The sequence below is a fragment of the Macaca nemestrina genome, chromosome 4 (assembly GCF_043159975.1).
Source record: "Macaca nemestrina isolate mMacNem1 chromosome 4, mMacNem.hap1, whole genome shotgun sequence".
Lineage (NCBI taxonomy): Eukaryota > Metazoa > Chordata > Mammalia > Primates > Cercopithecidae > Macaca > Macaca nemestrina.
Genome location: NC_092128.1, coordinates 83,679,833 through 84,833,265, shown reverse-complemented (window position 1 = coordinate 84,833,265; position 1,153,433 = coordinate 83,679,833). Strand labels below are relative to the sequence as shown.

At 35.6% G+C, this 1,153,433-nt stretch overlaps 2 protein-coding genes, 1 long non-coding RNA gene and 2 pseudogenes across 6 annotated transcripts; 2 read left to right on the top strand and 3 right to left on the bottom strand.

The window, feature by feature from the left end:
- The first annotated feature begins 14,381 nt into the window (after positions 1-14,381).
- On the top strand, positions 14,382-15,235 carry LOC105475611 (large ribosomal subunit protein eL6 pseudogene; annotated as a pseudogene).
- An 82,619-nt stretch (positions 15,236-97,854) lies between these two features.
- On the top strand, positions 97,855-195,591 carry LOC105475610 (ETS variant transcription factor 1). The gene is given in 16 exon segments (XM_071094897.1): positions 97,855-98,189; positions 98,288-98,484; positions 98,616-98,747; positions 99,603-99,690; positions 101,086-101,133; positions 110,293-110,346; positions 123,307-123,345; positions 123,348-123,407; positions 148,829-148,958; positions 152,185-152,373; positions 156,421-156,668; positions 176,244-176,312; positions 177,845-177,913; positions 180,971-181,140; positions 186,729-186,830; positions 192,749-195,591. Coding segments are annotated over 14 exon segments (1,533 nt in total). The 5' UTR covers positions 97,855-98,189; positions 98,288-98,484; positions 98,616-98,702; the 3' UTR covers positions 192,971-195,591.
- Positions 195,592-216,960: 21,369 nt separating this feature from the next.
- LOC139362534 (large ribosomal subunit protein uL24-like) lies at positions 216,961-217,692 on the bottom strand (annotated as a pseudogene).
- A 17,894-nt stretch (positions 217,693-235,586) lies between these two features.
- On the bottom strand, positions 235,587-1,001,241 carry LOC105475609 (uncharacterized). 4 transcript variants are annotated; one of them, XR_011622191.1, is made up of 7 exons: positions 1,001,044-1,001,241; positions 933,804-933,868; positions 882,388-882,511; positions 790,451-790,567; positions 304,607-304,714; positions 250,699-250,871; positions 235,587-239,691 (listed from the first exon to the last, which is right to left on the bottom strand). It is a non-coding gene; the product is annotated as an uncharacterized lncRNA (long non-coding RNA). The 4 variants fall into 4 exon arrangements; XR_011622190.1 differs by lacking the exons at positions 235,587-239,691; positions 250,699-250,871; positions 304,607-304,714 and adding exons at positions 370,373-371,728; positions 373,539-373,611; positions 446,327-446,413; XR_011622192.1 differs by lacking the exons at positions 235,587-239,691; positions 250,699-250,871; positions 304,607-304,714 and adding exons at positions 370,373-371,728; positions 373,539-373,611.
- Positions 800,383-800,971, bottom strand: LOC139362810 (large ribosomal subunit protein eL24-like). Its single transcript, XM_071094895.1, has one exon. The coding sequence runs from the start codon at positions 800,898-800,900 to the stop codon at positions 800,427-800,429; it is 474 nt and encodes a 157-aa protein (XP_070950996.1). The 5' UTR covers positions 800,901-800,971; the 3' UTR covers positions 800,383-800,426.
- Positions 1,001,242-1,153,433: the final 152,192 nt, after the last annotated feature.

The window sequence follows — 1,153,433 nt, the reverse complement described above, 5'->3', positions numbered from 1 at the left end:
CTGAAGTCCCAAATGATTCTCCTGGTAAAGAACAGAGAAAAGATTCTCTGTGCTTCTGGAAGGGAGAAGGAAAAGTAACCACTTTGGAAAACACACAAGGAAAAAGTAAACACTTTGAAATATGCCTGGAATATTCAATTCTCCATATCAAAGGCCTACCCTGAAGGCAAACTGTTTTACCAGAGCCTTATCTGACCTAGAAGGGCAATGAAACAACTCCAGCCCATGCTATTCTTCCTGTTTCAAATAAAGAGAGGAAAAAACAAAGACTAAGAAACTCTTCTGAAAGACACAGCCCAGGGATTCAGGCCTACTAAAAAAAAAATGTGAGATTTAAATAAAACATGCACTGTAGAAAAGCTTCACCTCCCCTATGCCTACTACCACATCAACAGAGCCCAGTGTAATAGTGAATTATAAGTGAGAGAAGTAAAAGGTATACTTTCTATGGAAATCCAGTAATTTTAAATTTATAACAGAGAGAGGTCAAAAATATAGTTTCTATGTAAACTCAAACACAACAAGGAAGGCAAAGGAATTAAGTCTAGAAGAAACTTCTTTTTTTTTTTTTTTTTTTTTTTTTTTTGAGACGGAGTCTAGCTCTGTCGCCCAGACTGGAGTGCAGTGGCGCGATCTCGGCTCACTGCAAGCTCCGCCTCCCGGGTTCACGCCATTCTTCTGCCTCAGCCTCCGGAGTAGCTGGGACTACAGGCGCCCGCCACCACGCCCGGCTAATTTCTTTTTGTATTTTTAGTAGAGACGGGGTTTCACCGTGTTAGCCAGGATGGTCTCGATCTCCTGACCTCGTGATCCGCCCGCCTCGGCCTCCCAAAGTGCTGGGATTACAGGCTTGAGCCACCGCACCCGGCCAGAAGAAACTTCTGATAACTACATCAAATGTTAAGCACAGCCTAACTCCTAGCAAGATAAACATAAACTTCACACCAAAGTCCTATTTAGTGTGGACTTAGTTCTTATTACCTGATACATTATGTATGGCTTTCAAGAAAAAAAATGCAAGGCATGCTAAAATATAGTCTGGAGAGGCAAAGCAAGTTTCAGAACCAGACATAGGTATGGATGGCAGAGATTTTGGAATTCTCAGGCTTGGAATCAAAAATAACTATTACTAATATACTAAAAGCCCTAATGAAAAAACATACACAATAAGCAAGAACAGATTGGTAACATAAGCAGAGCGATAGAAACACTAAGGGAGAATTAAAATAAAATGCTAAAAATAAACACTGTGAACAGAAATGAAGAATGCTTTTGATGCCCTGATCAGAAGACTGAACAAAGCCAACCAAAAACAAAAAGGAACAATAGCAGCAAAATAGTAATAGAAGATCCCAAAACTTTGGGGGTGATTACAAAAGATGTAACCTTCACATACCAGAAGGAAAACCAGAAAGAGACATGAGAAAGAGGAACATAAAAATGTGAAGTAACAATGGCTCAAAATTTTCCAAACTTAATCACACACCAAACCACAGATTCGCATAGTTCAGAGAACACTAAACAAGATAAACCACTAAAAAGTCTACATCTAGGCATATCATATTCAAGTTTCAAAAGTCCAATGACAAACAGAAAATATTGAAAGAAGCCAGAAGGGAAAATAATTGCTTACCTATCTAGGCACAGAATAAAAATTACATCAGATTTCTCTTCAGAAACCACCAGCAAGAAGAGAGTGGAATCAATTATTTAAAGTGATGAAAAAAAAAGAAATGGTAGTCTAGGTGACTTTGGGTTTTAATTAGGTCTTCATCGAAGTTTTGATTGAGTGCCTAGCTAATCTCTGCTTCCTTGGCTGTGAAACATTGTAGGAGACTCATTTCCACCATTAACAGGCTTTGAGTTTAGCTTTTTAGTCTCTCAGGCCAAAGAGGATCAAACATGTATCCTGAGGCAGAGATAAGCAAGCAATTCCTTAAGGAGGATGTTTCAAAATACAGAATATTTCACTCTCTTTTAAAGATGCCTCTAACTCAGCCTCCAGTCTCCCATACCACCCCATGAGCGTTCAAATATGTCAAGGTGAATGCCGGTCATATATTTGGGATTCCTCAAGTGTCAGTCTAAATTTAAAACTATGCAACTGTTAAAAGCTCTGCTGACTTCTCTTCCCCACAGCAGAGTTCCCCTATCTAAACCAAACTATTCTCACCTCATACCAGTATTTTCTAAATGCCACCAGGAAAGAAAACAACTGGAGGTCTAGAGATTGTAGCTCTCCTAGGAATGTCTCTTTCATTTCTGGGATTTTATTTCACCTAGTCTTCACCCACATAGAGTACTCTGATATTCTCAAAATTCTGATTTTAGAAGTTGTCTATGATTTTCATCTGTTGTGGCAGATTCATTGGCCTATCACAATGTATTACATCTGACCCAGAAGCCACCTTTTTCATTTTAAGTGACATTTTAAAATATATTTTACAATGTAGCTCGAACACTAGAGTAGAAGTACAAGTTTATTCTTTATTGCCCAAATTAATTCATGTATACTGGGGGAACATACTTTAAAAATTGTTTTACGGATATGGGTATATTATAACAGTGTTTGGTCATCACAATTCATGAAAATTATACTCTTACACTTCTCCAAAGACCACCCATACTTGATTTCTTAGCATGTTCACAAATCGGCTTCAGATGAATTCAAGCCCTTCAATGGTACTTGCTGAGAAATATTTATACATATGAAGAAACTGATTTTTATAGAAAATATATGCACACAGATATTTGCAACTGTCCTTAAAGATAAAGCAATATTCCTCATTGGTGGAATTCCTTGGAAGAATGATGAACTATAGGAACATTTTTAAATAAATTTCAACTTTTATTTTAGATACAGGGGGTACATGTGTAAGTTTGTTACATGGGGATATTGCTTGATGTGGAGGTTTGGGGTATGAATCCCATCACCCAGGTAGTGAGCATAATACTGAATAGGTAGATTTTCCACCCCCACACACACATCTCTACCTCCTCACTGTATGAGTCCACAGTGTCTATTGTTCCCATGTTTATGTCCATGTGGTTAGGAACATTTTTTTTAAACAGATAAGAACCATATACTTTTTGCAGAGAATCATTTTACTTATTTAAACATGTACCTATATGTTAAATTCGTTTTCTTCTTGAATTCTTGACATTCATATTAAAGGCCTAATAAAAGAAAGATATTGTATATTTTACTACACAAAGTAAACCAATTATGGTGAGTTTTATCTTCCATACATGAACCTAAACTACTAGTGGTTCTATTTCCTACTGCATCTTCTTCTACATATCTTCCAGATGTTCCCATCAGTAAGATTTTTTTGGATATTCAGTCCTTTATGGTAGTTTTATGTTTCTCAAACTTCAGTAATTTTTTGATCTCTTGTCTTATTTTACTTTCTTGGAACTATTCTGCAAAGCTTTCTGTACTGTCTGAAAAGCATTCAGCTATCTGAACATCTGGAAATAAAACCTTGCAATTAACAGTCACATTTTCATCACTGGAAGTCTGTTACTTTGTGAACATCTTGCTCTTGCTTTTCTACTAGGTATGTTGAGAAACTGCACCATCTGGATCTAATGAAACAAAAATTAAACTGAGCATCAGAATACTCATGACATGGTTGCCCAAAGCATCTCTGTACCTTATTTCATCTAGGCATTTGTTTTACCTTTTCTGGGCTGAGTGCTTTTTTACTCCATGGTGCTGAATTGCCTTTGACACAAAATGAGAGTGTACCAATGTCCTCTCAACAATGATTTAAAATTTAAATGTTCTGATGGAGCCAGAGTTCTTAAGACAAGTTCTGAATTTTAACAACACAACACATTTATTTTGTGCATCTAGTCTTGTTTTGACTTGAATTAAATAAAATAACTTAGGAATCTTATACTTTCTCTTGGCTGTCACACACAGGAAATAATCTACTTTAATTTATGAAGCTATAAGCTACTGTATCTCAAATTCTGGCTCCCTTAGAACAGAAATATAAAACTACATAGTGTTGTATTGTTATGTTACTTTGTCCTGAAGCCTTTCAGGAACAAAATATAAATAACATTTTATTTAATTCTTGTAAATTATTAATTAGAAATGTGCTAAAATATTGATTTTCAGGCGAATCATTAAAATGGAAACTAAGTTTTGTACTTAGAACTTTAGGTCAATAAATGAAGCTGGAAATAGTTAAATCCACAGGTTTTCTAATTCAACTAAGTGGATTTCTGATAATTTTGAAGAATCCTTTTGGGTGGGGATTTGATGGAAACAAGGGCATGAGAAATATGGGTAATGTAAATAAGTAGGGTTCTTAGACGCCTCCACATCCGCATGAAAGAAGTTTGATTTTCATCTGGTTTACATGTTAAGATTCTTGGTACACTTCAATGAACTTTTCCATGACTTAAAAAAGAAAGAAAAAAAATCTAATTGATGCTATCAGTGCTTTACTCTAGATTTTTTTTTTTTTTAACAAAAGGAGGTCTAGAGGTCTTTTTCAGAAGCTAGTTCATGAGAGAATTAGGATGCTTCTCCCACCTTTAAGTTTTACAGTCTTCAAAATGGACCAATTAGTGAAATGAAAAAAATACACACAAAAAATTAAGAAATTCAAGAAAGCACCAAATTTATAACATAATTCAAATTAATAAAAACTTTGTAGAGGCTTTTGTTAATGTATCATTTTTGAAGAAAAGATTGGTTGATGACTATTGATAATTGTAGCTTCAGTCTTTACACAGACACATACACATAAGGGATCTTCCCAAAAGCTCATAAACAATGCATATTATGAAAAAACCAAGCATGAATTTCTGGTTTTCGCATTTAAAAAATGGTACTAACTTGTTATAACATGTCTGAACAGGATCCGAGTTTGGGTCACTGAAAAGGATAAGATACCAGTTTGAAAAGAGTTCAGAGCAACTTGAATTCTGCTAAAATTAAAGCAAGAACAAATATCAAATTTATGGTGAAGCTTAGGTGGAAGAATGGTAAAATTGTTGGCGCTTTATAAAAAGTTTTTTGAGACAATGCCCCAAAGAAAGCAGCAGTTTACACACTGATAACTCATTTTAGGAAGGGACAAGAGGATCCGGAGGATGAAGCCTGCAGCGGCGGGTCATCCACATCAGTTTGTGAGGAAAAAATTAATCTTGTTCTTGACTTAACTTGAGAGGACCAATGATTAACAGCACAGATAAAAACCAGCACCATACTCATCTCTATTAGTTCAACTTCACAATTCTGACTGAAGAATTAAAGTTGAGCAAATCTTCCGCTGAATGCATGCCATAATCATTGTGCTCAGATCAGCTGCAGACAAGAGCAGAGCTTTCAATGGAAATTTTAAACATGTAGAATCGGCCAGGCGCAGTGGCTTACGCCTGTAATCCCAGCACTTTGAGAGGCCGAGGCAAAAAGATTGCCTAAGCTCAGGAGTTCGCGACCAGCCCGGGCAACACAGTTAAACCCTACTAAAATAGAAAAAATTATGTGGGCGTAGCCGCATGCACCTGTAGTCCCAGCTACTCAGCAGGCGGAGGCAGGAGAACCCCAGGAGCCGGGTGTTGCAGTGAGCCAAGATCGCACCACTGCACTCCAGCCTGGGCAACACAGCGAGACTCCGTGTTAAAAAAAAAAAAAAAAAAAAAAAGTGAAATCATGATTCTGAAGCATTTCTCTGAAGAATTGTAATAGGAAATGAAACATGACCTTTCCAGTACAATCCTGAAGACAAAGCACAATCAATGACTAGCAAGGGCAAGAGGTAGAAGTGGTCCAGTCAACGCAAAAGCAGACCAACCAAGAGCAACAATCACCGCAACAGTTGTTTGGGATGCTGAAGGCGTTTTGCTTGTTGACTTTCTAGAGGGCCAAAGAACAATAACATCTGCCTATCATGAGAAAGTTTTGAGAAAATTAGCCAAAGCTTTAGCAGAAAACACCTGGGGAAGCTTCACCAGAGAGTCCTTCTCCACCACGACGACGCTCCTGCTCATTCCCCGCATATCAAACATTAATAATTTTGCAAAAGTTTTGATGGGAAATCATCAGGCATTCAACTCACAGTCCTGATTTGGTTTCTTCTGACTTCCTTTTGTTTCCCAATCATAAAACATTTTAAAAGGCATCCATTTTTTTTTCAATTAATAATGTAAAAAAGGCTGCATTGACGTGGTTAAATTTCCAGGACCCTCAGTTTTTTAGGAATGGACTAAATGGCTGGTATCATTACTTACAAAAGCGTCTTGACCTTGATGGAGTTTATGTTGAGAAATAAGGTTTATAATTTTTATTTTTATCTTAATTCCACTTTCTTTTTGTTTGTTTGTTTGTTTGTTTGTTTGTTTGACACGGAGTCCTGCTTGTTGCCCAGGCTGGAGTGCAGTGGCACGATCTTGGCTCACTGTCACCTCTGCTTCCCGGGTTCAAGCGACCTACCTCAGCCTCCTGAGTAGCTGGGACAACAGGCGCGTGCCACCACGCCTGGCTGATTTTTTTTGTATTTTTAGTAGATACAGGGTTTCACCATGTTCGCCAGGATGGTCTCCATCTCCTGACCTCAGGTGATCTGCCTGCCTCGGCCTCCCAAAGTGCTGGGATTATAGGCATGAGCCACCGTGCCCAGCCCAATTACATTTTTCTGCAAAATTTTTGAAGTCCCCTCGTATTTGTGTATATACATATGTGTATTGTGTGTGTGTATATATTTATATACAAATGAGGCATTATATTTATATATATCTATATATATTCATAGATTATATAGCTTTAGGGAGGCATATTAGGAAATGTATATGTAATATACATTAGGAAAGATATATATATGAATATATTTAGCTAATGTATATTGTGTATATAGTTAATGCATACATATAGAGAGATGGCTGAATAATTAAATATGCATTAGGAAAGCTGGTAGAAATATTTACAGCACTTTTTACTTGACATTTCTTTTTCACTCAAAACTATTCTGAAAATTCTATCCCCAATCTGTTCAATAAGAATCTCACCAAAAAAAATTTCAAATACACGTTATAGTCAATATTAATAATCCAACATGCTATTAACTGTTCTAAACAGGGATAAAAGTCTCAAAACTATGAAGGCAGCTGAACAGTCAAGTTCTTTAGTGGAACTATGCAAAAGGCAATAATAATTACTGTAATTGTACCATTGATTTAAAAAAAAAAGTATAAGTGGGAAAAAGTCTCAGATTTTTTAATAATTATCACAGCAGTTTTTGTCATTTAAAGAAATGGACTTTTCACCTGTATTTCTTGAAATCTAACCAATTTTTGATAAATCTATTAGCGTTCACTGTCTCAAAGGAAACAATAGAGCTCTAAAGTGAAATCTTTCTTGTATAGGAAGATGGGCTAGTAAACGACATTTACTCCTGATTATTTGTCATTTCAAAAAACTTACTAGCTGAAATGACAGAGTGCTCATGTTCCCCCAAAATTCATAAGTTGAAATCCTACTCTTAATGTGATGGCATTTGGAGGTGGGGCCTTTGAGAGCTCATTAAGTCATGAAAGTAGAGTCCTTATGAATGGAATTAGTGCCCTAATTCCAGAGAGCCTGCCATTTGAGCTGTAATGAGTAGTTGGCAGTCTTCAAGTGGAGGAGGGCTCTCTTCAGAACCCAATCATGCTGGTGCCCTGATCCTCGAATTCCTGTCTTCAACACTATGAGACATTTTTGCTGTTTAAGTCTGGTGGCTTAATTCATTACAGTCGCCCAAACTGATTAGTACATTATTACTGGAAACAAAGAATGTAATTTGGGCTCGAATGTGCATTTATTATGGTGAAATAGTAGATTCGGGGATGATAGCGATACTATTAGTTATTAACCACTCACTAGTCTGATAGCATTGCATAATCAATAGATAGTAGGTTGGGCATGATTGACTCACGCCTGTAATCCCAGCACTTTGGGAAGCCAAGGTGGATGGATCACCTGAGGTCGGGAGATCAAAACCAGCCTAGCCAACATGGTGAAACCCCGTCCCTACTAAAAATACAAAAATTAGCCAGGTATGGTGGTGCGTGCTTGCAATCCCAACTACTCTGGAAGCTGAGGCATGAGAATCATTTGAACCCGGGAGGCAGAGGATGCAGTGAGCAGAGAGTGCAGCACTTCACTCCAGCCTGGGCAACAGAGTGAGACTCTAGCTCAAAAACAGGAAAAAAAAGATAGCAAAAATCCACCTGCAGATTAAATTTGTACTTTTGCAATAACCTGCTAAATGTTGGTATGTGTTGAAATAGATAGCTGGACCAGTCATCAATATCAGCACAAACTTTCTTGTTATTTTTATACAAACTTTGCAAGTCCTTTGCTTCTCTAATTTTCAGCTATCTGTATTTTATAGTATACATCTGCTAAAGCAAGTCTGAATCCTCTTCAGGTCAATTCTCCTCTATAGGCATAATTATCTGAGGAGTTTTTTATTACTCTGCCAAAGTATTTGACATCACATCAATATTAGGCTATTTTTTAAATTTTTTAACTGTGATGAAAAACATGTACTAGAGTAAAAACAAAGTAAACAATTATTTGTATATAAGACACTGTAACAGATGGGACATACAGCAGGAAATCTATGATCATAGGCCAGCTCATTTCTTTTTTAATCTTCATCATCACAATTAATGGCCACACAATGTTCATTCAGATTACTATGAATCTGTGTTCTTCAGATTTCATTTGATAAATATTCTCAGTAAGTTGTTTCCTTTCATGGGTCTTTGTTAATAGACATATCTTGAGAAACAAGAATCAAAATACATGGCCATATTAATATTGTTTCATGTAGTCATGGTCAGAGCTTTTATCAGTTTATCCATTTTGAGGACATAGACCACTTCCACATGTGTGTTTGTTAGTATGCCTGTTAGCCAACTCAGTTTAGTCCTTCTCTTCCTTTGGAAGAGAAAGGGATTCCAGCAGAGTGCTTGCCCCAGAGCATCTGAGTCAAAGCTAAATAAGCTAGTATTCTTTTGCTCCAAGCCTCTCACAAGGAGAGACAAAATTATATTAGCATTTTCTTTTTTTTTTTTAACAGCCATTAATTGACTCTCTTTCCCTCATTTAGAATCTCACTTTTCTTCCTTCTATCATTAATTTTTATCTAAAGCTTTTCCACTGAGATGGGTCTCTCTGGTCCAGCCAATGGTCTAGTCCACATTGCTGGTAACAAGATGACACATGCTAAGGCTTCCTCTTTTATTCTATTCCCAGTCATAGTGAATTAGATGGGAAAAATTCAAAGAAATAGAACCATTACGCAAAATATTTGTCACAAGTTGTTAGGCCAAACTTGGCAAAGTCTGGAGAAGAAATAATTTATCCCATCAATCTCTTTGGGATTCTTTCAGTTATATTCAGATTAATAGACATAATTTCTTTTTGGGGATATTACCAGCCTCTGGGACAGTAACTCTAACCTAGGAATAATTGGGTATAACACTGAAAAGAAATTGTTTACATACAAGGGAAGATTTGAATGTAAGCTCCTGCATCATCTCTTCTTCCTTCTTTTCCAATTTTACTTCAAATGCACAATAATTTATCTCAAAGAGAACCATAATAATCCTCTTGGTAAAATAAAATTAATAAAGACAAAGCTGGAAGTCGTAGGGCAGCCCTTCAATCCTTTGTTACCTGCATCTGTTTAAATAGGTGTTTCAATTGCACATGTCAGTTTTTATTAACCCACTACTTTGGGAATATATTTTAAAAGTCTATTAAGTGTGATGTTTCTGTTTCTTTACCCATCATTTCTCTAGAAGTTAATAACTTAATCTGATGAAATGTATTTTCTTAAGAGGAACAAAATGATACTGTTTTGTTTGTTTGTTTGTTTGTTTTTTGGTTTTGGTCATGGTTCTTTGCTAACATAAACAGCTTTGGCTTCAGTTAGTGAGTATGGGAATCCAAACCCAGAATGTGTATCAAGTTCTGTCAATATCCATTTAAGTACCCTCCCCTGGAGCAATAGGTTAAAAGCCAATGTAATCTACTTGCCAACTATATGCTGGCAAGGGTGAACTGCAGATTTTGCCTTTTCCATTAGCATACACAAAAAATTATATTGGTAGGGGCCACCAGAGTGTGCTGTAATTTGACACATCATTGCCTGGTTTGAATTTGTCTGTGTTCACCCATGTCATGGACCTAGGTTGTCACTTCAAGAAATCCAAGTAGGACGTGAACTTCTTGAGTTCAGTCATCTCAGACCCTGACACAGGGTTGCTGTGTTGAGCATCAGTGTGCCTTTGATTTTTTTCTCAGAATTTCCATAGAGATTTACAAAGAGCAGCACACCATGTGGAGGCCCCTCTGTGGTCCATTTGATCCATTTTCCAGAACAAATTGAAAGCCTAAAAGTCAATATAGTCATTATAAAAAGTCAAACAGTAGAGCCTTTTTTTTGTTAAGTTCTTCTGTCATTGCAAAGAACACAGCCTGTAATACAGGCTCTGTACTTTTCCATGAGTATTTTACTGTTTGCTGAATGCAGAACAGCTGATTTATTTTGCTGTAGAGACAGGGTCTTGCTATGTTGACAAGGCTGGTATCAAACTCAAACTCCTGGTCTCAAGCAATCCTCTCACCTCAGCCTACCAAAGTGCTGGGATTACAGGTGTGAGCAATTGCACCCAGCCCTGATTTTTATGGTAAGTCTTGGCATTAGCTTCTGGAACTGTCCTTTGTGAACCAGGGCAATTGCCTTACATTGTAAGACAATTGCTCAGAAATGTGCCCATTCAACAATAGTAGCAAGCAAGTCCTTAAGCAACTTTATAGTAGGTCATAGGAAGAAAAAGTCTACTTGCTTACTAATGTAAGGAGTCTTTCCTGTAAATTATCTGGTATGATGCTCTTACATATGACCTTTTTACTCTGTCTTATGTGGAAACTTCTTTTGGCAGCTTCCTCTTTTTTTGCAATGTTTTACTGGGGCTTTATTATGGCCTTAAACCATTTACTTATTTGGACTGTCTGTGCAGGTGCCCAATAATAAGCCAATAACTATCTTTTAAAAGGAGTATACCAGAGAGGAGCATCTGGTCATTTTATAATTCAAAAGACAAGAGATAACTGTTGAGAAGAAGCGGTTATGGGGCTTTATGAAAGACTCCAGTTGGCAAAATATGAGTGGCCAACACTTCTAGTATCATTTCAACATCAGGACCATGTTATCCAAAAGAATAACTAGCATTACAGCCCTCAATTAAATATGGCCTTATTTAAATGATTTTAAGGATCAGATCCAACAGTATTCCAAAGTGAGGGATGTGATTTCTCTAAAAGTCAAGAAAGGCCAATAGACATTGTTCAGGTCAAGAAACAGGCAGTAAAAATAATTCATTTTTAGTGGTCTTCAATAAGTCATAGGTTGCTCAAGTCCATGCAATGCTCAAAAGAATCACTGCTTATGTGGGTCTCTGAATTTTTGTGAAGTTAGTCAATGATTCCTGATTATCATGCAATTTATGCCTGAAGTAAATTTGATTTTGGCTTGATACTTAGGTTCTAAAATAATTATAATATCATCAATAGAAAACTGCTAGCTGTACTAGATCTACAACCCATGTTATCATATCACAACATTATATGAGAGAATTCAAGGGTTTTTAATCATACATTACAATTGTTATCCAGACGTTAAATTTTTACCCTACTACAATAGCATCCCCACATCCCTGTAAATTGATTTTGCTAGCCCTAAAAGAATCATGAGCAGGACTAGGCAGCACCATACACTGTGCTTCTTTATCTAATAGAACTAAAATAGTTTCCATTCCACCTCCAGGCCATTTCAACCACACAATGTATTACTGGAGATTGGATCTAAAGACACTGACCTTCATGTCAATTTTATTCTTATATTACAAAATAAATGTTAAAAGAGAGCATTTTGGCATCTAATACTGGAAGCTCATTAGAACTTTTCTTTGCTTGTATTTTATCTAGGTGCAAATAAGCTGAGCATATCTTTCTTGATATTTTTAACATCAGGGGGTATTTGAGGAGAGATGGTTATGAGTCCACAATTTCCTATGAAATTCCACCAAGCTTCAGGTGATCACACTATCAATTTCCTCCTTTTGCATACCAATTTTAATCAGCCATCCCAGGACTTCCCTTTGATGTAATTAGACTCTGAATAGTTGCCTCTTTTATTATCTTGAAGTTTCATATGAGGAAGTGGAAGGAAAAAAGAGTTATTGCCTGCCTCCCATGAGGGAGCTTGTTTCCATGGAGGTGAAGGGTTACAATCAGGGAGTATCCCACTACATCAAATGCCAGGAAAAGAAGGCCTCTTTGTCCCTCTGGACCTGAGACTTTCTTCTCGCCTTGAGCAACACCAGGCAGCCCAGCCTGGCTAAATCCCTCTCACTTCCATCCCTTCAAACAGTATGAACAGGGAGCAGTGGGAGCCTCAGTAGTCGCAGATAAACCAATCAGGCCAAAATAAAAACCATAAAGACCCAAAAAAAGTATAAAATTAAACTGTTATTAGAACAGCAACCCACAAAAGTAGGCTAAGATATGCATGCTAAAGCTTAACAGCGTGACTGACTGCTAAAATAAAAGATTTAAATAGGAGGCAGAATCTCCTAACACAATAGATAACAGTTCCAGAATACAATAAAAAAAAATCACCCATCATTCTAAGAATTAGGAAAATAAAAATTTGAATGAAAAAAGACTATCAACTAATGCCAACACTGAGATAAAGCAGCTGTTGGAATTATCTGACATAAAACTTTAACACAGTCATCAAAAAACATTTCAACATCAATTATAGATTTTCTTGAAATAAATAAAAACAGAAAACTCAGAAAAGAAATAGAATTTATAAAAAGAACCAGTGGAAACAAATGGAAAATATAGAACTGCTGGCTTGGTTCAATGTAAGACTGGAGATGAAAGAGGATAACATCAGTGAACTTGAGGACAATCAATAGAATTTATCAAATCTGAATAAAAGGCAGAAAAATAGACAAAATATATGTGAACAGAGCCTCAGGAGCCTGTGGGTTAAAAACAAATATACAGCAGTCCTATCATTAGAGTCCCATAAAGAGAGAGAAAAAAGAATGGGACTGAAAGAGTATTTAAAGAAATCATTACTGAAAACTCTCCAAACTTGACAAAAGACACAAACCTTCAATCTAAGGAGTCATGTGAACCCCAAACAGAATAAACGCAAGCAAATCTACACTAAAGCACAGAATCATTAACTTCTGAAAATAGCCAGAGAGACAGCACATGATCTACAGGGGAATACCAATTCAGATGATTTCTTATCTGTAAACATGAAGGCCAGAGCATGCGGCACAATATTTTTCAAGGGCTGAAAGAAAAAAACTGTTAACTTTCTTCTCCAAGAATTAAGGAGTAATTTTCCAGGAACCTCAAATCTCTCCTTTTGGCAACTAATGGTACAACTAGACAGAAAATAAGCAAGGCTACAGATGAATTGAACAAAAAAATTAAGATGAAAAACTTACATAGAACATTCGACCCAACAACAGCATAATGTACATTTTTTTAATTACCCATGGAAAATTTACCAAGATAAGTCATACCCTGACCAGAAAACAAACCTTAAGAAAAATTAAAGAATCAAAATCATAGAGTGTGCTCTCTGACTATAATGAGTCTAGTTAGAAGTCAATAACGGAAATACCACAGGAAAATGTCTCAATACATGGAAAGCAAACAACTAACCACCAAAAAATCCATAAAAAAGGTAGAAGGAAGAAAATCATAAAGGACAGAAGTCAATAAAATTTAAAAATAGAACAATAGGGACAATCAATGAAACAAAAGCTGTTTCTTCCAAAAAAATTAATAAAATTGACAAACCTCTGCAAGACTGACAAGAATAAAATAAACACAAATCATCAATATCAGGAATTAAACAGGGCATATCATCAAAGATTTTATTGCCATTAAAAGAATAATGAGAAAGTATAACAGATAATTTTACATACATTAATTTGACAACTTAAATGTAAGAAATTCCTCAAAAGTTGCAAACTACCGAAACTGACCCAAGATGAAATAAATGTTCTAAATATTCCTATAGCTGTTAAAGAAATTAGATTCATATTTTAAAAGGACACTAAAAGCAAATCATTAGCTCCAGCTGGTTTCACTGGTGAATTCAACCAAACATTTAAAGAAGAATTAACACCACTTTTGCAAATTTTATACTACTTATTTCAGACTTAGAAGAAGGGACACTTTCTAATTTATTTTACCAAAGCCAAAGACGGTACCAAAAAAAAATTACAGGCCAATATCTCTCAAGAATTTACATGACTCTTTCTCATCTTGCAAGATGGCAGATGAAAAGGCTGATAAGCCAGATACTAAAAAGAAGCAACTCAAAGCCAAGAAGGCTGATGGTGACAGAGTGAAAAAGGGTGACCTCAAAGCTAAAAAGCCCAAGAAAGGGAAGCCTCATTGCAGCTGAAATCCTGTCCTTGTCTGAGGAAGTGGCAGATATTCCCAATCTACTATGTATTGCAGAAGGGCCAGGTACAAGAGGAAGTACTTAACCACTAAATCCAAAGTTGAAAAAAAAAAAAAAAATGAAGGAGAACGTGTGGGGTGACAAGTAGAGTGGTACTCGGGTAGTTAAACTTCACAAAATCCCTAGATATTATTCTACTGAAGATGTGCCTCGAAAGCTGTTGAGCCACAGCCAAAAACCCTTCAGTCAGCACTTGAGAAAACTGCAAGCCAGAGTCACCCCCAGGACCATTCTCATCATTCTTACTGAGTGCCACAGAGGCAAGAGGGTGGTCTCCCTGAAGCAGGTGGCTAGTGGCTTGTTATTTGTGACTGGACCTCTGGTCTTCAATTGAATTCCTCTACAAAGAACACACCAGAAATTTGTCATTGCCATCTCAACCAAAATTAATATCAGTAACGTAAAAATCCCAAAACATCTTACTGACACTTACTTCAAGAAGAAGCGGCTGTGGAAGCCCAGACACCCAGACACCAGGAAGGCGAGATCTTCAACACAGAAAAAGACAAATACGAGACTACAGAGCAGCACAAGATTGATCAGAAAACTGTGGACTCGCAAATTTTCCCCAAAATCAAAGCTATTCCTCAGCTCCAGGACCACCTGCATCTGTGTTTGCACTGACAAAGGGAATTTATCCTCACAAATTGGTGTTCTAAATTTCTTAATAATCCAATTACATAATTGATAACAAAAAAGAATTTACATGAAATACCATCAACAAAAATATTAGTAAACCCAATCTAACAATATGCATAAAAAGAACTTTCCTGCATTACCAAATGACATTAATTCCAAGTATGTAAGACTGATTAAACACTTGAATATCATTCAGTGTAATCCATTGAATGAAGAAATGCCTGAGACTGGGTAATTTATAAATGAAAAAGGTTTAATTGACTCACAGTTCTGCAAGGTTGAGGAGGCCTCAGGAAACTTACAATCATAGCAGAAGGGGAAGCAAACACATCCTTCTTCTTCACATGGCAGCAGGAGAGAAAGGAATGCCTCTTATAAAACCGTCATATCTCATGAGAACTCACTCACTATCACAAGAACAGCATGGCGGTAACTGTCCCCATGATTCAGTTACCTCCCACTGGTTCCCTCCCACGACACGTGGGGATTATGGGAACTACAATTTAAGATAATATTTGGGTGGGGACACAGTCAAACCATATCACAATCATATCAATAGACTAGAAAAAATCATGTGACCATTTTAAGTGGCCCACAAAAATAACAAAATCCAACATTGATTCATGATTTATAAATAAAGGGACTTTCAGCAAATGAGGGATAGAGAAGAAGTACCACAGTTTGCTGAAGAGCAACTGTAAAAAACCTACAGTCAACATTTTACTTAATGGTTGAAGACTATACACTTTCTCTTTAAGATCAGGAAGAAGACAAGAATATCCACTCTCATTACTCTTATTGAACATATTACTGGAAGCTTTAATTACTGTGATATTACAAGATAAATAAATAAAAGGGATACAGCTTATAAAATAAGAAACTGCTCTTAAAGTTCAACAATGTTGTACAATAAAAGATCAAGTCACAAAAATGAATCATGTACATTATACACTAATAATGAACATTCTGAAACAGAAATTAAAAACACAGTATCATTTATATCACTCCAAAGAAAATGAAATACTTAGGTCTATACTTAACCAAATATATACAGAATTCACATTCTATAATTTTTTTTTTTTTTTTTTTTTAGAGGGAGTCTTGCTCTGTTGCCAGGCTGGAGTGCAGTGGTGTGATCTCGGCTCACTGCAAACTTCGACTCCCTGGTTCAAGGATTTTCCTGCCTCAGCCTTCCGAGTAACTGGGACTACAGGCATGCACCACCACGCCCAGCTAATTTTTGTATTTAGGGTAGAGCAGGGTTTCACTGTGCTGGCCAGGATGGTCTTGATCTCCTGACCTCATGATCTGCCTACCCCTAAAGTGCTGGGATTACAGGCGTGAGTCACCACTTCCGGCCTACATACTATAAATTTGAAGATATTGACAAAAGAAATGAATGAATATCTAAGTAAATGGAGAAGCATATGTTGCATGAATTGGATTGGAATTTTCTTCAAATTGGTTTATAGACGTAATGTAATTCCACAAGACCTACAATAGCTTACGCAATTTTGACAAAGACGGAAAGAAATAAAAACAGAAGAAAAGAGAATAATGTAAGAGGAGTCAGTCTACTCAACATTAAGGCTTACTCTATAACCATAATTATAATTATACACACACATATAAAGATTTTTACAGTCCAGGAGTAGGCAATGAATTATTATTAGACTTGACACCAAAAGACCAATCCATAAAGAAAAAAATGTGTAAATTCAACCTCATTAAAATTAAAAACTTTTGCTCTGCAAAATACTATTAAGAGGGTGAAAAAATAAACCAAAGCCTGAAAGAAAGTATTTTCAAAACACGTATCTGTCAAAAAACTAGTATCTAGACTAGATAAATTACTCCCAAAACGTAACAGTTAAAGAAACAAATAATCCAATTAGAAAATGGGCAAAATACAAAGAGATACATCACGCATGAAGACAGAAAAATTCTTCAGTAATAAGCATACGAAAACAAGTTCAATATCATTAGTCATTAGGAAAATATAAACTCAAGCCACAATGTCATGTCACTAATCTTTTTCTATTTTTAAAATTTGTCATCTTAAAAGGTTATATAGGCCGGGCGCAGTGGGTCACACCTGTAATCCCAGCACTTTGGGAGGCAGAGGCGGGAGGATCACGAGGTCAGGAAATCAAGACCATCCTGGCTAACACGGTGAAAACCCATCTCTACTAAAAACACAAAAAATTAGCTGGGCGAGGTGGCGGGCACCTGTAGTCCCAGCTACTCGGGAGGCTGAGGCGGAAGAATGGCCTGAACCCGGGAGGCAGAGCTTGCAGTGAGCCGAGATCGCGGCCACTGCACTCCAGACCGGGCAATAGAGCGAGACTCCGTCTCAAAAAAAAAAAAAAAAAAAAAAAAAAGTTACGTAAATGGTACAAAGTAAAAATTATAAAAATAAATAAATAAAATGTTATATAAATGTTTTAAATTCAGTAATTCCCTGGAGATGTATCCATAGTATGGATGTGCCATAGTTTGTTAAACATGGAAGAGGGATTAGAGGTCAGCAAGCAATAGAGATGGAAAAGTTTTGTGGGGAGGGAGGTGGATGTGATCATAAAAGAGCAATAGAAGGGATCCTAGTGGTGATGGAAGTGTTCTTTCTCTTGGCTGTGGTGGATACATAAAATCACTATGTGATAAAATCGTACAGACTGAATACACACACATACACCTACCAATGAGTATAAGCAAAAACAGGTAAATCTGTGTGAGACAGGTAGATTATATCAGTTCCAGTATCTTGAATTTGATATTGTAATAGTGGCTTTGTAAATGTTATCATCTCTCTTATAAACACATATGAATCCATAATAGTCTTAATAAAATTTTTCATTGAACAATGGATTAAAAATCAAGGAGTTTATTGTCTCTTATGACAGAACTTCCATAGGAATGTGGGCTTCAAAATAGGCTTGACCAAAGTTGGGATTCTGTTTTCTGGGAGTCTCCTGGCTCTATCTTCTTAGCATTTCAGCTTCTACCGCAAGCTAATTGCCCTTGGAGCAGCAAAATGGCTGTAGCAATTCCAGATTTCATAAGCATATACCATACTCTCCAGAGCGACTCTGATTTATACAACTGTGGTTAAGGGCGTCTCTTGCATGGAAGCCCTAGGTTACTGCCTTTTACTGAACCATTTAATTTGCAAGGGTGGAGAAATTAGTCTGATGAGTTTGTGCCAATCAGGTCCCAGCACGTATCTGGGAATGTATCAGTGCCAAGTAACCACATCACTATTGTCAAAGGATGTTGCAGGGGGAGGACAATGCAACTATCCACTTCACTAGTAAATCCATCTCTGGAAAGATACTTTCAGATAATAGTAAAATGCTATAAAGACTAATCAACAGGTATTATGATAAATACTGACTGTGGGTAGCTTTTAGAGAGGATGGCCAAAAAAAGCATCTTGTAGAAGGTGATGTTGGAGCTGAGATCCAAACGATGAGAAGGAACTGGCCTTGTGAGGAGTTTGGGGAAGAACAATCTAGGCCGATCGATTATGGCCCAGTTGCTTATTTCATTGTTCACCTCAAAGTCTGTAATCCCAACAAAGTCAGGGGCCATGCCCACTGACTCTCTGCTATACCTACCTGAGTCTTGCAATGATTTGGTACTTAATAAATATTTCTGATTAAAAATTGAAGAGGGGCTGGGTGCGGTGGCTCACGCCTGTAATCCCAACACTTTGGGAGGCTGAGGCGAGTAGATCACGAGGTCAGGAGTTCAAGACCATCCTGGCCAACATGGTGAAACTCCGTGTCTACTAAAAATACAAAAATTAGCCTGGTGTGCTGGTGCATGCCTGTAATCCCAGCTACTCAGGAGGCTGAAGCAGGAGAATTTCTTGAACCCGGAGGTGGAGGTTGCAGTGAGCGGAGATCACACCATGGCACTCCAGTCTGGGGGATAGAGAAAGAGACTCTATCTCAAACAAAAAAAGAAAAAGAAAAAGAAAAAAAAAAACAGAATGAAGAGGATGGCAACTCCAGCACAAAAATAGCTTGATGAAATATTTTAGAATTGTCTCTGAAAGACTGGAAAGGAGAAACACTGTTTTAGTCCAGCAGGATAGATGAACAAAGGCATGGCACGTTAGGAAAGAGTGGGAAATCTAAAGTGAAACAAATGGGCTGTCACGCTGGATAAACAGGAAAGGAACTTAAATAAGTAAAGTTGGTTTCAATTATAGAGAGTTTTAAAATCCAGATGTAACTTACCTCTGATGGCTTAGGCACTGGGGAATCATTATAAGTTCTTGAGCAATGAAGTAGAATTTAAAAAAAAAAAAAAAAGAATTTAAACGAGACTATTCTGGAAGAATCAAGTAGGCTCATATATAAAATTAACAATTACATTCTTCAATGATAATTGACATATATATATATAAACAAATCCTGTTGAAAAGACACTAAATAACCAGATTATGTTATAATATTATTGAGTGGTTATTATGGGTTCAATATTATTCTAAATACTTTACATGTACTTATGTAATCCTCATGCAACTCTATGAGGTTAAGTATTTTTTTCTATTACAGATGGAAACTGAGGCACAGAGAGCTAAGAAAATTGTCCAATTTCACCTCAGGTAATAAGATATGGAGCTGAGTGCACTGTATTCTTAATCAATACTTGATCTTATCATTCCATAAGCCTACAGAGATAACAGGATTTTAAAGCTTTTAAAAAAGAGTAGGAATAGACAACATGTGGACTCACCTATAAAATACTTCAAATTTTGGCTCAGCATTTCTAAGGAAGAGATGAAATCTTTTTATCAAATGTCACCTATCAGCTCTTGAACTATGTTTACCAGACATTCAATTATCTTTTTAAAAAGGCATGAGAACTTTACTTTTCTGTATATATTTTCATTGTGTTCTTTTCATGAATTCCTTTTATGTAGGCCAGAGTTAGTTATTAAATAATTAAATATTTTCTCCTGGAATCTTTCCTTTTTCACATTTAAAAATATTTTCACTAATAATCTATAATACTTAATTTTGAGGTGTTTTCTTATAATCTTTTTATTTCAATTGTATTAAACTCTTTTAAAATATCTGAACACTTCTGACTTATACTCTAAGTAGATAATTCTACCTGTAAATAAAATGTTTAAGTTAGGGAGAATACCCACAAAATATTACATAAAAGCATGTTCTTTATAATACAGATACTTGCTTTAGAAATTCATTACAAGGAAATTCATTACTCTATACAATTCATTACTCTATACAAGAAAGCATTCCTGTGGTATCGAAATTGGTTGTTCACTTCTCCTCACCAAAAACACTCATGCCTTTATTATTTTCTTTTTCTTTTTCTTTTTTATTTTTTTGAGACGGAGTTTCACTCTTGTTGCCCAGACTGGAGTGCAATGGTGCGATCTCGGCTCACTGCAACCTCCGCCTCCCAGGTTCAAGCGATTTTCAAGTGATTTTCCTGCTTCAGCCTCCCGAGTAGCTAGGATTACAGGCACCCGCCACCACGCCCAGCTAGTTTTTGTATGTTTAGTAGAGATGGAGTTTTACCATATTGGCCAGGCTGGTCTTGAACTCCTGACTTCAGATGATCCGCCCACCTTGGCCTCCCAAAGTGCTGGGATTACAGGCATGAGCCACTGCAGCTGGCAGCCTTTATTATTTTCAACTCCAGGTAGTAGAAACATAGATTTCAGTTGAGTGCTATTTCAAAAATGTATTTTAAAGCATTTTAAAAGCTTTTCCCAAACATTTGATTTGCTATTTTAATCTAATTTTATACTTTACAACTATAAAAAAGTAAATTATTCAGACAGACATTTTTTAATGTCTCCTTTCAATGTCACTTTCTAATATGGCATCATCTAGCCATAATATTCTTTGAGGAAGTTAATATTTAGGTACTAATTTTTGATGTTCTGCAAATATCATATTGATTACACACTATAATGTTTAATCAGCTTTTCTAAGCAGAGATGCTCTTCAGTTTTTCAAATTCTATATGATCTTTTAGCTGTAATTAAAGAGTCAGCTATACTGGAAGCCATTGTACTTTCCTTTTTCCAGTATTATCGCATAATTATTGATTGCCAGACTACTATTAATTCTCTCTTGTTGGTATATACTATATCACTTAAAAATACTTATTGTATTAAAAAATCCCATGAATTACCATGTTGTATCCTTTAAATCTTTTTCCTAATTCTGTTCTATACTTTTGTATCAATGTTTACCAAAAACAATTGTACAGCAAATTTTTAGCCTATTAACTATGTAATTAATGATTAAGCACATTCACATGGAGAAAAGCTTCACTTCTACTCTCTATTTTGTAAAGTTTTCCATGCCACATGGACTAATATCTACAAATCTAATTCTGCAGAAATTTTTTGGGCACTCATCCTAGAGAAACCAATCATTGAATAACCAGTGAAGGTATTTTGGGATTTTTTTCTTTTTTTTTTTTTAAATGAAAGAAATTATATATATAGGCTGGGAAGGCCTCAGGAAACTTACAATCATGGCAGAAGGAGAAGCAAACACGTCTTTCTTCACATGGAGGCAGGAAGAAGTGCCAAGCAAAAGGGGGTAAAGCCCCTTGCAAAACCATCAGATCCTTGAGATAGTTTGCTCAGAATGATGGTTTCCAGCTTCAGCCTATCGTTGGGTGGGGGGATGGGGGAGGGATAGCACTAGGAGATATACCTAATGTAAATGATGAGTTAATGGGTGCAGCACACCAGCATGGCACATGTATACATATGTAACAAACCTGCACGCTGCGCATATGTACCCTAGAACTTAAAGTATATATTAAAAAAAAAGCATCAGATCTTGTGAGAGCTCACTCACTATCACTAGAACAGCATGAAGGTAAACACCCCCATAATCCAATTACCTCCCACTGGGTGTCTCTCACAACATGTGGGGATTGTGGAAACTACAATTCAAGATGAGATTTGGGTGGGGACACAGCCAAACCATATCAGTCCTATTGTACTCCTTTCTGCCCTTAGGTGGAGTACAAGTTGTCATTTTTTTATTATTATTATACTTTAAGTTCTAGGATACATGTGCAGAATGTGCAGTTTTGTTACTTAGGTATATATGTGCCATGATGGTTTGCTGCACCCATCAACCCGTCATCTATATTACATATTTCTCTGAGTGCTATCCCTCCCCTGGCCCCTCACCCCCCAACAGGCTCTAGTGTGTCCTGTGTTGACTTACAGCCCCAGAGCATATGGGTATATCAGCAAAATTACATGCTTTCTCAAAGAATAAATTAACCTGCATAGCTAACAATTCATTTAAGGAAACTCAAGAAAATCCTGTTTAGATATTTACTCTTTTTACATATCTTTGCTTTAGCTCATTGATTCATGAGACTGAACAAATTAAAATAGAAATAGGGACACATTAAGCCTCTCTTATTCAATTACTCCACATATCTTTAACCTTAATTATATTGGTTTGCCCTTCTCTTGTGACTGTTAAATATTATAGTATGCAAAACTATTCCTGGTACTATTGACAAATATGTCAAGCCTTGTGTTCATCAAATCTAAGTGTTCTGCATTTTGTCATGTGCAGTCAGTTGTAGGCACTGAGGTCAGTTTCATAAAATTCTGTGAGAGTCAAAGGACAAGAGCAAGAATCTCAAACAGAGGAAACTCAGTTGTTGTGTCCTGCCTATTTGTAGCCAGCTCTTGTGATCACAAGAAACAGACATTCATTCAAATTAGTCCAAGAGAAATGGAATTTATTATAAAGAGGATATATCCATCTAAATTCAATCAGGAAAAAGAAATCACAGTAATTTGAACAGGAACTTTTTAATGTAAAGAATTATTAAATATGGCAGGGAAGTAACTAAGGATGTAAAGAGAACTCTGCTGGTTAGCCTAGGACTCAGGGAAAGGATGTAATGAAGGACAAGGTTGAAGTGGGGATTCCAAGGTGGGGTTCAGGCCTCGTTGGAGAAGGTATAGTTGCAACCTCCACAGAAGTTTCCTAGGACGCTTGGATCAGAGCTGGTCCACAGTCTCTGGGGAAGCAGGAAATGAGGTGGCAGAGACCCACAGTTCATAAGTGAATGTATACAGAGGGAGTGAAGATAGGGCTTTGCATAAGAATTGGAACATGTGGTCTTCAGGTAGAGGGTCGTGGGAAGAGGGTCTTAGAAAGGTCATACTTTTCTAGGCAGGCAGATGAGGTGAGACTTTGGCAGGTGTACAGAATTAGAAGAATCCTTCATCCTCTCTCAATATCTCTCCTGCGTCCTCTACTGACAGTACTTAACATGTGTTCACCATAACAGAGAAATGCTTGGAGATCAATCCATTATTGCAGTGCAGGTACAACAGGGTGAATTTAAAGCTGAGAGACAATAAAATGACAATTATTGCACAGATCAGAATGGAATAACTGACACTAAAAAATCATAAGGTATGAAGTCTGTACTTAGAAACCAGAAACCAGTTTTTTTGTTTGTTTCTCTCTCTCTCGACTGAAAATTTTTTCTCAATGTAATTCTCAGTCTACTCTTCTGGCTCCATTGTTGGCTTCCTTCCATATTATTTTATTTTATTTTTTGAGATGGAGCTTCACTCTTGTCGCCCAGGCTGGAGTGAAGTGGCGCTATCTTGGCTTACTGCAATCTTCACCTCCCGGGTTCAAGTGATTCCTCTGCTTCAGCCTCCCAAGTAGCTGGGATGACAGGCATGTGCCACCACGCCCTGCTAATTTCGTATTTTTAGTAGAGACAGTTTCTCCATGTTGGTCAGACTGGTCTCGAACTCCCAAACTCAGGTAATCCACCCGCCTCAGCCTCCCCAAGTGCTGGGATTACAGACATGAGGCACCGCACCTAGGCTCTATATAATTTTACCTTGTACATGACCATCATGAGCTCTCTAACTGTTCTCTATATGAGACATTTCAGTTCAACTTCCATTTCTAAATGATGCTTTCTATCAGTAGTTAATATCCTAAGTTCCTGAAAGTCTATTTAACAAACTTTATTATTTTTGTGCCAGACTCATTAAGCATACAGATGAACTGTCCTGGGGCCCATTCCTAGTCTAATTGGTTCTGTACCTGGAGCTGAGTCACGTGGTAAAAAACATGCTCCTAGGAAACCCTCTACAGGAGTCATAGATGGATAGTTCCTTATTGCAAGGGGCCATGGCCTGAGAGAGTGATTGGAGTATATATAAATTTAATATATGTTAAATACATATTATATTATATTATATTATATTATATTATATTATATTATATTTGGTTGCCCATTCCAAAAATCCTGAGACAGGTTCTGAACAACCAGACTTAAGTCCAAGGCCCACCTTTGGATTGAGAAACTATAAGAACAGGCACAGAGAGATGCTCTGCCAAACTTCTCCTGCCCCCCCTCTAACCATATGCATGAGAGTAGAAGGTAATTTTCAAAAGAAGAAATCACAGGTCACCAATTTCTTAGGTGCTCTGCATAATCACACGTAGGGAAATCAAATGTCTAGAAAAATTACACATATGCTTGCCATTCTCATATGTTATAACTTGATTAAAAAAAAATTGGTTGCCTTAGGTAAAAATGCTTCCCGAAAACCTCTAGTAATCACCCTTCTCAGTGTATCACTTCTTTTCTGCCATCTCCTCCTACCCACAAAAGAATTAAGTGTCCAAAAAAATCCTATGAATTGAAATTAATTGAAGAAAGCCTACTCAAACTACTATACAACCTGAATATTTGACTATTTTTAATTTTTTTTTTTTTTTTTTTTTTTACATTCAACAAGCAGAACCAAAAAACTTAGATATTTTACCTTACTGGGTAGAAAATAACTTAAAATTAATTTTTTCAAAATACCAATATGAGCTGAACAGTACCTGTCAAAGACTAAAATTATGTGGTTTATAGTGAAGATATAATTTATACTCATGGAAAATTCATCAAAAGTTGAAAGCATCTGCTTTTCTTAAGAGAATTTTTTCCTCTGTAACATAATGCATAATGTTCACTTGTTCGGCAAGTCCTTTTGTTTACCTTAGAGAATAAGGAGAAAATTCTATCCAACCGTACTTGTCCAACATATCACAAATTCTGAAACAGAACTTCATTAGCAACTGTAGAACAACCTTAACCGTGACTTCTCCATATAGACTGTATGGTGATATAAGCTTGGGTGCCACATGAAAAAATGATAAACAACATGGCAAAAACTATCCCAGCTATGTCGATTTCACATATGAAGAAGAAGAAATGTCTCAGACAAGTATTGTGTTCTATATACATTAATTGACATAGCCATCTATTAAGTAAAATAACAATCATGGCCTGATAGAATTACTAAAGATGAAATATTTCAAGATTTATAATTAACTTGATTTTTAATTAACAAAGCATTCTGTTCAACCAGTTACCTTAATGATAATTTTTAATCATTATCACATCATTTCATTAAAAAGAAAAAGTCCTCCAACCTAAATCTCGTGACTGTTGAATCTAATGATAAAGTTAAGGTCAAGTCAGTTGAGTTCACAAGGTGCAATGCAGACTGAATGAGTGAATAAGTTGGGCAGGGAGAAGAGGTAATCAACTAGAAAAGCTACTGATAATTTCTCAAATATTGACTTAGAAAGTAGAAATAGGATACTTATTGCCTAAAGAATCCTTACTCTGAAGGCTCAAAACCTTCCAAATTGATAAAACTTTGAACATCTGAATTTCTTGATATGACAGTGCTGCCAGGGAAAGTCTTCATTTGTATTTGAAGGTGTGTTTATTATACTTAATTTTAAGTATGTGCAAATAAATAGTTACTGAGTCTTAATTTAAAGTAGTTTAAACTAGAAAATAAATGATACATTTTATAACTTTATATATAACTGGTATATTATTATTTTGGAGCAAATATAATTTTTTAAACTAAGGAGCTTAATTTGAAAAGGATATTACAATTAGTATATTATTTTGAATGGGTCTAACAATTTTTAAATTCTGCAGGAGCATAATATCATTTCTTTTCCTTTTGCAAGAAAGATTTATTTTGCAAGAAAGATTTGTTTCCTATATTATATGTTTTATTTTTATTTAAAAATAAAATTTTTAAAACTGAATAAATACAGGTACATAAATATTTATACATATCTTTCTACCACCAGTTTAAGAAATCATCCTACCCTCATAAGATTCCTGTTCTGTCCATATGGTTGGAGTGAGGTGGACACAAAAGTATTCAGTCTTTGTGGCTGGGGTGAAGTGGACACCATGGAATTTAGTTCATAGGGTCATGATTTGGTGGAAGCAGTGCCATTCAGGCTATGCAGTTGCAGGGAAGTGGATACCTGCTCTCTGTGCTTTGTGGGGAGATTCGTGAGTCAGGCCTAGTCAGAGTATTCTGTTCAGCCAGTTACAGCAAATGACTGAAGGCTGCATACGGGACACAGCCAAGTCTCTTCAAGTCTTACTTAGACCTTCTTAAAGGTGATTAGGAGCAAAACTCAATCTTTATGCCATTGCCATCATAGTAGGATCTGAGTTTGAGCAGCTGATTGCCATGTTTTTTTTTTTTTTTTTTTTTTTGCTGTGTAGGGAGGGCCTGAATAAGAAAGAAGCCAATGTAAAGAAAGAACTAATAAGTAAAGAGAGTCATTTTGAACTCATTTCAGCCCATAGAACCAACCATATCTGAAATGTCTGTTAGACTTTTATTTTATTATAAATGGAAATAAATTACGCTCTGTTTCTTAAGCTATTTCAATTTGAACTTCCATCATATGCAACCACAGTGCTATCAAGTTCAACAACAATTACCAAAAAAGGTGGTCAAAACTTAGACCTCCCTAAAGCCCATTCAGTGTGACATATTGAATTATTTAATGCATGGCTAAAAACAACTGAGGGGGAATGGAAATATTTTTCCACTGTGTGAACTTCATGATACATTCACTCTCACAACAAATATTTATTGGATGCCTACTATGTAGCTGACTTTATGTTGTTACTGGAGACACAACAATGAGCATATTTTTCTAATCTTACTTTGCAAAATCATCATAGCGAACTTTGTGTGATACCAGATGCTCTTCAGGAAGACTATTCCTCAACCGCCAAAAGTTTTAGTCACTGAAGGCCCAGACCTCAGTCCCTTGCCAGGAACTGCTTTGGTCTAAGGAGGTTGCCTGTTTAAAATTACAGCCCATATAATTTTACAAGAAAATATAGGCTGGGCTCGGTGGCTCACGCCTGTAATCCCAACACTTTGGGAGGCCACGGTGGGCAGATCACGAGGTCAGGAGATGGAGACCATACTGGCTAACACAGTGAAACCCCGTCTCTACTAAAAATACAAAAACTTAGCCAGGCGTGGTGGTGGGTGCCTGTAGTCCCAGCTACTCGGGAGGCTGAGGCAGGAGAATGGCGTGAACCTGGGAGGCGGAGCTTGCAGTGAGCAGAGATCGCACCACTGCACTTCAGCCTGGGGGACAGAGCGAGACTCCGGCTCAAAAAAAGAAAAAGAAAATATAATTTTCACAAGACCCCAAAATCACGAACACTAAAGTAATTTATTCTTTTGATTACATTAAAATTAAGAATTCCTCTTTATCAAGTAAGATCATAAAAGAAAAACAGGAGCTACAAGTCACATGAAAATATTTCAAATTATGTAAATAATAAATGACTATTATTGACAACATTAACACCTCCATATTAAGACTTTTTAAAAATCAAATAAGCCATTAAAAAAAAGTCAAAGGTAGAACATCTTCATTTTACAGAAGTGAGAGACTTAAATGACAATCATACGAAAAAGTGTTCAACCTCACTAGTGCTCAGAAAAAATACATTTTAAAACCAAGATTTGCTATTGTTTTACTAACTACATGGGTAACATTTAATACGTCTGAAAATTCTTAATTTGGTAACGATGTGCTGCAATTAGAATTCTAATGAACTGCTAGTAAAAATGTTAATTGCTATAACTACTTTGGTAAACAATTTGGCGTTATGTTGCAAAGTTGAACATGGCAGTAATCTGTGACCTAGCGATTCCAATCCTTGGTTCACCCTTCAGAAACTTTTGTACAAGTTATGGGAGCCATATTGTTCATAAAAATTTTTCATAGTGGAAAAAGCTAGAAACAAACAAAATATCCTGTTTACAAACAGAACAGATAAGTAAACAATGATAGTCACTCTTTGAAAGATCATACAGCCATAGAAATTAATTAACTATAGCTACGCAAAACAATTTAGATGAACTTTAGAAGCATTCTGTTGAATAAAAGAAAAATCAACACAGTATATGATATTTTTCTAAAGCTTAAAAACAAGGAAAACTAAACAGCATATTGTTTAAGAACACATACATTTGTGGTAAAACTTTTTTAAAACAGAAGAAAAGAGATCAAGGGAATAATAAATACACAAGTCAGGACAGAGCTGTGAAAAAGAAAAATCTTAGACAAAATAAATTGAACAGACTTTAATTGAGCAATGAACAATTTGTGAATGGGGCAGCCCCTCAACCAGAATAGGTTCAGAGGGACTCCCATGTAGCCATGTTATGGACAGAAAAAGGAAAGTGACATACAAAAAGCAGAAGTGAGGTACAGAAGGAGTCAGATTGGTTACAGCTCTGCATTTGCCTTATCTGAACCCAGTTTGAACAGTTGGCTGTCTTTGATAGGTCAAAACTTGGTGATTGGCGTAAGAATGGGCAACAGTCTCTTTACTCATCCAGTTAGGTTAGGTTACTACATTCAGAGAAACATTTTTGCGATACTTAAAATATGTGAGGCGGCTTTAGATGAAATTTACATTAACAGTGCTAGTTAATGTTTGATTCAGTGGTACAATGTTTGGATAGTGGAGGGAAAAACAGGCAGATTTATCAGCATTGATAAATTCTAGTGTTTGAGTTGGGATTTGGGATTCACAGTATTTGTTTTATTATTATACTTCATATCTTACATATGTTATATGTATACTATTTTGTGAGTGTTAAAATTACATATTTTTAAAAAGAGAATTGTCCACATAACTGGAATACCAATTCAAATTAACTAACTAACAAAAAAATTATGAAAATATCAGGGGAATTTGAAGTCTGGCCAAACATTAAATGACATTAAGGAATAATGTCAGTTTTTAAGATGTGTATGATATTATGTTTTTTTTTTTTTTTAGAGTTCTCTTTTAGAGACACATATAAAACATTTACAGATTAAATGATATAACGACTGGAATTCACGGTAATATGGAGATTGACATGAAGTAGGTGGGGCAACGGTGAAACAAGACTCGGCATGTGTTGATCATTGTTGAAGTGGATATTAGAAACAGAAAGACTTATGTATTGTTCTCTCTACTTTGGTATTTGTTTGAAATGTTCTTAATGATGAGAGCAACAAGGAAAACCAAATTCTTTCCAAATAAAATTTTTATTAAATGACTCTTAACTTTTGACCATTATACTATATTTAGAAATGTCACAGAGCACAGTGGCTTGCACCTGTAGTTCAAGCTACTCAGTTGTCTGAGGGACGATTGTGTGAGGTCAGGAGTTCAAGACCAGGCTGTGCTAGACAGCCAAACCCCGTCTCTAAAAAATAATTTAAAAAAAAATTTAGCTTGAACCCAAGAGTTTGGGGCTATAGTGAATTATGACAAAGCCACTGTATGCCAGCCTCGGTGACACAGTGAGACCCCATCTCTTTAAAAAAATAAAATCACCTTTACAAAAAAAGGCAGTATCAGTTTCCTCTTCTGGCTTCCCTTTTTATCAATAATATTATCCTATTCTTAATCAGTTCAACTTAAAACTGTTAAAATCATCTATTTCATGTCCATACTTAAGGTCATCAAAGCCTACTACATGTCTTCCATCAAAATGCCTTTTGCTTATCTCACCTTATTTTCTCAATGGCCTGGCCCACTCATAACCAACACAGTAACTTCTAGTGACTCTCTTTGCTTACTTAAAAAGTCCAAACTTCCTTGGCTGCCTCTCACGGCCACCTGCAACTGATCATCTTTGCCTTGTTGTTTCTTTTACACTCTCTTTTTCGCACTATTCCATCCACAAGGTTCCCACATGCATTAGCCCTTCTACTTTTATGTTCACACTCATCTGGCTACCTTCAATAAGCAGCTAAACAATTGGTCCTTTCTTATCCAACGTATATTCACCTCATACATTCACCTTTCAAGGCCCCTTTTCTTTCTTTCTTTCTTTCTTTTTTTTTTGGTGGAGGGAAATTTATTATTTTTATTTCTCTCTTCCCACAACTAGTTAAAAAAAAAAAAAGAAAGAAAGAAAGAAAGAAATTACAATCAATGCAAGTACAAAGATCCAATTTTTAAAAATCATTGGCGTACAAAGACGGCCACAGCTCCTCTCCTGGTTTAACCCACATATTTAAAGAGTGTGTGGGGGCAGGCATGGCCGCAGAGATAGTACTACAAAATACACAAAATGTTTTTTTCCCTCACATTTCATAGAATCCTGCCTCAGTTCCAAATGAGAACACTAGAAGCACAAATCACTTAGACCATTTACTATATAACTTATGAAAAATGCTGTACAGGAGTGTGACTACAAATATAGAGTAAAAATGGCTCTGTTTGGGAATTGGTATCTATAAGGGGGAAGGTCATGGGAGGGCTGTCTGATATTTTGACTTGCTGGGATGATGGGGAAGCTGGGATAAGGGAAGACCTGCTCTTGCAGCATGGCTGCACCCCACTCTCCCTTTCCTAGATAAGGCTGAAGCTCACTGGCCAGGGAGAACTGGGGTGGCTGAGCATGGGGTGGCAGTAGTGTAATAAGACAGGGGGCTATAAACGGCATGGAGAAGGCATCTAGGATGCGAAAGAGCACACCCCTTTGATCCATGAACACATGTGACTTGATGGTACTCAATGATCCCAGTTCACTGGGCAGTCCAGTCAGGTCCAGGTTTCTTCTTCCTGAGAAAAGTTTGGATGTTTACAGGCATGGAGAGGGGGCAGAAAATCAAAGCCCATCTGTGAGAAAATGGAAAAGTTCTTGGAAAAAGATTCCAGTGGGTAGGGGGATGGGAAGAAGGAAGTTAACCCAGGAAATCATCTTGCACAGAAAGTGAGGAGGAAGCAGAGAGGTGGAGAACTATTCCATGCACAGGTGCTCTCTGGGATTCAAGGTGACAGCATGCAGGCTACTGAGCCTAGAGAACTTGCATGTTTTATTTCAAAAGATCCAACAGGGAGGGTTTTCTATGTGACCAAGAGAGTAGCAGTAGACTTTAGCCATAATCCTCTTTAATTTAGTTTCTAAATTAGCTAAATTAAGAGCCTGGGGCCTTTTGGCAGATAAACCATCTCCCCTGAATACTGTGCTACCCATGCCTTACACTCCTTCTCCATCTGCAAAGTCCCTTCCTTCAGCGAAACCTTCCCTAACCCATCTAGCCTTCAATGACCTCCCTTTGAAACAGCCAGGTATGAAGAGGTCCCTGGAGAGTCTCCTGACTGGCCTGCACAGTGGGAGGAGTGGACACTGGGGTGGAGCCTCGGGAAGTCCGTGTGTTTGCAGGGATGAGGAGCGGGTCCCTTATCTTCCTGGTTCTAACCTGGGATTCAATCTGCCAGGCGAGAAGCCTATACTAGGAGGACTCTCACTCTGCTGAGTCCCTGTTTCCCGTTTTTTCCTTTTCACTCGGTAAGTTTTATTTTTCTCACCCTTCAAAGTGTCTGCAAGCCTAATATTTCATGGCTGTGTGACAAGGACCCATCTCTTAGCTGAACTAAGGAGAAAAGCCTATAACACCTTCTTGCTGAAATACTTTCTTCTTTTGGTATTTATAATACCATATCCACCTGAATTTCCTTCTGATTCACTCACTTCTCCTATTTGGTATTCTTTTCTGACTTGTCTTTTAGTTGGCTTCAAAAGGTTTATATTCCCTGGATTCCCTCCTGCCCCATTTCTCTTTCTCATTTGTTTTTGTTGTTGTTGTTGTTGTTGTTGTGGTGGTGGTGGTTTTTTTTTGGGGGGGTGGTTTTTTGAGATAGAGTCTCACTCTGTCACCCAGGCTGGAGTGTAGTGGCACAATCTCAGGTCACTACAGCCTCTACCTCCTGGTTTCCAGCTATTCTCCTGCCTAAGCCTCCTGGGTAGCTGGGATTACAGGCATGTGTCACCATGCCCAGCTAAATTTTTTTTGTATTTTAGTAGAGACAGGTTTCACCATGTTGGCCAGGCTAGTTTCGAACTCCTGACCTCAGGTGATCCACCCTCCCGGTCTCGGCCTCCCAAGGTGCTGGGATTACAGGAGTGAGCCATCACGCCCGGCACCCATTTCCATTTCTCTTATCTGTAAAGAAACCTCAATTAGTCCCATGTGTGTTACATAAACACTAGTGACTCCAAAATCCTTATCTCCAGCTCACATCTCTGCCTCTAGAAGTCCAGAAAGCAGAACTATTGACTATTCTCTCTATGTCAGTCAGAGCTTGTTGAGGAAAATATTAACCATGCTAAGCATTTTATACAGGAAATAACTCAGAGAACTAGGGGATTATTCCGTATTCATGGTTTCACATGCCTTAGTTCAGTTACCTGATATTAACCACAGTCCAAAGATATTACATGCAGTAAGATATTTTGAGATAGACCACATTTACATAATTTTATTACAGTATATTGTTATCATTGTTCTATTTTATCATTTGTTACAGCTGTTAGTCTCTTATTGTGCCTAATTTATAAATCAAAATTTATCTTAGGTATGTATGTATAGAAAAAAAAACATAGTACATACAGGATTTGGTACTACCCACAGTTTCAGGCATCCACTGGAAGCTGTGGAGCATATCACCTGTGGATAAGGAGGGTACTGTTGTACAACCATTGGCAAGACTGGGGAAGCCACAGCAAGGGACAGGAAATCGGGATACACAGAAAACACAGAAACTACTGTTCATAGTCTCAGCTACTTGCAGCACTCAAGGAGGTGATTATCAGGAGGACACCTTAAAGCCACTGGGGAAAATTCCATACTTGCCATCTCCAATGCCCATATTGCTGCCTGCAGCTCCCGCTGAAGAACAATGGCTGCTGCTTCTTGTTCGCCTTCCAAGTCTCACACACCAATTTCTCATTGGCAAAACCTAAACCAGTAACTGCTGGCAAGTGAATCTAAGAAAGTTAGATTTCAGGTTTTCTGTCACTGCAATACAGAGGACAATTTAAGAGTAAAGTTTCTGAGAATCGACAAGCAATATCTAGATACAACCAAACTTCGTACTTTTCAGTCTTTCTAACTCGGTAAGTAATATTACAATACATTCAGTTCTTCAAACCAATTATTTTGAGTTCAGGGGCACATGTGGAAGATGTGCCAGTTTGTTACTTAGGTAAACATATGCCTGGGTGGTTTGCTGCACAGATCATCCCATCATCCAGGTATTCAGCCCAGCATCCACTAACTGTTCTTCCTGATCCTCTCTCTCTTCCCACGCCCCATCCTCAAACAAGCCCCAGTGTGTGTTGTTCCCTACTATGTGTCCATGTCCTGGTTTTTTTTTTTTTTTTTTTTAATACATATAATTCACATACAGCACATCAGGCAAGTCCTATCAACTCAACCTCTAAAACAATCCTAGGTCCCTTCCTTTTGCTATCTCCACTAATACCTCCTAGTCTAGGCCACTCTCATTTCTCACTTGGATGGTTACAACTTGAAGATTCTCACATCAGAGTGTCTCTTTGGTCTCATGGCATATTACTCACCACCTCAACCAGTACGCCCCAGCCACAATTTTGTCAATTATCTTTGAACTTGCCAAATGTATTCCACTGGTCTGCAATGTTATCCCTTCAATATTCACATGGCTGATAACATTTTATCATGCATATTTCAGCTTCATACTCATCTCAGAGGGATGTTCTTTCCTACTCTAAAATAGTACCTGATACCTTAATTTTCTACATAACATTTATTGCTTTCAGAATTTCTTTAATTACTTGTTTATTGTCCATCTTGTCCTTCAGCCTTAAGTGTCACAAACAAGGAACTTGTTTGTTTGCCACCATGGTATAGTGCCTAGAACAGTATATGGAGATTAAATATGCTTGCTTAATGTGCTCAACGACTGACCAATCCAGCATGTGTTGTTGTAAGTGTGACATTTCTAGAATACTTGCGATTTTTTTTATATCTTTAGATCTTACTGAACGCAACAGCTTTGATGCCATAATTTTCCCATGACTGTTTCTAAGTACCATGCCTTGTTTATAGCCTCTACTAAACAAGTAGTCCTTAGGAAACCGTTCTGTACTGTAAGACAGTACTGCCATTGTCGCGGATGGTGTCCTGGGAGTTTGTCTGAAGACAGTCAGTTCTTAGTCTGGTCAATTACCTAAATTGTAAAAATATTTGCTAAGGAAGATACTGTCTCTTATAATCTTCATATAGGAGACAGAGAAAAGCAAACAGTAGTGGAAACTGAAGCCAAAAGTTTATGATGACCAGAGACAGCAGTGTGGTTGTGTGGGGTGCAGGGCAGACAAGAGCTACATTTAAGCCGAAAGTGTATGCAAATAGAAACTAGGCAAAACAGAAAGTATGTTCTGTCTATATTATATAACTGGATGAGAGAAAGAAGAACAAGACCTTGCTGGAGTTGCTAAATCGAGGTCATGGTTCAGCATGAGAGTAAGGATCCACAAAGGCTTACACTCGACTGCCTTGAATTGACTTGGAACTATCACAGAGTAAACCTCAAAATTCCTGGCTTCCTGGGCATATGTACTCACAGTCACTTCCTCATAGTGTGGAGAAGCTTGGCTGAGTTTCCCTTTTCATACTAAAATAGACCTAACTAGATAGTTCACTGCTCTAATTTTTAGATTTGTGTCTTAATCTTTTATTCAATAAATATTTATTTAGCATCTGCTATGCATTAGGCACTGTTCTGGGTTTTAGGGTAAGATGTTGAATGAAAAAAGAACAAAAAATCCCTAGTCTGCTGAAAATTACATCATAGAAAAAGAGATAAACAATAAAGAAAATAAATAAGTTAAATATAGTTCATAGGATAGTGATAATGCTAAGAAAAAGAAAATAAGACAAAGAAAGGGGGTATAGCATACTAAAATAAAAAAGGAGGGATGACTTTTAGGTAAAGTGGCCACGGAAGGACTCGGCAAGAAGGTTACTTTTGAGTAAAAGTTTGAGGAAAATAAGAGCACTACTATGAGCACACTTGAAAACGATTCTAGGCAGAGGGAGGAACAAAGAGGACTTGTGTTGGCAAACTGCCAAGTGTGTTCAAGGAACAGTAGAATAACCACAGGTAAGAATGATGTTTGGCATTCTCTTCTGAGACTTTCTCCTTTCATTGTGGAATGTAAAGTGAAGTCATCATCTGAGAGTGAGGATGGGGAAGGAGGTATTAGGTTGTTCTGTAAATTCCCAGTTATGATGTCTTTCACTTAGTAGGTATGACACTTAATATTTGTTGACTATGTAACTGACCAAAAAAAAAAAAAAGGCAGTAGCTATGCAGTAGAGGCCCAACACTAGTCACAACTGTGTTGAGTAGGTTGATTACTTACAGTATTTAAGATACAGTTTTGGGGCTGGGTGCGGTGTCTCATGCCTATAATCCCAGCAATCCCAGCACTTTGGGAGGCCGAGGTGGGTGGATCACCTGAGGTCAGGAGTTTGAAACTAGCCTGGCCAACATGGCAAAACCCCGTTTCTACTAAAAAATACAAAAATTAGCTGGGTGTGGTGGCATGCACCTGTAGTCCCAGTTGCTTGGGAGGCTAAGGCAGGAGAATCACTTGGACCCGGGAGGCAAAGGTTGCAGTGAGCCAAGATCGTGCCACTGCACTCCAGCCTGGGTGACAGAGTGTGACTCCATCTCAAAAAAACAAACAAACAAACAAACAAACAAAAAAAAAAACTCAGTTTTTCTCATTAGTAAAGTTTGGCTGATAATAGCTACTTTATATCAGTATTGCGAATATAAAGGTAATTGTTATAAAGAACTACCTAAGACTGGGTAATTTAGGAAGAAATGAGGTTTAGTTGACTCACAGTTCCACTTGGCTAGGAGGTCACAGGAAACTTAAAACAATGGCAGAAGGCAAAGGAGAAGCAAGGCATGTCTTACATGGTGGCAAGAAAGAGAAAGAGAGAGCAAAATGGGAAGTCCCACATCCTTTAAAACAACCATATTTTGTGAGAACTCACAATCACAAAAATAGCAAAGGGGAAGTTTATCCCCATGATCCAATCACCTCCACCAGATCCCTCCTCTGACACGTGGGTATTACAGTTCTAGATTTGGGTGAGGACACAGAGTCAAATCATGTCATACTTAGAATAGGGGAAAAAGTACTATTGACAGCATTTGTGACAAAGTAGTTAGAAAATGATGACTCCTGAGTGCTTAGTTCCTTTGTTTTAAATATAATTGATGTAATTAGAAGTTTATATAATTTAATTTTTAATATTATTAAAATTGTTAATGTTAATACATTTTATTAAAATTATTGTTACTTTTAATAAAATTTAACAATCAGCTTTCAGGAAAGATAAATTGACTCCAAGACATCACTATACCTACTCTTGACCTCTAGTAAGAGTTGGATAAAATAATAAGGGAGAGCTTAGGGTGGGCGCAGTGACTCATGCCTGTAGTCCCAGCACTTTGGGAGGCTGAGGCAGGCAGACCACGAGGTCAGGAGTTGGAGACTAGCCTGACCAATATGGTGAAACCTCGTCTCTACTAAAAATACAAAAATTAGCTGGGCATGGTGGTGTGCGCCTGTAATCCCAGCTACTCAGGAGATTGAGGCAGGAGAATCACTTGGACCTGGGAGGCGGAGGTTGCAGTTAGCCAAGATCACACCACTGCACTCCAACCTGGGTGACAGAGCAAGACTCCATCTCAATAATAATAATAATAATAATAAGGGAGAGCTTAAATTTGTTCAAAAGCTATATCAATATAAAGTGTTATTTTGAGATGTTATAGAGGAAACAAGAAAAGCAAAAGATATGGTCCCGCCTTATTTTTGTTTGAATTTGTCATGTATCCTCAAACAGAATAATTAAAAATTAATGAACAAGTTAAATTTCTCACTTACGTGAGATAGAAAAAAAGCTTTCTTACCATAAATATGGAAGAAGATTTTAATCTTTTCTTACTCAATGTCTAAAGAGTTGATCAATTTACTGTTTTCTGTTTCATTATTTTACTGTTTAGAGATGCATCTCTCTATACATAGAAGGGCCAGCTATACAACTTCTAAGAGATTCCTTTAAGTTATAAGCTAGTTATCTTTGGAATTTTGAGTACCATTTGATATTAAGAATCCTTTCCATCTGGTAATAAGAGACACAAATGGTGAAGAAGCTTAAGTAACACCTTTTTCACAGTGCATAGACAGTGAGCTATGTGTTAATTTTGGTGAACTCTCTGCATATTTTATTGTAAGCTTGTGGATTGCATGTTGTTTATCAAAATGCAGAAATAAATATAAAATAGACAGTTATTAATAATACGTGTGGCTTTAGTTTCATAATATCTAAATATATTTACCTTTTTTGAAAGGCATATTTATTTTTAGTTTAACCTCTCATAAAATGCACCTTCAAAAAATCTCTAAGTAGAGATTAAAGGGTACCATAATATCTACCTTAGTATATATATTGTGGTTAGAGAGAAATGGTATCTACCACACTGTATCCTTTTCAGGCAAAATTAAAGGGAACTTTTAAAATATTTCATTATCCCTCTTCTCTTCCTCATTCCTTCACCCCACCCCATAAGTTTAAGAAAGAGAAATACAGAGGAAAAAAACTTGGAAGACCTTAAGACACATTCATGTATAAATCATAACTAATATGCAAATGATGTAATTGAAACAGAGTATGCTTTTCTAAAGTAAATAATATGTATTTACTCTATTTTTAAGCCGACTAGTTTTTAAAAATAGTTAGTAATTCCTCGACCTATCAGTCTCCTTTGTTATTGATGTTGGGGCTTATTTTGTTTTGTCAACACGTTTCCCTCACATCTTCAGAACCAATCTGGTGATTTTTCACTGTCCTATACACATTTATTTAATATAATGGTTAACATACAACTCATTCACCTCTACTTAAAAAAAGAAAAAAACAGAACTCAAAGTAAGAAACAATACCTCAATAATTCTTCAGAAATCAAAATAAAAAGAATTCAGTTATATCTTTCTAGAAATAGAGATGGATGTCCTCAAAGTACAGACTGATATACATCGTATTTGCATTGTCTCAAATCCAATGTTACATTTCAAAATTTCTTTTTTTAGATTTCTAAAAAAACAAAATTTTTTTTTATTATGTTTTCATAAGAAAACAATATTGTCTAGGAAATTTCTTAACAAAAATGTGCAAATAATAGAAGAGTTAATGTTAAATATATCAAGAAATCTAATCATCCTTGAGTGACTTATACATGTGTAACTTTAAAGGTAGTGTAAAGACAATGGAAAGTCTTGCTGTCTGTTCTCTGGAAGGCCATATGCATGCTATCGACATGCTCTGACCGGTCATAAAGCTTTCCTTTTTGCCACAGGATTATTTGGATACTCCTTATTGGAAGATAGTTACCTTCCCATTTATTTTATAATATGTAAATTTATAAGTTTAATCTATATGCTTTTTGATAATGCTTTCTTATATTGAACTCATTACAATATCAGTTTCATAATTTTTAAGAAATCCTTTTTCCCCAATTCTTAGTATTATCTTGCCCTTTAAATTTGTTTAAGACCGGGTGTAGTGGCTCAGCCTGTAACCTCAGCACTTTGGGAGGTCAAGGCAAGTGGATTGCTTGAGTCCAAGAGTTCGAGGCCAGACTGGGCAATAAAACCCAACTCTACAAAAAATATAAAAATTGAACTTGTGGCAAAAGCCTGTAGTCCCAGCTGCTTGGGAGGCTGAGATGGGAAAATCACTTGAGCCTGGAAGGCTGAGGCTGCAGTGAGCCAAGATCACACCACTGCAGTCCAACCTGGGCTACAGAGCAAGACCCTATCTCAAAAAAAAAAAAAAAAAAAATTAAAAAACATATCTTAGCTGAATATATAATTCAATACAAAATACCAAACTATCAGAGATTCTTAACCTTTTTTTGTACCATGGACCTTTTTGGTAGTCTGTTGAAGCCTAAGTTACCAGAAAAACATTTTGGAATGCATAAACCAAATATGTAGAATTATAAAGGCAACCTGTATATTGAAATACTGATATTCAAATATTTTTTCAATTACGTAATTCTGTTAACACATTAAATAACAAGACCTAGCAATATGCAAAAAACTCCCAAAGCAGTGATGATCATAAACAATAATTTGTGATACCACCAAGAACTGTAATGTGACTTAAAAATATCTCTAATGTCTATTCATGATAAAATTGTAAGTACTGCTATTGCCATTGCTGCCTACATTCATAATTGAAGGAAATGCTAAATTTCTTTTGGGAGCTAACGAGAATAAAGATGTAATTTCTCCCCCTCCAACTTCGCACAGCCCTTGAAATCAATTTATGGACCATGGGGTTGGTGGCCCTGATGTTATGAACCTGTGACATAAAATTTTAAATTTGACAAAAGTGCTTTCCTTATAATACCTTCAATTTAGAATGTCTTCCACTAAGTTGTTTAGGTTTTTTTATTCCTTTCATAGTGAACACAGATTTAATTCCTTCTTTATCTTTTTCCTCATCCATCTAGCTGGTAATGTGTTTGACTCAAATGGAAAATTTTCTCAATACTTGTTATTTGGGTGAATCTAAAGGCAAAAATATCTCATTTTTTTGTTTTAGTGTGCGTGGTATGATCAAAATGTAAAGTTTAAGTGAGAAAACCATAGCCTGGATTCCCTACTGTGTGCTAGTTATATGTCTACTTAACTTTTCATTTTAGGAAGTGCTACAACTTCCTGGGACTGTCTGTGCCATGTATTTTTGCTTTTAAAGAAAGGGCTGAACTCTCACATACAAGTATGAATAAGACTTTGTTCAAAGAAGAGATGAATAAGGCTCTCCTTTTCATTTATCTTGATGAGATGCTTTGAAGATAATACTTAAGAAAGTGGAGATGCCAAGAGTTTAAGTCATTTGGTTCTAAATCACAATTATTATGCAGTTAAACCTCAATCTGATTTTCTGAAATTTAGTTCAGGGTCTCCTATTGCTCAGCCCTATTAGGTAAAAAATTTTCCAGAATATTTCCCAAAACTATAACCATTTTAGTGAAGTTATGCATTTTCTTTCTTCTCTGGTAAGTGATCACTTTGTCATCTATATGGTACCAAAACCTATTTTGTTATGTTTTTCATTTGTCCATAAAGAACAAAGTTATGATTTATGAAAATTATTCAGTAAAAGGTTATTCCATTTCTTAATTATTTATAATGTATCTAGTATAACTGTTTCTGAAACATGTATGAAAGTGTTTGTAATTCTTGTCAGTATGAGAGGTGTCCCAGCTAGAAGGCCCTGCTCCATTACAAATGTGCTCATTCATTTAGATATCTTATACATTAATATTATAGCATGTTGAAAACTGAATACACAATAAGAAAAATAAGATATAAGAGTGAAATAAAATAATTTGATAGCAGAAAAAGTAAGAAGTAAATTCAAAATCAGCAATTCAAGGGCAAGACCCTTTTCTGATATCTAACAGAATAGTGATCTAAAGTTTCAAACAGAGCCTATTTTGGAGCTCCTCCCCATCATGAAATGGGAACCTCATAGGAATGTAGCTTCAACAAATAGTTTTTGAAAACCTGCTGTATTGAGGACAGGGTGCCAGGTGATAGGTAATGTAAAAATGGAACATGAAATGATGCCTGTCATTGAAAAGCTTAAGAATATTGATTGACTCGTTCACTCAGCATACCTACTATGCGGCTCTTCCCATGCTGAGAATACAGCAATAAGTATAATAGACAATGACCCTTCTGTCTCAGAGCCTATATTCTAGTAGCAAAGGCCTATATTCCCTATAAATAGGCAATAAACCTGTAATCTTAGATATCGTTAAGTGCTACGAAGAGCAACGTAAGTAGAGCAAAATACAGGACGGAAAGTAAAGTATGTTGCTATTTTAGATGATGTTGTCAGTAAAGGCCTCCTCCAGGAGGATGGCACTTGAATGAAGGCTTTAAGAAGAACAAGCCATAGGAATATATGGGGGAAACAGTTTCACAGATGTCCTAAAATCTATTCATTAATAGATTCAAGGCTTATGGCACAGCAGATCAAAAATCCTGAAATGAGAAGGTATGTATAGTATGTCAAAAAACAGCAAAAAGACCATTTTAACTTGAGCTGAGAGAGCAAATGATGGTAATTGAGGTCAAGACTTGATGACTCTGCCAAGGACTTTGGGTGTTATTCTGAGTGTGACAAACACAATTGGAGGCTTTTGAGCAGACAGTTGATTCAATATTTCTTTCATACATATATGTATAAGGCACCATGCTAGATAAAACAAGTAAGACATAAATCTTTCTCATCACTTAGGGAAACAGGAGAGTGTAGACGGACACATTAAGCAAGGCAATGCTATGAAATCTGATGCTTTTGTACCACAATGAAAACATCTGACTGCACCAGATACAGGCTGCAATCCTGGCACTTGAGAAACTGCTGAGTGAAGAGGGAGACAGGATGACAACTGACACTGATTGTCCAATAAAAAATGTCAGAAGGAAAAAAAAATAGACTGTGAAAATGTCCACGTAAAGAGGAAGATGACACAAATCCAGAAAAGAGATCAAGAGTGTGAACAGAGATGGAAGAGCTCAGGGTACCATGTCACAGAAACCATGTGAAAGACAGTTTGAGGTAGGAGGATTGTTCAACCACTCAAGTCATATAAGCCTAGAATAAAGACTGGGAAGAACCAAAGGGGCATTACACTTAGGGCCTTGTATTCATTCATCTATTTGGTCAATTTTTTGATTACTGTTTCCATACCAGGCACTGAATTAGTTTCTTACCAGGGACAATGTTGAGTAAAAAGAAGCTGTCATGTCTTCATGACATTTACAGAAAAGTGGATCATGTCAATGGTAAAAATGAAAAAATAATCACACAAATATAGTTTTAAAATCTAATAGTAATAACTGCTATAAAAGGATAGTGTATGGTAATATTAAAATATATAATGTGGAACTTGATCTAGAATGGGAAGCCGAGAAGAGTTTTCTGAGAAAACAATGAAAGATCTGAGGTCCTGGGTAACCCAACAGGGCAGCTTTAGTTCAGAGTTGGGAATGGAGGGAGTCAGGGTCGTCCCAGTGGTTTTTAAGAGAGTCTTATTTTGTTCTGGAAATTAGAGAAATAGTTAATGTCTATATCATTTATTTTCTGAAAATCTGTTTATGAAATTTTAAATCTATATAGTATTGAAAAAGTAATAATTTCATTTCACCCAATCTAAACTACAATAACGGCCAGAAGATTAAGTAAAGTGAAAGAAGGAGAGAGAGAGAGAGAGAGAGAGAGAGAGAGAGAGAGAGAGAGAGAGAGAGAGAGAGAGAGATGAAGATAGAAGTATCACTAATATAATTATTATAATATCTTAGAATAACAAAGATAGAAACTTTGAGTTGCAGCCCCTAAAAAAGTATAAGAGCATCATTTTGGGTGACTCAGAGCATGAGTGGGATTCTAGAATGCTTAAGAGTTGCCAAATTAGAGAAGATTTACAAAATAACAATCACATTGTCTTTAAGACTTTTACTTTGGAGATACTTAAAATTATGTTGAATCCTCCTCTCCCATCAACTGTGGGAACTTTGGGAATGTACTTCCCAAACTTCTCTTTCAGCAACAGTTTCATCTTCTTTAAATAGGTTAATAGCTATTTAACACAGGTCTTGTGTAGATTATGTGGTATAATATATGAACGGTGCCTTGTTGGCTGGGCACGGTGGCTCACTCCTGAAATCCCAGCATTTTGGGAGGCCGAGGTGGGCGGATCACAAGATCAGGAGATCAAGACCATCCCGGCTAACATGGTGAAACCCCATCTCTACTAAAAATACAAAAACATAGCTGGGCGTGGGGGTGGGCACCTGTAGTCCTAGCTACTCGGGAGGCCAAGGCAGGAGAATGGCATGAACCCAGGAAGCAGAGCTTGCAGTGAGCCGAGATCGTGCCACTGCACTTCAGCCTGGGGGACAGAGCGAGACTCCATCTCAAAAAAAAAAAAAAAAAAGGCACCTTGTTTATCCCTATAATAATAAATAAACAGTAGCTGTATTAATGGTGTATTAATGGTAATGACGGTGATGATTATGATAGTGATGATGTTTATGCTGTTGATGATGACAGTGACAACATGATGTACATGAATTTATTCACTGTGTTGGGCAGTGGAGAGCTAAAAGACATAGGTCCTGACCTCAAAAGTCTTACCATCTAGTTGTCGACACAGGAAATATGTTAAAACACATACAAATTGCATTGTGCTTTTAAAAACTGAAAAGAGTAAATAAAGACTAGAGGAGATCAGAAGAGGGTCTTCTTACACAAAATGTGGGATCTCAATGAAAAACTAAGACTGCTATGAACCTTAACCCCTTTCTTAGTGCTGTACTAGGTTATTAGAACTTCTGCAACAAGTTACAGTTACCACAAACTGGAAAGCTTAATACAAAGTGAATTTATTGTCTTGCAGTTCTGGAAGCTACCAATTTGAAATCCACATGCTGGCATGTCCATGATTCCTCTGAAATCTGTAGGGGGATCCTTTCTTGCCTTTTCCTAGCTTCTGGTAGTCTGCCAACTATCACTGGCATTATCTGGCTTGTAGATACATCACTCCAGTCTTTGCCTCCATTGTTAGGTAGCATTCTGCCTGTGTATCTCTGCATCTTCACATGGCTGTCTTATTATAACGACACCAGTCATACTTGATTAGAGGCTCACCAGACTCCAGTGTGAGCTCATCTTAACTAAATATAACTGCAAAAACCCTATTTCCAAATAAGGTCACATTCTAAGGAACTGGGGGGTTAGGACTTCAACATATCTTTTTGGACGGGGAGAAGAACATACAACAACCTGTAATGTGTCAACTCTGTTGATGCAAGGATTCTTTTTTCTCATGGAATTGTATGTTCAGTTTTATAACAGAAATGAAAAGAGTAGTAGGGATTTCTTTGAGCTAAAAATGACAATAAGTCAACTTCAAAAGAAAACTTTTTGGAGAGAAGTTCACAAAATTAAAGACAGTTGTTGAAACTAAGGGTAGCTCTGGGACTCTCCCTCTTTGTCTTTCACCTTTTCTTCTATTTGAGTACCATTTCCTCTCAAGCTTGTCTTTGTATCACTGGGTATATGTTCTAGGGCCACAATTTTAAGCAAAGAATTAGAGAATAAACCCATGTCCTTTAACAGAAAAAGCCTGACTAACTCTGACTCTGACTAACATTGTTTTGGGCTTGGGCAAATGACTGTGGTTGCTATAGCTACTATGATCATGGCCTAGCATAGTCGTAGGCCCAACACTTTTGCCCAGTGCAATAAGTCTGTTCCAAACACTGGAGAAGAAAGTTGGCCTGGGTAGGCATATTTGTTTGCTGGCAATTCCGTAACAAAATGCAATCATCCCTTGGTATCCATGAATGATTTGTTCCAGGACACCCCCGCAGATATCAACATCTACAGATGCTCAAGTCCCTTATATAAAATGGAATAGCATTTGCATATAACCTACACACATCCTACCCTATTACTTAAATTATCTCTAGATTACTTAGATTTACTCATAATACCTAATACAATGTAATTACTCTGTAAATAGTTGTTAGATGTTCATTTCTTAATTTTATTATTTTTTATTGTTATTGTTATTTTTATTGACTATTTTCCCCCAAATATTTTTGGTCCATGGTAGGTTGAATTCATAGATGGGGAACCCAGGGATACGGAGGACGGACTGTACCATAGACTAACTGGCTTAAACAATAGAAATGGATTTTTCACAATTCTGAAGGCCAGAAGTCCAACAACAAGTTGTTGGTGGGGTTGACTTCTCCTGAGGCCCCTCTCCTTGACCTACAGATGGCTGTCTTCTCACTGTCTTCTCACAAGGACTTCCCTCTGTGCATGCTCATGTCTGTGTCTTTATTATCTCTTCTTATACAGACACCCATTGTATTGAATTAGGGCCCACCCACACAACTTCATTTTACCTTAATTGCTTCTTTAAAGGCTCTATCTCCAAATACAGCTACAATCTGAGGTACTGGGGGTTAGGGCATCCACCTATGAATCTTGCAAGAACACAATTCAACCGATAACGATACACAAAGGTAAGAGCCATAAAGCATTTTTCTCATTAATCACTATCTCCTGATTGTGCCAGGTGCTCTGCTAGGCAGAGTATATCACACAATCTTTATAAGAATCTTCTAAGGCTAACTCAATCATTGCCTGGAATGTTACATATGAAGTTGAAGCTGAGAAAAGTTCATATTTTGTCCAAAGCAATACGGGAAAGCTGAAATTCAATCCCAGGTTGTTTACCTGATTCCAAATTCTCCATGCTCAACAACCACATTGTACTTACAGAATTTTTTGCAGCTGGGGATTGGTTCATTTTTTGTTTTGTTTTAGATGTGTTATTTTTTTCTCTAAAGACGAAGAATGATGCTAAAACAAAGAACAAGTTTAAATCATATAGTCTTTTGTATTCTAGACTTTGGGCAGCCTTAGAGAAAATGTGGAGGGTTTCCATATGTCTCTTAGCAATTTCTGTTCACAGGCAAGAAGAAGACAGATCATTCTGGGGGAAAATTGATAAATTTTTTAAAGAAAACATCAAAAATTTAAAGAACAGATATACTTCACCCTGTGGAGAAAATTTATTTTAAAAAGAAGCTTGTGTTATTCTGTATGTTATTACTTGGAGCTGCATTAATTAGCAAAATATAAGTCTTATCTTTTGATCAGTGAATAACTGAAGACCAGCTCAGGTCACTGGCAGCTATACAATTGCCTTGTACCCCAAAGACCAAAAATTCAGCACAATTTATTTTAGTTGAAGCATCTCTTAATGTTTATGCTTGTATTTTCTAAACACAGAACTACAGCTAACCTTTAAAAAATAGTAATTTTAGAATCTTATCACAAACGTAAACTACACATTCATAATATACAATAATAAAAAACACATTAATCATTGCTTTTTGAAGCATATGTGCACTAATCGTTTTAGGGGCAGAGTAAAGTTTGTGGTTGGCTATAATATCAGGCTAATTCTTTGTAGAAAATAAAGGGGGGAAAGAGGGCCACATTCACTTATTTGCTTGTTGATGATATGCTCAAGATCAATAACTGAAACCTCACATAACGCAAGAATACTAAGCAATATTATTTCATAATAGGCTGTGGAAAGTGACCACACTTTGCATTTCCTGACTTTGTGGTAGTTTCGGGCTTTCAGTGGCTCCATCAACATAAAGAAAATGAGAGTCTAGTGATCTTCACCTTCATAGTACTGCAAAAATACATGAAAAAACTAACAATCAGGAGGAAGCAGACAGATCTATACAGCAGTTCAAATTTCAGCCCAAACTCCATCTCCACATACTTTCACATTATTTCAAAGTGCTTAAAACTTCTAAATGTGATGCAGGCCAAACTATTAGCACTTGGAACCTATTAGGTCTCTATAGGATGTTGCATTGCCTTTGAGCAGAGATAATATTCTTTTGAATTCAGTTTGTTAAACTGACTTCAGTAGAGCTCATTATTTAATTGATGGCTATTATTTAATATTATTAAACTAGCTTTACTTACTGAGAAAAATTAAGTTCAGAATTAAGAATTTTATCATGGTCTCAGTTAACCTTTTGAAAGAATGAAATTGAGACAGTCAAAATATGTCTGATCATTCTTTATATACAAGTTATCTAAGACTGAATAAATTTAAAAAGCTGTCAGGATGGCATTATAGAATATGTATTTAATAATTAGCATTTGAAGTTGGAAAATTAATAAGACATTAATAAAAGAGCAAAACACATGATGTTTAACATTAAGAATGTTGTGTTAATGTTCATTAAAACGTAATGTAAGGTAACTAGTTTTTGATTTCTGTTTGACTGATATAATGGCTAAGACAGAAGAAGAAATTCTAAGATACCTCTGGCTGTACAGAAATTAAAGAAGGGAATGAAATGCAGCACACTGTATAGAAATGCACAAAGCATAACCATTTCAAGGCCCTTGAGATGATTATGTTTGATAATGCTTATGTCTGAATGCTCACCAGAGATGTAGACTTCTAAGCACACAAAAGAAAGTAAAACTCTCCTCTTGGCCTCTTTTTATTTGGTCTCTGGCTAAATAAGAAAATGTCTATCTCCAGTTGTCAAAGCATTCTGGCTACATTGTTATCCCAACTCAAAAGCAACATATTGGCACTGCCACTAATGAGAAAAATGGGAGAGACTTGGGTCATCATTGATCTAACTTGACTAGTGGCAAAAACTTCAAGGCCTACTTAACCAAGGTGATACCTAGTTCTTATACCTCCTAGTGCCACATGTTAGTACAGTGACAAAATATTTAGACATGTATTACTCCAAGTAAACTTTAGACTCTATTAAAATTTAATATGGTCTTTGCTGAACTTTATATATGACCTTTAGTCTAAATAGAAAATAGGCAATAAAAGACCTCATTTCAATCTGTTTTATTTCATGATTCCATCTCAGAAAGGTTTAAAACATATTTAAATGCTTTATGTACAAAATCCTACATTATTTTGATTAAAATGTTGGCAATTTTACAAAATGTTAGTTTTTAATTACCAAAAGGAACCAATCCATATTAAAAATTAAATGGTTGCATTTTTTTTTTAATCTCTGGCTGCTAATAAGCTTGAGTTAGCCATAAAAACATTTTTGGCTCCCCTACAACAAAAGAAAGATTTATCTAAGCTACACTATTAAAAAAAAAATCCATTTAGGCTGTCAACAAGTATGTCAAATATCAACCCAATATGATTTAAAGTTTCAAAGCGATAAAAGAGAAATATTCCTTGGACTCTTACAGAATCTGCATGGTTTCATGGAATCAGAGGAGACTGAAAGTCTGGCACAAATACAAGAGGAAGATTGACAGTTGCCTGGGGTAGCAGAGTTTAAGAGACGATCAAGTTCTCCTGTGTATGCCTGTGTTCTGGGCCAGCCTAGGTATGACCTCTGCTTTTCCAATTCTCCCCCTTCTGTGTGCACATTCCTGTTCAGTCTCTATGCCAGTTCACTTTTACAATTGCAGTTTTATTAGTCTCATTTTAAGTATATTTTGTACTGTAATTCCATTTGTCTTTTTCCCACATGACCACTTTCCTTCTATCATATGCACAGTCATTGAATATTCGCCACAATTTTTAGGAATAATAAGTGACAAGAACTTGATTGTTGTCCTTAGGGAATCCACAAGCTAACAATTATCTGGTAAAGCTATTCAGGAAAAAGTACACCATGAATAAACTTTACAATGTCATCTTTTCAACTTTTATTTTATCCCTAAAGACCTCTAAGTATACTACTTAATTATTACAATCTCTCCTTTCATAGGTCAAAATTATTAGTCTGTATTCATAGCTAAGTAAAGTAACATTCCCTGATTTTCAATCACTATTCTACTCATTAAATGAACAGCAATGTAATAACAAGCATAAATTCAATATCTTAGAAATTATATTTTTACCTCCTAGTGAAATTAATATTGCTTACTTCTTTTACTGTTAGATTCCAATATCTATTTAAAGAACTGCACTTACATTTTGTTGACCTGACAAGCACAGGCAACAAAAGTAAAAATAGACAAATGGATTTCACAAAACTAAAAAGCAAAGGAAACAATTAACTGGGTGAAAAGGCAACCCATGGATTAGGAGAAAATACTTGCATATCATGAATCTGATAGTGTTAATATCCAAAATGTATAAGAAACTAAAACATCTCAACAAAAAAAGAAACTAATAACTCAATTTTTAAAAACAGGCAAAGAACCTGCCTAGGTATGTCTCAAAAAAGAACATACAAATAAACAACAGGTATATAAAAATGCTAAATATCACTAATCGTCAGGGAAATGCAAAGTTAAAGTATGAGCTGTTATTTCATGGCTGTTAAAAGGACTCTCAAAAAAAAAGTGTGGCAAACATGTGGAGAAAAAGGCACTCTTGTACACTGTTGGTGGAAATTTAAATTAATATAGCCATTATGAAAACTAGTATGAAGGTTCCTCAAAAAATTAAAAATTGAACTACTGTATGATCTATCAATCCTACTACTGGATATATAGCCATAGGAAACTTTATATATAAAATCCGTATGTAGAAGAGATATCTGAACTCCCATGTTCATTGCAGAATTATTCACAATGGCCAAAATAAGCAATCAACTTAAGTGTCCCTCAAGACACTTGGGGACAAATACAAATGGATAAAGAAAATGTGTATATACATAATGGAATGTTAGTCAACCTTTAAAAATAAGAAAATCCTCTTATTTGTGAAAACATAGATGAACCTGGAGGACATAAGTGAAATAAGTAAGGCACAGAAAGACAAGTACTCATGATAATCACTCGTGAAATCTAAACAAGTTGAACTCATAGAAGCAGAGAGTAAAATGGTGATTACCAGGAGCTTGGGTGGTAGTGAAGAATATTGAGGAGATATTGGTCAAAGAGTACAAGGTTTCAGTTAGACAGAAGGAATGGGGTTTTGAAACCCATGGCACAGCACGGTGACTATAGTTAATGATAATGTAACATATATTTCAAAATTGTGAAGAAAGCAGATTTTAATTATTTGCACTATTAAAAAATGTATGTGAAGTGAGGGCTATATTAATTAACTTGATTTAATCATTCTATAATTTTTGCATATCTCAAAACCTCAATATATGCAATTAATATAATAAATATATACCATTATTATTTGTCAATTGAAAATTACATTAAATTAACTTTTTAAATTCACATTTTGGTAGTAATGTCATCCAAAACATTAAAGTGGTAAACTCGAAAGTCAAGAATTTTGTGTATGTAAAAATGAAACATTGCATATGTAATGTTTATCATTGAGTTGTCTTTATCAAGTTGATGTATTTACTTCATGATGATCAATACATTCTCCCCTAAAGTACTCCAAAAAGTAGAATATGCCTAGTATACATTATATTCAGAGTACCCTTCATATTGGATAAATGAACATCTCTTAGTATAACTTCCAATGTCATAACAATGGTGTTTCCTTTTCAGAAAATTTTAATTCAACACAAAGTGCTCCAGCAAGGAGAGCTATTCTACGTATGTTGTCACCTTTGACCTTGGATGATTGCTCCAGAAATGACTGGGAACCAAAGTAGAACCAAACTCATACTTCATCCTAATAATATATTGTTTAGAATCCAGAGACATGAGAAGGGGACCTGTAGACAGTTGAGTCATACTTACTGACTCTAGCATTATGTAAAGAAGATAATAGATAATTACCAAGTGAGGCTACCCCAGGAGTTAAAGATTAACGGCACAGGACAATTTAGAAACTGCATTTATATACTAACAGTTTAAAGGTGGAAGTAGAAAAAAAAAAAAAAAGACAAGGTTATCTTATACTGGTGCAGAAAAACTGCTAGAACATTCAGAAACCATGATGAAAACTAGTAGCAAACTCGAAATGGAAGAGAACTCTCTCACCTTTCAAGGGTATCTACTTAAAAAACAAAACTTACAGCAAACGTCTAATTCAATAATAAAAGGTTGGAAACTATTAAATAGACTAGCGTGCCTACAATCTAGCAGCCTGATGGACCCTTGATCATACAGAATCAAGTTGGTAGCATCTTGGCTATGGGAAAAACAGTACCATATATTGGATGCTGATTCAGAGCATATGCAGCCTTCTGGAGAATTTTGCCCCCACCCTGCAAAGTATTGTTTCCTACCTGACAATATAACTGTGATTTTAAAAGGCCATTTCACCATTCTATCAAGCCAGCTGCTTCAAGTTAATGTGGAAGATGGTAGGACCAGTGACTTCCCCAAGAACAAGACTATTGTAGCATATCTTTGACCATGGTAGAAGTGTTTGCATTATGGAAATTGGCAATACTACAAATTAGGGATTGGGAGAGTAAGGAGGTGAGTAGAAGGGCATTGGTTTGTCAACATACCATTGAGTAAGGGCCAAGTTAGAACAATTAGATAAGAAAAATAACTGGAATATTAGTTGGGATGGAAGAAATAAAAGTGATTACTTGTTAAAGTTATGACTGTCCACCACATAGAAAATACATGAACAATTTATTATAATTAATGATAGCGTTCAGCAAGTTTTTTGAACATGACTAGTGAAAAGAAATGAACTACAGCTACAAATATCAACATGAATTATATTTCAGAAATATACTATTGAGTGAAAAAAGCAAAGTACACAAGAATAAAAACAGTAGAAATTCATTTTTGTAGAGTTCAAAAACAAGCAAAATTTAGCACCATATTGCTTCTAAATGTGTACATAATTTAGAGATATAAATATATATTTTATATAAAGAGAATGTATATATACATATATAAAAATATATATGGTAAAATTATGTGTGTGTGTGTGTGTGTGTGTGTGTGTGTGTATATATATATATATTTTTTTTTTTTAAGATGGGGTTTGGCTCTGTCACCCAGGCTGGAGTGCAGTGGTGCTATCTCTCCTCACTGCAACCTCCTCCTCTTAGGCTTAGGCGCTTCTCCCACCTCAGTCTCCCAAGTAGCTAGGACGAGAGGTACGCACCATTATGTTCTGCTAGATTTTTGTATTTTTGGTAGAGTTTCACCATGTTGCCTAGACTGATCTCAAACTCCTAGGTTCAAATGATCCACGCACCTTGGCCTCCTAAAGTGCTGGGATTACAAGTGTGAACCACTGTGCCTGGCCAACTCAAGCCTTAAAGTCATCACTGCTGAGTGTTTAATGTTTACAGCATTTCCAACTCCCTCCACCTTGTTCTTTTGTTCTCCTCATTTCCTGGCATTATGCCACATACTTTGATTTCTGATAACTTCGTATCATTGACGTTGTTCTGGATCAACACAAATGGTCCTATCCCATTATTTTTAATAACTGAAGAATATTCCTGTAGTTTATTTAATGATTTCTTTATTAATAATAATGTAAGATGCATTTCTGGTTTTCTCTGTTTCAATATTGCAGTGAAAATTCATGTATATACAAACAGAGGGACAAAGAGACTATTTTTTACTATGAAGCATAATTCTGGAAGTGGAATTGCTGAGTAATTTTTAAAAAATTACCTGCCAATAAAAAGTTGTATCAATTTGTACTCTCACAAACAGTTCTTGAGAATATCTTTTCTCCAATAAGCCATGTCAAAGTATTTTTAAAGTTTAGAGCTTTAATAGGCAAAAAAAACTTCAGTTGGTAATTATTGAATGTTTAGTGGAAGTAATCATTGTCACATATTTACTTGTCATTTGCTAGTTTTGTAATTTGACTATTTATATTCTCTGCCCACTTTTGTATTGGGTTGTTTGTATTTTTTGCACTGATCATGTCACTGTACTCCAGCCTGGGTGACAGAGTGAAACTCTGTCTCAAAAAAAAAAGAAAAGAGAAAAGAAGAAAAGGGCTTGAGTTTAGTGAAATAGTAGAGAATTATTCTCACTTCTTACTTGATATATTTTCCTCAAGTTTGTTGTAAATATGGGTTGCTGTTTACCAGTAATAACACATAAAACATGGACCAGCAAAAATAGTAACTACTGACATCTCAGGTAAGTGAGGGATGTTCTTGCTGAATCTGAGGAATGTGCAATAAGTATTTGAAGCATGGATTGCTTAAGTGTTAGAAGAAGATACACAAATTAGGTGCTGGAGTTATTGAAATGTGATCATTTTACTTTAAATTGTTTTCTATTTTGTGAGTATAAATAAAGTGCTGGGTATTCTGACTGTTGGAAAGTGAGGACAAAAACCAAGGCTCACAGGAATCAGGAAGGAAGTGCTGCGTAAAGGATCCTGAAAGACCTGTTTTGATTATTCACATCTTCATAAGATATAGGGAAAACACTGGAATAATTATATATATACGTATATGTATACTGTGTGTGTGTATATATATAACTATATATAATTACATTATATATTACATTATATTATATATAATACATATTACATATTTATACGTGTGTATATATGTATATAATATATGTATTATATGTAATACGTATAGGAGATATATATATATCAAAATCAGAAGTTAGAAGTTTGTTTAGAAAGTTGAGGGAACAAGGACACTACATGGGTTACCTTGCTGCAAAACATTGCCGTCACTAGTGTCTAGAACTTCGAAGGGAGAATTCCTTAGACAGCGTAATTATAGAACATAGGGAAATATTAGTAATGGATGTATTCGAAGAGACATCTGCATTAACAGAAATTCCTCAAGGAAATAAATGTCAATTATGCCAGCCAGAGCATTTCCAGATAGGAAAATAGGTAGGCAGGCATACCTGTGCATTGTTAGGTCACAGTCGAGCAAAGCCTGAGGAATACATGAGACCAAGTCACGCCATCTTCCCAAGCACCAGAAATGCCCTCCTCCTCACTTAACCTGCTTCAACAAAATGACACACCCACACTGAAAATCTATGCAATTCTTAATTTGATTGTGGAGGAAACCTCACTCAGAGCCTTGCTTGCTCGTAGTTTGTCCTGCTTATACTACAAATATCTCTTTTAGATTGACCTGATTTACCTGCAGGGTGCGTTTTCCATTTGAAATTTTAAAAATAATCTTTTATGGACAGCTTTGTTTTTATTCTTTCTGTGGTCTTCCATCTGCTGAATTTACAATACAAAAGTCTTGTTACTATATGAGTAGGGAGGGATTCATAAAAGTGTGGATGTCTCTTTATCAATAACTTTCACCATTATCATACTGGAATCAGTCCCAGGTAAAAGCTAAATCAAGAAGTAGCAGATACAGGAGACTGCAGGAAATTGTCTACCTTGCTTATTGGACCTAGAGTTTGTCTTTATCCTGCCACTAATGTACAATTGGATTAGGTAATGCAACATTCTTCTGGTTGTTCAGTCATATTTCTCTCTGAAGAGCCTGAATATAAACTCAGTTAAAAATGCAAGAGGTTGGGAGGTAACCATAGATTTTAAACCCACAGCTGTAGTAATTTATCCTCCTAGGAAAGATATACTAGTTAGGATGCTATAATAAATGGAAAGCTGTGAGGGGAGGGAGCCATTTGAGCCTGAATAACTCTGAAACCAAGTAATAACTTCACAAATAGGAATTTCAGATGAAAAAGATTTATGTATCAGAGAGGAATAAGATGAAATGGATATTCTGAATGCAGTACAAAATTTTACATGAGGAGATAAATGCTGAGGTGACATACTATGTTAAATCAGTTGTACTGATTTGTTTTTTCTTTCTTGTGCTATGGCTACTTCTTTGTCATTGCTTCTTCTTCCTCCCTGGAGTCTCAGTATCTCCCAAGGTTCCGTTCCTCTTCTCTTTTGTTCTTCTCCCTGTTCATAAACTCACAACTGAGGTGAGTCATTTAGTCACAGATCATTCCCAAACGTAATATCTAGTCTGGACCACCAACTTATGCTCCCTACAAATTGTAAAGACTCATAGGGATCCAGCCCTGGAAGAGACATTAAAAGTCATCTAGCCTAGTGTCCTTCTAAAGCAAATCTCTTTGCCATATTCTAAACCAGGGCCGTCCAATCTTTTGGCTTCCCCGTGCCACATTGGAAGAAGAATGGTCTTGAGCAACACATAAAATACACTAACTACAGCTGATGAACTAAAAAAAATTACTAAAAATCTTACGTTTTAAGAAAGTTTATGACTTGTGCTGAGCCACATTCAAAGCCGTCGTAGGCCTCACGCAACCGCGGTCTGTGGGTTGGACCAACGTATACCTAAAGTCTTCTTGTGATATAACATTTCACGTATGTAGTCTTCTTGTGATATAACATTTCACGTATGTTTATTGCGGCACTATTGACAATAGCAAAGACTTGGAATCAACCCAAATGTCCATCAGTGACAGACTGGATTAAGAAAATGTGGCACATATACACCATGGAATACTATGCAGCCATAAAAAAGGATGAGTTTGTGTCCTTTGTAGGGACATGGATGCAGCTGGAAACCATCATTCTTAGCAAACTATCACAAGAACAGAAAACCAAACACCGCATGTTCTCACTCATAGGTGGGAACTGAACAATGAGATCACTTGGACTCGGGAAGGGGAACATCACACACTGGGGCCTATCATGGGGAGGGGGGAGGGGGGAGGGGGGAGGGATTGCATTGGGAGTTATACCTGATGTAAATGATGAGTTGATGGGTGCTGACGAGTTGATGGGTGCAGCACAGCAACATGGCACAAGTATACATATGTAACAAACCTGCACGTTATGCACATGTACCCTAGAACTTAAAGTATAATAATAAAAAAAAAAAGAAAAGAAAATGTAGACAAAAATAGTATAAAATGCAAACCAAACTACAATGAGATATCACTTTCATCCAGTCTGAATGGCTAAAATCAAAAAAATTAAAAGATAACAAATGCTGGTGGGAATGTGGAGACAACTCAGTCCTTATATATGCTGGTGGGAATGTAAATTAGTACAGCCATTATGGAAAACTGTGGAAGTTCTTCAAAACAATTCATATGATCCAGCAATCCTACTACCGAGTATATATCCAAAGGAAATAAAATCAGTATGTTGAAGAGAAAAAAAAAAAAAATTTCACAATTTTTAAAGAGCTGTTGTTTGCATTGGGCATAAATCGGCTTTATCAAACTTTCATCCACATCTTTGATCTGACCTTCAGGGTTTGTGAAACAAAGAATATCCCTTTAACATTACAACACTTCGGCCGGGTGCGGTGGCTCAAGCCTGTAATCCCAGCACTTTGGGAGGCTGAGACGGGCAGATCAAGAGGTCAGGAGATCGAGACCATCATGGCTAACACAGTGAAACCCCGTCTCTACTAAAAAATACAAAAAAATAGCAGGGCGAGGTGGCGGGCACCTGTAGTCCCAGCTACTCCGGAGGCTGAGGCAGGAGAATGGCGCAAACCCGGGAGGCGGAGCTTGCAGTGAGCTGAGATCCGGCGGCCACTGCACTCCAGCCTGGGCAACAGCGCGAGACTCCCTCTCAAAAAAAAAAAAAAAAAAAAAAACCAACAACATTACAACACTTCAAATGTCCAAAATAGTAACCATAGCTCCTATACTATACTGTAGGCTAATCAGGCCTAAATTTTGTTTGTTTGTTTTTTTAAGACGGAGTTTTGTTTTTTTAAGACCATTTTCCTGTCTCAGCCTCCCAAGTAGCTGGCACTACAGGTGCCTGCCACCACGCCCAGCTAATTTTTTGTATTTTTAGTAGAGACGGGGTTCACCATGTTAGCCAGGATGGTCTCAATCTTCTGACCTAGTGATTTGCCCACCTTGGCCTCCCACAGTGCTGAGATTACAGGCATGAGGTACCGCACCCAGCTGGCCTGATTTTTTTTAACTATTTTTCATGCAATGTGGTTTGGATTAAATACAGTCGATTGCAAAATAATAGTCACAAATTCTTTCCATCCCTGAATGCACATGCATCTTGTCCCAAGAAGTGGGGGATACATGTGCTCTAGAACTTTGAATCTGGGTTGGTCTTGTGGCCTGCTTTGAGTGTCACAGCAGAAATAATGTTAGAGGAATTTCAACCAGAAATCCTGAGAAGACTTACACTTCCACTCTCGCTTTCTTGGAACCTGAGACATCTTGTGAAGAAGCCTGAACTAGCCTCCTTGTGGAGAGATCAGTTCTGCTGTCAGCCATCAGCAACCTTCAGCCACTTATAGGAGCCATTCAGCCCCAGTATAACAACCAGATGCTACAGTTGCATGAATGACCCCAGATGAGACTAGCAGAAGAGCCACTCAGCTGAGCCAAGCTCAAATTGCTGACCACCAGAAACATGAACAGATAAAATGATTGTTGTTCGAAGCCAGAGTTTTGGTGTGCTTTGTTACCCACCAATAAATAACAAATACAATGAACTGCCCTTTCCCCTTACCCAATCCCTTAGAGTTTCTTTCCCTATGAAATTATGGAATCTAACACAGAATACAATACTCTCATTTGAGGTCTGACTAAAACAAAATAGATGAAAATTCGTCTTTTTTACATAATTTATTTCCATTGTAAAAGTTTTAAACTTGCTCTAAATTTCAGGTATCACACTCTTAGATATATAATACAACTCCTCTTTCTATATAAAAAGAGCATAGGCTGGTTGCGGTGACTCACACCTGTAATCCCAGCACTTTGGGAGGCCAAGGAAGGTGGACTACCTGAGGTCAGGAGTTCAAGACCAGCCTGGCCAACATGGAGAAATCCTCTCTCTACTAAAAATACAAAAATCAGCTGGGTGAGGTGGTGAGCACCTGTAATTCCAGCTACTTGGCACCTGTAATCCCGGCTACTCAGGAGGCTGAGGCAGGAGAATCACTTGAACCCAAGAGGCAGAGGCTGCAGTGGGCCAAGATAATGCCATTGTACTCCAGCCTGGGTGACAAGAGAGAAACTCTGTCTCAAAAAAAAAAAAAAAAAAGCATAGATTAGAAAATATTCAAATAGTCTTGACACTTTATACGTTTCTTTAAAACAGGCATAATTTCTCAAAAATGTTCCCCTTATTGCTTTTTTTAATAATTTACTCCTTCTCTTGTCTCTTCCTGGAAACTATTTGTTGGATGTTGGCCTTTTAGGATCAATCTTGTACGTTTTTTTTTTTCCCCCTTTATTTTTCACTTATTTGTCTCTGTTACAATTTATGAGATTTTCTCTTTTTTGGTTTCCTACCCATGATTTATATTGTCATGTTTTTAATTTTAAGAGATTTATCTTAATTCTATTACTGTTTCTTTATAATAGTTTTCTGTTTCCATTTCAGGGATTCAATAAGTATTTTCTTCTCTCTGATAACATTAAATGTAAATTTCCTTCCATTTCTGTGTTGGGTCTGTTTCCTCCAGGTTTCTGTTTTGGGAGTTTGTTTACTGTTTTTAACTTTTTATTTGGTGTCTTTTTTCTTCATATTGGAGACTTTCTAACATTAATTGGTAATCCTTAGCTGATAAATCACATCTAATAATAAGAAGATAAAAAGCTGATAGAAACTGTGGGCAGGGGATAGGGGAGAGGAAGAGATTGAAGGAGGAGAAAGAAGTTTGGGAACTTAAAGTTGGATAATTGGGACCCTCATATGTCAATATATAGTGATTGTTCTCTATTCGATATTTTTTTCTGCAGGACCATGCATTGTCCAAGAGGAGACTCCTCTGGCTTTATGGGTGATGTTCTAGAAACAAGATAGAAAAAGAATGCCAGAGGATTTCATATTCACTGTGCTGATTGTGACTTGACTCTTTGCTTCTGTTCCATTCGTCTCTGCAGTTCCCCATTGGGCTGGCTGTCCCTGGGCCCTAAGCTTCTGTGGCTCAGTTTCTTCAGAGTAAGTTTCCAGTCTATTTACAGAGGTGTCAATGAGATTCGGGGGAATGCAAAAGAGTTTGGGATCTGGGTGGGCTAAGGATACAAGTACACATTTTACATGCAAACTTCAACCTGATTTTCCTACTTTTTTCCCCCATGCTTCATATCTTAACTTCCTTGTTAATTGGTACTTCGAGTTCTGAATCTCCCTGAAATTTTGCACTTCGAAGTTTGAATTGGCCCACTTCTCATTCATGCCCTCCTCTGCAGTACTTGATGCTAGCCTCCTCCACTAATCTGAGTCACCATCACTCCTCCTTTTCACCTTCCAAACTGTGCTGAGAATTCTGCTCCATTGATTTCTCTCCTGTTCTCTACAACTTAGTGGGCTTATACCTTTTAAAATTATTTTATTGACATTTCATAGGGTTTCTCAAGAGGCAGAGGTGAGAGATGAGACAAATCAGGATGAAGATAAAAGGTTTTAGAATATTTTTGTTTAAATTAAGAAATCATACAATGTGCTATTTAAACCCTATGTATTGCCAAATTCTTGGGTTTTCTCGCCTACAAAAAAATTATGCCAATGATAATACTAAAGATAACTTTACCAAAAAAAAAAAAAAAAAGAATCTCAGAGAGGATAAAGATAAGTTTTATTTTTAAAAGGTATGCCAATTCAGCAAGTCGATATACATAACTTAGAAAAATTTGAGCTCCAGACTTTGATGGTGATTTTATTTCAGGACTAAAATACTCTTGAGCTGAAATACCACAAGTTGTCATCATCTTGGTTCTTCATTCTGCAATCATCAGGCTTTAGATTAGGGTTGACAAATCATAACCCCTAGGCCAATCACGTATTTTCGTAAAGGAAGTTACATTGGAACACAGCCACTTCCATGTATTCACACACTGTCTATCGCTGCCTTGGTGTTACAAACAACAGTAATTACACCAGAATTGAGTAGTTACAAAAACATTTACTATCTGGCACTTTACAAATAAATTTTGTTGACCCCTGTTTTTGATGATTAAGCTGCAGGAATACAAGATTAGTGATGTTGTTTGGTAAATGAAATAAATAAATAAGTAAAGTGGAGTATAAGAACTGAAGAGTAGTGAATATTTTATCTTTCTGGATTATGCAAAAATAATTTTTAAAATTGTGTCTTACATGTAAAAGGTGAGTGCAAATGATGCCTCAAGTGCATATTATATTTGAAACATATTAAAGTCAGACTCAACTATAACAAAACTCTTTATATCAACATAAAGGATCAAGGCATCTGGTAGCCTGATTCAATTTTTCACTTTAATCATGATAGACATGGCACTGTACAAGGAATGGAGGACACCTGGGTTTCAGTGTAGCCTGTGCTGTTAACGTACTGCATGGCCTCGGGCAAGTCACTATCTTTATAGATTTAAGGTTTCTTGTCCATAAGGTCAGGCAATTAAATTGCATGATCTTGCATTAACTGTGATTCCATAATGTCTTTTTTTTTTTTTTTTTTTTTTTTTTTTTTTTTTTTTTTGAGACGGAGTCTTGCTCTGTCGCCCAGGCTGGAGTGCAGTGGCCGGATCTCAGCTCACTGCAAGCTCCGCCTCCCGGGTTCACGCCATTCTCCTGCCTCAGCCTCCCGAGTAGCTGGGACTACAGGCGCCCGCCACCTCACCCGGCTAGTTTTTTTTGTATTTTTTAGTAGAGACGGGGTTTCACCGTGTTAGCCAGGATGGTCTTGATCTCCTGACCTTGTGATCCGCCCGTCTCGGCCTCCCAAAGTGCTGGGATTACAGGCTTGAGCCACCGCGCCCGGCCTCCATAATGTCTTAAAAACAGTGCAGTTAACAGCTTCGTCCCCTGCACATGATGTTATTAGGCTGTTTTACTGGTTTTGATATTTTAAAGAAAAGTATCAAACACTAAAATGAGGAATAGTGAAGCTGTGGCTGTATTGATTCCTATGCTCCTATACTTTATTTGGATTGCCTTAGAAAAATCATTTATGCAATTCCATGCTCCAGTTTTCTTTTTACTAAAACAGCAATAACAGTGTTTGTATCTTTAGTGTATCAAGATATACTATTCTTTTTGGCAAAGCTATTTGAAAAAACTTGGAAGAAAAGGGGTACATAAATATTAAATTCTTGTTTTTAAATTAATTTTAGGTTATGATAATATTTCAAAAAATACTTAACCTTGCCCTTTAAAATATTGCACATAGAATGCAAATTAAATGCTAAATTTTACATAGTCCTTACTCATGTGTGAAAAAATTAGATATTCTGCATCGTAGACAACTCTTCTGAAATAATGTCACCATGTAATATCACTGTTAGCTTTCCCAGCTGAGAAATGCTGTTTTCATGAATAGTGATAAGAAAGGAATTTGAATGGAATTTTACATTCTCATGCCTTGTTACATAAAATTGTCACCCAGGACTATAAATTTTATCCCTTTTACACTGAATATAAACTATCAATTTCCAATGTATAGCATAGATTTTGATGCATTTCTTTCTATTTAATTTTCAAATGTTAAGTAAACAATGTTGGGTAAAGAGGACTCAGAATATGATTAGCAAGTAGTAGATACATTTAATCAAAACTATGGCCCCTTCCTGTTAATATATAATATTTAAAACCTTCCTCTTTGTGCACTATATAGAAATTGGGAAGTTTGCTTTACTAATCTAACTTACTGTAAAATTTTTCCAGAACAAAAATTTTTTAAGTTCTAGGCTTTTAAAAAACATACTGAAATTATTTTTTTAAAATATTCTTTCTTAGCATTTGATACTTTCACTAGCAATTATAATATTCAAAGGTTATGTTGATATTTAAGTAGAAAACATGATTTCATAATAAATGAGCTATGACTGTTTTATAGGAGATAGCAAATTAATGAAGAAGAAATATTTTAAATAAATGCCCTATTCAATCTTTGTAAAAACTCAATTTATTTGTATATAACATAATGAACAGGAAAATGTAGTGCTGCTGTTGAAGTTCTTGTCATTGCTTGCTGAATTGAAATTGATTATTTAATATTTATGAAGCCTCTATAAAATTCAATGGAAACCTACAAAGCCTGATCCTTCTCTGAGGGTGTGTAGTAACATAACCAACCTTTGTAAGGAGGTACTAATGAAAGATCTAGTAGAACAAAGACAAACATTTAACCAAAATGACATTCTAATAATATTTTTACTTTTTAGACTTGCTTACTTCCTATCACTGTTGTATCAAAACAGATTATTAATGTACATTGTTTTTATAGTTACAATTCAGGGCCATATCTCTGGTTTTGTTTCCATAATAATGGCTTATTTTACCCATATCTTTTCAGACTAAGTTTTGCACTTCATTTATGAGGACTTTTTGGGTTGTCTGTAGACTCTGTTTCAAGTTCTTGTGAAGCTCAATCTGTTTAACTTGTATAGTGGTTGTTTTGTTTTCCTCTTCTTTTTTGATGAATAGCTATATAGTATGTTGTTTCTTTGCTTTCCATCTGATTTTTGTACTTTGATGTTTTACACAGCATTTCTCCTCTGATCATTCTGGGCATTGCAGACATCAGGGAATTCTTGTCTTAACGAATAAACAAGCTCTGGGATAATAGAAATTCACTTCCTCCTTGTTAATAGAATTGTAACTGGTCAAGAGAATCCTGTAATTGACAAATCCAGCTCCGTATGACTCCTGAGATAATTTTCATCATGCATGATGCTATAAATTCATGGTAATATGATACAGAGCCCACTCTCAGCAACAAGACTCTAAACATGCTACTGACTTCAAGACAACAATGGAATCCTATGATGTTGATATGAGATCACCACCATCCTCATTGCGTCAGATAACTTCTTAGAACTTCGATGTAACTTTTAAAAATCAAACATCTCTTTACATGTCTAGCCCAAATGGCATGAAAGGGTATGACTCACACATGGAATAACAAAGGAGGCAGTGTAATTGAAGCAGAGTGATCAAGCAGAAAGTCGGAAGACATAAAGTCAGATATATAATGGGAGGGGTGCAGTTTATTTCTGGTAGGCAGCTTTTAAGTTGACTCTAATGTATCCCACCACCTGGTATTCATGTTTTTGTTTAACATTCACACTTTGAGTGTGGGCTGCACCTAGTGACTTGCTTCTAGTGAAGAAAGTACAGCAAAAATCATGAGATATCCCTTCCATGATTAGGTTACAAAAGGCCTCTAGTTTTGCTCATGTTCTCTTACTTCCTTGCTCACCCTCTGATGGAAGCCAGCTGCCGTGTTGTGGGCTGACCCAAGGATGAAGAGAGGCCCCCATCCAACAGAAATGAAACCTGCCAACATCCTCATCAGCAATACTGGAAAAGGATCTTCCACAAGTGGATTCTTCACAGGACACAACAGCCTCAACGGACACCTTGTGAGAGACCCTGAGTCAGAAAAACCAGCTAAGTTGCACCCAAGTTCTTGACCCACAGAAACTGTGATATATAAATGTTTGTTGTCTTAAGCTGTGACATTTTTAGGCAAGTTGTTAATGCAGTCATAGACGACTAATATATGCTACTGAAGATCTTATAGGTCATTTTGATAACTTTTCATCTCTCTGAATGCGACGGAAAACCACTGGAAGATTTTGGGAAGAGGAGTGATGACTTAGGTTTTAAAAGGATGACTGTTGCTGTTGCATCAAGGATGATTTTTGGGGAATAAAGGCAGAAGCATGAAGAAGAGTTTAGAGGTTGTTTTCCTAGTTCAAGTGAGTAATCATGAAGACCTGAACTCCAGTGGAAGCAGGGGAAGTGATGAGAAGTAGTCAGAGTCTGACACATTTGTAGAAAGAGCCAAAAGGGTTTGTTGATGGGATAGAGGTAAGCTGTAAGAAAGAAGGGAAAAGTCAAGAAGGTCTCCAAAGTATCTGACAAGGTTAATATTCTATATACAGAGATGGGGAAAGTTATAAGAGAAGTACATTTAAAGATGAAGGATATGAGAGCTCAGTTTGAGGTCTGCCCCATTAAAAAAAAACCTGTTAGACATGCAAATGAAGCTCCAAGTGATCAACTAGATGCGTGAATCAAATGATCAGGGGAGAGGTCCAAATTGCAAATATAAACTTAGGAATATGCAAAATACAGGTGTCATTTAAAGCTTTGAATCTGGATAAGACCTTCTAGAGCTACACATCAATAGAAAGGGAAGTAATTTAAGTGCCAAACTGAAAATCATCTCAAAATTTAGAGGTCAGGGAGCTGCAGAAAATTGATAACTACGATTCTGAGAGAGAGCAGATTATCAGGAAATAAGACCAGGGAAGTGCAGTGTCCCTAGAAGTCAAGATAAAAAACTGCTTAGGTAAGTTGTGTTTAAACACATCTGTTTTGTCAAATGCTGCTGACAGGTCCTGTACAATAAACACTGAGAATGGACCATAGGTTTTAGCAACGTGGAAGTCATTGGTGGCCTTGATAGCAGAATTCTGGTGGAGACATGAGGAGAACTGAAAAAAGCATAGGTAAAGTAGGTAACGGGAATTTTTTTTTTTTTTTTTTTTTTTTTTTTTTTTTTTTTTTTTTTTTTTTTTAGATGGAGTCTCACTATCTCCCAGGCAGAAATGCAGTGGCACAATCTCGGCTCACTGCAAGCTCCGCCTCCCGGGTTCACGCCATTCTCCTGCCTCAGCCGCCACAGTAGCTGGGACTACAGGCGCCCGCCACCACGCCTGGCTAATTTTTTGTATTTTTAGTAGAGACGGGGTTTCACCGTGTTAGCCAGGATGGTTTCCATCTCGTGACCTCGTGATCCACCCGCCTCAGCCTCCCAAAGTGTTGGGATTACAGGCGTGAGCCTCCACGCCCGGCAGGTAAAGGGAAATTTTTAAATGTAAGTACAGACAAATCTTTGATGGAGTATTGCTGTAAAGAGAGGAGAAGAAACAAGTGGTAGTTTGAGGAGTTAGTGAGGTCGAGAGAGACTTTTTTAAACTAGGAAAAATAACAGGAGGTTTGCATGCTGATAATTCATTTAAAGAATATAAATAGTTGCCAGAAGATGAAGTAAAAGTTGGAAGTAGGAAGTCATTTCATGAAAAAAAAAAAAAAGCACTAATTTCAAGGAAGAAACTAGTCTGTCATAATTATTTTTTAAGCTAAAAGAACAGATTTTTTGAATTCTACCCTAAGTGTTGAGTGGGAAAAAATGCAAACGGGAGCACAATCTGATGAGAAAGCAATAAATATCTTTATTACAAGGGGTTTTTTTCCCCTCTCTGTGTGTGTGTATGTGTGTGTGTGCACATATGTATGTGTATATATATGTACTTGTATTCTAATATGTTAATAAAATATTTGTGCTTTTTATTGTTGACAAACAAGTAAAATTATGATTCATGATTCAGGGTTTGTGTAACTGATATTATTTTTCATTTTGTATAATTCTTCCACAATTATGCAGCACCACATAGCATTTTTTCCCCATCTGTAGCAGTGGTTCTCAGATTGTAGTGTGAGTAATCACCACCTGGAGAACTGGTGAAAAAGTGAAGATTTTCTGCTGATAATATTCAGAAAATGATTTAGTAGGTTTGGAATAGTGCCAAGGAATTTGCATTTTTAATAAACATGTCCAGATGATTCTGATGATATAGTCCTGAATGAATGTGATGAGAAACTCGAATAGAGTTAGACCTACATAGGTCTTCGAGATTTTGATGAGCTGTTGGGCAGGCTTGCTATAATACTGGGGACTAGACAGGGAAGTGGACTATATGAAATTGAAGAAGTCTCCCAGGTTCTACGGGTTCAGGTTTAATCTTTCTGGATTAAAATATAGGCATATTTTATGTTTTAGTTATTTGTCCCTTTGATTTATTTTCTGTCTCCTATGAATACCAAGAAAAGGAATAATAGTTTAATCCTAACTGAGATTACAGAATTGTTTATTAGTCTTCATTTTGGAGTTTATACCTAAATGGGTAATGTCTTTACTAGTAGGAGTTTAAAGCAGTTTATTACACTCTAGCTATTTGCTCTTAAGAAGAGGAGTTGTGGTAGTGTTAAGCCATCAATTCTCAACTATTCAAACCAACTTTTATCCAATTTATAAATTGCTCATATTCTTTATAAGTGGTTTTTCTTCTATCCTTTTCACTTTAGATTCTCTCCATTTTAACAGTCACCTACCAGATAGCAAACGGAGGAAGAAGGCAAAATGAAAACAGAATACCCATGATTAAACATTCAGAATCCTTCATGTTTTATGTGTCTTCTGCACAGCATCATAAGTACAGCAGCAAATAGTAGGCCTTGAAGAAATAAAGTAATAAAGTGGTAAGTGTTTGGTCATTAGTGTTATTATATTAGGGGGACCTACAATTACTATAAAGATCAGAAAATGAGCCATACTCAAGGATTGTGAGAAATAAACAAGTGTGAATTTGTTCATCTTTGCCAGGTGCAAAGGGACAGAAACACAAGGAATTTGTTAACATCTATTTGGGGCAAGGAACTGCGCAAGAATCTTAGAATAATAGATGCAGTGCTTGTCTTCAAAGAATTTGTAGTTTAGTCTAGAGAAGTGTATATGTATATATATAATTTAGTATAGAGAGGTATATACATCTGTATGTAGATAGCTATAATTTAGTGTAGAGAGTTTGCAGTTTAGAGAGTTTGTAGTTTAGTATAGAGATTTTGTAGTTTAGTGTAGAGAGGTAAATATATAATTTGCTCCATGCAAATACATATGCGAGTCTGTGAAAATCTAAGAAAGGAATACAGCTTAAACTAAAGGTGAAAGTTAGAAATGCTTCCTGGGGAACGTGGTGCCTGAGTTCTACATGAGAAGAGCTTTTCAGAAAATAAACATGTCGGAATAGAATTCAGACAGAAAGATATGACATGTAAAAGCATTGAGTTGAGTGCTGTGCATAAAGGATTGAAAGCAGCCTAGAAAGTTTGAAGAAATAACGGCCGGGCGCGGTGGCTCAAGCCTGTAATCCCAGCACTTTGGGAGGCCGAGACGGGCGGATCACGAGGTCAGGAGATCGAGAGACCATCCCGGCTAACACGGTGAAACCCCGTCTCTACTAAAAAATACAAAAAAACTAGCCGGGCGAGGTGGCCGGCGCCTGTAGTCCCAGCTACTCGGGAGGCTGAGGCAGGAGAATGGCGTGAACCCGGGAGGCGGAGCTTGCAGTGAGCTGAGATCCGGCCACTGCACTCCAGCCTGGGTGACAGAGCAAGACTCCGTCTCAAAAAAATAAAAAAGAAAGTTTGAAGAAATAGATGAGGAAAGACAGGAACAGATCAAAGATGGGTCTTTCATGCCAACCCATGTAGTTTAACGTTTATCCTGAAAGCCTCAAAAGGTCAATCAAGTTGATAACTTTAGACCAGACTTAGTTGCCTGTGTATGTACTTGGTTAAAACAGTGTAGTGTTTACAGAGGAAACTTCAGTTGACATTTAAAAATCAGAAAAATTCATACAAAATCCAATTCTCCAGACTGAAAGTGAGAAAACTGATGTACAAAGTACTCAGAATTTCACAACTGGCTGAGAGGCAAAGTTAGAATTTCAATCCAGACATACTGGCTGTGGGGTTCTTGTACATGATCATCACCTCATGATCAAGATAATCTAAGATTTAAAATGCCTGGCATAGAATGTCCAAGTGACTGCCCATGCCATATCAAAGAGAAGTTAATGCCTGTGACGTGACAAACAGCAGAAACATTTCTACTTACCCTTTTGTTCTGTGGTCTATGACTAAAGAAAGTTACATTTGGAAGAGACTGGAGAGGATATGGTATACTGAAGTTTTTCAAAACATTCCCTCTCTTCTCCCTGTACAAAGGTGTTGCCTAACTTTCATGGCAAAATAGATGTTATATAGTTAGTTGAATCTCCTAAGATCCTCCAAGCCAAATGACCCCACTTGTTCTGTGTTCTCCTGAGATACAAAATGGTCTTTATAACTCAGTGAATGAGTCCTGGTACCAATAACTTGGGAATTTACTCTCACAAGACTGTTGTGGGTAGAAAACTCATCAGAATGGCATTGTAAATTTATATTGCATTGAAAGATATTTATTTTCCTAATTTTTCATCTGTTCCATTTTACAGGTGGAGGAAAAAATGAATATTTTTGTTCCCTTTTAATATTAAAAGCAGAGCATATTTACATTCGAAAATAAGAACATTCATATACAAGCAGAATGAAAAAAAGGAAAGTGTTCTCAAAAACAAGTGCTCACACAATCAAGAGATAACTAGTATTAAAATTTCTATGTATTTCCTTCAAGGTGTGTGTCTTTGTAAACATTTTAAAATTATATTACACGCACAAGAAAATTTTGGTACATTAAATAAACAGGATTGAATAAACATTCCAGTCCTCATACTAAATGGTTACGTAATGTTTCATTGCATAATATTTACCATAATTTATCAAAAAAATTCTCATCTATTAGCCATTTAGTCAGTTCTAATTTTCCCTATTAAAAATATGCTAAATTTTTATACATGAATATTTTCACATTTGTTCAATGTTTTTCTTACTATAGATGCTTAGGAATTAAATTATTAGTTTCTCATGTGTGTTTTAAAATTTTTATTACACTTTGCCAAATTCTTGTTCAAATTTTTCAACCAACAATATTAGCTATTTAATCCTTTTCAAATCTTTAATCTTTAATCCTTTTCAAATCGAATGGCAATAAAGTAGCATGAGATTAGGAACTCTTAATACATGGTTCCTAAATGATTTGCCAATTATCCCAATACCAAATATTTAATTATATTATCTATTAGTCAAGAGCTACCTTATTATATTTTGAGTTATTACATATGTTAGATTTCATTTCTAGATTTTCTCTTTCGTGCCAATTATCTGCTTGTTAAAACTTGTGCCTATACCACATTGCATTCACTAATAATGATAAAAAGTACCCTTTAAATTGTACCTCAAATACTCATCTTAAGACAAAATTTGAGGACTCTTTAGAATTTGTTCATTTTTATAAGAAAAATCTAATTGGGATATTGAGTGAAATTATACTAAATTTTTAGTACACTTTGAAAAAATCAACATATTTGCAATTGAGTATTTTCATGTTGCGTCTCATTTATGCAATAAAAAAGATACTAATAGTCTGTTGTTTTTCCATATAAGTTCTGTCCATTTTTATACTGGATATGTTGTTATTAAGAATAGAATCTTTTTATTTTCTAGCTATTTTTGGCTATTTGTAAGGATGTTATTGACATAAATATATTCATTTTTATTCACTTTTTATATTTATACATTAATTTTATGCTGTTTCAGTTGGTTTTCTTTGGTTTCCCAACAAATAATTTTATTTTAAGTATATAATAACATTGCAATTCTGTTCTCAGTCTTCCATGTCTATAAAAAGCTGCCAGGCTCTCTCCACATTATCAGGCAATCAAAAAGTATGTTTCCAAGTGTAAATCAGAGGACGTATGTGGAATGGGACTTGAAGGGTTATCCAGCACACCTTCTGTCCAGCACCTGTGATGCATGATTCATTAAAAGCAATTTTTAAAAATCTGCAACTTCTGCATATGGTATTTTTTTCAATTTAATTTAATTTAATTCTTAAATTAAATTGTTTTTTAATCTAGTTTTTTATATTTTTTATAATATACTAAACTTTCTGTCTCTGGTATCGAGTAGGCTTTTTATTTTCCTGTCGTTTTGGGGTGGTTAATAAGTTCCTTAAAGACATAAGAAGATACCCAGCAACTGGATACAAATGGAAAGTAAAGCAGAGAAATCAGTGTCCACTGGTGTCCTGCACATAGTTTAGCACAGTGTCTGGTAAACAGCTGATTCTGAATAAATTTTCAACAAAAGTGATTTCCAAAAGGTCTAGACAAATAATAAAATCTTGATACATTGACTTTTATTACTAAGTTTGAAATTAAAAGGAGATTATTTCTAACACTATCATCTTCACTTCTGGGGACGAAGGCAAAATATCACCACATGATAAAACACCACGGATAAAAAAGCACATTTAAACGCTGTATCAATTCAAATGGACACATACTACCACCACCACCTTTTCCTCAGTCACTATCTTCAAGAGCAAATAAAATCAAAATGAAGAGCTGTTGGGTTTTAAACTGGAAAATTACAGCTGATGACAAATATTAATTGCTACCCCAACTCATGGAAAATTTTCTTGTATTTTTTTCTTCTTAAGTTTTAGGAGGAAAATTTATATTAATGATTTCTTTTTTAAGCCTGTTTCTCAAAGTGGAGAGAATTAACATCTGTGGTGGGTTGATTGGACTTTGAATATGACTCATAACATATTTTACCTCATTTTTTTCTCTTGAAGAAACATAAGCTACTATGTTTCCATTACCGTAGGAAATGTAGATAAATGAGTGGCCTTTCAGTCTAAAAAGACACAGTAGTTTGGGCCAAGAGATAGTTAAGAAGAATAAAATTAAATCTGACTTTTATCGTGTTTTATTGTGGGCCATTCCTTTAGACAATTAATTCTTAGGCTTCAAGACCATGAATTTATTTTGAGATGTCAGTTTTAAGACAGGGAGGAAAAAAAATGTTCAAGGCAATGATAATGTCCCACTTTAAAGTTCTTGTGTTTTTGCTTAAATGGTTATAATAACACATGCTGTAGAAATTTTCTATATTTATTTTGGAATTACTGCTATGTGCATATGTATTATTCTTGGTAGGATGGGCATCTTCATATCTAGGGCATCCCACTATGATGACTGATTATGTTCCAGCTGGTCTTTCTCTACTTAGGAATGAAATTTTTTACTGGAGTAAATTTAATCAGGCAATCTTGTTAAATGTGGCACTGGTCCCAATCAGTTGAAACTTTTGGAAAAAAAAGAATGTACAAGAGAAAAGACAAAAGCTGCACTCTTTAATATCATGAACTTCTCCATTGTGCGTTCTGAGGCTGGACAGTCTTTTGTTCATATCCTGAATTCATCACTTAATAGCTCTGTGACTTGCAAAGTGCTGTTGAACCCCTCCTAGTTTTGATTTTCAGTAAGTTGGAAAATAATATTAATAGTCACTTCTTAGGCTTACTATGGAGGATGAAATGTGGTAATGTATATATGCACTTAGCCAAGTGTTGGGTACACAGGAAGTGGGTGATAAACATTTCCTTTTATTATTAATATTATGTTCTCCAACCAGCATCAAAGAGTGATTTGCAGACCACCTGCTTCCTTATAACTTGAGGTACTTATTAAAATACAGATTCATGGGTCTGTCACAACACCTACTATTTCAAGAATTCTAGAGTTGAAGTCCAGAAATCTGCATTTTTCATAAGAACCCGGGTAATTCTTATGCATATTAAAATTTCAAGATAATTACCAAAATAATTTCATTTTTAAATACTGTTTTCTTATAATCTAGCAGCACTATAAAGCCTCTTTTAATAACTGTATCATGTTATCTTATCAGCAGGCTTTCTTCTTCCTGGAAGAAAATAAATGCACATTGCTGGGTTTTCTGTTTGAAATGCCCAACCCCACTGCCATCTGAGCTCAGGCCCATGTAAAACTGCTTCCATTCTGAGGCCATCTTCTCTGGAGTCTTACTCATCTCTTTTTTCCCTGCACATTACGAGTTGGATTTTTCTAAAGCACTCATTAGACACTTTTAGTAATCATTCTCTACATGATAAATTCTGAGCTCCTGAACATAGAAATCAAAATCCTCAAAGCATAGAGCCCTGGCCTCTCTGTTCAGCCATATTTCCATCCTGTCCATGACATAGTATACTCCACTGAAACAAACAAAAAAATTATCATTTTAAATAACGTCTTCTGTCCTGCTTGCAAGCCTTTCCTTCTATCAGCAAATGACATTAAATGTCTTCCTGTTGAAATCATATACACCAAGATCCAGCTCAAATACCATCTCCTCCCAAGAGCTTTTTCTAATCTCTCCAGATGGAGAGTACCCTCTTAAAACCCTTAGTTTGGAGCGCTTTTACAACCCTAAGATTTTTCTTTGTATTACTATACCCCCATTCGGTTTTTAATTTCATACAGGTGAAGAAGACATTGCCTCTTCATCCTATGATCGCTCATAGTGCTTGACATAATTCTGAACTCGATAGTTGTTCTAAAGTAACCACTGAATGAATAAATGATAGTAACATGTAACTTGCAATAATGATTCTCTAGAGATACTCGACTTATGAAATATTTATCTTTGGGTACTTTTAATTATTTTTGGAATGAAAAGACATTCTTACTTTATTGAAAGTGTATGGACCTTAGAATTCACCCCATCTAAACATTCTCACTATAGTTAATAAATCTGAGAACCACAATGTCTTGCTTAAATCATACTGGTAAGAATGACACTGGGACCGGAAGTACTTTGAACTAATGATTTATATATTTATATTACCCAAATTATTTATATATTTATTTCATCATGAATTGGCATTTTTTTTTATTTTTGTAGAAGCTTATTCTATTGCTACAACAACACTGTATAATTAACAATCACAAAGATCCAGTAGCAAATAGAAGCATGTATCCTCATACTTAGGAGACTGTGGTTGATTGTGGTTCAGCTGAACTACACTGTATTCTGCTTCAGGTTGCAGTTCAGTGGGCTTAGCTACAGACGGATAATGGGCTTAATGTTTTATTCCTGTGTGTGCTTTCTAAGGGGCCAAGTTAAAGAGGCAGCAACTACCTGGGGGGTTTACCTTTTTTCTTGGCATGTCACTAGACACCATCATTTATGCCCACGTTCCATTGGCCAAAAGAAGTATTTGGTCAAGCCCAACACCACCACTTCTAGTGGAGAAAACTCCAAAGCCACATAGCAAAGTGCATGGAGGCATGTGAAAGATGTGATGAGCACAGTGACCAACCTACCACCTGTCTCTATAATTACTTTATATTATGCATACGTTTATATTTAATATCTAAAAAATGGATTGCATGTATTTCTAAAGATAAAATTTCTAAAGATAAAATTGTAAAGATTTCTAAAGATAAAATTGTAGTTACTCTTCGTAACATTTTGCAACTTGTAGGAAATTAAGTGAAAATTAGCCATATAGAAATATATTTTCTATGTAACCATTATGAAACTGAAAAATATATAGTTCATTTTGACTTTGATCTTGACAAAATGTTCATATGTATGGCTATACTATTTATTATTCATAATTCTGTTACTGTGAAAGATTACAGTGACTCTATTCAGGCTAGCAATTTAAATGAGTAAAACTCTAAAAATATTGAGAGGCCGAGGTGGGCGGTTCACGAGGGCAGGAGATCGAGATCATCCTGGCTAACACAGTGAAAGCCTGTCTCAACTAAAAATACAAAAAATTAGCCAGGTGTGGTGGCACATGCCTGTAGTCCCAGCTACTCAGGAGGCTGAGGCAGGAGAATTGCTTGAACCAGGGAGGTAGAGGCTGGAGTGAGCCAAGATCATGCCACTGCATTTCAGCCTGGCGACAGAGCAAAACTCCGTCTCAAAACAAAACAAAAACAAACAAAAAAAGAAACAAAAAACATATATATGTGTATATATATGTTTATGGGCATTTATATATATATATACACACATATATATAATATATATGGATTTGGTTTCTAATTCCTGTTTGCCCAAACAGAAGAATGAAAAGATATAATTTTTAGTCTCCATTGATAAAATTTGTGAGAAAATTCCTTAAGATCTGAATTTTTAGCAATTACCTTGGTTGACTCTGACACATGTTGCTCAAGATCAGATTCAGTAAACCGTTCTTTAAAGAAAACTTCATGGATAATGCACATAAATAAATACACTGCAGAATATTTTACACGTGTATATTGACTTTCTGGTTGGTCTGATGATTATGGATTATCAGAACTTATTAACATTAGTGTCACTAAAGTTGGTATACAACCCCCACAGCTAGATTTTACCGACTTAAAAATAAAATAAAATAAAAATTATTTGACTTTCCATGTGAAAATGACACCACTTTACAAACTAAACAACATTTAATAATTTTACCAAATCTTTGACTCCCTGCATAATTGCCTACAATCTAAGCAACATGTTATATATAAATACTTTGCTAGGCCATCTTATTTATATATAATTTTATTTCATAAAGTTTACTACTTTGCCATGAAACTTAATAAAATCCATAACTGCATATTTGGCTATATTTTTGTTAATAATGCGATGATGGTCAAACCCTGAATTTCCTCTCAAGCCTCTTTTATATAAGATAGGACAGTATTAGAAAGTGCTAAGTGATTTGAGAATTTAGAGCTTAATAACTATTTTTTTTTAATTAACATGCAACTAGTAACTGCTGTATAATGGTCATACTTAAAACCTAGAAGCTGAAAATGAAAGTAAAATAACAGTTTAAAGTAAGTCAGGCATTGCGACTCAGCCTATAATCCTAGCACTTTAGGAGGCTAAGGTGGGTAGATCACTTAAGGTCAGGAGTTTAAGAACAGCCTGACCAACATGGTGAAACCCCGTCTCTACTGAAAAAAACAAAAATTAGCTGGACCTTGTGGTGCACACCTGTAATCCCAGCTACTTAGGAGGCTAAGGCATGAGAATCACTTGAAACCAGGAGGCAGAGGTTGCACTAAGCTGAGATCACACCACTACACTCCAGCCTGGGCGAGAGAGTGAGACTCTGTCTAAAATAAATAAATAAATAAATAAATAAATAAATAAATAATTTTTTGCCATATTATTATGGCAAAATTTAAAAATTAAATACTGAATCCTCTGTGTTATTTTAAATCCCTTGAGATTGACTATCAAAAATCCTTAGCTGACTTTCATAATAAATGCTATAGTTTGGATATGGTTGGTTTGTCCTCATCAAATCTCATGTTGAAATTTGATTCCCAAAGTTGGAGATGGGGCCTAATGGGAGGTGTTTAGGCCACGAGGGTGGATCCCTAATGAATAAGTTAATATCCTGAGGGGCTGGAGGGAGAAGTGAATGAGTTCTCACTGTTCTAGGTTGTTAACAAAAAAAGCCTAGCATCTTCCTCTCCTTTCCCTTGCTTTCTCTCTCCCCATGTACTCTCTGCACACAGCTCCCTTTTGCTTTCCATTGTGAATGAAAGCAGCTGAGGCCCTCTCCAGATGCAGGCATCCAATCTTGAATTTTCTGACCCTCAGAACTGTGAGTCAAATAAACCTTTTTTCTTTATAAGTTATTCAGCCTCAGGATTCTTTTAGAGCAACACAAGATGCCTACAACAATAAATTTCATGTCCAAGTGAACAATTCTGACTTTGTTTTTCTTTAGCCACATACATTTTGATAACAGCAGGTTCTCTCTCTTTCCAAGAATTCTGAAGAAGGTGACACATTGAGTGTGTTATTCATCCCAAGTCACCATAGGTAAGAATGGGTAAAGGGAGTCCCATAGGAAAATGGACCCCCATTCTCAAACTTTCATCATCAAAGAAAATATACCTAAAATTATTTATTATTGTCTGAACATTTCAATTATTTTGCAGTGTCTATAAGGTGGGGTGGAGAGGCAAGAGGAGAATTCCAATTTGAAACAATTTGTGATGAAAATAAGTTGTTTATTTTTATATGATTACCCAATGTTTTATTAATTGATTTAACTAGGGTTCAGGTCAAGGCAAGAGCTATGTGCAAATTACTCTGAAACTATTGCTAACTTTGGCAGAGTTGGTGCTTTAAAAATTATTCAGCTTTCATTAGGATCATTTATTCCTATTCACAAGAAAAAGCCTTTGAATTTTTCTAATACAAAAAATGCTGTGCTGGTAATTAATACTAACTTCACCAGGCGACAAAGTATTTAATGGTAAGAGGTCCCACTCTGGTCCTTAATTTTATTTCCTGTAAAATAAAGAATTAGTGCAACATCATCTCTAGTGCTTCCTCTAATCTTAAGATATTGCAGTAATAGAGACTTCTGTTTAGTTATTTTTTAATATAAATCCATAATTCTAGGCTGTCCCAGGTGTCAAGCATGTGACAGGATAGTTTGTTGAGATACTATTTTGTGTTTTGTTTTCACTGTTACATGAGGATTAGAAAAAATCAGATCTATTTGTATTTTTATATCGTATTCACCTCCTTCCTCATTACAAAAAGTAGGCAGAATTTGTGTTCCTTTTGTTACCCGAAGGTAAACTCTTTTTCCAGCTTTTGTTTTCAAAAGGCTTAGCTTATTGAGGGGTGATGCTGGAGGTTGGAGAGGGAAGCAAAGAATTGGGGGAAGGTGCAGGGTACCACAAACATAAAAGAAGAGAAAGAACGTTGTCTTGACTAGGAAAGGGATGGAGACCTGCTGGGCCCATGATTAACAGGGATCCATGCCCCGGTGCCTGCTGAAGCCCCTCGGGTATGGAAGAATTGGGGAAGGTTGGCTGAGGCATGAGATGTCCAGGGACGTTCCTGAAGGACTTAGCAAAGTTCTCTATGGCTGTCATTATCTACCTTCAAGAAGTGGGTTTGGCATAAAGTAAAATGAAATCATGTCCTTTGCAGCAACATGGATGCATCTGGAGGCCATTATCCTAAGTGAACTAACTCAAAAGCAGAAAATGAAATATTTCATATTCTCACTTGTAAACAGGAGTTAAACAATGGATATGTATATGGGCATAAAGAAGAAGATAATAGACCCTGGGGATTCCAAAAGGTGAGAGGATGGGAGGAGGGTGAAGGTTGAAACATAACCTATTGGGTACAATGTTCAATACTTGGGTGACAGGTATACTAGAATCCCAACCCCCACCATTATGCAATACACCTGTGTAACAAACAAATACATGTCCTTCCTGAATCAAAACTAATTTTTTTTAAAAAAAGAAGTGGGTTTGGATAATGAGCATGTCATCATAGTCATGCTTGACTGAGCCACTGAGATCTTCCCTCATTTTTCAGTCATCCAGCAAAATCCTAAATTCCCCAGTGGCTCTAGAGAGGTGGATGGATGTTGCTAGAATAACTAAGGTTGGCTCCCTTAACAGCAAAAAAAGATAAGCTTTGGAATTAGATTCGATTTGATTTAATGACATAAAGATAATATGACATTTCTTGCTTGTGAGTTTAGGAACTAAAAATTATAATGACTGTAAGTATTGAGCAATAAAAATGTCCTTAGCAAATGAATTATAAACATAAGTCTGAATAATGAGATTAAAATTATTTTCCTCTGCTGTACACATCAAAAAGCAAAGTTCAAACCATATATATTGAATAAACATATATGTTACAATATAATGAAAATACTGTTACAGTTTGTTAGGATAGATTATTGTAGGTAAAGATCCTCTAGGATTTTTCAGTGCATAGAAAAATTTAAAGCTCTTGAATTTATTTTTATAAACCCAAGTGATGAAACCTAAAATTAAAAAAATGCAGCATTCTTTAGCACTTATCTGTATATATCACCAAACATTTAGGAGGTTTGACTCTGTAAAGCTTAGTTATTTTAAAAGAGAACCCAGTGAACTTGTCACCGTTCACGTACTGTCAAGTATACTGACTCTCGTCCCAATTCTGATCTTAACACGGTGGATTTGGTTAAATCAGTTAACTCTTCTGATTCTCAGTGGTATCATCTGTAAATTAAAAAGATTGTAATAGGCGATTCTACAGCTTCAACCAAATTCAAATTTATTTTATAATCGTAATTCTTCCAAACATTTTATTTTCCTGATCTTTTTTTTTTTTTTTTTTTTTTGAGACGGAGTCTCGCTCTGTCGCCCAGGCTGGAGTGCAGTGGCGCGATCTTGGCTCACTGCAAGCTCCGCCTCCCGGCTTCACGCCATTCTCCTGCCTCAGCCTCTCGAGTAGCTGGGACTACAGGTGCCCGCCACCACGCCTGGCTAGTTTTTTGTATTTTTTAATAAAGAAGGGGTTTCACCGTGTTAGCCAGGATGATCTCGATCTCCTGACCTCGTGATCCGCCCGTCTCGGCCTCCCAAAGTGCTGGGATTACAGGCTTGAGCCGCCGCGCCCAGCCTATTTTCCTGATCTTTAGTCAAATATTCCAAACCTTGCCATCTTCACTATCATTTATCTAAAAGAAATACTGCCAGTTAAAGTAGTCACTAACATGATTCTGTCATCAACTATCATTTTCAGAATTCCCTTTTCTTATCGTCTTAAGAGTCCATTTGAGTAACACATCAAAGTCTCAATGCTACTAGTTAAACTCACATCACTGTTGAATGAAGGCAGCATTACCCACCTTGTTTTGTTCACAAGAAGCCCTCCAAATAGTTTAAGTTGTTTCAGTGAAAACCCACCCTCAAAGACTCTCTTATATTAAAATCATTTACCAAGAGTATGTTGCCAGACTTGACACCAGCTACAAAGGATGAGATCTGAAAATGTTTTAGGCAATAGCAGCATCTTCGAAATCAGCATCATCCTTTAGTGTATATATTGTATTCAATTCACTAAAAACAAGGAATGTGCATTAGTCTCATTTATGATTTTCTTTAAAAAATGCCTTTTTCTAGACACATCTATTAGGCAAGTGCCAACTGCGGAGCAAAGATCCAGAATCTCAGAGAACCAGCATTCTTTTAAATCTAAAGTTGTTAAATATTTGCTGGAAATCGGTCTAATCGCTGTAAAAATCACAATTTGTATACATATTTTTGAACGTTAGCTCTTATCAATGAGAATTATTTGTAATACTTTATTGAGACTAAAATGAAGGCATTCATTTGAACTCCAAATATTTGGATTTGCCCACATGCTTTTAGGACTGGAAAGCAGAAAAAAGTAGTAATTCCGTTTTATAGTTCAGAAAACTACAGCATGGACATCACTGATTTCTGAAAAATTATGGAGTAGGCACTATCAAGTCTAGAATACAAATAATCTTATGCTATTTGTCTTTCATTTTGATAATAATAGATATTACGATTAACGTCAGATAGATTCATTCTCTCGGTAAACCTTTCTGGTTATACTTTGTACTTACTGAAGTGCAAGAATATTTAGTCAATAAAGTAAGTTTTCTCACATTCTCTAAAGAAACTATAACAGAAACAACTAATACAAAATAGAGAATACTGTAGGGACAGAAAAGTGTAATACTTCTCCTCACCCATCGTAAGTGTCAATGGCCAACAGTCCAATAACAAAAGACAGGTTAACAAGAGAAAAACATAATAAATGTGTTTAAATTACATGGGAAACCTCAGAAATGAAGACCCGAAGATTGGGGAAAACTGTCTTTCGATGCTTAGATTTGATGAAGAATGGACAGTCAGGTAGAAATGTGATTGGACAAAACAGTATGCTCTTATGATAACAGACTGAGGGAGAAACCCAACAAAGCCTGTCTGTTCATATTCTTCTTGGTGCTTCAGTGTAGCATTTCTCCTTCCCAGATATGGGGCAGGACCCCTCTGGAGTAGAGATCATCAGGGAGAAGGGAGAGGGAAGAGAATGACCTTTCCAGGTTTTATGGCTTACTTTGGGGAAGAAGGGTTCTAGTTCTTTGACCTGCCTTGGGGAAGTTGATCTGCTTTCAATAACTTGCTTCAGTAGAGAAAGTGGGGTGGGAGACAGGAGGATTGGAGAAGGTCAGACAGATCTTGCTTCTGAGGCTTTTTCAATGTCCTTCAGTTCAAAGTACTTATCACCCCAAGCCACCACACTTTGGGGTATTGTGTTCTGAACCCCAATAATACCATGGGTGATGCAGCCTGTCTTATTGAAGTGTCTGTGAAAGTTTTTTTTGTTTTTGTTTTTGTTAGTTTGTTTCTTTGTTTTTGAGACAGAGTCTCACTCTGTCGCCAGGCTGCAGTCCAGTGGCATGACCTCAGGTCACTGAAACTTCCGCCTCCCTGGTTCAAATGACTGCAGCCTCTGCCTCCCAGGTTCAAGCGATCCTCCTGCCTCAGCCTCCCGAGTAGCTGGGACTACAGGAGTGCACCAGCATGCCCAGCTAATTTTTTTGTATTTTTAGTAGAGATGGGGTTTCACCATGTTGGCCAGGATGGTCTCGATCTCTTGACCTCATGATCTGCCTGTCTCAGCCTCCCAAGGTACTGGGATTACAGGTGTGAGCCACTGTGTCCAGCCAGTTTTACATCTAAACAACAAAGAAATCATATAGTTGCTTTCCTTGACCTACAGAAAATAAGCTAAGCAGTCAAACTGCAGAAAGTTTTTATAAATAGACAAATATGTAAAAATATGTTTATTCTCCCCTCCCCGTGTTATTTTTGAAACATGTATTTACCTTTATAGGTTTATATATATATATATACACAAAGATTTACCCTAAAGTACCTATGTTTTTAATTCTTGGTTTAAAATTCTCAACTCTTTCCTTTATAGACACAAAAATTAAGCCTATATATATGACTTCAATCAGGAAGTAAATCTTTTGGAATAATATATAAACCTCCTCCTGACAATATTAGCAGCCACTTCTTAAATTCTATGTATTGTATTGATTTTACTAAACAGAAAATACAAATTTCCCTTCTTTGTAATTCTTCCATCAAAGATATACCACTTCATTGATTAGAGACTTTTGTTGAACACAAACCAGCCATTAGGATGAGATAATGAGTACCAAATATATGTATATATCCCACTCTTTTTTATTCTTAAAAGTGTGAGAGAAGAGACTGGGAGCGACTGATGCCTCTAAGCAGTTTTGTCTTTAGATTCAGCCAAGAAAAATTCATTGCTTTATAAAAACAAAAACTGTGTGTGTGTGTGTGTGTGTGTGTGTGTGTGTTTTCTGTCACATAAAAAAGTTTTCTTGAGAGTTTGGTACCCTGTTAAGTAAGTGGGAATTACAAAAAACAGAAATGTAGAAGAGGATGTCCTCAGGCCAGAAGACCAGGGTAGAGAGCCCAGGAGTCCATGTTGGAGAGGACACCATTGAAATCACAGGTGGAGTGGGGAGTTTGCTTAAACTGGCAACACCCAATCACCCCAGGAGAGGTATCTTTACAGACTTGGTTGCTCAGATAACCATTTCCTTCTCTCTTCTTGGTTGGTCTAGTTTTGATAGATGCTTAGAACTGCCCAAAACTCTTGAGAGGCAGAAGTAAGATACAGGAGATGAAAACCTGCCTGCCTGGCTCCTTGAAGTGCTGGAATGGGACAATCCCCATCCTAGGCTGAGGCAGATTCAATCCCCACCTGGAACCAACTTCCATCCTGCTCTGCCCAGCCATAGCACAGACTCACAGACAACAGTGCTCAGGTCCTCTGGCCTCTAGCAAATGGTTTGTCTTGGGATGAAGGCTGTTGCTGGGATGTGAGCTTAGTTTAATTCATACTTTTTAATGAAATATGATCTGTGGCCTTTGACTTGTACTTTTGTCCCAGGTCCCAAAAATATTTAGGATTGGCCTGCATTAAATGTTATCACAATCATTCTTGGTTATAGTTATTTATCTAAGATTCTTCTTTAGAACCAATGATATATGGTCAATGTAATTGGAAGCAGTGCAGGCATGAGCCACCGTGCCCAGCCTTTTTCTTTCTTCTTCTTCTTGAACACTAATTGGATCTAGGGAAAAAACAGGAGAACACTGCAGCCTCCTCAATTATGGAAAAAAATACCCAGGGCCCATGAAAACCAATATGCAGCCATTTTCTTAATCTTTGTGCCATGTGCCTCTCATCAATAAATAATGTTCACAGTCAAACATTCTTAAATGTAGCTGTGAAAATAATTTTTCCCAATAAGTTACCTATTATTTACGATCCTCCTTTTCTTGCAAATATCATTCATTATTGCTAAATCTCATACTCAGAATCATAAGGGAAAGTGCTTGTAGACTCAATAACACATAGGTGAGGTGAATTTCACAAATTCTGAGACTGAAATTTTTTTTTTTACTAGGCCAGATTAATGGAAAGCCAGATGTATTGGGGTGCAGGGAGTAGTTGGGGACAGGGTAGAGAGCATAGGTCCAAAAATGTTCTGAAAACCAAAAGGTAGTTTTTTTGGGTTTTGTTTTTTGTTTTGAGACAGAGTCTCACTTTGTTGCCAGGCTGGATGTGGTGGTGCTCTCTGGGCTCACTGCAACCTCCGGCTCCCAGGTTCAAGTGATTCTCCTGCCTCAGCCTCCCAAGTAGCTGGGATTATAGGTGCACAACACCACGCCCAGCTAATTTTTGTATTTTTAGTAGAGACAGGATTTCACCATGTTGGCCAGGCTGGTCTTGAACTCTTGACCTCAGGTGATCCTCCTGCCTCGGCCTCCCAAAGTGCTGGGATTACAGGAATGAGCCATTGCACCCAGCCACCAAAAGGTAGTTTTGATCCTGCATCTTTATGTAAACTGACATTAGGCCTTCTTATAGTCTATATTTATTCAATTTTTAATATATATACATATATTTTCCTACAGAAGTATTACTGTATTATATTCCAGAGAGTTTTCCCATACTCTAAGAATTACACAATGTATAGTATATTGAGATATAGATTTCCTTTCCATATGTGAAAAATAACAAAAGTTTCAAATAAGAGATTGTGGGTTGGTACTTTGGTTTAGAGATTCAAGTTAGAAACGTAGTTTTCCAGTTGTGGTCCACAGTCAAGTGCTTTTACAGAAAAAAGTGTTTTCACAAGTATGAGGCAAAGTGAAATACATACATACATACACACAACACACATGCAGGTTTTAGGAGGTTATACAATTTAACATATAGAACTTATTCTAAGTGCATGTTCTTTGTACCGTTTTATTTTTTGTTAAAATGCATCAAAGGACAAAATTTAAACAAATTTAGTATAAAGATCATAATTGGCTTTTATTTACTGTTCTAGAATCCTGCAACACCTCATTCCATAAAATAGAGTGTGAGTTCTGATAAGCCCAGCAGAGAAACTTGGTTTTATTCATGCAGACAGAAAAGAGCTGAGGAAAACAGAATCAAAAAACAAAAGCAGACTGGTATTTTCTAAGGATGTTTTTGTTTGTTTGTTTGTTTGTTTGTAAAGGTCTAAGCAGAGGGGACTTCCTTATCATACCGGCTAAAACTAGCTTGTGGAGAATTGGCTATTATCTCTCTTTCATGATTTCACCGAGTATCAGATAAATGCTTAACTTCTACTTGGTGGTTTGAAATGTCAGTGTGAATAACTCCATTTTGTTTTGGTCTGTTGAGTGTAGTACAGGAGTTCATTCCAAACCACTGGCTTCCTAGAAACTTAATTGAACAAATGTATTCTTTTCGTAAAATAATTTGATAGTCAAAAGTAGGTTATTCCATGGCCGGGCGCGGTGGCTCAAGCCTGTAATCCCAGCACTTTGGGAGGCCGAGGCAGGTGGATCACGAGGTCAGGAGATCGAGACTATCCTGGCTAACATGGTGAAACCCCGTCTCTACTAAAAATACAAAAAACTAGCCGGGCGTGGTGGTGGGCGCCTGTAGTCTCAGCTACTTGGGAGGCTGAGGCGGGAGAATGGCGTGAACCCGGGAGGCGGAGCTTGCAGTGAGCCGAGATCACGCCACTGCACTCCAGCCTGGGAGACACAGCGAGACTCCGTCTCAAAAAAAAAAAGTAGGTTATTCCCCGCCCCCCGCCTTTTTTGTTGTTGTTGCTTTTAATTGACAAATAAAATTGTATATATTTACTATATACAACATGATGTTTGAAATATATATACATTGTGGCATGGCTAAATGGAGTTAATTAACATATTCGCTACCTCACATAGTTATCATTTTTGTCGTGAGAATACTTAAAATCTACTCTCAGCATTTTTCAGTTTTTCAATATAATACATTCTTGAAAAATGTAAGAGTATGATAAATCTGTATTCACTGTGTTTACAATAGTTGTGTTCTTATCTGACAAAATAAAATATTGTTAGCTTAATGTTGACCTTTCAATACCTTTTTAAAAAATTTTATCAACCTAAAATTTGAGCAAACTGATGAACTATTCAGAAACCATCAAGTCTCTACAAAAAACTGTTCCTGGTATTCTAAATGTGAAACAATTGCTCCATTTTCCTAGGTGACTAAGCAGTACTTGATGAACTGACAGACTTAGGGCACCATAGAAAAAAAAGAAAAATAGAGATGGGAAAAAATGCAAAGAAAAAGAAATGTGCCTCGAACAATCATTTCAGATAATATTAATTGACACCAACTTACACTATTCTTCTTATAACCTTTTCTTAGAAAACAGCATCTTCATGTCTACATGGTCATATGGAATCAATGTATTTAGCAGTCCTCGTGGTAAATTCCCTGAACATTATTTGATTGTTTTTACTCTCACAATTTAGACACATATTTCACAAACTGTAATCCATAGAGCATCAGTCTTAGAAGATGTTTTGCCAAGGGAATAAAATAATCAAACATATTAGGAAAGTTTAGCATAGTCTGTCTTTACCTCATCCTGGCTCCCCATCCCCATCTCTTGGAGGCACCCTCCCCACCAAAACACTAACCCTGAGATTTATTCACAGGAAACATTTGCTTGTTAAAGGTTTTGAAAAGGCCGGGCGCGGTGGCTCACGCCTGTAATCCTAGCACTTTGGTAGGCTGAGGCGGGTGGATCATGAGGTCAGGAGATGGAGACCATCCTGGCTAACGCGGTGAAACCCCGTCTGCACTAAAAATACAAAACATTAGCCGGGCGTCATGGCTGGCGCCTGTGGTCCCAGCTACTCGGGAGGCTGAGGCAGGAGAATGGCGGGAACCCGCGAGGCGGAGCTTGCAGTGAGCGGAGATCCCGCCGCTGCACTCCAGCCTGGGTGACAGAGCGAAATTCTGTCCCAGAAAAAAGGAAAAAAAAAGGCTTTGAAAAGTGCCAGAGGGTTTTTGTTTCATGTTTTTAAAATCAATTTCATTGTGTCCAACCCAACATTTCTCAAACTTTTAAACTTACCCTGGCAACTTTTTGTTTTTCATTTGCAGAAAACTTCCATTATCATTCCAACATAATGTTCTTTCCTCAGGATATACTTTGGGAAACTGTGTCCTGTTTATTGTGTAACCACAGGTGTTTAAACTGCACATTAGAAAGGGCTTGCAATGAAACCCGAACAATTAACCAGCAACCAGTTATTCATAGTCTGAGGGGCTCTGTTCGTTCATTTGCTGGCTCTATGACTTTGGGTGAATCCTTTCACTTTCTTGAGCATCTGGTTCCTTCGCTGTAAAATGACACACTAGTCTGCCGAAGCAGGGTTGTTCTAAACATCCAATGAAATAATTCATGCAGTAAATGAAGTGTCCAGTTCATAGCCTAGCACCAAGCAGAACTGCATTAAATGTCTGTTCTCAGCCCTCCACCACCCAACATTTAAAAAATGAACAGGTAAAAATTAAATAATAAAAAAAAATGCTTAGCATAGTCAAATTTTATAAATTCCAAGGAAATGGTCTACTCTACTAGTCTTGGGTTAGTGGGCTACCTGTTATTTCCATGACTACTGAAAAATAATTTTACATATGGATAATTGCAAAGCAGATCAATTTTCAGAACAAATGTCCTTGAAAATGTCTCTTTAATTTCCATTTAATTTGAAGAGATTCGTTTGCAGCCCTTATTCATGCAAAACTCCCATTGACATCACTTAGTTCTTAACTAAATTAGGTAATGTAAATTATAAAAGCAAAATCATTGAATAGACACAAGAATCTCGTGCTTATGTTGTGGCTCCACAACTTAAATTTAAAAACTAGGGAGTATGAGGACTCAGAGTAAAAACGAAACAGTGATTAAAATGTTGAGAAGTAAGACTTTAAGTGAAAGCATAAATGAAACAAAGCAGAATTTTCCACCTCGTCACGGAAAATCTGAAACAGGATTTATAGGAAAGAGTAATAGATTCCATCTTGCCTCAAACAGGCCAAATCCTATGATGAAAATAAAACAGATTAATATGTTACGGACGGAGTTAAAGGTGTCAAAGATCAAAGTTTCAACAAATTGAGTTTCAGAGACATAATTAGCTTTTTATTAGTGATTCATGAATCAGACAGCTTTCAATCTGTAAATTAGAAGGGAGCTCTGATGAACTAAATTGAGTGAGTGAGTTTAACAGGCAGAAAAAAGGGAAAGAAAGCAGCAAAAAGGGACAAATAGTGGATTGGCCATTTTAAGGTTACTTTCCTGGTAGGGACGTAAACAAAAACATGTTGGTTTAATGAGATTTGGCTATTATTCCTCTTGATGTCTTGGAAGATCAGATCTTACAAGTAATCAACTTAGGTTTCAGTTTGGTGGTGTGGAGCCTTAGCATGAGTAACTCCATTTTAAACTTGCTATCTTTTCTGTAACAGAGGAAACATGAGGGAGATTACAGAAGACCCCCTGAAGAGGTGTTTCGTGGTTATTATGTCTCTACTTTTAGTTTACGCTCTTGATTTGGTGGGGGGATGCTACATTATCTGTGCGTTCCTAATATAATACAGTGTTTGCACACTGTAGATGATGAATGTGAATAGAGATTTTAATATGAAGAAATAAGTTTAAACTTCAGTAAAACAGATTTCGTTTAGGCATAATTAACATAACCTAACCCCAATATGTTAATTCCCTAAATAAAATTCTTACTTGAAGCTATGGATTTGCTTTGTTTTAGCTGTTTTAAAAATAGTGTGTATATTTATTAATTCCGTCAACAAATAGTCATTGAATATCTACAATGTGGCAAACATTCTGCTAGATGATGAAAATAGAATCATGAATAAGATAAAATGCCTGTCCTCCTGGAAGTCATAAGTCTAACTGTGGAAGCAATATTGCATAGACAAGGACAGCAAATAAATTTATTCAATCTGTGATAGGTTGAACATCCTAAAAAGAAAAAAGATCTTTAGCCAGCTTCTAAGATGACCATTAATGATCCCAGCATCCTGGTATTCACAACCTTATGAATTCATACCCCACCTTACATTGTAAGAAGATTGACCTGTGTGATCAATAACATATGGTAGAAGTGATGGTTAAGTCACTTCCAAGATAAGATTGCAAAAGACCATGGACTCCATCTTGGGCTCTCTCGGCTTATTCACACAAGGAAAGTCATGTTGTCAGCAGCCTTATGAAGAAACTCACAGGGTAAAAAGTGAAAGTATATGGCCAAAAGTCAACAAGGAACTAAGACCTGCCAACTGCCATTAGTGAGCTTAGAAGCAGATTTCCTAGCCACAGATGGCTGTGCCCTACTCAACAGCTTGACTACTACCTCAAGAGAAACTGTGAGGCGGAATCTACCAGCTATTTGCCCCTAGATTCTTGAGTCATAGAAACTGTAAGATTATAAATGTGTAATAACTTAAGCTCCTAAATTTTGGGATAGTTTGTAACTCAGTGATTGATAACTAATACAGATCCTTCACTGCAGATAGTTTGGGAAGCAATAATTTAGAGTGTTCTTGGCCAATAAAAAGATTTTCAGGGCTTAAATATGAATTGACAAATTCCTATTAAGCATGGCTCTGTGTTGGAAAATAAGAAGAGTAGTTATACCATTGATAACAAAATAGATGATCTACTGATGCCTCTTCCTGTTCTAAGATTGAAGTATCCAGAATCCAAGCACTGATATCCCCCATTACGTCAGAAATGAGTCAAGTAGCAAGAGCTATTTATAATAAATGTCATGGCCTTTTCCTGTATTTTAACTGATAACACATTATTTTAAGAATTCTCCGTAGATTTTAGTAGGAGTGGGTGTGACAATGTGCATATGTATAGAAAAGAATATTTTTGTTTTAACTCTAAATGCAAAGATTATTTTTAGGTCCCATCCATACACGCACCTGAAGTAATGGTATTCTGCTTCCTGAATGCCTTTCTGAAAATGCTGCCTGCCTTTATTGACTCAAATGTTGTCAAGTGTGTTACACACAAATTTTTCCTAACCAAGGTAAGACTCTTGTTCCTAAATAACTTATTTTTTGGGTGGATCACTTGCTTCCAAATATATTTGATAAACCAGTGAGCATTGATGGGATATGACACAATAGAAATGAGTAATTTTAACTTACAGTGTAAAAGTGAATCAAGAACAAAAATCCGAGTTTTATTTAGAGTGTGTCATAAGATACAAAGAAGATTTGTAGCTTTCTTTGATGTGCTCACATGAAATGCCTGTAGTCAAACGGCTATTTTTAAACTTGAGAAGAAATTCAGGACAAAAGGAACATTTTAAATATAAAAGGGAATTCAGGGAGATCACAAAGAAGTGAAATCACTATTACAAAAGTTCAAAGACACATTGTTCTTCAAATATCAAGAAGCTGACTTAAATACCAATTCTGACCCTTCTTCAGGGGATACTTTCTAAGGTTTAAGGAAGTGACAGACATGAGGCCATTCTTTTGCCCCCTTTTCAGAAACTCTTGGTTTTGGATCACTATTATGTTTAGCTTCCTTAAGACTAATTCTCCTGTTGTGCTAGACATTTTGAACTCAGCGAGATCTCAACTGCAATGTAATTGGTATGCTGTGTCAGGCATCAGGTCAGCTGACCACCAGAGACCAGGAAGAGGACTCCGATGTGGCAATCTCCTGTCTGGGCAAAGTGAGTATTGCATATCAGGAATTTGCTCCCACATGGATGGGAAGCTAGAAAATTTTTTTAAACATAGGCAGGATGTCAGGCTATTGCCAGATGTAAAGGACAGTTCTAAAAGCCATCCAGAAGGTCTTATGGATAGATCTCAACGGGAACAGGCCATGGAGGCTGAACTAGAGAGGAGAAGTCTATTGTCAAATGTTAGAGAAAAAGCTCTAACAAGCAAGAATGGCAACTTTTACAGAGTACCAGCTCTGCAAGGCGGTTTCAATATGTTAGCATATTTCCTTCTCACGGCAATTTTGGAATATGGGTTTTATATCCATTATCCACATGTGGAAACAGACTCAGAGAGATGAAGTAGTTAGACCTGTGATGGAGTCAGCATTCAAATCCATGACTGTCTCATGCCAAATCTTCTTTCCACTACATTGTTTTTTTTGTTTTTGTTTTTGTTTTTTTCCTTAGTGAGCTCAACATAACCAATGATTAAAAATAAAAAAAAAAATCAGGAATTTATTTTATAATGTATCTTAAGGGAACCCAGTACAAATCCCTTATTTAATAAGTTAAAAAAAGAGAAAGAGAAAGAAAGTTCACATTAGTACAAGCTATGATTCTGAATTATAAACTTCAGATACTCTGTGTTGGTCACATAAATATCACATCTTCAGAAATCACAAAGAATCTGTTTCTGTGCCAAAGGAAAAAAAAAAAAAAAGGAAAGAAACCTGCGCATTAGAGAAATGTATTTATTTCAGTACAGCTTTTAATTTTCTTTTGATAATGATTTTAAGAAAAAACTTATTTCTTTTTATTTTTCAGTTTTATTGAGGTATAATTGACAAATAAAAATTGTATATATTTAAGGTATCTAACGTGATGTTTTAATATACATTTATGCACTGCAGAACAATCTTTTAGTCAACAACAGACTGCATATTCAATGGTGGGCTCATAAGATTACAATAGAGCTGAAAATTTCCTATTGTCTAGTGGGCATGGCATCATAGTGCAATGTGATACTCACCTGTTTGTGTTGATGTTGATATAAACAAACTTGAGGCATTGCCAGTCATGTAAAAGTATATCACACACAATAACATACAGTATATTATAATAATAAATGAGTATTATTGGTTTATGTATTTGCTGCAGGGGCGGGGTCCTCAGGGAGAACCCCTGCTAGGGCAATGCAGAAGGGAAATGTGGGGTCAGAGCCCCCACACAAAGTTCCTACTAGGCCACTGCCTAGTGGAGCCATGAGGAAAGGACCACAGTCCTCCAGACCTCAAAATGTTAGATCCACCGCCAGCTTGGATTGTGTGCCTGGAAAAGCTGCAGACACTCAATGCCAGCCCATGAAAGCAGCTGAAATGGGCGCTGTACCCTGCAAAACCACAGGGATGGAGCTGTCCAATGCCGTGGAAACCCACCTCTTGCATCAGCGTGACCTGGATGTGACACATGGAGTCAAAGGAGATCACTTTAGAACTTTAAAGTTTAATGACTGGTCTATTGGATTTTGGAATTGTGTGGGGCCTGTAACCCCTTTGTTTTGGCCAATTTCTCCCATTTGGAAATGGTGTATTTACTCAATGCTTGTACCCCCATTGTATCTAGGAAGTAACTAAATTGCTTTTGCTTTTACGGGCTCATAGGCAAAAGGGACTTGCCTTGTCTCAGATGAGACTTGGGACTTGGACTTGAGTTAAAGCTAAAATGAGTTAAGACTTTAGGGGACTGTTGGGAGGGAAGGCATGATTGGTTTTGAAACATGAGGACATGAGATTTGGGAAGGCCAGGGACAGAATGATATGTTTTGGCTGTATCTCTACCCAAATCTCATCTTGAACTGTAGTTCCCATAATCCCCATGTGTCATGGGAGGGGACCTTCTGAGAAGTAATTGAATCATGAGGGGCGGGCTTCTCCTGTACTGTTCTCATGATAGTGAATCAGTCTCACGAGATCTGATGGTTTTATAAAGGGAAGTTCCCCTGCACACGCTGTGTTTTCTGCCACCATGTAAGACGTGTCTTTACTCCTCCTTCACCTTCTGCCATGATTGTGAGGCCTCCCCAGCTATGGGGACCTGTGGGTCCATTAAACCTCTTTTTCCTTATAAATTACCCAGTCTCAGGCACTTCTCCATAGCAGTGTGAAAATGGACTAATACTCTAACCAAACTTTTTTTTCAGAACATATCCCCATCATTAAGCTATTTATGATTGTATATAAGTTGTGAAGTGATTCGTACAATCAAGTTAATTAGCATATTCATCACCGCACATAGTTACTTTTTTGGGAGGAGAGTATGGTAAGAGATCTACCTTCAAAAATAAGAAAAATCTGTTAACTAAAACTTATTTGTACTCACATATTCAGGCTGTTTTAATTATCCAATAATTTTGTTTGTTTTCAGAAAAGTCATTTCCCAAAACATTGCTTAGGTTAATATTGAAAATTAGTTTAAATTTGTAGCCGGGCGTGGTGGCTCAAGCCTGTAATCCCAGCACTTTGGGAGGCCGAGACGGGCGGATCACGAGGTCAGGAGATCGAGACCATCCTGGCTAACACAGTGAAACCCCGTCTCTACTAAAAATACAAAAACTTAGCCAGGCGAGGTGGCAGGCGCCTGTAGTCCCAGCTACTCGGTAGGCTGAGGCAGGAGAATGGCGTGAACCCGGGAGGCAGAGCTTGCAGTGAGCTGAGATCCGGCCACTGCACTCCAGCCTGGGTGACAGAGCGAGACTCCGTCTCAAAAAAAAAAAAAAAAAAAATTTGTAGAGAAAGGCAGTTCAAAAGTATGCTATCCTTCCATTAATTCATTCATCCAAAAACATGCATTAAATACATTCTATGTGCCAGTGAATAGGAGCTCAAGGTCCTAAAAAGTTTATCAAATGAAAAAACAGTAACAAATATTTATACAGAATATAATGCTATAGAGAAATGCCAGCTTTGAAAGTTCACAAGATGAGGTTCCCTAAGACTAATTTGAGGTTCAGAACTGGGGAAAACCAACTTATTCTGGAAAGATCTTACAGAGGAGGTACTTTAGGCAACCAGGCTGGAAATATTATTCCTCCTAATGGCTAATACATATAAAACACTAACTTTACTGTTGTGCTTTAAATCATTCCAAATCAAGTTGTAACTCAGGAGAATAAAATTATCTTTCAAAACAAACTTTTGTGATGCTTTTTTGTCTTTGTTACTACTCTGTCTTTTACATTTAAAGAAACCATAGCAACCACACCTGCATCTCTCACTGTTGTCCATGAAGTGGAGATTAGTGAAGTCTGGTGATGTTTTACTGTTTACTTTAAAGTCACCAACATAATCATACTTTTCATTCTAAAAGAAATGCAAATGATTTTTTTTTTTTTTTCCTCTCACCAGGCTGGAGTGCAGTGGCACGATCTTGGCTCACTGCAACCTCTCCGCCTTCCGGGTTCAAGCGATTCTCCTGCCTCAGCCTCCCAAGTAGCTGGGACTACAGGTGCACACCACCATGCTCAGCTAATTTTGCATTTTTAATAGAGACGGGGTTTCACCATGTTGGCCAGGGTGGTCTTGATCTCTTGACCTTGTGATCCATCCACCTCAACTTCCCAAAGTGCTGGAATTACAGATGTGAGCCACCATGCCTGACCAAACGATCATATTTTTAAAGGCAGGTAGAGATTCGTGTTTTGTTTTTTGCTTATCAGTTACCAAACTTTATGTATCATTCAAAAATTAAGATCTATAACCACCTAGATATATTGCTGTTCTATAAATAAAAATTTCTGTTGTCCTTGCAAACTTTAATTTGAACTCTAATAATTTATCTCAAATTAGTTAACTCTAATAAACTACTAATTTCTTCCTTCATATAGTGGATTAAGAAAAAATAAGTCTATGAAACATGCATGTTGTAACAAACCATTTCAAGTATTAGAAAAAATATTATCTTTTGATTCCCACTTGCAATCCAACCTATTAGAAAAATGTAACAGTGTAAAAGATAAGTGTGCATCCTTCCCTGCCATTCATTTGATTATAAAAATTTTAGTATTTATAGGTAATATAGTATCTTAAAAAATAAGATACTATAGATATATACCATACATTCTTAGTGGGGGTGATATTGCCCCCAAGTGTTGAAAACTGGTTCTTGGAGGGATGTATCTTAGGTATTATAATGGTTTGTGACACTCTAAAGGACTATAGGACACAAACAGACACACAGTAAAACTGTGGTATTAAAATATAATGAGAAGGAGGTGATAAGGAATAAAAATGTCTAAAAAAGCTCCTTGGGGGCAATAACAACAAAAAAAAGATTGTGAATACACATATATGTGTAAGTGTATATACACATACCTTTATGTACACTATTTTTTCTTTTTAACAAAAACAGAATATATGATACAGTATATTCTGTCTCTTCCTTTTATTATTATTCAACGTGCTATGTCACATGTAAATCATAGTTGCATGCAAATCATTTCAGAGGTAAGGTAGGTAACATCAACAAGACAAACAGCGTTTGGGGAATAGTGTGGACCGTGGCAAAAATGTGAGCCCATGCTTCTTTATAAGGAACATCAACTCCTCTACATCAGCTCCAGCTGACGGTTGCTATGTGGGAATTTAGGCCCACTGTTACCTTAGTCTCTAATTTTTCAAGCAATGGAAGTCTAAATTTTTATGTATAATCTGAATTTTGAATGTTGACAATAATTTTCCCATGAGGGTCAACATTATGTGGGTGAAGCAAAACAGGTCTGGACTAGCACACAATGCTGGCTTCCCTTTGGACTTGTTAGGTAGAAGTTCAACTCAGGGTTTTTCAATGAAATGTTGACAGACTAACTGCAACACAACTTATGTGATTTGCTCAAGCCTACGGAATCAGAAACTCTGTGAATCTCACCCAGGGATGTCACTTTGTAACAAGGAGTGTCTTACATAATCTCAAATTTGAGAACCAACTATATAGCATACTTTTCAACAGGTATATAACAATAATTGAATTCCGAAGTATGGGAGTATCATACTTTGTCAAATCAATTTCCTTGTAAGTGGATATTGAAGTTGCTGCCAGATTTTTTCCTTGGTACCTAATATTGCAATAAATGTCTTTATGCACCATTGTTTTTATTTTTGTAGGATAAATTTCCCAAACGAGGATTATTGCATATAATGTTAGGGTCTAATAGATGTTCATTTTAGAGTGTAGTAGATATTGTAAACTTACTTTAAAAAGGTTTCAAAAAGTCACATTCCAATCAGCAATATACATGAGTGCCCTTATCCTAGGTTCCTACTCTAAGTATAATAGAAACTTCCTTCCAACTTGATGAGTTAAAAACATTCTTTAAGTCCAGGCATGGTGGCTCACGCCTGTAATCCCAGCGCTTTGGGAGGCTGAGGTGGGTGGATCACAAGGTCGGTATTTCAAGACCAGCCTGGCCAATATGGTGAAACTCCATCTCTAGTAAAAATACAAAAATTAGCTGGGCATGGTGCCAGGCACCTGTAGTCCCAGCTACTAGGGAGGCTGAGGCAGGAGAATCGCTTGAACCCGGGAGGTAGAGGTTCCAGTGAGCTGAGACTGTGCCACTGCACTTCAGCCTGGGCGACAGAGCGAGACTCTGTCTCTAAATAAATAAATAAATAAATAATAAAAATAAAAACATTTTTTAAGTGTACAGTATAATGTACTGATTTGGGGGGCAGTTAAAAGTTTTTTTTTTTTTTTTTTCACATTTATAAGTTGTTTGCAATTCCTCTTCTTGAGGGAGTTTACAGACACTCACCAGCTGAAAATGGCAGTTTTGAAGTATTGAGAGTGAGAGAGGGTACATCTACATAGTATCAGTTTCCTTGATACCCTTACCTTCTTCCCAGGCTCCACCCTCCTCCCAAATTTCTGTTACTCCTCCCATACAGTGTTCATAAAGCCACTGATTATCTTTCACCCTCCTGTGAGGACTCCATGTTTTCCTTTGGAATTATTTTCACTTGCTCATTTTCTTGGCCAATTTTGCTGTTTAATTTTATATCTTTTTCTTATCTATTTTATGGAACTCTGTGCAAACTAGATCTCTAACAATTTGCCTTACATACTGTTTTAATAAACAAATTTTAAAAGTTACCGTTTTACTTAATACTCTACTCAATTTTGAGCAAACTTCATTTGATTTTAATCATAGCAACCATTTAAAAAAAGCTGCGCCATTTTAGCTTGTTTCCTTTCTGTAACTGCTTTTAGAAATTCACTTTCTTTAATAACATGCATTTTCAGCATAATGCCATAGTAAGTTAACTGTAGAGAAGTCACTAATGAATATTATTTTACTTTATTAAATAACAGCAAGGGAACTATAAACATGTAAATCATTTTACATGCAACCTAAAAACTTTCCAAACTCAAAAATGGACTTTTTTTGGAGGGAGGTAGCTTTCTCTCAAGAACTCTTATTTCAAAATCCAAATGGGATTTCAAAATACAAGTAAATAAATGTCAAAGCCTCTTGGCCTCTGCTCTGCCATTCTATGCCTGAAATCCTGCCAAAATGAAATTTTCCATTCAAAAGGACTGGCATTTACTAAACTGATTTTTTAAAGACATTCTCAAAAAGTAGTGGAAACTTTGTCCAGCTTTTTATGTTCCTGTCTTGTAGACGGAACAGCTGCCTCTGCAGATATTTTCCAAGATCTTACATTTTCTGAAAAACATATTCTCAGCGCTTCCACTGTCTTCAGCAACTGGGTCTATTGGTTTTTCCCAGTGCCAAGCATAGAAGATAAACAACTGCCAAACTAGAAGCTAGTGTCTCACTGAGTATCAAGGCACAGAAAGGACAGAAGAGATAGTGTTTCATTAAGTATCAATGCAGAGAAAGGACAGAAGAGAAAGTGGGAGAAAGAAAAGAGCGTGGTTCAATCGTTCACAGGCAAGAGGGACACATTTATCTCAAAATTTTAGGCTGTTTCAACAAAACCGAGCTGTAGTGAGACTAGCTGCTTATTCACATGAGAACATCATTTTTAGTTACTATGAAGATCAGAGTTAAAAGATATGAGTTCGTTTAAAGAACTCAAAAGGGAAAATATGAAGCCACCGCAATAGTAAAATCTGAGGCTTACAGTGCAGCGCCTGAGAGTGCCAGTCCACTAAAGGGAGGGAGAAGGGGCACAGAGTTTATGGGGGCCTGGGAAGGAGTGAGAAGACTTTGGAAATGGAAACTAAAACTATCAGCCAGCGAAAATCATCAATATTCCTAAAAATATATAGTAATAATAATAATAAAGCTTTAAAAAACTAACAAGACACTGTGGGATAAAAAAAAAGGTAGAAATGAAAATTACAGAATGTTAAGTGAAAAAACTGAAATCCATCTACAGTCAACAGTTTGCACTTTTAAAAGCAAGGACTTGAAGCAGCAAGCAAAAGTTCCCAGTCCTTAAGACTTTCTCCCCACTCTCAATTCTTTCTTTCCTCTAGTGCAAAAGCTGCCTTAAGCAGTGCACGCCGGAATGATCCCCACGTGAGCCTTCCTTTAATTTCGGTCTTAATTTTTTTCTCTCTTGTTATTACTCCCAGACCCCAACCTCCTTTTCCTCATCTAGTATCTGTTTCGGGGACGGGACAAAGAGAAGTCAGCGAGCTGAAAAAAGTTTCGTGGTTTGGGCGACTTGGGCCTTTGTTGTGTCATTTCCCCCTACCCCTCCACGCCCCCAACCACGTGACCAAGAAGGGCCGGAATTTTGTGAATGGAGACGAAAGGTGGCTGTTGGGGCGGGCGGGACTCCGCCCCCTTCCCTAAAGCGGCCAATCTCCTAGCGGAGCGCTGAGGGGTCAGCAATAAACAACAATGGGCTGGGGATTTACGGCTCGTTATTGGCTGCAGGAAGAACCTCGCAGGGACCTAACCCGAAGCTCCGCCCCCTCGCGGTTACCCTGGATACCCGTCAGGCTCCGGCTGCAGAGAAGGTCTTTGGAAACTGTTGCTCAGATTACAGGCGCTGGGTTATTCCTGGAGTGAAGGGTGGTGGAGCACCCTTGTTATTGACCTCCTGCTTGGTTGCACCCTCAGATAATACCCATGAGCTTCACTGTTCCAGCCTCCCGGCCCAGGCTCTTCCTGGAATCTCTCCTTGGCCGGGGTTAAAATGCAGTTCCCGCTCAAAATGCTTATAGGTGCGCGCGTTGTGAACTCTGATTTAGTAGTTTCAGGGAATGCGCGGTGTCTGTCTTTGCTGCCCATAGTTATTGGTTGTTTTCCCAGTAACAAGTGTTGATTTTGTTTGTTTGTTTGCTTGTTTTTTAAATAGATATTTCTCCTGCATAGGTCCGAGGTTGAGTGCTGTGCACTCTTACACTCCATTTTAATGTGTCTCCATAACGTTCCATTTAAGGAAGGAAACTTTCAAATAGAAATTGAGAACTGCAGCACGTTTCCTAATGGGCGGAACAGCTGCCGGAAACGTCTTCTGGTCACTAGTTCTGGTCACAAATCAATTTCAACAGCATTGAGTCCCTGGTCCTATCCCCGCGGCCTCCCGTCCCCTGTTGGGCACTGGCTCCTTAAAGTGACGCTTTACTGTTCTGAGTCCCATACGAGGGACAGGGCAAGTGGCTTCAGAGATGCAGCCCTCAATTCTTAACGTCCTAGTTATTGTCCTTGAAACCCGAGTCGTCTCACCGCTCGCCCCCAACCCTGGGCTCTGGCTGTTTAAGAGCTGTAGAGGAAGTGAAAGCGTCAAGTACAATAAGTGACACCCTCCGCCTCCGTGTATACATAACAAAAGCTCAGGAAACGTGCGGGTTCTAGGATAAACGAGCCACCCCAAGCCCTCCCTCCTACTCCCCACAGCCACAGTGGACTGGAAGTACCTTTTCCCGGTGCACACGTAGGGACAATTTTGACTTACACTTTTTCACCTAGCTTGCTCTGTTGTCCTCCCATCACAACCTCTGTTAATCAGCAGTTCTGCATCTCCTAGGTGCCTTCCTTATAGATTCTTTAGTTTCTGTCCCACGAACGATAGGATCTAATTTTAGTTGAGGATGAGTGTTAAAAAAAAATGTTTTGATAAATCATAATGGTGATGGTGGGTTTTGAAAAACAGGAAAATAAATTGGTCCAAAAGCTTAGTGAGAATGAGGATCTAAAGAGCGAGGTGGGCTCCTAGTCCGGACAAGAGTAGAGGGGTTGGAGATCCTGTGGGCAGGGCGGCTGAATAAGGAGGTACGGGCTTTGTGGATCGCGCCTCTAAGTGTATACCAGAACCGCACAACAGTGCTTTAAGGGAACCAGCCCAATAGTGGACCTAACACCCCAATAATGGGAACTGGCGACTCGAAACACATGGTTTCAGTATCCCCAGGCGCTTTAACAATAAGCAGCGGGTTACAGAGGAAGTCGAGTCTCTCCGTGGTGCTTCCAGGCTGAGGACTCAGCGCCTACCGGCCGAGCACCCCCTAGGGCAGAGGGGCGAGGGAGACCCGCGGGAAGGGGCAGCAAGCCGCCTGATTGACAGCCCGAAATCTGATCTTGTGAAAGAGACGCGGAGCCAATGGGAGGCAGCGATCCATCAGTTTGGATTGGAGGCCCCTGGAGGAGAAGTAGAGGAAAAACCACCGAATTGAGCTCTGTCAGAGGCGCTTTCGGCTTCCAAGGGGGAAGTGCTGGGCAATAATTAATGTTTTTATTAAATTTGGAGGGAAGTTTTTGCAGCCTTTCGCCTAGCGTGGCCTTCAGGTGGGTCTTTCCAACAACTTTTTATGTCTCTCCAGATAATTGCATGGTTGTGGGTCGCAAAAACTATCCTGATGAAAGAGGTGTCTCCGTCTCTTTAGTCCCGTTAGGTGCAAAGCAAGTCTCGTTGATCGCCATTGCTAGTTTTGCACACGTTTGCGAATCAGAGCTGCCCGGGGTACACCGACCGCGCAGGGAAACATCGAGAGTGTAAATAAATACATCGCCTCTTGTTCGGATTTTTGCTACTACCGAAAATATGTAAATTGTGAACTCTCTTGGCTCTTTTTGGATCCAGGTGAAGGAGGCGGTGTAGGGAGGGTTATTTTTGTGAATGGGACTGTCTGAGGGTAATTAGCTATGCAAATTCAAGAGCTTCATTCATGATTTTTTTTTTTAAAGCCTAAAAGCCATCTTGTTCCCCTCTAGGTTGATAGAAGTCCAGATCCTGAGGAAATCTCCAGCTAAATGCTCAAAATATAAAATACTGAGCTGAGATTTGCGAAGAGCAGCAGCATGGATGGATTTTATGACCAGCAAGTGCCTTACATGGTCACCAATGTGAGTGATCAGTTTGAAAGTTGCTGTTTATAAACTTGACTCCGACGGGGGTGGGGAGAGGGAGAAAATGAGAAGGGAGGGGGCACGGGGTTGGGATTGCAGATACTTATCTGCTTTGTTGCCACTGTAGGGCGACTCTGCTTCTAGAAGCCCAGTCTTCAAAATGAGCTTACCTTTCAGTGATTTGGATAAGGCATAGTTTTGTTTTTAAGACCCCTTTTTCTGATTAAAGCTCCCAAGATGAGTGGAAGAGGAGATGGAGGGCAGCAGCAGCTGCTGCACTCAAAGTTTTTGGCTGGGTTTGTCTGCCACATTGAAAAGAATGAAGTTGAGACAAATGCTGACACTTTTTGTTTATATGGGGTGTTTTTCTTTCTTTCTCTTTTTTTTTTTTTCTCATTTTCTCTCTCACTTTTTTTTTTTTTTCATTTCTCTACCCTTTTTGCTTTTTTTGTTGGGGGGGGGGGGTTGGGAGAAGGGGCTGTCCAAAAGAGAATAAAATCCACTGTTTTAATCTAGCATTGAACCAGCCTAAAAACAACTTTAAGTGTAAATGCTTAAGGTTGTTTTGATGCTGAGATACCATGAATATACGACTGATAAATAGTAATGTGCTAGGATCGGCACTGGGAAGCAACTCTCCCTGACTGCTTAACATAAGCTTTCACTGTCAAATAAGTGAGAAAATGAATATTAGAATTGATACTATGGACTTTTATTTTTCTATTCAGAGAGAAGATCCATTAGACTTATGTATGCATGTCTCTCTGTGTGTGTGTGTGTGTGTGTGTGTGTGCGTGTGTGTATGATTTGAGGTTTACATTCTTTTAAAGGATTTTATCTTTCCCTTTGTAGAGTCAGCGTGGGAGAAATTGTAACGAGAAACCAACAAATGTCAGGAAAAGAAAATTCATTAACAGAGATCTGGCTCATGATTCAGAAGGTGAGGTTTGATTTTGGGCTGAATCCCCATTTTTTTACCTACAATCTCCACCCTGCTAAAAGAAAAGGAGCACTTCAGTCTTATCTTAAAAATAATAAACTTTGAAATTACTGAATTTAACTGAGACTTCAACTTGGAACAATTTATATAATGTGGCAGTTTGCATGGGAGACTATTTTATGGTCCTATCACAAACTAATGAAAGAAGGAAATAAAATCTTAACATTGACAACCTTCTTTTAATCATTGTTTTGTGTTTAAATACTTTTGTCCAAATGGCATATAACTCACCCCATTCACTAAGATAACAGTTTAAAAATATCCAATACAGTGGGACAAATTCAGCAGCTATGTACACTGCTTACTTTTTTCTTTCTCCTTTATTACAAGTTAAACAATATTAGTGATTGTTTGGTTTCCCACCCCCTTTACACTAAAACCATCTACTGTTAACAGAATTTTCAAGGGTGATTTTGATGACTAAATTGTGAGGTCATAATACCTTGTTTATTGACCATAAAGTGTTCACTGAATCATACTTAAGGCCTACTTAATAATTATAATACTATTTGGGAAATTAGTTTGCAGATTCTTTTGATGAACTGCTGGTAGGAAGTCAATATATTACAAATTATTTTAGCTATATGAGGACATTCATAATAAACTTAATATACTTAGATTTAATTATTGAAGTTTAGTTGGCAATTTTAATTAGATATACTAGATTCTGAAACTTCCTCAAATCTTCATACTATTTCAATACCTCCCTCATTCCCTAACATGACCATATAGTTTTGAACTTGATGATAACGTGGTGCCAAAGAATTGTCTTTCTGACTTTTACAAACCTATTAATGTAGACATTTTCCTCCAAAAACTTGTATTTGAAGTGGTTTCTTTTAGTTTTGAGGTATTAAAGTTGAAAACATAGTACTTTGACAGTTGTACCATGTGCCGTTATATTTTTTATGTAAGATTTAGAAGATATGAATAAAATGCTTTTCATTCTTTCTAATCTTCCCCCTACTACTATTTTAACAAGAGTTAAATATATTTAAGAAATATTTCAGTGAATAGACACACATTCACCTCAGTCTTTTCATGAATTCTGGTATCCCTGAGCTTATTAAGCTGTTTGTTAAAAAGGAAAAAGAAAAGATGATTGACTTTATTCTTTAGATGACTAAAATAATTTCTTAAAGAGTTGCTTAATAGGCATGAAAAGTAGGCAGTATTATTGAGATATTTAAGTTATGCCTCCTTTTTTATTTTTATGTTGACTGCATCTCTTGAAATTAAATTTTTATTTAATACCAATTTCATGAAAAACATTTCCATTTAATGAAGACTAAAGATTTGCAAATCTTATGTTTATGTCTTTGACTTGTTTTTTAGAACTCTTTCAAGATCTAAGTCAATTACAGGAAACATGGCTTGCAGAAGGTAAGGCAAAAATTGCTTTAAAAGGGGGGAAAAGCAACTCTAGAAGAAGAAAAAAAAGAAGTCCTGAACTTGCTGTCTTAATATTCAGCCCAATTAATTGAGCTCTAAAAGAGCCACCTCATGTGTCATGCATACATTAGAGCCTCTGATGAGTTTGTCTTTGGGGACTCTGGGGCTGTACTACCCAGTGTCATCACAAATTACCAGGAGAAATTGCTTCCAGCTCACAATCACATCTGCTTTTGGCAAGAACTAATGCACCAAGACTTCAAGTTCTAAGCCTCTGTTCAGATTTTAATTGCAATTGATCAGGTTTATATTATTGTACCTCCAGAGACCTCCTAGAGCCAGAACCCGGCTGGCTTGCTGTTTCCTTTAGAGCAGCGCATATCATTATTTGGTGTTCTAGTGGAGGACTTTTCTGATGGCAGAAATTAGTTTCTCTGGGTTCATCAGGACGGGATGCTTCAAGATTTAAGTGCAAGTGTCTTCTTTCCACCTTGTTCACAACACAGAACGTTAGGTGTGTATCTAATACTTAGGAAATCTATGGGTTTAAAATAAATGGGAGATATGAGGATTTTTAAAATGTTTTCCATGTGTTACTATTCATGTGATGTTTGTTAAAATTGACCTTTGCTATTTTGTCAGTTTTATTAGGATTTATTTAATAGAGCAAGGGTACATTTAAAGGCATTACTTTTATTTTGGATTATTTTATGATAAAATTTTGTGGTTCTATCTGTTATATATTTTATTGTATGCAACTTTATAGGAAAATGAGATGTTGCTTCATAAAGCTTTATACAACTTCAAAAATGCCTAATATTGAGGGACTTTTGTTGGCATTCATAATTTGAAATTTTTCTTTTGGATTTGGCATAAAAATGTGAAATGTTAATTTTATGATGTGTTTTGTGGGAAATACAAAGAGAAAAATTATAGATATGTAAGCATTGAGTATATAGCAGTGTTTTTTGTGTGTTCACATTATATGGGAAACATGCAAGTTTTAGAACAGATTTTAAGATGGTTAAAAAGGAGAGAGTGGGTCTCTTTAAATGGAACCCAGGTGTTGCTGTAGCTACTTTGAGGCAGACTGATGTGTTTTATCGGTGGTCTTGAATGCAGTTGATCAAGTTGCTGTTAGCATGTAAAATAAGTTTCTTTGTTTTGCTGATAGTCTAGTTCTCCAAAGAGCTTTTTCAATCTTTATCAGTCTTTAAAGTTAAATAGCTTTCCTAATAGTCCTTTGAAAGGATGATTGTATTTACATGTTAATGAAGGTAAGACTTACTGAAAGTTTTGGCTATATTTAAGGATCATTTTGCTAGTTTCTGTAAATGAAACTTACTGCAATAGATTACTTTTTATTGCAACATAAGTCATATTCAGATATAACTTTTTCATGGAAAATCTGCATGGAGATTCTTGTATTAACTTATGCCTATTAGTTTTGCAAAGTCAAAGGTTGTGAGAACATTACCTTTATGAGAGAATTTATTTGCTTCTCCAGAATAACTTAAAATATCTATTTTAATTGTTCTGGAAGGTTTGTTGGTTCTTAGATGTTTAAATCTCATTGATTCCAAGTCAGTGCACTAGCTGGCAGATTTTGAATGTGCATAGCAACTCTGTTCCCGGAATTTTAAAATGTGGAATCTGTGACAGACTCTTACCATTTTATAATCAGTTTCCGTACGTTTCTTTTTTTTAACTTTTGACTTGTTTTGTGTCTTGTAGCTCAGATAAGTGATTTGAATAATTTATCCAAATTTATCTTTTAAAACTCTGCAGGGAATAGTCTTTCTCCGGGATTATTAACATACCTGTAAATCAAACCTGAAGACTTAGCATTACAAAAAATAAACCTAGAAAATGATCAATGTATTTGGAAGAACATGGACCTTTACTTAGAAAAGAATTGTTATTTCAATTAAGTTCAGGAATTAATCATGAGTGTTTATATGAATTCCCAGGAGGACTACTATTTACAAACTATGGATAAGATTTCATTTTAGAATAATTTAAACATTTTCAAAATAGTTTACATTAATTTATCTAATCATGATGTAAGCAAAAAGTTGTTAATGTGGTGTTTAAAATCTAATAGTGAGAAAAGAGATCTTTTTAACTTGTTTCTAGACTCCACTTTTTTTTTGTTTTGAGAAATTAAATATATTATTTTACGCTGATATTTTAACTTGACTTATCCCACGTCTTGAACAGTATTTAGCTAAGAAGAGATCCTCAAATTACCCTAGTTATTTGTAGTGAGATGTGCCCATTTATGTCTTTCTGGACATCTAGAAATTAAAACATTGCCAAATTGGCAGACTATGAATCGTTTACATATTTCTTTTCATAATGTTCCATAGCCAAGAAAGTGACCATGGAATTTTAAGACATCTTGACCCCTTTAAAAAAGATCATTGGCAATTTACCATGTTTCTCCCATGAGTTAGAATTCCACTGGGAAGTTAAACAGGTCTAAAAACCTTATTAGACATGAGAGTCAAGTTAGTTGTCATATGTCATATGATAATTGTGTTTTTGAAAAATTATAAAAGTCCTCAAATATTTGTTAAATGATATCTTAGCATGTTTAGTTTGTTTTTTCTGTAAGACTGTTCATAAATTTTACCCCAAATGCAAAATATGGATTAGTCATGGGTAAATTATTATGGATTATAATTTTTTTTTTTTATTTCTAAGGGGAAATTGGAATAGATAAGGCAGGACTGTTTAAGGGTGGGGATGGAACCAGTATTTTCAATTCAGTAAAGTCCTCTGTAAAAATATACTTGCATTCTACTAAGAAAGTTAATTCCCATACAGAGATTTAAATATGTTGGTGGAGAATGCAACTTTACATTAATATCATTTCCCAAGAACTAACACTGCAATTTAGAGATTTTTTAACATGTAAACACAGTTTAAAATAATTATCTTATTCTGAAGAAAATTGAAAAGTTAATATTTTCAGTGACCACAGTAGTTAAAAAAAAAAAAAAAAAAAAGTCAGGGACTATGCCAATTTTAAAATGTTGCCATAGTCATTTTATGTTATAATTTCACTATGTGCAATTCTTTATTGATTCTTTGTCTTCTGAATTAGGCTGCTACTGACAGAAAGGCAGTTGCAATTATTTGATCCCATGAAATAATGAGTTTAAATATCAATCCTATCAACATCATGGTGATGTCTTATTCATAACAGCCTGAAAGTCATAGTTAAAATGGAATCTCTTGTGTATCCAGAACAAAAATAGAAAGATGTAAAAAATTAAGAAAGGATTGCATTCTTACAAACTTGCTTCTTAAAGCTCACCTACTAACACAACTTAAAGGGAAAAAATAATTTTCAGTATATATCTGATGTAAATGTATAGCTGCTCTCTTGACTGTTATTTTGTTTCCAGTCTAGATGTTCTTTCACGTTCACGTTCATCAACAGTATTCTCTGTCTTCAGGGTAAAATGTTTTTCAGTGGTTTTGTATTGAGTCAAGTTTAGTGCTGCCGCCAACTCTGAGTAGGAGTTTTATCTCCAAGAACAACCTTTCTACAGCAAAGGTTATTACATCATACAAAGAAGGGTTTTTTTCTTTTGGTTTTATTTGACCTTCAAACAACAGTCATGTTGACTTAAAAGCAGAGATGTCATTACTCTCCCCTCAATTCGCTTTAATGGCTGATGCTAAATTTATATTCAAAATCATTATGTGATGTTTCTTAAGTAATATGTGCTATTGTTACTCACTATGTGTAATGTCATCCACAATATACAGCAGTCATAATACACTCATTTTTATTTTTCAAAAATCCTACTTTTAATGGAACATAAAATTGGTCATGTTCTCATGAATTATTTTGCCCCACTTGGTGCAATAAGGATTAAAGGCTTTAAAAACTACATTATTTCATGTGGTTTACATAAAACATGACTTTAGAATTAAGCATTGAATTAGAGAAGTCCATATAGTTTCTTATAATTGAACAACAATCATTTCATGTGTGTGTGGGCAGGGAGAGGATGGACTATCACCCTTCTCTTTGTTATACCAGAAAATAATCTAAAATATGAGAGAAAAACTTCTCATTTGAGTTTGACTTAGATAGCAAATAGAGTAAGTATATTTTATTTCTAAACATTCATTGGAATTGCATAAATGTTTTTTCATACATGTTTTATTTACAAAATAGAAATTTTTTTTTAATAGAAAAATAGGGTTTGGTATAGTATAGTGTAGTTTTTCCAGAGGATCCTAATAAATAAAATATGACTAAGCTTTTCTATTTCAGTTATAGAAAATCTGCAGTTTGTTACATTTTGTAGTATAACTTTATTCGCTTTGACTTGTGTATAATGTTATAATAAAAAAAATAATAATAGAGTCAGACCTCTGTAGCATTAGAGAAAATATTTGGCTAGAAACAACAGCTAGTTGGCTCTGAGCTTCCCTTAAGTTTTCATGTTACTACAGGTCAGGTTTAGTTAGGAATTTAAGCTGATTTGACACTCACCACAACTAAAACTTTACTGTTACAGTAAGAATATAGAAATATGAAAATAATGCCTTAATCAAGTAGTAAAGGTGTTTTTGTCATTGGAAAGTTGCCTCCTTTTTTTGTATGTTTAAATATGTTTATATTTCTGCATAATTAATGTTTTTACATTTGTACAATCATTTTATTGTTAAAAGTGGATGTGGTATAAAACCAAACTTAGTGGACTCATGATTATTTTGTTCCATGGCCTGTAGCTTCACTTTAGGATTAAACAGAATACCACTGTAGGAAGGTGGATTTTTCTTGTTTTACTTCTGATTTGAAATAAATTTTAAATTTATCATAAGAAATTTGTTTCTAACTCTTTAATTCAAAGAGAAACACTACAAAGTTCAGCAAACCATCTACAGTATTCTTATGATAAAAATACTTGGATAATAGGCAAGAAAAATAAGGCATTTCTGTAATGGTTCTTCTTTTCCCTTTCTTGAAACCTTCTTTGCATTTCCGTCTTTTCCTTTTTTCTTCCTTAGTTTTATACATGCAAGTTTCTGTAACAAGTTACTCTGTAAAGCAGGATGGGACATGTGTATGTATGTATTTGTGTGTATATATATGTATGTATGTATGTAACTTTGTAAACTTGTCATTTATTTAAATGTGTTCCTTTAATAGATCTGTGCTCTGAGACAGAGCAATAAAATTGGTGTGTTTATATTGCAAGTCCAAGTTTACTTGCTTTAGCTCCCTGGATGGGTGTGACATGAAAAGATTGTGGTTGGACCACATGGCTCATATGCTGGACTGTGTTTTTGTGAATGGAGGCAGAACTCCAGTTCTGCCTGCTTGTCTTGAGGAATTGCTGAGGAGATCAGCTGTCTCATTCACGGGCAGAAAGAATGACTCATACATCTTCCGCCTTGTTTGGCTCCAGGTCATTGTTACAGTGGATAGAACTGGTTTTAATTAAATATTAACCCCTTTTATACTTGATGTTTGTTTTATTTATAATTCTTCCACTTTTTCCTTAGCTCTAAAAGAAAACCCAACAGGCACATAGTTTGTAAGAATAGGAGGGTTTTCGCTTTCCTGCAGCCAACCTTGGAAAATTTTTCATTGCTTACTTTTTCTTAAGTAATGCATATTATTTCATTTGAAAGTTAAAAAGAAGTATAACATAAAGGCAAGCTATATTTAAAATTACCCATCCCCAAGGCAATATTAGTTAAGAAAGGATATTAAAATTAAAAAGGAGAATTGGTGAGTTTGTGACATATAGGTCATGATTAATATTTTGATGAGTTTCTTTCTGATAATATGTATTGATATGTAGCAAAAACAGAGAAAACAGTAAAACAACTTTGGATAATAATCTAGGTGAAGCAAATAGCTGAGAGTGCAGATACTACCCTTTTAAAGCCGAGATCCTGAGACTTGATGGCAACTTGTCTATTAATGTGCAATGAACTGATAGAGCCGCTCCAGCTATTACCAATAAAATCCACATGCTTAATCTCCTTGAAAGCATTTTATTGGTCTTTTGGTATATACTTTCTCCCCTTCTCCTTTCCTCCTCTTCCCCTTCGTCTTTAATTACATAGTGTGGGGAAACATTTCCATTCCCCAAAGGTGATTATATCAAGCACAGTTTATAATAGATAGTAGTGGAAAAAACATTGCTTTTTTAGGTTGACCCCTATTGTTAATTTTCAACTTTGGCGTTGGTATGGCTTGCTGCAAATTTTCAGGCAGCTGTAGTTTGCTCCTTCACAGTATTCCCCTGAATTGAAGAAAAAAGGAAATGTATGATACAAGTGTGGCAATACTTTGTCATATTTTCCTTGCCTAGATCCAACTTGTGTTTTTAGTTAACTGCTTTCCGTTTACTCTAACTTGAAATTAGAGGTATACTTAAGCCTTTGTCTATTTAAGTAGCATGCTGCTTCATTTGGTCTATTCAGTTTCTTAAGATTAGCTTCTGTGAAAATGTGAGTCATATGTTTTTTGTTAAAATTCTGTAATATGTTCAGGAATAAGTGTGAAGTATTTATTCAGTATGTTAAGGAGTTAGAACAGAAATAGGAATTCTTATTCTTACTCTTTATAGATTGTTGGTGTGCAGCTATTTTCTGTATATTTGCGAGGTATAACTTCTAGATTATTCTACTCCTAAAATTTGGCCCTTTTTTCCTCACACATATTCCAGCACACATCACACTCCCATCAATGACTCTGTGCTACTCTTGCAGTGACATATATTACGAAGTTGCAAATTTGCTTACCATACTAGAAAAAAACAAACAAAAGACCTTTAGGGCATTCATATCATTATATTCAGTTACAAATATACTTTTGTTACTCACCAGCTATTTTTAACTTTTCCTGTAAAGGGATATTATATTTTTATCAGATTCTTGTAAATGTTGGCTTTTTAAAAGCCCAGTAATTGTTGTGGTTGATAAATTTGCATCTCAATAGTTATATCTGTTTAGCTGTTAATTCTGATTGAGAACCAAAACAAGGATATAATGGGAAAAATGTGCAGGATTTGATTCTGTGTACTTGCTGTTATTTATTAAATATATATTTAAAACGCTTGTAATTTTTTTGGTATGAAGACTTACTTGAAAGCGCACCCTTCGACTTGTAATTTATGAATCTTTTAGAACATTTTTTTCTGCAATGTCAAAAAAAATATGTTGTGTTAATAGCGGAGAGAATGCTAATGTACAGATTTTAGCTGTTTCTTTGCCTCTCCAGTAGACTTCGTTACAAGTAAAGATATTAAACCGAGCAATCTAATGACAAGTACTTTTTTGTGGATGACTTGAAAGACAAGGGTAGGTGGGTAGAGGACTGGAAAGAAGAAAATAAGGAACATTTCTTGAGTAGCTGGCATTGTGTTTAGACTGTTTCATTTAATCCTTGCCAAAAAACCTGTATTTGGTCACTATTAAACTGATGAGTAAAATTCAGTTTGACGAGGTTCAGTAACTTAACCAAAGTTGCACAGCTAGCATGTCATAGAATTAAGATTTGCAGTTCACTCACTTTAAAGTTGTTACCCACATTATCAGATATTAGAGCAATATGAAGAGAAAAACATTCTCCTTGCAATATAGGCTGATCAAATAGGCATCAGTTAAAACTTGAAAAAGTTCTTAATTTGTTTGATTTTGTTTGGTAGTGGGGATAGAGTGCATTTGTAATAAAGTTAATTATTGGTATAGAGAAGAGAGTTGTTAGAAAACAGCTGAATGTCAAACTGCATACATTTTTATAATAGGCACAATTACCAGATTGTTATGCTCTTCATAATAGAACATAAATTTTATTCAGCCAAATGTCTGTTTTTAAAGAATAATATTAAACTAATAAAAAGAACTTTAATTCTGTATACTGTATTCTTTTTTATATAAAATTTTTTAAAAATATAGAATTCCTTTTTATGTAGATTTTTTTCTTAAGCCATTCAATTATCAACCTAAAGCATTTTCAAAAGAGACTGTTTATTTTAATAAGCATTCCTCATACAGAATAGGCTCATTTTGAAAAGTTAATTAACATCTATTTAAATATGACTTGGCTGGATAAAAAGTTTCAGTATTACGTAACACTAATAAAGTAATACTAGCTAATCAAATCGCAGCTAAAGTTAATTAGGATGATAATTCATTATATTTTTATCAAATTAAAAGTAACCTAACTTCTATTTTTTGGGGGTGTGTGTGTATTTATGTGTGTTTGTGAAAGCTTATTATTAATATTCAGTTTGGAATAGGTTACTTCGATGTCTAAATTAACTGTGATGAAAACGTTTTTGAAGTGAAAAATGCACTTGTGTTTTGATTGCTGCCAAATGTATGAAGTCCTTGCTCTTCAGTATTTTTCCTTTACTAAAAATAGGAAAGTCTTTTGACATTAGGACTGACGAAATAGTGATATTCTTTTTGTTAATGCCTAGTAGTTGCCAGGAAAATATTTTGAATGAAAAGATGACATTTGTGTTATTGTTTATTATTTTATTAATATGAATATAATCTTTGAAATATAATACTTTATTATATATGAGCCAAATCAAGGACTATTCTTCCCTTTAAAAATCTTTGTAGCATACTCTGGCAAAATTCAGGGCAAGCGTTTTAAAATATGGTGTATTTTGCAGGACAGAGAACATACCAGCAGACGTTTCTAAAAAAGCGGAGGGATGTGTGTGATAACTGCACATCACTTAAAATAATTGTGTGGTTAATTTAAATGGGCTGCTTACACACTGGCAGTGTGAAATAGCTTTTGCTCCATTCTTGGAAAAAAAAAAAAAAACTGTAGGAAATGGAAATTCCGTAGCTTTCTTTATTTTGCATCTCTTTTATTTCCATCTGGCAGGTGAAATTCAGAGGGAATACACCTGCTATAGTCCTATTTCTGACATATATATGGTTCCTAGTTGACATCAATGATCCCCTTCCATTTCCCCTCCTAAGTAGTGTTGTCAATACCATTTTAAATAGGAGCTCATTGGCAAATAATCATAGGTTTGATCTCAGCCTAAGAAGATCTTACTTGACAGATTTTACTTGACATTCCTTATGCTTTTGGCAGTTTTTCTCTTAATTTTTTTTTTTTTTAATTTTCTTTTTCTTCTTCAGCTCAGGTACCTGACAATGATGAGCAGTTTGTACCAGACTATCAGGCTGAAAGTTGTAAGTATAGTATGACTCATCTCTTGTATTTTTCTGTCTTTCTGGTTTCCTTCTTTCCTTCTTTCTCTTTGGTTGGTTTTCACGTCCAGTGTCTTGTCTTACATTGTACAAGCGCCTTTTTAACTTACAGCCATAAGATGATTTGATTTGTCAGGTTGTGACATCAGCAGAAACTCTATTTTGAGCAGAATCCCTGAATTCTGTATATTGGAAGAGAACTCCAAATAGTAGGCAAGGAAAACTGAGTTGATTGAAAGATGGTCTTGTTCTTCGTATCGGTAAATATCTTTGGGAGGAAATAGGGTGTGATCCATGAACATGCACATGTTTACTTCCAGTTTGCCAATATGCTTATAGAGAAATGCCTGGATGTTGATGGGAGATAGAGTTAAAAACTACTTGAGATTAGTTATTGTATAATTTATAAAAGATTCTGGAGCAAACATTCATTGGCTTATTGTAGTATTTTAAATTCATGAATTGTCATCTGCTTTTATTTAATTTTTAACCTGAAATTTTCTGCTTCCTGGTTGCAGTAGCACAAATGGAACAGCCATTGGCTTCTCTCAGGGTTCCTCCTTCCACGCTCCTTTCCCTGAGCCTTGCTCCCAGGTCTGTCAGAGAATGCATGAGGAGTTATTCATGGAATACTCACTGTCCCTTAATTGCAGAGTGAGCATTTTGCCTGTACAAACATGGTTGCCTCGGGGTTTACTGCTGATGTTTATAATTTGCCATTCTACCAGCTAACTGCTGCTACTGACCAAAGGAGCAAATAGTAAGGAAAAGGGTATAAATGCCATCTTATTTATGAAACTGGCCTAATGCATTTTTATTCTGTTGGTGACATCTAAATTTGTTTTATTTTTTCAGATCATTGATAGTATGAGAGGAGGCAATATCGGTAGTAACAAGAGATGCTTGATGTCTTACAGCTTATGAAACCCATATGTTCACACCTTTATATCATAAATCTAATACAAATACCTGCATTACTTCAAGTAACAGATGTTTGTGGGCAATATTTTCAGCATTTATGTTTGATATATTAAATTTCTCAGGCGTAGAGGGTTGTGCAAGGTTTTGTCCAGATTCTTTAACATGTTACATGTTTTAGCTCAGCTTGGTTATAAAGAAATCACTGTGGTAAAATATACGTACAATAAAATTTACCATTTTAACTATTTTTAAGTTTGTAGTTCAGTGGCATTAAGTACATTCACATTGTTGTACAACCTTCACCACTATTCAACTTCAGAACTTTTTTATATCCCAAGCTGAAGTTCCGTACCTGTAAAACAATAACTCCCATTTCTCTGCCCTCAGTCCCTGATAACCGCTGTTCTATTAGCTTTATTTTTGATCCAAGAAGAAGACTGTATAATGCTATTTGATGTCTAAATGCAGGTATTTGACATAGGCTTTCAAGAAACTTACTCAGCAAATATATAGAACTTAATTAGACACCCTTAGAAACACTCCCAGCAGAGGATGGCTCACACAAGTCCTCCCCTTCTTGATTAAAGTCTGGGAAGAGAATGGTCATATTCCAACATTTCCCTGCCTGTGAGCAGTTGAATTCTTCTTTCTAAAAGCTAACCACGTTGTCTGAGTAAAAGAATTAAACTTGTTGATATTTTACATCTAAAGTAATTGGTAACAATTCCATTACTATAGCAATTGTCACGGTAAAATGAACCACCTAGAGGTAATTTTTTACTACTTTTCTTATTTGACCTCTTTTCAGCTTTTCTTATTGTTGAATATTTAATCTCTTTGAACTCTTCTTAAGGTCACACGGGCATGATTTTCTTCCTTTTTTTTTTTTTTTTTTTTAACTCCCTTGACCACTCCTTCTCTCTCAACTCGTTTTCCTTCCCTTCTCTTTGTGGACCTCTTCTTTCCCTAAGGTTCTGTCCCCAAACCTTTCCTTTTTTTTTTCCTTTCTTTTCTTTTCTTTTTTTTTTTTTTTTTTGAGACAGAGTCTCGCTTCACTGCCCAGGCTGGAGTGCAGTGGTGCGATCTCGGCTCGCTGCAAGCTCCACCTCCCAGGTTCACGCCATTTTCCTGCCTCAGCCTCCGGAGTAGCTGGGACTACAGGTACCCACCACTACGCCCAGCTAATTTTTTGTATTTTTAGTAGAGACGGGCTTTCACTGTGTTGGCCAGGATGGTCTGAATCTCCTGACCTCGTGATCCACCTGCCTTGGCCTCCCAAAGTTTTGGTATCTCAGGCGTGAGCCCCTTTCCTCTTATTTTACATGCACCATGCCATCACTGTCCCATAGAACTTTCTGTGATGGACATGACTACACCTGTGCCACCTGATACAGTGTCCACTAACCACATTGGCCGTTGAGCACACAAAATGTGGTTAGTGGGACTGAGGAAATGAATTTTTAACTTTATTTAATTTTGATTATTTTAAATTTAGACGTGTCTGGCTACTGGCTACTATATTGGGCTGCACAACTTTGAACAACAATGTCTTCCACATTGTTGTCTCCAGCCTGGCTCTTCCCTCTGAAGCTGTCTATTGGACATCCTCACCTGATCCCCCGCTAGTGTCCCTGTGCAGATGAGAAAAAGGCAACACCTCTGGACTCACTCCCTCAGCCCTCGGCTGTGCATTGCACAAAACACCATTTACACGCCAACTCCAATCTTTAACGCAATGCTCCACAGGCAGTTTACACTCGGCAAGTCCAACAGTGAAGTCACGATTTTTCCTGACCAACGTTGCTCTGTTACTTCTGTTGCCTTTCTAAGTTAGTGGCATCACCATCCAAACTGAAATCCTGATATTTATCCTCAGAGAACTCGGTTCTTTACCATAAACCTCAAATTGCTAACCAAGTTGTTGATCCTAGCTTTCAAAAATATCTTACTTTCATGGCCTCTCCTTCATCCCTATTTCATTGCTTTAGTTCGCACACCTACATTCTGCCTTCACTGAACTTCTGAGTCAGCCTTTTGGTAGGTTTTCTTGCCTTTTGATTTTCCCTCTTTGCAAGCCGCCCTTTGCAGTAGCATTAACACATAGCTATTTGGCCTTGTTAGTTTTCTTCTTAAACTGTCTGCAGGACAAAGTCCTATTTCTTTAGCTGTACAGAAAATTGTTCTATAACCCAGGCCTTGACTATCCTTTTGGTTTAAACTCTTGCTACTCCAGTACCGTGTCTTTTCCTTTCCTCTGTACTTTAGCGCTTCTAATTTTTCAGTTCTCTGGGCAGATTGAGCTGTTTTAAGTCTCTTTGCCCTTGCATATGTTCATTTTGCTTTAAAAGTTTTCATTTTTGCTTGGCAATCTGGTGAACCTCCCATTTCAGACTCTGCTTAGATTTCACCTCATTGAAGTCTTTCTCAGCCTTTTCTTGCCGCCCTAGCCCCACAGAGTTAGCTGGACTCCACCGCATCTTGTATGTTGTTTTTATTATATTATAGTATTTTAGATACATTTGTGTCTTTGATGAGATTGTGAACTTCTTGAGGGTACACGAAGCATGTCACGTTCAGCATGACTTGCATGTTACAGAAGAATAATAAGTAAAATTATTATTGTGTTCTTGATCACCTTCTTAGTGCTTATTTCCTCCTAAGCATCTTAAGAGTCTTAATTCCTTTCTTAAGGTAGAAACATATGATATGCCTTAAAACTGCACATATAGTCTCATTCTAGGAAAACTTGCCGAAACCAGGAAAGTTTAACCAAAGGTGTTCAGAATCGTGAAGGTTTATTTTACTTCAATTAGAGAATATTTACAGTTTAACCAATATGGCTTTGGGACATGTAAATAAGACACATAATAACTAAAAAATACCTATAAACAGAGGCAAAAATAAGTCTGAAATAGCCTAATTTTAAAAAAAAGTGGAGGTATACGTTATTTCAAGTTTTCACAGACACGAAGGACTGTTGTTCAGATCACAGTGACCAACTAATTTTAGTCTTCACTGAAGAAAGGACGAGAGGGAAATGATTTAAAAAGAAGAATAAGGCATTTGTATTAGATACTAAAGAGGATTTCTGGATGCAGAGGTTTATCAAATATTGGAATTGAGAGGTTAGATGGTCTCCAAAATGCCTTTAAACAGATGCTTGATTCTCGTCCGTCTGGGTATGCTTAGTGGGGGCAGAGGGATCCTATCTCTAGAAAGAGAAAGAAACTCCATCCCCTCTGTGTGGCCTGTCTGTAAATTCTATGCGGATAGTTTTGAAAATGTGAATAATCAGATTTCCTTGCATACCTCAATGAAATAAGATGCTTCTGCCTTAGCTTTTACCGCTTTAGTCCTTTGGTGAATGAAGGTTAAGAGAATGAAGAACAAAATTTTGCTCAATACTGGATTATAGAACATGCATTTGACTGTAACATGTTTAAATGCATGTAGAATAATAAGGATCAGAGCATCCAAAAATTGTGAAAATGAGATTAAACCATAACATTTGAGAACTTTCTAAAAATTTCCCTGAGCATTATTTATTGCTGTTCACAAAATATTTTCATTGGAAATGTGGAATCCGGTGATGGTGTACTATAAATTACTAACCTTTGAAGGATGCTAACTTTGAAGCAAGTATAGGCATTAAAAATAAGTGAAAACAGAGCCTGGGCATGGTGGCTCGTGCCTATAATCCCAGCACTTTGGAAGGCTGAAGTGGAGAATTGCTTGAGCTCGGGAGTTGGAGACCAGCCTGGGCAACATAGTGAGACCCTATATCTATCAGAAAATAAAAATAAAAACCAAGTGAAAACAACTTCCTACAAGTGCATGCAGGAAATCGATGAAGGCTAAGAGAAACAATAACATGCTTTTAACAAATTGTTTATTCCTTAGCAATAAATCTTTTCATAACTCAGAACTCTGTTGGAAAAAATAGAATTACGTTAGGATGTGCTTTAGTCCAGAAGAAATAGAAGTGTGTCTTCTCAAAAAGGACAAATTAAGGAGTATTTCAAACACAGGTGAAACTTATGTTTCTGAAGTGGATATACATTTGTATTTAAACAGAATTTTCCTAAATTGTATACTTGAAGTTTAATTACATCAGTGTTTTCAATCTTATTTTATTCTGAGACAGGGTCTCGCTTGGTTGCCCTGGCTAGAGTGCAGTGCCATGATTTTGGCTCACTGAAAACTCTGTCTCCTTAGTTCAAGCATTCTACCCTACTTCATCCCCCCGCCAAGTAGCTGGGACTACAGGCACGCACCACCATGCCTGGCCAATTTTTGTATTTTATGTAGAGATGTGGTTTTGCCCTGTTGCCCAGGCTGGTCTTGAACTCCTGGGTTAAGTGATCTGCCCACGTTGGCCTCCTGAAGTGCTAGGATTGCAGGCACGAGCCATCGTGCCCAGCCTTAAATCATATAAAATCATATATTTTAAATTTAGCTATATCTTTTTTTTTTTCCTTTTTGAGACAGAGTCTCATTGTATCACTCAGGCTGGAGTGCAGTGGCACGATCTCGGCTTACTGCAACCCCAGCCTCCCGGGTTTAAGTGTCCCCTGCCTTAGCCTCCCAGGTAGCTGGGATTACAGGCATGCGCTACCATGCCTGGCTAATTTTTGTATTTTTAGTAGAGACGGAGTTTCACTATGTTGTCCAGGCTGGTCTCAAACTCCTAACCTCAAGTGATCCGCCCGCTTTAGCCTCCCAAAGTGTTGGGATTACAGGCGTGAGCCACCACGCCCGGCAGTTATATCATTAATCTTTAAAAATCTACCACCTTTCATTTTGTTCTTCTCAACAAAATTATGTGTTATTTTTATAGCTAGTTTGTTTCCATTTGGTTACATTAGTTCATTTCAGTCTTTTCTCTATAGCGATTCACATGATAATGATATTCACATTTACATTTTATCTTCTTCCAGAGCATTTCCAGGAGTATGCATAACTCCTAGGGTTATGCAAAATTCCTAACAGGATAGATCCTTGTAACTCTACTGTTTTGTCTTACACTCAATAAAACACACTGGAAGGCAAGTCAATTGGAAAAAATGTTATTACAGAAATAATAATAACCCTGACTCTTCACTATTTACAAAAGTAAATCTTTTGCAAACTTCTATACTTTATCAGATGTCTGTAATACAATACTAGTGGGCCACACAAAAATCATGCTGACAAACCCGTGTGTGGGGACTCAGCTGTTTAAAACCACTATTATTATTACATGGGTGACACTTTTTTTTGTTTGTTTGTTTGAGACGGAGTCTCTCTCTGTCTCCCAGGCTGGAGTTCAGTGGCCGGATCTCAGCTCACTGCAAGCTCCGCCTCCGGGGTTTATGCCATTCTCCTGCCTCAGCCTCCGGAGTAGCTGGGACTACAGGCGCCCGCCACCACGCCCGGCTAGTTTTTTGTATTTTTTAGTAGAGACGGATTTCACCATGTTAGCCAGGATGGTCTCAATCTCCTGACCTCGTGATCCGCCCGTCTCGGCCTCCCAAAGTGCTGGGATTACAGGCTTGAGCCACCGCACCCGGTTGACACTTTCTTTAAGTAAATGAAAATCAAAACTACACTTTGTTTCTTTAGGAATTTCTGGTTTTAAGAATAGCATTGGGTTGGACACAGTGGCTCCTGCCTGTAGTCCCAGCACTTTGGGAGGCCGAGGAGGGCGGATCACCTGATGTTAGCAGTTTGAGACCAGCCTGGCTAACATAGCGAAACCCCGTCTCTACTAAAACTGCATAATTAGCTGGGCGTGGTGTTGCATGCCTGTAATCCCAGCTACTCAGGGAGGCTGAGGCAAGAGAATTGCTTTAACCTGGGAGGTAGAGGTGGCAGTGAGCCGAGATCATGCTATTGCACTCCAGTCTGGGTGACAGAGTAAGATTCTGTCTCAATAAATAAATAAATAAATAAATAAAATAATAGCATTTGACTTTTTTTTTTCTTTTTTTGCAATGAAATAGAAAAAAAGAAATACTTAGATTACTGTTACAAATCTGCTTCTTAGAAAACTGAAGTCAGTCAGGTCTATGTAGACCCTGACTGAATAATTTATGTTAACATGTACTTGTCCAGGATCAGAAAAATTACATTTATGGTTTGTTTCCATAATTTCCTGGCTTTTTACTAAGCTACCTTCCTACATCTTGTTTCTTTCAACACATACAGTGAGTACTTTATACATTTGATTTTTTTTTTTTTTTTTTTTTTTTTACTAATTTTGAAAACTTTCTTGCCCGATTAAGTTTTTTTGATATGATTGGTCAGGAAAACTTTGTCTTCTTTCGTCTTTCTGACTGCTTTTACCAAAATGAGAGCACACACTGAAAGGGAAATGGCAGTTTTTGGATTTAAGAACATGAGTTTTTTGGTTTTCAGTTTCAAAAAAATTTAAAACTTTTTTTGAGGCATGTTATTTAAACATGTTACCAAGTAAACTCAAACTATCCATTTCAAGGATGACTAGTTGCATACCTTCCCACCCAAGTTAGTATTCCTGAGAGCTATACGATAGCTACCTCTTGATGGTTCTGAGTTTCTTTGGGGTATGCTTTTTGTAGTTGCTGCTTTGTGGGTTTTTTTTTGTTTGTTTGTTTGTTTGTTTTTTGAGACAGAATCCCGCTCTGTCGCCCAGGCTGGAGTGCAGTGGCTACGATCTCTGCTCACTGCAAGCTCCGCCTCCCGGGTTCACGCCATTCTCCTGCCTCAGCCTCCCGACTAGCTGAGACTACGGGCGCCCACCACCACGCCCGGCTAATTTTATGTATTTTTAGTAGAGATGGGGTTTTACCGTGTTGGCCTGGATGGTCTCAATCTCCTGACCTCGTGATCCACCTGCCTTGGCCTCCCAAAGTGCTGGGATTACAGGCGTGAGCCACCGCACCCGGCCCAGTTTAAATATTTTGTCAAAGCAGTATATTTATAGAGTAGGAAAAAGTGCAAATAAAATTATTCCCCATTCCTGCAACTCCACAACTCACAGTCCTCTCTAGAAGCAACTGCCTTTTAGTTGTTCTACATACTAAATAGCTTGCACTGCAACTTCTTGTTTTATCAGTTTTAGATTTTACCTGTTGTTCTATGGAGATAGAAAAACATTTTGGATAGGTTTTAATTACTTTAATGCTAGTAATTGGCTGTTTTATTCTACTTCAGTTTGGTAATCTTATTCAGACCTGGGTGTGAATAAAAATCATTTGGGAAGCTAGTGCAAATGCAGCTTCATGTTTCCTGTCCTGTGAGAGCTTGACATTAGAGGCCTAGAACTAGGTTTCCGAATCTCTAAGGAGCTGTTAGGTGATTCTGATGCAAGCTATTCATGAAGTGCAAGGTTAGATATTTTGTTATGTACTTAATTGTAAAATAAAGACAGCAGTATCACTGTTTTGCAATTAAATTGTAAGCTGGATCTTGCCATTCATACCCATATACAATTTGTTATGTAATAGAGGCAATCAGTTTCTGGAAAATATTATTTAAGTAACATATTGTCATCTTATTTTTTAAATATACTAGGGAATCAAAAAATGAAGGCTATATAAAAATGTTTTTAATATATTCTTATTTTTTGTTATCTTTGCTAGAATTATATATATTTTCCACTTCCAAAGATTATTCTCTACTTTTACTGTGAGACAGTCATTGCTGATTGTAGATTTCTGTTATACTGGAATCAATTCTAGTTTAGAAGGAACTTCCCAATGCTGATTAGAGAGAACCAAGGCATAGATGACCCACCCTGTTCTAGGTGTGTCTGGTAGGAATTCTTGTCTTTAGATGTTCTACTCTTCCATTGGTGCAGATGCGTTCTATGTCTGTCACAATTAAAAGTCCAGCAGCCCCCTTTCCAGTAAAGCGAAAATTTTAGTTTGGTGCTTGATTGGTTTGCAAGGAATACATTTTTTAAATCAAAATGAAAATCCAATGAAAAGTACTCTCCATCTTGCAAGTAGGCTCTTTTGCAAGAATTTTTGTTTTAGATACCCTCCCAGGAATCCATCAAGTCCAACAAAAGAAATAAAATCTAAATCATATACCTCGGGTATGTCTCTTAACCTTTATTTACTTATCTATAAGTTGACAGGGAAACAAATCTTTCAGGCCCAGAGCCACATTATGATTTTGTGCCAGAAGGAAAAGAGAAAGGATACTATTTAAATATGGTGCATGCATGCTTAAATTGAAAAGAGGGTTTTAGAAAAAAACATAATTCATGGGGGAATAATGTATGTAGAATTTACTATGAAGGACCACTTTCCTTTATGGGAAGTAGATGTACTTTCCTTTATTAGTATACTTACAGTTTTCTCACTGTAAGTATACGGAATGTAAGTATTGGACAGGTGCAGCCAATACTTATATTCTGTATGCTTACAGTGAGAAAATTACATTAGTCTTGATTTTAATAAAGTATGTTCTAGTAGATACTTTTCACTATTTTTGGTTTACTCTTGTTAAGGTAGATAGGGCAGACTTCTGCCCAGACGAAAACCAAAAAATAAAATTCAAAACCCTACAAAACTGGTGCTTGCTCTTCCAAAGCTGAAAGCTAAAAATATATATATTAACCCAAGTCTTCAGCTTTTTCTTTCCTATTTTCCTTCTTTAATTTTGTCCTTAATATAACAAGATATTATAGAAATTGACTTTTGAAATGTGCTCAAAGGAAGTATGTCAGCAAATATTTTTAACTTACCCTCCCTGTAATTAGTCACAAGTTATTTTGAAGAAAATGATCTATACCTTCTTTGGTTGAACTTGACCTCATATTAAATAATTATTTTGATATACAATGAATGGACTTGATAGAAATATAAGTCAAACAATATTTATTCAAAAAATCTAGGTAAAGGATGTCAGTGGAAAATTATTTGCAGAATCAAATATTGTACTTTTTGTCCCCATATTTTTAATAAATATGCATACATCTGTATATTCTGATATGTAAAAAAGTAAACCCAACAATTATTAGTATTTGGAACTAAAATAAAAGCAGTCATGAAAATAAATATATTTGGGGGCTACCACCTCATAGAACTAAACTTATTTCATGAAATAAGATACAAAAAAGAAGTAACCTGAGCTAAACTACTACATGTGGACCTTCACATTGTAATTGTATGTTTAGTGTTTGTTATGGGTTTTTATTGGTATCATTTTTCCACTTTTTCTTTTTATCATAATAAACATCTATTTAAGATGCACAGTGCATATTTGCTTCTGTCTGTCATTGAATTTTTTCCTAATGAGAGTTGGTGCCGTGTCTTACTAGGTAAAAGTTTTGGTTAGATGTTATTGTTTTTTAAAATCTAAAGCACTGTTTGCATTTGATAGTAGCTAAGGGTAGTGTTAACTCAAGAACTTCATTATTGGCAATATATCAGGAAAGGCTAGATTAAAAATACTGTTTATATAATGTCTGATTAAGCTTTCAGATCAGAAAAGTACCTCTGTGCAATGGTTTTCTACATAATCTTTTGAATCTTTTGTAAATCTAAAGTTTAGCAAAGAAAGTTTTTTTGGTTTGTTTTGCTGTAGGTGTGACATTATTAAACTACTCAGAGATTTGTTTCATAGTTACTCCTAGTTATTGTGTATACAATCCTGTTTTGACTAGTTTTTAGGTCCTGTTGAAGAGGTTTGAATTGTGATGGACCCTTTAATGATCTCTTATTGTAGCAGAATCTTGTATTCACATTTCTATTTTCAAAATTGGAATGATTATATTCTTGCAAATGAGATCCATATCCATTACCGTTATTTTTATGATTTTAAATATGAATAATAAATCTTAACAGTTTAACAATTCTTATTTTACCTATGAGATTTTAGTTTAATTAATTTATTTATTGGGTACATATGCTCCACAGTTGTAGTCTATACAGGTGTTAAGTAGGTTTATAAGACTCTTGATGTTTATTCATTCAACAAATGTGTTTTGAGTCCCTATTTATGCCAGGTTTTGTACTAGTCACTGGTGATACAGTAGTGAAAAAAGTCAGAAAAATATCTGCTATCATTTAGCTTATGTTCTTACTGCATATAATTGATAAATGAAGTTGTATTTATTGCATATTGAATGATGTGAAATTATATGAGTGATGTGAAATCTATGCATAATCACTGCGTATTTAGACTGATCTATTACATATTGAAGAAAATGTGCTTAGGTTTCATGTAATTTTAGTGGGTTTTTTCTTTTTTTTTTTTTGGTTTTTGGTTTTGTTTTTGAGACAGAGTCTCACTTTGTCGCCCAGTCTGGAGTGCAGTGGCATGATCTCGGCTCACAGCAACCTCAATCTCCTGGGCTCAAGTGACCCTCCCACCTCAGCCTGAGACCATAGGTGTGCACCGCCCTCCCTAGATAATTTTTGTATTTTTTTGTAGAGATGGGGTTTTGCCATGTTGCCCATGCTCGTCTCGACTCCTGAGACCAAGCAGTCCTCCCGCCTCGGCCTCCTACTGTGCTGGGATTATAGGTGTGAGCCACCACACCCGGACTTAATTTTATATTATTATTATTATTTTTTTTTTGGCGGGGGGGGGGGACGGAGTCTCGTTCTGTCGCCCAGGCTGGAGTGCAGTGGCGAGATCTCGGCTCACTGCAAGCTCCGCCTGCCGAGTTTACGCCATTCTTCTGCTTCAGCCTCCCGAGTAGCTGGGATTACAGGCGCCCGCCACCACGCCCGGCTAATTTTTTTTTTGTTGTTTTTTTAGTAGAGACGGGGTTTCACTGTGGTCTCGATCTCCTGACCTTGTGATCCGCCCGCCTCTGCCTCCCAAAGTGCTGGGATTACAGGCGTGAGCCACCGCGTCCGGCCAATTTTATGATTATTTTAACAAAATGTACTGTGTCCAAAGGTGAGGCCACTGGATTTCCCAGTGGATGATGGCTATCAGAGTCTGTGTTAATACCTTTTGACCTATGCTAAAATTCATGTTATAGGGGACTAAGAAGAATATATTTGGACTTTTTAAAAATGATGTACTCTAATGTTAATTATTACTATATGCAGAGTATTGTCCTATTCATTGAGATCATATTTGTTCTTTAAGATTCAGATCAGATGTTATTTTTCCCTTAATTATCTTAGAATTAACAACTTCTGTGTGCCAATACATATTAATTTTAATCCATACATCCTAATTTTAATCCTATTTTCATTGGCTTATAGAGGACGGTTCATGCCCTATTTGTGTGTGTTATTCACATTGAATACTGAATTGAATGAGTAGTTTCTTGGGTATTTAGAATCTTATTTTTTAAAAAACATATTCATGCATAGGTGGTTTGAATTGTTTGAAAACGAATGCCAATAGCTGCTTTTACTTCCCTCTGTTTTATATTTCTTTGAGGGCTAATGGAAAGCTGTTTGCATTTATGTAACATTAGAGCTAAATCTCAGTTATCAGATTAGGGCACTGTAATAAATATTATTAGATACTCCTATCTCACCACACATTTCTCAATTAGGACAAATACTCTGAAATAACTTGTTATTGTTCCTATTTTACATGAAGAGAAACCCAGGGCATAAAATAACCAAATAACTAAGGCATGCGATGACTGAAATTACACAGCTGAGAATCCCAGCTCATGGTTGCTTAGTGTGTGCAGATCTTCCCTCCCTGATAGCCAGTACTCAGACTACATGTACAAGCTTCAAAACTGTTTCTATTCTGGAAAAAAAAAATCTGCATGGCTAACAAAGAATGTGTTTTGCTAATAGTTTTTGAAAATTATTCTCATCAACATATGATAGAGGAAGAGAGACCAAGAGGACCTTCCAATAGAGGTTCATCTCAAGAAAGATGTTCTGTGAATTCATCTGAGCGAATAGCTGTGAGAAAAATAGATGGGAGGACGTGGTGTTTAGGAACTATTCCAGTCCTTGTCTAGGCTGCAGTGTGTGCGCTTCTCTGCCTCAAAGATTTTCTCTTATTTATCAGAATTCGAGAGATGTTTTTGATAACACTGTATATTTGTGTGTTGTTTATGCACAGGTTTTGGCCCCAGAATGTTTCAGACATGTCGTACTTTTCTCATGGAGAAGAACAGCCATTTGGGAACGGAGGCAGTAGTAGTAGTAGCAGCAGCAGCAGAGGTATTAGTAGTAGGAGGAGGAGTATTACTAGTGATCATGGAATTCCCATTATAGTAGTAAATATTCATAGAAGTTTCAAAACTGCAGCTTGAGATGATAAAGATTAATGATATCAACACCTTTCACTTAAAGATGAGAAACTGAAATCCAAAAAGGTTAGCAGGCTCTTTATGATTTTAAAAGAAAGATTGTACGCCCTTAGCTGTGTGTTGGGAAAATAGTAAATAAGGAAAAATATGAACCTGGATACTTTCACTAATTAGTGATTTTCTTTTCTTTATCAGATTCACTATTTGTGACACTGGAATAAGAAATACTTTTCTCACCCATTTTGTTATTCAAAAGGGTATTTTTAAATTCTGCTACATCACTAGCACAAATGTATATTTGTTGGATGTAAGAATAAATTCAATTCAGTATCTTTATGCCAGGTTTTGTCTCCTTTATCAATGTTAATGTATCTATGCATAATTCTTCGCTTAGTATTATATAGATTTTTCACATTAAGTATGATCATGATCTATAAACCAATACAAAATTCTGGATAAATTTTGATTAGAAATATATGCACCCCTTTCTCCATTTATCCCCCAGAACTTTTCAACACTGACATTTAGTCCTAAACCATAAGATGCTTTTCTTAGAATTATTTCCAGCTACAGAGTTACCAGCAAAAGTTCTGCCAAATACTATCAAGGCCACCCAACATGGTTAAAAATGGCTCATCCTTATCAAGATGTATGGGTAGTGTTGAAGCAAACCTCTCAGTAGTGTCAGCTTTTCCTTTGAAATGGTGGTCATGCTGTGAAGTGAACTTCTACTGCTGTTTGCGGTTGTTTTTCTCCATCCTTATGAACACAACAGTCTTATTATGTTGATTTGATTTGATTCTGTAGTCCTTGGCACTGGGGCCAGAATGTCAGGTGATGTAGTTGTCTCAACTCACGGGTCTGCAGGGGAAGCCAAATAGCTGGATGTCACTGCTGTGTTTCTCTGGATATTTTTGCCATCTGAAATCTCCATGTTCTTGTATTCTTTTGGGAAAATCATCCCTGTTTTCCTTTGTGAAAGCTCTATTTTCATTCACAGTTTTATTGCAGATTAAAGGCTGATGCATTAGAAAGTTATCAGCTAATCAATAAACATCAGTTATCCCATTTTGTGATAAAGCTGTCCCATTGATCAAAGTGGAAATTTAGGCTTTTGGCTTTTACACAGCAATTTCTGAAAGTTCGGGTAATGTGCTTATGGAATATATAGACCTGTCCTCTTAAGTATTGGTCTTATGTAGAAATGGACATACGAATTTATGTGTGTGTGATGTACATATATGCAGGCTAATATATACAAACATCTGAATTTTATGTAAACTATAACATTCTTTTCTTAGAAGTTTTGTTAAATTCTAAGAAAATGAGAAGTCATTAGTAAACTTCTCTCTCTATATATATATGTATAGGTGTGTGCGTGCATTACATTTTTTTTTTTGCCAAGATTGGTATTAAAATACTTTCAAAAACCTTAATGTAAAATTTCAATAGTTGTGAATATAGTAAAACACACATGAATTTTGTAATTACAAAATTGGAAAAATATGCTCTTATTTTCATATTATTTATAATAATTAAGGGAATAGCAGTTTTAGACTTTTTAGATTTGGCATCTTTATTTTGGTAACATGCAGCTTGTCCTGTTGGTTACATTCCTACCATAGCTTTTTTTCATAATGAAAAATAAGTTGTGTTCATAAATATTCATAATGCCAGGCATTGTGCTAGGTGCTGTGAACTGAAAGATGAATACAATACTAGCAATAATACTAATCATTTATATTTGTTTAGCATTTTAGATTTCATAGGCCATTTTCACATCCTACATCTCATTTGATTCTCACAATGACCTTGGGATGTAGACAGAGTAGACAAAGCTCATACGGGTTTAGTGTGGTTCCTATATAAGGAACTACATTCATAGGTGTTGAATGGCAGAACCAAAACTCACCTTGTAACATTTTCCCTTGTATGCATTCCAGTAAAATGTACAAAGTTGTTATTCATTGATTTGCCATGACTATACAAGTGAATTAAAGACATAAAATAAGTGTTTTTGCCACATCCATATATACATACATGGATAAATTTGTATGCTTGTGTAATACATACATACATAAATTTGTATGCTTGTGTAATACAATAAAAGAAAAATAGAAAATTTATCAAAAATGATTTTTATTCTTCATGGAATTATTCTAATTTATAACATAATGCACAAACTAATACATATATGGAAAGCAAGGGTGGAGTAGACAATTCCTGAAGTTCCCTATTTCTCTATGAAAATCTTTATCCTTGTGCTTTGGATTGCAGGAATGTAGTCAAGGTCTATGTATACATAGGTCTTCAGCTTCAGGAATCCTGAATGTTTGCTTAACAAAATAATGATGTTCTCAAAAGAGAATTTTTAAATTTTGGTTTGGACTCTGTTTGGCAACACATAATTAGACCAGGAACATTTGCTAATGTGCCGAAATTAATTGAATATCACATTTTGCATTTTGTCTGATACGTCTTTTTTATATTATTTCATGCTACTGATAGTGTTGATGTTGAAGACACTAAAGCCGTATGATATAAACATAATGAGATTTATTTATGGGACTGAGTACAATGTACTGTATAAGAGTAGGACATTGGACCTAGGCCTCTTGAGTTCACATCTCTACTATTTACTATGTGTGTGACCTTGTACAAGCAATTTAAGATCATTGTACCTCAGTTTCCTCTTGCGTAAAAATGGGATAAATATTATCTTCCCTAGGGTGACTAAATCAGTACTAAATGAGAATATATGTATATATATATAAATATATATGTGTATATGTATATATGTGTGTGTGTGTGTAACATTGTATATGTTTATGTGAAATATCTAAGTAATATATTTGGCACATAGAACATAATATATAAGCTTTTATTCTGTATATACAAAAATATATAGATATATGAAATACACAGAACATACCATTCATAATATATCACAAGTGCATTAATTTCTGATCAACTTACCTTTTTGTGTTTTTCTTCATACTCATAAATAATGTCTACACCTACCAACATGTGGGCTTTATCTACTATATCCACACATACTGTAAATAGTTGTAACAACTTGACCTTTTGCTGTTGATCACACTAAGTAGTTCAGTGCATATCTGTAATGATACTGTCAGAAGAAACTCAGAATTGTTGTTTGTTCAAATCTACTTTGACCGTAGGAATTCATAAACAAAAAGTGTTGTGCTGGAAACATTCTGATACTTGTAATACAGACCCTGTTATAGGATCAGTTAGCATCTTATGTGTAAGATTATGGGTTATGAATTCTGGTCAGTCAAGGACACCCTAATTTGTGGGTCTAGCAAAATTGCTTCTATCCTCAATATTTTGTTGATTTCAAAGTTGATGTATTCATTGAAAGGGAAAAAAAAGTGTTGATTTTTCAATTAAGATGCAACCTTTACAATGCAAAGCAATAATAATTATAGTGTTCACTCAGCCTGAAGAAAAAATTTCACTAGTTAAATAGCAATAATCAAGATGAGAACTACATTAGAAGGGTGCTAATTTTATGATCATTGCTATTTAAATAATAAAGATGAATCCACAGGACCTTTGCTGTAACACTATTTGCAATGAAGTGGTATTCAGCTTTAAAATGGTCCTCTTGAAGCCCATTTAAAATTAATGGGCTGCTTAAATTGTGAGTGACCAAAGATCACCTTATAAAATAGCTGCTTTTCCAATGAATCAATTATAAGGCTATGGCTGGGCTTCTATAGGACAAGATTTGTTTGACCCAAAGTATTTCAGAAATATTAGTGCAATCATTCTTATATAATAACAGATTTTTTTTTTTTTTTTTTTTTTTTTTGAGATGAGGTCTTGCTCTGTTTTCCAGACTGGAGTGCAGTGGGGCAATCATGGCTCACTGCAGCCTCAACCACCCGCACTCAAACGATCCTCCCAACTCAGCCTCTTGAGTAGCTGGGACTCCCGGTGTGCCCTACCATGCCCAGCTATTTTTAAACTATTATTATTGTTTGTAGATAGGAGGTATTGCTGTGTTGCCCAGCAGTCTTGAACTTGTGGACCCAACTGATCCTTCCTCACAAAGTGTTGGGATTGTAGGCATGAGCCACCACTTCTGGCATATGATAACAGATTATTATATTTTCAGCTCCCAAGGAAAATCAATAACAACAAAAAAACAAATTAGAATTTGATTTTCATCAATCGGATTCTGCATGCTAAGTATAAGAAAAATAGATTCTAGTTTTTCTCTCTCCAAAAAGAATTACTGGCCTCAGAGAATTTGGCACTGAGGTAAAATCTTGAAGTAGTTATAAGCTCACACGGCAACATGTGAGCTTTGGAGTACAGCATGTCTAGGTTTAAATATTAGTTTTATAACTTGCCATTTTTGTGATTTTGAACTAATTAATTAACTTCTTTAAGCTGTGTAAGTTAAAGGGGAAAACAAATGGGTGAATGTAATGATTAAATGAGGAGTATGTATGAAGAATTTGGCACATAGATGAGTATTGAATAACTCAGTAGCTCTGTAGAATTCAGGCAGTATCAATATCTACTTAATTTATGTACTGTTTTGAGGGCAGATAACAGTAATGAAGATTCAGAATAGTGATGTTGATAATATAGTTAAAAGAATGTAAGATTATTGCATTTGATTAATTTAGCCATGAAAGAGTTGGTTTGTGATGTCATTATTGCTGCCACATACTGGTAGCATATCTTCCCTAGTTAGATGTAATTATTCATTATAGATTGTTCTCTAAGAGGTGAACACCATCTTCCTTTCCATTGTCCTCCACTAACAACTCAAAAAGAAGAAGTACTGTAGATGTAGCAGCAAATACATTACAGATCTGTGGAAGACTCGGATCTTTATTTTATGTGTCAGGTTGTCTATGCACAGTACTCTAAGTATTTAACTTAAGAAAGATAAATAATCTATGTATGGGTCCCAATTAAAAAAAAAAAAAAAAGGTTCCAGGGAATAAATTTTTTTTTTTTTCTTTTTTTTGAGATGGAGTCTCACTCTGTTGCCCAGGCTGGAGGTCAGTGGTATTATCTTGGCTCACTGCAACCTCTGCCTCCCAGATTCCAGTCATTCTCCTGCCTCAGCCTCCTGAGTAGCTGGGACTACAGGCATGTGCCACCACTCTGGCTACTTTTCGTATTTTTAGTAGAGACGAGGTTTCACCATGTTGGCCAGGCTGGTCTCAAACTCCTGACCTCAAATGATCCACCTACCTCGGCTTTGCAAAGTGCTGGGATTACAGTTGTGAGCCACTGTGCCTAGCCAGAACAAACCATTTTTAAGCAATCGTTTTGAGACTCATTCCATTTTAGACATTGTGTGAATTACTTGCATAGTTATCATGCCAGGATAAAGATAGATAGGTACTTAAGTATCTATTTATATGGGATACAATTCTTATGCATAAAAATATTTAAAAAAACATGATTCCTGCCTTGTAAAAGCATACTGCGAAGTATGGAAGAAGGGGAAGCATATGCTGGGACTACTTAAGGTACAGTGAGTGGGAAGTTAAAATAGCACCTAAGAGTGCAGCCTTTGGAGTCCTACTAGTTAGGCTCAATGCTCCATCTACTACTTCCTATTGATAGCCGGGTAACCTTGGTATGTCAATTAATCTCTTAGTACTTCCTCATCTTTCAAAGGGACTTTGAAGAGTGAGGATACTACAGATGTATAAGGAGGATAAAATAGATCACTCATAGTTATTAATATTAATACTATTATTATATTAACAATTTAAAAAATACTACCTGACTACAAATTAAATGAACGGTCCTTACGGACACTAAATTCTATAGATATTTTTTTAAGTAAGATCAACACAGATTGGAGTACTTGAGAAAGACCTCATGAAGAAATTGAAGAAAATGAAGAAAATGAAGCCTGACCTACAATAGAACGAGAAATATTAGAAATGACAGGAACCTAGAGATTATTCACCCAGTGTCTCTGTATTTGTTGGATAATAGCTAATACTTGTGTAATGCTCACTATGTGCTAATTCCTCTTCTAAACACTTTATAAATATCTTAATTCAGCCAGTCTTCATAGCATCCTTATTTAGTAGAAACTATTATCTCCTTCTTTTGGTGAGAAAATCAAGGCACAGAGTAGTTAGGTGGATTGTCCCGTGTCACACAGCAACCAAGTTGTAGATTTGGCTCCAGAGTTTATACTGTTAACCATGATGCTACACTGTCTCCTAGATAGAGCTGTGTGCCAAAACTAAGATTGTCGGGAGCAAAACAATTTGCTCAAAGTAACAAACAGTACCCAAGTAGTGACGGAACTGGAACGATCTTCCTTGGCACCTGATTTTTAATATATCTGTGCTTACCACACATCAACTGGGCTTCTCAAGATTTGTATGATTTACCCAGTGATGAGGGGAGGGCCTATTAAGTCGGGAGAAGACCAGGTATTAATTGTTCTGAAGTAAGAATGAGCATTTTCTGTCCATCAGAGAGAATGGTAGCAGTGTTTGAATACAGACATACACACTGGATAGCAATGGGAATGAAGTTTGATAGGTCATTTTGTGGGTTAGCAAAAGTCAGATGTATTCAGGTTTTATCTGAACAACAACAAATGGGCCAACCTGGACATTTCTGAGGATGAAAATGTCATGTTATTGGGGAGGAAAAGTGGAAAGAAAAAAGCAAAGGAGTATAATGTATTTTTGTAAATGGATTTTAGCATATAGGCACACTTCTACTTAACCATATTTAAAACAAATACATGCTAAATAATGCATATATACCAGATATTTTATGTCAGTGGAATCTAATGTAGTAATTCAAAGAAATAGTCACTGGCTAAGAATTTATGCATGCCCTGTATGGGAAGAGGAGAATCAGGCTTTATCTGAATTAACTTTTATCCCTATGCACACCCTCAATTTACAAAGCTTCTATTTACTTCAAAGGCGTGAGGAAGAGAATGCAAACCAGGCCTATCATGGTTGTGATCATAGGATTGTTTTGCAGGTGGTATCCATGTGTTTCTCCAAAGCTCATCTTTTCTCTTTGCACACTTGGAAGGAGAGCAGAGCGCGCTTTCATCTTCATACTTTTCTAGTTTCTTGGAACTATCAATTACAAAGGAGTGCTGTATAAATCTTCTTTGTGTGTTTAAGTGCTAATATAAGCTGCTGAATATATCAGCTGGCTACAGTATTTGATGCACCTTCCACCTGGAGTTACAGCAGACGCTTTGGCAGAGCTCAGTATTTTAAAGAATTAGATTATAATGCAGAAAATAAAATAAGACAGAAATACTAAAAAATTCATTCCATGTGCAAGTTTCCACCATTGTATTGTGTTGGTAGACAACCAATGCTGTTTGCTGCCATTGTTTACCGTCCTCTTTGATCACCAAGTTATAGAAAACTGATTATCCCTATAATTGATCTGTGATCTAGAGCAAACATTGTAATACCTGTCCATTCAAAAGGGCTTGGTGCCACCATCTAAGCATCTCAAAAGGTTACATTTAAATAGGTGCCTTAGGTTTACGTAGCAGTAAATATAGTTTGATGTTTTAAAAACAGGCAGTTAAACATTAGAACACTTGAGTATTTGGATATACCTCCTCATTTAATAATAGAGATCCACCTTAATAATCACATCTTAATTTTTTTGACATTTTGCTATTTTCCTTGGAGTCTTTTAAAAATTTTATTGATCCACAGAAATTAGTAACTGGTATTTACTTAAATGAAGTGACAATTTATGTGTTACTTATGTGACAATAAAATCAAATGCAGTTTATTTCCTATGTAGTGCCTCTGTATACTGTATATTATGTATAACATAAAGACTTGCGTTGTGCAAGGATTAGTATGATTTGATATGTATTTTGATGTTACTACAAAATGCTCTGCCCAAGATAGAAGTAAAAAGATTTGTAATGTTGAAGTATTATTCCTTCCATGCTGAGATTTTCTATTTCCAATAACACCTGTACACCACTGCTACCTAGTTATGCTCTACACTTTATGCTTAATGTGGTAATCTAATTTCCCCTTATTTGCAGTTAGCAAGTCAAAGTAAAAAATATACATTGGAATGTTGCCATGACACTATTGCTATGGAGGCAAATTTAGTAACAGGTGAACTATCTTGGTTCCCATCAGACAAGGCTTGGTTCCTGAAGGATGGCAATGATCTTATTATACGGAGTTCTCTCCTATAATATAGCCTTAAGGGTACACTCCTGGAATAGTGTAATAGGGAGACTCTAGAGCCAATAAAAAAGAAACAAAAATCCTTTGAACTAGCAGCTGGGAGGTTATATCAACAACTCTATAAAGTGTAACAAGAATTTAAGGAACATTTAAGAAGCCCTTGTGGATTATTATAAATAGGGTGAAAATTAAAAACATTTCTTAGGTTACAAGTGTATGTAATTAAAGAATAGTTGTATAATACTTGATTTTATATTTTCAGCTATTGTAATATTTCTTTATCACTAGATCATATCAACTAAGTCAAATGTAATTGTAACTTTGTCTAAATATGTCTTAGTATAAACTGCATGCAGGGTATTGGTATTGAAATCAGATTTAACAAGCTGCGTGTCTATGATTACAGCACTTCTCAGTAACTGTTCATTTTAAAGACTGTGCAGGTGGACAAGAGTAATCTCTTAAACTCCTTATGAAATACTGTAATTTGGCTTGGTTCATGTGTGATTCAGAACTCCTAAATGGATCCCGATGAGAAATTAGAGATATGTTCTTGTAGAAAAAAATGAGTGTGTTAAGAAATCACAAAAATTACTCATGATATGCTAATATAATTCAAAAATTCTTCATTCCAATAATAATTTTCTTGGGATTATATCCTTTAGGTATGGAAATGTGATCTGTGCATTCACTGATCCAATACATTTAGTTCCTACAATACTTGCAAAGTATTTAAAGAGGTATTCAAATTAATTTCTTACATAGGTATCTTACACAGTGTCTCCTCACTGTGTTTTTCATGGCCATGGTTAAGTCTATCCAAGGCTTTCTTGCTTGGCTTTCCTTGTCAGCATTTGGCTTGTTTGCTTCTTGTTTTATTGGCAATGGCTCGGTTTGCGTCAGCAGAGACTCTTATAGTTCATTATTCTGATGTAGCTCTTGGGCTGTAAATGTTTTTAAGTTAATATTTATTTTATTGTTAAGAAATTAAAAAAGGACTTGACTGCTTAAAAAAAAAAAAGTGGCCCTGCCCAATCACAGCCTTTACTTTTGTATGTCATATAGCAGCTCCCTTTTTTTTTTTTGAGGGGGGGGATTCTTAATCTTACAGAATTCAATGAAAATTTTCAAGTTGGGTGAAATACTTTGGGTAGAAGCTTTTCTGTAAGAGTGACGGTTCCTCATGGAAACTCCTTTAATATACATTGAATTAAATATTAGAAGGGATTTTTAAAGAACATTTTCCAAATTTATTTTGGGATAAAAATTATAAAAATGTTGTGCCAAATTAGTAGTTGGTTCAAATGAAATGTTTTTGCAAGATTTACCCCAGTCAGTATTAACAGCTGTAACAATTGAGGCCAGGTGACAGAAAAATTTGTTTTAAGAAGGTGTTTATTGTCAGGAAAATTGTGAAGTTTCCTTTGTAATTACTCTATCTTTGTTATTTTGGCAGCTTGTAAAGTTTTATTGGCATTTACTGAAAGGTACTTTTTTTGGCCCTAGCCAGCTGGCTTTCTTTTTTTGGGCAAACTTTCCTAGCTCTGGTATTCAGAACATATTTTCAGCTTTGATTGTCTACCAATGGGGTTGTTTTGAACAAGGAGCCAAGTGACTAGTGATGTCTGAATTGATCTCAATCTTGTCTTCAGTAGGGTGACATAAGAATGCTGCAGGTGTACTTCAACCATTGAGGGTTGTTTCCCACTTATCCAGCATGCCACTTTGGTGCTAAAATAGTCAGTTTACGACCATTCGAACTACAGACTCTTTTTACGTACAGACTGGAAGAAAAATAAGTGAAATGATGTATCAAAAGTGAGGATTCAATAACTCAAAAGACAATAAATTTTTTTTAAGCAATATAGGATCACCAAACTGAAATTGAAAGATCCTTTCCAGGAGCTAAATATTAAAACAGGTACTGCACAAACATTTGAAGAATGGAACAATAATAGCGTTTCCCTAGATTCATGAGTGTGGTGTATAGATGTGGAGTTTTAGTTGTCTTGGTGGTGGTTTTCTCCACTTTGTAAGCCATGTACCATTGCTCTTACCTCTGGGCTTATTTGAAGAATTGTTTAGATCATGCTAATCCATGTGAGATGAATTCTAAATTTAGAATTATACTGCTCTGGTTCTGAAGACCACAGTAATAAATTCATTTAAGCAAGTATTTGCATCACTAATTACTTATTTTATTGCCTTTAAAATACTGCTGGAGAAAATGATTTTATTTTATTTCATGTTAACATACTTATTTGACTACTTGTTCTTAGTGTATAAAATTTACAAACCTTAGAAATGCCTTTTTAGTAATTATCATTTCAAAGTGATGACAGGCATATTAGTATTTTGTAGTCTTCTATGGCAATGCAATATTATCTTAATTTTGTTTCGTATGTTACTATGGTGCATAGATACAATAACTAATATAAAATCTTAAGGTGAGCTCCTGTGTTTGTGATTTAATAAAAAAGGAAAATTAAAGATCACATTTATCATTTATTTCTGAATAAGTTATCTTTAGATGCTACATCTTCATCGACTATTGTCTGTTATGATCTGCTTTCTTTTTTGTAACACTGGATTTCAAGGAATATATTTACCACTTTGTTCTAAACTATTTGTTAGAGATCTACACAGATAGCCTACAGAGGATAGCACTATGGAATCTGTTCTGGCATCCTGGTGGAGGTGTGGGGGATGCAGGGTAGAAGGAAGCCCACCTTTTTTTTCTTTTCTTTTCTTTTCTTTTTTTTCGTGTTCTTATGGTAAGAACCTGTCTTCATAGTCACTCAGTAGCCAGGACAAAGCACCTTTGGTGTCTGCACATTCTGCAGGCCCATCTGCCGTAGCATTCCTCAGTACTTCATCCTGGCCTGAGAAACACCAGGAAGTGTTGGGATCTTTCAGCCCCTACTCAGCTATGAATAATAACAAATACTTCCCAGTCTCTTCTAAATACATATTGTCCATTCTTTGAAAACAATTACGGAATTGCTAGGCAGAGAAGAGATTTTTATTTTTGGAGATGTGCAGGGCTTAAAGAGTGTCCCTATTGCAGCAAAGTGGGACAATTTCTGTAGAAGAGGTGTTTTCAATATTCATAAAGGTCATAATTAGGTAATTTATTAAGTATACCAAATTTTGAGAGGTGTGGATTTGGATGGGTATCTTGATTCAGGCATTTCATTTCAATTTATTAGATCAGTTTCTCAAATAGCTGCAGCTTGTTCAGGTTTTATTCCTGCCAGTTGGATATGAAGTACTGTATGTTTGGGCTCCCTGTACAGAATTTGTTTCCAAAAAAATAGTGTCGTGCTGCTTTCCATCTACTGGACCAGTAGGGGTAGGAAGATCTGATTTGAAGCCAGTGCAAAATGCAAAACTGATTAGATTTGGATTGTTCATACATTAGGCCTTCCTTTCCCTGTTCTTATCCTTTTTCCAGATGGAAGAACCAGTTTCCTCCCAGGGCACTTTCTCCTGGCAATTAGACTGTGAAGACGAGAATCATTTAGTACCGCTACTGCTGAAGTACCATTATATTAAGTTTAGGCTTTAAAATTTAGAGGAATGAATCAACATATTCTGCATTTGGTCTCTTTATTTTTCAATTAATGATGCTTGTGATGCTTTTAAAATTAGGAATCTAACTTTGTCTTTCTATTCTGCCTTTTTAAAATTAATATAATAACATCTTACTTTCCCACATTTCCTACTAAAACGTGGGGGGGGCGGGTGTCCCTGTAGTCAAATTTTAAAGCATCAAGTGTTTTAAAATGTTAACCATATTGCATGTACCTCTTTCTAATGTGCATTATGTACCCTCCTTCCCTTCTTAAATATAGTACTTATACCCAATGTTGCTTTTTCATGATGGTTAAGGGTTGTCATTATGAATGTTGGTTGCCACCCTTTGCTAAAATGCAGCAAATGCCCTCAGTTATTATTGTGGCTTGTAGAGCTCTGTGCCCTTATTAGTAAATGACTTTAGAATGTTATGCCCTTGGAATTCTTGTATCAGACCTTTGCCATTTTCCTTTTCTCTCTTACATCAGTAAGTAAGCAAGCACTTACACACAGGCACTACATTTTAGAACGATAAAAAAGATGATTTGGCCTAATGGCTTTAGTTTGCAGATTAGGAATAGAAGCCCAGGGAGGTTGCACAGTTATTCCATGATTATGCAGCTAGCTGGGCTAGGAGCCGGGTAGAGATGACTCGACTCCTAATCCAGTGTTCTTTCTACCAGGCCACACCTTTTGCTTTTCCTTCTGTCAGGATACCTTGTCCAAATTGACTTTTTCCATGTTTATTTATTTATTTTTGCTCTTAGTGTGTAGTTAACTGATAGAGAAATTGGAAACAAGATTAAATAGAAAAAGCAGTGAAGTAACATCTGATGGCTTGAAGCTCTGTTTCTACAAGTCAGTGTACATCCTTGACTCTGTTTGTCTTTTGTATAAGGAAGTAGTTGGACTAATACTAGTAGTAACAAACATTTACTGAGTACTTGCCACATGTCAGGTACTATTAAGTTCTCATATGTGTACCTCATTAAATTCTTACACAGATCCCATGAGGAAGTTCTGTGGGATTTGTGACATTATAATATTTGATATTATAATTAATAATTTTTATATTACAATATTTGATATTACAAAAGGGGAAACTCAGTGACACAAAGGTTACCTAGCTCACCAGAGGTCCTTCGTTTAGTAAGTGGCAAAGCCAAGATTTAGTCTCCATGTTCGTAACCAGTCAGCTTTTATGTGACTGGATCATCTACATTTTCTCCTTTGGCTGTAACACTTGATGATTCTGGGTTTGAATAATAACACCAACAACTAACGTCACTAAGGACTCCAATATACACTTTTTATATAGTGGCTCCCTTAGTCCTACCAGCAACTCTATGAGGCAGGTGCTGTTATTATCCCATTTTATAGATGAGAAAATCGAAGTACAGAGAAGTTAAGTGGATTGCCCAGTCTTGTAGTTAATAAGTGGCAGTGGCAAGATTTAGAACTAGGCAGATATAAGTGCCTGCTAGCTTTGCCACTATGTCTTATTGCCTGAGAGTAGGTCTTGAGTATTTAATCCATGGGTGTAACATGAGTTTTATAATATTTATTTTTGCTAATTAGAGATGATGTTTTGTGTGTGTGTGTGAGAGACAGCGAGAGAAAGAGAACATGCACATGCACATTTACTTGTAAACATGATGATTTCTTATATGTGTGTTAAATAGGGGGTAAACAGGCAGATAAGTGAGTGAAGTGAACTTAGCATAAGTGGTGTAGGGAATGGGGTGGTGGGGACTGTGGCATATAGGAAAGCACAGGTCCTGGCCAAAGGGGCAGCTGACAGTGGCTCAGCCAACTCCTGACCTGTTTTTCAAGCAGAAAAGTGGACCCAGTTTTGCTGGATTGTGTGTGTGTGTGTGTGTGTGTGTGTGTGTGTATGTGTGTTCCTAGAGAGGCCAGCAGTTTGGATTTTTAAACCAGAAGAAGATTTTGAAGCTGATTTTTAAATAATCACAGTTAATTGAAGTTATTTGCAACCACTCTGAAAGAAAGAAATATTGGCAACCTCTGATTTAGATCATCAGGGCTGGGGGAAAGTGACCTTCTGGAAGTGAGACTTGGCCACATCTTGGTATCCCCACTACTTTTGGAAAAGATGAAAGATGGACCCCAATCCAGAATACTTATCCATTCTCTTCTATTAAGTTGTTATGGTATTGTGCAATGTAGAGACAGTTGAATTTTTAAGTCTGCTTTTGAGAAACAGCTGCCTTGTGAGGTTGCAGCATTCATCCAAAGTCCCCCAATCTGTAGAGTGAGGAATCCTGGCATCCGATTTCAGCTCTGTCCTCAGCACTAGTTTCCAAGTCTGTAGACACCTGATCCCTTCCAGGACTTTTTCAAACTGTATCTCCTTCATTTAGGTACACCCTGGAAAGACTACTCAGGGATCCCTGCAAGACAGTGTGAAGTTACTGTTACTGATAGGAGTTTGGGATCTCTCTCTCTCACACACACACACTCACAAAAGTTTGATGCTTCCTTCTGTGAAATGAGTTCTGAGACTCAGCACTGGTTTTTGAACTGCCCAGGAAGATCCTTGCACGTGCTAAGGATCTACTTTCTACTTCAGGAAGCAAGGTGGGGGCATATTGATGACTGCTTCCTTTCCCCCGTAAAGGTCGCTCCACTCTTACCTGTTTTACACATTGGGCTTCCACTTATGATTCCCTTAGTACAAAGGTCTCCGAAGCTAAAACAAACATTGACTCAATCCTGAAAACTTAATCATATCTAATGTCTGCTTCAATTTAAAAACCCTGATGTTACTAAAAAGGGAGGAGAGTTCACATTACTTTTCCCCTGTGTTGCCAAAGTAACTTCTAGGAGCAAACTGGGTATCTGATCTCTGCAGACTGACGGTACTCCTTTAAAACTTGGTGGCATTGTTTTTTTAATGGTTGCTCTCCTTAAAGAATATTATTTAAGAAAAAAACTCATATCAACTTGCTGTGCTATGGTCTAAATTCCTGTCTCGGAAATATTATAGGTGAATGTATTTCCAGATGCTGCAAATAATGGAAAATCATGAAAACTCGAATCAGGGTCCCTGTCCTTAAATGTGTTTCAGTTTGCATTTTGATAGCAGTTTAGAAATGTTATCGCTTGTTTTGTCACAGACATAATTCACATCTTTCTTCAGGCACTGTAAACAAGAGAAATGGTTTAATGGCCCCATAAAGGCACTCTGCTGATGGCTGAGATTAGGCCCTTTAGTAATGGATATTGGTGTGTGTCTGTGTGAGTGGTATATGTACACGGTGGGGGTGGGGAGGACTTGGAAGAGGTAAATGTACTAGAAAGAATCTTTGAGAGCCTCAGATGCAGCTGAAAGTGCCTTCTGCTTCTGTGTGTCTTGGAAGATGGATTCACAAAGCATGTGACACCATTGTCTTTATTTATACTCAAGCCTTCCCCTTTGCTTCTGGAATTTAACTGAGCACTAATTGAGGTCATTGCGATCCATTTATTACCTGAAATTGAAGTCATATTAACTTAAAGTGAATGCTTTTCATCTACTGAGTGTATTCCTAACTACATATATTTGTATAAAAGGCTGTGTGCATTTTTCATGGCATGCTTGTATCTGGTCTTAAATAATCTAATTTATATATACCATTTACTTCCCCCCTCCCTTTTACAGAGATTTTTTTTTTTTTTTTAATCACTGCTATAGCCAAGTGAAAATTTTTTTTACAAGCACTTTAGTATCCACACTATGATTTGTTTTGACTTTTTCAGTTACATTTTTTAGACAGGTGCAAAAAATTCTCCATGTTATACATCATCACCCTGATCTAAGTAAATGCCTTGAAATTTCTCAAAGCACATAAATTTGTAGATTTTTAGTCTCAATTTTGTGTCATTTTTTAAATCAGCTATTTGTGTATATTGCTGTAAAATTGGCTACACAAGGCTCCACATTTTTGGTTTTGAGAGTCAGAGTAAACCAAGAGTTAAGAGATTAAAATTAAGTGTCCTTTGTTGACTAGTTGAGCTGTCTCTGTCACTAGCAGGTGTCACTTTCCATCCAGCCACTTTAGTGTTTTCCTTCTCCTTTTTCATTGTAGACTATATTCTGGAACAGGAATCAGCAAACTTTTCTCTGTAAAGAGTCAGATGGTAAATATTTCGGGCTTTGTGGGTCATATGGTTTCTGTTACAACTACTCCATTTGGCCATTGTAGCTCAAAGTAGCCCTAGACTAGACCGAAATGAATGGGTGGCAGAGTGTTCTACTAACGCTTCATTTACAAAAACAGGTGGAAGGCCGGATTTGGCCCATGGGCTGTAATTTGCCAACCTCTGTTCTAGAACAGCATACAGAAGACTATTCTAAAACATAATTTTTGAACAGACCAGAAATCGCAACCTCAAAATAAAGAGACTGTCTTCAAGGCTCTTCCTCCAAAACTATAGATTTTATTTCTGTTTAGAGAAGAATTAAAAATGTGATGTGTTTTTCTTCCCAGGGTAATTGTTTGCTACTCACAGAAACTGCTACCCTATTTCACTCTTATGACAAGAGTTGGGAGGAAAGCAGAGTGAAAGGTCAGAGCCAAGACAACTTATCACTGTATTTACTTTCGCTGTCCACATATAGAAGGAGACCTTTCCATCATTGTGACATTTTGGCTATCAGAGTATAGGGGAAGCTTCAAATGTTGAATAGCAACATTCTTCCTTCGGTGGAATACGAGTGGTGTGAATTTTTAAATGCCTTTGGTCACAGTAATAAATTGAAAGAAGGCAGATTGCCTGAAAGCAAACATGAATACTCTGAGAAGCGTTTTTATTTGGATACAAATGCCAAGAATATAGTACTAAGGTCATACATACAGATACATGTATCAGACACACATGAATTAGTCATACTTAAAGAATACTGCCTAATATTTTTATTAGGGAATATTTAAAACACCAAATAAAGCTCTAATTGGACTTCTATGAGCTCTTGATAATAAGGACTATGTCTCACTATTTATCTTCATTCCATAGCTCCGCATTCCTTCACCCTCTCAGGACCTGCCATAGTGTCTGGGGCATGGTAGATGAATTAACGAATGAATTAATGAATTAGTTGCTGAAGAAATGAATGAATAAAAATCTCGCATAATGTGACAGTAGTGCTCATGCATGAAGGAAATAATGAGTGTGTGTGTATAAATAAATTTGAATTATATACTCAAGAGTTCAACAGTTACAATCTTAAGATTGAGCCCAGGACTCTAATTTATTTATTTATTTACTTATTTTGAGTCGGAGTCTCCTCTGTCACTCAGCCTGGAGTGCAGTGGCACAGCTCACTGCAAGCTCCGCCTCCTGGGTTCATGCCATTCTCCTGCCTCAGCCTCCCGAGTAGCTGGGACTACAGGTGCCCGCCATCGCACCCAGCTAATTTTTTGTGTCTTTAGTAGAGATGGGGTTTCACTGTGTTAGCCAGGATGGTCTCGATTTCCTGACCTCGTGATCTGTCCTTCTCGCCTTCCCAAAGTGCTGGGATTACAGGTGTGAGCCACCGTGCCCAACCAGGGCTCTAATTCTTAATGTGCTATGATTTAGTGTTAGATCTTTAGTCAGACATGGTCTTAGCTTCTTTGTGCCTTTTAAAAAGATCTGTTAAATGGGAATGATTATATATGTTCTTGTCTTAAATGATGAGAATCAAATAGAGTATGGGACAATTCTTTGAAAGTGGTTAAATGTTATGTGTGTTTGAGTGGGTTTTTTTTTTTTTTTTTTTTTTTGTATAGTTAATGTTTTCTATTAGGATTACAATTAGTGTTTTCTATTAGGATTCCAAACTCAATCAGAGTTTGTTAACACTTAAGTTAAATATATTATCTTTGTTAAATTTACAAGACATAGTCTTCACTGTAAAAATATAAACAAAAACATACATGAATCATAGATTTCATTGTTCATTCTCTGGATTTACATTAACCAGTCAGTTGTAACAAACATTATCTGTTTTCAATGTAAGGATACAAATAATGCCCCAATCTTATGATTGTTTGGGAAATTATTCTCCTATGAGCAAATTTTAAATTCATATTCTCAGCCAGGTGTAGTGGCTCATGCCTATAATCCCAGCACTTTGGGAGGCTGAAGTGGTCAGGAGTTTGAGACCAGCCTGGCCAACATGGTGAAACCCCGTCTCTATTAAAAATGCAAAAAAATTAGCTGAGCATGGTGACACACACCTGTAATCCCAGCTACTTGGGAGGCTGAGGCAGGAGAATCACTTGAACCCTCGAGTCGGAGGTTGCAGTGAGCTGAGATCGTGCCACTGCACTCCAGCCTGGGAGACAGAGCGAGACTCCATCTCAAAATAAATAAATGAATGAATAAATGAATAAAATAAGTAAATAAATACATATTCTCCACTTATATTTCAAGTGTTCAAATGTGATTTTACATTATGTATCTACCCTCAGCCAAAGATGTAGTTGTATACCAGCATTGTTGCTCTTAGAAAGCTAAGGGCATTTCTATGCTCTGGTAAAATAATAATGACAAGATTGTGCCCTCTTTCTAAAATATAGGTAGAAAAAATTGAAAGCAATGATGTGTCATAGTTCATAGTTCTAAATGAAAACAGTTACTAATTAAGCAAAAACTTCATGAGGAATCCCATAACCCCAAGTAAACTTCCGAATTAAGAAGTGGTTAAGTTTATTTTGGAAGTGCATTTTTTAAAGTCTTGGTATTTTGGAGCTCTTAAATTTAACCATTAGAAGAACTCAAGTGATCATTAGTCAGCCTTAAGATGTGGTTTTAAAGGTCAAGCTTCCATCAAAGAAAAAATGCAAGACACATCTCTTGAGCGTTCTTTCTGCCTTTCCTCCCAAAAATTTGATTGTCCGGAGGAGTTGTGGATCATAAAAGTTTCCATGGAAAATGTGTTTGAAGAATGCCAGAGGAAGACTGCAGATTTTCTAGATAAATTATCTGACCTGTCTGAAGTCAGGGATAAAAAATATAATATCATTTTGAACCACCACTTTGCAAATGAAATGAAGGAGTTAACTCACTTGATTTGGTGCACTTGAAGAAGGAAAGATTCACTTTAATTAAAACTACAAACAATGCAGATGCCTGTAACTCTGTTCCAGACCCAGCAAGGATGGTACTGCAAGAGAAATGAAAAGTACCTAGCAGCCTCAGCAGCAGGCTGGAGCCGTGTTCAACGAAAGTAATTTAATTAGTGTTGATCATGACTCCAGATGATGGTGATTTGATAAGGAATAATTTAGTACTTAACAGCCTTTTACATGCACCAACTCCATGTGGGAAGGTAAAGCAAATTGCACAAAATGAATGTGCTGCTTTTGCTTGTGCCTGTGCCAATGAACTGGAAAACCGCCTGTTAGCAGACTCAGATTCTCAGCCCTGTGATGAAATACCCAACACGTTTTCAACTCAGCCCTCTCTGATGGGAGTCTCTAAACTACTCTTATTTAAGAATAAATAAGAGAAGTCATTTTTGTGACACAGAATATCCAGGAAGCAGGAAAGTTAAAATGAGGAAAATAATGTAGCCTACGGCTTTTGTGCTGTAAGTTGAAGATTTTTAGGTTGGCTTTCTCTTTTTTCCTCACATGCAGCAATTCAAAAAAAAAAAAAATTCTTGCCAACTCAGATTCATTGGATTACTTATTTGGCTTATGATTAGAAAAAAAAAAAAAAATCAGTTTCAAGGGCCCATAGTGACTGAGGCCCACATAGGTTGAACCTGTTATGGAGAGAGCTGGGTATCCCAAAACTGCTGGAGTGAGAGAACTTGTAAGAATCCTTGAGTGTTGGCATCTAAGGAAAAGGAAGATGTTACCGGATTAAAAAAAAAAAAAAAACTCTTTTCAACTACTGGACCTATTTGAATGCAGCATACATCAGAACACAGTGGATTCAAATTTGCCCAATTATGAGCAATCACCTAGAAAGTTTTATAAGATTCAGAATCCTGATACAACCCAGTTCTAATGAATGGAATTTCTGGGAGTGGTGTATTAGTTTTCCCGGGCTGCTGTAACAAAGTATCACAAACTGGGTTGCTTTGTGAAATTTGTTGTTTCAAAGTTCTGGAGGCTGGGAATCCAAGATGAAGGCTGTCAGCAGGACTTGGAGGGCTGTGAGAGAGAATCTATTCCCTGCCTCTTCCTAGCTTCTGGTAGTTTCCTGGGAACCTCTGGCATTCCTTGGCTTGTAGAGGCCTCACTCTTACCTGTGCCCTCGTTTTCATGTAGCAGTCTCCCTGTGTGCATGTCTCTTTAACCAGATTCTCCCTTTTATAAAGATACTAGTCACATTGGATTAGTGCTCACCTTAATGACCTTATGTTAATTTAATCTTCCAAATAAGAGATTCTGGTGTTGAAATTTCAACATGTAAATTCTGAGGAGACACAATCCAACCAATAACCAATGGAGTTTGAGAATCTGTGTTTCTCCAGCAGCTCCCTAGATAATTTGATGATGTGCCAGATTTGGGGATCCTGTGTTCAGGGAGCAGCTCACCTCTGATAACCCTTTGAGAATCCTTACGCCCTGCAGTAGTAGACTGAATGTTTGTGTCCCTCTCTCACTGCCCCCGCCCCAGCAAATTCAGATATTGAAACTGACTCCCCAGTGTGATGGTATTTGGAGGTGAGGACTTCAGGAAGTGATTAGGTCATGAAGATGGAGCCAATGGGATTAGTGCCCCTATTCCCTTACTAAAGAGATGCCAGGGAGCTCACTTGTGATTTCTGCTATGTGAAGTTGCAACGAGAAGATGACTATCTGTGAACCAGGAAGTGAGCTTTCACCAAACGCTGAATCTGCTGGTGACTTGATGCTGGATTTCCCAGCTTCCAGAGCTGGCAGCAATAAATACCTGTTGTTTATAAATCATACAGTCTATGGTATTTTTGTTACAGCAGCCTAAACAGATTAAGACACGCCCCTTCTTCTGAGGTCACTTCAGGAAACTCACTGGGCCAATCTGAAAGTAGTAGAGCACCAAATAGCATTTCCACTAGCATGGATCATGCCTTTTGCTTCTAGGTCCGTACTAAGGGATATTTTGATAGAAGGCTGTTGTCATGCTAGCAGCCATTCATGATGGTGCCGAAAACATGCCATTCCTCCCCACCCTCCATTCCCTACCCATCTGGAATAATCTCTCCTGTGAAGTTGAAGCGCATTTTCAGATGTCTCAGCTGCGTCAAAAAGTCAGACATGTTCAAATAACTTAATTAGTGTAGCTTTGATTAATGTCCCTCAGAGTTTTTTAAACTTTATATGGATATACATTCATTATAATGCAAAAATCTGAAGTGTATATTTTGATGAATTTTACATGTGTATATATCCACCTAACCACCACCCAGAGCAAGATATAAAATGTTTCTAGCAAGATGTATTTCCATAACTTCGTACCTGTGAGATCATCTGTGTTTTTGCATGTAATTTGTCCCTTTTTATTCCTGTATAGTATTCATTCCACTGTATGCTTATGCCATGATTTATTTATCCATTTGCCCATTGGTGAATATTTGAGTTTTTCCAGTTTTTGCTGTCATGATTAAAGCTTCTTTGAACATTCTCAAACATGTCTTTTGGTGAACATATGCACTCCTTTTTCTTGGATATATACCTAAGGGTGTATTATTGGATCATAGAGTAGATTTCTGTTGACCTAGTAGATATTTCCAGAAAGTTTTCCAAAGTGCTTGTTATACTAATCCATACTCTCAGCAGCTTGTGTAAAAGTTCCCATTGCTTCTTGTCTTCACCAAAACTTCGTAATGTCTATCTTTTGCAGGTTAGTCATTCTGGTGATATCTATATCTATCTGATACAATTATATAGTGATAATCTCATGTGAATTATTTTGCAGTTTTCTGAAGAATAGAGATTTTAAATACCTTTGCATATATTTTATTGTTATTCCCATTTGTTTTGCTGTCTGGATATCCTCTTTTGTGAACTGCCTGCCTGTTTCAAGACTTTCTGCCAATTTTTTAAATGGGGAATTTGTCTTATCTTACTGATATGTTGCAATTCTTATTTTCTTAAATATGAGTTCTTTGTCAGATCTTTCTACTTAAAACATCTTATAGCTTGTGACTTACTTTTTTTTTTAATAGTGTCTTTTGAAAAAGTGTTTTTGATTTCAATGAAGCCTAATTTGCTGATATTTTTTCTTTTATGGTTAGTGCTTTTTGTGTCCTGTTTATAAATATTTTCCTACTTGATGGTACTCAAGACTTAAAATATAGTAATATTAAACATTATAGTCTCCAATATGGCTGACATTTTGATAAATATGATAAACTTTACATCATACTGCATGCATATTTATTAGCTATAGAGGTCATCAATTTTTAGTCATATAAATTTGATCTAATCTCTCAGGTACAATATGATTTGTTACTTGAATTCCTTGTATGTTGCTACTGCTTTTTCTTATGAAAATGTAAAACCCAATACTTAATCTGAAGTGCTAAAACTTGGATGTATGCGTGTTCTCACTTATAAGTAGGAGCTGGATGATGAGAACACATGGACACAAAGGGGAAGAACAGACGCTGGGGGCTACTTGAGGATGGAGGGTGGGAAGACGAAGAGGATCAGAAAAAAATAACTACTGGGTCCTAGGCTTAGTATCTGGGTGATAAAATAATCTGTACAACAAACTCCCATGACACGAGCTTACCTATATAATAAACCTGCACATGTATCCCTGAACCTAAAATTAAAGTTAAAAAGCAAAACAAAACTTGGGAATACACGTTTTGCTAAATATGTTCAAAGATGTAATAAATAATAGAAAACCATTTGTTTAAAAAAAAAAAGAAATGCATGGTTAATGTATTACAAAGGTGTGTCATTTAGTATTTGTTATTCTAAGATGTCATGTACACACACACAACATGCAGATATACACTGGGAGACAATTTTCTTATAGAGTACTACTTTATTTGTTTGTTTGCTTATTTATTTATTTGCGACAGAGTCTCACTCTGTCACCTAGGCTGGAGTACAGTGGCACGATCTTGGCAACCTCTGCCTCACGGGTTCAAGTGATTCTCGTGCCCCAGCCTCCTGAGTAGCTGTAATTATAGGTGTACACCACCATGCCTGGCTAATTTTTGTATTTTTAGTGGAGATGGAGTTTCACCATGTTGACAAGGCTGGTCTCAAACTCTTGGACTCAAGAGTACTTTAAATTCTTCGTGGGTTTTCTTTTCACATTTAAAAAATGTTTACCCAGGAAATTGAGGACACATAGACAAATGTGAAGAGAATAATGTTAATTCCCTCCTGCCCTTCAATTGGCTTTTACCATTTATCAACATTTTTCTAATCTTATTCATCACTTTCCTCATAAATAATTATTTTTTCTAGAGTATTTTAAAGAAAATTCTGGATATTTTATCTGTAAATATTTTATGAACCTCTAAAATTAAAACTTTTAAAATATAGCTACTGTGCCATTATCACATCCAACAAAATTAACAATGATTTATTAAATTCTCTAATAACTAGTCTATACTAAAATGTCTTATTTATTGTAGAGTTGTCTTTTTATAGTTGGCTTGTTCAAATCAGAATTCGAACAAGTCCTCATAATTGATTCTTGAAGTCCTTAAGCCTCTTCTGTCAGAAGAATTAGAGCTTTCTGACTTGGTAAAGTTAATGCACATGAGTATTCTTGACATATGGAGATATACAAAATTTCTCTTTTGTTTTTCTTTTTACTTTGAATAGGCGTACTAAACATGTATGCACACACACACACACACAACATTAAAAAATGCTTTGAAATTGTATACCTAGGGTAATTATTTTATTATTATGTGTTAAGTTTCTCTTAGATCACTTAAGTAAAGTTTACCAATTTGGCAAATTTATTTTCTAGAATATTTCAGATGACTCTTAATTGCCATTGAACACTTGTATCAAAATTATATGCATATAAAACAAATAGTATTGTTTTCCTGAAGCTTGGTAGTTTGTGATATCAAATTTTTATATTAAAAATTATATATACCATTCAAGCTAATGCAAGTTTATAATTCTGTAATGGTATAATTAGATTGAATGACAAATGACATCATAAACCACAAAATTCCTCTTGTCATATCTTTCTTTTTGGAATGCGGACTTAACATACGGTGTTTTAATTTCAGTTTGTATAAGAGTTAGAATAAATCTCCACAGCATGTGTCTCTGTTATATTTATCCCTTGACTATTCATACCTGTGGATATTATACGTAAATTACAAAATCTATTCTTATGACTATTTTTTCCTTTTTTAAACCAATTTCCCATTTATACCAAAAATTTAATTACTCTGATAAGATTTCTAATAGGCATTTCTTCAGTTTCATATTGAAGAATAAAAAAATATAGCTTTTTTTTTTTTTTTTTTGAGATGGAGTCTCACTCTGTTGCCCAGGCTGGAATGCAATGGTATGACCTCGGCTCACTGCAACCTCCCCTTCTGGGTTCAAGCAATTCTCCTGTCTCAGCCTCCCAAGTAGCTGGGATTACAAGCACCTGCCATCATACCCGGCTAATTTTTGTATTTTTGTACAGACAGGGTTTCACCATGTTGCTCAGGTTGGTCTTGAACTCCTGACCTCAGGTGATCCACTTGCCTTAGCCTCCCAAAGTGTTGGGATTACCGATGTGAGCCACAGCGCCCAGCCTATAGCATGTTTTTTAATTATTGGATTTAAAACTGTGATTCTCTCCCCATATACATATTTTTTAAGTTTTCATATTTTGTGATGTAGCTTTGTATGTTATTAAACATAAATGCATATAAGCATTTATATGCTTTAAGTCACAGTAAAAAGGGGAAAACATCATTTCATATAGAATAATTGTTTCATGGTAGATTACATGTGACAAACAACATTTACATATTTCTCAGATTTCATCTTCACAGTTCTGTTAATTAGATAGGCAGATACTTAATCTCTATTTTATAGATGAGAACTGGCCTCAAAGATGTTGACTTTTTGCCCAAAGTAATATCAGTCACTTCTGGACCTGCGCCTGGATTTTCTTTGTCCTAGTCTAGTTGTCATTTCATTAAACTATTATTATTGATGCAGTTGATATATTTTACTTTCAATAATGCTTAAAATTGTATTTTGGTCTTTAGTTGATTCTTGGCTAATCAGTTGTAATTTTTCTGCTTTAGTCATTGTAAACCTTTCTGATATGTTTTCAAAATGTACTTTCTTGAAACTGAGCTTCTAGCATTGTTAATATCAGTTAAGCAAACTACAAGTGACTCAAGTAATGAGAGAAAATTCAAGCATGCATTTTGTTACACAATAAAGGCAGAAAAGGAGTATACGAAGATTTTCTGAAATCTTCTGCTACTGAAATTCATCAAATGTGATTTTTCTTACATATATAATATGAGATGTGAGTGATTTTCAACAAGAGAAGTAGAACACATTAATCTCCATAATTCCTAACAGCATTTAATTTTTGTGGGTATTTTGTTCTTTTTTTCTAGTGGCTTTTCATGGCCTACCCCTGAAAATCAAGAAAGAACCCCACAGTCCGTGTTCAGAAATCGGCTCTGCCTGCAGTCAAGAACAGCCCTTTAAATTCAGCTATGGAGAAAAGTGCCTGTACAATGTCAGGTAAAGCCACCAGGTGTTTGTATATAAGATAGTGGTTCTTATTGAATCAAAAAGTCCAGAATAATATGAAATCTCAAGTCATATTTTATGAGTTACATCTTTAATATATAACAAGCTAATTAGGTAATGCATTTAGCAGAATTCTAAAGAACCATTTACCATCCAAACACACACTTTGGATTCATTTTAAAGCAATAATTTTTATCCAGATCATTAGTTGCTTTTCTACTGTAGGGATGCATCTTGGGTTTGAAAAAGGAGTTTTACTTGGCACAAGCAGCTTTTGAAAGTTCCCATTAGAATGAATGCATTATACACTTTAGATAGAGTTTGTAGAAAAAAAAAAAAAAGATGAAACATTTGGCAGGTCTAAGGAGTACATTAGTTATCTGTCAGGTTTTGCAGATGATCTATAAGATGAGTTCATGGACAATTTGCAATAAAACTGGAATTTCATAAGACTTAGCAGAGGCTATTATCTATTCAAAAGCTGGTTGTTCTGATGATGATAATAAAGGGTGGTGCAGTAAAAGTACATTGTTCATTTGTTAGAAAATTTTATCACATATATGTTCATTAAAAACCCTTCAAAGTAAATTGCATGATGCTACTTTTCATATTGGCCTGTAATTGTATAAAGAAAAAGTTGGCTGTCTCTACTGAGTATTATCACTCTCAATTACAGTAGAAACTTAGTTCTTACAAGGAGTTTGGAAACTTACACAAATGATTCCAGATATTCGTACTGTTTTGTAAGTTATGTCAATTCAGATTCATCATACATTATGACCCAAAGGAGTCTTCTATTAAATATTTCCTCAGATATTTATTGCATACACTGTTTATGTCCAAGATATGTAAGAGTCTAGAAACATAGGCCATATGTGGTGGCTCATGCCTGTAATCTCAGCACTTTGGGAGGCAGAGCTGGGCAGATGACCTGAGGTCGGGAGTTCGAGACCAGCCTGACCAACCTGGAAAAGCCCCGTCTCTACTAAAAATACAAAATTAGCCGGGCATGGTGGCGCATGCTGTAATCTCAGCTACTCCAGAGGCTGAGGCAGGAGAATCGCTTGAACCCGGGAGGTGGAGGTTGTGGTGAGCAAAGATCGTGCCATTGCACTCTAGCCTGGGCAACAAGAGAGATAATCCATCTCAAAAATAAAAAAGAAACATAGACTTGTGCCATTATGGCAGCTGACCAATGCTCAGATATTTTATTACCATTTGTTCTTGCAAACTTGTCTTTTATGTTTGCTTTTCTAAGAGGTTCACCAGAGCCCGAAATGATGAGCAGGCTCAATTGAAACTGCAAAGTTTAATAAAAAAGGTCTCTTGTAGAAGCTAACTATTAAAGCATACTGAGTTCAGATAAGACAGTATTGATCGATCTGAGTTTTATTTTATAGTTCAGTTTTGTTTTTGCATTTTCTTCTTACAAGTACTGTGTATCCACAACGTAATTATTTAACATATTGAGGAATTTCTAGTCAATGCCAGTTAGATATAGAATTGTCATTGCCTTTCAGCATTAATCAGAATTGTGATTGTGAAATCATCACTGTTTTATATGCCATATCTGACATCCATAAATCAATAATAAAGGAATTGCCTGAATATTTTGAGTTTCTTTTGGGGGATGAATAATCTCCACAGTGATATATGGTATATGCAATAAATTCTGGTACTTCCATCTCTATACAGAAAATATTATTGAGTACAGCATTTCATGGGGGAATAGTTTCTTTTTTTTCTTCATTCATGAGAATGAGTTAGGTTAACCATTTCACAAAAGAAGTGGGTTTTCTTCAGAAATACTGGTAAAGAACATACGTGTAACCAAACATGCACTTCATTATATGAACATTGTTGACTTTGCTTTAAAGCAAGAGCGGGCTTGTGCAACATGTATTCTTTTACTCCTTGTAAAAGATTTTTGCAGATGGATATAATTCCGTTGCATTGATGGAGCAATAGAATAAATTATTACATAATTTAATTCAAAAAGAAATATTTCTTTCTAAAGGAAAAAAAGTGTACTGATGATTGCTTTTTATTTTATTTTACTTATTTTTTTTTTGAGACAGGGTCTCACGTGGTCAGCCAGGCTGGAGTGCAGTGGTGCGACCTGGGCTCACTGCAACCTCTGCCTCCCGGGTTCAAGTGATCCTCTCACCTCAGTCTTGTGAATATCTGAGCCTACAGCCATGTGTCACCACGCCCAGCTAATTTTTTGTATTTTTAGTAGAGACGGGGTTTCACCAAGTTGCTCAGGCTGGTCTTAAACTCCTGTGCTTAAGCGATCCTCCCACCTCAGCCTCCCAAAGTGCTGGGATCACGGGCATGAGCCACTGTGCCCAGCAAAATGAAATACATCATTCTAACTTAGAAATGTCCTGTTTTAAAAAAAATTTAAGGAAATTTAGTTTTAGTAAAATATTTTATAGATGACATTAGTTAAATCACATTCCTGAAATTTACGCATAGGAAAGCAGTTTAAAATCGTAATATAAAATCAAGCTTACTCATTTTATTATTTTGTAATTGTGAGTGTTTAGGAGTTAGACTGTAATAGGATTTTATTCCTAATAACATTATTTTGTACTTATTCTCCAAGAAAGTTTAAATATATCAGACATTTTAATTTACCTCATTAATCTTCATTATTCCATATGAGGAAGTTAAGGCCAAGCATCATTTATTTAATATAATAAAATGAAAATAAAGTAAAAGCATTGCCTTCTTAAAATCCCACCACAAATAAAAGCAAGCCAGGTATAGTCTCTACCTTATTAAGCTGATGTTAGTTATTGTTTTAAAATCTTATATAATATAAAAGAAAAATATAGTCTTAGAACTATTTAATGATTCAGGAAAGATCTATCAAACTTTCTTAAATAGGTATATCAAGAGTAAATGGAAAAAATACCACTACTTTTCTGGACAGTAATTTTCCTTATACTAAGTTGTTTGTATATGCATTAAAAATACACATTTAATATTTGTGCTGTTACAAGGTTTTGCATTAATTATCCTATTTTCTGTTTAAGGGTGTTGTGATTTTTGAAGTGTATCTGTTCTGGATTTAAAAAACAACAGCAACAACAAAGTTTTCATTTCCATTTGACTTAAGTCTAAAATATCTTTTCTTCCTTTGGATTAGAAACTTTTTTAAAAAATAGCTCCAAAGAAAGAAATGTTCTCTTTTCTTTTGTCCCCTGGGTAGTGCCTATGATCAGAAGCCACAAGTGGGAATGAGGCCCTCCAATCCCCCCACACCATCCAGCACGCCAGTGTCCCCACTGCATCATGCATCTCCAAACTCAACTCATACACCGAAACCTGACCGGGCCTTCCCAGCTCACCTCCCTCCATCGCAGTCCATACCAGATAGCAGCTACCCCATGGACCACAGGTAACCTGCAGATACCACTTTTCTAGAAACTGTTTTTTGCATTCTTGGAAAAAATTTCTATTAACAGTTCTGAAGACCTAGAGTAGATTTAAGGTGAGCCTATTAATTTTGCACATCTGTGCAAAATATTTTTAGAAAGAGCTCACTCTATCTATACTTATAATTTGTGGAGAAAGTCATTTATAAACATTCCTTTTATAAACATTTAAATTGGTTGCTAAAATGGAAAATTAATCTATCTACTGACATTTGAGCATTTCCCTTTCGCTTTGCTTGAATTAAATTGCTTCACTTAAACTTTAAATCAGATCATCCCACTTTTATGAGCATATGTGTGTACTTCTTCTGTAAAGTTAGGAGACTAATTTTAGTAGGTAGCTTATGGAATTAGGTTTTTTACCTTATATTGAATGGTTCAGCTGTACATAGTTTTGCAGAATAGAACTTATTTGATTAAAACTGTTTACCATCCTTTCCAAGTGATGAATATTTAATATCAGTAGACACATGACTCTGGACACTGAGAATATACAATTAAAGAGATAGAGACTCAATTAGTATTACTTAGAAAGGAGCAAGACAGGAAACATAGCATAGATCTAAGGAGAATACTGTGTTAGGTAATTCGTGACTCCTTGAGATTAAGAAATTCATATTTAAATAAAATATGAAATAAAACCTGTAGAGGTTCTGAGATGTACTACCTTAATATACAGCTTAAAATCCAGGTTGCTCATATACAGCAGCTCTCCTTCTTTATCACTTCTGCCTTGTGCTGCTGTATGCAGTGGTGTGCTGGTAAATGTTTAGCAATATTTACCATTTACTGGTAAATGTTTAGCCTGCATGGGAGAAAAACAAAAAGGCCTCATCAGTAGCTCTTGCTGGGTCTGTGATGTACATATTGCTTTCATGGCCCACGATGAGCCATCACTGTGACAACCCTGAATGCCGACTTGCAAAGATGCAATAGCACAGCATAATGTAGTATTTCTAGCATACGGATACGGGAGACATCAGTAACCTCAGGTGTATAACTGGTAATGAAATGTAGTAAAATAATTAGAAAGTGATGAGTATTGCATTTTTATCTTTTGTTTTTAACATTTTTTTGACTGTGAAGTTGTATAATTTAACTCCTAATAGTGGCTGTGTTTAAGAACTGGCTCAAAAAATGCCTGCAAATTTAACAATAAGTCAGTGCAAACTGGCTCTGAGACACCATTGTAAAAATAACTCAGCCAAAGGAATCTTCTAGATCAGCAGAGGAAAGCAGAAGATATGCCACTGGCAACTTTCTGAAAATAAGGGAGCACTCAAGTCTGCTTTTTATAGGTTTTTTTCATGGGACTCAATCTCAAATTCAGAAACTCATTTTGCTATAAAGGGCATAAGATGAAAGCATTCTTTACAATGTGATACAAAGCCTTATCTTTTCCACTCTTGTATCCATCACTAGGTCCTCTTGTGGGGTAGTTATTAAATGCTTCCTATTATCTTTTTCTTCTCACCCCGTAGCCTTGAGACTTTGTCAGAGTGCAATGGTATGTCCATCTGTGTAAACAGTTTTGTAAATACAGATGAAAGAATTCTTATTGCAGGGTGGGCCATTAAACAGATGCACATTGTGCACAGCTAAAAGGGAACAAAAGTATGAACAAACAAAGTTTTATTTCCTCCACTACTGGTGACTTCTCGGAGTTCTCGATAACTGAATCTCACTCTTCTGATCAGTGCCAGAATTATAGATTGTATAATTCACTTTTTGTGCAAACTGGTTATTTCTTAGGGAAGGTGACTGCTGAATAAGCAGTGTGCCTGGTTTTAGGTGACCTAACTTGAAATGCTTTAGCCAAATCCATTTTAGTTTCTCTACTTGAAGTCAAATATTTGAGACTGAGAACAGCCGGCCCGGAACTCCAAGAGGGAAGCTCGGGGTCTTTTCCCACTGACCCCTGACTGAGTTTTGAGGACAGTACCAGCTGGCCAGTCCCGGGAAAATCTCTAAAGCCGTATGTTTCTGAGGAGGATTTCTTAGAGGGCTCTGGCCAACAAATGACAGTCCCTCAGTTATAAATGGCAAATTTGCTCTGGGAACAGATCCTTTCCCCAGAACACCCCCTCCAGCCAGGCACCCCACTTCACTCTGGGAACGCTTTACGGCCAACTGGCCTGCACCCTGCTTCCTTTCCTCAGCCTCACTCTGCTCCTCGGGCCAGCCCTTTGGCACTTTTTCCTGAACCCACTGTGCAGGAGCCCTGTCTCTCTTTCTCAGTGTTTCCACCACTTACACCCTGTTTTTCTTTATCCGGGAGTTCATCAGCATGTTCTCTGTATCTGTTAACTCCTTTCCAGAAGCTTCTTGAATCACTTTCTCTTTACCATTGGTCAGCGGCTCTTAAGAATTACACCGAAACCTTGCAACTTCTGGGAAGCATGCGAGTTTGATATATACATGTTCCCCAGCAACTTCCAACTGGAATCAGGTCGACTCGTAAAAACAAATGGCTTGATTCCTTACAAAGCTTTCAGTTACAAGTATTATTAACTTCCTTTTAAGGCTTCACAAGTAAGCCAGTTTCTTATTTTAACTTCAAGTTACAATTTTCTGATTCACTCCTTGACAGTTCTTAATGATAATTTCTGTTTCTTTTTTTGGCTAATGAAATAAGCAAGAGAAGGGAAATGAATGCAGTGCCAGTCAGCCTAACTGCTCTGCAATATCCGAGTTTCTAAGTTTATTTTCTGCAGGTGTAGGTGGAATTTCAGTGCTTTCCATGACCGCCAGTGAGCCTAGAGTTAAATCACAGGATGGAGTGTTCTTAGAAATGCTAAAGCAATTGCTTTGCCATTCTTTAGCTTTTACCTTATTTTCATTTAACATTACCGAAATTAAATGCTAACTTTCCAAATTAAAGTCTCAGGAATGCTTTTAGTAGGGGGGTTAATAGGCTTATATTTGCTCATAGAAATGTTTTATAGGTTATTTTTAAGCACTCCTGGGGCATTTTTAGAGCACTTTTAAATCTTTAATTAATCCACATCTTTGTGGTGGGTCAATGATATTATGGATGAGAAACACAGAACAGTACGATTATGTGATTAGCCAATCGTTATAAAGTATAACCAAGAACAAAGAGGCATAGGACTCATTTCTAGCCTTCTGCCGAGGTCTCAGAACTTCCTCATATCCTAACAGTGGGACTTGCCCCAAATCTATACAACACTATATGTTATTTTCACCTTTGGAGATCAGCTGTGTATTTACGCTTATTTTTATCACCCTGATAATGTATTTGAATCTATTGGAAGCCAATATGGTCTGCATTGCTGTTTGACAGTAAAGAGGTAGTCTTTTTAAAACCAGCTTGGGTTTGAGTCCTTATAATAAACAGTTTTGTTTATTGCTAAAAGACAATGTTAACTAGGACATTGTTGAGGAATTGAAACTCCTGCTGATTTAAGAAGAGTCATTCCTCTCTTGCTTCCTCAGCAATGGATAGTAATGGAAGGAAAACCAATAGGTAGATTTTTGTTTGTTTGGTTTTTTGTTTCTTGATCAGTTTGGTAATAGAATTAAAAGACAGAGGATGTAGTTTGGATCAGACCCTATTCCTCCCTCCCCTTTTTTTTCTTGTATATAATCATTTCAGACCCCTTTGTTTAGAAATTATCAGTGATCCAATTGATTTAGAACTGGTCGTTTTAGCCATTAATGGATGTATGTGTGTGTGTGTGTGTGTGTGTGTGTGTGTGTGTAAAATCCTCAAAGTTGTTCATTGCTCTCCAATCTTTACTCAAAGTACATCTTTAATTCATATACTGCAACAGTGCTGCAAGAGACTGATTAGAAGGGGAATATAAGTCATATGATTAAAAAACATAGAGCTACTAATCCAGGAAAGAAAAATGTAATGCTTGTTAAAGATTTACACTTCAGGTCAGCTGGTATCATGTTCATTCACTAAGAAATGAAAAACTGTATCAGTATTTTAAAGAATATTCCATGTTACCATTTCATCTGAAACACACTCTCTTATTCCCTAGATTTCGCCGCCAGCTTTCTGAACCCTGTAACTCCTTTCCTCCTTTGCCGACAATGCCAAGGGAAGGACGTCCTATGTACCAACGCCAGATGTCTGAGCCAAACATCCCCTTCCCACCACAAGGCTTTAAGCAGGAGTACCACGACCCAGTGTATGAACACAACACCATGGTTGGCAGTGCGGCCAGCCAAAGCTTTCCCCCTCCTCTGATGATTAAACAGGAACCCAGAGATTTTGCATATGACTCAGGTAGGCCCCTGCTCTACTCAAATTACATTCAAGGCACCTTTTCACCTCCCCTGGCACATTGGTTAGTGTTGGTATCAGACTGGGTAGCTCCAGACCATTTTTTAATGAGATCTTTCAGATATTGTCCCTTCATTGAAACTTCATCTACATGTAAAGATTTAGACTATCAAGTCATTTTGACATGAGGTGATGTTGAAATGTCTGGAAACAAAACCAGTTCAAAGAAAAATACACTTTACAGAATCATGCACAGTCACAGCTTGAGAGGGACATTGCAATGTTTTTTCTTAATTCTGCACTTTTTTTCTTCTTATTTTGCTACTACAGTGCTACTTAATAACATTGTTTACAGAAAGTAATATTCTTCTGAACTAGGTCACATATTGCTTATAACACTTTTTAAAAAATAACTGAGGTCCTGGTGTGGCATGTCACGCCTGTAATCCTAGCACTTTGGGAGGCTGAGACCGGCAGATCATGAGGTCAGGAGATCGAGATCATCCTGGCTAACACAGTGAAACGCTGTCTCTACTAAAAATACAAAAAAATAGCCAGGCGTGGTGGCAGGTGCCTGTAGTCCCAGCTACTCTGGAGGCTGAGGCAGGAGAATCGCTTGAACCCGGGAGATGGAGGTGGCAGGGAGCCAAGGTTGCACCACTGCACTCCAAACTGGGTGACATACTGAGACTCTATCTCAAAAAAAAAAAAAAAAAAAAAAAAATTATTGGTGGCAAAGATTCTAAGTGTTCTTAAGTAAGAATTCTCACATATTAAGAGGGGAATAACACAGATTATTCGTAGAGCTTAGCTTTGTCTCTGTGAGCTAGAAAGTAGTACAAAGCTGCACGTCAAGTAGGGGAGAGGGGTTTCCTGAAAGGAGGGAGGGTTTAAAATCTTTTCCAAGCCGTACACAGTGGCTTATGCCTATAATTCCAGCACTTTGGGAGGCCGAGGTGGGCGGATCACAAGGTCAGGAGATTGAGACCTTCCTTGCTAACATGGTGAAGCCCCGGCTCTACTAAAAATACAAAAAAATTAGCCGGGCGAGGTGGCCGGCGCCTGTAGTCCCACCTACTCAGGAAGCTGAGGCAGGAGAATTGCTTGAACCCGGGATGCGGAGCTTGCAGTGAGCTGAGATCGCACCACTGCACTCCAGCCTGGGCGACAGAGCGAGACTCCGTCTCAAAAAAAAAAAAAAAAAAATAGTACCACCAACTTTACCAATATTTGAACCTTGAGACTTTAGAAGAATTACTTAACTCTGCTGAGTTTTTCCTTCTATAATCTGCCAAATCAGGACATCTGTTTTTAACACATCTCAGGTATTTTGAAAAATAATCTATGAAATACAAGCTAATGTTTATAAGGTTACCATGTACCTGTAAAATATTGTTAACATTATTGTATCTGTGGTCAATAGATGGTTGTGGATGTGGACATATCATTTCCTTTTGTCTGGATATAAAGTTTGGGCATTCTTTAGGAAGCGACTGTTGCTTCCTCTGCTGAGTTTTTCTTTTTCTTTTTCTTTCTTTTTTTTTTTTTTTTGAGATGGAGTCTCGCTCTGTTGTCCAGGCTGGAGTGCAGTGGTGCTATCTCGGCTCACTGCCAGCTCCTCCTGCTGGGTTCACGCCATTCTCCTTCCTCAGCCTCCCGAATAGCTGGGACTACAGGCACGTGCCAAGGCGCCCGGCTAATTTTTTGTATTTTTAGTAGAGACGGGGTTTCACCGCGTTAGCCAAGATAGTCTCCATCTCCTAACCTCGTGATCCACCCACTTCGGCCTCCCAAAGTGCTGGGATTACAAGTGTGAGCCACTGCACCCGGCCCCCTCTGCTCAATTTTTGTATCATTAGTCTACCTGAGTAAAGAAAACTATCTCCAGGGTTACCAGTTTGCATATAAGATTACCTACTTGATAATGAACTGTCCTTAAGGCTCTTCAACAGAGAACCCTGTGACTTAGAAGTCTGCTTCTAGTCATCCTTCTACACTGGCCAATAAGTTCAAAGGACGAGGGGAACTGGCCCTCTTGAGGCATGCCTCAACTTCTAGAAAGCATGCGGGCTCCCCAAGACCTATGAATTCTCTGCCCAAGTGGCCTTAAGTCTACTTCCAGGGCCTGAGTAAGTTCATCCCAGGCCCTGTTTTCTGAAAAGCAGAACACATTGCTCCTATATATAGCCCTAGATTCAAGGGTGAAGGGCAGCTGTTTGTGAGGGCATGAGGATGAATCTTGATATGTGAGACTCTTACAGTGTGGCCCAATATTGAGCTCAAGGACAGGAAGAGACACAAAATTTAGGGTGTGCCAGGATCTGAAGACTGGGTACTGGCTCTCTTCATACCATACTCTTCCTGGATCATTTTAGAGATTTCCTCAACTACTAAATTTGACATAGCTGCGAGGTTGTTATGGTATATAGTTGCAAAGATGAGGAGACATCTTATTTATCACTTTGCTTGACTGATTTATAATTTAAGAAATTTTAGCAGATTATATAAGGGTCTTCATTTGAATTTTTGCCCCAGGGTCTGTAATTTGGGGAGTATCTTGAAATTCCCCTTGTGGTTTCAGTTTAGAATCTTTTGTATCTGTCCATTGGTGTCTATAATGAAGAACCCCGCAATACAGTGGGCTTTATTGTAAATAGTATACATTTCTCTCTGTAAATTTCAAATACTGTTAATTAATATTATCCTTATTCCCCAAACCACATTTTAATTTGTTGTAGTTTTTAAAATTAATCATGATTTCAAGAAACTTTACGTGGAAATCATATAAATTATCTCAAATAATCATTCCAAAGAACATGTATAGCATAGCACTTAAAATGTTTCTTTTTGTGCTCTAGAAATTTTTTTTTTTTTTGAGGTGGAGTCTCGCTCTGTCACCCAGACTGGAGTGCAGAGAGGTTCATTCTCAGCTCACTGCAACCTCTGTCTCCCGGATCCAAGAGATTCTCCTGCCTCAGCCTTCCAAGTAACTGGGATTACAGGCACCCACCACCACGCCCCTCTGATTTTTGTATTTTTAGTAGAGATGGGATTTCACCATGTTGGCCGAGCTGGTCTCGAACTCCTGACCTCAGGTGATCCGGCCACCTTGGCCTCACAAAGTGCTGGGGTTACTGGTGTGAGCCACCATGCCCTGCCTAGAAATGTTTTTATATGTATGATACCAAAAAGAGCAACATTGAAACTCTTCTCTTTTTTTTTTTTTTTTTTTTTTTTTTGAGACAGAGTCTCGCTCTATTGCCAGGCTGGAGTGCAGTGGCGCGATCTTGGCTCACCACAACCTCAGCCTCCTGGTTCAAGTGATTCTCCTGCCTCAGCCTCTGAAGTAGCTGGGATTACAGGCATGCTCCACCATGCCCAGCTAATTTTGTATTTTCAGTAGAGACGGGGTTTCTGCAGGTTGGTCAGGCTGGTCTCAAACTCTTGACTTCGTGATCCACCCGCCTTGGCCTCCCAAAGTGCTGGGATTACAGGTGTGAGCCACCTCACCTGGCCTGAAACTCTTTTCTTAATTCTGTTGCTCCATGTATATCTTCTCCTCATATTTATATTGTATATACAGTTATATGTAGTGTGGTATTGAGAATGTATAACTTTTCTTAAGATGTGAACCTAATGGAAAAGAGATTTTACGATTCTAATAAGGGCGAAATATAGAATCTTGTGCTGTAAGAATTACATTCGTACATAATACGGACTTCAGAGCCAGTCACTCTTTGACCCTCAAAAGCACAGACTGAGTCATACATAATCTTCAAAACATAGTCCAGCATCGGTTTTTGAAGGTATGTATGGCATCTCTTTTGTAAGTATGCCATGTCTTGGAGATTACTTATAAAATACTTACCTAAAAAGCTGTTAATTTTATATTGTATTCTCCCCTTTAAACTATATTTAAAATTACCAAAGTTGTATACCACCTTTGAGTTCTAATTTCAATATTGCCAGTAGGATACAGTTGTGTTTTGCTTGAATAGGTAAATGGTAAAATTATATCCTTCTGATAGGGTTTAAAATAAATATAGTAACCCCATAACCAGGGCTTATGAAAACTTAATCTGTGGGTATCAAAATGTATTTTGCTGGCCATGAAATTGCTGCAGTTAAGTTGACACATCTGTATATGTCATGCATTGCAATCAAGAAGTATGATCTGTAGATATTTTGTTTGCTTGTTGTTAGTTTTTTCATCCCTGCTGAAAGTACACTTAATAACCTTTGAGGAAATCTAATGTATTTATCACTGAATCACTGATTTCTTTTTTCACTTATTGGTGTTGAGCAAATAGCACATTAGGAAGCACATAGATTTATATGTGGTTTAAAAACAATGTAGAAAGCATTTTCTTTTGTATTTGTATTTGTATTTGTATTTTGAGACAGAGTTTCATTCTGTCACCCAGGCTGAAGTGCAGTGGTGTGACTTCGGCTCACTGCAACCTCTGCCTGCCAGGTTCAAGCAGTTCCCCTGCCTCAGCCTCCCAAGTAGCTGGGACTACAGGCATGTGTCACCATGCGTAGCTGATTTTTCTATGTTTTTAATTAGAGACGGGGGTTCACCATGTTGGCTAGGCTGGTCTCAAACGCCTGACCTCAAGTGATCTGCCAGCCTAAGCCTCCCAAAGTGCAGGGATTACAGGCATGAGCCACTGCGTAAAAAGCATTTTCTAAGTCAATTACGATCTCAGCATCTACAATCCAAAGGCTATTCTTATGGAAGGCCTTTAGAACTCTTTATTGCTTAATTCTATACACCATAAATGTTGTGAAAATAAAAGAAGCCTCGTAAGGGAAAAGGTAGCATGATTGTGCTCTAATAAAGCCTGACATTAATTATGACATGGGAAATGGAAGGTCTATTAATTATAATTATAATTACAGGAATGCAATTTCAACTGCCTAATATTTAAGATAAAAAATGCAAAATACTATGTTAGTAGAGTAGGAATTTTTATTCAGGAGAAAAGGAAAAAACTTTGATCAGAAGACAGTGAGGAAACAAGAAATAGATATTTAGGGCCAATTTGATGAACCAGTACAGTATGATCATGATTGTACCATACTAGGTTCTAAAAGATCCAATCCAGTCCATCTATTATTGTCCCTTTCCTTCTCTTCTCCAGCCTATTGTGCTGCATAAAGCAGTACACATTTTTTGTTGTTGTTGTTGGTTGGTTGTTTTTTTCTAAATCCAACATTTTTTTTTCCATGCCTTTATGGCCAAATGCCCACATAAGAAGTATTAAATACACATTGAGTGCTTCATCTGGAGTGCCTCATGGAGATTCCCGTACAAAGTATCCTATTTTCTTAGAGTCAAGACTGTTTTCTCATTTTCATGACCACATATGAGGTTTTGCAAATTCATAATGTCCAGTGAGTCAAATATTTTAGATGTTTATAGCAATATATTTTATTAGAACTGAATGTGTTGGTTGGTTGATATTTTGCTTTTTTTGTTTCATTTTATTTTACTTGTTGATATCTTACAGTAGATTGTTTGTAGAGGGGTAGTGGGCACATGAAACTAAACTTTGACTTTAGAAAATATCAGCACACAATGTTCACATGTTTTGATGGGGCTAATTTCACTCTCAGGAATTTTTTTTTTTTTTTTTGAGACGGAGTCTCGCTCTGTCACCCAGGCTGGAGTGCAGTGGCCGGATCTCAGCTCACTGCAAGCTCTGCCTCCCGGGTTCACGCCATTCTCCTGCCTCAGCCTCCCGAGTAGCTGGGACTACAGGCGCCTGCCACCTCGCCCGGCTAAGTTTTTGTATTTTTAGTAGAGACGGGGTTTCACTGTGTTACCCAGGATGGTCTCGATTTCCTGACCTCGTGATCCGCCCGTCTCGGCCTCCCAAAGTGCTGGGATTACAGGCTTGAGCCACCGCGCCCGGCCTACTCTCAGGAATTTATTCTAAGAAATAGTGAAAGATGCATAGTGAATGTTTGAGAGAGACAGAGAGAAAGCGAAATATTAAAAATATATACTAGGTGAATGGTAAAGTAAGTTATGGGTACCTGTAAAAGAAATATTATGCAGCCATTAGAAGTGAGATTTTTGAAAAATATTTAATGAAATGAGACTGCTGAGTTTTTAAAAGTATATAAAGCATAACATAAAGCATAACTCATGCAAATTAAGAGCCAGTGCAGAAACACCGTGGCTGTATATAGGTGGTGATATTATAGGTGATATTTTTTATCTGTGAAGTATTAACATTTTATATTTTAACAATGCTTATGTTCTGCTTTCCTAATCAACCAGAATAAGTATTTTTTTCAAAAAAATCAATCCATTTATAGTTGAAGAAGACAAGTGTCCAAACTCATCATGTCAGTCCTATAAGTGAAAACAAGTAAAGGATGTTATAGTCTCGTGTGTTGTAAGCATAAATGACTTTCTATTGGTTTGAGTCTTGGACTGCCTTAGAGGAGGGAGGGAAAATAATGCCCTACTTAGTGGGATTCATGTTCCCCTTGCACAGTGCTTGCAATCCTACCATTAGGATTTTATTCCTTTGCACATTGTAGTATTTTAAAAATCTTAACCCAGGAGTTGGTTGGAGGAATAATATACATTAATAAGGTGTTTTTAGCCCTTAAGACCTATTCTGTTATCCTAATTAGTTTAAACAATGCTTCTCGGCCTTGTGGTGGAGCAACTTAATCATGGTAGGGAATGAAGAGAGGAAAAGAAGAACTTTCAAAGGCAAGAGGAAGATAGCTAAAATAAGAAAATGAAGGACAATGCTGCGAACTTTGAGCTTAGAGAGAATATAAAATAAAAGCAGAGGGTAGGGGTGAGAACTCAACATCATATGTTTGCCAAAGAAAACGTTTTTGCATTTTTAAATTGTATTTCTTAAGGCCACTCCTGCCCCTAATGATGAGGCCTTTTTTCAATTTGGAGGCACGTAACTCTTTGGCGGCAAATGTTGTTCGCCCTATTTTAAATTGGGAAGTTGATACAAATAAATGTTTCATAGAATTCTAAATCCTTTTATCATGAAAGCTCTTGAAGTTCACCTACTTCAAACTTCTTCTCCACACCCAAATTTTACAGATAAATATCCGAGGTTCATCCAACTAAAGTAACTTACCGTCAGTTACACAGATATATTATGAAGCAGCCAAAACTAAAATTAGGATTTTCTAATAGTTAGTTTAGTACAGAGTTCATGATTTGTCTTTCTACATACTTGTTCAGATTAAAGGGAAATACTGAGTGTTTTTGTATGGTTTTCGAAGGCTCTTCATGATCCAGGGCAGTAAGAGCATCTGCTTGAAGATGTGAGATGTGCTTTCACTAATTTGGGAGGAGCACATTTCACATTAAATAGTGCTCGCATTTTACTCTAAATGTTAGGTGTTCACTGCAGTGAGGTAGAAAAATATAGCAATTCAATGATATAAATGAGGAAGATGCATTCTGCTTTCTTTTAAAAAATATACCACAAGCATTCTAAAGAACAGAGATTATCAAAGAAGTGATCTTTTGTGATCTTTTGAGATTATCAAAGAGGAGGTGCTCCTTCGAAAAAGGCTGAAAAATAATGAGAAGAAAAAGTGGCTAATTAACGACTCTTCCAAGCTCTAAGTCCTTGATTGCATGAACTTAGAGCTTGAGTCTTCTCATTGGACCTCACTCTTTCTTTCTTAATGCCCTTGATGGCTCAGTGGCTTACACTTCACCTTGAGCTGTGCTTTTCAGACCATAGTCAGCTGAATCCATTTTTCACGAGTAAGCTTATGAGGGACTACTGGATCTCAAACAGATGTAAAGAAAGCTGGTTTTGAGGAATAGGGTGCTTTTTCTATTCTTTGTTTTATTTTATTTTGTTTTATTTTATTTACGTTTTTTGAGGCGGAATTTCGCTCTTGTCACCCAGGCTGGAGAGCAATGGCGCGATCTCAGCTCACTGCAACCTCCGCCTCCCGGATTCAAACGGTTCTCCTGCCTCAGCCTCCCGAGTAGCTGGGATCACAGGGGTGCACCACCACGATGCCCGGCTAATTTTGTATTTTTAGGAGAGACGGGGTTTCTACATATTGGTCATGCTGGTCGCAAACTTCCAACTTTAGGTGATCCGCTCGCCTCAGCCTCCCAAAATGCTGGGATAACAGGCGTGAGCAATCGCGCCCGGCCCATTCTTCATTTAAAATCCATCCATTATTCACCCCAACAGCCCCTCCCAAGCTCCTCATATACTTCTTTATTACCCTATTAGGGCTTTGACAAAAGCCAGCAGAAAAGCCTGTAAATTTAGAGAACGGTTATCTGTCCTTAGCACATCGAAAAATTATGTGTAGGCAGAAAAATGATGAAATAAATACTGAAAAAATATTTACCTCATGTTAAATATGTTCAAACTGGAATATGTTTAACATTCATCTGTCAGAGCTGACAAATCTATCTGCTATTCACATAGGCCCAAGCTGGCACTTTAATCAAGAAATTTAAATACTCTTGGGTTTCTGAAATGGCAAGAGAGGAATGTTTTTATATTGTAAATGTTATTCTATGTTTTGCTGTGTTGGTGGATACTCATCCTAATCAAATAGTAGGAAAAGTAGTGAAGTAATTCCTAATGCTGCCTGTAGTAGTAAGCATTGCTTGGACTTCCCCTTGCAGAGTTTATAATATGGTTTGAAAGTGAAAGTTGTAGGATTAAATCATTGGGTAATGCAGCAAGAACAACACGGTTATTTTCTGCATCTATATAAATAAATGAGTAGTGTTTTATAGGTTTGGAGATGAGGTGTCAGAGCCTCAATCAACTGACTAAACTTGCACAAAACCTAAGAAAAAAATAACAAAATTCAGAGGGCTAAAATATCCCAGTTATTTATTTCTAAATGATTACTATTGCATTTATTACTACTACTCGTCTAGCAATATCTCAGAAATTGTGTCATCAGGATATTTTACCTTAAAAAACAATTTATTACTGTTTACTTATAAGAGGAGATATGTATTCTAGGGAAACTAACCTCATATTTTCCAATACATTTTTCTTTCATCCTTTCTGAACAATTGGAGCACACATAAACAACCAAAAATATTATCCAGGAAACAGAAAGCATACAGTGATTACAAAAAGGAAAGCTGTTGAAAGATACTAATTAAAGTCAGATGGAACACAGGGAGTAGAAATAAAGGTAACTGATATTTAGTTTGAATATCCAAGGTTTGCCATAAACTAGCAGGCTTCATTATTTCCAAAATGAAAAACCCATGATCAATAATTTATCCCTCTTGAACATTCTATGTGTGTGTGTCTTGTTTTGTTTTGGCTGATGTTTTTTAAAGAGGTGGGGTCTCGCTGTCTTACCCAGGTAAGTTGCTAACTCTTGGCCTCAAGCAATTCTCCCTCCTTAGCCTCACCGTGGTTGGGATTACAGGCACATACCACCACTGTTTGAACATTCCAGTGTCACTTACTATTCAGTGTTTTCACATTGAAGAAATTATTTTATCTTAGTTATTTTTTTAAAATTGTATTATTGCTGGGATTCTAATTAGGCAGCTAAGGAGGAAAGGAAGTAGGATACTATTTTTCCATTCATATTCCCTTTGAAAGTATGGAAGAGTCACCAAGTTATTATGAATGTGTGCCTTCTTCTCTTCTCAGCAACCACCTAACAGTCTCAAGGCCCGCCTCCCTCTTACATAGTTATAGGAGAAGGCCTAGAATTATAAAAACCACAATATCTAGAATTCTGAACACCTAAACAAATTAGTTTAATATAGATAATGCATATACTTCTCAAATCAATCTATTACGAGTTTTATATCCTAATAATTATAAAATTGTAATTCATGTATTACATTGATCAGACTTTAAATACATTGAATAATATAAGTTAGGCAACATATTACAATTATTTTAAATATGAAATATTACATTTGAAAATATTCATCTTGTTTGTCATTTTTATTTACATATTTTTGAACCACCTTAAGGAGTAATTCCTTAGAAAATATTGAATATTTTTAAAGCCCTGGAAAAAAAGTTAACAAAATATTAATAATTCGGTATACATTCATTCTTTAGTGGTTTTCCTCTGTCCCATATTTTTTCTGAATGGTGGGTTCATCTCCCACCTGCCTATGTTAAGTATTTTAGTTTTAAGCTCTAACATATGGCCATAAATTTATTTATTCTGTATGACTTTATTTATCAGATATTAGAAATATTTGTCATAATGCCATAATAAATAATCCTTCCCAGGTTTAAAACCAAAGACTGGGCAATTTTTATGTTTATCCTCTTCCTTTTCTGTAGGCATGGTAAGGATCTGTTGATCAGTGGTTTAGAGATATACACGGGGACTGTTTACTGCAACTTTTTTCTCACATGGCTTCAGGTCACTGAAAGAAAAAAGTGATTTTTTTCCCCTTTGGAGTCAAGGACCAAATTACAAATGACTGATAAAACCCATTCCATATTTAACACTATTCAGGATAGGACTGACTCTTCATAAAGTATTTCCATTTCCATAATTACTCATATATTGCTTCCTCCCACTAAAAACTCTGGATATTTTTAAATATTGCCATCTTCAGTAATTTCCAGTGCAGCAATGATTATGATTCCATGAACTTTGGCCTTTTGTACTTGATATGTAACACTTCCAAAGGCCAAACCGTGGCCTTATTCCATTACAAAACATCATTTGCTTATGGCTACATTTTCTCCTGAAACATGACCACTCAGTTTTTCCCTCCTAACTCTGAAACTATTGCTTAAAGAAATGCAAGTGTAGGATCACTTGGGAACTTTAAAGAATGAGCTATTGAACTTTCAGAAAATGTTAACATCCTAGCTCTTTCTCAATATCCAAAGATAATTTTCTTTTACTCAGCCAGTGATTTGTGGACTAGTAGATCACTTAATCTCTGATTTTTAGGTGCTTTAATTGTGAAAAGTGACAGTGATGTCTTCCTAATTGATTTTGTTATTATAATAGAGGTCATAGATTGGCCTCACAATTTGACTTTGCCTTTTATTGCTTAGCATGTCTCATATAAGTTTTCCTCATTCCTTTTGGAGTTAAAATAGCAAATCTCCCAAACCAGTACTCTGGCCCACTATATCAGTTTTTATAAGAAATCCTTAAATATGCTCTAAATCTACAGTTACAGTAAGTGGCATTGGCTCTAGTGATTTGATTTGAGAATTGAGAGTACAGTCTGGATTTACTCTTTATGCATTAACACAGGCCAAATGGACAGGGACTGCATTTTAAGTCAGTAATGGAAGGCTGAAGGCTGTCTTAAACCAATCATACCAGTTTTACCCATGACTGATTGATCCCTAGGGGCAGAGCCCTGTAAGCATTTCTCTTACATGAATGGACGCTATAGAGCCTGGAGTTTCATTCATAAAATGGAGACTGAAAGGACACACACACACACACACACATCCACACTCACCCTCTCTTTCTCTCTCTCTCTCTCTGGAATGTCCATTTATACAGAGCTGAAGGGTGTAGTGTTCCATCAGCTGCTGCTTTTGCCAGTTGACTGGAAGTAATGATTAATGCTCATTGGTCCTGCTTGCAAGTAACCTGACACTATTTATGGCCTTGCAGTGTTCCTAATGTATAGTGAATGAGAAGACAACATTCTCAAATCAGAAACATAAACAGGAACTGGTGGGTCTGAATTCCATTCAAATATGTCATTTCAGCCTCACAGTGTTTGTCTAACTTGGATTTTACAGGCAGGAAAGGGGGAAGGGATGGATAATCTGCTTGTGAGTTGTACTAGCTTGGAAAAAGGCAATTAGAAGGGGGTGGAGTGTGCTTTTATAGTGTGGGACTTTTCGTTTCTTTTTTAATAAAACAACCAGGATATTTAGGCCCAGAACTGCTTATTTCAAGTGGGTAAAGTGAATATACAACTGTTTTTCTAAGTGGAACTGAGATTTGAAATTAAATGAGTTTAAAGATACATGTTTGGATGTCTCTCTCTCTCTGTGTGTGTGTGTGTGTGTGTTTTTTTTGTGTGAGTGTGTCTTTGTGTGTTTTTGTCTGTTTCATGAATGTGGACAAAAGAAGAACATATAACATTTTTTAAAGTGTTTACATAACTAAGTGTATGATTTTAGCTTTCGAATATAGTTGTAGAATTTTTACACTTAGGTGATTTCTATATTTAAGTGAGTTAACTAATAGCTTTGAGGAACAGAGACATGTTATTTCATAAAACATTTTCAACTAGGATATGAACAACTTGAAAAAATTTTCAAGGAGTTTTTATCAGATTAAATAGATAGTTATTCTTGTGTGTGATAGTTATTCTTGTGTGTGTGTGTGTGTGTGTGTGTGTGGTTTCTATTTAGTTGTTTCTAACAGTCTGGAAAATTTTACAGGAGAGTAATTCAAAGATAAATATGAAAAGTATCAAAAACACAAAACCAAAAGAACAACAAGCATGTGTTATTGTGATTCATTTAACTATTCTCTTTAAAAGTGTTTTTGAACTCTCCATTCTGGTAATTTTTTTTTTTTTTTTTTTTTAGTGTGTGGGTCTGTACAGTTCACTGCTTCATCTGTTTTTCTTAGTATTAAAAACTAAAACCACTCACGTAGTATGACACTGGAAATATTAAACTAAACCCTGGGCCTGACATCCATTTACGATTTGTGTCATATTGAGCATGTTTTGTAACCCCTTATGCCTCCAGTTTCCTCATTTATAGAAGGGCAAATAACTCTCATCTCTCAGTATTTTTGTAAGGGTTGAATATGGTTATGTTCATAAAGTTACTGATACAGTTTCTAGCATGTAATGGGGTGCAGGCAATAATAAAGGATTTCCGTTGACGTGATTTTATTTTGACTGGATACTTCTTCAAAGACTGCTAGTCCTTTATTAAGATGCCATTATTATTTCTAACAATTAAAAGTACAATATTTGGGGCTAGAGGATAAGATAAAATAAGAGAGACGATACTCTTAAAGCAATCATATTGTGCTAGTCCAGCAAGATACTGTAGTGTTACACTGCTTCTGACATAGGGAAACAGTCTTGCTGAACTTCTTACTAGTATTATTCATATTCAAAGCAAATAGAAAACGTTTTCTGAATATTTTGGTGATCCAAGGAGAGATGAAAACAAGAGGACAAAGCCGTTCGTGGTATGTTTTTTTTCAAATCATGTAGATTCCAGCAAGAGAGAAATTTGGCATTGAAATTCCACATTAAAACCACTATCTCTTCAGAATTTTGTGTGGCCCATTTTGGCAGCTAATGGCATACTGTATCATATTTTCTTTTAAACCTCTGTTAATTGTCAGTGTTTGGTAGTATGAAATAAATACTCTAAGTGGGTCAGGCGCGGTGGCTCACGCCTGTAATCCCAGCATTTTGGGAGGCCGAGGCGGGTGGATCACTTGAGGTCAGGAGTTCAAAACCAGCCCGACTAAGATAGTGAAACCCTGTCTCTACTAAAAATACAAAATTAGCCGGGCATGGTGGTGCATGCCTGTAATCCCAGCCACTAGGGAGGCTGAGGCAGGAGAATCACTTGAACCTGGGAGGCAGAGGTTGTAGTGAGCTGAGATCGCACCATTACACTCCAGCCTGGGCAACGAGAGTGAAACTCTGTCTCAAAATAAAAAAAAAAATAAATACTCAAAGTTACAATTGTGCCTATGTTTTCTATCACTTCAACTTTATTTTAAAATTTCAGCTTAATAAGACTATCACAGGCTTGTAAAACTTGTAATAGTGTAAGCCTAGTAGATCATAAAATCTAATGTTGTTTGGATCTGGTCATTATTTGTGTGGGGTACTGTCCAAAAGAAAACCCTAGGTGCTTACAAGAGAAGATTTTAATTGTGTAGATAAAATTCTATACTGTTATTTTTTGCCATGTAGCCTTAAATTTTCAAAAGCACTTAAATTCAGATAACTGCGATAATTGCATTATTTACTTATTTTACTTTTACTTTTTCTTTATTTATTTATTTTTTTTTTTGACAAGGTCTGGCTCTGTTGCCTAGGTTGGAGTGCAGTAGTATGATCTGGGCTCACTGCAACCTCTGCCTCCTGTGCTCAAACCATCCTCCCATCTTAGCCTCCTGAGTAGCTGGGACTACAGGTGCGTGCCACCACACGCAGCTAACTTTTTAAATATTTTTGGTAGAGATAGGGTTTCACCATATTGCCCAGGCTGGTCTTGAACTCCTGGGCTCAATCAGTGCTCCCACCTTGGCCTCCTAAAGTGCCAGGATTACAGGTGTGAGCTACTGTGCCCAGCCGACTCTTTTTTTGAGATGGAGTCTCACTCTGTCACCCAGGCTAGAGTGCAGTGGTGCGATCTTGGCTCACTGAAACCTCCACCTCCTGGGTTCAAGTGATTCTCCTGCCTCAGCCTCCCAAATAGCTGGGATTACTGGCACGTGCCACCATGCCCGGCTAAATTTTGTATTTTTAGTAGAGACGGGGTTTCGCCATGTTGCCCATGCTGGTCTCCAACCCCTGGCCTCAGGCGATCTGCCCACCTCGGCCTTCCAAAGTGCTAGGAATACAGACCTGAGCCACTGTGTCTGGCCCCTACTTTTCTCTCTTTTTTTAAGATTTTGCAAATGCTATTACAAGCGTATTAAAACCATAACATAGTTCTCCCCCTATACTCAGTCAATCAATAGTAGATTCAGTACATCTGATCTATGGTGAAGTAAATATCTCTGCAGATTTTACATTATTTATATTCACAGTTTACTTAAAACCCTAAAGAGAAAGATCCCATCTAAGTGTGAGTGAGGTAATACTAAATTCATCACTCTCTTGTCAGGATTTCTCCGGCTTTGCTGCCTTCTTCACATGAGGTTCAGTAACTAAGATGTTACATTCATGTGAAGTTCAGTAACTAAGATGTTATATTCACATCCAGTTCAGTAACTCAGATGTTGCATTCACATCAGGTTTAGTAACTAAGATGTTATGTTCACATTGAACTTCCCAATAAACAGCAACTAGGTCTCATAAAACGACTTTTTTGCTCTAATTCCCACATGAATGCAGATATATATGTCCTTATTTTGGGAGATAATTACTTTTAGACTTGTTCTATAATATAGTGGTTATATGGTAAAAGTGGTATAAAAATGTATTTCCATTATCATTCATTCTAGGAAACTTTATGAAATAAGTTTTCTCAATTGACTACACTCAATTTGAGATGTGACAATTGGAAAAACAGGCTAAAAGTATGGCATATATGTGATGCCTTTGCATTTAAACACATCTGCATAAAACTCAGGTTATTTATGCACTCTTGAAAACTTTTGGATTTTAAACATAAACTGTGAGCTTACCAGGAAATGAGAAGAAGTAAGCAAACAAAAGATCTAGTAAAGTACTAAGTTTAAAAGAGAGAAAATATTGGCAAGATCTGTCACTATGCTCATCTTTCTTGAATGAGATTGGTGACATTAATTATTAATACAACTCAGTATTTTTTAGATAATAGACAAACATTTTTGAAAAACTCGTTGAAACTGCTAGGTAAGCATTGATACACACATTTTTTACTGAGTATGTAATTTCAGATATGTGTTTACATACACATTTTGGCTCTGGATATTTAATGTGCCAAGTTTTAGAAATCATCAATATACAATAGACAAGTTTATATGGACTTGATTTTGTCGTATCACTTCCACAAGGAGTTAGTCAAGTGTATAATCAATCCAACTTTGCACTATTTACTTGTAGGAAAGCAAAACCACATTAAAATACAACATCAAACCTATTTATATTTTACTGAGATTTCTCATTTACTCTAAGAGATTTGGATGCTTAATTAAGTTATACACCCCTTATTGCTGGAGGAATTTAACCAAAAGCATCAAATGAAAGAGACTTGTTTTTCTCCCTTACTTAGAGGTTATAATATGTTATAATTCCAGATTTACACACTATTTGATAACAGAGCAATTTCAGCCACTTCTGTACAGATATCTCAGACAATTGGGGCAAATCGTTTCTCTTTGCCCTGGCCTGATGTAGCTCCTTGAAATTTTAAGCAAACTCTGCCCTAAAGGAGAACCTCCATTCTGCCCTAGAGGCAGTAAATATGCAAATCAGAGAGTGCCTAGCAATTTTAAATGTGCAAATTCAAAACTGCGCTTTGTGGTCAAACCTTTGGTAAAGCTTCCCAAATCAATATTGTGTTTCCCAACATAGCCTGAAAATGCAAATCAAGAGACAGAGAAGAAGGTAACTATTTTTTTTTTTTTTTAGTTTCTTGTCTGAGCATTTTAATTTGAAGAGAACTTTACTAGTGTTGCTAAACGTGAAGACTAATCAAATTAGATAGTTTTGGGTGTTAGTTTATTATTCTTCTTAACTTCCGCTACATTGATTAGTGCTTTAAAATGACAACAGCGCTTTGTTGCTTTGAATTTTTGCAGCATATTAGATCAGCTTTCATCACCATGAACTCATCTGTAACAAATTATAGGCAGTTTAATTTCTGTAAGCTGATTTGGCCAGTACTAATATGTCATAGAGCTCTTTGATCCACAAGTTTTGAAACAAATAAAATTCTTTGTCCTAAATTAAATTTACATAATTTAATTTTTAGATTTAATTTAAAACTTTTAAAGCCAGAGTGCTTTAGGAACTAACATGAGGGGGTAATACTGTAAAAAAGAAGCTCAAAAGAGGTACCCCTGGCCGGGTTCAGTGGCTCACGCCTGTAATCCCAGCACTTTGGGAGGCCAAGGCAGGTGGATCACCTGAGGTCAGGAGTTCGAGACCAGTCTGGTCAACATGGTGAAACACCGTCTGTACTAAAAATACAAAAATTAGCCGGGTATGGTGGCGGACGCCTGTAGTCCCAGCTACTCGGGAGGCTGAGGCAGGAGAATGACGTGAGCCAGGAGACAGAGCTTGCAGTGAGCCGAGATTGCACCACTGTACTCTAGCCTGGGCGACAGAGCGAGACTCCGTCTCAAAAAACAAAAAAAAAGAGGTACCCCAAATAGTTAAAGCATCTACTGGAGAGTCTGGCTTAAACCTTGTAAGTTTATAATGAATGTTATTGTATTTTAAATATCATAGATTAATAGATTTGTGAAAAATATCCAGAATAAGTACACTAATAATCGACAAAACACTCATCTCATATAATTTAAGAACAATAAAGTAAGATAACAAATGTAACTTATTTAGATATATAATTATTTCTAGTTTTAAGTACTGTGGTTAAAGTACTAAGTTTAAATACTTGTGAGGATCACTTAAAAATAGAGTCTGTTATTAATAATAAGTCCCTTATGGTGAATTCTTACAGTGTGCAGATACTGTACAAAATGTTGCACATAACTTACTCCATATGGTCCTCCCAACAACCCTTTTAAGGATGTCATTATTATTATTATTCCCATTTTACAGATGAGGAAGTTGGAAGTTAGAGATGTTAACAACAAAATGTCATACTCCCGTGCAATATCACAACTGAGATTCAAAATCAGTTCTATCAGATGACAAGGTGCATGTTTATAACCATTGTGCTGTACGTGTACTAATGATCCTTAAACTATAATCTGTGGATGCATAATAGGAGAGTGTGAATATGCAGTCATCTTAATATTTTTGCATGGGTTAAACTGCAGCTTGTTATGGTTGTTGACCTTTGTACATTTTATTCGTGAAGAAACAGAAGTGAATGCATATGAAATGCCTCCTTTCTCTGCCACAAAACATTTGCCTTTGAAGTCGCCGCTTAGTTAGTTTGGATCATAGTCAAGCATTTAACAAAAGTTAAAATGTAATGCCAAACTTCATTGGTTGGATTTTTTATTAGATAAGGTAGAAATGAAAGCAGCAGGCAATTTAATTAGCAGTAATTTTTCAGGGCGAGTCATTACTTTGATGAACTTCAGAGCAATGTTTATGGCTCCTAATTAACCATGTTAGTCATTTGATTGAATAATCACTTTGGAAATGTTTCTACAATTTGATTAGAGTCTGACCCACTCTGATAGTCATAAATTAACTGATATCACTTAAGGATAACATGACTTTACTTACTTTATGGGGATAATCTCTTCTTAGCCATATTTTTTCAGGCTTCTCTGGACTGTATAAAGGACACCAATTTTAAGTATAGACCAGATTTAAACAATGCTAGCCAAGCCTGTCCATTTTAAGAGGTAGATGTTAACTTTATTTACACTAGAGTATAAATAGTCATAGGAATTGGCAAAAACACAATCATATTCCATATATTTCCAATTTGCCATCCATTGCTTTTTTTGAGAATTTAGTTCACAAGTTGGGCCTTTGGAAGTGTAATGGAGATTCCGGCATTAGCCTTATCACATAAGTTATTAATTTATTATGAATTATAAGTCAGTATATCTTAAATATCATCAATTTGAATTTATTGAGAATATTATGAAGTAAATATAGCAACAAACAAATCAGCCATTTGAATAAGGAAGGTATGAGTGAAATTATCCATCAGATCTCAAGCTTGATGTCAAATATCTAGTTTTCCAGGATTATGCTAATTTTGTAATATGTTAAAACACCTTTATAAGGTGTTCTTTGACATTAAATAGTGAATTTCTCAGAAATGTTTGCATTTCCTTTCTCCTTTTCTCCCACTCTGGGAAGGAAAGACTGCATTTAGTCACACTTATATGTAATAGAGTTTAGCCTATCTGTTTTCCTCTAGCTGCCTCCAGAGTCAGCCAGCTGTTTTTATAGCCGCAATCCAGGTGTGCAGCAGTCAATAAAAGTATTTTGTGGCAGGGTGTCAACATTAGTTCAACAAAATGCTTGCCTCAAAGCAGCTGCTGAGCTGATGGCAGAGTTATTAACACTGTCCCTTCCAGCCCCAGCTGCTTTAAGGGACCTTATGTCTGGGAATAAATCAAAATAGCATTAAAAATTAATTTGAAGTACCATTGGTTAAGAAGCTGGGCTAAAATGGATTGCTAACTATTTGGTAACCTGAAAGATTAACTATACTGCAACCCTATTATAAATGCAGATATCAGGAAACAGTGTTAACTCTGTTTTTTATATGGTCAAAATTATATGCATCGTAATACTTCATATAAAGAAGGCATAGTATAATAGCATAATAAAACTTTTGATAATACATTTTACAGTATTTTCAACTTGCAAGCTTCTAAATATTTCAAATGTTGCTATATTCATAGAATGCTATGGGATTATGCAAATTTATTTGCTAAATGTCCTGGGGCATATTTAAAACTTGTGACCCTGTTTCAAGGACACCATCACATTCATGTGGGTTGCTGTTTGAGCTGGTCTTTAGCAAGGTTTATTTGGGTAAAACTTTGAATTCACCTTCCTGTTCAAGAGAATCAGCATTCACCAAGATATATACTCTTCATTCTTTCATGTGTGGGCCCTGCGTGAAATGTTGATTATATGTTGACATGTTCGCCACATGGGAACCTGTGTCCGTTTCTGTAACTTTTCTGTCTGCACCCTGTCCATTGATAACCGCAGCGTTTCAGCTCCAGACTCTTTTTGACCAATGTTGTTTCCTCTTTCAGAAGTGCCTAGCTGCCACTCCATTTATATGAGGCAAGAAGGCTTCCTGGCTCATCCCAGCAGAACAGAAGTTAAGTTATCCACCATTGAAATTCCGTGTAAATACCATTCAGAATAATCAGACATCCCAAATATGACGTCATTTAATTAATCATTATATTATTTGGGAAAAATCATTTACGTTCCCTAAGCAATTGTTTTAAGACTATTTCCAAAGTAAAAAGAAGATGTTTCAAGTAGTGCTATCTTGTATTGGGTTGTTAACATGAGTCATATGCATAGAAACAACTGAAAAGTGGATTTCTGTGTTCTTTTTTGCCAACAATCACATCCTTTTAAAATAGAACATATGCTTTATAGATTAGCCCCCTTTACTACTACTGAAATGTATCTTAGAGGAATATTTGGTTTTGCTTTTACAGACCTAGTCATAGTTTTGGAGTAAAATACCACTGATTTAAAGATTTTCACCTTTAAATGTTCTGGATTTTATATTTTTGGACAAATAATTTATATGAATGAGATTTCAGATAGGAGGCCTAGGGAAGGAGTTTTCTCATAGACAGGCTTGTGATAACCGTGGTAGGAAAGCTTTGCCTCTAAAGGACTTTGATACTTAAAAAGTAATGGTAAAAATGATTTCGTCTGGATATAATCCTCACTAAAGGATTTCTGAAATATGTGCATGGTTCCTAACCTAGACACTCTACGTCTCTTTAGTAGGATTGACTTGGATGCATCCTTTTAGGCTAGGTCTAATATTGGTTATTTGTATAAATGATATTAGTAGAATTTTAAAGGGTAGTATGAGATGGTAAATGTAAAATATCTGAAATTAAAAGTTTTGCACAAATGCAATGTAATTATCGTTGCTTCTGTTTGTTAGTATTATATACCCACCATAAAGACCAATAAATTTGAGAAATAAAAGTAAACTCTATGAAATTTATTCCTGGTAATTACAGATAGCAACAACGAAAGTTCACAGTGAAGGATATTTGAGAGAGGAAATTATTATGAAAAGCTGTTTATTTATTTTGCATTTTTTTCTGTGGACTTATGTTACAGAAAAAAAAAAAAGGAAACTTTTCTTTCCTCTTATCTTGCTAATTGAGTACAGGAAGGTTAACCCACCTAAATATTTTACAAGAGAGTAAGGGGATAAAATAAATCTGTCTCAGAGCATCAGACTAATAATATAATGTGAATACCAGTAATTCACCTTGCTTTTCACTTTTTCATTGAACAATAAAATTTAGATGAATCTGAAAAAGGAGACAATGCATGATAAATCCTTGCCAATGTTTAGGTGAGCTCTGCCTTGAGTTAGCAATATAAATAACTAACTTTTATATTTCACTGTGTACTAGGCATCACTCTAAACTACAGCAGCCCTATAACATGGTAGGCGGTGTTACTGTCATCCCATTTAGTAGAAGACAAAACTGAGGCACAGAGGTTAAAATGTGTGTCCAGAGTCAAGGAATTGAAAGGTGGTGGCAGAGTCATTTTCTATCACAATTTTTATTTTAAATGGTTGTATTTTAAGTGTTTGTGGGCTTCATTTCTGTCATGAATAAATGTATCCCTTTTTCATCCACAGGCTGTATGTTCGAAAAGGGTCCCAGGCAGTTTTATGATGACACCTGCGTTGTCCCAGAAAAATTCGATGGTAGGTTTTACACTTTGCTTCAAGTTTTGATTTTTTTAAAGATGGAGTGATTACCTTCACTTCTTCTGAAAACAGTGGACATCCCTACTTAAAGATTTCTATGCACATAATTCATCATGCACTTAATTTTAGCTAAAGTTGACCTATTACAATTTATCTCTTTCCTTGCCCCAGTAAGAAGCCGTTTCTTTTGTATTACGGGAGAGTTTCCTTTTGGAGAAATAACCAAAGAGCATCATTCTTGCTGAGCTTTGTGTAGAGTAAGAGGGGGCTTTCCATTGCCCTGCTGAGCACATGCAGCTTGTTATTCGAGATTTATTGAAAGCTGATCCTGTAATTAGCAAAGCAGAGCAGAAAACGTGCTACTGTGGATGTACTGATGACTAATGCAACCTCTCTTCTTTTATTGTTCATGAAAAGATGCATTATGGAACACAGGAACAACATAACTGCCCATTTAGTTAGTGATTGTTAGTCCCTCTTTTTTTTTTTTTTTTTTTTTTCCCGGGGAAGATGTATGTTACTAATGTAGCATGACTTTGTAATTGCTTAAAAGGGAGTTAGGAAAGCATTACCTTTTTAATATCACTTGCTATTGCGATGCAAAGGTCTCAGATGTTAGAAAAGGGTGTCAAACGAAATTGATTTTTTTTTTTGACAAAGGTGACAAAAGTTGGCATCTTGAGGAAGCTTGGGTTAAAAGTAAGCAGTTAATTGGTTTAGTGGATCTTCAGAGTGGTCTTCATATTTCCTGCTTTGATTGTTTGACAGGAAATAAGCAGGGGCCTTCTGATTAGCTGATTGCACAAACTTTGGGGATCTTGGCTATAACGACTTGGGCGCTCTCTGAAGTTTTAAACTGTCATTATTTAAACAGCAAAGTACATGGTCAGATTGCTTTTCAATTTCTAATTAGTTGCTGGAAGACTACCCTATGTTCCCAAGCTTTCTGCTGCCCTTACCCTTCTCAGAAGGGCTGGTAAGTCTAGGGAAGATCTGCTTCTTTATCCACGCTTTAAGTTTCTAAATGCATTCAAGGAAAAAAAAAAAAAAAACCTATAGGCATCACATTTTTGGTTTTATTCCACAATAGATGTTAGTTTTTAAGCTTTGTGTTTCAGAGGGGTGAACTGTACTATTCAGCAACATTAGCAGACCATCAGAATTCTTAAAATACAGCTTTTTCTCTTGAGACAAAGTATAAAGCCTCTTATTCTTGGAATGACCTTCGTTAGTTTCTTCCGTGTTTGGTGAGCTTCATGTTTTCAGAGATCTTGAAAATTAGTAAGGGCATATAAGGAAGAAAAATATCTCAAAATTATGGATAGAATTACAATATAATCTGACAGGCCAAAGTCACACTAATATTTAGGGAACTAGCTGCCTTGATTTTTTATTCCCTTCGACTTTTAAATACTCTTAAATTTTATACTAATAAAACATTTTTTGGAAGATAGTATTTGTCTTGTATTTTATAAGTGATGTAGAACAAGAAGAAAGAAAAATGAGGGGGTTATTTTTTCACTGTGCATGGTCAGTGTGATCAGTCACATTTATAGGCAGAAGCAATATAGAGACTATAAAATTTAACAGTGTTTCACTCTATCTGCATAATTGCTTAGTTACTCCCCCATAAAACAAAAATTGTAAATCTCAGAAGGAAAAACTGAGATAAATAAAACTGTCATTGAAATCAATGTGAAGATACACTTCTATATTATCATGTTAAGAACAAAACAACATAATGATTTTAGCAGCTATTGACTCACACATTTTATATTTTGGTTTAGGTTTTTCAAATGTTGCCCTTTCTATAATTATTTTAAGAGGTATATGTCTCTCTATTGACCATAGGTAAGTTTTAGAAAGTGTGCTATTTGGTGTATTTTATAATTCACACTTAGTATGACTACATAGGCTTAGATATATTTTGTCTGAATTGTTTCTTAGTGGAGAAGAGTAATTTATGCATTAACAGTGATACACTTGCAGGGCCCTAGACACTCAATCCTCAATGTGAGCAGTTCCACATATTTTTGAGACATGTGGCTGCAGATAGAAGTAAATAATCAGAAATCATAAAACTTTGTATTTTTTTTTGTAAAATTAATGTAACTGACCAGATTTATACCAGAAGCATTGCAACACGAACACCTTTATTGCTGTGCTCTATTTAACAGATTTTTACACTAGATATGAATATCAAATAAATGTAACACAAACTTTTTGTGCTTAAAAATACATACTTACAGAAATCTCTCATGCATGCATTTTTAAATTGGACTTTTAGAAAAAAAAATAGCAAGTTAAATTCAAGTGAGTGAAGAACAAACAAGAGATAAAGAAAAATGAGAGAGAATTTCTGTTACCAGTTGAAAAAGTAGTAGCTTTAATAGGAAGGTATATGATGCGGTGAAGGAAGGGTAGTAATAGTAATATGATAATGCAGTATGCCCTGAATTACCCATAAGATTTTCCTTATTTGTGTAAAGTGAAGATTACTTAACTCAGTTTAGGATACTATTAAATTTGCTTTGAAATATTTGCATTAAAATTTTCAATAGTTTGTCATGAGCCGGTCAATAAGTTATTTATAAATTATAGTTTGCAGAATTTAATTTGTATGAATAAAATGTCCAGAGCTTAAGATTGATTATTCCCTTTCCCTCTTCAGTGTTGCTTAGAGCAGTGGATAATAGCATTAACAATAAAAGCAAAGAAGTCTGATTAGATACGATGGTTTTTAAAGAGATCAATTTTAAAAAAAGATAGTTCCACAATATGTTTGTAAGTAAATGATGTGTGTCATTCATATTGACACAGGATTTATTCTGCACCTGTGTTATGTATAGTTATCTGTAAGTTTGTACAGCTTGCTCGTTTATATTCAACCATTTAACCATTTTAAATTCCTTTTCAATGGTAACAATATATTTCATGAAAACCTATAAAGTGGTTGATTGTGGTTTAACCATATTAGTGATTGATTTAAGGTGAATTTTATGTAAAATAGCATAATATTGCTAATAACAGAAACTTAAAAATGTTTTAATTCAGGAGACATCAAACAAGAGCCAGGAATGTATCGGGAAGGACCCACATACCAACGGCGAGGATCACTTCAGCTCTGGCAGTTTTTGGTAGCTCTTCTGGATGACCCTTCAAATTCTCATTTTATTGCCTGGACTGGTCGAGGCATGGAATTTAAACTGATTGAGCCTGAAGAGGTTAGTTTAATAGATTTTAATTAGGGCACTAAGGCATGTTATAACGTAAAGAAACTGACATATTTGATTAATATACCAAAAATGTATTCTTAATCATTTTAAGACTTTAGGGAAACTTTCTGAATTAAAAAGCATGCAAAGATAAAACATGTCTACTTTTAAAATCACCAATATATTGCATGTTCCTTCCAGTTGAATACAATCCTACAAAATTGATGTTGGAGAAAATTAACCAGAGCATCCTTTGCACCTTTATTTAAGAATGTCTGGCTTCAGGGTTTCTCAAAGAGCATCTGAATTAGAGAAAAGAGGCAGGAGGTTTTATGGTCCTTAGGGGAGAGAAACGATGTCTGCAAAAGTCAGCTGGTTGGGGGATGGGCAAATGATTCTTTCAAATTAGCAATCATTATTTGGACAACCTGGATTTTGTCATGAGGGTTGAAGAGGAGCATTTAGAGGCCAAAGTTATGTTCAAAAGAAAATGGAGGAAAAACAGCTGTGACGGATAAAGGGATGTAAGGGCAACAGTGGAAAATTCTCAGCCCTTAAGTGTCTCTTACAAGACACAGGCTTGGTAGAAACATTTTCCTTTGTTAGTGACACTTGTTCCAGGTCAGCTGGACTGGCATACTCCTTTGGAAGGGTGTAATGAAGTTTAAAATGTTGCCATAGCACATAGGAAATTACTAAAATAAGAAGAGCCTGGACAGAGATAATACTGTACGGACAAATGGAAGACACCTTCAACTAACTTCAATTGTCCCCTCCTTCCCACTCCACATGTACAAATGTAGTATTTCCATGAAGAATTTCTCAGTTCAGTTTTTACTCTTCCTAGAACTAGCTTTAGGCTTAAGGCTGTTATTGTTCCTGTAGCATAATTCATCAATAGCATTTTGGACTTCTGATGGAAAGGTAAAGTTAATATCAAGTTGTTGTGTCTTCATTACTAAAGATACTTTCTCTGCTACTATTATAATTAACTTTAGTTTATATCAGCCAAAAAAGCAATGGAAAATTTTAGCTAGCATACCCCTGACTGATTATATTAGGTATTGAATCTAAACACCTCAGTAATATTGAAAAATTCAGTTAGTTTAAAAAAATGTTTGAACCCAAAGTGATTTTCATATACAGTGAACATCCACACCCTTGACTACTGGGTCCATCCATCTTGAATTTTCTGCCTTTATTAAACCATGTATTCAGTTATAATCAGATAATATGCCCTAATTTGATGTCCAGAAGATAAAGTTACATAACGTATTAAAATTTAAGAGATTATCTGACTCAAGAATGTACTGAAAGTATGAAATAAAAGGCACTGGTTAGAACAGTTAAGTCTCCTTCAGTTAAATCTCCTAGCAATACTTTAGTAACACTTGAGGGTTAGTTTTGCGGTATCTCCCTTGCCCCACATCTAGCACGCACACACAGAAGACTCAATGTCAGTATTTCAAAATTCTCATTATCTAGGATGATGTTTGGGTGTTTGAATGCTGTAGTGTGTTTAAAATTAACTTAACTGTCAAAGAAGATTAGTTTTTCATAGATATACTTAAATGATGTAAGTGAAAGAACCACAAAAATGTTAAGCACTAACAAATTGAGACTAGAAGCATTTAACAAAGTAATTTGAAAGCCCTTGCTCATGATGGGAGTGTGTGCTCTTCACCTCATGGAAGATGTTAATAATCACTGCAAGAGTTGGTTCATGCTGGAACTGAGCACATTCAACAGGGATTTGTATCAGTTAAACAGTTATTTCCCTCCACCTGTGATTAAAATAAACTGAGCAGAGGTTTTTATTGTTGTTGTTGTTCTTGCCATATATTTGTAAAGATAGGGAACATTACTGAATTATGCCAGTATTTCTTGATCCACTCAGAAGAAGAAAAATTCTTTTGCAAATGATTAAGCTTTTTATGTAGCAACTGTTGACTTTTATGATGTTCAGATTTGAATAAGTAGGAGATTTGACCAGATGACCATTAAGTTTCATCAAATTCTGAGTTATTATGATTTTTAAATGGAGGGAAGAAGTAGAATTACATCTGTTCCATACAACAGACTGACATTTAGACAACTTTTCTGTAGCAGCCTCACAAAGTTAAAACGAGGCTGGATAATTCAGCGTCAGTAGAGCATTTCCAAATAATAACTAACTCAATGGGAATTGTGCAATAAGCACTGAATGTCTCCTAAGGCTTTTGTTCAAAATGAAACATCCCGTATCTGATTGCTGCATTGCTGACTGTTGCTATTACTTCCATCAGGCAATGACTGTAGGGTCTTGTTTAAATTTCTTCTTTGGAAAGGGTTTGTGAAATTTCTTGTCTGTGTGACCTGTGGTCACCCTGTTCCCTCTACTGCCTAGCAGCTCATTGAGTGCCTGTGTCAGCACAATCCGTGAAAGGTGTCTCTGAAGCCATCTTATTGGAATTACTGATGGGTTCCATTTCTTTATATTTCAACTTGCAGTTTAAAATGATATTGAGTGAGACTCCAGACCTGCACAGATTATCTGCTCAATGTGTTTAGGGTAACTTTAGAAAACACATGATCTTTAAAGTCTCTTTTTCTGAGATATTTGAGATAATGAAATGTTATTTTTGGATGAGTCATGACTCTTAGGGAATTGTTCCAGGAAACAATTTTTTTTTTGAGATGGAATCTCACTCTGTCACCCAGGTTGGAGTGCAGTGTTGCGATCTTGGCTCACTGCAAACTCTGCCTCCTGGGTTCAAGTGATTCTCCTGCATCAGCCTCCCCAGTAGCTGGGACTTCAGGTGCGCACCACCACACCCAGCTAATTTTTGTAGTTTTAGTAGGGACAGGGTTTCACTATGTTGGCCAGGGTGGTCTTGAACTCTTGACCTCAGGTGATCTGCCCACCTCAACCTCCCAGAGTGCTAGGATTACAGGTGTGAGCCACACTGCCTGGCCAGGAAACAATTATTAACATAGTAAGTCATCTATAAGACTCAGTATAAAAGTCTTTTGATGAAATTGAAGCTTGTTGAGCTGGAAGAGTTACCAGGAAGTCTGATAGCCAGGCCCTGATTGTTGTTTTCAGGTTCAATGTTACATATTCGACCATGATATTTTAAAATAAGTTGAATAATGCTTGAACTACTACATTGTCTCATGAAATTTATTTGACAATAAGAGTGAATGCCATTAGTGCTATCATCTTTTTACTCTCTTCGCTAACAACTTGAGTTTTCATTTGAAGGTGTATTATAAGGAAGTCACTGGAAGTTTTCCCACCATTTTTCCCACTCCATGTTGGAAATTATGCCTTGACTTTGAGTGGTGTTGGATATGGTGGCGATTGGTGGGTCATATGTGAAGGCTGAATGAACTTTCTCAGTTGGTGGTTGGTCTACCTGGTCTGGAATTCTTTATGCTGTTAATTTAAAACTTTTGTCTGCATCTCTTAAGCATATTGCTCTCTCCCATTTACCTCGACTTTACTAGGAATATCACATGAAAACAACTCTAAGAATACATTTTATTGTTTTTAAATGTCCATTAATACCCATGATGCTGAGAGTGAACCGGCACGATAAGCATCAAACTCTGTGGTATTTTTGAAAATCATATTTCTCTCCCTAGAGACCTCCACAACATTGTCTTAAAGTTGTGGCGAGTATTTTATTTTCTAGGTGCATCCTGGTGAGTTTCTAGAAAATAATCATTTATGAATGAATAAAGATTCAGAAATTATTGTTTAAGGAGATACTAATACTTTATTTTCACATCCCCTCCAGGTTTGCATGTTGTTCGGCTGCTATGCCTATTAAAAGTTCACTGATGTCCATAGTTAGGTTTTTGAATGAAATATTCTTTAGAAAATGCTTTCATTTCTTATTGCCTTCCCCTCCAAGACCCCCAACCCCTTTTCAATTCACTACTGCTCAGAAGATTTACATTAAAATGAAGTTTATCTTTGGAAAATTAAGATGTACCTGCCACTGTGATTATCTGCTGGGATATATGATGTTGTCCCTGTTACATCACATCTCTCTACTCTTAAAAAAACATACTGATGCATGTCATCAAAGTATTTTATGTCTTCACTCAGAGAATAAAAATTACTGAGAGAGAAGATAGCTAGGATCGGTATTTTTAAAACAAAACAAAAAAAACAGCCCTGGAGAAAGGTTATTACTAATAAAGCGAAGAGAGACAGAATGATCTCTTTGAAAAGCATTCTATTTTAGTATATGTGACATAGCAACAACTTGGAATTTTATGGAAATGAAGGCACTCCCTAGCCCTATTAGATAATGTCCTCTTGCGGTTGCCTAGGTTTGCATGGCAGCTGCAGTTTCTGCTCAGACTAATAAAAAGTGGAAATTAATGAGAGAGTGACTTTAGCTGGGGTAGCAAAAGCAAGCTACACTATTCTGTATACTGCTTTGGCTAGCCTGGGGTGGTGATGAGGTAGGGATATACATACATTGAGGAGAGAGGATTTTTTTAAAACTCTATTGAAGAACTCTTAGATACATTGCTCCTCCAAAGCCACATAATAAAACACTCTGAGATTTTTTACTAAACAACAGAGTAGACATTCTGCTTTAGAGATTTTTGCTTGCAGACTCATATACATGGTGACCTTTTCCACTTCCTTCTTATTTTTAGCATCCAGTTACTGTTCTCTAAATGAATGCTTAATTCATCAGTTTACTATTGCCCACAGTTTTATTCTGCTGCTGCTTTAGGCAATAAAAAGTATTTGTAGTCGGTTTATTAATTTGTATACTGTTTCCTCTGCTACACACATTGTCACTTGTTCACTCTTTCACATAGTATTGAGCAGGGTATCTTTTTTCCTTTGGCTTATCATAACCTCAGTAAAACACCTTTACAAGGAGATCACTAAGCTGCTCTTTATCCATAGTTTTTGTCTGAAAAATCAAGAAGAATAAAACAGACAGTATATCTCAGAATGAAAAACATGCCTTATTTTGGTGAACTGTAACTTGTTCATTCCTGTTGTGAAAACATTTCCTTATTTCCATTTAATTTTGTATCCAAAACAATAGTGACAAATAATTCCATTGTGGTGCTTCAGTAGGATCACTGCACGCCTGGTTTAAAATGCAAACCAGGCCAGGCGCAGTGGCTCACGCCTGTATTGGGAGCCAAGGTGGGTGGATCACCTGAGGTCAGGAGTTCGAGACCAGCCTGGCCAACATGGTGAAACCCCATCTCTACTAAAATTATAAAAATTAGCCGGGCGTGGTGGGGCCCACCTGTAATCTTAGCTGCTCAGAAGGCTGAGGTAGGAGAATTGCTTGAACCCAGGAGGCGGAGGTTGCAGTAAGCCAAGATTTCACCACTGCACTCCCAGTCTGGGTGACAGAGCAAGACTCCATCTCAAAAAAAAAACAAAAAACAAAAAAAACAAAAGCAAACCAGGACACGGGAAATCCAGATTACGATAGCTTTTTCTACTTTGCTTATATCCTTGACTTGGACATTTTTGTGGGTTTGGAAGTAATTAGTTAATTAATTTTTATGAAATATGCTGATAAGTTAATACTTAACACTACAATGTAATTCTGTTTTGGCTGCAGGTGGCCCGACGTTGGGGCATTCAGAAAAACAGGCCAGCTATGAACTATGATAAACTTAGCCGTTCACTCCGCTATTACTATGAGAAAGGAATTATGCAAAAGGTGAGCAGCTAATACAGCATTAAAATTCATTGAAATGTTGCACATTAATCTGCACGTCATACTTTAAACGCCACATATCATTGCATTGCTGAAGCAAGGTTTTCACTCATTTTAACAAATGCTTAGCTCTTGGTTTTGATATTACAAGCCTTTCTATGTATAAATGCATAGACATTGTAGACAAATGTGTAGCAATGTTATATACAAAATAATAGGCTTTCTGGAAGGTCCTACTTTGCTGCACATGGTTAAAAAAGGTTGTTTTAGTGTTAATATCACATCTATCTTCAGAAGTTTTTATTGTGCGTTGTCCACAATTATATAATTTTGAAATGCTTTTGTTTGTAGCAATAAAGAGTCTTAGAATAAATTTGTACTTTTTTCCTGTTTTGATTCTTAAAACAGACATTTCTTTTTCTCATTTGTAAAAACATTTTTTTTTCCTTGCCTCAAATCTTGCTTAGTTTTATCATCTGATAGTTTGACATCCTAAACCATTCATTAAAAAGTGAATATTTGATCTTATTTGGTTGGTGGAAGTTCAATATATTTTATTTCAAATGAGCTTCCCACAATATTTGGAAGTAGTTTTTTGTTTGTTTGTTTGTTTGTTTTGAGACAGATTCTAGCTCTGTTGTCTATGTTGGAGTGCAGTGGCGTAATCTTGGTTCACTGCAACCTCTGTCTCCCACGTTCAAGCAATTCTCCTGCCTCAGCCTCCTGAGTTGCTAGGACTACAGACGCGCACCACCACGCCCAGCTCATTTTTTTTCTTTTTAGTAGAGATGGCGTTTCGCCATATTGGCCAGGCTGGGCTTGAACTCCTGACCTCAGGTGATCTGCCTGCCTTGGCCTCCAAGGGGCTAGGATTACAAGCATGAGCCAATGCACGCGGCCAAAAGTAACTTTTTAAAAAAGAGTAGAGATAAAACAAGTGAATTACATTCAAAGTATAAAATTTTTGAAGAAAGGAATAAATAAATGAATGAAGATAAAACATGGATATTTGTTTTTATTACACCCTTTCGCTTTGCATGTGTACAGAAATCTAATTGCTTTGACTATGAACCAAGTTTATGATTTACCTATTGTGAATGTTATAGTTTTATTTTGTATTGTTTGTTTATTTTAGGGTTTGTAAACATAGTTACATGTTATAGATTGTGGCATTTTTTTTTTTTTTTTTTTTTGAGACGGAGTCTCACGCTGTTGCCCAGGCTGGAGTGCAGTGGCGCGATCTCGGCTCACTGCAAGCTCCGCCTCCCGGGTTCCCGCCATTCTCCTGCCTCAGCCTCCTGAGTAGCTGGGACTACAGGCGCCCGCCACCGCGCCCGGCTAATTTTTTGTATTTTTAGTAGAGACAGGGTTTCACTGTGGTCTCGATCTCCTGACCTTGTGATCCGCCCGCCTCGGCCTCCCAAAGTGCTGGGATTACAGGCTTGAGCCACCGCGCCCGGCCGATTGTGGCATATTTTTATGTCACCATAGTTATACCGAGAAAAACTAGACCAGTTGCTACATGAAGCTTATTAGAGCAGCGAAAAATAGCACTGTTGACTTTCCTCGAACATTGTCTATTAACAAGAGGCTTATTACCTTAATGCTGTAGAATTTGCTGGCTCAGATGTTAGAACTTCCATGATCCTTAAAAGAAAAGGCTGACTTCCAGTTTTAGTTGCTTCCTGTTTTCTGAATCATGCCTTCAAAATGTGTAACTGTTCACTACCTGCTCCTCCTGTCTTTCTCATCTCAACCTTGGGGTCATTTCTAATTCCTCCCTTTCTCTCAACTACTTTTTTGTAGTCAGATCCTTCAAATACGTTCCATTCCTTTTTTTTCACCACCATCCTCCTAATGCAGGGGCACATCACCTGGGCTGTCACAGATGGTGCTCAGCAGTGTCCCTGGGCAGTACTGCACAATAGTAACAGATAAGGCCGTCAGGAATTAGGTTTGAATGCTAGCCTCTCACCAGATTACATTCTTGAACAGATTATTTTCCTAGTAAATGGTGATATTCTTACCTCATTAAAGTTGCTGTGATTACTAAATGAAATAATGTACTTGAGATACTTTACATTGTAACTGGCACAGTAAGAGTCTCCAATAAAGGGGAGCTTCAGTGCATCTCATCTCCTGAAGTCAGTGTAAACCAAGGCATATTTGGTGTATCTCTCTTGACCATCAAGTCTCTTATTAAAGGGAGCATTTGCAGAGAACTAAAAATTATTATGAGACCCCTAATTACACCTCAGCTTTTACATACAGTGGTAGACAGGGTATGTCTATGCTGTCATGCCTGGTCTTAAATATTCTCAAATGTGTTCAGACGTGTTACTAGTATCACCACTTCCACATTCCTCTTTATTCATCCTTGTACCCCATATCACATTTATGTGTGTTTTCTTTTAATAATAAAGCAAAATGCTATCAAATAATGGTGGCATAGATACTGAATGATGGATTAAAGTGTTGTTGCTCCTCACGTTTTTCCCCATTAGGCTGTAACTGTCAGAGGAAACTATTTACAACTCATTAATCAGCAAATATAGTAAAGTGCAATGTGATAGACCTTTTGGGGTGTCACTGTATAATGTAAGAAAGGGCAAGCTGTTGGCCGGGCGTGGTGGCTCACGCCTGTAATCCCAGCACTTTGAGAGGCTGAGGTAGGCAGATCACAAGGTCAGGAGATCGAGAGCATCCTGGCTAACACGGTGAAACCCCGTCTCTACCAAAAAATACAAAAAATTAGCCGGGCGTGGTGGCGGGTGCCTGTAGTCCCATACTTGGGAGGCTGAGGCAGGAGAATGGCATGAATCCGGGAGGCGGAGCTTGCAGTGAGCCAAGATCATGCCAGTGCACTCCAGCCTGGACAACAGAATGAAGACTTTGTTTCAAAAAAAAGAAAAAGAAAGAAAGACAGAAAGAAAGAAAGGGCAAGCTGTTTAATGGACATGCAATAGTTCAAGTCTACAGAACTTGTAACTAGCATAACAATCAAGGCCCCTTACAATTTTTATGACTATATTTACCCTTCTCATTCACATTCTTCTTACTGTTTCTTGCCACACACCGACTCCCCCAATGCATTACTCACATTCTTTATTTTTAAAATTATATTTATTTACTTATTTAGAGAAGGAATCTCGCTATGTTGCCCAGGCTGACTCTGAACTCCTGGGCTCCAGCAATCCTCTTGCGTCAGCCTCCTAAGTAGCTGGAATTACAGGTTTTCTTCACTGCACCCAGCTAATCACATTCTCACATGTGTACCATTCTGATGTTCAAGTAAATTCTAGTAGAGTCATTCAGAGGAAAACTATGCTGTTCTTTTTTAAATAGCAAAAACTATGATGTTGAATTATGTATTTTAACAAGTAGGAGAAAATATTTATATGACCATATTTGTTCATTAACGTAAAACTTTGTGGGCATATGTGGTGTATGTGACATAAAAAATTAGAAGATTCGAGAAAAAAAGAACTTACATCTAAACATGTTTAAAAAATTGACAACTGGTAATTAATTTTAGTAATTATGGAAGAAGTAAGAAACAATGGAATAGTGTATATTTACCTTATAGACAATGCCTATGTGTACTTCTATTTCAAAATTTGGAAATGCCTAGAACAATATATACCAATATGTTAATGGTGATTATATTCTGGATGATATAATTATAGACCCTTTGTTTTAACTTAATTGTTAATTTCTAATTTATCCTTCAGTATCCGCATGTTACTTCTGAAATTTTATGAGATAAAACATAATTTAAATATCCAGCCATTGAAAGCACAGCTCTAAAGCTATCTCCTTGTTTACTTTTGATTTATCTCCCTGGAAAAATTTCCGTTTTTTCTGTCTGTCTCAGTGTTGCAGTTTGGCTATACTTAATGTACAGCATTTTCCATGTTAGTATAGTATTACTAATAATGGAAGACATCATTTCCCTTGGTTGGTTATCATCCCTTGTTCCAGACTCAGTAGCATTTAATATAGTCCAGCAAATGAAGTAGTAGCCCTAAAAATGTTTATTCAAAAGGAATACAGAAGGAAGCAGTGAGGAAAGGCAGAGTCTTTAAGAGATTGTATAAGCTTGATTGCATGTTACACATTTTAATTCATTTATTACATAATTTCTAAGTATAGCCAATAGCAACCCATCAAAGGAAGTCCAGTACTTAAAGCAAATGTCTCTTCCTCCACAACCCCAAACAAAACAAAGCATGTTATAAAACACTCAGAGGTATGCAGGCCATTTATTTTATTTTATTTTTTCTCCATATACTTTGAACAAATAAAAAATAAAGGAAAACTAGGATTTATTATCTCAGCTTTGTTCCTGATAGTGCCTATTTTTATGTTTATGGTCATTTCATCACTTCACCTTTAAGATCTTAATTTTCTTTGTATGAAGGACTAAAGTAAATAAATGTATGCCAGACTCCTCTGTTTATGCCACAGTGCTCTGTGCTGCAGACTTCCATCCCAACCTCGCAACGGGCTTTCTAAGGCGCCATTCCTGTCTCCATTTCACGGAAAAAGCCCCTGAGAGGTAGTCTAAGAAACAGGTCCAAATTCATAAAAACTACTAACTGTTCTTTCTTTCAAACCTAGGAACATTCAGATTGTTTGAATTCTCTAAAGTGATTCCTCTTACTTAAATTTAGGGCAAAAGAAAAAAAAAAGTTCTACATTTGAATTCAGAGCAGCAGTGTTCGTTGGCAACTGTTCCTTTTCCCCCAAAGATACAGCGATACTTTATAACCCAGGAACACACTGTTGCCCCACATCAAAAATCAACTAGCAAATGCCTTTGTTGATGTACAGGGACATGGAGGTATCGTGTCACCTTCAGCTTTCTAAAATGTCATACTTCTACACACCCATACAAAGTGACTATCAAAGTTAATACAAAGAACTGTATTCATCCACCCACCCGCCCTGGGTTTTGAGAGCATCTCAGCATTGTCTATTAACAAGAGGCGTATTCATCTCACTCAGTTGTTTATAATTTTCTAGGAAAGCATTACTCTTCAGAATTTAAGTTTGGGGTATGTCATACCCTATAAATTATGCTACTACTTTATTCCAGGCAGTTGTCACATTTCTTTTTCTCATTTCCTCCCTAGGCATTGTGTATTTTAAATTCCTTTCACTTTTTTACACCTCTTACTTCAATTTGACACTTTACACACATCCTTAACTCTGTCTAATGCATCTTGCCTTCATTTTTAAAAGTGATGTACCCAGGATACTGTCCTTTTGATCCATCTTTCATTTAAATGAGGCTATGTATCCTTCCTTCCTTTTCTTTCTTTCTTTTTCTTTTCTTTTTTTTTTCCTTTGTGAAAACACATAGTGCCCAAAAAAGAAAAAAAGAAAAGAATCAGTTTACTCTGTGAATCAGTGAATTACTACTCTAGTCTTACTGGGAATAAAGCACATTTTTCTTTTAAATTTTGAATCTAGTTTCTATACCATTTCAGATATGTAATATTAAAAGGGAGATTATACCTTAAAAGTACAGATTTGTAGATACTCCCTTTCAAAATGCAGAAAAAAACTTTCAATATGAAATGCCTGCATAAAATAATGACTTTTTTCAAAACAACAATGTAAGTTTACCTCTATATTAAAACAAGCAAATTCCTGTGCTTTCTAGCTTTATCTGGAATTAACTATTATGATTCAAGGTCAACATTTTGCATTTCCCTTGACTGAACTGTAGTTTATTCCACAAAGTAGAGACTTTTTTTTTTTTTGGATGTGTATTTGCTATTAGTTGTTTGCTTTTTGGGGGCCAGAGTTACCCATCCTTTCTGGTATATTAAACCACGTTTTTGCTTTTTACCTTCCCTGTCCTTCCCCATCTGGCGATGGTGAGGATGGGTTTTTCTCTTCCATGTTATCATCAGGTGGCTGGAGAGAGATATGTCTACAAATTTGTGTGTGACCCAGAAGCCCTTTTCTCCATGGCCTTTCCAGATAACCAGCGCCCACTGCTGAAGACAGACATGGAACGTCACATCAACGAGGAGGACACAGTGCCTCTCTCTCACTTTGATGAGAGCATGGCCTACATGCCGGAAGGGGGCTGCTGCAACCCCCATCCCTACAACGAAGGCTACGTGTATTAACACAAGTGACAGTCAAGCAGGGCGTTTTTGCGCTTTTCCTTTTTTCTGCAAGATACAGAGAATCGCGGAATCTTTGTTTTATTTCTGTTGTTTGTATTTTATTTTTTAATAATAATACACAAAAAGGGGCTTTTCCTGTTGCATTATTCTATGGTCTGCCATGGACTGTGCACTTTATTTGAGGGTGGGTGGGAGTAATCTAAACATTTATTCTGTGTAACAGGAAGCTAATGGGTGAATGGGCAGAGGGATTTGGGGATTACTTTTTACTTAGGCTTGGGATGGGGTCCTACAAGTTTTGAGTATGATGAAACTATATCATGTCTATTTGATTTCATAACAACATAAGATAATGTTTATTTTCTCTGGGTGTCTATGATACAGTTAATTTCACGTTGTGTAAATATCCACTTGGAGACTATTTGCCTTGGGCATTTTCCCCTATCATTTATGAGTCTCTGCAGGTGTACAAAAAAAACCCAATCTACTGTAAATGGCAGTTTAATTGTTAGAAATGACTGTTTTTTGCACCTCTTGTAAAAAGGTATTTAGCGATCGCATTTGCTGTTTGTTGTTTTGTTTTGCTTTATATATGACTTGCAGAGGATAACCATAAAATGGGTAATTCTCTCTGAAGTTGAATAATCACCATGACTGTAAATGAGGGGCACAATTTTGGACTCTGGCTCCAAACTGAGTCATAGGCCAGTAGCATTATGTGTATCTGGTGCCACCTTGCTGTTTAGATACAAATCATACTGTCTTTTAAATATTTTGAAGCCCATTTCAGTTAAATAATGACATGTCATGGTCCTTTGGAACCTTCATTTAAATGTTAAATCTGGAATCAAAATGAAGCAAAAAATATCTGTCTCCTTTTCACTTTTTTCAGTACATAAATACATTATTTAATCGATAAGAATTAACTGTACTAAATCACATATTATGCTGTTCTAGTTACAGCAAGCACTCTTTAAGAAAAATATCCAATACACTAAATAGGTACTATAGTAATTTTTAGACATGGTACCCATTGATATGCATTTAAACCTTTTACTGCTGTGTTATGTTGATAACATATATAAATATTAGATAATGCTAATGCTTCTGCTGCTGTCTTTTCTGTAGTATTCTCTTTCATGCTGAATTTACTATGACCATTTATAAGCAGTGCAGTTAACTACAGATAGCATTTCAGGACAAAATAGATGACTCAAACCATTTATTGCTTAAAAAATAGCTTACGCCATGCTATGCTATAAGCAGCTTTTATGCACATTGACAAATGAAGAGTAAGCTTCAGCTTGCTAAGGGAAACTGTGGAACCTTTTGTAACTTTTGGTGATATGGAAAATTATTTACAAACTGTCAAAGAATATGAGGAAGTTGCTGTATGACATAGTGCTGGCACTGATAGTATCCATCATCTCTTTTTGGACACTTCTGTGAATGTGATTGGATTGTTTGAAAGAAGATTTAAAGATTTAAAGTTTCAAAGTTTTTTGTTTTGTTTTTGTTTTGCATTTGGAGAAAATATTGAAAGCAGGGTATGTTGTTTCATTCACCTTGAAAGAAACATGAGTCAATGGGGGTATAGGATCTCTGAAGAGCTTTCTAAAATATTCAAGCAAGGGACATGAATTTTGTTCCGTCTATCAATAATATCCCAGAAGAACAACCTTTTTAACGAGTCTATAGCAAAATGCAAAAAAAAAAAAAAAAAAAAAAAAAAAAGTTATAAACACAAAGTCAAAATAAACCTATTATAAAAGCATTTCATGATAAGCATGGAAAAGATTGTTTAAAGATGATCCCCCCAGCTCTCCATTTTCCAAAACTACACAGATCACAGCTCATTTCTCTAAATGGAGCAGTTATCGAGAAACCCAAACACCAAAATTGCTACTCTTCACATTTAATCCTACAAAAAAATACTCCAATTTCAAAATACGTATGTAACCTGAGATTTCAGTGATTGTTGTTCATATACATCATGTATTATTTTGGCCCATTATGGGCCTAAAAAAGAAAACTATGCCTTAAAAATCAGAACCTTTTCCCCCCACTATGCTTATGTGGCCATCTACAGCACTTAGAATAAAAACAGATGTTAAAATATTCAGTGAAAGTTTTATTGGAAAGAGAATTGAGATATATAATTGAGATTTGGTGAAATTGAAGGAGAAAATGTAAGTGAGTCTTTAAAATATATTCTGAATGAAAACTGTATTGAGGATTCATTTTTGTTCTTTTGTTTTTTTTCCTTTTCCCTTTTCTCCTTTTTCTTCTTTTTAATAGTCTAGTTTTAGTCAGTCAGTGAGGAAGAATTGGGCCATGCGTTATCACAAGAGATCAATGGCAGAAATGGTATTAATTATATAATATTTAAGGACAAACTGTATGTTTTGCTATTTAAGGTTGTGACTCACTGAACTAAATACATAATTGACCAACATTAAGTGTATTTCCAATACAGAAGGGTTGAAAATATTACATTATAAACTCTTTTGGAAAATGTATCTAAAATTTTTTAAGTTCTGTTTTTATTCCACTTTTTGGTTGTGTTTTTATGTTTTTATTTTCAGGTAGATTAATAAATCTGGCAGCTGATTTCTGCAAGATTCTTGTGTTTTGAATTTCTCTTTGAATTGGCTACTCAAACATAGAAATCATTCATTAATGATGTAATGTCTTCTCTCAGCTTTTATCTTCACTGCTGTTTGCTGTCTCTTGATGATGACCTGCTAATACCCAATAGATTAATTGCAACGAACACTTTTATATATCAAATAACTAAGGAAAAATAATTTTTCTTAAGTCCATGAAAAGTGTTTCAAAATAAAAATCCACAAGGCTGACAGTGCAGAACATTTTTCTCAAATCACAGAAGGATCTTGGAGGTTTAGTTTCCTGTAGATGCTGTAACCAATCACCAAAACTTCAGTAATTTACACAAATTTATCTTATAGTTCTGGAGGCAGAAGTTCAAAAGAAGCCTTAAGAGACTAAAACCAAGATGTCCTTGGGTCTGGTTCCTTCCGGAGGCTCCAGGGGAGATTCTTCCAGCTTTCACTTCTAAAGTCTGCTGGCATTCCTTGGCTCCTGGCTACATCACTTCAATCTCTGCTTCCATGGTCACATACTCTTCTGCTACACTCAAATTTCCTTCCTGCCTCTTATAAGGACGCTTGTGATTACATTTAGGGGATGCTCAGATAACCCAGGGCAATCTCCCCATCTCAAGATCCTTAACTTAATGATGTGTGCCAAGTCTCTTTGGCTAGATAATTATTCACAGGTCCCAGGGATTAGGACACGGATATAAGGGGTGGGGGCAGGGCTGTTATTCAGAACACCACATGGAGGAAGACTGTGTAGCAAAGATTCTAACTGATTTACTCAGGAACAATAGAGTTCTGCTGAGGCAGCTAGGATTTGAAAGTACTACAGTTCGTTTTTATTTACTACTGGGATATTTTCCCCTTATTCTGCATAAATAATTTTGAAAGTTTGCTATATTAAAGTTCATCTATTCCACTAAAATGTCTGGTAATCACATCAAGCCTTTAGATTATTCAAATCCTTCCCCAGCCCCCGGGAAAATACTATGTCATGAGAGAGAAAAACAGAAGGTATGATAATAACAGTAATAACAGTTTTTATTTTTCTAATCCAGATTTTATTTTTTAATACATTTCTTTTGGTGGTGTTAATATGAGTTACTATGTGATCTTATTATTTGCTAGTTGATTATTACTTATTAGGTAAGAACAATGTGTAAAATATGTCCATTACTCAAAAGAACAATTGTAAAAATGAGTCAACTTGTCTTTATATAACCAGGAAAGAAATATATTGCCAGAAGTTACAGAATTTTGCCAGATCATAGGGATTTCTAAAATGAGCCACTTTGTCTATCATGCAACCTTTTCAGAGCTTATAATGAGAAAACATTACAGAGGAGAAGGTCATTTGGATGTTTATTACTTGGAATCTTAGAAAACAAAAATTAAAATTTAAAAATAAGAAGTGAGTAAGCTGTTTTCCAGTTGCTTTTTGGTATGGAGAAGAGAGGAAATAGAGTTACAAAAAAAATACAAATTGGGTAAAAGTGATGGTGGAAAAAATATAAAGAAGGCAAATGTACGTATTAAGCAATTCTACTAAGAATTGCAAAAACCAACTTTCAAAAAGATGGTAATATTTGGACATGATAGTAGAAAATTTAACTCAGTTGATTCAGAGCTCAACTAGTACTTTTAGGACTTCTTTTTTTAATACATGAGACTCACTTTGACATACTTAAAAAAAATAAGCAGTTTGTGGAAAGTATAGTTTAAGATGAGAATTTGATTAGACTAGTGGATATCTTTACAGAAATATTAATGATTTTAGAATTTTCAATTAAAAGTGTATATACCGTAGCTATTGTTTATGGATTCATATGTAAGGTAGGGCCTTTTTTGCATATAGACTCCAATATTCTTATTTACTTTCATTCTAAAATTATATTTATGCTTCTATGGGGACAAACATTTTTAATTCATTTGGTTGTATTAAAATTATACTTATGGTTTGAGAAAACATGCTATGAAAATCGTGATTATAGCAAATTAAATATGCTCAAAATTTAAATCTAAAATAAAAGCCCAGAAACTGAAAATATTGGACTGTCGTGATCACTCTGAAAGGTAGCACATCTAAAACTGATAAATGTCATCTAAATTTTTGACTGCCTCCTAATCATCTTGTCATTTTTAATAGTTTATGACCACGGCACTCAAGTAATGTCTTTGTACTACTTTTCCATATATTATTCTCTTTTTAGATAATTTAGGTACCAGGACACCTGATAAATCCTTTTTCAGTTCTATGTTCTAATATCTTTAAATACCTTGTTTCACATAAATCCTTCAATAAATATATCATGGAGAAATTTGGGGAAGGGAACTAACTAAAGTTTTTCAGTGACTCCCACATGCCAGGCAGCACAGATAAGTGACTTATGTTACTGCCTCCAAATTGCTTGGTTTTGTCTGATAAGAAACTGAAGCCAATGGCAAAACCAGATTGTCTTTGTGTCAAGATGTCGTGGTCACAGGCAAATCATGAACTCTACCTTTTTTGTGGAACTTGGACCTAGCTGCTTTTCTGATTTAATTTCTAATGACAAAAATATCTATAATAATAACACATTCTGCTGAAACATGGTGTTAATTTTTTTTAATCATTTTTGAATAGTCCTTGTAGAAAAATCTAAAAAGAAATCAAGCACTATGTAAATAACAACAACAATAAACTGAGTTTTTTTTAAGTGTCTTTAAGCATTTAGAAACCAAACTGATTGAAGTACCTCTTTGTTTCTTTCTATTGGAGATTGGTACAGCTTAATGAAGAAATAGAAATACTAATCAAACTCTTCAGAAAGTTATATACACTATCCCCATGATTTACATAATTAGACAGGACTTCCGAAAGTAATAGAATTTTCAGAAAACTTTTAAAGCATGGAAGATTCAAGTCAAATGATTCAGAAAAAGCCAAAAAATGGTTTTTAAAATAGAAAGTAAGACTAGAGGCAGGGCACGGTGGCTCACTCCTGTAATCCCAGCACTTTGGGAGGCCGAGGCAGGCAGATCACGAGGTCAGGAGATCGAGACCTTCTTGGCTAACACGCTGAAATCCCATCTCTACTAAAAATACAAAAAATTAGCCGGGCGTGGTGATGGGCACCTGTAGTCCCAGCTACTCAGGAGGCTGAGGCAGGAGAATGGTGTGAACCTGGGAGGAGGAGCTTGCAGTGAGCTGAGATGGTGCCACTGCACTCCAGCCTGGGCGACAGGGTGAGACTCTGTCTCAAGAAAAAAAAAAAAAAAAAAAAAAGAAAGAAAGACTAGAAACATAAATTATTGTATGAAAGAATATTAATTGTTTTAAATGATATATTTCTGCAAAGGGGACTATGGCATTCTTGTACACATTTAGGTAACATTAAAATTATTTGTCTTATAGAAAGTTTAATGTGGGAATTTAATTGGCAAGGTTGGTGGGAAGAAAAAAATTAAGATTACACACGTGACATTACTTTTTTTATTTTTATTTTTCTGTGAGACAGGATCTCGCTCCATCACCCAGGCTGGAGTTTCATGCGAACACGGCTCACTGCAGCCTTGACCTCCTCCCAGGCTCAAGTGATCCTCCCACCCCAGCCTCCCATGTAGCTGGGACCACAGGTGTGCACCACTATTCCCAGCTAATGTCTGTATTTGTTACAGAGGTGAGGTCTCACAATTTTTTTTGGTCATTTTTTGTTTTAGTTTTTGTTTTTTTGTAAAGATGGGGTCTCCCCATGTTCTTATGTTGCCCAGGCTGGTCTTGAACTCCTGGACTCAAGTAATCCTCCTGACTTGGCCTCCCAAAGTGCTGGGATTACAGGTGTGAGCCACCATGCCTGGTCATTACTTTTTAAACTGCAAAATACTACTCTACTTTCAATGACCCCAGAAATATTTTTCTTTATTCTTAAAAATGTTTGCAAACATTACATTCTTTAAACAAATATTTTTATACTTTTAAAAAAATGTGGTAAAATGTATATGAAATACTAATCATTTTAACCGTATTTTAGTATACAATTCAGTGGCATTAATTACATTCACACCGTTGTGTAATCATCACCATTATCTATTTCTAAAGTGCTTAGATTTTTTTATTCATAAAGTATTATTAAAAATGGTCAAGGAGACCAGATACAGTGGCTCACGCTTGTAATCCCAGCAATTTGGGAGGCCAAGGCAGATGAATCACCTGATTTCAGGAATTAGAGACCACGTTGCCCAAAATGGCAAAACCCTGTCTCTACTAAAAATACAAAAATTAGCCTGGTGTGGTGGTATGCTTGTACTCTCAGCTACTCGGGAGGCTGAGGTAGGAGAATAGCATGAACCTGGGAGGTGGAGTTGCAGTGAGCTGAGATTGCACCACTGTACTCCAGCCTGGGTGACAGTAAGACTCCGTCTTAAAAAAAATTTTTTTAGGGCCGAGCACAGTGGCTCATGCCTGTAATCTCAGCACTTTGGAAAGCTGGGGCAGGTGGATTGCCTGAGGTCATGAGTTCGAGACCAGCCTGGCCAACATAGTGAAACCCCATGTCTACTAAAAATACAAAAAATTAGCTGGGCATGGTGGCGGGCACCTGTAATCTCAGCTACTCGGGAGGCTCAGGCAGGAGTACCACTTGAACCTGAGAGATGGAGGTTGCTGAGAGCCAAGATCACACCATTGTGATCAGCTGAGAGCCAAGATCGCACCAGCCTGAGCAACAAGAGTAAAACTCCATCTCAAAAAAAAAGGAAAAAAAAATTAACTAAAAATAAATAAAAATAAAAATGGTCAAAGAACTACTTTTTTGTATATTACAATTAGTAATTTAAATATGCAAATTTATGCTTTCTAATAATTTTAATTAATTGTAATTTATTTACTAATAGGTTGGTCTTGATTTTATACTGTAGTTTAATAGCTTTATTTATTTATTTATTTATTTATTTATTTATTTATTTTTGAGACAGAGTCTTGCTGTGTCACCCAGGCTGGAGTGCAGTGGTGAGATCTCGGCTCACTGCAACCTCCGCCTCCTGGACTCAAGCAATTCTCTGCCTCAGCCTCCCAAGTAGCTGGGATTACAGGCGCCCCCACACCATGCCCGGCTAATTTTTTAGAAGAGACAGGGTTTCACTATCTTGGCCAGGCTGCTCTTGAACTCCTGACCTCGTGATCCACCCACCTTGGCCTCCCAAAGTGCTGGGATTACAGGTGTCAGCCACCATGCCTGGCCTGATAGCTTTATTAAGGAAAAAATGAACATTGTGTATAAATAGTGTTGTGTAAAACACTATTTTACATAGTTCCAATAGCCATTGCAAGAAAAAAAGTTTAAGTAAGTAGCATGTTGAATATTTTGAAATCACTCAGTATTTTATATTTATATTTACAAGCAGCCCCTTAAAACAAACCACATCAAACAACAAACTGATATTTTGAATTCATATTTCTTTAGTTTGAATTAATAGATTCGATTAACGTATCATAAAGACACAAACATATTGCAACTACAGATTATTATTAAACTCTTTAGGACTATAATAATTTCAGATAACTTTGTTTAGGAAAAAAAATTCCGAAACAGAAACATGCTAGATCTAATAACAGTATTTAACTAAAGTAAAATTAGGCTAATGAGATAAATTGGCCCTCTCTACACTATCCTCTCACCATATTATTGGTTTAAACATTAAGAACTTGCTAAATTAAAACAGAAACTGAATATTTTTCTGACTTTTCAGACTCGAATGCCCAGATCTGAGTACATGTGGAGGTCCTGGAACCAATCTCTAGCATATACCAAGGGACACCTGTGATACCAACCCCTAATGAGATGCATTCCAAGTGTGTTCATTGTTTCTGACTTGGCTTTATGAAGAGCCCGTTTTTCAGATATAAATAGTAAATATTACAAATGTAACTCATAAAATTGCCATTCAAATTATTTCACATGCTTACCTCTGAAATGCAGTATCAAGAAAATTATGAAATAGAATCAAGTGAAAAAAGACTTCTTCCCCTGTGTTTACTGTTCACTTATTTTCACAAGAATTTATGATTCTGTAGAAAGACTGAGGCAGTGTTTCTAAAACCAAAACAAGGAGAAATGTGAAAATAAATATTTGGATAATTTAGATCCTAAAGGAGAAAAGCTGTACACTGATTCATTCACTGAATGAGTATTAATTCACTCATATTAGAACATACTCTGGATTATTCATTTCACTTTGTTCTATGTTAGGAAATCCATTTACTCAATCCTTCAGAATCTCCAAATAGGAATATCTTCCTAATCAGTTTTAAACAACACCATAGCATCAGCGGACTATATATTTTCTGGATCCAAATTCATAGGTAGATTCTACGGAAGATATAATAGAGTTATAAAAAAGTGATCCCTGTCCTCAAACTGAGACTAACCCACGTAGATCTAATACACACTTGGATGATATATAATGTCATATCTCATTTAGTGCTCAACAATGTGGTTTAAACCCTATATAAAAGGAGTACAGTAAATAACTAGCTTTAAGATTGCTGATGGCAGTGAAAAGCCTGGATACTTTTACTCAAATTTATGAGAGTTTAAGTTCAATCATACCAGTTACTATCAAATAAAGTAATTAATCACTAAGGTAGGTCTATATGGCATAAAATGCAGTAGGATGTTGAAAATTTAAGTTAAAATCAAGGCAGGGCAGATCACTGACTCATTAACTTGTGAACTGCCTTGATCATGAGCGTCTTGATTAAAAGCATTTATCAACTGCCCACTTGCTGTGCACACGTACATACTAGGAGTCCTTACTGTTTTCTAAAGAGGTCATTGTATTACTGAGTGTTTGCTGGTTCCAAGCAACAATTAGCAACTGGTTAGGAGGTTTTCGAAGCCAAGAGGCCCCATTTGGTGGATGCTGTGGACCACACCTAACAACTGGTCCCCTGGCCCAACCCCACCACCATCGATGCTCAGGAAGGGCACCAGAAGTGAGTCACAGGATCTTTCCGACAGTGAGGGATTCCAATCCTTGATCTACTTGTCCACTGCAGTGAGTATTTTGTAAAAGGAAGCTCCTAACTTGGTACTGCCTATGTACAACAGTTTGTCTCAGGACAGTTCCTGTTTACATCTGTTTTTTCAGCATATTGCTAACAGTGCCCACTCTTACTCTTAAAGTTTAGAAAATAAATGGACTCTTTACCTGCACCCTAGATCAGATAACCTGATGAGTTGCCTTGCAGGAGAAATTTTATGATTAAATTATCACAACATCCTTCCAGAACAAATATCGCAAACAGGAAAACTTTTCTATATCTGGTAAAATTAACCTTTTTTCCCCTTATATATCTGTGGTGACCCATAATAGCTTTCATCTTCTATTTTATCAGTCAACCAATTGTGGAAATTTATAGGAATTAAGAACATGTGCATCTGAGTTTGAGTGAGGCTGAACTGGGTAGATTTTAAGGTTTATAAATTTTAGATATATCTTCATGAAAATGAATGTAGCATGGCCATGCCTGCTTTAAGTAGAAAAGGAGCATAGCGGAAGGATGCGAATAGATGGCAAAACTGATGGAATAATAGAGAACTTTGCTTTAAAAACTCTTTTTTATTGATTATTACTATTGATTCTTTCAGCAGGAGAAAAATCATAGGTCTATTTAAGTTACCGTTGCTGAAATCAGTGATCACCAACTATCTTTCCATTCTTGCATTACTTCTCACAAGATTCAGAACCCAAAAGAGAGAAGCCAAAAATTTTCTCTTGATTTGTGTCCCCACCCCATACCTATAAAAAGATGTGGGATCTTATCTTACCGTTTCATTAAGCCCTTGCCCAATGGATGACAGGTATTTCCCCCCAAGTAATTGACAACTTAAAAAGAAATAGAATTAACTCCTGGGTGTCAAGTCTTTCTCAAAGTCACTAAAAATAATATCATCCAAATTTAGAAGTGGAAAACTGCTGGATATATAATATCCTTTTTTTCTTCCATTTTTTTCAAGAATATTTTGATTCCTAAAGTATCTTAAAGCTTGCTGTAGTGGTACATGTGCATAAAAGCAGTGATTAGTAAGAACCAGAAATATTTATCACATTGTAGAAGAGTGTAATCTAAGCAGAATAATGATGATAACAAAATAATGTACATGTAAGACAGGTACTACAGGCTGGGCGCGGTGGCTCAAGCCTGTAATCCCAGCACTTTGGGAGGCCAAGACAGGCGGATCACGAGGTCAGGAGATCGAAACTATCCTGGCTAACACGGTGAAACCCCGTCTCTACTAAAAAAATACAAAAAAACTAGCCAGGCGAGGTGGCCGGCGCCTGTAGTCCCAGCTACTCGGGAGGCTGAGGCAGGAGAAAGGCATGAACCCGGGAGGCGGAGTTTGCAGTGAGCTGAGATCCGGCCACTGCACTACAGCCTGAGGGACAGAGCAAGACTTTGTCTCAACAACAACAACAACAACAACAACAAAAAAGATAGGTACTACACTGGATGGCCAGAGCTGCTGTAGCAAAGTAGCACAGATGGTGGTTTAAACAACAGATAATTATTACCTTGTAATTCTAGAGGCTAGAATTCCAAAATCAAGGTGTGAGCAGGGATGGTACCTTCTGAGGGCTGGATCTGTTTCAGGCCTCTTTACTTGACTTGTAGATGACATCCTCTCTCTGTCTCATATTCCCGGTACGCATTTCTGTTTCTGACTGAATTTCCCTCTTTTTGAAGGACACCAATTCAGACCTACCCAAATGATCTCATTTCAACTTACCCCTATAAAGACCCTATCTCTAAATAAGGTCACATTCTGAGGTACTGGGGTTAGGACTCCAACGTGTCTTCTTTGAGAGACACAATACAAGCAGTGATAAGTTCTTAAATTATAGCCAAATGAAAATGATGCATAAAAATCAAGTGACTACCACCAGTACATTTGAGTTTAAGAGATGAATTGCAAATCTATCTTTCTTATATTACATGACTAATATGGAGAAAGAAACTCTATAAATATAACAATCTCAATGGAGATTCTTGAAATAAATTGTATTCTCATAGTTTTCTTGCACCTTCACTAACACTTTTCTTAAATAGATGTTGTATGAAAATAATAATAAAGAAATTACTCACATAGTAAATTTAATGAAAATCCAATAAGAAAATGTAGGAATAATAAATTGGGAAAGGAATAATATAAAAGCAAAAAAATATATACTCTAATAAAGCTAGTGTAGTCTTTCTGTTCTCTGGTTTTTAGGACCTAGAAACTAGCTATGTGCCAGAAAGAAATCTATGAACAAAAACATTATAGACTTTTCTGAGCTAAAACGAGAAGTTAGATGAGGAAATTTGCGTTGAGCACTACTTATCATTTAAGCACCATTGAGCAATAAGCAGCAAGGGTTTACACAGAACAAATCATGCCAAACAAATCTGATTGCTTTTTTTTTTATTGAATTACAAGATTAGTGGATGAATGCAATGTGAGAGATGTAATACATTTGGATTTCAGCAAAAACATTTGATATAGCATCTCATGCACTCTAAAATGAATTCAAATAGTCAGGAATATTAACAGCAAGGTAAGGAATTGAAATTAAATGAAGGATTGCAAAGAAAAAGAACCATGATATGGCAACTTGGGAACACATCATTATAAGGTACTACAGTGATCACAGGGTTTATTCAGTACCTATTAACATTCACACTGCTTTCTTGGGCTTGATAAAAAGAAATGGAATAAAAGACTTAGAATGCACTCCATGACTGCAGACAATATACACAATAAATCCAGATTTAGAGAAAGAAGAAAATAGATTTTGCCTCAAAGACTTTTGCTGTTTTTGAAAGTTACTTATATTACTCACTTATTTATTCACTTCATGCTCTAAAATTTGGCCATGGATACCTTTATTCGTCTTTTCTTGTGTCTTAGGACAAGCCAATTTTTTCAGTCATCCAATCTTCCTGGTCTAATACTAAGGATCCATGGAAAAGATGACAGGCACTCTTGGTTTCTTGACATTTTAGTGATCAGTATACTTGGATTCCACCAGAGTCTGTGGATACTTTATGTAAAATACTGCCCTCGAGGTGAAAGTTAAATATGGTACTTAATTAAATAAAGAGAAGGGAGTAGAAGTATTCCAACCAAATTCACAGTTGATACAAGGTGCTGCTAGAAGCAGTGAGGCCAGTAAAATTACACTAATGTCCCAGCAAAAGTAAGAAATACGTATATTAAATGCAATGCACAAGAGTAACTTGGAAGGGAGAGAAACACGCAGTAGCAATGCTAAGGATGCAATGAGCTGACAGGAAACAGCAACTTGCATATAAGTTTACAGTGTCAGGTATCACCCAAGAGATATAACACAATGTTTGATCTATTAGAAGACGAAAAAGATTCATCAGTTTCTGAGTATAATATTAAATTTTCTTCTGGAAGGCAGAATTTATTCTCTTTGGAATCCTTTCTTCCTAGAATAACAAAAAGGTACAGAGGAAAATCAGAGCATAGCAACAGGAATGATGATGAAGTGGCAGGATCAGCTTATGATGAAAAATCAAAATATGTATGGTATTGTTAAACAAAGGGGAAAGGAGCTATAAGGTCAGTCTGCAGATATATAACATCTGTTAAGGATAGCAGCAAAAGATAATATTTTCTAAAGGGCAGGAAAACGTAAAACTAGTAAAACTGGGAATAAATAAATGTATACCTACATTAGTAACAATTAAAAATCTTGGTGGGAGGGAGAACAGTATATGTCAGGAAAAACGTCTTCATACATGACCCTTTGATTAAAAAATTGCCTCAAGAATTTACCATAAAATTAGAAATGCAAAGACTTTCTGAACAAGGGTTTGGAAAAATACATGAGAGTATTCTTGACAAACTAGTAGATTCAATAATCTGCTTAAATGAAGGTTAAATTCTAGTGCACATTTTTGATAAACCCACTATGAAAGTAACTAACGAATCTGCACATTTGTTACTGGTTTGCGTGGTCTAGTGTCTCTCCACCAAAGCAATGGGTATTTGGGCTTGACAATTCTTAAGCAGGGCTCTCTTGCATTGCAGGATGTATAGCATCTGTAGCCCCTAGGTACCACATGACAGTACTTCCCCCATAACTATAACAGCCAAGCCCCTACACACACACACACACATACACACACACAGAATTCTAAATGTCCCCGTGTTCACTCCCTCCCCACAAAAAAGCTCAAAATATTGTTGAATACACCATAGCAAACCCAGTAGCTGAGGTTTCCATGTTCAGGTTAATTGTCATATCTGCTTGGGAAACTCTAAGATGCTTATGATTAGTCAAGAGTTCAATGTCACAAGAGCATTTCCTCAGGCAGGATATACCAAACTGTGCTAAGTGGTTTGCAAAAGCATAGTGTATTTTGTTCTTTCTTTACATATCCACATGACTCAACTGCAGTCCTGTTTTAGTTTTCCTTTTGATGGTACAGTATCAACCCAGAACACTGATGATATTTGCAGCATGGAAAAAATAAGCAACTTGGTAATCATCTGCTGGCTGTTAGAGCTTCTGCTCTGAAGTTAATGCTCAGCACTTTCATTCATAGTGATTGGTCATAGAATGTCACATGACTATGTTTGAGTTGAAGTGAGTGGGGATATGCAATCTTTTTGCAGGAATGGACATTAATATGTGAAAAAAATCTGCCGTTAGCCTTTAATAACTCTCTTTGAGTTTAAAAGAAAATAATATTGGAATTCATCATAAAGTTTCCCATAGTGGAGATGACACCTTTAAAGGAGATGATGATGACTACACCAATATTCATAGTTAGAAATTTAGGAACGCATGGATAGAACTGCTTTGCATCTAGCCACACAGAGTTTGGTGAAGACAAGGGTGTCAACATTGCAAAACTGAAACTTGTCTTACTTATTACTTTTACTGAGAGAATTGTTTTATTGTGTTGATAAAACATGCAATTCTTAATTACTTTAATATAATTTACTGAGCATGCTCTGGACATAACAAAGGTAAAGAAGACAGCACCTTCTCTTGAAGAATTCATGGTTAAGTAGACAAGAAAGACACAGAGGCCATCAACTATAATTCAATGTGGGAAATTTTGTATTATAAATATCTAATAAGTATTTGAGTACAGTTATGAGAGCAGTTAATCTTGCTCGAATGTGAATATGTAGACATCTTTATAGATGAGTTGATATATGACCTGAAGATATAAATTTGATGGACAATTTCAGGTGGATAATGGGGTCGGGCAGGCAGAAAGAAGAAAGAGAGAGAAAAACGGAGAAAATCTGGGATTTTCAGATTCTTCTGGAAAACTTTCTTAAACTATGTATCCCAATCCCCAACTTCAAAGACAACAGAAATCTGGAGGTACACTCGTTCTGATCAAACTTACAAGATGATTCTAATTCATCTTTAACCTGTATGAATGCCACCACCACTGCGTATTTTGAACTGGAGTTCTGGGCTGGGCTCTTTTTTTTTTTTTTTTTTTTGAGACAGAATCTTGCTTTGTCCCCCAGACTGGAATGCAGTGGGGCAATCTCGGCTTACTGCAAACTCCACCTCCTGGGTTAACGCCATTCTTCTGCCTCAGCCTCCCGAGTAGCTGGGACTACAGGCGCCCGCCACCATGCCCGGCTAATTTCTTTTTGCATTTTTAGTAGAGACGGGGTTTCACTATGTTAGCCAGGATGGTCTCGATCTCCTGACCTCATGATCCACCCGCCTCAGCCTCCCAAAGTGCTGGGATTACAGGCTTGAGCCACTGCGCCTGGCCGGCTGGGCTCTTTAACATTCAAATTACTTAGGGTTTTATTTTAAAATAGAGATTCTTGAGTTTCAGATTTATCCCTAGGTTGAAGTTCAGGAAACTATCTCACATAATTCTACTATAGGTGATTCATTGACCTCGCTGATTGTGAGTGGGTCATTAAGGGAAATGTGTCATGGGAGGAGACTAGTGAAAGCTGAGACTAAAGTTTAAAAGTCTTTTAATGGCAAGGTAAAGAGCAGGGATTATAGTCTATTTCTCAAGGACTATGTGCTTAATTAGACTCTTTTGAGTTGGGATACATGAATAATAGCCCTCAGATAGTTTTTAAGAACAACATAGTTTAAGAATCACTTATTTGGGCCAATATTTCCCAAAACTGCTTGATCAAAAAATCACTTGTGGCAACTGTGAAAATTGAAATTCAGGAGAGAATAAGTAATCTGGCACCTAAAAAGTGAACCACAGAAGCAATTCAATAGAAATATGTAAGTGATAGACTCACGTCTCTTGGCATTCCAGAATAAACAGGAGTGAATAGGGGCTGGACAAAGTGTGGAACAGTCAAAGCAAAAGTGTAGCTGGCCAAGGTTCATCAGTGGGTGAATAGAAACCAGTGGAACAGGAAGGTTCACAACAGGGCCCAAAGACTGACTATAGCCAGTGTCAACACAGGCAGGCAGGTTACACCAAGGAAAAATGGAAGGAACCTTCTTGCCATGTACCAGATACTTCAGAACATAAGAGGCAGTTTCTCCTCTGCATGGATAAGGCATGCTATGACAAAAATGCGTCTAGCACTTAACAGAAATTTCAATTCTAGGATGACTTGTTTGGGATATAGGGACAAAGCCTTTTTGTAACACTTGGCTCCTTTCTCCACTTTTAGGAGGTGTCCAGGTTTTGCTTTTTCCTGCCTTTTGAGTCACTGCCTTCAGGTCCCTGTGTGAGTCATTTTTTCTCTGGTACCCATCCTTGGCTTTCTCCTAGTTTCACTTCATGCATTCCACCACTTATTCTGACATGTTGTAAAAACCTAAATCCTATCCTCTACCTCCAAATTCTAATTCAAACTTCTAGTAAGTTTGAAATCTCAAACTAGATATTCCACAATACCCACAAGTCTCTCATATTTAGTGTATTCAAAACAGAATTCAACAATCATCTTTGAACACACTCTTTGTTCTACTGTGTTGGTCCCTTATCTCACCCTATGTTTACTCCTCTTCCCATAGGCAACCTGCCCTTCTCAGATACAGAAATCTAAGGAGCATTTTAGAGCATCCCTTGTCATATTATCTTGTTGGTTTCTCTGATATCTTCCCAACTATTCTCCTTGCCTGAAGTTTTGTCTTCTCTCATCTGTTCTTCAGAAATTTATTCAGAGACTTTTTCTAAAATCAGCATATAATCCTGTAGCTCCACTGTTTTAACCTTTCAATGGCTATAATTCTCAAAAGCTAAATCAAATTCCTTAGGATATTATTTGAAGGCCTTTATTATCGGACCTATACTATCTTTCTAGAGGCATCCACTTTATTTTACACACACACACACACACACACACACACACACACACACACACACTCTCCTTCACTCCAGTCTTACAGAACAAGTCGTGGCTTCCTGAATACATCCTAGTTTCCCTAATGTTTCATGCTTTCGTTCATGCTCTTCCTTCTGTCTGCAATTCTTCATACTTTATCCTCTAAATCCTACTCATATTTTAAGACATTTTCACTACATCTGAGATTTCCTCTCAGACCTTATCTCCAGGATGGATCAACTAATCTTTAGAAACTATGCGTTAGCTAGTTTTGTCAAAGTCTAAACACATTATTATAATAAATGAAGCTAAGTATTGTATCAATCATATACTCTAGCACTCTCAATGCACAGAAAAAATATTCTTGAATTAACAAATGAAAGATTGAGTGAACTAAGGAATAGATTATTGATGGAACGTCACAGCCAATGGACTTGGCTTGGAAACACTCTGTAGTCTGTACATCCGTCTGTTTTCACACTGTTGATAAAGACATACCCGAGACTGGGAAGAAAAAGAGGTTTAATGGACTTATACTTCCACATGGCTAGGGAGGCCTCACAATCATGGCAGAAGGCAAGAAGGAGCAAGTCACCTCTTACATGGATGGCAGCAGGCAAAGAGAGAGCTTGTGCAGGGCAACTCCCATTTTTAAAACCATCAGATCTCATGAGAGTCATTCATTATCACAAGAACAGCACAGGAAAGACCTGCCCCCATAGTTCAGTCATCCTCACTGGGCCCATCCCATAACCCTTGAGAATTATGGGAGCTGTTAGATGAGATTTGGGTGGGGACACAGAGCCAAACCTTATCGGTCTGACAAATGACATCCAGGATGATCCCATGCATACCCATATGTTGGACTAGCACAATATATGAGACCCATGTTGTAAACTCTAAATTATTTGCTACAGCAAACCCAAATTGAAGGGAGAGAGCACACTAGATTCAGGGAAGATGGCTTATGAGTTAATATGCCATCAGGGACTAACCTATAAGGGTTACTCAGTCATCTGAATCTCATTGTGTCTGCTTATGGGATTTTGGAATCTCTAAGTTCAATTCTTCATATATTTGGTCCAATCTCCAAAGGAAATAATCACAAATCAATTTTTGTGGAAAGATTTTTAATTCATAGCTTAGTGTGCCCTACACTCCTTAGGACAGGATAACTGCCAGGTTGCTGAGGGCAGAGTGAGTCACTCATTCAGATGACAAAGATTTATTCACATGTCAGGTATATTCTAGTATTTGGGATACATCAGTTAAGACAAGAGACAAAAATGCATGCTCATGAGTCTTACATTCTAATGATAAGACATGGAAAATATGCAATGAAATGAATAGATTAATTAAACAGTATATTAGAAAGTGTTGGGTCACATGAGAAAAGACAGAACAGAGAAGGGTGTGTGTGTGAGAGGCAGATACAATTTTAATTAGCGTAGACAGAGTAAGTCTCATGGAGAAGGTGACATCTCAGAAAATATTTGAAGCAAGAAAATGACTTAATCAGGTAAATATCAGGAAAAGAAAGCAACCAGTTGAAAGAGGCTAAGACAGTGAATATCTGCCCTATAATAAGAACAAGGAGGCCTGTATGTATGCCTGAAGTAGAATGGGGGTTGGGGAAAGTAGCAGAAAGTGAGCAACTGGAAAGATGTAATTGCCAACAATTGAAATGTTGAGTAGGGATCAGGCACTCAGTTTCAGACATGTAAAGTTTGAGATATCTACCAGACATCCACTGGAGGTAAAATTCATTCTTGGCTAGAATATTCGATATTTATAGGTAGATACAACCACCATTTTGTGTGGTGGGAAGTGTTTGATTATTATTTCCTAAGAAACAGTTAAAGTGGGAATATCAACACTAAGGAAGAGGAGTTAGCATCATGGAATATGAACTTGAGTTCTTAACATGTAGAATGGTAATAAGCTTGATTTCTTAACACTTTATATTGTTACATCGGACTGGATTAACCAAAACAATACAAGATTTTAACTTGTATTAAACAAATACAAATTTAACTTGTATTAAATTTAACTTGTATTAAACAGATTTTAACCTGTATTTAACTTGTAGTTTAAACAAAGGCAGTGTGTTGGTATAGAGAATTAAAAGAGTTAATAGGAAATGCATGATTCAGGCATGATTTGATCAAGATGACTAGTTCTGCAGTTCTTCCAGTACTGTCCTACTTTTTGTGTCAGCTTCGTCCTTGGGTTGTGTATTAGTCAGGTTCTCTAGAGGGACAGGACTAACAGGATAGATGTTATATGAAAGGGAGTTTATTAAGGAATATTGAATCCCACAGTTACAAGGTGAAGTCCCACAATAGGCCGTCTGCAAGCTAAGGAGCAAGGAAGCCAGTCCGAGTCCCAAAACCCTCAAAAGTAGGAAAGTCAACAGTGCAGCCTTCAGTCTGTGGCTGAAGGTCCCACATCCCCTTGCAAACCACTGGTGTAAGTCCAAGAGTCCAAAAGCGGAGCAACTTGGAATCCTATGTTTGAGTGCAGGAAGCATCCAGCATAGGAAATAGAGGAAGACCAGAAGACTCAGCAAGTCTGCGTCTTCTAACTTCTCCTGCCTGTTTTATTCTAGCCATGTTGGCAGCTTATAAGATGGTGCCCACCCAAATTGAGGGTGGCTCTGTGTTTCCAAGTCCACTGACTCAAATGTTGGTCTCCTTTGGCAACACCCTCACAGACACACCCAGGGACAATACTTTGCATCCTTCAATCCAACCAAGTTGACACTCAATATTAACCATCACAGGTTGGCATCCCTTATGGTAGCAAAATGTCTGTTAGTGTTCAAGATTTCACTGTCCTTCACTGGACTGTCCAAATGAAAGAACTCTTCTCTCCCTTCAAATCTCCAGACACAAATCCTTGGCTTTACCTTGTGATATAGTTTGAATTTGTCTCCCCACCCAAAGCTCATGTGGAATTGTAATCCTCAGTGTTGGAGAAGGGTCCTGGTGAGAGATGACTGGGTCATGAGGGCAGATTTCCCCTTTGCTGTTCTCATGACCGTGAGTGAATTCTCACTAGATCTGGTTGTTTAAAAATGTGTAACACCTCCCTCTTCTCTCTTTTCCTCCTGCTCCTGAAACATAAGACATGCCTGCTTCCCCTTCACCTTCCACCATGATTGGAAGTTTCCTGAGGCCCCCACAGACATGCTACCTGTACAGCCTGCAAAACTGTGAAACTGTGAGCTAGTTAAACCTCTTTTCTTTACAAATTACCCCGTCTCAGGTATTTCTTTATAGTAGCGTGAGAACAGACTAGTACATCTTGATTGCACCCACTTGGGTCACATGCTCTGCCATAGGTGAATCACTGAGGCAATGATAATGGAATTTATCTGATTAATTTATTCCAGTTACAGCCAATTTTTGGAACTGGGGATGGTTAATTCTAACCAAATTGATTGTCAATAAAGCCTTGGGGAAAAATGGGGTAAGATGCATGCTGTGTAGGTACCCACAATATATATCTACTATGTTATATGAAATTTGAAATTGTGGATACATAACTGTTTACTTGAGATGGGCTTGTGCTGTTAGAACCTATGTTTATTTCTACTGTAGACAGTGCATTGTACCTTTAAGTTAGGACATCAATATAGGATAATACCAGTTTTAAGTTAAAACCATGATTATTAGGTGGTTTTGCCTGTCTTCATCCAGCTACCTCTTCCAAAGAAGAGCAAATTTGCTTTTCTTTGTTATCGATGATATGGTTTGGCTGTGTACACACCCAAATCTTATCTTGAACTCCCACATGTTGTGGATGGGAGCTGGTAGGAGATAATTAAATCATTGGAGTAGGCTTTTCCTGTGCTGTTCTCATGACAGTGAATAAGTCTCATGAGATCTGATGGTTTTTTAAGGGAGAGTTTCCCTGCACAAGCTCTCTCTCTTTGCCTGCTGCCATCCATGTAGGACGTGACTTGATCCTCCTTGCCTTCTGCCGTGATTGTGAGGCCTCTCCAGCCACATTGAACTGTAAGTCAATTAAACCTCTCTCTCTTTTGTAAATTGCCCAGTTTCAGGTATGTCTTTACTTGGCAATGTCAAAACAGACTAATACAGTAGGGCATACTCATAATTGTGTTCCTTGGCCAGAAGAAATTCTAGAATAGTATTGCCACTTTCTTTCAAATGTTTCTTCTGATTTTACATCATTAAGCACTTTGTCACCCTGTGCAGTACAGCAAAATGGTAAAGAGCACAAACTTGATATCAGGCAGACCTGGGATCAGAGCCTGGTTCTAACACTCTGTGTAAATTTACCTAAATTGCTCAATTTTTTTGAGGCTTGATTTCTCCATCTGTAAAATATATTTAACAGTGCCTGATGTGTAGAGGAATTTGAGGATTAATAAGAAAATACACATAAAGGGATTGGCATAGCACCTTCCAGGTAGCAAGAAGTGAACACATGATAGCTGCTGATGTTATTACTACTGTTTTAATCAAATTTAGAGAGTTGTTATTTTGTTGCTCTCTCTATCTACTGGAGACATGCTTTTCTCAGAATAAAAAAAAAAAGACAGTTTTATGTACTGTGAGTTTAGCAGATGTGTTCATAGCTGTTGATTTAGTTGTGCAAATTACTGAAGTTTTCCCAGCACTGCTATATCTTGCTCCTTTGCCAAGACTGTGGTTTGTATTATGAAAGACTGAACCATATCATTTTTTTTTCTTTTTGGAGAGTCTGTGGTATATAGTAGCAGTGACAGCAGCAAATCTGTTTCACATTTTGTCCTCACTCAATGCTTTGCTTGGTTTAGTTAACCTCTTTCTTCTTAACTCTTCTTAAGAAAATTCCTCATATTTCTTTTTAATTTTGCTTTCTATATATCTTGACACTCATTATCAAGTGTAGAAAACTAAGTATTGTTCCTTGAGGAAACTTTTTCACATTTACCTTTTCATTGCTCCATATTCTCTTTTTTTCTGTTCTATCCATGACGCAAAGGAATAGCAAGACCTTCACTCGTGTGCCGAGACATGTAGTTTCCCACTCAGTACTTTAGTTGTAGTAGAAAGCTATTTCTGGCATCTCTAATTGAATTCTGAGCTCCCTCTTGAAGCAGTAGAAGTGTCTCACCATCATTGGCTTGCTGAGTTCATGTCATGTCTTCTTTACTCAGTCTGGGGGGACTACACACCTCCTGGTTAGCTTGTCAAGTTCCTTCCACGTTCTGCACTGAGGACACACAAAGAAATCTGTGAATGAAATCTCTACTGGCTCATGTCAGTGAAGTCTGTAAAATTTAAGGAGAACAAAATAAAGAGGAATACAAATTTTAAGTGAATGTTAAAATGAGGTCAACTGCTGAACTCAGAGAGCTACTTATTGGACCTGGTAAAGAAAGATGTTTCGTTGCTTCAGGGGAAGGATTAGTAAAAGTCACATATAATAAGTTTACTAAAAACAAGCTCATTCATTAGTAGGTTGATACAATAATAGATCAACTCCAGATACCAACTTCATGTTTCTATCTTTTCTCCCATTAAAAGTTTTTTTCTTTGCACCTAGAACCAAAACTACCATTTGACCCAGCAATCTCATTACTGGGTATATACCCAAAGGAATATAAATCATTCTACTATAAAGACACATGCACGTATGTTCATTCTGGCAATATTCACAATAGCAAAGACATGGAATCAACCCAAATGCCCATCAATGATAGACTGGACAAAGAAAATGTGGTACATGTAAGTCATGGAATACTGTGCAGTCATGAAAAGGAATGAGATCATATCCTGTGCAAGGACATGGATGGAGCTAGAAGCCATTATACTATTAATGCAGGAACAGAAAATCAAATACTGCATGCTCTCACTTCTAAGTGGGAGCCAAACGATGAGAACACATGGACACAGAAAGATGAACAGCACACACTTGGGCATGCTGTGGGTTGCAGGCGGGGGCAGAGAGAGCATCAGGATAAATAGCTAATGCATGCAAGACTTAATACCTAGGTGATGGGTTGTTAGATGCAACAAACCACCATGGCACATGTTTACCTATGTAACAAACCTGAATGTCCTGAACATATGTCCTGGAACTTAAAATAAAATTTAAACGAAAGCAACATTTCAAAAGAAAACAAAATGACAATGGAACAGTTTTGTTCTTCACAATGTCTCTTCACAATGTCTCTCTTCTTCTCCTCATCTTTGTTTTTCCATAAATGTGCTTCAAAATGTCTTCTGTGTCAGGTGACTGGTGCACTGGACACATGTATTGGTTTTGAACTACAACACTTTTAGGATAAATGGTTGTGATTTTTAAATTCCAAATGGAATTCAGACTCTATTGGCCACTAGTAAAACACGAGTAGAAGGTAATCAACTAATTGTTTAGCTTTAACTTGGTTTACAAGTTTAGCCAATGAGTTTATTACCTACAAGGAGTGTTTTACTAGTGGTCAATAGAATCTGAGCTCAGTTTAGAACTGAAAAATCACAAATGCTATTTATATTATTGATTCACAGGAGAAAGGTATTTTCTTGCTCTTCTTTTATAAAACTGGTATTTTAAAAATTGATTATTTAGTAGCAGTTTGGAAGAAAGTATGGCTCAGATAGCATTCAAATGTCTCTCTGTGTTATTTTGCTCTTCTGTTTGTCATATATCAAGGACTATTAGACAGCTTGACAACCCTATGGGAATATAATTAAACTGTCAAATATTTATTCAGAATACACTTTGTGTCAGATGCTGGCCAGAATTTACAGTCTTTGTATTTGATTGGTACATTCTCTTCCACAACTCTATATCCTTGATTCCCATGGGGAAAAGGAAACACTGCAATGTCAGACTAGGACAGGAGTCTAACAGAGACTCCTAGATCAGCATAAGCTGAAATGCATATGCATCAAGTTCAGAATAAATCCTGGGAAACAATCCTGATCTTTCACACTACCTCTCAATAAGGTGGTAACATTAAGAAGTCTCCAAACCACGTGTTCTTCCAGATCAGACCTGGTTCTTAACTGGCTTCAGGGTAGAGCATCTATTCATTTCTTTCTTTTTTTTTTTTATTTCAAGTTTTAATCAAAGCTTGTATATAAGATTACTTTGTTCCTGCATCTTTTTAATTGTTTCTGGCTTGTATTTGCCCTTCTCCTTTCCTACTTGGTGAGATTTGGCTTTCTGTTCAAGAATCTTTTTGTGGGACACAGGGAGGGGAACATCACACACTGGGGCGTGTCAGGGGGGTGGTGGTTAGGGGAGGGATAGCATTAGGAGAAACACCTAATGTAGATGATGGGTTGATGGGTACAGCAAACCACCATGGCACATGTATACCTATGTAATAAACCTGCACGTTCTGCACATGTATCCCAGAACTTAAAGTATAATAATTTTTTTTAAAAAAGAATCTTTTTGCAGTCTTTGTCCAGTTTTAGTTTAGTGATAACCACCTTGCTGGGGTGAATGCCTACATGGACAGCTGAGCCATTAGCCTTTTCCCGCTGCACCCATTCAATGTAGATGACATATTTCTTCCTGTAAACCTGGACTGCTTTGCCAATTTTCTGACCTTTATAGTGTCCTCATACAACCCGAACTTCATCATTCTTTCGGATGGCATGGATCGCACGTTATACCTTTGTCTCAGCTCTTTGGAAAGTGTGGAAGACATAATCTTCTTGTGAATGTAGGAAGGTACTTTGAAATGACTTTTGCGGTTCTTGCTTTGGTCGGAAGTCACAAAGGGATTGAACTTCATTTTGGCTGCTCCTGCTTTGGTGATGGCCGCAAAAGGTGCATCTATTCATTTCTAACAAACACTTGTGTATCTTCACCTCTGTGTCATGCAGTGTAATAGATGCTCAAAATACAGAGCTGAATAAGATGAGGTCCTTGCTCTCAGAGTTTATAATGCAACAGGGGAAGCACTGCATCCAACTTATCATATAAAAAAACTGTACAAGACTATAAATGGAGTGAATAATTCTTCTTTGACAGTTAGTGAGGAAGATAATACATGAGCTAATCACTGAGTTATGAATAGAAACTCACTGGTAGTTAAACAGAGCATGATCAAAAACATGGACATGTGAAGCAAATGAAAATGAACTCATTTGCTAAGTTCTAGAATTCAGGAAAGTAAATGAGGTTGGCTAGGCAAAGTTGGTTCACTTAGATGTAAAATATTAAAAGGAGCAAAATATGACCAATACATTCTAAGGAATATAATGAAAATTCAGGTATTGGTGGTGTCTATAGGAATAGTGTCAGGAAAGTCCACAATTTTAATGACTAATAGAATTTGCCAAACGGGCTACTAATATTAATGTTATTCAAAATCATGGGAGTCTGTAATAAGATTTACAAATACCATCAGGAGTAAAATTAACAAGACGAAAAAAGTGGATCTACTTTTACAAAGAAGTAAATTAAATCAACTTCAGTTGTAAGTGGTGATTGCAAGATAGTTTTCTAAGTGATCTTGGACTGATCCAGCTCTCCCCACTTTCTTGCTTATGGTTCTCAAAATTAGTCATAGTATGTGCTGGGAATGCAACATCTTGAGGTAACAAGGGACTGGCTGGAACAGCCTGGGCTCTGTTTCAGTCCGCTAGGAGAACAGGATGTCTTCAACACTTCAGCCCAGCACATCCCATCATCCTGAGGTATAAAACCCAACGTGGGCTGCTTTCTGGGGTTCCTCAGCTGCAGTTCAGGTAGTGAATGGGCAGATGACACTCCATCCATTTTGGACAGTTTTTCTGAGCATTGGGGGACTGAAATATGAGGAATTCTAGGTTTCTGTTGTTTTTTGTTGCTTATCTGTAAGAAACTCTCTTCATATAATTTGTTGTGTGTGTTGGGGGGGTATTCACTGGACTCAGAGAAGCTGGTAACCAGAGAGCAGCAAACCTACTTTACCCCCAAGACCATAGATCTTAAAACTGATCTGTCCAGGTGGAGAAAATCATAGATGCCTGTGTTAGTTAGTTGTATAAAGCTTCATGGGAGTCCCAATCGTAGGATATGAAAAGATGGACAATATAAGTTGAATTTCTTAATAATCTTTATAATGACCAGATGCAAAGAAGTGGAGATAAAAGGTGAATTTGTTGATTGTAGTTTGTCAGTTACCATTTTGTGTTCAGCCACTAAAAACCTCTTGCTAGAGAATAAATTAAAACTTTAATTGCACAGAATTATATAAAACATGTGCTCCAGGAGTGTTTTTCAACCAGGAATTTGAATTGAGAATGAAAGTAAAGAGACTTACAGAAATGAGTTAGCTCCTTTGAAAACACAACTAAAGAATATGAGTAGAATGAACGTAAGAGTTAATACAGGTAAACGTACAGTAACTTTTTTCTTGAACTTGTTTGTGACCTTCACCTTGAGCAGGTCAGCATGAGTACACAGTGTCTTATGATAGGGATCCTTCAGATATTCAGAAGTATCTCCAGTGGCAGAAATGAACATGTAACACAGTTCTGGAAAGTCTTCTAAAATTCATGCTCAACTGTATCTCCCTTTTTAATCTATATCCTGCATTTGTGTCTTATAACTGATTGAAATAATAAGTTGTTTAAATGTGACCAGTTACAAGATACACTTTAATAAAATAAATATATAATTCCTGAAATCCCAGCACTTTGGGAGGCCGAGATGGGCGAATCACGAGGTCAGGAGATTGAGACCATCCTGGCTAACATGGTGAAACCCCATCTCTATTAAAAATACAAAAAAACTAGCCGGGCGTGGTGGCGGATGCCTGTGGTACCAGCTACTCGGGAGGCTGAGGCCGGAGAATGGTGTGAACCCGGGAGGCGGAGCTTGCAGTGAGCCGAGATCACGCCACTGCACTCCAGCCTGGGTGACAGAGCAAGAGTCCATTTCAAAAATAAATAAATAAAAATAGTAATAAAATAAAATAAAAATAACTAAGTATATATCAAGCAAATTGAAGAACTGTGTTCCAGTAAGAGTTTGATAAACACACAAGAGGACAGTGGAACAATGGAATTCTAAATTTCCTGTGTGTATAGATGTGAAGAGGAGAAGGTATAAATCAATTGGCAGTTTAGAGTAAATCTTTTTGTTTGCATATGGCCCAGGAAAGGTACTACGGGTCTGTGATGGCTAATAATGAGTGTTGGGTGGGAGTGGTGGCTCCCACCTGTAATCCCAGCACCTTGAGACGCCGAGGCAGGCAGATCACAATGTCAGGAGTTCAAGACCAGTCTGCCCAACGTGGTGAAAACCCATCTCTATTAAAAATACAAAAATTAGCTAGCCATGGTGGCATGCGCCTGTAGTCTCAGCTATTCAGGAGGCTGAGGCAGGAGAATCACTTGAACTCAGGAGGTGGAGTTTGCAGTGAGCCGAGATTGCACCACTGCACTCCAGCCTGGACGAAAGAGCGAGACTCCATTCAAAAAAAAAATGAGTGTCAACTTGATTGGATCGAAGGATGCAAAATATTCTACCTGGGTGTGTCTGGGAGGGTGTTGCCAAAGGAGATTAACATTTGAGTCAGTGGACGGGAAGAGGCAGACCCACCCTCAATCTGAGTGGGCACCACCTAATCCACTGCCAGTGCAGCTAGGATAAAAGCAGACAGAAGAACATGGAAAGACTTGACTTGCTGAGTCTTCTGGCTTTCACCTTTCTCCCATGCTGGATGCTTCCTGCCCTCGAACACCGGACTCCGAGTTCTTTAGCTTTTAGACTTTGAACTTACACCAGTGGTTTTCCAGGGAGTCTCTGGCCTTCTGCCACAGACTGAGGGCTGCACTGTCGGCTTCCTTACTTCTGAGGTTTTGGGACTTGGACTGACTTCCCTCCTCCTCAGCTCGTGGACTATGTCTATTGTAGGATTTCACCTTGAGATTGTGTGAGTGAACTCCCTTTATATACATCTAATCTATTAGTTCTGTCCCTTTAGAGAACACTGACTAATACAGGGTCTGTTACTGTCCCCTATCTTTGTCATCTGGATGCAGAAGATAAAAGCCATGAAAACCAATTGCAAAATTATCCTGGGCTGTGTTGACTGGGTGTTTCAGATCTAACTTGCATTTCTTTACCTTTCACAGGTATATTAAGGCTCTTATGCATAGGCTGTAATATAGCCTCTTCATGCAGCTTCGGGAGAACTCAATCATTTTGTCTCTGGCATAAGATATAGCCCAACTTTGTCCATGGGCTGGAGGAAGTAAAAGGAAGATTGTGTGAGGTTCATCACTTTGCTTGGAATGGACAGCTAGATGACTTAAGAAAGTTGGCCCACAGTGATAGGTTACAGAATAGGAATATAAACTGTATACACTGCTGAAAGAGTCTGATGCTCCTCCCTGAGCTTGGTAAGGTCCTGGCTCGAATCCTTAGTATGACAAGCAGGGAGGCTGAATATGATGAAGCTCTGAATCTGGGAAGTGGCCATGGGGAGGCTCTTCTTATAAAGGTATGTTATGTAAAGTTATTAATATGCAAGGCACTGTGTCAAATTGGTTTTGGCCCTGAAAAGGTAAAAAACAGAAAAGTATTTTCAAATCCATGTACGTTGTCTGCAGTTTCCCTCAAGAATATTTCTAGTTTTTGCTTTTGTCTCTGCTTTCATTTTGCCTTTGGAGGAAGAAATTCTATCTAGTCCCAACTTTTGCTATCTAACCTAGGAGTAATTCTGGAATAACCAACTGACAACCTGATTGATTGACCTGAACAATTTTCTATGTTCTTAAATGTACAGTTTAAATTTTATTTATTTATTTACTTATTTATTTTTTAGATGAGGGTCTCACTCTGTCACCCAGGCTGGCATGAAGTGGCACAATCATGGCTCACTGCAGCCTCCACCTTCAGGCTCAAGTGATACTCCCACCTCAGCCTCCCAAGTAGCTGGGACTACAGGTTTGCACCACCATGACCAGCTAATTTGCTATTTTTCTGTAGAGATGGAGTCTGGCTATGTTGCCTAGGCTGGTATTGAACACCTGGGCCAGAGCAATCCTCCTGCCTTAGACTCCCAAAGTATTGAGATTACAGACATGAACCATTATGCCTGGCTGGTATAATTTTTAAAGATTATATAAAAGTTAATTGCATAGATTTCCTACAATTTTTTTTTTTTTTTTTTTTTTTGAGATGGAGTTTCACTCTGTTGCCAGACTGGAGTACAGTGGTGCGATCTTGGCTCACTGCAACCTCCATCTCCTGGGTTCAAGCAATTCCCCTGCCTCAGCCTCCCAAGTATCTGGGACTAGAGGTGCGCTCCACCATGCCCGGGTAGTTTTTTTTTTTTTTTTTTTTTGTATTTTAGTAGAGATGGGGTTTCACCACATTGGCTAAGATGGTCTCAATCTCCTGAACTCATGATCCACCCACCTCGGCCTCCCAAAGTGCTGGGATTACAGGCGTGAGACACCGCACCCAGCCAATGTCCTGCAATTTATTTAACCAGTTTTCTAATGTTTGGTATTTAGTTTTTTCTGGGTTGTTTTTATTTATTTTGCACCATTATAAAATATATATTTGTTTGTATTTTTATCTTACAGTTTTTTGGTTAAAATTTTAGGAGGGAATATTCTGGGTCACAGAATAAGCTGCTGTACCATTATTTAACTTTTGCTGAAGTTCAATCAACCAGGAGGCAAATCATGTCAAGGTCATTTTAGAGAAAAATAACAAAGCCGTATCTCTGAATAAAAGGTAACCATGCAAAAACAAATCAATGGAATCTTTTTTTTTTTTACCATCAAGCATGAAACGTTTTATTTTTGAAATAAGTAAAAATTTGTTTCAAAAGAATAGAGAAATATAATGATGCTTAAAGCTTTTATATTTGATCAAATTTAATTTGCTGTTGATTCTGTGTTTCACTATTGATTTATATACCTCAAAGTAAGACAAAACATTGCCAATAACCACCACACACCATAGATTGAAAGAATCATCTTAATTTCAAGTTATTAAAATGTCAAAAAGAGCCATTGTAAAATTGATTAAATAGAGTATTTTTGTGTAATTTTCTAATCTATCCATTGAGATTTGTTCCATTAAATGTTTTAACTTTTTGATTAAGGCTTAACAGTAGTGAATAAATGTGAAATAAAAAAATATGTTTAATTTTTTTAAACCTAAATTTTGATTTGCCTGATTTTTTTGTGTGTTTATGTATTTTTTTTAAATTTATTTATTATATTATACCTTAAGTTGTAGAGTACATGTGCATAACGTGCAGGTTTGTTACATATGTATACTTGTGCCATGTTGCTGTGCTGCACCCATCAACTCGTCATTTACATCAGGTATAACTCCCAATGCCATCCCTCCCCCCTCCCCCCTCCCCATGATAGGCCCCGGTGTGTGATGTTCCCCTTCCTGAGTCCAAGTGATCTCATTGTTCAGTTCCCACCTATGAGTGAGAACATGCGGTGTTTGGTTTTCTGTTCTTGTGATAGTTTGCTAAGAATGATGGTTTCCAGCTGCATCCATGTCCCTACAAAGGACACAAACTCATCCTTTTTTATGGCTGCATAGTATTCCATGGTGTATATGTGCCACATTTTCTTAATCCAGTCTGTCGCTGATGGACATTTGGGTTGATTCCAAGTCTTTGCTATTGTGAATAGTGCTGCAATAAACATACGTGTGCATGTGTCTTCATATAATGGAATCTTTTTAGTTAAAGTAAGTGACTATGGAAGTTCAGCGTGGTTTATTGAATATTAGAGTCATTGACTTATTTCTAGCTACAGGGAGATGTAAATATACTCTGGGCTTAGGGGAAACACTGGAAAAGGCCTGGGAACATTGTCTTCTTTCTACTCCTGGAGGAAACATAATTTTTCTTAGAGTGAATATAATATCTCATATCCAGACAGTCATAGAATCCCAATGTACATGCAGACCTAGGCATAACTATGGGCATGAGAAGGGGATAAACATAGTGGTGTAGCTATAGCAGGAGAAAGTGGAAACAGCAGTTACATGTTTAGATTTGATGGCAGCAACACAGAGAAAGAATGAGAGAAGGAAATAGCAGAAGGCAACAAGAACAATAGTCTAGTAAGGTATACAGAGAGACACAGAAGGTATAGGATCAAAATGAATATAAAAAGAAAAGAGTGACCTAAATGTCCAGCATTGTTAAACTGTTAGAACTAATACAAATTCAGTAAAGCTGCAGGCTCCAGAATCAACATACAAAAATGAGGAGCAACTTACAATTGCTTGACACCATACTCTCAGGTCTTAAAAAGACAGCTTGTTTGTATAGGAGATAATGAGATTCAATATCCAAATTAAGGATAAATGAGACAGAACAAAATTTTAAATTTCATATTATATTTTTAAACCCCTGGGTCCAAGGATATATGAAACCTGAAGATGTAAGTCCAGACTTCCTTGTTATACTAAGCCAAATCAACTCCCTTCACTTCGAGCCTGTGTTCTGCAACTGTTGGGTTGGGTACACTGTATTTGTCAATTATGTCAAGTTAGTTAATCATATTGTTCAACTCTTCTATAACCTTACTGATGTATCTGCTTGTCCTATCAGTTGCTGAGAGGGGTATCTTAAAATCTCTCAACGTATTTGTGAAACCGACTATGTCTTCTTGAAGGTCTGTAAAATTCTGCATTACATCTTTTGAGGCTATGTTATTAGGTGTATACACATTTAGAATCATATTTTCCTTGTGCCTTAAAGTATCTCTTCGATCTTTAATAATGTGCCTTGGCTTAGAGTCTACAGTGTCTGATATTAGTGTAGTTTCAAGCTTCTTTTAGTGTTGCTCAGTAATTTTTGTCATCTTTTTTTAAATGTTTTTGAATATTAAAATTGAAAACATCTCTTAAAGGCAGCATTAAAAAAGATTAAAATAATCTTCATTTTTAAATTATAATTTTAGTTTATTTATATTGAAAGTGTTTATATGGTCTGTGCTTAAATCTAGCATCTTCCAATTTGCTTTCTATTTCTGTCATCTGTTCTATGCATTTTTAAATTAATTATTAAATTCTATACTCATTTGCTTATTAGTGACACATTCTTTTATTATTTTTACTATTATAACATTCCTTAACAAATTAATATCCATCTAGAGATTATGATACTCTCTAATGAAAACCTAATGTAAATTAAGACTTTTACTATTTTCAGACAAAGCAATGACTTCCAAACTGCACACATGCATGTGCGTGTGTGCACACAAAGACACACACACACACACACACACACACACACACACACACACAAACCTAAACATTGGGTTACTTTCATTTAGGTTTCCCTACAGCTTTATCCTTACTGCTGCTCTTCTACATACTCTTTCCTCATTTCTATGCTTCCCTCTTTCATCAGTTTCATCTGCCTAAGAACTTTCTGTAATATTTCACTGGGAAAATGTATGGACTCTGAGAGTGTCGGGTCAGAAGTGAATACAGCCCTCTTCTGGAGATGCAGATGAGGGATCATTGATACCTATGTCTAAGCTGTTCCAGTTGAAGAGTGGGCAACAGCACACAGCCAAACCCTCTTTTGAATCTCTTCTGGCTCTTGACTTTCTACTACACTGCTATCTTTAAATGTTGGCCTTAGTCCCTAATACTCCCTGTCAGACTCCCAGATCTTTGTTTTAGATGCCTGGATTGAAAATTGCATGGCTTTATGTCTGGCAATTTACTTGACTTATCTATGGCTGAAACAAACTCACAGGGACAAGATTAATCTGGTTAAACTCAAAAGATTGGAAGTTTTAGTGAATGATACTTGTGAGATGATTTATATTGAACAAAAATTACCTTCTAAATAATATAAATTCTCCAACACCCTGCAAATTATCCATTAGTACATATAATTAATTTTCTGTGAAAATACTGAATTATGTTGCTGATTTTATAAAATCTAGATCATTTAACATTTTTAAAGATTGAATTTCAAATATGTTCAATGTATACACATTCTAAGTACAAAAAGTTACTGACAATTGTTCAATGGGTTTTGTCTACACTATTCAGTTATAACATTCCTTTGAGTGAAAAAGCACTTCATGTTCTCAGCATAAAGTTCTTTATTACTGAGAGTGTGCTTTTCCCCTGTCTGAATAGCCTGAATTGAGTTTTATTTTGAGTTTTGTATCTGCTTCAAATATTGTTGGCACACAGGCAAAGCTTTATGAAAATACAGAGGTTGTAAATGCCATTTTTCTATTCTTGAAACATGTCTGTAAATGACAGATGATTATTGATTTGTTGGTACAAAAATGCACAAAAAGTTCCAAGACCTGACTGCCACATAAACTGATATATTTCTTATATGTAGCAGAAAAATAACAGACATTATATACTTTTCAACTTGTAACAATGGAACTGATAGCATTCTTGTTCCCATCTGTCCTTCCATTTCGATTCTTGGACTAGTCTCATAAGTATGCCCCTTTCCAGCTCCAGCTCTCTACCACATACCTTGACCTGAAAACAGGTAAGATGATACTTTACAAAGCCTTATACTAAAAGAAAACCCAGTTGTGCTTTTAACAAGTTGATCTACTGAAGAAAAACCAAATGCAACTTATACCAAAATATATCTTTATCTTTCTGAGTCCATCAGAGATGAAAAACAGCTCCCCTCTCCACCTTTTACCTAATCAAAAGCTTAAATCTGTTCACAGGCTTTACAGCCCAGCATTGTACTATTGTATATTGATTGCGCCAGAGGGCACCTCCTTGTGGAGAACAATTGATTTTTCTTTGTTAGCAAGTGATTTTAATAGTCTTTCTACAGCCTGTCATGTTTCAAGGCCCCAGAAGCAAGATGCACCGGTTACTAGAACTTAGTGATCAATCGTTCAATCCACAGAAAATGTGCCTCTCTGCTGTGTGAAAACCCCTCCACAATAATTATTCAGAAGGTGACTTTAACTTGTTTTGATAAATATGCCGCTTGGGAGTCTCAGGTGGGTTGCTTAAGCATTTTTACCTCTGAGCCTGAAATTAGGTGTTTTGTTAAATTGCCATTAAGATAGCATAGTCACAAGAACAGATTTTTGCCGTTTAATGTTACTTTAGCAGCTTCATGCCAAACTTCCTTGCCAAAGAAACTAGCCCAAAGTAAAGGTCATTGCTTTGAAGAATGAATAATGATAATAACTCTATTTGTATTGCCCTTGATATTTGAAAATGGCTCTTCTGGCTAATTGTGAGGTGTGACTAAATAGTCAAAGGTAGGATCTGTAGTTTAATTCTGCACAATTGCTATCTGTTCTCCTTGACCAGTAGTGACCACTGTTTCCTTAAGGTTATATAAAGTGTCTCTTATTGTTTTTTTCCTCTTCATGAATCAAGCTCAAATAGTTTCTCTGTGTGTAGGGAGACTTCTCTGTGATCTATAAGCATATGAAAGTCTTTAAAAACTTCTTGAAAACCTTTAAAAAGCTTGTCAGCACTATAAATAACAATAGGTTATCTAGCTGTCCTAGACAACAATATTAGTAGCTATCACTGGTTAGGACATTGCATATATTATCTTAATCAACTTTCAGTCAAATACTTTAGGGTAGGGATTACATGTCATGCTTTATAAATGAGAAAATTTGAGGGAAATTTGTGAAAGGTTAATTTTGTCATGTTATATAAATATGGACGTATGTGACAAAATCAGAATTTGGACTCAAGTCCATTCTCTTAATCAATACTGTACTATTTCTCATCACTATGGTGAAAATAGGACCTAGAAGTGTAGACGCCTTGCTTGGATCTTAACCTGCATTAAAATCCCTGTCACCTCTAGAATATAGAACTAGAGTATAGAAGACAAAACCTTCTCTTCAACCCAGTTGACTTTTTTTTTTTTTTTTTTTTTTTTTTTTTGGTGAGACAGAGTCTCACTCTGTTGCCCAGGCTGGAGTGCAGTGGTGCTATCTCAGCTTGTTGCAGCCTCGGCCTCCCGGGCTCAGATCATCCTGTCACCTCAGCCTCCCAAGTAGCTGAGACTACAGGCTTGCGCTGCTAAGCCCGGATAACTTTTTGTATTTTTTTTTTTTTTAATTGTAGAGACAGGATTTTGCCATGTTGGCCAGGCTGGTTTCAAACTCCTGAGCCCAGTGATCCGCCCTTCTTGGCTTCCCAAAAGGCTGGGATTACAGGAGGCATGAGCCACGGTGCCCATCTTACAGCAAACATTTTTTGATGTTTGTTGAATACCAGGCAACTTGATAGACTCTGGGGTAAAGCAACAAATTGAGAAATATACAATCCCTGATTTCAAGAAACTAGTCAGGAAGTGGAAAGAAGGAATGGTTACTAAGAGGCTCAGCAGGGGAAAACATCTCATCCTAGAGGTAGGAAATGTTTCGTGGAAGATATTGCTTCTGTATAAAGCCTAGAAATACAAAGAGGGCTGTTATGGGCTGAATTGTGTCTGTCTACAAATTCATGGTGAAGTCACATGTGTGTCATATGTTGAAAGGATAACTCCTCTTGCTTCAGAAAGTGATTGTATTTGGAGAAAAGGCCTTTGCAGATGTAGTCAAATTAAGATGAAGTCATTAAGGTGGGCTCTAACCTAATCGGACTAGTGTCCTCATAAGAAGGGAAAATTTGGACAGAGACACAGGGAGAAGACCATGTGAAGCTTAGATATATGTTGCCATAAGTCAGTGAATGCCAAACGTCACCAGCAAATCACCAGGAACTGAGGCAAAGGTATGAACAGATTCTCCTTCACAACCCTCAGAAGGAACCAACTCTTTCAAATAGACTTCTGGAAATTTGCTAACCTTGGTTTCAGACTTCTGATCTCTAGAACTGTGAAGCAATAAATTTCTGGTTTTGAAGTCACCTAGTTTGTGGGTCCTCTCTTACCGCAGCTCTAGCAAACCAATGAAAGGGTTTTGATAAGAATAATGGTAGAGAGAGAGAGATGCAGAGCTTTGTTTTGGTTTGCTTTTATGTGAAAGAAAGAACAAGGAAAACTTGAAGACAAGGAAATGTTTGTAGTCTGAGGAGGCAGTAAGGAGCCTCTGAATGTCTATGAGTAAGCAGCAGAGTGGCATTTTCAGAACTGTGTTTTAGAGAAGTTTCTCTCACATCACAAGTAGGAAGACCAGCAAAGCTCACCTTGAGACTGTTTTGTAGCTGCAAGTTAGTGAAAACGAAGGGAAGGATGCTTGATGTGAGGAAATTATTTTTAAAACTGAACTTTCTTTAAAAAACTAATCAACTCTGACCTTTATGTTTGTAAACTACTGGAGGGGGGTGGGAAAATAGATGAGAAAACAGGTTCCAGTCATTTTACCTGAGGGATCAGAACCAAGACTAATGATGCAATATGTTAGATCAACAGAAGAAGAAATGCTTTGAAAATTCTCCTGTCTTGTTCCACATGTTTAGGTCTCATGAAGTTAGAAAGATCCTTAAGATGGTGAATCAGCAGATCTGGATTTTAGAATCAGCTCGCCAAAGAACTGTATAACCAGTTAAATAAATGACTGAATTTCCTGATTTCAGTTTTCCTTTTTCTTTTTAAGCTTTTAAGTTCAGGAATACATGTGCAGGTTGTTGCATAGGTAAACTTCTGTCATGGGGATTCGTTGTACAGATTATTTCATCACCCAGGTATTATTAAGCCTTCTACCCATTAGTTCTTTTTCCTGATGCTCTCCCTCCTCCCACTCTTCGCCTTCCAATAGACCTCAGTGTGTGTTCTTTTTTAAAAAAAATAAAAGAAAATGGTGGATGTATTCGTAGTTACATTCCTTCCAGTTCTAATAAACAGTCTTAAGGAATGTGGTAAGCTTACTTCCGCTTTAGATGTGTGCTGTTTCATCTTGTCTCTCTCTCTCAGTGTTTCTATTCTGTATTAGTGCAACCAAACTTTTGAATAAAATTGAACTCATAATTTTCTCACTAAATCTGAATGTCCTAACCATTTGAAGTGAATTTATGTGTGGCCATAGTCACAGATGCTATAAGCATACATAAATGTGTTAAAATTAGAGCAGAAGAAGGGAAAGACAACAAATGAAGTACATGTCACAGAATTTTTTTTAAAGTAAAAAGTTCAGAAACCAAGTAACCTTTCAGAAAAAAATAGATAGAGGATAACTAAGAAGAAAAAGGTACAGGTGTGGGAAACGATGAAGGTCAGTGTCAGCAAGTGGCACGCAGGCGATGAACAGGTGCAGCAAGAGGTGCAAAAATGAATGATCTATTATGGAAAAGTCACATCAAGGGTCTGTTGTTGTCTCCGTTACCCGAGGCGACTAGATGCACTAAGTGAAATACATCAGTGCAGATTACTAACACCTTACCAATTTAAGAGAGGTTAACAGCAATAGAAGAGAAAATGGTGATGCAGCCTTAAATGCTATTTTCATAAGTGATGCTTTAATAAGACTGAACAAATCATTTGCCATAGCAGTTAAAAGGAGTCAAGGATTACAGACTAGGGCCTGTGGGCCAAATCTGACTGACTTCTGGTTTTGGAAATAAACTTTCACTGGAACACAGCCGTGCCCATTTGTGTACATATGTCTATGGCTGCTTTTGTGTTACGATGGCAAAAAATGGTTTAAGTAGTTGCAAAAGAAGGCATACAGCTCCAAAAGCTGAAAATATTTACTATTTGGCCTTTTACAGGAAAGACTTCTGACCACTGCTCTAGAGGGTTTCTAACAAACCTTTTAGAAAATTCTCAACGCCTAGAATTTAACTGCTTGGGTTAAAAATACTTTTTTCTTCTGCCTACTCACTCTGTGGTCTTGGACTTGGTATTTACCACTCTTCAACTTTTAGTTTTCCTCATGTATAAAACAGATACAATAAACGTTTTTCACGAATAGAGTTCTTGCTAGGACCAATTAAAGAATCTAAGCAATCTAAGCACCACTGTGCTCACGTCCACATCTATCTAGGCTACTGATTTCTTTCCATGTTTTTTTCTCCCAGGGACTGCTGCAGTTTCCATCAACCAAGCAGACACTTCAGAGATACTTTTGTGACCACCAGGCATTACAAGGATCCTCAAAGTTCCAAAATTCCCCAGATATTTGTACTAGTTTAGGACAGAATGCCTCACACCATCATCTTGTTTTAGAATTTGTTAGATGCGTACCAAAACACTACAAGTTGTGCTCCAAATTTTTATTTCTATTTATTTATTTTTAATTTGCATAAATTTAGAGGATACAAGTGTAATTTTGTTACATGTATAAGTTGCATAGTGGTGAAGTCAGGGCTTTTGTGGTACTCATCACCCAAAGAATGTATATTGTACCCCTTTCCAGTGACATTGCTCTGTGGGTATTAACTCAGGGTCATATATAGCCATTAAGACCTAGGTAGAAATTAATGGTGTGGGGCCAGAGACAGTCTGACAGGAGGCTAGCCTAAGAATCACTCTTCCCTTCTGAAAATAAAATATAGTATGGAATCAAGCTGGTCATTGATAGCTCCCTTTTCTTCGGAATGAGTTTTCACGTGGCACATTCTCAGTTCTCCATGCAGAGTGTTCCTAGTTGCTCTTTATCGTTTTGGCAGACAGTACCAAAAATACCAGAATTTCAAAAGATGACACAGCATAGGCTAAAAGTGGTGACACTTTTGCTGCTTCCTACTGTTTTTGATCTTATACTACTCAAAATAGGGATTCCTGAATATATTTAGAAATAGTCCCCTATGTCCTTAAGATAATGTCAATTGCTAATATTCACTGGACATTTGCTATATGCCAGGTACTGTGCTAATCACACTGATGTATTATCTTATTTAATTCTCTAAAAATTCTGAGGTATTGTCATTATTTCTACTTTATAATAGGAAAATTACAGAAATGGCCTGAGGTCACAGTTCGTGATGGAACAAGGCCTTGAACCAGGGCTTTTTCATTCCAAAGCCCTTGCCTTTGAGCACATCCTGTACTGTTTCTCAATATCAGTAATTATTGAATTGTGTCTCACAGAAAATGACATGTTGAAGTCCTAATCCCCAGCATCTCAGAATGTGACCTTACTTGGAAATAGGTTCTTTGCAGATGTAATTAGTTAAGATGAGGTAATAGTGGAGTAGGGTAGATCTTTAATCCAATATGACTAGTGTCCTTATAAGAAGACAGCCATGTGAAGACAGAGAGGCACAAATGGAGAATGCCATTTGACAAACGAGGCAGAGATTGGATTTATATAGCTATAGGTCAAGGGTTACCAAAGATTGCTAGCAAACCACCAGAAGGTAAAAAGAGGCAAGGAAGGACTTCCCTTCAGAAGGATCATGGTCCTGCCAACACCTTGATTTTGGACTTCTAGTCTCCAGAATTGTGCGAAAATAAATTTTTGTTGTTTTAATCCACCTAATTTCTGGCATTTTTCTGCATCAGCTCTAGAAAAACAGTACAGCCATATAAATAGAGAAACTCTAAGGAAAAAGACTATGTGCTATAAACGGAGAATCTAAAATGTAACATAGCCTAAGAGGAATGAGAGACTCCAAACATAAAACAACTTTCTGAGTGTGATGGTTAATACTGAGTGTCAATTTGATTGGATTGAAGGATACAAAGTATTGATCCTGAGTGTGTCTCTGTGGGTGTTGCCAAAGCAGATTAACATTTGAGTCAATGGGCTGGGCATGGCCAAAGGAGATTAACATTTGAGTCAGTGGGCTGGGGAAGGCAGACCCACCCTTAATCTGATTGGGCACCATCTAATCAGCTGCCAGCAAGTCTAGAATATAAGCAGGCAAAAAAATTTGAAAGAGACTGGCCTAGCCTCCCAGCCTACATCTTTCCTCAGTGCTGGATGTTTCCTGCCCTCAAACATCGGATTCCAATTTCTTCAGTTTTGGAACTCAGACTGGCTCTCCTTGCTCCTCAGCCTGCAGATGGCCTGTTGTGGGACCTTGTGATCACATGAGTTAATATTTAATAAACTCTCCTTTATATATCTATATATATTTCATTTGTTCTGTCTCTCTAGAGAACCCTAATACACTAAGGAAAAGAGGAAGAGGACCACAAAAACAAAGAAAAGAAAGAAAAAAGTAAACAAACAAAGTAATCTGGTTGTAAAATGAGTTCGCTAATTTTCTGGTGACATCTGATTTTAATGGGATATTCATAAAAAAATGAAAGCAGGGATGTAAAACTAAAGTAAATAAATACCTATAACTCATTATGAACAAGGTTAATATTTAGGGGTTTGGTGGTGGTGACTGGGGAGAAGGAATTACAGACAATTAAAGACCAAAACAAAATAAGTAAAGGTTGGATTTAATGTAAACCTCAAATTTAAAATAATATTCCTATGTGACATCATAGAAATGGCACCCAAAAGAATAAAAATAATACTACAGCAATAATTTAGATCTATAACTATAAATTATCTGATGGAAAAATAGCTAAAACCGTTCTCTATTGAAATAGTCTATGATTATTACCTATTTCATCTCAGCTGGTCTCCCTATTTCCAAGTACTGGAATAGAGCATTAGGGTGTCCCAATTCCGCAGTGGGCTCAAACCAATTACTATTGGTTTTCATATGGTTCTGAATAATAGACACTTCTAATATGCAGATACTTTCAAAGATTCATACAAACGTTAATGTATTTTTAAAAACTTTTTTTTTTTAGACCCTAGTTAATCTGAAAATGGACTATCTAGCAATGGAAATTGGAGTTATTTATGCAAGAAGTGTGTGAATTATCAGGTGTGCAAATGCCCTGCATCTAAATCCATATTCTTTTATTTCTTCTTGCCTTTGTGGCTGCTTGGCTTTCTTTTGTTCAGACCTTATCTATTTGACAAATCCTATTCTTCCTTTGAGGTACAGCTTAAGAATCACTTCCTCTGTCGAACCTTCCCAAATTACTATCTCATAGCCCTCATTGATAATTTTCGTCTTTGTGCTAAAAGTACACTTCTTTTATATTATTTACAATATTATGTGATATATTTTTGTGCTTGGCTGTAGAATGTGGGCCCCCTCAAAGCCAGGGCCAGGCCTCTTATGTGTTTTCATACCTAACACCTAGCACAGTGTCTGGCTAAGTGGCTACAGTAACCACTTACTGATTAATGAGTTCCATGGACACCTACAGCCCAGACAACCAAAACAAAAATAAACGGGTGGGACTACATGAAACTAAAAGGCTTCTGCATAGCAAAGGGAACAGTTAACAGTGTGAAAACGTAACCTATACAATGAGACAATTTTTTTGCAAACTACATATTTGATAAAAGGCTAATTTCTAAAATATATAAGAAACTTCTACAACTTCATAGAAAAAAAAACCCTGTAAACTGATTTAAAAATGAGCTAAAGACTTGAATAGACATTTTTTTTTTTAATGACATAAAAAATGACCATACAGGTACATGAAAAGATGCTCAATGTCAATTAATCATTAAGGAAATGCAAATAAAAACTACAAGATATCACCTCAGACCTGTTAGTATGGCTACTATCCCAAAGTCAAAAGTTAACAAGTGTTGGCAAGGATATGAAGAAACTAGTGCCCTTGGACATTGTTAATGGGAATGCAAAATGGTGGAGCTGCTATGGAAAATAGCATGGAGGTTCCTCAAAAAATTAAAAATTGAGCTACCAAAAGATTCAGCAATCTCACTTCTAACTATGTATCCAAAAGAAACGAAATCAGGATCTCAAAGAGATATGAGCACTCTTATTGTGTTCATTACAGCACTACTCACAATAGCCAAGATGTGGAAACAACCAAAATGTACACTGACAGATGAATGAGTAGAAACAAACGATGCTATATACATACAAGAGAATATTAACTTTTCCTTCAAAAAGAAGGAAATTTGCTATATGCAACAACATGAATGAACCTTAAGAACACTGTGTTAAGTGAAATAAGTCAGTCACAAAAGGACAAAAACGACATGATTCCGCTTGTATTAAGTTATATAAAACAGTCAAACCCACAGAATCAAAGAGTGGAACAGTGGTTGCAAATGACTGGGTAAAAGAGAAAATGAGGAGTTGTTAATACATAGGTGTAAAATTGTGTTATTCAAGATGAATAAGTGCTAGAGATCTGCTGTACGATATTGTTCCTATAGGCAACAAAACTATTTTGTACACTTAAACATCTGTTAAGAGAGTAGAATTAATGCTGTGTTCTTACTACCATACATTTAAAAAAGAAATTTAAAAAATTTCTTTATGGGGCACAGTGGTTCATGCCTATAATCCCGGCACTTTGAGAGGCCAAGGCGAGTGGATTGCCTGCGGTCAGGAGTTGGACAGCAGGCTGACCAACAAGGTGAAACCCCGTCTCTACTAAAAATTCAAAAATTAGCCAGGTGTGGGGGCATGTGCCTGCAGTCCCAGCTACTCGGGAGGCTAAGACAGGAGAATTGCTTGAACCAGGGAGGTGGGGGTTGCAGTGATCAGAGATGGCACCACTGCACTCCAGCCTGGGTGATGGAGGGAGACTTCATCTCAAAAACAAAACAAACAAAAAACCCCAAAAAACCAAGAACATATGTAATTACAGAAAAATATTAGGGAAATTGCAAAATAATTTATTAGCCTTATTCAGATCTAGAGTTGATCAAGTATAAGCTCAGCCTACTCAAGCAGAGATAACATCTGTGTGGAAACGCTAAATGCTTAGTCTGCTTCTATCTTGTGTTTGAAGGAGAATCCTGTTAAAAATGAAGCCACTATCGTGGTTAACAGGATTTGAAATCTAAGATCAGGAGTGACTGCTTTCCATGAATACAAGTTTCTAAGACTAGAAGATGGACATTCTAAAGTTCAGAAAAAGTCATTTTTCAAATCACTAAGTTATGTTGATTCTTCTGTCACAATGTTGACCAAGAATCCCTTCAGCCCTTTTCTTGTTATCATTGCAGTCAAACATTGATTATCATGCACTTTAATAAAATAATAGCCAAATTGTTATTTCATTTCTCTGCCTCAAATCTGTTCTTTTCTCAGTTCACATTGCATACTGCTTGGCTTGGGCCATTCCTTGGTTCAGAAATCTTAAATTGTTCCCCATTTTCCTACAGATTAAAGATTATTTTCCTTAACCTAGCCCTTCATTGCTCCTCCAAATTTACTCATCTCACAAACCATCTTTCTAGCATCATTTCCCATCATTTCCAATAAAGTTGTTATTTTATTTCATTTTTTTTTTGAGTAGAGTAATTCGTTAAATGGATCACTAAATCTAACTGGATTATTTTGACTTTTGAATGAATGTTTCGACAGTGCTTGCCATTACCTGCCGGTGAAGGACCCAAGTTTCCTGAAAACTTTCCTTCCCTTCTGTCCCCTTGATATTTCTGAGAGTGACTTGGAAGATTCTCCCATCTTTGTGGTTCCACCAAAGTCTTCAGCTTTATCAAAGGAGCTATCCTCCTTGTGCAAAGGGCCTAGAGAGTGGTATCAGTCACAGTTTGAACTATGTTCTCTGCTCTACGATGTCACAGCTTATCCCAAATCGTGGGCGAATCAGAAGAACATTTATCTCATTATCAATCTCATATCACTTAGTTTGTAATACTCGTGTGGCACTTATTATTATCTGTTTGCTAGTTTAATCATCTGGCTTGGCTGGATTATCTGCTATTAGCACAGCATCATAATTGCTTTCTTTATCACAGAAATAAGATTGGAACTATATTTTTCAAAATTGCCTTTTCTGTAAGGCACCAGGTTAGAGTTTATCAACATGAAACACTTGACTGAAATTTAGAATGTGAAGAGCAGTGGCTGTTATTCTTCTCAGGAAGAAGCAGCCAGACACATGGACAGATGTTACTCGCCCTGCAACTTGGCTGATTGTCTTAGTTTGCTCCGACTGTCAGAACAAAATGTCATAGACTGGGTGGCTTAAACAACAGCCATTTATTTCACATAATTCTGGAAGCTAGGATGTCCAAGATCAAGCTACCTTCATGATCAAGCTCTGGAGAGGGCCCTCTTCCTGGCTTACAGATGGCTGCCTTCTTACTGTGTCCTCACTTGAAGGAGAGGCAGAAAGCTGTGTTGTCTTAGAAGGACACTAATCCCATCATGTGGGCCACACTCTCATATCTCATTTAAACCTAATTATCTCCCAAAGGCCCCACATTAAAAACCATCACATTGCGGGGTTAAGGCTTCAACATGTGAATTTTGAGGGCACACCCCGAATCCACAGCAGCTGAAATGAGTGAGAACATTCCAGAGAGTCTTGAGAATTACACCACCCTTTGGAAGAGTTTTTGAGAACCACACCTTTGGTGCTTTAGTTTGAGATTGAATGTACCAATTTTCCTGACCTTAGCTCCCCACCCTTCCCAACGATTGTTTAAATCTTTAGTTTCCTTTACTGTAATCCTTCGAACTTAGAATGCAAGGGGTAACTTCTGTTTTTATTAACTGAACTCTGATGGCTACACGAATCTTTCGTAATTTAGAACTAGGATGTCCTATTGAAGTAACTAGTTCTGTTGAATTTACAGCTTGTTCTTTCCCAGCCGCTAGCCAACCCACAACTTCTCGTTGTACCTCCTCTCTCTAAGCAGATTGTTACCACATTTGCTGCTGGGTAAGGCAATCAAAGTCAATTTAACCTTGAGAACATCTGACACTTTGGCTGGAATCTCTCAACAGTGGTTAAACATGTGTTGGCCTTCAATGTACAGAAGAGACTCCACTACTGTGATTTGTACTATAGATAACATTTGTGTCCGGAATTGGTGGATTCTTGGTCTCACTGACTTAAAGAATGAAACTGCAGACCCTCGCGGTGAGTGTCACAGTTCTTAAAGATGGTGTGTCCGGAGTCTGTTCCTTCAGATGTGTCCACAGTTTCTTTCTTCTGGTGAGTTCGTTGTCTCACTGACTTCAGGAGTGAAGCGGTACCCCTTCATGGTGTTACAGCTCTCAGCTCTTAAAGGCAGCACGTCTGGAGTTGCTAGTTCTTCCTGGTGGGTTCATGGTCTCACTGGCTTCAGGAGTGAAGCTGCAGACCTTCGCAGTGAGTGTTACAGCTCGTAAAGGAGGTGTGGACCCAAAGAGTGAGCAGCAGCAATATTCATCATAAAGAGAGAAAGAACAAAGCTTCCACAGTATGCTGGAAGCTTGGGCAGCCTGCCTCTATTCCCTTATCTGACCCCACCCACATCCTGCTGATTGGTCCATTTTGCAGAGAGCGAATTGGTCCATTTTACAGAGAGCTGATTGGTCCATTTTCACAGAGTGCTGATTGGTGTGTTTACAATATCTGAGCTAGACAAAGAGCGCTGATTGGTGCCTTTACAATCCTTTAGCTAGACACAGAGTGTTCCACAGAAAAGTTCTCCAAGTCCCCACTAGATTAGCTAGATACAAAGTACTGATTGGTGTATTTACAAACCCTAAGCTAGACACAGGGTGCTGATTGGTGTGTTTACAAACCTTGAGCTAGACACAGAGTGCTGATTGGTGTATTTACAATCCCTTAGCTAGACACAAAGATTCAAGCCCCCACTAGCCTCAGGAGCACAGCTGGCTTCACCTGCTGGATCTGGCACTGGCAGCAGGCGGAGTTGCCCACCAGTCCAGCACCATTTGCCTGCACTCCTCAGCCCTTGGGCAGTGGATGGGACCAGGTGCTGTGGGGCAGGAGATGGTGCTCCTTGGGGAGGCTCTGCTGAGCAGGAGCCCACAGCATGGGGGAGGCTTGGGCGTGGCAGGGTGCAGATCCCGAGCCCTGCCCCATGGGGAGGCAGCTGAGGTCCGCGAGAATTCTAGCACTGCAGGTGGTGGGCCCTCACTGCTGGGGGACCTAGCACAACCTCCACAGCTGCTGGCCCCCATGCTAAGCCCCTCACTGCCCGGGGCCAGGGGTGCTGGGCCTCCACTCTGAGTGCGGCCCACCGAGCCCATGCACACCGGGAACTCGCGCTGTCCCACAAGCACGGTGCGCAGCCCTGGTTCCCGCCCGTGCCTCTCCCTTCACACCTCCCTGCAAGCAGAGGCAGCCGGCTCCGGCCTCGGCCAGCCCAGAGAGGGGCTCCCTCAGTGCAGTGGTGGGCTGAAGGGCTCTGCAAGCACGGCCAGAGTGGACGCCAAGACCAAGGAGGCCCGGAGAGCAAGGGCTGCTAGCATGTTGTCACCTCTCACACTGTGTCTTCTGTATTTTCTACTCAGCAATCAGCACCCCATTTCACAGCTAGCACCCTGAAATATGTCCATTGCAAAATGGATTTTTCCCTTGCCCGAGAAGGGAATCTCCGTATAAGAACCTGAAGATACCTGGATGGATTGAAAGCAGATGGAAAAAATATTGAAAGGAGAAATACTGGACGTCTTGCTTCAGTCAAAACATATTTCTAGCATCGCACTCTGGATCCTGACTGATGTTGTGGGAATGTCCTTCATAGACCTCTTGGACTCCTCCTGCACGTCTTGCCAGTATGCCATGAATGGAAGGCACTGACTGCTCTTTAAGGGAACCATTTCCCAAGGCTGTGTTTACAGACAGCATCTTCAGGGGATTAGGTAATGTCTTCATGACAAGCAGCAGGCTTGCTTACTGCTTACTATGAAAATTGTAGATCTCCTAGGCGCAGTATTCCTCCCCTGTAACAAAATCCACTGTGCATCTATCCGGGCATTCTGCACCACCCCCATGGACTTGGGAGGGGGCAGCAAGAGAAATCGACTCAAACATGTTGATGCTCATGCTGCTTGCTGTGCCATGCATGATTAATGAAGTTCTTTGTCTCGAAACCAGGAGTCTCCTGTCTCCTGCCAGTATCTATGAAGCAGAAACAGGCAAACTTATTAGTTTTAAGCAGGATAAAATCAAATTCCAGACCTGATAACTGGGGCACACAATTTGCATCTCACATACTAAAAAGGGGCTCCCAGTTCCATGCTTTCTTTTTCTGTTAAGTGATGAGCTTCAAGAAGATAGAAACTTCGATTTTATTTTATTCAATTTTGTAGCCCAATAGCCTTATATATTTTGCAACTGTATCAGCACTCATTAAATATTTACTGAATAAGTTAATGAAAGGTATGAATACATCTTGCTTTCAACACCTCAAAACATTCATTAGAATACCACAAAATCTCTGTGGAAATATAGATTAACATCCTTTATCTTTGAAATTCTGATTTAGTAATTTTGACTTTTTTAAATGTGAGAATTAAAGTTACTTTGTGAAGTAACTTGTAAGTTACAGGTTCTCAATATTAATCACCTACTTCTCCATCCCATATTTCCAAATAATTCATTTTTTAAAACAGACTATAAGCAATCTCTGCTGTCTGGATTTTTTTTTTCATGTTAATAATTTCAACTTAATAATGCTCACAAATAACTGCAGTTTCCTTAAAAGATTCTGACTGTCCTGGTAAAATCTCTGTGGAATAAAATCAGGCGTTTATGAATTCAAGGAACTGTTACTTCTCTTGCTTTCTTAAAGTAAAAGCATCATTGCTGTCAACTACTATTGGCTGAGAACTTTATATCTTGAATGGCATAGATGCTACCTCTTCTTTACCACTTCTGCATTATCATGCCTGTTGGAATACAACTATCTCTAACTTTGTAAGTAATGATTCTTACAGTAACCATGTACGTTGTGAGTTTTCAGACTTATTTTTTTTCCCCCAGACAGCCCAAGGACCCCCTGTAATTATCCCCAGAAATTCAGCAATTACGTATCACTGGAAGCTCCTGGTGCCCTCTGAAGCCTAATTAACACCCAGTCTCTGATTCCACAGCTGAGAGACATGGTTTCGTGGTTCTGCCTTGGAGAGGCTGGCAGTAAGCCAGTAAAAGTAAACCAGTAGGTAGGTAAGAGTCAAGTGAAATGCGCCAACATGGTGGAGTTTGCCAGCCTCTGAAGTAAGAGCTTAGCTCTTTGGTTTTGGAATGGCAGAATACATTTTGGTTTTAATTTGCTAATTTGTGGTTCAAAATGCCTCAAGATTTAGTCAAGGATTAATCCTGTGGTTTAACTTCCTTTTTCCTGGGGGTATGAAATGTTTGAGTCAAGCCACCAACCCATATCCCAGCAAATGAAACCTATTTGCATTTCTCATGTGTGTAAGCCTAGTAAATGTTGATTGCTTCCAGCTCACTGACACAGCAGCAGTGTGCTTTCCATTTTGTTACCAAATAATAAAACCTCAAACAGAGGCACTGTCTCTGGGCTTGACAGGAAGCATGACTCACACCTCCAACCATGAGAAGGGGAAATAGCAGTGATGCACTTAACTTGTTTAAAATGCTTGTTAGCATCAACTTTGTAACATACGTTAGAAACGGTGGTCTTCCCAGCACAGTCTCTCCTGCTGAGCGTGGTTAGGGGCTGGGGTAATTTTACTTCAATAAGAGAGTGTGTGAAATAACATACTGTGTTCTAATGGGCCCAGCAGAAGAACCCCACCATAAGGATTTTATAATTATAGATTTATTTTTCTGCATCTCTGCTTATGTATCAGGATTTGTTTCTAGTCGAAATGCAAGAAAATCCCACAACCAAACAAAAACCACCACCACAACCACCACAAAAACATATCTCACGTCAGCTTAAACAATAAAGCTAATATTTGGTTAGTGGACTTTAGGCAGTATTTGAAGATCAGGCTTGTGCTCTGTATTCTCTAATTTTTTCAGGCATTTCTCCCTCCCTTCCTTCCTTCCCTCTCTTCTTTTCTTTTCTTTTCTTTTGCTGTTGTAGTTTGCTTGTTTTGTCATAGTAAGAAAATGGCTGCAGTGGTGTCAGGGTGCCTATCTCTAACCACAAGATCTGGAATAATAGAGCTTTTTATCTTTATTCAACTGCTGAATAAAAGTATTAGGCTTTACTGATTAGACAAAATTAGGTCATTCATATCCCTGCCTCTGAACCAACTACTAATCACTGTGGACAATGTAGGGTTTAGGCCTGTATCCCTGACCATCCTGAACCTGTGAAAGCAAAAGCAGTTTACTGGATGAGGCCGCTTAGCCCTTTCCCATCATCCCCCAGAGATAAGAGAGGGCGTGTCCTGCCAAAGTCAGCTAAATCCAGGACACAACAGCATGGCAGTTACATGGTGCTTCCAGGGAGGAAATTCACAATGTCACTATAGTGTGCAACCCAGTATTGGCCTAAATTGTGGAACTTTATGTTGCTGACCTCAGTGTTAGCAAAATTATCTTTGTGATTTTGCCAAATCTCCTAATCCGATCCCTCAGTTGTACATCCATTTTCCTTTTACAGTGGATGTTTCCTACAGAACTACTCCTGGGCTTTAGCTGTGTGCGTGTGTGTGTGTGTCTGTTTTAAATTTGAATCTAGTTTATGCAACCTCATTCCAACACTAAAAATAATTCAGTCACTTAAGTGCCATATGGAATAAATAAATGTTTCAAAACAAATCAAACTTAATTCCCTGTAAAAATCCTCAGCATTGGTTACTCTGATTAAATATGTAAGGCCAGCAAAGGCCCAGGCTATTGGCAGGCATGTAAAGGAGAAATGAAAGGAATTAGAAAGCAAGAGACTAAAGTCACTTTATGAATTGATGAAGTGATGGCAGGATTGTTATTTTTATAATTTCTGAGAATAAAAAAAAATATGGGTTTGCTGCTGAAAATTGGCTGATGATCAGAGCCTGCCGAGTCACGCCAGGGCACATGCACTGTGTATATGAGGGAGTAGATCATCCAGACTCTCACATTAGAAAATAACCAAAATTGGAGGGAAATCTTACCACTCAGTTCTATTGAATTCAAGAAACAAATATTGATTAAGCACTCTGGGAAAAGGGAGAGATTGAGTCTGTCATCAAGGAGCTTACTATGTTTTAAAGAAATGATATAATTATCTAACAGTTAAAAAAATTTAAAAACACAAGTCACAAGTCTCATTTTAGAAGGAGGGGTTGATAGAGGTTGTCAGTAGTGATATCTACCCTGTATAAGAAAATTAATCAAATAAGATGTCTGTGATTTTATGTTCTTAAAAGAAATAAAAGTGCAAGCTGTGAGTTAAACTTTATAGTTTTAAGTTTACTGATAAAGTCAAAGAAGAAGAGAAAGAATTATTTATATTTCTCAAAATCTCTGTTCCTAAGTGCACAGCTGACATAAAAAGTGGAGTTTTATATGAAACTAAAATATGTCACTTTTTCCTACATCATGTGGCTTCCTTAGGTATCTTCTCTGGGTTAAGAGTTTGAACATCTTGGTCAAACATTAAAGTCAGATACAAGTGAAGGAAAACTAAAGTTGTCGCCTCCTGGGAGATGCCATTATGGAATCAATCTCTGGCCAGATTTTAATAACTCAAGAAAAAGAAATCCATGTTTATAAATCGTATACATACAATTTTGTTTTTGCTGTACCATCCTACAGGGAAAGAAATTAATCAATTTCTATGTCAAGATAGAAAGGGAGATCATTCAATATTTCTCCTGTAAACAATTGTTAGCTTTGTGTTAGTCACCAGAGAAATGAAGTTCACTAAGACACAGTTTCTATCCTCAGGTATTTTATAATCAAATACTGTAAACAAATTTATAATCAATTAAAAGACAATGGGGAAAGTACTATAAAACAAATATTTATAATTCCTGTGAGAACAGGGAAGAAATGGAAGAGACGGAGATTGCCGGATCACGGAGATCCACAGATGGTTATATTGAGGATTGAAGGAAGTACTCAGCTGAAAAGAGAAGGTAGAAGAGAATTCAGGCTGGAAACACTCCACAAAGATATAGAAAGAGCATGTCACCTTGGCTAAATTTAAGCACACAGTGGGTTGAGGTAAGATTTAATTTGGCTATTTTTTTTCTGCATGTCAATTATGAAACGCATCTAAACATTTTTGAATGTGCATACCCAAGATATGTGTATTTCTGTAGTTATCACTGCTGTTACAGTTGTAAATACAGGCAAAACTCAACCTGTGTCTAATTAAAAAGTGAACAACAGCAATAACAATAGTAATAACAATAATTGCTACCATTTATTGATCAAGGAACTTTCTTCCAAACTATTTTAAATGTTTTTGTGAAGTAACTTAAATACCCTTTGAAACAACCATATGGAACAGATACTACTATTAATCCTTTTTTATTAATGAGAAAAATACAGGTGTAAATACACATATTAAATTTTTCTACCCACACTCCATAGATCATCTTGCATACAAGAACTCTCTGCAGTAGATGTTATAGAGATCAGGTGCAATTATTATAGAGACAAGGTATGGTAGTGAAACTCAGGGCCCTGGTTGAGTATCTTGATGAATATTAGAGGTGTGTGAAAGTGCATGTGTTTGTGTGTGTATACATGTGTATTTTAGCGTGGCAAGAGTCAATATTAAATGTCAATGAACATTCTTTCCTGCCTTTGGTTTTTCATAAAATGGTTTTTATTTTCAGTCCTATAATTAAACAGGTAACCTCTCTGGATCTCTGTTATCTCTTTACTAACTTTCACCTTTATCTACTGCAGAATAAGGATGGTATTAAGGAGAAGACATTTACTGGGTGCCAGAAACTGCAAGGGATAAAAAAGTAATTTGTTTTTCACCCATTGCTAGGTTCATGTGAAAAAAGCATGTGAATTTATTTAACCTAAGTTTTACATGGCATGGGAGCCTTTGTAAATGAAGACCCAAGGAAACAGGGAAACCTATATATTTTTATGCGAGGTTTGATGAAGCGTGAATAGTTGCTTAGAAGTATAAATGAACAAAGTATGATCTAATGGTAATAAAGTAGGGGAACTTCGCAAGATCTTTTGCTTCAGATTCTTCTTCATGTCTCTGTGTCCTCAGAGATAAAGATACTACTTTTCTCTGGGAATAAAGAGGGCATCTCTGGAATGAGGATCTTATGATCCACTCAGAGGAAGGTTAGATAATAATAATTACTTTTTTGAGATGAAGTTTCACTCTTTTTGCCCAGGCTGGAGTGCAATGGCATGATCTTGGCTCATTGCAACCTCCGCCTCTCGGGTTCAAATGATTCTCCTGCCTCAGCCTCCTGAGTAGCTGGGATTACAGGTGTGCACCACCACACCAGACTAATTTTGTATTTTTAGTAGAGATGGTTTTTCACCATGTTGGCCAGGCTGGTCTTGAATCCTGACCTCAGGCGATCAGCCCACCTCGGCCTCCCAAAGTGCTGGGATTACAGGCCACCGCATTCAGCCAGATAATTCTTTCATGGCTTGCATCAGGGGACAAGTGTGGGAGAAGGTGAGAGTGGCCTTTCTGCTTCTGCTGTTTTCTCAAATGCTGAGGTATCATGTTTGGGGTATCGTGTCTGGAACCCCATCAATAATAACACAGTTTCCTCATTATCTAAAACCAATGTTCTGTTCTGGTGCTTAAGATAATTTATATGGTATTTCTTAAAACCAATGACTTCAAAAAGCTTATAAAGTTGCAATTAACTGGGCAACTGTGTTGTTTTTCTTATCTTTCAAATCAAATATTTGTGACATTTTCAATGTAGAAAATTTGAGGAAAAAGAAAAATGTGATGAGAAGATCATGACTGTACATTCCCTCATCCAAAGCAAATATTTTTGACATGACGTACTTCCGTTATTAGTCATAGTATTGTTATCATTTCTAGACAGGTTTAGTCATTCAATTAAGACCTCCTTCTATCTCCTTATCCCTTCTATAGCTGCACACATTTTCTTTATATATGGCAATTTGGTTTAATCTTTGCCAGCTTTAAATACATTAATGTAGCCAGATTTCACTTAAGACTACTTATTGATATCTAAATAAGTGAAAATTTCCAGCCCTTTGTAAGAAAATTTCTCATAATTTCCTTTGAAAGTCAACATATTTATGGGAGCACTTTACTATAAATCTCCTTCTTTAATATCTTTTAAATTAAACCTACACTGTGTGTTGAAATCTTTGAAAGTTATAAAAATTATTATTATCTCACTCATTCCACTGTAAAACATGACTGCACCTGAGAAAGAGAAACCAGTTATACAGACATTTAAGTGGAATAAAATGCACTAATGCTCTCACAAAAATAAGAAGGGCTCTAGTACTGAGATTAGTATTGGAGACAGAGAGACCACCAAAAGGGTATGCATAGGTCAAGCAGATGTAAAATGCATTGTCTGATAAGTTTGTAAATGTCAACACTACACGCAATTTACTACTGGTGCTTCTAGGGAGTGGCCATGTGGGAGTAGAGTTAGATCAGAGGAAGGCAGAGAGCAAAAGTAGAGACAAGTAACTTAGGGTGGGGGAAGTGTATGTTCTCAATGTCGCATAAAGAACTTAAGATTTTAAATATAGGCATCAGCAGACAAACTTGGATTTCAAGTTAATTAACTTACCTGTAATTTCTTTATCTGGAATAATAAATACTGTTAAGATTTATTGCCTAGAGTTGCATAGCCAACAGGTAGCTCAGTCATATTCAAACCTCGGCGTTTTAACATCAGAGACCATGAACCTGAAAATAACTGTATTATCGGGTTACCATGATAATAACTTTCCAAATAGTGGTAGAATAATATAGTGTAAATTATAAAGTTAGGAGCATAAGTTCTGGAGGGAAAGTGTTATTTAAAAAGCATGGAATAGCTTTAAGAATGGAGTCCTGGCCGGGCACGGTGGCTCACGCCTGTAATCCCAGCACTTTGGGAGGCCGAGGCGGGCGGATCACGAGGTCAGGAGATGGAGAACATCCGGGCTGACACGGTGAAACCCCGTCTCTACTAAAAATACAAAAAATTACCCGGGCGTGGTGGCGGCATCTGTAGTCCCAGCTACTGGGGAGGCTGAGGCAGGAGAATGACGTAAACCCGGGAGGCGGAGCTTGCAGCGAGCCGAGATCGCGCCACTGCACTCCAGCCTGGGCGGCAGAGCGAGACTCCACCTCAAAAAAAAAAAAAAAAAAGGAGTCCTGACCTGGCGCGGTGCCTCATGCGTGTAATCCCAGACACTTGGGAGGCTGAGGCAGGAGAATTGCTTGAACTTGGGAGGCAGAGGTTGCAGTGAGCCAAGTTCGTGCCTCTGCACTCCAACCTGGGTGACAGAGAGAGACTCCGTCTACCAAAAAAAAAAAAAAAAAAAAAAAAAAGAGAGAGAGAGAGAGACAGAGAGATAATGGAGTCCTTAAGGTGACCAAGTGGTCCTGAAGATCCTTCTAGGAAGTTTGCAAAGTTGAAAATGTTTGATTAATACTACCAGAAAGTTACCTGTTTCAGTACTAGAAAGGTATCTGCTTATTTCCTCTGTGTTAAAATTTGCATTCATGTTGCAAAAGCAATAGTGGATAACTTTCCTGGTGCCTTAACACAAATAAAGGCAATAGCACCAAACTTACTGGCAGCCATTGTGTTTTACCACCATTCATTCACAGAGAGGGGGAAAAGACATACAAATTTTTTATGAAATCTCAATCTTTGAGTTCATGCCTATTTAATAGTGTTTGTGAAGAAACAAGAAGTACTCATAAAGAACATCTACTAAATATCAAGATAGGATAGTTATTCCAAGTAAATGCACTAGTACGATTGTTTCAGTTGCATTATTATTATGCACATTATTATTATTATTTTAGGAAACTGGTTTTACTTAAAAGAATAGCTAACAGACAAAAATTATGACTATTTACACTTGGGTAGTAGACAGATTTTCTTGAAAATTGAGGAAGTGAGTTTGTAACTTCAGGGAAAATAATTGGCAGGTATTTGTCAATAATAAAATATAAATGTTCAAGAGATAATAATATTTTGTAATACTTGTATCCACCACTTTTTGGTACTTAAAGTCTTTTCTGATAAGATTGGAAGTGATATTGGTAAATGTGATTTCTAAAATGTATACTGAACTGTGTCAGTATTTGAAAGATCTGTTTAATTCAACAAATTAGTATGATCCAACTGGTCAATAAATGATGTTACAAAGGCTTGAGTGGATAATAAATATATTTATAAAGCATGATAAACAAATAAATGTTAGTGTAACACATTCCCAAAAGTTCGATATGATTTCTGATGCAGCATTGTAACAAATTTTTAAGAAGCTACTGCATGTTGAGTTTTGCTCTGCTATCAGAGAATATTGACAATCATCTGAAAAGGTTATTAAGATACTCTTCCATTTGTAATTATATAACAGTATGAGGCTAGGTTTTCTTTATTCATTTCAACCAGTACAACATATTATATCAGATTAAATGCAGAAGCAGATATGAGAATATGATTGTATTAAGCCAAACATTAAAGAGAATCACAAACATTTAAAACAATAGCACTGTACTCATTAAATATTTCTGTTTTAGAAAATTTAGTTATATTTCATTAAAAATCTTATTAGCAAAATATGGGGCTACTGTTTTGTTTAATGATAAAATTTAAGTCAACACATGTAATTTTAGAATTTCCAGGTATTCTCAAGTATGACCCAAATAAGCCAAAGCATGTATAGGTCCTTAATGACTTTTAAGAGTATAAAAGTGTCCTAAAGCAATATAGTAAAGAACCATTTAGTTAGATTTAGAGCTTCGCTGAGATGCTTAGTTGCTGTGTATATTTTGGGGAAGTTGCTGGACCCCATTTAGTCTCAGTTTCCTACTCTAAAGATGACCATAAGATTAATAACTACTTTTAAGGATAAAATGAGAAAAACTATCATTCCAGAAATAACAATAAAGTAGGAGACAAAATCTGGAGCAATTCCTGATTGATTATATGAAGATACGGGAAGAGCGTAGACTGTGATGTGAATGGCAGTTTTCTGAATGTGATGACTTTAAAAATGACCTTCCATTTTATCATGGTAAGAAATAGGAGGAATATATTTGGGCGCTGTTGTGGGGAGTATGATTTCTGGTTTGGACATGTTGATTTTGTACTTACAGAAGATACCCATTTGGTGATCTTGATTTGGATGTTGAAAATATGATTACCCAGAGAAGTGGACTGGGCAGGGGATATGAATTTGGTGGGCATTAGTAGCTTCAGATATAAATTAATGGAACAGGTAAAATTCCCAGGATAAACATATATAGAGATAAAAGAAGAAAATGGAGAATGGGTCTATCATTCTCAGAACAGGTAGGACAAGAAAAGTTTGAAAAGAATACTAAGAATGAATTATCAGAGAGGTGGAAATAAAAGAGGATGTTTGGGAGACTATGTGAGGAAATTTTCAAGGAATCAGTTTTAAACGCTGCACAAAGTTAAATAAAGACCGGAGGTGTTTCATTAGTTTAGGACAGTAGTTCTTTTATGGTAGTTGAAGACAATAGTTCTCCAATTTTAGCCGGCATCAGAATGAGCTAACAGGGCTAGTTAAAACAGATGATTGAGCCTCAGTCCTAGATTTTCAGTAGGCCTATGATAGGGACCCAGAATGTGCATTTCTAACAAATTCCCAGGTGGTTCTGATGCTGCAAGGACCACATTTGGAGAACCATTGGTTTAGTCAGAAGATCCCTGCCAATATTTACAGAGAAGCACAGTAGGGATGTGGAACTAGAGTTCAGGGAGGTTATTGAGAAGTGAGAAAGTGAACCTGGCAGTTTATTATTTAAGAAATTCATGTATTAATATAGGACCATAGTTGCAAAAGATGAAGAATATGAGAAGAAATATTTGAAACTAAAGTGAATAAATGGATAAATTAAATGGTTGAGACTTAAAATTATCTGTAACTGACGTTGAAGTAGACAGGAAAGTGTTTAATGATGCAAGAACTTGTGGAAACAGGTTTCAGAGTTCAGGTATGGGGATTAACACTGAACAACAGATAATGTTGGTACAGTGAGGGCTACAACACATTACAGGTTTTCTAGCAAATGTTAAATACTCACTTGTACAGTTAATATTTCAATAACCTTATAAGGTAGATGGTAGGGAGAAGAAGAGACATTTCTGTAAGATTCATGGGAAGGAGGAAAGAACGGATTATTTATAGGTAGGTTAATTGATTTCAGGTTTAAACTGAAAAATTGTTAAAATTCAGAGAAGAGGGACGCCTTGGAATGAATTAATGGAGAAAAGTTTGACTATGGTTTAAGGAGCTAGGGTAAGCAGCCTTTAGGATGGTCCTCAGTGATCTTCATCTCATGATATTTATTGCCTTGTTTAGTTCCCTTCCTTTGAGTGCAGGAAGAACCTAATGACTTCTTTCTATTGAACATCACAGACATGCTGGGGTGCTACTTCTAGGGTTAGATTATAAAAGACAGTCATTTCCATCTTGGGCTCTCTCTCTTGCTGTTTTTCAGATTGCTTGCCCAACTAGAGGAAGATGTCAGGCATTTACTACCAGCCTGTGCTGTGGCCAGCTCTTGGCCTCACTGACTTAAACTTCTACACGTATGTAATGCTGTTTTTCTCCATAACGTAAAAAACAAACAAACAAAAACAAAAACAGAAAGAAAGAAAGAAAGAAACCCAGTTATTAGATTGTGAGATTTCTTTTTGAATACACAAATGTAAGTTTTTAAGAACAAATTCTTTTATATACACTGTCTTAAGGGAGTATATTTGCTGTTTTGCTATTTATATTTAAGATTATGATAAATTTTATGAAATGTACCTGCTTATCTCTTTTTGGATACAATTGATACATACAATTCTGTATGCAGTTATGGTGAAGATATTCTTAGCATGTTTTTCATCCCATAGATTCAGAGGTTTGAGTCAACTAATCTGATGGATTATAACTATGTATTTGTCTCCTTCTTTCTGCACAGCCAGATAAGAAGATACTTATGATTTGAAGAGGACTGCTTTTTACCACATAATGAGATTTTTCCTGTACCTTTTAATTAAGGTTTAGACAGAATAAAGTTTAATGTATCTTCTATCCAGTCATCCATCCATCCATCTATCTGTTTGCTCAACATTTATGTAGTTATTGGATGTCAACTGAATCCAAGTGCAAATGTAAATGGACAGGTCCTCCTTTGCAGTCATCTCTCTAACAGCACCATCCTAAAAGATAGAAGAAAAAATAGATTTTTAACAAAGGGTAAATCATAGATCTTAACATTATGAATTCAATAGTATTTAAACTCCATGGTTATTGGCAAATTTCCATAGAAAATAAACATCAGTGAGCTCTCTCTATTTTCTTCCCTTGTCCCTTCCTCCTTTCTTTTCTCCTCTTTCCTTTCTTTTGAAAAATGTATGCATCCTTGAGAAATAGACATGCAATAATGGGTTTACACTGGATGTGTAGGGGTGTGTGTGTATTTGTATACACTTGCTTTTTTAAGACCTGCCCAATGCAAGGAGTTACTAATCATCACATTACAAACATGTTCCTGAATCAAATATTCATAAGAAAATAAAGATAGATACTTTTCTAGCAAATGAAAAAGGGTGCTATTCAGATGTTGGTAGCACTAAAAATAACACACATCTAAATTATTTGAATAAGGAAATAAACAAAAGTTCATTCTCACTCCACTGACTCTTTCAAAACAATGAAATTTGTTAACTGAATTTTTATTTCTTTCATCAGTTCTTAAAGGATTAAAATATTGGAAAATCAAGTATTTTGGTAACTAATGAGTAATTTGGATGTAGGAAAAAAACACTTTCCATGTTCAATATCACTAAAAAACTGAACAGAGGGCTACGCGTGAAAAGCAGTTTCTCAGTAAACAGATTTGCAAGGAGCCTCAACAACAATCAACAATACTGTTAAGTTTTTAGATAGCATGTCAGATTTAGGGTAAATGATGCTAAAAATATGTTAAAATAGTCCCTAGTCTCTGCTCTTATAAAAAAATGATCATAGCAGTTCTTTCTTACCATCAAAGCAGATGGCTCTAATGATTTTTCAAGCCATAGTTAATTCATTTGCAAACAACAGAGATCGGTTGGCAAATGTGTACTAAGAGTGAGACATTACTGTTCATAAATGCTCCTAAAGTTTGTTTTGTCCTATCATTACTGGAAAATGGTGTTTACCTAAGTTAAATTATTTGTGTGAACCATTCCTGAGACAGTGCTGCAGTTTAATAAATTACCTGTAAAGTAAGTGAACATCACTTGGTTAATGTGGTTGTGGTAGTACAATTGACCTCATGGAGTGAGTGAGTGCATCTGTGTTCTTTAAATTAAAATTTTATAAAAGAAACATTATGTCTTTTTCTATTTTGGAAATACATTTACTTGGATATGTTTAATGTCTCCTCCAAGACATAGGAAGTAGTATATGTATTATCAATAAATTTTGAATTAGAAATGTTATCATGTAATTAATAAAAGTTGTTTAATAGTATAAATATCAAATAAGAAATTATTGAAAACTTCTATCACATGTTATTCAGGATAAAGCCAAGTAAGCTAATTCATTAAGACTTTTGAAATATACTAAAACATATTACAGAAATTTATTGGGCATTTTATTTCAAGTTGTTCATAAGCTGTAATTTTAACCAGATAATAAACTATAAATAGAATACGTATGTTTACGTTTTTGGTAATACAAGCAATCGTTTGAACCTGAAATTGAGTTTTTTTTTGACAACTTTTATTTTCACAAAAGCCTTCAGTTGCTTTTATCAATATCTTTATGGCCTTAAGTTAGAAGGTGATTGGAGATTTTAATCTTGTCCATGTTATACATTACAGACAGATCTGGGGGATAAATATTCTTTCCCAGAACAAGCATTTATCACTTATTGATGTGAGTAATGTTTCCAATTAGGCCACACAAGCCTTGTTTTTCTTTCTTAACTGATCTTACTTGAGCTAAAATATGTTTCATGATTTGTGATTGATGGTTTGCCAGATAAACCATTTAAAAGGTAGCAAAGATAGACAAAGGTGTTGGGATGCCTCTGACTATAATAAATAACATGAGATACGTGTTAAGAAAACTGTGAAATTAGATATTGAAGAGCATTGATGCTTGGGGTAGTAGATGCCTTGATTCAAACTTGAATTATAAGTAAAAGAAAGTTGCATTCTAAATTGCTTAAATCAAAGAAAGTTACAGGTGGTATTGGTGATGGCCTGCCATCTGTTTTCCATGTTGCAATAGTATAACAAGTATTCAACTAAGTTTCTCCACCCCAGAAGATTTACTACACTTGCACTTTAATAAACACTTTGAATTGAAATGTCTGTAGTCCAGACTCCTAAAGAATCTGATATGTAACAGCAAAAATAGTATTCTTAATTTTCTTTGTGTATTAAAAACATATTTGTACTATATAAAATAAAATGTACTATCCTAGCATGTGTACCATGATTAAATAAATTAAAAGTCTTTTACTGAACAAATAATCCTGTGATACTTGAGCATCCATATCTACTTTTGGAAATATGTTTTATTTTTATCCCTAATCCTCTTTTCTAAAAGAGAGTATATTTTCTCATTAGTTAAGTTCACAAATTTTTTTTTGTAATATTTTAGATTCTTTAACCAAACATTTGTGACATTGTTTTCAGAGAAATCATAGAAAACAAGTGCTCTACCTGTGAATTTTGAAGAGTATTATTGGTTATTAAATAGTAATTTGGAAGTATGGTTGTTTGAATAAAGAAATCAGTTTTTTTTTATTGTTTTGTTGGTATCTATATTTTCATCTTGAATATGACTCTCTGGGAAAAAATCTCCTTGTATTTTAAGTATCTTAGCAAGAGAATGTGTTTGTTCTGAGCTTTTTTCCAACTTTTATCATTAATTAACTTATTTTAAAATATTTACCAAACCTCCCATGTGAGCCAGGCATTGTGTTAGGTTCTGAGAATAAAATGCTGAACAAGAAAAGGTCCTGAAGAAATGTAGCTCAAACTCCTTTGGACTACAAATCTTTTACACTACCACTTAACTTGCAAAGGTGTATGAGGTTTTGAAAGTTATCAAATCCCTTTACTTAGCATAGCAAGTGAGGCATGACCTGCCATGCCCAATTACTGCATGTGACCAAAAGTGATTGTTTTAATGTCAAGACTACCAGAGAAAATATGACGTATGAAAATTCCATTCTTTAAAAACGTGTTATCATACCTTATGTAAAGAAAAGACATAACCCTACAGAGAGAGCAAACTCTCTCTGTAGGGAAATGTTTAAAAGAGTGAGAGGAACTCAATATCAATTTAATATCATGTTGTGATACTGAACCAATATTTTTAAATCTTGACTTTAACACCCACAGTGAAAATTGTAGTTAGTACCTAGGTGGTAACAGCTAGGAATCCTTGGCTCTTGGAATTAAGGTTTCCCTCTGAGAATGAAATTAGAACAATTGTCATGAAACCACTGAGATCAGCCATCTATAGAAATAACTGAACTAAAGTAATAATCCATGGCTGAAGAGTCTAGAAACATCTAATAATACATTTCCATGACTAGGGTGTTGGGTGGTTACCATAGCATGGCTAAGGCTATCATATACTCAATTTTGTTTGACCCTTTCTATAAAAAAAGTATGTTATTAGAAGAGAACCTAGAAAAACCAAGAGTGACAGGAAAATCTCTGGTTGTGAAGCAAGGCTAGTTTTGAATGTCCTCATTTTGGCCTGAAGAGTCCATCCTGTTTATTTTTTCTTGCTTACCAAGGAGTTGCCTGACTATTTGCTTACCTTTGTATCCTGGTTAAGACAGGCTATGACCATGACTAGACTGCATCTCTAATAAGTGTTCTCTAATATTTTTAAAGGTTGGATTAAGAGTAAATTTTGGATGAGGAAGGGGATTTGTGGCTTTTGGTCAAACTGGAGAGAGGAAGCTCTGCCTAGATAGGCATCAAACGGGACATATCTGTGGGCCAAACTCAGTGTATAATCTCTGATGGATACTTTTAAACTGAAACAAGAATTTGTTGAGAATAACATTAGTTAAAGAAGACTTTAGGATTTCCCTCCTGCTTCTGTATAAAGGGAGAAAAAAGTTATGTGATGATTAAAGTGTGTGTGTGTGTGTGTGTGTATATATATGTATGCATATATATATATGTAGATGTGAATATGTGTGTGTGTGTGTGTTCCTATTTATATGTTCCCTGGGTAACAACTTTTTTAAAAAAACAGGAATATAGTTTATTCTCTTATTCTAAAGATGATACTAATTTTTATTTTATATCTGGATTTTTATCAAATCAGTTCCTCAAGATAGTTTCTTCAACAGGGAATTTTTGAGCTTGTAAACTTTTCAGGAGATTTTGTACTTTGAAGGTAATAAAATATTATAGGTTAATTTGTGATTCTATTTCAAGTGTTCTCTGAACACTGAACAGAAGCTTTTCGGTTCCTCAGTTCTGAGAGAGCTCATTGATAAAGGTGAGGTTTGCATAATCTTAAAGCCAGGCGACTTCACCAAAGGCAAGCCTTGGACAGACCCTCTAAGGAGTAAAATATGCTTTAGTAGTTGTTGAGAGTATAGATCCTGGGATTTTTCTTACATTTCCTTCCCATCAATCCCCCTTGCAAAGTAAGAACGAAGTGGGGGTAGGAAAGAGGAGACCGTGAGCCCATGCCACCTACAATTGTATCCTGAGTGACCTCATCAGGATAATTTCCTTCTTCCTACCGCAATGATTGTTTCACAGAATTTACCTCTGAGGCTTGCTTCCCAGGATGTTCTTCTACCAATGGAATTGACTTAGGAATCGGCATTCTTGGACAAAGAAACTTAGCTGGATGTCGCTGAGTGAATGGAGAGAGTTCTCCACTCCTCTAAGACAGCTGGCTACAACCAGCTATTTCTATCTTTCTGAAAGAGATGGTATGTGGGTATGGATTTTGAAACTATGGGGTCATTTAGGCAGTCTTAGAATGAAGGTGATGCTATGCAAATCAATGTACTAAGGGGAAAATAAGTATCTTAAATGACACCCTTGAGCTGTTGAGTCAACCCAATATCTAAGGCCCGATCTACCTCTGCATCATCCACATATATAAGCCCATCTCTTTTTGCTTAAGCCAGTTTGATTTTCATTCTCTGTTTCTTAAAGGAAAAAAAACAGTAAAATGTAAACTAGTCTCCAGATATTAATGTGGTCTTTTTCTACCATTTTATATTCGGATGAGTGTAGACTGCTTTGCATACATTGAACCTGTGCCCAAATGCCCTTTCCTGTTGTTTAACTTTGGTGAAGAATAGTAATACTTGCTCTCTGTCTTTGTCTTAACGTTATAAGACAATGAAGGTGATTAGGTGTTTAAAGTTAAAAAAGTAAACATCATGAAATCCTTCCATTTGTGACAAAAGGGTTATAAAATATGTTCAAAAGAATACAAGTAACTTCAGCATACCAATAATTGACACTGAAGACTGGTTGAAAATCATTCATAGAGATAGATATTTGTAAGCGGATTGCCTACAACACAGCGACTTTTGTCTCACCTTGAGTATAAACTATTAATTCCTATTTCTTTGTGATTCTTTGAACTATATCATTCTCATTATGGGAAATGTCATGGAAAAAAAAAAAAAGGCAGCAAGCCTCTGCATGAAGAACTGTGAAATCCATTCGTGAGTAACAGCAATCAACTCGTTCATCTAACACAGTGCCCACAAGAATGATGCAAAAGTACAAAATGCAGGGAAAACAAGAAAATCTAAAACAGGCCTGGAGGGGATATGCCTTCTAACTTAGAGGTCAGAGTGGTGCGTCTGGCACTATGACACCAGCAATGGTTTTAGTGGGGATAATTTAGTCTGAGTCTTCATGTCTGGTGCCAGAAAAGCAGCTGGCATCATGAAGGAAATCTATTCTAATGAAGTAGGATAGGAGATATGGTGCCATTTAGCACAGAAAGGTATTGGTTTGCAGTTTCACTATGGAATGAATGCTATGTGGCACCAGCATGCTGTCTGGCACCCAAATGTTGGCTTCTGATTTAAAACAGCTCTTTGTGTCCCTGTCAACAGGGAATTTCAGCGAGAAAAGCCAGAACAACTACGGTGAAATAAAAGCTTAGGAGAGGCAATCAGTTCATACAACTGACATTTCATTGACTAAGGTATGAAAATTCTTATATAAGAGGAGCAGAACATGCAAACATTTGACAAGTTACATTCTACTGTTGGGAAAACCTTAGTAGCGTCTCCTATCTGACTATATAGTCAGGCAGGGCTCCTTGGGAACCATAGTCTCTGGCCAACTTATAGGTGATTGTTCTATTTTTTCCCATGTTCCCTTCTCCTTCATACCACTATCTCAAGGCAATGGTTTCGTGTATAAAAGAAAACTCTGAAATATTTCACACATTGTATTTACATGCCAAAAAATGGAGTTTTAACAGCTTATTGTAGAATGTTTACAAGTCCAGGATATACACTGAAACAATGAGGAAAAACAAAAGCCAGGGAAAGAAATAATAAGGTTTAGAATTATAAGCTAACCAATTCACAAATATAGCCTATCTTTAAACAGAAAAGAAGTGTAAATTATCCTTCCAAGGATTCAATTTTATTTGCATATTACACTTTGATTTCTGTTCATTCATTCTCATTTTAACTAATCTCCTCTCTCTGGATGAATTATTGTTCTTAGCTGTTTTACCTACTTTTCTCTCTGTTGTTTTCAATAGGCTTGTATTTAGATGTTGATTTCAGGCTGGACACAGTGGCTCAGGCCTGTAATCCCGGCTGGGAGGCCGAGGAGGGTGGATCACGAGGTCAGGAGTTTGAGATCAGCCTGGCCAACATAGTGAAACCCCATCTGTACTGAAAATACAAAAAATTTGCCAGGCGTGGTGACAGGCGCCTATAATCCCAGCTACTTGGGAGGCTGAGGCAGGAGAATTGCTTAAACCCGGAAGGCGGAGGTTGCAGTGAGCCGAGATCATGCCACTGTACTCCAGCCTGGATGACAGTGTGAGACTCCATCTCAAAAGATCAAAAAAAAAAAAAAAAAAAGTTGATTTCAATAATGAAAAGGTACCGTAAGGTAGCTCCAAGTCCCTGGAAGTTGCTGAGAAGATATCAGTTTAAGTTTAGTAATTTATTTCTTTAAAAGTAATAAGTAATTTCTGGCCGGGTGCGGTGGCTCACTCCTGTAATCCCAGCACTTTGGGAGGCCAAGGCTGGCAGATCACAAGGTCAGGAGATCGAGACCATCCTGGCTAACACAGTGAAACCCCATCTCTACTAAAAATACAAAAAAAAAAACTTAGCCGGGCATGGTGGCACACACCTGTAGTCCCAACTAGTCTGTAGGCTGAGGCAGGAGAATCGTTTCAACCCAGGAGCCGGAGGTCGCAGTGAGTCGAGATCGCACCACTGCACTCCAGCCTGGGAGACAGAGTGAGACTTCATCTCAAAAAAATAAAAAGTAATAAGTAATTTCTAATAACTAAAAAGGACGTGACGAAAGAAAATATTCTTGTTTCTAAAACACGCTGAAAAAAATAATTTATCAGTGATACTGTCTGGCCTTGAAAGATCTAGACTGGAGAAGAAAAAATATAGAAATTAAGACAATTGAATTTATGGAAATAATCAACTGCTAATACACAGTGGGGTTCAGAAAAAGTAATATTTTTCATTTTATAATTCATATAAATATATTATTTAGACCTTTAATAGAATGTCACAGTACACCTTTAAATTAGGTTATATGGTTATTATTATCTCAATGTTACTGATGGGAAAACTATTTGAACAAGCCTAAATAGTTCTGTCTAGAATAAAGTCGACATATTTATGTGCTTCTGTTAATGTGTCATGAATTATGTCACCTTTATGTTATCTGATTTGATACTTATAAAAACAACCTCTGAAACCCAGTGGCTTAATCCAATAGAAGATATTTCTTATTTGCATTACATACCCAAAATGGGGTAGTGGGGAAGACTCTGCACATATTCAGAGACCTAGACTGATGGAGGTCCTCATCTTCACATGAGCTGCAACAATCACAACAGAGACAGAGAACAGAGAATTGTCCACTGCCCCTCAGTTGTCCATCCAGTATTGACACATGTCATTGCCCAAACCACATGGCCACACGTAACTTTAAAGGAGGCAGGGAATTACAATCTTACTGTGTGTTAAGAGGAAAAAAAGCGATAATGTATTTGGAAAAGTCCTAATGATCACCACAATCCACCACAATCTTTATTATCCTCAGATTACTGATAAAGAGGTTAGGTAACTCAGCAAAGACTATTTACACCTTCCCTGATTTTTCTCTGTGATTCTTATCCCTACAGGTCTCTTATGTCTTATTGATAGATGAGAAACATAACTTGATGCAGGTAGGGTTTGAAAACTCTACAACTAATTGCCACATAGGGTTTGTTTGCTTGTTTAAGTGACTTATAATTAAAGACTTAAAATAAATAATAACAACAGCACATAGGCACTTTTATTATATTATCTCTTTCAACCTTTATTCTGTAATTACTTTTTACATGCTGGGATTTGAGACTTGGTGATTTTAACTCATAATTTTTATATCCCTGTTACCCTTAGTTGCAAAGAATAATATAAGCGAATGAAAAACTGTCATCAATAAGCTTAAATATGTAACACACATAAGGAATTTGGAAACAAGCAGTTAAAGAGTTAAAAAGTTAAAGGAATTACAGTTTTCCCTCGCTCTCTGTGGGCAGTTGATTACAGGCATTCCAGCAGATACCAAAATCTTTGGATTTTTAATTCCTTTATAGAAAATGTAGTATTTACATATAACCTATGCACATCTTCTTGTATACTTTAAGTCATTTCTAGATTAATTGTAATACCTAATACTATGGAAACAATTGTTAAATGTATTATTTAGAGAATAATGTCAAAGAAAAAATGTGTATACATGGAAACATTCACTTTTTTTGAACATTTTTGATCTGGGGTTGATTGAATGCAAAGATGCATTCAATGAATGAAAGGCAGGGCCAACTGTATATTGCTAGAGAAATCCCAAGGCTGACAATCAAAGTATGTTGTTATTCTGCATTTGAAGCAAAATTCATGACTTATCCCAACAGAATCTGGTCTGCTGAAGGACTCAAACCCTCAGAAAGAAAATCTTTCTCCAATGCACAACTCATATTTGGTCAAGAAGAATAAAGGTCAAGGAAGATTTACTAGATAACAGAATTTTGAGAAACTCAGTTAATTGACTGAGCAACTTTTTCATTGTCAGTTCAGAGAGTCAATGCTCTTCTCAGCCCTGGATACTGCTGTGCTTTGAGCCTTGCTATAGTCTGAATGTTTGTGCCAATGTGATAGTATTGCAAGGCAGGAATTTTGAGAGGTGATTAGGTCATGAGAGTAGAGCTCTCATACATAGGATTAGTGTCCTTACAAAAGAGGACCCTCGCCCCTTCCACCATGTGAAAACACCACAAAAACATACTATTTATCAGAAAATGGGCCCTCACCAGACACCATATCTTCTGGCACCATGATCTTCGACTCAGGACTGTGAGAAATAACTTTCTCAGTTTCTTTTGTTTATAAGCCACCCCGTTCAGGAGATTTTAGTATAGCCACCCAAGCAGATTAAGATAGATTCATAATTATTGTTGCCCTTTGTCCCCTTTTTCAGATGGGTGTTTCCAAACTTATCCTGTTTACCCTCTCCCATGGTATATTGATTGTGTTGAGGTAGTTTCATTATTTTTCATGGTTTATTGGATACTAGGATGTAGCAACTGAACAAAATTTTGAATTATTTCTTGATGGGATGGAGACTTTTTTGGTTGTATATGGGATTGTGGCATCATGTAAGGCCAGGCGGTTTTGCATGTTTATTTCGGGAGACTAGTGTGAGTGGATGTTAGCAACCAAGGAGCAGAACATAATACAAACATATTTTTATTCTGGGCTGCTGCCCAGAATCTCTGTGGGGAAAACCCCTTCCCTATTCTTAGTGCATGTGATTTTGATAGACTGGCAAACCCCCCTATCCTCCAGTTTGAAACATGGGCAAAAGACCTAGGCTTGGCCAGGGAAAGTGTGCCATCCTCCTGACATAGTACTTGGTTCAAGGATGGATGTCAACACCTAAAGAGCGTGACTACAGTTATCTCTGGGTAATTGGAGGCAACTCTTGGAAAAACATGCTCATTTCTATGAAATTGTCACCAATAAGGACAATGTAAGGCTTGAACTGTTGGTGGCTTTTTCTATTTTTATTCTAAAGGTTAAGATTTTTGACTTTGTAATAGTCCACGTAAAATATCATTTCTATTCTATAAGATTGTTATGAAGATTAAATGAAATGCTGTTTATGTAAACATCAATCCATGGCATTGTCTAGCTTAAAATACGTAAACATAAATGTTCGGTAAAGCTATAATATAAAAAAATAGAAAGAAGGTAAAGATTTGAAGTATACAATGGATTATATCTCTATAAAATAGTGCCTATATTGTAATATTCACTGCTTTGTTATTTTCAATTATGGCTATGTTTTGATGACTCAGTATTGAACTAATCACTACAAAAATATTCTTTTCATGACATATAAAACGCATGACAAATACAATACATTTTGTACATCAGTAGAGATGCATTGTACATGATCATGATGACTCTAGGGCTTGCAAGTTATAAAAGTTATTCAACATAACTTTAGTGTTGAGTGTGTTTTATTCCATCCAGATGCTTTGAAATCACTTCACCATCAGCAGAATACATGTCATTGTAAAATTGGTATTGTATAACAAGAACACTCTATCCCCTTGTATAGTGTTGGTATCTTTATGCATTTCAAAATTTCACCAGTGAGATTCATTAGGAAGTGTTAACATACTCTGTGCAGAGGCCCGTTTTAGAAGAATAATTCATCTCTGTGCAGCTTTAACTTTATTCTCAGCAGTCTCTTGAAACACCACTGCCCCAATTTCCAGTCACTAAAAAAGACAGGTAGCAGATTAGGTAGTGCTGGTAATAATTATCAAACGCCAAGACACCTGCTGTTAAACTCAAACTACAGTCTCAGCTACCTGGGCAACATTTCTGATACAAAGCTGCTTTCTTCATTATTCTCCAAGAAGGAGACAGAGTAAGTCTCCACTCAGTCCAGGAGTGACAATTTTACGTTGAGAATAGTAATTTAAACTGTGATCCGAAGCTACTGGGACTTTCAGGATAGAAATACAGAATTAGATATTTTCATTGAAAAAAATTTCAGGAACTGGTGATTGGTATTGCAAACTAGAAAATTCATTAAGTAGACATTCACTAGAATTCTTCTTTCTGTAATTTACACACAATGACTGGACTCTGAAAAGTGAACATGCTGCTTTTGAGAGTCTTTTTTTTTTTTTTTTTTTTTTTTTCCTATGCAACCTATGAATTCCATGTAAACATTCAGATCAAGAACTTTTCGCATCTATAGATAGACCATCCTAAAATTCGGTCCCATTATGATTAAGGACTCAGGCTTTTTGTTTTGTAAAGTTAGAAATAAAAGGGAAGGCCGGGTGCGGTGGCTCACGCTTGTAATCCCAGCGCTTTTGGAGGCCGAGTGGGGTGGATCACCTGAGATCAGGAGCTTGAGACCAACCTGACCAACATGATGAAACCTTGTCTCTACTAAAAATACAAAAATTAGCTGGGCGTGGAGATGTGTGCCTGTAATCTCAGCTACTCGGGAGGCTGAGGCAGAAGAATCCCTTGAACCTGGGAGGTGGAGGTTGCAGTGAGCAGAGATTACGCCATTGCACTCCAGCCTGGGCAACAAGAGCAAAACTTCATCTCAAAAATAAATAAATAAATAGAAATAAAGGGGGAAAAGAGTAAATAGATATCCTAAATACTAAAACCCAGACTTTCAAATGCCACAAACAGAAACCTTCTTTTCTCCCAATGTGAAACAAATAAGTTTCTGTAAAAACATTTTTAGATGACATGCATGTTTTCATAAGGGCTGATTTTGTTTCTGACTGTACAAAACTGCATCATACACCCACAAAGAGGGCATGATGAGAGAAGAGAGGGAGGGGAAAGTAGAAAACAGAGATAAGATTTTTAATGGATGGTTCTTTTGCAGACAATTTTTTTTCTGTTTTCTCTTTGAGTTAGTCATTTAAGGATCCAAATAATGACATTAGAATTCCCTTCAGAATAGTCTAATTTGGATCATCAAAGCCACTGGACTCATGAAGTCTTGGAGATTAGCTAAGAGAAGCATTCCCCAAACACCTTTGACTTGAAAAACTTTTTGGTCCAATATACAGCTCCACACAGTCTGTAGAATTTTAATTTTTAAAATAATTTTTGGGTGACAGGTCATAAATATATTTTAAGTAAGTAAATATATAGATACAGTTTTGGGTAAATGAATTATTTAAAAATATAAAATACTTAAGTGCAACCTTAAGAACAAATAATACATAAAAATATAAATTTCCACCTTTTCCATTAAAAATCAGTTTCTAAAAAAATTTTATTTTATTTTATTTTAAAGGGCAAAATCTGTTGAAAAAGAAACAATAGTGTGGCATATTTGGTTTTGTGAATAAATAGCAATTGAAATATACATTTTAAAAATGCATGTCATAATATGAAAAAAAAAGCTGCTAAATTATGACCAGATGTGTAGAATTCTTGCTCCATACTTAAAAAAAAAATGGACTGTTTTACTTTCATGATTATCATGTTTTGTTTCTGACTGCGTAGATAAGAAGATATTCAAATTGTTATTTGAAATGTCTGCAAATAACACATTGTATGCTGGTTAACTTTTTTATTTCTCATTATTCAAAGCCGTGTTTAATAATCATTACATTAGTTTATGCTTTTCAAATGGATTTTTGAAGTACTAAATACACACAAGAATTTTGATCTGATGAAGAGAAAATGAACAAAATTTGCAGAATTATATTATTATGTCCCTAGTTTCCTTATTGCATTTCAACATCAGTGTTCCCTGTGCTTCCTGTCTTTAACAAATGGTCAATTATGGATATAAATTAAACAACATTTGACCGAGAATTTAAAAAAGCAATGTGCTGTTTAAAACTAATGTACTAGCTAGGAGTTATCAACTGAGTCAGAAACGGTAACTGAGTCATGAGCCAGCTCATCTAACTTCTCAGAGGACCATAAACTAGACTGCTCTAAAGCAAACATCTCCTACATAATTTTTTGCTTTTTAATTTAAGTAATGGACGTTGCAATAGGTAAATTAATATTATCTTTAGTTATACAAACTGCTAGACCTGAGGATCAATGGTTGGGAAAAACTATTGTAATCTAAGCTCTTCAGTTTCCCCACAAGGAACTTGAGGCCCAGAGAGTTGATGACTTCACTAAGTGTTTAGGGGTAGTGTGATGTTTAGCACAGAATAGCAATTTATCAATATTTGTTTGATGTTGTTATTATTGGTATTTATGTTTTTAAAATCATTATTTATTTTTATTCATTTTGGTATTACATTTTTGTTTCATAGTATACCTTTTATTGTTGTTACATTGGAATAAAAAATAAAATTCGGTTTCTCTTCTTAGAATAATTATGCCGTTATCACAGATATCAAAGGTCAAGCAAAGTGGGATTACTGGCATTTTCTGTTTATAAAGATTTGATAGTGTTTATTTTCTTCTTTGGTATTGTGCTAGTTGTTGTGTATAGCCTTTACATCCTAATTATTTGACTGTTGTGTAACAGCCTATATTTTTTTAAAAATCTCGGAATTTCTGACACTGATGTTTCAAAAAATACATTAATAATTTGGACTCAAAAGCTGATCTTAAAGTATGAAACAAATGTGAAAGAAGAAATGAGATAATTATTAGTAATTTCTAACTACTCAATTATTTGCACAAAGAAGATCCCAGATTTAGACAAGGTTTACATTTTCCATTCTTAATTTTATTTGTCTGATATACGTAGTGTATCAAAGTCAAATAGGAAAGTAGAAATCACAAATTATTTTAAACAGAGGGAATTAAATGCCTAGAATGGGTTGTGCATTTGATGAAAGATCTGAGGAACCAACCAGAGGTTGTTTAGATAACCCAGAGATTCGTATCAGCAGGAAGCTGCTGCCATTCTGTAGTATGGAGGATCTCTTGGTATGGAGGTGACGTGGAATCTAGAAACCTGCCAGGAGGCTTGGCCTGTGCCAGAGTTAAGGAGGAGACTTAGCCACTGCTGAAGACGCTATCCAAGGAAATGAGAGAAGGACAGAGACACTTTGGCTTCTATCTTCCTCTCTCCTCCAATTTTCCACTAGTGCCCAACTTGACCCACGCTCAAACAGAAGCACCATTGATTTCTTCTCCCTGTTTCTCCTCTTCTGCATTGGGAAGTATTCTTGTGATACAATGCAGACATGAGGAAGGTTCATAAAACACCCTGATTTATTTATTTATTTTATTAATGGACTATGGAGACAATGTTAGCTCCTTCTTGTTCTGCCATCACAACATATTTACATAAAATATTTTCACACATTTCATGTGACATACGTTACTCACTTGAAGATGTACCTTCCTCAATAAGTTTTGATCTTCCTCATTAAAGAAGCCACCCTTTCATTTTCAATGCCTGGGAAATCATCTTGTGTATATCATGCACCATGTATGAACAGAGCTGTGGAACGTTAGCCCACCAACTCCTATAATTAAATGATGCCCAAATGACAAAAGCTAGAAATAGATGAGTAGATGTCCATGGTAATAACACATATGCCTCATAGCTACATACCTTCAGATTCTGCTTCCCCTCAGAGCATTTTTGCTAATGTCACTACTGCCCTCACTATCAAGAAGTCTACTGTATTCCTTAATAAACTCAACCTCAACACCCAAACATTGACCCTAAAGGTAAAAATCTCTATATGGGCCATGATCAGGTTATAAAGGATGGCTGCTACTTCACATACACACATACAAATAAAAACGTCTTCGTCATTGCTAAATTTAGTATATTTGATTTGATTTGATTATCTGAGCCAAGAGTTAGTTAACTGCCTGCTAAATTAACGTGGCTTAACAAAGGACAAATATTATCTCACACCTGCCTTATGTTTGTTAGAGTCATGGCCTTTACTAGGCATCAGTAGATTATAAACCAAAGTATATTGAGTTTTCCTCTCTCCCTCAGTCTCAGAAAATATTTGTAAAGCATTAGAAACAAAGGGGGTTCGAAGGCGTACCTTGGTGTACCCTTTCCTCACTGGTGTGCCTGGCTTTGACAGGTATATAGAAGGCTGACATTGAGGCCATTATTGAAGTATCTGTTCTGTTGACTCTGGCTACGGATTTAGAGGAAGAGCTATAATCACTTTAAATCACATTTCCAACAAATGTGTCCTAAGTAATCTCTGTAAATGAACATTGGGGCACATAGTTTTTCTTCCACGCATTTGTTTATTCTGCAAATGTTTATTCGGTGCCTGCCCTTGCCTTATATAATACGCTGAGAATACAAAGATGAAAAAAACGCTTGTGTTTGGTCCTCAAGAAGCACAGGTTGTTCAGTCTCACTGAAACTAAGACACAAAAACATTCATTTAAGTAGACAATATACAGACTATTCTGCTATAGGTATACATAAAATGCACAGTGAAAGGGTTGATGAAGAACTCAAACAGAAGGTTGTCTTTGGGCTAATGGGGTGAGAAACATATTCTAGGCAAAGAGAAGATTTGCAAAGGCATGCAAGCACAGGAGAGCATGAGGTTGTCAAGGAGCTAAAATTACTGCTTTTATGGGATCGGGTTGGGAGGAAGTAATGGAGATGAGACTGAATGGGTAAACTGAGGCCGAGACAAAGTTCTTTGTGTGCCAGCCTAAGGTGTTTGAATTTTTGTCTTGTAAGTCATGAAAAGCCATTGAACATTTTTGAGTATGGTAAAAATATTTCAAAGATCTGCCTGTTAACAGTGGGGGAAAATGGACTGACGTGAAGAATAAGTTTAATACCTGGAAATCTAGTTAGAAATATATTTTACTAACCAATGAGGAGTCTTTTACTTAAAATTCACTAAATAGATATTACATTAAGAGATAGCCAGGGCCAGGTGCCGTGTCTCACGTCTGTAATCTCAGCACTTTGGGAGGTTGAGGAGGGTGGATCACTAGATCAGGAGTTCAAGACCAGCGCGGCCAAGATGGTGAAACCCCATTTCTGCTAAAAAAATAAAAAAATTAGCTGGGCATGGTGGCACGTGCTTGTAATCCGAGCTACTTGGGAGGCTGAGGCAGAGAATTGCTTGAACCCGGGAGGTGGAGGTTGCAGTGAGCTGAGATCGTGCCACTGCACTCCAGCCTGGGTGACAGAGAGAGACTCGGTCTCAAAATTAATAACAATAATAATAATAAAGACAGCCAGTATGAGGTCGGTCAGTGGGCCTATGTAGAGGAAAGAAAATGGTCATAGGCCCTACCCTTGTGGAATCACGGTTCGGTGATGAAGTAAGATTCTGCAAAGGCAGTTGCAGTGGAGCTGGAGAGAAAGAGTTGAACATTAGAGAAGTGTGAAGGTGGATGAAACCGAACTTTAAGACAATAGTACATGGAAAGATGGATACATCTAAGATGTTTTATGGGTTGAGTTGTGTTCCCCATAAAAAAAAATTAATAAATTGAAGTCCTAACTCCTACTATTTCAGAATGTGTTTCTATTTAGAAAAGGGTAGTTGTAGATGCAATTAAGATAAAGCCATACTGGAGTAGGGTGGGTCTCTATTCCGATACGACTGGTGTTCTTATTAAAAAAACAAAAAAGAAAGACAATTGGTGTATTAGTCAGTGTTCTCCAGAGGGACAGGACTAAGAGGATAGATCTATACGTAAAGGGGAGTTTATTAGGAGACATGACTCACACAATCACAAGGTGAAGTCCCACAATAGGCCGTCTGTAAGCTAAGAAACCAGGAAGCCAGCCCGAGTCCCAAAACCTCAAAAGTAGCGAAGCTGACAGTGCAACCTTCAGTCTGTGGCCAAAAGCCTTCAAGCCCCTGTCACACCACCGGTATAGGTCCAAGAGTCCAAAAGCTGAAGAATTTGGAGTTCGAGGGCAGTAAGCATCCAGCACAGGGGAAAGATGGAGGCCAAAAGACTTAGCCAGTCTAGTCTTTCCACGTTCTTCTGCCTGCTTTTATCCTAGCTACCCGGGCAGATGATTAGATGGTGCCCACCCGGATTGAGGGTGGATCTGCCTCTCCCAGTCCACTTACTCGAGTGTTACTCTCCTTTGGCAACACCTTCCCAGAGACACCCAAGAGCAATACTTTGCTTGCTTCAATCTAGTCAAGTTGACATGTAATATTAACCATCACAATTGGATACATGCATGCAGGGAGTATGGAATGTGAATATGAAGACAGAGATTGGGGTGACATGTCCACAAATCAAGGAATGCCAAAGATTGGCAGTAAATCACCAGAAGCCAGGGGAGAGACATGGAACAGATTCTACTTCTCAACTCTCAGCAGGAACCAACCCTGCCAACACTTCGATAGTGAACTTCTAACATCTAGAACCATTTGACAAATTTCTGGGTGGCTTAAAAAATCCAGTTGGCGATTTGTTATGGCACCCATAGAGAAATGACACACATGATCTTCAGGTTCCCAGCTTGGGCAATTTTATTTCAGAGTGAGAAACATAATAGGACCTTGATTTCTTCCCTTTATGTGTCATTAAAAAGGGAGATCCTTTTTTTTTTTCTTGCTTTCCTCATAAGTCCTGAGATTTTTGCTTTCATTAGTGAATTTTTGCAATTCTTATTAATTGTATTTGAACTTGAAAAAGGACGGACTTATGATTTCTGATGCCAACACTGATTCTTGTTTCAAACATTACTGGTTTACTGCAGTCAAACAATGAATCACTTGCAGAATTTTGGTAAAAAATCAGACAAAAATTAAGAAAAGCTCTTCTGATTGTTCAGATTGTTCAGTCTGTTCTGATTGAACTGACTGTGGGCCACACAGTTCTGGAACTAATAAAAATAAAGTATATTCCTTGCTCATATAGTTATATGAACAACCTACCTGTATAAACTGTCAAGCAATTTGATGGTTTATTTCTTTATAATACTTTAAACTCCACCTTTATAAAAACCATAGCCTGTTAGCACTTTCTCTTGATCTTTGCAGAATACTATGAAAATAATAATAAACCTCTTGGTGGAATAAACAATCTGCCTGTGACAATTGCCCAAGTGCCTTCTGGCAAGTCTAGTCCTTTCTGCTCTCTTTAAAGTTTTAAAGTGCAAATTGCTTTGCAGCAGCAATATATTCTGGTCAAAGTGAGGGAAAAGTATGAGTCTCACTTAAAACTTGAGGTCGATGATTGAATCTTCTGAACTTCATCAGTGGTTTTGTGAAATTGTTTCTTTTCTAGGGAAGCCGTTTTTGCCTATGAATCAGATTTTAAGCTACTATTGTCTTCTACTACTCTTCAATAAAAAACGGAAATAGGTAGAAAATATGGTGACTCACAATTTATGGTCATGTTTTAGAGAACACATTTGCTCAGCATATAATGTGGCTTGATAATGTTACATGACCCCAAAGCAAGCCATGTGCTGTCCTTCATCTAGTATATAAACATGAGACATTTTCTACTAACGTGAGGATGGATAGAAATCGGCCCTTTGTGAGAATGTCCTCATGGAGAATTGTTTTCAAAGGACTTAAAAATTGTAGTGTGCCATTAACTACTTTTCACATCCTAAATCTACCTTGTTTATTTTTCCTTTCTACTCCTATTATTCTTAGGTACTGTTTCTATCATGCAGCAATATTGTCTGCCTTTTAATGTTGGTATTACTCCATCTTTTAAAATTTGTTCTATTGGTTGGGCACAGTGGCTCACACCTGTAATCCCAGCACTTTGGGAGGCCAAGACGGGTGGATCACAAAGTCAGGAGATCAAGACCCCCCTGACCAACTTAGTGAAATCCCGTCTCTACTAAAAATACAAAAAGTAGACGGGCATGGTGACGTGCGCCTGTAATCCCAGCTACTCTGGAGGCTGAGGCAGGAAAATCGCTTGAACCCAGGAGGCGGAGGTTGCAGTGAGCTGAGATCACGCCACTGCACTCCAACCAGGGCAACAGCGAGACTCTGTCTCAAAGAAAAAAAAAAATTGGTCTATTACAATCTAATGCACATTAAGTATAGAGTCAGAGATTTAGAAAAATTGTCATATAGTACTAGGTCCCTGATGAAATAACAAAAATTAGTATTGGGTTTTATTTTCTTATTATTGATATTTGAGAACGTGCCCCATTATTTTGCCTGACCATAGTAACACATTCACCTTTTATTTATTTATTTTTCCACTATAATATGGCTTCTAATTGTTTCTAATAGCTAACTGAGGCCTTTCCTAGTCTTTTTTTTTCCTAGTCTTCTCTGCTGTATTTGCCATGTGGGTTAATCCTTCACTTGGCTTTTGTGATACGGCATTTTCCTGGGTCTTACATTTTCTTACTGTTTTTTCTTTGTCTCTATCTTCTTTTCATCCACCCCAGTTTCTCATGCTCACTGGGTTATCTAATCTACTCACATAGTTGCATCTTCTAAGCTTAAATGCATGGTCCAAACCCCTCCCCAGATATATATCCTACAGTCTACTGGACATCAACCAATGATTGTCCCATAGAAAATTTACAAGCAATATGTTGAAAAGCAAAATTATCTTTCCCTACCAAATTTCTTTCCTCATCCTATATTTTCTATCTCAGTTGATAGAATCATGGCCAGGAACTGTGGAAAGAAATTTGTAATAAAGTTACCCCTCCCTTGTATATACCAACCATATATAATTAATCACAGAATATAGATAATTTTAAAATCCTAATCCATCCTTTCTAATCCATCCCTAAAGTCATCAGCCTAGTTTACATTCTCATTATCCCTTATCCATCTGCTGCTTTTCATTAGTTTATTAATCGGTCTTATTTTCCCTTTCTTGTCCCAGTCAAATCCATCTTCAACCCAGCTGCTGGAATGATTCTTCAGAAATGCAGATTTAAACACATGGAACCCTGTGCTTAAAGTCTTTGAATGTCTTCTTGTAATTTAGGAGATATATCCCAAACTGCTTAACTCAGAGCAAAAGCTCTCTTCTCTGATCCTTGCCTGTATCTTCAGCGGCACCTCCAGCTAGCTGCTCCCTTACATTTTATGCCTTAGTAATGCCAAACTGCTTGCATTTTTGTTAGACACCATTAGCTCTTCTGCACTGCGTCTTTGCTTCTGCTATTTTGAAGACTTTCCTTTCCCCCCACTGACCTAGCTAACGTTTAAGAACTCACTCAGGTGTCACTTTTTTCCAGAGACACCTTTCATTGCAAACCATCTTCTGTTCTCCACAGGGTATAGCAAGTATTCAGTAAATATTTGTTGAAGGAATGACTCCACTTCGTTTTGTTGATCTAAGTGGTGAACAATCTAAAAACATATCAACATAACATTAGAACTACTAATACTAATTTTCAGGTCAATGTAAAATGTGTATCCCCTGCATTGACTTATTCCATGTGGAACTATGAAAGTGCAACTGAGCTCTTCTCTACTTTTGGAAAAATTGTTCTCTTAACCTTTGTATAATTATTTTCTCTTTATAACATCATAGTTTCTCTTTATGGCATTATGTGCTATTATTTGAGTAAGCAGAAAATATTTGTAAAAAATTTCTATAAAATATACAAATTATATGTATTTGTTTAGAATTGGGGAATCAAATATTCAACTCTGTCTAGAAGCTATAATCTAAATGTTTATTCCTCATTTTTGACAGGCACGTTAATAGCATTTCCAGCAGGCTCAGTGTTAAGACAAAATTATAATGTGTCATGGAGGTAGTGATAGAGATACTAATAGCTCTTTCCACTAACTCCTAATTATATTGATAACAGTATATTTTCTTACCATGGAAGACAATACCGGTGGGACATTTGAATTATAATTAACCCTATTTAGTTTACGTATTGGATTGTATCACTGAAGTTCTTAGATCTAAGAAGACCTACCTGAAAGGTTCAGAGATTGAGATTCTCCTAAGAACAAAAGCAAAGACTATGGCCACTTTAGCGAGGATAGTGATGCTGAAGTAATTCCCTGAGATTTCTTCCTGCCATTTCAATTAGATCAATAAGTTAACAGAGTCAGGGGTAGGTCTTTCCCATCATGTCATGATTTGAGAATCATCACTTCTCAAAGGATTTTTAAAAACAATTATGTCTTTTCACTATTTTTAATGGAATGGAATATTAGATACACAAAGGAATACATGCAATATATACATGTAAGTCGTGGAGCATATTACTAAAGTGATAATCACTGACAGAGTGATTCTCATTGGTAAGAAAATCCTCTTAATGGAAACTAAACGTTGGGTACTCATGAACATAAAGATGGCCTCTTAGTCTGTTTTCTTGCTGCTGCTGAAGACATACCTAAGACTGGGCAATTTACAAAAGAAGGAGTTTTAGTAGACTTACAGTTCCACATTGCTGGGGAAACCTCACAATCGTGGCAGAAGGCAAGGAGGAGCAAAGAGAAAAATCTTACATGGATGGCAGAAGGCAAAGAGACAGCTTGTGCAGGAAAACTCTGCCTTATAAAGCCATCAGATATCATGAGACATGTTCACTACCACGAGAACAGCACAGGAAAGACCTGTCCCCATGATTAAATTACCTCCCGCCAGGTCCCTCCCACAACATGTGGGAATTCAAAGTGAAATTTGGGTGGGGACAGAGCCAAAACATATAATTCCACTTCTGGCCCCACCCAAATCTCATGTCCTCACATTTCAAAACCAATCATGCCTTCCTAACAGTCCCACAAAGACTTAACTCATTTCACCATTAACTCAAAGTCCACAATCCAAAGTCTCATCTGAGACAAGGTAAGTCTTAGTCTTTAAAGTCAAAAGCAAGTTAGTTACCTCCTAGATACAATGGGAGTATAGGCATTGGGTAAATACAGCCATTCCAAATGGAAGAGATTAGCTGAAACAAAGGGGCTACAGGCTCCATGCAAGTCCAAAATCCAACAAGGTAGTCAAATCTTAAAGCTCCAAAATAATCTCCTTCGACTTCATGTCTCACATCCAGGTCACACTGATGCAAGAGGTGGGTTCCCATGGCCTTGGGCAGCTCTGCCCCTGTGGCTTTGCAGGCTATAGCATCCCTCCTGGCTGCTTTCATGGGCTGGCATTGTCTGCTTTCACATCTGTAGCTTTTCCAGGGGCACAGTGCAAGCTGTCAGTGAATCTGCCATTCTGGAATCTGGAGGATGGTGGTCCTCTTCTCACAGTTCCAATAGGTGGTGCTCCAGTAAGGTCTCTGTGTGGGGGCTCTCACCCCACATTTCTCTTCTGCACTGCCCTAGCAGAGGTTCTACATGAAAGCCCCACACCTGCAGCAAACTTCTGCCTGGTAATCCAGGCATTTCCACACATCCTCTGAAATCTAAGTGGAGGTTCCCAAACCCCAATTCTTGACTTCTGTGCACTGGCAGGCTCAACACCATATGGAACCTGCCAAGGCTTGTGGCTTGCACCCTCTGAAGCCATGGCCAGAACTCTACGTTGGCGTCTTTCAGCCACAGCTGAAGCAGCTGGGATGTAAGGCACCAAGTCCTTTGGCTGCATACAGCATGAGGAACCTGGGCCGAGCCGACGAAACCACTTTTTCCTCCTAGGCCTCCGGGCCTGTGATAAGAGGGGCTGCCATGAAGACCTCTGACATGCCTTTGGGACATTTTCCCCATTTTCTTGGGATTAACATTGGGCTCCTCATTACTTATGTAAATTTCTGCAGCTGGCTTGAATTTCTCCTCAGAAAATGGGATTTTCTTTTTTACCCCATTGTCTGGTTGCAAACTTTCCAAACTTTTGTGTTCAGCTTTCCTTATAAAACTGAATGCCTTTAACATCACCCAAGTAACCTCTTGAATGCTTTGCTGCTTAGAAATTTCTTCCATCAGATACCCTAAATCATCTCTCTCAAGTTCAAAGTTCCACATATCTCTAGGGCAGGGGCAAAATGCCACCAGTCTCTCTGCTAAAACATAACAACAATCACCTTTGCTCCAGTTCCTAACAAGTTTCTCATCTCCATCTGAGACCACCTCAGCCTGGATTTAATTGTGCATATCATTATCAGCAGTTTGGTCAAAGCCATTTAACAAGTCTAGGGAGTTCCAAACTTTCCCATATTTTCCTATCTTCTTCTGAGCCCTCCAAACTGTTCCAACCCCTGCCTGTTACCCAGTTCCAAAGTCATTTCCACATTTTCAGGTATCTGTGCAGCAGCGCCCCACTCTACTGGTACCAATTTACTGTATTAGTCCATTTTCATGCTGCTGATAAAGACATACCCAAGACTGGGCAATTTACAAAAGAAATAAGCTTAATGGACTTACAGTTTCACATGGCTGGGGAAGCATCACAATCATTGTCACGGGTAAGGAGGAGCAAGTCATGTCTTACATGGATGGCAGCAGGCAAAGAGAGGGAGAGAGCTTCTGCAGGGAAACTCTGCCTTATAAAGCCATTAGATCTCATGAGACTTATTCACTATCACAAGAACAGTATGGGAAAGACCTGCCCCCATGATTCAATTACCTCCCACCAGGTGCCTTCCACAACTTTTGGGAATTCAAGATGAGATTTGGGTGGGGACACAGCCAAACCATATCAGATAGCCACCATAGAGACTGGGGACCACTATCAGGGGAAGGAGAGAAAGGAGCAGTGGTTGAAAAACTAGCTCTTGGGTACTATGTTCAGGACTTGGGTGACAGGATCATTCATACCCCAAACTTCAGCAACAAACAATATACCCAGGTAGCAGACCTGCACATCTACCCCTGGAATCTAAAATAAAAGTTGAAAATAATAATAATAAATTAAAATAATAATAATCAAAATAACAACAACAACATAAAAATCCCCAAAGGGTACTTGGGACGGCTGGCTTTATGCATCAAGTTGCCCAAGCTATGGTACCTGGTTATCCAATCAAACACTTATTTAGGGGTTGCCATTACGGCATTTGATAGATGTGATTAACATCTATAATCGGTCCACTTTAAATTAAGAAGATTGCACATGATGATGTGGGTGGGCCTCATCCAATTAGTTGAAGGACATAAGAGCAGAACTGAAGTTTCCAGGAGAGGAAATTCTGACTCAAGACTGCAGCATCAACACCTGCCTGAGATTTCAGCCTCCTGGTCTGTCCTACAGATTTCAGACCCGCAGTCCCAACAATCATGGGACCCAGTTCCTTAAAAAAAATCTCAATGTCTCTCTCTAAAAAATAAACATAAAGGCAAAATAACAATAAAAGCTCATAAAAAAGAAAACCCTCTTAGTACCAATCCTAATTCCACAGAAGCAGTACAGTGAGCCACTTCAATTAATATTGAAACTGTAAAAGAGTCTCAGTGGGAGAAAGTCGGAGAGTAGACATTTTTTTCACTGACATTTGTCTTCTTTTTATCTTGTATGAGTAACACTAAACTGGCAGAGAGAAATATGTGTGCAAATCATTTAATTAATTTCTTACTTTTTCTTTGTCCTGCTGAATAAAGGTTTTTAAAAATTATTATACTTTAAGTGCCATGGTGGTTTGCTGCACCCATCAACCCGTCACCTACAATAGGTATTTCTCCTAATGCCATCCCTCCCTTTGCCCTCCATTCCCTGACAGGCCCTGATGTGTGATGTTCCCCTGTCTGTGTCCATGTGTTCTCATTGTTCAACTCCCAATTATGAGTGAGAACAAGCAGTGTTTGGTGTTCTGTTCCTGTGTTAGTTTACTGAGAATGGTTTCTAGCTTCATCCATGTCCCTGCAAAGGACATGAACTCATCCTTTTTTAAGGCTGCATATTATTTCATGGTGTTTATGTGCCACATTTTCTTTATCCAGTCTATCATTGATGCACATTTCGGTTGGTTCCAACTCTTTGCTATTGTGAACAGTGCTGCAATAAACATACATGTGCATGTGTCTTTAGAGGAGAATGGTTTATAATCCTTTGGGTATATACCCAGTAATGGGATTGATGGGTCAAATGATATTTCCGTTTCTAGATCCTTGAGGAATTGCCACACTGTCTTCCATAATGGTTGAACTAATTTACACTCCCACCAACAGGGTAAAAGTGTTCCTATTTCTATACATCCTCTCCAGCATCTGTTGTTTCCTGACTTTTTAATGATTGCCATTCCAACTGACGTGAGATGGTATCTCATTGTGATTTTGAGCTTTTCTTCATATGTTTGTTGGCCACATAAATGTCTTCTTTTGAGAAGTGTCTAATCATATCCTTCAGCCACTTTCTGATGGGGTTGTTTTTTTCATGTAATTTTGTTTAAGTTCCCTGTAGATTCTGGATATTATCTTTTTGTCAGATGGATAGATTGCAAAAATGTTCTCCCATTCTATAGGTTGCCTGTTCACTCTGCTGATAGTTTCTTTTGCTGTGCCAAAGTTCTTTAGTTTAGTTAGATCCCATTTGTCAATGTTTGCTTTTGTTGCCATTGCTTGTGGGGTTTTAGTCATGAAGTCTTTGCCCATGACTATGTCCTGAATGGTATTGCCTAGGTTTTCTTCTAGGGTTTTTATGGTTTTAGGTCTTACATTTATGTCTTTAATCCATCCTGAGTTAATTTTTGTATAAGGTGTAAGGAAGGGGTCCAGTTTCAGTTTTCTGCATATGGCTAGCCAGTTTTCCCAACACCATTTATTAAATAGGGAGTCCTTTCCCCATTGTTTGTTTTTGTAAGGTTTGTCAAAGATCAGATGGTTGTAGATGTGTGGTGTTATTTCTGAGGCCTCTGTTCTGTTCTATTGGTCTATATGTCTATTTTGGTACCCATACCATGCTGTTTTGGTTACTGTAGCCTTGTAGGATAGTTTGAAGTCAGGTAGTGTGATGCCTCCAGTTTTGTTCTTTTGGCTTAGGATTGTCTTGGCTATATGGACTCTTTTTTTGGTTCCATATGAAATTTAAAGTAGTTTTTTCTAATTCTGTAAAGAAAGTCAATGGTAGTTTGATGGGCATAGACTTGAATCTTCAAATTACTTTGGACAGAATAGTCATTTTTACAATATTGATTATTCCTATCCATGAGCATGGAATGTTTTTCCATTTGTTTGTGTTTTCTCTTATTTCCTTGAGCAGTGGTTGGTAGTTCTCCTTGAAGAGGTCCTTCACATCCCTTGTAAGTTGTATTCCTAGGTATTTTATTCTCTTTGTAGCAATTGTGAGTGGGAGTTCACTTATGGTTTGTCTATTATTGGTGTATAGAAATGGTTATGATTTTTGCATACTGGTTTTGTATTCTGAGACTTTGCCAAAGTGGCTTTTCAACTTAAGGAGATTTTGGGCTGAGACAATAGGGTTTTCTAAATATACAATCATGTCATCTGCAAACGGAGACAATTTGACTTCCTCTCTTCCTATTTGAATACCATTTATTTCTTTCTCTTGCCTGATTGCCCTGGCCAGAACTTCCAATACTACGCTGAATAGGAGTGGTGAGAGAGGGCATCCTTGTCCTGTGCTGGTTTTCAAAGAGAATGCTTCCAACTTTTGCCCATTCAGTATGATATTGGCTGTGGGTTTGTCATAAACAGCTCTTATTATTTTGAGGTACGTTCCATCAATACCTAGTTTATTGAGAGTTTTTAGCATGAAGCGGTGTTGAATTTTATCAAAGACCTTTTCTGCATCTATGGAGACAATCATGTGGTTTTTGTCATTGGTTCTGTTTATGTGACCGATTACATTTTTTGATTTGCATATGTTGAACCGGCCTTGCATCCCAAGGAGGAAGCTGACTTGACCGTGGTGGATAAGCATTTTAATGTGCTGCTAGATTCAGTTTGCCAGTATTATACTGAAGATTTTTTCACTGATGTTCAGGGATATTGACCTGAAATTGTGTGTGTGTTTTTTTTTTTTTTTTTTTTTTTTTTTTGCTGTGTCTCTGCCAGGTTTTGGTATTAGGATGATGCTGGCCTCATAAAATAAGTTGGGGGGATTCCCTTTTTTTCTATTGTTGGAATCATTTCAGAAAGAATGGTACCAGCTCGTCTTTGTACCTCTGAGAGAATTCAGCTGTGAATCCATGTGGTCCTAAGCTTTTTTGTTTGGTAGGTTATTAATTACTGCCTCAATTTCAGAACTTGCTATTTATCTATTCATGGATTTGATTTCTTCCTGGTTTAGTCTTGGGAGGGTGTATGTGTCCAGGAATTTATCCATTTCTTCTAGATTTTCTAGTTTATTTGTGTAGAGGTGTTTATAGTATTGTCTGATGGTAATTTGTATTTCTGTGGGATCAGTGGTGATATCCCCTTTATCATTCTTTATTCTGTCTATTTGATTCTTCTCTCTTTTCTTCTTTATTTGTCTGGCCAGTGGTTTATCTATTTTGTTAATTTTTTCAAAAAGTCAGCTCCTGGATTCATTGATTTTTTGAGGGGTTTTTCATGTCTCTATCTCCTTCAGTTCTGCTCCCATCTTAGTTATTTCTTGTATTCTGCTAGCTTTTGAATATGCTTGCTCCTGCTTCTCTAGTTCTTTTAATTGTGATGTTAAGGTGTCGATTTTAGATCTTTCCCACTTTCTCATGTGTAGCAATTCCTCAAGAATCTAGCCTTTGAATTTGTTTGCTCTTGCTTCTCTAGATCTTTCCTGCTTTCTCCTGTGGGAATTTAGTGCTATAAATTTCCCTCTAACCACTGCTTTAGTTGTGTCCCAGAGATTCTAGTATGTTGTATCTTTGTTCTCATTTGTTTCAAAGAACTTATTTATTTCTACCTTAATTCTGTTATTTACCCAGTAGTCATTCAGGAGCAGGATGTTCAGTTTCCATGTAGTCGTGTGTTTCTTAATCCTGAGTTCTAATTTGATTGCACTGTGGCCTGAGAGACTGTTTGTTATGAGTTCTGTTATTTTGCATTTGCTGAGGAGTGTTGTACTTCCAATTATGTGGTCAATTTTAGAATAAGTATGATGTGGTGGTGAGAAGAATGTATATTCTGTTGCTTTGGGGTAGAGAGTTCTGTAGATGTCTATTAGGTCTGCTTGGTGTAGAGTTGAGGTCAAGTCCTGAATATCCTTGTTAATTTTTTGTCTCGTTGATCTGTCTAATATTGTCAGTGGGGTGTTAAAGTCTCCCACGATCATTGTGTGGGAGTCTCGGTCTCTTTGTAGGTCTCTAAGAACTTGCTTTATGAATTTAAGTGCTCCTGTATTGGGTGCATCTATATTTAGGATAGTTAGCTTTTCTTGTTGCATTGATTCCTTTACCATTATGTAATGCCCTTTTTTGTCCTTTTTGATCTTTGTTGGTTTAAAGTCTGTTTATAGAGACTAGGGTTGCAAATACTGCTTTTTTTTTTTTTTTTTTTTTTTTGCTTTCCATTTTCTTGGAAAATATTCCTTCATCCCTTTATTTTGAGCCTATGTGTGTCTTTGCATGTGAAATGGGTGTCTTCAATACAGCACAACTATGAGTCTTTATGCAGTTTGCAATTTTATGCAATATGACTCTTTATGCAATTTGCCAGTCTGTGTCTTTTAACAGGGGCATTGAGCCCATTTACATTTAAAGTTAATATTTCTATGTGTGAATTTGATCCTGCCATTATCACGCTAGCCGGTTATATTGCCTGTTAGTTGTTGTTGTGGCAGGCTCCACCCAGCTCGAGCTTCCAGGAGGCTTTTTTTTTTTTTTTTTACACTGTGAGGAGAAAACGACCTACTCGAGTCTCAGTAATGGCAGATGCCCCTCCCCTCACCAGTCTCGAGCATCCTAGGTTGACTTCAGATTGCTGAGTTGGCATGAGAATTTCAAGCCAGAGGATCTTAGCTTGCTGGGCTCTGTGGGGGTAGGATTCACCGAGCTAGACCACTTGGCTCTTGGCCTCAGCCCCCTTTCCAGGGGAGTGAACGGTTATGTCTCGTTGGCATTCCAGGTGCCACTGGGGTATGAAAAAAAAAAAAAAAAAAAAAAACTCCTGCAGCTAGGTCTGTGTCTGCCCAAATAGCCGCCCAGTTTTGTTCTTGAAACCCAGGGCCCTGGTGGTGTAGGCACCTGTGGGAATCTCCGGTCTGTGGGTTGCAAAGACCATGGGAAAAGTGTAGTATCTGGCCTGGAATGCCCCGTTCCTCACGACGCAGTGTCTCAGGGCTTTCCTTGGTCAGGGGAGGGAGTTCCCCAACCCCTTGTGCTTCCTGGGTGAGGCAACGCCCCACACTGCTTTGGCTCACCCTCCATGGACTGCATCCACTGCCTAACCAGTCCCAATGAGATGAGACAGGGATCTCAGTTGGAAATGCAGAAACTACCTGCCTTCTGCGTTGATCTCTCTGGGAGCTGCAGACCAGAGCTCTTTCTATTCACTCATCTTGCCAGCCACACCTGTATAAAGGGTTTAATGTAGACTGAAGGTGTCCTCAATGTTTCCAACAAGTCATCCATTTGTCTACTGTGATCGTGTTCTTTTGGGAGTAAAGTGTCTTTTAGGTTGGGGCAAAATTAGTTTTTGGCAAGGAAGGTGGTGTTTTTATTGTCAATGCAATAATGGAAAAAGGACAGTTAGAAAAGTTATCCCTCTGTCTTGTGGCTGTCACTGTAGCTGATACTGATTTAAAACCTAAAATAGGTGCAGCACTGACCTGCTTCAGAATGATGCCTGAAGTGGCAGATGGTGGGATTCAGTTTAAACCAGATTGTTCATGCCCAATCTCATGCCCTTGTGCATTTCAGCTGCTATTTTTCATTTGTTATAAAAATGCCATTATCTTGACCAGTAATGCAGTTTCTCAGATAGTTTGAAATCCTTAAATCCTTATTTTGTAGAGAGTCTGTGCTGGAACACCACCGACTGTGCCTCGTGTGCATCATATTAGGCTAATGTAGGGTGGAAATAGCAAATGGACTTTGATAACGGATTTTCAAGTGTGCTCTTTGTGGATGAAATGCTGTTTCACTTGTTATGATTTTTTCAGGCAGTAATTTATTTGTAAATGTCTTGACTGTACTTTAATGCCACTCTGTCTCTGGGGGTGAGTCTCTGTTACAACCAGTTATAGAGATAACAAGATTAGGAATATGTCCTCACGTGGTATTTGTCTAGGGCCTGAAACTTTTTTTGTTGTGACAGTCTGACAGGAACAAACGATACGAAAAGATTTAGCAGCAGAAGGGTAGGGGGGCTACAAATTAGCATATAGTTGCCCACAGTCGTTATATATGTAGGGTTTTATTTTTTTAATAAGAAAGTCAGAAGCTGGCATCTGAACATTAAGAAACCATTTAAATATCTTTTCTGCTAACACTGCTGTGAACTTGGTGATGCTGGCTGATGCTGGGTGGGGAAGCCAGAAACTGTTTTCTTTCCAAAAGGTGAAGAATGTGAGTCAAGTATGTTAGATACTGTTATTATAGGAGTTCTCACTGACTTCTCAGATTGAGTGAAAGTTCATGTTCATATGTGAATTGTAAGAGGGCGATATGTTCTAGCCCAGGGTTCAGTATGCTTTTTCTGTTCAAGATCATAAATATTTCAATGTCCTTGGCCATATGATCTCTTATAATGACTCATCTCTGCTAATGCAGTGCAAAATCAGCCATATACAATGCACAAGTTGAAGAACATGACTGTATTCCAATAAAACTTTATTTATAAAAACAGGCTGTTAGCCACATTTGGTCCATAGGTAGGCCATAGGTTGCCAACTCTTGTTCTAGGTTAAGTGAAGAATGGTGTTTGAAATGCTTACACAATGCACTTGCCACTCTTTTAAAAATAGCTGTGAAGATAACTTACCCCATATAATCTAAGTTATTTTGTCCTAGGCCCCTTCTCCACAGCTTTGTTAAAATTAGAAATTTCATACATTTATCACTATCAACCTCTACTTGTGTGCATTACAAGTGATTTGAATTTAAAACATTTCTTGAAGGACATCAGAAAAATCTTTTAGTGCTGACAAATTCAAGTAAAGTCCTTTGGAGAGAAAGTTAGTTATTACTGTCTTAGACAAAGGTTTGCGATGGAAGTTGATTGTATATTCAGGTAATAACCTTAAGGGTTAAAAGTTTTGTTTTCCAAGCAGGTGGACTTATTTTGCTCTTTCTTTGCTTTTTTCTTTTTTTTAAAAAAAATTTATGTCTCCTCTCCTCTCTCCCTTTGCCACTTGACTGTATCATACTGTGCTACTGGTTGAGAAGGTGCTGCGTCACCTTCTGTATTGTTGCTTGATCTTTGATTTCCTGTGAAGCACAATGAATCTTACATTAGACTCTTCTGAGTCAGGTGGTGCACCATCTGTTCCCAGGCCTGGAAAACATGAGTAACAGAGAGCAACAGAAAGCAACAGCTACCCCAGATTTAGCAGAATATTCATATTTACATAGCAAGAGAGAGGCAGACAATTCTGATTTCAGGCAGGGCAGAAGTTTATTTTCCTCACACTCATTGAATACATTTAACATAAAACCTTTCTAAAAAATTATTTTACACATTAGTATACTCATAGGCTAGGACAGGTGTGAACCTACTTGCCTTTGTTGTTCTGGGGTGATGTTAGTTTTCAGTGGTTGGGAATGGTTGCATAATTGTACATAAGAGCTGCATTGCATGAGGCTACCCAGAATACACGAGAGCAGCTGGCAAACCTAGGTATTGAAGCTGATAGCAGGTAGCCTATAACAAATCGAAAGAATGAAGGCCAACCAGCGTCTGGCTGCCAACCTGTGATAGCATTTAGAAGGTTGAACTAACCGTCTGTTAAGAACATGAGAAGCCCATTACCACACAGCTTTAAATCCCCGATCTAAATAATTAACTATAGATAAAACTCTTTTAACTATACATTGCCCTGGTAGTACTTTATTCCAATTAAAAGCAAATCACTTTCATAATACACTCATCAGTTTAAAGGCATGGTACATACTAACATTATTAAAACATATGTCTGTCATGAATTAAAGCATTAAAGGCCCACCTCATTAGGGTCACACAGGTCCTCAATATGCCATAATGACTTCCCTAAATACATTATGTTGATTATAGAAAAAAATAGGATACTTTTAGAAACTATTTAAAATAATTCATTGATCATCCTGCACTGCTTTAGTTCTTACCAGCTATTTTTAAGAACTGGCATTCAACAGGAATCTAAAACACTGCCAAGAAATTGTAAAAAACTGAGGAACCTATAAAAATAAATGACACAGAAAGCTACTTAGGTTAACTCTATAAACTGCTGGTTGCCCCTTCCGAAGTCTGTGGAATCACTAGGGAATGGAAAGTTCTCTTTTATTCAATTGCTGAAGGCGCCTCCTTTCGGTATTGTCCCTGGCACATCTGGTATCATTCTTGATGACAAAACTTAACAATTTCAGTTCATATTTGAAAGAGTATCAAGCAATGGTGGTTTATTCAACTGCAGGAGATTATGAGAGTGTAGACACTGTTGAGGACACAGATGAATAGGTGTCTAGTCATCAGAGACGGTTTTATAGATTTTCTTGGCTTCAGGAAGAGATATTTTGAGGCAAAAATTGGACTATTCGGGGCAGCGAGAGGTAGAGAAAATGTGATGTCATGTTAGGGAAAAAGGAGATGGAATGAGTTAATGGAGCACTGCCACTTTTAAAAAATATTATTTTAGTATGATTGATCATAGCCTTATCATATTTTTCTACTTTGCCTGTTCATAACTGGAATTAATGCAGATGCAGTTCAAACTCAGCAAAAAACATTTCTGATAACAGGAACAGCTCTACTTCTGGAACCCCAAATGTAATCTTGACACGTTTATAATCACCTTTAAGAACTACAGAACAACAACCTAGTGTTGCTATAAACAGCATGCTATTTATTTTCAGAACTGAAAGTTTAGTGTGGAGCATGTTAAAATCCATTCTGCCTGTGTCGAAGGTATTTTTAGACTTCCAAAATTCATGTTGAAATTTTGTGTGATTAAAAAAATATCTAAACACTTTCATTTCCATCTTTGCCCTAATATGTGGTCCTTTTGAGGGACTTCTGAACTGAAGGCCTTTGACTGCTCTCTATGCAGTCTTTATGTCAAAAATATATGTGGTTCTTGGACCAGGGGGTTTTTCACAACATTAAAATAAAAATAGGTTTTCCAAACTTTGATCTACTCCCTGGTCTACACAGCTGTGTTTTTCATGGATCCAAGATCCACATTGCCAATTGGAGCAGCTTGTAAGGCACTTCCAACCAATTCCAGGAGAACACATTGCAGATTTTGCTTCCTGATTCCGCTCATGTTTCCATTTGCTTGACATTAGTGGAATTCAAGGACTCCAAAATGTACACAACACTCACGAATGTTGTGCATAAAGATTCAAAAATGAAGAACTGAAGCAATTTTCAAGCAAGTCAAACAGCAAAACAACTGTGACCTCAGGATTCATGCCTCAGTACATCCTAAGATGATTTTTGACTTCTTGTGGGTCTCTACCGGTTTTTTGAATTTCTTTGCATCTGTTTTAGTGTTGAGATGAAGAATTCACCATCCAGACCTAGTAAGTACCACGATGCGTGTATTTGCCTAACTGGTACCTGACAAGTACATACTGCTTCCTAGTCTATCTTCTTGGAGATGGATTTGCTTTGGGTATAATTGCATTTCATTGTTGAATCATGCTAGATTTAGTAGTGTATAGCCAGAATTTTTTATCCTTTGTAAAAATCATCTGTAATTCCTTTATGCATACTTCCCCAAACTTATTACAGATAAATTTAATTTGGACAATTTCACAGTTGGAATGATTGGACTAGCTCTACAGAGCAGTTAGAGCAAATCTCTGTGCCCCTTAGTCAGTAGCTCCAGCCTGCCTGTTGGTGCCTCTATCTCTTCTTACCAGGAACCTCATCTTTTCTTCATTTCTTTTTGGTCCAGTTTGAATTCTATGGTCCACACTCTGAGTAACTCTTCTCCAGAGACATAAACTCTCTTGCCTTTTCATTATATTCAGGCAAATAATCAACTGACCTTTTTATCTGTGCCAGTTTCTGGGTAGCACAGCATAGCTAAAGAAAATAATGCAAGATAATAGACTGATATGGTATGGTTATACCTCCTTATACCTTCCACGATTTCCATCCACTACCATATTCCGTCAGTTTAACATGGTAATTATCTCTTGCATCCATTTATATTCATATGTGCAATCACTATTCTAGTTAAAACCACCATTTCTTTTTCTATTCCTACAATTGTCAGCAGATGATATTCCAAGATCTACTCTTAACCCACTCTGATTCTTTTTCTCTAATACTCTTTTAAAATTCATGTATGTTTAAGTCCCTCCTCTACTGTTAACCCTTGAAAGCTGCCCAATCCTCTTAGGATTAAAACCAAAATTTTTGACCTGACCTCTATGATTTTGCACAATCTACCACTTCTCGGACTCTCTGTACTGCACGGACTGGCATCATCTTCTCATGATCTTTGGTGACCAGAGACCTCTTTGCTACCTTGAATGTTCTTGCTCCTTTTCTTTTCCAAGGTAAATGCTATAAAACCTTCAGATTTTAACTTGGATAGCATTAAAAAAAACTTGCTTCCTCCTGTCACCCCCACTCTATCTGGTGGCCTCACCCAATGACTAAATGATCAGGATTACAAAAAGGACATGTCCTGGTCTCAATGTGGCATAATTCAGTGATATAATTCATGTTCTCCAGAGCTCCCCATGGGGTCAAGTTCAAGTCAGTTTCCAGTTGAGACCACCTTCTTGCTTAGCTTTCTTCATTGCTTATCCTGATTTCCTAAGAACACTTCCTCAATTACTTACTCACAGAAGAATCCTGATTTCAGCCTGTTTCTAGAGACCCCGACGTAAGGCAGCACTCTACATTTTTCCTTATTATACTATTCAGGCCTTTATATGTATATTTGTGTCTTTGATTATTATGTTTGCCTGTAGATTATAAGCTCATAAGGGAAGGAATTATGTGTGTTTTGCCCTCTTTATATATACAGTACCTCACAGAGTGCCATGCACATGGTGTTCAATATATAATTTTCAATGAATCTAAGTATCATTATCCTGCCTTAGTGAGGGACAGGGTTGAACTATATGTTTCTGACCAATTTCTGGCCATGATGAGTACTTGTAGGCACAGGGATGCTCACTTTAGGAAGAAAGTAAAATTAAAGGTCATGTTTTTATTCTTTGGTCTTTTTGACCTCTGAATCCTGTCTACCATGAGTTTAACATGGACACACCGAATCATGATTTTACCTTATTTTGGCTAATTCTTGCCTAGCTATATCAATATATATGTCCAATCCCTCGATCTTAGCTAAACTCAAGACCTTTTCCCATTCTTATTGTCAATCCATCATCCAAACCAGTTCATTGATCAAACTGTGACATATTCTTCATGTCTGGAAGTATATGGAAATATTTATAGTTCCACAATTTAGAAAATAGAGATAATAGGTCAACAGAAATATGTTTATTTCTACAGAAAATTTAGCTTACCTAGATCATTTCTGTAATTTTTTAATCCTAAATTTTCCATTTTTGTTAGTGCTACTCTTTCAAATTAAAAAATGTACCTATGAGCATATCTTTTATTAACTATTTTATTAAAACACTAAATAATTTCGATCCATGGTTATTCTCTCTGTATTTCTGATTATAGTATTTTCTCAGATTTTATATTTAGCATTAAAAAATTGGGGTTCTACTTAAATTACATTCCTCAAATATAATTATATTTAATTTTTTATGTGTTTCTCTGTATATAAAGGGGAGAACACTAAAGTTAGACCTTAGTTAATATGAGCAAATTCCTTTCAGTAAAGACGTTTTCTGAAGGAATAAAGAACTGCTAGAGTTCCTGTGCCACCATCTATAGTTTCCCTAGTAAAGTTCCTTTTAACAGTGCAATTGCTCACTAGAGTGAATTATTGGGCATTGATTGAGAGAATAGTTATCAGAAGTCACAATCTGGCATGTGGTGAGAAAAATTTTTATGAGAAAATGTTTGTAAAAATTATACGAGAAATACCTTCTCTTAAGTATGTCTCCAAGGTTGGTTAGGAGTTTCATTATGCCATTGAAAAGAGAACCAAAGTTTCCATAGAACCATAGAATTCAGCAATCAAATGAAACAAGTTTTAGACTGTGAAGCACGTGCATTAAACTCAGTCAATGCTTCATCTCACTGAAGTCACTTTTAGAAGCAATTGTTGTATGGTTTTTGGAAGGAAAATTTCATAGTTGGTCATTGAAAAGAGAAGAGAACAAACTCTGACTGATCTGTTTTTCAGAGGTTCCTCGTTGCAGTAATCCTTATGTTATGAATACTCCTGCATGGTAATTCATCTTTACTTCTGCTCTTGTTCACATTGTAATCAATTAGCAGGCAATAGTAGAGCTGCCGATTAATTTCAGAAAAAAAGGTTTTAATAATTCTTGGATTCTAATTATTAAAAGGTAGTTAGGACTGGCATCAATTTCCACCTCCCTGGCATCGTTTAGAAATACTTTTGCAAAATTAAATATATATCATTAGAAAGAAAAAGTAGAATAGAAGTCTTAAAGAAAAATAATAATATTTTTATAAAGTACTTTACATTTAAAATATAATTTTCAATAATTTAAATATATTAAAAATTTACATTTTAAAATATATTTAAAATATAATTTTAAATAATCTTTATAATTTTATAAGTATATTTATACTTACAATTTAATAAGTACCAACATAAAACTCTACTTATTTCAGCTTCAACTTTAAACAATTCTTACCTAAAATGTGATGGAGTGCTCATTAAGTTAACTAAAATCATAAAAGTATCCTCAGTAATTGGTCGACAACTTTATCAAGTATTTGTCTCATACAAAATCAGAAATAAGACAACTAATTTCAATTTTGGTAGGAAAATATAGTAAATATTTAATTCTAAAATTTACATCTAAAAACGACCTACAGAAAGTTTCAAACAAGTTTTCATTAACAGATAATGGGGAAGGAAATGGGAGTTCTATTGTGGAAAAGGAACAAAACATGTTTAATACAGATCTTGTTGCTTGCATTTTTACACCGTGGACTTTAGCAAGGCCTTTTCTTTCTTTTTTCTTTTTCTTTTTTTTGACGGAGTTTTGCTCTTGTTGTCCAATGGCACAATCTCTGCTCACTGCAACTTCCACCTCCTGGGTTCAAGTGATTCTCTTGCCTCAGTCTCCCAAGTAGCTGGAATTACAGGTGCCCGCCACCATGCCCAGCTAATTTTTGTATTTTCTTTTTTTTTTTTTTTTCTAAGTAGAGACGAGGTTTCACCATGTTAGCCAGGCTGGTCTTGAACTCCTGACCTCAGGTGATTCGTCTGCCTTGGCCTCCCAAAGTGTTGGAGCGAATAAAACTATGGACCTGTCTTAACTATGTTTTGTAATTTGTTGTGGAGTTTTTTCCACTTTGGTAAAATTTCATTTGTATTACTTTTAGTGTCTGTTATAAAATATTTAGATTTCATTATTTTATTTCTAAACAATTTCATGTTACATTTAAAACGATTGAACCATTAAACCTGAAGTTTCAAGTCACACCCCTGAGATATGATTATAAAAATAATTCAAGCATAGTAAAATTAGAAAAGTTTAGGAAATTGATGGAAAAGATTGAAAATAGTTTTTGAATAAGAGGTAGAATTAGTTTTCGATTAACATTGTTTTCACAAATAATATTTATTAATTAACTCTCCTCTTTTTCCTTTAAGCATTCAAAGCACAACAGATTGTCTCCAAACATATTACTTAACAATCTTCCTTACCATGCCTAATCGCCAATTCTATATTCCCAAAACAAGTCTTCCAATATCCTGAAACACACAGATTATTTTTACTTCAACTAGACTGTGATAGAAAGTGAGTTAACATTGCGGGCAATCTATAAGTTGATCCTAAATTTCAAAGTCATCTTTAAGGGCTAAAAGAACAGGAAATCATGGAGAAGAAATACGTGCTCTCAAATACGTGAATACATCTGGAAGGATTTTTAGAACTGTTACCTGACATGCACGTCTATGTGCTATGATATGAATTCCCCAAGCTACGATGTTCATAAAACATCACTGATAGCTAATTCCTCTCTTCTAGCACCTCTAGCAGTATTGAAAATATAAAGCCCATCATAATCTTGAAAGACACATCTCGAACACCATAATCCAGAATACTGAAATTCCAAAAGATCAAAATCCCAAGAAGACTGTTTGTTCTTGGAAAAAATAATGTTAAAAAAAATTTAAAGAATATTTATTTATGTTTTTACAAGGAGATTTATTAGAGAAACATAAAAAAAATGACAGAACACTTCATAAGCCACTTTATGCAATAAAATAGGCAACAATAACATATGTACTTTTATGCATAGGCACTCAGGTATACTAACAGCAGTCACATGGGCATAACAGTTATGAGCTCTTTATTCATAAAGAAATAGATCAAAAAGGGAAATGTATAAATGAATATTACTATGGTTGATAATTGTGCACAACCCAGCTTAAAACTGTGGTCATCTGAAATACCATAACTAACAACCTAAGCCTTTTGAGATTGATCAGAAATGGCAATCAGCCAGCACTGCATATGGAGTCACCTAATGAGCCTCTTGATCTTGATATAGTTTATCTTTCATAAATGCATATGTACAAAAGGGCATTCTTCATTGATTAAGGACATTTTAATGTACATATACAATGATTACAAACAAAGTCAATGTTGTAGTAATGCATTTTTATGGAGTCAGATTTGCAAAAGATGCATAAACTCAGAACTCTTTAAAAGTTTCTGTACAATTTATACCTCCAGTTTTGAAAATGATTCAAATATAAAATTCATAGCATAGTGAATGGTAAAAAAAATAATGCTGACAATTTAAGCGAGTGGGAAAAAAAACTTAAAAAAGAAAACAAAACAAAAACAAAAATCTAAAAAAATTCTACCTATGAAAATGTGAATTACAGGGATAGATTATGGGCAATTGCACAGAGTTAGTCCATAAGAGCTGGCTGCTTTTACAGCCATGAACTACATATTGAATTCTTGCATCACAATGAAGAGCTGCTTTTTTGCTTTTAGGACACTACTCTACTTGGAGGATGCATTCACATTCTTTTTTTTTTTTTTTTTTTTTTTTTTTTTGACGAAGTCTTGCTATGTCGCAAGGCTGGAGTACAGTGGCACAATCTCGGCTCACTGTAACCTCCACCTCCAGGGTTCATGAGATTTTCCTGCCTCAGTCTCCCAAGTAGCTGGGACTACAGGTGTGTGCCACCGCGCCCAGGTAATTTTTGTATTTTTAGTAGAGACAGGGTTTCACTATGTTGGCCAGGATGGTGTCAGTCTCTTTACCTTGTGATCCGCCCACATCGGCCTCCCAAAGTGTTGGGATACAGGCCTGAGCCACTGTGCCCAGCCCACGTTCATTTTCTATGTGGCACTGTTCTTTTTGAAATTCTTCTATGATTCTATATGCACTGACATAGCATTCTCTATTAAATTTTCCCACCTCCTGTGCCTGTGCTATGCTGTTTCAGGTATATGGAAGACAATTTCAAACACACTAGTATACTGACCACAAAATTGGTAGAAACGATACTAGTGATCAAACAGCAACACTGCTGTGTGACTTCTGATGCTACCATGAACATAATTTTCAAACCAGTCAGTAACTTCACTGGTTTCTTCAGGCAAATGAAGCTTTAATTCATTAAAAGCTACCAGAATGTCGGCCAGGTGCAGTGGCTCACGCCTGTAATCCCAGCACTTTGGGAGGCTGAGGCAGGCAGATCACAAGGTCAGGAAATCGAGACCATCCTGGCTAACATGGTGAAACCCCGTCTCTACTAAAAATACAAAAAAAAAAAAAAAAAAAAAAAAAAAAAAGCTACCAGAACGTCATCCGTCATCAACTGGAAGGAACACTAATTGAGGCAAATGATGTATTTTAAAACTAAAGTTTTTATTGTTGCTGTATTACATGGCCAATCTACTCATCTAAATTTTTCACCAAATGGATTGCGTTGAGAGGAAAACAGACAAACTTTACTGGTAATACTTTGAAATTCATTTTTAAAAGCCTTGATTGCACTTAATTCCAAATCTGTCATTATGGTTTGGGGATTCAGTTGAAATCCATTTTCTTCTGTAAAGTCCACCAAATCTTCAAATAAGTGTTTATAGAGTGCTTCACTTTTTTCAGTCATTAATACGTAGAGGAGATAAGTTCTAGAATTTTTGAAACCAACAGGGGTATGAATTGTATATAGTTGGTGAAAACAGTAGGGACAATTTTGAAAGTGTCATCCATTAGCCAAAGTGAAACATTTGCTAGTTTTTCCATGTTAGACTTAGTGGTAAATTTAAGAAGGATATTTTCTTTGACAGTCAAATCTCCAATCAAGAATACTTCACTATTTAATGTGTTTTATAACAATGGAGAAAGTTCAATATCAGCAAGTGTCTTTGGTTCAGAAAATTACTGAGTTTGTCCTACTGTTTTTCTTCTCCAAAGAAGGGCATTTTTGAGGGCAAGCATGACACTATGCGTGAAGGGGCAGAAGTTGAATACGATTGAATAATTTGTCAGGGGAAGATTTCTTGTATATTTCTCCTGACTTTTCACTTCTGTGATCTTCAAAACACTAGCTGCACTTGTATTTGGAGGGTGATTCTGGCTTACCAATTTTTTAAGTATATGCTGTCTCTGTGTGATGGTTAATACCGAATGTCAACTTGATTGGATTGAAGGATACAAAGTACTGATCCTGGGTGTGTCTGTGAGGGCGTTGCCAAAAGAGATTAATATTTGAGTCAGTGGGCTGGGGAAGGCAGATCCACCCTCAATCTGGTGGGCACAATCTAATCAGCTGCCAGAGAATATAAAGCAGGTAGAGAAACATGAAAAGGAGAGACTGGCCTAGACGTGAAAAGGAGAGACTGGCCTAGACTCCCAGCCTACATCATTCTCCTGTGCTGGATGCTTCCTGCCCTCAAACACTGGCTCCAGGTTCTTCAGTTTTGGGAGTCAGACTGGCTCTCCTTGCTCCTCAGCCTGCGGACAGCCTATTGTGGCACACCTTGTGATCGTGTAAGTTAATATTTAATAAACTCCCCTTTATCTGTATAGTTTTGTCCCTCTAGAGAACACTAGTATACCCTATGAAAGTCTGGTTATTGCTTGGCTGATGCAATTAAGCAATTTTCTGCCTTCCCAGCACCAATAATTATCTTTTAAACTTTTGTATTTCACTGTTAAGTAGCCTTGTACCCTTATCATAGCCTTTTTGCAAGGGAATGATTTCATAAATCTCTCCATTGTGTTGTAAGAAATACAATCAAGAGTGATATTCAGCTTCCCCAACACCAAATCTGTATTAGATAGGGTTCCCCAGAGAGACAGAACCAATAGGACATATACACATAAATACATGGGATAAGACTTATTAGGGGAATTGGTTCACACAATTACGGTAGCGACAATATATTAAGCCCATGACAAGTCATCTTCAAGCTGGAGACTCTGGGGATGCCAGGAGGGTGGCTCAGGTCTAAAGTCTTGGAATCTGGGCAGCTACTGGTGTAGCTGTTTTGGAGTCTGAAGCCTCATGAACTTGCAGTTCTGATGTCCAAGGCAGCAGGAAAAAAGTCTGTCCTGGCTCTCAGAGAGGATCAAATTCATCTTCTGTGTTTGTTCTTTCTAGGACCTGGTGGACTGAATGATACCGTCCCTCCAACATTGAGGACAGATCTTCCTCACACATTCCACTCAGACTCACACGCTAATCTCTGGAAACACTCTCACAGACACACCCAAAATAATGCTTTATCAGATTTGGAGGTATCCTTCAACCCAGTCCAATTGACACCTAAAATTAAGTCCACAAAGCCACCCCTTTTCAATTTAGCACCCATACGCATCTCCTCAAACCACACTTAACTTCCAAATACAGACTATCACAAGGCAATAGTTCCACCTAATACGATGCTACTATAATGTGATTATGATTTTCAGGATTTTAGACTTTAGAAATTTTACACTTTAGGGATTTTGATTTTTTAGAATTTCAAGACTCAGGATTATGGCATTCAGGATTGTGTCTTTTGTGATTACGATTCACACTGGAAAACGTAGAAAACACTTGTCAGAGAGCATCTTAACAGAAATAATAACCTACAGATCACATTTGGCAGGTTTCCAAATTAACCACATGGCGATGGTCTTGTGATTAATAGCTGACATCCTTTCCTGAGTAAAAAATCTTATTGTGAGTCCCTCAAATGGTTATAATACTGATGAATACGTAACCTATTGACATAGAATATGACACTGGTTTTTTTCTGAATCATGAAGTTTTGCTGATTATCTTGCACGTGCAATATTTTAGCCTGTATGTTGTCATCTGTAGCCAATGACTGTCACCTCTGTATTGTGCCTTCCAATAAAAAAGGACAACTTTGGTATGAGGAGTCCCCCTTCCTTCTCCTAAACTTTCTTATAAAAACATAACAACTTGCAACAGACTTTGGAATACGCCTGACTTTGTTGGTGTGTCTTCCTGGTTTGATCTTCACATTTGGCTAAGCTTTTATCAAATTTTTTCGGCCTCAACAGCCTTAATTTTGGTCCACAGAAACTTTCTCTTGTTTCTCTTCTGTCTTAGTGTTTCTGTGACTCCCGCATTTCCCCATGGTGTATCATTTTATTGTAATTGAAACACAGTGATTGGTTTTTGGTGTTTGCAGGTACAATCTTTGGGGCAGAAAATTCCAACAAATAAAATTCCAAAACCCTGTGATACTGTCAAATATATTGGGTAAATGGTGAACAGTTTATTCTTGATTTATACACTCTTTGGTGAGGACTTTTTGTGATATTGCAAGAGATGATTGAAAATAGCAAAAAATAATCAGTTAGCAATTCAACTTACTCTTGGTTATAAGTATGTTTTTACATTGATCTGTTAAATCAATTGCTAGGGATTTCAGTATTCAACTGATAAACATATACATACTGGTCACTGTGTATGTGCTATGTGATTAGAGAGATACAAAAGAAATAAAGAAAACATAGGGTGCCTGATCACTGGTAACTTGAAATTCCTGCCAGAAGACAAAACTAGCATAGATAAGACAATAACAGAACAATAATTTGCCAAAGGGAAAATATATATTCTGATTTAGTTAGAAAAGGCTTTAATTATTTCTGTAGGCAGACAGGAAAGAGGAAAACCCTCTATGTTTGGGAGAGCAGAAGTATGTAGTGGTGAAGAACTGTAAAGACAGTTTAAGCAGTAGGACAAACAGGCAGTCACCCTGGGGACCTTTGCATAAGTGGAGCTGAAACAACACTCAGGAGGAAAAACACCATTGAAATACAAAAAGATGGAGAAAACTGTTTTTTCTAGACTTTCTTTTGGAGAGAACAAACACTCCATGTTCCTGGAAGAGTACTTTAATAAGAACTGGAGTTGCTATGAATGATCCTTAAACTTAGTTCTTCAAAGGATAGATTTAGTAGGTGTCAGGGCTTGTTTGTAGGAGGGGGATTGTAAGTTTGAGACAGAGCTAAGTTGCTTGGGACAATAGAAAAGAGTGTTTTTCCACCCTTCTCTGAAAGTGCACCTGGTTTCTGCTCTGGATAAAAGTCACAATCTACTATTTTATGAGGTTATTAAATTTCTAGCATGATTGGGGCAACCACAGTTTGTCATTGTGCATGCTTTGGTCTTGATGCTATTCTGGATGAATGTGGCAGGCCACTATTGTAAAGACCAAGACTATTAAGGGAGAAGGAATGTATGACACAGAACTTAAAAGCCGGGCAAAATGAGTTGTTGGTATTTGTCATATTAAGAATGATGATAGGCACTTGGAAGGAGAGTAGAGTAGTAGTTTTAAAAAGAACATGGGCAGAGGGAATGCCAAGACAGAGAATAGCTATAAAGAGATTGGTTTTAAATTATATCATTTATTTAGATGTCAGATGATAAAAAATTTGACAAAAATAATGACTATTAGAATGAAATGGGAGAGATAAACACAAAACATTGTTCAACTGATAAGTAGTAGGGCCCAGAAACAGTGCATACAAATAGAGCGAGGAATTGAAGATAATTTTTTTTTCAAGTTTGGTTAAGAAGATTCACAGAAATATTTGGAAAAAGAGAAAATTTGGTGAGAAATTAATGCTACACTTTGAATATATGCAATTTTAGGTTGAAAAGGGAATATTTATGCTGTTTTTTCTAATGTCTACTAATTTGTTATAATACTTACATAATTTGGCAATTGTACAATTTAAGAAAAGAATGATACCTCACAAGTGAAAAGTAGTTGTAGGTAAATTCTAGGATAAATTGAACATGAAGTAGTAGTGTTGTATAACTGTTTTTAAATTCAACTTAGTATAATTGTTTTAAATTTCTATCTTGAAAAATGATAAACTTTAAATGATTATAGAAAGAGTTAAAATCATGATAGCTATTCACCATTTGATGACTGTTCTGTTTATGTCCCTAGTTTTTAAACTGGTAAGGAAACCACAGTAAATAAAAATAAGATGTAAATAAAGATGATTAAATTATATCTAATTTATTTTATATAAATATATTATGCTTAATTATTACTATAAATACAGCTACAAATTACTTGTAAACTGGTACATTTATATCTGTGTGATGAATCCTCAAAAGAAGATTTGCTGGCTCAAAATGTGTGTCTTTTTAATTTTAGAAGACTACATAATCTTACCCACAGAATGTGAGTACTTATTTCCATATGTAGCCTATTAAAGCGTTTTCTTTCTGCCTATGCAAATTTGATGTGTGCAAAATGACACATCACTGCATTTCTTTGACAACTAGCTATGATAAGCATTCTTTTATGTTTATTGTCTATTTGCCATTTCTGTTTTTCAAAAGACCTGCTTATATTCTGTGTTTTTTTTTTTTTTTTTTTTGGAGGTTTGTCTTGTCCTCATCTTATCATGAATATTAATATTTTTATTTTCATACTGTTAAAACAATTTTCTTTTAGTCTATTTCTTGTCTTTGACTTTGATACTTGTGTTTTTTACTTGATTTTTTTAAAAGAGTCAAATTTATAATTTTCATGTCTTTCAGTTTTTGTTTTTCTGTCTGGCAAAAGTTTATGTTCAACTTAATGTTAAGCAAATATTTTCCTATTTTTTTTTTAATTTTACAATTAACTTTTTTCATCATTTAGAACTTTATTTCATTTAGAATTTATGTTTGTTTATATTGTGAAGAAGTGACCCATATATTTTATTTTGGGGTGGATGGCAATTACATAAAACTATTCAAAAAATTAAAGATCTTCTTAGTACTCATTAAAATGCCAAATATATAATATATTAACTTCTCAGATAAGTCTATTTCTCTAAAATCTGTTTCTAGAATTTCTAGTATGTTCACTAATTTAGCTATTTATTCTTGGATTAATTCCATATAGTTTTGAATAAAGATTTATAATACATGCTACCATATTGTAGAGTTAATTATACCTCATTTTTTCCAAAACTTTAAAGCAATTTTTCAAATATACTTGCTTATAACAAATGTAGAATCAATTTTTGAAACTCCTTTCCCTGGAATTTCTCTAAGGATTTTGATGAAAATTGCATGAAATTTATGTAATAGTTAGAAAAGAACATATTTTTCAGTTATTCTAAGTTTCCCATTCAAATCCATTTTATATTATATTTTTATGAGTTTTTATATGTATTATATCTATCTTCTTACATTTACACTTATGAATTTTATAATTTTGGTCATGAGATACAGAACAACAGATTTTGCATCAGACACAGGACCACCTACTAACAGCCATAGATTAATAGGATTAAAACTAAGACTGTCTATCAAGGTGACTTTACTATTTGATCATCTGCACTAACAGAACACTATTATTCCAGGAAATTTTTGCTCAAGATAATAACATTGAGAATAATTATGTTATTTGTTTCAGAGATTTCCAGAAATTTCATTTGTTCAAATTCTATGCAACTTGGTCTCATTAGGATAAACAGCCTCCTTTTCAGAAACATTAGTTGTTTACTTAGTTGAGTTTTACTGTTTACGATTTGCTTCAAAACTGTTATTTTGCTTTTTCCATCAATTCTAAACTATTATATGATGAGTCTACTAAGAGTCTATGGAGGTTGTGGTCTCCCTTAATGCAGTAAACAATTAACTTGGCTTTACTTGATGAAAATTATTTTAACAGACTCGTTGGCCAGTTGACAGTCAACAGTTATCGTGGTTTTCTTTCCTATTTCCATTTTTAACTGCCTAATAAGAATATTTTAAAAAGTTATTGGGTTATTCACCTACAGTGCTAATCTCTTCTATTAAGTCTAAAATTTTCGGAAGAATCTGTTGGATTTTTTTTCCAAAGCTAATCATATAATTGAGAAATAAAAATACTGTTTTTTTCCTCAATTTCATATGTTTATGCTTATTCAAAAAGAAATCCTGCCCTTATTTTATTACAAGCAAGGTGAATGAATACAGTGGTAGTAATCATCTTCATATTATTTCTGATTTTCTTTGGATTGTCTTTATCGTTTCATAGTGTAAAAAATATTTAATATTAATTTTTATAGTTTTTGCATCTTAGTTTTTTTCTTAGTCTTATTTTTCTTAGAGGTTTTGCTAGAAATGGTAAATAAATTTTAGCAAATGTATTTTGGCATCTATTAATATAATCTTATGGTTTTTAAAAATCTTTTCTTTTTCAAATAATGTTAAACCTTTCCCAATGTTGAATAATGCTTGCTTTACTAGAATTATAATTCAGTGATGTGTTTGATTTAATTTTTGAAGATTTTAATAACTTTATTTTGACATTCTTGAAGTTGCCAATATTTGACTACTTTTGACCTAAACATGACGATTTTATATGGTTCAACCTAAATAGTAAGTATGAAATAACCATTAGATATGATGAGTCTCTTTTCCTGTATTTGACCTTGAATTGCTCTCTACCTGATGTTAATATTGTACTCCATTTTCCTTTTGTTTGTACTTGTATGATTTGTTCATTTTCTTGTTTTCAATCGGTCTTTGATACATTATTTTACATGTGAGACTTCTAAATGAATGCTGCTTGAGTTCCTTACTTTATTCAATCTTACAGTATTTGCCATTGCCTAAATAAATTCAACTCTTTATATTCACTGTGATAAATAATACTTAAAATATTTTTATTATATTTTAAGCTGATTATTGAGTGAATTTTGTTTTATTCCCTTCACTTCCAACTTGTTTTTCCTATGCTGACTTAAGTTTCTTTCTGTTCCTCCTTTTCTCCCTGTTTTAACTTAGAAATACTATTGTATTGCACATTCTATTACCAGTTACATTCCCATTGTAACCACATATGTAAATATATATCCACCATCTGAGCAGCATTCAATAATTACTAGCCTGCACAAGACATTTCACATAACCAAAATCTCTACTGAGGAAGATGTTTGGGATGCATTTATTTAATACTACCACGATTCCTAGGTTTAAGGAATTTTTATTTTTGAACTATGAAAAGTCTTTATTTTGAGAATCGTTATTTAATACTTTTGTTATAATTCTCAGTCACACAGGTTTATATATATATACACACACTCAAATTTAAATATATATAGTATATATACACATATGTGTGTGTATACGTGTGTGTATACACATATACACATTACACATTGCTATATACACATATAAATATATACACATTGCTCTCCACTCTTTCATTTAATTTTTTTTCTTTCTTTTTTTTTTTTTTTTTTTTTGAGACGGAGCCTCGCTCTGCCGCCCAGGCTGGAGTGCAGTGGCCGGATCTCAGCTCACTGCAAGCTCCGCCTCCCGGGTTCACGCCATTCTCCTGCCTCAGCCTCCCGAGCAGCTGGGACTACAGGCGCCCGCCACCACGCCCGGCTAGTTTTTTGTATTTTTAAAGTAGAGACGGGGTTTCACCGTGTCAGCCAGGATGGTCTCAATCTCCTGACCTCGTGATCCGCCCGTCTCGGCCTCCCAAAGTGCTGGGATTACAGGCTTGAGCCACCGCGCCCGGCCAATTTTTTTTCTTTTACTCTGAAACTTTGTTCTTACTAATTTGTCATTTGGTAGGAGCATGTCTAGTATTTTCCTCAAGAGTTATGAATAATTACAGAAAGTATGCACTTTATTTCCTGCATGACAGAATGTTTTTTTTTTCTTTTTTGACCTAAAAAACAGCTTTATTCGACTTTTTGTTTTGTTTCGTTTTTGTTCGAGACGGAATCTCGCTCTGTCGCCCAGGCTGGAGAGCAGCGGCGCGATTTCGCTCACTGCAAGCTCCGCCTCCCGGGTTCACGCCACTCTCCTGCCTGAACCTCCCGAGTGGCTGGGACTGCAGGCGGCCGCCACCACGCCCGGCTAATTTTTTGTATTTTCAGTAGAGACGGGGTTTCACCATATTAGCCAGGATAGTCTCCATCTCCTGACCTCATGATCCGCCCACCTCAGCCTCCCAAAGTGCTGGGATTACTGGCATGAGTCACTGTGCCCGGCCCTTTGACTTTTTATAAAAAATACAGTGATTATTGAGAAAATAAAACACAACCTTTTCCTCCTTTGTCTTTAGATTTTATAGCATATTAAAAAAATATGAACAGAAGTATAAATCTTAGGGTGAATAGGTAAAAGTTGTACTACTGATAAAAATGAGATCTGGGAAGCAAGGATGGGAACTGAGCTGAGGTTTTAAAAAAATTCTGAAACTTTAGAAATAGTTATCCTTATGATAATAAGAATTGTAAAGCCTCTATCTTTATAGTAATAAGAAAAATAAAAGAATAACATCTCTGTTTGGAGATGAAGGGATAAAGTTAAACACAGCAGAAAAGGCAGACCCATTTGATTTTTTTTTTTTTTCCTATCATCTTTTCCTTCATGGAAAACAGTCTTCAAATGATATAATTTGCCAGGCGCGGTGGCTCACACCTGTAATTCCAGCACTTTTGAGAGGCCGAAGTGGGCGGATCACTTGAGGTCAGGAGTTTGAGACCAGCCTGGCCAACATGGTGAAACCCCATCTATACTGCAAATACAAAAATTAGCCGGCCGCGGTGGCAGGCACCTGTAATCCCAGCTACTGGAGAGGCTGAGGCAGGAGACTCACTTGAACGTGGGAGGTGGGGAGGTGGAGGTTGCAGTGAGCAGATATTGCATCACTGCACTCCAACCTGGGAAACAAAGCGAGACTCTGTCTCAAAAAAAAAAAAAAAAAAAAAAAAAAGATATGAAGATATAATTTGATATTTACTTGCTTAAAGTTAAATTGAGACTCAAGTTCGCCAAGGAGTAATTATGAAGTCATTTAGCAGCTCTCACTGCTTTCTTGTTTCAGGCCTAGACACTGTTTAACTTTGTGTACTGGTATAACTACATGTGATAACAGAATCACTTCAATAATTACCATCTTAATGTGAAGTCTTGGAGACATGCCAAAGCACATACGTCTATAATAAAGAAACTATAGACAAATACATCTGAAATTTCTTGTAAACAAAAACTTCTAAAGCGGATTGCTAGAATATAGTTTTTTAATATTTAGAAAAAGAAATTGATCATGACTAGGGAGCAGGAAAGACTTATGAAACATTATAATAATCAACCTCATTTAAAAATTTTAATTGTATTATCAGGTGTCTGTAGGGAGAATGCTTTTTGTATGAATATTGTATATACATAATAATGTATGCTAATTTGTAGTTTTAACATATCTCTGTATTTTGCTTTTATGTAAGAGTTATATCTTTGCTAAGAGTAGGATTTGAAATTAAGTTTTTTCCTCGCAATAGAATATAAATGTAAATATTTTGCTACTTAGAGTTGAAGATAAGATGAGAAATCGGCTTCTAGTCTAACTCCCCTGTCTTTGTTTTTAGTTCTTTGTGTCTGAAAGCCTGTAAAATCAGCTTTATCTTTAGAGTTCAGTTATTTTATAAGTTGTGTCTAGATGTATTTTTTTATTTATTATAATTTGGATTCGGTAATTTTTTTCCAAATTGAAAACTCGACTTGATACTCAGCTATGCTGAGGTCTTACTGTAGTCTTCTTACAACAAATAAAATATTTAAAGCATATAGAAATATAGAAAAAATTAGTAAAATTTTGAATATATAATTTTGCTTTATTTTCTTCCTCCTGTTTTGGCTTGTTTAGAAGTAAAACATTAGAGACTCAGTAGCAACACTAAGTTATTTTCTTCCCCTTTTGAGAGAAGAAATTGTTATCCTCAATTTGTTTGTTATTCCTATGTGGGATTAATCTGTCTGTATATTATGTATGTTATGTATACACAATAAAAATATAATATTTTATGGTTAAAAAATTTGTGTGCGTAGTATGATCATATATTTATAATCCATATACTTGCTTTTTTCATATAATATTAGGTTTTTGAGATTTATCCATGTTGATTCATGTGTCAGTATTTCATTCATTTTAATTCAGTATTGAGCTACATGAATAAATAGCAATTTAAAAATAGGCTGTTCAAATTTTTTCTGCAATTCTGAAATACATATTCCTGAACATGTCTCTTTATAGATATGTGCATGGATTTTTCTTACGTGAGTGTTTCTGTATTGCTTTTCTGTAATCTTTGCCCACATTTTGTATTAACTTTTTCTTTGGGTTTAACTTTTTCTTCTTGTTTTGTAAATGTTCTTTATATTTTTAGGTACTAGTCCTTCATTATTTAATGGAATATTTTTTCTTCTAGTTAATGTGTTTATGGTGTTTACATCAATGATTCGTGATTTTTCTTTGCCTGCCCGTAGGTATAATTAATCTCAGCATAGCACAGATAGGTTTTGGAAACTTTCAGGCTGTGAGAGCTTTCTGGAGAGCTTTCTGTAGGTTGGTCAGGTAGGAAAAACAGAATATTCTACTGGGCAATAGTGAAAAACTCCTCTTGGTTTAGTCATCTTCAGTACTAAGCAGAAGAGATATGACTCTTCTTGACCAATGGGTCACAAATAAGTCAGTTTATGAGTACACCTTCTTCAAGATTTTGCTTATTAGCTAAATAGGCTCCTCCCAGAGAAAAGCAAAGTGCAAAAACCATTTTCCCCCTCCACAACAGATTCCATCAGTGTCTGCCACCAAAGCTCTCAGCGGCCTTAACCCAAAGTCCGTTGGTCTATTGATTGCCTCCCAGGCATTACCAAAATGAAATACCTAACTGTGCTTTTCTCTGGAGTATTTATCAGCAAGATTAATTTATTTGTTAAACCTCTTTAACAAGGAGCTGAGGAGGATGGGGCTGCGGATGTGAGCTCAGGTGGCCATTTTCCCAGAACCCTCTACTCCATATCCTGATTTCAACTTTTTAAGAAATAAATATGTATTAAAGGTGCCTAGAAATATTTTATCTCATTATCTTCAGGCTCATTATCTGCTTTCCTCTGACTTCTGAGCTTTCCCAATTTGCAGTAATGAGATAGAAATTAATCCCAAACTAGCCATCTTTGTTTTTTCTTATGATTGTACCCCATTAAAAGGTTTGAATTTTAATGAGGTTGCCATTTTTGACACAATAGTGTTCTGATTCACCTGTGGGTTCCTGTTACCTATAGTGACACTCTATGCGATTACCCTGGAGACTTGAAGTGATGAGCTATAGGAGGATGTTTCTTAAAATAAGAGAAAAAGAGTAGAAGAGATTGGATTCTAATTCCATGCTTCCCCAGTTCTATTGTGCATATGAATCACTAAAACCATCCTTTTTAAAAAATGCATATTTTGGGATACCGTTTTTGTAGGGTTAAGAAATTCACAATTTTTAATGAGCATCCAAAGAGTTTTGATATAGATGATTTGTAGATTAAAGTTTGAGAATCACTGCTTTGAGGAATGGCATTGAGCTTTGTTTGAAGGGTTCAAAATTTTATAAAAGAAAAAGAGATCTGAGCAATGGAAACATTAGGTCATACAGATGCAAAATTTCTCCATCCAATTTGTATACAGGCACTCCTGAGTCTGAGAATCACTGTACATATGTATAGGGTACATTCTAAACTACTCATATAAGTATAAAAAACATATTCCTATTTCTTCTATAAGATGTTTATGTACATATTTCTACGTCTTCTATAAGATCTTTATGTAAAGTTGGTTTCTTCTTGCATATGGTCTATATTGTTCACTCATTCACTTATTCATTATTTACCTTGGAATTACCTTTGAGCGCCTCTGCGATGATGACAGAATAAGAGATAGCGCAGTGCTAAACACACATTTCTCCTTATTCCCATCGTTTCCCAGCCAATTCTTTCTGCAAAATCCTACTCTTTTAATAGGTCTCAAGGAGGAAAGGGGGATTTTAAGGCCGTGTAAATTTGGCAAGCATTATATATTCTCTTCTGCTCTGACATATTCACAATGCATATCAGCATGTTAAAAGGCTCTGAGAAACACTGTTGTAGAATATCTGATCCTTTGTCACCATACTTTCATTCTGATTAATTTAACTTAAAAATACACTTTTAGGAAACATTTGTGTTTAATGGGTGTTATGGTCTCAATGTGTCCCCCTAAATTCGTATGTTGAAAACGTAATCTTCAATGCAACAGTGTTGGCAGGTGGGGCCTTTCGGGAGGTGTTTAAGTCACAAGGGTCTTCCCTCATGATGGAGTAATGCCATTATAAAAGGGCTTTTTGCCCCTCCACGTACTGCTATGGGAGAACACAATGCCCCTCCAGAGAATGTAGCATTCAAAGGCCATCATGGAAGCAGAGAGCAGCCCTCACCAGACACTGAACTGCTGGTATCTTGATCTTGAACTGCCCAGCCTCTAGAGCTGTGAGAACTAAATTTCTGTCCTTTACAAATTACCCAGTTTCAGGTATTCACTTACAGCAACATACAATGCACTAGGACAACGGGTCTTTTACTTAATTCAAATGAGTTTGGTGATGGTAAGAAGAGTGCCAGCTCTACAGGCTCAGATTTTGTTTTATTTTTGTCTTCTCAGTGTTCAGTTCAGCATTTAGCTCATAGTAATCAAACAAAAAATTTCCTTAACAACCATTTGTTGAATAAATGAATATATCACATTTGTGTGGGGGATGTACACTACCTTGAAAAGAATGTAAAATCCGTAAGTGGCAAAAGGGAAGAAAGTGGCAGTACTTAACTCCATCACATGGAATCAGCTAGTGTTTGCTTGAACAATTCTGTGGATGGGAGTTCTGCTATTGGCTAATGTCATTTTCGTTAAAGAGAATAATCTTCATATTACAGTACAGTGAAAAACTTATATAAAAATAGCTTTTATGATTGTTTACCACTGGGAATTATCTTTTGGAAACCATTAGTAACCTGGTGTCAAAGTTGAAATCTTGCAAATATCAAAGAGCAGAAAAACTCCAAGTCATAGAATTGACGTGTGAGCATGACAAACTCTGGTCAAGTTCTTAAATGGATTAATAAACAGACACTTTATGAATCTAAGAAAAGAATGCAGTGATTATAGTATAAATTTACTAGAAACTAATGCCAGATCAGACTCAGTTCCTTTTTAGGCAGTGTTTATTTGACTAGAAAATCTGGGGAATGCTCTACTCTAGATATATTATAGCTTGATTTTAGAAAAGGATTATTTACTATTCTTATCGTTAAACCTTAAACAAGCTCCTCCATCTCTCCCACTTCCTTCTGGCCCTTCTTCATCTCCCCCTTCATTACCTCATTTTGCTCCTTTTAATTCTTCTTGTCACATTTCCATGTGGAATGGAAATCCTGTTTGGAATTACTTCCCTTTAGATCTTCCCAGGTAACTCAGATTTGTGAAATCTAAAATGGAAAGAGTAAACTTCACTCTTTGATACATTGGAAATTAGAGGCTTTCAAATACATTATAAGACAAGTTCTGTAATTTTGAAAAAGAGTTTAACAGTTCACTTAATTGCTGTTAAATTAGCCAACAAAGTGAAACATTTTTTGGAGTGTTATTCACAACAGTTAAATTAACCGTTCAATTATTTGAGCTAGAGTAAACACATAAAAATATATCAGCATATCAATTTTCATAAATATGTTTGCACATAGAATTATATTTCCTTGCCCTCTATGAGCAGAGTTAATTACACATATGTGAGTTCTAGTTGAAGAAAGCCCAATGCACCAGAACGTCAGAGATTGCTGATTTGGGATTTCTATTCTTACACTACTAATGCATCTGAATATCCCTTTTTAATCATTCATAGTTTTTGCATATAAAATTTTTAGAAGTAATTTAATACCTTATTCACTTAATAAAGATATTTTGTATTATCATTTTAAATAGGTAGTTAAGAGTCACTATAACTATATCAAAATATGATTCAACTTATAATTGCCTTATCATGTCACCTCTCAGGGAGGATTTGACTTCCTGGAGTGAACTAGGAAGCTGCCCTTGCAATCGTATCAGTTTATTTGCTCCCATCACACTCCCTAAACTCTCCTTTGGTTCCAAGTAGCTCCTGCATATTTTAAGATAGCATAGAACACTAGTTAAGATTCACAGTGGACTCCAACAGATTTGAAGTCATACTTTATGTATGTCACTTACTGTAATAGTGGATTTTATGCGTTAACCTCACAGGACCACGGGCACCCAGACATTTGGTTGAACTTTATTCTTAGTATGTCTTTGAGGATGTTTCTGTATGAGAATAACACCTGAATCTATAGACTGAGTAAAACAGATTATCCTCCTCCGTGTAGGTGTGCCTCATTTAATCTGTTGAAGGCCTGAATAGAACAAGACAGGCTAAGAAAGAATTCTGTCTGCCTCTATGGGAGCTGGGATATCTCTCTTCACATGCCTTCAGACTAGGACTCTGACCAGAACTTACGCCACTGGCTCTGTTGCATTTTAGACCTTCACACTCATATTGGAATTATATTGGCTCTCCTAAGACTAAAATTCTTAGCTTCCATAATTGCATAAGCCAATTCCTTATAATAAATCAATACTCTATCTAGCTACCTATCAATCAATCATTTACTCATTCATCCACACATCCTAATGGCTTTGTTTCTCTGGAGAACATTGACTAATACAATGACTATTTATTTTATTTGTGGCATGTGGCATTTTCTTTAGTCTTCAGTTTTTTGAATCATAAATATGGGGTATACCACTCAAAATCTGCCTAGCACTCTGCCCACACTCCAGAACTGAAGTTCTTATCCCGAAATTGCCTGGCAGGGTGGCTGCTGCTGACTCACAGCTGAGTCCCCTTCTGGAGACTGCCTCTGACCTCGCCCAAGGCCTCAACCCTTCTCTGGTGCCACCCACATCCACTACCTACCAATGAGGGTGTATATGTCCTCAGCCACTTTGCCACAATTTGCACAACTCTGCAGGGTTCTCCCAGCTCCAGTGCTCCATTCAACTAGAAAGAGCTGAGACTTGTGATCATACCACAGTACAACTCTTTCTTATCTTGCTAACCCCCTTCCATTACAGATGTTAATCTGGAGTGCTCTTCCCAATAAACTTCCTGCATTCTAATATCTGTCTCGAACTTTACTTCCCAGGGAACCTGATCTGTCGCAGTACTTCTCTCACAGGGATAGCTGTGAGGTTTAAATAAGGGAAAATCTTAATAAATGTTACCTGCTAATATCAGCATTATTAATAAGGATGTATTGAGCTGTACTTTCAGCCCAAATACTTTTATAGTTACAGTCAGATGCTCAATCTTAGTATCAGATTGGTGAGGTTTGAAATCTGATTCTATCACTTATTGGCCATGTCAAAACTTGCTTTACTTTCCTGTGTCTCCGTTTCTTCATTTGGAAATGAATAAAGGTAATTCCACATTACGAAGTTATTTTGTGGGTTCAATGAGACAACTACATGTAAAGGGCTTAGAACAGTGCCTGGATCACAGGAAATTCAATAAATGCTAACTGTTATTATAACTCCTATAATCATTATTCTCTACTTAGCCCCAATGATGTAACAAGATGTCTCTGCCAGAGAAGTCACTTCAGGACACCTAGAGTTTGAGACATCAACTCCAGAAACTACCCTAGATTATTTCTTTCTTTTTTTTTTTTTTTGAGACAGAGTCTTGCTCTGTCACCCAGGCTGGAGTGCAGTGGTGCGATCTAGGCTTATTGCAAGCTCCGCCTCGCAGGTTCATGCTATTCTCTTGCCTCAGCCTCCTGAGTAGCTAGGACTACAGGCGTCTGCCACCACGCCCAGTTTTTTTGTATTTTTAGTAGAGACAGGGTTTCACCAAGTTAGTCAGGATGGTCGCGATCTCCTGACCTCGTGATCTGCCCACCTCGGCCTCCCAAAGTGCTGGGATTACAGGTGTGAGCCACCATGCCTGGCAGATAGGTTATTTCTGATTCAAAATGAAACGCCACAAAGGCAGAACTAATTAAGCAAGAAAAAAAAAAGTGAGAATTTGAGGGGAAAAAGGTAGTTATAAAGACCATCCTTATTCCACAAACTTTTATGTTTCTTGGTTTTTGTTGATTTTTGTAATATTACCTGCTAATTTTAAGCAGGTAATTTAATCTTGTTCTTTTTTCCAGATAATTTTGACTTCAATAAAATTAATGGTATGGTGGCTCAGGAAAGGTCAGTTTGAGTATTTTTCTTTTTCGTTTTTTTTTTTGAGACGGAGTCTCGCTCTGTCACCCAGGCTGGAGTGCAGTAGTGCGATCTCAGCTCTCTGTAACCTCCACCTCTCTGGTTCAAGTAATTCCCCTCCCTCAGCCTCCCAAGTAGCTGGAATTACAGATGCACACCATCACACCTGGCGAGTTTTTTTTTTTTGTATTTTTAGTAGAGACAGGGTTTCACCATGTTGGTCAGACTGGTCTCGAACTCCTGACCTCAGGTAATCCGCCCACCTCGGCCTCCCAAAGTGATGAGATTACAGGCGTGAGCTACCACGCCCTGCCAGTTTGAATAGATTCTAAGTCCTGGGACAGAATAGTATGCTTGGAGGAAATAGGGGAAGAGAACTCAGGACCGCAAAACTTGCATCTAAAGTTGACTCTCTCAGGCATGTGTCTTTCATTAAAAACTTTGGTTTAGAAAATTTGTTTTACTTATTTTTAAATAAACTTTTTATTTTGGAATAATTTTTGGTTTACAGAAAAGTCACAAGTACAGAGTGCCCAAGTTCCCTTCACTCTGTTTTATTCTAGTGTTCATAACCACAGTACATTTGTCAAAAGTAAAAAATTAAGTTTTCCACAATACTAGAGACATTATTCATATTTCACCAGTTATTCCACTCTTGTCCTTTTTAGTTCCAAGATCCAATTAAGAATACAATATTGCACTTAGTCAATTGTCTTGTCTTCTTACTCTTTAGATTTGTATTAGCTTCTCAGTCTCTACTGGTTTTTCATGAGCTTTAAAGTTTTGAAGAATACTTTTTAGTTATTTTCTAGAATGTCCCTCCATTGGGGTTGAAACGATGGGTTTTTGGGAAGAAAATCAGAGAGAAGAGATGTCCCCCTCATTGCATCATATCAGGTGGCACATGACATCAATATGACATCCTGGTGATGTGAAATTTGTCACTTGATAAAGGTGATGTAGTTGTTCCCTATTTCTGCTGTAACAAATTACCACAAGTTGAATGGTTTAAAATGACACACATTTGTTATCTGATAGTTCTATAGGTTAGAAGTACAACATGGGTATCACATGGCTAAAATCAAGGTGTCAGCACAGCTGTGTTCCCTTTTGTGGGCTCTGTTTCTTTGCCTTTCCTAGTTTCTAGAGGTTGCCTGCATTTCATTAGCTCATTTACCTCCATCTTCAAAGCCAGATTCAAAACTTCTTCAAATGTATCCCTGATTGATCTCTTCATCCACCTCCCTCTTCCTCTTTAAGAACCTTTGTGATTCTATTGGGCCCACCTGGCTAATCCAAGATAATCTCCCTATTTTAAGGTTATCTGATTAGCAACCTTAATTCTTCTTTGCCAAGTAACATAATATAATCACAGGTCTAGGGATTAGGACGTGAGCATCTTAGGGGAGAATTAGTCTGCCAACCACAGGTAGTGTCTGAAAGGTTTTTCTACAGTAAAGTAACTATTTTTCTCACACGTATTTTTGATTCTCAGTTTCCTTATCTGTGGAAAAGAGGTGATAATCATGTTTGCCTCATCCAGACTGCTTGGAGGTTTAAATGACTGTAGTGAAAGTATCTGGCATGGGGTCTCCCAAATGGCAGCTGAAGCTGAATCTAATGGCTATCACTCTCTTTCTATACCTTCTTCCTCCAAGGCAGGAATATGATTATTCTCAACTGCGAAATAAGTGTTCTTAATTTTGTATCACTTTTATTTGGGTACAAAATGTGTGATATCCTCATTGGAACCAGGGAGGAGAGCACATTTTTCAAACTGTATCTAAAATATAGTAAGCTCTTTACTAACAATTCTGATGTAATCAAGGGGCTATTTACTCGTTTGTAAATAATTTTTATTTATATGAATATTCATTTATCCTGCATAGGGAAATGGACAAGGTAATATTAAATAAAGACTACTTATTAATGATGCACTTTGGGTAAAAACAAATATAGAATTCACCATGAAACAGGAATGTCCTTATCTAATAATGAAATGCTTTCATTTTTATCTACGATTTTACAATGTACAAGTTATTTCCCTGAAAATATTCTAAGATTTCAATATTTGCTAGAGTGGAAGACAGAAAAATACAGTGCACTCATTAGTGCTGCACTTAGAAGCAAAAACTGTTCACTTGTTCTTGGTTGGCAAAACTAATGGAGCTCCTTTACAATACTCAAACTGGACTTTAGTTTGTGGGCAGTGCAATACAATGATGAGTTGGTATTGGGGCTCAAGTGCCTATTCTTTCTATTCAATAACATAAAGATAAACACTAAGTATTAAAAATAAACTTGAAAATTTTAAATATTAAAACACTAACTATGTATGTAAACTATTAGACTTAAAGAAAGGACTGAATTTTATTTTCAGATAAAGGAGGTGGGAAAGGAAAATGGATTTTTATTTGTCTTAATAAACACTCAGTGGCAAATGAGGTTTAGAACTTTGTAAAAAGGCTACATCTGTCCTGCTATGTATCTTTGTAACTTTAGGAGTCCTGCTCCTTCAGGGAGGAACATGCCTAGGTAGGACCTACTTGATGGTGACAGTTGTTTAATAAATACTTGTTGATGAACTGAATAAGTACAGGTGCTAAGGCATTTTTTGATTTACGGGGTGCTGTCCAGCCATTTGTGGTTGCAGACACCACCCTTACCCTCCCTATTGAAAGTCTCAGGATGTTGTAGGAGGCAAAAGCCCAAGTTAGTGGATAGAGAAGGGAGTTACATTTCTGCTTTGTCACTTTCAGTTACATGAACTTGAACAAACCACCTTACTTCTCTGGGTCTGTTTTAATAATTCTTAATACAGCTGGACAAGATTAGTGATGTTCAAACCTTTATAACAATGTTTTTTCAGGCTGACCCTTTTTAGAAAATGGATTTTTTTTTCCTGAAAAGCCCTGTATTGAACACATGTGGTCCAGTAGAAGTAGAGCAGAATGCTGGCCTTTCTTTTCAGACAGACTTTGGATTTCTTCCTGAAAACCAGGGCATCCACAAAACAGTTTTAACACCACTGAAATGAAAAGCTTCTAACAGTACTTTCATCTCTAGAGTTGATCATCAGTCACCCAGGCCAGCAATTCTTACACATGGAATTGTGACTCTTTGCTGAATCAGTTGTATTACTAGTTGTGTTTATTGGCAAAAGAAAATCCAGTTGCTGAATCAACTTAATAATCTCAGTGGATTAATGCAATGGATCAGTTCTCTATTGCTGATTATTCAGCCACTCCAAGTTCAGTGACTTACCAGAGAAATTTGTTATTTTTCACGATTCAGCGGTCTGCTGGGCAGTTAATCTGGTCTGCAGTGGCATGGCTGATTTCTTTTCTTTCTTTCTTTCTTTTTTTTTTGAGACCGAGTCTTGCTCTGTTGCCCAGGCTGGAGTGCAGTGGCGCGATCTCGGCTCACTGCAACCTCCGCCTCTCGGGTTCACACCATTCTCCTGCCTCAGCCTCCCAAGTAGCTGGAACTACAGGCGCTCCCTACCAAGCCCGGCTAATTTTTTGTATTTTTTTTTTAAGTAGAAACGGGGTTTCACCGTGTTAGCCAGGATTGTCTCCATCTCCTGACCTCGTGATCCACCTGCCTCGGACTCCCAAAGTGCTAGGAATACAGGCGTGATCCACCGCGCCTGGCTGGCATGGCTGATTTCTGCAGCAAGCTGCGTGTCAAGGTCAAAATTAGAGTCACGCAGAAGAAGGACAAGTCCAGAGTTACCATTAAGAGCAGCATGGCTTCCGACTGGTAATCAATACTTTGCTGTAATGTAAGTATTACACCTAAAGGTTACTTCATACTTAATGAACTGTAACCTAACTTGTTGTGTAAAGTAGTAGACTATAACCCTCTCTTGTAATGAGTAGTCGAGTCTCAGCCAATCACAACAGCCAAACTTCAGTCAACCACTCCCAAGAAGCCAGCTATTCAAAGCAAGATCAAATAAGACAAATGCCCAGCTGTAACTAATAGAGCTGTTTCTGTACCATACTTCCGTTTTCTACACAACACTTTCCTTTCCCATCCGTAAATATTATCCAACCATGTGGCAGCCTTGGAGTTGCTCTGAACCTATTCTGGTTCTGAGGTCTGCCCCATTCTGGAATTGGTTTTTGATCAAGTCAAAGTTAATTTGTCTAGAGTTTTTCATTTAACAGATGGCATCAGAAGTGGGATGCAAAGTAGAGCTTCGGGGGACCTCAGGAGCACTGACTGACCAAGCGAGACACCTTCCAGGGTCATCGTGTCCATTGGTCACTTGCAGCGACTGGGGATCATGGGTAACTTATTTCTCCGATTCTGAAGTTTCATGGACCTGTGTTTTGAGCTGAGTTTGTTTAGGCAAATTTTTGATCTAAATTGAGTTCAGAAGTTGGCGTAAAAACTGGAATGGGTCCAGGATTGGATCAGATACAATAACTTACTAGATTGGATCCCGTTAGAGGCCTCAAATGTCTGACCAGACCAGGCAGAAACAGGCAGTAAACGGCAATCACTGCAGAGGGTACGAACTCTGCTTTTGCAAATTTGCGGGAATTTTGTGTTCGATTCTCTTTGTTTTTTTTTCACTTGCAAGTCTAGCTAGAGAAAAATCACTGACAATGTTGATCAAGGGGATCTCAGAACCAGTGCCAAGGTTCAGCATAAAAATGGGATCCAGAATTTCTGAAGAACTGAGTGCTCCACCTTCCAGCTAAGCCTACCTTTAGGTGTACAGTTATTAGGCCTCAAAAGCAGAGAATACTTACAAAAATGGCATAATCTTACTAAAGAAAATAATTTAAAATTACAGTGGAACATTCAGAATGAACAGCACTGTACTTTAACAAGTGCATTTAAAAATGAGGGCTCCCAAATTAGGCTCACCAAGGGACTGCTACTGACGTGCAGAAACTTCTACAAAAATTTCAGTATTTTTATTGCCTCCTTTAAAAATTGCTTCAAAAGAAAAATAAAAAGCTTAAATGACTACTTGTTAAAAAAATAAACTCTGCTAACATTTGGCTTAGCTACTATCCCATCCCAAAGGTGAAAAGAAAACTGCATACAGTATTTATAAAAGGTGGCTCTCAGGTAAAGTAGGCTTTCTTCTTTTTCAGAGGTGTCCATGCTGAGTCCAGGCACAGAAGACACTTTTTGGTCCTATTTGTTAATGGCCTCCACCCTGAACTATGTAATTTTAGTTAAGAAATAAAAGCTAAGTCAAAAAGCTCTCCTACTGAACTAAATCAGTCATCAAAATACAGTCATGCGCTGCTTAACAATAGGGATACATTTTGAGAAATGTGTCATAGACAATTCTGTCCTTGGGTGAACATCATAGAATGTGCTTACACAAACCTGGATGGTATAGCTTACTACACACCTACGCTGTATAGTGTAGCCTATTGCTCCTTGGCTACAAACCTGTATAGCATGCTATTGTTCTGATGCAATACAATGCTGAGTATTTGTGTATCTACGTATAGAAAAGGTACAGTTAAAATATGGTATTATAATATTATGGAACCACCATCATACATGCAATCCATCATTGACCAAAATATCCTTATATGGCATTGTACATTGTCCTTACATACACTGTCCTTCTGTAGAATTGTACAACTTTCTGGCATTTAGCTGGCTATTTTGAAACCCTTTTGTAAAAAAAAAATACATCTATAAAGAAAATATCTATTTGTAAGAGTTTATATCTCTGTGCATTAGGAAGAGAGGAATGATTGAGTAACTAGAAACTCTTACAGTGGAAAAGGCATTGGTTTAAATTTACATAACAAGCCTTATCCTTGTTTAAGTTGCTTTTCGTGGCATCTTATTTTAACTAGGTCTTTTCCTATGCCCTCCTTCCTTGGCTTTGGCAAATGATGGTATTTAGGCTTTAGGTAGAAAGTGGTGTTTGGAAAAGATGAATGGGCCCTTAGAAAAATGGGTGATGGTTTGTGACAATATCTGTCTGGTTATGACAAAGTCTCCTTTCCAGCGATAAAAGTTAATCTTCCTTCATTGCTGGATCTCCCTGGAAAGAGAATTAATGACAATTGAGTTTCTTGGGAAAATCTGACAGGTGCAGGGAATGTAAAAAGCCTTGCTTTGCTTACCTGTATTCATAGCAATAGCATGATAAAATGACATTATTTTAGGGTGGTATTTCCAGAACTTTTTCAATGACTAGCTTAGCTTAATGAGCAATCCTCGCATAATTCTTAAGAATGAGTAAATTATCCGAATGTAAATGGCATAAAAGTTTATAAATGAACATGTCATAGTTTCAAAAATATTTTTTCAGCAACGTAAAATCTTCAAGTCATGTTAAATTAACTCATTAAATATCTGAGTCATATCTAAGTCTAAGTTAAAATATTGAAACATTAATTATTAAGAACAATTTTAAGTTTATATATTTTAACATGTTTTTATATGGTATAGAGAAGCTAAATATATTTGGGTTTATTAATCAACATAAAACACTGATTAAACATATATTTCTCAAAATTATATAATGGCTTTGATCTACAAATACTGTTACAAAACAGTTCAAAATTGCTTATATTCTAGGTTCTTCACTGGAAATTAAAGTTACTAAGAGTTAAAATTTTAATTAATGTATATAATTAAAACTGCTAAAAATAAGGGTAACAATTCTGTATGCAAAATATATAATAAAAAAACGAAAAATATGTTTTTGGTGAGACAGGTTATAAAGGAAATATAAAAGTGTATTTTCTTTTAAAGTAATTTTATCTCACTTAGACATTATTTAAACATTGCTTCAAAATAAACAAATAAAAAAGTGATATAGATAAAATTGAATGGACATAGAAAGTTTGAGAAAGAAAAAAATAGTTAAAATCTTGTGTGGTTAAACTAAGAATAAATAAATTTGTTATAAGAGTTTTAAAAATTGAGTCTTAAAAGAAGACTAATATGAAAATAAAATTTAGCTTTCTGTTTTAAGCAAGATTTTTGTGTTGTATTAATAAGAGATAATAAAAGATTTTTATTCACCTTTTGAGTAAACTGCAAAAACAGAGAGAAAGAGAGAATGAAAGAGAAAGAGAAACAAATATTCTGTGCTTTATTCTGACTTTATTAGGTCTTTTGATTATTTGGAAAACCGAGTCTCCTCTTTATCAAAGAGTAAAAGTTTTTATTTTTCAAGATGTTTTAATTATCATTTTGGTTAAATGACTATTATTTTACAGCAACATGTGATCCTATTTTGGTTAGGTATTTTAAACCCTTAATATATTTGGTAGACTTCCAAAAATCAAATTTTAAAATCAAAATTAAGTCTTTTTGATCTCAAATTAACTTTGAGATGTTCCAGAGGGCCCCTGAAACATCCAAAAGAGATATATGAAAACCACTTATATGCTATGTTAACTTATATGGAAAGTATTATTAAATAAGAAATCATACTTAACCTTTTTAGCTTGAGTTATAGTTGTATAGATATGTTATTAATACATGTTCCAAAATTGTATAAGCTTGGGATATGTTATCAGTCATTATAGTTATTACATTAAATTACTGTGGGCCATAGAAATAACCAAATTTCCTTGCCAATTGCCTCTTTAACCATAACCATTTCAAGTCTTACTGTCTATAGTTAATTGTTAATTCTGATTTTTTTTCAGAAAGCTCTTTATAAGCAGTTATAGTCTTAAAGTTTTATGTCTTCAAGGAGGTTCATGGAAAGACTGGAAATGACTCTGACAAGCACAGGTTGCTGATAACCTTAAGATCATACCATTGGACTCAGTAAGAATTCCCAGAACTCTAATGAAGAGACTGACTGGCTCATAAAACTGCTAACTCAAGCAGTACAAGAACTAATTAAATACCAAGGAAATACTTTGGCAGATTTTCATGCTAAGTCAGCCAGTACTAAAATTGCTAAGACATGCAATTTGAATGAACTCCATGATCACGTCAAATTACCTGTGTTAACCCATTTAATAAACAGTGCTATGAACCTGAATTACAGAAACAATGTTGATATTTTAGAGAATATAAATCCAGTGTTAAGCATGGATTCATGGAGAGCCTGGACAGCCACCTGGTCCCTTCTGAGTACTTAAAACTTCCATTATTAAAAACTATGTACTTCATGATTCATCATAAAGAGACAAAATGATCAAAATTATATTAAAAAATATGGTGTGGTGACTGTTCTAAAATTGGCAAAATTACTTATGACTAATATTTGTTTAGTCAAACCCTTAATTTTGTGAAGACATTCACAAGTTCAGGTACATTTCTGCTGCCTAATGGTCTATTTGAACATTTATAGAAGAATTTTTTTCAATTGTGATTTTCAATCCATGTTTTCTGGTTGGATAGAAGCTTTTCCATGAAAGAAGGCTAATGGTATAACAACAGGTAAAATGGTTATTAGAAAATGTGTTTCCCTCATGGGACATTCTTGGAGAAATTTCCAGTAATAGAGGTACTTATTTTACTGGACAAGTTGGAAAACAATTAAATAAGGTATTACAGATACAATAGCATTAGGTAATGCTAACTGAATCAACAAGATTGTCTAGGTCAAAGGCACTTCCGATTGATGACAATAAGATGCACTTTCAGTAGAACATATAAGTTGACCCCTGATGACATAGTCATTGAAAGGCCCATGCTTCTAATAATAGAACCTAATGTATTTCCTGATTTCCTAAACTCTAAAATCATGAAATGCTACAAGACTTTAATACATTATTCTAATGTGTGCTTTCACAAGGTAACGTACCCTTTTCCTGATCCAACAACTGAGGAAAATCAAACCCTTCATGATCTAGAACCCAGAGATTGGGTCATCTAAAAACATATTCAGAGAAAGACTGCTCTTGCCACCCACACTGCAGCAAAATGTCAGGGCCTCAAACCTTCAGTGCACATCTCACAAGCCAAAAGGCCCTCTCTAGACTGTAGGAACTGTACACTCACTGAAGACCTTAAGATAAAGCTAGTCAGGGAAGTTTCCAGAAGCAGAGGCAGCTTAGGCATGAGGAGCTGTCCCAAGATCATGGATCAAGACTTCTCTGCTATCATGAAACTCTTACTTCTCTTAATTTTTAATTTTTTCCTTATGCCTACCTCTTGTGCTTGGCAGGTATCTTAGTCCATTTAGTGTTGCTATGGAGACATACCTGGTACTTGGTAATTTGTAAAGAAAGAAGATTTATTTGGCTCATGGCTCTATAGGCCGTACAGGAAGCATGGCACCAGCATCTGCTCCTGTTGAGGGCCTCAGGCTGCTTCCACTCATGGCAGAAGGTGAAGGGGAATCATCATGAGCAGAGATTGCATGGTGAGAGAGTAAGCAAAAGAGGAAGAGGGTAGGTGCCAGGCTCTTTCTAACAACCAACTCTCACAGGAACTAACAGAGTGAGAACTTACTCATCCCCTCCCCTCCAAAGAGAACCTTAATCTATTCATGAGTGATCCACTCCCAAGACCATCTCCAACACTGAGGATCAAATTTTGACATGAGATTTGAAGGGGACAAACATCTAAACTGTAGCATTTTGCTCCTTGGCCCCTAAATCTCATGCCTTTCTCACATTGCAAAATGCAATCAGCCTTTCCCAATAGTCCCCCAAAGTCTTAACTTGTTCCATAATCAACTCTAAGTCCAGAGTCTTATCTGAGACTCGATGCAAGTTTCTTCCTGCTATGAGCCAGGAAAATAAAAAACAAGCTATTTACTACTAAGATATAATGGTTGCACAGGCACTGAATAAACATTTCTATCTTGAAACAGAGAGATCAGTGAAAAGAAAGGTATAACAAGCCCCACACAAGTCCAAAAATTAGCAGAGCAGACATTAAACTGTAAAGCTCCAAAATAGTCTTCACTGACTTCATATCCTGCATCTTGGGCACACTGGGGTGTGAGGGGTAGGTTTTTAAGGCTTCTGGAAGCCCTGCCCATACCTTTGCTGGGCATAGTCTATGTGGCTGTTCTAATGGTTTGGAGCCTGATGTCTACAGCTTTCCTAGGCTAGGATTTTATGCTGTCAGTGGTTCTATAATTCTGGGATCTGAAGGGTGACAGTACTGCTCTCATTACCCTACTAGGCACTGCCCTAGTAGGGACTCTCTTTGGTTGCTCTGACGTGGTACCAGGCTTCTTCTAGTGTTTCCAGGCCTTTCAATATATCCCTTAAGCTACCAAGCCAATGCAAGAATGGCTCTTGTATTATGGGCACCTGAAGACTTTGCAACACATGGTTGCTGCCAAGGCTACTGCTTGCATTCTCCAGAATGTCAACCAGAGCAGAAGCTGGGGCTGTCCAAGTTGTGGCTGGAGCCAGAGTTGTTGGGATGCAGGAGCAGCATCTGAGGTGACACAGGGCAGTAGTGTCCCAGGCCTGTCCCAGGCATATCTTCTGTACTCCTAGGCCTTTGGGCCTGTGATGGAAGGGGTGGCCTTCATAATTCAGAAGATTTGTGAAATGTCTTTGGGGCCTTTTCCCCCCGTCTTGATTATTAGCACCTGGCTCCCTTTTATCCACAGTAAGCTCTCCAGAAAGTGGTTGCTCTACAGCACCCTTGGGTTCTTCCCTTGAAGATGCCCCTTTCTTCTTTACCACATGGCTAGGTTGCAAATTTTCCAAATTTTTTTTTTCTCTGCTTTGCTTTTAATTGTAAATTTCACCTTTAACACATTTCTTTCCTACCATATCTAATTGGAAGCTCTTAAAAGCAGCCACACCACTTCTTGAACACTTTGCTGCTTAGAAATGTCATCCACCAGACATCCTCGGTCATCACTCTTAAGTTCCAGCCTTCCACAAAGGTCTACAGCATGGACACAATGCAGTCAGGTTCTTTGCGATGGCATAAGAAGGGTGACTTTTGCTCCAGTTCCCATTTTCTCATTTCTGTCTGAGATCTTCTCAGCATTCTCTTTCCCATCTATATTTCTATCAGCCCTTTGATCACAATCAGTTACCCAATCTCTAAGAAGTGCCAAACTTTTTCTTTTCTTCTGAGCCCTCCGAGCTCTTCCAACCTCTGCCCATTACCCAGTTCTAAAGCTGCTTCCACATTTTCAGGTATCTTTATTTAAATACCCCACTACAGGTATCAATTTTCTGTCTTAGTCCATTTTGTGTTGCTATAAAAAATACCCAAGACTGAGTAATTTATAACTAAAAATTGTTTATTTGACTTACAGTTCTGTAGGCTGGAGAGAAAGCATGACACCAGCATCTGTTCCTGGTGAAGGCCTCGAGCTGCTTCCATTCATGGCAGAAAGTGAAGTAGAGCATGTGCAGGGGTCACATGGCAAGACAGGATGCTGGACAGAGTAGAGGGGAGGTGCCAGGCTTTTTTTTTCTTTAGTTTTAGTTTTTGTTTTTAACAATCAGAACTCATGAGAACAAATAGAACAATAACTCAGTCACACTTCTCCCTCCCATACCCTCTGAGAGGACATTAATCTATTCATGAGGGATCCACTCCTATGACCCAAAAACCTCCCATTAGGTGCACATCCAACGTTGGAGATTAAATTTCAATATGAGATTTGAAGGGGACAATCATCCAAATCAAAGCAGCAGAAGAATGCTGTAATTAAAATTTCACCATTAGTAATATCTGTGAGTAACTTGACAGAGTGTTGAATCTGTCATATCAAACCCAGGTCTTCATGACTTAAGGGATCCTGTAATTTACTTTGTGGGTTACTTTAGTAACATCCTTAATGTAACTGTTGTCCGAATTGTAGCAGTGGTAAGATTTCTCAACCAACTTGTTGGTATTCTCTGTTTTAATGGTATGCAGAGCCAGACCAATGAGTATATTACAAAACAGACTTACTCAAATGGAGTTTTTTGCAAATTAACTATATGCCTCGGTACCACAATGTTATTTTAACCTGTAGTAATTCTGTCTCAGACTCTTGGCCAGAAACTGTTATAATGTATATGTGAGCAATAGGTCTTTGTGTTCACCCAAGGGTTATAGTTTTATTTATAGAGGATTTCACAGCCCATCTAATCCATGGCAACATTATGTCTTGTTGGATTGGAGATGAAGGGCCAATGTGGGCTTCAAATTCTTCGCTGCTGCTCCAAATCAGTAGAAACAGAGCACGGGTCCACTCCTCTTACCTTACATCATACATTAAAGAGAAAATTGTCAGGAGCTCTTCACCCTTCTAGATGTGCATCATTTGTTAGGCCCCCTTTTCCAGAGCTTGGAGTAAATATATAATAAAAGAGGCAATAATTAGAGATGTATCCTTCATAATAGGCTCTATAGTAGATTCTATTGCAAAGGCTGTAATTGCAGAGCAGATTTCTTTACATTCTCTTGTTAAAGTTGTACTAAATAATAGAACTGCTCTAAATTACCTGTTAGCTGAACAGGAAAGAATCTGCAATTGCTCACACTTCTTGTTACACATGGAGGAATACGTCAGGTATTAGAGACTTGGTTGCAAGGGATTAACAAACAGGCTGCTTGGTTAAAATAGGTACACTTTTCATCTGGCACATTCTTTCATCTATTTAATTTTAGTTGTTTTGGTTTATGGGGACCCTGGCTAAGCAGCATATTTAGTATTGTCCTTTTGATAGTCATAATAATAGTCTTTCTGGTGAACTGTATTCTCTCAAAAGTTTTAAATGTTTGCATGCAGACATCTGTAGAATGTTAAATAGACTTTCTTTGATTGGAAGACAAAATGTTAAAGAAATTTGCATTCATGAGGACACCATAACCTATGAATGATATAGTGAGACTGGCAAGCTAAAATGATGGTAACTGAGAATAGTGCTAATGCCCTAAGTTTTGGTCACATGCACACCTAGATGAGATCCTGATCGAAAGGGAGAAATTTCTAAACAAAATTATTGGAGGTCACTGTTTTGGACTGAGCTCCGGCACTAGGTCCCAACAGACTAGACCAAATAAAAATGAAGTCACTCATGTTAAATGCCACATAATAAAACTAAAACTTTAAGGAAATAAATCTCAAAACAGGCCCATTTTTGTTTTCCTCTCTCAAACAGGAGATTTTAGGATAATAGGGAAGCCTCCTCTGCTCTCTTACAAAAAAGAAATCTGAAGAGACCTGATGCTCCCCAGCATTTTTTCCTGCTGTTCGGTTTCCTTGTTCCCACCTACAAAACCCACTGTTCTGCCATTCTCCAAAGGGATTTGAGACCAAATAAGTCCATTTACCATGGTGACAGAGTGACCTCAATGCCTAAGATTTTCTTTAATCGTTTTCAATTAAGAAGTTGACAAAAGGAGAAATGGTTAAATTACACTTGGCCAAAAGGTTTTTCCATACACAATAAACTGTAACCCAACTTGATGTGTAAACAGATTGCAACCTACTCTTGTCACAAGTAGCTGAGCCTCAGCCAATCACTGCAGCTGAACTTGAGTCAACTACAGGCAGCCAACTATACAAACCAGGCTCAACTAAAGCAAACACCCACATGTAGCCAATCCAGATGTTTCTGTACATTGCTCCCACTTTGTGTATGTTACTTTCCTTTTTCCGTCTGTAAATGTCATTCAATCATGTGGCGACCCCGGAGTCACTTTGAGCCTATTCTGGTTCCGTGGGCTGCCCCATTTTCAAATTGTTCTTTGCTCAGTGAATCTCTGTTAAATTTAATTTGTCTAAAGTTTTTTTTTTTTTTTTTAACCAAAGATAATATTCAACAAATTTGTAGGTCTCTTTGGTGAAAAGATTACATGCACACACACACAAATATACACATATACACACAATAAATAATATGTATATCTAAATATATGTACTCCAGTAAATGTATATGATGCTGTATATGTGTCTTTGTGTGTGTGTGTGTGTGTGTGTGTGTATATATATATATATACACATTTCTAAAATTTTCATCCAAATGATTAAGATATTCACTGAATATTATCTTGTGGAATAAAAGTTGACTCTACTTTGCATATGGAAAAACTTAAACCATTATGTTCATCTTGTTTCTGAACAAAGTAGATATAAAGCTATACTTTTAACCAGCTATTTTTTTCCAATAAAGAAGATAATAAAGAGTATATTGGTAAGGCTCTTTCCTCCTACTATGTCCTTGCATTCCTCATGAAATCAGGAGATTTCATGAGGAATGCAAGGAAATTTAGAGATTTCACTTTCTTTGCTTCAGTCTTAAAAGAAGAAACATGTATCTGACTTTCTTAGCTCTTTTTGAGTTCTGAAACATGAAAAATAAAATCAAAGCATATTGTCACTATGTCGTTACATGTTAGAATTGGACATAGCAAAATTACAATATTTTCTGACTCATCAAATGATAAATCCTAGTTTCAGAATGTTGGGAAAAACTAGTTAGAAAAGGATTTTTTTCCTAATTGTTGAAGGAAAATTCAGAAGCTAAAGTTGAAAATCCTAGTGATGGGCAAAAATTACACAGGCTTGATTTGATAGCTTTAATTAGTGATCTTGTAATTGGGTATTATGTCAGTTGTCATGTAGCTGGCAGCATTCACTGAGAACACATCTAAATCCCTATTCTTCCACTCCCTCTCAAACATTGTCATTCATTTGGGTGACAATTCACGCATAATATAATAGCCCTGGGGTACAATTAATTTTAGCAGTTGCACAACTTAGTAAGGAAAAAAAAGCATCACTGGTATTATGTGTGCCTTGAAGGTCAGATGATGCCACAATTTGCACCTTTGTTGTGAGACATGAAAATTAGCAATTAGCATAAATATATTGATTAACATATGGGTAGTTTAGCCTGATATAATAATAAAGCTAATCATATTTTACCAGCTATAAGCATCCTTTGCACTCTCTATAATGCAACATATGATAATTCTCTAAAACGTGTGAACTGAGATAAATTTTGGACTAATAACGATTATTGTATGAAGTATGCACTAGAACAAATAAGATGAGTTCCTGCTCTGGAAAGCTTTAAAAATAACAATATAATTGAATTTATTTGGTACCACCCATGTTATATTAGCAATATGCTTGTGTAGTCTGTCCCTTTTGTTCTTCTCATATTTCTCCCATTCTTTCCATAATTAAGGCCGCTGCCTGCATTTAGATCCTCATCATCTTTCTTTTTGATTGTTGCCATAATTTTATATTTTTTATGAGATTTATTTTGTGTTGTTGTTCAAATGCCACCAGAGAAATGTTTCTGAGTTATTCATTTGACTCCTGCCACTCTGTTACAACTTTAGAATACAGAACTAAATTGAACGTTTGGTTAAGATAGTACCACGAATTAGGTTGTTGACATTTATTGGTGGTTTAATTTACTCTTTTCTTACTCTTGCAAGGTAGGCAAGTTTTCGTGTTGAATAGACAGCACACATTTTTTTAAAATAAGTATTATTTAAGGTGTTAATAACTAACATCTATTGAGAACTTATGGTATCTCAATTATTGTTTAAAAACTTTTCATGTATTGTCTCATTTAATCCTCTACATAGTTTTCTCAGAAAGTTACTGTAATTGCTATTTCCATTTTATAGATAAGGAATCTGAGGCACAGACAGGTTATTCAGCCAACGGCCACAAAATTATTCAGCAACGGAGCTGGGATTTGTACTTACACAAGCTGAATTAAAGCTTACACTTTTTCCAGTAAGTATGAAGAAAGAAAGAGAGCAAGTAATGGAAAAACCCAGCAGTCCCCTTTTGGCATTTTGTTCTCTGTAAATGTTTGTTGTACTAGAAGTTGTAGGCTAACTCTTGCTTTGGTATTTAGCTAATAGAGACTTTCTTTGTTTTACTGCAATGTCTTTATTTTTTGATGTTAGTTAAAAACTGAAGGGCATTATCTGCTGTAAACCAACATACATAAGTATAGGTCACTTTGCAGTCAAAGCAAATGACAAATGTAATTTAAGGGTTAAAGTCAGTCATTGTTGTATACTGTAACAGAGATGTTACATGCACCATCTAACTTCTCTTAAGTAAATAGATACTATGGCTCATCTTTTCTTTTTCAAAGTTATGTGTAAGAATATTGTGCTTTGAAAAATAAAAGCTGAAGCTGAAGTGGACAGATTTGGAAAGATTTGTTGTAAAGAATGCATTGTCAAGTAGTATTCAGTAGTTATGCATTTCTTTACAAGTTGGCATCAGTTTTCCAATTGTTAAACTCTCTAATTGTAAGTCATGTGATGTTTGTTCCCTAGGCCATCAGCCTGGATTGTAAGTATTGTTTTTACTTGATCTGTCCAGTGGTGACACCAAATAAAACATCTGGCTAGAAGAGAACGAATTACAAGAGATTACAATTGCACAACTTTTGTTGATGAGGCACAACTGCCATGGTTGTACTGTTTTGGGGGGAATAGGGCAATTTTCTATGTTTTACTTTGTATCTTTTTGTTGCTGCTCTGGAAAGGGAGAAGAAGAAAAAACAAGGGAGAGGATAGGGAGAAGGACAGGAAATGTTGGGATGGATTTGTTGGTAATGAGTAAAATGCGGAGAAGTAGTGATATTGTTGAGTGTTGATCTTATTGAACACTCTTCTGAGGGCTATAAAATCCTCAGGTCACACAGCTAAGAAAGAACGGAGCAATAATTTAAGCTCAAGCAATAGCAGCTAATATTGTGATCTTTATTTTAATACCCCAACTCCTAATCTGCAGGATATTGAACATTTGGGAATTTCCAGGATGTGAAGTATTTCCTAATTTCCAGGAAATAACATTTGGCTAGGCATTTCACATGTATGATTTCATTACATCTTTACACCTGCCTTTCAGTTTTATTACCATTATATAAATAAGAAACCTAAGATTTAAAAGAATCATGAAGACTTTAAAACACTTAATGATTTGCCCAATATTTCACAACTGTTTATTATCAAAGCCAAAAAATCTGATTTCAAGGGCTTATTAAAGCATCTCCTTGTACCATCACTAGCAAGAATACTCTAAAGACTTTTATTGTAGATCACCTATTCTGTGGAAGTCCTGCCTCCAGAGAGCTGCGATGAAAGTCAACCCAAATACAGTGTTCTAGTTAGTTCAACTCTGAAAACTATCTTTTACTATTAATTTTTGTTACAGTTGCCTATTGCCTGTATCTAGATTACCACGAAATTTAGAAGCAAAATAATACCCCACAAGCAAACACTTTTTGTTATTTTTGACTGATTACATTAAGAGAAAATACAACAGAATAATATAGTCATTCATTGAACCATGTTCTAAATAGTAAACAGATTTTATTTTATTGTAACCTCAGAATCTATCAATAAAAATAGGTAGGATGGCATATAGGATGGCAGTTACCTGAAATAAATAAGCTATCAATAAATCCCAGATGTGTTTCACATACACACAAGCAGCATTTGATGTCTTTGAAGCAATATGCACACTGGAAGACACTTTAACTTACATGCAATATATTTTTTTCAAACTAGCTTCACAAATACTCAAGCAATAAATGTGCCCCTATGAAGAACACTAAAAGTGAAATATTAACAGATGAGATCATAATTATGGAATGAAATTTGTTTATCATTTTTAAGTAAACACTGAGAGCATTATAAACCCATTGATATGTTTGAATAACACCTTTCACAGTGGTTCCTATGATAGTGGCTTTACAGGGATGCTAGGTTAGACAAACTACTGGGCAACTGAAAAAATATAACGGCTATGAATCAAGTCGAGCTTCAACATCTGCGAGTTTTGGAAAAGTTTGAACTCTCCCACTCTCTCTCTAAATGTGTGCATAATGTTTACTGTTTGTATACTTTTGTAAATTATTTCAATAATCAATATATTAGTCAAGGAACTTCCTTCTATTACACATTGAGTAAAATGATTATGATATAGTTAACTATTGGGCTGTAGAATCAAAATGTCTGCATTGAAGTCTGGCTCTATAAGGTGGCAATTTACTTTACCTCAGTACCTCAGTTTATAGCTTAATCTGAAAAATGGGATGAAGATAGTAGTTACCTGAAAGGGTTGTTGTGAGGATTAAATTAGTATCTGTAAAACATATTTTACCTGCTCAGTAAATGTGAGCTTCAGTGATATTGATGATGATTATATTGCATGGATAATGATGTGTTCTGCTTTTCTGAACATTGCAGAGACAAGAAAATAAAATTTGGGCTATTTAAACATTAGATATTATTTAAAAATCCCTTCTCAGCTTCTTAATAAAAATAACAGGAAAAACATTGAACACAACTAAAAATTATTTGAAATTAGCATAATACTAAGAAAGACTTTGACAAATACCTGATTACTATTGCAAACCTAAACAGCCAGATCAGAAAATCGAAATTTAAATTAAAAACAAAAAGTAAATAGACTGCCTTGATCGTGGAACCTGGTGCTCTAAAGCTTCCTTTGTTTTTTATATCATGAGAATTGTCAAGTGGCAAACTGCTGTGGGTAAACCTGGGCAAGTGATAGGATCAAACTTTTAACTCCTTGCCTTGTGGATCCACAGAAATGGCCAGCACTGCATAGGCACTAAAAGATTAAATGGTGAAGAATGTTCCAAGGCGAAGGGGGCTCCAAAAACGACCATTTAGACTCTGACCAAATGGACAGAATTTAAAACATAGATACAGTGAGTGTTTTCAAAATGGCCTGGAAAACACATTAAAAACAAAAGGAAAGATGTTATGAACATTTGAAACTAGATCTAAGGTTAGTTAAATTAATGTCTGTAATTGCTGTTACATGATATGGCTACCAGTGAAAATGGTACAGTGTATATCTTTTGTTTATTAATATTATAAAAATGGCCAAGCCAGGTGCAGTGGTGCATTCCTATAGTCCCACCTATTCTGGAGGCTGAGGTGGAAGGATCTCTTTGGGCCAGAAGTTCAAGGCCAGTCTGCACAACATAGCAGTTCCCCCATCTGTTTAAGAGAAACAAAACACAGGCTAAATCAAGAGGGGACATATGAAACAGAAGGAGAATCCATGTAATTTTAAACCCAGGGCTTTATGTGATCAAAGTAGCATTCTAATTTTCTATTGACTATATTATTGTGAAAATTAGATATAATTTGGCATACATTTATCTCAAGTCTAATCATTTTTACCTAGTTTTCAAAGCTTACTACCAAGGCATCTACTTCATTTCAGCCAATTAATTTCTTACGTTGTTTTATTAACTGTAGTCACCATGTATAATAGATCTCTTGAACTTAGCCAATTAATTTCATTTCCCCTTTTGTCTGATGGCTTCTTCCCTCTGTTCCCCACCTCCCAGCTTCTCCTCTCCAGCATGAGGGATAGTCATGGACCCATCTCTAGAATCAGACAGCCTTGGTTTGAATTCTGACTTCTCTACTTACTACTCTAGCATCCTTGGACAATTACGTAACTTTCTGTAGTTCAGTTTCTTCTACTTTAAATGAAGCTAATAGGAGATCTTGCATCATAGGATTGTCAAGAGGATTATATTAGTAAATACATGTGAAGTACATAAACGCATGCCTGGGATAGAATAAGTGCTCAATAAATAATAGTCATTATTATTTTTCTGTCAGACGCATCTTCCTGGGGCCCACCAGTTTTCATTCTGATCCAGAAATTTGCACCAAGACCTGCAATTCATTGAACTGGGGGGACTAAATTAGCTGTTTTTGTAGAGCTATATGTTGTCAGTTGTTTGGAGAGTAAATAAGTTGCCCAGCAGTTCATGTCACAGAGTAAGCATTCGATGACTTGGCAATTACTAGAAATTGTTAACATAACTCCAAAGAAAGTTCAGAAATTCTGGTAAAAATTTTCCTTTTTCTGTAAGATACTTTGTCTACATCATTTTAGTATATATTATATCTTTGAGCACAGTATTGTTTGATGGCTTTCAGATTTTTAAGCTTCTGAGAGAAGAGTCAAGTATGTTAGATATATTTTATTTTCCTTTTGCAGTGCCTGGAAGAAGGTTGAACAAGTAATTGGGGTTTAATAAAGATTGCCCATCTGCACAAACATACACCAAAATGCATTCACACATCGCTGAATAGTTTTCCTAGATATTTTAGCAATTTGAATTTGAATAGGAACATATCTGTTTGTACTTTTACAGTTTATTTATTATTACCTATTTCTTTTTGCTAATTATTAGATTTTTAGAATAAAAATACCTGGCTTTAAAAAGTAATGGTGATTATTGATCTTTGGATAAGCAACATAAAAACTGATAAAAATAACCTGAAAGGCCTTTTTTGTCTTCTGGTAGCTTTATATAGACATGATTTCGTTACTTTTCTTCCTTATCAATGTACAGCACCATTAAAAATAAATTATTTGGAGAAACTGGTGAAATTCTAATAATGTCTGGAGTTTAATGTTAATATTGCTGTCCCAATGTTGTTTTTTCTTTTCAGCTTTGACAAAAGAACCCTGAAAATGTAATATGATAATATTAGGAGTAACTGAAGTTCAGGTGAGGAGTGGATAGGGAGGTCTTTCTACTATCTTTGCCATTTTTCTATAAATTCAAAATCATTCCCAAACAAAAATTTTATTTTTAAAACACGAGAAAGGAAATTCAATTATTGACAAGTCTGTTATTTATAAAAGCTAAATGATAAACAATATGAAAAAGCTATCATTTAATTTCTAGTGGCATATTCACTTAATAGAATATAATACAGTCATTAAAAAGCATCATTGTGAAAAATGAGCAAAATGTAAAACGCTTTTGATAGTAAGTAGAAAAAAGATTCAGACAGCAACATAATATGATTACAACCATATAAAATATGAGAATGAAAGCAAGTATATCAAAGTAGTTGTGCTGGGGCAGTGGGATTCTAACTCACATTTTCTTTTTGTCACAATTTTCTAAATTTCTATAGCTTTTACTCTGAATAATCCTCAAAGGTGAAATAGAAGCTCCAAATGACTAATTATACTACTAAGGATATGAATTATGCCATATTAAAGAAAAAACGATATCTTACCATGACTTCCCAAATTTTAATGAAAAAGTTTTTAATCACCGATTTTAGCAGGTATCTTAAGGATAACCTTATTCAGCCAATATCTTAGTCTTTTGTCTTGGATACTATATTTGCTTCGTTCTTGCCAATCATGAATACTTTCATCTTCCAAATGTCACCTCATGCAAAATTGATTAATTTTACCTGTGCTCAGCTGGATGCTCTAAAAACTCTGTCAAAACTTGTTACCTGGACACTCTTACATAGGAGCAGAAAAGCAACTTATGCAAATTCAAAGTACCACCGTGGTTTAAGATTCCAAAGAGCAAATTGCTACCAAAAAACAAAGGCAACTGAATGGGAGGCACACTGTGGTTCTGGAAGTGACTTTGAGACAATACTGATGGCTTTACTCTTTCCTCGAGCATATGTATTCTGACATTATTGACATTAGCACTTTTGGGTCTATCCAGAGTCTAAGTTCTCTCACTATGATCTTAGGACACTTGCAAACCCTCCTTTGTGTCCAGCGACTCTATCTCAAGTTCAATTTTTAACATATGGTGTATAATTTCATAATTTTCCTTTCCTATTCCATTTTTTAGTATTTGACTAATTTCATTTAGAAAAGTAAGGAATAAGTAGAAACTACTTATAGAAATATAAGTAGAAAATTATATAAAATATAAACATTATAATGGATAGTTCATAATATTCTGCTCTATGTGGATAAATACTATATTATTTATCTGGTATTTAAAATGCATTAGAGTACTTGAAACATAAATGCAACTTTAAAATAAAAGCAATAAGATTGGGAGTTATGTCTTGTTGGCAAAATTTTTTCATATCCTTAAGGCTCCTATTTGGAAATATATTTGTAGTAAAAACAGGGACATGTCTATGATATCTGTGTAAGTGTGAAGGGATGCTTGACAGAAAGAGATCTCGGAATATTCCCATTCCTCAAGGCTGAAGGAAAATATATAAATATATATACATGCGTATATATGTGTGTATACACACACACACACACACACACCCAAAGACAGAATTCAACATCAAATAATAGGCAAGATGTGCCCTTGAAAATCACGACAATAAGTTGCTTCTTCCTTGGAGGTGTTCTTCCATCCTTAAAAAGTGAAAACAATATTATATTGGATCTTTTGTCATTGCTTGGATAGAACTTGGGCAAGGTTTAGAAAATGGGCCTAATTTCAGAAACCCCTCTCTCCATGTTCAATGGAGAAAACATTTGATCAGAACTCACCACTTAAAAAGGGTGTGTGTGAAGGGATCCTTGGAAGATTTTCAACATTTGATGACATAGCTCCTTGGATGATTTTCAAGACCTGGAGGGGTCCATAATGAAGAATCATGCTGCTTCCATTAGTGTATTTTTCCTCTACATGTTTGCAGACAAAGCTGAGAATCTGTCCAATTTCTTGTTTGGCTAAGGTAGTCTTTATTTTAATAGAAAGGCTAGTCGACTTGGCACATTTGCAAATGACAAGAGCAAATGAAAGCTAGTAACATTTAGATAATTCTCATAGCCAATGGGAGATAACTTTGTGTATGTGACAGCTGTCCTTTTTTCCCACAGTAGTTTACCAAAAGGAGTAATATATCCCGAAAACGATGAAAAAGTTTTGTCTCGTTTTACAGTTGTTAATCACCATAAGATTTTATAGCCACATTGTGAAAGAAATTTAGTTGGGATATGTGCATTTAAAAGGAGAATTGTACCTTTATATAGTTCATGCATCTTAACTAATATGCTACTTTTCTTTTCAATGCTTTTGATATATTTAATTACTAATTAGGTTGATGGGTGAAGTATTAGTTTTGGAAATTCCACCAGCAATAATTGATTTATTCTTAATTTAAAAACTGGAGAGTCTTGATATATCTTAATAACCAGATTTCATTTTCTCTTGAGACAATAAATATAGTATTACAACCTGTACCAAATGTATTTAGGTATAACTGTTTTGAGAGTTAGAATGCTATCATTTACTAAAATCTGATGAATTTGTTTAAACTTTGTTGCTATAATTATGAAAAGAGATATTATTCCTTATTAACAACAATAAGAACAAAAAAAGTCCTGCAGAACTAAAAGAAAAAAAATCACAAATTTAAAAAGTCACCTTTAAGGCTATATGATTTGTGAGGATTGATATAAAACTATAATGCTTCTTGATATTATTCTGTGACTCAGAATGTATCTAAAGGTCTTAGTTTGCATTAAAATACATGCTTAAAAAAGTGTTTATTATATTAATAATTATTAGGAAATGTATATTAATTGATGATCTCTTAAAGTATTTTAATGAAAATATTTATCATTCATACCCAGTGAAATGTAATGTACTAGTATTGATTTGTAAGAGAAACAAGTATAGGAGTGCAAATTTTAAGCTGATAATATTCAGGCCAAACATTTAAAAACTGTCTTTGTAGTTGATATTAACTTTAAGCCTCTATTATCACCCAAGACCAAAACATTTAGCTTCAGCATCATGATCAGAATAAAACCAATTACACATGAAAGATTTATCATAAAAATGAAAGATTGCTTTGGTAGTTGTTATGAATTCATATATTCAAGGCAGACAAGAAACCAACAATATAAAGTCTCAAAATTTCTATTATTTCAGGAAATGTTTCTGTTGTACTCCGGTTAAAGCCAGAACCTCTGCAGATAGCTTACTTAAGACTACAACTGGTGAACATCCTTGAACCAATGGATGGGTTCTGTGCAATCAATGAAGTTATGGCTGTCAGTATAACTCTGTTATGAAAGCTAGTAACATTTAGATAATTCTCATAGCCAATGGGAAATAACTTTGTGTATGTTCAGTAGGGCAGTTCTAGTGAAACTATTCTCAATTTAAAATAGATTTCTACAGATTCCAAAAAGTGGAAAAATTACTTCTAAATAATTGTTAAGTCAGAAAGGACCTCCCAGGTTCTATTTAACAGAAATTATATGCCTGCTTCCACAGAATGGATTTTCTATTTAGGTAAGTCATTCAGCTGAAAAATGGAATGGGCCATAATAGCATTTTTACTGCTTAAAATTTCATTTCAATGGCTCCCATTCTACTTTTCCCAGCGGAATGTGAATCCTTATACTCAAAAGCCAAAACAGTGTGGGGGAGGGGAATCTGTTTTATGGCTTTAGAAGTTATCATTTTAAGTGCTGGCTCTAAGGTAGAGTTACAGTGGAATATTCCTTTAGCCAGTGGCACAGACGGGTATTTCTGGATGAGATTCTGCCCCCTTGTTGTGGAACGTGATGTACATTTTGATTCCCTGGCATGCCTACACTAACACCCATCTGTTATGATGGCATTGTTCCTAAAAAAAAGGTGGTTTGCCAGGTTCCAGAAGTCCTAGGTGTCTGGCATATGTATACATTTCTAAAGGTATTTTCCAGAACTAACAACAACAACAACAACAACAACAACAACAACAACACAAACTAAAAACAAACCATGAGAGCTTAGTTAGGGTGCTTTCTTTTAGAGTATAATTTCATTGGTGGGCTATTACAAGCAATTATGTCACTAATGCATACATTTAGGAATAAGTACCCTTTCTTGTGTTTAACATTGGAAAATCTCCATGTGGAAAGAAATTCACTGGGACTTTGAATAATAACTCATCTTACATATAAACAATCCTCATTCATTGTAGCTGCTCTTATTCGTGAATACTTATATTGTTTCATTCATGTTATTTTGATCAGTTCTACTAAGTATTCCATAAGATGGTTTGTTAGAGACTAGAACCTCCAGAAGGACTGCTGTGACCAATTTTGAGATGGAAATTCATACCCCATAAACTTGACAAGATAGGGTTGATTGCCGAGGTTAAAAAGCCCAGAAATGGCTTAAGTTAAAGTCAAACGATGGAAATCCTATAGAGCTCTGGGGCCCACAGGGGGTGATTGGATAATTTGGTTACCGAAGAGAAGACATCCCGTTGCTTAGCTACAGGATTCTGGGTGGCAGCTCTTTTCCCTCTCACATTTCCTGGCGTTTTGTTTTTGTAAATGTAGTTTCTTGCAAATGAGAGTGTCTGCATGCAGATGTCCACATTGCAATTGTTTTGATTTGTAAAATGAAACAGTATTAGAGGAAGAAAAATACTTGGAGAGGTAAAATTTGGAAAGGAACTTCCCCCATGTGCTTCACTGTTTAATAGATTAAATCAAGTAATATAAAACATTGTAGAAACTTAAAATTGTGATATGCACTTTGCAAGATGCAGTATTTTGACTGCAGCACTGAAATCAGAGTTTCATTAATCTCTAAAAGAATAATAGCACAAACACTTGTTGCATACATGTGATTAAAAACCTCTAATATTCAATCTACTTATGGAAAGGAAGATTTTTTCAAAAAAATCAATGCTAAAGATTTTATAGACATACTTATGTATGTTATTTATTTATTTCATCTTTGGGTACATTTAAGTTAAATTATCACATTTTACTTTGTATGCTGGTTTCTGTTTTAAATTTCTTAGCACTAAAGTGTGAGGTATAAACTGTAATAATTTCTATAATTATTATGCCACAACCTATAAAAGTCATCATCATCTTATTAAAATAAGTTATCTGTTTATTTTGTGGTATTAAAAGGTTATTGAATTATTTAGATTAAAATAGCAAGGGGTTTTTAATACAGTTCCATGGAAAACATACATGGCTATATTTAGAAAATCATTGATGAGTTGTGAAGCCAATTCAAAAGTGTATAAAGCTTGTATTCTTATAAGGTTAGTGAGGCAATTCAAAAGAGTCATTATGCTCTTCTTTCAGATTGTCCTTATTTGGGGCAGACTAAATACATAACGTCTTTGAATTTGTTTTTCTACTGTTTATTATGTATAGCACTGGATAAAGAGCACTAAAACAATGGTGATAGAAACCTGTTAGGCTAAGAAAGCCAATAAAGTTTTTCATGATAGATTTACACTATATGTTACCACATAACTTAAACTTTGTAATTGATTTGGTTGGAAAAAAGAGATTTTTAAAAAAATTTTTGAAAATAAAAAAAACCTACAAGTAGAAATTAGTCATTCTATGGGCAAATAAACCTAAGAATGTGAAGCTGAGAAAGGATACAATAAATTGAGAGCCTAGAAGAAAACTCTGAAATTGTCATCGTGGCATTAATAGTGATGTTGTCAGGGTCCTTACCACATGCAACATGCTAGGAAGCCAAAAGACAAAACAAAACGACAACAAAAATACACACACACACACGCACACACAACACACACACACACAAATCAAGATGTCACAGGAAACTAGGACAATGCTTAAAGAAAGATTTTATGGAGGATATGTGACTTAAATTGAGTTTTGACAGAATGTTATGATTTTTGAGTAGAGAAATGAAGACAGATATTCCAATAAGAAAAATAAGAAAACTTCAGTTAGAAAATAATGATAAAGAACTATTGAATCAATACTCTACTATTAACATTTTCTTGTGAATCACTGAAATATGCATCAATTTCATTAAAGGATAAAGCTGTTGAACATGGTAAAGATAAGTTGCACATCCAGAGACAAAGTTAACAGAGTTCTTTGGACACATTGGATCAAGCAGATATATACAGACAGATACATATACTTGTGATTTATGTTCCATTAAGATCATATATCTTTTTTCAGAAAATTTACAGAAAAGAAAACACTAGAAGAATATTCACTAACACCTATATTTTGTATTTTATGGAGCCTTTTTCTGTTATCCTTTTGGTCATCTATTCTTTTTAAATCCCCAGCAATAAACATGTATATATTGTACAACAGTGTGCCTTTTTTACTTTTTACTTTTAATGCTGTTACATTTATCTAGGTTCCTGGAAAGCAGTGAAACCAGCATTTGTATTTTGCTATAAAGTACTTACTTTTCTACTTAACTTGCTACCTGTGATTAAGAAGTCTAAGTATAGACGTCCAGAAGGCTACTGTACTATATTAAAGTTGGGTCATATTTTCAAATGTGATAAACATTCTTAATGCACTCTCTTTTTTTAATTTAACTTGCCTGGGTAAATTTGCATAACTAATGAAGGTTATACAGCCCACAACACAGCTCCCTATACCCTAGGTATTTCTACAAATACCTTTAAAGCTGTTTATGTTGAATAATATTTATGAATAATGAATGCTTTTTCTCTCTTCCTTGTTTTCTCTAGCCCACTCTTATACTGCAAGGCACTGTTGAAATAGCCTGCATACTCAATAAATGGATTCTGTACAACAGCTTAGTAGAAGAAAAAACAAATAAACAAAAACCCGGTGAAGAGATGACAGATGTTTTTCCTAGTTTCTTTCTCCAAACAAGAATATTAGGTACAGGGCTTTTTCCAGGAGATCTCTGTGGAAAACCAATTATTGTATTTTATCTTGTGAACATACCATTGAAAAATGTTATAGAAGCAAAAATTGACAGTAATTACTGTGGTATAAAGTTTAAAATCATTTTCATCAATAGGCTAAAAAATTCATTCTGCTTTTTATGTTTTAAAAAAATTTTAAACAAGTAAATTAAAGTCATATGCTCTATGAGTGCTAATTCTGTAAGAATTTAGTATAAAGAAAGGTTATTGCTTTCAGTTTCTACTCACAAAAACTTTATTTAAATATCATCCATTATGTGTTATTGTTAAAAAGAATGCTAGAAAGGTCAAGTTTATGATATTAGATATATAAATGAGAATCTCTTAAGATACTTCTTATAATAAATGCTTAGGGACTAATATTTAATACATCTATTTAAATACATTTTATAAGCTAGAATTATTAAAAGCCTAAACACAATCAATGTATGTAGAAAGAAGCATTAAGATTTAAAGGGTGAGGATATAAAGGAAGATAATGGGAAACTATTAGCAGTCATTTTTTATTTATTTCCTCATGATATTATTTATTTATTTATTTAGTTTTTTGTTTAGCTTCATTTCATTTCTTTCTTTTTAACAGTAGGATATGCATGTTGTAATATCTGGAAATGTTTTCATTGTTTAAAAATGTCAAATATATTTTTCATTAACACTTTGAATGTTTTTAAAGTAAAAATGTATATCATTATTAAAACCTACTTTCCTACATTCTTCTAAAGATTAAGACATTCTGAGTTGGCTGTATGTATTTGGGCTAGACCAAGTAGTTTTTGCAGAGAAGGGCATTCCGGTCCCAACTTATTTACACCCTGCTCTTTCACAGCAGCACAAGACAAATTAAGAGGTTTTAATCAACACAGAAAAGTTCTTTCCAAATCCAAACAGCTGGTCTGAATAATTTATTCACTTTTTATTTAAACAACCTGCTCTCATTTTTTTCTCATGTGTTATTTCTATTCTAAAAACTACAATGCCCCATCTCCAGGTTGAGAAACATGAGCCTGAATTCTCTAGCAGAGGGAAATGTGACATGAAATGAATGTGTTTGCATGTAACAAATGAGAAGCAATTCAATGTTATTAAACTAATGGGTAAAATCAAATGTCTATGGAGAGTCCCAGTACAATTCAAGACACACACACAGTAAAAGGACTAGCTGCAGGTTTTGCTAATGTTTCGGCTCAAGGGTGTATATTTTCATGTTTCTTTTTTCAGTAGGTTAGGTGACAATCAGAAAGTAGAAGACTCCATGATATGGAGATATACCCTTTATTCTGAATTAATTTGGGAGAAAAAAATGACAGCTATTTCCATTACAACGTTCTTAGCAACAACCTTGGATAACATGTTGAATACAGCTCCCCAAGCATCTGTTGGTTTTAAGGATCATGGTGCGTTGAGTGGAATAAAAGTCTAGTATTATGATAGACTATCTACTCGAGTGAATCACTTTGCCTCCCTCACTATTATTTCAAGTGGATAATTCATTTTTCACTGTCCATCTGAAAACATAGTGGTGTAGAGTGCACAGGCAAAGAAGAGCAATGAAGCTGCTTTTCAGTTAAGATGGGGCTTGTTCTATATATCCAATGTGGGGCAAAATGCAATGTGATATTTTCTTTTAAAGCTGATAAAATGGCTTAGAGTCAATTGCCCTTCCAAAACATCAGGAAAACTGGAAAAGTAAGTGCTTAGACTTTCATGATGATGATTTGGTAGGCTGTCACTCATGTGGATGAAGATATTCTGATGTCCACTTTCCCCCTTGTCCCTAGTGTGCCACATTTTATAATCTCATAGCTAGAGACTGTATCAGGGTACACAGTCTAAGCAAGAGGTACTGTACAGTGGTGGTGGGAGAGAGCACAGGCACTGAATCACACCATTTGGATTTGAATCCAGGATCTGTCACTTACTAGCTGTGGGATCTTCAGCAAGTTAAGTTACTATCTATAAGCCTCAATTACCTCTTCAAAACAGTGGGACAGTAACAGCGCCCAACAAATAGTTTCAAATGAAATGACAATTATGAAGTGCTTGACCATGTACCTGGCATAGCATAAGCACATAATAAATCTTATTTTACCAAGCTATTTTTCTGGAGAAATGCAACTTCAACTCTCATAAAGACTTTGTTACAGAACTTTATAAATATCTTTCCCCCAGTTTAAGATTTAAACTTAAAGCTGATCTAAACATACACACACAGATACACAGACACACACGTCGTTTCTCTGTGTCTGCCTCTGTAGTGCTCTCTTTCTCCTTCCTGTATACGTACATGCACATATACACACATACACATATATAAGTGAATATAGTGTGTATTCTACATACATAGATACATTTTTGACTCTCAGATAAATGTCTATGACTTCACAAAATTTGGATTTATGAGATTGTTAAAAGGAACCACAGGACAACATTGAAGTAAGGAGAGAAAAGAAAGACATTAGTGTGAAATCAGTGTCACAAATCAAAACATTGGAGTGCAGTCAAGAAAGTTGCGTATGAAACTTGTTATTCTGTCTTCTCCCTGGAAAGCTTTACTTTTTCTGAGAGAACTTAATATCACCTAGGAATTATTATATTTTTCCACAGTCTCCCCTGTTAACTAATTCCCTTGTTGCACACATAGAGGTACAACAGTTTAATAAAACAAAGACTGACTTGACATTGCCAGCACGAGGTTGTTTGTATTCACCTGTGACATTTACAAGTGAAGACATACAGAACCTTCTTTTGTTTCCTGGATAATCGTTCAGGTGTTAAAGAAGAAGTTGATTCAGTTTTAAATGGCATGATTTTCTCAAGCCTTGGGAAAATAATTGATGGATTTTCTTCTTCTTTTTTCATAGTTCAAGTATACTAACTGCAAAGTTGTGTCTAACTGTTTAATTTTACAAGACTGAAAATATTGAATTTAAAGCTTACGCTTTAGTTTAGGTTTATTCCTGGTGTTCAACATTGTCTAAACTTTCACAGGCAAATCGGAAATGAAACACAATTGAAAGTAAACCATGCTTTTTCTGCCTGAAAGGGGCCTTAATATTTCATTTTATGTTTTCAAATGGAATCTAATGAGAACGTGATTTTATACAGATACCTTGTGTCAATTATTCCCTGTATTCCTTCTAAAGCGATCTGTGCATTCATCTTGAAGCTTCATTAAGGATCAAGCCAAGTAGTCTTTAAAAAGTTCAGGGTTTTGGTGATAGACAGATGGTGGCTTTCATGATGTCAGGAAGTGTCAGATATTATCGTTGGCTGCGGGATGGTGGCTACTATCCAAACAGATTGGGAAACAGACAGAAAGAGCAAGAACACCATTTGTTTTATTTAGATACATTGTGAACAGAAGGAAGCAAGACACAGCATACTTTTACACATCTTTTTTCCACTCCTTGTGAAAACAGTTTAGGATTTGTTATGTTATATTAGCCCTTTCATTATGCAAAATCATGTGAAAGCCAGAGACACTGGTAAAAGAATTTGTCTCATTGTGATTTTCTATGAAGTTTGTTTATTTTTATTCTTACAGAACATGATTTTTTTTTAAAATTTCCTTTCCTTGGCAATGTTGAGTGCTAGAAACAGAAAGAGCTGAGATGATGCCCTTTAGAAGTGCTATACTGTTAAGAGAGTATGAAGTGGGTATTGACTTCATGATCCAGAATGAGGGCTTCTCTGAGAACCTTATCAAAGATTCAGTTCCAAAACTGAGCTTGCTTGTTTGTGATGAAGCTTAGCTACTTCTGTAATGATTTAATTCACATTGGCAGCCAGAGGGCAGTCTCAGCTCCAGACAAACATACTGGTCCAGTTACACCAGCAAAGCTGAGTATTTACTCGGCAGTAGACCTAGGCATCAGGGCACTGTCCTAATCTTCATTTAAATGAAAGGGAAAATTTGCTAGAATATTCAGTAGATAAAATATCTTCAAACTTTGCTTTCTGAGAGTTACTTGTATTTCCCTCTTACCATAATCTTCTACTTCATCCCATAAGAGGTAAGCACATTTTTGACATTTTGATGGATCTAAGATCTGGTGCCACAATCTGCTGTACAGTTGTGTTCCCAAACCAGAGTGAATATATTGGAAATTTGGTTCCTAATGCAGCTCCCATATATTTGAATGTGAGGGGCCATACTAAATAAGGAAGGTTATGTTGCTCCCAAAAAAAAAAAAAAAAACAAAAAAACAGTAGTATGGTGTTATATAGAATCCAAATATTTAGGACCAGGAAGGACTTATTTTAGATTAGTGGTTTTCACGCAGTGCTTCAGAAAGTTCCAAAGTTTCATGCAGTCCCTTTATAGGCTATGCTAGAGGGTGAGTAAAAGGTCAAGACTCCACTCCAGTAACTCCGCTTCATCTCAACAGCTGTGTCAGTGATGTGACTTTCTAGCCTAGGGACAAACAAGGATTGGAATCTTGGCTTAAGAGATGAGCATTCCTGTAGTAGAAAAGTGTAAAGCATTTGGCTGGGGCTGAGTTGGCATGACTGTATTTTAATTGCTCCCTAAGTTCAAACAGGAGTCAAATTCCAGAAGGAGGTTTGGGATAACTATGTTATAAGGTAGAATAACCTCTCTCTCACCTCCTTCCACATCCCACTGATATTTGAGGCCTGAACATGATCAATATACCCAGAGGTTTTAAACAGAAAGGAGAGCCTGAAAAACAGTAATCTTAGCCACCTTCCTAGGATCCCCTAAAATTGCACAAGGCTGTACTTCAGTTAATACTATCTAAAGCACTACAGACACCTCTTTTGTGAATGAGCTACTCCACAGCAGCATAAGAAATGTTGTGAATTATTTATTGGGGGAGTCTTGAAATCACAATATACATACTGAATGATAACTAATAGTTTAATCATGTGTTCATTATAAGGCAAAACAAAACTCTCAAATACTTTCCTTTGGTTCTTGAGACAAGCCCATGTATAAAGGGGAGTGCATCCTGAGACACCTGGTGGAAAGCTGGTCTCTGGATTGTGGGAGGGACTGAAGTAGATTGAAAAGAAGGGTAGCATAGACCCTTCATGCTAAGGACATCTCTGATTCAAGAGTCAGTCAGTGAATCTCATAGAATTTCTACAAAGTTTTGGTTTATGCAGTAAATTTTATTGCCTTAAATGAAATTAATCCTTGTTCTATGTTGCAAAGAATCTGAAGCATTTGACAGGTTAAAATTATGCTTCTCCAGAGCATGAATGTAATATCAGCCCTGGTTAGAAGTCATCAACTGTTGCAAGAACTCTTGTAAAGAGAAATGTAATGTTAGAAAATATGCTGTAACCATTAATTTATATCATGGAATGAAAATATCTGGGAGTCACCTTAAATCTCACGTGGACTTTCAGACATAGTACACATTGAATCTACATTTTGGTGGGCTATCAGAAGAGAAAACATTTGATATATAATGTATTGCTCAAATGTTATGTTATTACTAGGTTTCAAACAGCTAAATGGAGAATTATGTGTAAATTAAGATGTCATTGCATTAACAGTTCCACTTCTTATTTAAAAACAATGTTGGGGCTTTGTTTCAGTGTACTTTTCTATGAAGTTTATTTTTATTTTTACAGAATGTAATTTATTTAAAAATTTCCTCTCACTGAAAAATATTGAAAGCTTCGAACAGAGAACTAATTTTAAGCTCTGCAAAATATTATTTCCTTCTAATTTTAGGAACAGGAAAAATAAAAACCTCCTTACTTTACATAAGTGGACAAAAATTACTTGCCTAAGCTGCTTGGTGTTAATCTCACAGTTTCTAGAGCTGCAACCTCTGACTGAGTATTCATTTTTCAAAATCACATAGATAATTCTGTATGTCACCATCCAACCCTCAATAAATTTATACACACTCACTAGTTTAAAACAACATTTTCAAACGTGTGGTCTGTTGTCACAACCCACCTCTACATATATGTACATATATATGTGTATATATATGTAAATATATATCTATATACTTATTTTATTTTTGTAACACCAACTTCGTCTTGAAGTACTTATAACTTCAACCATAAAATTTATGCCTTTTTAGAAACAGAGGGAGAATTATAGATGCTGACACTCATTTTTGGATCTCCCCAGTTTCTGAGAGAAAGAGTTAAACTGAACCACAGCATATTGAGAAGGAAGAAAATCCTGAAATTCATTCTTAATGTAATATGCAAAGAAGACATATTAACTCTTATAGCAAAAAGAAAATTCATGTACATTCTTATCATTCAAAACAGCCTAAATTGACATTTTAACACATTTCCTTATGGTCTATTTCTGGTTTTGGCAGAAGCGTGTGTCTGTTTTTTTAAAAAAATAGTTATATCATACTCTTATATACAATTTAAAATACTATTTTCACATTGGACTTTTAACTGTATTCTTGAGTAATGGAGTTTGTACTAATTTTTATGCTTTTCATTGTTATTTCTTCAATATTCAATTTCCCCCTAATTTTATATTTATCTTATAGTCAGAAGAAATGTTTAAAAATAATGAAAATAAGAAAGTCAATATGGCTGCAGTTTTCTAGGTAGATTTGTTAGAAAAGTAAGGAAACATAAAGCTATTTGGGATAGTGACTCTTGGTAGGAACTTGGGGAGAATGAACATCTTCAAATTGTAATCTCCCGCTGATAAAGGGTTCAAGTGATGTCAGTAGGATCTAGCCCCCTTGGTTACATTTTGTCTTGACTTTCTTCTCAGACTTGATGGAGGAAAGTTACATGCTTCAGGCTCACAGAACTGCAACACCAGTTCAGAACAATCTATTTCTCCAGTAACTCAGAATTCTGTAATTGAATTATGCTGACACCGATGGACTTGACTTGAGTCCTGTGCCCACTCTTAAGCCAGGAGGGAATGAGCTTGTAGACATGTCTTGTAGACAGGAGAGAATGAGCTGACTGGTTTTGCCTATTTCACATATTCAAATCCAATAGGTTTTCATGTATTCAACTTCATGTTTCATGTATTCAACTTCAATAGGTTTTGCCTATTTCATGTATTCAACTCCTAGACCCTAGGGGTGAAGTTTGAAAAGCATAATTGAGAATGGAATGAAGAGTTTACTCATATCAAAGTTCATCCAGTAACACCATAAGAAGAAGAAATGAATTCTGGGAATAAAAACCAACAAATTCCACTAGAACTCTTATGACAACACACTCTCCTTAATGTCTTCCTATCTCATCTACATACCCTCATGTACTTCTTATCTCTTCCTATGACTTCAGTGGTTTTAAATACATGGCTATGTTTTCAGTGCACTCCCTCTCTTTTTGTCTCTGTTTATCTGACTATATCCCTTAGGCAGCTTGATCCACTTTGAATGCCTCAATCATAATATATATGTATCAAATATTTATTTCTATCCCAGCGTTCTCTCCTCAGGAGGAGCCCTGTCTACGTATCTAACAGACATCTCTATTTGGATGTCCTGCCCTAAAACTTCACAAGTTCCATAGTGAAAATCTTATCTACCTTTATGAATCTGTGTTTTTCCTGTTCACCTTCTCTTAGGGAGTGGCACCTTCTTCCCCATTCTTCCAAGACCATTACATTTTAAGTCCTACTGCCTTGTTATCCTTTGATATTGTCAATGTCTCTCCATCTCCCTTGCCACTATTCTATTTTGCCCATGTTGCAGTACTGGTTTTCCAGCAGACTTAGCTGAGGCTGGTCCATCTTTCCCTTCTGCCAAAATTAACTTACTAAAATCTGATCAGGTCAGTTCCTTTTGAAACCCACAAATGATTTTCCATTGCTCTCGGAGGAAGACCTATTCATATTGTTTACAAGAGACTCTAGTCTCTCCTTATGTCTCTAGCCTCATCTCTCTTCATACAGGCCCTGAATTAATGGGCCACATAGGACAACTTGCAGTGGCTTGAGTGTGTTGCTTTTTTCTTTAATTGCCTCCAAGCATTTGCATGTATTATCACTTCTGCCTGGCAGACCAGCATATTAGCCTGATATATTTTCTGTTCTGAGGTCATTTCCTATGGATAAGCTTTTCCAGTCACCTTTCACACCTATTCTAAATGCAAGGTTATATGCTCCCTGTCACCTACCCTGCCCCATTGTGGGAGAGTTTTTTTTTTTTTTTTTTTTTTTTTTTTGAGACGGAGTCTCGCTCTGTCGCCCAGGCTGGAGTGCAGTGGCGCAATCTCAGCTCACTGCAAGCTCCACCTCCCAGGTTGATGCCTTTCTCCTGCCTCAGTCTCCTGAGTAGCTGGGACTACAGGCATCCTCCACCATGCCCGGCTAATTGTGTGTGTGTGTGTGTGTGTGTGTTTAGTGGAGACGGGGTTTCACCTTGTTAGCCAGGATGGTCTCGATCTCCTTACCTTGTGATTCATCCACGTCGATCTCCCAAAGTGCTGGGATTACAGGCATGAGCCACCGCACCCGGCCTGTGGAAGAGTTTTGAAACCTTTTTGTAATTTCTTCCTTACTCGGCTATTTTCTCCAGTGGATTAAAATTCCCTGAAGATAGTGACTGTGCCTTAGTTAAAGTTATATTTTCAGCATTTAGATGGTGCCTTGTGCTTAATTGTCTCCCAAAATAATGTTTATTGAGTGGATAAGGCAGTTGTTACCCCATGTTACAAACAACAACCTTAGTCACAGAGAAGTTGTGGCTTTTAAAATTCAGACAATCAGTGGTTTAATGTGAATGTGGCTACAGACAAGTATTTTAGCTTTATAGTCAGCCTGTTAAATTTCTCTCTGCAAATTTTTGGGGCAAAGTCAATCAGAGTGGTCCTGCCGAAGAGGATTGTATTCTTTATCTTCAGGAGTTTATTGGCATCAAAATGATGTAGTTTTTTTTTTATTTTTTAAAGTATGTATGTAACATCAGTCCAATAATGACAGATTGATTAGGTTTCATCCCTGAAGGGAGTTGATAGACTAACATGAGGGCAGGAATCATTACCTTTAGCTTGTCATTAATCCTTATGAAATATCTTTTCCTATAGTAGTAATTGCTCTTATAAATTGAAAGTGGAAATATATTTATGCAAGGCTGAAGATTTCTGTTTTCTGCTATTTCAGGTATATGTGCAAGGTATTTCTAGAGACTTAATGTTCTGTACTTAGGCTTATCAGATTGCTTAATACAGGTTTCCACACTCAGTCTGTGTAGTGGATAAGATTTCCTCCTTCATCACTTCTAACCCCGTGATCAAAGCAACAATCAAAACCCACTTTGTGTAAATGTTTTTCTGAAGAACATTTGTACATTTTGCAACAGCCATTCTGCCTCATTGCAACATAACTTGGTTGAAATTTCTGGTTATCTGTGTATATATTGTGAAGTTTTCTTATAAGAGGATTTTTATTCTTATGGACGCAAAGACATGTAATGAGAGGAAAAAATATATTCTAAATTAAGCATTTACTTAATAGTTTGAGGGGTATTTCATTTACTGATTTTAACACCATCATTTTTATTTGATATAAAGGTGAGTGGTGATTAATTTTTATGAGCAAATGTAATGAAATTAACAGATATATGTTTAAGAGACTATCCATAATTGCTAGCTTAAATGATTAGGGTTTCTACAGATGTGTTATTAGAATTTCTTTCATGTGTAATGGCAAATAACTGAAGGCTACATATTTTAAATATTATTTGTGACCAACTAGACTCTCCTATCTAACCCTACTTGTGGTCAAGTGTGACTTGTGTCACACTTGACACAGCTGGTGACACAGCTGGTCACCTAATAAGCTGTGCAAGAGAAAACTTGATGGGTGGATGAATGATTAGATACTTAATTTGGTCACATTTGCAATAAGTTCTAAGCAATTGAACAAATATTCTTAGATTATAGAACTTGAGTTATGTGAATTTCTGTGGACAGGGACAACACTTTCTTTGGAAATCTTTCTTTGTGAGTGGCCTCCATGTTACAGAAAGCACATTCCCTATAGGTGCCTTTCTTTTCCTTTATACTCAAGTAGAAGAGGGAATAGAGTTGATGGGCCTGTCACAAAGACTAATATTAATGCCACATAGGATAGGAAAATAAACCAACTTACTCCATCTCTGTCTCACATTTGGTATACTACTATACTTGAAAGAAATATAGAGGTTTCTAGATGTCCCACTTTGAGAACTATTAACATAAGTTTGAATTTCAATTATACAGGTATGCTATTCCCCACAGTCATTAAGCCAACTCACTTGACTTATGAGTAAGTTAAACTATTGCTCCTTTCCACCAAGCCAGCCATGCTAACATGTGACTCAGTCAGCCATTATTAATTTTTACCAAAAAATTACCTATGTACAAATCATTTTCTTTTATGTTTTGTTTTCAATTAATTTCCAATTGGTTTACTGAATGTGTTGAGTGATTTTTAGATTATAATGTAGGGGTGATTACTTTGCATTCTTATAATCTCAAAAGAACTTCTGAAAGTCATATGCATTTTTAGAAAATATCAGTGATGATGATAAGAAGAACACTTGAAACAGTACTAGGTATGAAGTCAGACAACTTGGGTTTGAATCGTGACTCTCCCAGAGTTTAGCTACTTGTTTTCATACAAATTACTTAATCATTCTAGGATTTAGTTCTCAGAAATAATAGAAACCGCTTTAGAGGAGAACCATGAGTATGAAGTTTATGTGAAAATCCTTATTAAAATGTCTTGCTCCTGGTAGATGGGCAACAAAAACATATTTTTGAGTTAATTATTAAATTAATAACTAAATTAAAGAAAATAGGCATTATTTTAAAAGACTAATGTAAAAAGAAAACCATGCACTGAGGATTAAACTGCAGTTGAAGTTAGTGTAAATAAACCTGAAATAGTGGAGTTACACAGAGTTCAATTTTAAATTAAGATCAAACTACTCTGAATTCCAGAGGTTTTATTAAACCTTTCCACTGATGTTAGCCTTAATAAGTAGATTTTTGTACCATATTGAGGAACAGAATTTAAATTTTCAACACACTTAATAAGTTGGAAAAATAAAATGTCAGAAATTACAAACTGAATTTTTTAATAATAAACTTATTTGTACAGCAGGTACTATAGAGAGAAAACCTAAGTATTAATAATGATAAGACAAAATAAGACCTCTTGGTTATGGTATTCTTTCTGTAAGTTACTGATATTATTATAATGGCTTTTTATGTGGGGTATTGCAGAGGGATATGAAGCAACAAAAGCACTTATGAGAATCTGTCATTATAAATTACCAGTTCACACATTTTTTATACAGTTTTTGCTTTTCTAAATACTGAGAACCCACTATGTGTCACACACTGTTCTCAGTTCTGGAAATATGAAAGCAAAGGCAAAAACTATTTGTTGACCTACCAAAACTATAATCCAGGGAAAATGAGAGCTATTAAAAATATTTTACAAATACAGTAAGTTTTATGAAAAGAAAACAGTACCAACAGTACAAGTAAGAGACCAAAGACTTGGGATAAAGTTCCCTGTAGCCTGACACCTAAAGACCTCAAGAGAGAGTAGGTATCAGTAAGTGTGAATCATGTGTGTACATATATATATGCACGTGTGTGTGTGTGTATGTGTGTGTTAGAGAGAGACAGACGAGGGTTCCATGAGAAAGTAAAGTATATTTTCAGAGGCATGGAGATGAGAGCATATGTCTGTGGTCTGGAGTGGAGAGCTGGAGATCAGGTTAAAAAGTAATCAGAAACAGACCGGGCACAGTGGATCATGCCTATAATCCCAGCAATTTGGGAGGCCAAGGTGAGCGGATCACCTGAGGTCGGGAGTCAAGACCAGCCTGACCAACATGGAGAACCCCACCTCTACCAAAAATACGAAAAACTAGCCAGGTGTGGTGGTGCATCCCTGCAATCCCAGCTACTCAGGAGGCTGAGGTAGGAGAATCGCTTGAACCGAGGGAGCAGAGGTTGTGGTGAGCCGAGATCGCGCCATTGCATTCCAGCCTGGGTGACAGAGCGGGACTCCATTTCAAGAAAAAAAAGAAAAGAAAAGAAAAGAAAAAAGGAAATCAGAAGCAGATATTGGTGGGAACTTTAAGCCTTCAAAAGCATTAAACATATGTGTAAGGAGATGCTACTCATGCATTTTAAGGACATAATATTGTCATTTTTTGTTGTTGTTGTTATTGCTGTTAAATTCAGTCTTGATCCTTCACGGTTTGTTAAAGAAACATCTGTAAAGACCACACAAATAACAAACGGAAAGCAGCACATAGAGAAGGTAAAAAAAGAGCATTGCATATCATTTAATAAGTTAAAAATATTTTTAAAGAAAATATATAATGTGGGAAAGAGGCCACCATGCTCTAAGATGGTGGTTCTCAAACTATCTGAGGTGGAGGACTAGTTTTCTTTTTCTTCTGTCTGTTGCTTCCAGTCTCTCACAGACTGACACTTTTATGAAATACAAGGAAGATGAATTACTAAAAAATAAACTTTAAAAGAACAGATATACAAAATACGAACCTCATTTTTTTATAATTAGATTCAACAAACACAAAATTGCATTTTCATAAATGCAATCAGAAAAAAAAAAAACAACAGAGGAAAAGAGACAAGAGTCTCAAAACCTGTACATGTTTCTCATTGAAGGTATGTGTGGAGGTGATTAAAATTGCTGTGCTTACCTCATTGCAGACCAATAAAAAATGAGACAAGGATCACACTTTTAGAGATTTTTGCTTTAGGAATTACTTTACATAGCACTAATGATATTAACTTTGTCTCCAAATTTGTTAAGAGTAAGAAAGCAAGAAAATTAGTATTAACAACTCGGATTTGGATACTATGTAGAAAGATGTGAAACTAAGAAGAAAAAACGGAAAAGAAAATTCTAAGATTTTTGCCTATATGGCTCCTTTATTATCAAGGGATATTAAACTTATTTTTAAAATAAAAATGGCTTTGATGCCATTTTTCCTGTCATACAACCCTCCCAGGCTAAGGGGCATTAATTACATTGACAAATTTGTATTGGCAGCAAAAAACCAATGGGTTTGACTTTTATCATTTTCTAGAAAATTACATTATAGTAACCATTTTGTATAGTCTAATATTTCTCAGTTTACAGCAACATTCTGCATCCTGAGAAACTTCACTTGGAAAAAGAGTGATTTAAATATTTAAATAATATTTGCTTTTAATATTTTGAATAATAGGAAGCAGGAAAGAGATTTTCAAATGAGCAGATAAATAGATATATGAATGGCAAATAAAGTTAGAAATTAATTAAATTTATATATAAATAGTAATTGAAATGAAAACATTAAATTCATAGTATCAGTAAAATGCATTAATTCAAAACTATTCTATTTTTCCTTATTCATTACTTTATCTGTTAATTCAGCTCATCTTTATCGAGAATCTAATATAAGCCTACAATTGTGTTGGGAGCTGTGATTATTAAAGATATGAACCCCTACGTGAAAAGTGCTCATAATATAAGGAAGAGTGGAAAAAAACATATAAGTGATTGCAATCTAATGGAATAACCATGAAGAAGCAGTATCTGTAGTAGAAGTTTAGTTTCAGGAAAGGTTCTTGAACACTTCCATATGCTCTTCTAAAGACTAGGCAGATGTTATCATGGAAGTCTGAGTCTCTGCAATATAAAATGATCAACATATGTATTTTAGGGCTCTCACACAATTTCCCAAGTTCATATCATTTTCGCCAGCCAGCATTCTTAGACTGGGCCCATACAAATTTTCACTTTACTTTTTTTCCTACTGGGACATTAGAATTCAGTAATAACCAACTAGTTATAATAAACTAGTAATAAATATAATGATAATGTTCATAAAAATAACTGTGATTTATTGATTGTCTATTTTGGACCAATCACTTGACAATTTTTATTTAATCCATTCAAAACAGAGATATTATATCCATTTTAGAGATGAGGAAAGTAAGGTAATCGGCCTAAGATTATACAGCAGTTCTGTGGCAAGGTGAGAAGTCAAACCTAGACAAATTTGCTGCAGCATTCTCCAGTGTAAATCCCTCACTGAATTTTCTATAGAATTCCTCCTCCCTGAGGCCCAAATCCTTTGTATTGGTGACTAAGTACATTCCAATCCTTTGCCACAATAGAACAATATACATTTATGACTCTTCCTTTTTGCTTAGTGTTGTCTGGTTTCTCCACAAAGACTCAGTCTACTACATTATGTTGTAGAACAGATGAGCTAGGTCTGAGAGATTATTTCTGAAAATTGTAATTCATTCAAACCTATTTTTGAAAGAAGGTAAAACCTGAACCTTGAATATACCCATTTTACTTATTTTTGTAATCATTAAGAGAACATAACAAATAAAACTCATGTTTTCTCATTGTTCTTCCACAAAACATTGAAGAAAAATGCTTAAAAAACATTAGTTAATCCCTAGTTTGCCTAATATATTTGTATGAACACTTGTATTTTCAATGTTATGTTTGGCAAGCATTGGACATTTTAAATTAATGAATTTCCCAACCACTTAGGGAGAAGATTTAAAACAAAGTTTACTCTCAAGATGTAACTTGAGACTGAGTTATACCACTGTTTTATTATTCCTAATGGCACTGAGTCAATCCACAGATATTTCATCCTGCAATTTTCTACTGTTATGAAAATGCATAATATTAATCATTGTAATACTTTACAAACTGACCATAAACCAATGTTTATAGTCAGTTAATCATTGTATTACTTTGCTTTAGGTAATTTAGTACATTACCATAATGTAGCAATCTACTTAATACAAATTTTAGAGTGAACACAATAAAGTTGTATAGCATTAATATATTATGCATTCTAACCTGAAATTTTGAAATACAACCGAAGTTTGGATAGAGTTCAGATGTTCTACGACTTTGGTTTCCTCTAGCTTTGCTGAGAAAACAGTAAAGACTTAATGAAGGTCATCAGTAAACTATTATTCTACTTCTAACTATGCATCCTTTCTCAACCTGCTTTAGGCCACAATTTAAGAATCTACAACTACTTATTTTTAAAATACGAATAACTCCAGTTAAGGGAAGCCTACTCAAAGTTTTAAAAAATCAGTAAGTCTGGGAGTAGGTGACAATAATGTCAATAAAGTGAGATAGTGCTTCTCTTTTAAATGACTTCATGGAATTTTTTATAAGCACTGTTAAAATTAACATAGTCATTTCAAGAGAGTGAAATTGGACATCATCTTTGTTTTGAGAACTAACATTTACTGAGTGGCTACTATGTCTCAGTAACAGTGCTAAGAACTCTTTTTTTCATTATTACCTTTAATCCTCATTATAGGCCTGAGATAAAGATTGCATTTTTGGGACATAAAACTTGGAAATCTTTTATTAATGCCAAGCTGTGGTATTAGTTGGGATTTTTAGAAGTGAGTAAAGAAATCTGTATAAATGTAGATCTTTCCTCCACTGTTCATATGATATAAAGAATATGAATCTTATGGACATATTAATGCCTCTGAACTGTGAAAGTCTCAGCATAGGTATTGCATGGTGTTCACACAGATGGGAGTAGATGGTAGATTCAAGGAATAGACAAAGTATTCATATGAATCAGAGAGAGAATGGCTGCATCTATGAAGCTGTCTGACACCTCCAATGTTGATGAAAATCAGACAAGGAGTTTCTAGACATCAAATGAAGAAATAGACTCACTTCAATGACATTTGCAAAAGAAATTGTTGGTGTGTATAAGAAAAAGTATGAAGGGATTCTTCTCTGGTCACTGCAGTTACTGTGGTTCACTTGCATTTAAAAAATATTTTCACTGTTTTCAAGTGATTAAGTTCTCTCAAGATCATTATTGCTGAAGAGAGACACTTAGAATTTTAATCATTGTTCTATCAGGTGAACAATCTTTTAACTTTTTTTTTTTTAGAGACAGAGTCTCACTCTATCACCCAGGCTGGAGTGCAGTGGTGCAATCTCGGTTCACTGCAACCTCTGCATCCCGGGTTCAAGCAATTCTCATGCCTCAGCCTCCCGAGTAGCTGGGACTACAGGCACGTGCCATCATGGCAGCTACTTTTTTTTTTTTTTTTTTTTTTTTTTTTTTTTTTTGAGATGGAGTCTTGCTCTGTCATCCAGGCTGAAATGCAGTGGCACAATCTTGGCTTACTGCAACGTCTGCTCCTGGGTTCAAGAAATTCTCCTGCCTCAGCCTCCTGAGTAGCTGGGATTACAGGTGTGTGCCACCACACCGAGCACATTTTTGAATTTTTAGTAAAGACAGGGTTTCACCATATTGTAGGCTGGTCAGGAGACCTTGTGATCCACCTGCCTCGGCCTCCCAAAGTATTGGGATTACAGGTGTCAGCCACCATGCCCGGCCTACTTTTTGTATTTTTAGTAGAGCCTGGTTTTCACCATGGTGGCCAAGCTGGCCTCAAACTCCTGACCTCAAGTAATCCACAGGCCTCGACCTCCCAAAGTGCTGGGATTACAGGCATGAGGAGCCACCATGCCTGGCCTCTTTTAACATTTTTTAAAGCAGAATCTGTGCTCTGTATCTTTCTAAAAAATTTTCTTCATCAGTCCCTATCAGAATGTGTTGAACACTGGAGAAGTGGAACACATTAATTTAATTAATTGATTGAAAAAAGGTGTTTTCTTTGGTGTGTTTTCATTTTCTGTTATAAAATAAAAGTTTCTGTAATGAATGTACTTGTTCTTAGAGAAAATTAACGGAACAGGTAGAAATTGCTTGAGCACTAAGAAAAGAAACATAGTGAGGAAGCTCATCCAGTGCTTCCGAAACTTGCTGCACACTAGAATCACCAGGAAGTCTTTAGGAAAGGTCAAAGCCAAGACCATAATGCAGACACTGGAACGATAATCTAGCCGGTGGGCGGGTAGTGAGTCAAAGGTGTCAGTATTTGTTGAAGTTCCCCCATGATTGCAACAAGCAGGCAAGTTAGGAACCCACTGAACTATTTTATCCTATGTAATGGGCATCACTTTCAAACTTGGCTTTACTCTGTTTGAAATAAATCCTTCTTAGATTAAATATTTTTATGTAATAGTCTTGTCCAAATATATACATAACAGTGACTGAGTAGAGATTATATAATACTGTGTATCTTATGAATGAATGTTATAGGTCTAGGTTCTGAGACTTAAATTTCTCTCACTATACATTAGGGAAAAGAAGACAAAAATAGAGAATTTGCAGAAACATATCTTATTTCAAATGATAAGATTTATCATAAAAAATACTGAGTTCAAAATAGAATATTTAATGTGTTTTCAATAATGGCAATACTCTGTTAGACTTCAGCACTAATGTTTTCCAACTGTTAGTTTTGATTGTATTTTCAAAAGAAGCTGATTGAGAATACCCAGAAAAAGCAAAATTGGTAAACACGGAATCAAACTATTTTTTCTCTTTGTTATATATTTCATTCCAGTGTTTTGGTTAACAAAAGTATATACTGAGTTAATAAAATAATACAAATATTAATAATATAATAATACAAAAAATAATAGTGATAATCACCAATACACTGGCCATTTATTGAACATCTATTTTAGGTTCTTTTTATAGATTATTGCCAATCTTGAAATTGACTGTATCAGTCCATTTTCATGCTACTGATAAAGGCATACCAGAGACCGGGAAGAAAAATGGACTCCACAGTTCCATGTGACTGGGGAGGCCTCACAATCATAGCAGAAGACAAAGAGGAACAAGTCACATCTTAAATGGATGGCAGCAGGCAAAAAAAGGGCTTGTGCAGGGAAACTACCCCTTATAAAACCATCAGATCTCATGGGACTTATTCACTATCATGAGAACAGCATGGGAAAGACCTGCCCCCATTACTTAATTACCTCCCACCTGGTTCCTCCCACAAAACGTGAAAATTCAAGATGAGATTTGGGTGCGGACAGTCAAGTCATATCATTGACCTTGATATTCACCCCTTATATTGAAAAGAAAATGGACATCCAGAGCCACTGACTTACACAGCATGTAAGTGGCAAAGCTGGGACACCAACCTAGAGGGCTTCACCTCAAAAGCATATGATTTTTGGCTTAATGAATCTTGTGTCTCTAGTCACAATAGCTAAATTTGTTCTGATTTCATCCACATTTACACTTTCCTTATACTATGTGTGCCACTTTATTTTCTCAGTAGACTAGGAAGGTGGAGTTCTAGGAGGCATTACTTCTGGCCCAAATGAGATCATATCAAAATCAAGAAAATCAGGAAGAGGGGTGTGTGTGTGTATGTGTGTGTGTGTGTGTGTGAGAAAGAGAGAGAGAGAGAGAAAGATTCGTTAAGTGTGCAAATTTTGAGTCCAGTTTTACACATAGAAGGGTGAGATACAAACAAACATTGCATGCCAGTGGGGATTAAAACTGTAGAGCTTTTGGAAATTGGCTCATCCCTGTGTTTGCCAAAACCAGTCTGGTGCTTTGTGTCACACTTCCCTGTCATATGCAGGCACGCTGGCTCTTTTCCTAGGGAAACTGTTTATTTTAAAACCCACCCGAAAGACACTATTGAGTAACAGTGGTTATCTCTGTTTTCTGCCATACAAGAACCTAATATTTTGTAATTGTACAGTCTAATGGCTTCCTGTGTTCAAGTGACAAAAATCCAACTCAAACTAGCTCAAAGTAAAACAACCACAGCAAAAACAAAACCCAACAAACAACAAGTTCACTGGAAGAATTCCTGGGTAGCTGAGACACTGAAGGAAGTTCTGAAGAAATAACACTGCTTTAGAGCTCTTAGCTAGATCAAGTGAAAGTCTCAAGGCTTTTTATTTTCTGTTAGTTCTCATTTCTTGTAGCCATGTGCATTCATCTCTTTCCCTTCTGTTCCTCAGGTACTGAGGAGTGCATATGGAGGGAGGGTTCTGGCAACAGGCCCAGGGGTTGAGTGAAGCTTCATGCCTATATCATTTCAACTTGGAGATCTGAAGGACTGAGCTCTCACCACCCTTCTTCCGAGAAGGGTAAAGAATACCAGGGAATGCCTTTGCTTGTTCTGGCTTAGGTCCCCTGCTGTCTCCTGGACATGTCACGGTGGCCAGGCCTGCACTACATGCCCAATCCCCAGAGTTCGGGATTGGCATTCCCTCCAGAGTTGAAGCAGAAGAAAGCCAACCCCGAGTGGAAGGGAAAGAGTTTGCTCCAGAAGAGAAGGAAGAAAGAGGGCCTAATGAACTAAACAATCAGTGACAATTACATTGATGTTTGATTTCTCCTTAGTACTTTGCCTCTCATGGAACCTGATAGATAAGTAACAGATCTGGCTTATAAGGCTGGTGCTTTCCCTTCCAATTCAAAGCTGATTGAGGATGTAATTATGTTGTTGAACAGAAAAACTACAAGTGATTAGAGTGTCTAGCAGCCATTTTAGTTTTGAATGATAGATAAAAGTATAAAAATTGGAGTTAAAATTGGGGTCAAGCCAAGGCCACTCACTTGTATTGATGTGTCACAACTTCTCTGAACTGCATATGCTTCAGAAAATAAATGGGAGAATAATGGTACCCATTAGGTAGTACTTTACATAGACTCAACAAAATCATTTTATTTTGTTACAGAAGGGGTTTCATGATGTTGCACAGGTTGACCTCAAACTCCTGGACTCAAGTGTTCCACCCACTTTAGCCTCTGGATTTGCTGGGACTACAGGTGCTTACCACAATCCCCAGCCTAAAGAGATTATTTATAAGAGCTTTTAATCAAAAACCTGCCATACAGTATATATTCAATATGTGTTAAATAACAATAAAAACAGTTAACAGAACCAAATAACAACAAAAAGAATTCTACAGTTTAATCAAGAGGTAGAGATTAGAATGAAATGGTCAGTTTTAATATACTCACAACAGACCACATTTTATATGTGTGTATTGTAGATACAGATATATACACACATTCAATATACTAGTTTAGAAGGTGAGAAGCTTATTTTAAGTCATGTGAACAAGGTATGTAGAACTTCAACAATTGCTATTAATGTCAGTTCTGTTTTGATGTTTCACATATCACTGGCCAGAACTTGAACTTTTGTAGTTAAGGCTTTGCATTTAAGTCTTTCCTTTTAAAATTATCTTCCATATCCGTGTATATTTATGGAATCCTGGACCTTGTTCCCAAAGCTTCCCCTTTATGAAGAATATTCTATAAAAATCACTTGCTTTATTTTAAAAAGCATAAAACTCACATATTATAAAATTTTCAAGGATATATTTGTATTTTTCTCAACTCCTTGAATGATTTAAATTACTTCTTGGTAAATTCATGAACAATATGAAAAGAAGAATCCATTTTATATTTGTAAAAAATGAGTGGAATGTACAGTGAAAACAATATATTTTAAAAGTTTCATGCCCAGAATTTATTTGACTAAGCCTATGAGAGTACAGAATTAGTGCCTTTGTAAAAAATAATTCTACTGGGTTGGGGGGGCGGGGGGAAGACCTTACCAAATTTTAAAATAATACAGTACTTTATTTTATAATAAAAAAATATTTTATTTTTAAGAAAAATTATAATTGTTCACCACCAGATGGCTCCCATATTTTTAAAAATTCAGCAGAAAGACTCGAAACTGTTCAAAATAAACAAAGATTTCAAAGAAACAAAGGTAAAGAAAATGATACAACCTGTGAAAGTTTTAACTACATATAAAAATAATTTAAGTAACATAATTTTTAGAATTATCTTTCTCTTAAAAAGACATATGAATTACTTACGAACAGCACGGCACAATATACCCTTCAGGTTTTTATGCCAATCTTTGAAAATACTATTTTTCTGTGTAAACTACTACCCCATAGGTGCTATTATTCCCCCCCATTTGTCCGCCTCCTCTTTTTATATAAGTATCATTCCACCAGACACGTAACAATAACGTCACATTACAAATCAAAGTTCTCCATAAAAGCAAAGTAATTTTGACCTGTGTCAACAATGGAGCCAATTCATGATGTGGGATGCATTATGCATCACAGCTCAACTACGATGTTGCTGGTGTCATGGACAAAGTTCTAAAGGATGTGTTTTACTCATCTTAATATGTAAGCTATTAAGATAATAGACCCTGCACTTGTCACTCTGACAGCTTTTTTAAAGGCTAAGCTGCCCAATTTGTCTTTCATTAAAAGCTCTAGCGCCGTTTTGTGATATGCAGTCGCTGAGCCATTGAGCTTTCAGAGTGTACAATTCTATTTTGAGAAAAAATTTTGTCAATAAAAAAGGCATATGTTTCAATGAGTCATCTTAACAGAGCAAACTCATAAGAAGTGGTTGACCTGCACTTCCACCCGTTACTGAGTTTTCCCTACCTTTTCTTGTTAGCACAAAGCTTGCCCCGGTGCCTCGTGCCACAGGGAAACCAGAAATGTAGAGACAAGGTCTCCTTAGCCCATATGGTTTTATTTGCGTTCTGCTGGCACAGTTATAGTCATACAGTAACCAACATAAATTTTTAGTTTTATTATCACCTCTAAAAAGAGACAGAAATGTGAAAATTGAAGCCAGAAGGTTTGTATCACAGGATTAATTAGGCAGGGCCAAGTGGAGTCTCACTCCTCCTGGCAGCGAGCGCCTCAAGAAGGTGCCTGCCTTCAATTATGGAGCACACAAAGCAATTAAAAACCCTGTTTCTTTTTCCTGAGGTGTTACTTGTTACTTGATAAATCTCTTTTTTAAAATTCTCTAGGGATCTGAATTGGCTAGAGGTGCAATCTACCGGGGTAGATATTCATGAAAAATTGATTTAGCTCTAGTCTAAGTGCAATAGGTTTAAAATAAACCTGAAAGGAATGAACAGTGTGTTTCTTGGCTGACATTTTATTGGCCATTTTTTTAATGCACAAAAGACTAGATAATTAAGAATTGAGACATTATGGATCTCCACTAGGAGATACGAATCGAATTGGTCAGCCATCCCAGGCATTTTATCCTAAGTCACAGTGCACATTTGATTAACCTTTCTTACAGGGTTATTTGTACATTCTGTGGACAACACTGTGGTGTGTGTATAAGTCAGATTAAGTGCAAACCTCCCAGAACCCACATTCCCTTTCTAATAGAGAATTGGCTTGGTATGAAATTATATCTTTTTACCTGATTTATGGCCTAGCCCAGTGGGATTTGAAACTTGGATCTATTGTTTTATTTCTCCAAAAGGAACTTTTCTTGCTTTTCACTGTTATTTTTGAGAATTACATTATTATCCTAACTCTGGAATGATTTATAAATATTCAGGAGTAAGCTTCAATTGTCTTCTGTACAGCTAGTTTTGTGGACTGGGATTTTACCAGTAGTACGTAAATCACCTAGCTAACTCTTTCCTCTGAAATATAAATAATTTAAAATATGCAATGTGTACAGTGTATAACTGGTACAAAGACTAGTGCTCTATCAAGACATATGAGCTTAAGCTTTATCTGTGATCTCATGCTTCCTGTTGAAAAGAGAAGCAAAATTATTTTTTTTAATCGATAGACAAAAAACCATCATTGTAAATACAGGGATGAGACTCTACTTTCACTTAAAAAGTATATTAGGTACAATTTAATACAACAATAAAGACAGCAAAAGATTTTAGTGTATGTTATTTTCTATGATGTGTATTTCTAAATTAAAAATGTTAATTTATTTCAGAAAATTAATTATGATAAAAATAATATTTTATCCTCTCCTTACTTTCTTTTTTCATTGTATTCTTTCTTTTTCTTAAGTTTAAACATAATGTAAAGGTTAAACAAATTGTTTTAAAAGGAAAATTTAATAAATGCCAAATAGGAAAAAAATTTAAATGGTGATTATATTTAGATTATAATTAGAAAAATTTTGCAATGTTTTAGTGAAGACAATTTTGATAAAATATAACCTTGGAAATCTAGATTCTAGTTATTATAAGTTTAATTTTATTGAACTTTTTACTTATGGATGATTATTTATCCATCTTTTTCCATTTCTTAAGAAAAGCATGTTATTTTTTCAGGCTAGTGACAATGTATTTTTACTCTGTTGTGCTGTGACAATGGGATGTCTACTGGAAGAGAATGCTAGAATGGCATTATGTTAAGAAAGTGGAACAGGTGCCAGAAAATAATGCTTATGTTTTTGTATGTTTACTTTAAACCTGGATTAAAAGTTTCAGCAATAGGTACCTAAATGAAACTATGATACATTTTACCATCGGTCTTAGTAAAATTGATTAATTTGTCTTTTAGTTAAAATAGTGTGAAGAATTCAGTCAGTGACATTTTTGTTGAGATAGTGGTCTTGGGTTGGCCTTTGGGAGCTAGGATAATTGTGGGTTTAAAGTTCTTTCATTATATTAATATTTTCTCCTCTCCTTTCAGCTCTCTACTATGTATATCCCTTTCTTTAAAGTTCCCCAGTATGGTTTCTTGAGTCCCCAGATGTCCTTGTGATTCCCTTCCCCTGGTATCGAAGCCTTTGTGTAATCCCATGCCCTTGGGTGGAGGTGGGATTTGTGACCATAACAAGTGTTACTCCAGTGCTTAGATTATAAGACAAAGGTGATGGGATTTTGCAGATGCAATTAAGTTTCCTAATCAGTTAACTTGAGTTAATTAAAATAAAGATTATTCTAGATAGGTCTATTCTAATCAGGAGAGCCCTTTAAAAGGGGATCTACAGGTCAGAAACTTAAAGTCACAGAGATTCTCTCTCTGGGCTTGAAGAAGCAAGCCCTGAGAGTCCTACAGCAACAAGGAAATGAATTGTGCCAACAACCAGTTGAGCTTGGAAGACAGTCTTCCAAGCTGCAGTCCTCACTGATTTCATGATTTCAGCCTTTTACCATGAGCAGTAAACCCAGATAAGCTAAGCCATGCCTGGACTCCTGACCCTGGAAAACTCTGATATAATAAAATTTACTGCATGGCAACAGATAACTAATATACTCAATGATACTATTCATGCCCTACACATCTAGTTCCCAAGTTTTACTCAGGGTATTAATATCACAGTATGTCAATTAATGTTACAGATCACACTGGGCAAATGAGCAAATTTGTGACTTTCTATAACTAGTTAAATCAGTTTCTCAAAGACTTTTCTAATATGCATGGTGAACCTCAAAGAAGGATCAATATAGGCAGTATGTCCTGCACTTCTTAAAAGTTTGAACCATTTTTTCTCCCATGTGGCTACTTCAGAAAATAGTATTCCATAGAATCTACTTTAGGAAAGAAAATTTTGTGTCAATTCATCATACTAGTTTAAAAATCATTACCCTGTCTCTCTAAATGAGAAATCTGATACTAGAGCTGATTAAATAAATTAATTCAAGTTAAGATTTTAATAGCTGTTGGTAGAACAGTGTGCTAAACATTTTGGAATATTTTTACTTTAACATTGAAGCAACAGGGCCTTGACTAGAAGAAATTAATCTCCAATAATGGAGATTTTAATAAATTTCAAAAAAATTATTTTATTGTAAAAGTGTTACAATTCAAAAATATAACTTGAATTAAAGTGCTGTACTCTGATTTCTTCCATGCTAAAGTCCCGTGTGCATTAACGTTTGGATTCCTAAAGTAGGTGTCTGCCAATGAGAAAACACATAGGTCATCCATGTTGTTCCCAAGATTCTAGGTGTGGTGTTTTCTCTTAATGAAAAGGATGGAAAATGGAAGATGTTGCCAGGGAAGATTTTCCTTCTCTTCAGCAGCAGGGCTATTCTTTAAACCTGGCTGCCTCTTACCTGATGAAGTTTCCAGTGAGTCCATTTGCTTCCCTTACCTCTTAAATTTGCTGGTTCCCACTGAGCCATTTGAGATCATTGCCCTGAAATCAATGTGAAGAATTTCAACAACCTTTTCTACCTTTTTTCTGCCTGGAAACTAAGTCTGAATGGTTGCAAAAACAGAATTAATGGAAACGAGTATCAATAACATTTAACTAAATTAATTTAAATATACATCTTTTACTTTAATCTCTATTATTAATGTCTTTTAGCCTAATATCTAAACTATCAGTGTAATATTATTAGGCTCATTGATAGAAATCTAGAGTCAGTTTGTTGACAAGTACCTCTATGTCTTACTTGGTATTTATATAAGAAAATTAATTACTTAAAACACTTGGAAATTTTTTTGTAAACTCAGAATCTTGGAGAGTTTATCCCTATTTTAAAGCATTTAAAAATTTCAAATTTATCTAAAAGATTAAGTTGTACAAAGATTCCAGTGCCTTAGACACTTCCGTTTCACTTACATTCTTAATGGTGTGGTATTATTTTCAGTTATACAATAGTAATTCTCTTCATCCCTGAAAACCATAATGGATTAGAAAATACATTTCTTCCTACATAGTGATGCTATGATTTTAACATTATAAACCAGAGGGTGCTGCCTAAATAAAGGAAAAGAAATTGGACTTTATGATAACTCCAACTCAGGATTTCTAAAATCTGGCAGCATTGACATTTTGTGCCAATAATTCTTTGTTGTAGGGGGCTGGCCTAGGTATAAAAGGATGTTTAGCAGCATCCCTGATCTCTACCCACTAGACACCAGTAGCACCCCCTCCTTCATTTGTGACAAACAAAATGTCTTTAGATATTAACAAATGTGCCTTGGAAAACAAAATCTCTCCCAGTTGAGTTTAACTGATTTAATTTTACAATCTTTACAATTTGTGGATTGATTGGCTTTCTTTTAATTTGGGGAAATTTTGATTAACATTTTGAAAAATTTTATTGTTATTAGTGATTTGGTGCTAAGTTGGCCAGATAGCACAACTAGTATTCCAATTGTGTTTTTATTTGTTGGTTTTAATCCATGTTAACAATTAGTGTACAAAACTAAAATCTTTTAGCACTTGGTGAAAAGTGTTCAAATATTGCTATCTGGCAGATTTTTTTTGATGCATCTATTTTAACTTTGAAAGTGTTTACAATTATTGTAAAAGTATTGAGGATGATTAGGGAGTTTGGTAATTGGTAGGAGTTGAGCCAACACAGACATTCTGTATTTTGGAAACTCATTTAACTTGCAGAAACTTCCTGATTTGCTCTGGTTTGGCTAGCAATAAATGAATGGACATTTGATAACTAGAAATAATTACTTTGTCAGTGTTCCCTTTTGCTTACTTTAACTGCAGCAGTTGGAATTGAGTAAGTGTTGCTTATGCATTTTGAAAAAAAAAATCTGCTCTGGCTTGTGCTTTAGCCTTCTAAGATTATTTTAGAAACAAATTATTTTACATGTTCTTGTTAACTGGTCCTAGAATCTTACTTATTTCATCCTTCATGGTTTCCTGAAAATTCAAAGTTCAAAGTTCTGAAAGTAGGGAAAGACTAGGATGAAAATTCTCAGCTTTGCTAATTTTTGAAAGGAATAAGTTCAATAATGGAGACAATGGGTTACCAAAAAAATTCAGAACAAGGGGAAATTAGGAACTTATAGTAGAGGAGGGATATAGGAAAAAAAAATTGGCCAGTGGCCTGACTCACCCAAGTTGGAACATAATGATTTCCTCAAATACAAGATTGCCAGGAACAAGGAAGGATGCATCTCCTTTTTTGAAGCTTTCTGTAGGAAAACTGCCTTCACTCTGAAGAATGACTTACTAGTTTTGGTGTAACATATCTGTCACTTCACACCCTCTGGGTCATTTTTCCAAGGTCCCTCCCCACAGTACCAGGGCACCTGGATCAGGATGGCTTCTTGCATCAAACCACACAGTGTGCACAGGAAGGTATTCTCTCGAATCATCCTATCCTGTGTTGATCCCAAATCACTAGTCTAGAATCTTTCCCTGTCTTGTTTGCCTTTTTGGTGCTATTTTTCTTTGCTATTCCCTGATCTTTCATCAAACATGCTTCCATATCTTTGAAACACTCAGAGACAGAGTCAGGTACAAGCCATTCTGCTCCCAGCAAGCTATTATGCTTCCAGGAGCAGATAGAAATTCACTCTTAGGCAGACGCATTTGGGAAGGGCATTATCTGATATTGCCCACAATCTTACAGAGCCCTCAGAAGCTTGTCAAGCAAACATTTTTGTATACTCTCATATCAGCAAGTAGAAATTTCCTAATTCTTAATATTACTCAAGCAACACTTCCAAAAATAAGTCATGTTCTACCCAAAAGGTAAATACTATTGTTCACCTTAGAAGAAATAAACTGCCTAAAAATGTAAAATACAGATTTTTTTTGAGCTATAAAACCTTAAGATTAAATTTTTATTATAGACTCGATTACATGCATTTAAACCAGGCCATTTTGATATGTCAAGAAATAAATTCCTTTGAATCCATGATTATTCAGTTCACTTATTACAAAGTCTGCTTGAGAGCAAGTGTTATTTTGAGGTTACTATATGTTTGAACAACAGCCATAGTGCCTAAATGGATGTTCTTTGGTTTGAGGATCCTTTCTGGAAAGAGGTAAATATTACTCATAGTTTTCTCTTACCTTAACTTTTATATTTCTTTCCTTCTCACTGTCATTTAATGATAATTTTAATGTTTCAAGATTTCTGTCTCTTATTACTTCTCCCCAACACACACACACACACACACACACACACACACACACACACACACACAGTGAGAATGAGAACCAGAGAGAAAGAGATATTGAGCTTCATGCCAACTTTCCTGGCTCTTCAAAAAAACCTATACTCTCTGTTCCTTTCTACTCATTGCCTGTCATTCTTCAGCTACCTCTCTAATTCCAGTCTGGCTTCCTCTCTAACAGTTTGAAATTCTATTTTTGCTAAGGCCACCTTTATCTTCTATGTCATTTAATAGAACAAGTAACCATCACCTATATCTCATTTGATCTCTCATTGGCACTCACCTCTGTGGTTTCTCTCTTCCACTGGCTCACAGGTCACTGACTGTCTGGATTTCTTTTTACTTTGATGAACATATTTTACAGATTCTGTAGCTGTCTTCTTTTTCTCTGTCTGGCAATTTTGGAATTCCTAGGATTCTATTCTAATCTTCTGCTATGGTTTGAATGTTTGTCTCCACTGGAACTCATGTTGAGATTTAATTGCCATTGTAAAAGTATTAAGATGTGGGGTCTTTAATAGGTTATCAAATCATAAGCACCACCCTTATGAATGAATTAAGGTCCTATCATCAGAGTTGCTAGTTATCTCAAGAGAAAGTTGTAATAAAGCCAGCTCAGCACCTGATACATTCCCTTTTGCATGTGCTCACTTGTCCCTCCACTCTTCTGCCATGAGATTACACAGCAAGAAGACCTCACCAGAGGCTGGCACCATACGCTTGGACTTATCAGCCTCTAGAACTGTAAGAAATAAATACAATTATTTTCTTTATAAATTACTCAGCCTATGGAATTCAGGTAACAGAAAACAGACTAAGATAGCCTTTTTTCTTTCATGTCACGTATTTATTGTCTTAACCATCTCATGGCTTCATTAACCTCTATACACAGATGACTCCTATTTTAATTATCTATTATTTTCTATAACAAACCACTCCAAAATTTGCTGGCTTAACTATGTTATTATTTCTCACTATTCTTAGTGTTGACTTTACTAAACGAGGTTGCTTTTTTCATATAAAATTGGATTTGGCTGCATCATCTATAGACTCAATTGTGCTGGGACAGTCAAGATTTCTCATTCACCTGGCAGCATTTGATGCTGGTTATTGGCAAAGGGTTCACTTGAGACTGTCAATTGGATAATCAACATGTGTCCTATACATGTGGCTTGGGTTTCTCACAGTATGATGGCTGAGTTCCAAGAATTGTTCCAAGAGTGAGAAACACTAGAGGGGGACATGGATGCTTCAATCCTCTTAAAAAGTGTGTCTGTAACTGGTATATCATCACTTCCACCATGTTCTATATGTTAAGCTATCACAGGGCCAACCCAGATTCAAGGAGGAATGAAAATAAATGCCACATGTTGATGGAAAGAGTAATAAAACGTGTTTGGTCATTTTTAGCCCACAACAGTGAGCCCTCAGTCATAAACTATTTAAATTCATTCTACATGCAAAATACCCTGACCATTCCCTATGACCCTCAAATTCTCAGTTTGTGAGGGAATTAGGTTCAATGTCCATCATTCCATTATCTAAACCAGGTCCAGGTGTGAATAAGGCACCTCAGGCTCCTCTTGAGATGAAGAGCTATGAACTTGAAAACAAGTTATCTGGCCCCCTCAAACTCAATATGTAATAGTGAGACAAGGACAGTAGAATATGATAGACACACACATTCCGAAAGTACAGTAGCAAATAGCAGTCACTGGTTCATGAACATCCTGAAATTTAGGTGAGCAGATGTGAGTTCCTTGGTTAGGGTTTCTTCCAGCTTTCCTGGGTTGATTCTGCCTCTTCGCTTTTTCCTCTGGGCTCCTGACTCTTCCATATGGGTCTCCCTTTTCCCTAAGAAACAGCCCACATGTGTAGCTGAGTGACTTTCTCAGGCTGTGTTCTTTTTGTTGAAAATTGAGTATCTCAAAGATCTCTTAATTTTGAACTGTCACTGTTTTTGTTTTTTTGCTTAGTACAAATTGGTATACTTCCTATAGATTCTTTGTGGTTTTCCTGAGTATAAAAATATAAGCCATTTTCCTAGACAAAAGTGACACCAAAATTTCTTTGTAAAAGGCCTTTTCCTACTTTGAACAGAGAGTTTTAGAAGCCTCATTGTCTAGAAGAAAGTTTCAAAGAGGCACACCTGAGTTTTTAACAAATGTCAAATCCTTCTGAGTTTTTAACAAAAAGTTCTTATAGCCACATATCTGAGATCTTGACTTTGAAACTGCACTTTTACTGACAGTGCCTTGGATTTGATCTTTGTCCTAAAGTAATTTCTTACTTTGAGAGACTTTTGTTGAAAGAGACAGGGAATAAGAACAATTCCCAACAAGACTTGCTTAAGAAATACTCCCTCTAGATCCTGTTTGAAAACTAATTTTTTTTTTAATTTCCTCTCTCTATGTATACCTTATTTTATTCAGGAAAAACAGTTGGCACTTTCAGTATTCTGCTGCTAAGCTATTCAATAAAATATAAAAATTTTCATTTGCTTTATTTTCTATTTTTTGTGTTTCCACAAAAAACATAAGCCCTCTTCCTCCTTTCCAGCATCAAATAACATTTTTCTCCATATTGTTCCATTTTTTCACTAGCAGTCTGCTTTACACTACCTTCTACCTGCTTTCTAGGTCCAAAGCCAATGACAAACATTTTAGCTTTTTGTTGTTTCAGCACCTCACTAATTTATGTTTTGGTTATTATTGCTGTGTATTACTGCAAAATTCATGGCCTAAAACAACAACTATTTCATTATCTCTCATGGTTCTGTGGATATACTAGGTTCAGCTGGGTGGTTCTTCTGCTCAATTGCACTCGAACATCTAAATGGCTCCCTCATATGGCTGATACTTGATGCTGCCTATTTGCTGGGACAGCTGGGGCTGTCATCTAAAAGTGAACATCGATTTAGCCTCTGGGTTCTGGAGGAAAGTGTCCCAAGTGTAAGCATTTCAAGAGAGAAGAAGCAGTGCTTTTAAAGGCTGGGCCTAGAACTACCACAACATCACTTTCACATCATTGTATTGATTAAACCATCATAGGGCCAGCTCACATTCAAAGAGGAAGATAAATAAACCCCATTTCTTGATTTTTTTAGAGTGACAATTTATGGCCATCTTTAATCTGTCACAACTTGCAAATGTCTGTAACAAGATATTTCTCTTGAGCTACAGACTTGTATACTCTGCTACCCACTTGACATATATACCTGGATGCTTCATAGGCACGAGGACTGACTTCATGGCATGTGACATGTGCAGTCACACAGGACCTCAGATTTTGGGTATCACACACTTAGTTTAATGATCTGCTATTGCAGTCTTAAATTTCATAATAATTGTTGAATAAGGACCTCTGATTTTTATTTTGCACTAGGTAGCCAATCCTGACTGCTATCTTAAAGGCAGCCTCTACCTTCTTCACTGTTCCTTATCTAATTAAATAGGAATAAATCTCCTTAATATAAAATTCAAGACCAAATTTGACTTCTTAACTTTTGCTTGCAAAGCACTTAGAGCACTCTTTGTTATTGCATTTATCACACATAGAATTACTTGTTCAAAATTTTCCTTCATTTCTAGAGTATAGATTTATCATCTCATGAGGCAAAGGACCTCTTTATTCATGTCATATTTCCAGCATTTATAAAGAACCTGGCAATATAAAAATCTTAGTATGTATTGAATGAATGTAGAAACAAATGAATTAAAAATGTATCAGGTTTTAAGTAAGGGGAGATTACCCTTGGGATAAAAACACAAGTCATATAGATTGTATAATTTAAGTAAGTTTGTGTTTTTTTTCAGAAATAATAACAGCAGTATCTATCAGATTTTATGACACAGAAGCACTGGTGGCTCTTCCTTCCCTTCCCCCTTCCCTCCCTCCCTCTGTCTTCACCTTCTTTCTGTCTCTCTCTATTTCTATCTCGCTTTCTCTCTGTTTTACTTTCTTTCTTTCTTCCTTTGGATACATGCTTCCTTTGGATATCATGATAAACAAAATATTTTTATCTACTATTTGATCAAAATTCAATGTGCAAAATGTTAACAAAATAACCTTTAGAAATATGACATTCCTAATCACATTCCATAGCACTGAGATTCCAAGTGATTTTAATCAACTAAGCAATATCAAAGTGAAAGTAACAGATTAAATGGAAATTAGAATGCTTTAATGTAAAGAACTTTTGAAGTTACAAATAAATAGACCTATGAGAAAGGAAAAGAGGCAAAGAGGGAAAATAAACAGCTGCCATACCTAATTTTAGGGAATAAAAAATTACCTACTAGAGTAACCTCAAATATTTTAATTTATGGTAAGACTTGAACTATATGAAAAGTAGCATATAATTTACCTGATCTCTAATATTCTTTCTATATGTAACAGTTAATTTTAGACTTTTCTTTAAAAACTCTAAACACCTCCAGCTGGTTTTGTAACTGGTCAGTAATTTGGCTAGCAACAGTGATAGGCTGGCTGAAGCTGTCTCCTGTTGGATCTAATCATGAACATCTCTCCCCCACGTTGTATACAGTATAACGGTCGTCATGGGAATATTTACACCATGGATATAAGCAAAACCTATAAATAAGGCTTCTCTGCAACTCCAGAGAGACAAGTATAATACATTTACCATCATTAGAATTGACTAGCGGGTACAATAGATGCATACTCTATCAATAAAAGTAAAATATAGTATCTTTGTTATGCTTAGAATCTTTCAAAGTACATTCAAATGAAATTTATAGCAAGATATTGGTAGAACCTTCTCACTCAATGATGGCTGGAGAAAACCAAACAAAACAAGGCCAGTACTCAAGCAATGGAGAGAACAATTCTCTAGATTTTAAAAATATTTTATCAAAAATTGTCTTAGGCACCTCTACATTTCTTTCCTTGTGCACACAAACAATGCCACGTTTTAAAGTTTCTAAAGAGAAATAAGTTTGTTAACTGTTTCATATTGCAGAATTAAGATTTAAGGCTTACTGATAACCTTAAATTCAGTAGCAATAGGGATGTCATTTCCAACAACTTTGGCTATATAATAGAAATAAAGGTCTAACATAGGTGATCTATGAAAACTATATAGTTCTGAAGCTATATATGCTTTGTTCAGGAAAAAAAGCTTTGAAATTTTCTTAAGTGTAGTAAGTTTTGTATATTGATAGCAGTATTCATTTAGTTCTATGACTATGTGGATCCTTTGAGCTACGTGCAGTGTGTTTGGATGCTTTTTGGCATTCACTTCCTCATGTGTGGTATGTGTTGTGTTTGTGTTTGTATTTGTGTGTATGGTTTGGTTAAAAGTTTTTCCTGTGGGAGTAGCCTTCTATAATTCATTAATTATAATGTTAAAATTTCTATATTCATGCATAATTGAAGAATGTGTTAATGCATCCATGCCAAATAGCCAGAATTAAATTGTCCATAGAAAACGGCATACTCCTCTGTGGTAGTTAAATCTTTCCTTTTGATTTATGAGTATAAACCTATGACTTTGACACTATAATATTTCAAAGTTGCTTGTTGTATAGTTTTGTCTAATTTTAAAAACTATTGACCTATATAGTCACAAGTTTTCAGGTAATGGGAAAGCATCATTCAGAATTCTGAAACATAAAATCATTTGTGGAAGTGCAAATTGGTAGACAATTACATATGAGTAACTGCAAATGTATGCCTGCCATAGAAATGCATTCTTAGAAAATATCAGTGATTGACATAATAATTTATGCATAAAATGTTTTTAAAAGCATTGTGAGGCAAGTAAAAGAAATAAGGAGATAAGCTAAATATCCAAAAGTGGAAATTAGTTAGATTTTAAAATTTATATGGTAGAAAACTGTGGAGTCATGTTTTAAAAATGGAGGTAATGTAAAGATGGCTTTAGAATGTTGACTCTGAAGATAAACATAGGTTTGAACTCAAACTTCATCATCTTATGACTTTGACCTTCAGCAAGTCAATTCAAAGCTTTAGATCCCTGAAGTATAAAACAGATTGTTTAGATGAGTAAGAAAAAAATATGTGTGTGTGTGTGTATATATATATATAAAGACATATAAAAATATGTCTTTAACATGATTCACTAAATGCATATCATAAACATTTAATGAACAAGAGGTGTTATATAGCTTATTTTTAATATTTAATATATAATTAAAGGCTATCAAATATTATGAAAAATGCTATAAATATAAACACAAGCTATAAAATGATAAGCACGGTATGATGCAAATGTTTTCATTTAATAATGTGTACATATGCTTTATTTCAGAAGGCATACTATTCAAATATGTTTCTAAAGGATGGGAAAATATTTACAAAAATGGTAGTAGAAAAATTAATTGAATTTTTTCTTCTTAAACACTTCTTTACTTTCTATGCTTGACAATGAACAGTACTATATAATGAAAAAGTACAAATCTTCAAGAAAAAGATAGTTTTCTGATGTATGTATTCCAACTTTCTTTGGTAGATTTTTTAGAGGAGGACTTGATTTGAATACATAAGCAAAAATTCTAGTAATTAGTAACAGCTTGAAAATAAACAAAACATTTGTTGTCAAATTCTTAAGATGTGATTTTTAAAATCCTCCAAATCGTAGAAACTTTATGACAAAAGCTGCTTGATATTTTATACTTATACAGGTTTGGCCTTAGCTAAAGTTATAAATATTGTTTGTCACATACTTAACACAAACTTTTTCTTGTTATAAAGATTTATTATTTTATTTTACACGTTCTTGTTAAATTCACCCTTTCTAATCCAGTCTGAAGTGTTGGAGAAAGCAATGGCATAAGATGAATGAGAAACCGTAATCACGTGTTCACCAATGACTCACGAGCCTGGGCAGATGACTTACTATAGTTGGATTTGCCTTTATCAAGAATGAAAATAGGACGTTTGATAAAATAATTGCATACATCTTCAAGGATATTTTTCTTCTCATTCAAGTTAACATGTCATCTGAAAATGACCATCTAGAGTGTGCATCCTAATTTCCAAAAAGTAGAAACAGGTTTCTGAGGCAAGGTTTTCAGAGTAACTTCAATGTTTTTATGTTACTGGTAGAGGAACATTTTTCAGTGACAAACTGTTATAATTTATCAAATTATTGAATTTTCTAATGAAACAATTTTAGTATGAAATCCAAATGTCTCACTTTACAGATGAGGAAATGGAGACCCAGGGTGATAAAATGGCCTACCCAAGGATGTACAGCTAATCTTGCAAGGGCCTGGGGCTACCCAGAAGCTAAGGCCTGTTTTTTTGTTGTTGTTGTTGTTGTTAGTTTGTTTTTTCATTTTCTGTCCCAAGTACATCACACATTTTTCTAATTAAATCTTTATTTTTAAAGTCCAGGTGTCATCTAACATAAGGTATAGCTAACAAAGACATTTAAACTGTTTACTTAAGAGTTTTTGCAAATGCAAACTTAAAACAAATAGCAATGCAACAACTTGGAAATGAGTTTATCCTTTAACTTAAACATTCAGCTGCACAGCTGAACTCTGAACATCTATAAGTGGATTTTGCACATGTAGGTCCTAGGTTCAAATCCAACCAGCTTACTCTTCAAGTATCACCCAGTTGAGCTTTTTAGTAAAGATCTTTTTAAAAACTTTATTAGTATTCACCACCTGCCTAGTAATACTTTTGGATTCTGGTTGCCTGTTATTTAACTTAGATAAGCTGATTTTTTAAGGAAAATTGTATGTCAGTAATTATATAATATTTAGATGTTTAATTCTAATAAGCATACATTTTAGATTTGAGGATATTTTAAAGTGTTACTGACAAAAATGAATATATAAATGTTATTACTAATACTTCAGTCATGTATTTAGTAACTGTAATATAAAAACATAACTAGATATAGTTAATAATGTTTAAAAAACAAGGTTTTTAAAAAGTTGCCAGTGAAACTTCTTTATATTGTGTGTATTTAAATATAAATAATTTTCTTATATAGTAATGGATTTTCTGTGCAGCATACTTAGAAAAGATCGATAAACAAAAACGAAGAAAATTCCCTGTAATTGCACTGCCCAGTGAATTAATAGGAATATATAGCTTACTTAAAACAGATACTTCTGCTCAAAAGTCTTGAAATAATTATAGTGATTATGTATATGCATATACTTATAATTTATCTCCCATATATGTTTTCATAATGGTAGATAAATTAGAACTATTTCACTAATAAGAATAGTGATATATTTCCTCATTAGAATATTTTTAAATTATTGCTATTGCTATTTTAAATCTTAGACACAATATTTTGTGATTTAATGTGTATAAGTTTTTGGCATTTCTGTATTTTCTAGATAATGAAGATGATTACTATTTCTGATGCTCTATTTTCTAGCCACTTAGTCCAAGTGATATTTTGTAACTTTGAGCTAAATGAGAGTCAACTCTTTAAACATCAAATATGATATTAAACTGTAGAAGGCAATCTGTTCTAATGTCTTTGTCAATATATTATCTATCTTATTTTTAGTGTAAGCTTTTTTCCTCAGATAAAACCACCCCACACAAATATATATCCTTTAATGGAAGTATCTGTCAGATGCATTAGAGCCAGTCTTGTAAATATTTATCAAAGCTACTTTTAAAGTATGGTACTTTTTTAAACCACTACTCATAACCATTTGAAACTGATATGGTATATTGAGTAAATAGAGAGTTCAATCTATTTTAAATGGTATGTTAGTTGCCTAACAAACTGTAAAAGCAGTTTTAGAGTAGTAAGAACCTTGAGTGAATTGTGAAAAATGACATAAAATCTTCAACAGTCTTTTTTTTTTTTTTTTTTTGACATGGAGTCTTGCTCTGTCTCCCAGGCTGAAGTGCAGTGGCGTGATCTCAGCTCACTACAACCTCCGTCTCCCGGGTTCAAGCCATTCTCCTGCCTCAGCCTCCTGAATATCTGGGATTACAGGCACCCACCAATATGCCCGGCCAACTTGTGTATCTTTGTAGAGACGAGGTTTCACTATGTTGGCCAGGGTGGTCTTGAACTCCTGACCTCAAGTGATCCACCCGCCTCGGCCTCCCAAAGTGCTGGGATTACAGGCGTGAGCCACCACACCCGGCCCAACAGTCTTTTTTCTGAACTTGAAATATTTTACTTATAACTTAGATGGTTTATCAATGATAATATTAAAAATCATTCAAAACTATAAAAGTAATTTGAAATAATCTCCCAGAGTGACATTTTAATGTTGGTTGGATAAATACTGTGCTTCTTCAAATGGTCTTTCAAATTTAATTCTTGCTACAGAGAAAAGAATAAGATATTAGTTAATTTAATAACATTACATGCCATGTTAAAAAAATGAATTAAAAGAACAGTAAAGCTTCAACATTCTTCATTTTTCAAACATTCTTATTCTATTGAAAATTAAAGTTTGTTCAAATTGCATCAAATTATTTATAAGAAGTCTCCTGTTAGATGTTACTTATTTTTATAAGAATGCATATTATCTACTATGTATATTTTGCTATCTAATTCAACAATCTATTGCCTTTTATGTACTTACAGTCCATCTGTAATGCCATAGCTGATTTTTATATCTTAACAAGAAATACTACTTCTGCAAATAAATTAACATGCTATTTACTTAACTATTTCTTTTCCTCTAATTTTGTACTTGCTCTATTTTCTTATTTCTTAATTATTCATCTATCACTCTTCATTTAATAAATAATTATTAGCATATTATTGTATGCAGAAAAGCATGGTAAACAAGAATAAATATTCAAGGTCCTCTCCCTTAATGAACTTACATTTTAATAATAAAGATATGATATGTAGTTGACATACACATTTTATTACTGAAGTAATAAATGTGAGTGTATTATAAAAATTTTTGTACTTTAAGATTTTTAAGCCTGCTAACTCATATCACTTTTTTTCAACCTGCCACCAAGAACACTTGGAAGACTTAAAATGCTAATCAGCAAAGTGTGTGTTATTCTTTTCTAAGCGGGAATACCAGCATAGGTTTGTATCTTTGCAGAGACAGGGTTTCACTCTGTTGGCCAGGGTGGTCTTGAACTCCTGACCTCAGGTGATCCACTGGCCTAGGCCTCCCAAAGTGCTGGGATTACAGGTGTGACCCACCACATCCAGCCCAACAGTTTTTTTTCTAAACTTGAAATATTTTACTTATAACTTAGATGGTTTATCAATGATAATAATAAAAATCATTGTTGTGCAGATCTTGACAGAAACCCACCATACTTTTGGGGTCAGGAATACTATCTAAGAAGTACAAAAGGGCTGGATATACATTAGCATCATAACTCACAAAATTATATTAAAGCATTATTTCACAAAGAATGATATGTCTATCATTGGTGATGTGGGATATATCTAGATCATGGATCTAAAATATATAGCCCATGGGCCACATCTAGCCTGTTTTTATAAATAAAGTTTTATTGGAACACAACCATGCCCATCCATTTATTTGTCTGTGGCTGTTGTACTAGAACAGCAGAGTTGAGTAGCTGTGACATAAACTACTCTGGGTCTTAAAAAACCCTAAATCATTTATTGCCAGGCTCTTTACAGAAAAAGTTTGTTGATCCCTGACTCAAGTAACACATATTTATGACTATATATTAATTTTATTGTTTAATGGAATCTCTCTGTGTGTGTATCTCACACATACATACGTAATACCAAACTGTGACTTCAATTTATTATTGTTTGGGATAAGGCTAAATATATTTAAGAATAAATGTGAGTTGAAAACATACATAATAATACATTTGATACATAGATATAACAACTATGAAATAAGATTAGATGGAGACACATGTCTTAGGAATAAACTTTCTGTAGCATAAAATCGCTTGATTTTACATTAGTTAAAAACTTGTCAGCAGACAACAGGAAAACCACAGAATTATAATTTGAAGACCAAAATTTCCTCTTGAGGGGAAATCTGGAATTTAAACTATCCACACCAGATACACCTCTCCTCCTTTTTCCCTCCTTCCTCCTCCATTCCCACACAAGTGACTAGACACAAGAATACACATGCAGATGGTTTCTGACTTGTGATAGTATGACTTACAATATTTTGACTTTATGGTAAGTTTGGATGTGACCCATCATGGAGCATCTGTATATAAAAACTGAAGAATACACTAGATATAGAAAAAAAGAAGAAAAGAAGGAAGGCGGGAAAGTGGGAAGGAGGGAAAGTGGGAAACGAGGAAGGGAGGGAGGAAGGAAAAACAAAACAAATTTGTCAGTAATATATAAGTATTATTTTGTGTAAGAAAATGTTTTTTTTTCTGAACACACATAGTTTCAGCATTATACATTTTTATAAATATCCTATGCTATACTCTCAACCCTATTCTGTGGGCAATATAACATTTTAAAGGTATTGCCTGATCTGCTTAGAATTTCTAAGCTAAGATATATTTACATCAATAAAGAACAGAAAGTAAAATATATGCAACTTTTTATTAAAATCTATGTCTATATTAAGCAATATAAGACTGAGTTAAGCTTAAACCTCAATTTTATCATTCATAAACACTCATAATCCCCATCTCGGGTCCAGTTAACTTGACCTTTGATCACCATCTATGGTAGGAGTCACTGTTCTTTAGTATAACCAGAAGTGAGGAAAAGGACTTTGTCTTCCTACTTCAGTATTCCTAGCACCTAACACAAAGTTGGCACATGGTGGCACTCGGAACATTTGCTAAGTGGGTGCATCAGGATGCTTCCATTTTTCTTGTCTTCTTTTTCTTTTCAACAGATTATTTAACTAGAAAGAAAACCAGTTTCTTCTAGATCTCAAAGTTTATTATGAGCAAATTAGTTAATGGCTTTTCAAAGATACTTTAGAAATATAGGGCGATATTTCATCAAATGTAAATACTTAAGCTTTTTGAAAATAAGAATTATAGACATGGATGCAAAAAAGGAAAAGTCAAAAATGTTTGACCTGCAAAACTATATAATTTGAGGTTTGGCTGATACAGTAACATTATTCTATTTCTTCCCAACTGATTCGGCCCTCTCTGCTCTTCCAGGTTGCTGGAGTAAATGCATCCTTGACCCAAAATGAAATGTTTCATCTACTTATTTAAAGGCTTTTTAAAAAATGTCTTTGCTTTTAGCAGTCAGTGTTCCCCTCTGAAATACTCTGCTGATTCACAAAGCTGTCTGAGAAATTCATGATGTCGCTGCAATATCAGCCTGAATGAGGATAAAGTATCCATTTGGAGATCAGAAAATTTACTTTATTGGCTAAAGGGGTACTCCCCTTTGGTATAAAGAAAGGCATTAGAAAATCTATTAAGGCTGAGTTATGTTCTGCAGTCACCGTCGTTTCTTGTTACAATTAGTATTTCATTTTAATTGTGCTGCTATATAATTTCTAATGAAAAGATACTCAGTGTGAACTCTGAACAAGACTTTTTTTTACTACAAGAGACCATTTTTCCATGGACACTTTTCTGCTCTTCCTTAGGTTATGAAGTGAGGTACAGGGATTTTTTTCTTTTTACTTTATATGTTATAAAGGGCATATTTTAATTGTTTCTGCTCATATCCACCTCTTTGGTAGTTTTTCTTGTTGTTACACCAGGAAAATGACATATGCATCCTTTCCAGTCAAACTGTATTTTGTAATGCCTAGTAAATTAGATTTGCATTGTCTGCCATTTATGTGGCCATTTCATCTAGGTGGTCAGAGGAAGCATATTCTTAGCTTCTTTTTATAAAATGAAGATAGTTTCTCCTTTTTGAGAAAAATAATTGCTTTTGTACTTGTTTAGGACATACTCTATTTTTCACCTTTCTTTGCCTAACACACATTTTTAAGAACCCTTCTACATAACCTCTCTCATTTTCTCACAGTATGTTCATTTATTGATAGAGAGATTACTGAGCACTTACTATATGAAAGGGCTTCACCTTTGTTGTTTTGGCTATGTTAGGTAAAATATGAACAAACATTCTTTGCCTTAACAAGCTCAGAATATTTGATAAAGACAGACAAGTCAGCAACTAACTTAAGGAATTTTGGGAATGATTTCTTCCCCCTGTCACAGAAACCCTGGAAATTAGAAGTGAGCCTTGAGAGACAAGACATTGCAGCTGAAGAAACAGTATTAACAGAAGCATCATGTCATAAAAATAAAAGCATGGAAAATTAAGCCCTAACCCTCAATGTGACTATATTTGAAGATGCTTTAGGGAAGAAATTAAGGCAAAGTGAGGTAATAAAAGGAGACCCCAATCTAATAGGACCACTGTCCTTATAAGAAGAGGAAGAGACAGCACAGATGCTTTTATTATGTATGGTCAAAGGAAAGACTACGTGAGGATACAGCAAGAAGGTGGTCATCTATAAGCCAAGAAGAGAGGCATCTTCAGAAACCAAACCTGATGGCACCTTGATCTTGGATTTCTAGCCTCCAGAAGAGTGAGAAAATTAATTTCTGCTGTTTAAGCCACCCAACCTGTGGTATCTCATTATGACAGTCAGAGCAAACTAATAGGCCTGGAGTAAAATCCTCTCGTCATCGAGTTCCATATGCCCTCTTTATTCTCTCTTAGGGATTTGGCTCTCCAAGTTTGTGGTCTGAGAAATTAGGAAGGTTCTATTAGAATATCATTCCCTCAACTTCTCATAGTAGTGGTGATGAAAGTGAGGAGGAATTTAAAGAGATATTTGTGCAGACAGAAATAATTGGATTTGGCGTGTGATTGGCTTTAGAGATAAAGGAGTGAGACTTGGTAAAGACAACACCTCTTATTTCATCTGTACTGCTTAATCTTCATGATTATTTGCTGAAAACATCCTCTTGAATATAACGAAGCACCTGTGTATTGGTCAATGAGGTGTGTGGTTTTTCTATCATGGACCTAGCATCTATTAGGCTTGGTGTCTCTGGCTTCTGTGATTGCACTGTCCTATTTCTCTTTCAAATCTTGGGCATTGCCTTCCCCCACCACCACCTTTTTTTTTTTTTTTTTTTTTTTTTTTTTTCATCTGACTCCTTTTATTTTAGCTTAAATATTTTTATTACCTTACTAATACTTCATATTGGTTTCATTTCAATGGATGATAGCTAACTGTGTAAACAAAGTAGAATTGGTCATTAACAGAGAAAATAGATACAAATCTTATAAATTTTTGTTTAATAAAAGACATCTGTAATATCCTGTGATTGTGTATGACGTCCCCTGGAGTATACTGGTCTTTTATCTTTGCTCCCTAGTCAAATGATTAAGCTTTATTGACTCACTACTCTGTGTTAGTTGTTCTGTGTATTTTGTTTATTTTATTTTATTTTTTAAATTTTAGATGCCGAGGGTATGTGTCATTTTTTGTTACATGGGTATTACATGAGAAGTCGTGGGGGATGGACTTCTGGTCTACCCATCACCTGAATATTGAATATTGTGCCCCGTAGGTAATTTTTCAACCATCACACCCCTCCCTCCCTCCCTGATTTGGAGTCCCCAGATTCTGTTTTCCCCAAGTTTATGTCCATATGTACCCTTTGTTTAGCTTCCACTTGTAAACGAGAACATGGAATATTTGATTTTCTGTGTCTGTGTTAGTTCACTTAGGACAATGACCTCCAGCTCCATTTATGTTGCTGCAAAAGACATAATTTCAGCCTTTTTATGGCTGTATACTATTCCATAAAGTATATATACCAAACTTTCCTTATCCAATCAGCTATTGGTGGACACTTAGGTTGGGTCCATTACTTTGCAATTGTAAATAGTACCACACTAAGCATACAAATTCTGGTGTCTTCTGATATAATGATTTATTTTCCTCTGGGTAGATACCCAGTATGGGGATTATTGGGTCAAACGGTAGTTCTCTTTTTAGTTCTTTGAGATATCGCCATACTTTATCTCATAGAGGTTGAGCTAATTTACATTCCTACCAACAGCATATGAGCATTCACTTTCTTTGCATTCATGCCAAGATCTGTTGTTTTTTGACTTTTTAGTAAAAGCCATCCTGAATGTTGTAAGATGGTATCTCATTGTGGTTTTAATTTGCATTTCTCTGATAATTAGTGATGTTCAGAATTTTTTTCATGTGTTTTTTGGCAGCTTGTATTTCTTCTTTATAGAAACACTTGTTCATGTGCTTTGCCCAGGTTTTAATGGGGTTGTTTGCTTTTCTTGTTGAGTTGTTTCAGTTCCTTATAGATTGTCAGAATTAATCCTTTGTCAGAGGCATAATTTGTAAATCTTTACTCCCATTTTGCCTTGTTCCTGTTCTTAGAGGAAATGCTTTCAATTTTTCCCCATTCAGTGTGATGTTGGCTGTGGGTTTGTCAGAGATGACTCTCATTATTCTGAGGTATGTTCTCTCTATGCCTAGCCTGTTGAGGGTTTTATCATGAAGCAATGTTGGATTTTATCAAATATTTTCTCTGCATCTATTGAGATGATAATATGGTTTTTGTTCTTAGTTCTGTTTATGCAGTGGATTACATTTATTGATTTGCATATGTCAAACCATCCTTGCATCCCTGGAATAAAGACCACTTGATCACGGCAAATTGTCTTTTTGATGCGCTAGGAAAGGTCATTTGCTTCTAAGATTTTTATTAAAATTCTTTTTTTTTTTAAACTGCAATGTATAAATCTACAGTCCTATACACTCAAGTTACACTTACACAAATGCCCTCTGGATTTTTTTAGTTAAATGTCTTTGCAGCAATGTAATTCATTGTGTAACTTTCTATAGTTGACAAAGTATCTTCATATATACACTATACAGTTTTTCCACCCAATACTATAAGGTTGGTGGTATTATTTCCATTTCACGTGTAGGATGCTGATCCTCAAAGAGGTTAATTTTTCAAGCCATGAAATTAGGTATGGAAGCAAGAAATATTCAGATATCAACCACAGAGCTATTTAAACTTGTTCAGAACTTTTCCAAGCAAGTCCAAAACCGGTCAAGACACTTTTCAAATGGAATTTGGGGTGTTATCAATGTTACCTGCCAATGGTCTCCTTTTCTCAAATTTCTCAATTAACAGGGCTATTATTTTCCTAGTCAGCCTTTCATCAAGTCCAATATCTGGAAATTAATCAGTAGTTGCTGAGAGTGTGGTGAAGTGAATAAATAAATGGTTTTCTTAAAGTTGATTCTCTCATTTAATGCCTATATAAAATCACATACAAAGTCATTAATCAATATGATTCTTCATTCCCACTGCAGCCACCCAAGATACTAGAAAGAACAAACAAGGGAATTGGCATAAAGAAAGATGGATTTTTGTATCCCTGTTCAGTAAGGAATATCCTATATATTTTTAAATCCAGTGGCAAATTGTTTCAAGTACTTAAATTTAGTTCTTAGGTAATGTAATAAAAATAAAATCTTAATTTTTGATCCTATGCTGTTTTCTATTTACAAGTCTGTTAATTATCACACAAAGAGCAATATTTGTAATGTGGTCTCTCATATTTGTATTGGTCTTTCTACCAATTAAACTTAAGTTTTAAAAAAGACACAATAATAATTTAAATTAATATATTTATGTTTTCTTAAAGATTTAGAAAGTAATACTGGTGACTAGTGACAATGATATAAGGAAGACTAAACATTTCTTAATCACAATAAATGTTTACTCTGGTCTGGAGACCATTTCTTATTTGATCATCCTCGGAAAATATAAAATGTCAGGGCCATTATTTTTTATTAACTGGATCTGGCATGGACATAAATAGTAAATTGAACTATCTTTTTTGTGGTGGGAATTGAGAGAAACTTAGGTTGAAAAAATATTCAGACATATATTTATATTACATACAGGTACTCATAGATGGGTGAAATTGATTTTAATATATTTTTATTTTATAAATGAAAATCTCAGGTAATTTTGGTAAAACACAAATAACCTGTCTTGTCACAAAAGGAATAGTTTGTATGTCTGGCTCATCACAATTTTAATTGTAAATCTCAGGAAATGCAGAATATGACAATTAAGTTAGGAAGTGCTCAATGGATTGCAGAGTAGTAAATTTTATTAAATTTCTTCATAAAATAACATTGACAAATAATCTAATACAGAACTGTTTGTGCATTGCTGGGTATTGCTGAAGGAAAAAATAGGCAGTTCCAAATTCACTCAGAAGATGAGTTCTACTAGTTCATTCTCAGTCATTTACATGCTATTCTGTGACATAATTTTTAAAATTGTTTGGTTCTTTCTACAAAAAAAGCAGATCTTTATAAGAAGCAACATATTTAACAGAAGAAAGTTAGTATTTCAGTACATTGTAGGACATCAAATATAAATCCATTTATAGAAAACATTAGCTTAATATTTTAATATACATTATAAAATGTATTTTAATGGAAGATACTCATAGAATATAGGAATAATTTGATGTAAAATGTAAACTAGAAGATTTTGAAAAAATAAAGTGAAGACTTTTGGGATTTATTTCCTTTTTCTTTAGCTGGCCTGATTTTTGGTGGTGTTAAAAGTTTCAAACAATGTCTTCTTTGTATGATGCGCTGAAAGAGCATTATCTATGGCATGTGTACATGTCTTTTAACATGTCAACAGTGTCCCCAGGAAAGCAACATCCAACCTCAGCTCCACTAAAAACCAGAGTCATATTGTACTATATATTAGATTTAATAATTCAGGCTCAATAATATAGTGTCTTATGCCAAATATTATCCACTAATATCCAAAAAGTAACCTAAACCACAAACCAGTCTGAGCTCTCGCTCTTCACATTACTTCCTATCACTATCATTAGATATCCACAACATAGGAAAAATCACTTTGACGTAGTTACTCTAATACTAAGACAGCCATAATGCACTGGTTTTACACAAGACTCACCCAAGTTGTACTATGGAGTAGCTATCACAGGTTTTAGAATACTGTGGTGCCTACTTGCTGCACAAGCCTAGGAGCTGGAGAGAGTAAATGTGAATCCCAAAGTTGCATATCTTCCATTCCTATCAGACCTGCGACTTTCCTTATCATTTAAATGGACATGGATATGATAATATGTTTATATTTGCTCCCAGAAAGTATATAAACTGTGATTCTAAAAGTTGGATGTCTACCCCAATGGCACCAAACTAAAAACACATTTAAGTTATGAATTTTTCATAAATTCAACTTAAAGTATAAATGTATGTGTGTCATGACTGTTGAAAGTAATGTTGCCTCTTCAGGATTTCTGCAGCAGTCCCTGATTATAATATTTATTCATTTGGGACACTTATTTACCAAAATTATTCTTTACAGTTTTATGTTTTCATGTGTCACTCTTGATTAGATAATAAGCATGAAGCTGGCTAACAAGCTTAACCATAGCCTTACTTGATTGATATCCTTCTTTGAGTTTGTCACACAGGTTAGGCACATTGTAGGTCTCAATAAGACGTTAATTTCTCCAATTTTTTTTAGAATAAAAAAGTTGAAAATGTCTCATCAGCTTTCCCTTCTTTCTTGCTAAAAAAAATCACAAAAATAAATGTGCAAACAGTATTCCACAGGTGAAAAAAATTTGAGTATAGTAGGAGTAAGACAAACAGAATTGCATTATCAGAAAAGAACAGAGAAGACTGAAAAAGTACAATTTAATGCATATAAGTAAAATATATGTTTAAAAACATTTGTATTATTGGTTACATTTTTTACCTCTTACTTTTTATTTTTGACCTTTCATAGATGTAGTCAAAATGAACTTTGATGAATAGGAAAAAAAATCAGAACAAGAATTTTATTTATTTTTGTAGTCTTTATAGAAGATTTTAATCATATCTTACAATGCACAGCATTTCATATAGATACTCTAACTTACATTTTTGTTCTTTGCAATTCTTCCTTGGTTAATAGCCCTAAGGATCATTTATGTACTTATGTAGTGTTTTTACTGTTTCTATATACTACCCAACCTTGCTGGTTTCCCCCTATCCCTTTAGATTTTCCCCTATCCATTTGGATTTTTCCCATTACCTCAAAATTTTCAACACTTTATCTTGCAGAATCATTTGGTTTTGTCATAATTTCTAAATAACTGAATCCAGGTGGAATAGAGTTCTTGAGGTAACAGAAATCATCCTCTGTAGAAGCAGTTTCTATTGATTTATTAGTTTTTCTTTGCTATCTCCCTTTTGCTTGGGTTAAATATGTATCTTGTAAACATATTTATTGTTAGCACAGTGGTTTCCCATGACAAACCCCATACTATCAATACATTCCTTTCCATGTCCACCGCACATAACTTAGCATTTCCAAAATGGATATAAAATGAAATCATTTTAGAATACACTTCAGTCACCCAGACAAAATTGATTTAGACTAGTATCTCTGACTATATAAAATACATTTATTATTATTCCAACATTCATTAAAAGCTTAGAACTATGTGATAAGGAAGATGAAGAGAAAGAGAATGAGGAACAGGATTGGGGCATGGGGAGAAGGAGAGTAAGAAGAAAAAGAAGTTGAAAGAAAAAGACAGTTATATGTGTGTGTCTTCAGTTCATAACAAGGTTAGTTTCAAAATGGTATTTAAATCCATTGTTTAAAATGTGGACACCTTTCTCCATAAAAGTAAAAGTATGGGCAGAAGGTATCACACTTATTCATATTAGGGTAAGGCTTCGTTTGACAGGAAAGAATCAGACTTGTAGGATCAGGGGCTGTGGCATGAGTTCTTTCATGACTCTTGAGGAGCGGGAGGGATGCAGGGAGGTAGAAGGTAGAAGTTTTGGTTGGGTTGGGGGCACAAACTCCCACAGGGGTGGGAGTGGTGAATGAAAGACAGCATATTTGGGGCATGCAGAGTAGTCTTTAGTAATGAGTCTAATATGACAATGGATTAGAAAAAAACAGATCATTGTTGTGTCAAGTATGGGATTTGTAAATTGGAGATTAATTTCTGTACACTACCAGGGAAGTGGTATTTTTGTAACCTAAAAACTGAGGACTTCTGATTCAGATAGACTTGGGTTTTAGTTTAAGCATTGATTTTTTTGTTCAATATGTATTCGTAAGTAAGTCAAACTCTCCAAGCTTCAGTTGCCTGATCAGCAAATTAAATATCAAATTTACCAGTTTATTGTTATAGCTTAGTCATGTTCTTACCATCCCTGATATCTGTCTAATATTTATTAGGTATTCTTTCTATTATTATATCTCTAAAACATATCATTTTTGAAAAATTTGTATATACTTTATGTACTTTGAATAAAATTTAGTTCACTAGTTCCTCTAAATAGGTAACAGTTTTAACATGAAAAAAAAGTCACTAAACTTCTTTCTATTCTCTGTATTTATTTGTGATTAATTTTTAAAGTCTTTTTTGCCTAGAGAATAGATTCTATTAAAAATAATTCCATTTACCTCTCTTAGGGGGTAAGAGGCCATTTATACTTCAGGGTATGATCTTTCAAGACAAAGGTTCATTAATTTTAGTTGCAAGGGGAGAGAAAAAAGGCCCAAACCTAGTCCGTGGAACCCAACAGATCATTTTCTTGATGGCCAATTCTTAACCACTCTCAACCCAGTTTCCCTGACTCTAAAAGGGTATTTACCATCCTTTTAGGCAGGATATAAAGATTAATTAGTTAAGATTGCAAAGTGCTTTAAGCATGAAATGTTGTATGAGATAATAGGATAAATATTAATAATATCCTGCTAGAAGTACAGAGACAGCCATAGTTAGGTAACTAAGAAAAATAAATTGCAATGCTTGGTATGAAATTGAAAATCACTAATGGAATGAAAGTTTGTTCATACTGGGAGCAGTGTTGCATCATGTATAATGTAATACCAGGTCATTTTCAATTGTTTTAATTGCCATGAGCAACTGATCTTTAGAGCTGTTCCTGACAAGCTTTAGCACGGCCCTAATGATCGTAAAACAGTGCCAAAGACCAGCATTATCCCCTATCGAACATTAAATGGTATCGACCCTCTTCTCTGGGTCCATCACTCAACAGACTCCTTAAAGTAATTCACGACACAATTAACATTAATTAACTTTACGAAAACCCCTCAAACTCTCCGCCGTTTTAAGACTTCAGACATTGGAGAAAGTAAAGAGCAACTAACAAAAAAGTTATGAATCCTCTTGTGAGAGCCATCAATTAGGGTAAGTAAAAGATTCCTAAATTTTTATAACCCTCATTTATCACTTGCCACTCCTGATGAGTTTATCCTGTGCAAAGATATCTTTAAAGCCATTCAGTTCAAAAAGAACCATTCATCTCTGTACTTCACATCCACTTTAAAACGGAGAGTGCAGGCTTCCAGATTCATGTCAGAGTAAACCAAGCATCACAAGTGATTACCGGGCTCTACAGAAATGCTACCCAAGTATCTCTCATGTATGCAAGGAAAGAATTTAGCCTTGATCTTCTCATCTCCATTTCTAGAGAACTCTCCTACGGGGATTGTGTATTAGTTAGGGTTCTCTAGAGAAACAGAACTAATAGGATAGATGTATACATGAAAGGGAGTTTATTAAGGACAATTGACTCACATGATCATAAGGGGAAGTCCCACAATAGACCCTCTGCAAGCTGAGGAGCAACGAAGCCAGTTTGATTCCCAAAACCTCAAAAGTAGTGAAACTGATAGTAGAGCCTTCAGACTGTGGCCGAAGGCCTAAGAGCCCCTGGCAAACCACTGGTGTAGTCCAAGAGTCCAAAAGCTGAAGTACTTGGAGTCCAATGTTCGATGGCAGGAAGAGTCCAACATGGGAGAAAGATGGAGGCTGGTAGACTCAGCGAGTCTAGTCCTTCCATGTTTGCCTGCTTTATTCTAGCCACACTGGCAGCTGATTAGAGGGTGCCCATCAACATTGAGGGTGGGTCTGCCTCTTCTAGTCCACTGACTGAAATGTTAATCTCCTTTGGCAGCATCCTCACAGACACACCCAGGAACAATACTGTGCATCCTTCAATCCAATCAAGTTGACACTCAATATTAACCATCACAGATTGTATTCCTGCTCTATGTTCAAAGTGATGAACAAAAACCTTCTCTAGAATATCAACAAAAACAAGAATCTACCATTCCTTAGGTGTGTGACTCTTTATATGCATTCTCCATTTAGTCTATACAAACCTATAAAATAGACATTCCCATAATTTTAGTTAAACTTGATAACATTATAATAAAATTTGCTTTTATTCCAACCATCTAAACACAATTGTTCATTGATGATAGAGCCAGGGCTTAAATCCAGGTCCTTTTAAACCTGAATCTATACCCTTTTTGTTTTAAAGATACCAAAGATAAGCATTCACTGTATTCAAAGCATGGGAGTAACTGCATCTGGAGCAAGATCTGAAATACATCACACAACACTAACCTTCAAAGAGAAAATAAGCTGGTTTTCTTTGCTAGGTAAGAGCCTAAGAGGTAAAAGGGTCAGCGAAAGCTGAAATATCTATTTAGAAAATGTAAATTCACTGCCAGATCCACTAGCTAGCTCAAAACTATCCTGGAAGAGATCTTATTCCTCTTAGTTGGAAAGAAAGCAGCTCCTTATTTTGTATACCCCATTCATACGCCACCAAGAACTTTAGAACAGTGGGATCTTGTATTCATGCACTCATAGTATTCCTGTGGTGCTTCACACATGTCTTTCAATTCTAGGTCATTACTTTTTTGGAATCTTCCAAGAGGATTATACAAGCACAAACTCCCTGCATTATTCTGTTGGCTCTATAGCCCCAAAGGTATCAAGTCCATGTCATTTTCATTTCTCAAGAATATTCAGTATTAAAATATATATATACTTCTAGCTGCACTTGTAGAAACTATTTATCTGTCGTAAGACTCTTGTTCTCCAAAAGTAAGTTAGCCTTTCTGTTACAGCCAAATTTCTCTGTAAAGCATATAAACAGCTCCAAAAGGTTATTCTAGATGTTAGAGAACCCCAGTTTTTTTTAAAACTTAGAAATAAAAATAGAAACTAAACTGTGCACCCAGTCCAAAATAATAATGTAGCAAACTGTAAAAGTATTTCTGGGTCTGTGACTTTGTTTCAGATTTTAAAAAAGGAGTATGGCTTACACATTGTGAGTTTTTCCCTATTATACATTTTCTTCATATGTTATTATTTTTAATATTTCTGTTCCTAATGACAGAGTGTCTTAACCCTGCTCAAGCACTCTAGTCAATACCTGAGAATATAACTAACATGCTTGTGCAGATCTTGATGATAAAAATTTTATCTCTTACGTTTAGGAATTCTAATTTTCTAAATGTTTTTAAAATCCTAGATATTGGCAAAGGGTATAGAAAACTTCTTATGAAAATTTAGCTAGGTAGATTTTATAATCCCTGGTCCATAAGCTTAAATTTTATAATACTGATTGATTGATTCTTTCATCCAACACATATTGATGAATGCTGATAATTTTTCTGGAGCTCTGTTAGGAAGTCACCATAAATGAGGACCAAGATCCAGCCTCTTTTGAGAAACTCACAACCTATAAACAACAATTAGAATACAAAGTAATAAGTATAGTGATAGCAGTGTGAATGAATATCGTGATGGCAGAGCGACACAAAGAGATTACTTTTCTTGAGAGCCCAGGGTGGTCAAGGAAAGCTTTCTACTGGAGTTGTGCCTCAATTTCAAAGGCAAATGGAAAGGCATAGGGACTTTTACAGTTTCCTGCTCCAAGAATAAGGGGATTATCAGCATACTTGAAGATTTATATTCTTTTGAGTAATTTATTATTCAAATAGAATTGGTAACCATGACCATATCCAATAATTTACTAGGAATTTCTACTTCTTAGGAATATTTACTTCCCTTCAAACCAAACGATGTCTGGATGTTTAGGGGGTCATGGTCTGATGCCGGTCATTATCCTTTCTTCTATCACTACTTTCCAAGTCAGCAAAATGCCAGTCATCAGTGTTACATAAAGCTTCTTCTAGGCAGAGGATGGGCACACACTCAGGGACTCTGTTTTTTTCACTTCATGGTGTTAAAATGCAATGAGAAACCAAGTCACACTTCCCTCCCACGTTTCAAAGTCCAAATCATAAGAGTAAGCATTATCCACCCTTTTGTGTTTGAACGGTGATACAAAAGATATAAAAAGATAGTGACTTACCTTAGGAAAATCATAGCCCAATGGAACAGATAGACACACACAGAGATAATAATGCATTGCAAATCATCTCTTGGTGTAGACATTTACAAAAGGCTACGTTCACATACTTTTCTAGGTATTAGAGAGGGCTACTTTGAGGAGATAACAGCCTGCTTGGGTCTCTAAAAATGGGCCATAAGTTTTTGATGAGGGATGGGAAGAGAATTTTAGGCATACAGATCAGTCAAATTAAAAAGCCTGAGGTGTTAAAATGTACAGTTCCTTCAGAAAACTTGGAATATAATGTATACAGAAGGGAAGTTTATAGTGGGAAATGAAGCTGTAAATATCATTTGGGACTAAGTTTCGAAGGCTCTTTTATGCCATCATAAAAAGATTACATTTTATCTTGAGGGCAATGAAGAATGAATAAGTTTTAAAATAGAAAGTGAAAATGTTAGATTCGCCTTTTAAAAAATCTCCTGGGAAGAGGATGGAGGTGGGATGGAGAGCAATGTGAAGCCGATTGCACTAGAGCTTTGCAAATTGTAAAATTCTAAACAAGCATTAGGGGCTGCCCAACACTGACATTGTCAACTCTGTACCGAGGGTAGAGTATCAAGGAGGACCCCAAAATCATGCTTAAATCGATGAGAAAATTGTTCAGTCATGTATTCAATTCAACAGTATTTCATTGGATCAACTACACACAGATAACTTCTCAAAATTAGTAAGTATTGTTAATATTTATAAAAGATATTCTATTTCCTCCCTCCTCTGAACACTGACACCAAGCAGATATGTAAACATATACATATTTGCAGTGGTAACATTGAAATTTTTTCTTATCACTGTTTTCCTTCTAAGTATTTTACTCACCCATTACTTAGTGGTATCTCATTTGAACAGCTTTTCTATTCTTTATGTATCCTAGGCAGTCCAACTCTGTCTAGCCCTCTGTTCATTTTCCCAAAGGTTTACAGTAAATGATGAACTTATTAATTTGAATTTTTTTGAAGAATACAATTTGTTGTACATGTTACCATATGACCTAGAACTAAAAAATGTCAATGGTAAAATTATTCCATTTCTTACGAGATTTCAGAAAGTGCTGGAGAAAGTATATGTACAAGTGTCAGAATAGCCATCATCTGACAATAACAAATTAAAAATATAGAGGGGCAAAATGTTGCATATGAGATAGTATTGAGGACTAGAAAATCAATGGAAATTGAAACAACCATATAAAAACAAATAAAGCAACAATAAAACACCACAACGCAAAGTCACAAAATAGAATATATTTTTGGGAAGGATTACTAAGTGTTGTAAGAATGTTACTTTTGCACAGATTAATTTACTAAATAGAATATATTTTTGGGTAGGGTTACTAAGTGTTTTAAGAATGTTCCTTTTGCACATATTAATTTATAAATTCAATACAACATATATGGGTTTTTTGGGTATAACTTGACAGTTTGAGTTTAAAGTTCATATAAGTTAAAATGCATAATAGCCAATATTTTGTTAAAAAGATAGATTACTGTATAATTTCTCACTAGATAAGAAAAACTTACTTTAAAGACACAGCAATTAAGGCAATACGTTTTTGGCAAAAGAAGGCAAAGAGGATCTATTAATAACCAAAAATAGCCCAGAAACAGCCCCTTGTAAGTGAAATTTAGTGTATACTAATGGTGGCTTTTCAAGTCATGGTGCATAGAAAGGGCTATTCAATTACTTCATTGAGGGCATCTAGCAATATTGTTAGACAAGATAGGATAGTTCAGGATACACTGTGGTAGAAAATTATCCCTAATATCTTAGGTACTCTAATCAACTCTGTTGGGGCCCAGCTTAGGTATTCTTTCCAATAATGTGCTCTTCCCCTGATGCTGTGAATGTTGGCTGCTTAACGGCTCTCAACTGCACCTTCTCAGCAGATAGGAGGCACCTTGGATGTTTCCATTCACCATATCAAGCTGAGGGTATATGTAAATTAACTGCATCTTTCCTCAGGTGACTTCTCTATGCTATCCTTCCTTCCCTCTCTTAGAGTTTTCACTCCAAGGCACTCACTCAGTAATCTCTTCTACAAGCATCCTCACTAAAGGCTCTGATTCTCAAGAACCTGACCTAAAATGGCCTAATCTAGTGAGAGGTTATTTCTCACTTATAAAATGCCAAATGTGATTTGACAGAGGCTCATTTCTATTTAGTGCCTCCGGAATTCAGGTTTCCACCAATCTGTGACAACACTATCTTAACTGACTAACATTAAGTCATAACATGACTTATAAGTCCCTGTATTGGAGAGAAAAAAACAAACAGGAGTGCATAGAGGACCTCCACTTACTAGCTCTAAGTAACAGGACTAAATAACATGACATTTTTTCTCATTGTCTATTGACCAAACCTGAATGCATAGAGACTGGAAAGTACAGCACAGGACAGAAAATATTTAAGCCCCACTGTCTCTGCCATAGCAGTCCTTTTTAAAAAGTAAGTTAAAGCTTTGTGTGTGTGTGCACATGTGCATGCATACATGCATGTGTGTTCTAAAATCCTGGTGAACTAAAAGCTTATCAATTATTAAAGTAATTACAGTCAGATGTCACTTAACAATGGGGATACAATCTGAGAAATGTGTCATTAGGCAATTCCATCATTGTGCGAACACTGTAGAGTGTACTTACAGAAACGAACACACACCCAGTCTACATGGTAGGGCCAATTGCTTCTTGGCTACAAACCTAGACAGCATGTTACTATACTGTATAATATATTGTAGGTAACTGTAACACTACAGTAAGCATTTGTATATCTAAACATGGGAAAGATAAAGTTAAAATAAGATAAAAAATGGTATACCTGTATAGGGCACTTACGATTAATAGCGCTTGCAGGATTGTAAGTTGCTCTGGGTGAGTCAGTGAGTGAGTGGTGAGTGAATGTGCAGGCCTAGGACATTACTGCACACTACTGCAGACTTTATAAACACTGTACACTTAGGCTAAGCTAAATTTATCCAACTTATTTTCTTTCCTCAAAGAAATATCCTAATGCTTGTGTGTGCATGCATACATGCATGTGTGTGGGTTCTAAAATCCTGGTGAACTACAAATGATCAATTAATAAAGTGACTACAGTCAGGTGTCACTTAATAATGGGGATACAATCTGAGAAATGTGTCACTAGGCAATTACATCATTCTGTGAACATTGTAGAGTGTACTTATGGACTTACCTGAGGCTGTTTTATAGTTAAAACATTTTTTAAAAGTAAGTAGATGCTACATACTCTAAAATAGTGATTAAAGTTATAGTATACTAAATATTGGGTGATAGGAATTTTTCAGCTGCGTCTAAATCTTAGGGAACCACTATCTGGTGTGCAGTCCCTCATTGACCAGAACCATCATTATGTGGCACATGACTATATATGTAAACAAAGGAAAATGTTTTCAGAATTTTGATGTCAGGACAACATTCTTAAGTAAAGTATGAACTCTGAAGACTTTCAGGTAAAAAAAATTTGGATTTCATGAAAACATTTATGAAAAGACAGACATGAACATCTGAATTTTATAACATACAATTCGTGGAGCATGTAAATATTTTATGCAAAATATTAGAGCAAAAAGGCTAATGATTCCATATAAAAATAGGCAAAGGGTCTGGCTATTTCTTGTTTGTGCCAGATTCATTCCTTGTCTTTCTGCTGCAAACTATGCTTCCCATGCTCCCTTATATCAGGATAATATATAGGTACGTTGACTAATCCAGAGCACTGGTAGAAGATTGATGATGAGAAGAGATGAAGGCTTCAGATATTCCTCCTTCTTTAGTGTTTTCCATTAAAAGGTGCATCTCCACTTCTCCTGAGAGGTAGCTTACATCCTGATTGAAGCTGCTGATAGATAGCCCTGGCTTCTGTATATAGTAGTCTCCCATAATGCATTGGGGATGCATTCTAAGACCCCTGGAGGATGCCTGAAACCATGGGTAGTACTGAACCCTATAAACACCATGTTTTTTGTGATCTGTTAAGCTTCCCAGCTACTAAGTGACTAACGGGCAGGGAGCCTCTACAGTAGATACACTGGACAAGAGGAGTATTCAGGATTTGGGTGGTGTGAGATACCCTCATGCTACTCAGAACAGTGAACAATTTGAAACTTACCAATTGTTTATTTCTGGAGTTTTCCACTTAATATTTTTGGACCATGGTTGACTACAGGTAACTGAAACCACAGAAAGGGAAACAGCAGGAAATGGGGGACTACTGTACTGCTACCAGATACATTGATGGGCCATCAACATAGGGAAATAAACTCAACCTCAGTAACAGGCAGGAAACCTCAAATAAAATATTTCAAATCCAGTTCAGTTGTCCCACATCCATATTATTAATACACGTGTTAAAATGCACACTTAAATATGCTTTGCTTCATTTTCTGTATAGTGTACAGTGTTAGTCTCGGATCTCTGAGAAGCAGAGGTCATAATAAGATTAAACACATAAAGGTTATATTAGGGAAAATACTTGTGTGTGGAAAAAATGGGCAGTCTCTGAGTAAGGTTGCGAGTGTTGTCAAACCACTATACATGTCTGACTCTGAATCACATGGGGAAGAAAGCAAGGTTAGGTGCTATACTAGTTTCCTACGACTGTCATGACAAATTATCACAAACTGAGTGTCTTAAAACAGCAAAAATATATTCTCTTCCAGTTATGGGGGCTTGAAGTCCAGAACAAAGGTATCAGCAGGGCCATGCTCTCTCTGAAGGCTGTAGGTACAGCTCTTCCTAGCTTTGGGTGGTTGTTGGCAATCTTTGACAGTCCTTGGTTTGTAGCTGCAGCACTCTAATTTCTGTCTCCATCATCACGTGATTGTCTTTCCCTTGTGTGTGTCAGTGTGTCCAAAAATCTGTCTCTCTTTATAAGGACACCACTAATTGCAGTTATGGTACACTGTAATGAGCATTACCTCATCTTAACTTGATGCATCAGCATAAAATCTATTTCCAAATAAGGTCACATTAACAGGTATCCAGGGATAGAAACTCAACATATCTTTTGGGGGGATGCAATCCAAACAAAGAGAAGTGGCAAGGTAGTCACTGAGTAATTCTTGAGCCGAATCCAGCAGCTGAGATCCTGGTTCTTCCAAGCACAGATGTCCGTGAGAGTCCCTACTGCATTCAATCTCTGGCCAGTGAGCAGCCTGTGGGAAGTCTGGCCTCTGCGCTAACCTGGTGATGAATTTCAGAGCATGGCAGCTGGACCCTTGGTAAATTATGTTCTCTGTAATTGGCTATCTGCTGCATACATTCTCATGGCCACCATATGTACCTTTCTGCAGAACTGTGTATTTTTAAACATCTACAACAGATTATTGTCAAATAATATCAGAAACTTTATTTTCAAGAAGTTTCTTTTAAGGTATCTGCAAAGTTAATTGGTACATCAATTGGCAGGTGCGAGTTAATTTTATGGGTACTTAATTACTAATTTCCTATGCAAATCAATATTTGAACTTTTAATTCTCAATTGAGCATGCATCAAAAGGGTATTTTAACTGCTCAAAGTAACTGCAAAATTTCTAAGTGTATTTTCATGCCTCTGTATAAGCTCCCTCGGGTCCTGTAACTGTGGTCTTTGGCTTAGAAGCCTCACGTTGGTAACACCGTTTGATAGGTAAATATGTTAAAATCAGAGGTTCTTTTTTTTTCTGAAAATATGATCTTCTTGACAGGCTCCAAAATATGTTTATTTCTTTAAAAATTATAAAAACATACATTGGGCTGGGCACGGTGGCTCACACCTGTAATCCCAGCACTTTGGGAGGCCAAGGTAGGCGGATCACGAGCTCAGGAGTTCGAGACCAGCCTGGCCAACATAGCGAAACCTCATCTCTAATAAAAATACAAAAATTAGCCGAGTGTGGTGGCACACGACTGTAGTCCCAGCTACTCGGGAGGCTAAGGCAGGAGAATTGCTTGAACCCAGGGGACAGAGGTTGCAGTGAGCCAAAACTGTGCCATTGCACCCCAGCCTGGATAACAGACTCCGTCTCAAAAACAAAACAAAACAAAACAAAACCAAACATACATTGTCTAAAAATTCCAAAGCTGATAAATAGAAGGTGAACATTAAAATCACATATGAAATTACTCCCCACCCACATACATACACATATGTATACATAATATATATGATATATAACTATCTCTACCTATCATCTGTATACTGTTATGTTGTATCTGTCTTTACAGAAACATGCATATATGTGTAAATTTATATGTATTCCTTCATCTCTGTATAATTGGAGGCCATAATACATTCTGTTTTGGCTCTGTGGTAGTTACAATTCTAGGATAACCCTCAAGATTTTTGCCACTGGTACATATGCCTTTCAGATATTCAGTAAAATACTCATTTAGCTACTGCTGTGAAGGGGTTTTGTAGATGTAAGTAAGGTCCCAAATCAGTTGATCTTAAGGTAGGGAATTTATCCTAATCATATCCCTTTAAATCTGAATCCAGAAGTCAGAGATGGGAGAAGTCAGAGATTCAAAACATTGCTGCAAGATTGAAGGGCTCCTTCCAGGAGCTGAGAGTGTCCCCAGCAAAACAGAGGACTCAGTGCTTCAGTCACAAAAAACTGAATTCTGCTACTAACAAAAATGAGTTTGGAAATATAGTAAGTAGTTCCTTAGAGCCTCCAGCCAACACTCTGATATCAGGCTAATCCAGTGACACTCTGCCAGATTTCTGACCTACAAAATCCTGAGCCAATAAATGGACACTGTTTTAAGTTGCTAAATTTGTGATATTTGTCACATAGTTATAGAAAACTAATACAGTATATTGTTTTTAATGCAATAATTTCTAGTTTTCTACTTTATACCTCTGCTACATTATTGTTAAAAGTTTCATATCATCCTTTGTAAGTCTCAATGAAATTTCTTTTAATGAACAATTTCTATAAATGAAATTACTTGAGTAGAAATGTATCCATAAAAATTTTAAGGTTTTCTATTCAAATTGCCACAATTGCTTAAAAAATGTACTTACATTAATATCTATATCAGAATAATTTAAACATGCTCATTTTTCTTTTCTATTTGTCAACTGCACAAATTACAATTTTTTTTGCTCAGCTGAAAAATGATATTTCATTTTCTTGGCTTATATTTGTTTGATGACTAAAAGTATATTACACACATCTATTAATTATTGGTATTTCTTATTTTGTGTCTTACTGATTCATTTTACTTTTTTATTCATACGATTAATTTTAAAAACTATTTAGAAGTAATATTTACTTTTTCACTGTAACATATGTTGACAATATTTTCTGTCAGTGTGTCATTTGCCTTTGACATTTATTCTTTTTTAAAAAAATTTAATTATAAGAACATTTTAAACAACTCATAGTGAAAAAATGTTTATCAGTCTTTCCTATACAATTTTTGCTTTTGGAGCTCTTTTAATTCCTAATTATTAAACAAAAATTCATACTGAATTTATAACAAAATACTTAACAAAAATTGTACTTACATTGTGCTTACATTTTTTACATGTTAAAAATTTCTTGATACAAGAATGTTTCCATAATACATTTTTAAAAATTAAGGATAACTTTTTAGAGCAGTTTCTGGTCCACAGTATAATTGAAAGGAAGGTACAAAGATTTTTCATATACCTCCTGCCCCCACAGATGCATAGCCTCCCCCATTATCAACATCCCCCATCAGAGTGGCACATTTGTTTCAACTGATGAACTTCCATTGAGACTTCATTATCACCCAGTCCATAGTTTACATTAAGATTCATCCTTGGTGCTGAACATTCTATGGGTTTGGACAAACATGTAATGACATGCATCTACCATTCTGGTATCTTACAGAGTAGTTTCACTTTTCTAAAAATCCTCTGTGCTCTACCTATTTAAAAACTTCTCCTTAAGTCTTGAAATCATTGTTATTTTTATTCTCTTTGAAATTTTGCCTTTTCCAGAATGTCAAATAGTAGAAATCATCCAGTAGGTAGCCTTTTCTGATTGGTTTCTGTATTAGTCCATTCCTACGCTGCTATAATGAACTGCCCAAGACTGGGTGATTTATAGAGGAAAGAGGTTTAATTGATCCATTAAAGTCCTTTTCCACATGGCTGGGGAGGCCTCAGGAAACTTAGAATCATGGCATAAGGGGAAAGAAACCTGCCCTTCTTCACAGGATGGCAGGAAGGGGAAGTGCTGAGCAAAGAGGGAAATACCCCTTGTAAAATCAACAGATCTCGTGAGAACTCATTCACTTTCACAAGAACAGCAGCATGGGGGTAACCGCACCTCCCACCAGGTCCCTCCCATGACAAGTGGTAATTATGGGAACTACAATTCAAGATGAGGTTTGGATGGGGACAGAGCCAAACCATATCAGGTTCTTTGACTTAATGATATGCATTAAAGGTTCCTCCATGTCTTTTTATATAATGACTTGATAGCTAATTGTTTTTAGTGCTGAATATTATTTCATTGTCTGGATATACTACTGTTTATTTATCTCTTCATGTACTGAAAAACATCTTGGTAATTATGAATAAAGCTGCAATAAATATCCATTTATAGGTTTTTGTGTGAATATAAATATTCAACCATTTGGGTTTCTACCAAAGGGCATGATTGCTGCATTGTATAGTAAGAGTATGTTAATTTTATTAGAAACTGCCAAAGTATTTTCCTAAGTGACTATCACATTTTTGTATTCCCATTAGCTTTATATTTAAAGTTGGTTTCTTCTAGAAAATATGTTGCAGAGTCTTGTTTTTTGATGAACTCTATTAATCTCTGCTTTTTAGTTGGTGTTTTTAGACTATCAATGTTCAAAGTGCATATTGATGTAGTTGGATTAATATTTGTTGCTGTGTTCTATTTGATGCCCTTGTTTTTACCTATTTTTGTTTTTCAATCCTTTTTTTCCTTTGTGGTTTCAACTGATCATTTTATATTGTTCTGTTTTCTCTCTTTTCTTAGCATATCAGTTATATATATATATATATTTCTTGATTTAGTGGTTGCCCTAGAGTTTGCAATATACATTTACAACTAATTCAAATCTACTTTCAGGTAACACTAAATTGCTTCACACGTAGTGTGAGGTTCTTGTGATAATAAAACAATCCTAATTCCTCCCTCTGGCTCTTTGTATTATTGCTGTCATTCATTTCATAAGCGTACATAAGGATACTATATACATATAATATATACTTAAGCATACACAATCAAATACATTGTGCCTATGATTTTGAACAAACTGTTATCTGTTACATCAATTAAGAGTAAGAAAAATATTTTTTTTTACCTTCACTTATTTTTTCTTTAATGCTCTCTATTTTTTTTATATATATATATCCAAGTTCTTTACCTATAGTATTTTTCTCTTCTCTAAACTACTTTTAACATTTTTCGCCAGGTGGGTCTACTGGCAAAAATTTTCCTCTATTTTTGTTTGTTTGAGGAAGTCTTTATTTTCCCTTTACTTCTGGAAGATAATTTCATAGGGTATAGAATTCCAGTCACTTTTTATCTCTCTGAACACTAAATATTTTACTCCACTCTCTCTTGGCTACCATGGTTTCTGAAAAAAAAGTTGTACATAATTCTTATCTTTGCTCCTCTGTAAATAAGTTTCTCCACCCATCCCACCCTCCAGGCTGTTTCAGGATTTTTTCTTTATTTTTAATTTTCTGTAGCTGGAATATGATATTCCTAGGTGTAACATTTCTGGGTTTCGGTCATTTATTCTGTTTGGTATTCTCTGTGCTTCCTAGATCTGTGGTTTGGTGTCTGACATTGATTTGGGAAAATTCTCATTGATGATTGTTTCAAATTATTTATTCTGTGTCTTCCTCTCTTCTTCTTTATTCATCCCCATTATGCATATGTTACACCTTTTGCAGTTGTTCCAGGCAATTTTTTTTTTTTCAGTCTTTGTTTTCTTTGTTTTCCAGTTTGGGAGATCTCTATTGATATATCCTCAAGCTCAGAGATCCTCAGCCATGTTCAGTCTACTGATAAGCATTCTTCATTTTTGTTACAGTGATTTTTATTTCTAGCAACTTTTTTTTTGTTTTGTTTTGTTTTGTTTTTTTCTTCAGAGGGGAGTTCTTTCTTAGGATTATCCTCTTTCTGCTTGCATTACCCAACTGTTATTTGCATGCTATCTGCTTTATCATTTAGATCCTTTGGCATAGTTGTTTTAAACTCCTAGTCTGATAATTTCAGCATCTCTGCCATGTCTGGTTTTGCTCCTTATTCTGCCTCTTCATACTGTAGGTTTTGTTTTTGTTTTTGCCATTTAATGTGCCTTGTAATTTTTTTTTTTTTTTTTTTTTTTGGTAGCAAGACATAATGTTAATGGACTTTAGTAATGTGATAGTAGATTGTAGCCTGAGGTGAAGCATTCTGTAGACCTATGATTAGGTCTCAGTCTTTAGTGAGTCTATGCCTCTGGACTGTGAACTTCACAAGTGCTTCTCACCACTTCCCTCCACCCTGAGGTGGGACAGGATGGCTAGATTGGACTGAAGTGAGTATTTTCCTTCCCTCTTGTGTGCCATGCTCTGATAAAACCCAAGGAGGTTAGGCTCTGGTAAAATAGGTTCTTCTGGGGGCAGGCATTATTAAGAAGAATAGAATTCCTCAATATTTTAATGTTCTGTAATACAGATGAAAGTAGATGTTTGTCCAAGAATTAAAATAACTATTATGGTGCTTGGAGGAAGAGTTAATTTTTTTAAGAAGCTGATGAGAATTTCCATTTTTATAATTCTGTTTTGCTTGCAGAATAAGATTGGGGTTGCTAAAAGTCTTTTGTATTTTTTTTATTTTTTTTTTTTTTGAGACGGAGTCTCGCTCTGTCGCCCAGGCTGGAGTGCAGTGGCCGGATCTCAGCTCACTGCAAACTCTGCCTCCCGGGTTTAAGCCATTCTCCTGCCTCAGCCTCCTGAGTAGCTGGGACTACAGGCACCCACCACCTCGCCCGGCTAGTTTTTTTTTTTTTTGTATTTTTAGTAGAGACGGGGTTTCACTGTGTTAGCCAGGATGGTCTCGATCTCCTGACCTCGTGATCCACCCGTCTCGGCCTCCCAAAGTGCTGGGATTACAGGCTTGAGCCACCGCGCCCGGCCAGTATTTTTTGTTTTTTAAGATGGCATTCTTATCAGAGAATGAACCCAGGTGACTGATAGGGCTTCTTACAGAATCAAGGAAAGTTTTATTTTTATTTTTTAAATGCAGCTACTGTTTGGTTAGCTGGTTATAAAAACTGCAGGCCAATTTCTCTCATGATTCCCTCCACTCAATCCAAAATAACTAGGTGGATCCAGTAACACATGGAAAGGGAAATAGCAACACATCACCAGTTCGGTCTTTCCCAGAAATGTAAAGTTTGTTTTACATTTGAAAATAAATCAATGTAATTCACTCTACTTACAGAATAAAGGAGAAAAATCATATGGTAAATGTAAATGTAAAGCTCAACTTTCATCAGATAAAAATTCTAGGGAAAGAGGGGAACATCTTTAATCTGAAAAAGTATCTACAAAAGTACCACAGAAAACACCCTACTTAAGTAATGAAAATTTGAAAAATTTCCCTTGGACTAGGAACAATACAAGGATGACCTCTCTTGTCACTTATATTCAACATTGTAGTGGTGCTTGTAGCTGGTACTAGGCAAGAAAGTAAATAAAAAGTATAAATGTAGGAAGGAAGGAATATAACTATCATTATTCAGATGAATGTGATTGTGTAAGTGGAAAGTCCAGAAAAACCTATATATACATATATATATCTATATATGTTTTTTATATATATCTATATATGTTTTTTATATATATTCACTCGAAGCAAATTTATCAGGTTAACATACAAAAACCACTTTTATATTTACATTTCTTGCTATAAATAGGTTGAAAATAATATTTTTAAATGACAGCATTTTTAATAATGTTAAAAATATTATTTTGAATAAAATTTAGAAGACTCACAAGATTTCTATAAAACATATTGAGAAAAATTGATGATTATGCAAATAAATGGAGGAATATACCATTATCACAGATTTAAACTCAGTTTTGAAAAGATGTCAGTACTGTTTAAATTGGTTCTTAGGTTCAGCAAAATCCCAATAAAAATATTAGAAAGCTTTCTTTTTGAAGTTAACAAGTTGATTCTAAAATGTATATGGAAATGAAAAGCACAAGTGAAATCATCAAGAAGATAAAGAAACGGGGAGGACACGCATGGCCATTTATTAAACTTGTAAAACTACAATGACGAAGAAAGTGTGACACAGCACTGACTATACTAATAAACCAATGAAAGAGAAGTAGATCTGTATTTACACTCTCTCTTATTTAGAATAAAGCTGGCACCGTAATGCAGTGAGGGTACAGATGGTCTGTTTAATAAATGGTGCAATGTCAACTGGATACACATATGACAAAAATAAAATCTTGATTTTTCTCTCATCCCATAAACTAAATCAGTTTTAGATGGATTACAGTCTAAAGCTGAAAGGTAAAACAATAGAGATTTTAGAATTAAAAAAAAAAAGATAACTGACCTTTGAATATGGAAAGATGTTTTAGAATCAGAAACAAATAGCATTAATCGTAAAGAAAAAATGGACAAATTGGACTGTATTAAGATATAAACTTTTGTTATCAAGATACTTTTAAAGAGTGAAACAACACACCACATTGTGGAAAAAAATATGGTAAATACATATAGTTGATAACTCTTAAAAATATGAAGAATTCCTGTAAATAAATAACAACAAGTTTTAAAAAATTCTATTCAGTTGTCTGTTTAATCTGATGATTTCTTCTTTTTAGTTTAATTAGGTTCTGTTTGTTTATTTTTGCTTTTGTTGCATTTGCTTTGCAGTCTTAGTCATGAAATCTTTGCTTATGCAAATATTGAGAAGAATGTCAAAGGTTATCTTCTCGAATTTTTGTGGTTTCAGGTATTAAGATTTCAGTCTTTGATCCATCTTCAGTTGATTTTCGTATAAGGTGAGATATAGGGATTCAGTTTCATTCTTCTACATGTGGCTTGCTGGTTTTCCCAGCATCATTTATTAAATAGAGTGTCCTTTCCCCAGTTTATGTTTTTGTATGCTTTGTCAAAGATCAGTTGGCTGTATTTGGCTTTATTTCTGAGTTCTCTATTCTCTTCTGTTGGTCTATGTGCCTACTTTTATACCAGTACCATGCTGTTTTGGCAACTATAGCCTTGTACTATAATTTGAATTCTGGTAATGTGATGCCACCATATTTGTTCTTTGTGCTTGGGATTGGTTTGGCTATTTGGGCTCTTTTCTGGTTCTATATGAATTTTAAAATTGTTTTTTCTAATTCTGTAAAAAATGATGTTTGTATTTTGATTGGAATTTTTTTGAATCTGTACATTGGTTTTGGGATATTTCCTTTTTCATGTGTTCCTGGATGTATGCTCATTTTCACAATATTGATTCTTCTAATCCACGAGCGTGGGATGTATTTCCATTTGTTTGTGTCATCTGTAATATCTTTTAGTAGCATTTTGTAGTTACCCTAGTAGAGATCTTTTACCTCCTTAGTTAAATATATTTGCAAACTATGCATTCAACAAAGGACTAGTATCCAGAATCTACAAGGAACTCAATAAACTCAGCCAGAAAAAAACAAACAACTTCTTCAAAAAATGGGCAAAGGACATGAATAGACATTTCACAAAAGAAGATATACAAATGGCCAAGAGACATTTAAAAATCATCAAAACATCACTAATCATCAGGGAAATGCAAATTAAAACCACAATAAGACACCATCATCTTATTACGACAAGAATGACCATTATTAAAAAGTCAAAAAATAATAGATGTTGGCATGGATGTAGTGAAAAAGAAATACCTATACACTGCTAGTTGGAATGTAAATTAGTGCCACCTGTGTGGGAAACAGTATGGAGATTTTTTTAGGAACTAAAAGGAGACCTACAATTCAATCCAGTAATCTCATTACTAGATATCTACCCAAAGGAAAAGAAGGTGTTATATGAAAAAAGATACATGGACATGTATGTTTAGAGCAGCATGATTCATGATTGCAAAGATATGGAACCAACCTAATTGCCCATTGACCCACGAATGGATAAAGAAAATATGGCATATATGCACCATGGAATATTACTCAGCCATAAAAAGAAACAAAATTATATTCTTTTGCAGCAATTTTGATAGCTGGAGACCATTATTCTAATTGAAGTAACTCAGGAATGGAAAACCAAAAACTGTACATTCGCCCTTATAAGTGGGATGATTGAATAGAAACAGCTCTGGTCTGCAACTCCCAGTGAGATCAACACACAAGGTAGGTGATTTCTGTATTTCCAACTGAGGTACCTGGCTCATCTCATTGGGACTGGTTAGACAGTGGGTGCAGCCCACAGAGGGCAAGCCGAAGCAGGTGGGGTGTTGCATCACTGGGAAGTGCAAGGGGTCAGGCAACTCCCTCCCCAGTCAAAGGAAGCTGTGAGGGACTGTGCTATGAGGGATGGTGCATTCTAGCCCAGATACTAAGAATTTCCCATGGTCTTTGCAACCCACAGACCATGAGATTCCCGTAGGTGTATACACCACCAGGGCTCTGGGTTTCAAGCGAAAAACTGGGCAGACATTTGGACAGACACCAAGCTAGCTACAGGAGTTTTTTTTTTCATACCCCAGTGGCACCTGGAATGCCAGTGAGACAAAACTGTTCGCTCCTGTGGAAAGGGGACTGAAGCCAGGGAGTCAAGTGGTCTAGCTCAGTGGATCCCACCCCCATGGAGTCCAGCAAGCTAAGATCCACTGACTTGAAATTCTTGCTGCCAGCACAGCAGTGTGAAGCCCACCTGGGATGCTCGAGCTTGGTGGGGGGAGAAGCATCCACCATTACTGAGGCTTGAGTAGGTGGTATTCCCCTCACAGTGTAAACAAAGCTGCCAGGAAGTTTGAACTGGGCGGGGCCCACCACAGCTCAGCAAAGCTGCTGTAGCCAGACTGCCTCTCTAGATTCCTCATGTCTGGGCAAGGCATCTCTGAAAGAAAGGCAGCAGCCCCAGTCAGGGGCTTACAGATAAAACTCCTATCTCCCTGGGATAGAGCACCTGGGGGAAGGGGTGGCTGTGGGCACAGCTTCAGCAGACTTAAATGTTCCTGCCTGCCAGCTCTGAAGAGAGCAGTGGATCTCACATCACAGCACTTGAGCTCTGCTAAGGGACAGACTTCCTCCTCAAGTGGCTCCCTGACCACTGTACTTCCTGATTGGGAGACACCTCCTGGCAGGGGTCGACAGACACCTCATACAGGAGAGCTCTGGCTGGCATCTGGTGAGTGTCCCTCTGGGAAGAAGCTTCCAGAGGAATGAGCAGGCAGCAATCTTTGCTGTTCTGCAGCCTCTGCTGGTGATACCCAGGCAAACGAGGTCTGGAGTGGACCTCCAGCAAACTCCAACAGACCTGCAGCAGAGGGGCCTGACTGTTAGAAGGAAAACTAACAAATGGAAAGGAATAACATCAACATAAACAAAAAGGACATCCACACAAAAACCCCATCCAAAGGTCACCAACATCAAATACCAAAGGTAGATAAATCTATAAAGATGAGGAAAAACCAGCACAAAAAGGCTGAAAATTCCAAAAACCAGAACACCTCTTCTCCTCCAAAGGATCACAACTCCTCTCCAGCAAGGGAACAAAACTGGATGGAGAATGAGTTTGACGAATTGACAGAAGGGCTTCAGAAGGTGGGTAATAACAAACTCCTCCAAGCTAAAGGAGCGTGTTCTAACCAAATACAAGGAAGCTAAGAACCTTGAAAAAAGGTTAGAGGAATTGCTAACTAGAATAACCAGTGTAGAGAAGAACATAAATGACCTGATGGAGCTGAAAAACACAGCACGAGAACTTCGTGATGAATACACAAGAATCAATAGCCAAATTGATAAAGTGAAAGAAAGGATATCAGAGATTGAAGATCAATTTAATGAAATAGAGTGTGAAGACAAGATTAGAGAAAAAAGAATGAAAAGGAACGATCAAAGCCTCCAAGAAATACGGAACTAGGTGAAAAGACCAAACCTATGTTTGATTGTTGTACCTGAAAGTGACGGGGAGAATAGAACCAATTGGAAAACACTCTTCAGGATATTATCAAGGAGAACTTCCCCAACCTAGCAAGACAGGCCAACATTCAAATTCAGAAAATACAGAGACCACCACAAAGATACTCCTTGAGAAGAGCAACCCCAAGACACATAATCACCAGATTCACCAAGGTTGAAATGAAGGAAAAAAATGTTAAGTGCAGCCAGAGAGAAAGGTCAGGTTACCCACAAAGGGAAGCCCATCAGACTAATAGCAGATCTGTCTGCAGAAACCCTACAAGCCAGAAGAAAGTGGGGGCTAATATTCAACATTCTTAAATAAAAGAATTTTCAAGCTTGATAAATGAAGGAGAAATAAAATCATTTACAAACGAGCAAATGCTGAGAGATTTTTGTCACCACCAGGCCTGCCTTACAAGAGCTCCTGAAGGAAACACTAAATATGGAAAGGAAAAACCAGTATCAGATACTGTACAAACATACCAAATTCTAATGACCATCAATGCTATGAAGGAACTGCATCAACTAATGGGCAAAATAACCAGCTAGCATCAAAATGACAGGATCAAATTCACACATAATAAAATTAACCTTAAATGTAAATGGGCTAAATGCCCCAGTTAAAAGACACAGACTGGCAAATTGGATAAAGAGTCAAGACCCATCAGTTTGCTGTATTCAGGAGACCCATCTCACTTGCAAAGACACACATAGGCTAAGGAATATTTTCCAAGAAAATGGAAAGCAGAAAAAAAAAGCAGGGGTTGCAATCATAGTCTCTGATAAAACAGACTTTAAACAAACAAAGATCAAAAAAGACAAAAAGGGCATTACATAAAGGCAAAGTGATCAATACAACAAGAAGAGCTAACTCTCCTAAATATATATGCAACCAATACAGGAGCACTCAGATTCATAAAGCAAGTTCTTAGAGACCTACAAAGAGATTTAGACTCCCACACAGTAATAATGGGAGACTTTAACACCACACTGTCAACATTAGACAGATCAATGAGACAGAAAAATTAACAAGGATATTCAGGACTTGAACTCAGCTCTGGACCAAGTGGACCTACTAGACATCTACAGAACTCGCCATCCCAAATCAACAGAATATACATTCTTCTCAGCACTACATCACACCTAATCTAAAATTGACCACATAATTGGAGTAAAGCACTCTTCAACAAATGCAAAAGAATGAAAATCATAACAGTCTCTCAGACCACAGTGCAATCAAATTAGAACTCACGATTATGAAACTCACTCAAAACCGCACAACTACATGGAAACTGAAAAATCTGCTCCTAAATGACTACTGAGTTAATAATGAAATTAAGGAAGAAATAAATAAGTTATCTGAAACCAGTGAGAACAAAGACACAATGTACAAGAATCTCTGGGACACAGCTGAAGTAGTGTTTACAGGGAAATTTATAGCATTAAATACCCAGAGGAGAAAGGGGGAAAGATGTAAAACTGACACCCTAACATCACAACTAAAAGAATTAGAGAAGCAACAGCAAACAAATTCAACAGCTAGCAGAAGACAAGAAATAACTAAGATCAGAGCAGAACTGAAGACATGAAAAACCCTTCAAAAAATTAATGAATCCAGGAGCTGTTTTTTTTAAAGATAAACAAAATAGGCCAGGCGCGGTGGCTCAAGCCTGTAATCCCAGCACTTTGGGAGGCCGAGACGGGCAGATCACGAGGTCAGGAGATCGAGACCATCCTGGCTGACACGGTGAAACCCTGTCTCTACTTTAAAAAATACAAAAAACTAGCCGGGCGAGGTGGCGGCGCCTGTAGTCCCAGCTACTCGGGAGGCTGAGGCAGGAGAATGGCGGGAACCCGGGAGGCGGAGCTTGCAGTGAGCTGAGATCCGGCCACTGCACTCCAGCCTGGGCGGCAGAGCGAGACTCCATCTCAAAAAAAAAAAAAAAAAAAAAAAAAAAAACAAAATAGACCACTATCCATACTAATAAAGAAGAAAAGAGAGAAGAATCAAATAGAAACAATAAAAAAATGATAAAGGGGATATCACCCCTGATCCTAAAGAAATACATACTACCATCAGAAAATACTATAAACACCTCTACACAAGTAAAATGGAAAATATAAAAGAAATTGATAAATTCCTGGACAAATAAACCTTCTCAAGACTAAACCAGGAAGAATTTGAATCCATGAATAGACCAATAACAAGTTCTGAAATTGAGGCAGTAATTAATAGCCTACCAGCCATCAAAAGTCCAAGACAAGACAGATTCACAGCCGAATTCTACCAGAGGTACAAAGGGGAGCTGGTATCATTCCTTCTGAAACTATTCCAAACAATAGAAAAAGAGGGAATCCTCCCTAACTCATTTTATGAAGTTAGCATCAAGCTGATATCAAAACCTGACAGAGACACAACAAATAGAGACAATTTCAGGCCAATATCATGATGAACATCGATGTGAAAATCCTCAATAAAATACTGGCAAACTGAATCCAGCAGCATAGCAAAAAGCTTATCCACCACAATCAAGTTGGCTTCATCTCTGTGAGGCAAGGCTGGTTCAATATACACAAATCAATAACCACAATCCATCACATAAACAGAACCAATGACAAGAATCACATGATTATCTCAATAGATGCAGAGAAGGCCTTTGAGAAAATTCAACACCCCTTCATGTTAAAAACTCTGAATAAACTAGGTATTGATGGAATGTATCTCAAGAAGAGCTATTTATGACAAACCCACAGTCAATATCATACTGAATGGGTAAAAGCTGGAAGCATTCCCTTTGAAAACCAGCACAAGATAAGGATGCCCTCTCTCACCACTCTTATTCAACATAATATTGTAAGTTTGGCCAGGGCAATCAGGTGAGAGAAAAGAATAAAGGGCATTCAAATAGGAAGAGAGGAAGCCAAATTGTCTCTGTTTGCAGATGATATGATTGTACATTTAGAACACCCCATCATCTCTGCCCCAAATCTCCTTAAGCTGATAAGCAACTTCAGCAAAGTCTCATAATACAAAATCAGTGTGCAAAAATCACAAGGATTCCTATGCACCAATAATAGACAGAGAGCCAAATCATGAGTGAACTCCCATTCAGAATTGCTACAAGGAGAATAAAATACCTAGGAATATAACTTACAAGGGATGTGAAGGCCCTCTTCAAGGAGAACTACAAACCACTGCTCAAGGAAATAAGAGAGGACACAAACAAATGGAAAAACACTCCACGCTCTTGGATAGGAAAAATCAATATCGTGAAAATGGCCATACTGCCCAAAGTAATTTATAGATTCAATGCTATTCCCATCAAGCTACCACTGACCTTCATCACATAATAAGAAAAAACTACTTTAAATTTCATATGGAACCAAAAAAGGGCCTGTATAGCCAAAACAATCCTCAGCAAAAGGAACAAATCTTGAAGTATCACATCACCTGACTTCAAACTATGCTACAAGGCTACAGTAACCAAAACAGCATGATGCTAGTACCAGAACAGATATATAGAGCAATGGAACAGAACAGAGGTCTCAGAAATAATGCCACACTTTTACAACCATCTGATCTTTGACAAACCTGACACAAACAAGCAAAGGGGAAAGGATTCCCTATTTAATAAATGGTGTTGGGAAAACTGGCTAGTCATATGCAGAAAACTGAAACTGGACCCCTTCCTTACACCTTATACAAAAATTAACTCAAGACGGATTAAAGACATAAACATAAGACCTAAAACAATAAAAACCCTAGAAGAAAACCTAAGCAATACCATTCAGGACATAGGCATGAGCAAAGTCTTCATGACTAAAACACCAAAAGCACTGGCAACAGAAGCCAAAATTGACAAATTGGATCTAATTAAACCAAAGAGCTTCTGCCCAGCAAAATAGACTATCATCAGAGTGAACAGGCAACCTACAGAATGGGAGAAAATTTTTGCAATCTATCTGACAAAAGGGCTAATATCCAGAATCTACAAGCAAAATTACAAGAAAAAAAGCAAACAACTCCGTCAAAAAGTGGGCTAAGGATATGAACAGACACTTCTCAATAGAAGATATTTATGCAGCCAGCAAACATGAGAAAAAGCTCATAATCACTGGTCATTAGAGAAATGAAATTAAAACCACAATGAGATACCATCTCGCAACAGTTAGAATGGTGATCATTAAAAAGTCAGGAAACAACAGATGCTGGAGAGGATTTGGAGAAATAGGAACTCCTTTACACTGTTGGTGGGCGTGTAAATTAGTTCAACCATTGTGGAAGACAGTGTGGTGATTCCTCAAGGATCTATAACCTGAAATACCATTTAACCCAGGAATCTCATTACTGCGTATTTACACAAAGGATTATAAATCTTTCTATTGTAAAGACACATGCACACGTATGTTTATTACAGCACTGTTCACGATAGCCAAGACTTGGAAGCAACCCAAATATCCATCAATGATAGACTGGATAAAGAAAATGTAGCACATATACACCATGGAATACTATGCAGCCAGAATAAAGGATGCTCTCATGTCCTTTTCAGGGACGTAGATGAAGCTGGAAACCATCATTCTCAGCAAACTAACACAGTAATAGAAAATCAAACACCACCTGTTCTCACTCATAAGTGGGAGTTGAACAATGAGAACACTTGGACACAGGGAGGGCAACATCACACACCATACTGCCCAAAGTAATTTATAGATTCAATGCTATCCCCACCAAGCTAACACTACCTTGTTGGGGGCTGGGGGGCTAGAGAAGGGATAGGATTAGGAGAAATACCTAATGTAGATGATGGGTTGATGGGTGCAGCAAACCATCATGGCATGTGTATAGCTATACAACAAACCTGCACGTTCTGTACATGTATCCCAGAACTTAAACTATAATTTAAAAATATACATATTGGGCATAATGTACACTACCAGGTGATGAGTTCACTAAAATATCAGAATTCACCACTACATAATTCATCCATGTAATAAAAAAACTCTTGTACCCAAAAGCTATTAAAATTAAAAAGAAAGAGAAGTGTTTGTTACGATCAGCCGTTAAAAAAAAGAGATATAAAAAATGCACTCAATTTTGGATTTTGCTTGTTCAAATCCAAAACACTAGAGTTGGCATTCCATAAAAGAGGTTTTCTAAATAACCAATAAACAAGAAAATATGCTCAAAATAATTTGTCATCAGAGAAATGTACATTAAAGCCACAAGTACAGTACATTTATCTGAAAAACTAATACAAGTATTTTTTATAAATTCTCTATTTCTATTGATCCAATACTCAGAACTGTGACTTCTAGAATTAACTGCAATGCATTCTAAGGAAATTTTATAAAACTTCAGTGTTGGTTTACATATTATATTTTTCCAGATTCAAAGCACTACATTGTGAGGTGTTGTAAGAAAAGATCTAATTAGGAGTTGTGGGTGATAAATGTCTGGGTTAATTGCAGCTTACTGCCTATGGTCTACTTTTGAATGACAAGTTATATAGTTGCAGTAGTTGTAACATTTCTTTCCAGTTTTAATTTGTAATTTAAATTCTTAATTTTGTGGGGCATGCAAGTGTTAGCTTTGATTTACTGTATTCTATTGTTTTGAATGAATCAAACATAGTACTCCATAAAACAAAACAGAACACCACCAACACCACAATTAGATACAACTATAAATGTACCAGAATGAATAAAATTAAAAACACGGAAAATACCAGTAATTGTTGGTCAGCGTATGGAGAAAATTAAAACTATCATATGTTGCTAAATGAAATCTACATTGCTGCAGCCAAGATATGGAAACAACACAAGTGCCCATGAATGGATGAATGGATAAAGAAAATGTGGCACATATACACAATGGAATACTACTCAGCATTTAAAAGGAAGAAAATTTTGTCATTTAAAACATGTATGAATCTCGAGAACATTATGCTAAGTGAAATAAGTCAGGCCCAGAAAGACACAATTACTGCATGATTTCACTTATATGTGGAATCAAAAAGATTGGAACTTTTAGAAGTAGACAGTAGAATGTTGGTGCCCAGGGACTAGAGTATGGGTTGTGCGGGAAGAAAACTGTGGGGAGAAGGACAGGAAGGGGGAGATATTAGTCAAAGTGTAGGAAGTTTCAGTTGGATGGAGGGAATAAGTTCCAGTGATTTATTTGCACAACATGATGACTATAGTTAATAATAATGTAGTACATATTTCCAAATTGCTAAAAGAGTTGATTTAAAATGTTCTCACTAGAAAGTATAAGTAGGTGAGGTGATGGATATGCTAATTATCTTGATTTAATCTTCTGCAATGTATACGTGCATCATAACATCACATTTTATCGCATAAAATATTTGCAATTATTATTTATTAATTAAAGTAAATAAATAGATAAATAGATAAACTGTTGCAGCCATTTGGAAATCTATTTGATAATGTTTATAAAACCAAGCATACAACGAACTCTGTTTCTCCAGCAACTTTCATCCTGGGTGCGTAACCAAGGAGCATTATTTGCTTATAGCCAAAAGCTGAAAACGATTCACACATTCATCAACAATGGAGTGAATAAATTGTAGTATATGCATATGATGAAATGCTATACAGCATATGAATTTCACACAGCTAATGTTGAGTGAAAAAAGCCAGAGACAAAATAATACTTATATAAATCTATTTTTTTTTTTTTTTTTTTGAGACGGAGTCTTGCTGTGTCTCCCAGGCTGGAGTGCAGTGGCGTGATCTCGGCTCACTGCAAGCTCCGCCTCCCGGGTTCACGCCATTCTCCCACCTCAGCCTCCCAAGTAGCTGGGACTACAGGCGCCCGCCACCACGCCCGGCTAGTTTTTTGTATTTTTAGTAGAGACGGGGTTTCACCATGTTAGCCAGGATAGTCTCGATCTCCTGACCTCGTGATCCACCCGCCTCGGCCTCCCAAAGTGCTGGGATTACAGGCTTGAGCCACCGCGCCCGGCCAAATCTATTTGTGTAAAGTTAAAAAAATGGCAAATTCATTAATGGTGTTAGAAATCAGGATGATAATTACCACTTCCAAGGTAGTAATGACTGGGAGCAAGCCTGAGGTGTTTTCTTGCATACTAGTAATATTATAATTCTTGACTTAAATTCTGTGTTTTCAAGTGCATTCACCTAGTAAAAAAAATTACTGAGATAAATGCAATTTGTATTTCTTTCTGTAAGTCTATTATTCTTCAATTAAAAAGCAGTTTTTAAAAATCATGTCTCAAGTAAATTAGTACCAAAAAGAAAGTATCATCACAATATGCTACTTGCCTTGGGTGTGTAATGTTTACACAGGCATAACAAAAAGAATTTTCAATATTTAACCAAAATTTTTAAATTTCCTGATAGTATGGCAAAGTGGGGAAGTATAGTGTGTGTGTGTGTGTGTGTGTTTGTGTGTGTGTGTGTGTTTGGGGGTAATTTAGCACAGTGGTCTTCACATTGGCATATTCACATCTTGTTGTATACAAACTTTTAACAACCTTTGTGTGACACCCTAGGGACTCCCAGTAATAACTGGGTGAGATTTTAAGGCAAGTGGATGTCCAGCGTTATGTACCTGGAAGAATGTCCCATTAAAACATTTGATTTAGGCTGAGAAAAACCCTCAGTTGTATTAAATTATATATCAATCAAGTAGAAACTTTTGTTTTTACATTACTAACCAAATTTAACAGGGAACTTCAGTATACTGTACAGATATTACACTTATTTATAAAGTGATAGAGCATAAGAATAGAAGAAAATATGGGCAATTGGAAAACAGCATTGGTTTACGAGCATTCATTTCTAGTGGTAGTTCTGTCAGAGGTGAGTATACCTTATCTGTCAAATGAATAATTTCTAATTAAATGATCTGTGGGTCCCTTCCAAGGCTAATGTGCTATGATTGATATACACAGAACTTTGACTGTGTGTCCCTTCCAAGGCTAATATGCTATGACTGATATATACAGAGAACTTTGACAAGAGCAGTAAGTTTTAACAGAGGCTTCTATTTAAGTGTTCACTCTGTGGGAGATAATGCCAAAATAATTAATACTCATTTAACTGATTATAATGTGATAATTATATAGGAAAAAACTCTTTAGCTGACATATGATAGTACTTTAAGATAAATAAATTGATCTATAGGACTAATTTGATTGATAGTTTTAAAGATAAACTAAAGAAAATAGAACTGTTCTATATATTTAGATGCAATCTGTTTTGGATTACATAAACTTAAAATAGAATACCATTAGGTGAAATTCCAACTGTGCATGCACACTTACTTGTAAACATTCAGAAGGGACAAAAGGAATGGGGAATCATACAGGAAATTTAGTATTGTCCATGCTATTTGTTTAATCTTGCTTTATTTCAAAAATGGTTTGAGGTCTTTATTAGGAAAGATGAACATAGTAAATGAACTAAATGTGAATTGGGGAAAGTTTAACATGTTTTATTCATACATACATATTTTTACCAAGTATTTAGGGTATATTTAAATGATTAAATTAAGAATTATTTTAATAAACACTAGATTGACAATTATAAGAAGGTCTTAGTGCTTGATGGAAATAAATATAAGCCAGTATATTTGAGAACATATATTTATACTTTGGAATGCAAACAATAGTCTATTAAAATTCTCATTTATATACTCAAGCAGGTTTCTGAGCTGGATAGATTTTTTTTTTTATTTGTTTCACAATGGTTAATTTTATGTTCTACAATTTCCTTTGCATTTTGATAATGTATGTATAATGCTTTGAAATCACATGTACATGATGACGTTATGGATCAAAAGTGAGACCACCAGGTATGGTAGATTGTGGCTGGCTGAGGACACCCTGTTTACATACCCTTCTCCAAAGTGATTTCTGCTCAATCTCTGAAATAACCTGCTTTGTTTTAACTAAGAAGGGGATTTTTTATATCATATGTTCTTAACTATGACTTTATTTAAAACACTTGAAATGTACAAGACTCTAAAGCACCACTCTTAACTTCTACATTTTCGATGCTGCTGACCTGTCATGCAGGGTGTGTGGCCAAGGCCTCTGTCCTTCAACATATTCTACCATCCAGGCCCCAAGGGAGTGGAGTAAACCCAAATCACAGCTGATCCTGGGACTTCTGAGCATCTGGAAAGAAGCATTTTTTCTTTCACAATGGATCGATCTGGAAAGTGGTGAGGTGTTATTGCAGCCATCTTATGACTATGAGAAATGAAGGAAAGAGGGGATGAAGACATTGATGGAAGAAACAGAGCCTGGTATCAGCTTTTAAAGTTCTCCTTAATCTGTACATGGAGCAGAGCCTATTGTGGATTTTTTTGTTGTATGAACAAATGATTCTCCATTTTTAAAAATCGTCTAGATAAGATTTTTTTTTTTTTACTTTCAGCTGAAAATAAGTCTGATTTTATCCAACGTAATTTTCTTCTGCACATTAATTTATTAATGAATGTTTATTGGAATATTTACTATGCTAAAGGCACCATTATGGTTTCTTGGATTAGTCAGTCAACAAAAATAGACAAAATTTTATTCCCTTGTGGATTTTTAGTACATGGGGCAAGGTAGGCAATAAACAGTAAAAATGATACATAAAGAAATAATTTAATGAAATGGAGAATAATACCTGTCATGGTAAAACAAGAAGCTGAGGAAGGTAGATTGAGAATGCTGTATGACAGTGGAGGCAGCAAGTTATCAGGTTGTAATTTTATAGAGTGGTCAAAGTAATTATTTTTCTTCAGTTGAAGGTTTTTCTGAAAAAAAATCTAAAGTCAGAGTTATTGATACATGATTTAAAGATTGTATTGCTATCTATCTTATTCCTTACATCTAGTAGAAATTGTTTTATAAATTTGAGAGCTCCAGTATTAAGTGCATATATGTTTAGGATTGTGTTATTTCCCTGTTGGACTTGGACTAATCCTTTTATCATTTTATAATGTCCCACTTTGTCTTTTTAAACTGTTGTTGCTTTAAAGTCTTTTTTGTCTGATATAAGAATAGCTATTCCTGCTTGCTTTTGGTTTCCATTTGCATGGAATATCTTTTTCTACCTCTTTACCTTACGTTTACGTGAGTCCTTATGTTTTAGGTAAGTCTCCGAAAGACAGCAGATACTTGGCTGGTGGATTTTTATTCATTCTGCTATACTCTATCTTTTAAGTGAAGCATTTAGGCCATTTACATTCAACAGTAATATTGAGATGTGAGGTACCATTGCATTCATCATGTTAGTAGTTGCCTGAATACCTTGTTTTTTAAAAATTGTATTATTGTTTTATAGGCCCTGTGAGATTTATGCATTCAGGAGATTCTATTGTAGCATGTTTTGAGGTTTCATTTTAATATTTAGAACTCCCTTTAGCACTTCTTGTAGTGCTGGCTTGGTAGTGGCAAATTCTCAGCGTTTGTCTGAAAAAGACTTTATCTCTCCTTCATTTATGAAGCTTAGTCTCACTGGATAAAAAAATTCTTGACTGGCAATTATTTTGTTTGAAAAGGTTAAATATAGGACCCCAATCCCTCTGGCTTGTAGGGTTTCTGCCCTGAAATCTGCTGTTAATCTGATAGATTTTCCTTTGTATGTTGCCTGATGCTTTTGTCTTACAGGTCTTAAGTTTTTTGCTTTTGTCTTCATTTTAAATAACCTGATGACTATGTGCCTTGGTGATGATCTTTTGCGGTGGATTTCTCAGACAAAAAAGTGTAAATTCACTCTTTTTAATGCACAATTTGGCAAACACACATAGTTTTGTAAGTGCCATCAAATTAAAGATCTAGAACACATCGATCATTGTGCCTTTTTGTAGTCCACTTCTGCTCCAGTCTCTGCCCTGAGAACCTCTAACTTATGTTGTTTTAAAGTTTTTATTGTAGTAAAACACACGTAACATAAAATTTAACATCTTAACTATTGTTAAATGTATAGTTCGGTGGTATTAAATACATTCATAATGTTGTGCAATCAGCACCACCATTCATCTCCATAACCCTTTTCATCTGGTAAAACTGAAACTCTACGCCTATAATAACTCATTTTCCTCTCCTCTCAGCCCCTCGCAATCATCATTCTACTTTCTGTCTTTATAATTTTAATGACTGTATGTACATCATGTAAATAAAATCACACAGTATGTGTCTTTTTCTAAGCTTATTTCACTTAGCACAATGTCCTCAAGTTTTATCCATGTAATAGCATATCAAAATGTTCTTCCTTTTTTAAATTTTAGAATTATATTTCATTATATAATGTATATGCCACATTTTGTACACTCTTCCTTTTTTTTTTTTTTTTTTTTTGAGACAGAGTCTCGCTCTGTTGCCCAGGCCAAAGTGCAGTCGCGTGATCTCGGTTCACTGCAAGCTCCACCTCCTGGGTTCTTGCCATTCTCCTACCTTAGCCTCCTAAGTAGCTGGGACTACAGGCGCCCACCACAACACCTGGCTAATTTTTTGTATTTTTAGCAGAGACAGGGTTTCACCATGTTAGCCAGGATGGTCTCAATCTCCTGACTCTATGATCCACCGGCCTCAGCCTCCCAAAGTGCTGGTATTACAGGTATGAGCCACCACGCCCAGCCCACTCATTTTTTAATAAATACCTGGGGGCGACTTTCACATTTTAGCTACTGTAATATATGGGTCTACATATATCTCTTCAAGTCCCTGCTTTCAATTATTTTGGGTAGTACTTAGAAGTGGAATTACTGGATCATATAGTAATTTTATTTTTAATATTTTGAGAAATGACCCTATTGTTTTCTACAGTGACTTTACATTCCCACTAACAGTTCTCAAGGGTTCCAGTTTCTCCACATTTTGGTAACTCTTGTTATTTTCTGTTTTTGTTTGTTTGTTTGTTTTGATGGTAGTCATCGAGAATGTGAGGTGAGATCTCTTTGAAGCTTTGATATGCATATTTAGTGATGTTGAGCAACTTTTCATGTGCTTATTTGTTATTTGCATATCTTTTTTGGAGAAAGGTCTATTCAAGCTTTTTGTCCATTTTTGAATCAGGTTGTTCTTTTTTTGTTGAGTTTTAGGTGTTCTCTATATATTCTGGATATTAATCCCTTATTAGATATATCATTTTCAAATATTTCCTCTTATTCCATGGGTTGCTTTTTTTTTTTTTTTTAACTCGGTTGACATTATCTTTTACTGTACAAATTTTTAAAGTTTTTATGGAGTTCATGTTGTCTATTTCGTGTTTAATTGCCTGTGATTTTGGTGTCACTTCTAATAAATCATTGCAAAATCCAATGTTCTAAAGTTTTTGTCCTATGTCTTCTTCTAAGAGTTGCATAGTTTGAGGCCTTAAAGGTAGATCTTTGATTCAGTTTGAGTTATTTTTTGTATATGATGTTAGGTAAGAGTCTAACTTATTTTACATGTGGCAGTCCAGTTTTCTAACCACCACATGTTGAAATGTCTCTCCTTTCTCCATTGAATGATCTTGTCACTCTTGTCAAAAATCATTTGACCATATATGTAAGCATTTATTTGTATGCTTTCTATTCTATTTCATTGGTGTATATTTCTGTGTTTATGCTTGTATCAGTTTTGTTCTGTTTCACTGGTATGTATGTTTGTGTTTATGCCAGTACCACAGTTTGGCTAACTTTGCAGTTAAATTTTAAAATCAGGAAATATGAGCCCTCCAGTCTTGTTCTTTTTAAAGAATGTTTCAGCTATTTGGAGTCCCTTGGGATTCCATGTGAATTTTAGGATAGATTTTTCTATTTCAACAAACAAAAGTCATTGGGATTTTGATAGGGATTACATTATTTTGTAGATTACTTTAGATAATATGGATATCTTAATAATACTAAGTCTTCCAATCCTTGAACATGAGAAATGTTGTCCTGAATTTATGTATTTAATTTCTTTCTGCAATGTTTTGTAGTTTTCATTGTAAAATATTTCACTTCTTGGTTAAGTTATTTCCTAGGTATTTTTTTTTTTGATGCTATGGTAAATTGAATTGTTTTTATATTTGCTTTTTCAGATTGTTTAATGTTAGTGTATAGAAATGCAACTTATTTTATGAGTTCATTTGATGTCCTGCCACTTTGCTGAATTCACTTATTAGTTCTAACAGTTTTTATTGTGGAATCTTAAGGGTTTTCAACATATGGGATTATGTCATCTGCGAACAGAGATACTTTCACTACTGTCTTTTAAATTTGGGATAGTTTTATTTCTTTTTCTTACCTAACTGCTTTGACTAGAATTTCCAATACTATGTTGAATAGGAGTGGTGAAAGTGGGCATTCTTGCTTTTTTTTTCTTTGAGGAAAAGCTTACAGTCTTTCACCGTTATGTTATTCACTGTGTATTTTTCATACATGCCTTTTATTCTCATAGTTTATAAACTATGAGATAGTTTTCTTCTATTCCTAGTTTGCTGAGTGTTTTTTATCATGGAAGATAGTTGAATTTTTCAAATCCTTCTTTTACCACAATTAATATACTCATGACTTTTTTCTTCCTTTTGTAAACATTATGTATTATATTGATCAATATCTATATATTGAACCATCCTGTCTCTCTCTCTCCATATATATATATATAACATATATATATATATATGTTAATATTTCCTCTGCATTTCTGCATTCCATAGAACCTATCAAGAGAGGCACCCTGGCACCCCCTTGTGAGCATGGAATTGAACATGATTTCTAAAATCTACCATGACTTTCCCATGTTAATATCAATATCTCAAGGCTTAACTTAATTCCAATAGCTACCACCAACATTTACTTCCAGAATATTTAAGTAAATGTCTAAAGTATGGGGAAAATACTAATGCTTTTTGTATTCGTCCATTTTCATGCTGCTGATAACGCCTTAACCAAGACTGGATAATTTACAAAAGAGAGAGGTTTAATAGAGAACTCACAGTTCCATGTGGCTGGGGAAGCCTCACAATATGGTGGAAGGCAAGGAGCAACAAGTCACATCTTATGTAGATAGTGGCAGGCAAAGAGAGCGAGCTTGTGCAGAGAAACTCTTGTTTTTAAAACCATCAGATCTTGTGAAACTTATTCACTATTACAAGAACAGCACAGGAAAGGCCTGCCTGCCTCATGATTCAATTAGATCTCACCAGGTTTCTCCCATAACCTGTAGAAACTGTGGAAAGTACAATTCAAGATGAGATTTGGGTGGAGACACAGCCAAGTCATATCACTATTAAAATTATGTTTAAGTTTTCTTAAGTTTCAGCACATATATATATATATATATATATATATATATATATATATATGCTGAATTTATATATATATATATGCTGAATTTGGTTTGCTAGTATTTTAATGAGGATTTTTTTTTGCATCAGTGTGCTTAATAGTTACTGGTCTGTAGTTTCCTTTGCTTATAGTATCTTTTTCTGGCTTTGGTATCTGGGTAGTGCTAGCCTCATAGAATTACTTAACAAGTATTTCTTTCTCTTAATTTTTTTTGGAAAAGTTTGAGAAGAATTTGTGTTAGTTTTTAAAATAGTTGCTATAATTTGCTTGTGAAGCTGTTACATCAAGACTTTTCTTTTTTTTTTTTTTTTTTTTGAGACGGAGTCTCGCTCTGTCACCCAGGCTGGAGTGCAGTGGCCGGATCTCAGCTCACTGCAAGCTCCGCCTCCCGGGTTCACGCCATTCTCCTGCCTCAGCCTCCCGAGTAGCTGGGACTACAGGCGCCTGCCACCTCGCCCGGCTAAGTTTTTTTTGCATTTTTAGTAGAGACGGGGTTTCACTGTGTTAGCCAGGATGGTCTCGATCTCCTGACCTTGTGATCCGCCCGTCTCGGCCTCCCAAAGTGCTGGGATTACAGGCTTGAGCCACCGCGCCCAGCCAAGACTTTTCTTTGTTGAGAGATTTTTGATTACTGACTTAATCTCTTTGCTAGTCATAATTCTAAACAGATTTTCTATTACTTCATAATTTAATATTCACAGGTTTGTTTTCCTAGAAATTTATTTCATTCAAGTTATCCAATTTGGATATAATTTGTACTATACAAATTGTACAATTTTTCATAGTGCTCTGTAGAGTCAATAGCAATGCTCCACCCACACACAGTTTAATTTCTTATTTTACCAGTTTGTATCTCTGTCTTTTTTTGCGGTTCATCTAGTTAAAGGTTCATCAGTTTCGTTAATCATTTTAAAGAACCAACTTTTGGGTTCATTGATTTTTCTCTATTGTTTTTCTACTCTCTATTTTTAAGAATCTCTGCTCTATTCTTTATTTTTTTTATTTTTTACTCTTTATTTTTTCTATTCTTTATTTTTTTCTTTCTTCTGCTAGCTTTAGGTTTAGTTTTTTCTTCTTTTTCTACTTTCTTACATTCTAAACATGAGTTGATGATTTGAGCTTTTTCTTGTTTTTATTTAAAGAATATAATTTATGTAAATATTTTTATTCCTTATATTTTGTTTCTAATATTTTTCCTAAAAGATCTCTATGAATCTCATATTTTTTGCAATGTTTTTCTGCATAGTTCTACTGATGGCTTTCTAGGAAGTTTACTTGGGATAAACCACTTTCTTGTAGTACATACAGAAGAGGTATTGGTATTTGTTGATCTTTGTTAGAGAAGCTCATTGAAAAACATGATTATCTTCATTGAGGAGACCATATCTCACCTGCTCAGTGTATTGGGCATGCTTCAGCAGCTGCTGTAGGTCTCTCAAATCATGACCTCATACTGTCTTGCCTTTAGCCACAATACTTTACTATTCCTTCAAAATTTCGATCAGTTAGGCTAGTAGGGTTTCTGGCTCATGGCCACTTGCTGGGACTTCTTGCAGAAGTAAGACTCACATCAAAGAAAATGGTACTGTGGTTCTCAGTGGATGTTGCCTCCACAGCTCAAAGAAGCCAGGTAACATAATGGAGGAGTGTGGTGAGTTAACACCCAGTGATAACTTTCATCAGTGAAAGATCAGCAATAGAAGGGTGAGTTAAATACATGCTCCCTCTTTCTTGCCTAACAGACAATTATGAGAATCAGCAGCTTTTCCATACCACCTTACTGTAGACATCAGCGTAATGGAGCAGCCAACTGTGCTTTCTGTGGAAGCTGTGGTCAGCTTCTTGATGTTTCATTTTGTATTTGTTTTTCTTCATTTCCCTTTTCTTCCATCTTTGTTTCTCTGAGGTTACAAATTCCCCATAAAAGTATTTGATTTTTGCCTCAGGATTTGGGGGAACTGGGCTAAGATACAATTACTGTATATAACGTGGAGAAAAAAAAATTATATCCAAAAAATGTATATCTTAAATTTTCATGATTCATATTTTGCCATTTCTACATTTTCACATCTCTAAACAGTAACTCTGGAAGATGCAGTTTTCCTAAATACAAACTAATTTTGTGAAGTGTCACTCTTCAAAAACATGCAAGAAAACTTAAATATAATTTTAATAGTGATATGACTTGGCTGTGTCCCCACCCAAATCTCATCTTGAATTGTACTTTCCACAGTTTCCACAGGTTATGGGAGAAACCTGGTGAGATGTAATTGAATCATGAGGCAGGCCTTTCCTGTGCTGTTCTTGTGATAGTGAATAAGTTTCACAAGATCTGATGGTTTTAAAAACAAGAGTTTCTCAGCACAAGCTCTCTCTCTTTGCCTGCCACTATCCACATAAGATGTGACTTGCTGCTCCTTGCCTTCCACCATATTGTGAGGCTTCCCCAGCCACATGGAACTGCGAGTTCTCCATTAAACCTCTCTCTTTTGTAAATTATCCAGTCTTGGTTAAGGCGTTATCAGCAGCATGAAAATGGACGAATACAAAAAGCATTAGTATTTTCCCCATACTTTAGACATTTACTTAAATATTCTGGAAGTAAATGTTGGTGGTAGCTATTGGAATTAAGTTAAGCCTTGAGATATTGATATTAACATGGGAAAGTCATGGTAGATTTTAGAAATCATGTTCAATTCCATGCTCACAAGGGGGTGCCGGGTGCCTCTCTCGGAAGGTTCTACGGAATGCAGAAATGCAGAGTAAATATCTGCTACTGGAACTAAGGAATATTTAGAGATGAGAGTTCCAGGTAGCTAAAGTTAGTAGATGGTAGAAGATATAAAACATCTAGGTCCCAAAAGAAAGAACCAACCAACCAACCAAAAAAAACCAAAAAAAGACAAAAAGAAAAGAAAACCCTACTTTAAGGTCATGAGATTTAAGACTCTTAAGATGTATGGGGATAATGATTTGAGCAAGAAAGTAGAATGTGGTATGAGGAAATATAGGAAACTGGATTTGCTGCTTTTATGTGTAAGATTAGATTCGATCCTTCAGAGATGAATTATATCCATAATCAAGAAACATTCTTCTTTACTTTTTATGGGTAAGCTATTAATTCTCAGATATTCACCAGTGGGTAATATATCTATAACTTTGTGATTCTAGATTATTTCTATGCCTACAGTTGAGTTTAATTGAAATCACAAACTTGCTTTCAACACTACCCTATCTCTCCCTTAATTCTCCCCTGTCTCCATGCCTTCAATTCCTACATTTTAATTATTGTCATTCTTTTGTTATTTTGCTTCACAAGGTTTAGAAGTGTGCTGGTATAGAGCTTCAAACAGCATACAATTCACCATAGGATTCAATCTAATGTTATAAATTTATTACTGACAAAGCCGATCCGGCAAAATAAGGTATTTACTTTTCCATGACATGAAGCCAAAATGCAAAACCAAAAATGAGCATCAAGTAGTACAGGCTTTATGTGATGGCCATGGAACTGAGAAGCAGTAACATGGCTGGCAAACCAAGGGGGAGGAGTTTAAAATATAGGGTTTCTCTAATGAAGGGGATGGACCTTAGAAGTGAGGGGAGGAATATTTATGTGTTTCCTGGGACAGGCAGTGAACTTTCCAAAGCCAGTAGTGCCACCTTTCTTTTTGTTCTTTTATGACTTCTTTCAGTCATTATCATAGTGATTGTCAACGCAGCACTGGCAAGCGTGTCATTTAGCATGGAAAAGAGATTGTAATGAAGTCCGAAGTCTTTTTGCAGTCCTTTGGTTGGGTATCTTCGTTCTAACCAATCTCAGCTGGTCAGATTTTACAAAGGAAACATTTTATAGGAAGCATCCTGTTTTTACAGATAAGCAGAGTTAGGGTGGGCTAGAAATTCAGCCATGGTACATAGACAATACACCAGGTAACAAATGAATAATGGTGTCACTTAAGAATTAATTTCTGGATGTATTACTTCGGTTAATTTTGCTGATGAGTTATTGGGGTCTACAAAAATCTCCCAACATTTTTGGCCTATGTATCCGCCATAATCAAGCTGATACAAAGAGTGGGTTATTTTCTTGGAATTAGAAGTCAGCCTTTTGTCACCGCGGAACTCTTCTTGTCATACGAAAGTTGACAGCTACCATAGCCACATGTGCTTAGATCTGTACCATATACAGGCAGACTTAGAATGAGATGCTCAAATTTGTTTTATTAGATGTAGGAATTACTGAGCATTTGGGGCTTAATATTTAAAGCATAACTTGAGTCTTCTGGGTCTTTTGTTACTCTTGGCTTAGAATAATGACTTCCTCTTTTTCAAAAACAATATTTTAATAGCTAATTGAAAAACAATTTACAAAGTCTATTTCAAAAGATATTTGAATTATAAACTCATGACTCTTTCAAATATAGTTTGATGAATGAAATACAATTGACAATTAGTCACATATGGAAGACATTTTCCTCAGAATACATAAAAGATCAACATTTCAGAGTAAATAAAAAGTAAAGCAAACTATGTCAACTCCATTGTTTTTAGAATTCATGTCAAGATTCAGACTGTACCCACAATATTTTTATTTCTCTCTTTAAAACATACACAGTGGAGAAATTACTTCATATTATGGGTCATTGAAATGAGAACTTTGCAAGCATTTGAGACTTGGTTAGTGAGTTTTTTACAAAGTACTCCACAAAGTTCAATGCCTTTCTTTTCATCTATCAGTCATTCAGCTGAGCTTAATGTTATATGGAAAATTTTTCTGGGCTTGAAAAAAAAATATCCTGAGACCCAAAGGAGACTTTCATATTTGGAAAATATGCAGATAAGTGAGAAAGCATGATGATATGGAAGCAGTAATGACTACAAAATAAAGAAAAATAAAATTAAATCACAGTTCTCTCTTTACATTTCCTTTTTCTGTATTCTTTATACCACATTGCTATTTTGGGTGACATTAGAATCAAGGATGCAATATTTATAGAAGGATGTTACTCTAGTGATAACATATTACAAAAAACTTTGGCAACAATCTGAGACACAGCAGGGGAGCTGCAAGAGAACTATTTTTGTGATGTTTAAAATTATACTAAATTTAAAAAAATTGTGCTTCAAGCTTTAAATAGCACAGTGTAGTCTAACTGATCAGAGCATCAGATTCTGATAATTTATTACATGGAATGCAGAACATGTTGACAAATAATATTTATAGATAAAAAGCAATTTTAGGCCATTTTAATGTAATTCAACATCAAAGTCATTTTTCAATGGATTGTAGTCTAAAAATAAAGGGCTATAAAATGAAACTCTATATTAATAACAGCAAATCAAAGTATTGGACTTCTGGAAAACAACAGCTAAATTAAACACGTGTGTGTGTGCACGCACACACATGCACACACACAGTCACACACACACATACAATCTCTGATGCAACATTCATTCAATCCTCTGAGACATTCCTATAAATCAGACTTGGATTATACTGCTGTTATGTAACTTTCTTTTTTCTTATTTTTTAAAACATTTTTAACAGCTCTATTGAGATATTATTCATATAACATGCAATTCATCTGTTTAAAGTTAATTTAATGGTTTTTAGTATATTCACAGATATGTGTGATCATCACCACAGTCAAATTCATTTTTGTTACCTGAAAAAGAAACCCCATCCCCTATTGCCCATCCTCATCCACCAACCCTAAACATCAACTAGGCTGCTTTGTACTTTCTGCCTCTATAGATTCTCTATTCTTAACATTCATATTAATGCAATCCTATATGTGGTCTTTTGAAAGAGGTCTTTTACTTAATGTTTTCAAGACAGCATGCATTAGTACTTCATTCCTTTCCATGGCCAAATAATATTCCATTCTACGGATAAGCCACATTTGTTCATTCATTCATCGGTTGGTAAACATTTGGGTTGTTTCCACATTTTGGCTATTGTGATTAACGCTGCTATCAACATTACTATACATGTTTTTGTGTATGCTTATGTTTTTACTTCTCTTGAAACTCATTCTCTTTTCAAACTAAATTTTGTGGGAAAAAGAAAGAATCTTGCATTCTATGTGAAACTTTTGTATACATGAATGACAAAAACCAAAAACCTGTTTTCTTACATAAATTTATTTCCAGGAGACTACCATCAACAGGCAGTTACTTAAACTTTATTTGCTAGAATTGCAAGATACTTGTTGTTACATCTCCCCCAAAATATAGTTGGCTAAAATTTCCAATGAAGAGACCAATTTCCCTTGGTAAAATCTTTCTACCCTTTCTCTTCGTGGGATTCATCTCTTACTCAAGGAATTCTGAAGGAATCCCAAGACAGTAAAAAAAAAAAAAAAAAAAAAAAGGAAAATATTTCCAAAACAAAAAATGTTGATATTTATGATATTTTGACCTCTATAATAAATTCCATTTGCCTTTGAGAGCTCAGTGTAAAATAGAAAGATGGTCATGGAATAGTTTTTGGTGACATCTATTGCTTAGTTCAAATTGTACTTAGCTAAATGTTTTATTTCCCTAGACAATTATATCATTTTGTGTGTGTATGGTCCTCTACATTAAAATTTTTTGGTAATAAATCTGTTAGATGTTCAGATTTAATTAAAGTAACTGTAAATTCTTTGTTTAAATTCAAGGGCAGAACTTGGCCCTTAGCATGTAATTAGTATTTACTTTACATATTGGAAGTTATAATTAGAATCTTTGCTAGAGCAAGATGATCTGACTCTGACCATAGCACCAGAGGAGATTTAAAATGAAGTGAAAGAAAACTCAAAGAAAACTTTAAATAGAAAGCAAACTTTTATTCTAATGTTGTCTGGTGGAAAAAATAGTGATGTGTGTTAAATGTCCACTTGTTTTACTATTATATTTAATATTTTTCAGAACTTAATGTTGTATTATTTACTGGAAACAAGACACTTAATATATTTTTTTCAATGTTTTTGTGCCAATAATAATGATATCAAAGATCACTCATGTCTTATAAAATAGTAAGAATTATTAACCTTGAAAAACAGAGTAAACAGCTGTACTTTAAAGAGGATTTTGTAAATTTGGGGTCCTGAATGAATTCTTTTCCAGTTTTTTTCTTAATTTTCTAAATAATGGTTATATATAAATATATACACACATATAATATATACATATAATACTGCATATATTAATATGATCATAATAATATATAATGAATAATGTATGTGTGTATTTAACTTAAGATGTAAATTTCTTCTCTATTTCTATTCCTACTTCTCAGAATTCTTTATGTTTTTGACTGTCAATAGATAAGGACATACAGGTGAGCAAGGGAAAATAATAATTTTGAGGCTTGTCTGCCATGAAAAGAGTCAAACCTGGCATCCTCTATGTGAAATATATTAATTCACTTTGAAAAGAAAGGTTGGTTACTGTTGCTGCAAATACATACAAATGCACACACACTCACACACAATTTTCAATATATGTGTGAAAATTACATTTATAATGTTATGAAATAAAGAAGTATTAATTCCTAAATTATTGAAGAAATTAGTGATTGTTCCACAAATTCAATTTAAATATAACAGAGTAAGACTAAACTTTATCTAATTATTTCTATGTACTGGGTAATATTTATGTATTTTCTATCTATTGATTTAATTATATATGAACATACATACCCATTAAATTTTATTTAATATTGGCAATCATTTTTATTTTATAGATTTTTTAAGTGAATAAAAACTTGCAGATAAAAATGTTAAAACTGAATAAATTATGATGATCGTTGCACTCACTCGTTGTTATTAAAATCATGGACTCATTAGAGATGGGTAAATTTTGTGTGTATAAAATATACAGCAACAAAGTTGTTTTTAGAAACTGAATTGGTAATCATTATGACAATAATTCTCATCTATTTTTTGTAGATAATTTCCCAGAAACTGTGATAAATACCCTTTATGAATCATCTTATAAATTACTCATAATAATCTCTAAGGTAGGCGATATGGTTTGGCTGTGTCCCCACCCAAATCTCATCTTGAATTGTAGTTCCTGTAATACCCATGTGTTGTGGGAGGGACCCGGTGAAAAGTAAATGAATCATGGGGGCAGTTACTTCCATGCTATACTCATGATAAAGAGTGAGTCTCGGGGGGCGGAGCAAGATGGCCGAATAGGAGCAGCTCCAGTCTCCAACTCCCAGCGCGAGCGACACAGAAGACCGGTGATTTCTGCATTTTCAACTGAGGTACTGGGTTCATCTCACTGGGGAGTGCTGGACGATCGGTGCTGGTCAGCTGCTGCAGCCCGACCAGCGAGAGCTGAAGCAGGGCGAGGCATTGCCTCACCTGGGAAGCGCAAGGGGGAAGGGAGTCCCTTTTCCTAGCCAGGGGAACTGAGACACACAACACCTGGAAAATCGGGTAACTCCCACCCCAATACTGCGCTTTAAGCAAACAGGCACACCAGGAGATCATATCCCACACCTGGCCGGGAGGGTCCCACACCCACGGAGCCTCCCTCATTGCTAGCGCAGCAGTCTGTGATCTACCGGCAAGGCAGCAGTGAGGCTGGGGGAGGGGCGCCCGCCATTGCTGAGGCTTAAGTAGGTAAACAAAGCTGCTGGGAAGCTCCAACTGGGTGGAGCTCACAGCAGCTCAAGGAAACCTGCCTGTCTCTGTAGACTCCACCTCTGGGGACAGGGCACAGTAAACTAAACAAACGCAGCAGACACCTCTGCAGACGCAAACGACTCTGTCTGACAGCTTTGAAGAGAGCAGTGGATCTCCCAACACGGAGGTTGAGATCTGAGAAGGGACAGACTCCCTGCTCAAGTGGGTCCCTGACCCCTGAGTAGCCTAACTGGGAGACATCCCCCACTAGGGGCAGTCTGACACCCCACACCTCACAGGGAGGAGTACACCCCTGAGAGGAAGCTTCCAAAGCAAGAATCACACAGGTACACTCGCTGTTCAGAAATATTCTATCTTCTGCAGCCTCTGCTGCTGATACCCAGGCAAACAGGGTCTGGAGTGGACCTCAAGCAATCTCCAACAGACCTACAGCTGAGGGTCCTGACTGTTAGAAGGAAAACTATCAAACAGGAAGGACACCTACACCAAAACCCCATCAGTACATCACCATCATCAAAGACCAGAGGCAGATAAAACCACAAAGATGGGGAAAAAGCAGGGCAGAAAAGCTGGAAATTCAAAAAATAAGAGCGCATCTCCCCTGGCAAAGGAGCGCAGCTCATCGCCAGCAACGGATCAAAGCTGGACAGAGAATGACTTTGACGAGATGAGAGAAGAAGGCTTCAGTCCATCAAATTTCTCAGAGCTAAAGGAGGAATTACGTACCCAGCGCAAAGAAACTAAAAATCTTAAAAAAAAAGTGGAAGAATTGATGGCTAGAGTAATTAATGCAGAGAAGGTCCTAAACGAAATGAAAGAGATGAAAACCATGACACGAGAAATACGTGACAAATGCACAAGCTTCAGTAACCGACTCGATCAACTGGAAGAAAGAGTATCAGCGATTGAGGATCAAATGAATGAAATGAAGCGAGAAGAGAAACCAAAAGAAAAAAGAAGAAAAAGAAATGAACAAAGCCTGCAAGAAGTATGGGATTATGTAAAAAGACCAAATCTACGTCTGATTGGGGTGCCTGAAAGTGAGGGGGAAAATGGAACCAAGTTGGAAAACACTCTTCAGGATATCATCCAGGAGAACTTCCCCAACCTAGTAGGGCAGGCCAACATTCAAATCCAGGAAATACAGAGAACGCCACAAAGATACTCCTCGAGAAGAGCAACTCCAAGACACATAATTGCCAGATTCACCAAAGTTGAAATGAAGGAAAAAATCTTAAGGGCAGCCAGAGAGAAAGGTCGGGTTACCCACAAAGGGAAGCCCATCAGACTAACAGCAGATCTCTCAGCAGAAACTCTCCAAGCCAGAAGAGAGTGGGGGCCAATATTCAACATTCTTAAAGAAAAGAATTTTAAACTCAGAATTTCATATCCAGCCAAACTAAGTTTCATAAGTGAAGGAGAAATAAAATCCTTTACAGATAAGCAATTGTTTAGAGATTTTGTCACCACTAGGCCTGCCTTACAAGAGACCCTGAAGGAAGCACTCAACATGGAAAGGAACAACCGGTACCAGCCATTGCAAAAACATGCCAAAATGTAAAGACCATCGAGGCTAGGAAGAAACTGCATCAACTAACGAGCAAAATAACCAGTTAATATCATAATGGCAGGATCAAGTTCACACATAACAATCTTAACCTTAAATGTAAATGGACTAAATGCTCCAATTAAAAGACACAGACTGGCAAACTGCATAAAGAGTCAAGACCCATCAGTCTGCTGTATTCAGGAGACCCATCTCACACGCAGAGACATACATAGGCTCAAAATAAAGGGATGGAGGAAGATTTACCAAGCAAATGGAGAACAAAAAAAAGCAGGGGTTGCAATACTAGTCTCTGATAAAACAGACTTTAAACCATCAAAGATCAAAAGAGACAAAGAAGGCCATTACATAATGGTAAAGGGATCAATTCAACAGGAAGAGCTAACTATCCTAAATATATATGCACCCAATACAGGAGCACCCAGATTCATAAAGCAAGTCCTTAGAGACTTACAAAGAGACTTAGACACCCATACAATAATAATGGGAGACTTCAACACTCCACTGTCAACATTAGACAGATCAACGAGACAGAAAGTTAACAAGGATATCCAGGAATTGAACTCATCTCTGCAGCAAGCAGACCTAATAGACATCTATAGAACTCTCCACCCCAAATCAACAGAATATACATTCTTCTCAGCACCACATCATACTTACTCCAAAATTGACCACGTAATTGGAAGTAAAGCACTCCTCAGCAAATGTACAAGAACAGAAATTATAACAAACTGTCTCTCAGACCACAGTGCAATCAAACTAGAACTCAGGACTAAGAAACTCAATCAAAACCGCTCAACTACATGGAAACTGAACAACCTGCTCCTGAATGACTACTGGGTACATAACGAAATGAGGGCAGAAATAAAGATGTTCTTTGAAACCAATGAGAACAAAGATACAACATACCAGAATCTCTGGGACACATTTAAAGCAGTGAGTAGAGGGAAATTTATAGCACTAAATGCCCACAAGAGAAAGCAGGAAAGATCTAAAATTGACACTCTAACATCGCAATTAAAAGAACTAGAGAAGCAAGAGCAAACACATTCGAAAGCTAGCAGAAGGCAAGAAATAACTAAGATCAGAGCAGAATTGAAGGAGATAGAGACACAAAAAACCCTCCAAAAAATCAATGAATCCAGGAGTTGGTTTTTTGAAAAGATCAACAAAATTGACAGACCACTAGCCAGACTAATAAAGAAGAAAAGAGAGAAGAATCAAATCGACGCAATTAAAAATGATAAAGGGGATATCACCACCGACCCCACAGAAATACAAACTACCATCAGAGAATACTATAAACACCTCTACGCAAATAAACTGGAAAATCTAGAAGAAATGGATAATTTCCTGGACACTTACACTCTTCCAAGACTAAACCAGGAAGAAGTTGAATCCCTGAATAGACCAATAGCAGGCTCTGAAATTGAGGCAACAATTAATAGCCTACCAACCAAAAAAAGTCCAGGACCAGATGGATTCACAGCTGAATTCTACCAGAGGTACAAGGAGGAGTTGGTACCATTCCTTCTGAAACTCTTCCAATCAATAGAAAAAGAGGGAATCCTCCCTAACTTATTTTATGAGGCCAACATCATCCTGATACCAAAGCCTGGCAGAGACACAACAAAAAAAGAGAATTTTAGACCAATATCCCTGATGAACATCGATGCAAAAATCCTCAATAAAATACTGGCAAACCGGATTCAGCAACACATCAAAAAGCTTATCCACCATGATCAAGTGGGCTTCATCCCTGGGATGCAAGGCTGGTTCAACATTCGCAAATCAATAAACATAATCCAGCATATAAACAGAACCAAAGACAAGAACCACATGATTATCTCAATAGATGCAGAAAAGGCTTTTGACAAAATTCAACAGCCCTTCATGCTAAAAACGCTCAATAAATTCGGTATTGATGGAACGTACCTCAAAATAATAAGAGCTATTTATGACAAACCCACAGCCAATATCATACTGAATGGGCAAAAACTGGAAAAATTCCCTTTGAAAACTGGCACAAGACAGGGATGCCCTCTCTCACCACTCCTATTCAACATAGTGTTGGAAGTTCTGGCTAGGGCAATCAGGCAAGAGAAAGAAATCAAGGGTATTCAGTTAGGAAAAGAAGAAGTCAAATTGTCCCTGTTTGCAGATGACATGATTGTATATTTAGAAAACCCCATTGTCTCAGCCCAAAATCTCCTTAAGCTGATAAGCAACTTCAGCAAAGTCTCAGGATACAAAATTAATGTGCAAAAATCACAAGCATTCTTATACACCAGTAACAGACAAACAGAGAGCCAAATCAGGTATGAACTTCCATTCACAATTGCTTCAAAGAGAATCAAATACCTAGGAATCCAACTTACAAGGGATGTAAAGGACCTCTTCAAGGAGAACTACAAACCACTGCTCAGTGAAATAAAAGAGGACACAAACAAATGGAAGAACATACCATGCTCATGGATAGGAAGAATCAATATCGTGAAAATGGCCATACTGCCCAAGGTTATTTATAGATTCAATGCCATCCCCATCAAGCTACCAATGAGTTTCTTCACAGAATTGGAAAAAACTGCTTTAAAGTTCATATGGAACCAAAAAAGCCCGCATCTCCAAGACAATCCTAAGTCAAAAGAACAAAGCTGGAGGCATCACGCTACCTGACTTCAAACTATACTACAAGGCTACAGTAACCAAAACAGCATGGTACTGGTACCAAAACAGAGATATAGACCAATGGAACAGAACAGAGTCCTCAGAAATAATACCACACATCTACAGCCATCTGATCTTTGACAAACCTGAGAGAAACAAGAAATGGGGAAAGGATTCCCTATTCAATAAACGGTGCTGGGAAAATTGGCTAGCCATAAGTAGAAAGCTGAAACTGGATCCTTTCCTTACTCCTTATACGAAAATTAATTCAAGATGGATTAGAGACTTAAATGTTAGACCTAATACCATAAAAATCCTAGCGGAAAACCTAGGTAGTACCATTCAGGACATAGGCATGGGCAAAGACTTCATGTCTAAAACACCAAAAGCAACGGCAGCAAAAGCCAAAATTGACAAATGGGATCTCATTAAACTAAAGAGCTTCTGCACAGCAAAAGAAACTACCATCAGAGTGAACAGGCAACCTACAGAATGGGAGAAAATTTTTGCAATCTACTCATCTGACAAAGGGCTAATATCCAGAACCTACAAAGAACTCAAACAAATTTACAAGAAAAAAACAAACAACCCCATCAAAAAGTGGGCAAAGGATATGAACAGACATTTCTCAAAAGAAGACATTCATCCAGCCAACAGACACATGAAAAAATGCTCATCATCACTAGCCATCAGAGAAATGCAAATCAAAACCACAATGAGATACCATCTCACACCAGTTAGAATGGCAATCATTAAAAAGTCAGGAAACAACAGGTGCTGGAGAGGATGTGGAGAAATAGGAACACTTTTACACTGTTGGTGGGATTGTAAACTAGTTCAACCATTATGGAAAACAGTATGGCGATTCCTCAAGGATCTAGAACCAGATGTACCATATTACCCAGCCATCCCATTACTGGGTATATACCCAAAGGATTATAAATTATGCTGCTATAAAGACACATGCACACATCTGTTTATTGCAGCACTATTCACAATAGCAAAGACTTAGAATCAACCCAAATGTCCATCAGTGACAGATTGGATTAAGAAAATGTGGCACATATACACCATGGAATACTATGCAGCCATAAAAAAGGATGAGTTTGAGTCCTTTGTAGGGACTTGGATGCAGCTGGAATCCATCATTCTTAGCAAACTATCACAAGAACAGAAAACCAAACACCACATGTTCTCACTCATAGGTGGGAACTGAACAATGAGATCACTTGGACTCAGGAAGGGGAACATCACACACCGGGGTCTATCATGGGGAGGGGGGAGGGGGAAGGGATTGCATTGGGAGTTATACCTGATGTAAATGATGAGTTGATGGGTGCAGCACAGCAACATGGCACAAGTATACATATGTAACAAACCTGCACGTTATGCACATGTACCCTACAACTTAAAGTATAATAATAATAAATTAATTAAAAAAAAAAAAAAAAAGAGTGAGTCTCACAGGTCTGATGGTATTATAAGGATCTGCCATTTCCCCTGCTGGCACTCATCTCTCTCCTGCCGCCATGTGAAGAAGGATGTGTTTGCTTCCCCTTCCACCATGACTGAAAGTTTCCTGAGGCCTCCCCAGCCTTGTGGAACTGTGAGTCAATGAAACCTCTTTTCTTTATAAATTACCCAGCCTCAGATATTTCTTCATAGCAGTGTGAGAATGGACTAATATAATAGGTACTGTTAGTTTTTAGAGATGAAGAAAGTAATAGATAGAAAGTTTATGCAAATTTCCCAATGTCATACAAATACTCAGTGATATAGCTAAGAATGTATATCCTTCCTAAATGTGTGGTCCCTTATACCACATAGAAATTACTCAAACTAAATTATAACATTCAATTAAAGTCAAAGTAAAATAATTTTCCAATGTTTCTTAGTAACACCTTTGAGCAGCTGATTGTATAATACCTGTAGCTCCATTAAAAACCATCATCTGGACATTCTGGTATGTAATAGGATATTTCCTTTCATTTAAAAAAAGCAATTTAAGTTGGTGATTCTGTGAATTTCTGCTAAAACCATCCTATCTGGTACTATGCACTTTTTATCAATGGTGAAAATTCTTCCAGTATTTAGATTAAATAGAACAATAAGATCTGTTATTTCTGTTAAATTATATGTTTGGTGTTTCAGTGATCTAATGGAAGTTTAGCTATCGATAGTTCCAGTAAGCATTCGTGAAATGACTTTGTTCCATAATTAATAATTACCTTTAGGGTAACCATGTTTAGCATGGTTTAAGGAGAGTGGACTTTCTCACTACTTTCTTCAGGGAGACAAAAAAAAAAAAACAAAAAAAATGAAGTGAATAATAAGAAGGAAGAGGGGGAGGACAATGAAGAGGAAGGAAGGAGGAGGAGGAGAAAAAAACAAACACATTGCAAAGAACAAAGGTTTAATCTCCTATACTGGAGCTGGTATACGTATACAACAGAAAAATACAAAACTGGGTTGGAATAGCTACTATTTATCAGCCCTTAAGACACAGAGTCGTCATTTGTGAAACAGGACTGCAAATATCTATCTGGGTGATTTGTTTCAAGGTTAAGTAAACAATAAGAATCATCAAGATTAGTGCTGGTATAATAGTAGGTACTCATTCATACTTATTAATTATTAGAATATATTTGAATATATTTGGATTCTCCTATGCATCTATAGGAGTGTGTGCATGCCTCTGTGTGTGTGTGTGTGTGTATGTGTGTGTGTGTGTAAGTAAGGTTATTTGCCTCACATGAACAGATAATCCTGGAAAGACAGAATTTTAATTTTTAAACTATTTTTTGGCCAGGTGAGGTGGGTCATGCCTGCAATCCCAGCACTTTGGGAGGCTGAGGTGGGTGGATCACAAAGTCAGGAGTTCAAGACTAGCCTGGCCAACATAGTGAAACCCTGTCTCTACTAAAAATACAAGAAAAATTAGCTGGACCTGGTGGCAGGTGCCTGTAGTCCAAGATACTTGGGAGGCTGAGGCAGGAGAACCACTTGATCCTGGGAGGCAGAGGTTGCTGTGAGCCGAGATAGTGCCACTGCACTCCAGCCTGGGTGACACAGCAAGACTCTGTCTCAAAAAAAAAAAAAAAAAAAAAAAATCTTGAATTGTACTAATAAATAAAATTTCAGTATTGAGTTTTTAAACAGTAATGCCCCTGTAAGGAGAAACTAATATAAAATTTTGTTTTTACATTTAAAATTGTTCTTATTCTTTATACACTGTGGCCACATATGCTGGGAAATCAAAATAGAGATGTCACATAAATGAATAAACATTCTCTAAGGATAAACAGAAATAATAAAGATACTCTTTCCAAGAGGGCAACATGAACTGACTCTTATCCATTGGAAGGTAGGCAGAGAACATGTGTTCACTCCTTTTCCTCATCATGGGGTGGGTTCATCTGCCAGTTTTCATTTGCTTACTTATTAAAGAATACACAGTGTCTGCAAAAGTTTTAAACAGAAAGGAAGACAAGGTGAAAGTCACTGGCATTCTTCTTGAGTTGTCTGATATAATATGACCTGAAGTTACATAAAATGGTGAAGTGATGCAAGAAGAAAAGATGTCAACCTTCCGAAGGACATGTGCTTTTTTTCTATTTATAAAAAAAGGGAAATTGTGAGAGTAACATGATTGCTGGGATGAATCTGTTTTCTGCTCTTGACAAGATATGTGTGACCTTTGGCAAATTACTTACCTGTTTGGGCTTCATTCCATTTCTTCACATTTAAAACGGAAGCATCTGTTTTACAGGGTGGCTATAAGAGCTCATTCATTCATTTATTTAGCAGATATTTATTGATCATCTGTCAAGTGCTAGGCTTTGTGTTAAGCCTGGGGAAGAATACATGAATAAAAAAGAAACAAAGTCTATGCCCTTGTGTGTCTGTACTATATTGGAAAGAAGCATTCATATACAAGTGAATAAATCAACATAGAAGATAGCTATTATAGAATGTGGTAAGTTCCATGAAGGAAATACGAGAAGGGGAGATCAATTCTAGTTAGGGTTCAGCGTCAACCTCTAAGCAAAGGTAACATTTGACCTAAGACTAGAATGATAACGGCCATTCACATGAAGCCCTTCAGGAGGAATTCTTTAGGCAGAGGGATCTGCAAGTGTAGGGCCCTGGTGGCTGAGAAAGCCTTCCTAGATTGGAGGAAGTAAACTGTTGCTTTTGGAATAAAGAAACCTGAAAACATATGCCTGTCTGGAGGTGAGAATTGCTACGAACTAGTGGTTACTCGATGCTTTTTATTACATCTTCTTTAGAATTCAGTGTTACTGAGCTTACATTCTTTTTGTTTCTCGTTGTATGTTTGGTGCGTGAGAGGCAGATAACTTGCCTTTTAAATTCACAAGTCTCTTGATCAAGAGGAGCCACAGGGAGGAATGGTACCTGAGGATGTTCATCCTCATTCAGACCTGATTCAGAACACAAGAGTCTAACCATGGAGGTTAATGCCATAATCGGATAAAAAGTGACCGGAGACTGTATACTAAAGGAAAAGAGTGTATTTTGCGAATGGATTGGACGCAAATTGCTTTGCACAACAGGCAGACTGTGACAGATTGTTTTGAAAATGGCAGTAACAACCATCCCATGCTCCTTTCTAATCGGACTTTACCATTGTTATTCAGAGGTAGGGCCTATTTCCCCTTCTCTTGAATTTGGGTTGGCCTTGTGACTTGTTTTAATGAATAAATGTGCAGAAGTGACTGAAACTGCCTTGCGAAGATGAGAGGCCACATAGAAAAAAGAACCTGGATGATAAAAGAAAAAAAGAGAGAGAGCAGGGAAAGAGAAAACCCGTTAGTCTCGAGCAACTTCAAAAATTACACCTGCAGCACTAGACATGTGAGTGAGGCCATCTGGGATCCTCCCACCACAGCTGAGCTGTCAGATGACTGCAGCTTCATAAAGGTTCAAGAAAAGACTAGCAGGAGAGATTGCCAACCCAAATGAAAACATAAGAAATAATAAATTGTTGTTTTGAGCCATCAGGTTTTGAGGTTTATAACTTGGCAATGAATAAATGAAATAATAAGTAAAGAATCACCCCCCAAAATTGTAAGGAATACTGATATTCAAATGTAAGTGACAACTGGATTTACATAAAAGTTCAAGAAATTACACTTCTGTAGGGGTGAGTCAGAGTCATTATTATAATTTCATTTTGTTAAAATTCAAAAATGTGTAAAAATACAGATAAAATACTGGCTATGTAAATTCCAAATTAAAATACTTACTACTGATTATTCATGGTCATATGAGCCAATAATTTTACAACTATTTTATAGAAATTAAAGTAGAACAAATATGAACAATTTAGAGGAAAATAACTTATTATTTTATTGAATATTTCATTACTTAGCACCTATCATATGGCTGGCACTGTTCTAAGTGCCTTCCATGGATTAACTTATTTAATCTAATAAAGTTATATTAAGTGTATAATATAACTCCAATTAAGAAACTGAGTAACTGAGACAGTAACTGATTCCCCAAGTTTACCAGTTAATATGTGAAGGTGCCATAATTTTAACCCAGGAAGCCTAATGTCAGAGTCTGGCTCTCACCCTCTGTGCTATGCTAAGGGTATTGAATTTTATCACCAGTATTACCAGTGACAGTAAATGCTTAAGATAGAAATGGGGTCTGCTGGTATCACTACTCTCACTAAATTCCATGAATCTGAACTTTGGCTTGCCATAGTGTCTAATGTGACATATACTCTTATCATATATTATTTGAGGTTTTTCTACAATAACACTGAAAATTGCTTTGACGGGTTGACCACAAAGGTTCACTTTACTGATAGGCTACTTAATATTTAAACTAAAAGATTATCATGGCCTAGATTACAATATGAACAAAAATATTGAGGAAGGGATTTTTTGGCTTTTCCAAAAGTGAAACAAAGAAGATTTAGCAACAGATGCAGTTACTAGAGAGGATTGTTTCCTTTGCTCTTTTTACGTTGCCAGCTTGGAATTGCACCTGTAAAGTCCCCCAATAACTTCAACATATTTCATCACTAGAACTTCATTAAATTATCACTGGCTTATTACTAGAATATCAGGCTCTGAAAAATGGATTTGCCTACTTTTTCAACTTTATTAATTGTAAATGATTGTTATGTCTTTGGGAAACAGAAAGGTTTGATTTAATAAAATGATTAATTTCTTGATACTTCAGTAAAGTTACAACATAGTGTTCTTTAAGTAGGGTTAGGTTATGTCTTCTGCTATGCTTCACAGAATACTGGTTTATAACAATTAAGATCATAATCACATTTTTATATTTAATGGGCATAAGTAATCAAGCCATTGGTTAATTCTGTATTAGTTCACTGATAGTGGAAAACTGAATATAAATCAATTTGAAATTGAACAATTCAGTGTTGGCAAGCTGGAGATTGGTTTATGGTTCCTATTTACTATAACTGGGAAATTCTGATTCTTAAAAATAAGGTTTCAACATTTATGGAAGAAAATTTTAGAAAATACAAAGTATTGTTACCATAGGTGACTGATGAAACAGCCATTAATTCTAAAGTACCTCACCAAATTTCAGTGTAACAACAAAAAAAAATCTAGTTCATTTATTTGCTAGATAAATATACTAAAACTTTTTCTGGAGATTTTTAATAAAGTATACACAAATCACAGTTTAAGTGTTACTTTACCATCCAATTTGCCAGCCATGTAAACCTACTAGTATTTCCCTGCTTCTAAACATTTTTGACTATCCATAATCAATGCTTTTAAAGTGTCTTTATAATGTGTCCTTTCCCTAGCATAAATTTCTGATTTGCAGGGCTATGCATTTACTCAGAAAATCTAAGAAATCTAAGTTAATCTTTGTCTTTTTGCCTCATACCTGATAACACCTTCTTGATACTTTTACACTAAAAAAGAAGAAAAGCAAATATGGAACCAATTGGTAACAAAGGTGATATTTCACACAATCATCAATACAGGTTATTGATGTTCGTTGAGTGTACGCTTGCCAATTTTTTAGAAATTCAGAAATCATTTATGGAACAAATAATGAGCAACACTTATGCCAGACACTGAGGTTAACAGAAGAAAAAGATACAACTGTCATGCTATTTCCAGTGTACTATGATAAAACTAGCTTTCTTTGTATGTTTACATCTCATTGTGTTGAGACCAGTTCTGTATATGGAGAATATATATGAGTTTACTCCAGACTACTTCAGACACTTCCATTCTATAAGATGATAGTCCAGTTTCAGGACAGAAATTTTATAATTTATTTTCAGCTGCCTTTCTTTTTTTCTCAGGATAGTTACCATGCTCTGGATTGGAGTCGAGGTTAAATACAAAGTAAGATTGTAGAAGAGTTACTCAAAACCAAAGAAAATATTAAAGGTTGTATAATGTTAAATTTTTATGTCATTGGCTAAGAAATTGATTAATAAGTGGTCATACTACTTCAGTCTTTAGTACATTTAATATGAGGGCCATCAAAGAAATATCTTTTCACATATCTACAACTTAATAGCTACAAATATCAGAACCGTTTAATTTTATTAGACAGCTAATTTCTTCTTTATGCAGTTTCCATTAAAATTAGAAAGTTATGGTTAGAAAATCTGTACATATTTCCTTGAATACTATTGATAAAGGAAATTGTAAGATCTTCCATTTCAATATTCTAATGAGGTTGTTACATATTATAAAATACCAGGTAATTATTGCATAAAAGTTTATTTTTAAAGCCCTTTATAAAAATCTAATTGTTTAGATGTGGATTCTGATCATACTAAACAAATGTTATTCTTTCCCCATCAGATTACAAGCTTCATTAAAAAGAATGTATGCTACTCTTTTTTTTGAGACAGAGTCACGCTCTGTCACCAGGCTGGAGTGCAGTGGCCTGATCTCGGCTTACGGCAATCTCCGCCTCCCGGGTTCAAGAGATTCTCCTGCCTCAGCCTCCCGAGTAGCTGGGATTACAGGCGTGCCCCATCACACCCAGCTAATTTTTGTGTTTTTAGTACAGACGGAGTTTCACCATGTTGGCCAGGATGGTCTCGATCTCCTGACCTTGTGATTCCCCTGCCTTGGCCTCCCAAAGTTACAGGCGTGAGCCACCGCGCCCGGCCGCTACTCTTTATTTCCTCCTGTAACACGTTTAAGGCCAAGAATAGAGTAGATAACTGTCCTGGACAGTAATCTAATTGCTTATCACTTTTTCTCTAAAAACAACCTGTCTTTTTCAAAGTGGTCAATTCTTGGCTTCTTTTTTCTTCCTTGGCACAATTTCCCCTGGCTACAATGGATGAGTCGGTCTCAGGGAGAGGGAGGACATGTAACCCAGACTGGACTAATCAGCAATTCTCTTTAAGACGATGGCTGAGACAGATAAAAGATGAAATTCTCTTCAGAGAGAACAAATGGTCGCAAGTGAATCCAGGCACTCATGGTAGTCACGTTTTCTCACCGTGTGGTGGATAGTAGAGGAAACTCACCTGCAGAGAATTAAAGGACATGCACAGATGAGCAGGGCTGGGAGATCAAGCGTCCTGGCGTTCCTGAGTTTTTGGTTCCAAACATGTCTTGAGGATAAACTGCATTCCTGAACTTGAGTTCCGGGAGATATTATGTTACTCAATTAATAAATTCCCTCTTCAGCTCCTCAACTGGGATTTTTATATCATCAAAACAATTATTCCTATACACCATTTCATAAATATTTACGAGCGACGATTTTTTTGTTTTCACTTTTCCTGATAATACAGATGTTTATGACTAGTTAACCAAGATATGGCAATGTTTTAGTAATTTTAATATTATAGAAAACTGTGAGGATTTATTGTAAAAAATGAATGCAAAAAATGAGACGACTTTTTTAAATAAATAAAATAAATCTGCGATTTAATTATTAGAATAGATATGCTTAATGTAGGAAGTCTCGCTAGGAGGCAAGATATTTATTCTGATGGTATAGTAATTGCTCCAAACATTTATGAAAATACCTTTCTGACTATTTTTTTCTTAAAATTAAGTTTACTTCAGAAGAAAAGCAATGTACTTTTTCTCTAGCCTATTTTTAAAACTTTAAATTTTTTTTTTTTTAATTTTAGAGGTGGAGCCTCACTCTGTCACCCAGGCTGGAGTGCAGTGACACGATCTCAGCTCAATGCAACCTCCGCCTCCAGGGTTCAATCAATTCTCCTGCCTCAGCCTCCCAAGTAGCTGGGACTACAGGCGCACGCTGCCACGCCCAGCTTATAGCAGAGACAGGGGGTTCACTGTGTTGGTTAGGCTGGTCTTAAACTCCTAAGCTCAGGGAATTCATTCGCCTTGGCCTCTCAAAGTGCTAAGATTACAGGCATGAGCCACTGCACTCGGCCTTTTCTGACCTAATTTTTAACACCAAACAATGTTGTTTGCTTCTTTGTCTAATTTACTCACAAGAATTTATACTCATATTTGTCTCTTGGGTTGGGTAAATGGAGTCATCACTCTGAAACTATTTTTTTTTTTGGAGGAATGAAGACTTTAGCTTTCTTTTTTTGAACATATCATTAACATTAATTTTGAAATTTCCATCTTTAAAATTATCTCAAGAAGCATATGAAATATTCCACAAAAGTGATCTCTTTTACATAAGATTTTGTTGGGCAAACTACGCATTACCCCACTCCACTCCCCATTAGCTGAGTTGCACTAAACCTCTATACTCTGTCTAGATATAGCTTAATCTGGTTTCACATTATAATACAGTTTGAAGAAATGTAGATATGCCCCATTGATTAATTTCCAATGTGCTACCATTTTTAGAGAAAAGGTTGGAAATGGAATTTTAAAAAATGCATTTACATAACAGAATCATATTATTGTCAATAATTTGGGCAAAAATAACTTCTTTATTCATCTCTCAAAGTGATAATCAATCAATGGTTTACTTGTTTAAAACCAGAAACTTTGGTAAATCTAAATGATAGTATAGGATAATATAAATTAAATCATTTTTATCATCGTCCTTTTATCAAGAATAATTTATTTTAAGAAGTACTTACTATATAAGGATCCATAAGCTGCAGATAGTTACATTAGCCATTCAAATTATTTTAAGCTAGTGATCACATTGTTTTTAATTATGTCAAAAGAGTGATGTTTATTAAAACTGTTCAAAACAGAAGTAAATAATAAGAAGCAACTTGTTTTTCTGGATATATTAAAAATAATGCATAAAGCTAAAGTAAATAAAACAGTAGGAAAACAGAAATTGAATAAATAGACCAATTAAACTAAAGTAGAATGGAAATTGATTCTATATCATAGAAAAATGTCCAGGGTAAGTTACTGCTGAGTGCAAAAAGTTATAGAATATTAGATATTCTATAATACCTGTAGAAATATATATGGAACCCTTTGTGTACATATAGTAAGTGTTCTAGATGTTTGACCACTCACGTATTATGTTAATAAACTCTGGGGAGTGGGATTCCAAGTTGGTGGAATTTCAAGTGTTTACTTTTATCATTTCCTTGTGTATTGGTTAGTTATTATTATTGTTATTATTAGAGATGTAGTCTTAAACTCTTAGACTCAAATGATCCTCCTACTTCAGCATTGGTTAGTTGGTTTTTATCTTGAGAGTCAGAGGGAAACAACTGAGAATTTGTAAAAAGAAAGAAAAGAAGAAAGAGAGAAAAAAGAAAGAAAGAAGGAAAGAAAGAGAAAGAAAGAAGAAACAGAGAGAGACAGGAGGGCTGGAACAACAATTCAGAAGAAATTTTGGCCCTCTAGCATTTCTGTTCTTTGTCAGAGTCAAAGTGAGGATATAGAAGATGTTCTCAATTTTGCCATGTGTGTGTTTAATTTTATAAAACTTAATTTGCCACAGTAAATTACTTTAAGGATTTGAACCTATTGATCTTCAAGTTACTTTAAATTCCATTTTCCTCTTTTGCACTTTGTTTCTAAACATCTGTATCATATATCTCTTTGAACTCTCACAGTAAATTCTAAATTTGAAAATTGATTTCCATTTAATTTATTGAAAGACTAGATAAAAATGAGAGAGGGATTGTTATAACCTTTTGACTTTCAATGGTTGTAACCTGTCAAGCATTGTTTTTATTTACTAAACTTCACTAGGCATTTTAGGAACCGAATGCTCTGATATGTGTCTGGAGTGATTTCCTGTTTACTCTGGCACAGCGATATCTGAGCAATTCAGACTTCAGTGGGGAAACATCGCAGGCTGTGTGATCTAACAGCTTCTTCCCTGTTCTCATACTCTTGCCAACAGTGAAGCTGATGCCATGTTTACTGCTCAGCATTTGAGCTGTGACACAGTGTACAAACTGTGGCATCACATTGGCCATCTGAGTTTTCTCTTGCGAATTGCAATAATCTTTTTATGGCTATTTAATCATATTGAGTATATTAAAAAATCTGTTCTTTGTCCACCTGAGTGAGTTGCACCCAGCACTTGTCATTGTCATTAATATTTTTTAAATGATATTATGGTGCATGGTTTGGGCATGTGCCACAAAGCAACTCACTTTACCTAATAGAAATTACAACCACTCAGAACAAAATTTTCCACATTAGCTGTGAAACTATGGTACTAGAACCTTAAGAAAAAAATGTAGTTTATAAAATTTTGAGTTTCTGAATTTTTTGAGTGCTCAAAATAATAGTATATGTATATGTGTGTTGATGAAAGCTGTTTGGATATAAATTAATATTTTCTATTACCTCATAAATTTTTTAAGAAGGCACACTAGATGACCATTTGCTAGCCAAGATTTTTGACAAGCTCCTAGTTTCATTACCAGAATTTAGGCGCTTCTATCTCCAGTATTAAAAATAACTAAAATTTTATGATGGAAGTTTTATGACATTGTGTACAGACTAGGCCCTGTGCTAAAGTGCAAATATCCCAGAAAAGCACAAAATCCAAATTGTTATTAGTAATTTACTCTCTAGAGTGAATCACATCATTCTGTCCTTTATGAGTGAAGGTTCTGACAGAAACGGAAGGTAGAGAGACTATGAGAACCCAGAGTGTCTATTAAGAAGTGAAAGGATGTCAAGAAAAATAGGAGTGGGATAAGTGGGCCAGGAAGATTGGAGGAGGAGGAAAGAAATGGAAGAAAGGGCGTTTCTTTCTTTAAAAAAAAAAAAAAAAAATAAGTATTTTATTTATGGTTTCCCCAGAAAGAGACTCTGAGGTAAAAATTGACGTGCAAGTAGTTGATTTGATAGGCAATAATTTGGGAGGCACTGGAAGGAAAGTGGGGTGGGAGAAAGGGGAGAAGAGGCATTTAAGACAGCAAAGTGAGAAACTAAGACATGCTTGCAGGTTTTTTATTGGAGAAGTGATCATAGGTAACAGGAGTGAAGGACATTGGGTGTGAAAGAGGAAGGTGGAAAAAACCAATACAACCATTGATTAAGGTGGCCATGGTTATGAATGGCTAGGACTCAATACCTCAGGACCTTCTGAGGACCCTTCCGAAACACATCTCAGAACTGTCCATTTATCTTTCTAGGAAAACAAATAGATAAACATCGATTCATTAACCTAGCACACAACACAGTGTATGGGGAAAGTATATCTCAGTTTTGGAATCAAATGCACCTGCTTTTGTATCTTGGTACTGCCTACTCACTAGCTACATGGGATCATTGTAAAACCTCCCTGAAAATTTTATCTTATATCTGTAAATTAGGGAGTAATATTGCCTATTTTCTGGTAAAAACCCTGATAAATTACCTCAGAATTTTTCAGTAATTCTTCCAAACTTTTATCTCAAATTATTTTTGTCTAAAAACAGCAAAGAGAAAAATCTTTTGAGACTCAAACCTCTCTCTTGTGAGATAAAACTGAAATTCAATTGTTGAACACAGCTACTAACTGTTTTACTAGTTTATCTTATATATCTTTAATAGAAGCAGGAATGCAAAGGAAAGCATTGAAATATGGCATTAAATAATTATATTTAACCGCAATGGTATAAGCTGGATTTATTTTCAACATGTACATGGATTCGTAAATATAAACATAGATAGTATTTTATTACTTCTTTAAATATATTTGAATTACTCTGTGAATGAGTTTGTGAAATCTTTTTTCTCATTTGCCACTTCTGAGATGATAGAATGGAATTATGGCCCGAAGTATCATGTATGTACAGCCTTGAAAGATACTGAGGTGGTCAGAAATCAACACTGATCTTTAAGTAACATGTAAATGAAATCACTAAATCATAATGAAAAAAATTTTTGATAAATAAAGTGTTTTACATTTATTATATTGGTCTCTCTGTTTTTAATATGAAGGATTTCAATTATGTGTAAATAGATGCTCACCCATTTTATCGGAACTTAGTGGCAAAGGTGAGAGTTAAAAGTTTTTCATGGTAATTACTCCTTTTTTCGCATCTCACAGTAGGGAGGAAAAGTCCACTCCCAAAGGGCACAACACCTTCCCTCCACTGTCTCACTCACTGGGGAGAGTTTGTGGGATCACAAAGACCTTTGCTCCAGGGTGAAGCAGCTGTTCTGGGTGCTTGCCAACTGAAGTGATGGTCTAGCAAAAATCTGTCAACAAGGAAAACATGCCACATCCTCATACTCATGTGGCTGCCTTCTCTTTTCCTATTTGGCATATCCCTTGGGACACTGCCTTATACAAAAGGCCAAGACAGGTGACATACGTGTGAACATATGGCACTACCCTCCTGGGGTAATATACACGAAAACATATGGTGCTGCTCTCCTACTCGTCAGCAAACACAGGAAGGTCTTTGTCATAGTTACATTGTTTATTTTCCATAAGGTTCTGAATTGTCCCTGGAAGGGGATAATGTGCGTTCTTTCTAGATATAAGGAAATATCCCAACTATATTAAAGAGTAGATGGTTGTCTGATCCTTGAGAAATACATATGTATATAATATTTTCTATCTATATTTTATAAATATTTTTCTGTATATTTAGAACTATATGTTCTAAATGTATTTTTAAAGAAGTAAATGACTATAATCATATATGCATATATATACATATATGTCATATAAATAAAATAACACATATATGTTCTTAGTAAAAAGATTATCTTTTTTCTCTTATAAGTGCTTCATTTTTAAGTGTTTCATTCTGATATATATTATAAAAGAATTTTCATTTCGTTGGTCTTTTTTATGTTTTTACATCCAAGTATTTTCATTCTCTCTGGCTAACTCATTCCTAGTCTGTTGATTTTAGTTTAAAACTCTTCTTTCAGGAAGTCCAGTATCCTAAGTTAAGAGTAAATTTCTCTTTTGGGGCCTTCTAAAACCTGGCTCTTCCTTGCCATTGTACTCACCATTGCTTAAACACTTGACATTATTACCCACAACACATAAACGTGGGGAAGAGATGCTCTCCCTTTTTTACCAGGATGTTTCTCCCATGATGAGAATGGGTTCTAGAAAGAGGTAGGTGGTTAATAAGTATTGAATGAATAAATTTAAAAATGCATCCATATAGTTAGGAAATTATAAAGACAGGAAAAGGCAAGAGTTGTAGGGAGAAGAAATTTAGCAGTAGAAAAGTCAGTATCTACTAAGTGACTGGATGTGGCAATTAAAGAACAAAGCAGAATCAGGAAGGAATCTGAGATATTCTTGGTAAGGGTGGAGAAAGGAGAGAGGTTAACAGTTTCCTTGGCCTGCTGTTTTCAATGACCCAATCTGATTACCTCCTTTGTTCCCAATATTTGGGATGAATTAGATCATGTTATTATAAGAAAAACATGTTTTGTTACCACCCCATTTTTCCCCACCTATCTGATGATCTGTGGTCCCTTGATGACCTGCTCCAATGCCAATTCATTATCTGCTGTTGACAAACCAAATGTAACATTAGCACCCTGAAGACCACACAGTTGAGACTCTCCACTGAGGCATAAAGATTTTTCTATCTCTGGAAGATAGTGTTCTTTCAACTTCATGGAGCTGCCCTAGAAAGTTACTCAGAATAACATCATTCTTGTCGCCAAAGCCTCCTCTTTCTTTGCCCTTGCTTAGACTCTGCCTCTGGCAAACTATTCATTATTTGTTGAAGGAAGTTATTTCAAATCCCAACATAAGTATTTCCTAGAAATACACACTCTGTACCACTTTAATTATGTCCAATGGTATTTAAAATACTTCATTTAAATGTTACGATTTTGTGAAAATGCCAGACGCAATTCCTAGCACATAACTGGCACTTTATACACATTAGTGTCCTGCCTACATTGTTTGAGAATTATTATCCATGTACCCTAATAATGCCTTCAAGTTCTTTATAGAATAGAGGTGGACAAGCTCTTTTTGTTAATTTCCAAATAGAAAATATTTTCGGCTTTGAGGACCTTGCAGTCTCTTTCATTGCAAAAATAAAGATGGATAATATGTAAAGAAATGAATGTAGTTGTGCTCCAATAAAACTTTATCTACAAAAACAGTCAATAGTCTGTATTGGCCCATGGACTATAATTTGTTGATCACTGTTATAAATGCTTTGATATCCCAGGTAAAAGCATGTAACATTTGATACATTGTTAGGCCCCTAAGAGACTTTAACTAGACAGCTAAGCAGTTATTTGTTTGTGTGTGGGACTGGATGAGGAGTGTGAAATAGGATTGATGAGTGTATTTTCTCATGTTTTCCAGGCAGTATTACAATTCATTGATAGGTTTTTCTTTTTGTTTTTATTTGTTTCTTATGGATAGCTGAGCTGTATTATACAGTTTAATAGCAGTAGTTGATGGGGTGTGAGCTGTCAATTATATTTAAAAAACCCACAACATTGTCATCAAGGAATAAGTGCCTTATTGAAAGCTTGCTATCCTTGACTTCTTTAAATCAATTTTATTAAAGATGAGTGGCATTTTATATTTACATACAGTAAAATGAACCCATTTTAATTGCACTGTTTGATAAGTTTTGACATATTTACACAAGTGATCATTGCCAAATCACAATACATACCATATTTCCATTACTCCAAAATGTTCCCTTTATGCTCCTTCCAAACCCTGGTTTAAAACATGCATGGATCTGCTTTCTGGTACTGTAGATTAGACTTGGCTTTTCTATAACTTCATAAGAATGAGATCATATAGTATTAATTGTTTCATGTCTTGTTTCTTTTACCTGGTATAGTATTTTTGACAAGAATACATGTATGTATATATCATTTCTTCCCTTTTAATACTTAGCAGTATCCAAATGTATTAATGTTATCAGAATTTACTTAGGCACTATATTAGTCAGTTCTGCATTGATATAAAGAACTATCTAAGACTAGATAATTTGTAAAGAAAAGGGGTTTAATTGACTCACAGTTCTGCAGGCTATACAGGAGGCATGACATAGGAGGCCTCAGGAAACTTACAATCATGGCAGAAGACAAACGGGAAGCAAGCACATCTTCACATGGCAGCAGGAAACAGAGAGAGTGAAGGGAGAACACACTTTCAAACAACCAGATCTTGTGAGAACTCACTCACTATCATGAGAACAGCAAGAAGAAAATCTAATCACCTCCCACCACATCCCTCCCCCAACACTGGGGATTACAATTCAAAATGAGATTTGGATGGGGACACAGAGCCAAATCATATCAGGCATTCAGCTACTGATAAACATGTGGATTGTCTCCAGTTTGAGGTTATTATGAATAAATCTATAAACATTCATGTACAAACCTAGAAGTGGAATTATTTGGTTATATGGTAAGTTATGTTAAACTTTTAAAGAAATTTCCAAACTGCTTTCCACAGTAGTTTTATCATTACATTACCATCAGCAGTGTATGACAATTTCAATTGGTCCAGTCTCACCAAAGCTTGATTATCAACCTTTTTACTTTTAGTCATTTCTAATCATTGTGTAGTGTTAACTTATTGTGATTTTAATTTACATTTCCCTGATGATAAAAAATAGTGAACCATCTCATGTGGTTATTTGCCATTGATATGTTTCTTTTTGTGACATCTCTGTATTTTTTGTTCAATTTTTGATTGAGTAGTTTGCCTTTTTATTATTGAGCTGTAAGAATGTTTGAAGTATTCTAAACTCAAGTCCTTTCTCAGGTTTATACATTTCAAATATTTTCCCTCAGTGTGTGTCTTGCTTTTTCAATCACTTAATGTATTCTCTAAAAAAGGCAGTTTTTAATTTTTATGGAGTCTAATTTATAAAAATATTTTTATCTTTAAAAGTTTTTGAATCTTTTTAATAAATCTTTGCCTATACCAACATTGCAAGATTTACTCCCAATTTTTTTACAAGTTTTATAGTTTTAGCTTTCAAGGTTAAATTTATGGCCTATCTCAAGTTAACTTATGTGCAGGTTGTGGTATCATTTCACAACTCATTTTCAAGTAGATATTCACTTGTTCCAGCACCATTTCTAGAAAACAATATTATTCCCCTATTTAGTTGTCATGGCACCTCTGTTAAACATGAATTGATGATGTATGTGTGGGTCTTTATGTGATCATTTTGTTGCACTAATCTATATATCTATATGTAAACAGCACATTGTATTGATTGCTATAGCTTTAAAGTTATGGTATAAGGTAGTGTTTTTCAACTTTATTGTTTAAAAATGTCTTTTGACTATTATAGATCAATTTCCTCTCAAATAAGTTGCAGAAATAGTTTGTCAGTTTCCACAAAATTGCCTTCAAAGATTTCAACTGAGAGAAGATTGAATATGTAGAGTAACTTGGGAAAATTAACATATTATAAAAGATGAGTGTTCCGTCAATGAACATAATGCGTTTCCATTAATTTAGACTTCACTTTTGACCAGTAATGATTTGTAGGTTCTTTGCAGATATTGTACCAATGTTCCTAATTGTATTCCTAAATATTTCATGCTTTTGCTTCTTTTTGTGAATTACATAATTATTGTAAATTAAGTTCAATTTTCAATAATTAATTGCTATTATATAGGAATATAATTTATTTTTACATATTGCCTTTTTATACTTCAGTCTGCTTAACTCATTTACTAATTCTAGTGTTGTTATTGTAGATTCCCTACCATTTTTAATGTATGGTCTCATTGTAGAAAAAAGACAGTTTCAGTTTTTAAATTTTTTTTCTTCTAGAAGTTTTATGGTTCAGCATGTACATTTATGTCTATGACCCATTTAAATGTAATTAATATGTATGCTGTTGAGCACCATTGAAGTTACTTTCTTCCCTTTTATTTATTTTTATTTTTTGCCTTATTGCAATGATAAGGATCTTCAATGTGATGATGAATAGAAGTGGCAAGAATGGGCATCCTTGTCTTATTTTCAATCTTAGGACTTTTACCATTAAGCATAATGTGATATGTAGGTAATTTATAGATGTCCACAATCAGGTTGAATATGTTCTTTTATTCCCATATTGCTGAAAATTATTTTCATGAATTGATAATGAATTTAGTCACATATGGTAATCATATGGTTTTCCTTTTATTCTCTTAATATCATGAATTATATTGATTGGTCTGAAGATATTCCACATATCATGCTTTTGCTGATTTCTGCTTATTTTGTTGATAAATCATTCATTAGTCCTGTGTTGACAACTGATAGCTCTTTCAGTTGACTCCTGTATCCCTTTGACATATCCCCTGGTTTTTGTTGTTATTCTTTATCCATTTGTGGCACTTTCTGTGTATGTGTGCCCTTTCTGGCACTCCAGGCTCATCTAGTATAATTTTGTGCTCTGGCTCTACCATCAGCTATTTCTCCAATGCATCCTGGTTTCTTTTGTCGGATAAGAGTAATAGAAAGCAAGATCTGAACACTAGGTATGCTTATTGCTACTGGGTATCATTGCTTCTAGGTCCTTTCAGCTGACATTTCAGATGTCTGTATTAAATATATGTATATATGCTAACCCACAGATATGCACATATCAATAAATATTTCTAGATGTAACCATCTATCTTTGTGTCTATATTGAACTACCCAAGTCCATATTTATGTCTCCAACTCTAATCCATTACCACATGGTTCTTCCTGGTCTCCTCTTGTTGCTTATCTATAAATTCCCACTCCAGCAGTGAGAAACCTGACTCATGCCCGCTGACAACCATTTACTCTTTGCTTAATTCTGATATACATGCATAGTGTTTCTACAATTATTAAACCTTGTCTGAAAGGGAAACAATGTTATCAATTAAAGTACAGTGTTTACGTAAAAATGCTTTTGTCTACAGTGTTGCAAGCTATACTTATTTCCAAGGTAACTGAAATCTGTACCCTAATACCCTAATCTTTTTTTGAGCATGTTTCATACAGTTGTAATATATTTAGATTATTTTGTCAAATTCTGCATTCTGTCTGGGATTTCTGGACCTCTTTAACAATTCTCAGGAAAAAATTGCATTCATTAAGATTTAATCTTTGTTCTGTGATGCTCTATGGATTTTGAAAAATGGGTGGTTATCAGGTATATACTATTACACTATCATACAGAAAAATTTCATTGTCCTAAAATAATCCTCTATGTTTCGCCTACTAAAACCTCCTTTCCTTCCCTTGAGCTCTAGCAACCACTGATGTTTTACATCTCTGTAGACTTTCCATTTACAGAAGGTTATTAATTAGAATTATATATAGCCTTATGTCTTTTCATGGCTTGATTTTTTTTTCTTCCTTTCTTTTTTTAAATTCCTTTGTTTCCTATTGTACTGGCTAGAACTTTTAGTACAATGTTGAATAGGAGTGGTGAGAGGGGACATCTTTGCCTTATTCTGATTTTAAAAATCATCCAGTTTTTCACAATTAGCTGTAAGTTTTTGTTGTTATTCTTTATCCATTTGAAAATGTTTCCTCTCTGTTCCTTGAGATTAAGAGTTATCTTAAATGAGTGTTAAACTTTATCAAATGCTTTTTCTGCATCAAAAGACATGATCGTATGATGTTTCTTTTGTTTGGTATTGATGTGGTGAGTGCATTGATCTATTTTCAAATATTGAACAAGCCCCGAAGACATGGAATAAATTCTACTTGGTTATGTGTATATGTATGTTTTTATACAATGTTGGAATCAATTTGCTAAAATTTGTTAAGAATTTTTACATCTATTTTCAAAAGAGAGAATGGTCTACACAGTTTTTCTTTATGTAATGTTTTTATTTGGTTTGGATATTAGGGTATTGCTGGCTTCATAGAATGAGATAGGAAGGGTTATCTTTGCTTCTATTTTCTGAAAGAGATTGTGGAGAACTGATATCATTTCTCTCTTAAATGTTTTGGTAACATTTGCTTGTGAAACCATCAAGGGCTGATCCCTCACCACCCACTTTTTAGTAGCAAATAATAAGTGGGAGGAGAATGTATAATCTTATGATAAAATCTCAATCTTTTAATGGATTTGTATTTCTGGCTTGTGACCTGTACTAGTATTTCTTCTTACACAGCTTTCTCCACTCTTTAGGTGAAACAAGAAGGGTAGAGGTGGCTGGAGTCAGAAAATAAAATTCCCTCATGGCTTTGGGACAAGGCTCTGGTGTGGCCTTTCCTACTGAAGAGTAGGCATTTTCTGATGGAGAAGTCTCTGTGCATATTTCACAATGATTACCTTTCCTCTCTTCCTGCTAGAGTCATGAAGGGATCTTTCTTGGCTCTTCAATATGAGAATCTGATGATGAAGTTACTGTATACAAATTCTTCTGAGAACTTCAGCCCCCAGGAGTTTCTCATACTCTCTCTAGTGCACTCTTACTTTCCAGCAATTCATCAACATCTCTATTTAATTATTTGTATTAGTCAGGGTTTTCCAGAGAAAGAGAAATGAAAGGAGATGTAGATATACAATCGGCCCTTGAACAACAAAAGTTTGAACTGCATGGGTCCACTTATACATGGATTTGTTTGAATAAATACATTGTAATAGTTTTGGAGATTTGTAACAATTTGAAAAAATTTGTAGATAAACCATATAGCCTAGAAATATCAATAAAATTAAGAAAAAGGTAGGTATGAAAAACATACGTCGTGAATGAATAAACTATATGTGGGTGGTAGTTTTTTGTCATTTACTATTATAAAATGTATATAAATTTATTATAAAAAGTTAAAATGTATCAAAACTTACACACATACAATTACAGATCAAATATGGCATCATTTGTAGTATAAGCAAATGTAAAGGTGTAATATTAAATAATAACTGCATTAACAGTAGTACATACTGTACTACTGTTATAACTTGGTTGCCGCCTCCTATTGCTACTGTAGTGAGCTTAAGTGTTGTAAGTATCTGCTAAAACCATATGTTGCTAATTATCTCCACTTGAGCAATTCATGTCTGTAGTAAATGAAATATGGCAGTAAAAAGTAATCTCTCATGGTTCTCATATATTTTTATCATATTTAGTGCAAGATCATAAACTTTGAATAACACCAAGAGATACATACTAAATGCCAGTAGTGATTCTGAAAGTACTTCCAAGAAGCAGATGAAAGTTGAAATACAATAAAAAAAAATGAATTTATTGATATGTACTCTAGATCGAGTTCTACAGCTGTGGTTGCCTGCTATTTCAAGACAACAGTTGTTAATAAAAGGACTATTGTAAAAAAAATAAAAGAAAGAAAGAAAAGAAAATTAATGCAGCTACACCAGCAGGCATGAGAAGCTTGCACTTTTTGATAAACACTTTTTAATCATATTGAAAATGCAGCTTTTATATGAGTGCAGGATTGATGTAAGAAAGGCATACTTGTAGACTCAAAGGTGATTCCAGAAACAACAAAGTCATTACATGACAAAACAAAAGGAAGGTAAGGATCTAAAGCTGAAAAATGTAACACCAGCAAAGGATGGTTTGATGATTTTAGAAAAAAGTTTGGTTTAAAAAATATCAAGATAACAGGAGAGGCAGCTTCTACCAACCAAGAGGCAACAGACAAGTTCCCAGATGCCATTAAGAAAACCATTGAGGAGAAAGAGTATCTGCCTGAACAGGTTTTTAATGTAGACAAAAGTGCCCTAAAAATTACAGCCAATTTATCCTGTCCAAACTGTAGCATATGTCTCCTGAAATACAAAAAGTTCTATGTTCTGTTTGGACTCTAGTTTCTATGAAAGAGTTCAGAAATTGTCTCCAGGCAGAAAGCCAGGATGAAAAATTTTCTAGTTTCTATATGTTTATTTAGGAAAATTGATGTTGGAACTTAAACTCCAATGTATAGTATTAAGAGGTGGGACCTTTAGCACATGTTAAATAGTAAGGATAGAGCCCTCATTAAGGGGATTAGCGACCTTATAAAAGGGCTCGAGGGAACTAGCTAGGCCTTTTCTGCCCTTTCCTTCCTCCACATGAGGACAAAGCAAGAATCCTCTCGTCAGGCACTAAGCCTGCTAAGATATCTCAATCTTGCACCTAGCCTCTAGAACTGAGAGAAATAATTTTGTATTATTTATTAATTACTCAATCTGTGGCTCTTAAATAGCAACGCACCTCATCTTTGACTTTAATGCAATGGTGTACAGTGACAAGTGTCACCCACATTATGTCTACTAAACACTAATACTGTGAGGGGTCCCATTATATAGATAATGTTGCTTTGCTAAATAGGTGTGAATATAATGCACTCTGTAACTTCACTTTGGGGTGTCATTGATTATTAAAGAGACTTTTAAATCTGGTTTAACCCAGAGGTTCCCAAATTTACTCGGTCAAAGTCCCCATTGTGAAACTTCCACTCAGATAAGAATAATTACAATGTTTAAATAACGATAAGTAGGAAAGTAGACGAAAGACAGTCTAATTGATCTATTCCTTTGAGGAAGTAATTTTTTAAAAGTCAAAATAGGACTTCACTTCTAGGCCATGAATTTCAGAGGGGACACAAACATTGAAACCATAGAATGCACACCCTGACCCCCTAAAATTTATATCCTTTTCACATGCAAAATACATGTATTTCATCTTAATAGCCTGAACAGTCTTAGCTCATTCCAGCATCAACTCATATTGGAAACGATTTAGAAAAAAGTTTCATTTAAAAAATGATTTTAGAAAAAAGTTTGGTTTAAAAAATATCAAGATAACAGAAGAGGCAGCTTCTGCCAACCAAGAGGCAACAGACAAGTTCTCAGATGCCATTAAGAAAACCATTGAGGAGAATGAGTATCTGCCTGAACAGGTTTTTAATGCAGATAAAAGTGCCCTAAAAATTATAGCCAATTTATCCTGTCCAAACTGTAGTATATGTCTCCTGAAATACATAAAAGTGCTATGTTCTGTTTGGACTCTAGTTTCTATGAAGAGTTCAGAAATTGTCTCCATGCAGAAAAGTCTAAAAAGCTCAATATGTCATTTAAATATCACCTAAATCAGATATAAGTGAGACTCAAAGTTGTGGCATCCTGAGACCAATTCCCTCCAGCTGTGAGGCTATGAAATCAAACAACTTATGTGCTTCCAAAATAAAATGCTATAATAGGCACAAGATAGACATTCCTATTCTGAAAGAGCAACAGGAAAGAAGAAAGTGGCTAACAGGTCCCAAGTAATTCCAAAACCCAAGAAAGCAAACTTTAAATCTTGGGACTTGAGAACAATCTTTGACTCTATGCCCTGCTTTCCAAGACCTCAGGTGGCTCCACTCCAATGGGTTTGCTGGACACAGCCCACACAGCAACACTTCCTGATGGGAGTTTTATGCTTGGGGCTCTCTCAGCCTGATGTTGCATGCTGGTGGCTCTGTGATCTCAGGGGAAGAATGCTGAGTAATGCAGGAACTTCCTGGGGCAGGTAGATTACATTGGACCACTTTCATCCTGGAAGGAGTCACATTTTATTCTTATGGGAATAGACACTTTATCTGGATATGGATTTCCCTTCTCTGCATTCAATGCTTCTGTCTACACCACCATCTGTGAAGTTACAGATGATTTATCCACCATCATGGTATTCCACATAGCGTTGCTTTTGATTAAGAAACTCACTTCACAGTCAAAGAAGTAAAACAAAGAATCATGCTCTTAAAATTTACCAATATTTCCATGTTTCCTCACTATTCTGAAGTAGTGGGCTCCCTAGAATGGTAAAATGGCTTTTTGAAGGTGCAAATACCATACCAGGTAGGTGACAATACCATGCAGGGCTGGGACAGTGTTCTCCAGAAGGCTGTATATGCTGTGAATCATCATCCAATAGATGGTACTATTTCTCCTATTGCCAGGATTCACAAGTCCAGAAATGAAGAGTGGTATCACTCACCCTTACCCATAGTAACCCTCTAGCAAATATTTTGTTTCTTGTTTTGTGACTTTATGCTCTTCTAGCCTAGATATCTTAGTCCCAGAGGGAAGAATGATTTACCAGGAAACACAACAATGATCCCATTAAATGGAATTTGAGACTTCCACCTGGCAACTTTGGCCTCCATGCGTCTGAGTCAAAAGGCCAGGAAAGGAGTTACCATGTTGGCTGGGATGATCTGGGCTACCAAGGGGAAACGGAATTACTACCTCATAACATAAGCAAGAAAAAAGTATGTCTGGAATACAGGTGATCCCTTAGGCCATCTGTTAGCATTACCCTGCTCTGTGATTAAGGTCAGTGGGAAACTACAACTCAATCCAGAAAGGACTGTTAATAGTCCAGAGTTTTCCAGGAATGAAGGTTTGGGTCACTTTTCCAGGTGAAGAATCATGACCAGCTGAGGTGCTTTCTGAAGGCAAAGGGAATATAGAATGGAGAGAGGAAGGTAAACTCTAGCTAAGAACATGTAACCGGTTACAGAAATAAAGACTGTTCTTGTCATTAGCATTTTCTCCTTATTTTGTTAAGAATATGTTTCAGTGTGTATATACATGTATTAAGCATACATCTTTGTTTCCTTTCTTCTCCTTTTTTAAATCAGGTAACATAAGATGTATTGAGTTTATATCACTATTTAATTGCTGTTGATTTTATGTCTTCATATTTGTTACAGGATACTAGGTTAAGAGTAAACATGACCCATGGACTTCATGTACTCTTCTGGGGAAGAGATTTAAAGTATTTGGGGTTGTATGCAGAATAGTGGTGGTATGCTAGGCAGGACTACGACCTTGTTATTGTCTTTATTTGGTGATTGTGTATGATTTAAGGAGATGCATATGGGAGCCAAGTTGACAAGGAGAAGACTTGTGATAGTTAATTATTGGTGTCAACTTGCCTGGCTGAAGGGATACACAGATAGCTGGGTATGTCTGTGAGGGTGTATGCAGAAGAGACTGGGGTTTGAATCAGTGGACTGAATAAGGAAGCTCTATCTTCATCTGATGTGGAAGGGAGGGCCTGGATAGAATGAAAAGGCAAAGAAATGACCAATCTCTCTCTCTGTCTCTCTCTCCCCGCCCCCCCACCCCGCCCCTTCTGTCCTCTAGCTGGGACATCCTTCTTCATTTGCCCTTGGACATCAGAATCCAGATTCTTTGGCCTTTGGACTCTGGGTTTACTGGTGGTCCCCTAGTTTCTCAAACCTTCAGTCTCAGACTGAAGGATAAATCATCAGTTTCCCTTGTTCTGAGGCTTTTAGACTTGGACTGAGCCATGCTAACACCTTTCCTGGTTCTCCAGCTTGAAGATAGCCTGTCATGGGACTTCTTAGCCTCCATATATCATTTGAGCCAACTTCCTTAATACAGGTCTGTCTGTCTATGTATGTATGTATGTATGTATGTATGTATCTATCTATCTATCTATCTATCTATCTATCTATCTATCTATCTATCATCTATCATCTATCTGTCTGTCTGTTTGTATGTGTATCTATTCATTTATCTATTATCTGCTACTAGTTGTTTCTCTCTGGAGAAGCCTTACTAATGCAGGAAGATTCCTTAAACTTTAAACATATGATTTCAAGAATTGGAAATTAAGTTTAGAGTATGTTTAGTAAAATATCCTTAAAATTTTATTGCTCTTTTTGTAAAGAAAATTTGGGGAATCAAATCTGCCTTTATTTCCTTCTGTTTTTTTCATCGTACATGCTATTTTTCATGTACAAAAGTTATAGACATCTGTATTCGTTTTTCCTCTTTCACTCTTTCTGCCTCTCTACATTTTTTTAACTTGCATGGGTAAGCCAATTCATATTTCTAAACTCTCTTTCTTTATCTCTACAAGGTCAAAAACTCTATTTTGATAAAGCTTACCCCTTTGACTGTTTTTCTTTCTCTATCCATTCTCCTTTGTGTTGAACTATTACAGTACATATGCTTTTGTTTAATTGACCCTAAAATGCTATCTTTCCCTTGATGTATTCAAGTATCAGGCAACTTAAATGTTACTTAGATATATATTTATGACAGATGTTTGATAGCTCACTGTCTCCTCATTGGCCTTTCCATACTCTCAGACACAAAACTCTGTGAAAGTACTGTATCTACCAGAATATTGTCTCACATTTGTATTCATTTATTCTTGACCCTAGAGCTAAGTTAGTTGACTCGTAATGGTTTGGTATCTCTTTAACATACAACTATATCCTTTTTAGTAGTGATTTCATTTCTAAATAATACTTAAGTGGTATTTATTCTTGGCCTGCTGACTGGTATAACTGCAAAGCCAGAGAATATCACAATATTCTCCAGCAAGCTTTTTTAAAATAAATCAGAAGTGGCTGCAAAGCTAAAGCACACATAATGTTCTTTTGTTGCTTATATCTGAATAACCATCCAACACATCAATTCCCAACCTCTTTTAAATCATAGTTCCAAAAACACACAGGCAGTTTTTACTGAATTTGCCTTCGTATTTGATTCTCATAATGGATTGGTTCCTTACTGGACTGGCCCTGAGCTCAATTGCAATGCACATTTAGTTTATCTTGGGTACACCTGCCTTCCCCTTTTCTTTTCTTTTTCTTTTTTTTTTAATTACACTTTAAGTTCTAGGGTACATGTGCACAACGTGCAGGTTTGTTACATATGTATATATGGGCCATGTTGGTGTGCTGAACCCATTAACTCATCATTTAAATTAGGTATTTCTCCTAAGGCTATCCCTTTCCCTTCCCCCATCCCATGACAGGCCCCAGTGTGATATACCATCTCACACCAGTTAGAATGGTGATCATTAAAAAGTCAGGAAACAACAGGTGCTGGAGAGGATGTGGAGAAATATGAACACTTTTACACTGTTGGTGGGACTGTAAACTAGTTCAACCATTCTGGAAAACAGTGTGGCGATTCCTCAAGGATCTAGAACTAGAAATACCATTTGACCCAGTGATCCCATTACTGGGTATATACCCAAAGGATTATAAATCATGCTACTATAAAGCACATGCACACCCATATGTTTATTGTGGCACTATTCACAATAGCAAAGACTTGGAACCAACCCAAATGTCCATCAATGACAGACTGAATTAAGAAAATGTGGCATAGCGGAGCAAGATGGCCGAATAGGAACAGCTCCAGTCTCCAACTGCCAGCGCGAGCGACACAGAAGACCGGTGATTTCTGCATTTTCAACTGAGGTACTGGGTTCATCTCACTAGGGAGTGCCGGACAATCAGTGCTGGTCAGCTGCTGCAGCCTGACCAGCGAGAGCTGAAGCAGGGCGCAAGGGGAAGGGAAGCGCAAGGGGGAAGGGAATCCCTTTTCCTAGCCAGGGGAACTGAGACACACAACACCTGGAAAATCGGGTAACTCCCACCCCAATACTGCGCTTTAAGCAAACGGGCACACCTGGAGATTATATCCCACACCTGGCTGGGAGGGTCCCACGCCCACGGAGCCTCCCTCATTGCTAGCACAGCAGTCTGCAATCTAACCGCAAGGCAGCAGCGAGGCTGGGGGAGGGGAGCCCGCCATTGCTGAGGCTTAAGTAGGTAAACAAAGCCGCTGGGAAGCTCGAACTGGGTGGAGCTCACAGCAGCTCAAGGAAACCTGCCTGTCTCTGTAGACTCCACCTCTGGGGACAGGGCACAGTAAACAACAAAAAAAGCAGCAGAAACCTCTGGAGATGCAAACGACTCTGTCTGACAGCTTTGAAGAGAGCAGTGGATCTCCCAACACGGAGGTTGAGATCTGAGAAGGGACAGACTCCCTGCTCAAGTGGGTCCCTGACCCCTGAGTAGCCTAACTGGGAGACATCCCCCACTAGGGGCAGTCTGACACCCCACACCTCACAGGGTGGAGTACACCCCTGAGAGGAAGCTTCCAAAGCAAGAATCAGACAGGTACACTCGCTGTTCAGAAATATTCTATCTTCTGCAGCCTCTGCTGCTGATACCCAGGCAAACAGGGTCTGGAGTGGACCTCAAGCAATCTCCAACAGACCCACAGCTGAGGGTCCTGACTGTTAGAAGGAAAACTATCAAACAGGAAGGACACCTAAACCAAAACCCCATCAGTACGTCACCATCATCAAAGACCAGAGGCAGATAAAACCACAAAGATGGGGAAAAAGCAGGGCAGAAAAGCTGGAAATTCAAAAAATAAGAGCGCATCTCCCCTGGCAAAGGAGCGCAGCTCATCGCCAGCAACGGATCAAAGCTGGACGGAGAATGACTTTGACGAGATGAGACAAGAAGGCTTCAGTCCATCAAACTTCTCAGAGCTAAAGGAGGAATTACGTACCCAGCGCAAAGAAACTAAAAATCTTGAAAAAAAAGTGGAAGAATTGATGGCTAGAGTAATTAATGCAGAGAAGGTCATAAACGAAATGAAAGAGATGAAAACCATGACACGAGAAATACGTGACAAATGCACAAGCTTCAGTAACCGACTCGATCAACTGGAAGAAAGAGTATCAGCGATTGAGGATCAAATGAATGAAATGAAGCGAGAAGAGAAACCAAAAGAAAAAAGAAGAAAAAGAAATGAACAAAGCCTGCAAGAAGTATGGGATTATGTAAAAAGACCAAATCTACGTCTGATTGGGGTGCCTGAAAGTGAGGGGGAAAATGGAACCAAGTTGGAAAACACTCTTCAGGATATCATCCAGGAGAACTTCCCCAACCTAGTAGGGCAGGCCAACATTCAAATCCAGGAAATACAGAGAACGCCACAAAGATACTCCTCGAGAAGAGCAACTCCAAGACACATAATTGCCAGATTCACCAAAGTTGAAATGAAGGAAAAAATCTTAAGGGCAGCCAGAGAGAAAGGTCGGGTTACCCACAAAGGGAAGCCCATCAGACTAACAGCAGATCTCTCGGCAGAAACTCTCCAAGCCAGAAGAGAGTGGGGGCCAATATTCAACATTCTTAAAGAAAAGAATTTTCAACCCAGAATTTCATATCCAGCCAAACTAAGTTTCATAAGTGAAGGAGAAATAAAATCCTTTACAGATAAGCAAATGCTTAGAGATTTTGTCACCACTAGGCCTGCCTTACAAGAGACCCTGAAGGAAGCACTAAACATGGAAAGGAACAACCAGCACCAGCCATTGCAAAAACATGCCAAAATGTAAAGACCATCGAGGCTAGGAAGAAACTGTATCAACAAATGAGCAAAATAACCAGTTAATATCATAATGGCAGGATCAAGTTCACACATAACAATCTTAACCTTAAATGAAAATGGACTAAATGCTCCAATAAAAGACACTGACTGGCAAACTGGATAAAGAGTCAAGACCCATCAGTCTGCTGTATTCAGGAGACCCATCTCACACGCAGAAACATACATAGGCTCAAAATAAAGGGATGGAGAAAGATTTACCAAGCACATGGAGAACAAAAAAAAAGCAGGGGTTGCAATACTAGTCTCTGATAAAACAGACTTTAAACCATCAAAGATCAAAAGAGACAAAGAAGGCCATTACATAATGGTAAAGGGATCAATTCAACAGGAAGAGCTAACTATCCTAAATATATATGCACCCAATACAGGAGCACCCAGATTCATCAAGCAAGTCCTTAGAGACTTACAAAGAGACTTAGATTCCCATACAATAATAATGGGAGACTTCAACACTCCACTGTCAACATTAGACAGATCAACGAGACAGAAAGTTAACAAGGATATCCAGGAATTGAACTCATCTCTGCAGCAAGCAGACCTAATAGACATCTATAGAACTCTCTACCTCATATCAACAGAATATACATTGTTCTCAGCACCACATCACACTTACTCCAAAATTGACCACATAATTGGAAGTAAAGCACTCCTCAGCAAATGTACAAGAACAGAAATTATAACAAACTGTCTCTCAGACCACAGTGCAATCAAACTAGAACTCAGGACTAAGAAACTCAATCAAAACCGCTCAACTACATGGAAACTGAACAACCTGCTCCTGAATGACTACTGGGTACATAACAAAATGAAGGCAGAAATAAAGATGTTCTTTGAAACCAATGAGAACAAAGATACAACATACCAGAATCTCTGGGACACATTTAAAGCAGTGTGTAGAGGGAAATTTATAGCACTAAATGCCCACAAGAGAAAGCAGGAAAGATCTAAAATTGATACTCTAACATCACAATTAAAAGAACTAAAGAAGCAAGAGCAAACACATTCGAAAGCTAGCAGAAGGCTAGAAATAACTAAGATCAGAGCAGAACTGAAGGAGATAGAGACACAAAAAACCCTCCAAAAAATCAATGAATCCAGGAGTTGGTTTTTTGAAAGGATCAACAAAATTGACGACCGCTAGCAGGACTAATAAAGAAGAAAAAAGAGAAGAATCAAATCGACGCAATAAAAAATGATAAAGGGGATATCACCACCGACCCCACAGAAATACAAACTACCATCAGAGAATACTATAAACACCTCTACGCAAATAAACTGGAAAATCTAGAAGAAATGGATAATTTCCTGGACACTTACACTCTTCCAAGACTAAACCAGGAAGAAGTTGAATCCCTGAATAGACCAATAGCAGCCTCTGAAATTGAGGCAATAATTAATAGCCTACCAACCAAAAAAAGTCCAGGACCAGATGGAGTCACAGCTGAATTCTACCAGAGGAACAAGGAGGAGCTGGTACCATTCCTTCTGAAACTATTCCAACCAATAGAAAAAGAGGGAATCCTCCCTAACTCATTTTATGAGGCCAACATCATCCTGATACCAAAGCCTGGCAGAGACACAACAAAAAAAGAGAATTTTAGACCAATATCCCTGATGAACATCGATGCAAAAATCCTCAATAAAATACTGGCAAACCGGATTCAGCAACACATCAAAAAGCTTATCCACCATGATCAAGTGGGCTTCATCCCTGGGATGCAAGGCTGGTTCAACATTCGCAAATCAATAAACATAATCCAGCATATAAACAGAACCAAAGACAAGAACCACATGATTATCTCAATAGATGCAGAAAAGGCTTTTGACAAAATTCAACAGCCCTTCATGCTAAAAATGCTCAATAAATTCGGTATTGATGGAACGTACCTCAAAATAATAAGAGCTATTTATTACAAATCCACAGCCAATATCATACTGAATGGGCAAAAACTGGAAAAATTCCCTTTGAAAACTGGCACAAGACAGGGATGCCCTCTCTCACCACTCTTATTCAACATAGTGTTGGAAGTTCTGGCTAGGGCAATCAGGCAAGAGAAAGAAATCAAGGGTATTCAGTTAGGAAAAGAAGAAGTCAAATTGTCCCTGTTTGCAGATGACATGATTGTATATTTAGAAAACCCCATTGTCTCAGCCCAAAATCTCCTTAAGCTGATAAGCAACTTCAGCAAAGTCTCAGGATACAAAATTAATGTGCAAAAATCACAAGCATTTTATACACCAGTAACAGACAAACAGAGAGCCAAATCAGGAATGAACTTCCATTCACAATTGCTTCAAAGAGAATCAAATACCTAGGAATCCAACTTACAAGGGATGTAAAGGACCTCTTCAAGGAGAACTACAAACCACTGCTCAGTGAAATAAAAGAGCACACAAACAAATGGAAGAACATACCATGCTCATGGATAGGAAGAATCAATATCGTGAAAATGGCCATACTGCCCAAGGTTATTTATAGATTCAATGCCATACCCATCAAGCTACCAATGAGTTTCTTCACAGAATTGGAAAAAACTGCTTTAAAGTTCGTATGGAACCAAAAAGAGCCTGCATTGCCAAGACAATCCTAAGTCAAAAGAACAAAGCTGGAGGCATCACACTACCTGACTTCAAACTATACCACAAGGCTACAGTAACCAAAACAGCATGGTACTGGTACCAAAACAGAGATCTAGACCAATGGAACAGAACAGAGTCCTCAGAAATAATACCACACATCTACAGCCATCTGATCTTTGACAAACCTGAGAAAAACAAGAAATGGGGAAAGGATTCCCTATTTAATAAATGGTGCTGGGAAAATTGGCTAGCCATAAATAGAAAGCTGAAACTGTATCCTTTCCTTACTCCTTATACAAAAATTAATTCAAGATGGATTAGAGACTTAAATGTTAGACCCAAAACCATAAAAACCCTAGAGGAAAACCTAGGTAGTACCATTCAGGACATAGGCATGGGCAAAGACTTCATGTCTAAAACACCAAAAGCAACGGCAGCAAAAGCCAAAATTCACAAATGGGATCTAATTAAACTAAAGAGCTTCTGCACAGCAAAAGAAACTACCATCAGAGTGAACAGGCAACCTACAGAATGGGAGAAAATTTTTGCAATCTACTCATCTGACAAAGGGCTAATATCCAGAACCTACAAAGAACTCAAACAAATTTACAAGAAAAAAACAAACAACCCCATCAAAAAGTGGGCAAAGGATATGAACAGACATTTCTCAAAAGAAGACATTCATCCAGCCAACAGACACATGAAAAAATGCTCATCATCACTGGCCATCAGAGAAATGCAAATCGAAACCACAATGAGATACCATCTCACACCAGTTAGAATGGCAATCATTCAAAAGTCAGGAAACAACAGGTGCTGGAGAGGATGTGGAGAAATAGGAACACTTTTACACTGTTGGTGGGATTGTAAACTAGTTCAACCATTATGGAAAACAGTATGGCGATTCCTCAAGTATCTAGAACCAGATGTACCATATGACCCAGCCATCCCATTACTGGGTATATACCCAAAGGATTATAAATTATGCTGCTATAAAGACACATGCACACGTATGTTTATTGCAGCACTATTCACAATAGCAAAGACTTGGAATCAACCCAAATGTCCATCAGTGACAGATTGGATTAAGAAAATGTGGCACATATACACCATGGAATACTATGCAGCCATCAAAAAGGATGAGTTTGTGTCCTTTGTAGGGACATGGATGCAGCTGGAAACCATCATTCTTAGCAAACTATCACAAGAACAGAAAACCAAACACCACATGTTCTCACTCATAGGTGGGAACTGAACAATGAGATCACTTGGACTCAGGAAGGGGAACATCACACACAGGGGCCTATCATGGGGAGGGGGGAGGGGGGAGGGATTGCATTGGGAGTTATACCTGATGTAAATGACGAGTTGATGGGTGCTGACGAGTTGATGGGTGCAGCACAGCAACATGGCACAAGTATACATATGTAACAAACCTGCACGTTATGCACATGTACCCTAGAACTTAAAGTATAATAATAATAATAATAATAATAATAATAAAGAAATTGTGGCACATTTACACCATGGAATACTATGCAGACATAAAAAAGGATGAGTTCATGTCCTCTGTAGGAACATGGATTAAGCTGGAAACCATCATTCTGAGCAAACTATCACAAGGACAGAAAACCAAACACCACATGTTCTCACTCATAGGTGGGAATTGAACAATGAGAACACTGCCTTCCCCTTTTCTTATTCTACTTCCCCAGCTATGGGTGTAGCCCTCTCTCTGTGTTTACTCCTTGCTCCTCATTGTTCATCATAATCCACTTTCTGGAAAAGAGTTCTTCTATTTATTTTTTAAAGTATATTTAGTTCGATGCATTATATATAATGGGGGCTCTTGCATTGAAAACAATGATTGCCTTTAGTGGTACTATGAGTAGCTTTGTTCCAGGCCATAGTAGTTGTGGTAAAAGTGGAATCAGTGTTTGAAAAGGTGAACCAAATGTGAGGCTTCTGAATACCCTAATACATCATTTCTGCAGCAGTGTTTGGCTTGATTCCAAGTAATTCAGTAACGTATTTGCCTAAAAAACCTGAGATGATATCTTCCTTTTGTTCCACAGTACCTTTTCTATTCAAAGTGACAATACCAAAATTCTAGTGAGAATACTTTCTTAGGAAGGACATATGCTATTGTTAAGATCATAGATTCTAAATTCAGTTGACTTAAATTTCTGCTATGGCTCTGCTCTTTTCCAGATGCACATTTTTTCGTATGCTATTTAACTTTCATAACCTGCACTTTCCTCACCCAAAAATGGGACAAATTATTGGAGATGTCCCATAGAGTTATTTGAGAATTAAATAATTCATGTGAAACAGTTAGCAAAACATTTCATAATAAATGCTTGACAGATGATAGCTATTGTTATTTGAATTCACATATTAATAACTTTTTTCATTGAAAAATGAATTCCAAGTGTTCAACTAACACTGAGTCGGCTTTGATTAACCCCCATCACTGTGAGTAATTGGAGATAAATTTTTGCCCTTTGTATTTTTTTCTTCATATCATGATGCTGATGGTTCCATATTTATTGACAACACCTAAATTTATGCTCAGCCTTTTTTGGAAAATGGGCTAGTCATGATAATGGTGTAATTTCAACTGAACCAGTAACTCTCATACAGAATTATCATTGGAAATCTCATACAAAATTATTGTTATCTTCCAATAATAAAATTGATTTCTGAAAGATCACAATAGATACATAGATTTGTCAACATTTCTATTTATAAGAAACTTCTAAATCCCAGTTGAGGGATGTCAACCCTACAAGAAAAAGGTACTTGGTTAAATGGCATAATTAGTTAGTGCCTGATGTTTTATGACTAGGAAACAGATGTCATAAATCCAGGTCAGTATTATACGTGGCCTAATATTCTTTTGATTAAGTTTCTAAATTTATGTTACTTGGGTCTTGAGAAAGATAACATGTTTATTGTTATTAATTATTTCCCTGTTGTGGGGACACTAGAAACCAATTAGGAATACAAAGAGCTACAACTAATACATCTTAGAATAATAACAGCAAGGAGGGTCAGTTTCACGCTTTGCTTAAGTCCTCTCCTATTTATGGTCTTCTTTTTCTTTACCTCCCTTTTTACTTCTTAACACTCTTTGTTCCCTTTACAATGCTTTCTTTCTTCTCCAAACACATATCCATGCCATGACATAATTGTTCTTGTTTTTTAAATTTTTTAATTGACAAATAATAATTGCATATATTTATGGAGTGGAATGTGATGTTTCCATGTATGCATGCAGTGTGAAATGATCAAATCAGGCTAATTAGCACATCTATCACCTCAAATACCAATCATTTCTTTGTGATGAGAATATTTAAAATCAACTTATTTAGCTATTTTGAGATATACATTATTATTATTAACAATGGTAACCATGCTGTGCAATAGATCACCTAGACTTTCATTCCTCTCATCTAAGTGAAACTTTGTACTCTTTGACCAATATTTCCGCTTTCCCTGCCAACTCTCTCCCCCAGCCCCTGGTAACCACCATTCTACTCTCTACTTCTGTGAGTTTGACTTTTTTAGATTCCACATATAAGCAAGATCATGCAGCATTTGTCTCTTTGTGCCTGGCTTATTTCATTAGGTTGCCCTCTAGGTTAACCTATGTTGTTGCGACTGACAGAATATCCTGCATTTTAAAAGCTGAATAATATTATATTGTGTATATATTCCACATTTTTACAAATCTATTCATCCATTCATGGGCACTTTGGTAATTTTAATATCTTGGCTATTGTGAATAGTGCTGCAATGAACAAAGAAGTGCAGATATCTTTTTGGCATATTGATTTCAATTTCTTTGGATATATAGCCAGAAGTGAAATTGCTGGTTCATACAGTTGTTCTATTTTTAGATCTTCAAGGAAATTTTATACTGTTTTCCCAAATAGATATACTAATTTACAATACCACCAAAAGTGTGCAAGGGTTCCCTTTCCTCCACATGTTTAGGTCTGAGTATTATTTTCTCTTAATCAGCTCCCGAGTTCGAGCTCCTTTTATGAAAGTATCAATACCTTCTGTTTCTTTGAGGTTGTTATGGTGGGATGGGGCTGGGTGTGTGTATATGTTTGTTCGTGTGTGTATATGTAAGTAGATATATGTGGACTGGAGGAGACTGTTTTTCCAGCAATCTAAAAACAAATTGCTTTCAGGGAACTACTCTTCATATTTATTTTCAAAACTAAGTTTGATGAAGAACTATTTGAGAAAGTAGAGAGAAGTGAGCGATACTCCACTGTATTTTATCTTTATTGTTTAGGTTGAGTAACTTCTATTGTTGTCTCTTCAAATTCACCAAGTCTTTCTTTTGTTCTCTTCATTCTGCTATTTAGCTTTTCCTTTGAGTTTTTAATTTTGGTTATTGTGTTTTTGAATTCTAAAAGTTCTAGTTGGTTCTTCTGTATATCTCACATTTTTTTTTCTGAGACTTCTTATTCATTTAATTGTTTTAATAATATTTGATTGATTATTGAAGACTTTTTATGATGCCTGCTCTAAAATCTTTGTCAGATAATTCCAAAATCTAGCCATGTTACTGGTGCTGTATTTTATTGTTGTTTCTTACAGAAGTTGTGATTTTTCTAATTTTCGGTGTAATGAATGATTTTTTATTGTATCTTGGGGATATTGGGAGAATTTTGTTATGGGATTCTGGATCCTCTGTTTAAACAGGATGATTCTGTCATCACCCCGGTTAAAAAAAGATGCCATTGCCTCATTAATGCTCAATGGGAGTAAAAATCCGGTTTCCCCAGTTAGTCTCCATTGATACTCTATAGAGGAGTGTGTAACTCATCACTAGTTTTTATACGGCCTCCACTACTAAGGAGGCCTCATTACTTTCAGGAAGGGACAGAAGACCCATCTCTCCACCAGCCTTCTCTGACACCTCTTTTGCAAACAGAAAGTGTGTCTCATTACAACTGGGGGAGGTTGGAAGACTAGGTTCTCCATTTGTCTTTTGCTAGCAGAGATGAGTTTGAGGGCTGCAGTATTGTCCACGGTGTTGCTGAGAGTACAGAATTTATTATGTATTGCTAGACTGCCTCTTTCCTTGTGCATTGACTCAAAAGACCAGGATTTCTTGGGACTTATTTGTTTTTCTCTTATTCCTGGTTTTTTTTTTTTTTTTTTTTTTTTTAGATGGTCTTGCTCTGTTGCTCAAGCTGGAGTGCAATGGTGCAATCTCAGCCCACTGAAACCTCTGCCTCCTAGGTTAAAGCTATTCTCCTGCCTCAGCTTCCTGAGTAGCTGGGATTACAGGTGCCTGCCACCATGCCCAGCTAGTTTTTGTATTTTTAGTAGAGACGGGGTTTCACCATGCTGGCCAGGCTGGTATCAAACTCCCAACCTCAGGTGATCTGCCCACCTTGGCCTCCCACAGTGCTGGGATTACAGTCATGAGCCACTGTACCTAGCCCTTACTGGTGTTTTTGACTTGCTAGTCTTTTGAATACCCAGTTCAGGGTATATATGGTCAACAAACAAACAAACAAACCAAAAACCAAAAAAACCCTGTGAAACCACCATGCCATTTCTTGCGTTTGTGTTATTTAGCTAGTATTATGCCTTCTGTCTAATTTTCAGAGTCTTCTTATACTTGTTTTATGTATAATGTCCAGGATTTTTAGCTTTTCTTAGCTAAAGGAGAAACAGGGAAGAATGTGTTAAACATATTTTGCCTAGAACTGGGAGTCCCCAGTGTCTACTTTTGTATATCCCCTAAGTTAAGAATAGTTTTTACATTTTAAAATACTAGTAAAAATGGAAATAAGAATAGCATTTTATGATATAAAAATTATATAAAATTCAAATTTCAGTACTCATAATTGAATGTGTATTAGAAGCTGACAATCAAAAAGAAAATTTTGGGAATGTTGAATGCAGTACTCAGAAATGTCTTATCTGAAGAGTAGGGAAAAAACAAACTTAAACCAAAAGCCCTTCTGGTTCTTCCTTTAAAAAGAAAAGATTGGGAAAGAACAAAATATTTCTGAGTAACAACCCCATTGCCTCAAAAAATTCAAGTATATTTAAAGAAATACGAAATTAGCAAGTGTCCCACAGGATAAAATTCAACATGACATAAATGAGTGACAGATATAAAAAATATATAGGTGACAGATATAAAAAAGTTTTAAAAATATTATAAAGATGAAACAACAACAATATCTCTGATTATATATACACTGGATAGAATTAAAGGCAGATTAGACTTTGCAGAAGAAAAAAATATGATCTGGAAAATATAGCAATAGAAATAATCCAGAATAAAGCATAAAAAAGAATTAAAAATGCAAAACATTTAAACCATTATGTTAATGGGAATAAATAATACCAAATATATAAAACATTTTTCCAGAAAATTTAGGAAGAGATTAGTTTATACTTACTATATAAGTCTGACCATATTCTGATACCAAGATTAAAGATGTGGACAGAAAACTTCAGACCATTGTGTATCTAAAACAGTGATACAAAATTTCCTAAAAATATTTTAGCAAATTAAATTCACACACACACACACACACACACACACACACACACACACACACACACACACAAACACACACACAGAGAGAGAGAGAGAGATTAATACACCATGGGGTTTAATATAAAAATACAATACTGGATCAACATTCAAAAATGTATGGAACATTTTTTTAACATTCAAAAATGTTAATATGGAAGCTTCCATATTAACAGAATAAATTTTTAATCCAACATTAATTCCAAGAAAAACTCTCAGCAAACTAAGAATACGGGACGCTTCCCCAACGTGATAAGGTACATGAACAAAAGTCCTACAGGTATCATCATATTTAATGACAAAAGACACATTGCTTTCCCCGTAACATGAGGACTAAGATAAGATTATCTGTTCTCCCCACTCTGTTCAATATTTCACTGAAGTTTCTAGGCTGTGTCATGGGCAAGTAAAAAAAAAGTATCTGAATTGGATAGGAAAAGTAAAACTGTCTTATTTTTAGAGCAATATGATCATTTCTGTAAAAAATCTGCTTGAATCTATTAAAAAAACAACTTAAACATATACATTTCAACTTTCAGCAAAGTTGAAGGATATAAGATTAATGTATAAAAAATTAATTGCATTTTTACATACTAGCAATAGGAATTGGAAATTAAAATTGGGAAACAGTACCATGAAAACCTAAAATACCTCAGGAAAATACGAGTGAAGGTGCAAGCTGTACATTGAAACCAAAAATATTGATGGGAATATAAAGAAAAATAAATGAAGAGATATACTGTGTTTGTATGTAGAAAGACAAAATATTGTTTATGTCATTTCTCCCCAAATTGATACATGAATTCAGCTGATTTTTATTCAAGTCTCAGGAGGGTTTTTTGTAGATATTGATGAACTCATAGTAAAAATCAATAGGAAAATAAAATGGACCTAAAATAGCAAAAAACAATCTTGAAAAACAAAGTAGGTTTGGAAAACTTGAAATATTTAATTTGAAGACATTTCAAAGTTACAATATTCAAAACATTGTAGTGTCAGCATGGAGATAGATAAGTTGGTCAATAGCTCAGAATACAGTGTTGAGAAATAAACACACACATATATAGTCTATTGATTTTCATCAAATATTCAAAGCTAATTTGATGAAAAAAAGAAGTATTTTTTCTCAGTAAAATTTATTATGAAATAGTTGTATTTTTGTAAGTCTAAAAATAAGGTTTGCTTCATACCTTACAGAATGTACAAAAATTCATTAAATTACTCATTGATCTAAGTGTAAAATCTAAAGCCAAAATATATATATATATATATATATATATAGAAGCAAACAGAAAATCTATTTGATTATCAGCCAATCCCAAAACCACAATCTATAAAACAAAATGTAATGAATCGGGCTACAACAAAATTTAAAAATTTTTCTTTTCATTAGTGTATTTGTTCATTTTCATGCTGCTGATACAGACATAACCAAGACTGGGCAATTTACAAAAGAAAGAGTTTTAACAGTTCCATTTGGCTGGGGAGGCCTCACAATCATGGTGGAAGGCAAGGAGGAGCAAGTCATGTCTTACATGGATGGCAGCAGGCAAAGAGAGAGAGTTTGTGTACAAGAACTCTTCTTTATAAAAACACTAGGTCTCATGAGACTTATTCACCGTCATGAGAATGACATGGGAAAGACTTGCCCCCATGACTCAATTACCTCCCACTGGGTCCCTCCCACAACACGTGGAAATTCAAGATAAGATTTGAGTGGGGACACAGCCAAACAATATCAGTTACAAGCAGCTAATAGAATGAAAGGACAAGTGAGACTAGGAGAAGATAGTTGCAAATCACATACTTGATAAAGACTTTATTCAGAATACATAACAGGTGATCAAAACTTCATAATAAGAAAACAAACACTGCATAATAAAATGAACAAAAGATTTGAACATATTGTTCACCAGGGAAGATACAAAGATATCACATAAGCTCAAGAAAGGATGTTCAACCTCACTAGTCATTAGGAAAACACAAAGTAAAACCACCTTGGACACTTCTTCATATCTATTAGCATGTCTAAAATAAAAACAGTGATGAAACCAAGTGTTGGTGAGAATGCTGAGCAATTCAGCCCTTGAAAATTGCTGATAGGAATGCAAAGTAGTACATCGACATGGGAAAACAGACATTGTTCAGTCGTGTTTTAGAGTGAAACATAAATCTACCATATGACCCAGGTATTTTACTCCTACATGTTTACCGAGATAAATGAAAGCATGCATCCATAGGTACAAGCGTCCAATCAACCTAAGTGTCCGTCCAGATGAATGATTAAAGAAAACGATGTAATATATATGTATATAACACACACACACACACAAAGAAATGTTATACGGTCTTAAGGAAATACTGTCAGTTGTAACAACATGGATGGAATTGAAAAGCCTTGTTCTAAAAGAAAACCAGCCATGGAAAGACAAATATTCCTATTTCCATGTAGAATCTAAAACAACCTCATAAAAGAGAGAGTAGAATGGTAGTTGCAGAAGTTAAGGGTTGGGGAAAATTGGGACATGATGGTCAAAGGTAACAAAATCTCAGTTATAGGAAGAAGGGTTTTCTTTTTTTCTTTCTTTCTTTCTTTCTTTTTTTTTTTTTTAGTTCTATTGCACAGAGTGGTGAATACAGTTAATAATATTGTATTAAAAATTTCCAAATTGCTGAGACAGCAAATTTCAAGTATTTTCACCACACAAAAAATAAGCATTTGAGGTGATGAATATATTGACTGGTTTCATTTGTTTATTACACATCACGTTCATAAATATAATATCACTTTGTACCCCATAGATATATACAATATTAATTTACTATAAGATAAAATTTAAAAAGGAAACAGTATGGAATGAGGTCAGGTTGCAGTTTCCTAATGTCCTGAAAACTTGTTTCATAGAACTTGATTTTCTTGAAGCTTAATGACACAAAATGCCATAGCTTTTTAAATATCTCTTCAACAAAATTAGTTTAAAATCTATTGGTAAATATTGAGTAGAGGGATTGCTGGATCAGATGATAACTCTATTTTTCAGTTTTTTGAGAAACTTGCATACTGTGTATAAGGGTTTCTTTTTCTCTGCATTCAGCCCCAATGTTTCCTCTTTTGATAATAACCATTCTGAGAGGTGAGAGATATATCCTATCGAGATTTAAATTTGCATTTTCCTAATAAGTAGTGACATTTTTCATCTCTCTTTTGGCCATTTGTATGTCTTCTTTTGAGAAATATCTATTTAAACCCCTTCATTTTTCAATCGGGTTATGTGTTTTCTTGCTGTTGTTTGAGTTCCTTATACACTTTGGTTATTACCCCCTTATCATATGTATGGCTTGCAAATATTTTCTCCCAATCTATAGGTTGTTTCTTTACACTGCTGTTTCCTTTGCTGTGTAGATTTTTTGTTTGATCATTTCATCCTTTTAGAATCTCCTTTCTACAGGGTAGTGGTTAAGGGCATTTGCTTGGAATGAGAACATGCTCAAATACTAGCTGTGTGATGTGGAGGAAAGTTGTTTCACCTCTGTTTTTCAATTCCTCCATATGTATTCTGGGTGTCATATGTCATGTTAAATGCTTTTGTTAATACTGATAATATAGAAGTGTTTATTCAGTATCTGACTTATACTGAACACAGTGTGTGACAGTTATTCTATTATTACTCCAACAGAAATAATATGCCACAGTAATATTTCCAGTGCTTCAGTAATACACACATAACACAGTCTTTGACAGGCATTGTTCTCATTCATTATTTTCTTACTCTTTAACTTTCACTGCAAATTAGAAAATTATTTCTTATATAGAAATATAGACATATAAGTTGTCTTGAACACTAGAGCACAAAAAAGGATTATTCACTACAAAGAAATTGAAATTAGCTTCAAATAATGACAGATAATTATGTCATTTTTTGCTAATTAGTTTGCCTTTTTTTACTTTAATAAAGCTTTTCTACATAACCTACTTTCAATATTATGAGAAAAAAACACATACAGGTATAGGTACTTGGTATTAGTTTTTCTCTCTGTAGCCTATTAAATCTTTTATTTTTTTTGTAGAGATTTTTTGTTATTACAGTGGTTACCTGAGTAGAATCTGAAAAATTAAATAATTCCTAAATTATGCTTTTTATACCTGTGGTTCACTTCCTGCTCTCTAGTCTGTTTAAAACAACAAGCATAAAAACTTCCCATTGAGGTGAACTAAGTTTATAAATGTTAAGTTTGAAGATTCATCTTTTTTATGATTCAAATATTTTGAAATTTCAGTAGTCTCTAAGTTTCCACCATGATGTAATGAAGGTCATGTCATAATTTCCACAGCTATAGTAACAGTCTTAGAAATTAGTTTGGATATATAAAAGTAAGCAAAAATAGAATAGGCTCAAATTTCATGATGGACTAATCAAGCTTACCTCCTTGTGGACTTGTCAGGTTTTTATTTTTATTTTCTGTAATGGCAATGTCAAGTATGCATAGAGCTATTTGTAATTTGAAAAGACATAGTCACCATGAATTTGTTTAAATTTTTTTTTTTATTTGTATAAATTTATGATGGGGGCCGGGCACGGTGGCTCACGCCTGTAATTCCAGCACTTTGGGAGGCCAGGCGGGCGGATCACAATGTCAAGAGATCGAGACCATCCTGGCTAACATGGTGAAACCCCATCTCTACTAAAAATACAAAAAATTAGCCGGGCGTAGTGGCGGGCACCTGTAGTCCCAGCTACTGGGGAGGCTGAGACAGGAGAATGGCGTGAACCCGGGAGGCAGAGCTTGCAGTGAGCTGAGATCAGCCATTGCACTCCAGCCTGGGTGACAGAGCAAGACTCTATCTCAAAAATAAAATAAATAAATAAATAAAAATTATGATGGTACCATGGAATTTTGTTATAGGCATAGGTTGCATAGTGGTCAAGTCAGAATTCTTAGGGTATCTACCACCTGAATAATACCTATTAAGTAATTTCTCATCATCACTTCCCTCACGTCTTCACCCTTCTAAATCTCCATTTTCTATCATTCCAATCTGTATCTCCATGCGTAAACATTTTTTTTAGCACCCACTTATGAGTCAGAACATGTGATATGTGATTTTCTGGGTCTGACTTGTTTTACTTAAGATAATGATATCCAGTTTCATCCATGTTGCTGGAAAAGACATAATAGTTTCTCTCTCTTTCTTTCTTGCTTGCTTGCTTGGTTGCTTTCCAAAGTCTTGGTCCATCACCTAGGCTGGAGTGCAGTGTTTCTCACTGCAGCCTCAACCTCCTGGGCTCCAGCAATCCTCCCACCTCAGCCTCTTGAGTAGCTGGGACTACATGTGCATACCACCACACCCAGTTCATTTTGTTTGTTTTTTGTAGAGATGAGGTCTCACTATGTTGCCCAGGCTGGTCTTGAACTCCTGGGTTCAAGCAATCCTCCTACCTCAGCTTCCCATAGTGCTGGGACTACAGTGTGAACCACCATGCCTGGTCAATTTCAGTCTTTTGAGTGCTGGTATCACAGCTTGAGCCACCATGCCTGGTCAATTTTGATATTTTTTATGGCTGAACGGTATATCACTGTGTATATATACCACATTTTCTTTATATAATCAACCATTGATAGACAATTAGGTCAGACACCTGAATTTTTTTTTTGAAGGTCATTACTTTTAATTTTTAAATTTCTTTTTTTTTTTTTTGCAGAACGTGCAGGTTTGTTACATAGGTATATGGGTGCTGTGGTGGTTTGCTGCAGCTTTTGACCCATCCTCTAAGTTCCCTCCCCTCACCCTCCACTCCTAACAGACTGTTGTGTGTGTTGTTCCCCTCTCTGTGTCCATGTGTTCTCAATATCACCATGAATTTGATGGCCTTTAGTTGTTATTAGGAATTTGACATATGCTCTAATCACATTAGCTATAATAATGATCACTAAACTCAAATATTATTGGATTGCAATAATGAATTTTCTTATATAATACTCAAATATTATATAAATCTGAGTGGATGTCATTCAATCCAAAACATGAAACTCAATAACACCACATTAGATAAGAAACAACCTCACTAAAGCTGTGATGTCATAGATTATAGAACATCTTTACATACAACACATTATTTATTCCTTTGGCTTAAAAAAGGGGATGATACAGATTTTTTCCAAATTCAAGAAATGTGAAAACTTAATACCTTAATGTCTGGTTATGGATAAATATGTCAACATTAAGGAGATGATTTTTTGAGATCTAATTACAGCTTTTATAATTCTGTAGTTTTTAAGATTACAGTTTCTAAAATGCGTTTTTCAAATGTATAGCATAATTACAAGTAGGAATAAGAAAGCTAACCTTAATCTACCTAAATCTTCTCTATTTAATGACTTATGTAAATGTTTCTAATTATAGTGAAATACAGTGTATCATTTCATAACTTTGCACAAATATATTTTATATATGTATCTTTCAGAACTGAATTTTATTATTTAATAACTAAGGAATAGATTGTTTTTAGCTGAAATGTATCTCAGCTTAAGAGGTTGTGTTTTCAATTACCCTAAATAAGTGTTTTAATATATGTATATACACATATATAAAACATGTAGTATATAATGATGTAACACATAAATAATGCTATATGGTCGGGCGCGGTGGCTCACACCTGTAATCCCAGCACTTTGGGAAGCCGAGGTGGGCAGATCACAAGGTCAGAAGAACGAGATCATCCTGGCTAACACGGTGAAACCCCGTCTCTACTAAAAATACAAAGAATTAGCCGGGCATGGTGGTGGGCGCCTGTAGTCCCAGCTACTCGGGAGGCTGAGGCAGGAGAATGGCGTGAACCAGGGAGGCGAAGCTTGCAGTGAGCCTGAGATCATGCCACTGCACTCCAGGCTGGGTGACAGAGCAAGACTCTGTCTCAAAAAAAATAAAAAATAAAAAATAATGTTATATTCATATAATGTTACATTACCATATTAGTTGTATAATGTATTAATTTATAATATATATTTAAAGGGTATTTAATATGTATATACAGTATGATCAAATAAAAGTACAATTTAGGCCAGACATGGTGGCTCACACCTGTAATCTCAGCACTTTGGGAGGCTGAGGCAGGAGAATTACCTGAGGTCGGGAGTTGGAGACCAGCCTGACCAACATGGAGAAACCCCATCTCTACCAAAAGTACAAAATTAGCCGGGCATGGTGGCACATGCCTGTAATCCCAGCTACTCGGGAGGCTGATGCAGGAGAATCGCTTGAACCCGGAAAGCGGAGGTTGCGGTGAGCCGAGATGGCGCCATTGCACTCCAGCCTGGGCAACAAGAGCAAAACTCCATCTCAAAAAAAAAAAAAAAAAAAAAAAAATATATATATATATATATATATATATATATAGTGCAATTTAATGCTGCTTCAGTGTCAATAAATTAATTTTGACATGGCAACATATTTAACTGAAGAGATCAGTGAAAGGGAATAATTAATGAGACCAATACTATCAATAATAATATCATCAACTAAATTTTGATTGAATAAATCTTCTGAAATTTAAACGAACTTAGTAATATATCATAAATATATGTGTTTCAGTAGTCTTGACAATAACAAAGGTAAATTACCTACTGGTAACCTTTAAGAGACGACGCAGACTGAATTAATAACGGATTATATATATTTAAAAATGTAGACTTGGCCGGGCGCAGTGGCTCATGCCTGTAATCCCAGCACTTTGGGAGGCCAAGGCGGGCAGATCACAAGGTCAGCAGTTTGAGACCAGCCTGGCCAACATGGTGAAACCCTGTCTCTACTAAAAATATAAAAATTAACCGGGTGTGGTGGTGGGTGCCTGTAATCCCAGCTACTCAGGAGGCTGAGGCAGGAGAATTGCTTGAACCCGGGAGGCAGAGGCTGCAGTGAGCTGAGATCATGCCACTGCACCCCAGCCTGAGTGACAGAGCAAGACTCTTATCTCAGAAAAAAAAAAATGTAGACTTCTACTGAATAGAAATCAACATATAAGTTGAATAAGAATCTACATTTATAATAAAATCTTTCTAGGTAAATCATGTGATTACCATGTTTTATTAAATGAGGAAAAGTGGAAATGAGATAAATAAATACATGTAAAATGCAGATGACTGGTAGTCCAGTAAGAGAGCACTTCCTAATTCACAGTGAGTACAAATGGACAAGGTTTCAGTGTCATTGTCACATGCAATATCAGATACTGTATTACCTGAATAATATAATGTCTTACCTAGGAACATCATGATGCAGTAATAATATTTTATGCTTAGTTAACATTATAGTCTAATTATACTTTTAACAGTAGGAGATTTTAAGCGTAAAAATCAGTAAGAATATAGGAAGCAAACATATTTTTTTTTTCAGGTAGTTAGCATTTTATGACAGGAAACAATGATAGCATATTGTAAACATCTTTTGCCTACCTTTGTATTTTAATAGTTCAATATAACCACATTTCTCCAAAGGCTCATTCTATTATTGAAAGGTAATGGTGGGAACCAACTTAAGAACATGTAAAATGCAAGATTTTTTAATCAATGAGAAGCTATTAATTTAACCAACCCTTCCTGTAATAATATTGAGACAGACTGTCTGCCTGTTTTTACATTACAGCTAGCTTTGCAATCTGTGTAGAATTTAATGAGGTGTGTAATTTTTGTGAACTTATTGATTCTGAGAGATTCAAAAATTTTAATGCTACTGAACTTTGGTATTTTCACCTTTCATTTATCTTAGATAAAGAGAATTATATTTTAGTGCCAGCTGTTGATCCCTTTGTACTGCTCTTATTATACATGAAGTACTTTTCTCTAATGTACATGGAAAATATCTTTGGAAGATTATACAATGGAGTTTGCTCCTCTCCCTGTTAAAACTCTTCCCCATACTTCTATCTTCAGATATTTCATAGTTCCAATTACTTTTTTGTTTTGAGTTACATCATTGAGTACTCCTAGATTTGCGTTTAGATCATTATGTCTTATTTTTGCTGTGCAAGAACCACATATCTTGCCTCTTGACAGTATTTTTGTGTTCTGGAACGTTAAGAGAGTTTCTGAGCCATTTAAGATGCACCCAACTAAACAGAACAAACCATTATACTCTATTAGTTTTGGTAATCTAAGAGGTCTGATATAGTGGAATATGTCAATAAATTATATTAAAAATAAATATCTCATGTAATCTCAAAACAGTTATAGAGCACTGCATATTGTAAATTGTAATAAGCAACAGCACAGTATTTAATGGTAATTTATCCAATGCAAACTATATTATTTTGGTAGCATTGGCTTTGTTTTATAACAGATATTTGAATGTAGGAAGATAATATCTATGATATTTTCATATCTATAACACCCATGAATATATATATACTTAAATTATTTGAGGAAAGGCTACACAAATTCTTATTCACAGGCTATCCAAAATTAAACTTAGTGGCTGCATAGCACCCACTTATTTTGAAAGGTTTGAAAACCTTTGGATTTGCAAATATTGATACCTATTTTTATTCCTTGGGGATCCATAAATTAAAGCCAGAGTAAGAAGTCCAGAATGCATACTTAGATACAGATGGCCAGCAAACTGAAAACCCCACATGTGCTTAATGGAGAGTTGATGGTTTTTATGTTTGTTTCCTACTTATAACCAAACATTGCCCTCTATTTCATATTGACTCAGTATGATCAATAACCGTTAGTCTAGGATCTCATCTAAGGTATTTTGAAAGTCAGAGAAAATTGCAGCTACTTTTCATCCTTCATGTGTCCAACTACAATTTTTCAATATTCTTTAAGTATATTTTTTTCTTAAAGGAATTAGATTATATATTTTCTTAAAAAGAATTACGTACTCTTACTCATCATTGTTTAATGAACTCATAGTTCCACATGGCTGAGGAGGCCTCACAATCATGGCAGAAAATAAAGGACCAAAAGCACATCTTACAACGCGGCAGGCAAGAGAGCATGTGCAGGGAAACGGCCCTTTATAAAACCATCAGATCTCATGAGATTTATTCACTAATTCCCAAGAACAGCACAGGAAAAACCCACCCCTATGATTCAATTGGTTACCATCAGATTCCTCCCACAGCACGTGGGGGTTATGGGAGCTACAATTTAAGATGAGAGTTGGGTGAGGACACAGGTAAATCATATTGTTTCACCTCTGGCCCCTATCAAATCTCATGTCCTCACATCTCAAAACCAATCATGCCTTCCCAACATTCCCCAAAAATCTTAACTCATTTCAGAATTAACTCAAAAGTCCATAGTCCAAAGTCTCATTTGTAACAAGGCAAGTTCCTTCCACCTATGAGCCTATAAAATTAAAAGCAAATTTGTTACTTTCTAGATACAAAGGGGGTACAGGTATTGGTACATACAGCCATTCTCAATGGGAGAAATTGGCCAAAACAAAGGAGCTATAGGCGCTATGCAAGTCCAAACTCTGGCAGGGCAGTCAAATATTAAAGCTCCAAACTAATCTCCTTTGATTACATGTCTCAAATCTAAGTCATGCTAATGCAAGAGTTGGGCTCCCAAAGCCTTGGAAATCTCCACCCCTGTGGCTGTGCAGGGTACAGCCCCCTCCCAGCTTCCTTTGCAGGCTGGCATTGAGTGTCTGAGGCTTTTCCAGGTGCACTGTGCAAGCTGTTGGTGGATCTACCATTTAGGGTCTGGAGGACAGTGGCACTCTTCTCACAGCTTCACTAGGCAGTGCCCCAGTGAGGACTCTGTGTGGGGGTTCACACCCCACATTTTCCTTCAGCACTACCCAAGCAAAGGTTCTTCATGAGGGCTTCACCCCTGCAGTGAACTTCTGCTTGGACATCCAGGTGTTTCCATACATCATCTGAAAGCTAGGCAGAGGATGCCAAACCAAAATTCCTGACTTCTCTGCACCTGCATGCTCAACACCACGTGGAAGCTGCCAAGACTTTGGGCTTGCACCCTCAGAAGCCAAGGCCCAAGCTATACCTTGGCCCCTTTTAGCCACAGCTGGGATGCAGAGCACCAAATCCTAAGACTGCACAAAATATCAAGACCATGGGCCTGGCCAACGAAACTATTTTTTCCTCCTAGGCCTCTGAACATTCATGGCTGCCATGAAGACCTCTGATTTGCTCTGAGACATTTTCCTCATTGTCTTGGCGATTAACGTTTGGCTTGAAACTTATGCAAATTTCTACAGCTGGCTTTAATTTCTTCTCAGGAAATGGGTTTTTCTTTTCTATCACATTGTCAGGCTCCAAATTTTCCTGACTTTTATGCTCTGCTTGCTTTTTAAACTTAAGTTTCAATTCCAAACCATATATTTGTGAATGAATAAAACTGAATGTTTTTAAGAGAACCCAAGTCATGCTTTGTTGGTTAGAAATTTCTTCTGCCAGATACCATAAACTACCTCTCTCAAGTTCAAAGTTCCACAGATTCCTAGTGCAGGGGCAAAATACTGCCAGTCTCTTCGCTAAACATAGCAAGAATCACCTTTTCTCCAGTTCTCAATAAGCTCCTCATCTCCATCTGAGACCACTTCAGCCTGGACTTTATTGTCCATATCACTATCAGCATTTTGGTCAAAGCCATTCAATAAGTCTCTAGGAAGTTCCAAACTGTCCCACATTTTCCTGTATTATTCTGAGCCCTCCAACCTGTTCCATCCTCTTCCTGTTACCCAGTTCCAAAGTTGCTTCCACATTTTCAGGTATCTTTACAGGAGCACCCCAATCTACTAGCACCAATTTTCCGTATTCATTTGTTCTCACACTGCTAGTAAAGATATACCTGAGAGTGGGTCATTTATAAGGAAAAAGAAGTTTAATGTACTCACAGTTGCACATGGCTGAGAAGGCCTTACAATCATGGCACAAGGCAAAGGAGGAGGAAAGGCATGTCTTACATGGTGGCAGATAAGAGAGCATGTACAGGGGAACTGTCCTTTATAAAACCATCAGCTCTCGTGAGACTTTCTATCATGAGAACAGCACAGGAAAAACCTGCACCCCATGATTCAATTACCTCTGACTGGGTCCCTTCCACAACACATGGAGATTATGGGAGATACAATCCAAGATGAGATTTGGGTAGAGACACAGTCACACCACATCAGATGTCTTTAGTCACCTAGATTCTTCTGGGAAACTGATAGGTTAGAATTCACCATGACTACTCATATGTATCATGTATAGTGTATCATATTGTTCCAAAATTTGTTTTATTTTAATGATGTAAAAAAAGATGAATACACAAGAGCTCTGAATTGGTTATTTTGATTTTGGGAAACCAGAGAATGCTTCATGGAGGGGGTAGCCCATTAATGTTTAATTTAGTTTATCTTACCCTAAATGAAACCGATCATGATATGAAAAGCAGTAGTTCTAATCTTTATGCATCGGAATTCCCTAGAGGGCTTTTGAGAACAAAGATTACTGGGCTATACTCCTAGAATTTGTTATTCAGCAGGTTTGGAGTAGAAATCTAATACTTTACTTTTTTATCAGTTTTCCAAATGATGCTCATACTGAACATCTCGCTGCCACACTTTGAGGACCATTAGCATAAAGATAGACAATGAAGTCTATCTTTTATATATTTTAGACTATATTATCCAATTTTAATTCCTAGGAAAATTTAGGCTTAATATTCTCAAATGGTCTCCTAATTCATTTGTATTTTTCTCCCCTGTCATATCCAGAAAACCAAGTCTTTACTTGAATTCTGTTGAATTGTGACATTAGTCATTAGACATCTCTTGAATCTTTTGGTTTTGTTTTCCAGTTTACTCAAATATTTTTGTTATTTTTTTCTAATGACAGTTTGTATTACTTGTATCATGTCATAATATTTTCTTAACTATAGGTTCCTAGATGCTAAGCTAAGAAGAAAAAATTGTTATTTTTTTGGTATCAAATCAAAGGAAAGACCTACACTTTTTCATTACAACTGTAATATATACTTGTCTTGGCCTGGTTTGCTAAGAAAGCAGAGCCTGAAGCAAGAGAAAGTGTTACTCCTTCATTACGGAACACCAGAATGCTGCCCCAGGAGCAGAAAAGGCGGAAAAAGTAAATGTGGCCCATAATGGGGAGAGCAAGTTAAGAGAATATGTTTTCATCCTGACCACCACGTGGGTATCAAGCACAAATTCTCAGTCTCCTGGCACCATCTTCTGAGAGGTATCATACATGACTAATTTTCAGAGAAGTCAAGAAAAAAGCAGAGGAAGGAAAAATAATATAATCATCAGCTCCTTTCTGCCACTGGTCGAAATGAGCCCACAGGGAATTAAGTTCCTCTGCACTCCCTAATTGTGCACATGGGAGCACCAAAGGTTTCAGTGATCGTGTGCTATTGTCAGTAAGGAAACCCCAGGCCCCAGGACTGTTCTTTGTGCCACAGAAAGCTCGTGGAGAAATAGATTATTCCTAATGGCTGATAAGAATACAAATGGCCAAATGCCCAATAGACGGTTTAGGCCAAAAGAATCTGAAGTGGTTAATAACAGGGGTTATAATACTGTTCACTGTAGAATATTCATGTAGTCGGGATGATAATTTTTTAAAATTTCTAGAATCTGTTTAGTTCCTTCCACCCTCATTACCACAGCCTATGTGAGTCACCATCATGTTCAAATGGGATTACTGCCAGAGACTTCTAATTGAATGACTTTCTTTTAGAGTCCTTCTTTCTTTTCCATTTTTGAGGGGACTCGCTCTCTTGCCCAGGCTGGAATGCAGAATGCAGTGACATAATCATAGCTCATTACAATATTGAATTGCTGGGTTCAAGCAATCCTCTTACCTCAGACTCCTGAGTAGCTGGGACTATAGGTGGGGGCTACCATGCCCAGCTAATTATTTCGTGTGTGTGTGTGTGTGTGTGTGTGTGTGTATTAATTTATTTTTTAGAGATGGGGTCATGGTATGTTGCCCAGGATTGTCTGGAACTCATGGCCTCAACCTATCCCCCTCCCTTGGCCTCCCAAAGTGCTGGGATTATGGGTATGAGCCACTTCACCTGGCCTAGGATCCCTTCTTACTCTAATTCTAAACATTCTTCAATTGTTCCCCGTGGCCTTAAGGAAGAAGAGCAAACCTGCAAACCTTTCGACCTGTGTTTACATTTGTTTTTCGCTTAATTATTTATCTCATTCATCCACCATTCCCAGAGAGTTGTTCTGAGCTGCAATCAAATTAAATGATATTCAATTCCCTGAATCTACCACACTCTGACTCACCTTCAGGTCTTTGTGATTCCTTTTGCATGAACCAACATGAACTTCACTCTTTACCACACTCGTGGTTATTGATTCTTTAAGATCCATTTTAGTTTTTAAACAGGTCCCACCTTAACTGTCCCATGTCCAGCTCAGATTTGTTATTCATTCTTCTTGCATTTTTCTGTTGTTTTAATTTGTTTGCCTACATTGCACTGTGCCTACAATAATCAAAGAAGACAGCTAGGTAGTCTGTATTCTAATCTGCTATTTATTATGCATAATTCTCATTTAAACTATGAATTCCTCGATGACTGGAGCAGCCTTGTATGTATATTCAGGTTCATAAGTGGCCAATATGTATCTGAATAAGCTAATAACTTAATAGTCACATTCACTGACCAAGTAATTTGCTACATATATTGGATGAGTTATTGCATATTATTTCCTTTTTTGGCTGAAGAAACTGAGGCTCAGAGAGTATAAATAATTTGTCCAAAGCCAAACAGCTAGTAGGTGACACAGCCAGATTCAGCATCAGGCATAGCTACTTCCAGAATATTTGTCTTTACTATAGAGCTATATTAAAAGTGTAAGAATTCAAATTCCAACTCTGTCTCTTGCCAAAATAAGGCTTTATTTGACTCCTCTTAAAAGCTGTGTCTCAATCTGCTGAAATGGATGGCAATACAGTGCATGTGATGTGATTTTTTTTTAAGATAAAATGCGCAAACGTATCCTTCCAGCTTGTAGTTTTTAAAAAAACATTTGTCATTATTCTTATTATTTTACTTATTTACTTAAACATCAGAAAGAAAACATGAGAAGCATAAAATGTAGACCACCTGGGATATCATGAATAGACATAAAAATTAATATTTCATCAGGATTTAACAGAACAATAATCCTCTACTTTCCTAACAATGTGGTAAGTGAATACAATTGTATCATGAAATACTATATGCATTAGAGATATTTTATTTGAAATTTATAGGAAATTACTGTGGAAAAATAATACTAAAGTGGAGAATCTTCAAAGACAGTGGATCTTTTTCTTGTAACTCAACACTTACAGATGAACTGACAAAAACAAAATTGTGTTACATTTACCTGGGTTGAACACCAAGGGGGGGCAGTAAAATAACATTTAACATGGAAAGCCTGAGGAAAACCACCTAAGGCTGCCTTGCACTTTTTGGCATGCATGTTAGTCTTTATTCTTGATATGTTTTTCTTAGGAGGGCGAAGAGTAATACATTGTACTGTTAGTGATTTTCAACAATAGTCTTCTCTTGAAGGATTAAGTATACATATATATGAACCATCCAACAACATATGATAAGTTAAACATATTTAACAAGCCTAATTTTCTTTCTGATTTAATAAGACACAATAAATGGAAACTGTGCAGTCAGAATAATGAAAAGAGGACATAATTTATCTCATTCTGTTGGTGTCCTTTCTATGTTCTTTTGTCCTTTGATTGCACTGGTGGATAATATTATTTTGTTCCCAAGGAAATATGTCCCTTTGATTAGGTTGTAGATATTCTCTCATTTGTCACTGTTCTATCAAGCTATGCCATGTAACAGCAGGAACTCTTGATTATTTAATTGCTTGTAAGAACTCATTAAATCTGACTATCAATCATGGGACATATGGTAAACATCACCCAATAGCGTGAGAGGTTGTAGCAATGATCTGTCACTAGGGCAAACCTTTTTTACAGCAATGCAGACTTTGGTTTAGTTGTCTGATGGTGATTATTTTTAATTGATATTGATTTACAAGGGAGGGTTCATCTATAGTAGTCTTAATCCACACTTTCAAGTTAATAATATAAGCATTTATAATTTTATTAGAAACATACTCAAATGAATCTTTTCTGCTTTGTACCTGATTTTCTTCTGTAATAATTGAATTTATTCTTTTATAAACAGTGCATAACAAATTTTGAAATCTATATTTTCTCTTGATAGAATTCAAATAGTACTCCTTAATAAATAGAATTTACAAAGTTAATATCAATACCTGGATATCATCAGTTGTGGGGAAACAATATCTATACAAATTATTTCTGAAATGGTCCTTTTCAAATTAGAGAAAATCAAAACAGCTATGTTGCTAGGAACAAAGTTGTGTGGTTTAAACTATTCTATCTTCTATTAAATGAAAATAATTTTTAATAATGTGGATTTACAGTGAATCATCTAGCAATCCATTGTATTGTCTTCAGAAACTAGGTATAAAGCTAAATTTAAAATTACATTCTGTATCATTAGTCTGTTTCTTAGAAACTCATGCATCTGATGGTTATCTAAATCAGCTGCATGTAGGGGTGAGAAAAAATAAAGCTTCAATCTTCCTGTTTAGATGAATTAATACACTTTGAAGCCATCAGAAATTATAACTCTAGCAGCCTTCAGAATTACCTCCCAAAAAGAGAGACATGTAGGACCCAGTTTGGATTCAGTTTTGAACGTCCTCAAGACCTCCTTCAGCAAATCTCTCTGATTGCTACTTAAATTGCAGGAACAGTTCAGTGTGGTTTATCAGACCCTTCTAGGGAATTAAAAAGCTTAGAAGACCTTATAATTCTTTGTCCAGGCATTCTGGCATAGAACTGATTACCGTGGAGGTGAATTTGGTGCAACGGTATTGATAGGCCCATAATATCAGAATAATATATACAACAGCTACTTATGTTTTTTCCACACTGGAAATGATTATACGTAAATTGGTTAAAATTGTGGGACTAAGGTTCTATGAGCATAGAAGCACCACAAGGGCAAAAATTTGGCCAAAATTTCACCCACAGTATTTAGAAAGATAATATAGTAAGTATTTAATAAATATTTATAGCATAAATGGATAAATGAGTGAATTATTCTCATAGCACTACGCCTATACCTAAAAGTTTTTCCTTGGGAGAAGAAGGATGTTTGTTTTTTAATTTCTGTACAAAATACTAATCGACTATTAATCATTTTTCTTTATAGTAGGCCAACACTTTAGGAACCATATCTCATTTAATCTAGTCAATATTGATAGAGTGATTACATGTGCCAGGTACTGTTGTAAATACTTTCTCTGTGTTATCTCATTTAATTATTACTATAAGCATATGTGGAGTATGTACAATGATTTTTTTCTGTTTTACAGGAAAGGAAACAGTGGTTTTGTGAGATCAAGCAATTTATTTAAAGAAGCACAACTAACAAGTGACAGAGTCCAGGCTGGAATCCGAGTCTGCCCGACTCTGAAATCTTCACTCACAGTTTCTTTTCTAGAGAAAGTAAATGTGGGGCCCTTGCACTGCTACTCTCCTCTTTCACTCATTGCAGATTGGTTATGCCACATGTCCGCAGAGTCCTTTTCAACACAGGGCTCCAGGTAGGCAATAACCTTTGTATTGTGAGTAAAACCATTTTGCCATCTGTATGTTATTCTCCATCACTCTTAACCTCTAACAATACAGGCACAGCTGCATTTATCAATAAGACCTGCATAGAAAAAACACAATTATAAAGTAAACGTGATAAACAAAGATAGTTAATCAAAGTAATGTGTGCAAAAACATGAGTGGCTGGACTTCGTCCACTTTCTTTGTAACATTGGGATCCCTGAATATACAGGACACGTAATAACCATTTCTCAGTTCACATCAGTTAAGGGCTGAGCCTACAGAAGAATTCTCAACCGTGAAGGACATTTTGTCTTAACCAATTTTTGTTAGTGAGTTGTGACTAAACACATCCCCGTGTCTGAAAGAGCTTATTTTATTCCCTTTCTCTGATTGCTGGGAAAAGCATTAAGCTTTTCCTTTGAGGAGAATAATACTTATGTTCTATTTTTTGTTTTTCCCTTTACATTGATCCATGTGTCACCTTATCAGTTATACTAGAAAATTTACTGTTATTTATCTATAAAGTTAGTTCCAGCGTTAATAAGAGTTTCTCATTTTGTGTCCTTACAAAATGAGACTTCTTTTCTTGTCACAATGATATTATTTAATCTTCTATTATAATTTATACCTTTGTATGTCTGTTGCCCCTAGTAGCCACTGAACTTCCTGAGGATAAAAAAACAAAAATCAAAAAACATGTCTTGCCCATATTTGTACAAGTTGAAAAATCTAAATTTCATTTTGTAAATTCTAATATTCTTTGATTAAATGAATCAATTAGTGGCACAACCTGGTGTATGCCTATATTCTATGACAGTCCATTTTCCACTTGTCCATTTTCCACTTTTTATTTCAGTTCTCTAAATAACGGTTTACATGTCACCATCCTATCTTTAGATTTTACATCACATATACACATATATATAAATAAAACAACAAGCAAATGTTCTTTAAATTAAATGAAAACTATTTTTTGATCATTGATCCAAATATTGAATCTGTCAAACTTCTGGATGAGTTATTTAAGTCAAATATGCAAGTCCCCCACAATTCCCAGATACCTTTTTGTTGACTGCACAGAACTATTCTGTAGTTATAACTAAGAGCATTTGAATTGCTTGGGGTAACTGGTATTCTTACTAGAACTAAGTAGTACAGTCTAATAAATCTATATAAATTCTCTGTCTGAAACAAACTTACATTTTACAGTATCAAGAAACAAATGCTGCCATATGGAACAAGTGAAAATGACAGAAAGAATACAAGGAGGTCCTGTATTCATAGCACAGTTACTCTGTGATGTACTTGTCTTTTTATGATTAATTTAGGCATTTTCACTAATAGATTCAAAGATAATTGCCAGATAAACAGCTGTGCTATCCCTGTAACAGGAGAGGAAATGAGTAAGGGATATTAAATAAGGAAAAATGTTTCTCAGGTGCATTAATCTGGAAAATGGAGCTCATTGTAAGATGTTCTGTCTTCCTTGGTATTTGGATTTGAAAATTGGAGTATTAAGGTTTAAGGACATGATAGGGCACCATAAGAAGGAATAATCTCCTTATGAAACCAAGTGATTATAATAATATGATTATTTATGAATAAAATATTTTTGCCTTTTAATTATTCAGTCGTTTACTAAAACCCATGTTATACGTAAGAGGAAAAGTTTAAAATAATTTTTCTGGAAGTGTATAAATCCTGAATCAAAACATGTTTTAGAAAATATTAGGAATACAGAACAATAAAAATAGAACACTCATAGTGTCCTCATGCATTTTAACTCACTGTTTTCATTAATCTTAATTCTTTTTAAAATTTGAGGTAGAAATATTTTTGGTTGACTAAGTATAAAGTGCTGAAACCATCAATAACTTCAAAATAGTTTATTTTATAATCTTTAATTTTTTTCAATCAAACTCCCATAAAATACATCCTGTTTGTAAATCTGGAAGAAGCAGTCTGTACCATCAAATTTTTAAAAGTTGATTTGATGCCAAATGCAACTAGACAATTAAATTCAGTAGTTGCCTTAATAGATTCAGTAAGAACTTAGATGCTTTGTTAACATCTATACATAACTGTTTTCCAGTTGTAGCTGTTTGCTTCACTTTTCACGAGTGTAGTGAATCACTGTACTTTTAACAATCTTTGTTCATGTAAACTACTAACTCAGGTCCTTAAAGACTTAGTGTATTGATGGGAACTGCATTATACTAATTTTATGGCTTTCAGATAGGCTAGTGCCAGGGAGGTCAGCTCAAGAGTAATGAATGCCATTTTAAAATACCAAGAAGCATGATTATTTTCACACTGATACTGCCGTGGAAAAATACTAAAGAGGCTGTGAGATTATGCCACAAAGTACAGAAACTATTCCAGGAAGTAAGTGCATAAACTCGGCTGTGCAAGTGTACAGAAAAACCCATTAAAACCCATTAAAAGGACCCAAACTGTAGACAGAAGATAAAAAAGGATTGATCAGTTGCATACATGAAGGCAATAGATTGTCCATTTATTAATTAAAAGTACATTTTATATATTGTGATGTGATAAATAGTTTGACTGTATAGGTTAATTCCCTCAGATCTGTGCCGAGGGCTATTAGCATTGATAAATTATGCACTATGACATTTAACATTTCTGATAGATGGTCTTAAGGAGTGCTCTACCTGCAGATCTGCATCTGGTATTTACACAGCAATTTAGTCCAGCTATAGCTATCTGTGAAGCATTTTGAATACAAGTGGGACTATACCTTAAATAAGCGTGTGCTCTTGTGGTTGGGTGATTATAATTCTAGAACCAAAATTAAGTCTCTTGAACCATAACTGTCTTGATCACCACAAAACACAGAGTACTTCTACCTTACATAAACATTATTGAGTCTCATTGGAATAATGAATTTAAATATCCCAACATATCTTGAATCCATATGCATAATATAGAAACCTATTTTGTATTTTTATAGTAATAGGGTGACAATATCAATTTATTTTTATAAATTACCATAAGGGCATTATTTTAAAAGTTTTTCTGCATTTTTGTACTGTCTAGATTATTTTTTAATATATGCTTCTTTATTAATTTTAGAAAGATGCTTGGAAAATTTTCTGTTAAGTAAAGTTTTAAAAATCTGTCAAAAGATTTATCTCTAAGGGACTTTCTTCAAAGGCTTTCTATGTACAAATGGCCCATTTGGGAAAAATGGAACACATAGTGAAGTGTAACTTAAAACAGAACCAAATAAAACATCACCAGGCAAAATTTGAGCGTTAATATCACATATATGTAATGCTTTCCAATTTACAAAAGAACTTTCACCTTTGATATCTTAATCTTGCCAACAATTCCATAAGATATAAAGGAAAAATGTTTCTGCCATCATTGAGTGGATTAGAAGAACAAGACTTCAGTAGTTTCAATGGCTCACCAGTACTGATAGGTTGGAAACCAATAACCAGAATTCAGGTTATTCAAGTCCTGTTTGTGCCTGTTTCCATTACAAAACAATGTCTTTTTTAATTCAAGGATACATTGAAGAAGATGAAAGGTTAATACTAGCTATTGAGTTTTAAATGTACATCAGGAACTTTATATAGCCTCTTTTATTTAATCTCATAAAGGCCAGATTCATTTAATTAACTATATAAATTATCCCAGTCCATTAAAACTCACTGTTGGACATCTGAAAGAGTGGTTCAACCCTGGCTACTCAATAAGACACTTATGGAAAATATAAAGTGTAAACATGTGGCGATATACACTTATGGTAAAGATAGAATAACAGGGCCTGGATTACTCCTCCTGTCTGTAACATCTGTAATATAGGACAAAATATATTTTAAAGATAGTTTTCAAGGAATTGGACATCAGACGATTAAGAAAAATGATCCCTGAAATAAAGGACACAAATGGGGATGTTCCAGCTTAATACCCTCAGAGGTTTCCTGACAAAGAGGGGGATCCAGGCAGAGTCTGGTGGACTCTCTGAGTTGAACTGATGATGCTAAAAGTTCAGCAAAGATAGCTAATGTTCACAGGACAGAGTACCAGACAGGAGAGAAATGCATATAGAAAGAATTCCAGGGATTTGGAAAAGGCCCCTTGATCAGGGCATATATGTATGAAAGGCTGGGTAAAGAATCACTCAAAGGATTAGACAGAACAACACTAGGAGTTTCTACAGGGCTGAAAACAACAGCTTTTCTTATTAGCCACACTAAAAAGCATAATTCATGAAGCACTGGATAAGGAGCCAAAAGGGTCCCTCAGTAGTAGCCATGGATTAATGCTCTGATTCTATCATTAAAAAAATCTTAAAAACAAGGCACTAAAGAATCGAATTATTTCCAAGTAACTTAACTATGTCTTACAAAATGGATCAATGATTTTTTTTAGAAGTTCAAAACTATTCAGCAGCTATTAATAACAAGGTAAAATTTGCCATGGCTGTTATAATAAAAAATCAAGGGTCATGCAAAGAAGTAAGAAAATATGACCCACAATGAAAAGATATTATGATAGGAACGATCCAAAATGAAACACATTACGAGAGCATCAGTAAGCAGTAGGAAAGTTTTATGTGGCCTGATATGGTATTTGGAGTCCTTGGAAGACAGAAGATCAAAAGGCAACAGAAAAGTATTTGAAGTGGTAATTGCTGAAAATTTTCCAATTTTGGTAAAACCTACAAACACACAGATTGAAAAGCTCAATGAACCTCAATCACAAGAAACATGAAAAGTACAGGAAAAGAAGTCATTATCAAATTGTATAAAACAAGCATTAAAGAGAGAAATCATAAAAGCAGCCAGAGTGATGTGTGTAATAAGATGCATTATATAGAGAGGAACAAATTTCTCATCAAAGCAATGCAAGTGAGAAGACAGTGGAGCAACATTTTTAAAGTACTAAAAAAAAACGGGGGGTTGTGAACCTACAATTTGTTATCCAGCAATAATATCTTTAAAAATAAAGATAAAGTATTTATCAGACACACAAAAACTGAAAGAATTCATAAACAGCAGAAATGTATTATATAAAATATAAATGGAAGCCCTTCAAGCAGGAAGAAAATTGATACATAGATCGAGAAAAGGAATGATGAACATAAAAATGGTAATCACATGGGGAAAATTATGATACTTAAAATATATATAAATTTTTTAGTAGATAATTGGCTACTTTTAAAAAAAAGACAATGTGGCATGGGGTTTATAACATGTAGAAGTAAAATGTATGACAATGCAAAAACTAGGAGAGGAAAACAAAGAATGTAATTTTAAGGGGCTTATGTCAGACATAATATAATATTGCTTGAAAGTAGACTGTAATAAGGTAAAGATGTGTGCTACAAATTCTAAAATAATTGCTAAGATAACCAAGTAAGAAGCTTTAGCTAACAAGCAAACATAGGGAGAAAACTAACAATAAATAAACTCAATAAATTCTAACTGAGCAGAAAGAGAGGAAAAAAGGAAGAACAGGCCAAAAAATTTAAAAAAACAAAAACAAATAGCAAGTTGACAGATTTAACCCTAATCATATCAGTAATCACATTAAATGTAAATGCTCTAAATTCTCAAAATTAAAATATAGAGATTGTCAGATAGAATAAAGAAGCAACACCCAATAATAGGATGCTTAAAAAGAAAAAAAAATGAAATGCAAAGACACAAAGAGGTTAAAAGTAAAAGGAAGGAAAAAGAAATACTGAGCTAACACTAACAGAAGAAAAATAGAAAAATTCTAACATCACACAAAGTAAACTTTAGAGCAAAGATTATCACTAGGAACAAAAGGGTCATTTTATGATGATAAAGGGATCAATTAATCAAAGGAATATACAAATTTTAAGCATTTATGTATGTATCAAACAAAAATCTTCAAGATACAGAAAGCAAACACTGACAGAACTGCAAGAAGAATAGACAAAATCACAATTATAGCTGATTAATTAATAGCTCCCTCTCATAAATGATAAAAATAGACAAAAAATCAGTAAGGATATGAAGAAACTGAACATCACTGTCAATCAATTTGACCTAATGGACATTTTTAGAAGAGTTTACTCAACAACCGCAGAACACTCATTTTTGGAAAGAGAACATGGACAATTTACTAAGATAAGCTGTACTGTAAGACGTAAAACTAGTCTCATATTTCAGAACAATCAAGTTATATAAAGAATGCTCTGTAGTTATAATGAAATTAAACTAGAAATTAAAAATAGAATGATATCTAAAAAGTTCCAAATACTGGAAACTAAATACACATAAATCTGTAAGTTAAAGAGGAAAATTAAAAAGGTTTTTGTAAGTAAATGAAAATGAAATTATAATACATAAAAATTTGTGGAATGCAACAAAAGTGAGGAAAAGAGGCCAGGTGTGGTGGCTCAAGCCTGTAATCCCAGCACTTTGGGAGGCCGAGGCAGGTGGATCACAAGGTCAGGAGATGGAGACCATCTTGGCTAACATGGTGAAACCCCGTCTCTACTAAAAATACAAAAAAAATTAGCCAGTCGCGGTGGCCGGTGCCTGTAGTCCCAGCTACTCGGGAGGCTGAGGCAGGAGAATGGCATGAACCCAGGAGGCGGATCTTGCAGAGAGCTGAGAATGTGCCACTGCACTCCAGCCTGGGTGACAGAGCGAGATTCCATCTAAAAAAAAAAAAAGAAAAAAGAAAAAAAAAAGAAGAAGAAGAAGAAAAGAAAGAAGATTCAAATAAACACAATCAGAAAAGATAAGGGGGATACCATCACTGACCCAATAGAAATACAAACAACCATCAGAGAATACTATAAAACCTCTATGCAAATAAACTAGAAAATATGGAAGAGATTGGTAAGTTCCTGGACACATACACCTTCCCAAGACTGAACCAGGAAAAAGTTGAATCCCTGAATAGACCAATAACCACTTCTGAAATGGAGGCAGTATTAAATAGCCTACTAATTAGGCAAGAAAAAGAAATAAAGGTTATTCAAATGGGAAAAGAGAAAGTCAAATTGTCTTTGTTTTTAGATGACATAATCCTATATCTAGAAAACACCATCAGTCTCAGCCCAAAAGCTTCTTAAGCTGATAAGCAACTTTAGCAAAGTCTCGGGATGCAAATTCAGTGTGCAGGAATCACAAGCATTTCTATACACCAACAGAGAAGCAGAGAGCCAAATCATGAATGAACGTTCATTCACAATTGCTACAAAGAGAATAAAATACCTAGGAATACAGCTAACAAGGGAAGTGAAGGACCTCTTCAAGCAGAAATACAAACCAGTGCTCAAGGAAATCAGAGGGGACACAAACAGATGGAAAAACATTCCATGCTCATGGATAGGAGGAATAAATATCATGAAAATTGCCATACTGCCCAAAGAAATTTATAGATTCAATGCTATACCCATAAAACTACCATCGACATTCTTCACAGAATTAGAAAAAAACTATTTTAAAATTCATATGGAACAACAACAACAACAACAACAACAAACAGCTTGTATAGCCAGGATAATCCTGAGCAAAAGGAACAAAGCGAGAGGCATCACGCTACCCAACTTCAAATTATACTACAAGTCTACAATAACCAAAACAGCATGGTACTGGTACAAAAACAGGCACATAGAACAATGGAACAGAATAGAGACCTCAGAAGTAAAACCACACATCTACATTCATCTGATCTTTGACAAACCTGACAAAAACAAGCAATTGGGATAGGATTCTCTATTCAGTAAATGGTGCTGGGAGAACTGGCTAGCCATGTGCAGAAATTGAAAGTGGACCTTTTCTTTACACCTTATACAAAAATTGACTCAAGATGGATTAAAGACTTAAATGTAAAACCCCAAACTATAAAAAACCTAGAAGAAAATCTAGGCAATACCATTCTGGACATAGGCATGGGAAAAGATTTTGTGATGAAATCACCAAAAGCAATTTGCAGCAAAAGTAAAAATTGACAAATGGGATCTAATCAAACTAAAGAATTTCTGCACAGCAAAAGAAACTATCATCAGAGCAAACAGACAACCTACAGAATGGGAGAAAATTTTTACAATCTATCCATCTGACATAGGTCTATTATCTAGAATCTACAAGGAACTTAAACACATTTACAAGAAAGAAACCAAACAATCCCATTAAAAAGTGGACAAAGGACACGAACAGACATTTCTCAAAGAAGATATACATGTGGCCAAAAAACATATGAAAAAAGCTCAATATCATTGATTATTAGAGAAATGCAAATCAAAACCACAATGAGATACCATCTCATGCCAGTCAGAACAGCAATTATTAAAAAGTCACGAATGAACTCCCACTCACAATTGCTACAAAGAAAATAAAATACCTACGAGTACAGCTAACAAAGGAAGTGAAAGACTTCTTCAAGGATAACTACAAAGCACTGCCTAATGAATTCAGAGAGGACACAAACAAATGGAAAAACATTCCATGCTCATGGATAGGAAGAATCAATATTGTGAAGATGGTCATACTGCCCAATTTATAGATTCAATGCTATTCCCGTTAAACTACCATTGACATTCTTCACAGAATTATTGCTCTCCACCTGGGAATAACTTCTCTGACTTACAAGCCAAGCATCTTGTTGTAAACTGAAAATCTGTCATAGAGTAAAGATTATGGGCGTTGGTTTTTCATGATCACTACAATGTCTAAATAACAGTTTTATCATTGGCATTCATTATTTGTATATAAACAACTACATAACACCTTTTTTTGCCTTCTCCTGTCATTTTTTCCCATTCTACTAACCTCTAGAAAGTTTAAAAGATAAAAAAAGATCTGTTTTTTAAAAACTGACACATTTTTCAGTAAGTATAACTTAATATTTTGAAAAACACATGCTCAAGGTTACATGAAGTTTTTGTAACCTTCATGAATCAAACTGACTGACTTATGTACACTTTTTTGATGTAACATTGAGTTTGTGAAAAAGATTAATGTGGAATAATGTTCAGTAAACTATTTTAAATAATCAGCTTGTTTTTTAATAAAGCAGTGTCTTGAAGCAAAATTCCAATAACTACATAAATAATATATACAGTGAAACTATCATGATAATGCTCTCTTCTGAGGGATATGGTCTGGATCATCACTGGTCAACTCATACAGTTGAATATCTCATGCACTCCTCTGAGAATTTAGATGTTATTCTGAAGTATTATTTATCATCAGTTAGCTAACTTTTTCACTGTTAGCAATGAATCATGTTAAAGTTTCATTAGATCCTGGTTGGTTAGATTCCAAGGTTCAGACTCAATTTAGCTATTTTTAGAAAAATAACTTTTTTTTTTATTTTAAGACAAAAATTACTGACTTTGACCCTATTTTTTCATTGAGCTACAGTTCAGAAAACAATTCTAGATTTTAAAAACTTACTTTCTTGTCATTGGAAATGTCTGAGCATATTGGGTTTCCTATACTGCTTTAATCTATTCTTTACATTTTAGTGCCTTGAAGAGTGGGTCACACTTCAAGGGTGGCCTTGAAGGTAGTGGTAACGATGGGTTAAAATGTCCAGAGTACTACATTAGGAATCAGTCTCAACACTGTTACTTATACAACAGGCAGCTCATTTCATTCATATAACCTTCAGTTTTCTTACCCATGAAAGTAGAAATAAAATGAGACAAAAGTAAGCTCCTTTCTAGCTGAAAAGTATGAAGTGTTATCTGATTGATATTGTTCCACTGCTCTGAGATTCCTTTGGTGATGAATTTATTGCTGTGCTAATTAAGTAATGGATGTTGATCCTAAGGCTATGGAGAAATGCTTTTTGTCTTTATCCCTGTTCATTTTATTGCATTTATTGGGTTTCAAATAGCTCTCTGGGATGTCAAGACAATAAACTGAGCACCTTTCCCTACATGTCTCAGGGCTCAACCATGCGCATATTCAACACTAAAATATGCTACATTAGTGCTAAGCACAAAAGAAATCTGGTTGTCCTTATTTTTAAGTCTATGAAAGCCTTTGATGCTGACAATAACATTTTGACAGTTTTACCTCCTTTGCCTATCTCCATTTTATCTGTTCTTTATTTGGTACATTCTAGCTCCATTTCTTAGTGACTCAACTTCTTATAGCTTTATATGACTCCACTTTAAAATGAGGATTACAACATCATTTTCAGAGGATTATTGCATGGACTATATATAGTCACATATAAATTATCCTGTAAAATAACTGGCAAATAATAGTCACTTAGGCCGGGCGCAGTTGCTCATGCCTGTAATTCCAGCACTTTGGGAGGCCAAGGCTGGTGGATCACTGAAGTCAGGAGTTTGAGACCAGCCTGGCCAACATGGTTAATCCCCATCTCCACTAAAAATACAAAAACTAACCTGGCGTGGTGGCGCATCCCTATAATCCCAGCTACTTGGCAAGCTGAGGTAAGAGAATCCGTTGAACCTAAGAGGTGGAGGTTGCCGTGAGCCAACATAGTGCCTGTGCACTCCAGCCTAGGTGACAGAGCGAGATCCCATCTCAAATAATAATAATAGTAATAGTCACTTAGTAAATGCTTAGAACTTCTGAAGATTGAAGGAGGCATAGGAGAGAGAAGGAAAGAGAAGAAGGGGATGTGGGAATAGTAACAAAACGGATTATTATTCTAGGATCACAACAGTTTGTCTTTTTAACTAAGTTGATTTTGAAGGGAAAATTCTTTGTGCAAAAATTCTTTGTGCTAACACCATGTTAAAATATCCAGAATGTAATATTTAAAATACATGCACAAATGCTCCTTCTCACATGTCACAAAATTCATTTTTAAGTTGATTTTAAAATGTATCTCAAAATACATTTAGGATTTTAGTCTATCTTTTAACCTATCTAATAGGAAAATGATATGAAATTGTTACATTGGTAGGGGCAATGTAGGTAAGTGATGAGTAGAACTTAACAAAATAGTACTTTATATAAAGCTAACTTTTTTGGCAAAAAGCTATAGGCATTAAAAAGGGTGAAATAAGAAGAAAAGGGAGTAGGAGAAGGAAGAGAAGTAACAATGAAAGGCAGCAACGTTCAAGAGAGCATCCCAGCTTCTATAACAGAAAGAAGTTCTGAAAATCTTGATTTTTGCTCACTCTCCTTTTCACAAGCTCTTCCTTTTTTGTTGATAAGCCAAGTGCATTAACTCCATTTGATTTTTATACGAAACTTGATGAAAAAGTGTTTCATTGATAAGCCAGGAAGATATAGCTAAATATACGCTGGTTCTCTTAAGAGTCTACACCTGAGTTATTATGTGATATGTCTTGATGTCCATGAAGTGTGTCCTGCTTTGGTTTTATCATAAAGTTCCCATGAAAACTCATCACATCTGTTGCTATTCCTCCAGTTTTAGTATTTATTGTAAAAGTGAAAAATCCACTGAGCTATATGGATTCTATTTTAATTTTAGATAAAAAGTTTTGTTGGAGAATATGAACTTCACAAACCTATATACAGTAGGTAGATGCAACTCTTCAGTTTTGTAATATTTGATAAAATTGATATTAAAGCATGTAGTCTCAAATAGAGTTCCCTTAAGAATCTGTTTGCTGAAACTAGATGTTGTAAGTCTTTCTACTTTTGAAACTGAGAGGATGTATTAAAAATAAAGAACAAAAAAAGAGAACATAAGTTTTTAGCAGCTAAAATGAGCTTGGATTTACATGTTTCATATCTTCTTCCAGAAAAGCAACACAAAGCTACGTATACAGATTCCATCTTTAAATAGTGGAATATTAATGAAACACAGGACTTATTACATTCAAAAATATACATGAAATAAAAACATATATTAGAATTTTAACTAAGAATACATGGATAAAATCACAACTAGGTGAAATAAAAATAGATAAATGTTATTATCCAGAAAATTTAAAAAGTAAGTAACAAATGTAACATACAGATGTTCTTGCTTAATGGTACATTTCTCTTAGTTTGTACCTTACTTTAAATGTTGTTCTCCTATGTAGTATGATTCACCATTTCTTTTTTTTTTTTTTTTTTTGAGACGGAGTCTCACGCTGTTGCCCAGGCTGGAGTGCAGTGGCGCGATCTTGGCTCACTGCAAGCTCCGCCTCCTGGGTTCACGCCATTCTCCTGCCTCAGCCTCCTGAGTAGCTAGGACTACAGGCGCCCGCCACCGCGCCTGGCTAATTTTTTGTATTTTTAGTAGAGACGGGGTTTCACTGTGGTCTCGATCTCCTGACCTTGTGATCCGCCCGCCTCGGCCTCCCAAAGTGCTGGGATTACAGGCTTGAGCCACCGCGCCCGGCCATGATTCACCATTTCTATGCAGTATTTCAAAAATTGACCAGTTTAAAGTATGGTACTGGTATACTAGAAACTTTTATATACAATGTTTTTATTCTATATTTCTAAATTATAATGAGTTTTGGACAGTAAGGTGTGATATCATTCAACATTGTGCTATTCTACCAAATATTTATGTGCAGTATCCAATATGTGGTTTTGTTAAAATTAAGTGTGAATCTCCTGTAGTGGTTACTTATCTGTTTCTAAAAAGAAACAAGCACAATTAGGAAACTTAATAACCCCCCTTTTTAACCTTGTTAAATTATAATGAAATATATACATATAGAAAAAGCCTATAGTATTTGTAAATTCTTAGTTTATGACTTTTAACTGTGTGAACTTGATCCCAGAGTCTTTCATTTCTAAAATGAGGTTAACAGTATCAAACTTGCAGGTTTTTCTACAGGGTAAAAGAGGCATCATGACAATGCCTAAGAATGAAAATGGTCGAATGATGAAAAGTCTTAGATTTCTAAATTACATTACTTTTTGAGTATTTCCTCAAAATTGGCTTCTGGCATATCCTTACTATAGCTTATTCCTAAAGTCTTGCTACAAAAACTCCTTCCATGGGAGATCCCAGGCTGCGTGTGGATTATGACAGCATTTGATAACCATCAGGCTAACTGCTATTAAAATATGTGGGAGTGTGAGTCTAATAGAGCTGGAAAGAGTAAAAGAGAGTGAATCAGCCTTAGAGTGAGTATTAGGACAAAGACCCTGATAAAGAGGACACTAAAAGCTAGCATTTTTCATATGCAGTGTAAGTAACTGAAATAAATATTAGAGTTTTATTTGGCACATTTTTGGCACTATTTCTCCATTCTCTATCCCTAATGGGTACAGAGCATGGCCCTATTAGAATACCATAAGATGTTTTCATAGCACCGGGATGGAGCTCAAGTAGGATTTGAGTGTGAGTGAGGAGTGTTGTCAGTCAAAAAACAAAATGAAGAATTTATTTTCTGTGCATTCATCAAGGAGTTAAAAATAGATCAACATTTACCTTTAAAATTCTTAGTTAATTTTTGGGGGTTCCTTTCATATTCCTTGTTTGGGATAATGTCATTTAAAATGACATCACTACTTTTGATCAATATAATACATGATATTAAGAAAACTAGATAAAATTCTAATATGTTACAGCTAATAAGTTTTAAATTGTATTATTTTAATATAATTAGTTATATTTACTTCTGGTAATGTGAGATAAATGAAGAGTTTTCACAGTCATCAACTAACATTACAATATTAACAATAATTTTTGTTAGTCTTAATCGAGTAGCATTTAGAATTTAATATGTGCAAAATTTTATTGCATATTAAATGTCTGCTTGGAACTGTTTTTTCAAGATCTTGATGTTTAAAACTGTATAAAAATATAACCTAGTATTGCACACTACATTATATTAATGTCTTTAGAGACATCTTCAGAATTTTATATTGATTGAAAACTTAACAAATATTTATTCATTCGCTCTAGAGTATGATGTGATAAACAATGATAATCAAACCTCAAACCTTAAATCTGTTACATAATAATTTCATTTTAATTTTTGAACCTTTGTAGTTTTATTTCTTTATTTTAGTTGATAAATTAAAATTGCATATACTCATGGTATACAACATACATATGTTACATAATTTGTTGAGAAAGGAAATCTGCAAAAAGAGAAGTGGAGGAAAAGGAAAGAGGGAGAAATAGTATTTTGGGGTTTTTTTTTTTTTTTTTTTTTTTTGGTGGTCCCTAGGAGTCTGCATTCAGATGAATCCTAGGAGTATAGTAGAAGCAAGTTTACATTATTGATACTGATTTTAATTTAATCTTCCTTTTTGTTCTATTGCATTTAAGTGTACATTCAAATCAAGAAAATCCAGAAATTATTTCATAACTAGGAAATATCTATAATAACTGATTATCAGTATTGCAAATACGACTCTGGAAATTACATATAGGAACACAAAACTTGGTAGAAATACGTCCGCATATATTAACAGCGTGAGTACTTCAAACTTTGTTAAAACTTTTCATTTTGACTTAAGATCGTGACATAAAATTGAATATTCTAATATTCTCTGTATCAGTATTGGCAGATGTTACATTTTATAAAACAAAATCATGACAATGCAAAACAGCAAGTAGTAAAAAATCCAGTGGAATAATTTGATATATAAATAGTCAATGAATGCTTCATAGTGAAAAATTCACTGTATAATTTTAGAAGTTGAAATTTCTTAACAATGATTTTTTAATCTAAATTATTTCATGCTATTCCAATATTTCTGATCAATGAAAATAAGTTCCTATATATTACCAACATATAAAGACTACTTTTGCATATATGTGAACATATGTGTTTCTATCAGTTTCAATACAGGATATTTGTTGGGTATGAAATTTGATTTTATCTTACTTATAGACTAGTAAGTTAGCCTGTAACTATTTCATGTATGCTGATAGAGACACAAAACTTCAGGCTAAGAAACAAATATTTTATTATTCATGGCACTGAAGTCAGCATGATCATCGACATATTTGCATTGGTTCTTCTTGTCTCAAGTTCCACATGGGTAACATGATATGGCCCAGATGAATACTATACGCACAGTGGATTTCTGTTATAACTCACGGAACACTAAGCTTGGGACATCTATCCCTTCAATTATGAAATAGAAAAGCCTGATCTTTGTTGGTGGGGAGGGATTGTGGAAGGAGATGTTCATATATTTTTTAAGGTTACCAGCTACATGGACCTCTTCAGAAGAGGCCTGGGTTAAAAAGTAGTCATTCTACTTCTACCAGTTCACAAGAGCCAAATGTGCAAATTTGTACCAAATCCACATTCAGTGAGATTATCTCAGTGGCTTGAGATGAGCCATGGTGAGAGTATTTACACCAGGGAAACCATTAACATTAAATATCAGAGTGTTCTTATTATTCCCAGAGAACTGGTTGTTAAACATTTACCAGCATACCACTATACTACTATACGTGTTATTGTTTTTTTAAGACAGTAGTTTAGGGAAGGATGTATTTAATAATAGGTACCAATTCTAACCGATTTTTAAAGACTCTCTGTGAGTGTGTGTGTGTGTGTGTGAGAGAAAGAGCCAGAGAAAGAATAAAGGAAGGGAAGTTCCAGTCAAACAACTTAACAACTAACACAAAACTGCATCTCAGAGGGTCTCAAGGAATATTCTGTAGGCTGAACCAAAAGAACAAAGACTTTGAATGGAATAGTTTCTTAGAAAGCAACGAACTGCTTTGGAAGCTGAGAAAAACAAAAATGTTATTTTCAGAATATATACATATATATATTATAGAACTAAAATTTAGATATATATTATACATATATAGATATATTATACATCTATATTTAGATGTATATATATATTATACATATATATATACGTTATAGAACTAAAATTTAGAAAGACCAAATTGAAAAGAAAGCAATGAAGAAAACTGGCAACTCTGTAGGTCATATGGTTTAATGCTGTCACTAACACTCACAGGTAGATAGATCCTCAGGCTCCATTAACTCTTGAAGACATTTTTGGAAGAGTCCCTAATAGTAGAAACTGAATTTTAACAAATCACATTATTCTTTTGCTAAAAGATGTGGTTTCAATACCCATGTTAAGCAAAAAGTCAGCATTATCCTCTAAATTACGTTAAGAAGAGGCATTCATCAACAAACTATTCTGAAGAGCTAAAGAGATTATTTAAATTTTTTCTTTTCACTACTCTCAACCATCTATCTATCTGTCTATTCCTTGTGTAACCCTATTTCAACTCCTTACCAAAACCTTTAGGATCTCTGTTTTACTAACTACACCCCATTTAACTATTTACATTACTTCAATGAATTCTGGATTCTCCTAAGAAAACCATTCCGCTTTCTTCAGACCATGTATCAGAATGCACCAAATCAAAGTGAGTTTTATTTTGTGTCTTGGCTGACCACATTGCTAGCAGTTTGCAACTCAAGAAAGAAAGAAATTTTATTTAAAAACTTTCACTTTTTAAAGAAAAAGATAGTTTAGAGGTGCGTGGTATTAAGTAACATAATTGTAGTAGAAACTTGACTTTCTTAACACAAAAGCTAGCGCCTCTTTGCTTTCAATACAATTCTTTGAAGGCCAGCTTGAACTTCTGAGATTGTGGGGCTGTGAGTATGTGGACAGCAGCTTGCTGGGTTTTATTTTTAAAATCAATATTATCTCAAATTATGAAGGGTTCAAGAAAATAAATTTCCAAGTGTGACCTGTTTCACTCTCTGGAAACAGTTTGAATTTTCATAAATTCTACAATGAGTCACTAAGCGTAAACAATCCCTGACATCTATTGGTCATAGTTTTGGAAAAAGGGGGATCCCCTAAGCAAATCCCCATTCTTTAGAATGCATTAATAAATGTAAACAGGATGTTTCAGCACAGAAAGCATAAAATTGCCTGATATATGCAAGGCATATCTTTAATGATGTTTAAAAAGGAGCTAAACATCTCCCTGGGAATTCTGAAAACATTTATCTTTTAAGCAGTTATTTAGCTTCACAAGTCTTTGTTGTTTAACAAGCTGGAGAAAATAGGTCAGCTAATGTTATATTAATCAGTAAATTAATATTTTAATTTGACTTCTTTCTAGTTAAAATGCTTGCAGCTTTTCCCTTTTGTTTTTCCTACTTCAGCACTGATGTTAAGTGATATCATTATCATATTGTACCTTGGGGTTGTGAGATAACAGGGTCCAGCAATAGCTTTATTCTTAGAAGAGTGAGAGTTTTATCATATCACTTCCATATTTAAAATGACACTCCATGGCTTTTGTGCAACAAAGTGTCTTAGAGCTGAGTCATAGAATTCTCCAAATTATGCTTTTGAATTCACATTCTAAAATCATACCTTTCAAATCTGTGTAGATAATATGTTTTTATTAGTAAAAATCCTGTCTTTATCGTAGGAAAAAGAAGTCTTATTGAAATTACTTGAACAATGTAAATGTAAATTTCAGTTTCTATTTTCTTGTATCAACCAATAATTCAACCGTAAGTTAGATTCAAAGGGCTTGATGGCCTATTATCTGTACATTAACAAAGATCCACTAAAGTTTTACAGTAGATATTTAATGTAGACTAGGTATTATTCTATTATATTTCTCAAAAACAAAACACAGAAAACTCTATTCATGTTTTTGTTTACTTACTGTACTTCTTGAAGAATTAAAACATACTAGCAGTTGCATAATTTTGTATGATATTATTTCTGTGGTGAATTTAATTTTCCTTTTATAGCTGTTGCTGTGAAATTTTGAATCCAGATCTGGCATGATTAATGGAGAGACTGGCCATGCTGCCTCAAGACAGATTAGTTGCAGTCAGTGATGGAGGATGTGGCTGAGGTATATACTGTAGTATACTCTAGCATTCTTCTTAAAGAAAGATACAATACTCAATTATCCTGTGCTTTGCTGTAATTCAGCTGGAGTTTATTTAAAAAACAGAATGTTAAGTAATTATATGGTGCTGAAAATACATATGTATTAAAATATATGTAAGAGCAGTGAAATAAAATGTAAACATATAGCTAGGAGGTATAGTAAAACATATCAACAGGAAAATCATCTAGGATTGATGTTTCCATCTTAGCCTTTATTTTCATGGACGTATAAAATTGTGAATCCTAGATATGGAGATCTACAAAGTTGTTAATATGAGCTTTAGCATAACCTAATTGCAGAAAATTGTACCCCAGTTAGAAAAAATATGCTTAATTGGTTTAAATTACTACTAAATACATTATTTCCACTTTGTCCATATTTGCTCCGTGGTTCTCTGGTGTATACTAAGAAGAAAAGTTCCAATCACTTTGCCAATGTGAAAAAAGTCACATAAAATTCTCAAAGAAATATTCAAGCTTATAATCTAAGAGGAAGTATAGTCATTTAACCCACATAAACCTGTTATATTGAGTTATAATATTTTAAACATTATTATTATTGTTTACATCATTAATGTAGACAAATGTTAGAAATTACATGAACAGAATGTTGAATATGTAGAATCTATATGAAATTCATATGGTCAGATGTTCTCTTTAGTCTGGTTCATCTGCTACATCTGGTTTTCATAGGAAAGTTTTAAATAAAAACAGTAAGTTAATGGAGATATAGGAAATCAAAGATCGATATTTAAAAAGCATATATGTATAGATTCATAAACATTTACCAACAATGGTAATTAGCTCTGAGAGGGGAAGAGAAATTTACTTAATTATGGACCACGTCTTCTGCTAGACACTTGATACGTATAACCATAATCATAACAAAATACCTAATATTTATTGAATGCTTACTATGTGTTGGTTCCTGTTTCAAGCATTTCATGTTTTAAGCAAGTAGTTCTCACAATTCAGTGGTTAGAATGTTATTTATTATCCCTTTATGCCTATGAAGAAACCAAAGGAAAGGGGTTAAATTACTTGTCTAAAATTCAGTGTATGGTGTAGCTGGGATTAGATGCAAGTTCTTGCTGTGATCTACATGATGTTAAATCGAGTTTAGTCTAAAGTTAACTCCTTATATATTTTAAGTTTCTCTGAAAATAGTGAACTATAACCTAAATGGAAGTGTAAACAGACTGTAACTTACCTTTGTGCCAATCACTGAGTTTTGGCCAATCAAAGGGGGCCAACTGCTCAAACTATGTTCAAATAAGGCAAACGCTGAGCTGTAACCCATCCGGCTGTTTCTGTACCTCACTTCTGTTTTCTGTACGTTGCTTTCCTTTTTCTGTCTATAAATCTTTTTCAACTATATGGCTGTGGTGGAGTCTCTCTGAGCCTACTCTGGCTGGGGAGGCTGTTCAATTTGTGACTCATTCTTTGCTCAATTAAACTATGTTAAATTTAATTTCACTGAGGATTTTATTTTAATAATGATTAATCAGTAGACTTTCACTTAATCTTTTTTTCTTTTTTTGAAAATGATGATGAATAAATAGAATAGATGTTAATTTTAAAATGTGACAGTTTATTCCTGAATAATTACAATTCCCTTTGCACTTTTCAGAATTTCTCTGCATCCAAATTTCTGTTTTATCAGAAATAGAATGTGATTCCTAGGCTCACGCTATGTGTCCATAATTGAGTGAGCCACTCAAATGTGATGAAGGGATAGATTACATGATCTCATGGACTATCTCTCTGGGGGCTCTGCTAAGGCAGGATTACTAAGAACTGGGTCCAGGTGGAGAAAATTATTAAAATTTCTTATACCGAGGGTTTAAAGGAGTTTGGAGAGTTTCAGAAAAGAATTCATGGAAATAACATGTGAAATGAATGTTAGAGAATAAATATCATTTTATAATTCACATATTCACATAAGTAAAACTACACAGAAAGACAGAGTTCCTAAACTTATATTGGCTAATAATCTATATGTGAAAGTAATTTAAACTGTGCCACATACAACTAAGTAAATTGCAGAATAATAAAAAGTCTTGCCTAATCTTGGTCTTAGGGAAGCCTTCCCTAAAGAAGTTGCAGAAAAAAATCTTATTTATGGCAAATGAAAACCAGGGATATGACACTAAGGAAAAGTATTTTAAAACATATGTTTGACATGGTAAGGAAGCTAAGTTTATTAGTCCATTCTCACGTTGCTATAAAAAAAAATTCCTGAGACTGGGTAATTTATAAAGATAAGAGGCCGAATTGGCTCACAGTTCTGCAGGCTGCACAGAAGCATGGTGGCATCAGCTTCTGCGGAGCCCTCAGGAAACTCACAATCATGGAGGAAGACAAAGAGGAAGCAGTCCTGTCTTACATGGCAGGAGCAGGAGGAAGAGAGGGAGGGGAGGTGCCACACACTTTTAAACAACCAGATCTCTAGAGAATGCCCTATTCGGTAACAAGGGAGGAGGGTGCTAAACCATTTATAAGAACTCCACCCCCATAATCCATTCACATTCCACCAGGCCCCACCTCCAACACTGGGGATTACAATTTGGCAAAGCATAAGGCCCCAAGCCACATAAGTGAGAGTTAGCAACCTTCTTCAAGCTGTACATCCAAACATACGAATCATGTGGACAGTTTGAATTATCGAATACAGAAAATAGCATAAATATATTTTTAGTTATAAGTAAAGAAATAAAAGGAGGCATTGGTAGTGTTATGAAAGGCAAGTGATTATCAAAAATATACCAGATTTAAAAGATCCATTTATAAAACCCCAAATGAAAAAAAATATAATCATTGAAATCCAAAAGATGAGTTAAACCACAGATAAGACACTACTGAAAAAAAGATTTGGTGGACTTTGAATAAATTATCTGAATAGGACCTTAAACAAAAATTATAGTAGCTTTGATTAAAACACACACACACACATTTAAGGAATTTCTGGGCTTGAAATAAGTAAGAAAATCTCCCAAACTATCTCAACTATACAAAATCCTGAGCTGACACTAGAATATAGATGTAGAGCTGTGAGTAGATGTGAAAGGCAAGGCTGCTGGAGAGAAGAGCCCATGCAAGCATTGCAACATGGAGAGTCCACCTTGATTCAGCTGTAAAAAATAAGATACATCCTTTTCCAGATAAACAAATGCTGAGAGAATTTGCCACTACCAAGCCAGCACTACAAGAACGGCTAAAATGACTCTAAATCTTGAAACAAATCCTTGAAATACACCAAAATAGAAACTCCTTATAGGATAAATGTCACAGGACCTATATAACAATAACACAATTAAAAAAACAAAACAAAACAAAACAAAAAAACCCACAAGGTATTCAGGCAAGAAATAGCATGATGAATAGAATAGTACCTAACATCACAATACTAACATTGAATGTCAATGGCCTAAATGCTATACTTAAAAGATATAGAATGGCAGAATGGATAAGAATTAACCCACTAACTTTCTGCAGTATTAAGGAGACTTGCCTAGTACATAAAAAAATCACATAAACTTAAGGTAAAGGAGTGGAAAAAGATATTCCATGTGAATGCACACTAAAAGCGAGCAGGAGTAGCTATTATTTTATCAGATAAAACAAACTTTAAAACAACACCGGTTAAAAAAGACAAAGAGGGACATCATATAATGATAGAAGGACTAGTCCAACAGGAAAATATCACAATTCTAAATATATACACACCTAACACTGGAGCTCCAAATTTATAAAACAATTACACTATAACTAAGAAATGAGACAGATAGCAACAGAATAATAGTGGGGGACTTCAATATGCCACTGACAGCACTAGACAGGTCATCAAGACAGAAAGTCAACAAAGAAACAGTGGACTTAAACTATACCCACAAGTGGACTTAACAGATATTTACAGAACATTTTACCCAACTGCAGAACATGCATTCTTTTCATCAGCATATGGAACATTCTCCAAGATAGACCATATGATAGACCACAAAACAAATATCAGTAAATTTAAGAAAACTGAAATTATATAAAGTACTCCCTGAGCCCACAGTGGAATTAAATTGGAAATCAACTCTAAAAGGAACCCTAAAAACCATGCAAATGCATGGAAATTAAATAACTTGCTCCTGAATGATTATTGGGTCAATAATGAAATCAAGATGGAAATTAAAAAATTATTTGAATTGAACAATAATAGTGACACAACCTATCAAAAGCACTGGGATACAGCAAAAGTGGTGCTAAAAGGAAAGTTTATAGCATTAAATTCCTACATCAGAAAACTGGAAAAACACAAATAGACAATCTAAGATCACACCTCACAGAACTGGAAAAACAAGAACAATCCAAACCCAAATGCAGTGGGAGTAAAGAAATAATGAAGATCAGAGCAGAACTAAATGAAATAGAAACAAACAAACCAACAAACAAAAAATGAAACAAAAGATAAATGAAACAAAAAGATGATTTTTCTTTGATAAAATAAATAAAATTGATAGACCACTAATGAGATTAACCAAGAAGAGAGAAGATTCAAATAAGCTCAATTACAAACGGAATAGTAGATACTACTGTTGATACCACAGAAATACAAAAGATGATTCAAGGCTACTATAAACACCTTTATGCACATAAACTAGAAAACCTAGAGGAGATGGATAAATTTCTGGAAATATATAACCATCTTAGATTAAACCAGGAAGATACAGAATCTCTGAACAGACCAATAACAGGCAGTGAGATTGAAATGGCAGGAACACAATTGTCAACAAAAAAGGTCAAGGACCAGACGGATTCACAGTTGAATTCTATCGGTCCTTCAAAGAAGAATTGAACCAATTCTATTGACACTATTCCAAAAGATAAAGAGGGAATCCTCCCTAAATCATTCTATGAAGCCAGTATCACCCTAATACCAAAACCAGGGCAGGACATAACAAAAAAAAGAAAACTACAGACCAATATTCCTGATGAACATAGATGCAAAAATCCTCAACAAAATACTAGTGAACCAAATCCAACAGCATATCAAAAAGATAATCCACCATGATCAACTGGGTTTCATACCAGGGAGGGATGTTTTAATATACACAAGTCAATAAATGTGGTACACCACACAAATAAAATTAAAAACAAAAATCAAGTGGTCATCTCAATAGATGCAGAAATAGCATTTGACAAAAGCCAGCATCCATTTATGTTAAAACCCTCAGCAAAACCGGTATAAAAGGGACATACCTTAAATTTATAAACTCCATCTACAACACACCTAGAGCCAACATCATACTAAATGGGGAAAAGTGGAAAGCATTTCCCCTGAGAACTAGAGAAGGACAAAGATGACCACTTTTATCACTTCTATTCAGCGTGATACTGGAGATCCTAATCAGATCAATCAGAAAAGAGAAAGAAATAAAAGGCATCCAAATTAGTAAAGAGGAGGTCAAACAGTTGCATTTGCCGATGATACAATCATATACCTAGAAAACCCTAAAGAATCCTCCAATAAGCTGCTAGAACTAGTAAATAAATTCAGCAAAGTTTCAGGATACAAATATGATGTACACAAATCAGTAGCTCTGCTACACAACACAGTGACCAAGCTGAGAATCAAATTAAAACTTAACCCCTTTCACAATAGCTGCAAAAAATAAAATACTTAGGAGTATACCAGATGTGAAAGACCTCTACAAAGAAAACTACAAAACACTGCTGAAGGAAGTCATAGATAACACAAACAAATGGAAACAGAGTTCATGACCACGGAAGGGTAGAATCAATATTGTGAAAATTACCATGCTGCCAAAAGCAATCTACAAATTATAATGCAATTCCCATCAAAATAACACCATCATTCTTCACAGAACTATTTTAAAAATCCTAAAATTTATATGGAACCATAAAAGAGCCCAGATAGCCAAAGCAGGACTAAGCAAAAAGAACAAATCTGGAGACATCACATTACTCCACATCAAACTATAAGGCCATAGTCACCAAAACAGCTTGATATTGGTATAAAAATACACACATAGACCAATGGAACAGAATAGAGAACCCAGAAATAAAGCCAAATACTTACAGCCAACTGATCTTCCACAAAGCAAACAAAACATAAAGTGGGAAAAAGACACCCTATTCAGCAAATGGTACTGGGATAATTGGCAAGCCACATATAGAAGAATGAAACTGGATCATCATCTCTCACCTTATATAAAAATCAACTCAAGATGAATCAAATACTTACATCTCATACCTGAAACCATGAAGATTCTAGAAGATAACACCAGAAAAACCATTCCAAGACATTGGCTTAGGCAAAGATTTCATTACTACAAATCCAAAAGCAAACACAACACAAAGATAAATAGATGGGACTTAATTAAGCTAAAAAGCTTCTGCACAGCAAAAGAAATAATCAGCAGAGTTAACAGAAAACCCACAGAGTCGGAAAAAATCTTCACTCACTATCTATCTATCTATCTATCTATCTATCTATCTATCTATCTATCTATCTAAACTAATATCCAGAGTCTACAAATAAACAAATCAGCAAGAAACAAACAGTCCCCTGAAAACATGGGCCAAGGACATTAATAGACAATTTTCAAAAGAAGATATACAAATGGCCAAAAAGCATATAGAAAAATGCTCAACATCACTAATTATTAGAGAAATAAAAATCAAAACCACGGTGTGATACCACGTCATTCCTACAAGTATGACTATAATAAAAAAAAATGTAAAAAAATAGATGTTAATGTAGATGTGATGATAGAGGAATACTTTTACATTGTTAGTGGGAATGTAAACTAGTACAGCCACTGTGGAAAACAGTGTGGAGAGTCCTTAAAGTACTAAAAGTAGATCTACCATGTGATCCAGCTATCCCACTACTAGTTACTACCCACAGAAAAGAAGTCAAAGTCACTGTATGAAAAAGATACTTGCACATGCACATTTATAGCAGCACAATTTGCAATTGCAAAATATGGAACCAGCCCAAATGCCCATCAAACTGTGGTATATAAAGAAACTGTGGTATATATGTAAGACGGAATACTACTCAGCCATAAAAAGGAATGAAGTAACATCATTTACAGCAACTTGGATGAAATTGGAGACTATTATTCTAAGTGAAGTAACTCAGGACTGGAAAACCAAACACTGCATATTCTCATTCATATGAGAGCTAAGCTGTGAGGATGAAAAGGCGTAAGAATGATATATTGGACTTTAGGAACTTGGGGGAAAGGGTGCAGGGTGGCAAGGGATAAAAGACTACACGCTGGGTACAGTGTACACTGCTTGGGTGATGGGTACACCAAAATCTCAGAAATCACCACTAAAGAACTTATTCATGTAACAAAACACCACCAGTTCTCCAAAAACCTATTGAAATAAAAATAAAAGAGAATTTTTTTTTTTAAATTTTATTTTAAAGAAGAGCTAAAGTGAGATACCTACAGCAAGCCATTTCCCTGGAAGAGAGCCAGAATGTTCCCAAATCGGCAATATCCTTTTGGTTCCTGACAGAGGAAATGCAAGTCCTTTCTTCAAGAAAGGCATTCCTAATTTGCCTTTAGAATTTCTGAGGGTTTAAACAAACATACAAACATACATAAATAATTAAAAGCTCATATTAAAACATCAGAAAACACACAAAAAGGTCAGTAGCTGCAAGAGATTAGCAAGGAGAGAGGATTAAATAGCCAAAACAGAGGATTTGGGGGCAGTCAAAATACTCTGTATGATGCTATTTATAACATGTAATTAAACATTTGTCTAAACCTATAGAATTTACAATGCTGATGAGCTTGAATCCTAATGTAAACTATGAACTTTCGATGATAATCGTGTGTCAAAGTAGGTTCATCAGTTGTAACAAAGGTACCACTCTGGTAGGGGATGTTGATAATAAGGGAGGCTATGCATTTGTACGGGGCAGAGGGAGGATGGGAATTCTCTGTACTTCTGCTCAATTTTGCTGTGAACCTAAAACTGCTCTAAAAAAATAAAATTTATTTAAAAAATTAGCAAACACACAGTAAAGATATAGTAGTTATACCCTTAAAGGTTTCATATGCTGAAATGAACACATAATAGAAAACATAATGTCTAAGTAGAAGTTGAACTTAGTGGTGCGTGCCTGAAGTCCCAGCTGCTCAGGAGGCTGAGGCAGGAGGATTCCTTGAGCCCAGTATTTTGAGAACAACCTGGGCAACAAAGCAAGACTCCATCTCTAAAATAAATAAATAAATAAATAAATAAATAAATAAATAAATAAATATTTTAAAATATAAGATAGAGTCACAAAAATGAACAACAAAAAATGGTGATATATAAAATGACCAGGCAGATTTGAAGTGGAATGATTTCAAACTTTTAGAATAGAAAATGCAATTTTTATAGCAGTTATTTAACAATTGAAAAAAAGTCTTAAAATAAGATCAGCTGCAGATCAGACAGCTGAAAAGAAAATCAAATCAAGAGTTACAATGTGTTGGCACATAACCAAAGGGAAATCAAGAATGAGAAGGACTAACATATTCATCGTCATCATTCTGAAGGAGATAGTAGAGTCAGTGGAGGAGGAAGGACAGTAGACTATTTGAAGAAATAACCATTAACACTTTTCCAGATGTTAACAAAATATGTCACAGACATAGTATGCAAAATATTCAAGATGATTAATAAAAGGAATTCATTCATGGATACCTTGTAGTAAAACTACAGAAATCTTTAAGATAAAAAAAGAGAAAAATATTAGAAGTGTCAAGAAAGAATAAAGAGATAACTAGAAAGGAGTTACAAGCAAATTTACAGAATACTTCTCAGTAGCAGCAATGGAAACCATTTGGCAATGGAAAAATCTCTCCACAGACCTTAGAGAAAAGTATCAATATAAAATTATATATAAAGTAAAATCATGTTTAAGTAAAATTAAAAAACGCAAATATAAACTAAATAATTATGAACTTATAGAAATTTCTCAATGATGTATTTCAACAAAAAATGAGTGCAGGAAAGTATCAGATGGAAGAGGGAATACTAAGCAAATAAATGTTAAGCTGTGAAATTTAACTATTGGTTGTAACATAATAACTACATGTTTATCTTGTTCAGTTAAAACTGAGATCTAAAAATCTTGAAATAGTACAATCTGAAGCAGAAAATTCCATTAGATTACACTAAAGTCCTTAGAGGAGGGTAAAGGTTTATTTGATTAAAATGACCACCTTATAATTTCTAGGGAAATTAGTAAGAACATAGAAATAGATTGCCGAACTTCGTACCTAATACAGAGGGGAAAATCTAGTAAGGAAAAGAAACGTGAATGAGTAAAACCAAAATTTAAGTGGGGAAAATATAGAAAGTAATGACAATCATTTTTTTAAAAATAAAATATTGACTTTAAAGATTGTCAGTTTGCTTTCAAATATTTGATTATATTTTGTTTATAATACATAAATTTACAAAATAGGCAGGCTGAAAGAAGTGTGTGAAAAATAAAGGCCAGGCTAATTAATACAATTACTGGTGTAGCAATTAGACAAAAAGATTTTACAGCTAAAACAGCATGACAAAAGGGTATTAATATATATTAATGGAAGCTCAAATTCATTGAGAAGATATAACAATTCTAAACTGGTATGTGCCTAATAACATAGGTTCAAATCATATAAAAAAGTGACAAATAATCAAAAGAAGAAAGATTTCAATATTGGAAATATTAATCTTAATCCAAAAGTCCCATATAGACCCTGCACTCAACAAATGGAGAATATATTTCTTTTTCTTTTTTTTTTTTTTTTTTTGAGACGGAGTCTCGCTCTGTCGCCCAAGCTGGAGTGCAGTGGCCGGATCTCAGCTCACTGCAAGCTCCGCCTCCCAGGTTTATGCCATTCTTCTGCCTCAGCCTCCCGAGTAGCTGGGACTACAGGCGCCTGCCACCTCGCCCGGCTAGTTTTTTGTATTTTTTAGTAGAGACGGGGTTTCACCGTGTTAGCCAGGATGGTCTTGATCTCCTGACCTCGTGATCCGGCCGTCTCGGCCTCCCAAAGTGCTGGGATTACAGGCTTGAGCCACCGCGCCCGGCCGAATATATTTCTTAAAACACAGAGTACTTTAGCAACATTGACTGCAGAATAGTCCATAGAGCAAGTCTCGGCAAATTTCAAAGCTGACATTCCTATATTATAGCAAAATTTAATTATAAATCAATAAAATAAAATACTCTAAACATTTGGAAATTTAAACATACAATTCTCAATAAGTCAATAACAAAGAAGAAATTACAGTGGAAATTATTCACAATTATTTAGACCATCAAAATAACGAGACACTACAAATGACCCTCAACCTTGCCCTCTCTCTATATATATATGTCTATATATATACACACACATATATACATACTCTGTGTCTGTCTCTGTGTGTGTGTGTGTGTGTATATATACACACACACACAAACACACATTCACATGCATGCATACATATATAAAACTGACATTTCAGATCATAGGTGAAAAGATGATAATTGTATTAAATAAGAATTAAGGAAAAGGAGCTTCGATGCTTGTTATTTTTTGTTTTTATTTATTCATTTATTTATTTATTTTGAGACAGAGTCTCCCTCTGTTGCCCAGGCTGGAGTGCAGGGGCACTCTCAGCTCACTGCAACCTCTGCCTCCTGAGCTCAGGCAGTCCTCCCTCCTCAGCCTCCCAAGTAGCTGGGACCACAGGCACACACCACCACTCTCAGCTAATGTTTTGTACGTTTGGTAGAGACAGGGTTTCCCCATGTTGCCCAGGTTGATCTCGAACTCATGAACTCAGGCAATCTGCTTGCCTCAGCCTCCCAAAGTGTTGGGTTTACAGGCATGAACCACCATGCCTGGCAGGCACTTGTTACTGTTGTTTATCCTTCTTGAAAGAATAAACCAATAAAAAGGAAACTGGATCCTTGTATCGTACCATAGAAAAATCTTCAAAATATTAAGCACATCTATGTGGAAATTAGTACAAGAGAATATATGAGAGGATCTTTATGACATTAAGATAGGAAGTATGTTTTTAAAAAGATACAAAAAATCCCAATCCATAAAGCAAAAGGTTGGTGCTGTATATTGACTAAATAAAATCTGTACATATTAGTTAAGCTTATAACTAATTGAAAGGTACGATGAAGAGAATAAAAGAGAAGCCACCACTTAGAAGATATTCTTTATAGTAATCAACAAAAGATTAGTATCTAGAACATGTAAAGATTTCCCAACAACCAATAGGAAAATAAATTTTTTTAAAAACCTAAAAGTATATTGGTCAAAAGACACAAATAGGAAACTTGAAGAAATATGAATGATAAATAATTTTAGGAATGCCATTCAAATCTAATTTTTAGAAATCAGAGAAATGCAAATAAAAACTGCAATATATTAGCATTACATACCCACCTGTTTTGAAAACCTTAATTTGGACACTATAAACTGTTGACAAGGACATGAATAAATAAGGATTCTGATACATTGCTAGTGGGGATATAAATTTGTACAACCACTTTGTCAAGTATATATTCAATGTTATCTACATTGGTGTTTGTATTATTGTTAAATTATTTATTACATAAGTGTGTATTATTCACTCTTTTTTCTATGGTATATTTTACAATGTGAGCTAAGATATTGAAGGATAAGCAGGAGTTAGCTAAATGAAAGTTGGAGCCACACTTGTAAACAAATATTTGCAATAAACAAACCCAATGATTGAAATATATTATAAACTTTTTAATAATATATGAGCTATATAAAAATATAATATAATATTTTTTATACAGCTCATATATTACATCACTTAATCTTTTCAGCAGCCCAAAGAGGCAGGTAATAGTTTACTTACATTCCCAGATGAGGTAACAGAAGCAAAGAAAGATCAAGTAACTTGCCTAGGAATATACCACATTTAGGTAGTAAAACAAGAATGAGAACTCAGGTGGTCTGATTCCAGAGTCTAATCTGTTCACCTCCTCTTTTTGCCTCTCAAAGGAGTGCTCAGTCCCTATGCTACCAAAGTTTTCAATAGCTACACTAGAGAATGTAGAGTGAGTGTGAGCCATAGTGCATGCTTGGACAGTTCTTCTGACTCTCTACCTGGAATATTTCTCTGCATCACAGGTTTATGGTTCTTTTCCAACTAATGTCACAAAAATCTCTCCGTGTAAGACAACACTGACTATATAAATATATAATTTCAGTGTCTAGGATTTTTTTGTGGCTAAAGTGTCTGCTTTCCAGTTTTATGATACCTTGGAAGATAATTAGTAATTACGTGGCCGTTTGGTGATCATGAAATCAGAGTGAATGTAGATAGATATTATTGAGGGACACTCCATCCATGCCATCAATGAGTAGGTGAAAGATCTACTGATAGAGAACATCACTCTATTCACTGCAGTGCTTTTCAAAGTATCTGTGTATTGACAGAATTTTAGCTTCAAGGTCAAGTACTGAAAGAAACATTTGCTTATACTCAAGGTTACATTTTCTGACTGTTCATTCTCTGTCTCTAGGACACAACATAGAGCCTAGCATATGGTAGGTACTCCATAAATATGAACAAACACCCATGCTCTTCCTCTTTTGTCATTCTATGGAGTTTTGGATTTAATGGAGACTTGTCTCTCCATCTCTTCATCTATTGTTCTTTCTTTCAATAACACATTTTTTTTTTTTCCTAGTGGGAACCAAATCTTGATGATCAGCTTTAATCTTTTTTTATAACAATCAAAATCCTGTTTTGCTTCCAGGTGCTCTGCCACTATTACCTTGCATAGTCGTACATGTAGCTGTCCTCCAAGCTTCCCAAGAACACACTAATGAATTTTCTTTTAAGATTTGGTTATTATCATTCACCAAGTGGCCATTTTTTTCAAAGCTGTGCCTTAAAAATCATCCTATCCCTTTGGCAGCCAGAGTCATAGTGCTCCTTAGAGAACTGAAGAGGAAATGGAAAGGACATTCATGGGCCAAGAAAAAAGTTTGACAGAATGGCCATGGGTAGTTGAGAACACAGGGGACGAGATCAATGTGAGGTCTGGCTGGAAGCAGTAGAGCAGAGCTATGCACTCCGAAGAGAAATGGTGTTGAACCAGACAAACAGACATTTCCGGAAGCTTGGGGGCCCGGTTCTAGATCAGAGAGACTTTAGAAGCATTGTTAATACAATGCTTACTTCCTAATTGACCTTCACAAATATTTGTCTCAAAAATTCATGTTTTGATATGAATTGGAAAGTTAGACATGAAAGAAAGTGCATCACAATCAGGCAGAAACAGTTAGAGGCATGGGGAAGCAGAGGAAAATGACACAGCATTTGACTCAGAGAATGCCCAAAATACCAAGAGTTGAAAAGTATGTTGTACATTATATAGAATGAAATATAGTTCACTGGTACTTGTGGTTGGTAATGTGTGGTTACTTGACATCACAGGCAACCTGACCGACGCATAATGGGAACTAACTTCACAAGATCAACCACAGGTCAACAGTGTAGTTTCATCTTCTAGGTTCCCAAACTTGTTCTTAGACAAAAGGGACACTTGTGTCTAAATTCTACATTGACTCTTTGATCTGAATCAGGCTATTCTCAGCAGGTCCTTGCACCCCTACTATGAGAAAATGTATCCTTTACTGTGTTTGAATTCAAAGCAAAGTGAAATTTGAGTGATAAAAAATAAAAAGACCCTTCCAGTCCCACAGTGATTTGAGATTCCTACTTTTCAGGCTACTGCATGCCATAACTAAGTCAATATGTGATAAAACACATGGGCAAAATTCTTAAAAATATCTATTGTGCAAAGATGTTAACAAGAAAGATAAATGATCTACTTAAGACAACTGTGGCTAATCTATTAATAAAAATAAAGTTGGAAATTATTTTGATATAATTTTTGTTCTTAAACAAGAGATGTACCGTTGTGTTTGCCATTTAAAAAAACATTTATTAAAGTTGATACTAAAATCCCCTATTTCCTGGCTTCTGCATCTCTCTTAAACAATATAAAAAATAATATCCTTGTACTTTAATTTGTGGTTGAAAAAACTGTTTGACTCACTAAGGTTGAATGTCAGGCAATTTCATTTAATGTTCACTTTTAAAAGAGGAAAGGTGGAGAAAGATTTAGATGAAAAGTAGAGTGTGTGACCTTAGAAATGTATTTATAAGGTCTGACTGCAGCAGCCAAAAATAATAACCATTGAACTTAGTGAATAATTTAAGGCGAATGAGCTAACAGTGATCTTTGCAATGGGATATTAATACGTAAATATTTTAGTCAGCTTTTTCACACCCAGCATAAAAATGCCTTGTATTTTATCTACAATCTCATTCTAAGTGAAATTTCTGGGAGACTTTGTGTTCTCACTGAAGCCTTTATATACACATTCACACATTATAATTAAATGATTTTACTACGCAAATACATTCAAGAAAAAAGATTATATTTTCTAAAATATGCAGTGATGATACCTAAGGCCATGTTTCATTTCACACATTGGGACACTGTGATGACTAAATTTAGTTCCTTTATCTGGGTCTATTTGCTGTGACAGTGTAATTTGTCGAACATTAGAACCATTTGCTTTTTAACCAACACCTAGCCTTAAAGAAATATTTCTAAAGTTGATCAACAGGTATAAATATTTCTGAACCTGCAAAACCTATTTGCTACTCACACATCCATAGTATACAGATAAATATTATGTAATTATATCCACATATAAATTAATATGGGTTGTTAATTCCTTTGTGTTTATTTGATATTAATAAACAAAACAATAACTCCAGTTTTCAGGCAAATGATTTATTTTTATCAATGTGTTTACTTGATAGTTACTTTAAGGTAGGAATATTTGATAGAAACTTAAGATGGGTCTCTACTACTGTACATGGGAGAGTGGAAAAACAAACCTAGAAAAAGCATTACTAGGGGAAAGTCTAGAGGTTTAAATTGTGGCCCTGCTCAGTCACAAATGGAGCAAGTTACTTATCTGTCTCAAATCATTTTTATCACCTTAGATGCAAAGATATCTCTGGATAATTCATAAGGCCCTTCAAATTGCAATCATGAATGAATAAACTGTGATGACAAGCAAGTTCCCCCGAAAACTGTAAATGAATGGAACTTTGAAAATGCAATCATACTTTAATGGCTATTTAAACATAATGCGATGTAGACTATGAATTTTCATAGGCCATAAACATGGCCATATAGAAAATGCAACTGTCTTTATTTAAATCCATGACCAAATTAAGATCATAGAAGCCCAAGTAGAGGAAATGTTTTTATCAATGTAGTTTCTTCCATCAAACAGATTTGTCTATGTCCATCCACATTTTTCTTGCCTAAAAGAGAGCCCAGGTACTAGTTCAGAGAAGCACCTGCTGAGTTACCTTAGCTAGAATTGCTCGAGCTATTTACATCAGTTTCCTGGGATCCAGTTATTAGGTCCTTGTAGGTTACTACCTTTTCCTTAGTCTACCCAACCTCTTCATGTCACCAGATCTCTTTGTTCTCTTTTGATTTCTTTCTCAGAGCCACAAATATATACATATATATAATATATATAAATATAAAAAAATATATATATATATGTATATATTTTCATAGTCTGCAGAGCTGTTTGGAGCTACAGGAAAGCAGCATGTTCTATTTCAATCCACCTCTGATTAGTTACACTATCTCCATGTCAAGTCTATAGCTGTTGTACTCCATTTGAGTCCTGGGAACTCTGTAAGGCTTGCCATGAACCCTAGACTTGTTCTGGAAGTCAAAAAACAAGTTTCATTCCTTTCAGGATCCCAAATATTTGAGGATTCCATTTTCTATCCTCTCTGAAAACTTGAGCCTGGAGGGAAGAGAAAATTAGAGGTCTCTTATCAAGGCCCTGCCATTGTCTAAGTTTTATTCTTCCCTTCAAATAGTCCTTTCTCTCCCAAGATGAGAAAATTTATTCTTTTCTGGTTAAGTGCAGCTTTCCATCTACTGTTTTCCATCTCTTTTTATATCTTTCAGGTCTTAGCCTTTTGAAACTCAAAAGAACTAGGTTCTTGTAAATCAAAGTGTTTCCTCTCAAAGGTATAGTATCTTTCTTGACTTTCAAAGATTGTTTTTGAATCCAAAATCAAATAATTTGACTTCTTACTTCTCTCTGGATTTCTGTGTGCCTTCCTTCTTTTCCTTTGTCTATGCACAATGCTGAATCACTGGAGGAGTCTGTGATAACCATGATCTGTACTTCACACTTGTGTGACTCAGAAAAAGACATTAACTCTGGGTGGATGCAATAGAAACCACACATCATCTGGGTAGACTGGCCTTCTATGTACAATGATTGGCAAGGGGACACTACCTTTTTTTTTTTAATTATTATAAAAGAGTGAAGGATTTAATTTTTAATAGTTTTAGTTACATATGTCAGGAAATGGAAGGCCACTATTATATTTATTTCATTTTTTAAACATCATAGTATCTATCATTTAGATGAATAAATACATTACCAAAAATGAAAACTTCTATTACTCTGAGAAAATAAGATCTGTGCATTTGCTGCTTAATTTTTAGTAGTCAATTGTTACTTAGAATTAATTTAAAAGTTCATGTAGTCATATATATGAACAAATATTAGTGGTATTCCTTAGCTTTTAGCAAGGAAAAATTCTCTTCCTCTCAGTCATTGTGGCCACAGGAGAGGATTGGTGAGTGACTTGGTGAGTAGGGTAGGGACCAGATTCTAGTCCACTCAGATTCTTCAGTTCCTTTGTACAGGGCCCTATAACACAGACATAAACTGCACTTTCAGAGATAAATATAATGCAAGAGGAAAAGCATTTCTAGTAATATTTTAGAAATTTTATATTTGGTGAAAGTAAGGTAAGTTTGTTGTTATTAGAGCCCAGGTAGTAATATACAATTGTGATTTAGAACATGTTGTAAGAAAAGTAAACTATGTCCCACTGAGAAATGAAGCCATAATTTATTTTAATGAATGCTCCCAGAAATAGGAAAATTTATACAAATCTTAAATTGTCAATTATTCAAATACATTAAACAAATGCAGTCAAATTTTTAAGTGGTAGAAATAATATAATTTTCCTATCCTCTCTCATCATCTTCAATTGTTTAAATATTATTCTGGTTTAATTTGGTCGCATTTGCAAAAACACATCTGCCAACACTTACTAGATAAGGAAAACATTTTTGATATCTTTTAGTGTTTGTGGCATTAGTAACTGGGATAGATACATCATTAAGAAGGTATCTAATATAATTAAGTAAGGAATTCTGAAGCCAGATGGAAGCAATATTTACAACTCAGTATGAAGTTATACACCACATAAATGTATCACAGTCTCCTTTACTTTCATAATGTACAGTTTTGAAAAATGACACATGGGCTTTAGAATATGCTCCTTGAGTGTGTGCCATTAGGAAAAATACTTAAACCAATGTATATAGATCAAAACAATTTGTATAGAATTTTACTTCATTGATTATCAATCTACTTTATTTGAACAGTACTGACTAAGATCAAAATCATTTTGCAAAAATGACTGTAAACCTGATAAAGTAGTAGCACTAGAGCACTGTGTTACATTGAAAGTATATTTAAAAAGTGAAAGTAAATCAATAATAATTATACCTCCCCAAATAAATTATCTATTCTTAATACTGTGATTGTAAAAAATGTAGTATAGATGGATTTTTTAAAGAACACAATAATCCATTAATTAAATTTGTCAGAAGTATGTTATTCCACTAATTTTCAGAAATCAACTTCAATTTTTAATAAGTGAGAGGAGGGCTGTAGATATAAAGCAGAAGACAACAATTAAATAAAAATGAGGGGTTTAAAAAATTATTTTGCTAGTGTTCTTTTTTCACAATTAGTGAATGAATAAAATATGTTAAGCAAGGCATTAATTATAGGATATAAAGATACATCAGCATGTGATTCTATTGAAGACATATTAAATAACTCAAGAAGTGGATTAGTATCTGTAAACTTCTTGAAAATTTCTAAACCATCTATTTCTGCATCCTTACTAGCATTGATCGCAATCAGTTGAATCAGTAGTTTATGTTCATTTCCTTTCATTTGCTATTATTTTACACAGGGGAATATTTGCATTTGCATTGTATTCCTGACATAAGTAAAACCCATTTCAAAATTCATACCTGCTTTAATAGACTAGTATATTTGTATGCAATTACGTCCTCTAATAAGTCGTCATTGTATAGGAATGTTGACTCTAAGAATCTTATTTTAACAATCCAACAATAGTTATTTTAAAAGAGTAACAGATAAATAAAACAACTAAAAGTGAAACCTGGTAGTTAAAAAGAACTGTATTACTTTTTACCTAAATATTAATCTCTTAGGGAGAAAAAGAAAAATGGAGAAACTATAGATTAAGAAGTGCATTAAGGGATTCATTACAAAGGCATTTAGTGAAATAACCAGAATCTCAAACACAAAACCACTCAATAATTCTAGTCTTGCTGCCTGGTCTAATGTAATGCTGTAGATGAGACTGAGGTGATGGGGAGGAAGTGTCTACACCACATGTTGAGCAAAATGAAAGGACCTAAGCTTCCCTGGCTTTCATTTAGTAACTTCCTGAGCAGAATAGATATTTGTTATTCGAATCAACTGTTTTATTAAAATGATTTTCTTCATAGTTTTTGTTTTTATATCTGATGCAAGTATCATTTTTTGTACATGAAATATAAAGGAGTTAAATGCTTTGTGGCTAATTAAAGTAGATTTGTTGTTTTAGGTTCCTGGAGATAGATTTTTTTTTTTCTTTTTAGTGTCAAAGTGCTATCATAAAGCTATGTTAAAGTTACTCTGTTTTGATGGAAAGTTATTATTTTTAAAGTGCATATATACTGCTAGTGAAAATAAATACATCCTTATTATCCAGTCTAATTTACAACATTGCAATGCTCAGTTCATGTTTTGGAGTTGAACCGGTTCATATACAGAAATTTACTCATCTTTTTTTCAATCCCTGTTTTGTATAGAATTAACAAACATAACAACATTCACACTAGGAGTCTTAAGATTTACAATTGAATATTTTGCATTGCTCATTTTGAACATGTTTGTCTATTCTATCAGATTGAAGAGTAACTTGTGAGATAAACGGGCAAGCCTAGATAATCTTGAAATCCATTTAAGTCATCAAACTACTTCTCAAACTCTTGTGGGACACCAAGTCCCTACTTTGAACATCCCTAATTATAAGTAAATGTATTTTCTTATGCTGCAAAATAATCTGAAATTTCATGCAATGAATCTTGTTCTTTCACTTGGAGTCAAAAAATAAATTTAATCCCCTTTTCAAACAGCATACTTTTAGGAGTTTAAAAACAACTTTTGCATCCCCTATAAATGTTTTCTTGATCAGGCTAAATATTCCCCGTTTTTTCAAACTTTCCTGATACAGAATTATTTTTTTTAAATTTTCTTCATTATCCACTATACCTGTCACCATCATTGTTCACTACACTTGCTCCACTTTGTTATATTAGTTTCTAAATGTGTTATCAGAAATATATACATGGGATATTTTAAATGTGCATTATGATATCAAGTATAATATCAGCTTCATTTTCTAGCTACCTCATTATAATTCAGAGCATTGTTGCACTATAATGTGATTTTCTGTGGTGCTATCATTCAGATGGGTTACTATGAACTTTCTAAAACCTCTCTTTTTTATAAATTATAACTAAACCATTTATCTTTTTTTTTTTTTTTTTTTTTTTTTGAGACAGAATCTGGTTCTGTCACCCATACTGGAGTGCAGTGACATGATCTTGGCTCACTGCAACCTCCACCTCCCGGGTTCAAACAATTCTGTCTCAGCCTCCTGATTAGCTGGGACTACAGGTGCATGCCACCATGCCTGGCTAATTTTTGTATTTCTTTTTTCTTCTTCTCTTTTTTTCTTTTTATTTTAGTAGAGATGGGGTTTTACCATGTTGGTCAGGCTGGTCTTGAACTCCTGACCTCAGGTGATCCGCCCACCTTGGCCTCCCAAAGTGTTGGGACTATAGGCGTGAGCCACTGCACCTGGCCCATTTATCTCATATCTGATTTAATGTGGCCTGTACTTAGGAAGCATTAATAAGGTATTTCTGGGGCATTTATTGCTCATCAAAAGTGAGTTTGTACATTACTTTTTTATTCCTAGTAAATGTGGTCCTGATAGGCTCAGGACCTTGATCGAAAATTAAATCTTTCAGTTAGAGCTAATGACTTAAAGAAGGGCTAAACAGGTAAGGAGGCATTTGTGAACTTTTATTCCTGAAATCTTGCCAGTTCTGTTTGAGGAAGACCACAAATTAGGGTAGTACTCTTGGAACACAAAACTAGACAGTTTGCTATTCTTTTTGGTTAGAGGTAAGATAATTATTATTCAGTTTCTTCATACAATTATAGTTTGCTATGCAAGCCAACATGAATATCAATCAACTTACATTCATTAGGAAAATAAGAAACAATACGTTGTGACCAGTAAAAACGGGCCCAGAGCAAAGATAAATGCCCTCCTGTTCCCTACTCCCTCTGCCTTAGACAAAAACAAAATTACCATCCTTCTTCAGTGAGTAAGGGTCGTGTGTTTGGCTAAGGACATAGGAAACTGGGATGAAGGCATTGAGGAAAAGAGGGTGAGCAAGCTTTTTCCTTAGTAGTGGAAGGAAACTTACTAAATGTGGCTCAGGGATGTAGGTACAAACATTTTTATAGCTTCAGTGTTTTCCTAGAAGTTCAAAGTGGCTGCTAGATTGAAGAGACTCTGAGCATTGCCTGGGGACACTGACTGTGAGGACCATGGGGGTCCAGTGGCAACACATCAGCTGAATTAGCTTCATTTTCCCCCAAGTAATGAGATCTGGGTTCTAGGCAGAATTAAAAGTATGGTTGTATGTTCTTTTGTTTTTAAACAGGCCAAATTGAGTTATCTTTTCTGGTACTTCACTAACCTATTTTTTTTTTTTTTTTTTTTTCACTAACTCTCTAAACTCACCACTTTTGGGGAAAAAATTACCCTTTTTTCCCCCTTTCTCATAAAGATTAAGATCCTTAATGTAATAGTTTCCCAGAGGCCTTGTTGTTCTCATTTCAAATAATATCTGAAGTCACTAGTAGCTTCGCTCTAAAAAATTTTCCAGATAATTAATGCTCATAGGCCTGAAGTTATATTTTGTGCTTTATATGTCTTTAGTAAAAAGCAAGCTATGTACATTTTTCTTTAAAGACTTAGGCAGGGGGAATTTCTTTATGTCTATTTTGGATCACAGAGAGACATAGAAGCTTATTATTTCAGTTTGTTTTCTTCTAGGCACTGTCCTTATCCAAATATTTACCTCACCATCCAAAGCATTCACACTTCAAAAATGTTTAACTTAATTGTGTACAAATTTGTTTAAAACCCAGGATTCTTGAAGAGTAAATACCAATGAAAATAATAAAATACATATATACATATCTGGTATAGAATAACTAGAAGGAAACTAGACAATATTTCAAATATTTCCAAACTTATATTCCATTATTATCTTTAGTACAGGAGGGTACTAGGAAGTTTTCTCATAAAATAAGAATCATAGTAGACAAAGGCTTCCCATTTTTAACTTTTCTTGTAACAAAATTTTCCAACTTGTCTTAGATGGTATGAATGAATTAGCTATTCACATGTGTGCCTACAAAAGTAGACAAAACTTTCATGTTTGTAACCATAGTCCTTTAAGTATTAGGTCTAATTAACTTTAAAATGTTATAATAGTTGTAAAACAAGGCAATTAGGCAATTGAAGATATATTTCAGGTCAGCAAACTTTTTCTGTAAAGAGCCAGATAGTAAATATTTTCCACTCTGTGGGCTATATGGTTTCTGTTGCAACGACTTAACTTTTGTTTGTAGCAAGAAAACAGCCATATATAATACATAATGGAATGGATTGGCTGTTTCCCAATAAAGCTTTATTTAAACAAGCAGACAGGGGCTGGAGGTGGTAGGAGGGCCATAGTACATTGATATGGGCCTCAATGCAGCTGATATTGTCATCAGAAAAACGTTTCAACATTTTCAGTATAGCTTCATAGGTATTCTGTTGTACCTGAATACAGTTTAGATTCCATAAGGGGAAATAAAAAATTCATTTTCAGTTCATTATTATGCATTTTGATGTGAATAACCACTTGTCTTAAATGTGAATTGAAATGTGACAACCACACTTTTGTATTTTTAAAATTAAATGAAGTCTATGATGAATGATCTTTTGAAACACAGAGATCAAATTTTGCCTTATCCTTTCTTTAAAACAAATTATTTTTGCTTCATATTTATTCCATTTCCTCTTTTCTGTTCCCAGTAGACTTACTCATTTTCTTATGCATAATAGGGCCAGATAAATAATCATCCTAAAATTATTCATAAACAGATTTTTAAACATTATAATTGATTAAAATGTTTTATTCTGGGGTAGGCAAAATGGTAGCAGATTGGAGTACTTTGATATTCATAGGAACAGTAGTCTTAAGTTTCAATCCCATATTTAATTCTGGAGAACATATATCATTTTATAAGAAATATACTGATGAATTTGATTTTCCTTTCCCACACATAGGTATCGTATTCTTTGAAAAATTAATAAGTATCTATAGCACTCTGCTGTAAATCCTGAGAAAACGGAACATGATTCAGGCAGTTAAAATGCATTAAATATTTAGAAATGTGATTTTAGAGACAAAACAAAATCAAACTATAAAACAGAAATGCCTGAAAACAAATGTCTAAAGGATATTATTTGTGATGGGGTTATATTTAATGTGGAGATTTTTATCCTGCAAAAGAGTACTGGAAGCCATTTTCTTGTTGAATTATACTCAAGGAAATAAGTTTTCTGCTTTTTGAGTATCACATCTTTTAAAAAGTTATTTACCCATCTTTTGTATTTATTTTTATCTTTCAGGCCAATAAAATTACCATAATTTTTGAATTTCTTTTAGAATATAAAATGCAGTCATAATTCTCTCTAAAGTTTTATGAAAGAGCCATATATTTTTGTGAGTGAACTAATAAATAAAATTTAGTTAGCTTGAATTTTTAAAAGTTTAAAAATTTTGAAAGATTAAAATTTTTTTTTTTTCTTTTGGGAGAATGTTCTTTTAAAGTAACCCATACAGGTTCATGAAAATACTGAAGGCTGCTTAAAATCAACTGAATATGGGAGTTCTCTAAAAAATTGAAAAGTAGAACTACCATATGATCTAGCAATCCTACTACTGGATATATACCTGAAGGAAATGAATTAAATATTTTTCAAAGCTATCTGTACTCTTATGTTAATTATAGCATTATTAACAATAGCTAAGACATGGAATCAACCTAAGTGTCCATTGATGGATGAATGAGTAAAGAAAAGGTGGTATGTATACACAATACAATGTTATTCAGGCTAAAACAAAAGGCAGTCTTATCATTGGCCTCAACATGGATGAACCTGGCAGATACTGCTAAGTGAAATAGGCCAGGAATAACAAGACAAATACCGCACCATCTTACTTATACATGGAATCTAAAAAAATTGAATTCATAGATGTAGAGAGTAGAATGGTGGTTATCAGGGGCTCAGGGGCAAGGGTTGCAGAGTTGGGCTTGGGAAAATGCTGGTCAAAAGATACAAAACTTCAGTCAGATAGGAGGAATAAGTTCAAGAGATCTATTGTACAACTATGGTGACTATAGTTAATAACAATATACTGCATTCTTTAAAAATGCCAAGAGAGTAGATTTGAAGTGTTCTCCTGACAAAAATGCTAACTAATATGGTAATGCATATATTAATCAGCTTGATTTAGCCATTTCTTAATGGCTAAATAATATTTCAAAACATCGTGTTGCATGTGATAAATAAATGCAGTTTTATTTGTCAATTTAAGTAGAATTAAGTTTAAAAAATTAACTGAAATCATCAAAATATTTCAAAATAAACCTAAAAATAACATAAATATGAAGTTCCTGACATGAATGAGAAAAACACAGTAAATAGCAAACTTGTTAAAAATATTCTATAAAATATGTTATAAGAACTTGGCTTTGATGAACTAAAATAGAGGAAGAAAATGATGTTGACTTGTTTTGCCATTTATATTTGAATTACTTAGAAAATTGTTATTTTAATAGTAACAAATCATAACATAATAACAGTAGTTTCTTTTTATTTTATGTATTAACTGTCAGGCACTCTACTAAATGCTTTACAAAATTATCTCTGATACTGAGTGAAGTTTAATTTTCCAACTATAATATCATAGTCAAAAGTCCCTATTATTAAAAGACTCCATTTTAATTTTCTAATTATACTTGTCATTTAAGATAAAATAAATACATTTTAATAGCCCAGTAACAAATAGAGCAACATCCAATTTCTTGAGAGATGATATCCAAACTTCTGCAGATAATCTAGAATGTCCTATTGTTTAGAAAACTTCCATCTAAGGATTCTCTTTATTTTTAAATGTACATAATCCAAGTTTCTCTAAGATACTAATATACATTCTTGAATATCAAATATTGTTGAATGGAGGCCATTACCTCAGTGACTCACTCAAAAGAGAATCCCTATAAATCAGTGCAGTGGATTGGCTTGGAGAAAGACTGTTGATTTTAAAATCCTTTCTTCTTTTTATGCAAATGAGATGTTATGTGTTGACTTTGAATACAAAGGTGGTGGAAGGCCGAAGTTGAATTAGGTGTTATTTTAGGGTAATATCAGGGTCTGTAGTCCTTTTTATTATGCTGGCAAATACATGTTTTATACCAAGTGCTAATCCTCATGAATGGGGTTGTTCTTAAACATTTTTTTGTATTATACTATCTGGAAATAACCTCATTTTTAAAAAAAGACTAATGACTCAATCAAAAGTTACAGCTGATCCCTCCTGAAATTTCTTAAGTTCTATCACTGTAACAGGACCATTTTTAAACTGGACTCAGACTCAGATGACATATGATCACTGCCAGCTGCATCAAGTAGCAAAGTCTGGGTAAAAATAAGTTATTTGACCAGAACAGCCGAACAAAGCTGAAAATCGTCTGACACCTGATCCCTTCAGCAGCTGTGGAAATCTATTGAAAGGGCTCTCTTTCTAATGCATTTGTCAGAATGCTAATTGGAAAAATGACTTCATGTTATGAGTCATACAGTCACCTCTATGGACCTCATTAGACTTAAATGAGCACACTCAAGTCCAGCACAATCATTCAGTTCAGCCATATGTTGGTAAAGAAGATCTCTCAGTAGTTGGGCTCCTGGCCAACTGTGAATGTTGTCAAGTGAAGAAATGAGGGGAAAATTGAATGGAGATGTTTATGGCAGATATAGATATAAGGCATTATACTTCCCTGAGTAATCCAAAATATGTGTCCGGAACTATAAGAAGTTCAAACAAGCTAAGCCAAAGAAATTAGACCAAATTTTGTGGCACCTAAAACATGCTCTGATGCAGAGGGAAATACAAAATTAACTAAGACAAGGACTTAGGCTCTCACAATTTAGAAGGGCAGATAACCACAAACATAGGTAAATGATAGGAAAGTATGAAAAATGTTTAACAATAATGTGCCACTTAAGTTCCTAGAGGAAAGTCTGGAAGTAAGGGATCAATTATGATTGTGTTAGGTGGGGAGCAGTAGAGGCTGGAGGAATGAGGAAACTTATTAGAGCAGGTAAAATGTGACCTAGGACTGCAAGAATGGAGACAAATTCTGGAAGCACATGTGGGCATTGGTAGATAAGAAGGAAGCAAATGGGAAGGCCTTTGCAGTAGCAGATACTGCCAGGGAAATGACAGCATTGACAGGGAACAGACGATAGACAATTGTGACTGTTATACAAAGTATAGGTTCAAAGCAGCTTTGTTGTTGATAGGACAATAATGGCAGAAAAGTTTTTAAATGTCAGCCTAAGAAACCTCTAGAATAAAGCTACCTCATTGCAAAAGGTTTAACCAATGGTTTTAAATGAAAACCAATTGTCTCTAAATGTATAGAGAATAACATTGTTAGTTTCTCTACAGGTAAAAGAATGCTTACAGTCTCTTCATAGGTATGTATATATGCAATGCAAAATGTACCACATCAACAAATCAATTAAACACTTTGTTATACTCTTTGCTACCAAGAAGGATAACTGTTTATCTAAACTTTTTTTAATTTTTAATTTTTGTGGGTACATAGTAGGTGTATATATTTATGGTTTACATGAGACATTTTGATACAGGCATGTTTAATAATCACATTAGGATAAATGGGGATATTCATCACCTCAAACATTTATCCTTTGTGTTACCAACAATCCAGTTATACTCTTTTAGTTATTTTTAAATGTACAATTAAATTATTTTTGACTATAGTCACACTGTTGTGCTGGCAAATACTAGGTCATATTCATTCTTCCTATTTTTTTTTTTTTTTTTTTCACTCATTAACGGTTCCCACCTTCTTCCTTACCCACCTCACAGCCTCTGGCAAACAGCCTTCTACTCTCTGTCTCCATGAGTTTATTTTAATGTTTAGCTCCCACAAATAAGCAAGAACATGCAAACTTTGTCTTTCTGTGCCTGAATTAACATAATGACCTCCAGTTCCATCCATGTTGTTGCAAATGACATGTCTTATTCTTTCTATGGCTGAGTAGTACTCCATTGTGTATAAGTGCCACATTTTCTTTATCCATTCTTCTGTTGACAAACACGCAGGCTGACATCAAATCTCAGCTATTTTGAATAGTGATGCAATATATATGAAAGTGCATATACCTCTTTAATATACTGATTTCCTTTCTTTTGGGTATATATTCAGCAATGGGATTGCTGGATCATATGGTAGATCTATTCTTAGTATTTTGAGGAACCTCTGAATTGCTCTCCATAGTTATACTAACTTACATTCCCACCAACAGTGTACAAGGGTTCTCTATATCCTTGCTAACATTTGTTACTGCCTGTCTTTTGGATAAAACACATTTAAAATGGGATGATATAATTCACTGTAGTTGCCATTTGCATCTCTCTAATGATCAATGATGTTGAATACCTTGTCATATACTTGTTTGCTGATTTTATGTCTTCTTTTGAGAAATGTCTATTCAGATCTTTTACCCATTAATTAATTAGAATTGGATTAGTATATTTTTTTCCTATACAGTTGTTTAAACTCCTTATATATTCTGACTATTAATTCTTTGTTACATAGGTAGTTTGCAAATATTTCCTCCCATTCTGTGGGTTGTCTCTTCACTTTGTTGATTTTTTCCTTTGCCATACGGAAGTTTTTTTAACTTCATGTGATCCCATTTTTGCATTTTGGTTTTGGTTGCCCGTGCTTGTAGAGTATTACTCAAGAATACTCTACAAGGCCAGTCCAATGTCCTGGAGAGTTTCCCCAATTTTTTTTTTTAGTAGTTTCATAGTTTTCAGCCTTAGATTTAAGTCTGTAATCCATTATAATTTGATTTTTACATATGGTGAGAGATAAGGGTCTAGTTTCATTCTTTGACATATGAATATCCAGTTTTCCCAGCACCATTTGTTGAAGAAACTGTCCTTTCGCCAATGTACGTTCTTGGCACTTTTGTCAAAAATGAGTTCACCTTAGACGTATAAATTTATTTCTGGGTTCTCTATTCTTTTCCCCTCATCTATGTGTCTATTTTTATGGCATTACCAGGCCTTTTTTTATATTGTTGCTCTGCAGAATAATTTGAAGTCATGTATGTGATTCCTCCAGTTTTATTCTTTTTGCTTAGGATAGTCTTGGCTATTCTGGGTCTCCATATACATTTTTGAATTTTTTTATTTCTGTGAAGAATGTAATTAGTTTTTTGTAGGAATTGCATTGAATCTGTAGATTGCTTTGGGTAGTATGGACATTTAAATATTAATTGTTACAATTCATGAACATGGAATATCTTTCCTTTTTTGTGCCATCTTCAATTTTTGGCATCAATGTTTCATAGTTTTTATTGTGGAGATCTTTCATGTCTTTGGTTCAGTTCATTCCTAGGTATTTTATTTTATTCACAGCTATTGTAAATGGGATTATTTTATTGATTTCTTTGTCAGATCGTTTGCTATTGGAATTTAGAAATGCTACTGATTTATGTTGATTTTATATCCTGCAATTTTACTGAGTTTGTTTATCAGTTTCAACCATTGCTAGGTGGAGTCATAGGATTTTTCCAAATACAAGATCATATCATCTGTAAACAAGGATAATTTGATTTTGTCCTTTCCAGTTCGAATGTCCCTTATTTCTTTCTCACGTCTGATTGGTCTAGCTAAAATTTCCACTACTATGTTGAATAACAGTGATAAAAGTGGGCATCCTTGTTATGTTCCAGATCTTAGAGGACAGGCTTCAGATTTTTCTCATTCAGTATGATACTAGCTATGGGTCTGTTGTATGTGGGTTTTATTACATTGAAATATGTTCTTTCTATATTATGGTTTTTTAGGGTTTTTCTTTATTATTATTATTATTTTGTCATGAAGGAATACTGAATTTTCTGCATCAGTTGAAAACATCATATGGATTTTGTTCTTCATTCTGCTGATATGCTCTATCACACTGATTTATGTATGTTGAACTATTCTTGCATGTCTGGGATAAATCCCACTTGTTCATGATGAAGGATTTTTTTAATGTGTTGCTGATTTTGGTTTGCAAGTATTTTGTTGAGGATTTTGCATCAATATTCAACAGTGATATTTATTGGCCTGTAGTTTTCTTTTTGCGATGTATCTTTGTCTGGATTTGGTTTCAGGATAACACTGGCCTCATAGAATAAGGTTGGAACTATTCCCTCCTCTATTTTTCAGAATAGTTTGAGTACGATTGGTATTAGTTCTTTAAATGTTTGGTAGAATTTAGCAGTGAAGCCATTGAGGCCCAGGCTTTTCTTTGCTGGGAGACTTTTTATTATGCCTTCAATCTTGTTCCTTGTTACTTGTTGTTCAGGTTTTGGATTTCTTCATGGTTCAATCTTGGTAGGTCACATGTGTCTAGGAATTTATCCACTTCTTCTAGGTTTTCCAATTTATTGGTATTTAGTTGCTCATAGTAGCCACTAATAATCCTTTGAATTTCTGTAATATTAGTTGTAATGTCTTCTTTTTCATCTCTGATTTTATTTATTTGGATCTTCACTCTTAGTAAGCCTGACTAAAATTTTAATTTTGTTTATAATTTCAAAGAAACAACCTTTTCCTTTTATTTCGTTAATCTTTTGTTTTGTTTTCTTCATTTCAATTTTACTTGTTTCTGTTCTAATCTTTATTATTTCTTTTCTTCTACTATCTTTGGATTTGGTTTGCTCTTGTTTTTCTAGTTCTTTACAATGCACTGTTTATTTGAAGTTTTTTTCTTTTTTGATGTAGGTGCTTATAACTGCAAACTTTCCTCTTAGTACTGCTTTTGCTGTATCCCATAGGTTTTGGTATGTTGTGTTTCCATTTATCATTTGTTTCAAGAAAATTTTCAATTTCCTTCTTAATTTCTTCATTGACTGGACAGTCAGGAGCATATTGTTTAATTTCCATGTATGTGTATGGTTTCCAAAATTATTCTTGTTATTGACTTTTAGTTTTATTCCATTGTTGTCAGAGAAGATGCTTGATATTATTTCAATTTTATTGAATATGATAAGATTTGTTTTGTGACCTAACATATGATCTGTTATTGGGAATAATCCATGTGATGAGGAAAAGAATGTATTCTGCAGTCATTGGATAAAATGTTCTGTAAATATTAGGTCCATTTTGTCTATAGTGCAGATTAAGACTGATGTTTCTTTTTTGATATTCTGTCTGGAAGACCTTTCCAATTCTGAAAGTGGTGTGTTGAAGTCTCCAGCTATTACTGTATAGGGATCTATCTCTATCTTTAACTCCAGTAATATTTGCTTCATATATTTGGTGCTCCAGTGTTGGGCACATATATATTTACAATTGTTATATCTTCTTGCTAAATTGACCCCTTTGTCATTATATAATGACCTTTTTTGTCTCCTCTTATGGTTTTTATCTTCAAATTTATGTTTTCTGATATAAGTACAGCTACTTCTGCTTTGTCTTGGTTTCCTTTGGCATGTAATATCTTTCTTCATCTCTGTATTTTCAGTCTACATGTGTCTTTATAAGTGAAGTGTTTTTCTTGTTGGAAACAGATCATTAGGTCTTATTTTTTGGAATTATTCAACTACTATATGTCATTTGATTGGAGAGTTTATTTCATTTACATTCAGTGTTATTATTGCCATTTTGTTATTTGTTTCCTGGTTGTTTTGAGGTGTTCTCTTTCTTCTTTCCTTTTTTCTTGTCTTTCTTTTTATTGAAGGTGATTTTCTCTGGTGGTATGATTTAATTTCTTGTTTTTTGTTCTTTGTATATTTGTCGTATAATTTTTGATTTGAAGTTATAATGAGGCTTTCACATACAATGTTTTAACTCGTTATTTCAGCTGATAACAGCTTAACACTGTTTGGATAAGTGAACAAGCAAATAGAAAGCTAATAGAAACTTTACAACTGAACTTCTTCCTCCTGCTTTTTAACTTTTTATAGTTTCTATTTATATCTCATTTTACTCTCCATGTCTTGAAAAGCTGTGGTTATTATTCTGTATTGGTTCATCTTTTAGTCTTTCTAAGATAAGAGTAGTTTACTCACCACAGTTATAGTGTTATAATATTCTGTGTTTTTCTGTGTACTTACTATTACCAGGGAGTTTTGAACCTACAGATTATTTCTTATTGCTCATTAACCTTTTTATTTTTTTCTTTCTGATTGAAGTATTCCCTTTAGCATTTCTTGTAGGACAGGTCTGGTGTTTATGAAATCCCTCAGCTCTTGTTTGTCTGTGAAAGTCTTTATTTCTCCTTCATGTTTGAAGGATTATTTTCATCAGATATGCTCTTCATTGGTAAAAGGATTTTTTCCTTTAGCACAATAAATATGTTATGCCACTCTCTCCTGACTTATAAAGTTTCCACTGAAAAGTCTGTTGCCAGACGTATTAGATAGGTCTGGACTAAATGCTCCCTCTGTGGGTAGGCATTAGCGGAATTCAGCCTGGTTTTGCTTGTGATAGGACAGCACTGAGTTCAGTGCAGAATCTCACAATTATTACACTCTCCCTCTCTTAAGCACAGAGATTCTCTGTCAGCACCATGTGGCCATTGCCTGTGGATGGGAGAAGGGTACTGTAGGCAATTCAGGACTATCTTTCCTATCCTCTTCAGTGCCTTTTTTAGTGATATAAAGTTAAAACCAAGTAGTGTGAGTGCTCACCTGATTTTTGGTTTTTATGAAGGTGCTTTTGTTTTGTGTAGATTGTTGTTAAATTCAGTGATCCTCCAAGGGAGGGGGGTTGTCAATCAGTGGAGTCTTTTGTTTGGACATCTTGATTTTCCTCTTCTAAGATAGAATACATCAACTACCAAGGGCCCCCAAATTCTAGTAAGAACTGTTATTTCTGTTAATTATAAACAACTCAAATGAGCAAACATTTGTTGAAAGATTATTTTTGTCAAAATTTTGTGTTAGGGACATAATGATGACATAAGAAAGAATACAAACACATAAGGTAACAACTGCTGCCTTGTGTGTTTGTTTTTTGGTCTTTATTGTCCTAAACTATGGTCTAAGTCCAACCTATTAATAAGTCCCAATAAGGTGTCAATTTGGAGAACAATGCTACCATCTCTTTCTGATATCCATGGCTGTCACCATTAGTCACAAAGTCATTATGTCCCAGACTATGCCACTTCTTTATCCTGATCCCCTGGCTTTCTGGATATACTGGTCATTTCAGTACTTTTGAGTATGACAATGTTGTTCAGCTACTTTTAGATGGCCTACGTATTACAAGTAAAGGGCTGGCTGGAGGGCAGAGAACTTTACTGCATGTTTAATTTAATTTTTTGGCAGGGTGTGTATATCCACTGTTGTTCTCATGTTCCACTATTTTCTCCTCAACTTGACATTTTTAGAAAAGAAAACTGTTTAAATTAGGTATAACATAAGTAAACATAGGTACATAAAGACTGTCACATAGATGAAGTTTCATACGGTGAACAAGACCATGTAACAATCACTCAAATCAGAAAATAGAACATATCTAGTACGCAGAAGTCCCTCTCCATACTGTCTCCCATCCCTATATTCCACCTTAATTCCTCCACTTTGCTCACAATGTAATTCCAATCCTGACTTCTACAACTATATTCAAGTTTTCACTTTGTTTGAACTTTCTATTAATATAAATGAGATCCAATATTGTATACTCTGTTGTGTCTGGAATATCTTGCTCAAGTTTATGTTTGTAAGATTCATCCACATTTTGTGTATAGCTATCATTTGTTCAGTCTCCTTTCTATATGTACACTATGTAGTCATACGAATATATTATAATTTTGTGTTTTAAATTTTTTTGCTATTATGAACAATGCTATAGTGTACATTCTTGTCTATCATTTTTGATGAACTTATGCAGTCTTCTATATTCACAATTAGAATTATTGAGTGACAAGCCTATGTATTTTGAGCTTTAGTGCTCACTGCAAAACAGAGGACCATCATTACACTCATTTACACTCCCAACAGTATGTTTGAGAATTCCAATTACTGCAAGTCCCCTTCAAATTAAATATTGTCAATCTTTAACTTCAGCAATTCTGATGGGGTGTGGTGATATCTCATTGCAAATATAATGTGCATTTTTCCAATTATTAATAATACTGGACATATTTTTTAGATTTAGATTACTTGGAAGTATGTTGCTTAATTTTTAATTTCTAGTTCTCTTTTTGTTACTGATTTCTAACTTAATTCCTCTGACGTCAAAGAACACAATTTAAATCATATAAAATCTGTTGAGATTTTCTTTATGGCCCAGCATATGGTAAATGCTCCATGTCCATTAGGAAGTATGTGTTTTCTCTAGATGTTAGCTGAGTATTCTATACAGCTTTATGGTCCACGTATTCAATGATGTTCAAATTTTTTACAGCCTTTCTGACTGTTTCCTGTGTCAGTCAGTTATACTTTCAGTTAATGAGAGAAATGTGGGAAAAATCTTCTGGTATAATTATACTTTATCTATTTGATAGATATTTTTTCTCTCTTAAAGATTTTCAAGAATACATTGTTACTTATTACAGTAAACATGTTGCACAGTACATCTCTTGAACTTATTCCTTCTATCAAATTGAAATTTTCTAGCCTCCAACCAATAAGCATGTATCTTTTTACTTGTTTTATATATTTTAAGAGTAATTTAATATCCTGAATTAATTGATGTTTGTGATTGTAAAATACTAATCTTCATCTTCAGAAATCTTTTTAGCTTAAAGTTCACTTTGTTGAATATTAGTGTAGCTACAAGCCCTATGTTGTTTAATTTTTTACATGGTGTATTTTTTCCAGTTTCTCACTTTTATGTGTATGAATATTTTTTTTAAATTAATTTATTATTATTATACTTTAAGTTGTAGGGTACATGTGCATAACGTGCAGGTTTGTTACATATGTATACTTGTGCCATGTTGCTGTGCGGCACCCATCAACTCGTCATGTACATCAGGTATAACTCCCAATGCAATCCCTCCCCCCTCCCACCTCCCCATGATAGGCCCCTGTGTGTGATGTTCCCCTTCCTGAGTCCAAGTGATCTCATTGTTCAGTTCCCACCTATGAGTGAGAACATGTGGTGTTTGGTTTTCTGTTCTTGTGATAGTTTGCTAAGAATGATGGTTTCCAGCTGCATCCATGTCCCTACAAAGGACACAAACTCATCCTTTTTGATGGCTGCATAGTATTCCATGGTGTATATGTGCCACATTTTCTTAATCCAATCTGTCACTGATGGACATTTGGGTTGATTCCAAGTCTTTGCTATTGTGAATAGTGCTGCAATAAACATACGTGTGCATGTGTCTTTATAGCAGCATAATTTATAATCCTTTGGGTATATACCCAGTAATGGGATGGCTGGGTCATATGGTACATCTAGTTCTAGATCCTTGAGGAATCGCCATACTGTTTTCCATAATGGTTGAACTAGTTTACAATCCCACCAACAGTGTAAAAGTGTTCCTATTTCTCCACATCCTCTCCAGCACCTGTTGTTTCCTGACTTTTTAATGATCGCCATTCTAACTGGGGTGAGATGGTATCTCATTGTGGTTTTGATTTGCATTTCTCTGATGGCCAGTGATGATGAGCATTTTTTCATGTGTCTGTTGGCTGTATGAATGTCTTCTTTTGAGAAATGTCTGTTCATATCCTTTGCCCACTTTTTGATGGCGTTGTTTGTTTTCTTCTTGTAAATTTGTTTGAGTTCTTTGTAGGTTCTGGATATTAGCCCTTTGTCAGATGAGTAGATTGCAAAAATGTTCTCCCATTCTGTAGGTTGCCTGTTCACTCTGATGTTAGTTTCTTTTGCTGTGCAGAAGCTCTTTAGTTTAATGAGATCCCATTTGTCAATTTTGGCTTTTGCTGCCGTTGCTTTTGGTGTTTTAGACATGAAGTCTTTGCCCATGCCTATGTCCTGAATGGTACTACCTAGGTTTTCCTCTAGGATTTTTATGGTATTAGGTCTAACATTTAAGTCTCTAATCCATCTTGAATTAATTTTCATATAAGGAGTAAGGAAAGGATCCAGTTTCAGCTTTCTACTTATGGCTAGCCAATTTTCCCAGCACCATTTATTAAATAGGGAATCCTTTCCCCATTTCTTGTTTCTCTCAGGTTTGTCAAAGATCAAATGGCTGTAGATGTGTGGTATTATTTCTGAGGACTCTGTTCTGTTCCATTGGTCTATATCTCTGTTTTGGTACCAGTACCATGCTGTTTTGGTTACTGTAGCCTTGTAGTATAGTTTGAAGTCAGGTAGCGTGATGCCTCCAGCTTTGTTCTTTTGACTTAGGATTGTCTTGGAGATGCGGGCTCTTTTTTGGTTCCATATGAACTTTAAAGCCGTTTTTTCCAATTCTGTGAAGAAACTCATTGGTAGCTTGATGGGGATGGCATTCAATCTATAAATTACCTTGGGAAGTATGGCCATTTTCACGATATTGATTCTTCCTATCCATGAGCATGGTATGTTCTTCCATTTGTTTGTGTCCTCTTTGATTTCACTGAGCAGTGGTTTGTAGTTCTCCTTGAAGAGGTCCTTTACATCCCTTGTAAGTTGGATTCCTAGGTATTTTATTCTCTTTGAAGCAATTGTGAATGGAAGTTCATTCATGATTTGGCTCTCTGTTTGTCTGTTACTGGTGTATAAGAATGCTTGTGATTTTTGCACATTAATTTTGTATCCTGAGACTTTGCTGAAGTTGCTTATCAGCTTAAGGAGATTTTGGGCTGAGACAATGGGGTTTTCTAAATATACAATCATGTCATCTGCAAACAGGGACAATTTGACTTCTTCTTTTCCTAACTGAATACCCTTGATTTCTTTCTCTTGCCTGATTGCCCTAGCCAGAACTTCCAACACTATGTTGAATAGGAGTGGTGAGAGAGGGCATCCCTGTCTTGTGCCAGTTTTCAAAGGGAATTTTTCCCGTTTTTGCCCATTCAGTATGATATTGGCTGTGGGTTTGTCATAAATAGCTCTTATTATTTTGAGGTACGTTCCATCAATACCGAATTTATTGAGCGTTTTTAGCATGAAGGGCTGTTGAATTTTGTCAAAAGCCTTTTCTGCATCTATTGAGATAATCATGTGGTTCTTGTCTTTGGTTCTGTTTATATGCTGGATTATGTTTATTGATTTGCGAATGTTGAACCAGCCTTGCATCCCAGGGATGAAGCCCACTTGATCATGGTGGATAAGCCTTTTGATGTGTTGCTGAATCCGGTTTGCCAGTATTTTATTGAGGAGTTTTGCATCGATGTTCATCAGGGATATTGGTCTAAAATTCTCTTTTTTTGTTGTGTCTGCCAGGCTTTGGTATCAGGATGATGGTGGCCTCATAAAATGAGTTAGGGAGGATTCCCTCTTTTTCTATTGATTGGAATAGTTTCAGAAGGAATGGTACCAACTCCTCCTTGTACCTCTGGTTGAATTCAGCTGTGAATCCATCTGGTCCTGGACTTTTTTTGGTTGGTAGGCTATTAATTATTGCCTCAATTTCAGAGGCTGCTATTGGTCTATTCAGGGATACAACTTCTTCCTGGTTTAGTCTTGGAAGAGTGTAAGTGGCCAGGAAATTATCCATTTCTTCTAGATTTTCCAGTTTATTTGCGTAGAGGTGTTTATAGTATTCTCTGATGGTAGTTTGTATTTCTGTGGGGTCGGTGGTGATATCCCCTTTATCATTTTTAATTGCGTCGATTTGATTCTTCTCTCTTTTCTTCTTTATTAGTCCTGCTAGCGGTCCGTCAATTTTGTTGATCCTTTCAAAAAACCAACTCCTGGATTCATTGATTTTTTGGAGGGTTTTTTGTGTCTCTATCTCCTTCAGTTCTGCTCTGATCTTAGTTATTTCTTGCCTTCTGCTAGCTTTCGAATGTGTTTGCTCTTGCTTCTTTAGTTTTTTAATTGTGATGTTAGAGTGTCAATTTTAGATCTTTCCTGCTTTCTCTTGTGGGCATTTAGTGCTATAAATTTCCCTCTACACACTGCTTTAAATGTGTCCCAGAGATTCTGGTATGTTGTATCTTTGTTCTCATTGGTTTCAAAGAACATCTTTATTTCTGCCTTCATTTCGTTATGTACCCAGTAGTCATTCAGGAGCAGGTTGTTCAGTTTCCATGTAGTTGAGCGGTTTTGATTGAGTTTCTTAGTCCTGAGTTCTAGTTTGATTGCACTGTGGTCTGAGAGACAGTTTGTTATAATTTCTGTTCTTGTACATTTGCTGAGGAGTGATTTACTTCCAATTACGTGGTCAATTTTGGAGTAAGTACGATGTGGTGCTGAGAAGAATGTATATTCTGTTGACTTGGGGTGGAGAGTTCTATAGATGTCTATTAGGTCTGCTTGCTGCAGAGATGAGTTCAATTCCTGGATATCCTTGTTAACTTTCTGTCTCGTTGATCTGTCTAATGTTGACAGTGGAGTGTTGAAGTCTCCCATTATTATTGTATGGGAGTCTAAGTCTCTTTGTAAGTCTCTAAGGACTTGCTTTATGAATCTGGGTGCTCCTGTATTGGGTGCATATATATTTAGGATACTTAGCTCTTCCTGTTGAATTGATCCCTTTACCATTATGTAATGGCCTTCTTTGTCTCTTTTGATCTTTGATGGTTTAAAGTCTGTTTTATCAGAGACTAGTATTGCAACCCCCGCTTTTTTTTGTTCTCCATTTGCTTGGTAAATCTTCTTCCATCCCTTTATTTTGAGCCTATGTATGTCTCTGCGTGTGAGATGGGTCTCCTGAATACAGCAGACTGATGGGTCTTGACTCTTTATGCAGTTTGCCAGTCTGTGTCTTTTAATTGGAGCATTTAGTCCATTTACATTTAAGGTTAAGATTGTTATGTGTGAACTTGATCCTGCCATTATGATATTAACTGGTTATTTTTCTCATTAGTTGATGCAGTTTCTTCCTAGCCTCCATGGTCTTTACATTTTGGCATGTTTTTGCAATGGCTGGTACCGGTTGTTCCTTTCCATGTTTAGTGCTTCCTTCAGGGTCTCTTGTAAGGCAGGCCTAGTGGTGACAAAATCTCTAAGCATTTGCTTATCTGTAAAGGATTTTATTTCTCCTTCACTTATGAAACTTAGTTTGGCTGGATATGAAATTCTGGGTTGAAAATTCTTTTCTTTAAGAATGTTGAATATTGGCCCCCACTCTCTTCTGGCTTGGAGAGTTTCTGCCGAGAGATCTGCTGTTAGTCTGATGGGCTTCCCTTTGTGGGTAACCTGACCTTTCTCTCTGGCTGCCCTTAAGACTTTTTCCTTCATTTCAACTTTGGTGAATCTGGCAATTATGTGTCTTGGAGTTGCTCTTCTCGAGGAGTATCTTTGTGGCGTTCTCTGTATTTCCTGGATTTGAATGTTGGCCTGCCCTACTAGGTTGGGGAAGTTCTCCTGGATGATATCCTGAAGAGTGTTTTCCAACTTGGTTCCATTTTCCCCCTCACTTTCAGGCACCCCAATCAGACGTAGATTTGGTCTTTTTACATAATCCCATACTTCTTGCAGGCTTTGTTCATTTCTTTTTCTTCTTTTTTCTTTTGGTTTCTCTTCTCACTTCATTTCATTCATTTGATCCTCAATCGCTGATACTCTTTCTTCCAGTTGATCGAGTCGGTTACTGAAACTTGTGGATTTGTCACGTATTTCTCGTGTCATGGTTTTCATCTCTTTCATTTCGTTTATGACCTTCTCTGCATTAATTACTCTAGCCATCAATTCTTCCACTTTTTTTAAAGATTTTTAGTTTCTTTACGCTGGGTACGTAATTCCTCCTTTAGCTCTGAGAAATTTGATGGACTGAAGCCTTCTTCTCTCATCTCATCAAAGTCATTCTCCGTCCAGCTTTGATCCATTGCTGGCAATGAGCTGCACTCCTTTGCCGGGGGAGATGCACTCTTATTTTTTGAATTTCCAGCTTTTCTGCCCTGCCTTTTCCCCATCTTTGTGGTTTTATCTGCCTCTGGTCTTTGATGATGGTGATGTACTGATGGGGTTTTGGTGTAGGTGTCCTTCCTGTTTGATAGTTTTCCTTCTAACAGTCAGGACCCTCAGCTGTAGGTCTGTTGGAGATTACTTGAGGTCCACCCCAGACCCTGTTTGCCTGGGTATCAGCAGCAGAGGCTGCAGAAGATAGAATATTTCTGAACAGCTTTGGAAGCTTCTTGCTTTGGAAGCTTCCTCTCAGGGGTGTACTCCTCCCTGTGAGGTGTGGGGTGTCAGACTGCCCCTAGTGGGGGATGTCTCCCAGTTAGGCTACTCAGGGATCAGGGACCCACTTCAGCAGGGAGTCTGTCCCTTCTCAGATCTCAACCTCCGTGTTGGGAGATCCACTGCTCTCTTCAAAGCTGTCAGACAGAGTCGTTTGCGTCTGCAGAGGCTTCTGCTGTGTTTGTTATTGTTTACTGTGCCCTGTCCCCAGAGGTGGAGTCTACAGAGACAGGCAGGTTTCCTTGAGCTGCTGTGAGCTCCACCCAGTTCGAGCTTCCCAGCAGCTTTGTTTACCTACTTAAGCCTCAGCAATGGCGGGCGCCCCTCCCCCAGCCTCGCTGCTGCCTTGCCGGTAGATCACAGACTGCTGTGCTAGCAATGAGGGAGGCTCCGTGGGCGTGGGACCCTCCTGGCCAGGTGTGGGATATGATCTCCTGGTGTGCCTGTTTGCTTAAAGCACAGTATTGGGGTGGGAGTTACCCGATTTTCCAGGTGTTGTGTGTCTGAGTTCCCCTGGCTAGGAAAAGGGATTCCCTTCCCCCTTGCGCTTCCCAGGTGAGGGATGCCTCGCCCTGCTTCAGCTCTTGCTGGTCGGGCTGCAGCAGCTGACCAGCACCGATCGTCCGGCACTCCCCAGTGAGATGAACCCAGTACCTCAGTTGAAAATGCAGAAATCACCGGTCTTCTGTGTAGCTCGCGCTGGGAGTTGGAGACTGGAGCTGTTCCTATTCGGCCATCTTGCTCCGCCCAACCCTGTATGAATATTTTTGTCTATTTCCTTTCTAAACAAGGTATACACTTTTTCAGTGTGATAATGCTTTATTTTAATTGGATATTTTAAGTCATTCATGTAATGCAAATACTGATAAACTTGTTTTAAATATGTATCTTAGTACACTATTTCTGGAGTTTCTGCTTTGTTTTTATTTCTTTTCCATTCTTTCTAGCCTCATTTTATTTGATGATTTTATTATTCTCAATATTCTCTGTTTGCCACTTATGAACTTTTGATGTTTTTTGTGTGTTTACCCTGGAATTACAATATGTGTCACTGACATATAAATATTTCTTGTTAATTTTCTTAATTGGTACATTTGCCTCTTTTCTGACAATAAGAGATCTTGGAACATTATAATCCATTTATTTCCTTTAACTTATTACTTATGTTGGGCTTACTTATTTTGATTATATTACAATTATTGCTTGATAAAGCCAATATTTATTCATATTTATGATTACAATTAACATTCTCATTATACCACATTCCTTTCTCAAAGAATATTCAAAATATAACATTTAGTTATATTTTGGGGGTAATTTTTTCTGCTTTTAGAAATAACTCTGGATATCTATTTTCTATTGGCTTTTTAAAACTTAATTAAGGATAATTTTCAGGTTATATTGTTAAGAAGTCAAATCTTTTATGAAAGCAATTTTCCTTTCACTACTTTTTCCATGTCCTTTGTCAATGTATTTTCAGTAGTTCTGGTAAGATGTGCTTAAGTGTGGTTTTCTTTGCATTTACTCTGCTTGGGGCTTGAAGGTTTCCTTGCCAGTGTGGTTTGATGTCTTTCATCAATTTTGGAAATTTTCCAGCCATGTATTTTTTTAATAATTGTTTTTTGCTCAGATGTCTCCTCTTAGTTTGAGACACCAATCATACACACATGAGATCTTACTTTTTTCTCTGATTGTTTTCTGTTTTTCCTATTCGTTTTATTGCTATGCTAAATTCAGAGTTTTCTTTGATATATTTTGCAGTACATCAACTTTCCCTTCAGCTAATTTAAAACTGTCCTTGAATCCATCTTCTGAGTTCTTATTTCAATTTTATTTCTTGAATGTATGTTTGGTTTCCTTTCAAATATGCTAAGGTCTTCTCAAAAAATAATCTCCAGTTCTCTAATACAATTATCAGTCTTGCTTATTTCTTTAAATATTTTAAGAATACATTTTCCAGTTTTTGACTGACTCCAATCTTAAAATCTTGTTGGCCTGTGTTTATTATTTGTTTGTTTTTCTAGTTAGTGTTCATGGTGACTGGTCTCCTACTGTGCATAGTATTCTTTTTTTCTACAGTTTTTGTAATGTGAAGTTTTCAAGGCTTGGTGTGGTGGCTCATGCCTGTAATGCCAGCACTTTAGGAGGCTGAGGTGGACAGATTACTTGAGGTCAGGTGTTGGAGACCAGCTTGACCAAAATGGTGAAACCCTGTCTCTATCAAAAAAAAATAATAAAAATTAGCTGGTCGTTGTGGTGAATGCCTATAGTACCAGCTACTTGGGAGGCTGAGGTGGGAGAATTGCTTGAATCTGGGAGGTGGAGGTTGCAGTGAGCCAAGATTGCGACACCGCACTCCAGCCTGGGCAACAGAGTGAGACCCTGTCTCAAAAAGTAAATAAATAAAAAAATAAAAATAAATAAAGTTTTCAGCACAGGGCATGTTAAAAGTTTGTTACAGTAAATATGCATATACACACTACCTATATTTCACTATTAACATTTTAATATGCTTACTTGATTACTATCACATATCTACCATTTCATACATTCCTCTTATGTCCGTAGCTTATTTACTATCAATTATAAAGTTGAAAATATCAACATTCTACTCCATTATATTTTTGATAAACATAAAGTTAACTATAGTTTGATATTTATTTATAGATTTTATATTCTTTTTGATAAGACTCTAACATAATAAAATAGATTTGAGTTTTTTTTTTAAAGTGTCCCACATAACTCAAGCCCATATCAGGATATGTAACACTATCATCTCCCCAAAGAATGCCTTCATGACCCTTCCAAATCAATTTCTGACCCCATTTTAAAGCTAAAATCATATTTTGTTTTTATTAATAATACATTTGTTATAGTTTTTTGGAACTATGTAAAAATAGAGCCATATCATAAGTGTATTTTGTGTTAGAAGGCTTGTATCACTCAGTTTAACGTTTTTGAGTTTCATCCATGTTTTTACATGTATCCGTAGTGTATTCCTTTTTATTACTGAGTAGTATTCCATTGCATAGGTGTATATTAGTTAATCTGCTCTCCTATTGACAGATACCTTTATATAATTAAGGTTTTGGAAATTATGAAAAAAATTGCTGTGAACATTTGTCTCAAGTTTTGCTGTGGACATGTTTTCATTTTTCTTGGGTAAATTCCTAGACTTGGAATCATGTGCTTTGGTTTATAAGAAATTACCAAGCCTTTTTCAGAAGAGTTTATACCATTTTGCATTCCCAAAAATGTTATATGAAAATCCTAGTTGCTTCATATCATCACCAACAGTTGGTGTCTACAATCTTTATTTTTATTCATTCCTGTGGATATACTGTGGTATTCAACTGCAGTTTTAATTTGCATTTGCTTGATAACTAACGATGTTAATCACTCTTTCATGTTTTTATTTACAGTATATATGCCATTTTAAAAAATTGTGTGGGTTGTCTTTATTGAGTCATATATTTTATATTCTTCTTGCCAGTCCTCAGTCATACCCTAATATTTATGTTTTGAAAAGTATTTTCTTCAAAAATTGTTGTAGAAATAATTTAATGCCAATGATGATATTACCTTATTACAGACACAATTTCTATTTGTTCTCTATTAATACTTCGGGCTGTTACAATCTGAAAACAATTTAATGTCATTCTATAGAACAAGATGATTCTAAACTGGGCTGCAGTGCCTGCTAGAAATGATCTTTTGTCATTGATGTTGCAGTAGAGGGTTTCAACCTAAACCGAAAGGGTTGCACCACTAAACCCTCTCTAATATTGGACTTCAGCTCTCAGATTTGTGTTACCTACCCTAATCTCTTTCTTTCTTATTCTCCGGGTTATACTCAGCTTATTAAGGTATTGTCTTCATCTCTATACTCCCTCTTCTAGACTCTGTTTTGTGATATTGAAATTAGAAATCTGCAAAACACATCTCTGCTCTGCTTCCTGGCTCAATAATTGGCTCTTCCCAAAAGATGCTCCAAAGAAAGACTACAAGCCTGGATGAAGAAGAGGGACTTGCTTGTTGCTGTTTTTGTGGCATCCTGTGAGCTCTTTATCTGCTTGTAGCTTTGAGTCACTACAGCAATGTTTCTTCACCCAAGCAGGAAAAATTTCTTCTTACACCAGCAGTTACATCTGGTTTGCCATTTCTCCAACCCTTGCATAATCATTTTCATTTTGTCTCACTCCTAGAGAGACCAACACTAAATAACTTGGTGCCCTATTTTTAGAAGTCAGGATTCCAGGCTTATAAGATTCCAAGATTGGAGACACCAACATTAGCTGTGCAGGACCTCCTTATCAAAGGTTTTCGTCTTGGCTTCTTAGGGTCCTTTCCTATAAACTTTAATAACTTAAATATAATTTCTCTATCCTTTCAACTCCATGGGTGTTAACTATTCTTTGTAATTGCTGTAATTATGATACTTTAGAGATCTCATTTTAGGTTTTCAGAAACCAGTTAACGATTATTTACATTAAGTTTTCTCTTTTCAAATAACTGGTATGGCTTCTGTTTGCTGAATGGACCTAATACAGAAATTGGTATCAGGAGTTGCCCCAACAAAGAGACTCCAATATGAAGTTGCAGGATGTGGTTGTTCATGTGATTGGGCTTGAAAGTGGGTTGAGCTCCTTTCCAAGGGGAAATTGGCTGTTATTTATTCATGGTAGTATTAAACAAACCGCTTCTTGTAGTGGATTGTGCTGAAGTGCCAACTGATGCAGGAGTTTCCGGGAAGTGAGTGGCTCCTATCCCTGAATGTGTTATTCTGTACTGATGAATGTGAAGATTGTTGTGTGTAATGAGTTCTCTGAGTTCTCTAGAATATTTACAAATATAAAATAAAAAGCTTCGGCGTTTAATCTGTGTATTTGTATTGTATATATTAACTATATTCTTTTCCTTCTTCCCTTTTTTATTTAATTCAAGTTAAATTGAAAGCATTGCAATTTGTTCTTTATGTGATAGGATATTTAGATGGGGTCAGGACTGAATTGGGGCAGTAATTAACACAGCTCATTATAATTTATTTTTCTAGCTCGTATACTCTAATGTCCCTGTATCAATTGTTTATTGCTACATGACAAAGATGTAATAGCTTCAAATAACAATTTATTAGCTCATGAACTTGCGTTTTGGCAATTTCTGGTGGTTAATGCTAGGTGTCAGTTAGCTCTCTCTCTCTCTCTCTCTCTCTCTCTCTCTCTCTCTCTTTCTCGCTCTCTCTCTCAATATACATGATCTCTCATGCCCTGGTTTTCTACATGGTGGTAGCAGCATTTCAAGAAGGTAAATGAAGAAGCTGTGAGATATCTTGACGCCTAGGTTCAGAAGTTACACAGTATCACTTCCTCTACATTCAGTTGGCCAAGGCTAGTCACAAGGATAATCCAGATTCAAGAGGTGAAATAGATTCTGCTTTTCATGGGTATGGTAAAAACTCATATTGAAAATGAGTGTGCATACATAGCTGAAAATAATTTATATGGCCATATTTGCAAATAAACTACCACAGTCTCATTCTAAGAAATGATTAACATCAGATTACTCATTTTTTTCACTATTTATTATTTCTCCATCTCCTCACTTCCTTTCTTGTACTTAGATTATAGATTTGTTACTAAAAGCATGCACTTTGATCCATGTTCAAATGCTTTGTGAATCTCTCCCTCAGGCATACATTCCTAGGAAATCCAAACCCACATTTAACAAGCTCTTTACCTATAGTATGCCTGTATCCAGGAATATTAGTAAAAATATTTCACTACTATTTAATATGATATGACTATTTAGAAAGGATTCCCCTCTATAGAGTTTAAATATTATCCTTGACTTCATTTGAGTAAAGTTGCAAAACACACACATACACGCGCGCACACACACACACACACACACACACCCCTATGCTTTCTCATCTCATTTTCATTCATGACAGCAAATCCCATGCTGTCTATAAGTGTACTTAGTAATTCTACCATCATTTATTCTTAAACGCTTGAGTTGACTGTTTTGTAGTTGTTTCTTTAACCTTCTGCATCAACCCTTTCAATTTTCCCATTGTCAGCTGATAACTTCACTTTTTTTTTTATTTCAATGATAAAATAGCAGTAATCAGAAGAGACATATCTTATCTCTTCCAACTCCAGTTAAACTTTCCATTCCTCTTGTTATAATGAATAAATTATTTCTGCTTCTATCTCTAGCCACTCTTGTACTAGATTAAATTTCTTCTTGTCTCATCAAAGATTTTCCTTATCATTTTTTCACCTCTTCCTGTGCTACTAAATTATTTCATCAAAACACAAACATGCTTCAATATATCTTATTACTAAAAAAAAAAAAAAAAAAAACCCACAACACTTTCCTGAACCCATTTGTCTAAATTCTCTCCAGCTCTTGCCCATTTATCTAATCCTCTTTTTAGCAAAACTCCTTAAGAGAATTTTATACACTTCCTATTTACTTATTTTCCATCACTTTCTCCTAAGTTCAGTGAAGTGGATTTTCTTCTCCACTACTGTAATAAAATTCCTCCAATATAATTGCAAATTCAACCTGTGTTTCTTCTTACATGACTTAACAGAGGCAGTTCAATTCACTACTTCTTGAAACATGTTTTTGTTGTTATTTTGTTGTCATGTTATATCATACTCTGGTTTTCTTCTGGCTGCAACTTCTTATCTTTTGCTAGACCTTCTTACTAGTTTGGTCACTAAAGGTTGGAGTGCTCCTGTGCTCAGTTCTTGGGTTTTTTTCTCTTCTCTAACTGTATATACTTACTAGTGATCTCATCTGACTTTGAGGCTATAAATACCATCGAATGTCATCATCATTGACTCCAAAGAACACACCTTTAGCTCCAATTTTCCACCCTTAGCTGCAGACTCATACAGCAAATACCTAGTAGGCATAATTTACTCTAGCACCAGTCTTCCTAATCTGGTAAACAGCACTATTCTTCTAGCAGCTCAGGTCAAATTTAGAAGTGATTCTTAATCGCCCTTTCCTTCATCACCCATATATATTACCAAGTCCTGGCAACTACTTTCAAATGATTTCTGACATGTCCATCATCCTTCATCTGTAAGAACTTCCAGGTTCTACATGTATCCCTAGAACTTACTCTTCATATCTCCATATAGTAGCCAGACAAATATCCAAAAATTCTACTTCAGATCTCATCACTCCTCGCTTTATAAGTCTCCAGTATTTCTCCATTACATTTACAAAAAAATCCAAGCTCCTTAACAAGAGCCACAGGAGCCAAAATGAAATCACCCAGCCTACTCTTTGGACCAACTCCCATCAGTCTTTTCTATTCTCATAGTTCTTGAGGTACCGTGGAATTCATATTGTTCCCTAAAAAATCCAAACTAATTCCAACCAAAGGTGCTCATACCTGCGGTTCCACCTGCCTTTCTACTTCTTTATATTTTTCATGTCTCTTCTAAAATATCACTCTACAAAGAAAACTTCCCTGAACGGCCAATATAAATCATATAGAATTGTTCCTACCTTCCATATATTTTCCACAGGGTCCATATTATTGTTATTTAGCTGTTCATTTTCTTGTTTATATTCCATATCTTTCTTAAAATATTTTTCCTCTAAGATTAGTATTCTGTATTTTTTGCTGTGGTACATATACATTAAATGCTAGCACACAGTAAATGCTAAATTAATATTTTAAATGAATGAAATAAATAAATATCACAGCTTGGAATTACAATTGAAATGTTAAGGAATTTTTAAATAAGCCCCAGTTAACTTTAAGTTAGAGTCACAATATAAACTATTTTCAATTCTCTTTCCCCCTTCTATTTCTGTGTCGTAAAGCTACATGGTCCAGCTTATTTTCCGCAGTACTTTACTGTCAAAACATTATTATTTAGATAGGCATCAGAGTATGCTTACAAATTGACATTTGTAGCATATAAAAGGAGTTTTAAAAATTCAATATAAAGCTAATTTTTTTACAAAAGAGATACTTGCATAAAAAGTGGGAGTAAAGATTAACAATATCCACCCAAATCCATATTACCACAATTTTTAAATAAAATTATTAATTACTTAAAAAATGAAACATTAATTTAACTTGGAACCAAATGTATAACACTTTAACTTAAAGGTTGACTTATTTATTTAACATATTAACGTAGGGTCCATTACATGCTATATATATTTGTTGTTACTAGACGAACACTCTACAAAACATATTTAATCCCAATTTTATGGAGTTCCACAGTTAGTTATGAGGAGGCAGACAAACATCAATAAAAATTGATAATTTCAGACATTAAAAAGTGCTATGAAAATAAAAGGGCATCATGTATTAAGATTTTAATTGAGAACATTGGGAAACCTTTAACTTATATTACTGAAAGTCCTTAGTCCTAAGTTCAACTTTTTTGCATTGACATTTTCATATTTTTTTACACATTATGGGAGATTCAAGAACAATCACTTAGATCTGTGATGTGCTGGCTGTAGCTAGTACTACCTCCTAAGACCCAGGTATACGTATCTCCTTCCAATTATAAGGATTTGGTAACTTGAAATTACCTATGGTACAAGTATGTACACCATAGAAACTGGAAAATGACATAAATAATATAAGTCATTAGCCTAAGTAGATGTGGGCACATTGTCAATTATTTTTGCAGAGAGATAGATATCTAATTGTTTTGCTTCTTATTCAGTTTATAGATATTTTCAAGGAAGTTTAATGATTGAGAAGCTGGATTATAATTATTTCACAAAAACCCTGTTCTACTATCCATAGAATAAGAATGCTATTTCATTGACCTGTCATTTCTAACTTTTTGAAGAAACTATAATTATTGCTAAATTAGTGGTAGCTTTTTCTTAAGTACATTTGACTGTGGTTATTTTGCAGGTAGGGTTGTCTTTATTGATTTGTCTAGGTTCAACCTGTACAAACTTTTTTGAAAAAAATGGAACTATCAAAACTTCTGTTCAGAGAGTATACCCTGAAAACAAATCTTCAGGCCTCAAAGAAAAATAATATAAAGAATAAGTAGCCTGTGAATCACACAGGAATTTTTTTTTTTTTTTTGAGACAGGGTCTTGCTCTGTTGCCCAGACTGGAGTGTAGTGGTGTGACTTTGGCTCACTGCAGCCTCTGCCTCCCAGGCTCAAGCAATTCTCCTGCCTCAGCCTCCTGAATAGCTGGGATTACAGGTGTACCCCACTATGCCTAGCTAATTTTTGTATTTTTAGTAGAGATGGGGTCTCACTGTGCTGGCCAGGCTGGTCTCAAACTCCTGACCTCAAGTGATCTGCCTGCTTCGGTCTCCCAAAGTACTTGAAATTTTTTGAATTGATTAATCACAAAAGATATGATAACATCCATGGCAAGCAAGAAAACTACTTCTGGATGGAAAGAACATCTTGCTAGAACTGTTAGCTTCACTTATCTGAGAATATTACTTTGACTTTTATGGAGCCATTCAACAACAGGCTTGCTGATTTTGAATAGTTCCTTCCAATAACATCAGGCAAATGCTTCAGGCATCAGAAACAGAGTTAAGACATGTTAAGACTACACATTTCTGGAAAAGAGAAAAAAAGTAGCTAGGCCAGGGGAGACATTAATAGCTGCAGAACAAACTTGAACATCAAAGCACATCAAATAAAAAGACAAGAACTCTATTGAGTTCGTGCAGAAGCCGACAGTCTTCTATGAGTTGTGGGAACCTTCATAGAAGGCCACACTGATATAGAAAAAAGCTGCCAATTAGGGTGGAATATTTTCACTTTTCCCTTTACTTTAAATATATTATTTTTCTTTCAATTTAAACATGCATAAGTCATGTTAACCATAGTGTTAATTACAGTGTTTCTTTGAAATAGCAAATGTGCGGAACAGTTCTATGCAGATATCGTTGCCTTTGTATTTTACATCTGAAAGTGCAAAAACTACACCTGGAGAACTCTCATACTAAGCTATTTTTCTCCTCCTTCTTCATTATGCCAAGAATCCATAACATGCAAAGGATTATTTGAAATAATTCTATCTGTATGTATGTGTGTATGCTTGCACATGTGTATTTATATATACATATGTGAATATAATGTATACATGTCTATATTTTAATAGTTATGAAATTCTAATATACCAATAAGTTATAAATTCATTTACTGTAATTTCTTCTATAAACAGCTGTTACTAAATTGTCGCATCTATAATAAATGATATTTTAAAAACAAAGAAAATGTATTATTCCTCTTTCTTTAATGTGTCTTAACCATTCAACTCTTATTTTAGTGACACAGCAATGCAATTATAATTTTATTCTTTGTATTTAAATTTCAAGCATACTAAGGTCATTATTATTATTATTATAGTATCATGTGGTATTTAGGAATATTTTTAAAATGGCTGTTTATTTTGGTTGGCTAGCATATCTGGAGAAATATTTTGATTTTATAAATTTAGAAAGTGCGCATGTTGTAGTAAGTAGGGTTAAACTTTAAAGATATCGTGTAAAATAAGAAACACTTATTGAGAGAATTATTTTTGTTTGTGATAAAGGATTTGACAAGAAATATCTTCTCACCCATTACAAATTTCATGGCTGAGATGCCTATAACGAAAGACGTATTAACAAGAGAAAAGCATATGAATTTATTTAGCATAAGTTTTATATAACACGGGAGGCTTTAAAAATGAAAACACCAAAGAAACAGGGAAACCTGTATTTTTATAGATATTTGTGCAACATGATTGGAGGACAATGGTGTGATATAATGGTAATAAATTGCAGGGGCACTTAGGAAGTCTTGTTTGTTGAGATTGTCTTCTCTGTGTCCCAGTGTCTTCAGAGATAAGAGGATTCTTTTCCTCTGAGTATAGAGAGGGCCCCTCTGGGATGAACTATTTCAGAAAAAGGTCAGTCAGTTGTTATTGCCTGCTTCAGGAAAGAAAAGTGGTTGATTGAGAGTGGTGGCTCATGCCTATAATCCCAGCACTTTGGGAGACTGAGGAGGGAGGATCGCTTGAGGTCAGGAGTTGAGACTAGCCTGAGCAATGTAGCAAGAACCCAGCTCAACACAAAAAACTAGGTGAGTGTGATGGTATGTGTCTATACCTCAGCTACTTCGGAGGCTGAGGCGGGAGGATTGCTTGAGCCCAGTGAAGCATGATTGTGCTATGACACTACAGCCTGGGTGACAGAGCCTTGTATCTAAGAAAAAAAATAAAAAGGATAAAAAGGAGAAAAGGATGGAAAAAATGTCAGGAAGACTATCCAGCTTCTGCAGTTTTCTGGACTTCCTTTGGCTTAAAATAGTGTGCTAAGGTATCATATTGTGGGGTAGCATGTCCTAAACCCCATCAGTGGACATTCCTTTTTGAGAAATGATTTCTATAACTATTCAAAAAGCTAACTAGTTTGATCTTCAACAACTACATGTAAAATATTATGAATAAAGCTTCAAAGCTATGTTTTCTCATCTTTATCTATTAGGTCACCCAAGGCACATATTTCCTCCTGTAACTCTGATGTTTATAATGAAGACAGCAGTTTCATAACCAACAAATACTAAAACAGAATCAGGAGAGTAAAATAATAAATGTCTCTATTTTTACTTTGCTTTTCTGAGCCAGTAAGAGAAGTCTTCATACTATAATATGGTTTCCCCTAAAGTCTATTTAGATTATGTTGCCAAACATATAGCACAGAAAACTGTTACTACCAAGTTTATAACTACTTTTAAAATAATTGATCAAGTTAGAATGTCTTTTATGGATTACTACATTTAACATACGACCTAAATAGTGGTTCTATCAAACTAGGACATACTTTTCCTGACTCCTCATAAATGGCAAAATATATTAAACTTTTGAAAATAAGCTTTTCGCATGTTTCATAATAGCAAATCCCAGCCCATATATATAAAAAAAAGAACGGAGAGAGAGAAGAAAAAGAAAACAATTCCACAAAATTCACAAAACAGTTTGTCTTAAATACTTACTATATTGAAAGAATTGTATTTGCCTAGTATTATGGCTATCTGCAATTCAAGGAATAGAGAGATGAAAGAAATTATCTATTTTCTTAAATACTTACAGAAGAATATTGTACTTTGTCTACTCCACCCCCAAATGCGTGTTGACTCTTCACAGCATTTTTTTGACACTTGATCTTCCTCACAAAGGAACTGTTTTGGCCTAAGGCCAAAAAATGTCTTCACTGCCTTCAGTACTAGGTAGTTTCTCTTTTGTTTCATTTCTGCTTTTATTTCATTTGTATACATTTACAAAGTATAATAAAGCTAACGCCATATATTAACCTTCATTAACATATTTCCATCAGAAAACTCATACCATGTAATGACAACATTGTATTCTGTCAATTTTAAAAGTTCAGAACTGTAAGAAATTGCCATAGCCCTGCATTAATGTGGGAAATCCTCTTGAGTGCACTTAGCTATTAAACCAAAATTTCAGCTCTATGCATTGAATTAAATGATAAGAGTGATAAATCAATTACCACAGAAGAGCTTTTAGTAGATCACATGACTATGCCGTTTTGAATGAGAAGAAAAATCACTGACTTTATAAAGCACTGATCAAACCTGAGATACTTGCAGGGTGAAAAAATGAGAAAGCAAATGTAGGTAGAAATGGGTGGTACATGTAATCCCCTGTCAGATGAAGACCCAAAGTGGAAGATACAGCAGGTTGGTATTAAATGCAATTTTACATGCTAAGGTTTAAATATGATTATTATGTGAAACACACAGTGCAGTGCTTGAACACAGTAGGTACAACAGCCCCAGTGAATGTGAATAGATGTGATTAGAGAGGAGATCGCATAAAAATCTGATAGAAAGCAAGAGAAGGCCGGGCGCGGTGGCTCAAGCCTGTAATCCCAGCACTTTGGGAGGCCGAGGCGGGCGGATCACAAGGTCAGGAGATCGAGACCACAGTGAAACCCCGTCTCTACTAAAAATACAAAAAAAATTAGCCGGGCGCGGTGGCGGGCGCCTGTAGTCCCAGCTACTCAGGAGGCTGAGGCAGGAGAATGGCGGGAACCCGGGAGGCAGAGCTTGCAGTGAGCCGAGATCGCGCCACTGCACTCCAGCCTGGGCAACAGCGTGAGACTCCGTCTCAAAAAAAAAAAAAAAAAAAAAGAAAGCAAGAGAAAAGTCCAATTTGCCCCACTAGGCCTACTTCAGTGACTTAAATACCAACCATCAGATTAATTCATTGTTTTCAGGGGAACAAAGGTCAGAATTCAAATGTGCTACCTGGGCTTCAGAACTCTAAGAAATTGCCATAGCCCTATATTAATGCAAACGTTACGTTACCAAGATGACAGGCTTCACCAATGAAGATATCTGCAGAGTTAAAGATGGAGGAACCAATAGAGAAAGGTGCTTGTAAAGGAAACTTCAATAAGAAAAAGCATTCTGTGCATAAAGGCATTCTGTAAACCCATTGCCTTTATAAAGCCCAATGGCCCTTTGTGCTCTGACATGCTGCATCTTCCCATTTGCACATTTTGCTTTCCCTTAAGCTACACTTTCTTATTCCTCCACAAAAGTTATTCTCAAACAGCAATGGAACCTTAGTTTACATGCGAATTGTATGAAATACAAGTAGGAGAAAAGAAAGTATAAGAGGGGAAATATTAGTAGAGAAAAGAAGGAAGGAGAGGTGGTAGAGGCTGGAGGACAGGCTGACAACTGAACAAGTCAGAAAATGTGTTTGTAGAGCCTAACTCAGCAAAACTTTCTAAAACAATGATTTCCCCCTGTTTTCCTAAAGTCCTACACTGTGTGGCATGCAGCTAAGCACACGCTACTTAACCATCAAAATCCTTTAATAATCTCTCCTTCCCCAGACTTGTTTTTCCCTCATCCTTATTTCTCCTGTCATTTTCTGGAAAATTCTTCTTATAATCCAGTACCCTTAGTGTTACTCATGCCACCCTATATGGCGTTAGTCAATGTAAGAAATCAAACTAACAAAAATTCTCCTTAAAAATAAGAGGAGGAGGCAAGGGAAGGAAGAAGAAAAGAAGCACAAAGAACTATATTAATTTTCATCTTTGTTCTATATTCCCATACCCAACATGATTACCTTCAAATTAATAATAATAATAATAACCACAGTGAAGAGAGTTTTCTAGCTTTTAGTGTGTTTGCATTATTCATTTGGTTGAGGTTCCTAAATTTCTTATTTAGTATGAAAATAGTTTAATGTTTTTGAAGGTGTGATTGTTCGATGGTGAGAAAGAAAATTTGTTATGATTCTATATTTAATTGAAATTATAGTAATCTGTAACAACACAAGAGTTTGGATTAAACAAAAATAATCTGGTTATGACTCATATTTTCCCATCAAAAACTAGTATTATAATTTAGTGCTACTATTAATTTTTAGAAACACAAAGGAGAACAATTAGCAACATTTTTAGTGTTTATTTACATGTATGTGTTTATGTATAATGTGTATGTATATATGTATATGTACATGTACATATATATACTTTTTAAAACTTCTCTTTCTTGTCTAAATTCTCAAATAATTCAGTCTTCTATACACAGAAGGAACTCAAATGTTGGTCTACATAGCATTAGCAAATTTTACTTTCAATAGTCTACATCAAAAGGAACTTTTTATCTAAAAATTAAATCAATTTTTAGGAATGCAAGTTCTGCTTTTAATGTTAAATCCACCGTGTAATAAGTTCAGAAACTATTTAAAGTCATCTGTTTCAAAATTTAACTATCAGTCAAAACTTGTTTTGAACATCAACATTATTTTTAATATATTGCTAACACTACTTAGAATGCTTTGTACAGCACATTATGGATGTATCTCTCATAGTGCATCATCTACCGCACAAAATTGATCGATGAAAGTGGTCTCACTGCTTTAAATATCAATAAAAGTTGACTTTGGTTTAGACATTGTAGAACTGTGAACTTTGATGCAATTTTATTTTTTTAGTTCAATTAAACCATTTGCCTATATTCCCTCATGTGGTATTAACCACTGCTGCACATCATTCCAAGTGCATTTTCATATAGCTATTATTCTAGTTAATTTATCTTGTCTTCTAGACAAGAATTAAATATTTATCCACTTGATATTTCAGTTAACTTGCATTCTCAGAAAGGATATGTAAGGTTATAGCAATGCCTACCTGTTTCTCAGAAATCTCTCATAAACTCTTTCCAGTATTATGCAACAAGTCATAATATATAACCATGTTCTTTTGCCTATGTAATGTTGATAAAGTCTTGACAACTGAATACTTCTTCACAATAATTTTTTGATAATTTTATAACTTTGTAGTTTAATAATGTTGTTTATGTTTTATATAATTTATTATAGTCATGTTTGAATGTATTCTCATTCTTTGTTAGTCAAATTACTCAAATATTAACAGATTTCATGTAATTAAATGTACATTTACCCTTTAAGATGGAATTAATCATGCATGCATTGAAAAGACAGTTCTGCAGATATAAATAGTAATTATTATGTTTTATTAAAAATTTAAGATAAAACTAACAAGATTGTTGTGATATTTATTGTCTCATGATTAGACAACAGAGTTAAATTCAACAAGTATAATGACTATTCAAATTCATGGAGTATTACACTCATAGCCAAAGTCTAGATGCTTTTTGGTTGGAAAATTGCAGCTTCAATATGTGTTCTTGGTATTTGATGAATCCTTGTTTAAGGATCTAAGCCAAATTTACTTTGAAATTCAAAAAATATGAATATATATTGAGAATTGGCAGCATAGATATTCCGAAAGTTTCTCACAATAAGCTTCTTAATTAATGGTAAATTGCTATTTCCAAGGATAAAGATTCAGAATTGGTGGGAGTGGGGAACAATATTCAATACGGCAAGATGTTTACTATTCAGATTGTCCCACACTTAAGCTTCCATTGATAGTTGACTTCTAATGTAGAAATCTCCAATAAACCTTGATAAAAAAAAATTAATGAACTCTTTGACTAAAATTTAAGCAAGGTAAGCTCCTGAAATTGGGCATGAGTACTCACAACAGTATGCTAGTGTGTGTCTCCTAGTTATTAAAATCGTACAGGAAACATGTAGCATACCTTTTTGGAGGAAACAATTGCCACTTGACACAAAGCAATTTAAAACATTATTTTAATATGAAAGCATTACTCTTTTATGGAACAGAATAAACTTTGCATAGATTTTAAGATAAAGCAAAGCCCACAGAAATCATAGTTGTTACTTGCCTCTGGTTGCAAGAATGTGTCAGTAGAAAAGTTTGAGGAGCAGTGGTCAAGATTAAGAATATCAAACAGCCAACAATGCTGCCCATAGAAAACAAAAGGTATATTGCTGAATAAGGTTTGATGCAAATTCATTAAGACAATGAACAGATTGAGAAGAAGCTGCTTTCAGCTGAATCTGTAGGGAAAGTAGGCAGTATTCTTTTGTGATTTTAGTGATCTAATGCATGACTTTTGCAGCCATATTATGAACATACAAGATCTTGTATACTGGAAGTCAGACAAAAGAGAAGAAAAATTTATGTCATATGCTATGCTAAGGAAATAGTTCAAACATACAAAAAACAACTAGCAGTCAGCGGCTAACAATTGAGGGACTGAAATTTAGGAGCTAAACAACACGAACTATTAATTTTATGATGGCCCTTCATTTCCTTTAAAGCTTATGTGGTCCACAGCAACACAGGTTTCACTCATAATAGCAAATAAACATTTAGCACTGTGGATGCAGTCACAAGCATTGAGATAATTTTGTTATAAATAAATTCGAATATGCATAGATATATCTCTCTTTTATCATATTATCACAAAGCATGTGTACATTTTATGTGAAAATCATCTTTTCATTAGAGAGTTAATTCTGCAAAACTGAATATCTTTCTTTTCTCATTCAATTATTTTATTTATTTGACACTAATGTTAGGCACCTATCATGTGCCAGGCTCTGAGGACAAAAATAAATAAGTAAATAAAAAATAAACAGAAAAGACTAATCCTTGAATTCAACAACTTTATAGTAGGGATACAGTTAATTAGGCAGAGGGAAATCATACAATTATAATTGTCTTAAAAGGATATGCCAGTAACTGAGAAAAGTTAACAAGTGGTCTTAAATTTCTCATTCTCCTGGCTAGCAGCTGAGGACAGCAACACCTCTTGGCGAACAACAATAGCTCTTAGAAGAAATAAGCAAGCAGACAGCAAGAAAGAAGATCTACACTTGATAATTAAGCATCCTTTGCTCCCTAGTGTTGGAAAATATGTATGAGGTTGTACCTCCGCTACAGCTATTTGGTATCTCAAATGTGAAAAAAAGACATCTTTTTGACTTTGGGAGAAACTATTCTTACATGCAGACAATGACAGGGAAACATGGAAGTACTTAGTCTGAAAAATGTATTCTGTGAAATACTCAGCAAGTTTGAAAATGTGTGTAGTATAAAAATGTCTATTATGAGTTATTTGACAGCTATCTTAACACTGATACAGAAAATTAGTTAAAATCCATAGCTTCCAATCTACTACAATTAAAATTCCCAACAGAAGTTAGAAGATTTGGATTTTAAACCCAAGTTTATTATCAAACTCCCTTCTAATATTTGGTAATTTTTTTAACCTTTTTGGTCTCAAGTCTTCTAATTTTCTGAATTCTAGATTATTATTAAGAAATAATGAGGCCTAGATTCCATAGCTAATATAAGAATGTTTCTGTAAAGATTTGATTACAAAGCCAGTTTTGGAAAGATTTGGTCAATAGTAATAAAGAACCAATGTATCTGATAAAAACATTTTAACTATACCCAAATTCAGAACTTGCCCAAAAACAAGCCTGGAGCCAGGATGAAATCAGGAATTGATACTGTCCAAATTATAATACTTATGAAAATAACTTATCTTTACTAAAATAAGTGGTTGTTAGACTTTAACGTGCATCAGAATCACATAGAGGCTGGTTTAAACACAGATTGCTGGAGACCGTTGTCAGAAATTTTGATTCAGGCCGGTAGGGATGGAGACAGACTGGGAACTAACAAGTTCCCAGGGGTAATGATGTTAATGGTCCAGGATCCACACTTGAGAACCACTGAGTATTATTGGTAGATTCTCAACTTACTTTGTGCAATTAGAAACAAACAAACAAAAAAACTTAGAATACAATTATTATTTGATTTTCTCTATATATATCTATTTGAATACAGGTACATGCCATATATACATATAGATATACTATATATGTAAGTATACATATTTGTGTTTATAATTTTATATATTGTACTTATTTGTTTCAATTTTAACCACTCAGGGACCAATTCCTCTGAGGTTAAAAAATACACCTTCAGTTAATGTTTGTTGTTAATTAAAATAATTCATGAATGTAAGGGTCATAAGAGATACTTGCTTTCAATGACATGGAACTGCCATGAGATGCCATTCAGTGAGTCAAGAAAACACCAATTCTTATTTCTCATACCGAGAGTTTAAATATAACTTGACTACCTGAAAATATCAATCAGATGGAAGATGAGAAAATTTAAATGCTAGTATTTATGTTTCTGACCTTGGGAATTTCATTTTTTCATAAATCCAATCACCTCTATGCCGATCTAAAAGGCGTGACTTTTAAAGTAACATTGAAATAAACCATTTGTCAAAATGGATCATCTATTAATGATCATTCTGTTAATGACGTTAGAACCTTCAAAGTTTTGTGCATAGAGTTTTTATAGAATGAGACACTCATGTATTGGCTTATTGACATAACAAAATGTTTAATATAATTACAAATTTAGAGTAAGTGCCCAAATTTAGTCATTTTTAAAATTTTTCCTGAGCACTGGCTTAAAAAATCTTATGCTTTAAATTTGTTTGCATGTTTGTGCATGTATTTCATATATGAAGTATATATCCATGCATTTACATAATTATACAAACAAATGAAAACAAAAAATAAAAAACATATTTGAAAATCTAAGAAGTCCATTTAGATTGTAATATAAAACAATGTGTCAGAAGTATCTCCTACCTTTCTAATTTTCTTATGTTTGTACCTTGTCTTATTTTTCATATCAGTAGCTGTGATTTATCCATTTAACATTTTTATGATATTTCTTTTTTTGTCATTTATTATATCAGCATATATTGGGGGAATATTTTCTTTGGTCTTTTTTTTTTAATTGACTAGATTTCATCTCTGTTTGTTAAAGAGAACCAGCTGTTTTCTTGAAAGATAATTTTCTGAAGCTGTTGTGTGCCATAATTACACTGCAATTACACAGCAATATTCATAAAAGCAGATGAGGATTCTATGTGTCCTTTTACCTCATTAGAAGTTGCAAAAATGATAGATGCAGCCATCCTAGTTTGACTATTGCCCTCTATTGGCAAAATCAATTTTTGGCATAATCCAAAAGATAGCAGCAATAAAAACAGATATAGACTTTGCTTGTGTGCTTTTGCTTTGTTTCATTTTCAAACAACAGTAGTATATTGGGTCACAAGTTAACATCATCAAATATTTCAAAAACTTTTTTTTTTTTTTTACAATTACAATTTAAAACCTAGCTACTTAAAATTACTTAAACTAGTGTTGTGTGAATTGGGGCTTTTTTCCAGCACCAAACTGCATAGCGCTAATATTTTTTTTTTTTTTTTTTTTTTTTTTGAGAGGGAGTCTTGTGCTGTCGCCCGGGCTGGAGTGCAGTGGCTGGATCTCAGCTCACTGCAAGCTCCGCCTCCCGGGTTTACGCCATTCTCCTGCCTCAGCCTCCCGAGTAGCTGGGACTACAGGCGCCCGCCACCTCGCCCGGCTATTTTTTGTATTTTTTAGTAGAGACGGGGTTTCACTGCGTTAGCCAGGATGGTCTCCATCTCCTGACCTCGTGATCCGCCCGTCTCGGCCTCCCAAAGTGCTGGGATTACAGGCTTGAGCCACCGCGCCCGGCCAATATTTTCTTCCTCACTGGAAATCTACTTGATCATATCCATCTTTTCAGTAGAGAATCAGTTGGATCTTTTCCTTGTTCCCAGCATGAATCCTCCTCTTTGAAGCAATACTCTCCAAGAAAATTGAGATTTTTTTTTTTTTTTTTTTTTTTTTTTCCTGAGACAGAGTCTAACTCTGTCACCCAAGCTGGAGTGCAGTGGCATGATCTCAGCTCACTGCAACCTCTGCCTCCCAGGTTCAAGCAATTCTCCTACCTCAACCTCCTGAATAGCTGGGACTACAGGTACCCGCCACTACGCCCGGATAATTTTTGTATTTTTAGTAGAGATAGGGTTTTGCCATATTGACCAGGCTGGTCTCGAGCTCCTGACCTTGTGATCCCCCCACCTTAGCCTTCCAAAGTGCTGGGGTTACAGTGGTGAGCCACTGTGCCCTGCTGAAAATTGACATTTTTAAGTCTCTCACTATTTCCAAAATCAGCAATTAATCATACCTTTATTATCACTGTGACAAATAAATATTTGGTCATCTGAGGAAGAAAAATTCAGTTCAAATAAACTGCTGAGAGAAAGAATTTTTATTTTAGGACGGGCAATAATATTTTCCATATTATGATTGAGAAAGAAGATGTGAGAAAACCAGCTTCACAAAGCAGCTGAAACTATCTTGAGTGTTGCATTTAATGTGAGTTCTATGGTGGGAAAGGTGCACATGTACAAATAAACATCATCTTTCATGGATCTTTGATTCTGACTGGCAGATGGGGAATATAGTATTTTAATAACTTTTATTTTGGCAGAAGTAGAAGGAAGTAATCTAGTTTTGTAACCAGTTGGGCAACCAGAAAAAACAAATCTTCTGTGAGTCCTTTTATGACCTTCTAGGAATGAGAACTTTTGAAAGACTTGAACATTTTTAAAAGTAAAAATAAGTTTTTTTTCTAAATTTCACTTTTCACACTTATACCAGGTAGACTGCTGTCTTCCCATGTGACATTCTTAACATAATTATCGGCTGTGCAGCAAACTTAGATAAGTTTAGTTGCAAAGTTTCTGGATTGATGTCAAATTTAGGAGTTGAGAGAATTAAAATTAGTTCATTTCTTTGCCAACACTAACATAAATCTTGGAGCACACTTCCTCAGATGCACTAAAATGGTGACAGCTTAGTTAACCACTGGGGAAGTTTTCTGTATGAGAGCTCATATTCATTTAACAACCTCAGCTTAGCATGATCCCACCTCAGTTGCCCCTTCCTTTGGGTAATTAATAACATCATTGGCTTTTTTGAGAAGAGGATTTATCTCACAAAACAAACAAATTTCAGGCAGAACCTATCATGCTACAGAAAAGAAAAAGAAAAATTGTATGCCTAGAATGTCATGTCTTGTTTTTTGTTCAACTCTTTTGCCAAATGTCTGTTTGCAACTACACAGTATTTTTGAAGTGGAACATAACTGCATAATTGACAGGCTTTTTTTTTTCCTAGCAATTTCAGTCACTGACTGCAAACCGCTGTTGATTAGTCTTTAACAGTTGACAAAACTATGTGCACATTCAGAAAATAACCTGACAAGTACCTCGTAATATATAGAATTGGACTCTTTATTATTTAACCTGTTAGTAGAGAGAAAAAAAATCCCTTTCCTCTCGCTTTCAACTACTTCACTGGCTTATTTTCTTAATGCTAATATTTCTAATCCACATTTCAAGGATTTTTATTTATTCCTGATCACTGTTTCTCTTTATATATTGATATTATGATTAACCAAAAATGTCTCTTGAAAAATATATAATTATTCATTCATAAATAAATATGTATTGAGTACTTACTGTGAGTCAGGCACCATTATACACGCTGTGGATATACCCCTGCACAAAACAGAAAAGACTTCCTGTCCACAGAGAACTTACTTTCTACTGGAGGTGGTCAGAAAATAAATACTTAAGCATTAAATCCTTACCATGTCAAGTGGTTCTAGCTCTTATAAGGAAAAATTAAAGCAGAGGATATCTGTTAGGACTCAAGCAAGAAAGCAGAACCACTATGAATGATATAGAATCCAGGAGCTTATAATAGGAACTTAACACAATAATTGACCTCATGGAATTGCAGAAGCTGATAAAGAATCTGTTCAAGCCTGCTGCCTTTGCATCTGGTGGTGGGCCTGAAGTTTCTGTTGGTCTTCAGTGCTAGCAGTTGAAGAAAATGTGGATTTGAAGCAGGAGGGAGCAAGGACACACTGGAACTCAAAAGAACATACCAGAATTAGAGTTTGTCTCTCAGTGCCTTCAGCCCTGATCACCAGCAGGAGATCACCAGCTGGAGAAGGTCACACTCTTCTCCATGGAACTGTACTCCTGTCTGGCCCAGGACACAAGGAAAATCTAAAAGTCATAGTGACAGGGTAGAAGTCGGGGAGCTAGCTTCAGTGGCCCTGTTTTCTTCTGCAGACAAACAAGATGAGGCAGGGCTATATGAAAAAGGGGTGACAGCCTTTATACTTATAAGGACTGTGTTGCACCACACACAGACCTCACAAATCTCACAAAAATTTCTCTGAGTCCAACCCAAACTCAAAATCATACAGGTAAGGGAATTCTGGGAGGTGTAGCCCTAGTTTAGCTGAATTGATATAGTATAATCCAAAATCACATGTAGGCAGTGATGTCAAGTAGGCAGGTGAGTTTATGAATGTGAACTGTAGCAAAATTGTCTACCTGAACATATAAATGTAGCAGTCTTTAGCATAGAGATAATCTTCTAAGCTATAAGACTGGTTGAGATCATCTATAGTGAGTTGACAATGACAAAAATAATAGAGTCCTTTGTGATATTTCAATGTTTGGCAGTCAGGGAGCTATGAAGGAATTGGTAAAGAGACTCAGAATGGTAACTGAATGGATAAGTGGAAAAATCTGAGAGTAGCTTCAGAAAATAAGAGAAAAAATATGTTTCAAAAAGGAAGGAGAAAGAGAACTTCTTCCAACTGTTGATGATGGGCTGAGTAAAATGAGGGCTGGGCTGGACATCATGATCGGGCAATGTGAAGTTCATTGGTGGTTTCATAAATGCTCCTTCTGCATATGCTAAAACTGGTTAGGTTGGGTTCAAGAGAGAATGGAAGAAAAGGTAAGTCAAACAGAATTCATAGTCAAGTATTTTGAGGACTTGCTTTTGGTAAAACAAAAGAGAGAAATGAAATAGCAGAGAGAGAAATGGGACCAAAGATTTTGTCTGTATGTCTGTTTTGAGATTGGATAGTTGCATTAAATTGCAATGTTTGCATATTAATGAGGATTTACCAGTAAAGAGAAAAAACATTGATGACATGCAAGAGATGAAGACAATTTTAATGGTAGGATTATTTATTCTAAAAGAATTTTTATGTCAAATGTATAATATTGAGGAAAACAGCATGCATGTTTTAAAAAAAGTAAATTTAGTTTATGTCAGTATTATTTCCAATCCTGGGGGAAACCAGAGAGATATTAAGAGACAGAGACAGAGGGGGAGAGAGACAAAGAGAGAGAGAGAGAGGGAGAGAAGGAGAGAGAGCGAAAAAGACACATGGGGGTGAAGGAGAAGGAGGGGGAAAAAGAGAGACAGCATTTAAATGGTGACAATGATGAAGTGCTGAGAAATTCTGTCATGAAAGAGATATTTGGGGGAAGAAGGGTGTCTTATCGAAGAAAAACCAACTGGAGAAAAGGAAGCCTAATAGACAACTTCAATATATGAGGACTGGTACATGGGAAGGAGTACGTGATATGGATACACAGAGAATGAAGCAACCAAAAGTAGGAATCTGAAGAGTGGTGGTAAAAGAAATACCTAGTGATGAGTTAGAGCTCTCTTTTTAGAGCTCTACTATATACTATATACTATATACTATATACTATATACTATATACTATATACTATATTGCAGCCCTGTACTTCTATCATAATTTGTTTTCTTTTTATTTTTTTTTTACACAAAGTTCAGGCTTTATTTTTTTACCTTTCCTCAGATAACTATCATGCTAGTACTCTAAGTTGTTTTTCCCTGTCTCCTTCCACATCTCACATGACTGTCGAAGTTTGTTTTTGGAAGCGCTGCTCTTATTTTACCATCATTCTGCTACATACTTTTCAGAAAATTTTCTTCCTTTACACCAGAGTCAACAAACTTCTTCTTAAAGGGCTAGATTGTAAAGGTTTTAGGCTGGTGGGCCATATGTCACTGTGACTACTACTAACCTTTAATGCTAGAACCCAACAGCAGCTTAGACAATAGATAAATGAATGGGGTGTCTGTGTTCCAATAAAAATTTAATTAAAAACTGGAGACAATCCACTGGCCATGATTAAACCCTAATTTAATCAATAAAAATTCAAATGACATAGATTCTTATTAAGGCATCGTCATCGGCCAATTTATCTTTTCAACATTACCATTTTACTGCAATATGAAACAATACACAATCACTGATATGAACACCATTTCAAAGACCTGCTGAAATCTATCTCAAATGCAGGATTAGAAATTCTTTACTATTACATAGAATTGACGGGTATCTATTTTTTTTTCAAAATTGTACAGACATACCATAATAGAAGGATAGTAACAGTCAACATAAAAATCTCCTGTCATTCACATATTGTAGTGCTATTAATATCACCAAAGAAAGACATTTCATATGTAAACACGATATTCCTGGTGTGAAATATATTTGTCCTTGATACGTTGAATTCACAATAAAGAAAAAATAATTAGCAGAGCATGGTGGCTCATGCTTGTAATCTTAGCATTTTGGGAGGCCAAAGCTGGAGAATCACTTGAACTCAGGAGTTTGAGACCAGCCTGGGCAATGTGGCATGATCTCATGTCTACAAAAAAAAATTAACAATAAAAAATAAACTAGCTGGGCATGGTGGCATGTGCCTGTAGTCTCAGCTACTCAGGAGGCTGAGATGGGAGGAATGCTTGAATCAGGAGTCTGAGGCTGCAGTAAGCTATAATTGTGCCACTGTACTCCAGCCTGGGCAACAGACCAAAATTCTGACTCAAATTAAAAAAAAAAGAAAGAAGAAGGAGAAGGAGAAGGAGAAGAAAGAAGAAGAAGAAGAAGAAGAAGAAGAAGAAGAAGAAGAAGAAGAAGAAGAAGAAGAAGAAGAAGAAGAAGAAGAAGAAGAAGAAGAAGAAGAAGAAGGAAGAAGAAGAAGAAGAAGAAGAAGAAGAGGAGGAAGAAATGTCCCCTCTAGGAGTGTGTGCATGTTTGTATATGTGTGTGTGTAAGCATATTTGTGGTTGGGAAATATTATGGCTCATTAGAGACAATGAGGATTTTTGTAATTGTAGAGACCAAAGCTAGAATCATAATTCTATTACTCTAATTATTTGTGATCTTGGCCAAGTTATTAATCATCATTTAACTTTAGTTTTCTCTCTATGAAATAATATTGTTTTAAAGATTACCTGAAGGAATGAATGAATTTATTTTATATGTATTTTGTTAGTTGCATAGTGCATATTATATAATAGATAAATAAATGATATTAATTATATATAGTCAAATGATAAGCATGAACCTTAAAAACGCTGACTTTTATAAAACTTTTATTCAGTGTTTTGATACCATGATTATGTGTAGTATGACTAATCATGTTGAAATCTTTCAAAAATCTTTTCTCAATATGTAATACACTTATCATTAAATATTCTCTTTGGATATTTAGTGACAAATTTATTCTCTGTCTGAAACCTGTACATCAGCTGTTCCTTTGCTATTATTTCCTCTGTTAATCAGGGTAATTAATACAAGCTGCCGAAACATGCAAATGTCATAATGCCAGTGACTTTAAACAGCCAATAGGATTCTTCTTGCACAGCTTTCCTCCAATCAGCAACCAGGAACCCTGGGTGACCCCATCTTGCAATCCTGCCATCTCAGAATGCTTCATTTTCAGTCAAATGGACAGGAAAAAGCACACGGTAAAACCACACTGCTGTTGATTGTTTTAGATTTGATATGATGTATCATTTCCCCTCATCTTCTTGAAACTCAGTTACACAATACCAAAGTGTCTACTAGGAAAGCAAAGAAATGTAGTCTTATTGTGTGTCCAGTAAAAGAGAGTTAAGAACACTTAGAATTTGTTATAAAAATGATACATATGTTGAAAATAAAATGTACAAAAGTAAGGAAAACTCATTATAACATAATAGTTGGAAACTTTGTCAAATAAATATGTGAAATTCAGACAGCTGTGTAATCTTGAAGTCTTAAATTTTATAGACAAAAGATTTACAAAATTATTCACACCGAAAAAAAAATGGACTAAAGTAAAAAGCATTTCATTAAAAACCTTACAACATAGAACTAACGTAAATATACTTAGAAATCATTCTGTATTAGATTAATTGGGATAGATTCCTAAAAGGCCCAATGGGTCACTTATAGGTCTTTCTGCATACACTTTCATTAAAATATTCTTTAATATTAGTTCTTGATCTCAATATTCTTGATACATTTCTGCTAATTATAAACTACCAATGCCCCAATACAAAAGAGTTTGAGATTATTAGCTTCTTAGTCGTTGAACATGTTTGAAGCTAGCTCTGTGGTCTTTCCTTTAGCCTCAGAATATGACCTTTTAGTCTAATGTCCCTTGCAACAGTAACTGATGGAATTTTTAGAAGTGTACAGGATCTAACTTAAATTCTATGTACCAACACCAAATTTGTAACTTAATGCACATATTGGGTTCATTTAATAATCTAATTGACAGATGTATGTTCTCTAGAGAGTAGAAATTAATCATGTACCCCTATGGGACTGTGATAAGCAAGGTATAAAATCTGAAAAGGGCTCTGAACCATGGCTTTCCTGAACTGAGTTGGTCCACATCATTCGGTATCATCTCTCATGACCTTTCACATTTCATGTGAAATGACAAGTTATTTGGAAACTGAGCCTGAGTGACAAGAGACCGTTTCTATCTTATTATTGTACATGACAATTTACCCATCCTCTATTTTTTCCAGAATCTAAGTGAGCATGGTGTTGGGTAAAGCCTGCTGTCTCTTGTGATTTTGAATGCAATATTATTCCTCCTGGTTGAACAGAGTGCTTAGTGAACAGGTCAGTAGGCACAAAAAACAACAAGCAAGATAAAAAAAAAGTAGCATATAGTATCAAGGGCTAAAGAGAACAAACACAGCAGGGAAAGGGAATATGGGAAGTCACAGTGGGGCATTAAACTTTTAGAAGGTAAACAGCAAAAGCCACACTAACAAGAAAGACCTAAAAACAATGAGAGAACAAGCCATGTAAATTGCTGAGAAATTTTTCTGGACAAACACAACACAAAGTACAAAGGCCCTAAGGTGGGACCTTGTCTCCTGCTTTTTTGCTTTTGCCTTTTGCCCCTGCTGCTGTTCTTTACTGTCCCAATGCAGTCAGTAGATAATTCTTTAAACGACTGAGAGCAGAGGATTTTTTTTTTTTTTTTAAGTTTAGGAAACTTCAGTGGAGTTCAGGGAAGAGCCATGACTTTAACTCTTGGTAGGTTTTTAACTTGACACAAAACACAAGGCCCTTAGATATTCAGTTCTAAAGACATGAGATTTATGTTACATCTAAACGTTGAAAAAATTCACATTAATTTTACAACAGTCATATGAATAATGTTCATAAACCATTCATCTATAAAACAGTGATTTTCTCTTCAATAGTAGCATCATACTCATCCGTAGTAGCAAGTAGTTGTTTGAACTTCTCTTAGCCCACGTATTAATTACCAAGCAATGATATTAAAAATGTGATGGTATATATGAAAGCATTGACTCTAGAGACTTTTTATCCAGGAGCGAAAGCAAAATTAAGTTAACTTCTTAGTCATTTGCATGATGTAGATTTTTAGATCATGTAGGCAAGTCTTTAGGCACCAACAAATGAAATAAAGAAAAAATGGATTCACTGAATAATAGTACATTTCATTTAGAATAATTGAATTTCATTTATACTTGACTGATTTTTTAGGTTTGTTCTGACCTCATTTTTGCCCTTAGACTCTGTATTAGCTTCCAGTTGGTACTGTCACAAATTACTGCAAACTTAGTGTCTTAAAACAACACAAAATTATAATCTTTTATTTCTAGAGGTGAGACGTCCAAAAATGGGTTTTGCTGGGCTAAAATCAAGGTGTTGGGAGAGCTGCTTTGCAACCCTTGTTGGGAGTGATAGGGGAAAATCAGTTTTCTTGCTTTTTCCTCTTTTTTAGAAGCTGCTTGCTTTCCTTGCCTCATCATCTCTATTTCTCTACATTCAAAACTAGCGGGATCAGGCTACATCATATTCATGCTGCTATCTCTCTGGTTTTCTTTCTTCTGTCTTCCGCGTTTTTTTTTTTTTTCACAATTGTTTATAGCAGTTATATTCATAATAGCCCAAAACTGCAAACAACCAGAATATCCATCAACTGATGAATAAATTGTTGTATATCTATGTAAGAAATACTACCCATAAATAAAACAGTAATAAAATACCGATAAATTCAACAGGATGCTTAGACCTCAAAAGCATTATGCAACATGAAAGAAGCCAGATACAAAAATGGTACAATGTATAAAACTCTCTGGAAAAGGAAAAGTTCTGGCTCTCGGCAGCACTGATTGACATAATCTTACTTGCTCTTTATTATATGAAGGAAGACTCTTTTCATTATTTTTGTTAGATTTATAAAAATTAAAGGGAAAAAACTATAGGGAGAGAAATTGGGTCACTAATTGACAGGAGGTGGGGATAGGGGCAGGAAATTTATTGAAAAGAAGAACAGGGAGACTTCCTGAGGTTAGGGAAATATTCTTTATCTTGATTGTGGTAGTGGTTAGAGAACTACACACATTTACCAAAACTTATTAAACTCTATTCTTTAAAAGGATGAATTTGACTATGTGCACATTTTGTTAAAGTAAGCTTGACTTTTAAAAAATATTAAACATAGCGGTCTTAAATGAAGGCCATTAAATTGCTGCAACAGATAATATTAAATCAACATTTTCAAAAATAGAAGGTATGGTCAATCCCTATGTCCTAACCAAAAATATTATTGATAATAACATTTTAATTCATCCGTTTTCAATTTCTCTTGTGTGTATGCCTATATATTATCATGTAATATATTAACACATGAGTACATGTGTATAATTTACACACAAATAACTGGCTCTGTAAAGGATATGCATGCAAAAATTTTGTATAAACTTAAGGCATGCACAATCAGATATTTTGGATATCCCTCATAGTTACTTCCAATTTTCTTTATTTTAATAAATAATTCTCAAACTAATATCTCTGTGCTTGGAGGTTTTATCATCATTTTGGATTTTTTTTATATCTATAATTTTTATTTAGAAAGATGAGAGGAACCGGGTGCCAGTTTGGTGCTTTTTGTACATTGACCCAAGACAAGTATTCACGGCTGCATTTGAAGAGCATGTCCTTTTCTTTTCTTTTCTTTTTTCTATTATAGTTTATGTTCTAGGGTACATGTGCACAACGTGCAGGTTTGTTACATATGTATACATGTGCCATGTTGGTGTGCTGTACCCATTAACTCGTCATTTACATTAGGTATATCTCCTAATGCTATTCCTCCCCCCTCCCCCCACCCTACAACAGGCCCCGGTGTGTGATGTTCCCCACGCTGTGTCCAACTGTTCTCCTAGTTCAATTCCCACCTATGAGTGAGAACATGCGGTGTTTGTTTTTCTGTTTTTGCGATAGTTTGCTGAGAATGATGATTTTCAGCTGCATCCATGTCTCTACAAAGGACATGAACTCATCCTTTTTTATGGCTGCATAGTATTCCATGGTGTATATGTGCCACATTTTCTTAATCCAGTCTATCATTGATGGACATTTGGGTTGGTTCCAAGTCTTTGTTATTGTGAATAGTGCCGCAATAAACATACGTGTGCATGTGTCTTTATAGCAGCCTGATTTATAATCCTTTGGGTATATACCCAGTAATGGGATGGCTGGGTCAAATGGTATTTCTAGTTCTAGATCCTTGAGGAATCGCCACACTGTCTTCCACAATGGTTGAACTAGTTTACAGTCCCACCAACAGTGTAAAAGTGTTCCTATTTCTCCACATCCTCTCCAGCACCTGTTGTTTCCTGACTTTTTAATGATTGCCATTCTCATTATAGTGTGAGATGGTATCTCATTGTGGTTTTGATTTGCATTTCTCTGATGGCTAGTGATGATGAGCATTTTTTTATGTGTCTGTTGGCTGGATGAATGTCTTCTTTTGAGAAGTGTCTGTTCATTTCCTTTGCCTACTTTTTGATGGGGTTGTTTTTTCTTGTAAATTTGTTTGAGTTCTTTGTAGGTTCTGGATATTAGTCCTTTGTCAGATAAGTAGATTGCAAAAATGTTCTCCCATTCTGTAGGTTGCCTGTTCACTCTGATGGTAGTTTCTTTTGCTGTGCAGAAGCTCTTCAGTTTAATTAGATCCTATTTGTCAATTTTGGCTTTTGTTGCCATTGCTTTTGGTGTTTTAGACATGAAGTCTTTGCCCATGCCTGTGTCCTGAATGGTATTGCCAAGGTTTTCTTCTAGGCTTTTTATGGTTTTAGATCTAACATTTAAGTTTCTAATTCATCTTGAATTAATTTTTGTATAAGGAGTAAGGAAGGGATCCAGTTTCAGCTTTCTACTTATGGCTAGCCAGTTTTTCCAGCACCATTTATTAAATAGGGAATCATTTCCCCATTTCTTGTTTTTGTCAGGTTTGTTAAAGATCAGATGGTTGTAGATGTGTGGCATTATTTCTGAGGACTCTGTTCTGTTCCATTGGTCTATATCTCTGTTTTGGTTACTATAGCCTTGTAGTATAGTTTGAAGTCAGGTAGCGTGATGCCTCCAACTTTGTTCTTTTGACTTAGGATTGTCTTGGCAATGCAGGCTCTTTTTTGGTTCCGTATGAACTTTAAAGTAGTGTTTCCAATTCTGTGAAGAAAGTAATTGGTATCTTAATTGGGATGGCATATAAACAGAGCCAAAGACAAAAACCACATGATTATCTCCATAGATGCAGAAAAGGCCTTTGACAAAATTCAACAGCCCTTTGACAAAATTCAACAGCCCTTCATGCTAGAAACTCTCAATAAATTCGGTATTGATGGAATGTATCTCAAAATAATAAGAGCTATTTATGACAGACCCACAGCCAATATCATACTGAATGGGCAAAAACTGGAAGCATTCCCCTTAAAAACTGGCACAAGACAGGGATGCCCTCTCTCACCACTCCTATTCAACATAGTGTTGGAAGTTCTGGTCAGGGCAATCAGGCAAGAGAAAGAAATAAATGGTATTCAATTAGGAAAATAAGAAGTCAAATTGTCCCTGTTTGCAGATGACATGATTGTATATTTAGAAAACCCCATCGTCTCAGTCCAAAATCTCCTTAAGCTGATAAGCAACTTCAGCAAAGTCTCAGGATACAAAATCAATGTGCAAAAATCACAAGCATCCTTATACACCAATAACAAACAGAGAGCCAAATCATGAATCAACTCCCATTCACAATTGCTTCAAAGAGAATAAAATACCTAGGAATCCAACTTACAAGGGATGTGAAGGACCTCTTCAAGGAGAACTATAAACCACTGCTCAATGAAATAATAGACGACACAAACAAATGGAAGAACATTCCATGCTCATGGATAGGAAGAATCAATATCATGAAAATGGCCATACTGCCCAAGGTAATTTATAGATTCAGTATAAAGACTCTTAAGATTACTTTGAGCCATTATTTGCATGGTCCAGGATAATCTCCCCACCTTAAGGTCAGTTGATTAACAACCTAATTCCATCAGTAACTTTAATTCTTCTTTGGATGTATGTTAACAGAGTCACAAGTTCCAGGGATTAGGATGTGGAGATCTTTGAAGGAGCCATTTTTGTTGCCTACCATAGCATAGTCACCTTGATTCAAGCAGTACTTGATAAATAAAACACTATGCTTCCATTTGCTATCTGATAGTGTGATTTTTGAAATATATACTTGATCTTTGATACATACCCCTTTCCTGTTATACGACTTCCAAAATTCTTATAATCTCCAGGCTGGGCATGGTGGCTCACGCCTGTTATCCCAGCACTTTGGGAGGTCAAGTTGGGTGGATCACCTGAGATCAGGAGCTTGATACCAGCCTGGCCAACATGGCGAAACCCCATTTCCACTAAAAATACAAAAATTAGCCAGCCATGGTAGCAGGCACCTGTAACCCCAGTTACTCCAGAGGCTGAGGCAGGAGAATCACTTGAACCCAGGAGGTGGAGGTTGCAGTGAGCCAAGATGGTGCCACTGTACTCCAGTCTGGGTAATAGAGTGAGATTCCATCTCAAAAAAAAAAAAAAATCCTTATAATCTCCAATGTTATGTTTGCTTGTATGCTAATGAGTTGACTGATGTCTGGCAGCCCCTAGGTAGTTTCAGGATGGGGGCTGTTCACAAGAAAGACCAATGCCTGATTAGAAGGTTAGGACTTTCAAGCACTGCTCACCTACCCCTTGGGAGAGAAAAGGAAAGAGAGACTGAAGGTTAAATTGATCACCAGTGGCCAGTGGTTTAACCAAGCATGCGTATTTAATGAAGCCTCCATAAGAATCCAAAAGGACAGAATTGGAGGACTTCCTGATAGCTAACTACATTAAGATTCTTGGAAGATGGCTAGTTCCTTCCACATGCCTTGCTTATTATGCATTTTTCTATCTGTATCCTGTGCAATATTCTTTATAACAAACCAGTAAACATCAACTATTTCCCTGAGTTCTGTGAATGACTCTAGCAAATCAAACAAACCCCAGGAGGGGTCATGGAAACCCTGATTTATAGTTCGTCAGTCAGAACCACAACAAAAACAATCTGGGGCTTGAGATTGGCATCAGAAGTAGGAGGCAGTCTGGTGGGGTTGAGTCCTCAACCTGTGTGATCTGACAGTACCTCTAGATAGATAGTATTGGAATTGAATTGGAGGACACCCAGTTGGCGTCCACTGCAGAATCAATGGCTTGTTTGGCGGATGGGGAAAAAAAAATCCCACAAATTTGGTCATAGAAATCACTGTATTAATAGTCGTGGAGAAGTTATGTTCATGTCCTTTGCCTGCTTTTTAATGAGGTTGATAATTTTTCTCCTGTACATTTCTTTAAGTTACTTATAGGCACTGGATATTAGACCTTTGTTAGATGCATAGTTTCCAAAATATTTCTCTGTAGATTGTTTACTCTGTTGAGTAATTCTCTGTAGATTCTATAGATTGTTTACTCTGTAGATTCTATAGATTGTTTACTCTGTTTCTTTTGCAGTGCAAAAGAATTAGAATTTAATTAGTTTGAGAATTGAGTTTAATTATATGCCACTTGTCAATTTTTGCTTTTGTTGTGATTTCTTTTGGTGTTTTTGTTATTAAATCTTTGCCCATTCCTGTGTCTAGAGTGGTATTGCCTAGATTGTCTTCCAGGGTTTTTTTACTTTCTCCTTTATATTTGTTTTTAATCCATCTTGAATTGGTTTTTGTGTATGGTGTAAGGAAGGGGTCCAGCTTCAATCTTCTGCATATGGCTAGCCAGTTTATCCCAGCACCATTTATTGAACAGGGACTCTTTTTCCCATTGATTGTTCTTATCAGGTTTGTCAAAGATCAGATAGTCACAGATGTGGGGTTTATTTCTGGGATCTCTATTCTGTTCCATTGATCTATGTGCCTGTTTTTGTACCACTACCATGCTTTGTTACTGTAGTCCTTTAGTATAAATTTGGGTAACGTGATACCTTCAACTTTGTTCTTTTTGCTTAGAGTTGCCCTGGCTATTCAGGCTCTTTTTTGGTTCCATACAAATTTTAATATAGTTTTTTCTAGTTATGTGAAAAATGGCATTGGTAGCTTTATAGGAATAATATTAAATCTGAAAATTGCTTTGGGCAGTATAGCCAGGTTAATGATAATTGATTCTTTCTATCCATGAGCATGGAATTTTGTGTGTATGTGTCTTCTCTGATTTCCTTGAGTGGTGTTTTGTAATTCTCATTGTAGAGATGTATCACCTCCCTGATTACCTGTATTCCTGGGTATTTTATTCTTTTTGTGGCAATTGTGAATGGTATTGCCTTTCTGATTTGGCTCTCAGTTTGACTGCTGTTGTATAGGAATGATAGTGATTTTTGTACATTGATTTTATATCCTGCAACTTTGCTTAATTTATCAGCTGGAGGAGCTTTTGGGCTGAGACTATGGGGTTTTCCAGATATACAACCATGCAAACAGAGGTAGTTTGACTTCCTCCTTTCCTATTTGAATGCTCTTTATTTCTTTCTCTTGCCTGCTTGCTCTGGCTAGGACTTCTGATATTACATTGAATAGGACTGGTGAGAGAGATCATCCTTATCTTTTGCTGGTTTTCAAGGGGAATGCTTCCAGCTTTTGTCCATTCAGTGTGACGTTGGCTGTGGGTTTGTCATAGATGGTTCTTATTATTTTGAGGTAGGTTTCTTCAACACCTAGTTTATTGAGAGTTTTTAACATGAAAAGGTATTGAATTTTATCAAAAGCCTTTTCTGCATCTATTGAGATAATCATGTGTTTTTTATTTTTCATTCTGTTTATGTGATTAATCACATACATTGGTTTGCATATGTTGAAGCAACCTTACATCCATGGATGAAGCCTACTTGATTATGGTGGATTCGCATTTTGACGTGCTGCTGGATTTGGTTTTCAATAATTTTGTTGTGGATTTTTGCATTGATGTTCATCAAGGATATTGGCCTGTAGTTTTCTTTTTTGTTATATCTCTGCTAGCTTTTGCTATCAAGATGATGCTTACCTTATTAAATGAGTTGGGGAGGAGTTCCTCCTCCTCAATTTTTTGGAAAAGTTTCAGTAGGAATGATACCAGTATTCCTTTGAACATTTGGTAGTATTTGGCTATGAATCCATCAGGTCCTCGGCCTTTTTTTTTTTTTTTTTTCTTTGCTTGGTAGTCTATTTATTAGTGATTCAATTCCAGACTTGTTATTGGTCTGTTCAGGGAAACAATTTCTTCCTGGCTAAGTCTTGGGAGGGTGTATGTTTTCAGGAATTTATTCATCTCTTCTAGGTTTTCTAGTTAATGTTCATAGAGGTGTTCATATTTTCTGATGATTGTTTTTATTTCTGTGGGGTCAGTGGTACATTGCCTTTATTATTTCTAATTGTGTTTATTTTGACCTGCTATCTTTTCTTCTTTATCAGTCTAGCCAGTGGCCTATCTTATTATTTTTTTCAAAAAAGAAAATCCTAGATTTGTTAATCTTTCAAATGTTTCTTCATGTCTTAATTTTCTTCAGTTCAGCTCTGGTTAATGTTATTTATCATTTTCTGTTAGCTTTGGGTTTAATTTGTTTTTGCCTCTCTAATTCTTTCAGTTGTGAAATTAGGTTGTTAATTTGAGATCTTCCTAACTTCTTAATGTGGGCATTTAGTGCTATGAATTTCCCTCTGAACACTGCCTTAGATGTGTCCCAGAGATTCTGGTATGTTGTATCTTCATTTTCATTGTTTTTCAATAACTTCTTGATTTCTGCCTTAATTTCATTATTTATCCAAATGTAATTTAGGAGCATATTTTTAATTTCCATTTAATTGCATGGTTTTGAGGGATTTTCATAGTCTTGACTTCTATTTTTATTGTACTGTAGTCCAAGAGTGTGTTTGGTATGGTTTTTGTTCTTTTACATTTGTTGAGAATTGTTTGATGTCCATTTATGTGGTTGATTTTAGAGTATGTGCCATGCAGTGAATAGAAGAATGTATATGTTGTTGTTTTTTGGTGGAAAGTTCTGTAAAGGTCTATAATATCCATTTGGGCCAATGTTGAGTTTGGGTCATGAATATGTTTGTTAATTTTCTGCCTTGATGATCTGCCTAATACTCAGTGGAGTGTTAAAATCTCCCACTATTATTGTGTGAGAGTCTACATCTCTTTGTAGCTCTCTAAGAAGTTGCTTTATGAATTTGGGTGCTCATGTGTTGGGTGCATATATATTTAGGATAGTTAGGTCTTCCTATGGAATTGAATCATTTACCATTATGTAATGCCCTTTTTTGTCTTTGTTGATCTTTGTTATTTATTTATTTATTTATTTATTTATTTATTTATTTAAGATGGAGTCTCACTGTGTTGCCCAGGCTGGAGTGCAGTGGTGCAATTTTGGCTCACTGCAACCTCCATCTTCTGGGTTCAAGCAATTCTCCTGTCTCAGCTTCCTGAGTACCTGGGACTACAGGCGCACACCACCAAGCCTGGCTAATTTTTGTATTTTTAGTAGAGATATGGTTTCACCATATTGGTCAGGCTGGTCTTGAACTCTTCACCTTAGGTGATCCACCCACCTCGGCCTCCCAAAGTGCTGGGATGACAGGCATGAGCCACTGCACCCAGCCAATCTTGGTTGTTTTAAAACCTGTTTTGTCTAAAATTAGAATTGCAACCCCTTATTTTTTTGTTCACCATTTTCGTGGTAGCTTTTCCTCCATCCCATTATTTTGAGCTTATGAGTATCATTACATGTGAGATGGGTCTTTTGAAGACAGTATACACTGGGTCTTGCTTTCTTATGCAGCTTGACACTCTGCTTTTTGAACAGACACTTCTCAAAAGAAGATATACCTGCAGCCAAGAAGCATATTAAAAAAAAAAAAAAAAACAAAACTCAATATCACTGATCGCTGAGATATGCAAACCAAACCACAAGATATCATTTCACTCCAGTGGTAAAGTCTATTATTAAAAAGTCAAAAAATAACCAATGATTGTCAGGTTGTGGAGAAAACAGAACACTTATACACTGTTGGTCAGAGTGTAAATTAAATCAACCATTGTGGAACACAGTATGGCAATTCCTCAAAGAGCTAAAAGCAGAACTACCATTTGACTCACAATCCCATTACTGGGTATATCCCCAGAGTAATATAAATCATTCTACCATAAAGACCACATGCATGTGAATGTTCATTACAGCAGTATTAACAAAAGCAAAGGCATGGAATCAACCTAAATGTCTATCAATGACAGATTGGATTAAGAAGATGTGGTACATATACACTATGGAATATTATGCAGCCATAAAAAAGAATGAGATAATATCTTTTGCAGGAATAGGGATGAAGCTGGAGGTTATTATTCTTAGCAAACTAATACAAGAACAGAAAACCAAATACTGCATGTTCCTCTGAGTGGGAGCTAAGTGATAAGAAGTCATGAACATGAAGAATGAATAACAGAGACTGGGATCTACTTGAGGGAGAAGGGTGCAAGGGAGGAGAGGAGCACAAAAGATAACTATTTGATACTGGGCTTAAAACCTGGGTGATGAAATAATCAGCAACACAAACTCTCATGATATATGTTTACCTATATAAAAAGCCTTCATGTGTACCCCCAAACTTAAAATAAAAGATAAAATAGTTTTAGAATGAGAGCAGAGGGGTATATAAGTTTGTTGTGAAATACTGAGGTCTGTTTCTTATATTACATCATTTTCCTAGTCAATCCACTTAGTGTTACCTAGCTAACATTTTCGTTCTTCATAAAGCAGTGCTATGACCTTCCTGTATGCACTTCTCAAATGTATATTTAATTATTTCTGTCACTTTTTTCCTTCAAACAGAGAGTATACGTTTCAGTAGCAAAACAGCTACCAGTGTGTTAGCCGTAACTGAGTTGCTTGATCATGACACCTCAGGGCAGAGCACTTGGTTTTGGCATCTACAAAATCAACAGATCAAATCTTAGCGCGAATAATGTGCCATGTCTTAAAAGAAACTTTAGGGACTAATTTCCCTTAGTCTCCACATCCTGTATTTTTTTTTTCTGGAATGTTAGAAATTATGATGATTTTAATTGGTCCTAGAAATACTTCCCCCGAAAATGACACAAAAACAAACAAAAAAATTTATTGGACCTAAAGAAAGCACAAAATTTTAAATGACGTAGGCTTGCTTACAATATAAAAACAACTAAGCTTGATATGAGTCTGGATTTTGTAGTTTCATTAGTTGGCTGTCAAAGGATAGATTATAGAAAACTACTGTTGCTTTGAAGATGCTCTGCTTCGCTTCCTTAAAAGTAAGTTATTTTGGTTTATTTATCCCATCCTTGGGCTGACCTACTGCCCACCACACTTGACTGAAGAAAGAGTGTCATTTATAGGGCAAAGGAGGAGGACAGAAATCAATATCTGTCTTAAATGTAAATCATCAAATAGATTGTATATAAATGATAAGGAGAAGGTGAAGGATTTTATTAGTTTTAATCATCGGCTTTAAGTAAACAGTGATTTATCTTACAACCTGAAAACTTGATTTTCAATAATTTGAGATGAGATAGGTTGGGAGTAGTACATCTAGGTAAATGCTATTGATTATTTAACTGCTGAATTATTTTCAACTGAACAAAACCCTTTGCTTAACACAATCAGAAAGTATTTTAAATTATTCAGCAGATAGAAACATAAATTTCCCAAAGAATTCCATCAGTGGTTTGCATGAAGCAAATTTGATGAAACAAAATGCATTATTGTATAGTGTTTCTGTTTTTCAGAGATATTAGTTATATTAATAACTTTTAAATTAATTTCACTTCAGAGGTCTTCTGAAGATAACATAAATATTTTACAGATAACAAACTGAAAACACTTTAAAAAGGACTTAAAAGTACAGAAAAAGATAGGTCAGTTGACAGTAGGGATGTTTTCCCTGGATTCTTTAAAAGTATCTAGAACTCTACTCTCAAAGATGAGAGTTCACCTTTGAACTGCTGTGCCCTCAGTGACCCATCTAACATGCATTTATGTGAGGCACTATGAAAGTACAAAGAAAAATAAAAGGCCTTACTTTTAAAAGTTCAGATCATGGAGAGTGGAGAAAGAAAGAGATGAAAACAAACAATCATATTAGAATCTTACCAATACTATAATGAAAAGCGGGGCACAGAGATGAAGTAACTCAGAGAAGCAAATGGTAACATTTTAGGAGTACACAGCTCAAGTTAAAACACACAATGGAAATTACCATGGGAATTCTTTCCATCCACCCCTCAAAAAATAGCTATACCATGTAACTCTGAAAACATTCTGTACCTGTAATTTAGACTAGGTCAGCAGCACGTGGTCTAAAGGTATGATAGTAAGAACTTTCTAAGCCTGTGCTAATTTGATCAGATGAATTCCAACTGATGACATTGAGTGCGCTGCAAAATATATTTTTAATACGGTGATAGGCTCAAAATCAAACAGACATATCTTTTTTAAAAAGTGTTATGAAGTGTAATTTTTCAAAGGTAAATTGTCCGTTGGAATGTGATTATCACGAGCCTCAGACCCTAAACTGAAAGCGGTCATCAAGGAAAACAATAAGCTCCCTTTAACTGAACTCTAGGGAATGAGTGTTTGTAAAATAAAATCAGACAGCACTAACCAACAAATAAAAGGTTTGTATTCTAAATGATATAGTAATATGGGCCTCAAAGCAAAAGGACTGGTTGTTAAGAGTAAATATATAATAAATATAATAAAAGCTAAAAATGACAAATTTGGACAATCAGACTTTTGATTTTTGTGTGTGTGCTGTACTCTCTCACAACAGAGGAGACTGTGGGCTTAAGTAAAACCTTTGTTAGAATACTGTGCACACTTTACACTACTTTTAATTTTGTTCCATAGTATGTGCAGGTTGTGCACTGCACAACCCTAGAGACACCATTCACTTTGCACAATTCACTTCATAGGATACTTTTCCAGAAGACAGCAGTGAGGTTTCATGTTTCAGCACATCACTGCACTTCAAAAGATGGAAGTAGTGTTTGGAGGAAGGGATGCTTATTTATATTTTGCACACAAGCCCCAAGTTACTCTTCAAAGGAATTTCATAGTATTCGATTAAATGCTACAGGAAATTTTTCCTTTTATTATTTTTGCTTTGATATCAAATTGATAAAAACTTGAAAATAGATTGGAAAATAAAGTGGACAGTTCAGCCTTGACAAGCACACATATCAGAAAAGAGTTTGTCTTAGCACCAAGGGAAATGTGAAAATTGAAACCTCTCCAACCTTTTAATGTGGCATTCACAGAAGAATAATCCAGAGAAAAAATTAAAAAGAAAGAAATAGAGTTAACAATATATATTAGGCAAAAATGTTGCATAAAAATCTTCTGGAAAAGGACACTTCAGAATTTTCTTGTCTTATAAAGACTGTTGCTGAAAAATGCTCAAAATTTTAAAATAGAGTCTATGTTTAAATAATACTATTGTTATATGTATATCATATATAGATGAAACACCATGCAATGTGTCTATCTCCTATGACATACTGTAATACACATTATATGGCATATTATAGGCTTTGTAAGAGTCTTCAACAATGAAATTCTTAATAAAACCAGTATTTCTAACACTATTTTTCCTTACAGTATCTTTTGCCTCCAAAGATCCACCTAGTCGCATCCTGTGGAAGAAATGATGTGTGGAGTTTGTGTTGGAAAGCACTGTTTTCATGAAATTCTACATAAAAGAATACAGATTCTATATGAAAAATCCAGACTTATATTTCATCAAATATATTTGGCTATACTTATTTATATTTAAAGAGTTAAACCTAAGAAAATGTAATGAATATAATTAGGAAGAAGGACATTGACTTGAGAGGTGGAAAGAAAACTATTTTTTATTTTAATCCTTTTGGACTCTTAGCCATCTTTGCCATTAGAGGCTGGGTAAAAGAACTTCCACTTAATTAACTGACATTGTTGATCTGAATTAATGACAAGATTCCTAGCACCTGTTTCCAGCTTTCTCCAGGGAGCCAGTTGAGGGGAAAGGGCAGATTGAGAGAGTCTCAGTAGGGTAACTGAATCCAGGAGGTAGGGAAGAGGCTAATTTCTACTATAAGACCTTCATTAGTCATCTGTTGAATGTCAGTTACTGAGCTTGGAATATTGCTTTAGCAAGAGGTGAAAATACCCTTTTAAAAATAAATCTGCTCAAATGTGCATGACTTAAGTTTCCCTTTAACAAGAAACACACTTAAAATTTCAGCTCGTTCAGTCAAGTAGCAATGAAATAAATGTGAAAGCCAGCAGATTTTGGTCTCAAAAAAATCTCATTGTGCAAAAATTAAGAAAGAGGAAAATCAGTGTTGTTTAAAATGTATTTCAAGACTATCAATATGACAGAGCCCAAATTCTGACACTGATTCTCTTTTTCATTCCTTGTAATTAATTCTACTGATGGTAAGGACACATTCTCTTTCTACAGAACTCTAATTTTTTTAATGCCAAAAGACTGATGCTGTACTCACTTGGTGGAATTAAAAATAACTAAAGATCTAAAAAATATCTCAATTGCCTTCTGTAACCTAAAAATAATTATTGACTATATCTCAATTAAAAAGCAAAACAATGAGAGAGACAGAAATGGTTTATGTCCTCAAGATCTTCCATAGTAAGTGCTCATTGCCATTTTTTTAAAGCACTACTTATTGGCATAGTAAAGACTGCTTGTGTAAAAGAAGTAATTAAATACAAACTTTTGAGGCATCAATATAGGTTTAGCTGTTTAAAGATTATTTGCCTTTACTATGTATAGTCAAAAAAAAAATTATAACTGTTAAATTGTCCAAGGATATTCCCATCTATAATGCCATAGGGAAAAATATAGTGTTTTCAAAAAGTAAATTAAATTCCAGGAAACATATAAATCATAATAGAATAAGATAATTTACAGTAATTTTAGATATCAGTAGAAATAATTAGTATCAAAGTACTTTATTTTGAGATTGCAATATTTGAATAATTTTTAAATCAAAATGTTAATTTAGTTTTGGCCACTGGCAGTAAAGCAAATTAGATATAACAAATTATTTCATACACAAATAAGTAGTATTTACATAAAATTAACATAACAGTTTGCATTCTGTTGCCGATCTGCTTGTAAATGGTAAGGGTAATATAAAAGAGCCTCTTCATTCTTCCCTATAAAATAAGACAGAGAAAATAATAGACTAAATACAAGCTGTGAATTCCTGTGAAGTTCAATTTCTCCTAAGGGCCTATATGGTGCCAATCTGCAGCCGGCTCCTAAAATAAAAATTCCAACATTTAGCTGTGGATCCTGAAAGGGGCCAAAGAAAGGCCATTTTAGTGATAGATACTTCCTGGTCCCTGGTGGAAAAAATGGTAAATAAATTTTGGTGTGAAACATCTTTAAGATAGGCTCCCAGGATTTTTACTGATTAAACAAAGTCATCAAATACCCAAGGGAAAGTCAACATTATTTAGACTAAGCAAATAATATTAAAATCAAATAATATTAAACCTCCACTCCCCCAAAATGAAGATTGAGTGGGACAGCAATGAATGGATTAAATAGCAAATGAGATGCAACTTAAGAGAGAATGAGTTATCTGGAAGATAGAGCAGAGTGACCCAGAAAGTAATACAAAGAATCATTAGATGGAAAAATAAAACGTTTAAGGAGATATGAAGTTGTATTGTATATCTAATCATGGCACCAAAAGAAGAGAAGAGAGAAAATGAGGAGAGGCAAATTTGAACAGAAAATGACATACAAACTGGGCATGGTGGCTCACAACTCTAATTCCAGCACTTGGGGAGACTGAGGTGGAAGGATCGCTTGAGACCAGGAGTTTAAGTCTGGAGTAAGCCATGATCTTGCCACTGCACTCCAATCTGAGTGACAGGGTGAGATCCTGTCTCTTTAGGAAAAAAAAAAAAAAAAGATAATTGAGATTTGTGCGAAAGAACCCATAGATATTGAAGCAAAAGTCAAATTAATAAAATCCATATTAGATACAATTCTGTGAAAGTACAGAATACCGAAGCAAAGAAAAGATTTTAGCAAACTCCAGAGAGAAAATACGGATGAATTTCAAACAAACAAACTACAATAAATTAACAGTTGATTTTTCAAGAGTAGTTAGAAGCCACTGGAATAATAGTTTCATTATAAGAAAACAACTGTCTACTTAGAATTCTGTATCCAGGCCAGGCACGGTGGCTCACACCTGTATTCCCAGCACTTTGGGAGGCCAAGGCGGGCAGATCACCTGAGGTCAGGAGTCAGAGGCCAGCCTAGCCGACAGTGAAACCCCATCTCTACTAAAAATACAAAAATTAGCTAGGCATGGTGGTAGGCACCTGTAATCCCAGCTTCTTGAGAGGCTGAGGTGGGAGAATCGCTGGAACCCAGGAGGCAGAAGTTGCAGGAAGCAGAGACCACGGCAGTGAGTGGAGACCATGCCATCGCACTCCAACCTGGGCAACAAGAGTGAAACTCTTTCTCAGAAAAAAAAAAATAAAAGTGTATCCTGAAAAACATATTTTGAAAAAAGAAAGTTTAAGGCAAACACAAAATTAAAATTAAGAGCTTAGCTTACCAGTAATAACAGATTTAAGAAATTTTTGAATGTTATTCTTGAGGCAGAAATAAAATGATTTCAGAAAAAGATCAGAGATTGAAGTTGAAATATTGAGTGAAGAAATATGTAAGTCTGTAATCTAAACATACCATTGCTGCATAAAATAATAATGACAATGGTTACTAATCTGTAGGATTTTACAACAGTAGAAGGCAGATAAAAACATCAAATGATCATAGCAGGTAAGTTGAGAGACAAGATGATGCTGTTAAAGTGGTCTGAGGTACTTGAACTTTTGGGGAGAGGGCTGTAATAACTTTAGACTTTCTTGAGTTAAAGGCAGTTGTTAAAATTAAAGGCTAACCGATTATTGAAATAATAGAATACAGTATATATATTAAAAAATATATGGGGGGAGTTAAGATTAAAAAATAAAAATCAACATAAAAGTGGCAACAAAAAGTCATAGAAATCAGTAAAACAGAAATAAAATATAACAAATTAGTTGAAAACAATAAATTATAATCAATGTAAATTTGCTATAATAATTACATTTCACAGTAAATCAATAGCTGCAGCTAATGAGCAAATGTGCTAGTTTACAGAAGAATGTCAAGCTAATAAATATGCTAACAGTGATAAAAGAATGAAAGAGAACAGGACATTTCTACGGTGCCAAAGTGGCATCATGACACCACACAGATTAATTTCTGATTACCAGAGGAAAAATGCAACTTTACATAAAAAAGATTAGTCTGTTGCTACCCTAACCAGTAAGTACCTAATGGTAGGACCCCAAAACATTATACGTCTCCTGATATGATGCCATACAAAATTTTAAACATTAGCTCCGATAAATTCTTGCCAAAACTGTTGATCTTCAATTGAATGAAGACTTTATCTGTAGCATCCAGAACATAACAGGCGTATAGGAAGATCACCAGAAAGTAATCTATTCATTCTAGAATGTGGGACAATTGTGCAGGACAACTGTTAATATTTATTCAGCAAATTGGTATCATAGAAAAGATTACTCTAGATTAAAAAGGGTTGTGGGACATACCAGCCTGATTCAGTGGATACTCCTGAAGTGCACAGTGACTTAAACATTTAAAGGAATCAGGGAAATCTGGCTAAGAACTGGATGTGAGGTAATATAGAGGAATTTTTTTTTTTTTTTTTTTTGAAACAGAGTTTCACTCTGTTACCCAGGCTGGGGTGCAGAGGCACCATCTCGGGCTCACTGCAACCTCTGCCTCCAGGTTCAAGCCATTCTCCTGCCTCAGCCTCCCGAGTACCTGGGATTACAGGTGCGTGCCATCATGCCCAACTAATTTTTGTATTTTTAGTAGAGATGGGGTTTCATCATGTTGGCCAGGCTGGTCTTGAACTCCTGGCCTCAAGTGATCCACTCACCTCGATCGCCCATGCTTGGGATTACAGGTATGAGCCACCGCGACCTGCCATATTTTATTAAATATATTACATGGATTTTTAGTCCAGGTTCACCAGAGAAATAGAACTCATTAAAGATACAGCTATATCTATATTATCTATATCTGTATGTATATCTATGTCATCTATATCTATATTGAGGTAGAAAAAACAGTGAGAAGAAAGAAAACAGAGAGAGATTGAGTTTTTTTAAAGGAATTGTTTTACGTGATTGTAGAGGCTAACAAGTCTGAACTCTGTAGGGCAGGCTGGCGGGCTGAAAATTCTGGAAAGAGTTGATGTTACAGTCTTGAGTCTGAAATCCGAACGGTAGGCCAGCAGGCTGAAACTCAAGTAAGGTTTCTTTCTCTTCTCTTCTCATTTATTTGAGACAGAGTCTCGTTCTGTTGCCCAGGTTGGAGTGCAATGGCACGATTTCGCTCACTGCAACTTCCGCCTCCTGGATTCAAGCAAATCTCCTGCCTCCCAAGTAGCTGGGATGACAGGCGCCCGCCATCATGCCCAGTTAATTTTTTTGTGTTTTTAATAGAGACAGGGTTTTGCCACATTGGGCAGGTTTGTCTCAAACTCCTAACCTCAGGTGATCCATGCACCTCTGCCTCCCAAAGTGTTGGTTACAGGCATGAGCCACTGCACCCTGCTGCAAGATTTCTATATTGCTGTCTTGAATTTTCTTATTCAGTCTTTGTTCTTAAGACCTTCACTGATTGAATGAGGCACACGCATATTGAGAGGTGATCTGCTTTTACGTAAAGTCAATTGATTGTAAATCAATCACATCTAAAAAATACTTTCACAGTAACATCTAGACTAGTGTTTGACAAAACAACTGTGCACCATAGTTTACCCAAATTGACACAAACAATTAAGCATCACAGGGGTTGTCCTAGTCAACACTACTATACCAAAATACCGTAAACTGGGTGGCTTATGAACAACAGAAATATATTTGCCATAATTCTGGATGCTGAAAGTCTGAGATCAAAGTGCCAGCATGGTTGAATTCTGGTGAGGGCCCTCCTCTAGTTTACAGACTGCCAGCTTCCCACTGTATCCTAACATGGAAGAAAGAGAGTGAGAGAGGCCTCCAAGGACACTTTTATAGGAGCACTAGTCCCATGCATAAGCACCCCATTCTCATGACCTAATAACTTGCCAAAGACTCTACCTCCTAATACCACTCCATCGAGGGTTAAGAAATTAATGTACGAATTTGGGAGGTACACAAACATTCAGTCCATAACAGGTATAATTTTTTTTTTTGCATATAAAGAATGTTTTTTGAGATCTACATTAAGGAATTTTGTAGTGGAGTATGCTGTTTGCTATTTTCTTCGAAGTATCCCAGAAAAGTAAGTGATTTTTTAAAAGATTGAATTTTCAGATTGGGTTCATACAAATATATCTATATGGTATTTATAAAAGATACTTCTAAAACATATGGCATGGAAAGGTTTGAAGTAAAGGATTAACAAGATATACTAGGTAAATAATAATCTAAAGAAAGCTGAGTTAACTATCTTAATGTAAGACAAAATAGATTTTAACTTAAAAGCATTATTATATACAGAGTCACATCATGTAAAGGACTTGATTTGGTAATACTATAATAACAATTATAAGCTTATAAGTACCTAATAAAAATAACTTCAAAGTATACAAAGAAAAATTGGAAAGAATTACAAAATGAAATGGACAAATTCTCTATCAAGGAAGGAGATTCCAACACATTTCTTACAGTCACTGATAGATTAATAAGAGCAAAATTAGTAAAGATATGGATAAGATAAGCAAAATTATAAATTTTATTTATTGAATACAGAATTCTCGGTACAAGGAATATATGTCTTATTGTTCCATTCCATTTGATGTTTCTATGAGAGAATTATCATATTTGTTATTTAAGGATACTTTTGGATGTGATACTACTGTTCAAATAGACCATGATTAGATATACTTGAGATCTTAGAATAAAGGTTTAATAATTATTCTATATTAAAATTGATTTTTCAGGTTCCCTCCTAGGAGGTGAGCCTCAAAATCAGGGTCAGTTTATGAAATGGTTTCATATAATGTATTATAACTTTGAAAGAAACACTTCTAGACTTAAAATCATTTTGTTCTGAAGTTACATTTGTAAAACTTCCTTTATTTCAAAATCAGATTATAATATCAGCCCAGGATAAGTGAGCATTGATCATTTGAACCTAAATTTGAATCTCTAAATTATATTGAATCTTAATAAGACTCAAGACTTCACTAATCTTAAGGAACTTATAAAATTACTAAGCATTTTTGGTTTTATATGATTAAATAAATGATTTATATCTGGATTTTGGTAATTAATTTTTTCATCCAATAAGGATCAAAGTAAGTGTTGGAATATTGATAGTGGGAACTATCGTTTCTAATTCTTTCACGTGGTTTAATACGTTTTATTTTCCAGTGAATGGCAATATTGTGATGCATCAGCATGTTTTCCCACAGGAAAAACATTATCTGTGGAATGTCCTTTTCTTCATCTTGATTCCAAAGGTCATTCTGCACTTTAGAAGTGCTAAACATTTCAATTTCATGAAGTGCTAAATATTTAAATTTCATGAAGAAGCTATGTATGTATAAGTTTAGGTGTGCCTGAGTAAATGTATTTGTCTAATTAATAGCATTTTACCTATGAAGAAAAGTCCACTTTAGTATTTTAGGATTTTCCTTGATTATTAAAAAGTATAGATTTCTTACATAATGATTCCAATAAAGACATAGTGTATTTTGTCTATAGACACATAGATTCCTATATATCATTTTTGTCAAAAGCTTTATATTTGCTCTTATTTTTAAACACATAGAGTTTTTTCTTATCTAAATTAGATACTTTCTTAATTTCTAAGGTGGTTAAAAACAAGTATTATTCACTGACTTCTGTTTCAACACTCGGCACAGTGTAAGAGCTTAAATAAAAGGTTGATGTGGTTTTTTGCCATCACTCAAATAATATGAAGATATTTCCAGGTGACTCACCTAGAAAAGAAGCACAAAAATTCTATTGCAATCTGTTACTCTTTCTTTTATCAATATTCTACATTTATAAAAATTTGATTTAACTTTTTAATCTAACTTGTGGTGCCATTCACTGTTCTTATGAGTTCAGCATAGCATTTGAATTCAAGAGTTAACACTTGCAAGCATGTTTTTCTTGATGCCAAGAGTATAACTCATAAATTTATCTTCAGAATTATAGCAATTCAGTATACTAAGCCCACCCTTAATGTTCATATTATAAACAACAATAAAGTAATTATTCCTTTCCCTCTTTTTATTTAGTAATGATCTTCTAGCAGCTTAGTAAATTATAAAAATAAAAGAAATCTGTAATCTGGGTTACATTATGCAACCATGTTAAATCACATTTTAATTTAAAAAGGAGCTGTCACTGTGTTTATACAATTGGAAATTGCTACAAAAGAGGGAAAGATGAGCAAGGAGGGGTCACTGTTTGCAACAACTTCTAGATGGAAAGGCAGACATACATAAATCTATGCAATCGCAATCATTAGTAAGTAGCTCACTTAGAAGAAAGATACATTAATTTGATATAGAGGAACAGAAAAAAAATTATGGAGAGAGGGGTTTCCATTAAAATTTTGGATATCACGCAAAACTAGCTTCAGTGTTACATATCGACATGAGAAATCGAGGAGATCAATATTTTGGAATATTTCCAGTGAATAGAACTTAGAATTAAGTTGAATATGCTTATTTGTGCCCTTCAAACAGCATCTAACTTTTCTCGGTTTTACTCATAAATCATTCTAATCAAAGTAACATGCTTTATCTAGTAAAATCTCAAGCAGAGGAGTCATTTCTCCTGCTGACATTCTGTTATTTCCCTTAGACTTGGCTAATGATGAGCCAGAGATATATCCTAAAATTTGTTAGCATAATTATAAAAAGTAAGTTTTCACTATCTCACAGCTGTAACTAACTCATTAGTTTCCAAACTTTGAAAATGGGATTTTGACATTTTTTATTTCTAAAAAAAAATCCATATCCTAGTATATCCTAGTATATAATATTTCATATGCCTTTTATATATGTTTCAAATCTTGTGGAAAGAGAATATAACTTTGTTCTATTTGTAATATCTATCATTTTTTACTTTTGTAAAGTTGAGTCTTATAATAGACTAAATTGTGACTAAATGGATCATAGAAATACAAATTATACATCTCTGTTTCCCAGATTGAATGAAGGGGGGATTTGCATGATTTTTGATTAAATATAAGTTACTTTATATTTCACACATAGAAATCAAAATTTTGAGAATTACATCACAGTAAAATACAAGGCAATCTCTCTCATAATTAAAATTTGATCTGAATTTTCAGAAAGTAAAGAATCTTTAAGAACATTATCATTTTATAGTAGTTCACATATATTATTGTACATTTCTGGGGATGTTATTGGATGCCCTTTTTAAAAAATAAATCATGGATTTTTGGCAATTCCAGTGGAGTAAGCTAAATGATACAGGAATCTCTTCAATCCCCTCCCCTGCTTTTTTTTTTTTTTTTTTTTTTTTTTTTCTGAGACGGAGTCTTGCTCTGTCGCTCAGACTGGGGTGCAGTGGCGTGATCTCAGCTCACTGCAAGCTCCGCCTCCCGGGTTCTTGCCATTCTCCTGTCCCAGCCTCCCGAGTAGCTGGGCCTACAGGTGCCCTCCACCACGCCCGGCTAATTTTCTGTATTTTTTAGTAAAGACGGGGTTTCACTGTGTTAGCCAGGATGTTCTCGATCTCCTGACCTCGTGATTTGCCCACCTCCGCCTCCCAAAGTACTGGGATTATAGGCGTGAGCCACCGCGCCTGGCCTCCCCTTTTAATATTATAGAGAAATATTATAGAAAACATAGTATTTGCTTATGTCTATAAAAGTTTACAAAAATAAGGAACACTTGGATTAAAGAACTGAGGAATAAGGAAAGCCAAAATGGCAAGTTTGATATGTTACTTTTGAAGCTTCTGGGAATTTTAGACACAGAGTCTTGCAAGAGGCTGGAGCTCAAGTTATGCAGATGTGGTCTCCAGCCTCATGAGGGAGGGAAAATGTAACAGACTAGAAAACACATGTAATTTATTGCTCAGTGTATGTAAGTAGTGAAAGTAGTAGGGCTATGGTAGTAGCAAACCATAGTACTATTTTTGTACACCACTGATTTTCATTTGGTAGTACTTTAATTACAATTTTGTCATTAGATTCGATAGAAACTAATGTGTTTGCAGTTTCTTTCTAAATGGGGGTTATACTAAGAGGATAAATAGTCATCTTTTCTATGTTATAGATATTTATACTTAGAGATTTTTAAAAAATTCCTTGAAATGGTGCTAGAAATAATCTGTAAAGCCCTGTGAGATTGCTTTTTTCTCCCTCATTTCTTTAAAAATTCTATATTTATAAAAGGACACTGGAAGAATGAACTACGAAGTACTGACTGCGGCTTTCTTTTGCATGGGGACATGAATAGTCAAAGGAAAAATAGGGTTATGTTTCATATACATTTTTATTCTTTACATCTTTGTTAAGAATGTATTCGTTGATATTTGTTATACAAATAAAACAACAAAACATATACATTTACATAATTATGTAAAAACATAAACTAATAATTTTATATATTTCATATTATTCTATAAACTTTAAAGTCAAGTCAAAGTTATTATCCTATGAATACTAATGCATAATGAATAAAAATAATTATTCTGTGAACTTGCAAGTCAAGTAGAAATTCAGTAGTTTATATCTTCAAACCTTGCCTTGAAACAGACTAGAACTACTCTGTAAGCTTCCTCTGTTGTATGGAAATACTGCTCTATTTGATATGACAGTCAAGTGAATATCATACTACCTCTAGATGGTTTTAGGAAGATTAGTAAAAAGAAAGTGAAGAAATAAGGCCAAATGTAAACAAACCAAATTTTTAAAATGGAGAAAGAGGCTCAATTTAAACCTCTTTAGGCCAGTGGTTTTACACCATGGTTCACAGACCTCCCTGGGGTCTTTGGATAAAACTAAGCATATTATCCTAAGGAAAACACAAACCTTAAAATGTCTAGTAGGAAACTCTATATAAGTAGACCTCTTAAGATATGTATAATTGTATGTTTTAGTTTGCAGCTATCCATTCTCTACCCTGTCTATTAAATTGAACATCATCAGGTAATTAAATCATCGAATGTGACCATTTTCAGATACCAACAACCAACTGAACATTCATTGTACCTTCCTTGTTTGTGGCAAACCAAACAAATTCAATATGGAAACATATGAAAAACAATAATTTCTTGGCTGAAACATCTTGTTTAAAATGTTTTAATGACTATTGTGGCATTAAATTGATCTTACTGTAAGAAAGCAACAGTGAAGGTCATGATTTGAAAACTGCATAACGATCTAATTGCCAGCCATTAGTTGGCAAAAATATGAAACACAATTATACTTAACAGGTAAATAGAAAAGCATAGCTGCTTTCTATAGCAAGATTATGCTCTGAGTGAAGGGAATCAAAGAAATCTAGTATGCTTGTATGTAACACTTCATATTTAGTGCTTTCACAGACTTAATCTTGATCTGAACAACATTTTGAGGAAGGAAGGGCTTATTGTCCTGGAGTACCAACAAGAAAACCAGATAAGAAATACCAAACAATCCTTCCATGGTTACAGTGCTAGGAAGCAGTAAAACCCAAGTAGCATCCATACCTCTAGACACTTATTGTAATGTTTTCCAGATGCTTGTACTGTAAGGCTTGGTGAAGCAAAGCCAACAGACATTGGGAAGGGGCTATCATCAGGGCCAAAGTGCAGAATAGTTAAGATATGAGGAAACTCACCTTTACCTTTCTTCTGCTGCTACTCATTTATTAAATTTGAGAGCCCACTGGATGTAGTAGGATGTGAAATAGGAATGTTTCCATTTAAGTTTTGTGAACTCTCAAGAAAACCTATTTTTGGCACCACTACCCACCTCTTTGCAAAATAAGGTGCGAGCTAACCATGTGATAATGACAAATCAAATATACAGGATCTAGTTTTGGGCCCCCTTAATACCTCAGTCCCATAGGGGACTTAGAAGAGAAGAAGTGAAAGAGGTCAGCAGGATTTTTGGCTGCTGGTTGGCCCTTCAGAAGATTATATTTATGAGAGGTGATAGGTGCTAAAATGGCTGTGTTATTGTCTTGAATATGTCAGAAGTCACAACTAGTCCAGGGTAGAGAGAAGTGAGTGATGGAAAGGGAAATGGCAACTCTCCATTTGTTCTTCCATTGCTGGGCTGATTTGGGGGAACAAGAACTTATGAGTTTGATGGACATTTACAGTTTGGGTTATTATGCTGAGAGTGTGTATATGTGTGTGTGTGTGTGTGGTGTGTGTATGTGTGCGCGCATGTCTGAAGTACTGAAGTAATCATAGGATTTATTTTTGAACCTGAGAATGACAAGCAAAATCATAAGAACCTTCTTTCACTTTTATCAAAATAATAAATAAAAGGGAAATTTTGGAGTTTTGAAGATGCAATTGCTTGCTGAAGATGACTGCGGAAAAAGGAAGTTTTTTCATTTTGTTTTACTTAAAAAAAATCCATTTGGCTTTTTTTTTTTAACTTTTATTTTAGGTTTTGAGATACGTGTGAAGGTTTGTTACAAAGGTAAACTTGTGTCATAGGGTTTGTTGTACAGATTATTTCAACACACAGATATTAAGCCCAGTACCCAATAGCTATCTTTTCTGCTCTTCTCCTCCTCCCACCCTCCACCCTCAAGAAGACCCCAATATCTCTTGTTTCCTTCTTTGTGTTTATAAGTTCTCATCGATTAGCTCCAAGTTATAAGTGAGAACATTCAGTATTTGATTTTCTGTTCCTGTGTTAGTTTGCTAAAGATAATAGCATCCAGCTCCATCTGTGTTCCCACAAAAGACATTATCTCATTCTTTTTATGGCAGCATAGTATTCCATAGTATATATGTACCACATTTTCTTTATCCAATTTGTCAACGATGGAGATTTAGGTTGATTCCATGCTTTTGGTATTGTGAATAGTGTGCAAAAAAATATTAACATGCATGTGTCTTTATGGTAGAATTATTTATATTCCTCCGGGTATATAGCCAGTAGTGTGATTGCTGGGTAAAATGATAGTTCTGCATTTAGCTCTTTGAGGAATTGCTATAATTTCTTCCACAAGGGCTGAACTAATTTACACTCCCACCAACAGTGTATATGTGTTCCATTTTCTCCACAACCTCACCAGCATCTATTATTTTTTGACATTTTGATAATGGCCACTCTGACTGTTGTGAGATAGTATCTCATTGTGGTTTTGATTTGCATTTTTCTGATGATAGGTAACATTGAGCTTTCTTCATATGCATATTGGCCACGTGAATGTCTTCTTCTGAAGACAGTCTGGTCATGTTCTTTGCCCACTTTTTTTTTTTTTTTGGTCTCATTTAGTAGTTTTATTACTAAATAAATAGTAATACAGTATAATAGCCAGATTCCTATTACTAAAATAAATTTTTGAAATAATTGTTTACCAGGGTAACCCATACACTTTTTTACTTTTTCATAAGTTATTGGGGTACAGGTGGTATTTGGTTGCATGAGTAAGTTCTTTAGTTATTATTTGTGAGATTCTGGTGCACACATTCCTCGAGCAGTGTACACTGCACGTTTATCTGTAGTCTTTTATCCCTTGACCCCTGCTGCTCTTGCCCCGTCCCCAAAGTCCATTGTAGCATTCTAAGGCCTTTGCGTCCTCATAACTCAGCTCCCACATACCAGTATGATGTTTGGTTTTCCATTCCTGATTTACTTCACTTAGACTAAGAGTCTCCAATCTCATACAGGTCATTGCAAATGCTGTTAATTCATTCCTTTTTATGGCTAAGTAGTATTCCATTGTACACATATGCCACAGTTTCTTTATCCACTCATTGATTGATGGGCACTTGGGTTGGTTCCACAATTTTGCAATTGTGAATTGTGTTGCTATAAACACCTGTGCAAGCATCTTTTTTGAATAATGACTTCTTTTCCTCTGGGTAGATGCCAGGTAGTCATATTGCTGGATCAAATGGTAGTTCTACTTTTAGTTCTTTAAGAAATCTCCACAATGTTTTCCACAGTGGCTGTACTAGTCTACATTCCCACCAGCAGTGTAGAAGAGTTCCCTGATCACCACATCCCACCAACATCTATTTCTTTTTATATTTTTTTAAATCATGGCCATTCTTGCTGGAGTAAGGTGGTATTGCATTGTTTTGATTTGCATATCCCGGATCATTAGTGATGTTGAGCATTTTTTCGTAAGTTTGTGGCCATTTGTATATCTTATTTTGAGGATTGTCTATTCATGTCCTTAGCCCACTTTTTGGTGGGTTTGTTTGCTTTTTCTTACCAATTTGTTTGAGTTTGTTGTAGATTCTGCGTATTGGTCCTTTGTCAGATGTATAGATTGTGAAGATTTTCTCTCACTCTGTGGGTTGTCCTCTACTGACTGTTCATTGTGCTGTGAAAAAGCTCTTTAGTTTAATTATGTCCCAGCTCTTTATCTTTGTTTTTAATATATTTGCTTTTGGGTTCTTAGTCATGGAATCCTTGCCTAAGCCAATGCCTAAGTAAGAAAGTGTATGGGTTACCCTGGTAAACAATTATTTATTTATTATTTTTTCCAATGTTATCTTCTAGAATTTTATAGTTTCAGGTCTTAGGTTTAAGTCCTTAATCCATCTTGAGTTGATTTTTGTATAAGGTGAGAGATGAGGATCCAGTTTCATTTTCCTGCATGTGGCTAGCCAATTATCCCAGCACTATTTGTGAAAAGGGTGTCTTTTCCCCACTTTATGTTTTTATTTGCTTTATTGGAGATCAGTTAGCTGTAAGTATTTGGGTTTATTTCTGAGATTTCTATTCTGCTCCATTAGTCTATTTGCCTGTTTTTATACTAGTACCACACTGTTTTGGTGACTATGGCCTTATAGTATAGTTTAAAATCAGGTAGTATGATGCCTCCAGATTTGTTCTTTTTGCTTAGTCTTGCTTTGGCTATGTGGTCTCTTTTTTGATTCCATACACATTTTAGAATTGCTTTTTTTCTAATTCTGTGAAGAATGATAGTGGTATTTTGATGGGAATTGCATTGATTTTGTAGATGGCGTTTGGCAGTCTACATGGTCGTTTTTACAATATTGATTCTACCCATCCATGAGCATGGGATATGTTTCCACTGTTTGTGTTGTCTATGATTTCTTTCAGCAGTGTTTTGTAGTTTTCTTTGTAGAGGTCTTTCGACTCCTTGGTTAGGTGTATTCCTAAGTACTTTATTTTATTTTTTTGCAGCTATTGTAAAAGGGGTTGAGTTCTTGATTTGATTCTCTTCTTGGTGTCTTTTGGTGTATAGAGGAGCTACTGACTTGTGTAAATTAATCTTGTACCCAGAAACTTTGCTATTCTTTTATCAGTTCTGGGAGCTTTCTGGAGGAGTCTTTAGGGATTTCAAGGTAAACAATCATATTATCAGCAGACAGTGACAGTTTGACTTCCTCTCGATTTGGCTGCCTTTTATTGCTTTCTCTTGTCTGATTGCTCTGGCCAGGACTTCCAGTACTATGCTGAAGAGGAGTGGTGAGAGTGAGCATTCTTGTCTTGCTCCAGTTCTCAGAGGGAATGCTTTCAACTTTTCCCCATTCAGTATTATGTTGGCTGTGGGTTTGTCATAGATGGCTTTTATTACATTGACATATGTCCCTTGTATGCTGATTTTGCTGAGAGTTTTAATCATAAAGGGATGCTTGATTTTGTCAAATGCTTTTTCTGCATCTATTGAAATGATCATGTGATTTTTGTTTTTTAATTCTGCTTACGTGGTGTATCACATTTATGAAACCATCCCTGCATCCCTGGTATGAAACCCTCTTGATCATGGTGAATTATCTTTTTGATATGTTGTTGGATTCAGTTAACAAAATGTATTTTGTTAAACATTTTAGCATCTATGTTCATCAAGGGTATCGGTCTATAGTTTTCTTTTTTGGTTATGTCCTTTCCTGGCTTTGTTATTAGGGTGATGCCAGCTTCATAGAATGAATTAGGGAGGGTTCCTTCTTTTTCTATCTTGTGGAATAGTGTCAAAAGGATTGGTACCAATTCTTCTTTGAATGTCTGGTAGAATTCTGCTGTGAATCCATCTGGTCCTGGACTTTTGTGGTTGTTGTTGGTAATTTTAAAATTACCATTTCAATCTCACTGCTTGTTACTGGTCTCTTTAGGGTATCAAATTCTTCCTGATGTAAGCTAGGAGGGTTGTATTTTTTCAGGAATTGGTCCATCTTTTCTGGGTTTTCCAGTTCGTGTGTGTAAAGGTGTTCATAGTACCCTTGAATGCTCTTTTGTATTTCAGTGGTGTCAGTTGTAATGTCTCTTGTTTTGTTTCTTAGTGAAGTTATCTGAATTTTCTCTCTTCTTTTCTTGGTTAATCTTGCTAATGGTCTATCACTTTTATTTATCTTTTCAAAGAACCAGCTTTTTCTTTCATTTATCATTTGTATTGATTTTTTGTTGTTGTTTCAATTTCATTTAGCTCTGCTCTGATCTTGGCTATTTCCTTTCTTCTGCTGGGTTTGGGTTTGGTTTGTTCTTGTTTCTCTAGTTCCTTGAGGCGCGACCTTAGAATGTCAGTTTGTGCTCCTTCAGTCTTTTTGATGTAGGTGCTTAGGACCATGAACTTTCCTTTCAGCACTGCCTTGGCTGTATCCCAGAGGTTTTGGTAGGCTGTGTTGTTACTGTCATTCAGTTCAAAGAACTTTTAAATTTCCTTTTTTGGCCCAATGCTCACTCAGGAGCAAGTTACTTAATTTCTATGTATTTGCATGATTTTGACGGTTCCTTGTGGAGTTGATTTCCAGTTTTATTCCACTGTGGTCTGAGAGAGTGCTTGATATAATTTCAATTTTCTTAAATTTATTGAGGCTTGTTTTACAACCTATCATACGGTCTATCTTGAAGAAAGTTTCATGGGCTGTTGAATAGAATGTGTATTCTGCAGCTGTTAGATGAATTGTTCTGTGTATATCTGTTAAGTCCATTTGTTCCAACATATAGTTTAAATCCATTGTTTCTTTGTTGACTTTCTGTCTTGATGACCTGTCTAGTTCTGTCAGTGAAGTATTGAAGTCCCCCACTATTACTGTGCTGCTGTCTATCTTATTTCTTACGTCTATTAGTAACTGTTTTATAAATTTGGGAGCTCTAGTGTTAGGTGAATATATGTTTAAGATTGTGATATTTTCCTGTTGGACACAGCCTTTTACCATTATATATGTCCTTCCTGGCCTCTTTTAACTGCTGTGGCTTTAAAGTTTGTTTTGTCTGATATAAGAATGGACACCTGCTTGCTTTTGGTGTCTTTTGTTTTTTGGTTCTTTTGTACTTTGGTTCTTTTGTTTTTTGTTTTTGCTTTTTAACTTGTATTTTTGTTTTATAGATCCTGTGTAATTTATGCTTTAAAGAGGTTCTGTTTGATGTGTTTCCAAGAATTGTTTCAAGGTTTATAGCTCCTATTGGCAGTTCTTGTAGTGATGACTTAGTAATGACAAATTCTCTCAGCATTTATTTGTTTGAAGAAAACTGTATCTTTCCTTCATATGTGATGCTTAGTTTCGCTGGATACAAAATTCTTGGCTGATAATTGTTTTGTCTGAGGAGGCTGAATATAGGGCCCCAATGCCTTCTTGCTTGGAGGGCTTCCGCTGATAAATCTGATAGGTTTTCCTTTATAGGTTACCTGGTGCTGCTGTCTCACAGCTCTTAAGATTCTTTCCTGTGTCTTAACTTTGGATGATCTGATGACAATGTGCCTAAGTGCTGCTCTTTTTGTGATGAATTTCCCAGATGTTCTTTGCGCTTCTTATATTAGGATGTCTAGGTCTCTAGCAAGTCTGGGGAAGTTTTCCTTGATTATTCCCCCAAATATGTTTTTCAAGCTTTTAGAATTATCTTTTTCCTCAGGAACACTGATTATTCTTACGTTTGGTCATTTAGCATAATCCCAGACTTCTCAGAGGCTCTGTTCATATTTTCTTATTATTTCATCTTTGTCTTTGTTGGATTGGGTTAATTCAAATACCTTGTGTTTCAGCTCTGAATTTCTTTCTTCTACTTGTTCAATTCTATTGCTTAGACTTTCCAGAGCATTTCACATTTCTAAAAGTGTGTCCAAAGTTTCCTGAATATTTTATTGTTTTTTCTTTAAGCTCTCCATTTCCTTAAATATTTCTCCCTTCACTTCTTGTATTTTTTTTTTTTGGATTTCCTTGCATTGGGCTTCACCTTTCTCTGGTGTCTCCCAGATTAGCTAAAAATTAACCTGCTGAATTCTTTTTCAGGTAAATAAGGGATTTCTTCTTTGTTTGGATCCATGGCTGGTAAACTAGTGTGATTTTTTAGGGGGTGAAGAGCCTCATTTTGTCATATTACCAGGGTTGGTTTTCTGGTTCCTTCTCATTTGGGTAGGCTCTGTCAGAGGGAAGGTCTAGGGCTGAAGGCTGTTGTTCAGATTCTTCTGTCCTACAGGGTATTCTTGTGATGTAATACTCTCCCATTTTCCTATGAAGGTGGTTTTCTGTGAGTCGAACTGCAGTGATTGTTGTCTCTCTTCTGGATCTAGCCACCCAGCAAGTCTACCCAGCTCTGGGCTGGTACACTGGTACTGGGGATTGTCTGCACAGAGTCCTGTGCTTTGAATTGTCTATGGGTTTTTCAGCCATGGATACCAGCACCTGTTCTGGTGGAGGTGGTGGGGGGTGTTCAATGGACTTCATGAGGGTTCTTAGCTTTGGCGGTTTAATGCTCTATTTTTGTGGTGGTTGGCCTCCTGCCAGGAGGTGGTGATTTCCAGAGAGCATTAGTTATAGTAGTATGGAGAGTGACTGTGGTGTGCAGGACCCTAGAACTCCCAAGATTATATGCCCTTTGTCTTCCACTACCACGGTGGGTAGGGAAGGACTATCAGGTGGGAGCAGAGCTAGGCATGTCTGAGCTCAGACTCTCCTTGGGCGGGTCTTGCTGCAGCTGCTGTGGGGGATGGGGGTGAGGTCCCTGGTATTCTGTACATAGGTGGATTATAGCTATCTCTGCTGAGTCATGCAGATTGTCATGCAGAAAGCTGGCAGTCACAGGTTCTACCCAGCTCCCACACAAACCGAAGGGCTGGTCTCACTCCCACCATGCCCCCCACCAACAGCCCTGAGTCTGTTTCTAGGCAGTGGGCAAGATGGGCTTGAAAACTTGCCCCAGGCTACCCACCTCCCAGCTGTGAAAGAAAAGGGTTTGGTTCTTCCCCGTCTGTGGTGTCTGGACACCAGATATGCACCCTCCCTTGAGTTCTGGCCAGGTGGCTTCTTGCCCCTTTCAAATTGTTATGAAGTTCATCTAGAGATGTCATTCTCCCTGTGGAGTTTTATCTGTGGCCACCCTCCTGATGGATCCCTGTGGTGTCAGAGAAGAATGGCCTGCTTGGGGACCCAGCAAGTTCCCAGGGCCTTTCTACTGCTTCCTCTACCCCTGCATTTCACTCAGCTCTCTAAATTGATTCAGTCCCAGGTAAGGCCAGAAACTTTTCCTGCAAACAGATCTTTAGTATCCCCAGTGGGGGTGTGTGTTTGGGAAAGGAGGGTCTCCCTTTCCCAATTCTGCAGCTGGAGCACTCACAGTATTTGGGGCATCTCCTGGGTCCTGCAGGAGCAGTCTGCTTCCTTCAGGGGATCTGTGGGTCCTCTCGGGATTGCTGGTTTGTTCTTGCAGTTGATCTGGAGCTAAAATTCACAATGCGAGCCTCTGCACATTGCTCTGTCTGGAGCTCCACTTTGCTCACTTTTTAATGGGGTTGTTTATTCTTTCCTTGTAAATTTGTTTAAGTTCCTTATAGATGTTCAATATTAGACCATTGTCAGATGCATAGTTTGCAAAAAGTTTCTCCCATTTTGTAGGTTGTCTGTTTACTATGTTGATAGTTTATTTTGCAGTGCAGAAGCTCTTACATTTAGTTAAATCCCACTTGTCAATTTTTGGTTTTCTTGTGGTTGCTTTTGGTGTCTTTGTCATGAAATATTTGCCCATTCCTATGTCCAGGATGGTATTGTCTAGGTTGTCATCCAGGGTTTTTACAGTTTTGGGTTTTACATTTAAGGCTTTAATTCATCTTGAGTTGATTTTTGTATATGGTATGAGGAAGGGGGCCAACTTCAATCTTCTCCACATGGCTAGGCAGTTATCCCAACATTATTTACAGAATACGGAGTTTTTTTTCATCATTGCTTTTATCAGTTTTATTGATGATCAGATGATCATAGGTATGAGATCTTATTTCTGGGGTCTCTATTCTGTTCCACTGATATATGTGACTGTTTTTGTACCAGTACCATGACGTGTTGGTTATAGTAGCTCTGTAGTATAGTTTGAAGTTGGATAATGTGATGCTTCCAGCTTTGTTCTTTTTGCTTAGGATTGCTTTGGCTATTTGGGCTCTTTGGTTCCATATGAAATTAAGGATAGGTGTTTTTGTTGTTGTTGTTGTTGTTGTTGTTGTTTTTTCTAGTTCTGTAAATAATTTCCTTATTTGTTAGGAATAGCATTGAATCTATAAAATTGCTCTCAATAGTATGTCCATCTTAATGATACTGATGCTTTCTATTAATAAGCATGGCATGTTTTTCCATTTGTTTGTGTCTTCTGTGATTTCTTTGAGCAGTGTATTGTAATGCTCATTGCAGAGATTTTTCACCTCCATGGTTAGCTGTTTTCCTAGGTATTTTATTTTTTTTGTGGCAATCATGAATGGGATTGTCTTCCTGATTTGGCTCTCAGCTTGACTGTTGTTGGAGTATAGGAATGCTAGTGACTTTCTTTCTTTTTTTTTTTTATAGGTAACTTTATATATCTTTTTTTTTTTTTTCATTATACTTTAAGTTCTAGGGTACATGTGCACCACATGCAGGTTTGTTACATATGTATACATGTGCCATGTTGGTGTGCTGCACCCATTAACTCGTCATTTACATTAGGTATATCTCCTAAAGGTATCCCTTCCCCCTCCCCACTCCCCACAATAGGCCCCGGTGTGTGATGTTCCCCTCCCTGTGTCCAAGTTATCTCATTGCTCAATTCCCACCTATGAGTGAGAACATGTGGTATTTGGTTTTCAGTTCTTGTGATAGTTTGCTGAGAATGATGGTTTTCAGCTGCATCCATGTCCCTACAAAGGACACAAACTCATCCTTTTTTATGGCTGCATGGTATTCCATGGTGTATATGTGCCACATTTTCTTAATCCAGTCTGTCACTGATGGACATGTGGGTTGGTTCCAAGTGTTTGCTATTGTGAATAGTGCCGCAGTAAACATATGTGTGCATGTGTCTTTATAGCAGCATGATTTATAATCCTTTGGGTATATACCCAGCATTGGGATGGCTGGGTCAAATGGTATTTCTAGTTCTAGATCATTAAGGAATTGCCACACTGTTTTCCAAAATGGTTGAACTAGATTACAGTCCCACCAACAATGTAAAAGTGTTCCTACTTCTCCACATCATCTCCAGTACCTGTTTTTTCCTGATTTTTTAATGATTGCCATTCTAACTGGTGTGAGATGGTATCTTATTGTGGTTTCAATTTGCATTACTCTGATGGCTAGTGATGATGAGCATTTTTTTATGTGTCTGTTGGCTGTATGAATGTCTTCTTTTGAGAAATGTTTGTTCATATACTTTGCCCACTTTTTGATGGGGTTGTTTCTTTTTTTCTTGTAAATTTGATTGAATTCTTTATAGGTTCTGGATATTAGCCCTTTGTCAGATGAGTAGATTGCAAACATTTTCTCCCATTCTGTAGGTTGCCTGTTCACTCTGATGGTAGTTTCTTTTGCTGTGCAGAAGCTCTTTAGTTTAATTAGATCCCATTTGTCAATTGTGGCTTTTGTTGCTGTTGCTTTTAGACATGAAGTCCTTGCCCATGCCTATGTCCTGAATGGTATTACCTAGGTTATCTTCTAGGGTTTTTATGGTATTAGGTCTAACATTTAAGTCTCTAATCCATCTTGAATTAATTTTCGTATAAGGAGTAAGGAAGGGATCCAGTTTCAGCTTTCTACTTATGGCTAGCCAATTTTCCCAGCACCATTTATTAAATAGGGAATCCTTTCCCCATTTCTTGTTTTTCTCAGGTTTGTCAAAGATCAGATGGCTGTAGATGTGTGGTATTATTTCTGAGGGCTCTGTTCTGTTCCATTGGTTTATATCTCTGCTTTGGTACCAGTACCATGCTGTTTTGGTTACTGTAGCCTTGTAGTATAGTTTGAAGTCATATAGCGTGATGCATCCAGCTTTGTTCTTTTGGCTTAGGATTGTCTTGGCAATGTGGGGACTTTTTTGGTTCCATAGGAACTTTAAAGCAGTTTTTTCCAATTCTGTGAAGAAAGTCATTGGTAGCTTAATGGGGATGGCATTGAATCTATAAATTACCTTGGGCAGTATGGCCATTTTCACAATATTGATTCTTCCTATCCATGGAGCATGATATGTTCTTCCATTTGTTTGTATCCTCTTTTATTTCACTGAGCAGTGGTTTGTAGTTCTCCTTGAAGAGATCCTTTACATCCCTTGTAAGTTGGATTCCTAGGTATTTTATTCTCTTTGAAGCTATTGTGAATGGGAGCTAATTCATGATTTGGCTCTCTGTTTGTCTGTTACTGCTGTATAAGAATGCTTGTAATTTTTGCACATTGATTTTGTATCCTGAGACTTTGCTGAAGTTGCTTATCAGCTTAAGGAGATTTTGGACTGAGACAATGGGGTTTTCTTAATATACAATCATGTCATCTGCAAACAGGGATAATTTGACTTCTTCTTTTCCTAACTGAATACCCTTGATTTCTTTCTCTTGCCTGATTGCCCTAGCCAGAACTTCCAACACTATGTTGAATAGGAGTGATGAGAGAGGGCATCCCTGTCTTGTGCCAGTTTTCAAAGGGAATGCTTCCAGTTTTTGTCCATTCAGTATGATATTGGCTGTGGGTTTGTCATAAATAGCTCTTATTATTTTGAGATACGTTCCATCAATACCGAATTTACTAAGAAATTTTAGCATGAAGTGCTGTAGAATTTTGTCAAAGGCCTTTTCTGCATCTATTGAGATAATCATGTGGTTTGTGTTTGGTTCTGTTTATATGCTGGATTACGTTTATTGATTTGCATATGTTGAACCAGTCTTGCATCCCAGGAATGAAGCCCACTTGATCATGGTGGATAAGCTTTTTGATGTGCTGCTGGATTTGGTTTGCCAGTATTTTATTGAGGATTTTTGCATCGATGTTCATCAGGGATATTGGTCTAAAATTCTTTTTGTTGTATCTCTGTCAGGCTTTGGTATCAGGATGATGCTGGCCTCGTAAAATGAGTTAGGGAGGATTCCCTCTTTATCTACTGCTTGGAATAGTTTCAGAAGGAATGGTACCAACTCCTCCTTGTACCTCTGGTAGAATTCGGCTGTGAATCCATCTGGTCCTGGACTTTTTTTGGTTGGTAGGCTATTAATTATTGCCTCAATTTCAGAGCCTGCTATTGGTCTATTCAGGGATTCAACTTCTTCCTGGTTTAGTCTTGGGAGAGTGTAAGTGTCCAGGAATTTATCCATTTCTTCTAGGTTTTCTAGTTTATTTGCATAGAGGTGTTTATAGTATTCTCTTATGGTAGTTTGTATTTCTGTGGGGTCGGTGGTGATATCCCCTTTATCATTTTTTATTGCATCTATTTGATTCTTCTCTCTTTTCTTCTTTATTAGTCTTGCTAATGGTCTATCAATTTTGTTGATCTTTTCAAAAAACCAACTCCTGGATTCATTGATTTTTTGGAGGGTTTTTTGTGTCTCTATCTCCTTCAGTTCTGCTCTGATCTTGGTTATTTCTTGCCTTCTGCTAGCTTTTGAATGTGTTTGCTCTTGCTTCTCTAGTTCTTTTAATTGTGATGTTAGGGTGTCAATTTTAGATCTTTCCTGCTTTCTCTTGTGGGCATTTAGTGCTATAAATTTCCCTCTACACACTGCTTTAAATGTGTCCCAGAGATTCTGGTATGTTGTGTCTTTGTTTTCATTAGTTTCAAAGAGCATCTTTATTACTGCCTTCACTTCATTATGTACCCAGTAGTCACTCAGGAGCAAGTTGTTCAGTTTCCATGTAGTTGAGCAGTTTTGATTGAGTTTCTTAGTTCTGAGTTCTAGTTTGAATGCAGTGTGGTCTGAGAGACAGTTTGTTATAATTTCTGTTCTTGTACATTTGCTGAGGAGTGCTTAACTTCCAACTATGTGGTCAATTTTGGAATAAGTGCAATGTGGTGCTAAGAAGAATGTATATCTGTTGATTTGGGGTGGAGAGTTCTGTAGATGTCTATTAGGTCCACTTGGTGCAGAGATGAGTTCAATTCCTGGATATCCTCATTAACTTTCTGTCTCCTTGATCTGTCTAACGTTGACAGTGGGGTGTTAAAGTCTCCCATTATTATTGTATGGGAGTCTAAGTCTCTTTGTAAGTCTCTAGGGGCTTGCTTTATGAATCTGGATGTGCCTCTATTGGGTGCATATATATTTAGGATAGTTAGCTCTTCCTGTTGAATTGATCCCTTTACCATTATGTAATGGCCTTCTTTGTCTCTTTTAATCTTTGATGGTTTAAAGTCTGTTTTTTCAGAGACTAGGATTGCAACCCCTGCTTTTTTTTGTTTTCCATTTGCTTGGTAGATCTTCCTCCATCCCTTTATTTTGAGCCTATGTATGTCTCTGCATGTGAGATGTGTCTCCTGAATACAGCAAACTTATGGGTCTTGACTCTTTATCCAATTTGCCAGTCTGTGTCTTTTAATTGGATCATTTAGTCCATTTACATTTAAGGTTAATATTTTTATGTGTGAACTTGATCCTGTCATTGATATTAGCCGGTTATTTTGCTCGCTAGTTGATGCAGTTTCTTCCTAGCATCGATGGACTTTACATTTTGACATGTTTTTGCAATGGCTGGTACCGGTTGTTCCTTTCCATGTTTAGTGCTTCCTTCAGGATCTCTTGTAGGGCAGGCTTGGTGGTGACAAAATCTGTAAGTTTTGCTTGTCTGTAAAGGATTTTATTTCTCCTTCACTTATGAAACTTAGTTTGGCTGGATATGAAATTCTGGGTTTAAAATTCTTTTCTTTAAGAATGTTGAATATTGGCCCCTACTCTCTTCTGGCTTGTAGGGTTTCTGCCAAGAGATCTGCTGTTAGTCTGATGGGCTTCCCTTTGTGTGGAACCCGACCTTTCTCTCTGGCTGCCCTTAACATTTTTTCATTCATTTCAACTTTGGTGAATCTGACAATTATGTGTCTTGGAGTTGCTCTTCTCAAGGGGTATCTTTGTGGCGTTCTCTGTATTTCGTGAATTTGAATGTTGGCCTTCCTTACTAGGTTGGGGAAGTTCTCCTGTATGATATCCTGTAGAGTGTTTTCCAACTTGGTTCCATTTTCCCCACCACTTTCAGGCACACCAATCAGATGTAGATTTCATCTTTTCACATAATCCCATATTTCTTGGAGGCTTTGTTCATTTCTTTTTACTCTTTTTTCTTTAGATTTCTCTTCTCACTTCATTTCATTCATTTGATCTTCAATCGCTGATACTCTTTCTTCCAGTTGATCGAATCGGTTACTGAAGCTTGTGCACTTGTCATGTAGTTCTCACGTTATGGTTTTCATCTCTATCAGTTCTTTTAAGGTCTTCTCTGCATTGATTATTTTAGTTATCCATTCATCCATTCTTTTTTCAAGGTTTTTAGTTTCTTTGCACTGGGTACCTAGTTCCTCCTTTAGCTCTGAGAAGTTTGATTGACTGAAGCCTTCTTCTCTCAACTCGTCAAAGTCATTCTCCGTCCAGCTTTGTTCCGTTGCTGGCGATGAGCTGCGTTCCTTTGGAGGGGGAGATGTGCTCTGATTTTTTGAATTTCCAGCTTTTCTGCCCTGCTTTTTCCCCATCTTTGTGGTTTTATCTGTCTTTGGTCTTTGATGATGGTGACGTACTGATGGAGTTTTGGTGTGGGTGTCCTTTCTGTTTGTTAATTTTCCTTATAACAGTCAGGACCCTCAGCTGTAGGTCTGTTGGAGTTTGCTTGAGGCCACTCCAGACCCTGTTTGCCTGGGTATCAGCAGCAGAGGCTGCAGAAGATAGAATATTGCTGAACAGCGAGTGCTGCTGTCTGATTCTTGCTCCGGAAGTTTCATCTCAGGGGTTTACCCAGCCGTGTGAGGTGTGAGGTGTTGGTCTGCACCTAGTGGGGGATGTCTCCCAGTTAGGCTACTCAGGGATCAGGGACCCACTTGAGCAGGCAGTCTGTCCGTTCTCAGATCTCAACCTCCATGCTGGGAGATCCACTGCTCTCTTCAAAGCTATCAGACAGGGGCATTTACCTCTGCTGAGGTTTTTGCTGCTTTTTGTTTAGCTATGCCCGGTGCCCAGAGGAATAGTCTACAGAGGCAACCCAGCCTCCTTGAGCTGTGGTGGGCTCCACCCAATTTGATCTTCCTGGAGGCTTTGTTTACCTATTTAAGCCTCAGCAATGGCAGGCGCCCCTCCCCCAGCCTCGCTGCTGCCTTTTGGTTAGATCGCAGACTGTTGTGCTAGCAATGAGGGAGGCTCCGTGGGCATGGGACCCTCCAAGCCAGGTGTGGGATATAATTTCCTGGTGTGCTGTTTGCTAAGACCCTTGATAAAGCGCAGTATTAGGGTGGGAGTTAACCAATTTTCCAGGTGTTGTGTGTCTCAATTTCCTTTGGCTAGGAAAAGGAATTCCCTTCTCTCTTGCACTTCCCAGGTGAGGTGATGCCTCGCCCTGCTTCAGCTCTCACTGGTCAGGCTGCACGTGTGGACCAGCGCCAACTGTCCAACATGCTCCAGTGAGATGAACCCAGTACTTCAGTTGAAAATGCAGAAATCACCCGTCTTCTGTGTCACTCACACTGGGAGCTGGAGGCCGGAGCTGTTCGTATTCGGCCATCTTGGGTGCGCCTGCTAGTGATTTTCATACATTGATTTTGTATCCTGAAACTTTGCCAAAGCTATTTATCAGCTGAAGGTGCTTTGGGGCTGAGGCAGTGGGATTTTCTAGATATAAAATCACATCTTCTGCAAACAGAGGTAGTTTGAATTCCTCTCTTCCTATTTGGATGCCCTTTACTTCTTTCTGTTGCCTGATTGCTCTAGCTAGGATATCCAATACTATGTTGAAAAGACGTGGTGAGAGAGGGCCTGCTTGTCTTGTGCCAGTTTTCAAGGCAAATGAACGCTTTTAGCCATTCAGTATGATGTTGGCTGTGTGTCGTAGATATCGCTTGTTATTTTGAGGTATATTTCTTCTATACCTAGTTTGTCGAGAGTTTTTAACTTCAAGTGGTGATGAACTTTATTAAAAGCGTTTTCTGTATCTATTGAGATAACCATGTAGTTTTTCTTTTTTTGTTCTGTTTATGTGAATTACATATATTGATTTGCATATGTTGAAGCAACCTTGCATCCACAGATGAAGTCTGCTTGATGACGGTGGATCAGCTTTTTCATGTGCTGCTGATTTTGGTTTTCAAGACTTTTGTTGAGGATTTTTTCATTGATGTTCATCAAGAATATTGGCCTGACGTTTTCTTTTTTTGTTGTGTCTCTGCCGTGTTTTGGTATCAGGATGATGCAGGCCTCATAGAATGAGTGGGCGAGGAGTTACTCTTCCTCAATTTTTTTGAATTGTTTCAGTTGGAATGCTACCCACTCTTCTTTGTACATCTGGTAGGATTTGGCTGTGAACTCATCATGTCCTGGTCTTTCTTTGGTTGCTAAACTATTTATAACTGATTCAAGTTTGGAGTTCATTGTTGTCTGTTCAGGGAATGTATTTCTTTTTGGTTCAGTCTTGGGAGGGTGCATGCGTCCAGGAATGCATCCATCTCTTCGTTTTCTAGTTTGTGTTCATAGAGGTGTATGTAGTATTTTCTGATGGCTGTTTTTATTTCTGTTGGGTCAGTAGTAACATTCCCTTTGTTATTTCTAATTATATTTATTTGATTCTTCTCTCTTTTCTTGTTTATTAGTCTAGATAGTGGCCTATCTACCTTATAGTTTTCAAAACAGGAACCCCTGGATTTGTTGATCTTTTGAATCGTTTTTTATGACTTGATTTTCTTCAGTTCAACTATGATTTTTGTTATTTCTTGTATTCTGCTAGCTTTGGAGTTGACTTCTTGTTTCGCTAATTCAGTTGTGATGTTAAGTTGTTAATTTGAGAACTTTCTAACTTTTTGATGTGGGTATCTGGTGCTATGAATTTCCCACTTAACACTGCCTTAGCTGTGTCCCAGTGATTCTAGTATGTTGTACCTTTGTTATCCTTATTTTCAAAGAATCTCTTGATTTCTGCCTTAATTTCATTATTTGTGCAAAAGTCATTTAGGAGCATGTTGTTTGATCTTCATGTAATTGCATGGTTTTGAGTGATTTTCATATCCTTGACTTCTATTATTATTGGACTGTGGTTCAAGAGTATGTTTGGTATGATTTTGGTTCTTTTGTATTTGCTGAGGATTGTTTTATGTTCAATTATGTGGTCAATTTTATTGATGTATTTGTTTGTTATTGTATTTATGTATTTATTTAGTTATTTCGAGACAAGGTCTCATTCTGTCACCCAGGTTGGGGTTCACTGGTGCAGTCTTGGCTCAGTGTAATCTTTGCTCCCCAGGCTCATGCGATCCTCCTACCTCAGCCTCCTGAAGTAGCTGAGACCACAGGCACACACCATCACACCCGACTATTTTTTTTTTTTTTTTTATTTTTAGTAGAGACAGGGTCTCCTCATGTTGCCCAGTCTGGTCTCAAACTCCTGAGCTCAAGCAATCTGCCCATCTTGCTCTCCCAATATGATGGGATTACAGGCATGAGCTACCACACCTGGCCTTGTGTGGTTGATTTTAGAGTATGTGCCATGTGTGGCAATGAGAATAATGTATATTTTTTTGTTTTGGGGTGGAGAGTTTGTAGAAGTCTATCAGATCCACTTGGTCTAATCTTGAGTTCAGGTCCTGAATATTTTTGTTAATTTTCTGCCTCAATGATCTTTCTAATACTGTCATTGGAATGTTGAAGTCTCCCATTATTATGGAGACTATTAAAAATTCAAATGCTGTTTTTTGACTTTCTGGTAATAGCCAGGCTACAGAGGAAAGGGAAGACTGCAGAGGAAAGGGAATGCTTATAAATTTCTAGTGACTGTGGAAAGCAGCTTGGAGATTTCTCAAATAACTTAAAACAGAGCTACCTTTTGACTCAGCAATCTCATTACTGAATATATACCCAAAAGAAAAGACACATGCACTTGTATATTCATCACTGCACTATTTACAATAGCAAAAACATGAAATCAACCTAGATGCCCATCAATGATAGCTTGGATAAAGAAAATGTAGTACATACACATCAAGGAATGCTAAGAAAAGTTACCTTTTACAACACAAACCATATCACAACACTCCCTCCCTTAAAATTCTTCAACTATTTTCTTATTTTACTTAAATAAATATCAAACTTATTTCTGTAGTTTACCACTTCCCATGTGTTCCCCTGATTTCATCTCTCATTCTGCTGCTTCGCATCCACTCTCTAGCAACTCTGGCATTCTTGTTGTTCCTCTGACAAATCAAAACCATTTATTCGTAGGGAATTTCCATTTGCTATTTTTCTCTGCTTGGATTTGTTTTTCTCAGCTATTTAAATAGTTAGAAGCTATTCATTATTCTTTCATGTCTCTACTCAAATGTCATCCGTTTAAAGGGATTTTTGACCACCCTCTATCCTAGTTACCCTTTATTCATTTAAATAGAATATTATCTTTATAGCACTTGTCGTGATCTATAGCCTTTAAAAAAATACTTGTGTTAATCTCCCTTTCACATAAAGTACAAGTTCTATGAATGCTGAAACTTACTCACTGATATATTCTCAGAGTCCAGAGTCATCCCTAGCTTAATAGTAATAAAAAAGAAAAATAGGTGTTCTTTCATGAATAACCAAACATAAGTAGGCATTTCTGAATTTAAATACTGGTTAAAATTGGACTTTTAACATAACTTTGGAAATCTTATAGACTATAACTATGCAAAACAATGTAAATCAATTTTCATATAGTCTGTGCTGCTTTTAAAAAAATACAGTTAAGTTACCCTGGTTCATCAATGACATAAGAAGAAATAGCCTTTCACTGGCTATAAAATGTTACAAAGTTTTCAATGTATTTATTCTCTATCTAAGACAAGAGAGAAACTCATTGGTAATTATAATCCCGTATTTCTAAAATATCACCTGGATTTGCCAAATATGTGAAATTAAAGCTGCATATCCCTGCGCAAAACAATGATATTGAGACAAACAGAGGCTCACTGTTTCCTTTCAATCTGTCCTTGAAAATCAGACAAAAAGTTGTTAACCCTGCTGTAAAGGTGCCGTAGAATACCTTGACAATTAAGCCACTCAAAGCTGAGAATAACAGTGAAGTCGACTGATTCAGCAGAATACCACTCTTCCCAGACAAGTGTGACCAAAATAAGAGTTTCTGCAAATCTGTTGAGGAGGATGCATTTTTCCATTGTGAATGACTACATCAAATGTTGCCTCAGAAGGGGGAGATAAAGAAAGAAATTAAATATTCTAGATACAGGATAATGATTTATTCACATTTGGAAAACCTATAGTCATGCTGGGAAATGGGTTCCTATGTTTTGGTTACAGAAAGTAAACACATTTTCTAATCAAGGAAATACTTTTAAATTCTGGCACACCAAGCACACTTTGGTAAGGACCAACTCTTCATATTATAGTACTAGAAATACACAATATATACACTACAGAAGCTGATCCAATTATGTGGCCAAAACTCAGGGAGTCTGTCTTTGGTTATATATGCTAATTTTAGTTTACCACATATTTACTTAGCATCCACTGTTCCAAGCATGGAAGATACGGAGGTAAATAATGTCATGTCCTTTTACTGGGAAGATGTTTCAAAAGGGATCATTTAACTACCATGCAGCAAGTACTAAAACAAGGATTTGATTGTCTTGAATAATAATCAACATATATGGAGGAGTCACAAAAGATATCCTGGAATAGTAAACGCAAGAGAAAATATACAAGGTTTGAGATAATATTCCAGAACAAAACACTAGCCTTGAAACATAAATCAACAAAGAAGAAAAGGGTATTCTAGGAAGTGGTAATAACATGCTTGGATGCCTAATGTGTCGTCAGATTTAATAGTGAATTAATCATTTGTACACCAGTGAAAGATGGTGTACAATTTCCATGTGATGCAGTGAAATAAAAAGCTTCCATACTGTTGGAAGGTAAAGTTCTAAGCAGAGTTTAGTGGAACATGAGACTTGACTGATAATCTTGGGTAGGTCTAAAAGGCCATTACACATTAGTTGTGATTAGTGGGAGAAACAAAATTATTGAAAAACCTCCACTTTGGAAATCTAGTTGTTACCCACCTGTAACACCATATCCTAGTCATTTGTTGTTATAAACTTAGTTGCACTGAAGTGGAAGTTCTTAATCTTATAGCAAAGGAAAGAGAACACTTGGTCATGGCTGATAAAAAAGGAGATAGCTGGCTGGCTGCAGTGGCTCACACTTGTAATCCCAGCACTTTGGGAGGCTGAGGCAGGTGGATAGTCTGAGGTCAGGAGTTTGAGACTAGCCTGGACAACATGGTGAAATACCATCTCTACTACAAATACAAAAATTAGCCAGGCATAATGGTGGGCGCCTGTAATCCCAGCTACTCAGGAGGCTGAGGCAGGAGAATCGCTTGAACCCGGGAGACAGAGGTTGCAGTGAGCTTAGATCATGCCACTGCACTCCAGCCTGGGTGACAGAAGGAGAATTCCATCTCAAAAAAAAAAAAAAAAAAAAAAAAAAAAAGGAGATAGCTTGACAGGACAATGATTCAAAGGGCATACCTGCCTACCACTATCCTGTTGATTACTAGCAAGTTGAATTCCTTGCAAATGAAGCCCACAGACAGTCAAATCAGGCTTTATGAGATAGTAGTCCCAGAAAACTCTAAGTCTGGTAAATAAGAACCCTGCTATATTTTTTAATAGATGATAAAACTCACTGAGGTTAGAGACTGTGGATACTTTGACCACCATCTTATAACTAGTACCTAAATCAATACTCAGCATATTATAAGTGCTCAGAAAATAATTGTTGAATGAATAAATAATTCAAAGACCTTCTAAATGAAATTAAGTTGCAATGGAAAGATAAATAGGACATTTTGAGCCCTCTGTCAAAAAATAAACTATTGGTAAATTTCTGGAGGTGAGGGACAGTAAATATAGAGGGAATTGTGAGATCAGTACAGTTCTAGTGGTCTTAGACATTTCGGGAGAGGAAAATACATTTGTAATAAACACTACAGAAGAAAAAAGAGAGGTTCAGTATAAAACAGAACACTTGGTGACACTGTGGTAGTATAGAGGGCTTATGGAGAGAATGAGTATGAAAATGTACTAATCTTCATAGATGTATGACTTTTCCTCACAATACTCAGTAGCCTAGATATGGAGAAGAGACTTATATTCAAATGATTCAAATTTGTTCTAATACTGTTTCCATTTCAAAATTCTAAGAAGTGATTACCAGAGGTATTTAAATATGAAAATATGATATTAATATTATGTATTTTAGATTGGTAAAATTAAAAAATAATTTAGCGGAAAAGTAAAATGCTTCTTCGATACAATTGTTAAAAGAAAAACTTCTGGCAAATTACATTTAAAGAAGTTTAATTGATCAATGAACCATTCACGAATTGGGTAGCCCCCAGAATTACCGCAGATTCAGCCAGACTCCCATGCAGCCATGTGGGGGAAGAAGATTTATAGACGAAAGAAGGCAAGAGACATACAGAAACTGGAAGTAAGGTATAGAAACAGCTGTATTGGTTACAGGTTGGCTTTGTCTTATTTGAACACTTAGCAGTGTATGAGTGGTTGAAGTATGGCTGCTGCAATTGGCCAAGACTCAGCTATTGTCACAGGCACATACTTCTAAGTTAGGTTTTCAATCTTGTCTGCCTATTAAGCTAGGTTACAGTTCATCCACAAGGACTCAAATATAAAGGTACAGAGTCCTTCTCAAGCCATATTTAGTTTGCTTTAACACAATTTATTTTAAATAAATGTTTAGGAATGAGAAGTTTATTATTAAAGAACTTAAGAACTTCTAAAAAAGATTATCTTATGCTTTTACTTTATTTATTTGTAGCCCATGACTTTATTTCTTGGAATAAAAGATTTATATTTCCTTGAAAAAAACTGGAGTACTATTGTATATGGTAGATACAGTAGGAGTGATAAATGTTTCGAATATAATTGTTTTGAATATAATTATTTAAGTGCAATTTTTTAAATCTTAAAAAAGTATTTATTTTATATACTGTTAAAATAGACATAATATTAGGAAAGATGTATATTAGGTTTTTATGTCCTTTTTATGCAGTTGTACTTGTACTTCAGTAGTTTTTAAAAAGTTGGTCCTGTGGCTTGCTCATGTCATAAGATTTAATAGTTAATTAATCATTTGTACACCAGTGGAAGATGGCTTAATCAATATCAGAAATATAGCCTTTACTAAAACATTGTACACTTTGAATAAACCCCTCTTATGAACTGAGAGTCATATTTCTTAAAACATTAAACCAATAGCATTAAATTTGGTTTGGAATTAGAGTGATCTCAGAATCGTATCTGACCAGTCTAACCCAAAATGTGCCCATCTATACCTTCACATCTATGCAATAAACTCATCTAATACATTATTAACACAGGTTGAAAATAATAATGGACCAAGAATTAATTTTTTATGTGCAATATGAATCTTCAGTCTTGTACTTCACAAGAAGCAAATGAAATTTTCTAAACCAGTCAAGAGATTGGAGACAAAAATGATAAAAATAAGGAATCTAATTTCAAAGAATTTCTTAGTGAAATCAACTTATTGAAATGGTTCAGAACAATAATGATACTTACAAATGTGTGGTGAGTAGAACAATAAGCACAAAGGAATCATCACTTTAACACTGGTTTGCTTTTTGAGCAACTTTTGAGCAACATTCTGCTTTGTTGAATCCTATCTTTACAATGTAGGGTCCACTTCCCAAAGTTCTTAAAAGAGGCAATTATGATGCTGGAAGAAAGTTCAAATATTTACAACTAGACAGTTGTTTGCTATTTAAAAGTCTTATTTTGATAAAAATTAATCCTTAGCGTTATAGTATTTTGCAAACCCTTGTCTCCATTCTTTAGCCATAAGAAAGCATAGGAATATATGTGATATCCCCGAAATCACCCCTATGGGAGGGTTCTTGAAACATAGTTCAAATTTTCTTTATTGAACTGAGAATTATTTCTATTTTCAAAAAAAAAAAAGAAAATACACACACACACGCATGCACACACAAGAGAAACACAATCCTCATCTACATACATATGTATATGTAAATAAGTTTTAGAGAGAGCACACTGCTGCTTCTAAGTGCAAACTTTAGAATGTTTCTTACGTGGCAGCAAGAACCACAGGATCCATGAAAAGATAAGGCTTTCTGTTGGCTGTGTCATATGTTTCCAGTGCTTTGAAGAATGAGTGGTATGATCTAGGCCCTTTATAAGGAGTCAATTAATTTTACTAAATATGTCTTCATTTGGATGCAAGTAACTGAAAACCAAAGAGCATCGAGTTTTCATCATTTTTGTTTGACCCTAATCCTCTTTTTGGAAAAGTTATGTTACCAGAAGAGTCATGCAATGATTTTTCTAAGAAATAAATTTTTGAGTTGTGGTTCATGTAGAAATCACTTGTCTTGAACACTTTGTACTCTTTAAATGCATATATTTTGGAGAGTACCTTAATACTTAATTCGAGAGTAGATTTGTCACTGGCTAGTTATGATATGTGCTCTTAAGTGAGAAATTTCTCTCCTTGACCAAACTTAAGCCAGACTTTTCTGAGCCCTTTCCTTGACTAGGCCTCCACCTTTGCTATAAAGACTTGAAAAAACATTAACATAGGTTCTAACAGCTCAAGGCCACATCTCTAACATAATTCAAGCCCCCCTTATACTGTCTGCCTGAGAAGACTCAAGTCTGACCCCAAAATTTTACAGTTGGTTTCAGCCAACCCCTGAGGATAGGGCCTCTGTCTTCCATTCCCTGTGTGAGGATAGAATACTAACTTTGATAATTGCCTGCTGGCAGACACAGCTAGCTTAATACCATTTACTCTGGGTGACCCTTTGTAATTCTTCACTTCCCTGATTCAACTGATCCCTTACTCTCTCCTCTCCCTAGTTCCTCATTCTTAATTTAAATACTCAGTAATCTCTGTACAAATTGAAGCTGAGTTCAGTCTACACTGGACAATTTTTTCTATTGTAATAGTTATTATTGATTAAAATCTTTCCATATCACTTGAGTGTGCAGATTGGTGTATATTTGAAACAAGCTATCATTTAACATTTTAGAGTCTCAGTTTCCTCATTTGTAAAGTGTGGATACTAATTACTAGCATACAGTTTTATAGGATTGCTGAGAGGGTGAAATAATACATGCCATGAACCTTGTCCAGTTTTCAAACAGAAATTAGAAATGCTTTTGCCGTTTCCTTTTACTTTGCCCATGGTGATACGTTTTATATGACAATTCCAAACACGAATTTTCATAAAACCAGACAATAAGTAGTATGTCCAACTGGCTTCTAGAATATTGAAACAATACATTGCATGCCATACACTCAAAAGCATTTAGATTGTCCTGAGCACATTTTCATATTTTCTCACTAATGAAGTAAGTGCCTGTCTCTCATTGTCCCCCTACCACCTTTATGTATGGTCATAGTACTACACATTTTCAAGTTTCAGATGCTAGGCCTAATGCATCATGTCCTTTGCTCCTTAACAGCAGAATAAATATTCAGAAGCAGGATATATGCCTGAATTTCCAAGAGCATTCAAAAATAATGATCACATAGAGAAGGTCATGAATGTGTTCTGAGCCCGGAGTCCCCCATTGAACTACTGGGCAGAACAAGTGTGCTAGCTGTCTCCCTAAACTCAGAAGAGTTGTCTATAGACAACACCATAGATGGCATCTTAAACAATCATGTATGGTAGACAGCATGGACTATCTATGAAATTGCTTTAGGTAGACACGCACCCACTACTTGCCTCTGACTCTCTTCTCTCATATTGCTGACTTTGTATCCTAGCTTCTGATTTCTGCTTTTGGACTCTTAAGATTTCAACTTCATTATGCTTCACTCTGTTCTCTACTAGAATTTCCATTCAGCATGATGGACATTGCTTATGTTAATGTTCCCTCTGCATGGACTTCCTTTAACAGACTGAAAATGCGGACTCTTTGTCTCCTCTTTCAGAAGAAAAAACTGACAGGAGTAGATGAAGAGCTGTGATGGACAGAATAATCATTTTCTGATTGTGATTTTCCTAAACTCAGATGATAATAGTTAGAGGGAAAAAAGAGAGAAAACAGAAGTATGTAAAGGCAAGCACCTGGATAGTGCACAGGAGAAATGTGAGAATGCCATGATTGATCCCACAATCATCTAGCAATGAGGATTATATAATGGTGAGGAGACTTTCCCTTTGCACTGTTGTTATTTAAATAGTTAATAACTTTTATTTCATATTATATTATTTGTATTCCATAACGCTTTTGGAAGTTTAAAATCTGGATATTTATTTATAAAGGAATACTTATTCTTCACCTACAAACAGGGTTGATACATCATATTATAAAAAATATTAGAGTAAAGACTTACTGGCTTCTATTCCACTTGTTTAGAGCTTTTTGTTTTATACTGTTGTTTATATAGTTTCTCTATATCCATCGATCATCCAGTGATTCAGGCACAGTGAATGAAATGGGAATCTAGTTACCAGAATTGGGGTAAAAGTATGTTGTGAACAGATAACATTTTATCATGAGGGCTAAGGCACAAATTTAAAGACTGTTTAACAAGTGGTAGCTGAGTTTCAGATTATTGGGTTAAAATTCTTTCAGCTCCTATTGAATTTGACAGGCTATAATAAATTGAGAGAGAGTGTGAAGCATGATAGGGAATGTGCTATGACTTGACCTCTGCTGTAGACAAGAGATGGTATTAATGGGAACACGGAAAATGCTACCAGTTTTCTATGAAATGTGGAGGCAAATCATGAAAAGCATTAATAAACATAATTCCAAGTGCAGGTATTCACTTTGTATCTCTGTGTTATATTTTGGTAATTCTTGAAATATTTCAAACTTTTCATTATTATTGTATCTGTTATGATGATCTGTAATCAGTGATCTTGATGTTACTATAATAATTGCTTTGTGATGCCAGAAATCACTTCCATGAAAGATGGCAGGCTTAATCAATATATGTGTGTGTTCTGATTGCTCCACCAAGGGGCCATTTACCTGTCTCTCTTCCCTCCCTGGGCCTCCCTATACCCTGAGACACAACAGTATTGAAATTAGGCCAATTAATAACCCAATAGTGGCCTCTAAGTGTTCAAGTGAAAGAAAGAGCTGTACATCTCTCACTTTCAGTCTAAAGCTAGAAATGATTAAGCTTAATGAGAAAGGCATGTCAAAAGCCAAGACAGGCCAAAAGCAAAGCCTTCTGTGACAAATATTTAGCCAAACTGTGAGTGCAAATGCATAGTTTGTGAAGGAAATTAAAAGTGCTACTCCAGTGCGCGGATGAATAATAAGAAAGTGAAACAGCTTTATTGCTGATATGGAGAAAGGTTTAGTGGTGTAGATAAAAGATCAAACCAGCTACAACATTCCCTTAACCAAGGCCCCATACAAAGCCTTAACTACAAAGCCTTAACTTTGTTTAATTCTATGAAGGCTAAGAGACGTGAGGAAGCTTCAGAAAAAAATGTTTGAAGGTAGCAGAGGTTGGTTCATGGCATTTAGGAAAATAAGCCATCTTCATAACATGAAAGTGCAATGTGAAGTTCCAAGTGTAGATGTAGAAGCTGCAGCAAGTTATCAAGATCTTGCTAGTATAATAGATGAAGGTGACCACTAAATAACAGATTTTTGTTGTAGATAAAACAGTCTTATATTGGAAGAAGATGCCATCTAGGACATTCATAGTTAGAGAGGAGAAGTCAATACCTGGCTTCAAAGCTTCAAAAAACAGGCTGACTCTTTCATTAGGGATTAATGCAACTGATGACTTTAAGTTGAAGCCAATGCCCATTTACCATTCAAAAAATTCTAGGGCCCTTAAGAATTATGCTAAATTTACTCTGCTAGTGCTCTCTAAATGGAAGAACAAAGCCTGGATGACAGTACATCTGCTTATAGCATGGTTTACTAAATATTTTAAACTCACTGTTAAGACCTACTGCTCTAACAACAAAAAAAGAGATTCCTTTCAAAATAGTATGCTCATTGACAATGCAATAAGAGATCCAAGAACTGTGATGAAAATGTACAAGATTAATGTTGTTTTCATGCCTGCAAACACACTATTCATTCTGGAGTTCGTGGACTGAGGAGTGATTTTGACTCTCAAGTCTTACTATTTAAGAAATCAATTTTATAGGGCTACAGCTGCCATAGACAGCAATTTGTCCGATGAAACTGGCAAAACAAATTGAAAGCCTTCTAGAGAGGATTCATGATATCTAAAATATATTTTAAATAACATTTAAGAACATCTATGATTCAAGGGGGGAGGTCAAAATATCATTAACAAAATTTGGAAGAAGTTGATTCCAACTCACATGGATGACTCTGAGGGGCTCAAGATTAGTGAAGGAAGTCACTGCAGATGTGGTGGAAATAGCAAGAAAACCAGAATTAGGAGCGACCTATGGAAATGTGACCGAATTGCTGCAATCTCATAACAAAACTTGAGTGGATAAGGAATTTCATTTGATGGATGAGCAAAGAAAGTGGTTTCTTGAGATAAAATGTACTCCCAGTGAAGATACTGTGAACATTGCTGAAATTTAGAACAAAGGATTTAGAATATTACATAAACTTAGTTGATAAAACAGCAACCAGGTTTGTGAGGATTAACTCTAATTTTAAAAGAAGATCGACTGTTGGTAAAATGCTATCGAACAGCATCACCTTCCAGGGAGAAACGTTTTGTGAAAGGAAGAGTCAATTGATGTGGCAAACTTCACCGTTGTCTTATTTAAGAAATTTCCATAGCCACCCCAACCTTCAGCAACCACCATCCTGATCAGTCAGCAGCAATCAACATTAGAGGCAAGACACTTCATCAGCAAAAATACTTTGACTCACTGAAGGCTTAGATGATCATTAGCATTTTTAGTAATAATGTGTTTTATAAAGTATGTACATTATTTTTAGACATAATACTATTGCACAGCACACTTACTAGACTGCAGTATAGTGTAAGCATAACTTTTATATGCACTGGAAACCAAAAACTTTGTGTAACTCACTTTATTGTGGTGGTCTGGAACTAAACCCACAATATCGCCAAAGTATGCCTGTATATGTACTATAATTTCTTTACCCATTTATACATTGGTGGCTACTTGTTTCCATATCTTGGCTATTGTGAATAATGCTGCAATGAAAAAGGTGTTGCAGATATATATATACCCAGTATATACCCAGTAGTGGGATTGCTGAATTGTATGGTAGTTCTATTTTGTATTTTTGAGAAATCTCTATACTGTTTCCATAATGACTGTAGAAATGTACACTTCCATAAACAACGTATAAGGATTCCTTTTTCTCCACACCCCCACCAGCACTTATTATCTCTTGTTTTCTTGATAATAGCCATCCTACCATGTTTGAGGAGGTAGCCCAAGCTTTGTTCTTTTTCCTCAAAATATATTTAGCTAGTTGGTGTCTTTCATGGTTTCAAATTATTTTTAGTATTCTTTCTAATCTGTTAAAAGTCTCAAAAAGTGGGCAAAGGATATGAACAGACACTTCTCAGAAGAAGACATTTATGCAGTCACTAGAATTTTAATCGGGATCATATTGATCTGAAGACCCCTTTAGGTATTATGGAAATTTAACAATATGATTTCTTCTAGCCCATGTTCATGGCATATTTTTCCATTTATTTGAGTCTTCCTCAGTTTATTTTTAATCAGTGTCTCATAGTGTACAGAGCTTTCTCCTCCCTGATCAAATTTACTTCTAAGGATTTCATTCTTTTTGGTGTCATTATAAATGAAATTTTTAATCTTTATTACTTTTTCAGAGAGTTCATTGTTAGTGTAAGGAAACAAAAGTAATTTTTATATATTGATTTTTATTTATTTATTTTTGAGATGGAGTCTCGCTCTGTTGTCAGGCAGGAGAGCAGTGGCATGATCTCGGCTCAGTGCAACCTCCACCTCCCAGCTTCAAGCGATTCTCCTGCCTCAGCCTCCCGAGTGGCTGGGACTACAGGTGCAAACCACCATGCCCAGCTAATTTTTGTATTTTTAGTAGAGACGGGGTTTCACCATGTTGGCCAGGATTGTCTCGATCTCTTGACCTTGTGATCTGCTCGCCTCAGCCTCCCAAAGTGTTGGGATTACAGGTGTGAGCCACCCTGCCTGGCCATATTGATTTTTTTACCTGAAACTTCCTGATTTTATTAATTCTAACAGTTTTTTGATGGACTCCTTAGGGTATTTTATACATAGGACTATGTCATCTGCAAACAGGCAATTGAACTCCTTCCTTTTCAATTTGGATACCTTTTATTTCTCTTGCATAATTGTTCCGGCTGGGACTTTTAGTATCATGTTGAGTGAAAGTGATGAGAGTGGGCACCGTTGTCTTGTTTCTGATGTTGGAAAGATTTTCAGCTTTCACCATTGAGTGTGATGATAGGTGTGGGCTTGTTATATGTAGCCTTTATTATGTCGAGGTAAATTCCTTCTATACATAATTTGTTAAATATTTTTATTATGAAAGGATGTTGAATTATGTCAAATGCTTTTACTGAGTCTATTGAGATGGTCATATAATTTTTATACTTCATTCTGTTAATATGTTCTATCATATTTATTGATTTGCATATATTGACCCATCCTTGATTTCCAGGAATAAGTCCCACTTAATCATGGTGTATGATACTTTGAATATGCTGTTGAATTTTGTTTGTTAGTATTTTATTGAGCATTTTTTGATCTATGTTCATACGGGATACTGTCCTGTAATTTTCCTGTATAGTTTCATTACCTGGCTGTGCTTTGAGGGCAATGCTGGCCTCATAAAAATTAGCTTGGAAGTGTTCTCTTTTTGCTATAATTTGAATGTTAGACCCTTCAAACCTCATGTTGAATTGTAAGCCCCAGTATGGCAGGGTTAGGAGGCGGAGCTTGGAAGTATTTGGATCATGAGGATGGATTCCTCATATATGGTTTGTTGCCATCTTGAGGTAGTAAATTCTTACTCTCACAGACTGGATTGGTTCTTTGGAGGAAATGGATTAGTTCTCAAAAGAGTAAATTTAAAAAAGGAGTCTCACACCTCCCCACCTTTATCTCGGTTTCTCTCTTGCTTTGTAATCTCTGTACATAAATGCTTTCCTTTGCCTTCCTCCACGAATAGAAGTAGTCTGAGGTCTTTGCCAGAAGCATATGCTGGCACCATGCTTCTTGTACATGCTGGAGAATGTGAGTCAAATAAAGATCTTTTTTTGTTAATTTCTTTTGAGACAGAGTCTCGCTCTGTCACCTGGGCTAGAGTGCAGTGGCACAGTCTCGGCTCACTGCAACCTCTGCCTCCCGGGTTCAAGCAATTCTACTGCCTCAGCCTCCCAAGAAACTGAGATTTACAGGCTCCTACCACCATGCCCAGCTAATTTTTCTTTTTATTTTATTTTATTTATTTTTTTTTTTTGCATTTTTAGTAGAGATGGGGTTTCGCCATGTTAGCCAGGCTAGTCTCAAATTCCTGACCTCAGGGAATCCATCCATCTCAGCCTCTCAAAGTGCTAGGATTACAGGAGTGAGGCACCACGCCCAGCATCATCTTTTCTTTATTACCCAGCTACAAGTATTCTTTTACAGTTACACCAATTGACCTAAGACAATTCTTCAATTTTTTGGAAGAGTTTGAGAAGGATTGGCATTAAGTTATCAATTAAAAATTTAGTTTAAATGTTTGGAAAAATTCAGCAGTATAACCATCAGGTTCATGTCTTTCCTTTGGTGTAAACTTTGTTTGTTTGTTTTTTAAGAGGAAAATTTTATTGTCTTAGATCCAGAGGTTAGAAGACTGAGATCAACGTGATGGTAGGATTGGTTCTTTCTGAGGGAGGTGAGGAAGAACCTGTTCCATGTTTCCCCCTTAGTTTCTGGTGGTTTATTGGCAGTCTTTCTTTGATGTTTCAAGACTTGCAAAAGCATCACCCAATCTCTGATTTCCTTTACACAAGGTATTCTACCTGTGTTCCTATCTCTGTATCAAGTTTTTAACCTTTTATAAGAACTCCAGGAATACTGGATTAATTTATAATTTTTCTTTAAATCAGGGATTCATAATTTTTTCTGTAAAGTTAGATCATAAATATTTTAGGCCTTGTAGGTATCATTTGATATCTGTGGCATCGTCTTAAAAAAAAATTCTCAAAAAATATAACCATTCTTACCCTGTAGGCCATTCAAAAACAGGCTCCACTGGTGACATTTGACCTGACTACCATGTAGCTTGAGGAACCTGCTCTAAACTGACAGTTTGCATTTGTCATTATTTTGTTTTAGATTATTCATTTACGGTTACTAGTGAGATAGCCAGCAGTTTTTCTCTCTTACCGTGCTTCTCTGGTTTTGACTTCAAAATTAAGTCAGAGAGAAGGAATAAAATCTAGTGTTCAGTAGAACATAGAATGACTATATTTACTAATAATTTAGTGTATATTTCCCACTTACTCTGATTTGATCATTACACTTGTACAAAGCAGATAAGGAGAGAAGAATTAAAATCTATCACTATGAGAATCAAATAAATCACAAAGGAATACAGAGAGATTGGAAGAAACAACAGAACTATAAAGCAGTCAGTAAACAATTAGAAAAATAACAATAGTAAATCTTTACATATCAGTAATTACTTTATATGTAAGTGGATTAAATTATTCAATCAAAAGACACACAGTGATTATGTGGATTAAAAAAAAAAAAACAACACTAAGATCCAACAGTATGCTGCCTACAAGAGCCCACTACTTTAGCCTTGAAGTTGTATATAGGTTGAAAATAAAGTGATGATAAAAGTTATTCCATGCAAATAGTAACCAAAAGAGAGTGGAGGTAACTATACTTATAAGCGGACAAAACAGATTTTCACTGAAAATCTGTTACAAGAGGCAAAGAAAATCACTATATGATGATAAAGGATTCAATTCATTATAAGTTGTAATAATTGTACATATATGTGCAACATATATAAGATATATATAATTATACATATATGTACAATATGTACAAAATGTTGGGAATATATATACACATGTATATGTACAATTATTGTATTGCAGCACCTAAATATGTAAAGCAATAGTAAGGAACTTTAATACCCCATTTTAAACCTATAGATCCCTTCTTAATTCACTGCTTTTCTCTCACTTACTGTTCAACTGCACTAATGACTGAAAATTCATCTTGTAGTGCCTTATTGAATATGGCATTTACTTTGAAAGTTCATCCACAGTCTTTCAGCTTAGATTCAAGCACTTCCCAACTTATAAAATATTTTACCAAATTACAGCCATATCTTCTCATAATGCATTCATTTGCGGTCTCTTGAACAGCTCAAAATATTTGAAAATGTATAGTATTTCTGTTCATTCTCAAGTTACTGATTTCCCTAAAACAATTAAACTTTTCATCTGGGCTAACTAAAATGGTCACTGTATGTTATTTACTTGTAAATTTAAATATATGTGTCCCAGTTAGTTTGATAATTAACATTGGTTTAATGTTAAAGTCTTAAATTTCCTTTCTACAAACTATATGTTCCTTTTAATAAAAATTTTTTGACGATAAGTAATTTCATATTGGAAATGTGAAAAATGGCATCTGGTAAGCCAAGCATAGTCACATCAAGTCAAAAACAGTTCTAGAACCAAATCTCACTTAAAAATAAGTATTTAAAATAAAAATAAAAGGAAATCGAAACAGAGTAAGGAATTTCAGTCATTTGTATATTGTTCAAAATTTCAGATGGATATAATAAATAATGTTTAATATTTCCAGTGGAAAGTAATATAACATTTTGTAAGACAATTAACAATTTAACACATTTATATTAAATGTATTGTTTCTATTAAAATATAACTTTTTGTTTTCTATCATGTAAGATCTAAAGTCTCATTACTAGGTTTACTATCTCTTGGAAACCCAAACTGCTTAAGTCATTTTTGCACAACTATTTTTCTTATTAAAAAAGAAATAAGTGCTTACCTAAAAAATTTAGAAAATTATAAGAGAAGAAAATTTACCCATATATTCTGCCACCATTCTAAAACTATTAAAATGTAAGTATGAGACCTAGCATAAGTCTGATAGGTATACATCCTACTAGAATATTTTCCGTTTATAGTCTAAATATTTTAACATTTTTTCTTACCTTGTTTTCTTTTATCTACCAATAACATTTTCCATATTTTAGCATATTTGTTTAAAATATAACAATATATGGATATAATTTTATGCTATAGAAATACTTACACTTACTTGCTAAACTTGATCTCTAATTTGTGGGAGACCAAGATATTTCCAAAGTTCTACTCTATGAAAATGTGATATATTGTTGCCTCATGATTAATATAATTTACTCAAGAAAAATGACCAAAAGGGGGATGCTGAACCATAAGTTATCAAAAAATCAAAACCTTTTGTTAAACTTTACTAAATTATTTTACAGAAGAGATTCTGCATTTATTCAAGGAAGTTTACATAATTTCTTGTTTTTCTGCCTTTGTCAAGTATTACTATTATTTTTAAAATCTTTGGCAAATTAGTATGCCAAATATGACATCTAATCTTTGTCTTAATCTGCATTTCTGTGAATATTGAGGATGTTTTACATACTTATGTTTATGTGTTTGTATATGTATTTACTTTCAAATTTATTTTTTCTTTCCATTAGCTTATTTTCCAATGGTATATTTATATGATTTGAAATTCATCTGTGTATGTAATAATATTGAAAGTTTCCTTGGTGTATGCTTTTCAGTGTAGTTTTTCATTATTCTTGTTACTTAAAAAATGTTAAGTGTAAAAGCATGAGTATACTTTATGTGGCCAAATCTGCTGCTATTTTCCTACAATAGTGAGTGTAACAGTGCCTTTATTGTCATACTTGGAAAGGCACCATCTAATCTATCCAAGATATTTAAGTTCTCTACATATTTTCTAATAAGTTATTTCTTTACAAATATTTAAATCCTCATCTACTTAAACATTTTTTGGTATGAATATGATTGTAACTTTAAAAATGTCCTTATTTCTATGGTATGAATATGATTCTAATTTTTAAAATGTCCTTAATTCTAATATCATATAAAAATCATATTATCCCATCCATTTGGAAGACCACATTGTCTTATAAAAATATTTAAATTAGATCCTTGAGGAATCGCCATACTCTTTTCCATAATGGTTGAACTAGTTTACAATCCCACCAACAGTGTAAAAGTGTTCCTATTTCTCCACATCCTCTCCAGCACCTGTTGTTTCCTGACTTTTTAATGATCGCCATTCTAACTGGTGTGAGATGGTATCTCATTGTGGTTTTGATTTGCATTTCTCTGATGGCCAGTGATGATGAGCATTTTTTCATGTGTCTGTTGGCTGTATGAATGTCTTCTTTTGAGAAATGTCTGTTCATATCCTTTGCCCACTGTTTGATGGGGTTGTTTGTTTTTTTCTTGTAAATTTGTTTGAGTTCTTTGTAGGTTCTGGATATTAGCCCTTTGTCAGATGAGTAGATTGCAAAAATGTTCTCCCATTCTAGGTTGCCTGTTCACTCTGTTCACTCTGACGGTAGTTTCTTTTGCTGTGCAGAAGCTCTTTAGTTTAATTAGATCCCATTTGTGAATTTTGGCTTTTGCTGCCGTTGCTTTTGGTGTTTTAGACATGAAGTCTTTGCCCATGCCTATGTCCTGAATGGTACTACCTAGGTTTTCCTCTAGGGTTTTTATGGTACCATATGACCCAGCCATCCCATTACTGGGTATATACCCAAAGGATTATAAATCATGCTGCTATAAAGACACATGCACACATATGTTTATTGCGGCACTATTCACAATAGCAAAGACTTGGAATCAACCCAAATGTCCATCAGTGACAGATTGGATTAAGAAAATGTGGCACATATACACCATGGAATACTATGCAGCCATCAAAAAGGATGAGTTTGTGTCCTTTGTAGGGACATGGATGCAGCTGGAAACCATCATTCTTAGCAAACTATCACAAGAACAGAAAAACAAACACCGCATGTTCTCACTCATAGGTGGGAACTGAACAATGAGATCACTTGGACTCGGGAAGGGGAACATCACACACAGGGGCCTATCATGGGGAGGGGGGAGTGGGGAGGGATTGCACTGGGAGTTATACCTGATGTAAATGACGAGTTGATGGGTGCTGACGAGTTGATGGGTGCAGCACAGCAACATGGCACAAGTATACATATGTAACAAACCTGCACGTTATGCACATGTACCCTAGAACTTAAAGTATAATAATAATAATAAATAAATAATTAAAAAAAGAAAAAAATATTTAAATTAGTTTACATCTAATTGTATACTTTTAAATGTAGGTTTTTGCTTTATCTATGCCTATGCCATGTATATATTTTCATTCCTATAGTTTCCAGGATATGTTCCTTCTCAATTACCTTCTTCAAAATTTATTTGGTGCTTTTGCAGCTTTTTCTCCCTTCTAGGTACATTTGAAAGTTATTCTAATACATCTCATGAATGTTTTTTTTCATTATCTTAACCAGCATTATAATATATTTATACATTTACTTGAGATAAAGTGATATTGTGATAATGTTGTATCTTCTCAAAGGAGAATATTGATTATACTTCTCTAAACATATTTTACAACTAGAATATTGAGTCTTAGTTACTAAATAACTTTGGAATACTTTTATATAAAGAAAGGTACATTTTTGACTCATGTATATTATTGAGTATGATTCACTATAATCCTTAATGTGGGATTTAGTAAATTTTGTTTCCAAACAGAAACCTATTAGAAAGCAAAAGATTGTCCCAGTTTTTTGAGAAATATAACTGTTTCTGTCTAAGAAAACTAAAGTTTGATTAATAAAATAAATACAAGGACTTAAACGTTATTGTTAAATAAAGAGTAAATCAATGAACAAATCTTATTTAAAATCTCTGTCATGAGGTTTTTCTAATATTAAAAATTTGGATTTTTGCTCTAAGAAAAAGTATGTTAGGAGACCTAAATATGCTTTATTTAAGATGTATTCTCCATATTACTTTTTGATCAGTGATTGAGGAATGATTCTGAGTGTTGCTTTTTTAGTTCGATTGGTATCGGTGATGAGCCTAGTCAATGAGACCTGTACTAATGAAGACGTCTTGTTATTTGCTAATCATGAGACTGTCTAGGTGAAAAATGAGCATTCATTCAGTGGAAAGTTGTAATACAAATAATTCACCAATGACTTTATTATTGAATGTTTAAACACAGTCTTTTCATCAGTTCCCATCCATACATGTATAGAAGCATGAAAATTGGTGTGACATATTCTATATATGGGATTTGCAACTTCTGAACTATGCATATTTGATTATGAGAATGACTGATGATTTTGTATTTTCCAAAAAAGTAAATCACTATATCCATGAAACTATATACCTTTCTTGGATTATTTTGAAATGCGTGCTCCTTAAATTTTCCAGACACAGTTTTGCTCTATTCTTTATTCTAACTGAAATTAATTCTTAAACTTAAAAATTGATATTAAATAAAAATAAAGTTAGGAGATCCATATGTCATTCCTCTGCAAAGTATTTCTTAAAGTCTTGTACTTGGAACATGCATTCACAAGTAGATACAACGAACTTAATCTGAAGTGTTTTAACCAATTCAAAGTTTCCTGTTATATAACTATTTTAAAAGGTTATATAAAACCATTTTGTTGCTATAGATTTTGAATTCACAAATCACTAAGTTCCACTACAGTGAACTTGTATTATCACTTCATAAAACTCATTCAGCTTCATCATTCCAGCAAAGATATGACAAGGCTGTTTATCAGTAGGTAATAAGACAGATAATTTAACTGTACAAGCTCTAATTGGTCTAATTCACTAACTGACCTCTCACCACTTGATTCACTAGTACAATTGAGCTCTGATAAAGCCTTTAATTGTAAATTGCACACAGCTGTGAGCTGCTTCTCACGCTGGCACAAAAACACTATCATCGACTGTTTCATCTCTGCGACCTGCTAATTTAGAGCATATGTAACTGTTTTTAATGCTGAAGGCTTGACATACCACAAACAGCAGATGTTGCAGCTGCCCCTGAGACGCTTTATTTAATTCAATTACGTCTTTTGGAGATATGTAAAAAAGCTAGGCAAGATGAGAGAGGGCAGGAGAATGTTAAAAATGGAGCCCCTGGTTGAGGCCCAGGTGGCTCGATAGGCAAATGATTGGGTGAATGTCTAAATGATCTTTTTAATTGAGTAGACTGACGGCTAATCAGGGTCATGAAGTGTTATCACACTGATGAGCTGAGTGGAGCCCTGGGCTGCTCTGCAATTAATGCTGCTTTTGTGAAAGGAGAAAAAAGAAAGATAATGTATACCATCTGGCAATTGTTTATGATAAAAGCAGCAGTTTGCTGCAAATTCAAGTTAAATGCTATTCATAACATTATTTCTGCTGCTGCTGAAGGCAAGGACACGAATCCCAGGCCTTTGTCTTACTTCTCATTCTGATTCTCAACCAAAATATTCATTTTCTTTCACGTGTGTTATTATTAATTACTTGGCTGCTTGCTAATGTATGGCCTGAATGCTTCCCTGTTTGATATGCCAATAAAAAGCCCAGCGAATACTTTTGGAATCTATTTCAAGTAGTTTCATGCCAATGTATCTGATTACAATAAAACAAAGCAATGGCTAAAGTCACAGCCAAAACTCAGAGAAAAACCGTGAGGTGTTGTTGTTGTTTGTCCTAAAAGATTTGTCTCTTTAGTATCTCTGAGATTAATAAAAAGAGGGGAGGATGAAGTTTTAAAAACAATGAAAAAATGTCAGTATGAAGTGATATTTTTCCTGCCTCTAAGAGATCAGCATTTGCAAACTTTAAAGCATATAAGGATTATTCAAAAACTGCTCATTTTTTTTCTCTCTTTATCACTGAAGATATATGCAAAAGGAATCTCATAAAAATTGATATAAGGCTAAAAACTTAAGATAAAATATTGATTGATTTGCTAACTAAACATGAGGGTTATACAGGAGTTTGTCAGACACAACCATACAAAAAATAGGTCGGCTTTTTATCTTGAATCATCAACGAGACCAAAAGCTGTAGCAAGCTCAACTATGGTTTAGAAAAGAAAGAAATGTACCATTTCTTTCAAGCACATAGATATGAGACTTTTGTGTCATTGTCACTTCAAATTATCAAAAACTGTAAGAGCATATATATTCAGGAGTATAACGTGAGAAAATAAAATGCAACCTAAGATCAAGGAATTAGCTTGAAAGTGGTAAAGTAAATGTGGAATTTAAGTACATAAATATAGTTTATGCAGCCAGATTCCATCATTTGGAATTTCTTTGGTTGCCTCAGATATAGTTAAAATGAATGCTGGCTTTAACTGTTATCTATTAGTTGGAAGAAAACGTAGTGCCTGACCCAGAATCTACTTTCAGAAAGATAAAGGTATCACCAAGTATAATTTATAAAGCATTTATGAAAGTTTCCTACTGCATTCTGGACTCTGTGCTAAGTACTGGGAAACAATGATAATAAAGACACAGAAATTGCCATTAAGAAAGTAAAAGTCTGGTGGAGGAGAAAGATAAATCAGCAATATTCACTGTAGAGTGCCATGAGGCAAGCAAGGGGCTGTGAGAATTTACAGGTGTAAAAACTGAATCCAGACTTTGAAAAAAGGTAGAGGTGGCTCTTAGGGAAAACTTTCTAGAGAAGATAACACCAAAGGTGGGTGATAAACAATTGTTAGATTCTGTAGAAGGCTTCACTTTTCTTCAGAATGTGTGAGAAATTGAAAAAAACTGTTATAGAAAAGTTTTCTTATAAAAGAAACATAAAGTGATGTGACAGAAAGGTCTTCCTGAGACAACCCTAGAAAGTCTTAATAAATACTTGCCAAATAAATAATAGATACATTTATATAAAGTTAATGTACATGTGACATCAGAGAATAATTTATACTCACAGTCCTCATCTGGGGGTGCAGAGACTTGTCTCCCATAAAGATGACAAAGAAGAGCATTAGTGAATATAATCACTCCACCGCACAGAATTACTACAGATATGCAGTAAGATTGTCTGTGTCAATTTTGTCACCTCAAGTAGATTGTGACCTCCATAAAAGCAAGAATGATATTTACACTTTTCCGTTTCTTCAATTGTTTCTGAAATGACTTCCATAATATTATAGTTGTGGACATGTGATGACTACCTGCACAATATTAGCAAAAAAAATTTGGTGATGGAGGGGCCAACCGTGTGGCTACGTAAAGCTGTCTGTTTTCTTCAAAGGGCAGGTTTGTACTTGATGATGATCATGGCGAGGGAAAGGAAAGGGAGCAAACACAAAAATCATACACCAGTCTCTAAGTTACTTAAGACAAAGTCAGATCTACTGCTGCAGAAGATTTTTAGGAAAAGAATGTGTATCCAGTTAAAAGTAGCAAAGAAACAAACAAAACACACACACCCTACACAGAAAAAAACAGTCATTTTGATTTGAAAGAAGCATTAGACCTACCATGTCATATAAATGCAAATGAAAGCTGGATAGTTTCCTTTTAGGAAAATCAGGCTGAACAGGCCCTCACTATGAATAAAAGAGTCAGCTAGTGGACATAGGACACTTCTTATATACAACAGGACTGGAAAGGAAAAGAACAGAAATAAAAGGTTTCAGGGTTAGAAGTCAACCTCTGGTGCTTGGAATTATAAAAGGCAAGTTTATTTCAAATTATCTGAGGGAACATAGTATTAATTTGAATAATATCCATTAATATCAATATCAATCCTTATTACTTGCCAAGGATTGTGCTAAATGCTTTATTTATACTATCTGATTTGATCTTTACAACAGCCTTTAAGATAGATGTATTATCTCTAAATTTCTTTTTTTTAAACTTATTTTCAGTTCAGGGGTACATATGCAGGTTTGTTACACAGGTAAACTTATGCCATGGGGGTTTATTGTAGAGATAATTTCATCACCCAGGTATTAAGCCTAGTACCCATTTCTTACGCAGAAATAGAGACACAGGAAGGTCCTATAACTTAGGTAGATTTATAAAGTTAGTAAAGGAAGGAGCCAAGATTTAAACCAACTTCTGACTCCAGAAACCGATACTCTTTAATATGCTTTAATGCTTATGTTGGGAAGTGTTTAGACATCTGACAATCATTCTTGAGCTAAAACCTGTTTTTATTTTCTTTATATAGATGTAAATGAGTATTTCAAAATTATTTTATCGGTATATTTGGTAATATTCTTTAACTTTTGGCAATACCTGTAGGTTAACCGTAAATATTTATTTATGTAATGCAGAAAATAGATCTTCTCATGCTCTAAAACTTCCAACAAAGGAAACTCAAAAGATTGCCTGAACAAGGAATCCAGTTCCACTGAAGGTTTAGAAAAAGCAGTGGTTTTCTTTCTTTTTCAAAACAATCTATGAATCTAATGGAATAATTGTTACTGTACTGACAAAGCCAAATAATTTTTTAGTCTATGCTATGTTTTCTTTCATGCCATTATGCATTTATTAAATACCTATTATGTAGCAGGTACAGGAAGTAAAGGGAAAGAAATGATTTTTTTTTCCTATTCTCGAGGGGTTTCCAGTATAGTTGAGGAGACAGATATGTAAAGGAATAACGATGATACAAAGGTAACTAATACCGTCTACCTAAATTTGTTTGAAATGTGTTCATGATTCCCACATGAACGGATCTTGCTGCTCCAGCTAAGTTCCTAAGCAGTACTTGAGGAAATGTCAGAGTTGTGTTTCAAGTGAGAATCGAGCAATAAAAGGCACATGCAGAAAGGGGTGGACGCTGGGGAAGAGTCCCAGAAAAGCATCCAAAAGCAAATAAGAGGCCAACCAAAGGAGTCCTGTACGGGAAAAGCACATGAAAACAGATTTCATAAATCTCAAGGTCAGTGAACCAAGTGATAGAGAGGGAAGAAAATGAAAGATAGAATTTACACAACATTTTAATGTTCTAGTTCACTGCAGAGGATTGACAGGGGAGCACAATGCTGAATGTTACAATGGTATGTCACAGTAACAATAGGGACTCTATGGGCAAATCATCTAAATTAGGATCCAGTGACAAGAAGCTCTTCCTACTCTTATATTACCTTCATGGAATTATAAATTTTGACTAGAAAGACTGAGAGTCAATAAGTATATTATGTTCAAACACTATAAGTATTTTTTTCTATCTATATATCTTTGTCACTTTTATTGTTAACCTTTGCACAAATGTGAGGCGATTCTTCAAGACTCGTAATTTTACCCACAAAATGCTGTGGGAATCAAGATTCAACTCTGGTAGAATTGTATTAATAACCCAGGAAGTGGGTGATTATTTTTAGGCTATGAGACATACAGAGCCTTTTGGCACTAGGAAAGATGAAAAAAAGAAGCCATACTGGTGTGGACTAAATTTCAAAGGGAAGGTGGGCTTCAAGTTGATCTTTGAAACCTGGGAGCACAGTGGGGAAGAACAAAGGGCTTCGAGATAGTCCTGCCTAAACTTACACTGGCTGTGCTACATGCATGCTGGGTAACCTTGGACTAGTTATCAAATATCTTTTGTCTCAATTTCCTGATCAATAAAACAGAAAAAACAAAATACCTACCTCATAAAGTTGTTTCAAGGATTAAAGTTGCTGAGGCATTAAGGCTGTTAGCATAGTGGCTGGCAAGTGGTTAACACTCAATAAAGGCTAGTGATTGTTTTTATCCTTATAAGGATTAACAGGGGGAAAAAAAAGTCTAGTTCAGGTGGCATAAACTAAATGTGCAAAATTGTTCATGTAGAATGAGAATATGATCTATACAGGGCAGCAAGGAGATCAGACATTCTAGTGGAGGGACTACATTGAGATTGAAAAGAAAAGAAAGCATATGCAGGCTCAGAACTTTCAGTGGACACATGTGTCTCATCTCTTCCCATAAATTCCTAACCCTCCACGAATGTCCAAATAGACGCTCTCTTTTAGAAGGCCTGTGAGGAAATTTTACAAGATTTCAGGATGTCTCAATCCTTCACTTATTTGAGATATTTTACACAATCAGTGATTTTATGTCACATGATCTAGGCATAGTAAATGAGACTTCACATTTTAGTAGGTTAGGTAGACATTTAAAAACATGAAAGAACATGAGATTGAGGTAATTTCAGATAGTGGTAACTTCCATGAAGGAAACAAAGTGACTAAATCTAGGGTGGTTGGGGAATGAGGAAAAAGAAGGTAAGTTCGCATGGTCAGGGGAAGCGTTTTTGAAGAGGCAAACTTTGAATTTATATCTGAATAGTTGAAAAAGGAAGTAGCTGTGGATTATCTGGGGATGAGCATTGGATTAACAATAAGAGCACAGACTTGGAGAGGAAAATAAATTTGGTCTGTGAAGCAACCTGAAGTCAATATCATGGCTGGAGAAAATGAGTGATTGGGAGTATTGAATGACATGAGATAAAAAGAGATAGGGAGTGATCAGTTTATATGAAATCTATATATACAATGATTATATAATATGTAATTATACAGATGATGTACACATATATATGTAGAGGGAGACAGAGAGAATGAGAAAGAGACAGAGACACACACAGAGAATTTCAAACATTTTAAAAACTGAGAAAGAACACATATAACTCCATTTATTGAACCATCACCTGACAGCCAATCTACAAATGCCTCACACAAGTTATTTCATGTATATATCATAGTGATACCATGAGGTAGTATTATTGTTATCCTTATTTTACAAATGAGAAAGCTCAGACATAGAGAGTGTAAGCAAATATTCTAAAGTCACATATTCAATTCCAAATACATTTCTCAAAGTCAGATTTATCTGACTCAACCCATATGCAAATAGTAGTGTATCCTTTTTCTACTAGTTGCAAATATTTTAATTTGTTCCCTTCTGGAAGAGTTTCTAAGCAGCATATGTCACCCACTGTTGATGCGGTTGTGATATGACTTTAAGGAACAAAGTGATATCATAGACATGTTTTCTGTTAATTACAACAATATCAACCTCAGAGGTACAATCACTGAGCACACAGGCCTATTAATATGCTGAACACTGCCAGTTACCTAACAGATTTGGCTGACCTGATGTAGCCATGATCCTAAAATATCTTTGATTATGTCTTCTCACAAAGGGAATGAAAGAAACTAGGTTTATCCAATTTAGGTTGATCCATTTTTGTGCAGAATATAACAATTTGGTAATAAATGCATTTTGAGTACTCCTTATGGTAAATAGCACAAGCAGATTTTAAAAGTCATTGAAAAACTAACCAAAAGCCTAGTTCTCTTATCTTACACTTTTTTTTTTTTTTTTTTTTTTTTTGAGACGGAGTTTCTCTCTTATTCCCCAGGCTGGAGTACAATGGTGCAATCTCAGCTCACTGCAAATTCCGCCTCCCAGGTTCAAACGTTTCTTCTGCCTCAGCCTCCCAAGTAGCTGGGATTACAAACTTATGCCAGGTTAATTTTCTATTTTTAGTAGAGACGGGGTTTCTCCATGTTGGTTAGGCTGGTCTTGAACTCCTGACTTCAGGTGATTCACCTGCCTCTGCCTCCCAAAGTGCTGGGATTACAGGCGTGAGTGACCGCGCCTGGCCATCTTATACTTTAAACATGATATAAGAGCATTTGTAATCCAAAATTCCAAACCCCAAATGTTCCAATATTTGAAACAGCACTGACATGATGTCCAAAGTAAACATTCATTGAAGCATTTTGGATTTTGGATTTTTGGATTAGACATGTTGAACCAGTAAATACAATGTAAATGTTCCAAAAAAAATCAAATATCTGAAATAATTCTGGTCTCAAGCATTTCTGATAAAAGATATTTAACCTGTATAAACCACTTAGAAAAGAGAATATTACGTGTGCCAAGAATTAGCCATGAGCATTATAAAGATTATTTCATTTACATCTCCCAACACACTATGAGGACATTTTTAGCCATTACATAAATAGTTTATGATTCAGTGAGGTTAACTGATACAGAGTCAAAAATACTGTAGACAGTAAGTCAAGGAGAAATATGTTTCCTTGAGTTTGAATCACATAAGCTTTTCTTTTTACCACTTTATAAAATAAGCTACATTAGGACTAAGATAATAGAGTAGAAGTCTTTCTCATCATTCTTGTTTTTTCTATAAGAACAGAAAAAGAAAAGATTTTATTAAAGCAACAATATGTCATGAGAATTGAAAATGATATCAGGAATAAATGATCAATTTATTGCCTCTCAGCTCCAAATGTATCCTTTTTGCCTACTCTGTGAAAATAAATTGGGGCCCTTTAAATATTTTTCCATTGACAGCTGGCACAATATTAATTAAGCTTTATCACTAAAGGGAAAAAAGAGTTTTCTTTCTGGCTTTGGTGTGTTCAGTTGCAAGGCCCGACAGAGCTTGGCTTCTCCAACACCAGGCTCTCTTAGGGTAGGGAGATTCTCCAGTCTCGGCTCCCACAGCTTCCCCAGTGCCTGGCTCCTGCAGTGCATAGCAGCCAGCAACACCAGCATCCAGAAGTTTCCCTAGTCATCTTCAGAAGGCTTCGTCGCCCAATGCCTCTGGTGAAATACCTTCCTGTGAACACTTCCCAGTATCTGAGAGGGCTGATTTTCAGCAAGTTCTGTGGGCAGGACACTGTTACAACTGCTCTGTCCACCAGTGAGCTACAGCTGTGCCCTCCACCGCAAGGTCTTAATTTCCGCCCTAGAGCAGTGTGGGAGATGCCTCTTCCTAAGGAAAATGTCTTCTTATATCTGCACTTATTATGTTCCTTAGAGTTCTCCTTACTTCTCACTAGGCAATCTCTCAATATTTTGATCCTCTGCACTAGTCCATAATTATTTTTATTAAACTTTCCTTATGGAAATTCCTGTGTGATTTCTCTGTCCTGATTTGACTTACACTAATACAGAGATCAACATATTTTTTTAAATTAGAATGTCAATGTGGCTTTAAATGCCATTTCTAAATAAGTATACACATTATTATGATGTTGTTCTAAGTGTCATATTCATCCTTTCATTTACTCGTCAAATATTTATTGTGCACATTCTAAGTGCTGCAGATAAAATATATTAACTATGATATACTCCTAAACTCAAAGAAGGGTCTGGGTTTACCCCAGAATAACAATTATGTGGTGTGATCAGTACTACAGAAAAGGCATACAAATTGCTATACAACTCAGTGATATAAGGTTTTCTTTTCTTTTCTTTTCTTTTTTTTTTTTTTTTTTTTGACAGTCTTGGTCTGTCACCCAGGTTGGAGTGCAATGGTGCGATCTTGGCTCATTGCAACCTCTGCCTCCTGGGTTCAAGCGATTCTCCTGCCTCAGCCTCCTGAGTAACTGGGATTACAGGTGTGCCCCACCACGCCTGGCTAATTTTTGTATTTTTAGTGGAGGCGAGGTTTCACTATGTTGGTCAGGGTGGTCTCGAACTCCTGACCTCATGATCCATCTGCTTCAGCCTCCCAAAGTGCTGGGATTACAGGCATTAGCCACCATGCCCGGCCAGAAGTCTTACAGCTCACTTATTTAAGCAAATCACCTACAGGACATAGAAGGTGGTATGTAGTAGTAGGAAAGCCCTGAAATAGGAGGCAGAATGTCTAGGTCTCAGCTTCTTGTGTGAACTTAGATAAGTCTCATTATCATCTTTGCTTTTTATCAGTCAAGTGAGGATAATGTATGGGCAAAATTAACTTAATATAGTATTATATTACATAGAAATTACCTGCCACAGCATCTGGCTATGATGCAACAAATATTAAAAACAAACAAATAAACTTACCACTCCCCAATAACATTACAAATTTGTGAGAATCCAACTAAAATAACAATATGTTTGAAAATACTTTGTACAGTAAAAGTACTATCTGAAGGGATGACAGAGTTATTCCATATATAATATTAAATGAAATGCTGTTGCTTCATTGGAGTTGGCTGGACAAATGTAGGGAACAGATGATAGCAAGAAGACCTGGCAAACACCGCATGATGAGTTGAAGAGTCACTACAGAAAAGAGTTTAGGGACAAAACTTTTTCCAAGGCACACTGAAGTATGCCTTCAAAGACAAGGCAAAGATGTGAGTGGCAAGGAAAAACAGCAGCGGCAGACAGCTCAACCTGGTATTTGGCAATCAATGGTGGGTGACTGTTTGAGAACAAGGGCCCTGAAGAGAACACGAAGCAGAGGCATAAATAGTGCCAGGCTCTGCAAATAACAGCTGCAGCTGCAAACCCATGCACACTGTGTGGAAAAGATTATACGTCACATGCCAGTCTCTCAAATACACGTGCATTGGCTATTATCATCACTAGTTCTGGCCTTCACACACACCAAGGAAACACATATATGCTTCTTATGCTTCTAAATGTCATTATTTCTAGTGTATTAAAAATAATTTCATTAGTATTGAACATTTGGAAGAAAACTTGAAAAATTATTAAACTTTAGTATTTTTTGGAAATCAGGAAATGTGTTTCTTATTTAAATAAATTCATGGTTTAGTCTGGTTTCCCTAAGTTTGATGAGAACATGAGCATTTATTTGTAGAGGATCTAATAAGATATCAAATATATGAAGCAAATGAAAAAGCCAAAGGTCCTTATTAGCGATTTTTAATTTTATTTTAAACGACATTAAATAAGACCTACTAAATGCAGAAATATGTTTTTAAATAGCATGACTCAATGTTACAAGGATGACTATTCTCAATCTTTAGATTCGTGGCAGATTAAAGATAGCTACGCATTCTCTGACACTCCTTCCACAGACAGGTGAAGACTATGTCCCTCAATTTAAATCCGGGTCAGCTTTATGGCTGCCTTGTCTTATCAGGTATGGTGGAAGTGACACTCAGACAGCTTCTGGGATCAGGTCTTAAGAAACTTGCAGCTTCCACTGCTACTCTCTTGAAATATTCCCTGTGAGTATCGTAGTCTGACATACACCCTAATCTGCCTTGTAAGAAATTCAACTATCTTAAGACACTTATGCTGAAGAAGCCCCATACAGGCACTTTGGTAATGGCTAAATTCAGCCTTTCAGACACCTCCACCAAGATGCCTGACATGAGTGAAGCCATCTTGGATCCTCTGACAGTCCATCCACAGAATACTGCAGGTAACATGTCAAAACCACATGGAGCAGATGTATCATCTAATTCAGTACTGCTTGAATGCCTGGCCCACATAATTGTGAACTTAAAACACAATTAGTGCTTATTTTACACACCTCAGTTTTAGAATAATTTTCTGCGAAGCAATAGATAATTGGGCTCAATGCAATTTCAATAAAATTTTTTGTGGAATTTGTTATGCTGATTATAAAATTTATATTAAGAGTAAAGGATGAAGAATTAAAAAGTGACACTTCTGAATAAGAACCATATAGAGCTAATTTATTTTATGCCATATCAGGATTAAACAGAAGTCTTCAGATAATGTGGTATTGATGCAGATAGATAAATACAGCATTGAAGCCAAACAAGGAACCCAGAGCAAACTGTCTCTAACTTTCGTTCTCACAGACACACATACACACACACACACCCCCCACACACACCTACACCCACACCCACAAATATAACAAAGCCCTAATTGTTGATCTGTGGGGATATGTAACAATATATAGTGTGGGACAGTGGTTTTCCATAAAGAAAAGAATGTTGAAAAAGTATTATTTCTTTTTATTGTGGCATAAAAGTAATTTCAGACGCATTAGAAACTTAAACATGAAGTCCAGAATTTTTTTTTGTTGTTTTTTTCTTTTTGGTACTCTGTCACCAGGCTAGAGTGCAGTGGCACAATCTCAGCTCACGGTAACCTCCACCTCCTGGGGACAAGTGATTCTCTTACCTCAGCCTCCCAAGTAGATGGGATTACAGGTTCCCGCCACCATGCCTGGCTAATTTTTTTTTTTTTTTTTTTTTTTTTTTTTTTTTTTTTTTAGTAGAGACAGGGTTTCACCATGCTGGCCAGGCTGGTCTCAAACTCCTGACACCGTGATCCCCCACCTCGTAGATTTTTAAACTATTAAAAATATAACCTTATGTCTCTGTTGATAAAAATGATATTTTAGCTAGAAAATTTGACATTACAAACATTTATTTACAAGACAAGGGTGAGAAGCAAAACCTTTAAGTAAAAGAAGATATTTGTAACACACATAACCAATAAATGATTAATAAATAGAATATATAAATAATTCCTATATAAGAATTTTAACAACACAAGCAAATAGAAAAATGGGCAAAAGATATGAGCAAATATATACCTAGAAGAGGAAACATTAATTACCCTTAAATTACAAAAAGATATTCAACTTGATTAATCATTAGGAGATGCCATTAAAACTACAATTTGATATTGCCAAAAAAAGAAGAAAGAAAACAAATTAGCACATATCAAGGAAGATAAAGAACATTTCAAGGGTAAGTATAAACTAAGTAATCACTGTAGAGAATATTTGCTTTACCCATCATCATTTTTTGGGCGGGGTAGTAGGGGGCAGAGTTTCGCTTTTGTTGCCCAGACTGGAGTGCAGTGGCACAATCTTGGCTCACTGCAACCTCCATCTCGCAGGTTCAAGTTCTCCTACCTCATCCTCCTAAGTAGCTGGGATTACAGGTGTGCTCCCCACCACGCCCAGATAATGTTTTGTATTTAGGAGAGATGGAGTTTCACCATGTTGGTCAGGCCTGCCCCGGCCTGCCAAAGTGCTGGGATTACAGGCATGAGCCATCACACCAGGCCTACTCATAGTATTAAATATGAGCATATGCTTTGACCTACCCATTCCTCTCTCAGAGAAATCCTTGCATGTATTCACCATAATTCCTGTATAAGAATACCCACAGTAGGGTTAGCAGAGAGTTTTAGCTGTTTCCCATTATCTGTTCTCATCACTTTCTAAAATACTAAAACCCCAGATTATTGGCTGTGCGCATAGTCAACCAGAATAAAGACTACAGGTAGGCATGGTGAAAGGCTTAGTTGTATGCAGTGGGATTTGAGCAGGAGTGGTGTGTGTAACTTCTGGTGAGTGTTCTTTAAAGGATGATGTATGCAGTCTCTTTCCTCCTTTTTTTCTTCCTGATGGCTGGGCTGCCAACATGATGGTTTAAACTGTATCTGCAATTGTGAATATGAAGCTGAAATTGGGATTGGAGGCCCGACATGATGAAACAATATGATAAAGGAAGCCTGGGTTCTTGTTAACATGGAGCACAATATAGGCCCCGAACTGCCTATTTTGTTTTTATATGGAGGAGATATAAATTTCTATTTTGTTTAGGCACATTTATTTTCTGTTACTTTTCTGTCAAACAGTTTTCTGTCACTTTCAGCATAACATAACCCTAATTACTATAGCAGACTTATTCTAGTAAGAACAAATAAAAAAACCTAAAGATACTGGCATGAACTAAACATACTGGCATGGATGAATTTCCAAAAAGCATAATGTTGGATAACAAAACCACGTCATAGAAGCATATGCATAATTTAATTTGTAGAAAATAAAAAAACAACTAAACAATATAGTGAATACGTACATGCACATGCACTAAAGTGAAAAAATAAAAAAAAAGAGAATGTTTAAAAATATATTTGAGAGAGGAAGAAGAATGAATTTGAGACAACTGTATTAGGAGGCTTCAACTACTGATATTTGAGTTTTTAGGCTGGACAGTGAGTATATTGGCATTTGTCCTATTTTATTCTGTAAGCTATACATATACTTTATACATATGTTTCTGCACATATATTTATAAGATGATATTTTTAAAAATAAAGTTATAATAGAAGCTGAGGACATAGATATAAATATTGACACAATCTCAATGGAATTCAGCTCTGAGAATGAGCAAAGGAACATAGTTGTAACTCTAGGGAGTTACGGCATCAAGGGATGGTATTTCCAATAGCATGAGACATATCATCCACTGGAGAGGGAAAGACTGATAAGACAAAACAGGTACAATAGTTTGCAAAGTGTTTCAGGCAATATTTACAAGTTCTCCATCTATACTATGTTGTGTCCCAGAGAATTTAGGTTAAAGGAGCTATGTATACCTAGCAACCATGAAGAAGCAGCAAGTGGGTGTACATGTATCTTTTGGGTCTAGAAAGTACTGGAGACTAAAAGCAATTGGAAAATAATAAACTTCAGGAATATAAATTGAGCCAGAGATTGAATGTGACCCAGCTGTCTGCAGACTAAAATTAGCCTATCTGTTTTGTTTTGGTTGGCCAAAATTTACCAATACAGAGTGTAGGAAAAAAAAAATACATCATTTAGTCCTAACCAGTAAATTCAATGCAATCCAATGATTTAAAAGGTCTCCTATGTAATTTTGTCTTTCCTTGGATTTTTAATGTAAAATTATATTTTTCAAGAGCTCTTCATCCTTCTCTTACATCCCTCTCAATCTGGGTCTCAGTTGGGGGCTGGAAAGGAGGAAGGTAGAATGTATATGATCTTCTGGCACATTGGGTAGCAGTTCTCATCTCGGCAGTGTTGTCTGGCTCTTCTCACCTCCATGACTGAGGATAATTTTAGTCCAGGTGCTGTCTGCTCTGTTGGTATTTGAGGATGAACTCAGTCAAAAAGCATCAACAGTGAACCAGTCACTCTGGTGCTGAATATCTGCCTGGGGTCTGACCATGATTTCTATTTGTCTGGCCTAGGATGTCTTCTCCTGCAGCTAAGGCTATTCCCACTCCTCTTTTGTAGCCCCCTTTAATATATCTGTATTTTTTGTTTGTTTTTATTTTGGAACACTGTCTTAACCTAGTCTTGGAGCCCTGGCTGTAGGCCAATTGGTTCCCTTTCTTAAGCAGTTAAGTATACATCCCAACTACTTCCCTTGTTGGGCTCTCACACTGTGCGCTGCTAGGTACTTGAGCTAATGATACCAGACAACTAGGGAGAGCCCTTATGCTCCAGAGTCCATAAAATGATTCCAATTAGACAATCCACAAGGAGCCTGGAAACCTAGCTAACCTCACCCCATTTTCTACACACAAACTGTCACCTACAGCTCCAGTTTGCTGTTACTCTGTCCTCAAGTGCAAACCTTGTTTGGTGACCTTTCCTGATTTGGAGCTGAAAGTAACAATGGGAGTTCATAGACTGTATGGATGACATTGCCACCATCATAAGTGATGGAACTCAGTGGAATGTGGCTGGTTTCTATCCCTAACTGGGATGCTCCTGCTAAAGGACAGGACCCAAAGGTTCAGCACGATTGCCAAACTTCAGGCAGTCTTCTTAACACTGGATGTCCTGAACAACAAATGGCTCCATCTGCACATTTTTACAAACTCTTGGGCCATTGCCGAAAAGTTGTCCCCTTCAGGATAAAGAATTCTGGAAATAGTTTGCCTCATGGATACCCAAACTATAAATCAAGGTCATACACATTTCTACATATATTAAGGCCATAATAAAAGGCCTCCCAGACACTCCTTATCCCTTTTTGAGTTCCACACACTACTTATCATGATCAAGGAACACACTTCACCTCTTAGAATCCAGTGTTGGGCTCATTCAATGGAACTTTTACCTCTCCAATAGGTTCCAGACAGCTGGTGTAATTTAGAACCTAAGAAGCCCTTCCATGAACCCCTATTTATTTTACAAAATGACCGAGGTACCCCTAAATGCATCTTTATTTTGCCCCAGTTCTTACCCTCTCTTAATTCAAGGTCACTTGACTGACTCATACCTCATACAAAATTTGAAGAAATTTCCCATCATTTCCTATGAACATGTCTTGCCTCCATGTATATAAGGATTCATAATACATGAGGCCATTTAGAAATGTTTTATTAGTCTGTTTTCATGGTACTATAAAGCTACTATGAGAGGCTGGGTAATTTATAAGCAAAAGAGGTTTAATTGACTCATAGTTCTGCATGGCTGAATAGGCCTTAGGAAATTTACAATTATGGCAGAAGGCAAAGGAGAAGCACGTACCTTTTCAAGGCGGCAGGAGAGAGAGCGCACACGCAGGGGAAACTGCCATTCTTAAAATCTTCAGATTTCATGAGAACTCTATTGCAAGAACAGCAGAGGGGAAGTTGCCCCCATGATCTAATCCCATCCCACCAGGTCCCTCCTCTGACATGTGGGGATTACTATTTGAGATTAGGTTTGGGTGGGGACACAGAGCCAAAGCATATCAAATGGATATTTTTTGATATCTTTATGGATATTTTTAACTTTCCCCCATCCCATAAAGGTAGGCCAAATTGGGCATTTACGTCCCTGGTACCCATTCACCACAGATTGTCCAATTGGCCAGGCACTTTTTCATCTAGTGTGTAGGACCCATTTGAGCCTGAATTCCTACCATCCAAGAAAATCTTCCTCAAAATTTGCATTGTAAGAGGGTGGATAACTAATCCAGGTTCTCCCTCCAATCTCCTCTAGGAAACTACAATTAGTTGTCCAGGGCCATTCCTACTTAGTGTGGACTACCAAAAAGGGAGATATAAAACTCCGCTTAGTAAATTAAAAATTACATTTGGAGATAATAAAATTAACACCATATCTCATAATAATGACACCAGAAAACCCGCACTTGGCAATAATAAAAGGTGGAGGAAAATCAACATCAGACAAAGAAGACCTTCCAAATGCAGCTACATAATATTCTGTTGACTCTTGGTCTTGTTACTGTTGGTCTGGGTATGTTCACTGGTTTGCAACCCAGAGACCCGAAACCCTCCAAGTAGGCGATTTTTCAGTCACATGTGGCAAATCCTGAGGCCTGCATTCACTGAGTTGGGCTAATGCAGTCTGGGGACCCCAAAGATCTCAATGGCTGGTGATATGGTTTGGCTGTGTGTCCCCACCCAAATCTCATGTCTAATTGTAATTCCTACCTGTCAAGGGAGGGACCTGGTAGGATGTGATTGAATCATGGGGGCAATTTCCCCCATGCTGTCCTCATGACAGTGAGTGAGTGAGTTCTCACAAGATCTGATGCTTTAAAAGTGGCACTTCCCCTTCATTTGCTCTCTCTTTCCTGCCACCGTGAGAAGACGTGCCTTGCTTTCCCTTTGCCTTCTGCCATGATTGTCAGTTTCCTGAAGCCTCCTCAGTCATGCGGAACTATAAGTCGATTGAACCTCTTTGTTTTATAAATTACCCAGTTTGGGGTAGTTTTTTTATAGCAGTGTGAAAATGGACTAATATAGCTTGTCTGTAATCAACTGAACCAACAGCTAAAGCAAAGAGCTCATAGTAATTGGGAAAATTGGAGGGCTTGCCTACAGATGAATGCTGGAACTCTAGTCTCAGCCACAGATATTTTAATTGGTAAACAAACTGGTACCCTATTGACAACATATCAGGCCATCTGATTTAAAACCTATCTGCAGCAAAACTCCTCTCATTATCTATATGGGCAAACTGTGGACTGTTAGGAGTTTTTAGATTTGGCAACCCTTAATTAGAGCTTTCATTGTGCAAGTAGTATTCTGATGCTTTAGTCCAATTACGGCAGTATCATTGATGCTGGCATCATCTTTATTTGCTTTGTGCCCACCAAATACCTTGACTATAAAAATATTTGCAAGTTGGGTAGGGTGCAGTGGCTCATGCTTGTAATCCCAGCACTTTGGGAGGTCGAGGCAGGCAGATCACGAGGTCAGGAGATTGAGATCATCCTGGCTAACATGGTGAAACTCCGTCTCTACTAAAAATATAAAAAATTAACTGGGCGTTGTGGAGTGCGCCTGTAGTCCCAGCTACTCAGGAGGCTGAGGCAGCAGAATCACTTGGACCCGGGAGGCGGAGGTTGCAGTGAGCCGAGATCTCACCACTGCACTCCAGCCATGGTGACACAGTGAGACTCCATCTCAAAAAATAAATAAATAAATAAATAAAAATAAAAATAAAAATATTTGCAAGTTAATATCTCATGCCCAGTGTTGTCTTCAAATTCCATGACTAACTCAGCCTCATAAAATACCATAGAGCCACCTAAAAATAACACACATCAACTCAAGTGGGTATCCACTTCCCAGATGACATCACCTCAGCCAAAGACTTTGCTGTTGGAGATGTTTTCATTGCTGCATTAGAAATGGCTTAACTCCAGACACTGAGAATACTATCCCAGCAATGTCCATGGGCTGCCTCTCCTAGGGCACTAGCAAATTAGACATGGGATATTTATTGCTTTTTTCCTTTGATATTAGGGATTCTATTACATTTCCTGAGCTTGCTATTTGCTTGGCCCATGATGCAAGTATACTTCTTGTTTTCTGTAAGACTTATATCACTACCCTCTCATTACTAAAGGAAAACCTTTTATTATTATTATTGTGATTTCTAATTGGGAAACAATAATTGTATATATTTATGAGATACAATGGGATTTTAATATATGTATATAATGTGGAATAGTTAATGCAAGCTAATTAACATACCCAGCACTTTACTTATTTCATTTTTTTTTTCTGTGAAACATTTGAAATCTACTCTCTTGGCAATTTTGAAATACACATTTCTATTAACTATGGTCATTATGTTGTGTAAAATATCTCAAAAACTTATTCCTCCTGTCTAACTAAAACTTTGTGCTATTGGAAGAGCGTCTCACCATTCTCCCCTCCCCATCCCCAACTGCAACCCAGAGCCTCTGGTAATCACCATTCTACTCTCAACTTCTGTGAATTTGACTTTTAAAAATTTCACATATAAGTGAGATCATGCAGTATTTATCTTTCAATGCCTGGTTTATTTCACTTAATGTTCCCAAGATTCATCCATGTTGTTGCAAATAACAGAATTTTATTGTGTTTTTTTTTTTAAAGAATGAATAGTATTACATTGATATATACCCAGAAGTGGGATTGCTGGATCATATGGTTGTTATATTTTTAGTTTTTTGAAGAACCTTGATCCATTTTCCATAATGGATCCATAGCCATAAATGGCTATCCTATTTAACATGTCCACCAACAGTGTACAAGTGGTCTCTAAAGGAGAATCTTGTGGAGGTTACTACTATAATTGCCATTCTAAAAATTAATGGAGATTATTGCTTGTTTCAGTAGGTAACTGCCTCATACTGGTGTACCATTTAACTGGACTTCCCACTCCCAGGGCTTTTTACTACTCCCCCCTCTAACGCACCACCAGAAGCTCGCACTCTATGTCTCTAACCATGACAATCACTTGGTCACAAACAAATAGTACTCACTTTTAAATACCTTACAGAATTGTAAGTCCATATAATCCAGTAATATAACTGTTGTACCTGTCACCTTCAACTGACCCAATAAGTACATCAAGATATTATTGTCATAAATAATGTAACTAATGCTGTAACATACCTGACAACCTCACCGAAATATTGTTAGAGACTCTAAGCATTTTAAATTTATTTTCTTGACTAATGCCATATAAATGGGACCTTAGATATGGGGCCAGCCTACCGGGAATCCTTAGACTTTTCATTCCTTTCCACTCTCATAACAAAATTATTTCTATATTATTTGGGGTAACTTAAGTCCGACACTCTAAAAGTTTCCTCTACTACTTGGGCCACTCAAATACCCCAAATAATCAAGCTCAAAACTGATGTCAAGCCATCAAGGAGTTAAGTATAATATATTTTGTTTCATTTTGTTTTGTGAAGTGCCATCTTAACCCAGTTTTAAGGCCTGGCTACAAGCTTATCAGCTCCCTATCTTGAGCAGTTGATTAAATACACACCCCAAACACTTCTGTTATGAGGCTCTTGTATTCTGGGCCACTATGCACCTTCCCTAGTGGCCCTGGGACCAGATCCCAGACAAAAGGGATACCTGTTATGTCTCAGAGCCACAAAATTATTCAAATTAGTCAAGCCACAGGAATCCTGGGAAATCTAGGGTTACTACTTACTTGCCATAAGTTAGCTGCCTTCCACAATTCCAATTTGCTGTTACCATGTCCCTGGGTACAACCCTCTATGTGGCAGCATTCTCTAGCTCAACGTTGTAAATAATGAAGACTTCTGACTTTCATCTATCTGAAAGTCAGTATGTTGTGTCTCACCATCAAAACAATCCTTAAATCTTATACAACACTCTTTTGGCTATCTCTTCAGCCAGATTTAGCTTCATCTGGGTTCTGTGCAAGCCCACCAGAACTAAGGATGCCCCAGAAAACTACAAAAAAGTCTCCTTCTGCCACCCCTACTACTTGCTAGGTTTTCTAAGAAGCGATGCCTCAGGCTGATTGCCTAAAAGATGATCAAACATGAGAGAGCAAGACCTTCTTGGCTTTCATGTACCTGGATGGTTCTAAACACTTCCCAGTTTCTGTCTGACCTCAACTCCAGGTTTATAAAGTGGATGGGGAGCAGAGTAGGAGGCAGAGATGGAAGGTAGGAAGAATAACCAAGAAACTCCAAACTCCTGGCAGCTGTTTTTCTCTTTCCCCGATGTCTGTTTTTCTCCCTTGTCTACCTTGCTCTTCTTACTATATCCCCCAAAGTGGAGGGCTTTTATTTTGTTCTCAATTAATTTTGGTATTGAACACAAAAATTTGTATTTAGGAGTCACGGGAGTGTGATATAGCAGCTGTTTCAAGAGATCTCTTTGAAGTTTGACCTGGTCAAAGAGGTCAACTTGAAGTAAGCACTGTGTTAATGGCATACTTTCAGGATATCTTTTGGGCACTCCCATGATTTCATGAGTACCTCTGTTACACTGAAGAGTCCTGAATGTATTAAAATATCAGCCTGCATGTGTATTATTTTTTCCAGTACAGAAAAATAACTAATTTTTGCTTTGATCAAAAAATTATATTTTTATGTTCTAAACATCATCATGTTTGGCTGACGAGATAGCTTTTGAAAAATCTCATATACTATATTGGGCAAAGTAGGCAAATAAGACAAAATAACAGGGTTACCAATTGGGTAGTAAATACTTCAGATGGATAATGTTCATATAAAATTTGTTTGATTGACTTGAAGTTCAGCTCCTTTTATTTTCTTTAGAGGATGTGCTAAGCAGTGGAAAAACAAAATCAAACTATCTAGTACACCCTCAATATATTGGATTGTGGTAGTTAATAACACACAATAATCCTTTACAATTAGATCTCTTTGCAGTTTAAAGTAGTTTTACACATATTTTTAATTAATTATTTCAATAGACAAAATTGCATATATTTATGCTATATGACATGATGCTTTATATATAATTTTAATAACATATATTCATGTAACGTGCTATGAATTATCATAACATATGATCATAAAACCTGTCCAATAAGATAGACAATGTTTGCATTATTATTGATACTTGACCAAAGAGGCTCAGTAAATTGAAGTGATTTATACTAGAATGAGAAATTAATATACATAAAATGTATTTTTAAGTAATTGGAAGCTTATTGCTCTTTCTGCTGAAAAATGAAAAACAGGTTTATTAAAGGATTAGCAAATCATAACAAGCGTTAGCACTGAGTTCTCAAAGATATCCATTCAAGAATTTGGATTTTGGTGCTATAATTAATCTCCTGTATCCTCCATTCCAAATATTAAACACATCATGAACTTAGTTTAAAACTTGAAAACATATTACTGGATAATTCTTTATAGATTCCTGGAAGTGACTTGAATTTGTCCACTTATGTATATAAAATATGTCATAGTGAAAATAACCACCTAAGAAATCATGTTTATCTTCAAAATCTATGATTGCACTACAGGTTCACATGACAATCTAAATCTCCTGTAACTCATGCAGGATTATGTTGAAATGCATTTCCAGAGAAAACATTTATATAAACATATGCTTTTTATAAATTTGCAAAGAAAAAAATTGTATGGCACTTAAGATTAATATTAAAAATTTTAGCTTTAAATATTTTTTAATTCTGTATGCAAATGAAAATATAAAATTAGAGAATAGAACAAATTAATCTGCAGCATCTCAGTGAAAGGATCCTTGCTTGTAACTCGAATTTATTGGTCTTTTATAAATTGGGTAGTGATTAAATTATAAGCTTCTCCATGAACAGAGAATTATTTCTAATCAAAGAATTTGCAAATATTTGTAACCAGCAGCTCTGATTGGAAAATAAGGTTGTGAGTTTCAGAGTGCAATCTGTAAAATTCTGATTAAATTGAGAATAAAAACCTTGTAGTGCAGAGTAGTCTTGCAGAGCTGGTAGTTATGTGTTTTGGTTTGGATTCTTTTTAGTCTGCCTTGAATGTGGCTGTAATTTCAAGGAAGGAATACTTACTATCTATAAGTTACTGTGAATACTGCTGTTTAGAAAAATATGTGAGAAGAGAAGATCTTCTTGTCAAACTATTTTGTGTCCTTGAATATAGAATGATTTTTAGCAAAATTTGTCAAGGGTACTTCATATACTTCATATCTGAATTATATTGCTTTAGGTTACTAAAAAGAATAACACCAATTTGCTGTCTTTGGTGTACAGAGCACATCAACAAATTTTTTTTTCCAGATACTTTCAAGGTAGACAATAAGATAGTATGAGCAGTCTTTAAAATTTCCATTTTCATAAAAGAATAAACTAAGATTAAGATGAGATTAAGATGTGCCAAAGGCCACAAGCCTCATTTGTGATGGAACCAGAAATACACATTTTACAAACTCCAATTTGACTTATCTTGTCTGCTCTTCCATGTTGCCCTACCTAACCATCTTTGGCATTATTAATTTTAAGAATACATTTTTTAAAACACAGAGGAAAATTTAAGTAGTAATGTACAAAAGACAATTCAATTTAAAGAAACCTCTGTTTAGGACAGTTTTTTAAAAAACTATAACTATATAAAAATATCCAGTAATGACACCTTTTGGAAATATAGAAAACATTAATTCTATGTTATATAATTATAGAGATATAGGTAAAGACTAAAAGAGGAAGAGAGTGAAGGGATAGAGAGATGATAGGATATGCACCAAAATTTTAAGACTATGGGTGATTTTATATATGGGTGTGTGTCTGTGTATACAAAATGGGTGATTTTTACTTTCTAATTTTTTTCTATAATACAAAAATTTAATTTAATAAGAATTTTTTTTAAATCTTCAAAATAAAAAATTTTTATTTCATTTTAAATAAACACAAACAGCCTTTCTGCCTAGGTACATAATATGTGTATGTGTGTATATACACATATCTACATGCATATATAATGTTATGCTCAATATTTTTAAAATGTGAGTAAATATTGTATCAAATACGTACACACGTTTTTGCTCAATATATCTGTACAAAATGTGAGTATTTAAAATCCTTCATTTACACTTCTCCAAAATTGAATTATAAAATAGTGTTAGAACTCACAGAGGTCTACAGAGGTAAAGTGATTCATTCGGGGTCTCATTGTTCTACCAATATCAGAATTGGAAACAAGATCTTTCAATCTCCACCCAGTGCTCTTTCTCTGCTCTGTTAATTTCTTATTTTCAAATACCACTGAAAATTTTTATTAGGTTTATTTTTATTCTCTATGTCTTTAATTTTGTATGGCTTTCAAAGTGTGCAAACAGAATTTATATACTTATTTTATATAATAAGGTTGAGAGAGGGAGAGCACACAATCGTCTCAATTTTAGAGTAAGGTATGTTGGTTAGGCACATTAATGTCAGTGGCAGAATGAGTAAGAGTCCTTTCAGAAAAGAAATGAAGGCTTTTTTAGTTATAACAATGACCTTGCAGATAATTTTTATAATACCCTTCCTCTCCACATCTGAGTATGAGCTACCTGGGAAAAATAAGGAAAACACATAATGCGGATAAGAGGAAAGGTGAGGCCTTGGGAGATGCGATTTACATCTGGAGGCAACAGAATTTCCCAATACTATAACCCAAAACTGGAAAGACTTGTCTACTCTGGCCTAACATGGGCTCTCCAGCATGATGACATGGAAAAGCAGAGTAGAATATGTGCCCTCTCTGCAAAAAGGAGAGAAAGAAAAGGCTAGGCTGATATCCCTGTTTCTCCTTCCAAACTAGCCAATCACTTTAAGTCACTGATCCTTCCCTGGAGAGATGGAAGTGAGGAGACGTGAGGATGACCTGGAAGATTAAGCAAGGAGAACTTAAATGACATCGAGGGAACTATTAAAAGAGAAAAAGTGTTCTCTGCCCTCACCCAACCCAGAAACACACACTAATGTATTCTTATTTGTGGACTTTATATGATTGGAATGAACTATGATTTATCTGCTTAGCTGCTCATGGTCCTAACATTATTATCCCATATGTACATACACATACATTCTATGACAAATAAGGTCTTTGAAAGTATGTATTTCATTAGTTGTCCCCTACTATGTCAGTTTCCTCTCAAAGAGAGAAATTAGGCTTAATTTTAACCCAGGCAGTTCCTAATTAGGGAGACAAAATTTGCTGAAACAATACGCTGAGTACAAAGTTAAAAACAATCTCATTCATTTACTATCTTTTCATTTGTTGTTCTTTATCTGGCTTTAGTTCTTTTTAATACTTTAGGATAGACAGTGTTGTTGGTAAAAATATTTTATTATTAAACGAGAATAAGCATGGATATGTCCTCCTCAGGTAAATTTTGAAAAACCTGGAGTTTTCTCAGACCATCAACGGAAATACCAGGATGTGATGAAAAATACCTTGAAACAGCTTATCGTTGTAATGTAGATCTTGTAAAATTTCAGCGAAATAGAAATAAAAAAGTGATTTTCATTCACATATAGTATTTCTTATGTAGTGAGTAAGATGGCCACGTAGTAATTTTAGAACTTAGGTTGGGCATTTAGAAAATCTACACAGCCTATAAAGGTTTTCAAGAAGAAGAAAATAAAGGTTGAATAGGATTTCAGACAGAGTCAAGAGAAATGACACTGTTCTTGGACTGTAATCCACCATTACTTTAACAGTACTAGAGAAAATGAAGACCTAGAATGTACAAGAAAGAGTGTTGTCTATGTGGAACCAGACGAGTGCAATTGAAGTGGAAACAGAGGCCCACGTTGAGTAGGAAGGCACTGCTGGAAAATCGCAAGGTTTTTGAGAGTCTGTAGAGTGTCAGAAGAGAAGGAGCTTGGCACTTATTACTATTTCTGAAGTTATGTGTTGATTTAGTAATGAATACCTGGTTGCATATCTATGCCCATATTCATTTCCACAACTGTGTCTACGTCTGCATCCACAGCAATTTATCTGTATATCTATACTTGTGCACATATCTGCTATATTTCCTAATTGAATGTTAAACGTTTTTGTACATTCATCTTAAATAGCATTATAAGAATTTTTTTATCAGCTACAAGGTTACCACGTCCATGAAGCATTTTTAAAATTTGCATAATATTCTGCATCGGAATGAGGAAAATTATTACCTCCAATGGCATAGATTTCCCTTTTTCAGCAGAACATATGGATTTATGTAACTCTCTAGTTGTTCTTACAGTTCAGGCTATTAATATTTTCTTGAAGATTTTTACTGAGGACAGTATTAAAATCACCTGGTTCAATTCACTATATATGTATTAACAATTTTAATTTGGTCCTAAACGTATCTTTGCAATTTACCTCAATATGAAGCGCCATTAGTTTTTTTTTTTTAAATACTTGTCAGGTCACATATGAAACACACTGGCAGAGTTTAAGAGGTGCTATTGTAATTGCAAACACATTGCATGATTAGTCAACATAGTGAGTCTTGCACCCTAAGGCACAGATGCCTTCTGGCTGGACCTCCTGGGCAGTTGGCATTCTGACCATTTCTACAGCTTACTATTAACAAGAAACTCTCTTGTGGAGTTGTATATGCTTCATTATTTTATGTGAGACAACTGTAGAAACCACGTTCAAATTTTATGTTCTTCAACTTTTTTTAACAGAGGAAAGCATCACTTTCTCGTATAAATACACTTTTGGAGTTAAATGTGAAAATAAAAAAGGAATAAACTAAAAAGTTAATGGCATAGGACTCATTAGTAATGTAAACTCAGGTATTTCTAGAGCTCAATTTTGTGTGGTGTAGAAGATTTTTTTAAGTAAAAACTAAACTATGTTAATTGACACAGGTGGAAAGTACAATGCAGAAGGCATTTTGATGTTTGGAAAACTATTACGGTTTTTCAGGTACTTCTGACTCATCTGTTAGCTGGAACTTTGAATCTGTCATTGCATTCTGGATGTTTAAAAGGCATTTTTCAGGATTAAAGAAAAAACCTGTAACTGATAGATCAAGAGCATGGAATTTTCATTATTATATTGGATTGTGGTAGTTAATAACAAAATAATCCTTTACAATTAGATCTCTTTGCAGTTTAAAGTAGTTTTACACATATTTTTAATAATTTTAACAGACAAAATTGCATATATTTATGCTATATGACATGATGCTTCATATATAATTTTAATAACATATATTCATGTAACTTGCTATGAATTATCATAACATATGATCATAAGACCTGTCCAACAAGATAGACAATGTTGCATTATTATTGATACTTGACCAAAGAGGCTCAGTAAATTGAAGTGATTTATACAAGAATGAGAAATCAATAATTGACAGAATTGATACCATAATGTCAAGCTTATGTCTCCAACATTCTTTTCATTAATATACTCTTGAATTATTAACTATTTAATTGACTCTTAATTACCACTCATTTATTGAGTATTCAGAATGTAAAATGCATTTCTTGTAGAGGCACAAACACAAAACATGATTCTTATCTTCAAAGAAATCATAGTTTTTTTAGTGACATGGATGTTTAAAAGAATATTATTTAGAACGATTGATGTGAAAACAGAGAAAAATATGACAATAAAAGTGATGGCTTAAGGAGAACATAATGAACTCTGTAAGACTGAAATAAATAATTTTTTTTTAGAGTAAAGATAAGTGAACGTGGTGTTGAAGAATATATAGGTGTTTCCTTGTAATGTAAGGCAGAAAGGACTTTCTATTTGTACAAGAATCAACGTGGGCTCATGAAGCAACCTGGGATTTACAAAACTCTCAGTAACTCTATGGCTAGTTGGACAAATAGGATGAGGCTGAATCATGAAGGGCCTTCTCCTTTCAGAAATTATTTAGAGTAGTATGCTCAGAACACTTCAGAACTAGAGGAGATTACTGAGATTACCGAGTCCAATTTCTTTATCGTACCAATGAGAAAATTTAAACTCTTAGAAAAACTAAACAGTCTAAGATGTAACTGGTTAGAAGGAGGTAAAAGTGACCCACTGAGCAAGAACTGGCTCACTCTAGTCTGAGAATCAGGCCATTTTGGATCACATCTGTAGGCATATTTATAAAAAGACGAGGAAAAATTACATGAAGATGATACGTGTGAAATATATTTTTTCAATCTACTGATTTTGAATGCTTGACCCAGGGAAATAAAAATGCTATTCTGCCTCTGGCTTAGTGGATTCTACTACACAGAGGACCAATGTATTAACATTTTTTTTGTATTTTCACTAAAGAGATTGGATAGCAACTATTTAAAAGAATACACTTCACCCCACATCTAGAAAAGGTTCAAAAATTAATTCATGACTTAAAACCATTCAATTTCTAATCATCTTCTAACACCTTGGAGGGCAAATCAGTTGTTGGAAATTCTCAAGATGCCATTATTATCATTGTGCTGAATTATTAAATACTTGTATCAAAGCACTAGATTAAATTGCTTTGGTCTTATGTAAAAATCCTCTGATCTTTGGCAATCATTACTTATTTATAGCTTCCATAATTTTCCCCTTTTGCAAAAACAAAACAAAAAAAGGATTGCTAACTATAGCTACAAGGCACTATTTTACTTTTACAGTAAAAACTGTCTCTAACATGAAAAAAGTTAAGACAAAAACTATAGTCTCTAAAATTTAGAAACAAGATTTTCTATGTGAAAAGCAGATTATCTAAACAGTTTCTTTCCCTGAGAGAGATATTCATAATATTTATTGTAAAATATAAATATTAGGTTTCTTGCTTCATGTGAACTATTAATAGGTATGGTAAATATAATTCTTCTAAAACAGAACTAGGATAATAGCAACAGTTAATGTTTACATTTATTGAAGGACATGTGAAGATTACTTTAAAAAGTTAGAAAATTAAATAAAAATTTCCCATATGACAGGAAAAGAATATTCAACATGTGATGTTGTGCTGAAATTGGCTGCACTTTCACATTGTGGCTTTAAACAGAACATGTCTATGCTAAATCTGGATGTGTTTCTAAAACCTGGGCTTGGGTAAGCTTGTACAAGAAAAATTGTGCTAAATATTCTGGTTTACATGTTGATCTGTAGCAACAAATTTGTCTTTAGCTGAGAACTATCATCTACTATTACCCTGGCAGCCTTAAGCAACACCTTAGATAAATAATAATGAGGGCGTTTTGTTTGTATGTTTTGTTTTTGAATGTGTAATTTTTCATTGTTGTAAAGACTAGCAGGAAGTCTTTATAAGATTAGAATTAAAAAATTAAATGATAATATAAATTACAGTTACAGTTTGGTATCTTTTACCTAAATGGAAAACCAAATGTCTTGGGATACCATTAGTTCCAGAAACTAAAACACTTTCGATATCTGATTATTTCCGTAATATCTGTGATTTTTGGCCAGTAGGACGCTATTAACAATAATGCATTTTTATTAATAATTGACTAAGATTAAATTGACATTGAAATGATTGAAGAAATTTTGTTGTTTTCAATAGGGATAATTAACAAAAATAAGCATTAAACTAAGAATAAAAGGTCTAAAAGCATTCAGAGTGGTGTGCAATGAGCGTCATGCTGTAGTATTCTCTATTCTCTCCTTCCTCCTTCCCTGGATAGGAGACACATAGCATGGGAGGAAAAGCATCTGGGTAGAAAGAACTCAATTTAAGTCCAACTTTGTGCTAAATTAGTAAGTTGAAATTCAGGTAAGTCACGACTGAACTAAGTGTATTTCTTTTTCTGTAACTAGGAAAATAACGCAACTTAGAATAGCTAATACACCATAAAGTAGATACTGTTATTATGCCCATTATAAGAGGCATAGATTAAATGTTGACACACAGTTTCAAATCAAGTCATAACAGGTGCTCTTAAATGCTATGAACTACTGACTCAGCTGAGCCGTTAACTTTCACTTGATGGTTGCTTATACATTTTAGGGACTTTGTGAATCACAAAGGTCTTAGTGAATTAAAAAGCACCTTCCAAATGTATCACAGAGTATTTTATCATTTCTCCAAGTGATAAGATCATTTTGTTCCTAAAAATCTATACTTTTCTTGGGAAATTTGAGTAAAGTATCTGGTCTAGTTAATCTAGTGTGTCAGTGTCATTTCCTAGTTTTGATACACATGACCATAAAATTAGGAGAAGTTGGATGAAGAGTACATTGAACCTCTCTCAGCTATTTTTATATCTTGTAAGTTTATAAATATTTAAACATAAAAATGTCTAAGAATGGATGTTTTCTACAGTGTCTCTATGGAAAGTGCACAAGATGTTCCATTAAGATATAAAAAATTAAAACCTCTATTTCTATTATTTTGAGGTATGTTCCTTTTACACTCATTTTGTTGGGAGTTTTTATCATGAAGGTATATTGAATTTTATCAGTTTTTTTAGCACCTATTGAAATGGTCATGTGGTTGTTCTTCATTATGTTAATGTGATGTATCTGGATTATTGATTTGCATATGTGGAGCCATCCTTGCATCCCTAGGATGAATCCCACTGATCATGGTGAATGATCTTTTTAATATGCTGGTGAATTTGGCTTGCTAGTATTTTGTTGAGGATCATTTCATCTATGTTTTATTGGCCTGTAGTTTTCTTTTTGTTGTGTCTTTGTTTTTGGTATCAGGGCAATACTAGCCTCATAGAATGTGTGGAAGTATTCGTTCCTTTTCAATGTTTTGGAATAGTTTGAGTAGGATTGGTGTTAGTTCTTCTTTAAATGTTTGGTAGAATAGAGGAGTAAAGTCAAAAGGCCCTGGGCTTTTCTCTGATGGGAGACTTTTTATTATTGCTTCTATCTCATTACTCATTGTTGGTTTGTTCGGGTTTTCTATTTATTTATGGTACAATCTTGGTAGATGTCCAGGAACTTATTTATTTCTTCCAGGGTATCCAATTTGTTGTTGTATAGTTGTTCATAATATTTTCTAATGATCCTTTGTATTTCGTGATAATAGTTGCGATGTCTTCTTTGCCATCTCTGATTTTATTTATTTGAATCATCTCCCTTTTATTTAGTCTAGCTAAAGATAAGCCAATTTCTTATGTTTTTGAAACACTAACTTTTTGTTTTCTTATTTTTATATCTTATTTTCATGTATTTCTGCTCTAAGCTTTATCATTTTTTCTACTAATTTTGAGTTTGGTTTGTTCTTGCTTTTCTAGTTTTTTAAGGTGCATGGTTATGGGTTATGTTGTTTCTTTGAAGTCTTTCCACTTTTCTGATGTAGGTGTTTATTGTTACAAACTTTCTCCTTAGTACTGTTTTTGCTATATCCCATAGGTTTTGATATGTTGTAGCCATAAATTACAAACCCACAGCCTACATCATACTGAACAGGGAAAAGCTGAAAGCATTTTCTGTAAGAACTGGAACAAAAAAGGATGCCCAGTTTCACCACTTTTATTCTGCATAGTACTAGAAGTCTTAGCCAGGTAAATCAGGCAAGAAAAGGAAATAAAGGGCATTGAAATTGTAATGAAATAAGTCAAACTGTCCTATTTGCAGACAACATGATCTTACACCTGGAAAAATCTAAAGATTCTAAGGTAGAAGGTGGGACTTGACTCCAGAGGTGGGACATAAACTCTGGACCAGATTGAAGACTAGCTGAAGCAGGGAAGGGGTAAAAGCACCTCTCTATAAGACACAGCCACCAGTGCCATGTCAGTTTAGCATTGCTATAGCAACATCTGAGAAGTTACTGTCTCTTCCCATAGCAATGACCCAGAAGTACCACCCTTTTTCTAGAAAATTCTGAATAGCCTACCCCTTGATTTGTATGTAATTAAAATTGGGTATAAATATGACTACAGAACTGCATCTGAGCTGCTGCTTGGGGCACACTGCCTATGAGGTAGCCCTGTTCTGCAAGGAGCAGTAACTTTGCCGCTGCTGTAAACTGCTACTTCAATAAAAGTTGCTGTCTGACATCACTAGCTAATCTTTGAATTCTTCTCTAGGTACAGCCAAGAACCATCCCAGGCTAAGCCCCAATTTAGGGGCTTGCCTACCCTGTATCAAAAGCACATGCAACAAAAACAATTATTGGCATACGGGATTACATCAAATTAGAAAGCTTCTGCACAGAAAAGATAACCATCAACAAAGTAAAGAGACAATTTACAGAATGGAAGAAAATATTTTCAAACTATTCATCTGACGACAAGGGATTAATAACCCAGAATACATGAAAAACTCAAACAACTCAATAGTCAAAAAAAAATCTGATTTTAAAATGGGCAAAAGATCTAAATAGACATTTCTCCAAAGACGACAAACAAATGGCCAGCAGGTATATGAAAAAATGCTCAACATCACTAATCATCAGGGAAATGCAAATCAAAACCACAATGAGATATCTCACAACAGCTAAAATGGTTATTAAAAAGACAGAAAATAACAGATGATAGCTAGGATGGAGAGAAAGGAGAACAGTTGTACACTGCTGATGAAGTGTATAGATTAGTATATCTACTACAAAAAACACCATGGAGATTCCTCAAAAAACTAAACCTAGAACTAACATATAATTCTGCAATCCCATATTTATTTCAGCACTACTCACAATACCCAAGATATAGAATCAGCCTAAGTGTCCATCAGCGGATGAATGGATAAGGGAAATGTGGTATTTGTACACAAGGAAATATTACTCAGAAATAAAAGAGAATAAAATCTTGTCATTTGCAGCAACATATATGAAACTGGAGGACACTATGTTAAGTAAAATAAGCCAGGCACAGAAAGATAAATATCACATTTTCTTACTCATACGTGGGATCTAAAAGAAATTGAGCTCATGGAGGTAGAGAGTAGAATGATGGTTACCAGAGGCTAGAAAGTGGGGGTGGGGTGAAGAATGAAGAGATTGGTGAATGGGCACAAAAATACAGCTGGAGAGAAGGTGTAAGTTTTAGTGTTCAATAGTACAATAGCATGACTACAGTTAACAATAACTTATAATGTATTTCAAAATAGCTAGAAGAGAAGATTTAGAATGATTCCAACAAAAAGAAATAATAAATGTTTGAGGTGGATATTCCAGGCATCCTTATTTGATCATTGCATGTTATACGCATGTTCCAAAAAACACATAGATGTGCACAACCATTACATATCAGTAAAAAAATAAATTTTAAAATCCCTCTGGCATTTTTCATCCTTTCAAAGTTTCTATTTTTATGTTGTTTTATAATGTATGTAATGTATTAGAATACACATATATTTGAAAGTATATACATATTGAGGATTCTGGATTAAAATTATTTTTTACCATTATAGATATGCTGTGAAAACTTTAGAGACTTCTGGTTTAAAGTTATGGTGGTACCCTAGAGAAAGTAGAATAATGAAAAATAAATAAATAAATAAAGTTATAGTGGAAAGAGAATATACTTTAGAGTCAAATTTGGAATATAATTTGTGTTATAATCCAGGCCCTTTCACTGATTAAATGATGCAAGACATATTACTTAATTTCTATAAGTCTCAGTTTCCTCATTTGAAGAAAAAAAAAGAAAAAAAAGATGGGCCAGGCGTGGTGGCTCACGCCTGTAATCCCAGCACTTTGGGAGACCAAAGCTGGCAGATCACCTGAGGTCAGGAGTTCGAGACCAGCCTGGCCGACATGGCAAAACCCCGTCTCTACTAAAATTACAAAAAAAAAAATTAGCCAGGCTTAGTGGTTTGTGCCCATAATCCCAGCTACTCAGGAAACTGAGGCACGAGAATTGTTTGAACCTGAGAGACAGCGGTTGCAGTGAACTGAGATCGCACGACTGCACTCTAGCCTGGGTGACAGAGTGAGACTCTGTCTCAAAAAAAAAAAAAAAAAAAAAATTAAAAAAAATGATGGTAACAGTACCAGTTACTGTAACATTTATGTGAGAACATTTGTGTTTTGTGCTTAACATATAGTAAGACTCCAGTAAATGTTTGTTTTTCTCGCCGTTTGAGAAAACTGTGACTTCTACGTATTTATTTTCATTAATTCTCCTGTATTAGAAGTATTTTGAGAAGCTGGAGGTTATTAGAGAGAAGCAGGTCTACACAACTACTTACAAATTGATCAAAATTGCCCAAATCATGAAATTCCTGCTTTAGGAAAAATCATGGTTTTCAACCTGAGTTGCAATTCATTTCAGTAGCATGGAGGTAGTAATTTCTTCCTAAGGGAAGCCAAATATATTAAGAAAAAGCAAAAGTTTTGCCAAGTTTTCCAAAGTATGTTTTTAATAGTTTCCCAATATTAATGTCTTATTTCAGAGTGTCTGAAACTGATTGGGTAGCATGTCAAATTCTAAAAGAGCTGAGCTTTGTTATATAACCTGATATTTGTATAAACACTCATGTATTGGCTTTAAGGACTGAAAGATTGCTCTTCCATTCTGATGCACACAAACTATTCATTGCAATATGTTCAAAATTTTGAATTCAATATTTTCACTTCTGATATTTACCCAAGTAACTGACAATGTCTTAGTTGCATTTATAGACTTAGATACCAAATACTTTTTGATAAAAAATTTTCAATCAGTGGTACAGCTTTGGTGGAGAGAAAGATTGGCTTAATGCTGGTGTCCTCACCAAAAATTTTATTTGAGACCTTGCATTTTCCAGCAATCTCAGTGTTATGCTGGAACCCTATGAGTACTTCTGGCCAATGAGGAGTGAACAGAAGGGATAGGTGTCACTACTGGACAGAGTTAACAAAGAGTTACCAAGCTTCCTTCACCCTTCTGCTGCTGTAGTGGCTCTAGAGAACATGGGTTTCAAATGTCATGGCTACAGGCTGAAGGAGAATCAATTGACCACATTAGACGTCATCTCAAATAAGAAGTTGAGCCTCTGAGATTTCAAAATTTGATTATTGTGGCAGCTAGCTACCCTGATTTAAACAGTGGTTTGGCTGTTAAAAAATTTATATATATATTAACTCTTATATGTGTAAATATATATTGTTTAATATATAAATAAAAAATAATAAAAATAAAATTTATGTAATGAGTAATAGATTTAATATATATTAAAATCATATATAAATATGTTTTAAAATATATACAAATTAAAAATAATTTACATAAATTTTAAAAACATAATTATTATATGATTATATGTAATTAAGTTTCTAATTATAGATATAATATATAATTTGTATATTATATATTTATATTTTTTATTTAATAAAATAGTATAATTTATATGTAAAATATAACATATTTATATATTAAGTTATATATTAATTACCTGTTATATATGTTTATACAAGCTTATATACACACACACACTCTTACAATGACTTTTATTTTAGGTTCAGGGGTACATGTGCAGGTTTGCCATATGCAGAAGGTTGAAACTGGACCCCTTCCTTACACTATATACAAAAAATCAACTCAGGATGGTAAAATTTATGTTTTTGAGAAGCTAACAAATTGTATAAACCATCTAAAGACTAATTTTAGTATCATTCAGAGATTGTAGTTAATTGTATGTTAAATCACACTTTTATTAAAACACAAGTAATATATGAGTTAAAAATATAATGAAGGCTGAATTATTTTTAAAATTTATTCTCAATTATCAGTAAAGATGCTTTCATTCAAAAGTGACCTCCACATACAGCTCCTTTCATGTTCAGATACCTTCTAAAGTTCTCTAGAATGCCCAAACTGAGCGCAAATTATCACAGCCAAAAGGAACTCTGTCTATACTAGTTCTTTCCGACTTAAGAAGAATTGTCTTCTCCAACTAAATGTAGACCTAAGTGTACTCTATGATGAGCTTTTTTCCTTGAATAATCAGTAAATGAAGAAGGTTATCTTCAATTTCACATAAGATGCTATTAGCAATTTTCTAATGTGAGTATCAAAGCTGTGTGGAATAATTCTTGCTATTTAAAAACAAAATGTTTCCAAAAGGTGTAGTATTAGTAGCTGTACTTGAAGATAAAAAAGGTAATCATTTACTTCATTGTGAACAAATGTTGCTTCCAGGTGAAAACAGCAAAATCTACCCCAGAAAGTAAAAGTTTTAAGCTTAAAGACACGAGAGAAAATTCCCTTGTCACCTAAGCAAAAAGTTTCTCTGTAGAAACATGTAGCATGTCATTGGAGCTTTTAAACCTGAGACCTATGAGGAAACCAAACAACTAATTGTCTCTATAAGAAATACTCAGAATTTAAAACCAACTGCTAGGAGTGACAGCTAATGAAACACCATTTAATTACTTTGTAGTCATTTTAGGTATTAAAAAAAAAAGTGAAAAAAATCCTAGTACAAAGGGAAAGTTCTGAAAATTCTGTAGAAAATCATTTGGATTTGGATACATTCTTTTTACTGAATTTGCCTAGCTTTCCAAGGCAAACATTCTGAGACTTTTGTAAATAGCCAAGGAACCTCTGATGCTCCAAAGCAATCAGAACCTCAGCTATGCAAATCATTCCAAATGAAGCAGAACTTCCTAGAGAATTGCAGAATTAATTAATATCAGGATACTGGTTTTGAAACCATAGCTTCTTCACAATTGAATAGTAAAGGCAAGCCCATTTATTTTATTACATATTTATTTTCTGTAATAGTAAAACAAGCAAGCTCTATTTAGATAACAAAACATTAGGGGTCCTTTCCTTTTTGTTTTTTCCACATTGAAGCATATTTAGCCAAATTTCTTAGAGAATGGCAAAATAACAATATCAAGATACTGATATTTAAATTGAAGGAAATTTAGCTGAAAGAAATATGATTTTTCGGAATGCATTTAATTTTACACATGATTTTTAATACTAGATTATGCAACATTTTAATTTATAATAAGGTCAAATAACTTAAATGTATAGTAATGTAATATTCCAGCTTTAAGTCTTAATTCCATGGAAGAGAAAATGACACCAGCTAACTTAAGCAAAGGAAACTTATTAGGAGGATTGTAGGTGGCTCACAAATTAATTAGACCCCCAAGTTAAGAAATGGCCAGTGTACTTAATAATAGAGTATTTCAAATTGCTGAGAGTAAATTTCAAATATTCTCACCACAAAATAAATGTTAACTGTTGACATGATGGATATGCTAATTAGCTTCATTTAATTCTTCCACATTGTACACATAAATTACAACATCATTTTGTACCCTATAAATATATACAATTACAAGTTGTCAATTTACTTTAAAAAAAGTCAAGGCACAATATATATCTGGAAGTTTAGTCAGCTTAAACCACAACAATGATCTTATAGAACCAACAGTTTAATGAGAAACCTGCATATGTGATGGCTTGTCTGCACCAGAAAGGCAACTGCTTCTTTTATGTTTACATCATAGTCAAAATTCTGGAGAAATGTGTGCCATGGGTTTAACTCATGGCATATTTTGCTCTCTTGGATGAACTAATATTTTTATTGCTTTGGGGAGACAGAGACAGAGAGTGTGTGTGTGTGTGTGTGTGTGTGTGTGAGAGAGAGAGAGAGAGAGAGAGAGAGAGAATTGTCCAATATACTGCACTTCTTTAACTGTTCAACATTCTTTTAAACCCTTTAACATGTTTGCATTTCCAAAAGTGACTGTTCAATATAATTTTTAAAAATTCACTACAACAGCTAAAAACACAGTTACTTCATTTTTTACTTATTCTTTAAGCCCAAATAGCTATTCCTACATTGGTGATATTCTGTGTATCTAGTATGATTGTACAGCAGATTGAATACCTCTCTTCCTACCTTAGCCAACAAGAAAATACACATCCAATTTTAGACATCTAAAATGAGCATATCAATACCAAAGACAAGTGTCGAAAAATATATGAATATGCTTCCCAGTTCCTGCAGAGATAAATTTCATATAATTGTATACAAATTGAATATTGTTATATTTGAAGACATTCCCAAATTTTAAAGCATAACATCTTCAATAAGACCCCCCACACTCATTCATTTGTAGGGTTATTTATTGTTCACCTAAATTTCATATGACACACATCTTTCTTATTAAATAAAGCACTTGTATGTTAATACCTTTCTTTTGACCATCTTTCGTTAAATAAAATATTCAATTATTGTTTAAGAATTATCAGAAGCTTTAAAAGAATTTAAATGTTTTTCTTAGAATTGTGTTGAGTCAGTCAATAAGTAATATGCAAACTGACACAGCATGCCTGTCTTAGCAAGACTTTAACAATGAATTCTATCCCTGGCATTATTCTATTCTCATCCTATGTGTACTAGGAAGGTTCTACCAAAAAATTTGGCTTCAATTACTACTTTTCTGTAAGTGTTTTTCTAATTACATAATAAAAGCTGTATGTTTTCCTGGACTTGAAACCTATGCCTTCAATGGTGTCCTATCAATGCCCCAGGCTCTTTCGAGTCAATAAACCAGAAAGAAAATTCATCTACTTCTTTTTAAATCTAATTTCTCCTGGTATTTTTGTATTAGTGAGTAGAACAGGTCACATTTAGAAATGTGGAAGTATCTGGGAATCATCTTTTTTCATATTCAACCTATATCCAGTTTATCAAATCAAATTGATTAACCTTTAAACATTTTTCTGATTACTCTTATCTTTTTCAATTTTGCTGTCATTCACCTAAAATACTAAATATTTTAACCTTGATTATTAGAATAAATTCTAGTTAACTTTTAGATTCAATTTTCTCCGTTTCATAGTCATATTTTATTTTTTTTTACTACAGCAAATTTTTAATAATTATTTGGGAGAGGTTATGTTTCTCCCTTACACAAAATCCTTCAGTTGTCTTCCTTTGCATTAAGGACACATTTAGGAATATTTTGTAATGTCACATAAAAAAGCCCATGCCTAACATTCTAGCTTCCTCTCCTATCATCACTATATACCTTCCTTTCTTTTAATTGTAACAACCCATGTAGGTCTTAATATATGTCTTCTCTTATCTTTGATGCCTTTATTCATTATCTGTTCTCTATCTAAGACCCCTGGATAACTTCTCTTTTCCTTCAAAGTACCTGCAACACATGGATGACAGGCTGAGACGGGCACGCCCTCTGGATTTGTTTCTTCTGTCTCTTCCACTAGTTGTTGAGTTCCATGGATCTTATTTAATTGAATGTCATTAAGATCACAGCTAATGAATTAACTTTCACAACAGAATAATACCAGCCTCAAAATATTATTATTTATAAACATTTATTGAATTCTTACTAATGAAATACTAGGCTTAGTAGTCTGCATACATCATGTCACTTATCCCACAAGAGTATTTATAAACTGGCCATTGTTTTCACAGATTACCTCTGTTTGCCTTTGTATTAATTATCCAGCAGCATTTTAGCACTGTTGATTACGATCTTCTTCTTGAAGCACTATTTTTTTCATTCGATTTCCAGATATCATTATCTGTTGATTCCATCCCTTCCTTATGGAAACATATTTTCTCTCTCTCTGCTAATTCTTTGCTATATTTATTCCTATGCATTGAAGTGTACAAGAACTTGCTTTTAAATATTTTCTCTACTTTCAATCATTTCCTAGGTGATCTTGTTCAGTTTCAAGTTTGAAAGTATTCCTTCTTTTTGTATATGTTGAAAGAGTTGAAGAAGGTTTTGATTTATGATTCAATCTCCTATTCATTATTGTTCTATTCAGATTTTCTATTTACTTATGAATTATTCTTGGTAGGTTGGATGTCATTGGGCATTTATGCATTTACTTTAGATTATCCAGTTGTTGGTGCATAATTGTTCATAGCAGTCTTTTTTATTCCTGTGTAATCTGTGGTAATGCCTTCGCTTTCTGATTTTTAAAAATTCTCAATTTTTTCATAGATATTCTAGCCAAGGAGTTGTCAATTTTGTTTATCTTTTGAAGAAAACGGCTAGGTCTCATTCCTTTATATTGTCTTTTTAGTCTCTATTTTATTTATTACTACTATAATCTTTTATTATTACCTCCACCATGCTAATTTTGGGCTTAGTTTGTTGTTCTTTTTCTAGTTCCTTGATATGTAGAGCGAGGTTGTTTAAGATCTTCCATTTTTAATGTGGATGTTTATTGCTGTGAACTTTATTTTGGTACTGCTTTTGTGGCAACTTGTAATTTTTATTGTGTTGTGTTTTTGTTTTCAAACAATTTTAAATTTCCCTTTGCATTTCTTTTATGACCCACTGGTTACTCAAGAATATTTTTTAAAATCTCAACATATTTGTGCATTTCCCAGCTTTTCTTCATTAATTAATTTCTAGTTTCATTCCATTGTTATTGGAAAATATATTTGAAATTATTTCAGTCTTCTTAAAGACTGAAATGTTAAGACTTCTTGTTGAGATTTGTTTTGTAACCTAGTGTGTCATTTATTTATCCTGCAGAATTTTTTGTGTTTGCTGGAGCAGAATGTGTAATCTGCTGCTGTTGGGTAGAATGTTCCGTAGGTGTCTCTTAGGTCTATTTGGTCTACAGTATTGTTCAAGTTCATTGTTTCTTTATTGGTTTCTGTCAGAATGTTCTAGCCATTATTGAAATCGGCATATTAAAGTCTTGTGCTATAACTGTATTGCTATCTATTTCTCCTTTCAGTATTATCAATATTTGCTTTATATATTTAGGTGCTCTGAAATTGGTGTATATGTACTTATAACTGTTATAACCTCCTGGTAAATTGATATTTTTTTATTATATAATATCCTTTTGTGTCTCTTCTGACAGTTTTTGACTTAATGTCTATTTTGTTTGATATAAGTATAGCCACCGCTGTTCTTTTTTGGTTATGATTTGTATCTCTACCTTTTTCTATTCTTTCACTTTCAGTCTATGTCTGTTCTTTAAAATGTAAAGTCTCTTGTAGAAATTTGTAGTTGGATCTTGTTTATCTTTTGTTTTGTTTTGTTTTGTTTTTTAATCTAAACTCTCTTGTCTTTTGGTTGCTGTGTTTAATCTGTTCATGCTGAAAGTAATTTGATAGGTAAGAACTTACAATTGCCATTTTATTGTCTTCTGTCTGTTTTGCAGAACCTATTAACTATTATCTTCATTTCCTCTCTTACTGTCTTTTTATTTGTGGATTTTTGGTACTGAAATGCTTTTATTCCTTTCATTTTTGTGTGTGTGTGTGCATATTCTATATGTATTTTCTTTGTTATTATGAGGCTTACATAAAACATAGTTGTAACACTCTAAACTGGTAACAACTCCAATTTTCAAAACAAAACAAAGAACTCTACACTGTTACTTCACCATACTCACTCTTTACGTTATTGAAGTTGCAATTTACATGTTTTGATATTGTGTATCCGTTAACAAATTATTGTAGTTATAGTTATTTCTAATACTTTTGTCTCTTAACTTTCATATTACAATTAAAAGTGACTTACACACGGTCATTACAGTATTACAATATACTCTATTTGTTTATATATGTACCCTTACCAGTGAGTATTACACTTTCATATGCTTGTGTTGCTGCTTAGTGTCCTTTTGTTAAATTTGAAGAACAAAGGCAGATATAGTGGTGACAAATTCCCTCAACTTTTGCATGTCTTGGAAAGCCTTTACTTCTTCATTTTGAAGGTCAGTTTTCCCAGGCATTGTATTCTTGTTTGATAGATTTTTTTTTTCTTTTAGTAATATAAGTATATCATCTCACTGTCTTCTGGCCTACAAAATTTCTGCTGTGATATCCATGAATAGTCTAATTGGATCTCACTTGTACACAACAAGTCAGTTTTATTTTGCTGCTTTCAAAGTTCTTTATCTTTGACATTTAACAATTTGATTACAGTGTGTCTCAGTATAGACTTTTTTGGGTTCATCTTACTAGGTGTCTTTGAGTTTCATGTATCTAGATGTCTATATTCCTCCTTAGATTGGGAACTTCTCAGCCATTCTTTTGTAAAATAAGATTTCTTTTCCTTTCTCTCACTTTTGGGACTTTTATAATACATAGTTTTCCCTTGATAGTGTTTTGTAATTCACTTAGACTTTCTTCCATGTTATTTATTCTTTTTTTCTTTTTGCTCCCCTGACTGAATAATTTCAAATGACCTGCTTTTGAGTTTTCTGATTCTTTCTTTGTCTTCCTCAGAGCTGATATTAAAGCCCTCTGGTGAATTTTTAACTTATCGTATTTTTTCAGCTCCAGAATTTTTGTTTTTTTGTAGCATTTTTATATATTGATACTCTCCTTTGGTTCACATATTACTTTCCTGATTTCAATCAGCTGTCTGTGTTCTCTTGTAATTTACTGAGTTTCTTTAAAATAATTATTTTGATCATGAAATTCATAGATCTTCATTTTGTTGTTGTTGTTGTTGGGTACTGGGGATTTATTTTGGTCCTTTTATTGTGTCATGTTTCCTGATTCTTCAGGTTTCTTGTAGCTTGTGTTGGTTTCTGCACATGTTAATAAAAGTCAGTTTGGTCAGTCTCTTTATAGATTGGCTTTGATGGGGAAAAACTTTAACCAATTAACCTAGAACAAAATTCTAGGAAGTTCTCTAACCTTTCCTATGGATGTGTATTCTCTGAACTTGTGTGTGTAGATTCTCAGTTATAGGAATTTACTGCCCTTTACTTTTTCAAGGGCCTATAAGCTCTTGCTGCTTCTTTTATGAGACTGTAAACTGTAGGTCAAGACTAGCAGCACACTCCACTCCTCTCCTTCCTTCTGTGTGGAGAATATACGACCTCTGCACTTTCTCCAAATTTTACAGAGCCATGCTAGATGTAGAAAGCTGCAAATTCTTTTTCTTTCATGCTTAGCTGTCCCTCCAAACTATACCAGTTTTGTCAGCACTCCAGGTGAGAAAAAAATGCCAGCCAACCTGTTGAACAGTCCATTGAAATGCCAGGACACTAGAAACATGCCCCACTTCTCTCCATCCCACCTAAGGGCGGAGACTTTAGTTCTGTACTTTCTCTCAATCTGAGGGAGCTATGCTGGCTGCGGCATGGTGTTTGCCCCTTTTCTTTTTTTGTAAATGCCCCCAGCCATTTGAGCAATACCAGTCCCACTAGCCAGTCCCATTAGCATCCCATGTGAAGTGAGGAAGAAACTGTCCCCTTAGGCAACAAGCTAAAAGGCCAGGAACTTAGAGGCATGCTCCACTCTGTTGTTCACCATAAAGCAGAAATAATGGCTAAGACAATTTCTCTAGGTGCTGAACTATGCCAGCTTGGTGGAGGGGCTGACACAGGTAAAGCAAAACTGCTCTTACTAGTTTCAATGTGGCTCTTCTCACTTTTGTGCCCATCTGGAATACTATACCTTCTTAACTGGATTCTGGACCTCTCATAAAATTTCTGCTTTTTGGTACATACAAAATTATTAAATCTGTGTTTCTTTCAAATATCAAGGGCCGGGACGCCTTTTTTTTTTTTTTTTTTTTTTTTTTTTTTAACAGCATACTTAAGAAGTTTATTTATTTTTATTTTATTTTATTTTTATTATTATTATTATACTTTAAGTTCTAGGGTACATGTGCATAACGTGCAGGTTTGTTACATATGTATACTTGTGCCATGTTGGTGTGCTGCACCCATCAACTCGTAGCACCCATCACTCCCAACGCAATCCCTCCCCCATCCCCCCTCCCCATGATAGGCCAGCCAGACTTCTTATTCTGCCATCTTGAGGATGTCACTCATCTACTTGCCTCTTGATATGCTAAGCTACACCCTTACCTGACTCATGACCTTCACATTTGCTGTTCCCTCTTCCAAATACCTGTAGTTTTCTGCATCACTTCCTTTAGGTTTCTACTCAAATATCATCTTATCAGTACAATATTCTATGCTTTCCAAATATATTTTTAAAAAATCTCATAAGCAACTATTGCCACCTTCATCATTTTACGTACTATTCCACTCAGCCTACTTTCTGTTTTCCTAACAACACCTACCACTCTATGATGTATTATATATTTCCTGCCTTTTTGTTGTCTCTACACCCACCTTATCACCATCACTGCAATTTCAGATCCATGAAGTCCAGAAAGTTGGAATTTTCTGCTTACTGCTTTAATTGCTGAATTAGGAATGATGCTTGACACTTCAATGGTGACTGGGTAAGCACTTTTACTGCTCACAGAGAGTCAATTTATTTGGACAGAATGTTCTTTCCTAACATTCTAAAGTTAGATGTGAACATATGACATACTTTTTCAAGAAATAGGAGTGAAAATGCTGCATGTTACTTGTAGATACTTGAATCTAATTGTTGACTCAAATTTTCAGCCATCGTTTCCCACTTGTGTGAAAATCTTGGAATCTCATGTTCACATGGCGGTGCCAAACAATTGAAGCAGCCTGGAATGCTGAGTGTACATTTGGAGGACAACTGTTATGGAGAGCTGCCCAGACCTAGAGTGGATTTTTACAACAGGAAAGTAAATTTCTGGTGTGCAGCCACTGAAAGGGAGTTTATCTTACCATGGCATAACCCAACCTATCTTGGCAGATGTAATAATCTATAAAAATGTATTGAATAAATGAATAAATTATCACAATTTTTTTTGGATGTGGAAGCAGAATCACCGTGAGGGTATGTAGTGTAATTATCATTAGGTTGTCATTGAGAAACTGGATTCAAAACCTGGTCATTTATAATATTTAAAATATGTAGCAATCATTTTAACCAAGAAAGATAAAGTTTATTTTACAGTTACCTGTAAAATAAATAATTGACAAACAGATCATAATCCAGTAACTGGCTTAAAACAATGTTGACAAAGATATGCTATGTAAAAAATATCTGGCTTTTCCAAGCTTTTTCTTCATCTTCTTAAATCATTTAAAACTAAATGCCTGGGACTCTGTTATCTTGGTACCTGGAAGACTAGTTCAGTGTCCCAAGGCTTAGTTTAATATAAATTGCTCTGTCTTTACAGACAATGCAAAGTTCATAAGACATGATTTTTCTATTTTATGCATTCACTTTTTTTAAAGGAATATGTTGTGCATAATAATTCCTCATGTAAGGACTTTGTAATTATTACTTGAGATTAATTACAGAAAAGGTTTTTATTTGCAGGAAAAATTTTTGCTTTCTTTTAGGAGACAGTAAAAGTTAGCTAACACAATATATTGCCTACTACCTTGGCTTTCAGTTCTTGAAGTCAGTTTCAGAATATTAGCATAGAAAGGAAGGCCCTTAGTAATATTTATTTCTTTCCTTATTCTAGATTTTTAGATTCTAGTTCTCTTTCTTTCTTGCCCTTATTTCTTTAAAAATTTCGATCTGACTTATTTTGGACTACATTCTATGTTCTATGCCTTACAAACCTATTTCAAAATTAATAAAATATTCATTCCAAATGGATTTTTTATATTTTATATAATTAGGAAGGAAAATTTTAAGTTGTTAATATCTTACAAACCAAAGATAAAAACTTACATTTTACCTGCTATACATACCATTGTAATGTCTTTTTATTTTCCCCTTTTATATGTCAGTAGAGAATTACTAGAAATTCACTTTGGTGTCATTGGAAATTTTATAAATTTATAATATATTTTATTTTCCTATATTAGTAGAAAGTTATTGGAAAACATTAAAAAGAGAACAAACAGAGCAATAATCACTCACAAACTTCACACACAAATATAACCATGGGTTACATATTGGTGTATACATGTTCTTGTAGTATTTGGAATCCATATATATTTGTAATAGCTAGATATCTTTATAGAAATACCATACTCTATCATATATATTCTGTGTTTGTTAACTATAAACAATAAATTTTTGAAGGTGAATATCAAGGAAGAAAAGCCAAAGTCAAGAAAAGGCAAAAGAAAAAGTCCTAAATACGCACTTTAAGAATATATAAGTACCATGGTCTAGTAATACTGGATTTAAAAGGCATGTAGAACTGTTCAGATATTGTTATTAGCTATTGAGAGTCATATTTTTAAAATCAAAACAGGCCGGGTGTGGTGGCTCACGCCTGCATTCCCAGCACTTTGGGAGGCCAAGGCGGGTAGATCACAAGATCAGGAGATCGAGACCATCCTGGCTAACACGGTGAAACCCCATCTCTACTAAAAATACAAAAAATTAGCCAGGCGTGGTGGTGTGCGCCTGTAGTCCCAGCTACTCAGGAGGCTGAGGCACGAGCATGACGTGAACCCGGGAGGCGGAGGTTGCAGTGAGCCGACATCAGCCACTGCACTCCAGCCTGGCTGACAGAGTGAGACTGTGTCAAAAAAAATAATAATAATAAATAAAAAAACATATCAGAACTCTATTCTGTGTGAGACATTGGAATTTAACTAGAGTAATTGAAAAGATAATTCATTTAAATAAAATACATCAAATTTTTTTAAGTAGGTAAATTAACAATAATTATGTTATTAGTCTATTCTATATTGCTCCACTATATGGCATTTATGAGACTTATAAACTATCTCTCCCACTTTTCTCTCTCATTTTAACAGATTTTCTTTCTTTGAAATTGTATAGAGAAGAGGATTTCACCATAGGCTTTTAGAATTTAATTGCTATAGATCTCTGATAATGTTGATTTTTAGCAACTTATAAATCTTTTAGCCTATTTGGCATAAAAACCAAATATATTTCTATTAAATAAGATTTATTATTTTTGATACTTTTTATAATTGCAAAATATTTTATTTAAAATATGTAATAATACATATTGTAAATGTGTACACATGCTCCGTTTATTCATATATATCTAAAAAACCTCTTCATTTTCATACATCTGAAAGACATACAGACATTTTTTAGAGGTTTATCTTAATAATTTAACATTAAGGAGTCAACAGCATAAAAATAATAGCTTCTCATCCTTATGCCAACATTGTTCACTAATACATTTATTTTTAAATTCAATTAATAATGAAAAGACCACCAGTCTTTTGAAAATGTTCCAGTCTTCTTTTTATTGGGAAGTCGTTTGTAAATTTTTCAAGAATACTCATGCATAAAATTTTCCTTGAAAGTTACATGTTCAACAGTCATGTGCATGTGTACACTTGACCACTGAAGGGCCAGTTTGGCTGGGTATAAAATCCTGGTACTATACTTTTATTTATTTTTTTCTTTAATATATATATTTTTTCTTCTTTGTTTTTGAGACGGAGTCTTGCTCACTCGCCCAGGCTGGAGTGCGGTGGCGCGATCTCAGCTCACTGCAAGCTCCGCCTCCCGAGTTCACGCTATTCTCCTGAGTCAGTCTCCCAGATAGCTAGGACTACAGGCGCCCACCACTACGCCAGGTTAATTTTTTTGTATTTTTAGTAGAGACGGGGTTTCACTGTGTTAGCCAGGATGGTCTCAATCTCCTGACCTCGTGATCTGCCCGTCTCGGCCTCCCAAAGTGCTGGGATTACAGGCGTGAGCCACTGCGCCCGGCTATTTTTTTCTTGAATATTTTTAAAACAAAAAATAGTGCTTCACTCTTTGCTGAAACTCAGTGTTGCTACAGAAATGTTTGATGTCAAATATTATTTTCTTTCTTTATAAGTGACTTACTCTTTATGTTTAAAAGCATGGGAGATTTTTCTTTTCTTCAAAGTCTAATTTTACTGTACTATTTCTCAAGTTGACCAGGTCAATTTTTCAAGTATAACTTACACCATACATCTATGTAGAATTGATCAGTTTAATCAGCAGACAGTTTAGTGACTTTTTTAGTTTGTTTGCTTTTTCAGGTTTTTTTTTTTTTTTTTTTTTTGTTTTTTGTTTTTAATGTTAACTGTTACTTCTATTTTACTGTTTTAGTTTTCTTATTTATGAAGACAAATTTTCTAACTCAGGAAAAAGTAAATGTTACATTTAGTGGGTCATTTTATTTATATTTTCTCTTTATACTTCTCTTTTTATTTTGGCTTGTTTCAATTTGTTTCTCTATGTTCCTTACTATAACTTACTTAACCTTTGCTCAGAAAATTCTATGTTCTACAATTTATTATGCAGTTGTTTCTTTCCAGAGTTTTATAATTTCTTGTTTCTTATTTTCTGCCTATTTGTCTATCTGGTCTTTGCTTTTCATTTATATTTTTATTTAATAAATTTCTTTCATATATGTAATTCTTATAAATTTATTTTAACTCATGTTAAATTTTTTTTGCTCTCTTCTCCTTCATGGTATGATTGTTTTATTTATTACTGCCAATTTATTTTATTATTATTGTCTCTTCCTTTAATAACTGTTACATGGATGCTACAGTTTTATATTTGAAACTTGCTTTTATATTTGAAAGTTGAATTGGTCCAGATTATCTATTAATGGTGAGGCTCCTGGTACCGGGGTAGAAGAATGCTCAGGGTAGACTTATGAGTTTCTTTACCAGGAGCTTATACTTTTTATTATCATAGCTTACCTTGGTTCATCTATAGCTCTTATATTACATACCTGATTCCCTTCTCTCATTACTGGCTGTGTTTTTATAAGAGAGACTGCTGGCTTCCAAAGTTCATCATTTTCTTTCTTTCAGAAGCAGTACCTTTAGAAAGTTGCTGTTCTGAGCTATAAAATAAAAGTTCATCTCTGACTTAAAGTTGAAATTAACCACATTCTACATAGAAAAGCAAGTCACAAACCTGGATTCAAAATAAAGGGAGTAAGAAAAATTGTTGGGTACCTCTTCCATGTTTAGATTTCTTGACTGGATTACCAGGTGCCCATTAAAACAGTTAGATTAATATATTTTCACTGTAAGGGTTGATCATTACATATTGCTAAGACAAAAATGAAAGTTTCAGAGAGATGTATTAAGATTCCCTTTTTATGTATCTGAAAGTATTCATAAAAGAAGTTATTATTATGAATTTCAATATGCTAGGTGCTGTTCTAAATCTTACATGCCTTAACTAATTTATGCTTAAAACAAACCGATAGTATAGTTATTATTAGTATCACTTTGCTGATAATAATACTGAAAAACAGAAGTTAAATAACTTGCTCAAGGTATGATACATCAAGTAACCATCACAGCTAAAACACAAGTTTTGTCAGGGTGTCTTCAGGGTCTGCAATCTCAAATCTTAAAAGGTATACCAGTCTTTCTCTCTGTGTGTGAGTATTTGTGTGTGTGTGTGTGTGTGTGTGTGTGTGTATTTATATTACTTATAATTATTTGGATAGTAAATTTTTATAATGGCTCCCACTGAATTCCTTGATTTTTGTGACTTACTATGACTAATAAAATTCATAATAATAGAATGTGACTTCTAAGATTGGGCCCTACAGACCTTGCAGATTCTGTTTTCACCTTCTTAGAGTGCTTCCATCATCATGGAAAGATGTCTGTTACAACTTTTGGCCTATGAGAAATCAGGTGGCGGAGAACCGAGGTCACCTGACCAACAGCCCCCAGAGCTTTACCAGGCATGTGCAGGAGGTTATCCAGGACAATCAGGCTCAGGGTGCTGATACAGCTAACCAAAAAATGCATGACCGAGGCCATCCAGCATCACGTGATACACAGAGGAGTTAACCCAGACAATTCCTACCCAGATTGCTAATCCATAGAATTATGAACATAGAAATGGTTATTTATTTAAGTCACAAAGTTTTGGTGTAGTTTGTTATGCAGCAAAAGATAGCTGCAACAATACAAATTTATATTTGCCTGGAGAAGAAGAAAATAAACACATCAAATTATATACTAGTTAATTAAAGAAAGAATAAATTATTATTTTTTAAGAAAAGCTTTATGTCAGGAGCGAATGCTTATTGGCCATTTTTGCTCTTTGCTTCTATGTAAAAGTGCTCAAATAGTGGGACCCTCTTTTGCCTCCTATTTACTCATTCCACATTAAGGGATGTAATAAAAGTTTTCTGGAGAATAAATGCGTTGGCTTGCCAGACCACTTCCATTTTCCACCTCCGAAGTTTGCTGACTCACAGCAGCAGCCCCTTTACCTATCACACTGCAAGGGCCGATTCTCTTCTCTGAATAACAGAGCAGGATCTGGTGAGATCTGCTATGGTCATACTCACATGACTACATAGGTGGGTTTGTCTAAGGCAGTGGTTCAATATAGAAAAGTCACATTCTCTAATGATAATAATGGTTCCCCCACTGTGATATCGCTTTCTTTTGCAATTGGTTCAGAAATATGTATTGTTATAATAAACATTGTAGAATAATATAACTGAAAATTGCATAGTTTAAAGATGCGTTCTAGGATAGATTATTGTCATAGCTAGGAAAAGAATTAGTATCCTGCTAGGGAAAGTGGTATGATATTTTGTTAAATTGATTTTTCAAATATATATATATGTCTTAATTTTTTTTTTTTTTTTGAGACGGAGTTTCACACTTGTCACCCAGGCTAGAGTGCAGTGGTGTGATCTTGGCTCACGGCAACCTCCGCCTCCTGGGTTCAGCCTCCTGAGTAGCTGGGATTACAGGCATGTGCCACCACATCTGGCTAATTTTGTATTTTTAGTAGAGTCGGGGTTTCTCCATGTTGGTCAGGCTGGTCTCAAACTTCTGACCTCAGGTGATCCACCCACCTTGGCCTCCCAAAGTGCTAGGATTACAGGCATGAACCACTAGGCCTGGCCTTAATTTTTCTCTGAAATTTTCAATGACCAGGTCAAATGTCTAAAAGGGTAATCCATTTGCTCATTTGCTCATCTTTTTTTTTTTTTTTACATCTGGAGAATTTGATATTTAGAAAGCAACAATAGATAAAATGTGTTTATTCATTTCAATTGTATTTTGGGCTCCCCTGGAAACAACACAGAATAGCCATCTAGAGTGATTTAAGTGTAATTGATCTTTTAGATTGCTCACATAACCCTTTGACTTTGGTTACTATATAAAGCTGCAGACTTTCCCAAAATATTTTTGTATCATCATGTTTCATTTATTTTAGAAAAGTATGCTGCACCAAGCCAAACTAAATGGAAATGCTTGAGTTTACAGAAGCATTCTATACTATGACCTTTAAGTCACCTGGAAGAGGGCTCAAAGCACTTTTTACTGCTTAATCAAATTATAAACTTCTAAATTTCACTTCTTTCCCAGAAAGAAAATATACAACACTATTATAAAATAGCTCATTGTTCTATAGACCTAGCTATAATATAGAACAAATTCAGTCCCCTGATTATATATAGATCCGTATTCTAAAAAAGCTGACATAGCAAGTTCAGCCAACATCTCTCCTATTGACATGAAATGACTCAGTGTAACCACAATAGCCGTGGCTGAATTTGGAAAAACTTCTCATGTCTCTGAATAGGTCTACTTGATTTAGGAAATAATGTAATCATCTATTGTGATCAAGCCAGGTAGCTATTTAGCCAATCTTTAAACACTTCCAGGAAAAATAGATTTTCAGCATCAAGTTAAAGTTAGAAAACACCGATTGTTTGACCCTGCAATGACCGGCTCCAGTGTTATCAGACTTTAAGAGACAGAGTAACTTAAAATAGAACAAGAGTGCAGCCATCTGGAAACCAGTGCAGCACAGTGTATATCAAATCTACCAAGACAGCAGGAGATACACCTGCAGGCTGAAAGATCGCTATGGCAGTGTATTGCAACACCTTGCAAAGTCTAGCACAAGCCCCTCATGCAGCACACATGTTCACAATGAAATTTGGTTTTAGGAAAGCAATAAAGAAAATATGCTGCTGGTATGTCATTCACTTGGAGGCAAATATTCACTTAGGGTAATTAGCTTGAATAGTGAGATTTTAATCATTTCATTCTCAACATAAATATTTGGCTAATCAATATGAAAGGTATTTATTTTCTCTATAGTTGGCTTTGCTTCTCAGCATTAGTACTGTGTGACAGATGGCTGATGTCATCTTTGCTTGGAAAAACTAAGTTGGCAATATTAGCATGGCATATTTCTGGGGACTTGTGATATGCTATGAGATGATAAAAAATAAAAGGGTCCAAAAGGGAATTCCCCAAAGCAAATGTATTTATATGATTTGACACCATATTTTACTAATCCATCATACAAAGATATATATCCCATTTAATTAATGTTTCATTGAAACATATTCTGGTAAATATTAACAATGCTCTTGATCTTATTTTTTGAATGCTGGTAGTTCACAATATCATAAGGTTGTTTATATTTTCTTTGTCCCTATATTCATCTAGTATATGCAGACAGAGCAGTCTCTCTGTATTAGTAACTGTACCCTCAATTATACAAACAATAATCAGTTTATAGCAATGAAAAGATTGGGAGTGTGCTGTGAAAAAAAGTTAACTTTTAAAGTTCTCATCTGATGAGTCTAAAGTGACCCTTATTTCTTGGTCCTATGTTACAAACTTTGTTATTGCTGAAAAGGGTCCATTACTATACTTTTCACTCTACATTCCCTTTCCCTCATGCTGCCTGTAGCCACTAAGTGGCATCTGTCAAAACTTTTGCTTTTGAACAGGAGGAAGAATATGGGGTCAAAACTAGGATGCTTAGTGGGGAGACTAGAGGAGGAAAGGATATGAAAATTTTAATTTTTTTAATGGGAGAAGGGTCTTTAATAATGAAATGTTTACTATGTTCAAGAACTCTTCTGGGTACTTTACATAAGTTAACTTCTCTGTACAAACCAGTGAGGTATGAGTTTATGTCGTTTCTGTGAGAAAACTGAGGAACAGAGAACTTAAAAAACTTTCTTAAGGTCTCAGAGCTGCTTTGCCGTGGAGTTGGGTTACAAGCTGAGGTGTTTTGGCTCTAGAGTCCGTGTTCTAACTCTTATGCTAGAGACAAGAAAGCAAGATAGTCATCTGTGAAAGGAAAGGCAGAATAGTAATTGTTAGAGCCTGACTTCTATCAACAAATATTTACATATTTGGTTTATAGAAAAACATGCCTCCTTGAAGAAAAGGAGTATATTTTACTTTTTGTCTCTTTTGTTTTTCTTCACAGAATGCTTAAAGCGATGTTACCTTAAAAAATAAATACAAGCAATGACCATAACAGTAAGGGAGTGATTTTACAAATTGAAGGACAATTCAGAACAAAAATTGCGAATTTACTAGTATGTATAGGAAAAAGCAAAAGGTCAAAACAACACTACTTAATAATTCCTTTAAGAATGTGATAATTTCCGGCCGGGCACGGTGGCCCAAGCCTGTAATCCCAGCACTTTGGGAGGCCGAGACGGGCGGATCACGAGGTCAGGAGATCGAGACCAGCCTGGCTAACACGGTGAAACCCTGTCTCTACTAAAAATACAAAAAACTAGCCAGGCGAGGTGGCGGGCGCCTGTAGTGCCAGCTATTTGGGAGGCTGAGGCAGGAGAATGGCGTAAACCTGGGAGGCAGAGCTTGTAGTGAGCTGAGATCCGGCCACTGCACTCCAGCCTGGGTGACAGAGCGAGACTCTGTCTCAAAAAAAAAAAAAAAAAAAGTGATAATTTCCTAATAAGACATTATTATTTCATTGAGGTTCTCCATATGCCATATATACAATTGATGGGACTATTAACTAAAATAAACTGAAAAGTTTCCTGAATTTAATATTAGATATAGTAGTAATTCTTGCTTTAAAAAACTTACATAGTCAAATAATCAATACTTTTTCTCTTTTTCTTGTCTTAATGGCTCCAACCACTGGAATACCTCTGAAATATTCCATTTATTGATATTATTTTAATTTTTCCAAGAATCTCCCAAGTGTAATGCCCATAGTCATTCAGTAAAAAGGAAGTAGATATCATATATTTAGTTAGTTTATCTGCTTTGAAGAGTTTTCTAAGATTTCACTTTCCCAGTTATTAAAAACTAATGACACTTAATTATATAAAATTTGACCAAAAATGTTCCTGTTTAAATACATGTTTTTCAGGCATCACAGGAGTTTATTATTAACAATTTTAATCTCAGACTATAAAGCTAAAAAAAAGTGTATATATATAATTATCAGAGATACTATAGGTACTATTTCTATATTAATATGAAGTATTTAGCAGATGTAACATAAAGGTGACTAATACCTTGAGACATATGCCTTTGTTGCCAAGATTTAATAATCTTCATGTACCAGTGAAGGATACAAATAAAACATGGTCATGCTACTTATAAGACAATGTTCTTATTCATTTTTCTTGTTTGTTTTTTAAAAGGGAATATGGTAAAATTATCACGTTACATCATTAAGAAAAGTTTCATGTTGATCTATTATCTGATAACATTAAAATCAGCAAATTATAATTAACCTATGATACTTATGAGTACCTATGTCGGCTTTGACCATTATGTCAGCAAATGTGGAACAGGTCAGCCTTATAATGGCAGCATAAAGGTGTCCCATTTCACCTCGTTTATGTTCACTGTGCGTTGCAGACAAACCCGGCTACAGCAACTGAGAAATGGAAACTGACAAGAAAACATTAAAACTGATTTAAGGGTGCTGTGTGTTTCTTCTCTAAGTATGATTAAATAATCATAAGAACTTCTCTAAGGGCTAACCTGCTGTATTTTCCAGATTTTCACCTTGGGGACATATTGTCCCTTGTTACTGAAACCTCAGGGACAGAAGGGGACGCCACAGGGTGGCACAGCAGGAAGCTGAAACACTGATGAAACAGTGTTCAGTTAATGAAGGCATGGCCCATGGCCTCCGCTGCTCTGCCATATGTTTGAAGAAATGCTAATGACTACAATTCAAATACCTTTTTCATCTTAACTATATGTAAATGTGTTTATAAATGCTCTCTTATAAATATACGATCACATTTTTAAAAGCCAAGTGCTAATGTTGCTTTCAACATCTATAATACACAATAATTAAAACTTAAGCAATTCTGCTTAATTATACCTTATGGGAAAATGTACAGTAATTTATAGAAATTAAGCAGAAAAACAAAGATCAACAGAAATAAAGCAGCAGTTGAACAACTGAATAATAAATCACTTTGGTCATTAATTTACAACAGCAAAATCATTATAAGTAAAAGACTTCAATCCTCATTCTTAAACAGCTGACATGTGAAAAAGAAAGTGTTAGAAATTTGGGTATTCCTTTTCAGAGCACAGCTTGAACTGATAGTCACACTGTCTACTTTATTCTTATGCTGCCCCCCAAAATCAAGTGGTAATTTTTAGTTGAAAACTTTCATTATTCCAGTTCTAATGTGAAACATCTATCCTCGTTTTCTTACACTTTTCCTCAACATTGCAGATAATTATTTGCTGGTACATGGTCTATTTTATGACAGATCCATTCTTCAGTGAATGTGCAGCAGCTCTACAACAGCGGCTCATTTAAAAGATCCAGTTGATACCCAGTTTGGGATATGTTGTACATTACATAATTTTTAAAACTACCCTAAAAGCTAAGTTGACTAGATCTATAAAACTGTAGATAACTATACATTCCAATCAGTAGAAATGACAAATTCTCACACCCTAAAATGTTCCCGCTGAACACCACAAATGATTGTTATGGCTTAAAATTCTCATTAATTAATTAGATCAATAAACTTACTTACGCATGTATTAATAGAAAAAAAAACTTCTAAGTTTGAATTAGCCATTATTTTGAGACATTTCAGTAGAGTTGCTATTTTCTGCTATTTGTTTTCATTTCTAAAACAAAAATATTTGCTCAAACTTTATACTCTACCTCTGACTTTTGTTAGTGGAATCTTTTTAAAATTTTTATATAATTAATTCTTTTATTGTCTTTAATAGCTGCTAAATTTCTAGATTTCTTGTTCTTCTCCCATATGGAGGTTATGAAACTATTACCTTCATTTTCTTCAATGCTTTATGGTTTCCATTTTAATATTTATAGGCTTAGTCCATTTGGATTTTAAAAAATAGAGAAATAGGGATCTAGTTTTATATTCTTTTAAATAGAGAGCAATTCTTTTCAGACTTTTTTTAAACTAATAGTTGTACGTGTTCATGGGGTACATAATGATATTTTGATACATTTAATGTATAAACAAAATTTTCAACACTTTATTATATGCATTTCTCACTAGATATATATGTAAATCTCATCATATATTCCATATGCATGCATGGATTTATCTTTTTCTGAGTTCTCTATTTTGTTTTTCTCATCTATTTGTTAATTTTCTGCTTACATTTTAAACTTGTATTTCTGAAGATTTATGATATATTTAATACACAGCAGAACAAGTCCCTTATTCCTTGCATGGTCTCCTTTTTACCCAAAATTTCTTGACATTCATCACTATAAATTGTAGAAATTTTGTGTCCTAGTGCACACCAATCCCACTTTGCAATATTATATTTGATTCATAAAAATAATAGATGAAAAGTTATGAATAGACAAATAGAATAATCACCCTGAATTTAAGATTCACCTTCAGAGCTGGCCAGTTATAGATAGGGTTACATCTACCTATCCTATAGGTTTTCTATATCCTATATCCCATCATTCTGCTTTCACCTCCAAGGTAACCACCGTTTTGAAGTTTGTATTTATTATTTTATTTAGTGTATAAATACTCATAAAGAACATGAAATTCTTTATAGAGATTTTTAAAGTTATCATATTTTATTAGTCTTCCTGAACTTTTTTCCATCAACATTATGTATCTCATTCACGTGATTACATAGAGTTTATTCATTTTTACTGCTACATAACATTTCCTTGTGTGAATGTGCCACAGTTTATTTTTCTATTGTTTATGATAGAAATTCAAGATTTTAATGATTTTCAAAAGTTATAACCAGTGCTGGTATGAACATTTTATGCATATCTTAGTTCACACATGCAAGAATTTCACTAAAGTACATACCTACAAATGAATTAACTGAGTCACAGTGTAGGTGAATATTCACCTTGACAAAGTAATGCTGCATTGTTTTCTAAAGTGTTTGTAACAAACATCGATGCCTTTAAGTTTTTCTCTGTGTATTTATATGCATAATGTTTCTTTCTCTGTAATATTTTAGAACTAATATGTATTAAATTATTTCCATATTATTCCACAAAATACAGTGATCAGAAACTTTGGTCCAACCCGTTTTGAAAACTCTTTAATTGCTACTGTCGTCATAACAATGTGACTTTGAACAAATTATTTAATAGATGTAAACTGTTTGTATTTTAGAGAAATGAATAATAGAACCTAATTTATTTAGCCATTGCTGAAATAAAATGAAAGAGATAGTTCAAGAAAGTACTTTAGTAGGTTGGAATATAGGAAATGTTCAGTAAATGCCAAGTGCTTATTATTATTGTAATTGTTGTTATTATTACATGCTGAATAAAATCTCTGGGCCTCTTTTGATTAAAAATTCAAAGATCTGAGGACAGCAAACCATTTGCAAAAGTTTAGTCGATCATGTGAACATTGGGGAAGGTGAAAGATTAACATATGTAATTTTTAATATTAAATAACTGTACAACCCATTCTTCAATGAAAATCTAAATATCAGTTACCCAGATGGTAACAAATGCAAAATTCTGGTTAGATAAGAGGAATCAATTCCAGAGATCTATTCTATCACATGGTGACTGTAGTTAATAGCAATATATTGTATTTGTGAAAATTGCTGAGTGGATTTTAAGTTTTGTCACCACAAAAAAATGGTAAGTATGTAAGGTACTACATATGTTAGCTCAATTTAATCATCCCACGATGCATATATACTTCAAAACAACCAGCTGAACATATTTATAATTTTTATTTGTCAATTAAAAAATCAACTACCCAGATATTTTAGCTATATATACTCAACCACAAAATATGACTATAATATTTATGTGAATGTGTATGACTCCTAAGATAGATTTGGGCAAGATTTCCAGTCCCTCCAATGATCTATTTTCCTTATAAATTAAAACGTTTATTTGGTCAGGAAGGCAAAAACATTATTTTAAAATGTTGAAAGTTCAAATGGAGGTAAGGGATGACTGTCTAACACATGTTAAAAAAACAAAGCAAACAAACAAGACAGAAGACAAGAGTTAAGCAACTTCCTCAATGCAGGCTAAAAAGTGAATGCTGAAAAGCCATTAGACTGATTTTGCAGATCTAGAAAATAAAGGTCAGTGATAAATCCCCAAATGGGCTTGGCCACAGATATATCAGGATGTATTTTAAAACAAGCAGATGCATTTGTACCCCTCACTAGGAATATCTCAGCTCTGCTTTGCTTTAAGCACATAGTAAGGAATTCTGATTACATGGGTCAACCAGTCCTTTTTCAAACAAAAGCCTCTTAGCAAAGAAATGTCACATGGTTCAGAAAAAAACAGACAAAAGGGCAAATTCTCCTTCTCCTTTCTTCATTGAAGTTGATTACAGGGTGGAATACATTCAAAGACCAGAACGTCTTGAAATTCATTTCCGAGACAAGAATCACAGCAAAGAAATACAAAATGATCAGTGATAGAACTAGACATTGTTTACCAGTAAATTATTTGCATAATGTTTACATATGAATGTATTACTGATGAGTATAGACTTTTCTCATATTATTTTTTCTTAATGAATTTGATTTGGTTTTTTAACAATGACCAGTGCCTCTTGTTCTACCTCTGTCTGGTACTATTCCCGGTTGTTGCAGACTCTTGTCAATCTATTTTTCCTCTTATGGCCACTTAAAGATGGAAACATTATGCATTTATCCTGGGGTTTGTGAAATGATTTAATGATGCAAAGCATATGGAAATGCTTCCAAATAATGTGTAATAGCAAGTTTAGGAAGTGAAGGCTGTCTTGAATTTTGATAACTTACTAAGGGAAATATTGATGATTGGGAATGTTGGATGTTTAAGGGGAGAAAGTGAATAATTTACCTATGTTACCTGGACTCCTGACACCTATTTCTTGGACCTCAGGGAAGACTTAATGATTCTCTTTTAAAAAAAAAAAAATCTTCTTTATGGTTCCTTTTCTGTGTGGTGAACCACACTTGTGAGTGATACGTTTACCACAAAAATGAAATACAAAACTATCTCAGCACACTTTGAACAAGTAGAGATCTTGGGAGAGGGACAGCTTTCCCTGCATAAGGATAGAATTTATGTAAACAACTCTAATGAGAACTTTATATTGCATTCCCAATAATGAAATCCAATTTACTTAAAGTGAATAAGAGAAAAGTGGAGTGCCATGTACGGGAATATTCTTTGCTAGTCATTGAAACTAATCTTAAAAGGAATGCGGGCTTCCTCATCAAACTTCCAGCTGGGAAAAGTGCTGCCATCTTCCCATCACTCTCACTCTCACAGTAGTCTTGTCCTTTTAACTATTAGCCTCTTTCCAGATGTGATTTCTCTTCCAGAGGTTAGCGAAACCCCAGCTTCTTTGATCATGGACTCTGTGACACATCATAATCAAAAGCTTTTCTGTTTGAGGGTGGGGGAATTGGAGTTTCAACAGTAGAATAATCATGGAAACAATTCTATATATTTCTGTGCAGTATTTTAAAATTATGGTTCACCTATTTAAAACAAGAAAAAGAAAAACTCCCCCAAACACACACAAAACAGAAATATTTTGTTGAGAGGTAATCTTTTGCCAAAAGTATTTCCTAAGTCTAAATAAACAATATGATAAATCACCGAGTTGCACTGATCCATTGTTACCATTGCAGTACAATAGACTGAAGGATTAAAATTCCTATTCATTTTACCAAGGGACTGGGGAAGTAAGACCTCTCAATTCTAATCAACTGTGTAAAAATTGAGCCTTCCCTTTAAATAAATAATTGATAGCTCTTTTATCCCAATTAGTTACCAACTCAAATTTCTTTGAAGGAATGAGGATGAAAACACAAAATACAGAAAGATTACATTTTGTAGATGTTTGGTCTCTTTTTCATAGCGAAGTCTATACTTTTTTATTGTTTTCTAATAACCTTTATTTATATTTAAAGTAAACTAGTATTTAACATAGAGTTTGCCACAAAATGATATTTGAGAAAACAAAGTTAAATATTGGTCATGGATATTCTTTTAAAATTATGGTCCAAAATAATAGATAAGATCGTACTCTAAAGTATGAATTCTGAGGGGGAGAATGAGCCTTCAAATGTCAAAGTTTGTATTTGGTTTTTAAAAATATGATTAGCCATAAGAAGAAGTAAATCAGTGAGCATGCATTTTTTTAAACAAAGACATAGGTCAAGCCCATAAATAGTATTGCCAAAAAATTTAGTTTTGTAAAACTATGTATATTGATGCATTGAATATTTTATTTCCATTAAATCACTTATGAGGCCACAATATAGCAGTGTACTCTAAACCACAAGAGCCAAGAATTTTAATAGGAAAATATGCCAGACTTGAACTTTAAAACTTGAAATGCTATGGAAGAGGCCAACTTTTATGATTAATTCAATTTTTTTCTTCAATATGTTAAAGTTTCTGCTTTTAAAATGTTCCAAACATATTTTCAATATATATTTATGGACATAGGATGGCCGTTCATCAGCCAGATTCATCAAGCAATTAACCATGTTTGGGGAAAGGTAATGATTAATCAGCTTAATTGATCAACATAAACTATTGAACATCAAGTAGGTTTTAAGGCATTATTATAAACTTCCTTATTTAGTTCATTTAATGTCCATTTGTAACAAAATATATTTAGTTATGCATTCTCAGAATGAAAGTAATGAGATATGGGCAAACTATTCTTGAGCTCCCTCATTTTAACAACATGAGTTAAGACTCAGATTTGTACAAAGCTAATACATGTCAGAAACAGGATTAAGTCCAAGTCTTCCATCAAGTTGTATGGGTGTAAATAATGGCATTTCTTACTCATTAGAAACTATCTTTTCATTTCAAGCAAGGGGTATAAATGTTGTTTTTTAGCCTAGAAAGTTTTTTAGCCTAGGAAGTGAAGTTTCTGATATTGCTAGAAACTGTTAAAAGCAGTGTGGAAAATGAGTATCCAACTTTGAACACTTTGAAAGTTAATTTTAGGGTAAGTCATTTTCCTCATTTGTGAGCCTCACTTTCTGCACCTGTAAATTTGAGAATTTGAAGAGTTGATTTCAAGTAAAATTTTATAGTTAAAAATAAAAATATCAAATATCTATTGTCTATACATTTAGCTGATAGCTGGAATTGATGCTTCCCATAACTGACACACTATGAAGGCTTTGGTTTTCTGTACCATTAGGCTATTTTCTTCTGTCTGAGTTAACTATGACATATGACTGTTAGCTGGTCATCATGCCACCATCATTGTCTCTATATGCACTCTTTTATTTTACATTTCCTAGGTGGTACAGATAAATCTTATAACATAAAAAATATATTTTTTTTCTATTACTGATGCTGATTTTCATTAAAAATCTTCATTTCCCATATGGCTGAAATTCAATTTCAATCAACTTAAAGGTCCTCAACATCTTTCCAAAGTATTATTATGAGGTAGGTAAAAGTTACCCGGTGCCATCTTACTGGGATGAGGATGAATATTTAGCCTCAGTCAATGACTGTTGACCATGATCACTGTCCTTACACCAGTCTATTACAGTTATATTACATACAGGTCCCAGTTACATCAACCTTTGCACTCCTTCAGTTATAAGTCTCTCTCAGTTTCCACCCATGTTCTATTTTCTGAGTCAAACATTTTCATACCCTTGATCCTAAGGGCATCATGAGAGCTCCCATGCTATTCTTCAGCACATAAAAAGTATTTCACTGTTCCCATGCCATGTTTGGGGTATGAACAAATCAGGTGATATTGTTTCAGGCTATCTGCCTATACACAACAGGCAACCTTTATTGTTCTTTTGTCGTGGCAGTTTTCTGGGCTTTTCTCAGAAAATTGGAGTGCAAGTCATCTTCATGTTAAAATCCATTCCTGTTTGAGTTTTTATGTCTTATATCCCTACTACATTATGGATGAAATCCAATCCAATATTTTCATGGATTCACTCTTCATTCTATATGGCTGTATTTCTCTATCCATTTTGCTTAGTCTTTATCTAGGCTGGTGCCTAAGTTACCATGTGTTCTCTTTATTTTGAGTATCATCTGGGATCTACACTGTTGATAACAAGAAGCACTTTTGATATTCTAAGATCTAACAAAGTTTTGCTGAAAGTGAATATCTCATGATCTAGCTTCCTAAGTGGGAAAAGCATTAAGCAAATGTAAAGGGCAAAAAAGTTAATGTTTCAAAATACCACCCTACTAAATTCATATTTACTCACTGCACACTGAAGAAGAAAATATAGGCAAATTGGACATTCACATTTTATTAACCATTTGAGACTACACACCAAAAAAGAGTTGCTGTTATTGGTTGTCTAAATATGCAGGCTATTAAAAATTACTCTGCATACCTTTTGATTAATCTTTGTAGTTTAGCTATCATAAATGCTAGTATTTGGCATAATCTTGTTAAAACACTGTTTATGTAGTTTTTGGGGGCAAGACTTATTAAGAAAGCATTCCCTTAAGCATAATCGCCATGCAAAGGAGTATATTCATTGAAAATCATTCATCCATTTCATTTAATTAATCTGGATTTACTGAAAATGATTTTTTTCCAAATAATTATTGGTGGAAATTTTACTCTTTAGGAATTGCATATTTTGTGATTATCACCATTTCACTAATCAAAAAATAAGTACAAATAGAGTGACCTAGACTGTTGGTTGGCCTGTGAAAGTCCAGGTTTTTGCCTGCCGCCCTGTGTAATTATTTATAGTGTCTCCTTTTACTCTGAAAAGAATGTTTGTTTTGGACTATAAATTATTTAGTTCCTTAGTTGTCATAGATTATATCTGCCTTACATTCTTCAACACAGGTCATGAGTAGATTTAGTGGTTTGAAAGTTTCTGTTAGACAGAATACACTAATCCTTGCTGCTGATGCTTCTGGAGTGTTTACCACTTTCCATTCCTCCTGATTTCTAAGAAACAGTTTTTCTACTGTTTACAGATAAGGCCAATCATTGAAGAAAAGGAGAATATTTCAATGAAAAAGGAATTTTGATATCAGGAGTTATGGGTAGTAATAGCCTCAGGATTCACTCAGCTTAAATACATTATTTTCAAAATCCTTTTATCACTTGCATGTCCCTTGGAGGTCTGACATGGAAGCAAAGCATTAGCCATCAGCCAAAATAGCAGTCCTTCATAACCTTAAGTTGTAGAAACAGCAATCTTTTATCTGACTCTTTAAAACTCAGTATCAACTAAATCTTTATTAAATTTCATAGAATTTTAATCAAGTATCCTACCTGAGGAATAAGATTTTAGTTTCAACTATTATTCTCCATTTTTGTTGTATTACATAATAAAATAGTGTTCAAGAACTTGAAAATCTGCCATTTTTACTCAACTGATTTTGTCTTTATACATAAGCCAAGTTGTGGAATCTCAATATTGATTTGAATCTTTAAACATTCTTTTGGAATAATATATTACATTATTATCCTAAGGATCATGGTGTTCAGGAATAATCTGATAATGCCAGGATCCTAGTCTTCTTACTATACTGTTTAAACAACACTTGTCCAACATTATGTAGTTATTTTTGCTCTTGTCCATAGCAGCCCAGAAGCAAGTATCTTTTCATGTGTTCCAAACTGTATTCTAGAATCAGCCTTAGAAAGTAACTAAACATAATGAGACATTATAAAAGAGAGTTAGACATTACTTTTATTAAAGCCCAAAGCATTGCTTTTAGAAAAATAGATCCTAGTGTTCAGATGAAATATAGTAAACATACACATCCAATAGGTTCTTACATTTGATTATGTAAGACTTAAATTGGTCACTAAGATATGAAGAAGTTGTTATTGTGTTGTCGTTATTATTATTTACTTTTTAGTTATGTCCAAAATTGAATTTTATATCACTAATGTTAACAACAATTTTCACTCTTTTAAAGACCTTATAATCATCAAGATACTGTTTTCCTACCATATAAAACTAAATTTTGGAATTTTAATAGAGAATTAATATAATACTTGAACAGAACCAAAGCAACTTTTTGAGTAAAATTAAGTCGCACACTATTCTTCTTGTAAAAGTGGGGTGTTCTTCAATGCTTTTTCAAGAAGGCATATTTAAAAACAAATAAAGCAAACAAAAAACAAAGTTATGGTTTCTTACCACCATAATCCAACAATAAAAAGAGAGCTCAATGTGAATGATTTAGGTCACAGTCTCAAAGTAAAATACCCTCTTAAATAAATTACGACTTTGAGAAAATACTAAACTGTCATTTTTTTCAGATGATGCAGATGATTAAAAAGATGATCATGAAGACACACTCTTTAAATGATTTGGGGAAAGCATTAGACCAAGGGACATGGTAGTCATTACTCAAAATTCTTAAATAGTTCTCTTTCTATTAAACATTATCAGAAAGCTAAGCTTATGAACGTACTACTCTGGCCAGCTATAGAACCATCTTAACCAATCTTTAATTAGTCTTTTTATTGAATAATGCAGGATCCTGTATATTATTATCAAATCACTATCAAGTATACTGCCTACTATGGTGCCAATATGCTTAAAATATTCTGAGAAATAATATTTCTCTCAATTTCTTACGTGAAAAAAGTCAGTTTTTGCCTTTATTATTAAGAAGCTTAAAGTTAATTTTTACTGCAAGTTGACAACTTTCACTAGTCTGAGTTTGGGGACACAGTTCTATTTTCTTTTTCCTTAACTACTTACTAGCAGTTGTTTGTTTTGTTTTCATATATTAGATATATATTTAATGGTAAGGTAGCCCCAGTTCTTTTTGGAAGTATGAAGGTCAACAAATAGCATGCTTTTGATTAGAAATTAAGTGTCCTGTGTCCAGAGAATTTTGTCCCCTGAATAAGACTTCTGCAATTAGACTAAGTAGTAGCTTGGTTTCTCATGTAACTTGAGCCATTAGGTTAGGGTTGCATACTTGCTTGTTTGTTGTGGATAAATATCACACTATTAAGTGTGTTATGCCATTAAGTGTAAATTTTATTCACCCTTCCCATGCTAAAAGACACTATGATGAATTCTTGCTTCTTATTTAGAAATGAGAAACTAAACTAGGAATCATTGTATACAGCCTTTAATACATGCATTTTATGCCAAACACTCTCTTTTTTTAGGGGATTACCCTGGGAAAAGAGGAAGAGGCACAGATTCTTCTTGAGTCACAAAAATCAAGCAGATATGCAGAAATATCTTATCTTAGCTTTACATGCTTTTCATATGTACTTGCACAATATCTTACATTAAAAACTTGTCTGGTTTTTCCTCTGTGTGTTTATGTTATTGTTGCCGTGTGTGACTTCTGGGTCATGAGATTTTGAAGTCCCAAACTAACAACATAAGATGTTGGTAAGAATGGCAGGTGAACAGTCACCTGTTTTCTTTGCACTTTCAAGTATTGTTTCAATTCTTATAACAAGACTGTCTCTGGATTGCTCTCAGGATGTAGCAATGGAGTGAAACCTGAAGCATGTTTTCTCTGGAAATTCTACTTCATTCTGATTTGAATGAACTTGTGTGAACTTAAAGCATCATTCAGCTTTGAGGTTCCTGTCCCATGCAGAAACCTAACATTTGTTGAGTTCCACAGAGAGAAGAGAGATTTAAGCTCTTATATATTTCTTAGTTTTCTCATCTTGGAGCATAAGATATTGTAGTGGAGTCTCGGATGGATTAGTGGCAGTGAGGGACAAGTTCCATATTCAGCAGTCTGCTTCTCTGCTACCTTTGGATTAGGAAAAGAACATTTTTGATTACAAAATGTTCTTTTATAATTTCGATTAGGAAAAGAACATTTTTGATTGCAATATGTTTGTTTGTTTATATTTTTTCTTCTGAGATTCTTGAATTTATCTGATTTAAAGGCATTTTCCTGCTACTATTCCTAAGAGTCATTGCTAAAACATAGTTTATTTTATTATAGAAACAGAGTAAGCTAATTATCTCCTGAGAACTTGCTATAATTTTAAGGGTTATGCACAAGATGTTAACTAATCACACAGCTCCCAGATATTTGTAACATGCAGTGTGACTCTGAGGTTGCATTTACATGAGTGCTAGGCATGACTTATGATGTGTTGTTTCTGGTGCTGCATGGAAGAAAAAATAGTACATTATGCAGGGTTAAATTCACAATACTTTACATGTCTTATTTCAGATAGAATAGAAGTATATATTATTTTATCACAATTCAACAATTCACAGCATTTTCTAAAAATTAATATTTTTGGCCAGGCACGGTGCCTCACACCTGTAATCCCAGCACTTTGGGAGGCCGAGGCGGAAACATCATGAGGTCAGGAGTTCGAGAAAAGCCTGGCCAATATGGTGAATCCCATTTCTACTAAAAATACAAAAATTACCCAGGCACAGTGGTGGGTGCTTGTAATCACAGCTACTCGGGAGGCTGAGGCAGGAGAATCGCTTAAACCCGGGAGGTGGAGGTTGCAGTGAGCTGAGATTGCACCACTGCACTCCAGCCTGGGTGACAGAGCAAGACTCCGTCTTGGGGGAAAAAAAAAAAGAAAATTAATACTTTTAGTTTAAAAATATTTATAAAAGAGAAATTAGTTGCCAGTTGCAAATATAATGTAAACTAATGCAAACTAATATGAGTTAATATACATGTGTTAAAATAAATATCCTTTTAAAATCAGATCTTAAAATAATGTCAGTAATGTGAATAGGGAAACCTAAGGCTTATTTTTTCAAATCTTACGTTGAAGTCAATGTAATTGCTGCTAATAATAAGAAATCTATTAGAACTGTTCAGAATTGTCAGATTAAAATGAAAAATATGTAGAACTGATGCATTTGATTTGCAGACCTGTTAACTAGATATCTTTATGTCAAGGGTAGTTCTTTTTTAATTTGTACATTTTCTTTAAAAGATGTCTACATTCACTATGTTTATTTAGTCACTATCTATTCATTCTTTAATGCTTTTCGTTTCACATATTCTAACCAACTATTAAATTTTTGCTGCTTATAGTCCTAATAATAAGTTTCAAGGTCTTAAATAAAACAGGAAATGAATCTCTAGCCATTACCCTCAAAAATCTATCTGAAGCTTGAATATGGCTACTTTCCTATTTTCATTGAAAACTTCTCTCAAAATATGTGTTACATTTTCTTGTTTCTTTACCTCCATCTCAAATCATGTTTTCTCTGTTTTGAGTATTTTCCATTTTTAAAAATGTTTTTATATCCTCTTTCTCTCTAGAAGACAAGTACTCTTTTTTATTCTTTTTTTGTTTTTATCCAAAGCACTAACTACACTAGCTTGCAAATAACACTTGTTCAAAAATTACTCATGGGTAGAAAAAGAAAGATAAAGATCTTTCTGCTTTGAAAGAATTTTGGCCTGATCTTGGTAAGGTTTAAGTCACTTTGGGTACTGCTTTAGATTCCTACTTGTGTCCTCAAAGAACTGAAGATCTTTCTTATTCTTCAAATATGTTATTCAGGAATCACAGAATCCAGAGAGAAATCAAATCTCTTCACTTAAATGGCTTTTTTTCCTTTTATCTGAAATTTACTATAGCTTATTTTTTGTTACTAATACAAATAATTGCTTGCAATTTTAAAATGAATTAGAAAATTATTTTTTATTCTTCAATAAAACAATATCTTATCAAGCATATGAGATCAAAATTCTGCATTGGTTTAGTAACATACCTTTTCTCCTGCCTATTTTTAAACAGAGCATTTTTGTAGTATATACATACTAAAGTCAATTAGGAGATGTAATGCAGAAGTATAACAATATTATTTACAAGTATAGTAATGTACTTACGGCTCAAGTAAATACACTGAGAAAGAACCAGATAATTTATTACGCTAAGGCAAATGTGTACTTACATTTCCTCTTTTATCCTTCATAAAAATGTTCAAAAATGTTTGTATTAAGAAAAATATTCAGAGTATACCTTCATCTAAGGTAAATCTCTTTATTTAATGTTCCTTTGAGGCTTCCTGTATGTAGCTTAGTATGTCACCTTAGAAGTATATATATTGTATGGATTATAAGATTTTAATATGTTTTTTACTTACAAAAATGATATCTTATTTTTTCATCACGCTCACTTTTTTTAAATGAGGAATTTGGCATAAAGTCTTTTCAGCTTGTTAATGTCTATGACATGGAGACTACGCGAAGTTATTCTAGGTATAACTACAACGAGGAACCGTGTTGCCTAAAACAAACACAGACTTACGTTTAAGTCTTTAATCCACCTTGAGTTAACTTCTTTATAAGTCTGTAAGGAAGGGGTCCAGTTTCAGTTTTCTGCATATGGCTAGCCAGTTTTCCCAACACCATTTATTAAACAGGGAATCCCTTCTCCATTGCTTATGTGTGTCAGGTTTGTCAAAGATCCGATGGTGGTAGATGTGTGGCATTATTTCTGAGGCCTCTGTTATGTTCCATTGGTCTATATATCTGTTTTGGTACCAGTACCATGCTGTTTTGGTTACTCTAGCCTTGTAGTATACTTTGAAGTCAGGCAGCATGATGCCTATAGCTTTGTTCTTTTTGCTTAGGATTGTCTTGGGTATATGGGCTCTTTTTTGGTTCCATATGAACTTTAAAGTAGTTTTATCTAATTCTGTGAAAAAAGTCAATGGTAGCTTGATGGGAATAGCATTGAATCTATAAATTACTTTGGGCAGTATGGCCATTTTCACAATATTGATTCTTCCTATACATGAGCATGGAATGTTTTTCCATTTGTTTGTGTCCTCTCCTATTTCCTTGAGCAGTGGTTTGTAGTTCTCCTTGAAGACCTCCTTCATGTCCTTTGTAAGTTGTATTCCTAGGTATAAGAGTTCTGCACAGTAAAAGAAAAATATCATCAGAGTGAATAGGCAACCTACAGAATGGGAGAAAATTTTTGCAATCTATCCACTAGACAAAGGGCTAATATCCAGAACCTACAAAGAAACGAATTTACCAGAAAAAAATAATCCCATCAAAGAATGGGCAAAAGATATGAACAGACACTTCTCCAAAGAAGACATTTATGTGGCCAACAAACATATGAAAAAAAGTTCATCATCATTGGTCATTAGATAAATGCAATTCAAAACCACAATGGGATACCACCTCATGCCAGTTAGAGTGCAGATCATTAAAAAATCAGGAAACAACACATGCTGGAGAGGATGTGGAGAAATAGAAATGCTTTTACACTGTTGGTGGGACTGTAAATTAGTTCAACCATTGTGGACGACAGTGTGGCAATTCCTCAAGGATCTAGAACTAGAAATACCATTTGACTCAGCAATCCCATTACTGGGTATATACCTAAAGGATTATAAATCATTCCACTATAAAGAAACATGCACACATATGTTTATTGCAGCACTATTCACAATAGCAAAGACTTGGAACTAACTCAAATGCCCATCAAAGATAGACTAGATAAAGAAAATGTGGCACATATACACTATGGAATACTATGCAGCCATAAAAAGGATGAGTTCATGTCATTTGCAGGGACATGAAGCTGGAAACCATCATTCTTAGAAAACTAACACAGTAACAGAAAACCAAAAACCACATGTCCTCACTGATAGGTGGGAGTTGAACAATGAGAGCACATGGACACATGGAGGGGAACATCACACACCAGGGCCTGTCAGGGGGTGGGGGGGCTAGGGGAGGGATAGCATTAGGAGAAATACCTAATGTAGATGAGAGGTTGATGGGTGCAGCAAACCACCATAGCACATGTATACCTATGTAACAAACCTGCATGTTCTGTACATATATCCCATAACTTAAAGTGTGTGTGTGTGTGTGTGTGTGTGTGTGTGTGTGTGTGTGCATAAAACACAGACTTCTGGGAAGATCAGTTTACAAAAAGCAAAACAACATAACTCAAAACAAAAGACCCACAACTAAATTTGCTCACAACTCCCTTCTTTTGCACTATGCCCACCAAAACCATTCCATGTTCTAGCTTCAGTTTAAGTAGGGCAATTTCAGTTTCAAAGGTGATTCATTTATTATTCAAGGTTTCATGTGCTACTTCATTTTTTGGTGCTAATTCTGTCCACACTTAATCACTAAAGCAGCTCCTCCTTATTTCTCTTTCCTATTATCACCTAATCTAGCTACATTATGCCAAAAATAATACAAAACTGGCTTTTATATAATTTTCTGTGTGTTTTCAGAGAATTGACTGACACTCCTACCTGCAAACTGTCTGTTGGTTTTGTCCATTTCTTAAAAAATGGCCAAATGTTCACCCACCTAAGGATGTACAGGTACTTTGAAAAAAAGCAACAGCAATCAGCTTGCTTTAAGGCCTTCAACTTTTACATGCAGATAATGAGGCAGAGGTCAAACCATATAGGAAATGTCCTTCAGTTTGACAGTGCAAAGGTAATAGATCTTTCACAAACTGGTTCAACTGATGAGAAAACACAAGGTGACCAGATGTATATCTGTTTACTTTCATTTCCCAGCTATTTCCATGTCCTATGATGGGAACGGATGGAAAGTTTCATGTTATGTTTTGGCTTCTACCAAATTAGTCCTACTGCTTCTGGAAAGAAGTCTTTTTCCGTCCCAGAAAAACAAACAAACAAACAACAACAACAACAAAATACATAGTTTAACTGAGAAAGAAAACCGGAGCTAAGCTGAGAGCAGGATGAAAACAGCACAGTGGTTATAGATATCAATGTGTAAATATTTGAAAAATCTCCTTCAAAATTGGGTTAACTTGATTCATGCTTATAAACCTCGGATACATGTATCCCCAGATATATGCAGTATTTTGCAGAAGCATATACAGATCCATGGTGTAAATGTGGAATGCATCGTGGGAGAATCAGGAAAACAAAGTTTATGGAAAACTGGGCAATTTTATTGGTAATCTGCTTAAAATACTTTTAAAAATAAAAATTAGCAAAGATATGATGCCCACAAGTGGATTACTGAAATACCATCACCAAACAGGACATCAGGTAGCATAATGTGAGTAAGTAATAAAGTTCTCTTCATGACTGAGGCAGCCCTGTGGTGTTTTATAATAAAATAATTAGGTTCTGTGCAGCCTTATCCTGTTTTCACTCCTCTCTTTAAAAGTTTGGTGCAACTCTGACTTTAGTCATCCCTAAGAAAGGAGAAATTGGACATGGCCAAGCCTCTGGGAGTTTCCTATGACCTCCACTGATGAGATTAGGAAGATTTATTTTGGCATCTCTGCTTTTCCCTTTAGAGTGACCAGTCAGAAACTGGTGTCTAGAACACTATGATGACGATGAAGTAGGAGACCTCTTGTCACTGCATTTCTAGAGCCTTTATGTTGCTTCCTCTTCCTTAGTGGCTTATAAGCAGGGAGACTGTTCATTCTGTGGCAGATGGGGGAGTGAAAGGGGTGCAGGGCCAACAGAAATGTCCTAGGAAAACTGGACCAAATTTTCATAATAGGTAACGGGGAAGTTTGTAAAGGAAGAATTAAAGTTTGAGTTAATTTGATACATCAGTTTTAAGGGTGCTTCTTGGGGCAATATATGTGAGAATAGAAGAGCCTGATTTCATACAGTGTGTCAGTTACCAAAGCATGGAGCAGAAAATGCCAAAATTACATCAGGCTTAACATAGGGCACACAATCTCAAAAACATTCAGCAATTTCCATGGGAGTATTTTAATTTACTTTTCCAAGACTCGGGGTTGCTCTTTTACTCTCTTTTACCTTTAGGAGTTTCTCAATGAGAATTGTACATATTTAGAAACTTCTGGGAGAAAAAGGGTGACTCCTACACTGCTGTATGTCATCAGTGATTAAATAACTCATTAATGTAGCCTTTGCATAATTATAAATGGGCAACTGGTCATTTGAATTAATGTCTTCACTATTTGGTTAAAACAGAATTAGTTAAATAATAAAAGTTCCTTTCAGATACCATAAGGCAATAAGAAAAATTTTACAAAAGTAAATTTTGATATAATAATGTTTAATTAATGAAAAGTTAAGAAAACAAAAGCTATGACTTCTTTTTCTTGGAGCAGAATTAAAACATAAAAATTATAATTTCTCTTGATATATATACATTATGATATTTTATTTACATAGAATTTCAGACTTACAGGGAAACTATTAAATATATATATGATGCTAATTTTTGTGTTAGCCTCAGCACAGCTGCTTTAAACATAATTTTTATGCAGCAGTACCACATACAATGTGTTGATAATTTATTTTTCTAAATTACACATATACAAAATAAGTTTACTTCAAACTGTTTTTATTTCTTCCTCATCTCTGTATATTGTCCTTTGTTATATTTTTAAATTTATAATTTTTCAAAGTAAATTTACTTTCTTCTTGAGATAATAAAGGTATCAAATTGAGTATAAAGAATATTCTTTGTGGCCGGGCGCGGTCGCTCGTGCCTGTAATCCCAGCACTTTGGGAGGCCGAGGTGGGCGGATCACGAGGTCAGGAGATCAAGATCATCCTGGCTAACACGGTAAAAGCACGTTTCTACTAAAAATACAAAAAAAAATAGCCAGGCATGGTGGCGGGTGCCTGTAGTCCCAGCTACTCGGGAGGCTGAGGCAGGAGACTGGCGTGAACCTGGGTGGCAGAGCTTGCAGTGTGGCAGAGCTTGCAGTGCGCCACTGCACTCCAGCCTGGGTGATAGAGTGAGACTCCACCAAAAAAAAAAAAAAAAAAAAAGGAATATTCTTTGCAAATGATCTTAAATAATTCAAGAAAATTCAGTTTTGAAAAATGAGTATTAGTTAACTACTACAAATATTTTAGAAGTAAACCTCTAAGGTTCTCAGAACAATTCCAAAAGGGGACTTGTATAAAACAAGTGCTTTTGACATTTTTCTAGTTTCAGTTTCATCACCTGTGAAACTGAATTAAACATTTTTACCTCATAGGATTCGGTTGAGGGGCTGATGGAGAAATACAGGTCATTATTTTTATGTCTGACTTAATGGTCATTTTGTAGCTGAATCAGTGCCCTGAGGAAAAGGAATCTGCTATAGATGGAAGTTATTGTTGTTAGGAGAAGGTTACAAGTTTGGAGTCATGGGGTATTAAAGTGGGTATCCTTTGTGCACGTTATTCCCTTTGCCTTGATGCTTTCTCCCTTTCCTTCCTAGGCCAACTCTGACTTATCCTTTAGTTTGGCTGAGGCATCACCTCAACTGGGAAGCATACTCTTGTGAGATAGATTGTAGTAAATTAGTTTGTATGTGTGCCTGTAGTATGACATGTATTCTCCTATCACAACATAGCGGACGTATGTCTTCACAATGTTTACCATACGTGTTGTGCTTACCTAGCTCCTTAATTAGAATTTAGGCTCCATATTTTACATTGCAGGATTTTCAATTCTATTACCAAAATGTAGTGCCTTAATTCTGAACTATTTACAATTCCATCATTCTAATAACTAGTGAGCTCCTGCTATGTCAGACATTCTACTAGGCTCACTGCACCTGATAAATCTAAAGCACAGACTAAATCTTGTTCTTGAAGAAGTGTATTGTAACTACATAGAACAATAAAGATAAAACGATCATACTAGTGACCTAGAAGCGAGCAGGACAGTCCCCAGTGTTGTGAAATTGCTTCTAATGGACTCAGGGAATTCCCAAGCAATCAGAACACACATATGCTACAAACGAGCAGCAGGTGTTCCCCCCTGCATATCCCTACCAAGTAAGCATATTTTCATGTTCTTTTTTTCTCTCCCTCTGCCTCAAAATAGGTTATTTTTTTCCATCACAGTAGAATTATGCCTTCCAGAGAAGCCCTACACATGAAAGAATTAAATACAGGATAAGTGCAGGTTGTTAAATGAATCTGTACTCCAAAAACAACATGAGGTGAGATTTCTGCCAAAAAGAAGCACTAAAAACAAAACACAAAACAACCAGGGAAACTTCATACAATGTTTACAAAGTTGAAAGTTGAAGTATTACTGTGTAATATATTTTCTAAATACAATAATCAAGGCAGAAATAAATAAGATCATGTAGGTTAAGATTTGTGCATTAACTCTTAGAGCTTTCATTACTTGTCAAACTTTCTGGAATGCTTCTTATTGCACAGAATGATCCATGTGGAAAATAAAAAATTTGTAAAATATGGTTTATCAGGTCTAAAATATATTTCTTAATAATATGATATGCTTACGGTAGAAAACTTAGAAAATTCAATGAAAAAAATGCCTATATTCTGACCACACAAAACCAATTACTGTTAACACTTTTGTTATATCAAATCCATTAATTATTTTCTATGCATAATATTTGTTTTGATATTTGTACATAGTTAGTTTATGCCCACCCAAAGGTTCATTATATGTTTGAGTTATATTATGTTTAATTATAGAGAGCTCAAATATTAACTACACTTACCAGAGATATTACAGGCCACAGAAAATGTTAAACTTTCCTCCCTCATTGAGTACCAACGTACATTTGAATAATGGTTTTACAATTTATTTTGACTTGTTTATTCTTCATAAAAAAAACTTGAGAAATAAGAATATCCCCTTTCTTCAGGTGTGTCTACAGAATCAAGTGACTTACAAAGATCACTCATTCTAGTCTAATAGGTAGAGTAAGAGTGAATGTATTGTCCCCAAGGTCCTCCTTCAGAGTTTTCGCTGCTACTGCACAGATTTTTTTTTTTTCTTTTGGAAAAGGCCCCGGTGTGTGATGTTCCCATCCCTGTGTCCATGTGCTCTCATTGTTCAACTCCCACTTATGAGTGAGAACATGTGGTGTTTGGTTTTCTGTTTCCATGTTAGTTTGCTAAGAATGATGGTTTCCAACTTCATCCATGTCCCTGCAGAGGACAAGAACTCATCCTTTTTCATGGCTGCATAATATTTCATGGTGTATATGTGTCACATTTTCTTTATCCATTCTATCATTGATGGACATTCAGGTTGGTTCCAAGTCTTTGCTATTGTGAATAGTGCCACAATAAACATACATGTGTATGTGTCTTTATAGAATGATTTATAATCCATTGGGTATATACCCAATAATGGGATTGCTGGGTCAAATGTATTTCTAGTTCTAGATGCTTGAGGAATTGCCACACTGTCTTCCACAATGGTTGACCTAATTCACAGTCCCACCAACAGTGTAAAAGTGTTACTATTTCTCCAGATCCTCTCCAGCATCTGTTATTTCCTGATTTTTTAATAGTCGCCATTCTAACTGGTGTGAGGTGGTATCTCCTTGGGGTTTTGATTTGCATGTCTCTAACGACCAGTAATAAGCTTTTTTTCATGTGTTTGTTGGCTGCATAAATGTCTTCTCTTGAGAAGTGTCTGTTCATATCCTTCGCCTACTTTTTGATTTTTTTTTTTCTTGTAAATTTAAGTTCCTTGTAGATTCTGGATATTAGCCCTTTGTTTAACAGATAGATTGCCAAAATTTTCTCCCATTCTGTAGGTTGCCTGTTCACTCAGATGATAGTTTCTTTCACTCTGCAGAAGCTCTTTAGTTTAATTAGATCTCATTTGTCAATTTTGGTTTTTGTTGCCATTTGCTTTTGGTGTTTTAGTCATGAAGTCTTTGCCCATGCCTATGTCCTAAATGGTATTGCCTAGGTTTTCTTATAGGGTTTTTATGGCTTGGGGTCTTATGTCCATCTTGAGGTCTTTAATCCATCTTGAGTTATTTTTTTATAGTGTAAGGAAAGGGTTCAGTTTCAGTTTTCTGCATATGGCTAGCCAGTTTTCCCAACACCATTTATTAAATAGGGAATCCTTTCCCCATTGCTTCTTTTTGTCAGGTTTGTCGAAGATCAGATGGCTGTAGATGTGTGGCGTTATTTCTGAGGCCTCTGTTCTGTTCCATTGGTCTATGTATCTTTTCTTTTACATTTTCTAGTTGAATAAAAACATTTCAGATTAATATCCTTTCAGAACTAGAATATGATGAAGTCTCCACAAAACGACGGAAGTCTTAAAGTTGAAAATGTCTATTTTCTATTCAATAGTATAAAAATCTACCATTTAAATATTTGAGATACTTGAGATTAAAGTACACATTTGGAAAATCCTAAGATACCAAGAGTTCAGAGGGGCTAGATGGGATCTGAGAACTACTAGGACAAAAGATGAAGACTGCTAGCGCTAGCTCCTGATCATGTGTGAGTGCTAAAACCCTCCTCTTCTCTGTCATTTGTGTGAAAGTGACTAAAATATTAACATAGAACTGTTGTGAGTACACTTGGTAAATTATCTCAAGATCAGAACCTATATAACCTATATCAAACCTCCTATTTCTGAGGAGATATTAGTCTGGAGTTCTGTCAGATTTCCACGGTATGGGGAATTACATGTGGTAAATAAACCATCTGGAGATTCTATTGGACAATGATCTTAGTTTTCACTTATATCACTTTTATTATATTATTTATATCAGAACCTAGAGAACAAAACAGAAAGGCAGACATGGACAGTCAAAACAAATATTATATCTTCAATATTGTATTTGTTTTCTTACTTATCATGATGAGATTTACATGAACAACAATTTATGAACTGACACAGTCAAAGCTTCTTGTTCATCTTTCACTGGAGGGGAGGGAAGAGGGGTAGTAGATACCAGTCCTTTGTGTCACACTGAATCCCAACACCTGCCATGTTCTGCTACCTAAGCGTGTGTTTTTGGGTCACCCTCAGCCCTGCCTTCATCAGGGGGCGTAGGTCCAATCTGTATATATAGAGCGATGTAAAGCTTCAAAAAAATTGGCCCCCAGTCTTTTCTGCAACTTTAGCCTTCTTGGTTGTGGGAATACCAGAGGACTGGGCCCAAGTCCTGTTTTAATTTATTTGCCATGGCAGACTTGTCAATTGATCTGTCACCTCAGCATTCTATTGGAACTGATTGCCTTAAACATTAGGCTGAAAGAAAAGCAGCCTGGGAGGGGTATTTTATCCCTCCCAGGACAAAAAAAAAAAAAAAAAAAAAATGTCATTGGCTATTCTCCCTTCTGGTGAGTGTAAACTTTGTGTGGAGTTGACTGTGGCTGATAGTATGACTATAAGGCAATGATCAAGAAAATGCTAATCAAGACATGCAGTATTGCTTCAATACCTCTTTCAATGACTAGAGAGCCTGGAGGTACAGGGAACCTGGAAAAAGAGGAAGAACAGTCCTCCATGGCTTATTCAATTACAGATCCTAGAGTCCATTAATATCAGTTAGTTCCATTAGTGGATATTTGATAGAGTTGCTCAATAGAGTACATCAGAAGGCTTAGGAGCACCATGATCAGGGTGGTTGTCTTAGTCTGTTTTCTGTTGCCATAACTGAGTACTTGAGATGGGTAATTAATAAGGAAAAGAGGTTTATTTCTTACAGTTCTGGAAGCTGGGAAGCCCAAGAGCATGGTACTGACATCTGGTGAGGGCCTTCTTGCTATGTTATAACACAGAGGAGGGCATCACATGGTGAGAGGATAAGAGTGTGCTTGTCAGCTCAGATCTCTCTTCCTCTTCTTATAAAGCCACCAGTCAATCATGACCTTATCTAATACCAATTTCCTAATTACTTCCCAAAGGACCCACCTTCAAATACCATCAACATGTAAATTTAATGATTATGTTTCCAACATATAAAAGTTGGGGGACACATTCAAATCATAGGAGCAATATCACAGGACACACTGGGACGGTGAACATCTTTACCTATGTAACATCCAGTACTAAATGGCAGCCCTGGAAGTCTGAAAGATGATCTAAGGAGGCCACCATCTATGAAAGATGCCCCAAAATATTTGCAAAGCCTTGGTGATAATCCTTCTGAAGGGATCTAATGTCAAGATAGTAAGTGTGTAGCTGTTTCACACCTTCAGTAGTTTTAGGTTTTCCCTTTATGTAAGAAAAGGGACCATTTTTTTCTATTTGCAGAAATAGCTATAGCATCTGGCTTATATCCCAAACTAACCCTTTGCTAGAGATCCTGGGATTCTTCTGTCACTTCTATAATCTCCTACTTCCCCTATGGTTTTGTGAAATTGGAGTGCATTTATCTGTACACTTTCCAGGTTTAGGATGGACAGCACTGTTTCAACTGATATGTCATCTGGATACACAGGAGTTGGATAAAGTAACTTTAGTGATTGTGTTGTCTCATAACAGCCAGCCAGAGTCAGCAATGACTATAGATTTGCATCCGCATGGTTCACAGAGTACATTCTGGACTTGGAGACTTCAACGGGTGTCAGGATAGTAGGAAGATAAGAAACATAATGAGGGCAAGAGACTGATTTCTCAGCACTGTGATTATACCATGCACTATTATTAAGGAAGGCTGGCAACCAAATAGGAATTTTCATGATATTCTTGTATTTGGGCTCAGATAGCTTTAAGCAAAAAATCCAACCAGCTTTCCAAGTATTCTCTTTGTTTTTACTTTCAGTTTGACTATGATGTATTTAGGTGTGGATGTTTTTGTATTTATCCTACTTAGAGTTTACTGAGCTTCTTGAACATGTAAATTAATGTTTTTCATAAAGTTTGGCATATTTTTAGTCATTAAATCTTCAATTTTTGCCCTATCCCTCTTTTTTTCCTATCTTTTTCAGGAACTCTCATTTTGTGTATGTTGGTATGTTTGATGGGGATGCATAGGTATCTGTGGCTCTGGTCATTTTTCTTGAAACTTTTATTTCTTTCTCTGCTTCAGATTAAATGATTTCTACTGAAATATTTTCAAGTGTGATGGCTTGACTCTTTCTTCTGCCATCTCAAGTATGATTAGCTCCTGTAGGAACTTTTCTGTTTCAATTATTATATTCTTCAACTCCAGACTACTTCTTTTTTCGTTTTTAGATACAGTGTCTTGCTCTGTCACCCAGGCAGGAGTGCAGTGATGTGATCATAGCTCACTGTAGCCTCAAACTCCTGGGCTCGAGTGATCCCCCTACTTCAGCTTCCAGAGTAGCTGGGACCACAGGTGCATGCCCTGAAGCCTGGTTAAAATTTATTTATTTATTTACTTATTTACTTACTTACGTACTTACTTATAGAGACAGAGTCTCTCTGTTGCTCTGGCTTGTCTCAAGCTCCTGGCTTCAAAGTACTCCTGAGTTTGCATTTGACTTTGTTTTATAATTTATACTTCATTATTGAAACTTTCTGTTTGATGTCTCATTTTCATACTTTCATTTAATTACTTAAAAATAACTTTCTTTAGTTCTTGAACATATTTATGAAAGCTTCTTTGAAATTTTTGTTTGCTAAACCTAACAATTGACTTCACTCAGAGACAGTTTTTATGTTTGCTCTTTACCCTTGGTATAGGATATACTTCTTTGTAATAGGTCTTAAGATATTTTTTTTGAAAACTGAAACCTTTATATAAAATATTACAGCAACTCTAGATTCTGATTGCTCAGGGGGATTGTTGTGCGTTTTCTATTTTAGTTTGTTTTATGTTAAATTGCCTAGACTAATTCTCTGCGATGTTATGTAGCATCTGAAGTCTCTGTTCCTTTTTTTTTTTTTTATTCTTAGTTTTAGTTTTAAGCCTACTTTCTCGGGTGTTACTCCTCTGTTAGCATAGTTTAGTGTTCAATACCTGGATTATTATTAGTATTATATACATATCCTGATATATTAAGGCATGCACTCTTTGCTGATGAATCTGTGTACAAGTCAAGGAGCACAATTAGAGTTCAAGCAATTTGCAAGTCTTCCCAACTTTTCACATTGCACTGGATTTTTTCATATTTCATAAGCAAATGCAGAGTGTACCACATTTATCCAGGGATGTATGGATGGCTAGGGCCCTCTCCATTCTCTACTAGGTGTGCCATATAGTTTTCCAGACCACTAGAGATATTCGGGAAGTGTCAAATCCTACTTTGTTGGCCTCCTTTTCCAGATAACCCAGTTAAATGTCTGGAAGGTCTACCAATTTGCGGTTTCCCCTACCAAGGTTTTCAGTGTCAGAGTGCCTGCAATATTGACTTTCTCTGTTCATTTGCTGCTGAGATGACTACTGGCTCTGACAACACCTAGGTTTTTCTATGCTTTGCCTAAAATCATATCAACTCCCTCTGTGGTAATGTTCTCATATTAAGGGCTTGTCCTACCCTGTAGGGTACATTTTGTCACACTTGACAGAAGTAGGGTGAATGGGGAGGCAAATGGGAATAGCACTATGCTAAAATCCCACAAAATCTCATAGTTACTACATAAAGTTTAGTAGATATTCTTAAATAAATGATTTTCAGTTATGTCTATGCTTTTGATCAATATCCAGAGTCCTGAAATGGTTGCTTGTGACAATTTTTTTTAATTGTTGCTTTTTTGAGAGAGGATTTACTGAGCTACTTAAGCCATCATTTGAGAAGTTCTGTCTTTGGTTATTTTTAAATTGTAAATTGACAAATTATAGTTGTATATTTTTTATGTTTTAATTATAGTTGCATAAATGTATGGTGTTATGATTTATAAGCACAATGTAAGATAACTAAATCAATCTAATTAACACATCCATTACCTCAAAATCTTTTTATTCAATTCTTTACAAATTGCTTGATTTTTATTAACTTTTATTTTAAGTTCAGGGGTACATGTGCAGGTTTGTTATGTAGGTAAACTTTTATAAGACGCTTTTGGTGCTAAAAGAGAAATTCTGCTTGCTGTATCAACTGTCAAGGTTCAGGTAACCCAAGAACATGTTCACCAAGCGCTCTGAAATAGCATTTCCTGGGAAAAAATCATGGCAACAGGAACAATACCTGGTATAGAACCTCTATGACTTATTGCATTATGGAGCAACACACACAGAAGCTGGCTAGATATCTGACTTCAGTAGAGGGGACCCCAGATAGTTTCACAAAATGCTGCTGCTGTTTCTTCATCATCTTCTTAATTTTTTTAAATTAGGTGCTGGAGACAGAATTATAGCATTAACAACGATGAACATCTTTAGGTCTCTGGAAAAAGGATATTACATTGCAAAAGAGTTTTATTAGTGTATAGCCTTCGTATCAGCAAATTATGAAAGTGTTTATTTCAATAGGCACAAACCAGCTGAGACTGACAAAACAGGAAGCGATATGACACATCCAATAGGCCTAAAGAGTAACTTTTAAATTTACATTCCTTTGATTTGTAGTAAGAATAAAACCCAAATATTTGCCCTAGTTGCATTTTCTTTTCTGTGATTATTCTATTTTTTCTTTTGTCAATTTTATAGTTAATTTTTAAATTTACCATCCTACTAGATTAATCCTCTTATTTTTTTTGCTTTGTAAATCTGCTTATCTGGAAATTTTCAAGGTTAATTATACCAAATGGCCCACATTATACATTAATCATAATATTATTAAAATATATCTCAGCATGTAAAAACAAGGTACAAAAACATTTAAGTGCTTAAATTCAAGTATTTTTACTTGATTAGTATTAATCAGTCCATACTAATCGGCTGCTCTCTATTTCTGACAATAGCAGAATAAGATAAAGGAACAAATAGACTCTATCTTGCTATATGGTAATTAGATTCTGGTAGAGATTAATTTTTATAAGAGGCTGTGATATGACCTTTAAATATCTTTAAAACTCTTTCTTCCTTGTTCTACCAGTGGCGTTTTTATTCTAGTAGGAGCTCTAGCACAGAATAATAAATATTTAGAAACATCATTTTATAAATTAATCAATAATTATCAATTGCAGCTAAATTTTACTGGTACAAAAATATTTTCTGTTACTATTTAAAATCAACTAATTTCATTGTTTTGGTTTCCAATAAGGCCTTTACACATATGCCACTAACCTATGACTCTTCAATGTTTTTTCTTTATTTCTCACTGCCTATAAATATGCATAGTCTGCTTTTACAATAAACACACTGTACATAAATTATATGCCTCATTTTTTTCCAGTATGTTTAACCCATATAATTTATATAAATGTTATAATATTTGCAACAAATGTTATTTTTCTTGATGTCTAACATGGACATCTGCTTTACTGTAGAATCAAGGGGGCCAAGTCTTTGGCTGGGCATTCATCACCCCTACTGACTTGAAAAGGAACATTTAAAACTCATCCAAGAACATAATTTAACTCATCAAAATGGAATAGCCAAGAAGTTTAGACCTTTATATTTGTGTGTCAATTTTTATTGTTTTATCAATAGCATAAACATTGAAAAGAAAAAAAACTGGGACTACAGAAAACATGCAAATGATTACTATTTTAACTTATGATTAACTATTTTTTTTCTTTTAGTGATGTTTCTACTCAAATGTCTCACTATCCTTAAGTCATATGCTATACCTGTTTTATTATATTACCTATTTAAATTGAGCAAAAAATAAATAAAATAATTCTTTTAAGTTTTGCTTCCCTGATTATTCTTTTGGAAACAAAGTGTTTTCATAAATTTACCACCTTCCTTTTACATTTTTAATTTAAAACAAAGATTCTATATAAAAGCCCCTTATATTTACAGAAACAATTTGTTAAGTCTGTTTGGATGTAATCACTTAATTAGGTGTAGTTATTTGATTTTTAGTTATAGTCTTTCTTCATCCTTCTCTTTGGTTTTTCTCCTTCCCTCCTTTGCTTGCTCTGAACATACTATTCTATACCTAAGTACTTAATTTGATATCATTCTCCACAGGAATTATGGCATTTGAACGATACATTTCTTAACAGAAACAGCTTCACAAGCAGGAAAAGTAAATAAAAGATTTTTTTGTGCTTTTGTTTACCTACCCATATGTTGACTGGATGCCCTGATGTTATAAACAGATTGGATTCCAGTCATCTGCTAGATGGCTATGTGAAACTCAAAACTGCATTTTTCTCAGGTCTGAATTCCCAGGACACACTATAAAACTAATTTAAGGTAACCACACCTGGGAACAGAACTGATTTTAGCTATCCATAACCATTTTTATTACACTGTTCTTATCTCTACCTTTACATCTTTATTACATAACATAGTTATGTATTGTTGTATTTTCTTTGGAAGAGAAAGGTCAGTTGCTTCTGTACAGGATGGAGCTCTCAATTCAGACCTTCTTGGTACTTGCTTCCATGAGTGGTAGGGTATCTTATTGAGATAAGGGAAAGTGTTTTCCCTAGATAGCTCTCTCTTCTGCATTTATTTGCCCTATGGATGATTTTGCAGGGTTTGTTTTACAAAAAGATACATTTTAATTTCATAAAAGTCTAAACTCATGAAAAAGACCACACCTGGTGTGTATGGGTATGCAAATGACATGTAACGAGAAAATATGCCTTGAGGAAGGAAGGAAGAGAATGTTTTCAGGGACCAGTGTTCATGACTGGGGAAGACCATGTTCTACTCTGTCACAGCACTTTGGGCAATTAGAAAGAACTCAGAGAAGATGGCAGAATAAAGCAAGGGGGGTTGACCCCTGAGTTAAACCATAGTCTCAAAAACCAGGTAGGGTATATTGCCACCAAAACTTTGGGCTGCGATAACAGACACTTTATCATCAACTACTAACAACTGCCCACCAAAAAGCCTGCTTGACTTTCAGCACTGCCTAATATCCTGAGACTTTGGCATAATCCTAAGGGAAGCGTCAGTGAAAACTGGGAATAACTTGTCAGCATCTGAGGCTGCTCAATTCCCATTTCAATAGATTTAAAGAAAAAGCTTGTTATGCAAAAAGTAAAATTTTCTGGCAATGACCCTAGGCACTCAGTTCATGTTTTCTGCAAAATTGAGCAGGGACCTAGAAGTGATGCTTTCCTTTTTCCCCATATGAAGGCATAGGCGTTTCAGCTCAGCTTCCCATGGAATGTATGACAATCACCTACTGGAAGAGGTGCCACTTCATCCAATAACCTCTAATTTCCCCCAGATTTCTCAAATATGGGGCAACTAGCTTTTCCAGACAACTATTATAAATAGCTGGTAACAAAAACCCTGGCAGTGACAATCTGATCATTGTTGCACTAACAAGGTTGTTATTATGCTTGCATTGTGAAAGAGAAAACAGCAAAGTGAAGGGCTCCAATTCTTGGAACAAAATCCATGCTTGATCTAGGTCTGACTTGTTCCCTATGAAAAGCAACAGGCTGGAGTTTTGATGGAACTCTGTTTTCCTGAACTTCACCTTATGAGTTTTCTTCTTCCCTAATAGAGCTAAAGCCTTGCCCATGTCCTGTGACATTGTACAAGTTCTTCTAAATAATTTTCATGTCCCAGATAAAACATACTACAAATGGCATTACTTCAGTGTTGTATTTCTGGTATAGCTTAATTTATGGACTGACATTTATCCTTGATACACACACACACACACACATATATATACACACATACATATGCATATATACATATGTACATATCGTGCTTAAATATACATGAAATGCCGTAAATCAGAGTCTACCTAGTGGCTACACAAATGCATACATTTTACTAATTGGATACAGAATCCATTAAAACTCTTAAGAGATAAAAATTGAAAATATTTGTAGACAGAAGACAATCAGCCAATAAAACTGAGGTCTTTACCGAACCTTTAAAATAGAGATTGTCCGAGAATGGTTTCTAGATTTTTAAAGTTAAAAAAAAAAAAAAAAAAGAGGAAGAGAAGGAAAAGAGGAAGAAGAAAGAGAAGGAGGAGAAGAAACATGGATAAAGATAAAATATGGCCCCAAAATTTAAAATATTTATCATCTGCCTCTTTACAAAGTTTAGCAAACCCTGCTTTAAAATAAAGAAAAACATTCTCATTATTTTAGATAACAACTTAGTATCTTCATAGGAATATATACGTGCATTTCATGGGAAAAATATTGATTATATTAGATGTAAAAAATTGTAACTTCATCTTATAAACATGAGAAACTGTAGAGCAAAATGGACCATGGTATGCAGAGCAGGTAGCCAACCCTAACTTTGAAAGCTAATTGGAGTTTCGTTAACAAATTCAAGCACTGTACCCTCCAACTTTATAGATCTTCTGAAAATCATCAAAGCTCAGAAGGGCTCTCTCTTATGACCAGTGTGTAGATATTTTAAAATGCTATCTTGAAGAATCATGTTTCCCAATTATCATTCTTACAGCAATTCAAGGAATCTTTGGAAATATTGGGAGACATTAGCCTAGTTATGTTAATTACACTTGTAACCAGTGTTTAAATCTAGCTTTAAATGACCTGGAGTTGATGTTAAAATAATTCCTTAAGCTCTCAAAATGTTTTTGCCCTGCTGGTTTTCTTGATAGTATCATCAGTTAGGATCTCCGAATGTGGTTCTTATCTGTTTCCCCAACTCCATTCTCACTCTCCTAACCTTTATGCTCCTTAAAGGGTAGGACAGTTTCTCACACTCCATTTACTATAATTAGTCCCAGGAAGCTTTGTTTCCAAATTACTAGACTAAAATTTTCTCCTTTATGTCTCCTTTGGGTGACCGGATCTGATAGCAAGGAAATACTCAAGTGAATAAACGGTTTAGTGTCTATCATTTGATTAATTAGGTACAAAGTTGAAGAATGATTTTACAGAACAATGACTCATGAATTGGAGTTTTTGTAAAATATTGCATCACTTTAAAATCTGAAGTATACTTTTTATTTAGAATAGTTTGGAAACATGCTGTTTGCTAAATAAAATTCAGTAATTACCCAGCTGACAAGGGATTACTAACCCGAATATATAAGGAGCTCAAACAACTCTATAGTAAAAAAACTAATAATGTGATCAAGAAATTGGCAAAGGATTTGAATAGACATTTCTCAAAAGAAGACAAACAAATGGTAAACAGGCGTGTGAAAAGGTGCTCAACATCATGATCATCAGAGAAATGAAAATCAAAACTACAATGAGATATCATCTCACCTCAGTTAAAATGGCTATATCCAAAACCCAGGCAATAACAAATGCTGACAAGGATGTGGAGAAAAGGGAACACTTGTACACCGTTGGTGGAAATGTGAATTAGTACAACCACTATGGAGAACAGTTTCCAGGTTTCTCAAAAAACTAAATATTGAACTACAATATGATTCACCAATGCCACTGCTGGATATATATCCAAAAGAGAGGAAATCAGTATACTGAAGAGATATCTGCACTCCTATATTTGTTGCAGCATTGTTTACAATAGTTGAGATTTGGAAGCAACCTAACTGTCCATCAACAGATGAATCAATAAAGAAAATGTGGTACATATACACAACGAAATACTCTTCAACCATAAAAAGAATGAGATTCAGTCATTTGCAACAACATGGATGGAACTGGAGATTATTATTTTAAGTGAAATAAGCCAAGCACAAAAGACAAACATCGCATGGTCTCATTTATTTGTGTGATATAAAAATCGAAACAATTGAACTCATGGACATAGAGAGTAGAAAGATGATTACCAGAAGCTGGGAAGGGTAGTGGTGGGGTGGGGTTGATGGAGGTCGGAATGGTTAATGGCTACCAAAAAAAGAAAAATTAGAAAGAATGAGTAAGACCTACTATTTGGTAGTACAATATGGTGACTACAACCATTAATATCATACTTGTATATTTTAAAATAACTTGAAGAGTATAATTGGATTGTTTGTAACCAAGAGGGTAAATGCTTAAGAGGATGGGTATCCCATTCTTTACGATGTGATTATTACACATTGTATGCCTATATCAAAACATCTCATGTACCCCTAAATATATACACCTACTATGTGCCCACAACATTTTAAAAAATTCAGTAATTGCTTCAGGCCAAAAGTGTATCATCAATGGTCATGTATTTTAGTACACAGAGTACTTTAACAGATTATTATATTAATAGCTTTTAAAGTCTTTTCACATTTCGAGGTATAAACTTATTTTTGATAAACAGAAAGTGAGTCATTGTGATAGAAACTGACTCATTAAGGTCCACTTGGAAGATCAAGAACCTAACTGTGGAAGTTTAAAATTTGATTTATTTTTTTTCTCAGAAAAAGATGTTAAATATTTAATTGAGATTTAGCAGATATTTCAGTTTAATAATGTATATAATTTTGCCAGTAAGGAAGTTGGATTGTCACATTTTTCTATAAGTCAGTCAGTTAAAACAAAATTAAGTCAATTAATAATATTGAACTTTTAAATATTGTCTCTAGGTTGAGACTATAAATCCAATTGACTCACTGTAAATGAAAATGCAGGTTTATGATGTCAGTGCCACTCCAGAATTCTCCACAAACTTCCAGATTTGCTGTACATCAGGTAACATAAAACTGTTCTTAAATTTGAGGGTGAAGATCAAATATTTTTTATTTTTGGAACCCTTTCGATACTATATTAACTATATTAACTCAACACAGGAAGAGGTGCTGATTTCACAAAATATTTACACAGTGTTTCCAGTATCCTATATCTGTAGAGTACTTAAAATTATTTCACTTTAACTATTTCATTTGATTCTCACAAAAGCTTTCTAAGGTAATCAGGACATACATTATCTCACTTTGCAAACATGTTAAGGCTATGCAGTACAGGTATGTATGCTGAGTCTTATTGTTTTTCACTAAACTGTCTTTCTCTGAAATGTTCCCATTGTTTTCTTTCCTTATTAATCCAGACAAAACTAAAATTTAAAAAGTTTAGTATGTTTGTTATTTGAAAAAAATGTAGGAATGTGTATTATAGATAACTATAATTTTTATTAAAATCAGAAGGAATGCATTGGGAAAAACATTAAAGTTGGGAATATGAATGTCAGAAGTATTTAGCTAGAACACAATGGTGTTAGCTGTTAGGTGTTAAAGATTAAGAATTTTTGGAACTGAAATATAATATATACTTTATAGATAACACATATTCATATTAAATTATAATATTAATAAAAATATTTTTCCACACATTATTTACAGGAAGCTTGACAATGCTTACTTTAGCAAATCCTTAATCCCAGAAGGACAAACAAGAAAAGGTATTCATTAAAATAGAAGAGATTCTAATAATTTACACCAAGTTGCCAATCACTGTACACTACTGTGTGAAGAAATAAGATTAAATGTCTTTCCTTGATGGAATAGATAATTCTCACTCCTTTGACAAGACAGGACAATGTCATCAACTGAATGAGAGAAGACTATGAAAAATTAGAAAGAAGTTGAATTTTCTTAACTTGGAATGACTTCAGGAAGCATTGCAAGAATAAAGCTTGTATTTTAGATATTTTGAAGATTGCAAAATGAACATACAGAAGAAATTTTATAATTAAATTTATGCGGGCCAAGCCTATACTGAAAAGAATAGCAAGAAATAAAAATAACCTAAAGCAAAGGCACATTTCAGCAAAATGAGTGTCAATGTTTTAAAAATACAAATTCTCAGCACACTAGTTAAGAAGATAAAAATAAAAAAGAAAAGTGGGTTTATATGTTACTTATCAAAAATGAACATGGGCTGTTAAAATACATAGGGGAAACCATATGTATCACAAAACCCAAAAGAACAGCATGGTTAATAGAATAAAACTTTTGGAACAGTTGGTTATTTGCTATCGCTCACAGTATACATGCAGCTAAAAGAATAAGAAAGTCCTTAGACACCTGAATTAATAATGCTAACAAAAAGCAATTACATTTTTTCTTCCTTAGGTTTGCTCACTGCAATAGGTTGTTCCTTCATTTCAGCTCTGTCTAATATGGTAGCATTTGCTTCTATGTAACTATTGAACACTTAAAATGAAGCTAGTGTGTTGGAAAAATAACACTTTAAGTATTATTAAATTTTAATTACTTAAAATTTAAAATGTCACATGTGGCAACTGGCCAGCATATTGAACTGCACAGTAAGGCTTTAAAATGGATTCTTTTTGTTGAATTTAAAAAGTTGATATTGTATTAGTTCATTTTCATGCTGCTATAAAGAAACACCTGAGAATGAGTATTTTATATATTTTTTTAAAAAGTGTACTGACTCACAGTTCTGCATGGCTGGGGAGGCCTCAGGAAACTTACAATCATGGTGGAAGGCACCTCTTCACAGGGTGGCAGGAGAGACAATGAATGCCAGGAAAAGAAATGCCAGATGCTTATAAAACCATCAGATCTCATGAGAACTCATTCACCATCACCAGAACAGTATGGGGTAAACCACTCCCTTGATTCAATTACCTCCACCTGGTCCCACCCTTGACATGTGGGGATTATAGGGATTACAATTCAAGATGAGATTTGGGTGGGGACGCAGCCTAACCATATCAAATATTTTACCACTATTTTAAAATTTTCATACAAATTCATTTCTGACCCTAACTTTTTCATTGTTTTCTCCTGAAGTAGGTTATTCAAAGTGACATAAATCCTAAAAACATTATTATTATAGTCATTTGTTCTAATTTAAGTATTGTTTCAAATTTGAGTCACCTCTTTTCCCCAGATTAGAAATTCTTAATAAATATTACCCTAATACAAATTTAGACTTAGCTAGTTTTATCTTTTGAAGGAGAGTAAGAATAGATGGATGTAGAGACTTATTAAAGCAAATATGCCAAGGACAATGAGAAAAATGTGGTGATAAAGCAATATCTGAAGAGGGTCCGTCCATTCCATCGTCTCTGCCTGCCCCCAACTGTGTGTGGGCCTCAGCCTGCTTCTGCTCTATTTATTTTTTCATTATATGCGACATACATTGGTGGCGAAGTAAGTCACTGATGTTTTTCTACCATCACCACTCCCTATGTAGCCTTGGATAGATTATTTAATCTTCCTGCCTTTAGTTTCTTTAATTTCACAGTGAAAAAGTCGTATTAGACCTATAGTTAAAAATTAAAAGATGTATAGTAATAGAGGACTGTGAAAAATGATATTTGGAAATATATGTCCTATCTGCAGGCCCTCAAAATCACAATGAAACAACAATAAGCAAGCATATAGAAATGACATCAGCAAGATGGCAGATCAGGAGGCCCAGCCTTTTACTCCACCTACAAACACACCAAATAAACAACTACACACAGATCAATTTCTTACTTCTGAGAGAAATCCAGAAACTAGCTGAGAGATTTCTGCATACCAGGAAACTAATTAAATGCACACATTTAAACTAAAGACAGAAAAAATTGACACACATTTGCAATAAATCTCATCCACCGCACAGTATCATGAAATTGGGAGAGAACCCCTAACTCACAGTTTTTCTCTGAAGACCCAGTAGTTTGGATTATATGTCTGACACCCCAACTATTATGGTTTTTATGGAGGAGACTGGCCCCTAACTTGCCTGTCTCTGGAAGTGGAAGGGGCCCCACATTTGCCTGTCCCCCAGGACCACACAAAAAAAAGAGGTATTTTTAAATAGGAACCTAAGCAATTCCAACACCTCTTCCCCTGTCTCAGGGCAGAGCTAAAACAATTAAAGCAAGCTTCCAGCTTCTCGCTGGAACAGGTTAGATTATACATCTAACCTCCTAACATGTCCAGCTGCTGCTGTCCAAGGGTCTGGCTTGTAACTAGCTTGCAACTTAGAGCTAAAAGAGCAGGCAATCATAAGTCCTTTGGGAACTTGGCCAGGTATGTTGGCATTTCCCTTGGCTTCTCCTTCCTGGTTTGATCCAGTGACAAAACCAAGCCTTCAGCTTCTTCCTGGCAGGAGATCCCTAACTTTAATAGCTGCAGCCTGAAGGACTGGCTCCTAAATTGCCTAACCCTGGGAGCTGATGGGGTCCAGCATTTGCCCTGGAGCCACAAAGAACAAATAAGTGTTTTAAATGGACACACAAGCACATTATGGCTCTTCCCCCCAGATCAGTAAACAATGAATATAGGCCATAAAGCACACCTCTCAGATTCTCCCCAGAAGGAGTTAGACTGCACATCTAATCTCCCAACTTTTCTGGCTGCAGCCCAAGGGTCTGCCTTCTAACTTCCCTGTCTCTAAGAACTGATTTAGTTTTCTGAGTATTAGCCCTTCCTGTGTCTCCTGCTCCAGCTTACTCCAGTGATAAAACCAATCCTTCAAATTTCCCTCAGAAGGAGGTGGACTAGATATCTAGCACCCTGACTTTTCTAGCTGCTATTCAAGGGGCTGACCATTAATCCCCCTCAGTCTGAGAGCTGATGAAGCCCAGCATTCTCTACATATCTATGGGTAATGGAGAGCAAAGCAATAGTCTGAAATGACATGCAGTCTGAATGAGTGTACAGGCTTTTTTCACAACTTCTCTCCCTAGAACACTGCATAACAAGTAAGTGATAAACCCCGGCTCTCAGTTTCTCCCTGATGAGAGAAGGAATTGGGCTATACATCTAGTGCTCCAACTTTTTCAGGTGATACCAAGTCTTGAAACACTGACGGGATTTGGCACATTCTAGTATTTTGGGAACCATTAAGAACAAAGACAGCAGTCCGAATGAGCACAAAGGTTTGAGAGACACCTAGAATCTCTGGCTGGGATCATTGCTGTCTTGTCTCCTACATAAGACCAGACTGAAGACTAGGAAAAGTGGTTGCTTTATTTAATGTGCAGACACCAATACAGAGAGCCAAGGAAAATAAAGAAAAAGGGAAATATAGTACAAATAAAAAAACAAATTACATCTCCAGAAGAGATAAGTTACTGGAAGAATCATTTAACATGACAGTCATAAAGATGATTACAGATGTCAGGAGAACAATTTTAGAACAAAGTGAGATTTCAACAAAAGGATAGAAAATATAACAGAAGTACCAAGCAGAAGTCATAGAGCTAAAGAACACAATAACCAAAGTACAGAAATCAATAAAGTGGTTAATAGCAGACTAGATTAAGTAGAAGAAAGAATCATCAAACTTGAAGACGTATCACTAAAACATCCCCCAGTTTTTATAGGATACCGTCAAGAAGACTGATATAGGAATAATAACCATGCCAGAAGAAGAAAGAGGAAAAGAGACAAAAAGTGTACTCAAATAAATTACATCTGAATATTTCTTAAATATGCAGAAGAAAATAGATAGGCAGATCTAGTAAGCCCAAATTATGCCAAATAAGAAAAAAATATAAAGAAACTCACACTGAGATAACATTATAATCAAATTCTCAAAAGTTAAAGACAGAGAATTGTGAAAGAAGCAAGAGAAAGAGACTCTTAGATACAATAAAATGACGATAAGACTATCAGCAGATTTTTCAGAAGAAATCTTGCAGGCTAAAAGTGACTGAGATGGTATATTCAAAGTGCTATAGGAAACTGTCAACCAAGAATACTATATACAACAAATCTATTCTTCAAAAATAAAGGAAACATAAAGGCTTTTCCAAACAAAAACTAAATGATTTCATCACCACTGGACCTGCTTTACCAAAAATGCTAAAGCAAGTCTTCAAGTTGGAACAAAAAAATGTTAAACAGCAATATAAGAGCATAAGAAGTATGAAACTCTTTGTAAAGGTAAAGAGATAGATAAAACCAGAATATTGTATTACTATAATAGTGGTGGGTAAATTGCTGTTAATTTTAGTGTAAAAATTAAAACATTAAAAAAATTAGAAGAAATAAGACTAAATTAAGTTAAAGGGTACACAACATAACTAGATGTAAACTGTGATGTCACAGCATATAATGTGAAGGGAGGAGAAATATGATTATAGAGTTTTTGCATGCAAGTGAAATTAAATTGTTATCAGCTGAAATAGACAATTTTAATTATAATAAATTTTATGCAAGCCCCATGGTAACCACGAAGAAAATACCCATAGAAGTTACACACAAGAAAAAAAATAAATGAATAAAAATTTATCAATACCATCAAAAACAAAACACAAAGAAAGTTAGCAAGAGAATAAAAGAGGCAAAACAACAAACGAAACAGAAGACAGTTAACAAAATACTAATAGTAAAGCATTACCTATCAATAACCACTTTTAATGAAAGTGGATTAAACTCCTCAATCAAAAAATGGATAGAGTGACTGAATTGATAAAAAAGTAATATCTAATTATATGATATTTACAAGGATATCACTTAGATTCAAGGACACACGTAGGCTGAAAGTGAAATGACAGAAAAAGATACAGAGGTAAATGGTAAACAAAAGAGAACAAGTTTGGCTATACTTATATCAGAGAGTATAGAACTAAGCCAAAAACTCTCTCTAATGACAAAAGACTTATTATATAATGATAAAAGTGTCAATTCAATCAGAAGATATAACAATTGTAAACATATGTGTGTATGTACCCAATATTAGAACATCTAATTATATAAAGCTAATATTGTTAGCTCTGAAAGGAGAACTTGACAGTCATACAACAATAGTAAGAGATTTCAATACCCCATTATTCAATGAATATTGAATAATGCATAATGCATTTGTATCCAGACAGAAAATAAACTTTCAATAATGCATAATGCATCCAGACAGAAAATAAACAAACAGAGAACTTGGACAATACTATAGTCCAAATAGATCTAACAGAAATACACAGCATGTTCCACCCAATAGCAGAATATACATTCTTCTCAAGTGCACACAGAATATTCTCTAAGATAGATTACGTGTTAAGTCGCAAAACAAATCTTAGCAAATTTAAGATCAAAATCATACGAAGGACCTTTTCTAACCACAATGGAATGAAACTAGAAATCATTAACAGCAAGAAAATGAGAAAATTCAAAACAATACGGAAAGTAAACAATATACTCTTGAACAATCATTAGGTCAAAGAGAAAAATCAAAAAATAAATTTAAAAATATTTTAAGATGAAAACAAAAACACAACATACCAATACATGTGGGTAATAGTAAAAACAGTACTTAGGGGAAAATGGCAGTGTTAAATGTCTACCATAAACAGAAGAAAGATATCAGTATCCCACTTCAGAAAACCAGAAAAAGAAGAGAAAACTACCCCCAAATTAGCAGGGTTTTTTTTGAAAAGTATACAAAATTGACAAATATTTAAACTGACAAAGAAAAAAAGAGAGAAGACTCAAGTAAATAAAATCAGAAATGAAATAAGAGAGATAACAATAGGGGACTCAGCAGAAAGAAGATCATAAGTGATTATTACAAGCAAATATATGTGAACAAATTGCAAAACCTAGAAGAACTAGATCAATTCCTAGAAACACACAACCTACCAAGACTCAATCAAGAAGATATACAAAGCCTGAACAGACCAGTAACTATAAAGGAAATTGAAACAATAATCCAAAACCTCCCAACAAAAAAAGCCCAGGACCTGATAGCAAGGATGGAACAAAAAGGGAACTCTGGTACAGTGTTGGTGGGGATGTAAATTGTACATTCATTATGGAAAACAGTATAGGTTTTCCTAAAAAATTCAAATCAAACTATATTATGATTCAGCAAACCCATTATTGGCTACATATCCAAAGAACATATAATCAGTATGTCAAAGAGATGTCAGCCCTCTCATGTTCATTGCAGTATTATTCATAATAGCAAAGACATAGATACAACCTAAGTGACTATCAACAAGTGAATGAAGAAATTGTGGTATACTTATACAATGGAACGTTACTTATCCTTAAAAAAATAAGGAAATCTTTTCATTCATAACAACAAATGACATTATTTATTATGCTAAGAGAAATGAGCCAGACATATAAAAAATAAGTACTGCTTGATGTCAATTACATAAGAATCTTAAAAAATCAGTATCATAAGAGAAGGAAATAGAATGGTAGTTACTAGATGTGATGGGTTGGGAGTGGGAAATATGATAAAATGTTACTCAAGGGGGAACACGGTTTCAATTATGTATGATGAATAATTTCTAGAGATCTATGAACAGCATAGTAACCATAGTTAATATTATACTATGTACTTGAAATTTACCAAAAGTGCACATCTTGTGATGTCACCATACACACACACACACACACACACACACACACACAAGATAAATATGTGAGGAGATGATATATCAGAAAAGGAACCATGAATAAATGGAAAAATAACATACTGTCAAAAAATGGCCTTTAAAAACATTCTGTCAATAGGCATTAAGTTTGCTATCCTAGAAGTAAAGCTTATATCCTATTTTTCAGTTTTAAAACTGGGTTAATTATATTTTTCTATAAAACATTACACTATTCCAAATAATGCTAGAAAATAAATCCCATTAATGGCTATATTATTTTTTCCTTAAAAATAATTAAGTTTTTTGTGCTTGAGTCATGTCTTTTAAATAATACAGAAAAGATACTGAACCAGGGGACTGGGAGGAAGTTAGACTATTTAATGCTTGACTCATCATATAGTCAAGTAAAGACCAGTACAAACTAACATAGTTGTGCTCTTGCTGAGGCGCTGCATAGACGGAAGTTTAATTTTATCAGAAAAGACATTATTTAGCACAAGAAAAATCTATATAGTCCTCAGCTTCACTATTAAAAAGTACTTATATGTTGTCTCCCACATAAACTCAAATATGTTGAGAGAGAAGTAGAAAATTTAGTATGTATATGTGAAGGAGAACCCTTCCCATTTTCAAGTTCACAATGAGTGCCAGTGGATTTAGATTAAGCATAATTTATTCCTTCTATTGGGTCTCAAATATGATGGCATAGCTCCATATAGGACCTACGAGTTCTTGATTTTAACTATTTACTCAAATCAGATAGCATATATTTTTTGGCTTTCCAATTATATTGATTTTATTTAAAATGATTTTTCAAAATTATATTTGTTTTAGTTTTTTATATAGTAAATATTATTGATTACTAAAATGAAAGCCAAATTGACATCACAACTGTCCTTTTAAAATAATATTGTTTAAGTGGTGTTTCATGGGCTGAAAAAACATTTTCCATGCTGGAATCATGTCTTTATGTATGTTTTCATCACGTCATCAGTTATTTACTTCTTGAGGATAGAGATAGAGAGAGTAGAGGGAAGACACAGAGAGGAGAGAGAGGGGAGAGAGAGAGAGAGAGAGCCCTCTTGGGGATGGGGAAGGGGGATCATCAGGAAGAATAGCTAAGGGATGCTGGGCTTAATACCTAGGTAATGGGTTGATCTGTGTAGGAAACCACCATGGCACACGTTTACTTGTGTAACAAACCTGCACATTTGGCACATGTACCCCAGAACTTAAAAGTTGAAGGAAGAAAAAAAAAAAAAAAAAATATATATATATATATATATATATATATATAATTTTAAAAAAGAATGAGAATATCTTCCATACTGAGATACTGATGATGATACACTTAATGAGTTTATGAACATTTAATGCTGTTCATATGATGAACATTTGATGGAATTTGCCTAATATGTTGTTTACTGCTTTAACAACTTTTTCTGATTCTGATATTATTTTTCTGATATTATCAAGAATTTATTAACTCAGTGAAAACCCTTCTGATTTTAAGTTTTAGGTCAGTTTTAGAATTTTTTAAAAATAAAAGTACATTAAAATCATCAGTGTTTTCACAAAAATGAATAGCATTGTAGTTTCTTCATAAATAAAGTTAGAGAAGAAAGTGAAAAACACATTGACATTAAATAAGGCAAATTAAATGAATTCTAATTTGCCAGATATGGTTGATTTTCTAGTTTACAGTAATTGTTTATGATGGCTGCTCTAATTGTAATTGTGAAACATTGAAGATCTCATATAATCTTAAGACACTTTCATTTAATCAGGACTGTTTTTATACAAGTCGCTTTATGTAGATGCTGCACAACAGTCTCTTTTTGTGTCTTTTTCCTTCAATAACTACTGAAGTCTTCATTTACACTGAACAAATTATCCTGAGGAGCAGGTAGAAGCAATCAGCAAGGTGCAGCTGGAAATAGGTCTATTTTCATTATGAGTTGGAAAGGGCTAGGGGCCATGACATTTGTCCAGCCTGCCAAGGGAAGACTCTATTAAGACAAAAATAAATAATTAAATAAAATACAATCAAAGCAGAAAAAATACACCCACTGTTGACCTATTGTCTTACTGAGAACACATGATAAAGTAAAATTTTTAAGAATACATAGTTTATGTTGTAAACATTTTCTGCTATTGCATATGATGACAAATAAATTGAAGATGAATCTTTAAGTATAGTCTTTTAAGGCATATTTTCTTTTTTTCTATTCTTTCTAAAGCAATTTTCATTTATATTTCTCTTTGGAGCTCATCAAATTACATTTATATAAGTAAACAGAGAACACACATTTCTGGGAAAACTGTTCAGAATTTGGGAAGAACTGCTCAGAAGTTCAGAAGAAGCTGGGAAAAATATTCAGAAAAAAATTGGAAAAGAATATCTTTTTAAAATATGGATAGGAAGGTCTGACCCAGCAAAGTCTCAGTGGTGGTGGCCACGGAGTGCTTGTGTCACCCCTCCCCAAGCTCCAGGCAGCTCAGCACAGAAAGAGAGACTCCATTTATTCTGGGAAAAGTAAGGGAAGAGACCAGATATTCTGCTTGGCAATCCAGTGACTTCTCCTAGATCTTACCAAAGACCACCATGGTGGTACCTCTATGAGTGGGTAAGAGAAACAATGTTACTGAGTTTGAAGTGCCCCCTGATGCAGATACAGCTGCAGTGATCAAAGACTTAGATCACAACACTTAATTCCCTAGGAAAACCTGGAAAGCCTTCTTAAAAAGGATGGGTACAGACAAGCTCAGACTGCAAAGACTACTATAAATACCTAACTCTTCAATGTCCAGGGATTGAAAAACATCCACAAGTATCCAGACTATCCAGGAACATGACTTCACTAAACAAACTAAATAAGGCACCAGTGGCCAATCCCAGAAAGATGGAGATATGTGACTTTTCAGACAGAAAATTCAAAATAGCTGGTTTAAGAAAGCTCAATAAAATTTAAAACAATATAGAGAAAGAATTCAGAATTCCATCAGATAAATTTAACATAAAGATATGAATGATTTTTTAAAAAATGAACAGAAATTCTGGAGCTGAAACATACAATTGACATATTGAAGAATGCATCAGAGTAAACAGCAGTACTGATCAAGAATAAAAAAGAATTAGTGAGCTTAAAGACAGGTTATTTGAAAATATACAATTGAAGGAGACAAAAGAAAAGAATAAAGCAAGCCCACAAGATGAAGAAAATTTATGTTATCTGCCTTAAAGAGGAGGTAGAGTTCAGGGCAGAAAGTTTATTCAAAGGGATAACAACAGAGAACTCTCTGTATCTAGAGAAAGATGACAATATTCAAGTACAAGATGATTATACAACTCCTAGAGGATTTAAACCATATAAGACAACTTTAGGACATTTAATAATCAAATTCCCAAAAGTAGAGAATAAAAAAGGAGTCTAAAACAACCAAAAAAAAAAAAAAAAAAAAAGAAACAAATAACATCCAAAGAGATCCAGTACATATGGTAGCAGACTTCTCAGTGGAAACTTTACAGGCCAGGAGGCAGTGGTATGACATATTTAAAGTGTTGAGGGAAAAAAAAAAAGTTTTATCTTAGAATAGGATATCCAATGAAAATGTCATTCAAACGTGAAGAAGAAATAATGACTTTTTCAGACAAACAAAAGCTGAGGGATTTTATCAATACCAGACCTATCCTGCAAGAAATGCTAAATGGAGTTCTTCAATCTTAAAGAAAAGGATGTTAACAAGCAATAAGAAATTATCTGAAGGTACAAAAGTCATTGTTAATAGTAAGTATATGGACAAACAGAGTATTACAACACAGTAATTGTGCCGTGTAAACTACTGATATCTTCAGAATGACTAAAAGATGAATCTATCAAAAAGAATAACTACAACATTTCAGTGCATAGACAATATAATAAGATATAAATATAAACAATAGAAAGTCAAAAAGAGGGGGAATGAAGTTAAAGTGTAGCATTTTTATTAGTTTTCTCTTTGCTTGTTTGTTTTTGTAATCAGTGTTAAGTCGACATCAGTTTAAAATAATGGCTTATAAGATGTGATTTGCAGGCCTCATGGTAACCTCAAATCAAGAAATCTACAACAGGTCGGGCACGGTGGCTCAAGCCTGTAATCCCAGCACTTTGGGAGGCCGAGACGGGCGGATCACGAGTTCAGGAGATCGAGACCATCCTGGCTAACACGGTGAAACCCTGTCTCTACTAAAAAATACAAAAAAACTAGCCAGGCGAGGTGGCGGGCGCCTGTAGTCCCAGCTACTGGGGAGGCTGAGGCAGGAGAATGGCGTAAACCCCGGAGGCGGAGCTTGCAGTGAGCTGAGATCCGGCCACTGCACTGCAGCCTGGGCAACAGAGCGAGACTCCGTCTCAAAAAAAAAAAAAATCTACAACAGATATACAAAAAAAAAAAACAAAAAAAAGCAAGAAATTATACCACCATAAAAAATAAGCTTCACAAAAAGCATGGGAAGGAAGGAAGGAAGGAGGGAGGGAGGGAGGGACAGAGGGAAGGAAGGAAGGAAGGAAGGAAGGAAGGAAGGAAGGAAGGAAGGAAGGAAGGAAGGAAGGAAGGAAGGAAGGAAGGAGAAAGGAAAAGAATGGGAAGAAGGATGGAGGGATGGAGGGAGGGAGGGAGGGAGAGAGGCAAAACAACCAGAAAACATATAACAAAATGGCAGTAGTAAGCCTTTATCAAAAATAACATTGAATGTAAATATACTAACCTCTCCAATCAAAACAGAGTGGCTGAATGGATTTTTAAAAACAAGGCCTGGCTGGGCTTAGTGATTCACGCCTGTAATCCCAGCACTTTGGAAGGCCGATGCGGATGGATAATGAGGTCAGGAGTTCAAGACCAGTCTGACCAATATGGTGAAACCCCGTCTCTGCTACCAATACAAAAATTAGCAAGGCGCAGCAGCAGGCACCTGTAATCTCAGCTACTCTGGAGGCTGAGGCAGGAGAATCGCTGGAACCTGGGTGGCAGAGGTTGCAGTGAGCCAAGATTACACCACTGCACTCAAGCCTGGGTGACAGAGTGAGACTCTGTATAAAAAAGATAATAAAATAGGCTGGGCGCGGTGGCTCACGCCTGTAATCCCAGCACTTTGGGAGGCTGAGGTGGGTGGATCACGAGGTCAGGAGATCGAGACCATCCTGGCTAACATGGTGAAACCCCGCCTCTACTAAAAATACAAAAAATGAGCGGGGCGTGGTGGCAGGCGCCTGTAGTCCCAGCTACTCGGGAGGCTGAGGCAGGAGAATGGCCTGAACCCGGCGGGTGGAGCTTGCAGTGAGCCGAGATCACAGCACTGCACTCCAGCCTGGGCGACAGAGCGAGACTCCGTCTCAAAAAATAAATAAATAAATAAATAAATAAATAAATAAATAAATAAATGATAATAATAATAAAAAAAAAATAAAAATTAAAAACAAGGCCAATCTGTTATCTACAAGAAACATGCTTCACATATAAAGGCACAAATACTGAAAATAAAGGAATGGAAAAGACATTCCATGCAAATAGAAGCCAAAAAAGAAGAGAAGGAGCTATACTTATATCAGACAAAATAGATTTCAAAGCAAAAAGTATAAAGAGAGACAAAAAATGGCATTATATGATGATAAAGGGGTCAACTAAGCAAGAGGATATTACAGTTGTAAATATATATGCACCCAACACTGGAGCACCCAGATATACAAAGCAAATATTATTACAGCTAAAAAGAAACAGACCTCAATATAATAATGGCTGGATACTTCAACACTCTACTTTTAGCATGGGAGAGATAATCCATTCAGAAAATCCACAAAGAAACATGAGACTTAATCTGTGGCACAGACCAGATGAACCTAGTAGATATTTATAGACATTTCATCCAATGGCTACAGTATACATATTCTTTTCCTCAGGCCATAGATTATTCTGAGAAATAGACCATACATTAGGCCACAAAACAAGTAAAAAGTTTTTTAAAGATTAAATTAAGTATCTTCTCTGATCACAATAAAACTAGAAATCAATAACAAGAGAAACTTTGGAAACCATACAAACACATGGAAATTAAACAATACGCTCCTGAATGGCCAGCAGGGCAAATAAGCAATTAAAAATAAAATAAAATTATTTTTAAAACAAAGAAAATGGAAACACAACATACCAAAACCTATGGGATACAGAGAAAGCAGTACTAAGATGAAACTTTATAGCACTGTCTCCATGAAAAAAGTAGCAAATCTTCAAATAAGCTAATAATGCATCTTGAAAATTAGAAAGAACAAACCAAACTCTAAATCTGTACTTGTAAAAATTAAAAAACTAAACTAAAAAGTAAATACTTTTTATTGCATTAATGAAGATGTAATAAAACTATATAAAATTAAAAATAATTCTTGTCTTAATATCTGAATTTTATTATTTTATAAATTAATATTTTACATATACACCATGTGATACTATGCAACCATAAAAGGGAACAAAATTTTGTCTCTTGCAGCAACATGGATGCAGCTGGAGGTCGTCATCTTAAGTGAACTAATGCAGAAACAGAAAACCAAATACTGCAAATTCTCACTTGTAAGTAGGAAGTAAACATTGAATACTTGTGGACACAAAGATGGGAACATAGACACTTGATGGAGGAGGGTAGGAGAGGGTTGCACGTTGAGAAACTTCCTATAGGGTACTTCACTCACTACCTAGGTGAAGGGATCATTAGTACACCAAACTTCAGCAACGTGCAATTTACCCATGTAACAAACCTGCACATGTACCCTCTGAACTTAAAATAAAAATTGAAAGGAAAAAAAAGATTTTAGAACTCTGTAATTTTCCTCTCATAAAACATTTTTATTGTGAAATATTTCACTCATAAATGAAAGGAAACAAAAGAAAATGTATGGTTCAATAAATTTTCACAAGGAGAATACCTTTGAACCACCACCAAGACCAATAAATCATATACTGTATAACTTTCTATAGATTATAGGTTTACATGAGCATATACATTTCTAAACACTATGGAAACTATACAAACACATGGAAATTAAACAGTATTCTGCTGTACAATTTTGCCACTTTTCACATTTTATATACCTGACACCTCACAATATGTATTATTTTGTATTGGTTTCATTCATCCAATATTTTAAGAACAGCCATGTTACTTAATGGAGATGTAATTTGTTTTTTTTAAATGGTTTCATTGAATTGCTTCATTGAATTTCTAATAAATTATCCATTATACCATTTGAAGACTTTAAAATTGTTTCTAATATTTGATTATTATGAATGAGAAAGTTTTGAAACTCCTTGTATTTGGATACAAATAAACAACATTTCTGTTGTTTATAAAAATGAATTGCTAGGCATAAGGAATGCATATGTTATATTCAATATATAAGACCAAAAGAATTTTAAAGACTGATTGTGCCAATTTGTACTTCCACCAAAAGACAGAGCAGTTACGTTTGTGCCAGAGGTTTTCTAATATCTGATGCTTTGGCATATTAATTTAGTCATTCAAATAACTCTGTTGCAGCATTTCATTGTAGTTTTTTATTATTTCCCTGATTACGAATGCTGTTAAACCTTCTATGTTTATTGTCCATATTGATATCATCCTTTGTGAAGTGTCTGATCAAGACCTTTGCCATTTTTCTATTGACTAACCTCTTTTTCTTATTAATTTGTAGGTAATTTCTATATATTCTCAACAAAAATACTCTGCTAGGTATACATTCTGGCAATATCTTCAGCATGTGTACTGTATGTCTTTTGATTATTTTAATGGTGTATACTGTGAACAGAAATTCTTGGCTTTAATGAAATATAATTAATCAGTCTTTTCCTTTAGATAAATGTTTTTATGTTACATTTTGAAAGTCTTTCTCTATATTAAGCTTGTAAAGATTTTTATTTTGTATTTTCTTCCAGACACCTAGTTTTTTCTTTCACACTGTAATTAACAATCTCACTATAATTAAATTTTCTCTGATATATGGAAGAGCTTATGCTTCATATTTTTCATATGAATATCCAAATTCTTCAGTAACATATATTGAAATTTCCATCATTCCCCACTAATCTGCAATACTACCTTTGTCATAAGTAAAAGGTGATTATATCTGGTGTCTGTTTTCAAACTGTTTCTTCTGTTTCCATGACCTATCTTTCTAATCTTTATTATCCTTATTGTTGTAGTGCTATAGCTCTAATGAATAGAGGAACAACAGGTTCTTGTCTCGCGGGATTTAGATAAAACAACATGGACACACGTGGAGTGGTTTTATGGAGCGGAGAGTTTAATAAGCAAGAAAGAAAAGAGAAGGCAAAAGGAAGAAGTTCCCCCATACAGAGACAGAGGAAGGGGGGCTCCAAAGCCGAAAGAGGAGACCCCACGTCCCACAGATACCAGCCAGGTATAAGAAGAGGCTGGAGGAGGCGGTGTTGGATTTGCACAGGACTCAGGGGATTGGTTTGACCAGGCATGTTATTCACACAGCTACGAAAAAACTGGCCCTCCCACCCTAGCCTTTTAATATGCAAATACAAGGCACCATGATGTTTTACATATCTGGAGATATGTGGGGACAGCCATGTTGCCAGGCACATGTGGGGCAAGGGCAAGAAGGCCATGGGAATTCCCATGTTTGGGTGGACCCAGTTTCTAATGTCCAGCATTCACCTATTATGGGTTGCCTCCCTGGCTTTAAGAGCCAGGACTTTGCTTCTAGACAAGAAACGTTTTTGGAGCTGCTTTAAAAGAAACAAAAACTAGCAACGGCAGCAAAAGCCAGAATGGCGATCATTAAAAAGTCAGGAAACAACAGGTGCTGGAGAGGATGTGGAGAAATAGGAACACTTTTACACTGTTGGTGGGATTGTAAACTAGTTCAACCATTATGGAAAACAGTATGGCGATTCCTCAAGGATCTAGAACTAGATGTACCATATGACCCAGCCATCCCATTACTGGGTATATACCCAAAGGATTATAAATTATGCTGCTATAAAGACACATGCACACGTATGTTTATTGCGGCACTATTCACAATAGCAAAGACTTGGAATCAACCCAAATGTCCATCAGTGACAGATTGGATTAAGAAAATGTGGCACATATACACCATGGAATACTATGCAGCCATCAAAAAGGATGAGTTTGTGTCCTTTGTAGGGACATGGATGCAGCTGGAAACCATCATTCTTAGCAAACTATCACAAGAACAGAAAACCAAACACCGCATGTTCTCACTCATAGGTGGGAACTGAACAATGAGATCACTCGGACTCAGGAAGGGGAACATCACACACCGGGGCCTATCATGGGGAGGGGGGAGGGGGGAGGGGGGAGGGGGGAGGGGGGAGGGATTGCATTGGGAGTTATGCCTGATGTAAATGACGAGTTGATGGGTGCAGCACACCAACAGGGCACGAGTATACATATGTAACAGACCTGCACGTTATGCACATGTACCCTACAACTTAAAGTATAATAATAATAATTAAAAAAAATAAATAAATAAAAAATAAAATAAAAAAAAAAAGATTATACTAAAAAAAAAAAAAAAAAAAAAAGAAACAAAAACTTTTCCTCTCTATCTGCCTAAAATAATTTCTTAATAACTCCTAGCACAGTAGTTATAAAAAGTCTTGGCTGGGTGTGGTGGATCATGCTTGTAATCCCAGCACTTTGGGAGGCTGAGGCAGGCAGATCACGAGGTCAAGAGATCGAGACCATCCTGGCCAACATGGTGAAACCCCATCTCTACTAAAATACAAAAATTAGCTGGGCGTGATGGTGCATGCCTGTAAATCTCCTGCCCAGCTACTTGGTAGGCTGAGGCAGGAGAATCGCTTGAACCTGGGAGGCAGAGGTTGAAGTGTCCTGAGATCACGCCACTGCACTCCAGCCTGGTGACAGAGTGAGAATCCATCTCAAAATATATAAAAATAAAAATAAAAAAGTTTTGTTATCTGATAGGTGAAGACCTCTCACCTTGTTTTGTTCAAAAGCAACTTGGTGTTCTTGGTGATTTTATCTATATATATATTAAATTCACTTCTTAAGTTCAAAAATGTTTGAAGACAATATTGCTTCTTTAAATCTACAAACATGGCATGTTCTATCACTTACATGGGTCTTTATTACTCTTAATATTTTATATACTTATTCATATATCTTATGTATTATTTATTCAATTTTCATGTATAGTATATATTTGCATGCTACTTCAAGTATTAGTTTTTTAATGGAATTTTCTGTTACAAGTAGACAGAAATTCAATTGATATTTTTATAATGAATTTGTAACTTTCAGTTATGATAAATATGCTCGTTAATTTCAGTACTTTCTTTGTTGATACTTTTAGCATTTTATGTGAATGATAGCATTTTATTCAAATGATATCAATCCTGTTTATTCCTTTTCCATTTTATTACTATTTCTTTCTTTTTTCTTGCCATATAATGTTGGGTAGCATCTCCAGTACAATGTTACATGGAAGTGATAAAAGGAGACATTGTTGCCCTTTGCTTAATCTCAAAGGAAATATTTCAATAATTTGGGATTATTTATGTTGATGATATGGCCTTTAAAAATCCTTTTTATCTATAGTTCCCTTCTATTCCTAGTTTAGTAAGAGGCTTTGCATGAAAGATACTGGCTTTATAAAATGTTTTTATTTCTACATCTATTAAGATGTTGTATATGACTTTCTCCTTTATTCAGTTAATGTGGATAATGGTTTTTATTAATTTTGAAAGTTTAACCAACCTTACATTTCTGAAATGCATATTATTCGGTTGTGAAGTATTATTTCTCATTTCACAAAAGTAGGAATTGAGATCAAGGATATGAAATGATTTACCAGTTAGTGTTTGAGAGATAGTACAAAAATATACATCTGTTTCTTAATTTTATGCTCATTTTACTATTACTTGTTATAGTAAAATGAGTGGTATCTTTGAATCAGAATTACATTGAAATTTCAGATTCATATTTCATAATCATAGAACCTCATATATATTATTTCATCTTTCCCAGACTAATTTTCTCTTTAAATTGGTGCTTGCTATTAGTATTAAAGATAAATATTTGAAAAAGACAAATACAGTACATAAGAATGGTAGATCTTTTAAAAATGTCTTAATTTATTATAAGTTATAGTGATTTTCATTTTAAATGTAAATTTTTGATTTTTGATAACCTAGGAATTTTAGACAACAAAATATATTTTTTACAAATGTTAATGCTCTTACCATGAATTTTAAATTATACAATGTTTTTACTCCTGACTTACGCCCAGATTTTTACTATGTCATATTCCTGTTCTTCATTATAAAATTACAGTATCTTACATTATATGTCTAAAACTGTTTTATATCTTTTACAGTGAGCTTGTACTACTTGTGTTATAAACTGTATATTAGACAATTTAAAACCAAGTATTTTTGGATAAAATGGAAAGACAGAAATCCTGTGTAACAGCCCAGAGGGGTAAAACAAGATGAAGGGGGTGCAAGGACTAGTCAGGTTCATTGATTGGCCACTTAATAATGCTAAGGTGTCAACAGTCTACAAGGTGATCTATAGATTCAGTGAGATCCCCATGAAAATTTTAGATGCGGTGAACCCTCAAAATTTGAGACAGGTCTCAGTTAATTTAGAAAGTTTATTTTGCCAAGGTTGAGGATATGCACCTGTGACACAGCCTCAGGAGGTCCTGACGACATGTGCTTAAAGTGGTCAGAGCACAGTTTGGTTTTAATCAACATGTGTAAAATGAACACTGGTTTGGTCTGGAAAAGTAGGACAACTCAAAGCAAAAGCAGGACAACTCAAAGAAAAAGGGGGCTTCCAGATCACAGGTGAGAGACAAATGGTTGCATTCTTTTGAGTTTCTGATTAGCTTTTCCATAGGAGGCAATCAGATATGTATTTATTTCAGTGAGCAGAAGGATGATTTTGAACAGAATGGGAGGCAGGTTTGCCCTCAGCAGTTCCCAGTTTGAATTTTCCTTTTAGCTTAGTTATTCTGGGTGCCCAAGATATTTTCCTTTACAATGCCTATTTTGTAGAAATTAACAAACTGATTATGATATTTATATAGAAATTCAAGGGATCTGAAATAGTCAAAACAATCTTAAATATGAAAAACAAACTTTGAGTATTCACATTTCCTGGTTTCAAAACTAAGTACAGTGGACAGCTATAGTGATCAGCACAGAATTGATTAGACAGAGTGGTACTGGCATAGGATAGACATGTAGATCAATGGAATACAACTGAATCTCCAGAAATAAACATAGAAATTGATGGTCTAATGATTTTTAATAAAAGTGTTAAAATAATTTGATGGGGGTAAAATAGTCTTTTGAACAAATGGTATTTGAACAACTGGATATACACATACACAATAATGAAGTTGGACCCTACCTCACACCATTTATAGAAATTAACTCCAAATTAATCAGGGGGATTTAATTTAAATAAGAATTTAAACTGCAAAACTCTAAGAAGAAAATATAAGTAAATCATCAAGACTTTAGACTAGGGACAGGTTTCTTAGATATGACAATAAAAGCACAGTGACTAAAGAAAATAATTGACCTTTATCAAAATTAAAACCTTTTCTGCTTCAAAGCATATGATCGAGAAAGTGAAAAAGCAATCCACTGAGAGAAAATATTTGCAAATTATATATCTGATAGGGCATTATGGCCAGAATTTATAAAGGATATAGGCCAAGGGCAGTGGCTCACGCCTGTAATCCCAGCACTTTGGGAGGCTAAAGCAGACAGATCACGAGGTCAAGAAATCGAGACCATCCTGGCTAATGTGGTGAAACCCCGTCTCTACTAAAAATATAAAAAATTAACTGGGCATAGTGGCGTGTGCCTGTAGTCCCAGCTACTTCGGAGGCTGAGACAGGAGAATTGCTTGAACCCTGGAGGCAGAGGTTGCAGTGAACCAAGATCACACCACTGTACTCCAGCCTGGCAACAGAGCAAGACTCCATCTCTAAATAAATAAATAAATAAATAAAGGATATTTATAACTTAATAAAAATACAAACAACTGATTTTTAAAATGGCAGAGAATTTAAACAGACATAACTCCAGATCAGATCTACAAATACCCAGTAAGCATAAGAAATGATAGGAATCATCATAAGTCATTAAGAAATTGCAGATCAAAACTACAATGAGGCTGGGCGCAGTGGCTCATACCTGTAATCCCCGCACTTTGGGAGGTTGAGGTGGGCAGATTGCTTGACCTCAGGAGTTTGAGACCAGCCTGAGCAACATGGCAAAACCCATATCTACAAAACACGTGTGTGCACGTGCGTGCGTGCGTGCGTGCGCACACGCACACACACTTAGATCTAAGTGTGGTGGTGCATGCCTAGAGTCTCAGCTACTCAGGAGGCTGAGCCAAGAGGATCACTTGAGCCCAGGAGATCGCACCATTGCACTCCAGCCTGGGTGACAGAGCAAGACTATCTCAAAAAAAAAAAAAAAAAAACTTAGGCCCGGCGCGGTGGCTCATGCCTGTAATCCCAGCACTTTGGGAGCCCGAGGTGGGCAGATCACAAGGTCAGGAGGTCAAGACCATCCTGGCTAACATGATGAAACCTCGTCTCTATTAAAAATACAAAAAAAAAAAAAAGAATAGCCGGGTGTGGTGGCAGGTGTCTGTAGTACCAGTTACTCAGGAGATGAGGCAGGAGAATGACGTGAACCTGGGAGGTGGAGCTTGCAGTGAGCTGAGATCCTACTACTGCATTCCAGCCTGGGCGACAGTGCAAGGCTCCATCTCAAAAAAAAGAAAGAGAGAAAAAAAAAAACAAACCTACAATGAGATTGCATTTTGTACCCATTAAGATGGCAAAATGAATAGATCAAAAATAAAAAATCTTGATAGATATACAGGAAAGTTGTTGATGGAATTGTAAAATGGTACAAACACTTTCAAAAACAGTTTGGGAATTCCACAAAATTTTAAACATAGAGTTATCATTTGACAATTCCACTCATATTCAACATAATTGAAAATATATATTCATAGAAAAACTTCACACAAAATATAGAAGAATTGATACAAGCTACAATGTGAATGAGCCTTGAAAATATTATAGCATTCAAAAGCCAAACACAAAAGGCAACATGCTGTGTGATTTCACTCAAAAGAAATACTCATAATAGGCAAATGCACAGAGAAAAAAAGGAAATTAGTAATTGCCAGGTGTGAGGAAAGGAAGAAATGGGGAATAACTGCTAATGTGTCTGGGTTTATTTTAGGGGCAATGACAGTGTTCTACAATGTGCTAATGGTGATGATTGCACAGCTTTGTGAATATAGTAAAAATCAATGGCTTACTTTGTTTATTTATAGATAGATAGATAGATAGATAGATAGATAGATAGATAGATAGATAGATCGATCGACAGATAGATCGATTGATAGATAATGGTCTCACTTTGTTGCCCAGGCTGGAGTGCAGTGCTGTGATCATGGTTCACTGCAGCCTCGAATTCCTGGGTAAATTTTATGATACATAAATTACATATCAGTAAAGGTGTTTTTTTTTTTTTTTTTTTTTTTTAAAGGCAAGTACAGCAAGGGTAGGAAAATGTAAACTTTTGAATTCAAAAATTTATTTCACATTCTAGATCTCATTTATCATAAATCAACATTGGGCAAGTTTATTTATATATATTTGTTTTAGTTTCTTTATAAAATGATACAATGTCTGCAGCATAACTTGAAGTTTAAATGAACTCTTCTCAGTTTTTCTCAAACTCACTTTGTCAAAAAACTCGCCTCTAGCAATTGCTAAATTACCTATTCCTAGACCTCTACTCCTAGGGTCTGATTTGGTAGGCCTTGAGGAAGGCTTACAATTTTCTGTTTAAACATGTATCTTAAGAGATTTCTTATGATCAAAGTTTAGAAAAATAATCATAGCTGGCTGGACGCAGTGGCTCACGCCTGTAATCCCAGCACTTTGGAGGTCGAGGCAGGTGGATCAAGAGGTCAGGAGTTGGAGGCTGGTCTGATCAACATGGTGAAACCTCGTCTCTACTAAAAATACAAATATTAGTCAGGCATGGTGCCGCATGCTTGTAGTCCCAGCTACTTGGGAGGCTGAGTCAGGAGAATCACTTGAACCTGGGAGAGCTAGGTTGCAGTGAGCCAAGATCAGGCCACTACACTCCAGCCTAGGCCATAGAAGCGAGTTCCAGTCTCAAAAAGAAAAAAAAAAAAAAAGGAGGGGGGGGAGGAGAGAGAGAGAGAGAGAGAGAGAGAGACAGAGAGAGAAAGAAAGAAAGAAAATGATAATAATTAATAATAGCTGAGAGTCTTGCTAAATGGGTGCTTAATAAATATTAGTTTTCCTCTGTCTCCTATGCCAGTACTCCTTTAAGGGAATGTTTGTGTATGTGATGGGAGGGGTTTATAATGTATATGATTATATATGACTATACACACACTCATATACATCAGGTTTTCATTTCAAAATTTCTACAAAATGTATGCCTTGGCTGCTTAAGAAATTTCAAAGTTTAAAATGGATTTACGCCATTCTAGCTAAAATTTTTCAGATTCCACATAATGGAATCTGATGTAGATCAACATTAGAAATATAATCATGACTTGCCACTGATACATTTTACCTTTTTAAAGAAAGTAAACAAATCTGTAATAGGTTATAAGCACAGTGACCTCAGTCTATTCCTTAATAGAAATTTGTCTTTCTTCCCAACTATGCAGTAAGGTTGTCAGTCTTTGCACAATAGATGCCAAGTAATTAAGTAGCAGTGGTGTTACAGATTTGCTATGAAGATGTGTGTGGGTAGATCTGTGTGAACAAGCCTGGAGAATAGCCATATGCATTTTTCCTAACTGTAGTCAGGATTATCAGCATCACAAACTCTTATTAGCACCAAACTTAAGAAATTTATTTATATGTCATAAAAGATATAGAGCCAAATATAAATAGACTGGAATAAACATCTGCGATTACTAAAATCAACATATTTTCTCTATTAAATAAGCTTTCCCTAAGGAAAGTCTTCCTACAGGGCAAGAAAATTATTCCAAATTCCCTTTTGGCTTGCATTTGAAGAAGTAGTCTCTGACTTTTCTGAAAGATGTTTGAATGTGTACCAAAAACAGTATTTTATTTTATTTTTTAAAGAACAAATAAAAAGTAATGTTTCCAAGAAAGTAGACTATGGGGAATGTTACAAAGAAAAATATGCAGTATTCTTTTTTTAAAATTCATCATCATATTATATCTACTTTTAATTAACTTTATTAATTAATACAAACAGAAGAGTCCGGAAGCATAGAACAACTATTCATTAACATTTAGTATTCACCCATTCCATGGCTTGCTTAGCTTCTGCCATTTGGTTAACAATCACTTTCCTTTGCTTTTACCCTCACCTCTAAAATTGTCCAGGGTTTTGTGATGATTGCTTGAAAACATTGAACCTGAAGTCCCATAAAAACCTGTACTTTAGAAATAGTATAGAATAAGGACAAGAAAATCATACGGAAAATTTTACAAGTTTTCTTTTCTATTCTGAAAATTGTCTGAAAATCTCAATAATTTTGCAGATTTCAATTATTCACAACATAATTTTTCTCTCTGAATTGGCAGACAGTCTTTGTCATATGGAAACTCAGAATACAGGTACTGAAAATTATTAAATCAAGTTTTACATTATTTGTAAAATATATTTGTACATATATGTACATATGTACCTATATATTTATATTATTGCTTAGTCAATTTTTATTTTACACACAATAACATTTACCTTTTTGGTGTTCAATTCTGAGTTTAGACAAAGGCACATATGACAAAAATTACAATTCAGAAGAGGTCTATTACCACTTAAAAAACTGTTGTGTTGCTGCCCCTTTTATTTTTTGTTTTTGAGATGGAGTCTCGCTCTGTCGCCCAGGCTGGAGTGCAGTGGCGCCATCTGGGCTCACTGCAAGCTCCGCCTCCCGGGTTTACGCCATTCTCCTGCCTTAGTCTCCCGAGGAGCTGGGACTACAGGCGCCCGCCACCTCGCCCGGCTAGTTTTTTGTATTTTTTAGTAGAGACGGGGTTTCACCGTGTTAGCCAGGATGGTCTTGATCTCCTGACCTCGTAATCCGCCCACCTCGGCCTCCCAAAGTGCTGGGATTACAGGCTTGAGCCACCGCGCCCAGCCGCTGCCCCTTTTAAATAAGCCCCTTTCTTGCCCAGCTCCTGACAACCACTAATCTGTTTTTTGTTTCCATCATTTTGCCTTTGCCACAATGTCATATAAAGGGAATAATAAAGTGTGTAGCCTTTGAGTCAGCCTTCTTTTACCTAGCACAGCATACTTGACATTCATTTATATTATTGCACGTATCAACAGTTAATTACGTTTTTTTAATATTTGAAGAAATTTATTGAGCCAAATATGAGTGACCATGGCTCATGAAACAGCCCCAGGAGATCCTGAGAACATGCCCAAGGTGGTCAGGCTACAGCTTACATTTTAGGGAGACATAAGACATCAATCAATACATGTAAGATGTACATTGATTTGGTCTGAAAAGAAGGACAGCTTGAAGCCGGGGCTTCCAGGGGATAGGTAGCTGAAGACCTGAAATCAATAGAAGGGAGTATCTGGTTAAGATAAGAGGTTAAGAGTATCTGGTTAAGATAAGAGGTTGTGGAGACCAAGGTTCATATTACGGAGATGAAGCCTAGTTAATTGCTTTTTTAAAATCACTGAGTAATATTCTATTGTATGTATGTTCCACTATTTATCATTTTATTTGTTGAGGGACATGTAAGTTTCTTGTAGTTTTTGATGAATAAAATAGAGCTGCTATAAATACACTTGTACTAGTTTTTGTGTGAACAAATATTTTTATGTCTCCCAGTCTGTAAAAACCTAGGAGAGGGAATACTGTATTATATCATAATCATGTGCCTAACTTTACAAAAAATGAAAGTTTTGCTGTACAATTTTACATTCCAACCAGCAATGTATGAAAGCTCCAGTTGTTCCCTATCCATGTCAACACTTGGCATTGTCAGTTTGCTTCTTTTTCATTATAATAGTTGCAAAGTGGTATCTCATTGCAGTTCTACTTCCATTTACCTAATGACTAATGATACTAAGTATCTTTAAACATATTTATTCATCATCTGTAACTCTTGTTTGATAAAGAGTCTACTCATGTCTATTGTCTATATTTTATTGCATTGTTTCTTAGCTGTTGAGTTTTGAGAATTCTTTCTATATTCTGTATATAAGATTTGTTGTGATACGTGATTTGCAAATCTTCTTTCCTAACCTGTGGCTCATCTGTATTCTGTTAATAATCTGTTTCATACAGCAGCACTTGTCAATACATTTTATGTAGTTTATCATTTTTCTTTAATAAAACATATTTTTGTCTCATATGTAAGAAACATTTGACCTAAAGTTATAATTTTCTTCTATCTTTTTCCATAAGTTTTATACTTTTAGGTTTATTGTAAAACTTACATTTTAATTTTTATATAAAGGGTGAGGTATGGATTGGGTTGCATTTTTACCAGTACAAATATTCAATAGAGTATGTAGTTAAATTTTTCAAAGGTACAGAGAGAAAGGAATAAACACATATAACAAATAACTGAATTCCTATTCTCACAATTCAGGTTTAGCATCCCTTAACCACATGTAATATTTGTTTCAGCGACTTTATTTACTAAGATGTATATTTTACAGATTATGCATGAGACCACTATTTTTCCCTTATGAATCCCATTCCCTGAGAAATGGTTATTTTCTGAATCTGTTTTTTAATCAATTCTAATAAATGTTAAAGAAATGTTTTATAAGAAACATTTTATATAAAATATATTTATAAAAAATACTGTTTTGCATACTTTAAGATTCAATGTCATATTACACCATCATTATTCTGCAATTTTCATTTATTTTGGTAAACAAATGAGATTTAATTATGCTTATATATGTAGACCTACTGTTTTCTTTGTACTGCTGTACCACAATTTATTTACTCATCCTCCTATTGACAAATACTTATTTAGGTTGTTTACAATTTTTTCAGTAAAAATAAATGTGGTAAGCAGTGTTTCTGTGCATGTTTCCTTGTGCACATGTACAATGTTTTGTCTAGGTTATCTGCATAAATGTGGAAAGTCTGGATTGTAGTATATACATAAATATGTTGAATTGTATTTGATATTAGAATATTATTTTCAAAGATGGATGTAACAATTTACCATCTCACCATGAGGTTATGAGAGTTTTCACTGCTGCACATGGTCAGCAATATATAATATACTTTATTTCTTAAAAACTGTGTTCCATGGACATGGAATTATTGAATATCTTTCCATGTATATAGTGGCCATTTGTGTTATGTCCTCTGTGTATTTATGATTGATATATTTTGTCTATATATCTATAGACTTATTCCTTTTTTGTGGTTATTTGATATTTGGGGTATTTCTTTAATTAATATCATTACATTTTTTCAAATATAAAATTCTTTGAACTGTCTTTTAACCTTTAATGTTTATTTGTATTAATAAATTTCTCTCCTAATCAAATACATCAATATTTTACATAATTTTGTGTTCTCCTTTGATTTGATATCATGAAATATTCAATATTTTATTGATGGTGTTAAAACTGTACATTTCAAACTTAGTTCTTAATCCATCTAAAATAAGTCATTGTATATATGCTGAAATAGTAATTCAAGTTCAATTTTTCCTCATGTGAACAACCAGTTGCCCTAATAGCATTTATTTCATAAAAAATCCATTCTCTTCTCATTTTTAATCATGCCTCTGACATATATCAATTTTTCAAATACGCATGGATCTGATTTTGAAATTTACATTTTGTTCTATTTGTCTGTCTACTTATATGTTGATATCATAATATCTTAATAACTCTGCCTTAAAATATATCTTGATATTTGATAAAGCAAGCTTTCCCATCTTGTTTTCTTCCTTAAAAAAATATCAGTTTTTCTTTATCCAATAAATTTTTGAACTTTTAAAAAAAGTTTTTTGTAAACCATTTTGGATTTATTTGGTTGCAACAACAGTAAATTTTTAGATCAATTTACAGAAAATTAATAGCTTCTTAATATTGAGCCTTCCAATTCATGCTGCTGCTCTTTTTTTTTTTTTTTTTTTTTTTTTTAGACGGGCTTTTGCTTTTTCACCCAGGCTGGAGTACAGTGGCACAATCTGGGCTCACTTACTACAATCTCGACTGCCCAGGCTCCAGCAATCCTGCCACATCAGCCTCCCTAGTAGCTGGGACCACAGGCACACAGCACCATGCCTGGCTAATTTTTGTATTTTTGGTAAAGATGGGATTTCATCATGTTTCCTGAGCTGGTCTTGAACTGAGCTCAAGCAATCCACCCTCCTTGGCCTCCTAAAGTGTTGGGATTACACACACACACTATGTATGTGTGTGTGTGCGTGTATATATACATGCTATGTATGTGTGCGTGTATATATATATGCACATACGCACACACTATGATTAGACTTATAGTCATTTATTTAAAAACAGGACAGTTATATTTTTGGTAGATATGTCAATTATTAAGCTTTTGATTTCAGCTTCCAATCCACCCAGTTATACTTTGCTTTGTGATGCTAAGGCTGGAACTCTGAAAACCATGTTTCTCCTTTGGCACCAGACTCCCCTTTGGCTCTGTCAATAGAAAGCACTAGAAAGAGCATAGAAAACTGATGGAAGAAGGGATATGCCCCTTTGTGTTCATTTTTTCATCAAATCAGTTAGACCTTTCATGGTCTATGTTTAGAGTCTCGCAATATTCACACATCAGTAAATTCCTTTGTTATCTATTTCAGGTATCCCCTGGACTGCTACATATTTTCCTGCTGGAAGGATGTTGTTTCCTGTTTGTGAGTTTCCCTTTTTCCATACACATACACCCAGCTCCAGACATTGCAGTGTGCTGCCTTATGTTTCACTAACACCAACTGGTGCTTGCTTCTCTTTAAGAATTTTACATGTCCTAATAACAACATACTCATGCAAGACAGATACAAATAGCACAAACTGTCAAGCATACCCGGAGGATAGATGTCTGTCAAGATAATTTCATTTAATTTCTGTTATTTCTGCCCTCTGCTTATAGCAAATAATATATGGGGACTTTTTTAGTACACTTAAGAAGAAAATAGTGGGGCGGGGCACAGTGGCTCATGCCTGTAATCCTAGCACTTTGGGAGGCCGAGGTGGGTGAATCACGAGGTCAGGAGTTCAAGACTAGACTGGTCAAGATGGTGAAACCCCATCTCTACTAAAAATACAAAAAAAATAGTCGGGCATGTTGGCGGGAGCCTGTAATCCCAGCTACCCAGGAGGCTGAGGCAGAGAATTGCTTAAACCCAGGAGACAGAGGTTGCAGTGAGCCGAGATCATGCCACTGCACTCCAGCCTGGGTGACAGGGCAAGACTCCATCTCAAAATAAAATAAAATAAAATAAAATAAAATAAAATAAAATAAAATATATAAAAAGAAGAAAATAGTGAATAGTATTGAAAGGTGGTCTTTATGTATCAATCCTAATAACATCTATTTTACCGAAAATTTATATTAATTACTTCCAAAAAGGCATGATACTGTAGAGATAGGTCTGAAAGGTCTAAACTGATATCTCTGGGGTTATAAAAAGGCATCTCCCATGATGGTGAAACTTAGCTAAAGCTAGAGAGAAACGTTTCAGTGACTTAAGCTAGATGATATCATCTGCACATGTGTATTTTTTTTTTTTTTTAAGATTTGGGGTCTCGCTCTGCTGCACAAGCCTAAGTGCAGTGGCATGATCATAGTCCACTGCAGCCCTCAAATTTCTGTGCTCAAATGATACTCCCTCATGGCCTCATGAGGCTGGTCTCAAACTCGTGGCCTCAAATGATCCTCCTACCCCAGCCTCCCAAAGTGCTGGGATTACAAGTGTGCCACTGCACCTGGCCCACATGCAATCTAAAAAGGTAGTTTATATATTTAAAAATACTGTTTTGATATTTACATTAAAGGATTATAATTATTGTGCTACCTCTCTAGAAAAGAAGCAAATACAAATTGCATATTTATTTAACAAGGTAATCATTGAAAAGAGAAACTTTGAGTCACTTCAATGAGACTTGACTGATTAGGAAACTTTGTTAATTTTTAAATATGAGGAAAAATTTAAATAATTGAAACAAGAATAGAGTGATACAGTGAAAGAACTGAAACAAGAATAGACAAATTTAGATCCCTTTACCAATTACACAAGGTCATTTTGACATAGCTCCTATCTAACTGTTTAAGCTCACTCCTGGCCACTAACTTCCTTACACATTTTTGCAAGATTTCAGGAGACTTAGTGAAGACAAATAGAATATTTTAAAGTACATCCAAGGCTGGGCACGATGGCTCATGCTCATAATCCCAGCGCTTTGGGAGGCCGAGGCGGGCAGATCACCTGAGGTCAGGAGTTTGAGACCAGCCTGACCAACATGGAGAAATCCCATCTCTACTAAAAATACAAAATTAGCCAGGCGTGGTGGCACATGCCTGTAATCTCAACTACAGGCATGTGATACAGGAGGCTGAGGCAGGAGAATCACTTGAACCTGGGAGGCAGAGATTGCCGTGAGCCGAGATCGTGCCATTGCACTCCAGCCTGGGCAACAAGAGCAAAACTCTGCCTCAAAAATAATAAATAAATAAAAAAGTACATCCAATAATAAAGAACTAATCATAGTTTCCATAACATATACTCACCATCTTTCTATATATTTTTCACACGAACCTTTCTGTCAACATTTAAATTTACTGTCAAGTCTCAGCAAAAATGCAACCTCTTTGGAAGCTGTTCTTCATTCAGACAGATGTGGGAATTCTTTTTCTATATGTCCATCACATTCTGTATTTATCACTGATACGGTTTGCATCTGTGTCCCTGCCCAAATCTCATGTTGAATTGTAATCCCCAGTGTTAGAAGTGGGGCCTGGTGAGAGGTGACTGGATTATAGGGGCAGCTTCTCATGGTTTAACACCATCCCCTTTGGTGCTGTCATTGCAACAGTGAGTTCTCATGACATCTGGTTGTTTAAAACTGTGTCACACCTCTCCCCTTTCTCTCCTGCTCCGACTCTGGCCATGTGACGTGTGTGCTCCCCCTTCACCTTCCACCATGATTATAAGTTTCTTGAGGCCTCCCCAGAAGCTGAGCAGATGCCAGTATTATGCTTCCTGTACAGCCTGCAGAACCATGAGCCAACTAAGCCCTCTTTCTTTAGAAATTATCCAGTCTCAGGTATTTATTTATCACCATGCGGGAACAAACTAATACAATCACCATTGCAGCAGTCTTGCTGTGTGCTTTTTTAAGAAAAGTAATATTGTTTTGGATGAATTTCTGTGAGGATTATAAGGAAAGAAGAAATTTTTAAAACCTGCAACTATAGGCAGTAGATTGTTGCTGAAAAATGAATGCTGAAACTCTAAGTCAATGTAAGATGTCCTATTGAGAAGACAATGTGAATATATAAAGACATAATTCAATGTGAGGTAGTTGGAAAGAACAGTGAGAAGTATGTATTCTTGCTGGGATTCCACTTCTTACTTTGGCCTCTCATATGAACTCATTTCTTTTATGGGTTCTTCCAGCTAGTGAGAAAAATATAAGGGTTTACATATTTCTGAAGACACAATGCAAGCATATTTCCTTTCAAAAAATCCAAACGAAAACAACATTTACTGAGTAGGCGATTACTATGAAGTTTGTCACTTAAAATAAACTTGATTCTTTGCTTCAATTATTTAAAAAATGAATTTTTTAGGAAAATATTATCATTCTGTTATATTGAAACAAGGTTATCAGAAATATCCAGATACTCAACCAATTAATATTTGTGATAAAATTCCTTTTAGATATATTTTATAAAATATACAGTAACAGTTTAAACTGAGATTTGATGGTTTAGATTTATAATTAAAATAGATATTGTTATAAAAAGAAGATGCAGGCTGAGCGCAGTGGCTCATGCCTATAATCCTAGCACTTTGGGAGGCCGACGTGGGTGGATTGCCTGAGCTCAAGAGTTCGAGACCAGCCTGGGCAACACGGTGAAGCCTCATCTCTACTAAAATACAAAAAATTAGCCGGGCGTGGTGACGTGCACCTATAATCCCAGATAATCAGGAGGCTGAGGCAGGAGAATTGCTAGAACCCAGGAGATCAAGGTTGCAGTGAGCCAAGATCACGCCACTGCACTCCAGCCTGGGCAACAGAGCAAGACTGTCTCTAAAAAAACAGATGCAGATGCAGATTAATATCATTATGGCTTCATTTAGATTAGACCTTGTATTTTTGCCTCATCTTATTTTTTCATTCTTTTATTTAAATTGTATGTTTTAGTATTTTATAATTTACTCGTTTGCAACATAAATAAATCCATAAAAATTGTGAAAATTAATAAAAGTAGAGAAAGGCATAAAAATAATTAGTAATATTAGTCAATACTTGGATAAACTTAATGCAACCAGTTATTCCTAGTTCTTCTTTCCATATATCCATTATGTAAGTTATAGACCCCCCTCAAACTAGCTTCATACTTAGAGTCAGTGAAAACTTCAAATATAGTGTTCATTAGAGAAAGATGTAAACACGATTGTCAAAACCATTGCAAGTCACCCTATTCCTTCTTTTACCACTTTTTTAGTTATGAAGGCAAAATAAAACACAATTAGAATAATCCACCAAGAGGTTTATTTGCCACCTGCCATTCTTGGAATGCCTGCTGATAAAAGTGAGTTTTTAACTTGCAGATTTTCCTTGATAGGCTAGAATTAAGAAAGTTTCTCTCTAAAGTGAGTGCTCCAGCTGCCACATGGGGATAAATATAGAATCAATCAAATCAAAGTTTGGCAATATGGAAGTAAAAAATGCATTTGATCTGTCCCAAAGATTTGTTATTTGCATAAAAATAAAATTATTAATCATTTGTTTTTTAAATCTTCCAGAGTTTAATTATGGTTTATTTGTTATTTTACCTGATTTCTCTTACCTCTGGGTAGGAGGACAGGTTTGATAGAGTTGTCTGAGAATTCTGACAATTCATAAGTGGAATAGCCTTCCAGACCCACGTTATAAGAGACAGTGATTTTTGTTTCTTAGCTATGTAACTAGCTATTTATCAGAGCCATATGATTTCAGCAGCCCTGGACAGGAACATAAAAACTAATGTTAGAGTGAGTAGAAGTATCTCTATTTCTATTTTTTAGCAGCTACAATGTGTAAGTGGTAGTTTTTTAAAAAAACATAAATAATAACTCTTTAGTTTAGGTATGGGGACAATATAGTGTCTACAAGGAATACTGACCAAACTCCATCATTCTTTTTCTTTTATTATTATTATTATTATTATTATTATTATTATTATTATTATTTGGAGATGGAGTCTTGCTGTGTCGCCAAGCTGGAGTGTAGTGGCGTGATCTTGGCTCACTGCAACCTCCGTCTCCCAGACTCAAATGATTCTCCTGCCTCAGCCTCCTGAGTAGCTGGGAGTATAGGCAGGCGCCACCATGGCCAGCTACTTTTTGTATTTTTAGTAGAGATAGGGTTTCACCATGTTGGCCAGAATGGACTCCATCACCTGACCTCGTGATCTGCCTGCCTCAGCCTCCCAAAGGGCTGAGATTACAGGTGTGAGCCACAGCACCTGGCCTCACCATTCTTTAAAAAATGATTGACTCCAAGATGGTGGATTAGAGGCAGTTTTAGCATGCCTCTCCCACTTGGAAAGGCAAAATAGCACGTAGATTCATACTATGAACATCATTATCAAGAAGCAATGCAGAAACTTAAAGGAAAACTGAAATCCACAGATCCTTTGAAAGAAGCAACAGACTGCAGCTATACCATGAGCCAGGCAAAAAACTATAAGTACTGAGAGTATGAGACGGGAAGACACTGCCTCTAGGGCATACATCCCCAGTGGGGAACCTGGCAATACAGCCCATGGGAAAGGCCTTAACCCTACCCAGCATTGGAACTGGTTTAGGAAGCAGTGAGAAATATAAAAGTAGGAACTAGGAATGACAGCAGGAGGACCCTGACATGCATTCTCAGTCTACAACGTCGACTGAAGGAAGCCATTCCTTATTTTGTCTCACTGGGACCCTTGTGGAAGTTTGCCAACTAACTCAGGCAGCGGTAGCAGGTTAAAAGAAGCTCCCAATTGAACTTTGCAATGTAACTTCAAGTGGGGAAGAACTCTGTTGGCCAGAACCAGGGGGTGAGTGGGAAGTGTGCTGCAGCCACAAGTATTGGAGCTGGACCCCCAGGCTGTGCAGGTGGACACAAAGGGGCATGACCTGAAAGCTGCAGTTCCTATCTCTGCTAGGAAGGTATATGGCCTGGGGAAGTTCTGAGTTCTAAGCATAGATAGCCTGAAACTTAGCTTACTGCTACTACCAGAAAACAGTGGCTATGAGATCTGTCCTGTCAAGTATGCCAGAGCTATTTGGGGTTTCCCACCACCTGCCACTCCCTACTCCGTGGGTGAGCTCTTCTGTGCAGCAGATGCAGTTATGCTTCTCTCTGGAACATTATGCCAGTGACCAGAGAACCACTACCCCCTAACTCCTGCAGGGGTTGCTGCTTGCCCCACGTGTGGGGAGTCAGAGCACGAACTTGTCTGACCCAGCCCTCACCTGGCTTTGCTCCTCAACCCACCCTGGTAGCTTAACACAATGGATGAAAACTTTGGGGAGCTTTATAGCCCCATCCACCTCCCGAGAAACCAGAGTACTGCAAAAAACAAGCACAAATCCTGCTACTACTACCACAGCTAGTGCTGTTTTGCAACCACCATCTCCTGAATGGAAGCCAACTGGCACAGTCCATTACAACATTCAGGTAAAATAACACTGCACCTAGGAAGGAGAAAACTTGTGCATGACCTCAGCTATACCACTCTGGCTAACCACGAGGTCCTGAGTCTGTCCATGTGACTGTTCATTACTATCACAACTGGTATTTGAGAATGCCAACACACTAAGACCACCTATATCTAAGAAATCTCCCAGAGTCTATGTGACTCCCCTGTCATTCCCAACATAGCTGGTGCCAGTACCCACTGCTGGGAGACCTGCCGACAGCTCACCTCTGTGCATTCCTTGTAGACATTCCCCAGAACCAGCCAGGAGTGTGGCAGCCACACTGGATGGCTAGACTCAGAGGAGCAACAGCATTCACAGTAGTATGGCTCTCAGGATGTCCTACTCATAGCGGAAGGGGGAGTGCAACACATCAAAGGAACACCCAGTGGAAGAAGAGAACCTGGATGGCAGGCCTTCAGTCTGAGATCTTCCCACTGGTAAGAAGTTTCTTTCAGCAGAGGTACAGTTGCAGTGCTGACATCAGCAGGGAAAGTCTGCAGCTCTACCTCAACAGTGAGGCAGCCCTAGTGTTCATTGAAGGGTCATGGAGAAGGGGACTCCTTTTCCCTCTCATCCACCACTGCTGTCATAGCTTGGACTTTTCCCATGGGAGCTCAGCATGGACCCCAGACCACTTTAGGGTGACTGTATTACAACAGGAGGAGCACCCTCAAGGTGCAGGCTTGCACAAGAGATAGAGGTACAATTTCTCTCTACTTGGAACATCAACATTCCTGTAGATGAAAAGAGGTGCCTGTCTGATCTAAATAACCAGAACACTGACTCAGGAGTGTGTCTGGGAGGTGATAGTTTTTCTACTGGCCTGGCAGAGGAGCTGAGGTGGCTCCAGTCTTCTCTGATGAGACCTCAGTGCATTTCACTGAGAGCTCTTCTAGCCACTTCTGTCAAGGCTGAAACCTCTGCTTACCATTGGGTACTACATTTATACCTACTTTAACCACAGCCAGTGTCTACATGTGGAATCCTTCCCTATTGACCTGAAGCCTGAACAATTTAAACCAGTAAATAAAATACTAAGGAAAAAATTAATAATAAAAAAAGTGCACACTACAGGGAAATGAGATAAGTTTCAAGGGAACTTTGTCATTCCAACCCTATAGGAGACAGTGAACTTGCTCACACATTGAGCACATTGCTACTACAACAAGCAGCTGAGAAAGCCATCACACAAAGACTCTCTATAGTCAAGGAACACAGTCATAGTCACACAGTCTTCACTGCTGAAAACACCAAGAGCTGAATTAGGCTACGACAAACTGTAAACATTAAAATCACATCCTTAGGTGGGGAAAAGAAAAAAAAAAAAAAAAGCAGTCAAAAATAATTTCAACAATAATTAGTAGTAGTCTTACCAAATTAGAAGGAACCAGAAAAATAAGACTGGTAATATGACAAAATGGGATTCTGAAACACCCCCAAAAGATCACACTAGCTATCCAGCAGTGGATCCAAACTAACATAAAATTGTTGACATACCAGAAGAAGAATTCAAAAGGCTGATTATTAAGCTACTCAAGGAGATACCACAGAAAGGTAAAACCAACGTAAAGAAATGTAAAAAACAAACAAACAAACAAAAAACCCAACAAACAAAATTTTCTAGAGGAAGAGGTATCTTAAAGAAAAATCAGTCAGAACTTTTGGTAATAAAAGACACACTTAGGAAATTCTAAACTACAGTGAAAATTTTCAACAATAGACTAGAACAAGTAGAAGAAAGAATGTCAGAACTTGAAGAGAAGGTTTTTGAATTAACCCAACCAGACAAAAATGAAGAAAAAAGAATTTAAAGAAATGAGCTGTCTCCAAGAAATATGGGATTATGTAAAAGGGCCAAACTAAGAATAATTGGTGTTCCTGAGGGAGAAGAGAGGGCAGAAAAAAAGCTTGGAAAATTTCTTTGAGGGAATACTTGAGGAAACCTTCCCTGGCCTTGCTAGAGATTTAGATATCCAAATACAAGAAGATAAAACATCTCCTAAAAGCCGGGTGTGGTGGCTCACGCCTGTAATTCCAGCACTTTGGGAGGCCGAGACGGGCGGATCACGAGGTCAGGAGATTGAGACCATCCTGGCTAACACTGTGAAACCCCGTCTCTACTAAAAATACAAAAAAATTAGCCTGGCCAGGCGTGGTGGTGTGCTCCCGTAGTCCCAGCTACTTGGAGGCTGAGGCAGGAGAATGGCGTTAACCCGGGAGGCGGAGCTTGCAGTGAGCCGAGATCGCGCCACTGCACTCTAGCCTGGGCAACAAAGCCAGACTCCGTCTCAAAAAAGAAAAAAGATTCATTGCAAAGGCCAGGCGCGGTGGCTCACACCTGTAATCCCTGCACTTTGGGAGGCCAAGGCGGGAGGATCACAAGGTCAAGAAATCAAGACCATCCTGTCCAACATGGTGAAACCCTGTCTCTACTAAAAAATATAAAAAATTAGCCAGGCGTGGTGGCGCATGCTTGTAGTTCCAGTTACTCAGAAGGCTGAGGCAGGGGAATCACTTGAACCTGGGAGGCAGAGGTTGCAATGAGCTGAGATTGTGCCACAGAACTCCAGCCTGGCAACAGAGCAAGACACCGTCTCAAAAAAAAAAAAAAAAAAAAAAAAAAAAAAAAAAAAAAAGATTCATTACAAAAATTCCATCACTAACGCTTATACTCATCAGACTAAATTCAACATGGAAAAAAAAAAATTAAGAGCAGTGAGAAAAAAAGCATCAATTCACCTATAAAAGAAAATCTATCAGACTAACTGCATGCTTCTCAGCAGAAACCTTGCAAGCCAAAAGGGATTAGGTTCCTATCTCTAGCCTCCTTAAACAGAATAACTGCCAGCCATGAATGTTGTATACAGAAAAACTGTTTCATAAATGAAGAAGAAATAGTCATTTTCAGACAAACAAATGCTGAGGAAATTGGTTACTACCAGACCAACCGTACAAGAAATGCTAAAAGGAGTTCTAAATCCTGAAACCAAGGTTGGATATGCACCAAAAAGAACTTCTAGAAAATATAAAACTCACAAGGCCTATAAAACAATAACACAACAACAGAAAACAAAGTATATAGGAAACAACATGATGAATGGAACTGTATGTCGTATCTCAATATTAACATTGAATACAAATAGGTTAAATGCTCCATTTAATGATAAAGATTGGCAGAATAAATAAAAAGCCACAAATCAAATATCTGCTGTCTTCAAGAGACCCTCCTAATACATAATATTTTATATAAAATCAAAGTGAAAGGGTGGGAAATATATTCCACAGCAAAGGAAATAAAAAACAAGCAGGAGCAGCTATTCTTCTATCAGATAAAACAGACTTTAAAGCAAAAACAGTAAAAAAAAAATGACAAAGAACCTCATTACATAATTATAAAAAAAATCAATCCAACAAAAAGATATTACAATTCTAAATTTATCTGCACCTAACACTGGAGCAATCAGATTCATAAAGCAGTTACTACTTGACTTAAGAAATGAGATAACAACACAATAATGGTGAGGGAGTTCAATACTTCACTGATAGCATTAGACAGATCATCAAGAAAGAAAGTCAATAAAGAAGCAATGGGGAAAGAAAAAAAAAAGAAATAATGGGGGGCCAGGAGTGGTGGCTCATGCCTGTAATCTCAGCACTTTGGGAGGCCAAGGCAGGCGGATCACAAGGTCACAAGGTCAGGAATTTGAGACCAGCCTGGCCAATGTGGCAAAACCCGTTTCTACTAAAAATATAAAAAAGTAGCTTGGCATGGTGGTGTGCACCTGTGTTCCCAGCTACTCGGGAGGCTGAGGCAGGAGAATCGCTTGAACCCAGGAAGCGGAGATTGAAGTGAGATGAGATTGTGCTACTGCACTCCAGCCTGGGCAGTAGAGGGAGACTCTGTCTCAAAAAAAAGAAAAAAAAGAAAAAAAGTAGCTGGGCATGGTGGTGGGCACCTGTAAATCCTAACTACTCAGGAGGCTGAGGCAGGAGAATTACTTGAACCCAGGAGGCAGAGGTTGCAGTGAGCTGAGATTGTGCCACTGTACTCCAGCCTGGGCAACAAAAGTTAAACTCAATCTCAAAAAAAGAGAAAAGAAACAATGGACTTAAACTACACTCTTGAACAAATTAACAGATATATATTGAACATTCTACCCAAGAACTGAAGAATATACATTATTCTTATCAGCCCATGGAATATTCTCCAAGATGGACCATATTACAGGCTATAAAACAAGTCTCAATTAATTCTAAAAAAATTGAAATTATATCAAGTAGTTTCTCAGAGCACAGTGGAATAAAACTAGAAATCAACTCCAAAAGGTACCACCAAAACTATACAAATAAATGGAAATTAAGCAATCTGCTCCTGAATGATTTTTTGGTTACCAATGAAATTAAGATGAAAATTTAAAAAAATTCTTTGAAATGAATAATAGTGACACAAGTTGTCAACACCTTTGGGGTAAAGCAAAAGCACTTCTAAGGGGAAGGATTATAGCACAAAATGCCTACATCAAAAAGTTTGAAAGATCACAAATTGACAACTTAATGTTATAACTCAAGAAACTAGAGAAACAAGAACAAACTGACCCCAAAGCTAGCAGAAGAAAGGAAATAACAAGGATCAGAGCAGAATTAATTGAAATTGAAACAAACAAACAAAAAATACAAAACATCAATGAAACAAAAAGCTGGTTATTTGAAAAGATAAAATTAATAGACCATTAGCTAGATTAACCAAGAAGAGTGAAGCTTCAAATAAGCTCAGTTAGAAATGAAAATGGAGATATTTACAACTGATACCACAAAAATACAAAGAAAGATTGTTTGAGACTATTGTGAATACCTCTATGCACACAAACCAGAAAATCTAGAGGAGATGGATAAATTCCTGGAAACATACAGACCTCTTAGATTAAACCAGGAAGAAATCAGAACCCTGACAGATCAATAATAAGTAGCGACATTGAACCAGTAATAAAAAAAAAAAAGGCCAATTAAAAAAAAGTCCAGGACCTGATGGCTTCACAGTTGAATTCTACAAGATATTCAAAGATGAAATTGTCCCAATCCTACAGAAACTATTCCAAAAGATTGAGAAAGAGGGAATCCTCCCTGAATCATTCTATGAGGACAGTATCACTGTGATACCAAAACCATGAAAGAACATAACAAATAAAGAAAACTACAGAGCAATATCCCTAAGGAACATAGATGCAAAAATCCTCAAGAAAATACTAGCTAACTGAATTCAATAGCACATCAAAAAAGATAATACATCATCATCAAATGGGTTTCATCCCAAAGATACAGGGATGATTTAGCATACACAAGTCAATAAACGTGGTACATCACATAAACAGAATTAAAAACAAAAACTATATGATCATCTCAATAGATGCAAAAAAGCATTCAATAAAATCCAGCATCACTTAATGATAAACCACTCAACAAAAATAGGCATACAGGGGCCAAACCTCAAATGAATAAAGGCCATCTATGACAAAACCACCACCAACATCATAATGAATGAGAAAAAGTCTAAAGCATTCCCCCTGAGAACTAAAACAAAACAAGGATGCCTACTTTCACCACTTCTATTCAAATGGTACTGGAATTCCTAGCCAGTGCAATCAGGCAAGAGAAAGAAAGGGCATCCAGATTTAAAAAAAAGAGGAAGTCAAACTACTACTATTTGCTGATAATATGACTGCATTCCTAGAAAACCCTAGGCACCTCCAAAAGACTCCTATACTTGATAAAAAAAAATTCCATAAAGTCTCAGTTTACAAAATCAATGTACACAAATCAGTAGCACTGCCATACACCAACAACAGTCAAGCTGAGAATTAAATCAAGAACTCAAATCCCTTTTACAACAGCTGCAAATAATAAAAAATAAAATACTTAGAAACATATTTAACCAAGGAGGTGAAAGATCTCTACAAGGAGAGCTACAAAACACTGCTGAAAGAAATCATAGATGATACAGACAAATGGAAACACATACCATGCTCATGGTTTGGTGGCCTTAGCCTTCCTAGAGATTTAGATATCCAAATATAAGAAGATACAAAAACCTCCTGAAAAATTCATTGCAAAAAGGTCATCGCCAAGGCATATAGTCATCAGACTATCCAAATTCAACTGAAGGAAATTATTCTAAGAGCAGTGAGAAAAAAAGCATCAATTCACCTATAAAGGAAAATCTTTCAGACTAACAGCAGACGTCTCAGCAGAAACCTTACAACCCAGAAGGGATCAGAGTCCTACCTTTAGCCTCCTTAAACAGAATAACTGCTTATTGTAAAATTGACCATACTGTGTTATAAAAATGATCATATTGCCCAAAGCAATCGACAGATTCAGTGCAATTTCCATGAAAATACCAAAATTATTTTTCACACAATCAGAAAAAACAACTCCGAAAATTTGTATGGAACCAACAAATAATCCAAATAGCCAAATAATTCCTAAGCAAAAAAAAACAAATATTGGGGCATCACACTTCCAGACTTGAAGTTATACTACAAGACTATAGTTGCCAAAACACCATGGTGCTGGTATAAAAGTTGGCACACAGACCAATGTAAAAGTATAGAGAACCCAGAAATAAAGACAAATACAACTAACTGATCTCTAACAACGCATACAAAAACATAAACTGGGGAAAGGACATCCAGTTTCCTAAATGGTGCTGGTATAACTGCTATCCACATACAGAAGCATAAAACTGGATCCCTATCTTTCACCTTACACAAAAATCCACTCAAGACAGATCAAAAACTTAAATCTAAGACCCAAAACCATAAAAATTCTAGGAGATAATTTTGGAAAAACTCTTCTGAATATTGACCTAGGCAAAGAATTCATGAATAAAACCCAACAGCAAATGCAACAAAAACAAAAATATATAAATGGGACCTGATTAAATTAAAAAGCTTCTGCACAGCAAAAGAATCATCAGAGTAAATAGACAACCCACAGAATGGGAGAAAATATTTCCAAACTCTGCATCTGACAAAGGACTAGTATCCAGAATCTACAAGGGACTCAAACAGTATCAGCAAGAAAGCAACAAATAATCCCATCAAAAAGTGTGCAAATGGCATGAAAAGATACTTCTGAAAAGAAGATATACAAATGGCCAAAAAAAAATATGAAAAATGTTCAGCATTACTAATCATCAGAGAAATGCAAATTAAAACCACAGTGAGATACCACCTTACTCCTGCAAGAATGGCCAATATGAAAAAGTCAAAAAATAACACATATTGGTGTGGATGTGGTGAAAGAGGAATGGTTATACACTGCTGATGGGAATATAAATTAGTACAAACTCCATAGAAAACAGCATGGAGATTCCTTAAAGAACTAAAAGTAGATCTACCATTTGATCTAGCAATCTCACTACTGAGTATCTACCTAAAGGAAAAAAAAAAAAACAACAACAACAGTAATTATGTGAAAAAGACACATGAACACTTAACGTTTATTGCAGTCAAATTAACAACTGCAAAGATAGGGAACTAACTTAAGTGCCCATCGACCAATGAGTGGACAAAGATAATGTGGTATAAATATACCATGGAATATAACTCAGCCATAAAAATATAACCATGAAATATAACTCAGCCATAAAAAGGTGTGAAATAATGTCTTTTGCAGCAGTTTGGATGAAGCTGGAGGCTATTATTCTAAGTAAATTAACTCAAAAACCAAACACCATATGTTCTCATTTTATGTGGGGACTAAGCCTTCAGTGCCCAAAGGCATACAGAGTGATACAATGAACTTTGGAGACTCAGAACGAGGAGAGGGTCAGGAAAGTGTATGATTAAAAAAACTGCATATTGGGTACAGTGTATACTACTCAGGTGACCTTGCACTAAAATCTGAGAATTCACCACTATGTAATTCATCCATGTAACCAAAAACCACCTGTACCCCAAAAGCTATTGAAATAAAAAAAATAAATTAAAAAAATGATTGCCATACAGACACACATTGTGTCTACATCATAAAACTCTATGCTTTAGAGTTGGATTTTTTTGGTTTGTTTGTTTGTTTTTTGAAAACAGGGTCTCGCTCTGTCATCCAGGCTGGAGTGCAATGGTGTAATCTTGGCTCACAGCAGCCTTGATCTCCTGGATTCAAGCAATCCTCCCCCACTTAGCCTCGCAAGTAGCTGGGACTACAGATGCACGCTTGTTTTTAATTAAGAAACCACCTCTAAGAGGTAAGTTGTATGATGGTATATGTGACAATTATTTGTCATTTCTGTAGACATTTTTGGATATCGTAACTCATCTCTAGGCTTCTATGCAGAAGATACTCTGGGTTGATTAGAGCCAAAATAAAAAGTTGAAATGTTAAAGTAGGTTCGTTTTCAATGGGATCAGATATATTGACTCAGAGTTATGTGGAAACTTGGCTACTTTCCCTGCTATTTCTCAGAATATGTTGCTGCTCCTTCACCAAGCTGATCATTATTTCAGGAAGTAACTTTCTCCATATCTCCACTGTGTGTGTGTGTGTGTGTGTGTGTGTGTGTGTGTGTGTGTGTGTATTTACATACCCTCCTTCCCAATCCCTACTCCAAGATAATAGCAAATAAACAACAAAGAAATCCATACATTTATTCTTGGCATTGTCTTTAAATATCTCAATAAAAATTGTCTAAATAAACACAGGATGTCACTTTTGAATTATTTTTTAAACTAGCTAAGTACCCAGAGAGAGAAAGTATTGTGCTATTGTTTGCTGTTTATGCTGTTGCTCAGTTTTCCTCCTACCACATTGAGATTGTTTGCTTCTTCTGTTTCAGGTATGTGAATAAAAACTCCAGGTTTCTTTCTCAAAGAAAGCACAGAGAAAGAATTATGGTTAGAGAATGCGAGAAGAGAAAGTAAATGAAAAATAAAAAATATGGGAATGTCCTTGGATCAACAGAAATTTCCTCCGAAGTCATCTCTGTTGAGAATATAATATACCTGTTCTCCAGGAAAGAAAACAACAATATACTTTCTGATTCTTCAAGAAATGACATGAGATCTTGAAAAGCACTAATTTCTAGGAATATCTATCCTGAGATTTGAAACTTGCTTCATAAAGTTCAAGACCTCAAACAAATTTTGTGTAGTTGATCAATAATTCATTTCATCAAACCACTCTACAATAATGATTCAGGTATTCCGTCTTGTCTTCCTGCAGAGACTTTAAATACATGTATTACATTTTATGACCCAATACTTATTAATCTTTGCAATAAATATATTCAGTTAACATTATTATCCTAGATTATAGGGTAAGTGATTGAGGGGAGCCTTTGACTTGCTGAAGGTCAAACTGAAATGAGAAACAGAAGTAGGATGAGGTATGAAAGTGATTCCATGACTCTAAGTCCTAAATCACAGTATCACGTAGAAAGGCCTTTTTAGTTTTCAAATTCTTTTTTATTCCGCTTTAAAAATTTGCCCTTATTACATAATTATAGCTAAAATGTCATTATGCCTTTTTAATAAACTGTGAATATGGAAACCTCAAATAGAGCCTTCCTCTTCAATACTAAACATCACTGCAATGTAAAATTATATTTTTCTCTATGAGTCTTAAATTTTAAAATAGCAGCTACAATATTTGAGATTTTGTATTTAAAATATATGGATATCAGCTTAATTTCAATCCCGTTATTAAAAGCGTCAGCTGGTTGCTGCAAAATTTTTATATAGAAAGAAACTAGGATAAATGTAACACTGAAAAAGGGATACAGAGTTGGAGAAAGAAGAAAAAGAAGATGCCATGAATTTCTTTCAAACCTTAAAAAAATGGGTAAAAGTTTCTCTCACTGATGAAATGAGCTCTTTACATATAAATTATATTGTAATAACAGAGCTCCTGGGTGGAAAAGAGTTCCTTCTCCTGCTGGCAAAAATTAAAATAATCACAGATGGCTAATGATCAAAAATACTGACTGACAGCTCTGAAGTATAAGACACAGAGAATATTCTCAGAGGAGTGAGAATATTCGCAGTTTCTTAAGCCAACACTCAAATTTGGTTCAAGAAACACACAAAGATTTTCTTACCAGATATTCATGTATAGGAAGGTTTTATTCTATTTTCAAGAGTACTATACGTTCTCATAGAACTCCTTCAAGAAAGTTAATGAAATTGTTTGTCCATATGATTACATTAAGATTTTGGGTAAAATACAGGAATTCACTAAGGAAAGAGGGTCTATATTCCTAAAATAGTATGAAAAATCTGTTAAATTCAGGCATTAGGAATCCAGTCTCATTTTAAAATATAGGCGGAAAAAGAAAGATCTGCCTAGTGAAATTAGCTAGGTCTTCATAAATATGTCAAACAATATTAATAATAGTAACAAGTAACACTTGTTTTGGACTTTATGACATTTTTAAGCTTGTTACTAATATACCTCATTTAATTTATCAAATAGTTCTGAAAAATACATGACATTATTATTCACATTTTTCAGATGAGGTAACCAAGTGTAGAGAAGTTTAAAACATTTGCCAAGATCCCCCTACAGCTGATGAGTTGTAAAACAGGGGCTCAAAGTAGTTTCTAAGCCTGGTGCTTAACCAAAATATAGCTATTATATTAATTATACTAGTAGGATACAAATTCAAGAACATCTATGGTAAGACCAACAACAAAATGTCACATTCTATATCATGTTAGAGAAATTTACAAAGAATTTGATCTTGCAACTACCAAATAAAACAGTTATGGTGTTACTATAATTGATAATGATTAAACTGTGACTTGAAGTTTACTCATTTATTAATGTATTTTTTTACGAAATTAAAAGAAGACTAATATTTTAAATGCCTGAGTTCTAATTTTTGCAAATGCAAATATATATATACATATAAAACAATGTCACTGTCTTTTAAATTTTTATATTCTATATAATGATGTATACTGCATGTATGTATCAACATTTATGCATATAGATAATTCATATGATGTGTGTGTGCCAACGACTACAGGAGCAATGTAGAGAAAATAATCCATGGTGCCTGTGTCAGAGTTATCAAAGAAGGTATGGCATAGATTTTAGATTTTGAGTCATAGCTGGAAATTTGTCAGAAAGGATGAAGTTGAAAAAGGTATATCTTGGTGCCTGGAGTAGGTCTGCACATGCTAAACATACTTATTGAATTAATAATTCTATATTTTCTATATTCAACTTGATAAATTATAATCATAAATATGCAGATTCCCTCAGGAGTACAGTAACATTACTAACAGAACAAATATGAAATATCATAAGCAAAAATCGTTCTTAAAGTAATTTTTTTAAAAGGATTTTTGCAAACCGAATCATCAGGGTGGATTTTGCAGAACATTTTGGGGAAAAAAAAATCCATAATGTTCTTAGCACTGGCTGAAAGAAACACCAACAACAGGCCAGCGCCGTGGCTCACGCCTGTAATCCCAGCACTTTGGAAGGCCGAGTGGGTGAATCACGAGGTCAGGAGATTGAGACCATCCTGGCTAACATGGCGAAATCCCATCTCCACTAAAAATACAAAACTGAGCTGGGCATGGTGATACATGATGGCGCGTCCAGTGTCTTGATTTTCAGTCCTAGCTACTCAGGAGGCTGAGGCAGGGGAATAGCTTGAACTTGGGAGGTGGAGGTTGCAGTGAGCCGAGATTGCACCACTGCACTCCAGACTGGACGACAGAGCAAGACATTGTCTCAAAAAAAAAAAAAAAAAAAAAGGAAAGAAAAAAGAAACACCAACAACAAATGGTTACAGTTAGTAACCATTTAAATGGTTGCTTTTTTATATCCCTGCCAGAATTGCTTATAATGCGGGACATCTCCATTTGGATGTTACTTTTTCCAACCAAAATATTTCCAAGTCAACTCACTGTACTTCACAATACACTGAAATGAGTACAAGTATTAAAAGCATGCCTGAGGCGACAGTAACTTTGAGGTTAATTTCCATTTCTTCAAGTATATTTGATGAATGATGTGACAAAGGAATCCTAATTAAGGTTGAAATCCTGAATACTAAATAAATCAGAAGTGCCACTACATTCGTCTTCCACAGTGATAATACTGCCACTTCTGCTTCTCTTTAGCCCAGCCCTTGACTTTTCAGGAAACCTTTTTCTGTATATTTTCTTCCTCTATAACTTTTGCAGAGAGTAGATGTGAGTATCCTACCTAGACTTAGTCGAGGCAAAATCTAAAACATCCGTGCCTCTTTGTTTTGTTTCTCACTTACTCTTCTACATCAATAGCAAATGTTTATTTTTTACATTTAACCTCGAAAATGCTCCATTTGTGACATGATGATTCCTGTTTCATCTCACATTATAATATTTCATGGCAAAATTAGAAGATACATCTTTTAAATTCTAAGGAATGAAACATACCACAGAAGAGTTTCATAAAAGTTAGCTGTTTTAATGGTGCCATTTTCATTATCATTATCATAAATTGACAAGTAAGGGTGCAAATTCTTTCATTACTCACTAGATGAGTAATGTTAGGCATGTTGCTTAATATTTATGTAACTCCAGTGTCTTGATTTTGAGCCACTCTTGCCATTCTTGGTAGAACACCCATTGACCCTAATGTTCTGGTTGAGTTCTATTTATTTTATTTTGAATATTTGCATCAATGAGATTGTGTTCATTTTCTATTTTATTCTATTTAAATCAGGTTCTAATTTTAAGTTATATTGCCTTCATAAAATACATTTAAGACTTTCTAGTTTTGGCCTGAAATAATTGCAATAATTTAAAATTACCTGTCTTTTAAATTTAAGTAGAACTTAACTGAAAATCCATCTAATCTTGGTGAACTTCACCAGTTTGTACTGTGGTAATTGATCCATTCAGATTTTCAACTTCTTGTTAGGTCAATATTGACAATTTACACTTGAGCAGAAATTGCTCATTCTTGTGGCATTCAAATTGCCATAGGTTTGCAGGTAATATTCATGAATAATTCATTTAAGTTTCTCTATATTAGAGGTGTTTACTTTTATATTCCAAAATTTGTGTTTTCCTCTTTGTCCTTTTTAAAAAAACAAACATCAATATGTATTTATATATCTCATTAATATTTTCAAATACTTTGCATTTGGATTTAGTCACTGTTTTATTTATTTAGCAAGCATTTATATAGTATTTGCTCTGTGCTGAGAACAGCTTTACACACTTTACAAATGTTAACACTTTTGATTTTTATTAATTGGATTTCGATTATCATGGCAATTGTATACACAGATATAAGGGTTTAAACACTAGATGTCAAAGACAGTTGTGCTAGATATGTCAATCACTCAAAAGTTCATTCCATGCAAAAAAAGCCCTGTTTACAATCTTCTCTGAAGCATCAGCCTGAAGAAGTCACGTGAGCCTGAAATTCTTATAGCACTTTGGATTATGGGTGAGGATGAGGTACAAAAGAAGTCAATCCACATACTAATCAGCTGCTCATAAAAAGGCCTGACATAAAAAGTCATGATGATAACAACTTGCTGAACCCACCAGAATACTAATTTCAGTAGTAAAGAAAATATAGGTCTATAAGTAGTGAGAAGAGAAGCAGAAAAGAAAACCGGCATGGAAGATCATTAATTAGACATGACAGATAAGGGTGAAAATTTGTTTTCATTTAATTATATAGATGTTGGAACCCTAATGTGAAGTCACAAAGTTCTGATATTTGAGAATTGACTTGAACCCTGAATAACCATCTGCAAGGTCCCTCTCTATTTTTGTCCTCATCTTGAAGTGCATCAGATTGTTTTATCTTGAATTAATGAATTTCCTTCATTATTTGAAGAAATCAAGGCTCTGTTTATTGCAACTTAAATTAAAAACAGATAGGATAAGAAACAATAAGGAAACATTAGACAGAAATAAAAGTCTTAACAGAGTTAATAGAAAACCCATAAAATATGACAATAAATATAAATGGGTTAGGCACTTGAATCAAATGTAAAAGTAGCATTTTATTTTTTAAAAAATACAGAATTTGGAGCTGAGCATTCTTACATAATAGTAATGACAGCTACTGGACTAAGTGAAATTTGGACCCAAAAGGATGTTTTAGAATTCAGCTTCCTGTAATGCAGCTACAGACTGTATCAAGAGAAAGATAGTAGCAAGAGAATTTGGTATGAGGATGTAAGGAATTAGCTATAACTTTTTTGAAGTAAAGTCTGTGGACTTCCAAAATATATAAGAAGCAGAACTGCACACAAGATAGCTTCTGCAAAACAGAAGCTTCTGCCTCAAATCAAACGCAAATCTCTTCTGTATAGTGTTGTTAAGAATATTGGACATTAATTGGTGTTTTTGAGCACTGCTCATGCACACAGATAGTAATCACCATGAGTAAAACAAGAAATAAAATATTTTTCGATTATTGTTTATTACATTTCAAAACTCTTTTCACATTTCTGTGGGGGGCGGGGGGCAAGGGAGCAGTGAATGCTGAATTAGGATCAGAAAACTTTTCCCTTTCATCTCATTATCTCGTTTTGTCTCTTTCTGGTGGGAGGGTAAGGGATGGAGAGACAAAGAGAGAACCTTCACAAGATGGATAAAATATTCACAGAATTAGAGGCTGTGTGTATTTTCGAAGAAACAAGAAAGGCCTTGGCAGTCTCCATGTTAGAGGACTGTCACATTTTTGCTCACAGTTTCAGGACTGGTTGTAGGAAATGCTGTTTCACATTTGATTTGGAAAAGAATATTGGACTGTGTGTAAATATGAAACCTTTGAGACTATACCATCTGGATCCAATATTTGAAGTGATTTACACATGAAATAAAAAAAAAACAGAATCTTCATGAAAAGTGTGCTTAAAAATTTTTAAATAGATTAACTAGATTTATTTACCACCTCCAAATTGTACCTAATTATGAATTAAAATTTATTCCCTTACAATGTTGGCTTTTGTAACAATCATTAAACAAAAATCACTCAGGTTTTAAGATATATGTCTATCACTTGAGTCTTGCTTTTTGGCATTTTTTAAATCATTTGACTGTCTCCTACTTCAATATATGCCTTTCCCATCCCAATAAACTCAACACACATTGAGTTTAGTAAATGCCATACATCGTGCTAAGATTTAGGAAGCTAATGGTGAATATTTTTTTTTGTTTTTTTTTTTTTTTGAGACGGAGTCTCGCTCTGACCCCAGGCTGGAGTGCAGTGGCCAGATCTCAGCTCACTGCAAGCTCCGCCTCCCAAGTCTAGGCCATTCTCCTGCCTCAGCCTCCTGAGTAGCTGGGACTACAGGCGCCTGCCACCTCGCCCGGCTAATTTTTTGTATTTTTTAGTAGAGACGGGGTTTCACCGTGTTAGCCAGGATGGTCTCGATCTCCTGACCTCATGATCCGCCCGTCTCGGCCTCCCAAAGTGCTGGGATTACAGGCTTAAGCCACCGCGCCCGGCTATGGTGAATATTTTTAAACAATGGTCTCTACATTTTGGGGATAAGAAATTTGTTGATAAAACAGACTCTAATCAAAGGACCACAAAGCAATCACTTATTTTTATAAGAATTTTAATAAAGACCATAATCATTGATGCCATATATGTCAATCAGAATTAAATGACTGTTGAGTTAATAGTATCATTCCAGTGATTTGGAAGATTATGTAAAATATTCTTGGGATTCATTCTACCTCTTCATGTGGAAACTTCCAGGAAAACCATTTGGGATTTCTATGAATCACTATACTTTTTCCAAATTGATTCCCCCTAAACCACGGGTAGTATAGATTTGTAAGAAGTCTGTTTAAGCATCTAAACTGCACAGCCCTTCCACCTTCGTAGTTCCAACCCCCCAACACATGCACATGCACACACATGAACAAGCACATATACATATAGAGGTTTACATTTCTTGCCTCGGTAAATGCATCCAGATATTGCAAAGCAATTTAAAAATATTTTCCAGCTGGAATTCCAGAAGTCCAGTATGTTTCAAGCTAGTCTGATCCAGAGGCTCAAGAAAGTATCAGGAACTCAGTTTCCATTCCAATCTTTTTTATGCTTTCCTTAGTATTTGTTTCTGCCTCATGTTGGTTTTTTGTGTTGGTTAAGACTGTCTTCCAGTAGTGACTGGAGCTATATATTCTTTTCTTTGGTTCTCATAGAAAGAATAACAAGCCCAGAATAGCAAGAATGAATTCCTAGAATCACCCTCATTGGACCACATAGGTCCTTGATAAAATGACTATGTCCAAGGGAATGGAACCTGCTGCTTGCTTTAAGACATCATGCCTACTTCCAGAAATACAACATTTTCTTCCAGCGTCATCTTAGGCTACTGAATATTCCTACACAATGGGGAACCCAAACTGACATTTACATGTACTTGTAAATCACTAGTATCCTTTTCTATATGTCGGTCTGCTAAAGACTGTTGCTAGTCAATGCCAGATATATGCACTTTTAACATTTACATTCATAGATTTTAAATCATTTGCTCATTAATTATTGTATCAGCTGGCATCAGGGATTCAAAACAGCCGGTTAATGAGAGTTGCTGGCAATTTTGAATGTGTCAATGTCCACCCAGTTTTTCAGTAGGTATAAAATAGGATTTATAAAGTACACAAAGTCACTATTTTGAGGATAATTGAAGAATATACTTCTCAACTGGCAGAGACCAGATATCTAACCCATTATAGTGTTGCATTCCCAAGGAATAGATCAGTGAATGAATGTGTAATACAATAAAATAGAAAATCCAAGGAAGGCCAAGACAGCTTCCAAGTAATACCTTGACTACATTTAACAGATAGCATTCTTCTTGCAACAATATTATTTTGGTTAAAACTAAACCAAGAGGACTTAATGATCATCTTTTACAATTACTTGCTTATAGTGAAAAGGAAGAAAGATCATCATTTGTAAACAGCACAGGATAGCAGGAAAATGATCACACTTGATCTCAGATAGGGAAGAAGTCTTTTAAATAGCAATCTCTCCTATAAGCAATGGCAAATGGACACTATCAAACTGTGTCAATAAGTTGACTGAGCTTCACAGAAGTAAAGTAACTTGCTGTATATTTTGTGGATTATAAGTGACAGATAGTCTATAACAATACAGAGACTCAACCTTAGGGTGAAGCTAATTCTGGGGAGAGATAGAAGTATCAGACAAAAATTAAATGAGCTCTACCTGACTCAAAAGTCCATACTTGTGTTAATACATGATGCACATAAATGTTTTGCTCATTTATCAGTCAGTTCAACAAAACAGGCCTTTTGAATAATGTGTCTGCAGTTGTATCCTCTAGAGGTAATCAGCAGCTTCTTAATCTTAACCATAATAACACATTATCACTATTTTGTTTCAGTCAGTTAATTTGCAAAACAATAGTAGAGATCCTACCGCACATGTAAGAATTTATTCCTCAGTTATTGGCACTGAATAAATACAGTCACCCTCACTAAAAATGTCAGGGCCTCAGAAAACAATAGCACTGTGCCACAAAGGAAGGAGTCAGGTTGAAGAGCTCATGAGGAAGTCACAACTAAAAGCAGGCATGGTCAACCCTTAAACATAAACTGATGGCAATCAGAGCCAGATTTAGAGTTTGGAATGAAAACCAGTTTTATTTTCTTCAGTGTATTGTTCTACTTTACTAAATATAAGATGGAATAAGTTATATAATTAGAGATTTGATCCATAAGCATTGTTGCTAGTAGGTCTCCTGATAGCTACAGAGAAAATGATAATGTATTAAAATATAATAAATATATTGGCTGGGCAAAGTGGCTCACACCTGTAACCCCAGCACATTGGGAGACCAAGATAGGAGGATTGCTTGAGGCCAGGAATTCAAGACAAGCCTGAGGAACATAGTTAGACCCCATCTCTCTCTTATCTCTTTCTCTCTCTCTCTCTCACATATATGCTTATATATAAGGACACCACATTGTTGGCTTGCAGTAGTGATTCAATCAATTCATTCTTAACAAGTGGACAGCAGAGATCTTTCTAAATACACACTAAATGAAGTTTGGAAATTCATTCAAATATATTACTTTTAAAGAGGATAGTTGTGCACATCTACGGAGGACAAAGGAGAGAACAGAATACAGAACACATAACACAATGTAAGACAGCACTTTTGCTGACATCAGGCACAGAGATAACAGATATCGAGTCATCCTGATATATTCTAGAATTTTCTAGAATATTCTAGAGAAGCAGTTATATATTTACCTATAAGTTTTTTACATTGCTGGCAGACTCTTTTTCTACTGTCTTCTTGCTTACTGTTTACCAGGCATATGATTTCCTTGCTGTAACTCTAACATGCCACATACTTCTCTCTCTCATATATGCATATATATATATATAAGCATATATATATACAGAGAAAGAAGTATATATATAAGTATATATATACACACATATATATAAGTGTGTGTATGCATATATAAGTATAGCGATAGAAGTATATAGGTATAAGTATATACATGTGTGTGTGTGCGTGTGCACGCACGTGTCTGTATATATATATGTCTGTGTGTGTGTGTGTGCGTGTGCACGCACGTGTCTGTATATATATATGTCTGTGTGTGTGTGTGTGTGGATATGTATGTGTATATATGCTTGATCCTCCCACCTCAGCCTTCCTAGTAGATGGGACAACAGGTGATCACCACCACACCTGGCTATTCTCTCTCTAGAGTCCCAGCTACTAGGAAGGCTGAGGTGGGAGGATCACATGAGTCCAGGATACCGAGGTTGCAGTGAACCAAGATCAACAGAGCAAGACCCTGTTATTGTTGTTGTTGTTGTTTGTTTTGTTTTTTAGAAATATCAAGCCTACAATTATTATTTTATTCTCACAAATAGTTTAAAATTTCTTTCAAGCTCAACCAAAGAAGTAAGTTACTTAAGTTTCCAGATCATATCTTTTGTATCTGTTTTCTGTTGGCTTAGACTAAAAGCAAGGACCTAAAGCGATTGGTCTTAAAAAGCAAGTATCTGCCTTGTTTTATAACTAATTGAAAGCTGCTGGTCCTTTGCAAGCCTCTCTACAGACCCATAGAACTGGGAAAAATCAAACAAACAAACAAACAAAAAACACCAAAAATAGCAGGATCAGCCTAAGGCTCAACACCTATTTTGTCCTTAGAGCAACATTAAAAGTTAATCATATGGATTTAATTTCCTTCTTACTGATTTTCTCTGATTTACCCAGGAGGTATACACTATTGGAATGCTGACTCTCTATCCTTATTTTATTATGGACCAGAGAAAAGTTTGGAAATTCATTCAAATATATGATTTTTAAAGAGGATAGTTGTGCACATCTACTGAGGACAAAGGAGAAAACAGAATACAGAACACAATGTAAGACAGAACTTTTGCTGACATAAGGCATAGAGATAACAGATATCAAGTCATCCTCATATATTCTAGAATTTTCTAGAATATTCTAGAGAAGCAGTTATATATTTATCTATAAGTTTTTTACATTGCTGGCAGATTCTTTTTCTACTATCTTCTTGTTTACTGTTTTCCAGGCATATGATTTCCTTGCTGTAACTCTAACATGCCACATGCTCCTTTATTAAGACTTTTGCACTGGTAATTCCCCCTGCCTGGGATGATCTTCCTCAGATATTTACTTCCCAATTCTCTTACATCTTTCAAGTATCTGTTCAAATATTATCCCAGCATGCTGATTACACTTTAGTACAGTATCTTGACCTCTCTTCCTGCCCAATCACCAGAGTACACTCAAGTCCTCCTAACCTGTTCTACTTTTTCTTTATTCCATAGAATTTATCACCATTTAGCACGGTATAATTTATAGTGTTTTTGTTTATTGACTGTCTCCTTCTGCTAGAATGTGAGCCCTGTGACCACAAAATCTTCACATTTTCTTGCGATAATGTATTCAAAGTGCCAAAGCAGTCTAGTGCATAGAAGTCACTCAATAAGTATTTGTTAATGGAAGGAAAGAATTCTAGTAAAAATGTGAAAGATAAGAGCATAAGCTGCCTGGAAGCAGAAGCACTACTTTACTCAGCAGTATATAGCTAGTGCATTTTGTAGTGCCTCACAAATAGTAGATGCTCCAGCAGTGTGTTGAATTAACAAATAAAATAATAGATAAATAATTGTTTATTTTATCGGAGACACAAATGAATTATGCATAATAAAAAATAATTTGTATGCGAATTTGAACAATATTCTACAAAACAACAAGTATTTGATCTGAGTTTTAAAGTACTGATACAGAGGAGTTGTTCAGGTTAAAATACCGAGAAAAAGATAATTAGGGGACCCTTTGAGAGTCAAACATATTATTTATAAATCAGTTTTGAATCTAGTAAATAAATAAGTAAAACAAAACATTGAATTTCCTGCCAAAAGAAAAAAAAAATTCTTAAGCATCATATCTGTCCATATCTATTTAGTTCACAATATTTCTAGAGTTATAAGAAGTATGCAACCTGCTATTATTCAAGAACAAATTATAAGTCCTCAGATTCATAAATCTTGAAAATATGTGGAAAAATTAAAATACAATATTGAAGTAAAATAGAAAGCTGAAATACCACATGAAAAAGAAATACTCAAAACTGTAAAATATAGTGGGACTTCTAGAACATAACATTTAGGTAAAATTACAACTGCATTTAAAGAGATGTATTGCAGAACTATTGAGAATACCACATTAAAAAATATTTCTCGTACAGCAAAGCAACAGTACTTTACTTTTTTAGGAGGCAATATTTCCAATGATTCATGCTTTTTACCCCTAAAACTCAAGAGAAGCAACCACCAAGGCTTTGAGTTTAGTATTAAATAAAACTGTGAAATTAGAACATTGACTATAAAAATCTTAAGCTAAAACACTCACCTTTGGGGACTATATTGCTCCTATAAAAAGTTTGAATCCCTGAAATTTGGTATGTAAATTTCTATTAACACTAAGATTTTTTAAAGATGATGAGATCAATAAGGGTAGTATGTACTTCCTCATAAACTAAGTCTATAGAGTAATACTTGGTTATCCCAATCCCAAGACACTTCTATCATAGTATCAGAATCTTTGTTTGTCAGATGAAGTATTTGAGATATACACAAGTCACATCCAAACTATTTACCAATTTTTTTTTCTTTCTCCCTAGTCTATCTATCACTATCATAGCTACATGCCATTGTTATCTATGCCTGGAGAACTGCCCAGGACACCACATTTTTGGCTTACAGTAGTGATTCAATCAATTCATTCTTAACAAGTTGACAGCAGAGATCTTTCTAAATACACACTAAATCATCTTAAATTCTAATTACGACCTATCAACAGTCTGCCAACGATCTCAGAATAAAGCCCATACTAGTCAACATGGTTCTGCAGGTGACCCTACAATTTCTGACATTATCTTTAAATCATTCCGTCAACAAAACATCTTTTATTTAATGTGATCACATCACTTATGAGGTTATAATTTGCTATTAGCTTATTTGCAACAATAAATGTGTACCCTGTTGAAAGGAATGCATATATCTTATTCTGGAATATGATTAAATACTTTGTACTTAACATCATATGAATAGATGAGGGCATTAAGTGGGAAGAAAAAAAATTAATTGTCATGTAGTCTGTCTCAGCATTTTTATTTCACATAATTCCTGCAGAATGAGAAGACATAAAAAATTAAAGTAGAAGGTAGTAGATAAAAAACCTAACATCCATAAAAACCATAGCACAACTTTAAAATCTGTACTAAAGTTGGAATTACTCTTTTGGGTATCAAAAATGCTCTTTGATTTTACATATAAATATCAATAAACAAGTTACAGAAGTGACAATTTCAGAAGTGTGTATTTGCCATTACTAAAACCTAATCAACACATAGAGAAAAAAAATATTCAAAATTTTCCTTTGACTTTACCTTTTCTTCTTACATTGTATTTCTGTTCCTTTTTTTGGAGAAGTACATTGAGGTTTAGTTTACATACTGGGATTATAAGTGCACAGATTAATGAGTTTTGACAAATGGATTTACCCTTTTTAAGGTATAGAATGTTACTACCAACCCAAGAAGTTTTCTTGTGCCTCTTTCTAGTGGCCCCACTCCTATTTTCAGCTCCAGGTAATCACAGTTTCGGTTTCTACCATACAGTTTAATTTATTCTAGAAAGTTATATAAATTAAATCACAGAGTATGTATGGTTTTGTACTATTCTTTGTATATACTCCGTGCATGTACTCTTTAATGTAACATAATATTTTTAAGATTCATCTATGATGTTCTTTGTAAGAGTAGTTTTTCTTTTTATTACTATTTAGCATTCTATTATTTATTCGTTCACCCTTTGAGGGACATATAGGTTGTTCCCAGTTGGAACTATTACAAAATAAAGTTACTGTGAATTTCTGTGTATTTGGTGTGAACATATGTTAACATTCGTCTTAAGTAAAAACCAAAGAGTAAACTTTGTGAGTCATATGGTAGGTTTATGTTTCACTATATAAGAAAATCTCAATCCTTTGTTCCGAAGTGACTGTACCATATTATGTTCCCAGCAGAAACTTATGAGAGTTCCAGTTTCTCTACATCCTCACCAACACTTCATAGTGTCTTTTAGTGTGTGTGTTTTAGCTTTTTGAGAAAATAAGCTTGGTGATTTTTATTTGCATTTTTTGGCGTTGTGTTTTAATTTGCATTTCCCTGGTATATTGACTAATATTATTGAGCATTTCTGATATGCTTATTGGCCATTCCTATACCTTTTCTTCAAGTTCTCTGATAATTTTTTATTGAGCTGTTTATTGTTGTTGTTATTGTAGTAGTTCTTTATATATCCTAGGTAAGTCTTGTCAGATACATGTATTACAAATTTTGTTTTTCCAGTTGCTGTGTTACTTTTTCATTTTCTTAAACAGGATTGAAAAGCAGCTTATTTTTCTTTCTAATTTTGATAAAGTCTCTGACCCTATTTTAAATGTGGAATTCTCAGACCCTCTCTTGGAAATACTGGCATTGGTCATAAAATATTCTTTTATTTCTGGAACCAAAATTTGATATAGATCCCTAATTTTTCTATGGCATGCATAATTACCATTATACTTTCAAATTTATTCAGACTTATCAGGATTACATATATGCTTGAATTTTATGAGAAAGAACAACTTAATGACACCAAAACTAAAATCAGCTCCAAGAAGTTCATATAGAAGACTTGAAATTTGCAAAGTTAGATTGATTCCTAAAAGTCAACAGATATTGTATAAAAATTCTAATATATTTAATTAGTTTACACAAGGTATACATTTTCTTAATAAATTATATAATATCCTCAGCCTAGTTTTTGTGTTTTGCTTATAATACTACTAAAAATAATTTTGCATGAAAATTGCAAAATGCCTAAGTATGTTAATATACAAGATAAATGTTGAAATGAGTAGTTTCAGGTAGTCTCAGCATTTATTTAGAGATGGGTAGCTATAGAAAGAATACCATTAAACCATGTCTCATTGCTGCTCCCTATTAACTGGCTATGTGGCCATGGGAGTCCTGCAGTCTTTCTTGGCACTTATTGCTCCTAATTATAAAATGAGGGTAGAGAGCCTCCCAGAAACTTGTGCCAGGATAATTTTGGTAGTCACATTTTGTAGAAAAATAGCTATTTTGTATTTTGATTATATTTAAATATACTATCAGTTTCTGATACGTGATTGCTGTGTTCAGGTAGGTCTTAATATTTAACGTCTTTCACAGGGAATTATTAAAAACCCAAATGGCTTTTCTAAATGTACCTAAGTGTATTCTAAAAAAAATGAATGTTTTCATTGTAACGACCCCCTTTAATATGACCACAAGCTGTAAGGCAAATATGCTTGTGAAATTAAAATAGTTTTTTATAACAAATTTTAATATGCACCCAGGAAGCAATGTTTTAGAAAAACAGACATACACAAAACTCAGTGTTGTTATATACACATGCTTTCTCGCCACAGACACTGTCTAATATACATTTCATTATACAATATACCCAATATTCATGCAAGAATATTGTGACTCGAGAAGGAGCATCTTTATGCCAATCCTTGAGTTTTCAGTTATTTATTAATAATTACAGGAAACATCTTAGAGTTTCCGTATTCTCTTTTTCATACTTAAGTAGATATCCTCTAAGATTACCCTGGAGGACTCTTCTCTTCTTTGAAATTTGTTCACTTAGGCAGTTCAAGAAAAGGAAGAACTCCAAGGTAGAGTGTGCATACTTGAAATCAAAGGTAAGAGGAGTCAGGAGAAATGTCTGTAAGAGGGCTCATTAGGTCAAATATATTTTATTTAACAGGGAAACAAAAATTTCATAATATAGTAAATTATATTATTTCTGCCTGAATATTCCTTGTAATTTTTGTGTCCGAGCAAGGCTTTAACGGTAATTAGGTTTTTTTTTTTTTTTTTTAATATTACCGCTTTCTTCTCTAATAATCAAAGCAAAACATTGTATATCACTTCTATATAGAACAAGGAAAAATTGGGGGGAGGGGGAAATTTTTCTTTGCTGAGGGCCAGAGTAAAAATGAAAGACATTTTAGTATGAGAAGCTAAGCGTTTCTGAAAATGTGAGCTCTTCATATGAAAATGGCAATTGTATAAGAGATTTTACAAATATTATGTACGGCCAGAGGATATAGACTTTGAAAACGTTTAAATGGATTGACCTTTATATGAGATCTTCAAATATTGTCAACAATATTTTAAGAGCCTATATAGATAATTTTATTAATTATATGGTCATTTAATTTTATTTAAAATTAATTAACCAATTAATTTTATGATCAGTTATGCAATCCATCTGGAAATTAGTTCATTTTAACATAGATCCTGAAATACCATATTTAATATTTAATCACTCATGATTTCAAAGTTGATAAATCCTGAAGATATATAACACACAGTAGTGACTGCAGGCTTTCCATGAGGTAAAGATAGGGGGCGCTTTTTGACATCCATCTCCAGTTTGTCTGGAGTGAATAGTTGGTGGTAACTCTTAAACTCATCTTTCCTTGAATTCTTGGTTTTAACATCCCCTTGGCTTGGTTGCTGGCTTCATGGAGCAGAGTCTTTGTGTACATTTTCAAAGTACAGCACGTGATTCAGGATTTCCCTCAAATTTTCTGCATGGAAGGCTATGCTTTTCTCAATGACATTCCTCAAAATGCTGGCTCTAAGTCTCCAATTCACCAGTCTTCTTCCCACTCTAAAGCTGACTGCTCTCCATCTGCATTCTCTCTGCCAACATAAGCGTGTATTTGGATAGTAGCAGTAGAAAAATAGGTACATGCCATTTGGCCAAATGTGGCCTTTTACTTCTGTCTTACTGCTCCTATAGTACTTTATTTATACCACATGTCACATCACTTAATTTCAAAATATATTATAGTCTATTGCTTATGTAAACATTTTATTTTTTCCTCGTAATTACACAGGACAACGACTCTTCCCTGTTGATCTATTATCTATTGTACTGCTTGGGACTCAAGAACAACAGAATACATATGTTCTTTTGCTAAAGCAAAACAGAATGAGTACATAGAGTTTCTCAATCTTACTGGCCACAATATTAGTGAACAATTCTCTTGAAGCCATTGGGAGTAGCTACAATAGATCATAGCTTAGGTTAGAAAAGTTTATTTCATGTCCCTCAATCTCTTCTATTTTATACTTAGACCCTCTGTGAGAAAGCATGATGCCCTTGTAAGTTATAATAATTAGTTTTTGAAAACATAGAGATTAGAAAATATATATATATATTCTCTTCTGAGGACAACACACATACATTGAACCTCCTAGACAGTTGTGGCTTACAGGAGGTGGATGGTTCTCCCATGACAGGGCTCAAAGAAAGAGGAAGCCAGAAAGGAATAAGATTAAGTAGGGCAGGTTTACCACAACTTGGTTATGGAGTAAGCAGTTGTGGTCTGTGCTGGAAAGCAGTGAACACAGATGTCTTCATCCCCCTTGCTAACTTGTTTCTTTTGCCCATGTTATAGCTTTGGGGAACTTAAGAAGGGAAGGTATTTTTCCAACATACAAATACGTTTCAATAATGAAGGAAAATCAGGAAGAAAAGGAAAGACAATGAAATTCTAAATAAAGTAGGTTAAAAGGAAGACTTCTTTCTTTCCTTCCCTCTTCCCTCCCTCCCTCCTTTCCTTTCTATCATCTGTCAGTCTGTCCTTCGCTTCTCAGAAATAGTGTCCTATATTACCAAATTCAGCATAAATTATTCATATTGCATAATTATAAAGGAAGGTGAGGTGGAGCAGCAACTGCTAAATCTGTGCATCTAATTTAAACTAAAACTTGCAGACCATCAACACTTTAGATTAGGTCTTCTTTTATGGGGGGAAAAAAAAAGGTACTCATCATATTAACTGATTCTTTGAGATATTTCCCTAAATGACAAATGGTGGGAACATGGCATGGAATCAAATTTCTAAGGATAGCTTTTCAGCTAATGATTTGTTTGAAAAACCTAAATTGATGTTCAACTCTGAATAGGAAAATAGACCCAGTTTACACTGCAACTGGCTTGTCTGCCCTCCATTCGTTAAACAATGGGCTAGGTTTGAATAATTGATCTATATTGATTTACAATATAATGGCAACATGCCCCAATATCATAAAAGATTTATGTTTTTATTCAGTGTTTATGTTGATATCTTAAGTAGCAAGCACATCGCACAGCACATCGCTATGTAGTGACAAGACCAAATGCTCTTTGGCAGAGCTTCAGTATAAAAATGAGAAGGTGTTGATTTCATTACCACTCTGGCAATACATTTGAAAGAGTGTTAATGACTATTAATGGCCTAGTCCTGAGCCAGAAGAACGCCTGAAGTCAGTGAAAGTGGCGTTTTTATCTGCTCTTAAACATTAAAAAGAGAGAGCCTCCTACAGTTGCATTTGTAAGTGCCTTTCCTGCTCTACAAATAATCACATCCCCCACTTAACTGAGCTTTTAAAAATGTTGAAATTCAAGGCAAACCCAATTTCTCCACTCTGGAGGCTTTGCTCTCTTCCTTTTCCTTATAACAACTAAAACATTTTGCTCTTGTCAAAAAGTATTTGAAGGTGAATTAGAACAAAATTATTTTAAGAGGACCTTTTGTCTCTTAAATTTTGCAGTATAGAAACTTCATTGTTTCAGGTTTAACAAGAAGAGTTACTCATTTCCTCTTCTTGTTTATTTTTGGAGACACAGATGAGTCCAAACATTCTATGATGGAATGCACTATGAAGCCCAAATGTTTTCAGGGTTTGATTATTTTCTTCCCTCCAACAAATTTTCCTTTTTCCTTTTTTTTTTTCTTTTTTTTCTTTTTTGGGTTTGTTTTTGGTCCCTTGAGGGTCCCAAATCAACAAGTTATTAGATGAGGAATGGAAGCTTCTGTTTCAGAAATCACGACTGCAGCTAGACAACAGAAAACAGATGCCAATTATTTGCCTATGGCTGCTGGAAAACAAAACATTTTATGACATTTACTTTGCCTTAGCAGAACTGCTGCTGATGCCAAAGAAATATAAACTAGTCAAATTATCAGCAGCCGGTTTTGAAATGTGAGGTATTATAATTTGGAATCTTGTTCTACAGTTGGTCATTCTGTGACCTACAAATTTCTTTATACACTGATTCCACATGCAATTTGATGTAAAATTCAAGCATTTTAACAGAATAAGCAGGGAAAATATGTGTAATAGATATATACAATTAAATATTTGATATAATTCAATATCTTATGCATTTTCTTCTAATTCCACTAGTTTTTGATTCAGGGATAAAGATAATGTTTGATGTTTGCTACTCAAAAGTAAGTTTCTTAACACACATTTTTATTTCATGTGGCAAAAGCTTCAAATTAAACATCTTTCTTACACTGAATTCAGCTGAATTATTCATTGTTAATGTGATGTCACAAGCAATGTTTAAATATTTTTCCTACAGTAGTTAAGAGTGGCTTAATTTAGTCAGAATCAATATCCATCTAGCCCCATAAGAATATACATTTTATACATATTTTTAGATTAAGTGTCTCACCTTTGAGACACATTTCTGAAGCAATGTCATAGGTGGACTTCACTAAAAATAGCAGTTATGACAAATAAATTTCTGCCCATATAGCCATGATAATGTGCTATATTGAAGATCTGGATTTGCAAATAAAATCTTTTGAACATTTATACCATGTGTGCCTAGTTCTCTTGTCATGGTGATTTTGGTTACCTTTTAAGGTGTGAAGAAAGGCAGCTATTAAATTTTACTTAAGGGTATGGATTTACCACAAGCAATGATTCTATAACATCTGTCATATGAGTGTCTACATTGCCTCAAGAAGTGTCCTGAGTGAGTGAGAAGCAAGCTATATTAGGGATTAGACTTATATCACTCAGGACTGGTTGAATATATAAGATGAAAAGTGATGATCAAAGTAACTGAAAGAATATTTCTCCATTTTTAATTTGCACATGAATCACCAGAGATCATGTCAAATGCAGATTCTGATGTAGTAGTTCTGGCGTGGGGCCTGAGGCTCTGATTTCTACAGCTTTCAATGTGAGGATGTCAAGCAGCTTGTCCATGGATCATACTTTGAGAGGCAAGAGTGTAGATGATGTGGGGTGGGGTCATTCTCCACTGAATAACACCAATTTTCAGAAGTAGTTAATTATTTTCAACCTCAACATGCAAGGAGGTTGATTAACTTGCAGTCAGGACTCAAAGAACCCTAGTCCAGCCTATTTGATGAGTAATGATTGTCATCAACCACCTGATTCTAGTGTAATGTGTGGAGGCTGAATGATAGGCTACACAAGACTTTCACCATCTCCTTCGTAGATATGATAATGTTAATGTCTTCCATGGTGTATGCTTTTGTGTGTGTGTGTGTGTGTATGCATGGGGAGAAAGAGTAAGAACTTAAAATTAGAGGCAGAAGCACATAAGAACATTATGGCATCATTAGAAAAAAGGGAAAATGTAACTGTATCCCTAGGGATGACCCAAACAAGTGGTGCATCAAGTTCCCAGTAGCATGTCTTCCTAACTTCAGCATCAATCACACTGAACATCTGAATAATCATCACAGCAAAGGAGGGGGAAATTTAATCACATTTGTCTTTGCTCCCATCCTTTCAAGCAATAGAATCTGTATATGGGCATAGATTCCAGACAATATTTTAGCACCCCTGATGGACATTAATTTGGCTAGCATTTAGCTAAAGTTCATCTCTACCTATTATTCTCCATCTCCAGTCAAAGGAAGGCTTCCTATAAAATTAAAACCAAAAAGATCATTTCTAGGTAACATTTTCTGCACTCCTACACCCTCCCCATCACACTCCACAAACACCTGGGACAACTTTATGGATTCTTCTTCAGTAGACAGGAATTTTGTCAGATTTCCTGTCTACCTAGGGAACACCTGGCAGGATGTCACAGCCAATTAGTGAAAAAAAGAGCATTTAATATCCTCTTGGAAGATTTCAGACTCATAACCACATTAGATGAATAGATTTTGAACCACATCATACTCCTCCCATCCAACTCCCAGTCCCAAGTACCATTGATCCTTTCACAGGTATTTTTCTATTTAAAAAAAAAAATTTTGTGTGCTCAACCTGTCCTCACAACCCCATGCCTGAAGTGTTGCAGTTGTCTTCTAACTGGTCTGCCTGTCTCAGTTTTCATGATTTTAAATAACAGTGTCTCATTAGTTCCCAGCACTCTGCTAGTTGTTGGTTTAACAACCCTTATCAACTGCCTTTAGTGGGGCAGTTGATATGGGTTGATATATGTAAGAATAACTCTGAATTCCACACTCTGTCATTCAAGTTGTCCACAAAATATATGGACATTTTTTGAAATATATTGACATTTTTTGAAGTCTCAAAAGTTAGCCTTTTTCAATATCCCAAACAATCCATGCTTATCATCATGTCTGCTTAGATTTTACTGATTTCCAACCACTGAACTGTAATCTAAACACTTCTCCATTAATTTTTCCTTGAAGTCTTTTGACCACACCAATTTTTACTGATTTCTTCCATAGCAGTAATTACCACTCATTTTATTGTTTGTTAATATGCTGCCTCATGTTTTGTTTCTCTTGCTATTATTTGATTTTTAAACATTATGTTTCTTCTATATAGGATTCTTGTGCCTCCATGAAGTTTGGGAAGATGGACATCGGAGTCAGTCTAGATTTGAGTCTCAATGAGTGAACAGTAATTGTCATCTGTAAATCAGGGATGAAAGCACTCATCTTTCATGACTATGGTGGGGTTTCAGAGATAGTAAGGGTAACATATCTAGAACAGCTACTGATAATAGTTTTGTTTTCAAATAATGTTACTTTTTCTTAACTGCTCAACATTAAGGACTTTGCAAGATGTGACACATATCCACCATAGTATATACAAGAGGGCTCTGTACAAAGGACAGATATGAGATACAAAAATCCCTCTTTATTTAATTAAATTGTGTTGAATTAAATGTTAATCTGTAACTAAGGCCTATTCTGTGGAATTATGTGATGGAAACCCTGGCAAATTTATTACGAGTCTGCTGTTATTTTAAAACACTTCCCCTGTGGCTATATGTAACACATTCATGGCTTCTATCCCTTTAAGATATTATCATTTATTTGATGTAACTGAACCTTTCATAGTCACTCATTAGTACACAGAATACAGGATGACTTTAGCAAAATAATTAACTGGAATCAGAAGAAAATCTAAAAATAGATCTCGCAAATAGCCTAAATAGGCTAACCCAAGGCTGTTAAGAGGAAAATATAATTTATTTCCACACAAATTCTGCAAAATTTAGCACATGGTAGATGTTAAATAACTTTTCTCTGAATGAGTGAATCAATGAAGGAATAATATTATTCTATAAAAATTTGTATGAATCTCTAGTAATAGCTTTGTCTTATTGAAATATTTTTAATCTATGAGTGATAAAAATATTTTAACTTTTTTAGTAAATAGATTTACTATTTACTAAATTTACTATTTACTATTCATTAATAGAATGAATACTAATTCATTCATTAATATAAATATTTAGTAATCCTATCATATGTTAGAGTATATAGTAATTTGGAGATATGAAAATTAATGTCTGAATGTTTGCCATCAAAAATTATTTAGCAGCAGTGACAGTGTGTTCCCATCACTGCACCTAGTATATTTTTAAGAGAAAATTCATAAATATTAATATGATTTGGTTTCTTAAAGATTGGATATTATGTTTTATGTGTTGCTGATGTAATTAATTTTGTTTTGTCAAACTCTTATACATCCTGTCCCCTCATTGTAAAGCCAAATTTTCATGACTGGTCTATCAATTTAATTAACGATATGATTTCTTCTCCATGTAGTTTGCAATACTATTGAATGTAGAACATTTCCAAAGTACTAGAAATTTAAAAAGCAGTTTTCTGGAGCCTCTTTTGGAGGACATTATTAGAATTAGATGTTCATGTAAAATTGGTTTTCTGTATCTGACAATATCTTCTAAATGCCTTTTATGACCGTCTTTTGAAGATTTATTATGAAAGACCTGGTATTAAAAACATACTTTTGACATCTATAGACATCGAAACAAATTAACCTGCCCAGTGGAGCTTATGAGTATTAGTGTTCAAAGCATTCATTTGCCTCAGAACCAAATACCATTGTGTATAGTTTGAATCTTTCTGTGAGCAATCTCTCTCTGGAAGATTTGAAGTCATGCTTCATTTCTATTTGGTAAACTAGAGTGCCATTTTGCTCAAGTAAAACACCTGAATCTAACTGCCTCCCTTCCTCCATTTACTTCATTAAGATGTAACTTTATTTATGATCAGCATTCTATTTTCTTGAGACAGAAATTAATCACAATAAGTTTGGTGGATTCATTCCAGCAAGGGTGAATCCAGTTTCATTATCCTGAAAATCTACAGTGGACTATATAATAATCATCAATGTCAATAAGAATTTGCATTTAATGTTTGAAATCAACATGTGTTCATCTTAAAGGAAAATGTTAAGAAGAATAATATACTGAAAGCTGAAACAGGTAGTGCTAATGTTATACCTATACTATATCATTCTACTTTTGAGTCCTCAGTACCTTATGACATCATGTTGATTCATGTTCACAAGTCAAGTTTGGTGTAATCATGGTCAAGGAATCATCATTTCATTCTTTAAAAGCATAAGAAAATGTTAAATGAGGTATAATAATTTCACAAAACTTGACTTAAAGTTGGAAACAATATTTGGCATTTGCTACATTTAAAAAGTGTATTTGTGATTTTTGGCCAATATATTCCTTTTGACAGCTTGTCTATTATCTGAAATTACATAGGTCAGGGTGGCATTAAGACTGGGAGAGAATGGGAAGGCTTATTATGTGGTTTCAGTAAGATGAGAAACATTAATTTCTCAAATAACCAAGAGTGAAATTCCATTTCAGACTAAATAAAAATCAAGAAGGATGTTCTGATACATTGAATTGAAATTAAGAATCTGGTTATCTTATCGATTCATTATCTCTAAGGTGTGCAAAAATTGTTTCTTCCTCATTTTTAGAATGAGAAATGTTTCTTCCTCATTCCTGGAAACATTTTAATTCTACTCTTAGGAACTAAGGTGACAGTATGTTGTGAAACTTACAAGCTCTATTAAGTTAAAAAATTTAACATGCAAACACATAAATGGATACTGTTATTTACAGCAGGGGTCCCTAACCCACCCCCCTCCCGCTATCAGACACTGGTATCAGTCTATGGCCTCTTAGGAACCAGGCCACACAGCAGGAGGTAAGCAGACAGCAAGCAAGCAAAGCTTCATCTGTATATACAGCAGCTCCCCCCATTGTTCTCATTACCACCTGAGTTCTGCCTCCTGTCAGATCAGTGGTAGCAGTAGCTTTTCACAGGAGCATGAATCTTATTGTGAACTGCACATATGAGGAATCAAGGTTGCATGCTATTTACGAGAATCTAATGCCTGATGATCTGTCACTGTCTCCCATCACCCCCACATGGGACCATCCAGTTGCAGGAAAACAAGCTCATGGCTCCCACTGATTCTACATTATGGTGAGTTGTATAATTATTTTATTATATATCCCAATGTAATGATAATAAAAATAATGTGCACAATAAATGTAATGTGCTTGAATCATCCTGAAACCATACCCCCAAAACCAGCCCATGGAAAACTTGTCTTCCACAAAACCAGTCTCTGGTGCCAAAAAGTTTGGGGACTGCTGATTTAGAGTATATTTGATTATTTATATATATGAGGCAATGTTCAGATTATGATACATTCTAATCTACAACAGGAAAGGGTAATTTGGAATTTCTTCAACTAGTGCTTGGAGTAAACATCTATCATCAGAATTAACATTTTTAATAAAATACTGTGTATCAGTGAAGCGCATTATGAACCTAAGTAAATATATGCTTGTGTGTACTTAATAAGTTTGAATTTCATAAAATGTCATATATTTAGTAGATTTTTTAATGTAAATATTTCATTGGTGTTCCTGTTGAAATTCTGCCTCACTGAAGAAGATTTCTTCTATTTCTCTAATTCACTCTTACTCCATGTGTTGCTTCCCTTGGATTTTCTTTGCAATTTCTGTGGTTTTTACTTGTTTCTCTGAGTAAATTATTAGTTTTCTAACAGTAGGTTTCAGCACTCTTCTTTAATAAGTATCAACAAGCACCAAGTATAATACAGTTTGGCTTAATCCACATTACAGTAAGTATATAAGTAAGTTCTTGATTGTCCCTGGCAGAGTAGTTGCTTAGTTCAATTATGTGCTGTCATAGAATAGAGGAGACATTAAAAAAGGAGAAAAAAGGTTTGTTAGTAAGGAATGGCTAAACACATGTCAAATTTGATGAAAAGCATTTATCTATATATCCATTAAGCTCATTAAATTCCACATTGGATAAATACAAAAAGATTTGCATGTAGATATATCATAGTCAAACTTTGGACAGCCAAAACTAAGCAGAGGCCAGGCACAGTGGCTCACACCTGTAATCCCAGCACTTTGGGAGGCCAAGGAGGGCGAATCACTTGAGGCCAGGAGTTGGAGACCAACCTGGCCAACATGGTGAAATCCTGTCTCTAATTAAAATGCCAAAAATTAGCCAGGCATGGTGTTGCATGCCTGTAATCCCAGCTACTTGGGAGGCTGAGCCATAAGAATCACTTGAACCCAGCAGGGTTGCAGTGCACCAAGGAGGTTTGCAGTGAGCCAAGATTGTGTCACTGCACTCCAGCCTGGGAGACAGAGCAAGATGCTGTCTGGGGAAAAAAAAAAAAAAAAAAAAGCCAGGCCCAGTGGCTCACGCCTATAATCCCAGCACTTTGGGAGGCCGACGTGAGCAGATTACTTGAGGCCAGGAGTTTGCGACCAGTCTGCCCAATTTTGCCAAACCTTGTCTCTACCAAAAATACAAAAATTGGCCAGGCATGGTGGTGTGTGCCTGTAGTCCCAGCTACTCAGGAGATTGAGGCAGGAGAATCACCTGAGCCCAGGGGGCAGAGGTTGCAGTGAGCAGAGATCTTGCCACTGCACTCCAGCCTCGGCAACAGAGGGATACTCTGTCTCAAAACAAACAAACAAACAAACAACAACAACAAAAATAAAAACAACTAAAAAGAAACCATCAAAACAATGAGATTAAAAACTATTTAGCACGTAAAAGAGAATTATAATAAAACTAACATCTTCTCAGAATTAATGGAGGCTAGAATGCAGGGAGTTGACATATTTATACATCTAAAAAAATGAAGATGTCAAATATTAATTCAACGATCAGTGAAACTACCCTTCAAAATGAGAATAAAAATAGAGATAATCCTTGCCTGTTCCCCAAAGACCTGTACCTAACTGAAATCTATGGAACAGTCCATCTAACAGCAAAAGAATACACATTCTTTCCAAGGGCATATGAAAAATATCCTATGATAAACCACATGTTCGGCCATAACATAGTAATCTATAATCAGCTTTAAAAAGAATAAAATAGAGTATATTCTCAAAAGAAAGATATTAAATTAGAAATCAACAAAACTATGGAAATTTTAATCTTCGGAAAATAAACCACACACTACTAAGTAACTCATAGATCAAAAAATAACTTACAGGGAAAATAGAAAATACTTTAAAATGACTGAAAATTGAATCACATCATAAAAAAAAATTAAGCAATGTAGGCAAAGCTGTATTTAGAGAAAGAAATTTTAGCTTTAAATGTTAATGTTAAATACAATCCCAAATAAATATATTTCTACCTTAAGAAACTAGTAAAATGAGGAAAAAACAAACTCAAAGAAAGCAGAAAAAAGTAATAAAGATTAGAACAGAATTAGTAAAATGGAGAAAAGAGAAAATCAATGAAACCACAGGCAGGTTTGTTGGAAAAAATAGCAAAATTGACAAAAGTTTATATATACTGAACAAGAAAAAAGAGACACAAAATGAAAATCCAAAATGAAAAATAGTGTATCATTATAGATTTTACAGAAATTAAAATGTATATAAGGGAATAAGAGCAACTTTATGCTGAAAAATTAGACAACTTAAATAAATGGACAAAGGTTAAAATAAAAAACAAATTATATATACTGACAAGAAAAGATATAGAAAATATAAATACATGTATACAAAGTAAAGGGGTTAAACTGGTAATTAAAATGCTTCCAAGAAAGAAAAATTCAGATTCAGGTAGTTTTACAGGTAAATTCTATCAAGTATTTTAAAAAGAGGTGACATGAATCATTCATAAAGTGTTAAAGTTCAGAAGCTGGAACAATTTTCAACTCATTGTGACTTGCCCCAAAGCTAACTACAGACAAAAATATCACAAGAAAGGGAACCACGTATCAATATTTCTCATGAATATAGACAAAAAGTCAACAAAACATTTGCAGCCCAAACTCAGCAACACATTAAAAATATTACACATCATGACCAACTGAAATTTATCCCACACAGAATTATCACACAGAGAATTTCTTTCACAAGATAAATTTTTACAACCCTTCCACAACTTGTTCAAACTTTTAGCTTTATCTAAGTTAAAACAATCTTTTAACCCTCTGGCAAAGATTTATATGCTATGACTTCTTATAACCTTTTTTTTTGAGACAGAGTCTCACTTTGTCATCCAGCCAGGAGTTCAGTGGGGCAATCTCAGCTCACTGCAACCTGCATCTCCTGAGTTCAAGAGATTCTCCTGCTTAGCCTCCCAAGTAGCTGGAATGACAAGTATGTGCCATTACACTGGGTTAATTTCTGTACTTTTCATAGAGATGGGGTTTCACCATGTTGGACAGGCTGGTCTCGAACTCCTGACTTCAACTGATCCTCCCACCTCAGCTTCCCAAAGTGCTGGGATTACAGGCTTGAGACAGGGCACCTGGCCGCCTTCTCATAATCTTTAACCAAAAACACATTTCACGCTACTCATACACCTTGCATGTATTAATAGAACTTATTTTCAGTAGTCTTAATTTCATGTTATAATGGTAACTCTTAGGAACTTTTACTTTTGGTGCATAAATTTCCTTTCATCAATCATTTCACGACTTACACAGACCATTTACGACATGCTTGGATTTTCTAACTTGTCCTAAACAGCCCTCTTTTTAAACAACCAGTTATTCTAATTTAGGACACGAATTTACCACATGAAATCCTCTCTTATATAGACTCTTTTCTTTATAACCTTCTGGGCATAGCTAGGGGGCATGGCTAATTCAACATGTCCCAGGCCGTATCTAGAATCTAATGTGTTCATGGTAGATAAATTAAACAATTTTCAAAAGTCACAGCAGTTTATGACCTTACAGTCTTTGGCAAACCTAATATGTGACCTGCCTAATTTAGACTAAATGTCCTTATTTTACCAACAATATTTTAAACTTTTTATTTCCAAAAGATTATTAAAGTTATGTGAACTAAAAGGAATTAGTTTTTATTTTTCTTTCAGAATATTTAAGTGCTTATTTTTCTTTAATTCAGTTAATTAGAGCTCTTTTATATAAACATCACACATGCAACACATACATAATTACACAGACAGACAGAAGAAGATCTGGCAATTGTAAGATTTTTCATTTGCCAGTATTGAAGTTTCTTAATTGGATTACTGGCTGTAGGGAGCATCCTTCAAGAAACAGGGCTAGGAACACATGCAGTTTTTACAATATCTAGAATCTTCAAAGGTAGCTTGAAGACAGAAAAATTCAAGAAGGGAAGGCAGAAGTTGTTCATGGAGGGGAAGAGAACTATCAAATGGTAAATATCACACAGATACCAACCAGAAAGTAGTCATTTCTTAAGCCAGGATTGAACCTGGGCCACCACTGTAAAATGGCAGAAGCCAAAAGAAACTACTGATATATGGTTATAAGGTTAAGCTCCCAAGGACATAAAACAAGATGGAGACCTCATCCAGGTTTTCTATTTTTTTCAGAGACCTGCAGCAAAGTTTGTAACTGACCAGCTTGCTGGGCCATCTTGAATTGTGAGCTTATGGGGTCCTAAGCCCATGTTCTATACTAATGTACCCCTATTCATGACAGAATGACACAGAAAGACAAATTCGTAGCACAGAATACACCAGATTCAGCACAGTTTAAGACTAGCCTCAGAATCCTCTTTCACATTAATCAAAATTTTACAGAGGAGATAAACAGTGATTTTTATCATTCATTCAACTGGTTTGCACACAGTAAGAAAGACCAGAAGCCTGACTGGAAGGAAATTCTTACCCGTTTGCCAGCATGTCAGGTTTCTAGGTTCCTCTTCCATGAGGAGCCCTACCTAGCAATGCTGTTTGCCACACCATACCTCTGGGGGCCAAGCTGCATCACAATGGAAAATCATGGAACCACAGGCAAAATCCTCATCATTTTGTAAAATGTTGACCAAGGGGCTTTATGTGGTAAACAAATTAACATTTTCCATTCTGGCCAGAGCAAAATATGTGTGACAAAACACAGACAGTAGCCACTCTGCTTAGCACCTAATATTGAACTGGCAAAGGTCAAATTTGCCCCTGGTTGGGCCCTGCCACCTTTAATCCATTTTAACCAAGAGGGAGGGGAGGGCTTCTAACCCAATCACATCCTTTACTCAGGTAAAATGTACACCATTACTTATCCAAAGTCAGCCAATTGGTGTTGCAGTCTATTTCCTTTGGATCAGAATAGTAACTAAGCTACAAGGTCAGTAGATTTAATTTTGGGGAGCCCTCGTTTTTAAATTAACTTCAGTGCATTGTTGTTCATTCAGAAAGGATCCCATTTTTAGCTAAAATACCAGCTTTACTCTCAGGTTCCCTTGATTAACTTAGACAGTGATTTTTCTACCTAAGAATGTAAGACAAATGAAACAAAGGGGTAGAATACAAAAATCACTGCAAATTTTCCAAAGCCAAACTTTAAAACCCTGACAATATTATTATTTACTACCAGTTTCTTTCTGACTCAGTCAGATGTAAGGGGCCTCTAACTAGATCCAAGCCAGTTAATTACCAGATCAAATCTGATCCTGAACTCAGTCTAGTTACTTCCAAACCCAGTTTAGAACAGAAATTTGCTCAAAGAAACTTGGAAAGCTCAAAACACAAATCCGTGGAGCTCCAAAATCCAAAAGAGAACTTACCCACTGCTCTGAGAGATCAAAGGAAACAAGTGGGTCCTTGCAGGTACCTTGCTTGTTCACTCAGCAATTCTGGGGTTCATTAAAGCTCTCTACTTTGAACGACGCTTCTGACACCATCTGTTAAAATAAAAACTTCAGTCAAATTAAATTTAAAGGAGTTTAATCAAACAATGAACAATTCACGAATTGGGCAGTCCCCAGAATCACAGCAGATTCAGAGAGACTCCCTGCCCTGCATTTTTCTGTATCTTACTTTTAGATCTATTTTGTACTAAATAGGTTATAAAGCAGTTTAATTTTGTAAACATACAAAAGATTTACAAGGATCTTTGATGTTAAAAAATCACACATGTAGAATTTTATTTTAGTTTCTTCAAAACACTCAGTAATCTAATTAGCTGGAAGCACACAATAAAATTTATTCTGTACTTTTAGCTTCCAAGTTATTATATAACCATAATGGCATTTCATTTATCTCAACTTAATATTACTTTTATCAGTATTAATCTCAAAATACTGATAATATTTTATTAAATATTTTTAGACATAAATGTCACATATACTTGATAAAGCACTCAGCTCTTCCTAGTGGATAAGCTTTAGCTAATGGTATCAATATTTTCACATTTTAATAATGTTATTGTTAGTTTTAAGTATGTGTTTAAAATTCATAAAGCATAAAGCAAATGGTGTCTATGAAGTTGAAACCAAATTATGAAAAATATAAAAAAAATTGCTTTTTAAATAAAATCAGTTGACATTAAGTGACACTTAATTATCCCCATGTTATTAAATATATTAAAAAGTCATAATGGAGATTTTAACCAATGAGGTATTCATTGATTTTCCACTCATTCTGCTACACTTTACAATTCCTTATCAATGAAAATAAAAAGAAGTAACTGAGAGAAAAAAAGGAAGTAAATAATACTGAAACCTAGATTTTTTATAGGTAGGGTATGGAAGATAGGATTTTTAACTATCATATTAATGAGCAAAAATAAAATACAAAGTATGATTTGAAAGAAATATACAGAATCAATGGTAGTATTCAGCTCTTTCCGGTGGGTGGGTGACATGCTTGTGAAGGAAAAATGCATTGCCTAAAAACCATACCCATGTGTGATGGAGTGTGCATCTGTTCAATACAGGCCAAGCCAAAATCTGCAGGTGTCAAAATGCCAGTAGTACACACAAAATGATGGAAATGAAGACAAATTATCTTTTGAAAAGTACCAATGTTCATAAATTTTTTCTTAATTCTGCATGCGTGACGATATCATTGGCTTTCTTCCCCTTTATCATGTTGTCTGTGTTGATAAAAGTCAAAAAATGAACAAGAAAAAAATGCCCTCTCTGCAATCAACAACGCAAGCAAATGACTAGCCTGACATTTCATCAGTTCTTCTAGGAAATCCCTGGATAACAGCACTACTGTCTCCATTTTTGCTAAAAAGCAGATTAGAAAGATGAGGCCCAATTGTTGGCATAAAACTTTTGAGAAATATTTCTGTGAAGTGTGAAAAAAGACTTGTAGGTTTTGTGAATTATTGGTCCTGTATTTATGCACTGAAAAGTCAAAGTTACAAATTGCAGATGCCACTCATCCACTTGTTCTCAGGTCTGCAAAATGGCTCTAGATGACCTTCCAAAAATGACAACCTGAATTATGAAAAAAATTTTATCTCTGATAAGTTTCTCTCTAAGCCATTAAGATAAGCAGATTGATTGAACAGAGATTTGCCATCATACCAGAACATATGGTTTGCAAATGTGAGTTATATGTATTTTATTCAAGTACCTTCTTAATTGTCTAATATAATAAACTTCATATTACTATACACTTTAATAAAGTAGTTCAAGTATATTCATTTCTCAAATAATCCTGTAAAATGGGAAGTCCGATATTTTTATTTTCTGATTACAGATGTGGAAAAATATAATGGCTTGCATAGAGTCATGCACATATAAATTGTAGCGGCAACACTGGAACTCAAGTGTTTTGATTTTTATCCTTACACCTCTTCTGTTATGCTATCCTGCTTTTATTGTTAAGAATTTAAATCTTAATTTCTGTAATCCTCATTTGTACCATTCATGGATTGTTCCCTAGGAATACATAAAGCCACTTATTAGATGTACTATGCAAATTTATACCTTGTTTTTCACACATGCACAGGCAATACAAATATACTGTAGTAGTCCATTTACTATATCAGTAAGTCAAGAAGTGGATCTAATTAGCATTAGAACTTAAAAGTTAAGCTAATCAAATAGATTATTATAAAATAGAATTCACCAAGGATTTGCACACACCATATAACCAGAAAATACTTACTTGTATCAGTTTCCTAGGACTGCTATAACAAGGTACCATTAAACCAGGTAACCTAAAATGTAGAAATTTAATTTCTCAGAGTGGTAGAGGCCAGAAGTCCAAAATCAAGGTGTTAGCAGAGCCATGCTCTATCTGAATGGTCTAGAAAAAAATCCTCCCCTGCCTCTTCCTAGCTTCAGGTGACTTCAGGCTTGTGGCAACATTACTCCAATCCTTGCCTCTCTTGTCATGTAAGATTCTTCCCTGTGTGTCTCTGCATATTTGGAGCTTCTCTTTGTATAAAAACACCAATCATACTGGATTTAAGGCACATTCTAATCTCTTATGACTTAATTCTAACTAATTACATCTGCAAAGACTTTATTTCCAAATAAGATCACATTCTGAAGTTCCAGGTGGACCTGAAATTTGAGAGGACACCCTCACCAGCTACCTATAAAAATCCCTACTTCCTTCCACAATACTATAAAGGAAGACTTCCTTTTTTCCTTTATTTCAGAAGCCATTGGAACTCTCACACATTACAGAGTTTTTTTTAAAATCTTACTTGATCTAGGGTGTTATGTGGCTGTACTAAGCATCATACGTAAAGGACAAGAGAGAAGGAAGAGGAGAAACTGGTTTTAGTAGCACAATTTAATTGTTGGCTCATCACAGTCCATTTTAAATCTTTACTGTAATAGTCTGTTTTCTGGCTGCTGATAAAGACATACCATACCCAAAACTTGGTAATTTACAACAGAAAGAGGTTTAATGGACTTACAAATCCACACAGCTGGAGAAGGCTAGGAGAAGCAAGTCATATCTTACATGAATGGCAGCAGGTGAAGAGAGAGCTGGTACAGAAAAAGCTTACTTTTTATACTTCATTTTTTTAAAAATTTTACTTCAGGTTCTGGGATACATGTGCTGAATGTGCAGGTTTGTTACATAGGTATACATGTGTCATGGTGGTTTGCTGCACCCATCAACCAGTCATCTAGGTGTGTGTGTGTGCAGTTGCAAGATGTAATAGAGTGAAGACAGAGTTCCCATACAAAGGGAGGGGACCCAAAGAGGGTAGCCGTTGCTGGCTCGAATGCCTGGGTTTATATCCCGATCATTGTCCCTCCCACTGTGTTCTCAGACGATAGATGATTGGCTATTTCTTTACCTCCTGTTTGTGCCTAATTAACATTTTAGTGAGTTCTCTGATTGGTCAGGTGTGAGCTAAGTTGCAAGCCCTGTGTTTAAAGGTGGACACAGTCACCTTCCCAACTAGGCTTAGGGATTCTTAGTCGGCCTAGGAAATCCAGCTAGTCCTGTCTCTCAGTAGCCCCTCTCAACAGGAAAACCCAAGTGCTGTTGGGGAGGCTGGCTGATGACTGCTCTAACTGCTTCCAGCTGAATTGGGGCATAGTAGGGGTTGTGCAGTTGAAATTTCCTCGGCAGGGGTGCCTTCGATGTCATTAACATCGGAGCATGGGCTAGCAGGCCGGTCCAGGGGTCCATGGTAGATCTTAATAATGGACAGCATCTGGGGTTCCATTTAAAGAACCATTTGTAGTTTCACAGCTTTGATTCTGGAAGACACAAACTTAACAAGGAGGTTAAAGATACACGGATTGAAATGCTTGGCCTGAAGTGCAGGGGATTATTTCTTTGGCACACTTCACAGACCCTGACTATCTGCTTGATAGTTTTGAAAAGGCTGGTCCAGTAAATAATAATGTGGGCATTTGATGGGTGCTATCAATGCCTAAGTGAAAAGTTTAGTGAAGGGTTTTAAGTAATTTCCATTGGTTAGCTGCAGGCAAAAGTAGTTTTCCTTCTTCGGTGGCTAGCCATCCTGAGGGGAGGAAACTATGTCCTCTTGAGGTTCCCCATTCTATTTCTTTTTCTGAGTACTGGGTCTTGGTTTCCCAGAGGGGATTACCCCATACCAGAGGTCCTTCTGTAAGCATTTCTAATGGAGGGTCCTGCCTTGCAGCTCTTTTGGCTTCAATATCCCCTTGGTGGTTCCCTTCTATTTCCCTTTCCTTTCCTTTCTGATGACCCCAACAGTGTAAGACTGCCACCTCTTTAGGTTTCTGTACAGCCAATAATAATCTCCTAATGGCTTCCTGATGTTTGATAGGTGTTCCCTCAGAATTCGTTTCTCTCCATATTGCTGCGAGGGCATGGAGGACCAGGTAAGCATACGTAGAGTCTGTATATATATTTACCCTTTTTTCTTCTCCTAATTTTAGTGCCTGAGTGAGGGCTATTAGTTCTGCCAGCTGAGTGCTAGTTCCTGGAATGAGGGGATTACTTTCAATAATTCCATTATCACTGACTACTGCATACCCTGCTTTTCGAAGTCCTTTTTCTACAAAGGAACTTCCATCAGTATACATGTTGAGGCCAGGATCAGTCAAGCAAACCTCTAGAAGGTCCCCTTGAGTGGCACAGGTTTGAGCAATTACTTGTTGACAGTTATGTTCTATTTTTTTCTTCGTTGTCTGGAAGAAATGTGACTGGCTTATGAGTTGCACAAGTGCACAGTCGCAGCACTGGTCCTTCAAGTAAGAGCCTGATATTTGAGCAAATGGTTGTCTGACAGCCACAAGTCTCCTTTAGCAGTGAGTATGCCGGTCACATCATTAGATGTCCACACAGTAGGATCTCTTCCCTGTATCATTTTACCTGCTTCAGATACTAAGGCTGCTACTGCTGCCCCTACCAGTAAACAATGAGGCCAACCCTTTGCCATTACATCAATTTCCTTACTCAGGTATGCCACGGGTTACAAGCTGGTCCCTCGGACCTGTGTAAGGACTCCTAGAGCTATTCCTGGTTTTTCTGTGACATATAAAGAAAAGTCTTGCCCTGTTGGCAAGTTTAACACTGGGGCTTGGGTTAGGGCCTTCTTTAGGGTCTGGAAAGCTGCTTCTGCTTCAGGTGTCCATCTTACTAAATGGGTATTGGCTTTCTGAGCTTTCTTAATTAGTGTACATAATGACCTGGCTATTTCACCATACCTGGGAATCTGTATTTGGCAGAAGTCTGTTATGCCAAGGAATCCTTTTAGTTGCTTTAGGGTTTGGGGATGAAGATAAGCCAGTACAGGCTGGATACATTCCTCACTGAGGGCCCTGGTGCCTTTGAATAATTTTAGCCCTAAGTATTTAACCTGCCGTGAGCAGACCTGAGGCTTTGGTTTGGAAACCTTGTAGCCACAGGTGGTGAGGAAATTTAAGAGCATTTGGGAGGCTTGATGGCACAAGGCTTCTGAACAGGTGGCTAAAATTAAATCATCCATGTACCAAAGGACAAGAGTGTCCAGGTATGAGAACTGGCTCAAGACTTGGGCTAAAAGCAAAAAGGTAGCTTATTAACTCAAAAATCTTAAAGTATGGGGCTATTCTGTTAGAAAAAGGTAATTTAACACCAACTACTGATAATTCCCTGAACCCAACAGATTTCCTAGCAGGGGATTTAAATCTTAATTACCATACAAAGGTCTGACCAGACCTAGGAGGAACTCCCTTCAGGACAGGATAGATGGTTCCTCCCAGGTGATTGAGGAAGAAACCACAACGGGCATTCTGTAATTGATAGGGAGACTCTTGTGGAAGCAGAGTTAGAAAAATTGCCTAATAATTGGTCTCCTCAAACATGTGAGCTGTTTGCACTCAGCCAAGTCTTAAAGTACTTACAGAATCAAAAAAGACTACCTCAGTCCTGATTCAAAAGGTTACCTACACACTCTCTGAAATGAATTTGCATAAGAACTGTTGTTTATGGGAATGCATCTTGATGGGGCAGCTGGATTGTTATGAAATACTCAGGAACCCAGCCCAGCTCTAGGACTCACTCCTGAGCACAAAGGCAATGTTGGGCATACTGGTAAAGGACCACTAAAATCCAGCCGCCCAAACCCCTTTCTTTGTGGTCAAGAAAGTCAGGAAAAGGTGCAGGACTGCTACATCAGTGAACGTAAATAATTCTATAAGCAGAGGTCCATGGGTGGTTACGCACCCTGGAAAGGAACAAGCATTAGGACCATAGAGGACACTGTAGAACTAACGCTCATTGGAAAATGACTAGGGGTGCTGGCATCCCTATGTTCTTTTTTCAGATGGGAAACGTTCCCCCCAAGGTAAAAATGCCCCTAAGATGTATTCTGGAGAATTGGGATCAATTTGACCCTCAAATGCTAAGAAAGGACTTGTGTTCTTCTGCAGTTCCACCTGGCCACGATATCCTCTTCAAGGGGGAGAAACCTGGCCTCCTGAGGGAAGTATAAATTATAACACCATCTTACAGCTAGACCTCTTTTGTAGAAAAGAAGGCAAATAGAGTGAAGTGCCATATGTACAAACTTCCTTTTCATTAAGAGACAACTCGCGATTATGTAAAAAGTGTAATTTATGCCCTACAAGAAGTCCTCAGAGCCTACCTCCCTACCCCAGTGTCCCCCTGACTCCTTCCCCAACTAATAAGGACCGCCTTTCAACCCAAACAGTCCAAAAAGGAGAGAGACAAAGGGGTAAACAATGAACCAAAGAGTGCCAATATTCCCCGATTATGCCCCCTCCAAGCAGTGGGAGGAAGAGAATTTGGCCCAGTCAGAGTGCATGTATCTTTTGCTCTCTCAGACTTAAAGCAAATTAAAATAGACCTAGGTAAATTCTCAGATAACCCTGATGGCTATACTGATGTTTTACAAGGGTTAGGATCCTTTGATCTGACATGGAGAGGTATAATGTTACTGCTAAATCAGACACTAACACCAAATGAGAGAAGTGCCGCCCTAACTGCAGCCCGAGAGTTTGGCGGTCTCTGGTATCTCAGTCAGGTCAATGATAGGATGACCACAGAGGAAAGAGAACAATTCCCCACAGGCCATCAGGCAGTTCCCAGTGTAGACCTTCACTGGGACACAGAATCAGAACATGGAGATTGGTGCCGCAGACATTTTGCTAACTTGCATGCTAGAAGGACTAAGGAAAACCAGGAAGCAGCCTATGAATTATTCAATGATGTCCACTATAACACAGGGAAGGGAAGAAAATCCTACTGCTTTTCTGGTGAGACTAAGGGAGGCGTTGAGGAAGCATACCTCCCTGTCACCTGACTCTATTGAAGGCCAACTAATCTTAAAGGATAAGTTTATCACTCAGTCAGCTGCAGACATTAGAAAAAAACTTCAAAAGTCCACCTTAGGCCCGGAGCAAAACTTAGAAACCCTATTGAACTTGTCAACCTCAGTTTTTTATAATAGAGATCAGGAGGAGCAGGCGGAACAGGATGAACAGGATAAAAAAAAGGCCACTGCTTTAGTCATGTCCCTCAGCAAGCGGACTTCGGAGGCTCTGGAAAAGGGAAAAGCTGGACAAATCAAATGCATAACAGGGCTTGCTTCCAGTGCGGTCTACAAGGACACTTCAAAAAAGATTATCCAAATAGAAATAAGCTGCCTCCTCGTCCATGCTCCTTATGTCAAGGGAATCACTGGAAGGTCCACTGCCCCAGGGGATGAAGGTCCTCTGAGTCAGAAGCCACTAACCAGATGATCCAGCAGCAGGACTGAGTGTGCCTGGGGCAAGAGCCAGTCCTTGCCATCACCCTCATAGAGCCCCAGGTATGCTTGACCATTAACGGCCAGGAGGTTAATTGTCTCCTGGACACTGGCACGGCTTTCTCAGTCTTACCCTCCTGTCCCGGACGACTGTCCTCCAGATCTGTCACTATCCGAGGGGTCCTAGGACAGCCAGTCACTAGATACTTCTCCCAGCCACTAAGTTGTGACTGGGGAGCTTTACTCTTTTCACATGCTTTTCTAATTATGCCTGAAAGCCCCACTCCCTTGTTAGGGAGAGACAGTCTAGCAAAAGCAGGGGGCATTATACACCTGAACAGAGGACAAGGAACACCCATTTGTTGTCCCCTGCTTAAGGAAGGAATTAATCCTGAAGTCTGGGCAACAGATGGACAATATGGACGAGCAAAGAATACCTACCCATCCTGTTCAAGTTAAACTAAAGAATTCCGCCTCCTTTCCCTACCAAAAGCAGTACCCCCTTAGACCTGAGGCCCAACAAGGACTCCAAAAGATTGTTAAGGACCTAAAAGCCCAAGGCCTAGTAAAACCATGCAATAGCCCCTGCAATACTCCAATTTTAGGAATACAGAAACCCAACGGACAGTGGAGGTTAGTGCAAGATCACAGGATTATCAATGAGGCCATTGTCCCTCTGTACCCAACTGCACCTAACCCTTATACTCTGCTTTCCCAAATATCAGAGGAAGCAGAGTGGTTTACAGTTCTGGACCTTAAGGATGCCTTTTTCTGCATCCCTGTACATCCCAACTCTCAATTCTTGTTTGCCTTTGAAGATCCTTCGAACCCAATGTCTCAACTCACCTGGACTGTTTCACTCCAAGGGTTCAGGGATAGCCCCCATCTATTTGATCACCTAGGTTTTAAGACTTATGTGCATTAGGTATTTGTTCTAATGCTCTCCCTCCCCCTTCCCCTATCCCCTAACTGGACCCAGTGTGTGGTGTTCCCCTCCCTGTGTCCATGTGTTCTCATTGTTCTCATTGTTCATGAGCGAGAACATGTGGTGTTTGGTTTTCCGTTCCTGCGCTAGTTTGCTGAGCATGATGGTTTCCAGCTTCATCCATGTACCTGCAAAGGACATTAACTCATTGCTTTTTATGGCTGCATATTATTCCATAGTGTATATGTGCCACATTTTCTTTATCCAATCCATCATTTGTGGACATTTGGCTTGGTTCCAAGTCTTTGCTATTGTAAATAGTGCTACAATAAACATACAGGTGCTTGTGTATGTGTGTGTGTGTGTGTGTGTATGTATTTGGTTTTTTTGTTTGTTTTTTGTTTTTTTGAGACAGAGTCTCACTCTGTTGCCCAGGCTGGAGTGCAGTGGTGCGATCTCGGCTCACTGCAAACTCTGCCTCCCGGGTTCATGCTGTTCTCCTGCAGCAGCCTTCCAAGTAGCTGGGACTACAGGTGCCTGCCACCATGCCCAGCTAATTTTTTTTTGTATTTTCAGTAGGGACGGGGTTTCACCATGTTTGCCAGGATGGTCTCGATCTCCTGACCTCGTGACCTGCCCGCCTCAGCCTCCCAAAGTGCTGGGATTACAGGCATGAGCCACCGCGCCTGGCCCATGTATCTTTATAGTAGAATGATTTATAATCCTTTAGGTATATACCCAGTAATGGGATTGCTGAGTCAAATGGTATTTCTGGTTCTAGATCCTCGAGGAATTGCCATACTATCTTCCATAATGGTTGAAGATAGTGTGGCAATTCATAATTTACACTCCCACTAACAGTGTAAAAGCATTCCTTTTTTCTCCACATCCTCTCCAGCATCTGCTGTTTCCAGACTTTTTAATGACTGCCATTCTAACTAGTGTGAGATGGTATCTCATTGTGGTTTTGATTTGCATTTCTCTAATAACCAAATTATAAACTTTTTTTCATATGTTTGTTGGCACATAAATGTCTTCTTTTGAGAACTATCTGTTCATATCCTTCGCCCACTTTCTGAACTAGAAAAAACTACTTTAAATTTATTTTTTCTTTCTTTTTTTTTTTTTAGAGTTATAATCCAATCTTTATTTAAAAATCGAATCTGCCAGTTTAGCGTTTTCCACCAACTCGGGGAGCTGAAACTTTCACAGGCTTCACAATCTTTTGCTTTGGTGCTGCCTTTGTAGGTGCCTTAGCAGCAGCCATTGCAGTCTTTTTAGATGCTTGCTTAGACTTTTTTGCTTCCTTAGCAGCCCTGATAGCTTGTTCTCCTTGGGCCTTTCTAACTTCAGGTTTCTGATTCCTCTTGGCCATTATATCAGCAAGAGATGCACCAGTAATGGCCTTCTGGAATTTGACTGCTCGGCGGGTTCTTTTCTTTTGAATTTCTTCCGACTGACCCTTTTTGTGCTTCCTTCTGTAGAGGACAGTCCAGTTTATCTGCCCAGGATTCCTCTTGGAAAGGAACGCCGACTCGCATTTTGCATTAAGAAACTGGAAAACCTTCCCGTCGGTCCTGGCGTAGCGCCTCCCGTGTCCAGGGTAGATCTTGTACCCGCTAAAACTGCACAGCTCCACCTTCATGGCGACGGATTCAAGAGAAGAGAAGAGATGGCGAAGAGAAAGAGAGAATCATGACTACTTTAAATTTCATATGTAACCCAAAAAGAACCCGTATAGCCAAGACAATCTAAGCAAAAAGGACAAAGCTGGAGGTATCATGCTACCTGACTTCAATCTGTACTACAATGCTATAGTAACCAAAACAGCATGGTACTGGTACCAAAACAGAAATATAGACCAATGGAACAGAGGCCTCAGAAATAATGCCACACATCTACAACCATCTGATCTTCAACAATCCTGACAAAAATAAGCAACGGGGAAAGGATTCCCTCTTTAATAAATGGTGCTGGGAAAACTGGCTAGCCATATGCAGAAAACTCAAACTGGACTCCTTCTTTACACCTTATACAAAAATTAACTCAAGATGGATTAAAGACTTAAACAGAAAACCTAAAACTATAAAAATCCTAGAAGAAAACCTGGGCAATACCATTCAGGACACAGATGGGCAAAGACTTCATGACCAAAATACCAAAAGCAATTACAACAAAAGACAAAATTGACAAATGGGATCTAATTAAACTAAAGAGCTTCAGCTCATCCAATTAAACTATCATCAGAGTCAACAGGCAACCTACAGAATGGGAGAAAATTTTTGCAATCTATCCATCTGACAAAGATCTAATATTCAGAATCTACAAGGAACTTAAACAAATTTACAAGAAAAAAAAAATCAAAACTTCTGTTTTTAATACCATCAGATCTCATGAGACTCACTATCACAAGAACAACGCAAGAAAGACCTGCCCCCATAATTCAATCATCTCCCACCAGGTTCCTCCCATGACATGTGGGAATTGTGGAAGTTACAATTCAAGATGAGCTTTGCGTGGGGACACAGTCAAACCATATAATTTACTTCTTTACTTGCCACAAATTCATCTTTTTTCATGTCTCAACAACTCTGGAGACCTTATCCTACTCCTCAACATGAGCTAATTTGAAAAACTGCTCAAAGATCCATAAATCTTCTGTATTGATCACAGAGAGAGAGGAACACTGATTGCAAAACCAGATAGCGGTAGTTGAAAGAAAAGGAATTGTGCCCGAGGATGAAAAATAGCATTTATTTATTTAAAAGCAATCAAACAAATACCCAAACACATATACCAATACATCTGAGTGACTACTATGTGTCAAGCAATTGTAATAGTGCATAATGTAGTCTCAAGCTGATCACTAAAAATCACCAACTGAGTTTTCACCAGTTAGAGTTCTATGACAGATGTTACTTTTCAATGTAATGCTAGAAAGATTTTAAAAATTAACTCTCCTCTGGAACCTGCATTTTTAAATTTTTATGCCTCTCATATTCATCACATCCATGATAGAAGCCTCTTATGATAGACTCGAACTGTGTAAAACTCCTGTGTGCTTCTTCCCAAATCTAGTGCATGGGGAGATATGTTATTAGCAGCACAGACTAGAATAGTGAATGGCATTGCCCATGAAAGCATCACTATGGTTTTATAATTCAAGATCATTTTACTTTCAATACTTGTGAGCTGGTCTAGGAATGAATAGTACAATATACTGTGGTGTTAAAGTTTCCATAATGTAAGTGACACATTGTTTTGCAATTGCCAGATAGGTAGAAAAATAGATACATCTTCTTCTTTCTATTCAACTTAAATGCAAATCAGTTTGTTGAAAAGTAACTAGAGATTTTAATGTTTCTATTATGTCTTTTCCCAAATAGCAGTTAATGTGCCCCATTCAATTTAATTCTTAGGTACTGTGGTGGTCATTAGGGTTCTTTGATAACTATTCATTGTTCTCCCAACTTCTGGCACATAGAAGGACTGAAATTACTGGCCCTTTATGGGTAGGGCCATTTCAATGAGTTGTGAGCAGAAGAGACATGTGTCACTTCTGGACTGGAATATTTAATTGTCCATATAATACTTTCTAGAGCTCCTTTTTATCTGAATAGAACTTCTTGCCAGCATGCATTAAAGGTGTAGTGTAGGTGAGCAATAAACCTTTGTTGTTTAATAGAACAGAGATTCAGGTGGTATTTGTTACCATAAACTTTTCTGACAAACACAAATGCTATTTTGAAGTACTACTTGATAGCATCTAATGTCATATAAGGCATACTAGATTATATACTCATGAGAGTCAATGACAACATTTATCACTTTGTTTTTATTCTTCCAATTGTGACATGTCTACATTGACCCTATTTTGAGAACATTAGTCAAAAGCACAAATGAAATGAAAATATTTTCATAATTTTTCACTTGATCCTGGTAAGCATGGCTCTCTTTGCACTCTTTTCTAGGTGTTTTCTTAAAATTTTGATTTTTAAATCAGCAAATTTAATCCGCCCACCCTTTCAGTTTGCCTAAACCTTACATAATAATGTGGTACATAAAATATACAGTTCTACTCTGTAATTTTGAGAGAGTCAAAGGGACTTAACTTGCACTTTGTTTCAACTTTTATACCACTCAATCATAATTAATTTTGATGATTTTTGGCTAAATGAGAAGCAATGGGTAGCTCTGCAGGAAAGGAAAAGGATAAGGGCATCTAACAAAGTTCCCTGTAGGTAATCCCAACCTAATTTAAAGCACACTTGATATGTAGCAATAGACCCTGGTAAAATGGCAGGTGATTCTCCAAACAGAATAAAAGTAGCAGTTGTATCCCTGCCCAGACTCAGTAAATTTGTATGAACATGGTGCTTTTCATTAGGCAATCAATAATATATTTTATTGGTTCCAGAACACTGCACAAAACCCACTAGAAGTCATCTCACTCCACTGTTTTGAGTGTGAACACTACAATTAAGCAAAGAAAAAAATAAATTAGTTTTTCTGAAATCTGGAGGTTTTCTAGTTGTAAAAACCCAATTACAAATTAGCAAGCTGTGAACAATCAGATTAAAAAATAATCAGGGACAAAGCAGCAAGTGTTTCACTTATAAAAATCTGCAAAGACTCACAAAGTTAGTTATATGGTAATTGATGGAAAATGAGAATATCAATGATATTACATGGAATCATAATTTTTTAGCCTCAAATATCAATAGTTTTACTGTATATATATGTATCTTTGAAATTTCTTATTTTCTCTTAAGGATGTGTAGAGATTTTGTAGGGATGCATATGCCAAATTAAAATAGTTTTTATATGTTTGAAATTCAGATTATTTGCTAACAAAAGATGATTATGAAGTATTTGAGTATATATAAATACAACATGAAATAATATTACAAAACTAAGACTAAATATATTGGTAATATTAGCAAATATCAGAAAACCTAATACAAACACAGCTTTTCAGGTTGGCTAAAAAATCAAATTTTAACATTATACATGAAACACCATAATACAAAGAGATTCAGCACCATTATACTTAAAAAGTAAACCAAAAGCAAACACACACATACACACAAATAGAAAGAAAGCCAGAATTTTGATGCTGATATCTGATGAGGTAAAATACTGTTGTGAAAGCATAAAAGAAACAAAAATCACATCTCATGATGCTAAAAGTTACAGATTATAATGATGACAGTTATTGACATTTGTACAGCAACAAGTCTTAGGAGGCCAACACTATACTTACAAAAAGAAATATGCAGAAATATGTTAATAACAGTAGAATTTAACTCAACTCTCATAATACAAGACTGATTAAGTGGATAAAGAGAAAGTATGTAAAAGGACTAACAATTAATATTACAGGCATGAGCCACTGTGCCTGGCCAAAATAACTTTTAAAAAACCCTTCCTGCAAAAAATACATTAGACTTAAAGATTTTACAGAGTAATTCTACCCAATCATTAAGACAAGATCATTCTAATGTTAAACTGTTCCTAATAATAGAAAAAGAAAGGCATTTCTCAAATTATTTTATGATAAAAATATTTATCTCAAATATTGAAATAAATATAACAAAATAATATTTACAGGGCCGGGCATGGTGGCTTATGCCTGTAATCCCAGCACTTTGGGAGGCCAAGGTGGGCGAATCATGAGGTCAGGAGATCGAGACCATCCTAGTAGCTAGTGAAACCCCGTCACTACTAAACATGGTGAAATCCCGTCACTACTAAAAATGCAAAAATATTAGCTGGGCGTGGTGCTGGGTGCCTATAGTCCCAGCTATTCAGGGAGGCTGAGGCAAGAGAACGGCATGAACCTGGGAGGCAGAACTTGGAGAGAGCAGAGGCGGTGCCACTGCACTCCAGCCTTGGTGACAGAGCAAGGCTCTGTCTCAATAAAAAAAAAAAAAAAAAAAAATTACGGCCCAATCCCACTTATGAATATTTATGCAAATATTAAAAAAAAGAATCAAGAGTACATTAATAGAATTAATCCCCTATTAGAAAGTATTTTAATAAAATCTTTCACATTAATAGAACCAAGAAGAAAAACCATCTGATAATTTTTACAGCAGCAGACCTTTTGCTTGACAAAATCCAACATCCACTTGTGTCAAAAAACCCTGAATTAAATAATTGAGTAATAAGTCTTAACAGAATAATATAACTATAATAAATATACCTCAGCCCTGAAGTAAGTAAGCATTCTATTTAATGTAGAAAACAAAGGCATTTCCAGTAAAATAAGAAACAACGCAATATGGTATTGTCTCTACTACCAATTGATCTTATCTTGCATTTACTAGTCACTAAAATTTGACAATAAATGAAGTTAAAGACATACATGTAAAAAACAATAGGTAGAAGTATCTCTATTTGTCTTACCTCAAAGGTGGTATATCTAATAATTTCAAAGCATTTACACTCATACCTGTTTTGCTTTTTCAAATGACTATAAGCCCTTTGAGGACTTGAACTGCTTCATTCTTTCAGTACACAACAAACCTAATATACATGATAATGCCTCCATAACTTGTTAACACATATAGATAATGACATTGTCGACTAACATTTTTTATTTTTTATTTTCTGAAATGGAGTTTTGCTCTTGTCACCTAGGCTGGAATGCAATGGCGCGATCTCGGCTCACTGCCACCTCCGCCTCCTGGGTTCATGAGATTCTCCTGCCTCAGCCTCCCAAGTAGCTGCGATTACAGGTGTCCACCACCACGCTCAGCTAATTTTTGTATTTTTAGTAGAGACAGGGTTTCACCATGTTGGCTAGACTGGTCCCGAACTCCTGACCTCAGGTGATCCACCTGCCTCAGCCTCCCAAAGTGCCGGGATTACAGGTGTGAGCCACCACACCTCGCTAACATTTTTAATATTCCAGAACAAGGACAAAAAAGCAAATATTGGACATTTGATATGTTTGATAAGGACCATAATTACTTTTGTTGATTTTCATGATGATCTTTATTTCTGAGACTCTGAGAAATCTTTGAAATATTAAGTATTTTTCATAAACAGCTTAACACATGCAGAGATGAAGAGTAAAGGAGGCCACTCTTTGGAAAGAATGTCTTCTACTAATTAGCAGGAAACCACTTACATAAAAATACCTTAGAAATGTAGTTTTTACTTGAGTAGATTCCCAAGCAGAAGTCCTGCTTTGACTAGATAAAAATGCATTAATAACAAATAGAATATTTGAAAATTTCAAGTTATTCCTGTATAGCTTTTAATAGCACCTCAGTAAGATACCAAGATCTTGAATTCAGTATCCAGATATTGATAAACTGAGTTTGCCATGCTGTGATTTGAAACACAAGATTTTATAACAGCTCACAGAGGCAAAAAAGACTTAACAACTTCCACATTCTGTTTTCTGTGGTGGAATCTTCTCTGAATATCCCCAGGCCACTGTTCTTGTTTATTTCTGTAAAACAAGATTATTTTAGCTTGTGAGAGAAGAAGAGCTTCACTTAATGAACATCATTTGGAGAATACTGTTGTGAGGTGTTTGATTCCGATTGACTGTAAATGTTTCAGCTAGTCACCAGAGGCTATAGACTCACACACAGCTCCACACATGCACATCTAAACTCCTTGATGAGAACAAATAAAAGAATCCTATTGTGTTAACCACTTTTTATGAAGAAAGCCAATTACAGTTAATTCTGCATTGCTCATTGTACCGTTTGTGGAATATTCAGGCAATTGTTTAAACACTCGTAAGCTTGAAAATGAAAACACTGGATTTTAATCCAGGCTCTATCACTTACAGGGAGAGTTTAAGAGGAAGTAAACTGCACAAACAAAACTAGAAAGAGAAATAACACTGATACTCTCAGGTTGGTGTAAAGATTAAATAAGGCATGTACACAGTTATTTAAATTTTGAAGCCCTATACAACTTTTAGTTATTGTTATTAAAACGTCTTGTCAGCTTTGTTGGAAAGTATGCCAAGATTTCAAAAGTAAGTACCTATAGAGAGGGGAGAAAGTATCTGTTTGCCAGGACTGCCATAACAAAATAGCACAAACTAGGTGACCTAACCAACAGAAACTTATTTCTTCACAGATCTAGGGATAGAATTCCAAGATCGAGGTGCTAGTAGGGCTGGTAAGGCCTCTGTCATCAACTCGTAGATGACCACCTTTCATTGTGTCCTCATATGGTCCTCCCTCTGTGTCTACCTATGTCCCATAAGGATCCCTGGCATAAGGATGAGGGTCTTATCCCTGTGTATTATAAGAATGTCTGTCACATTGGATTAGGGTCCATCCTCATGACCTCATTTTAACTTAACTACCTCTAAAGATCCTATCTCCAGAATGTAGTCACATTCTAAAGTACTGGTGGTTAGGATTTCAACACATGAATTTGAGGAGTCTTGAAGGGAGACATGACAAAATTTTGCTCATTACAGAGACTTTCAGGAATATCAGGGATAAAGGAAAATGGCAAGTAAACTGGTTACCAATTCCCTACAAGGTCACTCAGACAACCTGAAGCACAGTTTAGGACTGAAAGACTTGAAGGCAAGAGCCATACATGGACATTTTTGGAATCTCGAATAGCTCAGAGTGCCTGACACAGAGGAGGCACTCTGCTGCTGCTTGTTGGATGTGTAGAGTCCAAGTAAACTCAGGATTCATTTGGGTAACTGTTCATATATCAATGTATTTATAAACAATAATTGGTCTTTCTATATTAATATATTGATACATCAATATATATTAACAAATATATAATATTTACAATTTTTAATATATGATACATGATGGTTATATAGTATCTAACATGCCATTTAATACTATATTAATATACATATATGTATTTATATATTTATGTATACTAATATGTAGAAGTATAAAGACCAATTACTAGAAATGTGCCATTTGAATGAGAGATAATAAGTGGGATAGTACTTAGCATTTCAAGAAGAGAAAGGGAAGTTTCATTCAAGTAATAGTTGGGAGATAAAATCTGCAAAATTGGAGAATGTTTTGGATATGAAAGTTCATAAAAGTTAAGAATTGCTTCTACATTTCAGGCTTGCATAACTGAATGCATGGATGTGCCATTTCCTAAAAGGAGAACACTGGGTGTAAGTAAGTTGTAGGAAAAAGATCTCGAGTTCAGTTTTGAACATGATAATCTTGAGATGCAGTTGAGATTACCAAGTGGCTATTTCAAATAAATAATGGTATATAAGTCACTGAAATAACAAGCTCGTCTTAGCTAGAGAATTGTATTTTTAAATGATTATGTATAGTTGTTAATTTTAGGCTTACACAATTGAACATCTACTCTGTTCAAGAGTACAGCAATAATTTTAAAAAATTAATCTCTGGTCTCAGTCTAGTGAGGAAATAGATATTAATCAAATATTCACACAAGTAAGTGTAAAAGGAAACCGGTGATAATAACTGTGAAGTTAGCAAGAAACTGCTTATATAAAAACTGTGAAGCAGTCCATTGGATTTAGTGGGATTAATATTATTGATGTTATTGATGATCACCCTTCACAAATTCCTCCCACGATGATCACTGAAACTCCCCATGAGCACTGGTGTAGGCTAAAGTAAAGGTAGTAGGTGAAGAGGTGGTTTCTGTACATACATGTACATATGCACCTTTTTGAAAGGTTTGGATTTAAGAATGGGAAGAAAAATGACAGCATGTAGGCAGAAGAGAATATTAGTTGAAATGAAGGAATTATGACTTTAAAAAAAATGGCATGTATTCTGAGAAAGTTTGCAAACTCATAGAAAGAACACAGCTGAGAGAGAGAGGAGATATCTACAATAATAGATAGGAATGCTAATAAGCTGTAAAGAGATCGGCTAGAAAACCTAATCAAAGAATTTGGTCTTAGATAGGAGGAGAGGTGCTCCTGTTTGTGGCAGGACAGAAGGAAATTAGTATGGGTGCAGGTGTCAGGAGGCTTGTAGTATCCTTTCCTTTCCAGTGAGCCTTTTGAGAGTGTCATGTGAAGACCTCTATTTTTTTAAATTTTTATTTTGAAATAATGGTACAATCACACAGTAGTTATCAAAAAATCTTTTTAGTGTGCTTTGTATTCTTTTAATTCTTTTTTATTGATCCCTGATAGGTGTACATAGTTTCAGGGTGCATGTAATAAGTTAATACATTCATATAATTTGTAAATATCAAATCAATGTATTTACAATATTCATCATCTTAAATATGTATTTTCTTTATGCTGAACCATTTAAATTATTCTCTTCTATTTTAAAATACATAATAGGTTATTGTAAACTGTAGTCATAGTACTGATTTATCTAACACTGGGTCTTATTTCTTCCATCAAACCTTATATTTGTACTACAAATCTTCTCTCTTCATGGGATTCTGTTTTTTGTTTTTTTTTTTTACTTCCCACATATGAGTGAGAATATGTGATATTTGTCTTTTTGTGCTTGGCTTATTTCACTTAACATAATGACCTCCTGTTCCATCTACATCACTGATAACATCTTATATAACCAAAGTACAATGATTAAAATCTGAAAACTGGCATTGGCACAATATTATTAACTAAAATATGGGCTATATTCAGATTTTACCAATTGCTGTCTAGTTCATTCAAATTTTATCACATGTGTAGATTCATCTGAACACCACCACAAACCAGGAAACAGAACTGAGCCATCACCCCAAAGAAACTCTCTCATCCTTCCCCATTGTAGTCCCAGCAACCACTCTTCATCCTAGTTCCTGGCAATCACCCATCTTTTCCTCATTACTACAATTTTGTCTTATTAAGACTATTATATAAATAGACTTATACAATATAAAACCTTTTGAGATTGTTTTTCCACTCAGTACAATGCCCTTGAGATCCATCCCAGCTGTCACATTTAACAATTGTTTGTTGTTTTTTGTTGCTCAACAGTTTTCCACTATATGGATAAAGGACAGTTTGTTTATTCATTTACCCATTGAAGAACATATGAGCTCCATTTTTGGCTATTACAAATAAAATTACAATGAACAATGAAAAATTTTGTGTGAATATAAGTTTTCATTCCTTTATGGTAAATATCCAGGCATGGGATTACTAGGTTATATGGTGCATATATGCTTATAAAGAGACTGATATTGTTTTCTAGTTAAGATGATCTAAAAGTGAAATAGAAAATGAGGGGACAGGATTGTAGGGAAAAATACTTGAGAAGGGTAGAATAGTTTTTAAACATATGCTGGTTTTTATATCAAACTGATATTTATTTACCATGGAGATTTTCCAAACATTCTTCCATCAAAAACATGTATACACATAGCATATATTCAAATAGTGTCACATTTTAAGAGGTACATACATGCCTACCGAGAGCTTGTTGTGTGTCTTTGTACACTCATATTTATCACAGTATAAATGCAGAAGCCAAAGAAAATGGCTCTGCTTAAAGAGATATAAATGATTGTAAAACTACTTTTTAAAAATGATACACAGATTTTGTTTATATCATCACCACATTTTTGTGGCACCTAAATATTGTAGCCAGCCTGAAGAACAATGGGTGATGTGTTTATCTGCGTATGTATTTATTTGATATATATTATTTAATTACTATAAGATACTATATCTTATATGTTTATTAATTACATTTATCAATTATAAAAATGATAACTGGGTCAGGCATGGTGGCTCCCACCTGTAATCCCAGCACTTTGGGAGGCCGAGGTGGGCAGATCACGAGGTTAGGAGATCAAGACCATCCTGGCTAACATGGTGAAACTCCATCTCTACTAAAAATACAAAAAAAAAAAAAAATTAGCTGGGTGTGGTGGTGGGCTCCTGTGGTCCTAGCTACTTGGGAGGCTGAGGCAGGAAAATGGCATGAACCTGGGAGGTGGAGCTGGCAGTGAGCCGAGATCACACCACTGCACTCCAGCCTGGGTGACACAGCAAGACTCCATATCAAAAACAAAATCATAGAAAAGACAATGTATTTAAATAATGAGAAGATGTTGAGCTTATTTTAGCCTGAAGTCAATTTTTCAGGTACAGCTAAAGCTGTAAACTTAGCAATTAAAATGCTTTTTGGGAAGACAACACTACAAGTGTCCTCAAGTTTAGAATGTGTCTTCACTCAATGTTCACTGATGCTCAAAAAGCACTTTGCTTTTCAACGTGAATGTTTCAGTTACATGTATAAGCAGTTCTTTACCCTGACAATAAGATATATGTTAGGACAATAACCACTTATTGTTTATATTAAAGGCACCGAAGTTTAGAGAAAAAAGTTTAATAGCTTTCTTTTATCTTGTTTACTTTTTGTTGATACATATTAGATGTACATATTTGGGGTAAATGTATAATTTAATACATTCATATAATCAAATCAGGGTAATTGGGATATCTATAACTATTTATATTTTCTTTATGCTAGAAATATTCAAATGATTCCCTTCTAGCTATTTTGAAATGTACAGGGAGTGAGTGGTCACTCCCACAGAGGCACCGTCTTGTGCCTTTCCCAGGCTTCTTGTTCTGCTCTCCCCCCAGGCCTGATGTTTACTAACCATCTTGTGGCTCACAGAAATCCTGTTTCCACAAATTTCTCCCAGTCCAAAGTAGTGCAAAATGAAGATTTTTTTTTCTCATATCCAGAACATTATTCCATGTAAAAATTCATCTTTCTGAGTTCTTCCATAGGACAGAGAAGATTCAATGTAAATTTTGTTTTGGAAGATTTCTCTGGAATTCCCACCATTCCCTAAGGTAGATGTTAAAATTGATATTAATACTGGGAGACATACATATATATCCACCAGGACATGTCCACATACATCTCGACATATTCCTGTGCTTCAGATATGTGTGTCTGTATTAGTCTTTAAACATTTATTCAGAATATTTTGCCTTTTTACTATTTTCATTTTTGAAGTAATTCTAATTTGTATTTTAATCCTGCAATATCCCAATTGTGGATAAGATGAAACAAAGGTATCTCTGACTAAGAAAAACTTGAACTAAGTTTCTTAATGAGAGAAAAAGTTGATATATATGATGTCATCTCCCTATATCATCTCTGCCAACAAGCAGAACAGAAATACAATACAACTCAGGCAGTACAGGAAAGCCATTTGTTAGCTATTTTCAGCTTCAGAGAATGGAGCCAAACCTATGAGGTTGGAATGCATTAGTAAAGTCCTAAAAGCCTCATCAAGAGTTTTGCTTTGACATGAATATTTTGCTTTCCTAATATCCAAATGAAAGGTGAGGGATAGCAATCCAGTTAGAATAGCATAATGTAGCTTCCTATATACCCTGTATTTACAATTTACTTTTTAAAAGATCTCCTAGCTACTGAAGAAAGAGCAACTAAAATCAGCTTTAGAGTCAAACAGCAGGGGGTGGGGGGTGGTGCGGGGGCAGCAGTAATGTCTATCAGCCAATTTATTATTTGAGGCCAGCTCATTTCCTCTATCGAAAAGGAATGCAGACAGATAATGCAAATAGAAAAATTATGTCTCTATGGATTTTAGAGTCATTGCTAATCTAAATAAGCAACCAAACTTTTGGCAAAAGAAACAGAAGTTTTGAATCTGTGGTTCTTGAATCTCTGCATCATCCATAGATAGGAAGCCAGGAAGCCAGATTCTGGTGGAAATATATGAAAATTCACTGGGTTTGCTCACATACATGCATTTTTCTGCAGAGACATTCCAGATTTCCAAAAAAGATCTATGATGCAGAAAGTTTCAGAACCATTGCTTTAGAGAACAATTACTATTTCTTTGTTCCTTTCATACTTTGATGTACAAGACTTTTAATACAATTTAAAGTGAATTAAAAAATCATAAACTGAAAGATAAAAGGGATTTTAGCAGTCATTGTAACCAGCCTTCTAAAAGTTTGCTGAATTCTGATTCTCAATTCCATATTAACTAATCATGAAATCACTCTAAGACAAAGTCATAAAACTCTTCCTTAAAAGATGATACAGCAAATATTTTAGGATTTTGGAGACAAGAGAGAACATCAAGGATATTATATAGATATATAACTATTTAAAGCATAACTATTTAAAATTGTAAAAACAAAAATAGTCAGTGTACCCAATTTTGCCTGCAGTTTATTGGGCTCTGCTCTATGAGGACAATTCAACCTTTATAATATTAGAAAAATTTTAGCTTCATGATATAAACTGACAGAATTATTTAAATTTTAAAGAAAGAGAGGTCTTCTTTGCAGAACCTTTAATTAAAGTTTGTTCAAGTGTCACACTACCTCAAAGATATTTTTCTGTAAAATACTTACATAAATTTGTATTTTTGCCTGCCTTCCCATCAGATTTATGACTGTTGGTCTATGCTTATTTCATCAGTGTTTCTCTAACACTTGTTACATTGCCTTCCATTCAATAACTACTTATTAAGTGAATGAATAAAATAAAAATGATAACATACCTTTTTAATCATAGCTGCAAAATTTCATAAATTTAGTGTAGATACTAACCCTATTTCAAAGAAAAGAAACTGATTATGTATACTTGTTTTACAATCATCAATTTTTGTGTCTCCACATACATAGAAAAGTAGAATTATGTTTTCATCTAATAAGAAGAATATGTTTTAAGAATGTAGCATAGCCTCTGAACTTACATGACTGGGGTTCAAAATCCATCTTTACCAAGTTGGCTATACAACTTGGGCAAATTACTTATATCCTCTGAACCTTAATTTCCTTCCATAAAATACAGGGGTTAAAAACAGTATCCATTTCACAAGATATTGTGAGAATTAATAATATAAAATATAATGACAGTAATTATAGAGCCTGAAACATAATATGTATTCAAAGAATTGCTATTATGTATACTACTGATTTGGTGATAAATTACATGTTTGCATAGGTTTGTCACTGTGATAATTTTTTCTATTTAGGTTTACATTTTTAGATTATATGCAACAAAGAATTATAAAACAGACCGATTAGATACAATCAATGCAGAATTCAAATTTTGTCATAAGCTTTTCAACAAATATTTATTGCATATGTGCACATTAGAACAAGCTCTTTTCTGCAAACATTGTTTCTTTATTTCACTATCTTCATTTTAAAAATACAATTACATGTGTTACCAAATTTGAAAATTTTTCCCTACTGCTGCTACTCACTTGGATAACTTAAATCCTCCATTTCTTTTCCCCCAAATATAAATGGAAAAAAAAATGGATACATTCTGACCTCCATAGAGGCATATGATCATTAAAATGTAGTTTAAAGTTTAGATACCACAGACATTTCCAAAGACACCTTTTTGTCTTTTATGCTGGGGATAGAAGCTTTTTGATGGTGTATTTATTTTAAGTATCTATAGGCTTTTATCCATATGAATATGATATCATTTTGTTCCTGCTATAACCATTTGCTTATTCTTTTAATTGTTCCACTATGAAAAAATTTGATGAGTGAAAAAAACAAAACAAAACAAAACAAAAAACCCTTAAGTTCCTATATGGCCTCTTGTCCAGGAGTAAAGCCTTGCTTAATCATTGTAATCCACTGAATATACAACTGACAGTGTACCACACTGAAGATGTTGCCAAATGATCTATGCATGTTGAAAGGTATGCCAGCTTAAACATTGATGGATTATTACCAATCCTCTAAGGGAGTACCAAATTTTCAGTGGACACCTGACTGCCATTAAGCAAGTCTAAGCTGCCTAGAAATACTTACTCAGTTCCTAAGGTTGATGGAATGTCTGTACTTAGTGAAGTTGATGACATTCTGTGTCTAGCCCATTTTTCATCACTAGTGGAGTGACACATGATTTCATAATTGGTTCAGTATTATTCACTTTCCCTTATGTGGCTATGAACAAGAAAACAATAAAACAGCTGGAAACTGATTTGAAATGTAATGTTCGTATTCTGAGAAACACTTTACTTCAGTGTACATGCTGCCCCAAGCATCTCTGAAGGAGTCAACCAGGAAATGTGCCTTAGTGGTGATTACTTTGTCTTTATGAAAATGCACATACAGAATAAAGTAAGTTTCAATAAACTAGATTAAAGAATTGGCCAAATATTAGGAGCTGATATATTTAAAAAGAATAAACACACAATTTAGCCTCAAAGGAAAATATTCACACAGACAGATGTTTAGTTATAATATGAAGATGATAATTAAAATTAAATTTGGCCACTTTTTAGTACTATATCTATGGATGCACTAACAAAGATATGGAAAACTGACAGAGAGTTGTAGGAACATATTTCGATAGATAGCAGTTTGTTTCTTTAAACATTTTAATCCCCCTCTTAAACTGACATTGAATCCACTCAATTCAATTCAATAAACACACATCAAAGGCTTTCCATGTGTCAGGCACCAGTAAATGTGTTGGGAGCCAAAAAAATAAAAAGAGAGAAAATTCTTTCCCCCGTGTATCCAATTATTAAGGCATCATAAAAATGATACAAATTATATACATAACCCTGAAATGTCAGTGACTACAAATCAAGGACTACACAAATAATATTTTATGTTAATATCTTTAATGTCTAGCAATGAGTTCAAACAGATCCTCAATTAATATCTGTATTATGAAAGAAGAATTATAACTCTTATTAGGAAAAAGATGGTGCTGATATATTCCAAAATCTCTAGAGTTACTTGATTATTGGAGGCTTCTTATACATGAGGGAAATGAGAATGCCACTGATTCAACGGAAGTTTTTTTTTTAGTAATTTCCCCCAGACCCATTCCTCTTGTTTATCACCAAAATTAAGTTGATTGTCAGGTGGCCAGGAATCTCTCACTTCTGCAGTATTTTCCTCATAATTCTACATTTTAGCCACTGTTATAAGAAAAGCTAATTTCATAGAACTACTGGGAAACAAAAGACTGTTTTGTTGTTGTTGTTGTTTGAGAGGGAGTCTCGCTCTGTCATCCAGGCTGAAATGCACACTGCAAGCTCCACCTCCCAGGTTCACGCCATTCTTCTGCCTCAGTCTCCCGAGTAGCTGGGTCTACAGGTGCCTGCCACCACGCCGGGCTAATTTTTTGTATTTTTAGTAGAGACGGGTTTCACCATGTTAGCCAGGATTGTCTCCATCTCCTCACCTCATGATCCACCCACCTTGGCCTCCCAAAATGCTGGGATTACAGGTGTGAGCCACCGTGCCCGGCCAAAAGACTGTTTTTGAATTTTAGTGATGGAGAGTTCACTGCCTTCAGCTACTTTAACATTCAATACAGCCAGAGCTTCCCCACTAAACGAGGAAAGCATGGATCCAACAGCCAGGAAGAACACTTGGATTTTGTAGGATATGAAAATCCTGATGGCTGAAGCAGGGTATGTAGGGATCCAGTTGATCATGGACAGTAAGGACAGTGGTAATAATCATTGAGCATATCTTTTAAATGTTAGGGTAGATAATCTCAAGATATTTATTTTCCACTAATGATGTTTTACATAGGATTTTTGTTCCAAAATTTAATATACTTGTTCAATATATGTAACAAAGCACACACATACTATGTAGTTGTAGGCTTAATGTCCATTCAAAAAAGAAACTCTTAAAATATATTCACAAATGATAAAAGACTATGGCTTTGGGGACAGCCAGTTTTTTTCTCTTTCAAACCTTTAGGTATCATTCTCTAAAAAGCTTTTTGGTACCACATATAAACTGAGTTACATAAAGTAATAAAATTAAGGTATCGTTTGAGGATTTATTTTTGGCAGGGGAGGGCAGCCTCCTAAGCCAGAGTAGTCTCAGAGACTCCTTCATTTGGGACTTTCTGACGAAAATGGCAGAATTGTGAAGGATCATTTGGGGGTAATCAAGTAGTTATTTTGCAAGTAGTCACTTTATTTGTGGGTGGCCAAATGGATAAAATTTCAAATGCAAGATGAGGATGGCAAAAGAACTCCTGGCGAAAAAACTATATGAGCATAAGCACAGAGTAAGCAAGAAAGCACGTCATGTTCTGCAAATGTGGATATGCTACCTTGAGTTTCCCAGGTTTGTATTGGGAAATTTTAAGACTGGTCATATAGGTTAATATAAACTTAAGGAGAACCTAAATTTTTGAGTTATGGAGTATGGATTTATTGGAAAATAGGTGAGGAGGCATTGAAGGTGGTTAAATAGAGTGCTGACATCATCATTTAGGCAAATAAGTAAGACAGTAGCAATCAGGATATGTTGAAATGGTTTAATTATGGAAAGATAAACACTTAAATATGTTAAAGCACTATTGAGGGTAACTTGCTATGAAATTACTATTAAATATGCCTGCCTGTTTTTTTCCTATATTTAGCTCTTTAAATATTTCACTTATTAGTGAACTATAAACACACACATTTATATGTATGCATAAATAGTACTTTTGTATCCATTAACCAACTCCTTCTTATCCTCCTCCCCACTATCTTTCCCAGTTACAACCATTGTATTCACTACCTCCATGTGATCATTTTTTTTAGCTTCCTCATATGAGTGAGAACACACAAACAACATTTGTCTGTGTCTGGCTTATTTCACACAATGTAATGTCCCCCCGTTCCATACATGTTGCAAATGATAGGGTTTTGTTTTTTATGGCAGAATAATATTTTGGGGTGTGTGTGTGTGTGTATACACACACACACACACACACACACACACACACACATTTTCTTTATCCATTCATTCATTCATGAACATTTAGGTTGATTCCATGTCCCGGCTATTTTAAATAGTGCTGCAATAAACGTGGGAGTTCAGGTATCTCTTCAATGTACTGATACACTTTCTTTTGTAGGTATACCCTGCACTGGCATTGCTGGATTGGTTAATGGGTACAAAAAGATAGAAAGAATAAGATCTAGTGTTTTATTACACAATAGGGTGACTATAATTAACAGTAATTTATTATATATTTCAAAGAAACTAGAAGGGTAGATTTGGAATGTTTCTGACACAAGGAAATGATAAATATTTGAGGTGCTTGATATTCTACTTATCCAGATTTGATCATTACACATTGTATGCTTTTATCAAAATATCATGTGTAGCCCATAAATACGTTCTGCCATTAAGTACCCATAAAAATTCCTTTTCTTCTTTCTTGCTTTTTTTCTGGCTTTCTGACTTTAAATCTTACTTTCAAACTCTCCTGCTTTCTTTTTTCCTTTCGTTAAACTCAGCGTCATTCATGGCTGTTATAATCAACTTCCTTTTTAAGTAAATTTCATATCCATCTATGACAGTAAGTTGCGAGATCTGTGGAGACACACTAACTAGATCGTCTTAAAGCTCATTAATGCTCAGTAATAGCTCGTTCTATTATGTTGAAGGTCAGCCATGAGAAAGAGTAACAACAAAGATAACTAGTGCTTAAAAGAAACCAGCTTAGAAATAAAAGTTCTATATAAATATCATTGCTGTGTTGCACATAAATAGTCCTTACCCAATACAATGAAATGTCATCCTCATCTATTGACATCATTCCTTTCAAACCATTCACATACCTAACATAAGAGAATGATTATTTATCTGCTTGATTCATTGGTGCGAATGTTTCTTAGCCCACGCAGAGGCCAGACTCAGCTGTGTGGTTTTAGAGATTGGTTGAAAATATAACTCAGTGCATGCATTAGAAAAAGAAAATAAGAACATTAAACCACTTGTTTTACCATCTCTGATCCCCCGGAGGCTCAGTGACATTTGGTGCATTTATCTTCCTTGTTAAAAGCAGATTCTCTTAACTCCTTGTAGCAGGTGGAGGAAAGATGTAGCAGAATGTTTACAATAAGGCATATAAATCTGTTACATATGTGTATGTCTGAGGAAAGGGAAGGTCATTGTTTAAATTTCAGTTTACTTCCTCATTTTTGGTGAAAATTTTCTCTAGTGCTCTGCAAATTAAACGTCTCAGAGGACTTTTTACAAAAGAAAGAAAGAAAAAATAAAAAGCAGAAGCAGGGTATATGGAAAGCAGAAAACCATAACGAGGTAACAAAAACCACAATCTTTACAAAATAAAGACATCACACATACTGCTTTTCGGGGGTTTCATTCCTTAAGTTTTTGGTTCACACTTGTTTGCATTTTAATTTTATAAGTGTTGTAAATTCTTATACTTTGTGGGACTGGCTTGTACTAGAAGTCAATGACGGAGATACTGTCTCTTCTCAGAAATACTGCATTGCATTGGGTTAGTGGAGTGACTGGTAACATTGTCTTTCAAATTTAAGGATCTTGTTTTTCTCATTTTTAATTTTTCAGTGAATTTTGTATATTCTTACCATAAAGGAATGGTAAAGAAATTTTAACTGGGCCATGTTTTTTCTTTATGACTTTAAATGCATATGAATCTGTATTTTTCTCTTCCTCCTATCTACTTAAATAACTATACTCTTCTTAGGGGCTTTCAATTTTAGTAGATTTCTCCCTCACTTGCTTTCTGCATATAAATATAACCATGTTTTAATTTAAGGAACAGCCTCTCTACTATATAGCCCTCACCTACTATTTCTTTCTTTTTATTCACATTCAACTGCTTAAAGGAATCCTCATGATTTCCTCAAATCTGATTCTTTCTAGGCTCTCTCTCATTAATTCAATTTATGTCATAAACTGTTTTGGGGTATGCATATGCTATTTGGCAGTAATTCTCTATTGGAATCCAAGGAAAATCAAATAACCATGGTGTGTGTGTGTGTGTGTATATATGTGTGTGTGTATATATATATATATACACACACAGCCTCCTGAGTAGCTGGGATTACAGGCATCCACCACCACGCTAGGCTAATTTTTGTATTTTTAGTGGGGCGGGGGGAGGTTCACTATGTTGGCCAGGCTGGTCTTAGGCTCCTGACCTCAGGTGATCTGCCTGCCTCGGCCTCCCAAAGTGCTGGGATTACAGGAGTGAGTCACTGTGCCGGGCTAGCATGGCATAATTCTTGACCACACAGAAGGTTCAGACATACAAACAGAAAATTTCAATACAATAAGATAAAACCATGAAACAATGGTTCTCAACCTTGGCTGTCTATTAGCATCACTTTGGAAGCTTTTAAGATCCCAATGCTAAGGCAGTAAACTAGTCCAATTAACAGAGAATTTTTTGTTTGGGGGCCAGATATCCTTTCATGATTCAGCAAAGTTGAGAACCACTGTTGTAAACATACTCATAGGAAACTAAAGGAACACATGGGAAAGTATTGCAAGTCAACTAGACTGAGTTAGAGAAACCCCAGAAGAGGTGGTATCTGCACAGAGCTTTGTAGATTGAGTTGGTCAATTAAAGGTTTGAGCAAAGGATGTTTGGAATAAAAACTATACAAGCTACAGACGATGTATAAAATTTATGTGCTTTTAGGCAATTATATCAGTCATCCTAGACCATAACATCTGAGGCATAACATGGAAGAATATGAGGCTTGAAAAAAATGACAGGGACTTTTATGAAAGAGAGCAATGGTAATGGGAAAATCTGAATTAGAATCCTATCTCCTCACAAATTTAAAGTGATGACTTAAAGTCTTCAGTATAGTCACCAAAGAACGAAAAGGAACCATTCTGGTTCTCTGACATTTTATTGACTTTCAACATCATATGGACTCTCTTCCTGACTATCCCTTCCCTGAAAAGTCTTGTTATATACATGAATGGGACATCCCTAATTTTTAAGTTCCCTGTATTTCTGAAACTTTCCTATCCGGTCTTTATCAACTTGGTGTATGTTTCTCAAGTGGGGCTGTGGAGCTGCTTATTTCAAATGAAACATTTAGATAGTGCTATATAAACAAAGAAACAAAGTTTCTTGTACATTCTTAATACCACTTCAAATGGGACGAAGATTCATTGTTGACTGGAGAGATAAGTATCTTCTGAGTTTAATTTTGAACAACAAAATAAAATAATTAAATTAGTGGAATAAAAATGTGTGCAGTCATGATGTGTTTGACTCAGACAGTCACAAAATAATCCATTGAAACTTGGCTTTTCTACATTTGAGCCATTAGTCCTCTTACCAAATTACAGACAGAACTGTATAGGTGAGGGAAAAATATCTAACATGTCACCTATTTTTCTGCTGCAAGCAAATGTAACAGGTATTGTATTGTTTTATATTAGCACATCCTAACATGAAGTAAGTGTACACAGGAATAAAACTAAAAGGTTAAAATCCAATTTTACAGTTGTGTTTCTTAAATTACTAACAGTACTTTTAGTATGCGTTACTACATTCCCACTTCTGTCAAAATTCTAGCAGTCAATGACCATTCAGCATTTCAGATAATCTTGATGAGGATAAATCTATTAGGAGGGAGAGGGCTCAGATGGCTGGAAGCCATCTAAAAAGCTTGATTGTGGGTTTGACAAGCTCTATGTGTTGATTCTCAGGTAGAAACATTTGCATTTTTAGGGCATTCTGAATGTTTACTTATTCATTACATAAGTACTCATTAGCTTTTTCTCTATCATAGGTCATGTAAAAGGCACTGGGGATACAGCAATGAGAAAATGAAGAAGAAGAACAATAATTACGCAAATAAAACAGTATCACTTGCTATTACTGCTGAGAGTATCCCTAATCATCTATCTACTGAACTCTTATTAAGATTCTACTTTGGACTATGCCTTGTATTGGGCACAGATGCTACAATGGCAGACAAGGTCTAAACCCTACTGGGAAGAAGTATGTGGCCTAATGTAAGGTTTCCAGGCCTGAATATCCTGAGAAACCCATAAGATTTATTAAACTGTAATATTTAAAGTTCTATCCAAGGTATATCTGTATTAAAAGAAAATAAAAACTTTAAAAAATCCAGATTATTCTGACAAATTGCTAATCGCGAAATCATTCTCTAGTCTAACAACAGAAGAAAATACTAAATGCTATCCTCTTACAGAACTTTGACATTTGGAAAACGTTTACCCTCATACACTTGGGCTCTTGTATGTTATTCCACTTGGCAAACGCAGAGTATCCATTTTCCTGAGAGATAATATAAAATCAACCTAAATTAAAATAATAAAACATCATTTTAATGTAATTTAGTTTATTAAGGCTTTATTTTTGTACTTGTGTTCTTGAACATTCCAACTTTATTTTTAATGTAGAGGCTATTGATGGTATTTACTAGAGAGATAATCATGGCAATCAACTCAACTCTGCCATATACATATGGTGTTATGCTTGTAGGACACTGAATTTTCTTGGCAAAAGTTATTTTCCCATTCTTGGACAATAACACTGGAAAAACTGCCCCCAAATTCAGCATTGTCCTTGGCACCAAAACTAAATCACTGCCCGTCTATTCATAGAGATTCTTCTTATATTTTTGTCCTGTATAAATTAGTTGTCAGTATGGCCCCTCAAGATTAACACGTGACTAAGAGGGCCAGAATTAAATCTTAAAAGAGTTATCTGTATTTTGATATATCAAGTTATTGCCATTTGTCTACATAATTTTATGTAATTTCTATAATTTCTGTCATCATAATGACTAGTTGAAGGATGAGCAAACATATTTAAAATAGCTATGTTACCATCCACATAGATCACTGATGTCAAAGTCCAGAATAATTTGCTTAAAATCTGGAAATTAAGAAATGTGAAACCATTATTTCAAGTTTGCTACATCAAAAAAAAAAATTCATGATAGTGTTAACCGAGGTGCCATTTGAAACAGTTTGAATAACGCTCTACTTAAGAGTTAAAAACAAAACAAAGTGACTTCACTGGAGTTTAATCCTATCCTTCGATTGTTGGATGCTATATTAATTTTTTCACCAGTTCAGCTATTCCAATATAACAAATTGGCTTTATCTTCATTGGTCAGCTTCTTCCTGTAATGCAGACAACTTTATGGATTTTAGTTCTAAATAGAGTATGGTTTGTTTCTGAGTATTAATTTCAACTTTAGTTATTGTGCAAATTATGCCCTAACTTAAAATTGAACCACATTGACCACTAAAACAGAGAAGGCTAATATATGACCCAAATTAACAAATTTTGCCCAGACAGCAAAGTTAAGTTGGCTTGCTTTCCTCATTCTCATATACTATTTCACAAAGCATGTTCTCCATCTAGTGGTTGGAAAGCTCAGAGGACAATCTTATCTCGTTACTACTAATTCACTGTATATTTTTCTGTATTTTCAAGAATTAACAAATCACACATATATGACAATTGAGTTTTTATTCTTGCCTTCTACACTATTATAGGGGACAGGACAAGGATTCAGTTTTATTAACTTTAGGTTAATTGAGAACTTCAACTTGACAAGACAAACAATTCTTTAATTGCTTGAAATAAGAATGAACGAGAAAGAATATAGTAAATAAAGAGATTTCTGCAAAGTATAAATAACATAAATGTCATGTATAATTGTCAGTGCTTGTTTTTATTATGGAACCAAATCAGGTAACAGAATCCTGGATTATAAAAGGTATCTCTTGGAATCTATGCTCTCGGCTATATTTCTAGTTAATTATTTGTTTGTTTATTGGGTCTGGTACTTTCTACTGTATCCACATTATGAGCAAGAGCAGCTCATTTTTCCTTTCTTTACAATTACTAATGTGATGTTCCCTTCCATTTCATCACACTTCAGCTCCCATTTTCTGCTAATTGTCATGTTCTTGGAGTAGTTCTTATCCCAGAAAAAGAAAAAAAAATTTACTTAATCAGTAAAAATCTTAAATACTATCAAAGATCATAAGAGGATATTGTCATTTTTATACATATATGCATGTCTATTATTTTTATCTGGAAATTTTGAAGGTTTTCCTTGACTTTGGTGAGTGTTGCTTTGGTAAAACAAATGCCTTGGGGAACTAAGCCAACTCTGAAAGTGCTGAAAATCTTCCCTCACAACACCAGAGGGGAATATTTTACAATCAGAAGTGTGTTAGGATTCATGTTCTTGTATTTGCCCATTTTACAGATGAGATAAATGGAGCTAGCACAGAGCAGTAAAAGGATGAAGTTGAGGTTAAATAGGCTTCAGAATAAGATATGTTCAAATACTCCATCTGCTGCTGTCCAGCTTTGTTATCCTAGGCCAGTGACTTAAACCTGCAGAGCTATGGTTTCTGTTCCATAAAATGTGAATACTATTACCTGCAGTGTAGGGTCATTATTAAGATGAAGCAAGACACAGATGGACAGACAGACAGATGATTGATTGATGATAGATAGATAGCTATTATAAACACTTGACATATACAGCTGTCAGTCTATCATCTGTCTGTCTATCTATCTATCTATCTATCTATCTATCTATCTAAGGAGTTTATAATAGTACCTGGTACATAACAGAATTTTTTTAAACATAATGTTAATTACATAGTAAGTTAAAATGAAAGACCTAGGTCTTGAACCTATCTTAAGCACAGATTTTCCATTGTGTCACATGGCTATATATTGATCTTTTGAAGACTTAATGATAAAATGGCATTCATGAAGCTGAGTGAAGAAAGTGCTTTATAGCAATTGCTGACTTAATAAACTGATGTCTCTAAAAGTTAAATGATGAGGAGAAAATTAAATATAGCTTTAGCAATTAAACAAATACTTTTTCTTTTCCCTATAGCCTAAAATTTGGCAATTTTAAAAGTTATAATTGTTATATTTATAACTATAAAACTATAATTATACTTCCGTAGATATGTAGTATAGCTTATTTATTTCTAGAGTATCTGAAAAATGCATCAGAACACCTCTGTCTCCCTCTGCTTTCTCTCAATACTTCATTAGATAAGTTCCCATGTTAAATAAGTAGTTTCTTCAACAAAAAAGTGTAAAAATTATATTAATAATTAGCAGATATATAGAACAGTGAGAAGGACTATTAAAGAAACACATGGATTTTTTTTTTTCTATTTTAAACTAACCAGGTTTTGCTCACTATACTACTCAATGTAATCAGGTAATTGGCACTCTCACACTTCTTTTAGGTAAATGATAAACTGGAAGCACAATCCAATGCATGTATTCATTTTACTAACATAATTGTATCTAATAATAATTAACACTAATGAAATGAGTTCAAATATTTCAGTAAAAAATTATGGATCTCTTACAGAGCTATTGCAAAATACAAATGTTTCCCAACAGATTTCTTTTCACTTTATTCGACAAACCTTTGTTATTCTTATCTTTGTCTTCGAAGTCAATAAACATCTTTCTAATTGAAAGGGTTTTTTTTTTTTTTTTTTTTTTTTTTTTTTTTTAAATCAAGGCCTATAATATGTAAGTATGGACATACACATGAAAAAATGTAAAAAAGACACCTTACTAAAAGATTCATCAAGTAATTTTATATTTTTTCAGTGAATTAGAAAAATATACAGGTCTTGAAAAGTGACTCATGAGGACTCACATGTACACTACCTTAGTGTTTAATGTTTGTCTAATTTCTGTCTCATTTTCTAAGTTCACTATTAAAACTGAATGAGGGTTCTAACATTCTAAAATAAACTAATATTGTACTTCTCCTTAAATATTTAGAGCTCCTTTTGTAAAATTACTTTTTTAACAACTATAATACATTAAAGTTCTGAGTATAAAATTTCACTAAGGCCATACCAACAATTTCAGGACCTGTTGAAAAATAATTTATAAACTTATAAAAGCCAATCTCGCCATCTAGTGGTTGTAGATGAGAAATACGAATTAAAAGATTGAAAGTAACCGTTTCTATTTTAAGACATTTCAAATTAGCCAAACATATTTACTTGTGCAGTTTTGTTAAAAGGTACAAAAACACTTCAGTAGAGAAAAGATAATATTATCAACAAATGATGTTAGATAGATTAGATTTCATTGGCAAACAAAAAGAGTATTAGCCTATACCTCACAAATTATATTAACAACAAAAAAGCCCCTGGAAAAAAAAACAGATTAAAACACAAACACTAAAAGTTGTAGGAAAAAATGGGACATAATTTTAGAGGTTTAGGGATAAGCAAAAATTCTTAGATAATACCAAAAGCATGATCCATAAAAGGAAAAATTGAAATGTTAAACCTTATAATTAAAAACCTTTGCTCTGTGAAAGATAGAGGATGTTTCATTCTGTGAAGAGGATGAAAAAAAAAGCTACCTACAGACTGAGAGAAAATAGTTCCAAAGCACATACTGGAAAAAGGAGTAGCATTTAAAATATGTAAAAACTCAAGTAAAAAAACAAATAATTTAATAGAAAATGAGCAAAAGATATGAACAGCCACTTAATTGATGACAATATGGAAACGGTAAATAAGTACATAGAAAGATATTCAGTATTATTATCCATTAATGAAATGCAGATTAAAACCACAATAAGATAGCATATGCTTTCATTAGAATGGTTAAAAGAGAAAAAGTAGTGACAACACAATTACTAGTGAGGATGTAGAGAAACTAGATCACTCATACATTGTTGATGGGAACGTAAAATGGTACAGCCATTTTGGAAAACAGTTTGGCAATTGCTTATAAATCTAAATATGTAAACATAAAACTCAGCATTTGCACTCTTGGATATTTATCCCACAATAATATAAATGCACGTTCATGTAAAAACCTGTATATAAATTTTCATAGCAGCTTTATTCATGATATCCCCAAACCGGAAACATCTCAACAGAGGAATGGTTATACAAACTATGATACTTCCATACCATGAAACACAAAGAAATGAAAAAATGAACTATTTACACATGTAACAACTAGGATACATCCTCAGAGAATTGCACTCAGTGGAAAGAAGCTGATCTGAAAAATTATATGCTGTAGGCTTCTATTTAAAGAATATTTTGGGAAGCCAAACTTATAGACTAGGATAACTGGCAGATTAGTGGTGGTCAGGACTTAGGGGTGGTGGAGGTGTTGGGGAAAGAACATGGGTGTGGCTATGAAAGGGCAACCTAAAGGATCCTTGTGGTGATGGAACTGTTCTCTACCTTGACTGTGGTGAATGCATAAACCTACACATGTGATAAGACTGCATGAAATGTAATATGAGAAAACTCTTTCAAAAAGCTCATGGAATAAATGAAATTTAAAAATAAAAACATAAAATATAAACTTTATTTATCACTGTAAGTTCTATCAAGTTCAAGACACTTTTGTAAGTGATGATACCAGCCATTTAGTCAATCCCTATGAACAACTGAGGGTCCTGGGAATTCGACCATGTCAATGCACTCTTTTTTGCTTTATTAACTAAAGAGAAATAAAAAATCTTATTTTTTAAGAAAAACAAACACCAGTCAGAGCCAAATCAGGACTGTGAGATGAGTATCTAATGCTTTTCTATGAAAACTCTCACAACATTTCCCTTGTTTGATAATAGGACTGAGCAGGAGCATTGCTGTGGTGGAGAAAGACTCTCTGGTGAAGCTTTCCTGGGTGTCTTTCTGCTAAAGCTTTGGCTAATATTCTCCGAACACTAACAAGGAGATGTTATCCTTCATTGGTCATTCAGAAAGTCAACAAGCAAAATGCCTGGAGCATCCCAAAAGGCCGTTTCGGTAACTTTTGCTATTGACTGGTCTGCTTTTGCTTTGACCTCTGAGACAAATCTTGTGCTTTGTCTTCAGAATAGCATTGGTAAGGCCATATTTTATCTCCTGTTACAACTCTACAAAGAAATGTTTTAGAATCTTGATTCCACTTCATTAAAATTTCAGTTGAAAACTCTGCTTGTCTGCAGCTCATCTGGACACAACAGCTTTTGCACTCATCAAGTGGAAAGTTTGCTCAACTTTAATTTTTCAGTCGGAATTGTGTAAGGTGAACCAGTTGAGATGTCTATGGTGGTGGCTATTCTTTGTGCTGTTGTCAGGCTTCTTCCATTAGAGTAAAAACAAGATGAATTTTTTCCTCACAAATTGATATGGATGATCTGCCTCCATGAACTTTATCTTCAACTTTATACTGTCATTTAAAAAAAAAAAACGAATTATAATTTGTAAACTACTGATTTCTTTGAGGCATTTTTCCCATAAACTTTTTGTAAAATATCAATGATTTCACCATTCTTCTACCCAAGATTCACCATAAATTTAATGTTTGTTTTTGCTCCAATATTGACAAATCCATGTTGCTGTGACAGGGACTCTTTTCAAATTGACCTATTATCCTTCTTAATGCCTTAAACTAGATCCTGCTCAGAAATGTGATAATAATTTACTACAAGTTTATTTTGGTGAAAATCCATTCATAGTTTTTTTCATAATACGCATTTTCCATGAACTTTTTGAAGACCAGTTGTATAACCTCCACTCCCACACACACATACTCATGTACAAGTAAAACTGGGAAAGTCTGAGTAAGAACAGTGGATTATACCAATGTCAGCCTCCTGGTTGTGATACTGTACTATAATTTTGCAAGATACCAAAGACAGCAAGATACCATGTTAACATTGGGGAAGCAGTATAAAGAATGCACAAGATCTTTCTGTGTTATTTCTTCCAATTGCATGTGAATCAGCAATTATCTCAAAATAAAATATTTAATTTTTAAGAAATAAGTGATTCTGCCACCTGGTGGCTGCAGACTAGAAATAAGATTTAAAGGGTTAAAAGAACATAAGAGTTAATTCCTATTTTGGGACAATTAAAATAATCTAACATATTTACTTGGACATACATTTATAAACAATATCTTGAGAATCCTCATAGAGCACCTGGGAAAATTTTGAAGAAAATTTAGATAGAGGCTATCAGGTTGATATACACATGAATGACCTATCCCCACCAGCTGCTAGGCATATTAATAAAGTTTATTGAAACCTGTCAGGCTTACAGAACCATAAATGTCACCAAAGAACACATTAACAGCTACTATTTCCAAAGATGCCTAGCTAACCTACAGAAATTTATAGGTAATAGGTAAGTAATAATCAATATGCCAATGCTTTATATTAGAAGAGTAACTGTTTTACAAACACATTTTCATATATATTATTTAATTTAAAAAAAATTCCAGGGAAATATATGAGACATCAGTCACATGTAATTGTTCAAGAAACAACTGAGGTCAAATTTTTTTTTTTTAATTTTCCTTTGGGAGAGAACATCATCTTTGATGATAAAAGTAAATCATCTGCTAACCTCAATACTGCTTAAGATATTATTGAGTCTTTATGTATATAGTTGTTAATTTCAGAAGTTTTAAAATATCTAGCATTTTACCGGAGTATACTAGAAACATGCCATTTTCATAGGTATATAAAATGGGTGTTGGTGGGGTGATATTTGCTGATTCTGCTAAGTTATATTTTGGTATTTAAACTCTATATAATTGTTGCGAATAATTTTAGTTTATTATAAATGTATAGATACTTTAAATTTCATGACAGAATGAGATATCTTGCCTATCTGAAATATCTATTAGAAGTAAACATTTACTAGGGATGATCCACCTCTAGGAAGTATGATACTACTGTCCCACTTTTTGTATTAGCTTAATTAATTCCTGCTTTTGTTTTCTGCACCACATTTACGGTTCTTGTTTGTATTCTTCTCTTTTTAACTGCTTAGAATATGTTTTCTTCATCTTTTTATATATTGTAAGACATCCTAAATTCTTCCTAAACAAAGGGCAGGATAAAGAAATAATTTCACTAAAATCATACTTTGGGGAACTCAACGCCCTAGATAGCTATTGTATTGTTTGAATATGTTGACATTATTTTTTAATAGATAGAAGAGTTTCCTCCAAAGCACATTTAATAGGATAAAATGCAGTGACAAACTCAGTTAATTATAATCTATCCTGGGCACTGCCATAATATGCAGTTCAGAGAGTCACATCTGCCATTGTTCAAAGATAAGTTTCCAAAATTTCTGGACTGCTCTGGTGAATGCCCTTCCCAAATAATACAATTCTATGTGTCAAGGAATCAAGACATTTCTTTGATTTTCAAATAAAATCCCAAGACATTTCTTTGGGATTTTCAAATAAAATCCCAAAGGCCATACCAAGTATACTCTTATATTGTTAATAATAACAATAATAAAAACATAGACAAGGTGAGGTGACTACTATGTATCATAAACTTATCTGGAATTTGAATGCTATTAAATTTCACAAGCATTTTTGAAAGCTTAAGATTTATAATATTAATAGTGACAGCATATTGATTTACATTAATATATTTTTATTAACAACTGCTAATATTTTGATTATTATAGTATTTACAATATCTAACCCAGGCATTATGCTAGCAAAAGAGATAGAGCATTTACAGTAATAAACTAGATACATCCATTGCTAGTATAGAGTTGTTTGACAATGACAAGACAATTGGCATTTCCGATGCTGAATGATAGACAAGATCAAGAGTGCACTCTAGGCATATTTTTCCATTTGCTATGTGGTACTTTGCACTGTTCCATATATCCCTGAAATAATAAATAGATGACATTATGGAAGAGTAGAAAAAGTGCCAGCAACAAACCAAAAATTTTGAGGAATTCCTAACAATAAAAAAGCACATAAGAAAGAAGGACAAAAGAAACCACAAACCAAAATGCCTGGAAGAAAACAGCTGCAAATGTGGTTATGGTCCTGTAAAATCTCTGAGCACAGAGTCAGTAGATGTAAAGAGCTGCATAAGAACTTTGAGTATCTGGAAATCAAGTAGAGAACTGCAGCTGCATCAGTGGAGCCATGAAACCCTTTCTCCTGACCCCTGTGCAGACGGATGGCTGACAGGGTGTTTGCCCAAAGGTTAAAGCACTGAGAATGAGCTCTGGGCTGGAGAGGATAATGGTGCTTCCTAGAACCATTGAAGCAAGTCTGCAATGGTAAGGTTAGTAGCACACAAAAGGTAGCTGGGCTAAATTCAGTATTGTGCTGAAGGTATGAGTCAAGGAATACTCCCAAAATACTATGCAAAAGGGGAAAGGAAGCAGATAAGTATTAGATTACTTAGAAGATGGATTCAGAACTTCCAAAGTCCATGGAGTAAAGAAAGAAAATAGAAAGCTAGAAATATTAAAAGAAAATTATCTAGAGCTGAAGACAGATATGTATCTTCTATCAAACTAAGTGACTTACAAGATGAATTTTAGCAATAAATTTACATCTGGACATATCATTTTGAAAGCCTAAAGAAAATGTTACAAGCTGCAGAGAAGTAAAATTAAGAAATGAGAGGAAAGGTTATTTCCAAAGGAATGAAAATCAGATTTACACGAGATTTCTCACAAGAAGAGTGAGAAAATAATTATATTTAAAGCTGTGAGATAAAACAATTTTAACTTAAGTCTGTACTCAACCAAAAGAAAATTTAAGTGTCAGAGGAAAAGGGCATTTTGTAATAATAGTAAATCTTAAATTGGTCCTAGGTACTGCCTGGAATATTTTCCAGGTGTTTTTTAATTGCTTTTCTTAGAAAATGGTAGTTTTACACATCTTTTTTTCTTCTCATATATTATGACTCTTTCCCACACTGACCCCACATTCACTGCCTTTATGCTGTGGCTTGCTTCATGAATTTCATTGAGAAACTAGAGGCAGTGAAATGAAATTTCCATATTCTCCTATAATTCATTCAACCATCTTTTCTACATGCATCAGGCTCCTCTTAAAATAAGCATTCCCATTCTCTCAAAGGCTACAAGCATTTTTCTTATGCCCTATATCTCTATTCCTCTTATCCCAAGAATATGGTTCTTGTCATTATTCCTTTTTTCTTCTACAACTTCATTATATCCCTTTATAGTGGATGTTTCCACTTAAATATGTTCCAATACCTCTCAGCAAACCACAGCTACCACCTTACTTCCTGTTTCCCTTTACAGCATGTGTTGTCTATAGCTACTGTGTCCTTTCTTATCATCACATTTTACTCTACTTCCCAATGCAATGAACCCCCATTCTGGCCAACTACAAAAATGGTCTTTTGTTGTTGTTGTTATTTGTTTTTGTTTTTTGTTTTGTTTTGTTTTCAGCTCTGTCACCCAGGCTAGAGTGCAGTGACATGATCTCAAGCTCACTGCAGCCTTGAACTCCTGGCACAAGGATTCTCTTGCCTCAGCTGCCCAAGTAGTTGGGATTACCACAATGTCTGGCTATTTTTAACTTTTTTTTTTTTTTTTTTTTTGGTAGAGACAGGGGTCTGGCTATGTTGCCCAAGCTGGTCTCAAATTCCTGGCATCAAGCAGTCTTCCCACCTTGGCCTCCCAGAATGCTGGGATTACAGGTATGAGCCATTTTCTCATCTTCCACTCCCAACACCCTTTTTTTAGTTCTGTAAAATAATTAAGGTCGGCCGGGCGCGGTGGCTCAAGCCTGTAATCCCAGCACTTTGGGAGGCCGAGACGGGCGGATGACGAGGCCAGGAGATCGAGAGGCGATCCCGGCTAACACGGTGAAAACCCGTCTCTACTAAAAAATACAAAAAAAAACTAGCCGGGCGAGGTGGCGGGCGCCTGTAGTCCCAGCTACTCGGGAGGCTGAGGCAGGAGAATGGCGTAAACCCGGGAGGCGGAGCTTGCAGTGAGCTGAGATCCGGCCACTGCACTCCAGCCTGGGTGACAGAGCAAGACTCCGTCTCAAAAATAATGATAATAATAATAATAATAATAATAATGAAGGTCATTTTTCCTCACAGTGGATTCTGTGTCATATTCCTGGTTCTCTTAAGTTTGCCTGGCTCTTCCTTTCCAGTCCCTTTTCTGGGTTTCCTCTTGGGGTCCACCTCTAAGTGTTCCGATCTTAGATCTGAGTTCCCTTTTCCTTCCACACTGTTCTGTCTGCCTGCAAAGTGTTTCCCCGTTTCACCAGGCACCTGCCTGTTGCCTGCTTGTGATTTCATTCTGAGCTAAAATATCTATTCTTCAAAAAAGCCTTTCTAAACACTCAATATCTCTTGTATCATATTGTTTTGTTTTCTTCATATCAGTTACCACTATCAGACTTACCAAATTATGGTGTTTCCCATCTCTCTAGAATAAATTTAAAAAACATTTCTTTCAGAAATGAACTCATTTGTAGCATTCACCACCAAATCTCAAGTACAAACAACAGTGTCTGGTAAGTAGTAAGCTTATAATCTGCAAATGAATTGAAAAATATGTTGATAATTAATATATAAAGATAACCTCTAATTTTGAAAAAAGACAAATATCTTAGTAAGAAAGTTGGAAAGTAATCACAATTAAATGCAAATAATATTAAAACATATGAAAATATTTGCAGCGTTATTAGTAACTGGAGAATACAAATTAGGTCTATATTTATTATTTTGAATATTTTAACATATTAATAATGGCAACATAAACTTCAGGAAAGGTAAACTGACAGCATCAATCAAAATTCAAACTTCATGTATTCTTACTTAGCATAGTTTCTATAAAGCTATCATGATTCCAACATACAGAGATTTATGTACCAGGATGCTCACTGCAGAAGAAAAAAAAGGAAATAATCTAAATCTGTATTCATAGAAACAGGTGGATCCCTTTCTCTCTCTCTCTCTACCCCTCTCTCTGGATACTTACCTAAGACATCGTTTTAAAATGATCATAGAGAGTCACAGATGCACAGATGTATAAGTTATTTTGCAGTTTAAAACACATTTGATTAATTTGTATGTTATTTGTTTTGTATGTTAGAGGTCTGATGGCATAATGATTGGTTTCTCTGTTCAGGGTATCAGTTGACTGAGTTCTTATCCAAGCCTTTAGTGAAAAATCTGCTTCCAAGGTCATTTTCTGGTTGCAGGAATTCAGTTCCTGTGGTTAAATGACAGAAGTTATTTTCTCCTTGCTGCCTGACAGCTCAGGGCTCTATCAGCTCCTACAGACCATCTGCATTCCTTGCCATGTAGCCCCATCCCTCTTCAAGCTAGCAGTGGCATCTCAAATTCTCCTTTCATTAGAATCTGATTTCCCCTTGTTACCAGCCAGAGTGAGCTCTCTGCTATTAAAGGGTCATGTGGTATAGCAGGCCCACTCAGACAATATGCCTAATTTAAGTTGACCTGACTCAGAACCTTAAGTACATCTGAAAGATCCCTTTGCAGCAATCTGAGATTAGTCTTTGCATAAGTGGGAGAAGTAGGGACCAGGAAACTCGGGGAGCCATCTTAGAATTCCACCTGCCACACTGAGACTTCAAGAAGTTATGTAATTTGCCCAAGGTAGAATGGGGTTTAAAATCTAAATACAGTATTTTATAATATCTTGATTTATACTATATGGCATATATATATATATAAAATGTTTTATAAAATTTACAATAATAAGCTAAGTGTAATGTTGCATTTCCTATAGTATGTGGCCAGCTAATACACAGAGTTCTATAACCTAAAAATTCTTTACTTGTGATATTTTTATTCACTTAAAAGAAATTCATGTTTTTTTGAGGAACAGGAAAAGAAGGAAAAAGTTAAAAACTTGGATGTATTCAGTACCTACTATGTGGTCTAAATATTCCATATACCTATGAAAATGACATGTCTATGGTATACTCTGATAAAACGCCAGATATTTTAAAACTTCTGAAATTAACAACTATATAGCATGTTGACTCAATAAATTTAAAGCAGTATTGATATTAGGAAATGATTTACTTTTATCATCAAAGATGACATTCTCTACAAAAAAAAAAAAAAAACAAATGAAATAAATATGATTTGACCTCAGTTGTTTCTTGAAAGATTACACATGACTGACATTTTGTATACTTCCCTGGATTTTTATTAAAATCAAATAATACGTATGAAAATGCATTGGTAAAACACTTTTTTAATATAAAACACTGACATATTGATTATCTTACATATTATCTGTATAATCTCTGCCGGTAAGCTAGGCATCATTGGAAACAGTAGCTGTTAATTTAATGTGCTCCTTGCTGATTATTTATAGTTCTATAGGCCTGACAGCTTTCACTAAACTTAGTGGATATGCCTGGCAGCTCGTGCAATTTTTGGGGTGAAGTATTTACTTACTTTGACAAGGTGTATGTAACACGTTTTAAAAAAAAAAGTAAAAATTCCTCAAGAGGCAGCAACAAATGCAATAGTTGAAACAAATTCTGTTAACATGTAATGACATGTATTATGGAAACGTACAGAAAACAAATACAAGGAAACAAATGTACTGAAAACTTTTTACCTCTGAGAAGGAGAGAGGCTGTCCTTGTGTGTATCTGTGTGTATGTCCTTGTGTGTATACCTGTGTGTCTGAAAGTAGGTGTATAGCAAAAGAAAATTCACATTTTACTCTATCTGCCTCTACAATGTTTGAATCATATACATACAGAAAGTCCTCCTTAACATTGCCAACTGGTTTTTGGAAACTGGCTTTAAGAGAAATTATGTATAACAAAACCATCCTTTTTTTCCATCATTATGACAAAATGACTTGAAGAAAATGAAGTTATTTAAGAACTTGCTGTAAGTTGTTTTGCTTAAAGTCATAGTTTCCAAGAACCTATTGACAATATTAAATAAGGACTTACAGTATGAGAGACTGTGATAATGTATAAAAGATGTGGTTTAAAGGGGAAAATAAATTAAAACCATAAAATATGGTTGCAGGAGTCACTATAATAATGGTTTTTAAATGGTGCTACTGGAGAGCAAACAAGAGGGGCCCTAATCCAGTGTGAGCTCAGGGAAATAGTTTCCATAAAACAAGTGACATTATCATTAAATAATTGGATTACTGAAAGAGTAGAGCTCGGGATATAAAAATATAAATCTAGACAGAAATTGGGAATTTGAAGTCATCAGCATGTATTGACACAAATTGGAGTTATCAAATACAATGATCTCAGCACAGGAAAATGGACACAATGAGACTCCTAAGGAACAAAAACATTTAAGGGTTGGGTAATGGAATACGACCAAGCGAGGGAGGCTGAGAATGAGTACCAAGGTAAGCAGGAGTAAAATCTAAAAAGAATTCCAGTAAAACAACAGTTGCAAATGAGGCATGACCAGGATTGTGACTAAGAATTTCTAATATTGTCCAGTGGTTATGCAAGATAAGTATTAAAATCTGTTCATTGATCATCTAACAAAGAAGCCAATGGTGAATGTTGGGGGGCAAAGTAGTTTCTGTGGATACTTATCTAAATATGGACTGAGGTGGGTTATTAAATCCATGTGAACAGAGAACATGGAGAAGGTAAGTGTAGGTCTTCTTTTAAGAAGCTTGATAAAGGGAAAAGCAGGGAAAAAGAGAAGAGGTTGGAACTGGCAGTTGAAGGTTTTGGTTGATTGGTGGTTGCTTTTCTGCTACTGTTGTTTTGATAGTGGTTGTTTTAAATTTTTTCAATGTTTTACGATGATGGAGAGCTGTGCATATTTAAATTCTGATAGGGAGAAGACAAAAATTAGGTTTTTGATATAGGACAGAGAGAAGAATGGACCAAGGACAAAGCGTGGAGATTATCCTTTAATGGGTCTCTAATATGAATAAAAGGAATAGCGAAAGAATCAACTGCTTTTTAGTTCGTAAGCAGAAAGTAGAGGTAGTTTTTGGCTGAAATAATATATTTTACATATGTTGTCTCTAGTATTCGCAGTACCATATCTAGGGTGGGACACATTTTCTAGATCAGAAGAAAAAGATTTAGCCAGCAACTGATCATTGTAACATACAAGGACAGATAATATAAGGAAGTGAGTGCATTATGTACTCATGGTTTGTGCTTATCTACTTTTTATTTATGTCAAAATACTGCTTTGTTTCAAAGCATAAAGTATACTTAATTTCTAATTTATAATAGCAGACATGCTTCTTTAAAAATAGTGTTTTCGTCTTTCATTCTCCCACTAGGTGTCAGGACAACACTACAAGAATTGTGCCTCCAGACGGTAATGGTCTGAAATCTGTCAGGACACCTGTTACTAGAAACCAACAAATAACTGAATGAATGAATAATTATCTATATCTACATCTACATCTATATCTATATCTATATTTTTATTCCTGTACACTTGTTCTCTCCTTCAGCTATTCTCACATGTTTAGGAACTTTCATTAATAAGTACACAGTGTCCAAAGAATCTTTTTCTTCTTAAAACTGTGGAGCTTTAGTGAAGAGAAATAGGTTTTATTAAGAGAGAACTAGTAACAGCTCTGTGCTGATGATTCCTTGAGAGAAAATGTCAGTAGAGCATAGGACTGTTAATTTAGTATGGACTACTATTAAGTATCTGAAAATTTTGACTTATTGAAAAGGCCATGGAATCAATATCCTCATTTCTCCTGACTTTATCTCATCATGCCCAAGGAAGCAAGGCAGAACATACTGTCACCAGAACATACTACATTATTCCAGTAAAACAATGGTTGCAAATGAGACACGACCAGGATTGTGAAAAGAACTCCCTTGTCATTCACTCGCTCCAGGATCCAGTGCTATATTTTGTTCCTTTCTTAGGGCTATTGTGGTGTAGCCCCACATTTAAGGTAGTTAACTCAGTGAAAGTCACTTCTCAGTCCTTCTGAATGCTGCAGAGTCTAGAATATCTCCATGCCTAATGACATCTAAATCCAGATTTTCTCCATTAGAATCTTGTCTTCAGTGCTTAAGGTTTTAAGATCAATTTTGCTTGAAGAAACTTGCTGGGCAGACATTCTCAGGAGAAGATAAAGTCAACTAGCAGTGTGATTTCAGTCACAGACCCCTCTTCCTGAATGGGGTCCTCTTTGACCTTTTGCTATGGACTACATTGTGCCAGGAAGTGTGGGTAAAACATTAAAAAAAACATCGTGCTTGGGACTCTTCTCATGAAAAGGCTTTATCAAGAGCAGAAAGCTGACATTTCAGTCACAAGTAGACTGACTGGTACTAGATTCCAGCCCCATCACTTAGAAATGACATGACTTTGAACAAATTGCTTACTCTTTTTAACTTTCAATCTCCCTTGTATTATTAATTCAATCTATAAAATTGTGGTAATAATAAAACCAACCTAAAATTTTGTTCTAAGTAATAAATGAACTAATACTTATAAGGAGTCCAGAGTTTGAGACCAGCCTGACCACCATGGTGAAACCCCATTTCTACTAAAAATACAAAATTAGCTGGGCATAGTGGCAGGCTACTGTAATCCCAGCTACTTGGGAGGCTGAGGCAGGAGAATCTCTTGAACTCGTGAGCTGGAGGATGCTGTGAGCCGAGATGGCAGCATTGCACTCCAGCCAACCTGGGCAATAGGAGCGAAACTGTCTCAAAAAAAAAAAAAAAAAAAAAAGAAAAAAGAAAAAGAAAAAACAAAACAAAACAAAAACGAGCACGGTGGCTCACACCTGTTATCCCAGCACTTTGGGAGTCTGAGGCGGGAGGATCACCTGAGGTCAGGAGTTTGAGACCAGCTTGGTCAACATGGTGAAACCCTGTCTCTACTAAAAATACAAAATTAGCTGGGCGTGGTGGCATGCGCCTGTAATCCCAGCTACAGCCTGGGATACAGGAGGCTGAGGGAGGAGAATTGCTTGAACCTGGGAGGCGGAGGTTGCAGTGAGCTGAGATCCCACCACTGCAGTCCAGTCTGGGCAAGAAGAGCAAAACTCTAGATAGATAGATAGATAGATAGATAGATAGATAGATAGATAGATAGATAGATAGATAGATGGATGGATAGATAGTAAGTACAGAACAATGCTGTAGCAACTACAGGATCTCCATTGTCAGAAAAGAACGAGATGGGGTAAGTTGAGATATATTTTGAAAATCAGAACTTTCACCATTAAGTATAAACTGCATCTGTTAAAAATTATTCCCTTAACATAAAACAAATTAGAGCCAGAGTAAAAGGTACAAATATCATATTGTACATATCATACTTTTCAACATTATATCAGAATCTGAAATTTTAAAATCTAATATTCTGAAAACAAATTACAGCCATACCACTCTGAGCAGTTCTGCTCAAATGACAGGCATGAGAAAGACTGTAATTGTTAGCACTCCACACATAACGATTTTATTTAGAAAGTGTTTCTCCTTAGTGAGCAGCAGGTATTTATGCAGCACTTATAAAGAAATTACCAGTGAAATGGGAGGTGTAACTTAGAAATGAATATGGCAATATGAGTGCCAGGCAAGCACCTTTACTAAACAATGCATTTCTAGATTCTAGGCACATTTGGCCCAAGCACACTTGGAATTTATACAAGCTCTTTATTTCTCTTTATTTTTTTAAACTAACAAGTAGAAATTGTATATGTTTATGATATACAACATGATATTTTACATATTGTGGAATGATTACATGAAGCTAATTATCATATCCATCACTTTATACACTTATTCTATTGTGAGAACACTTAAGATCGCCCCTCTTACCAATTTTCAAGTCTATAAATGTTACTATTAAGTATACTCATGATACTGTACAACAGATCCCCAGAACTTATCTGGAATTGGAAATTTTGTAAACTCTCTAATTACACTTTTAGTTAACATATATCTGCCATTATAAAGAATTGTTTGGCCCTATTGTATGTAATAAGGGCTGTCATAGGCCACTGTCATAAGACAAGTTCCCTAGAAGCAGAGCCTGAGACAGATTCTTGTGGAAGGAATGTTTGACTGAGGGAGTGCTCTTAGGAGAAACCTGTAAGGAAGAAAATGAAGAAGAATGGGGTAGGGGAAGCAACTAAATAAAATATATTTCAACCGGATCTCACAGGGAATTTTGAAGGGAAAGTACCCACAAATTTGTTCCCTCAATTAGATCATTGGCTATGTTCTATCCCCAAGGGATCTGCAGAACTCCACAGGAGTCTCTGAGTCTCTAGTCAGCTGAGTGAATTCACCTAGAAAAGTGAAGCTGTGAACCATGAGCAGACAAGGCTCACAGCAGCTAGAGTACTCCCAAGACTTCACGAGTCTGGGAAAGGAAACTGGGCTGGGCACAAACAGTATCTACTGGCCATCACACTACACAGACATTACCAGATAACATGGACAAATTTAGTCATGAGTGAATGACAGCTCATTTCTCTTCATTCTAATTTCCATTGTCTGCTTTCTAGTATCATCTTTGTGCTATTTGGACTTTTATCTGCATTATAATATTATCTTATTTTACCTGCATATAATTTAGTTGCTTATAATTTACTAAGTTATAAGCTGGTAAAATAACAGTTAATATTGTAATGCAGATAATAATAATATAATTTGCTTCCTTGAGAAGCAAAATAAACATTGATTTTTCAGGGCACAAGGTGACTATTAAGTATAGAGAAACACGATAAATTTTAAAAATAATAATAAATGCAATTAACTAGGAGGATACACTTAGATGTCTCTATTTAACATTTAATTATAATAGATATACCAAATCATGACAGTCAACACTAACTAGCTGATGCAGTAGGCTCCTTGAAAGTGAAGAAGGGGGCCGGGCGCGGTGGCTCACGCCTGTAATCCCAGCACTTTGGGAGGCCGAGACGGGCGGATCACGAGGTCAGGAGATCGAGACCATCCTGCCTAACACGGTGAAACCCCGTCTCTACTAAAAAATACAAAAAAACTAGCCAGGCGAGGTGGCGGGCGCCTGTAGTCCCAGCTACTCGGGAGGCTGAGGCAGGAGAATGGCGTGAATCCGGGAGGCGGAGCTTGCAGAGTGGAGATCGCACCACTGCACTCCAGCCTGGGCGACAGAGCGAGACTCCGTCTAAAAAAAAAAAAAAAAAAAAAAAGTGAAGAAGGGACAGGGGACCATCTACATTGTGTAATAAAGAAAACATCATCTTTAACACCACTGGTAAGACTGATGACACCATCTGCTTTCTAACTCTTCCACCTTTTGTCTTTCACTTGTTTCTTTTCAACCATATCTACCACTTTTTCAATTGAAATGGCATAGTATTGGCCGGGTGCAGTGGCTCATGCCTGTAATCCTAGCACTTTGGGAGGCCAAGGGAGGTGGATCACCTGAGGTCAAGAGTTCGAGACCAGTCTGGCCAATATGGCAAAACCCCATCTCTACAAAAAATAAAAAATATTAGCCAGGCATGGTGGCAGGTGCCAGTAATCCCAGCTACTTAGGACGCTGAGGCAGGAGAATCACTTGAACCTGGTAGGCGGAGGTTGCAGTGAGCCAAGATCATTCCACTTCACTCCAGCTTGAGCAAAAGAATGAGACTCCATCTCAAAAAAAAAAAAAAAAAGGCATAGTATTATATGAATATGGTACAGGACACAATGATATAGATTTATGTCTCTGCATGGGGCTGGAATACTCAACACATTTTTAAATTGGAACCATACATTGAGATATGTCTTTAGGGACTGTGCCTCTCAAGACTCTTATTTCGAGATTTGTCAATGAGTGCCTTAATACTGCACATGGACAGTCACTTATGGAGGAGATCAATACAAATGGTTCAGAAAATCTTGATACCACAGGAGAGAAGAAGGGAAAGATTCTCTATGGATAATTTTAGACTCTTGGTTGAGGGTGCCTAATACTCTTACCATTTATATATTTGTTTATATTAAGTAATATTTTACCCTTTTTGTATATGGGATTTTTAAGACGTATCCATCTTATTGTTAAGCAACATTTAGTTTAATATATAATTGAAATGTAGATAATTTTGGAAACATATATTAAAGTGGCAACTTTCACATACCATTTTGCTTGCTTTCTTTCCTATCCCCTGCTAACAAATTATTATACAATTTCTTATGCTTATTGAAGTTACAGGCATCGATATTTTCTGACAATTTGACAAGCTAACATGGAGAAAATGAGTTAAGTGACATAGTGTCAGCTGTGAGTTTGTGATGAGATGCCTTCTTGTATCTTCAAATTGTTTATACAAGTTGTATATTTTCTGCTAGCATGACTCTATAAAGATCTGATTGATATTCCTTATTTACAAATTGGCTGCATGTTTTCTTAAACTGATTAAAATACACAAGTATAATTTGAATATGGAGTTGACTTTGATTTATTTTGCATTTATTTAATTGCCTTTGCAAAAAGGAAAATGTCAAATAAATATGGGTGTAGAAAGAAAGGCACAGCCCCACCCAAAATGTCCCCATACCAAAGCCAAGTTACTTGGTCCTACGGAGAATCAAACGAGGACATAGGCCTCCAGTGCCTGTGTGGCTATTCACCAGTTGCCTACTTTACCTCAGGGAAGTTAAACACTTCCTCACATTTCAATTTAGTCATGTAACAATGAAAGTAATAATACCTTTCTCTCAAATTGTTTTTGGCTTTAATGAGACAGGGATATAATAATGCTTGATAAGGTAACTGTACAAATGTAAGGTAATGCTGTTATTTTATGAAGTCGGGAGACATGGATATATAAGGGGTTAATCAGGAGAGTGCCAGAGAAGAAGCCGTATGTTTCTCATAGGACTACATTCACCACTTCAGGCTCACTGAGTCACACACGCTTAGAAATAGGATATTTTACTAACATTCCACAAAACCACACAACTGGATTGAAGAAAAACTAACTGGAAAAGAGACTGTGGAATGTACTTGAAGGGATATGGATGCTGTTTTGTATTCAGAAGAGAACACTGTAAAGATCTTTTAAGCCTCCAAAGAAAATTTGGGGATTATTTTCTTCTAGTACCTTAATTGTTTCCTTGAGAAGCAAAATAAACATTAATTTTTCTAGGACACGAGGTGACTATTAAGTATAGAGAAGCTTATGGTAAATTTTAAAAATAATAATACATGCAATTAACTAGGAGGATACAATTAGATGTCTCCATTTAACATTTAATTATAATAGAAAAATGATAATCCCATTATGATTGATTTTGGATCCTGATTATGTTTTTGAAAGTCTCCCAGAAGCAGAGATGGCTGTGAAAGTATTTGTGAAAGTGCAGCCATAAAGAAGGTTAACATACAAAACAATAAATATACATTTATTTGGTTCACATATAGAAAACGAGCACTGGGTCCATATTTGAGAAAGTTAGCTATAAAGAAAGGCAATATTCCAAAGAATAAATCTATACAATGCATTAATATGTGAATTGATACATAGAATATCAACAGTATCCATGTATAATACTATACATTAATAGGTTCCCAGGGCTTTCTTTGTGCCAATCAATACTTAGCCTTAAGGATATACAGTTATGAAGTCCTAGGTAAATGAAGACATAAGCCTTAGAAATTTTACCATATTACTGGTATTTAAAAAGTAAAATATATACACACTGAGAAAAAAATATAGAGATACAACACTTTAAAAAAATTATAAGCTAGCACATAATGCTTTCTTAAGTAAATATTTTTTAAATGTACAGTTAGGTACTTATACCTATAAAGTTAAATATATAGTTAACCACCCATAAACATCACATGTTTACAGGTGTGTGTGTGTACAAGTCAAATCAAAATCTGTGGCCCAATCAAAGGGAGTGCTATAGAAAAATATTAGATTATCTTATGAAAACTCTGTTAATCTTTTTATTACTGAACCTATAAGGCAAAATAAAACTCTAGCATTAGTTTTCCTTAAATATATTAATAAACTATCCAGAACTTTCTTTTTTCCTTTTCTTTTCTTTTTTTTTTTTTTTTTTTGAGACAGAGTCTTACTCTGTCACCCAGGCTGTTGTGCAATGGCATGGTCTTGGCCCACTGCAACCTTTGCCTCCTGGGTTCAAGCAATTCTCCCACCTCAGCCTCCCGAGTAGCTGGGACTACACGCACATGCCACCACACCGGGCTAATTTTTGTATTTTTAGTAGAGACAGGGTTTCACCATGTTGGCCAGGTGAACTCCTGAACTCCTGAACTCATGATCCACCCACCTCGGCCTCCCAGAGTGCTGGGATTACAGGCATGAGCCACCACACCCGACCGGAACTTTCATTTCTTAAACGTTAAAAATTGGTTTTTAAATGTATGTACATGTTTCCTCATGACTCCTTCAGGAGACTTGGAGGCTTAATTTAGATGGTCATCCCAGTTTTTCCATGATTTTCTTATTAGTTTTAAGCAATTTGATTGTGAATGACTAAAGTAAACAACATTTAATTTTCTTACTACTTATATACCAAGAAGTCATAGACATTAATTACAGTTATAAAAGTATCTTTTAAAATATGAACGGTGAGTGAGTATAAGAAATACTAGTACAGAAGCAAAAGGAAGAAAAAACACAATTATGAGAAGGGGGATATAAATAAGTAAAATGCTAAGGCATTCTCAGTTGTGGCTCTAGATAAACAATTATTTAGAAACCTTTTAGGGTTTGAATGAATGCTAGTGTTATTGATGACAAAATAAAATATAATAATGAAAGTAGGACTAATAATATAATTTTAGCACTTCTAATTCTGTAAGCTTTGTTGAGCTGACTCCTGAAAAACTTGAGGTTAGGGGCACCAACCCACCTTACCCCTTAACCCCAGAGCTCACCCCCCAAATAGGCAAAAATCTTTGTATAACTTGACTCCCCCAAAATGTAACTACTAATAGCCTAGTATTATCCAGAAGTCTTACTGATAACATGGTTGAAGAACACATATTTTATATGTTATATGTATTGTATACTGTCTTTTTACATTAAGCTAGAGAAAACAATATTAAGAAAGTCATAAGGAAGAGAAGATACACGTACAATGCTGTACTGTATTTATTGATATCTAAGTTTATGTAATTTGATTACAAGATGAATTGTCTAAAATGGTGGGAAACTGCAGCTGCAGACCAATCTAGGGTGCATATCAAGTAATTCAATTTGTTTTTAATGTCATTTTCTCTGCTTCTTGGGAGCACTTCCAGCAACACTAGTGGCACTTAATATGAGTCCCATGGTGTTATTTAAGGTTTATGTTATTACACTAAACATGATGAAAAACAAGCAATAGCCATGAGAGATGACTTTTTACTATGACATGCAATTTACTGAACAGACGAACTGCTCGGCAGAAGTGTTTAGAATCACAGGGTATTTTAAGCAAATACTCCCCAACACTTGAGCTCAGGGTAATAGCAACAGGAGGTGGCTGTGAAATTATTACAGTAATATAGTATTTACTACAGCTAATTTATGCAGTTATGATTTAATACTGCATCTTTACATTTGTTTACTCTTGACTGAATGTCACTGTGTATGGTCTGTGTTTGTGGGGTAATGTTTAAATAATGGATTTATGTATATTTTATGGTAGTAAATGATAAAACAGACAAATATCTACATATATTTTATGCATTCATGACATACTTAACTTTTTCTTAAGTCTCTTGAGATTTCTAGACTCCACAGCTCATCTGTGAGTTTTTTCAAATTGTCACAAATCTCCAAAATTTTTCCAATATATTTGTTGAAAAAAAAAATCTGTGCATGTATATTCATTCATTCAGTTCAAATCCATATTGTTGAAGGGTCAAATGTGTATATATAAGGAGATTTATCATAAGGTATTGACTCACTTGACTATGGAGGGTGAGAAGTCCCACAATCAGCCATCTTCAGGCTAGAAACCCAGAAAAGTCAATGGAACAGTTCAAAGGCTCGATGGCTGGGGAGTTGACGGTATAGATGCCGGTCTGAAACTGAGCCTGCAAACCAGGAGCAGTGAGGACAGGAGACTATCAGGAGAATATCAGTGTCTAAGCTCTGCAGTCAGGCAGAGTGAATTCAATCTTCCTCTGCCTTTATATCCTATTCAGACCCTCAACAGATTAGCTGATGCCCACCCACACTGGGGAGGGCCATTTGCTTTACTCAGTTCAATTCAAATGCTGATCCTTTCCAGATATATCCTCATAGACCCTCCCAGAAAAAAATAATAATAATAAAAAGAAGTGTCTAAAAAGATATTTGGGCATCCCAGATGTGGCCTAGCTGGATTAATACATACAATTAGCCATCAGAGTCTGCTAGTTTCAATATTGGTTTAATAGCAACATCGGACTTAGTTGATATCTTTACTTGAAAATGTTTTCCCTTCTTTTGATGTTGGAGATTCTGGGCTCTGTTATTTTTCTGTGATGACTGATGTTTTTCCGTGATACCGGGTAGTTTTCTGGAGTAGGTTGAACGGCAAGCCCTGTTTCTTGTGCAGCAGCACCATTCCCTGGTCTAACCTTTTTTCTTAACTTAGGCTCCTTCGATTCTGTTTTGTGCATGTGCAGAGATATGGATACACGGTTTAGAGATTCCTTTTGGACTCAATCTCTTTAGCAATCCCCATACTTCCTTCAGTGTTTATGATCCCCTGGCTTCTCTTTTCTAGTTCTTCAAACACAAGGACCACAGTTTTCCCATAGGTACTTCCTCCTTTTCCTCCAATATGTCCAACATACCCAGCCCATGGAGCTGTGCTTAGCCCCAGACTAAATGCTAAAGAAATAGGAGTCAAGTTCTCTGTCTACCCTCTTTCAAATGAATGTGCATTCTAACATGGGCTATCTGTTGCTGCTCACTCTCCAGGATTGTTAGTGTGGCATCTTTAGTCTAAGCTTAAATATTTTAGTTTTGGCTGAGTTGCTTTGAGTTTGTTCCATCCATGCCTCCTTCAGCAATCAGTCAGAGAAGGAGATAGAAAGATTTCAGAGATACTCTCCCTGGGTTTTTTTCCATCCCAGATTTCTCCCTTTTTAGCATCTCCTTTTCTCTTTTTTAGCATTTATAATTTTTCCCTGTTTCATGTTTGTTTCACAGGGTAGAAAGATTATGGGGTGAAGTTCCTGCCAGATTTATATTTTACTGTCCTACTCTTTACTGTCTACAGGTAGTTACTATAAGTAATATGGCCAGGTGAGGTCATCTGGCAGGGTCTTAGTCCATCAAATCCAGAATCATGATTTTTGAAACAGTTTTATTGAGCTATGATGGGCAAATATTATAATTTATTGAGATCCTTAAGGTGTACTATTTTAAGTAGGTGTGTACACTCATGAAATCACCAAAATGATAAAGATAATAAACATACTAATCACCCTGCAACTTTTTTTGAACTTTTTTCATTCAGCATAATTTTATTTTTTTTCTGCAAAGCCCCAGCATAATTATTCTGAGATTCATCTCTGTCACTGTAGCTCATTCATTTTTACTACTAAATAGTATTCCATTGTATGGATGTGCTATAGCTGGATTATCTATTTGCCTGTTGATGAATATTTAGGATATTCCTACATTTTAATCATTACACATAAAGCTTCAATAAGTATTTGTGTACAAGTGTTTTTATGGACACATGCTTTCATTTTTTCTTGAGTAAAAACCTAGAAATGTAATGCCTGGATTATATAATAGTTTATGTAAAAGTTTTTAGTAAAACTGCCAATTTGTTTTTCAAAATTATTGATTGTACCATTTTATATTACTAAAAGCAGTGTATGATTGCTTACTTATTTAATGTGGAGAGTTCTTTATATATTCTGTATAAAAGTCCTTCAAGAGATACAGAATTTGGAAATATTTTCCCCAGGAAGTAGCATGGCTTTTAATTTTATTAACAGTGTCTTTAAAAGAGGAGAAATATTTTATTTTGAAGTTTAATATATTAAATTTTTCTTTAAGAATCATACTCTGACTGTTATAGTTAAAGATCTTTGCCTAAACTAAGATCAAAGATAGTTTATTGTATGTTTTATTCTAGAAGTTTTAGAGATTTGTGTTTTATATGTAGGTATACAATGTATTTTGAAATTTTTTTATATGGTGGCACATAGGTAATGCAGTTCTTTTTACATTTTAACATATGGACATCAATTATTCCAGATGGTTTACTAAAAAGGCTATTCATTTTCCATTTGTTATCCAATTTTGTAAAAAATCAGTTGTCCAAATATTAGTGAGAATATTTATGAACTCTATTTTGTTTCATTTATTTTTATATTTTTATGCTAATACCACATTCTTTTAATTATCAAAACTGTATAATAATACTTTACATCACAGCATGCAGTATTATTTCTTTAACTTTGTTTTTCCCTTGCAAAGTTGATTTGGAACCACCATGAAAAATTGACCAAATTACAGAAGATAGCAAGAGAGAAAGAAAGGAAAAAAATGATGTATTAGTTAAAAAACAATTAACAAAATGGCATTAGTAATAAGTCCCTGCCTATTAATAATTACTTTAAATATAAATGTATGAAGTTCTCTAAAGACATGGAGTAGCTAAATGAATATAAGAAAAACCACATGATATTCTGCCTACAAGAAACTCATTTTAGCTTTAGGGGCACACATAAGCTAAAAGTGAAGGGGTAGAGAGAGATATTACATAAAAACAGTAACCAAAAGAGAACAGAGGGGATCATACTTACATTAGATAAGAAAAAGTTAAGTCAAAAATTGTCATGATACAAAGAAAGGTATTTTATAATGATAAAGGGGTCAATTCATCAAGAAGATATAAAAATTATAGATATTGATGCACTCAACATCAGAATACCTATATATGTAAAATAAATACTAACAGAACTGAAAGGAGAAATAAATAGCAATGCAACAATAGTAGAGAGTCTCCACACCCTACTGTCAACAATGGATAGAACATCCAGGCACAAAATCAAGGAAACAGCAGATTTGAATAACACTGTAGATCATATAGACCTAACAGACATATACAGAAAATTTCACCCAGCAGAAGCAGAATATACATTCTTCTTAAGTGCACATGAAACATTCTCCAAAAACCAGTCTTAACAAATTCAAGGGCCGGGCGTGGTGGCTCACGCCTGTAATCCCAGCACTTTGGGAGGCCGAGGCGGGCGGATCACAAGGTCAGGAGATCGAGACCACAGTGAAATCCCGTCTCTACTAAAAATACAAAAAATTAGCCGGGCGCGGTGGCGGGCGCCTGTAGTCCCAGCTACTCAGGAGGCTGAGGCAGGAGAATGGCGTGAACCCGGGAGGCGGAGCTTGCAGTGAGCCAAGATCGCGCCACTGCACTCCAGCCTGGGCGACAGAGCGAGACTCCCTCTCAAAAAAAAAAAAAAAAAAAATTCAAGAAGATTGAGCTAACATTAAGCATATTTTCTGGGCACAATTGTATGAAATGAGAAATCAGTAACAAGAGGCATTTAGGAAAAGTCACAAATACATAGAAAATTAAATAACTTCTAAACAACCAATGGATCAAGGAAGAAACCAAAACAGTAATAACAATATCTTGAGATAAATTAAAATGTAAACACAACATACCAAAGCTTATGAGACAGCAAAAATAGTCAGAAGAGGGAGACTTATTAGCCTACAAGATTTTTAAAAATTCAAATAAGCAACCTATCTTTACACATTAAAAAACTAGAGAAAGAAGAATAAACTAAATCCATAGTTTGCAGAAGACAGGCTATAATAAAGATTAGAGTAGAAATAAATAAAATAGGGAATAGGAAAGCAATAGAAAAGATTGCCAAAACTAAGATTGGTTTGTTGAAAAGATAAACAAAAATACAAACCTTTAGCTAGGCTAATCAAGAAAAAAGAGAAAATACTCAAACAGAATTGTATAGAGAAGACATCACAATTGATAATACAGAAATACAAATAATCCTAAGAGACTACCATGAATAATTATACTCCCCATAAGTTGTATAACCTAAGAGAAATAGATTCTTAGCAATATACAGCCTACCAACACTGAATCACGAAGAAATACAAAATATGAATAGATCAATAACAAATAAAGATATTGATTCAGTATTCAAAAATCTCCCCAGGAATAAAAGCCTAGGACCAGATGGCTTCACTTGTATGTTCTATTTAAAGAAGATTTAGTGTCAATTCTCAAATTCTTTCAAAAAAATTCAAGAGAAGGGAATGCTTCCAAGCTTATTTTACAAGACCAGTATTACCCTGACTCCAAAATCAGATTAGTATACTAAAAGAAATAAAATTAAAAGTCAATATTCCTGATAAACTTTGTGTAAAACTTCTCAAAAATTAATATCAAACCAAATTCAATGATGACCATTAGATAATACACCATAATCAAGTGGGATTTATCCCTGGGATGCAAGGATAATTCAATATATGCCAATCAATAAATGTGGCATACCACATTAACACAATGAAGGATAAATCATCTGATCATCTCAATATATGAAGAAAAAGTAGCTGACAAAATTCAATATTCTTTCATAACAACTCTCGACAAACTAGGTATGAAGAAATTTACTTCAATATAATAAAGGCTATATATATGTAATTTCTAGTTAATATTACGCTCACTAGTAAAATTAGGAAAGCATTTTCTCTAAGTAAAGAACAAGACAAAGATACCCACTCTCACAGTTTCTATTCATGATTGTTCTAGAAGTCCTAGCAAGAGCAATTAGGCAAGAGAAAAGAAATATGCAAATCAGAAGGGAAGAAGCCAAATTGTCTGTTTTCCAATGACATTGTGTTATTTATAGATAACCCTAAAAACTTCACCAAAAAACTGTGAGAACTAATAAACGAATCTAGCAAAGTTGGAGGAATAAAAAAAAATACAAAAATTAGTAGCATTTTTATATACTAACAAGCTACCTGAATATGAAATCAAGAAAACAATCCATTACAATAGGTTAGAAAACAGTAAAATAGCGAGAAATCAATTTGACCATGGAGGTTGTAGACTTTATAGAGCTGATACACTAAAAATTATAAGATACTGATAAAAGAAGTTGAAAACACAAACAGAAGCCTGTTCTATATTAATGGATTAGAAGAATATTATTAAATATCCATGCCTCCCAAAGCAATCTATTAAATGCAATCCCTAAAAATATTCCAATTGCATTTTTTATGGAAATAGAAAAAAACAATTCTACGATTTGTATAGAAGCATGAAAGACTTCAAATAGCCAAAGCAATCTTGAGAAAGAATAAAATGAACAGCATCACACTTCCTGATTAAAACTATATTACAAAACTATAGTAATCAAAATAATATGGTACTGACATAACAACTGATACATATACCAGTGGGACAGAATTGTGACCTGAGATAAACCCATGTATATATAGTCAAGTAATATTTGACAAGAATATACCATGAAGAAATGATATTTTCAATAAATGTTTATAAATTTCTTAATTTTTAATTTTTGTGAGTACATATAGGTGTATATATTTATGGGGTACATAAATGTTGGGACAACTGAATATTCACAAGCAAAAGAATGAATTTGGAGTCCTATGATATACTACTCACAAAAATTAACCTGAAATTGATTAAAGATTTAAATGTAAGTCCTGAAGTCATAAAACTCTTAAAAGAAAACATAGGAGAAAAGTTCCTCAACATTGCTCTTGACAATGATTTTTTTTAATGTGACAATAGTCCACATAACAAAAGCAACAATAACAAATGGGTCTGCATCAAACTAAGAAGATTCTGCACAGCAAAAGAAAACAATATGCAAAATGAAAAAGCAATCGATAGAATGAAAAAAAAATGTTTGCAAACTATGTATCTGATAAAAGGTCAATATCCAAAATACGTAAGGAACTCACACAACTCAATAGCAAAACAAAAACAAACAAAATAAACAAACAGATAATACCAAACCAAATATACTTTGATTAAAAAATGGGCAAAGGACCTACACAGAAAAATTTCCAAAGACGATATACCAATGGCTAAACAGCACATGAAAAGATTTTCAACATTACCAATTATCAGGAAAATCCAAATAAAAGCCACAGTAAGGTATTACCTCATGCCTGTTATAATGGCTATTATCAAGAAGACACAAATAAGCATTGGCAAAAATATGGTAAAAAGAGAACCCTGCTATGCTGCTGGTGGGAATGAAAATTGATACTATCAAAAACAGTATAGAGGTTCCTCAAAAAATTTAAAAATACAACTACTCTAGCTCCTCCTCTTCTGGGTATATATCTTAATTTGTTCTTTGTTTGTTTGTTTTTTGTTTTTTGAGACGGGGCCTCGCTCTGTCCCCCAGGCTGGAGTGCAGTGGTGCGATCTCCACTCCGCAAGCTCCGCCTCCCGGATTCACGCCATTCTCCTGCCTCAGCCTCCCGAGTAGCTGGGACTACAGGTGCCCGCCACCTCGCCTGGCTAGTTTTTTTGTATTTTTTAGTAGAGACGGGGTTTCACCGTGTTAGGCAGGATGGTCTCGATCTCCTGACCTCGTGATCCGCCCGTCTCGGCCTCCCAAAGTGCTGGGATTACAGGCTTGGGCCACCGCACCCGGCCTCTTCTGGGTATATATCTAAAGGAAATGAAATCAGTATCAGCATCTTGAAAAGTAATCTTTATTCCTTTGTTCATTATTCACAAGAGCCAGGACATAAAAACAATCTAAGTGTCTGTCAAGAGAAGGATGAATTTTTAAAATAGGATATATTTCAAATACATACACAGAGTATGCACACAATGGAATATTATTCAACCATAAAAAATAAGACAGAGAGAGACAAATACGGTATCATCTCTCTTATATGTGAAATCTAAAATGGTAAATGTATAGAAGTTGAGATTAAAATGTTGGTTGCCAATGGCTGGAAGGTGAGGGAAATGGGAACATAATGGTCAAAGGGAACAAAATTTCATTTATAAGATAAATAAGTTCTTGAAATCTAATGTAAAGCCTGTTGACTACAGTTAAAAAATATTTTTTGTATAACTGTAAACAATGATACAAAATTGTATAATTGTAAATTGCTAAGATAATAGATCTTAAATGTTCTGAATATACATGCACAGACAGACTAGTAAATAGGTGAAGTGATGAATGTGTTAAATAACTTGATTGTGGTAATTATTTTACAAAATTTACATATACCAAATCATCACATCATACACCTTAAATTTATACAATGTTATTTGTCAGTTATACCTCAATAAAGCTGGAAAATAAGTAAATAAAAAGAAAGCTCATCTATTCACAGCTGAAAACAAAACAAAACAAAAAAGATTTGGCAATTCTAGGTTATTTAAATTTCCATAGGAATTTCAGAACATGTACATTTCTATAAAAACAGTTGACTAAGATTTTGATTGTGATCGTCTTGAAGTTATGTATCAATTTAGACAGAATTGACTTTTTTTTTTCTTTCTTTCTTTCTTTTTTTTTTTTTTTTTTTTTTTTTTTTGAGACGGAGTCTTGCTCTGTCACCAGGCTGGAGTGCAGTGGCGCAATCTCGACTTACTGCAACCTCCACCTCCTGGGTTAAAGCGATTCTCCTGTCTCAGCCTCCCCAAGTAGCTGGGACTACAGGCACACACCACCACACCCAGCTAATTTTTGTATTTTTAGTAGAGATGGGATTTTGCCATGATGACCAGGATGGTCTTGATCTCTCTCTCTCTCTCTCTCTCTCTCTCTTTTTTTTTTTAAAGACTGAGTCTCGCTCTGTTGCTAGTCTGGAGTGCAGCGGCGCAATCTCGGCTCACTGCAACCTCCGCCTCCTGGGTTCAAGCCATTCTCCTGTCTCAGTCTCCCAAGTAGCTGGGACTACAGGCACACACCACCATGCCTGGCTAATTTTTGTATTTTTAATAGAGACGGGGTTTCACCGTGTTGGCTTGGATGGTCTCGATCTCTTGATCTCGTGATTCGCCTGCCTCAGCCTCCCAAAAGTGCTGGGATTACAAGCATGAGCCACCATGCCCAGCCTTGATCTATTGACCTAGTGATCCGCCCGCCTCGGTCTCCCAAAGTGCTGAGATTACAGGCATGAGCCACCAGGCCAGGCCAAGAATTGACATCTTAACAGGATTGAGTCCTCCAACACAATAGCATGGCCTATTTTTCACAAAGACCTTCTTAAATTTCTTGCAATAATATTTTGTAGTTTTCAGTGTATAGTTTTGCATATATTTTGTTACATATATTTCTAAGTATTTAATTTTTGATATTATAGCAAATTATTTTGTTAATTTTAATTTTCAGTTGTCCTCTCCTAATACAAAAAGATACAATTGACTTTTGATACTTGATCTTATTTCCTGCAACATTACTAAACTCTAGTTCTAGTTGTGTTTTTGTGTATTCTACCAGATTTTCTACTTAATCTTGTACTCGGTGAATAAAAATATTTTCTTTTTTTCATTTATTACCAGAATATTTATACAATTGACCATTGAATGATACAAGTTTGAACTGCATGGGTCTACACATAAATAATTTTTTTTTCAATGAATATATCTGAATATTTTTGGAAATTTGTGACAATTTTTGAAAAAACTCACAAACTTCATAAATTTGAAATATCAAAAAATTAAGAAAAAGTTGTGTCATTAAGGCATAAAATATATGTAGATTCTAGTTTTGTCTTATCATTTACTACCATAAAATATATATAAATCTTTTATTTAAAAATTACCCACACAAACACTTATAGATCATCTGTGGTACCATTTGCAGTCAAGAGCAATGTAAACAAAAGTAAAGATGCAGTATTAAATCATAACCACATTAAATTAGCTGTACTACATACTATATTACTGCAATAATTTTATAGCTACCTCCTGTTGCTGTTGCCCTGAGCTCAAGTGTTGGGAGTATCTGCTTAAAATGCCCTGTAATGCTAAACATTTCTGCTGAGAAGTTTGTCTCTCCGGTAAATTGCATATCATGGTAAAAAGTCATCTCTTGCAGTTTTTGCCTATTTTTCATCATGTTTAGTGTAATACCATAATAAACCTTAAATAACACCATGAGACTCATGTAAAGTGCCACTAGTGATACTGGAAGTGTTCCCAAGAAGCAAATAAAAGTCACAATATTACGGAAGTTGAATTACTTGATATGTATCCTAGACTATGGTCTGTAGCTGTAGCGTCCCACAATTTCAGACCAATGATTCATCTTGTAAACAGAAGATACAAATTTGGTATTAATAAATACAGTGTGGTAAGGTAAATGTATTTTCTCTTCCTTATGACTTTCTTAATGCTTTCTTGTCCCTAGCTTACTTAATGTAAGAAGACAGTATACAATACATATAACATAAAAAATACATGTTAATTGGCTATGCATCAGTAAGGCTTTGGGTCAACAGTAGGCTACTAGTTAAATTTTCAGGGGGTTCATTTATAAGGGTTGTTTTTTTTTTTTGCTTGTGCAGGGATCAGCTTCCTTAACCCTCTTATGGTTAAGAGTTGTGTGTGTGTGTGTGTATGTGTGTGTGTGCTCGTGCGCACATGTATCTCTACATATCTGTCTATTTCTCTGGAGAAACTTTTTTCTAGAACTGAAAAATATAACTTCAGAAAAATTAACTGAATTGCTTAGCCAAATGACCATGACAGAGGAAATAAGTCAACTTGAAGATATCTTGTTCAATAGAAATAATACAAAGTGAGAAACAGAGAAAAATAATTTTAAAAATATGGATAGGGCCTCAAGCACATATTAGATGATATCCAGTAGCCAAATACACTTGTAATTAGATTATCGGAAGTAGACAACCTCCTGAGACTGTAGGAGTTACGAGAGTAGAAAAACATCTTAAATTGCTGAATGTAGAAAACCTGACAAATTAAAATTCTATATTTGAAAAAGAAAATCAAGAATGAAGATAACATAACAACATTTCAGATAAAACAAAACTATGTAACGTTATTGCCAGAAGCCCTATACTATAAAAAAATGCTAAAGAAAGTGCTTCCTTTAGCTGAAGAGAAGTCAATGTTAATAGAAACTCTGATCCACAGATAATAATAAATTTTACATTTTTAAATTTCTTTATAAATCATATAATAGTTAAAAATATTATATTGTGGGTTTTATGATGTTCATAGATGTATTATATATAACAACTACAACCTACAGGATAGGGATGGGAAATATATGCCAATCAACATTGCAAGTTTTCTATATTTTACTGGAAGTAGTGCATTATTAACTCTAAGAGGACTGTCCTTATGTTAGTGATGCATATTACAAATCATAGGAAAACCAATGCAAAATAATGCAAACAAGAAAAACTAAAAAGTGAACAAAAAAATTAAAAATAAAATTCAAGTTTTGATACCTTGTTAAAAGGTAAGAGGAATAAAGAGAAAAACACGGAAGTAGAAAATAATAAATAAATAAATAGATAAATTCACCCTTCTACTCAAAAATCGTCAAGCTTTTCATGGGTTTATCATTTATCTTAATGACAGTTTTAAAATTGGGTGCAAAAATGACCATAATTTTTCCTGTTTTACAAATAGATAGCTGAAGCAAAAAGAAGGTAAATGACTTCTGGGTCAAACTTTGAGACCGTGTTAGATAAATATTTGCTGTCAACAGAAGGGTTTCAACTTTATAAATTAATTCTGACTATTGACAGGTAAAGTATTATATTTAGCAATGAATTAAGCCCAGAGAAAAATGTATGAAATATATATACCCAAAATAACAATTCTATTAGGTATCTTTAGTTACTTACATGCTAACTACCAGTGTCTTATTCAGAGAAACTCTTGCCACAAAGAAAATATGGCCTGGAGTTTAACAAGAGCAGTTTCATAAGCATGAATGAGAATACTTCCAAGAGTAAAATCGATTCTATACTTTTTCCCACCTTGAGATTCACTTTAAAGTCTTCTAATCAAATGAACTTCTACTTAGTGTTGAATATGTTTTATAGTTTTTGTACTACTCTACCCATTTTCTAATGATAAAATTTATAGTTAAAAGGAAATGCTCTAATATTTAGATGAGATAATGAGGCACAGATATGGTAAGCAAATTGGCAAAGGTCACGAAGGCTGATGATAGTTGTTTTTCAGTTTGAATGACATAGTTAGAATGTGTGGAGCTGTATTTTATTGCTGTACAATTGTAAAAAAAGGGGGGCATCAAGGAACATTGTAAAATAAATTTTACATAAACTAATTTACAGAATTACTCATATAGATGCACTATGGAAATAAAAGGTCTATTTGAAATACAATTTTAACTGGAGAAATAAGAATTAAAAGTCAGTTTTTCATTCTAAAATGCTAACTGGTCATATATTAAATTACCCATTACTGACAAGTGGCACTCTCTTCCAGGGGCTGAGAAAACTGTTGGTCCAAGAGACCATACACAGCCAGAAGCCCCTTCTCTTCCAGATCATGCTCCAGGTTCCAAGGACTCTTGGGTTCTTTTCCCAAATGGACTTTAGCTTACTTTCAGGTTTTGTGCAAATTCCTTTTTCTGGTCTGTCCTCGAGAAGACCAATTGCTGCCAGTGTGTTACCTTTAGATCCACTGGATAGCCAAGACATTTGCAACTGATTGTGAGGGATATGGATGAAATTTAGACATGTGGGTTGGGTTGTCCAAATGCTTGCATGATAGGCTGTCTGTATGCCTCAGGGAAGAGAGAGTAGGCCTTAGTTTGGGGACTTGGATTTATACCTGCTTGGGCTCTTCAAATGTGTGTGCTCACAAATATATCTTATCATTTTAGTTTCTAGAGAAGACTGTATCCAAAACAATAGAGTGAAGACTCTAATTCAGCAGTGACAAATATCACCATCTTAGTTTGTTCAGGCTGCTATAACAAAGTATCATAGACTGGGAAGCTCCTCAGCAACAGAAATTTACTTCTCACAATTCGTGAGTCTAGAGAAGACCAAGATCACGGTGCCAGCAGGTCTGGTATCCTGCAAGGGCCCATTTCCTGATTCATAAATGGCACCTTTGGCTACGTCCTTACCTGGTGAAAGGAACAAACAAGCTTCCTCAGGGCCTCTTTTATAAGGGTACTAATTCCATTCATGGGAGTTTCACTTTCATGATCGAATCACTTTCCAAAGTCCCCACCTCTCAATACTATCACATTGGTGATGAGGTTTTAGTACATGAATTTTGGATGGATATAAACATTCAGACCTTAACATTTTCTGATGATCCTAATCAGCAATTTTTAAATACATTAACACTGCTTTTATGTTCAAAGCTTGTAAATTCGTTTCAAAAGAACATATAGTTCTAATAGGAGCTGTTATGTTACTACAGTGCTAATATGTTTTATATACATTTTAAAATCTATCTTTAATTACCCTTTTGTTCCTAAAGCTTTTTTCTTCCTAGTTAGGTATTTAAAAGGCAACTGAATGTTCTAAGAATGTCTTGGTATTTACTGGACAGAACCATATTTATTGATATAAGAAGCTTCCTAGGCTAGCCTCTCCATCTTCTAGAGAAGATTGTAAGTTGATATCATCTATTTCTTTCCCTCTCCAATTTTTGATGAGGTTTGTGCTATTGCAAGCTGGCTTCTTTGGGCTTTCGAGTGTACATCAGGAAAATAGGGGGAGGGGAAGCAAGTAAGAAGTATGTGATCTAGAGCCTGAGCAAGAGATTCCAGAAGTTGAGAGGGGGAAAGACTATGTGTGTTGTGAACAGTAACAAAGCAAAGAAAAATCATTGTTGTTTTTTCCTAAGATATATTTTGGTTGATTATAGTTTCCTTTCCTGATATATGAGAAAAACATATAAAAATCTTGAAAATATTTGATATAGTAAATATTACATGATTATATATATATGTATATTATATATTTTAATAAGAGTGCTGTGAAAGTTCTTGTGGCCTTGGCTTCAATGGAGTTGCATTTTGTTGTTGTTGTTCAAATACTAACTTGAATTATTGGTCATCAGTTTGAAAATAGCCACATAAGCTATTCAAGTTATGGCCCAGAGAAAATGCAAGACATTAAATATGAGTTTAAAACTTAGCATGGTGAATTACATAAATAACTAAGCTTAGTATTGACCATGAGAAAGGCCCCCCAAAAAACTATCATATGAAGTTTCAGGGAAGAAGAGGTCCATTCCATTTGGAAAGATAACAAAAAGGTTTTATTGTACATTTTAGAACAGATCATCGATAAGGGGAAAATGAAGGATGGCAAAATCACCCAGTCTAAGTTACACAGGCCATTTTAAGACAGGACAAAGTATTTTGGCTGAAATATAGGGTACATATTGAGATAATGGTAGATAGGTAATGAAAAGTAGGTTGAAATCAAACATGAATAGCTTTAGGTGTAAGGCTTAGGAAACAACTTCATTTAGCAGATAATGGACACTTTTGAACAGGGGAAGAATATAATTAAAGTGCTATTTAAGAAGCATTTGGTAGTGGTGTTCAGGATGGTTGTTGATTATAACCATAAATGCTGGTGGTTTGTTCATAAGACATGTGTCTCATATTCATATATGTCTATTACAATGTCTGATCTTTGACAATGTACGACTATAACTTTCCCTATAACCTCCTAAAATTTTCAGATTACTTTGAGGAAAGCCACATAATATAATGCTAGGGCACGGATTTTAAACTTTGTACAATTTCCTTAATTTTAACTTTCTTCTATCTCTATGACCTTGATATTTTGTATCACAGATTTTTATTAATTAAATAATTTAATATATTAAGTACTTGGTACAGCTCCTGATCGAGCATATGCAAGTAAAAAATATTGTTACATTTTAAATAAAAATATATACTTAGTAGGAGATAATCTATAAGAAACTTCCATTAAAAAAATAGTAACCCCATAAATATAGTTTGTTACAGAAATAAAGATCAGTTATAATGAGAACTTATTGCTTATATGTAAGAATTCCTCTCCTGCGGTGGCGAATGAATACTTTGACAAATTGAAGACTTTATCAGTCAAAAAACCTGAGGAAACTTATCTTTCTTCTCCTCTGAAAGGCTGCTATAAATAACATATCACTTGCAACACAGGTTTTCTTACAGGATGCAAAATAATCTCTAAGAAAATCTTTGCTTCTGTAGAATTCTTTCAGAGAATTCCTGATATAGGGATCTCTTTCAGTTATTACCTGTTAGTTTATTCACCAGAGAGGAGGAATATTTGGAAATCAATGTCGTCTCATCAAAATAACTGATACTAAAAGTAGTAACTTCCCTGCAATAGTGGGGTGGTGCAAATTTGGTGCTCAAACTGCTGCAAAACATACCTACATAAGATGCAGGCAAAAAGCAAACAGATAAAATGTCCATATTTTAGATAAAGGAAGAAATATTAAACAGTCCAGAATAGAGTTCTGATATATCATATAGCAATGTACTGTCAGTACAAATATCAATATAAGAGATTCTGACAACTAATCTAGCAGTAAATGCAGTGCAATATAAAAGTAAAAATATATTTTGTAGAAATAAGGTGATGTAATTTCCATCTCCAGCCTGCTACAAACACATAAATGTGAGTATAATGGCTGTCAAAGCTTCAAAATGATTTTTATTATTCATACTACCAATCCTTAGTCATTTTAGTTATGACCTCCAACTATCATTGTAATTCATCATTTTAGCATGCTACCCTATTTTCACTACCCTACTTACCAGAGTTCTTTTTGGGCAATTAACCTTGTATTAGATGAAAGTGCTCATCAGAGACACACACCTTCCATCATCTATTATATTTGCGGTGATTAATTATTTTAATTTTAGATTAGAAATTCTGTTTCAGTCAGGGTTATTAGCAGCTTCAACAAAAAACGATTCAGGCTATTTAAAGTTGAAAATGAAATTACTCGAAGACTATGAGGTATCTCATAGAGCAGCCCAGAAATTTTCAGGAGAAACAAGCTTGGTTTTCTGACCTGTGACTTACAGAGCTAGGCAATCAGAACCAAGCCATAATTATGCCTCAGTAACAGTATGGTGAGGTCTGAGGTCATTGCCACTGCCACCACTGGGAGTGAAGTACTCCTGCTGACACCATCATTGCAACCAAGAGGAATTCTTTACTATGACTCATTTCTGGTCCTGGGTAGGAAGGTCAAGATTGAATTTCTAGCATATGCCTGTTTCCCGCTATCATAGAAGTAGGTGAGAAAAAATAAAGCATATGGATGCTTGGGTTTCCATAATGGAAGCTGAGCCTTGTCTCTTGGCAAAACTCAGAGAGACAGGGATTGCTCCAACATAGGGAAAGTCAGTCAAAAAGACAATGAAATGCAAGGAAAGGTCATCAGTCAAATTACAATGTTTACAAAAATACAATTAACAACATTATTACATTTTACTTCTTTTAAATCATAGGAGTCTTACTAGGTGAAATATTTTTCAAAATATTTATAGAGCAACGATTGTTTACTAAAAATATCTTGGCATCCAAGTCCTCATTTTTATTGTTCTTTTCGTTTCTTTAAAAAAATTAGTAACATTTCTGGCCATATAAAGTACTTGTTTATCAACCTAACGATCTAAAATAGTACATCTTATAGTCTTCCCTTTGGAAATAGAAAATATAATAACAGAAATGATAGGTATTTGTGTCTTTAAATGGCACCTCTCAACAGATAAGGTATTCTTTACCAGCTAGAGATCTGCGAGGGGGCAAACTGAAGGACAAATATATATAATATATGCTTTATGTTTAGTATAATCAGGCCTATTATAATAACCATAAATAAAAATTTGGAAACTCCGAGTGTGGTAAGAATGTGACCCAGGTACCTATTCTGCTCTCATCAACAATCCCCACTGGCATTTTAAAATTAAGCAATAATGTTGTAGTAGTTGCTTGAATGTCAAAGAATTGTGCTTTTATTTATCACATTGAAAAGCATTTAATAAATCTTAATACTAAGTGTTACAGGGAATGTTGGGAAATTAGACTGTTATGTCCCTGAGAAATGTTTAAACTGATAAAATACTTCTGATGCAACAGGCATTATATTAAAACTGCTAGCACTTTGAACCAGCAATATCACCTGTCAAATTTAATTTTTAAAAATAAATGAGAAACATATGTAATTGAACAAGAATCTTCTATGTTGTATAATTTCTCGCAAGAGAAAATACAAAATAAATGTCCAAAAATGTGGAACATTGTAAGAAATTATGATGTATCTGATTAGAGATGCATATTAAGATATTAAAAGCTATAATTTCTAAGGATTTTTAAGGATTTTGGAACATTTATGATATAGTACTAAGTTTTTGTTTTGTTTTTTATTTTCTGTTTTTGTTTGTTTGTTTGTTTGTTTTGAGACAGTTTCACTCTGTCACCCAGGATGGAATGCAGTGGCAGGACATTGGCTCACTGCAACCTCTGCTTCCTAGGCAAGCAGTTCTCCTGCCTCAGCCTCCTGAGTAGCTGGGATTACAGGCATGCACCACCATGCCCGACTAATGTTTGTATTTTTAGTAGAGACAGGGTTTCACCATGTTGGCCAGGCTGGTCTCAAACTCCTGACCTCAAGCAATCTGTCCCCCTCAGCCTCCCAAAGTGCTGGGATTACAGGCACGAGCCACAGAACCTGGGCAGTACCAAGGGTTTTTTTTGTTTTTGTTTTTAATTTGTTTTTATTTATTTATTTTTTAAAGATACCAACTTATTCAACAGATTTCTATTGAAAACTTACAATGTGTCATTCGAGCTATTCTAATTGCTAAGAATATAACAGTAAACTACACAAACATGCTTGTTTCTACGAAGCAAATGTCTAGATAACAAGAATTAAGACTTCCTATTAAGGATGTTGAACACTAAAAAGCTGTCATAAATTTTTAAAGACCTTTTAAAATATAAAATTAATTTTTGATTTTCTTGGTCCAGCAGAATTAATCTAGGAATAACAATGTTCTTCCACACAATTTCATGTAGGTGCAAAGTGAAAAGTATTACAGGTTTAGTAAGAAGACAAGATTTTATAACACTGTTTTATTAGAAACAATTTTTCTCTTTCTAATAATAGATCATTAGCTCAAATTATACTAAAGCATACGGCTTGAAAAGAGTATTTTATCACTCATAAGGATATTTTTTGTTTCTTTGAAGTCATTTTGCAAGATATATTGAATATCAGGGCAGTCCACATTGATCTGAGGGCTGCAATGCATCACTCAGCACATTAATGTTGGCTAATAATGTGTCCTTCTTGTAGCCAAGACCACACCAACACCTGGCCATGCACCTGGTCACAAAATCCTGAAAATCATTATCCAGAAGGTATGGGTCTGTGTGTATTTTCTATTTTAAAGTGATTAGAGATAATGATTTTAAAAAGATGATTCTATTTTAGTCATCATTTCCAGCTGTATTCAGTTTCAACAAGTGTTATTGAGCTAATTGATTTTGAATTGTGTGAAGATATTTTTAAATGCTGCATACAAATTAATATAACTGATATATTTGTATACTTACAAATACACAGATATGTTTTTATTTTCTTCTGGAAAAATATATGTGAGCCAATTTCACCCGAGAGGCATTATAGTGGAGTGGTTAAAAGCACTCAGGATTTCATGTACAGCTGTGCAGGTTGTATACTGCTCAACTTCGAAGAATTGTGCCAGTGTGGCCTTGAGACCTCTGGCTCTAGAGGAGAAGAGCCAGTGGGTCTAAATTCTAGCTATGATACATTCTAGATGTTATGAACTTGGACTAGGATATTAATTCCTTGCTTCTTTTTCTTTTTAAAATATGATTAATATCAACTCCTTCATAAGAATGTGAGGGGGGTTGATTAAATTAGTAAGAATATAGCATTCAGAAACATTCTTGGAATATGGTAAGCAAAAAAAGTGAGCAATTTTTATTCTGCTAATAATGTTTTTAAAATTTTAAGAGAAATTGTCAATGTTATAATTACGGGTCTCAAATCGATAACTTTCTTAGGCCTCACTCCATCACTGCAACTGACTTATTGTAGAATTTGACTTAAATAATTTACCTCTTGGATATCAAACTTTTCATATGCAGAAAATAACATACTTAAAAGAATGTAGTGTCTCAAATAATATGTTCAATTGAGGATACAGATGCAAACTGAAATTTTTAATTTCATGAGATTTATGGAAAAAAACAGTTGCTAGTAAATATAAATAAATGCCTTGTTTACTCAGCATTTTATTTATGGAAAATAACAAGCAAATGTCCATTGGAATAAAAGAGGAGCACTATCTTTCACCAGTGACAATAGAATGTGGTGACTTCAACATGGAAACAATATGGTTGATATCCTGGTACATTTCTCTGATATTATGAAAAAATTGTGTTTTTGTCTAAAGTGCCCAAATAAAGCCCAAGGAGTAAATGTAATGTGGTAATCAGTCATTTAAAAGTTGATACTGCAAAAATAAAAGAAAAATGTGGATATAATTAAGGGTCAGAATAGGGTACATTTTAAAGAGTTCATTTAACAAATCATTAAAGGACATTTTTATAAGTATGGTCTCAAGTAGTTCTTAGCTCTATGGTTTTTAAAGCATCAAAGAAAAACAGAAGACACTAATAGTTGTGAATGTATTATATAAACCAAGTTGTTCTCTGATATATTTATAATTTTAATTCAAAAATGTTTACTGCCATGCTAGATTCATGATGTAAAATAATATTTGTAACAGATATATCCTAACCAAGAAGATTGTAGTAGTTTAATTTTCAACATTAGTTCAGCCACTGGTCAAAGGCTCTTTAGCTTTATTCTGTACAGACTCCATTCACTTAGCAATAGATACCAGCTTTCCATGAAAACAATAGATTTCATTTGAAGGTAGATATCAAGGTAGCATTTATTCTTTTATTTATCATACATCTACTGAGTGCCTTCTATGTTCTAGATCTGATGTTATAAACATTGATATATACTGCATTTTCTTTAACCAAGTAGATTTTAGTTTGGAGAGGAGAAAAATGTGGAAATCTGTATACTATTAGAGCAGGGTTTTAATGTAGGGACAAAATAACAGAGAAGAAAGAGTAACTTACACAAGCCTAGAGGAATCAAGGAGTATAGGGACTAGAGACTTTTGAGTTAGTCTTTATTTTAGGAACCACCTAAAATACACTTCTAGTGTATGCTTATGCCTGACTGAGAACAGAAGTCATAGACATAGCAGCAGCTTCTAGAAACTGTTGGAACACCAGTACAATTACTTTATCTACCAAGAAAGATTGATGACTCCTTCCAGTATCCTTCACTGAGTATTGAGCACTAAGCACTGTTTTTCGAAGGGGCTTTGCATGTAGTCATTAATTTTGTTCTATTTATGTAAGGGTCTGCTTCAAGACTGTGTCAGGGGTAAGCAAGAATTTCCACATATATGCGTCCATTCATTCTAAAAATACCTGAGACCAGTACCCAGGGGATATCCCAAGTGGAGAAGCACTTATTTTTCAGCACTGTGTGCCAAGCAGCGCAAACATTATCTTCTGCTACACAAATTACTTTTCAGTTTGCTAAGGATAAAAATTACAAGTAACAGGCACTGATTTCTCTTTTAAATACTAGGAGAATCCTTTAAATTTTTGCTGCTTAGAATTAATCACTTCTAATCAATTACTGAATATACTAGCAGATAAAAAATATTTGGAGACAGAATCAATTTGTGGTCCTATTTAGCATTAGGTGACTAGATATAAGGGGAAAAAATCTTGAAACAAATATCTGGATGGAAAATGATATGTTCTTGATAAAATAACTGCTAGGATGCTACTAAATTGTATAAAAAAACAAATAACATCTGATATCATCACATTTTCCCTTTTCCATGCAACAGTCTTATACTATATAATCATAATTTCTTCAATCTCTGATGCAGCTTGATGTTCTGAACCAGCTCATAGTGCTTCCTATTCACGTACACAAACATTTACATATTGACCTAAATCCTCTCACATGCTGTTCAAAAAGGAAAAAGAAAAAGCTTTCTTTTTTTTTTTTTTCCCCCTTGGTCCCTGATCTCATTTTCCCAGATGGTATTAAAATTGAGTTCAAGCCAGCCTAGCACCTGTGTGGAAAGTTTTTTTCCTCTTTGCACAATTTATTTTTAAATTTTCTTATAACAGGTCTGTTATTTAAGAATTATTTATACAAATAAAAATTATGTAAAAAAATAAATGAAATAAATTAACAAACCACATGTTAGTTTTTCTCTCTGCCTAATTTTTTTTTTTGAAGAGCAGTGAAAATACACAAACAATTACATTATTCTGTTAAAGGAGGATTATAGTATAACATCTTATGGCTGCTTAATTATGTAACTGGAATGGGTATCATTCAGTAAGATTGAGTTCTGGAATCTAAATTATAGCAATGATTTTGAACTTTGATTTATTTTATTTCTACTGTATACATGTTCCCTGTCATCAAAGAGACCTTTTTTTCTACTTGGTAAACAGTGGACACTCAGGAAGTATGTTCTGAATGAATTGAAAAGAATGAATGAGTTAATCAAGTAATACATAAACCATGAGGATTTTTAGGGACTTTCTTTTTCCTATGTACCACATCTTGAAATAGGTTTTCAGTGAATTTCTATGGACAAGGGGGATGCAGTAACAACTATGCCATCATTTCTTTTTCAAGGAAATCTTCTTCATATAACAAGTACTTGTTAGAGAAAGTAACTCTCAGATATCTAACAAATATTTAAAATATTGAAAAGAAATAAAACAAGCAAGACATAAAGAGAGAATACCCATGAGACTTTCATAAATAAATATGAACATTTGTGAAAAAAAGACTGAAAAAAATTAAGTCCAAAAATCAATATGAATATAATTAAAATATGAAAAGGTTTATATTTATGTTTTTAAAAATTAAAATTAATGAAATAATTATTGGATAATAACAAATTGGACCTTTAAAATGAATAAGAGGTATAAGGGAAAAAGTCCTAGCTAATCACATTTCACAGTGAAAAGAAAAATGAATAAATAAATACATCACACCTTCATCTAGAAATTTTGTAATCCCATTTTCATAAGACATTGAGAAGGCTTTTCTTTGGTGCCTTACCATTTTTACTATGTCTTAAAATATAAGGCAATGAGATACTTAGAGCCCAACAGCCCAAATTGAACTGTCAATAATTGAAAGGAAACTACTCAAAACTGACCTCACAACCACTAGCCACCACTTAACCTCCTCTCCATTCCGAGAGGAGGATCGTCAGGAAAAAAAGGAGAAGAATGAGGGTAGAAGTCAGAGAACCCCAACTTATAAGAAGTGCAGTAGTATTATGTTGAGAAATTGAGTCTATGGGTACCCAAGTTGAAGGGTGAAATGGGGATCCAAGAAAATGATTCCGAAACTGCAGGGATGTCTACAAAATGGTGAGTGGCTGTTTGATGGTAGCTTGGATAGCAGAATTGCTGTCACCATCTTTCATGTCCCTCAGCAAGGTAAATGGGCAATGGAGTCAGATGGCAAAGGTCTACAAGGAACAGAATTCACCAAAATGTTAACAGTGCCTGTCTCCTCTGTAGCTGGATGGTGGAAGATTTTTTAAAATATCCATATTTTTCTTTATTTAAAATGATGTCAGCAATAAGAACATGACTTTTCTATACTCAAATAAAGCCAATTAAAATTAACATAGAAAAGTAAAAAACAGTAATCTTCATTCGTCCAAGTAAAGAAAATATTTTCTTAAATATAAAAAAGAACTTGGCCGGGCTCGGGGGCTCACACCTGTAATCCCAACACTTTGGGAGGCTGAGGCGGGTGGATCATGTGTTCAGGAGATTGAGACCATCCTGGGCAACATGGTGAAACCTTGTCTCTACTAAAACACAAAAAATTAGCTGGACATGATGGTTCATGCCTGTAGTCCCAGCTACTGGGGAGGCTAAGGCAGGGGAATTGCTTAAACCTGGGAGGTGGAGGTTGTAGTGAGCCGAGATCGTGCCACTGCACTCCAGCCTGGCAACAGAGCAAGACTCCGACTCAAAAAAAAAAGAGCTCTATTTTTCCTTTTACATTTATAATCTATTATTTTTTAACAAAATATTTTTCATCAGCCCAACTGGGAAATTGCTGACTTAAGGACTACTGAAAATATAAGGAAATGTCCATAATTATTTTTAAGAAAATTTTCATATAAATATTTAATTTAGTAGTATTAAAGAATTGTACATTCCAGTATTGTATGGTGACTTGACTTAAAGTCAAGGCTTGGTAAAAAGTGGTTTAAGCTTTTGTAGATTATTCTAATTGGCATATAAATCAAAGTTCAAGGGATAGTCAGTACACTGGAAATTCAATGTAAAAAAATGTGTAGGCAAAGCCTCTGCCTCATGAAGCTGAGTCCAGAATGCAGGGTATGTTAGAGGAAGAACAGCCCTATAGGAGTATATAACAAAATACACAAACAAAGGGACAGTCAGTAAATAACTACACATTCATTGATTATACATATAATACATATATAAAGAACAATTACATTGCTCAGTTCCTTTATACAAGGTAATTGATTGATACGGTTAAACCAAACAATTGTCCTAGCTGGATAATTCTTTAGTACACATTAAGTGCAAAATAATGAATAGTTTCTGTTTAATTATTAAGAAAGGCTTACTGGTTTCTACTACATATATACTATACACTTTTTATGTTCTTGAATGTATAAACAACACAACTAACTCAGCTAAACAAACATTTACTTTACACCTACCGCACACAACATATTGTACTGTATACAAAATGATGTACTGTTTCTACCCTCAAGATGCTTTCACATCTAGAGGAACCTTGTACAAAACATACGACAAGATTCATATTTCAGTTTTTAATGAGATATCATTTGAACCAGGATAAGACCTCCAAGGCTAGTGAAGGCAAGAAACACAACTTAGATGACTTATGAACGTTTGAATACTGTGATTGGTACTTTACATGTGGTATATCACCTAATCTCAATAACTGCAAATTACGCATTATTTTAGTCATTTTACATGCCAGAAAAATGATCCAAATAAGTTAAATAATGCTTCCCAATTCATTTCATTAGGACTTAATTTTATTTTCTAGGGTTTTTCCACTCTGCCTCTCCAGTTTCTAAAGGAAATGTGTATAATTAAGATGAGCCAGGTGGCTTTTAACCTCTCATTCACCATCCTTAGATATGTGTTCAGTATGGTTCACTTCCCATATCACATAAAAAATCCCACCAGCAGGGAATAAAGGCAGCTGAATTTTGTACATAATAAAATAAAAATTTTGGTTTGGGGAAAACTGGGAGTGATAGTGATAGAAAGTGTTAATATAGAAACAGAGATAATGAATATTATAAAATATTGTTGGAACTGGTATAGTAAATGAAAGTCTGGAAGCATAAATACAAACATGACAGCAGAACAAAATAATGAATTTAAATAGAAGAAACACGATGATTTAATCACTACTTTCTCCTAAGGTCAGTCGAGCATAATTACCTTGATCACAGGCATGCTAGTATTTCATGAATAGAAAAAAAGAAACAGCAAACTCTGTATTTACTGATTTTGATGGCATTTTTTGACACAAGAATAAATATGCCTCACTCTTCAGAGATGTAATACCCACACTAAGATTCCTTAGAGAATGGATAGCCATTTAAGTACAAATGAAAAGAATTAATGCCTTCTGAGTGGACTTTTCCTTGTCTCCCATTTAGTTAAACAATGACCACCCATACTAATGAGCAGTTGATAATAACCTCTGGGTGATAAATGTTCAATTGTGACCTTTAATTATGTCAAAGAGCCAAAAAGAGAATGCAAGGTAAATTTTTCTCAGCTAAATATTCCTTTTTACTTAATTCATGCATTCAGTTATTGATTTTTTAAAAGAAATTTAGAAATATAATGGACTTTTACATAACTTCACTAAGCTTCCTTGTCTAAAATGTATAAAATATTTTAAATTGTAAGTTGATGACCAGTGTAGACACTGGAAAATCAGGGTGATACTGTTTTGAAGACCACTCTAATTAAATGCTGAGCTCTTTGATGCAAGACCATCTGCAGACTCTGCTGCAGCTTCTGCTGGTCTCCAAAGGAGGGTGACCTGTTTGACACTGAAAGTGCTTCCATCTGCAGGAAAAATGGAGCTGCTTACTAGCAGACCTGACAACTGTGCCTTGGAGACCAATTTAAAGGGGACTGTCTTTGTTCAGAGACTTAAATTCTGGGAATCAAAGGGGAAAAAAATGAAAAGTGCTAATAATGAGCTCACAGAAAAATATATATATATATTTGTCTCCCACATATACACTCACTTGTGAGTGTGTGTATGAATGTAACATATTCCTTTGTTGATTACAAAGTAGCAAAGTATCAACCCTTTAGTCAGAGGTAGCCCTAAATTTTGTTCTTTATCCGTATACTGTGAAAAGACATCGTTGAAAGATCTTGTGCTATAATTATATAATGCAAATCTTATGCAAGCTGGGTGGATTATATACCAAGTTAGTATTCACTGGTAAGAAATCATTTAGTATGTATAGGCAGCGGGCTAAGACTACAGGAGCTGCACAGATCAGCAACAAATCATCTTTCCTTTCTGCACAGTATAAAATGATTAGAATAGATTGATGATGATGCTGTACATAAACCACATTTCCCTAATTTTCTTCTGGAACAAAGTGTAGAATATGTAAATACACACTGAAACACATTAATAGTCTGGATATAATACTATGTATGAGCATCTCGACACATTTATACAACTCCATCCTCACTAGATGATAAACTGCTTTATTAAGGGATCGTGGTTATTATTTTGTTATGTTTTATACTGTGTATTTCCACGGTGTTTTAAGCAGCACATTGAAAAGAGAAAATCCTCCCTCTAAGCGGAAAATAAATTCCATAATTAATGGATATGGGTCTGTGTACTTCTAAGGATAGGCAGATAATTTAAAAAATAAATATATGCTTAAAATATACTTTTAATATTCATGGTCACTTAACATAGTGTATAATGTTAAAATTATGTTAATTTTTACTAAGTTTAACTTAACTAAGAAGTACTGATTTACTTCTACCTTTGAAAAATAGACTAGTACAAAAGATAGTTTCTAGTATTTAGAAAACAAAGGAAGATAAGGAAGAAGACAGCTATCAGAGAGAGGTGGAGAATACATAAGGAAGAGTCGAATAAACAGGAAAGAATAAGAAATAAAAAGAGAAGAGACAGAGAATAGGAATTGTGTAATTACAGCACAAGATCTTTCAATGATGTCTTTTCACAGTATACAAATAAATGTAAATAGAGAGGAAGTCAACAGAAAAAAAGAAAAATATTAGCCAGATAGCAAGGAGGGAGAGAGGCAGAAGAGAAAAGGAATAGAGGAGCAGCAGATAAAACAGGAAGAGAGAAGGAGGGTTGGTGGGATGAGTGAAAAAGAAGGCTAGAATGGAAGGAAAGAAGAAAGAGGAAAAAAGGAAGGAGGAAGGAAACTATATATACAGTGATGCCATAAAAGGACACAATCAAATCAAGTGGAAGGGCTAACTCTGTATAGTCCAAATGGGCAGATAACTTTTATCCATCACATTGAAGAAATATAACAAATCATGAAACCATTTCTGAGAAATCTAGATTTAATGTTAAAAGTGAATCAGCCTTAAATACTCTAATGCCATTCTTACAGCACATATAACTTTTGAAGAAAACTGCAAATTATAAACAAATCATTTTTAGTTTGACTTATAAAAAATATTTTATTTTTACACTAAAATATTTTTCATCAGTGGGTAAACCTACATCACTAATAAAAACTACATAAAATTTTGAGGCCAGAAAAACTGCCATTATTCAAAATTATAAGTACTTTTTTAGGATAAAAAATATCAGTTAACGTAGATTATACTTTGTCTAGGTAGAATTAATTGAATGAATCCTTTTAATTTTCCAAATGTAAAAAAGGAACTCACCTTCTCTTTTATGGTAGAATGTAAAAGAAAATAAATAGATTGTCAAGGTGCAAGTGAAAGGTTCTGTAGGTGGATTGAAGTGACTGAAGTATCTATTTGCACTTTCAAATTCACATAATGGTGTAATGATTTGCTTGGGGGAGTCTAAGAAATTGACCTTTCAATATTCAAAGCTATGAACACATTTCTGATGAACAGAGGTGACTACAATCAAAAACAGATTATAGTGAAGAACACTTGGAATGAGAAGCCCCTTAAATGATGAAGGAGGGAATGTTTGAGCTGGAAGCTCAGTCTTAGCACCAGGATCTAGCCCTTCAAAGAGGAATCTCATTTTGTATGGAGCTATGCCTATTACAGAATCCCTCCTGATAGGCATCCTGGCCTTGAGGAAATGGCTACATTAAGACGAACTGAGTAGCCAATCCCTATGAATTAGTAGTGGTAGCAGTATAACTCTGAGGTACCACTGGATGATCATGACCAAGGCACCAAGGCTAGTCCTGCTGATAACAAACAAATTAGGGATACATGTGGAAAGCCAACACATGAAGAGGACTGAAAAGCATCCCTAAGAACTTTCACTGCCAGAGCTCTCCTCCTAGTAAAGGATGACAAAACCCATACTCATGAATGTTGTCACAACCATGGGACCTTATGCTTAGGTAATCCCAGACCTGATTAGCTTATGCTGGGAAAGGTGGTAAAAAGACAAATGAGAGGTGGACAACAATTTAAGGAAGCAAACTAGTTTTCAGAGCACAGAACAGATTGTGGAAGGCTTTGGAGGATGGAGGTAAGAGGGGAATGAAGGAATGCAGTGTTGAGTTGGGGTAAGTACTGCAGAACAACGAGAGGATGGGAATGCAGGTGATCCCAGAGCTCTCTACCCAGGCCTTTGCAGTGTGTCCCAGCATAAGTCACCATGCAAACAGAATGCTTAGGAAAAATTATCCTAGCATACATGCCTGAACTTCCTGAAAATTTAGCAGTTCATGTATGTGCCTCAAAATCTGAGTATAGAAATTATGACTTTAATTATGTGTCAGTGAAATCTGGACAGGTAGGTTATATCTCCATGAACATGTATGAATAAAATGTAGCCCTCAGTGTTAAATAATGAGTTTTTGTTTTAAAGTATATTTTTGATATTATAATAATTTTAGAATTTTCTAATTATTAATATTCAATTTCAAACTCTTTGTGTTTTCATATGTATTTTCTAGACAGTATTTGGCTACATTTTAAATTTTTTCCCAATCTGACCACCTGTCATTTCTATACCCATCATAACTACTTAGAAGATGAAATTAAAGAAAATATTTATTTTATAGTAGCAACTAAAAGAATCAAATAATCTCAAGTACAATGTACAATATCTATACAATGAAAAAATTAAAATCTAAACAATGTACAATATCTATACAATGAAAACATTAAAATGCCATGAAATGTCATAAAAGAGACCTAACACCAAGTTTCTAGATATAAAACATAACTTATCTCAGAATTATTGTACAAATTTATATAATCACAACATCTATCTGTATCTATCTATCTATCATCTACCTACCTACCTACCTACCTACCTACCTACCTACCTACCTACCTGTCTATCTATCTATCTGTCTATGTACCTAGGGAGAAACTAAGCTAACTGACTTTAAATTCCATGAGAAAAAGTATTAAAATGCAAAACATACATAAAGCTTTTAGAAAAATAAAGGTATTTGAAACACAAAATTATATAGTAGTTACTGCAGTGTCCAAAGACAGTCCAGCAACCAGAGACAGAGCTAAATACTGTTAGAATTAGATAACTGATAAACTTTATATATCAAATCACTAGGAAAAATAATGATTATGTAACAATTGTTATTGGAACGATTAGGTAGGCATCTTGGATAAAAATTCATTTAGATCCTCCATCACACTTTACCATATAGAGTCCTATATTACCTCAATACTAAACCTCTCCTTGTGTGAAAATGCTGACATTTCACTTGAAGCATCAGAGATACTACAGTAGAGACCAAGGTCACTCGCAAATGTGCCCTCAATCCCTCCCTACCTACTGCCTCCAATCACTCACAGCTGTTTATCATCAGGTGTCTCATCCATGATCTATTTTCTTCTGGACTCTTGACATCTTATGTTATCTACCTGCCCCTTGTCTCAGGAGAATTCCCTACGGATCAAGGTCCTTTTGCATGTTTGATGTTCAGTGCTATTGTTTCCCTTACTATCCAGAAAACATCTAGCAAGATTCCATAGCTCCTAGCAATGTCCCAATTACATGACAATTGTTTAAAAAGCTAAATACACTAACATTAGAGGGAGCATGTGACTGAGGGGCAAATTAATCTTTTAAGACAATCTTTGAAGGAAATCTAAAAAGGGAGAGTACTGCAGTAAATTTTGAGATATCTACTTTTCTTTGCCCCTACAGATGAGTGCCTCTTATAGCTCACTCAAATTTTGGTTTAGCTTTTTTAGCATGTGTCACACAAAATTAGAGGTGGATTTAGAGTATAGAAAAGTGCATTTTAACTTTAGTCAAAAAATGAAGGAAACAGAAGAGCTTTTGCAGTTCAACATATCTGATTTGGTACAAGCCTGCTAAATGGTAGAACTGTGGTTAATCTCTACATCAATTTCTCTTCTAATATATATTCCAGAAGTGAATTTTAATAGTATGTAAGCGAAGAGGGAGAGAGACCCAGAGTAATCCACCCACTTCACCTGTTGTCATATATACTTATGTTCAAAGATAAGTAATAAAAAAAAACACAGTGGTTTCCATGTATAAATAACCAATTTTATAAGTGGTTAAAATTATATTATTCATAATTTTGGAGAAGAGAAAAAATATTTATGATTTATATGAATGGCAAAACAGGATTTATTAAATATTACATTATTTTATTATCTCAATGATGCAAAATATACATTTTTGTGAGAAAAATACCTATTAAAAGTAGTTATATATGAACATACTAAGGGCTATTTATATGTATATTTAATATATTTTCCTATATTGTCAAAGTGATGTGTCTTCCTTTTTTTACTGGTGTTGGTACAGTATTTAGTTAATTTATTTAAACAACAGGTTTTATTTAGATTTAAATATTTTTTTCCAGTATTGTCTTATTTTCTTCTAAGATCCAAGGTTGCATTTGGTTGTCATATTTCATTAGTCTCCTTCAAGCCATGAGAGAGTTTATCATTCTTTCCTTTTTATTTTTTATTTACTTTTTTATTTTTTGAGGCAGGATCTTCCTCTGTCATCTAGGCTGGAGTGCAGTGGCATGATCATAGCTTACTGCAGCCTCGACTTCCCAGGCTCAATTGAGCCTCCCACCTCAACCTCTTGAGTAGCTAGGACTACAGGCATGTGCGCCATGCCCAGATAATTTTTGTATTTTTTAGTAGAGATGGCTTTTGCCATGTTTCCCAGGCAGGTCTTGAACTCCTGGGCTCAAGTGATCTGCTCACTTCAGTCTCCCAAAGTGCTGAGATTACAGGTGTGAGCCATCACACCTGGTCTCTTTTCCTATATTTAATGGCCTTGGCATTTTTTGAAGAGTACTGGTCAAATATTCTGTTGAATGTTCCTCAACTTGTGTCTCTCAGGTGTTTCCTCATGGTTAGTCTGGGATTATGTATTTTGGGGGTGAAAATGCATAATATTTCACCACAGAGGTGAAATGGCCTCATTGCATCATAACAGTGGTTACAATGATAACATGACTTACTACTGGCGATATTAACCTTGACCAATTGGATAAGTAGTGTACACCAGGTTCTTCCATTGTAAGGTTACTATTTTTCTCTTTTCATCTTCTATTAGAAGAGAATCAGTAAGTCCAGCCCACACTTGAAGGGGAGGTGAAGTAAGCTCCACTTCCTGAGGAGGCGTATCAAAAATTTGTGGACATTTGTTAAAACCACTTCAGTGATAAATAAATGTGCATTTGCAGGGAGATAATTTGAATCTATGCAAATATATTTTTTTTTAATTTTTAATAGTCTGAAAAAGAAAAAGCATTCCTCAACTACAAATCTCTGCAAAGAATAAATCACTGGATATTATATAACATATAGTTCCAGAGGCTTCCCCCTCCTTCTTTCTGTCTTCCTTAAAGACACCCTAGAAAAGCTAAGTATGCTATTTTTATTATTTAAGATTTTTATCTTCCTCATTTTATAGGATGCCAGCAGCCATCCCATCTGGAAAGAAAAAAAAGTGGGGGGCGGGGGGCGGGGAACTGTATTCTGCTCTTTTTCTAAAGCTGAGGGATTTGGCAGTCTGCAGTTTTTTGAAAGGTTCCCAATATGTTTTTGATAATCTGCAAGTGTTTGAGAATAATTGACCTAGATTATGTTGCAGTTTACTTTATAAATGAATGTACGGGAGTTAAATTATTATGTTGGAAAATTTCTTAAAATGAGATGACCTGAACAAAATATACTTTGAAAATTTCACCTTGAATCAGTGTAAGATTCAGAAACACATTCCAGCACTTTCAGAGGCCGAGACGGGTGGATCATCTAAGGTCAGGAGTTTGAGACCAGCCTGGCCAGCTGGCCAAGATGGTGAAACCCAGTCTCTACTAAAAATATAAAAAAATTAGTCGGGTATGGTGGCAGGCGCCTGTAATTCCAGCTACTCGGGAGGCTGAGGCAGGAGAATTGCTTGAACCCAGAAGGCAGAAGTTGCAGTGAGTCGAGGTCATGCCACTGCACTCCAGCCTGAGCAACAAGAGCGAAACTCCATCTCAAAAAAAAAAAAGAAAGATTCAGAAAAATAAATCATTTCAAGCACTTGTGATTATTTCTGTCACAGACATGAGAATAACAATTGTTGTAATTACTCTTTACTTTAGAACATAAGGCCTAAAAATAACACAAGACTTCTTAAACTTAGGGTAAGCTGTAGTTTTATGTTATATTATTCTCAGATTTTCAGTTGGCTAGAGAAAATTCCTCAAAGAATTTATATCATTGTTTAAGTATCAACCTAGGAATATTTAAATAGGATTCCCAGGGCCTGGCAGATACTTTAGAAATTTGTTATTGTGGTGGTTGGCAGTTGCAAATATAACCTGCCCACCACCACCATGCACACACCCCTGCTGCTGCCACTTTACCACCTAAAACTTTCTCAGCATGACAGAGATGACGTTTTAGGAATCCACAGAGTATGGAACAGAATCCTACTTCACAAATTACTTTTGCTTTTGGCAAGATATCATTTCACCAACCAGAGATGAAAAATATGGTTCCTAGACAACAGCACAGTAGTTACTCGAAAGAATATTTGCATAATTTTGTTTTTGAATTTGCATAAAAATGAAATGCAGACCAGCATGCAATTCTCGAAAGGCCTCTAATCATCTTCTTAGTAAATCTTTGCCAAGAATATTCTAAGTGTCCATAGCAAGCTTAATTTTTTGCTGGAACAGTGTTATTTATGAGTTCTAAGCTATGAGGAAATTATACAGACACTTTGACATTCATCATTTGGTGACTGGATGTGAAATACTATCCAGTGTAGCTATCCAGCATTTATATTTGGTTAAGTTGCTTAATATGTTTGCATTCACAAATAGAAATCAAGTTATTCTATGTTTCACTAGTTATTAAGATATGCATAGCAATCGTTAGCTGTATGTAATTCAACACTAATTGGGACAATTATTATTGAAACTAACCCAGTATTCATAGAACAATCCAATTTGACTTTTTAAAAAGGAAATAAAAGTAAAAATAACATAACATCATAACAGCTATATTGGTAGCTTTCCTTGTGATATAACTGCTGAAATTTTATTAAGGTATTCAATGTTTGATTAACCCAAATAGTGTCACGTTTCAGGTGTGGGGATAAATAGAATAGTGATAAATAGGGTAGGGCTGATGAATCTAAACTTGTACATATTTCAAGGATGAAACTAAATTTAATGAAATCAATCTTTGTGTGCAAGGAATTGGGCATCATGGTCATAATGGGGAGAAGACATTGAAATTGAGTGAAATGTGGACCTGTTTAATCAGAGAATAGTAGAAAAATTTAGAGGGCTAAGATATCCAACTACCAAATTTCTAGGCAGGCATCACACCTGAGCAGTGCTAGGCAGGTAAACTGGATCTCTGGAGGTAAGGAAAAAAAAAAAAAAGAAAGAAACATTACTTGGAGCATTTGCTGATTTGTAAGTACTGCCATGAAGGCCATTTCTGAGCTATCAATGTTATGTCATTGAACATGGGTAGTGAAAAATGATGCACAGAATCAACTCTTCCAAGCGGGTACGAGCCTGCTCCAAAACGCCTTTGCAAGAGTGACATTAGAACTCATCTTACCCCAGAGGCTGAGAGGTTCCTGGGTCCCTTAAGTCGGATCTGAAGGGAATTCATATCTATCCTGGAGGAGATCTTAATGCTGCTTATAATATACCTAATTGTTTTGTTCAATATTCTAACACACCTGTCTTCCACATACATCATTAATGCAGCTGTACTGTAAAGATTTTGTGAGGTAAATGGTTTCATATATATCTGAAAAGTCCAGATTTGGAAAGAAATGCTTTCAAAACATTTTAAGTTCTAAGTGAAAGAGGTAAACTGAAGATGAACCAGTGGTATATGTTCAAAAAATATAGTCATATCACTCATTGGATAAAATTCTTTTATGGTTTCTGTTGCATTTAGAAGTCATATGATTTGATAACACTGACTCACGGGTTTTGTTTCTATCCTTTTGTATCTTTTATTTTGCAACACTGTAGTTGTCTATTTTAATTTCTCCCCAATGGGTAGAAGCTATGCTGTCCACTATACTTTGTGCCTAGTGCCTCGTGCAGTGCCTAGAACAAAATACATGTTCAATTCAATAAAGGTTTTAATATGTATTTCATTTGCTAATGATCTGACTGAAAAGTTAAGAAGGATTTAAAACTCTTCCTGTTTCTTCTGAAATTAATTAAATTCTAAAGTGTAACTATGATTTAAAGGAAGGTAAGTTGTAACGATTTATCACCATTTGTTGAAAAGGGTGAGAAACAGCCGGGCACTGTGGCTCAGGCCTGTAATTCCAGCACTTTGGGAGGCCGAGGTGGGTGGATCATGAGGTCAGGAGTTTGATACCAGCCTGACCAACATGGTGAAACTCCATCTCTACTAAAAATATAAAAATTAGCTGGGTTTGGTGGTGCACAACTGTAATCCCAGCTCCTTCAGAGGCTGGGGTAGGAGAATCGTTTAAACCTGGGAAGCAGAGGTTGCAGTGAGCAGAGATTGTGCCACTGCATTCCAGCGTGGCCTGGGTGACATAGCAAGACTCCATCTCAAAAAACAAAAAAAAGTGTGAGAAATATTATATAGGCAAGTTATATTTACAATTTTAGAGGTGTATTGTTACTATTTTACCAGAGAGCCTTGGAACTTAATGCCAAATATGTTTTAAGAGTGTGTGTTGTACTATTTTCTCTTTCACTGGTGGTTTTTGTTTCTGTTGCTATTGTCATTCTTTGTGGCATAGACTTTACTTCTTGTAAAATTTTAGTTATCATCTTCCTCCTCTATATATAAAGCAGTATTCTGTTAGGACAATAGTTTGGATAATAAAACTACATTTTCTATCTTAGATTATTGTTTCATTCATTAGATCACTTAATTACTCAGACTAACTTTAAATAATATTTCCCTAGTTTTGCTGAAAATATAGTAAAAATAAGAATGCATGAGATGCTATATTCACAAATTTTCAAAAATTCTAAACACATTCAGACTTCAGTAAGCAAAGTATGTGAGGCCAGCTCTGGGCTCATAGATGTGACAGGAATGAGGTGCTAGAGAATAGTTAAGACAGAAATGGATGCTGGAACTTAGAATCTTTCATTCAGATTTCTTTAAAGGAAGTTATTTTTGAAAAGCAAAATACATCACACTAAGAGTAATACTAAATAAGTCTAGCTTGATTTATAATAGTAAAGGCCAAGCATTGGAATAATTACTGCTAATTTTCCTGGGATAAGTTTATGTTTTGCCTTAAGGAAAATAAAAATAATTCACCTCTTGCTCATTTGAAGAACAACCATTTATTGTCTATGATGTGCAAGATATTATACCATGAACTGAAATGATAAACCAATAAAATTATTTAGATTTAGTCACAGCTTACAAGAAAGTCTTAATCAAGTAAGAACTAAACAAAATGATGTGATGTGTGGAAGATGCTGTAAGAGTGATGGCCATTCAATAATATGTTGGTGCAAATTATATAGATGTAATCATTCCACAATGCCTATGTACTTCAAAACCTCTTGCTATATATGGTGCATATGATAAATACATACAATTGCATTGCCAGTTTTAAAAATAAATAATTTAAAAACAAATTTGAAACTTATTATCTTAATTGGCTATTGACAGCTGACAGGGCTGGGTGAAGAAACATAGGTATTTGTGCTTGAACTTGAGCAATGTATAAACATTGCTCTCCCCCCAACGTTGCCTCCTCCCAGTTTTGTGCCCCTGGAAAACATTTATACATCAGTCAAGTTCAAGCAACTCAAAGGAAAAACAGTCCAGAAAAATTAAAGAATAACAAAAACATGAATTAAATAAGTGTGAGAATTATCATGAGTCACTACAAAAGAAGCAAGAATTGTGCATTGTCTATACCTGAAGGGTGTCATCTGCCACTTTAGACTTGGTGTTTATTTCCAGACAGTGGCTTCTAAAGTGACTGGTGTAATCAGAGCTGTGATTTAGAAAGATAATGGACAGCAAGGTGGGGGATAAGTTCAGAGAAGTTTGGAGACTTAACAGAGTCAGTATGAGACCTGATGACGGTTCAGGCTCTAAGTGACAAGAGTAATGATGAAGAGTGTAAAGAATGAAAAGATTTTTTGAAATACTATTAAATAAGGCTTTATAATTGACTAGATAAGAGGTAGTAATGGGGACAAATCAAGGATAGCTTTACAGTTTCTATCAGGAAAAGACAAAAATGTCAAAAAGTTGAGAGAACTAGAAGGCACTAGCCATGTAAAACTGGGAGGAATTTGGAAATTTGCAGGTCATTGGTAATCTGAGAAGTTTTGTTAAAAGGTACAAATGACCTCCCAAGCCATCATAGACACCATGCCTCTGTGACTCTCTTTACTGTGTTATTTCTGTCTATAATGCCAACCCCTCTTCACAGCTAAAATTACCTACCAGTCAAAGTCTAGCTTCAATGTTACTACTTAGGATGACAATCATGGTTTACTGAGAGACAACTGCTGTGGATGGAGGAATAATTCCAGGCTTTAAAATCAGACGAGCCTGGGATCTCATCCCAGCTCCTGCTACTTACCAGTCTTGTAACTTTAAGTCACCTCTCTGCTTCCACTGTTCCTTCTGCACATACTTCATACGAAATGTGTAAGGCATAAGTTAGGTAATGCAGGTGACTGACTTATCATTGCATTACAGACTCATCTACCTTTTCATAGGACAAAGAGTAATTTCTGAAGACAGAGTTCTAAGAACTTTATAGTTATTAACTCACAAGGCCTCCTATGAAATGCAGAACACAGCTAATACACAAAGGCTGGCTTCAGATGCAAAAGTGGTACTTTTAGTATCTGTTTGAACTGAAGGAGTAAAAATATATATTTTCAGATAAAATCACTGTTTATTAGAAATCTTGCACTCTAACTTTAAATAGAGTCCAATGGTTAAATTTGATTCTGTTTGGATTCTATTGTGTTTCTTAACTTCTAAATGGTACAGATATCCTTTACAGCCTTTCAAATTATAGTTTTAAATCACCCAAATTATTGAGAACACTGCGTTCTAGATTAATTATATTTTTTTCTATCCTAATTGAAGCAACCCTGTTTTTATTTTTTATTTAAATAAACATTTTATTGATGGTTCACTTTCGGAACTCTGTTTTGTTACTAAGGTAATTTAATGAGTATCTTACAAAAGTTTCCCACTTTTCTTTTTATAGTGTGGAGGCAATAAGACCACCATAAAGCCAGAACAAAAATACTTCTTTTTTGGAAGTATTTTATGGGTCTGTTATTACAGTTTTGCTGTCACACTGGGATGTGAAAAATAAAGTATTCCACATCAAGTCCCTCGGTGAGTACAACTGGTTTCCTTTGCAAATAATAAATTCCAAAGAAAATATTTGAACTTTATTTGCCCCTCATGCCTTGGCCCTGATTTGTGCCTATTGGGAAAAAAAAGAACAAAACAAAAGGAAAAGCCTTCATTCCAAACACATCAATGTCATCTCTGACTCCTGCCTTCCAGTTGAAGCATTCATTGTGGAATCCTTGGCAGGTAGCATAATGCCTGGCACATAGTAGATTTAGATAATATTTATAAATAGATGTATGAATGAATAAAAGCATTAATGAACATTCACATATTTGCATGTTCTTAACTAAAGATCTTCACTGGAGAATAAACAGCCATGATCTACCCTTCTTAGGCCATATTTCTATGAAACAAAATAGTTTTTAAAATAAAAAATCAAGCCAGACACAGTGGCTCATACCTGTAATCCCAGCTTCTGGGGAGGCTGAGGTGAAAGGCTTGCTTGAGCCCAGGAATTCGAGACTGTAGTCACCTATGATCATGCCACTGCACTCCAGCCTGGGTGTCACAGTGAGAATCCATGTCTAAAAAATATATCAATAAATAACATTTACCATCATAAAATGAATACACTTAAATTATTTTTACATTGGAATATTTATTAAGCGATAAAAAGTCATGTTGTGGAATAGCATTTAATGGCCTCGTAAAATGTACACATCAGATTTCTAGGCTTAAAAACATGACAAACAATCATTTTATAAGTATCTAAGGACTATAACTGGAAAGGCACTATAGGTAACAAAATTATGAGCAATTTTAGTTTTAAGAAATAAATTGCATATTCTAAATGCTTTATAATAAACAGGAATCATTACTGTATTCATTCACTCATTTGACATATTATTGAGCAGCTATGGTATACAGCAACTCCATACAGAGCAACTAAGCACTCGTATAGAGATTCTTCAGTATACCCAATAAACTGGATCCTTGAATTTATCATTTAAAAGTTTTAAATGGTCAGATACTATTGTATCCCTGCCATATTTAGAAATATTTTACACACATGCAAACAAAACATGTATAAACTTAAAATACCAGTGTTGAAATGTTGGCAGAAAAATAGTGAAAAATTGCTAGTGAAATGAAACTCGGTACTCTGTCCTTAGAAAAAATATAATAATATATTTGGAGAGTCATAAACATATGTGTAATTTATGGTTCATTTATCTAACTGCAAAGATGCCATGAGCAATGATTTAAATGAAGAAACACTGAGTGCATTAAGATATTTATTGTGTTTCAAATTGAGAAAATACTTTATAAAAAGCAAATTGTAGGCCAGGCACTGTGGCTCATGCCTGTAATCCCAGCACTTTGGGAGGCCAAAGCAGGCGGATCGCGAGGTCACAAGATCGAGACCATCCTGGCTAACAACATGAAACCACGTCTCTACTAAAAATACAAAAAATTAGCTGAGTGTGGTGGTGGGCGCCTGTAGTCCCAGCTACTCAGGAGGCTGAGGCAGGAGAATGGCATGAACCTGGGAGGCGGAGCTTGCCGTGAGCCAAGATCACACCACTGCATTCCAGCCTGGGCGACAGAGTGAGACTCTGAGACTCTGTCTCAAAAAAAAAAAAGGGGGGGGGGAATTTATATACATACTTAAAGAAACTTTGAAAAACACTTAAAAGTAGAAAGAAGGAAACAATGTTGTCACTAGTAATACCTCCCAAAGACCACATTTAAAATATTAATTCAAGTTAAATGCAGTGACATTACAGAGTGCAACATTGTTTATAATTTGTATATTTCAATAATCCATTTTACCTCCACTTGTAATAAGAGGCTTGCTATCTGTATCAGCGGTCCCCAATCTTTTTGGCAACAGGGACTGGTTTTGTGGAAGACAATTTTTCCACAGACCAGGGGTGGGTTGGGGGATGGTTTGGGGATGATTCAAGCACATTACATTTATTGTACACTTTATTTATATTATTATTACATTGTAATATATAATGAATTAATTATACAACTCAACACAGAATCAGTGGGAGCCCTGAGCTTGTTTTCCTACAACTAGATGGTCCCTTCTGGTGGTGATGGAAGGTAGTGACAGATCATCAGGCATTAGATTCTCATAGGGAGCATGCAAACTAGATCTCTTGCATGCACAGTTCCCAATAGGATTCAAGCTCCTAAGAGAAACTAATGCCTCCACTGATCTGACAGGAGGTGGAGCTCAGGCAGTAAGGTGGCTGTCAGTACAGCTGAAACTTTACTTGCTTGCCTGCTGCTCACCTCTTGCTATGTGGCCGTGTTCCTAACAGGCAACAAACCAGTGCTGGATCATGGTGGTCTGGGGATTGGAGACCACTGATCTGTATAACAAATAATTTGTCATGCATTTCCTCTACCTGAAATCGTTTTAATTCCTTAAAGTGCAATCAAGGTGAGGCTAAAACATACCCACTCTCTAATGTCACTTATAACCAGCCCCTTACCCACAACTGACTCCCAAATACACTTAACTAACACTCATTCTCCAGTACTTTCAGGCATGCCCTCTCATGAGGATGTCTCTTGGACTCTTGGTCTTCATTCATTTTCCCTTATCTATTATCTCCATCCATTTGTTGAATGCTTATTCCTCTTTAAGGAAGTAGCTAAAATGCCAGTTCATTGGTAAAGCTTTTAAAAGTTCTGAGAGTAAGGTTCAATTTTTCTTTTTTATACTTTTTACTTGCACTTGCTGCATTTCTTTTGTTTTTATGGTTAGTCCTGTATGTATTATTCTCTCCATTTAGGCTATACATCTTTCAATGTAGGGTTTGTGTTTCTAATGTCATATTCCTCAAAAAAAAAAAAAAAAAAACAAAAAAAACAAAAAAACAAGCACATGTTATTCCTCCTGAGAACGTGATATTTATTAAATTAATTCCATTCAATATTGGTGCAAGTCTCTGTAAACACCCTTCCCCCAGGAACAGTAGAGCTCAAGAGTTGATGTGGGAATATCTGATTTCATACAGTTTGAGCTGTGCTACAAAATATTTTTTTTTAAATTGCATACTCAAAGTCCAAACCATATTTTGTTTTAATAAAGTATAACTTTATGATATAATCATTTCTGTAAATTTTTATAGATAATATAAGACTTGTAATCTGCAGTTTTAATTTCATATTTAACAAGCATTACTTTAAATATGGTATTTCTAGATTTTCTTTGTCCAACTTCATGCTCACTTTGGGTGAGCTCATTCTATCCTATGACTTAAATACCATCTGTGAATGAATATTTCTAGTTTTGGTAGGGCTAGACTTCCAGACTAACATATACACTAAGTGACATAGCCTCAGAGAAATCAAATGAGCATTTAAACTGTTGCCCCAAAATTCAGATCTTAAATTCAGATCTTACCAACTCCTTTATCAGGGTCAGAAGATGGCTCATGTAGTCATGATGAAATTGTCTGAATACAGGCTTTTGATATTTTCTGTCACTTGTTCTGACCCTTTTACTATTGCCACTGTTGATGCACCTACTAATGTTGTGAAGAAGTATAATATCTTCCACTTCTCCCCAAACGACTCATGAGCATCTCATAGCTGCTATGTTATTGGCACCCAATAAAGTTATCCAGGGCACTGTGATCCTACTGTACCTTCTATAAAATGTGCTGCTTCTGCTTCCTGCCAGTTACCTGTGCCACTATGTTGGCAGCTAGCATCACTGAAGTCATAAGTCCTACGTTTATTGTTCAGAATTGAATTTTATCTCAAGGTGGGTTTCAAATTATTATTTCAAACCCCATTAAATTACGCTTTCAGGTCAGGCATGGTGGCTCACGCCTGTAATCCCAGCACTTTGGGAGGCCGAGTTGGGCAGATCATGAGGTCAGGAGATCGAGACCATCCTGGCTAACATGGTGAAACCTCATGTCTACTAAAAAATACAAAAAATTAGCCGGGTGGTGGTGGGCACCTGTAGTTCCAGCTACTTGGGAGGCTGAGGCAGGAGAATGGCGTGAACCCAGGAGGCGGAGCTGGCAATGAGCTGAGATCGCACCACTACACTCCAGCCTGGGCGACAGAGCGAGACTCCATCTCAAAAAAAAAAAAAAAAAAAAAAAAAAGCCTTCATTCAGTCTGCATAGTATTTTAATAATTTTATTTAATAATATCACATACTGACATTCTTTTTAAAGATTATCATAAATAATGTAAGCTAAGCTTCTTTTTACCTAGATTAGATAATTATGTTATCTAATTTGAACCTTTTCAGTCAAAACTAGTATTAACTGAATTAAATATTTGATCTGATTAATAGCACTTTTTTTTTTTTTTTTTTTGAGAGAGGGCCTCACTCTGTCACCCAGGCTGGAGTGCAGTGATATGATCTTGGCTCACTGCAGCCTGGACCTCCCAGGCTCAAGAGATTCTTCCATCTCTGTCTTCCCAGTAGCTGGGACTGCAGGCCTGTGCCACCATGCCCAGAAGCTCAAGGCATTCACCTATTTTGGCCTCCCAAATTACTAGGATTACAGGTGTGAGCCACAATGCCCAGCCACTTGTTTATTTTAAAATGTACATTTTGACTGTGTGACAAAAGATTTTTGTTTATCTAATCAAAATCTTATGTATTAAATTCCTTTTATAATGCCATCTGATTAGGAATTATTCCCTCATTTTAGGCTTTGTAACATATGTAATACGACTTAAAAAAAATCTATCATGCATTTTTAGGTTTGTTGACTGACTACCTACGCTTTAATTTACTTTCTCCCTAACGCCCACTGAAATGACAGAGAAAGCAATCATAGAAAAATAGGAAAAGATGCCTTCAGAGGGCAAGGATTATTAAAGAATTTTTTAAGATATTAAGCAGATGGGATTTAATTAGAAAAGAAACCCCACAGAGGTGAGCAACTGACAACTCAATAGGGACTTCTGAAAAAAGAGTTTTCCAAGTAGAACACCAGAAAACTCCCCAGGATCAGAAAAAATCTGGCTTGGGAGGCAGAGCAGTCCCTGGGGCAATTGACAAAGTAATTAATTAAAGTGCTACAGAACTGCTGTGATGGGATACAGGTCTCAGGCACAAGCTAGCAAGCTCTAAATTAAGTGGAGAACCTGCCTTAGGGCACTCCCAAGGTAAGCTTGGTGGCAGGAAGAGAAGTAGGGCAGTGCCCTCCTCAACTTTCAATGACAAAGTATACATTGAGACCCCTCGAAAGGATCACTGAGACAGAATGAACAGTCTCTACATAAAACAAACATTCTGATAGAAAACGTGGTAAATATATTTAGAAACTTGGATGAGAAAACACATTACAATCTTAATACAAATTCCAGAAGTCATGAGGAAAAAGTGGCATATTTGACCACATAATTATTGATATGGTTTGGCTGTGTCCCCACCCAAATCTCATCTTGAATTGTAGCTCCCATAATTCCCACGTGTTGTGGGAGGGACCTGGTGCGAGATCAATGAACTATGGGGGCGGCTTCCACCATACTGTTCTTATAGTAGTAAGTCTCACAAGATCTGACGGTTTTATAAGGAGAAACCCCTTTAGCTTGGTTCTCATTCTCTCTCTTGCCTGCTGTCATGTAAGAGATGTCTTTTGCCTTCTGCCATGATTGTGAGGCCTCCCCAGCCACATGGAACTGTGAGTCTATTAAATGTCTTTTTCTTTATAATTTACCCAGTCTTAGGTACGTCTTTATCAGCAGCATGAAAATGGACTAATAAAACAATCTTTACCTTCATATTGAACACATGTATTATAAAAAAGGTAAGACACATGAAAGCATGAGGAAATACATATATTACACGTAACACACAAAAATACGATCATCCTAATATATAAAAACAGCTCTAAATCAGTGAGAAAAAGACAATCCAATAGAAAAATGTCATACGAGCAAGTTAACTGACAAACTTTAAATTCACATAGGTATTTTCAAAATTACCCATGATAAAAGTAATGCAAGTAAAAATAATGCATTGCCTTGTCAAACTTAAAAAATATATATTTAAAATATACAGTGTCAGAAAAGTTGCGAGGAAAGTAACACTCTCATTTACTCTTGAGTGTAAGCTGATTTAAACTTTTTGGAGAACAATTTGACAGGATTTACCAAAATTTAGCATTGTGAATAAAAGTTTAATAAAACCCATTCACTTCTGCAGGAAGAGTGCACCTTGCGTTCAGTTAAATCTATAGCTCTCTTTCATTGGAAATGCTATAAAGGTAAAACATCAGGAGTGTTTTCAAGCCAATCTGCTCATTGTAAAAATAGTTCTCATTGATGAAATGCCTCTAGATTGGTAGAACTATAGATAGTGAGAAGCCATCTGCATGTTGTAACTCTCCTTGAAGGAAAACATCTGACTCTCATCCTGGCAAACTGGGTTTCCTATCTTAGATCCTTATAAGGAATAGGATACTAAGTGATATGGTTTGGCTGTGTCCTCACCCAAAATCTCATCTTGATTGTAATCCCCATAATCCCCACATGTCAAAGAGAGACCAGGTGGAGGTAATTTAATCATGTTGATCTCATGATGGTGAGTTCTCACAAGATCTGATTTCTTTGTTTTTGTTTGTTTTGTTTTGTTTTTTTCTTTTGCAATCTCACTGTCACCCAGGCTGGAGTGCAGTGGCCCGATCTTGGCTCACTGCAACATCCGCCACCCGGGTTCAAGTGATTCTCCTGCCTCAGTCTCCTGAGTAGGTGGGACTACAGGCACATGTCACCATGCCCGGCTAATTTTTGTATTTTTAGTAGAGATGGGGTTTCACCATGTTGGCCAGGCTGGTCTTGAACTCCTGACCTAGTGATCTGCCCGCCTCGGCCTTCCAAAGTACTGGGATTACAGGCATGAGCCACCACACCGGGCTGATATCTGATGGTTTTTAAGTGTGTGCTACTTCCTCCTGCATTATCTTCTTTGTGCTGCTTTGTGAAGAAGGTACCTTGTTTCTTTTTTCCCTTCTGCCATAATTGTAAGTTTTCTGAGGCCTCTCCAGCCATGCTGAACTGTGAGTCAATTAACCCTCTTTTGGTTATAAATTACCCAGTCTGTGGCAGTTCTTTATATCACTGTGAAAACGGACTAATACACTAAGTGTGACCCATAGTAATCTTGTAAGTCTGAAAGTTTAGAGAGGCCTATTCACATGGAACAATTAATCTAAAGTTCTGCTCAGGAAAATAATTAACAGTGTGAAGAGAAAATATATGGAGTGTGGGAAAAAGTATTTTGCAAGCCATACATCTGATGAAACGATAATATGCAAAATATGTCAGAGCTCAAACAACTCAACAGCAAGCAAACAAAAAACCCAAACAAAAAATGGGCAAGAGACCTGAATAGACACTTCTCAAAAGAAGACATACAAATGGCCAGCAGATAGATGAAAAAAATGTTCAACATCGCCAGTCATTACGGGAATGCAAGTTAAAATCACAATGACATATCATCTGACACCTTTAAGGGTAAGTATGATCAAAAAGACAAAAGATAACAAGTGTTGGTGAGAATGTGGAGGAAAGGAGTCCCTTGTACACTGTTCATGGGAATGTAAATTAGTACAGCCTTTATGGAAAACTGTATGAAGTTTCAAAAAAAAAAAAAAACTAACTAAAAATGAAATGACTGTATTATTTAGCAATCCCACTTCTGGTTTTTTACATAGTACATTTGAAATCAGATTGCCAAAGAAATGTCTGCACTCCCATGTTCATCACAACACTATTTACAATAGCATGTGAACCAGCCAATAGCCAAGGAGTGTTCATCGACAAGTGAATATATAAAGAAAAGGCATATATATATATATACACAATGGAATACTATGCAGCCTTAAAAGAAGAAAATTCCACAACTTGTGGCAACATAGCTACAATTAGAAAATATTATGCTAAGTGAAATAAGCCAGGTACAGAAAGACAAATACTCATGTTTTCACATATAGATGGAATGTAAAACAATCAAACTCATAGAAGCAGGGAGTAGAATGGTGGTTATAGGGTGAGGGAATGAGGAGATGATAGTCAAAAAGTACAAAATTTCAATCAGACAGAAGAAAAACTGTTTTTAGTTCTATTACACAACATGGTAAAAATACAGTTAATAATAGAATGTTGTACATTTCAAAATTGCTAAGAAGGTAAATTTCTTTTTTTTTTTTTTTTTTAAGACAGAGTCTCACTGTGTTTCCCAAGCTAGAGTGCAGTGGCGTGATCTCAGCTCACTGCAAGCTCCACCTCCCGAGTTCACGCCATTCTCTGGCCTCAGTCTCCTGAGTAGCTGAGACTACAAGTGCCCGCTACCACACCAGGCTAATTTTTTTTTTGTATTTTTAGTAGAGATGGGATTTCACTGTGTTAGCCAGGATGGTCTCGATCTCTTAACCTCGTGATCTGCCTACCTCAGTCTCCCAAAGTGCTGGGATTACAGACGTGAGCCACCACGTCTGGCCTAAATATTTTCATTACCACAAAAAATTTTAGGTATTCAACATGATTACTATGTTAACTAGCTTGATTTAATTATTCCATGTTGTTTTCATGAAGCATAACATGACTTTGTACCTCATAAATTGATGTAATTATAAATTGTCAATTTATAATAAAAAAGACCTCTGGTGGGCACTGGAACTCACGTAAGTCACTTAAATTTGTTTAACATAAATAAAAATACCAACATACACATAGTAATATATTCTTATTATAAATATAAAGGTATTATAAACATCCAGAAACAGCAGAGCTGATAATTATATTTTTATTACCTATGCCATGTAATATTTTCTACACTCTAAATAGAATGAGGTAGACTTGTTTTACCAAAATGGGAAGAGTCCCATGTTATACTGTTGATTGAAAAGAATACCCTGCAAAACAATATGCATTACTTTTGATATGTGTATATATTTTTCATTCTCTTTTAGGACCTAGGAAGTTCTGAGCACTGACTGGTTTGACTGGTCCCCTAACCACATTTTTCATCTATGAATTTCAATCTTTCAGGAAACTAGACCTTGCTCTTCTACTCCTACCTCATGTGTATGTCTTTCTATAAATGATTTAACTAATATAATCTTGGAGAAACTCTACTGATGATATGTATTCTGTCACTCACAAATGAATCTCTCAGTCAGCTGTGGCTACACATTATGACAGTTAGCGAGCTTTTAAAAAAATACCAATACTAGTGTCAGCAAGATAGTTAGATAGGAGGTCTCCAACCCTCATCCCCCTACAGAATCAATGATTTGGTAACCATCCAAAGACAAAAATGCCTTTCTGGGAGCTTTGCACTCCAGGTAAATGGTTATCTCTGGTATAAAGAATGGAAAACAAAACTATTAAATACAATTACAATTTGTTGGAGATAAGCAATATAAAAACTATAAATTATTGACATTGAAAAATCAAAATGTAGGGGAGAGTGGAGTTAAAGTGTAGTTTTCTCAGTTGTCTTTCTTTGCAATCACACAACTTTTTCCAGTCTAAAATAACTTATAATTATAGAATGTTTTTGTGAGCCTCATGGTATCCACAAGACAAAAATCTACAATACACTAAACATAAAAAAGCAAAGAATCAAAACATACTACTAGAGGAAATCACTTAACCACAGAGGAAGACTATATGAGAGGAAGACTATATGAGAGGAAAATCCACAGAGGAAGACTATATGAGAGAAAAAAAAAAAAAAAGTAACTAGAAGACAGGTAACAAAATCACATCAGTAAACCCTCACCTACCAACAATGACCTTGACTGTAAAAGGATTGAATTATCTAATTAAAAGACATAGAGTGGAAAAAATGAATTTTAAAAAGTCCCAACTATAAGCTGACTACAGGAAACTCATTTCATATGAAAAGATATGTATATGCTAAAAGTGAAGGGATGGAAAAATTATTCTATGCAAATGCAAACCAAAACAGAGCAGGAGTAGTTGTACTTGTATCAGATAAGATAGACTTTAAGCAAAAACTGCCAAAAGGGATAATGAAGGCCATTACATAATAATAAAGGGATCAATACAGCAAAAGGATGTAACAATTATAAATATATGTATACCCAACATCAGAGCACCTAAATCTATGAAGCAAATATTAATAGACTTAAAGGAAGAGATAGACTACAATACAATAACAGATGAGGACTTCAACACCACAACTTCAGCAATGGAAAGATCATCTAGACAAAAAAAAAAAAAAAAAATCAAGAATGAAACATCAGGGTAAAACTTCACTCTAGAATAAAGGGATGTGAAAGTTATTTACAAGACCTTCTATCCAACAGCTTCAGAATATACATTCTTCTTAACTACCCATGGAACGTTCTGCAGAATAGATTGTACATTAGGCCACAAATCAAGTCTTAGCAAATTAAAAAAGATAAAGCTATAAAATATGTGTTCTGAACATAATGGAATTAAACTAGAAATCAGTAAGTGGGAATACTTTGTAAACTAAAATATATGGAATTAAATTATACACTCCAGAAAATGCAAAGGATCAATGATGGCATTTAAAAGAAAATATATAAATGTATTGAGACAAATGAAAATAGAAACATAGCATACTCAAACCTATGATATAGCAAAAGCAGTGCTAACGGGAAAGTTTATAGCATCAACAAATGAGAAATATCTCAAATAAACTACCCAACATTATACCTCAAGACATTGGAAAAATGCCCAAAATTAGTAGAAGAAAATTAGTAATCATAGATTATAGTAGAAATAAAGAAAATAGAGACTGTAATGGTACAAAAGAGCAATCAAATGAAGACTTAGGTTTTTAAAAATATTAACATAATTGACAAACCTTTAACTAAACTATGAAAAAAAGAGATGACCCAAATAAATTCAGATGAACAAGAAGACATTGCAACTGTAACTACAAAAACACAAAAGATCACTAGAGACTATTATGAACACTTACCTGTATGCCAAAAAATTAGGAAACTTAAAAGAAATTGGTAAATTCCTGGACACATATAACCTACCATGATTGAATGAAGAAAAAATAGAACACCCACTCAAACAGACCAATAATAAGTAAAAAGAGTAATAAAAAGTCTCCCATCAAAGAAAAGCCCAGTACCTGATGGCTACATTGCAAAATTCTAAAAAACATTTAAAGAACTAATGTCAATTCTTCTCAAGCTATTCAGAAGGAAGGAAGGAAGGAGGAAGGGAGGGAGGGAGGGAGGGAGGGAGGGAGGGAAGGAAGGAAGGAAGGAAGGAAGGAAGGAAGGAAGGAAGGAAGGAAGGAAGGAAGGAAGGAAGGAAACAAAAATGAATTGAAGTGAATTCTTCCAAACTCATTCTATGAGGCCCGCACTACTCCAACACCAAAACCAGACAAGGACACAAACGAAAAATGAAAGCTATAGGCCAATATCCCTAATGAACATAGATGCAAAAATCCTCAATAAAATACTAGCAACTTGAATCTAACAGCATATCAAAAAGATTATTCACCATGAGGTTCAAGGATGGTTCAATACACAAAATTTATAAACATGATATATCACATTAACAGAATGAAGAACAAAGCCAGATGATTATACCAACAGACACAGTAAAAACATTCCATAAACTTCTATATCCCTTTGTGATAAAAACTCTAAACAAATTAGTTGTAGAAGGAACATACCTCTATACAATAAAGGCCATACATAACAAATCCATACCTAACATACTGAATGGGGAAAAGTTGAAAGTTTTTTCTCTAAAATCTGCAACTACACAAGGATGCGCACTTTGACCACTTCTATTCACTATAGTACTGGAAGTCCTAGCTACAGCAGTTACAGCAGACAGAGAAAGCAATAAAGGACATCCAAACAGGAAAGGGGAAAGTCAAATTTTATGTTTGCAGATAATGTGATATTATATCTAGAAAACCCTACAGATACACCAAAACATGTTAGAACTAATAAGTCCAGTCAAGTTGCAGCATACAAAATCAACATACAAACATTTATGCCATTTCTATATGCCAACAGCAAACTCTGAAAATGAAATCAAGAAAGAAATTCCATTTACAATGACTACAAAAAAAAAATGCTTAGGAGTAGATTTAACCAAGGAAGTTAAATAATCTCCACACTAAAAACTGTAACATTGATAAAAGAAATTGAGAACACTAATAAGTGAAAATATATCCTTTATTTACCTATTGAAAGAATTAATATTCACAACATGTCCATACTACCCAACGTAGTCTACAGATTCAATGTAATCTCTATCAAAATACCAATGACATTCTTCACAGAAATAGAAAAAAAAATCCACAATTTTTTATGGAACCACTAAAGACCCAGATAGTCAAAACAGTCTTGATCAAAAAAGAACAAAGCTAGAGGCATTACACTCACTACTTGACTTAAAAGTATACTACAAAGCAGTAGTAACCCAAGCAGCAAGGTATTGTCATAAAGACAGACACACTGACCAATGGAACAGAACAGGGAAACTGGAAATAAATCCACTCATTTACAACAAACTAACTTTCAACAAAGGCACCGAGAACACAGAATGGGGAAAGGGCAGTCTCTTTCATAAATGTGATGGGAAAACTGAATGTCCACATGCCAAGAATGAAACTAGACATCTCTCTCTACTTACAAAAATTGACTCAAGATAGATTAAAGATTACATGTAGACCTGAATCTATGAAAGAAACAGACTAGAAGAAAACAGGAGAAATGCTTCATGACATTGGTGTGAGCAAGAGTTTTTTTTTTTGTTTGTTTGTTTGTTTTTTTTAATAAGACCTCAAAAGTATAGGCAACAAAAGTAAAAATAGTCAAATGGGATTTATATCAAACTAGATAGTGTCTGGACAATAAAAATAAGAACCTATAGAAAGGGAGAAAATATTCACAAACTATGCATCTGACAGACAGCTACTAACCAGAATATATCAGAAGCATCAACAACTCAATAACAAAAGAACAAATAATCTAAAGAATGGGCAGACGATCTGAATAGACATTTATAAAAAATAAAACATATGTATAGCCAACAGGTATATTTGAAAATGCTCAACATCACTAATCAGAAATATGCAAATCACAACCACAGTGAGATACCATGTCACCCCAGTTAGAATGGCTATTATCAATAAGACAAAAAATAACAATTGCTGGTGAGGATGTGGACAAAGGGGAACTTTTATACACTGCTGATCACTATGTAAATTATTACATCCATTATGGACAACAGTATGGAGTTTCCTTAAAAAATTAAAAATAGAACTACCACATGATCCAACAATCCCACTACTGGGGATACATCTAAAGAAATAAGATCAGCATGTCAAAGATATATCTGCACTCTCATATTTACTGTAGAACTCTTCACTATTAGCCAAGATATAAAATCATTCTAAATGTCCATCCATAGATGAACAAAAAAAAGTGACATATATACACAATGCAATACCTTGCATATACAGTGCATATATATGCAAGGAATATATACACATTCAGCCACATAAAATAAAATCCTGTCATTTGAGACAACATGGATGAACCTAGAGCACTTTATGTTAAGTAAAGTCAAGCCAAGCACAGAAGGATTATCTCACTCATATGTAGAATCTAAAAAAAAAGTTGGTATCACAGCAGTAGAGGGTGAATAGTGGTTACTAGAGGCTGTGGATGGGAAAAAGAAGGAGGAAATGGGGACAGGTTGGTCAATAGGTAAAATGTTACAGTTAGGGAAAAGAAAAATTCTGGTACTCTATTGCACAGTAGGGTGACTATAGTTAACAATAATGTATATTTCAAAATAGCTAGAAAAGAGAAGTTTGGGTCTTTCATTACAAAGAGATGACAACTCTTTGAAGTGATGGATATTTCAATTACCTCGATTTGATCATCACAGAATGTATAGATGTAACATTTCACTGTACCCCATAAATATGTACCATTATTATGTCTACCAACATCTACCAAAACAAAGTCAATAATAAATAGAAAGCCTTCATACAACAATAAAAAATAAGGATATTAAATCAGTAGTAGAAAACTTCCCAAAAAAGAAAAGCCCAGGACCAGACAGCTTTATGGACAAATTCTACTAAACATTCCAAGAATAATTAATACCAATACTTCTTAAACTCTTCCAGGCCGGGCGCGGTGGCTTAAGCCTGTAATCCCAGCACTTTGGGAGGCCGAGACGGGCGGATCACGAGGTCAGGAGATCGAAACCATCCTGGCTAACACGGTGAAACCCCGTCTCTATTAAGAAATACAAAAAACTAGCCGGGCGAGGTGGCGGGCGCCTGTAGTCCCAGCTACTCGGGAGGCTGAGGCCGGAGAATGGCGTGAACCCGGGAGGCGGAGCTTGCAGTGAGCTGAGATCCGGCCACTGCACTCCAGCCTGGGCGACAGAGCGAGACTCCGTCTCAAAAAAAAAAAAAAAAAAAAAAAAAAAACTCTTCCAAAAAATAGAAGAGGAGGAAACACTTCCAAGTTCATTTTGTGAGACCAGCATAGGCCAGAAAGAGAGCCACACAAATATGTCCAACATGTTTTAGAGCATATTTTTGGCGAAGGTGCAAAAGCAAGTCAATGGAGGAAAGACAGCCTTTTCAACAAATGATATTGAAGGAAGCCACAATATCCACAAGCCACAAAAATAAACCCTGACCTAAACTTCACACCACATACTCACATTACATCAAAGTGAACCATAAAAATCATAAAACTGTTGGAAGAAAAAGAGGAATAACTCTAGGACCTAGGAATAAGCAAAGAGTTACTAGACTTGATACAAAAACATGATCTTTAAAACGAAAATCTGATAAACAACTTCATCAAAATTAAAAACTTTCACTCTACATATGACCCTTTCAAGAGGTTGAAAAGACAAGATATCAGCTGGGAGGAAATATTTGCAAACTACAAATACAATAGGGAATTGTGTCTAGAATAAAGAACTCTGAGAATGCAACAGTAAAAAGAAGAGAATCCAATTAGAAAATGTGAAAAAACATTTCTCTGAAGAGATGGCAAATAAGCACAAGAAAACAGATACAATATCTTGGCCAGGAGTGGTCACTAGGATTACACTTGTAATCCTAGCATTTTGGGAGGCCAAGGCAGCACTTGAAGCCAGGAGTTCTAGATCAGCCTAGCAAACATGGTGAAACCTGTTCTCCCCATATCTACTACAAATACAAAAAAATTAGCCAGGTGTGGTAGCACACACTTGTAATCCCAGCTACTCGGGAGGCTGAGGTAAGAGAATGTTTGAACCTGAGAGGTAGAGGTTTCAGTGAACCAAGATCCCCCCTCCTGCCACTGCGCTCCAGTCTCGGGCAAAAGAGACCCTGTCTCAGAAAAACAAAAGAAAAGAAATACAGTATCTTTTAGTCATTAGGAAAATGCAAACTGAAACACAATGAGATATCAATACACACCTATCGAAATGGCTAATTAATGACAACCCTAAATGCTGGAAAGAATTCAGATAAACTTGATCAACTGTACATTGCTGGTGGGAATGTAATATGGTACAGCCAAACTGAAAACCAATTTGGTAGTTTCTTATAAACCTAAACATGCAACTACCAGCAATTACACACTTGTGCAATTTATTTCATTAGAAATGAAGACATATTCATACAAAAGTCTGTGCACAAATGATCATAGCAGCTTTGCTTGTGAGAGTCCAAAACGAAAAATCCCAGATGTTCTTTAATGGGGGAATAATTTAAAATACTGTGGTACATTTGTACCATGGAATACTATTCACCTATAAAAAGGAACAAACTCTTGATACACACAACTTGGATAAAGCTCCAGTAAACTATGCTGAGTGAAAAAAAATCCGATCTTTACATACATTATTATACCATTTATATTGCATTCTTGAAATGGCAAGATTAGAGAGCTCGGGAACAGATTGGTAGCTGCCAAGGGTCTCCAGGGGAAGAAAGGAGGTGTCTATGACTATAAAAGGCTAGCATAAGGGATCTTTGTGATGAACTGTTCTGTATCTTGACCATGGTGGATGTCACACAAATCTACGTATGTAAATGCGTGCACCCACCCGTGCGCGCACACACACACACACACACACACACAGAGTGCGTGTAAAATTGGAGTGGTGTGAATAAGGATATGATACATAAATTTTATGAATGACAATTTCCTGGTTATACTCTACTTATGCAAGATGTTATGAATGACAGAAACAGGGGGAAGGGTATATGAAATTTCTGTGTATTGTATCTGACAACTGCATGTTAATCTACCATTACCTCAAAATAAACTTAAAAAACAATAACAATCCAAAGCTTCATGCCAGAGACTCTAATTTATTTTGTCTGTGATGAAGCTCAACGAATCGATATTTTTTTTAATAACTTTTATTTTAAGTTCAGGGGTACAAGTTTGTTACATAGGTAAACTTGTGTCATGGGGGTTTGGTATACAGATTATTTCCCCATCCATGTATTAAGCCTAGTACCCATTAGTTTTTTCTGGTCCTCTTCCTCTTCCTACCCTCCACCCACTGATAGGCCCCAGTATGTGTTGTTCCCCTCTGCGTGTCCATGTGCTCTTATCATTTAGCTCCTACTTGTAAGAAGATTCTGTATTTGGTTTTCTGTTCTTGTTAGTTTTCTAAGGATAATAGTCTCCAACTCCATCCATGTCCCTGAAAAGGACATGATTTTATTCTTTTTATGGCTGCATAGTTTCCATGGTATTAAAAAAAAAAAGCCCTTAAATCAGAGCTGTGTGAATCTCAAGTTGAGGACTATTGCTAGATGCTATCCCTACTATTCAGACTGAACATGTCTGCATTTCATCTGTATTTCCTATCTTTTCAACACTGTGGTTATTCTTTTTGGATTCACTCTCCAAAAATTCACTCTCACTTTTTGGATTCATTTCTCTCTCTCTCTTTCTTCCTCTCTCTGCTTTAGACTGAGCTGGTATTCAGTCCCAGCCTACATTACTCAAAGCTTCATGTTGTTATAACCATACATTGCAACATTGAGTTCAATACTATTGTCAGTAATATAATTGTATTAATATTTTAATAAATTATGTAAAAGCTACCAACAAATATAATTTAACAAAAATAAGCTTATAAATATTTCGATATCAGAATTTCAGAGATATTTACAATTACTGTTTTTAGATTTGTTTTGTTTTCACCACTTTCATGTACTAGAAACAATGTAAGTTTAGCCTCCATTCAGAAGGCATTTTAACTTGGAATGTCAATACAGTTTTTATGTGTTTTTAATTGTTCCTTCTGTAACAGATTAGCTCATTACTGTAGACACCAGCAAACCTTGTCAGCAAATAAAATGACAAATAAAAATGATAAAAGAGAGGTTAAGTCTCATTTGGAATATAGTACAGTTGTAATGAAAATACATGTACATATTTACATACACAGAGAGAGCTCACACTTTCAGCCCACTTGTTTCGAACAACTCCTGATTAAATAAAATTCCATGACAACTAGAAAGTCTGTCTTACAGTGCCTATTGCAGTCAAGTCAGACTTGAGTTGTAAGTGAAAACAATTAGAATTTCACCTCCTCCTATGTGATTTTTTCTAGGGAACGGGCATTCTGAAATAAAGATTCTGTCAGAAGAAGCTGACAATTATGGGTTATAATTGAAACCCACACAACTTCTTTGTTATAGTTACTTTATAGTTACTTTAAACCATAGTTTAAAGTTAGTTTAACTTTAAATAACTAATAAATAAGTAACAGTTATTTTAAAACATAGTGTTTCTCTGGCTAGAGACCTAACATAGGATGTTGGAGAGAATTTGTTTTTTCATTATGTGACATTTAAATACTTTTGTGAATTGTGATGATCATTACTAACCATCATGACTGCCGGTATTTTCTTACTGCAACCTCTTCCAAAGAAGTTTGTGGTACATTTCATGTGAGCCAAGTATAGCTAATGATCTCAGTAGTAATTGATGCCTTGGGTGATTACCCTTTCCCTGACTGCTAAGTAGGCTAAATGGCTAGGTAGCCATAATTATATTGCTGTGATGATTGCTGCAACCCTGAACTGAAAGCCAGCCATGCCCACCACATAGCAAATACTCATTTTTTCATGATCATATGATTTATTGTCCTGTATCTGAAGCTCAGCTTTGCAATTTTTTCATTTAATAGCATGGGTAAATGAATCATAGGATTTACTGAAAAAGAAGAGTATTTAAATGATTGAATGGTATAAGAATCAAAGGTAACTGACAGTATTGCCAATATTGTGATTTTTTAAGAACATACGCATTTGTTTTCTAAAAAATAACATTTTCTCATGATAGTTTTGGGAGATTTTCTCATGGAGCTCTTTTTCCCATGCATGTACTCAAACTCCAGCTAGGAGTCTCTGATTCTCAGTTTTAAAAGACTTGATTTCCCGTGGGCTACAACAACCCTCAGCAACAGACCAATCTCACCCTTGGATGATATTTAAACAACTTCACTCAACAGCCTGGCCCTCGAGATCTAGTTATCCTAGCTGAATCCATTTGTTTCTTTTCAGACTTCATTTCCACTGGAATAATCAAAATTCCATAGGTTTTCCTTCCCTTTTAGTCTCTGTAAGTCCCACGTTGTTTCTCCCGCACCTTTTCAGGGAGGAAGGTGTATCTCATGCTCCACTAGAGAAAGAGAGGCTGGAGGTGTCCCTCTCTCCTTGGTTCTAGCTTGAGAGCCACATGCTTGAAAAGAGCCCTTTGGGGCCATAGGCATGTAGAAAGGGGTTTAATGTTTCCGGGCGCTCTCCTTTGATAACTTTTCTCCTTCTGAGATAGCATTTCATTTGGCAAACCTTTGAACAATTTGAGGCTTGAGGCCTTTCTGTTTCAGCCCAACCTTTTCTCCTAAGCAATAAAAGAATTCAGGGAGCAGCCAAGAAAAAGAAAGCCAGAAGTTAGCTGACTGAAAGCCTAGACCCAGATTTAAGGACACTCTTCTAGACTGTCCTACGACTGAGCTGGCCTTGTTTATGTCAGCATCTCCCCATTTTCTCTGGTGCCACTTAGCTGTGTCCTCAAACTCTGGTGTATCTAAGAGTCACCTCAGACTCTTATTTACCAGGTCAGTTTCTGAGCCCCACCCTCAGATTCCAATTCAGCCTGGCTATTGCACAGGCACCTTAACCTAGGACTAAGCAAAGAACTGTCAGATTTGATGGCCACAAAGAAAAAAAAAAAAATCCATAAAAGGAGTAAATGTGATCAACAGAGCCCATGTCTTTAATTTCCTGGTAAAGATAATAGGGTTGGCTCATGACTGTGGTCAACTTGTGAATAGCAGAAAATCCTGAGTACAGCTCAATCTCTTACATAATTGCATCTTCTCTTAACAAGTAGAGCAGAATCTCCTTCTCTCAGGCCCCTCTATTCAAAAATTTACCAACTGAAATAGATTGTTATCTCTCATTCCTAACTATTCAGAGGAAAAAAAGGAATTGGCCTTTATTGAAATAATTACTTTATCTTATCTGTAAAGCGCCATTCTTCTAGCACTAGGATTGTATGATGTGAAGTAGAGGTTGAGATTCATTTTAATTCTTGTCAACATTTCATCACTCTGTTAACAAGTTTTATTTCTCCATTGGAATTATTCAACTCCTTTGTTGAAAATTAAATGATTGTGTGAGTTGAGCTCTTTTTGAGCTCTTCTGTTCCACTGATCTATTTGTCATTCCTTGTCCCAGTACCGTGTTGTATTGATTATTCTGGCTTAATAGTAATTCCTGAAATCAGCTAATGGGAGTCTTCTAGTTTTTTTCTCTTTTTTAAGAATTCTAGGTTCTTTGAATTTCTATATTAATTTCAGAATAAGCTTGTCAAATTCTATAAAAAAACAAAAACAAAACCTGATGGAATTATTAAAAATGTTGATTTTTTATACTAATTTGGAGACAACCTAAAATAAAGAGAGATACAGACTCTCCCCAAAAAGTTTATTCAGGAATATGCAGGAGATTGGAATCCAGGATATGTATGCTACGATGAATCATAGGCATATCTGGAGCTATTAGGATAAGGGGAAACTTTTAAAGACAAAGAGGAGAGGTCCATGTAAGCTATTCTGAAACAAAAATCACTGGTCACATAGGTTTGTTGAAGGAGCCATTGCTAACTCATTGGTGGAGACAGCCATTGCTAGGCAAGTGTATTTGTAGGAGTGGCTTATCTGGAACACTACAATTTTGAGGGATTTCTTATGATAAGCCCTGTTACAGACATATGTGTAGGACCTTTATAATGAGCAGGATGAGTAGAACATGCAGAACATCTGATAATTTCTTAGTTTTCAGATGGTTCTTTTGATACATTTTATATCAGACACTGATAATTTCTTAGTTTTCAGATGGTTCTTTTGATACATTTTATATCAGACATTGGAGTATGAGATCCCCTCCTTCATGACTCCTGGCTTACTTTGAGTCTAGTGTAAGCCATTGCATCTTGGCATCAGTGACTTTTACCTTTCCCCCTTTATATTAAGATCTTTCTCTGAAGGTATCACTGGTCAATTAACCTGCAGTTAGGATTTTACTGTCTCTCAACGCCACGATAGACCTTCCTTATTGGTCTGGTCATATGCTAGGGAAGTAGCCAGCAATTATGAGTCAATGTCAAGAACCTTTGAGCAAGAAGGTTTGCAAGTAGTGGTCCTTGTGAAATTTGTCTGGGGTTCATTGTTAAATTCAGTTTTGTCAGTTTCATAGTTGTTGCTTATTATTTTGACATGTTGGGCTAGCATTCTGCTAGGTGTTGTATTTCTGCTGAAATTTGACAGGCAAAAGGTACAAAATTTAAAGAAAATAATACCAAGCAAAACCAAAAGGAATATAACAAATCCACAATGATTCTGAGTCAAGAGCCCAAACAACCAACAAACTAAAAGACCTTTGGGGACTGAATGAGACCTATCATAGTCACCAAGTCTGTTTTCTTATCTTATGCAGTTGGGTCTCAATTTCCTCAGATGAATTGATCTAACTACAGCATATGGTATTAGCAGTGGTTACGGATGCATCTTTGTTCAGCTAGTAGGTAGCAATTATATTATTTAGTACCCCATAACTAAATTAAATTAAAGCAAATATTGCTAACTCTATGAAAATGGATCACTGGTGCAATTTGAACAAAAGTTGTGTGAGGGATATGTTTAAATTACTTATTAGGTAGACTAAAGGCTCTCTTAGGATACATAAAGATTTGGGTTAGACGTTTTGTCAAGTTACCTCCAGAATCTGTTTGTGCAATTCTAATTACAACATTATTTTTGGTATGAAGAAAGAAAGAAAAGAAAAGAAAGAAGAAAGAATGAGAGAGAAAAAGAGAGAAAGGAAGAGGGAGAGAGGCAGGAAGGGAGGGAGGGAAGTAGGCATAAGCAAGGCAAAAATAAGAGAGATAAGAGTTTCATGATAGAAGTCTTGTCCTAATGCCTTGGGAAAAGCTGTCCACAGCCTGAAGCTGTCAACCTCTTGTTCTAGTTTGCAGTTTGAATGTCTATGGTTATGGCATCAGGGGGCTTGGTGAATTTTTATGTAGCCCACACATGAGGCACAATGTTTTCCTTTGAAATTTGCATCAAGTCATCCAGCTTCAGCTTATAGGGTTTTAGGAACAAAGCAATTCTTATTCCTGGTGGGAGACTTGCAGCCAGATATTGTGGGAAGCTAGAATAATTTAAGATCTAGTCCTGTAACTGCAGTTTAATAAATCAAACAAATTTCAATATTTTTCTTTTAAAAGAGCAAAAATCCTAAAGCCCAGGATAGAAGCAAAGAAAAAGTCCAAGGTTAAAACATAGTTTCTATTGCTTTAAACATTTCATAAAGACAATACAAACCTGTATAACCAGCAAACCCAGGCAAAAGTGTCTGCACTACGTTTAAAGCCAACAATTCTGAAGGCATTCTTAGTTTACAAATTTTCACACTAGATTTATTTGCCAAAGAATATTTCAGATTACATGAACTAAATGACACTTCAGTTAGTTTATATTTTTCTGATAAAATACTTGATTTAAACACTTATGGTAGGTTTCTTAAAGTCAATTAAAAAGAGTTCTTCACAAATTCTGGAGATATCATTAAAATATCTTTAAATTCTTTTAAAATATCTTATCAGGTTCAGCCGGAACAAACAGCAGTATTTACAGCAGTATTGAACTCTTTAGATGAAATGAGATAAAAACTTACATCTCAAAAGAATAAAACTTAGATCTATCTAAACATCATTATTAGTTGAGACAAAAAACAGGATATAAAAGTCCAGTTAAGATAGCTAGGAAAAACCATCTTAAACAAGGTAAGGCTTACTATGTACATTTTAAACCAATGCCCTTTTCATTGTAAGAGATTCTAGTGACTTAGTCTTTCCTCTTTTACTGGTGTAGAGAGATAGACACCCTTGTAAATGAAGACTTTCTTTAAAGATGTAGTTTTTTTCCACAAAGATTCTCAAAATAACCAGTCAAATGTCAGAAATGTGTATCTGGAGACAGATTATTTTGGGTAAGTGGTCTTTTTAACTTAGCTTGTTTCTTAATTAGATATCTGAGTTAAGGGTGGGGTCCTTTAATGAAAAGGGCAAAAAAAACAACCAGTAGAAGCTTTCTGGAACATCCCTCCAAGCCCCCAACAATGCTGATGGTTAACAGAGATTACTATCAAAAGGTGGGCAGCCTGCTTTTTAATGTCCTGTTTGTTTGCACAAATGGCAACAGTTTTCTGGAAACTGCTATTTTAGGGGTTGCTTATTAAAGTAGGACCCTGGCGAAGGTCCAACAGTCATTCTAGGTTGTTGGTTGGCATGGAGCTGCTATAATCGCAACGCCGTTTATTTGAAGCTTCTTCCCCCAACCCCTTGGCTGGAATGCATAAGAAAAAACAAAACTTTCCATAAACCTTGAAGTCAGTAACAGATTCATCATTCTTTCATGAGGAGGTCTGGTTGTTTGAGCAATCAATGCAAGTAGGAAAACACTTTCAGAATAAATACATTTTATTATTGCCCTGAACTCAAGACTTTGGCCTAGGCATAAGGGTGGTTAAAAAAAAAAATACAGTAAATGAATCTGAGAGTCAAACTTTTATAAATACTTATCAAGTTTTTTTCATTTTTTCCTTTGGGGCATTCAAATAATCAAGTGAAAAAAATCAGCCTATTCAAAGTAAGCAGGGAAAGATAGAGAGATTAGAAGCCTTTATACACCAATCAAAAATACATCTAATTTTTTCTGAAGCATTTGGGATTCCTTCTAATTTTAAACGTACTTCTTAAAGTGCAGTGTTATTAATGTAGAATGTTCTACATAATGGTAATTATAATTTTAAGTTATCTTTATTGTATCTTCTCCATCAGTTTAAAAATACACACAAGCATGTGTGATTTACCACAAGTTTTAAACCAGGCATGCAGATCAAACCAAATATTGGATCAGGTGTGCAGACCACCCAAAAATTGAACCGAAAGAATACTCACCAGAAGGACAGTGCTCTTAAATCAGGAAAGACTTTCCAGGAAACACAAAAATTATTTTATAGGCCCAGAAGGCAGACTTATCCAGACTAGATCCTGAATAAGGTCCGGGAGCCCTACCAAAAATAGGAATTAATAAGGTATAATATGAATGTTATGCTGACTTCATTAAGTGAGTTGCTATGTATTCACCTCTCCTCTATTTTCTGACTGAGTTCTTGAAATTATTTCCTTAATATTTGACAGAATTCCAGAGTAACCCATCTGGGTCTGAATTATAGAAAGGTTTTTAATAATGAATTTAATGTCATTAATATATAAAGTTTCCTCGTCTATTAAATTGGGACAATAGTAGTATACCCCTTTTGTAGGTTTTTAGTCAAAATTGGTTGCTTTAATATTTTTTAAGTTTCTGTAATGCCTGGCACATAGAAAGGATCAGGAGACAACCAAGAAATAAAGCTTCTATTAGTATTTGGATGCTTTCCATTCAAGGTTTGATGCATATAAATATTTTTAAAAATTGGCTGGCGTGGTGGCTCACGCTGTAATCCCAAGCTTTGGGAGCCTGAGGCAGGTGGATCATTTGAGGTCAAGAGTTCAAGATCAGCTTGGCCAACATGGTGAGACCCTGTCTATACTGAAAATACAAAAATTAGCCCGGAGTGGTGGTAGGCACCAGTAATCCAGCTACTTGGGAGGCTGAGGTAGGAGAATCACAGGAGAATTGCTTAAACCCGGGAGGCGGAGGTTGCACTGAGCCAACGATCAGGCCACTGTACTCCAGCCTGGGCGACAGAGTGAGACTCCATCTCAAAAAAAAAAAAAAAAAAAAAAGAAAACTCACGTTACATGGATTGATCATATATATATATATAAAATATATATATATATTTTATATATATATATTTTATTTTTTTCTAGATGGAGCCATGCTCTGTCACCAGGCTGGAGCACAGTGGCACAATCTCGGCTCACTTCAACTTCCGCCTCCCGGGTTCAAGTGATTCTCCAGCCTCAGCCTCCCAAGTAGCTGAGATTACAGGCACATGTCACCCCGCCCAGCTAATTTTTATATTTTTTAGTAGAGATGGGCTTTCACCATGTTGGTCATGCTGGTCTCGAACTCCTGACCTCAGGTGATCCACCCGCCTTGGCCTCCCAGAGTGCTGGGATTACAGGAATGAGTTACCGCGCCCAGCCCATAGATTGATATACTTTTTAAGATACTGCATTTCTCATGTCATTTGATCTTTGTCATTATATATGATTTAACACAAGGATATCCCCATAATATGGTCTCTGTTAGTCGAAGATTTATAGCATATCTAATGCTTCTTTTTATGAAACATTAATATGAAATTCCTGGGTTAGAAGATGTGAACATATTTACACTTTTCATATGAACCATTAAATTGCTTACTCAAAAGTTGCCCCCTTTTCCAAAATTTTTTACAGAAAACTTTTTCCAATGCTGGATTCTAATATAATTTTCACTATTGCCTATTTCATCAGTAAACTAAACTTTTTCAATTTTTAAATTACTAAACATAAGTGACATAGAACATTTTCCTCTTCTGTCACTATAATTGTGAATTATTTTTTCATTTGCCAACTTTCATATTTGTGAATTTTTGTACATGTTTATTCAGATGTTTACAAATATGTTAGAGTTTTACATATTGATATTTATACTCTAAGTTTATCATTTACTATTGGTTTTGTGTTTTTAACATACTGAAGTGTCCCCTCCCAGGTTTATCAAAGCATTTAATTATTACTTTGTGATTTCTTTTTCCTTTATGTTTCAAAACTTCATATGTATTCTTACTTAAATCCAACATCCAATTGTATTTTCTTTTTTTTTTTTTTTTTTTTTTTTTTAGGATGAGTCTCACTCTGTTGCCAGGCTGGAGTGCAGTGGCATGATCTTGGCTCACTGCAACCTCCAAACTCCCTGGTTCAAGTGATTCTCCTGCCTCAGCCTCCCGAATAGCTAGGATTACAGGCACATACCACCATGCCCAGCTAATTTTTTGTATTTTTAGTAGAGACGGGGTTTCACCATGTTGGCCAGGATGGTCTCGATCTCCTGACCTCGTGATCCGCCCACCTCAGGCTCCCAAAGTGCTGGGATTACAGGTGTGAGCCACCGCACCCAGCCATATTTTCTTCTATTTTTATTGTATACTATTTTTTAATCATATAATTATTCAGTCCACTTGAGATTTAGATTTATGATAAAAAGAAAGAAAAAAAAATTTTATCTTTCCTCGCCTATTATTAAAAGGTGAGAAAATTGATTCCCAGAGAAGTTACCTGGCTTAGCCAGGGTCACACAACTAATAAGTAATAGAGCTGGGATTTTAACTCCTAACTCTCATATTCTAAAACCCATGCCCAATCTTCTGACAGGCATATTGCTCAATCACCAATTTCCAAATTTTTGGCCTTACTTTTGCAGTATAAACTTCTACATGAACATCTAAAGATCCTTTCGTGTTCTAAAATCTATTTACTGTTGTTCATTAATAGACTGTACATCTATGAAACAGACTACCCAGGATCTACCAACAGAGAGCGGAGGGAATTATAAGGTCATAGGCCTTCAGAACAAGTTAGAAAGTATTGTACATTAAGCTCAGTGTCATAAAAGTAGTTAAGAGAGGGTCTATTTTTTTCCTAATGGTGTTGAAAAAAAAATTTTTTGAGACAGGCTCTCGCTCTGTAGCCCAGGCTGGAGTGCAGTGGCATGATCTTGGCTCGATGCAACCTCCACCTCCACCTCTACCTCCACCTCGCAGGTTCAAGCAGTCCTCCTGCCTGCCTGAGTAGCTGGGACAAGGTGTGTGCCACCATGCCTGGCTAAAAAAGGTATTTGTAAAATAACACTTGCTATTTATACCAAGAATGTTGTCAGGGTTGTGCTCACAGGGCACCATTAGATCCTTAGCTCACTATCTCTACAAATATTAAACTATAATGTCACAATCTATGCCTAATCCCAAGCAGTTTCTTACCTTGAAAGATCCAATTTAAATTCTATGAACACAAACCCTCCAGCTCTGTAAATATTCTTCTCTAACTCCTTCCTTCTATGACACTATTAAGACTCTACTATGGTGCTGTTCTCCCTTTCTTCAGTGAATTCTAATCTGCTTGGTTTATGGACAGGTTATCCAGTGGTATCTGGGGGAGTTTGATACTGTCAGAAAACTGGTGGGTTTTTTGGAGGGGTTTTGTTTGTTTGTTTGTTTTTAGGTAGAAGAGCTAATCCATGGTTTGTTATGAGGAGAAACTCTTCTGTTCAACTACAGTTTATTTTTATTTCCGCTGGGCTCAGGTCATACATAGAAAATAATCTGGCTAAAAGGGAGAAGCAATTACCAATGCTCTCAAAATGCACAATGACAATCTGAAGAGGAAAAGAGAAGAATATTTTATCTATGACTATCTTGAAATCTATGTGAAACTCACAGTCAGTAGCAAAGTTTTCTCATCAGGTAGATTACTTGTGCCTTTGAAAAACTACATAAACTGTTTAATTATTGAAAGACATATAAATTAAAGTAACACACCATTCACCCATTTAATTTATAAAGAAGATAATGCATAAACACATCCTCCCAAAAGAGGGGATTATCTTTAGCATGATTAAATATTAACACAATGCCAGAAGACTAAAGTAGAAGATGGATGGGCTTAAAGTAACATAACATAAATACTTTGAATAATAAAATATTTGTAAATACTTACTAAGGGGGTGGACAAAGATGGGGGGTATAAAGAGAGCAATCTGTCCCAAAGGGAAGGAATATTTTTTCACTAGCGGTTTTTAGAATTGCCAGCACATGGTGATAATGGAAAGCAAGCCAACTTTATCTGGCTCTGAGTTTTATAATTGCTTTTAGAATCTTTGTGGAAAATCCACAGCTTTGTTGTCTGCACTGGGGCTCAGCAGGATAGTCATAGCCTCATGGATTATATTAATTTTAGTATTACTTATGGTTAATATTTTAAATTTTTAAAATTTAGGAACTGTTGTCCTGTGCAGTTAAAAAAATGCTATAATAAATAAGGTGATTTAATCATTTAAGATTATGATGCAAAGTTGATTTATAAAACATTACCAAATTATAGCTGTATGGGTGCTCAGAAAATATAGATTCATACATACATAGATATACACATGTTAGGGTTCAGCAGGCAAAGTATAAACCACAGGCATTTCTTTAATATGATAGAAGATACTTAGAAGTAGTCCATGAGTTACTCAGTATTGGGCTTTGGGTATAGGATAAAAAAGAAAGGTTGGATTACTGATTTACCATTAATATAATACATAACATTTAGTAAATATTTGCCATGCTCTGGACATTACTAAGCCTCTTTCATGGGTTATCACATTCTAATGTCTTCACAACCCACTGAAGAAAGAATACAATCATTCTCCAAGAAGTATAGTAAGTTGTCCAAGATCATACTGGTAGAATATAGTGGATCTCTTGCTTAGCCCCAGGAGTTTAACTACAAAGCCATTGCCCCTAACTGCTATACTGCACTGCTCCTCAGTTTAGACAACTCTTCTCACTAAAGGGTCTAACTTATTCACTTATTCACTAAAGGGTCTAACTTATTATGTGGGAATGTTAATTTTTATATATGTAAAACTTTCTCCATTAGAGCAGAGTGATTATTCACTTATTCACTAATTCAGTAATTATTTACTGAGACCTATTTCTGATTGAAAATGTATTCAAAATATGAAGATGAGGGATAATATTTCCAAAATATGTTAAATGTTATAATGGGTAGATGCTACAAGAAAAAGAACAAAAGGGGAAGAAGCAACTACTGAAAATTCAATGAGATAGCAAAGTCATCAAAAGGAATCAAAGCTTGAGTTGAACCCTGAAGAACATATTAACAGTTAAACAGCTGGATGACAGTGAGAAGGAAAAGGGAGGAAGCAACAATTCAGCCAGGAAAACCAGTACAAAGGTGAATGGGAGAGGATAGAGTTTAGGAGAGGAAAAAGAGCATGCCATTACTATCAGAACACAGGGTGAAGTATTGGGACAGGTAGGCAAAAGCCAGGGTATCAAGAATATTCTATATCACCCTGAGTAGTTTAGACTTTATTCTGGAGTGGATAGCAATTCAATGAAAATTTTTCATAAATGGAATGTCACTATCATAACTTCATATTAAAATTTAATCCTAGTAACAGTACAGATTTCAGATGGGAACTGGTGAGGTGGAGAGCAGGCTAGATTCAGGAATATCAGTAATGTGACCACAACAATAATCTAGAAGAAATACCAAGTTCATGAACAAAAGTGATGACATGAGGGATGGAGAGGAAACAGATGAATAAGATAGGGTAAAATATAAATGGCTTGGGATTTTATTCTAGAAAGCAGTACAGGTTGAGCAGACAGAGAGATGTCCAACTGACACCTGAATGTCCAGCTTGGACACCTGAATGGTAGTTTAATCCTCTAGAGTGGCTTCACCATATTTATAGCCCCTTCATAGGGTCTTATACAATATGCACAACCATAAATCATGATCCAGATGGCATTTTCCATTCTAGGAGGCTGTGTTCCATGTCTTATACTCTTTTCCAGGATTTGAGTAGAAGCAAATAAAAGTAATGACTCTTCTCTCTCTGATAACAGAAATGCATTTCTAAATCTTCCCTTCTTAAAATTCAAATAAAAGTATATCTTTTTAAACCCCAATAGATATGGTTTGACTTTGTCCCCACCCAAATCTCACCTTGAACTGTAGTTCCCATAATCCCCATGTGTGATGGGAGGGGCCCGGTGGGAGGTAATTGAATCATGGGGGTGGTTACCCTCATGCTGTTCTCATGATAGTGAATTCTCACAAGAGCCGATGGTTTTTTCATGGGCTTTTCACTCACTTTGCTCCCATTTGTCTTTGCTGCCACCATGTGAAGAAGGATGTGTTTGCTTTCCCTTTCACCATGATAGTAAGTTTCCTGAGGCCTCCCCAGCCCTGCGGAATAGTGAGTCAATTAGAACTCTTTTACCCAGTTTCGGATATGTCTTCATAGCAGCATGACAATAGACTAATACACTAATCTCTGCCAAAATGACCCTAGATTAGCTCAGAGTAGTGGAACTATATAATGATGAAGCATTTCAGCCAGCAACATTCCACAGAAAACTAGCAGGCAGAGAAAAACTTCCTATACCATGCTGATTACAACTACTTCTCCTTCCTCTCCCCATTCAGGTGCAGATATAAAATTTTTTTAAATATCTAGGCCCACACACAGATGTTTTGTTGCTCATCATGTAAAAAAAGAAAAGCATTACTAAATGAAGCTTAAAAAATCTGCTAAATATCTATTCCAGAGAGAAGTATCACTACATACTATTTAGCAAAAGCCCTTAAAAGTTTGTATTTCTTGCTAAATATATTTTAAAAATTGTTTTACTGGGACTGAAGTCTGCCAGAAACACTTGTATTTATAATGGAAAAGAGAATGTGAATAATTTCATGCCTTTTTTGATCCCAAGCACAAATCCGCAATCTACAAAACCATAAGATTAGTTGAATAAGCAGTACTCTAAAGAAAGTTTGTAATAATTACATACATGTGAAATATTAACAGAGATTTTCTCTGTGTCTCTTGCTCTCTCTCTCAACAATGACTGTCCTAAGTGTCTCTCTCTCTCTCTCTCTCTCAACAATGACTGTCCTAAAAAGAGCATTAGTTATTGGTTTAGAGAATATATTTGAAAATCCAAACTGTCTGTGTTTATATCCCAGTTTTGACTCTTCCCAGCTGATAATCCTGGGAGTTTATTGACTTCCCTGAGCCTCATCTTCCTCAACTAAAAATGGAGATTATAACAGCTTCCAAATGATAGGACTGTCACAAGGATTGAGTGACACCATACATGTAAAGCTGCAAAATGCTGTATAAATACAGCATATGATAATAACAATCACAAATATTATATTATTAATCTAAAATTAAATCTGTCATTCCAAAGTAGCAACAGTGTTTTGTATGCTATAAATTCCATAAAATTATGACAGAAGAAAAATTAACCATAATATTTTTTAGTTCAAAATGACAAAAATCTAACTTTGATGGTCAAGAGGATCGTTAACTTCAAAGATGACAAGATCCAGAATCAAAACAAATTCATTCATCAATCTCTCTCTCTTTTTCTCTGAATCTCCCCCTCCTTCCTCTCATCTCTACTTCCAATGTTTTCCCTTTATATCCTTGACAGGTTTTCTATAGGTTTGCTCTAGGGACTTAAAGCTCTATTCAAGAAAGGGAAATGCCTCACCTGTCCACCTCTGGATTAGTAGCTGTGCCTGGGACAGAGAGGAGATGGAAGCTTCTAATTGTCTAGGAAATGTCAGATTAAGTGGGGGTCTTTTGTTTGACAACTCCACCAGATTTACCCAGATCAGTAAAAGGGTGTTCTTAAAAAGAAGGAATGTTTTCCACAAAGGCATGTGGTGATGAGAGTGCCTAAAGAAAAACTGAAAAGCAAAGATGGAATTTACCCTTTTGTTCAGAGAGCAGCATTAACCAGACTGGTTATCCTGGGACTTTGCCAAGACTCCCTGATGGGTAGCATCAAATTGGCATACTGCACCCTGCTATAAAAATGTACAACTTTGATGTGCTTTGACACTCAATTGAATTAGTGTACTAGCCTTTCATTTATTTTGCTACTTTTTATATATTCAATTCTAATAACAATCTAGGGATATTTTAGCCAGAAGTATTATATTTTAATGCATGCATATGGAGGGATTAAAAAAGCTTTAATAAGTCTGGTGATAAATGCATCTATATAAGTTTTAGAGCATGTTATGCTTACTAAAAATGAACTATTCGGCCGGGCACGGTGGCTCAAGCCTATAATCCCAGCACTTTGGAAGGCCAAGGCGGGGGGATCACGAGGTCAGGAGATTGAGACCATCCTTGCCAACACGGTGAAACCCCATCTCTACTAAAAATACAAAAAAATTAGCTGGGCATGATGGTGCACGCCTGTAGTCCCAGCTACTCGGGAGGCTGAGGCAGGAGAATCACTTGAACCCAGGGGGCAGAGGTTGCAGTGAGCCGAGATTGTGCCACTGCACTCCAGCCTGAGCGACAGAGCAAGACTCTGTCTAAAACAAACAAACAGACAAAAAAAATGAATATTCAATTAAAAATGTCAACCACTTGGTCCAAATGATGGATTAATTTCAAGGTCAGTGTAAGAAGGTGATCATTAGAAAACCCTTAGAAAATCTGTTGATATTTAGAAATTTATCATCATTTGAAAAACTTGTAATAAATAAATTCAACAAATATTAACGATTTAACATAAACAAGACATTACTAGTAAGTTGTCAAAGGAATTCTCCTGTTTGCCTTTTCTAGCAGGTTGGTTAATTATTAGGATGAGATGGTTCACTTAATTGACAAATTTATGTCAATTGGTTAAGTTGGGGTCATCTGAGGTAATATGGATCATGTGTATTAAACCTTGAAATGTATTTATTCAAATACTGGTGTTTTATTTACTTATTGTTTGACTCTAGGCATAAATCTAACTTTGTGAACATTGTTTTTGTCCTTCTATGTGGCAGGAATAAAAAAAAACACATATGTTACTCTGAGGATGAAGCATGATTATAAGTTAGTACATAGAAGTATGATTGATTCTCCTCAGTTCACATAGCTTAGGCTGCACAGGTGGATTCATGAAGCCAAGATATAAGGCATTTTGAAACATGAAGAACTAATAGAACTTTTAGAAACCCAATTACTATTTGAAAATCAATTTACATTTTAAATAATACATTTCTATTTGAATTACATATTAAGTAATATTTTTCTTTTTCTATTACCTCACCAGTATAAACTAACACAAAAAGTTTTTACTCCAACTGTGCTTATAACAGGTAGACAGGATTTTACCTCCCACATGGTTCTAAATTTAACCAATACTTCTCTAACACCAGCAGCAAAAGCATATTTTTTATTATGTGAGCACTTGTAAAATTTTGAAAATGCAACAAACTGTTTCTTCAACAGAAAATTAAATCTAACTATAATACCCTTATTGACTTTCCTTGGAAACAACTAAATATAAAGACATTGATTTTTCCACATTCTAACTTTATCATATCAAAATGAGTCCACTTCCAAGTTTGCAAATATGTCACTGAAGATATTGTAAAATATTTCTGAAATAGTAATATAGACATTCTGAATCTATTTTTTTTCTTTGCTCTAAGAAGCATATTAGCTAGCAATTACTAGTTTCCATGAGTAAATCCTTTCTTGAAATCAGTCACAAATTCAGTAGGTTAATTCTACTAACGTAAGAGTAGACTAAAACAAAACACGATATCTATTAAATATTGAGAATTTAAAGATGTCTTTTTACCTTTAAACATAAAGTTTTGTCTCCATAGTGGAGAACAAGAGAAAAGAGGGAAGAAAGTGACTGTCAGGATGTTGAATCTAAGTGTCCTGAGGCTTTGTTGAGTTTTTTGTTGTAACTACAGGTCCTCTGTCCCACCTTCTCACAATCATGAAATCTTCCAAAAAGATATATGTGCAAGGAACAAGTTGAGACATATGTACACATATTTTTACCATTAACTGAGAGGTTGGTCCTAAAAACCAATATAATTTCCAAGCAAATACGACTAGACTGAAATGAAAATCAGTAGAATCTCATATTTAAAAAGAAGGTGGTCCCAGTTCAACTTCCTAAGCTAGTTGCACAGAATTCCAAGAGAGAATTACAGTATTTAAAAGAAACAGTGAAGTTCAAGAAGAGGTTAAAAAAAATCCAATGGCCCACTGCCAAAGAATGCTGAATTTAAGTCTTCTGTTTGTTACACTAACAATCTCCTTGTCTAACATGTTTGATCTTGGATTGAACCCATCTCTAGTAACACATCTCTTACTTGAGAGTAAAGAGATTTGAGCATTTCATAGTGAAAACATCTGCTTTGATAGTAATTATTTTGTTAAGTAGTTCAGAATAACAACTAGGTCTAAATCATCAACCAAGGGAAGAATATAAAATTTCTGCTCCTAAAATTTGCAAATGTTTCTATAAATTGTGAGGAAATAAATAACATGAGAATGTTTCTTCCTTAGAGATTTCAATTAATGTGTTTTGATGTTTCCTCTAAGACATCAGGAAATAAATCAGAAAAACATTTTTCTTATATTTTTCTCAGTTTTTTATATGGACTCTCCACTCAGCTGAGAAATCTTCTTTAATCTATGTTGCACGTTAGAATATGTTCATGTATAATGGAGACCACAATGAGAATTCCCTGGCTTCCACATTGATGAATATCATTAAATAAACATGTATCGTTTAAACCTCCTGGGATTTTAGAATTGTTACTCTGCATAACGTAGCTTATTGTGACTGATATACAGAGAGAAACAAAGAATATAAAAAGAGTAAAGTCCAATTACCACAGGTTAACATGTTCCGCATTTTTTCACCCCACATAAAATTTAAGCATATTAACCCCTCTCAATAAATCCCTTGATCCTAGTGAGAAATTAAATTTTTACAAAATATAGGGAAACAAACCTTGAATAACTTTTTATTCTATTCTAATAAAACCAGAGGGATCTTATTAAGACACCCAGTTGCAGTATGAGTTTCTTCATTACTATTTGAAACCAGGGCTTTCCTCATCTGGAACTGATCTAACCTTTTAAGCATGTCCAAAGTTACATTACGCAAACTGCAAGCCTAATGTGTTTCAATTTTCCAAAGTTCCATACAGACAAAAGGGAACACAAGAAAATCACAGTCCAATACCATGAATTATAGAAAACACAAGCGCATCCCAGAATCAATTGTGATAACTGCAGCATGACTCTCTACAGTGCAAATTAACCATTACAGAAAATTCCAAGCTAAAATAGTGTGTCCCCAAACTACTTTTAGTTAGCATAAATCTGGGCTGCCTCTAGGTCTATCTTAGGATAGCATTTTCTTAAAGAATAACACCATTTTAGTATCTTTTTTCTTAAAATGATATGAAATGAGAGAAACTATAAATACACTGTGTACTAATATTTTATTGGTCTGTCTCATAATTCCATATACAGTTTAGATTCTAGTCTACAGCAGCACTGTAGTTCTTTGTTACTGATTATAACAGAGACAGTGTTTTTTTTTTCTTTTCTTAGAAATGAAGAGAAAAAGTAAGATAAAGGAAAAATCTTCCTGAATTCAGCCTTGCCATGTGTCAGTTAAATTAGGCCACTTATCCAAAGTTCATCCTTGTTCACAGGGACAGATATTATATCTGTGTTCCTAGGATTTTCATAACTAGGGAGATAAGAATAAGACATTATTATTAAATATTCTTATACAGCATCACTGAAATACCTTAGTCATTTTGCTTTACTCTTTGACTTTATACACATATGCAAAATTATGAGCAATATACACATGGAAACATACACATGTGCTCTTGCATAAGAGTTCAGAAATCACTACTTATATAAAGAACAAACCTACATCAGTATCAGCCAAGCATGTGGTTGAAGATCTTAGAGAAACTGAAGAGAGAGCCAAATTTAGGAATCTGTGTGTCCTACCAACCATTTCTCTCAATGCTGAATGCAATTGCAAAAAGTAGTCAGTTAAAGACCACCACAGTCATGTAATCTTTTGTAGGCAGTTCCATAACATTCAAAGTATCTTACCATCAACAACAACAAAAAAAAAAACAAATGAAAAACCAGTAACCTTCACACTGGAGTTTTTCATGCTTTCTGCTAAACAATTTTCAGAACTAGATCCATACCAGCCAGAGAAAGTTATGAAGGCAAAGTAATTTCCTGTGAGATTTTGATCACTAAATTGTGGCTGCCCCTAACTTTTGAGAGTCCCTTCCATTCATGGACTATTAGCCAACAAACCTTTAATTGGCAAAGGAACTCTTAGAATAAACCAGGCATTTTTTTCACACAAGATTTCACTCCCAAAACACACCCATCTGCATTCACATTCGATGTGCCAATCAGTAGCAGACACCAGCCCTGCCTTCAAGCTGGACAGAGACAGAATTGCCCAGGATTTTGAATGACACCCAGATGCTAAATGGGTAAAGATAATAGTTGGCACAATAGCTAAAGGCTGTCCCATTACATCTATCCTCTTTGTGGCCACTACAGGAAGTTATAAACACAGAATAAACAAATACTTCTTCACTATAGTTGGTACCTGGACAACAATCCCCATAAGAAACATTCCTGGTGAACTGGTTTGGGCCAGGTTATAGTTAACAATAGTCTCCAAATATTTTTAATATTAACAAATAGACAATTGATGATTTATTGGTTAGGGTGTCCACGACTTATTTTATTCTTTACCATTTCCTTCACATTTTTCCCAAATATAAGATAGCAGAAATATTTAAAAATTCATTTTTCCAACTGTGATTTAAATTCCCACATTGGATATCTCAGACAGTCATGAAGTAGTTTAAGCAAAATAACAGATGACAGTAATTTAATTTAGCTCAGTTATTTGTAGACATAATTCTCAAATTTGAAAGCATGGTGGTTAAACTCCACAGTCACTCTACAGACAATTTCAAGACAAAATCATTATTAATACTAAGATCCGCGAATAGGAACAACTACCACTTGCACAACTACCCCCCTTCTTCATCTCCCCCAAAAAAGTCTGATTTATAGCTTTGCATGTAAGCACAGTTAACACTAGACTTAAGTTGTTCAGCTTTTAGAAAGCACTAGAAATGATATATTTTCCTAATACGTTTGGATGAGTTCTCACATTTTTTTCGTGCATTGGATGTGACCAGCCACATTAATGTACTAGAGCACTCAAGTAATGCTTCAAATTGAACTATTAAACATATGTTTTTAGTAACATGTAAAAGGATTAATGACTTATGTAATAGATACATATTTCTTGAGTTAGTTCATCGAATGGAGATTTCTAACAAATCTTCTGATATAACACTCTTTTTTTTTTTTTTTTTCTTGAGATAGAGTCTCACTCTGTCACCCAGGCTAGAGTGCAGTGGCACGATCTCAGCTCACTGCAACCTCCACCTCCCGGGCTCACTGATATAAAACTCTATATTGCATCCCAGCATATTATGCATCTAAATGAAATTTTGTATTTATCATAAGTATATGATTTTTATCCAGCAAAACATTAACAACTCTATGGTAGGCTATATTATAAAATTATAACTAAATATAAAAATGTATATTAAAATATAATTAGTAAATATTAATGTATTATGAAAATGAAATAAATGTCTCACGTGATATTTTATTTAAAATTCAAACCCATGATAGTTTTCAAAAATGTTTTTACTTGATCCTATTCAATAGTAACCCTAATCTTAAGAAAACATTCTGCAGAATTTCTATTTAAGAACATTAAATTCAAAATATGTATAGCTGACATGTGACACGTATGTTCATGTTGTTTGTATGTGTGCATGTGCAAGTTGGTTTGTGAAAGTGACTGAAGTTTGTCTTTATCTAATATTCTCTAGGATTAAGAGAAAAAATTGAACCAAAACTGCCTATGGTATTCTTTTACATTGATTTGATTTATACATTTTTAAAATAAGTCAGTGTATAGTCAATTAACAAGACTGATATTCCCACAAATACAGCTTAATATTTAACATTCTACCTGAATCACTGTCTCCCCTTCATAACACTTGTGATTGCCAAACCCTGTATGTTATTATTTTCCTTTATTTTTATTGTTTTATATACCATTTTGATATGCATAATAAAATGATTACCACAGTCAAGCAAATTAATATATCACTTTACATAGTTATCTTTGTTTTTTGGTAAGAGTAGCTAAAATCTACTCTTGGCAGATTTTCTCTATGCAATACTATTAACTATAGTCCTCATGCTGTATATTAGATCACTACTTTTTATCCTATATAACTTCAAGTTTGTAGCTTTTGTCTTACATCTCACCGTTTTCTTTTTCACCTTTATTTTAGGTTCAGGGGTACATGTGCAGGTATGTCATATAGATATATTGCATGTTACAGGGGCTTGGGGTACAGATTATTTTGTCACCCAGGTAATAAGCATAGTACCCAGTAGGTAGTTTCTTGATCCTCACCCTCCTCCCACCCTTCACCTTCACGTGGGCCATGGTGTCTGTTGTTCCCTTCTTTGTGTCTATATGTACTTGATGTTTAGCCCCCACTTGTAAGAATATGCAGTATTTGGTTTTATGTTCCTGTGTCAGTCTGCTTATGATAATGGTTTCCAGCTCCATGCTCCTGCAAATGACAATCTCGTTTTTATATGTAGTATTCAACAGTGTATTTGTACTGCATTTTCTTTATCCAGTCTACCACTGATGGACATTCAGGTTGATTCCATGTCTTTGCTACAGCATCTCACTATTTTCTTCTCCTCACATCTGGTAACCATTATTCTACTATTTCTATATATTGGACATTTTTTAGATTCCACATGCAAGTGAGGGATCATGCAGCTTTTTTGTGTGTGGTTTATTTCACTTAGCATAATATCCTCCAGGTTCATCCATGTTGTCCCAAATAACAATATCTTTTTCTTTTTAGACAAAATCTTACTTTGCTGCCCAGATTGAAGTGCAATGGTGCAATCTCAGATCACTGCACCCTCTGCCTCCTGGGTTCAAGCATTTCTCCCATCTCAGCCTCCTGAGTAGTTGGGATTACAAGCGCACACCACCACGCCCAGTTAATTTTTGTATTTTTAGTAGAGATGGAGTTTCACCATGTTGCCCAGACTGGTCTCGAACTCTTGACCTCAGGTGATTTGCCTGTCTCAGGCCCCCAAGTGCTGGGATTACAGGTGTGAGCCACCACATCCAGCCTCATCTTTTTTTAAAGTAGAATATTTCATTTATATATAAACCACAATTTTAAACTGATCCATCCACTGATGGACACTTAGGTTGTTTCCATACATTGGTTATTGTGAACCACACTGCAACGATCATGAAAGCAGTCATCTCTATGAGGTGCTAATAATTTCATTTGGGTTTACTGGGTCATATAGTAGCTTGAATTCTTTGAGTACTCCTCATGCTGTTTTCCATAATGGCTGTACCAATTTATATTCCCACCCACCGTGCACAAGTGCTTCACATCCTTGCCAACACCTGTTATCTTTAGTCTTTTTGATAAATAGCCATTCTAACAGGTATGAGGTGATATCATTGTGATTTTAACTTTCATTTTTCTAATGAGAAGTAACGTTAAGCATCTTTTCATGTAACTGTTGGCCATTTGCATGTCTTCTTTGAAAAAGTGTCTATTTAGGTCCTTTGTTCATTTTTCAATTGGGTTTTCTTTTGTTGTTGTTAACTATTAAGTTATATAAGCTCCTCATGTGTATTCTGGATGGTAATCTATTAGATTTGTGTATTTTAAAATAAAATAGAGCTCCAATAATGATGGTCTGAGTTGTACAAAGGGTTGTAGTAATGAAGAATGAGATGAAGGATTTAAAGGCTAATAGAAAACATTTTAAAATTTTGTAGCCTTAGATGAACATTTTAGTCCCTAATTGTAAATTTAAAAATTATATGAAAATAGCTTACGTTTTAAAATGTCTTTGGTAATATTTAACATTAATGACACATTAAGTACTTGAGAGGGCCTTATAAAACTATGTACATTAGGGTAGGGTAATAATCATATTCTTTGTTTTCTGTATTTTATGATCCTTTGACCTCTTGGGGGCCTTGTTAGTCAATGAGAATCTGCTCCTCCCAGGGCTAGTTAATGCCCAGAGTTAGCAAACAACTCCCCTGTGAGCATGCTTTTCATACACAAACCAACAAATTCAAAGTCCATATTCTAACCAGCTCCTTCATCTCATTCTCTCACACCAAGCCAATAGTTCCTCCGCCCTAAGTCAGCCCAGCACCAGGTGCTGGACAACTGTAACTCTCTCTGTATCCCAGAGTCCACTGAAGTTATTCCAACTATCCTATCCTATGTTTACTCAAATTTACCTTCCCTGCATCAGTTTGTTTTCACACTGCTACAAAGAACTACCTGAGACTGGGTAATTTATAAAGAAAGAGATTTAATTGACTCACAGTTCCACATGGCTGGGGAGGTCTCAAGAAACCTACAATCATGGTGGAAGGTAAAGGGGAAGCAAGGCAGCAGGAGAGAGGGGGGGTGGGATGTGGGGCCCACCACACACTTTTAAACCATCAGATCTCTTGAGAACTCACTATCACAAGAACAGCAAGAGGGAAACTGCCCCCATGATCTCATCACATCCCACCAGGTCCCTCCCTCAACACACTGGGCTTACAATTTGAGATCAGATCCCCTTTGTGTGGGGATCACACAAACACAAATCATTGCCTCATTCATGTCTTCTTATGGAAATCACAATAAAGGCTCTGGGCCATAATTACCCTCACTCCTCTGCCTTCTGAATGACCCTGGGCCTTCCCCATGTGGCCCTGTATGGTGTGGCATGCCCCCTTTTCCTGGAGAGTATGAGTAACAAAATTCCCTTAAGTGGCATTAACCTCACTGGATTTCAATAAGTCACCTCTATAAATTAAATCCTACTTACAACCAAAACAGATAGTAATGCCAATGATAAATTATAAAAGAAATATAACTTATTTCTGCATTTGCTTCACTTCTAGTAATGATTCTGTTAAGTTTTTGTGCAAATTAGTTAGTATACCTCTCCTGATTAGTCTCTGAACTGTTCTTTTTCTTCTCACCAAGTTGTTTGTTGTTCCTATTTCTTTCCCACTACCTATTAATCTATACTTGTTCCATATGCTTGCCATTCTGTGTGTGCTTTCCTCATTTATGCTAATTTACTCAAATTCATATATTTACCTAGTCTGTGACTTCATGAGAATAAAACTAAATTAAAATTCTATCAAGCTTATCTTATACTCTGTGAAAAGTCAAAGTCTAAATGGTATGTTAGTTCTTCAGTGAATTAAAGGTAATTATACTGCAAGAACACAGCAGTTTTATTCCACTGGACAACTGTCTATACGTCTGTGAATTAGTCTCTAAGGCAGTCTTATAAGAATCAGAGTTCTCATATCCAGGACATCATTGTGTGTGAATCAAATAAACCTGTAGATATTATAAACCAAATATTTTCTTACTTGCTGTACTGTGTATCACTGTAATATTTGTCCATCACGTTTATTAGTACACTTGAATCTCCCTTTTCCACTAGCTTGAAAGCCCTAGAATGAAGAGACTTCTGGTAAAGCCTAGCTAGGGCTTATAATCCCCCATGATCTTGTCCTAACTATATACTCAGATACTGAAGAAATTCAAAGTCAGAGGTTTACTCAGGGCATGTTTATCAGAGATGAGAAAATGCCCATTGCGAAGACCTAAACATTTTAATGTCTTCTTTATAGCTACTTTCCATTTTCATTTCTCAGAATCAGGCAGATTGATAGAAGCAAGAGTAATTTTGAAGAAAGTGTCAGAATAACACACTGGGAAGACATAGGTATGTATTACTAGAGTATCTTTTCTTGGTTCATACAGACATTAACTAGAGATTCTTGAAATGAATCTGGTTTATTGTAAGTTTGGTTGCCTACACACCCCTAGCACATTCTATCACACAAATGACAGCTTATACTTAGTAAAAGAGGCCACTTATTGAAAAGCTGATTATTTCCAAGAAACTCCTTCACCCAATTCCCTGTTAAAATGAAAATAGAAGGACTAGCCTTTTACAAATCATCAAAGGGATGCATTTCTGCTTTCTAAAGAAGGGAGGGTGGGATGAATGTGACCCACCTTTTCTCACACATCCTCCCAATTTAGAGCTAGAAATTAAGATGTATAAATATCTATAATAAGTATTTTCCCATGGGTATAAATGTTGTCCCATGAGTATAAATGTTGAGACTATGAAGAGGGAAAAAAGTATGGCAACCTGACTCAAAGACAGGCAACCTCCATCCCTATGTTATTTTCCTATAGGGTTGCATACATTGCTTACTCTTGGGGCAAGGTTATGTTGTTGGCATTCAGATAATAGGTCCACAAATAATTATCTAAGGAATAGTGCAGTATTTTTTTTCTTTTAGAGGGCAAGATAATAGATTTTTATCCCGTGCTGTAATTATGAAGAGTCTTTCCTTATGCTATTTCTAAGCTTAGTCGGAAAAGATTTTAATATGACTTGACTATTGATTACAATGATAAACTTTCTACTGATAAAATTTATTCTTAATATCTATCTTGCTTTATTAGAGGAATGACATTAGCATAAAAATCTGAAAATGTTCTTGTTATAGGTGAATAGTATATTTTTTCTCATATTTTTTAAAGAAATGAAGTTTTATTCCTATATTAGTAACATATGATAAATATAAAACGTTATTGCCGGGTGTGGTGGCTTATGCCTATAATCCTAGCACTTTGGGAGGCCGAGGTGGGCAGATCACCTGAGGTCAAGAGTTCGAGACCAGCCTGGCCAACATGGGGAAACTCCATCTGTACTAAAAATAACAACAACAAAAAAAAAATTAGCCGGGCATGGTGGCAGGCATCTGTAATCCCAGCTACTTGGGAGGCTGAAGCCAGAGAATCGCTTGAATCCAGGAGGCAGAGGTTGCAGTGAGCCACAATCGCACCATTGCACTTCAGCCTGGGTGACAAGAGGAAGACTCCGTCTCAAAAACAAACAAACAAACAAACAAACAAACAAAAAACATCATTGAGATGTTTTCCTCTTTTGAACCAAATCTTCAAAATCCAGTGTGTACTTTGTATTAACAGTGCATTTCAATTCAGACTAGCTGTAAAGTGCTCAGTCACCACACAGACAGCATAGTCAGCTCTGCAGAGTTACAAAATTCTATTGGAAGAATTCATTTAGAATTATATATGGATAAGATGATAGCAAAAATGAAAAGAAGGGGGTTGGGGGCTGGGGCAGGGATAACATTAGGAGACATACCTAATGTAAATGATGAGTCGATGGGCGCAGCAAACCAACATGGCACATGCATAGCTATGTATCAAACCTGCACGTTGTGTACATATACCCTAGAAATTAAAGTATAATAAAAAAAATTAAGTAAATGTCTTGTAGATTTTCCTCAAGAAGGTAAGTTTATCATTTACATTATAATATTGGGAGCTTTTAAAAATTTTCCCACATTCCTCTTTCAGAGTACTTGATACCTCTTAAGTCAGTTAAATCCAGGAAGAATTCAATCATGTGTAATAACCAGTATAGGTTAAGTTGCCACCTACAAGGTGCTTTCCATTGTCAGCCTGAATCTTGGTACCTTGAACACCGGTCTCTACAATTTTGCAATAAGGTGCTTACTAATTGGATCAGCTTCATAAATTAAATATTCCATTCCTGATCTTTCCACCCACAGTTATTCAGCTAATCCAAACTTGAGATTTGTTCTCAGTAAGCCAAAATTTTTCCTTCTCTGTGATCCTGGAGTGTAACTGCTCTGCCATTCTTGAGAGGAAATTCTTATTAGTGATTATTGGTTACGTTTCCCCTTCAAAACCCATGGCTCATTAATCCCCATCAAAGCAGCCTGCGCAAAGTCATTTTTACTCAGCAGCGGATTCAGGCTGATCCAATGCACAGGCTAAGCTGGCAGCTGCTCAACTGAGATTTGAAGGATCCAAGAAGCGCTCTCTGGCTCCTGGTTCTCTCGTTTTAAAAAACAAACAAAATCCCTATTATTCACCACAATGGCATTCTCTACTAGATCCAGATTTTACTGAAAAGGCAAATGTGGGAAAACATATTCACCTGACTAGTATTCAGAGTAGTCCACATCCTGAATGATAAAAAATAATAATAATAATTTTAGATTAGGAAAGAAATTAAAGAGAATTCATGACTTCTAGTGATGATGTTGCAATTAAGGACAGTGATAGACAAGGTGACTTGGGAGTGCACTGGTGACCTGGGATAGGTATGGGGACACAAGAGGGAGTCACTGAAAAAAAAAAAAATTGAAATACATACATGAAGGAATAGCATTATTTCATAATTTTCTAATAGATCTGAAGTTGGAGATGTTTTGAATATATTTATTTGGTTTATGGATTTATTTTCTAAACTAGATTCTGATATTCCTAGAGAAGAACTTATCAAAGAAAGAAATAAGGCAATTTTTATTACACATTCAAAAAGTAAAATAACTAAATTTACTTTAACCTTGTGTTATTTTGCTAATGAAGTAGCCAAATACTTTGCTATCTAAAAAACTGGATATTTCTTTCTTCTGCAATTTTCATAGAAAAATAGTCTTTTTCTATTTTTCTTCAAGGAGATACTGAATGCCCCACTTTTGAAAAATGTTCAGAGTCTTCTCTTAAGGAATAATTTGAATGTGTCAGAAACTATAATTTGTTCCAGAGAACTAAGCAAGAAGGTCTATTGTGAGATTTTAAATACATTCTTAATGGCTTCTAAATCCTCTTGTGAACGACATTAGTGTGAAATGTTATTTATTTAATCTAATAGAGCCATTACTCACAAAATGAAATGTGCAACTCCATCTCCTCAGAGAACAAGAAAGAGCTTCTAGGGTAAAGAACAGAACAGAGCTGTTATTTACGGGTACAGATAAAAAAAAAAAAAAAAAAAAAAACCTGAATGAGTTGAACTTCCTCTCTCATGCCTACACGCGGAAAATAGAATCCACAGCAGAATTAGTTACCCAAATTCCTTTTCACAGTGTGCCTTTCCAGTGAACTCTCCTCTTCAGAAACTCCACAGCTGCTCACACAAATTAATTTTGCAATTAGGTTTTCTAGGAAAGTGTTGAACTGCAACCCAGGCTGCTTTGGGTTCCTTTCTTTCTCGCTTATAAAACAGGCACTGTCCAGGAGTGATGATATGTGGGCTCTAGAGGTATGTCCATGAATCTGAACATGCTGCTCAAAAGAGAGCATCTTTATGGGTTAAGATCATAGTGATGATTTATTTTGCTTCCGTAAGGGAGCTATTATACATATGGAGGTAGTTGTACAACAGAAGGTAAAATCTACACATAGTAAGATGACACAGTAGTTAAACCTATGCTATGAAATCTGATAGGTGCAAATTCTAACTTGGCCACTTGCTAGCTGGATGAAAGCAACCATCATTATTCTCAGGCTGTTTTGTGTATCAGAGTATGTGATTGTCACAGTAACTCTTAAAACTATTATTATTCTTCATTTCAATGCAGAAACTGAGGCATAGAGAATGTAACTGTTCCGCATCTGAGAAATGGTGAAGCCTGGTTTAAATAGGAGCTGGTTGCTGCAGAACGTGGGCTCTTAGCAAACATGTGGCTCAAGCAACAGAGACTTCTGACTCATTTTTTAGTTATTTAACCTCTCTTTTCTGTTTCCTCATCTGTAAAATGGAAATAAATATATGACCTGCCTCATGGAATTAAATGAGATCATGAATGTAATAAATTGAGCACAATGCTGGACACTCAGCAAATAGTAAATTAGCTTTATCAAATGCTTACCTTTCTTACAGTCAGTCTCTAGAGAACAATATATCTCTAAATGTTAATTAGACAAGACAGTTACATCTGTTTATTGGCCCAGACCTTCACAGCATCTCACCTTAACATAGTTGATGAGTGTCTCAAGCAAGTGTCATCTGATATTGCAACTGTCAACTGTTATCATTGCAGCTGATGGTGAAACTGTCAACAGGCTATGTGGAATGATTAATAATGTGACAAAGAATAAAGCCATGCTCACAAGCATGGTCTAAATCCCTTTAACAGGTGGAATGATTGCTGGGACTTAGTATCTCTCCAATCTGAGCCTTACTGAAAAGCAGATATTCAAAGCAACTTAGATCTTATAGTAGGTGGCAACGTTAAAATATGCTGGCCTAAGTCAATCCTCTAACCACATGCATTCTAGTGAGTGGGCTGACAGGATTGCATTGAGAGTTATGTGCACCTGCTCTTCTGCTTTTAGCAGGCAAATAATATGCAGTAGGGAAAAGAAGTTGACCTAAAAATACACCATGAGAAGTCATTATTGGCATAAATCCCAAGAAGTATTTAGTGAAAGACACTGGGTTTTACATTGGGTTTCCTATTATAAATGATTTTTGGGGAAAAAAGTGTCAAGACCTAATATATGTGTATAAAAATACATTTATAAATAAAATGTGATAAAATGTGATCACTAAATAAGTATACAGTTACAAATTAAGATATTACTATGTAGTATCAGTCTTGAAAAAATATACTACTTTGAAGGAAAAGAAATAAATTTTTGATTAATAACATAATGTCATTACTAGCAAAAGGTTAATGGTAATTTTATCAAGGAAAGAAAACATTATTATTCCCTTCTCTTATATGGTTGATTTTTTCCTGAAACACTGCATTTAGCAAACATGAATAATTTGGAGAGAAATAATATTGTAAAAGATATAAATTCTGATGACAAGCATACAATTTTCTAATTAATAGTCCTGCCTGAATCTTTTCTGAGGGAAGATTCTTATTCTCATTTTAAAAACCACATACTAAAATGATAACTACGACAGACGCCAATTATACTCACACATTAACCAGGCCCAAACAAGAAGTAATGTTAAAATGCATTAGTCACCATATACTATGAACTCAATTTTGTAATGACTGATTACTCAATAACTGGTTTACAGATTTCCAGTAGCTACAATTATTTGACTATATTAGCATGTTCCATTAGTACCATTTTATGAAAGTACATTTTATGACCTACCTGGCATGGGAAAAATCTTGAAATGTGTTTAATTAGAGAATATTCAAAGAAAATAATAAGAACATATCAATCTAATACCAAAAATATACATTCTGGGCCATTAAAGAAAATTAGATAGAAAAAATTTTTCATCACACTTCCTCAATACTCCCTGTGCATTGACCCTTTGTTGTGGATATACGCATTTTTCACACATTAAATTTGTGTTTAAGCAATCTAGTAATACAGGATGCCAACGACCAATAATTTCACTGTAGGCAAAGGATGGCAAATTTGCAAAAGTAGATGTGTCACGAAGAATCACTTTTATAGTCACATTACAAAAATAGGGAGATCAGGGCCCATTGTCCTAGAGGAAGTATGCACAGAGATAGTTCTTTTTGCAGAGATTTAACAAAAGTACCTTTTCCTTTGCATTTCTATCAAATGTGTCTTGGGAGGGACCTAGCTGGGGAAGTAACTGAAGCATGGGGGCAGTTTCCCCCATGCTATTCTTATAGTAGTAAGTTCTCATGATATCTGACAATTTTATAAGGGGCTTCCCCCTTTGCTTCATTCTCATTCTTCTCTCTGCTGCTGCCATGTGAGGAAGGACATGTTTGCTTCCCTTTTCATCATTATTGTAAGTTTCCTGAGACCTTCTAGTCATGTGAAACTGAGTCAAACCTCTTTTCTTTATAAATTGCTCAGTCTCAGGTATATCTTTATTAGCAGCATGAGAATTGACTAATACACTGTGTAAATCATGATCCAAGCAGGTAGTAGACCAATTTGATAAGAATCCCTAAACCTTCTAAAATGGGAATGATTACCTCTTCCAGAGTGAAAAGACTAGAATTTCTTTTGGCATTAGAAAGGGCCAATAAAGTGTTAGATGAAGCTAGTGGGAGTTAATGAAATGGTGAGGGGCAACAGGTGAGCAGACAGCTTACCCAAGTACAGAGACAAAAACAAAGTATTTCTTGGTCCTATTTGTGGCAGAAACTTTAGATGATGCAGAGAGTTTCCTACAGCCACCTCGTACCTGGGAAAATTATTGTATGTATAAATTAAAATATCTGTGGGAAAGTAGAAGAGGGATGGAGTCAAAGGGGCATTAACCCAAAGGCCCTGCAATCTATAGATGAGAGTCTTCATTGAGAGAAACACTGGACACTTTACCCTCAGAAGTACCAGAGAAAGCTGATGTCCCTGCTATGGGTTAGACCAGGGGCTTATTTTCACTCTCTGTTATTCTTAAATAACATTCTACCAACCCCAGAGCTCAATTTGTACCAACAGCCTTTTCATTATTTGGAGCATATCAAAGGAGTGAATGAGTCTCCATCTCTGTTCATTAGGGTACATTTAAGCTTTTTGGGCTTCCTAGGCACTTAAAAGAGAAAATTTGCTTCTTGGAGAGGAATAGACTGGACTTTTGAAGTTCTTGAGCACTGGGGTCTCTGGCATTGCCCTCTAGGGACTAAGTGAGGAATCTTATTTTTCACCTAATTTTTAGGAGTGCTCTTGTCATTGCACACTACTATGAACCAAGGGTCAAATCTTGCCTGATACTTTTTTTTTTTTTTTTTTTGGCAAACTAAGAATAGTTTGTACATTTTTATATGGTTACATTTTAAGTGGTGATGTAAGTACCCACAAATCTTCAACATTTGCCTTTTCTTCAAAGCCTAGAAAATTTACTATCTTGCCTTTACAGCAAAAGTTTACCAATTTCTGCTTTATTTACACAGAGTTAGATCTATTAGACTAGTCAGTTGTTTGAATTGTAGACTATTGTGGCTTTGTGTCCATTAACATTTTTATTAGAAATTTTATAAAAAGCATCATTACATGGATGCTACTGGGACATACAGTTCCTTGAAAGATATAATTCATATATATTGAGTTTTAAAATGTTGGTCATGTCACTAATGACTCTAGAAGATACCAATTTATATTTTCTGTGTAGTAAAAATAAGAACCCAATGACTATCGGGTAAAAAAATTGCATTTCTTAAAAATTATACATAGTCCATTACTGTCCCATAAATTATTAATAGGTTAAGTTATCATATTGAAGAGTATTTGTGGAATTTTAGAAGGAAAAATAAAAAATTTTTTTCCTGAGGAACTACTGAGAGATTTTATGGAGGAGCCATATTGTGCATTAGTGTTCTTTTCATAACAGTGGATGATTTTTGTTTAGGAAGCTATTCTACATTTTCCTTTCTTGAGGTTCAAATAGAGCTCCACCCCATTACCAACAGGAATGAGGCACAGAATCTGAGTTTCAGGTTATCAGTTGATAACAATATTGATGCAATATAAGCTAGACCGGAGATTTTTAATGTTTCAGAAAATGCAAGCTCATTTTCATTTCCCTCTTCTCTTCAGTTCACCATCACTTCTGTAGAAAGATTGGCATTCACATTTTAACAATTCTACTTAGAGTACTTTTCCATCAAGTTTGTGTTTACTATTATTTTATTAAAGAACCATTCTTGGACAATATTGCATCTAGGAGTACTACAGTGAATAATTATTTATGGATCAAAATTTCTCATGAAATATTTATATCCCATATTGTGTACAACACATAAATATTGCTGATAGGCTGTCAAACAGAAAGGAAAAATTGAACAGAACACAAATTTACATCATGCAATGGAACTCAAGAGATGTTTTTCTATTATACATAAATTATAGCATACAAAGGAACAAAGTTCTCTCAAACTGCTACAGTGCAGCAGCTGCAGATGCATGCTATTTAGAAACCCAAAAAGGTAAAGAGAATTTAGGATAAGTTCTGCATTTCTCAAAATAACAAAATATGCAGCTACTAAACAAAAATTTCTTTGTAAATATGAAATGTATTCAGAAATATTTCTTGTATAAGAAACTTTAAAAACTGAATTTTGAGGTAATTATCTTAATTATCCCTGTTAATATTTAACAAAAGAATGACTATGTGTAGCTTATTCTATTCAAATAGATGATTTTTCTTAACTTTCCAGCAGCTCTCCTTGTTTCACTGTTCTTTATCAGTTTCCTCATCTAGGCATTGACTGAGCCACTTATTAAGTGGGATTAACAAGATTCCTCTACATATCTACTTGATTAGGTTGTTATGAGGATTAAATGAACTGAAGGACCTAAAGCACTTAGAAAAGGCTGAAGACAGAATGTTACCTATTAACATAAAAGTTTCATCATCTTTGTTGCCATCAGCTATTTGTGTAAGTTATCTGTATGAGGGAAAGCAACATCTTATGTTGCCTCTTTATCACCCAGGATACTGCAGAGTTGGTTTTAGCAATTGTGGGTACTATCTAGAAAATGATATGCTTGCTCTTATATGTTTAACCACTGGCATCCGTGGAGGGGTGGGGGTATACCCAATTTGTAGTGCTTGCTGACTTCCAAGGTATAATTTCATACAACCATGAGTTGTTGAAAGGAGTTGAAAAGAGATGAGCACAATCAGCTGTTACAAAACAGCAGCGCAGGCTCCAGAAACACCGCTACATCTAACCCATCTCCTTGTTTCTTTCACACAAATATGTGTGTTTATCAATCACACATATACTTGATGACTGCAAGATCTGATAACAGATGAGTCATGGAAATCAGTTTACCCGAGGGTCTGTAATTAGACTCACAGAGTAGAATTCTCACTGTAGCTAATCTTAACTCATGTTCAGCACAAATAATATGAGCTTGGGAAAAGAAAAGGCAAGCCAACTGAATTTGGATAACAAAATTAATATAAACCATTAGAGTATTCAACAAGTATTTGTAAAAATATGTAATTTGCAAAGCTGGGCTGTTTGGAGAACATCTATAATAACAGAATATTGCCCCTGCCCTTAATTGGCTTATATCCCGATTGAGGTGATAAATAGTAGATATGTAGTAGGTAAAAAATATGAAAGATGTAATTCATAATGTTATTTATGTAACCGTCCAAGGACAAATGCTAGAGGCCATCACACCAAGTGAAATAACTCAGAAACAGAAAAATCACATACCATATGTTCTCTCATCAGTGGGAGCTAAGCAATGGGTACACATAGACATAAAGATGGAAATAATAGACACTAGGGACTTCAAAGGGGGAAGAGATTGGGGAAAGATGAGGGATAAACAATTACCTATTGGGTACAATATTCACTATTTGGGTAACGGGTACACTAGAAACCAAATCTCACCATGTGTAATATACCAAGTAACAAACCTGCACATGTACCTCCTGAATCCAGGAGAAAGAAAAAAAGGAAAAGGAAAAAAGGGAAAGGAAAGGGAAAATGAAAGAAAGAAAGAAAAGAATTGTAGAATAGTGGAAATGGAATATATTATGGTAAAATAAAATTCTTTTAAGAAATGCTTAAAATGTAAAATAATAGTTTTTAAATGAGATACATATACACAGTGGAATATTATTCAGCCCCTAAGAGGAAGAAAATTCTGTCACTTGTGACAACATTTAGCTAAGTGAAATAAGCCAGGCACAGAAATACAAATATCACATGATCTTACTTATACATAGAATCTAAAAACTTTGAGGTCATAAAAGTAGAGAGTAGAATGGTGGCTCCCAAAGACCAGGGCAGCAGGAGGACAGGGAAAGGGGAGGGGTTCGTCAAAAGGTACAAAGTTCAGTAAGTTCTGGGTGCTTTACTGTACAGCATAAGAACTATATTTAACAATAATGTTTTATGTATTTCAAAATTGCTAAAAGGATTAATTTTAAAGTTTTCACTGTAAAAATTATAAGAATGTGAGGTAATAGGATGTTAATTAGCAAAGTTTGATAATCCTACTAAATATATGTGTATCAAAACATCACATTATACCCTATATATATGCTATATGCACACACAATTACTTGTCAATTGAAAATAAAATACAATTTAAAAAATATATTATTTATTTTTAGTTTGCTTTCTGTCCTAATTTAATATAAATTCTTTGTAATGTTTTAGAATTTATATCATGTTAAAAATTTAATTTTTGTAAACATGTATCATTCAATGTAATAAATATTCTTCAATTTTTCTATGAATAATTCTACATTTGGCCTTTTGAGTGACTTTGCCACTCATGTCTCTCATTCATTCTTTTTTGGTTTTGTTTTTGGCTTCTGATAATATCTATGGCTTTTTTTTTCTTTTGCTTGTCTTTTTAATTATGTATACCATCCAGCTATTTTGAGAACTATTTGTTAAAAATGAAGCACCCTTCTCCTCTCATTTTCTCAGGAAAAACAATGACTAAGCATAGGAGAAATGAGAGAAATCACAAGGTTTCTTCAAATTTATTTTAGTTGCAAAGTACACACATCTCACTGTAAATAAAAATGCAAACACTAAATAGAAAATAGGTGAAAAATATACCTCACAGCAGTTCCTCTGCCTTTCCAATATATAAATATTTCCACTTTCTAGGTGTATTAGCCCCTTTTCACAGTGCTATAAAGAAATATCCAAGACTGAGTAATTTATAAAGAAAAGAAGTTTAATTGACTCACAGTTCTGCATGGCTGGGGAGGACTCAGGAAACTTAAAGTCATGGCAGAAGGGGAAGAGGCATGTCCTACATGGCAGCAGGTAAAAGAGACAGAAGCAGAGGAAACACCAGATAATTATAAAACCATCAGATCTCACGAGAACTCACTCACTATCACAGAACAGCAGCAGGGAAACAACCACCACGATCCAATTACCTCCCACTTGGCTCCTCCCTCTACACGTAAACAATATGGAGATTACAATTCAAGATGAGATTTGGGCCAAACCACACAGCCAAACCTTATCACCAGGGAAGTACAATCACTAATGATAAACTTGTTTTGTCAGTATTTCCTGAATTAAAAAGTTAAGTTAATCTTAAAACAAGAATAAGACAGTATCCCTAAGAAAAGGATGACTGCTGAGAACAAAAGCAACTGCCTACGCTAAATTTATTATGTCTCTGTCACTAGCACAACGACCAAACTTCTCAAAATTAAAATCAAGTCTTGGACTGGGATTATTTCTCAAATATTCAATAATAGCCCCTATCTACAACAATAGTGCAGCAAACTGTTACCACATTATCAAGAGTTAAGTTCATCTCAAGGCTTGTAATGGAAGAGATAGCAAATAGCAGAGAAAATAAAGAGCCATGTTTCTCAATCATTATCCTGAAACAGAAACACCTGGAAGATTAATTAAACATGGTCAGCTGGGATGGGAATTAGGCCCTGAGTTTCTAACTCAATAGTTCTGGGACAGGGCCTACAAATTTGCAGTTCCAGCAAGTTCCCAGGTGATACTAATGCTATTGGTTTGAGGACAGCTGGTCTAGCCCCTAGAGCAGCACTTTTTAAATTATGGCCCATAAAACAGTGCCAGTTTGTGAATAGCGAGTATGAGATAATCACATAAATTTAGCATAAGCACTTTAAAATGTTTATAACAATTTGATAGAATTATTTCATGTTTGCTATATCTAACAATATACAATTAAAGGATGTAATCTGAATGTCTTCTTGTTTAATTTTTCTTTTCTAGAAATTAAATTTTATTGTATTTCATTCAAGTATTGTTCAATGCTGTGTCAAAGGCAAAAAGCCAACATGTTCTTCTCCACAGATAGTTTGAAGTGTACTGGTCTTTGAGAAATGGTAAAATATCTGGTCCACACAGTAGTATTTGAGTAGAAATAGAAGAGATATGATCAGTATGTACTTGGATGAGACTTAAATGTTAGGGAAAGGGTACCCATCAGAGAAGCAAAGAAAGCAGAAGCACCTGCATGAGAGAATCACATAATGGCACAGTTAGAAGGGACCTTAAAGATGATTTAAGAACCCAGGCATGTTTTGTAGGTACAACTTTCACTTAACTAGTGAAGCTCAGAGTACATGCAATTTAAAATTGGTAGGTAATACATTGTAATCGAAAACTACCCTGTGAGATAGGTGTCATCCTGACTTTGAAAATCAGGAAATTAAGCTAAAAATAATTTACAGAATGTAATAACAACCTCACAGCTAATAAGGGACAGACCCAATTCTCATTCTAAATCTCTTTCCACCAAACATAATAAATCCACAGTTTACATTGAATTGAGTAAGTACAGGGTTCTTCTTTTTGATCTCCCAAAAATGTTATATGAAATTATTTTGTCAGTTTCATTACTTCCCAGTTATTTTTGCCAGTAGCAAATACTAGTTTTCATGAATGAACCTGTAATCTTGTTCAGCAACAATCAATTACAATGGTAAACTTAGGAAGTAACAAACTGCTTATACAGTTTAATGCATTTTCCATGAGTAATCAGCATACAGAAAGGCTGCTAACACTTTCCAATAAACCATGGCATGGTCTGAAACGATTTTGCATTTTTAAATATCATGTCTATTTAAAATTCCATCATTTATCTCCTTCTCTAGATGCCTTTGCCTTTCTAAAAGATAGTTTTTCGCTTTAAAAAATTATCCATGAGCAAGAGTAAATGACTTGGAATACATTAATATCTAGTGCATGCCATTTATACATATAAATGCAATCTTTTTTATCAAGAATTATCTAGACAGCAATCTTTCATATAACAATCCAAGTAATTTTATACTTTAATTGAGGTAATAAAAATATCAAATTTACCACAATTCTGAGATTGCAAATCTTTTGTGTAGTGATTTTCTATAATAGTGATAGAGATTAAAAAGAAATAAAAAGCACTGCTCTTTTAAAATGAACATTATAATTGTCAGAAATGGGATATCTACTAATTTTCATTCTGCCTTCCAGTATACCTCTTAGCAACCCAGAATTCAATGCTTTCTGTTTTGATTTCCTAGTACAAAAGTTCCCTAAGCACCAAACCAGGTAACAAGGTTACAGGATCCCTACTGGTTTCTCAGGATATTAATAAGTAAGTTGGTAAGAGTGAATAGGGAAACAAAGTGAGAAAATATAAATCAAATGAGGAAAATAATATGCTTTAATTTTCAATCTTGGTAACTATTTCAAAGGGTCACTTTCCGTCTTCTTTATCCCACTAAAATTTTGTTACTGTGAAGCTTTTTCATGGAGGATGAACATGAATAATACACATGAAGTGGTGTTTAACATCCTCAGAAAACAAACATTAAATTAAGTTTTTGTGATGTGTATTTGGAGAGGTAGAGACAGAAACGATATGCATCCCTTGAAGCTGTGGATACCCAATATCAGTTCTCATGGTCTAGTGTCTTTGTCATACCAGTTGGTGATATTTTGAATATCAGGTGTATATCTCAAGAGTGCGTTAAACAGAAACTAATATTCTACCTTAGTAAGCCCATCTAAGTGAATGATTTGGTAATGGATATGAAGATCTTTCAAAATATAATATCCTTTGACCAAATAATCCACACATATAAAACCACTTTAAGGAAATAGCCAGAAATGTAGATTATTTTCAAGGAATTGTTACTTAATATTGTTACAGTTATGGCTTTAAATACTTAATTATTTAAACTGTAATTCATTACTATAATGTTTAAACACATTCAAGTGATTTTTAAAACATAATGACATGAGAATATTCTCACAAATAAGACTTTAAATAAATGACACATTGATATGGTTTGGCTGTGTTCCCAACCAAATCTCATCTTGAATCGTAACTCCCACAATTCCTACACGTCATGGGAGGAATCTGTTGGGAGGTGATTGAATTATGGGGGCAGATCTTTTCTGTGCTGTTCTCATCATACTGAATGAGTCTCACAAGATCTGATGGTTTTAAAAATGAGAGTTTTTTCTGCACAAGCTCTCTCTTTGCCTGCCACCATCCATGTAAGACCTAACTTACTCCTCCTAGCCTTCTGCAATGATTGTAAGCCCTCCCCAGCCATGTGGAACTGTAAGTCCATTAAACCTCCTTCTCTTCCCAGTCTCGGTTATGTCTTTATCAGCAGCGTGAAAACAGACTAATACAGTAAATTTGTACCAATAGAGTGGGGCGCTGCTAAAAAGATACCCAAAAATTTGGAAGTGACTTTAGAACTGAGTAACAGGCAGAGGTTGGAATAGTTTGAAGGGCTCAGAAAAAGACAGGAAACTGTGGGAAAGTTTGGAGCTTCCTAGAGACTTGTTGAATGGCTTTTACCAAAATGCTGATAATGATATGGACAAAGAAATCCAGGTTGAGGTGGTCTCAGCTGGAGATGAGGAACCTGTTGGGAATTGGAGCAAAGGTGGCTCTTGCTATACTTTAGTAAAGAGATTGGCAGCATTTTGCCCCTGCCCTAGAGATCTGTGGAAGTTTGACCTTGAGGGAGATGATTTAGGGTATCTGGCAGAAGAAGTTTCTAAGCAGTAAAGCATTCAAGAGGTTACTTGGGTGCTGTTAAAAGCATTCTATTTTAATTGGGAAGAAGAGCATAAAAGTTCAGAAAATTTGCAGCCTGACAATGTAATAGAAAAGAAAAATCCGATTTTCTGAGTAGAAATTCAGGCTGGCTGCAGAAATTTGCATAAGTAACGAGGAGCCAAAGGTTAACCCCAAGACAATGGGGAAAATGTCTCCAGAGCATGTCAGAGGTCTTCACAGAAGCCTCTCCCATCACAGGCCCAGAAACCTAGAAGGAAAAAGTGGTTTCATGGGCCTGGCCCAGAGTCCTCATACTGTGTACAGCCTAGGGACTTGGTGCCCTGTGTCCCAGGCACTCAGCCATGGGTGAAAGTGGCCACGAGAGAGCTTGGGCCATGCCTTCAGAGGGTACAAGCCCCAAACCTTGGCAGCTTCCACATGGTGTTGAGCCTGTAAGTGCACAGAAGTCAAGAATCGAGGTTTGGTAACCTCTGCCTACATTTCAGAGGATGTATGGAAATGCCTGGATGTCCAGGTAGAAGTTTGCTGCAGGAGCAGGGCTTTCATGGAGAACTTCTGCTAGGGCAATGCAGAAGGGAAATACACAGGCAGAGCCTGCACAGAGAGTCCCTAATTGGGCACCACCTAGTGGAGCTGTGTGAATAGGGCCATCGTCCTCCAGACTTCAGAATGGTAGATCCACTGACAGCTTGCACTATTTGCCTGGAAAAGTGTCAGAAACTCAATGCCAGCCCTGAAAGCAGCTGGGAAGGAGGCTGTACTCTGCAGAACTACAGGGGCGGAGCTACCCAAGACCATAGGATCCCATCTCTTGCATCAGTGTGACCCAAATGTGACACCTGGGGTCAAAGGAGATCATTTTGGAGCTTTAAGATTTGACTGCCCTGCTGGATTTCAGACTTGCCTGGGCCCAATTTTGGACTGCCTGTAGCCCCTTTGTTTTTGCCGACTTCTCCCATTTGGAACAGATGTAATTACCCAAAGCTGTACCTCCATTGTATCCAGGAAGTTACTAACTTGCTTTTGATTTTACAGGCTTATAGGCATATGGGACTTGCCTTTTCTCAGATAAGACTCCGGACTGTGGACTTTTGAGTTAATGCTTAAATGAGTTAAGACTTTGGGGGACTGTTGGGAAGGCATGATTGTTTTTGAAATGTGAGGACATGAGATTTGGGAGGGGCCATGGGAAGAATGATATGGTTTAGCTGTGTTTCCACCCAAATCTCATCTTGAATTGTAACTCCCACAATTCCCACATGTTGTGGGAGGAGCTTGGTGGGAGATGATTGAATTATGGGGGCGGGTCTTTCCCATGCTGTTCTCATGATAGTGAATAAGTCTCATGAGATCTGATTGTTTTAAAAATGAGTTTCCCTGCACAAGTTCTCTCTTTGCCTGCCACCATCCATGTAAGACATAACTTGCTCCTCCTTGTCTTCCACCATGATTGTGAAGCCTTTCCAGCCATATGGAACTGTAAGTCCATTAAACTTCTTTTTCTTTCTGTTCTTGGGTATGTCTTCATCAGCAGCATGAAAATGAATGAATACACACATACACAAAGACATAGATGATGTGAAGGAGAAACAACAAAATTCACTGCAGCTCTCTAAATAGAGTGAGATTTTTATTATTACCTTCTATATTTCTTGATATTGTCCAGCATAGCTATTTCAATAAAATGTGCATCTTTATGATTCAAATATATTTAATGTAAATATTCTAAATTGAAATTTCCTTTATGTGGAAAATACTAACTTCTCTACATTCATAAAGCAAAGCGAAAAGGAAATGCTAAACTACCACAGATTATACCCACAAGACTTCTGACAAATTGCTTAATTAGAAAAATCAGAGACTACTGTTATCATCTTTACATACTGCCTATTTCTGAATTCAGCTTTCATATCTTTAAGCAAATTTTCTCATCCACCTCACACACCAATTTGTATGCCTCTTCTCCACCAAAACCCCACACTCCAGGATGATGAATGCTTCTATTCACTGTTGTACTAGTGGAAAGGATGGGGGCATAGTGTGAGGGAGCAGGGGAGTTCATTAGAGAAGATGCCAGAGAAGGCTAGAGAAAGAAGAGGCAGGAGAGGTGGGCTTCATAGTTGGGGGTGATATTTACATTTTGAAAATATCATAGACTGGAAAAAATAAAATAAAAATCAATTTTTAATTTGCATTTATGAAACTTCAGATAAAACTATAATATTTAAACTCTAAGTGTTCCTCCTTTAATTATGTAATACTTTTTAGCTTTTGTGATATGAAATCTTAGAAAATGCCAACTATTTAATGAAAAAAATTAAAACAAAGTTAATTTGACATTTCTTTAGTATTATAAATAATATAGACTAGTATTTTTGGGAGAGGTTATTTTTAAAAATCAGCTACTCATCTGACATTGCATGACCAAAATTACTTCAAAGGATTGGAGACAGAAAATAAGACTAAAAATGTCCAAGTACCTTCTTCATTAGTGGATAGGCCTGAAGATCTGCTTATTTTGTGATAGCAGATTAACTTTCAAAGTTTTCTTTGAGAGCCAATAATCAAATATATGCTTTGAAAGAAGTTCAAGAAAGACCAAAGTCATCATTTTTGAACATGAATTTTAGTAACAGAAGAGAGATAAGAAGTGAGTTCTCAATGAAGTATAAGGAATGAATATTGACAATGTTTATTCCACTTGTTCTTCCATTTTTGACAGCAATTCCTCTAACAACACCTTTTTTTAATGTGTTTGTTTTATTTTAAAAAAAAAAGGAGGGGGGATACAGGAAGAAGAAGGGCCTTTTTTGCTTCCAGCACTAGCTAATAAAATAAGAAACAGTTGTCTCTGCTCTATTAAGGGTTGATAGGAAAATTGTGGTGGAATGACTGGCTGCTGGAGGCAGGGGCCACCGACAGTGCCTCAGCTTATTCATCCGTGACAGCGCTGAAGCTGAGAGCCTGCCATTTCCCAGGAGGAAGGAATAGTGGAAATGACAAAAGGAAATCTGAAAATGGAGATAATAAAATGATGGTTGCATTTGAGGCTGTTATCAGGACTTCTCTCATGCCAACTTTGAAAGTAAAGATTTTAATATTATGAGAACTGTAACTATCCTTAACTCAGATTTCAGCAGTCTGGTAGTACAGTAAGTCACATCTTGGTGGGATCTACAAAAACTTTTGCAAAAATGTTTAATTGTATGATAGCATTTCAAAAACATTTCTCTTGATCAGATAAGGACCTTCGTGTGAATCTATTTTATCAACTAATAATTAGTTTCATGTAGCTAGGTTACATAGTATAAATTACTTTTAAAACCCCCTTCCAAAGAATTCATGGTTTAATAAACTATAGTAAATGACACTGTGTCTAAAACAGTGTAGCAACCAGTTCTGCGATTTGCACAGTTAATATACCATTAATGTCTGACTGAAAGCTAACTTCTGTTTTTCAGTGAACTTGCCCAAACACAAATATTATACAGTAATGTGGTTGTGATGTGAATATTTCACATTAATAGTATTAATGTATTAATCAACTTTCCACAATTGCTGTATCTCCTACATTTTAAATATGTTTTTATCTTCTGCTTTTCTTACTTCATTTGCTTCTAAACAGAACAATTGTCTTGCTTCCTCATATCTCTTTATTGCTGTTAATCTTAAGGACATATAAAAGGATTACCTTATTCACAGGGGGAAAAAGGTCATTAGAAATCCTCACTCCTTTATTTTCTCCTTCCTGCCTTTCACTGATTTCATAGAAGAAATCTTAGACTGTTTTTCCATTGCTAGTAGAAGAGTAGTTATTAACACACAGGAAAGCAAGCACACACATTCTATCAATAAATACTGCTCGAGCCATGGGTTCACAATTCACTAATTCATTTATTCAGTCAGTTAGCCCACAAACATTTATTAGGTATTTATTGTATTCCAGAAACTGTGATAGACTCTGGATATTAAAGGATAGATTCAACATGTTTCAATAAAGGAATAAATGAATAAATAAAGAAAATACTGAATCAGTGAATGATTAATTAGCGATAAGATGAGCTATTTATAGAAATGCACTAATTCGGAAACCCAGTGTGCTGGACCAGTTTTCTTGAAGGAGTGGAACAAACGAAGAAGACAATATTGCCTCAGAGTGAAAGTTTCATTCTTTGAGGGAGGTGTTAGATCACAGAAATCTGTTTTTGTTTAGGGTTCACCTCAATAAAGAAAAGGGGTAGGTTTCACCGGCTACTTGGTTAAACTGACAAACTATTAACGATTTTCCAATTAAATTGTGATCTATACATGATTTATTTTGCTACTTTTCCCTTTAACTTCCAACTGTTACCTGAATACCAGAAAAAATTGGTCAGAAAGTAAAGCACACACCAAACCTCCTAACCTTTCTATTCTGCAAGAGAATGTGGCAGGAGTTGAACTTCAGGAAATGAGTTTCCACGATTTTAGTTTCCCAAATGAAGACAAACATGGGTGTAGGGGCTAAAAAAATAGTCTTACTGAAAGGTCAAGGTTTGTGAATGTTGCAAAAGCCCATGAGGCTTTGGTGGTGGGGGAGAAATGCAGGGGGATTTTATTTGGAAAACTCGTGCAGGAACAAACAGTGGTATTTGTAAGGGGAGGAAGAAAGGGTGTAGGGATTCCTCCTACTCTCACATTCCCTCTACCAACGATAAACTGGCACCAGCAACTCATATTCTCTGCTGCTCTGAGATCATTGAGATTTCTTCTAAAACTTCAAGGAAATCAGTAATATACATTCTGTAATGGAGTCATGAGATGAGACAATAATATTCCAACATATTCAAATAAAAAGTTTGGCAGAGCAATGGCAGAATCATGGAAAAAAAGAATTCAATATTACTCAGTATTAGATTGTTGCTGGAGTAGATAGAAACTGCCCCCAAATTTCCAGTTTCACAGTGTTAAAAGAAAAACTTCAGCTAAATTAAATTTAAAGGAGTTTAAATGAACAACAAATGATTCACAAATTGGGCAGTCCCCAGAATCACAGCGGATGCAGAGAGACTCCGGTGCACCGATGTGGTGGAAGAAGATTTATGGACAGCAAAAGAAAAGTGATATACAGAAAATGGAAGTGAGGTACAGAAACAACTAGATTGGTTACAGGTTGGCATTTGCCTTATTTGAACATGGTCTAAACACTCGGTACCGTATGAGTGGCTGAAGTATGTGGTTGAAATATGGCTGCTGGGATTGACCAAGACTCAGCTATTGTTATGGGCACCTACTACTAAGTCAGGTTTTCAATCTTGTCTACCTGTGAAGTTAGATTACTGTTCATCCACAAGGACTCCAATATAGAAGTACAGAGTCCCTCTTAGGCCATTTTTAGTTCGCTTTAAGAACAGTTATTTAATTTATATGTATAAGAATATTTCTTGGACTTCTACCTTGCCAATGGCTCTGTGACGAATGGGTTTCTGGTGAGACTGATGATTCTTATGTATCATGTTGGCAAAAATTTTAAATTTTTCAATACACTTTGATGGAAAACTTCTGGCAAATTTCTCATTTATGGAGAGCAATTTGGAAAAATCTATTAAGCATAAGATTCATTTGCTCTTTGACACAGCAACCTCACTTCAAGATAGTTATCCCTCGGATACACTCCACACATAGCAGAACTGAGGTTAGCACGTTATTTGTGGTAATCAAAGAGTGAAAACAATCCAGTGTCCTCTATGGAATAATCACTCTGCCTTGCGTCTCTAAAAGAGAATGAAGATTACCTCAGTGTTACGTAAAAATCTCCAGGATATGTCATGAAGTGGAAAAAAGAAGGTGCAAGACAGTGATACAGTATGTTAAATTTTGTATAAAAGAAGAGATGAAAATATAAAGTATAAAAAGATATTTGCCTGTATTTTCAGAAAGACAGGCTAAAAAGATACAAAAAAAACTAAGTTAGGAATGGGGACCAAGTTAGGAATACATGAACAGAGACAAATAAAAATGAAACTTAATGTATGTTTTTTAAATCTCATTTTTGTATTTTAACTACGTGAATGTATTACTATTCAAAAAATAAAATTAAAATGTATAAATAAGTTAATATTAGATGTTAATCTACTTTACTTTTGCAATCTTGACATAGATAAAATGATATTCTCTCTGGTCTGTTGATGTTCAGAATTCTCCATAGCACTATTACCTTATCAGGCCTATCAGTCTTTTGGTTTTATGAGGGTAAAGATACAAATGATCATCTAACATTCTGGCGGTCCACTTTGATTTCTGTGCCAGTGAGAATATTCACAGAATATTATCTGGGGCAAAATAAAAAAGTAAGATCTAAATCTGTGTACTGTAAATAATTTAGTCTATTTTGGAGGTTTCTAAATGGTGATAAACTGTTATTGTAAGGAACTGCTATCAGGCCACTGGAGTAGCCTCAGTTTTCCTCCATGTGGGGGGAAAAGGGTCCTCTAGGCCTTTCTAGAGTCGAACAAAAGTTTGTACCTTGGATTCAGCAAACCTGGGTCTGTGCAAAACAGATGGCGACAGAAGCTTCCTCAAACTGTTGTGTGGGGGTATCCTTAGGAATTCCTCTCCCTTTTTCCTCTTGATGAAATCAATTAGAAATAATTCTTCCCAGGTCCTGAATAAATCTCTTCTGGAAGGATTATAAATCATGTGACCCTTGTGCCTCGCAGTGGCAGAAAATCTGACCCTCCAGTCCTATGGACTATGAAAACTTTGCTCAGGTGAAGATCACAAAAAGTAGTCTTCAGCAAGAATAAAGATTATTGCCAGACTTTATTCTTTTGTGAATAGTTTAGCCTAATAACTTATGAGGCAAAAATTTAAAAAGTTTATATATTTATTTTAATTGGAGATATCATGTGTTTAAGTGTGTCAATAACTTTATTAAAATATGTCTTTAGAATGAAACCATAAAAAGAATTTTCCCAAATATTCTAATTCTCCAGCTTCTACATCTATTCTAACCCTTATGCTGCCCTTATTAAATTTAAGTAAGATGACCTGCCATTATATTTGACTAATAAAATATGAGTGAAAGTGGCATGTGACTTCTGGAAAAAGGCATTAAATTACCAGAGTGACAATCTTTTATTCTTGCTGAAATTATTCTGCGAGGCTGTATGAAGAAGAATTTTTCAGCAGCCTGGTCCTTAAGTGTCTTAGAAGGCAGTTTCCCTGCTGATCCATGCTGAATATACAACGTGGAAAGAAATAAAAAAGACAAGGACCAAAGAGCCTTTATTTGCAATAGGTCTTTACTTCTGTCCAGAGGACAGTCTCTGATTTGAAGACCCAGAGTTTACCCTGTAGCAAATATGCACATATATTTCTTATTATGATTTGAATAGGAGAGCCATCTAGACAACTCCAAACAAACAGATTGCTGCCTAGAAGGTATGCAGACTGGGAGATAAAGGACTGATGAATGGGCTTCAGTGACCAATTCCCTCAGCAGTTATCTTCCTCACTGTAAATCAATTGCAAACCAATCTCTTAAGAGTTAGCATTAGTCAGTCAGCTCCTGGTACCTTCTGAAAACAAATAAAATATCAAGATTCTGGGACTGTAGATCTCAAGATCAGATTGAATAATCTTACCCTTTGATCTCACCACTTTCAAACCACAACATCCCAGATAGTATCTACAATGCAAATGTTAATGAAATCATCATTACGTTCATATTAATATAAAAAAAAGAAATCCAGCCTACCAAAGCCTACAAACTTACCCTAAATTTATTTAGTACTGTTTTACAGTATTTTATAAGAAAAGAATTAAAATAGGAAATATAGAGGCATACTGATTGTTAATAACGGTATCAGAACAAGAAAAAAAGAAAAAAACAATTCTATTCAGGATGAACATTAGCTAAATCTGAATAACAGAATTCACTGACCAATTTGGTCTTTGAAGGTTTACAGGTGAAAAAAAGTTCAGATGTGAAAAGGTTTACAAATGAAAAGAAGTTCTGTAAAATCTCCAATCTAATAAAAGCACACAAAAGTGCTACTCATTTTGTTCTCACTTTCATCAAGTTCAATTAGGTTGTCAAAATTAAAATGAGGTTTAACATAATCCAAATCTCCGCCTTTCAAGGTAGCATTCAAGATTTCTTTTAAATTTTATAGTTTGTTGCTCAAGAAGAGAGTACAGATGAGAGCTGAACTGGAATATTCAAGGAATGTTCATATATTCACAAAGTTTAAAAATATGCTTAGCTATTTATACACACAGATGTTTAAGAGATGAATTACATGTTCTGCCTTCAAACTTAGAAATAAAAATTAAGACTAAAAAACAAAAGAAAAAAGTTGTATTATCTAATTTACCAAGACTTTTGCTTGTTCTAATATTTGTCTTCCTCTTTTGTTAGTCATGAGAATCAAGTTCTAAAGTCTTTATCTTATTAAATCAGATGAGTGAGCTTCACTCAATTTGAGAGACAAACATGAAACTTACATTAGCTTCAGACTAATTTGTTAAATGACTATGGCCTTACTGAAAGATGTAATACATCCCCTATCTATGACTATGGCTATAGTCTATAACCATGGACTATGGATGTCATTTAGGTTTTGTTCAGCTTATCATTTTAACCTTTGAAAATATTCCTATCAGAAACTAAAGGTGAAATGTAAAATCATTTTTTGAACAAAGCCCACTCTTTAAATATGAGTCATTCCTCAAATGCCAGCTGTCAATTAAATGTACTATAACAACATTACTGACAGACTTAAAACAAGTCCATTTGTCAGTTCATTACAGAAAGTTTATTTGTTTAGCTACTTTTTAAATTTGATCTGAGTTTGGGTGCATGTACATTTCTATGTATTGGATTTCAGTTTCATCTTGTTTTCAGTACTTTGTTTTTCCTTTTTTCAAATTTGGTCTCATGTGATGATTTTTAAGTACATGGGAAAACACTTCGGTGACTTTTATCATCTTCTTCACCTTTCTCTTACAGCTCTCCTTTCTCATCTCCCTCTTCCCCTTTCCTTTCTTTCCTTTTCCCCACCACCCTTCTCCTCACATTTCTTTGCCTGTCCTCCTCATCTTACTCCTCCTCCTCTACTGTTTCCCCATCCCCCTTTCACCATTGTACCACATGTACAACTCCTGCTTCAGTGACAGCATCAATAATTAAGAAAATGAAACAAGAAAACAGCTGATGTGAGCTCAGATGAGAGATCTGCAGATGAATAAACATGGTTTGCTTAGAATCTCATTTACAATGTGTAATAACCAATATCAAGGAATAAATATAGCAAAGAGCCTTTATTTATGTATGTGTGTGGGAGCGTAATTACATGCACATGTTCATATTTAGATAGCTTGAAAATCATACAAGCGAATATTGGTGGTTTTACACTTAATATCTTCCAGGGGAAAAAAGTGATGATTTTGCTGCTAACTGAATGCAGCAATGTAATTTCACATGAAATCCACAACTTGGAAAAAGGAAACATTAATATCAAACATGCGTACCATATAATTGTGCTAAAGTAGGAGAAGTCTCTGCTTTTTAGTTTTCTGTTAAAGTTTTATTCCCAGAGCAGAGAACTGCTAAAGCTGTCAGCAGCTGCACAAACACTGTCCTCATTTCATTTAAGGATAGTTACACATCAAAAGATGCCTTCCGGAGCACCCTATGGTCTCGTAAGAATGAAAAGTCTGAGTTACTAATGCAAGATGTTAGATAGTAAGTCCAATGATTTAGAATCATTGTTTTATTTTTATGTGTTTTGGTAAAAACTTTATTTTGAAAATGTGCCAAAAGCACCAAATTACAAAAATAAATAAAAAATGACTATAGTTCTGTATCTAAGTTAATATATTAATTAATAGATTCTATTTCCTTTATGTAGTTTAGAGGAAAAGTCTTCTTCAGTCCAAGGAATTCACGCAAATGCTTGTAGCAGCACTAGCATAGAGCCCACATATTATGGGGAAAAAGTGAAGGGGGAGCAAAAGGAGGAACAAAAAACCATAATTCTTGTGTATAGCTTATGATGCAACTAGATTCTTCTCTCAGCTTTTGAAATTTTGCAAAGTGAGACTATATCTCAGCTTCCAAAATAGCAAACTTTGTTAACTATGAAACTAAAATGATATAAACAACAAGTTACCTTAGAGAGTTGTTTTTCTGGAGAACTAACATCATTTATTCATTCAAGCCATGTATCTACTGTATAGCAAAGAACACCACAGTTAGTGCAAACAAGCTATAAGGAAGCCTAAGACAGCAGTAGTCCTCTGTTAATTTACAGTAGAGGAGAGAGAAGATCAATACAAAGATAATTATTATAGGAACTGTTTGATTTAAAAACAGTAGCTGATCTCTTATCTGGCATGATACAGGGGCCAGAAGATGGATCTGGAGTTAGGCAAATTTGATTCTGAAAATCTATTCCACTACCTGTGTGACCAGAGAAAAGTTATTTAAACTCATTTATAAAATGGGATAACACAACTTACAAATTTTCAATGAGGATTAAATATGAAGCTACATATATTTTGCCTTAAAATATATGATACATAAACATGGCATGGTGGTGCACACCTGTAGTCTCAGCTACTCAGAAAGCTAAGGTAACAAGATGACTTGAGCTCAAAAGTTCTGAGCAGCATAGCTAAATCCTGCTTCAAAAAAAAAAAAATGTGAAATGAAATACATGACATGTAAACCCTTCTATACTGCCTAGTTTATATTGGACAATGAACATGTGGCACTTGTCATTTGTGATTAAAGTGGTAATGAAATATTAGAAACATTAAAATTTAAATTAAAAATTAAAATCCAGAATAAAAGAGTCGATAAAATTAACATTTATAGGTGCCAGCATTGCTTTGACAATTTTTAAAAAACACGCTGATATTTATTAACATATTAAAATTTGGATAATTTGTTGTGTAATGAATTCGAGTTTGAGTTTAGTAATCAAATTTGAAAAATTTACAGTAGAGAGTACATACTCTGACAACCAAACTCCTAAAATAGCAATAAAAAAATTATAATCATATATGTTCTCAATTGCATCACAGCAGGTGAATGACTCATTTTGTAGAAAAGGGTTTAATTACTAACATTTTGCCTATGCCATGGAAAGACAATCCTAGGATCATTCTATTACGGTAGTTGTTGGCATATACCATACACTGTGAGTAGGGAGAAAGTCAGTCAATATTATTAGCCTGCAAGCAATAAAAGTTATTGTTTTTCTTAAGCACAACATTTTATATTTTTAGCAGAAGATTGTATGACTTAATTTATAAATTTAAATATGTTGTTTGAGCTGTCAGTATTTACCAATCTTTATTTTATATATTTTGGTACAGCAAAAAGTTCTCATAAAATGAACCAATGTGAAGCCAGGCATGGTGGCTCAGGCTTGTAATCCCAGCACTTTGGGAGGCCGAGGCAGGTGGATCACCTAAGGTCAGGAGTTCGAGACAAGCCTGGCGAACATGGGGAAACCCTGTCTCTCCTAAAAACACAAAAACTAGCTGGGCATAGTGGATTATGCCTGTAATCCCAGCTACTAGGGAGGCTGAGACGGGACGCTTCAACCCAGGAGGCGGAGGTTTCAGTGGGCCGAGATCACGCCAGTGCACTCCAGATTGGGTGACAGAGCGAGACTCCGTCTCAAAACAAACAAGCAAACAAACAAACAAAAAAGCACCAATGTGATCTGTCACACCCAAAGGGGCACTGCATATATTATAAACAGTGGTGAACATATGATTGGGTGGAACAGACATTAAGTGGCATAAATGAGTTCAGGTGAAGACAGTTATCAGAAGATGAAAAAATGATAGTGATACAACAGGCTAGTGCATGTCTAATTTTAATCAACAAAGGGGAATGAATTTGTTATCTACCCTAACTTTGTTTTGCCTTTCTATATTCTACTCTGGACTGTTGAGTTTTACATATATATACATATATATATATATATAAAAATACGTACACTACATATATAAATATGCTTAATATTGTATTTCCCTGACTCCCTTGCCAATTATCTTTCTCTTTATCTCAACTGGAGAGACTGGAGGGAAATATAAAGATGGGAGGGGAAAGAAGCATTGTGGTTCAGACTTCTTCAGCATACTTATATGGCAGTGAGGGCAGGGCAAAGGGCTGGTAGCCTCCAGGCCAAAGGTATTATCAGCTTCCTAATTTTTGGGGCCACACATGTTCTTTTCTTTGCTCTTCTTGTTCATCCAACAACTTTACAACAAATTCCTCGTAATTATTTTCCTCTGTTTGAAATATTTGAATGATTCCTGACTTTGTAATGTAATTGGCACAGTTGATGAACTTGGATATCATGCCGATATCAACTTAGAGAATTTTAAAAACCAGGAAGGATAATCAGGAATGAGGAGTTTGTGCAAAGTCAGATTCAAATGTCATGTTCAAATTATAGTAAACAAATTTCAAAGAGTTCAGAAAAATATAAAAGCTAACCTTAGCATCTTAAAATGAATATAGTACCAAGCCCTCAGGTATTTCTCAAGGAGAAAGTGACTAGACTGATGTTGTGATTGTCAAGGTACAGTTTCTACAAAGGTGAACCCATATGAAGCACAAACTGTGCACCCTCGAGCTGGCACTAGCAAATAAAAAGAATGTTAAAAATAATAATAATGATAATATGCCTGCTACCTAGAAACCTAAAGTAGGTAAGAAAGTGGGTTTTCTTATAAAAGCCACCACTAACTTTTTTTCATAACCCTAAATTTAACTCTAGCCCTAAATCTCTCTCTTTCTCTTTTAAACTAGGGAGGATAAAAATCTTTGGAATGGTTACTCCCATGTACTCTAAGTCTGCCTCTGTGTTTGAGAGAGAGACCTAGAGGACACAGGCATTAGCTCTTTGAGTGAATGAGGCCAGCATATGCTTCATGATAGATAATAACTTTGTTGGTGAGGTCTTTTTAAATTTTCAGCTCCTCCTACATTTCTTCTTCCACAAAACTCACACATAATACAGAACGTTTAAAGAATTACTCCTTAATCATAACTTTATATCCATAGAAGTCTAAGTTCTGTGGGCTTCAAGAGAGGCTCACAAAATGCCACTTATCTAGAATGAATGAAGTTTCTCTAATCCATAAAGTGGATCTAAGCAAATTCATAATCTTTAAGTGTTCATCTCCATCACCCCCACCTAAGCATGATAAAAACTTGCTCTATTCATGGGGTTATCATAGTGGTTTCTAAGTTTGGCATCAAGCCAGAATTTACTATCTTCGTATCACTTTTCTAAGGAAGATGATAGCCCGGGTGAAAGAAATCCCCCTAAGAGCACACCCTGTTCCTGGTGCCACTTCTCAGCAGGCCTTCTCTCAGGTCTGATATGTGAGAACTGCTGTTTACTTAAGAGTCATTGATGGCAAATTCTTGCCACGTCACTGAAACTGAAAGATGTTTAGGAAAAAACAAAAACAAAAACTCATGTGTTTGAGCGAATAAATGGTTTAAAACATTTGTGTACATATTAAAAACTATAGAGCTATAGTTGAATGCACAGTTTTTTATGAATTTTTACTTAAAAAAGATTATGTCACTGCATTTTGCCTATTTGTCTTTGTTTACTTTAGCAAGGAACTTCAGATTATGTTTCTAGACTGGCAGAAATTATCTTTCCCAATCACTCCATTAGGGCACTTTTGTAAAAGAAAAAAAAAGACAAAGTTCTATCACTTTCGTGGACTATAAATTTAAAGCTGCAGATTGCAGATGCTTACGAACTTAGCTTAACATATTTAGTTCTGATATTTAAAAACTTCAATTTATTTGCTCATATATGATTCAATCGAGTTTAATGCTTGAGAAAGAGGAAGAGAGGTTTTTTTGGTTTTTCTGTTTTTTTCTGAGATGGAGTCTTGCTCTGTCGCCCAGGCTGGAGTGCAGTGGCGCGATCTCAGCTCATTGCAACCTCCGCCTCCTGGGTTCAAGCGATTCTCCTGCCTCAGCCTCCCAAGTAGCTAGGACTACAGGCATGTGCCACCATGCCCAGCTAATTTATTTTTTGTATTCTTAGTAGAGACGGTGTTTCACCATGTTAGCCAGGATGGTCTCGATCTCCTGACCTCGTGATCTGCCCATCTCGACCTCCCAAAGTGCTGGGATTACAGGCGTGAGCCACCGCACCCAACCGGGAATTTATTCAGTGGTTTGAAGAAAGCTTTACCATGGTAACATGCAGGCTGATTTTGCATCTGGTATAAAAATGGATTTTAATTTTCTATTTTATAAATAGGGTAGAAATATTTCTGTACTTGGCAAGGTTGCTAATGAGAAGAAAACTTAAAATACTAATATAAGCCTTGTCGCAAACACATGTTAAGGGTTTCATTCACTTATTGAAAATCTTTTAGCATCTCTAAAGTTTGACAGAGGTAGAAATGCAGTTGAAATGGGTTTGATGATGTCTAGAAAAATTTGGGCAGTCAATATTTATCTTAGACATTTTAATTTTTTTATTGCTCAAATTTTTAAATTTATACAAGAAGAAATGCAAAGTAACTATCATTTGGAAAAACTGATTCTCAAAATGTGGTCTGCTAGCTGTCTCCTGGGAACTTGTTAGAAAGGCATATTCTGGGGCTTCTATAAGTCTTAGGGAATTAGAATGTCTGGGAGAGGCTCAGCAATGTGAGCTTTAACAAGTCCTGTAGTCGACTCTGAAGCCCATTTAAGTCTGAGAAGTTCTCATCTAAATGTTGTTGCATTTATCCTGAGTCACTTGTCAGTATTCAAATTTAATTCATTAAAGTGAAAGCTAGTCTTTTAAGATACTATCTGGTAAATCTCCTTACTCCTGTCATATGATAAAGAGCATACAATTTACAATGGTAACAGCCTTTTAAGAAGGCAATATGCCATGGTTTATGTGATCTATAATGGGCATATAAGAACACTGGAATTTCACTAGACCAAAATAAAAAGAGAGATGTGCATTCTGTTGCTCTATTACCCGGTATTAAATCAAGTTTAGCCTGAAACTACCTCCTTACATATTTTAAGTTCAGCCTGAAGGTTTCTCTGTACGGTAAACTATAACCTAAATGAAAGTGTAAACGGACTATAACCTACTCTTATGTCAGTCACTTAGTTATGACCAAAGTGGACCAACTGTTTAAATCATGTTCAAATAAGGCAAATGCCAAGCTGTAATCAAGCCTGCTGCTTCTGTGCCTCACTTCTGTTTTCTGTACCTCACTTTCCTTTTTCCGTCTATAAATCTTCTTCCACCATGTGGCTGCAATGGAGTCCCTCTGAACCTTCTCTGGCTCGGGAGGCTGCCCAATTCACGAATTAAACTCTGTTAATTTAATTTGGCAAAGATTTTTCACACTAGGAAAGACTTATTGTTGAATGAATCTCAAATACTCATGGATGTGTCTAAATCCTCTCCACCCTTGAGCACTAGATCTTAAGCTTCATAAAATCTTTCCATGGAGATAACAGTTTTTATAGTAACCTTAAAAGTTACATGAAATCTATTAAATCAGTCTTCAAAGAGTCAAACAGGTCCATACTTTTTCTAATTTAATAAATATTAAAATTTTTATATTGGTGACAATATGGTCCAAATTAAACAAACAAATTCATATTTGATTATACTCTCTGGCATTTAAATTGATTCAGAAAACTAAAGTAGAAGCTTTAATGTGCCTTATGCCTGAAGACTAATCTTTTAAGTGGTTTGGATGTTAATCATCAAGACAGCAGATTTCTAGCAAAACAAAGCTTTAGAATAAAAGCAAGTTATAAATGTTAGACCTCTGTTGATTCCAAAGTTATTCTGTTGAAGTAATTTATAATGACTAACCAATTAATTTAATTTAAAATAATCATAAAGCTGGTCATAATTTTTTGAAATTATAATAAAGCATTTATTAATTTAGTACATGATTATATAGCAAAAATGAATGTAATGCTATGTTTAAACTATTAATAATAATGAAACTAGCCAATAGTTAATTACAGATCATGTCATTTTATCAATTATTAAGAATATGAAATGTCATCAAGAGCTACTTACTTTAGTTATATCTGCCTAATGTCCGTGTTTAGGCCCTGTTCTATTTTATACACTTATATACTCCAGATGATTGCTGAACTTGATTTTCAAAGGCCAAGAATCTCTATTTCAAGGATCAAAATTCATAACTTTTTTTTTAGAGTAGAGTTGAATGACAAGTTTTAATAAAAACGAATTGTGTATTTTAAAATGTGTTACCAATGGACAGTAAGAATATGTGTGACATTTGCTTTTTATGTATTTCAAATAATTTTTCTAAAATAATGTTACAATATTTATGAATAGGGTAGAAGTATTTAAAAACAGACATGGTCTCTCATTGCAGGAAGTGCTCCCCTGTCTACCTGTTCTTTTTCAATTTAAATTACCCAATAGCAACTTCTATGAATTTTGAGCAGAGTTGAGAATAAATGGAGCCCAAAACCTAGGATAACTCACAGTTACTCAAGTTCTCATTGTCTTAAAGCCAAGGCTAGTTTTGTCCCTTTTGTCAGGGACAATGCATTACCCAAGTATGTAAGTCTGAAGACGGTGTCCTGCTCTCTGTAAAGATTTAGTTAATTAATTCTATGTAATACTTTCTTGCTGTGCATTGATACAACCTGGCTTTGTAAAGTAGATGTTGGTGTTTTATTTGGCACTTAAAGTGGTACAAAATAGAAGTACTAGACAGAAGTAAAGAATGGATAAAAGTGTTAGAGGCTTTGAAATCAAATGAAACTTGGTTTAGATTTTTGATTCAGAATTTTGTTAGTTGTCACCCTTTGGCCAGTTATTTAAGCTTCGGAGATTTTAAGCTTATGAAATTTAAGATGGAATGTTGTACAGATTCAGTTAGACCGTTTATGTTAATTCTTAGTAAAATGCCTAGCATGTAATAGATGCTCATTAAATTATATGCATTACTCTTCCTAATTTTAAGCATAATGGCATAATATCAGCAGAGATAACTTTAATACCTTCTTAATAATGTCATTTGCTACTTTAGTATTGTGTATTTCCCAGAGGAGTAGAGTCATAGTATGACCTCATCTTTCAAATCCCTTATGTATTCCCAACTAGGTCTACATGAGGCAAGAATATCCAAGCTCATGACTTCATTACTTCTAAATGTTTACACATTCATTTGCCCATTCAACCAACATTTATTAATAATCACAACATGTCAGTTGCTGCACAAGGCTCTGCATATGCAAAGATTGAAGATGGCTCCAGTGAAGTCCCTATCAAGTGCTTGGCATGCCATGAAGATGTTTTATTGCTAATTGTCACATTCCATATGTCTGGATTATATCGACTGAACAGTAGATACATGACTTTATACCTCATTGAAAGTATTGTCTTCTTGACATGAATATTGCTTTATAATGTTTATTATCCAGTTTTTATATGCCATTATGGAGACCAAATAACAAATATATATTCTTCACACCTATGCCTTATTATTTTTTCATGAGTCAAAGAGTAAACATTTATATTTTAATGTAAACATTTATTAGTCCAAAAGAATGAAAAACAAATCCATAAGCCATCGCAATTCAGAGTAGAACAATTTGTAATTTCTAAAATAGTGTTTATCATAACCATTTAAAGGAGAGAAGCTCTTTGGAAAAACAACAATGTGTGTAACAGAAAATTGTAAAAACAAAAGTGTTCATTTTCATTTGCTTTAATAATGAATTTGAAAACTACTGGCAAATAAAAATTGGCACAATTTTCTTTTTTCTAAAAATGGAAGCTTTATCTAAAAGAAAGCCTCTATTTAGTGAGTGATTATACTGCATGGAAGTACACAATGTCTCTGAAACCACAGATGTTTACAGGGTTAGGGTTTTGGGCACATATTTTGTTGAAATATGCCAAATCAGCGTTTTTAAAAATGTGTTCCATTCTATATCCAGTCAGGAGCCATATTTGGTATAGCTTAAGTTTAAAAGCAAATGTCATAATAAGCTAGAATATTGTTTATGTTTTTCTACCTTGTAACTCTCCTGTAGTCAACACTGTCCAGAGCTCTCTCCTTTCTTAGGAGAGTTGGGAGTAGTAAGTGCTGCCCAATGACCAGAACATTGTGTCAATTATGTATAAGTTTGGCCTTATAACACAAGCATGCTTTGGGAAAGAAGGGTTAAATGTCATTGCAAAATGATTTCTTGTCACTTCATGCTTCTGGGGACAGACAGGAGAGAGGGAAAAGGTGTGTGAAAATGTTGGCCGGAGTTGATAAGCAAAGTTAGTGAGAAGGTCATGAAGGTGGTGAACTGTTCACTTTCTCCCCCAACCCCTAAACCCATGACCATGTTTGGGCATTGCAAATGGTGTGATCAGGGGTTTTCATTCTACAAACTGGCCTGCAGAACAAGGCAGCAACAGGGTTGATGGACATTACTATGTTTAACTTCTTGAAAGTTGAATTAGAGGTCATGATTTAAAGCAATAGTAAGAAATCAGTGGTGCACAGCTACTTGGGAAGATGGCCACACCACTAAGAAAGCATCAAGTGTTCTCTCAGAGAAATGTTCATCATGCCATTCCTCTTTCCATCTTTTTCTTTTTCTAGTTTATATTCATTTTTCTTAATATGTATTCTTATACTTTATTTTCCTCATTATTTCTTCCTTTTGTTGACATTACTTGTTGGTTTATTTATCCATTTATATTTTCATAATAAATAAAAAAACTTAATCATTAAGCTTATTTTGTTTAAATAATCACCTATAAATATCCAATATTATATATCAATAATTTATATGAATGCATGATTTTTGTATATTTAGTTGCATTCCATGTATGAGTCCTATTAGAATTGATTTTAATAGAGTATTAAAAGATAAAGACTTCAGTAGATTTTCATTTAATTTACAAAAATTTAAAAACCTGAACAGTGCTAATAATCAAGCAAGGACGTAAAATATTAATTCCCTTTGAAGTATTTCAAAGAGTTATTAAGGTAGCATTCAGTGACTTACCAATAATCTTTTATGATATCTTCTTTATAAAATATTGATGGGGACATAGTGAGTTGCAAGTGAGTACATCTTGCCATGGTAGATACTCAGAGCTTGTAAGTTCTAAATTTGACTCTAACAAGTGATTATGGGCAATTTACTCACCTTCTCCAATAAGCTTCTTTATGAATAGACTGTAGCCCATGTCTAACTTGTGTGTAATTCATATCAGGTTTGTGGGATCATATAAAACAATGCATGTAAAAGAGTTTAGGAACTGCAACATAAAACAAATTACTGATGCACTGTTTCTTACTAAAACAAACAAAAAAAACCCCTCATTCTTGAAGTTAGTTTTCCATTCTCTGAGGAGAAAAGTGTGGTGTTTAAAATAAAGAACACTCACACACACAATTATAACACGCTATTGCCCTCCTTAAAACATTTTAATGACTTGCTATAAAGTTTAGGAAAATAATCCTACCCCTCACTATGGTCTACCATGTCCTACATTAGCCAGTTTTACTAGTCTCTCCCGTTTCAGCTGTCTTGCTCATTGTTTTCCATCCACAAAGCCCCCAGTTCTGTCTTTCAAAAAACCAGACTCACAGTCTTTGCTCTACTGTGTACAAAGAAAACCTGTAGAAAAGTTAAATGTAATAGAGTTTATTTGAGCAAAGAATGATTCATAAATTAGGTAGCACTCAGAAGTAAAAGCAGTTCAGAGAGTCCAGCTTTATAGACATGATGATATATAATCCAAGATATATGTCGATAATTTATATTTGAGTGTATTATCTTTGCATTCATGAATTTTCGGGGGGAGATTTTTTTGAATGCATGGATTTTTGCATGGAAGCTAAGTAGAGAAATTACCCACCTAGCCACAGCTAGACATCTGCCTTATTTGGGTATGGTGGGATGAGTGGCTGCCTGTGATTAGTTGAAACCTGGCTGCTTGTGATTGATTAAAACTCAGTAGTTATACTCCTAAATTGGTTTTGGTTTATTTAGTACTGTTAGGTTGCAGTTTGTTTGTAGGAACTCAAAGCACAGATGTAGCCTCCTGGTAAGGGCCTCCCACTTATTTAATAAATGCTTTCCTCTGCTTGAAATCCTCTGCTTTAGATAAAGCAGTGAGTGCAGTCCTGTTTTATCTAAAATAATCACCACCAACCCTCACCAACCCTTAAAACACTTCACTCTTCTTCCAACAAATTATAATTTGCAGTTATTTGATCTACTCATTTGCTTACTATTCTTTATGCCCTTCCCACTAAAATAGTTATTACATTTATATAACAAAACTCAGAAGTAGAAAAGACCACACCACACTGTAGTAATTGCCACACTATGTGTTAAAATACATTCATCACAGCCCAGAGTGATGGCTCAAGCCCGTAATCCCAGCATTTTGGGAGGCCGAGGTAGGCGGATCACGAAGTCAAGAGATCGAGACCTTCTTGGCCAACATGGTGAAACCCTATCTCTACTAAAAATACAAAAATTAGCCAGGCATGGTGGCTCGCACCTGTAGTCCCAGCTACTTGGGAGGCTGAGGCAGGAGAATCACTTGAACCCGGGGGGTGGAGGTTGCAGTCAGCAGAGATCATGCCACTGCACTCCAGGCTGGCAACAGAGCGAGACTCCATTTCAAAAAAAAACAAAAAAATTATCCAAAGATAAAAACCATTCAAATCTCACCCTGTTGGTCCAGAGGGCCTGAGGGAAAAAAAAATTAACAGAAAGAGAAATAGAAATGTACTTGTCTTTCTTCACCAAAAGTTTATCTGTCAGCTGAGTAGCCCTATTCGACCCTAGAGCCTTGTATCGTGGTTCAGAAGTGTGATTAGAGAAGAAAAAAGAAAAAAAAAAAAAAAAGAAGGGCATACAAGTATTTATGTTCACCTATAGTGCACTAAAAAGTGAAATAACCAAAAAAGCATTGATGAATTTCATTATTTGACATTTTAAAGTTTTTTCTTTAAAAACAGAACTGCTAAAGAGCTTGCTTTCCTCAAAATATAGTGATTATAACCAGCTCCATAGTCAGTGTTATTTACATGATGAAGTCTTGAAATTCATAGATGTAATCCTCACATTTGGGAATATGTTGTAAGTGCCCAATAGTTCTTAAGTATAATAATTTGTGATTGATGAGGCATAAATTACAATCCTGTGTAAAAACTCTCCCGGAGTGAGTGACTGACACTATAATATCTGAATATAATGAGGCTTTGTACAAGACTTTGCACATCAACAGAGATACAGAACTTATCTATATTTAAAAAAAAACTTTATAAAGGACTTTCATATTATTTATATCAAGGGAGAGTAGCAGAATGCCCAGTTCCATCCTAGAGCCACACTCTCGGTGCACATTATATTCCTTCCACTTACTAAGTAACCACATTGGGTCAATTACTTAACTTCTCTGAACCTCAGTTTTCTCAATTTAAAATGAGAATAACAATAATAACTTCATGGGGTTGTTGTGAGCATTAAAAAAGGTATGAAGTAATGCATAGCATGTAGTTAGTTATCCATAAATAGTAGCTATTATTATCACTTAAAAGCTGACGATGAGGACTCAAAGGTCATAGATAGTCAATTATTTTCCACTATATTTTATTGGGAAAATATTATTCTATAGCTGTGCTTAAAGATATTGGATTCCAGAAGTCTTGAGATATTCTCATGAATCCCAAGGGTCTGTTGTGTTGTTCCATATTGTATGTGGCTTCAGGAATCTAGGATGACAGAGTGAGTCCTGCTGTTTTGATGTATAAACTGTTTGTTAAAATAGTATAAAATAAAAGCTTTTTTTTTTTTTGATGGAGTCTTCCTCTGTTGCCCAGGCTGGAGTGCAGTCTTGCTCTGTTGCCCAGGCTCGGCTCACTGCAAGCTCCGCCTGCCAGGTTCACACCATTCTCCTGCTTCAGCCTCCGGAGTAGCTGAGACTGCAAGCACCCGCCACCACGCCCGGCTAATTTTTTTGTATTTTTAGTAGAGACGGTGTTTCAGCGTGTTAACCAGGATGGTCTCGATCTCCTGACCTCGTGATCTGCCCATCTTGGCTTCCCAAAGTGCTGGGATTACAGGCGTGAGCCACCGCACCCGGCCAATACATGCGTTTTTATCAGATCAAAGATTAAAAAAAAAAAAAAGGTTAGAAGAGAAATAATGGTTTGGCTTTACTTAAATAAAGAAAAAATATATAATAACAAAGGACAAGGCAATTGTTGGCAGCCTGGTTTCATCTGCTATTTTTTATGTTCTAGATATTAAGAAAACCATTTCCTTTGTATAATGCAATTGATAAATTGAAATAAAAATATTGAGTTTATAAATATATATTAGAATTTTTTTTAATGATAGAATTTTTCTAAGGCAATGCAGAACACTTCCAAACTCATTACTGAATAAAATAGAAAATGAATTCTCATTGAGATAATCTAGTGTCAAACCCACTTAAAATCACAATGGGTTCATAGTTACCACAGATTTCATGTGGGGATTCAAGTAGGAATGAATTTCAATTAGCTTAGATCCAGATGGGCCATCTCTGTTCATAGCATGTGATATAATATCTTCTAGAATGGTCAACTTTGTAGAACCTAATAGAGTTTTTATGACTATAACTAAGAATGACTAAAAGTTTTTACTTATTGACAATTTTAAAATATGCTAACCACCATGCTAGACACTTCCCTTGTACACTTTTTCTATGACTGAGGATAGTGGAAGTCCAGAGAGGTTTAGCAAGTTGCCCAGAGTGACACAGCTAGTAACTGGTAAAGCCAGGTAACCTGACTCCAGAACCCCTGCTCTGCTCAGCACACAAATATTAGGAGAACAAGTGCTTTCTGGTTAATTTGAAAGGAGAAACTGCCTTGAACTTCCTTTAAACTTTTTCTAGGAACAATTGATCAATGGATGCTAATGGGAACATGCTTTTCATTATTAGGACACTTAACCATAGTTAATACAAATACATCTTAGGATGACAACAACACAGAACTAACAGTATAATTACAATTAAAACGAGACTGTCACTTTTATATTTTTAGAATTTTATGTACATAATTAACAAACGGTAGTTCCCTTTTATTTCATTATGATGATTTACACAAGAATTAAAGTAATCAGGTAAAAAAAAAAAGGTGTGTGGGGGAATTTTCTGAAAAAAAAATTAAATCTACTGAATGCCTAGAGTCATTATTATTACTATGATTTCCTATAGATGCATTATTACAGTTAATGGATTTTCTGAACATGGCACATACCAACTAAGAAAAGCTTCATATTTTATAGTAGCTAACTTTTTTACTATTTACTATGCACTAGGCACTGAACTAAATGGGCTCTTTCACTGAATCATCGTAATAGACTGAGAAGATAGACACCACAAACATGCCCATTTTAAATTTAAGGAAACTGTAACCCAGGGAGGATAAGGCACATCTCCCACAGCTAGTAAGTGACAAAGCTAAGCTTTGAACTCCTCCTGTAAGTCTCTCACTAGAGCCAAGACTAATATTAACAAACAGGCATTCTGTAGAAAGAACTACCTCCAAAGATTGTATGATATTTTGTCATCTTCAGAACAGCTTTCCATAAATTAATTCATCCCTTACTCACAAGAGCTGCCTGATATACACAGAAGAAATTAAGAAACTGAGTTTCAGAAAGGTTAAGGATTTTCTGAAGATCACAAGGATTTTAAAGTAGTAACACTCACACTGTCGACCAGATTTTATGTCTCTTTGTTCCACAGTTTTCTAATATGCATGCTTCTTCCTCAGATGACAATAACCAAATGCTTGTATTTTAGTACTAGTCTTAGGCTCTTGCTTTGATTGAGCTGTTGAATTCTGGCCACACAAAGTACAGCTGCTGCTTCTCAGAGATTTCAGCTCTGTTTTGACCTTGGCAATGTAATTCAAGTAGAGAGAAAGTCAACCACAAATGTTTATCCATCTGCCCAGTTATTCTCCATTCCCTCCCGGCTCTGACTCCCTCCACACGCAGGGTTTCCCTGTGGACCTCACATGTGTCTTGCCCCAGTACGAGTCCCACATTCAGAATTTAAATTAGGGTCTGTTGAAGACTGTTGGTCTTCTCTGTGTTTTTTCCTGTTGCATTTTGAAAAATAAACAAGTTCTTACGATAAAAGTATAACAATCTTATGTCCTCTCCCATTTTATTATGGTGGCTATGTATTTGTAAACTTCCAAGTTCTCCGATTTTTCTCTATAGTTTTAGCACTTTGAGGTTATTTAGTAGATACAATTTTATTCTAATGCCACTCAACAACACAATTTTCCCCAAGTCTTTATTTTTTTTAATTCATTATTAATCATGATTGGCATTGCCTTCTGCTGTTTTAAATTCCCTCCAAATTACCTCAAAATCAGCTCATCCATTTTTAGTTTTATCATCCTCATTTAATGACACGTTACAGCAAAATATTTAGCCTATGCAAAAAGAAAGAATGTAAGCAGAGGAAGGCACACTTTCAGTTGAGTACTACATTGAGCAATGAAGTAAGTAATTTAGTGCCACTGATAATGTCTCAAGACCCCAACCATTCAATGGCATGAGAATGTGCCAACATCCAATATACATTTTTAAAAATATTTTATCTCTATCAATATTTATGTACACATAAGCTCTAGGACTGCTGGTATTGCCCTTCATATTTCACACTGGTTCTTATTCCATTCAGTCAAAGAGGTGCTTCAGAAACAATAAATGATATTGCTTTTTACCATATTTTTATAATAAGCTGTTAGGTTAACAGAGTAGTTATTCCAAATAATGAAAGTACCAGATATAGCACTTCATTTACACTGATTGTATTATATGTAAATTCTAATAAAGGACAATTTTCTAAATATACAGTGGCTTGGGGAAGGAGTGTCTGTTTAAATATCTCTTTAAAATCATTGCTGAGAATTAGTAGAATGACAGAACTGGGAACGAATTGGGGATATTTATATTCTAAATCTAAATCTGAAAGGGAGCTTCACGTTGTTTTGCTTATTATACAGCCAAACTGAGAAGGCCAGGTATCTGCAACAGCGGCCAAAGAGGTGTGGAACAACTTTGGTCAGATCATCTTCAGGGTCCAAACCTGTGATAAAATCTGTCCACACTCAGTCCACCTAAGGGCTCCTGAGTCAAAGGAATGTGTCTGCCTCCCAAGCCTTTAGAATAACAGACTTACAGTACAGAAATAATATAAAGAGAATATTGAAATTACCTGTAATCCATTCAGCGATGACCACTGACATCAATCAACATTTTAGTGTATTTTTAAAATTATGACTATAAAATTGATATGGGTCTCAACTGATAAAATCTTTTAGATACTAGTTTTTCAACAAACATGAGTATCTTTTAAAATGATGCAAAAATTACATTTCTAGATAATTATCTTCAAGAACTAATCAGAAATCCTCAGAAGGATTGTATATGTATAAATGTGCAGTGATACACAATACAGGTTTGTGTGTATTAACATATTTTTGCATACACACAAATATATAAATATTTTTCACTTACCATAAGAGTTTTTACTCAAATTCTTGTCATAATTCTATATGATTTAAATGGCTATATAATATTCTATATGTAGACATGCCATAACATATTTAACTGGCCTTCTGCCATTGGACTTGACACTGTTTCCTCTTTACTTCATAGATAACAATGTAAAATATTATTCTTTTGGATACACCTGTGTATGAGTCTCTAATTCCCCATTTTGGATAAAACTTTATACAAGTAATTGCTGGCTAAGTACATCCTGAAGGTTTGTAAGACAACTTATATTTCTACTACCAGTATATAAGAATGCCATTTTCTTCACACTGAGGATAGTACCATAAAAATAAACAACAGCACAAGGTATACTAAATAGATATGATATATTGCTGTTTAAATCTTTGTTTCTTTAAATCTTTCCTGATGTATTATTGTTTGCATTTTTGCCCTCCTTATGTTTGTTGATCACTTGTACGCCTCCCCTTTTACTACTTTAGTAAATTGCCATTCGTGTTCCTTGCCAAGTTTTCCAACATGCTCTTAATGTTTTTGGTTTTATATTCCTGGAAATTCATTGTATGTTAATAATTTTGACACTGTGTCACATTTTCAGCAGTTTGTGTTTTTATTTTCATACACAAACACTTCTTGATAAAATATTGTCATTAAAGCCACATTCTAGGATGTAGAAGTTTCAATATGTAAAGTATTTTCTACCAACTTGTTCTGTTTAATAAAGAAAATAATTCTTGGTCTTCTTGGAAGAGGATTTTTACTTAAAAAAACTGCTTGAATAGAGATATCTTGGCATTGCATTATTTCTTTTCTCATTTTCCTTTTGTCTTACCAATCCACATCATTCACAGCCAACACAGTTCACCAGGATGCATACTATCAGAGAAGCATTAAAGAAGATGGAGGATGATCTAATGTTTTACTCAGTTTGGTTGCTATAACAGAGTAATATAGATTGAGTGGCTTATAAGCATAGAAGTTTATTCCTCACAGTTTTGGAGGCTGGGAAGTCCAATATCAGCATGCAGGCAAATTCAGTGCCTGAGGAAGGCCCACTTCCCAGTTCATAGGTAGCCATCTTCTTGCTGTGTCCTCACATGGTGGAAGAGGGGAGGAAGTTCTCTCTGGCTTCTTTAGTGAGGTCATTAAACCCACTCACAAGGGCTCTACCTTCATGACCTAATCACCTCCCAAAGGCTCCATCTCCCAACATCATCACAGTGAGAATTAGGTTTCAGTATATGAATTTTGGGGTGACACAAAGAGTCTGTAGCACTTAAATATAAATGACTGTCTCAATTCTGACTTTCTTAACCCAAGGCTATTGATTTCTAACAAATATAATATCAGTTAATTTGTATAGTAATAGTTTGCTTTTATGTGTCATATATTTTACCAATACTGTTGAATTTACATAGTATAGATGATATTATGTCTTCATATTTCCATTAGAATATGAAAAGGTCACAAATATCACTCCCTCTCCATCCTCAAAAACACACTACTAAAACAACAAAAGAGAAACATTTTGCTAAACTGAATTTTATTTCTAAAACATTATGGTCTGAACTTAAAATATCCTTGATGAATTTCTCACCTTCTTAAATTTTTTTGATGTACAATTGATTCTCCTGTTTAAAATGTCTAATTTATTGTTCTGATACTGTGCAAAATTCCAGTGAAATTAATTTTTTGTCGTGAACTGTGTTTAATGTTGGGCTGCTACTGTGCAAGAGATTGACAGTTCCTTTGTAACTGTAGTGGAACGTTCAACCTTCCAACTAATAAGAAATAAAAATATATAAAAGAGATACAACTGGTTTCAGGACAGGGACATCCTGGAAATCAGATTATGTTCTCCATTGATGTTAGATTTGAAGAACAAATTCACCTGTAAACTTGATGACAGTGAAAAAACAAAAATGGTTGCAATTTTTGAATTGTCACATAAGTTTAAAAAGACACAATTTCTCCACTGATGTATTTTAATACTTATTTTTATAATTATTCAGGTTTTCTTTCCTTGAAAATGCATGAATTAGTTGAATAAAGTAGACAAATATCTTGAAGAATTAAATTTACCAAAGCTGTCAGAAAAAGGAATAGAAAATTTTAATACTGCATTATCTATTAGAGATGTTGAATCTGTTTTTAAAAAGAAAAAAAAAAAAAGCCAGCCCCAAATGGCTTCACAGATGAACTTCTTTAAAACATTTGAAGAATAAATAACAACAATCTTTCACAAACTCATCAACAAAATAGAAAAAAAACAAAAACAAACAAAAAAATCCCTCTAACTCTTTTTTTTTTTCCTTTTTTTCGAAACCAAGTTTTGCTCTTGTTGCCCAAGCTGGAGTGCAATGGCACAATCACAGCTCACTGCAACCTCCACCTGCCAGGTTCAAGCAATTCTCCTGCTTCAGCCTCCTGATTAGCTGGGATTACAGGCACCTGCCACCACACCCAGCTAATTTTTTTTGTATTTAGTAGAGACAGGGTTTTGCCATGTTGGCCAAGCTGGTCTCGAACTCCTGACCTCAGGTGATCTGCCCTCCTTGGCCTCCCAAAGTGCTGGGATTACAGGCATGAGCCACCGCGCCCGGCCCCTGTCTAACTATTTTTATGAGGTCAGTATAACATTGATTTTCATACTTACAAAGACCCAAAAAGGAAAAAATGTTACAGATAATTATCTCTCACAGACATAGTGGTAAACATATTTAAAAACATATTAGTGAATCAAATATGATAATATATAAAAGGATAATTCATCACAATCAAGTGGACTTTAGATATGAAAGAATGGTTTAAAAATTTCTAAATAAATCAATGTAATTTACTACATTTACCATATAAAAGTAGATTATACAAGTGTCTCTAAGATATAGAAATAGATTTTGAAAAAAGTTAACAGTCATGACTAAAACAAACTTTAACAAATTAGAAATAAAAGAGAGCTTTCTTAGTCTCTAATGAAAAGTATCCACCAAAACCCCACAGCAAATGATCGATTTAAAAAACTCCTCTGAGATTAGGAACAAAACAAGAATGCCTAATAACGCCACTTTTATTCCATATCGCACTGAAGTCCTAGCCAGCATAATAAGGCAAATAAAGAAATAAAGGAATAAGAATAGGAGAGGAAAAACAAAGTTATATATGACATAGTTGTATTTAAAGACCTTCTGAAGAATCTACATATAATTAGAATTAATAAATAAATTTAGTAAGATCAATGGGTATGTAAAAAAATTAATTGAATTTTTATATACCTTTAACAAATAATAGAAAATACTATTTAAAGAAAAGAGTGTTTACACAAACATAAAGTTTTTAAAATCTAGTAATAAGCCTTAAAAATGTATAAAAGGATATTTTCAGAGAGGAAATAAAGACCTCAATAAATGAAAAACTTTATGATACTCATGGCAGAAAAGTGAAAACTTAACATAATAAGCTATCAAACCACCTCCCTGTCATGTTTTGCCCTTTTTGCAAGCCCACTTCCCCTTCTACTTCTCTACCATGTGATGCAATCCACCATGTTAAGACATAATGGTGAGGCCCTCACCACATGCAGCCACCCAATCTTGCACTTCCCTGCCTCCAGAACCATAAGCAAAATAAACCTCTTTTCTTTATAAATTATTCAGTCTCAGGTATTCTGTTATAGCAATAGAAAATGTGTGAAGGCAATTACATATCTAACAGAATGGCTAAAATGAAAGACTGATAATTCCAAATATTGATGAGGATGTGGTACAACCAAGACTGGTCCACTGCATGTGCAAATACAAAACAATATAACCACTTTGGAAAATCTCTTAGAAGTATTTACATAGGATTAATATATACATACTCTATAATATAGCAATTCTGCTGCTAGGTATACACGCAATTGAAATACATATGCATTTTAACCAAAAAATGCCCCTGTACAAGAATGTTCCTATCAGCAAGATTCACAACAAATTAAAAGAGAACCTAACTAAATACCCATCAACAGAAGAATGGTTAAACAAATTGTGATATACACAGGGAGTGGAATACTAAAACAATGAGAGCAAGCAGGAAAAGGTTAATGCAGTAGGCCTGGGTTACTCAAACCCTGCACATTCCTAAGAAGGTTTGTCTTCATGACTGTTGCTTGGTTAACTTCTGAGAAATAAGCTCTGAGCCCTTAAAATATTCTGTGTGATAAGAGTGTTTCTGCAGGTCTGAAGGCTTGGGCCACGATGTACCAGTGTGGCCAGTTAAGTTTACTCTAACAATGTTACTTATAGTGAATGCCTGCTTTTTCTCTGAGTAGTTAAGGTCAGTCATGCTGTCATTATTGGTCCCAGTAGAAACTCTGGACATCAAGGCTCAGGTGAGATTCCATGTGCCCCCATGAATCTCCACTAAAAGGAAACACCTGAAAGTGTGTGTCTAGTTTCTCTTGGACTTTGTCCCATCTGCTCTTTTCGTTTGCTGATTTTAATTTGTATTTGCTTGCTGTGGTAAATTGTGTGTGTATAAATAGCTTCTGATTCTTGTGAATCTTTCTGAGCAAACCATCAAGTTGGAAGGTACTCTTGGGGACCCATGACACAATTTGATTCTATTTATATAAAGTGCAAGAGTGGACAAATTTAATCCACACTGTTAGAAGTCAGGATGTTGATGGAAGGCAGTGATGGGAAGGAAAACAAAAGGTCATTCTGGATGCTGGAAAGGTTGCTTTTCTTACACCAGAGGCTAGTTACATATGTATGAAATTCTTTTGAGTTATAAAAACTGCACCCCTAAATGTAGTTTTTGTGAGTTGCCAGTATCCTTTAGGGAGAAACTTTTTCTCAAAACTAGCGTCTTCTGCTGGGAAGTATCATGGGATTTTTATGAAGATTAGAATGCAGAATTCCAAATAGCTTCTTTGTGATGATGTCCCTGAATGTGAGATATGCAAAGGTGAGCATCAGCCTCCTCTGAAGTATATGTAATGGAAACCCGCAATAGACAGTGTTACATTTTTCTCTTCCTTAGTGTAATCTTATACCTTTCTTATGTTTCTTACATTAATTTGCAATGTAATTTGCTTTTGCAAAGAGACGAGGGAGAAGTTTTTACATAAATTAACAGACTTCAAAGTATTTTCCTCACACTATTTTGTGAAGATACATCTCTCTGCCCCTCACTATTATGTAACCCCATAAAGAACTCTAAAAATGGAGAGGGGGAGGGCACAGATAGAAAATAGAAATAAAATAAAATAAAATAAAATAAAAATCTGTAATGATCTTTATTTCATTAGCATAAATTTGATTTATTGTAGGATACTGGGACACATTCACAATTCGATTTCTATATGGGCTACATTTTCTATCATATATGTCTTTCGTTAAGACAAAAAGCCAGAGTTTTGCTGGAGAACTTACTTATCTTATATCCCAACACAAGATCAAGGAGCAAATAAATGTTGAATCAGGTTTATCAATATTATTCAATTCAGATATTTATCTGAGTCTCTACTGATAATTATTTTCTGGTGTATATGTATGGGACGGGGTACACTTGCTGATAATAGTAAGTATGAAGAACAGAGTGCCTAATTTATAGTGTCAGAATTCTTTAATGAATAAATTTAGAAGCTTGAATGTTTTGTGTTTGGCTGGGTGCCGCTTAGGACGTTATCAATCATAGTCCACAAATAAAGGAGTTCTGTTAAAATGAAACATGAGAGTTGTTTGGAATTTCTTTTTTTTTTTTTGGCATTTTGAATTTCTAAAATATCAACATAATTGTGATTAAGAATTGTTTGGAAAATAAATTAAATCAATTTAGTAGTCCCCGAAGTAGAGATTTAAGAACGTAACATAGAAAAAGAAGAGCATAATCTACATTCCCTCTAAGCCCAGCGCCAATACCCCTTAGACTGAAGCTCAACAGAAAGAAAATTGCTTCATGTCATTTTCGAAATTCTTTTTTCTTTGAAAAATCATTATGAACACATCAGAGGGAGTTATTAAAATGCTATTATTCTGGATTCAGGTTACAGCATGCTGATGCTGTCCATGCTGTGAGTTGAGTGCTTTCTGATGAGTACAGCTCTTTAAAGATAAGAACAAACCTACACATTATCCTTCAGGTACTAAATAGTAGTTTACTCTTTAAGAAATAATATAATTGTCTTCTCAGAAAGGAAATTTATAAGAAATATCATTTTGAAAATTAAAGTAATATGGTCTGACATTCTATTTTTGGTTTCCTTCAGTATTCTTACAATGTACTAAAGTTTATGAACCATTAGATACACAAGGGTTACTTTTTTTATTATATAAGATTATTCCACTTTGATATCTATTACAAAACAATGTAAAAGATACATTTTCCCATACAGCATGCAGTCTATAAAATATGAATATTTTAGCACATAAGAAAGGCAGAAAATGTATCTTGTAATCTTTATTTCATTTTATTTCTAAGCTGACTGATAGTTGGCCCTTAGAGTCTACTTTAGTCCTGACCATCATGGTCAAACTAAAAGAAGCACCTGTAAGCATATGTACACACATTAAAACACAACCTATACTCATCTTAGAGCTTTGATTATTTAAAAATACAAATTATAATTTGTCTATTTGTTTATGAAACTTCATAATTTCCAGACACTTTTAATCCTCTAATTTTATAGATGAGAAAAAGAAATTCTGAAACATTAACTAACTTCTTCAAAGTTGCGTAGTTTACACTGACAGATACGTAGTCCAGGACTTTTCCTTTATACCATACCCCTTTTCATCATTCTCGAACTGAATTATTTTTGTAAATTATTTAAAAATATAAAATATAAGGTAAAAATATATAATCCCTAAGGATTATAGTGCAATACCTGGGAATATTTAATATTTATTATTAAAATTCTTGTATCTTCTTATTTTATTTTAATTTTATCCTTTTAGCTAATACTAAGATTTTTTAAAAAATCAGGCTGGTCAAGGTAGCTCAAGTCTGTAATCCTAGCACTTTGGGAGGCCGAGGCAGGTGGATTACCTGAGATCAGGAGTTCAAGACCAGCCTGACCAACATGGTGAAACCCCATCTCTATTAAAAATATAAAAATTAGCCAGGCGTGGTGATGCATGCCTGTAATTGCAGCTACTCACGAGGCTGAGGCAGGAGAATCGCTTGAACCCAGGAGGCGGAGGTTGCAGTGAGCCGAGATCGCATCACTGCACTCCAGCCTAAGCAACAAGAGCGAAATTCTCAAAAAAAAAAAAAAAAAAAATCAGAGGACTGTGTTCTAATTTCTCAAATCATTTAGCATGTCTTCTAGCACATATTATGATATTTTCATAATACTTTATTTGAAGAATTGGGACATATATTTTATTCTCGGCATAGGTTATATCTTCAGATATATTCATATATGCCTTTAATGATAAAATGTATCCTAGACCTGGCACAGTGGCTCATGCCTGTAATCCCAGCGCTGGGAGGCAGAGGCTGGGGGATCACTGAAGGTCAGGAATTCAAGACCAGCCTGGCCAACATGGTGAAACCTCGTCTCTACTTAAAATACAAAAATTAGCCGGGTGTGGGTGGTACGTGCCTGTAATCCCAGCTACTCGGGAGGCTGAGGCACAAGAATTACTTGAACCCGGGAGGTAGAGGTTGCAGTGAGTCAAGATCACACCACTGCACTCCAGCCTGTGTGACACAGCAAGACTCTGTCTCAAAAACATAAAACAATAAAATACAATAAAATGTATGCTAGACAAATCCGTGAAATTGATTAAAACACATCATTTTTTGGTATTGTCTTTTGGCCCTGGTAAAAACCAGAATAAGTAACTTAGCGTTTTTCTCTCAAAATTTGTTAAATTTATTCAAAATTTGTTAAGTTATTGTTATCAGTTTTATTAAGGCATAATTGACATAAAATGAGTTATACACATTAACATTACACAATATGATAATGTTTAACATTTGAATACACCTGCAAAATCATTACCACAAGTAAGATAGGAACATAAGTATCACCTTCATGAGTTGCCTTATGGCCCTTTGTAAATCTTTCTCTTTGCCCCTACACACTCAAATCTCTCTCCAGATACCGCTGATCTCTTCTCTGCATTAAAAATTATTTTGCATTTTCATGTATTTTACATAAATGTACATAAATACAATATTATTTTATTTAACCTTGCTCTGAATTTAAATATTTTGAGATTCATCCATGTTGTTAAAATGCTAACAAATTCATTTCTATATATTGCTGAGTAGTACTCTATTGTCTAAATATTCTAATTTATTTATTCATGCAGTAATGGATTTTGGATTGTTTCCAGTTCTTGGCTAATATAAATGAAGTTGCTATGAATATTTATTTATTAACAATGTTTTCTGGACACATGATTTTCTTTCTCCTGCATATGTACATAGATAAAGAGACTACCAAGCTGTTTTCCAAAGTGGACGGATGATTTCACATTCTACCAAGAGCATATGAAAGTTCTACTTGCTCTGCATTCTTGCGAACACTTGTATGGTCGACAGACTAAAGAAAATATAACTTTTTTTTTATTTTAGCTCTCCTAATGAATTCTTAGTACTATCTAATTGTTTTCTCAATTTTCTTAATGACTAGAGATTTTGAGCATATTTCGTGTGCTTGTTTACCATCTGGATGTCTTTTTTTAATAAAATGTCTGTTCAAAATTGTATCTGTAAAAAAAATTGGGTCATTTGTTTTCTTTTCATTTGTTTTTATGAGATTTTTACATATTCTGGATCCAAGAACTTTATCTTATATATGCGCTGCAAATATTTTCTGATAGTCTCTGAATTGTCTTTTCTTTCTCTTGAGAGTATCCTTGGAAAGGCAGAAACTTTTAATTTTGAGGAATTACAAACTATAAGTTTTATTTTCTATGAATTGTGCTATTGATGTCATATCTAAGAGTTTTCTGTTTAGCCAAAGATCATACAGATTTTCTTCTATGTTGTTTTAAATTTTTTTGAGTTTTAGGTTTTACATTTAGGTTTATGATTTGTTTTGAATTAATTTTTACATATGATATCAGGTATGGATCCAGGTTAACATTTTGGCACATGGGTATCCAATTGTTTTAGCATTATCTATTGACAAGATTATCATTTTGTCACTGAACTGCTATTTTACTTTTGTCAAAAATGACCTAGTTGTCCATATTAGGGTGTATTAATTTCTGGAATCTCTACTATGTTCCATTGACACATTTGTCTAACCTTACTCCAGTGTACACTGTCTTGATGCCTGTGGCTAATAATAATAATATGTCACAATAATAATAATCTCACAACTCATTTTTATTATTTACATTAAGTAGTAAATTATCTCTTAAGAAATAATACATCTATTTACCAATGTACTTACAACTTCTGGTAACTCCTTCTGCCTAAAGAATTTTCTTTAACATTTATTGTCTTCTGAATCTGCTAGCGATGAATACTTCCAGCTTTTGTAGTTTGGAAAATGTTTTGTTTTATCTTCATTTGAGTAATGTTTTTTTTTTCTGGTTATAAAATCCTACATTTAATAAAATCTTGCTTTTATTATTTTTCATATGCTTTCCCACTATTTTCTCAACTTACATTATTTTCAGTAAGAAATTTGTTGTTGTCCTTATCTTTGTCTAAGCAATGTTCTTTGCTTTGGCTGACCTAAAATTATTTTCTTTATCACTGATTTGACAAATTTTCTTATGATAGGCTTTGGTTAAGTTTCTTCATGCTTCATAGGGGGAAGCAAATCCTAGCTCTGTTACTCCATCCTGTATGGAAATAGAAGTCATCATGTGTTTCAAATTGAATATAGTTTTTGTGACTTTCTAGGCAAATTATGCATTACCTGATTAGAACTTAAATTACTTGCCTATAATTACATGTTACTTAAATAAAAAAAAGTTACTTAGATTTTAAAATGTCAAAATATACAGAGGATAGGCTGAAACTCAATAAATATTCAAGGTAAGCTTAGCTTTTACTCATGCTAGAAGGCAAAGCAGGAGTTTACATGTCATGTGATGAAATCAAGAGCAAGAAAGAGAGACTTGGGGAGGTGGCACACACTTTAACATCCAGATCTCATGAGAACTCACTCACTACTGTGAGGACAGCTTGAAGCCATGAATGATCTGCCCCTATGACCCAAGCACCTCCCACCAGGTCCTACCTCCAATGCTGGGGATTACATCTCAACATGAGATTTGGAGAGGACATCCAAAATAAATAAGCCTCTATTTCTGCTTATCATTGCATATAAACCCTCTACTCTTCCAAGAACCATCATAAATATCATCTAGGCCAAGACATGTACAAATTATCCTAGACTCTGGTTTCTCTCCTTCACCCATTAACCAACCAAGTTCTATTCATTCTATTTCAAAAATTGTTCTCTTTTAATTTTGTCCAGCATCTTTACTATTAATAACTCTGCCCTATTTTAATCCTTTTTCTTTCTCTATCTTCTTCTCTCACCATTCCTTCTTTCCTACCTCCTTTTATTTTTCTGACCCCTAATAGTTGAGAAAGACCTAGCTTGCTTCACTTTTGTCGGGGGAGGGATCTGCCTTGTATTAATTAGTTTCACTGAGAAGCCCAAGCCCTGAAAATATTTTATGTCTATGTATTTTTAAAATTCCCATGTGAAGGTTTGTTTGTTCATCACCACAGTCAAAATTTGGAGTTCCTCACTGTGAAGATCTCTCCAATTTCACTAACACAGCCACACCCACCTCCCTTTGCCCTGTCCCCACCTTCAACAAGCACTAATCTGATTTTCCCTAAACCCTTAACAAGCACTAATCTGATTTTCATTTTATCTATTTTGTCATTTCAATTGGTTATATTAAAAAGTGTGTAACCTTTTAGAGCTTGCTTTTTACACTCAGAATAAGTGTTCCAATTCTGGCATTGCCAATTCCTTATAACTTTGAGTCAATTAATTAAACATCTGTATCTCAGTGTTCTCATTTGAAAATTGAAATAATATTTGCATAAAACTCAATGAACTATGGATAAAACTAAAGGATTAGATAATAAAAGTAAAAGTTTTAGCATTCTAAAAAGCACTTAGTCATTGCTCAATAAAAGTGAACTATTATATAAATTATCTTGAGAATCTTTGCCAATTAAAGCATCTTTAACATTGGTTTCGTCGTAAGTGCCCATATTATATGCTAATTCTGTTCAAATTGATAATCCAAGAAATGTTTAAGTGAAAAATGTTTTGAGCATCAGAATATTTGATTAATCAAAAGCTTTCATGTACCAGTCTAGTGAAGTTAGCTGCTATTTGCTCCTATTCACAAGCTTGCCTTCCTTTCTCTCTCTCTCTCTCTTTCTCTTTCTTTCTTTCTCTCTCTCTCTCTCTCTTTCTCTCCCTCCCTCCCTCCCTCTATCTTTCTTTTTTTTTTCTTCACAGTCTCACTTGTTCGCCCAGGCTGGAATATAGTGGTATGATCTGAGCTCACAGCAACCTCCGCCTCCCAGGTTCAAATGATTCTCCTACCTCAGCCTTCCAGGTAGCCTGGGACTACAGGTGCGCACCACCACACTCAGCTAATTTTTTGTATCTTTTAGAAGAGACAGGTTTCATCATGTTGGTCAGGTTGGTTTTGAACTCCTGACCTCAAGTGATCCACCCACCTTGGCCTCCCAAAGTGCTGAGATTACAGGTGTGAGCCACCACACCCAGTCACAAGCTCTTAAGAGGTGAGCTCAGGATTCATAATTAGGATAGTCTCAGGAACCTGCCATTTTAATTACTGTGCTATCTTGTCTTTCACAGTGGCAAATTCATTATGCCAAAGTTTATAAAGTGTTCACAATTTCTTAATTTTTAGTTGTCCACATTTTTATTACATAGTTATCATTTGATATTTAGTGATTCTTTTGTACAATAACCACATTATGCAAACATTTTTTGGCACAATAAATATACTAACCCTAATGTTTTTCCATGTCTCATTCATGTACTCAAGCCATGTACAAATAGTTAAAATGAATGAAAAGAGTGAAACACTGATTTGCACTTCAGAATAAAGTTGTACAAAAAGCCTGTACTTAATTGAAGTTAAAAAATATTGAACCGAATGGAAAATGCTGAAGTCTTCATGCTTTATCTACTGATGTTGGTATCAACTGAGGACAGAAGAGATGTGCTAATTGCATTAGATATATATTACAAATAAAAATCACTGATGAAAATATGTTTCAAGTATGCATATGCATTTAAAACTGTGTAAAAGTCAGTGTGTTTGTTACGATAAAATTATCAGTCTCATGGATAATTTTTTGTCACTCTATGAAAGTGACCTGTCTCCACAGTATTTTGTAAAACATACTGATGGATTTAATCCAGTGAATAAATCAAGCAAAGAATCTTACACACCTACAAACCCTGCTTATACATATTACTTACATATCAAGCAACAAAAGCTCCTGTCTATTCATTGGTCTCTTTCAGGGTGACCCTCGAAAATTAATGTGCACAGCTGTTTTTCTCCCACCTGTTCTCCCTGTCACCTCATTCATGCACCATTCTTCTCCAAGACCTCAAAGCCAATCATAAGGGAAACAGACTAGCTACAAATATGATTGAAATTCTAAAGTATTAGCAGTACCTGGAGAACAGATGTGTTAAAATGCTCAAGATAATATAAAATAACCTCTAAATCTCTCATTGCACCTGCTCTGTAATTCTATCAGGATTCTTTCTGACAAATTGTAAAGAGTGATTAGAAATGGCTAGATGTGGCAAGTCATCGATAATTGGTGAGAAGAAAAAAAAAACACAAACTGTAAATTGGAAGTCGTAATGTTAAAAATGTTCTTTACACAAAGTCTTGTTTGAGTGGAACATCAATTATGCATTTCATTGATGGAATAAATTGTAATAAAAAGCATAAAGAAACTTGAACAACTTCAATTCCTTTTACAAACATAATGCAGTAGCATGGGAGTGATAGCTCTTCAATAAAAGTGATACTCTCAGAGAAATCAATATCATTCTAAATGTATTCTTTACGTTTTACTCCACAGGGCAAACTCTGATATTTCTTTTCTGTAACAGACAAATGAAAATAGTGCCAACATGTCCCTGTTCAATACCTTATGGTGACTGATGTAAAAATTCACTAAAATGTACTCTATATATACTATAATAAGATTTTAGTATGAAGTATAAATTGAAACAACTGTGATTTGGAAAGGAGATGTCAATTCAAATCTGATAGTTTATATTACTATTGAGATTATAAACTCTTCAGAAAGAATCCTTTAGAATACAATTACTCATTTTAAGATTACAGCTGAATTGACTCAAGTGCCAGATATGCTCAAGATTGTCCTAGCAAACATGCTGTGTATCTGTCTATATAGATATAGAAACTGATATGCACACATGAACATACAAAATATGCTCATGCATGTAGAGATGTATGCTGCTTTTCACCTCTCATTTCCTCCTTATTCCTTAAGTCTATGTAATATCACTTCTGCCCCCATATTACCAAAACTACTTTTCTTCAAGAAGACTTTTGATTCCCAGATATAATGATTACAGGCAAGAAAACTGAGAATTATTACTAACAGTCTTATTTATAATTTTTTTTGTAAAATCTTGCTAATTCTACCTCTCATATAACTCTTAAATTTATTCATACCTTTATATTTTCTGAACATTTCCATAGTCAGACCTGCATAAACACTAATATGGACTATTTCATATTTTCTGCCTATAGTCACTTCCATCCTGAACCAAGGCAATATGTATAAATAGATAGGTCGACAGATAGATGGTATTATTTTACATGTGACATTATTGACATATCAAAAGGTAACATAATTATATACATGCATCCTTTGCTTAAATCCTTTCACTATTTCCTTATCAATATTCAATCTGTTCAAAAGACACGAGGTTAATCTGAATCACCCACTGGACTTTTTCAAACTGCACATTAACTTCTAAGATTCTGATGTGTGACCAGCTTACTTGAGTATCATTTCTAGAGACAGCTGATGTTTCTAACATGAGTCTCATATTCTTCAAACTTGTTACAGAACACAAAAGAGGAGAATCACTGAGTTACTGGATAAAATACACACTCTTCAAGAAGGCAAATGAGATGCTCCACAATCAGGTTACTCTCTTCCTCGTTAACCTCATATTTTCCAACTAAACTTAGCATCTGTTGCTTCAAGAAATTTTCCTGAACCTCCCATCCACACCCAGACCAGGCTGCATTCGGTGCCTGTCTTTAACTACCTGTAACACCTCTAACAGGTTGAATTGTGTCCCCCAAAAATTCAAGTCCACCCAGGATCTAATGTGACCTTATTTAGAAATAGGGTCTTAATAGAGGTAATTAGTTAGAGATCTTGAAATAAAATCATACTGGACTTAGGGTGGGCCCTAAACACAATGATGTCTTCCTGAAATAAATGAGAGAGCAATATGGACAGAGACACAACAGAGAGGAAGGGATGTGAAGATGGAGGCAAAGATTGAAGCAACTGATGCATCAGTAAGCCAAGAAACACCAAGGATTGCCAGCAGCCACCAGAATCTCGGCATGGACAATTCTCTCTCTGAGCTCCCAGAGGAAATCAAAAGTGCTGACATCTTTATTTTGGATTTCTGGCCTCTTTTAGAGGGAGAGAAAGATTGAGAGAAAAATTGTTGGTTGTTTAAACTACCCAATCTGTGGTAATTTGTTATGGTAGCCCTAGAAACTAATACAGATGCTTATATTCACCTCTAATAGAGCAGTCATCAGATTATATCACAGTTATTTTGTTTGTTTAGCCCACTCCCACCACCAACTATATTTCAAACTCTTTAAAGGAATGCATCTGTTTATCTATATAAACAATGTCTATAGGTTCTAGATAAATGCCTGCTATATTAATATATAAATACATTTTAACATTTTAAAAGATATTGGGGATTTGGGGAAAATGGTTGCAGGGGGGTGAGAAATAAAAGACTACAAATTGGGTGCAGTGTATACTGCTCACGTGATGGGTGCACCAAAATCTCACAAATTACCACAAAAGAACTTACTCATGTAACTGAACACCACCTGTTCCCCAAAACCTATGAGAAAAAAAGAGTAATGAAAAGCTTCCACTAGCCCTTTTTTTGTGCTGCTTCCATCTATAATGAGAAGGGCACATCTCAGGTAGGTGCTGGTTCCAGGAGACACCTATGGAACTGATTGGTACCCAACCCCCAACCTGAATCACAGTCCCTCTCCCCAACCCACAGACTGTGAATGAGGAAAATAAATGTTTGTTTTTGTAAGCCAAATAAGTAAATAAATAAAAGACATTTTGCCAAAAAAGGTGTATAAGTTGATTTTATGTTATAAGTTGCCTGTAGTCAAAGAATTACAAAGATTTTAAAACTGAAAAAAGGTCGCTTCCAAGATGGCTGAATAGGAACAGCTCCAGTCTGCAGCTCCCAGAAAAATCAACACAGATGGGTGATTTCTGCATTTCCAGCTGAGGTACCTGGTTCATCTCATTGGGACTGGTTGGACAGTGGGTGCAGCCCACGGAGGGCGAGCTGAAGCAGGGCAGGGTGTCGCCTCACCTGGGAAGTGCAAAGGCTTGGGAATTTCCCTCTCCTAGCCAAGGAAAGCCACGACAGATTGTACCTGGAGAAATGGCACACTTCTGACCAAATACTATGCTTTTCCCACAGTCTTAGCAACTTGCAGACCAGGAGATACCCTCCTGTGTCTGGCTTGGTGGGTCCCACACCCACAGAGTCTTGCTCACTGCTGGTGCAGCAGTCTGAGATCAACATGCAACACTGCAACTTGACAGGGGGAGGGGCGTCCGCCATTGCTGAGGCTTCAGTCGCACACAGTGTAAACAAAGTAGCCTGGAAGCTCAAACTGGGCGGAGCCCACCACAGCTCAGCAAGGAACTCCTGCCTCTCTAGCCTCCACCTCTGGGGTCAGTCTGAACAAAAGGGAGCAGACAGCTTCTGTGGACTTAAACGTCCCTGTCTAACAGTTCTGAAGAGAACAGTGGTTCTCTCAGCATGGCGTTCAAGCTCCAAGAACAGACAGACTGCCTCCACAAGTGGGTCCCTGAACCCCCATGTAGCCTGACTGGGAGACACCTCCCTGCAGGGGCGGACAAACACCTCAAACAGGAGGGTGCTCCTCTGGGACGAAGTTTCCAGAGAAAGGATCAGGCAGCAATATTTGCTGTTCTGAAGCCTCTGCTGGTGATACCAAGGCAAACAGGGTCTGGAGTGGACCTCCAGCAAACTCCAACAGACCTGCAGCTGAGGGAGCTGACTGTTAGAAGGAAAACTAACAAACAGAAAGGAATAGCATCAACATCAACAAAAAGGACATCCACACCAAAACCCCATCTGTAGGTCATCAAAATCAAAGACCAAAGGTAGATAAAACCACAAAGATGGGGAGAAACCAGAGCAGAAAAGCTGAAAATTCCAAAAACCAGAGTGATTGTCTCCTCTAAAGGATCACAGCTCCTTGCCAGCAAGGGAACAAAACTGGACAGATAATGAGTTTGACGAGTTGACAGAAGTAGGCTTCAGAAGGTCGGTAGTAACAAACCTCTCCAAGCTAAAGGAGCATGTTCTAACCCATTGGAAGGAAACTAAAACCTTTGAAAAAAGGTTAGACAAATGGTTAACTAGAATAAACAGTGTAGAGAAGACCTTAAATGACCTGATAGAGCTGAAAACCACAGCACGAGAAACTTGAGACGCATGCACAAGCTCCAATAGCCGATTCAATCAAGTGAAAGAAAGGATATCAGTGACTGAATATCAAATTAATGAAATAAAACAAGAAGGAAAGGTTAGAAAAAAAAGAGTGAAAAGAAATGAACAAAGCCTCCAAGAAATATGGGACTATGTGAAAAGAACAAATACATGTTTGATTGGTTTATTGGAAAGTGACAGGGAGAATGGAAACAAGTTGGAAAACACTCTTCAGGATATTATCCAGAACTTCCCCAACCTAGCGAGGCAGGCTAACATTCAAATTCAGGAAATACAGAGAACACCACAAAGATACTCCTCGAGAAGAGCAACTCAAGACACATAATTGTCAGATTCACCAAGGTTGAAATGAAGGAAAAAATGTTAAGAGCAGCCAGAGAGAAAGGTCGGGATACTCCCAAAGGGAAGCCCATCAGACTAACAGTGGATCTCTCTGCAGAAACCCCATAAGCCAGAAGAGAGTGGAGGCCAATATTCAACCTTCTTAAAGAAAAGAATTTTCAACCCAGGATCTCATATCTGGCCAAACTACGCTTAACACATGAAGGAGACATAAAATCCTTTACAGACAAGCAAATGCTGAGAGATCTTGTCACCACCAGGCCTTCCTTCCTTCCTGAAGGAAGTACTAAACATGGAAAGTGACTGGTACCAGCCACTGCAAAAACATGCCAAATTATAAAAACCATTGATGTTATGAAGAAACTGCATCAGATAAGTGGCAAAATAACCAGCTAAGATCATAATGACAGGATCAAATTCAAACATAACAGTATTAACCTTAAATGTAAATGTGGTAAATTCCCCAATTAAAAGACACAAACTAGCAAATTGGATAAAGAGTCAAGACCCATCAGTGTGCTGTATTCAGGGGACCCATCTCATGTGCAAAGACACACATAGGCTCAAAATAAAGGAATGGAAGATTTACCAAGTAAATGGAAAGCAAAAAAAGCATCAGGGGTCGCAATCCTAGTCTCTAATAAAACGGACTTTAAACAGACCAACAAAGATCAAAAGAGACAAAGAAGGCCACTGGATAATGATAAAGAGATCAATTCAACAAGAAGTGCTAACTAACCTAAATACATATGCACCCAATAAAGGAGCACCCAGGTTCATAAAGCAAGTCCTTAGAGACTAAAAAGAGAATTAGACTCCTACATAATAATAATGGGAGACTTTAACACCCCACTGTCAATATTAGACAGATCAATGAGACATAAGGTTAACAAGGATATCCAGGACTTGAACTCAGCTCTGGACTGTGGACCTAATAGACATCTACAGAACTCTCCAACCCAAATCAACAGAATATATATTATTCTCAGCGCCACATCCCACTTATTCTAAAATTGACCACATAATTGGAAGGAAAACACTCCTCAGCAAATGTAAAAAAAACAGAAATCAGAACAAAATGTCTCTCAGACCACAGTGTAATGAAATTAGAACTTGGGATTAATAAACTCACTCAAAGCCATACAACTACAAAAAACTGAACAACCTGCTCCTGAATGACTACTAGGTAAATAATGAAATGAAGACAGAAATAAAGACATTCTTTAAAACCAATGAGAACAAAGACATAATGTACCAGAATCTCTGGGACATATTTAAAGCAGTGTGTAGATGGAAATATATAGCACAAGCAAGAGTAAACAAATTCAAAAGCTAGCAGAAGGCAAGAAATCACTAAGATCAGAGCAGAACTCAAGGAGATAGAGACAAAAAATCCCTTCAAAAAATCAATGAATCCAGGAGCTGGTTTTATGAAAAGATCAACAAAACAGACCACTAGCAAGACTAATAAAGAAATAAAAGAGAGAAGAATCAAACAGATACAATAAAAAATGATAAAGGGGATATCACCACCGATCCCACAGAAATACGAACTACTATTAGAGAATACTATAAACACCTCTACACAAATAAACTAGAAAATCTAGAAGAAATGGATAAATTCCTGGACACATACACCCTCCCAAGACTAAACCAGGAAGAAGTTGAATGTCTGAATAGACAATAACAGCTTCTGAAATTGAGGCAATAATTAATAGCCTATGAACCAAAAAAAGTCTAGGACCAGACAGATTTACAACCAAATTCTACCGGAGGTACAAAAAGGACCTGGCACTATTCCTTCTGACACTATTCCAATCATAGAAAAATAGGGAATCCACCCTAACTCATTTTATGAGGCCAACATCATCCTGATATCAAAGCCTGGCAGAGACACAACAACAACAAAAAAAGAACTTTAGATGAATATCCCTGATGAACATCGATGCGAAAATCCTCAATAAAATGCTGGCAAACCGAATCCAGCAGCACATCAAAAAACTTATCCACCACGATCAAGTCAGCTTCATCTCTGAGATGCAAGGCTGGTTCAACATATGCAAATCAATAAACGTAATCCATCGCATAAATAGAACCAATGACAAAAAACCACATGATTATCTCAATAGATGCAGAAAAGGCCTTCAACAAAATTCAACAGCTCTTCATGCTAAAAACTCTCAATAAACTAAGTATTGATGGAATATATCTCAAAATAAGACCTACTTATGACAAACACACAGCCAATATCATACTGAATGGGCAAAAACTGGAAGCATTCCCTTTGAAAACTGGCACAAGACAAGGATGCCCTCTCTCACCACTCCTATTCAACACAGTGTTAGAAGTGCTGGCCAGAGCAATCAGGCAAGAGAAAAAAAATAAAGGTATTCAATTAAGAAAAGAGGAAGCCAAATTGTCCCTGTTTGCAGATGACATGATTGCATATTTAGAAAACCCCATCATCTCAGCCCAAAATCTCCTTAAGCTGATAAGCAACTTCAGCAAAGTCTCAGGAAACAAAATCAGTGTGCAAAAATCACAAGCATTCGTATACATCAATAACAGACAAACAGAGAGTCAAATCATGAGTGAACTCCCATTCACAATTGCTGCAAAGAGAATAAAATTCCTAGGAATCCAGCTTACAAGGGATGTGAAGGATCTCTTCAAGGAGAACCACAAATCACTACTCAATGAAATAAAAGAGGACATAAACAAATGGAAGAATATTCCATGCTCATGGATAGGAAGAATCAATATCATGAAAATGATCATACTGCCCAAGGTAATTTATAGATTCAATGCAATCCCTATCCAGCTACCATTGACTTTCTTCACAGAACCAGAAAAAACTACTTTAAAGTTCATATGGAACCAAAAAGGGCCCGCAGAGCCAAGACAATCCTAAGCAAAAAGAACAAAGCTGTAGGCATCACGCTACCTGACTTCAAACTATACTACAAGGCTACAGTAACCAAAACAGCATGGTACTGGTACCAAAACAGAGATATAGACCAATGGAACAGAATGGAGCCCTCAGAAATAACACCACACATCTACAACCATCTGATCTTTGACAAACCTGAGAAAAACAAGCAATGGGGAAAGGATTCCCTATTTAATAAATTATTAATAAATGGTGCTGGGAAAATTGACTAGCCATATGTAGAAAACTGAAACTGGATCCCTTCCTTACACCGTTTATAAAAATTAACTGAAGATGGATTAAAGACTTAAATGTACAATCTAAAACTATAAAAACCCTAGAAGAAAACTTAGGCAATACCATTCAGGACACAGGCATGGGCAAAGACTTCATGACTAAAATGCCAAAAGCAATGGCAACAAAAGCCAAAGTAGACAAATGGGATCTAATTAAACTAAAGAGCTTCTGCACAGCAAAAGGAAACTATCATCAGAGTGAAACTATCATTTCCCTACAGAATGGGAGAAAATTTTTGCAGTCTACCCATCTGACAAACAGATAATACCCAAGATCTACAAAAAACTTAAACAAATTTACAGGAAAAAAACAAACAACCCCATCAAAAAGTGAGTGAAGGATATGAACAGACACTTCTCAAAAGAAGACATTTATGCAGCCAACAGACACATGAAACAATGCTTATCATCACTGGTCATCAGAGAAATGCAAATCAAAACTACAATGAGATACCATCTCATGCCAGTTAGAACGGTGATCATTAAAAAGTTCAGGAAACAACACATGCTGGAGAGGATGTGGAGAAATAGGAAATGTTTTACACTGTTGGTGGGAGTGTAAATTAGTTCAACCATTGTGGAAGACAGTGTAGCAATTCCTCAAGGATCTAGAACTAGAAATACCATTTGACCCAGCCATCCCATTACTGGGTATATACCCAAAGGATTATAAATCATGCTACTATAAGGGCACATGCACACGTATGTTTATTGTGGCATTATTCACAATAGCAAGACTTGGACTGAACCCAAAAGTCCATCAGTGATAGACTGGATTAAAAAAATGTGGCACATATACACTCTGGAATACTATGCAGCCATAAAAAGGATGAGTTCATGTCCTTTGCAGGGACGTGAATGAAGCTGGAAGCCACCATTCTAAGCAAACTATCACAGGGACAGAAAACCAAACACTGCACGTTCTCACTCATAGGTGGGAGATGAACAATGAGAACACATGGACACAGGGAGAGAAACATCACACACCAGGGCCTATTGGGGAGTGGGGGGTCTGGGAAAGGGATAGCATTAGGAGAAAAACCTAATGTAAATGAAGAGTTGATGGGTGCAGCAAACCACCATGGCACATGTACGCCTATGGAACAAACCTGCATGTTGTGCACATGTGCCCTAGAACTTAAGGTATAATCAAAAATACAAAAATAAAACTGAGAAGATCTTGGTAGTTAAAATATTTTTTAAAAAAACTTAGTATATCACATTAGCTTTTTCAGCCCTGGGCGCTCCTTTTCTTCCCTTATAAAAGTAATGTGTTTGGCATAAAATGTCTTCAGAAGAGTAACGTATGTAAAGGTGAAAGCTTGACAGTGGAATATTAGATTCCAAAATCCAAATAGTTGGAAGGAACTCTTGGTGAATCCTGACATCATTACTAAGGAAGGGATTTAGATGTCTGGTGCCAATAAAATAGATCCTCTTAGACTTCATTCTAGTATCTATAGAAAGGAAAAGTTGCTTCAATTTGTGATTTTCTGTGTCAGACTGTAATAGACATAAAGTACAAGGCCCTATCATATTATATTTTGTAGAATTTATACAAGTATTTACATAAATACAGGCATATCTTGGAGATATTGTGAGTTCAGTTCTGGACCACTGCCATAAAGTGAATATCACAACAAAGTGAATCACACAAAGTTTTTTTTGGTTTTTGCATAGAAAAGTATATTTACACTGTATTGTAGACTATTAAGTGTGCAATAACATTTTGTCTAAAAAATGTACATACTTTAATTAAAAATACAAAAAGCACATACCTCAATTAAAAATACTTTATCACTAAAAATGCTAATAATCATCCGAGCCCTTAACGAGTTATAATCTTTTCTGCTGCTGGAGGGTCCTGCATCGATGTTGATGGGAGCTGAAAGATGAGGGTAGTGGTTGCTGAAGGTTGGCATGGCCATGACAATTTCATAAAATAGAACACCAATAAAATTTGCTGCATCAATGGACTCTTCCTTTCACAGAAGATTTTACTGTGGTGTCTGATGTTGTCTGATAGCATTTTACCCACAGTAGACTCTCAAAATTAGAGTCAATCCTCTCAAATCCTGCTGCTGCATTATCAACTAAGTTTATGTAACACTAAATCCTTTGTTTTCATTTCATCATGTTCACAGCATCTTCACCAGGAGTGGTTTCTATTGTAAGAAACGTACTCTTTGCTCATCCATCAAAAGCAAGTCCTCATCCATTCAAGTTTTATCATAACATTGTAGCAACTTAGTCACATCTTCAGGCTCCAGTTCTAATTCTAGTTCCCTTGCTGTTTCTTCCACATCTCAGGTACTTCTTCTACTGAAGTCTTAAATCCCTCAAAGATATCCAAGAGGGTTGGAATTAACTTTTTCCAAGCCCTTGTTAATATTGATATTTTGACCTCCCTTCACAAATCACTAATGTTCTTAATGGCATCTAGAATGGCGAATCTTTTCCAGAAGTTTCTCAATGCACTTTGCCCAGATCCATCAGAGGAATCACTACACATGGCAGACATAGCCTTATAAAATGCATTTATTAAATAATAACACTTGAAAGTCCAAATTATTCCTTGGTCCATGGGTTGTAGAATGAATGTTGTGTTAGCAGGCATGAAAACAACCTTAATCCCCACGTATATCTCCATCAAAGCTCTTGGGTAATGAAGTACATTGTCAGTGAGCAGTAACCTTTTGGAAGAAATATATTTGTCTGGGTAGTAGGTCTCAGCAGTGGACTTAAAATATTCAACAAACCATGCTGTAAACAGAGGTGCTGTCATTCAATCTTTGTTTAATTTCTGGAACACAGGCAGAGTAGCTGTCCTAGGATTTTCAGCATGGTAAATGAGTATCGGCTGCAACTTAAAGTCTCAATCTACATTAGCCATTAACAACAGAGTCAGCCTGTCCTGTAAAGCTTTGAAGCCACGCATTGACCTCTCTCTAGCTGTGGAAGTCCTAGATGGCATCTTCTTTCAGTAGAAGACTGTTTGGTCTACATCTAAAATCTGTTGTTAAATGTAGCCACCATCATCAATTATCTTAAATATTCTAAATAACTTTCTGCAGCTTCTCAAAGAGCATTTGCTTCTTCATCTTGCACTCTTATGTTATGGAGATGGCTTCTTTCCTTAAATTTCATAAACCAACCTCTGCTAGCTTCAAACTTTTCTTCTGCAGTTTCCTTGCCTCTCTTAGCCTTAGAGCACTAAAACTTTCCTCATATCAGCAATAAGGCTATTTTACTTTCTTATCATTTGTGTGTTTACTGGAGTAGAACTTTTACGTTCTTTTGAGAACTTTTTCTTTGCTTTCACAGCTTGGCTAACTGTTTGGCTCAAGGAACTGAGCTTTCAGCCTATCTCAGCTTTTGAATTACCTTCCTTGATAAGCTTAATCATTTCTAGCTTTTGATTTCAAGTGAGAGACATGCAATTCTTCCTTTCACTTGAACACTTAAGAGGCAACTGTAGGGCAATTAATTGGCCTACTTTTAATATTGTTGTGTCTCAGGAAATAGGGAGGCCCAAAGAGAGGGAGAGGGATGACAGAACAACAGGTCAGTGGGGCAGTCAGAACACAAATGATATTATTAAGTTTGCTGTCTAACATGGCCATGGTTCATGGCACCCCAAAACAATTACAATAGTAACATTAAAAATATGTAATAATGACTGATATAATAATGACAAAGTTTGAAATATTATAAGAATTATCAAGCTCACAGAGACATGAAGTGAGCATATGCTGTTGGCAAAATAGCCCCAGTACACTTGCTCCAGAAAAGGTTGCCACAAATCTTCAATTTGTAAAAAATACAGTAGCTGTGAAGCACGACAAAACAAAGTATGCCTGTAGACAGCACACCACACCAGAAAAACTCATTCGAATATTCACAGTGTTTTGTTTGAATCCTCTCTGAATACATATTTGCAGATCCATAATGACATATGTTAGCCACATCATTAGTCATATCATTTCTTTTTTCTGATATTCTTCCTTAAGAATTAGCATTTAGATAATATTAAAATTGTTGCAAAAATAAACATTTATGTTCTCCCCATTTCCCATCAATTGTCTTTGCTGCTCCAGAAAACCACAGCATGCAGCAAAGGATTAAATAGCTCATTTTTCTTTCTTCTAGGACTTCAAAGAATCCGCTGGTTTCCACATCAAGTTCAAGTTAATGCAAAGTAGATTTAATTGCTTGTCACTCACATTGGGAAATGTTTCAAATATGGGTTGTTACTTAAAACAGTTTCAAGTTCATATTTTTCAAATCTCCATATTCACTTCAATATAAATGCACTGCAAAGAATAAATTCTTAAAATCAGAAAACATCTAGCTAAGAATTAGGAAATTGAAATTCTAATAAGCCAAGTTTTCTTTATTTTGTTTTGTTTTTGATAATAATTTTTCTCTACATTGGCCAAAAAAGTTCCAAGTGACTGTTGGAAAAATACACAGCAGACTAAGGATAAATTCATATAATATTATCTTAATTTTGGAGAATTAGTCAGATGCATGTTTTTCTTATGGAACAACCTGTCAGACTTCAGAGGAATAATCTTTCTAATTTTGTTTTCAGACATTTCTTCCAAAAGATTGCAGAGAAAATCTTCTCACATACCCTGGGGCATACTTCGGTGTGCCATTAGAGGGTAGCACTATATAAAGCCGTAACCAAAATGATTGATGTGCCCAGAGGATACCACACCCCCATCACCTATAATCATACTTCCTAGGTACTTTAAGTAAATGAACACTCTAACAAACACAGTTGATTGCATACAACTGAGCGCTGAAGACAGCACTTTATGTCTGTGTTCAAAATAACTCAAATGAATTGGCAGCTTATCTCGAATGGATAAAAGAAATGATAAATCAAAAACTGCAGTACAGGAGAGAAACTCTACACCATTCTATCACTTATGCAATGGAAGAGCCTAGAAAAAGAGAGAGAGAGGGAAAGTACAAAATAATTTAGCATCTTATAAGTTTGATGAACCTAAATCCAATGATTCATCATTCTGCCACAATCTTGACCCAGTAAATTATGTGTTTTGTGGGAAACACATATACATATTTTTTTCCAAATTCAAATTCAAAAATAGAAGATGACAAACAATATATACAAAGAAAAATATTATATAATTTTGCAAGTGTTGTATTTACATACAGACATAAGAAAAAGCAGTATGTGGATAAACTTTCATCCTCACTAAACTTAGATTTCTCTTACTTGTAAACTTGCCTATGAAAACTATCAAAAGAAAAATTCTTTGAGATCTCCCCTGAAGAAAGAGATAGAAAATGGAGGCTTGTGATTTCCCTGCTTCCCTGGAAACCTCATCTTCCTTACCTGAGTGATACTGTGTCAGAAGAACAGCATGGTATTTGCTGTCACTCACTAGCTATAATATTTTGGATTCTCAGAGCCTGAATTTCCTCAGCTAAGAAAAGAGGGTTATAAGATTTACCTCACACAGTTCTATTAGGATTATGTTAGGTTATGATTATAGAAATAATAAGACACAGAGAATGACACATAGTAGAAATTCCACAAATGCCATTTCTTTCCATCATCTCCTTTGATGGGTCACAATTTCAGATTAGAATTACAAAACCAAGAGACTTAGAGGTAGAAGATAGGTTTTTCTGTCTGTTGCCACTTTTACATAATGGCTACAGTTATGTAACTTGTTAACAAGAAAAAAAAAAAACTAAAAAGTATGCTAATGGATGTGTAGTATTGCAAGTATCAAAATGAATTACATTTGATCTACATAGTACTTCTTTCCTCCAGCCTTTTCCACTGCCCTGTAATCTACTTGTGGCCTATGTCTTACCATCCTACCATTTCTGTATTCCATGTGACATATGGAAGCTCTCAGACACCCCTCCACTCCAGCATACTGATGACTTAGCAATAACTGGGAGAAAGGTAATGATGGAGTAGCTAAAGAATTTTAAATTCCATATGAGGAAATATTTATCACTGGAATAGAATCACTGCTACATAAAAACCTTTAATCCAAAAGTGTCTTACATCTCCAGGGTTTATGCAATTTGAATATTGAGAAGATATTATTTTAAATTTCCATAAAAGAAGTAAATTATTGTTAACTAGGACGTAAAATATGCAGAGACTCTCATTTCTCCATTCTTTCTTCCAATAGTTGGACAGTTTCACAGCTGCTACAAACATCATCGGGTAAAATTTTCTGTGCTTGGGTGTGGATGGAAGTGACTGAGGGTAGGGGGTTTTAATGCCTATAATCCCAGGCAGTTGAATTCCCCAAATGCTTCAGCTGCCTGGATTCTTTTCTTACTCATGGGTATGTAGCAGAGCTAAGCCTTTCCTCCATTCCTACTTTAGTCTTTGTTTTCCTAAGTCTGGCTCCCCAGCAGAGGGTACTTCAAATGAATTCTTGGGAACACAAAGTTCCAAGCAATGCAGTCTGTGCACTCATTTCTGACACTACTTATGTACAGCATTGGTGGATTACAGATACTGATTTTATCTCTGTGGGAGAAAAAAAGAAGGCAGTTTGCGTGTCTTATCTTGTTATGTTGCAACTCCTTTTGAATCTCTAAGAAGCCTTTGCTTAAAGACATAAACATGGGTATGTGGCGAATGTTTTAAAACCCTCGCTGTATCCCTGGCTTTTCTAGAAGAGTCCAGTGCAGGGCAGCCTTGTTAGGTAAGCTAGGTTTCACTTGGTCCCATTGCTTGGAATGAGCCCTGGATTGGAAGTCAGGACATCTGAATTAAAATATAAGCCCTGCTTTATTGAGTGGTCCCCTAGGAGAGATACTGATGGCTGCTGATCAGATAAAAGTCAAGAAAAGTCATCAGAATCCAGATGATATCTGACATTAGAGCTGATAGGAATTGCTGACTGACTGAAAGTGGGGTTATGAGGTAAAGAGTGAAGCCAAGGATGATTCCTTTTTTTGGTCTGAGCGGCTCGAAGAATAGAGTTTTCATTTGCTAAAATGGGGATAGAAGGGCTGTGGCAGGAGCAAGACTTGGGGGTAAAACAAAGAATTTGGAACCTGTTAAGATTAAATTGCCAATTAGACATGGAAATGCTGAGCTGGATATGTAAGTCTGGAGTTCAGGAGAGAGATCAGGACTCAGTGTTATCAGTGCATTGAAAATATTTAAAGACATTGGAGGCTGGGTGTGCTGGATCACGCCTGTAATCTCAGCACTTTGGGAGGCTGAGACAGGTGGATCACCTAAGGTCAAGAGTTCAAGACCAGCCTGGCCAACATGGTGAAACCCCATCTCTACTAAAAATACAAAAAATTAGCTGGGTGTGGTGGTGGGTGCCTGTAATCCCAATTTCTCGGCAGGCTGAGGCAGGAGAATTGTTTGAACCCAGGAGGCAGAGGTTGCAGTGAGCTGAGATCGCACCACAGCACTCCAGCCTGGCCATGAAGTGAGACTCTATCTAAAAAAAAATAAAAAATAAATAAATAAATACAGACATTGGAAAAGGGTGATGACTGAGGGAATTAGTGACAGGAGAAAAAAAAAGTCTGACCATTGAAGATAATCTAATGTTTAAGGTGGCAGGAAATAAGGAACCAGTGAAGGCAATATGGAAGGAGAGGACAACTAGGAAGACAACTAGGCAAATTGTGGTCTGGGAGACCAAACAATGAAAGAATGAGTTTCAAATCAGAAGGAGCAACCACTGCATGAACTGTCACTGACCAATGGAACAAGGTGTCTGTTCTGTTGACTCGTCTATCCCCTGCTTTGAATAAAGTTTCCCCTAAATAAATATAAAAATACAAGCCTCTGCCTTTGATTGTGTAACCTTAGGGAGAGTGATTTAGAATCCATGATAATTATTTTTCTCCTGATAAATGGAAATATGGTCTTACATTTTATTTACTATCCACTAAGTACACAAAAATTGGTCTTACAAAAGATAAAATTGCATTTGGTAAAATCAAGAGCAAATGAAAGATTTTTAAAGCCTTCTTACAAAGCTGCAAAGAGTTAAAGAGGGCTAACATTGGGCAGCCTGGTTTTCTACTTTCACTGACATACACAAGAGCCAGATGCTTCCCAGCCAGTCTCCAATAACTGCCAGCCAATCTCTTCCTTAGTCGTAGGGAGCAAATACACTACAGTTAATGGGGAAAAGTTAAGTATTTCCCCAAAATCTTGTTGGTTTGTTTTTAAATTCAGTTGTTAAGAACCCACAACATTTTAAGGCAGAAAAAAAAAAATTAACAAAGGGAAAGTATGGTGATGGTGCTATAGTATTGATATGTATATTGTGACTGGTACTGATTGAACTTGTAGCATAGTACCAATAAGAGTAAGTTTTCCTAATAATGATACAGGATTAAAGAATTTTTAAATGCAAAAAGTAAAACATTTTTTATTCTATATCAGGAGTGTCCAATCATTTGGCTTCCCTGGGCCACACTGGAAGAAGAATTGTCTTGGGCGATATATAAAATACAGTAACACTAATGCTAGCTGATGAGCTTTTAAAAAAACTGCAACAAAACCTCATAATGTTTTAAGAAAGTTTACAAATGTGTCTTGGCCCACATTAAAAGGCATCCTGGGTCGCATGTGGCCTGTGGGCAATGGGTCGGGCAAGCTTGTTCTATATCATTCACTTTATTATAATAGATCCCGAGGTTTATGAAATTGATCACAAGAGTCAACTAACCAGACTCCAAAAGTGATCTGTCCACATTTTGACAGCACACCTGGTTGGAAGTAGAGCTGGTATGAGTAACCAGGGTCCCTGACTCCACATTCAGTGTTTGTTGTTGTTCCTCCCCACCCTTCCCACAAAAATGGCTTGGTTTTGGAGTATAATTTTTAGTTAAAACAGTTACATCTTTATTCATTTAATTCTAATTTTAGTTTTCCTCTTAAATACACTTCTTGGGGAGTTCTAAAGCTAAACAGGACTATTAATTGTAAGTTGCCTAGATCAACTATGCAATCTGAGAGATAAGATTTATTTCTAAATTATTGAAATCTAAATTTCAAACTCAAGGAAAACACGATCTAGCCTTAGTAGTTTATCAGGGTTTTCTCATGAGAGAAAAATGCAGTAAACATTCAATAAAGATCTGTGGCATAAAGTTTTTAAATATTTCCCTCCAGTTATACAATTTTATACCATGACTCACACCACACCCCCTTTGAATATCAACTTTTTCGTGGGTGTTCATTTATTTAGAGACCAAGTCTGGCTATGTTGCCCAGTTTTGTTTAAAGACAGGTTCTCACTATGTTGCCTATGCTAAGCTTGAACTCTTAGGTTCAACCAATCCTCCCGCCTTGGCTGGGATTACAAGCCTGTCCCAGCACACCTGGCTTTGATTTAAATTTCACATTTTTAGTGAGACTTTCTCAAGCTATTCTATATAAAATGCAAACTCGCACTATTTAGCTCTCTCTCCCTTGATTTTTCTACTTAGTACTTATCTAGTTTTTTTAAATATCTTTTCTATTACTGAATTTTCTCTTTTATTATATATCTTCCCCATTAGAAAGATGTTCCATATGGTAGACAATTGAGTCTCTTTTCTTTCTTTCTTTCTTTTTTTTTTTTTTTAAGATTTGGAGTCTTGCTCTGTCACTCAGGCTGAAGTTTAGTGGCACAACCATAGCTCCTGTAGCCAACCTGAAACTCCTGGGCTCAAGGATCCTCCTACCTCAGCCTCCTAAATAGCTGGGTATATGCCAAACATCTAGCTAATTGTTTTTTTTTTTTTTTAAGGGATGGAGTCTTGCTATATTGCCCAGCCTGGTCTCAAACTCCTGACCTCAAGCAATCTTCCCACTTCGCCTCCTCAGTCGCTGGGATTACAGGCATGAACCACGAAACATGGCTACTCTTTTTCACAGATCAATACCCAGTGGGGAGAACAATGCCTTGTACCTAATATTGCTCAATGAATATTGGTCTCACTGAATGAATGAGTGAATTTAATGACAAAAACTTCATACTGTTAAAAAAGATGTTTTAGATTATGTTTATTTTTGGAAGATATGAGGTTGTAGAAAAATGTTACAATAAAAAGGCAAAGGGAGAAAAACACAGATGTTTCTTAGCATAAATAATGAATCTAGCTGGCACCACCCAGATCGATAAACTGACTCATGTGATCTTGTGGCCCCAATCCAGGAACTGACTCAACGCAAGAAGACAGCTTTGACTCCCTATGATTTCATCTCTGACCTGACTAATCAGCACTCCTGGCTCACTGGCTTCCCAACACCCACCAACTTGTCCTTAAAAACTCTGATCCTGGGGCCAGGCACTGTGGCTCACACCTGTAATGCCAGCACTTTGGGAGGCCTAGGCAGGCAGATCATGAGGTCAGGAGATCGAGACCATCCTGGCTAACATGGTGAAACCCCATCTCTACTAAAAATACAAAAAATTAGCTGGGTGTGGTGGTGGATGCCTGTAGTCCCAGCTACTCGGGAGGCTGAGGCAGGAGAATGGCATGAACCCAGGAGGCAGAGCTTGCAGCAGTGAGCCGAGATCGCGCCACTGCACTCCAGCCTGGGCGACAGAGTGAGACTCCGTCAAAAACAAACAAACAAACAAACAAACAAACAAAAAACATTCTGATCCTGGAATGCTTGAGGAGACTGATTTGAGTAATAATAAAACTCTAGTCTCCCACAAAAAAAAAAAAAAAAAAAAAAAAGAGGATGTTTAAGACTCACCTCTGACACCTGGTTTTATAACTCTAAGCATGTTATTTAATCACTCAGGCTTTCTGTGGTGATTTACAAACCAAGGATTATTAACTTTCCCTAGAGTACATAATGTAAAGAATAAATAAAATAATGGCTATGAGAGTTTTTTTTTTTAAACTCTTAATCACTATACAAATACGAGGTGTCATTATGATATGAGGTAATAACATTTTCATTGTAAATTTCAGTATTAAGATATACAGTGTGTCTGTAAAAGAATAAAGTTTTCTCCAGTCTTTTTCTTGCTTGAGTAGGAAAGACTACTTGTTTTGAGTTGATTTCCTAAAAACTTAACAGTCATAAAAATATAACGTGGTAATACAAATATTTTGTGCTTGTTTAAAAATGTTATATATTTTATTATAGAAATCTTAGGAAAAATAAATAAATCACACAAAAAAAACCCAAATCTTACCACTGATAGATAATGACTGTCACATTTTCACCTATGTTCTTTCATTTTTAAAAAAGATATAATAATTTTCTAGTTTCAGGTTCTTTTTAACACAATGTTGGGATAATATTAATAAATTTCTCTTAACTTTTTAATTACAAGTTGAGGCCAGGCCCAGGTATTGTCATGACTGAACCAGGTGTGCACGCACTTAGGGTGCTCTGACACACCATCCTCCTGCCATCAGCCACAAAGGTTTCCAGCTGGCAAAGCAACACTCCAAGGATCCTGTAGCAATGATAAAGTTTTCAACGTAAGTCACTCTTCAACCAGAGCTTAGTTCACTTCTTTCTTGTGTGATCTGACATCATCTCTCAAAGCTATTAAAATTTCTGAGATTGACTGGATCGAACTTTTCATAAAGGTAGCCAGAAAGTTGAAAAAATTAGATTTAAATTAACTGAAGGTAATAACTAAAAACATATGAGTTTCTTTTAAAGGAATAGTTTACATTGTTTATAGCATTTCTTTCAGCATCTAGTAGACAGTAAGTACCTCATAAACATTATGTTGGGTTTAACTGAATGTGTAATTTTTTTTAAAAGACAATTTAGATGAAATTATGAGTTCTCAACCTAACAAAATAAAAATCAGAAATTTGTAAACAAACCTAAGAATAATAAACAGATTCTTGAAACAAAACAAGTAGATACAGTAGATAAATCTTATAGATAAAATAGTAGATAGGCTTGGCATGGTGGCTCACGCCTATAATCCCAGCACTTTGGGAGGTCAAGGCGGGTGGATCACCTGAGGTCAGGAGTTCAAGACCAGCCCGTCCAACATGGTGGAACCCGGTCTGTACTAAAAATTCAAAAAAAAAATTAGCTGGATGTGGTGCCATGTGCCTGTAATCCCAGCTACCTGGGAGGCTGAGGCATGAGAATCCCTTGAAACCGGGAGGCGGAGGTTGCAGTGAGCTGAGATAATGCAACTGCAATCCAGCCTGGGTGACAAAGTGACACTCTGTTTCAAAAAGAAGTAGATATATAAAATTAACAGGATTAGCAGAGAGGTTTAGTACAAACGTAATTATCCATAAATGATATTTCTTTTCACTATAAAGCTCAACACTTTTCCCTGCTTTAAAGTTTTAAATACTTATGTGGATTCAAGTGTGATTTCTTCTTGGCACCTAGTAAGTGACATACGGTATAACAAACTATTCCTTCATTGGCTTCAGTACTACCCTCATCCTCGCATCCTTGTTTTCTCCTGGATGTCTCATAAAAAAAGGTGTCAAAGTCAACACATCGTTATGGTCTCTCCTCTCCCTCTGTCCCTCCCCTACTCTTCATCCTACTCCTGTCTTCTCTGTTTCAGTAGCAGACCCATCCACACTGTTACACAATCCAGGAACCTGGATTCATCCCACTTTTTCTGGTTCTGATGCCTACATTTCAGCCAATCATCAAGTCCTGCCTGCTTTACCATCTACATATTTTTCATCCCCACCTTGTCTTCTCTACCTCTGCTGTTGCTTCCTCAATATGAGTGGTCATGATCACTTCTATTACCTCTCTCTCTCTCTCTCTCTCTCTCTCTCTGCCTTGGTTTCTCTAAATGTATCTTCCACACATCAGCCAGAGAGCTCCATCGCACAGCTCTGCTTAAATATGGTCATGAGTTACTTAACAACAGGGATATGTTATGAGAAATGCATTGTTAGACAATATCGTTGTTTTGCAGACATCGCAGAGGGCACTTACACAAATCTAGATGGTATGGCCTACTACACATCTCCGCTGTATAAGATAGCCTATTGCTCATAGGCTACAAATCCGTACAGCATGTTACTGTACTGAACACTGTAGGCAGTTGTAACATAATGATATTTGTGTATCTAAACATAGAAAATATGCAGTAAAAATATGACATAAAAGATAAAAAATGCTCATCCTACCCAGGGAACTTAAAATAAATGAAACTTGCAAAACTGGAAATTGCTCTGGGTGAGTAAGTGAGTGAGTGGTGAGTGACTATGAAGGCCTAGGACATTACTACGCACAACTGTAGACTTTATAAACACTGTACACTTAGGCTACACTATCTTTATTTAAAATTTTTTTCCTCAAAAATAAATTAAACTTAGCTTACTGTAACATTTTTATAATCCTATAAATGTTAACATTTTAGAAAATTTTAAATTTTGTTTTAACTTTTTGACTCTTTTGTAATAACATTTAGCTTAAATTACAAACATATTGTATTGATGTACAAAAATATATATCCTTATTTTATTCTAAATTTTTATTTTTATTTTTTACTTTTTAAAATTGTGTTCAAATCTAAGACACAAACAAACATGTTAGTCTAGGCTTTCACAGGGTCAGTATGATCAATATGATTGTCTTTCACCTCCACACCTTGTCCCACTGGAAGGTCTTCATGGGCAATAACACACATGGAGCTGTCATCTCCTATGATAATGCCTTCTTCTGGAATATTTCCTGAAGGACCTGTCTGAGGCTGCTTTACAGTTAATTTCTTTTTTATAAGTAAAAGGAGTACACTCTGAAATCATAATTAAAAAGTATAGTGTTGCAAAAAATAAACTAGTTATATAGTTGTATATTACCATTATCAAGTATTATGTAAAGAACATAATTATATGTGATATGCTTTTATATGATTGGCAGTGCAGTAAGTTTGTTTACACCAGCATCACCACAAACACATTAGTAATGCATCGTGCTATGATGTTATGCCCACTAGGTTACACATTTTTCAGCTCCATGATAATCTCATGGGACCACCACCATGTATGCAGTCTATCATTGACCACAACGTTGTTACGCAGTGCATGACTGTACTTTACTTGGTTTCTATCACTCAAAGAACAAAGGCCAAGCTCCTTAGTATGGTATTACTAGGAGAGTATTTATCTCAATTTACTTTCCACTTTCCCCACTTTGTATTTCCACTTTCCCCACTTCGTATTACTGTTTAGAATTCAGCAAGTTTTGATTACCTGCATATAGCAGGGTGTTACATAACTCTTAGCTATTGCTCAAGCTTTCTCCTTCTAACCCCCTGACTACATTTCACTTAGCTTTCATGAGTGGGTGGAAAACCTTTGCTGACTTTCCAACTGGGGTGAGTACCCTCTTCTGTACTGACAGTGTATCCACTGCATGTATTTACCCTAATACACTGAAATAATTTCATGTGTATTTTCTCCCCAATTAGAGAGTTGAGAGCCTCCATGGAAGGGCCAATATCTGACAGCTTTCTAATCCAAATGCCTCACTCAGAAAGAAAAATAAATATAATGCTAAACCAAACTGAAAATTAGAAAGTAAAAATTAGTAACAGGTAGCAGGTATAAAGCCCTTCCAACATGCCAGATATTATGCTGAGAATTTTCTATAGTATTATCTTGCTGAATTTTTATAATATCTCTGGAAAGTGGTTGCTCTTATGACCCCCATTTCACAGTTGGAAAGCATGAGGCCTATGGGATTAAGTAACTGGCCGAAGGTCACACGGGCACTATGGCAAAGCCAGAATTTCACACAGAGGCTGACTCTTGGGCTTAAGCATCCAAGCAATATGCTACTAGCTGACTGACAAAATTACTTTTTGGAAATAACTAGACTAAAATCTATGAGTCTAGATATCTAGTAGCCAAAGCAAAATCTGTTTTGGTTAAGTGGATGAATTCATCACTGCTTTATTTTTATAATGAAAGGTCTTTTCACCACTAGAGAAGGATAGACTTAGCCCTGCACTATTTAATTTTACTCAGTTTTATTAGCAATCAGGCTGTTCACTTTCAGTATCCCTTACTGAAATAGGTTGTTTGAATGGCAAATCCCTGCTTATAGGAAGAAACAGGTAGAGGAAAAGTAAATTCTAGGATAACAACTCATGAGTTAATTTGACCCCTGCCTCAAGAGAATCTCAATTATAAAACAGTAAGCACACCATCAAATGATACCCCTCCTGGTTTCTATGAGAAGTTACATATAAAAAAGCAGAAATAAATATAAACCTAAAAATCTCTAAAGGGAATTTGCACATATGACAAACAACTAATCTACAAAAGCAGAAGTTGAGCAATGTCAAGCAAGCCTTGAAAATCAATGCAATCAGGAGGTTACTTACTATAAGCAAATATAGAACATTCTTTACAAAATTTATTTCTAAGGGCTTTGGGGCTTCTTTGTGACTTTATTTTAAGATTTTAGAAATATTTCAGTAAGATTAAAAATGAAATGAAGAACATTTTGAACAGATTTATATCATCACATAAGATAAATTTGGGGAAAAAAGCAGACTTCATTGTCATAAGTCAATGTTTTCAGAAACATCTTTAATATTTCTTAAATAAAATCCCAACCCAGAAATAAAAACAAGAAACATAATTGTGACTAGGGGAAATATTAATTATATCATCAGTAAAGTCGGAATTTTCCTAAAGTAGATGATGCTCATATTTCCAAATAAAATTTCTCTAGATTTCTCCATTCTCCAGAAAGTCTTAAACCTGTTTTCTTTACCTCCTTTTCCATCTTTTCCTTCCTTCCATCCTTCCTTCCTTCCTTCCCTCCTTCATTTCTTCTTTCATCTTTCTTTTTTTTATTTTTGAGAAAGGATGCAGTGTCATGAGAAGGTCTTAAACTTGTTTTCCTTCCTTCCTTCCTTCCTTCCTTCCTTCCTTCCTTCCTTCCTTCCTTCCTCCCTCCCTCCTCCCTTCCTTTCTTCCTTCCTTCCATCTTTATCTTTCTTACTTTTTTTTTTTTTTTTTTTTTAAAGGATGCAGTGTCATGATTATGGCTCACTGCAACCTTGACAGAACTCCTGGTCTCAAACAATCCTCCCACCTTGGCCTCCAGAGTAGCTGGGACTAGAGGCATATGCCACCACACCCAGCTAATTTATTTTTTTAATTTTGTTTGTAGAGACATGGTCTCGCTGTTATGTTACCCAGGCTGGTATCAAACACGTGGCCTCAAGCAATCCTCCCACCGTGGCCTCTCAAAGTGCTAGGATTACAGGTATGAGCCATTGCACTCAGCCTTAAACCTGTTTTCTATTATAACAAAACTTAAATAAAAGGAAATGTTACAGTTTTCATAAAGATCCACACAGTACTTTGAGGAGTGCAAAAACAACTAGATTTGAGGTTCTAAAGGTCTTGTCAACTTGGGATGTGGCATTAATGTGACAGAAAGCTTCTAAGTATATGATCTTGCAAGCTAATCCATATGTCATGAAACAGGAAGTTTCACAAACCAAATTGAAATGCTTACATCACACAGCTTATTAAGTCAACCTTAAATACACAACAAAAATCAACAGGAAAGAGATGGGTAAATTAATACACGTGGCATGGGGTGTAAGTACTTACTGAATCCTACTTAAGCCATGTGCATTTGTCCTGAATTCCTCATGAGTATTTTTGCCTAAGTCCTTCTGGATTAGTTTGCTAGAGCTGCCATAACTGGGTACCACGAACTATGTCGCTTCAACAACAGAAGTTTACTGTTTCAACGTTTTGGAGACTAGAAGTCTGAAATCAATATGTCCACAGCATTGATTTCTGCTCAGAGCTCTCAAGGAGAATCTATCCCACGTCTATCTCCTAGCACCTGGTGGTCTGCTTGCAATCTTTTGCATTCCTTGGCTTCTGCTACATCACCCCAATCTCTGTCTTCATCTTCACATGCCATTATCCCTGTGTGCATGTCTGTGTCCAAATTTCTTTTTTTATAAGTACACCAAGTCATATTGGATTAGGGGCTCACCCTACTCCAGTATGATGTCATCTTAACCATTTACATCTGCAACACCACTAATTCTAAACAAGGTCACATTCTGTGATACTGGGGGTTAGGACCCCAATATATGAATTTGGGGGACACAATTCAACCCATAATATCTTCCATTCCTTCTTATTTATATGTGTTACTTTCTTTCTGTCAATATATCTCACACGCTACTTACTTCTATAATCCATTTCATCTACCTTATTAATTTCTCTTATTTTCAATAGATAAAATAGAATATTCTTAAATAATGTAGCAAATGAACACCATTGGGCCAAATGTTTTCATCTATAAAATAACACAAATATATAAGAACCCAATGACATACAGCTTTTCCGGCTGTGACATACAGCCACAAATATGAAAATCCTGTCCTTGAATTCCAATTACCCAGAAAGTCTTTATTCATCATTACAGAATGACCTAGCTCTTCTATCAAAGGTAACACTACTCACCTATTCCCAGAGGCAGGAAGCTAAACGATAGCAGGTTTCATATCCATAAAATCTCAAAGTCTTGTGAGGCTCAAAAGCCTAGTTAGTAAATGAAAAGAAGAAAGCGAGATTGAGAGAAGAGACGTTTTTGATCAGTGCTTTGCAAACACTGAAGAATAACATGTTTCCTGTGGGTTTCCAGGCTTAGCATCTATTCTGATTTTGTTAGACTTGATTCTTAATATAGTAGAAACCGTGACAAGCTATAAAATCTCTGCAGTATCTAGAGAATTGTTCTCACCAAAGATAAAAGACTACAAGGAATAATAGAAATGATAATTCATAGCATTTTCTAATTCTCCCATATTTGAAAATCCATAGCATAGGGGCAAAAAAGACATAAGGTGCTAATTTTTTACAGTACAGAGTCTAAAGTTATATACAAAGGTAAGTACAAAGGTCAGAGATTGTTCTTAAAAAATGCTACCAGAAATATAACCTTTTCTTTCTACATTTCTATCTGTATCTCTTTCCTCTGTTCTGGAAATCTTCCTAAATACTCCTGCCTGTATTTGTTAAATTTGTAAAGACAATAATTAGTAGCTAGCTTATTAGCTGCTAAGGGTTTAAGTCAGTTCTCATCATGTTTGCATGGATGCTGGGTTTCATGGAGATCCTGGAATTCATTTAGCAGATCTAGGGCTGCGCATAGACTGTCAAATTTTAAAAGACTTCTGCAGGTGATCTTGATGCTCATCCAACTTGAGAAGCCCCAGTTTACTTTTTTAGCAGCTAATGCAATAATTTGAAGTCATGTAAATAAAAAAGTACTCCCTCAAGCCACAAGACTCACGCTGTTCTCCAGAACACTGTTTTCTAGGATTGAGGTCTCTAAAATTTTTCTTCATGATTCTATTGTTAAAGCACCTTTGAATATAAACTGAAAACAAAATGTGATTTGGCTTATTCATAAATAACATAGTTGTAATACTTTATACACACAATTTAGTATTATAGAACATACAGGAAGGGGCCGGGCGCGGTGATCCACACCTGCAACCCCAGAAATTTGGGAAACCGAGGTGGGTGGAGCACTTGAGGTCAGGAGTTCGAGACCAGCCTAGCCAATATGGGGAAATTCTGTTTCTACTAAAAATACAAAAATTAACTCGGTGTGGTGATGTGCACCTGTAGTCCCACCTACTCAGGAGGCTGAGGCAGGAGAATCACTTGGATCCAGGAGGCATAGGTTGCAATGAGCATAGATCACACCACTGCACTCCAGCCGGGCCACAGAGTGAGACTCCATCAAAAAAATAAAAATAAAATAAAAAATAAAACCATAATGGAAGGGGAAATTTAGGAGATAAAATGAATTAACTCAACAGTGTATGGGTCATTTTGACCACATTGAAAAGTGGGTACCTTCCACTTTGGGGTTCCCTCCACATATATTTATTGAGAGGGAACATATTGAGAGAGTTTGCTTTTCCTGCCACTCCCCACAGTCTTTTAATTATGCCACCTTATATTTCAAAAGCACTTTACAGTTTACAGAACATTTTTGTATCCAGGATCTTATTTGATGCTCAAACATCCTATGGCATAGACTTAATGAATATGAATAACCTTTTATAGATGAAGATACTAAGACCCATTCCAGGCATTTGTGTAAAAATGGGGAAACTAAGACTGAAATCTCTTTTGCTTCAAAATTGACTACTTTATAATCCAAGGTTTAGTGGTAAGCCATATGATTGTGTCTACCTTCTCTTCTACTCTAAGGCAAACAACAATAAATGGTTGCATTTTTACTATGCTTATTTAGAGATAAATAAAGCTGCCTGCTGGAATTATATGTGTCACAAGATGCGGTAAGAATAAAATAAAATGTTATATGCCAGTAAAAAATATATACCTCTGTGTATTATAATATCCATACTGTAGTGTAGTGGGTCTCAACCTGGGATGATTTCTCTTGGGAAAGGTTTGGCCACATGTGGAGCCTGTTTTTGGCCCAAACTGGTGAGTATGGGGAAGAGTGGCTGCTGACACCTAATTGTTAAGGGTCTGGGATACTAGTAAACATCCTACCATCTTACAACACACGAGGCAACTCCCACCACAAAAATTGCCTGACACTAAATGTCAACAGAGCTAAGATTAAGAAACCATGCTGTTGTACATCTACTTGTTTTAGTCATGAATCATTCTAAGTTGCTCGTGAAACCTGTGCTGTCACCCCAGCACCAGCACATACACACCAAATATTGCACACTCTTTTACAGTGTTTACTGACTTGCTGAAACATATTCATAGATCATGGGGTGAGAACACTGGATCTACAGAGTGAAGCAAACAACAGGTCCCAAAGACTTCCGTTGAATTGACTTTGTTTTTACAACCCCTCAGAGAAGTCAGTCACTATAAGACATGTTCTGGGACTCCTGTTATTAAACTAGAAAGTCAGAAGTTCATATGCAGCCAATAACGTGAATGCATCAACACTTTGTGGGATATTAAAGTCATTCATAACCTAGTAAAGCAATATTTGTACATTCTAATTGAGAAGCGGTTCATTTAATCTCACTCCACAAGATATTTTTAATTATAAAAAAGGCCACTAATCTCAAAGTGGAATTTGTGGCTTATTTTATTTCCTCTAGCCCTTTTGAGAGAGATTAGAGGATTTGTTTCATAAAGTATATCAGGTAGTGATTAAGAGGGCCCCTAGTGGATTATAATATTTTATCACATAAGAATGAGAATGAATATTCCATTAAAGTCACCTGACTTTCTGAATTTAAGAGTCAGGAGGAAATTATGAAATAGGCAGTTTGTCTTCAGTAACTTTTATAGCCTTTTTATCTATCATTTCTTTCCTTTGGAGTCAAAATTCCCTCTGCCCAGTTTCCTTATTCTTTCTTGATCAAAATGTGCCAGTTATATATATAGACCATCAACCAATACGTACTTTTCTCAGTATACATTGTTCAAAGGTTAAAAAAAAAAAAATCATGGAATGGAAGTTGTTTCTATTTTTCCACTATTAAATATTTTAAGCCTAAAGAACAGAGTGAAGCTGGGTGTGTTGGCACTTGGGATATAGTTCCAGCTACTTGGGAGGCTAAGGTGGTAGGATTGTTAAAGCCCAGAAGTTTGAGGCTTCAGTGAGCTATGATCATGCCACTGCAAATCAGCCTGGGCAACAGAGCTAGAACTCTAAGAAAAACAAACAAACAAAAAACAGGGTGAATAAATATTTAGGGAACAAGAGATTCTTATAGTCTAACAGCATACAATAATGGGTTTGCCAAAGACATACTGATTCAAAAAATATTTTATATAACTTTCAACATAGGTTAAATTTTACAATATCATCTATATAGACTGACCACAATTTATCTTAGCTAAGATAAAGCAGTTAAAATAATTATTTTATTAATATCTATTCAATGTGCTATGTACAGACTTTATATGTTTTAAAATTATTGTCTTCTTTTTCTCAGTAATAGAAATTTAATTTTATATCTCCTGTGCTATTTGGATTAAAAGCATAGAATTTTCTGCATATGTATTTAAACTCAACAAATATTTTTGAAGGCCTATTATCTGTAGGATCTTAAAATATTAAAATACTCCAAATTCTAAGCAAATTCTAGACTATGACTCATTCAAAAACAAACATAAAGCATTAAAAAGGCAGAATTGTATTCAAACTATAAACAGAATTATTCAATGTCGATTAAAAATATGGTTATCCAAGTCTCTCCTACGACACAAAGACGGAGAAAGATATATTCAATGTGCAAGCAGGTCAGGGAGGAGGCCAAGAAGTCCTCTTCTAAAACAAACAAAACTCTCAGACTTGGGGATTATCAAGCTCTTTTTAGATTTCAAAACCAAGCTCCTTGCATTTGTGTTGGGCAACACTATAATGAATCTAACACAATTCTTTCCCTTTCAAGGTGCTCATTACATTCAGCATTACAAAACAAAATTAAGGCTTTAGGGAAGACATTTTACAGTGTCCCAGTGTGCAAACCAAATCAACATAACCCAACCATCGGTTTGTTTCTCAAGTCTATAATTCTTTACCACAGAAGAAGGTTCATTCTAAATGTGAAGTTTCACTCCAAGTGATGGTCTAACAAAATTCAAAATATCACTAGCCAAAAGAAGTAATTATTTCTTTTTCCAATCCCAGACTTTTCACTAACATTATTATATATTCTTCCCCAAATTCCTCCATCTTTACACAAACTGCACTTTTGATTTCAGGCGTTTTCATTAATAATGACCCACACTCACTTTTTTCCTATAGTGGACAAATATCCAAAGAATATCTTTGCAGAGCAAGGCCACCTGTCACAGGACCATCATGTCTATCATGGTATACCATTGAGAATCTGTCTGGAGACTTTGTCATAAGCTTTTTACCTTCACTTATCAATGCCCCTCAAATATTAGCCAAATAGATAAACTTCATGGTAGACCAGTTACAGTTGTCCCTTAGTGGACACTTAGGGATAGTGAATACTTAGAGGCTCTTTCTCCAGTTTGATTGCCTTTTCTTGTCCCATGAACTGTACTTTATTTTATACTCTGGATGAACCAGATAGAAAGAAAGTGTTAAAAGTTTGAGTAAATATTGACACTATAACTACCTAATAGACAAGAAAAAATATTAAACGTAAAATCCTACTTGAAACTTGACATCCAAGTCCAAGGCCAGCTATATAATTGGTGGCTCCCAATAAAAAATGGAAATGCTTGGGTTATTGTTCAGAAAGCAAGAAAAAGTGCCATTAAGGGTACTGAAATATCAAACATGTTCTTCTCTTCTTCTACCTCTCAAGCTTTCATGGTGTTTTCTATTTGTTGCTGGGAGAGTGTAGATCCTCACAGGCATACTTGGGGCTCCATCTTGCAACTCAGTTCATGTGTGCACAGAGCCTACCCTTTCTCACTAGGGGCCAAACCAAAGCGCTGTGCCCTGGCTGGTGACAGGGAAGTCCATTTCCTTTTCCCATTAGCTGCTGCTCAAAGTACAGCAGACAGATGACCCTCAAAAAATTGCAACCTCTAAACCAAGATTCCCTTAGTACCTGCGTAAGTACGTAGGAGATCGGCACCATGCTGTGACCGTGGTCAACTGGCCTAACCATGTCCATTCCCACTTCCTCATAAGCTTTCAGTGCCAAGTCTACAGGCCTAAGGAAAGTTTTGCGGCTTATCTGTTAACACAGGGCTCCATAAAAGTAAATGGAAGAGAATGGCCTTTAGATTGCAAAAGTCCCTACTTGAGCTTAGCTTTATTGCAATTATTCTTGCCAGTCTTGCTGACTTACATTCTACTGCGATCTGTTCTGTCTGGTGTTTGGAACATCCTACAGAAAAATAGAGAGAAAAAAAAAGGGACAGTTGGCTAAAAAAGTATCACAAAGATCACACTGATGAATAATGTATGGCACCATAAAATATCACACAACACATAACAGTTATTGACAGATTGGATAATGTGTTTAATACCTTTATGTAATTCACTAACCCTTGGACTTAACGCTCTGTTTACACAAACATTTTAGCTGAAGGGTAAAAACACTTTTTAAGTTACTTTTTTAATGTTGAGCAAAACAATCCACAGGTCATTTGCTGCTTTTGTTTTAGGATCCCTCAGAATTAGGCATGAGTTAGACTGTACATTATTTATTTAATTGTTTTGGAATGGACATTTCTGAACAACAAGGGAGAAGGTGAAAATGTGTGTGTGAGAGAAAGAGAGAGAGACACAAAGGGTATACTACCTTTTTTTTTTTTTGAGACAGAGTCTTGCTCTGTCACCCAGGCTGGAGTGCAACGGCCACTGTGCCCAGCCCCACTTTTAAAAAAAAAAAAATTAACAAAAATTCCATATAACTGTACTGTAAATTATACTTTTTCAATATATGTATACATTGTGGAATGACTACATCAAGGTAATTAACACATTCATTACCTTATATACTTATTTTTTATAGTGAGAATATTTTTTTCTCTAGTGAAACAATCTTTATTGACCACAATGGCATTTCAGATGGGTTAAGAATTGGCTGGAAGAGAGCTTAGTTTAACTATTCTTGTTTAAAAAAAAATTAAAAAATATTATTTCTTCTAAAAAAAAAGGTGGGGGGTACATGTACAGATGTGCAGGTTTGTTACATAGGTATACATGTGCCATGGTGGTTTACTGTGCCTATTGACCCATCCTCTAAGTAACCTCCCCCTCACCCTCCGTCCCCCAATAGGCCCTGGTGTCTGTTGTTCCCCTCTCTGTGTCCATGTGTTCTCAATGTGTGAAAAGATTTCAAATCTATTATCTTAGCAATTCTTAAGTATGCAATGCATTATTAACTATGATCACTATATTGTACGACAGATCTACTGAACTTATTCCTTCTAACTGAAATTTTGTATCCTCCAACCAGTATCTCCTGAAACCCCTCTCTATCACATCCCTTGATCACTACCATTCTACTCTCTGTTTCTATGATTTGGACTTTTTAAGATTCCACATATAAGTGAGATTATGCAGTATTTGTCTTTCTGTGCCTGGCTTATTTCACTTAACATAATGTCTTCCAGGTTTATCCATGTTGTCTCTTCCCCCATTTATTTCTTACAAACATCTATTCAAATTGCTGTTGCACTTTCTGCAATTTCTGACTGTAACAATTTCCAATTAATAATTCAGCTTAACATATCAGCAAAAGATATAATTTAGTTTAGAAACCATTATTCTTGCCTTTCTATAAAATTATAAACCTAAAAGTACTTCTTGAAGTCAAAATCAAAGCATTAGAAAATAAGATCTAAGAATGAGTTGGTATAAATGATGGATGCCTTATTGATTGAGCCCCCCACACACCTGCAGAGCGCTTTTAGTGAAAACAAAAGAGAGACCAGGAAAGCTGGAGACACTTCTAATTCTTAAAGGAACTAGATTTGAATTCTGAGACATAGTTGGTAAACAAATAATGTATCAATAACAGATATTAAGGAAAACGATAGAATGGGAGACAGAACAAAAAATAACTTCAATATTTTATAACTAGTAAGTGAATTGTAACAAGAAACAACAGGAAGCAGTAAGTGGGAGGAAATTATGAGTTCAGTACCAACATATTAATTTAGGCAGAAAAGAAACTAACAATAAATATTATTTGGCGGTTACTGAAAAAGGAAACTTGAAAAGAACATAAGATATAATAACTAGAGTTGTTATTTTAGGTATGTAATGAGTATGAGAAGGTAGCTGAACCACGGAAGTCTCCACTCATAGCGGAGAGGAACATTAGAGCCGAAGGTTTAACAGGAGCAACTCCAAGCCTGATAATGGAAGGAATGAAAAGGAGCCAAAAGACTTAAAGAAACACAAATAGTGCAAAAGTGAAGGCACACTGGAGAGGGTTTGATCAGCAAATGGGAAACATTAAAATAGAACTGATAGAGATCTGAACAGAGAAAAGCAACAGATTTAGAGCTAAGTCTGCATTTTGCATTTGATTCCAACTTCTACTCTAGAAACTCCAATCTCGTAAAAATTATTCTATTTCACATAAATATGTGAAATATAATGACAAAGAGTCAAAAATCAAATATGGAGTCCTTCTCTCTATGAATTTCCTAGTATTAATAGTTCACTGATATTTACTATTTGGAGAAATAATAACTATTATTAAAAATTACATAAAATAGGAAAATGTATGTCTAGTATTTGGCAGTTTTTTTCTATTTCATAATATTTGCAAACCTGAGCTTACACAGAAAAAAGATTTTTGAACTAAAAGTGGATGTTATAAATTCATTAATATATAAATTGTAACAATGTTATATTTGTTATTATGATAATTCTGAAATTATCATTTTATGTTAACCACAGGTGATGAATTGAAGGAAACATAGACCACTCCAGCCCATGGAAACAGCCTGCTTTTTAATTAATATTTTAGAACTTTGGTTTTCAAATATAATTAATAATTCAACAGATTGATGTTTTACCACTGTTCTAGAAATTGCCCCATGGAAACCTAAATTACCTTACCTGCTATTTCGAGCACCTTGATTTCTTTAACTTTTTTTTTAATATTCCTTATATGTTCATGCTTCTCTTAATTCTTGGTATTCACACCTGCAATTATATTCTGCATGCTGCTTGTAATTATCTTGCTGCTATCTTGAGTCTACGTGGTTTCCCACACTTCAGATCCACACAAGCATACTTGTGATCATAATTACAGTCTTGTATTTTTGTTCAGCAATTTTAAAACCTTCTTGCTTTTAAAGCAATGAATCTTCTGTAAACAGAGCTTCTGGAACATACCCTATATAAGTGACTATCTTTTGGAATTTTTGAACCTCTTTGAAAATTGGATAAATGCCTGTTTTCCCTAGTAACACACACAGACACACAAAATTTTCATACAAATTTAGAGTGTTTACTTATCTCCTGAAGTCTTTCCTTATTTCATCTAGGGACCACAGACTATTACAAAATCTACTGCATTAGATGTTTTCCAAGTAGAAAAAACAAACACTCTCACCTGTCCTCCCATTATGAGAATTTTCATAGCAATACAAAGTGTCTTTTTAGAAATGACTCCCCTCCACCTATCATCCCTCACTCAGTCTTACTGCTATATTTTAACACCATTAGACTGAAGGAAGTTTACAGGATATTCCATTCTCTTTCTTACCTTTGTGCCATTTCCTAATGCTCAATGTGTCTTCTGCCCCCTTTACTCTCCTCTCCCAATATCACCAATAATCTTCATGATCCCACATTTAGTAAGTGTCTTTTGGCTCCTTATGTTACTTGACTCTGTAGTAGCAGTCTATGCTGTTGTGAATCACCTGAAGTTGGGGCTACTATCCTTTCTTAGTTTCCATAATCTCCTGCTTTGTTGTTTTATGTTCCATATCAGCTGCTTCTCTACTTCTATGTAATTGCATTTTCTTCATCTCAAGTAATACACGTAATATTTCCCAAGATTGTTCATAGTTCTGCTTATCTTACTACTCCACACTCTCTCCCTAGATAATCCATCCCTATCAGAGCTTCAGTTGCAATTCACACACTGATTACTCCCATCATATTATGCATCCAATCTTGACCTCTCCTGAGCTGCATATGCATATATCCAAATTCCTCCCTGGTATTTTCTTCTGCATGTCTAAATTAGTTATTAAGTACAACTGAATGAATGATCTTTTAGCCCTAAACCTAATCTTTTTTCAGCTATCTCAGGGCAGTGGATGCACTTCATAAACTAAAAAGCTAAGAGTTATTCTTGGGACCTTATTATCTCACCCTCCGCTCTAGAATGCAGAGCCTAGAGCAATGGTGTATATGTTACTGCTTCATCAGCAAGGACAATCACATGGAGCTGCAATTAAAGAAAGGGAAAGAGATGGAGAAAGAATGGAGAACCAATACGAGAATGCATTAATTGCTTCATCTCCCAGACAACTCTCACTAGTAACCATATAAACTGCATTTCAAGAGAGTTCATGCAAAACGAAAAAAGAAGAATTTATTCACATCTAATTTTCCATGAGTCAAAAACACTAAACCTCTAACCAAGCTGAGACTAATTTTGCAGGGCTAAGAAACACAAAGTTAGCTCTTGAATCACTGGAATGATGGTGAGAACCACTTCTAAGTCGACTCCTTGATTCCCAGATCTGAGTACTTTAGCTGTTGCAGACAGAAGGTTGTATATTATCTGTCAGTTTTTTACATAATTTCACTGGGGATTGTCCCCAACCTGGCACCTTAATTGAGACAAACCACTCAGAGGGCTGCCTCTGGAGATGGGGACATATTAATTAGATGTGCATCTTATGGACATGGACTCACTGTCACATTTCCATTGTCACAAAACAACATGTTTGTTGCTCTGACACACTTTTGTTTGTACTGAAAAGGTTAATAGATTAGTCATTCCATGAGCTTTTTGATAAAGCTCAGAGACTGAATACACAAATAGACAATGGCCAAACCATAACGAAAAATAGTACTCTAATTTACAGACTGAAGATGCCAGTCTGGTGCAGTCAGACCATAACCTCTGTAGCAACTAGCCCAAAATGTTTAAGACTTAAACAATAACCATCTGATTCCCTAATTTTGCCTCTATTTTCTTATCAGAATGAACTAGAGAAGCTAAATATACTCCACCAACCAATCACATAAGATGCCCTGCTTCTAGTTAGCCTGCCTTCGACTTCCCATTCCAACAGCCTCCAATCAGGATATACATGAAGCCTTCCCTGTACTCCACTAGAAATTGTTTTCATTATCCTCCCTGTCCTTAATTATTAGCCAAACTCAATTTAAGCTGGCTGGCTGGCTTGCTATAGCAAGCTCTGAATGGTGGCCTTTGCTATTTATTCTAATTATTGATCAGAGCGTGATCTTGCAGACCCACAAACAGCAATCTGTTCATATGCATTTCTCCTAGCTTGACGATGACCTCTTCAAGGAAAGAGCCTTATTTAATTTTATTTTAATCCTTTCTCATTAAAAAATATACATGCAATCTATATTTGTATGAGGGAAATCAGAAAATAAGGAGAAAGGAGAGTAGTATTCACTTACAAGAGCAAAAATATTAGAGAGAATCAGAAATGGAACTTGGAGAAGCAGGATAAATGTATGATTATGAAAACTGATAGACATAAAATAATATTCTCAAAAATAAACTCAAAGTTTTAATAGTGAATTAAATAAAGCTCCATGGTAAAGAAGAATAAAATGGAATTTTGAGAACATTGATGACAAATGGAAGCACAGAGCTCATTTACCATGGAAACTTGTAAATGTCTCCATATTTATGAACCAGTTCACCATAGATAGTATGATTTTATCAAACGATAAAGACAGGCCTTGGCATCAGGTGGAATTGGTTTTAATTTTTACTCTGACACCACAATTTATTAAACTACTTTTACTTCTGATAATTTAAGGAAATACTTGACTGGTATTAACATGGCTTTATATTTAACTAGAAGTATGGTTTACTACAGACCAATAAATAAACAGAAACTGTGACTCAACACATTGGTTGCTTAATAACTTAAAACATACTGATAAAGCTTCTCAGGTCTTCGGCATTCTCATATGAAAAGTATGGATTTCCCTCATGGTGTTATTACAAGAATAAACATTTTATAATAAATGTAAAACACCTACAATCTACTTTACCTGGCGGGCACTTAATAATGTTAGTTTCTATCTCCACAAAGACACCAATTAGAGAGACAAGTCAATGTACCTGCCCACTATTCTTGAGGTAAGCCCTGTAAACTCCAAGTAGTTCTCAGCTAAGACTATTATAAATTATCACCAAAATAAGTTATCCTTTCTTGGGCCCAATTAAATCCCAACTATCAGGTAATTGTTCTTCAAACATCAGTAAAGGTATATAATTTGTGGCCTATTCTTGCAGTACATAAACTTGGTAGGGAGAATGTTCTAGTAAATGGAATATACTTTTTCATTGACATCATTTACATATAGGTGTTTTACTTCCCAGGTCCAACTGTTTGTTTGTTTGTTTGTTTGTTTTGAGAGCCATAATCTTTTTTTTCGACCCCCAAGAGATGGAGTCCCGCTCTGTTGCCCAGGCTGGAGTGCAATGGCACCATCTCGGCTCCCTGCAACCTCCGCCTTCTGGGTTCAAGAGATTCTCCTGTCTCAGCCTCCTGAGTAGCTGGGATTATAGCACACGTCATCCTGCCTGGCTAATTTTTGTAGTTTTAGTAGAGACAGGGTTTTACCACGTTGGCCAGGCTGGTCTCGAACTCCTGACCTCAGGTGATCTGCCTGCCTTGGTCTCCCAAAGTGCTGGGATTACAGGTGTGAGTCACCATGCCCAGCCAAGAGCCATAGTCTTTAGCCTAAATAAATGTTGACAACATGTTCGTGATTGACTTCAAAGTCTTCAGTAATAATTATCATCATAAGATTTCCATAGTTGTTACTGTCAAAACCCCTTCACTTTCTGCCTGGCAGGTAGAAGAGTTTGCATTTAGACCAGAGGTACTGGTGACTAGCTCAAATGAAAAGGTAGAGAGAGCACATAGCATGCAAGGCCTCTGAGCCATTCATTCAGTTCCATATCTTCTGGGTCTAACGTTATTTCTATTTGGTAATTCAACAAGAAAACTATTCATGCTGGTTCATCTATTCTTTGGGCTTTTTACTTGTAGGTATTCTTTAATCCTGCATTTTTAATTATTCATGTTTATCCATTTGTTCATTCATTTATACATCAGAAAATACTTATTCAGAGCCTAAATTGAATAAAATGTGAAAAATATAACTTCTATTAAGGAGTTTTAAGGTGAGGGAGTGGAATGGGGCAAGTGAGACATACATGTTCAAAAATAACCATAAAACATCGTGATATTGTTGCTAATTAGCATTGTAATTGGCAATGTCATAAAGCTTTTTAAAATAACATATATGAAGGAGAAATTACTTCCAACTTGAAAAATTGAACGAAGTTTCACAAAGCATTTGAATCATATCCTGAAGGTTTTCAAATGAGAAGGATGCTAATAGAGAAGACTTTTAGGAAAGAACGTTTTTGGTAAACAGAAATTACTAAGGACCAGAGACTTGAAAGTGAATGGTGCAGTGTAAAAATGGCTCTTAGTTTTGGTATGATTGGTTAGTCTACGGGTTGTGTTCATTGCGGGTGTTTGATGGAGGTAGGTGTGAAGAGTTTGGGGAGAAATCATGTAATTATGTGTCAGATCGTAAAGGGAAATGAAGATATTATGAGAGCTTTCTAAAGAAAATAAAGAGACTTCACACGTTTCTGAACAAAGTCACTTGAATTTTGTATTTTTAAAAGACAAAACCTGAGGTTCTATGTTCAATATATTAGAAGAAGAAAAATTGGGAATTTGGCAATCACAAACCAGATGTGAAGGTCTGAAAAAGTGAATTACCATTAGAAATGAAAATGAGAAAACAGATGTATGACACATTTTATATTTAAAATTAAAAGGCCTTCATGATCAAATGGTTATGATCAAGTGGATGAAAAACAAGAACTCAAATCACCTTAAGACCCTAGCTTGAGTATCTGGTGAAGCAACTGAACAATTGAGAAACAGAATTATCAAATTAGAGTTCATATACCATTATAGAGGCCTGGAGGTTATTTGAATTAGATACGTCCAGTCTGCCTTGGATTTTCAAACTTACATAATGATCTCTGAAACTTATGTTCAGAGAGTATGTATCTAAATTCATACACTCTAAAATTGGTACGTGCCTACCCTCACAAAATTCCAGCTCTTTCCTTGCCATTTAAACAACTTCAAGTAATCCCACAAATGACAAGTTTTTGGAAAAGGAACTTTAAGGCACCGCAGGGTAAAAATTTGGTACCACTTCTTAATATTAAAAAAGAATCTCAGGCTTATATAACTGTACAGTATTTTTTAATGGATAAATTTAAAAAACAAGATAAATAAACCCACTCTCAAAACTGGGGCTACAGCTTTAATATATATGAGCTTTTGATGGTTTTCATTTAAAGACCTTCCTGGTTTACTGTTTGCCTGTAGGGGCAGAAAAGGTTGGGAATTGTTAAAGAAGCAAGAGGAAACTCTTCTTCTTTCCCAGGAGAGATTCCAACAGGGCAGATAGTTGAAAATAATGGATCTGGAAATTATGGGGCTGTGAATTTTACACATAGATTTAGAAATTATTTCCACCAAATAGCAGTTGAAACCATGGAATGGTATTAGACATGCATAGAGAAATTCTATAGTTTACTTAAGTTAAAAATATATATTAAAACATATACTTAAGCAGGTTATCATAAAATTTTAACATATTGGGTAAAGTAATATATTAATTTATACTGCCAGCTTAGCCTGTTTTATGAAAAACACATAATAAATTTTTTTTCTACAATTTCAGGATAAACATTTGCACTTACTGAGAATATCGCATTATTAAGGAAGATTAAAAATGTGTATATTAACTTAAAATAGAATAGTAATCACTCAAGTACAGCAAACAGGGCAACACCCTGATGAATGTCAGAAGACTAGGCCTGACACCCTGTCCTCAGTGCATGCTTTTTCAGTAATGTGTACCAACTCTAGTCCCTATAACATGATATAAGAAATACTTTCAAAGTTTTTCTGGTTTTTATAGTGCTTCTCTGCCCTGAATTTATTAAGCAGATGAACTCAATTTGGCAATGTAGATCATACTGTTAACTTTCTGATCTACCCATAATGTAGATCTTCCACAACGTACAATGGAATGTATATTACATTACATTCACAATTATACAGTGAAATCTGTGCAGATAAAGTAATCAATGGTTCAATGAATGAAAGAAGAATATACAAAAAAGACAAATGTGTCTGCCTTGAAATGTTGAGACAATTTCTAATGAATATAGGCATGAAGCAGTTGACACATATTATTTTATTGAAAAACTCTTATTATAAAAAATGAATTTGAAAGAGTATTTTCTAGGTAACAATTACGAATTAGACTGTAACTTGTAATTGTTTGAATTCAATAACTTAATAATGAAATTATTGAACAATGACTTCAATAATTTCATTGTTCCTATTAACAGACTTTTTTTTTTTTGAGATGAAGTCTCGCTATGTCACCCAGGCTGGCTCTGCCTCCCGGGTTCACGCCCTTCTCCTGCCTCAGCCTCCCGAGTATCTGGGACTACAAGCACCTGCCACCATGCCCCATTAATTTTTTTGTTTTTTTGTTTTTTTGTTTTTTTGTTTTTTTTGAGACAGAGTCTCGCTCTGTCACCCAGGCTGGAGTGCAGTGGCCGGATCTCAGCTCACTGCAAGCTCCGCCTCCCGGGTTCACGCCATTCTCCTGCCTCAGCCTCCCGAGTAGCTGGGACTATAGGCGCCCGCCACCTCACCCGGCTAGTTTTTTGTATTTTTTAGTAGAGACGGGGTTTCACCGTGTTAGCCAGGATGGTCTCGATCTCCTGACCTCGTGATCCACCCGTCTCGGCCTCCCAAAGTGCTGGGATTACAGGCGTGAGCCACCGCGCCCGGCAATTTTTTTGTATTTTTAGTAGAGACGGGGTTTCAATGTTTTAGCCAGGATGGTCTCAATCTCCTGACCTCATGATCCACCCTCCTCGGCCTCCCAAAGTGCTGGGATTACACACGTGAGCCTCCACGCCCGGCCTTTCAGTTAACTTTTAAATGATAAATAATTAAAATTATAATTATTTTACAATATTGTATAGGGTCATACTTACATTAAAACATATTCATTGTTTATCTGAAATTAAAATTACTTAGCAACCTGGTTTTTGTTCTTCTAAATCTAGCAACCATACCTCTGCCCAAGTTATTATTATGATATTCATTTTTTGTTGATTTACTCCTAAGACTAGTCCAGAGAACCATAGGGTTGAATTAATTGTTTGGTTAGTTTCTTTCTTTTTTGAATATGGACACTCAGTTTGATCTGTTAACAACTTTTTAAAGTGAAGCACATTGTGTATCAAAACATATTCAGTGTGTTTCAAGATGAGAACATTATCACAACATTCTTTAGAAAATTTATTTCACTACTCTACTTCAGACCTTGCAGTGAGCCGAGATTGTGCCACTGCACTCCAGCCTGGGTGACAGAGCGAGACTCCATCTCAAAAAACAAAAAACAAAAATAATTTAACTGAGCATCCTGTATTTTATCTTTCAACCCTAAGTGGATGATCAAGAGTGCTCATCTGGAGTTAGACCTATCTTGCTTGTTCAGGTAATGATTTTAATATTTGACATGACTCTGACTCACTGTGTGAACAACAATGTTGTAGTCATTATTTCTGTTTAAAAACAGAACAGAGTTCCAGTTCAGTTTTATTTCTGGGCTTACAATGGAATTATACTTCCTAATTTCTCTGTAGTTAGGAGGGACTTTATATCAAATTCTGGCCAGAACACTTAATTGCCTACAAAAGACCCTTTAGATATGTCTGATTTCATGACTATTACATTAGTCCTTGGATGACTATAATAAGTAAAGCCTGCCTTCTCTGCAGTTAAGATGTAGCATGATTGTTTTAAGCCAAGAATTTTGGGTCATTTGTTGGCATGGATAACCCATCGTATGTTGACTAATACACAGCACCCAAAGTTGAGGGCTAAATGCAGTTAACTCGTGAAGATTGAGAATTTACAGCTAACAATAACCAGATACAGATGAAAGTAGATCTGCTATTAGACTGTGAACACATACCATCTTGGAATCAGATTTAGGAAAAAATGAGGCCATAGGTATCTTCCATATTTTTTTTCCTTTCTTCATTTACTACACCTAATATGTAGACAAATATTTATTTACAATTGCCTATGTTTTGGTGTTCAATTCAATTGGCCCAGTTAAGTAAATTGGAACACATTGTAAAAGCTCCATTTAAAAAAATCCAGCTCCGGTTTTATTTTCCTTGAAGGAGGTTGAGAATAAATAGAGAAGTTGGAAAGTGACCACAGACGTAAGAACAAACTGAAGTGAGTTTTTTGTCACTCTTACACGCCAAGTGAGGAGGTAAATTCCAACAACGACAACAAAAAAAAATCCCATAAAACTTTCTGTATCACAGAGGGAGAGGGGATAGTATACGTGTGAGGAAATGGGATGTCTAAAGCACACAGGAAAGAGCGTATTCCTGGAAAAAGTGAAAAAAAAATCTCTGTCTTCATGAGGATTAGAGTCTATTAAGAATTTGAAGACAATAAATAAAGAAGTAAAACACATAGCCTGTCAAATGGTGAGAAGTGCTAAAAAGAAAAATGAGGCAAGCAAGAAAGATAAACTGCAGTGAAAAGTGAGTGGGCAGGAAATGTGAAGAGCAGGGTGAGAGAGCCTTCTCAGAAAAAATGTGAATTTTCAAAATGAGACAAAATGAGGAAATTCAATCATCTCTTACATTTTTGATTCCTTAGTGTGAAAGTTTGCAGCTTGTAGCTGTTGTAGTCATCTTACATTCTTATGGTCAAAATCTAATAACAAAGTACAATATAGAGATTTGAGAACATAAAAATAAAATACTTTTGGGGCTTTGGTAATGTTATTAAACCTATTTTTATGTGAAATAATGAAATTTTATTTTATTTTATTTTATTTTTTTTTAAAGAAGGAGTTTTGATCTGTCGCCCAGGCTGGAGCGTGAGGGCACAATCTTTACTCACTGCAACCTCCCCCTGCCAGGTTCAAGCGACTCCCCTGCCTCGGCATCCTGAAAAGCTGGGATTACAGGTGCCTGCCACTTCACTTGGCTAATTTTTGTGTTTTTAAAAGAGACGGGGTTGGCCGGGCACGGTGGCTCAAGCCTGTAATCCCAGCACTTTGGGAGGCCGAGACGGGCGATCACGAGGTCAGGAGATCGAAACCATCCTGGCTAACACGGTGAAACCCCGCCTCTACTAAAAAATACAAAAATCTAGCCGGGTGAGGTGGCGGGCGCATGTAGTCCCAGCTACTCGGGAGGTTGAGGCAGGAGAATGGCGTGAACCCGGGAGGCGGAGCTTGCAGTGAGCTGAGATCCTGCCACTGCACTCCAGCCTGGGCGACGGAGGGAGACTCCGTCTCAAATTTAAAAATAAAATAAAATAAAATAAAAGAGACCGGGTTTCACCACGTTGGTCAGTCTGGTCCGAACTCCTGACCTCAGCTTATGCGCCAGCGTCGGCCTCTCAAAGTGTTGGTATTACAAGCGTGAGCCACCACGCCCAGCCAAAATCTTAACTTTTTTAAAGCCAATTAAGTCAAGCTTTTTGTTATCACTTGGAACCAAAAGACAAGAACATCGCTGAAGATGCAGAGAAACCTTGAACTGTGATAGAGGAAAGCTGAGAGAGTTTCAGTAGCTTTATCTTCTTGTTGAAATAAAAATAATACAAGTTTTTGAAAGTTTATGTTTCAGAACAGTAGTGATCATTTTTGAAGAGCTGCATAAGGAAGAAAAAATAAATTTAAAAATTACAGATAGTAGTGAGGTTAGCTAACTGACAACCTGACAATGTGTCAGTAGAAATTCAAAATTTAAACACTCTTCCAGTACATATTTACTCTCCACATAACATCCTACCATCTCCCAGGCACTCGATTCATACAGAAAAAGCCATAAGCTATCTATTACACTCATCACTTTTTATGCCTGCTCCTGCTGCATTTTCTCTGGGAGCAATTTTATGAACCTCCTTAGCAATAGAACAATAACTGGATGCATTTTATTGAAGGTAATATTTTGTTTAATAACTTTTTCCTGACAAATTTGCTCATGCCTCACACTAATTTTATTTTTAGTAGAGAGGTAACTAGGCTTGAGACCTTAGGATTAATTTTGAAAGAATCAATCTATTTCATTTACTGATTTGTTGCTAACATGCTCATTTTCTCAAATTATTAAAACCTCCCATGATATTAATACTCACAATCACCCCCCATTTCAGTATACCACATGTTGAAATTAGCAGGTGAGAAAATAGCCATTCCTAAAAGAACTCCAATATTACTACTTATCCTACACTGAATGATATGAGACTAGTATAGGTAATGCTAGGCAAGCATATTTAGTGTGCTATAATTCAGCTTCCTAGTATAGATTGTTTCCTTCAATAGCACTGAAATTAAGATAAACACTTCTTATTTTAAGACTCATACAGGGCAGAAAGACTGTTAACCTAATATACAACTGTGCTATAAATAATTTGCATCCCTTTAAATTCAGTATCAAACTCTGAACATGACTAATGTCTCATTCATTCAACAACTATTGAATAAACCTTTTTAGGAGGTTTTGTGTCGGACACTGTGGGTGAGAAGTTTTTAAAGAATATGATTCCTAACTGAAGAAGATCACAACGTAGTAGTTGTAAGTATACATAATCAAAATGTAACTTTTAATGAATATTACACAAGTTGAATAAACTAAGGACTGTAGACAGGCCGAAGAATGATTATATCACTCTGTGTCAGAATATAATTAGGGGAGATGATAAGTTTGAATTCAGGATAAAGTACACAGAATGAAGACAGACAAAAATATATAAACAAATTAAGAAAAGCAAAGAATAAAAACATGATAAATACTTAAGAAAGAGGAGAAAACCTATTACTTACACTATAGAGGTCCTGTGCAATGCTTCCTACACATTAATGTTAAAATGTAGAATATTATTCAGTAGATATAAGGTAAAACCTTAGATTTTATATTTCAAAGAGCTCCCAGATGACATCAATTCTGCTCCTACAGAAAAATAGTGGGACACAACATAGCTTGTAAACTGACTGTAGACAGTGCTAAAAATCATGCCAAGAAATTCATCCTCTACCACTGACGTCAGGTGATTTCAACTTGTGCCGTAAAGATCCCTGAAGGAGAAAAGAACTGCTGGCATCCCAACCTCAACATAGCAAGTTTATTTTATGTGTTTTACATGTTGTCTTGATCCAAAGGCTGGTTTTTTAACAACAAGAGTCACAAGAGAAAAAAATATTTTAAAAATATGGATTGACTGCTTGGAAAAAATTTAAAATCTTTTGAGCAGGTAAGTAACATCTATTTTGAAAATCAATCTGTTAGCCTGTGTAGAGTGGAATGGAAGGGTAGAATGATTGGTCTGAATAATTAGTAATAACTGACTAATAATAATTAGTAATAAGTAACTAAAATTAGGATATTTAATAAAGTGATGGAAGTGGAAATCACAAAGATCAATAAAGATAGATACCAGGAGAAAAGGTGTATCAAGCATTGACTTTGGTGAAGGGAATAAAGATTACAAAAATGGTTTGTGCTTAGGTACTTTGTGGAATCATATAATCACAAAAAATTACTTAAGGACCAAGAAAATAGTTTCTGAACCTCTAAACTTCCTTTAATAAACTGGTAGAGATTGGACCAAAAAAGACCCAGAAGATTATTCACCTGGATAAAATATCAATTAAAAATATCCAGACTGTAGCATAAAGAGAAAAAGGGGGATGGGAAATACAGACGAGAGTGTGAGAGATATAGTACCATCATGGGAAAAAATATAATAAATGTGTAATTTTTATAATTGAGAATGTGTCAGAGCAGTATATGAGATAAGTGTAAAGAATTTTCATAGCCATAGAAGATACTGAGCCACGAATTCCAATGGTTATACAAACCCCACATATAATAAAAATAGAGAAAATCACACCTAAGCACTATGGTAAAACTTCTGAAAACCGGAAAGGAAGAAACAAGTCTGAAAAACAGCAAGAAGAAGGAAATAATAAAATGATATATTTCCTGCCACGAAATGACAGTGAGCATAACAACTGACTTCATTAAATTCATGGAAACCTGACAACAATGTAATGATATCTTTAAGATGCTAAATGAATATAACTGCCAACCTTTATTTCCATATCCAGTAAAAATATTTTTTCAAAATGAAAGTAGATCATCTCCCTTTCTAGTTAGGATGTAGAACAATGTAAATTAACTTCACTCCTGTATTAATTACAAGCAAAAATGTATGAAATCTACATCAAGCTTCTCTTTGGGGCTATCATAAGTGGTGAATGCAAGGAAGACTTAATGAGATACATATTAAACAAAATAAGCCCTTCATAACCAAGCAGAAAGTATACAATTTCCATACCTAGAATCAGATGCCCGGTCCTGGAGCAGGCTGGAGAAGGAAAAGGCCTACCATTTACTAAGAGGATGTAAACAAATGTGAAGAAAAAGTTAAGCCTTTGATTAAAATATAGGTTACTGGGATATATTGTCATATTGAAGAGCCTCAAATACAAAAGTGTATTGCTCAAGTGTCTTTTGGCTCCAGTAATTGCAAAACAGTTTCAATTAGAATAAGATTCCCACTAGTAATACTAATTATTAAAACCTTGGGGGAAGGAAGGGAATGTTTTATGCCCTAAAAGCACTTTTAAATAGAAACAGGCCAGGCGCAGTGGCTCACGCCTGTAATCTCAGCATTTTAGGAGGCCAGGGCAGGCGGATCACAAGGTCAGCAGTTCAAGACCAGCCTGACCAACGTGGCGAAACCCCGTCTCTACTAAAAATACAAAAGTTAGCCAGGCGTGGTGGCACACACCTGTAGTCCCAGCTACTCAGGAGGTTTAGGCAGGAGAATCACTTGAACCCGAGAGGCGGAGATTGCAGTGAGCCAAGATTGTGCCACTGCACTCCAGAAACAAAGTGAGACTCCATCTCAAAAAAATAAATAAAACAAAAAGAAACAAAATAGACAGAAACTGTAGGGAATTTTGACATTCAACTTTTTCCAACATCTTTCAACATGGAACATAGAGAATTAAAGCAAAAATAAGAAATTGTACTAGCTTGAACATCATAGAAGAAACATGAGGCTGCCAGAACAATGGCAACTGACACTAAAAATATAATAAAGGGGCTGGGGACAGTGGCTCATGTGTGTAAAACCAGCACTCTGAGAGGCTGAGGTGGGAGGATCACTCGAGGCCAGGAGTTCAAGCCCAGCCTGGGCAACATAGCGAGACCTCATTTCTACAAAAAAGTAAAAATAAATTAGTCAGGCATGGTGGTATGTACTGTATAGCCAGCTACTCAGGAGATGGAGGCTGCAGTGCTATGATAGTGCTGCTGCACTCCAGCCTGGGATAGAGTGAGACCCTGTCTAAAATAAAGGAAGAAGATTCAGGGGTTGCCCCCCTTTCAAATATGTATGCCCCTCTTACAATTATTTGATCCTTGAAATGCACATGTATAGTGAAGACTCCAAGGAACCCAGGAGAAAGTAGTCTATAAGAAGACTGAAAAAGTGAGCAGTTATCTCAGATGCTGACCCCTGCAGAGAAGGCAGAAATAAGATTTTGAATCACACTAACTTAGAGGGTCTTAAATACCTGAAGTTTTCCACTAAAATTCCCAAAGGGTCATACCTTTCAAGTAAAGGCTATGTAGTAGAGATACTTGTTTTTCTTTGCATTTGTGGCAATATTGAAGTGTATCTGACTTAAGAAAGTATAAAAACAAAACACAGATTCACAGTGATCAGCCAGTAACATAACTGGGTACTAGAAAACAACAGAACACTCTGCAGAAGGAGACAGAATCCAGAGGATCTAAAACACATTATCTACAATGTCAATAATTAAATAAAAAACACAAGATGTGAAGAAAGAGGAGAGCGTGAACCATGTTCAAAGTTATAAACAGACAATAGGAATATATACTGATATAAATGAGATGTTAATAATAAGCAAACAGTATACAGCAGCTATTTTTTAAATGTTTAAAAACATGAATAAATATGATCACAATGGATATACAGGGGAATCTTAGTACAGAAATGAAAACTTAAAAAAGACTTAAATGGAAATCACAGAACAAAACTATATTTTAAAACAAATTTCACTAATGCAAATCTTAGACAACAAAAGCAGTAGTCAGTGAACTTTGTTGCAGATAGAAATAAATAATCCAAACTTAAGTACAGAGAAAAAAAAATAGGAAAAAAAACACATAATGTTGGATAATATCATACTCTCTAACATAATTGTAATTGGACTCTAAAGAGAGAAAATAGAAACGCTGGAGCAGCAAAACTGTGAAGAAATATTAGACAAAAATTTTCCAAATTTAACTTTCAAAAAAGGAAAACAGAAAAAATATCTAAGCAGAATAATAAAACATTAACAAATCACAATAAATACGCATACAGTCAAAAACACAGAAAAAATTCCGAGATAACCAGCACCTAAATACAGATATACAGATGAAGAGCAATAATAATGACTGTCAATTTCTAAAGAAAAATAGCAGAGGCTAGAAGAAAACAGATACTTTTGACTAAAAAAACAAAAAACCACCACAACAACAAAACCACAAAAAACCTGCATCCTGGAATTCTAATATAAGTGAAAACATCATTTTTAAAATGAGAGCAAAAATAAATTAGAAAGCAGTAACAGTAATATACAACTAGAAAATGGCTAAGTATTTGAGAATGAAGCAACACCCTTCTAAATAACCCATGAGCTAAGGAATGAATCACAAAAGAAATTAGAAAATATTTTGAACTAAATGATAATGATAAGCCAATATGTCACAATTTGTGGGATGCAAGTAGAGAAGCACTTACCAAAAAAGTTTATAGCAGGATAAATGATTACACTGTTAGGTAACAAAAATGATTATACTATGTTAGATTGAAAAAAAAATTTTTTTTTTTTTGAGACAGAGTTTTGCTCTTGTCGCCCAGGCTGGAGTGCAATGGCGTGATCTCGGCTCACTGCAACCTCCGCCTCCCGGGTTCAAGCGATTCTCCTGCCTCAGCCTCTCGAGTAGCTGGGATTATAGGCATGCGCCACCACGTCCAGCTAATTTTGTATTTTTAGTAGAGATGGGGTTTCTCCATATTGGTGAGGCTGGTCTCAAACTCCTGACCTCAGGTGATCCACCGCCTCTGCCTCCCAAAGTGCTGTAATTACAGGCATCAGTCACCGCGCCTAGCCCCCCAAAAATGTTTTAAATAAAGGGACTAAGCAGGCACCTTAAGAATTAAATGAAGAATAGCAAATTAAACTCAAAGCAAGCAGAAGTAAAAAATAATAATAAAAAAATTTTAGTAATTGATAAGCAAATATAGGTTGAGCACTTCAATTACTGCAGAAAGGACCAAATACCAAAAATATCAGGGATCAATGGAAATACATTCAAATATGTTGTCCTATGTTTAAAAAAAAATTTAAAAAGCTAAAATTAGTGAAATAAAATGGACAAAAACAATAGAGAAGACCAATGAAGCCTAGAATTTGGGTTTCTGTAAAGATCAATAAAATTGATAAACTCCTGGGCAGACTAGTAAAGAAAAAGAGCAAAAACACAAATTAGCAATATTAGAAGGAGAGTGGACCTATATTAGATCTACTGATCTCCCTGCTGTCTTCCACTGTTTTACGCTTCTCCTTCAATAACACACACATAAGAAAGCCCAATTCCTTTTTACCCCCTCTTATTAGAATCTAAGTCTTGAATTGGTAAACTTGTGTGTGTGTGTGTGTGTGTGTGTGTGTGTGTGTGTGTGTGTGTGTGTGGTTTAACCAATGTATTTCCAATGCTATTACATAATTGTTCCCAATTAGATGTGCCTAAGGGAAATTTGAATAGAAACTGAGAATTTTTTTGATAGGCAGCCAAGTAAGCCACTCTCTGCTTTGAGCAAAAGTGTTTAGATGACTGAAATGTTATTCCTGTATTTTGAGTCAAAATATGCTGACTTTCCAGGAGAAGACAGTTAATAATAACAGTACAGTTCTCAGTCAAGGTATGAACAAATTTATGCAGTTATCTGAAAATAACTGGCTTAGTAAACTCATAAATCTCTACTCTGTAAAATGAAACGTCTCATGTTTTTTCAGATTCTTCAAGTTCAGTTTTATTTTGTTTTCCTAGGAATTTAACAATGTTTTATGGGAACTTCTAGCCTTTCTCAGGGGCAATAAGGAAAACCAAGAGTAGGAGTTTTAGTCCACACATGGCCAAGGGCTAAAGGAGAAGGAAGTTCCCCTGTTGGAGGCAGCCGGAAGTTAACTGTGGCAAAACTGTTACAAATTCCAATTCGTTCATTTCCCTGTTAACTGTGGCAAAACTGTGATACAAATTCTAATTCATTCATTTTCCCTTACCCCTAAGCATTCCCTAGGCCTATTTCTATCAAAGGTTCAAAGTTTTAAGATTATTAATTTTGTTCTATAAGGATGGTAGATTGCCTTCTTTCTTAGTGTAGGATATTGAGGCGATCTACTCCACTATTACCACCCCAAGTTTTAGCACTGAATAAAATGGGATACCATAATACCAGAATGCTATAAAGATGGCTCAGGCAAGCAAGAGGATATGGGTTTGTCCTGTGTGTTTGATGCAAACGTCTAAAGTTCCAGAAGTAAAATTTATTTATAACAAGTCAATAGTTATAGCAAAATGTCTGCATTGATATAAGTTGGTATAAATCCAATATATATATATATATTTATCAAAATATGCTCAAGCTTACACAATAAAGCTAACTTAATAAAGTCATATATTGGTTTGTTTCTTTCCCATAAATTCTTCTCTTTGTTTGTTTTGTTTAGGCCTCAAAGACTTTCTTTAAATGTTTGTAAACCAGAACTGTAGAAATCCAAGTAATTTTCACAAGTTACTACCTTGGTACCTAGAGAAGAATTAACATTTATCAGATATTCAGGATTATAGAGAGTCCTTCCAACACTGTATCTATGGGAAATCATTCTACCACATTAATTTTCTTTCAAAGACTCCTGCTTAGCTTAGATTTCATATATTGATATGAAAATGATTTAATATAGCTGCTTCTGGCCTCAGGCAGTGGCTCAAGCCTGTAATCCCAGCACTTTGGGAGGCCGATGAGGGTGGATCACCTGAGGTCAGGAGTTCGAGACCAGCCTGGCCAACATGGTGAAACCCTGTCTATACTAAAAATACAAAAATTAGCCAGGCATGGTGGCACGCGCCTGTAGTCCCAGCTTACTTGGGAGGCTGATGCAGGAGAATCACTTGAACCCATGAGGCGGAGGTTGCAATGAGCCAAGATCGCACCACTGCATTCCAGCCTGGTGACAAAGTGAGACTCCATCTCAAAAAAAGAAATAATACATATATATGTATATATGTATACATATACACATATATACACATATATACATATGTATATACATATATACACATGTATACACATATATATACATATATAGAGAGAGAGAGCAGCTTCTGTGTCTCTATGTTTATTAAATGGCCATTGGTCTTAGGGTATTCATAGATTTATTCCCTGAAGACTGGCAGCTTTGACTCTTGCTTCCCTGTTGTAATTTGATGAATTGATGCGGATGCTGAAGGGCATCTGGCTTAGCCTGTTACTGTGCTCTCCTGTTATGGCAGTTGCCAGTTGCCAGAAACTACAAACAGAGCTCCATTGCAACTAAATCCCACAGACAGCCTGTTTCTATCCTGGCTTTGTTCTGTTAGCTCATTTAGTAAGGTTAAAATCTTAAGAAAAATAAACGATGTCTTCTGAAACATCTGTTATCCTTTGATCTTGTCCCAGTCCCAACTTTATGTTCTACATCTTCAAAATAATGATAATAACTTTCTAAACATATGTAATGAACTACCCTTGCTACCAAGAGAAGAGTGTTACAGCTGTATGACTATATGGTAAGTCAGACATCAAAGGAAACCAACTGGGGAAGATTTTTAGAGGCTTGGTTTTGATTCAGGGCTGTATGTGATGTTGACAAAATTAGGATTTAATGCAAGTATGTATACCCTCACCTACAGTTTTCATAATTTCTCTTTTGCCAGGCTATTGTTTCATGCCAATACAGTGATTATTGTAAAGAGTAACATAACAATTCTGATAGAAGGGATTATTATTAAAATAAAATATCAATTTCAGGATAGGAAAAGCTACTTATTGAGAGAGACTGTGTGAAAAAATAGATCTGTCTGGGCTATTCTGCTGACTGGTATAAATTCAGTAGGCTCTAATCCTGCAATGACCAATGTCCCTATTTCTTTATGTCTTGACGCTGTTTTCCTTCACTGATTATCATGCCTAACATATCAGAATGACCCCTAGAGGCCTGGCACTACCATTATACATGATTTTGATTATCAAAATTATTTGAAGAACTCTTAATAATATTTCTGTTGCTCTCTGGAGTCACACGTAAGTGTCTATACAATCTATAAAGTGTCAAATCCAATATGCTAATTTAATGTATAATACATGGTGTGTGAAATTAATAATCTTAAATTCGGTTCCTGACTTCCTAAGAACACAATGGGTGCCTGGGGAGGTTCTTTTAAATTATATAATGATCCAATTTCCCCCATCACTCCAATAGGGAATACAGATAATTATATTCACATGACTGCAAACGTAAACTGCTAAGTCCCACAGTCAATGGGACATAAGTAAAATATGTATGGTGAATTATTAAAAAAGCACTGAAGGACTGAAAATAAAATGTTACCCTTTGTCATGACGATGAGAAAGATGATCAGTTTAAGAAAATTTCCCTTCTTGTTATTTAGGACTATGTTTCAATCATCTTTTGTTTTTTGTTTTTCCCTGTAATCAGTAGGCACATTCTTTTTTCCCCAACCTTTATTTTAAGTTCCGGAGTACATGTGCAGGATGTGCAGGTTTGTTACGTAGGTAAATGTGTGCCATGGTGGTTTGCAGCACAGCACATTCTTACCTAGGACACAATGCAATGCAATCTAATTCCATCAGAACTTTGCAAGCCTATTTAAAACCATTCATTTTACTCTGCCTTAATAATTATATATAGCATTTCCATATTGCTTTTAAACTAATGTTTAAATAATAATAGAATCTCTATTTGCAACATTATGTTGCTTAACGTATTTCCAATAATATGTTAAAGTCTGATTTCCACTATCGAATGGATTAAAGTGCTTCCAGCAGGAGAAACGTGATTGAAACTCACTTGGAAAGAACTGTGTTTTTTAGTTTACTTACAAAATAATTGTAAATATATTTCACTTCAAAATCTTTTCCTGTGGAGAGTAATCACGGAGAAGTCTCATGAAAACAAAAGTTTCACAACCAAAAAAATTTGGGAAATGCTATGTGTTCTACCCACCCTATACCAGGAAATTTAGAAATTACCGTGGTATATGAAAATGTCTAAAACATCCGTCCTGGTTTATCTAATCACAACACCTTCTTTGAGAAACATCTATTAACATCTCTCATCAGAATGGCATGAAAATCATTCTGAGATTCGCTGATACAACATTCTACCATTTATTAAACATGTTCACATTTAATATCACAGTTGAGCCTTAAAAATTCATGACACATTGAAATAGAAGTCTTCAGAAGAGATTTTCCTGGCTTTTAGAAATAGAGCTGGAGTAATTTGGGCTATGAGCTGAAATGTTTGGTTTATAGACTCTGAAATAAAGGCAGCTATTGCTTACTGAGAGTTTTTATATGCTCTGTACTCTCCTAGACAGTTAAATTCACTATTTCAAAACCCCAAATATACGTCAAAATATAGATTTTTCATATGAAGAAACTAAATCTCTGAAATTTTAAGCAGCTTTTATACACTAAATACATAGACAGATGGTATGCAATCTTTAGTGTCCACTGACCTCCGAAATGTAGCTTCTCTGCAGCCTATGTTACCACCCAATATCTTTGCTCCCAGCATGATAGAGTAAAAACTCAGCTGCAGATAAGTTCAGGACTATGAGGATGAGAGTTTGTTACATTTATGTTTTGTTTTTTAACTTGGTTTCAATAGTAAGATACTGTGGGGAAAAAGGTCTTTCCCATTTCTGGGTTTATAGATGAGGAGGGCAGCTTTTGTTTTGTTTTGTTTTGTTTTTTGAGATGGAATCTTGCTCTGTTGCCCAGGCTGGAGTGTAATGGTGCGATTTCAGCTCATTGCAACCTCTGCCTCCTGGGTTCAAGCAATTCTCCCTGCCTCAGCCTCCCGGGTAGCTGGGCTTACAGGTGCCTGCCACCACACCCGGCTAATTTTTGTATTTTTAATAGAGACGAGGTTTCACCATGTTGGCCAGGCTGGTCTGAAACCCCTGACCTCAGGTGATCTACCTGCTTTGGCTTCCCAAAGTGCTAGGAGCTTTTGTATAAAATAAAGTGATCTGCCCCCTTTTCTCCATTAAGAAATGGCAGAAAATGCGGCACTGTCTTTGCCGTCACTGCAGTTCTGTGGCTTCATCGAGCGCACCACTGCTTCAGGCATCTGTTGTCTCCTGCCTGCTCAGCCACTCACAGTGCTGCCCTCTCGAGCTTTACAGGCCAGCTCAGTGTCATCTCCTATCTCAGTCACTTTGGAGCTCAGAAAAGCATAAACAAGTTTGGTAGTTTGTTTTTTAATGCACAGGAAACATTTACTTTTGTGGCCCTGTGGAGACTGATAAGTGTAAGCCCTCTCAGGATGATCAAACAAGAACAAGAACTATTCCTAAGTCAAATTTTAAAATTTGTCTCTTGATCCTCTATTACATTTTTTTCCTTTTCCTTCACAATTTTTAAAAAATTATTTTCCTCAATAGGAAATTCCTGCCATGATCCTAACAGCTGAAACATGTGAGCCACTGATAACCATAAGCGACAATGAATGTAGGTATTCCTAATCTTGAATTCTACTTGATATATATGGTGTATTTATTATATAGATATTTATTATGTATTTATTGTAGTATTTTCTAAAATGTTGCTAAAAGTGTAAAAAAAAAATTGCTTTTTACAAAATTTCACTTTTGCTTTAATTTCCCAAAAGGGGATGCTCCCTTAAAAATGGGAAACGGGAAAAAACCTTCACCGCTCTAATACATAATATATTTCATTTTCTCTTCACATTCTATGGTTTTCTAGTTTTAATAAAGTTACTAAACATAAATGTTGACATCTGCCAGTGCCTCATTTATTCCTGAGAAATATATTATTTACTGAAACATCTGTTTATAGAAATAACATAAACTCAGTAAATATCTGATTGTTTTAATAATATAAACAGAACAATGATACTTATTATTCCAAAATGCATTAATTGGCTATCCCAAAAAAACAGATTACTAATCATACTCTATAGTGTTTAAGGAATCCCCAGCACTGCCTCAGCATTTCCTCAGCACAGATATTACTAAACATTAAAGAACTGGAATGTTAATCATGTAGAAACTTGTATAGTTTTTGGTTCAAAGCTGTTTCTTACAAATTTAAAGAGCTAATTTCACCAATATTGTCATCAAAATATCAAAAGCTTTAATGGAATTTTTCAAAATAAACTAATTGTTGCTGACTTTTTTTTTCTTAAGCTATATGACAAATAATTTCAGGATAATTTTCCAGATTCAAAAAAACAATGGTTAGGAATTTTTTTTTTTTTTTTTCCTGAGACAGAGTCTTGGCTCTGTTGCCCAGGCAAGAGTGCAGTGGTGCGATCTCAGCTCACTGCAAGCTCTGCCTCCCGAGTTCACACCATTCTCCTGCCTTGGTCTCCTGAGTAGTTGGGATCACATCCGGCTAATTTTTTGTTTGTATTTTTACTAGAGATGGGGTTTCACTGTGTTAGCCAGGATGGTCTCAATCTCCTGACCTCGTGATCCACCAGCCTCGGCCTCCCAAAGTGCTGGGATTACAGGTGTGAGCCACCGCGCCCGGACAGGATTGTTTTTTAAAAAGGCTTGGCAAATACTGAATTATAGAAATGCCTGTCTGGGAATATTTTAACTCCTTAGGTTAGATTCTCAAACATTTTAGAAGCTGGTTTCTGCCTACTCTTTCAGAATTATCTACTTACACTGTTTCCTCTTTTAATATTCCAAAATGTACTGAACTATTTATAGTTCACTAACTGCACTTTACAGTCATACATCCAAAGCCCTTTCAGTCACCTTCTCTACCTAAAAGGAACGTCCTTTCCAAGATGGGTTGCCTACTAATTTCTATGGCTGTCAATGTGAAGTAAAAATGTCTATTTGGTATCTTTGCTACCGACCACAGGCAGACAAATGTAGGAGTCTATGCCATCATGTATTTATGTTTATGCCAGTTTTTAACTTGTTCCATCATGGAAATTGCATCATTATGCTTGATTGTTGGCCTACTTGTGTCTTCATTAGAGAACAAGTCACCTATGAGTAGAGATGATAGTTTTTCCTCTTGGTAGACCTTTATTTAGGTAATTAATAAATATGTATTGAATAGATGAATAATAATTAATGAATGAGATAACATATGTTTAGCACCTAAAGCACAGTTTATACTCAAATAGTTGATAATCAACTATAGTTGTGTATAAACTATTAAGTTGATACTCAAATGCTCATTGTATTTTCGATATGTAGCAAATGATTCATTATTCACTCAACTAATATTCATTAAATTGTTATCATATACTAAGCATTGCTCTAGACAATGAAAATGAAGAATAAAATGATAATGAAGGATTAGGCTTTTTCTATTATGAAGCCTACGTTCCAGTAGGAGAGACAGACAATAAATAAGTAAACCAATAAATTAACAAGAACACATTAAATAATATGAAGTCAATAAAACCGAAAATAAGTAATAGTTCTAGGGTAAGTAATTTTATTTGGATGTGCTGAGAAATTCTCACAGGAAGGTAACACCTGAGCTGAACCTGGTTGGAAAAAGGAGCCAAGCATTTGAAGACATGATGGGTGGCTTAACAGATTTGAAAGTTAAAAGATCTTTGGAGGAAGAATAAGCTTGCTACAACTGAAAAGCAGAAAAGGAAGGTGAAGGAAGGAAAAGCATGGTAGGATAGATATGAGGTGCAGGAGATAGAGGCAGAAGACAATGTAGGGTCTTTTAGAATATGCTGGAGTTTGTGTGCTTTCCTTTTCTCACTAAGTACAGGTGAAAGCCATTGGAGGATTTTTATTCAGCGAGTGACATGGTTTTAATCACATTTTAAATTTATTACTCTGGCTGCAGAGCATAGATTATGGGGGGGAAAAAAGGAGTGATTAGTTTAAAAATCCACTGAAGAAAGTAAGGTGGATAATGATAGTTGTTTGGGCTAAGGGGCAACACTGGAGGTTGAAAGAAAAATAATTATTTTGGAGGCACAGCTGACAGTACTTGTTGATTGATTTCATATGGGAGATGAGAATTTTTTTTTTTTTGCCTTTTTAAGTGTGTTTTATTATTATTTTTTTCTTTGCTTCTTTTGAGCTTAAGCATCTGGGTGGAACAGAGAATCAAGTAGGAACAGGTTTGGTCGCAATATCAAGAATACAGTTTTGATCATATTTAATGTGAGCCGGCCTATTGGAATTCAAATGATTATGTCAAGTAGGAGTTTGTCACTGAGGAAAGACTTAGAACTAGAGATATACATCTGTGAGTCTTTAAATATAGGTGATGTTTAGAGAATTAGAAAAGACTTTTTTCAAGAGAGAATATAGGTCGAGAAGAGTAGAAGACTTAAGACTAAGCCTAGGGTCCTAGAATTCAAGGGTCAGCAGAGGAGGAGAATCTAGCAGGGGAGACTGAGCTAAACTACTTAGTAGATAGGAGAAAACCAAGGTAGTTCAGAGTTCTGAAAAGGAGAAAAAAATTCAATCAGAATAAAATGGTCAGCTAATCTTTTACAGAAAGAACAAATAAGATGAAGAATGATGAAACATGACAATTTTGGGTTTGTTTTTTTTTTTCCTTTGAGATGGAGTCTCACCCTGTCGCCCAGGCTGGAGCGCAACGGAGCAATCTCAGCTCGCTGCAACTTCTGCCTCCCGGGTTCAAGAGATTCTCCTGCCTCAGCATCCTGAGTAGCTAGGATTACGGGTGCTGCCACCACACCCAGCTAATTTTTTGTATCTTTAGTAGAGATGGGGTTTCGTCATGTTGGCCAGGATGGTCTCGAACTCCTGACCTCGTGATCTGCCTGCCTCGGCCTCCCAAAGTGCTGGGATTACAGGTGTGAGCGACTGTGCCCAGCCAAAACATGACAATTTTATCTAGCAAAATGGAGATCATTGATAACCTTGGCAAGAGTAGTTTCAACAAAGTGTACAGGGGTGGTGGAAGGGACACCCAAATGAACTAAGTTGAGAAGAGGCTGGAATCATCATCACGTTACTGCAGAAACAAGCTCTTTCCAAGGGAAATGGCTGCACATCAGAACTTTGTAAAGAAGTTTAAAGTAACTGTATTGTGTAATTTAAAATTGTGTTCCTATCCTCCACAATGAGTGGTGACTGTATGAAGCCTCTGAGGTGGTTTAGCCCACCTTATAGTAAAGTGCAGTGATAAGAGGCCAGATCAATTGCATTCTCTCTTTCAGGTCTGACTTTGAAATGGAAGGATATAAGCAGTGGGAGCTGAAGTTATTCAGATACACAGAGCAAGGCCTTGGGACAAGAGCTTTGATGAGTCCTGAAGCAACTGAAGTCATGAATATGCCCAAGCTATAACTTATAAGGCAAGCTATTTGGGACAGAAGATAAGGCATCCACTTCTAGGGAAAAATAAGTTACGTGCTCTACGGTGTCTGGGGCAACAGAGATGAGAAGAGTAGCTGGAGCTCATTAACAACAGAGTGTTAGAGTAAAGATTTACAACCTCTTGATGCCCACATCTCTACCTAACTTCTATTTCCCATTTTGATACTTTGGTTCCTGCTCTCTCACAATGCTTTATTCTTTGGATCTCAAGGCCTGACTTATCTTTATTACTACTTTCGCATTTGCATCCTTATAATAAATCATTAACTCTGGAGATTTCTGAGAGTGTTTCTGTTCTATATAAGCAACAGATTCTCACTAATACAAGGCACAACATACAAAGAATGGTTTATTAGATGCTTGGAATAAAAAGGTTAAATAAAAACCACTGACAGAGCATTCATAAAATTGGTAGATTCAAGAAGTAATTTAGAAAACAAAAAACTATTCGACGTTTTTTGAGTCAATGACTATATATTTATTCATTGATTTATTTGCACTGCGCTTATTCATTTTATAATAGGAAATAATAAAGTATTGAAAGTAGAAGACAGAGTGTTTGTTTCTTCGTAACAGGAAGGGACAGGGATAGCTTTAATTTTTTGCTTACCAACCTTTAGAAGCTGATACGTTTAAGTGTCATCCAATTACCTGTGTGGGCAGGTATCAGGGAGAAGAGATTTTTACCAGGAAAATTCCATAATCCAAAACTTTACAAAAACGATATGCAGTCAGGCACTTCATCCTTCCTTATTTTATTTTTCCAAAACATTGGCAATTTTGCCAACAGATTTTTTTCTTTAAGGATATGCTCTACAGGAAGAAAGAAAAAAAATTGCCATTTCTTTTAAAAATAAATCAAGAAATTATATATTATGCCATAACTGAAGATGAGCAAGTTTCTAAATTAAACTTATCTCTTCTTTTAGCCAAAGTAATGGTGCTTTAAAAAGTTACATTCTAAACTTTGGTAACATGAGTGGCCAAAAAATAAAAAGAGAGTAACACTTAAAATATAACAAAGAGATTTTTGTAAGAGGTTTTCATAAAGTGCTGAAAGACCTTCAAAATAAGTCTCTCAAGGTTGTATTATGATAAAACTGCTGATTAGGATGAGGAAAAAAGGCTTTTTGACCTTAAACACATCACAGTTTCTCTTAAGGATCCTAAGTGCACCATGGCTAAATGAGAACGGACTTTTCCATTGCCCAGATAATGGGACCTGGAGCCCCTTGAGCTGAGCCCCTCATAACGTAGTTGAGACAACTGCAATGTAAAATCAAAGCTAACCTCTGTGCTTATAATTGTGACAATCTCTCTACTAAATAATTAAAGGATTCCATACCAAGTAAAAGGACACATAGGGAAGGTGGCAAAGACCAATATTTGATATTTTTCCTGTTACTCTATGTAAACCATAGAGAAATTAACTACTTTTCAAATCAATTAACAGTATAAGCCAAAATAAATATGATTTTCTGACATTCTGAAACAATGAAAGAATGACAAGCTTTTACATCGTTAATAAGTGTTTCTTGGTAATTTTCCATATCTTTCTCTTTCATAATCTTCCACATTTCTGAAAATGGAGAGGCTCTTTTGCCTAAACATAAGAATGCATAGAGAGTAAATAGAATTACAAAACCTCCAAGTTGAAAGTGACCTTTCAGATAATTCAAGAACGTGACTAATATTTCAATTTCCACCAAAACAACACTTAAAGTAGTCGTTCAAGTCTATATTTGAATGCCTTTAATAGAGAAACTACTTCTATCTTTTAATCTTCTTTTGTAAGACATGCGGATTTTTTTTCTAAATTATGTTCAGATGAAAACAAGACTTTTAATCCCACTATACTTACACTAGTGCTATGAAACTCTGTGAATGCTGGCATTGACACACTTAGCATATGCCTTCAATAAAGACTTTTGACATTAAGAAGAGGCTCACGCACATATCTGGTTTTATTTTTACTTTCAAAGTCATTTCTTAAAAAGTATAGTAACCTATACTTAGGGCAACTGCATCTCAATTTGCCCCAGACAAGAACAAGTTATGTCTTTCTTTTTTTTCCCACCAGAGTAATTATCACCAGTTTCACTTCACTTTCAAAATGGTCTCATTTAGACAACACATTAGATAGGCTCATCATACCAATAAGGGTTATTTATTCTCCACAGCCTGATCTATGAGCACTCTTTTTTTTTTTTTTTTTTTTTTTTTTTTTGAGACGCAGTCTCGCTCTGTCGCCCAGGCTGGAGTGCAGTGGCCGGATCTCAGCTCACTGCAAGCTCCGCCTCCCGGGTTTACGCCATTCTCCTGCCTCAGCCTCCCGAGTAGCTGGGACTACAGGCGCCCGTCACCTCGCCCGGCTAGTTTTTTGTATTTTTTAGGAGAGACGGGGTTTCACCGTGTTAACCAGGATGGTCTCGATCTCCTGACCTCCTGATCCGCCCGCCTCGGCCTCCCAAAGTGCTGGGATTACAGGCTTGAGCCACCGCGCCCGGCCAGCACTCTTTATAATAAATAAGAACTCAAAGTGGTTTATCCTTTTTTAATTTCAGAAGTATTGACATCCATTATGATTTCCATTCATATGTTTTTCTCCTAATTCTCTAAACCAACGCCTATACAATTACATCTAAAATCTAGCAAATTTCTGCTTCAACAATATAGTAGATTAGATATCCTGCACAACCCTCCAATGAAACAATAATGCAGTATAAAATATATATTTAAAAAGTCATTTTAAATGCAATTCTGAACTGACACTAAAGTATGAAAAACATAGAGCTTCACAATGAAGTAAACCCAGAACGCTGAGATGTAATCTAGCATCAAATACTTTTTCACCCTTAAAGTTTCTACTAGACCCTGTGGAGTGGATTTTGATAACTTACAGAAGATAAAGCCCTGGACCTGCAAAATGTTGACATGTCAGTGATCTAAGAAACAAACATTGGGTATTCAAGTTACTATTGTTTCAACTTTTCTCTAGGTTGAACCATTAAAAAAAACAAAAAGTTGTAGAGAAAAGTTCACACACAGGCAGACTGGATATTAAGATGATGGTTACATTTGGGAAGAAGTGAAGAAATGGGCACTGGGAGGTTCCTGACAAAGTCCCATTATTTTACTTGAATGATTAGTGTCTTTAGCTTGTAATAATTCATAAGGTCAATTTTTGACTTAACACACTTTTCAACAAGTAACTTATATTTCCATTAACATTTTTAAATGTCAAAAATATTGAAATAAAGTGGCCTTTATTTGATAGTTTTCCCCAGTCTCTGACACAATTTCTTTTCTGGAGAAACTATCTGTAAATAAAGTCTTAAAGTATCTTTACACACAAATTTTCAAGGAAAATGAGAACTCAGAGTTTTGAAAATTTACAAACACAACAGGAAACTAAGCACCATAAGAAAAAAACAACTAAAACAAAAAGCCAATGACACAGACTCTCATCATTTAGACATATTGTTAGACGTATAGGTATGGTTTATATGTCTGAAGAAATAAAAGCTTGAAAATATCAGCAAAAGGGGAGAGTTAATTAAGTATACATGTAATACAATATGTATATATTATAAATTATATGTTACAGTTAAAATAGCATATATATTTGTACACATGATAAATATAAAGACTCAAATAAAGATTTTAAAAGATGTTTATTCCAGCTTTTTAAAAAAACTGAATTACTAGAAACTAAAGAAACTAAATTACTACAGTTACTGGAATTAACATGAAAATGTTAGAAGATTATTTCTGGGAGGTTAGTTTGAAAGATGAAGGGAAGAGGACTTTTACCTATTTCCATATTACAAACTAAAAACAGTGACATAATGCAGAACAATTTTAGCTTCCATTTTGTGTGCCTTTTACTTCTTGAATATAAAATATTCTTTTAAGAACTGAAATCTAGAAAAATATAAAGTCCAGGAGGATCTGGCCTAAGAAAACATCACTGGACTTGGTGATTCAATGGAATGGAAGAGATATGATTGTAGTGTTAGAATATGCTGAGAGGAGGTGGAAGCAGCATGTAGAAGTCATTCATGTACAAATAACTATTCATGAAAGGATAACCTGATGATTGATAAAGACGATAAAACCAATTTACCTTTTAAGAGGATGGTATTTTTCAAAATTGAAGGAAGAATCCTAGAGGGGAGATTTTTGAGGATAATGAAAAGAAAAGGAAAGACTGACAAGAAAGTAATGGATGAGATGAATATAAAAATATGGCAAGACAAAGCTTGGAAATAAGGGTGAAGAAAACTTTCTCTAAAACGAAAGGAAAGAAAAAGCTAATGGAAGAAAGATATGAAAGTAGAAATAAACAGAACTAAATGAGGTGTAGTTTAAGGTTTGTAGCCTCAATCTTCTCATTATGTAGATAAACAGGAAAGTCATTCTATGAAAAAGCAGAAACTATGGTTTGATGGAGCCAATTTTTTCTTGGTAAGTAGGTAATGGTGATCCCAGACACTGATGTAAGTGATCAATGTCCTGTGAGGCTGTTGACTAGGCTCAGAAGAAAAGTATCCTTAAATGATTAGCTCTGTAAAATCATTAGACTGCACACTTACAATATCTATATTGATTTTTCTGATTTTTCTTATCACCAGGCAAGGAAAAACATCATCTGTTCTTTTGTTTGTTTGTTTGTCTGAGGTGGAGTCTCGCTCCTTCGCCCAGGCTGGAGTGCAGTGGTGCAATCTTGGCTCACTGTAACCTCTGCCTCCCGGGTTCAAGCAATTCTTGCGCCTCAGCCTCCCAAGGAGCTGGGACTACAGGCATGCGCCACTATGCCCAACTAATTTTTGTATTTTTAATAGAGATGGGGTTTCACCATATTGCCCAGGCTGGTCTCAAACTCCTGACCTCGTGATCCACCCGCCTCGGCCTCCCAACGTGCTGGGATTACAGGCGTGAGCCACTGCGGCTGGCCCACATCCTTTGTTTTACAAAGGCAAAAATTAACGAGATAATAAACAAGATAGACAAATAACACTTTCAAGTTCTTTTAAAGATAAGGTAAGTACTGCTGTGGCAAATGAGACAAGTTACTGTGCGAGTGGAGAAAAGAGAGCATATGGGGGAGAGAAGGAAAGATGAGAATTAAAGAAAAGCAAGAAAGTCAGAGAAAAAGACTTGAAGAGAAGCAGAAGGAAGGGGAATTCAAAAAGTGGAAACTGTGTTGACTGGAAGACCCACATGAGGAGAAGCAGAAAGGAGGAGGAGAAACAACAGAGAAAGAAATGGAGGAAAACGGCAATGAGTAAAACTAGGGAGCAAAAATTGATAGGGAAACAATAACAGCTGAACAAAGTGAAACAAAGCAAAAGGACAAAAAAGGAAATAAGAGTTGATATTTATACAATGCTTACATTTTGCCTTAACTTTCATAAAAAATCTATGAGGTAGGTGCTATGATGTCTGCATTTTATAAAGTTCTCACGCATGGAGAGAAGAATTCACTTTCTAAGTTTACACACCATTATATATAGAAGATTTAAATTCAGGTAGTTGGATTTCTGTGTTTTTAACCAATAATGTCATACTACAAGAAGCAAAGGGATGAAGAAAAAGGAAGTGAGACAAAATATGAAGGTTTTTTTGTTTTCTTGAACTGGAAGCAGCTTGCCTCTGCTCAAACTCCTTCCCTTTTCACATCTCATAAGCCTGTCCATCTTTCCACGCTTGTCAGTTCTTCCTTTTCAGTGACTAACAAGCTTTCATCTATAAGCGGAAGATCAAATCCTGTCCAAAAACCAGACCAGGAAACTCCCTGGAAATGAAGACAATAACCAAGTTAGCTTCTTGGAAGCTAATGATAATTGTCCTTCTTGGTTCTAATGAACCCACTTTCATTTAATCAAGCCCTGTTCAGGTTTAACTGGGACAGATTTCATGACTGTTGAGGCCAGTGCAAAATCTGATGTCTAAATTCCATGTTATATTTATGTTTACTAAACTGACAAGCAAATAATCTAACAGGTTCAAGTCTTTATGAATAATAAGGGATGCATTAAAATCCTGGATATCATTTTGGAGGAAACTGATACAATAGTTGAAGCAATACTTATCACAATGGTAATGACATTAAGGATTTTATGAAATGGTCTTTTTTTCTCCCCCTCAGAAGAAAGAATAATTTGGAAAAGACTGAAAATAGCCTGCTGGCAGACTCTAACAATCTCAATTCCAGTGAAGCATTTTGGTTACAGAAACAAGATAAAACTGCTTGACCACATTCTCTGCTACTGTTGCACTGGGATTACCTGGTTATTGAGCAGGGTTTGATCATGGCTTCTCACTGACAGCTTCCCAAAATTCACATGAAAGAAACAATGACCTGATATTCTAGCTAAATTGTATCTTAGCTGTAATATAAACTTCTTTTATTTATTATCTTGATTAGAGTTTGAACATATTATCAATTATAGGTCCTTTGCTTTTCTTTTGTTTTAATCTCTCTCTTTTTAATACACACACACACACACACACACACACACACAATTATTTTTCAAACATTAGCAAATTTGATGGATGCTTTCAATGTTTTGTTTCAAATTGTCATTCTAGATAATTCCAGTTTACACAACGGAGCTGAAAATACAAACTACCTGAAAATCCCTTGGATGACCAAATTACTATACATAAATATTGCAAAAGCCAGTTTTAGCCTTCCCACTCAAGGTTAGGTATCTGGAATTATTTATTGCATTTAGTATCTGATTATTGTATTGATTAGGCCTACTGAGTTTAGTATTTTGCCTACTCAACAGCATCTCAATAAATAGCCTATCTTCTTAGTAATATCCAGGATCCATGTTGTGTAAGGAAAAATGGAAATGAAAAAACATTCCTATCAAAATGAACCTAAATATAGGAAACTGTTGGATTGACACAGTTATGTACTGTATGGTTTAGCTGCCCCTTGATTCTCAGCTTTATTTCTATCCTGTGCTTCCTCTGTATCTCAGGAGGCTAGAAGGGTATACACTACATTTCCCATTTGCTGGGTAACTCTTAGCTAGGTTCTACAAGTGGCCACTCTGACAGGAAGTAGGCAGACGGTCAGAAGGGAGATTTTTGTTCTGTTTTTCATAGCCCTTGCAGCACAAGCAACAGCAATGACAGATGACTGTGGACTCTTGTGGGCAAATGTGGGTCTAGTAACAACTGCAGGTGACTGTTGGCTTTAGAATTTTTGCTGATTCAGCTGCATCAGGAGGCTAAGATTTAATTTAGTAACATCAATAAAGTTCCAGCAGCAACACTAAAAGCAACAGCAGTACTGCTAGCAGATTAGCATACTGTGAGTTTGTAAGTTCTAGCCTAGTGGTTCTCTCCCGCCTAAAATTAGGCTTGATTCTAGGGATCAGAAAAGGGCTCTGTGGAAATTTAATGGCCCCTATCATAGATAGAGAAAACTACATATGGCTTAACACTCACAAGTATTTGTTAATATTTTTTACTACACAATGGTAATCCAGTTCTTCGATAGCTGACTTGGGGTAAGAATGTAGCAAACAATGATCCCTGAGATCATGATTATGAATAAGGAAGGTGGAAAAGGAATAGTCTCAGGAAGCAGCAGGCATAAATGAGAAAGAATAGGAAGCAGAAATCTGAAGCAACAGCGAAGAGGGAAAAGAACAACTAATAGGAGTTTTGCATAGTAAGTTGGAAACTTTCTAAAGCATTGTATTTTTATATAAATCAAGCATTTGTTCACAATCCCAGAGAATGCTCCATTGCACTTTTTATAATATTGATATATACTTCTATTTAGAGTCTGTTTTTCCTGTTTGTTTTGTTTTTGTTTGTTTGTTTTTTGTTTTTCAAAGTAGGCAGAGGTAATAGGCATTTGGCTGGCAGTGCAACTATCCAAATTGCTACTCCCGAAAGGAGAAAAGGCATTTAAACACAGATGTAGGGTACTGTGTCATGGTAATGAACGTGGTAATGAACGCAGTTTTGACACACACCAAAGCAGAGCAACACTATATTTAATATTGGCCTTGCTCTGAAAGCAGGAGTTATATATAAACATTACATAAGAATAACGGGAAAAATACGGTTCTGCCTCTATAATGTCAGTACCCTTTAAAGTGTACCAGTTTTCCTATCATGGGAATATCTGACAACAGAAGGAAGACATTATCAGAGGATCACACTGAAAAAAGAATTCCATTCACACATCATACTTCATGCTTCCTCTCTGTTGTAAATACCAGTAGTTTACTCCTATTTATTTTGAATAGAATTCCATTGATGAATATACCACAATTTTTCAAGGTCACCTATTGAGGTACTTTGGGTTATTTCCAGGTCTCGACTATTATGAATATGACTTCTGTGAACATCCATTATTCAGTATCTGTGTACTTATAAGTTTTTATTATTTTGGGGTAAATACTAAAGGTAGAATTGCTGAGTCCTAAGATAGGTATATGTGGATTTTTGCAAGACCTAGTAAGGCAGCTTTAGGCAACTACTACAGTGAGGAAACTATTATCCTGGTTTGGATAACTGTATTGAAGCCATGTACAATGTGAATATTTGTGAAAGAAGAAGTTAATGTAACCAGGAACACTTTACTCTTGTTGCTTTTCTTGTTTTCTATTATTTAAAATTGAAAAATTTGAATAGTGTAGTGGGCAGGTGGGTAAATTTTTCTTAAAATCAAGATAAGTTTTGTAGCTTCTCTTACCTTTAAACAACAACTACAACAGATCACAAAATCATAGATAACTTACTGATAATATCACTTGCGAATACTAGGACGGTGCATTTTAACTTTTTTAACACTTTTTCTCATTAGAAAAAAATAGTAAAAATAAAGAAATAAAGAATAACAGACAGACAAAAACACTGGTTTAAAGTTTTATTACAGGCTCTAATGCACTTACTGTGACACAGGTAAATGAGATCTAAGTTACCATAAAGGACAAAATTAAAGATGTCTCTAAGATGGAGATTTTTCATATGCGCATTATTTTGTTAAATTCTAATAATTTTTTTTTTCAAGTCCCAGGTTTTCATGGTAGTTAGTTGGTGATTTAACTTCAAGAACACGTAGTGTGGCTGGGTACAGTGACTCACACTAGTTATCCTAGCACTTTGGGAGGCTGAGGCAGGTGATCACCTGAAGTCAGAAGTTCAAGACCAGCCTGGCTGATATGGCGAAACCCCATCTCTACTAAAAATACAAAAATTAGCCAGGTGTGGTGGCACACACCTGTAGTCCCAGCTCCTCAGGAGCTGAGGCAAGAGAATCACCTGAACCCGGGAGGTGGAGGTTGCAGTGAACCGAGATAGCACCACTGTACTTCAGTCTGGGCAACAGAGCAAGACTCTGTCTCAAAAACTAAACAAACAAACAAAGAACACTTAGAAAAGGGCCAGCACTTATTTTTTCGTTCACCAGGTAACAATCTAAGTTTTGTAGGAGCAGTTAGAGATTGTCATCCATGAGTCTGTCATTTTTTTAAAGAAAAAAATCAAGGGTGTGCAAAATCTTGGGGCTTTTTATTCATATTCAAGATAGTTTTATATAAGAGAAACAGGAAAAGAATACATGCAGGGAAACACATAAATGAGACACAGAAAACACAAGACTATATTGAAATGGTTTCTGTGAAAAACACAGGGGTGTCCCTGTAAACCTAATGACTGTACATGGTTGCTCAGTGGAGAAACATAGAATTTACCTAAAAGGATTTACCTAAAGACAAGAAAAGTTATACAAACATCAGTGGCATATGATTCTTCTACTCAAAATACATTATCAAATTACATTCTAGGGGTAATTTTCAAGAACACGATACTCCTCTCCCCGTAACACAACTGATTTCTAGATCCTTCCTTTAAAATCTCCTTTGCTTCACAATTAGAAATAATAAGAACATTTGTTTAAGAAATGCGAATGACTGGACTTCAACTACAGAAACATAGTAATTAATAACTACTCTCTTCCTCCTGCAATCTCACATAAATTTTGTTTAAAATAGAGTATAGTATTAAAACAAGGGAATATACAGTTCACTGGAAGAAAGCAGCAAGCAATGAAATCAAGTTATAGATATAAGTGAAATTGAGAAATGACAAATGTGAATTGAAGAGAGATTAAATATTGTCTACTAATATAGAAAAAAATCAGATACTATGTTACTTAAAGAAATAAGTTTCAGAAGGATTAGAATTCAGAACATGAAAAAACATTAAATTTAAAAATAAAATGTGCACAATATCAAAGAATTTAAAAGATTTTAAATTGCCTATGTAAGTATTTAGATGTTCAGCATGACAAAATTCACCATAAACAAAATTAAACAAAAGCAACTGATGTGTGATGTCTACAACGTAAATATTCTGCAAAAAATTACCATCTCAACTATAAAGAACTCCTAGAAACCAATAAGAAAAAGATAAAAACCTATTTCTTAAATGGGCAGAATATTAAAAACAGGCAATTTACAAAGGAGAAAATCCAAAAGACCAATAAACACGTTAAAATAATTCACTTTACTAGTATTCAAGAACATGCAATTTGAAGCAAATATGATGCCATTTCATATCTAATTAGCAAGAAACTTGAAGTTTTTTTGTTTTTTTGAGACGGAATCTCGCTGTCACCAAGGCTGGAGTGCAGTGGTGCAATCTCGGCTCACTGCAAGCTCTGCCTCCCGGGTTCACACCATTCTCCTGCCTCAGCCTCCCGAGGAGCTGGGACTACAGGCGCCCACCACCAAGCCCAGCTAATTTTTTTGTATTTTTAGTAGAGACGAGGTTTCACCGTGTTAACCAGGATGGCCTCAATCTCCTGACCCCGTGATCTGCCTGCCTTGGCCTCCCAAAGTGCTGAGATTACAGGCATGAGCCACTGCGCCAGGCTGAAACTTGAAGTTTTGATAGTACTCAGTGTTGGTAAGGATAAGATTCAATGAGACTCTGACTTTCGTCCCTTAGACTTTAAAGAATGATGTGTTTTTATCTAAGCTGTAGTTTGAAATAGCAGAGTTTTAAGAGTAACACAGATGGTCTATGACTTATGATGATTTGACTCATTATTTTTTGATTTGACAATAGTACAAAAGTGATGCACATTCAGTATAAACCATACTTCAAATTTCAAATTATGATATTTTCTAAGGCTAGAGGTATGTAGTTTGATACACTCATGAGGTTCTAGGCAATAGCAGTGAGCTACAGCTCCCAGTCAGCCACATGATCTCTACTAGGATAACAACCTATACTCTACAGTGTACTATGTTGCCAGCATTTTTTGGATACAATTTTGCCCAAATGTGCGTTAATGTAAGTGTTTCAAACATGTTTACAGTAGACTAAGCTAAGCTATGATGATCAAATGTATTAAATGCATTTTCAATTTATGATATTTTCAATTTACAATGGGTTTATCGGGCTGTAACCCCATCATAAGTTGAGGAAAGTCTGTAATGAAAATAATTCCACTTTCAGGCATAAATCCTACACACACCAGAAATACTCAAGGAAACAAATACAAGTATTTTTTTCAAGGATTTGTTTGTAATAGCAAAAACAAAAAAGTTGAAGCAAAAATAAATGTCTATCAATAGGAGACTAGATGAATATACAGTAGTGTATTTAGATAATGAGATCATACTCTGCAGTATTCCATTTCAGAAATGACAATAACAATGAGTGACTAGATCTGTATATATCAACACAAATACTTCTTGAAAAAAGTGAATGAATAAAACAAATTAAAAGAGATGCAAATAACACGTGTAAATATTAAAGACATAGACAATAAGATATATTACTATGGTATACATATTAAATAAAATGAAGTGCATTTAATAAAGTGCAATATGTTTTCCAGAAAACATGCAGGAAAAAGTATAGCTGCCATCTCAAGATATGTGTTACCTGGCAGAAAACAGGGGAATGGGAGAGGGCCTGGTGTCTTGGGTCTGTCTAAAACATTGAATTTCTTTAAAAAGTAATAGCAAAATAAGCAAGCATGCCAAAATAATAATATTCATTAAGTCGAGATAAAATGGAAATATGTCATATTCTTCTCTGTACTTTTTTATATATTTGAAATATTTTGTAATGAAAATTAAAATTATATTTTAAAATATTAAATAAAAATATGGTAGGGTAAAAGACAGATCAAATACATCAGTGAGACTCCATACTGGCTTTTCTTAAATTATTATACTGTGCAATGTACTATTTCTAAAATCTGAAGTTTTCTACTGCCAGGAAAACAATACACTTAATAAGATGTGCATTATTAAGTGTACACATTAATATGTTTTACACATTAAGATGTTTTATCTATGTGAGTTGACATGAGTTCATTTAACTTTACTTAGTTTTTGTCTAGATATGCAAACTGAAGCATATCTTCAGAATTGGGTTTGAAAAACTTTTCAAAAGGTTTCTCCTGGGTTCACCAGGAGGCAGAAGGTGCAGTGAGCCGAGATTGCGCCTCTGCACTCCAGCAAAACTGTCTCAAAAAAGTTTCTCCAATACAATCAATTGTACATTTATGCTAAATCCTTAAAAATAACTTTTATTTCTCTTCTGCCACTATACCTGTTATTTATTTTCTTTGTCTGAAAAATAAAGTAGCTCTTCAAATATTTGTCTAGCATCACCTCATTAAATAGTACTATGAGTCAGTATAGTAACTTCAGCCTTATCTCATTTTTAACTTTTATCATCATTGTATATTTTAAAATCATCTTTATTTGGATAAAATGAATGTACCATAAATGCACCAATTTTAGGCTTATATTTGATGAATATATACATGCATGTAACTATCACCACACTCAAGATATAGAATATTTCCAATATTTCTAAAAATTATACTTTGCTATTTTGCAATTAATGACTTCCTCAACACCCATATCCCAGCACCCAGGCAACCACTGATCATCTTTTCTTCACAATATGTTAGATTTGTCTTATCTAGCATTTTATGTGTTAAAATCAGATGAGATATACAATTTTATGTCAGCATTCTCTTACACATTATGCTTCATACACGTTATTGCAAATATCAGTAGTTTACTTCTATTTATTTTGAATAGTATTCCACTGATGAATATACTACAAATTTTAAAGTCATCTATTGATGTACTTTTGGATTATGTCCAGGTTTTGGCTATTATAAATACAACTTCTGTGAACATTCATTATTAGTATCTGTGTACCTGGAAATTTTTATCATTTTGGGGTAAATACTAAGCGTGGAATTGCTGAGTCATAAGACAAGTATACATGTACTTCTGTAAGACCTATTAAAGCAGCCCTAGGCAACTAATACAGTCAGAAAACTATTTTCTTGGTTTGGATAACTGTATTGAAGCTAGGTACAATGTTAACATTTGAGGTATTGTAACTGGAATACTGCACCAGTAACACTGTACCAGTCTTGCTTTTTTTTCTTTCCATTATTCCAAATTGAAAACTTTTTTAACAATGTCAGTTGTACTTGCTTTTGCTATTATTATTGCTGTTGTTCCTGCTCTTCCCCAGTCATCTCTTCTGGTGCAATCTCTCTTCTCTCTTGTATGTTAGCACAGTAATAATTTTAGTAAAAGGAGTGAAGAATTTATAAGCAAGACGGACACAGGATCAGATAGGGAATTTTAAAATAAATCCATTTGAAGTGGGTTGCAACTTGGACAGGTAAGGCTAGAATAAGAAAGACCAATTAAATGGTAAGAACTAATAAATGCTTGCGCTAAGTAAAAGAGAATTGAGAAGAATGTCTTTTATAGATAACAAGGGAGTAGAATTAATAGAATAAAGTAACAGATTGTATACTAGAAAAAAAAGAGGTATAAGTTAATAATAATACTAGTTAAGCTGACATTATCAAACAATTCATAGGTATATACCTTAATCTTCCCCAACTCTTTAAGGAAAATAGAATTATCATCTTTTTTAAAATCTTAAAATCAGACAGTCTTTGTTTAATCCTCTTATCCATGGCCATTGTATGTTCCTCCCTTTATTTAGGTCTCTTGTTTATTTTTTAAGTTAGCATTTAATAACTTTCAGCTTATAGATCCTGTAAGTTTGACTAAGTTTATACTCAGGTATTTCATTTTCTTTGAAGCAATTTCAGTTTCCACATGTCAATTGTAAATACATAAAAGTGTTTGATTTTGAGTATTGATTCTGTGTCATGCAACCTTGCTGAACTCATTTACTAGTTTTTGAACTTTTTTTAATTGATACCTCGACTAGCTGAATTTTAGTGAAAGTGCAAAAGCAATTCAATGGAGTAAGCAAAAACTTTTGACAAACGATGTTGGAGCAATTGGACATCCACAGGACAAAAATGAAAATAAAAAAGAAAGAAAATGAAGGAAAAAGAAAAAGATTAACCTAAGCTATACACACTACATAGAAATTATGAAATTATAAAACTCATTGGCAAATGTAAATATATAATCAAATTCATAATACTCTAATATTATAATAGTGCTGCATAATCACTTTGTGTTTTTTATTTGTTTGTTTTTAGAGATGGAGTCTCACTCTGTCAGTCACCACAGTCTGGGGTGCAGTGGTGCAATCATAGCTCCCTTCAGCCTTGCACTCCTGGGCTCAAGTGTTCCTCCTGCCTCAGCCTCCCAAGTAGCTGAGTCTACAGACATTCACCACTATGCTTAATTTTTGTTTTTGTAGAGATGGAGTCTGGCCCTATTGACCAGGCTGGTCTCAAACTTCTGACCTTAAGTGATCCTCCTACCCCAGCCTCCCAAAGTGCTGGGATTACAGGTATGAGTCACTGTGGCCCATAATCACTTTTAACTCTAGTATGACAGTTAGAGGACAAATGCATTAAAAGTAGTTATAACTAAAAAGATGTTAAAAGATACACAATATTAATAGATATAAATTGTGACAATAACATAAAATTGGGAGGCCTTATGTAGAGTTTTTGTATGTGATTGAATTTAAGTTACTATAATGTCAATCACATGATGTCATTATGACTACCAAAACTGTTGCATGGTATAAAAGATTTTTGAGTAACATTTGTGATGTTATTTTTTCTCATTTATTTTTTAAAAATTAATATTTGCAACATTGTATTTCCTAGAGTAAAAGTGGCACCTCACCCCTTTAAAGCATTACTAGTTCTAGGAACTGAACTAAACTAAAAGGTGAAAGAGTGTTTATAATTATATTGCTTGTTTTTGTCCAAGATGACAGCCAGAAGTTACCATCCTGAACAAGATAGAAGGAAGAACAGCCACAGAGAAGGTGATTGTGGCATTTCTGCTTCCACATAAAGACTGACATTGTTTTCAGCTTTTATTTTTCATTTACGATAGCACAATACATTGGAATAATTGTTGCTTTTCAGCAGTTCCATTCCAAGCTATGTTCTCTAGTTGACCTCTGGGCCCTAAAGAACAAGTTAGTCATCTGTTTCACTTTTGGATTGATTAAATTTATATTTATACTTATTTTCAATGCTCCTTTTTCTCCAGAGATTTTGAGAAGGGTTGTAAAATAACCACACATTGTCCTTCAAACCAAGACACTTTTGAAAGTTGAAGAAATGCTATTAATAATTATCCCAGGACTAGAGGCATAAATTCATACTATTCCAAGCAAACTAGGATATGGGGTCAACATAACTATATATGTTAAGATAACACGCTTCTTTCTGATCCTTGAGCCCTAAATATTAAACACAGATCACACATCAAATTGTTCTATAAGTTTCTTTACAGAAAGAAACTTATCAGCTCTGAACATTTTTTTAAAAAAACTTCAATGTAATATCAACCCATTAAACCAAAGTTAAAATAGAAAAGTAAAAAGGATAACCCCCAAATTTTGTCTAAATAAAAACATATATGTATATGTATTATATGAGCATGTGTGTGTCTATGTGTGTGTGTAGAAAGAGAGCAAACGCTCAGAGTCATATACAGAAAAAGGGCTGAAAAGGGCTCAGAGTCATATACAGAAAAAGGGCTGAATCCCTGAGATTTAGTTTCATTATGCTACTATATCGTATTTCATTTTGTGTACCTCAGTATACTTTTACTTTAAAAAAAAGAAGAAAATATCTATGTTGTCTCACAGGGTTTTCCTGAGAGTAAATTGAAATAGTCATCGAGAAAAGTAATTTAAAAACAATTTAAGGGTTTTTTGTTTTGTTTTGTTTTTGTTTTTAATGTATATTGACTTGAATCTAAAGATTTTGAAAGCCAGGTATTATATAGCACAATTATGCAATCTGTAACCTCCTGGTTTTTAGACCCACACAAGGTACCAGAAGGCAGCCTTATTTAAACAATAGAAGATCCTGACCAGATGAGGTGGCTCACACCTATAATCCCATCACTGGAGGCCTAGGTGGGCGGATCATTTAGGGTCAGGAATTCAAGACCAGCCTGGTCAACATGGTGAAATCCTGTCTCTACTGAAAATACAAAAATTACCCAGGCGTGGTGGCACATGCCTGTAATTCCAGGTAATTGGGAAGCTGAGGCGCAAGAATTGCTTGAACTGGGGAGGCAGAGGTTGCGGTGAGCCAAGATTATGCCACTGCACTCCAGCCTGGGTGACAAAGCAAGACCATGTCTCAAAAAAAAAAAGAAAGAATAGACGATCTGGAGCCAAAATTTCCTTGTGAAAAGAATCTCTGAATTGAGTGCTCCATGTAAATAAAACATAGAATTCCTTAAAGTTAAGTGTTTAAAAAATATATTAGCAAAACACTTTTATCAAATATTTTGGTGACACTAATGTACAATTAAGTAAAATAAAAGATATCTTTGCATGGCCAGTTTTAATACTATTCCAGGACAACAGTAGGTGTCAATAAGCTTATACTTATCCTTATAGCATGGCTTTTGATGAGAGAAAAAACAACTTTAAAAAAATAAGATAATCATCAAAGTCAAAGTTCTTTTCACAGTATTATTCTCCAAAATGATCCTCATAATTTTAAATTAAATAATAATTTCATGTGTTTATACCCTAATTACCAGGAAGTTCAGAAACAAATTTGACTGAATTCTAGAAACTTGTATTATCAATATATTTTTTCTATCTCTCTGTAATATTTATTTTTATTTTTTTTATTTTTTTACTAAATGCATTATCTAAAAGTCTTTTATCTTTTCTTGATGCTGCTGCCTATAGTTTTGGAAAAAGAAAAGTGAAAGCATAAATTGTCCATCTGTTAAAGCCCAAAATGTTCAGCCACAAATTACCAGTGTTCCTAATGTAACATAATATTTATTTCAATAAATAAAACTTATCCCAAATTTGTTTTTGAGTGTTATTTTAAAGTGCTATATTGCTCTTCCATTACCATGGTTACCAAAATAATCTAAACAACAAAAGTAAATTTCAATTTTCCTTCCAATTATTGTCAGTCTGTCCTTGGCATAGAACTCCCATTGACGGTGTAAGAAACTTTATGTGTGGGAGAACCATGTGGCTATTAAAAAGAGAATAAATAATCATTCTACCTAATTCCTGTTCTTAGATTTTCTTTACTAAATATTAGCTCTCTAAAAGCAATAGATGCTCCTAAACAGAGGGAAATGGCAAAACAAAATGCAATATTACTTACAGAGACTTCACTCTGTCCCTTTCATTTGACTTTCAGCATATTCTAAGACAAATACTGTTATCATCCATTGAATTTTCCTTTTACAAAACATCACAATTAAAAACTACATATGACTTAAATTAAGAATCAAGTCAGTCAACAAAAAAGACAATTTATTTATATAGGTCTATTTATATAGATTTTATATGTTTATATGTATAAACAAATAACTATATATGAAGATCTGTGTAAAATTAAATACCATCACCCAATACAAAAACTCATTCATTAAATAAGTAAATAACATAAGCCTGAGACTGATGTTAAAGTGACAATTGTTTTTAATATCCAAATGTCTTTTCAGTACCTCATCAGGATCTCCTAGGCAAAAGCTGTGAGACAGATGATGCCTGGACATGAAATTTTAAAAACCAGGATGACAGCCAGAAGTTACCATGCTGAACATGCTAGAAGGAAGAATAGCCACGAAGAAAGTGATTATGGCATTTCTAATACCGTAGCAAGCTAATTTTCTTCTACGCTTTATCTTAAAGTCCTTTATTTCCTAGGTATATCTATCTTTAGGGAAGTGGTTGACAACCAAGGGCAATATTGTCTGGGGACGTTTTCTTTGTCACGACTTGGGAGTAGGAGTAGACAGAGTAGTTGCTACTGGCCTCTAGTGGGTGGAGGCCAGGGATGCTGTTAAACACCCCACAATGCACAGCACAGCCCTGCAAAACAAAGAATTATCTGGTTCTGGCCGGGCGCGGTGGCTCAACCCTGTAATCCCAGCACTTTGGGAGGCCGAGACGGGCGGATCACGAGGTCAGGAGATCGAGACCATCCTGGCTAACACGGTGAAACCCCGTCTCTACTAAAAAATACAAAAAACTAGCCGGGCCTGATGGCGGGCGCCTGTAGTCCCAGCTACTCGGGAGGCTGAGGCAGGAGAATGGCGTGAACCCGGGAGGCGGAGCTTGCAGTGAGCTGAGATGCGGCCACTGTACTCCAACCTGGGCGGCAGAGCGAGACTCCGTCTCAAAAAAAAAAAAAAAGGATTATCTGGTTCACATTGTCAATAGTGTCAGTGTTGAGAAATAGGGCTGTAGCTCAAAGATAACAAAAGGTTTCAGTCTTACATCCCTGTAATCTGTAAGAAAGATTTTGAGGCTATTTCCAACTAGGAAGAAAATAATGTTGGTATTTTAATGATATCTGACATGGGTAAAGGATGAGGATAGGAGGACTATTTTACATTTATAGCCTGGGTTCTCTATATCTAAGAGTTCTAATTGTTTTTCATGCATCCAATGACTAAGAACCTAAGAGCTTATTATTTGAAATAATTTCTCATCTTCTGTTTACTTATTCTTCCCTATGTGTTTTGGCAAGGAAAATTTACTTGAGACTGGTCAAAAATGTGTGGAATTTTTTTGAGTTTGGAGGTGGTTTGTTTCAGAGCCTACAAGAGTCCTGCATCATAACCTATTTTCATTCTGATTTCCATGAGCCATCTTTTACATGTATTCATAAACATCTGAAATTCTACCACTATTGTTCACTGTACAATGTGATATAGCAATGAAAATGACACATTTGAAATTGTAACAGAAAATCATTAGGCTCAACGTCTTATTTTATATGTTAGATCATGATCACTACTGGTGGTTTAGATGTTTCACATGATAGAAACGACAAAAATTGACACAGTCAAGTTTAGCCATTTCTAAGAAGTATTTTCTAGATTATACTTATTTACACATAGAATGTAATGCACAGGTTCTTTACCAATCATAGGACATAAAATATTTAAAACTATCCAAAAATAACACCCTGGTGATGATGTCCAAGTCTAATATGTTTACCTTCCTAAAGCAGTAAGCAACAAAAACATGTTTTTCAGAAAATGATATATGTCAAGATGGGCTGGTAATTACCATCAGCTTTTATGTTTAATGGTGATAGGATGTTATTACAGCTGTCATATCTACTAATGTCTTATAATCAAGTTTAAACATAGTCTTGGAGTAGCAGGCCCAACTCTGTGATTTAGCAACAGGGAAAAAAGTGCATTTCATGAAAGGTTTTAAACATACCAAAGAAGAAAACAAAGTCACTCACACAGAGGTACAATTAATGCTCAGTTCTTCTTGGGTTTCTCTCCCTGGCCTTAATGCCTGCAGAAAAGCAGTCTCTTACTAGTGTTTACATGTATTATCACTTCTATGATGATCAGATCATTTTTTCTCCTCAAATTTTTTCAATGGTTTTCTGTGTCTCAGAATAAAGCAAAAATCCTTATAATGGTCAATAAGGTCCTGCATAATCCAGCCATTCACTGACTTAGTCAACATGTTTCATTCTTGCTCATTACTCTGTTTTGGCTTCACTGGCCTCCTTGCAGTTCCTCTAAAAGGGTAAACATGCTCCTGCTTCATGAACTTTAATTTACTATTTGTCCTGCTTCAAACACTCTTCCTTTAGATTTCTGTATAATTCACTCTCTCAGTTATTTATTGTCTTTGTTCAAAGACTGTTACCTTGGCCATTAAAAAATGTGAGTCTCCCACTCCTACCTTCATCCAGTCTTGGTCACCCTCCGTCTTCCCTCCCTGCATCATTTTTCTCCATGGAGTATATTCCCTTTCCTGTCATGCTTCCTCCTATGTAGTCTGAATAAATTTTGCATTAATCGGAAACTTTTTACCTTATGTATTTTCACACCATTGCATATAATGTACTTAAATACCCTGTTACTGACATCTGAATGATCTAATCTGAAATAAATCTAAACTTATTTAATCATAAATCATTCTTATTTTCTTAATTTCCCTTATGTACATAAACTTTCATGAGTTTCCATAAAACGTAGTTGTTTTAATGTCAGCTGAAATAAAGAGTATACAGTAATTCAACAATCACATGAGGGCAAACATGAATGACTTTGTTGTTATTCTGCCTTTCCTCTCTCTGAGTTGCTTTTTAATTATTAAATAAAGAAAATGAGTTTATTTTGTTGATATTTATATTTCCAGCTCCTTGCACTGTGCGTGGCACATATTGGATAATTAACGAATGTTAGTACATTAAAGAATGTGAAATTTAGTAATAGAATTACCTAATAACTAGTAATTTTAATTAGTAATAGGATAATTTCTAAATCCATCTTTCAAACCACGCACTCTATGATTTCTTTTGTGTCTTTCCCTAGTTTAAAAACTATGTAAATATTAAAACAAGCTAGTTCTTATGATCTTTCTGTTTTCAAAGGCATACTGATTAACTTTTTCACTTTCCAGTTAAATTCTTTCTTTATAATGATGTCAACATCTACATATCTCTTAGAATGATACATGTTTTCATTGACATCACATAAATATACTACAACTTTTCCAAACTTGGGGACTAATCTTTTAATTAAAATTCTATGCCAAAGAAAAAGCCAGCATTTCTCTGAGTTTCTAAAATTTATAAAGGATATTCGACAAATTTTAATTTTACGTTACACATTCTGAGGCTGTGACAAGTTTAACTTAATATTTCACATTTTGGTCTAGACTGTGTTGTTTTGTAAACTGTTTTAGATTCACAGGGCTGCTGTAACAAAGTAACACAAACCGGGTGATTTAAAATTACAGAAATTTATTGTCTCATAGTTCTGAAGACTAGAAGTCCAAAATCAAGGTATCAGCAGGACTGTGCTCCCTATGAAACTTGCAGGTAAAAATCTCCCTTGTCTCTTCCTAGTTCCTTATGGTTTCTTGGCAATCCTTGGTGCTCCTTGGCTTGAAGCTCCCATCTCTGCCTCTTTTGTCACATGGAGTTCTCCCCTTGTGTGTCTCTGTGTCTTCTTCTCATAAAAATATCAGTGCTGTTGGATAACAGAACCACCCTACCCAAGTATGACCTCATCTTAACTAATTATATGTGCAATGACCTCATTTACAAATAAGGTATCATTCTGAAATACTGGGAATTTCAATATATTTTTTTGAAGACACAAATCCATAGTATAATCATTTTTGTACAGACAGTAAAAAATTGTAATACTCTCATGTTAGGAATAAATTAAATGAAATTGTGCAGTGGAAAGAAATATTAAGTAATTGTCAAGACTTTAGACCTTAGTAAGAGTATTTCATTGATTCTTGCAGTAAAAACGTGTTTGATAACAAGACAGGAGAAAGGTATTCCAGACTATTCCAGTGGCAAGTATGTTTAAAGCCACAGTGTTGTACAATTCATGGTGAATCTGAGGAATTATGTTTTGAAATAAATAAGGCAGAAAAATTGGTTTCAAAAATAATGGAAAATAATGCCTACAGAAAAATCCAAATAATAAATATAGAAAGAATTGGTAAATTTGTTTTGTTTTAAATCACCATTAAATACCACAGTAATAATTGTTGCAGTGAAGATTCATTGATGAATGCTAAAAATTAGTGAATAAAACTTTAAGGAGAAATAGGATATTTACAGAAGAGTCTCAAATACCTCCCTCAAATCATTTATTCATTACCATGTGGTTTCGACAGAACTTTAAACTTTGATATTCCTTCCTCTCTCCGGGTGGTATAGCATAGTTCTCTCTCCATTAAGTGTGGGCTGAACTTAGTAACCTACTTCTAATGAACCAAGTATGGAGAGGGAAAAATTGTAAAGTTTACAGTAGAGACATCCGACAGACACTGCCTTATAATCAAAAGATCAAGATGAACATCACCAGTCATAAGTCATGCTGATATCATGTAACCCTATACTATGTGATGAGAAGGGCACCTGGCCTCTGTGATATGCTTCCCCAAATTCCATAACCCGAGTCTAATAATAAGAAAACTCCAATTAAGGTACATTCTACAGAATACCTGACCTGTACTCTTCAAAAGTGTCAATGCCTTTCATGACTGAGATACATTCATATATTGCCAACCAAGGAGACATGACAACAAAATACAACATGGAACTGTGAATTCAATCCTGTAACAGAAAATGGAAATTAACAGGAAAATTATTGAAATCCAAATAGAGTCTAAAAATCCTACAAATGTTAATTTTTAAATTCTGTGGTTATATGAGATGTTACACTGGGGAAGAAATGTGAGAAATACACAAGAACTGTCTGTGCTGTCCTTGCAACTGCCCTGTAAATCCCAAATTATTTCTGAATCAGAGGTTCTTAAAAAAAATTAAAGAATGGACCAATAATTTTATAACATTAGCATAAATAAGGGAATCCTCTGCCCCAAAACTAGTGAAAAACTGGAAAAAAAAAATGTAATATCAATTTCAGGGCTCTAGCGTTTGACCAGTGGGAAAGCACACATTGAGAAGTGTTTACACATACAAAGCTGCTAGATCTCTGGCTAATAACAGTGGAAATCTACAGTCCCATCCTTTCTGGGCAGCATCCATCACAGGCAGAAGGTATAATCCAATTTTGAGCAGAGTGTAAAACCTAATGTCTAGTAGTGTTGTCAGTGAAAGTAACAAGTCCAGTAGGAAAGAAATAGTAAAACCCATATCTCTGCAACCATGAGGTTACTGTCCCAATTGGGGCAAGCAATGCGTGCTCCAGAAATGTAACAGGGACACCCCATAAATAAGAGAGCCATAGAAAGAGTAGGTAAGCACACATCCCTGGCTGGCTCAGACACTACACATGTTTGCAGGAGAGATCCAAAGGCCTGGCAGAAAGTAAAAGCTGAAATAGACTTTAAAGTTGCTTGAATTTTGAATGTGTTTTTGTTGTTGTTGTTGTTGTTGTTGTTTGGTTGGTTGGTTTTTTTTTTGTTTTTTTTTTTTTTTTTTTAGATGGAGTCTCACTCTGTCACCCAGGCTGGAGTGCAGTGGTGTGATCTCGGCTCACTGCAAACTCCACCTCCCGGGTTTACGTCATTCTCCCGCCTCAGCCTTCTGAGTAGCTGGGACTGCAGGTGCCCGCCACCACGTCCGGCTAATTTCTTTTGTATTTTTAGTAGAGACAGGGTTTCACCGTGTTAGCCAGGACAGTCTCGATCTCCTGACCTTGTGATCCACCCGCCTCAGCCTCCCAAAGTGCTGGGATTACAGGCGTGAGCCACCGCGCCCGGCCTGTTTTTTACCTATACATAATTATATTGTCAAATAGAAGCCTCGCAGGTTTGAGGCATTTGACCGTAAGTTCTGCCCAAACCATAGGTGAATCACATTGCGGTGCCTGCCAGGAAATGACCCCTGGAAATCAGGAATTAAAAAAGAAGAAAAATATTGTAAAGAGACATAAATAGCTGAATACCATGGCAAGACAGATCCCACAGTTTAAGTACAGGCATAAACAAAATCGCAAAATATAATAATATCCAAAAACCTTTAGAAAAAGCAATCAAAATCCGGTCTTACTAGAGTATATCACATAAAAATGTCCACCTTTGACGAGAAACTTAGGAGAGATGTGGAAATGCATATTTGAAAAGCATATGGAACCAGTTAGTCAATAGAAAGTGATTGTGAGTGGACCCTATGTTGGATTAAGCAAAGATTGCTACAAAATAGTTACAAAGTAGCTATTACAAATACACTTTAAAAATTAAGAAAAACTGTGTTAAAATAATTAAAAGATAATATGCTGACAATGATTCAAGAAATAGGAAAATTCGATGGACAAATAGAACATATAAACAATAAGCAAATAGAGAATCCAGGATAGAAAAGTCTAATATTTAAAATAATCCACAGGCTGGGCTTTTTGTGTTTTTGTTTTTTTGTGAGACAGAGTATCACTCTGTCGCCCAGGCTGGAACGCAGTGGCGCAATCTCGGCTCACTGCAACCTTCCCCTGCCAGGTTCAAGCGATTCTCCCACCTCAGCCTCCCCAGTAGCTGGGACTACAGGCGCACGACACCATGCCAGGCAAATTTTTTTGTATTTTTAGTAGAGACAGGGTTTCACCATGCTGGCCAGGCTCATCTTGAACTCCTGACCTAGTGATCTGCCCGCCTCGGCCTCCCAAAGTGCTGGGATTACAGGCATAAGCCACTGCACCCAGCAGGCTGGTCTTAAATACAGATATGAGGTAGCAGAATGAACCTTCTTCCATTTATGATTCACAGTTCTTTGAAAGCAGGTGCCAAGTACTTGCTTCATATTAAGCTTAATTTTTAACCCTCTTCCCATTTGCGAAGAAAGTGGCAGAGGACATAATAGCAGAATGAGACTACACACACACACATGCACACACACACGCACACAGACACACACACACACACAGTGACAATGACCACAACCAACACCAACTAACAAACAGAAATCCGAAGGCTATAAATAGGCTAAGGAGAGATATGACATGTGGCAGAGGCAGACAGTAGTGCCCAATATTGATTACAAAGTTTTTTTAAAATCATATGTCTTAACATATTAAACCCTACATAAAGTTTTTCATGACTTCCTTTTTTAATATTTTACTGAAACAAAAAAATAGAGAGGATCAAGGTGAGAATCTCTGGCTATGTAATATATAAAAGTGACATAATAAGAGATTTGTCACAAACTTCCCCTGTTTTATTACTATGTAGCATGTGGACCTGTGTCTTGACTGCAATTAAATGAATTAAAATAAACCAACGTATAGGTGAATTAAATTTTTCATCACAATACAAGTAAAAAAACTTTTCTATGTCAGATGCTAACACCTAAAGAATGTGAAAATCTGAGTTGCAATGTTTTTATTTCGTTTTGTTTTTGTATTATTTTCTTTGCCCTCTATTTTGAATTCTAAAATTTCAAAATAACTTTTGATGATACAATTGATTTTTCTCTCTAGTTTGGTCTAAGACTAACTTAATAACACTCCTTGTGATGAAATCAATGTAAACTAAAGATGCAGTGTTATATTAATAAAGAATATGTCAGTTTTGCCTTAATTATTTCTTTTTTTTTTTTTGAAACAGAGTTTTGCTCTTGCTGCCCAGGCTGGAGTGCAATGCCGCTATCTCAGCTCACCACAACCTCTGCCACCCAGGTTCAAGCGATTCTCCTGCCTTAGCCTCCCAGGTAGCTGGGATTACAGGCATTTGCCACCACGCCCAGCTAATTTTTTGCTTTTAGTAGAGACGAGGTTTCTCCACGTTGGTTAGGCTGGTCTAGAACTCCCAACCTCAGGTGATCCGCCCGCCTCGGCCTCCCAAAGTGCTGGGATTACAGGCGTAAGCCACCACACCTGGCTGCCTTAATTATTTCTATATTAACTTTTAGTTTGATATTTTGTCTCCTCCTAGAATTGGTTTACTGTATTGTTGTTTCCTATTTTTGCGGTTCTAGAGTCAGTTGCTGAATATCTCATTTTGATTTGCATGCCAACAAAGAGAGAGTCCAAATTTTTTTTCTCATCTCTTATCTTGAAATCTTGCAGTAAATGAAAGATATGTTGATGTGAATTTGGCTTTAACCTAGACAACCAGAAGTACAAATCAAAACACAGACACAAGTTCTGCATAACTTCTCACAGGTTAAAGTAATCTTAGGCAGGTTAAAATTATTTCATGTGGCACAGACAAGCTGATGTTTGCTTTATTTTCCTTCTTAAAATGAAACCACTGCAGCTTGACCAAATGCTAAGAGAGCAATCAAGAGTGGTATTGTTCCGTTAGAATTACTTTGTTTTTATTCTAAACAGTATTTCAGATGTGAGTAGCAGACAGGCTCACAGATTACGTGAATGAAAGGACACATTATCAGCAAAGGTAGATATGAAATGAAGCATTTTTATCTAAACATCACTTAAGGGGAGAGTTCGGTATCTCAAATTTAATTTCTTCTCTTTTAATGAATCTGTAATCATTTTAGAAAATAATACTGGTCAAAGAATAAAACAGAGACATGAAATACACCAATTGTGCATCATCATTACTTCAAATTGTAATCACTATGTAGTGCATGTGGCTCTCAATTTACTTCTCAGTTGTGTAAGAAATAAAACTTAATTTTATAAAATTATTTTAGTTCTAAACCCATATCCACTACTGGAATGGTAAAAATCTAATCTCAGTCAATCTGGGATTCCCCCTTTTCCCAGGTCAGTTCTAAATTCCACGATCCATACCTAGTTTTAAAGGATTGGAGAGGAAGGAACTACCTGGTTCTCAATTGTCTTTTCTGTTATCTACTGACACACTTATTTACCAATCTTAGTCCTCAGACATCCATTTTCGAATATCATCATGGAGATCTTGCTGGTGGGCGGTGACCTGGCCTCTTCCGATCCAAATAGTTTAGCCCACAATGGTAAGCCCTGGGTGATGGAAATCATGTTGCATTCTCCATGCCAACCTAGGGCATGACCTATGCTCTGATTGCGCCTAAAACCATCCGCCTGGACTCATTATGCAGCCAGTCTAGGTCTCACTATGTCCTTGAAGGCAGAGAGTGTACTTCTCTCTCAGATCTCACAAATACTGGGTTTTGCTGCTTCCTTTTGATCACTTTATCTCTCATTTCCCTCTCCCAGCTAGGGCAGTTTTTTCTGTCGATCAGGTACTAGGGTATATAAAATTGCAGAGGTGAGGAAAAGAAACTTGACCCTCCTCAAACACAAGATTTTCAAATATTTATTAAATTAAAAAAAAACAGTTCCTGTGCAAGCAAAATTGGCATCACCCAGAATTTGTTAAAAGTTCCATACTCCCACCTATGAATCAGAAACTCTAAAATTGGGGGAAGAGATAGCATAATCCATGATTTGACAAGCTATCCATATGATTCTAAAGCATACTAAATTTGAGAGCCACTGATTTATTCTACTCTAAACCAAGATTGGGTTTATTCCCCTAAAGGACATTAGTTTTTAAATATAAAAATCATTAAAAAGAAGTTACTTTTTTTTCACTTTTTATGTGATCACATCTGTCTCCTGGGTTCATAAGGATAGAGTATTCTAGGTGTTTGAAGAGGAGGCAGCACATGGGGAAAACATTAATTATATGATTAAAAAGACACACTGGTAGTATTTCAAATACATTGCCTCCCTAAAACCTTTATGAAAAATCAGGACAATCATCTTTAATTTATTAAAATAATTAAAGCAGAAAGAAAATTTAATTTAAATTGATTAAAGCAGAAAAATATTAATGTCTTTTGTAGATATGTTCTAAGTTGTCTATTAACATGTAGGTTGATGAGGACATGTTGCTCATCCTGATAACCTACATCAGAGATTTTCAAGCTTTAATATGCCCAAGAATCTTTTAGGAGGATAATTTTAAATATAGATTATCAGGCCTGACCTTATGGTTTGTGGTTCTAAAATTTCAATTTTTTTAAACAAAGGCCATGAGTATGATTTAAGTGGTTCATGGATTATAAGTCTAAGAATATTTAGAGTCCTTGCCCAACAATATATGGTTTTATATGTGCATGTATATTTACTACCAAATTCCTTTACCTCTTCAGAAAAAAATTAACTATAGCATAATTTATTTAAATATTGCAAAACCTCAAATATTGTTGAGAAGCCATGCATTCGATAAAGTTGACTTTTCTTTAGAGTTCAATAATTATTCTTCAGTAACTGTACTTTTAAAAAAGAGTCATTTTAATTGAGCTTGTTCCCTTTCCTTCCAAATGGAGATGAACACAACTGTAGCTTTTTCTTAATGACTTAAAGTCAGGGACTCTGTCTTTTTACCTTATATCCAAAAGTGACTGGTAAAATGCCTTGTATATAGTAGATGCCAAGTAAATGCTTAATAATTGAATATAGAGGTGTTCAAGATGAGAGCTATTAGACTTTTCAAAAGTCTGGTAATGTTCCTTGGCTCTATTAGGATTCAGGAATATTTTGAAGTATTTCCCCAAATGGTTTTACTATTCACAAATTTAAAAATCCCCCCTATCCCCAGGCCAGGCTCACACTTATAATCTGAGCACTTTGGGGGGCCAAAGCGGGTGGATCACATGAGGTCAGGAGTTTGAGAGCAGCCGGGCCAACATGGTGAAACCCTGTCTCTACTACAAATACAAAAATTGGCCTGGCATGATGGCATGTGCTTGTAATCCCAACTACTTGGGAGACTGAGGCAGGAGAATCACTTGAACCCAGAGGCAGAGGTGGCAGTGTGCCAAAACTGTGCCAATGCTCTCTAGCCTTGGTGGCAGAGCAAGGCTCTGTCTCCAAAAAAAAAAAAAAAATCTTCCCCAAATATTCCCCCACTTGTAATTTTCTCTGAGTGTTCAAAAACCAGCTAAACATGCTCAGTAGAAGTGTTTATAATTTGTACAAATAGGCTTTGATAAAGAGCTTGCAGTCATGGACATAATATCCAATTTGTCTACTTAGAGGATAGTGCTCCCTTTGCGGCTTTCCACCATGCTCTAAACACCTTAAATAATTAACTTTCTTATACAGATGACATTATTTTAAGGTTATCTCACTTGGGAGCAAACACCAGATTTGTTGAGTAGTCATAGGCACTGACTATGAGGCTTTACTGTAAATCTTAATATTGTTACATGGTTGAAGTGCTTTTATTTGTAACAAGGAGGCTGAGAAGACTATAGTATCTTTAAAATACAGTGCTGGTCACCCATAAACAAGATACTAACTACCTACTTGTTTCTTATATGGATAGACTGAACTACATTTTTTCTTTAGAAATTCAAATGATACCTATATTATTTTAGAAGATGAAAACATATAACATTGCTTGCATTCTCACTTTCTATTGAAGTATCCAACATATTTTCACATTATTATTATTATTATTAAAAGACCTATATACAAGCACTGGAGAATTAGCTCTTGAGTTAGGTTGGATGAACTGGGGATATAAAATTCTTTCTCAGGTGTTGGAAGAGGAGAATATTACATTAAGGTCTATTAAATGCCTACTATATAAAGAATGATTATAACCAACAAACACCCAAATAACATAAGCAAAGGGGAAAAAAAAAAAGGACGAAAAGGCAATGTGCTAATTCAACTGAAAGAAAGCAAGATATGACTGCCTTTAAGTAAAACCTGCCTGATCTGGTAGCTAAGCCCATAAGATTAGCTATAGATTTATTTCTATTTCTCTTTTCTGTCTACTTGTGATGTTGTTACATTCTTGATAACTTTCCACTGCAGTCCCAAGATGGTCACCAGTTGCCCTTGTGACTCCATGAGAGAGGAAGACATTATTTCCCAGCATTTCAGTAAGGATTTCCAAGGCTCATTTTGATTGCATCAATTTAGAGTTTAAGTCTATCCTTAAACCCTAAGCCAGCTGGGGACTAACCTACAGCTGTTGTGTTAGTCCATTTGCACTGCTATAAAAAAACAATCCTTGAGAATGAGTCACTTACAAAGAAAACAGATTTGTTTTGGCTCATGGTTCTACAGGCAGTACAGAAAGCATGGAGTATTTTATTTTATTTTATTTTATTTTATTTGAGATGGAGTCTTGCTCTGTCATCCAGGCTAGAGTGCAGTGGCATGATCTTGGCTCACTGCTATCTCCACCTCCCAGGTTCAAGAGATTCTCCTGCCTCAGCCTTCTAAGTAGCTAGGATTACAGGCGCATGCCACTGTGCCTGGCTAATTTTTGTCTTTTTGGTAGAGATGGGGATTCACCATCTTGGCCAGTCTGGTCTCAAACTCCTGACCTCGTGATCCACCTGCCTCAGCCTCCCAAAGTGCTGAGATTATAGGCGTGAGCCACCACACCCAGCTAGTGCCTTTTAATTAAAAGTTCCAACTTTAAGTTATTTCTTTGCTCTCACATTGAAACATAGGTTATTAGAAGCAGCCACGTCACATCTGAAATGCTTTGCTGCTTAGAAATTTCTTCTGCCAGATACCCTAGGAGAGCAGTCCCCAAACTTTTTAGCACCAGGGGCCAGTTTTGTGGAAGACATTTTTTCCACAAACTGGTGGTGGGGGAATGGTTTCTGGATGAAACTGTTCCACCTCAGATCAGGCATTAGATTCTCATAAGAAGTACACAACCTAGATCCCTTGTATGCAGAGTTCACAATAGGGTTCACATTACTATGAGAATCTAATGCCACCACTGATTTGATAGGAGGCAGAGCTCAGATGGTAATGCTTGCTCACATGCTGCTCACCTCCTACTCTGCAGCTTGATTCCTAACAGGCCACAGACTGGTACCCGTCCATGGCCCATGGGTTGGGGACTCCTGCCCTAGATCATCACTCTTAAGTTCAGCCTTCTACAGATTGCTAGGGTATGGACAAAAGGCAGCCGAGTTCGTTGCTAGGGCATAACGTGGGTGACCTTTGCTCCAGTTCTCAGTAAGTTCCTCATTTCCATCTGAGACGTCCTCAGCCCAAATTTCACTATTCATATTTCTATCAGCATTTTGGTTACAACCACTTAACAAGGCTCAAGAAGTTCCAAACTTTCCCTTATCTTCCTATATTTTTCTGAGCCCTCCAAACTCTTCTAACTTCTGCCTGTTACCCAGTTCCAAAGCCACTTCTAAATTTTCAGGTACCTTTATAGCAACATTCACTCTCAGTACAAATTTTCTGTTAGTCTGTTTGTGTTGCTATAGAGAAATATCTGAGGCTGGATAATTTATTTTAAAAAGAGACTTATTTTGGCTCATAGTTCTGCAGGCCACACAGGAAGTGTGGTGCCAGCATCTGCTTCTGGTGAGGGTCAAAACACAAAGGGGGATTGGATGTATCAGATGGTGACAGAGTAAGAGACAGAGAGGGGATGTGCTACGTTCTTTTAAAACAATCTGATCTCACCTGAACTCAAAGTGAGAACTCACTCATTACCATGAGAATGGCACCAAGCTATTCATAAGGGATCCACCCCCATGACCCACACACCTCCCACCAGGCCCAACTCCAACATTGGGAATCACATTTCAGCATGAGATGTGGAGGCAACAAATATCCAAATTATATCAGCTGGTATGTAGTGAAACAAATCAGATTGGATGGTGGGCTTATCAAAATGGAAATCAGAACACTTGATCTCAAAAGTATGGTAACGCCAGTCAGTGAAATCACAGATGTCTGCCACTATGTCTAGGTCTTGCTATATATATACACGCGCACACACACACACACACACACACACACACTCTTTATGTAATGTAGTTATCAAACTTTTTAATAAAATTAAAATTCTAATGTTATTGAGAAGAAAATTGAGGGTTTTTTTAAAATTGTGGTGAAATATATAACATAAAACTCACCATTTTAACAATTTTAAGTGTACAAGTCAATGACATTAAGTACATTCCCGATGTTGTACAGCCATCACTGCCATCTGTTTCCAGAACTTTTTCATCATTCCCAACAGAAACTCCGAACCACTTAAATAATAACTACTCATTTCCCAGTCTCCCCAGCCATTGGTTTGCCTAGTTTAGGTACCTTATGTAAATGGAATCATACTATATTTTTCCTTTTTTGTCTGACTTACTGCACTTACCATGTTTTCAAGTTTCATGTACGTTGTAGCATGTATCAGAATTTCATTTCTTCATATGACTGAATAATATTCCATTGTATATCACATATGTTATTTATTCACCTATAGATGGACACTGGGATAGTTTTCACTTTTGGGCTATTGTGAATAATGCTGCTATGAATATTTGTGTACTAGTGTCTATTTCAATCCCTGCTTTGTTATCTTGAGTATATATCTAGAAGTTAAATTGTTGAATCATGTGGTCACTCTATGTGAAGTTTTAGAAGTTTCTGAGTCAAACTGTTTTCTACAGTAGCTGCCACTGTATTATATTCTCCCCACCAATGCACAAGGATTCTAATTTTTCCACATCCTCACCAACACTTGTTAGTTTTCCTTTTTTTAATAGTAGCCATTGTAATGCATACAAAGTAATATATTATATTGGTTTTATTTCCATTTTCCTAAAGACCAGTCAAAGTTGAACATGCTTTTATGTGCTTTTCGGCCATTTGTTTATCTTTTTTGGGAAAATGTGAAAATATTTTGCTCATTTTGGAGTTGGGTTTTCTTTCAAGAAAACTGAGATTTAATAATTTGGCAAATAAATAATAATTTGCCAAAAGTTGGTAAGTTATTTAATGCAATTTGCCCAAGATTGTCCAATGCAAAGTGGCAGAAATAGCATTCAAACTCCATGGGATGGTTTCTTAAGCCCTTGCTCTCTTTATAATTTCACCAGCCCTCCTAGTAAACCAGTGTATGCTTAGCTAAAGTTCATTCTCCCTGACACATCCAAGAGGGAAAACAAACATTTACAAATTATAATAGTGCTTTCACTATGAATATTTCTCAAATAATGAACTCAGACTTTGCTGCTATTAAAATGATAAGCACCCCTCCAGGTACTGGCCCAATTTTATTTTATTTTATTTTTTTAAGAAATAAAAGCTCTCTGGCCGGTCGCGGTGGCTCAAGCCTGTAATCCCAGCACTTTGGGAGGCCGAGAGGGGTGGATCACGAGGTCAGGAGATCGAGACCATCCCTGGCTAACCCGGTGAAACCCCGTCTCTACTAAAAATACAAAAAACTAGCCGGGCGTGGTGGCGGGCGCCTGTAGTCCCAGCTACTCGGGAGGCTGAGGCAGGAGAATGGCATGAACCCAGGAGGCGGAGCTTGCAGTGACCCGAGATCGCGCCACTGCACCCCAGCCTGGGCGACACAGCGAGACTCCGTCTCAAAAAAAAAAAAAAAAAAAAAAAAAAAAGAAAAGAAATAAAAGCTCTCCAAAAGTTACTTTTTCATTTAGGTAACATTTTCTTTTCACATAAAATTCCTGCTACCACAAACATGTTTTTAGGTAGTTTCCCTAAGTACAAATGGGTACTAAATCTCTAAGTGCAGTGTATAGAAAGCACACTATTGTAAAATAAGGAATAAAGAAAACTCTCCTATGAAATAAACAATAATAAACACAGACTCAGTTTTTTCTTTGCTTCCGTTAGGTTTTTCTATATGCAGGAAGAAATCTATATGCAACCGTGGATTGTATTTAAGAAAGCTGTTTGAAGCTGAGATTGTTATTTCTTGTCAAGACAAAAACCAGCTGATGTAATATATATGTAAATGATTGGTTTTATATCATCTGTGGGGAACTGAGATCATCTTTTTATATGGAAATAAATATTTTTTGTGGGGAGAGAAAGCCAGCTTGATTCTGGCTGTGGAGACACCAGTTTAGAAGGGGACTTTGATCCTGGTGCCCAGGAAAAAAGAATTATAGTGCATCACAGAAAGATTTGCTCAGGCTTTAAAGAAGGAGGCCACAGAAGAGTCTCATTTACAATTGCTGCCTGAGAGCCGCCAGACAACAGTGACTCTCAGGGTGACTGAGGAGGCAGCCTCTCAACTGCTCCTCAGCAGGTGGCAAAAAGACGTCACCTCATCCATCTGCAATTGAACAGGGTTATAGCATGGTCTGACATCCTTTGCCAAATTCCCATGAAAAAAGTGACTATTATCAGAGCAACAATGAAGAAGGTCACTGGAAGGGTAATTACAAACTCACAAAAGGCAAAACAGTACAACAAAAATAAGGCGATAAAATAAAATACTGCTTCCAAGAGTGTTAACCAACAGTTTGGGCTATTTTTAACCTGCATTTTATTTTTCAACTCTAGTTATAAGTTTAAGAACTAAATTGGAACCCACTCATTTGGGAAAACTGCACAGAAAAGCATTCCTGCCTTCATTGTCTACAGTCTGAAAGAGTTCAAGTCAAGCATGAAGGTGGCCAGGAGACAATGTGTCCTTAAGGAGAGCATCACACAGCTAAAGGAGGCCAAATCTAAAAAGCCTTCCAGCAATTTGATCTGCAAAGATCCCTTACAATTGTTCTGTCCATTGACCTTTGAAACTACTTTTCATCATGTAAAATTCTTCCCAGCCTCTCTGGAATGATGCTTGCCTTTCCTTTTTACCGTTCCCTCTCAATATTGTCCCTTTGTAGAGACAACTCTAAACGTGGATAAATAAAGGCCTCTGAGAATCTTCATCAGCAGACATCTGTGTTTGTAGGAAGAGCATCATTAAGCTCTTGTCCTTTACTGATATCTTTTTAAAACTGATGATCAAAGTTGATAAACATGTAGCTTTAAGTTAGTGGACGCTGATTTTCTACCCATAACTCAAGGATATCAATGCAAAAAAAAAAAAAAAAGTGTATTTTAACCTGAAATCACCCTGGGCATTTTTGAGAGTCAGCACATAAATCTGTGGCAAAGAACTTGGCACACATGAATTGCTGCTATCACCCCAAATATTAGAATTGTTCTCCGAACTTTGTATGAGTCACACACACAAAAATTAGTCTCCTCATTTCAATTAACCCAGGCTTCATCAATCACCTTATTCATCAGGTTTGGCTCCAAATGCCTGTTTTCTCAAAGTGAATTCTTGGGCAATTGATGAAGATTATTAAGCACTGACTCATTGTGGATATGTTTGTAAATGCCACTGGCAAATTCCAGAAGAATATCTCAAAAATAATAAAAAGGCAACATCTTTTGGTGAATAAATATCTATCTTTCAATTAGGGATTACTTCGAAGTTAGCTCACTCTATTTTACTATCTTACGTTGAACATAACATCAAGGATTTGTGGGGTATAATTTTATTTTAGCACTAAGCCCAATTCCACTTAAACACACAGATGAGACTATAGGTTAGCACTAATGCACTTGGTAAAGTTTAGTCAAGAAAAACATATTTGCCATTTACCAAATCTAATTTGGAATATAGTAATGATCCCACCTATTTTGAAATATAAATTTATAGCTAATAATAATTAACGTTTATTCAGTGTTACAGCCTAGCCGATTTTTGCTAGGTATGGGATTAAGGTGATTTATGTGCATTAATTTGTACCATTTGTACCACAACATATTATTTATAATTATTATGCCTGTGTTACAGATGGTGGAAAAAAACAAGGTTTTATAACTTAACAGAGAAATAAAAATAATTTGTCAAAAGTTGGTAAGCTATTTAAATACAGGCAGTCAGGCTCCAGAGCCCATTCTCTTAATTATAATACTATATTTCCTTTTAAATTTTGTGAATAATTTATAATAGAATGTTAGTATGAATGCAGAGAAGACAGATTTATTTCTATATCCCTTATTTTCTTCCTATCATCTCCTTACTGACTTTGACCTTAACAGACATTTCTATTCTTTTAAGATTTTGAATATAAACCAATAATTATGTAAATCATTAGTTTTAAAAGTCTTATGTCAATATTATTTTAAATATTTGCTATATATTTCACTTGCCTGTCTTATGCCAGTTAAAGTTTTATTAGTTTGGCAAGTTCGTGTATCACATTTTTCTAGCTTTTACAATTATTTGGAATACATAATAAACCTAATGAGCTCTGATTAAGGTTTTGAAGCACAGAGAAGTGGGTTATACTTCTAAAATACTTTCTGTGTCTTTTGTGAGTAAAACCTAACCAGATTTTCTTGCTTTAAGTTCTACATTTTGGGAAGCAAAGCAGTCCAGGTAAGTGGAACATATATGAATTTGATGTCTGACAGTTCTGAGTTCAAGTTTAGATGCTGATACCAGCTACTGTACTTGGACAAATTACTTGCTTCACCTTTCTAGTCTTAATATAAGCCTAACATCACTTTTTATCTAAGCCTAACATCACTTTTTCTTTACTAGAGAAGTAAATTAGATTTGTGCAAGTTGCCACCATGATATTTCTTCATTTGAATTAATAATTTTTAATGCTGGGTGGCTAATGGTGGGTGGAAACGGAGTGTTTTTGTTTCTTTTTCCAGTAAAAATCTAGGCTGCTCATCCTGGTCAGCATTTATTTTTTGTCTTTTTATAACAGCCATTCTAGCTGGAGGGAGGTATCTCATTATGGTTTCAATTTGCATTTCTCTGATGATTAGGAGTCTTTAACATTTTTCATGTACTTGTTGCCCGTTTGTCTTTTATAAAAAATGCCTATTCAGATCATTTGCCCATTTTTAAATCGGATTATTAGCTTTTTTTGCTGTTGAATTGTCTGAGTTCCTTGTATATTCTGGATATTAGTCCCTTGTTGAATGTGTAGTGCACAAATATTTTCTCCCATTCGTAGGTTGTCTCTTCATTCTGTTGATTGTTTCCTTTGCTGTGCAGAACTTTTTTAGTTTAATATAGTCCCATTTATCTATTTTTGTTTTGCCTGTGCTTTTGAAGTCTTACCCATAAAATCTTTGCACAGACCAAAGATTGTAAGATTGTTACATAGACCAAAGACCAAAGATTGTTGGTGGGAATGTAAATTAATACATCTATTATGAAAAACAGAATAAAAATCCATCTATAAACTAAAAGTAGAACTACCACATGATCCAATAATCCCACTACAGTGTACTTACGCAAACAAAAGGAAATTAGTATATCATCAAAGCAATATGTGCACCCTCGTGCTTATTGTAGCACTATTCCCAACAACTAAAAATGGAATTAGCCTAAATGTCCATCAATAGATGAATGGATAAAGAAAATATGGTATAAATATATATACACACACACACACACACACACATATATATACACACACACACACACACAATGGAATACTATTCAGGCATAAAAAAAAGAATGAAATTCTGTCATTTGTAGCAACATACATCAGCCTGCAGGAATATTTTTTTAAGTTAAATAAGTCAGACACCGAAAGATAAATACTGCATTTTCTCATATGTGGCAGCTGAAAATGTTCAGCTCATAGTAACAGTAGAATTGTGGTTACTAGAAATGAAAGGGTAGAGGGGAGAGGAGGATAGGGAGAGGTTGGTTAACAGATATGAAATTGTAGCTGGAAAGGAGGAACAAGTTCTAGTATTCTATAGCAGTGCTGGGTAAATACAGTTAACAATCATTTATTATATATTTTCAAAAAAGTAGAAGAGAGGATTTTGACCGTCCCCAACACAAATAATAAGTGCTTGAGGTGATTAATATGCTGAATACCCTGATTTGATCATTACACATTGGATACATGTATTGAAATATCACTTTGTGTCCCATAAATATGTAGTGATTATGTCATCTAAAAGTAAAAAGTAAAAAAACTGTGCTAGGGCTTATAGTCCAAAGAAAATATACTTTCCTTACTGTTATCCTGTTTGTACTGTTTTTCATATGCCTTTGTAGTCTGCAGTATCTCCCATGAGATTAATTTAATGCGCTTTTCAACAGCCCTTTTGTATCAGTAACAAAAACACTAAACACAACCAGATGTAATAGCATCTCCCCAAGACGTCCTGACAACCATAGTAAATAGCTCCTTTGCTCTATCTCCTGTTCCTTAACCCATGATAACTTCTAATAAAATTCTGCTCGTAGGGATCAAAAATTAAAGGTCATTCTGTGGATCTAGATTTTAAAGACCAAGGAAAGGACTGTTCAAAGAAATGCTGAGACTGGCCTCAAGAGATACAGATTTAGAACATGTCCCAGGTTATCACTGTTTCACAGATCCTACAGGGTGCCATGCTTCACATAAAATACTGTGGAACCGCAGAGATCTCATCACATCACAGAATGAACAGGCAATGATGTCAGAAGCTAACTGTTTAGTAACACAACATATCTCAGGGTCACAATGGATTCCTCTCATTGTTTATCATTAATAAGCAAAAACCTTTATCTTTATATAATTAATTTTGGCATTAGTTTAGTTATGTTTTTGATTCAGGACATAAAATAAGAAAAAGAGGCTGAGTTTCTCCCTTAAAAACAGCGTCTAAATATGAAGAAGTTTTAGAAATACCTCAAAAAATTTCTAGGAAGCGTAAGTAAAGAACAGGAAACATCCTAATCATAAATTACATTGGCTCAGCTTCAAGGGGTGGAATTTTTTATGACATTTTTATTTTTACATTGTTATCACAATATCCCTGAGGTTAAATTCAGAACAATGGTCAATTTTGAAAGTAAACCACAGGATTGTTAATGCTAACATGAGGTACATTTTCTTGTTAAATCTTTTAATTAATATGTTAGCTGAACTTAAAATATCCAATTTTATTTTATAAATTCTAACTTAGAATAATACTTTGTGTATGAACTCTACTCAAAATGCTTCTGAGTGGAAACTTTAGTTCTTTCACATTCCAATTTATTAGATCCCTTTGTGAATATTCATTAATGTCTAGATTAATATGTCAATAAACAGTCCACTGAGAAGAGTCCATTAAGAAAATAGAGGACAGGGATTTTGTTTTTCAGCTATAAGTGTAAGGATATATAATTCTGGATATTTATAGAAAGATAAATACTTGACAATAGCTTTACCAGAAAGAAAAAAAGATAAAATTATTAGGAGTAGTACAAAGAAACACGTTTTAGTAATTGTGGTATTGGGTAACACGTAAAATAAACGTTGACCATATACTCCATAGCACTAGATTTGAGGAACACTGCAATTAAGTTTAGGGTTATATTTTAGGAAGTAGCAAGTGAATAACAAGTCATCTTCAAATAATATTGCATGCATTATTACAAGCCAATATGTTATACTTGGATCTCTCTGATGAAAGTAAGATAAAACAAAGATTCTTTGTTAGAGTTTTGGGGAAGCTGGCAAGAAATTGTGCATCTGTTCCTGTCAACATTACAGTATTGGGGATATGTAGTTTGTACATCTCTATGGATGTTCAATGTTTATCCTGTTATCAATGCTTATTCTTTAGAAATATCCTAAATTTCCTATTTTCTTTTCTGTTGGTGTTGTAACAAGTTTATGTTATAAGCTAATTTTTAAGGGGAAACCATGTTGTTTAACCCAATGTAAACAAAAGTAGCACACTGGACCTTACATATACCAACTGTGAAATGAATGCTTTTCTACTATCTTTGGTTTCACTTAATGACAGAAAAGCAGAAGTCAACATTATACACTTACAGCATATTTTCAAACAAAGCTCTCATTGTATTCATAATATAAGGTAAATGACTACATGTGTTGGATGTGGAAGGGATGTAGGAATGGGCGGTTGGGTGCAGGTGAAGAAAGATCTGTATGTCAGGTACATGTTTAAATAAGCATATTTGATGTATACTTTATGCAATAAGACAAAAATCTACACTGGTAGTCGTGGCTCACGCCTGTAATCCCAACACTTTGGGAGGCCAAGGCGGGCAGATCACCTTAGTTCAGGAGTTCACCAGCCTGGCCAACGTGGTGAAATCCCATCTCTACTAAGATACAAAAATAAGCCAGGCAAGGTGGCAGACGCCTGTAATCCCAGCTACTTGGGAGGCTGAGGAAGGAGAATTACTTGAAGCCTGGAGGCAGAGGTTGCAGTGAGTTGAGATCGCAACACTGTATTCCAGCCTGGGTGACAGAGGGAGACTCCTCCTCAAAAAAAAAAAAAGAAAAGAAAAGAAAAAGAAAAAAGAAAAAAAGAAGAAGAAGAAGAAAATCTAAAATAATTTGGATATACATTCACATTTGCATACATTTAGACAACATATGCATATAAGTATGCATATGTAATTATATATAATGTATATACATACATTTATGAATACAGAAATGTGCCAAATTATATAGCTAACATCTATAAAAATACAAACTTTGCTCTGGGAATGTGTTCAATGCTTCACACATATATCATATTTTAATCTTTAAAAAATTCTTTAAGGTAGATCTTAATATTATCTGTTTTTATCAGATTAAGACATTTAGACTCAAAGAAGATATTTTATTTATTGGACTTCACACCACAACCAAGTGGCAGAGCTAGTTTAAGAATTAGAATCACCTTGAATCCTGTTGCCCAATCACTTATATGGCTAGTATATGACTTAATTCTATTTACACTGAAATCACACAGAAAAATATGAATGTACAGTTCTTAACTACAATTGATGTATTCAGGGTCTATTATAGAAAAAGAAATCTAGCCCTCTATACTGTGGTCAACTTCATATTTTTCTCTAATAGAGCTATATATAAGTGCTAGACTGATTATCAGGGTATATAATAATTATAATAATACTATGTTAGGTATCATTTTATACTCAAGACCCAATACTGGTATCAATATTTCTTGTATTGATGACTATAATGTTGAGGTTCTTTACCCATTTGTGGGGGGGTTTATGGTTATATAAGAACAGTATGATCTACAACTCTCATTAACACCAGCCATCATAACAATTTTCAGATGCAGGGAAAGTTAATGTGACCTTAAATATCATCATTAAAATAATAATTATCAAGAACTAAAAGAAATGATCCACTTTACAGAGATATGAACACTTGGAAGATAGTTTGTGCAAATTTTAAGTTATTTTTACCGACTAGGATTCAGGCTAGTTACGTTTTTTTGTCTTCGGTCTGTTGTGTTAAAGAGTCACTTTCAGAGGTTCATCAAATATAGCTTGTGGTCCTGTGACCATCTGACGTCAAGAATTTCAACAATATTCATAAACAAAGATATGCACATAGATGAGGAAATAAAATGATTGCTTTGGTTCGTTTCCCAAAACCACCTTGGCAAAGAAACTTTCACACCCCAAAGCTCCACATCTGCAATTGCAAAATAATTAATTTGTTGCCAAGCCATTGTGCATATTCCAGGATACCAGCCAAGATCTAATACTGGCATCATTAAGTGAAAAATATTGTAATGTTAAATACTGTATTTCCCTGCTTCATTTTGCCAATCATTGATGTCAGTAGTATCCTGTTCTTTAGGAAACTTAATTAAATTCTTTCATTCAGATAATCAACATTTGTGCTTCCAACCACTCTTTAAATAGAGTCATTCTTTGTCTGGCAGCTGTGAGAACTTTTTATCCCATCCCCTCACAGAAACAAATAGAGAAAAAAAAAGTTCATTTAACACTAGATAATGAAATCCTTTTTGAGATACCATTCACTGGCATGATGCAGTTTTAACAGTAAAGCTTAATCCTAAAATTTATTCAAGACAAGTGAGAATCTGAATCAATGAAGCTTGGTAAAAATGAATTAGCTGCCTCAAATGACCAAATCAAAATGCCATTCTCTCCTTCAGATAGACAATATAAATATTGCTAATGGGATGGCTTTAAAATTTTAAGATACATCAAGCCAAATGCATGCAATCATACATTTTTACATTATGGTTAATGTAAAAAGGAATATTTTAACTTCAAATAGACACAAATTAATTTAATAAAAACCTTCACATAAATCAAAACTAAACATCTGTTAATTTTACAGTATCTTGGTGAAAAGAGATGTATGGATGTGTGTGTGTGTGTATGTGTGTGTGTGTGTGTGTGTGTGTATGCTGTCAAGGTAGGGTCTGTTTCTTTATTTTAATTTCTTTGGCTAGCATATTTCTGCTGTTCAATGTAACAGCTGGCATATATGTATCAATAGTCATTCCCTCTCTCTTTCTCCAGTTCCCACTCTTTCTTCCTCCCCTTACCTTATATGCATACATATACACACTTTAGGTCATTTTAAAAACTTCTGTCTATATTATACTTTGGTCATTACATGTAGATTTCTTACCTATTTACCCTGCATATCTCTAATATAAATTGTGTATTTGAAGACTTTGGATCAAATTGTCACAGAATTTTACAAAAGACATTTGCAAATATTTAAAATGCTTATGGAAATACTGATCTTTGAGTATCCTTGGGAATTAGGACATAATTTAAAACAATACATTTATTACTGTTACATGGCTATCTCAAATATAAGCCCTAACAACAAGAGGCAGGCACTAGAAAAATGCATTTATAAAATTCATCTTCACCATCCACTTAACCTACCACCAGACTGCAGTTGAAGATCATTTGCCTCCCATGTCTTTCACATTTTAGATTGTATAAACATTTTAGATAACGATATATTAAAAACTGTGCAATTGACATATGTAGTTAATGAGACAACATCAAAACACAATGATGTTAGAAACTTCATGCCCTTCAAATAGCTTTTATTTGGATTTAATTATTTTATTTTATGTTAACAAAGTTTAAATTAATTACAATACTTAACTTTTTGCTTTGCATGCATATGAAGTCTTTTCATTCTGACTCAGTTGGAGGAACTGTCTCCCAAGAGATATCAAGACCCCTTTGAATCCAGCTGTGTTTGACTTCCCCCTCCTGAACTCTCCAAGCCAAATAATGGCCCAGCATCCATATAATTATCTTTACAAACGCGCTTTTAGCACTAAGCATATTTGGCATTTACTAGGAAAAAGAAAAGCTTTGCCTCTGAATCTAAAAAGACAACGAACTAATCATACACTGCATGTGTATATTGATCAAGTCTGCTTGATGTCAAAGCAGGGCACATGAAGAAATGAAATCGTAAATCTCTTACTTACTAAATTCAAACATACAATCATTGTGGTTTAGTTCCTTAGAGCTCAGTACACGTATTTATTAGGATCAAATTCAAGATAATGTAAAAGGTCTTGTTCTGATAGAACAAACCTACTGTGAATGAATAGGAGAATATTTTCTTGAGCTACGGAATCAACAGTGCCTTTATTCCTTAACGGATTTTCTAGTTTTACACTAAAAGTATACAGCACTGTTCTCTTTATCACATGCAAGGAGAAAGTGTAGTCATTCAGCGCAACTGCTGAAAATAAAATATTCTTTCCTATTTGAAGCTTTACGCATAGCTCCTCGTCCATGCACTTGTTTCTAAGATCAACGCTGATCTGTATCAGCGTTGCTGATCCTAATAGTGCTCTGCGATCCTAATATCATAATTCCTTTAAGATAAACATTTCAGTCACTAAAAGTATGTATTTTTACAGTATCTCAGAAATCTTAAGGGTGTTTTCAACTCAATAAAAATATATGTAACCCACACATAATGAATTTCAAAATCCTTGAACAGATTGGGTGCATTTTAAATAGTGCATAATGCCCTTTGCTGTGAATGGACAGGCATGTGTGAGCCTTTAACCACAGAGAGGCACATAGGTCACATTCTCACAACGATGCCTTCAAAATGAGAAGGCCCCCCCATCTGCAAAAGAGCATGATAATTTTTTTCTGGGGTGGCTTTACGGTTTATCATATTGTCAACACTACATGCGTGAGTTGAGATTCAGTGATTTTCTTAGAATTGTAATATACACCATTGTTTTCTTCGGTTCTCATCAAAACATAATCTCTTCTGATAAATTAGTAGTGACTAAAGGAGAGTAAACTCTATGAGTTGGATTAGAGTTATAATATAAGGTTCTATCGTTGTTTTTTAAACAGACATAGCTGATGGAATGTTAATGGCTCGCAAAAGTATTTCTCTATGTCTGGCTTTTCTCTAACTCCAGCTGCCTATTGCACATTTCTAAAATTTCAAACTTATCACGTCCAACACTAAAGTTCTGACATCTTTCCTCAAACCTGCTCCTCACTGTCTTTCTCATCTAGTTAATGGCCATTGCTTACTCTACTCAAACACAAAAAAATCCATTGGAGTCATCTTTCACTATTTTCTTTCTGTCACTAATTTCCCACACTTATTTGAAATTATTCTTATTTCTGGTAATTATTAAATGTAAAGAAAAAAGATGATTAAAAATATAAAAGGGAACAAAATCTCTTGGGAAACTTTCTTTTTTGGTCACTAGACCAAGGCATAATAAACTATTGAAAGAAAATCCTACTGGAAAATCAAAATCACACAGTGACTCCAAGGATTTCTATGCTTTTACCTTGGTTTAGAAATACAATTATTGTAGTTAAATGTTATTTTTTGTCCCTCACATTGTCAAATCAGTTTTAAAATAATAACACAGAGCAAAAGAAACAGAAACTCTCATATATAGCTAATGGGAAAGCAATAGGTTAATCATTTTGGATTTCATCTAGGCTCATGGCTTTAAGTATGATACACATACTCATGGCAAAATTAATTATTGTTCTCATCGCTTCACTTCTGTCTGTATCCACAGGCTTTACTAGGTAACTTTATATTTTCTCCCACAAGAAGGGGAATGGAACTCCCTATTTCCTGACTTTGGGGTTGGTCTTGTGACTTGATTTAGTCAATGAGACAATATTAGACATGAAAAGTGTTTGGGCAATGGGACTCACCCTCTTATGTCTATGACCATAAGGAGAAAGCTGAGTCCCAGCAGGGATACAGGTGGAGAAGACTAAAACCCAGATCATAGTAGCGACGTCCAGTGCAACCCTTAGCTTAAGCAGAGCTGCCTAACTAAGGCCAGTCTAGAAAAGCCAGTCATAAGTCAACTAGCAGATATGTGAGAAGTAAAACTGTATCATCATATTCCACTGAGACTCTATGGTTGTTTCTTACACAGCAATAGCTAATGGAATGTTAATGGCTCGCAAAAGTATTTCTCTATGCCTGACTTTTCTCTATTTATCATGTCCAACACCAAAGTTCTGACATCTTTCCTCAAATATGCTCCTCACTGTCTTTCTCATCTAGTTAATGCTAATTGCACACTCTATGCAAACACAAAAAAATCCCTTGGAGTCATCTTTCACTATTTTCTTCCTCTCACTCCTTCTTACAATCTTTCAGTAAATCCTATCAGCTTTAGCTTCAGGATTTGACCAACTTTCATTATTTTCAGCGCTATTACTGGTGCCCTACTGGCATCATTTCTTTCCACGGTATTGCAATGGTGTCCTAACTGGACTCTGCTTCTGCTCTTATCCCAAATAATGCTAGTTTTGGGATTAGATTTAGGATTAGTCCTAAGATTAGTCAGAATGCTAAGTTCAATCACGTCACTTCTGAACCCAAATCCCTCAATGACATTTCATCTGAAAAAACATTTTAAATATGAGTTACTTTTGATCAAGTAATTCCTTTCAAAAAAAAACCAACAAATAATGAGAAGAATATGTAGATCTATATCCATAAGGATATTTATTACACATTTATTTATAAAAAAAGAAAAACAAGAAAAAACAATCTAAATATCCAACTTAAAAGGTTTATAAACATATGGTATAGCTATATCATGATGATAGTACAACTGAAAAAATGCAAACAGAAACATCATGTAGACTAATACTCACTTTAATCATCTGCTATGGAAACACGTGAAATAAACCACTTTGCCAAACCATATTGATATTAATAACCCAATTTTTTGTAAAATATTATTTAATAATCAATGAATAAATATAGATCAAAATTAAAACTATCTCCGTGCTGAGAAAATAAGAAAATTGTGATTGTTTTTGTGGTAGGGGGTTGTTTGTGGTTTGAGAGATTTTTTTTTAAAATTTTCATAGTGAAAGCAGCTACTTAATCCAAAAAACAAAATATCTATGATACATATCTATGTCTAGGGGGCAAGAAAATCCTGTTGTTTTCACCCAAACTACAGCATTTAAAAAGCAAGACAAAAGTTTAGGTGACAAATATATTCATATGTATCATAATTCCTAAGTCAGCACTGCCTGAGTAAGACTTCATAGGAAGTTTAGAAAGATAATCCAGAACTTCAAGACTAAAACTGTACTGGGAGAAATTAGATCTGATTATATATATATATATATATATATATATTAAATCAACTACAATTATTCATTTATGTCCCTTCCCATTTGAAATAGCTGTACTGAGCGCCTGAGTGGCTCTGGAGTGAGTATGTATAAGACCTTAGAAAAGGCCACATGTGTTTGTTCCTGACTTAGGTCCTCAGTGGCCGAGCTGAAATAGAGGGCCTTCCATGGTGATTTTGAACAATATCGAGTTTTGAATTGTTTTAATCCAAGTCATATATTGTGAAATTTCCACCCAAGGTAGACCACTGCTTGCAGACATAAGAAACATTGATACTGAAGTGCAAATTAATGGGGCAGATACAAATAATAATAATTTTGCAAATCTGTCTCCTGATTTATTTGATCAGATTCATAATTTGCATTCATCTCACCAATTTTCTTATTTAGCTTATTTCTTATATAGTTACTTCTTTTATTTCAAAAAAAAGGAGAATACAAAAAGTACTGTATTCATTTTAGTCTTTCATTTATTGAAAAACTATTCTATCCTTGCCCAGAATATGTTATTTATATTTGCAAGAACTGGAAAGTAGCCTGAGCATTTTTTATCTTTTCATTTACAAATAAAAATCAAATTATTTTAAAAACTAATTTATTAAGTACAAAATGCAAGAATTACAAATACTAGCTCACTGAATCATTTTTTCATACCCTAACACATATTTCAACTCAGTCTAAATTTTAATATACAGCCAATCCTTAATTCAAACATAACAAAGCAAGTAATCTTTAAATTAATTTGCCAAAAATATTAATATTCTGTGTGAATATTGAATATTGAATACTTCTTAAAAATATTTCTTTAAAATATTCTGCATAAATATTTTTTAAAAATAATTTAAAACATACTATTTGGTTATTTGTAAATAATTTTCTTAAATATTAGAAGGTATCTTTTTGTTACACAGAAACTAAAATCAAGAAATAATTTTTAAATCTCTAAAAAGGGGACAAAATATATTTGTAAATACCTCTCCTTAAAGGAAGACAATTCACTTTTGGAAGGTAGGAGAAATGAAACCCTGTGGAAATCACTGCAGGGTAAGCTTCTCACACAGTAAGGAGGCAGGGCTAAACCCTAAACTCAGAGTTCAGATTCTATTTCCTTAAGGCCTTTGTGGTTTTACAGTCTGGTCAATTTACATAAAGAGCAAAAGAGAAAATGAAGGTAATCATTGCCCTGAACATTACTTGTGAAACTTAGAGCCACATTTTTTCACCTTGGGTAGGAAGAAAAAAAAAGAAGACAAAGAAAGAGACAGAGGGAAATAGAAAGCAAGCAAGCAAAGGAGCTTATTTATCTCCAGAAAATTCATAATTTTCCCAATGGCAGGTAAGCTGGAACAGGAAGGGAACACCAGTTTTATTTTGGATGATAAATATTATCTTGTGCAATTTCACATATAAGGTGTGTTCCTTCTCCTGCCAACTAAGTTAAGGCATGTGGGCGTCTGAACATTTGGCTTAGAGCTAAAAATGCCACGCCAAGATTTGTCTTTGCTCTATAGGACTCAAATTGGCAGAAGAAAATAAACATGGTATGTAAAACTTGGTGTTCCTGCTCCTCCTTTAAGACTTAAAACAAACAGACTGGAATCCTACAGCTGTGGATGACTCAGATCCACAAAGGAGACAACTTCAAAAGCAGCCTCTCTAGTCTCCTTTTCATCCTATCAGTAGCGAATTGATTAGACTGCTCTCCCATTATCCAAAGCATTCCACACTCTGTGGGCCTCACATAACCTTTGTGTGCTAGAGAAGCTGAGGCTCCCACACAAAGAAAAAGAGAGAAAGGTCACCCAGGACTGGCAGGTATGGATCTCATTGAAAGCAATCACAAAAATCACATTGAAAAAAATCCATGTAAATTAAACTAGATAATGTGTGCAATATCACTAACTGATTCATTTTCTTCACTTCAGATCTTCAAATCTTGTCCTTTAATATCTGTTTCTTGACATTTTATATGTAATGTACATATATAATGTATTGGAGAGAAAAGCAATTATGAAGGCAGCTTTTGAAGTCTGTGAGTCATGTGAAGTTACAAAGTTCAGTGAGAAACAGCTTGAAAATGGAAATTCAGTCAAAGATGAGTGATTCAACCTGGCAAAGCTTTGTTAATCGGTGCTTTAAAGTAACACAATGATTAAGATATAATCATTGTTTTTAAATTTTTATTTCAAAATATCTTGTCACCTTCTTAGCATAATAAGGATATATGCATTTTAGCTGAATGAATGTTTTTCAAAATCTATTTGTGAAGAATGTTAGTGAAACGGGAAAAGTTCCCCTACCCCCTGGCAGGGCATGCAACAGGAGGAGTGGCTCGTTTCTTCATTGCCCACTGCTCAAACCTCTAGGGTAGCATACACACGGGCAGGCTGTGGGGCTCCGACCCCACGGCAGTGTCTTGGGGTGAATGCTTACAGCTGAAGCCTCGGTGGGTGTGTGCTACAGGGTACTCTTTTAAAAGTTTGCCATCTATAGGCGGCTTGTGTCAACCAGCTCCATTAGACCTCCTTCCTTATCCAAAGGACAGCAGGATTTCTGTATCCTGGGATTTCCTGCTTTGGTGTACTGGAAGAATCAGATCACACGTGGGGTTGGAGAATGAGTGCAAGGTTTTATTGAATAGAAGTACCTCTCAGCACATGTGGAAGCCAGAAGGGAGATGGCTTTCCCCCGACCGAGTGACTGGACTTTTCTCTGACCGCCCTAGTCAAACTACGTGTCCTTCCACTGGTGGATGGCCTGCAGGTGCCCATCAGCGTGCTCTTCTGCTGGCGTGCACTCAATGACCAGCCGCTTGTGTCTTCTTCCCTGATGTGTTCCTCTCCACATCTAGCTGCTTCTGTGTGTCTGCCCACTAGGGTCTCAGGTTTTTATCAGGATGGGGGCATGGTGGGCCAGGGTGGTCTTAGAAAATGCAACATTTGGGCAGGAAAGCAGGAGTGGCTATCTTCACCTAGGTCCATGGAGGTGAAGCCCTAGCCAGGGACCCGCCTTTCTTTACCCAGCACTTCCCTTCCCCCTTCCACATAATTTAAAGGGACCGTGCTCTTCCCTTCCCAGCACTTCCCTATCATTGGCATGGTTATTATGTAAGACTTGCTATGTCAGCAATTAAGTTTATTGTATCATACACGAATCAGGCAACTTTTATCTTCTTTTAAGATGCAAAAATTCCATCATCATAACAAGCAATTCTGTGCAGTTGAGAACATACACTGTTCTGTGGCTGTGAGTTTGAACCGTCATCTATAATCTAAAGAATGGATGAAGTTTAGATTTCTTGGACTATAATAAACTCAACATATCATCATTCTCTGTAATACCCATTCCTGGCTCCATGGTGTGGATACATAGTAACTGGATTTCTGAAGTGTTCCAGGAAATGCAATTTAAAGGAAAGGAAAAAAGGAGAGATCTTTCCAGACAGCTTTAAGCTATTTTTCACATATCTTTTCTTTGTTAATATAAATATTTCAAATACAAGATAAAAAGGAGGTCCAACCCATGTGCATATGAAGCCATAGATGTACCACCAGATGCAATTCAGGGGTCTAAACAACATAGCTGAACAGGGCTGCCTTTGTACTTGACATAAAATGCAGATTATCTTCCGGTTCTACTGTCATGTTCCTTCCTTCTATTCATGAGTTTTCTATTACCTGCTGGACTATTGTGTTACTAGTAGTAACACACAGTTCTTTGTACACAAGGACCATCAACAAAATAAGCAGTCCTTTAGCCATTGCAAAGCCTATTTTTAGAACTAAATACATTCTTCTCAAAATGTGAGGGTTTTATCAGGTTGGTAAAGGAAGAAGTAAAATATAGAGAAAAAGAAGAATATTCACTTTTGAGCCTTTGCATTCCTTAAATAACAACAGTTCTTGTTTCTCTCCATTCCATCAAAGCATGTTTTTTCATTTATCATTTTAAATTCTGAATACTGCAAGCAACAAAAGAAGAAAACTGGGGAGCAGAAGATATGGAATCTGTCAGTTTATTCCTAGATTTCACGTGGAAAAATATGAAGTGACCCATTATGCCCCTGTATAAGGATTTTTGATTATTCAAAAAACCATAAAATCATGATTAAAATTACTTTATAATATCAGATCTCTGGTATAGCATAAACAAATTTAATCTTTACTTATTGATAATAGTAGCAAAGCATAATGGGCCTTTTATATGGTAAGCCAAAAATATTTTTTTGTTAATATTTTCTTCTTTTGGATAACTTGGACTATTCAGTTGATATTGAATCAGCTATTCTTGCAGTAATATAAGCCATTCTGTCCACTGGATTCATTCTCCTCTAAAGTGGTGTTTCACTCCAAATTGTGGGTGGTTCTGATCGCTAGCATTACCTAACTGAAAAGATGCCTTTTTCAGATAGCTAACTTTAAAAACAGATGTCTACACAAAAGTAGAGTAAATAAATAAACCATATAATAAGAATAGCTAATAACTACCTTCTAAAGTTGAAACAGTATTGTGCAAGAAAACATAAAAATTAGAATGCAAATAATTGTCTTTTGCTAAAATTTAACAAAATAGATAATAGAGTCTAAAATTGAACAAAATAGACATAAAAAAGCATACATGTGTTTACACAAACCTTGTATATAGCAACGTGAAATTTACTTAAATCTCCTTCTAACTGTATTCATTTTGCTAACTCGGTTAGCATCGGTTTTTAAAAAGCAGATCTCAATGAATACTATCTCATCCGAATACCTGCATTTTTCAATTTTATATTGAAGGGGTAATATTGAGTTATCACTTCTACTCATCATATTATTCTAAATCAGGGTTTTTTTTAATGTGCTCTAGGCACCTCTGGAGGTCCCTGAAACCCTTTTTGGGGTCTATTAGATCAAAACTATTTCATACTAAGATGATATTTTCCATTTTATACTCATTTGCTCACGAGTGTGCAGTAAAATATTCCAGAGGCTGCATGACATGATATTGCAATAGATTAAGTGCTGAAGCAGATATGAGAATCCAGCTGTCTTTTCTAAAACAGACAATAATAAGCTTTGCAAAAATGTAGAACAAGGCCAATTTTCTCATTGTTTTTTGTTGTAGAAACATAGTTATTTTTCACAAAATCTACTATTTATGTTAATATATAATAGATTTGTTTTTGCTGTTTGAAACTGATGTATAAATAAATATTTTTTAATGCCTCAATTTTAATGTCTAACATGGTAAACATTGACGGATATTAAGTACATAAGAAAAAGTTCTTTGGATTCCTCAATAATTTTTATAAGTATTTGAAAATCTCTGCCTTAGAACATACTTGAGCTTTATGATATACTTCTTTTATAAAAATTAAAAATTAAAATAAATTCTGAATTGAGGTACCAGTCCTACCATTTTCTTTGTATCTGCATTTTTCACCTACAGTAATGTGGCCATAGAATAAGAGCTCAGTGAATACCTTTAATTGATTGACAGGCAATGTTTCATTTGGAGAAAAAAGAAAAGACAACATAAATTTATAGACCCTTGGCAAACTACAGATACCCCCTTTGCTGGCTATTTCATTAAGTTGTATCAGTTTTCCTCTAATTCAGATTTTCCTGATAGTGTAGCAAACTATTTAGAAAAATAATACTCTAAGCAGTACTGAAGATAATGAATCTGTTAGGTCTAAAAGTAATAATAGATAATGTCTGGGTGTGGACTTGCATCTTCATTTATTTAATGAGTTCTCTGTTCTCTCCCCAGGCATGGTACAGTGTAGCTAGTATAAAGTTGTCCTGGTAATATTTAATATCATTCCACCCGGTATATTAAAATCAGAGCTGTTCCCACAAGAGGCGTCAGAAAAATCAAAGGTCATTTTACAGATCTCCTACATAATTCTGAGTCATTCTTCTCCTATCCTGGATCTGACACATTCTCATTTGAATTAAAACCTAGGACACATAAATTGAGATTGTTCAATAGATCTAACTTTTTCTCAGCCAAACTCTCTTGGGATCAGAAATACTAAACACTGAATTTGTTCTCCCAAACTTCGGTGTAGAATTCATTTTTTCCATTTCTGATTGATGGTTGCTAACACTTTGACTACCAAGAAAGTCTCAAATGTGGTCCTGATTTCATAAAACAAGTCTAGATAAGGAATCTTTTCCTTACATGCTAAAGCATAACTAAAAGCAAAGAGTATTTCTTTTATTTTGACTAGTGAATAATTGTACCTACCCTTCTGTCCATTGCTGTTCTAGATAGAATGAAATTTCTAACCAGCTGGGCACCACCAAGTTTAGCATGTTAGCATATACTTTATCAGGTGAATCGATTCACTAAGTGATCCATGTGCATGATGGCACTCCCTCCATCACATAACTCCAAATGGAATCATGAAGCTGATCTTTTCAACAAGTGGAGGGTAGTGTGACAGGAATTGATCAGACTGTTAAGCCAGGAAGGCCTGTATTTCAGATTCAGCCTTGCCACTTACTAGCATTGTGATATGGACAAGTTAATTTTAACCACCCTGAACCTCAGTTTCCCTTTTGTAAAACTCAGAAAAGCAATAGATATATTGAAGAAAAGTTATGAGGCTATATAAAAAAAATCCTAGCACATTAATGTCACATAGTAGGCAAGTGACTATAATAAAGATTGTAGAGCTAATCAGGTAGGCATTTTGTTATTTTATATAAGTGTATCTATTGATACATGGAGTTTAAAGAAACCTGGAGGAGAAACACTAAATTTGCTTAAGAAATCTAAGAACTTGACATAATAAATGACATAAAAAATCCCAATTCCCCTCTCAAGAGACAAAGTTTTGAATTTATCTAGATAGACTAGAATGACAGAATCATACATGTTAAATAACGTTAATGGTTAGACTTTCCAGATTTGGGGAATGATAATAGCAAAAATAACTTCTGAACCCAATGTCAGTAGCAGTCATGGAATCATCCAGAATTTGAAGAAAATGTCTCAGTTCATCTCAAGCTACTAAGCAAAAGCAAATACAAAACCAATTAACCACTACCTTGAGAGGTTTGTTGGCTGGAAGACGGGTGTCGTGTGAGCAGAGGAAACACTGGACTTCATGCTAATTTTGATAGATGAGTTCTTGAGTGTCATAATTTATCACTCTATTGGGCACCCCAACTAAAAAGGAATATTTAAGAAAAATTAGACAAGTACACATGGGATATTACAACTTTTGTTCTATGGCAGAACCCATTTTTTTCAAAGACAATTTTAGTAATATTAGGTTACAGCCAGTACTATCTGCTCATTTTCTTGTGTGTTATTTGAGATTGCCACGTAAGGATGCGGCACGAAAATGGAAATTGACTTGCCCAATCTTACTGGTGCCAGGAAAGCAGCTTAATGGTACTGTGATCAGGAAGTGGTTGTAGACACCCTAATCACTAAAGCACTACTTATGTGATGCTCTGTGATGTTTTCACAGTCATTCAAATGAAATATCACTGAAAGTTATTGAGAATATGAAAATTATTCTGCAAAAAGAAATATTTAAAAATCATATTTCTTAAGTGGCATATCAAGATCAATGTATTAGCTATTTTAGACTAGATTTTTGTCTAGAGCAACTTACATAGATTAACTCTCAAAACTAGAAATTATTCATCCTCTTACTGATGACCTTTACTGTATTAGGCAAGTCTCACATTGCTGTAAAGAAGTACCTGAGTCTGGATAATTTATAAAGAAAAGAAGTTTAATTGGCTCATGGGTCTGCAGGCTGTTCAGGAAGCATAGTGGCATCTGCTTCTGGGGAGGCCTCAGGAAGCTTCCAGTCATGGCAGAAGGCAAAGGGGGAGCAGGCACATCACATGATGAAAGAGGAGCAAGAAAGAGCGAGTGGGAAGGTGCTATACTTTTTTCTTTTTTTTTTAGAGACAGAGTCTTGCTCTGTCACCCAGGCTGGAGCAGTGGCACAATCTCGCCTCATTGCAAGCTCCACTTCCTGTGTTCACGCCATTCTCTTGCCTCAGCCTCCCAAGTAGCTGGGACTACAGGCACCCACCAACATTCCCAGCTTAGTTTTTTTGTGTATTTTTAGTAGAGACGGGGTTTCACAGTGTTAGCCAGGATGGTCTCGATCTCCTGACCTCATGATCCACCAGCTTCAGCCTCCCAAAATGCTGGGATTACAGGCGTGAGCCACCACGCACGGCCATTTTTTTTTTTTTTTTTTTTTTTTGAGACAGTCTCACTCTGTCGCCCAGGTTGGAGTACAGTGACTCAACCTCTGCCTCCCAGGTTTAAGCAATTCTCCCACCTTAGCCTCCCAAGTAGCTGGGACTACAGGTGGGCACCACCATGCTGGCTAATTTTTGTATTTTTTGTAGAGCCTAGGTTTCACCATATTGCCCTGACTGGTCTCAAACTTCTGGTCTCAAGTGATCCACCCGCCTCTGCCTACCAAAGTACTGGGATTACAGGTGTGAGCTACTGCGCCTAGCTGCTACACACTTTAAAGTGACCAGATCTTACAGTTATGAGGACAGTACCACAAGGGATGGTGCTAAACCATTCACGAGAAATCCACCCCCATGATCCAATCCCCTCCCACCAGGCCCCACCTCCAACATTAAGAATTACATTTCAATATGAGATTTGGGTGGGGACACAAACTACATTTGATGATTTGATGACCAAACTACATCAACCACTATCAAAAGTTGAAACAGTTCTCAGGATGTGCTATTATCACACAATGTTCAAACACTGTTAGCACATTATGTTAGCTCAGATTTTCTACCTCCATGTGGTCTTGCCAAAATATTGAAACTCCTACACCCTATAACAATAAATTCTTCCCCATTGAGCTTTTATATTCAGCCTTTCCCCAAGATAACTCCATTCAAATCTATTTTCACATGTTCCTCTGGATCCTTTCTGTGCTTCAAGTTTTTTGGAGTAAAAGTTATTTCTTACTGGCAAAGGTCATTCTATACCTCTCTGCTCAGGCTGTTTTAAGACTTGATTTTTTTTTTTTTTTTTTTTGAAACGGAGTTTTGCTCTGTCGCCAGGGTTGACTGCAGTGGCGTGATCTCGGCTCCCTCAGCCTCCCGAGTAGGTGGGACTACAGATGCCAGCCACCACGCCTGGCTGTTTTTTGTATTTTTAGTAAAGATGGGGTTTCACCATGTTAACTAGGATGGTCTCAATCTCCTGACTTCGTGATCTGCCCGCCTCAGCCTCCCAAAGTGCTAGGATTACAGGCGTGAGCCACTGCACCCAGCCAAGACTTGATTTCTGTTACATATCTAGGAACAATGAATGGTGGTGACAATAAGCCTTGCAGAAAACAGACATTGTCTTTAAAGTCATCTGCTTCAGAAAAGTCATTCCAGAATTCTCCTCTGGCAATGGGGAAGTTTTGTTTTCTGGGTTGTGTTGTTGTTGTTGTTGTTGTTGTTGTTGTTGTTGTTGTTTTTGCCAGCCAGGAGGTTCTAGGAAATTTGGGAAGGGTCCAAGATTTTTAAGCTCATCCACTGCAATGTCACTATCCCAAGTCTCAGAATTCCACCCCTTCTCCATTAGGATTCTGTCTTTGGTGGAAGATCTGTTTAGGCTGAGAATTTATTTCTTTTAAGTATATAACCAAATCCTAGGCCTGGTGTTCAGCAAGTATGCCCTGTGGCTAGAAGAAATAAAAATCTCCTTTACAGTTGCCATACAGGTCCTCTGGCTATAGAACATGAATTTTAAGTTTGGCTGCCTAAACCTATCATTTTCCTTTTAAAATCTCCTGTCCATTAAAAGGAGTTACTCCACTTTATTATCCTTGAGATTATCGCTGTTCCTATAATGATCAAATGCTGCAGGTACTTGATTTCTACATTCCTTCCCTCCAACTTCACTGATTCCTGATTAACTATAGTGATAGTTTGAGGTAATTTTGATACCCGAAGTTAGTATCGCACCAATATCTCCAGTACGAAGGTCCTTATTTATTTTACAGAAATGAGCAGTCCATCTCCAATTCTCTTCCTAAGGGTCTGCTTCCTAAAACTATCCTGGTTTCCTAGAAAACAGAGCCTGAGGCAAGGATTAACAGACAGTCATTTATTTAAAGATGAAATCCCAAGAAAGCAAAGCAGAGAAGGACAGGAAGTGAAAAAATATAACATGTGAATGCACTGGCTTCTGCTTCATAAGACCTCATCGAATATACCTGCCTAGTCACATGAGCAATCTGTAGAAAGGACAAATGGTGGAATTGTGCCTAGGAAAGTTCCATCCACTGGAGAAAGTGAAAGGTAATTTATCTACCTACTTTCTTCTGTCTTTCATTGGTAAAAGTTTTCTTCAGCTAGATTTAACTTCACAGTTTTAGGTTGAATCATCTGGGCTTTTTGGCAGGTACTTGAAAGGCAAATCCATGGTTTGCTGTGTGATATTTTATTAGAATCCAGAAGTAATGAGAGATATCACAGACTCAAGATGCCATTGATCTCGGATGGGCAAAACCACTTCGGCTAGTAAGGAGTTGATTATCCATGATGATTGCTGGAGGAGTATTTCACCTGAGGCTCCAGGAGACAGTTAGGCCAAGACTACTTACATATTAAGACTACTTACATATTACATAAAAATTACATAATATGTACACATTATACTGAAATTTATGAGTGATAAATTCAACAAGCAGCAAACAGCCAATATTGAGAAAGCCTTCCATAACTAATATTTAGACCTTTCATAATCTTAAGGCAAATAATGTTTGATGATGATCATGAAGTGCTCCAGAAAGGATTTGGGAAAGTTCAGAAGCAGAGGGCTATATTGTTAAGCCTCCTGACCACATTGCAGATTGATGGAAAGAGATGTTTGCTCGTAATTCAAGGCTAAAGACCATATAATAGACCAGTGAAGAAGACAGCAAAGTGTTTGGAAATACAGATAAAGCCGCTTAGTTTGAACAGAATCATTCAAGCTCTGACTGTGAAACCACAGACCCTGCCCAACAAACATATTCAATTTACTGAAAGATGGGCAGGAGAAGGACTAACTTTCTTAGAGCATCAAGAGAAGATAAAAAAAGCAGAAAAGTAATAAAAGCTACTAGCAAAGCTGTGCTCACATTCCATGGCAGTGCTTCCCAAATTTTATGTGCATATGAATAATCTAATGATCTTATTAAAATATAGATTCTGATTCAGTGGGTTTTCAGTGGGGTCTGAGATTCCGTGTTTCTAAATATCACCTGAGTGATGCCAATGCTGCTGGTTTGCCGATCACAATTTGTGATACTACAAAATATCATACAGTATTAACAACTAGAAATGATAATACCCAATGCTATAGGGGAAATCCTAGGAGAGCCTTAATTTTTTCCAAAAAACAAGATTAAGTCCTGTTTTATAGTCTAATAAGGGGCAGGTTACAGAGACAGCATCACAAAATGGGCAAAACCAATCTTACCAGGATGCAAATGAGGGGTACAGGCAGTTAGTTATCAGCAAAAGAAAAAACTACCTGTGCTACTATGAAGGCAAGGTAAAAAGAATCTAGGCAAAGTTGGAAAATAGTGAAAGGACTTGAGGAATGGGCTGCTCTTGGCACCAATGTGGTACACTCATGCCAAATGGGATTATAAGCCCTATTGCCAATGGTCTGATGAAGTGGAAGGCAGAGGTAGCAGAGACCACAGAAGGAATTTGGGTCTCAATATTTCTGGATAATTGGTCAAAAAAGTGGCTGTGGTTTTAAAATCACTTAAATAGAGAATTATAATCCATATCCCATCATGGCAAGTAGAGATTAAGATCTGAGTGAAACTGACATTGTTTAATTGTTTTACTATTAGAATTTTGCTAATCAAATTCCTGGGCAGCCAAGTGATGTTCAGAGAAGAAAAGAAAAAACAACAACAACAACAAAAAACACTGATTAAAATTATAAGTCCATATGTAAGAAAATATGTTTGTAGAGATGGCGGGGGCTTATGCTGATCAAGACTTTTACTCTGTAGAAACACTTGCCTAGTGTTAAGGAGGTCAGGCTTGCACAGAAGCCTATAAGAAAATAGGAGCAGAAAAGATAAAATTCTTTTATTCTCCATTTGCTATTTAGGGACAAAATAACTAGATCCTTTAAATTAAATTTAGAAAAATATGTTCCCAGGGAATTTTTAATACTTTAAGAGTAAAAGAAAGAAAGAAAAGTGAAGGAAAGCTATAAATTGAGATAAGGAACATTTTTTCCTTTACATTAACAAGGTGTAGTCTCAAAGTGGATCTTTAAGACCCACAACACCCAAGACATTTGGAATAGGTCTATAAGATTGTGAGGTTTAATATGTGCTTTGTAAAATCATACTAAAACCTCTTGATAAAAATCATCATGCTAAGCGCATTAGTTGACATGTTTCTCCCATTGTACAGATAGGCCGAACATTCCTAAGGATAGGATGAAATTGTTTCAAAGAATCCTGTGAATAAAATTGATTAAAATGTCCTCAATAATCACCTCCGCAGATTGAAAAACTTCAATATAAAAACACCAATATTTGTGCACCAGACATGTCTCTTGAACTTCCAACTATACTTAATAAAAGATCTTGGCCGGGCGCGGTGGCTCAAGCCTGTAATCCCAGCACTTTGGGAGGCCGAGACGGGTGGATCACGAGGTCAGGAGATCGAGACCATCCTGGCTAACACGGTGAAACCCCGTCTCTACTAAAAAATACAAAAAAAACTAGCCAGGCGAGGTGGCGGGCGCCTGTAGTCCCAGCTACTCGGGAGGCTGAGGCAGGAGAATGGCGTGAACCCGGGAGGCGGAGCTTGCAGTGAGCTGAGATCCGGCCACTGCACTCCAGCCTGGGCGACAGAGTGAGACTCCGTCTCAAAAAATAAATAAATAAATAAATAAAAAATAAAAGATCTTGTCCTTGATGTTCTCTGGGAATCCCAAACTCAAGATATGCAACAATTATACTCATCATCTTATCTTCTATCACAACAACTTCATTTTTTAATTTCTTGTCTTACTGCATTTTGGTTAGTGTTGACATCATATACATCCAGTGCTCCAAAATCAGATATCAATAATTCACAAATAGAGAATTTAAAAAATAGAAAAAAAAAACACAGTTGATTTTTTAAGGTAAAATTGACAAATACTTAGCTAGACTAACCAAAAAAAAAAAAAATCCATGAGAAAACTCAAACAAATAAAACCAGAAAGAGCGGACATCATAACTTATGCTACAAAAATAAGCAGGATGATAAAATCTAGTATGAACAATGATATGTCTCTAAATCGGATATCATGGAATGGACGAATTCCTGGAAATAAACAACCTATCAAGACTGAATCATGAAGAAATAGAAAATCTGAATAAATCAATAACAAATAATAAGACTGAATTAGTAATCAAAACCTTCACACAGAAAAGCCAGTACTAGATGGCTGCACTGGTGAATTCTACCAAACACTTAAAGAAGAATTAACACCAATGTTTCTTAAACTCTTTCTAAAAACTGAAGAGGAGGGAACAATTCCAAGTTCATTTTATGAGGCCAGCATTATCTTGATACCAAAATCAGATGAAGACACTATTAGAAAAGGAAATTACAATTCATGATGAACATAGATGCAAAAATCTGCACTAAAATGCAAGCAAATAAAATTCAACAGCACATTATAAAGATCATACACCACGGTCACATGAGATTTATCCCTGGGATGCAAGGATGGCTCAACATAAGCAATGCAATTAATGTGATGCACTACATTAACAGAATGAAGGATAAAAATCACATCATTGGCTGGGCATGGTGGCTCACACCTGTAATCCCAGCACTTTGGGAGGCCAAGGCAGGTGGAGTACCTGAGGTCAGGAGTTTGAGACCAGCCTGGCCAACATGGTGAAACCCTGTGTCTACTAAAAATACAAAAAATTAGCCAGATGTGGTGGCAGGCACCTGTAACCCAAGTACACAGGAAGCTGAGGCAAGAGAATCGCTTGAACCCAAGAGGCGGAGGTTGCAGTGAGCTGAGATTACTCCATTGCACTCCAGCCTGGGCAACAACAGCAAAACTCCATCTAAAAAATAAAAAAAATTAAAAATCATTATCTCAATTGATGCAGAAAAGCATTTCATAAAATTTGACATCCTTTCATCATGAAAACTCTCAACAAGCTAGGTATAGAAAAAATTTACCTCAACATAATCAAGGTTACATATACAAAGGCCACAGCTACTCAGTGGTGAAAAATTGAAAGCTTTTTCTCTAAGATCACAAGCAATAAAAGGATGCCCACTCTTGCCACATCCAGTTAACATAGTACTTGAAAGTCCTAGCCAGAATAATTAGGCAATAATAATAATAATAAATGAAAGAAAGAAAGAAAGAAATAGAAAAGGAAGGGATAAAATTGTCTTTGTTTGCAGATGTCACGATTTTATATGTAGAAAACCCTAAAGATCACACCAAAAAAAAAAAAAAAAAACTGTTAGAACTAGAAAATGTTCAGTAAAGTTGCAGAGTTGCAGGATGCAAACCAACATATAAAAACCAGTTGTATTTCTAGACACTAGCAATGAACTATCTGGAAAGGAAATTAGGAAAACAATCCCATTTACAATAGCATCTAAAGAATAAAATATGTAGGAATAAACTTTAACCAAGGTGGTAATAAGACATACATACTGAAAACTATAAAACATTGATAAAAGAAATTAACGTAAGATACAAATAAATGAGAAGGTATCCTATATCCACGATGGGAAGAATGTATATTATTAAAATATTCATACTATCCAAAGCAGTCTCCAGATTTGATGAAATCCCTATCAAAAATCTCAATAGTAGTTTTCACAGAAAGAGAAAAAAACAATCTTAAAATTAATATGGAACCACAAAAACTCCCAAATAATCAAAGTAAATTTGAGCAAGAACAAAGCTGAAGGTGTCACACTTCCACATTTTGAAATATTGTAAGTCTGAAGTAATCAAAACTATATGGTACTGACATAAAAACAGACACATAGACCAATTGAACAGAATGGCCCAGAAACAAACCCAGTCATACATAGTCAACTAATCTATGATGGTGTTAAGAATACACAATGAGGAAAGGAGAGCCTCCTCAATTAAAAATGTTGGAAAACTAGATACTCACATGCAAAAGAATGAAACTGAAGGTTTCTGTTACACCATACACAAAATCAACTCAAAATGGATTAAAGATTTAAATGTAAGATGTGCAACTGTAAAACTCCTAGAATAAAACCTAGGGGAAAAAAACTTCTGATATTGAAGTTGGCAATAATTTCTTAGCTATGACACCAAAAGCACAAGCTTTATATAAAAGCAAAAATTAAGTGAGACAGCATCAAACTAAAATGCTTCTGCACAGCAAAGAAAACAATCAAAAGAGTGAAAAGATAACCTATGGAATGGAGAAAATATTTGCAAACCATATCCGATGAATGGTTAATATAAGAAATTCTTACAATTCAATAGCAAATATAAAATAAAAGCAAATAACCCGATTAAAAAGTGGGTAAATGACACAAATAGACATTTTTCTAAATAGGTTCCCGACATCACTAATTATCAGGGAAATGCAAATCAAAGCCACAATAAGTTATTATCTCATTAAGATATCGGGATTGCTATTATTTAGAAAAGCAAAACACAATAAGTGTTGCTGAGGATATGAAGAAATTGAGACCCATCTACACTATTGGTAGAGATGGTTCAGCAACTCTGAAAAAGAGTATGGAAGTTCCTCAAATAATTAACAGTAGAACTATTGTATAATCCAGTAATCACAGTTCCATGCGTATATCCAAAAGAATTGAAATCAGTATCTCAAAGAGATAGTTACACTCCCATGTTCATTGCATTGTTCACAATAACCAAGACATGGTAACAACTTAAATGTTGATGAATGCATGAATAGATAAAGAAAATGTGGTGTATGCATGCAATGGAATATTAGCCTTTAAAAAGAGATTCTGGGGCGGCTGACAAGATGGCCAAATAGGAACAGCCCCAGTCTGCAGCTCCCAGCGAGACCAATGCAGAAAGTGGGTGATTTCTGCATTTCCAACTGAGGTACCCAGCTCATCTCACTGGGACTGGTTAGACAGTGAGTGCAGCCCATGGAGGATGAGCAGAAGCAGGGTGGGGTGTTGCCTCACCCAGGAAGTGCAAGGGGTTGGGGAACTCCCTCCCCTAGCCAAGGGAAGCTGTGAGGGACTGTGCCATGAGGGATGGTGCTATCTGGCCCAGATACTATGCTTTTCCCACAGTCTTCACAACATGTAGAACAGGAGATTCCCTTGGAAGCCTACACCACCATGGCCCTGGGTTTCAAACACAAAACTGGGTGACCATTTGGGCAGACACAGAGCTAGCTGCAGGAGTTTTTTTTTCATACCCCAGTGGCACCTGGAACACCAGCGAGATGGAACCATTCACTTCGCTGGAAAGGGGGCTGAAGCCAGAGAGTCAAGTGGTCTTGCTCAGCAGGTCCCAATCCATGGAGCCCAGCAAGCTAAGATCCACTGGCTGGAAATTCTCACTGCCAGCACGGCAGTCTGAAGTCAACTTGGGAGGCTCAAGCTTGGTGGGGGGAGGGGCATCTGCCATTACTGAGGCTTGAGTAGGCTGTTTTCCCCTCACCATGTAAACAAGTCACCAGGAAGTTCGAACTGAGCTGAACCCACTACAGTGCAGCAAAGCCACTGTAGCCAGACTGCCTCTCTAGATTCCTCCTCTCTGGGCAAGGCATCTCTGAAAGAAAGGCAGCAGCCCCAGTAAGGGGCTTATTGATAAAACTGCCATCTTCCTAGGACAGAGCACCTGGGGGAAAGGGTGGCTGTGGGTGCAGCTTCAGCAGATTTAAACGTTCCGGCCTGCCGACTCTGAAGAGAGCAATGGATCTCCTAGCACAGAGCTCAAGCTCTCCTAAGGGACAGACTGTCTCCTCAAGAGGGTCCTGATCCCCATGCCTGCTGACTGGGAAATGCCTCCCAGCAGGGGTCAACAGACACCTCATACAGGATAGTTCCGGCTGGCATCTGACAGGGGCCCCTCTGGGGCAAAGCTTCCAAAGGAAGGAGCAAGCAATAATCTTTGCTGTTCTGTAGCCTCCACTGGTGATACCTAGGCAAACAGGGTCTGGAGTGGACCTCCAGCAAACTCCACCAGACCTGCATAAGAGAGGCCTGACTGGAGATCGAGACCATCCTGGCTAACATGGTGAAGCCCAGTCTCTACTAAAAATACAAAAAATTAGCTGGGCGAGGTGGCGGGCGCCTGTAGTCCCAGCTACTTGGGAGGCTGAGGCAGGAGAATGGCGTAAACCTGGGAGGCGGAGCTTGCAGTGAGCCGAGATAGCGCCACTGCACTCCAGCCTGGGCGACAGAGCGAGACTCCGTCTCAAAAAAAAAAACAAAAAAAAACAAAGAGGCCTAAATATTAGAAGGAAAACTAACAAACAGAAAGCAATAACATCAAAATCAACAAAAAGGATGCCAGGCAAAAACCCCATCCAAAGGTCACCAACATCAAAGACCAAAGGTAGATAAATCCACGAAAATGAGGAAAAACCAGTGCAAAAATGCTGAAAATTCCAAAGACCAGAATGCCTCTTCTCCGAAGTCACAACTCCTCACCAGCAAGGTAACAAAACTGGATGGAGAATGAGTTTGACGAATTGATAGAAGTAGGATTCAGAAGGTAGGTAATAACAAACTCCGCCAAGCTAAATGAACATATTCTAACCCAATGCAAGGAAGCTAAGAACCTTGATAAAAGTTACAGGAATGGCTAACTAACCAGTTTAGAGAAGAACACAAATGACCTGATAGAGCTGAAAAACACAGCATGAGAACTTTGTGAGGCATACACAAGTACCAATAGCCTGATAGATCAAGCAGAAGAAAGGTTATCAGAGATTGAAGATCAACATAATGAAATAAAGCATGAAGACAAGATTAGAGGAAAAACAATGAAAAGGAACAAACAAAGCCTCTAAGAAATATGGGACTATGTGAAAAGACCAAACCTACATTTGATTGGTGTACCTGAAAGTGATGGGGAGAATAAAACCAAGTTGGAAAACACACCTCAGGATATTATCCAGAACTTCCCCAACCTAGCAAGGCAGGCCAACATTCAAATTAAGGAAATACAGAGACCACCACAAAGAAACTCCTCAAGAAAACAACCCCAAGACACATAATCATCAGATTCACCAAGGCTGAAATGAAGGAACAATGTGAAGGGCAGCCAGAGAGAAAGGTCAGGTTACCCACAAAGGGAAGCCCATCAGACTAACAGCAAATCTCTCTGCAGAAACCCTACAAGCCTAGAAGAGAATAGGGGCCAATATTCAACATTCTTAAAGAAAAGAATTTTCTACCCAGAATTTCATATCCAGCCAAACTAAATTTCCTAAGCGAAGGAGAAATAAAATCCTTTACAGACAAGCAAATTCTGAGAGATTTTGTTGCCACCAGATCTGCCTTACAAGAGCTCCTGAAGGAAGCACTAAACATAGAAAGGAACAACTGGTACCAGCCACTGCAAAAGCATACCAAATTGTAAAGACCATCAACACTACGAAGACACTGCATCAACCAACAGACAAAATAACTAGCTAGTATCATAATGAGAGGATCAAATTAACACATAACAATATTAACCTTAAATGTAAATAGGCTAAATGACCAATTAAAAGACACAGACTGATAAATTGGATGAAGAATCAAGACTCATCAGTGTGCTGTGTTCAGAAGACCCATCTTATGTGCAAAGACACACATAAGCTCAAAATAAAGGGATGGAGGAATATTTACCAAGCAAATAGAAAGCAAAAAAAAAGCAGGGGTTGAAATCCTAGTCTGTGATAAAACAGACTTTAAACCAACAAAGATCAAAAAAGATAAAGAAGGGCATTACTTAATGGTAAAGGGATCAATGCAACAATAAGAGTTAACTATCCTAAATATATATGCATCCAATATAGGAGCACCCAGATTCATAAATCAAGTTCTTAGAGACCTACAAAGAGACTTTTACACTCCCACAAATAATACTGGGAGAATTTAACACCCCACTGTCAATATTACATCAACGCGACAGAAAATTAACAAGGATATTCAGGACTTGAACTAAACTCTGGACCAAGCGGACCTCATAGACATCTATAGAACTCTACACGCCAAATCAACAGAATATACATTCTTCTCAGCACCACATAGCATTTTTGATGTAAAATTGACCACGTAATTGGAAGTAAACACTCCTCAACAAATGCAAAAGAATGGAATTCATAACAGACTCTCAGACCACAGTGCAATCAAATTAGAACTCGGGATTAAGAAACTCACTCAAAACTGGACAACTACATGGAAACCGAACAACCTACTCCTGAATGACTACTGGGTAAATAACAAAATTAAGTCAGAAATAAATAAGTTCTTTGAAACCAATGAGAACAAAGACACAATGTACCAGAATCTCTAGGACACAGCTAAAGCAGAGTAAATAGGGAAATTTACAGCACCAAATGCCCACAGGAGAAAGTGGGAAAGATCTAATCAACACCCTGACATCACAATTACAAGAACTAGAGAAGTAAGCACAAACAAATTCAAAAGCTAGCAGAACACAAGAAATAACTAAGATCAGAGCAGAAATGAAGGAGATAGAGACACGAAAAACCCTTCAAATAATGAATCAATCCAGGAGCTGGTTTTTTGAAAAGATTAACAAAACAGACCACTAGCTAGCTAAGAAAGAAGAAAGAGAAGAATCAATTAGACACAACAAAAGAATAATAAAGGGGATATCACCACTGATTCCACAGAAATACAAACTGCCATCAGAGAATGCTATAAACAGCCCTATACAAATAAACCAGAACATCTAGAAGAAATGGATAAATTCTTGGATACATACACCCTCCCAAAACTAAACCAGGAAGAAGTCGAATCCCTAAGTAGATCAAAAACAAGTTCTGAAATTGAGGCAGTAATTAATAGCCTACCAACAAAAACAAAGCCCAGGACCAGAACTAGAAATACCATTTGACCCAGCAATCCCATCACTGGGTATATACCCAAAGGATTATAAATCATTCTACTATGAAGTCACATGCACATGTATATTTATTGCAGCACTATTCACAATAGCAAAGACTTGGAGCCAACCCAAATGCCCATCAGTGATAGACTGGATAAAGAAAATGGGCACATACACACCATGGAATACTAAGAAGCCATAAAAAAGAATGAGTTCATGTCCTTTGCAGGGACATGGATGAAGTTGGAAACCATCATTCTCAGCAAACTAACACAGGAACAGAAAACCAAACACCGCATGTTCTCACTCATAAGTGGGAGTTGAACAACGAGAACCCATGGACACAGAGAGGGGGAACATCACACACGGGGGCCTGTTAGGGGGTGAGGGGCAAGGGGAGGGATGGCATTAGGAGAAATACCTAATGTAGATGACAGGTTGATGGGTGCAGCAAACCACCATGGCACACGTATACTTATGTAGCAAGCCTGCACATTCTGCACATGTATCCCAGAACTTAAAATATAATAAAAAATAAATAAAATAAAAAGAGAGGCCAGGCGCGGTGGCTCACGCCTGTAATCCCAGCACTTTGGGAGGCCGAGATGGGCGGATCACAAGGTCAGGAGATCGAGACCATCCTGGCTAACACGGTGAAACTCCGTCTCTACTAAAAAATACAAAAAATTAGCCGGGCGTGGTGGCAGGCGCCTGTAGTCCCAGCTACTCGGGAGGCTGAGGCAGGAGAATGGCATGAACCTGGGAGGCAGAGCTTGCAGTGAGCCGAGATGGAACCACTGCACTCCAGCCTAGGCGACAAAGTGAGACTCCGTCTCAAAAATAAATAAATAAATAAAAAATAAGCAAAAACTAAAAAGAGTAATTCTGCCACACATGACAATATTAATGAACCTAGAGGACATTATGCTAACTGAAATAAGCCAATCACAGCAGGACAAATAGTGCATAATTCCACTTAAATGAGGTATATAAAATAGTCACAGACATGAAAAAATAGAGTAGAATGTGGTTTTCAGGGCTGAAAGGAGGGAGAAATGGGCAGTTGTTGTTCAACCAGTATAAACTTTCAATTGCATAAGATGAAAAAATTCTAGAGATCTGCTGTACAAGACTATGCCTATAATGAACAATATCAATTTTAGATTGTAAAATTTCTTGAGGGTAGATTTCATGTTAAGTGTTCCTACTACAATTGAGAAAAAGAAAGAAAGAGAGAGACAGAGAGAGAAAGAGGGAAGAGAAAGAAGACAGAAAGAAAGAAAAAGAAGAAGGAAAGGAAGGAAGGAAGGAAGGAAGGAAGGAAGGAAGGAAGGAAGGAAGGAAGGAAGGAAGGAAGGAAGGAAGGAAGGAAGGAAGGAAGGAAGGAAGGAAAGAGAAGGAAGGGAGGAAGGGAGGAAGAGGAGAGAAGATTGACTCACCTTGGGTTTCTTTCTTTCATCTCCTATATCCAAATCTTGAGTGATTCTTATAAAAAAATTATTTTTACTTTGAAAATTTGCATTATTCAAAGCCTCATCGACTTTTAGTCAGACTACTGAAACAGCTTTCTAACTACTTTTCACCACTTCTTATCTCACCCCTTCTCAAAAGATATCAAAACTGCCAGCAATTTTTAAGTCCCATCATGTCTCTCACCTGGAGTTAAGATTTTTAATGATTCTTTATTTTCTATAAAGTTCAAATTCTTTAATATGGAATGTTAGGTCTTATATAATTTGTCTATCTATCCATCTCTCACCACTTCAATAACTCTTGGTTCTGCAATGGTAAAAAAATAATTTAGATCCCTAAATATGTCATGATCTGTGCCCTTTCACACACTGCCCTCTCTTCCTGAAGTGACCTTTTCTACCACATTCACTGGAATGCCTAGAAATTAATATTTATTTTCAAAACTCAGCATAACCACTACCACCTAAAAGAAGCTTATTTTCTCCTCTTCCTTTCCCTGAAGACAGAATTAATCACTCCTTTTGTGTGCTGCTTATATATTTTAGACTTAATTCTATCATTGTATTAAGTAGATTCTGTAATTGTTTACATATCTATGTTCATTACTTGAATGTGATATTAAAGTCAAGTGTATTGTATCTATTCCTTTCTTATTCACCTATGTCAAGTACTGTAAACTGTGACCATTAACAAATCTGTATTGAATGAACCAATGCCTACTTGCTTGCAAGCATGATAAATCAACTGATTAATGCCATTGCAGTTTCAAGCTATCCGACTTGCCTGAGTTCTCTGTAACTAGCAATCATCTTGATTCTCCTTTGGTACATTCTTAGTCTTCATATAGCAACTGGATATCATCAGAGAGATAATTATTTTCTTCATATAGGAAAAGTAAAGTTAGATTTTTCCCATATCATAACTGCAGGACTCAATATTAACTCTCTATTAGAATCATTTTGGAAAGCCTTTCAAAGAACATTCCAATATCTAAATCTTTACCCCAGAGATACAGTTTATCCTTATTGGGACTCAGGCATTATATTGTAAAAGCTTCCCAATGATTTTAATGCACAGTCAAGGAAGAGATCCACCATTAATAAATTTTAGAGACACTAGTGGACATTTAAATTACAAAGCATTGGATAAATAACCCTTCTCAGATACAACAGCAGGTCTGAACAGAGAGAAATAATGCCAAAACCTAAATACATATACCCCATCTGTGTGCTAAGAGGTGCAACACCTTTTCACAAGTGTCATCTCTTCTATCCTCTATTCCCCTCTGAATGGTCTTCACTATTTATCCTTTACTGATCTAACTGGTAAGCCAGCCAGGTGGAGAAATGGAAAACCTATCTATTCTGGCACATTTTCACCTGACAGTTGGTAGATAGCAACTTGGTTCTGACCTGAATGAACACAAGTGGTAAACTAATCACTGGTGTGAATAGTTCCCAGCCACTGCCCAAATAGAGCTCCCTTGGAGTGGACAGTGGCATAAACAATTAATCCAAATAATCTATTTTCTATAAGCATGAGAATCTACGACCATGATGGTCAAATAGTGCATTTTAATCCATATATGTTATTCTCAAATTCCTCCAAATTTTCTGTCACCTACAACTGTAAGAGAAGCCATTAATAAACTGCAAATTAAATGGGTCTGTAATTCTGTCTTCTTTCTCTGCACTTATGAAGCAGTGAAGAAAAAAAGTTTAAAAAAGCAAAAAAGAGAGCAATATTCGAATTCCAATGTAACCATAATGGGGAGGAGAGAGGAGAAAAAGAGAGTTGGAGAGGGATGGATAGGGAGCAAGAATCATAAACTTTATATCAGATTATAGCCTATGTAGAAATACATGTAGATATCTTTGCAATTAAGAAGTTTAAGCCAATATGAATAAAATAAATCTTATAAGACCTTAGGGGGAAATTTAACAACTGGAAAGATTATGGAGGTTTTAAAAATATACGTTTGAAACCCTGTGCTTCAGTATCAGTGATTCTTTTACCAAAATTACACTTGCAGAGTGTATGTCTGTATGTGTATCAAAAAGTCTTAAATCTGAGAAGAACTTATAAACTTAGTGAATTACAAATTGAGTAATTAAGATTAAAAATATTCTGAGAGGAAAAATTGGGGGAAATGGATTTCATTAATAAATTATTTTTTAATGGTAAAGCGTTGTACTATAATGGACTAACCAGCCTACAATATCTCTCTCCAAATGCATACAATATTTTTTCATTGTGTATTTATTAAGCACTTGCAGTATGACAGGTACTATTCAAGGCGTTAGGGACATAGGGATAAGCAAAACAGATATGGTCCCTTTTCCTGTGAAATTTACACTCTGGTTTGGGAAGGCAATGAGAGACAACAAATGAATAATTTTGGATAGTAATAAATGTCACAAAAAATCTGAAAAAATAATAAATATTGCCTGATAATTTTATGTATGGTATACAGAAATTTGGCATTTCCAGGATAGACAGCTTTAGGTATATGGAGACATTTTAACAGTGTGTAGCTAGCAAGATATTGGGTGCTGAATCAGGAAAGGTTTATGGGTTATTTTATCCGTGGTGTAAGCATATAGCTTTCTATTTCTGGTTGCTGATATGTGTTTATTTTTTCCTCCTAGCCATACATACTGAAACACACAGAGTCATAGAATACTATAGTTTCCTTTTTGGGGATAGAACAGTTTTATAGCCTCAATTTATTACACAGAAAATATAGGTACACACACTCAGATATCTCTAGAGATGGGTTAATTTGCATGATTCATAGTCTGTAGAGAGAGAAATCTCATGAAAGAGCTTCCTTAAAATAACCTGTTGACGCACTGGAAATTCATATTGTTGATACAGTAAATATGTTGGCCTAATGTAAGCAAATGGGAAAATTTTCCACTTGTCATTTTGAAAATCTAACATCTATGCAGCTATTAACAAAAAGCAAGGTTGGATTTTTTAATCTGAAAAACTTTTTTTAAACCTAAGCAATTTTGAGTCTTATATGACGCTTTCTGTTGGTACATGCATGCTGGGAAGAGGAACAAGGAAAGAATATTAATATTACAAAGGGGTTGCTATGGAGATGTGGTCATCTTTTATTTCTTCAACATGTTTTGAAAAAGCATGTACATTTTCAGAGAGATTAAGGAAAAAAATTGGTTAGCACATAGAATTTTCTTTCAGTCTCTTTTCTTCCAATCATGTGGAAGATAAGAACGAGGAAAATATTGCCTGTGCTCACAAAATTTCATACCTACTCTTCTCCTCAGTCTCTAACAAGAAGAATTACACCAGTTTTGAAACATTTACAATTTATAGATACGGAAAATGTCCTAATAACAGCTGGGTTGGAACTGGATTATTATTACTTTGTAAAATCCAGGTATGCAAAATAGAACATAAACTTTGATAGTTAACAGCCTCTCCATCACCCTCCCAGAAAGTAAAAGTAACATTTGCTTGTTTTCCTCAAGTTACGAGCAGTAGAGTCCACCACATAGCAAAGACATGAAAGAGGGAAGAATTAGTAGAACAGCATGGAATGAAAAAAACTGGTAAAAGGAACTCCAGATGGAGTGCTCCAGATGGCAAAGTAGTTGAAATGTAGGCCTAGGGGTGGCATGACTTTACCTACAGAGCTGTAACCCTCAGAATTTGCTAAAATATGCAGAGCTCAACAAATACATTAGAGACCTGATGTGCAGTGAGATATTTCTGCTTACCATTTCTTACAGGGAAACGATACAGGTGAGTAAACTATGGTGCAGTTGAGATGACAGAACTGTGAGTGCTAATCCCAGGACTCCCACAAGATTATTTTGGGACCTTGGTATGCAGGAAAAATACCTGTAAAACTTACTTGTTCCTCCCTCTTAATAGACTCAACCCTTGAGATCACTAGCAAGGTGATTGGTAGTAGACATTTCATAAACACTGATCCTGATAATGGCTGTTAGGGGAGACTCCTAAAGATAGGCCATTTAAAAGCAAAGTGATGCATAAATGTTGAACACTAGCTGAGTCTACCTCTGAAAAGAGAGTAAACGTATATTTTATGGGAGCTATGGAATAGGTAATAAGATGATTACATCTGGTTTGTAGCTAGCCAAAGAATGGGAAATACCAATTTTCCTGAGTATCAGTTTCATGACTATCGTGTACATAAAGCTAGACTTTTTTCAATGCACATAGATAACCAAGTAGACAATATATTGAAAATGTCCTTTTGTAAAAAGAGTTCAATTTTGTCTGCTATTTTAAACAGTAGTAGTAAAAATAGCAATTAATTTTATCTGTTGAAAATCTCAGGAGTGAGGTACAAAAATAGGATACAAGGGACATAATTAAGAACTATGGAAAAGAGAAGTGAATTTTAAACAGATCTATACCATTGCCTTCACAGATCACAATTGTTTTCTTTTAAATAGCTTTATTGAGATATAATGAACATACTATACAATTTATTCATTCGATGTGCAAAATTCAAACATTTTTAGTATATTCACAGGATTGTATAACCATCACCACAAAATCTGACCTTAAAACTTTTCGAGCTGGGCGCGGTGGCTCACGCCTGTAAACCCAGCACTTTAGAAGGCCAAGGGAGGTGGATCCCGAGGTCAGGAGTTCAAGACCAGCCTGACCAACATGGTGAAACCCTGTCTCTACTAAAAATACAAAAATTAGCCAGGCGTGGTGGCGCACGCCTGTAATCCCAGCTACTCAGGAGGCTGAGACAGGAGATTCACTTGAACCCAGGAGGCAGAGGTTGCAGTGAGCCGAGTTAGTGCCATCACACTCCAGCTGGGACAACAGAGTGAGACTCCATCTCAAAACAACAACAACAACAACAACAAACATTTTCTTTCTCCCTAGCCTCCTGCCCTTTAGCTGTCACTCCACATTTGCCCACTCTCACCCCCAGTCCTAGGCAGTATTCTTATTTCTATCAGTGAAGTTGCATATTCTGAACATATCCTACAAACAAAATAATATAATATGTGGTCTTTTGTAACTGGTTTCTTTTGCTTAGCATAATATTTCCAAAATTCATCTGTGTTTAGCATACATCAGTACTTTTCCTCTGTATAGGCCAATAATGGCCTATTTTATGGATTTAACACACTTTATCCAATCATCAGTTGATAGACATATGAGTCATTTACACTTTTTGGATATTATGAATAATATGAATAATGCTATTATGAACACTTACATACAAGGTTTGTGTGGATCTATGTTTTCATTCTCTTGGATATACATAGCTGAGTAGAATTGCTAGAATTGAATTATTATCTGTTTAAAAGGTAAAGAAACTGCTGAAATGTTTCCCAAACCAACTGCATTTACCTTCCCATCAGCAAAGCATGAGAGTTTCAATTTCCCAACATCCTCACCAACCTTTCTCATTATCTTTCTATTTGATTTTATTTTTACTTTCAGCACTTTGGTTATGACTTGCAATGCTTCTGACCTTCATAGTTTCTGAGAAGTTAATTCTTCATGTTATTGGACTTCCCTTGTACACGATGAGTTATTCTTCTCTTGCTGCTTTCAAGATTTGCATCTATCTTTCAACATTTTGACAATAATGTGTCCGGTTATCTATCTCTTTCCATCTGTCCTACTTAGATTTTGTTGAGCTTCTTGGAAGTTAAAATTAATGTTTTTCTTCATATTTAGGGAATTTCCAGACATAATTTGTTGATTTTTTTTTCTTTCCTTTTCCTCTTACCTCTGCTACACTCATTACACATATTTGTGTGTGTGTGTGTGTGTGTGTGTGTGTGTGTGCGCGCTCAATAGTACCCTATATTTCCTTAAGGTTTTTCTTAATTATTTTTCCTCTCTGTTCTTCAGATTGCCTAATTTCTATTGATCTACCTTCAGTTTGCTGATTCTTTCCTCTGCCAGCTAAAAGTTTTCATTTGGGTTTTTTTCTTTTTTTTACTTTTCAACTCCAAAATTCAATTTGCTTCTTTTAAATATTTTTTCTCTTTATTGATATTCTCTGTTTAATACGGCATCATCATTAGACCTTCCTTTAATTCATAAACATGACTTCTTTTAGTCTTTGAATATCTTTATAATAGTTTTTTTGAAGTCTTTGTCTGCTAAATTTGCCATCCTACCATCAGGATATCTTCAAAGGCAGTTTTTATTGCCTGCTACTTTTTCCTGTGTTTGGGTTACATTTTCCTGTTTCTTTGCATATCTGATAATTTTTTTATTGAAAGCTAGACATTTTAGGTATATTTTTAGCAAATCTGGATACTGAATACTGCGGGGGCGGGGGGCATTGTGCTTGTTTGCTGGGTCGTTTGCTTATTTGATTACTTAATTAAACTAATTCTGCAAATTCTAATTCCCTCCAGGTATGCAGCCTCTGATGTCCCTGAACAGATTTCTTTCCCTTGTTTTAGCTCTTGGCCTCATTCCCTAGGGGTCATCCTTGGGTTGGCATAAGCCACTTACTCATCAAGGGCTGAGTGGCCTAGAGGCTGATATCAGAGTTCAGGGAGTTTATATTTGTTGCCTGTGTTTTGCCACAGGCAAGTAACTTGCAAGTTATCTTTCCAGGCCTGGCGCGGTGTCTCACGCCTGTAATCCCAGCACTTCGGGAGGCTGAGGCAGGTGGATCAAGAGGTCAGGAGATCAAGACCATCCTGGCTAACACGCTGAAACCTCGTCTCTACTAAAAAAATACAAAAAACTAGCCAGGTGCTGTGGCGGCTGCCTATAGTCCCAGCTACTTGGGAGGCTAAGGCAGAAGAATGTTGTGAACCCGGGAGGCGGAGCTTGCAGTGAGCAGAGATGGCACCACTGCACTCCAGCCTGGGTGACAGAGACTCTGCCTCAAAAAAAAAAAAAAAAAAAAGAAAGTTATCTTTCCAAACTTTCTCAAGAAGGAAGTAGCTTTGGGGGCACATACAGTCACACAGACTGACTGGAATTAGTGTGATTCTATTTCACATTTATCCTCCTAGGAGCAGCTCCCAGGTCAGAGCATGTTATTGTTTGATTTGTGTTTGATCAGAGGCTGTCCTTAAGTCCCTATGACAGTGAGCGCTCTGCCTTGTGTTGATGGGCCTGTGCACTTTGTGGGGATGCTTCCAAGTCTTTAAATATCCTGCTCGGATTGTTTCTGAAAGCACATGTGCACAGCCTTCCTACCCCAAGAACTGACTATGATCCCAAGAGGGCTCTTTTTGGTTATCTCTTTCTCTGTCGCTCTCTATTAAACCTTTGGTTGCTCTGCCATTTTGCATATTTCATAGAGCTACTAGTCTTTTTACATTGCTTTCCACTAAGATCTCCGTAATTTTTTAAAAATGCCCTTAGTCATAGAATTCTCTACGCTCTGTTCCAAATAAAGGCAGTTTCCTGGGGAAGAGATGAGAGCTCCTTGTCTTTATGGCCTGCCTTTCCTCCCGGGTGGAACCCTTGTACTATTTCACCAGAGCTGGAGTAGGGACATACTTTTTCAAGAGTACATTCTGTTGTGATGAGGGGAAGGGCAGGGTGGCTGCCACTATTTTCTTACCTTGCCCCACTGATATGGAACTTTCACCCTATAAGTTTGTTGGGGCAAGGTTGATAGGGGTCCCAGTAGTTTCAGCCTGTTGCATTTGGGGTTGAGCTTCATCTTTATGAGTAGGTACTGGGTAGGGAAAGGAAGATCTATTTCTCTAAGCCACATCTGCTTGGAAGAGAACTTCTCCAACCGTGGACTAGGATGATGGTGAGATGTAGAAACCATGGCCCGAGACTGGGAGGCTGGAGGAGAGGGAGCCCCTCTCTTCTTGGTTGCAGTTGCCCAGAGAAGAGCACCTGGGGTAGCACCTCTGTAACATGGAGCTAGGGGTGGAAGTTAAATGGACACAACCTTGTGGCTCAAATGCCACGGCCTCTCACTGTTTCATTCAGTCTATGGCTTTAGGACAATTTCCAGGGACTTTAAATTATTGTTGTTTTGCTGGGGAAAGTGTTCCTCAAGCACCTTACGCTGCCATCCTGGAATTTCCATGTCCTTCACATTACACAGCTTGATATTTAGCCAAGTAGCATAAATATATTATTCTGAATGACATCCCCCTTTTAAATTTCTTTTCCTACTTTACAAGGTTAGGAGTACTAAATAAGAAGAATGGCAGAAAAAGTATCCATGTGGAATACATTATATTTTAGTTTAGTTTTTTATTATACTTTATGTTCTAGGGTACATGTGCACAACGTGCAGGTTTGTTACATATGTATACGTGTGCCATGTTGGTGTGCTGCACTCATTAACTCATCATTTACATTAGGTGTATCTCCTAATGCTATCCCTCCCCCTTCTCTCCACCCCACAACAGGCCTCGGTGTGTGATGTTCCCCACCCTGTGTCCAAGTGATCTCATTGTTCAATTCCCACCTATGAGTGAGAGCATGCGGTGTCTGGTTTTCTGTTTTTGTGGTAGTTTGCTGAGAATGATGGTTTCCAGCTGTATCCATGTCCCTACAAAGGACATGAACTCATCCTTTTTTATGGCTGCATAGGGAATACATTTTAATATGCTGATAACTTCCATGACCACATACGCTTTACAAATAGCACTGACATATTCTCAGTCAGATACAGGAATCAAAACTATTTCAGAATCAGGCTTTGTCTATGAAGGCCCCCTCTGACTTCTGGACTTCTAAAACCTAGTTAGGCAGCAATGACATTTATGCTTTTTCCCTAAGGTGATTTACTTTTTAAAATCTGAGGTTCTTTCAATTTGATAAATACTTTCAAGAATAATAAAGCAAGTTCAGTTCTTTTTCTTTCTTTTATTTCCCTCTTCAAGAGAATCCGTTGAAAAGATATTAAATGTCAACTTAGGTGATAGGCATCTCCAGCTGGAATCAATATCCATAAATATTAAGGATATTTTCTGACTATTCATTAAAACAGTAGGCTACATTTCTGGCAGAATTAAAATACTTAAAATTGCCTGAAGGGGTTAAGCAGGTCTAAGTTTCTGCAGAGTATTTGTTTACTCATTAAACTGTGTTGGCTGCCAAGCCTGGTAACCCAACCTTTATATTGATAGAGCACTATACATTTTCAAGGAGTTTGGCTACTTGTTATTTGAAGAAGAAAGTCATCTAAAAACAATACAATATGGTTAGAAATGGCACAAATGAAATTGCACAGCAAAAGAAAAATCCAAGATTGGTTATTCAACGGGCAAGATAAACTCTAAATCGATAGTTCAAATGCAGCAATGTAACCTAATATAATAGCAAATATTATTCTGACTATACAAAAATAATTAGCTATAAACAGCATGGTTATCAAGAACCACCTCCAAATAATATGGGTATGCTGATATGTCCCATCTCTTATTCTACCAAATATTTGCCACTAAAAACTTGTGAATGTAATATTCATTGGCAAAACTGTATGCTTTTCTATATTTTTAATTACATGACGTCATGTTTGCTGTTCTTAAAAAGGTTTTGTTTCCAATAGTCTTTTTCATGTTTTTACTTATGTTTTTACTTATTTCAAACGAGATTTTTGTGCTGAAAAAGAAAAGCTATTGAAGAAATGCTAACAATTATGGTATTAGCATTTTAATACTAATATTAAAATGTTACTGTTTTTTCCTCTCAATTGTCTAAGTTTCTGAAGAAATATTTTTAAATACACGGATATTAAGTAATGTATATAAGCACAAGTAGCCAGTAATTTTAACAGTAAAATATCAAATTTTTATGAGTTATGTAGTAAAAACTAAAATATACTTTGCGAAGGTCCCCTAGAAATGGAAATATCTGGAATGCTGAAATGGAAGCTTTTCTGGCCTCTCAGATTCATTTGAATGAGACTTTACCTCAAGTCTCCAAATACTCTTTGAATCAGCACTATCTAAGAGAAATAAAATACAAGTCATAAATATAATTTTTAATTGTTTGGCAGTCATATTTTTAAAAAGGTGAAATTATTAATCATTTTTGCCATTTTTCCATGTAAAAATGGTTTCTTATTTAAAAAACCTAACTTACTTACAAGCTCAGTTTCTTGGAAAAAAAATCACTAAAAATTTTTTGTTAGTCTTTTAATTCTAATGCTAACCAATTCATCAGTTTGTTTGCTCTGTTCTTTTAAAAATTATTTCAAGTGGCTAAACTCAATGATTCTTTTTGTTAGAAAAAAGCTTATCAAATTTACTATAAATTTGTTGAAAATGTCTCATGTTGTACACTTTGTCCACAACAAAAAAAAACTGCCCACTACTTTTACCTTTTAAGGAAATATACACAAAAATAAAAGCGCTTTTTTGCTCTGCTGTGCCCTACTGAAATGCAATCCCACTCCTCATGAATTTGTAACATGACTACTAATCTCTTTTTTTCTGTTTACTATTCTGGTGGTAGCATTTTCACTCAATGTTGCATCAGTAGTAAGCCTTCATTTAAAATATAAAATGTGTTCAATCTGAATCAATCTATTAACAATGACTAGATGCATGCAGCCAACCTACACGTTAGCAATAAGGCAATAATATCTTATGCAATGCTACAGATAAAGTGAAATATAAGTTTTACCAAAACAATAAAGTTGGTTTAATAGAAAAAATGTTTTATACTACTTCAGTGTTGTAATTTAATTAAAATTATATAAAATGTTAAAAAAAATTTTCTTAAGTCACACTGGTTAGTGGTTGCTACAGTTTTAGATAAACACTTAACCAGATCTTACTAATTAAAACAGATACTCCTAATATTCCCAGGTAATCCCTGCATGCTATTTCTCAATGATTTTATCTACCCACAAGCAGCTTTGTTTTCAGACCTGGCAACTGCCAAACCTCTGGTGCAGATGGACAAATTGGAGCCTGCAAAGGAATCCAGGGAGAATGACACATTGAGCTGTGGACATGGGGCCACATAATGTTGCTGGGGTTGTCGTCTATAGAAAGCTGTTGCCTTTGTGTAGTTACTGCTTCTGTTAGTCAGCAGCCCAAGGTCCAGTTATGGGGCCTGAAGGTCATGACTGGGCAGCAGGGCCAGCAATCAGGATGATGACCTGGGGAGAGTGAGGACACACTAGAACCTGCCCTCACATCTGGGTTTATGATGCCTCTCACAACACTGGCCTTCAGACATTAACGGCTACTGCTTCACTTCCACCTTCCAAATCTCACACAATCCAGAACCACAGAAGGGTGAGGGTTTGGAGAAACATCATTCCAGTGTGACCAAGTTGACACAATACAAACCATCACAGACATTATGCTGAAAATCTCCTCTAAAGCAGAAGAGTTGATGAATTTTTTTCAAATCAGTGTTTGAAAAATAAAACCAGAATTCCAGTTTCAACTATGATAATGTGAATAGATTGAATGCTTACTTCTGACAGAAATTATACATAGAACGGTAGCAAAGTATTGAATTTATAATTCCCTCACTTGAAAACAAGTACAAATCATGCTTTTCTCAGTAAATATATAATTTTCTCAGTAAATATACAAAAAGACAATATTCTGACAAAAAGACAAATACTACCAATCTGAGAAGAAGTATTTCTAAATAATTTAACACTCCATTGGTTCAGGACACTGTCATTGAAGAAAGCAAACATTGTCTGTGGTGCACAATTCTTCCTATTTATTGCTACACATATGGGCAAATATGAGTTATTTCTATTTCCTGAGTAGTATAAAGATGCTAAAGCAGATTTAGGAAAACATTGTTAATATAGGATTTTAAAACAAGATTATATGTGAGAAGTGGTTCATCCTTACCCAGAGAGACATCTGATCTATAATTCACATACTTCTCAGAACAAGGTAAGTGTATTATTAAAGACCAGGCTTGTTAGTAATTATCTATCAGTATTTTTTTTTTTGCAGGTATGCAATTTCAGGGAAATAATCTGAAGGTTACTTCTACTCCCATAATCAAGGTAAACCCAGACCATTTTAGGTTTCCATTTACCCTAAGGCTAACAATTGGAAAGTTATGGACCCTTTAAACTTTCATATGGTCAGAGGATTTAGAAAAGTTCACATGTGGCTTCAACCAGTAAAAAGTTTTTTTCAATTCTGCTCTTTGGCTGGAAGAACAGTCAACATTAATGAAATGATTTGTTAGATTAACTGTGTAAAGTAGGCTAAAAATACAATCTCTTTTTTCCTTGGTGGAAATTCCTTCATCCAAGTCTGTTGTAATCCCTTCATACTCTCCTCCAAGCACCCACCAGAATGCATGGCCCAGTACACCAGGAACAACTTCTGGCACACTATAAAAGAATGATTCCAGTTGCGAGCAGAAGATACCAGGGCTTTTCATGCAGAAAGCCTGATTGGAGAGACAAACAGTATTCGCAACCTTCCTGGAAAGGAATCAGAAGGAGAAACTACTCCCCAGCAAGCAAGCATAGACCATTTCTAATAAAAAAGAGAAAGTGACTCAGGTCATGAAGCTAAAAGCCCAGAGGGAGCCAAGAGCCACAGAAACCCACTCCGGTAAGTCAAATGGCAACCTAGCTAGAACTAGAGATATATGCCTATCTACCTCTCAGAATTTGCTTGGAACTAGTGACTGCTATGTTTCTCCTGTTCTCGCTCACTGTCTCTGCCATCCAGTACCCTACTGAATAGGTGTATCTGTTACGGCTATTCTGTCCCCATCTCGCCACTCATTGGGTGTGTGGAAGCAACTAACTTATCTCTTTAGTTCACAGATTTTCCAATTGAAAGAAACCATATTTGTCTCATCCTTACCTGGAACTGATTTGAATATCAAGATTCTAGACCTCAAGCCTGAGCCTAATCCCAGAATGGTTTGAGACACTGAGACATCTTGGGAAGGTGGAAGTATATTCTCCAGTTGTTAAGAATATGGATTATGGTGAGTATACTGGATGAAGAGAGAGCAATTAGGAACTATTACAATACCCCAGTAAAAAGTATCTATTATTGCATATATTAGGAAAATGTCAGTTGTCTTAGAGAGAAGTGGAGAGATTCAAGATATATATAGAAGGTAGAATGGGCAAGTTTTGAAGGCTGATTGGATGTCAGGGTTGAGAGAAAGGCAACATTTTTGAACGACATTACTTTGAAGTTTACATCTTACACAACTGAGTGGATAGTGATCCCAATTCACTATAAAATATGGGAGAAACAGGAGGTTCATTGAGGAGAATGAGGGTTCACTTTTAGACACTGAATTTAAGGTGCTTATGGAACATTCAAACAGAAATATCCAGAGTATGGTTACAAACACTGGTTTAAAGCTCAGGAGAGATCTGAGTGAAAGATACAAATTTTAGGGTAACTGTAATTACTGAAACAATGAAAATGGATGATAGAGGCTAGTGGTAATGTATAGCATGCTAAAAGAATAAAGCCTAGAGTTGAATCCTGATAAACACTAGAACTTAAGAGTAAGGCAGAGAAATAGAAGGCAACAGAGAGTAAAAATAAGCAGTCACAAAAGTAAGTGCAAAGTTGTAAGACTGCAGTGACAGGGAAGGTAAAAGTGTTTTGTGAAAGCAAAAGTGGTAAGCTCTCCTTGCTCCCTGAGAAGCAGGAGGAGATATGACGACAAGGTTAGAGGAACAGCACTAACTAGGAGGAGAAATAAATGTCCATGGTAGTAAGAGGTATGAGAGAGGTATGGGTAAATTTATCTGATACTTTCAACTTTCCCCCTTAAACAAGTATTAAAATAAATAAACATGGAGACCAAGACTGAAAAATTTCTGAGCAATCAAATCTAGTCAGGCCTGTTAAGCAACTTTAACCTTGCTCAATACGCAAACATAAGTGAAACTTAACTTGAGCTATTTATTGTGAATGCGTGTATTAATGAAAAACAGAAATTAAACTCAATCAATTGGAAGCAGCCAACAAAATTATAATTATATAACTCAGGACTATCCAACAGCGTAGACCAAATAAGGCAAATGTATAGCTATAACCAATCAAATATCTTCTTTGCTTTACTTCTGTATTCATTCCGTAAAAACCTCCCACTTGCATTTTCCTGGTGGATCTCCTGAACCAATTATTGTCTGGAACGTCCCAATTAATGAATCATTGTTTGCTCAAATAAACTCTTTAAAAAATTTACTGTGCCTCACTTTACCTTTTTAACACAGGGGTTATTTTTATATTTTAATAATAAATGAAATGGAAGTAAAGTTTGAACAAGTACAGATGATTTGATAGAGTTGCTACAGAGAATGGGAGAGAGAGTCGACCAACCAGAAGACTTTGGAGAGAATTAGAGAGTTTAGTTGAGACTGGAGATCATAAATGTATCCTTTCACCTATCTGCCATGGAGAATAAGTGTTGATTACACTTAGCAGTAGGCAGGTTAATGTAAACTTGCAAAGGCAGTTTCAACGAAGTGTGAAGGCAGATACCATGGTTAGGAGTATAAGCTCTGGAACCTGATTTTTGGGCTTCGTAACCTAGTTCCAAATCTCAGTTGTGCCACCTTAAGCAAGAATTTTAACCATATTTTCCTTTAGCTTTTTTCATATGTGTAATGAGGATAACACAAAAGTTACCTATGGAGTGGTGAAGATTAAACTAGACACTACATGCACAGAGACTAGAATAATGTTGGGCATGTAGCAGGTGCTCAAAAATGTTAACTATTTATAATAGTATTGGCATTAAATGTAGTATTAGTTTTAACATGGAATTAGTATTAATATTAATACTATCTATGTAGAAGAAGAGTGGATGAAGTGATAGGTCATGAAATCTAACCTTGCAAAGATGGGAAGTTACTACAGAAAGCAGCCGATGCTTTGAGGCAAAGGAAAACATTCAGTGGACATGGGGTTCAACCCTTAGATTCAAGATTATATTTAGTTTGAATAACTGGCTGAATAACTGAGTTTAGTGCAAAATACGAAATCACGGTCAGAAGACTACAGCTGGAAACTGATTATATCAAATGTGAAAGCTTTGCAAGTGTTGGCAAGGTTCAAGGTGTGGTCCTGGGAATGGGTAGCTGAAGGGGAGAAGGGAAAGGATATTGGAAACAAAGACGTGAAAAGCACTGGATGCAATATCTACCCAAGATCCTGTGGTCAGAAGGCTATTGGGATGTGAATGCATATGACCAAAGGAGAGAGGGCAAATATATTGTATCTAGGAAAGCAAATTGGATGTTTTCAAAAAACTACTTAAAATATCAATTCTAAAATGTATTGTGATTTTAATTATTAATATAATCATACCCTTCAGTTAATGTATTTTACCACAGAGGTGCTTCATAAATATTTTATAGATTCTAAATTTTTAATTAATCTATTCCTCTACTCAGTCTATTAAGAATGCTTTTTAAATCCTTGAGAGTTAAATCTCTAGCCTTGCCTAGAAATGTATTGTGATGTTTTGCTTTTATGGCTAGTAATTTCTTCCATATATTTTCATTTATTCACACATATTTATTGAATGCTTATTATGTGTGAGCATTATTCCAGGTGCTATGCGTACATCAGAGAACAAATTACACAGATCTCTATCCTCTTGGAAGTTAGGTTCTGTCAGGGAAGATAAACACAATTATAAATATAATAAATAAGTCTAAGAACTTTTAGAAGGTGGTAAGTGCTATGAAAAAGGAACACACAGAACAGAGTTAAAAAAAAAAAAATCCAGATGAAGGAATAGGTGGGTGAATACAGTTTTTAAATGGGGTGGTCCAGGTAGGTTCCACTGAGAAAATGCCCTTTGAATAGATACCTGAAGGAGTCTTGTAGCACTCAAAAGGAGATCCATTTAATTATCTAGTCTTGCACTTTACGGACAAAAATCTATTTGCATCTCACAATGTCAAATGTGGTTTGAGGAATAACATCTACCCCCATAAACATTCTCATTTTTTGACTTATTTTTTATTTCTTATATTCTTCACTTTGTTACTTTGTTTCTTTTTTCTTTTTTTCTTTTTTTTTTTTTTTTTTTTGAGACGGAGTCTTGTTCTGTCGCCCAGGCTGGAATGCAGTGGCGTGATCTCGGCTCACTGCAACCTCTGCCTCCCGGGTTTACGCCATTCTCCTGCCTCAGCCTCCCGAGTAGCTGGGACTACAGGCGCCCGCCACCACGCCGGGCTAATTTTCTGTATTTTTAGTAGACGCATGGTTTCACCCTGTTAGCCAGGATGGTCTCGATCTCCTGACCTCGTGATCCGCCCGCCTCGGCCTCCCAAAGTGCTGGGATTACAGGCATGAGCCACCACGCCCAGTCGGTCTTCACTTTGTTTCTTGATACAACCAGCAAATGAAAATAAAGAATGCTGATTAAATATTTTTTATCTTGATTCGCTAGAAATACCTTATGCAAACTCAGATGTAGAATAACTCAAATCCTTTTTTTCATTCTCTACTCCACTGAAGTCCAGAAGATGATTCTTGAACTTTCGAGCTAAATAGCATTTTCAATTGTTTGATGTAAATTTTAAATACAACCGTAGCATTCTCAATTGTTTGATGTAAACGTTAAACAAAACCATATTATCTAAGAGATGGATTTTATATAAATAAAAATCCAGATTTCTTCTTTGCCAATGACAGAATTGCTAATCTCATAACATTTTTAGTAATTTGTTTTAAATAATATATGAAATATGCACTAAAAATCAAATGCTTGTTCCTTGTTTAATTTTGTATGGGCTTTCCTGTTTTATTCTTCTCCATCACATATATTTACCAGATACTTTTTAGAGATTGTGAGTCACCATGTTGTACACTAAAAGAGTTACAAGATTCTTAATAGGAAGGAAAGAAAGAATTTGTTTTTAAAAATTAAAATTTTGACAAGATATATATATATATTTTTTATTAGTTTAAATAATGTTGTCATGAAATATTAATGGCATATCTCCTGGAACTGAATCTAATTTTAGCTAATTGAGAAAAATCATTAGAAACAAATCCAGATATCTTTGATGTCTTCCCAAGAGCGTTATTTTATTCCCTTTTTCTTTTTTATTTATAACTCTTCTCATTTTGTTCCAATCCCTTTGAGTTCAAATTATATATTTACAAATAGCTTTCCTTCTGTAAAAATAAGACCACAGATCCACAACACTCTGCAGTTTGCTCTCTTCACTTCCACTGTAGACATCCTCCCTTTAACTATCCAACAAGTTCATTAATAAATAACATGCACTGGTTAATGTACAATAAAATGGTATGTCACTTTCATTTCACAAACCCAATTTCTATCCAAGGCACAAACACAATTAAAATTTTTTCTTAACATTTGAAGTTGAAATTTAATATTACAGAAGATAAATTTGACTATACCATTTTCTAAAAACGTGAGTACATCATACTCTTTTGCACTTTAATTTCTCCTACAAATATCACTTATTCATTTGGAAAGGATGTTCATTTTAGCATTGCTTCTAATATGGAAGTAATTTAATGCCTAGCTGTAGGTTATATTTACGTAAGTTATAATATGGTCCTAAATAAAAAAACATGTGTTATTCAAGTAATGCAGATGTTTGTGTGCCAGATATCAAAGGTTTCTGTGATATATTGTTAAGTAAAATCTATTCACCAATGTTTATTATCCTCTGGTTTAGTATTAATTCAATTTCATTTTTAAATTTAAAAAGAGTTCAGAAGAAATGCAGTGTTTTTCCCCAAAGAACTAACATTTGGCTCAATACCACATATAAAAATATTTGAAATCAAATTTCATGCTGAATTCTCATATGAAATTACATTTATTTTATACACTATTCTGTTATATTTTTCTATCTTTGAAAGACACGGAAAATTATTTTAAGCACCATAATGTCTCCAAATGAACTTTGAAACCAAATTGTCAAATTTTTTTTTTTTAATGCTAGTTTTTTGTTGTTGTTTGGGAACACTTTTAATTTATGAATTAATTTGGAGATTTATGACACATTTTCAGGAAGCTTTTTAAACCAAGAACAATGTATTTCTACTTAGTTGAGCCTTCCTTTTTGAAAGCTCATAAATGGAGTCAAAATGTTTTTTATTTAGATCCCTTAGATATCTTCTTAAATCTATTCCAATATATTTTATCTTTTACTATTTGAAATAAGATACCTTTTCATAGTTTCTAATGCATTGTTTTGCTTGTGTATATGAATGCTATTGATTTTTTAAACTTATTTTTTAGTTGACAAAAATTGTATACAGTTATGGTATACATTGTGGAATGACTAAATCAAGCTAATTAACATATCCATTACCTCGCATACTTATTATTTCGTGGTGGGAGTACTTAGCAATGTACCCTCTTAGCAATTTGCAAGTATATAACATATTATTAAGCTATTGATTTTTATATCAAATTTGTAACCAGAAATTTTAGTAAAATATTTTTTCTTTCATATCATGTACATTTACAACTAATTATTTAGAATTTTCTAGTAAATATTATATCAACTGCAAATAGTAATAAATTTGTCACTTCTTTCTCACTACTCACACTTTGCCTTACTCTAATCTTTTTTATTAAAATTTATAGAATATTAAATAGAAATAACAGTGAATAGCATTTCTTCTGCTAGACTTTAATAGAAATGAATCCACTGCTTCATCATTGAGAATGACCCTGGTTTTTGGTTTAATCTGTTTCTTTTTGATTGGATGTTTTTTAAAAATAAGAAACAGATATAAATCACATCAATTGCCTTTTCAGCATCTCTGGAGACAAACAGGATTTCCCCTATTGACTTATTAAATGATAAATTACAGATTTATTAATATTAAACTGTTGTTATTTTCTTGATATGAAGTTTACTTGTCCATAATTCATTATTTATTTAATGTGATTATTTATCTGACATTTGGGATTCTTCGATAACACTTGTAAGTAAGCCTAGTCTCTAATTTTTCTCTGTTGTATTAGTTTGTCAGATCAACACTATGCTACTTACTTTTAAAAAATGAAGCATTTTTATTTTTCATTCTGTGTGCTTGAAACATTTTTAAAGCATCAAGGATATCTGTCTAAAAATGTTTGATAAAATTCACCTAAGAAGTCATCTGAGTCTGAAAACTTTTAAGGAAAGTAACCATGACCATTTTACTTTTTGCCATCTATGTTGTCTATTAAATTTGTATATATTTTCTTGTATAAGTTTTAGTAATTTATAATCCTCTGTAAATTTATTTACTTATTGCAGGTTTTTTAAAAATTCATTTGCCTAGAGTTGAATCAAGTCACCTCACTGATTTGGTAAATATATTTTGAAACTATAGTCAATCCTCCCTTCTCATACCACCACATTAGTGGAAATAAATGTGAACCAAGTAAAGCAAGAACATGATTCCAACATGACAATTTTAGTTAACACAGTGTAAAGCAAATGATTAAAAGAAAATGATAAAAGCAGCCAGAGGGGAAAGAGACATGTACAGGGAAACAAAGAATGACCATAGACTTCACATCCAGAATCCATCCATGCAAGCCAAAAACTGGACACCATTAAAATGTGCACCAACAAGTGAATGGATACACAAATTATGGTACATCTAAACAATGGAAAATTACTCAGGAACAGATTTCTCATGAATGCAATCATGTAGATACATTTAAAAGTCAGAATATTTTCCTTCTTTATGCTAAAAGAAAAAAAGTCAGCCAAGAAAGAATGCATTTGGTGTGATATCACTTATATGGAATTCTAAATAATAAAACTAATTAACAGAAAGCAGATTGGAGGTTGTCTAGGGTCTGAGGTGTGTAGTATGAAAATCAAACGGCACAGGGAAGTTTTGGGGACAATTGAGATTTTTCTCTGTGTTGACTGTTAAAACTCATAAATTTGTACCCTTGAAATTAATACATTTCACTATATATAAATTATTTTTTGATAAAGTGGATTTTAAAAATACAACAGGTAGACAGACAAGCCACTAACAGCAGTAAGATCTATAACTTAGCATCTGTGCAGGAGAAAGCATGGGAAGAAACAGAGAATCTGACAAATTTTAGAACCAAAAATTGCTATTAGCCAACAGGTACTCACTGTAAAGAGGCAGCCCAATTTGAAAATAACTTAAGAAAATGGAACGACCATTGTCCATTTGTGATAAGGGTGACTGCGGGAGACCCACAGTAAAATGTTCTGAAGGGTCTAGAGTAATCTAATCTCTGTGTGTCTCAAAACTATTCTGTCAGGACTGTCTTGCAGAATAGGACCTCATAATGAGGAATAATCAAAACTAGTGGTAACCAAGGCTGGGGGATGGAGGGATTAGAGAACTGTTCATCAAAGGATACAATATTTCAGCTAGAAAGGTGAAATAAGTTCAAGAAATGTATTGTGTATCATGGCAACTATGGTTAATAACAATATATTTTATAGTTGAAAATTTCTAAGAGTAGGTTTTGTGTTCTCACCATAAAAAAATAAGTATGTGAGATAATCCATATGCTAAATAAGTTTGATTTAGCCATTCTGCAATGTATACATATATCAAAAATAATATTGTACACCACAAATATATATACTTTTCATTTAAAAAATTAGAAAAAAGTAGTAATATTATTGGTATGAAGTTATACGTGTAATGTGGGAATTTTAATAAATGAACAATTGTCGGATACTTTCATCTCTGTGTTCTTAAGAACCAGGATTCTCAGAGTGGAAAAAAAAATAAAAATATAATATAGAAGAGTTTGGGGAAAAGCTTCTTAATCCTCAATTTGAATTGACAATATCAAACTTATGCATAAATTACTTTATCTCTAATTCCTTTATCTCTAAATACATCATATCCTAGCTTTATCTAAGACATTCTAGAAATACTAACAACTTAGTAGCAACTTATTCCAGAGAGTTGTCATAAAATACTATTTCCTATTAAAAGAAACCAGAGCTTCTTGGATACATGGTTGAATCCAGGCCTAGGTCAGGAAATACTCTGAATAACATTTTGACATACCAGACACCTAGCAAGTTTCCATAGACTACTCTGCTAAAAAAAACTCAGGAGCCAACTTAAACAGATTCCCACTAGCCAAAAAAGGGGGCAATTTGAGTTTGAGTTACAATAAGAATTACAATGGATTGAATATAAAAAAAAAAAAGTTCAGTTCATCAGTTCATAATGACATACGATTTTTTTTAAAACTAGCTACTTTCTCAAGGTGATGACAGGAACTTAATTTATAATGTTGAAAATGGACAAATAAGATAAAAATGTTAAAAACATATACTTCCTTTCCTATATAAAATCACACTATCATAGAAGATGAGGAAGTATATCCTTATAAAAATCATCTAAATTAATAAATGTGAATGAAATGATAAAAATAAGAATATCACTATTTTGTCTTTGCCAATTAATTAATGGACTAGATATTGAGAATTAACGACTGGTAACTCAAAAAGGAAGGACAATCAGGCATTATGGACTTTCCGATGAAAAAACACACTAATATCTATACACAGTCTTTGCAAAGGGATCAAAACTGAGTCTGATTAGATTTCTGAATAAGGTTGCCAATTTCCAAAAAAATGTAGAAGGCAGAGGAACCGGTGGAATTGCACCATTAGTCAACAACAAAATCCAGATGCAGGAAACTACAGGTAAAATGTCCCAGGTTCTTCATCAGATAAATTATGAGGAAAAGAAAAGGATAGTGGTAGAATATGAAATAAAAGTAGAACTACCATTTGATCTAGCAATCCCACTACTGGCTATCTACTCAGAGGAAAAGAAGTCATTATATGAAAAAGATACTTGCACACGCATGTTTATAGCAGCACAATTTGCAATTGCAAAAATATGGAACCAGCCCAAATGACCATCGATCAACCATTGGAAAAAGAAACTGTGAGATAGATAGATAGATAGATAGATAGATAGATAGATAGATGGATGGAATACTACTCAGCCATAAAAAAGGAATGAATTAATGGCATTCGCAGCAACCTGAATGGAACTGCAGACTTTTATTCTAAGTGAAGTAACTCAGGAATGGAAAGCCAAACATCATATGTTCTCATTCATAAGTAGGAGCTAAGCTATAAGGATGCAAAGGCATAAGAATGATACAATGGACTTTGGGGACTTGGGGGAAAGGATGGGTGGAGGCTGAGGGATAAAAGACTACAAATTGGGTTCAGTGTATACTGCTTGGGTAATGGGTGCACCAAAATTTCACATATCAGCACTAAAGAACTTACTCATGTAACCAAATACCACCTGTTACCCAAAAATCTGTGGAAATTAATACATATTTTATATATATGAAATATATATAATTTAATATATTATATATATGTTATTTATATATATATAAACTCTGTCTCTCCAAAAGATATCAACTTAAAAGTTGGCCAAGACTACACTACAGATTCTAGAAATTCACATTTGGATAATAAATACACAAAGAAATGCAAAAAAAAAAAAAAAAAGGCCGGGCGCGGTGGTTCAAGCCTGTAATCTCAGCACTTGAGGAGGCCGAGACGGGCGGATAACGATGTCAGGAGATCGATACCATCCTGGCTAACACGGTGAAACCCCGTCTCTACTAAAAAATACAAAACACTAGCCGGGCGAGGTGGCGGGCACCAGTAGTCCCAGCTACTTGAGAGGCTGAGGCAGGAGAATGGCGTAAACCCGGGAGGCGGAGCTTGCAGTGAGCTGAGATCCGGCCACTGCACTCCAGCCTGGGCGACAGAGCGAAATTCCGTCTCAAAAAAAAAAAAAAAAGTAAAGTGGTTACCATAAACTTCAGGATAGTGGTTACACTTTAGGGAAGTAGAGGGCTATAAATGAGATAAGGCACATGTAGGAGATGCTGAAACAGCTTGGCAATGTTCTGTTTCTTAACCTGGGTAGTAGTTGTGAGGACAGTTTCCTGGGAGCTTGTTAGAAATGCGGCATCACAGGCCCCAGATCTACTGAAACAGAATCTGTAGTTTAATAAGATCCCCAAGTGGTTCTTATGTGTAATAAAATTTGAGAAGCAGTGTTCCATAGCATCCCCAACAGATTATTATTTAAATACTTCTGGTTACATTAAAGTTAATATTTCCCAAATTGTTTATTCCAAGTCTGCTCATTACTAAACCTTTCTTACATTTGATGAACTGAACACTTTCTTCTTATAAATTTTCTCGATAGAAGTACAGCACAAATTGAGCATTTTCCACATGGTATGCATCTGTATTTCAAAACAGTCTTCTATTCCACAAGCTAGGCATCCTAAGTTGTTCAGTTATTCATTGTATGGACTGGTTTTCAGACCTTTTCACAATCTCATTATATTTTTGTGAATGCACAATATCCTTCCGAAAATGCAGCTATCCAATTGTCTAAGCATGTCTTAGACCCTTGCAATGTTATGTAGGAAGAATTAAATATTCATGAGTTTATTGTTATAAAATAACAACTAATATGTATACTTTTCATTTTAGAACAGAAAGAAAAACAAAGGTCCAATGTGACAAAAATAGTAAATGGCAAAACCTGATATTTTTATTGATCATGATCTGCACACTCTATTTTTTGATGGATACTTTTCTGCACCTTTGGATTATGATAGGCTTGGAGATAATTTAACATTTCCGAATATTTTGCATATGAACTTTTTTCTTTCTTGAGACCGTCTCTCTCTCTGTCCCCTAGGCTGGAGGGCAGTGGTGCTATCTTGGCTCAATGCAACTTCTGCCTCCCAGGTTCAAGCAATTCTCATGCCTCAGCCACCCAAATTGCTGGAATTATAGGCACACACCACCACATCCGGTTAATTTTTGTATTTTTAATAGAGACAGGGTTTCACCATGTTGGCCAGGATGGTCTTTAACTCCTGACCTCAAGTGATCTGCCTGCCTCAGCCTCCCAAAGTGTTACATATGAACTTCTGTCAAGCTTGGATTATTTTCTTGACATATATGATTGATTTTTATTATTAAAATATAAATTTCTACACTTATTCACACTAAATATCATCTTATTGTGTAAATAAGGTTTTCTTTCTTATCAATATCTAGTCAATCATCATCAATAATGTTGTCAGGTAAGCTGGGCACGGTGGCTCACACCTGTAATCCCAGCACTTTGGGAGGCCGAGGCGGGCAGATCATGAGGTCAGGAGATCAAGACCATCCTGGCTAACACGGTGAAACCCCGTCTCTACTAAAAATGCAAAAAATTAGCCGGGCGCAGCAGCAGGCGCCTGTAGTCCCAGCTACTTGGGAAGCTGAGGCAGGAGAATGGCGTGAACCCGGGAGACGGAGCTTGCAGTGAGCCGAGATCATGCCACTGCACTCCAGCCTGGGTGACTGAGCGAGACTCCATCTCAAAAAATAAATAAATAATAAATAATGTTGTCAGGGAAAATCCTACCTTTGTACTTTTTGAAATTTTATGCTGGAAGTTTGGAATATAAACTTAGGACAATGTTTAGAAACCAGGCGTTAGCAGAGATCAGTAGAATAGTACATGAAATACATTGTTTATTGTTACATTATAGTAAATGTACTCCACCTTTTTATTGAATAGCCAGCTTTTTAGTTATATCTTGTTTCTAATAAATAAAGTCTTCTATGTATTACCTCCACTTTTATCTAAAATTCAATAGAGGTGGGTGGGGAACTGATGGCAGGTGGAGCAAAAAGTAAACTTACTAGTTCAGGGAAGGGCATCTCATTTATTGAATAATTACTGTGTGTCAGACACTACAGATACCAAGACTAATGTAGTTCTTCTGTTAAAGAGCTCACAGCCGAGCTAATAGGGAAGCCACACATATTTACGAGTTAAGAGTACTATTCAATGTTCAAAATGCAATTGTGGTACAGAAGGGATAGCTCATTTAGCCTGGAGGATCAAAGTCGTGGCAACTATTAACAAGCAGTGAAAGTATAGTTTTTCCTTGAGACTATGACCTACTTTGGAATAAAACAGGAATTTGGCTACAACCACACAGAAGAGTGAAAAGCACCCAGGATGAATTAAATTTGAATCTGACTCTGTCACTTTTTTTTTTTTTTTTTTTTTTTTTTGAGACGGAGTTTTGTTATTGTTGCCCAGGCTGGAGTACAAAGGCATGATCTCGGCTCACCACAACTTCTGTCTCCCAGGTTCAAGTGATTTTCCTACCTCAGCCTCCCGAGTAGCTGTGATTACAGGCATGTGCCACCATGTCTGGCTAATTTTGTATTTTTAGTAGAGACAGGGTTTCTCCACGGTGGTCAGGCTGGTCTCGACTCCCGACCTCAGGTGATCCACCCGCCTGGGCCTCCCAAAGTGCTGGGATTACATGCATGAGCCACCACGCCTGGCCTACTCTGCCACTTTCCAGCTTTAGGATTTAGGGCATAATTTGAGTTCCCTCATCGGCAAAACAGAGATAATAATGCCTAGAATGTTGGGTTGTGGGAAATTAGACTTAATGCACCCAGTATGTTATTTGACACATGGTAGATATTTAAAACAACAATCGATATTGCTACTAAAGATAATAAACAAATGAACAAGCAAAAAAAGAAGAAGGAATGAGGGAATTAGCCTGAGACAGGTAATAATTTTGAAATTAAAGGCTTTATAAAAGTCTTACAGATCAGCTTTTCTTTCAGGGATGACTTATACTGGAGTTATAATTTAAATGCCCACTTTGTGATAATAAAGACACAGCCCTTATTCTTAACCAGCCATTCAGACTTATTTAGAAAAGAATTTAGGATGGTGAGAAGGGGGTGAGAAGAGGTTAGGACATAGCTAGGCTAAGCTGCAATTGGGGTCTCTCAGGTGGACAACGGAACCTCAGGGAGGTCACAGGAAATCTGGCTGTTTCAATTCAAGCCCATCTGTGTTCACAAATTGCTCCTCTCCAAGTAAGCACTTTGCCCTGGGCCATCACACAATGGAAATTAGATTATTAAGAATGTAGGCTACTCAAACAACAAAAATAGCTGGCATTCTAAATCAGCTTTGTATTCACCTCAATTAAATAAAAGCCAAGCATTTGCGTCAGCCAAAGTTTGGTTGAGAAACACTGCTGCAATTTTCTACATTGCTGGTCCAATGTGAGCTGAGCACTCCAATGTCTTAATAAACTTCCATCCTGACATGCTGATAGTCTCTCCGATAAATGTAAATTAAAATGTGTATAAAGGAAGCAAAGTTTTAGAGAAGGAACCTCATACAGGCTGTTTTTGCTTAGCTCAGGCATTTATGAAAATAACGACAATTCAAGCAAAAAGATCAAAGACAAATCGCCTGGTGGTTGTCAGCCTTCAGGAGAATGCTGAAAATACTGCAAACTTCAAGAATGCTGAAAACAGAAACAGTTGTTTAGGTTGATTTCATATTATACTAATAAGCCAAATAAAAGAAAAATCATCTCTCACCCTCATTAATTCCCATAGTCATTAATTTAAACTTGCATGCCCCCTTGCTACTTGCTTAGATTTTTTTACAGTACATCTCCTTGTATATAGGTCAGACTAAGCCTTATAAAATGTGAGAGAGAAACAGAATTCACAACCCATAGCATTTTAAAAAGCAACTGCATAATGACCTCGGTTTTTAAAAATGAGATAAATATCAAGAGATTCATTAGATTAAGGTCAATGTGAAGATTAACCTGAAAGAAGAAGAGTTTTATGTTTTTCCTTGGTGGATAGAGACCAAAATACGTATCATTCTTTATAAGTTTTCACAAAATAGAGCTTTTCAAGACTGAAAAAATAATAAACTTTCACTATTTCTTAATGTTTAGCTTTTCTTAAAATAATGCCTAAAAATGTCTTAAAATATTCCAGGAATATTTTACTACTCTTATTATATTATGTTTTCATTGTTAAATATAAATGGCAAAAACAATATTAATTATGAATCTTTCTAAACAGCTATACAAAAACTGGCAAGCAAACAAACAAAAAATACTTTAATTAAGTTATTCACCATGCAGAGGTGATGATTTGGGGTTCACATTTCCAAATTTTAGATATTTTTTGTTATTGTCAACACAACTACATATGTGTCTTATTTTCAAAAATGAACCATACAACAGAGGAACATGTTAAACAATATGGGGGGGTATAATTCTCAATATTTAGACGGTAGGAGATGCTAAAGGAAAAGCAACCTGGTTTCCTTCAACAATAACATCATAAAAAAAATTGCAAAGCAGAGAAAGAGAGAGATTATCTTTTGATGCATAGCAAATCACTTACATTTATGGAATAAAATAATAATAATAACGGTTTTAGGGGTTGATGGGTTCAATTCAGTGGTTCTAACTTGGGGTCTCTGATGCTTTTGCAGTAGGACAGTGGTTGGGGCTAAATAAATAAGACATAGGTTTTTTTTAAGTGAATAATTGATTAAGCTTCACTAAACAAAAGAGAAACTAATTCTTTCTTTACCCTTAAAAAACAAAACCTGAAAAACAGAAACAACTAGTGGTTCTTTCTTGATGCATAAAGATGCTTCCCCTCTATACAACAAGGAGAATGTATGCAAAGTCAGATTCCCTCTATTCAAAAGTTATTTGTCAGGACAGACTCTCTGTTTTAATCCCGTTATTGAGAGTCTTTAATTCTCTGCAGTGAGTACCGCAAGCAAAAGTGCACTCTGCAGTTCTAAGGCAGTGAAGCAGATCTCTGACTGCAGAAAGGATGATACAAGGCACTCCTTACCCCATTCTAGAGGGAAGCATATTGGCTCAGTATGTCTTATCCTGTCTTCAAAACCATAGCCAGGGCCACTTGCTGCTGGTTAGAAGAGCTTGCAGTTTTCCCAAGGTCATGAGTTCTAAAGTAACTAATTCCTGGATAACATTTAATAAAGTCCAGTTGAGTTATTTCTCAGTTCTGACCCTTTGCCCAGCTGGCTGGCAGAATCTAGTACAGTAAATCCTCATTTAATGTCATTGATAGGGTCTTAGAAACCACAATTTTAAGCAAAATGACACCTCAAATAATGTCGTTTTGTTCAACATTGTTTCATTATATGTTAATGAGAAGGAAAAAAAATGATTTTCCTATACATCATTTTGCTTAAGGTTGCCATTTCCAATAAGTTATTAATGATATTAAGTGATGACTTAGTCCAGCTTTTAAAGTGGACAGACCCACAGGGAGAAAAGTTGAAAGCTTCATAGAGATGGTCCTTTGAGAGTTAAGTATCAGAGAACGAAAGCAATGAGACCATATGATTGAGAATTATGAGGAACTTTGAATATATGATTTTGTGTCCAAAATCCCTATGCATGGAAAACCAAAAATTGAATCTTTTTTACTATATACATGAGTAATTACATTGTTATACAGGGGAGGAGTAAACAATAAGAACAGAGATGGTAAGAGAAGGCAACATTCTTTTGGTTACAGTGAAAGTTATTGAAGCCAGTGAAATAAACCCTCCAAGTTTCTATTGGGAAAGTTATGTCCAGAGTTGGTTTCACTATTGGCAAAAGAGTGATGACAAGGAAATATGAAGAGATTCACTATCTAGAGAATGCTACTCAGTAACAGAAGGCTCAAGGGAGTAAAATCCATACATTAGTAGCAAACCCTAGGGACAGTGATTGTAATATTAGGTGTAATGAGGTAGGGCCAATGACTGAGCCTACTTTGATCACCTCTTCACATGAAATTATTTAACACAGAACAATAGTCCATTGATATTTACTTTTGTTTTGGCATGAACATAAAACTTTATGCAAATACTGATTTCAGATTTCTATCTTTCCCTGAATACTGATTTGTGAATGCCAGCTTAGCTTTATCAGACAAAGTCACAGAGTTCTTTAAATATTCAGACTTCTAGGTCTCAACTCTAGAGATTCTGATACAGTAGGTCGGGTTTAGGGTGTGCAAATCTGTATGTACAAATTCCCTGGATACCACTAATGTATAACTAAACTTCAAAACTGACAGCATGTTTAGCAAGGCACTAATTGACTAGAAAATATCCATTGAATACAAATTTAGCATGGATGATAGTTTAAGAAACCATCAGACTATGTATCTGTAATCTACATGTTTAATCCTAATAGCATAACCCATTAGATTATAAACACCATGAGATCAGGGATGATGTCCATCTGATTCACTGTTTTCTCCTAAGTAACTGGCGTTGGTTAAGTCGAAGGCAAGGAATATTTGATGAATAAATAAACAAATAATTCACTTGTTAAATAATGTTTAATTTCCAAATAACTTTGTGTTGCCAAAAAAGGCAAATCAAAAACTTGTATTTTTTCATTTATCAACTTCTTTTATCAACTCACAAAGTAACAAAAATGTATTGAAAGCTTATTGAATGATAGATATAATGATGGAATATTTGTATACCCTATGGTTATACAGTGCCTCTTTCTAATGAAAAAATAAAACCTTTTGAATCTCCAAAATGAGAGTCATTCTTTGAGTACCTGAATGCCTCTGTTTTCTGCAATGGTGATTATTATGCAGCTGTGAGTCACTACAATAAAACCCTAGACAAAATTTCATACTCTCTGTGACTTTTTTAGCTGAGGTCTTGAATCTGGTTCATTTTCCCAATGATCTGTGTAGCGCTGAATGCCCATTTTCCCCTAACAGTCAGAAAATTTCAACAAATTCTTTCAGAAGCAAACCTTTCAAATCTATGACCTCTTGACCAAAAGACATTCTCTACCAGTTTTTTTATTTACTAAACAAAGGATTTTTTAAAAACCAACACATAACACACATGCACACCTATACAATACTTTCCTAGACATGCACATGGAAGGTATTACATCAAGACTGAAAAAGATAGCTAGGGAAGGTTGGCTTAGGTAATCAGAGTAACTATGCAATTATAAATGACAGATACAGTCAAACCAGAAACAAATTTCAATCTATTTCCTATCTCTGCAGTATTACCATGGCAGAGTGTTAGAATAGACCTGGCATCCTATTTCCTTGGAAGCAAGATGAACCATTTCCTCATTGCCTTCATAGAAAATCCCATCAGAAAAACATCTGTCTCTAAAATTTCAGTATTTTCTGCAGTTCTCTAAGCCATTTTTTATATCAAGCTATATTATTTGAGACAGTTGTGTTTATCATTTCAGGAATGTTGTGAGTCTCATACCCCTGGCTCAGAGCAGCAGGGCATAACTGGATTTGAATTTTTACATATTCAAAGGGGTCCTAAATGGTGAGCATAAGGGGTAGTAATATTGTGAATAAACAGAACCAAATTGGTATGCCTTTTATGTGTGCATTGTTTTGTGAGAATCCAAGCATTTTCATTTTTCATTATCAAATTATGGAAACAGTGAAAAGAATATATTCCGGCCAGTTCACATCCTTAATAAGTTATAGTCTGTTTTAGTTTATTTAAGGAGGGTGGTGGTCTTAGAAAAGTACTCCACAAAAATGAGATTTATTAAGATTATAGTTTTAGAAATTTATGTAGAAGGAGACCTCAATATACCAGGTCAAATACCCAACAGAACTTAGAGTTTGTTTGAAATAGAAGATAACAGTAAAAGGCATTCCCTGCATTATTTCAATTAAACCCTTCATTTTCTTGAAGTTTAATAATTTCAAGAATATTCAGAGTGGTTGCCTCACTTCAATTTAGTTAATTAAATTATATTAATCTTGGTTGATTGTATCATACAACACATGATTGTATAATCATCCATTATGTGGTAATCTGGCATAACCCGTGCCAAGAAGCTGACATAACAAATTGCAAATTTTATTTTATCTGGTTTATTTATTAAGTTTAGTTTGTTGACTAAGCTACTTGAATCAAACATTAAAAAGAGAACAACTTTCTGATTCTTAAAGTAAGTGTTTATCAGAGATCAAAGAAAATTGTGACTCATTCCCAGGTGTGCTGGATTCACTTCATCTTCAGTGGGGCATTATGTAATTTTTTTACAATAATCTATGAATACTGAACCAGTGAGTGGCCTCTCTTAAATGGCATGGCACTCACGGCAACATGCTCTGAAAAACACTAACCTTATTAAAAAGTGATGAACAGATATGTCAGTTTATAAATGTCATGCCGATTTCAAGTCCCCGTGCTTAAATAGGTTTTAAGCAAGGAAACCCACAACTTGGATTGTAAAGTAGCTATCTATTCATAATTCCTTGCAATAGCTGAGATAAATTTAGGTCAGAATTCTAGATATTTATGAGACTAATGTAAATATAAAATGTACCTCAAAAAGTTTCAGACCTACCAGGGTAGGTTAAAGACCTGCTTGAAATTTTCTAGAGTTTGTTGTTTAAATGACACAGCAGTAAAATGAAATTTTCAACACTATATGGCATAGGTTTTCATACTATAATGGGTGTTAGACCTAATTAGATACATAATTTAAAATATAATGGAATGCCAAGCAAAGTATAGGAAATCTACGACAGATTTCTCGCAAATACATTTCACCTTAGTCTTCAATAGAAAGAACATATATCAAGGAAGGAAAAGTGAGTTCGAATCCAAGCAGATCAAGGTAATCTGCACTTGAGAACAGTCAGTGAACGAGATGATTCGTTGGCCACTTACACTCTATCTAACCCGGAAAGCTTCCTGAAAGTGAATTTCTCATGGTAGCAGTGAGGATGAGAGATATGCTGAAGACTTTAACAGATGTGCTATGTGGAAATCAAAGATGTTTAATTAAAACCTAAAAAGACCCTTTTTGGGGAATTCAAATAATATTTTCTAAAAGCAAATTGTGAAGTTATTTTGTCTAACCAAAAATGCCTCCAACTAGAGGCAATAAGCCCATTGCCATTCTGAATGATGCACAGTTCTGTAATCAACAGAGCAACCAGAGGACCCATTTAAAACACAAATCACATCATGTACCTTCTCTACTCCAAATTATCCACTAGCTTCCCTTATTCAGAGTGCGACAGGATCTTTCCCTCCTCACTGACTGCTGGCCTTTATTGCCTGCTCTGCTCCACTTTCCTCCCTGCTGCCAAGCTGGCCTCCTTGTTCCTCTTGCAACATGGGAAGCAGGAGCAGGGCATTCATTTTCCTGACATCCACATCTCCTTGAGGTTTTGCCCACCTTCTCTTTTGAAATTATGATCCTCTTGCCTTCCCCATTTACAATTCCTACTTCACTTCCTTGCTTTACTTTCCTCTATAGCAATTATTTTCCATAGATAGAATATGCCATATATTTTGCTTCCTCAAACTATGTCAGCTACGTAAGGGCAGAGGTTTAATCTATTTAGTCACTGCTGTGTCCTCTGCCTCTAGAATAATTCTGGGCAAACAATACGTGCCCAATAAATATTTGAGATATAAATAAATTAATGACAACCACAAATCCCCAAAACTCTGGGAATATTAGCACATAAACTATGTTTTGCAAATTCCCAACTGTCTCCTTTTTTACTTAAGCTTCAGCTCTTGCCAGCATCCTCCGACACCATGTCATGAAAACTGCATGTGGGAGGTTGATCTCATCTCTTCTACCTGCCATGCGTGTAAATCCTAATTTTTAAAATCCTGATAAAGATACATCTCCTCTTGGAAAGTAACTTCTCCAAAAATAAGTATCAAAACTTGCAATATATTAAGTAGTCCTCCAGGCATAGCACTCCTTAGAGATATAATATTTAAGAGACAGAATATGTCTCCTTGAGCAGTTTTCGCCCTGTAAAATTTGGGGAAATGTTTACACCCAATAATTTCCTAAGAATTTCTCTAGTGATTATTACCTGTATCAACAATTTGGCTCGTGCGAAGTTACATGTATCTTCATTAATCAGTTTCTTCTTTCGTTCACTTAGTAAGTACTTATGAAGTCCCTATCACATGTCTGGCACTGTTCTAGCTGCTGAGGATACAGACACAAACGAAATGTACAATGTTCTTCCCCTCAAAGAACTCACAGACTAGTGGCCAGAGACAGCTGGTAATAAATTAGTACATCAGATGCATAAGTTGTATAGGTATGTATAAATTGATAAGTGCCATAGAGAAAAATAAAAATAGGGTAAGTGGAATGAGGTGTATCTGCATATTTTATATTATAGAGTCAAAAGAGCCCCTACTAATTACTTGATATTTGAGTAGAACCCTGAGGGAAGTGAGGGAGTGAGGTATGGTGATGTCTTGAAAGGAGAAACCCGAGAGGAGAAACAGTAAATGCAATCTCCCCTCCCCCGCCAAGAAAAAAAGCCTCAGAGGCAAGTGTGCGCAATGTCTTATGGATGTCAGTGTGGGTGAGGCAAGGTGATGGAAGTAGGGAGGGAACTAGGACAGTGGGGGACAAGATCATGGTAGGTCTTGGGGGTACTGATGTCTCCATCCTGCCTCCCCAACTCCCAGATGAAGTTTCTTGAGTAGAGAACTGTCTTATATATGTACTTTACATCTTCCACGGAATGTGCTACACGATCTTGCACAGAGGATATTCAACATTAACTGTGAATAGAAATTACCATTTGTATACACACACAAAAATAGCTGCAAATACCCTGATGCTTCTCAAATGAGAACAATTTACCCATGGAAACATGAAATAAATTCCAAACTTATTGAATTATCCTACCTGTACAAATGTATACAGTTCAGGCCAGAAATAAAAACTTTCCTAAAATTTATGGCCTCTCTCTCTCTCCCCTTCCCCTATAGCCCCAGAAATTACTGAATCATTCTAAATCTTTTATTACTATGCTTAGTCATTTTTTAAAACTTCTCAATTAATCTTTATAATTTCAGAGTTTTTTTCAACAATTAAAATGTTTTTAATTGAAATGTTTTTAACTGAATTTTTTTCAACAATTAAAATCCTTCCGCTCCCTATGCTTTTCCTTCCTTAGATGTGCCATTTGCACTTTCAAGCTGTCCTGCTGCTCAAATGCAATCAGTCATTCACTAAGTAGATATGGATGTTGGACATTGAGAATGCAAAGGCAGGGTACCATATAGCATTTGAGATTCAAACACAGATGTTGAAATTGGAAAGTCAGACCTGGTTTAGAATCTCTCTGCTAGCAGGAAGATCACATTTATAAAAGAAGGATGAGAATAGTAAGTAACTCATAGACCTCTTGCAAGGTTTAAGTGAGATAATTCATGTAAAGTGCTTATCATAAGCTTGTAACATAGTGGAAGTTCCATAAACATTAAATATAAATAATATATTAAATATTACTCATATAAATATGAATATTAAAGATGACAATTTCAAACTTTCTCTCCATGCCTACTCTTTCTCCTGAGCTTTGTTACCAGGCATATCTCTACCTGAATGTCATTCCAGTGACTACCATCAATGAATCCAGAACAGAAATTTCATCATCACATTTTTACAGTTTCTGCCTTATAATGGTATTTCGACAATTGTCCCTATATCTGCAAACCCAAACATAGCACAAAAACAGCTTTCTTTTTTTTTTTTTTTTTTTTTTTTTTTTGAGACGGAGTCTCGCTCTGTCACCCAGGCTGGAGTGCAGTGACCGGATCTCAGCTCACTGCAAGCTCCGCCTCCCGGGTTCACGCCATTCTCCTGCCTCAGCCTCCCGAGTAGCTGGGACTACAGGCACCCGCCACCTCGCCCGGCTAGTTTTTTGTATTTTTTAGTAGAGACGGGGTTTCTACCATGTTAGCCAGGATGGTCTCGATCTCCTGACCTCGTGATCCACCCGTCTCGGCCTCCCAAAGCGCTGGGATTACAGGCTTGAGCCACCGCGCCCGGCCAAAAACAGCTTTCTAAATGATCTGTCTGCCTCAGATCTTCCTCTCCTCCAAAAAATAAAGGGCATTATCTAACATTAATATTAGTAGCCATTAGTATTATATGTTGCATGAATGAATCAATGGATAAAGAAAAAAGGCAATGCGATGTGTTAGAAATTCAGGCTGGTGTGTTCACTGGGTTCTTAATTATTAAATGATGTACTTTTCTCTCTCTCTCTCCCTCCCTCTCTGGTTTCTCTGACGGGGAAGCTCTTAGAACAAACTCCAAGGAGAGTCTGCCGCCAGCTTACCTAGAGTGAAAGTGATTAGCTGCCTTAGGCAGATCATATGGCTAAAGCTAGGCATGTGGGACAACGATAAGCAAATAATCTTTCCATGAGTAAAATGGGAAGTTTTTCTCTCCTCTCTCCTTTAAGTACTTTTCCTTTCCTTTATTAGCTGCACCTAAAACTATGGTTAAGCGTTTTGCTCTGCATCTTGCCCTATTTATTCAGGAATCTTATAAATAGTATGCTTTGCAAATCTGTGATTTTAAAAGCTAAAATACCCATGTTCAATTCAATTGTTTCAGAAACCTCAAGTAACAAGCACACTCTGATACAATTTCAAAACATTTTTTTAAATCAGAAGATCCTAAAGTGTTTCTCTATACCTACAGAATTAAAATAGTGTTATAATTATTAGATTAACTGCACTGGTCTTTTTTACCTAGTAGTGAATAAACATAAACTAATTGGTACATATGATATTTCAGTGTGACAATAATGCACATTAATTTTCCTTTAGTGTTTTTATTTGGCTTTTTCAGTTTAGCTAAACGAATGCTAATATCAAAACAAATACCTTGAGAAAGTCTTGAGAACTGTGTTGCTTCAAAATAAATTTTTAACAATTCAAGTAAGAGTTTTTACATGCTTAATAAAATTATAAATTAACTGATTATTCCACTGTGCTTCTCTGGGTTTGAATATAGTAAGCAACATGGAAATGGCTTTATCACCATAATTTCTTCATTACCATATGTTATGAATGCAAGTTTTCTTTTTAAAAATAGATAACTAAAACCGCATAATTACATGTAACTATTATTTTAGCTGGTAACCGAGAACATTACCAATAATATGTCAGAATTTTATTAACAGACTCCTTTGTCCTTTGAAGTAAAAATGTATAAACTGCTTACTCCAAGAACTGTGGACTTTCCAGTCCCTTAGCTGTAATTCTTTCTTTTGTTTGTTTTCTGCTTACAGTGCCTGTCTGGTGCCCTATTATTCTGCAAGGCATAGTGCATGGAATTTAAAATCCAGAAACTTTTTTTCAACTAGACAAGCTTTCCCTTTTAATAAGTCACTTAGAAGAAGATGTTGGTCCTAAGGAAATGCCTTAATATGGGGAATAGTAATCACTTTCTCGATCTTTCTTACATATAAAATATTTCTTGCCAATTCTATGAGAATGAATTTTTTTCTTGGAAAAGCACTCATTTTTAATCAAGAATAACGTAGCAGAGGTTTTGGCTCTTGAATGTTTGTTAATTAATTTTGTTTCATTTTCTTTTTAAGTATGTTCTCAGGTTTCTTTGGTGTGAGATTCTCTAAACATAAGATAGGATCCCAGCAAACAACTTTAATCTTCTCTCTGTTCTTTTCTCTCTCCACATCTCATCTCCTTTCTCCAAACACAGATGTCAGAAAAGTTAGAGAAAATGTGAAGTGTAGAGGTAAAACTCTAAGGTGACAGGATCAAGTATTGGGCTGTACAATTTTTCTTAAAAATTTTTATCACAGTAGAGCATTCTAAAGTTCTGTAGGGAGATTAAATACACCACAGGGCATTGAATGGTTCATGCTGAAGCGAATTATTACAAAGCTTGAAATTTGTTGCTTTACAGCTTTCACATGAACATGGATTTTGTATTCTACATTCTGCACTACCGTTTATATAAATGCAGGTACATGAATAGATGTATAAATAGACATACACACAATAACTGATCAGTTTTCAACTTTTCATTATAATGGCTCTTGAAAAGTTACACTATGGTTTTTGGGGTATTTTTGTTTGGTTGGTTGGTTGGTTGGCTGGTTGGTTGGTAGGTTTTTTTGTTTGAGACAGAGTCTTGCTCTGTTGCCCAGGCTGGAGTTCAGTGGCATGATCTCAGCTCACTGCCACCTCCACCTCCCGGGTTCAAGCGATTCTCCTGCCTCAGCCTCCCAGGTAGCTGGGACTTCAGGTGGACGCCACCACGCCTGACTAATTTTTGTATTTTTAGTAGAGACAGGGTTTTACCATACTGGCAATGCTGGTCTCGAACTCCTGACCTTGTGATCCACCCACCTCGACCTCCCAAAGTGCTGGGATTACAGGCATGAGCCACCGTGCCCAGTCCCATGTTTTATATAATGATTTCTTTGACATTCTCCCTGTGTAATGACTCTTCACCCAAAGCACAATAAATATGGAAGAGTGCTATGTCAGGGATTCAACTTCTTCCTGGTTTAGTCTTGGAAGAGGGTAAGTGTCCAGGAAATTATCCATTTCTTCTAGGTTTTCTAGTTTATTTGCGTAGAGGTGTTTATAGTATTCTCTGATGGTAGTTTGTATTTCTGTGAGATCGGTGGTGATATCCCCTTTATCATTTTTTATCACGTCTATTTGATTCTTCACTCTTTTCTTCTTTATTAGTCTTGCTAGTGGTCTATCAATTTTGTTGATCTTTTCAAAAAACCAGCTCCTAGATTCATTGATTTTTTGGAGGGTTTTTTGTGTCTCTATCTCCTTCAGTTCTGCTCTGATCTTAGTTATTTCTTGCCTTCTGCTAGTTTTTGAATGTGTTTGCTCTTGCTTCTCTAGTTCTCTTAATTGTGATGTTAGGGTGTCAATTTTAGATCTTTCCTGCTTTCTCTTATGGGCATTTAGTGCTATAAATTTCCCTCTACACACTGCTTTAAATGTGTCCCACAGATTCTGGTATGTTGTATCTTTGTTCTCATTGGTTTCAAAGAACATCTTTATTTCTGCCTTCATTTCATTATGTACCCAGTAGTCACCAGCAGCAGGTTGTTCAGTTTCCATGTAGTTGAGCGGTTTTGATTGAGTTTCTTAGTTCTGAGTTCTAGTTTGATTGCACTGTGGTCTGAGAGACAGTTTGTTATAATTTCTGTTCTTGTACATTTGCTGAGGAGTGCTTTACTTCCAACTATGTGGTCAATTTTGGAATAAGTGTGATGTGGTGCTGAGAAGAATGTATATTCTGTTGATTTGGGGTGGAGAGTTCTGTAGATATCTATTAGGTCCGCTTGGTGCAGAGTTGAGTTCAGTTCCTGGATATCCTTGTTAACTTTCTGTCTCGTTGATCTGTCTAATGTTGACAGTGGGGTGTTGAAGTCTCCCATTATTATTGTATGGGAGTCTAAGTTTCTTGTAATCTCTAAGGACTTGCTTTATGAATCTGGGTGCTCCTGTATTTGGTGCATATATATTTAGGACAGTTAGCTCTTCTTTATGAATTGATCCCTTTATGATTATGTAATGGCCTTCTTTGTCTCTTTTGATCTTTGATGGTTTAAAGTCTGTTTTATCAGACACTAGGATTGCAGCCCCTGCTTTTTTTTGTTTTCCATTTGCTTGGTAGATCTTCCTCCATCCCTTTATTTTGAGCCTATGGGGGTTGTTTGTTTTCTTCTTGTAAATTTGATTGAGTTCTTTATAGGTTCTGGATATTAGCCCTTTGTCAGATGAGTAGATTGAAAAAATTGTCTCCCATTCTGTAGGTTGCCTGTTCACTCTGATGGTAGTTTCTTTTGCTGTGCAGAAGCTCTTTAGTTTAATTAGATCCCATTTGTCAATTTTGGCTTTTGTTGCTGTTGCTTTTGGTGTTTTAGACATGAAGTCCTTGCCCATGCCTATGTCCTGAATGGTATTACCTAGGTTTTCTTCTAGCATTTTTATGGTTTTAGGTCTAACATTTAAGTCTCTAATCCATCTTGAATTAATTTTCGTATATGGGAGTAAGGAAAGGATCCAGTTTCAGCTTTCTACATATGGCTAGCCAATTTTCCCAGCACCATTTATTAAACAGGGAATCCTTTCCCCATTTCTTGTTTTTGTCAGGTTTGTCAAAGATCAGATGGCTGCAGATGTGTGGTATTATTTCTGAGGGCTCTGTTCTGTTCCATTGGTCTATATCACTGTTTTGGTACCAGTACCATGCTGTTTTGGTTACTGTAGCCTTGTAGTATTGTTTGAAGTCAGGTAGCGTGATGCCTCCAGCTTTGTTCTTTTGGCTTAGGATTGTCTTGGCAATGCAGGGTCTTTTTTGGTTCCATATGAACTTTAAAGCAGTTTTTTTCCAATTCTGTGAAGAAAGGTATTGGTAGCTTAATGGGAATGGCATTGAATCTATAAATTACCTTGGGCAGTATGGACATTTTCACGATATTGATTCTTCCTATCCATGAGCAAGGTGTGTTCTTCCATTTGTTTGTGTCCTCTTTTATTTCACTGAGCAGTGGTTTGTAGTTCTCCTTAAAGAGGTCCTTTACATCCCTTGTAAGTTGGATTCCCAGGTATTTTATTCTCTTTGAAGCTATTGTGAATGGGAGTTCATGCATGATTTGGCTCTCTGTTTGTCTGTTACTGGTGTATAAGAATGCTTGTGATTTTTGCACATTGATTTTGTATCCTGAGACTTTGCTGAAGTTGCTTATCAGCTTAAGGAGATTCTGGGCTCAGACGATGGAGTTTTCTAAATATACAATCATGTCATCTGCAAACAGGGACAATTTGAATTCTTCTTTTCCTAACTGAATACCCTTTATTTCTTTCTCTTGCCTGATTGCCCTAGCCAGAACTTCCAACACTGTGTTGAATAGGAGTAGTGAGACAGGGCATCCCTGTATTGTGCCAGTTTTCAAAGGGAATGCTTCCGGTTTTTGCCCATTCAGTATAATATTGGCTGTGAGTTTGTCATAAATAGCTCTTATTATTTTGAGATACATTCCATCAATACCGAATTTACTGAGAGTTTTTAGCATGAAGGCTGTTGAGTTTTGTCAAAGGCCTTTTCTGCATCTATTGAGATAATCATGTGGTTTTTGTCTTTGGTTCTGTTTATATCCTGGATTGTGTTTATTGATTTGCGTATGTTGAACCAGCCTTGCATCCCAGGGATGAAGCCCACTTGATCATGGTGGATAAGCTTTTTGATGTGCTGCTGGATTCGGTTTGCCAGGATTTTATTGAGGATTTTTGCATCAATGTTCATCAGGGATATTGGTCTAAAATTCTCTTTTTTTGTTGTATCTCTGTCAGGCTTTGGTATCAGGATGATACCAAATGAGTTAAATGTAAAATGAGTTAGGGAGGATTCCCTCTTTTTCTACTGCTTGGGATACTTTCAGAAGGAATGGTACCAATTCCTCCTTGTACCTCTGGTAGAATTCGGATGTCAATCCGTCTGGTCCTGGACTTTTTTGGTTGGTAGGCTATTAATTATTGCCTCAATTTCAGAGCCTGCTATTGGTCTATTCAGAATCTATAAAGAACTCAATCAAATTTATAAGAAAAAACAACAACCCCATCAAAAAGTGGGCAAAGGACATGAACAGACATTTCTCAAAAGAAAACATTCACACAGCCAACAGACACATGAAAAAATGCTCATCATCCCTTGCCATCAGAGAAATGCAAATCAAAACTACAATGAGATACCATCTCACACCAGTCAGAATGGCAATCATTAAAAAATCAGGAAACAACAGGTGCTGGAGAGGATGTGGAGAAATACGAACACTTTTACACTGTTGGTGGGACTGTAAACTAGTTCAACCATTGTGGAAAACAGTGTGGCGATTCCTCAGGATCTAGAACTAGAAATACCATTTGACCCAGCCATCCCATTACTGGGGATATACCCAAAGGATTATAAGTCATGCTGCTATAAAGACACATGCGCATGTATGTTTATTCTGGCACTATTCACAATAGCAAAGACTTGGAATCAACCCAAATGTCCATCAGTGACAGACTGGATTAAGAAAATGTGGCACATATACACCATGGAATACTATGCAGCTATAAAAAAGGATGAGTTCGTGTCCATTGTAGGGACATGGATGCAGCTGGAAACCATCATTCTCAGCAAACTATCACAAGAACAGAAAACCAAATACTGCACGTTCTCACTCATAGGGGGGAATTGAACAATGAGATCACTTGGACACAGGAAGGGGAACATCACACACCAGGTCCTATTGTGGGGAGGGGGTAGGAGGGAGGGATAGCATTAGGAGATATGCCGTAAATGACAAGTTAATGGGTGCAGCACACCAACATGTCACATGTATACATATGTAACAAACCTGCACGTTGTGCACATGCACCCTAGAACTTAAAGTATAATGAAAAAAGAAAAAAAAGAAACACTGAAAAAAAAAAGAGTGCTGTGTCTACAATATTGATTGAGGCAAATAAACTCTATTTGCTGGTCACTGTGGATTCTAAGCAAAGAATATCACAAAAAAATAAAAATTATGCCCTATTTTTGAATGAACCCAAAAATTCTTTTCTTTGACTACGTGCACCAAACAGGAGTAATAGTGGTATAAAAGTGGATACATATACCAATGGTACAGAAATAAAGCCAAACTTAAAACAAACTGATCTTTCACAAAGCAAACAACAACATAAACTGGGAAAAGGACACCTTATTCAATAAACGGTTCTGGGGAAACTGAATGCCTACATGTAGAAGAATAAAACTGGATCTCTATCTCTAACCTCATATAAAAATCAACTTAAGGTGGATTAAGACTTAAATATATGACTTGAAGCCATAAAAATTCTAGAAGAAAATTTAGGAAAAACTCTTCCAGACATTGGCTTAGGCAAAGAATGTAGGACTAAGACCTCCAATGCAAATGCAACCAAAATATAAATAAATAAATGGAACCTAATTAAACTAAAAAGCTTCTGCACAGCAAAAGAATAATCAGCAGAGCTGGGCACGGTGGCTCACGCCTGTAATCCCAGCACTTTGGGAGGCCGAGGCGGGCGGATCACGAGGTCAGGAGTTCAAGACCATCCTGGTTAACATGGTGAAACCCCGTCTCTACTAAAAATACAAAAAATTAGCCAGGTGTGTTGGCGGGGGCCTGTACTCCCAGCTACTCGGGAGGCTGAGGCAGGAGAATGGGGTGAACCCGGAGGCAGAGGTTGCAGTGAGCGGAGATCGCACCACTGCACTCCAGCCTGGGCGACAGAGTGAGACTCCATCTCAAAAAAAAAAAAAAAAAAAAAGAAGAAGAAGAAGAAGAAGAATCAGCAGAATAAACAAACAATTCACAGAATGGGAGAAAATATTTGCAAACTATGCATCTGACAAAGAACTGGTATCCAGAATCTGGAAGGAACTCAAACAAATCAGCAAGAAAAAAACAAATAATCTTATCAAAAAGTGGGCAAATAACATGAATTGACATTTCTTGGAAGAAGATACATGAACGGCCAATAAACCTATGAAGAATATGCTCAACATCACTAATCACTAGAGAATGCAAATTAAAACCACAGTGAGATGCTACCTTACCCAAGCCAGAATGGCTATTATTTGAAAGTCAAAAACAATAGCTGCTGGAGTGAATGTCATGAAAAGGGAATGCTTATACACTGCAGGTGGGACTGTGTATTATTACAACCTCTATGGAAAACAGCATGGAGATTTCTTAAAGAACTAAAAGTAAATCTACGATTCAATCCAGCAATGCCACTTCTGGGTATCCACCCAAAGGAAAATAAGTCATTATATAAAAAAGACACCTGCAAGTGTATGTTTATGGCAGCACAATTCACAATGGCAAAGACACAGAAAATACCTCAGTGCCCACTGATCAATGAGTGAGTGGATAAAGAAAATGTAGTATATCTACACCATGGAATATAAAAGAGAATGAAATAATGTATTTTCAGCAATTTGGATGGATCTGGAGGCCATTATTCTAAGTGAAGCAACTCAGAAATGGAAAATCAAATACCGTATATTCTCACTTATAAACGAGAGCTAAGCTATAGGTCAGTCCACTGAGGCTGGCAGAGATCAAGCTACCTGCCCAGGTCCACACTACAGGTCCCCGTTGGAGCTGAGACTCACACCTTAAGTGCCCTAGAGTCCCCACGAATCTCATTAAGAATGCTGGCTCATCTGTTTTGGAGTGATTCAGGCTTTGAGGGTCATAGCAAGCATCAAACCCAGGCGAGGCTAGGTCAGCACAGAACAAGATTATAGAGTCCTTCCCAGCCCTGTGGGGCCTAAGACCACTGTGGCACTTCTCTAAGCCTCTGCAGGGACCCCTTCTCTGGCCCCAGCCCTCTCTTCCACAGACTTCTTTAGTTGGGAGATCCTGGCCTTTGAGATCCCATTTCTTTGGATGGAGGATTAAAAATACCTATGTCATCAAATACAAGGTATCTTTGGGAGTGAGATGCACTATAATTTTGTGAATTACCATGGAATTCATTAATTTGATGGCATTTAAACAGTCAGGGTGACCTCCAGGTTGGGAAACTGTGAAAAATGGTAACACTATAGTAATAAGTGATATTTATGACAATTAAAAAGAAAAAAAGAAAATGCCAGGAAACCTCTGCCTTACCTTCACTTATGTGCAATGACTGGGGCAATCTTAATCAGTTCAATCAATTCAAGTGGAAATAACTGAAGAATGAGTGGTTGAATACTTAGATTTCATTTTGCTTCAAAGATCATCTTAACAAGTGTTTCTTAATTCAAGGCTAAAAGTTGGGGATACGGGACTTCTGTATGAAAAAAATAGTCTTTAGCATCAGAGCACCTTTGTTTTTTGGAAAAAAAAAAAAAAAAAAAAAAAGGAGGCAGGGAGAAATGCATTCTGAACCAAAGCTAAACTCTCAGTTCCAGTTGACTGAAATTCTGTCCTGGAAGAAAAATGAGTTTGGTGTAGTTTCGCAAGGAGCCTTCGTTGAAAAACTCATGAGCAGGCAGAATTACTCTCATCCTCCACTGTGCTTTTATTACTCCAGCTAGTGCTGCTGGGATGGCATTTATCACACCCTGCCCATCATAAAATCAGTAGTCCACACCCCGGCCCTCCCTCTAGACACTTGGGCTGCACAAGACCAGGCAGATTCTGTCAATATTCTGCTTTATTTCTTATCAGTCAGTGTATTATTGTCTTGAACAGTACTTGGTGCAGAACAACTGTAAGAAATGATTATCGAATTAAAACGTTCAACTGCAGATTAACTGATGTCATGAAAGATATGCATCTTTCTCAGATAAAGTGTGAAACTAACCAATGTTCTTGCATGTAGACAGTAAAATATATTTAGAGATTTTTATACCATAATGGGAATTTTTTCAGTCTGAGAAGGCATGTGGAATACTGACATTGCTTATATGAACATTTGCTTCATCCATTTCCTATTTCATTTTATAAAGGAAATAGTCTATCCTTCTCTCCTTTAAACTCTTATGTCAGCTTTATCAAATTTGTTTTTTACTCAACACTGCAAGGTTTGATTCCATTCTTCCTTCTAACTTTCCTTCTTCCTCCTTCACACTCACCTTTTTTCCTCCTTTCTTTCTTCTTCCCAACACCCACTTTTTTTTTTACCCTTTAAAAAAAAAAAGTTTTTCTTACTTCTCAGATTTTTATGTGTAGGCACCCTAAGGTCAGCACCTTTCTTTTACATCACCTATTCTCATTTCCATCTCACCTTTCTTGCCCTGTTTTATAATATAGATGATAGATGATCAGGAATACTTGTGGGGAACAAAAAAAATATATCCCTTTATTCTTTCTAAAATAATAAAGGTTGGATGAATTATTTTCACAGATTTTTATGTTTTCCCTTTTTTTCTTGCCATTTCACTTTTCAATACTATTTTACCATTTGGAACAATTCATCACGTTTCATTTCACTCACAATATCTAAGAATACTTTATCTTATAGAGACTATTCAAAAGTCTCATGAAAATGAACAAATATTTTCATAATGAAATCAATGTTTTTGTTCTCAGATTACTTAATGTCTCTGATAATATGAAATAACTGCTTTTATTTTTTGAAACCCTCCCTCTATGGATTCTGCCTTTTATTGTCCCCGATCGTCTTACCTCATGTCATGGGGTTCTTTTTGTTGGGAATGGTAATGGTGAATGTGAAAATAATAAAAACAACACTAATTATCTATATATCATTTTATATTTCACAAAGTATTTTCATATGAATCATGATGCTTTAAAAATATTGATTTACCACACAGTAGTCATAGATACCATATGGGTGCACATATGTGCATCTACTCCACACATTTTTTCTTTTTTTTCTTTTTTTCTCAGATGGTCTCCTTCTGTCACCTAGGATGAAGTGCAGTGGCATGATCTCGGCTCACTGTAGCTTCAACCTCCCAGGTTCAAGTGATTCTCATGCCTCAGCCCCTGCAAGTAACTGGAACTACAGATACTCACCACCACTCCTGGCTAATTTTTGTATTTTTTGTAGAGACGGAGTTTTGCTATGTTGGCCAGGCTGGTCTTGAACTTCTGGGCCCAAAGGATCTACCTACTTCAGCCTCCCAAAGTGCTAGAATTACAGGCATGAACCACCAATAGCCTGTGCTATTCCAAACTTTTTCTTTTTTTAGTTTTTTTCAAAGAAAAGTGACTCCTGTTCATGTCATCGTTTTTTTTTTTTTTTTTTTTTGAGTCGGGGTCTCGCTCTGTCACCAGGCTGGAGTGCAGTGGCATGATCCCTGTTCACTGCAACTTCTGCTTCCCAGGCTCAAGCAATTCTTCTGCCTCAGCCTCCCAAGTAGCTAGGACTACAGGTGCATGCCACCACGCACAGCTAATTTTTGTATTTTTAATAGACAAGGGGGTTTCACCGTGTTGGCCAGGATGGTTTCGATCTCTTGACCTTGTGATCTGCCTGCCTCGGCCTCCCAAAGTGCTGGATTACAAGCATGAGTCACCAAGCCCAGCCTGTCATTGCTTTATCTTTCCTCGTGACATTTACTTTCTTATATTGATGACTGTGATGTAGTTTGAGGAGATTTTTTCACTGACTAGAGGTTGGATAATTGTATTAATAACAGTTAACATTATGCTAAGTACTTTAGGTGCATTGTTTCCATTTAACCTCACAAAAGTCCTCTGAAGGAGGCACCATACCGTACTCAGTTTACAGATCAGTAAAGTGGCATGATGTGTAAGAAACATACCTGAAGTCACTAAAAATTCTTGTATATGATATTAATAAACCTGTATTCTTAGCAGTTACAATATCAGGCTCTTCTAGATCTACCAAAACACAGCTTACTGTTGGCCACTCTGCTGTGAGCTTAGGACATAAAGTGGATCAAAAGCTAGGTTATCCTCTAATTTCCATCCCAAGGTTCATCTCGTTGCACTGTTATTTTTTAATTCAGAAGACACACAAGATGACCAGCTGTGTAAAGTGTACATACATGGGGTCAATAATTTAAAGAGATGTATAAATTAAAACTGATCTATTATGTAAAAACAAAATTACAGGTACACTTAGGAAGTCTAGGCCTCTGCATTTGTGGGAAAACATCCCTTGCATAGTTAACCATTCTTAATCAGGAAAGCCTTCTTCCAGAAATGAAGATTCCCAAGGTATTTGAGCAATGGGAGAAAATAACACATTGGGAAACCTGAGAAGGGCTAGTCTAGTAACAGGGTGTAGCTTGGGGAAAATGGTGTAAAGTGTCAGGTGATGGAGTGAAGAGTCCATGTTCCTTCTAGGAAACCACCAATAAGTCATTTTGTAGAAAACCTATGTAACCTTCACAGAAGCCTGGGAGCATGTTTTCCCTGGGAACACTATGGCATCTGGCATAATGAATGGATGTTCCCCACCCAGCTATGCTTAAAAAATATCTGGGGAATACCTCAGATATTAAGGGCTCATTGGAATATTCTCTGCCTCATTTAGTCATCCCAAACAGGCTGCTGAGATCTGAAATTAGAAATAAAATGGCTGAAGCACTTCAAAGAAAACAGATTCCACTGATATTCTTATTTCCTCATAAAAAAAGAAATAGTATTTCAGTATGTCAGCTGCTCCAGATTCCAAAGCAGGCCACAAATTTTGTGACAGCTGCTGACATAAGCAATTTCCTTAGATTAAATTTTCCGTGTGTGTCATACAGAAGTAGAAGCCTTTGCCTGCAGACTGAATTTTAACCTAAAATATGGTCCCATTCTGTTCTCTCAATGTGTATATAAAACAACATAAAATAACAACAGTAAATCCTACTAATGTCTTTAAACTATTTATAGAAAATGAATAAAGTGCTAAATAAAAATAGGTGTTGAGAAACTATTTAAAATGATTTCTGGGGTCGTCACAATAGAATAACTTATACTCTTGAGAACTACATAAAACTCTACTTTTGAGAACCCAGGCCTGGTATCGGTGGCACTATGAAGTCTATTAACTCATCTCCCCAAATCCAGTCCTTATTCCTCATGACTCATACTGATCAAGCACAAAAACTAGACAAAATATTCTATTTCTAAAAGAGGTTTAAAATCTTTTAAAAAGCACTAAGGAGCTTACTGAAATACATGTAAATACTGAATATGTTTTTAGGTAATTCCTTTTGCTCAGGAAGATTGAAAACAAACATACAATTAATGAGGGGAAAATGCCACCACCCACAGAAGAAAAGTACACATGCTCAAAGGGAATGGAGGCACACTAGCCAAGAATGTGAAGCTCCAAAACACTTTTTCCAGGAAGAAGAAAACAGACGTTCTTTGTAAGACAAGTATCCTGCTCTGGAAATCATCCCACAAGCTCAGGTGATGACCCTCTCCTGGAATTAGACTTTTTCTTTTAAATGCCAGGAATGATCCAACCTCCCATTGGAAGGCAACAGACTAAGAAGGCACCACTGTGCTCTCTACCCTGGTTATCTCCAGGATCTAGCTGAATCCCCTTTTCACAGAGAAAGTAGTCAATTTGGTTCATGACACCACAGAGATGTGACTTTAGTCAATCCTGGAGGTGGTCTTCATGTATCACTTTATTCTGTAAGATTCCCAGGTACATTCAGACTTCCCATATTTTATATCAATTTCAATGTAGGACACTATTTGAAGATGGTTGGATTACAATAAGCTTCAATCAAAAATTTTATTCCAGAGAGAAAGATGTGTTCCTGTTTAGCAGAAATATTTAGTACTTAGATAAAAAATGATATATCCAGCCCTCTTTTTCAACAAATAAGGAGGAGCAACATATAAAGGCAAAAACTTGGCTAAACCCTTTGTTGCCTACATCTTATGTTAGGTCTCTGCCAATTCTTGCTCTTTTGCTCTGAATACTGACTGTTTTAGAAAACAATCATGCTCAGAAAAATGTGTTCTAATTAGAATTATTCAAGGACCATCTTAGATTAATGGGAACAATAAAATGTAATCATTCACAATAATGAAACTAAGCTAAGAACTGTATAGTCCTAAAGTTTGTGTACTGAAATACACATTGTTTGTAGCAAACAGATGGCTTTAGAAGATCTTATTAATATTTTTAGACCAATGAGGAGGTAACGGAGTACAGAAACCTGGGTTTATGTATATTAAAATTACAAGGTTGAAAGTATTCTTAAAGATCATCCAGTTCAACTACCAGTCTACAGTCTGAATCCCTTTGCTATCATGTCTTTCACGACATTTCTCAGCATGTTTGAATGTAACCATTAAAGTGCTTTTTAAGTGCATCTAAGAGAAACTCAACTTAAAATTAACTTAAATAGTAAAAGTAATTTACTGGTTTGTGATGCTAAAGTTCAGAAGTAGATTCAATTTCAAGAAGGCTTAACTGAATGGCAAAAAAGGCCATTATGGTCTATCTTCTATTTATGTCTCTATTTGGTTTTTCATGGTGTTAAATCCTCCTAAAGGCAACCCCTCTCGTGGTTAGAAAAGAGCCAACAGCCCCCACCTTCTTCACCTACAGGAAGAACTCTGTCCTGACAACCCAAGCAAAGGCCCAGTTTTGCTAGGATATGCTACCTTAAATCACATGCTCACTCAAGAATCACTTAATGTGGCCCAGGGGCTGAATCATCTGTTGATGTAGCCTTGATCATGTGCTCCTACTCTCAGAATGGGATTAAAGTCAGCTTTTCTAGAACTATATGAATTCCTCGTGATAAATCCAGACTTCTGAGGAAAAGTGGGGGCCACAACATTGAATGTGTCCAATGACAATCATCTCATTTATTCCCAAAATATTCCTTCTGTATTTGGTCTTATCTGATAGAACTATTCTAAACCATAGGCAAACATCTATGTAATAATTTTTCCCACCTCATATGCATGAGCAAAGCATTAAAATAATCATACCTGTATTAAATTTTCATCACCACAAAAGAGAAGAGTTATACTGAGTGAGAATGTTGGCATGTTACCTGTAAGCATTGCTCTATTTTTTTTAAAAAAAAGACAACAGAAATAAAACAAGGCAAGATAAGTAAATTAGGGTTAAGTAAGTAGTATGTTTTGCTCTCATCTATTTGAGCTGTTGGTGAAGCGGCAGCTGACAATTGTAATTTGGAGTCTAATAGGCAAATTTTAATAATAGAGATAACAGATATGTCTTCAAAAATATACATGCCCTCATAATATTCAGAGAATGCCACATTTGTGCATGTATATGGTTATTCCCACATATCAGCTGGGGTAACTCAGATCATCTAAGTTGCTATTTACAAATTCTTATTTTACTTTTGACTCTGTTACCCAAAAAAAATGTGCTTTTATTTGTTGCCTTGCTAACTCTGGATTTATTTCATGACCTAGGCCATATCCCAAATAATCGGAAAATCAGGAAAACTGAATTCATATAACTGTTAGTTCTTCTTTAGTGTTCAACTCTTCTCAGAATTACCTTCTTGATTTGACATCTGTGACTTGAAACTGAAGCTGTGGTTGTTTAAATGACTCACTTTCTTATCTAGTCATCTTCTCAACATACGGTGTGAATAAGTGCCAAGAGAAATGTGATTGTTTGTGAAGAGAAAAACAGAAAGAAGCTAAAATACTATTCTTTTAAAATGTTTGCTAAATTAATTAGAAGATAAATTCTTGCTCTGTCACCCAGGCTGGAGTGCAATGGCATGATCCCCGGTTCAGGCGATTCTCCTACCTCAACCTCCCAAGTAGCTGGGATTACAGGCACCCACCACCACACCCGACTAATTTTTTGTATTTTTAGTAGAGATGAGGTTTCACCATGTTAGCCAGGATGGTCTTGACCTCCTGACCTCGTGATCCACCCACCTCGGCCTCCCAAAGTGCTGGGATTACAGGCACGAGCCACCGTGCCCAGCCAGATAAATTCTTTAATATAGAATTATATTTGGTAAAGTCATAGTAGCTTGTAAGTTTCTGAAGAAAGAGATAATTTCTTATTTTTATTTAACGCTAGGTCTGAAACCAGTGCCAAGCACAAGGTAGGTCTTAATGCATGCTGAACAAATAAATAAATTCGACAGTCTTTTGACATATTTTGACAGTATATTGAAACAGATTTCCTTTAATAAACTTTTTAGATAAAATAATGATTCAGCAATTTTAAATTATTTCTACTTTATAAGTACAAATGTCAAGTGAATGAACTGAAAATATGTGGTCAGTTATTTCTAATTATTTTCTGCTAGCTTAAATTTCTTAAAAACAAGCACTGGAAAGTGGAGCTGGAGATGATTAATTTTCCTGTTGCTTTGGGGACCTGTTGTGGCAGAATTGAGAGACTCTTCAAATGGTCTCTTTATAAATATAGTCCAAGGCTCTGCCGGCCATCATCCTTACACACTTGGTGACAATGCTTTTTCATTAGCAGTATTTGACTCTTTTTAGTATCTATTTCGGATTCCTCCATATGCTACAGCATGTGAAGTAAATGGGACCGTATGTGCAGACAGGAAGAATGACAAGAATAAATTATAGTGCAATATTTTTTCCTTTGGTAACATGAACCATTTTATATATTATAGTAGCTATCATATACAAATAACAAACATTTAACTACAATGATATACATTTGGTTTTATTTTTTAAGTGAACTAAAGACTGACTTCTGCTGTCAATCACATCTTTACATTTAATATGCGTACATCAACATCTTTAGTTGGTAATATATAGAGTTCTGCATTACATTAGAAGGTATTACCTGTGTACCATTCCATCTTCTATTCACCTTTGTGTAATCACAGAATGTAGCACTCTTAAAGTGTAAAGGTTTATTGTGTGATTGAATAATATCTTTAGACATTGCCAACAGAAAAGTCATTCAGTACATATAATTCACATTAGTGACCTACACTTTTTGGTGGAGAAAAGTAAGAGAGTCTGAATTAGAAGATGAAATGAAGTCCATACAGGCTTTGTATTACATATGTACATTTATATATATACGTGTATATATATATATGTATATGTATATATATAAGTATATACATATAAGTGTCTGTATATATATAGGCCTTGTGTATCTACATGTGTTTTTGTACATATGTGTATATATACACACACATACATATATATCTCTCTCACAAATTACATTCCTTATAAAGCTTTATTTTCTATGGTGAAAAAAGAAGTCTGGAGTTTTGGGGCGTGGAGATTCTAACTACATGTAATATCCGTCATTTTACTGCTGGATTCTGAATATCACCAACAAGCTCATTCTCATGTCCTTGCATCTTTGCAAACTCATAGCTTGTTTGAACCCACAAACTGGGTTTGTACTTGTAGTCCTACCATTAATCCTGTTACATAAAAACAAGTTTGTCTGGCTGCTGAACAGTTTAAAGACAAGACAGAATCTCTTTGTACTCAGTGCACAATTATGAAGTTGTGCTGCTCAGAAAGGACACTTA

What these genes read in the sequence shown, in the direction of transcription:
- LOC139362810 (XM_071094895.1), bottom strand. Translation starts at nt 800,900, where the DNA reads ATGAAGGTGGAGCTGTGCAGTTTTAGCGGGTACAAGATCTACCCTGGA.